Source organism: Microcaecilia unicolor, chromosome 10 (assembly GCF_901765095.1).
Source record: "Microcaecilia unicolor chromosome 10, aMicUni1.1, whole genome shotgun sequence".
Taxonomy (NCBI): domain Eukaryota; kingdom Metazoa; phylum Chordata; class Amphibia; order Gymnophiona; family Siphonopidae; genus Microcaecilia; species Microcaecilia unicolor.
The window spans coordinates 15,971,126-17,022,159 of record NC_044040.1 but is presented as its reverse complement, the minus strand read 5'-3'; the positions used below and the strand labels follow the sequence as shown (position 1 = coordinate 17,022,159).

Below are 1,051,034 nucleotides of genomic sequence, written 5' to 3'. Positions count from 1 at the left end.
TGCTATTCTTTGGGTTCTACATGGAATCTTCTCACTCTTTAGGATTCCAGAATCTTGCTATTCTTTGGGGTTCTACATAGAATGTTGCTACTCTGAGATTCTGCATAGAATCTTATCACTCTTTAGAATTCCAGAATCTTGATATTTGAGGTTCTGCATGGAATCTTGTCACTCTTTAGGATTCCAGAATTTTGCTATTCTTTGGGTTCTACATGGAGTGTTGCCATGATTTGGGTTTCTGTCAGGTACTTGTGACCTGGCTTGGCCACTGTTTGGAAAACAGGATTCTGTGCTAGATGGACCAGTGGTCTGACCCAGTATGGCTACTCTTATGTTCTTATGTTCTAACTCCAGTAGTTGGAACATAAGGACAGAGCCAGGCAGACTTTTATGGTCTATGTCCCAGAAACACCAAAGAAAGACCATGATCAAGTAAATAATATCACATTCATTGTTGATTTAAATCTTGAATTGATAATGAATGTGACTGTTAGGCAGATTGGATGGACCATTCAGGCCTTTATCTGCCATCACTTACTATGTTACTATATTAGCACTGAACTTGAGCACTAACTGCCGGATTCTATATATCGCACTTTAATTTCCATGTGGAAATCAAAGTCTATTCTAAATAATGCGTGTAACTTAATTGTTTAACTAGCTAATCAGCACTGTCAATTGATGTTAACAAGCAATTATCTGCACTAATTGGCATTAATTAAGATTTACACTCACAATTCGCTAAGCGTATTCTGTAACGTGGTGCAAGTAAATTCTAAGTCGCATAGTTGAAAAGGGGACATAGCTATGGGTGGGGGCTTGGGCGTTTCTAAAATCTATGCGCATTATCATAGAATGCATCCGCCCTGCACCTAATTTAAGTGTCGGGATTCACATCAAGTAAAAGATGGTGTAAATTGAAGCAACTAAATTTGGTCGCTTGGAGAGGCCCTTGACACATTCTATATACCACACGGAAATTTAAGCCTAGTCTATAAAATTTAGGCATTCTTTAGAGAATTTGCCTAGGTGTATTTTTGTTCCTTGCGGAATTTTCAGGTGCTATATATAGAATCTAGCCCTAAACTCATAAATCTAGGCAATTGAATGTCAGACCCAACTTTGGGGGTCTTTTACTAAACATTAGAAATAAAAAAGTGCTAATTTTTGTTAAAAGACCCCCTTTATATGCATAACTTTTAAGTTCCTAAATTAAGATGAATTTTCAGCTGAAAACTTAGGCTCCTAACTTTATATGAAAATAGGACACAAATTTAAGAGAGTAACTTAGGAACATAAAGTTAGAAGCTCAGCTTTTTCTGAACAATGAGCTCACCATTCTCTTTCTCTGATGGTGCCTTCAGTGGCAGTGAACAATAAAGAAATCCTTATCGTGTAGGCAACGGGGATCATTTTAAAAGTGGTTTATACATGGAAATTACTTGTTATAACGTTTTCCAAACCATATGCAGGTAAAGATGTGTAAAATGACATCACACACATATTTTTCTAATGTATATTCTATAACACACCATTTCTGTGTTCTTTCACGTGTATGAATGACTTTTAAAATTACCTCCATGGGGGCATTGTTGAAACTGTCCACACAGTGCCCACCTAGGGGCTGCATTCTAAAGCCTCTTATGTGCTTCCCAGAATATTCAATCAATCGGATCATTCAATTAAACACCTGCTACCTTATGCACAATTAGTGTTGGAGGGCAGAGAGGTATTAGCTGCACAGCTGAACATAAGCTGCATCAGTGAGTGTTTGAGACTTAGTACAAATAGTGATGGTCAAATGGATCACATGAAACAAGTGAGGCTTCCATTGGACCATGTAGGACAGTACTGTACCTTCTCTCCTTTCACAACAGTGTGGTTATCCAAAGAGCTGATCTGAAAAAGAAAACAGCACACACGTGAGGAAACCAGCAGTGACGGGCAAAACACAGAGAGAGGTGCCTGAAAAAGTCAAGGGTTATGTTTCCGCTTCGATTCCTGTAGGGATGCAGAAGAACAGGGGAAATACCTTGGGTTGACCTCTTCAGTTATTCAAGGCCCTATGGAGAGACACATTCATGTATTACATAGTAGGGAGGGTGGTTGGTACACCAATGAATCGTGGAGTCTGAAGCAGAGGTTCTCAAGACGAGGAAAAACCACACAAAAAGGTGGAGGTGCACTGGTTCCCTACATGAGGACAGTCAGAGCAGACAAGAAGTAGGGAGAGTTGGCTCTTCTCAAACAACGAAGGAGATGTATAGATGGATAAGAGTCTTTATCCATCTATACGTCTCCTTCGTTGTTTGAGAAGAGCCAACTCTCCCTACTTCTTGTCTGCTCTGACTGTCCTCATGTAGGGAACCAGTGCACCTCCACCTTTTTGTGTGGTTTTTCCTCGTCTTACCCAGACAAAATCCCTTTGAAAAGTGTCCCCCCCGAAAATTTACCCCAGTATTCTGAACAGATGTGCCAAGAGACCAACGAGGCAGACCATATTTGCTAAATGTGAATTCTGGGCACTGAGTTAACCAAATGTGTATTAATTGTGCATGTTTAATAAACTCCCCCCCCCCCCCCCCCATGATTGTAATTAGAACATTATTATTTAATACTGTTCCCAGCTAGTTTTTGTACTGTCATCAAAATCTAATGGCATTGCATTTTACAGGACCTCCATCAACGACAGAAACTGAATAGCTATTGTGACTTCTTGATGAAGGAACCACGAGAATTATTAATACTCACAAAGGTTCCCGATGCACTGGGGGGCCCAGGATTCCCCTGTGAAGAAGGGACACCAGAGCCAGTTAGGAATAGAAATTGCTTGGTAAACAGAAAGTAGTATTGACCTGTATTTTACTTCTTTCACGTGTGAACACTGTAAACTGGCATCAGCAGTTCCCATCAGTGCAGATAAGATTACATGGCCAACCAAAATTAAACTATGGACCAGCCAGTAGCAAAATACTGAGTGTAATAAAGTTACGTAGAAGGGAACAATAGCTTCCATAGCCACTGAGTTGGGGCAAACTCTTTTCTGTTACTATCCTTCCTCAGAAGTCAATGTTTTCCTACTATGGATCCTACTGGCAGTCCAATTAAGTACTGCTAAAGATTAGTATGCACACTAGGGACATTTAGCATATGTGCATGTATTAATATTCTAGTGTGCACGCCAAACCAGTTCCTGAAGAGGTTAGCATGTACAGACTAAAAATTACTTTAGGGCACTAACATATTGTTAGTGAATAAGTCCCATTCAATAAAACGAGACCTGGAGTAGGTAATGCTATCCCGTTCTTACTTAAACCTTCATTACCCAAGCTGCAACGGTCTCAAGCATAAATCCACATATGCTTCATCCTTCTCCTTCATCAGCTCACAGCTCTGGAATGCCTTACCAAAAGCATTAAAATCCATCCCAAACCATCCAAATTTCAGGAAATCTCTCAAGACCTTCTTATTTGGAAGAGCCTACCACAAGGACTCAACCTGTGTCTCTACTTTTAGACATGCATCAATTTAATGACAATTCTGGGCTCACTCACCCTCCCTCCTTTTCCCCTGGTTTCTCTGTTCCTTTTGTTCCTTCCCTGGCCTTTCCGCTATTTCTTATGTAGGTTATATCTTGTATTAGTTTAATTCACTAGATTGGCCTTTGCCATGACGGTGCAACGTAAGCCACATTGAGCCTGACACAGTTGGGAAAATGTGGGATATAAATGTGATAATAAATAATGCATAGTAACATCCTTTAGTAAATCTAGGTCCAAGTGCTATGCTCACTCTCCTTCACATGCTATTTAGCATGTACTACCTATGGTCTGTTTAAAAATATGCTTCTGACCAGGTGTTAAGATTTTAGTTCATGCACTGTTTCAAAGGCTCAGCACACATGATGCATTGTGGGATACACCAGGAGATGTGGGAGGCATAAAGTACAGACCGGGGAAGAGACAGCATGAGAAACAGAGGAGGTGAGAGATGAGAGATATCAATCTATTTGAACACTTCCAAAAATGTCTACATTACTAATACAAGAAAATATAATTTCATACCAAAGATGTATCAATCACAACCATTTTTCAAGCACTGTTGTGTACTGCACAGTGTATAATAAAACGTAGAATTATAATCCACTGCAAATAGAGGCCCACCCCACAACTTTTAGTCAAACCTCATGATTGTGCAACAAACTGAAGTTTATGGGGAATTTTAATAAGGGACATCAGCATGTAGAACTACCTCTAGGGGGAGAGGCACCATTTTGGAGAACAGCGCCACCTGGGTGGCAGTGGAAGGGAATCACTGCGGCCCGGGAACCACTCTACCACCAATAATTTCTAAAGGTATGACCTGGGAGGGGTGGTGGTGGTGGTGGGGAGTTGGATTGTGTATGGGGAGGAGTTCTGCTTGGAGGTACGGAGTTTGAAGGTAGGTGAGGAGCTGCAATGGTGGGATTTGCTCTACATGCTTTTCACACTTATAGGTACAATGTATGTGCCTTATTAGTTTAGGCACCTTGTTAAAAAATTACTCTCCACCTCTTCTACATGGTCTCAGATGCAATGAATAGCCTGCAGAATAGCCGTTGGGCCATAATCGCTCACATCAGGCATCCAGCAGGAATTAAGAGGGATTGACACAAGGCAGCCTCTTCCCACCTAAGGCAGGACTATGTTCTTCAGCCTTTCCACCTCTAGTCCATGACTCTCTTAGATGGCTACTCCTATATGGCATGGCTGCAGTGGAAAGAATTTATTTATTTATTTGTTACATTTGTATCCCACATTTTCCCACCTATTTGCAGGCTCAATGTGGCTTACAAAGTACCGTACAGGCGATCGCCAATATCGGTATGAACAAATACGGAGTGATGTTGTAGTAGAAGACGGTTCATGTGTTACAGACACATTAGGGGATCGTAAGGGGGAAGAGTTAAGTTATGTCCAGTATGAGCTTTGGTTTTGTTCTGTTGCAGGGTTAAGACATTTAAGTTGGATCGTTAGGGTATGCCTGTCTGAACAGGTAAGTTTTCAGTAATTTCCGGAATTTTAGGTAGTTGTTTGTTGTTTTCACGGTTCTTGGTAGTGCATTCCATAGTTGTGTGCTTATATAGGAAAAGCTGGATGAGTAGGTTGATATGTATTTGACTCCTTTACAGCTTGGGTAGTGGAGATTTAGGTATGTTCGTGTTGATCTTGACGCGTTTCTGGTTGGTAGGTCGATGAGATCTGTCATGTATCCCGGGGCATCTCCGTAGATGATTTTATGAACCATTGTGCAGACTTTGAATGTCATGCGTTCTTTGATTGGCAGCCAGTGCAGTTTTTTCTCATAGGGGTGTGGCGCTTTCGAATCTCGTTTTTCCATATATAAGCCTGGCTGCTGTGTTTTGAACAGTTTGGAGTTTCTTTAGGATTTGTTCTTTGCATCCCGCGTAGATTCTATTGCAGTAGTCTAGGTAACTTAGTACCATGGTTTGTACCAGGTTGCGAAATATTTCCCTCGGGAAGAAAGCTTTTACTGGTTTGAGCTTTCACATTGAATGGAACATTTTCTTTGTTGTGGCTTTCACTTGGCTCTCCAGTGTGAGATTGCGGTCAATTGTAAACGTCTCTTACTGACTTACAAGTATATTCATTCTCTAGCTCCTCAGTATGTTTCCTCTCTTATCTTTCCCTATACCCCTCCCCTGGAACTTCATTCATTGGGTCAGTCACTCTTATCTGTGCCCTCCTCATCCACTGCCAACTCCAGACTCTGTTCCTTGTATCTTGCTGCCCCATGTGCCTGAAACAGACTTTCTGAGTCAGTATGTTATGCTCCATCTCTGGCCCTATTCAAATTCAGGCTAGAAGTCCATCTTTCGAGGCTACTTTTAACTCTTAACCTCTTATTCACCTGTTTAATATCCATGTTATAATCGTTCTCAAATTAAATATAACTCTTTAATCTCTTATTTTTCCCATTTGTCTGTCTTGAATAGATTGTGTTGAGCTGAGACTATCTTTTATGTGTTTGTACATGGCACTGCATTTGTCTATAGCAAAAAATATGTAATCTCTCTATATAAAAGGCAACACCAACGTTCTATGAAGCCTCCAGCCGGAAGTGTGAAGGGGAGAGATATCCGGTTTCCCCATGAGTGTCTGCCCCGCCCTCTCTGTAACACAAACAGTCAGTGAAGGAAAACAGCAGAGCACGAAATCAAATCGCTGGCTCTGTAACAGTGAAGGACTCAGAGGGGGGAGGGGAGAGAGGCCAGAGGGCAGGGACACACACACTCCCACATGCACACAGAAGAAAACATTGCTAGCCCCCCGTTTCATTTGCATCAGAAACGGGGCTTTTTTACTAGTAGTAATATAATTTGCATTGTGGGAGTATGGTAATGACTGTTGTATTCATTTCTGTGGTTAGTCTCTCCAAAGACCAATGCAAATGTTCTGAGGCTTCCATCTGAGTAGCTTTTGGGGCATCTTTGATGTCAACATTTCTTTTTGTTTGAATATGGAATGTTGCTTTATAGTTTTGAAGCCCTTGGTATCATACTGTTTATTTATTTGGATTTTGCTCACACCTTTTTCAGTAGTAGCTCAGGTAAGTTACATTCAGGGACACCGGGTATTTCTCTGTCCCAGGAGGGCTCACAATCTAAGTTTGTACCTGAGGCAATAGAGGGTTAAGTGACTTGCCCAAGATCACAAGGAGCAGCAGTGGGATTTGAACTGGCCACTTCTGGATTGCAAGACCGGTGCTCTAACCACTAGGACACTCCTCCACTCTTATTCTTTGGGGTTCTACATGGAATGTTGCTACTGTTTGAGATTCTGCATGGAATCTTGTCACTCTTTAGGATTCCAGAATCTTGCTATTCTTTGGGGTTCTACATGGAATATTTATTTATTTGGATTTTGCTCACACCTATTTAGTAGTTGCTCAAGATGAGTTACATTCAGGTACTCTGGATATTTCTCTGTCCCAGGAGGGCTCACAATCTAAGTTTGTACCTGAGGCAATGGAGGGTTAAGTGACTTGCCCAAGATCACAAGGAGCAGCAGTGGGATTTGAGCCCACCACCTCTAGCTTTCAAGCTTGGTGCTCAAACCACTAGGCCACTCCTCCACTCCTGTTGGTGCTTTAACACTACAGGTTGCTCACAAGTGGAGAATTTTTAAATACCAGTAGGACTTCCCCACAAGCACAGCTCCAACACAACCTCTCCTCACACCCCACACCCACACACTGCCATTTCTACACATGTATATTGGAAAGCATTCCCAAAGGCATGCGGCAGCTTTCCCTACTTAAAGATTCTATACTGCTCTAAAATGGAAAAATAGGACCAGATCAACATATCAAAGGGTGTCTGGGTCTAGCTGTTCCTTAAGTGTAAAACTTTTTGTAAGGCCAGGTGCATCTTCTTTACCAAAAAGAAAAAAAACTTACCGGTTCTCCTTTTTCTCCTTTTTGAGCTGCAAAACCCTGAAACCAGAGCAAGGAGATTTATTTGGAAAACAGGGTTTTACTCTGGTTCACAATTCAACACAAGCAAAATTAGTTCTGATAAGAAGGCACAAGAAGCTGCAGGAAAATATTAGAACTGAGCTAAATGTTTCAGATTACATTTTAAGTATGACGAAAGACCACCTAATTAGGCATTCAAGGGAATTAATCCAGATCCAGATGTGCCCTTGAATCGAACTGGCTCCTAGAGAACACAAAGTGAGGGACCCTCCCTTGTGGTTTTGTGGGAATGAAAACCTAAGGCCAAATGAAAAGTATATGTACCCTCCATGCTGGTTTCTTTGGTTCCTGACAAGTGTGGCACTGGGGTGGGGGGTGGGGGGGAGGGGGAGGGGAGGGGGGAAGGGGGAAATACCTCCTGCAGATTCACTGTGAATTACAGTACTTTCCACAGGCCTGTGTTATGAAGATTTGTTTGATTTCAGCGTTTCTTCCTATCAATTATTGGTGTTCTTTTCACATTTTTAATTGATTTTAGTATTGTAAACTGCCCAGGTATTTGTTTGAGCGGTATATTAAATTTTAATAAACTTGGAACTTGGAAAACTAAAATCTTAATGTGGATCCCAGAATCTTAATGTGGATCCTCTTCTACTTCTATCCCTCTGCCTGTCGGCGTACCTCAGGGTTCTGTTCTTGGTCCCCTCCTCTTTTCTATCTACACTTCTTCCCTTGGTTCATTAAACTCATCCCATGGCTTTTCCTACCATCTCTATGCTGATGACTCCCAAATCTACCTTTGTACCCCTGATATCTCACCTTGCATCCAAACCAAAGTTTCAGCGTGCTTGTCTGACATTTCTGTCTGGATGTCTCAACGCCACCTGAAATTAAATATGACCAAAACCGAGCTTCTCATTTTCCCCCCCAAACCCACCTCCCCGTTCCCCCCGTTTTCTATTTCTGTTGATGGCCCTCTCATTCTCCCTGTCTCCTCAGCTCGAAACCTTGGGGTCATCTTTGACTCTTCTCTCTCCTTCTCTGCTCATATCCAGCAGATTGCCAAGACCTGTCGTTTCTTTCTTTACAACATCCGTAAAATCCGCCCCTTTCTTTCCGAGCACTCTACCAAAACCCTCATCCACACCCTTGTCACCTCTCGTTTAGACTACTGCAATCTGCTTCTTGCTGGCCTCTCACTTAGTCACCTCTCTCTTCTCCAGTCAGTTCAAAACTCTGCTGCCCATCCCATCTTCCGCCAGGGTCGCTTTACTCATACTACCCCTCTCCTCAAGACCCTTCACTGGCTCCCTATCCATTTTCGCATCCTGTTCAAACTTCTTCTACTAACCTATAAATGTACTCACTCTGCTGTTCCCCAGTATCTCTCCACACTAGTCCTTCACTACACCCCTTCCCGTGCACTCCGCTCCATGGATAAATCCTTCTTATCTGTTCCCTTCTCCACTACTGCCAACTCCAGACTTCGCGCCTTCTGTCTCGCTGCACCCTACGCCTGGAATAAACTTCCTGAGCCCCTACGTCTTGCCCCATCCTTGGCCACCTTTAAATCTAGACTGAAAGCCCACCTCTTTAACATTGCTTTTGACTCGTAACCACTCACCTCCACCTACCCTCCTCTCCTCCTTCCTGTACACATTAATTGATTTGATTTGCTTACTTTATTTTTTGTCTATTAGATTGTAAGCTCTTTGAGCAGGGACTGTATTTCGTCTTGCCCCATCCTTGGCCACCTTTAAATCTAGACTGAAAGCCCACCTCTTTAACATTGCTTTTGACTCGTAACCACTTGTAACCACTCGCCTCCACCTACCCTCCTCTCTTCCTTCCCGTTCACATTAATTGATTTGATTTGCTTACTTTATTTATTTTTTGTCTATTAGATTGTAAGCTCTTTGAGCAGGGACTGTCTTTCTTCTATGTTTGTGCAGCGCTGCGTGCGCCTTGTAGCACTATAGAAATGCTAAATAGTAGTAGTAGTAGTCTCTTGTAACCAGAGCTAATGTTGTGATGTCATAATGCCTCAGGCCACCAATAAGAGCCAACCTCATCAGTGATGTCACAATGGCTTGATTGTCCTATACTTGGCTCACTTTTATTACATAGCTCTTTGAGCAGAGACTGTCTTTCTTCTATGTTTGTGCAGTGCTGCGTACTCCTTGTAGCGCTATAGAAATGCTAAATAGTAGTAGTAGTAGTAGTAGAACATCCACACGGAGAATGCCATCCTAAGTTTTCAGGCTAGTTATGTGGATACTGGCCCTGACCTATAGTTTCAGGGTACTTATCCAGATAACGGTGTTGAATATTGCCATTATTTAGATAATGAGGCAATCAGTGGCACACCCAAACATTCAGCACCTATATCCAGGTATACGCTTAAATGCTGTGGCCAGCATTTAAAAGAAGCGCCGAACACCGAGTTCAAACGTCGACCCAGTCAGTTTTTGGCCTCCATGAAATTTCTGCATCCCGGCCATCTACGTGTGTAAATATACTAGGACTAGGGGGCATGCGATGAAGCTACAATGTAGTAAACTTAAAACGAATTGGAGAAACATTTTCTTCACTCAACGTGTAACTAAACTCTGGAATTCGTTGCCAGAGAATGTGGGAAAGGCGGTTAGCTTAGCGGAGTTTAATAAAGGTTTGGACGGCTTCCTAAAGGAAAAGTTCATAGACCGTTATTAAATTGGACTGGGGACTGGGATAAGCAGTATAAAATGTTTTGTACATTTTGGGGATCTTGCCAGGTATTTGTGACCTGGATTGGCCACTGTTGGAAACAGGATACTGGGCTCGATGGACCTTTGGTCTTTCCCAGTATGGCAATACTTATGTACTTAGGTACTAATAATGGCTTTCTGAAATCGCCATTTACACGTGTGAATGCTGCTATTTCCTATGTAGATATTTTGAAAATGAAGTCCTATATCATGAAAGCTTATTTTAACCTGGTCAGTTTTTAGGCTGAGCACTTTCAGCTGCCCCTCTAATAAGCCAGCACACAAACTTCAATGTTAATCTTTCTAGTCTAAAATGCAGGAAACCAGATCTTAAAGATCACTCAAGTTCACCTTATCCTGTCATCTTTCTCTCTTCCCTCTCCTTCCTCTTGTCTCCCAGCATAAAGTTCCTCTCTCAGCTCAGATACTCACGTCTTTCCCTGGTGGGCCTGGGTCTCCTTTTATCCCTGGGTCTCCGGGACGACCTGGAAGTCCTAAGGGACCCTAGAATACAATTCAGAGAAGCTGCTTTCTTGGGTGACAAAAAGACAAGTCTTCCTTCCTCTCTTTTTTGCTTCAGAAACTGGACTACAATATTCTCCCCCTGGCCCTAGAGATGGCTAACCAAGGGGCTCATTTTCAAAGCACTTAGCCTTCCAAAGTTCCATAGGTTTCTATGGAACTTTGGAAGGCTAAGTGCTTTGAAAATGTGCCTCCAAGTCACTCTCCTACTGCAAAACCAAAATCCTAGATGTGATGCTTGGGGGCCTTCTTAAAGACAGCTCCCCTGCATCAGCATCCACCACAGCAGAAAGGACTTGAATAATGCCACACTGGAGGCAGAGGAAGGAGGCTGCTTCATGGTAAAAGCAGACAGCTGGATAATAGAAGAAGTCGGCAGACATGAAAACATATTTCTGCATGGTGTGTTCTGTGACCTGCATGCAAGATGAGTATAGGAAGATACACTTAAGGCATATCAGAAAACACAAAGAGTCATGGATTTGATACACTACTTTCTGTGGGGCATCCAAAGCGTTTTACATCTATTATTTTCAGGTAATTTCTCTGTCCCCTAGTGGGCTTGCAATCTTTAAGTTTTTGTACCTGGGGCAATGAAGGGTTAAGGGGTCCTTTTACTAAGGTGCACTGAAAAATGGCCTGTGGTAGCGTAGGCGCGTGTTATAGACCCATGCAGAATCATTTTTCAGCGCACCTGAAAAAATGCCTTTTTAAAAATTTTGACCGAAAATGGACGTGCGGCAAGATGAAAACTGACACGTGTCCATTTTGGGTCTGAGACCTTACTGCCAGCCATTGACTTAGTGGTAAGGTCTCATGCGTTAACCGTGCAGTAAGGGTCTACGTGCGTCAAACACCTTTTACCGACCGGTAGTGCCACATGCCAGAAAATAAAAATTATTTTCTAACGCACGTAGGGGACACTCGCCAAAAATGAAATTACTGCTCGGCACACGCAGGGACCAGTGCACTACGAATGCTGGCTCCTCCCACGACCAAAGGGCTTGCATTTGGTCATTTCTGAGATGGACGTCCTCGGTTTCCATTATCGCCGAAAACCGGAGACGACCATCTCTAAGGACGACCATCTCTAAGGTCGACCTACATGTTGAGATTTGGGCATCCCCGACCGTATTATCGAAACGAAAGATGGACGCCCATCTTGTTTCGATAATACGGGTTTCCCTGCCCCTTCGCCGGGACGTCCTGCGAGGACGTCCTCAGGAAAACTTGGGTGCCCCGTTCGATTATGCCCCTCCAGTTAAGTTAAACCAGATAAAGATAGGACTGTGTTTTATGTGGCCCTATTTATCCTGTTAACTTATCTGGGTAAGTGCTGAATATTGGCACCTAACCGAATAAGTGCTGATTCCACCCCTGGGTTACCTAAAAATAGCCAGTTTTGGCACTGAGTATATTTAAAGGCACTATCCTGGACAAGCAATTTAAATGACTAGGAGGCATATTTTCAAAGCACTTTGGGAGGCTAAGTTCCATAGGTTTCTATGGAACTTTGGGAGGCTAAGTGCTTTGAAAATGAGCCTCTAGGTATCTCTCTTGGCTCTTTAAATCTCTTTAAATATCAACCCCCTCTTTTATCAATAGACTATGGAGGTTTCCTTGAGGATGGAGGGAGGAACAATGTACACAGGTTTATTATTCGGGACTAAAAAAAAAAAAAATTACCCTCAGCACAAACAGGTGAAATTACTACTAATAATTTTCCATTAGGCAATAATCTATGTGCTTTGATCCTATGGGAATTCCCAGAAATCTGTTATAGGTTCTAAAGAAGATAATGCCTCTTTGTTGTAAGAAATCCTGCAGGAGTTCTGGGAAATCTGCTATGGGTGCTAGAGAGGACATTACCGCCTCGTGCTGTGTGATCCTGTAAACATTTCTGGAAATTTGCTTTGGAAGAGATTGTCTCATGCTATGGAGATCTTGCAGGAAGTCCCAGAAATCTGTTCTGAGTTTAAGAGAGAACATTGTCTCCTTATTTTATGAGATTCTGTAAGAATTCTCATAAATCTGCTATCCAGCTTATTTTCGAAAGAGAAAAACGCCTATAGTGCGACCTAAATCGGGAGATAGACGTCTGTCTCGCAAAGGCGCCCAAATCGGTATAATCAAAAGCCAATTTTGGGCGTTTCCAACTGCACTCCGTCACGGAAATGAATAAAGTTGATGGGGCGTGTCGGAGGCGTGGTGGAGGCGGAACTGGGGCATGGTTATCAGCCGAGGAGAGATGGGCGTCTTTAGCTGATAATCGAAAAAAAAAAAGCGTTTTTACCGCGATTTTGGGTCACTTATTTTGGACCCTTTTTTTTCACAAACAAGTCCCAAAAAAGTGCTCCAACTGCCCAGATGACCTCCCCGGACTCCCCCAGTGGTCACTAACCCCCTCCCACCAAAAAAAACCCCACTTTACAAACTTTTTTTCCAGCCTGTATGCCAGCCTCAAATGCCGTACCCACCTCCATGACAGCAGAATGTGTTCGATCCTGTCACAGCCTTTCCCTGGGTCAGATGTGGCTCTCGGGTGCAGTATAGGGTCACATCAGCATTGCATTGTGGTGGGTGTAGGGTATTGGGCTCCGTGATTTCATTAGCTAGTGTTACAGTCTCACGATGTTGGTAGTTGGTAGGCTCTTCTCCCATGGTGCTTTTCCCCCTGCCTACTGGGTCAGAGGGCATTGTACAGCATTCTGCCAGCTCTGACCTACTGCTAATCTCAGTACCAGGGAGACTCGTTGCCAGTGGGGCACAACCTCTGATCTGCAGTTAACTGTGAGTAAAGGCGGTTATTCCAATAAAGGACGTTTTCGGAGAGATTAGTCTTCAGGTGTCAACTGGTGTGCCAATGTTATATAGCAGCAACCAGTCCTAGAGGCCTGCATGTATGCAGGTCCCTGGAGCACTTTTAGTGGGTACCGCAGTGCACTTCAGCCAGGTGGCCCCAGGCCCATCCCCCCCCCACCTGTAACACTTATGCTGGTAAATGGGAGGCCGCCAAAACCCACTGTACCCACATGTAGGTGCCCCCTTCACCCCTAAGAGCTATGGTAGTGTTGTACATTTGTGGGTAGTGTGTTTTGGGGGAGGGGGGTTGGGAGCTCAGCACCTGTGGTAAGGGAGCTATGCATGTGGGAGCTTTTTCTGAAGTCCACCGCACTGACCTAGGGTGCCCAGTTGGTGTCCTGGCATATTAGGGGGGCCAGTATACTACGAAACCTGGCCCCTCCCACGACCAAATGGCTCGGATTAGGACGTTTTTGAGCTGGGCGTTTTTAGTTTCCATTATCGCTAAAAAAAAACAAATGCCCAGCTCAAAAACGTCCATTTTTTCAAAAATTCGGTTCGGCCCGCCCCTTCACGGACCCGTTCTCGGAGATAAACGCCCATGGAGATAGGCGTTTCCGTTCAATTATGCCCCTCCACGTGTCCTAGGGAGATCATTGTCTCCTTATTCTCTAAGATCCTGCAGAAATTCCCAGAAGGATAAATTAAGTCTTACCTGATCATTTTTGCTCCATTAGACCTTCCCACTATTCCAGAACCTGTGGGATAGTTGTGTCCCTCAACCAGCAGGTGGAGATAGAGAACTGAAAACTGAACTGAGACATATCTCTCTTGGCATCCAGTCCAGCTCCTCAGTATTTACATAGACACATAGACAAGCGGTAAGGAGAAACTCGGAATAAACATAACAACTTTAAACTACTTGCTAACATACTACTACTTATTATTTCTATAGTGCTATTAGACATACACAGCGCTGTACACTGAACATGTAAGAGACAGTCCCTGCTTGAGAAAGCTTATAATCTAATCAAGACAAACAGGACAAATAAATGATAAGGGAATTACTTAAGGTGGGAATGATCAAACAGACATGGGTACTGAACAACCTAATACTAACCAGATGAGCAAATATGTGTGGACCTCTCTTATGTCTGGACAATCTGTAGATAACAATTGATATGCACAAAGTATCATGACAACCTCCACTGCATGCTCCGACTGGCAACCAGCATCCAAGGAAGATGAAAGTTGTACTTCTGTGACACCAGAGACCAGTGGCTGAGAAGAGATTCCTGTAATGGCCGCACATGAGCACTTGCACATGGCACCGCTTCCATTGCCACCATGTTCAACCTCAGAACCTGGACATAGTCCCAGAGCTTGGGCCTGACTTGGCTGAGGAGAAGATGAATCTGTTGAACCAGCTTTGACCTCCTGCGCTCCATGAGGAAGATCCTTTCCCATGCCGAGTCGAAAAGTAAGCCCATATACTCCAGCATCTGCGATGGAGTATATGGGCATGAGTTACTCTACTCTTCCGACGGAGATAGAAAATACTGAGGAGCTGGACTGAATGCCAAGAGAGATATGTCTCAGTTCAGTTTTCAGTTCTCTGTCTCTACTAGAGGACATGAATTGAGGTTGTGGGGTGTTAGACTTAGAAGTAATGTCAGGAAATTCTTTTTAACGGGGAGGGTGGTTGATGCCTGTAATGCTCTCCCAAGAGAGGTGGTAGAGAAAAAATGGTGATGGAATTCAAAAAGGCATGGGATGAACACAGAGGATCTCTAATTAGAAATGACTGATATAAAAAAATAAATTTAATGGTTGCACATGTGTTTGCATGTCGAGTGGTGCTTAGATGGTGACTCTGGTTGTGAAGAACTAAGGCCAGTGCTGGGCAAGCTTGTACAGTCTGGGTCAAGTATATGGCAATCCAATTTAGGATGGGCTGGAGAGGGCTTTGACGGAAACTGCAGTAATTGGAATGTGAGGACAGTGCAGGGCAGGCTTTTATGATCTGTGTCCCTCAAATAACAAGACGGATTTGGATAGGCTGGAGTGGGCTTTGATGGCACCTTCAGTAGTTGGAACCTAAGGACAGAGCCGGATGGACTTCTACAGTCTATGTCCTAGAAATGCCAAAGAAAGACAATGATCAAATATTTTATATCACATTCCTTGTTGGTTTAATCATAAGTTGAGTGTGACTGTTGGGAAGACTGGATGGATGTTCAGGTCTTTATCTGCCGTCATTTACTATGTTACCTGCTGGTTGATGGATACAACTATCCCACAAGTTCTGGAATAGTGGGAAGCTACGTAATGGAAATCTATTTTGGGTCCTAGGAAGAACATTATCTCCTTGTACCTATATATAATATATGTAAACCACTTTGCTTATACCCACAGAAAGGCGGTATATCAAATCCAAATCCATGATCCTTTTTGAAGTGAGATCCTGCAAGAATTCAAAGAATCTTCTGTAGCTCCTAATGAAGACCATGTATCCTTATACTGTGTGGGAATTCTCAGAAATCTGCTTTGTTTCCTTATACTGTGAGATCCTGCAGGAATTCTCAGAAATCTGCACTGGGTTCTGGGAAGGGCAATGTCTCCCTATACTGTAAGATCCTGTGGAAATTCCCAGAAATCTGGCATGGGTCCTAGAAGGAACAATGATTGTAAAAGACACAAAAGTAGGACAGGAAAAGATGTAAAGTAAGATGAAGGGTAAACTGGAGAGAAAAAGAACAGAAAGAAAAACGTTTTGAAATTACAAACACAGCAAAAGCAAATGGACAATAATACCAATGGTTAGGAAAAGAGTTTATTTGTCCAGTAATACTCTTATCCTTAATTGCTCTTTTCTCACCATGTCATTTTTTAACTTGATGCATTCACATCTTGCCATGTCATTTAATGCAGCTATCCTCACATTCCCTATGTAATTCTGCTAGTGCCATTTGGAAAGTCCCGGACTACACACACAAATCCATTCTATCTCCATGGCATGTAGGTATCTCTTTCCCCAAAAAATGAAAACTTCACTGAATTCTGAAAAAAAAATAACCCATGTCTGACCATCTGCCTTTCCAGTTTAAAGTATGCGATTCTCTTCATCAGTCTTACTGAACCGGTAACTTCTACTTACATCTTTACCTCTTAATCCAGTCTCTCCTGGGGTCCCAGGTAAGCCAACCTCACCTTTTCCCCCCTTCTCTCCAATTTCGCCCTAAATGAATAAGAAAGATAGGAATAAGACCCCTGGCCCTATTGTCAACTGACACAACAAAACTGGCTGCAAGGAAGATAACCATTTATGGAGAAATTAGATCTTACCTGATCATTTTCTTTCCTTTAGTCCTACCAGACCTAAAGTACTTAATACTTTAGTCCAGAGCTTGTGGGTTATATCCATTGACCAGTGGATGGAGACAGAGAAAAAAAGTATTTCTTCAAGACTTTCCCCTAAAGTGTACCGCGCAGTCATAGAATATACAGTATTTTGACTGGCAAAGCAATGGAGCTTAAATACAAAGATTAGGTCAATCACCATAGTCATACAGTAAGCATATCAATGAGGCTCCACTGATCTCAACAGCGGTGCAGAATTGCAACTGAAGTCAGAGCTATTGCAGTCCGCTGTTAGAAGGACAAGCAGATGAAGCAAGAGCTATTGCAGTATATGCCATAGGTCTCTGCAAATGAAGCAAATGCCATAGTTCTCTATTGACACACAGTTGACCTATTGAAGCAGATGGAATGGAACTCTATTAAAACAAAGCTCTGCATCAGAAGCAGGAGCTAATATATAGAAGTGTCACAGATTTCCTCAAATGAAGGCAGAGGTGCTTGAAGAACTGCAGAATAAATACCCAGGGTAAAGGCAGACTAGACTGTGGAAATAGAACAAAAAGGATAACAATGCATTGTTATGTCCTGGATAGTGAGCCCTTGAGCCATCGCATGGGCCCTTCTCCAAAGAGCAGGGGAGCTCCAGGTGATGACTGACAAGTCACTGGGAGGCTGAGTGGTGTGGAACCGTGTGCTGGACACAGAAGCAGGACCTGGCATGAGCGGAGAGGAAGGGCAGAAGCTAGGCTGGAGCTTGACTGCAGCTTGGTTGGAACCAAACTGGAGCTTGGCAAAAGCAAGGCTGTAGCTTGGCTGAAGCTTGGCTAGAGCTTGGCAGGAGGGAGGATGGAGCTTGGCAGGAGCAAGGATGGAGCTTGGCTGAAGCGTAGTGGAAGCCGAGCTTACAGGGGCTTTGCAAAGATAAGAATGTTGCCACCGGCGGGCTAAAGTAGCGCCACAGAGTGATATCATCCAGGGCGCCCAGTAGAGCCCTACCAACCAGGTATGCGGGAGTGCATGCACGCATCAATGCACAAGAGTCCGTTGGAGTTAGCTCCCATCCTAGCAGTGGTTCCAGTGATCAGCAATGGTTGGATTGGGCCCCCCCTTCCACAAGAGGCGGTGGGTCTGAAGTGCAATGACATGCATAAAGGAAGTGAGCTATGCAAGAATCCAAGAGGGATTTTGTTTCTGAACTGTTCTGGTAGGACTAAAGGTAAGGCTTAATTTCTCCTTCCTTAGCATCCTGCCAGATCAGTCCAGAACTTGTAAGATGCAACAAAGCAGTTCACAAATAGGGTTGGAGTTCAAACCTGAAGCCTAACCATCTTATCAAGCATAGAAAACTTCTAGGCATAAGAGAACTATTTTAAAAACAAAGAGAGTGCATTGGAGAAGATGCTGAGAAGCTAAGCTCAAAAGAGGTATAGCGCAGCTGATTCTATGAGGATAAGCATAGCTGATTCAGTGAGGATAAGCATAGCCAATTCTGTAAAGATAAGTGCAGCTGATTCCATAAGTGTATGCAGAGCTACTTCCATGAGGTTAAGTGGAGCCGATTCTGTGAGGTTAAGTGCAATGGACTTTGTGAATTTAAGTCTAGCAGATCCTTTGAGGGAACCAACAGCTAAAGCATGTGAGGTGAAGCTAAGCTGATTCTGTGAGTTTAATGTCAGCTGACTCTGAGAAAGATAAGCACAGTTGAATTAACGGCACCCCAGCAGGGAATCGGGCCAGCTGTTCATTGTCAGCTGAAGAATGTACAATCAATGTGTGCAAGCTTGGTGAGAAATAGAGGCTGGAACTAGGAGCTCAACCAAACCAGCTCCACTAACACAGCAGCATTATTATAGCTGGCTGAAATCCATAAATCTTATACTAATATTCATCTAAGCTCATCACAATAGCCAATTTAAAAAAGAAAATAAACTAGATAATCTCACTGCCTGCAAGATGTTTTCTATAAAGAAGTCTTGGTGAGATACACTCCAGCTCCAATTCACAAGTGTTTCTTTGAGAAGCTTAAGCCTAGCAAAGGCACCCCCAACTCAACTGAAGCTCAGTGGTTCAACTGGCTCAGGAAAACAAGGCTAGTTGGCTGACATAACCCGCAAGTTCTGGACTGGCCTGGTAGGATGCCAAGGAAATAGTGTTATCAAACAATCTGAAGCTAAGATCCAAGTGCAGTCTGTGCTATGAGTTAAGGACCATCCTGTCTGCTGAAACTAAGAATTTGTACCACACAGAGGGAGTTTATTCCCTGCCACCCCACCCCATTAAGGATGTGATGCTATTATGAGTGCTGTCAAATCAAAAGGAATAAATGTTCTGCTTCAAATAATTGTCAATCTACAATTCAGAGAATAGATACCTGAAGTTCCATGTTTAAGTGCATCAAAAATGAAACTAGCTTAAAGAAAATCACAGCAAATGAATGGGGATGATACTCTTGTCATATGAGAAACAACAGCTTAATGGATGAATTAGCCTTCGACAACTATTGTCTGTAGGTTTCATAAGTACATAAGCACCGCCATACTGGGAAAAGACCAAGGGTCCATCAAGCCCAGCATCCTGTCTCTGACAGCGGCCATTTGTTACATTTGTACCCCACATTTTCCCACCTATTTGCAGGCTCAATGTGGCTTACATAGTACCGTAATGGCATTCGCCAATTCGGTTGATAACAAATACAGGTTATATTGTGGTCTAATGAGGTAGGTGTGTATCAGGCAACATGAGGGTCGAAGGGAATGTAGATTAGAAGAACCTGCTTAACATGAACTCTCAACCAGAACTGCAGGAGAAACATTACAAATTTTATGCTTTTTAAATTTGGATTTAGCTCATGCTTTTTAATAGTAACTCAGGGTGGGTTACATTCGGGTATGGCCCTGTCCTCAGAGGGCTTGCAGGCTAATTTTGAAAGTGAGGCAATGGAGGGTTAAGTGATTCGCCCAAGATTGTAAGGAGCAGTAGTGGGCTTTGAACCATGGCTCCTTGGCTCCTAGCCTACTGCTCTATACACTAGGCAACTCCTCCATTCCAAGCCACTTTCTAACTTTAACCTTCATTTCTACCTTTCTTAAGAAACTCAAAAATACATCCCTTTATGTGCACTGAGGTCAAACTGGGACTGAACAAGTCTGTCATCTAGTAACGCCAACTGACTTCTTGGCTCTACCTTTGCCTTTTCATTAAAAATTAAATTGGACTAGAGGGGTGAGGGTAAAGGTACAGAAAAGAAAGAATTCACTGGAAGAAAGGGAAGCTGTGACCAGGAAACCATTTGTTGGGATTGTTGTTGTACAGAGACACCTAGTGGGGGAAAGGAGTATTGTAGAGATAGATCCATCAGGGGAGAAAGGCGCTATACAGAGAAAACCATTGGGGGAGAGGTGCTGTACAGAGAAAACCCATCAAGAGAGAGAGAGACACACACACACACACAACAGAAACCCGTTGGAAGAGAAAGGTGCTGTACATGAGGAATACAAGGAAAGGGGGTGCTCTATAAAAAGACCGTATCTTGAGTATTGTGTCCAATTCTGGTTGCCGCATCTCAAAAAAGATATAAAGGAATTAGAGAAGATGCAGAGAAGGGTGACAAAAATGATAAAGGGAATGGAACGACTTCCCTATGAGGAAAGGCTGAGAAGGTTAGGGCTCTTCAGCTTGGAGAAAAGGCGGCTGAGGGGTGATATGATAGAAGTCTACAAGATAATGGGTGGAGTAGAGCGGACAGATTTGAAGCGTTTGTTTACACTTTCAAACAACAACAAAACCAGAGGACACAAGATGAAGCTAGAATATGGTAGATTTAAAACAAATGGGAGAAAGTTTTTCTTTACTCAGCGTGTAGTTAGACTCTGGAACTCGTTGCCAGAGAATGTAGTGACAGCAGCTGTCCTTATGGAATTTAAAGGGGGTTTGGACAGATTCCTGAGGGAAAAGTCCATTGAACATTATTAAAAAAAAAATTTTTTTTTTTTTTTTTGGGGGGGGGGAGGGGTTTGCCGGGTTCTTGAAGACTGGCTTGGCCGCTGTCGGAGACAGGATGCTAGGCTTGAAGGACCCTTGGTCTTTTCCCAGTATGGCGATGCTTATGTACTTATGTATGACTCATTAGGGAGAGGGGATGCTATAAAAAGAAGTCCATCAAGGGAGAAGTTTGCTATAAAGAGAAGTCTTACCAACCCTCCCCACTGTGCCACCATATGACTTCTTACCTTTCGTCCAGGTTTACCAGATAAGCCAACATTCCCCTGTAAAAGAGAGTTCAGACTTAGCTTGTAACATAAACAAGACCCTTACAGCAGAAGGTACTAACAGCAAAACTACAGACAGTTCAGCCAGCATTGTAAGAAAAATGTGAAAAAATCAACTTTTGCTTTAGTTTTGATTCCTGGGGAAAATGTTTCACTTCAAAGTATTTTGTTGGAACAATACATGGAACTATATTTTATTATAAGCCGTAACCAGTGGTGTGCTGGAGCCGGCTCGCTCCAGCTCGCAAGAGCCGCTTGTTAAATTTTGACAGCTCTTGTGAGCCAGTTGTTGTTCGGGGCGAGCCGGCTCCATTGCAGGAGGTAAGCATGGCAGGAGGGCGCCATGCTTACCTCCCCTCCCGCTCCCAAACATACCCAGCGATTGTCCTTCGCCCCCAATGTCCCCTACCGCCCCCATCCATCTTTTAAAAATACCTCCTCGCCGTTGAAGCGCCGCGTTAAAGTCCTGCTGCTCTCTAGCTTTCCCTCCCTGTTTGCTGCAGTTCACGTGAACTTCGTGCCCTTAGTTCCACCTTCTGACAATCGCTGGGCATGTTTGGGAGCGGGAGGGGAGGTAAGCATGGCGCCCTCTTGCCATGCTTACCTCCTGCAATGGAGCCGGCTCGCCCCGAACAACAACCGGCTCGCAAGAGCTGTCAAAATGTAACAAGTGGCTCTTGCGAGCCGGAGCGAGCCGGCTCCAGCACACCACTGAACGTATCCATTGTTATACTATCATAACTCTATATTCATAGTGCCAAACTGTATACACTGGATTACAGTTCTGCATGCCCAGTATTATAGCTCTTTTAGCATTATATAATAGTGTTTTATGTACTGCATAATGGCTCTGTGAGTATTGTAATAAACTTCTGCATGCATGATATTCAATTTCTGCCTTTATTACACTGTATTTATCCATGCATTTTATATACAGTATCTCTGCATGCAATACTTCTGTAATCTACTGCATTAAAATGTTGCATGCATGCAATTTTTCTTACTCTTTCACCAGGTTCTCCCTTTAAGCCAGGCTGCCCGGGAATGCCGAAGCCCGGACTTCCCTAGAAGAGGTACAATAGAACAAGTTAGGAACAAAAATAAACACGAGGTTTGCTTTTTCTTTTAAGATTTGCATTTTGTTTCTAAGGCGCAGAAATACACATGGGCCATCTGACAATCACTTCCTGCCACTCATCTTCATTTCTCTTTTTTATTTGTTTCTGTGCAAATATAATCAGTCGAGTTCCTGTCCTACCTCTAATTCTCTATGAAAGTGGATCCCTGCTGATACCAGGCAGGGAGCAAGACCCAAGATAAATGTGATCCTTCTGTGACAAGCTCACAAGGTAAAAACCACAGAAAGATATGCCAAGGTGCTACGGTTGACAACAGTAGTCATGAGGCTCATCCAGTCTCTGTCTACTCTCCCTTTCTGGCTGGAGATCCGTATTGTCACAGCGTGTGAGGAGCCCTCTCAGTATTTATTTATTTACTAGGATTTATTTACCCCCTTTTTGAAGGAATTCACTCAAGGCAGTGTATAGTAAAAATAGATCAATCATAAGCAATAGACAATTACAGCAGTAAAAATATTCAAATAACAATTCAAAGTATGACGTGGAGGGGCATAATCGAAAGGGGCGCCCAGGTTTTCCTGAGGACGTCCTCGAGGACGACCAAATCACGATATTTAGATCGACCTTAGAGATGGTCGTTCCCGATTTTTGGCGATAATGGAAACCGATGATGCCCTTCTCAGAAACGACCAAATGCAAGCCATTTGGTCATGGGAGGAGCCAGCATTCGTAGTGCCCTGGTGCCCCTGACATGCCAAGACATCAACCGGGCATCCTAGGGGGCACTGCAGTGGACTTCACAAATTGCTCCCAGGTGCATAGCTCCCTTACCTTGGGTGCTGAGCCCCCCAACCCCACTTCCCACAACTGTACACCACTACCATAGCCCTAAGGGGTGAGGGGAGCACCTACATGTGGGTACAGTGGTGACCACTGGGGGAGTAAGGGGAGGTCATCCCCGATTCCCTCCGGTGGTCATCTGGTCAGTTCGGGCACCTTTTTGAGGCTTGATCGTAACAAAAAATGGACCAAGTAAAGTCGGCCAAGTGCTTGTCAGGGACGCCCTTCTTTTTTCCATTATGGGTCGAGGACGCCCATGTGTTAGGCACGTCCCAGTCCTGCCTTCACTTCGCTTCCGACACGCCCCAGCGAACTTTGGTCGTCCCCGCGGCGGAAAGCAGTTGAGGACGCCCAAAATCGGCTTTCGATTATGCCGATTTGGTCGACCCTGGGCGAAGGACGCCCATCTCTTTCGAAAATAAGCCTGATAGTATACTACTTACAATGTCAACACAATATGTAATAGAACATTTTAATTGATAGTGAAGGGTAAAGCAAAGATGGAACATATAGATAGGCAAGAAAGTAAGAAGAGTTAGAAAGTAAGGTGACTAATTTAAAGAAAGTTGCACATGAGGTCAGAGAGATGGTTAAATATTATCTCAACTAGGGTAGGCGTGGATAAACAGTAATGTTACCTTTTCTCCTGTGTCTCCTTGGTCTCCTTTGTTCCCTTGAGGCCCGGGCGGACCAACTGGCCCCAGATCACCCTGAAAATGACCAAATCATAGTCTCATGAGAGAAAAAGCCATGAGGGCTAATAGGATTAAAAATAGTAATGGAAGCAGCTCCAGAGAACTCTCTGTCATGATGCATTTTACAGTTCTGTCTGATATCCTTTTGGCATTCTCCCAGACTGAAACTCAGTTCCTGCACATCTCAGCATAGCAGGAAAAGAACGTCTGCTCACCTTCAGACGGCAGGAATTGAGCTCCCATGTGTCTCTTTGAGGCTGTTACTACGCACTTTTAAAGTGTATACAGGCTCCTTGCATTCCATATTCATACATTTTTCTGTAGGGGTAAAATTCAGCCTTACTCAAATGACTGGGTTTGGGGAAGGTGTGTATGGGGGGGGGGGGGGGGGGTAACACAGTGTAACACCGGTGGAGGTGGTAGGGACAAAAACAGTGATGGAATTCAAAAAGGTATGGGATAAACACAGGACCCTATCAGCAAGAGAATGGAATCAAAATATGGAGTATTTAGCTGTTTACCTGTCTTATCTAGATTGTAAGCTCTTTGAGCAGGGACTGTCTTTTGTGTATGGTGTACAGCGCTGCGTATGTCTTGTAGCGCTATAGAAATGATAAGTAGTAGTAGTAGTAATCAGGGCTGTATATGGGCAGTGGCGTTCCTGGGGGGCCTGGCACCCAGGGCGGATTGCCGATGCGCCCCGCCCCCTGGGTGCAGCACCCCCCCCCCCCGATGCAGCGCGGACCCCCCCCGGGCGAAAGGACACCCCCACGAAGGAACCCCCCCCCTCCACCGGATGCATGTCGCTGGGGGGGATGCCGCGCGCGCCTGTCCTCTGTTGTTCCATGCTTCTTCTCTGACCCGGAACAGGAAGTAACCTGTTCCGGGGCAGAGAAGAAACATGAAACAACGGAGGACAGGCGCGCGCGGCACCCCCCCCCCCCCCCCAGCGGCGTGCACCTGGGGTGGACCGCACCCACCGCCCCCCCACCCCCTAGGAACGCCACTGTATATGGGGGTGGGGAATGAGCATGGGTGTGAAATTTGGCATATGCAGTGTCTTGAAATATCTTGTTCACTTACAGCTGTACTAAAGTAGCTTTGACTTACTCTAGTTCCCTTCTTTCCAGGAGGCCCAAAAACCTGTGAAAAAAATCGTACAGTTTTCTATTAGCGATTAACTACAAAACCCACTTGTCACGTGTTGCCAGTTTCTGTCACAACAGAGAGGTGTGGAGCGCCGTTTCATTTCATTTTCAAGCCAGCCAAAGCCCAAACCCAGTCTCCCCCCACCAAAACAAACAGCACTGCCCAAATTTAAAAATTCAAGGCCCACTGGGCCTGCCCCTCCCTCCCCATCACCACAGACATCTTATCCCATCTGGACAAAGTGCAGAAGAGGCAGGAGTGATTCCCAGTCGCACCCGAGCCAACAGGTCAGCAATTCAAAATGGGGTTATGTGTCTGCTTGCCATGTATTTGTCTTGTTGTTTATTTCAATAAACAAAGCAAACCACAAAGCGAAAGAACATAAAAGCAAAAGAATAAGAAATTTTTAAGTTCATACTCCCAACTATTTTCTTCCATCAGAACCTTAGGATTGCATTGAACTGTAATTCTATGGTACCTGAAACCCATGCAGGGTCTTGTAATCACCCCGTCTGGGGTGTGGTGGAACCCCTGCTAATGAAGCACTGGGATTTAGTGGTCAAATTCAAACCAATGCTGGTAAGATATGGACAAAACCCTCCACTCTTTCAAATGTATTACTAAAGAGTTCATAGTTACCCCCATAGCTGGAGCACCTGGAATTCCTTGATTTCCCTGTAATGCAACAGTATAAGTAACATTATATATATATAAGCATACATCTCCCGCCTCATGTTCCCCTGCTTATCCGCTGTTCTATCCCCTTTCGCCTCTTCGACCCCTCCCCCAATGCTCACCTACCCTTACTCACACCTCTCCTACTTCCTTCACTCTTGCCCATTCCCCTCCGCCTCATCTACCCTCCAATTGCTCACTTACCCTTACTCACACCTCTCCTACTCCCTTCACTCTTGCCCTTTCCCCTCCGCTTCATCTACCCTCCAATTGCTCACTTACCCTTACTCACACCTCTCCTACTCCCTTCACTCTTGCCCTTTCCCCTCCGCTTCATCTACCCTCCAATTGCTCACTTACCCTTACTCACACCTCTCCTACTTCCTTCACTCTTGCCCATTCCCCTCCGCTTCATCTACTCTCCAATTGCTCACTTACCCTTGCTCATACTTCTCCTACTCCCTTCACTCTTGCCCATTCCCCTCCGCCTCATCTACCCTCCAACTGCTCACTTACCCTTACTCACACCTCTCCTACTCCCTTCACTCTTGCCCATTCCCCTCCGCCTCATCTACCCTCCAACTGCTCACTTACCCTTACTCACACCTCTCCTACTCCCTTCACTCTTGCCCTTTCCCCTCCACTTCATCTACCCTCCAATCGCTAACTTACCCTTGCTCACACTTCTCCCACTCCCTTCACTGTTGCCCATTCCCCTCCGCCTCATCTACCCTCCAATTGCTCATACTTCTCCTACTCCCCCTCATCCCTGCATTTCTACATTCCTATTTCTTTTATTACTCCGATAATACTCAACTTATTTCTCTCCACCAATACTTTGTAATCCCAATTACTATGTAAGCCGCATTGAACCTGCTTTGAGTGGGAAAACGCGGGGTACAAATGTAATAAATAAATACATACATACACACACAGGATATCAAGTTACTCTGTGTGTGTGGAATGAAATGATTGAACAACACGAGTGCATCTTGCTCTCCTCTTGGGTTCACACTCTCGGATGCATTCAAGGCTCACATCTGCCTGCTCTGCTCCTCCCATTAAACTAGATTGCATGTTTGAGTCAGACCACAAGGGAACCCTATACTTCTAGAGGTAAGTAGATTTTGTGATCACACCACTCCCTTTCCCTCTTACACTCTAATAAGAAGTCAAATAGCAAAGCAGAACAGGAGGAGTAGCTAAATGAATTCACAAACAGAATACATTGGGATGGTCCAATTGCAGCTTGGTCTGCTGTCATACAGAAGGTCCTGGGTTCAGGGGCAGACAGAGTGGTCTGGGGACCCGGGCACTGAGGGTGGTCTGGACCCCCGCCCAGCCGCTGCTTGACACCCCCTCTACGGCAACACTGCTGCCTCCCACCACTGATTTCAGACAACAACAACAACATATAACTTACTTGCTCTCCTTTGGATCCCACAGGACCTGGAAGTCCCTGTGAAACCATAGGACAGTTAATCACACAAAGCATGAAAATGAAACATTTTTTTTGTAAAGAAAACATTGCCATGTTGTACGATTAAACTAGTAGAGCAGGTTTCAAATGTACTCATAGATGAATGCATTAGTACAGCACCATGTCAACGTCCTTTCCAGGGTCTGAAACGCAGTATTTCAACCCACAAGGGGACTCTTTCTTAATTTTTCTGTGCCTCTCCCTGACCTTTTCCCTCTGCTGCTTTTTCAAGCACAAGAGAGGCTCAGCTGCTAGAAACATCTAGAATCAGGGGACAGATATAAGCCACCAGGCAACAATCATGTGCATGATTTTTCCTCAATCACACCCCAGTGAAATTTGCAAGCAAATGATTGCAAACCATCACAGTAATGCTATGCATACCGTGGTGCCAGGCCATTAATTAACATATGTACCAAGATTTGCAACAGAGTGGACACCCCGGAGGGAGTGGAAAACATGAAAAAAGATCTGAAGAAGCTAGAAGAATGGTCTAACGTTTGGCAATTAAAATTCAATGCGAAGAAATGCAAAGTGATGCACTTAGGGAGTAGAAATCCAAGGGAGACGTATGTGTTAGGCGGGGAGAGTCTGATTGGCACGGACGGGGAGAGGGATCTTGGGGTGATAGTATCCGAGGACCTGAAGGCGACGAAACAGTGTGACAAGGCGGTGGCCGTAGCTAGAAGATTGCTAGGCTGTATAGGGAGAGGTGTGACCAGCACAAGAAGGGAGGTTTTAATGCCCCTGTATAAGACGTTGGTGAGGCCCCACCTGGAGTACTGTGTTCAGTTTTGGAGGCCGTACCTTGCGAAGGATGTCAAAAAAATGGAAGCGGTGCAAAGAAAAGCTACGAGGATGGTATGGGATTTGCGTTCCAAAACGTATGAAGAGAGACTTGCTGACCTGAACATGTATACCCTGGAGGAAAGGAGGAACAGGGGTGATATGATACAGACGTTCAAATATTTGAAAGGTATTAATCCGCAAACGAATCTTTTCCGGAGATGGGAAGGCGGTAGAACGAGAGGACATGAAATGAGATTGAAGGGGGGCAGACTCAGGAAAGATGTCAGGAAGTATTTTTTCACGGAGAGGGTGGTGGATGCTTGGAATGCCCTCCCGCGGGAGGTGGTGGCGATGAAAACGGTAACGGAATTCAAACATGCGTGGGATGTGCATAAAGGAATCCTGTGCAGAAGGAATGGATCCTCAGAAGCTTAGCTACAATTGGGTGGCAGAGCAGGTGGGGGGAAGAGGGGTTGGTGGTTGGGAGGCGAGGATAGGGGAGGGCAGACTTATACGGTCTGTGCCAGAGCCGGTGATGGAAGGCGGGACAGGTGGTTGGGAGGCAGGAAAAACTGCTGGGCAGACTTATACGGTCTGTGCCCTGAGAAGGACAGGTACAAATCAAGGTAAGGTATACACATGAGTTTATCTTGGGCAGACTGGATGGACCGTGCAGGTCTTTTTCTGCCGTCATCTACTATGTTACTATGTTACTATATGTAGTCAATGCAGACATGAGGGAGTAGGTGCAGACAACAATGAGCTTGAACTTACAGCTCCAGGGAGATTGCTGTTGTGTAAATATTCTAAAACTATAGTGAATAATAGAGGTGAACTCCTTTAAATTAACTCAATATCTAAAAAATGGGGAGCATCACAATGTATAGCTCCATCGCATCCAGACAAAAGTGTTCATTTATATAGAGGAAAGGCCTCAAGAAGCCCCCAGCTTTAATAATAATTGCGGGGGTTTTGGCCAATGATGAAGAAGTCCAGCCCCCGCAATTATTATTAAAGCTGGGGGCTTCTTGAGGCCTTTCCTCTATATAAATGAACACTTTCGTCTGGATGCGATAGAGCTATACATTGTGATGCTCCCCATTTTCTAGATATTAAATATTCTAAAACCCTTTAACAGTCAAATACCTGTCTATGGTGGAAAAGGCAGCACGGCAAAGTTGTCAGAGGGATTATCATATCAAGTTTCAAGTTTATTGGTCACTTGACATGCTGCCCATCACACTTGCATCTGCGCAGTTTACAAATAATTTTGAGAAATAAAATAATATACAATCAAAGAAAAAAAGAAGTTACAATTACCAAATAGGACAGATAAAGGAAAACATCATAGTGCTATGCTGGAATGGGTAGACATGAATCGGTTGTTTACTCTTTCCAAAAGTACAAGAACTAGGGGCACGCAATTAAGCTGCCAAATAGTACATTCAGAACAAACTGGAGAAAATATTTTTTCACTCAATGTGTAATTAAGCTCTGGAAATCATTCCTAAAGAATGTGGGTAAAACCCGTTAGCATAACAGGGTTTAAAAAAGGTTTGGCCAAGTTCCTACTATTATTAAGGTACACTTAGGAAAATTCACTGCTTATTCTTGGGATAAGCAGCATGGAATCTATTTTACTCTTTTGGGATCCTGCCAGTCATTTGTGACCCTTACTGGCCACTACTGGAAATAGGATACGGGTTTGATAGACCTTTGGTCTGCCCCAGTACAGTGATACTGTAATGTGATATAAAATCCCAGAACTGGGACCTTCTGAAGCTAAGAAATGTGTATCGTTCCTTCTTTTCCATCTCAGCTCCTCTAACCCCTATGAAATTCTTGTCAGTGGCTGTCATATAGAGCTGTCACCTCACCAAAGTCAACCAGAAGAGGCGAATCAAGTCCTGGTTTTGGCTCATGGCATGCAGGGAGATATAACACTAAATGAAACTCCAAGCATGCGATGGGACATAACCAGACCTGGAATATCCTCTCCAGGTCGACTTTGAATGAGGTGGCGATCCCACGGACATACTACCACTGGCAGCTACCATAGGATCTTTATAAGTGTTAGTATTAAAGAATCCATTCTCTTACAGCAGTTCCTTGAGATCCAGCTTGCCCCCTTTCTCCAAGTTCTCCCTGAAAATGATTGAAGATAATTTAAAAATACTGTAAAAGGATATATTTTTAGATAAACAATATATAATCTGGGCATGATATTTAGACTATATCAGTAAGCGCCTAGCAAGCCTCTCCCAGACGTGGGCTGAACTAACTCAGATATTCAATGCTGAGAAGCATGCATGGAATTGAAAACAAAAATGGCATATCTCGGTATAACCACCAACCTGAAAGTTAACCGGGCACTGACTGATATTCAGACAGATGCCTGGTTAACTCAGCACATAAAGTTGTGACAGCTGTTTGCTGTCCTAAATTTGGAGCCCTTTTACTACAAAGCATTAAGAAATGGGCTTAGCACATTTTATTGTGGGACTTTCCTACACAATAAGGGGTATATTCTATATGTAGCACCTAAATATCGGCACTGAAAACTTTACGTGCTTAGCACAATTCTATAAAAAGTTTATGCCCTTTATAGAATCACACTTAGGCATAAACTGTGCCTAACTGTAGACGCCTGTAATAGGCCTGCTATAATGCTTAAATTCTGACCCCTACAGATAGGCGCAGTTTGGCCACATTCTATATCAACGTGCATAATATTAGGGAACCCCCAAGCAATGCCCCTATCCTTGCCCCCAAATATGTACACACATTACGATTTACATGCACATCGTTATACTGTTTGGAGTCTTGCCAGGTACTTGTGACCTGGATTGGCCACTGTTGGAAACAGGATTCTGGTCTGGATGGGCCATTGGTCTGACCCAGTATGTCTATTCTTATGTTCTTATTATTCTTATGCAGATAGCATATGGCACTAAGTCTAGACGTCCAGTTGGTACTTACCAGGTTGGTGCAGTAGGAGAATGTGCTACTGGCCATACAATTAGGCTGGTAACATGATCCAATTTCAGTTTTGCTCCATGTTACCTCTGGACTTGTAACTTCAATTTATGTAGGAAAGGCCGGAGGCAGAGCCGGTGGTGGGAGGCGGGGCTGGTGGTTGGGAGGCGGGGCTAGTGCTGGGCAGACTTATACGGTCTGTGCCCTGACAATGGCAGATACAAATCAAGGTAAGGTATACACAAAAAGTAGCACATGTGAAATTATCTTGTTGGGCAGACTGGATGGACCGTGCAGGTCTTTTTCTGCCATCATCTACTATGTTACTATGTTACTATGGACTACATGTTCATAGATGAAATGAGGCAAAAGTAGCACTGGATCAGGGTTCACCTGGCTCAGGGGCCCTTTCATTAAGCTGCGTAGGCGCCTACGTATACCCAACGTGCGCCAATTTGGAGTTGCCAACCGGCTACAGCATGGTCCTTGCAGTTATTTCATTTTTGGTGCGGCTCCACTACGCGCATCCGAAAAATAGTTTTTATTTTCTGGCACGCGTCATCTACTTGCGTCAAGTGGCATTTGACGCACGTAGGTCATTATCGCCCAGTTAACGTGTGAGACCTTACTGCTAAGTCAATGGCTGGCGGTAAGGTCTCAGACCCCAAAATGGATGTGCGCCAATTTTGCTGCACATCTATTTTTGGCAAATTTTTGTAAAAAAGGCCTTTTTTACAGGCGCACTGAAAAATAGATCTGCGTGCGCCCAAAACCCACGCCTACACTACCGTAGGCCATTTTTCAGTGCAGCTTAGTAAAAGGACCCCTCAGAGGGGTAGCTTTATGCAACAGAATCCATGTCCTTGTTGCAGTTTATTCCTCCTTCCACTAGAAGGAGTGTTTTCCTTCTCACCTGCAGCAGTGACCTACTAGAGGAGGTTCGGAACCCAGTCCTTGGGACACACCCAGCCAGTCACCCAGCCACGATGAATATGCATGAGATAAATTTGCATGCACTACCTCCATTCTTTGCAAATCTATCTCAAGCCTATTCATTGTGGCTATCCTGAAAATCTGACTGGCTGGCTGTGTCCCGAGGACTAGGTTGAGAACCCCCGCCCTAGCCGTTTGCACTGCAGCAAGAATGACATTGTTTATGAGTTACTGATTCAAATGAAACTTATCATTTATTACTTAATCCATCACAAGCTCACCTTCTCCCCTTTGTCACCCTGCATGCCTTTTTTACCCTAGGAGAATAAAGATACACTATTAACACAATATGGTTTCCATAGATATACAATTATGTATTTCCATTGCAGCATCCATAAATCATTTCAATGAAAACCTGACAGGCTTTTTTTTCCAGTGTATAAAGTGCTGTTCTCTGTACTGTGTGTGTTTCGCTTGATGAACATGCAAGTTATTTAGCATCAGGAAAATCTCATGCAATTTACTTATTAAAAAAAATCTACTTATTATAAAATCTTATTGCAATTTACTTCTTACTGGTCTTCCGCTCAGTCATCTCTCTCCTCTTCAGTCTGTCCAAAATTCTGCAGCACGGCTTATTTTCCGCCAGAATCGTTATACCCACACTAGCCCACTCCTCAAGTCACTTCACTGGCTCCCTGTCCGCTTCCGCATACAGTTCAAACTTCTCTTACTGACCTTTAAATGCATCCATTCTGCGGCCCCCCATTACCTCTCCACTCTCGTCTCTCCCTACATTCCTCTCCGTGACCTCCGCTCACTGGACAAATCTCTCTTGTCCTCCCCCTTCTCCTCCACTGCTAACTCCAGGCTTCGTTCCTTTTCTCTCGTGGCACCTTATGCTTGGAATAAACTTCCTGAGCCTGTGCGTCTAGCTCCATCTCTACCTGTTTTCAAATCTATACTGAAAACCCACCTTTTCACTACTGCTTTTGGCTCCTAGCCACTACTCATCTCCCTCCTCCCTTGTTCCTTCTCACCCAGTACTTCCCTCGCCCTTAATTGTGTTGTCTGTCTGTCTGTATTATTTTAGATTATAAGCTCTATCGAGCAGGGACTGTCTCTCTGTGTCAGGTGTTCAGCGCTGCGTGCGTCTGGTAGCGCTATACAAATGCTAATAATAATAATAATAATGCAGCATCTTATGTACTGGTAATGGAACCTGATACACCTCTGCCTACCAGTCAAACCAAACCACTGGCAACCCAGACCCAGTCCCTGTTCTGTCTGAGGCTATATCAAATGACCTATGTTCACTGTAATTCTCTCCAGATTCCCTCAAGTGGGGCTTTGATGTTGTACTTTGACTGTTTCATGAGAGCACTGTTCTGCTTTTCTTTTAAAGAATATACTCAGAGTACTCTGTAGCAGGGGCGTAGCCAGCCTTCCGTGGGTGAGGGGTCCAGAGCCCGGGGGGAGGGGGCACATTTTAGCCCTCCCCCCGGCACCGCCCCCCCACCGCCGAAATTGCCGCCCCCCCTCCCACCGCGATCCCGCTGCCGCTGCAGCCTACCTTTACTTTTGCTGGCGGGGGATCCCACTCCCCGCCAGCCGACGTCTTCTTAGTCGCTTCCCGCTCTTCAATTTGTTTGCTGACGTCCTGCACGTCCTGTTCGCTGAGTCTGACGTCCTGCACGTACAATTACGTGCAGGACGTCAGCAAACAAATTGAAGAGCACAGGAAGGACTGAGAAGACGTCGGCTGGCGGGGAGTGGGATCCCCCGCCAGCAAAAGTAAAGGTAGGCGGCGGCGGGGGCGGGTTCGCCGGGAGGGGGTCCTGGGGTGAATCTGCGGGGGCCCCGGCCCCCTCAGGCCCCACGTAGCTACGCCACTGCTCTGTAGTCTCTCTGAAATCCACATAATGGTCAGTAAATGCCCAGAGGCATTTACTAATGCTGGTATTACACCGGAGATGCTAAATTCAGATCTCTAAAGGCCTAGGGCCTGCATTGGAAGGAGGTGCAAACACAGAGCAATTGCCCTGGGCCTCCATGCTACAGGGGACTCCCAAGCCTCCCTGAAGCTGAAGAAGATACAGCCTGCGGTGGGCTTTGGGGCCTCTTCCCAAACCTCTGCCCTGGGCCCCAGCATATTTTACACTCGCCCTGGAAAAACCACACACAGGTCTTACTTCCAGGATATCCTTAGGTTTTCCAGCTGCTGCCTTACACGTGTTGCTCTCTGACCTGCTGATGTCTTAGACAGATGCCTGAGGCCTTACTCAGAAGGGCTTTTCAGAGGCCCTCACTAAACCCTCAGTTAACACTGAGAACATGCTCACAGCAGAAGTTGCTCTGATGTAGTTGTAATGTTGGAAGACCTACCTTGAGGCCCTGTGATCCATCGTTCCCTGACAATCCTGCTTCACCCTGAAGAAGAAAAATCAGGGTGTAATATAACTCTCTCAAATAAAATGAGAATGTTTATAACGCCTTTGTATCATCCATGATGCGACCACACCTCGAATACTGTGTGTATTTCTGGCCACCGCATTTCAAAAAAAGATATAGCAGAATTAGAAAAGGTACAGAGAAGGGCAATGAAAATGATAAATGGGATGGGGCGAGTCCCCTATGAGGAAAGGCTAAAGCGGCTAGGGCTCTTCAGATTGGAGAAGAGACGGCTGAGGAGAGATATGATAGAGGTCTATAAAATACTGAGTGGAGTGGAACGGGTAGACATGAATTGCTTGTTTATTCTTTCCAAAACTACTAGGACTGGGGGGGGGGGGGGGGCACACAATGAAGCTACTAAGTAGTAAATTAAAAATAAACCAAAGAAAATATTTCTTCAGTCAACATGTAAATTAATCTCTGGAATTCATTGCCAGAGAATGTGGTAAAAGCAGTTAGTTTAGCAGGATTTTAAAAAAGGTTTGGATAATTTCCTAAAAGAAAAGTCCATAAACCATTATTAAGCTGGTCTTGGGAAAATCCATTGCTTGTTTCTAGGAAAAGCAGCATAAAATCCGTTTTACTTTTCTGGGATCTTGCCAGGTGCATGAGACCTGGATTAGCCATTGTGAGAAACAGGATACAGGACTTAATCAGTGGCGTTCCTAGGGGGGCTGACACTTGGGGCGGATCGCCGATGCGACCCGCCCCCCCAGAACAGCGCGACGCCCCCCCCCTCGGCAAAAGAACCCCCGATCCCCCGGCGAAAGAACCCCCCCCCCCCGGGTGCACGCCGCTGGGGGGGGGTGCTGCGCGCCTGCCGGCTCTTCGTTTTCATGCTCCCTCTGCCCCGGAACAAGAAGTAACCTGTTCCGGGGCAAAGGGAGCATGAAAACGAAAAGCCGACAGGCGCGCGACACCCCCCCAGCGGCGTGCACACGGGGCAGACCGCCCCCACCGCCCCCCCCCCCCTTGGTACGCCACTGGACTTGATTGACCTTCTGTCTGTCCCAGTATGGCAGCACTTATGTATTTATGTTCTAACATTTGCCCACAGCGCATCATATTCCTACCATATACATCTAACTTATGCTGGATACTCACAGACTTGCCAAGTCTCTCGCACTCTCGCTAGAGAGCCACTCAGCAGTCTCCTCTTCCTTTGGCAACAGGAGATGCATTAACAAGGCATTCATCCCCTGCTGTCTTGGGACCAGTCTTCCAATAAGAGCTGGAAAGTCTCACAAGTCTTATCGTGAGATTGTTCCCAAGGTAGCAGGAGATGACGTTTTATTCATGTGTCTCCTTCTGCTGGAGGGGGGAGGCGGCTTGTTGATGCTGGTGCTGCCAAATTTAAGTGTGTCTCGGGGTACAGCCAGGAGGTAGAGTGGGTGGGGCTGGAGGCATGGTTGGGCAGAGTGGGGCTGGGTTGGGGGCATGCCTTAAAATCTCCCTCTGAAAAATCAGGCTCCCTTGGCAGCTCTGTACTCATTCCTAGGTAAGCTAAATGCATTTAAATACCTGCCTTTTGTCCCAGGGGTCCTGAAGGCCCAACAACCCCCTACAAAAAGAGACAGCAGAAAACTGTTAGAGAAAATCCAGTCACACACTCAGCTTCTGCATATGGAGGGTAATTGGATAATAGGACACATAAGTACATATGCTGTATTTACTTTGTAAAGGCAATACCTACACCTATGTGCCTTCACTGCTTCCCTTAAAGCTCCCACCCAAAATTATACCTGCTCTGATGATTGTGCCAGTAGAAATCACACCCATGTGTATATTTTATATAAGTGCCAAGGACCAGGTGAGGTACTGGCTCAGGGCGCCATAGCTCAGAGGCATCAGAAGCCTGCATCCCGGCTCAGCCTTCCCAGTGTTTTGCACTCAGCTCTGTGCTCTCCTCTCAGCACAGCCATCGGATTGCGGCAGGTTTTAACATGAGAACAGCAGTTGTGCGCACGACTGCCATTGTAGAATACTGGCATAGGTCCGCATTTACACACCTAACTTTAGGCTGTGGTAATTGCTCGCGTCTGACTGTAGGCAGTTAGGCACATAGATGATAGTATTCTGCAACTGCCTGACACACCCCTGACCCACACATTCCCCGCCCAGGGTGTTGCACACTCTGGAATTTGAGCACACAACTTATAGAATGTTGACAAAGGGCAGTTACACACATGACTGCTAAGTGGAGCCAATTACGGCCAATTTTTGAATTAAAAGTTATGGGCACAACTGACCTTAATCTATAACTTGCATGTGCAAATCTGCACATTTGTCGGAAATTTGAGCGCACAAGTTTTTAGAATTAGAGGGTTGGCGCGTACATACAAATATTTACATTGGCATTCGTGTGCTACTGAAGCTACTTCTGGAAGCCTGTTTTATAAAAGCACATAAGCATCTTTGTTGCGTTTATAAATAGGCATTTTTTCGGACTCCTTGCATAGGCATCTTGTTATAAAATCAGACCCCCCTCCAAAACAGCACATGCTCAAGTTGCTTATGAAATTATCCCTATACTCTATGTAAGAGTAAAGCAATGAGGGACACATTTCTTGGAAAAATACCCCATTGTAAATTCATCATTAGTGGAGACTCAGCTCTTAATAACTTTATACCCACTCTATTATCCTCTATCCTGCCTGCCCTCCCCCACTTTCCACACCTTTTGTTTCACATCAGACAATAGATTCCTTGGGGTGGAAGATGCACTAGGAAAGCATTGAACAGTACCTTTTCCCCTTCTGCTCCTTTCATGCCAGGTATCCCCGGGATGCCAATACCAGCCTCCCCCTGAAACACACGAGTAATTAAAAGAGTGACTCAGCAAACAGGGTCTCTGATATTTAATTATTAATAAAGATGAATGCTATAAGTCTATAATGAACTAATATTAGAGAGGAAACTCAATGACCTGCAATAGGCAATCATGGAACTGAGTAACGTCAACGAAGTTATCAAGGTGCGATAAAGGCCTGTTTCTTCCCACACCTTGATTTACCCCTGGAGTCAGCAACCTGTCGTAGCTCAGGACGCGTGTAACGAGTGCATAGACATGAACACAGGTAAGCACTGACGTGTTTCGGCAAAACAGTGCCTGCATGTTTGAAACTTATAGTACACCCTTGATGCTGGCGATCTTTTGCCAAAACATATTGCGTAATTGAATTATTTACGACGCCTCTCTGTGTATTGCTGTTTTTCATCTATTGCATTGTTAAACATTTCCATGCTTTCTCGTGTTCTATTAATTCCTTTTTATTTATTTTTTTCTATTTAGTTAGTGACTTTTTCCGATTGCCCGCTGCTCTTGTTTTTTGGGGCATTGCTTCCCTGCAATGGGAATTGTTTCTCTATTGTTTTTCACATGGCTAGTATCATCATTTAAGCATGTAGCCAGACATGAGGGGGGGGGGGGGGTGGGGGGGGGGGGAGCCAAGGAAAACAAGAGTGGTCCTCCTCCGCAGTTCTCTCTAAGCTGAACAGGAGTCCTCCACCTATAGTCCTGCCTCTAGAGGGTGCTGTCTCACTATCACATTTTCAATAACATAGTAACATAGTAGATGATGGCAGAAAAAGACCTGCACGGTCCATCCAGTCTGCCCAACAAGATAAACTCATATGTGCTACTTTTTGTGTGTACCTGACCTTGATTTGTATCCGTCATTTTCAGGGCACAGACTGTAGAAGTCTGCCCAGCACTAGCCCCGCCTCCCAACCACCAGCCCCGCCTCCCACCACCGGCTCTGCCACCCAATCTCGGCTAAGCTTCTGAGGATCCATTCCCTCGGAACAGGATTCTTTTATGTTTATCCCATGCATGTTTGAATTCTGTTACCATTTTCCTCTCCACCACCTCCTGTGGGAGAGCATTCCAAGCATCCGCCACGTTTCTGCCAGGTACTTGTGACCTGGATTGGCTACTGTTAGGAAACAGGATACTGGGCTAGATGGACCCAGAATGGCTACTCTTATTAGGGAATGACACGGGCTCTGTCCCTGTGTCATTCTCTAATTGTTATGTTCTTAAAGCAGAAGTAGAGGAGTGTGGTAGCCGTGTTAGTCCACTCTTAAGGTTATCAATAGAAATCAAACAAAATAAAACATGGAAAAGAAAATAAGATGATACCTTTTTTATTGGACATAACTTAATACATTTCTTGATTAGCTTTGGTACCAGTAGGGTTCCCACACCTGTTGGTCAACATTTTACAGGACCAGGACACTGTACCAGTGATTTCACAGTGAGAATACTGAAAGGTAACTTTAAAACCATACAAGAACGTAAGACCTTTGAAGTCAGAATGATTGAATATTTTAACACCCAACAGAAAGGACTTAACAAGGATCTGGGGTTCCTAGCCCATTATAAACCATAAAGCTGTATGTCTCTGTTGATCACCCCACCCCTCACCTATCCACACCCATCCTGTTAGAATATCAATGATATGCTTTGATGTCCCCATGCATACCTCCGACCCACCCCCATCCTCCCACCCTGTCAGACTATCATAGTAATGCTTGAATGTTTTCACTTATATACACTGTCAGCTAGCACATTTGCTTATTTCCGATCTGATGAAGAAGGGCAACCTTTGAAAGCTAATCAAGAAATGTATTAAGTTATGTCCAATAAAAAAGGTATCATCTTATTTTCTTCTCCATGTTTTATTTTGTTTGATTTCTATCGATAACCTTAAAGCAGAAGGAAAGGCCCAAGCCCAACTGATGAGACAGCTAATCCCAATCCCTCAGCTGTGGCCCGGGTCAGGCTGTGAGTGCAGGACAGGTCGAGGCTTAATAGTGAGGGACAGGCAAGCTCTGCAGGATTCCAGGGAACCTGCCTGTCCCTAGCAATTGAAAACACAATATTGAAGCCTAATCCCCCCCTCCCCCACTGGCAGCAGCAGCAATGCAGCTGGAGGACTCTTGTTCAGCTTAGAGGAACAGTGGTCTCCTCTTTCCCCCAAGATAAGTCTCTTGTTTTCCCTTGTTCCCATAATGTCCCTACGTCCCCATTCTGCCAAAAATTAATCATACTATACCTGACAGGGATCCCGAAGCCCTGCCAGCTGAATAAATTCAGATGTGGAACGCAGCTGCAACACCTCTGTGGCCACGACTGAACACTGAAGTAGTGTCAGCAGCAGCAGCTGACGTCTCTATCGCAGCATCGTGAGCACCTTGAGAATTGGTGCACTAACACTGTGCGATGCTGATTTCACGAGATCAGCTTCAGGAAGAGCTCCCTCTAGTACCGCAGGGGCTCAAGGCGCCACGATAGAAGCTCAGGCTGCTCCTGGAACTACTTCAGCGTTCGCTCATGACCATGATGGTGTTCCAGCTCCAGCTGGAACTTCTAGATTTCTTCAGTTGGCAGGGCTTGGGGATCCCCTCCTTCAACAGCAATGGCGTGGTCTGGATGGGGCGTATGTCTGGGGATGGGGGAAAGGCCTGAGCCAAAAGTGCTACTCCATGGCTACAATCCTTCATTTAAGAGACAAGTACTTTGGGAAAGGGGTCTACCCTCTTCTTTTCCTGTTTCCCTTTCCGTTGGATGTTGTTTTCTACGGCTTGTTCATTATGTATCGTTCTTCAGATCTTGCCCACTTAGGATGCCCTGTGCATAGACGGTTCTTTATAAATAACCAGATCAATATTTAAATAGTACAGTGAACATTTCATTAAAACCACCAGCCCCAGCATTTAAATGGTCCACATACATTCGGTGTCACTATCTGGATAGGCAGCAGTTCTGAATATATATGGACAGCAAATTTTTCTGGCCTAACTTAAACCTCTTAACGATATGGATAGTGTCTGAATACTGCCGCTATCCATATAGATGGGTTATAGGCCTCCCTCGCTCCACCCCGGCATCACATGGATAGTGCCAGAGTGGTTAGAAGGAATTCTGAACGTTCACAGAAAGGAGATTTATCTCTATAGCACTTTTCGATCTCTGCAAAATATAGATAAGAAGAAGAATTTGTAGAAAAGAAAGGCACAACAGTTTTACTAACCTTCGTTCCCTTCTGACCTGGCAGACCAGGAGCACCATCAAGTCCAATGGGCCCAGGTAACCCTGCTCGTCCCTTTCAACAAAAGAAAAAGAAAAAAAACCCCATATGAGCAGCTATAAGACAGAGCACAGAAAAGCGTCATTAACCTGGCTTGAAAGACAATAACATACAGCAATTAATGAAGTAACCTATATGGAGCAAGCATGCTTACACCCCTATTGAAGTATTATGGCTGTACTAGGCTTCCACAATGGCTGGGGTAACCTACACAAAGAGACCATGTTCACATCCTAATAACAGTAGTACAGCTGCACTGGGCTTCCAAAATGGCTGGGGTAACCTACACAAAGAGACCATGCTTACATCCTAATAACAGTAGTACAGCTGCACTGGGCTTCCACAATGGCTGGGGTAACCTACACAAAGAGACCATGCTTACATCCTAATAACAGTAGTACAGCTGCACTGGGGTAACCTACACAGAGAGACCATGTTTACATCCTAATAACAGTAGTACAGCTGCACTGGGCTTCCACAATGGCTGGGGTAACCTACACAAAGAGACCATGTTCACATCCTAATAACAGTAGTACAGCTGCACTGGGCTTCCAAAATGGCTGGGGTAACCTGCACAGAGAGACCATGTTTACATCCTAATAACAGTAGTACAGCTGCACTGGGGTAACCTACACAGAGAGACCATGTTTACATCCTAATAACAGTAGTACAGCTGCACTGGGCTTCCAAAATGGCTGGGGTAACCTACACAAAGAGACCATGCTTACATCCTAATAACAGTAGTACAGCTGCACTGGGGTAACCTACACAGAGAGACCATGTTTACATCCTAATAACAGTAGTACAGCTGCACTGGGCTTCCAAAATGGCTGGGGTAACCTACACAAAGAGACCATGCTTACATCCTAATAACAGTAGTACAGCTGCACTGGGGTAACCTACACAGAGAGACCATGTTTACATCATAATAACAGTAGTACAGCTGCACTGGGCTTCCAAAATGGCTGGGGTAACCTGCACAGAGAGACCATGTTTACATCCTAATAACAGTAGTACAGCTGCACTGGGCTTCCAAAATGGCTGGGGTAACCTACACAAAGAGACCATGCTTACATCCTAATAACAGTAGTACAGCTGCACTGGGGTAACCTACACAGAGAGACCATGTTTACATCCTAATAACAGTAGTACAGCTGCACTGGGCTTCCAAAATGGCTGGGGTAACCTGCACAGAGAGACCATGTTTACATCCTAATAACAGTAGTACAGCTGCACTGGGGTAACCTACACAGAGAGACCATGTTTACATCCTAATAACAGTAGTACAGCTGCACTGGGCTTCCAAAATGGCTGGGGTAACCTACACAAAGAGACCATGTTTACATCCTAATAACAGTAGTACAGCTGCACTGGGCTTCCACAATGGCTAGGGTAACCTGCACAGAGAGATCATGTTTACACCCTAATGACAGCAATATAACTGCTTCGGACATCTACAACAGTAACCTGTACTGATTGACTGGAGTTAGAATTCTAATATATTCAGTTTCGAAATTTTTTTAAAAAAAACACACTTGTTCCAGGATACATTTGAAAATAATTTGTGACAAATGGCAACATTAGGTAGGCAGCACTAAATAAGCAGAACTTTATATGTGTCTCATGTACTTGTTATGAATGGTTGTTTTAGTAAGAATTGGTGTTTTCTATTTTTAAGAATGATTGTTTTAGTTTGCTTTCCTATCTATTCGATGGAGTTCTTTGATTGTTTTATTATGATTTTATATTACCATGTAAACCGTTTTTGTTTTGTAACCGCAACTTGAAACGGTATAGTAAAACGAATAAACGATAAACGATAATATCAGTGAGAACAAGGACAACAGCCCTTTTGTTCCCTGTGTACGTCCAGCTATTATTTATTTTACTTTTTATTATTTGTATTCTTCACCATCTTAAAATTGTTTATTTGAACCAAAAATGTCATGGGGTCTTTTACTAAGCTGTGGTAAGAAGTGGCCTTGTCTCGCCCTCCTCACCTGGGTTTTTCCTGTATGCTAAGGCCAGTTTTACTGCAGCTGTTAAAGGGCCGATTTTTTACTTTTTATAATAATGGCACAGTCATTACCAAAACATTACCACGTGAGCGTTTACTGCCACCCATTTTGTAGGTGGTAAGGGCTCACATTGCATTCCTGCATTAACTAGTTAGCGTGTGCTAATGTAGATGGCCTAATTTTTTTAACGCACAATTAGCGTGCACACATTTGGCAATTAGCGCAGGATTTCCAGAGTGCGTCCCACAGGATGCCATTTTAAGCTGTGTTAGACGTGTGTTAGTGTCTAACACAGCTTAGTAAAAAGGCCCCTTAATTTTTAGCAAGAAAGTACTTACCACATCTCCTGTGTCTCCTTTGTCTCCCTGAGGGCCAGTTTTCCCTCGAGGACCCTGATAACACATTAAAAAAAAGTCACTGATTTGAAAAGACTGTGCATTTCTGTTTTTTTTTAAGTTCACAACTTTATTAGTTTTAATTTAAGCACAAAACAACTGAGAAACTTGAACACAACATTGCCAGATGATGTGGCCCCCATCCCTCCCCTAATAACCACAGTAAACATCTACCCAACTTAGTCCAGTAACCCCATTTGACACCGAAGGGGAGTCCAAATGACAGAGAAGGTGTCAAACTGTCCAGTTCATTCTGCCGCTATTGTCTCATATCTATATATCAAACATATATAGTTCCACCAGAAGGTAACATTCAGTATTGATGCATTCTTCCACTTCGTCAATATTTCTTGAAGAGCAACTGCTACCATAAGGAGGAATCTATAGAAATACTCTTTCACGAAAGGGTGGTGGATGTATGGAATGGCCTCCTGGTGGAGATCGTGGAGACAAGGACTATGTCAGAATTTAACAAAGCATGGGACAGGCGCATGGGATCCCTTAGGACAGGGGTAGGCAACTCCGGTCCTCGAGAGCCACAGGCAGGTCAGGTTTTCAGGATATACCCAATGAATGTGCAGGAGATAGATTTGCAAGCACTGCCTCCTTGGTATGCAAATCTATCTCCTGCATATTCACTGTGGATATCCTGAAAACCTGACCTGCCTGCGGCTCTCGAGGACTGGAATTGCCTATCTCTGCCTTAGGAAAAGGAGGAGTTAGTGGTTACTGAGGAATGGCAGACTGGATGGGCCATTTGGCCCTTATCTGCCTTCATGTTTCTATGTTTCTATTCTATGTTCAGTTGAATAGTTATCCCTGTAACCTCATTCCGTTATCTCGGGGTTATTTTTGATACTAAACTGTCTTTCTAATTTCACATCTCTCAGGTAGTTAAAGAAAGGTTTCTATTGGCTTTGTCGGATACAGTCTATCTGCCGGTATGTAGACTTTTCTGCTCTCCATAACCCGATTCATGCATTTGTCATTACACGTATTGACTACTGTAATACTGACTTTTGTGGGGCTTCATCTTTTGTTCTTCGTCATCTACAATCTTTGCTCAATTCGGCTGGTTGTTTTTTGTGTGATATGAAATGTTTTGATTACATTACTCCTCTTTTTATTCAATTACACTGGCTTCCAGTTCAATTTAGATGTTGGTTTAAGGTTCTCTGTTTGGCTCACCAGGGCTGCCCACTCTATCTTTCGACCGTTGCAATTCCTTATACTCCTCGGCCTCTCCGCTCTTTTGACTGTAATAGATTGGTCTTTCCTTCACCTACCCGTCGTTCAGCTTATTTTTTCTTGGCTTCCTTTCTATGGAACAATTTGCCCCCTTATCAACGAAAAGAGTTGTCCTTTTGTTAAATTGCTTCTCAAAGCTCATTTTTTTGAGCTGGCATTTGGCTCCAAATTACCAGAACCCAGTTGACCTGCTTTTCACTCTACATATGAGATAAAAATAAATTGTTATTGTTTTTTTTAATCCTAATGTTTTATTTATTTTAGTTATAACTTTGGAGTTCTTTGCTGTGTGATTGTCTACTCTGTCCTATTTTGATTATGGAGTTCCTTTCTGATTTTATTATTGTGTTTTTGAATTGTAAACCACCTAGACCCATCTTCTGGAATTTTGTCGGGTTATCAAGTACCCAATAAACATAAACATATTTGTACTCAGTGACTACAGGGCACGAATAAAAAATCGATATATAGGATTGGAATCAGTAAACAGTGGACAAATTTAGGCGCCATAAAAGATTGGTGTGGAGTGCTATTCTATAAAGGGCGCTACGATTTGAGCGCTCTTTACAGAATAACGCTTAGAGCTCATTCCTGCGTCCAATGTTGGGCACCAGTATTTATGCCAGCTGAAACCTGATGTAAATGCTGGTGCCCACCTCTTGGCATTTGGGCACGGAAGTGACAGTATTCTATAACTCCACACACACATTTTTGGAATGCCCCTACCATGCCCCTAGACATATCGCCTTTTGAGTTGTACATTAGGGGATTTGGGCACACAGGGTTATAGAATAGTGCATAGGAAGCAGCATGCGCAAAATCTAATTAAAACCAATTAATTGCAATAATTTATGGTCGACACCAATTTGTTGCTAGTTAATGGTTTGTTAGCTAATTAATTTGCACACATATCAGCATGCAAATTTCAGCACCCAAATAGGACACCATATATAGAATCCAAAGGATACTGACCAAAACTATTCAGAGAAAAGAAACAGGAACAAAATGTATGTCTGCAAGAGGCAAGGACAGGACAGGACATTCATATGAACAGTGAAGTCTAACAAGTGCAAGAGACAAATGTGGGAGGTGGCTAAGAAAATGAAGACAAGAGCTAGAGATGGAACGAGATGGCGAAGAGATAGAGAGATGGCAACAGAGGCTGAAGAAATGGAGAAATAATGTACAGACAATAAGTAACAAATGCTGTAGATAAACATATGGATAACTGGATGAAGAAAGCTCTCAGAGCATTAACTATGTTCTTACTTGATTGCCCACGTCTCCTGGCTCTCCCTGAAAACACAGAGATGTTGAACACCATTAAAACCAAAATGACTCTCATGTGAAAAGTCAGGCTGAAGCCTTTTGCATGAAGGGTGAGATGTAAGAGGCTATTCTGGCCAAAAGAACAGCCTTCAAAATATGTACACTACAAGCAGGAAACCAATGAGGGAGTCAGGCAGACCATTTGGCTACCATGGAGTAAAAGGACACTCAGAAAGGACAAGGCAATAGCAAAGAGACTAAGGGGAAAATTATCAATGCAGGCGATTGTTAAGTCAGGTTATTTTATCACAAGTTGGGTTATTTTAGCACAGGATCCATTTGAATAATCCACACTCACCTTTACTGATATCCCCGGTGGTCCTTGGGGGCCTGGTTGACCTGGAAGGCCAGGAGGGCCTGGTACTCCTGGAATCCCTGGTTGCCCTTTAGAACCCTATGGCAATTAGATGCACAACATTTATCAGGCTGTCTGTCTAAGGAACTGTCCCTGTGCTATATAGGGAACATCCTGCTGGAACAGAGGGCTTCAATGGAACAATACAAAGAGGATAAAACAAAAAGGAGGTAAAAACCCTCATGAAACCGTGAGATATGAAGCAAAAAAGTGAGGAGAATGAATGAGGATACCAAATAATGTGTTTATTCTCATAAAAAATAACGTAATTTACATCATTTTTTATGTAAATTACGTCATTTTTTATGAGAATAAACACATTATTCTCCTCACTTTTTTGCTTCATACAATACAAAGAGGGTCATCTTTCTATTTTAGACTGAAGGCTAACATGAAGGAAACAATTTGGCGAGACAGGTAATTTACCTACAACCACTGACCCCAACAAGCCTACCTGGTTAATCCAACATGTTTTATTTATCTCTGTTTAAGACAACAGAACATGAAAAGACCTGTCAATGAACATTAAATGGAAGCCAGTACAATCAAAAACCTTACCATACGAATATCATAAAATGAGATTAGGGCCTCAGTAGTGTAGTGAATGAGAGACTGCTGAAGATGTAGTGGGATTGGATGCTTTATGATAAACTAAATGGAAACAACATCTGATTTAGACCAGAGGAGGTCAACAGAAGAGAAGTGGAGCAGAGGAGTGGAGGAGTGGCCTAGTGGTTAGGGTGGTGGACTTTGGTCCTGAGGAACTGAGTTCAATTCCGGGCACAGGCTGCTCCTTGTGACTCTGGGCAAGTCACTTAACCCTCCATTGCCCACCGCATTGAGCCTGCCATGAGTGGGAAAGGTCGGGGTACAAATGTAACAACAAAAAAAAAAGAAGTGAGTCACAGGTACTCCAGAACAAACTCTGTACATAAGCAAAGCAGTCACAAATAGGTCAAGAGAGAAGAGAACACAACAGGGGGAAAGAGTAAAGACCTAGAAGATAAGGCCTACTTAAGAATAGCACAACAGGATTAATAATGAACTATGACTACGAGGAAGAGCATGCAGACTTGAGTGGACATGGGGGAAGCCACTGCTTGCCCTGGGATTGGTAGCATGAAATGTTGCTACTAATTGGGTTTCTGGAATCTTGCTACTCTATGGGGTTCCAGAATCTTGCTACACTTTGGGGTTCCGGAATCTTGCTACTGTTTGGGACTCTGGAATGTTGTTACTAACTGGCTTTCTGTCTGGTACTTGTGACCTGGATTGGCCACTGTTGAAAGCAGGATTCTGGGCTAGATGGACCATTGGTCTGACCCAGTATGGCTATTCTTATGTTCTATTATTCAAAACCATTTCCTTCAGTCAAATGGCCTAGAATGAAAAAAAAAAAGATCAATGCGGAGGACCTGGCTTTTGATTAGTTTTAGTATCTAAAGTAATTTCTGCAAGGACCTGGGACACCTCAAAGCACAAGCAAAAGAACAAAGTGGAAGAACAAATAGCTAGAAATGTAAGGAGGGGAGACAAGGATTTTTTGAGGTATTCTAGTGAAAGGAGGAACGCTAAAAATGGAATTATGCAACTGAAAGATGCTGTGGACTGCTATGTGGAGAATGTTAAGGAAAAAGCAAACATGCCAGGGCCGGTCAAACCCGGTAAGTGGGGTAAGCACCGCAGGGGGGCGCCTGCCTTCAAGGGCGCTGCTGCGGCGCTGCGGCGCCATACCACACCGCCCTTGGTGCTTTAAATCTTTAATTTACCTCAGTTCCAGCAGCCGCATCATTTGAAAGCCCTGCCCCGTCTCTAGCCTTCCCTCCCTTTGTGAGTTTGTTCCGCAGTCCCGCCTTCTGACGTCATTTCCTCGAGGGCGGGACTGCAGAACGAACTCACGAAGGGAGGGAAGGCTAGAGACGGGGCAAGTCTTTCAAATGACACGGCTGCTGGAATGGAGGTAAATTAAAGATTTAAAGCACCAAGGGCGGCGGGGGATGGGGGCGAAGGAGAATCGCTGGACAGGGGCAGGTTGGGAGAAGAGAGAAAGGAGATGCTGGGGGGGGGGGGGGGTGCGGGTGCCGGAGGGGGGGGGGCACGCGGGCACCAACTCATAGTCTGCAGGGGGGCGCCAGAGACCCTAGGACTGGCCCTGAAACACGCTAAACAAATACTTCTGTTCTGTGTTCACGGAAGAAAATCCTGGAGAAGGGCCATGATCTGCTAGCAAAGATACATATGAGAATGGAATAGATATTGCATCATTCATGGAAGAAAGTGTTAATGAACAACTTGAAAAACTGAAGGTGGGCAAAGCCATGGAACCAGACAGGATCCATCCCAGGATATTGAGGAAGCTTCGAGAGGTTCAGTCAGGTCCTCTTCAAGATTTGTTTAATAAATCCTTGGAGAAGGAAGAGGTTCCGCAGGATTGGAGAAGAGTGGATGTGGTTCCTCTTCACAATAGTGGTGACAGGGAAGAAGCAGGAAACTACTGGATGCATTGCTGAGGGAAAGGATAGTGAACTTCCTGGAATCCAATGGGTTACAAGATCCAATGCAGCATGGTTTTACCAAAGGTAAATTGTGCCAAACAAATCTGGTTGAATTGTTTGACATGAAGATATGCACTAGATGTGATCTACTTGGATTTCAGCAAAGCCTTCAACACAGTTTCTTATAGGAGGCTTTTGAACAAACTTGACAAGCTGAAATTAGGACTCAAAGTGGTGAACTGGATTAGAAACTGGTTGACAAACAGATGCCAGAGGATGGTGATAAATGGAAATCACTCCAAGGAAGGAAAGATGAGTAGTGGAGTGCCTCAGTGCTGGGGCCGATTCTGTTCAATGTATTTGTGAGCGACATTGCTGAAGGGTTAAAAGGTAAGGTTTGCCTTTTTAATGAGGATACCAAGATTTGTAATAGAGTACACACCCCAGAGAGAGTGGAAAACATGAAATAGGATCTGCAAAAATTAAAAGAATGGCCTAATGTTTGGCAGTTAAAATTTAATGCAAAGAAGTGCAGAGTGATGCATTTGGGAAGTAGAAATCTACGGGAGCCATATGACTTAGGAGGTGTGAGGCTGATATGCACAGACAGGGAGAGGGACCTTGGATGATAGTATCCGAGGGTCTGAAGGCAACAAAACAGTGTGACAAGGCGGTGGCCGTAGCCAGAAGGATGCTAGGCTGCATAGATAGAGGCATAACCAGAAGAAGAAAAGAGGCATTGATGTCCCTGTGTACAAGTCGCTGGTGAGGCCCAGCTGGAGCATTATGTTCAGTTTTAGAGGCCGTATCTGGCTAAGGATGTAAAAAGACTTGAAGGAGTCCAGAGGAAGGCAATAAAAATGGTATGGGGTTAGCGCCAAAAGACATACGAGAAGAGACCGGAAGACCTAAATATGTGTATCCTATAGGAAGGAAGGGACCTGGGAGATATGATACAGACATTTAAATATTTGAACGGTATAAATATAGAAACAAATATTTTCCAGAGAAGGGGAGACGGTAAAACTAGAGGACATGAATTGAGGATACGGGGTGGTAAACTTAGGATTAATGTTAGGAAATTATTTTTCAAGGAGAGGGTGGTGGTATGCCTGGAATGCCCTCCCGAGGGAGGTGGTAGAGACAAAAACAGTGAGAGAATTCAAAAAGGCATGGGATGGACGCAGAGAAGTAGAAAATGGATGGTATACAAAAACCAAAACTTAAATGGCTGCATGTGTGACTAGGTCAAGAGGCACTTAGATGGTGACTCCAACTGTGAAGAACAAAGGCCAGTGCCGGGCAGACTTTTACGGTCTGTGTCCCGCAAATGGCAAGATGGAGTCAGAGAGGCTGGAGTAGGTTCGACGGCAACTCCAGTAGTTGGAACGCAAGGACAGTGCTGGGTAGACTTCTACAGTCTATGTTCCAGAAACACCAAAGTAAGACCATGATCAACTATTTCATATCACATTCATTGTTGGTTTAATCATGAATTAAGTAGAGAGGTGTGGTAGCCGTGTTAGTCCACTCTTAGAGGTTATCAATAGAAATCAAACAAAATAAAACATGGAAAAGAAAATAAGATGATACCTTTTTTATTGAACATAACTTAATACATTTCTTGATTAGCAAGGGCAACCTTCGAAAGCTAATCAAGAAATGTTTTAAGTTATGTCCAATAAAAAAGGTATCATCTTATTTTCTTTTCCATGTTTTATTTTGTTTGATTTCTATTGATAATCATGAATTAATAATGAGTAGGACTGTTGGGCAGACTGGATGGACCATTCAGGTCTTTACCTGCCGTCATTTACTATGTTACTATATGCTAAAATAACAGACTGATTACTCATGCACCATCCTTCTACTCATATCTAATACACATTTACTTACAGGCGGACCAGGTAATCCACTTCTTCCAGGAATAACTTCAACCCCTCCTAGGACATAACCAGGCTCCCCCTAAAGAAGAGTCAATAAATCAGATTAATCTAAACAGGAAGTGATGGATCTTAAGAACTCATTTTGGGTAAGCCTTTCTGATAGCCAAGGCAAAGAGGTACAGTATGGTAAAAATAGGGGATCCTCTCTCATCACTCTTTACTCTGTCCATGCACAAATACCTTGCAATGCTGTCTAGAGCCTGCTGCTCATGAATGGCACGTTGGCCAAGTTTCCAGCAACTTAACAAGAGTGACCACTATAAACATCATTAGACATATTACCCAGTTGAAAAATGATTACACCATCTATTATCTGATACAAGATGACACACTTAATGCCTAACGTAACACACTGTACTATGGTAGCCATAACAGGAATGATTTACAAATCTTACAGTTTATCTCCGGAAGCTATTTCTTATAAGATTTTCATAGGTGTTTTTTTTTTTTTAATTTCTTACTTCAAAGTTAGCGTAACACCTACTCTTTCTCCTTTTGGTCCGGATGATCCTGGATAGCCTTGTGGCCCCTAAAAAATGAGACACTGCATATTTAGTTAAAGGTACAAGAAAGTAGATTGGCCTTATAAATGACATCAGACCTGTTAACCAATCAGAAGGCTCAGACATTCTCTTCACAGCTCTTGGTCATCACACTGTCTCACCTGGATTATCTGCCCCTCAGAACCAACCTAGTTTGAAAGCTACCTTCCTTTTCCCCATGGGCGTAGTTTGACTGTTTCATTTTGGGGGGGGGGGGGTAAAATGGAGAGGAGCATATTAGCATATTCATTTGCATATGTATATATATATTCAAATGAATATGCTAATATGGAGGAAGGAAGGAGGAAGGGAAAAAGAGCTGCCCGTCCTGTTTCTTTCCATCCCCTTCTCTTCCCCTCTCCACTCTATCCAGCGTTTCCCCTCCCCCTTCAAAGCATCTCCCAAACGACAACGTGGATGCAACAGCAGCAGCTCACACAGGTTTGCTTGCTGTGCTTGTGAACGGTGACGGCTGCGTGGGGGAGTGGAAATGGCTTCCTTACTTCTGTTACAGTGGACACCTATCTCCTGGCTCACTCCACTCCCGAAGCTGCAGAGGCGAACGGGCGGGTGCGAAAGCAGCAAGCAAGCAGCCACGCTGAACTCCGTCCTTCGCTTCCTGAATCCTGCCCTCTCTCTGCGTCCCGCCTTCCTCTGATGTCATTTCCTTTGGGGCGGGCGGGACGCTGAGAGGGCAGGATTCAGGAAGCGAAGGACGGAGTTCAGCGTGGCTGCTTTCCCACCTGCCCGTTCGCCGCTGCGGGAAAGAACTCGTCTTCGTCGTCTTGGTCATTTGGGGGGGGGCACTGCCCTCCCCTCGCCTCCCCCAGTCTATGCCCATGCTTTTCCCTTAGAGTCAAGTGGATGTTTAATGACTGCACTGAACATGTGTTACCTTACAGGCTGGTGGTATTAGGGAGTTACCACTAAACTACAGATACCTGTTTCATCAGGTACCACTCTATACAGCAACACATGAGGGAATAAAATGGCCGCTGCCTAACAGGATTATCTCAAGTAGAAATATAAAAGAAAGGCAGTAAAGGGAGAATCTCTTGGACTCTTGAGAGAGGCAATAGGATAGCAAAGAACAAGAGCTATGACTGCTCTTAATATTTCCATGTGAAAGCGGGACACTTAGAGGCAGCGGTTTAGACCTTTGAGATCTAAGATCGGACGAAAGGCGTCTTCCTTCTTTGGGACAAGAAAGTAGATGGAGTATCTGCCTTGTCCCCGTTTGGCCTGGGAAACTGGAATTATGGCCCGGAGTGCCAGCAAGGAATCTACGGTAGCCTGAGCCTCGATCACTTTGGTTCCCTTTTGACAAGGAGACCATAAGAAGAGAGGAGTGACAGGCCAAGAGAAAACTCCAACTTGTACCCTTCTGTAAGAATATTCAAATCCCACTGGTCTGTTATTATTTTGGCCCACTCCTCCCAAAACTCCTGAAAACGTCCTCCCACCAGAGGAACAGAAGAGTGGACCAAGCCTCATTGCGAAGCTCAGGAGGCATTGGGTGTTCTAGCTGACTTAGAGGAGGGCTTCCTGTCTGCATGAAAGGAACATTGACTGAAGACGGATGACCAGAAGCTTTTAGCTTATCCTCCGGCAACCACTGTGGCTTAGTTTCCCCCAGATCTTTCACCAAGTTGCTAGCCACTTGCCCCAAAAGGGCTGCCCAATGCTGCAACCAGAGTTGCTGATCTGCCATGACAGCCAAAGACATACTGTGGGCCGTAACTCATAACATGTCATTAAATGGGGAGGGGGTTGGATGAATGTTGCAAAAACAAAAAAAAATGCTGTTATTTCTCTTGTGAGTGAGGTAGTAAACTATTGTTACCCTTTTTGTTTTGGATTATCTGTTGTGACTTTGCTGCCTTGTACTTGTATATTTAGTTTTTCTCTTCTGAATAAAAATTATGGAACAAAAAAACTCATATCATAAATAACGTCTGCCAAGTAGACCAACCCCGCTTCCAGCTGGGTGTTGTGGTGCCCGTCTTGTGCTGCAGACTGTTGATGCCACTTCAGGCATGCTGTTGCCATAAACGAACTGCACACTGTCGCTTGAAGGCCCAAATTGGCCAAGGGCTTTTCAGCGTGCCTTCTAGTCTCCTATCCTATAGGTCTTTTATGGCAAGGCCCCCTTCCACTGGCAAGGTGGTCTTCTTAGTCACAGCCATAACAAGGGAGTCCACCTTGGGAATGTCAGGCCCTGAAGCTGTAAAATGGCAACAGTGCTCTGCGTGTGACAGGGGTGTAGCCAGACACCCAACTTTGGGTGGGCCTGTGCCCAAGATGGGTGGGCAGAAGAACCCCGCCCTGTCCCACAGATGATTTGGACTCTCCTTCTCTCACCTGCATGCCATATGGTCTCTCAAACATCCCCCCTCTCCTGCATACCTTTTAAATAGCAGAGTTTCACCGGTAGCGAGCAACCACTAATACACACTGCTCATGCTGGCCCCACAGCCTTTCCACTGATAAACTTCCTGTTTCCATATAGGTGGGAATACTTCAGAGGGAAGGCTGTGGGGCCGGTGCAAGCAGTATGTATCAGTCACTGCTCACTCCAGGTGAAGATCTGCTATTTACAAGGTATGCAGGAGGGTCAATTGTTGGGAGTTTTCAGCTTGTGGAGCTTCGGGATCCCTGTCAGTCACATCATAGGTGTGCTGCTACTGGGTGGGCCTGGGCCCACCCGGGCCCACCCTTGGCTACGCCACTGGTGTGTGATCAGAGGCTGTTCCACACTGCCAGTTGGTCTCGACAAAATGGCACCCATTCCTGCACTCTCCTGCATCAAATTGTGCACTGGCCCTGACGGAGAGCCCAAAGTCCCCAGCATATTCAGATGCTGTGCCATTACGCCAGAACCTGTAAGGGAGCTAAATCCTTGGTGGTAGTTCCAGATATTGTACAGTGTTTGTATTTATTTGTAGCATTTGTATCCCACATTTTCCCACCTTTTTGCAGGCTCAATGTGGCTTACGTTATGCCGTGATGGCAATCGCCAATTCCGGGTACAGGATTACAAATGGTATTACATTAAGGTGCATACATACATGGTTAAGAAGAGTGCATGGTGGTATTGCATAGTGGTTTCTGAGTGATAGCGAGTTGTAACATAGGTTAGTTCATCGACTATAGAGTTATCGTTTTCAACTTAGGAAATGAAGTGGTAGTGCGTATTGTGTAGCTTTCATTAATAGCGGTGAGGTTAAACAGTCAGGCGATAAGAGTTCGGTTTTGTCTAGTTCGTGTAGAGTCTAATTATTTTGTATATGGAACATTGTGCTAAGCCTTCTTGAACAGGTCCGTTTTCAGTAGTCTACGGAAGATTGTTAGGTCTTGTGTTGATTTTATGGCCTTCGGTAATGCGTTCCATAGTTGCATGCATATGTAGGAGAAGCTGGATGCGTATGTGGATTTATATTTTAGTCCTTTACAGCAGGGGTAGTGGAGATTGAGGAAAGTTTGTGATGATCTTTTTGCGTTCCTAGTAGGCAAGTCTTACTTTATAATACACTGGCTTTGGCACCACACCACCTAAGAGAGAAGGGTCTTTGTCTAGCACAGTCCTTGTGTTTAGGAGAAAAGGATTAGGGAACCAGCAACAGAACCAAGAAAGGTGCTGTACTGATTCAGTTGAAGTCTGGAATGAGGAACCAGAGTCAGTGTCTTGGGTCAGGTAGGGCTGAGTCCAGGGGTGGGGAAAGGAGCCACAGTCACTAGGGAATGCAATACTGGATTGGCCACTGTTGGATACTGGATGCTGGGCTTGATGGACCTTCGGTCTGTCCCAGTATAGCAATGCTTATGTACTTAGTTGCTGGAATAAGGTCTATGATTTTAGGTTCCAGAGAATTCCTTGGCCCTTGGCCTCCAGCAGAAGGCAGTCCCTTCAATGGCCAGACTAAAGTAAGTGGCAGAGCCAGCCATTTGTGTCCTTGAATCATACTAACTTCTGGTGGCTACACAGTAAAGGACTCCTCTCATGTTTTTTTTCCCCATGATGTAGGAGTTAGTTTACTATTGCCTTTTCCTGTGCAGTGTGAGGCACCATTATGTCACTGCTGCCTATGGGGTGTGGGGTGTGGGGGAGGGGGATGTCCTGGACTGGCATTGCTGCCAGAACCTGCCTAGCATCAGACCCAAGGCAATGGAGGATTAAGTGTCTTGCTCATGGCTACAATGAATTGCCATTGGATTTGGACTTGGGCCTTCTAGTTCCCAATACACTGCTCTAACGACTAAGCTACTCCTCCACACTAATTTGCAAGGGGAGGGATGCAAATCAGGGAGAAACCTCTCTGAGTGATTCTTAAAGAAGGCTTAGAGCAGCACAGCCCAACAGAAACCAAAGAAGCATAAAAGGGCTTGGATAAACAGTGGTACCCTAACATCTGAATCAGATCGCCATCATCTACAGACAATTAATGTTATTTCTCTAGAACTTCAATACTTACAGTATCACCTTGAATTCCAGGAAAACCCTGCCAAATAAAGAGAAAAAAAAATTACAAAACGATTCATTTCTTTATAGCGAGAGTTTTCTATAACTTGAAACAAAACCAGAACCTTTGGTTTGATTCCGCACGATTCGATGGGCTGAAACCCCAAGCACAAATCTCAACACACCAATTCATCTCCTCTGCTTTTTTTCTTAAAATACCATAAAAGAAAAAAAACAACATAAAAGCCCCCTAATACAAACAGGGACAATATTCAAAACGGTTGCAGTTGTCCAGATATTTCCCTGTAGTGTGACTATCTGGGAAATATTCAACCAAATAGCACCACTCAATCCCCCCCCCCCCCCCCCCCCCAGTATTCAAAACCATTGAATTTGTCCAGTTAAATGGCACTTAACTGACTATCGAATGATATTCAGCAGGGGATAACCGGCTATTCCCCGCTGTGTATTCCGGGTTAGTAGCTATGACGTAACCGGCTATATCGCACAATATAGCTGGCTATCTCCGACTATTTAGCACATAGCTGGCTATTGAAAGCGGTCACATCGGGGATCGGGCCGTAAAATATCTGGAATATCTTTAGCTAGTTTAAACTTAAACCAGCTATCTTCGAATATTAACTCGGCCGGATAAGTTTAAACTGGTCAAAATAAACTGGATATTCAATGCCAGTCACCAGAAATGGCCTGGCATTGAATACCTGGGCTGACCGCTGACCGCAGGAGTTAGCTGGGCTCCCTCCCGTGGTCTGAATATCAGCCCCAATATCCTTACAGACTATCTTGGTACTACCCAGATTCTGCCAGGCTGCTGTGCGCACAGCTGGGAAGGAGTTTAGAGTTATCTGGTTAGCGGCAATATTCAGTTTGTTAACAGTATAACTATCCTGTTAAAGTTGGGATAGGAAAAAGACAACATTCCAGCAATGAGGCTATCCTAACCTTGTCTGGGTAGCTCTCTGGTAAGCACCAATGGTCAACAAGTCAGCTATCCAGATTTAATTTAGCCACGGCAGCCAGCATTTAAAAAAAAACACCGACTGCCCAGCTATTATTGATCCAATCCATTTTAGTTACCCAAGTTTATGTAGTGGCAAACCCAAGTTCACCACATAAATATGTACAGGAGCATAATTCCACACATCTGGACTGGTCTGGAGAGACGATAAGCAATACCATATAAGTGATATATTTATTGTCATATAGTTGATGAGGCCCCATCTTGGATTTGGCGTTCTCTCATCTCTTCCATGGAGTTTAGCTATTTGGTTATATATCTGGGACCATTCAACTGATGAGATACAGATGTCATGAATCCTTACTCTATGCATAGGAGCCAAATTTTCAAAATTATTGGGGGTGCTAAGTAGGGGTGTGCTGGTAAATTTTTAACAACAGGCTCTTTCTCCGGACGTAGCCAGCTCTGCAGTTGGAAGGGCCAGGGGTGGCCGGGGGGGGGGGGGGCAACACTTGCCTCTCTCTCCTCCCTCCCTTCGTGCGGGCACCCTAGGCATACCTTTGCTGGCAGCCAATAAATGGACTGCCACCACTCCCAACGTCTTGCTCTGAGCAACATGCTGGAACTTCTCTCACATGCTCGAGAAGTCCCAGCCTGCTGCCCAGAGCTGGAAACAAGGAGCTGGGAGCAGCAGTAGTCTATTTACTTGGCTGGCAGGGCTCAGCATCCCCACCAGCAAAGTAAAAGATAATTCAGCAGGGGGCCCAAGCCCACATTTTGGGAGCCAGTTGTTAAAGTAGCCATGGAGGGCCCTACTTTAACAACCGGCTCCCAAAATTCTTAAAAACTTAACAACCGGCTCTTACGAGCCTGTGAGAGCCTGCTCCAGCACACCACTGGACTGCTAAGCCCAATGGAAATGACCCCTTCCTGGACACATACAAGGAATTTTCTCTATATTGGGGGTCCTCAAGCACCCACAGCACCCACAGCAGAGTCGGCTCCAATGACTCTATGACATTTACAATCCAAACAGGTGCCTGAGGTACAGGACTGTCCAAACTTTTTTTTTTTATTTTATAGAAGTCTTTATTGGATATTGTTAACACATAATAAAGCATATGCAGTTCCATACAGTACTATTTTGTACAAAGCATGGCGTATCTAACAGGAACTTATAAACAAACAGGTCAACATGAACATTATTTGTGTCCGCTCTAGGTCTACTATCATTTTGACTCCAAATATTTTTTTTATTTTTACAGATTAGTTCCTACCCTCTCCAACCAGGACTGTCCAAACTTTTAATAAATATCAGTGGCAGATATAGATCTGATCTCGTAGTTCCAAGTTCATTACTCCATTTATTATGCCATGACACTCAGTAAAGTAAGTGCTGGTTAAATACGCTCACTACATCTCCAATATCCTATATAATAATTTGCACCTCCAACATTCTACGTCTGGATGCCTGGGTTCGTAACATCCATTCCCACTCATTGCCCCGCCCTTGCGTCAAAGCATAATGACATCAGAGGGCGGAACAATGAGAGGGAAGGGAACGCTGGAGGCGAGCTGACATCAGGAGGGGTGTTACGAACGGAACGGAAGCCAGCGCCAGCCAGCCAGCCAGAGAACGTTCAGGTACAAATCGAGGGGAGGAGAGAATCGCGGGACATCGAGGGGAGGGAGGGAAGGAGGAAGGAAGGAAGGAAGGAAGGGAAGGGGAGGGGAAGGCCGGGCAGAGGAGAATTGATGGACATGGATGGGATGGGAGGACAGTAAAGGAGAGAATCGCGGGACATGGATGGGAAGGCAGGGAAGAGGAGAATTGCTGGACATGGAGGGGAGAGGAGGGAAGAATCCGCTGGACATGGAGGGGAGGGCAGGGGAGAGAGAAAAAAAAAGCTTACAGGACAGCCTACCTAGGGCCCGTTTCATTGTTGAGGAAACGGGCATGGTTCCACTAGTTTTCAAATAAAACTATTTATAATATAATAAAAAGTATAATAAAAAAAGTCATTGGTACAGCACAAATCACTCTATTGTGGATCTTAAGTTTCTGGTCTTCAAAATTTACAATCCACATTGGCGCAGGAATAATATCAATAATGTGCTTGTGAGAGAGGAAAAACGGCTTATTTATGAGTTCAGATACCGTGGTGCCTACAGGCCTCAACCAAGAGATTGATCACCACCCCTCCCTTTAATCTCATTTTTTCACTACATTTTTCTTACCATAACATTCTTTTATTATTCTGTTTTAGCTTCCTAGGTTTTAAGATTCATAACAGACAAAATGCTTTTATGTAATAATTATAACATATTGCACACCATAATTGGTTTAACTAGTGAATATATGTTTGCACAATATTTCATAATATTATTTCATGCACTATTTAGTTTTCATACATTCACATTCACCATCGATTATAATTTCTGTACAAGCATTAGAAGGGTATTATATTTGTGGGTATATTTTTTATCATTATTTATTATTATTCAGAATTCACACCACTCTCACATGTTACTTGTTAAGACATCAGTAACATATGTATTCATTGTTTTCGTGTACACTCTTCCTCATTTCACAATTCACATCACATTTTGGACACTTCATTCCCAGTGATTTACTAGTTTTCACGTTTACATTCAAAGCCAGCACCAGTTACTTGAGCGAGTTTTACAGAAGCCCCAGCGTCCCATTCCCCTTCCATCAATTTAATTTGAACTGAGCACCCCCCCTTTTGGGGGGGGGGAGGGGCTCCTGTTCTCTTTATGCAGCAGACCAGTATGCATTATTGTGCACCTCGTTGCCCCATTATATCGCTTTTAACATATTACACACCATAATTGGTTCAACTAGTGAATATATGTTTGCACAATATTTCATAATATTATTTCATGCACTATTTAGTTTTCATACATTCACATTCACCATCGATTATAATTTCTGTACAAGCATTAGAACGGTATTATATTTGTGGGTATATTTTTATCATTATTTATTATTATTTCAGAATTCACACCACTCTCACATGTTTCTTGTTAAGACATCAGTAACGTATGTATTCATTGTTTTCGTGTACACTCTTCCTCATTTCACAATTCACATCACATTTTGGACACTTCATTCCCAGTGATTCACTAGTTTTCACGTTTACATTGAAAACCAGCACCAGTTACTTGAGAGTTTTACGGAAGTCTTTTCTCGGAGTGGAGGTGTAGCCTAGTGGTTAGTGCAGCAGACTTCGGTCCTGGGGAACGGGGATCGATTCCCGCTGCAGCTCCTTGTGACTCTGGGTAAAGTCACTTAACCCTCCGTTGCCCCGCTTTGGAGAAAAGCGTCCCATTCCCCTTCCCTTTTTATCAATTTAATTTGAACTAAGCACCCCCCTTGGGGGCGGGGGGCTCCTGTTCTCTTTATGCAGCAGACCAGTATACATTATTGTGCACCTCGTTGCCCCATTATACCGCTTTTAACATGTTACACACCATAATTGGTTTAACTAGTGAGTATATGTTTGCACAATATTTCATAATATTATTTCATGCACTATTTAGTTTTCATACATTCACATTCACCATCGATTATAATTTCTGTACAAGCATTAGAAGGGTATTATATTTGTGGGTATATTTTTTATCATTATTTATTATTATTCAGAATTCACACCACTCTCACATGTTACTTGTTAAGACATCAGTAACATATGTATTCATTGTTTTCGTGTACACTCTTCCTCATTTCACAATTCACATCACATTTTGGACACTTCATTCCCAGTGATTTACTAGTTTTCACGTTTACATTCAAAGCCAGCACCAGTTACTTGAGCGAGTTTTACAGAAGCCCCAGCGTCCCATTCCCCTTCCATCAATTTAATTTGAACTGAGCACCCCCCCTTTTGGGGGGGGGGGAGGGGCTCCTGTTCTCTTTATGCAGCAGACCAGTATGCATTATTGTGCACCTCGTTGCCCCATTATATCGCTTTTAACATATTACACACCATAATTGGTTCAACTAGTGAATATATGTTTGCACAATATTTCATAATATTATTTCATGCACTATTTAGTTTTCATACATTCACATTCACCATCGATTATAATTTCTGTACAAGCATTAGAACGGTATTATATTTGTGGGTATATTTTTTATCATTATTTATTATTATTCAGAATTCACACCACTCTCACGTTTCTTGTTAAGACATCAGTAACGTATGTATTCATTGTTTTCGTGTACACTCTTCCTCATTTCACAATTCACATCACATTTTGGACACTTCATTCCCAGTGATTCACTAGTTTTCACGTTTACATTGAAAGCCAGCACCAGTTACTTGAGAGTTTTACGGAAATCTTTTCTCGGAGTGGAGGTGTAGCCTAGTGGTTAGTGCAGCAGACTTCGGTCCTGGGGAACGGGGATCGATTCCCGCTGCAGCTCCTTGTGACTCTGGGTAAAGTCACTTAACCCTCCGTTGCCCCGCTTTGGAGAAAAGCGTCCCATTCCCCTTCCCTTTTTATCAATTTAATTTGAACTAAGCACCCCCCCTTTGGGGGGGGGGGGGGGGGCTCCTGTTCTCTTTATGCAGCAGACCAGTATACATTATTGTGCACCTCGTTGCCCCATTATACCGCTTTTAACATGTTACACACCATAATTGGTTTAACTAGTGAATATATGTTTGCACAATATTTCATAATATTATTTCATGCACTATTTAGTTTTCATACATTCACATTCACCATCGATTATAATTTCTGTACAAGCATTAGAACGGTATTATATTTGTGGGTATATTTTTATCATTATTTATTATTATTTCAGAATTCACACCACTTTCACATGTTTCTTGTTAAAAGACATCAGTAACATTTGTATTCATTGTTTTCGTGTACACTCTTCCTCATTTCACATCACCTTATGGACACTTCATTCCCAGTGATTCACTAGTTTACACGTTCACATTCAAAGCCAGCACCAGTTACTTGAGTGAGTTTTAGAGATACCTTTCCTCGGACCGGAGGATTAGCCTAGCGGTTAGTGCAGCGAACTTCGGTTATGGGGAAGTGAGATCGATTCCCGCTGCAGCTCCTCCTGACTCAGGGTAAATTCACTTAACCCTCCGTTGCCCCAGATAAACCGCTTTGGATGTGGTTGCAAAAACTGTAGAAAAGCGGTATATCGAGTCCCATTCCCCCTTCCCTTTTTTCCAATTTAATTTGAATTGTGCTCTCCTACCGCCCCCCCTTTTTTTTGGGGGGGGGGGGGAGGGGGAGGAGGGGCTCCTGGTCTCTATATGCAGCTGACCAGTATGCATCATTGTGCACGTCGTAGCCCCATTATATCACTTTTTTGCTAAGTGGGAACCTATTTTCCGAAATGTGCAGTTACATACAGTGTTTATATTACAGGTTAGCGCTACTTTTACGTATGTTTCTTTGCCACCTCTTTTTACTTTTGGATCGTTATAGCATGCACAAGTTAATTTTTTTGAATGCCTTTTTCACAATGTCTCATTGATCTTTTTAGGAGACAGCCCATGACGTTCCTTTTTAGGATCACTCGGTTAGCATTTATGAACCGAGAGCGCGAGTATGTTAATAGCCGGCTTCAATTAACGTTTTCTATCCAAATTATAACATTTATATCTTGCCATGTGTTTGAGTATATTGCAAGACATTGTTTCTCTTTGCTTTCTTATCACCTTTGATTTTGGTATTAAAACATCAATATACTTTCATGGATATTTCTTTCTTCTAAATCGGATAGTCAGTGAGTTTTGTTTTATTTTTTTTTGTGCACCTTGCTTAATTTTTTTTTTTTTAATACATTATGTTCTCTACCAATAGGGCTTTTGAAAGTTTGGGAAGTGCATGATTTATTTATGCAAGGTCATTTTTTAAAGACCTCCAGCCCAGACATAATTCTTTGCTGCGTCCATTTCTACCCGGCAAGACTCTTTTACGCCAGTCAGTTCTCCATGTTGGCAAATATATTTACCGTTCCATTATTTTTCCTTATGTCTTTCATTTAACATACATTGTTTACATTATTCTTGGTTTGATTTTCACACCCACAGAATGTCCCTTTCGAACCACACTTCCATCTTTGCTTTTATCCATTGTTTTTATACACTGGTTATTTTATTACCTACTTTTTTTAATTTTATTTTTTTATTATCGGGCCCTTTTACAGAGTGGTGGTAAGCCTAACACAGCAGTAAGCCCAACACGGGCTTACCACTCATTATTCTGGGACGACTGTCAGCCCAACGCGGCTGCCGGCGGTAATTCCAGGCCCCCCCCCCCCCCAGAAATGGTTAGCGTGGTGGTAACCTGGCAGTAATCGGGTGTCACCGCACGCTGACTGGTTACCACCGGGTTACTGTGGGAGCCCTTACCTCCACCTCAGTGGGTGGCGGTAAAGGATCCCTGCCACATGGCCACGCGGTAAGAGTTTTCTTACCATACGGCCATTTTGTTTTTAGGGCTTTTTGCCCACTGCGGTAGAAAGAGCCCTGCATTGGAGCCGACTCTGTGGGTGCTGTGGGTGCTTGAGCACCCCCAGTATTGAGAAAATTCCTTGTATGTGTCCAGGGAGGGGTTATTTTCATTGGGCTTAGCACCCCCCCAATAATTTTGAAAAGTTGGCTCCTTTGCCTGGCATGCGGGAAAAATGGCCCCCGCCACTATCACAAGGCTCTTTTCCCACAGCTTGGTAAAAGGACCCCTGATTTTTTTTATTATATGATTGATTATTTTGTATATTGTTTTATTTGAAAATGTGGGGTTCGTTCCTGCCCCCAAAGACACCACCAGACCTTCCTAAGGTAGGCTTAAGGAGGGCCTATGGGTGGAATGAGGGGGGGGAGTGATAGTGGGGAAGGAGGCAAAGAGAGGGGGGCCTCTGCCGGGGGGGGGGGGCAGCCTGGGAGGGGTACCCTTAGGGTCAGGTGGGGGGAGGGAGTTGGAGGGGAGTTTTTGTTTACAGTTTCAGTTTCTTCTGAATCCAAGCGGCCAGTTTTGGTCACAGATTCAAGATCCTGGGTTTGGTCTGTCTCTAAAGCAGACTACATCGAGCCACATCATTGATCCATTTGCCATCCAGTCTCAGAAATCAATCAGGTTTGTTTGGCATGATTTATTTGTGGTTATTTTCAAATCACCTTACATACTTCTCAGTGTGCAACAGCAGCTAAGCAAGCAAATAAAATGTTAGGAATTATTTATTTATTTGCTGCATTTGTTTCCCACATTTTCCCACCTATTTGCAGGCTCAATGTGGCTTACATTATGCCGCAATGGCGATCACCATTAATGGAATGATAAGTACAGGGTGGTGTTACAATTAAGGTATATAAAAATATCAAGTGAATTAGAAGTAAATAAATAATTCAAACAGGTATGTAAGATCAAGGACAAGGTATAACGTTCAATAATAACAATGTGATTAAAGTAACTAGATTAAAGGGTTCAATGTTGGTTTGTTCATTAGGAAAAGAATGGAAAACAAAATGCCTTTGTATTGATCCGTGATGCAACCTCACTTCGAATACTGTGTGCAATTCTGGTCACCACATTAAAAAAAAAAAAAAAAGATATAGAGAAATTAGAAAAGGTACAGAGAAGGGCAACAAAAATGATAAAGGGGATGGGGATAACTTCCCTATAAGCTTGGAGAAGAGACGGCTAAGAGGAGGTATGATGGAGGTCTATAAAATACAGAGTGGAATGGGTAGACATGAATTGCTTTTAACTCTTCCCAAAAATATAAGAACTAGGAGACATACAGTGAAGCTACTAAGTAGTTAATTTAAAACAAACTGGAGAAAAAAATGTCTTCACTCAATGTATAATTAAGCTCTTCAATTCATTGCTATAGAATGTGGTAAAAGCAGTTAGCTTAGCAAGGTTTAAATACGGTTTAGCACAATTTCCAAAAAGAAAAGTCCATAAGCCATTGTTAAGATGGACTTGAGAAAATCCACTGCTTATTTCTAGTTGGTGAATAAAGCACATGTTTACCATAATTCCTGGTGATCCCGGGGGTCCTGTGCGTCCAGGTCTCCCTGGCAACCCTGGAATTCCATCTTTTCCAGGCAAACCCTATAGACAGGGAGCAGAATGTGCATTATTATCAATAGCTTTGCCTTATGTTATTGCAAAAAAAATTGTTAATTGCTGTTTGTAATGAGTGGATAATAAAAATAACTTCTCTGCAGTCTGAAACAGGTCAATGGACACCCCCTTCGCCAAACAAATGAGTCACAGATCCATCACATCATATATATAAACACATACATACAGACACACATTTCTGTCTCTACTGCTTATCTTTTAGGTTTTAGCAGGATGCATTTCCAAAGGTTTAGTCAGGCTCTACACAAATAAGAACATGGCTTATACAGGTGGAATGGCTGAATCTGCTGGAGTGGATTTTCAGCTGCTTCAATTTGCTCCAACTTATATTCTACTAGTAAAAAAGGCCCGTTTCTGAGACAAATGAAACGAGCGCTAGCAAGGTTTTCCTCGGAGTGTGTGTGTTTGAGAGAGTGTGTGTGAGAGTGACTGTATGAGAGAGAGACAGAGTGAATGTGCGAGTGTGTGTGACAGAGTGAGACTGTCTGTGTGAGAGTGTGTGTGTGAGAATGAGAGTGTGTGTGTGTGTGTGTGAGAAAGAATGAGTGTGCGCCGCAGGGCCCCACCCTCTGTCTCCCGCTCTCCTTCCCCCTCCCCCTGTCTTCCCTCCCCCCTTCCTTCCCCTCCCCCCTCCCAGCTTCAGGGTCGTGGCCCTCCCTCCGCCTTTCAGGGTCATGGCCCCCCTCCCACCCACGTTCAGGGTCCCTCCCTCCCACTCCCACGTTCAGGCTGGCTGGCTCCCTCCCTCCCTCCCTCCCTCCCACATTCAGGCTGCTTTTCTCCCTTGCTTCCTCCCAGTTTCAGTTTCCTTCCGGCCTCATTAGAACGTTGGAGGTGCATTTTATATAGAGAGATAAGTTATACACATAAGATGGACACACACCCATAGCCCCCTCCCTACACACACATATATCCCCTTGCAGTTACACACTATAGCACTTAGGCGTGACTTTATAGAATAGCGCAAGGGTGGGCAACTTCTTTCCTCGAGGGCTGCAATATGCATAAGGGAAAAGAAATGGGACTTGATATACCTCCTTTCTGTGTTTTTTTTTGCAACCACATTCAAAGTGGTTTACATATTATATACAGGTACTTGTTTGTACCTGGGGCAATAGAGGGTTAAGTGACTTGCCCACAAGGAGTTGCAGTGGGAATCAAAGTCAGTTCCTCAGGACCAAAGTCCACTGCACTAATCACTAGGCCACTCCTCCAATCTACCAGCATACAATGGAGGCAGTGCATGCAAAGAGATCTCATGCATATTCAATGGGGAAATCCTGAAAACCCAACTGGATTGTGGCCCTCAAGGACTAAGGTTCCCCGCCCCTGGAATAGCATCTAGTGTGCTTACGTAAATACTGGCCAGTTTTGGCACCTCTGTCCAGTGTAAGTGTTGTATAAATATAGCCATCCCATTATAGGACTGCCCTTCATGTGAATAGCCAGCTTATTTTTGAAGGAGAAGGGCGCTCATCTTCCAACACAAATCGGGAGATGGGCATCCTTCTCCTAAGGGCGGCCAAATCACCATAATCGAAAGCCGATTTTGGCCTCCCTCAACTGCAGTCCATCGCAGAAGTGGCCACAGTTTAAGGGGGCGTGTCGGAGGCATAGAGAAGGCGTAGCGAAGGTGGAACTGGGGCGTGGTTAACACATGGGCGCTCTCGGCCGATAATGGAAAAAAGAAGGGCGGCCCTGATGAGCATTTGGCCAGTTTTACTTGGTCCATTTATTTTCAGGACCAAGCCTCAAAAAGGTGTCCAAACTGACCAGATGACCACCGGAGGGAATCGAGGATGACCTCCCCGTACTCCCCCAGTGGTCACCAACCCCCTCCCACCCCAAAAAAAATTAAAAACATTTTTTTGCCAGCCTCTATGCCAGCCTCAAATGTCATACCCAGCTCCATCACAGCAGTATGCAGGTCCCTGGAGCAGTTTTAGTGGGTGCAGTGCACTTCAGGTAGGCAGACCCAGGCCCACCCCCCCCCCCTACCTGTTACACTTGTGGTGGTAAATGTGAGCCCTCCAAAACCCACCCGAAACCCACTGTGCCCACATGTAGGTGCCCCCCTTCACCCATAAGGTGGGTACAGTTGTGGAGAGTGGGTTTTGGGGGAGATTTGGGGGGCTCAGCACCCAAGGGAAGGGAGCTATGTACCTTGGAGCAATTAATGAAGTCCACTGCAGTGCCCCCTAGGGTGCCCGGTTGGTGTCCTGGCATGTGAAGGGGGCCAGTGCACTACGAATGCTGGCCCCTCCCACGACCAAATGCCTTGGATTTGGGCGTTTTTGAGATGGCAACTCTTGGTTTCCATTATCGGCGAAAACCGAGTTTGCCCATCGCTAATGTCGACCTAAATGTTAGGATTTGGGCAGCCCGGACCGTATTATCAAAACGAAAGATAGGCGCCCATCTTTTTTGATAATACAGTTGGTTCCGCCCCTTCCCTAGTTCACCCTTAGAGATGGGCACCCTTAGAGATGGCCGCCCATGTTCGATTATGCCCCTCCACGACTCCAAAATATAGTGTCACAACTTTGTACCATAACATTTTATCTATCTGTATTAGTCCTATCAATGTAGAGACTAAAATAATGTTGATACGTAGAGAAATCCATTTTAAGTGGACAATTGTTTGTCTTTTGGAGAGAATATTTGTGAAAAAGGTCCATTGCCTCTAGTCTGCATGCACTTTATCTCTTTCCTGTCTGATATTGTAGCTCCTTTCTCAATCCTGCTTTCTGAATTAGTGCATTGTGAACCACCCCGACAGCCTACTGATTAGACAGTATATCAAACCGGAAATAAGCTTGGGAACTTTTATACAGACAAACCAAAGTGTTAACAGCTACCATAAGAATCCTAAGCTTAACAAGAGATAAAAGCCATGACATCAGAGTTCTCACGGCCTGCTTTGATGACATCACAGAGTTTTGGAATGTACAGACCCTTTTATGAATGATTCTGGAATAATGAAACACCCAGGTGCCAGCTCTGTGGATGCAGTGGATGCCTGAACACCTCCAAGATCATGCAAACCCCTTAATTGCATGTCTAGGGAGTAGTAAGTTGCGTTGAGAATAGCAGTCCTAATTGTCCTCAAAAGTTGATGAAGCATTTTCATCTCCTGTTCCCATACTCACCCTTTCTCCTTTCTCTCCTTTTGAAGTGAAACTGAAGGGGTCAAAGCCTACACCTGTCTGCAAACCTGTGAAGCCCTGCAAGAAACAGGATGAGATTGCATTAATGTCACTGTACAGGAGCACAGTTCAGTTGTGCTATGGCCAGCCCACTGTGAGGAACAATCTGACCTAAGAGTCATACTTAGCAGGTGAAGCAAGATGGAAGTGTGTGGAGCCAGGCCCAGGGCAGCTCAAAGGAAAATGTGAAATTGGAGCTGTGACAAAGCAGGTTAACAGGCCAGCTGGCTAGCACATGGAAAAGACAGCAAGGGGCAAAACTCTGAAGATCTCCTATGGCGAAAGCGGCCAGCCTCTACCAGCTCTGACTACTTCACATACTCCCCCTTCCTTGGGTCTGTGCCACAAGTCAGTGAGGAATGGTACAACGGAAGTTACAGACTTATAGGGATCTGACAGGAGCTATGATGTGAATGTTTCTGCTCATCTCACATATGCCCTGCTGACCTGAGCTAGATTTGAACTGGTCCCCTAGAGTTGGAGGACTCCGCAAGGCAGTGACAATTTCCTTGTACCATTCGGTCTTTGCTTGTAAAGTGCACTGTACCAGAAAATTCCCTGCTCTCCAAGCAGGCCACACAGCAAGATCATATATGTCAAGAGGTCAGGCTGATTGCAGTCCCTTTTCTCATAAGGAACTCAGAACTAAATCTCCCTGAATGCAAAAACAGCAAAACCTGGGCTGGATTCTCCTTTCACTCTGGAGATGGAGCTCTCTGGTCATTCTAAATATACAATGTGCAGAATTATCCCTCAGCATCCTTTCCCCATTTGTGATGATTGAATATAAAAACAATGGTGTGGTGCAGATCTTTATTCACTGGAATCAATGGCTCAACACGAGCCTTGTTTAGGCCGCAAGGCTTGCCTCAGGAGTCAATACCAAAAGAATTACACAATGCTCTAATCCTGTGCACTGCCCAGTGGCGTTCCTAGGGGGGGGGGGGCGGTGGGTGCGGTCCGCCCCGGGTGCACGCCGTTGGGGGGGGGTGCCGTGCGCGCCTGTCCTCCGTTCGTTCCATGCTCCCTCTGCCCCGGAACAGGTTACTTCCTGTTCCGGGGCAGAGAGGGAGCATGGAACGAACGAAGGAGAGGCGCGCGCGCGCGGCACCCCCCCCCCCCAGCGGCGTGCACCCGGGGGGGTTCTTTCTCGGGGTGTGTCCTTTCGCCGGGGGGGGGGGGTTGCGCTGCATCCAGGGGGTGGGGCGCATTGGCGATCCGCCCCGGATGTCAGCCCCCCTAGGAACGCCACTGGCACTGCCTTTGCACGGAGAGAGTTAAAAGTATCTCCAGATATTCACCCGGCTAGGGAATTTTGCAACATTGAGTGATCCCTAGATTTCTGGGGCAATTTCCACATGCCCATGCCAATTTCAGAATTTCTCAGGATCAAGGTGACACATGCAGCACCACTTCATCAAGCTGACGGTGACGGCTCAAATATGACTTTAGAAAGGTCTTATATTAACTCACCGCGTCACCTGGTGGACCCCTGTCACCCTGCAAGAGGAAGAGAGAACAAGAAGCTCATAGCACGCAATTCTGGAATACACTACCACGCAACCTGAAAACGATCTACGAACTAATCGACTTCCGCAAACTATTGAAGACTCATCTCTTTGAGAAAATTTATTGCTAGAATCAAAACACATGAAGTCCATACACACTAATAGAAATGCATCAAAACACTCCCTTCTGAGTTTTCTTCCCCCGGATTTTCACCACACTTATAACTCTACCCACAGATAAAATTGTTATACCCTAATGTTCTATTGCTATTGTTTTATCGCCCTATCAACTCTCCATTGTTACATTCCATGGTTCTATTCCTCATATGATATTTTGACTTTGACTTTGTTTTCCCACAACTCTTCACAGTGTAACCCATAATCGTAATGCAACAAATTGTATTTCCATCATTCACAATATATTGTAAGCCACACTGAGCCCGCAAATAGGTGGGAAATGTGGGATACAAATGCAATAAATAAATAAATAGGTATGAATCAGTTCTGCAGAGGTTGGGTCAGGAGAGAAATGGGCACTATTTCAGCATTTCTGTCCAGCACTTTACAGTGAGTCAGGCAGGAAACAACAGATCACCACTGGGAAAAATCCTTTTATAATTTATGTAAGGAAATCATTTTTTTTCTTTAAATCCTACTTTTGCCACTTGCAGGGCAATGTACTATACTATAACATAACATAAAATGGCAAGTTTTCAACGTGTAATTAAACTCTAGAATTTGTTGCCAGAGAATATGGTAAAGGCATTTAGATTAACAGAGTTTAAAAAAAGGTTTCGATAATTTCCTAAAAGAAAAGTCAGTAAGCTATTATTAAGACAGACTTGGGAAAAACCCACTGCTTGTTTCTAGGATAAGCAGCATAAAATCTGTTCGGGGATCTTGCTAGGTATTTGTGACCTGGATTGGCCACTGTTGGAAACAGGATACTGGGCTTGATGGACCTTTTCAGTCTGTCCCAGTAAGGCAACGCTTATATTAAGTTCTTAAGTTATGTTATACCATGTCTAACCAAGTAGCTCTGAACATTTTACAATGCAATAAAAACAACCGTACTGAAATAAACATTTACAAAAATGATAAGAGACCTAACTAAGAGAAAATAACTAGCTATGATATTTGTTATACAGTCAAACTTTTTGCTTTATAAGGAGCAAAGTTTTGTGCACATGGTGTAAAACAGCATGCCCCATTTTTTTACCTACACTTCCATTCCCATGGGTGTCTCTAGCATTAGCGCATGCTAAAAACGTTAGCGCTTATAGCGCGGCTTAGTAAACAGGGCCCTTGGTTTGACCTTCTCATCTGGTCTACTTGTTTTTTCGCCAACAATAAGGTGCACAAGACATCATTCGTGTGTCACTCCTTAACTAATGCAAACACAATTTTTTCTACCTAAAGACCAAAAGAAAAATAAACGACGTGTCTCCATGCTCAGTTATATTTACCTTTTCTCCTTTCTGACCCTATAAAATAAAAGAGATGAATATGGCTTAAAGACAGGAGAAATGCACGCACTTCCAAAACCTCCGTGCCTAAATTTACACATGTATATTCCAATTAAAACTAATTAGTGCCAATAACTGCTTGCTAAAAAGCCAATTATTGGTGTTAATTATCTCCTTATTTAATTAAAATGCTTAGGCAAATTGGGTGCAATTTTGGACAACTTTTATAGAAGTAGGGGGTAAATGTAAAATCGTGTGCCCATATTTATTGGATTAGAGGACCTATGTCCAGTATGAAGCCTCCCTTGAGTTTTACGTTATCGCCCTTGTGAAGAGCATGTGAAAAATAAAGAGGTTACCCTGGCTCCAGAAGAGGGGAATGAACTGGAGAGCTCTAGCTACAATCTAATGAAAGGAGAGGGGAGCACCAATCAGCAGCTTAACTACAGGAGAAGAGATTGTGGGGGAAGAGGTTCTCATGTGGAGAGAGTCTGTGAGGAGGGATGAGGCCTATTAATACTCAGTAGAAGGGAATATGATTACCAAGCACTTAAGATGCCACTAACTCAGAAGAATTAACAAATAGTGAAGGGGATCACAGACACAGATGAAAAGGTTTTACCTAATGCTGTACAACCTCAGGACAGAAAGACTCCCTCACAGTACAAGTTTTGCACAAATTTTCAGTCTTTGAGTGTTTCTGGCAGTGGCGAAGCAATGGGGGCCACGGGGGCCTGGGCCCCCTCAAACTGGCTTTGGGGCCCCTGGTTTGGCTGATGGGGGTCCCCAACCCCCACCAGCTAAGGCGTCTGTCCCACGCTGGTCTTACATTGCTGGCGCCCTGTCCTGTTTTTCAGCGCCGTGCACGCTTGCTCAGTTTCATTAAAACGAGCGTGCACGGCGCTGAAAGCAGGACAGGGCACCAGCAATGTAAGACCAGCGTGGGACAAACGCTTTAGCTGACGGGGGTCAGGAATCCCCACCAGCCAAGGTACCTTCTAGTGGTGGCAGGGAGAGCGGTGGCTGGGAGGCAGAGGCGGTACCTTCCAGCGGCGGTGGGGAGGGGGGGAGCAGCGGTGACAGCGGAGGGGGGGGGTGGGGGGAGGCAGAGGTGGTGGTGTAAGGGCTGCAGCAGGAAGGTGGGCCAAAATATGCCCCCTCCCACCTTGGGCTCTGGCCCCCCTCCAGTCACGGTCTGGCTACGCCCCTGGTTTCTAGTGAAGAGGAACTATATGCCTGGGCCTTGATAGGAAACCCCTTTCCCCCAGAGAGAACCTGCTCCCTTGGAGAACTACTACTACTTATCATTTCTAAAGCGCTACTAGACGTACGCAGCGCTGTACACTTGAACATGAAGAGACAGTCCCTGCTCGACAGAGCTTACAATCTAATTAGGACAGACAAACAGGACAAATAAGGGATAAGGACAAAGAGTTGCAAGATTCTGTGCAGAATCCTAAAGAGTAGCAAGATTCCGGAATCCTATAGTAGCAAGATTCTGTGCAGAATCCCAAGGAGTAGCAAGATTCCGGAATCCCAAGACTACTACTACTGCTTATCATTTCTATAGCGCTACTAGACGTACGCAGCGCTGTACACTTGAACATGAAGAGACAGTCCCTGCTCAACAGAGCTTACAATCTAATTAGGACAGACAAACAGGACAAATAAGAGATAAGGGAATATTAAAGTGAGGAGGATAAAATAAGGGTTCTGAACAAGTGAACAAGGGTTAGGAGAAGAGTATATATGAGCTGGGAGAAGAGAGGGAGCGGACCAACATAAAAACTACTGTTTGGAGGGCCTTGGAGGTAAGAGTTACCAGATGGACAGCCCCAAGATAAGGTACACCCCCTTACAAAATCAATACAATTGATAAATAAAGAATAAATAACCCTGGTTTTTTTTTTCCAACCTTACCTGCTGACATTTGGAAACACAGGGACCTTCTGGCTCAGGGAACGATGGATCCCGAAGAGAAGACTCTACGTCTTGTCTGGAAAACTTCAACAAAGTCACTGATTTATTAATGATCATCCAGTTTATATATCATCTTTCCCTCAAAGAGGATCTCAGTGCGCACTGAAATTCAATGCTTCAGAAATGTGCAAACAAGCAGAGAGTCTCACACCACATCTTTAGGGTCCTAGATTGCATGGAAGCATCTAGAGATAAGCTGAGGCAGTAGGGGATAAAGTCACCTGCTCACTACCATATGGTCAGTGATAAAGGTAATCTGAACATAATCAAACTCAGTGGCGTTCCGTGGTTGGCTGACACCCAGGGCGGATCACCGCTGCGCGCACCCTCCCCCCCCCCGGGTGCAGTGCAACACGGCGCCCTCCTCCCCGGCGCAGCACCTCTCACTCCCCCCCCAACAGTCCCCACCTGCCTATCAGCTGAGCTCCGTGCACCCGGCACCTCGAATCTGCAGCGCTGCTGACTGTAAAAGAAGAAAATTGTCTCGTCGTTGGCCCTTCCCTCACACTGTGTCCCGCCCTCTGATGTAACTTCCTAATTCCTCGAGGGCGGGACACAGTGAGGGAAGGGCCAACGACGAGACAATTTTCTTCTTTTACAGTCAGCAGCGCTGCAGATTCAAGGTGCCAGGTGCACGGAGCTCAGCTGATAGGCAGGTGGGGACTGTCGGATGGGGGGGGGGGTGAGAGGCGCTGTGCCGGGGGGGGTCCACGCCAGGGGGGGTGCCGTGCCACGCCGGGGGGGGTGGACGGAGCACCCCCCCACACCCGTTGACACCCGGGGCGGACCACCCCCCACCGCCCCGCCCTTGCTACGCCACTGATCAAACTGGTGGGATTTCATCTTGGTTTATGATCAGTAAAAACATATATTTTTAAAACAGTAACCCCCGACTTATTTATATGGTGCTGATAAATGTGCATCAAAATTTGCGTGCGGATTGAAGATGTGCACACAAATTAATTAGCTAACAAGCCATTAATGTGCAAGCAAATTGATGTTATCAATTATTGCAGTTAATTGGCAGAAATTGGAATTTGCACACACCTTCCTGCGCACTGAAATTCACTAGCATACAACCTACCTGCATGAAATGCCACTTGGCATGCGTCCGATATGCGCGCCCGAAAATTAAAATTTCACAGATTGTAAAGCAGATCTCACCAAGACAAAGGGGGAAAGGAGTGACATAAACAGTCAATAAACCTGTTCAAAAATGATGCGGAAGAGAAATGCTAGTGCGAACTTTACTCACGTCAACTTCCTTCACTTTCACTCCTACCACTTCAGCCACCGAGCAAATGTTTTCTATAAACTCCCGCAGGATCAGGGGGAAATCCTCGAAAGTCCTGGCAAAGAAGATGTTTTGCAGATTTCGGTGCAGCACTAGGCTCTTCAGCTCTTCCATATCTGCTCCAGACACTCCCACCGCAATGAGGCGGATTCCTGCAGAGGGGATCAGCAGATTAAACCCAAGCCCCAGTTCCATGGTCCAAGATATGCTTTTTAACTGTTGTCAACCCTCTCTATACTTAAGGTTTTTTGATGGTTCCAAGACATAAAGCAGGACATGCTGAACCAGAAATGAAATTTTCCTTTTCATGTACAGGTTTGTAGTCCTGTGGTTTGTAGAGAAATCAGAACTCAATTGTTATTTATTATTATTATTACTAGTAAAAAAAGCCCCGTTTCTGATGCAAATGAAATGGGGGCTAGCAAGGTTTTCTTCTGTGTGCATGTGGGAGTGTGTGTGTCCCTGCCCTCTGCCCTCTCTCCCTTCCCCTGTGCTCTCTGTCCCCTCCGCCCTGGGAGTCGAGTCCTTCAGTGTTAAGTTTCCTGCTGTGCTGCTGTGTTTGTGTTACAGAGATAGTGAGGGCTTCTGCCCTCTCTCCCCTCCCCCCTCAGGGGCTATCAAGGTTTTCTTCTGTGTGCATGTGGGAGTGTGTGTGTCCCTGCCCTCTGCCCTCTCTCCCTTCCCCTGTGCTCTCTGTCCCCTCCGCCCTGGGAGTCGAGTCCTTCAGTGTTAAGTTTCCTGCTGTGCTGCTGTGTTTGTGTTACAGAGATAGTGAGGGCTTCTGCCCTCTCTCCTCTCCCCCCTCTGAGTCCTTCACTGTTACAGAGAGAGCGATTTGAGTTCCTGCTTTGCTGTGTTTTCCTTCACTGTGTGTGTTTGTGTTACAGGGATAGTGAGGGCTTCTGCCCTCTCTCCCCTCCCCTCTCTGAGTCCTTCACTGTTACAGAGAGAGCGATTTGATTTCGTGCTTTGCTGTGTTTTCCTTCACTGTTTGTGTTACAGAGAGAGCGAGGGCGGGGCAGACACTCATGGGGAAACCGGATATCTCTCCCCCTTCACACTTCCGGCTGGAGGCTTCATTTAGAACGTTGGTGGTGCCTTTTATATATAGAGATTATTATGTATCAGGATTTATTTACTGCCTTTTTGAAGGAATTCACTCAAGGCGGTGTACAGTAAGAATAGGTCAAGCATGAGCAATAGGCAATTACAGCAGTAAAAATATTCAAATAAGAATACAAAGTATGGTATAGTTTACTACTTACAATGTCAACACAATACGTAATAGAACATTTTAATTGATATTGACGGGTAAAGCAAGGATGTAACACATAGATAGGTATGAAAGTAAGAAGAGTTAGAAAGTAAGGTGACTAATTTAAAGAAAGTTGCACACGAGGTCAGAGAGATGGTTAAGTATTATATACAGAGCTGCCACTTTAACCAAGAAGACCACTTCCACCAACACCACCAACACATCTACGAAAAGTCTTCAAATGATCTAGACCATCACGAATAAGCTTCTCTGAAGAGCACAAAATTTCAGTTATGTAACCCCTTTTCTGACCGACCATCCCTGGCTTCCTGTCGCATTCAGAATCAAAATAAAATTCCTAATTCTACATATTCTAGTACCCTAGATCCCTACCACTGACCTGCTGCCTGAGATCATCTAATTGGATCTGCTACATCTAGAATACGATTAGAAAGAGCCTCTCACTCCCAATTCAGCCTCCTTGTATTGCACTAGTGGAACTCACTACCTCACTACGGTAACCGGGCAATGATTACCACCAGGTACACACCGGCGCTACAAGAATACAAATATTTTTGTAGCACCAGATGTGACGCGTGCAGGGGGTGGGAACTTCAGCCGTGCTTCTGTGGTAGCCCGGCGTTACTTCCCTTTTAGCAAGCGGTAAGCCTGCGTTGGGCTTACTGCCGCTTTATAAAAGAACCCCAAAGGGACTAATTTAAAGATAGTTGCATATTTAGTCAGAAAGGCATTGGCACACAACCTGCAATTAAAACACAGGAAAAAGCTCTAAAAAAATACCATGATCGATCTGGGCTTAGGGGGCAGGAAATTCCCACATTGACCTGCAATAAGCCCAGATTTTACTGCAGCTTAATAAAACAACCCCTATGTACCTGTGGCCCAAATATAATAATAAGAGCCAAGGAATGCGATGTAAAAAGACATTTTTGTTTAAACTGCAAGAGGCTTGATCCCTGGTCTGGTGCTCAGGAACTATTTCTCAACCTCAGCGTCTTAGACTCTTAACCCAGCCCAACTTTCAGGATAAAAAGCCCAGGTATATGCAGATCTCTCTAACAAGCATGAATAACCTGAAAACAGGGCCTCTGAGGGGGGGGGGGCAAAATTCCCCGGGCAAAGCCTCCAAGGGGGGCCCGGTGCCGGGGTCTCTCTCTCTCTCCTGCTCCTGACGGGCCCTGATCAGGACAGAGAGAACTCCAGCACCAGGTCCTCCTTCAGCGCTGCTCTTCGCTCGCTTCTACCGCCGTGCCGAATGGCTGCTTTTCCCCCTGAGGCGCATGCTCGGTTTTGAAACCAAGCATGCGCGACGAGAGAAAAAAGCAGCCGCAGGGGCAGGGCAGGCAGGGGTCCTCGGGATCCCCACCAGTCCCAAGGTACCTCAGTTGCGGTAGTAGCGATCGTGGGGGGAGGGGCGGGAGCGGCGATGATCTGGGGGGCGGTGGTGATCGGGGGTTGCAATTAAGGCCTGGCTGAGTCTCTCGGCGGCTCTGCCTGAAAACCAGCTCTGGCTGAGGATTATGAGGACCGATTTATAGGAACCAGCATAATGAATTAATTCGTGAGCAATCCACAGCACTTTCTAAGAAAAACAACCAGCAGTATGCAGGTAACAACTCGTCGAAAGCAAGCTTAGTAATGCTGCCGACACTTACCTAATAGATGGGTCACTCTGGCCGGCTGCACCACGTCATCCTGCGATCGGCCATCGGTCAGCAGCACCAGAATGTGCGGTGAGGCTGCTCTCATGCCTTTGGATGCTTGAAAGATCTCTTTCAGCACATGAGCTATGGCCCGACCTACTCAAACGAAAACACCCCCAGGCAGCTGGTTATACCAGTGAGCATTACATTACATACATAGTAACATAGTAGATGACGGCAGAAAAAGACCTGTACGGTCCATCCAGTCTGCCCAACAAGATAAACTCATATGTGCTACTTTTTATGTATACCTTACCTTGATTTGTATCTGTCATTTTCAGGGCACAGACCGTATAAGTCCGCCCAGCACTATCCCCGCCTCCCAACCACCAGCCCCACCTCCCACCACCGGTTCTGGGACAGACCGTATAAGTCTGCCCAGCATTAAACATCAAACATATAAACGGCGAGTGACCGACTCACTCGCAAATGCGCAGTAGAGACTTCCCTCTCTGTCCCGCCCCCGCGTCAATACGTGATGACGAGGGCGGGACAGAGAGGGAAACTGCGCCGCCGAGGTTGATACCGCTCCCCCCCACCCGCCCACCCGAGGTCTCCGCTACCGTTACCCCCCCCCCCCCCCCACACACACACACCCACACCGGGCCCTCTCTCCGCTACTAAACTTACACATCCATTCGCCGGAACGCAGCACGCACATCAGCTGAGCTGCCGTCGGCCTTCCTTCCCTGCCTGTGTCCCGCCCTCGCTGACGTTACATCACAGGAGGGCGGGACACAGGCAGAGAAGGAAGGGCCGACGGCAGCTCAGCTGATGTGCGTGCTGCGTTCCGGCGAATGGATGTGTAAGTTTAGTAGCGGAGAGAGAGAGAGGGCCCGGGCCGGGTGGAGGGATGGCGGCGGCGACTCCGGGGGGGGGGGGGAACGGTAGCGATGGCGACCTCAGGGGGGGGGAGGGGGGATGAAGGAAGGAAGGAAGGAAAACCCCAATACCAGCCCGTTTTTACGGGCTCAACGGCTAGTATCTTATATTCCGCTGTTAGCCTTCCGGTTCTACACAGGGGTGAAGCCAGACAACAGATTTTGGGTGGGCCTAGGCAAGAGGTGGGTGGGCACTAAGTGTTCTAAACTTTCCCCCCCCCCAAAAAAAAAAATATCTCAGTTGGCGAGAAAACACTTCTTTCCATCTTGGGAGTCTGCAGCAGGCATGCGCTGAAAACTGAGCATGTGCAGATGCCGGTATCATGGAGAGTAGCATTTTAGTTACCATCAGGGGGAAGTCCTCAGCTGGCAGAGCTTGGGATCCCCACCAGCTACCACTAAACGTGTGCTACTGTTGAGTGGGCCTGAGCCCTAAGTGGGTGGGCCCTGGCCCACCCAGGCCCACCTGTGGCTACACCACTGGTTCTACGTGGATTACAGCAGGAAGTTACAAAGGAAAAAAATTATAGTCAGAAATCAAACATTATCCAGGAAATTGTAATAAAAAGAGTTATAATCAGAGAGTCTAGGCTATCTAAACCCTTTAGATAATAATATAAAACTGCAAAATAATAACACTAAACAGATGCATACAGATGTTTACAATTAGATTTACTTGTGGTGCTTCTTCCTCAGTAGCATAAAAGTTGGAAATTGGCAGGCCAGCCCAAAGCTATATATTTGCAAATTCCGTCAGAGCTAAGAAAGCTGTTTGTCCTTCTGCAATAGAACATGACAGCTTTATACAACACTGTGGATGTTTATACCCACATACCGTACCTGTTTTCGTGTTGCCTCCAGCATACCGAAGTCCCTTGATGGCTTTCAGCACGCTGTTCCTGTCCTGGTACTGGTTCAAGAGAAATTCTGTCCTAGGCTCCTCACTGTACTGCGCTACAGCAATCTGATAGAAGAAAGTAAAGATCTGTCAGGAAGACACAGGGACATTGGACAGAAAACATGCTCCAGTGATAAAGAATGAACACTATCAAGCTGACATTTAAAAACCTTTAACCAGCCAGAAGCAGATCCTGGCCGGTTAAATGGCATTTCGTCAGCTATCTGGCGATATTCAGTGGGAGATAGCTGGCTATCTCCCGCTGAATATTGCCGGTTAGCGATTAGCGGTTAGACAGTTATATCACACAATATAACCGGCTATCTGCCGATATTCAGCGCATTGCCGGCTACGTTTGTTGGCCAAATTAGGCTGCAGAAATAGCAGGCATATCTTTGGCTGGTTTCAACTTAACCGGCCAACGCTGAATATTGTCTTGGCCAGTTGAAGTTGAAACCGGCCAACGATAAACCGGATACTCAATGACAATCATCGGAAACGGCCTGGCATTGAATATCAGCTTCGACCGCGGGAGGCAGCCCAGCTACGGCCCTTGGTCTGAATATCAACCCCAATGTATCAAAAACATGCAACAGTGATACATAGAAAACAGAGAAAAAAATGTAGGCAGATAAAGACCATATGGCCTATCCAGTCTGCCCATCCATGCCATCTACTCTCCCTATCACTTCCTTAGATACTCTATGTACTTGTCCCAAGCTCTCTTGAATTCAGATACTGTTTTCATCTCCACCATTTCCACAGGGAGGCCATTCCATGAATTCACCTTTCTGTGAAGAAATATTTCCTCATTTTACTTTCACCTTCCTCCTAAGCCTCTTCTTTCCAAAGCTTCCTTTCAATTGAAGGAGACTCGCCTCCTGTGCATTTATGCCGCTTAGGTATTTAAATGTCTGTATCAAGAGTATACATATTGAGATCTTTAAGTCTGTCCCCATACACTTTATGACAAAGACCACCGACCATTTTAGTAGCCATCTTCTGGACCGACTCCATCCTGTTTATATCTTTTGGAAGATGTTGTCTCCAGAAGCAAAAACACCCGTTTTGGAACAAATGAAACGGGCCCTAGGAAGGCTATCGTCAAAGCGTGTTCTCGTCTCTCTCCCCTGCCCTCCCCTCCATGTCCAGCAATTCTCCCCTCCCCTCCATGTCCAGCGATTCTCCCCTCCCCTCCCCTCCTCTGACCTCCCATCTCATCTCATCCATGTCCAGCGATTCTCCCCTCCCCTCCATACCTGAGGTTGCAGCGGCAGCAGGCTCTTCTTGCGTTGCTTCCAGCCTTCCCTTGCCTTCCCTCTGAGTGTCCCGCCCTCCTCTGATGTCATTTCGTCTTACCGCGAGGGCAGCACACCGAGAGGGAAGGGAATGCTGGAGGCGAGCTGACAAGCTCATTTGCATACAGTTACGAACCTAGACAGCCAGCCATCCAGGGACGCAGATGGACAAATTATTATATACAGAGATCAGATCTCACCAGAGTCTTATACAGGGGCAACTTCCTCCTTTTTCCTACTGGCCACTCCTCTCCCTATGCACCCTTCTAACTTTTGCCATTGCCTTTTCTACCTGTTTGGTCACCTTAATCTAATCTACTCTAAACTATACTTCTGTACTGCAATAACCATATCAGTTTTATACAGTTTACATAAAAAGTAAAACGGGCATTTCTGGAGATGATACAATAAAATAAATCCTTAACAATTAAAAATTCTACATAACAATGCAAAACATAAAGCAGAATATGTAAAACATTACAAGGTATACCTTAATTATATAGAAAACTATCCTATTTACGTAAGATAACATTCAATATTATCAAAAATAGAGATCCATATTAACAATGCAAAAATTTCTCGAATAAGCAGGTCTTTAATACCTTTCTAAAATGTAAAAGACCATCAGGTAGTCTAAGAATAACAGATAGATCCAGTGTCGTACTGAAGGCGGGGCAGTGGGGGCAGCCCGCCCCGGGTGCACGCTGCAGGAGGGGTGCATGGAGCAGCCGCACAACTGTCGGCTCTGCTGGTTCCCTGCTCCCTCTGCTGTTACTTCCTGTTCCGGGGCAGAGAGAGCAGGAAAACAGCAGAGCTGACAGCCATGCAGCTGCTCCCAGCACCCCAGCAGGTAAGAAGAATGCACCGGGGGAGGGGGGAACGGTGATGCACCAGGACAGGGGACACTGCACCCGGGGGGGGGGGGGTCGTGCTGCACCACAGGGGCGTGTCATGCTGCACTTGGAGGGGGGACGGATGATGCTGCACCCGACGTGGGGGGGGGGGAGGTGCGCAGCGGTGATCTGCCCCGGGTGGCAGCCGACCAAGGAACGCCACTGGAAAGATCATTCCAGAATTTAGTCCCAACAAAAGAGAGAGAGGACTGAAAAATTCTTTTATACCTCACCAATCTGGGAGATGGAAGATGAAGAAGCAAAATATTCTGCAGTTGCATATTAGTAACCCGATGGGGAGTAGTGAGCAGGGATAGCATATCCTCAGAAGCAAATCCATATAGTATTTTAAATATGACAGAGCAGACTTTGACATAAACCCTCGCTTAGATAGGCAACCAATGTGCTTTACTTAACAGAGGGGTAACCCTGTTGAATTTCTTAGCAGAGTAAACCAGAGGAATAAGAACATAAGAACAGCCATACTGGGTCAGACCAATGGTTCATTCAGCCCAATATCCTGCTTCCAGCAGTGGCCAATCCAGGTCACAAGTACCTGGCAGAAACCCAGTTCGTAGCACTATTCCATGCTACCAATCCCAGTGCAAACAGTGGCTTCCCCCATGTCCATCTCAATAGCAGGCTATGGACTTTTCCTCCAGGAACTTGTCCAAACCTTTTTAAATCTAGATACACTAACCGCTGTAACCACATCCTCCAGAGCTTAACTATTCTTTGAGTGAAAAAAATATTTCCTCCTATTTGTTTTAAAAGTATTTCTATGCAATTTTCATTGACTGTCTTCAACTCTTTGTACTTTCTGAATGACAGAAAAAACAATTCACCTCCACCCGTTCCACTGCACTCAGGATTTTGTAGACCTCAATCATATCCCCCCTCAGCCGTCTCTTTTCCAACCTAAAGAGCCCTAACCCCTTTAGCCTTTCCTCATACGGGAGCACTTCCGTCCCCTCTTTTTTGAATCTTTTCTAATTCCGCTATTAATTTTTTTTTAAACACGGCATTTGCACCTTCTTCAAAATTGTTTGTGATCATCCTGCTGACAGAATGTTACAGTAGTCTAGTTGACTCAAGATTAAGGCCTGGACCATCAATTTGAACTCAAAAACTCAACAGTACACAATGAACATAAAGTCCGTGCTCTGTTGAGTTTTTGAGTATTGATATTATTTTATTGTGTACTGTTTTATATATATTGAATTTTGAGCACTGATTTTATGTTATTTTTGTAGTGTTTTACACACATCATAGCAATAAACGTTCAACTTCATTGTTCCTGAGGTTCGCCTAGCCTTCCTCCGTGCCCATTCCCTTGTGTATTACGTCTATTTTTCCACAGGAAATTTGGGGTGTAAAGAATACAGTAGAACGTGACAAATGACCAGTGGAGACTTACCTGTGTCCCTTCAGGTCCAATTTTGGGGAAGTAGGACACAATTCTATAGAAGAAGTCTTTGATTTTGTTAAAGTTGCTTTGCCCGATGCTTGAGGACTCATCCACCAGAAACACAATGTCAGCGTTCAACCTCCCGCACACTAGAATAAGAAAAATGACAGATTGCTCCAAATAAAAGTTGATCAGGACATTAGATTATTCTGCTATAATCAGCACAAAAATTCAAGCTGCTAAATGCGTCAGGTTCACAAAATTACGGTACAATATTCCCTTAGCCGATCAGAATGCAGCAGTCTTCGGAATAGCTTTACACCGATTTGTTTCAGCCAGATAGCAGTTGTTCCATACAGGTCTACGTCTCCACTAAAAGATTATTATTATTATTATTTATTACATTTGTACCCCGCGCTTTCCCACACAATGCAGGCTCAAAGCGGCTTACATAGTAATTCGAAATACAAAGTCTTATAACAGAAATTTCAAAACGGTAGTGAAACATTATGAAGTTGAGCTTGAAGATGTCTGCCATCCAGCATGGGAGGTGTAAGGAGAGAAAAATATCTAAAAATGCCAGTGAGAAAGTAGCCCCGCAGTATCAATACTGACCTGGCCCCGCACTGGTTGCTCTAGAGACGAGAGAGAAAGAGGCAGTGGTTGAGGTGGTGATGGTAGGGGAGGTGGTTATCAGCCTGGTTGTAACTGGTACACTGAGGGTCTTCCATACAGTAGAAGACGGTGCGTGAGGAGTGGTTGTGGATTTGGAAGTGGAGGTGGTAATTCTGGGAGCAGTAACCTTCCTGCTGGATCTCACTAGAGAAATAAAATGAAACAACCCAGTCAAGTGATGATAGAGTCTTCCAAATAATTTATATGGGTATTACAATAAAGTGGAGGCACCAGTCACTATCTCTCGTGCCTCAGATTCTCCTTCTTCAGTTCATTCTGTGACTAAACCACGATATTGAGAACAGTGGTGGCCTCTAAGTACTCAGTACAGACAGGACATTCATGATACGGACTTTCCCCCACAATATCTCCCTTACATATGTATGCCGTGAGACTTGTGGCCTGTCCCTCCATCTCTCCAAAGAGTGGCTTGATTGAAAACGCATACATCCTCCCGTGAGCTAAGTTAGTGATTCTGTAGGACCTGTAAGTTGCGGATAGCTGCTCCGTTGAGAAATCTGAACCTGAACATAAGAGAGAGAATAGCCATTGTTACCATGTTTGTGGCTGTCACTTGATTATCTAATGCAGGTCCCTGAGAAAGATTGGGAGCTTGTAAGCATAAGTTAAGTAGCCTAAATAAAATAGCCACCGGGGATAATGTAGGTACACTGGTTAGGGGATGGACTAGAATTGCTGAGGTTTCATTCATCCTTGTTTTCCTATGATTATATGATATCCCTTTTAACCCATATGGGAAACAGACCTTGTGATATCCATTATCCCCAGATTCTATATATGCTTCCAAAACGTGCACGCAACTTAACTGGCTAATGAGCCCTTAACCTTCAATAACTGGATGCCAGCAACCAATTATTGATGTTAATTGGGCACCAATTAGGATTTGCGCGTGCATCTGGCTGCAATTCTATAAAGCCGGGTGCCTAAATCCCATAGTATTCAGGGCGGGCTGTCATTTGCTGATATTTGATTTATTCTTACTGTACACCGCCTTGAGTGAATTCCTTTGCAAAGATGGTAAATAAATCCTAATCAATAAATAAATTTGAGACAAAATGTTGTTTGCTGATGATAGTGAGCAGTGCTCACTACGTGCAAGAGAGTGCACTGTTATTAAAAAAAAAAAAAAGCACACTACTGGGGTAATTCAATAAACGGGCAAGGGATTCGGCAAGCACCAAACTCAGAATTACCGCCGGGTGCACATGCTACCCCTGCAGAAGTGTCGATTGGGCGTGTGCTACCTGTGCGTTAGCCCTCTCGCGCCTTTCTAAAAGGGCCCCTGTGTATGGTGGCCAAATTAGGCCACTGAAATAGCAGCAATATCCTTGGCTGGTTTAAACTTAACTGGCCAGTACTGAGTATCGGCTTGGCCAGTTAAATGTAAACCAGCCAAAAAGCATCCGCGTATTCAAAGCCAGTCACCGGAAACAGCCTGGGAGTGAAAACTGAGCCGACCGCGAGAGGTAGCCGGGCTCCCTCCCGCAATTTGAATATCAGGCCCAATATTTTTACATTGGGCCTTTTTATAGTCCGAATCAGAAAAAAATGGGGAACCACTGAGAACAACTGGGTAATTAAATCAATACAGCAATGGGACACATTCATGCATCACTGTTGAGACTATAAAATAAAACAGGTAACAATAGCATTATAAAGTCACAGTATAAACATGTGCTTAGGGAACTGGGACCTAATGGTTCAGTTTCAGTACATTTCTGAAGCTGAAACAGCCTCCAGCCTAGGGTGACCCATAGAGTGTGTGTCATGACCAGGCTCTACCAATATGTGCAGACTTATTAAGACCATCCAGCTCATTTTCGAAAGAGAAGGGCGGCCATCATCTCGTTTTGAAAATACAGTTGGCCCCGCCCCTTCGCAGCGCCATCCTCGGAGATGGCCGCCCTTAGAGATGGCCGGCCCCGTTCAATTATGCCCCTCTACATGTTCCTTCGAAGAATCTGCGTTCATCGGATGTTTTATGTTTAGTGGTACCAGGTGTGATGGTTACAAGGAAGGGGGTGTTTTGTGTTGTGGCCCCAGTCTTGTGGTCTTGCAAACTGAAAAATCAATGTCTCATTTTAAGCGTCTTTTGAAAGCGCATTATTTTATCATTGCTTTTGAAGTTCCCCCTTAGGGCACTGATTAGAGTGTGTATGTTTAATTTATTTTTAGTGTGTGTGGATGGTCTTGTGTTTGAGCTTCACATATTGTAGTTCTTTTTTGTTGCTTGTTTTATTTTTAACTGATTGTACACCGCTGTGATCTTGTTTTATAACCGGGCGGTATAACAAATTATAAATAAACTATAACTACTATTACTACTACTTGACATTTCTAAACTGTATATCCTTTTATATATATATATATATATATATATATATATATATATATATATATATGACTTCTATATCTGTATATACTTTCAGAAGCATGGCCTCCATTGTTTTATTTATTAATTTTTATTTATTTATTTATTTATGTATTTATTTATTACATTTGTAGCCCACATTTTCCCACCTATTTGCAGGCTCAATGTGGCTTACATATTACCGTAGCGACGTTCGCCGGTTCCGGTCTGAACAAATACACAGTGTGCACAAGTGCAAGGTGTGATTATGGTAGAATAAGGTTCATGTACGTTAGCTATATTGGGAAACATTCGGTAGGAGGGGGGAGATTGGGGTAAGTCCGTTAAGTTCTTGATGTTGTTGTGTAGCAGGTTCTCGGGTTCTTATGTTGGGTTGGTAGCAGTGGCGTAGGAAGGGGGGGCGGTGGGGCGGTCCGCCCCGGGTGCACGCCGCTGGGGGGGTGTCGGCTCCGCTGGTTCCCTGCTCCCTCTGCCCCGGAACAGGTTACTTCCTGTTCCGGGGCAGAGAGAGCAAGGAAACAGCGGAGCCGACGCAGCTCCCAGCGATGTGCAATCGGGGGCGGAACGGCCTTTTTGCCCGCCCCTCGCTTCCTAATTGAAGTAAGAATGCGCTCTGGGGGGGAGGGGAGGATGCGCTCCGGAGGGGGGAGGGGGTGCGCCGGGGGGGGGGGGGGGGGGGTTGGCGCCGTGCTGCACCCAGTTGGTAGGGTATGCCTTTTGGAACAGGGTCATTTTTAGTTTTTTCCGGAACTTTAGGTAGTCGTATGTTTCAACATCCAAAATATCCCATTTGCAATTTCTGCAAATGAATTCTCCCAAAAACTATAGGCCCAATTTGATTCAGCACAAGTTAACCAGGCAGAAACCACCACCAACCAGTTAACTTGCATCTCGGCTGATAACTGGTCATTTTCAGCAACATTTAACCGGTTATTGTCGCAGAAAAAACCCGGTTAGCACCAAAGAAAATGCCGATGTTGGCAGTGTTCTGAGGGCGCGATCAGTTAAATCCCAATATTCGGAATTTAACTGGCCAGGGTTAAATATGGCCGCATAAAAAGCAGGTCTATCTTTGCCTGCTAAGCCATGGCCAGTTAAGTCTAACTATCTACTTAATCGATCATGCGCTAGTCGGTGTTGAAATACCCAGATATTCAATGCTGTTCACAATTCGGCATTGAATATCTGGGATGAACGCCAACAGCAGGCAGTCAAAGCACTAGTAATAATTATTATTTCTATAGTGCTTCTAGATGTGCACAGCACTGTACATGTTATATACGGTACTTTCTCTGTCCCTAGAGGGTTCACAATCTAAGTATTTTGTACCTGGGGCAATAGAGGGTTAAGTGACCTGCCCAAGGTCACAAGAAGCTGCAGTGGGAAGTGAACCCAGGTTGCCAGGATCAAAGCCTGCTGCTGCACTAACCACTAGGCTACTCCTCCACTCTGGCTAAATATTGGGGGGAATGAACTTTAAATTTGCCCCAGAGCAGACAATTGACCCAAGTTGCATTCAAAAGACTTGTAAGAAGAATCTGTTATGCGACCTTTTCTTCACACTCCCTGATCTTTCTATGTGCGTACTTGTAAGCGTTACATGGAATGCAGTTTTCCTTCTGAAAATCATGACTTGCTCAAGGGAAGACATCGAAGCCCTGGCAAAGTCTAAACTAGAACCCACAAACTCTCACTGCTTCTGACTGGCCTGCTCTTCCCTCCAATCCTATGTTCTAATTCCTCAACCATGTTTCTCGCCTGCGGAGTCTTACCCGATGCCTGACGCCACATGAGTACATAGGCAGATGCCCCAGGAACACTGGTCCAGTTCAGGGTGGCGCTGTCTTCTGTTGTCTCCTGAACTTCAAATGTATCCACTTTAGGCAAATCCACTGGAGAAAAAGGAAAAATGTTACAGAGGTGGCATGCCTCATGAGGATTAAATGCTATTAAAACAGTCTTGGAATGAGAGCTTTGATATCTGTGGTATGTGTTAGAAGTTACTACTACTACTACTACTACTACTACTTGACATTTCTAGAGCGCTACTAGGGTTATGCAGTGCTGTACAGTTTAACAAAAAAGGACAGTCCCTGCTCAAAGGAGCTTACAATCTAAAGGACGAAATGACAAGTTGGGGCAGTCTAGATTTCTTGAATAGAGGTATAGTGGTTAGGTGCCAAAGGCAACATTGAAGAGGTGGACTTTGAGCAAGGATTTGAAGATGGGCAGGGCATATGGGCTCTGTCAAGAGTGGACCTCAAATCTCCCTGTCAAATGACAGAATGGATACATTGAATTATGAAGTTGTGTCCATCTGAAATTTTACATAGCCATCCTCGTTGTATGAAGAGAGGTGTTGCTGCTTACTTACAGCACAGCTTGAGGAGTCATTATGGCTACATGGAAATAAACTGTACAGGGTGAATATTTTTGCTGGACATAGGGCAAAAACCTGGACAAGCAAAGTGGTCTTCTTAGTCATCGCCCTTTCAAGAGAGTCCACCCTGAAATTTCTCTTTCTCCTCCGGAACCAATGGGTAGAGGAAAGCCATGGCTCTTCCCACTCTCAGTCCTGTGTCCGGTGAGACCCATTCTGCTGTAATTAGGTCTTGAATGCCAGGATGCATCGGGAAGGTCTTATAAGGACCTCTAAACCCCACGTGATTGACGAAGATGGAACGCTTCACACCAAAGCAGAAGGCTCCTCAATGGAAAGCACCGTCAGTGCCTCAGAAATAGGAGTACTGAGCTCCTCTTTATGAAACAACTTCAGTACTTTCAGGTCAACCCCCTACTTAGAAGGGAGCTCTCCCTCCTCTAATGGCTTCTTAAATAATGGCTCCTCTGGATAGACTGTGGCCACAACCGATAAGGAGGGAGAAGAAGAGTTTACCTCATCTGCCCTCTCCTGGAGGTCTAAATGAGATCTCTTAGGAGTCGGAGAGGCAGTAGGGCGAGAAACTGAAGCACCTTGCATGAACTCCGACTGACCCTGGGAGTCAATAGGCCACAATATAAACTACAGAGAAACAAAGAACCTAATACATTGAGTGCTCTGTAGGACCCTGAGGTTGTAAAATGACCGCTGTGCTCCAAGCATGATCAGAAAGAGACTGTTCCTCGCTGGCAGTCGACCCCAACAAAATAGCGTTGTTCCCACGCTTTCTTGAATCACACTGCACACCGGCCCTGCTGTAGAGCCCAAAGTCCCCAGCATTTTCAAATGCTGGGCTAAAGACATGCTACTGCTGATCGCTTCCTCCACGTCCCACAGGATTCCCAGCTTCTATGCACTGCAACACCCCAACAATGGCCTATATGTCCCACAGTGGGAACACCGCTTAACTGCCTCTGCAGAAGTTGCAATTCATCCCTACTGCCACAAGCAGTGGCATTCCTACCCTCGATGACACCCGGGGCAGATCGCCAATGCGCTCCCCCCCCCCCCTGTGAAATGACACCTCCCCCCCCCCCCCGGCAAAATGACCCCCCCAGGTGCACGCCGCTGAGGGGGGGTGCCGCGGCGCGTGCCTGTCAGCTCCAAGTTCACTACGCTAACCGCTGGTTCGCTGCATCTCCCTCTGCCCCGGAACAGGAAGTAAGCTGCTCCGGGGCAGAGGGAGGGAGCTGCAGCGAACCAGCGAAGTTAGCGTAGCGAACTCGGAGCCCACAGGCGCACGCCGTGGCACCCCGCAGCGGCGTGCACCCGGGGCGGACCGCCCCCACCGCCCCCCCCCCTTGGTACGCCACTGGCCACAAGAGCAGCACCATGTGGTCCCAAGCAGTCAGTCAGGATCCTCCCCTGCACTAAGTAGAACTTGCAACCCTCCAAGTGGTTCTGAGACAAACTTTATTCAGACTTACCACTGCCGGCTGCTTCACCCATGCTCATAGTCTCCACAAGTTTTACCCCAGATGAGAAAGGATCAGGACTGATATTCTGTCCCACGCTTTCCAGTAAACCTCTTTTCTACTCCTTTTTTTTTTTTAAGGTTGTTGTGCTGAAAAAGGAGAGCTCCAGCAGGAAACAGGGGAGAGGTGAAGGGAGGCAAGTAAATTTACGGGGCCCCAGAGACAGGGATCTGAAGACCTCCAGATATGACTCCACACACTCAGGCCACCTGCAAAGCTCAGCTGGGGACCAGCTGACCAACACAACCAGGAGCAAATCACTCAGAACCAGAGGCTGAAAAGTGTGTCCATCCACCTGCTGGAGAGAGAAAATACTGAGGAGCTGGACTGGATGCCAAGAGAGATATGACTCAGCTCAGTTTTCAGTTCTCTATCCCTACCTGCTGGTTGATGGACACAACTATACCACAAGTTCTGGAATAGTGGGAAGCAACGTAATGGGAAAAAAAAACGTTAGGAGCATAGCACTGATTTCTAGGCATCTAACTTAAGATTTTAACTTTGCAAATAGCAGACTTAAATTTAGCAACATAAATTTATATAAATGTTCAGGTCAAGTTTGGTTGACATTATGGGTTAATATTCAAATTGAGTTATGCATTTGCTGACAGTAGTGAATCAATAGCTTATTCACCTGTATATTTTTGCATAAAATATGACTTTTTAATTCATATTATTGCCAGATTTTAACCATGTAGTAAGTGGCCTGCATTGGAAAAGGGTGAAGGAAGAATCAGAACTTATATGTTTAGCAGCAATATTTAGCCACTAAATGGGTACATTAGGAATCAAGAATAGGGCTTGATGTATAGCAGGCCTAAATCTACATGGATATTCGCTGTTGTGGTCACTTATTAAATATATATTCAGTGGCACTAGGTCAATGGATAGCACTGTCTAATCTGGACACTTATACCTAAGCTTGCATTTGGCTTCTCCTAACCCCAGGAATTCCTCTGGGTTAGCTCACATTGGCAGCAGCTAAGCTGAGCTACATAATTTTGCTAAATTTAGCCTCTCAGCCCCAAACAATTATAACTGGGGCTGATCATCAGGGCCGTGCTTAGGGTCTCTGGCGCCCCACTGCAGACCATCAGTTGGCGCCCCCCTGCAGACTATTAGTTGGCTGGCTGGTGCGCGCCCCCCCCCTCCCCGGACCTTCCTCGGTGCTTTAAATTTACCTCTCTCTGCCTCCGACGTCTGCGCAGCGTCAGTGAAAGCGCTGCCTGTCTGACGTCTCTCCACCAGCCTTCCCTTTGACCGTTCGTTCCCTCTGTTTCCCGCCTTCTTCTGACGTCATTTCCTTGAGGGCGGGACACAGAGGGAACGAACGAGCGAAGGGAAGGCTGGTGGAGAGACGTCAGACAGGCAGCGCTTTCACTGATGCTGCGCAGACGTCGGAGGCGGAGCGAGGTAAATTTAAAGCGCCGGGGAATCGGGGATGGAGCGGAGAAGTAAGGTTTTTTTTTTTTTAAATACAACTACAGCACGGCGCCCTTGAAGGCTGGCGCCCCCTGCGGCGCTTGTGGCGCTTACCACGCTTACTGTGTTGGCACGGCCCTGCTGATCATCATCTAACCACCTAATGCCAAAGGTTAGACAGTTAGACCGTGTGAAATTTTACCCCATGACAATTTCCAGGTAATTTACCATATTTCCTATCACCTTAATCTCAACATGGTGTTACGTGGAAGCTATCATGCACAGCCAATCATCTTATTCAGTTGCATCTGTCCACATCACAAAGTCCTGCCTTCCTTCTCTGATGTCCAGTACTCACACGTTTTGGCGGTGAGGAGCACCGGACTTCCCTCACGTTCACCAACCATCGATGACACACGAATGGTATAAGTAACACCTTCCTGCAGTTTGGGAACGGTGAAAAATGTTGTCTCTGCTGGAACAGTCTGAGTACGTTCCGGACCTCCTGTAAACAAAAGAAAGAGAAAGCGTTATAGTAATTGCCTTCATTTCTCCTGCCCAGTCTTTACCTTTCTATGTGGTAACAATGGTTAGCATATCTGGTTTAAAAAAAAGGTTTGGATGAGTTCCTGGAGGAAAAATCCATAGTCTGTTATTGAGATAGACATGGGGGAAGCCACTGCTTGCCCTGGGATTTGTAACATGGAATCTTGCTACTCCTTGGGATTCCAGAATCTCGCTACTCTTTGGGATTCCAGAATCTTGCTTCTCTTTGGGATTCCAGAATCTTGCTACTATTTGGGATTCCGGAATCTTGCTACTCTTTGGGATTCCAGAATCTTGCTACTATTTGGGATTCTGGAATCTTGCTACTATTTGGGATTCTGGAATCTTGGTTCTCTTTGGGATTCTGGAATCTTGCCACTATTTGGGATTCTAGAATCTTGCTACTCTTTGGGATTCTGCCAGGTACTTGTGACCTAAATTGGCCACTGTTGGAAGCAGGATACTGGGCTAGATAGACCATTGGTTATTCTTATGTTCTTATAGTGCCCTTTCTTCCTCCACGCCTCGAAGGTCATACTGGGCAAACCATGTCCTGTGGTGCCTGAAAAGAAAATGTTTTCAAGGCTCAGCTGTACCCCATTGTTTGTCAACATAGGGATCCCCCTGCACTTCCCACCCCCATTTTTACATACATTACACAAAAGGAGACTGATATTCACAAAAAGCTGAGCCCTACATTTTAGCTCCTGAGTTAGGTGCCTAAATTTGTCCCCTATTTATTTATTTATTACATTTGTACCCCGCGCTTTCCCACATACGGCAGGATTAATGCAGCTTACATAGTAAAGAAAAGCATTACAAAGTACATGTAAGAAGAATATTATAAACTGTGGTAAATATAATGGCAACAGTGCCCAAGAATAATGAATTGCAGTAGGGGAGGTAGACAAGGAAAGGATAGGTAAAGGGAAGGAGATTTGGGGGGGGGGGGGAATGGTATAAAAGGTAGAGAACAGAAGGGTGGAGATTGAGTATAAGGGGATTGGAAATTAGGTCAGAGGTGTGATTGGTGCCAGATTTAGTGTCATCTTCAGATCAGGGGTAGTGTAGGTGGGCTGGTAGAATTAAGTTGGTTGGTTAGGGTAAACTTGCTTGAAGAAATGGAACTTTAACATTTTCCTGAATGGTAAATAGTTGTTAATTGCTCAGATGGGTCTAGGTAGTGCATTCCAAAGTTGACTACCCAGAAAGGAGAAGCTGGACGCATAGTAGGTTTTGTATTTGATACCTTTGCAGTTGGGAAGGTGTAAATTGAGATATGTTCGTGATGATATAGATCTGTTTCTAATTGGAAGGTCTATCAAGTTGCTCATATAGGTCGGGGATTCTCCTGATATGAGTTCATGGCATGTTAAGTCCTTTTTACCAAGTTGCAGTAAAAAGGGCTCTGCGCTAGCTCACCATAGCAGGTAAAAAGCCCCTTAAAAAGACATGGCTATGCGGTAAGATTATTCTTACCGCGTGGCAATGTGTGTGTTCCTACCAAACTTAGGAGTCTAAATTTTCAGCTGAAAATTCACCTAAATGTTACTAGGGATTTTCTAAAATTAATACTTTCAGGTAATGAATGTGGGTCTCATAAGAACAAGCCACTATAAATATTAGCAAAGAATATTTTTAGATTATAATAATGGTAGTGGTTGGGAGGGGGAAGAACACTTGGTGCCCACCCACTTCTTACCTAGGCCCACCTAAAATTTGTTGTCTGGCTACGCCCCTGTACATAGCATGCTACAGTCCTAGAGCACAAAGGTGGAGCAGGAAGGAGCCCATCATTCAGATATGATAGGATTTCCTTGACTTGTACAACCAGCTGGTCATATGCACCCCGCTGAAAAAGATTGGGAGTTTGTAAGCATAAATTAAATAGCCACTGAGGATGATGTAGGTGCAGTGGTTCTTCCTTCCAGGTAGGCGAATGGACTAGGATTGTTGAGGTCTCATCTGTCCTTGGTTTTCTATGATTATATGATTTATTTATTTATAGCATTTGTATCCCACATTTCCCCACCGATTTGCAGGCGCAATGTGGCTTACATTATGCCATAATGGCGATCGCCATTTCCGGGTACAGAATTACAATTGGTATTGCATTAGGTGTATACATGCATGGTAAAGAAGAATACATTATGGTATTGCATAGAAGTTATTGAGTAATAGAGTGAAATGTAGCATAGGTTAGGTAATCGATTATAGAAAGGTCATTTACATCATAAGAAGTAAAGTGGTAGTGTGCATTGTGCATCTTTCATTAATAGCAATGGGGTTAAACAGTCAAGTGATAGTAGTTCAGTATTGTCTGGTTCATGTAGGTCTGAATGTTTAGTATTTAGGATGGTTCGTTCTGGTATGCCTTCTTGAACAGGTTAGTTTTCAGTAGTCTTCGGAAAATTGTTAGGTCTTGCATTGCATATGATATCCCTCTGAGCCCATGTGAGAAACAGACCTTGTGATACAAATCATCCACTGGATTCTGTATAATGGCACTCAGATTTGGGAGTGTTCCCGGGATGCATGTGCAACTTGATAGGCTAACGAGCCTTTAACTGTCAATTATTGACCTTAATTGGCACCAATTATTGCAAGGGCCATGCGGTAGCTGGGCGGTAACTCAAAATTGCCGCACGTTGGGCGCGCATAGGCACCTACGCAGCTTAGTTAAAGGGCGCCTAATTTTTTTTCCCTCCGTGTATCCATAATGGAGACAAATGCATCAAATTTCAATTAAATGTAGGACTAGCACAGGGTATCTCTGGGGAAAAGAACTGAAATGCCAAGGATTGATTAAGAAATGCATTAAATGGGAAAAGATGGGCAGACTTGATGGACCTTTATCTGCTGACATGTTTTAACCGAGGTTTTCTCCCATTTATATCAACGGATGTCGTGTTACAAGACAGGATTGGTGTATTTTGTCACCTTTTTGTGTAGTCTGCCGATTACAAATTGAGCCCCAAATTTGTAATTTCTGAAACACGAATGGCACGAAAAAAAGTACATTTATGGACTTGGGTGGGGAGACTACAAAAGCCTTGAAAACGATGTACGACCACATACATTTCCGGAAAATACTAAAAACCACCCTGTTCAAAAAGGCATACCCTCCCGATCCAACCTAAATGCCTGACCTCGGCTACACAAGAAAACTAAAGCACGTAATGAACATAACTCTACTCCTCCGCTCTACGATTCTTATGGTGGCTCTTCCATATACACTTCATCTTACCACAACATCACATTGTATTTGTTCACACCGGAATCTACAAACGCCTTTCCGGTACTATGTAAGCCACATTGAGCCTGCAAATAGGTGGGAAAATGTGGGATACAAATGCAACAAATAAATAAACCTACTATAAAACTACCTATGGTCCCAATTTAAACGTGTGCCAATTTGAGCACATATCTAATTTAAACTGTCGGTGGGAACTAAGCAGAGCTGCAATTGCTTAAAAGTGTAATATGAACAGTTCCTGATGTGCCCTGAAGGTCACCAGTAAAGGGCTCCCAGGAGATTCGATAACTCCTTATGCCAGGGGTCCTCCTCCAGGATAGTTTCAGAGAGTTCACGCCCGTGTCAATAATCTTCAGCTCTCGTACCGGCGGGATTTGAATAGGGTTTCCATCTGAAGTAAAAGAAACCGAAGAACTGAGAGGAAGTAACTTTTTTGCTTCTTTTTAAGAAGACAATATAAAATTAAAAGCCATCCATACCTATAGATAGTGACCATCCTGTAGTCAAGAAGAAGTAACAACGATTATCTCTTCATGGCTACAGGCTTGCATGCTAAAGGTTAGTGATGCAGGGTTACAAATTAGTTAATGAGGTGTCAACAATCAATAATTAACAGTTAACATAGTAAATGATGGCAGATAAAGACCCGAATGGTCCATCCAGTCTGCTCAACAGTCACTCACATTATCAATTCATGATTAAATCAGCAATGAATGTGATATGAAAGTCTCATTTTCAGACTATCACGCTTCACCAAAGCAACCCCCTTCTGTACGATTTTCATTGGCTGCCAATAAATGATAGATCATCATTCAAACTACGTACCTTCGTTCACAAAAACTTGTATGGTTCAGCCCCAATATACATGAACAACCTGACAATTACATTCACGTAATGCCTCTAAATCATCTAGAGAATATCTTATGGTACATTTCCCGACTTGTACGAAAGTAACCTACAAAACAATCCATACTGCTAACTTTTCATTTCAAGGCTCTAAAATCTGGAACTCCTTATCTAAAGGCACCGATTATCTGTTATTCCAAACAAAAAACTCAATTGTCACCGATTTGGATTTGTGAGTGCATATTTTCCCTAGGCGCTATCCTATAACATCCACCCCTAAATTTTATAGTACAAGAACGCCTAAAGGGTGTGGCTATGGAAAGAACATGGGCAGATTAGGAGGCATTCCCAGACAGGGCTGCCGAGAGGGGGGGGCGGGAGGGGGCAAAATTCCCCGGGCCCGGGCCTCCAAGGGGGGCCTGGCGCCGGGGTCAGGCCGCCGGCACTGCAGTCCCCGGTCTCACCTGCCTGCCTGCACGGCTCTGGGCCCCCTTCATTCAAAGCGGCAGTCGCAGATCGCGTCTCTTCTGGCCTTCCCTCCCTGGGTCCCGCCCTCGCGGAAACCGGAAGTTACATCAGACGAGAGCGGGACCCAGGGAGGGAAGGCCAGAAGAGACGCGATCTGCGACTGCCGCTTTGAATGAAGGGGGCCCAGAGCCATGGAGGCAGGCAGGTGAGACCGCGGACTGCAGCGGAGGGAGGAGCGGCGGGGGAGGGGGGGTGGAGGCGGAGTGGCCTTGCCCCGGGCCCGGCCTAGTCTCTCGGCGGCCCTGTTCCCAGAAGTTTGGTACGATATTATAGAATAATATAGATGCCCTTTTACTAAGGCGTGCTCACTTTTTTAGCGCACCCTGAAATTGGTCGCACGTTAAACATTAGAGATGCCAATGCATTCCTATGGGCGTCTCTAACGTTTAGCGCAAGCCCAATTTTAGCACGTGCTAAAAACGTCAGCGCGCCTTAGTAAAAGATGACCCCCATAATGCGCCCAACTGCCTCAATCAGGGACTACTATTTACGCCAGCTTTCAGCAGGTATAATTTTTGCAGACCAAAGTTAGACATGAAATCCACGCTAAGCTAGTTTTCAAAGGGCACTCTGCGCCAAGCACCTTTTGCTGAACACTATCTTAGCGCAGATCCTTCTGGCGCCTAACTTTGGACGCCATTTACCGAATCCAGACCATTGCACCTAAATATTTATCACTACCATACCAGAGCTGCATATATCCAGGAGCGCTATAAAAATAATGAGAATTGTTATTTTTTAAAAAATCTTTAAAATTCTTGAAAAACCTTTTAGACTATAATCTAAAAAGTCACCGCAGCTTTGGCACAACCCTAAATTGCTCCCTAGGAGAACTTTGAGCAGGAAGCTCTTTACAATTTATTGAGGTAGGTCATGCCTTATGCCGATAAACTGCTCAGTTATTCCAATTTCTGGAATCCTTGCACCCCCGTCTGTGTTCAGTGGAACCCAGAACCACACACACTTAATACCTGTGCGTTCTACTATAAGCACAGATCCAATAAAGGAAGCAGAGCCCTGTCATTAGTTTAATAAAAAGGCCAATCAAATTACCTTACGCCAGAACCCAGACACTCAAGCGAAGTGACCTACCAGTGTTTTGCAGGAGCGTGGCTGGAGGTCCTTCAGAGTTGCCGTACATGGCATGGACACTGATGGCATATTGTGTGTTCGGCAGCAGACTGTCCACACGGTAAGCAAGGACACTGGAGTCCACATATTGACTCTGTAGGGCCCCACGTTCTGGGAAAAAAAGGATACCCAGTCACTTCACTCTGCCTCTGATTTTAAACCCAAAAAACTCTAGCTTAGTGGTTAGTGCAGTGGACTTTGATCCTGGGGAACTGGGTTCAATTCCCACTGCAGCTCCTTGTGATTCTGGGCAAGCCACTTAACCCTCCATTGCCCCTGGTACAAAATAAGTACCTGAATATATGTAAACCGCATTGAATGTAGTTGCAAAAACCTCAGAAAGGCAGTATATCAAGTCCCATTTCCATTCTGTATGTGAAGCGTTGTTTCCAAGTTGGTTTACCAGATCAGCCAATATACCGGCAAACTTTAGTGGTCTTTTACTTACAGTTAGCACATATCTGTAGCAGGGCTCATAAGAATAAAATGGGACCTGTAGCAGGTAACATACGCTAATATTTAATAAAAGATTCCCTTTGTTTTCCAATAACAGTGGAGTAGAGGCATTGCAACCAGTACTCTTTACTTCTCTCCGGTACTATTTCTAGATATCCTTAGTTTCTATACATGCTGACCACCACTGGGTAACTTAGAGGGGCATAACTGAACGGGGGCGCCCATCTATAAGGGCGGCCATCTCTAATGACGGCCCCGTAAAGCGGCGTACCCGAGCATATTATCGAAACAAGATGGGCCTTAGGAGAAGGCCGGCCATCTCCCGATTTGTGTCGGAAGATGGCCGCCCTTCTACTTCGAAAATAAGCAGGTTAGGGGACCCTTTTACTAAGGCACGCTGAAAAATGGCCTGCGCTGGTGTTGGCGCATGTATTGGACATGCGCAGGACCATTTTTCAGAACGCCTGCAAAAAAAGGCCCCTTTTTTGTCCAAAAACGGACGTGCGGCAAAATAAAAACCAGCGTGCGTGCATTTTGGGCGTGAGACCCTACCGCCACCCATTGACTTATCGGTAAGGTCTCACGTGTTAACTGGGCGGTAATCGTCAGCGTGCATACACTGCCCATCACTGCCCAGTTAGTGCCACGCGGTAGAAAATAGAAATTATTTTCTGCCGTGGATTTTGGACGCACATCAAAATTAGAATTACTGCCCGGGGCGCATGGTAGCCGGGCAGTAGTTCTAATTTGGCGCACATTGTATGCGCATAGGCGCCTTAGTAAAAGGGCCCCTTAGACCTGAATATTCAATGCTGAGCCTATCTAATTTGGTTATGGTCCCTCCCCCACTGCTACTGGTTCAAGGAGCTTTGATTATTTCAGCTTTAATCCAAAAGAAAAAAAACCCCACAAGGATTGTGAGTCTCCTTTATACTCTTTTATAGTTCATACGAGGTCCCCTTAGAAAGCCCTCTTCTTGAGCTCCCCCCCCTCCCTTGCAGGTTTCTCAATCCATGAACAACAATTGTTCTATGGGCACATTCTCAGCTTATTCTCCCCCCATCCCCATGGTACAATCTCAGCTTTCTCTGCCCTACTCCCCGGTCTCCATCACACACTCACCTTGCTCTTCTTCCCCCTTCTCATCCCTATGGCACACCAAGCCATTAGCATCAGCTCTCCCTAGTCTCTCCCCCTCCTCCACAGAGATAACATTTATTCATTTAATACATTTGTATCTTGCAGTATCCCAACTCTTGGTAGGTTCAATGTGGCTTACATGGAACAGAGTGGACGGTTACAAGATATTAAACAGATTAGCAATTTGTATAGAACAATCTGGATATGTAGAGATCGGTGTGGGTTGGTCGTGAAGCTTGGCCCTTGTCCGTTCGAGCTGTCGACTATGTGGGTAGTGTAGGATTGGTCCGCTGGATGGTTAGGTTGGCTCAACGGGGATATGTTTTCTGAAGAGGTGGGCAAGAAAGGAAGGAAGTGGACCCCTTCACATCAGGCCGCTTCCTCCTCTTGTGCTGGCCTAAACCCAACTGTTCATGTGAATAATACGGACCTCTGCACACAGTGGCATAGCCAGACCTCGATGTGAGGGGGATCCAGATCCCCAAAGTGTGGAAGCATATTTTGGCCTGCCTCCCCGCCGCTGCTGCCGCCTCCTCACATACCTTGGCTGACTGGGATCCCCAACCCCCGTCAGCTGAAGCATTTGTCCAGCGCTAGTCTCCGCCGCATTGCCTGCCCTTCCCCTCACGTCGCATGCGTACGCGTTTTAGTGAAACTGAGCACGCGCATTCGCACAAGCTCAGTTTCACTAAAACGAGTATGCACACCACGTGAGGGGAAGAGCAGGTCAGGCAATGCGGCGAAGAGCTGGAGACCAGCGCTGGACAAACGCTTCAACTGGCGGGGGTTGGGGACCCCCACTATCCAAACCAGGGGCTCTGGAGCCAAATTGGGGGGCCCAGGCCCCCCATGGCCCCTTGTAGCTACGCCACTGTCTGTACAGCTCCACAGTTCACGTGAACAATCGGGTCTAAGCCAGCACAGAAGGAGGAAGTTGCTCAGTGTGCGGTAGCTCGCTTCTCCCTTCTCTTGCTCCACGATCTCTGCAAGGGAGGAGGAAAGAGACTGAGGAGAGCGGTTGATATCGGTGCTTCTCCAGAATTCTCACATTCTGCTTAGGGGGGAATCCTGTGCAAATTTTGCATTGCTCAGTTGTGCAGAATTCCCCCAGGAGTATAAAATGCCATAGACAAATAAATATTACAAATATACTCAAACCAGGCACAGTTCACCTTTCTGTGCTGCTGGGATCCAAGTGATTTTGTATTCAGTAGCTCCAGCTGTTGAACTCCATGCAAGGGAGACAGATGTGCTTGTGTATGACGTCACCTTGAAATTGGACACATAGCCAAGCGGGGCTGCAAAATTAAACCAGGGTTCAATTTAGTGTTTGAACAGTAAAATCTAATATGCAGCAGCTACGTTAGTCCTTTGTAATAATCACAAAAAATGGGGTATCAAACAAAAAATAATCTTCAAATTATATAAATCAATACATTACAAAAGAAGGTTCAGTTAATACATCTATTAATACGAAAAAACAGTCATGAAAACACACACCACAGTTAACCCAGGGGTCCTTTTTACAAAGGCGCTCTGAGAAATGGCTTGCGGTAGTGTAGGCGCAGGTTTTGGGAGTGTGCCGATCCATTTTTCAGCACGCCTGTAAAAAAGGCCTTTTTAAATTTTTTGACGAAAATGTACGTGCGGCAATATGAAAATTGCCGCGCGTCCATTTTGGGTCTGAGACCTTACTGCCAGCCATTGACCTGGCAGTCAAGACTCACGCAGTAACCAGGTGGTAATGACCTACGTGCGTCAAATGCCACTTAGTGCGTGGCCGATACGTACGGCTGAAAATAAAAAATATTTTTCAGACGCACGTATAGGACGGGCCAAAAATGAAATTACCGCAAGAGCCACGCGGTAGCCGGGCAGTAACTCTATTTTGGCGCATGTTAAGTATGCGTAGACGCTTACGTGGATTATTAAAAGGACCCCCAGAGACTTAATGAAAAGGTGCAGCTTTAGAAAAGAATATTGAAAATACTACAGATGGCTACAATGTTATATACACATTAGCTTTTTCTAACTACACATTAGCTAAAACTGAATTTGTGCTGAACCTTTTAAAACAAAAAGATTATAAGGAGACACTTATAGTATTTGTTTGCAGTGTTTGCTTAGGTGTTGTGTCCCCTGTGCTGCTTCCAGGGCAGTTCCATCCCTACAAGGGCCTGACAAGAGAATCTTTGCCTGTATCTGTAAGGGCTTTAGTGACACCTGAGTCACATATGGGCTCATTTTCGAAAGAGAAGGGCGCCTATTTTTCGACACAAATAGGGAGATGGGCGTCCTTCTCCCAGGGTCGCCCAAATCGGCATAATCGAAAGCCGACTCTGGGCGCCCTCCACTGCTTTCCGTCGTGGGGACGACCAAAGTTCCTGGGAAAGTGTCGGAAGCATAGCGAAGGCGGGACTGGGGCGTGCTTAACACATGGGCGTCCTTGGCCGATAATGGAAAAAAGAAGGGCGTCCCTGACGAGAACTGGCCGACTTTACTTGGTCCATTTTTTTCTTGCAGCCAAGCCTCAAAAAAGTGCCCGAACTGACCAGATGACCACCGGAGGGAATTGGGGATGACCTCCCCTTACTCCCCCAGTGGTCACTAACCCCCTCCCACCCTCAAAAAATATTTTTTGCCAGCCTCAAATGTCATACCCAGCTCCCTGACAACAGTATGCAGGTCCCTGGAGCAGTTTTAGTGGGTGCAGTGCACTTCAGGCAGGCGGACCCAGGCCCACCCCCTTACCTGTTACACTTGTGGTGGTAAATGTGAGCCCTTCAAAACCCACCAGAAACCCACTGTACCCACATGTAAGTGCCCCACTTCACCCCTTAGGGCTATGGTAGTGTTGTACAGTTGTGGGGAGTGGGTTTTGGGGGGCTCAGCACCCAAGGTAAGGGAGCTATGCACCTGTGAGCAATTTCTGAAGTCCACTGCAGTGCCCCCTAGGGTGCCCGGTTGGTGTCCTGGCCTGTCAGGGGGACCAGTGCACTAGGAATGCCGGCTCCTCCCACGACCAAAGAGTTTGGATTTGGTCGTTTCTGAGATGGGCGTCCTCGGCTTCCATTTTCGCCGAAAACCGGGGACGATCATCTCTAAGGACGACCTAAGGAGGACCATCTCTAAGGTCAACCTAAATGTTGGGATTTGGGCGTCCCCGACTGTATTATCGAAATGAAAGATGGACGCCCATCTTGTTTCGATAATACGGGTTCCCCCTCCCCCCTTCGCCGGGACGTCCTTAGAGATGGTTATCCCCGTTCGATTATGCTGCTCAATGTATCACAAAAATCACAGCAAATAGAATAAGTATTATAATACTCTGCTAGAAGGAGTCTACCATTGTGTGTGTGTGTGTGTGTGGGGGGGGGGGGGGTTACTCACAGGTCCTGGCAGTGGTTGTGATGCCGGGTCCCACGATGGAGCCAAACAGCACATAGAGAGAAATTACATATTCCGTGTCATCAGCCAGACCCTGCAACTGGTGGGACGTGGTGGAACTATTGAGAGCCAGCTGCCGTGGGCGGTCTTTCCCAAAGAACTCTGGGTGAAAGAGTGAGAAACAAAAAAAGAGAACGAATACTGATAGCGTTCATCGTAGTATTCATGCAACACCGCTGGACACTGCACTTCAGGGAAATTAATTCACATGGTTAAGAAATCCATGGGCAGCAAAACCACCAAAGGTGGAAAAGAACAACGGTGTCCCACGACAAATCACAGGACCAGGTGCAGGGGTGGGAACAGAACTGGGCTCTTCAAAAAGTAGACCGAAGGCATGGACGCCTTCGGTCTGCTATTTGGAGAGACCGGTTCTGTTCCCACTCCTGCACCTGCTCCTGTGATTTGTCATGGGACACCGTTGTTCTTTTCCACCTGCGGAGTGGATGCACTGGATAACCACCAGGCCTCTCTAACACCCCCCTCCTAACCCTCCCCTAGGCTGGGATGCCCTAGGTCTCTCCCCTCTATCAATCCAATGGACAGCCACCCCAATGTAACATTTTCCATGGGATAACCAGCAGTCTGTTGTGATAGATACATTTGTCTGTTCACCGAGAACTGCAAACAGCTTCATCTCTACTTTAAAGTGACCCAATTCATCATTGACCTGTTGGCTGTTCAGTAACCAGTTCAAGAAACACAGGCAACTCTGCTGTTCTCATAGGCTGTGTTCCCTGAACAGCCAAATTTGCGATGAGTTATAAACTGTTTGTCTGATGAGGTTTGCAATAGCAAAATCCTGTTCCAGGTTTTGCTGTTTCATTTGGTTTTCTGAGGAAGCGTCATTTACATCTCACTTCTGCTTTTACTTTTTACTTTTAACTGCTTATGGGGGGAAATCCACTGCTTATTTCTAGGATAAGCAGGGTACAATGTATTGTACTTTTTTGGGATCTTGCCAGGTACTTGCCAGGTCTATCCCAGTGATAGTATGACAATACTTACGTACCTGAGTAAAAGTAGTAAAAATTGGTGACATTATTACTTCAGTAACAGTAAAAGTAACAAATGTTATCCTGTACTTCTTTACAAGTAGAAGTAACAAAACTTTTACTCAAGTACAGTAACTAGTAAATTTACTTAATTACTATGCAACACTGGCGGTGGATGAATAGGTACCAGCTCCAGGGGGTGAAGGTAAGCAGGCCCGTGCCAAGGGTCTATGCCGCCCCCCCGCAGAAGAACAGTTGGCGTGCGCGCGCCCCTCCCCCCCCCCCCCCCCCCCCCCGTGAAGATGATCGCTGCGCGCCCTGGGGGCCTTTAAATCTTTTACTTGCAATCGCAGCAGCGTCGGTGAAAGCAGAGCACTGCCGACGTCTTCTGACGTCAGAAGAAGGCGGGACACTGAGGGAACCAACGAGTGCAAGGGAAGGGAGATGTCGGCAGCGCTCCGTTTTCACAGACGCTGCTGCGACTGCAAGTAAAAGATTTAAAGGCCTCGGCGGCGCGGGGCGAGGGTAAGCACTGCGGCGGCGCCCTCCAGAGGTGGGCGCCCTCCTGCGGTGCTTACCTCGCTTACCGCATCGGCACGGCCCTGAAGGTAAGGATATTATAGTTGGGTATTCAAGAGGTTAGGATAGATTTAAGTGGTAATGCACAATATTGGGCAAATTTGAACTCAGTTCAGGTATCTGGTGGGCTTGTTTTAAACGTTTGTCTTTTGTAGATTTTCTATTAAGTGAATAAAGGTATTTTTGTAAATAATTTAAAGTGATGTACAATGATTTAAGAGAAAATAGTGTAGAAATTAATCATTGTTAATAGGTAGTGATCCTATATTTAGAAGTGAATGCATATCCATTCTGGATATTCTGAAAACCTGACTGGTTGGCTCTGTCCTGAGGACTGGGTTGAGAGCCACTGCCTTATAACCTTACCTGGAGTAGGACCCCATGCCAGCCTGTATCCCGTGGCCCCAGGCACTGAGTTCCATGATATCACAGCAGTGTTGATGGTGACTGCACTCGCTTTCAGGCTCTGGACAGCACTGGATGCCACTTACCAAAAAAAAACAGAGAGATGAACTCATTGAGATTTCTTTGCAGCGAGCGCCTGTTTTCGTGGCAAAAAAGTTCCATCATTTCCCTCTCAGCAGTCAGTGATTCAGCCAGTCATGTTTACAGGATATCCAGAATAAATATGCATGAGAGAGATTTGCATACACTGCCTCCATCGTATGCAAATGTTTCTCATACATATTCACTGCTGATATCCTGAAACCCCAATGAGCTGGGTGTGTCTCCATGACTGGGTTGAGAACCACTGGGAGCATTCTGTGCCAGAGGACCAGACCCCACACCTGCCGCATGAGAAAACGGACTGTACACAGGAGCTTAAACGTGTCTGTCTGTGGAGAGTGGAGGAGTAGCCTAGTGGTTAGTGCAGTGGACTTTGATCCTGGGGAACTGGGTTTGATTCCCACTGCAGCTCCTTGTGACTCTTGGTAAGTCACAACCCTCCATTGCTCCTGGTACAAAATAAGTACCTGAATATATGTAAACCAACCACTTTGAGTGTAGTTGCAAAAACCTCAGAAAGGCAGTATATCAGTTCCCTTTCCCTATTTGAGATTCTACATGGAATGTTGCTACTATTTGAGGTTCTGTTGCTACTATTTGAGATTCTACATGGAATGTTGATGCTACTATTTGAGATTCTACATGGAATGTTGCTATTCCACTAGCAACATTGCATGTAGAAGCGTGCCCTTGCAGATCAGCAACACAGCTGCGCAGGCTTCTGTTTCTGTGAGTCCGACGTCCTGCACGTATGTGCAGGACGTGAGACTCACAGAAACAGAAGCCTGTGCGGCTGCATTGCTGATCTGCAAGGGCACACTTCTACATGGAATGTTGCTAGTGGAGGAGTAGCCTAGTGGTTAGTGCAGTGGACTTTGATCCTGGGGAACTGAGTTCAATTCCCACTGCAGCTCCTTGTGACTCTGGGCAAGTCACTTAACCCTCCATTGCCCCTGGTACAAAATAAGTACCTGAATATATGAAAACTGCTTTGAATGTAGTTGCAAAAACCTCAGAAAGGCAGTAAATCAAGTCCCCTTTCCCTTATGACATCACAAGATCAGAAGTGAGCCAAGTACCGGGCAATCAAGCCATTGTGACATCACTGATGAGGTTGGCTCTTATTGGTGGAATGAGTGGAGGAGTAGCCTAGTGGTTAGTGCAGTGGACTTTGATCCTGGGGAACTGAGTTTGATTCCCACTGCAGCTCCTTGTGACTCTGGGCAAGTCACTTAACCCTCCATTGCCCCTGGTACAAAATAAGTACCTGAATATATGTAAACCGCTTTGAATGTAGTTGCAAAAATCTCAGAAAGGCTGTTTGTCAAGTTCCAGTTCCCTTTCCCACTTTAAGGCCTTTGCATTGTGAGCTACATTCTTTCTGTTTTTAGAGTAAGACCAATGGAATCTTCACAGTTCCATGTCATTAGGGACAAGCACAGGAAATCCTGGGTTTACTCAGGGCCAGCCTAACATTACTCAAGACTAAGCAGGCACCTAGGGAAGCAACTTCTGGAAGCAGCAAAGAGCAGCTGCAGTCCAAACAAAACAATAGATTCCAACAGCCACACAAACCATCAACGCCTACATTTACCTTACTGTTTCACACTGAATGTAATTGAAAATGCTTCCCCTAGTACACAAGGCTTTGTATTCTGATTCTCCCTCCTGCTTAACTTCATTAGTCACCTCATTAACTACTTCTCACTTTCACTTGTGATTTTTCACTATTCATTCCCCATGCTTGCTCTGCACATTTGGAATCTATAAGGAATGGGATTCTTTCTTTATTGGGCCTCAGGTCACAATCCAGCAATACATGTCTCTTTGGAAAACTTGGAATTTCTCCTTCCCCTCTGCTGTGAACAGTAACTAATATTATCTAATCTGTTCAATTCGTATTCTGCCAAATCCCCCAAACAGAGGTTCAAAAGCACAGATTACAAATACAGAAGAGATCAGAACATTTGCTGGCAATTATAAAATTAAACAATAAAACCATATACAATAAAAAAAATCATACAAGCATAACATACATTAAAATTCAGAACAATGAGGATAAAAAAAAAGAAAATTATTCATTCAAAAATGTATTGAATAAAGAGACCAAAAAGTGAAATATCGCCCGCCCCGATGGGGTAGAAACTGAACCTAGGAACTGAATTTGGGTCTCCTGCAGACCAATCTGCAGCCTCTTGCACTCTACTTACATGTGGTGACTTTCCTATTCACTACTGGCCCCTCTATATCCACAAAAATGGGGTTGACAGAGACGGTATACTCGGTGTTGAGTTGCAGGCCTTGGATCAGGTACTGGGTATAAGTGTCTCCCAGGTTAATATTCTGAATGTTGCCCTCTGCAAAATGAAAAACATGTGAAGAAGCTCAGAACATACAGTAGCTCAGAGGTGTAGCCAGACAACAGATTTTGGGTAGGCCTAGGCAAGAAGTGGGTGGGCATCAAGTGTTCTCCCCTTCACCCACCACCAAAACAATTCTCAGCTGGTGGGAAAACGCTTCTTTCCACCTTAGTAGACTGCAGCAGGCATGCGCTGAAAACTGAGCATGCGCAGGTGCTCGTATCATGGAGAATGGTGTTTTCATTACCATCAGGGGGAAGTCTTCTGCTGGCGGAGCTTGGGATCCCCACCAGCTACCGCTAAACGTGTGCTACTGTTGGGTGGGCCTGAGCCTTAATTGGGTGGGCCCCGGCCCACCTGTGGCTGCGCCACTAAGGAATGTGGTCAATGACTACCAGAAGCGGACATCTTTGCTTCAGAAAGGTGAAGAAACACATTCTCGTATACAAATCCCATACCAAGGAATTAGAACGCAGATACAAAGAAAGATGGTGCCTTTTATGATCAGGCTAGTGCAAACACTCTTCAAAAATAAAAGGAAAAAAGCCATTTAAACAATGTAGAAGGTAATTCAAGAAAGGGGTGTCTACATGTAGGTGCCTATCTGGAGCCTATTCTATGAAAAAAAAAGTAGCTATCTGCTTTTCCTTATAAAATACTAGTGTACGATGCCAAAAACATGCCTGTATTCTAGGTGTGAACATTCATACCATCCATAGAGTGGTGTAAACCCTTGCACCTAGATTATTATAATCTCTACGAGTTCTTTAGCATTCTATAATCTATGCAAGCAAATATACACCCCATCCATGCTCTGCCCAATCTCAATCCCATACGCACACCCACTTGCAAAATATGCACCATTGCATCTAGGCGTGACTTTACAGAACAGCACTTAGCTGGAATATGGCTATTCATGCACATCTTAATATTTATCTTCCATCCTCATCCTGAACACTCCCCCCCCCCCCCCTTGTTCCCTGCATTCTTCCCAGGCCTTCTTACTTGCTCTAACCCCTCCATCCCAAATCTGGTTGGATGTTATACGCTCTTCCGCCTTTAGTTACTTGCTACAAGTTGCTGGTTCCAAAGGGGTTCTCACCCACTGCTGGATAAACAGCCCCACCCATGCCCTCAACCTCACGCTACTTCCTTTTGTGTACAGGCACTTAATGCATCCACATGTACAAGACCAAACTGAGAGAAATCACCAACGAAATCAAGCTCGGCCTGAACATCATGGATTCATGGGCAAATGCGTTTCAACTAAAACTGAATAAAGAAAAAATTGTCTCAACCTCTCATCCGAACTCAGCGCAGACATCCCCACAGGTATCAACACCCCAGATCACACCCTTCCTATCTCAGACAGCTTGAAAATCCTCGGCGTTACAATGGACCGTAACTTAACACTAGAGAGCCAAAGAAAATGTTCCACTCAATGTGGAAACTCAAAAGCATGAAGCAATTTTTCCCGAGGGAAACATTTCGCAACCTGATACAATCAATGGTACTAAGCCACTTAGATTACTGCAATGAAATTTATGCGGGATGTAAAGAACAAACCTTAAAGAAACTTCAGACTGCTCAAAACACGGCAGCTAGGCTTATATTTGGTAAAACATGATTTGAAAGCGCAAAACCCCTCCGCGAAAAACTACACTGGCTCCCAATCAAAGATCACATTGCCTTCAAAATCTGCACCCTGGTTCACAAAATCATCTACGGAGAAGCCCCGAGTTACATGACAGACTTGATAGACTTAGCAATTAGAAATACATCCGAATCAACACGATCTTATCTAAATCTGCACTACCCAAGCTGCAAAGGACTTAGATACAAAACAACTTATGCATCTAGTTTTTCCTACATAAGCACACAACTGTGGAACGCATTACCAAAAATCTTGAAATCGATGTACGACCACCTAAAATTCCGGAAATCACTAAAAACCAACCTGTTTAAAAAGGCATACCCTACCGATCCAACTTAAATGCCTAATCTCTGCAACACAACCAAACTAAAGCACGTAATGGAAATAACACAACTCCGTTCTCTGATTCCCTAATATGGCTGTACCACATGAACTTGATCTTACCACAACATCGCCCTGTATTTGTTCACACCGGAGCCTGCAAAGGCCTGTCCGGTACTATGTAAGCCACATTGAGCCTACAAATAGGTGGGGAAAATGTGGGATACAAATAAATAAATAGAGATCCCACATATCCACTTGCAGACACATTTACACACCCTGTTTCCCTCCAAATTACATTTCGCCTATACATCCCACCCACACTCACTTCCATACGACATAAGGTAAGCAAACATCTTCCCATGCTGGTCACTGGCTCTGTATAGCCTGCATCCTTCCACCTATGCCACCTACTGTCACCACCATGAGTTGCAAAGATTGTCTCTCTCCACCAGTTTGCAATTTGTGCAATGCTAGCAACATGCACTTTGTGAATTTTTCTTTGGATACCCAGAGTAGACCCTAAAGCAGGGATGGGCAACCTCAGTCCTCGAGGGCTGCAACCTAGTCTGGTTATCAGGATTTCCGCAATGAATGTACATGAGATCTATTGCATGCACTGCCTCCATTGTATGCAAATATTTGCAAATATATGCAATTGTATGCAAATACTAACTGTATCTGATATTCTGGAATGACAATGTCATAACAAAACTATGTAAGCCACATTGAGCCTGCAAATAGGTGGGATAATGTGGGATACAAATGCAATAAATAATAATAATAATAATCTCAAAAAGGCATGGAATGAACACAGAGGGTCCCTACTTATAAAATGGATGTTATAAAAAACCAAAACTTAAAAGACTGCATGTGTGCTGATATGTTGAGTGGTCTTTGGATGGCGACTCTGGCTGTGAAGAACTAAGGCCAGTGCCAGGCAGACGTCTACAGTCTGTGTCCCATATATGGAAAAGAAAAAGATTAGGAAGGGCTGGAGAGGGCTTTGATGGTGACGCCAGTAGTTGGAACACGAGGATGGTGACGGGCAGACTTCTACGCTCTATGTCTCAAAAATCACAACGAAAGACCAGGATCAGGTATTTTGATACCACATTCATTGTTGGTTTAATCATGAATTGGCAATGCGTGTGACTGCTGGGTAGACTGAATGGACCGTTCAGGTCTTTATCTGCCATAATCTACTATGCTACTGTTGCCCACCACTTCCAAGGTTACACATCATCATGCTTCAGTGGGTGCTGAAGAAGAAGCATCAGTCTTACCTGAGGACGCCCAAGTGAGCCTATAACCCGATGCTCCATTGACGGTCGTCCATATGGCTCGGATGGTATCTGTGGTGGCATTTTGTAATGTAAGGTCTTTCACTGGCAGAAGCTTTACTGGAAAAGCAAAGGTTGAGAAAGAAGCATTGAAAATGACGCATGCATTCCATTTGTACAGGATCTCAAGGATGCCCAATAAAGATCATTGTAGGGGCATTACGTAACCCCTCGTGCCACCAGATGTAGGCATATGTTTCAAAGCAAATCCTATTCACCGTCTCTTGTGTTTGCTACAATAACACATATTCTGTATTCAGGGAATGCTAGGTTCTATGCATGCAAAGAAATGTTATGTTATATACAATTCAATATATACAATTCCCTCCAATGTATCGCCCCTTTTAGTTTCCCGTTCTTTCCTTCCAATGTCTCAATGATCTTTTCCATTATTATATTCCTTGTTACAAAACTTGTCTTTCATAACGCTTCATAATGTAATCCATTACTGAGCTGTAACAAAATGTACTTCCAGTTTTCATAAGCCACACTGAACCCGCAAAAAGGTGGGAAAATGTGGGATACAAATGCAATAAATAAATAAATAAATACAATAACTTACATTCAACAAAATACCTGTCAGGTTCCTAGGATGTCACCATCAATATGCAAAATCACAATCAAAATAAAACAGACATTAAAAATAAAAATTAAACATCATCAAACAACATCAGATTTTCAAAGATTTTCCAAAGAGATACATCTTTAGTGTTCAATGAAAATACATATTATTTGATTGGAGTTTTATATCTATTAGTAAGCCATTCCACATCACAGTAGCCTTGAGGGAGCTCTGGGGCATTTACTTTAGGGAAACAAATGGAAAATGTTAAACTGAGGAAATTTTCCAGAACATAGAAACAGATCACAGGCGAACAAGATAAATGGGGCCTGATTTAGGAACATTTTACTTGTAGACACAATATAGGGGACATCCTTACATAAATAACCAATGAAGTGTCCATGTACTGTCCAAGAAACAAGCAGAGCAATTCCCATTCAGATATCAGAGGCAGCCTGGCTTTCATGTTCCCTGTCTATGGAGGGTCTCAAAAGAATGATGACTACCAGCCCCTCTTCCAACCTCCCCCCCCCCCCCCACCGCAATCAAGATCCTGAACACCAACATAGATCTTGCTTTTTTGCAAAGCAAGCTGCAATGAGCACTTCTTATACTGCCTTTACTTCTTGTGACCTATCAGGTGTGTCACAGGAGGCAGCTAAGGGGAAAACTGGGTATTCCCCTTAGGAGTCCTTCCGCCTGGATCGATATACTCACATCACCCCTCTCCTCAAATCATTTCACTGGCTTCTGATCAGGTACCGCATACAGTTCAAGCTTCTCCTATTAACCTACAAATGCACTCGATCTGCAGCCCCTCCTTACCTCTCTACCCTCATCTCCCCTTACATTCCTACCCATAACCTCCACTCTCAAGACAAATCCCTCCTTTCAGTACCCTTCTCTACCACCGCCAACTCCAGGCTCCGCCCTTTCTGCCTCGCCTCACCCCATGCTTGGAATAAACTCCCTGAGCCCATACGCCAGGCCCCCTCCCTGCCCATCTTCAAATCCCTACTCAAAGCCCACCTCTTCAATGTTGCCTTTGGCACCTAACCACTTTATCTCTATTCAAGAAATCTAGACTGCCCCAACTTGTCATTTCGTCCGTTAGATTGTAAGCTCCTTCGAGCAGGGACTGTCCTTTTTTGTTAAACTGTACAGCGCTGCGTAACCCTAGTAGTGCTCTAGAAATGTCAAGTAGTAGTAGTAGAGTCCCCAGGAACCCAAGAATTTAAGGTCACACCTGGGGGAGGAAAGTCAGAAACCATATCCTTAAGAACCCATATCCTAAAAACCAGCTGTTAGAGCCCTGTTATGAAGATAAGAATAGCCATATTGAGTCAGACCAATGGTCCATCTAGCCCACTATCCTGTTTCCAACAGTGACCAATCCAAGTCACAAGTACCTGGCAGAAACCCAAATAGTAGCAACATTCCATGCTACCAATCCCAGGGCAAGCAGTGGCTTCCCCCATGTCTATCTCAATAGCAGACTATGAACATTTCCTCCAGGGACTTGTCCAACCCTTTTTTAAACCCAGATACGCTAACCACTGTTACCACATCCTCCGGCAATGAGTTCCAGAGCTTAACTATTTGTTTAGTAAAAAAAGATTTCCTCCTATTTCTTTTGAAAGTATTTCCATGTAACTCATTGAATGTCCCCTAGTCTTTGTACTTTTTGAAAGAGTAAAAAATCGATTCACGTTTACCCATTCTACCCCACTCAGGATTTTGTCGACCTCAATCATATATCCCCTCAGCTATCTCTTTTCCAAGCTGAAGAGCCCTAACCTCTTTAGCCTTTCCTCACATGAGAGGAGTTCCATCCCCTTAATCATTTTGGTTGGTCTTCTTTGAACCTTTTCTAATTCCATCATATCTTTTTTGAGATTTAGCAACCAGAACTGAATGCAATACTCAAGATGAGGGTGCAGCAAGGAGCAATATAGATGCATTATAGTATTCTTGGTTTTATTTACCATCCCTTTCCTAATAATTTCTAGCATTCGGTATATTGTCTACAATTACACAAATCCTAATTTCTATAAACATTTCTTCATTTGTCTATTCATTCTGTCCTAGTGGAATTGCTATCCATAAGGATTCCACACTGCTATCTGTTTCATGCATGAATCCTCAGCAACCAATTTTATTTTAAAAAGCTGTCCCTGAAAAATGCCAGCTTAAACACTAGGGAAAACATTCTGTCTGGAACAGTATAAAAATCCTCACCTGAAACAACCTGATAGAGTTCCCTCGGAGATAGCGTACATATGAGCCAGGATTTTAGGAGCTGCAAGGGAAGGGGTAGACCTAGGCATATTCAATGAGGAAGGCAAGCTCAACCCAGGGGAGATTGATGCTGATTTAGGCACATTCACGTCATATAGACAAGCCCAGACCAGATGTGAGTGCTGAAGGCAGGCTGGGAAATGTAGTTTCTGGCCGCAGCCACCAGTAGGCATTCAGAAGCTATCAGAGCTCCCAGGTAGTCAGAAATAAGATTCATCAGAGGAGCAGTGAAGCGAGCAGCCACTCACAACGGAAATAAAACTTTGTTCTGAACTTGAGACAATGGCAACTTCTGAATGGGTCCCAGAATCAGTAGTGTAGCCAGAAGTAAATTTCTGGGTGAACCCAGGGGTGGACCGGGTAGGCCCACATATTTGCTCTCTGCTCATGCCTTACCGCCCCCCCCCCCACCCCCACCCCCACCCCCACACCCTACCATAGCACAGAAAGTTTGATGGAGGCTTATAATGAGCTACTTCCTTGGTGGCTGTTTGGCCACCTGAGAACTTCAAACTTCAGGTATGGTTTGCAGCAACAAGAACCCTTATGGGAAAATCAGATCAAGCCAGTAGGATGACTTCCTCACCCAGGTGAACCGAAACAGGGCGAGCTACCCCTGGTTTTGCTCCTTTGCGTTCAGGGAAATATAGTTCCTGCTTTTCTTAGTGAGGCAAAATCAGATCTGGACCAGCCTACTTGGATTGACTTAGGGCCTGGGCCTATAATGCAGACAGATATGGCAGAGAGATGGGTGGACATAGGTAAACTCTCTGCATAAGGTAATATTGCAACACTGGGGTGCAATTTACATGCGAAAACAAAAAAATTAGGCAGCAAACTTACAAGTGCGGCCTGTAACTGATACAGGCTGGCTTGGGCCTTGGGGATACACTGCATAGATGCTGACTGTGTATTCCTTATCCTCCTGCAGATTGTCGATTACATGGGAAGAGATGTCTCCACTCAGAATCTGTTCATAGGTCAGCCCAGGTCTGTTGGCTGAAAAAGAGACCGTACAGAAGGTTAAACAGGGGAAGTGGGACTCTGACCCCGGACCTGGCTCTTCCCTTCCCATTTTGTTGAGTCTAAAGCGTGATTCTCACATCATGGAATGGGGTTTCCTTTGCCTATGAAAGACATAGGAAAAGAGACCCATTTCCCAAAGAGTACTCTACATGCATTGTTGCAATTCTGCCGTATACTTATACCCTCAAGACGTTTTTGAAGAGAATGTACCCGCTTGGCTTCCCTTTGAAATTTAACTACAAGATGCGTGGGTAGAAAGAATCTGAGGACTTTACAACTACCTGGGGTCCAAGAAAGCAAAAAGGCAGACGATCTGCAAACTCCAAGACGGAAAATAAGCAAAGCAGATCGTTAAGAGAAAAAATATAATTTATTAATGAGAACCAAAAAATATATATAAATCAGCCCGACACAGGCCGTGTTTTGCCCAGCAGGGCTGCTTCAGGGGCTACACAATGATCCTTTACTGTCAAAATATAGTCGAACACTCTCTTGACTCTGATAGCGCTATCAGAGTCAAGGGAGTGTTCAATTGATTTCATGTCAGTACTCTTTTTTGGTTTATTTGATTGAGCTGTTTTTTCAACATATAATCCAGAGGATCAATGATTACGGTCTTCTGTACATTTTTTTCAGTTGCTTTCATCAAAATATATCCACTATATTTTGACAGTAAAGGATCATTGTGTAGCCCCTGAGGCAGCCCTACTTGGCGAAACACGGCCTGTGTCGGGCTGATTTATATATATATTTTTGGTTCTCTTAACGATCTGCTTTGTTTATTTTCCGCTTTACAACTACCTGGACAGTCTGCAAATTGCCCCCTTTATGCAAACAGAGATCTGGTATTGATGCACCATATATGGTCTTTGGTTTGCTCTGTCCAATTATGTATTTTGTGGTATTTTTTATTGGTACTGTCCATATATACAGTACATGAATTTTTCAGCCACAGAGGCCTCAAATCTTTGGAAGACAACATTCACACTCCTCAAAATCCTTGGATTACTTGTATGTTATTCCAGCAAAATGCACTACATAATCTACAGAGAATTTAGAATAAAATTACAGCGTCCATGGTTTACTTACAGCGGGGAATGTAGATTTTATAGCCATCTAGTTTCCCCAGAGGAGAGGTCCATGCCACCTTCAGACTGAAGAGACCCTCCTCAATCACTCGGAAGTTGGTCACCGGTGGAATAGGGGCTTAAAAGAAATAAGACATTTCCATTTCCTGGTCAGTCTTGCCTTAATGCCGTATAACAAACTTCAAAACAGAACACTTTGTGCGCTATGACATTTTTTTTAAATACGCAAAAAATTAAATTCTTTTGTAATATGCAATAACTTTTTTGTTGTTGTTGTTTTACATGCTCTGATGAACTTGCAAATTGATCTCAATGGAAAGTCTGTTTAAGGAACCTGCTAACAGTTTCTAAATAGATTAACAAACACACCATGAATGTTATTTTCAGAGAAGATGAGACTAATTTGTCAAGCATGTGGTTAGTGCTCTAGAGGGAAGAAACAGACTGTCCAAAGGACACCAATCAAGAAGGGCAAAAAAGCACAGAGAGACCTCCAGGAGCAGGTCAATGGGAGAAGACCCAGTTCTTTATTAGAGGGACTCGACATGGGCCGTGTTTCGGTGACTCTTTGCCTGCATCAGGGGTCGCATACGTTTGCAAAGTTGTGTTAAAGTCATAGCAAAACTGCCACTAGCAGGGCTAAGTCATTAAAAAAGACGCCCTGCAAATATAGTCCTGGGAGCAAGACAGGTCTGCAGCTACACCGGGCAGGAAAGAAGGGGCTTTTTCCTGCCCCGAAGAGGCCACTAGACCACCAGGGCACGACAATAAGGTAAAGGAGGGGAGGGGAGGATAAGACACCTTGAGGCCCGCCTGCCCATCCGCCCGCAAACCCGGACAAACGAGCAGGCTGGCAAAACCCGCAGTGTCCTCAAAAAGAGGACATGTCCGGGTAAAACCAGACATATGGTAACCCAACGTGCAGATGAACAGAACAAGAAACAAAAGGGGGAGGTAGAACCTAGGGTATGGAGCACAGGACAATTAAGATTTTGGTCATGAGTTAAAGACATCTCTTTTGTCACAGATGCTTTGTTGCCCTCTCCCTGTGCCTCTGGGGCCCAGCTGAAAACAGCTTAATCTGGCTTTCCAGTCAAAAATATTTTTTGTTTCATTTTTGAAGGGTTAGCCGAAAAGATGGGATTACACACAGGCTAGAAACTCACTTGTTTTCCCTTTGATGGTGACTGAATCTCCCAAGACGTCTGCGTAGACAGGCAGAACTGTTAGTAAATACTCTGTGCTGGGCCTAAGATCTGTGATCAAAACAGTCGTTCTGTCGGCATCCAGAATAATCTGATGGGTAAAAAAGATGGGCTTTAGCTCCCAGTTTACAGGTTGCAGGCAGCAACTGGGGCTGTGTTGCAGTCATCATTGCTCAAGGGCATTAAACTCTTAGGGGCTGATACTTAGCCGGCGGCGGGCAGCACAGTTAAAGCCCGCTGCTAGCGCTGAGCCTGGAAATTCAATGCTGCACCGTATCTGGCGATCGGCATTGAATTTCTAGTTTCATTTATAGCCACTGGAATTTAACTGGTTAAGCCAATGTTCAATGCTAACCAGTTAAATTCCTAGCGGTTCAAGATAGGACTGATATTTGGGTAGTCCTATTTAACCACTAAACCCAACGCTGGATATCGGCACTAACCTGCTATATCTCGCGACGTAGCTAGTCAGCTGCTATGCTCTAACCGCAAATATTTAGCAGAGATAACCGGTTATCTCCCACTGAATATTTGCGGTTAGCCGGTTAAATGCTATTTAGGCGGTCAGCAGACAAGAACTAGCTCTCAATGGTCTCTATGGCTCTTTTCACTTGCACTCATAGGACAGACATCACCTGTTTCTGCTCCTCATTAGTCAGCTGCCCTGTAGACGATAGGGAATCCAGTGCTACATGATACCCTGTCACATCCCCTGTCGCAGGACTCCAGGTCAGGCGGACTGAACTGTAGCTTTGCTCACTCACAAACAAGTCTCTGGGGCCGACAATCTTCTCCTCTGGTAAAAATCCAAACAAAGCCAAATCATTTTTCACCACGAGTCAGGGATGAGTATGCATTACACATCACCACTGCAAACTCGTAGGCTATAATAATTGGCATGGCTGTATTTCATTCAGCCCTGGGTATCCAACGCTTGCCTTAGTTTTGTTCCAGTGAAAATGTTGCACTAGGTCTATCAATAAGGACACGTTGAAACCTTCTGCTCAGTGTGCTGCTGCGGCTAAGAAAGCAAATAGAATGTTAGGTATTATTAGGAAAGAAATGGAACACAAAAATGAGGATGTTATAATGCCTTTGTATCGCTCCATGGTGCGACCGCACCTCAAATATTGTGTTCAATTCTGGTACCCGCATCTCAAAAAAGATATAGTGGAATTAGAAAAGGTGCAGAGAAGGGCGACGAAAATGATAAAGAGGATGGGACGACTTCCCTATGAGGAAAGGCTAAAGCGGCTAGGGCTCTTCAGCTTGGAGAAAAGGTGGCTGAGGGGAGATATGATAGAGGTCTATAAAATAATGAGTGGAGTGGAACGGGTAAATGTGAAGCGTCTGTTTACGCTTTCCAAAAATACTAGGACTAGGGGGCATGCGATGAAGCTACAATGTAGTAAATTTAAAACGAATCGGAGAAAATTTTGTTCACTCAACTTGTAATTAAACTCTGGAATTCATTGCCAGAGAATGTGGTAAAGGCGGTTAGCTTAGCGGAGTTTAAAAAAGGTTTGGGCAGCTTCCTAAAGGAAAAGTCCATAGACCGTTATTAAATGGACTTGGGGAAAATCCACTAATTCTGGGATAAGCAGTATAAAATGTTTTGTACATTTTTGGGATCTTGCCGGGTATTTGTCACCTGGATTGGCCACTGTTGGAAACAGGATGCTGGGCTCGATGGACCTTTGGTCTTTCCCAGTATTGCAATACTTATGTACTTATGACACCATAAGTAGCTTCAAAAAAATGTTATTTTCAAAATACACGGGACAAAATTCGAGTACGTATTGTTCTAGAGCAGGGATTCTCAAGGTTTTCTGGATACATACAATGACTATGCCTGAGATAGATTTGTATACAGCAGAGACAATGCAAGCAAATTTATCTCATGTATGTTCACTATGGACATCTTGAAAACCTGACTGGCTTGGTATAATCCTGAGGACTGGGTTGAGAACCCTTGAGGTAAAGAAAACCTTCCATACATCATCTGCCCCCGTTACCAGTCACTAGGACTACTGGCATACCTAGTTTGGTTGCCACCAAGGGCAGGGTGCCATTGCTCCCCCTCCCCCGATGTGTGTCATCCCCCCCCCAAGCTATTGATCTCAAAATGCCCCTCAGACTCACTTTCCATGATCTCCTTAACTGGTTTTGGAGGTTCGGATGTAGTAAAACAGATCCTTCGTGAGATTTTGGGTAGCAAGGTGCTGAGAAACTTGAAATCTTCCACATACAGCATGTGCTCTTCATAGGGGTCAGAGGCAATGGTCTTCAGTTCTTTCTTATCAGCATTTTTAATTCCTAGAGGCAAGGAAGAAAAAACTCTTTCACTGTTGGACACTAAAGTAATTGGCATTTTCTGCTCTGTGTGGACCGGAAATGGAAGAGCAGATGGTGCTGAAGTAAGTTTGAATTAAGGTGTATTGAAGAGCTCAGCATGTGAGTCTCAGGAATGAAAAGGGATGAAGTGCTGCAGGTCTGGACTCGGGTGCATTGGCAGAGCTCACCACAAGCTGCCTCTGGCTGTCCCGAATATTTCCCTCTTTGCCACAATCTACCCGAGTGGAAACAGGAAATTGCATCAGGAGGGGGCGGATCGTGGCAGAGAGGGAAATCTTTGGGGCAGCCGCAGGCAGCTTGTGAGAATGGCTGCTGCACCAGGGCCCCTCTGAGAAGGGAAATAAAGTTTTAAAGAAGATCGGGAAGAGAGGAGGAGATGGACTGCGGTGGGGAGATGGGGAAGATATGCCTGTACCATGGGGACCCCTGGAGCTGCAGGGTCCAGAGCAGCTGCCCTGATTGCCCCCCCCCCCCCCCCAAACGCTGGCCATGGAGTTAACACATGCTCCTTACAAGAAAAGGGAGTTCAAAACTCTCTGACATGACCATGATGAAATGAGACAATAGCACACTGGTATCTGAAATGCATTTTCCGAGAGTGTGGTACATTTCTTCTTACATACCCACAGCAAATACCGTGACTCCCCGATCCTGAAGCAGGATGGCTTTCTCCTCTACTGCATCCACAGATTTCCCGTCAGTTATTAAAATGACTATCTGCCAAGAAAAGATAAACCCAATGTTGTCACTAAGGAAACATACAGGCTTATTTTCGAAAGAGAAAGACGCCCATATTTTGACCCAAATCGGGAGATAGGCGCCTTTCTCTCATGGGCGCCCAAATCGGTATAATCGAAAGCCGATTTTGGGCGCCTCCAACTGCAGTCTGTCGCGGTAACGGACAAAGTTGATGGGGGCGTGTCGGAGGCATGGTGAAGGCGGGACTGGGGCGTGTTTATCGGCCGAGGAGAGATGGGCGCGCTCGGCCGATAATGGAAAAATGAAGGGCGCCAAAAGCAAGAATTTGGGTCACTTTTTCTGGACCCTTTTTTTTCACGAACAAGTCCCCAAAAAGTGCCCCAACTGCCAGGATGACCACCGGAAGGAATCAGGGATGTCCTCCCCTGACTCCCCCAGTGGTCACTAACCCCCTCCCACCCCAAAAAAACAACTTAAAAAACTTTTTTTGCCAGCCTGTATGCTAGCCTCATATGTCATACCCAGCTCCATCACAGCAGTTGTATGCAGGTCCCTGGAGCAGTTGTTAGTGGGTGCAGTGGACTTCAGGCAGGTGGACCCAGGCCCATCCCCCCTACCTGTTATACTTGTGCTGGTAAATGGGAGCCCTCCAAACCGCCCCCAAAACCCACTGTACCCACATCTAGGTGCCCCCTTCAGCCAAAAGTGCTATGGTAATGGTGTAGAGTTCTGGGGAGTGGGTTTTGGGGGGGATTTGGGGGGCTCAGCACCCAAAGTAAGGGAGCTATGGACTTGGGAGGTATTTTAAAATTTTTTTTAATTGTTACAAGTGCCCCCTAGGGTGCCCGGTTGGTGTCCTGGCATGTGAGGGGGACCAGTGCACTACGAATCCTGGCCCCTCCCACGACCAAATGCCTTGGATTTATTCATTTTTGAGCTGGGCGCCTTCGGTTTCCATTATTGCTGAAAACTGATACCGTCCAGCTCAAATCCGATGCATTTGCCCGGCACCAACCGTATTATCGAAACAAAAGATGGACGCCCATCTTTTTCGAAAATACGGTCTGGCCCGCCCCTTCACAGACCCGTCCTCGGAGATAGTCGCCCATGGAGATGGGCGTCCGCATTCGATTATGCCCCTCATGGTTTTCCATCTCAATGCTCTCTATCAACTAGTTTAGTTTTCTTGTGGGTTTACCCTTGGGTTCTAGGAGTGGGTGAGAGAGACAGCGGTCGCTTCATGCCATATCAAACAGTCTGATCCAGTTCTGGTCTGGATTTGTATTTTTGATTTTCTCGGAGAAATCAGTAGGGGGAGGTATAAAGATGCCTTTATAATAATGTGCTCTATGGACAATCATCACCTAGCTGGGGAAGTCGTGGAAGGGAAGGATTTAATGGATGAATCTTGGTGGAAGTGTCTTTCCCAGCCCTTGATGAGGATCTTGCTGATCCCTGGCAACGCCTGGGAGTAAGATGCTGTTGCCAGAAGGCACATCACATATACCTATGGGGGAGATTTTCACAAAAATTGATGTGATTAATTTAGACCAATTTCTTGGAGAATTTTCAGTGGAATTCTTATTATCAAGAATTCCAAACATTTATAATCTAAAAAAGTAAAGAAAGAGTCCCCATAAAGCCACACCTCGTCCACTTCACTTCCCACGCCTACAAAATGCTATTCAGTCTATTTGCCCTGGCTGTCACTCCTCCCATGGCTTCAACAGCTTGGAGATAGTAGCTTCAGAATTTGAGTGATGGCATAGCCAAGACTGATTTTTTGGTGTGGCTTGATGTTATATGGGCGATGTTAATAGTTCTCCTTTCATTGGCCTGGGCCACGGCCACTGACTTGGTGGATTTAGTTAACTTATTCTGGTGTGCACTGTGCACTCCCTCACAGAGCCAAATTAAATCCTGCAGTACTGCGCGGAGAGGGTACGGCTTAGTCTAGGCAAGTTCCTCCCTGCTTTCAGAGGAACTTGATAAGGTTTCGCTCCCGTTTGTAGATAAGTTCCCTTGAGAATGCCACCATGGTGAAACGTGGCCCCACATCGGGAACAACAGTGGGACTCTGAGCACAGACACAAGGGTGCATACAGCAACAGCACAACCGGACCCTGCCATGGACATAAAAACGCCTAAGAGATAAGTGCTACCCCCTTTTATTACAACATCTCAAAGCAGGTGCTATTTATCTATATTTAACGATAGGAAGGTAGGCAGGTTGGAACAGTGCTATGATGGTTGAGGGTTGTTGTGCTGTATGTTGTTATCATATACAACGGTGATTTGGCACAGTAGAAAACACTGAGCACTGCATTTATAAAAAATAAAAAAAATTAACTAGTACATGTTTGAAGAGCAGTAGATGAATTATATACTGATGTAAAGGGTATATTCATATTATAATTGCAACATCAGTTACCATTTCATTGATTGGAGAGAGACCTTGGGGTGTTGGTGTCAGAGGATCTGAAGGTGAAGAAACAACGCGACAAGGCGAAGGCCATGGCCAGAAGGATGCTAGGCTGCTTAGAGAGAGGCATAACCAGCAGAAGAAATGAGGTGTTGATGCCCCTCTACAAGTCGTTGGTGAGGCCCCACTTGGAGTATTGTGTTCAGTTTTGGAGGCCGTATCTTGCTAAAGATGTAAAAAGACTGGAAACTGTGCAAAGAAAAGCTACAAAAATGGTTTGGGATTTGTGTTGCAAACCGTACGAGAGACTTGCTGACCTGAACATGTATACCTTGGAGGAAAGGAGAAACAGGGGTGATACGATACAGATGTTCAAATATTTGAAAGGTATTAATCCACAAATGAACCTTTTCCGGAGACGGGAAGGTGGTAGAACTAGAGGACATGAATTGAGGTTGAAGGGGGACAGACTCAGGACTAATGTCAGGAAGTATTTTTTCACGGAGAGGGTGGTGGATATGTGGAATGCCCTCCCACGGGAGGTGGTGGAGATGAAAACAGTAATGGAATTCAAACGTGTAGGATAAACACAAAGGAATCCTGTTTAGAAGGAATGGTTCTGTGGAATCTTAGCAGAAATTGGGTGGCGATGCCGGTAATTGGGAAACAAAACGGGAGCTGGGCAGACTTCAACGGTCTATGCCCTGATCATGACTGAATAGATAGAGATGGGCTGGAGTGTAAATTTTAAGGGGCTTCGGTGTTAGCTTCAGAACTTAGTACAAGAACAGTACTAGGCAAACTTCTACGGTCTGTGCCCTGAGAAAGGCAAGGACAAATCAAACTCGGGTATACATATAAAGTATCACATACCATGTAAAATGAGTTTATCTTGTTGGGCAGACTGGATAGACTGTACAGGTCTTTATCTGCCATCATTTACTATGTTACTATGGCATACGAGATCTACCTTCCAAGGCACTATTGATATCACTGAGAATAGAGGCCAGAACAATTTTTGTGCTGAAGCCCTGCCAAAAATTGGACTGTCTTTCCTCCCACAACCTCAACCACCCATTCCAATCAGCAAACTTTTTGTATGCGCTAGCCAAATATTCTAACATTCCATGGGCCCTGCTCAAATGGGAAGGAACATCACATTCGAATATCATTATACTTTACAGATTGTCTGCCTACCTTTGCTGCATCTTCTCTGGACCTAGAAGGACCAAATGTTGTATCCGCTAGCAACGCAAGGGCCTCTCCAGTTTTTGTGTTTCCCCCTTTGTATGAAATGTCTCTGACAGCCTGCTGCAGCTCTTTAGTGGTGACGTAATCTGACAGCTCAATGCTTATCCTGAAAACAAACAAGAGATAGCCAAATGGATAGATAGGGAGACCCCCATTATGCAAATTCATCTCATGTATATTCATTATAGGAATCCTGAAAACCTGACTAGCTAATTATGCCTCCAGGACAGGGTAGGGAAACATTTCTAGGGAATGCTCGCAAAATTATTTTAAAATAGTCCCGTGCTACGACTCTATCTATATAAATAACTCTCACCTGGAACATTCTGAAGCTCACTCTGAGGGAGGGAAACAATGAAGCCCTGCAGTGTTGGTAGGCTAGGCTGTCAGCAACACTCACTCTCACTCATGCACCACTCACTGTCAGTCATAGACCCGCCCTCAGCCACGCCCCATCCGCACATAATTCGCAACCCCAACGTTCTAAATGAAGCCACCACCGGAAGTTGAGGCGTCGAGATATCCGCTTTGGCCATGACTGTTTGCCCCGCCCTCGCGTCACTACGTGATGACGATGAGGGCGGAGCACTGACACTCTTCTCGGCGAAAACCCAGACGCACGCAGAGGAACTTCAACACAAAATCATTGAAGAAGCAACGCCGCAAACGCCACCACACGACTTCGGCTGACGGGGGTTGGGGTCCCCCATCAGCACAGGTACTGGACGGCGGCGTGGGTCAGTTTTCGCCGACAACGGGGGTCGACTGGGTCGCGGAAGGGGGGGGGGTTAAAACGGAGGGACGGCTGAATCTGCAACAGCGACGGAGGGTGGGGGATGGCCTTGCTAGCGCCCGTTTCCTTCCCTTTTGAAACGGGCATTTTTACTAGTAAATTAATAAGTTACATTATACGACTAATATCTCAACTGTAGCATGCTATTACTACTACTCATTTCTATAGTGCTACTAGATGTACACAGTACTGTACACTTTATATGCAGGTACCTTTTCTGTCCCTAGAAGGCTCACACTCTATGGGGGGAGGGGTACCTGGAGCAATGGAGAGTTAAGTGATTTGCCCAGAGTCTCAAGGAGCTGCCTGTGCCTGAAGTGGGAATCGAACTCAGTTCCTCAGGATCAAAGTCCACCACCCTAACCACTAGGCCACTCCTCAACTGTTGCTACTATTTGAGATTCTACATGGAATGTTGCTATTCCACTAGCAACATTCCATGTAGAAGTCGGCCCTTGCAGATCACCAATGTGGCCGCGCAGGCTTCTGCTTCTGTGAGTCTGACGTCCTACACGTACATGCAGGACGTCAGACTCACAGAAACAGAAGCCTGCGCAGCCTTCTACATGGAATGTTGCTAGTGGAATAGCAACATTCCATGTAGAATCTCCAGTAGTAGCAACATTCCATGTAGAATCTCCAATAGTATCTATTTTATTTTTGTTACATTTGTACCCTGCGCTTTCCCACTCATGGCAGGCTCAATGCGGCTTACATGGGGCAATGGAGGGTTAAGTGACTTGGCCAGAGTCACAAGGAGCTGCCTGTGCTTGAAGTGGGAATCAAACTCAGTTCCTCAGGACCAAAATCCACCACCCTAACCACTAGGCCACTCCCCTCCACTGTTGCTACTATTTGAGATTCTACATGGAATGTTGCTATTCCACTAGCAACATTCCATGTAGACGTCGGCCCTTGCAGATCACCAATGTGGCCGCGCAGGCTTCTGCTTCTGTGAGTCTGACGTCCTGCACGTACGTGCAGGACGTCAGACTCACAGAAACAGAAGCCTGCGCAGCCTTCTACATGGAATGTTGCTAGTGGAATAGCAACATTCCATGTAGAATCTCCAGTAGTAGCAACATTCCATGTAGAATCTCCAATAGTAGAAACATTCCATGTGGAATCTCCAATAGTATCTATTTTATTTTTGTTACATTTGTACCCTGCGCTTTCCCACTCATGGCAGGCTCAATGCGGCTTACATGGGGCAATGGAGGGTTAAGTGATTTGCCTAGAGTCTCAAGGAGCTGTAGTGGGAATCAAATCCAGTTCCCTGGGTTCTCAGACCTCTGCAGTAACCACTAGGCTACTCCTCCACTCCGTTGAATGTACATTTTCAGCTTTTAGAATGTCCCTTCTGTGCATAAACGTTGAGCCCTGCAGCTGCAGGAGCTTCCTTATAACTTCTGAATCATATATTCCATTCAATGATGAACACCAAGCTTTGAAAATGTTTACTTCAGCCTGAAAAAGGGAATTCAATCCACTGGCTGTGTGAGTCTCAGCTGCAACCAGGGTCTAAAGATCTGCAGATAGTGCCAAGGCATCCAGGAAATTTAATAAGGTCTGTATCTGATCGCTGACAGAGCATATGTAAAACTGGCTTTTAATTAGTTATGCCTTCATGAAAATCTCTAAAAGGAAAACTCTGATACTACCAAGGGGTTAGAAATTAAGGGGCCCTTTTACTAAGCAGTGGTAAAAGGGGACCTACATTAGCGTAAGCTAGGGTTACCATATGTCCGGATTTACCCGGACATGTCCTCTTTTTGAGGACATGTCCGGGCAACCGGGCGGGTTTTGCCAATCTGCCCGTTTGTCCAGAAATCCGGACAAACAGGCAGATTGCTAGCCTCCCTACTACTACTACTATTTGGCATTTCTATAGCGCTACAAAGCGTACGCAGCGCTGCACAAACATAGAAGAAAGACAGTCCCTGCTCAAAGAGCTTACAATCTAGTAGACAAAAAATAAAGCAAACAAATCAACTAATGTGTAGAGGAAAGAGGAGAGGAGGGTCCCCTCCCCTTACTTACTAGTGCCTTGGTGGTCTAGTGACCACTTCCGCCTTCGGGGCAGGAAAGAGCCCCCTCTTTCTTGCCCGGAGCGCTGCCCCGCATGCATCCTTCCTGTTGGTGATCTCGACGCCAATTCAAAATGGCTGCCAAGAGTTGCAGTGACCTCGCGAGACTTCAACTCTCGGCGGCCATTTTGAATCGGCGCCAAGATCACGAACAGGGATGCATGCAGGGCAGCGCTCCGGGCAGAAAAGAGGGGGCTCTTTCCTGCCCCGAAGAGGTCACTAGACCACCAGGGCAGTAGTAAGGTAAGGGGAGGGGGGGTGACGGGGTGTGTGACAGGGGGGAGGGGAAAATGTGGCAGGGGTCGAAATGAGGGTGTGAAAGGGGGCGGAGCGGGGTGTGTGGTGGGGCGAGGCATGTGTCCTCTTTTTTGGGGGACAAAATATGGTAACCCTAGCGTAAGCGTGTGTTTTTTGATGCACACTTTTATCACAGCTGGTAAAGGGCCATGGTTTTTGTTTGAAAAGAAATGGCTATTTTTATTCATTTATTTATTTATTAGGATTTATTTACCGCCTTTTTGAAGGAATTCACTCAAGCGGTGTACAGTAAGAATAGATCAAACATGAGCAATAGGCAATTAGAGCAGTAAAAATAGTCGAACAACAATACAAAGTATGGCATGGTAGACTACTTGCAATGACAACACAATATGTACTAGAACATTATAATTGGTAGTGAAGGGTAAGGCAAAGTTGTAACATATAGATGAGTAAGAAAGTAGGAAGAATTAGAAAGTAAGGTGATTGATTTGAAGAAAGTTGCACGTGAGGTCAGAGACATGGTTAAATATTTTCCCAGCTAGGGTAGGAGTGGATAAACATGTCCTACTGCAGTGTGTGCAGCCCGAGTCACTTCTTGTGTGTGTGAGTGAGACTAACAAGTTAGTTACTTCTTCCGTTAAAGGCTTGGTTGAAGTGAGCCACTTACTGCATGGCCATTTCGGTGGTGAGCCCTTACCACCACCTGTTGAGATGGCGGTAAGGGCTCCCACGCTAACCCGGAGGTAACCGGGTAGCATGTGACACTGCTCGATTACCACTGGTTAAGTTCCAGCGCTACAAAAATAGGTCATATTTTTGTAGCGCTGGAAATAGTGCGTACTGCTGGTGGGAACTACCGCCGGACTCCTGCATAGCCCGGGGGTAGTTCCAGAATGGTGCACAGCAAGCCCGCAGTGGGCTGACCGCTGCTTCGTAAAAGGGCACCTAACTGAAATGTGTTGGTCATGAATGATTGATAAGGTGAATACATTCCTGTGTTTCATCCTCAGTGAAAAACCTGTTATCCCTTCCTTTCATGGTTTACAAGCTCTCTCAGCACTTCTTTTTACCATCACCCAGTCCGATAATAAAGAAAACAGCTGACTGACCAAGTTACCTTCCAACATTTCAAAAGTACACATGATGATCGATAAAATCTCACTGGAATGTTACTATTTTTAACATTAGTTTTGCCTCCTCTGTAATTCATTCTAGGAACAGCCGTGTCAGTAAGAGACTAACAAAACAGGGAACACATTCAGGATCTAACTGACCCATTCTGGTTATGATGTCACAAATGACATCACACATGGCACAAGCCAATCAAATAAGAGTGTTGCCATACTGGGGCAGATCAAAGGTCCATCAAGCCCAGTGTCCTGTTTCCAGCAGTGGTCAGTCCAGGTCACAAGTACCTACCTGGCAGATCCCAAAATAATAAAAAAGATTTTATGCTGCTTATTCTAGAAATAAGCAGTGGATTTTCCCAAGTCCATCTTCATAATGGCTTATGGACTTTTCTTTTAGGAAATTATCCAAATCTTTTTTTAAACCCTGCTAAGCTAACTGCGCTTACCACATTTGCTGGCAACAAATGCCAGAGTTTAATTACATGGTGAGTGAAGAAATATTTTTTCCAGTTTGTTTTAAATTTAACACTTAGTAGTTTCATTGCATTCCCCCTAGTCTTTGTATTCTTGGAAAGAGTAAACAAGCGATTCACATCTACCCATTCCACCCTACTCAGTATTTTATAGACCTCTATCTCCCTTCGGCCCTCTCTTCTCCAAACTGAAGAGCCCTAGCTGCTTTAGCTTTTCCTCACGGGGAAGTTATCCCATCCACTTTATCATTTTCATTGATCTTCCCCATGCCTTGTATAATTCCGCGATATCTTTTTGAGATGCATTGACCAGAATTGTACAGTCCTCGAGGTGTAGTCGCACCATGCAGCAATACAAAGGCATTATAAAATTCTCAGTTTTGTGTGGACTCTGCAGGTTTTGATGACATTTACTAAACCAGCTTACCTCGTCACATCTCCATAAAGTGCAACTCCAAACCGCATGCCCTCCTTGCCGATCACTGCGTCCTCCCCAAATGACTTGATGATGTCTTTGATGAAGTCTTTAACGATTTGCAAGTTAGTCTCACCAACGCTCCACGACTCATCCACCAGAAAAAAGATGTCAGCCATTTCTGCTGTTCTGCACACTGCAAGGGGAAAGGAATGGAATGGAATGTGCAGTCTTATTCGGCATGGCATTATCAAACCTGCTCTAGAGGACTAATGCTATTCAAGCTACCAGAAGTACCTTCTTATAGTAAATCCTCAAAATGCAAGGTTGTCGAGGTCAGAAAATGCTGCGTCGGGAAAATAATTAGGCAATATACACAAAATTCAGAGCTGTTACTATTACCTATTATCAATGCACAAAGGGATACAAACCTTGCTATACGCAAGCTCTGCTTCCAGGCAAAATCTACCAAAAATAAGTACGATTGTGCCACCTCTGAGGTGGAAAACAAAACCATGAGATGACGGCAATAACTACTATTGCATAAAACCTCATGGAGCCTGATATTCAAAATGATTTAACTGGGCAGGGAAAGCTCCTGTCTGTGTCAGTGTGTCTTTGTAGAAAATACTAACACAAATCCTGCAGAAATCAAGGGGAAAGGGAACCTGCATAGATTTACCCCAGCTCAAGAGCAAGTGTAACTTTTTACGTGCACAATGGAGGGAATTCAGTAAAGGTCACCCGAAGCTAGCCGCCGGGATAATGTACATTAAGCACAAATTCTATAGTGGCAGTCTCTGCTTGTAACGGTCTTTAAAGAATGCAAGTTTAAGTCCGCGTTCCAACGCCAAAGGCTAAAGTAAATGCGGGCAGTTGGGCATGGTAAAGATAGTGTTCTATAACCCTGCGCCTAATTTTCAGGCATGCCCCTGATCTGCTTATGCCCCTCCCATGGTCACGCCCCCTTTGGCATTGAGCTCAATGGAGAGTAGTTGCAGGGGTTATAGAATAGGTCACAAGGCATTTCCACATGTAACAACTAATTGGCTCCAACTTATGCTTGTTAAGGTCAACTTATTGATCCTTAGCACCAATTAAGAGCCAATTCAGGCTCCAGGCTGGGTCCATTCCGACTCAACCTAGTGGCCAATTTTGGGCATGAAAAACAATAAAAAGGGTGGGTCAAGGATAGATCCCCAAGGAACACCACGTCAGGGAAGCTAGAGCTGAAAAATCAGAACCATAAGCCACATGGAAGGTACACTGAAGATGGTTGGCTTGTTGGCTAAAGGAACTTAACCAGAAAGTTCCAAGAAATATCTGCTCTGACTGCTACAGCACTCTTTGGTTAGTGCCAGAGTGCTCTAAGGTGCAGGGCTGGGTGGACCTGAAAGTTATTTAGACACCGCTGCTATTCAGCAGTGGTTCATGGGTAGCCACCCAATTAAGAGGACAACTTGTGGAGGAGTGGCCTAGTGGTTAGAGCACTGGTCTTGCAATCCAGAGGTGGCCAGTTGAAATCCCACTGCTGTTCCTTGTGATCTTGGGCAAGTCACTTAACCCTCCATTGCCTCAGGTACAGACTTAGATTGTGAGACCTCCTGGGACAGAGAAATATCCAGAGTACCTGAATGTAACTCACCTTGAGCTACTACTGAAAAAGGTGTGAGCAAAATCTAAATAAATAAACCTTTTCTAGGTAGCTATCCGGGAGCCACAGTTGAATATTAGTGGTAGCTAGATAACTTCTTACGACCACCCAAAATCTATATAACCAAATCTGTCCCAGTTCAGGTCTAATTCAAATGGCAGCAGCTATCATTTAAAACAAAAAAAACAAACAAACCTGACCACCACGGTTGAATATCGACCAGCTAGTTTTTATTATTTACTACAGTTTTTCGACCATTATCTGTCTATGGGGAAAATGTTTAGCAAACAGGGACCTAAGTGAGAAATGATCGAGAGAGGTTGAAATGGAGAGAGGCGAGTGCCAGATGCTTTGGAGAGTGAAGGGAAAGGGAGAAAGCATAAATGAGAGAAGCAATGGAGGAGCTGGGAAAGGAAATGAGTGGAGGAGTGGCCTAGTGGTTAGGGTGGTGGACTTTGGTCCTGGGGAACTGCGGAACTGAGTTCAATTCCCACTTCAGGCACAGGCAGCTCCTTGTGACTCTGGGCAAGTCACTTAACCCTCCATTGCCCCATGTAAGCCGCATTGAGCCTGCCATGAGTGGGAAAGTGCGGGGTACAAATGTAACAAAAATAAAAGAGATACTATTGGAGATTCTACATGGAATGTTGCTACTATTGGAGATTCTACTATTCCACTAGCAACATTCCATGTAGAAGGCTGCGCAGGCTTCTGTTTCTGTGAGTCTGACGTCCTGCACGTATGTGGTCAGACTCACAGAAGCAGAAGCTTGCGCGGCCACATTGGTGATCTGCAAGGGCCGATTTCTACATGGAATGTTGCTAGTGGAATAGCAACATTCCATGTAGAATCTCAAATAGTAGCAACAGTGGAGGAGTGGCCTAGTGGTTAGGGTGGTGGACTCTGGTCCTGAGGAACTGAGTTTGATTCCCACTTCAGGCACAGGCAGCTCCTTGTGACTCTGGGCAAGTCATTTAACCCTCCATTGCCCCATGTAAGCCGCTTTGAGCCTGCCTTGAGTGGGAAAGCGCGGGGCACAAATGTAACAAAAAAATAAAATAAAAATAAATGAGAGAAAAAAAAGAACATGCAAAATGTTAAAAAGAACAATAACTATCACAGCTGGGGAAACTGACATGCATTTTTATTTGGGCAGAGCAGGAGGCAAAAGCTGCCAGAGAAGGCCATCATTTAATGTTAAATAAATTTGTATTAGTGCCTTCTGGAGAAAATGCTAGCCCAGACAGCAAAATTAATCACAGGGGATGAGATTCTATTCTGCATCGTCCATGCGCTTCCAAAATTATATCTTTCCATCAATCACAAAATTGCAGGTGACATCTGTAAAGTCTGATTGATGACACTGTTCTATGTCCAGAAATAAATAGTATTACAGTCAAACATATTGGCTTAATTGACAGATCGGAATTTAATCTAGTGAACTGGTGGATGTTTCAATTAATATTGGATTGGATTATGAGGACAGCAAAGCAAAAGCCAGAACAATGGTTGGCCGAGGCCACAAGCGTGAGTTCATATTCCAACTCCCATTTTAGACCTGGTGTTAGGAATGTTTTTACAATAGCACACAGGGGTCCTTTTACTAAGGTGCGCCGAAAAGTGGCCTGCGCTGGTGTAGACGCGTGTATTGGGCACGCACAGGTCCATTTTTCAGCGCGCTTACAAAAAAAGGCCTTGTTTTTTTGGGTCGAATATGGACGTGCGTCAAAATGAAAATTCTCACGCGTTCATTTGGGGCCTGAGACTTTACCACCACCCATTCACTTAGCGATAAGGTCTCATGCATTAACCGGCTGCTAATCGTCAGCGCATGTACAATGCCGATTACCGCCTGGTTAGCACTGCGCACTGGAAATTTTCCAATGCGTAAAAAATGAAATTACCGCTGTGGCCACGCAGTTGCCGGGCGGTAGTTCTGAATTATGTGCCCATCGGGCGCGTGTAGGCACCTACGCGGCTTAGTAAAAGGACCCCATAGACTGAGTGGAGAGAAAGCCAAGCATGGCTTCTCTGTCGCCACCCAGTGGCTTATCAAAGCACAGCAGTGAAGGCCAGCCAATTATTTCAGATCTTGCAGAAAGGAAAAGATATACAGAGGGTAAGGAAACCAATTTTGTAAAGACACGCTGCCCGATATTTAAAACAAAAAGGCTGCTAAAACGGAGCTTAAGCGGCTATCCAGTGATATTCAGAAATGTTTGGAACAGCGCAGGGCTTCTGATCATCGGCACCTCAGTTAGATTTTAAATCTTCTTGATATTACATTGTGCTGTACCAGACAGGGGCGTAGCTACATGGGGCCACAGGGGCATGGGCTCCCGCAGATTACGCCCTGGCCCCCTCTACATTTGACCCCCCACGCCCTGCCCCACCCCTCTCCTGCATCAGGTACCTTGTTTGCTGGTGGGGGTCCCCAAACCCCGCCAGCCAAAGAGTCTTCTTCAGCACCGGTCGACTCCGGCGCCTTCGTGATGTGATCATCTGTTTCTGACGCCTTACTTCCTGCATGGGGCTACATGCACAGTGCAGGACGTAAGGCGTCAGGAACAGATGATCACACCACGAAGGTGCTGGAGTCGACCGGCGCTGAAGTAGACTCTTCGGCTGGTGAGGATTGGGTACCCCCGCCAGCAAACAAGGTACCTGATGCGGTGGGTGGGCGGGGCAGGCGGGGGGCGGCAGGGGGGTTTGCAGTTGCAGCGGCGGCGGAGGGAGGTTTGCGGTTGCGACGGCGGGGGGTCCAAAGTGGCGAGGGGAGGCAGCAGCAGCGGGGGGAGGCAGCTAAACAGTGCCCCCCCACCTTGGGCTCTGGACCCCCCTCCCGCCGAGGTCTGGCTACGCCCCTGGTACCAGATTATTTGACTCAGTTTAACCTTGTCTTTCATGTTTTTTATTTATTTGTTACGTTTGTATCCCACATTTCCCACCCATTTGTAGGCTCAATATGGCTTACATAATTCCGGAGAGGTAACAACGGACTCCGGAGTGAACAGATACAAAGATAGATACAGAGATGTTGCATGAGATAGTCATTACTCAATTGCCAAATACTTTATTTTCCCTCATTAAAGAGCATCTGATATAAGAAGGAATTGGAATCATCTTTTGGTTTTCAAGCTGTACAGTTTTGGAATAATTAACCTATTTCTCTGAAATGCAATTTGTCTTACTTCTCTTTTCAGAAATATTTGCTTATTTCCGATCTGACGAAGAAGAGCAACCTTCGAAAGCTAATCAAGAAATGTATTAAGTTATGTCCAATATAAAAAAGGTATCATCTTATTTTCTTTTCCATGTTTTATTTCTATTGATTACCTTTAAGAGTGGACTAACACGGCTACCACACCTCTCTACTCCGAAATGTTTAAAAACCTATTTATTTCAAAAATATATCTGGGCCACTTTTACTTATTAATTGTATTGCGACGCATACACCTCCCCCCCCCCACACACACACACCCGATATTTAAAACCATTTAACTGGACAGGAACGGCTCCTGGACGGTTAAATGGCACTTAACTGGCTATCCAGCAATATTCGTTGAGAGATCACTGATTATCTCCTGCTGAATATTGTCGGTTAGCACTTAGCGTATAACCGGTTATATTGCGCGATATTACCAGCTATCCGCTAATAGTTAAGCTCTGGAACTTGTTGCCAGAGGATGTGGTATCAGCAGTTAATGTATCTCGGTTTAAAAAAAAGGTTTGGACAAATTCCTGGAGGAAAAGTCCATAGGCTGCTATTGAGATAAACTTGAGGAAAGTCACTGCTTGCCCCTTGGATCAGTAACATGAATCTTGCTACTATCTGGAATTCTGTCAGGTATTTCTGACCTGAACTGGCCACTGCTGGAAGCAGGATACTGGTCTAGAGGGACCACTGATCAGGCCTAGTATGGCTATTCTTATGTTCTTATGTAAGTTTGGTGGCAAATTAGGTTGGCAAAATAGCAGGAATATTTATTTATTACATTTGTATCCCACATTTTCCCGCATAGCAGTAGGCTCAATGTGGCTTACAGGTTCCGGAGAGGAGAGTACCAACTCTGGGAATATATACAGAGTGGAAAATCAAGTAACAGTAGGTGCAAGGAAGCTGATACGGTTCCGGAAAAGAGAACACAACTCTGGGACGAATATAAAGTAGCATATAGAGAGAAATAGTCCCAATGAGGCTGATAAGTCTCCGGGGATGGGACTACAGCTTCTAGTGAGCAATACAGAGCAGGATAAGGGTAGACGTACACTTAATTATAACCGGAGTGGTAAAATTCGTACAGTTTGAAGTAATAGGATTATGTGCAAAGGGTATTGTTCATTTCTTAGATCGAAAGATGTGATGCATTGTTCATGAATATCTTTGGCTGGTATTAAATTTAACTGGTCAGTGCTGAATATCTGCATGGCCGGTTACATTTAACACCCAGATATTCAATGCCGATCACTGGAAACGGCCCGGCATTGAATATCCGGACTGATCACTGACTGCGGGAGCTAGCCGAGCTTCCTCCCGCGGTCTGAATATCAGACCTGCACCCTCTAATGTGATGAGATTCTTTTGTATTTGTATATGAACCACTTTGGGCCTTTGTAAGGAGTTGATAGATATTGAGATTAGATTAGGTTAGATTAGCTGCCACAGGTTAGAATTTAGGGTATAGACTTCCTTCCTTGTAATACAGTTCTGAACATATACCTTCAAGCTCAGCCAACGTCTTCCACTGCACCAAGATGGCCGCTAGGGTACAGATCCTCAAGTATAAGAGCCTCATCGTCTCCTGGCTCCTGGAGTGGCACAAAATGTCTCTTAGATGAGTCTGTCATCACTTACAGCACCTGCAGAAACAGAGGTGACCAACATCATTCCTTCCTTCCTAAGAGCATAGCAATAGTTGACAGCACAAAGGTGATTGAAACTGTTTTCCAGCAGATAACCACTCAGGGATAGACCAGTGGCGTAGCCACAGGTGGGCCTGGGTGGGCCGGGGCCCACCCATTTAGTGCTCAGACCCTCCCAACAGTAGCACACATTTAGTGGTAGCTGATGGGGATCTCAAGCTCGGCCAGCTGAAGACTTCCCCCTGATGGTAACAAAAATGCTACTCTCCACGATACTGGCACCTGCACACGCTCAGTTTTCAGCGCATGCCTGCTGCATACTGCCAAGATGGAAAGAAGCATTTTCCCGCCAGCTGAAATATTTTTTTTGGTGGTGGTTGGGAGGGGGGAGAACACTTGGTGCCCACACACTTCTTGCCTAGGCCCACCCAAAATTTGTTGTCTGGCTATGCCCCTGGGATAGACTCGGGATTTTGCTAGCTCAGAGTGGAGAAGCACTAGATCTAGTCATCACAGTATCACCCACTAACAGATCTGTGGCTTCTGGAAGTAGATAGTGAAATTATTCTCAGTGGGACGGACCATCACCAGTACCAGAAAGCACATGGTCTGTGCCAGGTGCTGAAAGGATGGGTCTTTCCTGTATTGTGCTTCTATTTTTTCCTTAAACATTTCCTTCCTGAGAATTGATCTGCTGTTCATCAGACCTTCATTTGTAAGTGGACTGTGATACACGACTCAGCATGTGTTTGGAGATGAGCGACCTGTAGCTTTAGAGACTTTTTGCTCACTGTAATCACTACCGCTTAGGGCTCTGTAACATCACCAGATCCATGTAAATGGTTTCTCTTCACTAAACCTGTGTTGCCCAACTCTGACCTTGAGCTATAAAAGGCGAATTTGTACACCTAGCTAGTCTGGGTTCTGTATAACTTCTATGAACGCCAACAGACAAGCTACAGATCTTAGACCCAAAGGAGTCAGGGGGTCCTTTTACCAAGTTGCGGGAAAAATGGCCCTGCGCTAATGGCGGGGACCATTTTCCCAGTACACCAGGGCCCTTTTTACAGCAGCAGATAAAAAGACCCCAGGCACACATGGCCATGCGGTAAGAGAACTCTTACCGCATGGCCATGTGACGGGGAGCCCTTACCACCACTCACTGAAGTGGCGATAAGGGCGCCTGAGCTAACACAGCGGTAACCGGGCAGCACATGGTGATGCCGGATTACTGCCAGGTTACTGCCACCCAAGCCATTTCCAGGGGTTTCCTTTTTCCTCCGGAAATGACGAGCACTCATGGCGGGACTACCACTGACAGCTGCGTTGGTATTAGTCCTGGAAGAGCGAGCGGTAAGCCCGTATTGGGCTTACTGCTGCTCTGTAAAAGGGCCTCTCAATTCTATAAATGGTGCCCAAATTTGGAGGCCGATAAAAATTAGTACTAAGCGCTATTCTATAAATGGTGCTCAGAGTTGGGTGCTGTTTACAGAAATGCAGTTGGCGCTGGGATTCACACCCAACTTTGGGTGCGAGGATATATACCAAGTAAAACCTAGTGCAAATTCTCATGTCTAAATTACATGCAGATCTCCCTTATTCTATAAAGCTAAGCGTAAATTCCAGGAATGCCCCGATCTGCCTATGCCCCTCCAATGGCCATGCCCACTTTTCAGATCCATGTGTAAAATTTACGCACGGATCCTGGCGCCAAAGATATGCATGGAAATTTCAATCAATGGCAAATAATGCCGATAATCAGTTATTAGCACCTAATTATCGGTGCTAATTGGCTCATTAATCAATCAAATTGCGCACACAATTTGAGTATGTGCCCATATTTGCACATACAATTTTGAGCGCCATATGTAGAATTAGGGTGAAAACATCTATAGAACTGTCTTTATTCTTAACAACAAAAGCAAACGCCCTTTTCTTTGCGTAGATTTTCCTCCAGATGCTATATAGTAGGTCTTCAGTTGCATGCACAATGCAGGTCATAATTTGTATTGCACAAACAACTTCATTATCTTAACAAGCCAATCAGCACTGATAATTGCCAATTAACAAGCAATTATCAACACTGGCTTTAATTAGAATTTACACACACAACTGCTAAGTGTATTCAATAAAGCGATGCGCATAAATTGCAAAGCATGCTGCGGAAAAGGGGGCATGGTCATGGGCATGGAATGGTCAGATTGTGGGCATTTCTAAACATTATGTGCGCTGTTATAGAATACACCCGTTCCACACCTAACTTAGTTGCCGGCATTTACACTAAGTTATACTTGATTTAGTGGCCAGGCCCTAGGTATATTCTATAAACCAGGGGCGTAGCTATGTGGGGCCACGGGGGCCTGGGCCCCCGTAGATTTGGCCCTGGCCCCCCTGCCGACGACCCTCTCAACCCCTCCCCCCATCGCCAACCCTCCCCCGCTACCGCCGTCGGGTACCTTTGCTGACCTGCAAGGCTTCGTTCTGTTTCTGTGAGTCTGACGTCCTGCATGTTGACTCACAGAAATAGAACGAAGCCTTGCAGATCAGCCAGCCAACACGGCCGCGCCAGAGAAGAGGACTTCGACTGGCGGGGGTTGGGGTCCCCCGCCAGCAAAGGTACCCAAAGGTGACGGTGATGGCGGCGGTAGGGGAGGGTTGGTGGCAGCAGGAAGGGGGGTCGAAAGGATTGGCATGGGGGGGTCAAAGTTGGTAGTGGTGGCAGTGGCGGCGGCAGGGGGTCAAAAATGGCAGGGGGGTAAGCGGCACCGGGGGGGGGCTAAAATGTGCCCCCTCACCTTGGGCTCTGGACCCCCCTCCCGCGGAAGTCTGGCTACGCCCCTGCTGTAAACTGCGACTAACTTTAGGTGTAACTTATAGAATACGCCTAGACGTATTTTTTTCAGCACCAATTTGTGTCGAAAGATGGGTGCCCTTCTCTTTCGAAAATAAGCCTGAAAGCCGTCTGCAAATTTCCTCATTTCAGTAGTTGGATAAGGAAGCCCTTGATTGTGTCAAGGTAATATATAAAGGTCTGTGACAAGGATACCAGACGACTTCAGATTATCAGGAACCGGATGGGTCAGTCCTGGTTGTTCCCTATTGTGACTATGGACCTGTAATCCTCTTCTTCTGTAATAACATTCAACCTACGAGTCCATGGATGCTCGATGGAGGGGAGAGGGGAGAGGGATCAGAACTGGCCCAGCCTGTCCTGGAAGGCCCGGAGCTATCTAGTATCATGACTCTGTCTCCAAAAGATTTCTCCCACTCTGTACCTATAGCGCGGCTCTTTTGAAAAACGAACCTTCCATTAAAAAAAAAAAAAAAACAAAGCAGGGATTGCCAAGAAAGAAGATTTGTAGGTGTTTGTCAGTTCTAATAAAATTATCAAAGGGGAACTTGCAGGCGTTTTCTTCTTGACAAGGACAGGACTGTAAATCAACTTTCCACAGAAGGCTGTGAGTTTGAAAACAGTCAATGTCTGTTTTAAAAAGGAAGGGTGTTCCCTTCATTTTTTTAACACAGCACTTCTGCTTCCAGTAGCAATTAAGAGTGGACACTGGGATACTGGTCTCACTGCGGAGTAGCAGCTCCATATATAGAACTGAAATAACGTGGCCGCAGGATTATAGGACTGTAGGATTTTGGCTCCATATACGGGACTGTTATAATGCCGTTGTATCGCTCCATGGTGCGACCGCACCTTGACTATTGTGTTCAATTCTGGTCGCCGCATCTCAAGAAAGATATAGTAGAATTGGAAAAGGTGCAGCAAAGGGCGACTAAAATGATAGCGGAGATGGGACGACTTCCCTATGAAGAAAGACTAAGGAGGCTAGGGCTTTTCAACTTGGAGAAGAGACAGCTGAGGGGAGACATGATAGAGGTATATAAAATGATGAGTGGAGTGGAACAGGTGGATGTGAAGCGTCTGTTCACGCTTTCCAAAAATACTAGGACTAGGGGGCATGCGATGAAACTACAGTGCAGTAAATTTAAAACAAATCGGAGGAAATGTTTCTTCACCCAACGCATAATTAAACTCTGGAATTCGTTGCCCGAGAACGTGGTGAAGGCGGTTAGCTTGGCAGAGTTTAAAAAGGGGTTAGACGGTTTCCTAGTCCATAAACCACTATTAAATGGGAAAAATCCACAATTCCAGGAATATCATGTATAGAATGTTTGTACGTTTGGGAAGCTCGCCAGGTGCCCTTGGCCTGGATTGGCCGCTGTCGTGGACAGGATGCTGGGCTCAATGGACCCTTGGTCTTTTCCCAGTGTGGCATTACTTATGTACTTATGTACTTATAGCAGGGGTTCTCAACCCCAGTCCTCGGGACACACTAAGCCAGTCAGGTTTTCTGGATACTCACGATGAATATGCATGAGGTAGATTTACATATCATGAAGGCAATGCATTCAATTGATCTCATGCATATTCATTGACTTGGTGTGTCACGAGGACTGGATTGAGAAGCCCTAGACTATAGTGACAACAACCTGTTCACTCTGTTTCCAATAGTAGCCAATTCAAGTGTCTTGGAAATACCAACGGATTTAAAGTGGGGAGATATTCTTTTATCTTCCTTATGTGTCCTTCTGTCTGTCATTCCCTTATCCTTTTTGGTCCTGTCTGTTTGTCCTGATTTAGATTGTAAGCTCTTTTGAGCAGGGACTGTCTTTCTTCTTCATGTTCAATTGTAAAGCGCTGCGTACGACTGGTAGCGCTATAGAAGTGATTTATAATAGTAGTAGTTAACAGTCTATGAAATCCCCTATTAGTTTGGGACTGCTAAGAGAGTAAGTCCCTCTAGAGAGTCACTGGGAGGAATGATTGGAGGTCCCTGGGTGGGAGAAAGCCCAGCCCAAGGGGTGTAGTTTGAAATAAAATGCAGAGAGGCAGTGCTAGGAAAGGAAGAGTGAGAAGGTGGGAGACTAGGAGGAGATAAAGTTAAGTGTTTGCCCTGTAGGTAGGGTTACTATATGGCTCCAGAAAAAGGAGGTCACATTGATCCAGTCCGGGTTTTGCTTCCATTGAAAGCAATGGAAGTAAAACCCAGACTGGTTCAATCTGTCCTCCTTTTTCTGGGGGTGGGTTTCTAGACTGGATTTGAATAGATTAGGGAGGGAGCATGATACACCAGCTAAGGAAGTTTATTTTCCAAGTATACCAAGTCTACCTGGCTAATGATTGTTAATGAACCGGCTTACGGAAATGTGTTCAAATTCGTTCAATACTCAGCCATATTATTAGACTACACTGGCAAAAATCCTACAATTAATTGCGCACTGCCTGAAAGTCTGCTCCCAAATAGAGTGAAGAAAGACACTTCTTCTTTTAGGAAGAATCGCATTTGGCAATGGTGCATGGTCTAGGTGGTTTGTTGGTGGGCGGTTCATAAAAATGCACATATATTCCCCATTTATGAAGGGAATGCACGTGTATTTTGGGTGACATCAGCAGCATTGAGATGTACACCTGTTCCTGGGGACTCAGAAATCTATCCAGAGGCAAAAGGCACCAATCAGGTATTTTTTTTTTCCAGATTTTGCTTACGCACAGAAAAGGATCACAGAGGTTCCAGTAAAGGCTCAGAAGAGAAAGAGACCTAAAGGAATCCAAAGGATGCCTCGGTTTTTTTTGCTACTTTATTTAAGGTGTGGGAGAAGCAATATATTGGGAATTTTATTTGGTTGTCAGTCTTGAACTGTGTATTTTTGGCACCTTTAGACTCTCGAACTACCACAGTGGAGTAGAACAGGTGGGTGTGAAGCGTCTGTTCACACTTTCCAAAAATACTAGGACTAGGGGGCATGCGATGAAACTACAGTGTAGTAAATTTAAAACAAAGAGGAGAAAATCTTTCTTCACCCAACGCATAATTAAACTCTAGAATTCATTGCCGGAGAACGTAGTGAAGGCGGTTGGCTTGGCAGAGTTTTAAAAGGGGTTGGAAGGTTTCCTAAAGGACAAGTCCATAAACCGCTACTAAATGGACTTGGGAAACATCCACAATTCCGGGAATAACATGTATAGAATGCTTGTAAGTTTGGGAAGCTTGCCAGGAGCCCTTGACCTGGATTGGCCGCTGTCGGGGACAGGATGCTGGACTCGATGGACCTTTGGTCTTTTCCCAGTATGGCATTACTTATGTACAGCTATCTCTACTGTTTTCTACTGCTGAAACTTCATTTATTTATTGCATTTGTATCCCACATTTTCCCACCTCTTTGTAGGCTCAATGTGGCTTACAATACATCATGAATGGTGGACATATATTAGAAAATAGACATTTAGTATTACAGAAGGATCTTGGGCATCATGATGAAGAAAAAACATTAACTTCCGTAAATCTCTGAAGACACATCTATTCAACAAGGCCTACAAAGAGAACCCATAGCCTTACGAAATTACCGCACCAACTCACCCAATTATTACAGTCCACCTTATATCTTGCCTAACGCCTTCCTCTCTCTTCCCTCACCTAAATTTTGTACATTACTAATTGTATCTGATATCATGGAATGATTATGTCACAACCAAACTCTGTAAGCCACATTGAGCCTGCAAATAGGTGGGAAAATGTGGGATACAAATGCAATAAATAATCAATAATAATAATAATAATAGTATGACAAGCAATATATGTGGAGTAGTTGTGTATATTCCCATTGGTTGGTCTTTGTGGTATGCAAATTTTGATTTATTTGGAATATCACTCACTGGTTAACTATCCCTTGGGCCTTGGTGCCGTTGCTGTCACTGAGATCAGAATCCAGTTCCAGACCCTGTTCCAGACCATGTTCAAGTGTACAGCGCTACGTACATCTAGTAACGCTTTAGAAATGATAAGTAGTAGTAGATCCACTATTAATTTTTCTCTACTCTGCAGTCTCTGAAGGGGCTCCCTTGCCTTTCTGAGTGTGCCCAGCAAAACAGTGGTTACTAAAATAAGCCCATTAGTGGTAAATAGAGCCATCAGAAGAGATGCATTAGATTTGTCCCGGGAACAAGTAAATTGTGTAGCATGAGCTATCCCTACTGCCGTATCTAGTACAAAATATTACTATTCTAACAGGATGCATAACCAACTTTTCTAACTTTCCCGTGTCCTTTGCCTTTGCTTGTCTTCACTTCAGTCCTTAGGAGGAGGCGTGGTTTAATAGTCAGAGCCAGGAAGGACAACATGAACCAGGAGAAGACCTCAGACTTGTTCATTCCAGTCCATTGACTTCTTTGACCTTTGTCAAGTCATTCTAGCTCTCTGGAGCTCAGGTTACTCAGCACCAATGGCTGGAACATTAATCTTCCTCTCATCCTTTTCAAAACTGTCATGCAGATGGAGCATCATGACCAGTAGCCAGAATTTCCACCCCAGAGGTGTCGTCTGAAGAATTATTTGCAAAGCATATTGGGCTCCTGTTTCAATAGTTGTTATAGCTTCAAATGCAACTCATTAGACTATGACACTGCCACATTATAAATTACTTAGAAGGGCAGGGTGGGTCTTACTGGTTAGAGAATGAAACACAGGAACATCGGACCCTGATAATGAAGCTTTGCAAATAGGGAATTCCAGCCATGTTCATTTCCTTCCCACCACCTCAATTTATTCATTTTTAAAGGGTAATGGTAAAAATGTAGTGATACGGTTATATAATTCTAATGTAATGATGTCCTGTTTGAATATAATAATCTATGTAGATCCAGGATTGCTATTATTTGTATTCCAGGCAGACGCATTCATAACTGTGCCTCTAAGATAATAGTTTTGTGAAGGACTGCATCATTCTGGAGATGATAATATAGGAGGGGGAGGATTGCCAGGGAACCTCTCATTATCATGTGTTTAATCTGGTCTCTCCTATTCCTCTCTTGTTGAATCCATCCAGCTTATTTTCGAAGGAGAAGAGCGCCCATCTTCCGACACAAATCGGGAGATGGGCGCCCTTCTCCTGAGGGCGCCCAAATCGGCATAATCGAAAGCCGATTTTGGCCGTCCTCAACTGCTTTCCGTTGCAGGGACGGCCAAAGTTCAAGGGGGCGTGTCCGCAGTGTACCGAAGGCGGGACGGGGGCATGGTTAACAGATGGGCGCCCTCGGCCAATAATGGAAAAAAATAAGGGGCGTCCCTGATGAGCATTTGGCCGACTTTACTTGGTCCCTTTTTGTTCACGACCAAGCCTTGAAAAGGTGCCCAAACTGACCAGATGACCACCGGAGAGAATTGGGGATCACCTCCCCTTACTCAACCAGTGGTCACCAACCCCCTCCCACCCAAAAAAACAAATTAAAAAACAATATTTTGCCAGTCTCTATGCCAGCCTCAAATATCATACCCAGCTCCATCACAGCAGTATGCAGGTCCCTGGAGCAGTTTTTAGTGGGCACTGCAGTGCACCAGGCAGGCGGACCCAGGCCCATCCCCCCCTACCTGTTACACTTGTGGTGGTAAATGGGAGCCCTCCAAAACCCACCCGAAACCCACTGTACCCACATCTAGGTGCCCCCCGTTACCCTTTAAGGGCTATGGTAGTGGTGTACAGTTGTGGGTAGTGGGTTTTGGGGGGCTCAGCACACACGGTAAGGGAGCTATGCACCTGGGAGCAATTTGTGAAGTCCACTGCAGTGCCCCCTAGGGTGCCCGGTTGGTGTCCTGGCATGTGAGGGGGACCAGTGCACTACAAATGCTGGATTCTCCCATGACCAAATGGCTTGGATTTGGCCGGTTTTGAGATGGGCGCCCTTAGTTTCCCTTAATATGCAAAAACCGAGGTCGACCATCTCCAAGGGCAGCCATCTCTAAGGTCGACCCAAATGTTGAGATTTGGCCGTCCCCGACCGTATTATCGAAACGAAAGATGGCCGCCCATCTTGTTTCAATAATATGGTCGGGGATGCCTCTTTACGGGGCTGTCCTTAGAGATGGGTGCCCCCGTTCGATTATGCCCCTCCATATGTAGTAGACCCAAAAGGTACCTGTCGCACTGTGGAGGCAGTAGAACCATGGGAAACAAAAGATATCGTGCTGTACAGCCATAGTGTCTTCCTGTATAGGCTACATATATCAGTGCCACCAGAAGCAGATTCTATCTTTATAGGCCTGTTTCATAGGAGCCAACTTTTCAAAATTATAGGGGGTGATAAGCCCAGTGGAAATAACCCCTCCTTGGACACATACAAGGAATTTTCTCAATATTGGGGGTGCTCAAGCACCCACAGCACCCCCAGAGTCGGCTGCTATGGCCTGTTTCATCATAGGATCAAACGCACCCTTGTTACAGTCACCGTAACTGTAATTCTGCATGCACGCCTACTGACAAATGGACACAGTGAAGGTAGGCCAAGGAGGCTGCAGCAGGTTGTGTCGGACCAGAAGCAGGGCAGATAGCTTCTGAGGAGCTGTACTACCCCTAGCCCCTCACTGCTGCCTTGTGCTTCCCCCTCTTACTATCACTCTTCAGAGATTTTATAGCTAACACTGGTAGATCTATCACTACTGTTATCATGCCACACCTATGTAGTAGGACCATCTTATCAAAAATATCAATCCCAAAATAATCTCTGGTAAAAATCGAAATACTGACTATCAAAGAACCAAAGTATAATCAGGAGGGGTCAAAGTAGATAAAAGATTAATCAGACAAAAAAATTTTTGATAGATGATGGAGAGTTCTCAGAGTATAAACTCACCCAAGCAAGACTACACCGAAGTGATTTATATCTGTAAAGGTGGACAAGCTTCTCAATCATGGAACTTCTCCACAATTTTATTTATGTGCGAACAAAATACACACCCGTGCTCTCTTCACAATATAATTAATAAACTAATTTGATATTTTAAAATGTCTGAATCAATCTTATCCTTTGCTTCGTCCAACCTCATACACGTGAGAAAATTTTTTTATATATATATCGAGAAGGTATAACTCCCTTCTTACTTTCTTAATCTCAATAGGGTATCTATATGCTGTAATAATGTCTTTAAGATACTGTATGTTGTATTTTATAAAACAATATAATATAATCAATTGGGCACTTAGCGTAACATGGTTAGGTGATCCACTCCCGGATGAAGTTTAATCCATATACGAGATATTAGGTCCGGTTGAGTGGGATATCACCAATGCTTTTTCCTTTCAGGAGCGGACCTAATATTTTTAGTCCCAATGTGAAAGCGCTCCTACGCCTTTAGAAAAACATATGTAGTGTCGGAGAAAATTTTTCTTCACCCAACGCATAATTAAACTCTGGAATTCGTTGCCGGAGAACGTGGTGAAGGCGGTTAGCTTGGCAGAGTTTAAAAAGGGGTTAGACGGTTTCCTAAAGGACAAGTCCATAAACCACTACTAAATGACTTGGGAAAAATCCACAATTCCGGGAATAACATGTATAGAATGTTTGTACGTTTGGGAAGCTCGCCAGGTGCCCTTGGCCTGGATTGGCCGCTGTCGTGGACAGGATGCTGGGCTCGATGGACCCTTGGTCTTTTCCCAGTGTGGCATTACTTATGTACTTATGTCAGGCTGAAATGTACTTACGTATGCAGTGCGGCAGTGTTCACTTTCCCAAATTGCTTCTCTAGCTAATGTGTCAAAATTGTTACAGTGCTACCGATGGTCCTAGTGCTCTTGCTTTCCACCATGCTAAATTCATACAGTGTTTTTCTTACATGATTTGATTTATCTGACATAGCATCATTTATGCTTATGGCTTCTTTACATACCATAAGCATAAATGATGCTATGTCAGATAAATCAAATGGAACTCTATCTGTCCAAAACAGCTTGCAAAATTCTGGGATATGAAGGGTGGTATAGCAGTCTATTAGGCGGTAGAACGAGAGGACATGAAATGAGATTGAAGGGGGGGCAGACTCAGGAAAAATGTCAGGAAGTATTTTTTCACGGAGAGAGTAATGGATGCTTGGAATGCCCTCCCGCGGGAGGTGGTGGAAATGAAAACGGTAACGGAATTCAAACACGCGTGGGATAAACATAAAGGAATCCTGTGCAGAAGGAATGGATCCTCAGAAGCTTAGCTGAAATTGGGTGGCGGAGCAGGTGGGGGGAAGAGGGGTTGGTGGTTGGGAGGCTAGGATAGGGGAGGGCAGACTTATACGGTCTGTGCCCTGAAAAAGACAGGTACAAATTCAAGGTAAGGTATACACATACGAGTTTATCTTGGGCAGACTAGATGGACCATGCAGGTCTTTTTCTGCCGTCATCTACTATGTTACTATGTATTATCCCAGTTGTGCAAGCCATGATAACATCAAGACTGGATTACTGCAATGCACCATACAACGGGTCTGACTACAAAGGGCCTGCACCAGCTCCAGTTGATTCAGAATACTGCAGAAAGAACACGCCATTTTTGCAAAAAGTTCATTGGCTACCAATACAATACAGAGCTAAATTTAAAATATGTCGGAATGGCCCCTAGTACCTGAAGAATAGGATGATCCTCTACACACCTCCAAGGACACTAAGGGGAATAGGCGGGTCATGGGCGTTCTGAAAATGTATGCGGCAGGTTATAGAATATACCTGCTCTGTGCCTGATTTAAGCGCTAGAATTTACACCAGGTTTTACTTGGCGTAATTGCTCACGACTAAATATAGTCGCACAGACGGGTGATAAGCGTATTCTATAAACTGTGCAGAAATGTTTTAGAATATGCTTAAGCAGAAATGCTTTCTGCGTGGACTTTTCCAGGCGCTATATATATAGAATCTAGCCTTCAATCATTTTGCTGCCAAGATGACAAAAATGGCAAATAAAAATGATCGAAAAGAACATTTCTGGAAATGGCACAAAGCAAAAGTGTTCTGCTGTCCATCCCTGATGCAGACATACAAACATATGAACATAGATAAGATATGCACACAAGCCATCATGGGGATAAGCTTTCATACTTTGCTTTGTGTCTGTAGTGGGATCTTGTGTACAGACAGGAGAGTAATCACAAAAGAGAGGGTAATACAGCACACAAGCATACGATAGAGACAAAAAAAAGCAACACTGGGCCTTCGAGAAAGAGACAATGGCAGTCCTTTATTGTGAAAAAGACCCGACACGGGCCGTGTTTTGGCGCACAAGCACCTGCCTCAGGGGTCACAGTGTGTCTTCACAATATATGAGCAGGAATGTTCAGACAGTCTGAGAAAATTGCCAGCCACCACTGAGCGTTTGTTCAATCCTAACAGACGCTGGCAATTTACCCCAGAGGCAGGCACTTGTGCGCCGAAACACAGCCTGTGTCGGGTCTTTTTCACAATAAAGGACTGCCATTGTCTCTTTCTTGAAGGCCCAGTGTTGCTTTTTCTTGTCTGTACAGACAGGAGAGGACATACTATGCCCACATCTTAGAGGAAATCTCCCACCAGCCAGGTCATTAGATCTCTACGTTCACCCCAGTATATCACTTTGCATTATGTGATTTAAATGGAAAATATTGTAAACGTAATCGTAATAGAGTTTCAATTTCTGCTGTCAAAGCTGACAATATTTCTGTCTTCAAAGACTGCATCAATTTCAGTTCAATCTATCCTACAAGCCGCTATTTCAGGAAAAAAAAACAATTTCTACATTAATCTGTACCAGAAATATAAGAAAATCAGATTACCTACAAACTGCTCCACCTCCAAAAACGACCCCCAAGCTGGAACTGCACCCTGGCCAACATGTCCCCTTACCCTGATCTGCCCACAGTGCTTGTGGCTCCTGCAGCAGAGACAATGGATGGGGGTTGATTTTTGCATCCCTATCTCACTTATGCCCTGTGCTGTTTGCCCCATCTACTACTACTACTACTACTACTATTTAGCATTTCTATAGCGCTACAAGGCGTACGCAACGCTGCACAAACATAGAAGAAAGACAGTCCATGCTCAAAGAGCTTACAATCTAATAGACAAGAAATAAAGTAAGCAAATCAAATCAATTAATGTGTACAGGAAGGAGGAGAGGAGGGTAGGTGGAGGCGAGTGGTTACAAGTGGTTACGAGTCAAAAACAATGTTAAAGAGGTGGGCTTTCAGTCTAGATTTAAAGGTGGCCAAGGATGGGGCAAGACGTAGGGGCTCAGGAAGTTTATTCCAGGCGTAGGGTGCAGCGAGACAGAAGGCGCGAAGTCTGGAGTTGGCAGTAGTGGAGAAGGGAACAGATAAGAAGGATTTATCCATGGAGCGGAGTGCACGGGAAGGGGTGTAGGGAAGGACGAGTGTGGAGAGATACTGGGGAGCAGCAGAGTGAGTACATTTATAGGTTAGTAGAAGAAGTTTGAACAGGATGCGAAAATGGATAGGGAGCCAGTGAAGCGTCTTGAGGAGAGGGGTAGTATGAGTAAAGCGACCCTGGCGGAAGACGAGACGGGCAGCAGAGTTTTGAACCGACTGGAGAGGGGAGAGGTGACTAAGTGGGAGGCCAGCAAGAAGCAGATTGCAGTAGTCTAATCGAGAGGTGACAAGGGTGTGGATGAGGGTTTTGGTAGAGTGCTCGGAAAGAAAGGGGCGGATTTTACGGATGTTGTAAAGAAAGAAACGACAGGTCTTGGCAATCTGCTGGATATGAGCAGAGAAGGAGAGAGAAGAGTCAAAGATGACCCCAAGGTTTCGAGCTGAGGAGACAGGGAGAATGAGAGAGCCATCAACAGAAATAGAAAATGGGGGGAGTGGGGAGGTGGGTTTGGGGGGAAAAATGAGACGCTTGGTTTTGGTCATGTTTAATTTCAGGTGGCGTTGAGACATCCAGACAGCAATGTCAGACAAGCATCTGCACAACCCTTGAGAGAGCCTTGCCTACAATGGACTCACCAACCCACAAACTGCCACCACCTCTAACAAATATGCTCTGCAACTGCTCCACCACACCTTGCAACAAAAAACGGTCTCGTCCACAAAAACTACCCCCAGAACTGCTGGCTCACCCTACAAACTGCCCCACCCCCAGAAATACCCCCTGCAACTGTCCCACTGCCCCACAAACCAACTATTTAGAACATAGTACATAAGTACATAAGTAATGCCATACTGGGAAAAGACCAAGGGTCCATCGAGCCCAGCATCCTGTCCACGACAGCGGCCAATCCAGGCCAAGGGCACCTGGCAAGCCTCCCAAACGTACAAACATTCCATACATGTCATTCCTGGAATTTTGGATTTTTCCAAGTCCGTCTAGTAGCGGTTTATGGACTTGTCCTTTAGGAAACCGTCCAACCCCTTTTTAAACTCTGCTAAGCTAACCGCCTTCACCACTTTCTCCGGCAACGAATTCCAGAGTTTAATTACACGTTGGGTGAAGAAAAAGTTTCTCCGATTTGTTTTAAATTTACTACACTGTAGTTTCATCGCATGCCCCCTAGTCCTAGTATTTTTGGAAAGCGTGAACAGATGCTTCACATCCACATATACTGTAACACTACCACACAATAGGCCACAGTAACACAAACACATAACCACAACCGATACATGTATCAATACACACATATCCACACACCTAATAATCTGCAGACATACATTCTACCTGCAGCATATTATAGTGGGCTTGGAATGAATTACATGAGCCATGCTCCACCTGCTTTCCCCACTTGTTTAAGTATACATCTGGACAACGTTATGATGTATAAAGAGGCTCATTTTCAAAGTACATAGACTTATGGAACTTTGTAAGTCTACAGGCTTTGGAAATGAGCACCATTATCTGTGTGTAGAAAGAAGTCACATCCTTTGTGCATCACGTTTTGGTTATCCCAGGACACTATTAAATTTAGTTGTTCCCAAACCACTCCTGGGGAACTACTACTACTACTACTATTTAGCATTTCTATAGCGCTACAAGGCATACGCAGCGCTGCACAAACATAGAAGAAAGACAGTCCCTGCTCAAAGAGCTTACAATCTAATAGACCAAAAGTTAAATAAAGTAAGCAAATCAAATCAATTAATGTGAACGGGAAGGAAGAGAGGAGGGTAGGTGGAGGCGAGTGGTTACAAGCGGTTACGAGTCAAAAGCAATGTTAAAGAGGTGGGCTTTCAGTCTAGATTTAAAGGTGGCCAAGGATGGGGCAAGATGTAGGGGCTCAGGAAGTTTATTCCAGGCGTAGGGTGCAGCGAGACAGAAGGCGTGAAGTCTGGAGTTGGCAGTAGTGGAGAAGGGAACAGATAAGAAGGATTTATCAATGGAGCGGAGTGCACGGGAAGGGGTGTAGGGAAGGACGAGTGTGGAGAGATACTGGGGAGCAGCAGAGTGAGTACATTTATAGGTTAGTAGAAGACGTTTGAACAGGATGTGAAAACGGATAGGGAGCCAGTGAACTAGTAAGGTTTTCTGGGTATCCACACTGAGAGAAATTTGCATTCAGTTGAAGCAGTGCATGCAAATCAACCTCATGAATATTCACTGTAGATATCCAGAAAACCTGGCAGGCTTGGGGTTCCCCCAGGACAGGCTTGGGAACCATTGCTGACATTTATCATATTTCTGTTGTATGATTGTTCCACTGTGCTGTTTTAATGTGTATATTTCTAATATTGTATCATATTATTCCTTTTCTTAGGATTCAATTTGCCTGTCTCCAGGTTTATTTCATCGATTGTATTTCTGCTCATTTTACTACTGTTATGCTGTTAACAAAATTGTAAATTTATATCAAGAGTGGAGGAGTAGCCTCATGGTTAGTGCAGTGGGCTTTGATCCTGACAAAATGGGCTCGATTTCCACTGCGGCTACTTGTGACCTTGGGCAAGTCACTTAATTCTCTGTTGTCTCAGGTACAAAAACATAGATTGTGAACCCTCTAGGGACAGAGAAAGTATCTGCATATAATGTGTACAGTGCTGTGTACATCTAGTAGCACTATAGAAATGATTAGTACTAGTAAGATATATCTAGTGGGTGAATCTTTATAAACATGGATAACAACTCAAAGAAACCCAAACTTGTTATGAACTTAATTAACTTTATATAACCTCCCTCTCTATGTTTCCCTAATATGTCTGTACATATCTATTTCATTTAAAATAATATCACTCTATATTTGTTTCTTCACCGGAGGAGGCTTTCACCCCCACAGCGCTATGTAAGCTACATTGAGCCTGCAAATAGGTGGGAAAATGTGGGATACAAATGTAACAAATACATAAATAAATAAACAAATCCAAATAAATAAATATTGGCTGGGAGACATATCCCATGAGATTATTTACAACAAAAAGTGCCTAATATTTTCACCTAGTCCAGAGTCATCAGGAACTGCTTACAGTATGTGGGGTGGGGGGGGGGGGGGGGGGGGGGGGAAAGGGAGTGGGGTTCTATCACAGTGATAGTTCCCATGGCAGCAGTCAATACAGGGTGATTCTAGAAAACATAGGCCCAGGGCAAACACAACGAAATTGGCTGTCACGGCAGACCCTGCTCTGAAATGGGTTTTCATCCAAAAAAGAAAAAGAAATATATACACCTTATTTTTAAAAATCTTGAAATCCACGGAGTGATCCAGCAAAAAAAATCTTGTATTGTCATATAATGGCCACTATAATTTATTTATTTGTTACATTTGAATCCCACATTTTCCCACCTATTTGCAGGCTCAATGTGGCTTGCATAGAACCGTAAAGGCGATCGCCAAGTCCGGTATGGAAACAAATACAATTTGATATTAGGGTTGGGTAAGGTTAGTATATTCAGGTACATAGGGATTGAAGATAGGAAGGAATATTTGGAGACGTACTTTCAAAGCACTTAGACTTACAAAGTTCCATAGTAACCTATGGAACTTTGTATAATTGGTATATAGATTGGTTTAATTGAGTTTCAATGTACCAATTGCTCTCCTTAATTTGGATTTGCCATCCGCCTAGAACTACAAGGTTAAGCAGACTATAAATGCCAACATTAAATTATAACTGGCCTCTGATTGGCTGCAGAAAAGAAACACCCCATTTGATAACAGCCATCAAGCAACAGAAGCAGAAAATCCACAATGCCTTACCTGACCCAGAGAAGTCCATGTTGGACTGACTCCACACCAACCAGTAACGTTCTTCGGCATCTTTCTTGCGGACTTGGATATCTGAAAACAAGAAGATCTGGAAATGTCTGCAGTTCCTTCAAATCCCCGACCTATCGTCTCCTAGTATTACATGTGCCAAGGAGTTAGATCCAATAAGAGGTTTTGATACGGTGCAGGGTGATGAAACAAGCTGCAGTGAAATTCACATTAAAACTTCTAAAGCTAGGAATAGTTATGAGGAGAGCAAGGGGAGGAGCTGCAGGCTGCCCACCCTGCTCTGCTTGATCATTCTAGGGTAGGTGACAAGGGGTTGGGGGGGGGGGGGTTGTGCCTCTGGGATGTCTGATAGTGATATATGTTTTTCCACACTCCTCGCCCTTTCAGCTGGAATGTTAAAAAAAGGCAGTAGCTTATGGGCAAAAATAACTGCAGAACAATGTGAGATCCAGCTAGAGCAACAGAAATTCTGGTTGTTGTATGTCCTGGGGATATGGGAGAAAGAAAAGAAAAAGTGAAGGAGGCTGCGTGAGGGAAGAAGATACCTGAACAAAGCTACTCAGAAAGTAAGACAGTGAGGGAAGACAGGCGGCAATGCAAAATTCTAACATTACAGTTCATTTATTTATTTAGATTTTGCTCACACCTTTTTCAGTAGTAGCTCAAGGTGAGTTACATTCAGGTACACTGGATATTTCTCTGTCCCAGGAGGGCTCACAATCTGTTTGTATCTGAGGCAACAGAGGGTTAAGTGACTTGCTCAAGATCACAAGGAGCAGCAGTGGGATTGGAACCGGCCATCTCTGGATTGCAAGACCAGTGCTGTAACCACTAGGCCACTCCTTGGGGTTCTACATGGAATGTTGCTACTCTGAGATTCTGCATGGAATCTTGTTACTCTTTAGGATTCTAGAATCTTGCCTTTTTCAGTAGTAGCTCAAGGTGTGTTACATTCAGGTACACTGGATATTTCTCTGTCCCAGGAGGGCTCACAATCTAAGTTTGTACCTGAGGCAATGGAGGGTTGTACTTGTTCCGGTTGCGTGCTATACCAAAATTTTTACCAAGATATTAAAACGCTCCATTATCAATCGATACACAACTGAGCACTCATCGATTGACCCCTGAGGAAGGCTGTTATAGCCGAAACACGGGCTGTGTTGGGTCGAAATAAAATTTTCATTGGAGCATCTTATCCTGGTGTGGTGACTGATCACTTGAAATGGGTTCCTTTGCACCCTGTTACTGCTGGGTTAAGTGACTTGACCAAGATCAGAAGGAGCAGCAGTGGGATTTGAACTGGCCACCTCTAGGATTGCAAGACCAGTGTTCTAACCACTAGGCCACTCCTCCACTAGCTCATGGTGGTCACTCTTGTCATAAGAGTATGTGTGACTTTTGCATACAGGGACCCTTTTACTAAGACACGCCAAAAAATGGCCTGCGCTGGTGTATGCGCATGTATTGGAAGCACGCGGGTCCATTTTTCAACACGCCTGCAAAAAAGGCTCTTTTTTTGTGGCTGAAAATGGACGTGCGGCAAAATTAAAAGGAGCGCACATCCATTTTGGGCTTGAGACCTTACCGTCACCCATTGACTTAGTGGTAAGGTCTTACGCGTTAACCAGGTGGCATTCATTAGCGCGTGTACACTGCCGATGACCACCTGGTTAGTGCCACGCTGTAGAAAATAGAAAATATTTTCATGCCGTGCGTTTTGGATGCACGTCAAAATAGAATTACCAGGGCACGCAGTAGCCGGGTGGAGTTCTAATTTGACGCGTATTGGATGTGCATGGGCACCTACTTGCCTTAGTGAAAGGGCCTCATAATGAGCCCAATATTCAGCTGGCGGTGTTCAGCGATTTGCTGACCACCACCAGCATTATCCCAGGAAATTCAATGCCAGGCCACGTCCAGCATCCAGCATTGAATTTCTGGGTATATAGAGTTGGTGAAAACACAGCCAGTTAAGGGGTCCTTTTACTACGGCATGCTAAAAAGTGGCCTATGCCATTTGTAGCGCTTGGGTTTCCCTTTAGCGCGACAGTAAAATGGCCACTTTTCTCTTTCTTTTTTAATGGCCATGGTCTAATTTCCCCATTATTGTGTGGCCATGACCACAGGAGCCCTTACTGCCACCTATTTAGGAAGCGGTAAAAATTCACATGCTACTCCAGTGGTAATTGGTTAGTGCACGGTAATGTGCCCATGCTACCTCAATAGTGCAAGCACGCCTACTCCCCCCCACCCCACACTGGAAAATAAAAAAAATCTTTTCAAGCGCAGGATTAGCACGCAGTAGGTCCACGTTAGGCCTACCACGCCTTAGTAAAAGGGCCCCAAAGTGCAATATTCAGTGCCTAAGAGTATCCTAGTGGTTAGTGCAGTGGACTTTGATCCTGGGAAACTGCATTCTATTTCCACTGCAGCTCCTTGTGACTATGGGTAAGTAACTTAACCCTCCATTGCCCCTGGTACAAAATAAGTACCTGTATATACTATGTAAAGTGCATTGAATATATTTGCATAAACCACACAAAGGCAGTATATCAAGAGATTCTACATGAAATGTTGCTACTATTGGAGATTCTAGATGGAATGTTGCTACTATTGAGATTCTGTTGCTACTATTTGAGATTCTGTTACTACTATTTGAGATTCTACATGGAATGGTGCTACTATTTGAGATTCTGTTGCTACTATTTGAGATTCTACATGGAATGTTGCTATTCCACTAGCAACATTCCATGTAGAAGTCTGCCCTTGCAGATCAGCAACACGGCCACGCAGGCTTCTGTTTCTGTGAGTCTGACGTTCTGTACATACGTGCAGGACGTCAGACTCACAGAAACAGAAGCCTGCGCGGCCGCGTTGCTGATCTGCAAGGGCAGGCTTCTACATGGAATGTGGATAGTGGAGAAGTAGCCTAGTGGTTAGTGCAGTGGACTTTGAGCCTGGGGAACTGAGTTCGATTCCCACTACAGCTCCTTGTGACTCTGGGCAAGTCACTTAACCCTCCATTGCCCCTGGTACAAAATAAGTACCTGAATATATGTAAACCACTTTGAATGTAGTTGCAAAAACCTCAGAAAGGCAGTATATCAAGTCCCATTTCCCTTTCCCCCTAACCAGCTATGAAGAACCACAAACTGACTACTCGTACTTAACCAGCCTAGTGCTGACTCCACTCCCAATGGTGGGTGTTTTCAGCCCTAGGATCCTGTTTACTAAGCTGCGTTACAGGTGTGTCAGTGTTTTTAACACACGTTAATCATGTACACACCTACTGTATCCCTATAGGTGCCTACACAGTTAGCTTGCACACTAATTGTAGGAACGTTAAAAATGCTAATGTGCCAAATAATTAGTAAACAGGGCCCCTAGTTTTTACGGTGGTATTTAGAAATCCATTGACCCTGACGCAGCTCGGCGAAATGTGGCCATTGTCGGTCATGGGTATACTTTGACATTTTTACTCAGCAATGCAACTTGAAAGCTAAGTAAAACTAAGTAAAAAAAAAATTGTAAGTTGTTGGAAGTTATTGAACCTAGAGATCTATTTATTTATTTATTGGGATTTATTAACCGCCTTTATGAAGTGATTCACCCAAGGCGGTGTACAGCAGGTACAGTGTAGCATTAAACTTACAATTTTGTTAACAGCATAACAATAGGAAATATAACCAAGAATAAACATAAATACAATAAGGGCTCCTTTTACTAAGCCGCGTAGGCGCGTTTGGGCATCCATTGTGTGTCAATGTTGAACTACCGCCCGGCTACTGTATGGCCTGGGCGGTAATTTCATTTTTTTATGCGCATCCGCTACGTGCGCCGAAAATAACTGGGCAATAATCAGCATTGTATGTGCGCTGATGATTACCGCCCAGTTAACGCGTGAGACCTTACCGCAAAGTCAATGGATGTCGGTAAGGTGTCAGGCCCAAAATTGACACTCGTCAATTTTCATTTTGCTGCACATCCATTTTCGGCCCCCCCAAAAAGGCCTTTTTTGCAGGTGCGCTGAAAAATGGACCTGCGCGTGTCCAATACACGTGTCTACACCAGCGCAGGTTATTTTTTGGCGCACCTTAGTAAAAGGACCCCCTGATCAGGTAAACTTGAAAACAGTAAATTGAAACCTAATAATAGAACTACTGTGAAACCGTATCAAAAATATACACATTTATTTAACAACACTGGAATTCAAATACCAGAGATATAATACAAGGTTAGCATAATACTAATGATGCACCTAATAGGCATTAGAACATTCAACTAACAGGTTGCTGCTTAATTCACAATAAATGTCTTTTTGAGATTTGTGCAATGAAAAGTTTTTTTTAATGCCAATAATGAAGTGCCTGGAATAAACTTCCTGAGCCCCTACGTCTTGCCCCATCCTTGGCCACCTTTAAATCTAGACTGAAAGCCCACCTCTTTAACATTGCTTTTGACTCGTAACCACTTGCCTCCACCTACCCTCCTCTCTTCCTTCCCGTTCACATTAATTGATTTGATTTGCTTACTTTATTTTTTGTCTATTAGATTGTAAGCTCTTTGAGCAGGAACTGTCTTTCTTCTATGTTTGTGCAGCGCTGCGTACGCCTTGTAGCGCTATAGAAATGCTAAATAGTAGTAGTAGTAGGTGATACTGCCTTGAGCTCTTTGAGTCTTTTTTCCGTTCTTTGCCTATCAGATGATCGTTGCATGATTTTCATTATTATCTGAGAACAAGTTACTGGTTTGAATCTGAAAGCATTCTTTGAGTTCTCACCCCCTCTATTTGCTAGAGAAACAGGATCTTTGGATATTTACAGCACAGGGGCCCCAAGACAAGTAAACCTTTTAGTAGTCATCTTGCTAATTATAGTAACGTACAAAATCATCATGTTGAGAACTAGCCCTAGAGCCATCCATTTCCTTTTAAAATGTATTCTTGCATAGTGCAGATTTTCTCCCCCTTATGTAATCAAATTTCAAACATCTCTAAGAAAAGTAAAACCAACATGCCAGTTCTATTTCAGCTTTTCCAACAGCGGAACACAAGCTTCTGGCCTCGTTTTTTTATTCACCAAGCTCCAAGCAGTCAATCAATAGTCAAAATGGCCAGGCTTTCTCTTGTCTTGATGTGCCCTGAGGCAGGAAAACTCTCAGCTCAGTAATCCGATGTTATACAGACCAGGGAATAACTCTGTTCCAGTTAGTCATGATGCATCTTTAAACAACAAAATCCAAACCCTTGCTGAACATTCTGCATTACCTGGCATGGGAGCCAACTTTTCAAAATTATTGGAACTGCTAAGCCCAGTAGAAATAACCCATCCCTGGACATATACAAGGACTTTTCTCAATATTGGGGGTGCTCAAGCACCCACAGAGCCGGCTCCTATGTTACCTGGTGTCAGCCGCTCCTCTCGGCCGCGTAATTGTCTCTCTCCCTTATCCGTGCTGTCTGCTTCCGACTACACACTCGTCCGTGCAGTTTGCTCTCACTGCCACACAGTTCCGCTAGCAAGGCGGGGCAACACAGTTCCGCTTGCCAGTCTTTTTAAACAAAGTTCCGCTAGTCAGGCTATTAAACACAGTTCTGCTAGCCGGGCTTCAAACACAGTTCGACTAGCCAGGCTTTCCAACAAGGTTCAGCTAGTCAGGTTTTAAACACAGTTCTGCTAGCCGAGCTTCAAACACAGTTTGACTAGCCAGGCTTTCCAACAAAGTTCAGCTAGTCAGGCTTTAAACACAGTTCTGCTAGCCAGGCTTCCAACACAGTTCGGCTCGCCAGGCCTTCCCCCACCGCCTTCTTCAGCAAGGCCTCCAAAACAGTTCAACTTAGCTAGGCTTTAAACACAGCCCAGCTTAGCCAGGCTCTCTCTCCAAAGTTCAGCTAGCCCCGCTTTCAAACACTGCCCTCTTCAGCAAGGCCTCAAACAGTTCAGCTTAGCTAGGCTTTTTACACAGCCCGGCTTAGCCAGGCTTTAAAGATCCACCACCCTCATTTGTCAACACTTTACCTCTTGACATCCACCCGCAGGATCTCTCCTGACTATTATTCTTTTCTTGATACTTTTGGGCTCCTCTAGAAGTCACTCTTCTTCTCCAGCCACTTCCTCTCCCACCTCCATTTCCTCTTCCACACCTTCTCCTCCAACTCCTCCCATTCCATCCCCCCATTCTCCACCCCCTCCCTCAGGTGTTCCACCCTCTCCTCAGCTGATTCCATCTCCCAATCAGCCCCCACTCCTTTCCTCTCCTGTGGCTCAGGTACTCGTTTGTCCTCCTCTCTCTTATTCTTCCAGGCAGTCTGAAATCTGTGTTCTCTACGCTCCTGCCCCCTCCCCCTCCCGCAATGCATTCTGGGATCTGTAGTTTTTCCACTCTGGCTTTTCTCTCTTCCCCCCTGCATTCTGGGCTCTGTGGCTTCTCTGATTCTCACACTGGATATAAGCGGTGGTGTGCTGGTAAATTTTTAACAACGGACTCTCTCTCTCCAGGCTTAGCTAGCCCTACAATTTGGGGGCGCTCAGGGGTGGACGGGAGGCAACACATTCCTCTCTCCCCCCCTCCCCCCACCCATCCCTCCAGTGCAGGCATGCTGGGTATATACCTTTGCTGGCAGGGATGCCAAGCCCCGCCAGCGAAATAAATGGACTGCCACACAAAGCGTGCATGAGAAGTCCCGGCATGATGCTCAGAGCCGGAAACAAGCAGCGGGAAGTGGTGGCGGTCTATTTATTTGGCTGGCAGGGCTCAACATCTCCGCCAACAAAATAACAGGGAGTTCAGGAGGGGGCCTGAGCCCAAATTCTAGGAGCCGGTTGTTAAAGTAGCCACGGGGGAGGGGGGGGGGGGGGACGGGGGACACGACGACACTACTTTAACAGCCGGCTTCCGAAATTCTTAAAATCTTAACAAAAGGGCTCTCGTTTATGATTTTAAGAATGTCGGCCGATTTTGTGTTACGTTTTCAGTGTCTGTGTTTAATTATATTATCTTGCTGGCTTTTATCCTGGCCAAGGGAGGCTACCTATTAGAGAATGTATTACTTTTCAAATTTGTACCCTGGTCCATAAAATTATATACGGTGATACCCCAGGATATCTGTCTGACCTCATAGACCTACCAACCAGAAACTCAATCAGATCATCACGCTCTTATTTAAGTCTCCGCCACCCTAGTTGCAAAGGACTCAAATACAAATCAGTTCATGGATCCAGCTTCTCATATATAAGTACACAACTCTGGAATGCACTCCCGAAGGCCGTGAAAACTACGTACGACCACCTCAACTTCCGGAAATCACAAAAGACTTACCTGTTCGAAAAGGCATATCCTAAGGACCCAACTTAATTACCTGAATCCAGCAATTCAAAGAAACCCAAATTTGTTAAGAACTTAATGAACTTTATATAACTTCCCTCTCTATGTTTCTCTAATGTGTCTGTACATATCTATTTCATTTAAAATAACATCACTCTATATTTGTTTCTTCACCGGAGGAGGCTTTCGCCCCACGGCGCTATGTAAGCCACACTGAGCCTGCAAGTAGGTGGGAAAATGTGGGGTACAAATGTAACAAATAAATAAATAAATAAAATTTGTTGGATTCGGATGGAGGAAGACCCCACCCCAACAGTTGGTAGCAAGAATATATGAAAGCAATACATTGCAGGAGAAGCATAAGGACTTCTAATTCTGCTTGTTTTTCTTTGTTCAGTAGTTCCATTCTCTTGAATATGTCGACAGCTGTTGGAACCTGCACTGCAATTCTTCAAAACCTCATGGTCGTGACGAATGATGCTTGGTTTGCTGCAACATGCCATAAGGGGTTCTCACTCTTTGTTCGTGATCTTGCCACTCACAGTCTGACATGAAATGAATCTTCTTATTTTTAATAAAAATATTACATTACTTTTCTTCATAAATTATAACATCAAACTAACAGCTCCAGGATCTGAACATACGCATGTGGGAATCATCGAAGTTAACTTTTCTGAAATAATTGGGGGGTGCTCAACTCGGCACACATTCTAGAAGGAAGCAGGAACGCACATAAATCACTTCTTATACAGCAACGAGCAGAACAAGAACGCACCAGGTTTTGATAGCGTGTATTTTCCCAGTAGACAGATGCATGGGTGGAGCGTGCAAAAATGTACATAAGAATAGCCATATTAGGTCGGACCAGTGGTCCATCCAGCCCAGTATCCTGCTCCCAGCAGTGGCCAGTCCAGGTCACAAGTACCTGGCAGAAACCCAGAAATCTCAAATTATAGCATTCTGAATATCCATGGTTAGCGACTGGCCGCTAACTGGCTATATCATGTGACGTAACAGATTAGACATAGATATTCAGCACTAAACCGGCTGTGTTTAGCGGTTAAAATAGGCTGCATAAGTAGCCTGAATATTGACTTAACCGATTAAGGGTCCCTTTACCAAGCTGAGGCAAAAGGGGGCTTTGCTGGCGTCAGTGCGTGCTTTACATGCACTCTGAGACCCCCTTTTACCGCATCTGGTAAAAGGGACGTCTCGCATTGGGCTTACTGCCACTTAGTAAAAGGAACCTTAGTTGCCACAGTCAAAAATAAAACCATATATTCAATGTCAGTCACCGGAAATGGCCCGAATATCTGGGTTGAAAACCTGCAGCGAGTAGTCAAAGCACTGCCTGCCATCAGCTGAATATCAGGAGGCTAGATCACACGCTCCTGAACCTTTGGAGTGTGTGATCAGTGACAGGTTTGGTTTTCCTCTTGATCAGCTACTAACTACAGTCTTGCGAGATTGCCTCTGGAGGTCGTGGCAGCCATTTTGGGATTGGAGCCGGCATGGGTAGGAGCATCCGCGTCAGCCTACCAGTCAGATACAACTAGCCAAAAAGCAGCAGCAGCAGCTCTCTCTTTCTCCTGCAGCCCATTGGTCAGACATAGTCAGCCAATAGGTTGCAGGAAGAGGCGGGAACAGTGGCTGGGATATAAAAGCTCTTCCTTCCTGCCCAGTGTTGCCAGGTGGGCGGTTTTACCGCCCAATTGGGTGGTTTTCCGCGACCCGCCGAGGGAAATTTTTGCCCGCGGCAGGTTGCGGTTTTTTGGGCTTCTTTGGGCGGTTTTAAAGCGGTTTTATCGGCTGCGGGGGCGGGGTTAGTGACGTTTTGGGCGGGGTTAGTGATGTTTTGGGCGGGGCCGATGACGGGGGAGGCGGGGCCGGTGACGGGGGAGACGGGGCCGGTGACGGGGGAGGCGGGGCCGATGACGGGGGGAGCGGGGTTGATGATGGCGGGGCGGGGGGTGATGACGCGGGGGTGGGGGTGTCAGGGGCGGGGTTTGACTTTGGGCTGGATTTGGGCTCGATTGGGTGGGAAAAAATTTTTCCACCTGACAACCCTGTTCCTGCCTTCCCCACTACTCTGCAGCATGGAACCTTTTCCTCCAAATTAAATAAATAAAGTACATTAAAAAAAAAATATTGGAGGGTGTCCAAGCATCCGTAGTGCTCACGCTTATGACTTCACATGCTTTTCTAACTGCAAGATTTGTCTGTTGCATTTTAAGATAAACCTCTGCCACTATTTTGAAAAGTAAGAATTTTATATTAATTACTTTCTTTAAAGACTGTGATATAGGCAAAGATGTTGTTCAAGAGTATTCAATGGCATTTAAGTCCCTTCTTCAAATTAAAGAACCACTGTAGCCTCAGAAGCACATGTACAACACCTGGAGCAGTTCTTACAGTTGTTCTAATAGAAGCAGTGCATTCTTTCTAGCAAAAAAAGGAGCCGGTACTCAAATGCCTGGCCACCCTTCAGGGGTAGGGTGATCACTGAGGTACCCACCCCACAACAGCCAGGTCCCCTGCAACCAATCACAGAATCTCTGACAAGGCAGAATTGGTGTGTAGAGCCTGAGCTCTTTCATTAAAACTTGGGGTCCACGGGTCAATTTTAGCAGACAATGGAAAAGGTGTCGGTACTGAGTACCCCCCAAGTACCCCCTCAAAAAAAGCCCTGAATAGAAGTAACCTCCAAAGAGTCCAGATTTCTCCAGGACTAATATGACTACTGAACCATATTACACACCTTTTGGCTATCTGATTTTTGTATACTACTTCATTCACTAGTTTTAGAACACCTGGATTACTGCAATTTTCAAGACTTTCAAATGACAGATATCAGGGGATTACAGCATGTTCAAAATGTTGTGTTTAAGATGACCTGTAGGGCGAAACACTGGGACCACACTTTCGGCAAGAATTCCATATAAAATCCTAATAGTACTACATACCATATAGAACACAGGCTTCCACCCCCCCCCCCCCCCCCCCCCCCCCCATCCTATCCTTTTCCCTAAGGGCTGCCTGGAATGGCTGGAGTAGAACACCTTGAAAAGAATGAGATCCAGGCTGATTCCCCGGGAATAAAGTCCTGCTTTTTTTTTTTTTTTTACAAAGACCATTGTAAAAGGGGTCTGCTTCCTCCACTCTGGGTTGGGGCCGGCAGCCCTGTTAAGCTCACAGGTTTCCAGCAAAGAACCAGACTGCCATATGGACTTAAGACCAGAGTGCTTTATTCTCAATTCAGTTCCACTCTCAAAATTGAAATGCAGTTCACAAACAGGGTTCAGGCCGGATTCCAAACTCCAGCCAACATTCAGTTCCTTAACAGTTCAGGCCCACTTCCTTTGCACTACCTTCCCCTCTCCCTCAGAAGGGCTCAGTCAAAGTTCAGCCTGCTGTTCTATGCATCCCAATAATTCAACCCTTCAAAGGAAACCACTACTTAATGCCCCTGTCCTCTTCACAGCACCCAGGAGGACCCTGTACCAAACAGGGCTGGCAGCTTTCCTCCTACCTCACAGCACCACACCCCTGTGGCCTCTCACTCTGCCTTCATGTGCTGGACAGGGCTACATTTACAGTCTCACACCCCATGGCAGCTTACTCTTCCCCCCCAGGGAAGCTCCAGTGGCAGGCCCTTCCTGTCCTCCACCTACTCCATGGCAACTTCTCTCTCACTCAGGTTCCTCTCCCTCCTGGTGGTTGGGAGCCACCCAGAAATCTCTCTCCTCTCACAGCTGGAGGGAATTATACCAGTGATGCAGCTAAGGGACTGAGCTTCACCTCCCCTTCTCCCTCTAGTGGGGAAGGGAGTAACTGGCTCCCATAGCACTGAGCCAGTGCTCCCCCTGCAGGGGTTGGAAATCCATTCCACCCTTTTGGAGCTACCCTCCTCTCTCCTGCTTGCAAGGGCTTCTGGGAACCGTAGTTCAGGGATTAGCTGCTTCTCTGTGAGGCCTCGAATGCTAGCTTTGTCACACCATACAATGTGGGAAAATAAAATTCTATGCATGTCTGAATGGCAAAAAGGAAACAGACCCCTGAATTCATGGTAAATGTATTTATTCTGTTTATTTAGCTGTTGAGATTTGTTGTTGGACAATTCACCAGAGTCTATTGAGCCCAGTATTCAGCAATGAGATATCCACTAAGTTAACCAGACAAGTTATTTGGTTACCTTCAACCTGGTATTCAACAAACTTATCCAGATAAGTCTCACTGCTGGATATAGCTGGTTAAATTACCTTCATAGGTTGGTTAACTTTAGAACAGCTATTTATGCGGCCAACAAAACTAACTAACTTTAATTTGACTGCGCTAAACATCTGTGTTTTCTGGTTAAAATAAAGCCATGCCTCTAGCACATTTCTCTCCCTTCCCATATTTACTTGGTTAAACGTTTTGACAACATTTCACCAGTCTGCAGATAGGAAATTTCCAAAGCAAAGATGTGTTTGGGTAACTCACAGTTACCCAGACAAATCTTCTGAATGACATAGGAGTAAATTCTACAAAGGGTGTTCAAATTTAGGCACCGAATCCGGCTTGTTCTATAAAGGGCACTCAGGGCTGAACGTCCTGGGTAGAAGAGTTTAGAGCACATCCCCATGACCAACGTTTTCTGCCTGCTGAAACCTGGGCTACAAATGTACTCAAGTTGGGCACGGAACCCCAGGGTCAGTTTTAGACATGGTGGGGCCCAGCACAGAAATTAAGGAAGGGGCTCCCGATCCCTGATCCCCTCTCCTCCCCTGATCTCCCCACCTGAGACCGGCTCAGTCTCTCAGCGGCCCTGCATTGCCGAAGCTGTCCAGACAGTGCATTCCACCAATTGATACTTGCTGGAACGAGGCCAGAGATCTGCATTACATGTGTCAGTTTTCCCAAAGGACCAATATTTAAACAGAGGGTACTTGGTTTGAACATGTGATCTTTTGTTTTTAGTGAAGCTGCATTGGCTTCCTTGTAAAGCATGAACTGAATTTAAATTATGGACACCGGTCTTTAAGACTTTGTAGGGTGTCCATATAATGCAATTGTCTAATCACATCAGTTGAAAGAAGCATAGCAGAATTCACCCCGTAAAGACTTAAAGACCAGTGTCAATAATTTAAATTCAATTCATGCTTTACAAGGAAGCCAGTGCAGCTTCACTCAAAAAAAGGGGGGGGGGGGAGTCACGTTCAAACTTATATTAGTTTGGATGACCCATTTTGAATAATTTGTAATCTTTTCACTTGTCTATCAAAAAGACCTAGATAGACAATAACCCTCCATTGCCCCATGTAAGCCGCATTGAGCCTGCCATGAGTGGGAAAGCATGGGGTACAAATGTAACAAAAATAAAATAGATACTATTGGAGATTCTACATGGAATGTTGCTATTCCACTAGCAACATTCCATGTAGAAGGCTGCGCAGGCTTCTGTTTCTGTGAGTCGGACGTCAGACTCACAGAAGCAGAAGCCTGCACGGCCACATTGGTGATCTGCAAGGGCCGACTTCTACATGGAATGTTGCTAGTGGAATAACAATATTCCATGTAGAATCTCAAATAGTAGCAACAGTGGAGGAGGAGTGGCCTAGTGGTTAGGGTGGTGGACTTTGGTCCTGGGGAACTGAGGAAGAGTTCAATTCCCACTTCAGGCACCGGCAGCTCCTTTTGACTCTGGGCAAGTCACTTAACCCTCCATTGCCCCATGTAAGCCGCATTGAGCCTGCCATGAGTGGGAAAGCATGGGGTACAAATGTAACAAAAATAAAATAGATACTATTGGAGATTCTACATGGAATGTTGCTACTATTGGAGATTCTACATGGAATATTGTTATTCCACTAGCAACATTCCATGTAGAAGGCTGCGCAGGCTTCTGTTTCTGTGAGTCTGACGTCCTGCACGTACGTGCAGGACGTCAGACTCACAGAAGCAGAAGCCTGCGCGGCCACATTGGTGATCTGCAAGGGCCGACTTCTACATGGAATGTTGCTAGTGGAATAACAATATTCCATGTAGAATCTCAAATAGTAGCAACAGTGGAGGAGGAGTGGCCTAGTGGTTAGGGTGGTGGACTTTGGTCCTGGGGAACTGAGGAACTCAGTTTGATTCTCACTTCAGGCACAGGCAGCTCCTTGTGACTCTGGGCAAGTCACTTAACTCTCCATTGCCCCATGTAAGCCGCATTGAGCCTGCCATGAGTGGGAAAGTGCGGGGTACAAATGTAACAAAAAAAATTTGATAAGACCAATAAAACATATTATAACCCACAAAGATTCCTCATATGGAAAAACTGGCAGATTTTCCACATCTTGCCATGTTTTCAGGGCTCACGTCACCATATTGGAAATGTCAGACATGCAGATCACTGATGCAGCTTCATGCTCGCTGGCCTCTTCCCCTTCGCAACCACAAAGAACACAGCGAAGATGACACAAGAATGTGGTCTACAGACGATGTAAAACGTCCCAATTTATTGTGTAGCTCAAAAGGCACGAAAAGTCAAAATCAATTATGTAGTTCAAGAAAGACTCGACACGGCCGTGTTTCGGCCAACCGTCCTGCCTCAGGAGTCTTTGCAGTCTAAATTAAAACACATAAATAACTTAAAATATCAGCAAGTTTCTACATACAAAATCAAATAAAACTGTATAAAGGACACAATCAAATAAATATAATTCACATTCAATGTTAAAATCAGAACAATGAATAAATCATAAAACCTTCCCCTTCGCTCCATGGAGTGCTGCCACTGAAACTTGAAGATGCCTCTTCTTTTGTCATGTGCTTTCGTGCGAGGTGCCGACAGGTGGGTTCGAGAGCAACTGTGCTGCAGCCTTCACCACCTACATGGCACAAAGAGACAACGGAGTTTTGTATTTCTGCAAGAGCTATATTAGCACCTCATAGCTTGACCAAACTGGTATGATGCATGTGCAGTGACTACAAGAGAGGGAAATATACCAGGAGAGCTTAGTTCCATTCCCCAATTAATCCCTCAAATGGACATGATTTATATAGGGTGTGTTACTAGAAGGGTAAGGGTAATCCATTTGATATACTACCTTTCTGTAGTACAATCAACACAGTTTGCATATTATAAAAAGGTACTTTCTCTATCCCTAGTGGGCTCACGATCTAAAATTTTATATCTGGGGCAGTGATTCCCAAACCAGGTCCTGGAGGCACCCCAGCCACAATATCCACAATGAATATCCATGAGAGAGATTTGCATGCAGTGTGGATATATGTGGCTGGGGTGCCTCCAAGACCACGAGGCACCCCAGCCAGTCAGGCTTTCAGGATATCCACAATGAATATTCATGAGAGAGATTTGCATGCAGTGAAGGCAGGGCATGCAAATTTCTCTCATAAATATTCATTGTGGATATTGTGGCTGGGGTGCCTCCAAGACCACGAGGCACCCCAGCCAGTCAGGTTTTCAGGATATCCACAATGAATATTCATGAGAGAGTTTTGCATGAAGTGAAGGCAGGGCATGCAAAATTCTCTCATAAATATTCATTGTGGATATTGTGGCTGGGGTGCCTCCAGGACCAGGTTTGGGAACAACTGGCCTAAATGCTGTAATAGTGTGTAACTGTAAGGGGATATTCAAGTGGGTGGAGCATGGGCAGGCCATTGGCGTGTCGCCAAACATGCACAACTTATACAATACTATGGTTGCATGCATTGATTGGTCCATTTAGGTGGGCCCACTTACACCAGCCATTGGCCTGGCAGAAGCGATCGTGCCTAATCTTTGATGCATCAAAGCAGGGTTTGCACTAACATAGTAACATAGTAGATGATGGCAGAAAAAGACCTGCACGGTCCATCCAATCTGCCCAACAAGATAAACTCATATGTGCTACTTTTTGTGTATACCTTACCTTGATTTGTATCTGCCATTTTCAGGGCACAGACCATAGAAGTCTTGCCCAGCACTAGCCCCGCCTCCCAATCACCAGCCCCGCCTCCCCCCACCGGCTAGTATTCTATTATGACTTAGACACACCTAGGTACCATTATAGCATTGGCGCTAAGCATGCCCAATGTGACGCCAACTCCTTGCCACCAAATTATAGAATTGCCCCCTCATTGTTAACGTGTGCTGCATACATTGATCTCCAAATTTAAATAAACAAAGCCTCAAAGCTCAGAGGACAGTCAGTCTGACCAAATGTGTCAGTTTTCCCAAAGGAATTCCCAGATATTATCATTGACCTCAATAAATCATCAAACTCCAGAAAAAAGAGAGCAACAAAAAAAAAAAACTCCCAAAAATGTAAAAAAAAAAAAAAATGTTCACCAAAAAAAACAGAAAAATGGCTAAAACCCACACAGTCTGTTTTAGTCATTTAAAAGCAAAACTTCCTACATCAAATTCCCAATAGGGGAGGTTTTAGACAGATGAAATATATTTATACATCATAGCACTGGAAGAGACCTATCTTAAGTACCATACTAGACAATCTGGTATGGGGACAGGATGCCTCTTCAGTCAAGCTTAAGTATTTATGGGACTGTACTTTGATATTATTCGTGAATTGCCAGCGGTATTTATTGGGACTAATGGGGATCTGATGTGGGAATTTTTGCTTTTTGATGACTAAAACAGACGTGTGGGTTTTGGCTATTTTTCTCCGGTTTTTGGGTGAGCAACTTTTTTTTTCCCCATTTTTGGGAGTTTTTTCATTTTTTATTTTATTTTATTTTTGTTTTCTTTTTGCTGGAGGTTGATGATTTATTGAAGCCAATTATGATATCTGGAAATTCCTTTCTGAAAACTGACACATTTGGTCAGACCCATGCTCTCTGAGCTTTGAGACCTTGTTTATTTAAATTTGGGGATTTTTGTAGCCCTCTCCCCCCCCCCAAAAAAAAAAAAAGTCTGTGTTAGCCATTTTGTTAGCAAACTGTTTGTTTCGTGCTTTTTGAAAATACTTTGAAAGTTTGCTCCCCCTTGTGTATTTTTTCTGCATACATTTCTACATTGTCTATTAGATTGTAAGCTCTTTGAGCAGGGACTGTCTTTCTTCTATGTTTGTGCAGCGCTGCGTACGCTTTGTAGTGCTATAGAAATGCTAAATAGTAGTAGTAGTAATTTCTCATTCCGGAAATGGCGATCGCCATTACGGAACAATGTAAGCCACATTGAGCCTGCAAATAGGTGGGAAAACGTGGGATACAAATGCAACAAATAAATAAATGCATTGAGGCATCCATGTTTTTTTTTTTTTTTTTTTTTTTATCTTTCAATTTGTTTATTAAGTTTTAAACATTTTAACAAGAATATACTTGTTATTGAAATACAGCCATAATACCATTTATACAGAAATAAAAACATTCCTTAAAGAAATCATCTTACAGAAGTAGAACCTACTTCATAAAATAATCTGAATTCTTAATTAAGAAGATAATTACTGCTTCCTTAGACCTCATTATTGGAGGAGACGAAAAGAGTTAAGGGGAACATATAACAATAATTCACAAAAATAATAAGGTGGCGTAATATTTCCTTGTAATATTACAATTGTTTAGAATCCAGAAAAGATTTAAGGGCTTCAGGTGAAAAAAATGTATATTTAACCTGACCCAGTCTCACAAGGCACTTGCACGGATAGGCCAGGAAAAACATCCCTCCTATCTCAACAGTTCTTGATTTCAATGCCAAGAAGGCTTTCCTTCTCTGCTGAGTCGATTTTGTAACATCAGGAAAAATCTGTACTTTAATACCCCCAAAACAGGTTTTTAAATTCTTAAAGTACTGTTTCATTATGTTGTTTAAGTCCTGTTCAAATATTAAAGACACTATCAATGTAGACCTTTCTGTTGTCTCGTCCAGTGTTTGTTCAAGTATAGCTGAAATATTTCCAGGATCTATATTCATAAGTTGAGCTTCTTGATTTTTCCCAATCTCTCCTTTAGGAATAGGGATATAATATAACTTATTAACAGGCGGCATAGCTTCCAGAGGCATTTTCAACACCTCATTCAAATAACTCTTGAATAAATCTAGAGGAGTAATCCCTAGGAGTTTGGGAAAGTTCAATAAACGTAGATTTAACCTTCTATTAAAGTTTTCAACTTGTTCCATTCGTCTCTGAAGTTCAACATTATCTTTCACCACGTTTATTTTAAATTCTTGTAAAGAATCTACATTCTTTTGAATAACAGTCATTTTTTCAGCTATTTCTTCTTTTATCAGGTCTACCTTTGCATTTAACTCACCAAATCTCTTATTAAAGTTACTGACTTCACCCGATGTTTGTTGTAAAGTCATATCCATCCTGTTCAGCTTTACCCAAATCATTTCGAGATTTACCTCCTGCGTTCTCTTTGAGGTTCCTACCTCTGCTCCCGGCGTCTTCTGTGGGACTTCCCAACCCTCACCGTGGATCTCACCCGATACACTTCCGGTAGGGCGTTGATCCACATCGGTACTCGCCAACGATGCTGGGCAAGGAGGTTTACTAGTTGATGGTGGAGAGAGAGATACATCCTCTCCCAGCGGGTCCTCCACTTCCCCAAGGAGCCCCGCTATGGGATCCACATCTCTGCTTATTTGGGAAATCGGCACGAAAAAACGCTCTAGTCCCGTCCGAGTCGATGAAGGAGTCGAGGTAGGTGGGGGAACTATCCTCGTCAACCCCTTCCTTTTAGTATGGGGCATTTTGTCAACAACAGTTTTTCTCTCAGGCAGGTTCTCGGAGCGATTTTCCGCGCTGCCTGTTATGCCGCCATCTTGAATCGTCTCCGATCACTGGCATCCATGTTTTTTAAGGTCACTTACTATTTCTCAGGACTAGGGGAACCTCATCCAACACTGTTTCTTTTAAGCTTTGCTGCATAGCTTGAGCCATGAAGCAGTAGAAAAAAAATAATCAAAAGAAAATTAGAAAGGGAGGGTACGGTGTAAATCATGGCAGAAATGACACCTGACTCAGTGAAGCCTTGGTGTGCCTTGTTGAATCTATCCACAGTTTTCAAGTTCTTTTGGAATTTTCCATTTTCTTTCCACTGTTTAAGATTAATTAGCATTCCTGTAATCCTGGCCAGCTGCACCCTACAGCAAATGGGAGGAGAGAGGCAGAGGATGGGAGAAATGGAGAGAGGAGACAGAGGCCCTCATGATCAAAAGCAAACTCCGGCGCTAGAGGCTTTTAACGCCATACTAGCGCCGGAGTTTGCAGCCCACCCATGATCAGAGCTCTCGAGCGCCTGAAACAACGCACTCGAGGGCTCTTAGCGCAAGTAGCATGCAAATGCATGCTAAACAGGGCTTCTAGCGCAATTAGCTTGCAAATGCATGCTCCCTTACATGGTACGGAGGTGGCCACTCAACGGTTTCTGGGGGTTTGGGGGGCTGGAGACCCACCGGACCTCCAGCCTCCCCCGTCGCTGGGTGGGAGGATGGGAGAGCCTTTGGCCGGAGTCGGCCACTTCTCGATTTCTGGGGGTTTGGGGGGGCTGGAGACCCACCGGATCTCCAGCCTTCCCTGAACATGGAGGGGGTGGGATCGTCGGAGGGACCGGAGGTCCACCGGACCTCCAGCCCCCCCCCCCCCATCGCTGGGTGGGAGGGTGGGAGAGGGTTTGGCCACAACATTTTCTGGGGGTTTGGGGGGGGGGGGGGCTGGAGACACACCAGAGCTCCAGCCCTCGTTGTTCAGGCCTCGGCAGGCTGTTTGACAGGTTTGGGCTTTTGACAGCCCAGACCTGTCAAACAAGTGCGGGAGGATTGTGCGGAGCGCATCCTCAGGCGCAATTCTCCCGCACTCAAACATGATAATCAAAGATAATAGTGCTGCTTAGATTTGCACGCATTATCTTTGATCATCGATGCAGAAAAGCCCTGCGCTGTCCCGGCGCTATTTTTAGGGCGCTGTTTGGAACAGCGCGGGGCTTTTGATCATGAGGGCCAAAGTGAGAAGTAGTGAGTCAGGGATACAATGAGAGAAAATAATAAAGAACGGCAACGGACACTGCAGTAAGGCAGTAAAATAAGCAAGATATATGGCAGAGACAGTGGCGTAGGAAGGGGGGGGCGGGAGGGGCGGTCCGCCCCGGGTGCACGCACTCGGGGGGTGCCGGCCCCGCTGGTTCCCTGCTCTCTCTCTGCCCCGGAACAGGAAGTAACCTGTTCCGGGGCAGAGAGAGCAGGGAACCAGTGGGGCCGACGCAGCTCCGAGTGATGTGCACTCGGGGCGGATCGGCCCTCCTGCAGGTAACAATGCGTTCCGGGGGGGGGGGGGGGTCGCGCAGCGGCGACCCGCCCCGGGTGCCGTTAGCCCTCGCTACGGCACTGGGCAGAGAAAAGGGATATTTAAATAGGGGGCAAGAGAGAGAAATAAAAAACAAAGAAAAGACAAGGAGAAAGGGGGCTTGATTAAAAAAACGTTTTAAAAAGAAGAGATATGGTAAGCAGCTCAGGAAAAGAGAAAAAGAATAAGCGAAAGAAAACTTGTTGAGAGAAAAAAAAAGAGGATCAAGTGAACAAATGAAAAGGAAAATAAGAAAGAGATCCTTTTACAAAGAAACGCTGAAAAATGGGCTTGCGGTAGTGTAGGCACGGGTTTTGGGCGCGCGCCGATCCATTTCTTAGCGCTTCTGTAAAAAAGGCCTCTTGGGGGTTTTTTGCCGAAAATGGACATGCAGCAAAATCAACATTGCCAAGCGTCTATTTCTATTTATTTATTGCATTTGTATCCCACCTTTTCCCACCTATTTGCAGGCTCAAAGTGGCTTACAGAGTGTGGTTATGACATCATCATTTCGTGTTAACAGGTACATTTCTTATACTTTGAATGTTGTTAAGAGAAGATAAGCATAGTCGTTTCCTGATGACGAGTACAATTATTGCTGTTTAAAGATTGGGTAATGGAGGACAGACAGGGAAGTGTTAGGTAGGTTAGAGGTGTGGTGTGGTCATTGTGTGAGCTGTTGAAGTGGTTTGTAGGCTATGTATTTTCCTTGTATGCCTTTTGGAAGAGACGAGTTTTCAGAGATTTGCGGAAGTTAGTTACATCGTCAATAGCTTTCAGGTCTGTAGGAAGATCATTCCACAGCTGCGTGCTCAAGTAGGAAAAGGCGGTGGCGTGTGTCAGTTTGAGACCTTACCGCCAGCCATTGACCTAGCGGTAACGAATCTGGGTGGTAATGACCTACGCACGTCAAAATGCCACTTGGCGCGCGTCCATTATGCGTGCCCGAAAATAAAAAATATTTTGTGGAAATGCGCCAAAATTGAAATTACCACAAGGGCCATGCGGTAACCGGGTGGTAACTCCAATTTGGCGCACGTTCAGCGCACGTAGGCGCCTACACGGCTTAGTAAAAGGGCCCCAGAAAGAGGTGAAAACAAGTGCAAATAGAGACCCAAAATAAATGAGACAAGGAAAGGAAGGAGCTCGTAGAAGAGAAAGAGATTATTCTGATGCATCTCCAGATATAGGAGGTGACCTCTCAAGAGGCCTGCAGGGTGTCACCATGCAGGAGAAAATATTAGGACGTCCTGTAGTTTCTGACAGTGCAGGCAGCCAATGTCCTCCACCATAGGCACCAACTCCGTGGGTGCTGTGGGTGCTCCTGCACCCCCAATATTTCACCCACCGGAAGTTCCTTTCGCCAGCCCAGAATTTTAAAAGTCCCATCCTCCCTCCCTCCTTCCCTAGAACTCGGAGGGAGGGAGGAAGGGCCTGGAACTCAGAGGGAGGGAGGGAGAGGGGCGGGCTTGGAACTCGGAGGGACGGGGGAGTCTGGAACTCGAAGGGAGGGAGAGAGAGGGAGGGGAGGCCTGGAACAGGGAGGGTGGGAGGGAGGGCCTGGAACTCAGACGGAAAGAGGGAGGGGAGCCTGGAACTCGGATGGAGGGAGGGAGGGAGGGGAGGGGGCCTGGAACTGGGAGGGAGAGAGGGAGGTAGGGAGGGACTGGAATTTGGAGGGAGGGGGCCTGGAACTTGGAGGAAGGAAGAAGGGGAGAGGAGGAGAGGGAGGGGGAATGCATCACCTGTAAAAAAAAAAAAAAAATTTCAGCACCCCCAATCATTTTGAAAAGTTGGCTCCTATGTCCTCCACTATATCTAATATAAATTCCTGGGACTTCTTACCGGATCTCAGCACAGGACACAATGTTCCCTCCTTTATCTAATGTAAATTTCTGGGAATTATTGCAGGGTCTCACAATTGCAGAAGACAATGTCCTCCACTATAACATAAATTTCTGGGTGTTCCTGCACTTATATGTTTAATGCAAAAAATAGGCTAATGCACGACCACGTTATGGGGTAATTTGCCAAGTCAGCACTTAACTGACCAACTGCTGACTCAGTCCCCAGAACGTCCCCAAAAGAGCTGGTTTTCCTTTTAGCACTAACCGGTTAAGTGCCGCTGAATATTAGCAGTTAGCCCAGAACTGGTGATTTAACCAGCCAGCAGCTGTTTCTGGCTAGTTAAATCAATTTGAATATCGACCCCTAGATCCACAAATCCCTGCATGCAATAGATTAAAAACCTGGATCGGATCCTCCCTGCCAGTAAATCTGGAGCCAGTTGGTAACCCTATTTTCTGGTGATCATGTCAAGGCTTCACATGTCAGGTCCCAAATACTACTACTACTTATCATTTCTATAGCGCTACAAGGCATACGCAGCACTGTACACCATACACAAAAAAGACAGTCCCTGCTCAAAGAGCTTACAATCTAGATAAGACAGGTAAACAGACAGAACAATTAAGGGTAAGGGAACAAAGAGGTGAGGATAAAGGACAGGGCAAGTGAGTAATGGTTAGGAGTCAAAAGCAGTGGTAAAGAGGTGGGCTTTAAGTTTGGACTTGAAAACGGCCAAAGACAGGGCTAGACGTACAGGCTCGGGAAGTCAATTCCAGGCGTGAGGTGCAGCGAGATAAAAGGAACGGAGCCTGGAATTAGCAGTAAAGGAGAAGGGGACAGATAAGAGAGATTTATCAACAGAACGGAGTACCCGAGAGAGGGCGTAGGGAGAGACAAGAGTGGAGAGGTACTAGGGAGCGGCAGAGTGAATGCACTTATAGGTCAATAAGAGAAGTTTGAATTGAATGCGGAAACGGATAGGGAGCCAGTGAAGTGACTTAAGGAGGGGGCTAATGTGAGCATAGCGACTTTGGCGGAAAATGAGTCGCACAGCAGAGTTTTGGACTGATTGAAGAGGAGAGAGATGGCTAAGAGGGAGGCCGGTGAGAAGCAGGTTACAATAATTAAGACGAGAGGTGATAAGAGTGTGGATAAGGGTTCTGGTAGAGTGCTTAGAGATGAAGGGACGGATTTTGCTGATGTTATAGAGAATACCATAACTACCCCCAGCAACTGAGCTGTCTATCATTCCCTGACCCTCATTCCCAAAGCTGAACATGACACTTTCTCATCTTCCTTCCTTAATTCACGGTGATTGGCACATTTATCGCAATTCCTAGATTCACAGCATCCAGCTATATCTTTCACCGCTGCTCAAATTCTAGAGAGTAAGGAGGCATCCACCAGGTACAAATGCCACGAACTGTGCGCATACTTCACATCGCATTCTGTGAAGACTTTCAGCCCCTGCAGCTAAAATGGGGATGTTTCCATCTGACAAAGAGAACCCCAGAGCTACCTAATGTCACAAGGGCTGAAAACAATAAATCAAGAGCAACCCGGAGCCTCAGACACTGCCCAGACCTGACAAGGCAACATGTTTCATGTAGTCGAGTGAAACTGCAGCTAATTTAAACAAACCCAGGATTTCAACACTGCTGAATGAAACGTTACAAAGGAGCGTCCATAATCTTCCTTAGTCTCTCTACATGGATTTAAAAAGGCTTGCAGTACATGTTCCAAACTTTTTGAACAAAACTGAAACTATTTAGTGCACCTTCGGGAGCAGATAAGTGAGTGATGGGTAATATATAATTACTGCAGTGCTTGGAATTTTCTCCATGATTGTGAGCTGTCTAATGACCATTTTCAATCTTTGGGACCGTCGCCATTTAAATGTATGCATTTCATACACATTGCATATGTACCAGGGCCAGATTAAGGCCAACTGATGCTCTAAGCACAGTCCAGCAAATGGTGCTTAATTGACAAAAAGCTTTCCTCGGGGGTCGACAGTTCCTTTGCAGAAAGTATAATCGACTGTGCGTGCTAGGAAAGCACAAATATAATGTCACTATCCTCTACTCCTTTTTGATTGTATGTCTGAGGACGTCATCTTGAGCCACTAAAGGAACAGCCTGAGCTTTCAGTTTCACTGTCTGCCGCCCGTCTCTCTCGCCGACAGTAACCGGCAGTACTAGAAGGAAAAGCTAGAAAAACACCGAGGGCCCTGTTTACAAAGGCTTGCTAGCGTTTTTAGCGCATGCCAAAAACACTAGCACGTAACCGTGTAGACACCCATATGAATATTATAGGCGTCTACACGGTTAGTTCACGTTTAAAACGATAGCGTGGCTTTGTAAACAGGGCCCTGAAATGGATGGTGTGGCAAATGGCAGTGAAAGAGTTAAGGGCATGATAACTAGAGGGGGAAACTGTAGTGCCCCCCCACGTCGCTTGATGCCCTAAGCATGTGCTTATTTGGCTTAATGGTTAATCCAGGGCTGATATGTACAGTGATCTCATTAGCATAGGTTGTTTTTTGCTTGTTTCTTTTTATTATTATAATTTTACTAGAAATTAGAGTTTGTTTGTTTTTTTTACAAAAAGCACATCAAAGTACAATTCAGACCTGAATATATGTGATAACAGGCTTTGCAAATGTGTAATTTTTGAATCTGTTTTTCTGCCGCTGCCCCTACCCGGAGGGGTGCGCATGTGGAATACCTAGCAGCCAGAAACCAATGGGAAATGTATGTTTTATGATCTACACAAAATCCATAACTCACGCCACGTATCACAATGTGCACCTGGGTTATACACCAGCAATGGCAGATTATTAGATTGTAAGCTCTTTGAGCAGGGACTGTCTTTCTTCTATGTTTGTGCAGCGCTGCGTATGCCTTGTAGCGCTATAGAAATGCTAAATAGTAGTAGTAGTAGTAGTAATTTCTGTGTGGTGCGAATGAGGAGCTAGTTCAGCTTTTCAGCTTAAGGCTGGCGATGCTCCACGGGGAAAGCTCTCCGCAGAGTGGATGAACACAAAATCCCACGGGGTACAGATACAGAAAAACAAAGTGGGAAGTGGACCGATGACTTCAGGACGCCGAGACTGTGGTGTTAGAAAGAAGAATAAACTTTATTGTAGACTCGATACAGCACTGTGTTTCGGCCACAGGCCTGCCTCAGGAGTCTTGAGCGATGTAAGAAAAATTTTTTTGAATCACTGGTTCGTCTTGGACGGTACCAAAAAATTGTATCAAATGCTGGATGGTCTCATCAAAGATTTCAAAGGTCGTCGAACAGAGGTGTAGCAGAAAACGCTTTTAACATCAAAAGGACATGGAGAGACAGGTGCAGAACAGCCAACGTGGGTGACGCTCCCGTTCTCAAGGTCAGACTGCAGGCTCTTGGAGGCAAGGAGGCTTCAGAACCATGTGAATTTTCTTCTACAGTTCTGTTTATACCACAGGTGATATGTAAGCAGCACGTATCTCACAAGCAGACTTTCAGCCCTGTATAACACATGACTGTTATTGTTCAGAAGCTATGAAACTAGATTATTACTAGTTTTGCTCCGAAAGTGAAGGGAGAGAATCAAAGGCTGTGGGAAAATTCCTTAGCAAAGCTAATTTGGCTGAAGAGAGGCTGAGGTTGTCTGCGAGTGGCCTACCCGCCACCTTTTACCCTGACAGGCAGGTTTAAATATTCCGACCTCTGCAGCAGGATCTGTTTCAGCACATCAGCACAGGCTTAAGGTTCACTGACATGCACCGATGACCTTTAGAAAGGGTTAGGCAGATGTGTAATTCCTGCTCATATGACTCAGACACAGCGCTAATGAGTGTGGCAGATTTCCAGGGTTTCAATCTTAGTATCTGACTTCAGTGCTGAAGTCTGGTGCAGGTGTGCTCAACTCAAATCCTTTTACTGGGAGACAGGAGACACAACAGAGACATTTAAATATCTCAAGGGCATTTATGTACAGGAAGTGAGCTTTTTTCAGTTGAAAGAGAGCTCTGGAACCAGGGGGCATACGATGAAGTTAAGAAGGAATAGGCTTAGGAGTAATCTAAGAAAGTATTATTTCACGGAAAGGGTGGCGGAGGCGTGGAATGGCCTCCCGGTGGAGGCTGTGGAGTCGTGGACTATGTCAGAATTTTAAAAGGCATGGGTTATCAATAGAAATCAAAGAAAATAAAACATGGAAAAGAAAATAAGATGATACCTTTTTTATTGGACATAACTTAATACATTTCTTGATTAGCTTTCGAAGGTTGCCCTTCTTCGTCAGATCGGAAATAAGCAATATCAATGAAATGCTTTGATGTCCCCATGCATACCCCCACCCTCCCACTCTGTCAGACTGTCAAAGTAATGCTTTGATGTTTCTCTTATATATACTATCTGCTACCACATTTGCTTATTTCCGATCTGAGGAAGAAGGGCAACCTTCGAAAGCTAATCAAGAAATGTATTAAGTTATGTCCAATAAAGAAGGTATCATCTTATTTTCTTTTCCATGTTTTATTTTGTTTGATTTCTATTGATAACCTTTAAGAGTGGACTAACACGGCTACCACACCTCTCTACATGTAGAACCCCAAAGAATAGCAAGATTCCGGAATGCTAAAGAGTGACAAGATTCCACAGCAGAATCTCAAAGAGTAGCAATGTTCCATGTAGAACCCCAAAGAGCAGCAAGATTCCGGAATGCTAAAGAGTGACAAGATTCCATGCAGAATCTCAAAGAGTAGCAACATTCCATGTAGAACCCGATCTGAGGAAGAAGGGCAACCTTCGAAAGCTAATCAAGAAATGTATTAAGTTATGTCCAACAAAAAAGGTATCATCTTATTTTCTTTTCCGTGTTTTATTTTCTTTGATTTCTATTGATAACCTTTGAGAGTGGACTAACATGGCTACCACACCTCTCTACTTAAAAAGGCATGGGATAAGCAAGTGGGATCCCTTAGGAAAAGGAGGAGTTAAGGGTTATAGAGGATGGGCAGACTAGATGGGCCATTTGGCCTTTATCTGCCATCATGTTTCTATGTTTTGATCTTCATTGTGTTATAGTTTTATTCATTTATTAGTCAGATATGATTTGTGTCATTTAGTTGCTATTTTTGTGATATTGTTTAATTTTATTCTTTGTATTTAGACTCCTGAGGCAGGCTCTTTGGCCGAAACAGGGCCGTGTCAAGTCTGTTGATTGACCAATAAACTCTATATTTAAGAGCTTTGTCCAATTCTCCTCTTTCGAGTCACCTTCGCTGTTTCCTGTGTGATTGCAAGTCTGCGAGGTTTGTTCTTGTGTGCATATATCAACTCAAACCCTAAACATCCACTTGCTAGTCTGGCTTTTATGTTTTATTTATTCAGGGAATCTGCTTTGCATATTCATCAGAGAGACGCGCCACTGGTCTAAGACCTCTCGTATTTGGGATATTCTAAAACAAACCCATTAAATAGATTCTGAAGACATACAGGAGACCAGGAGTCCCCAATCTGGTCTTCAGGTGCCACAATCTAGTCAGGATTTCAATAATGAATACGTACGAGGTGTATTTTGCATAGAATGGAGACCTGCAGCACTGAGAAACCCTAGGATATTTTGTTGATGAATCTGGAACAGTCTCTGCACTGACGTAAAGGCACAGTAGTTTTGCTACACCTACCCATAAATGTCTGTATATTATTGAAACTGACGATATTGAACAAAATAAAATCAATGTGGTGATTGTTAAAGGAGATGGCAAATATAGAAAACCTGAACTGAACCGACAACATTCATTCAAAGCAACAAATCCATGCATGCAATGGGGTAGACCATGAGCAGTTTAATTTAATATAGGACAGGACTTTTTTTGAGGGAGTACTTGGGGGTACTACTGAGTACCGGCACCTTTTCCATTGTCTGCTAAAATTGACCCATGATCCCCAAGTTTTAATGAAAGAGCTCAGGCTCTACATGTCAATTCAGCCTTGTCATACATTCTGTGACTGGTTGCAGGGGGCCTGGCTAATGTGGGGTGGGTCCATCACTGATCATCTCACCCCTGAAGGGTGGCCTAGCATTTGAGTACCAGCACCTTTTATTCTAGAAAAAACACACTGATATAGGATCACTTTTCATGGGCTTAAATTAAACCATTTATCTATATGGATAGTAGGCAAAAGTAGAGACTAATAGACGATTCACCACTGGAGACGTGAGTCCAACAGTCTTTATTATATCAGAGATAACGACCCGAACTATCAGTTTGTATCCAGCATATTCTGTTTGGGATTTTGCTCTGATAGTTTGTATCCAGCATATTCTGTTTGGTGCTACGTGATCAGTGAGTTGACAACACATATACAAGTAGGACTCTTCGTTTTGCATTCATTACTTGGTGTATTTATTGACCCCTGATGCAGACGCTTTTTGGCGTCGAAACACGGCCTGTGTCGGGTCGTTATCTCTGATATAATAAAGACTGTTGGATTCACGTCTCCAGTGGTGAATCGTCTATTAGTCTCTACTTTTGCCTTCTGTGATTCGTCATCGTAGAGAACTTTTCCTGTTCTATATTTTGGATTTCTATATGGATAGTAACTGAATATTGCCACTAACTGTATCCATGGTCGTTTCAATACTCCTCTGCCCTAATTCCACCCTGCCACTCTCTGTATGGTTAGTGCCACTGAAAACCCACATATATATTTAGGGGAAGATATTCAGCCTGTGGCAATCAGTATTCCCCCTCCTCTCAACTTCCCTCCCTCCCTTTGCCTAGACCCTCTCCCAATGGTCCCCCAATTCTGATCTCCCCAGAACACTCCACAGTTCAACATTTTGGCTGCGTTTGATACCATTGATCATGAATTGTTGCTTTTCCAACTGAGTGGGATGGGTAAGGGGACAGGAGAAGAGGTTTAATTTAAGCCTAGGTATTGAAATGGTTTTCATTAGTTTTGAGTATAAGGCAATATAGTGTTTTGGAGAACAGTGAAACCTCCAACGCCAGGCTGTGGTGTGCCCCAGGGTTCGCCTCTGTCGCCTCAGCTTTTTAATATATATATGAGTCATCTTGGAGGGTACCTACAATCTCTAAACATTTTCTCTTTATCTTATGTGAATGACATCTTTATTTTATGTCTAGCTCAGAAAGCTGTATGTCTAGCTCAGATGTTGCTCTGTCCTTATGTTCCAACTACTGGAGTTGCTGTCAAAGCCCACTCCAGCCTATCCAAATTCGTCTTACCATTTGCGGGACACAGACCGTAAAAGTCTGCCCAGCAATGTCCTTGGTTCCAGCTACTGAAGTTGCCACTGAAGCCCTTTCCAGTTCATCCTATACTGGATTGCCATCCACAGAACACAGGCCTACACCGGACTTAGTTCTTGAAAGCTGAAGTCACCATCCAAGTGTTACTCACATCCACACACATGCAGCCATTTAAGTTGGGTGTTTAGTTATACCATCCATTTTCTAAATAGAGATCTGCTGCACTCATCCCACACCTTTTTGAAGAACGACGGGTCCCGAAAATGACAAGACAGATTTGTATAGGCTGGCATGGGCTTTGATGGCAACTCCAGTAGTTGGAACATAAGGACTGAGCCAGGCAGACTTCTATGGTCTATGTCCCAGAAACACTAATATCACATTCATTATTGATTTATTCATGACTTAATAATGAGTGTTGTGAAGAATAAGGGGCTGTCCTATCCTGGGTAAGCCACTAGATGGCACTGTTCCCATAGAAATGGGGGAAATGTCCAGGATGAGTCACTAGAGGGAGCCAGTAGGGGAATGTCCAGGTGGAGGTTGCTAGGACCAAGGAGAGTCCTGGGCTGGAAACAGGTGTAAATGGTTGTGGGCTGGGTCCTGCCTGGAATTAGGGGGAAGAGCCTAAAGGGGTGGAGAAGCTAATTAACCACCTTATACCTGCCTGTGTGAGGAAAGAGAAGACAGGAGCTGGAGACCTGGCAGCTAGAGGAGGAAGATCCCCTTGAAGGTACTGGCGGAACTCTGTGGATTTTTGAAGAGCTCTGCTGAAAAGGGGGGCAGCTGCACTACCCTCTGAGAAAGAAAAGTAAATGCTTTTGTTTGGCTGTTTGAACTGTGAAAGTTTGAGGAACTGCTTTAAGTCTGAAAAGGGTTTAATTAGAAGACTCTGAGTAAATGCCTTTTTGGTTATGGTTGAGTTAAAGAAGAAATGTTTGAATTGAAGAAGAAATGTTTAAGTTAAAGAAGAAATAAGCCGTGAAGATTATGTTAAGTGGCAACTAATAAAACCTTTATTAGTTATAAGAAGCCTGGTGTTGGTGAACATTTGTAAAAGGTGAAGAGGAAGCTAAGCAGGGTCAGCCCTGGCCAGGTCTTGGAAGGGTGACCTGCTCACAGTGTGACTGTTGGGCAGACAAGATGGACCGTTGAGAGTCTTTATCTGCCGTCACTTACTATGTTGCTGCTTTATATTTTCAACTTATTCAGAATTTGTGTCATTGGCCTTCATTCATAAATAACTGGGGGGGGGGAGGAGGTCACCAATTTTTATACTCCCTATCAACAGGACTCACAAACCAGGGCTCCGTCTGTAACTCTTCAGGTGTCACCTGCATGTGACCTAACCTAGGAAATGGAAGATCTAACTCAGGTCCCTTTGTATGAGAGAGTTCAGCTGTGTCACTGAGCCCAACCCCCCCTCCTGGCCAGCCCCAGATTAATCCTTCTAAATGTGCTTCTTACTTCCTCTGGCTTCACCAGGTCTGTAAAGGGCAGCTTTCCTGGTCTCCTTTTGCCACAGTCCCACCTCTTCCAGAATTTGGTGAACAGATGTTGCTCCATAGCTTTGGGCACCTTCTGTGGATCAATGCTCTGAAAATCCTCAGAGGGAGTGGCGTTGATATATCTGCAAGAGAATGAAAACATTTACAACAGAGGTAGAGACATCTGGGAAAACCCAAAAAGAAAAAGGATTACTTTCCAGAGCTAAGACGTGTAGAAAAAAGATTTTTAAGTTTCAAACAGCTCTGAGGTGCTGTAGAGGGCCACAGTTCGTGTCTCCCATTGTCAATAGTCTACACGCTCTTACTGTTTAAAAATAATGGGCAAGTATAGCCAAGAGAGACAGAAGATGAGTCTCACAGAGGTTATATTATCTTAGGTATACACACACACCACAGTATACATATATATGGAAATGTAATAAATAAATAAATATAGATATATGCAGCTTTCTATTGTGGATCTGGAAAACTTAGGGTTAACATTTATGTCTTCAAGTTGTAAGAAATTACCTTCAATGAATTACTGACAATTGTAAGTTTTAGCAGTTTTCACCAGACATTGTGAAAAAAAACTTGCACTTCATTAGTGAGTAAACAGAATTGTTTCTAAATCTATCTACACTAATGAGGGGGTCTAGGATGCAGGAAGGAGAATAAATCTAAAGACAAGGGGCCCGATGTTCAGACCACAGGAGGCAACCTGCATAAATGCCACGATTGGCGCTGACCCCGGATATTCAATGCCAGGCCGTTTCCAGTGACCAGCATTGAATATCTGGGGTTATTTTGGGCCAGCTCAAACTTAACCGGCTAGGTGAATATTCAGTGCTGGCCAACTGTATTTATTTTATTTATTAGGATTTATTTACCGCCTTTTTGAAAGAATTCACTCAAGGCGGTGTACAGTAAGAATAAATCAAACATCAGCAATAGACAATTACAGCAGTAAAAATATTCAAATAACAATACAAAGTACGGCATAGTATACTTCTTACAACGTCAACACAATACGTAATAGAACATTTTGATTGACAGTGTAGGGTATAAGCAAAGATTTACTAAAGCTTAGCTCGAGTTATCTGCAGCAGGGCCCATAGGAATAAAATGGGCCCTGCTGCAGATAACTCAAGCAGGGCAGGGAGTCACACATATACATCTCAATTACACCTTATATGGGCAGGTATATACACACAGCCCACGATATTCAGCCGGTGGTGGTCAGCATTTTTTTAAACAGTAATTGTTGTCGGCTATATTATCCCACGATATTCAGTGCCGGGCCATGTCCGGGCACCGGCTCTGAATATTGGGGGATAATTTGGAGCAGGCTGGGTGTGTTAGCAGAGAAGCATGGTGTGTGCATGTCTTGGATATTTTGCAAGGCATTATGGTTAATGTAGTCTCATGTCTGCACACGACCCCTGAGTTGGTCTCATGTCTTATGACATCACGAGACTTAGTCTGGATTTTGCTGGCAAATGTCTTTTGATGTCCTGTTCAGTCTCTGGGGCAGATACACATTACAAGTCCTTCCTTTCTGCACATGTCTGGAAGCTGATGGGAGGGGCAGGTATACCTTTGACAAGCAAATGTCCTGTTTATGCTTCTCCTGAGTATTCAGGTGCCCACCTTAGTCCATCTTTTGTTAGGTGGGAGGGCAGAGGAAGCTCTTTTGTGTTTGTTAAGTGTGTGTAGTTAAAAAGGAATGGAGAGAGAGAGGCTTGAAATGAAACTATTCTCCAAAAGCTGCACAAACATATATCTTCAAAAGATACACAAATATATTGGTGTATATATAATCCAGCAAACATGCTACATATTTCAGTAATAAACTGATACCGTTACAGGTGCTGAAACCTATGTAGGCCCAGCCAATATTCAGCCAGGGCCTGCATAACTTGATTTTTTTTTTTTTAAAGCCCCCAAGTCTTCTCCTGCCCCAAACAATATTCCCTCTTTCCCTCCCCCTCCCCCCCCCAGTCCACAGCATGAAAACTCCATCCCCTCCCAGCCATCCATGTAGGCCATCCCCCCGAGCCTAACTGTATCCCTTGTCGTCCAGTGGGGTTGGTTTTTTGTGGCAAGAGCACAGCCCCCTCACTCCTGCCCCTTGCAGCGTCTCTCCAGAATGGCTGCCACAAACTCTTGCAGCTGCTCGTGGTACGCACAGTGAGCTGCCACGGCAGCGATTTTGGAGAGACGCCACAAAGGTCAGGAGCGAGGGGGCTGTGCTCCTTCCCCCACCGACTGTGCTGAACTACAAGGGAAATAGATAGGCCCCAAGACAGGTGGGGAGGGTGGCGAGAGACTTATGGGGGGGGGGGGGTTGCCACAGGCTGGGAGGGAGGGAGGGGAGGGGAGAGGGAAAAAGGGGACAGGAGGAGGATTGGGGGCTTGTTTTTTAGCAAAAAAAAAATGTTATGTGAGTGCTGGACCGGTATTCAGTGCCGACATCCTCATAGCTTTGCGACCTTATTTAGGACAGCTTTTGAGGTATCCTAAATTAAGCCACATAGCTATGCGGGTGCCGGCACTGAATACTGCCAGCATCTGCATTACCGCAAGCTCTTTCCCAGTGCTACCTCCAGCGTCGCCCCTGACCTGCCCACGTTTTGTTTGGGCTGTCTGTGGGGTTAATCAGTGACACTCTCCTGTTATGTGCCACTGCCCCGTTTAAATCGCTTTGAATATCGGCACCATAGCCCTTCAACTTACATCATATCCCACACTGTACAGACGTTACATATCAAGTTACCTTATACAGCCTTCCATTTCTATCCGCAGGCTGTCTTCAAACTCTTTCACCTCTTCCTGCAGACTCCTGAAATAGAGACAGAACATGCTTTAGTGTCTCTGAATCCCAGGGAGAACCCCCTGTACACCATTGACAGACTGGCCATAAACCCCAGGGCCACGCTATTCCTTTGTACAGCTGGGATTACATGCCCGGTCAGTCTGTCATACTTTCTCATCTTATCCATCCTGGCAAGCTGTGTGATTGCATTTGCAAATTTATTCCCTAACTCAGCATTTTGTCCTTCCCACCCCAGCCTATGCTCATTTGTTCTACAGAAGTGCAGATGCTCTGGGCTGGCTGCTGAGCCAGCATAAGTACACCAATGTGGTATTCGGGATAATCAAAGAAATCGCATCTTCACGTCCATTAAAAAGGGTATGGTTTTTGCCTTCCTGGGAGAAAGATCATGCAGCTGAGTACTTTTTGAAATCTTGTTGCTGTTAAGTTTTGCTGTTTGGGAGGTTTTTTTCTGCCGATCATGAAGAAGTCATAAGACATAAAACATAAGCATTGCCACACTAGGACAGACCAAAGGTCCATATAGCTCAGCACCCTGTCTCTGACAGTGGCCAATCCAGGTCACAATCACCCGACAAGATCCACAGAGCAAAGCATTTTGTACTGCTTGTCCTAGGATAGTGGATTTTTCCCTATGTCCATTTAATAACATTCTATGGCCTTTTCCTTCAGGAAGCCGTCCAAACCTTTCTTAAACTCTGCTAAGCTAACCGCCTTAACCACATTCTCCGGCAACGAATTGCAGAGTCAAATTACGCGCTGAGTAAAGAAACATTTTCTCTTATTTGTTTTAAACTTACTGCACTCCAGCTTCATCGCATGCCCCCTTGTCCTAGTATTTTTGGAAAGCGTAAACAGACGCTCCATATCTATCTTTTCCACTCCACTCATTATTTTACATACCTCTATCATATCACCCCTCAGCTGCCTTTTCTCCAAGCTGAAGAGCCCCAGACACATTAGCCTTTCCTCATAGGAAAGTCGTCCCATCCCCTTAATCATCTTTGTCGCCCTTCTCTGCTTAAGCAGCAGATAGCTGGGAGCTTCTTGGGGCTTTTTCCGCCCATTATTTTCATATTATTCTCATTGCTTACAAGTTGTGCATGTACAGAGAACTTATACAGTTGTTTATGTTCTAACTGTATATGAGCCCAGCACTTTGGACTAGATTCTATATATCATGCCTAAAAAAAAGTGGCAACGAAAAAAAAAATATATAGGCGTATTCTACAAAGCACGCTTAAACTTACACACGGTTTATAGAATATACCTAGCACCCATCCGCGTGACTTAATTTAGTCGTGAGAAGTTACACCAAGTAAAAACTTGGCATAAACGCCGACGCCTAAATTAGGCCCCATACTGGATATATTCTCTAACAATGCACATAGTTTTTAGAAATGCCCGTGGGTCGTCAAGTCGCAGGAGGAGTGTGAAAGATTACAGGAGGACCTCACAAGACTGGGGGATTGGGCATCCAAGTGGCAGATGAAGTTCAATGTTGACAAGTGCAAAGTGATGCATGTGGGTAAGAGGAACCCGAATTACAGCTATGTCATGCAAGGTTCCGCGTTAGGAGTCACAGACCTAGAAAGGGATCTGGGAGTCATCGTTGACGAGATGTTGGAAACTTCTGCTCAGTGTGCGGCGGCGGCTAAGAAAGCGCACCTAATATTGAGTATTGTTAGGAAAGGGATGGAAAACAAACACGAAGACGTTATAATGCTGTTCTATGGTGCGACAGCACCTCGAATATTGTCTCCAATTCTGGTCGCCGCATCTCAAAAAAGATATAAAGGAATTGGAGAAGGTGCAGAGAAGGGCGACGAAAATGATAAAAGGGATGGAACGACTTCCCTATGAGGAAAGGCTGAGACGGTTAGGGCTGTTCAGCTTGGAGAAAAGGCGGCTGAGGGGTGATATGACAGAAGTCTACAAGATAATGAGCGGAATAGAGCGGACAGATGTGAAGCGTTTGTTTACACTTTCAAACAACAACAAAACCAGGGGACACAAGATGAAGCTAGAATATGGTAGATTTAAAACAAATAGGAGAAAAGTTTTCTTTACTCAGTGTGTAGTTAGACTCTGGAACTCGTTGCCAGAGAATGTAGTGACAGCAGCTGGCCTTACGGAATTTAAAGGGGGTTTGGACAGATTCCTGAAGGAAAAGTCCATTCAACATTATTAAAAATTATTTTTTGGGGAGGGGGGTTGCAGGTTCTTGAAGCCTGGATTGGCCGCTGTCAGAGACAGGATGCTGGGTTTGATGGACCCTTGGTCTTTTCCCAGTGTGGCGGTGCTTATACTTATGTGCTTATGACCCGTCCTTCCTGCACCCATGGCCAAGCCCCCTCTTCCTACTATGTGCTTTAGAATTTATGCGCTTCACTTTACAGAATACAATTAGACAGTTGTGCACGTAAATTCTATTTAATGCCAATTAGTGTCAATAATTGCTTGTTAAGTAGCAATTATCAGCATTGATTGGCTTAATAGCTAATTAACTTGCGCACACAAATCCAGAATATGACTAGATTTGCGCAAGGAACATAAGTCGCACTATATAGACTCCAGGGGTTTAGGCGTAAAAATAACTTATAAAATTACCCATTACCCTCTATGTCTCTGTGACTTTCACCCACAGGTATAGCTAGGTGGGTCACCAGGGAAGTGGCCCGCTCCCCCAAACGGACTTCCAACGGCACTGGCGCCTATCTTTCACATGATCTGTCGCGTTTAAAATACACGCCAGAGCTGTCGGCAGCAGGGCCACTGAGAGGGGGGGCAGGGGGCAAAATTCCCCGGGCCCAGGCCTCCAAGGGGGCCCCGGCGCCGGGGTCTGGCCACCAGTGCTGCAGTTCCCAGTCTCACCTGCCTGCCTCCTTGACTCCGGGCCCCATGCATTCGAAGCAGCAGTCACAGATTGCCTCTCTTGAGTCGCAGATCGCCTCTCTTCCCTCCCTGTGTCCCGCTCTCGCAGAAACTGGAAGTTACATCAGATGAGGGCGGGACACAGGGAGGGAAGAGAGGTGATCTGCGACTCAAGAGAGGCAATCTACGACTGCCGCTTTGAATGCAGGGGGTCCGGAGCCGTAGAGGCAGGCAGGTGAGACCGGGGACTGCAGCGGCGGGGGTGCGATGGGGGGCAGCAGCAGCGGGGGGAGCGGCAGGGGGAGCGATGGGGGGTGGCAGCGGTGGGGGTCAGAGGCGGGGTGGCCTTGTCCCGGGCCCGGCCTAGTCTCTCGGCGGCCCTGGTCGGCAGTCCGCTCTCCACTCCCCCCACGCCTTCAACCTGGCTACGCTTCTGCTTTCACCCAGAGGCAGCTCAAGGCAATCTGCTACCTGAGGTCAGGGTGGAGTCTGTCTCTCTTTTGTTCCTGTATGTCGGGACACAGGTGATTGTGTTAATGTGCTAAACCAGGTCATGGACACAGGGGAGCAGGAGAATGACAGACTAATAGAGGAGCAGACGTAGGAAGGTAAAGGGGTGGGGGCAGCCCAAGTGGGGGGGGGGGAGGGATGTGGGCAGCGGCAACAGCCCAAGTGGTGGGAGCAGTGGTGGCAGCAGCACCGGCTGCCCTGGGCCCAACTGAGTAGCTTAGTGGTTAGGGTGGTGGACTTTGGTCCTGGGGAACTGAGGAACTGAGTTTGATTCCCACTTCAGGCACAGGCAGCTCCTTGTGACTCTGGGCAAGTCACTTAACCCTCCATTGCCCATGTAAGCCGCATTGAGCCTGCCATGAGTGGGAAAGCGCAGGGTACAAATGTAACAAAAATAAAATAGATACTATTGGAGATTCTACATGGAATGTTGTTACTATTGGAGATTCTGTTGTTACTATTGGAGATTCTACATGGAATGTTGCTACTGTTGGAGATTCTACATGGAATGTTGCTACTATTGGAGATTCTAGATGGAATGTTTCTACTATTGGAGATTCTGTTGACTATTGGAGATTCTACATGGAATGTTGCTACTGTTGGAGATTCTACATGGAATGTTGCTACTGTTGGAGATTCTACATGGAATGTTGCTACTATTGGAGATTCTAGATGGAATGTTTCTACTATTGGAGATTCTGTTGACTATTGGAGATTCTACATGGAATGTTGCTACTATTGGAGATTCTACATGGAATGTTGTTACTATTGGAGATTCTGTTGTTACTATTGGAGATTCTACATGGAATGTTGCTACTGTTGGAGATTCTACATGGAATGTTGCTATTCCACTAGCAACATTCCATTTAGAAGGCTGCGCAGGCTTCTGTTTCTGTGAGTCTGACGTCCTGCACGTACGTGCAGGACGTCAGACTCACAGAAGCAGAAGCCTGCGCGGCCACATTGGTGATCTGCAAGGGCCGACTTCTACATGGAATAGCAACATTCCATGTAGAATCTCAAATAGTAGCAACAGTGGAGGAGTGGCCTAGTGGTTAGGGTGGTGGACTTTGGTCCTGGGGAACTGAGGAACTGAGTTCGATTCCCACTTCAGGCACAGGCAGCTCCTTGTGACTCTGGGCAAGTCACTTAACCCTCCATTGCCCCATGTAAGCCGCATTGAGCCTGCCGTGAGTGGGAAAGCGCAGGGTACAAATGTAACAAAAAAAAAATATGTAACTGGCAGCATGTCCAGTAGCGACAGCCTTTTTGGAAAAAAAAAAACAGGGTCAAAAATAGAGGATCATCGGTGTTTTGAATATGTAAATGCCAGTATTTACACATTTAAGTGGAAATTTTGCAACCTACATGGTGTAAGTGTCACCTCTGAGATGCCACATTTTACAACACTGGATGTGTAAGGACAGCGAAATTAAGAAGCAAAACCATGAAACTGGCATTTTTGAGGTGGTTTGTAATACACAGTGGCACTGAAGCAAGATGTCAGGGTAGCAAATGGAAACCTGTGTACTACCTGCTCTATAGGATCCCATTTACTCTCGCTGCTGTCAAGTGCAAATCTTAAACTAAAAATCTTTTAGAAAAGAGAAGACATAGAGGGGCATAATTGAACGAAAACGTCTATCTCCATGGGCGTTTATCTCCGAGAACGGGTCCATAAAGGGACGGACCGAACCGTATTTTCGAAAAAAATAGACGTCCATGTTTTATTCGACAATTTGTGAGCTGGGCGTTTTTGTTTTTCAGCGATAATGGAAAATGAAAGCGCCCAGCTCAAAAACGAATAAATCCAAGGCATTTGTTCGTGGGAGGGGCCAGGATTCGTAGTGCACTGGTCCCCCTCACACCAACCGGGCACCCTAGGGGACACTTTTACAAAAACAAAAAAAAAGGTAAAAGAGCTCCCAAGTGCATAGCACCCTTCCCTTGTGTGTTGAGCCCCCCAAATCCCCCTCAAAACCCACCACCCACAAGTCTACACCATTACTATAGCCCTAAGGGGTGAAGGGGGGCACCTACATGTGGGTACAGTGGGTTTGGGGGGCGGTTTGGAGGGCTCCCATTTACCAGCACAAGTGTAACAGGTGGGGGGGGGATGGGCCTGGGTCCACCTGCCTGAAGTCCACTGCACCCCCTAATAACTGCTCCAGTGACCTGCATACTGCTGCCAGGGAGGTGGGTATGACATTTGAGGGTGAACATAAAAAGTTGTGAAACGGCATATTTTTGTGGTGGGAGGGGGTTTGTGACCACTAGGGGAGTCAGGGGAGGTCATCCCCGATTCCCTCCAGTGGTCATCTGGTCATTTAGGGCTCTTTTTGGGGCCTTATTCGTGGAAAAAACAGGGTCCAGGAAAAGTGCCCTAAATTCTGGCTAAAAACGCATATTTTGTTTCCATTATCGGCGAAAGGCGCCCATCTCTGACCGGCCGATAACCACGCCCCAGTTCCGCCTTCACCACGCCCCCGTCAACTTTGTCCGCATCCGCGACGGAGTGCAGTTGAAAACGTCCAAATTCGGCTTTCGATTATACCGCTTTATTCGTTTTTGTGAGATAAACGTCTATCTCCCGATTTGGGTCACAATATAGGCGTTTTTCTATTTCGATTATAAGCAGGATAGTAACACATTTTCACAACATTTTGCCATTTTTTGCTTCCCACCAACCTTGCAATATGTCCTGCAGCCAGGGATAAGACCTTTCTGTTCAATTATTCCTTCCCGTTACATTTTTCTAATAGTCCTTGCGCTTTCTCCTCTTCTATTCCGCATAGGACTTTCCTTACAGTATCCTGCCATTACCCCCCGCTTCTGTTCTAATTCCTTACAGTATTCTGCTGTGAAGGAAATGTACGATGCTCTCCACATTTTCCTGTTGCTTCTGCAGTTTCATTAGAAAGCTCTTCCTAACCAAGTCTTTCAATGCCTCCTTGTTCTCTCCAACATCCAGTAGGCTGGTGGGAAGGAAGTCTCCGGAGAAACAGTGATCCAGCACTGCCGCACTGGGGTCCCTCAGAAGTGAGTTGTCCAGGATCTCCACCATGGTGGACTGTTTCACTACAGTGATATAACGGTTGTCCCGAGCCAAGGGGTTTCCCTTCCGAAAGTCAGGTGGAAAGAAAGAAAAAAAGTTCAATACAGGAATCAGTGTCACATATCCCTGCAAAAAATCTACACAGCAGCACCCCAAAAATATAAGAACAGCCAAACTGGGTCGGACCAATGGTCCATCTAGCCCAGAATCCTGCTTCCAACAGTGGCCAATCCAGGTCATAAATACCTGGCAGAAATCCAAATACTAGTAACATTCCATGTTACTGAAGCAGTGGCTTCCCCCATGTCTATCTCAATAGACGACTATGGACTTTTCCTCCAGGAACTTGTCCAAACCTTTTTTAAACTCAGATACACTAACCGCTGTTACCACATCCTCTGGCAACGAGTCCCAGAGCTTAATTATTCTTTGAGTGAAAAAATATTTCCTCCTATTTGTTTTAAACGTATTTCCATGTAACTTCATTGAGTGCCCTCTAGTCTTTGTACTCCCATATGAGAAAAGGCTAAAAAGGTTAAGGAATTCAGCTTAGAAAAGAGACAGCTGAGGGAGGATAGGATTGAGGTCTACAAAATACGTTTAAATCAAATAGGAGGAAATATTTTTTCACTAAAAGAATAATTAAGCTCTGTATATCATTGCCTGAGGATGTGGTAGCAGCGGTTAGGGTATCTGGGTTTAAAAAAGGTTTGGACAAGTTCCTGGAGGAAAAGTCCATAGTCTGCTGTTGAGACAGACACGGGAGAAGCCACTGCTTGCCTTGGAATCAGTAGCATGGAATGTTGCTACTATTTGGGTTTCTATCAGGTACTTGAGACCTGGATTGGCCACTTTTGGAAGCAGGATACTAGGCTAGATGGACCATTGGTCTGACCCAGTATGGTTATTCTTATGTTCTTAAGGTGAGGAGGTTAGCAGTAAGCACAGGGAGGATCTCGTGCTAGGAGAGACTCTGCTTGGAGCATTAGTAAGAGTGGGTTGCAGAATTGGATGCAAGAGATTACGTAATGAGTCCTCACTTTGAGCTTCAGCTGCTTCAGGGGGCGGATCCCTCGGAGGATCTGTAGTGTCTGTAGCAGGGAAGTGATCTCATTGTTGGAAGCATCAAGGACGTTGAGTGCCAGCGAGGAGGACAGGGGTAGCAGGCTGGAAATCATATTGTTCTGAACATAGAGCTCCCGAAGCCGAGGGAGGCCCTGAATACCTTCCAGAGACTTTAGCTGCAGGAAAATAAACAAACAAATGACTATATTTTTTCAGCAATATCTATGCACCCAGTGCTATATCCAGCTGCCCTGGTGTTTGCGCAGTTACAGGTAAAGAAGGATTTTAATCCTGGATGTCCTGTTTCCAAAATTCCACCCCCCCCCCCCCCTGAAATTCAGCCAGTGGCAGGCAGCGCAATTAGCTGCTGCCACTGGCACTGAGCCCGGATATTAAGTGTCAGGCCATATCCAGCGACCAGCATTGAATATCCAGTTCTGTCTGTGGCAACTTAACCGGTTAAGCCCGATATTCAGGGCTAACCAGCAGAAGCCAGGTTGATGGCGCGGTGGGGAGTGAGAGCGGACTTCCGCCGGCAAACATTTTCAGTGCAACATGACGAAAAAGAATAGGTGCCGGCAGAACTCCATTTGGGGGAGCAGGCCGCTCCCCTGGTGCCCCACCTAGCTACGCCAATGCTAACCGGTTAAGTGCTTAGTGGTTAAAAACAGGCCGCATAAATAGCAGACCCATCTTAACCGCTAAACTTAGTCAGTTAGCGCTGAACATTCGTGCTTAACTGACTAACTCATGCAACATAGCCGGTTAGCAGCTAGCCACTAAGCGCTAATATTCAGCGGAGATAACCGGCTATCTCATCCAGAATATTAGCTGGCCTGCCAGGAGCTATTCCTGGTAGTTAAATAGTGCTGACTTTCTGGCCCCATGACTTTAATCACCACACTGCTCTGCCAGTACATGGAAAATATGATTGCCAATCTAGCTTGTGCCATAAGGTGATGTAAATGACGTGCCCCACAATCTGAGACACTTCCATGTAACGTATCGATACACTGGTGATCAAGAAACCAGTAACAAACAGAAGTTTAAGCTCAAACCAGGAGAGTCTGGCTCAAATCTTCTTGTGATCTTGGGCAAGTTACTTATTTATTTCTGAAATCTATATCCCACCTATCCAATCCATCTAAGTGGGTTACAATGTAACATCCATAAAGTAAAAACATCACTTACAATAAAACATATAAAAAAAACTATAATAAAACGTAAAATGCATAAAAACAAAAAAATAAATCCTAAAATCACGCTGTACCTAACATAAAATCCATAATCAGCAGAAAGCCTCATGAAACAAATATGTTTTCAATTGCTTTTTAAACATTGGCAAAGAAACAATTTGGCACATTTCCAAAGGAACAGCATTCCACAAACTGGGCCCAGCTACAGAAAACATAAACAAATGGAGTGGAGAGGTAGCCTAGTGGTTAGTGCAGTGGACCTTGCGCCTGGGGAACTGGGTTCAATTCCCACTGCAGCTCCTTGTGAATCTGGATAAGTCACAACCCTCCATTGCCCCAGGTACAAATAAGTAGCTGTATATACTATATAAACCACTTTGAATGTAGTTGCAAAAACCAGAGAAAGGCAGTATACCAAGTCTTTAAGATGGACCAGACAAAGCATCCAAACCCCCCCCCCCCCCCCAAGGGATTACAGGCCATCAGACCCTGCATAATGGCCACTGGGGCAGGGCCTTGAAGACCAACCACAAAATTTTAAACTTAATGCACCAGACCACTGGAAGCCAATGCAAAATAATCAACGGAAGAGTAATATGCTCCATCCTACTCTTCCCAACAATTATCTGAGCTGCGGAGTTCTGAGTCACCTGCAGTGATCTCAACAACATTTGAGGAAGACCAACAAAGAGAGCATTGCAGTAATCCAAATGAGGAAGCACATAGCTCTGCATCACGGATCAAAAGTTCTCTACAGAAAGTACATTTCCACTAAATGAATCTTAAAAAACACAACTTTAACAACAGCTGCAACTTGCTGCTTAAATGAGAGTGAAGAATCCAGAATAACTCCCAGACTCTTTACTGAACCCAAAAGGGAAACATTTCTAAACAGAATGGACAGTGTACTCCTGAACGAAACAACCAAAGAATTTGAGTTTTCTCAACATTCAAAGACAGCACTCATCCATGCTTGTATTGCCCCAAGACAATACTCAACTAATCTAACACCCTCTTCAACGACAGGAGGCAATAAAAAATAAAACTGAAGTTCATTTGCATACAAACGATAGCTAACACCTAAATTTGTCAATAACTTACAAACTGGAAGCACGAACAAATTAAACAAATGAGCAGATGAACTAGAACCTTGGGGAACACCAGACTTCACAGTCAGTCACTCAGACTTAGAAACATTTTGCAGCACTTGAAAAGTACACCCTGTCAAAAAAAGATTAAAACCGAGAAAGAACCCTCCCAGAGATTCCAAACGACTGCAAACGCTCAACCAAGAACCCAGGAATATCCGCAGCAACATCCAATGAAAAACAACAACAAACTTTCACCTCCATCACATCCTGAATGGATCTCGTTTACCATAGAAAGCAAAAATGTCTCTGTATTATGTTTAGAGCAAAAAACAAACTGGAAAACGTCCAAAAAATGGTGCTCCACAAAATCAGACAATTGTGACAACGCCAACTTTTCCATATCTTTAGCAAAAACCGCCAAGTTAACCCTCCATTAGCTCAGGTACAAACTTAGGGGTCCTTTTACAAAGTAGCGCTACCAATTAGCATGCGCTGAATGCGAAGAAGCCCATGGGAATTGTGAAGAAGCCTCAATATTGGGAAATGCCAGCTCTTTGAAAGCTCCATTTGGTCCCTGAAGCATGGAAGTTATTAAAAGAGGGGCATAATCGAACGGGGCCAGCCATCTATAAGAGTGGCCATCTCTAATGACGGCCCCGTTAAGTGGCGTACCCGACTGTATTATCAAAACAAGATGGCCACCCATCTTTCGTTTCGATAATACGGTTGGGGCCGGCCAAATCTCAACATTTGGGCCTGCCTTAGGAGATCGCTGGCGTTAGAGATGGCCGCCATTGGTTTTCGCCGATAATGGAAACTAATGGCGGCCATCTCAAACCCGGCCAAATCCAAGCCATTTGGTCATGAGAGAAGCCAGCATTTGTAGTGCACTGGTCCCCCTCACATGCCAGGACACCAACCGGGCACCCTAGGGGTCACTGCAGTGGACTTCACAAATTGATCCCAGGTGCATAGCTCCCTTACCTTGGATACTGAGCCCCCCAAACCCCACTCCCCACAACTGTACACCACTACCATAGCCCTTAGGGATGAAGGGGGGCACGTACATGTGGGTACAGTGGGTTTCGGGTGGGTTTTGGAGGGCTCCCATTTACCACCACAAGTGTAACAGGTGGGGGGAATGGGCCTGGGTCCGCCTGCCTGAAGTGCACTGCACCCACTAAAAACTGTTCCAGGGATCTGCATACTGCTGTCATGGAGCTGGGTATGACATTTCAGGCTGGCATAGAGGTTGGCAAAAAAATGTTATTTAATTTTTTTGGGGGGGGGGGGGGGTGGGAGGGGTTGGTGACCACTGGGGGAGTAAAGGGAGATGATCCCCGATTCCCTCCGGTGGTTATCTGGTCAGTTTGGGCACCTTTTCAAGGCTTGGTTGTGAACAAAAAGAGACCAAGTAAAGCCGGCCAAATGCTTGTCAGGGCCGGCCTTCTTTTTTCCATTATCAGCCGAGGCCGGCCATCTCTTAACCACGCCCCAGTCCCACCTTCGCTACCCTGCCGACATGCCCCCTTGAACTTTGGCCGGCCCTGCGATGGAAAGCAGTTGAAGCCGGCCAAAATCGGCTTTCGATTATACCGATTTGGCCGGCTTTAGGAGAAGGCCCGCCATCTCCCGATTTGTGTCAGAAGATGGCCGCCCTTCTCCTTCGAAATAAGCAGGAAAGTGACTTGCTGAAGGTTACAGTTTGAGTTTATGACATAGGAGGGTCCTGAGCTCATTGCTCAGGGCTCCTCCAATCACTACACCACACAGGATATCTAGTGTTACCAAGCCAAGAAAATTGCTTCAGACCAGCACTATGGACAGAGGTTCTGTCATAATTGTGAGAAAAGTCGCTACCTTGTTGGAGTCTAAATGGAGCTGGGTCAGGCTGCTCAGTAAGGGCAGGTCTCTGATGGTCCTCACTTGATTGTGGGAGATATTAAGCAGCACCAGTCGGCCACATGGTTCCAGCCCTCTCATGCCCGTTATAGCATTGTAACTGAGGTTTAAAACTGCAAGGTTGCGAACAGCGCCAACCCCTTCCATGCTGGAGCGCAGAAAAAAAAAACCATTTTCAGCTTTCATAGTCCACAAAAACAGAAAATATTTATCGCAATGCTGTGTGAACAGCCAAGTTGTAGGCAATGCTTTTTAACTGGGCTATTTGAATAAATTTGTGACCTGCTTTCAAGAGTTATACTCCCTTCATCAGCCAGTGTAACATGCTGAAGGCAGGGGCAGTTCAAGGCGAGATGCTGCTTGAGGAGATGGATAACATGGTGGTCCCCACCCCGACAAGGTGCTCAAAAAGGGTGTGTCAGAGGGGGTGGGACTGGCAGAGTCTTAGTAGTGCAATCAGCTTCACAGCCCAGTGTTTGTTGGTTTTTTTAATTGAAGCCACTCTCACAGGTCCAGTGAGATGCAATGTCAGGATGTGGGGGGGGGGGGGGGGGGGGAGGGGGGAGAAGAAGGAAAATGCTGGATGGGGAGGGGGCATGAGGAAGCAATACATAAGAACATAAGCACTTCCATACTGGGACAGACCAAAGGCCCATCAAGCCCAATATCCTGTTTCCAACAGGAACCAATCCAGGTCACAAGTACATGGCAAGATCCAAGAACAGTAAAACATACTTTATGCTGCTTATCCTAAAAATAAGTAGTGGGTTTTCCAAAGTCCACCTTAATAATAGGTTATGGACTTTTAGGAAATTATCCAAACCTTTTTAAAACCCTGCCAAGCTGTCTTTACCACATTCTCTGGCAACAAATTCCAGAGTTTAATTAAACATTGAGTGAAAAAATATTTTCTCCGATTTGTTTTAAATTTACTACTTTGTAGCTTCACTGAGTGCCCCCCCTGAGGTCGTTGTCGCCGCTGCCCCCTGTCCATCCACCACCGGGCCGGGCCCCTGAATTCAAATCACAATGCCTCAGCTCGCTCCGTGTGAAAGCGCAGCAGCGGCAGTCTGCAGAGCGCCTCCCTTCAGGTCTTCCCTCCCTGTGTCCCTGCCCTCACGGAAGTTACATCAGACAAGGGCAGGACACAGGGAGGGAAGGCCCGAAGGGAGGCGCTCTGCAGACTGCCGCTGCTGAGCTTTCACAAGGAGCGAGGTGGTGAGGCGCTGTGATTTGAATGGAGGGGGCCCGGCCCGGTGGCGGATGATCGACGGAGCCGAGGGAGGGCGGGTGGGACTGCGGCGCCGGGTGCCCCTTGGAGGCCCGGGCCCTGGGAATTTTTGGCATGTCCATTTTTAGCAAAAAAAAAACCCCCATTTTCAGAGGCGCAATGAAAAATGGATTGGTGCGTGCCCAAAACCTGTGCCTGCACTACTGCAAGCCATTTTTCAGCGCGCCTTTTATAAAAGGACCCCTTAATCCTTTTGGCTATATTAACATGCTGTTTATGCTGATCGTTGCTGAGCTCGTTGTTTTCCATAGTAAGGGCTTCTGAGCATTGTGCGCTGGTTACTGCGGAAGTTAATCTGGCGCAAATGGCCTTTAGCGTCCAAATTTGCTTCTGAGCATCAGGGCACCAGTGCATTCTAGCAGCTGTAGATGTGCTCCTTCCCATGCCCCCCCCCCCCTGTTCTGACCTGGAATAACATGTATAGAATGTTTGTACATTTGGGAAGCTTGCCAGGTGCCCTTGGCCTGGATTGGCCGCTGTCGTGGACAGGATGCTGGGCTCGATGGACCCTTGGTCTTTTCCCAGTGTGGCATTACTTATGTACTTATGTCCTCTACTTGGCTCACTTTTATTACATAGAGCAGTGATTTAACCTATTGTGATGTCATAGTGGCTCATTCCACCAATAAGAGCCAACCTCATTAGTGATGTCACAATGGCTTGATTGTATAGAATGTTTGTACGTTTGGGAAGCTTGCCAGGTGCCCTTGGCCTGGATTGGCCGCTGTTGTGGACAGGATGCAGGGCTCGATGGACCCTTGGTCTTTTCCCAGTGTGGCATTACTTATGTACTTATGTATATGCCTTACTGACTCAGCACTAACACAGACTACTCAGTAATTACTGTGGATTCTTTTGGATTCATATTAGGTAAATGAGACTTTTTATTAGAGGTTCTAAGATACACAATGATTAAGCTATATAACTGAAAAGAAACAATACCTATAAACAATCATTACATCACTGGTCCCTACATCCAAGCAATGCTAGGATTTTCTAGACCAAGAAAAGAAGCAATAATATACTATACTATAAACAATACTTATACATACATCACTGGTCCTTACATCATCCAGGCTTTTTACATCAGCTGAGAGAAGCCCCTTTTTCAGCAAAGCCGGAGTCTCATGACCAGGAGTCTGGTTCTATGCAATGCGTCCATCCATAGATGAGCTTCTGGCTTCACTGTAGGATGCCCCCCCTTTTTTTTATTAGGCTTAGAACTCATGTTCAGAGCTAAGGAAAATTACAGAATGCTTGAGAAGTTCTCTGTTTTGGTAAACAAGCCATTCTTTGGGAAGGTGGTCAAATGTTTCTCAGTACAAGTGGCCAGTCTGAACTCGAAACAGGCTCCACCTCTCCCTTCACATACCAAATTAATTACAGCTGTGTCTTATTTTCTTCCACATTTCACACAATCAAAGTTAAACAATCATTTCAATGAGCAAATGCACTGCCGGTCACTTAAACAGAGTTGAAAAGCAATCTCTAAAATCCTTCCCTTACACCCCCCCATCCATCTCCCATACAATCAGTCAAGCCACGCTGTACTCACTTGCTCAAAGCATTGAGAGATGCATCTAGTTCACTGAGATTCTCAAAAGGCAGCAGGCTCTCTGCTCGTAATTCTTCCAACTCATTCAGAGAAATGTCCAACTTAACTATTCTATGGAACAAAAAATGATGGAGTTAACCTGTTTAAGTCAATCATATCCGGCTAGGTAGACTTTTAGCCATCACAAAGTATATGCAAACTTTTAACCACATAAAAAGAAGTGTTTCAGAGGTGTGATCATGCCATAGATATGTAGCTGAGCTACACACTGTGTATCATTGCTTAACATCCTGCCCACATGCTTTTTCCACCTACCAAATTGATATTCAAAGACAAAGTACCCGGTTACTTTGTGTAAGAAAATCATCTGGGTTTGCACAGGCTGAAAAATGCATGACCATATCATACCTTTCAATGATTACATCTGGGAAACAGTAAGAAAGAACAAAGGAAAATGGTCTTACACTACATAAACAAAACAATAAGCACGTAAAAACGCCCTGCACATCAACTGGAAGGAAGAAAATGCAGGGAATTGCTAATACCAACAGAAGTATGCAAATTACAAGTTTATTCTTGATAAACTTCTATCTCTGGATAGTCAAATATCAGAAGTAACATCAAAATGCTTCAAAACACTTTGGAAACTGAGAAGGATAGGAGACTATTTTCCCAGACAATCATTCAAACTAACGGTACAATCGACAATACAATCACAACTAGACTACTGTAATGCAGCATACGTAAGGTGCAAGGAAAACACACTGAAATTGTTGCAAACCATCCAAAACACAGCAGCAAGACTAATATTCAACAAGTCGAAATATGAAAGAGCAACTCCAATGCTCAAGACACTACACTGGCTACCAATCAAGGCAAGACTACTCTTTAAGGCGAACACCCTCATCTTCAAAATATTACTTGGAATGGCACCCGAGTACATGCTAGACATGTTTGAACTATCCCCGAGAAACACAAGCCTTGAAACCAGAAGCTACCTACTTCTTCATCTACCCAATTGAGGCTAAAAGCAGCTGCAGGGCAGGCAATGTGGCGGAGAACAGCGCTGGAGGAAGAACGGGCCTTGGGGACCCCCGCAAGCCAAACCAGAGGCCCCGAAGCCCTATGTCTGCTCCTCCCCAGCCTCTAAGGGAAGCCCGGTGCCAGATTTTTCTCTCTCCTGCTCCTGTCAGGTCGTGATCAGGAGCTGGAGCGAGACAGACCCTGGCACTAGGCCCCCCCCCCCCTTGGAGGCCAGGCCCAGGGGAATTAATTCTCCCCCTGCCCCCCCCCCCCTCTTGGCAGCCCTGTATATGGTGCCAAAAAAATCAGTACCAAAATAATGCTATTTTATAAGCCACACTTAGCTTATAGAATAGTGCTTATGCCTGGGAGTCGTGCCTAACTTTAGGTGCGGCCAATTTGTGCCAACTGAAATGTGGTGCAAATGTACACGTCTGCATTAGGCGTGTATCCCTGTTATTCTATAACGATGTGCATTAATTTTAAGAGCACCCCCGTTACGTCCATGACCTTCCCATTTCTGCACCCCATTTTTCAGATCACGTGTACATTTTAGGTGCAGATCCTGTGCTTAAATTTACACGTGTAAATGTCACTAAATCTAATCAGTGACAATAATTGTTTGCTAAAAAGCCAGTTCTTGGCACTAATTGGCTCGTTAATCAATTAAATTGTGCATGCAATTTTTGAAGACTTTTATAGAATAAGGGGGTTAGGGGGTCTTTGATTAGCTTAAGTTATCTGCAGTAGGGCCAATAGGAATAAAACGGGACCTGCTGCGGATAACTTGAGCTGAGCTTTAGTAAAAGACCCCTTTAGTGCTTTGGTGGTCAGCAGGGATTGTTGGTGGGACTATCCAGTGAAGTGCTGCTTAATCAGGCAAGAGCCTCTCTTGTCCAGTTGAGCCCTTTTTGAATACCGACCCCGATTATAATAATTAACACCATCGTGCCTTTTTTCTCTATCTCTTTTCGGAAAATTTCATGCATACTCAAGACCGGGCATATTCTACCAGTTTTTATCTACCTCAGAGCTGTGCAACAATTTGGAATCCTGTTTGGATGAAAGGTGATAAGCTGTTGATAATATGAATGTTGACATTTGCACAACGTTTAAGAAAAAGTTCAGGACTCATCCTTTCGCTCTAACTTTCAATATGACGAGTTAGGTCTGGTGGACATTCAGTAACAGTGTCGTTTTTTGTTTGGGTTTTTGTTTTTGTTTTTTGCATAATTTTGGTTGTAACTGTTTTCTTTGTGTGCTTGTGTTCTGTCCTGTTCTTAATGGCTTTCCTTTCGTTTCCTTTGTAAATTGCTTAGCTTTGGGTTTTTCCCCACGACTTAGCGATCTATTAAGTCACGAGTAAACAATAAACAATACAAAGCAATGTGAATTTTGATATTACCTTTCAGGAAACTCAGTCACGGGGAAGTCTTGCCTGTATGGAAACAAACAAACCAGCCTTGATTATCAAACACACAACCTGTCTGATTGTTACAGCAGCTGCCCAACTTTCCAATGATGCTCTGCCTGGATGTGAACACGTACTTAGGGCCTGACACAATGAGGGCAATTGTAGAACTGGGGCCTCCGTTTAAGTACCCCGAGGCTGTGTGATAGAGGAAAGTGGAGTTTTCGATTTCGGCTAAAACAAAATCTGCAGCCAAAATTTCTCACACAGTTTCAGCCAAAACCAAAACTGGAGCAAAGGTGGGCTGCGTGGCATCCTGTCCCTGGCCCCCCACAAAAATCCACTTTCACCATCCCCCCCCAACTGAAGGCTGCTGCTCACACACCACCTGTAGGCCCTCCCTGGGCCTAATTTAGACGCTACACAGTGAAAATGACTGCTACGACTTATTTATTTATTATTTAGTTTAGAACATTTATACCCCGCCTTTTACCACGTAAAGCAGCCCCAAAGCGGCTTACAATGAACTAAAGAAAAACAATTACAATGACAGAAGAGGGCATAAGGGAAGGGAAGAGAAATGCAATACTTAAGCAGATAGACTGCAGTTAGGGGAAAGGAAGCAGAAAGAAGAGAAGGGAAGGAGGAAAAAGTCCAGAGCTGAATCAGATCTTGACTCGCCGAATCACAAGAAATCGGAACTTGCGACCAAGAGGAGTCAGGGCCCCGTCAGCAAGCAGCACTCTCCAGGCACGAAGCAGCCACAAAGGAGGAGACCAGCAGCCAGCATCGCCGACAACGACCACCCCAGGCCAGCAGCTGGGCCGAGAAGGCCACACGATATAGATAATCCCGTCGTGGCAGGGAGCCGTTGTCCAACTTCTCCTATCAAGCGAAGAAAGAGCAGTGCAGGAGGCCGTGTTACGAACGGCCGAGAAGCATGTCAGCTGATGGCGCGCTGCAGAAGAGCCGTTACTGGTCGGGCAGAAGAAAGAGGCGGACGGCCCGGGGGGGACTTCCTGTGGTAGCCTTGTGAGACTGCTGTGGGAGGTCACAGCTGCCATTTTGAGATTGGAGCCGGCATAGTCAGGAGCAACTGAGGCAGGGTTGCCAGGTGGAAAATTTTTTGCCAGCCCAATCCAGCCCAAAAAACAGCCCAAAACCCGCCCAAACACAAACCCCGCCCCTAACACCCCCACCCCCGCGTCATCACCCCCGCCCCCGCCGTCATCAACCCCGCCCCCGCCGTCACCGGCCCCGCCTCCCACGTCACCGGCCACGCCCCCGCCGTCACCGGCCCCGCCTCCACGTCATCGGCCCCGCCTCCCACGTCACCGGCCCCGCCTCCCCGTCATCGGCCCCGCCTCCACGTCATCGGCCCCGCCTCCCACGTCACTAACCCCGCCCAAACGTCACTAACCCCGCCCAAAAAACGTCACTAACCCCGCCCCCCCGCGGCCGAAAAAACCGCCCTGAAGCCCAAAAACAGCCCAAAAAACCGCAAGTCGCGGAAAACCGCCCAATTGGCAACACTGAACTGAGGCTTTTGGTCGGAGGGATGCAGAAAAAAGTTGTACTTTTTGTCAGGGGAAGAGTTTCGGTTTCATCCGGAAATACACCAGCATTTTTAGTCAAAGCCTATAAACGTGGCTGAATCCAGATTTCCGTCTGGTTGCGGTGCCAAAACTGAAATTCAGTCGGCCTAGAATATGAACACTAAGCATAATGGCAAGTAAATGCATTATTGTCATTATAGAATATTAGCTAATTCCACATTGATAAACTTAACTTTAGAAATGACCATTTATGGCAGATCAAAGGCTGGTGTCAAAGCTTGTGCCTAAATGATGCCAGTCGTATGCATTACTAACATAAGAACATAGGAATAGACATAATGAGTCAGACCAAGGATCCATCTAGAACAATATCCTGTTTCCAACAGTGGCCAATCCAGGTCACAAGTACCTGGCAGAAGCCCAATTAGTTGCAACATTCCATGCTACCGATCCCAAGGACAAGCAGTGGCTTCCCCATGTCTGTCTCAATAGCAGACTATGGACTTTTCCCCCAGGAAAGAGGAAAGGGAAATGGGACTTGATATACCGCCTTTCTGTGGTTTTTGCAACTACATTCAAAGCGGTTTACATTTATTCAGGTACTTATTTTGTACCAGGGGCAATGGAGGGTTAAGTGACTTGCCCAGAGTCACAAGGAGCTGCAGTGGGAATCAAACTCAGTTCCCAAGGATCAAAGTCCACTGCACTAACCACTAGGCTACTCCTCCACTCATTCCACCAATAAGAGCCAACCTCATCAGTGATGTCACAATGGCTTGATTGCCCGAGCTCACTTCTGTTATTGTGATGTCATAAGGGAAAGGGGAAAAGGGAAATGGGACTTGATATACCACCTTTCTGAGGTTTTTGCAACTACATTCAAAGCGGTTTACATATATTCAGGTACTTATTTTGTACCTGGGGCAATGGAGGGTTAAGTGACTTGCCCAGAGTCACAAGGAGCTGCAGTGGGAATCGAACCCAGTTCCCCAGAATCAGAGTCCACTGCACTAACAACTAGGCTACTCCTCCACTCATTCCACCAATAAGAGCCAACCTCATCAGTGATGTCACAATGGCTTGATTGCCCAATACTTGGCTCACTTCTGATACTGTGATGTCATAAGGGAAAGGGGAAAGGGAAATTGGACTTGATATACCGCCTTTCTGAGGTTTTTGCAACTACATTCAAAGCGGTTTACTTATATTCAGGTATTATTTTATACCAGGAGCAATGGAGGGTTAAGTGACTTGCCCAGAGTCCCAAGGAGCTGCAGTGGGAATTGAACTCAGTTCCCCAGGATCCAAGTCCACTGCACTAACCACTAGGCTACTCCTCCATTCATTCCACCAATAAGAGCCAACCTCATCAGTGATGTCACAATGGCTTGATTGCCCGATACTTGGCTCACTTCTGATATTGTGATGTCATAAGGGAAAGGGGGAAAGGGAAATGGGACTTGATACACTGCCTTTCTGAGGTTTTTGCAACTACTTTCAAAGCGGTTTACGTATATACAGGTACTTATTTTGTACCAGGGGCAATGGAGGGTTAAGTGACTTGCCCAGAGTCACAAGGAGCTGCTGTGGGAATCAAACCCAGTTCCCAAGGATCAAAGTCTGCTGCACTAACCACTAGGCTACTCCTCCACTCCTTGTCTAAACCTTTTTTAAACACAGATATGCTAACCACTGTTACCATATCCGCCGGCAAAGAGTTCCAGAGCTTAACTATTCATTGAGTATAAAAAACATCCCCTCCTATTTGTTTTAAAAGTATTTCCATGTAACTTCCTTGAGTGTCTTTGTACTTTTTGGAACGAGTAAAAAAATCTATTCACTTCTACACCACTCAGGATTTTGTAGACCTCAATCATATCTCCCCTCGGCTGTCTCTTTTTCAAGCTGCAGAGCCCTAACTTCTTTAGCCTTTCCTTATATGAAAGGAGTAGTTGATAATCTTAGGGGTCGACATTCAAAGCTATTTAAACGGCCAAGAGAGGCTCCTGGCCATTGAAATCGTTTGTCAGGGACAAAACAGATTCATGCAGCGGCAATTAGCCGGATAGTGCCTCTGAATATATTAAAGTACCGCCTAAGCCAAAACCGGCTAGTTTGTGGGTGGTCCAGGGGCAGAATCAGCGCTTATCTGGTTACGTGCTGATACTTAGTGCTTAACCAAATAGGTTAAACCAGATAAATAGGACTGAATAAAACACTATCTTTATGCAACACTTAACCAGATAAGTTAAACTGCATATCGCACTTAACCAGATAAGTGTTATCCTGCTATGTATAACCACATATTTAATGCCGGTGCCCCGGAAGTGACCCGAAAGTGAATTATCCATGGATACTGCCATTGGTGGCCAAAAAATCGCGGACCGCCGCTAGCTGAATATTGACCTCTTAGCATGGAAGTACTGGGTACCCCCCCTGACAGGCTCATGCCCCACCCATATCTACACCCCATAGCAGTTACATGCTAGCGGATTTACACGCTAAGGTTACAGAATTACTAAGGTTACAGAATAACTGTAAATTAGTGCTAATTAACTCTAATTATAGTCAATTATTGATAGTTAGTGCCAATTGGTGCTTAATTTATCAATTAAGTTGCACATGTAATTGGCACTATTTTAAAACCTGCTTGTGCAAGTTTGCACAATTATAGAATTGGGGGGGGGGGGGGGGGGGTTAATGACATTTACAAAATTACCCCAGGTGTAAAAGCACATGTGATGGGAATAGAAAAATACCTAATGTAAAACTTTTTGACTGCATTTGCAGCCTATTCGTGCAGATCTGGGGCGAGCTCAGTATTTCCCGCAGCAGGGGCCGTTGAACATTATGCGCCGGCAAACACAGGCGCTAGTCTGGCACTAATGGCCTCTATTGCCCGCGTTTGATTCTGAGCCTCAGGGCATAACAGCTACTCATGCACGGACACACATTCATACAAACATATGTATGCACAGACACAAAAACACATCCTATATAATAATTCTCACCTCCAACAGGATGTGCTTGGGACCGTGCCTGCCGGAAGTGGTCTGCTAGGCAGGCATGCACTGACCTCAGTGACATCAGTGACAGACAATTTGGCAAAGCAAAACAATCTGAGTGCTGTGCTGGCCATTAGGACACAGGGTTGATAGGAGAGTTTTAAAAGACTGAAGGAACAGAAAGTGTTAAATGGGGGGAGGGGGGAGTGCTGAACAACTGAAAGACATGAACATTTGGGAAAGGAAAACAATCTCAATGCTGGCCATTAGCACACAGGGTACATAGGAGAGTTTTAAAAGACTGAAGGAACCAAAAGTGTTCGGGGGGGGGGGGGGGGGGGGGGGAAGTTCTGAATGAATGAAAGAAATTAAAATTTACGAGAGGAACACAATCTGAATGCCGGGCATTTGTGCACAGGGTAGATAGGACACTTTTTTTAAAAAATTAAGGACGTGAAAGTATTACATCTTGGGGGAGGGGTGAGGAGGAAAGCGGTGGGGTATCCGGATACTGGGCGTTAGGGCCACGGGGGTACATAGACTTTTGAAAGCCTTAAGGAACCCAAAGTGTGGGAAGGAGGAGGAAAAGGAGGGGAGGGAACGGGGTGAGGGGCATTAGGAACAGGGGAGGGGGCCCTGTCACACACTCTCATTCTCACACACACACTGTCACACAGGCAGTCTCACTCTGTCACACACCCGCACATTCACTCTGGCTCTCTCTCTCTCAAACATACACACTCCCAGGAAAACCTTGCTAGCGCCCGTTTCATTCATTCCAGAAACGGGCCTTTTTTACTAGTGTGCTTATATATGAACAGGCACAAACATACCAACCCTCAAAGATACACGTACACAGAAACATGGACATACACATATGCAAAAGAGATAAGCATAAGAGACAAACATGATTGGAAAGAATTCCATGAGCCACGCTCTGCATGCATTCCCCACTTATATTACGATGACTGATTTACTTTTAAAAAATTACCTGGGATCTGTGGCTCCAAATTCAAACCCAAATACAAGGCTCTTCAGCTGGGACATTTTCATGTTCAGACAGTAATGAGGTCCTGGTCTCTTAACACCCCAGATGAGAGGGAGCACTTCTATTACGAAAGCTCGATCCTCAATGAACTGGCGTTCAATCCCTCTCTCCATTGCTTGGAAAGGCTCTCAGATAGGAAAAAAAGAGCAAAGTTATTGTAAGCATTTTAGTGTTTTACCCATTCTCCAGCATTTATTTTTTATTTATTTATTGGGGTTTCATAACCGGCTTTATGAACAGATTCACCCAAGTGATACACACCAGGCACAGCTTGACATAAAACTTACAATTCTGTTAACAGTATAAACAATAGTAAAATGAACAAAATTAAGCATGAACAAAATCGATGAGGTAAACTTTGAGATAGCAAACTGAATCTTAGTAATAGAACCCTGGTACAATCAATGGTAATAAGTCATCTGGACTACTGCAACGCGCTATACGCTGGCTGTAAAGAACAGAATATCAAAAAACTCCAAACGACTCAGAATACTGCTGCCAGACTCATATTTGGAAAAACTAAATACGAAAGCGCAAAACCCTTAAGAGAGAAACTTCACTGGCTCCCAATTAAGGAACGAATTGCGTTCAAAATCTGCACGATTGTACACAAAATCATTCACGCAGACGCCCTAATCTACATGCTAGATCTCGTAGACCTACCTCCCAGAAACGCTACAAGGTCATCCCGCAGCTTCCTCAACCTGCACTTCCCCAGCTGTAAAGGCCTAAAATACAAACTGATGCATGCCGCTACCTTCTCCTACATGAGCACGCAGCTATGGAATGCGCTACCTACAGACCTGAAGACAATCAACGAAATAACTATCTTTCGCAAACCTCTGAAGACACACTTCTTTAACAAAGCCTACAATGAGAACCGATGACAGATAACCTTACCAATATCCCTCACCAACCCAATCAGTTATGAAAATCCACCCTCTATAACTACCCTAATCTCTCCCTTCCTTCCCCTACCTAAACTATGCACAATACTACTGTATCTAAGATCCTGGAATGACAATGTTATATAACCATGTAAGCCACATTGAGCCTGCAAATAGGTGGGAAAATGTGGGATACAAATGCAATAAATAAATAATAAAATAAGTAGCTTATTCTAAACGACAGGTCCTGCAACGGAACAAATCCTCCTCCTTGTGCACTCGAGTCAAAATAGCTGGAAATCAGGCACCTCTAACATACTTGAATCAGTGGCGTAGCCACAGGTGGGCTTGGGTGGGCCATTTATGGCTCAGGCCCACCCAACAGTAGCACATGTTTAGTGGTAACTGGTGGGAATCCCAAGCTCCGCCAACTGAAGATTTCCCCCTGATGGTAACGAAAACGCTACTGTCCACAACACCGGCACCTGCGCATGCTCAGTTTTCAGTGCATGCCTACTGCCAAGGTGGAAAGGAGCGTTTTCCCACCAGCTGAGAAAAATTTTTTTGGGGGGGGAGGGGGGAGAACACTTGGTGCCCACCCAATTCTTGCTTAGGCCCACCCAAAATCTGTTGTCTGCCTACGCTCCTGACTTGAATCCTCAGAATGAAGTGATTGCTTTGGTCTATACCAATGACAACAATTTGTCAAATATGGGGATGATTCATGATATTTACTCTGATGAACTAGAATCAGAAACTTATACCTAATCTGCTCCAGCACTGATAGCCAATGCTAAGTCCTTCTGGCCATTTGGATGTTATTCGTGTATCTGAGTTTTACACTATATTTTTTAAACCTAGTGTCTGACCCCTGAAGCAGACAGTCGTTCGGTCGAAACGCAGCCCTGAGTCAGGTCATAGGTTTATCCATTCCTACCGTAGCTGAGATAATATTTAAACATCTCTCTGACCTCATGTGCACCTCTCTTTAAATTAGTCACCTTACGTTCTAACTCCTCTTACTCACTTACCTATCTATATGTTCCGTCTTTGCTTATACCCTACACTGTGTATAAAAATGTTTTATTATGTATTGCGTTGACATTGTAAGTAGTATAAACAAAATGCTCTTACTAGTATGTTATGGACAAAGTTAAAGTATTTTATATAAGAAAAAGTGAAAATTATAGTCTAATAATAATGAATTCTCAACAGATAAAGATACTAATAAAATAACATTAATAAACAAAATCAGTAACAGGCAAACTGTCATAAATTCTTTTTTTTTCACTTTAAATTTTTATTATATTTTTAACTTCCAACATACACAAAGTAAACAACTTTCCCACTGCTGCCCACGTAGGGGCAAATGGTTTCTGAGTTATCATACCATGTAGTACATATCATCTGTACATGCTCCTCAGCATTAATCTTATCATTGTTCCTTTTAGCATTTTCATATACCACCCAAATAAACTTTGTGCTATCATTATGTATTATCCCCTCTCCCATCCCCCCCTCCACACCATGCTCCATTATATCTTGGGAATGCCCCTTGGTTCTTTAGGACAATCTCCCTCTCCCCCTCCCCCCTACCCGCCCTCCCCTCCCATTCCTTCAGAGCTCATGTCTCTCCTCTGTATCCCCACCTTATTAGATGCGCGCTAAACACTGTTGAAATCGATCCCACCCCCTTTTCTGTCGTAAATGTCCTTCCATGCGGTATGCCGTAAGGCGTTCCATTTGTATCAACTGTCCCAACTTGCATGTCCAATCTCCCAGTGTCAGGGGGGGGTCCACATTCTTTCAATGCTGTGCTACAAGGCACTTAGCCGCTGCTAGCCCCCAACGCATCAGTTTACCCTTATCCCAAGAGTCCCTCTTGTTGTGCAAACCCAAAATGCATACTGAGGGACTACACACTAAAGATTTTCCAACATAATTACTAATGCTTTCATAACATCTTGCCAGAATGGAACTATCCGGGGCAGGGGCGTAGCTGCTATGGGGCCACGGGGGCCTGGGCCCCCATAGATTTGGCCCTGGACCCCCCTGCCGGCGACCCTCTCAACCCCCCTCCTGCCACCAACCCGCCGCTTGCTACCTTTGCTGGCGGGGGACTCCAACCCCCGCCAGCCGAAGTCTTCTTCCTTCGTTTGGTTTCTGACTCTGACGTCCTGCACGTACAATGTGCAGGATGTCAGACTCACAGAAACAGAACAAAGCCCTGCAGATCGCAAGGATTCGTTCTGTTTCTGTGAGCCTGACGTCCTGCACATTGTACATGCAGGATGTCAGTCAGAAACCAAACGAAGGAAGAAGACTTCGGCTGGCGGGGGTTGGGATCCCCCGCCAGCAAAGGTAGGCCACGGCAGGCGGGGGGTCGAGAGGGTCATCGGTGGGGGGGGGGGGTCAAAGTTGTTGGAGGTGTCGGCAATGGCGGGCTGGCTGGTGGGTGGGCAGTGGGGGGTCGGCAGCGCCGGGGGGGGGGGGGCTAAAATGTGCCCCCTCACCTCTGCTCTGGACCCCCCTACCATTAAAGTCTGTCTACGCCCCTGATCCGGGGGCAGGTCCACCAAATATGTAGGAATGTACCCATTTGAGATCTACACCTCCAACATGCGTCAGATGCACCAGGATACATCCGCTTCAGTCGCTCAGGTGTGTAATACCATCACGTAAGGACCTTCCTGAAGTTACTATTGAGGAAACTACACTTCTCCTTTCTTCCTCAAAATGTACCACCTGTTCCTCTGATCCCATTCCCACCCACCTTCTTAATGCCATCTCTCCTGCTCTTATTCCTTTTATCTGTCATATTCTCAACCTCTCACTTTCCACTGCGACTGTCCCTGCTGCCTTTAAACATGCTGTGGTCACACCTCTCCTTAAGAAGCCTTCACTCGACCCTACTTGTCCCTCTAATTACCGACCCATCTCCCTCCTTCCTTTTCTCTCCAAATTACTTGAGCGTGCTGTTCACCGCCGCTGCCTTGATTTTCTCTCCTCACATGCTATTCTTGACCCACTACAATCTGGTTTTCGCCCTCTCCACTCAACCGAAACTGCGCTTACTAAAGTCTCCAATGACCTATTACTGGCTAAATCTAGAGGTCAATATTCCATCCTCATTCTTCTTGATCTTTCCGCTGCTTTTGACACTGTCGATCACAGCATACTTCTCGATACCCTGTCCTCACTTGGATTCCAGGGCTCTGTCCTTTCCTGGTTCTCTTCCTACCTCTCCCTCCGCACCTTCAGTGTTCACTCAGGTGGATCCTCTTCTACTTCTATCCCTCTGCCTGTCGGCGTACCTCAGGGTTCTGTTCTTGGTCCCCTCCTCTTTTCTATCTACACTTCTTCCCTTGGTTCATTAATCTCATCCCATGGCTTTTCCTACCATCTCTATGCTGATGACTCCCAAATCTACCTTTCTACCCCTGATATCTCACCTTGCATCCAAACCAAAGTTTCAGCGTGCTTGTCTGACATTGCTGTCTGGATGTCTCAACGCCACCTGAAATTAAATATGACCAAAACCGAGCTTCTCATTTTCCCCCCCAAGCCCACCTCCCCGCTCCCCCCGTTTTCTATTTCTGTTGATGGCTCTCTCATTCTCCCTGTCTCCTCAGCTCGAAACCTTGGGGTCATCTTTGACTCTTCTCTCTCCTTCTCTGCTCATATCCAGCAGATTGCCAAGACCTGTCGTTTCTTTCTTTACAACATCCGTAAAATCCGCCCCTTTCTTTCCGAGCACTCTACCAAAATCCTCATCCACACCCTTGTCACCTCTCGTTTAGACTACTGCAATCTGCTTCTTGCTGGCCTCCCACTTAGTCACCTCTCCCCTCTCCAGTCGATTCAAAACTCTGCTGCCCGTCTCGTCTTCCGCCAGGGTCGCTTTACTCATACTACCCCTCTCCTCAAGTCGCTTCACTGGCTCCCTATCCGTTTTCGCATCCTGTTCAAACTTCTTCTACTAACCTATAAATGTACTCACTCTGCTGCTCCCCAGTATCTCTCCACACTCGTCCTTCACTACACCCCTTCCCGTGCACTTCGCTCCATGGATAAATCCTTCTTATCTGTTCCCTTCTCCACTACTGCCAACTCAAGACTTCGCGCCTTCTGTCTCGCTGCACCCTACGCCTGGAATAAACTTCCTGAGCCCCTACGTCTTGAACCATCCTTGGCCACCTTTAAATCTAGACTGAAAGCCCACCTCTTTAACATTGCTTTTGACTCGTAACCACTTGTAACCACTCACCTCCACCTACCCTCCTCTCTTCCTTCCCGTTCACATTAATTGATTTGATTTGCTTACTTTATTTATTTTTTTGTCTATTAGATTGTAAGCTCTTTGAGCAGGGACTGTCTTTCTTCTATGTTTGTGCAGCACTGCGTATGCCTTGTAGCGCTATAGAAATGCTAAATAGTAGTAGTAGTAGTAGTTATAGGCATTTTCTTGCACCAATACGCACACAGAAGCTTGTTGAACCTCTCCACAAATTGTTTCCCAGTCTTGGTCAGTAAACGTATGGTTTAAATCTGTTTCCCACGCCCCCTGGAAGCTAAATGGCTTAGGATCCCATCCCATAATATATTTATATATCACAGAAATGGGTCTAGGGACCCTCCTCAACAAAATCCATAAGTTTTCCAGGCTTTCCATCTATTGAGGGTCCTCCCGCTTCCAACCCAGTGTTCCTACAAAGTGCTGAATTTGTAAGTATGAAAAAGTGTCTCCCTCAGGGAGACCATACATGGAGCTCAACATTTCAAAGCTCTTCACCCTTCCCCCCTGCATAACATCCCGAAAACTCAATATACCTATTTGTCCCCACCGCGCATTCTCCCTCCCAGCCCCAAATTTTGGCTCCCACCGCAATGATGCTAGTGAGGACATCCGGTCGATCTGCCCCCATCTCCACAACCCCATCAGACGCCTTACAAATGGGTTCTGTATCCCAGCCAGTACTAATCCCACTCCTTCAGTAGTCCATAAGTAAGAACTCAGTGGACGGTGAGGGTAATATGATTACTCCGCCTTCTAGCAGGCTTCCCCCCCCCCCCCACAATCCATAATCATCCGAATTTGAGCAGCAAAATAGTACCATTTAATATTAGGCACCACTCTCCCACCCCCGTTCAGGAGCCCCCCACAGAACCCATCCTGCCAAGCGGGGGTGTCTGCCTCCCCAAATAAACTGCAATTGTTTAAATATCCATCTCAGAACCGCCACCGGCAGTGATTGAAATAAAAATAACAATCTAGGCAACACATTCATCTTCACTACTGCTATTCGCCCCCACCAGGAAAGCCACAATCCCTTCCATCGAGATAACTCCACCCGAATTTGATCTACTATCCTACCATAGTTTAGACTATAAACTCTACCCACATCCCTGGGAATCTGGATTCCCAAGTAATGAATGCTATTCGAAGCCCATTTGAAAGCAAACGCTACTCTCAATCTACTTTCCCCCATGTGGGTTAAAGAAACCCCCAACAGTTCACTTTTATTTGACCCGTAAGCCGGCATATCTCTCAAATTCCTGAAGAGTCTTCAACACCGTAGGTAATGTCTGTTTGGGGTCTGCAATGTAGAGCAACACATCGTCCGCAAAAAGAGCGATGCGATGTTCCCTCCCCCAACCCTAATACCCCGAATATCTGGATGGTGACGTATCAGTTCTGCTAAAGGCTCTATATACAATGCGAACAAAAGGGGTGACAAGGGGTATCCCTGCCTAGTCCCTCTACCAATTGGGAAGGTGTGTATCCTATAAATATGTGGAAAAGGTAGAATATAATATCAACAACAATCCCACAATCCTACCTCGTGTACAATGTGTTTGAGGGCAACAATGGCAGGCAAAGATGAAAAAAGTGGAGAAAAAAAGACCTCAGATCATTCGGAAACTCCTCGTTCTTAAAGGACACGCCTTTTGTATAATGAGGGAACCGTTTATCGCTCATGTGTCTTCAAAAAAAACTCCACTATAGCAAATATCACACTAACTCTGCCATGTACCCCAACAAACACTTGTAGAGGAGACCCAATTTTCACATTTCCAAAAGCTTGGAAAGAGTACTTATCTCCATTGACGAATTCTTCAAAAATCATTATATCAACCCAGCCTTGTATACAATGTACTCTTAACTTCCATGAAATCCCGACAGGGAAGCCCTGTTTCGCTAAATTATAGCTGCTTCAGGGGAATCTTTCTTTAATTACAGCATGTCCAAGCCTTTGACTTCTCTCCGTCTCCAAATCACTCTGGTACAAAAATGGCGGTCCGCATAAACATTAAAAACGCAGTGTTTGCTAATTAACAATTTCTCATTCTGCCTTGCCTCACCCTATGCCTGGAACAATCTTCCTCAACCCCTACGCCAAGCCCCCTCCCTACCCATCTTCAAATCTCTGCTTAAAACTCACCTCTTTAATGCTGCTTTCGGCACTTAACCTTTCGAGAAATATAGTATGCCCTATCAGATTGACTCTACACTTGTCTTTAGATTGTTTAGATTGTCTTTGGATTGTACACCTGTCTTTTAGATTGTAAGCTCCTTGAGCAGGGACTGTCCTTCCAAGTTAAATTGTACAGCGCTGCGTAACCCTAGCAGCGCTTTAGAAATGTTAAGCAGTAGTAGTAGTAATTTCAGTGAACATCTTTGATAAAAGTCGACTCGTGCAGTGCGAATTCTCTTGTATTATTAACATGCATAGAGCATCTAAAAAGATATCCAAATATAATCGCAGCAAAGGCAGATCTTAAACTCTACCTGCGATACACAGACAACATCTGTTATATCACTGAAAGAGCAACGATCTGTCCTCACAGCTGCTGAGCAAGTTCCCCAGATCCCAACTGTCATGAACATGCCTAGTAAGACACAGAAGGAGCAAAGTGGGAATGAGATGTGGGTTGGTTCAGGGAGTGATTGAGGAAGAGGGGACAGGTTTGCTTGATGGGTATGAGGGGCTGAGTGAGGCCAGGGTGGGAGTTGTGGTGGGAAAGATGGGTGGTGACTGAGGCCAAATGAGGCAGATTTACTGGAAGGGGAAGAATTTATTGAGGTCATAGAGAAGGAGTTGCAAGGGGGGAGGGGAGGCACGTGGATTAATACCTGTGGAACACTGCTAGAATATTCTCACTCTTTGGCCTCAGTCTCACTCATTGGGGTGGTAGACCTCACTCTATGGGACAGGCCACCCTTGGCATCTCTGACTGCATTGTCGTCAGCCAGCAAACCAATACCGTGTCATTTTTATCGTCTTTCCTTCTGGTTACTCATTCATTCACATATTTACAGTACTAAAACTTTATTACATATTTAACGTGAGAATCTTGTATACACCAATCCCAGTTTTATGTACAATGCTTAAAATAAAACATACAGACATATGCCATAAAACGTTACAATAACATCAAAGATGTGCTACCAGCTCAACTCAACGAGTGCAATTCATTTGGCTTGTTTGTACACGTTTGTAAAAGATTCGGGCACAGTAGGGCAGAGCCTCTCCTATAGAGGGCCTATGTAACACAGGACAGCAAAGGCAGGGGTGTTTCCCACAAAGTTACAGTTCTTTTAACAGTAAAAATATTCAAATAACAATACACAGTATGGCATAGCATACTACTTACAATGTCAACACAATACGTAATAGAACATTTTTAATTAACAGTGTAGGGTATAAGCAAAGATGGAACCTACAGATAAGTAAGAGAGTAAGAGGAGTTAGAAAATAAGGTAACTAATTTAAAGAAAGTTGCACATGAGGTCAGAGAAAGGGTTAAATATTGGTCACATTGCCTGCAACCTTCTATTAGTCTTGCTGCAGCATTCTGAATCAATCAGAGCTGGTGCAGGCCCTTTGTAGTCAGACCATTGTATAGTGCAGGGGTAGGCAACTCCGGTCCTCGAGAGCCGCAGGCAGGTCAGGTTTTCAGGATATCCACAATGAATATGCATGAGATAGATTTGCATACCATGGAAGCAGTGCTTGCAAATCTATCTCCTGCATATTCATTGTGGATATCCTGAAACCCTGACCTGCCTGCGGCTCTCGAGGACCAGAGTTGCCTACCCCTGGTATAGTGCATTGCAATAATCCAGTCTTGATGTTATCATGGCACGCACAACTGGGATAAGATTTACCTTCTCGATGTAAGGAGAGAGGCAGCGTAGTTGTCGCAAATAGTAGAAGCAGCTCTTGAAGGTTGCTTGGATTTGGGGAATCAGAGTAAGTGTTGAATCTAACTGTATTCCAAGGTTCCTGAGTTGTGATGTGAGGGGGAGTTTGTACTTCCCAAAAGGGATTTTGATGTCAGGTATGTATCCACTTGTGTTAAGGACCCAGAGAAGCTCGGTTTTACTTGGGTTTAGGCAAAGTTTGTTGTGTTTAGCCCATCCAAGTCTGTTACAAAAATGTGCTTTTGCCAGCAGATAAATGCAGGAAGTCAACTCTTAGCAATGTTTTCCTATGTCTGGCCTTGTAGTCAGCTCCAGACACTAGCCCCTGAATTCTATAAAGGTCGCCAAAAGCTGCATTCCCAAAATTGGGTGTAATCCTGAGTTGTGAGCGCAACTCAATTGGCTAACAATTATTGCTGCTAATTAGCATCAATTGAGATCTGCACATACTATGAACTATTCTATAACACGGGGCCAGGGCCGCTGCCACCCCCTACTCGCAGTGGCATTCCTAGGCTGGCTGACACCCAGGGCGGATCGCCGATGCGCCCCCCCCCGGGTGCAACGCACCCCCTCCCGATGAAATTACATCCCCCCCGGGTGCATTTTTACCTGGTGGGGGAGGGGGGGTGCCGCACGCCTGTTGGCTCCGAGTCCGCTCGTTCCCTGCTGCTCCCTCTGCCCCGGAACAGGAAGAAACCTGTTCTGTACAGAGGGTGCAGCAGGGAGGGAACAAGCGGACTCGGAGCCAACAGGCGCGCGGCACCCCCCCAGCGGCGTGCACCCGGGGCGGACTGCCCCCACCGCTCCCCCTTGGTACGCCACTGCCTACTTGGGCTGCTGCCCCCCCTACTCGGGCCACCACCACCCCTGCTCTCCTACCTTCCTGTGTCTGCTCCTCCCTCGGTCTACCACTCTCCTGCCAGGGCCGCCAAGGGGGGGGGCAGGGGGGACAAAATTCCCTGGGCCCGGGCCTCCAAGGGGGGCCCCGGCCCGGCCCAGTCTCTCGGCCGCCCTGTCTCCTGCTCCTGTGTATCGGGACTGGGTTATCGTGTTAGTGCAATCATCTGGGTCCCAACACACTGGAGCAGGTGAGAGACAGACCACAGCAGTGCCCCCCCACCTTGGATACTGGGCCCAGGGAATCTTCCCCCATGGCCCCCCTCTCAGCAGCCCTGCACAGGGCATGCAAATCCCATATTGCCCAACTCAAGAGGGGGAGTGGCTGTGGGAAGGGCATGGGCAGTCCAAGGAATTATGTCAGACTTGTGAGTTCTTGTACCAAATAGAGCACTGCTGAACCCGGTACTCGGACCAGGTTCTGCTCGGCGGCCGGACAACCCCAGGTTTCACCTGCGCTGACCGCTGTTCCCCAGAAGTTGAGCCCCTAGGTATGGCGGCCTGCAGGACTTACGAGACGGAGCTGGAAGCGGGGTGGTGAACGTATCAGCCAGGCAGGCAGCAGGCAAGAGAGTAATCCAGGCACAGGTAAAGTCAATAGGCAGGCAGCCGGTCACGAGAGTAATCCAGGTACAGGCAAAGTCAGTAGGCAGGCAGCAGGCTAGAGAGTAAGTCAATAGGCAGGCAGCAGGCAAGAGAGCAATCCAGGCACAGGTAAAGCCACTGAGGAAAGAAAGATGTTAAGAGGCAACCAGTTGTGTAGGTACAGGTGGGCCTGGGTGGGCACAGGCCCACCCATTCTTGGCTCACGCCCACCCAGCTGCAGTGCCACACTGCTCTCTTCCCCCCTCTCCTCTATGGTATCCCGGCATCTGTGCTCCTATCTCTGAACCCTGTCTCTCCCTGTTGTCGGTACAGGTGTCCTCAGCGCTTGCAACAATTTATTTTTGCTGCTTACGCAGGCCCCGCAGGCTTCCATCTGCCGTGTTCCGCCAGACAGGAAACAGGCAATGACATCAGCGAGGGCGGGGCATGGCAGATGGAAGCCTGTTGGGCCGACGCAAGCAGTGAGACTGAATCACAGCAGGTACCGAGGATGCCTGTTACCGACAGCAGAGAGGGACGGGGTTCAGAGATAGGAGCACAGATGTCGGGACACCATGGAGGAGAGGGAGAAGATGCGGGGTAGGTGAAAGAAAATCTGTGTTCTTAAGAAATATCTCCGGGAATACTTTGTGGTTTGGGGTGGGGGCGGGGGGTGGCACGTGCCCATGGAAGGGCCCATCCAATTTACCTCTGGGCCCATCCAAAATGCCAAGTCTGGCTACGCCTCTGGGAGTAACAATTGTGAAGCCACTGAGGAAAGAAAGATGTTAAGGGGCAACACTTCTATTTAAGCATTTGCAAAGATTTATACAAGGGTTTGGGCAGGGCACAGAGACTCAATGGAACCTGAGGTCCAAGGCTGGATTCACACTACACTGGGCCCTCGGCAAACATACCTTTGTGGGCCTCTGCCGTTGACCCCTATTACTTCTTTTCTCAACCCCTCCCCCCAGAGTCACATTCGCTCTTTCTATGGAGATTTAAGAAGCCTCAGAATGCTGAAGGTCTTTTCCTCCAAAATGAAGTATTTTTTTCTTAGGGTAACCATCAGGTATTTTGTGTTGCTAACTAGAATTTAATTTGTGCCATCTTACCTTTGCACCGACCAGCTGGAAGTCTGGCTTTCTAGGCTGGAAATGATATGCAGTTTAGCTAAGGATAAGCTTGGAGTATTTAAGCCATGGAGGCTTCAAGGAAGCTTTGAGCTGCTGTGTTGTTAGGAACCAAGGTGCAGCAGAAGATGGGTGAGTCAAACGTTTACCAATGATGTGCCTTGTTGAAAGCGTCATCTTCTGGCTCGCTCTGAGAAACTGCTGTGCCATGCCAGCTCTCTCTCTGATAAATTGCTGTGCCTTGCCAGCTCCTGTTCAGAGATTCAAAAAAGGCGTAAACAAATAGCAACGCTCTCTAATAACATTACCAGCCCTATATGGTACCGTTTGTCCAAAATGCTTTATGGGCATGATAGAGTAACCAAGAGGCTTTCTTCATAGCTAATGAAGCATGTCACATTTTCACTAATCTGAGACCTTCAAGAGAGAGAATAATTCCCCCCTCCCCCCTCCATATTTAAGCTCTCTGACTGTGGCTGACCTAACTTGTTTTAATTAACTATGCAGGTCCCAGCACTGAATACTGCAGGAACCCACATAACCACATGCAGTGCCGCCCCCCTGTACCACCCCTGACCTGCCCACTTTCAACATGGGCATTCATAGATGATATTCAGTGGCACTGCCTGATTAGTACCACTGAATATTGCAATTTGGGCAGCTGAAAGCAATTTAAGCAGGTAGGAGTCTCTTCTGCCCACTTAAACCGTTTTGAATATTGAATCCTCCATTTTTAGTGAGGAGAGAGGGATGGGTGTCAATGAGCTTGAGTCATGCAGGGAAAGGTGGGGTCAGGTCATGTTGCTTTTTTCCTGTCAGTTTGGGGGTTTTTTGGTCCAAATGTCACCCTACCTGTCAGTGTGTGAGCCAATCGCCACTTATATGCACTGACAGGTAGGATGACATTTTTTAATGAGCTATGGATTACTGCTGCAGCAGTGATTTGCATGCTCACTGAATACTGCATTCCACGGGCAATTTTTTGTGGAAAGCAGGGCCGCCGAGAGGGGGGGGCAAAATTCCCTGGGCCTCCAAGGGGGGCCCGGCGCCGGGGTCTCTCTCTCTCTCCTGCTCCTGATGGGGAAGGCCATGTGGCAGAAGGAAGAAGAACAGCGCTGAAGGGACAAACTCTTCTGTTGGAGGGGCCTTGGGACCCCCACCAGCCAAGGTACCTAGGGTGGGCAGCAACAGCGATCGGTGAGGGTGGGGTGGCGGATCATGGGGGGCGGCAGCGGCAACGATCGTCGGGGGCCCGTCGGCACCGATGACAATCTGGGGGGGGCCTGGCGGCGGTGGCTTTGCCCCAGACCTGGCTCAGTCTCTCGGCGGCCCTGGCAGAAAGTCCATAGCCGAAGTCGTGCAGTCAGCGGCTCAACACAGCTTTTTATATGGGCCCTGCAGTACGCTAATCATATGCAAATTCAAAGAACACAGAACTTGTGCACCACTCAGGGTAAGCCTGCCAGACGACATGCATACAAGGTTCTGTGCTGAGAGCAGCTGGTACAGTGCACATGTTCAAGCAAAATGAATGTATCAGCACACATCTGTGCATGTGCTAGAATGCTATTCTATGGATAAATATCAATCTGCTATTTCCATCCATGGAAAATCCCAACATGAAATGGTCCGGCGACTAGACTTCACATCATAGGTGTCAATGATCTGCTCATTAAACATAAAGCTGTCAGTCTTTCTTGACCCATTGTGGATCACAGCCAGTTTCATACACATCTCATATGAAGGCAAAATACTGAACTGGAAAGTTACCTCAAGAAGTCAGGCTCAGCATGCAGCAATACTAGAGAAATTAAAACTTAAATGCAAAATATCACAGATGCACATTTCTAAAAGCTGGCATATTCTGAATAAAATACTTTTTTCTACCTTTGTTGTCTAAGCATTTAGTTTTTCTATTCGCTTTGGTCCCAGTGTCTTGTTTGTCTCTCTTGGGATCAGCCAGCTTGCAGCTCAGTAAATTTCCATGCCTGCAAATTTAAGCTGAGTAATGCTTCAGAACCATTTTTTGCTCTTATATATCAGCTGATGCCTCCTTCCTTCCAGCCGAGCACTTGAAGGAAATGATTGCTGCTATGTAGAGAGCATTCCACTCTGGTTAACAGTGTGAATCCTGTTCTTGTTTTTCTGTTCTTCTATTCCTTGTGCTTTGCTGCTGGCACAGAAAGTATTTAGCTGCTTGAAGACAGGACTTTAGTAGAAATTCTTCATGAGGGGCAGGGAACAGGCACCGCAATGCAGGTCACACAGTGTTTCAGATGTGGGCAGTAGGCCACTCATTTTGGAGGGTTAACTGTGTAATGTTTGAATACAAACTGGCATAGAAATGCCAAAGTAATGCCCAATCAGTGTTGGAATGGGTAGGATTTCGATTTAGCTCGTGCCTTCCTCAGCAGTAGCTCAAGGAGAATTATATTCAGGTATAGGAGGTGTTGATGCCCCTGTATAAGTCATTGGTGAGGCCCCACCTAGAGTATTGTGTTCAGTTTTGGAGGCCGTACCTTGCGAAGGATGTAAAAAGAATTGAAGCGGTGCAAAGAAAAGCTACGAGAATGGTATGGGATTTGCGTTACAAGACGTATGAGGAGAGACTTGATGACCTGTATACTCTGGAAGAAAAAGGAGAAGCAGGGGTGATATGATACAGATGTTCAAATATTTGAAAAGTATTAATCCGCAAACGAACCTTTTCCGGAGATGTGAAGGAGGTAGAACGAGAGGACATGAAACGAGATTGAAGGGGGGCAGACTGAAGAAAAATGTCAGAAAGTATTTTTTCACGGAGAGAGTAGTGGATGCTTGGAATGCCCTCCCGCGGGAGGTGGTGGAAATGAAAACGGTAACAGAATTCAAGCACGTGTGGGATAAACATAAAGGAATCCTGTTCAGAAGGAATGGATCCTAAGGAGCTTAGCCGAGAGTGGGTGGCAGAGCCGGTGGCGGGAGGCGGGGATAGTGCTGGGCAGACTTATATGGTCTGTGCCAGAACCGGTGGTGGGAAGCGGGGCTGGTGGTTGGGAGGTGGGGATAGTGCTGGGCAGACTTATACGGCAGTGGCGTAGCCACAGGTGGGCTTGGGTGGGAGTAGAACACTTGGTGCCCACCCAATTCTTGCCTAGGCCCACCCAAAATCTGTTGTGTGGCTACGCCCCTGTTACACGGTCTGTGCCCTGACCGTGTACAAATCAAGGTACAAATCAAGGTATACACATAAAGGAGCACATATGAGTTTATCTTGTTGGGCAGACTGAATGGACCGTGCAGGTCTTGTTCTGCTGTCATCTACTATGTTACTATGTATTTTACTTTTACTTATTTTTTTTTTCTGCGTGTTGTCAGACAATTATGGATGTAAGCCCCACCCCTGACCCCGCCCCCTTAGCCTCCCCAAACAGCTGGGCCACCGACCGCCTATAAGACCCCCTAATAGCCTCATCATCATTACCATTCATTTTAATATGCCTGTGCGCCAATGTCTACTACACAAAGTAACTTCTTTGCAATACCCCTTTCTGTATTGTGCAGCCAGAAACTTGCAACCACACGCCAATCTGCCCACTGTAGTTTCTGCATCCGGAGCTGATCCTCTCTTCCACATTCGTTTTGCTAATTCCCTCTCTGTCGCATGCAACGCCTCAGGCTTTCATTAAGGTAAAATTTGATAAGACTACGAAGTCATTTGAGGCCGCAAATGGTGCCTTCAGATTCTATCCGTTAGATTGCTACGTTTGTTATTCATAATAACTTCCTTATTGTTTCTGTCAATAGTGACTTTCGAACTGCCTTAACCCAAACATTGGCTGCTTCAACCAAAGCTATAAAAAAAAAAAGAAAGAAAAACTACGTCTCCCATAGGGCTTAGCGGCTTGGCACGCAAACGTTGCACGAGCTGATAGGCTACCTTGAGCCACCACGCCATGCGAGGGAGAAAAGAGCGAGGTTCTCTCAAGGGCGGATTCTGGGAGCTGTAGTTCCGAGGGGACCGGAAGAGCGCGGTAGGGCGCGGACAAGGCGTAGGCGGCGGGACTCCACTTCCCGTGGTTCCGTGAGAGGTGGCGAGCGAGCCGGTTGCCTGGGGGAAAGTTGTATGGGCTTTCATTCAACCGGGGGCCGCCATGCATCCGGCGGTGGCCATGGGGCTAGTGTTCGGCGGTTGCTGCAGTAACGTGGTGTTTTTAGAGATGTTGGCCAGGTGAGTGGCGCAGGCTGGAAGGGATAACTCGGCCTTAGCAGGGCCTCCTCTTGTTGCCATGGCAACCCCGATGGGCTGCTGAACCGTTGACGATGCACATGGGATGGGGACAAGTTGTGATGGGCAACTGGACCGCTTGGTACTAGAGCTCTCAAAATATTAACTTGTTGCTGGGGGGGAGGGGGTTTGCTGTCCCCCTTGGTCTTCTTTCTAAGCTTCCTGTTTTGTAAGTGTTAATATTTTCCTGCCTTTTCTGATGACCACACGGACTAGCTGTCAAAGATGTGTATTTTCAAAGCACTTAGACTTACAAAGTTCCATAGGTTACTATGGAACTTTGTAAGTCTAAGTGCTTTGAAAATGAGCCCCAAAGTCTCCCTCCCTAGAACCGACCAATGGCTCCAGTAAAAGGATGTTGGGAGGGGGGGGGGGGGGTTGCTCTCCCCCTTGGTCTTCTTTCTAAGCTTCCTGTTTTGTAAGTGTTAATATTTTCCTGCCTTTTCTGATGACCACACGGACTAGCTGTCAAAGATGTGTATTTTCAAAGCACTTAGACTTACAAAGTTCCATAGGTTACTATGAAACTTTGTAAGTCTAAGTGCTTTGAAAATGAGCCCCAAAGTCTCCCTCCCTAGAACCGACCAATGGCTCCAGTAAAAGGATCTTGGGGGGGGGGGGGGGGTTGCTCTCCCCCTTGGTCTTCTTTCTAAGCTTCCTGTTTTGTAAGTGTTAATATTTTCCTGCCTTTTCTGATGACCACACGGACTAGCTGTCAAAGATGTGTATTTTCAAAGCACTTAGACTTACAAAGTTCCATAGGTTACTATGGAACTTTGTAAGTCTAAGTGCTTTGAAAATGAGCCCCAAAGTCTCCCTCCCTAGAACCGACCAATGGCTCCAGTAAAAGGATGTTGGGAGGGGGGGGGGGGTTGCTCTCCCCCTTGGTCTTCTTTCTAAGCTTCCTGTTTTGTAAGTGTTAATATTTTCCTGCCTTTTCTGATGACCACACGGACTAGCTGTCAAAGATGTGTATTTTCAAAGCACTTAGACTTACAAAGTTCCATAGGTTACTATGGAACTTTGTAAGTCTAAGTGCTTTGAAAATGAGCCCCAAAGTCTCCCTCCCTAGAACCGACCAATGGCTCCAGTAAAAGGATGTTGGGGGGGGGGGGGGTTGCTCTCCCCCTTGGTCTTCTTTCTAAGCTTCCTGTTTTGTAAGTGTTAATATTTTCCTGCCTTTTCTGATGACCACACGGACTAGCTGTCAAAGATGTGTATTTTCAAAGCACTTAGACTTACAAAGTTCCATAGGTTACTATGGAACTTTGTAAGTCTAAGTGCTTTGAAAATGAGCCCCAAAGTCTCCCTCCCTAGAACCGACCAATGGCTCCAGTAAAAGGATGTTGGGAGGGGGGGGGGGTTGCTCTCCCCCTTGGTCTTCTTTCTAAGCTTCCTGTTTTGTAAGTGTTAATATTTTCCTGCCTTTTCTGATGACCACACGGACTAGCTGTCAAAGATGTGTATTTTCAAAGCACTTAGACTTACAAAGTTCCATAGGTTACTATGGAACTTTGTAAGTCTAAGTGCTTTGAAAATGAGCCCCAAAGTCTCCCTCCCTAGAACCGACCAATGGCTCCAGTAAAAGGATGTTGGGAGGGGGGGGGGGGTTGCTCTCCCCCTTGGTCTTCTTTCTAAGCTTCCTGTTTTGTAAGTGTTAATATTTTCCTGCCTTTTCTGATGACCACACGGACTAGCTGTCAAAGATGTGTATTTTCAAAGCACTTAGACTTACAAAGTTCCATAGGTTACTATGGAACTTTGTAAGTCTAAGTGCTTTGAAAATGAGCCCCAAAGTCTCCCTCCCTAGAACCGACCAATGGCTCCAGTAAAAGGATGTTGGGGGGGGGGGGGGTTGCTCTCCCCCTTGGTCTTCTTTCTAAGCTTCCTGTTTTGTAAGTGTTAATATTTTCCTGCCTTTTCTGATGACCACACGGACTAGCTGTCAAAGATGTGTATTTTCAAAGCACTTAGACTTACAAAGTTCCATAGGTTACTATGGAACTTTGTAAGTCTAAGTGCTTTGAAAATGAGCCCCAAAGTCTCCCTCCCTAGAACCGACCAATGGCTCCAGTAAAAGGATGTTGGGAGGGGGGGGGGGTTGCTCTCCCCCTTGGTCTTCTTTCTAAGCTTCCTGTTTTGTAAGTGTTAATATTTTCCTGCCTTTTCTGATGACCACACGGACTAGCTGTCAAAGATGTGTATTTTCAAAGCACTTAGACTTACAAAGTTCCATAGGTTACTATGGAACTTTGTAAGTCTAAGTGCTTTGAAAATGAGCCCCAAAGTCTCCCTCCCTAGAACCGACCAATGGCTCCAGTAAAAGGATGTTGGGAGGGGGGGGGGGTTGCTCTCCCCCTTGGTCTTCTTTCTAAGCTTCCTGTTTTGTAAGTGTTAATATTTTCCTGCCTTTTCTGATGACCACACGGACTAGCTGTCAAAGATGTGTATTTTCAAAGCACTTAGACTTACAAAGTTCCATAGGTTACTATGGAACTTTGTAAGTCTAAGTGCTTTGAAAATGAGCCCCAAAGTCTCCCTCCCTAGAACCGACCAATGGCTCCAGTAAAAGGATGTTGGGAGGGGGGGGGGGGGTTGCTCTCCCCCTTGGTCTTCTTTCTAAGCTTCCTGTTTTGTAAGTGTTAATATTTTCCTGCCTTTTCTGATGACCACACGGACTAGCTGTCAAAGATGTGTATTTTCAAAGCACTTAGACTTACAAAGTTCCATAGGTTACTATGGAACTTTGTAAGTCTAAGTGCTTTGAAAATGAGCCCCAAAGTCTCCCTCCCTAGAACCGACCAATGGCTCCAGTAAAAGGATGTTGGGAGGGGGGGGGGGGTTGCTCTCCCCCTTGGTCTTCTTTCTAAGCTTCCTGTTTTGTAAGTGTTAATATTTTCCTGCCTTTTCTGATGACCACACGGACTAGCTGTCAAAGATGTGTATTTTCAAAGCACTTAGACTTACAAAGTTCCATAGGTTACTATGGAACTTTGTAAGTCTAAGTGCTTTGAAAATGAGCCCCAAAGTCTCCCTCCCTAGAACCGACCAATGGCTCCAGTAAAAGGATGTTGGGGGGGGGGGGGGTTGCTCTCCCCCTTGGTCTTCTTTCTAAGCTTCCTGTTTTGTAAGTGTTAATATTTTCCTGCCTTTTCTGATGACCACACGGACTAGCTGTCAAAGATGTGTATTTTCAAAGCACTTAGACTTACAAAGTTCCATAGGTTACTATGGAACTTTGTAAGTCTAAGTGCTTTGAAAATGAGCCCCAAAGTCTCCCTCCCTAGAACCGACCAATGGCTCCAGTAAAAGGATGTTGGGAGGGGGGGGGGGTTGCTCTCCCCCTTGGTCTTCTTTCTAAGCTTCCTGTTTTGTAAGTGTTAATATTTTCCTGCCTTTTCTGATGACCACACGGACTAGCTGTCAAAGATGTGTATTTTCAAAGCACTTAGACTTACAAAGTTCCATAGGTTACTATGGAACTTTGTAAGTCTAAGTGCTTTGAAAATGAGCCCCAAAGTCTCCCTCCCTAGAACCGACCAATGGCTCCAGTAAAAGGATGTTGGGAGGGGGGGGGGGGTGCTCTCCCCCCTGGTCTTCTTTCTAAGCTTCCTGTTTTGTAAGTGTTAATATTTTCCTGCCTTTTCTGATGACCACACGGACTAGCTGTCAAAGATGTGTATTTTCAAAGCACTTAGACTTACAAAGTTCCATAGGTTACTATGGAACTTTGTAAGTCTAAGTGCTTTGAAAATGAGCCCCAAAGTCTCCCTCCCTAGAACCGACCAATGGCTCCAGTAAAAGGATGTTGGGGGGGGGGGGGGGGGTTGCTCTCCCCCTTGGTCTTCTTTCTAAGCTTCCTGTTTTGTAAGTGTTAATATTTTCCTGCCTTTTCTGATGACCACACGGACTAGCTGTCAAAGATGTGTATTTTCAAAGCACTTAGACTTACAAAGTTCCATAGTAACCTATGGAACTTTGTAAGTCTAAGTGCTTTGAAAATGAGCCCCAAAGTCTCCCTCCCTAGAACCGACCAATGGCTCCAGTAAAAGGATGTTGGGAGGGGGGGGGGGGGGTTGCTCTCCCCCTTGGTCTTCTTTCTAAGCTTCCTGTTTTGTAAGTGTTAATATTTTCCTGCCTTTTCTGATGACCACACGGACTAGCTGTCAAAGATGTGTATTTTCAAAGCACTTAGACTTACAAAGTTCCATAGGTTACTATGGAACTTTGTAAGTCTAAGTGCTTTGAAAATGAGCCCCAAAGTCTCCCTCCCTAGAACCGACCAATGGCTCCAGTAAAAGGATGTTGGGAGGGGGGGGGGGGTTGCTCTCCCCCTTGGTCTTCTTTCTAAGCTTCCTGTTTTGTAAGTGTTAATATTTTCCTGCCTTTTCTGATGACCACACGGACTAGCTGTCAAAGATGTGTATTTTCAAAGCACTTAGACTTACAAAGTTCCATAGGTTACTATGGAACTTTGTAAGTCTAAGTGCTTTGAAAATGAGCCCCAAAGTCTCCCTCCCTAGAACCGACCAATGGCTCCAGTAAAAGGATGTTGGGAGGGGGGGGGGGTTGCTCTCCCCCTTGGTCTTCTTTCTAAGCTTCCTGTTTTGTAAGTGTTAATATTTTCCTGCCTTTTCTGATGACCACACGGACTAGCTGTCAAAGATGTGTATTTTCAAAGCACTTAGACTTACAAAGTTCCATAGGTTACTATGGAACTTTGTAAGTCTAAGTGCTTTGAAAATGAGCCCCAAAGTCTCCCTCCCTAGAACCGACCAATGGCTCCAGTAAAAGGATGTTGGGGGGGGGGGGGGTTGCTCTCCCCCTTGGTCTTCTTTCTAAGCTTCCTGTTTTGTAAGTGTTAATATTTTCCTGCCTTTTCTGATGACCACACGGACTAGCTGTCAAAGATGTGTATTTTCAAAGCACTTAGACTTACAAAGTTCCATAGGTTACTATGGAACTTTGTAAGTCTAAGTGCTTTGAAAATGAGCCCCAAAGTCTCCCTCCCTAGAACCGACCAATGGCTCCAGTAAAAGGATGTTGGGAGGGGGGGGGGGTTGCTCTCCCCCTTGGTCTTCTTTCTAAGCTTCCTGTTTTGTAAGTGTTAATATTTTCCTGCCTTTTCTGATGACCACACGGACTAGCTGTCAAAGATGTGTATTTTCAAAGCACTTAGACTTACAAAGTTCCATAGGTTACTATGGAACTTTGTAAGTCTAAGTGCTTTGAAAATGAGCCCCAAAGTCTCCCTCCCTAGAACCGACCAATGGCTCCAGTAAAAGGATGTTGGGAGGGGGGGGGGGTTGCTCTCCCCCTTGGTCTTCTTTCTAAGCTTCCTGTTTTGTAAGTGTTAATATTTTCCTGCCTTTTCTGATGACCACACGGACTAGCTGTCAAAGATTTGTATTTTCAAAGCACTTAGACTTACAAAGTTCCATAGGTTACTATGGAACTTTGTAAGTCTAAGTGCTTTGAAAATGAGCCCCAAAGTCTCCCTCCCTAGAACCGACCAATGGCTCCAGTAAAGGATGTTGGGAGGGGGGGGGGTTGCTCTCCCCCTTGGTCTTCTTTCTAAGCTTCCTGTTTTGTAAGTGTTAATATTTTCCTGCCTTTTCTGATGACCACACGGACTAGCTGTCAAAGATGTGTATTTTCAAAGCACTTAGACTTACAAAGTTCCATAGGTTACTATGGAACTTTGTAAGTCTAAGTGCTTTGAAAATGAGCCCCAAAGTCTCCCTCCCTAGAACCGACCAATGGCTCCAGTAAAAGGATGTTGGGAGGGGGGGGGGGGGGGTTGCTCTCCCCCTTGGTCTTCTTTCTAAGCTTCCTGTTTTGTAAGTGTTAATATTTTCCTGCCTTTTCTGATGACCACACGGACTAGCTGTCAAAGATGTGTATTTTCAAAGCACTTAGACTTACAAAGTTCCATAGGTTACTATGGAACTTTGTAAGTCTAAGTGCTTTGAAAATGAGCCCCAAAGTCTCCCTCCCTAGAACCGACCAATGGCTCCAGTAAAAGGATGTTGGGAGGGGGGGGGGGGGGGGTTGCTCTCCCCCTTGGTCTTCTTTCTAAGCTTCCTGTTTTGTAAGTGTTAATATTTTCCTGCCTTTTCTGATGACCACACGGACTAGCTGTCAAAGATGTGTATTTTCAAAGCACTTAGACTTACAAAGTTCCATAGGTTACTATGGAACTTTGTAAGTCTAAGTGCTTTGAAAATGAGCCCCAAAGTCTCCCTCCCTAGAACCGACCAATGGCTCCAGTAAAAGGATGTTGGGGGGGGGGGGGGTTGCTCTCCCCCTTGGTCTTCTTTCTAAGCTTCCTGTTTTGTAAGTGTTAATATTTTCCTGCCTTTTCTGATGACCACACGGACTAGCTGTCAAAGATGTGTATTTTCAAAGCACTTAGACTTACAAAGTTCCATAGGTTACTATGGAACTTTGTAAGTCTAAGTGCTTTGAAAATGAGCCCCAAAGTCTCCCTCCCTAGAACCGACCAATGGCTCCAGTAAAAGGATGTTGGGAGGGGGGGGGGGTTGCTCTCCCCCTTGGTCTTCTTTCTAAGCTTCCTGTTTTGTAAGTGTTAATATTTTTCTGCCTTTTCTGATGACCACACGGACTAGCTGTCAAAGTCACCTTCCCTGATGGGCCAATGATCAGAACCGACCAATGGCTCCAGTAAAAGGATGTTTTGGGGGGGGGGGGGGGTTGCTCTCCCCATTAGTCTTCTTTCTAAGCTTCCTGTTAATATTTTCCTGCCTTTTCTGATGACCACACAGACTAGCTGTCAAAGTCACCTTCCCTGATGGGCCAATGATCAGAACCGACCAATGGCTCCAGTAAAAGGATGTTTGGGGGGGGGGGGGTTGCTCTCCCCATTAGTCTTCTTTCTAAGCTTCCTGTTAATATTTTCCTGCCTTTTCTGATGACCACACAGACTAGCTGTCAAAGTCACCTTCCCTGATGGGCCAATGATCAGAACCGACCAATGGCTCCAGTAAAAGGATGTTTTTTTTTTGGGGGGGGGGGGGTTGCTCTCCCCATTAGTCTTCTTTCTAAGCTTCCTGTTAATATTTTCCTGCCTTTTCTGATGACCACACAGACTAGCTGTCAAAGTCACCTTCCCTGATGGGCCAATGATCAGAACCGACCAATGGCTCCAGTAAAAGGATGTTGGGGGGGGGGGGGGGTTGCTCTCCCCCTTGGTCTTCTTTCTAAGCTTCCTGTTTTGTAAGTGTTAATATTTTTCTGCCTTTTCTGATGACCACACGGACTAGCTGTCAAAGTCACCTTCCCTGATGGGCCAATGATCAGAACCGACCAATGGCTCCAGTAAAAGGATGTTGGGGGGGGGGGGGGGGGTTGCTCTCCCCATTGGTCTTCTTTCTAAGCTTCCTGTTAATATTTTCCTGCCTTTTCTGATGACCACACAGACTAGCTGTCAAAGATGTGTATTTTCAAAGCACTTAGACTTACAAAGTTCCATAGGTTACTATGGAACTTTGTAAGTCTAAGTGCTTTGAAAATGAGCCCCAAAGTCTCCCTCCCTAGAACCGACCAATGGCTCCAGTAAAAGGATGTTGGGGGGGGGGGGGGTTGCTCTCCCCCTTGGTCTTCTTTCTAAGCTTCCTGTTTTGTAAGTGTTAATATTTTCCTGCCTTTTCTGATGACCACACGGACTAGCTGTCAAAGATGTGTATTTTCAAAGCACTTAGACTTACAAAGTTCCATAGGTTACTATGGAACTTTGTAAGTCTAAGTGCTTTGAAAATGAGCCCCAAAGTCTCCCTCCCTAGAACCGACCAATGGCTCCAGTAAAAGGATGTTGGGGGGGGGGGGTTGCTCTCCCCCTTGGTCTTCTTTCTAAGCTTCCTGTTTTGTAAGTGTTAATATTTTCCTGCCTTTTCTGATGACCACACGGACTAGCTGTCAAAGATGTGTATTTTCAAAGCACTTAGACTTACAAAGTTCCATAGGTTACTATGGAACTTTGTAAGTCTAAGTGCTTTGAAAATGAGCCCCAAAGTCTCCCTCCCTAGAACCGACCAATGGCTCCAGTAAAAGGATGTTGGGAGGGGGGGGGGTTGCTCTCCCCCTTGGTCTTCTTTCTAAGCTTCCTGTTTTGTAAGTGTTAATATTTTCCTGCCTTTTCTGATGACCACACGGACTAGCTGTCAAAGTCACCTTCCCTGATGGGCCAATGATCAGAACCGACCAATGGCTCCAGTAAAAGGATGTTTTTTTTGGGGGGGGGGGGGGGGTTGCTCTCCCCCTTGGTCTTCTTTCTAAGCTTCCTGTTAATATTTTCCTGCCTTTTCTGATGACCACACGGACTAGCTGTCAAAGTCACCTTCCCTGATGGGCCAATGATCAGAACCGACCAATGGCTCCAGTAAAAGGATGTTGGGAGGGGGGGGGTTGCTCTCCCCCTTGGTCTTCTTTCTAAGCTTCCTGTTTTGTAAGTGTTAATATTTTCCTGCCTTTTCTGATGACCACACGGACTAGCTGTCAAAGATGTGTATTTTCAAAGCACTTAGACTTACAAAGTTCCATAGGTTACTATGGAACTTTGTAAGTCTAAGTGCTTTGAAAATGAGCCCCAAAGTCTCCCTCCCTAGAACCGACCAATGGCTCCAGTAAAAGGATGTTGGGAGGGGGGGGGGGGGGTGCTCTCCCCCTTGGTCTTCTTTCTAAGCTTCCTGTTTTGTAAGTGTTAATATTTTCCTGCCTTTTCTGATGACCACACGGACTAGCTGTCAAAGATGTGTATTTTCAAAGCACTTAGACTTACAAAGTTCCATAGGTTACTATGGAACTTTGTAAGTCTAAGTGCTTTGAAAATGAGCCCCAAAGTCTCCCTCCCTAGAACCGACCAATGGCTCCAGTAAAAGGATGTTGGGAGGGGGGGGGGGTTGCTCTCCCCCTTGGTCTTCTTTCTAAGCTTCCTGTTTTGTAAGTGTTAATATTTTCCTGCCTTTTCTGATGACCACACGGACTAGCTGTCAAAGATGTGTATTTTCAAAGCACTTAGACTTACAAAGTTCCATAGGTTACTATGGAACTTTGTAAGTCTAAGTGCTTTGAAAATGAGCCCCAAAGTCTCCCTCCCTAGAACCGACCAATGGCTCCAGTAAAAGGATGTTGGGAGGGGGGGGGGGGTGCTCTCCCCCTTGGTCTTCTTTCTAAGCTTCCTGTTTTGTAAGTGTTAATATTTTCCTGCCTTTTCTGATGACCACACGGACTAGCTGTCAAAGATGTGTATTTTCAAAGCACTTAGACTTACAAAGTTCCATAGGTTACTATGGAACTTTGTAAGTCTAAGTGCTTTGAAAATGAGCCCCAAAGTCTCCCTCCCTAGAACCGACCAATGGCTCCAGTAAAAGGATGTTGGGAGGGGGGGGGGGTTGCTCTCCCCCTTGGTCTTCTTTCTAAGCTTCCTGTTTTGTAAGTGTTAATATTTTTCTGCCTTTTCTGATGACCACACGGACTAGCTGTCAAAGTCACCTTCCCTGATGGGCCAATGATCAGAACCGACCAATGGCTCCAGTAAAAGGATGTTTTGGGGGGGGGGGGGGTTGCTCTCCCCATTAGTCTTCTTTCTAAGCTTCCTGTTAATATTTTCCTGCCTTTTCTGATGACCACACAGACTAGCTGTCAAAGTCACCTTCCCTGATGGGCCAATGATCAGAACCGACCAATGGCTCCAGTAAAAGGATGTTTGGGGGGGGGGGGGTTGCTCTCCCCATTAGTCTTCTTTCTAAGCTTCCTGTTAATATTTTCCTGCCTTTTCTGATGACCACACGGACTAGCTGTCAAAGATGTGTATTTTCAAAGCACTTAGACTTACAAAGTTCCATAGGTTACTATGGAACTTTGTAAGTCTAAGTGCTTTGAAAATGAGCCCCAAAGTCTCCCTCCCTAGAACCGACCAATGGCTCCAGTAAAAGGATGTTGGGGGGGGGGGGGGGTTGCTCTCCCCCTTGGTCTTCTTTCTAAGCTTCCTGTTTTGTAAGTGTTAATATTTTCCTGCCTTTTCTGATGACCACACGGACTAGCTGTCAAAGATGTGTATTTTCAAAGCACTTAGACTTACAAAGTTCCATAGGTTACTATGGAACTTTGTAAGTCTAAGTGCTTTGAAAATGAGCCCCAAAGTCTCCCTCCCTAGAACCGACCAATGGCTCCAGTAAAAGGATGTTGGGAGGGGGGGGGGGTTGCTCTCCCCCTTGGTCTTCTTTCTAAGCTTCCTGTTTTGTAAGTGTTAATATTTTTCTGCCTTTTCTGATGACCACACGGACTAGCTGTCAAAGTCACCTTCCCTGATGGGCCAATGATCAGAACCGACCAATGGCTCCAGTAAAAGGATGTTTTGGGGGGGGGGGGGGGTTGCTCTCCCCATTAGTCTTCTTTCTAAGCTTCCTGTTAATATTTTCCTGCCTTTTCTGATGACCACACAGACTAGCTGTCAAAGTCACCTTCCCTGATGGGCCAATGATCAGAACCGACCAATGGCTCCAGTAAAAGGATGTTTGGGGGGGGGGGGGGTTGCTCTCCCCATTAGTCTTCTTTCTAAGCTTCCTGTTAATATTTTCCTGCCTTTTCTGATGACCACACAGACTAGCTGTCAAAGTCACCTTCCCTGATGGGCCAATGATCAGAACCGACCAATGGCTCCAGTAAAAGGATGTTTTTTTTTTGGGGGGGGGGGGGGGGGGTTGCTCTCCCCATTAGTCTTCTTTCTAAGCTTCCTGTTAATATTTTCCTGCCTTTTCTGATGACCACACAGACTAGCTGTCAAAGTCACCTTCCCTGATGGGCCAATGATCAGAACCGACCAATGGCTCCAGTAAAAGGATGTTTTTTTTTTGGGGGGGGGGGGGGTTGCTCTCCCCATTAGTCTTCTTTCTAAGCTTCCTGTTAATATTTTCCTGCCTTTTCTGATGACCACACAGACTAGCTGTCAAAGTCACCTTCCCTGATGGGCCAATGATCAGAACCGACCAATGGCTCCAGTAAAAGGATGTTGGGAGGGGGGGGGTTGCTCTCCCCCTTGGTCTTCTTTCTAAGCTTCCTGTTTTGTAAGTGTTAATATTTTCCTGCCTTTTCTGATGACCACACGGACTAGCTGTCAAAGATGTGTATTTTCAAAGCACTTAGACTTACAAAGTTCCATAGGTTACTATGGAACTTTGTAAGTCTAAGTGCTTTGAAAATGAGCCCCAAAGTCTCCCTCCCTAGAACCGACCAATGGCTCCAGTAAAAGGATGTTGGGAGGGGGGGGGGTTGCTCTCCCCCTTGGTCTTCTTTCTAGGCTTCCTGTTTTGTAAGTGTTAATATTTTCCTGCCTTTTCTGATGACCACACGGACTAGCTGTCAAAGATGTGTATTTTCAAAGCACTTAGACTTACAAAGTTCCATAGGTTACTATGGAACTTTGTAAGTCTAAGTGCTTTGAAAATGAGCCCCAAAGTCTCCCTCCCTAGAACCGACCAATGGCTCCAGTAAAAGGATGTTGGGAGGGGGGGGGGGGTTGCTCTCCCCCTTGGTCTTCTTTCTAAGCTTCCTGTTTTGTAAGTGTTAATATTTTTCTGCCTTTTCTGATGACCACACGGACTAGCTGTCAAAGTCACCTTCCCTGATGGGCCAATGATCAGAACCGACCAATGGCTCCAGTAAAAGGATGTTTTGGGGGGGGGGGGGGGTTGCTCTCCCCATTAGTCTTCTTTCTAAGCTTCCTGTTAATATTTTCCTGCCTTTTCTGATGACCACACAGACTAGCTGTCAAAGTCACCTTCCCTGATGGGCCAATGATCAGAACCGACCAATGGCTCCAGTAAAAGGATGTTTGGGGGGGGGGGGGTTGCTCTCCCCATTAGTCTTCTTTCTAAGCTTCCTGTTAATATTTTCCTGCCTTTTCTGATGACCACACAGACTAGCTGTCAAAGTCACCTTCCCTGATGGGCCAATGATCAGAACCGACCAATGGCTCCAGTAAAAGGATGTTTTTTTTGGGGGGGGGGGGGGGTTGCTCTCCCCATTAGTCTTCTTTCTAAGCTTCCTGTTAATATTTTCCTGCCTTTTCTGATGACCACACAGACTAGCTGTCAAAGTCACCTTCCCTGATGGGCCAATGATCAGAACCGACCAATGGCTCCAGTAAAAGGATGTTGGGGGGGGGGGGGTTGCTCTCCCCCTTGGTCTTCTTTCTAAGCTTCCTGTTTTGTAAGTGTTAATATTTTTCTGCCTTTTCTGATGACCACACGGACTAGCTGTCAAAGTCACCTTCCCTGATGGGCCAATGATCAGAACCGACCAATGGCTCCAGTAAAAGGATGTTGGGGGGGGGGGGGGGGTTGCTCTCCCCATTGGTCTTCTTTCTAAGCTTCCTGTTAATATTTTCCTGCCTTTTCTGATGACCACACAGACTAGCTGTCAAAGATGTGTATTTTCAAAGCACTTAGACTTACAAAGTTCCATAGGTTACTATGGAACTTTGTAAGTCTAAGTGCTTTGAAAATGAGCCCCAAAGTCTCCCTCCCTAGAACCGACCAATGGCTCCAGTAAAAGGATGTTGGGGGGGGGGGGGGGGGTTGCTCTCCCCCTTGGTCTTCTTTCTAAGCTTCCTGTTTTGTAAGTGTTAATATTTTCCTGCCTTTTCTGATGACCACACGGACTAGCTGTCAAAGATGTGTATTTTCAAAGCACTTAGACTTACAAAGTTCCATAGGTTACTATGGAACTTTGTAAGTCTAAGTGCTTTGAAAATGAGCCCCAAAGTCTCCCTCCCTAGAACCGACCAATGGCTCCAGTAAAAGGATGTTGGGGGGGGGGGGGTTGCTCTCCCCCTTGGTCTTCTTTCTAAGCTTCCTGTTTTGTAAGTGTTAATATTTTCCTGCCTTTTCTGATGACCACACGGACTAGCTGTCAAAGATGTGTATTTTCAAAGCACTTAGACTTACAAAGTTCCATAGGTTACTATGGAACTTTGTAAGTCTAAGTGCTTTGAAAATGAGCCCCAAAGTCTCCCTCCCTAGAACCGACCAATGGCTCCAGTAAAAGGATGTTGGGAGGGGGGGGGGGTTGCTCTCCCCCTTGGTCTTCTTTCTAAGCTTCCTGTTTTGTAAGTGTTAATATTTTCCTGCCTTTTCTGATGACCACACGGACTAGCTGTCAAAGTCACCTTCCCTGATGGGCCAATGATCAGAACCGACCAATGGCTCCAGTAAAAGGATGTTTTTTGGGGGGGGGGGGGTTGCTCTCCCCCTTGGTCTTCTTTCTAAGCTTCCTGTTAATATTTTCCTGCCTTTTCTGATGACCACACGGACTAGCTGTCAAAGATGTGTATTTTCAAAGCACTTAGACTTACAAAGTTCCATAGGTTACTATGGAACTTTGTAAGTCTAAGTGCTTTGAAAATGAGCCCCAAAGTCTCCCTCCCTAGAACCGACCAATGGCTCCAGTAAAAGGATGTTGGGAGGGGGGGGGGGTTGCTCTCCCCCTTGGTCTTCTTTCTAGGCTTCCTGTTTTGTAAGTGTTAATATTTTCCTGCCTTTTCTGATGACCACACGGACTAGCTGTCAAAGTCACCTTCCCTGATGGGCCAATGATCAGAACCGACCAATGGCTCCAGTAAAAGGATGTTGGGGGGGGGGGGGTTGCTCTCCCCATTGGTCTTCTTTCTAAGCTTCCTGTTTTGTAAGGTTTCTCATCCCTGGTTTTTTTTTTTTTTTTTTTGTTACATTTGTACCCTGCGCTTTCCCACACATGGGAGGCTCAATGCGGCAGGCAATGAAGGGTTAAGTGACTTGCCCAGAGTCACAAGGAGCTGCCTGTGCCGGGAATCGAACTCAGTTCCTCAGGACCAAAGTCCACCACCCTAACCACTAGGCCACTCCTCATCCCTGTTCTAGAACAATAATTCCCAGACTTATCCTGGTGGGTTTTCATGACATCTACAGTGGATATACATGAAAGAAAGCTGCATGTGATGGAGGTAGTGCATGCGGATTTATCTCTTGCATGTTCTGTAAGGATATCCTGAAAACCTAACTGACAGGAGGTTCTCCAGGATAGAATTTGAAAGCACTGTTCTAGAGCATTCTTTTCTCTTTAACATGAAGGGACTTAGGAATGAAGCATTTCCCCTAGACACTAACCTCATCTTTATACATCAGGTCACCTAAAGTTAGGCGCCATTGCACTTCTGAGTCATAAAATACTAGCAATTACGCAGGTGATTGTTACACTTCTTCTTTTACATAGTTTACCTTTGCTGATGTGCTTGATTCACAGTTTGAATTAATAGGCTTCATGTAGAAGATATGGATGTTTCTGGCCATACTTCACTAAATATATCGATAACTGGATTGCATATTAACGGGTCTATTTCAGACACCTGATGCAGGCACCATAACTGAAACACGGCCCGTGTCAAGTCGGCACCAGCTGAATAAAGGATCATCAAGTACTGTTTACTGTAATGTGTTCTCTCCAGTGTTCTGCTTGGCTTGTTCATTGTGTGAAGTCGGGTTCTTCTGCGTTGTTTTGGCTAGCATTGGTCTCTGTCATTGGAACAGCGACATTGGCTGTCTTTCCTGAAGGCCCCTTATTTCGTCCCTCCATTGATTTGAATACCTGACATTAGAAATACCATGCTGGGTCCATAAAGTCTAGCATCAGTGGCTGAACCAAGTTGCTTGGAAGAAGTACCCAGAAGATCCTATTGGGGAAAATCTCTTTCATGTACAATAAGAGGTTACCAAGGAAGGGGAGTTGAAAGGGGTTCCCAGTGGCATAGGAGCCCATCAGTGGCCTGAGGAGCCAGAGGAATGATCCCTGCAGTTCTGCAGCCTGGGTTCAGTATTCCATTTTTAGGAAGAAGGTGGGATAAACATAAAAGAATCCTGTGCAGAAGGAAGGGATCCTCAGGAGCTTAGCCTAGAATGGGTGGCAGAGCTGGTGGTTGGGAGGCGGGGCTAGTGCTGGGCAGACTTATACGGTCTGTGCTGGGGCTGGTGGTTGGGCGGCGGGGATAGTGTTGGGCAGACTTATACAGTCTGTGCCAGAGCCGGTGGTGGGAGGCAGGGATAGTGCTGGGCAGACTTATACAGTCTGTGCCAGAGCTGGTGGTGGGAGGCGGGACTGGTAGTTGGGAGGCGGGGATAGTGCTGGGCAGACTTATAGGGTCTGTGCCAGAGCTGGTGGTTGGGAGGCGGGGATAGGGCTGGCCAGACTTATACGGTCTGTGCACTGAAGAGGACAGTACAAATAAAAAAGTAGCACATATGAATTTATCTTCTTGGGCAGACTGGATGGACCATGCAGGTCTTTTTCTGCCGTCATCTACTATGTTTACTATGTTTAGTGTGTGATGAAGAGCGGTAGTTAGAATATTCCCATTCTTCTGAACTTCCTGCAGATAGGATGTCCCTGTTTCTGTATTGAAATTATAGATTTGATTGAGCCCTGCAGAGGCAACTGTCAGGAAGCTCAGGAAAAAGACTGTAGACAATGTAATCTCCTATGATTAACTGATCAATAGGTATGGTCCAGTAACGCTTTTAAACTCCTCTGATTGCTGTATACTCTGGTGCACGTGGTATCTCTGTTTTCCAGCTTTTTAATAATACAATGTCTTATTTTGTTTCCTTGCAAACTGCAGGCAGTTTCCAGGATGCGGGAATATAGTTACTTTTGCACAGTTTTTATTTATAGCAGCGGAAGGATTTATCTTTGAAGCTGATTTTGGGAGGAAACGGCCAGCCATACCAATCAGGTATTATTAGAATTCTTATTATTAACTGTTGTAGCTTAGCCTGCTTAGCCTGCTTTCAATTGCATATAGAATTGCTCCCGTAACTGACTTGAGCAATGGCTCACTTTGTGGTGAGAACACTTATATTGTGAATTGCAACCACACTGCAGCGAAAGAGCGAGGATTGAGGGGTCCTTTTGCTAAAGAGCACTAAGCCCTTAACATGTGGTTAGCGTGCAAATACAGGTTAGCGCAAAAGGTGTCAGTGTTTTGCGGTATTTTGCCTGTTAGCACACGGTAACTTGCATGTTATTTTTGGAGGAGGTGTGTCATGGGCATTCCTGCGTTGTTTAATTAGCGCTTTTGGATTAGCACACGCTAACTGAATAATGCGATGTTAACACAGGAGCATCTAGCAACTCTTAAGTAGGAGGCAGTATGTGCTCCCGTGTTAACTGTATGTAGGTGCCGTGTGCTAATGAGAGGCTGACCGAAACTGTCTGAAAGCTTTCGGCCGTAGTCGAAACTCATCACCTGGTTTTGGCCAAAAACTTAAGTTTGGTTGTGCGAGTGTGAACCAGTGAGGGCCACTGAGGATTGTCTGAGCTTGCAGTCTGCATCACTCTGCTAAACCCATCCAAACTAGAATGTAATAATTTAAATAATGAAAGACCTCCAAGCAAAATAGCCTCCGCAAGCATGGACCACAGGTAATGAAAACTGAAACTAAAAGCCACAGTACTTTTACAATCGCTGATTTTGCACCACATTTGGAGAAACAGTGATGTTATAACTCCACAAAGAGAATAATCTTTTAGGAGCTTATCCCAAATTTATAGATTTAAATCAAAAGCGTTTATTTGGAGCACTCTTTGCCATATAAACTATTGTGCAAGGTCATAAGTGCATTTCTTGAAATCACAGAACAAAAAGAATACAAAGAGTAGCCCCCCCCCCCCCCCCCCCCAGGACTACCCTACAATCCCTGTGGTCTAGTGTTGTAGTCAGGACAAGAGCGATATCCCAGCCACAGCAGCCATTATGAGAGCAGAACTTGAATGCCTGCCCCAACTATACCCCTACACCACTAGGGATGATAAGATAGGCCCAGGGAGGCCTATGGGGGGGGGGGGGGGGGGTGAGAGGGAGGAATACAAATGGGACAAAGCACAGATTTTTGGTTTTCACTGAAAACACATGGTCATTTTCTGCCGAAATCAAAAACATGGCTAAAAATTAAAATAACTGTTTAGCTGAAACCGAAACCAAGCAGAAAAAGGATTTGGGGCTGGTTTTGGCACCATAACTAAAACTAAAATTCAGTTAACCTGTAAATGACCTTAGCACATGATCTGCATTAAAATAGTTTAAAAGGTTTGCCCATAGGTTCCGCATTAAATCTGGGCTCAGTGCGCGGGAAAGTTCCACGGGCCCTGGGCGGCTCAGTTTGAATCCACCAGACACAGCGCCTTTTGTTTCACTGCCCCTACTCTCTGGAACTCTTTACCCTTGACTATATGTAGTGAAATTGACTTTAAAGCATTTTAAAGCTGCAATTAAAACGTGGCTTTTCCAGCAGGCCTGCAGAACTTGAGTCAGATTAGAACATGCTTGACACCACCCTGTACTGTTTGTTTGCTGGGATGAATGTTTGACTTTCCTATTTTTATACTGTAGTTTCTTTCATTTACTAGCCGTTGAGCCCGTTAAAATGGGCTAGTATTGGAATGGGGGTTTTCCAAGGCCCCCCCCCTGAGGTCGCCGCTACCGGTACGTCGGCAAGGGCGGGACACAGGCAGGGAAGGAAGGCCGATGGGAGCTCAGCTGATCTGCGTGCTGCGGCGATGTAAGTTGAATAGCGAAGAGAGGGCCAGGGCCGGGTGGAGGGGTGGCGGTGGCAGCAGCGACTCCGGGGGGTTACCGGTGGTGGCGACCTCGGGGGGGGGGGGGGGGGGGGGGGAGCGGTAGCGACCTGGGCGGTTCCCTCCCTCCCTCCCCTTCGCGCAGTTTCCCTCTCTGTCCCGCCCCCGTCATCACGTATTGACGCGGGGGCGGGACAGAGAGGGAAAGTCTCTACTGTGCATTTGTGGGTGAGTACGGTCACTCGCAATTTATATGTTTGATATTTCAGCCTGTACACTGCTTTGTCCTACTTGTTAGTTAAATCAAGTCTTGAATAAATAAATAAATTAAAATAAAAAACATATTACGCCCAGATTTCATCGGACTTTAATAAACGGGCCCTTTAATCAGCAGAATCCCCTTTCTGATAGAACTTGATTCAGAGGTTTGCTGAGTTTTTTTTTTTTGTTTAGAGTTGTGTGCATTAAACTGTCAGTACATTGGAGCTGCTGCTTTAAACGAGACGTTCTCTGCTTATTTTGCAGGTATTACACTATCATGGTAACAATGTTCTTTACAGTCAGCGTAGTGAATAATTATGCCTTGAATCTCAACATTGCCATGCCTCTCCACATGATTTTCAGATCGGTGAGCACCCTGTGTTTGTCCTTGTCCACAACATTTTTCTGTTTACACAGATGTTTGTAAGTAAGTTTAACATGTAATTTACCATAGAAGGTCTCCTCTTTTCCTTTCCCGTCCCCTATATTGTGAATCTGTATACCTCATAATATTATAGAAATATCCCATTATTTTGATGTGAATTCTGAATATTAAGGACATAATCGCTGCTGCTAGTATCATACTTTACATATATTGTTACTTTCTTACTTGGGACTTTTTTTTTTTTTGTTACATTTGTACCCCGTGCTTTCCCACTCGTGGCAGGCTCAATGCAGCTTACATGGGGCAATGGAGGGTTAAGTGACTTGCCCAGAGTCACAAGGAGCTGCCTGTGCCTGAAGTGGGAATCGAACTCACTTCCTCAGTTTCCCAGGACCAAAGTCCACCACCCTAACCACTCCTCTACTGTTGGTACTATTTGAGATTCTACATGGAATGTTGCTATTCCACTAGCAACATTCCATGTAGAAGTCGGCCCTTGCAGATCATTCACCAATGTGGCCGCGCAGGCTTCTGTTTCTGTGAGTCTGACGTCCTGCACGTATGACTCACAGAAACAGAAGCCTGCGCAGCCTTCTACATGGAATGTTGCAAGTGGAATAGCAACATTCCATGTAGAATCTCCAATAGTAGCAACATTCCATGTAGAATCTCCAATAATATCTATTTTATTTTTGTTACATTTATACCCCGCGCTTTCCCACTCATGGCAGGCTCATTGCGGCTTACATGGGGCAATGGAGGGTTAAGTGACTTGCCCAGAGTCACAAGGAGCTGCCTGTGCCTGAAGTGGGAATTGAACTCAGTTCCTCAGGACCAAAGTCCACCACCCTAACCACGAGGCCACTCCTCCACTGTTGCTACTATTTGAGATTCTACATGGAATGTTGCTATTCCACTAGCAACATTCCATGTAGAAGTCGGCCCTTGCAGATCATTCACCAATGTGGCCGCGCAGGCTTCTGCTTCTGTGAGTCTGACGTCCTGCACGCACGTGCAGGACGTCAGACTCGCAGAAACAGAAGCCTGCGCAGCCTTCTACATGGAATGTTGCAAGTGGAATAGCAACATTCCATGTAGAATCTCCAATAGTAGCAACATTCCATGTAGAATCTCCAATAGTATCTATTTTATTTTTGTTACATTTGTACCCCGCGCTTTCCCACTCATGGCAGGCTCAATGCGGCTGACATGGGGCAATGTAGGGTTAAGTGACTTGCCCAGAGTCACAAGGAGCTGCCTGTGCCTGAAGTGGGAATCGAACTCAGTTCCTCAGGACCAAAGTCCACCACCCTAACCACTAGGCCACTCCTCCACTCCCTTTTTTATGTTTAAATCTTTTTATTAAAGGAATACAATACAAACCAAAAGGTGATAGTATAGTCTGAAAAATATCAACCAATAGGTGACAGTATTTGCAAAACGTACCACTAATAACCTTGCACTCCCCGTCCGTATATTCCAGGGATCTGTTCCTGCGAGGGTAGGCCTTCCCTACCTCAAACTCAGGAAAAAGAAAACTCAAAATCTCCCTTTCCTATCCCGTCTTCCCTTAATCCCCTAATTCCCAATCTTTAACTACTAACGTCTAAGATCAGAAGGCCTGGACTGGTACTTTCTTTTTTATTACCTGGTCCTCCTGTTGTCCTTGATACTCAAAATCCACTCTACAACATATAAGTTGTTAATATAGTTGGATTAATTCCTTTATTTGCACTGTGCATAACATGTCGTGAAGCTGGCAACACAAGAGCGCGTCCTCAAGGGAAGAGGATGACTCTCCTTGATTAGTGCAAAAGCACAACCAGCGTGTTCATCCCAGCAGCTTAACCTATTAGAGCCCAGTGTTCCCATGATTTGTTCCCATATGGCATATTATGGGAGTATTGGACATTAATGGGTTAATGTCAAGCTTCACACTGATGGCCACAAAGGAGCAGCATCAGGCCTTGAGAAGCAGGGGCTGGCTTGCAGTCTCTCTGTGGCCCATGCAGAAAGCATTACTGAGGGTTTAACCTGGTTTTATTGCAGGTTTTAGTGGCTGAGCAATGCAGAAATGGTTTCAGTGTGGTTGTTAGATTGTGTCAAAAGCACTACTGCAAACCGCATTAAAATGCATGGTAATGTAGTCATTAACAATTCCACAGCTATGCAATAAAAAAAAAAAAATGTTTCCGATGTGTGTTATGTGTGAGAAACTAACTTTTCACCAGGTCCGGGGCAGCGTAGAACGGTGGGTTGAGAGTGGATCCCTAGTGGCACACCCTTCTCTCACTCCAATCTGACCACCATACCCCAGATTCCTTTTTGCAGGTCCCCCCTCCTTTCCTCCAATATTTAAAAAAATAGGGGGGGAATCAAGGTGGCAACTTGAATGGATGTGGGGCTGGAAGCTCTCACAGTTTGCTGTGTGAATTGTGGGGACAACATGTTGAAACGCGCGGGGAAGCGCCAAACGTACCCAGCCGAGCCTACTTCTTTCCCAGGGTTGACCCAGCAAACTTTAAAGGGCTTTGTGCTCCTAGCGTCTGGAGGGGCAATAGATCCAAGCACAGTTGAGGCCACACTGAGCCCTAAGCTCTGTTAAGCATATAGAAAATATGGACTGCTAGTGAGGTTAGTGTGTGTGTGTGAGGGAGAGGGGGAATAACTTTGGAGGGAGGGATTGGGGGCTGACCAGAACCTTAATCCGCTTGAGGAAATATTATATCTGCTGTCCGTATTTCCTTCCAAGGAGTCAATTTTACTTCAGTATTGGTGGCCTGTTGTTTCATGAAACAGTTCTAAAGAGAATACAGAAAGCTTAGAATTTTCGATGTCATGTTGACTATTGTCCAGTTAAGCAAATTCTATACTATTTTACAGGGCAGTAGTTTGTTTTGTACTGATTGTACCAGACCCAATAGGATGTTCTGTTACAACTTAAGGTGTTACAGGTCTTGAGCTGAAGTCCCTCAACAGCTTCAGTTGAACTTGGGAATCAGTATTTGCTTTATAGATCTTTGTTTGTTCTCGGTGGGATGGAGTTGAGAGCAGCTCAGGATTTTTACTCCGGTGTACCCTGTTGCTGCTAGTAGTTTTTGAAGAATTGAGAGAATAAATATTACGGTTGCCTGGATTTGATCTCACTATTCTTCTTCCAGGGGTCTCTGATAGCAAGTATGGTTCTAGGAGTGATTATTTTGAAGAGGAGGTAAGTTGGCCCAGTTGCTGTGAAGATAATTATCAAACTGCCTTCAGTTAGGGTTACCATATTTTGTCCCCCAAAAAGGAGGACACATGCCCGCCTCTGCCGCCCCACCCCGTCACGCCCTCACTCCGCCCCCTGTCACATTTTCCCCTCCCCCCTGTCACACACCCCGTCACCCCCCCTCCCCTTACCTTACTACTGCCCCCTCTTTCCTGCTTGGAGCGCTGCCCTGCATGCATCCTTCCTATTACTGATCTCGGTGCCGATTCAAAATGGCCGCCAAGAGTTGAAGTCTCACAAGGTCACGTCAACTCTCGGCAGCCATTTTGAATCAGCGCCGAGATCAGCAACTGGAGGGATGCATGCAGGGCAGTGCTCCGGGCAGGAAAGAGGGGGCTCTTTCCTGCCCTGAAGGCGGAAGAGGTCACTAGACCACCAGGGCAGTAGTAAGTAAGGGGAGAAGAGGCTAGCAATCTGCCCGTTTGTCCAGAAATCTGGACAAACGGGCAGATTGGCAAAAACCCCCCAGTTGCCCGGACATGTCCTCAAAAAGAGGACATGTCCAGGTAAATCCGGACATATGGTAACCCTGCCTTCAGTGCTTGCAGGTCCCACTGGCTTGCAAGCTGATTTTCAAAAGGAGACTTTTCCCTTTGAAACTAGAGGTCCACAGGAGATCACGGTTATTACTTGTGTACTCAAGTACTTTTGCACTTGATTTGAAGCAGGAGCACAGTGTCCATGTTAAAGCGTGTGTGGAATTTGAAACCCATTTATGTACACTTCCTCTCCTTCCCTAACCTTGCCCAATCTTTACTGCAGATAAAAGTTACAGGCACAGGGAAGGGGTGGGCAACCACGGTCCTTGAGGGCCACGGCCCAGTTAGGTTTCAAGATTTCCACAATGTATTTGCATAAGATTGATTTGCTTGTATTACTTCCATTGTATGCAAATCGATCTCATGCATATTCATTGTGGAAATCCTGACAACCCGACTGGGATGTGGCCCAGCGCTCGAGGTTGTCCTAGGGGATGGGAGCAATATTTAAACCACACTTTTCTGTGGGTAAACACGAAGTAACCCGGGAAAATGTTTGCATATAAAAGTGATAAAGAGGGGCATAATCGAATGAAAACGTCTATCTCCATGGGCGTTTATCTCCGAGAACGGGTCCGTGAAGGGGCGGACTGAACCATATTTTCGAAAAAAAATAGACGTCCATGTTTTATTCGACAATTTGTGAGCTGGGCGTTTTTGTTTTTCAGCGATAATGGAAAATGAAAGCGCCCAGCTCAAAAACGAATAAATCCAAGGCATTTGTTCGTGGGAGGGGCCAGGATTCGTAGTGCACTGGTCCCTCTCACATGCCAGGACACCAACCGGGCAAGGGGGCACTTTTACAAAAAAAAAAAAAAGTTAAAGAGCTCCCAGGTGCATAGCACCCTTCCCTTGTGTGTTGAGCCCCCCAAATCCCCCTCAAAACCCACTGCCCACAAGTCTACACCATTACTATAACCCTAAGGGGTGAAGGGGGGCACCTACATGTGGGTACAGTGGGTTTGGGGGGGGGGGGTTGGACGACTAAGCATTAATCAGCACAATTGTAACAGGTAGGGTGGGGGATGGGCCTGGGTCCACCTGCCTGAAGTCCACTGCACCCCCTAACAACTGCTCCAGGGACCTGCATACTGCTGCCAGGGAGGTGGGTATGACATTTGAGGGTGAAAATAAAAAGTTGTGAAACATCATTTTTTGTGGTGGGAGGGGGTTAGTGACCACTGGGGGAGTCAGGGGAGGTCATCCCCGATTACCTCCGGTGGTAATCTGGTCATTTAGGCCACTTTTTGGGGCCTTATTCGTGAAAAAACAGGGTCCAGGAAAAGTGCCCTAAATTCTAGCTACAAACGCATACTTTTTTTCCATTATCGGCAAAAGGCGCCCATCTCTGTTCGGGTGATAACCATGCCCCAGTCGCGCCTTCACCACGCCTCCGACACGCCCCCGTCAACTTTGTACGCTTCTGCGATGGAGTGCAGTTGAAAACGTCCAAGTTCGGCTTTCGATTATACCGCATTATTCGTTTTTGTGAGATAAACGTCCATCTCCCGATTTAGGTCGGAACTTGGGCGTTTTTCTCGTTCGATTATAAGCAGGACAGTAACTGTTGCAAGCAGTAGGACAGAGCCTAACTGCTGTAGTAAGGAAGGTCAGTGGCAGCATAACAGAAAGACTTTTTGTCTTATATAATCTGAAAAAGGCTTTTTCCTTTCATTCTGTGTCATCAGTTCAGGAAATACGAATGAGATCGAGTGCTGAAATAGAAATCTGGCTTTTCAACTTTTTCAGCAGTTCTCCAGTTCAAATATTTTATTGAAAACTTTAAATATATACAGAACTTAAGTAACAAACCGAAATACAAAGAAATATTCAGTTAAACAGGGAAGAGCATCCAGAAATAATTATACAAAGAATGTTTTGTTTCTCAGTGGAAGTAATTATGTATTGGATAAAGTTCCATTGGAGACTAGATTTGGAATAACATGTATAGAATGTTTGTACGTTTGGGAAGCTCGCCAGGTTCCATTGGCCTGGATTGGCCGCTGTCATGGACAGGGTGCTGGGCTCGATAGACCCTTGGTCTTTTCCCAGTGTGGCATTACTGACGTACTTATGTTTAATTTTGTGCTGGAGGTTGTTTTTTTATTTTTTTCAGAGATCTTGAATTCAGTATTTTGACACACTGTGTGCCACCAGAAAATGTCATTTAAGTTCTTGGCATATTTCCAGGATCCTAGGATAGACCGAATAATGCTCAATAGAATATGTATAAAGGTTTATGCGATTCATCAAGTATTAAAGATGGTAGGGTCGATTTTAAGATAATTAAAGGCAATGAAATTGATGCTTTGATATTCAAGATATTTATACATTCGACCAAACATAATTTTAAAATAATTTAATCTGCAGGCATTCAAATAAAATATGATCTTTATCGCAGTACCAACAGATGTTTTCTCACTGGAGCCATGAAATATAAAGATTGAGTAAGGCTAGCAGAGCAGGTTGGTCTACATAAGTACATAAGTATTGCCACACTGGGACAGACCAAAAGTCCATCAAGCCCAGCGTCCTGTTTCCAACAGTGACCAATCCAGGTCACAGATACCTGGCAAGATCCCAGAAAAGTTCAATACATTTTATGCTGCTTATCCCAGAAATAAGCAGTGGATTTTCCCCAAGTCCATTTTAATATTGGTCTATGGACTTTTCCTTTAGGAACTCGTCCAAACATTTTTTAAACCCCGCTAAGCTACCCATCTTTACCACATTCTCTGGCAATAAATTCCAGAGTTTAATTACACGTTGAGTGAAAAAAAATTTTCTCCGATTCGTTTTAAATTTACTACTTTGTAGCTTCACTGTGTGCCCCCTAGTCCTAGTATTTTTGGAAAGAGTAAATAAACGATTCACGCCTACCCGTTCCACTCCACTCATTATTTTATAGACCTCTATCATATCTCCCCTCAGCTGTCTTTTCTCCAAGCTGAAGAGCTGTAGCCGCTTTCGCCTTTCCTCATAGGGAAGTCGTCCCATCCCCTAGTCTCCAGACACTGCACCAAAAATATTTTCAGTCATTGCTCTGATCTTGCAATTTCAATTCTCTGTCTCATGGAGTAATAGATTTTCTTGATTGTGAATAGGGAGTTATGAATATATTTATACATAGTAGAGATATTTTGCCCTTCTATAAGAAATTTGATACAAATCAAATGGAGATAAGATTGCTGTGGAAGATTAACATTAGAAACTGAGCTCACGGAGGAGTCCTTTTACCAAGCTGCGGGGAAAATGGCCTTGCGCTTGCAGCGGGAGCCATTTTTCCCGCAGTGGGTAAAAAGCCCCCCAGACAAACATGGCCATGCGGCAGGGAACCCTTACCACCACCCATTGAAGTGGCGACAAAGGCTCCAGCGGTAACCGGGCAGACTCCACCCTATACCTGCTGAAGCGCTATGGCAGTGCTGCAGTTGTATTGCCTTGAAATCCGCTGGTGTGTTCTGGTGCATGGTGGGATATGGCCACGTGCCACGTGTAGTACTGCTTACCTGTTCAGATCCTGAACAGTTTGTCGTCCTTACTGTGAAGTGATCTGGGAAGTTGAGATTTCTCTATCTGCTTATGTTTTTATTTTCACAGATACAGTACATCGAAGTATTTGTCTATAGCCCTGGTGTCTGTGGGAATTTTCATCTGCACTTTCATGTCTGCTAAACAAGTGGTAAGAAGTAATCGTTGTGTGGCGCGCAGGCAGAGCATATCAGTCTTTTCCATTATCTCATACCACTTCTTCTGCTAATAGTAACATAGTAACATAGTAGATGACAGCAGAAAAAGAACTGCACAGTCCATCCAGTCTGCCCAACAAGATAACTCATATGTGCTACTTTTTGTGTATACCCTACCTTGATTTGTACCTGTCCTCTTCAGGGCACAGACCGTATAAGTCTGCCCAGCACTATCCCCGCCTCCCACCCACCAGCCCCGCCTCCCACCACTGGCTCTGGCACAGACCGTATAAGTCTTCCCAGCACTATCCCCGCCTCCCAACCACCAGCCCCGCCTCCCGATCTCGACTAAGCTCCTGAGGATCCATTCCTTCGGCACAGGATTCCTTTATGTTTATCCCACGCATGTTTGAATTTTGTTACTGTTTTCATTTCCACCACCTCCCGCGGGAGAGCATTCCAAGCATCCACTACTCTCTCCGTGAAGAAATACTTCCCCCCTTCAATTTCATTTCATGTCCTCTAGTTCTACCGCCTTCCCCTCTCCGGAAAAGGTCGTTTGCAGATTAATACCTTTCAAATATTTGAATACCATAAGCAGAGTGCGGACTGCGAAGCCCTTCTGCTAGCATTAAATACTGGGACCCCCTCCCCCCCCCAGCCCACCATTGAATCTTGGACTTTGTAGTTGCCTTCATTAACATCCTCATTGCAAGCTTTACTTACTGTAGACCTGCCTCCTTTAAAAGTCTGTTTCTCTAGGCTGCCTTAATAGACCTCCATGTGGACTGAAGGAGTAGCCCTAATGGCTAAAGCCAGGGGGCTGAGGCCCAGATGCACTAACCCTAATGAGCCAGCAACGTAGTTTTTATACCAGCTCTAGCCGGTTTAGCGAGCAAGGAGTAAAACGAGACATGCACGAAAGGGTTCTCCGAGCTCTTTTCCTATCACGGTAGCAGCTAATAAAAATGGAATGCAGAGCTATTATAATGAGCTAATTACTATGCAAATGTGCTTGCAAAGCGATGCACAGCAGCAACTCCTACCTTTACCAACGAGCAGCTCATTTGCATACAGTTCTCTTTGGGATTGGATTTGGAAATACAGACGGATTCTTAACGGAGGACCTTTGTGCATCTGGGCCTGAGACACAAGGGACCCTGATTCAAATCCTACCTCAGCTGTTTTTTTAAATTGTGAGCCCCAGGTACAGTAGGTATTTTTCTGTCCCTGGAGGGCTCACAATTTAAAAGAAAAAAAGAAAAAAGTAAGATTTGAGCCTGGTTTCCCTGGTTCTCAGTTTGCTGATCTAACCATTAGGCGACTCCCCTACTCCGCATGGAGGTCTATGTGGCCATTTTATAATATGCTGAAGCAAGACCGTGACCCGAAGTGTTATTCCAGTCACCAGCCATGGTATAACACTTTGGGTCGTGGACTTGCTTGAGAGTGATGTGACCTGACAGAAAAATAACTTCTGTCAGGTCACATACTTGAAACATTTTAGAACATGGACATTCCCCTGCTGCCACAATGATGTCCATATCTCTTGCTTTGCCCCGTTCATAATGTCAGTGTCAATATGGCTCTTGTTAACCGCTAGTATCCCCTAAAAAGGATTCAGTGTGGTGTACAAACAAGCAAAATGTCACAAAGCTACAACAAAAACACCTCCCTTTCCACAGTGAAACACATACCATAACTCCCATGTAATCATAAATGGTCAAACAAAAAACAGTGTTCCCATGGGTAGAAGAATATGGATGGGGCGTACAGATGTCCATGACTTTAAAACCCATTTTGGTAGGATTCAGAGCTGAATTTTGTTCGCAATCATAACACCTGTGACTAACTTTCCTCTCTTTTTCTCTCTCCCCCCCCCCCCCCCCCCCCCCTCCGCAGGTGTCTCAAGCAAATTCCAGTGAGGAGGAGGGATTCAGCACGTTGATGTGGTGGCTCTTAGGTGGGTAGGGTGAAGCGTCCACCAAGGCAGTTTGCTACGGAGACTGTCCTGTGCTGCCAGATTGAAACCTTTGGTTCTTTTTTTTTTTTTTTAAGTCACCTAAATTGATAAATATGAAATTTACAGGATACACAATCGCGCACAGGTATTGTTGTTGTGTAAGGCGGGAGCTATAGGTAAGCGGGTCATTATGAGCGTTTGGGTGGGGGAGTTGGCTCCATCCTTTTGCGCTTGGGGAAATCGACTACATGATATGATGCTTCTGGAAAAGAGGCGGGCTAGGTGTTCCCCTAGGCACTGGAAGGCCTTCTTAGCAGTATGGGATGTGTATATTCGGTCCCTTCCGCACAGGGCTAAGAGCTTGATATTGAATTCCCCCTGAGAGGAAATCCCTTTTATTAGTTGATTTGGTGAACTGCTGGATTACCCCAATGTTATTATGTTTTGACAGATTTTGGCCTGGATGCAGATCTCGAGCCGTACGCGCCTGGGGGGGGGGGGGGGTTATAGGGCGGGGATATGAGGTATAATACTGATAATAGATGACGGATTCTTTTCAATAATGTTGTGAAGTTACCACATCTCCTGAGTTATTGGGTTCAAGCATGTAATGTTCGTTGAGAGAACTTGTATTGCGTTATCAATAAAATCGTTGAACCATAAAAGTCACCTAAAAAATAACCAGTGTAAATGTCGGGAATGGGCAGGTCTTATTCCAGAGAAGAGAAATGCGTGTGTGGAGGAGTGGCATGTTTCATGAAGCCTTCTGACTCCTGGGAGCTTATGGTGTGGGATAATTCTGAGGCGGCTGTGGGCTACATCTTTATTGTTACTCATGCTTGGCTCATTGAGCTTCAATTTGGAGTGGCCTAGTGGTTAGGGTGGTGGACTTTTGATCCTCGGGAACTGAGGAACTGAGTTCGATTCCCACTTCAGGCACAAGCAGCTCCTTGTGACTCTGGGCAAGTCACTTAACCCTCCATTGCCCCATGTAAGCCGCATTGAGCCTGCCATGAGTGGGAAAGCGCGGGGTACAAATGTAACAAAAATAAAATAGGTACTATTGGAGATTCTACATGGAATGTTGCTACTATTGGAGATTCTACACGGAATGTTGCTACTATTGGACATTCTACATGGAATGTTGCTATTCCACTAGCAATATTCCATGTAGAAGGCTGCGCAGGCTTCTGTTTCTGTGAGTCTGACGTCCTGCACATACGTGCAGGACGTCAGACTCACAGAAGCAGAAGCCTGTGCGGCCACATTGGTGATCTGCAAGGGCCAACTTCTACATGGAATGTTGCTAGTGGAATAGCAACATTCCATGTAGAATCTCAAATAGTAGCAACAGTGGAGGAGTGGCCTAGTGGTTAGGGTGGTGGACTTTGGTCCTGGGGAACTGAGGAACTGAGTTCCATTCCCACTTCAGGCACAGGCAGCTCCTTGTGACTCTGGGCAAGTCACTTAACCCTCCATTGCCCCATGTAAGCCGCATTGAGCCTGTCATGAGTGGGAAAGCGCGGGGTACAAATGTAACAAAAAAACAAAAAAAAATTTAATGTAGAATATCCAGGGAAATTTTCAGAAGAGTGAACAGCCTGAGTAATTCCAGGCAGCTAACTCTGGTTGATTAAAAAAGGATCCAAGCGCTTCTTGATTTGCTGCCTGTTCCTATTACACCTTATGACCTCCAGAAGGAGGCGCTCTTTGGCACAATGCAAGTATTGAGATGATTGAGACTGCCATAATCTCCGATATGCCCTGGATTAGGAGGGAAGTTCACTCTTCTCGTGATATTTGCAAACCTAACCTATTTGGAGCCGTTATCTTAGGAGAACATGGTGCATCTTCTTTTTAAAGTTCTCTAAGATTGAAAGATAGGAGGGAACACAGTACTAGTTAGAGTTCTGTTTCAGAGAATAACGGCATATAGAGTTCAACCCAAGTTAAAGACTTGTGATCAATCTGTGATGGTCTCATTCTGTTCTAGTGCACTTGGGGATTTGTATTTTTAATATGTCAAGACCGCAAGTTTTATACATAGCATGACTCAGAAGCAGAAAACCCAAATTGGTTCACCCTGTCTCTGGTGGGTTGGGTCTTCTTCAGAGTATGTTCTGTCCTTTCACTGAGGACCTATAACTCTTCTTTAAGTGGGTGCATTGCATTGGCTTTGAGCTGTGCCCTTGGTCTTTTCTGATAGCACAGTAACCCCTTTCTTTTGCAGGTATTACATTCCTGACCTTCGCCCTCCTAATGTCAGCCAGAATGGGAATTTTCCAAGAAACGGTTTACAAAGAGTTTGGCAAGCACCCCAGAGAAGCGTTATTTTACAACGTAAGAATCTGAACAAGTGTTCTTATTTGGGTGGAGATCACCTACTAGAAGATCATCTTCTGTCGTGATCTGCTCATTGCTGCTTCTTAGAGAGGGTTGAGAGCTCAACCTTTGCTCCTCCTCTTCCTGGGATGTGAAATGATTGACAGGGTAAAATGATCAGGATGTCCTACAAGCTCAGCCAGGAGAACCAACTCCTTTATCTCAGTGCTGTGGATCAAGGAGAAAGGCTCCCAGTTGATCACAGGCCAAAAACCAGCTCTTTTCAGGAGTTAATAGTCTCCTGCAGCTCATCTCTTTCTCCCTCTCCTCTCTGCTACATTCACACACCCATCTCCCTCTAATGAGCTTCCAGATGTTTATTGTCTGCATCTGTGACACAGGGAGCAGGCAAGCGTCCTGCTGTTCCCAGAATGCTTGTGTGCGTCTAGTACATCTGTCAGTGAACAGCTGAATCTTTCTTAATGTTCTACCGCTGGGGATAAATTGTGTGTGTAAGACTTTTCATAATCAGTCTGTATCTCTCACTAATATCTCCCAAGGTTGTCATTGGAGGAGGGAGAGGGTTGAATCTGAAATCCAAGTGAAAATCAGTATACGTTTTTGTTGATATATTTTTGTTGTTGTTGCTAAAGACGACACTTAGTGCTGATCCAGATAAGGTATTTTTTTATATTTGATTCACTGATGAGATAGAAATGAAGGATGAAACTTTTCAGGGGCCTGTTCTGGCACTGTGGTATGGAACAGTGTGAACTAGACCCTCGGTTCACATTGGTTAGGCTTGTTCTGGAGTGGGGGAAGTTTGCAGTGCTGGTTTTATGTGGGTATGTGGAGGGCTTTCTGTAAATTCACTTTGGCTGATAAATTGAATCTGGGCGGGCGCCGGCTCAGTGATTGCAGAGGTAGTGTTCAGGTCCCCTTGAAGGGAGTCCCACCTGGCGGTCAGTGTTAAACACCACATTACTGGGCTCTAGAGAATGTGGCAGTCCATGGCCTGAACGGAGGACTGATGCTATCATGGCTAAGTTGTATGTGGGTGGGGGGGGGGGGGGTGGAGGGGGCTGATATGAAGAATAATTCTGGGTAGCTGTAAATGAAAGCTCGTGTGTAGATTAAAACACCCACAGGGTGGAAGAGAACCATGGCCAAGAGACCAGCCTAAACACAGAAGTAAGAGCTCCAAACAAAGTTTATTGGGACCCTACACGGTCTGTGTTTCGGCGGAAAGCCTTCTTCAGGGGTCCATAAACGAGTCAGTCCATAAGCACAAATGTCAGGACGCGGAGTCCATAGAACCTGCAGATAGCCACAGTCAAACAGTACTCTGTGTGCTGACATTTGTGCTTCGCTAGCACTCCAAGTTTAGCAGAGGACTCGTTTATTGACCCCTGAAGAAGGCTTTCCGCCAAAACACAGACCGTTTAGGGTCCCAATAAACTTTGTTTGGAACTCTTACTTCTGTGTTTACGCTGGTCACTTGGCCATGGTTCTCTTCCACCCTGTGTTTGTTTTACTCTTATGTTTAAACAATTTTTATTGAAAGATACGGAAACAATTGACAACAGCATGTCTGTGTTGTTATGATACAGAAGATAAGCTCCCTCACCTAAACCAAACATTTTTTTCCAAGTCTGTTTTACTTCAACATTACATAAATTGGTATCATTTGTGTAAAATACAAACAACTTAAGATTCCAAACCTTGTGAGAATAGCAACCTATTTAACAAACAAATCATCTAAACAGCTTGCAATATGGTGTCTCTTCCCTACACCTCTCCACCTACATTAAAGTGAGGTACTCAACATAAATCCTGTATGTTAAAGTCAACTTCCTATCCTAGGATAACCCCTCCTCCCAACCCCTAAAGTCAATCATGATGTTTAATCTTAAGAAAACCCCAGTGCAAGGCTGTGCGGAGGATCTTCCTGGTTTTTATTTGACGCATGGTACAGAATCTTTCTTTTCTCATTCTCTGTACAGCACTGCTTGCCTCTGCCGGGCTTCCTCTTCTTTGCCCCTGATATCTACAATCATTCAGTCCTCTTCAGCCAGTCCGGTAAGTTGATAATGTTCTATGCGTAACATTTCTCTATGACTGTAGGTTACAAGCTAAAGCACACTCGCTGTAGCTTCCTCCCCTCCCCCTAGCTCTCCTCCTTGCTACAGGTGACATCTAGCAATTATTTCACACAGACACTAACACATCGGATCTTACACCCCTTAATAATTGCCTGATTGATGCTAAAGTAGAATATGTTGAAGCTGAACCCAGGGAAGTGACTTGCAGTGTGCTTTCTCCCATTTTACCCTGTTCCACTCTTGAATTATATAACCATTCTTGGACCCTTTCAGACCCTTGAGTTGCCTTTAGACAGTTTACCTTTTTTTTTTTTCCTTGAAGTAGAAAGAAGCAGCATTTACCTGAAGAAATCTATTGGGCCTTATTTAGATAAGGAAGCCTTGCAAGTGTTGGTCCACACCACACCTTAATTACAAGCCTTATTGATTACCATTGTACAAGATAATGTCTTGTACAATGGTGCATGCCTTGAGTCTCTTCAGAGGCTACAAATAGTCCAAAACTTTGCTATTAAATTTGTTTGCTTTGCAAATTGGTGTGACTTTCTCCCCATTGTTCAGGAAGTGTCGTTCATCACCCATAGTTTATAGAATTACATTTAAAATTCTCATTCTTGTCTTTAAGGCTCTTCACTCTGGCCAGAATGTTTATGTCTGATGCTTTTGTAACATCCGCACACCAACTTCATTCACAAAATGACAAATTGCTAGCTATTCTACCATCGTAAATCTACCTACTATTCTACCCCTTTACAAGTTGGTTACCCATCACAATACAGGGGGAAAAATATTTAACAAATCATGGGATAATGAAATTACTACTGTATACTGACCACTTTGGGATTGATGGAAATATACTCAATTGGATCAAGGGTTTTCTAACTACCAGAACATACCAAGTTAAATCAAATTCAAACATATCATCACCGTGGAAAGCAGTCTGCAGAGTACCTCAAGGATCACCACTATCTTCAACATATTGATGATCCCACTGACAAAGTCCTTATCCAATCAAGGCCTCAACCCATTTATCTATGTAGATGATGTTACAATCTACATTCCCTTCAGACATGATTTGCCAGAAATAACCAGTGAAATCAAGGCAGGCCTGAACACCATGGACTCATGGGCAAACTCATTCCAGTTGAAACTGAACACTGAAAAAACACACTGCCTCATCCTCTCATCTCAACACAACAAGAACAAACCCACAACCATAAACACCCCAGAACACACCCTCCCTATTTCAGACAGCCTAAAAATACTGGGCGTCACAATCGACTGCAACCTTACTCTTGAGAGCCAAGTAAACTCCTTAACAAAGAAAATGTTCTACGCAATGTGGAAACTTAAACACGTAAAACCTTTCTTCCCAAGAGAAATATTTCAAAACCTAATACAGTCGATGGTTCTAAGCCATGCAGATTATTGCAACGGAATCCATGCGGGATGTAAAGAACAACCCAAAACACAGCAGCCAGGCTGATATTTGGTAAAACACGATTCGAAAGTGCCGAACCCCTCCGAGAAAAGCTACACTGGCTTCCAATCAAAGAACGGATCATCTTCAAAATCTGCACCCTGGTCCACAAAATAATCTGCGGTGTAGTCCCAGGATACATGACAGACCTTATAGACCTACCAACCAGAAACAGAACCAGATCATCTCGTACATACCTAAACCTCCATTACCCAACTTACAAAGGACTCAAATACAAAACAGCCTATGCATCTAGTTTCTCCTATATAAGCGCACAAATATGGAACGCACTCCCAAAAGCTGTGAAAACAATCCATGACCACCTAACCTTCAGAAAATCACTAAAAACCAACCTCTTCAAAAGGCCTACCCTACAGATCCAACGTAAATCCCCACACCCGGCCACACAACAAAACCAATGATCGTACTGGAAAATATACAACCTCCCTCCTTTCGACCCTAATGGTGCCTGGAATACACCTACCTTATTCGAACACAACATAACCTTGTATTTGTTCTCTACCGGACTTGGCAAACGCCTTTACGGTACTGTGTAAGCCACACCGAGCCTGCAAATAGGTGGGAAAATGTGGGGTACAAATGTAACAAATAAATAAAATAATCCCATCCATTGCAAGTTATATAACATCCACTGTTAATTATATGGTAAGCAGTAATAAAACTTCAATTTTTATAGACCTAGCACAGACCGACTTGGTATAATATAGTCCTCTGGCTGCAGGGCCGCCGAGAGACTGGGCCGGGCCCGGGACAAGGCCGCCCCTGGGCCCCCCCCCCCCGAGGTCACGGCTGCTCCACCCGCCACCGGGCCGGGCCCCTGCACTATATGTAAATCCTTCAAGAGGTAGTGTGTCATGATTTAGGCTCTACACTTTTTCTGATGTTTTGGTGCTACCTCAGTAAGGTCAAAACACAATCTCTCCACTGCAAAACACTATACACAAACTTGTGCAAAAACCCACTCATAACCTTACCAAACCATAACAGCACTAATTCCAAGGACAGGACGAGCTACAACCTTATGCATGGAAAGGCAGCACTATAATTACACCGGGCTCTAAAACACCAGTACACAACCTAATGAAAAACAAAACAAAAAGGGCTGCAAATACTACACACTAGCAGAATACTGTACCTTATCACACATAAAAAAAAACACATGGCAACAGATATGACACAAAGAACTAGAAATAAAAAAAAATATGAAGGCAAAATACTGAACTAGAAAGTTACCTGAAGAAGTCAGACTCAGCATGCAGCAATACTAGAAAAATTGAAACTTACATGAAAAACATCACAGATACACATTTCCAAAAGCTGACATAAAAAATTCTGAATAAAATACTTTTTCTACCTTTGTTGTCTGATCATTTGTTTTTTCTATTCGCTTTGGTCCCAGTGTCTTCTGTTTTATGCAGTGTCTTCTTTCCATTTGATATTTTTTTCTCTCACCATGTCCACCATCCTCTTGTGTCCTTATGCGTCCTGTCTACCATCTGTAGCCCTGTCCCTATCATTCCTCCAGTTTCAGCATCTGCCCTGAAAGTGTTCCTATCCAGCCCTTAAATTCAGCAATTTCCCCTCCATCCATGAGCATTTCTCCTCACTCCCCTCCATCCATGTGCATGTACTTCCTGTCTTCCCTCCCCTCCATCTATGTCCAGCATTTCTCCTCTCTCCCTTTCCCTCCATCTGTGTGCATCTCCTTCCTTTGTCTTTCCTTCCCTTCATCCTTGTCCAACATTTCTTCTCTCTTCCCTGCCCTTCACTCCATCCATGTCCAGCATTTCTCCTCTCTTCCCTCACCTCCATCCATGTGCATCTCCTTCCTGACTTCCCTCTCCTCCATCCACCCATATCCAGTAAATTTCCTCTCTCCCCTGACCCTCCAATCATCCATCCATGTTCAGCAATTCTTCTCTCTCCCCTGCCCTCCCCTCCTGTCCAGCAATTCTCCTCTCCCCCTGCCCTCCTATTCAGCGATCTCTTCTCTCTCCCCCATGCCTCTACCCTCTTATCCAGTGATCTCTTCTCTCCCCCCTGCCCTCCCCTCTTGTCCAGCAATCTCTTCTCTCCCCTCCTGTCCAGCGATATGTTCTTTCTCCCCCCTGCCCTCCCCTCCCTCCGAAATCCAAGGCCCCCCTCCCTCTCTCTGAGATCCAAGCCCTCCCTCTCTCTGAGATCCAAGCCCTCCCTCCCTCCAAGATCCAAGGCCCCCCTCCCTCCCTCCGCGATCCAAGGCCCCCCTCCCTCCCTCTGAGATCGAAGCCCTCCCTCCGAGATCCAAGGCCCCCCTCCCTCCCTCTGAGATCCAAGCCCTCCCTCCGAGATCCAAGGCCCCCCTCCCTCCCTCAGAGATCCAAGGCCCCCCTCCCTCCCTCTGAGATCCAAGCCCTCCCTCCCTCGGAGATCCAAGCCCTCCCTTAGAGATCCAAGGCCCCCCTCCCGCCCTCCCTTCCTCCGAGATCTAAGGCCCCCCTCCTTCCCTCCTTCCGAGAACAAAGCCCCCCCCCCCCCCCCTCCCTCCGTCCGAATGTCAAAAGCGATCTTCTTACCTCGTGGTTACAGCGCGAGCAGCACACAGTGAAAATCGTGCAGGCTCACGCTTCAGCCTTCCTTTGTCTGTCTATCAGCTGAGGTCCCGCCCTCATTTCCTGTTTCTGCAAGGGCGGGACCTCAGCTGATAGACAGACAAAGGAAGGTTGAAGCGCAGCCTGCACGCTTTTCACTGCGTGCTGCTCGCGCCGTAACCACGAGGTCAGATAAGAACAAGAAGATCGCTTTTGACATGATTCGGATGGAGGGAGGGACAGAAGGTGCTGGAACTCGGGTGAAAGGGATGGACGACGGGTGGGCCCTGGAACTCGGAGGGGAGGGGCGGAGCTATGGGCATGCGGCGTCGGGCCCCCCTGGAGGCCCGGGCCCTGTCCCCCCCTCTCGGCGGCCCTGTCTGGCTGCTAATCATCGCACATTTTATCTTTTATGTGTGCGAAATCATGCAATCTCAGATACAAACTTTATAAAACACCTCTTAGCTTTTAATGGTCCTGGGTCCCTTACAAGTTGGTGTCATTACTCTGGCATTTCGTTCCTAAATATCTGCAGCTTGAGGCAGGTTTAATGCAGGGCTAAAGGCCTTTGGTACTCAAGCATTTGGGGACTAAAAGTCGCTTCACTGGCTCCCGATCCGCTACCGTATACAGTTCAAGCTTCTCCTATTGACCTTCAAGTGCACTCAATCTGCAGCCCCCCATTACCTCTCTACCCTCCTCTCCCCGTATGTTCCCACCCGTAACCTCCGCTCTCAGGACAAATCACTCCTATCTGTACCCTTCTCCACCACCGCTAACTCCAGACTCCGCCCCTTCTGCCTCGCATCACCTTATGCCTGGAACAGACTTCCCGAGCCCATGCGCCCTCCCTGCCCATCTTCAAGTCCTTACTCAAAGCCCATCTCTTCTCCCTTGCTTTTGGTGCCTAACCACCTTCCCATTCCTGATACCTACACTGACTACATAGTTTGTTACCTTTAGATTGTAAGCTCTCTTGAGCAGGGACTGTCCTTCCCCATGTTTAAACTTGTACAGCGCTGCGTAACCCTGGCAGCGCTATAGAAATGCTAAGTAGTAGTAGTGTCTGGGGAAGGGGGGAATGTGAGGGATCAACACTTTTCTCTCTCTGGATTTTCTGCTTCTCTTTCTTCATTGTTCAATTTGACTAAAGAGTCTTTTGTTATATAAACCATTCTGATGGTTTCTGTAAAGGGTGATGCAACACGTATTGCAATAAAAATAAAATAAACATTGCTCTTTTTTTGCTTTGCAGAGCCCTTGCATGTCCCAGTCCTCGGGCTGAAGATGCCAATTATGTGGTTTTACCTGCTGATGAATGTCATCACTCAGTATCCTTTAAACTTGACTCTAGTGTTGAATTCAGCTGACCCCTGTGACTGGCATCTTTTTCCAAGTAGTGGAGCCGTCTTTGAGTCACTAAGTGCCTGGTCCATCTGCTTTCTTTACTGCTAAAGAAAAGGCTTTGCAGGTTAACCTTCAGAAGCCTTTCATGTGTCTGTCTGGAGAGTCATTAGCCTGGAGGCAGGAATGTAGAAGCCTGTCTGAAGTTTACCGCTGTCAGCTTGGACTTAGTGAGAAGTTCAGGCCCTCATGATCAAAAGCAAACTCCGGCGCTAGAGGCTGTTAACGCCATACTAGCGCCGGAGTTTGCTGCCGACCCATGATCAGAGCCCTCGAGCGCCTGAAACAACGCATGCTAAACAGGGCTTCGAGCGCAATTAGCTTGCAAATGCATGCTAATCAGCGCTTAACGCATTCATCCCCAATGATCAGCGGCCAGCGCGCCAAAGATTGGGTCGCTGGCCGCGGCAAAATCAACGCCAGCTCTGAGCTGGCGTTAGACTTTGCGGATCATTGGGGAGGAATGGTGAGCCCTGTCCAGCATGCAGTTGCATGCTGGCAGGCCCCCGTTCCCCCCCAAAGCAAACGCAAACAGGGGACTGGAGGTCCGGTGGACCTCCGGTCCCCCCGACGATCCGACCCCCTCCATGCTCAGGGAGGGCTGGAGATCCGGTGGGTCTCCAGCCCCCCCCCCCCCCCCCGAACCCCCATAAATCCTGGTGGCCGCCTCCGGCCAAACGCTATCCCACCCTCCCTCCCACTCAGCGACGGGGGGGGGGGGGGCTAGAGGTTCGGTGGATCTCCAGCCCCCAAACCCCAAGAAATTGTTGTGGCCGCCACCCTGTTATCCATCCACGGAGGGGGGTGGGGGCTGGAGGTCCAGTGGACCTCCAGCCCACCCCAACTCCTCCCCTCCCCCAGCGTTCTGAATCCCTGGTGGTCCGTGGTCACCCACCCACCCTCCCTTCCTGCCCCCCCGGCTGGCCCCCTACCTTTTGTTGGAGGAGGGACGCAGCCTGCCTGCCTCCCTCCTCTTCCTGTTGACGCCACTGCAAAATGGCGGCGCCCTGCGCATTGCATCCTGGGATGCGCTGGGCGGGGCTACAGACCATGTAAGGGAATCGCTCCCTTACATGGTCTGTAGCCCCGCCCACTGCATCCCAGGATGCAATGGGCAGGGCTGGGCGCCGCCATTTTGCAGTGGCGTCAACAGGAAGAGGAGGGAGGCAGGCAGGCTGCGTCCCTCCTCCAACAAAAGGTAGGGGGGCCAGCCGGGGGGGGGGGCCGGAAGGGAGGGTGGGTGGGTGACCACGGACCACCAGGGATTCAGAACGCTCCAGCCCCCCCCCCCCCCCCCCGTCGCTGAGTGGGAGGGAGGGTGGGATAGCGTTTGGCCGTAGGCGGCCACCAGGATTTATGGGGGTTCGGGCCTCGGCAGGCTGTTTGACAGGTTTGGGCTTTTGACAGCCCAGACCTGTCAAACAAGTGCGGGAGGATTGGCACAATTCTCCCGCACATTAAACATGATAATCAAAGATAATAGCGCTGCTTAGATTTGCATGCATTATCTTTGATCATCGATACAGAAAAGCCCTGCGCTGTGCCGGCGCTATTTTTAGGGCGCTGTTTGGAACAGCGCAGGGCTTTTGATCATCTGGGCCTCAGAGCAGAAGAACAACATCACTGAAGCGCTAAACATTTGATCTGGTTCTGTTGGGTCCCATTGCATTGGCAGTCTTAATATAGTTTGGTTCTGCTTCTAAGCCATTCAGTCCTTAGAGAACGTCAGCTTTCCTCCCTGCAGTTAGTCCCTGCAATGGTGATCTTCCCTCCCTCCATGTGTCTTCCTAATCCAACCCTGTTTTTGTTGATTACTTAGGGGGAAATTCTATAAACGGCACTGAAATAAATCAGCGCTGAATGGTATTTTAGAACAGGCATTCCAGGATCAGCGTCCTTCATAGAATAGCGTATAGCGCCATGATCCGTACTCAACTTTGGGTGCAAGGAGTTACACCAGCTGACAGCAGGTGTAAATCCCAGTTCACAAGTTGGACGCAGATTGCGCCTGCTCAGGCCCCTCCTGTAGCCACACCCCCTTTGCAGATCTGCACGAAACTACGTGTTTGCACGGATGTGCCAGTTCTGCCCAGTTTCAGCACCATGCATCCTTTAGAAGTAGGGCCTAACGTTCAGCCCCATATAGAGAGAATGTCTCCCTATGTGTCCAATATACATGCCGATCTTTTCTTATTGAAACGTGTTTTTGATCATATGACCAATTTTTTTTTTTTCAGCACATGAAGGGCAATTGTATAACTGGGCACCCACTCGAGCCCCTGCATTTACAGAACGCTGTCACTTTCGTGGCACCTAAACAACTATTCTGTAATGACGTGTGTAAGTGACACAGCGCATAACTGCAAGAGGGCTGCGCACATGGGAGGAGGATGAGCAGGGCTGCCACCTACAGAATACTTGTGCCACATTTACATGATTGCAGTTACGCCAGGTCTATGGCTGGGTAACTGTGATTGTGTATATAGGCACGTCGATGCTGGGTTACGATAGTATCTGTAACAGAATCCAGATGTTGTTAATAGGCTCACAGTGTGCGGCATAGGGGAGCCTAAATGAAGGCACCCACATAAGAATTGCCCCCCACCCTGTACTTTTTTTTTTTGACAAACATTGAACACTAGATTTAAGGTCGGCCTATTTATGTAAACACTAGTCATTATTTGTTTTAAAGGCCAACTGGGAACACCCACACAGCGTTCTGGCACTGTGCTGATCATGCTGAGGTAGTCTGAAAATTCATGGATAACGCCAGCTAGAGCAAAGACCTGTATAACAGCTGCTGGTAGCTGGAGATTTGCTTTTCAGGATGAAAACATTATGCAAACAACATTTCTGATTCAAAGGTGAGGCAGGAACCTTAAGCTTGGTCCTGGGAATCCTTGCTGTAAGCTCTACCTTGGCAGAGAGATTGGGGAGGAGGAGCAGGGAAGCAGGAAGGCTTGGTCCTGGCCTTTTTGGAATAGTGTGTTTTAAAAGTCCATCGTCACCCAACATTTTTTCAAATCCTTCAACCAGCTTGTAATGCTGGAGATGGAAGAGGGTATTGGGGGGGGGGGGGGGGGGGGAATGGAGAATGTGGCTAGCAATTTATTACATACCATGTGGTGTGTTCCTTAACTTTCTTTGTAGATATATTTGCATTCGGGGCGTGTTTATCCTCACAACGGAGTGCACCTCCCTCACTGTGACCCTTGTGGTAACCTTGCGAAAGTTTGTCAGCCTCATCTTCTCCATCCTCTACTTTCAGAATCCTTTCACGGCCTGGCACTGGATCGGCTCCACATTTGTCCTAGCGGGGACCCTCATGTATACAGAGATGTGGAACATGGGTGTGGGGCTTTCTACAGCAAAGAAGGAAGCCAAGAGAGACTAGCTGTGTTTTGGAACCAATGTGACTTTTGTAGGAATTATTTTTTGTCTTGTTCAAAACACAGAAGACGGTCTGTAATCCTTCCAGGGAATCCCTGGAAGCTGTTTCCGTTGAAGAGGCGGTCATGGCTATGCCATGCTGATACACACACTGTACTCTACCCTTGTAAAATAAAAGGGTTTTAGATTTAGTCAGTTCAATAACCTAGTTGCATGTTCTGTGCTTTCTATACATCTGTTGAAACAGCTGGTTGCGTGGAAAGCCAAGATGCCCGCTCGGTATCCTTTTAGCTCTATATTTTGGAATCAAATCAAATTTTTTGGCCGTCTTATCTTTGTTTAATGGGAATGTCCCTGACGTCTTGGCATTGGGCAAGTGTTGTCTTGGTTTCTTGATGACTTTTCTCAGGTTTCCGTATGCATTTAAAGGTGGTGGTGTAAGTATTGCTCTCTTCTACCTTCCTTCCTCTGATCTGCTTATACTGTACTTGATATTTATTTAACTAAGCAGCTGCTCTGAGAAACCACTTGTCCAACCTGGCAGTTTCCTCCTGCTCCTTCCTGAGCTTCCATCTTGGTCATAATTTAATTTAATAACAGCATTTATATCCCGCTTAGCCACCGAGTTCAAAGTGGGTTAGATCAGAGACATGATTATACAGTACAAGGGCACATTTAATACCTTAGGTATAATAATATAATCACAGAGAAGATATAATCAGTTCCATAATGCTGGAATAACAAACATAATGAGGGTTTGAATCTGGTACCAGGAGCCTTCCGTTGTAACCACCCAGGGACTTTTCTTCTATCTTACCTCTCTCCCAACTTATTTTACCAAAGTCACTGTACCTATAGGCCTTAGCCATAAGCCATGCACCATGGCTCCTTTCAAAAGCCTGCAGTCAAGGGTCCACCAGCTATCACCATTGTATCCATGGCCTTCATTCCCAGTCCTTGAGAGTTGTCAGGATCTCTGTAATGAAGATATATATATTGTAACCAGGTACCTGTCTTGTGCAGCCAAGGATAGAACAATCTCCTCCAGCCACAGGCTCCCGGCACAATGAAAAAATAGATGTCCACCAGTAACTTCAATCTTAAGGACTTTTATTCCATGGAGGTTTCTAGTACACAGTTCCAACAGCAGCATAGCACATACCAGGATTCAATACAGGCTTACAGGCTCCAGCCTGGGCTCTTTATCCAGTGCACAATAAACAGTAATTCAGTTCTCAAGACAAACAGTTCTTTCAGTTCATCATCACAGTTCAGTCACCAAGCAGCAGTTTCTACCTTCTGTCCTCTTTACATTCAGGAGAGTTCAATATTTTAGGGACTCCTTCTACCCAAGAGTTTTCCCCTGCAGCAGCTTCCCAGTGAATTCAATACTTTTGGGACTTCCTCTCACCCAAGGAATCTCAGCTGGCTTCAGTACTTTAGGGACCTCCCTGCCCAAGGGTTTTCAGCCTGCAACTCCTTCTCTCCTTCTGCTTCTCTCTCCTGAACTGAACTGAACTCAACTCCTTCCCACCTGCCTAATCAATCCCTGGCTTCTGCCTTCACAACCAATCATTCTCCACTCAGCTTCTCTACACACCCATACCAGCTGAGTTGAGCATTAGCCTAATGAGGAGCTCCAGCACACAGGGTTTCCTAGCTTTCTTTCCCCCTAGTGGCAGCCAATCTACACCTCCTGTTAGTTTACACCTATGTCCTCCCTTCTTGCAGCTAGGAGTCCAGTCCGGGTTTTCCATCTCACCCCCTGGCTCCTTGCCTGCAATGCCTTCTGGGACTTGTAGTTCAGACTGAAGCTGCCTTAACCCAACTATCCTGGAGGTGACTTTATCACAATATGTAAAGGAGCTTTGTTGCCTCTTGCATATATATTGCATGAAAACAAGTCTCATGCATGTGCATTAGGAATATCCTGAGAAGCTGATCCATTGTAGCCCTCAAGGACTGGGAGTGAATGCCAACACTTGTATAACTGTGACTCCTTCAATTCTCCCTTCTCTGGCTAGCTCAAGAACTTAGATTGGTCTCCTGCATGATGGTGCTAATGCCAGTCCCATGAGAAACACCTTTAACCATTTTCAGACTTTTCCCCTAAACCTACAGTGGGAAGAGAACAAAGAGGTAATCAGACTTGTAGAGGTCAGCCTGAAGGGAAGGGGTTCTCCATAAACAGCAGGGACGTGCAGTCTGAGGCTCCATTAGCTGATGTCACCTTAGTGTGCCTACATTTCCCTGTCTGCTATGGTGAAGACAGGATCAGAAGGTGAGGGACAGGCAACAAAGTGAGGAATGTATGCTTTAGTCACTAGTGGAAAAAGGCCCGTTTCTGACAGAAATGAAACGGGCGCTAGCAAGGTTTTCCTCAGAGTGTGTATGTTTGAGAGAGTGTGTGTGAGATTGATTGTGTGAGAGTGAATGTGCGAGTGTGTGTGTGTGACAGAGAGAGAGAGTGAGACTGGGTACGAGTGTGTCCGTGAGAGAGAGTGTGTGTGTGAGAATCAGAGTATGTGCTAGGGACCCCTCCCTGCTCCGTCCCAGTTCCAGGGCCCCCCCTCCATCCCTCCCTCCGAGTTCCAGGGTCATCCCCCCCTCCGAGTTCCAGGGTCCCTTCCAGTTTCAGGGTCCCCACCCTCCCAGTTCCAGGGTCACCTTCCCTCCCTCCCAGTTCCAGGGTCTCCCTACCAGTTCAAGGGTCACTCCCCCTCCCTCCCAGTTCCACTGTCCTGTCCCCTACCTTCCTCCCTCCGAGGTGCTTGGTGGGGGGGGGGGGGGTTGCTATTTGCTGTTAACCTAAGGAGACACTGCTTCTGGCATCCAGCAGCTAAGTCCTGTCGTGACCCACAGGCAGCTGGAGGTCCCTTATACTGTTTCAGTGACACACATTGACAGGCAACGGCTGACGCAGCCACAGGCACCCTGGATAAACTTTGTATTGTTGACAAATGATGTGAAAATACAGAGTTTAAATTTGCTGTTTCTACCAGGTAGAATAATTTTTAAAGCTGTTTTAGTGATATTTAATTTAGATTTCATGATATTCATATGTATAGATGGGTAGCTTTCAAATAAATTAAAAAGGTGTGCAGTAAGAAACCAAAAACAAAAACCTTTTGTCCTTTACCTGTTAAGGCGCAGTTTATCCAGTAGAAACAGCATTAGACGTGTTCAGATGTAAGAAGGAAAAAAAAACGACAGTGTGGATCAGCAACTCCTAGGTGTGCTTGGTTTTAAGTATGGGAATGACGGCTGTGTTGGGGAGTGGAAACAGAGATTAATCAATGGGCTTCCTTGCTTACAGTGTAGTTGATTGGGTCACTTCCACTCGTGTAGTAATCATCCTGCTGCATGGCCAGAGTCGGAGAGGAGAGGGGGTGCGGCCGAACGCTGAGCGAGCGGCTGCAGGAAGGTGGGTGACGGGGACTGTGGGTGAGGGGACGGGGTGCAGCGGCGATTTTGTTTGGTTTTGAGTGTATGGGAATGATGGCTGCGTTGGGGAGTGGAAACAGAGATTAACCAATGGGCTTCCTTGATTCGTTGAGTGTGTGTGCTCCGCCCTAACGTCATCATGTTTGACATGAAGGCGGGGCAGACACTCATGGGATCTACACAACTACAAATTTAGAACGTTGAAATGTTGGAGGCTTCATTAGAACGTTGGGGTTGTGAATTATGTCTGGATGGGGCGTGGCTGAGGGCGGGTCTATGAGTGAGAGTGAGTGGTGCTGACAGCCTAGCCTACCAACAGTACAGAGCTTCAGTGTTTCCCTGCCACAGAGTGAGCTTCAGAATGTTGGAGGTGAGAATTATTTATATAGATATCCTTTCCTTAATAAAATGTCTCTCTGAGGTTATGGCTCAGGTCATCACTTGTCCACATTTCAGATATTGACCAGCCAGATCCTAAAGAATGACTTCAGAACAGGAATCATGGAAATAACTGGAGCAATGTTCTTTGACATGTCTAGTTGAGTATTAGGCCAAGTGCTTTGCTGACCACTGCAGCTATAATAAATGACTGAATAGATAAAGCATTTATAGCACTATTCGTGCCAGACTCCCTTCAACATTTTTTTATAGCTACAAATCATGCAACTAGGGACCAACTGAGGCAAGAGGGGGGAGCAAACCAAATGTGAGAACTCTCGCACATGCTGAATGAGTGTAAGATTTACTGTGGTAGGATCAGACACTTCACCATCAAGTGTAGCTGCATTCCCCTGCTGTCTATAGAGAACCCCTGTTACAGGTAAGCAACGTTGCTCTACCAGCATTTGAGCGTGAGCATTCCAGCCAGCGAGCTAGTGTAATTTGCTGATACCTAAAGTTAGGTTTGTATCTGCAGACTGATGCTAGTACTTTATAATGACGATTGTGTGCATAATACCACATATTATCCTGGAACCTAACTTTAGACAATCTATAGAGAATCACTCTCTATAAATATACATGCGAATACATTTGCATCCCTTAGAGACTCATTGCGGCGAGAGGAGTGTTAGTTTAGCAGTCTTTGGTGGGACCTCGTTTCCTTTAGGACGTGTGTGGTGCTCTTAAACTGTATGCTGTCCCATATAGAACGCTGCAGTGTACTTAAGGTTCTGCTCATTCAGGCCATTCTGTGACACCAAGGCTTTCAGATTCAAAGCCCTGGCTAATTGAATGGGTCTTTTATCTTTTGATAAAATGAGCAACAATTATATAAAGTGCTTCCAATGAAGAGCCTAAGTATTGCAACACAGCAATGATCCGTCCACTCTACGCTATCAAGCCCTAAAGCAGCAATTCAGTGTAATAAGTGTTGATGATTTTAAAGGAAATGAATGCTATAAAAGTCCCATTATAAAGAAAGCATTTTTCCCTTGAAATTTTAAAATCCTTTTTTAGATTAAAAAAAAATCCAATAAATTCTTAAAAAATATTGTCATTGATTTTTAACAAATATAAACGATGCCCTTCAGTTTTCTTTTGATTAGATCATAGGTTTCTTTTTTCAGAACAGCGTTTCTGCTGAGCTCATATTAATAATCACTTCCACTGCTTCTGGCAGTAGTTGTGGAGTGAGCTACAGAGGGATATTAAAATTTCAAATACAAATATTTTACTAAATGCAGCTTACTGGAAAATTGCATATAAACTCATGGATTAGTAAACCATAAGGAATATTGTCTAGTTGCTCAGGCTGCTGTTTCTAAGCATTCTAGGCATCCATATTTTGGTTTGACAAAATTAGTAATACAAGTCAGAATGTAAAGTGAAGGGTGTTAAATGGCATAGGATTGGTTGAACATGCCCCCTAGTGGCTAGAGTCAGTTGCCTGCTCTGGGCATATTTTCCTGATCATCATCCTGACTTGCTGCTTTTTTTTTTTTTGTTACATTTGTACCCTGCGCTTTCCCACTCATGGCAGGCTCAATGCAGCTTACATGGGGCAATGGAGGGTTAAGTGACTTGCCCAGAGTCACAAGGAGCCGCCTGTGCCTGAAGTGGGAATCAAACTCAGTTCCTCAGGACCAAAGTCCACCACCCTAACCACTAGGCCACTCCGATTTAAAATAACTTTAAGTGGAGGAGTGGCCTAGTGGTTAGGGTGGTGGACTTTGGTCCTGAGGAACTGAGTTCGATTCCCACTTCAGGCACAGGCAGCTCCCTGTGACTCTGGGCAAGTCACTTAACCCTCCATTGCCCCATGTAAGCCGCATTGAGCCTGCCATGAGTGGGAAATTGCAGGGTACAAATGTAACAAGAAAAAAAACAACAACTAATTTCTTAGTCAGTGGACAACCAAACTTTGCAATCTGAGGATGTGGTCAAGCATTACAGCAGATGGGAACAAATGTCCAGAAGATGGGGCCATTAAATAATTATTAGGAAGCCCTAGAGATTGTCACAACTTACTTATAGGTATAAGCAGCAAGGCCCCACTCATCAGCATGTATTATGCAGTCAGTGGCAGGGTTTGACCATTGCTTATTTTTATGTTAATTCAGCATATGTCCTTTCCACCCTCTCATCCTAGCAACACTTCAGTGTGTTAAAGAAAGGAAAACCTACAAGTTGGTATTTCTCTGTTGCATTAAAGAAGTCCTTATTAGCAAATTTAACTCACAGGTTTGTAATCTAATTTCAACAGTTGCAAAAAAAAAAGTTATTCTGAAGTTACTCATGCTAGCTAAAATTAGCAATGTCCACACAGTATACTTCTGCTTATGCAACTCTTGAGTAACTAACCTCAATGTGTGAGTAGGATCACAAGGTTTTAGGTCAAACCATTGCCCTTGCTAAAAGACATGGGGGAACATACAACACACTACACAAACTACATCAGACGTGGATGCTGTTCAAAAATACCATCCTGGAAGCCCAGGCCAAATATAGTCCATGTATTAAAAAAAGGAGGCAGGAAGACCAAACGACAGCCAGCATGGTTAAAAAGTGAAGTGAAGGAAGCTATTAGAGCTAAAAGAAACTCCTTCAGAAAACGGAAGAAGGATCCAACTGAAAATAGGAAACTGCATAAAGAATGGCAAGTCAAATGCGAAGCACTGATAAGGAAGGCAAAGAGAGACTTTGAAAAGAAGATTGCGTTGGAGGCAAAAATGCATAGTAAAAACTTTTTTTTGAGGTATATTAAAAGCAAGAAGCCGGCAAAAGAATCAGTTGGACCACTAGATGACTGAGGGATAAAAGGGGCACTCAGGGAAGACAAGGCCATAGCGGAGAGATTAAATTAATTCTTTGCTTCGGTCTTCACCGTGGAAGATGTAGGAGAGATATAAGTCACAGGAACAGAAAAAAACAATGGGCCTTCAGGATAGAGATAACGGTCGTCCTTTAATCTGAAAATGACCCAACACAGGCCGTGTTTCGGCGTACAAACATCTGCCTCAAGGGTAAGAATGGTTCTTTTGGCGTTTTTTTTTTCACAGATGGCGTTCTGTTTGATTAAACGGACAATCACAACGTAGTGGGCAATATGCTTCGTAGTTCATTTCCATTATTCCATATTATACACATAAGAACCATTCTGACCCCTGAGGCAGGCGTTTGCACACCGAAACATGGCCCGTCTCGGGCCATTTTCAGATTAAAGGACGACTGTTATCTCTATCCTGAAGGCCCAGTGTTGCTTTTTTTCTGTTTCGGAGAGCTATCGGTGCCAGAAATGGTATTCAATGCTGACGAGTCAGCGAAACTGAATGTAATCCTGGAAGATGTAATGGGGCAATTTAACAAATTGAAGAGTAGCAAATCGCTAGGACAAGATGGTATACATCCCAGAGTATTGATAAAATTGAAAAATGAACTTGCAGAACTATTGTTAGTAATATTTAATTTATCTTTAAAATCAAGGATGGTACCAGAACTTTGATGGGTGGCCAATGTAACACCGATTTTTAAAAAGGGTTCCAGAGGTAATTCGGGAAATTACAGACCGGTGAGCCCAACGTTAGTGCCAGGCAAAATGCTAGAGACTATTATAAAGAACAAAATTACAAAGCATATTCAAAAGCATGCATGGATTAATGAGACCAAGCCAACATGGATTTAGTGAAGGGAAATCTTGCCTCACCAATCTACTACATTTCTTTGAAGGGGTGAACAAACATGTGGATAAAGGTGATCCAGCCAATATTGTGTATCTGGATTTTCAAAAGGCAATTGACAAAGTACCTCATGAAAGACTCCAGTGGAAACTGGAAAGTCGTGGGAGAGGAGGTAGTGTCCTATTGTGGATTAAAAACTGGTTAAAGGATAGAAAACAGAGTGTAGGGTTAAATGGTCAGTATTCTCAATGGAGAAGGGTAGGTAGTGGGGTTCCATAGGGGTCTGTCTGTGTTGTGACCAATACTTTGTAACATATAATGATCTAGATATGGGAATAACTAGTGAGGTAATTAAATTTGCTGACGACACAAAGTTATTCAAAGTTGTTAAATCACAAGGATTATGAAAAATTGCAAGATGACCTTGGGAGACTGGGCATCCAAATGGCAGATAATGTTTAATGTGAGCAAGTGCAAAGTGATGCATGTGGGAAAGAGGAACCTAAACTATAGCTACGTGATGCAAGGTTCCGCATTAGGAGTCGCCGACCAGGAAAAGGATCTAGGAGTCATTGACGATGCTTTGAAACCTTTTGCTCAGTGTGCTGCAGCAGCAAAAAAAAGCAAATAGAATGTTAGGTATTATTATGAAAGGAATTGAAAATAAAAATGAGGATGTTATACTGCCTTTGTATTGCTCCATGCTGCGACCGCAAATTGAATACTGTGTGCAATTCTGGTCACCACATCTCAGAAAAGATACAGTGGAATTAGAAAGGGTACAGAGAAGGGCGACAAAAATGATAAAGGGGATGGGGCGACTTCCCTATGAGGAAAGGTTGAAACAGCTAGGGCTCTTCAACTTGGAGAAAAGATGGTTGAGGAGAGATATGATAGAGATATATAAAGTAACTAATAAAAGCCCCGTTTCTGATGCAAATGAAACGGGGGCTAGCAAGGTTTTCTTCTGTGTGCATGTGGGAGTGTGTGTGTCCCTGCCCTCTCTCCCTTCCCCTGTGCTGTCTGTGCTGTCTGCCCTCTCTCCCCTCCCCCCTCTGAGTCCTTCACTGTTACAGAGAGAGCAATTTGATTTCATGCTTTGCTGTGTTTTCCTTCACTGTTTGTGTTACAGAGAGAGCGAGTGCGGGGCAGACTCTCATGGGGAAACCAGATATCTCTCCCCCTTCACACTTCCGGCTGGAGGCTTCATTTAGAACGTTGGTGGTGCCTTTTATATATAGAGATGAGTGGAGTGGAACTGCTAGATGTGAATCGCTTGTTTACTCTTTCCAAAAAATACTAGGACTAGGGGGCATACGATGAAGCTACAAAGTAGTAAATTTAAAATGAATCGGAGAAAATATTTTTTCACTCAACTTGTAATTAAACTCTGGAATTCATTGCCAGAGAATGTGGTAAAAAGTTTAAAAAAGGGTTGGATAGCTTCCTAAAAGAAAAGTCAATAAGCCATTATTAAAATGGACTTGGGCAAATCCACTGCTTATTTCTAGCATAAGCAGCATAAAATGTATTGTACTGTTTTGGGATCTTGACAGGTACTTGTGACCTGGATTGGCTTGTTGACAGAAATGCCTGAGTGTACAATGTGGGTTAATGTGTCAAATCAGATACTGCATGGAATGAGGATTTGGAATACATGATTTTATTTAGGGCTTTTACAAACTCACAAAGCACAAAGTAGTTGAGTGGGCTTGGGTAGGCCTTGGTCCACTTAGGGCTCAGGCCCACCCAACAGTAGCACACATTTAGTGGTAGCTGTGGGATCCCAAGCTCGGCCAGCTGAAGACTTCCTCCAGATGGTAACGAAAACGTTACTCTCCATGATACCGGCACCTGCGTATCTTCAGTTTTCAGCGCATGCCTGCTGCAGACTGCCAAGGTGGAAAGAAGCGTTTTCCCACCAGCTGAGATATTGTTTGGGTGGTGGTTGGGGGGGGAGAACAATTGGTGCCCACCCACTTCTTGCCTAGGCCCACCCAAAATCTGTTGCCTGGCTACGCCCCTGCAGCACACCCTCAGCCGGTTGTAGTGTCAGAATATCAGCTGTGAAATCTGCATGCACTAACTCCAGCACATGCAAATCTCTACATAAATATGCATTGTAGCTAGACATCCTGGAAACCTGATGAGTGAATATGGCCCAAAGATCAGGTTGAGAATCCCTATTTCTCAACCCAGTCCTTGGGACACACCTAGCAACTCAGGCAGTCTACCCACAATGAATATGCATGAGATAACTGCAAGAACTACCTCCACTGTATGCAGATCTCTCTCATGCATATTCATTGTGGGTATCCTGAAAACTTGACTGACTAGTTGTGTCCTGAGGACGGGTTGAGAATCCCTGCTATAGAGTGAAATAATTTATTTCAGGGCTTTTCAAATCTTTTTTGGGAACCCCACAGCCAGTCCGGTTTTCAGGATAGCCACTATAAATATACATGAGACAAATCTGCATATGTTGAAGACTCATGCAAATTTATTGCCTGCATGTCCTCAGCTACCGGAAGAAGCTGGAATATTATAGACTGGAATATTATAATCACCAATGATATTACGGACCTGGCATCAGAGGCAGGAGACCTATTCTGCAAAATTTGGTCCCCCTACTGGGACACCCTGACACCAGTTGCTAAGAGCAAAATTTTAAATGCTTGAACTGGGGGAGGGGGGAGGTAGGGGAAGGGTGGGAGGGGAAGGAGGAAAATTTGGGAAAGTTGAATGTGAAGTGTTAACATACATGGTTATAGCATGAGATGTTGTTTGTAAACACTGTGTTTAGAAAACAATAAATATGATTATTAAATAATCACTAATGATCCCCTACGAACTTTCAAATCATCTAATTTAACACAACCTACAATCATACTGTCTAGTGTTTTTAAAGAATGTATTCACCCAATGTCTTACTTATAAATCCTACTCCTGCAAACTGCACTGAACCCTATACAGGGGATATTAACAGTATATAAGACCTAAATTGAATTGAATCGTGGATAGCCTGAAAGCTCAACTGATGGTTACATCCCCAGGACAGGTTCGGGAAGTCATGATATACTTGCTTCCCCTTTACAATTTAAGGAGGAAATGAAAGAAAGGCTTTTAGTGCTTCTAAAGGTGGATTCTTTCTTTAGGAGAAGCTACTGGGTTTTCGTGACATGCAGGTGACGATCTACTGTGAAACACACTTGATTCTTTTGTGTACAAAAATTATTTCCAGACCATGTTTAATTAACACCTACTGATATTTAGAGCAATATTTATTTCATCATTAAAATTGAACAACTTGCAAACAATAATAGAAGGGGTGATATTTCGCGAGTTCTGCGGCAGAAAGAACAGAAATGGATTTATCACCTAAGAACTGTACACCCGAATGGTCTTAATGGACCAATTGAATGGGAAGCATTTTATTGAAAAATGTTAGGTTTTCTTGTGGTCAAATATAACCTTTTCATTGGCTGTACAGCATTTTTCAACTAGTAATTGGCGAGTGAAAACACAAGGTGTGTGATAGATTTGAAAGCACATATTTAAAAGTATGAATTTCATTTAAAATCAAGACAACTTCTTTCTCATGTAATATATAGTTTCAGTTAAAGTCTAGTCTCTTTTATTCAAAATATAATATCTTTTTCTGATATATAGTTGACATCAAGGCTTTAAAATGACTGAAATTAGTGATATGCAAATTTGAAGATCTAAACTTAGACTGCTGATTGGATCAAACAAACAGTGACGCCTCTCGAAGAGGGTGGAGTTTAAACACCGGCGTCTTATATTAACAGGCGCCATGTTTTGAATCATTGTTCGCAATGGATAGAAAGGAATGTAATTTCTATTAATTTTGAAACTTCTCCTGATGAAGACTGCGAAACAGTGGGGTCCCTGGCTGTCGAGAAACCCTGTTAGACATAGCGAGATTTAATACTTCTCTAAGTATTACCCACGCTTATACAACTTAACTTCAATACCAAAACAACCAGAGACTGACGACTATACAAACAGGATACTATGGATTGATGATCGAGAGCATTACAAAAAGATGAACCAGATGGGTTGAACTTTCAAAAAGGCCTATTTATTTTGCCTCAAAGATAAGTAATTTGTTTAACATATTTATACAAGCAAGTTCATCTCAAAGTGAAAAACATTTGTAGCTCCGAGATACATTGGTTTCAGTTTGATATAGTGTTCTTTGTTCTCTTAATATCAAGGTTTATGAAGTAAATATAATTCCTTTACTTCCATTAACACTCGCTGTGGTGTTGTGCACTCTTATTGATATTTTGATAAAATACCCCTCTTTTCCGTTTTTTATCCACTTGATCTTTTTCTCCCCTGAGAGAGGGAGTTTTTTAGTATCGGTGGTTTTTTCTGAAAAGAGGAGGAGCCCATGATGTCGGCCAATTCAGTGGAGTCCTAAACTAAACATGGTTCCCTGGGCCATTGAGGCTACTTTATAAAATTTAGTAAATATCATAATTTTGCATTCACTTCAGAGAGTATAATTGGAGTGGTATACATATTTTATTGATTTTCTTTATATTATTACACTCCTGACACTTTGTGATTTTTCTATATCATTAATATTATGGCTTATGAACAATCTATTACATGGCATTATTCATTACAGTGATGCTACAGGAGGATAACAGTAGGTGCTTACCCTGTTTAGCAATCAGGGAGGCCCTACGTTGACGTGCAAGCATAGCAAAACACATTGTGAAAGATGGGGAACACTTGTTCCCTGAACTGGAATATGCAAGCATGGAGTACAGCCTGTTCTATGTATGTAGTCTAATATGGAAGTGGCTCTTTAAAATGTCCAATCTCGACAGTCTAAAGGAGACAATAAATGCTATGGGAAAAGCATAAACTATACAGATTTACAACATAGCAGGGAGCAGACACAATACTAGGGAGGATAGACAGAATTTCTTTTGTTGGTACAAACTGAGGATCTGGGCTCGATGTTGGCCATTTTCCAATCAGTCTCAGCCTTTATGTCTTGGCTATCTTCCGGCCAGATGGAATTGGTGGAAGAACAGGTTTCTTGTTGGAGCCAGGGCGGCTGGTTGCAGTTCCTCGAGGAGAGGAAGATTTTCTAGTCCTAGATGGGCGGCCGATTATGGATTCAGTAAGAGGTAGTGGAACGGGAGCCTCAGAAGCAATATCACCAACTTGATCCCCTGTAAGAATTAAAGCAAAGATAGGATAGCAGAGGGCACCGTTTTGGAATGACAAATGTAAAAACCATACAAAAAAAGCCAGCAAAGACCTTGGGTAGAGCAGATACAGTGAAATGAATATTTCAAGATGCAGCTTTTAGGGTTATTAAGGCCTTGTCATCACCTGAGGAAAGGAATTTGAACTAGCCCTGAAAGTTTGTGTCCTGAAACATGTTAACTACCGTGTTTCCCTGAAAATAAGACACTGTGTTATATTAATTTTTGCCCCCAAAAATGCGCTAGGTCTTATTTTCAGGGGCTGTCTTATTTTTCGGGGAAACATCGGGGTTGGATCGGGGTTGGCCCGCCCGCCCTCCGTCGCTCCCGGAACTAACCTTAAATGCCTCCTTTCACCTTCGCAGCAAGCAGCAGCAGGGCAGGCCACTCCTTCCTTCCGTGTCCCGCCCTCGCCTGACGTAACGTCTGCGAGGGCGGGGCACGGAAGGAAGGAGAGGTCTGCCCTGCTGCTGCTTGCTGCAAAGGTGAAAGGAGGCGTTTAAGATTAGTTCCAGGAGCGACGGAGGGTGGGTGGAGGGGAGGCCCGGCGACCACGGGTGGGGGGGGGGGGGGCGGCCTTGTCCGGCTCTCGGCAGCTTTGCTTTCAAACAAAAATTTGCTAGGTCTTACTTTCGAGGGAGGCCTTATATCTACCAATTCAGGAAAACCTCTACTAGGTCTTATTTTCAGGGGATGTCTTACTTTCGGGGAAACAGGGTACATAAGAGATGAATGTCGAATTGCAATCCTGGAGGGTCATAAACCAGTCAGGTTTTCATATCCCTGATGGATATTCATGCGAATATATCTGAATGAACTGCATCCACTGTATCCAAATATATTTGATACATTTTCATTATACCTTCTTCAATTAGACTACTACAAGTCTTATACATAAGTCAAAATTTTTTCTTTTTATTAATAATAATACCACACATCACCACTAAGTCCCACACTTCTCACATCAAGTCCCATAAGATAGTCCATTCTACAGGAAGTAAAGTCCAAAAACATTTTTCAACTTTTGATAAATGTAACCTTCCTTCACCATTGATCTTCAACGTGTCCAAAATCCACGCTCTCTGTATTTCTCAAGTATAATCCAATCCACTTGATGCTTAATCCGTTGCTCTACACAAGAGCACTGATACTCAAACAGATCTCCACTTCCACTGTATAACTGAAGGCTTGACCAGACAAGAAGTAGTTGAATGAAAGTTTGAAGAATGTATGTGAAGACGTCTTGTCTGGTCAAGCCTTCAGTTGTGTAGAGCAACGGATTAAGCATCAAGTGGATTGGATTATACTTGAGAAATACAGAGAGCGTGGATTTTGGACACGTTGAAGATCAATGGTGAAGGAAGGTTACATTTATCAAAAGTTGAAAAAAACTTTTGGACTTTACTTCCTGTAGAACGGACTATCTTATGGGACTTGATGTGAGAAGTGTGGGACTTAGTGGTGATGTGTGGTATTATTATTAATAAAAAGAAAAAATTTAAAATTTTGACTTATGTATAAGACTTGTAGTAGTCTAATTGAAGAAAGTATAATATAAGTAAGACTTACTAACATTTATTGTAACCCTTGTATTGGGAAATACATTTTCATTAGAGATATCCTGAAAACCTGTTTGTAGCCCTCTAGCACTGCAGTTTAACTCAGGGCTTAATCTGTAGAAAAAAAGTAGGTGGAACTGGGGGGGGGGGGGGGGGGGTGGGGAGGGAGTGTAAACTGGGGCGGTAGCGACAGGAAAAGAGGGGCTGGATTAGGGAGTAGAAGTGAATGTTCTCTGCTCTTCTCCAGCTTTACCGCAATCCCCCCCTCTTCACTGCAGGCTGTCTAGAAAGGGGGACTGGAGAAAAACACCCCTGCTGTTCTGAAATCTGAAAGAAGTGATGGAACTGCGTTCCAGAATTAAGCCCTGGTTTAGCTCACCTGATAAAAGGGTATCTCACTCCTTTGCTTGTTTATTTTAACTAATACGAATAACAAACAGCAGGATAAAAAGGCATTTATTTCTAGAGACAGAGAAAAATGTAGGCAAAGACCATACGGCCTATCCAGTCTGCCCATCCATGCATCTACTCTCCCTATCACTCCCTCATAGATCCTATGTATTTGCCCCAAGCTCTCTTGAATTCAGATACTGTTTTCGTCTCCTCCTGTTCCATGAATTCACTACCCTTTCCATGAAGAAGTATTTCCAAAGGTTACTTCTGAGTCTATCCCCTTTCACCTTCTTTCTATGTCCCCTCGGGAGCTTCCTTTCAATTCAAAGAGACTGGCCTCCTGTGTATTTATGGCACATAGGTATTTAAATGTCTCTATCATATCTCTCCTCTCCCGCCTTTCTTCCAAAGAATACATATCGAGATCTTTAAATCTGTCCCCATACGCTTTATGATGAAGACCACGGACCATTTTAGTAGCCATCTTCTGGACCAACTCCATCCTCTTTATATCTTTTTGAAGGTGCTTCTCCAGAATTGTACACAATCAGTTCACTAACCCATGTGCATAAACTAGCATTAATAACACGTTTCCACACTTTCAGAAACCAGCCTCTTCGAGCCTGAACACAATTCCTCCATTATCTACCTCGGCAACACTAGTTGAAACTTAAGCCTCTCATGTTGTTGCAACCGAGCTCCTGGGTCAGTTTGGTCCTTATTCATTTAAGTTATTGTTACTTTATGCTGATTATTCTTTGCATTTCACACAGCAGCGTCTTTAGATTTCTGGTCATATCAATAATAAAAAAACATCCTTCATAGACACCACCAATCACCTTGTCATTTGAACACCATCTCAATCAGGATCACATTGCCACTAGAGAAAATAATTACCCACAAAGAATGATTAAAACTGTGAATGCTCCTGACTATCGGAATACAAATATTAAAAGTGATGGATGCCTCCATGGAGGTTGGTAATACCACAAATATTTCATTTAATTGTGCTCTATGACCTCATCAGGACCCCCAACCATGCCACAGGACTGGAAACAAACAGTGCTAACTCTTAAAAATGTGAGTGTTGGAAGGCTGTAATGTGGATGAGTTGCCTAAAAAGCTGACGTGTACAGAAGGAAAACATGACTACAAATGCAAGCGCTTGCCAGATTACGGAAGGACCTCGCCCCATCTCTTTCACTGCCCCAACAGTACCTTCTGGTTCAGGCTCAGCTCTCAGGATCATAGGCTCGACCTGCTCTTCCTCTGGCCCATGAATGTTGATGATCGGGGTACGGAAAGAAGCAGAGCCCTCGGCAGAAAACACACCTGCTGAGGACAGCATCGATAAACCAGAAGTACTGCCAGATTCCTGGGAGCTGTAGCAAAGAAGAGTCAAAAGGTTGTTTTTAAGAGTTTGTGTTTGCTTACAAATAACAAGAGTGAGTTTTAAAATAATCATTTACATTATGTTGTGTTTGCTGCCACATGGCACATACATTATTATTAGCGGAGGACAGAAGGACTTGGTGTCCGACAGGGGAGGACTGGCAGTGATCTGGACCCTCGGGCAATAAGGATCATGGACCCCTAACCCACTATCAAAAGTGATTAAACTAGATGAAGGCTAGGTGAGAGTGGGCCCTCTACTGCTGTGTGCCCTCGGGCACTGCCCTATTGTCCCAATGGTCAGTCTGCTCCTGGTCTTCAATATATCTGTTTGGTCTCCTCAACAGTCCATAAAAGCCTGGATGAAAACAATTTGAACTGTCAGAATCTCCTTTGTATGTAAAATATTTTTCTACTTACATTTTACATTTGCAATGGTTCTGCATTATGAATCTTTATGCCTGAGAAAAAGACATTCCACAAAATTGGGCTTTGCTGCCTCTTCAAACCATCAAATAAGCAGTTAAGTAAACAATGGAAATAATTTTCAAGAGGCAGCAAAACCCCAATAATTTACTCTATGTCACATCTGTATACTGGAGTGGGGACAAAAATGCAAAAGTAACTGGGAGAATTCTATGGTTCAGTTGTTGAAAATCCAACTGCTGGGAGTCTAATTTTTTTCTCTTGCTGACGTGCATGACTTGGATAAGTCCCCTGAATCTTCCTGTGCCTCTGTTCTAAACCCAGCTCTGCTGTTGAGACTGTACGTGTGATCCTGTTTGAACCCCTGAATTTCCCTGCAACTCAGTTTACTTAATTCTAACCAGATAAGGACAACAACAAAGACTAGGGGGACACTCAATGAAGTTACATGGAAATACTTTTTAAAACAAATAGGAGGAAATACTTTTTGCACTCAACGAATAATTAAGCTCTGTAACTCTGCCAGAGGATGTGGTAACAGCAGTTAGCTATCTGGCTTTTTAAAAAAAGGTTTGCACAAGGTCCTGGAGAAAAAGTCCATAGTCTGCTATTGAGACAGACATGGGGAAGCCACTGCTTCCCCTGGGATTGGTAGCATGGAATATTGCTACTCTTTGAGATTCTGAATGGAATCTTGTTACTCTTTAGGATTCCAGAATCTTGCTATTCTTTTGGGTTCTACATGGAATGTTGCTACTCTTTGAGATTCTGCATGGAATCTTGTTACTCTTTAGGATTCCAGAATCTTGCTATTCTTTGGGGTTCTACATGGAATGTTGCTACTCTTTCAGATTCTGAATGGAATCTTGTTAATCTTTGGGGTTCTATATGGAATGTTGCCACTATTTGTGTTTCTGCCAGGTACTTGTGACGTGAATTGGCCACTGTTGGAAACAGAATACTGGGCTAGATGGGCCATTGGTCTGACCCAGTATGGCTATTCTTATGTTCTTAATATTGTTCAGTTTTTCTCTCCAACTTTAGGAGTTTCCATGTATTCTAGGATGCCGGATATGTGCGACCAGTCTACTATACCAGATGTAGCTGCACATTTGTCTGGATGAAAAGCTCTGTATAAATTCTAATTTTACTCTTCCATGCTCCCCAGTCCTTACAGGTGATGCCCGATGCCTAAATTCATCACAGGCTTAACTTTGACTGCTGTACTGTGGGGTTTACTTTCACTGCAACCTGTTCTGTTTCTCTCCATTCTCATCCTCTTTTATTTTATTTATTTACTTATTTGGATTTAGCATCCACTCATCCAAGATGGCTCTGGGCATAGTACGTTGCCTACCATCTATCACAATACAAATAAGCAAGTCATCCAATCAGCAAACTAATCAACCCAACATCGCAAAAATAGTAAAAAAATAATAATAAGACAAAAGATAGCAAAAGACTCTCCCTGGCACGTTCCATCTAAAAACAGATACAGTGCCATGTGAAGAAATCAAGGGCTACTTTATACTGCATTAATTAAGAGGCCACAGGAAAGAGTAGCATAGAGTTCTGGGCAGTAGCATTCCTAAGGGAGGGGGCGGTGGGGGCGGTCCGCCCCGGGTGCACGCCGCTGGGGGGGGGGGGGGGTGCCGCGCACGCCTGTCCATTGTTCGTTCCATGCTCCCTCTGCCCCGGAACAGGTTACTTCCTGTTCCGGGGCAGCAGAGGGAGCATGGAACGAATGACAGACAGGCGCGCGGCGTGCACCCGGGGGGGGGGGGGGTTTCCTTCGCAGGGGGTGTCCTTTCGCCGGGGGGGGGGGGTCTGCGCTGCAATCCCGGGGGGGGGGCGCTGCACCCGGGGGGCGGGGCACATCGGCGATCCGCCCCGGGTGTCAGCCCCCCTAGGAACGCCACTGGTTCTGGGGAAGGAAGACAAGTGCATTCTGTTTGCTCCATTAGTAATTCCTTATTTTCCTCAATTGCTCTTCCCTGTTTTCTCTCCCGCTCTTGCAGTCTCAGAAAGCCACTGAGATGAAAGCTCACCAACAGCAAAAGCATTCAGCTCTAGTCTGACTGTCAGATGCAAATGCAATATATGTGAAAGGTTAAGCTGATCACCGCGGGTGACAGAAGCGTAGCCAGGTTGAGGGTGCAGGGGGCGCGGAAAGCAGACTGCCAACAGCACCGGCAAGTGCATTCTGTTTGCTCCATTAGTAATTCCTTATTTTCCTCAATTGCTCTTCCCTGTTTTCTCTCCCGCTCTTGCAGTCTCAGAAAGCCACTGAGATGAAAGCTCACCAACAGCAAAAGCATTCAGCTCTGGTCTGACTGTCAGATGCAAATGCAATATATGTGAAAGGTTAAGCTGATCACCGCGGGTGACAGAAGCGTAGCCAGGTTGAGGGTGCAGGGGGCGCGGAAAGCAGACTGCCAACAGCACCGGCATGTGTTTTAAACGGGACAGATCGCGTGAAAAATAGGCACCAGTGCCGTCGGAAGTCCGTCTGGGGGAGCCGTCGCTCCCCTGGTGACCCACCTAGCTACGCCTCTGGTAGGTGATAAAGAGAGGTGGCCTCAGAACTGGGAATGGGGGGAATGTAAATATTTTCAAAGAAATAAAAACAGAAAGTTTTAACTCTTATGAAACGGAAGGTGCCAAGGACAGATCAGAGAAGGTGGATTCACCTGGTTTCAGGGCTGGCACCGAGCAAACTGCGCTCCTGGGAGACGTTACTCCCACTTGGCAGCATTGAGGTATACGAGGCTCGGTCCAGAAGGCGATGATCAGGGCCCAGTGTTGCTGGGGCAGTTACTGTACTCCTAAGAAAAGAGAAATAACAGTACATACAAAATCTAAAACGAGAAAAATGCTTGAAATCTGACAGCATGACAGATCAATATACCATAAGCACAGAGGACCCAATATCAGAAAATGCTGAGCTCCTAAATTTGTGCTCTATTTTCGGCCAAATTTAGGAACACAATTTTTCAACTGAAAATTCCTCCTAATTTGAAAATTCCTCCTAATTTAGGAGCTAAAAAGTTATGCTCATAAATTTAGGCCTTCGATTCATTTGCCTAGATTTATGAGCCTAGTGCTCCTAAATTTAAGAGCTCAGTGAATGCTCTCAGTCCTAATAAATTTTCAAAGAGGCCAATCCGTGAACACAACTCTGAAAGTTAGGAGCATTAACTCCTTTGAACATCGGGCCCAGAGTAAATAGGTAGAGGATGGGCCTTACAATCCCTTTTGGTCTGAATCTAAAATGACAAAAATAGTGAAGGGAATTGTAAAACCATTATGCTCCTCTATTTCTTAATTCAAGCGTCACCCCAAATCAAACCCTTTAAACAATTGGATTAATGTGCTCTAGGGGAGGTCCTTAGAATGGGCAGATAGGAGGTGGGCTGCCTTTCCAACAGCCCAGTATGCAGATTTGGAAGACTTTGAGAAGCACCTAGATATGTAAATTGCATTCCTGTGCAAACAGTGATGCTGAATAGCTGCTATTTGCATATGTAGTTCCCCTGGACCCAGAGATTTCAAGTGGGCATGGTAGGGGCATGTTTTATATGTACTACTACTACTACTTAACATTTCTAGAGCGCTACTAGGGTTACGCAGCGCTGTACAATTTAACAAAGAGAGACAGTCCCTGCTCAAAGAGCTTACAATCTAATAGATAAGAGTGAGACAAATATAGGACAATCAAGCCATTGTGACATCACTGATGAGGTTGGCTCTTAGGCATTGGTGGAATGAGGCATTATGACATCACAATCTCAGCTCTGGATACCAGAGACCGAAACTCTTCACACTAAGGGGGGAAGTGGGCCAAGTATAGGACAGTCGAGCCATTGTGACATCACTGATGAGGTTGGCTCTTAGGCATTGGTGGAATGAGGCATTATGACATCACAATCTCAGCTCTGGTTAAATCACTGCTATATGTAATACTACTACTACTACTTAACATTTCTAGAGCGCTACTAGGGTTACGCAGCGCTGTACAGTTTAACAAAGAAGGACGGTCCCTGCTCGAAGGAGCTTACAATCGAAAGGACGAAATGTCAAGTTGGGGCAGTCAAGATTTCCTGAATAGAGGTGTAGTGGTTAGGTGCCGAAGGCGACATTGAAGAGGTGGGCTTTGAGCAAGGATTTGAAGATGGTGTTTTTATGTACCCCTCTCTAGATCTCCGTTGGACCCGTGCCCACGGAGGTGTAGAGAGGGTTTCAGAAGGCTCATTCTAAGTCTGTAAAATGAGATCTCGGCTTTCTGACTCCTAGCACCTCAGTGCATCTCTGTGTATCTACGCTTCCACATTATGGGTAATTGGGTAGGAGTTTCCTCACTTATGTGGATATCATAGAGGGAGGGGGCCTGGCGTATGGGCTCAAGGAGTTTATTCCAAGCGTGGGGTGAGGCGAGGCAGAAAGGGCGGAGCCTGGAGTTGGCGGTGGTGGAGAAGGGTACTGAGAGGAGGGATTTGTCTTGAGAGCGGAGGTTACGGGTAGGAACGTAAGGGGAGATGAGGGTAGAGAGGTAAGGAGGGGCTGCAGATCGAGTGCATTTGTAGGTTAGTAGGAGAAGCTTGAACTGTATGCGGTACCTGATCGGAAGCCAGGTACAGGTACAGGCATGTAGTCCCCATTTTTCAACAGAATACATGTGGTGGGCAAAAACTGTGGACATCAAAATTTACAACTCCTGTTGCTGGGGTGGGGGGGGGGGGGCTGTGTGATGGGAAAGGGATCTTGCTGATGTCAAGGGTGGGGGGGAGTGTGATGGGAGAAGGATCTTGCTGTTGTCAGGGTGAAAGGTTTGTGATGGGAGGGGGGGATTTTGTGGCTGTCAGAGGGGCGGGATCTTGTGGCTGTCAGAGGGGTTGTGTGATGGAAGGGGAATCTCGCTGCTGTTGGGGGGGGGGGTGTGAAGGGAGGGTTGTCCAGGGGTGGGAAGAGTGACATCCCTAGTGCGGAAGGGATCACGTGATCGAGGATGCCTAGATGCCAGAAGCAGCGATTTTAAAAAGCTGATCTCACACACAACCGTGGGCAGCAGGATGCTGTTTCCTCACGTGTAGCTTCTGAAAATTGCTACTTTCACTGTATAAGCCCACAGATACTATGACATGCAGGAATGCATGTGCACTTTACAAAAGCCTTTTGTAAAATACTGGGGACAATGTGCGTGTCCCAACCTACATGTCTCAATTCCAATTCCCATCTCAATGTGCAAACCTAAAATTACCTTTCAAACAGGTGGGCATATGCGCTTGGGGGTTTACCCACCAAAGCACGACGTGCAGCCTGCTGCCTTCTCTGCATTGAGGCTTCTTCCTGAAGAAAACAATACAACGTATTACAGTCAGTCGCTCCAAATGGAAAGGAGGCTAGTGCAGAGGTTCAGTGGCAAATGGTGCCTATGTTGTCACGTGGTGTACCAAAGTAGGTCACCCTTCTGAAGAATGAATGGGGATGTTTACAGCCCCTGGAGGGATGGAAGTCCCAGTTGCTTTGCAATGATGACACCGGCTTAGGACCCATGACTGCAGACTCTCGGAAGAGCCCCGATATATAATCTCCAGCCAAGGGGGGCTAATTAGACTGAAAGCAGATATAGTAACATAGTAACATAGTAGATGACGGCAGAAAAAGACCTGCACAGTCCATCCAGTCTGCCCAACAAGATAAACTCATATGTGCTACTTTTTGTGTATACCCTACTTTGATTTGTACCTGTTCTCTTCAGGGCACAGACCGTATAAGTCTGCCTAGCACTATCCCCACCTCCCAACCACCAGTCCTGCCTCCCACCACCGGCTCTGGCACAGACCGTATAAGTCTGCCCAGCACTATCCCCGCCTCCCAACCACCAGCCCCGCCTCCCACCACCGGCTCTGGCACAGACCGTATAAGTCTGCTCAGCACTAGAGAGCTGCACGGCTTCCATCCCCGCGGGAATCCCGCGGAACCCGTGGGATTCCCGCGGGGACGGAGGCAGTTCCTGCGGGGTTCCTGCGGGGATGGAAGCAGTTCTGCGGGGTTCCCGCGGGGACGGAGGCAGTTCCTGCGGGGTTCCCGCGGGGATGGAACCAGTTCTGTGGGCTTCCCGTGGAAGTGTAAGCTGCACCTGCACCAGCCTCTCATCTACCGAATACCAATTTCTTTGAGTGCTGTCTCCTCCTCCTCCTCCTCTTCCTCCTTGCTTTAACAGCATAAATGTGGAAAGTCTTCCATTAAGGAGGTGGTAGAGTCACAAATGATGACGGAATTCAAAAAGGCGTGGGATGAACACAGAGGATCTCTAATTAGAAAATGGAAGTTATAAAAAACCTAACCTTAAATGGCTGCATGTGTGTGGATATGTCAAGTGACACTTAGATGGCGACTCTGGCAGTGATGAACTAGGGCTGATACCTGGCAGACTTGTATGGTCTGTTTCTCATACATGGCAATCTGGTGTAGGATGGGCTGGAAAGGGCTTAAACAGCAACTTCAGTGGCTGGAACATGAGGACAGTGCTGGACAGACTTTTACGGTCTGTGTCTCACAAATGAGAACATGAATAGGCTGGAGTGGGCTTCGATGGCAACTCCAGCAGTTGGAACATAAGGATGGGGCCAGATAGACTTCTGTGGTCTTTGTTCCAGAAACACGAAAGAAATACCATAATTAAGTATATAATATCACACTCGTTGATTTAATGATGAATTGATCATGAGTGTGACTATTGGGCAGAGTGGATGGACCGTTCAGGTCTATTTGCTGTCACTTACTATGTTACTATTAATCCTCTTTGCTCCCAGGCTGGTGCATAGACCTCAGCTCTGACACAGGCACGAGAATCAGATGTCACCTGACCTACTGGCGCGTGCATGTGGCGACCTCTCAGCACACACTGCCAGTGAATCAGAGACAAATCTTACATGTGCGCACCAGAGTGTTCCAAGTTCCAACTTCCATTCCTTCCTTGCCTACAGTGCTGTGGCTCAAATCTAGAAAGAGACTGAGGGAGCTGACTGGAACTTTCTTTTATGTACTATTAAATTCTTACGGGGATGGGTTAAATTCTTGCGGGGACGGGTGGGGACGGGTTGGGATGGTTTAAATTTTTGCGGGGATGGGTGGGGATGGGTAAGATTCCAGTGGGGATGGGTGGGGACGGGTAAGATTCCAGCAGGGACGGGCGGGGATGGGTAAGATTTCTGTCCCAGTGCAACTCTCTACTCAGCACTATCCCCACCTCCCAACCACCAGCCCCACGTAGAGACTGGTAGTTGCGAATAAAGGGTAATAACACCACAGCCCAAAGAATGTCGGTTCAGACTGAGGGTCCGATGCTCAAAGCAAACCGGGCTTGCAACATTTCATTTAGACTGTTTTTAGCCAGTCTAAATGAAACCTTTTTTGCTGCTAATGCACAGAGGCTTTCGGCCACTGCTTTACCGTGCAATGCTCCGAACAAGGGGGCACGGAAACCTCCTGCCCTAATGATTGAAGCTGTCGGTAGGTTTTAGTTTTTAAGGCAGGGTGACTTTTACAGCCACGCTTGCCTCCTAACTTCTCAGGTGTCAGCAGCAGCCTTTTCTGTCCCCCACCCACGTATTCTGTCATTTCCCACCTCCAGCCTTTCACTGGACACGCGCACAAGACCTGCTCTACTGCGCGGCTCTTTTGCGCCAGAAGTTCCAATCTCTTTACCCAGCAATACTCAACACTAACAGCACGCGTGTAATTTGCATGCCGTTAGTGTTCAGCACTGGTTGCTTTAAACAAAAAAAACGGTACTCCACTCAGTTTTCAATGTTTTTCTGTCCGCCGCCAGCGCTAACAACTGGAAATTCACTGTCAGGCCCTGTGCGGGCTTCTGCATTGAATTTCCAGGATTTTTGCTAGCGCATTCCCGGTTAAGTCAATATTCAGACTGACCATGGGATCAGCGCATAACGATGCAGTCCTGTTTATGCGCTAAACATGGCAGGTTCGTTCTGAATATTGGCAGCTAACTGGACTCTGTCCCCAGAACGCTCCCGACATAGCTGGCTTACACTTTGGCGCTAACCAGTCATTTTCAGCAGTAGTAACTGGTCAAGTACCCCTGAAAATGAGCGGACAGCCAGATACAAGCATGTTACCAGTTGGCAGCCGTTTCTGGCCGATTAACTCGCTTTGAATAATGGCCAATAAGAAATTACATCCTGGATGTCCTACAGAAGGGCCTCACTCACTCTGCAATGTATTGTAAAATATCTCCCCATTTCCCAGACCGATATAGTAAGTGAGTCACAAGGTGGGACAAAAGGATATAAAATTTCTCAAAAAGGAATGCCGAAGTCCATGTCATCAGAACCAAGTTAATGAAATAAATTGCCTGCCATAGTTCTGCACAAGGGATTGTTAGTCAAGTACACAGGAAGGCAGCTGAACGTTCAAATCTATTACCTACCCATGGACATCTTCTCTTTGGTGACATTCACCCCTGGATTCTGTATAGGGTTGCCCTAAGTGTGAAAAACCAGGGGCATAGCCAGACTTCGACTGGAGGGGGGGGTCCAGAGCCCGAGGTGAGGGGCACATTTTAGCCCCCCCCCCTGCCATTGCCTCCCCCCCTCCGCCACCACCACCAACTTTGACGACCCCTGCCGACGACCCTCTCGACCCCCCTCCCGCCACCGCTGTCACCGTGGGCTATCTTTGCTGGCGGGGGACCTCAATCCCCACCAACCGAGGTCCTCTTCTTCCCGCGAAGGCTTCGTTCTGTTTCTGACGTCCTGCACGTTGTACGTGCAGGACGTCAGACTCACAGAAACAGAACGAAGCCTTGCAGATCAGCTGCACGAGGGTCGTCAGCAGGGGGGCCCAGGCCCCCGTGGCCCCACATAGCTACGCCCCTGGTGCAAACTAAATAGTTAATTAGGTGATAACAGTCAATTACTGGTGTTAACAAGCACTGAGTTGGCAGTGATTAAGGGTTACCTCTGGATCTGCCCTACACCCTATTCTAACACACGGCCACCTAAATTTCACAGTGCGCAACTCCAAAGGAAGCATGGCCATGGGAGGGTCAGGGGTGTTACCCAGAAATTAGGCACAATGTTACAGAATATCCGCTTTTGTGCCATTAGTTAAACACAAGCATTTAGACCAGCCCTTGACAGGCATAAATCCTCGAGCCCAAAGTTAGATGCAAAATGTAAGGCTACGCTAGTATCGAGAATACTAGCTTAGCGCAGATCATCCTAATTTTGGGTGCCACTTATTGAGTTTCCTCCTTAGTTTCCAAAAGGTTTCTTCCTTACCATTGGGCTCTTGTGTATCGCTAGTTTTGCCGACACTCTAGCAGAATATTTTCTGGCGGCAGAATCAAGGAATTCATTGGTGTCAGTTATCGGGCCAAACCTTCCAGTTGTACTAGCAGATGAATCCATTGTTGTCGATGAATCCTGCAGGCCTAAATGAATAGAACATAGTAACATAGTAGATGACAGCAGAAAAAGACCTGCACGGTCCATCCAGTCTGGCCAACAAGACAACTCATGTGTGCTACTTTTTGTGTATACCCTACTTTGATTTGTACCTGTCCTCTTCAGGGCACAGACCGTATAAGTCTGCCCCGCACTATCCCCGCCTCCCAACCACCAGCCCCGCCTCCCAACCACCGGCTCTGGCAGACCGTATAAGTCTGTCCAGCACTATCCCTGCCTCCCAACCACCAGTCCCGCTTCCCACGACCGGCTCTGGCACAGACCGTATAAGTCTGTCCAGCACTATCCTCACCTCCCAACCACCAGCTCTGGCACAGGCACAGACCGTATAAGTCTGCCCAGCACTATCCTCACCACCCCAGCCCTGCCTCCCAACCCCGGCTCTGGCACAGACCGTACAAGTCTGTCCAGCACTATCCCCGCCTCCCAACCTCCAGCCCCGCCTCCCGATCTTGACTAAGCTCCTGAGGATCCATTCCTTCGGCACAGGATTCCTTTATGCTTATCCCACGCATGTTTGAATTCCGTTACCGTTTTCATTTCCACCACCTCCCGCGGGAGGGCATTCCAAGCATCCACTACTCTCTCTCTGTGAAAAAATACTTCCTGACATTTTTCTTGAGTCTCCCCCCTTCAATCTCATTTCATGTCCTCTGGTTCTACCACCTTCCCATCTCCGGAAAAGATTCGTTTGCGGATTAATACCTTTCAAATATTTGAACGTCTGTATCATATCACCCCTGTTAGAAGGAGAAAAGAGAGGACCCAAAGTACACCAATCAGACAAAGCAGAGTCAAAGGCACAAATAGACCTTCAGGAACAGGACAATGGGAAATTCTTTAATTGAAAGGACCCAACACAGGCCTGGTTTCGGCGTCTATGCAGGGCCGTGCCGACGCGGTAAGCGAGGTAAGCATGGCAGGAGGGCGCCATCCTCTGGGGGGCGCCCCGCCGCACCATGCTTACCTCGCCCTCTTCTCCCCAGATCCTTTTTTTTTTGTTTAAATTTACCTCTCCGGCGCGCGGCAGCGTAGGCAGCGTTAGTGAGAAGGAGGCGGCGCTCCCCCGGCCGCCCCGACGTGTCTTCCCTTTGCTCGGTTCCGCCTTCTTCTGACGTCATTTCTGACGTCAGAAGAAGGCGGGACACAGCGAAGGAAAGACACGTCGGGGCGGCCGGGGGAGCGCCGCCTCCTTCTCACTAACGCTGCCTACGCTGGAGAGGTAAATTTAAACAAACAAAAAAAAAGGATCTGGGGAGAAGAGCGCGGGTAGTGTAGCGCTCGTTTTCGGGGGGGGCGCCAGAGAGGCCAACTGCAGGGGGGCGCCGGAGACCCTAGGCACGGCCCTGCGTCTATGCACCTGCATCAGGGGTCACAACAATTTTCAGAAATATCTGTGAAGGAATTTGCAAAACCGCCACTAACAGGGCATAACACTGCAATCCCTCAACAAATATTTGCAGTTAGCCACAAAAACGTTATTTAACCGGTCAGCGGCTGTTTCTCACCGGATTAAATAGCACTGAATACCGGGGAGAAAGGTTGTGATACAGATCCATAGTTCTAGCTTGTCAGTGTACAAAAACCAGCATAGGAATACAAACCATGACACTGACACTAGATCAACCCTGAAACTGAGCCAGCGGCACTAAAGATAAAGAAGGTCTGGGAATACAGACGGCTCTCGGAGTGCGCAGGGCTGAAGGCTGTGTCTATGGCTCTATTTTTCTCATATTTATTTATTGGGCTTTATTAAACTGTCTTTATGAAGAGATTCACCCAAGGCAGTGTACAGCAGGTACAGTTTAACATAGAACTTACAATTTTGTTAACAGCATAACAATAGCAAAATAACCAAGAATAAACATAAATACAATAAATGAGGTAAACTTGAAAACCGTAAATTGAAACCTAATAATAGAACTACCGTGAAACATATATCAAAAATATACACATTTAATAGCACTGAGATATAATACAATGTTAGCATAATATTAATGATCCATGCTCCACCTAATAAGCATGCAGTGGCGTTCCTAGGGGGGGGGGGGCGGTCCGCCCCGGGTGCACACCGCTGGGGGGGTGCCGCGCGCGCCTGTCCTCCGTTGGTCCATGCTTCTTCTCTGCCCCGGAAAAGGTTACTTCCTGTTCCGGGGCGCGGCACCCCCCCCAGCGGCGTGCACCCGGCGGGGGGGGGGTGGGGTGGGGGGGGTTCCTTCGCGGGGGTGTCCTTTCGCCGGGGGGGGGGGGCGCGCTGCATCGGGGGGGGGACGCTGCACCCGGGGGGCGGCGCGCATCGGTGATCCGCCCCAGGTGCCAGCCCCCCCAGGAACGCCACTGTAAGCATGCATTAGAACATTCAACTAACAGTGCAACCCTGTACCTGGGTAGGCTCTGTCTCCCGAACCAGCTCTGCTAGTCGCAGAATCTATTTGATCTGTCAGTCCAAGGAATTCCTTGATCAAGCGGCTCAGTTGCACATATGCATCATCCAAGTCATCTACAAGTAAGTACAGTGTAGGTGTTTTGAGAAAACAAAAGATATTAAAGTGAATTCGTGTTCAAAATTCATTTGCCGATCCCTCTGTACATCCAGCAATTCCAGAAGCTGAGAAAGAAAGATAGTGCTGGGCAGACTTCTCCGGTCTCTGTTCCAATTATGGCTAGACAGATCTGGATGGGCTGAAGTGGCTGGGAATTAAAGCCACTGCCAGGCAGACTTCTGTGGTCTGTACCCCCAAAATTACAAGGACAGATCTAGATCAAGTATGCATATCTTATATCACATCATATTATATGCTATGAGTTTATCCTTTTAGGCAGACTGGATGGACTGTGCAGGTCTTTAATGCCATAGTCTACTATGTTAGTACGGTGGCTATCTTAGAAGTTCTGTTCTTATTTTGGACATCTGAAAACTGGCATTTAGACATCCATATTGCATAGACATCCAAATCCCAATTTTACAAAGGCAGGATATGGACGTCTATCACTGCAGTACGTCTATATGGCAAGAGGGCTTGGTCTGGGTGTGTTTTGGGCAAGACTACGGAGGGTTAAAAATATGGCTGTCCAACTCCTCTTATCACAGAAGGAGAAGGGATGTCCAAGTCTAAAAAAATGGATGTTATTTAGACCTGGTACTTGCTACATCCAAGTTACAGAAAGATGCTATGTTTGAGCAGCTCTCCACTGAAGGGATTAAGGCACCAGACCTCCTTAAACCCTCGGTGGTTGCTGTCCCCCTCCTTCTCCCATGAATATGAAACCAGTAAAGGATAGGTATGGTGAACTAATGCATTACATGATAATTTTCTTTAGCCCTATCAGACTAGTCCAGGACATGTGGGTTGTGCCCATTGACTAGCGGATGGACATAGACAAAGGCAAAGTAGTTCTGCATGAGTTACCCTATAAGAGCAGTGTTGGGTTGCGCCCATCAACTAGCGGATGGACATAGACAAAGGCAAAGTAGTTCTGCATGAGTTACCCTATAAGAGCAGTGTTGGGTTGTGCCCATCAACTAGCGGATGGACATAGACAAAGGCAAAGTAGTTCTGCATGAGTTACCCTATAATGGCAGTGCTGGGTTGCGCCCATCAACTAGCGGATGGACATAGACAAAGGCAAAGTAGTTCTGCATGAGTTACCCTATAAGAGCAGTGTTGGGTTGTGCCCATCAACTAGCGGATGGACATAGACAAAGGCAAAGTAGTTCTGCATGAGTTACCCTATAAGAGCAGTGTTGGGTTGTGCCCATCAACTAGCGGATGGACATGGACAAAGGCAAAGTAGTTCTGCATGAGTTACCCTATAAGAGCAGTGTTGGGTTGTGCCCATCAACTAGCGGATGGACATAGACAAAGGCAAAGTAGTTCTGCATGAGTTACCCTATAAGAGCAGTGTTGGGTTGTGCCCATCAACTAGCGGATGGACATAGACAAAGGCAAAGTAGTTCTGCATGAGTTACCCTATAATGGCAGTGCTGGGTTGCGCCCATCAACTAGCGGATGGACATAGACAAAGGCAAAGTAGTTCTGCATGAGTTACCCTATAAGAGCAGTGTTGGGTTGTGCCCATCAACTAGCGGATGGACATAGACAAAGGCAAAGTAGTTCTGCATGAGTTACCCTATAAGAGCAGTGTTGGGTTGTGCCCATCAACTAGCGGATGGACATGGACAAAGGCAAAGTAGTTCTGCATGAGTTACCCTATAAGAGCAGTGCTGGGTTGTGCCCATCAACTAGCGGATGGAGATAGACAAAGGCAAAGTAGTTCTGCATGAGTTACCCTATAAGAGCAGTGCTGGGTTGTGCCCATCAACTAGCGGATGGAGATAGACAAAGGCAAAGTAGTTCTGCATGAGTTACCCTATAAGAGCAGTGTTGGGTTGTGCCCATCAACTAGCGGATGGACATAGACAAAGGCAAAGTAGTTCTGCATGAGTTACCCTATAAGAGCAGTGCTGGGTTGTGCCCATCAACTAGCAGATGGAGATAGACAAAGGCAAAGTAGTTCTGCATGAGTTACCCTATAAGAGCAGTGTTGGGTTGTGCCCATCAACTAGCGGATGGACATAGACAAAGGCAAAGTAGTTCTGCATGAGTTACCCTATAAGAGCAGTGTTGGGTTGTGCCCATCAACTAGCGGATGGACATAGACAAAGGCAAAGTAGTTCTGCATGAGTTACCCTATAATGGCAGTGCTGGGTTGCGCCCATCAACTAGCGGATGGACATAGACAAAGGCAAAGTAGTTCTGCATGAGTTACCCTATAAGAGCAGTGTTGGGTTGTGCCCATCAACTAGCGGATGGACATAGACAAAGGCAAAGTAGTTCTGCATGAGTTACCCTATAAGAGCAGTGTTGGGTTGTGCCCATCAACTAGCGGATGGACATAGACAAAGGCAAAGTAGTTCTGCATGAGTTACCCTATAAGAGCAGTGTTGGGTTGTGCCCATCAACTAGCGGATGGAGATAGACAAAGGCAAAGTAGTTCTGCATGAGTTACCCTATAAGAGCAGTGTTGGGTTGTGCCCATCAACTAGCGGATGGACATAGACAAAGGCAAAGTAGTTCTGCATGAGTTACCCTATAAGAGCAGTGCTGGGTTGCGCCCATCAACTAGCGGATGGACATAGACAAAGGCAAAGTAGTTCTGCATGAGTTACCCTATAATGGCAGTGTTGAGTTGTGCCCATCAACTAGCGGATGGAGATAGACAAAGGCAAAGTAGTTCTGCATGAGTTACCCTATAAGAGCAGTGTTGGGTTGTGCCCATCAACTAGCGGATGGACATAGACAAAGGCAAAGTAGTTCTGCATGAGTTACCCTATAAGAGCAGTGTTGGGTTGTGCCCATCAACTAGTGGATGGACATAGACAAAGGCAAAGTAGTTCTGCATGAGTTACCCTATAAGAGCAGTGTTGGGTTGTGCCCATCAACTAGCGGATGGACATAGACAAAGGCAAAGTAGTTCTGCATGAGTTACCCTATAAGAGCAGTGCTGGGTTGCGCCCATCAACTAGTGGATGGACATAGACAAAGGCAAAGTAGTTCTGCATGAGTTACCCTATAAGAGCAGTGTTGGGTTGTGCCCATCAACTAGCGGATGGACATAGACAAAGGCAAAGTAGTTCTGCATGAGTTACCCTATAAGAGCAGTGCTGGGTTGCGCCCATCAACTAGTGGATGGACATAGACAAAGGCAAAGTAGTTCTGCATGAGTTACCCTATAAGAGCAGTGCTGGGTTGTGCCCATCAACTAGCGGATGGACATAGACTAAGGCAAAGTAGTTCTGCATGAGTTACCCTATAAGAGCAGTGCTGGGTTGCGCCCATCAACTAGCGGATGGACATGGACAAAGGCAAAGTAGTTCTGCATGAGTTACCCTATAAGAGCAGTGCTGGGTTGTGCCCATCGACTAGCGGATGGAGATAGACAAAGGCAAAGTAGTTCTGCATGAGTTACCCTATAAGAGCAGTGCTGGGTTGTGCCCATCGACTAGCGGATGGAGATAGACAAAGGCAAAGTAGTTCTGCATGAGTTACCCTATAAGAGCAGTGCTGGGTTGCGCCCATCAACTAGCGGATGGACATAGACAAAGGCAAAGTAGTTCTGCATGAGTTACCCTATAAGAGCAGTGCTGGGTTGTGCCCATCAACTAGCAGATGGAGATAGACAAAGGCAAAGTAGTTCTGCATGAGTTACCCTATAAGAGCAGTGCTGGGTTGCGCCCATCAACTAGCGGATGGAGATAGACAAAGGCAAAGTAGTTCTGCATGAGTTACCCTATAAGAGCAGTGCTGGGTTGCGCCCATCGACTAGCGGATGGACATAGACAAAGGCAAAGTAGTTCTGCATGAGTTACCCTATAAGAGCAGTGTTGGGTTGTGCCCATCGACTAGCGGATGGAGATAGACAAAGGCAAAGTAGTTCTGCATGAGTTACCCTACAAGAGCAGTGTTGGGTTGCGCCCATCAACTAGTGGATGGACATAGACAAAGGCAAAGTAGTTCTGCATGAGTTACCCTATAAGAGCAGTGCTGGGTTGCGCCCATCAACTAGTGGATGGACATAGACAAAGGCAAAGTAGTTCTGCATGAGTTACCCTATAAGAGCAGTGTTGGGTTGTGCCCATCAACTAGCGGATGGACATAGACAAAGGCAAAGTAGTTCTGCATGAGTTACCCTATAAGAGCAGTGCTGGGTTGCGCCCATCAACTAGTGGATGGACATAGACAAAGGCAAAGTAGTTCTGCATGAGTTACCCTATAAGAGCAGTGCTGGGTTGTGCCCATCGACTAGCGGATGGAGATAGACAAAGGCAAAGTAGTTCTGCATGAGTTACCCTATAAGAGCAGTGCTGGGTTGTGCCCATCGACTAGCGGATGGACATAGACAAAGGCAAAGTAGTTCTGCATGAGTTACCCTATAAGAGCAGTGCTGGGTTGTGGCCATCAACTAGTGGATGGACATAGACAAAGGCAAAGTAGTTCTGCATGAGTTACCCTATAAGAGCAGTGTTGGGTTGTGCCCATCAACTAGTGGATGGACATAGACAAAGGCAAAGTAGTTCTGCATGAGTTACCCTATAAGAGCAGTGTTGGGTTGTGCCCATCAACTAGCGGATGGACATAGACAAAGGCAAAGTAGTTCTGCATGAGTTACCCTATAAGAGCAGTGTTGGGTTGTGCCCATCAACTAGTGGATGGACATAGACAAAGGCAAAGTAGTTCTGCATGAGTTACCCTATAAGAGCAGTGCTGGGTTGTGCCCATCGACTAGCGGATGGAGATAGACAAAGGCAAAGTAGTTCTGCATGAGTTACCCTATAAGAGCAGTGTTGGGTTGCGCCCATCGACTAGCGGATGGAGATAGACAAAGGCAAAGTAGTTCTGCATGAGTTACCCTATAAGAGCAGTGCTGGGTTGTGCCCATCGACTAGCGGATGGAGATAGACAAAGGCAAAGTAGTTCTGCATGAGTTACCCTATAAGGGCAGTGTGCAGCCATGGAACACTCAGTATTTTGAATGTCTAAGCAATGATGAACAGGAGAGTACAGAGCTTAAAGTAACTGAACTTCCAACACTATTTTTTTAAAAATATACACAAATACTTCTACTGTCCAACTGGAAAAATCAGAACTCTAAACTTTGCAAAAAAATTAAAAAATAACAGAAATACACTGGGAGATGTGTAACTCCTAGGTGGACTCTGGACTGATCTGATAGAACTAAAGGAAAACAAATTATCAGGTAAGACATAATTTCTCCTTTCTTAATGTCCTACCATACCAGTTCAGGACATGTGGGATTTAGCAAAGCAATCTTTATGAAGGGTGGGGACTGAAGAATCATAAGACTTGAGCTTCAAAAACTGCTTTCTCACTGGAGGTGAGGTCAAAACAATGGTGCTTTACAAAGGTATGCAATGTAGACCACACTGCCACCTTGCACATTTCCTGTGGCACTACTGTTGTAGCCTCTGCCCACAAGGCTGAAAGCCCCTAGTGGAATGGGCTTTGACCCCCTGAGGGGGCTGCTTACCATTAAAAATGTAGGCTGAAGCTATGGGTCTCCGTAAGGTAATGCGCAACAGTCACTTTGGATGCTGCTTCTCCTTTCCAAGGACCACCAAAAAGAATACAAAGTCTATCTGATCTCCTAAATTCATTAGTTATTTCAAGATAAAAAATGAGAAAATGACAAATACCAATAAACGGAGAGTCTTAAATCATGACCACTCTCCTCCCTAGAGAATCAGTAGAAATAAAACAAAATAAAACATGGAAAAGAAAATAAGATGATACCTTTTTTATTGGACATAGTTAATACATTTCTTGATTAGCTTTCGAAGGTTGCCCTACTTCATCAGATCGGAAATAAGCAAATGAGTGAAACATAAAGCATTCCAGTTTTATCCCCAAATGGGGATAATAAACCTCTTGAACCATCAATTATCACAGCATGAAGTCTCTGTACTCTCCAAAGGACTTTCATTTTGCCCATCCATCAGACCTGGAAGAATTCTTTAGAAAACTGCGCCTGAAGGCACATTTTCACAACAAAGGAAATCCCAACAGACCGGAATACAGTTTTAAACAAAAGAACACTTATTTCACCCCACAGGATGGACAAAACAATAAGCTGGACAACTACACAGAAAGCTTCAGACATAGGGTAAAATCACAACTTTCCAGCAAGCAAAAGAAAATTCTGTACAATCTTACTCCACCAGAAAGAGCGGCCGTAAGAACTCTACAAACTAACCCACGCATTATCATCAAACCCGCAGACAAAGGAGGCTCAGTGGTGATTATAGACACAAAAAAATACATTGAAGAAGGGCACAGACAGGAAACTAACAGAGGATCCCACACAAGATTATACAAAGCAGCTGAAAGACCCGATCAGAACATTTCCTAAACAAGTAACCACATCTGAGGAAACTCATACCAAACCAGCCTTCTGTGGGCACATTCTACATTTATTTATTACATTTGTACCCCGCGCTTTCCCACACATGGCAGGCTCAATGCGGCTTACATAGTAACAATATAAAGAATTACAAAGTCGTAAGAAGAATATACAGTTTGTGGTAAACGCAAAATTAATGGGGTTAACGGCTAAGTAAGTTAAACATAAGAGGAATTGGGTTCAGAAAGAAATGAGCGTTGGGAGGTAGGCGTAGAAAGATGGAGAGGAATGGATATGGGGTAGCAAAATGGATAATGAGAAACATGGTCAATGTATAACTATTGTGAATAAGAATCATGCTACCCAAAATCCACAAACCTGGAAACCCTGGCAGACCAATCATATTGGGTATTGGCACACTCACGGAGGAAATATCTGGACTCATAGAGGGAATTCTGAAACCTCTCGTGCACAAAACAAACAGCTTCATACAAGACACCACAGACTTTCTGAATAAATTGAAAAATATCAAGCAGTTACCACCAAGTACACTTCTGGTCACGATGGATGTAGAATCACTATACAGCAACATTCTCCATGCGGATGGCATAGCTGCATGTGAGAAACTCCTAAAAACATCCACACTGGACCATCAATACTCACCAGAAACCATTACAAAACTAATCAAATTTATTTTAACTCGCAACTATTTCTGCTTTAGCAATGATATCTATCTACAAATAATGGGCACTATTGATTACTTGTAAAAGTGAACTAACACGACTACCACACCTCCCTAGAGAAGAAAGGGAGCTGAAGTTCTTGATTTATATGAAAGGAAGAAACAACTTTGGAAGAAATGAAGGCACCATCCAGAGACCCCTGCCTCTGTAAAATGGCATCTCTGCATGATAAGGTCTGTAATGATGAAATTCTGTGAGCAGAGAAAACTGCAAACAAGAAAATAGACTTGAGGGTGAGATCTTTAAGAGCTTTTAATGGTTTCAAAAGGAGAACTTAACTAATGCATTTAGCATCAAATTCAGGTTCCACTGATGAAAAGCAGCCTGAAGAGGAGAACAAATTCAAGAGGCCCCTCTAAGGAAACAAATCATCAATATATATAAATGGCGAGTGTCGTACTCACTCGCAAATGCGCAGTAGAGACCCTCTCTGCCCCGCCCCCGCGTCAATACGTGATGACGAGGGCGGAACAGAGAGGGTCTCGGCCTTCCTTCTTCTTCTCTGCCTGTGTCCCGCCCTCGACGACGTTACGTCACACGAGGGCGGGACACAGGCAGAGAAGAAAGAAGGCCACGGCAGCTCAGCAGTATAGCTGTGTGCTGTGTGCCCTCGCTGTTTCAATAGCGGAGCGAGGGCCCGACCAGGTGGAAGGTGGGTGGCGATGGCTCCGGGGGGGGGACGAACTCGGAGGAGGAGCGGCAGCGGCGAACTCGGCGGCGGGGTGGGGGGGCCTTTCAACCCCCCCCCTATACTAGCCCGTTTTTACAGGCTGAACAGCTAGTATCAGGATAAGCTGCACAGGCTGCACATCACCATCCGTTGGAGACAGAGAAATACTAAGTGTTCCACAGATGCACACTATCTTTGTAGAGCAAATCAAGCAAAATTGCTTTGCCTTTCTCCATCTCCATCCTCTGGGTGACAAGCACAAGCCACATGTCCTGGACTGATAGGGTGCTAAGGATAAGCTTATGAAGTGCACTAGTTACACTTAGTTTTCCTTTTTATTATTTTACAACCATCCAAAACAAAGACTGTAAGCCCTGTTTCAGAGAGATAAAACTCACCTACGTTGACAGCAGCATCAAAGAATCCTGGCAAATCCTGGTTTATCTGCATGTACATGTCGACCCTGGAAACTGCCAATTCAATTTCAGGCCTGCTGAAAAGTCCCTTTCTTCGAAGAGAGCCCTCATATTTTTCTTTGTTCATTGGCACCACAAGGATGTACCGAGGCTCAAAGTAAGTGTTCTTCAAGCTCCTTACACCCTACAGATAGTAATTATAGAAGTCATAGCATTCAAGAACAAGAATGGATATGTACTCTTTCTTCCTGACATGTGCACTGAATTTATTGGTAGTCACAAACTGAAAATAAAAAATTTGCCCTATGAAGACATAGAGGGGCATAATCGAAAGAGGCGCCCACGTTTTCCTGAGGACGTCCTCACAGGACGTCCCGGTGAAAAGGGTGAGAAACCCGTATTATCGAAACAAGATGGGCGTCCATCTTTTGTTTCGATAATATGGTCGGGGACGCCCAAATCGTGATATTTAGGTAGACATTAGAGATGGTCATCCCCGATTTTCGGTGATAATAGAAACCGAGGACACCCATCTCAGAAACGACCAAATCCAAGCCATTTGGTCATGGGGGGAGCCAGCATTCGTAGTGCACTGGTCCCCCTGACATGCCAAGACATCAACCGGGCACCCTAGGGGGCACTGCAGTGGACTTCACAAATTGCTCCCAGGTGCATAGCTCCCTTACCTTTGGTGCTGAGTCCCTCAACCCCCCCAAAACCCACTACCCACAACTGTACACCACTACCATAATCCTTAGGGGTGAATGGGGGGCACCTACATGTGGGTACAGTGGGTTTCTGGTGGGTTTTGAAGGGCTCACATTTACCACCACAAGTGTAACAGGTAAGGGGGGGATGGGCCTGGGTCCGCCTGCCTGAAGTGCACTGCAACCACTAAAACTGCTCCAGGGACCTGCATACTGCTGCAATGTACCTAAGTAAGACATTTGAGGCTGGCATAGAGGCTGGAAAAATTATTTTAAAAAAATGTTTTTGAGGGTGGGAGGGGGTTAGTGACCACTGGGAGAGTAAGGGGAGGTCATCCCCGATTCTCTCCGGTGGTCATCTGGTCATTTAGGGCAGATTTTCGTGGCTTGGTCGTAAGAAAAAAAGGACCAGGTGAAGTCGTCCAAGTGTTCGTCAGGGATGCCCTTCTTTTTTCCATTATCGGTCGAGGACGCCCATGTGTTAGGCACGCCCCAGTCCCGCCTTCACTACGCCTCTGACACGCCGCCGTGAACTTTGGTCGTCCCCGCAACGGAAAGCAGTTGAGGACGCCCAAAATCGGCTTTCGATTATGCCGATTTGGGCGACCCTGTGAGAAGGACGCCCATCTTGCGATTTGTGTCAAATGATGGGCGTCCTTCTCTTTCGAAAATAAGCCTGAAAGGATCCAAAATCACTTGAGATGTAGTGTAATGCTGTACCTGAATACTTCAGAGTTGGTGAAGTTCAAACTTAAGGTAACACTTTAATATAACTTGCTCAGTGTTCAATGTAATATCACTTAGCAATGTTAATACACCATTTAAAATACAAATATAATTATCAAAACATTTTTAAAAAGAGAGAACTCTCAACATATTTAATCAGGTTTCCTGGAAGTCAACCTAATATACTCCATGGCAGAGAAAATACTATGGTGAATAAAAAATCAACAGCTCAAGTAAGCGCATCAGATTTTCTCTGCTAGTGTCTGTCGTGAACTACTAAGGCCAGGAGTGCTATGCCTTCTGGAGACCAGGCTAACTCAAAAGTATGGAGAATCTCCTTTCAAACTCTTACTTCCTCATTTTCTTCTGCAGAATGCGAGACTGGTTAAAATCACTCTTTTAAACTATTGTAACCTGCATTGAACTATTTTGTTATTTGTGGGATATAAGTTCTATATAATAATAATAATAATAAGGATGTACCTATGAAGAGCCCACCCAGGTCATGACCACAGTCTGGGAAGCTTTAACCTAAGGTATTTTTGTTTGTACCCTATGCTGTCTATTAAAATTGTTTTATTGCATACATGGAAATGGGACTTGATATACCACCTTTTCTGAGGTTTTTGCAACTACATTCAAAGCGGTTTACATATATTCAGGTACTTATTTTGTACCAGGGGCAATGGAGGGTTAAGTGACTTGCCCACAGTCACAAGGAGCTGCAGTGAGAATCCAACTCAGTTCCCCAGGATCAAAGTCCACTGCACTAACCACTAGGCTACTCCTCCACTAGCAACATTCCATGTAGAAGCCTGCCCTTGCAGATAAGCAACGCGGCTGCGCAGGCTTCTGTTTCTGTGAGTCTGACGTCCTGCACATATGTACAACGTACAGGACGTCAGAAACAGAAGGAAGCTTTTTCGAGAAGGACCTCGGCTGGCGGGTTGAGAGGGTCGTCGGCAGGGGGTCCAGGGCCAAATCTATGGGGGCCCAGGCCCCCCTGGCCCCACGTAGCTATGCCACTGGTGTAAACCTTTCTGGGTTGGTGTTATCCATAGCAAAAGAGAATGCGTACCTCTATTTCCATGTGCGTACAGCAGGCCAGACCTTCTCTTGCAATAGATTCGATGGTATCTTTGCTAAGTGCATAATGATGGTAGCTGTACTTCATCGTCACAATAAATTTACCCTGAAATTAAAACAGTGAGGTATGAAAATGATAGAAAAAGTCATCAGGAAAATGAAACTCCAAAATTGCTCTGGCTTTTCTTTAGTCCTGACACCCTCTCAGATTTCAAAGACATTGAATCAGTGATGGTAATGAAGCCTAATGAGATAGCGGACATGCAAGAAACACAATATGATGTTCGAGAGCAGATGTTTATGGCAATGGCCATGGATGAACATTTTCACACTTTATAATATCCGTCTTATAAGCTCTCTGTTGGGTTGTGCAGGGGCAAAGGAAAATAGTGTTTAGCACCGTTTGCACTTGTATTAAATTCTCTAGAAAAATGAAAGGCAGATTAACAGCACTAGAAAATCTTTCATTAATAAGTCCTCAAGAGCTTAAAGAAAGCATTATTACTATTTCTATTGTCAATTAAAGTATTGGACAGTGATAAATGACAGACAAACGGAAGTGAAAGGGAGATCATTTCTGAACTTAATTACATTCCGGCTGATATTCAGCCATGGCAGCATTGTTTAAAAACGCTGACCACCACAGAATTAGCCTCAAAATTAGCCCAAGATACTCAATGCCAGGCTATGTCTGGGCACTGAACATCCGGGGCTAATTCAGGATAATGGAGCCGCCAGGGCTTATTCAACACTTATCGGTGCCCTCTGCTCCTCCAAATCCCCCTTTCCCTCCACCATGACCCTGAGATCCCCCCTCCCTCTTACCCACAGCATGCAGAAGCTAGTACCGCAAGACTGCCGCTGGAGATCATGGCAACCAGTTTGCATTAACTGCCACAATGGGCAGGAGCAGGTGACATCCTCCTGTCCATAAGACCCCACTGGACAACTAGGCATTTAAAAGATAGACCTGGGAGGGCCTACAGAAGTGGAGGTGAGCAGGAGGGGGGGCTCGGTCAGCCCTTCTGCATGTCGAAGGTGAGAGGGAGGGAGGATCAGGGTCATGGAGGAGGGAGGGGTAGAAAGACGTTAACTGGGCACCGGCCAATATTCAGACCAGTGCCTGGTTAGCTTTGTGGCTAAAGTTAGGCTAGCCCTCTTGCTGTCCTAACTTTAGTCGCTTACCTAACTGGTTAGCGGTTTGAATATGTCCACTAACCAGTTAGGCCCTGGCTCCTTCCATGCTCTGCTCAAGCTCCATCCACAGATTGCCCCAGCACTAACAGAATAGCACAGAAGTTGGTCTGTGGTGATATTCAGCAGCATTGTCTGGTTACCTGCCACCGAATTATCACCACTTAGGCAGTCAAAAGTAATTTAATTGCTTTGAATATCAAGCGGATTATTTCCATTGGTGAATTTCAGTATATGTTAAAGAGCCCAACTTGGGATAGCATGACAATGCCTTAAGATTTTTTTCCCCTTATATCTCCATTTTGACTCCGAAGATTTATTAAACGTTTCGTATGATCCGATCTATTAGTTTCTATTTGGAGAAACCAGCTCTTAAAACTCTTATACATGCATTGGTCATGAATCAGTTGGACTACTGTAATTCTTTTCTGGCCTCCCTCAAGTACACTAATTGGTGGCTTCAGCTTCTTCAGAATACAGCAATTAAATTGCTCTATAAGGCCAATTGTTTTGACCACGTGACCCCTTTATTAATTGAACAGGACTGGTTTCCAGTGACCAGCAGAATTCAATATAAAATTCTTTTTCTGGTTCATAAGTCCTTTTTACCGGACGTCCATTCTATTCATTTAACCTCCTCGTACCATATCAACCTACAAGAACTCTATGATCCTCAGATGCCAATCTTCTCGTTGTACCGTCTTTTTGGAAATTGGTGTTTGAGCCTTCGCTTTCATCTGCATTCGGTTGTGTGGGCCCAAGTTGATAGAATCAACTGCCTGTTAACTTGCGTAACTCTCTTTCTTATATTAGATTTAAATCCTTATTAAAGACATGGCTCTTCATAACTATTTACTACTGTTTAACATTTCTAAAGCGCTACTAGGGTTGCGCAGCGCTGTACAATTAACAAAGAAGGACAGTCCCTGCTCAAAGGAGCTTACAATCTAAAGGACAAAAAGTGCAGTCAATCAAGATTGAGGCAGTCTAGATTTCCTGGATAGAGGTACAATGGTTAAAAGCCTTCTCTCTTTAATTTCCCTGTTCATTATTCTTCACTATTTCTTTGCCTCAGATTTTAAATTTTAATAAGATACTGCTTTTAGGAAAACCTTGTTAACTTCTGATATCTTTGCCTATTACCTTCTGTGTTCAGCTTAATGTCTATTTTACGTTTTGTCACTGGTTATAATTGTAGTCGCTATAGATTTATTCCTTTACTGATGTGCTTCATCTTTCTTGTCGTGACTTGTTTTAATTTGTGTTCTGTTTTCAATGGTTTTGTGACCTACATTGATACTCTTGTGATACTGCAGTATACCAAATTTTACAAATAAAAAAATAAGGATTAACCCAGAGCTTCTTAACCTGTCCGGGTAATTCCACAGCCAGTTGGGCTTTTCAGGATATTCCTAAGGAACACGCATGAGATAAATTTGCATTTATTGTTTTGTATTTCCTCTCTTACAAAATTGCAATCTTTATCAATTATAATAACTTTTATTGGAGCAATACAAAATTATTCAAAATTGATGCTACACATACGTTTTCTAAGCACATAAACTCCTGCTTCACTACTGCTGTAATCGTCACAGGGTGGACAGGATTTCAATTTAAACATTTCATCCAAAAAGTAATGTCAAGTTTTTCATGAACGTTTGCTAAGATGTTCATTTGCATAAAATATGGTCTGCTAATCAGAAGGTTAATATATCAGGTTCTATGCATGTTTTGCTTTGCTTTCTTCTTCTCTTGAAAAAAAAAATAGCAATATGGTGAGTGTGGATGAAAGAAGACTATAAATCCAGGTTACATGATCTTCAGCTGTTTATCTGGAAACCCTCTAGAAATGATTCCAGAGAAATCAAGAAACAAACATCATTTGTCATGGTCAGATTTACAGGTATGCCACACTGTATCTTTGCTCTTTGTAAATTAAACTTTACTCCGATTGTATGGGCACAAGGCAGGGGTGTGCTGGTAAATTTTTAACAACAGGCTCTTTCTCCGGATGTAGTCAGCTCTGCAGTTGGAAGGGCCAGGGGTGGCAACACTTGCCTCTCTCTCCTCCCTCCCTTCGTGCAGGCACGCTAGGCATACCTTTGCTGGCAACCAATAAATGGACTGCCACCACTCCCAACGTCTTGCTCTGAGCAGCATGCTGAAACTTCTCTCACATGCTGGAGAAGTCCCAGCCTGCTGCTCAGAGCTGGAACATGGAGCTGGGAGCAGCAGCAGTCTATTTACTTGGCTGGCAGGGCTCAGCATCCCCACCAGCAAAGTAAAAGAGAATTCATCAGGGGGCCCAAGCCCACATTTTGGGAGCCAGTTGTTAAAGTAGCCATGGAGGGCCCTACTTTAACAACCGGCTCCCAAAATTCTTAAAAACTTAACAACCGGCTCTTGCGAGCCTGTGAGAGCCTGCTCCAGCACACCACTGGCACAAGGCAAAAACCATGGATCCACAGAGCTTGCTTAGCTATACTTCCTCTGGCTTTATTTAGTGATTTCAGTGCTGGCTGCCTGAAGGTATGAAATTATTATACCTTCAGTTATCCAAAGAAAAACAAGGACAAAACAAAGACAGAGCAACTTTTCTAGCAATGTCCATTAAAATTCCTCACGTTCAATCACTTTTGAGGCTAAAGTAATCAATCCTAAGCCTGTTCATTCCCTAGCCTCTACGCTGAAACCTCAAACACCTGATTACGATAGCGGTACAGCCTGGGTTAGATTCAAACCATTGCACTGAAGAATGTTGATATGTTCGATATCCCAAAGCCAATAATCTAAATAGTCATCTCATCCCCCAACCTGGCTGAAGTAATGAACCAGTTAACACTGTACAGCTGGCTATTGCACATCCTGGAATTCCCTCTCAGGAAACTAACTTTCTAAAACATTTCAACCTAAACTACAAGATATGTTCAGGCATTTAAACTCAATCACCACAAGGCAATCAAATAGCAGAATTGTGCAATTGCCAATAAGTAATAAACTCCAAACATCTGTGACATTTCGCTTTGTTCTTCACAGAGTCATGACTTGTTTCAGAAAAGTCATAAGTAGTAGAAACAAGCTACTTGCTAAATGCAATTATAATTCAGGTCCCTGTGGGCCATGTTTCAGTTCACTGATGGGCTGCTTTGCTTTACTGCTCTCTGATGGCATTACAAACCTCAAAGTACAGTCAAATTCTGCAAAATACCATCAACAAAACTCTCAAGATAACTCTTTGTCACAATGCTGAAAGAAATCAAGGCACAGGGATACATTTTTTGCAATGAACGTGGCCCAAAAATGAAAGAACTTTAGTTTACATCTTCACTATTTACCACCATTATTTGTAAATTTCTGTTTATGCTTATTTTTTCAATGCCCAAAGCAGACAACGGAAATAGAATAAAAAAAGCAACAATCACAAATCCAGTATATATAAGACCTTAAAATATAAAACAAAAACGCACCAAAAATACAATATTAACTGTAAATAAATAATCCAGAGACTATATTAACAATTTAAAATCTCCAAAAAGATAGATATTGAACAACTCAACGCACGTCTCTTCTGCTCACAGCGTCTGAACCTAATATAAACACTCTGCGTGTGTGGCACCACCCTGCAAAGTCTCAGAATGAACAGGTTTCATCATAGCCTTCCGGAAGTTACTGAAGACTAACCTGTTCAAAGAGACTTATAAAAAGAATCCTTCATAAAAGACTTGACATCAAACCTGTACCAGAACAAGCCAACATTGAACTCTTTTAATTTGGTTACTTTAATCACATTGTTATGATTGAACGTTATACCTTATCCTTGACATCAAATACCTGATATGAATCATTTATTTACTTCTAATGTACTCGATATTTTATGTACCTTAATTGTAATAATACTCTGTACTTCTCATTCCGTTAATGGCGATTGCCATTGCGGCATAACGTAAGCCACATTGAGCCTGCAAAGAGGTGGGAAAATGTGGGATACAAATGCAGCAAATAAATAAATTAAATAAATAGTAGAAGCTCAATTTTTTTATTATCCTGTATCTTCTATCTGCCATCATGTTTCTAAATTTATAATAAATTACAATACTCAAACTGAAACTCTTCTGCCCAAAGCAGAGATCCTACTATATAAATGAAGAGTGACCAACGTGCCGCGCACGCGTGACACATCACAAATCTCTTCCGACGTTGATAGAGGAGGCAGGAACAGAGCTACGGGTGACCGGCGAGCACCGGACGGGGATCGTCCGACAGCAGCTCCGAGGCGCACTCCGACAGGTCTGATGAGCTGCTGCCGCCGCCGCCGCTGCTGCTGTGACCCGGGCACTTTCCTCTGCCACCATCCCCCGGGGCAGCTTTCCTGGGCGGGGGCTCGGCTGGACACGGCGGGGCTCCGACCGCTTTCTTGCCCGTTTTAATGGGCTCAACGGCTTGTAATAAAATAAGAGTGCTAAAATAGGCTGTATCAGGGTGGAAGGGAGCAAAATGAAGAAAGTGAGGAAGACAAAGGTTTAGGAGACAGGTCAAGTTGAATTTATATTTTGAAATGAATCCCATGTACGAGCTATTAGACTACAAACACTGTCAACTAAGCCCTGTTCCTGAGAAATCCAAGTCACAAAAAAGAGGGAAAACAGCATACAAAAGCAACCAAACAAACAAACAGACAAAGTAAACACTGGGCCTTCAGGAATGAGAAATATGAAGTCCTTTATTTATGATGAAAACCCGACACGGGCCGTGTTTCGGCGTACAAACGCCTGCATCAGGGGTCAAAGAGCTCTTCTAGGTCATGGTGTTTGCTGATCGGTTGGCTGTTCCTTTGTTCTCTCTGTGGATTAACTTGCATACATAAAGGAATTCAAGCCTATCAGCTTCTTCTCAGAGGGAATATAACCTGATTGTTTATCATCTTTATCAACTAGCTAATTAGCTGACCTAGAAGAGCTCTTTGACCCCTGATGCAGGCGTTTGTGCGCCGAAACACGGCCCGTGTCGGGTTTTCATCATAAATAAAGGACTGCATTTTTCTCATTCCTGAAGGCCCAGTGTTTACTTTGTCTGTTCCTGAGAAATCCAAAACAGGACAAGCAAACGTCTACTCTGCAATAAAGACTTCTAGGGTAAAAATATATCAAGGAGGATTAAACAATTCTGTTCATGCTGGTAAAAGTCCTTCCAAAATATGGAGAACACGTAATAAACTTCTGAAGCAAACAGGTAACCAAATTGTTTCAAAGGTCAATATTTATTACAAGATTAGTGGCCAAATCATTAGCCATTGGTAAATTTCCAACTGGTAGCCAATCTTTTGGGCAGGGGCGTAGCCAGACAACAGATTTTGGGTGGGCCTAAGGAAGAACTGGGTGGGCACCAACTATTCTCCCCCCGCCCCTAACCACCACCCAAAAAATATCTCAGCTGGTGGGAAAACGCTTCTTTCCACCTTGGCAGTCTGCAGCAGGCATGGTCTGAAAACTGAACATACGCAGGAGCAGGTATCATGGACAGTAGCATTTTCGTTACCATCAGGAGGAAGTCTTCAGCTGGCCAAGCTTGGGATCCCACCAGCTACCACTAAACGTGCGCTACTATTGGGTGGGCCTGAACCCTAAGTGGGCGGGCCCTGGCCCACCCAGGCCCACTTGTGGCTACGCCACTGCTTTTGGGTCTGGTCTCTGTTGATTAATGCTGTTGAATAACTAACCTCAGCGGATTAACGCAGAGATATATAACCTTCCATCTTTTGAACTCCATAACAAAAAAATTAAAGAGACTGGCATGCATACAAAGTCTTTTGTTTCAAAAATGTTAGACCAAATATAGCCCAAAACAGTGACGGCTGAAAACAAGAAAGCAATTCATATGATGGTAGGTCTATACCACATAATTTCACTCAACATACTGTACATTCCAGCAATTGACAGAACACTGGTGCCTGAATGTAGGGAATTATATTACCCATCTCATATTCAACTCCATGCTGAGACTGGGAGGCTGTGTTCTCTGCAATAAATTGCTTTCCTGCACATTATTTTAGTTAAGTGCCTCTCTGTTTTCTTACACTGGGGGAAACACCAGTATTTTCTGTTTCATTTATGTCAATGCTCTTAGCAACAGCAAAATTTCCTTAATCTCCATGCAAAATATGCTCATGCATCACACAGAACCATAAACTTTCTCAGATCATTATATTCAGGGTCATTGCACCATGACATAAAAGTTAAGGCACTGAAGACAATTATGATATTCTTACCGAGCAGGTCATTTCATCAAATGCTTCTTGAGTGATGAAGTGATAGTCAAACCTTTTGTCTTCCCCAAAGTATGGATCTCTCGTGGTGTGACAGGCACTAAAAACACAGGAGAGAGTCAACAAATAGCTTATGTTTTCATGGATTTAAAACATTTATTCTGAAAAAATAAATCAAACTAAGGCACCGTATCTCAGGTATCAAATCCCTCTGAGCTTTTCATGTTGTTCTTGCACAGTGATTTAGGAAAACAAGGCTCCATCAGCTACTAGAGAATGAACCAAGCAGAGTAAGAATAAAACTAACAAAGTTGTTTACAGCTAACAGATGCTCTCAGAGAACAGCAGGTGATGTCATCAATGAAACACTGGACCATATCTTCTTAGAAAGCTTTCTAGAACATTCTACATCTTCTGTGGCAATAAGTGCTTATCCCTGACTCATCGGCATCAGGCCCTCTTTAGTTTAATATATTAGCTTAGTAAAGCCAAACTTCTAGGGTAGGTGGAAGGGTTTGTGTGGACTGAATACCTTGCTGTCTGAAGAATTGGTTTTCAAGCCTGACTTGGAACGATATAAAAGGTATTCAAGCAGTTTGCGTGGCACCAAAATAAGGGCCTAGTGTCTCATCTTGCACTTAAAATAAGATCAACTAGTGGAGACACTCCTAGAAGCCAGGAAGATATGAGTTAGAGAATCAGACAGGTTCAAGGAAGCTATTGTCATCCCTTCAACATCCAGGCTATGATGGTTAGGGCAGTGGCGTTCCTAGGGGCGCTGACACCCGGGGCTGATCGCCGATGCACCCCGCCCCCCCGGGTGCAGCACCCCTCCCCTGTGCAGCGCGACCCCCACCCCGGCGAAAGGACACCCCCCACCCCGGCGAAAGAGCCCCATCCCCCCCGGGTGCACGCCGCTGGGGGAGGGGTGCCGCGCGCCGGTCAGCGTCATTCGTTTCCATGCTCCCTCTGCCCCGGAACAGGTTACTTCCTGTTCCGGGGCAGAGGGAGCACGGAAACGAACGACGCTGACCGGCGCGCAGCACCCCCCCCAGCGGCGTGCACCCGGGGCGGACTGCCCCCACCTTGGTACGCCACTGGGTTATGGACCTAATGCTTGAATGCAATAGAATTCCTGCAACTGCGTGATCAACACTGGGGAATTCCCCTGCATGACTGACAACTTAATGGCCACCTCCTAAAAGAAAGGAAACCAAAACTTGTCTTAGTCAGTAAGGAGCTATGAAAATCTTTATTGAGTTTTAGGAGCATTTTCACCAAGGATGGTACTGGACAATAGGTGTACAGAAAACCCTTCTCTCTATTTAGGAGAAAGGCATCAACTGAGAAACCTTTCTGTCTTGAGGGCATGCAGTTAGATCAATAGTGAATTTCCTCTGCTCACAAAAGAAGCCTTTTGCTATTTCTGAGACCAGTGACCACTCATGAGGTTATAAAATTTGACAATCTCTTAACACACGTGGTATCAGATTGTTCCTCCCACCTTGCTGATATAATATAATCAGTACCCAGTTGTCCATTTGGATTAGAATGTTTTTGTTGACCAATCAATCTCTGAAAACTTTCAGACTGTTCCGGACTGCCTATTACTCAAGGAAATTTACGTTATAAAGTTTCTCTTAAGACCAAAGGTCCTGGGTGTGAAGACTGTCTACTTTAGCTCCCCACTCCAGTTCAAATGCCTCTGTGATTAGGACAATTTATATTGGAGAAATTTGGTAGGGACATCCTTTTAACAAATCTGATTGGTAGAACTACCAGGTCAGGAAGTACTTGAGAAAGCTGGTGATGAGGCCTGTATCTCAAACTCTGAGTGGCCTGTACACTGAGAGCGTAACGTCCATAGGGCCTGACTCACTTTGAGATGTGCCAAGAGAGTGACATGTCCCATGCTGTTGTCTGCTGACTCATTATTATCTCCTGCACCCCAGGTACCAGCATGGGATCCTTTCTGCTTGAAGAAAAGCTTTTAAGCATATCAAGCAGAGCACCTACAAATTACAATTGACCAACGCAGGACAAACATCAAATGTGATACTGGTAATTGTTTTTTCCTTTCACATATCTCAGGTACCTCCTGTGACGGATTTCTCTTTATGTGGGTATAAGCTTTTCTTTAAATCCAGAGACCCTTACCAATCTCCTATTTGAGAAAAAAGGAGAATTAAGGTGCATAGGGAAACCATCTTGAACTTTTCTCAAATGAGGTGCTTGTTCAAGGCTCTCAGATCTAGGATGGGATACCGTGTTCTGCTTGACCCAATAAAAATCCCATCCCTGGGGTTGGGAGCAGGGGGTGAAAGGTTTTTTTGGGCCTGGCGGGGGTAGGGGAAGGCTGCTATTACTGTGGGAACTGAGGGAAGCAGAGTTCATTGAAAATTTTTGTTCATCCCTGTTTAGGGAGCTGGGTTTCAAAAGGCAGAATGGAGTGGAGGGGGGGGGGGGGAGAGCAGGCAGGGGCGTAGCCAGACACCCAATTTCAGGTGGGCCTGGCCCAAGATGGGTGGGCAGAAGAACCCCGCCTCATCCCACAAATGATGTGGTCTCTCCTTCTCTCACCTGCATGCCATATGGTCTCTCAAATATCCTCCCTCTCCCACATACCTTTTAAATAGTAGATTTTCACTAGCAACGGGCAGCAACTAATACACACTGCTGATGTCAGCTCCATACCCTTCCCTCTGATGCAACTTCCTGTTTCTGCCTAGGCAAGAATGCATCAGAGCGAATGCTGTGGGGGCGGTGCAAGCAGTATGCACCAGTCACTGCTCACTGCAGGCATACAAAGTATGCAGGAGGGACAGTTGTTGGGAGTTTTCGGCTGGTGGGGCTTGGGGATCCCTGCCAGCCACATTATAGCTATGCTGGTACTGGGTGGGCCTGAGCCCAAAGTGGGTGGGCCTGGACCCACCCTTGGCTACGCCACTGAGAGCAGGGTTTGAAGTTTTCAGAAAATCGCAAAGATGATAAGGGCGAATGAAAGAATGGGCTGTGTGCAAGGATTTCTGGAGGGGGGTGGGGGGGACAGCCAAATCTGATCTTTGTAGGTAGCAGTCTACCGCAGGAGGTCCCAGCAGCCATTTTGAGATTGGAACCAGCATAAGCAGGAGTGACTGGAGATTGGAACCAACATAAGTAGGAGCAATCACAAAATGGCCACTGGGACCTCCTGCTGCAGTTTTGTGAGGCTGCCGCAGGAAGTCCCGGCAGCCATTTTGGCTGAGGAACAGGCAGGGGCAAGCGCAACTGGGGATTGCTCTTGCCTGGAAGAGGCCACTAGACCACCAGGGCATTTAAAAAGTAGGCCCAGGTGGCCTGAAGGGGAGGATCACCATTAGACAACCTGGGCATTTAAAGGCAAGCCCAGGGAGGGCCTGGGTGGTCAGATAGCCGAGGTGGGGGGCAGAAAGCGATCGTGGTTTGGGAGGGGCAGAGTTTCGGTTTTAGTTGAAAATTCCAACCCAGGTTTCGGGTCAGTTTTGGTGCCAAATCCAAAACCGAAACTGAAATTTGGTTGGCCTCTAGTTGAAACGTTCATAGAATGATTGCAATCCAGATCCTTATTGTACTTTCTTTTCATCGGACTTTTATGATCTAACTTTCATGATACTAGCAATAAAAATACATTAACGAAGCATGTAATTTGTAGAGAGAAACCTTAATAAATTAAGCCTGAGAAAAGATGTAGAAATATATAAACCCAAAGTGTTTCCTGCAGCCCAGTGGTAGTGCAGTGCTCGCCTACGCATAAGCCTCACACACTCAGGTGTCATGTCCATAGAAGCTGGGAGGGACAAACAGATGCATGCCTACAGAAAACTCTGGGAAATATAGGGCTTGGCCTTGGAGAAGGCTGTCTTTACATAAAAGGAAATTTTAGTTCACCCACATGGGGCCATCAAAAAGGAACCGAGATCGAAAAGTAGAAAAGAAAAAGTCAAATAGTATACTGCAGCAGTCTGTTTCTAGCAGCCTTTGCTGAATAGACTTACCCATATCTAAAGAAATCTTTGAACTGTCGGCAAAGTCTATGAGTCAGCTCCCGCTTCCCACAGGATTGGGGACCAGTCAGTATCAGCATGGGATAAGGAGCATCAAGACTGGGTAAAGTGCTGCAAGGCAAAAATAGGACAGTATCAAAGTCTCATCATTTTATCACTGTCATTTATTCTCAAGAATCTCAAAGAAGATCTAACATACTCCTGAAAATTGCTATAATTAAGATAATTTCATTAACAGGTACACCATCTTAAACTTAGAAACATGCTGGTCAGTGGTTTACGCAAAAGGTCCCCACACCAATCCCCAAGTTGCATCTTCCTCAGGTTGGCTGTCTAACTGATTATACTGGACCGATTATCTGCTTTGTTTATTATGTTGTATTCACACCTTGAGCATGGGTCATATTCGGAAGAACTTACCCAGATAGTTTGGATAAGTACCATTAGGCAGAACTATCCAGCGATTTTTGACATCGTTATCCATAGTGTCCTGAATTCTTACCAGACAGCCACTGTTCGGATAGTGCCAGAGCAATCCACACGCAGGGCAAGGGTATAACTAGACTATTAGCATCAATATTTAGCTCGTTATTTGGATAGCTTTCCAGATAAAGTTAAGACTGCAAAGGTTTTTTGGATAGTAGGCTGAATATTGCTGCTTTCCAAGTAGTGGCAGTGCCCACCACTCTATCCAAATGTTCAGCACCATCCACAATCCGGATTGAATGTGGAGAAGATTAGGGTTGTTGGCCAGTTGGCCATCTTCCTTGTCCTTCTTTGGTACCTCAGTTTTTAAAGGGTCGGGTCCAGTTGTGTGACTCCTTTTGGTATCTGGGAGTTATTCTGGACTCAGAACTGCATTTTGATCAACAGATAGCCAAAGTGCTTTGTTCTGGATTTTATGTATTGAGGTTGTTACTGTCGATTCACCCATATTTTGATGAAATTGTATTACACGTGTTATTATATTCTTTACTGATTTCTAGAATGGATTATGGTAACATTGTTTATGTGGGCTGGGAAGGGGTGCTGTTACTACTCAGAGGACCACGAATTGGAAGAACCAATTGGCAGACCGCCCCTCCCGCCCCCCCCCCCCCCCTTCCTACGCCACTGACTCTACTGTACTTGTGCACCACTTATGGCTTAGGTTTAGCAAAGTAGCTACAGTTACCTGTCAAAAACCCTCTGAGGCTGAGTCATACTGTACATGATGTTGCTCATATGATCCTGGGCAGCTACCACCTCAGGGGGGGGGCCATGCTTATTCAGTGCTGTTACCTGATACCAATAGAAGAGGGAAAAACCATGAAAGGCAAAAGCACTACCACTGCACTTATCTAACACAGAGATCACATTTGAGAAACATTTCACCTCCAATATTCAGTTGGTGGCAGTCAAAATTTTTTTAAACGCTGATCATCGCCAGCTAAATTATCCCCCGATATTCAGTGCCAAGCCACGTCCAGGCACCAGCACCGAATATCGGGGGCCCAGCCAATATTCAATCGAGCCTGCTTAAGAGTTATGCGGCCCCGGCTGCATACTTTTATTTATTTTTTTAAATTTAAATCCTCCCCAGCTCCTAATGCATTGCATCCCTTCCTCTCCCCCTCCCAACCTGCATCCACAATCAACTCCCCCTCCCTGCAAATGGCGCCACTCCCCCCAACTCCACCCCCCTGGAGTCTATGCAGGGCCCCCCCGGCCTACCTTAAACCCTGGTTGTCCAGTGGTGGTTGTTGGGGGCAGGAGCAGAGCCCCCTGGGTCCTGCCCCTTGCGGCAGCCATTTTGTTTTTGAGCTATCCTAAATTCATCCACTTAAGCTTATGCAGGTCCCGGCTGAATATCGACGGCAACTACATAAGCCCCGGTTCCTTTCCAACATGCCCCCTGGCCCGCCCCTGACTGGCCCACTTTTTTTCTGGATGATATTCGGCAGCACTGCCCGGTTTAGTGCCACTAAATATCGGCAGTTGGGCGGAGACAGGTGATTTAAGCGGGCCAGAGCCTCTCCGGCCCGCTTAAATCGTTCTGAATATCAGCCTCCTGGCCCGTTTTTTTCAAGTACACTTGCTACAGAGATATCTCCTCTCCAATCTGTTCAGAATTCTGCAGCTTGACTTATTTTCCGCCAGAATCGTTATGCCCACACTAGCCCACTTCTCAAGTCTCTTCACTGGCTCCCTGTCCGCTTCCGTATACAATTCAAACTTCTCTTACTGACCTTTAAATGCATCCACTCTATGACCCCTCATTACCTCGACTCTCTCATTTCTCCCTACATTCCTCCCCGTGAACTCCGCTCTCTGAGCAAGTCTCTCTTGTCGTCCCCCTTCTCCTCCACCGCTAACTCCAGACTTCGTTCCTTTTATCTTGTGGCACCTTATGCCTGGAACCATCTTCCCGAACCCATACGTCTAGCTCCATTTCTACCTGTTTTTAAATCTATGCTGAAGGCTCACCTTTTCACTGCTGCCTTTGGCTCCTAACCGCTACTCATTTGCCCTCCTCCTCCCCTGTTCCTCTTTACCCTGTAATTCCCTTGCCCGTAATGTCTTGTCTGTCAGTTTTACCTAGATTGTAAGCTCCTTGAGCAGGGACTGTCTCTCTATGTCAAATGTTCAGCGCTGCGTGCGTCTGGTAGCGCTATATAAATGCTATTAGTAGTAGTAGTAGAATATCACGATGTCACAGACACTGAATCAGAAGAACCCAACATTTAATTCATTAACAGTATGGTCTTTGTCCTGTAAGGTAGGAATGTTATTCAGTGGTCAGTATCTGAACTGGGGGAGCTACCTTTTCCTCCACTTTAATCTTCATTCCATCCAATTCCGATAGCCTCTGAAGCATGAACAGCACTGTGAGCCAGTAATCAGGGTGATCCTGGTTGGGGTATGATGAGAAAGAATTACAGCTACAGTAAACTTAATCTCTACAAAACAAATGATACAAAGCAAACAATGATCTTTCTATTCTCTGTTTCCTCATGGAAGTCAAAACTCACTGAGCAGGTAACACCATCGGCTAATTTTAGTTGGTTATCCACAGGCCAATTTTTAGCTGAACCAATCTGGCTAGGTTTTTTCAGTAACTAAGTTTTCCGCATCTGGCCAGCTTAATTTTAGCTGTCATATTTCAACTCTGAACAACTTAACCAGAAACCTTATTACAAAATCAAAAAAACACAACAAATTTTTTTTAATTAAATTAAATTAAATGTGCTCATTTTTTTTTGGTGTGCTATAGTGTCTCAGAGTTTTGAGAAGCATTTACACTCCATTCTCACATCACCGCACGTCCTACCACCAGCCAAGTATTAATGTTAAAAAATATAACAAAAAATCTTTTTCATTAAAGATAAAAACAGCTGTTAGATATTTGAAATTACTTAGCTTGGGTGCTGGTGCGAACAAAATTATCAATGTTCATAGAATATCTTCTCAAAACCGCGCCCCAGTCATCTTAGACTTCCTGGACGCTGATCTATAACAGAGGCTCCAATAGCATATTTTCTTCTCAATTCATGTGATGTAAATTTCTAAATTCCCTGTTAGCACACCAAAAAAAAATGAGCACATTTAATTTAATTTAAATTTTTTTTTGTTTTTTTGATTTTGTAATAAGTTTTCTGGTTAAGTTGTTGAGTATCAGTATTGAAACTGATTCTTTAAGAAAACCCAGAGTTTGGACAGTATATTTCAACTCTGCTCAATCCACACTGATTGAACTGATTGGTTAGCATGAAAATAAACAAAATAAAACTCACACAATTTCCTCTCCAAGCACTTAAAAAAGAGGTGTGGGGGGGGGGGCAGTGCTACAAACCCCTCTGCTTCCCAATCTGGGCTCAGAACAGAACTGGAACTAGAACTGGTATTTATTAGTAGTTCTCAGAGTACTGATACGCTGTATTCAGGGACCGATGCTCAACACTACTGCTGGCGCTGACAAGGGGTTAACGCCGGGTTTGCACACATATTATTATGCACAGAATGCTCCAATGGCTTCCACCTCTCACCTCCACAGAAGCTGATGCTACTTGTCAGTTCTTTCTTACCTGTATGGGGTTATTTAAAAGATTCAGCTCCCGAAGAAGAGGCAAATCATCAATATAGCGTAACTCTTTTAAGTCAGAAATCTGTTTAAGAACGGAAGCATAAACTTAGAACATCAGCTCCATAAGTGGTTACTCATTTTAAGGCAATTTTAAAAAGTTTTTTCACAGGAGGAGTGGCCTAGTGGTTAGGGTGGTGGACTTTGGTCCTGAGGAACTGAGTTCGATTCCCACTTCAGGCACAGGCAGCTCCTTGTGACTCTGGACAAGTCACTTAACCCTCCATTGCCCCATGTAAGCCGCATTGAGCCTGCCATGAGTGGGAAAGCGCAGGGTACAAATGTAACAAAAAAAAAAAAGTTAAATGGTGTTTATATGCAGATATTTGCTTTTATTAAATAAAACTGCCCCCCCCCCCCCCAATATGTAGGTGAACTTATGCCCATAGATCTACAACTGCCCGGGATCATATAGACCAGTGGTTCCCAAACTGTGCGTTACAGCAAATCCTGAACTCCCTCCCGCCGCCACCCGAACCGCTACTGCTCCCTCGTTATGTCTCTTTTTCTCTTCCCTTCCCCCTGCCCCACGAGTCCTGTGTCTCGCCTTCTCCATTCCACCAGCTCTCCTCTGTAGCCCCAGGTCCCTGTACCTCTCTGGTAGTGGCGATCGAGACAGTTTTCCGCGAGCGTCTGAGCCTGCCCTCTTCTCTGAAGCATCCCGCCTACTTTGATGCAACTTCCTGTTATCTGCGTAGACGGGACGCACCTGAGAAGAGGCCCCATTGCTGACAGAAAACTTTCTTAATCATTGCCGCTGCTGGAGAGGTACAGGGGCCTGGGGCTACTGAGGAGAGTTGCTGAGAGGAAGAGATGCAGGGCTCACTGGGAAGGGGAAACAGAGGAGGAAGATCGAAAGAGAGAGAAGTCAGACTGTTCGGGGGGGGGGGGGGGTCAGGCCCGGAAGAGGTGTGGCACTCAAGTAGGGTAGGGTGGGTAGAACAGGATAGTAGGGAAAGGGAAAAAAAGAAGGGAGATGCTGAATATGGGGAGAGACAAGGACAAAGAAAAGGTACTGGGCAGGGAGGAACATTGGGACAGGAAAAGGAGTGGAATTTTGGAACTCTCTCCCGCAAGAAAAAAAAATAAGACAGATCTCAGAATATAAGCCCTTTTGAAGCTCAATAAAAACCTGGCTCTTCGGAGCTGAACTTTCCACCCCATAACCTACTGCTAGTTATTACTTACAAATCTTATTCTCAAACGCTACTTTACATACTTCCCAGATCCCCTAAATTATCCAACCTCACTATGGGGGTCTTTTGCTAAAGATTATCTTGAGTTATCTGCAGCAGGGCCCATAGGAACAGTGCATTTTTTCTAGCAAAAAAGGTGCCAGTACTCAAACGCCAGGTCACCCTTCAGGGGTGGGATGATCACTGAGGGACCCACCCCCACAATAGCCAGGCCCCCTGCAACCAGTCACAGAATCCATGACAAGGCAGAATTGGTGTGTAGAGCCTGAGCCCTTTCATTAAAACTTGGGGTCCATGGGTCAGTTTTAGCAGACAATGGAAAAGGTGCCGGTGCTCAGTACCCCCAAGTACCCCCTCCAAAAAAGCCCTGCTTTTTCACATGTAGCAATGATTTTGATTTCTACAGGCATTTCTTTTTCATTTAGGGGGCTTATCAACATGAGCTATTGTTAAGACATGTTATTTTACTGTTAACCCCTGTAATTATCTTGATTGTTCTATACTTGGCTCACTTTTGATAATGTGATGTCATAATGCCTCATTCCACCAATGCCTAAGCCAACCTCATCAGTGATGTCACAAAGGCCTGATCACCCACATGTGGGTCACTTTATCCAGTGCGTTTGTTCTAGCAAAAGAGGTGCCGGTACTCAAATGCTAGGCCACCCTTCAGGGGTGGGGTGATCACTTAGGGACCCACCTCACAATAGCCAGGCCCCCTGCAGCAACCAGTCACAGAATCGATGACAAGGCAGAATTGGTGTGTAGAGCCTGAGCCCTTTCATTAAAACTTGGGGTCCATGGGTCAATTTTAGCAGACAATGGAAAAGGTGCCGGTACTCAGTACCCCGAAGTACCCCCTCAAAAATAGCCCTGCATAGGAATAAAATGGGGCCTGCTGTAGATAACACGAGATAACCTTATATATAAGACTCCTTATAACTGGACATCTAAATGTCTCTTTTGATATTTCTTACACCACTTTGTCGCTTCAGAATCTCACTATGAGCGCTATTTATTTGAATTAACTGTAACTATCCAATCATATATGCATTTATTGTATATGACTTCAATCATGTAACCAGTTAATTTTATGTGTCTTTCAGTCCTCTGTAAAATAACCATTTATTGTTGATTCTTATTTGATTGCACTCCGCCTAGAACGTCACGGTTAAGCGGACTATACATGCCCAAATTAAAATGAAATGAAATTTAAATTAAATTAATATGGCTACCACACTAGGTTATACCAGACGTTAAAATTCCTTTAGGAACCACAAACTCCCTTTTAAATCATAGGTCAGGACTTTGTGAAACAGCGTACAAGTCTGCCCAGCAGTATTTCCCGCCTCCGGCTCTGGCACAGACCGTATAAGTCTGCCCTCCACTATCTTCGCCTCCCAACTACCAACCTCTCTTCCCCCACCAAACATGCGTGGGATATGCATAAAGGAATCCTATGCAGTAGGAATGGATCCTCAGAAGCTTAGCCGAAATTGGGTGGCGGAGCAGGTGGGGGAAGAGAGGTTGGTAGTTGGGAGGCGAGGATAGTGGAGGGCAGACTTATACGGTCTGTGCCAGGACCGGTGATGGGAGGCGGGACTGGTGGTTGGGAGGCGGGAAATACTGCTGGACAGACTTATACGGTCTGTGCCCTGAAAAAGGCAGGTACAAATCAAGGTAAGGTATACACATATGAGTTTATCTTGTTGGGCAGACTGGATGGACCATGCAGGTCTTTTTCTGCCGTCATCTACTATGTTACTATGCTTGCATACTCAAGCTGAGATCAGCTGCATGTACCTTTTCCGCTGCACTATCCATTAGGCCACTCCTCCACTCACAGTATCTTAAGCTTGGCGGAAATTCATATACAATATCCAGTATGTCCTTGTTTTAACCCTTTGGTCAATGAAGTGAAGAAATTGGTCAGATCTGCCTGACACAATCTCTATTTGATCAAACTATCCAGTGTTGGATTCCGAACCCTGCCAAAAACTGACTTTTGTTTTTAAACAATGCTTGACTACATCAAGTTATCATAAATATATCTTGTTTGCAGAATATCTGGAAGAACATAACTTATGCACGTGACAATATTACCTGATTATCTTTTAGATTGATTGTCTGCAGCAGATCAAGTCCCTCCAGTCCTTCCAAGCTATTGATCTTATTATTGGCCAAGTCTAAGTTCTCCAGGGCTTGCAGACTCTCCAACCCTCTTATTTTCACTATTTCATTGTTGCTCTGGAAATCAATCAGAAATGGAGAGACACTCATTGACGTTTTCAGGGGTCATTGATGGGGTGGGGAAGATGGCATTTTGTTACTTGAAGGTAATTCTGTAGACAATCTGCTTGAAAGAGGGATACAAAAACCAGTCTCCCCCTTTCATTTCTACATGCAATATTTGACAATCGATTGTTAAAAAAGGATTAATCTATTCACCGAAGTGCAGTAAATAAATGAATACAAGTGTGGGTAGCTATTAGGGCTATCCACATTTAGTATTTGGCAATGCCTGGAAGATGTACAACCATATCTTCCTCCCTGTTTGATGTCAGAAAGACAGGGTGAGCTTTTGGATTGCAAGTTGAGATTAAGGGAGGAACAGGTAGTATCCCACCACCATACACACTTGCAATTGGACAGGGGAGATGGCAGGGGGAATATCACAGGCTTCACAGCTTACTAAAGTATTACTTAATTTCACATTGGAGGGATGGGGATATGCCAGATACCAGGGAGCTGGCACCCCCTGGAAAAACTATTAATTTGTGCCATGTCCTAATTTAGATTTCAAATTCCATGACAGGAACTTGGTGGCCACTTTCAGTTAAGGCTGAGTGCCTAAGATTAAGTGCCCACAAAAAATTAAAGTGTAAATTTTCAGCATAAAATTTACGATTCTAAGTTTGACTGAAAACAGGCTTCTGAATTACCGTATTTTTCGGACTATAAGACGCACGTTTTTCCCCCCAAATTTGGGAGGAAAATGGGGGGTGCGTCTTATAGTCCGAAGGTAGCGAGGTCCAATTTCGGGATCGCCCTCCCCCCGAGTTCAGGATCGCCCTCCCCTACTCACATCACGCGATGTTCCCTGGTGGTGTAGTGACGTCGGGGCAGGAAAGAGCCCCCTCTTTCCTGCCCAGCGCGCTGCTCTCCGTCCTCCTGTATGCTGCCTGACGGTCTCGGCGAGATTCAAAATGGCCACCGAGAATTGAAGTCTCGGCGGCCATTTTGAATCTCGCCGAGACCGTCAGGCAGCATACAGGAGGACGGAGAGCAGCGCGCTGGGCAGGAAAGAGGGGGCTCTTTCCTGCCCCGACGTCACTAGACCACCAGAGAACATCGCGTGACGTGAGTAGGGGAGGGCAATCCCGAACTCGGACAAGACGCACCGGAGCACCTAGGTTTTAGAGGAGGGAAAAAGGAAAAAAAATTTTTTTTCCTATTTCCCTCCTCTAAAACCTAGGTGCGTCTTATGGTCCGGTGCGTCTTATAGTCCGAAAAATACGGTAGGTGCCTAACTTAGGATCCTAAAATCATAAGCTCATTCCTCTTCAAACATCAATCCCAAAAATAAGCAAATGCTGGCTGTGTAATCTTGTTGTTACATATGCTTTAGTTTCTTGCTCTGGGTTGTTTATAAAGGTCTGAAAGCTTATGTAAATCTGAAAGGGTTGGTCCAAAACAAGTGTTAAGATGGCCTACCTGCGGAGCAGAAGCCAGATTCTAGCATGGAAATCATGCCTCTTGTATAGCACTACATGCTGGGATGGCACTGCCTATACATTTCAGTGAAGATATACTGTTTTTGCTCCTCCTATAATTTGTAATATTTGGCACCCTATCAGGCTCATTTTCGAAAGAGGACGTCCATCTTTCGACATAAATCGGAAGATGGATGTCCATCTCCCAGAGACGTCCAAATCGGTATAATTGAAACCCGATTTTGGATGTCACCAACTGCAGGCCGTCGCAAGGACATCTAAATTTCAAGGGGGTGTGTTGGAGGCGTAGCGAAGGCGGGACTTGGGTGTGCCTAACACTTGGACGTCTTTGACCCATAATTGAAAAATAGCAAGGACGTCCCTGACGAACACTTGGACTTTTTCACCCGGAAGTGTTTTTTTTACGAATAAGGCACAAAAAGGTGCCTGAAATGATCAGATGATCACCGGAGGGAATGGGAGGTGACCTTCCGTTACTCCCCCAGTGGTCACTAACCCCTCCCGTCAAAAATTATCTTTAAAAATATTTCGTGTCAGTCTCAGATGTCATACTCAGGTCCATGACAGCGCATGAAGGTCCCAGGAGCAGTTTTAGTGGGTAATGCAGTGCACTTCAGACAGGCGGACCCAGACCCATACCCCCCTACCTGTTACATTTGTGGAAGAAACAGCGAGCTCTCCAAAACCCACCACAAATCCACTGTACCCATATATAGGTGCCCCCCTTCACCCATACAGGCTATGGTAGTGGTGTACAGTTGTGGGTAGTGGGTTTTGGGGGGCTCAGCACACAAGGCAAGGGAGCTATGTACCTGGGAGCAATTTATGAAGTCCACTGCAGTGCCCCCTAGGGTGACCGGTTGGTGTCCTAGCATGTCAGGGGGACCAGTGCACTACAAATGCTGGCTCCTCCTATGTCCAAATGGCTTGCATTTAGACGTTTTTCACATGGATGTCTTTGGTTTCGAAAATCACCGAAAGTCAGAAATGTCCAAAGCAAGGACGTCCAAATTTAAGGATTTGGACGTCTCTGATGGTATTTTCAAAACGAAAGATGGACGACCATCTTTTTTCGAAAATACAGTTTTCCACGCCCCTGGATTTTGCCATTTTGCAAAGACATCCAAATCGCAACTTGGACATTTCTTTCGAAAATGCCCCTCCACGTGTCTAAGAGCACAGCATGCAGTGCCTTCTATTTATACAGTCTATCCCCATCCTCTTCTTTTTAGTTCCCTCATTTTATAAACTTTCCTACCCTGACATTATGCTCTGATAACATCAGAAACGTTCACAATCAGCACTGAAGGCTGGTGAGACATCTCTGCTGAATCATTCGGAGTGCCATGTTATTGCTTGCAGTGGCTATCACAGCAGTCAGATGGCTTTCTTCTACCACAGAAAAGAATGTATTGCCTTTGAAACATGCCCAATTTCTGCTGGCTTAAACTTTTCAACCTCCTGCAGTGTAGTTCACAGTATTATGGTCTGAGCCGCAGGCTTTGTCCATGTCATCTCAGCTAATATAACTTTTTACATTGTGGAGTCTGACTCACCAGACAGAGGGTTTTGATGAATAAATTTGTCAGCCCACTAATCTCAGCGATTCTGTTATATGCCATACTCAAGTAGGTTAGACTACTGCAATTCTGTAAGCCTTTGATTTCTGATATATTATTACCTGTGCACCAGAAGGTTAAGGAAAATTATGCAGATAATATTTCATTAGCAAAGACAAAAATTATAGTCATTTACAACATTGTTCTGTCTTAATTAAATGGAAGAATAACCTGACATGTTTTGCATTTCAAAGGTTCATATAAGTAGAACTATTCTAATAAAAATAATATTGAGAAATGGTAGGTTGTGAAATTTATCATTTATACTGCACATACCGGATGTACGCTGTGCTTTACAGAAACATATAATAGAATGTCCTTACCTGTGTGTTCACAATCTAGTCTAGATAGTGTGAAGAATAAGGGGCTGTACTGTCCTGGGTAGGCCATTAGAGGGCGCTGGTCCCATAGAAATGGGGGAAAAGGTCCAGGTCATGTCATTATTGAGGAGTCCACCAGGGGAGCTGGTAGGGGAATGTCCAGATGGAGGTTGCTAGGACCAAGGAGAGTCCTGGGCTAGAAACAGGTGTAAGTTGTTATGAGCTGGGTCCTGCCTGGAATTAGGGGGAAGAGCCTAAAGGGGTGGATAAGCTAATCAACCTCCTTATACCTACTTGAGTTTGTGAAAGGAAAGAGAAGAGAGAGGTGATGGAGACCTGGCAGCTGGAAGAAGAGGATCCCCTTGAAGGTACTGGCTGGACTCTGTGGACTTTTGGTGGATTGTGTGTAGATAGAGCTATGTATTAAGAACAAGGAACTAGCAGCCGGGGGGCTGGAGGACAGAGCTGTCCCCTCAGAGTCTCTTTAAGTCTGTACCCATACGCATTATGATGAAGATTATTGATCATTTTAGTAGCCACCCTCTGGACCAACTCCATCCTGTTTTTATCTTTTTGAAGGTGCGGTCTCCAGAATTGTACAGAATATTCTAAATGAGGTCTCACCAGACTTTTACACAGAGGCATCATCCTCATCTCTTTTTTCTTACTGACTATTCCTCTCACTATGCACACAAGCATCTTTCTTTCGACGTTGCCTTTTCTACCTATTTGGCCACCTTAATGTGATCATCACATAGGATCACACACAAGTCTCGCTCCTCTTTCATGCACAAAAGTTCTTCATCCCTAAACTGTACTGTTGCAGCCCAAATTCATGACCCTGCATTTTTTAGCATTAAATCTTAGTTGCCAAATTTCTTCAAGCTTTGCTAGGTCCTACTTCATATTATTCACACCATCAGGGGCGTCTACCCTATTGCAGATTTTGGTATCATCCACAGACTCAACCTTACAGCTCTTCAGCATTTGTACTCCAAATTAAGCAGAAGTATATGAGATCTGCCTTCTGTCTCACTCCTGACCCAGACCACAGGACACTGATCCTTTACTTGGAGATGCATGTTCCAAAGCCTAATCAAAGTGCTCCCAAAATATTAAAAGGAATTTTAAAGCAGATATCAGCTGGGGGTCACAGGACAGGAATAAATATTCTATCTTGACTACTATTTTTATACAATGAACTATGACCTTCTCTGTCCTTGAATAGAGATTGCCAGGGTTGACACTCTTATGACCATATCATTTAGGTACACAGCAACGTGTACCCCGAGAGTGCAATATAACTATTATACAATGTACAGTAAACTATAATGCATACAATTATTCTGAAAATTTACAAGCGTAATAATCTCTAGCTCAAGAATTTTCTATCTAATTAAGTCCCACCAGGTTAAATTACCTCTGGCTTTTCACATCTCCTTCTACGTTACAATTAAACCGCTGTCAAAACAAGTCAGAGAACAGACTTATTCAAGGATGTAGGCAAGAACGCAAATAAAGAAACAAGCCACTTGATATTCAGGTGACATGATTTTAAAAATGAGCTCATTCAGACCCTCACATATTTATTCAAGGTAACCTGTATGTGCATACTCTTTCCTATATCTGGTTGGCTTTTTTTTTTTTCTTTTATTTGGGTTTTTGATTGGGCAGTAGTATATCAAATATCAATAAACATGAAACATAAGGGAGACATCAGAAGAGGAAAAGGTGAAATGAATGGCGAGAAAAGGAGAAGATTCAGGCGGGAGGGAGGGCACAGTTGGTGTATGTTTATGAAAGAGAGGTTCTGAATATTAGGGCAGGGGAGTGGATGGAGGATTTAGGATTTGATATTTAAATACTCACATTTCCAAGCCTGTACTCAAGATTAAATGCATTTCTTGCCCCAAATGGCTTACAATCTAAGGGCTAGATAAATGGGCCTTCCTAATGCAGCTTTCTGCACGCAATGCACAGTGCTGCAAGTGTGGTGACAGGAGCATGTCAATTTATGTATATTACCCCCATCTTATTTTCTCTACACTGGTTGCAGATTTTGTCCAGAAATACATTTAAAGAGCACTTCTTTGGTGCATAAAATCTTGAATGACAGTGCACCAAGTTGTATTTCAGCATCTTTGAAGCATTAATGTCCCCTGAGGATGCTAATATTAGAAGACCAGTGTTTACTCGTCTCACTCACATGCTTTTCTGTAACAGGATCAACGCTTTGGAATTCTTTACCAGCTGATCTGTTTATGGTTTATTGCAATTTAGTATACTGTGTTTCATGCAAAGAACGTTAAAGCAGTTTACGCATATTCAAAGCTTTTAGACAGAAAGGGAAAGGAATGCCATCAGTCGACAAGACGGTAGGAATAGGTAATGGGAAGGTGAGAAAGGGCATGCAGGTCACAAGTCTGCTGCATCAGGAAAGCTTGGGCATAAAGGTGGGCTTTCAGTGCAGACCTAACTTTAATGAAAGATGGCTCCAATTGAATAGGAAGTGGAAATGGGTTAGGGGCTAGAAAGAACACACTATTTTTTTTTTTGTTACATTTGCACCCCACGCTTTCCCACTCAATGCAGCTTACATGGGGCAATGGAGGGTTAAGTGACTTGCCCAGAGTTACAAGGAGCTGAAGTGGGAATCAAACTCAGTTCCTCAGTTCCCCAGGACCAAAGTCCACCACCCTAACCACTAGGCCACTCCTCCACTGTTGCTACTATTTGAGATTCTACATGGAATGTTGCTATTCCACTAGCAAACAAAGCAAACACTGGGCCTTCAGGATTGAGAAAAATGTAGTTCTTTATTTATAATGGAGACCCGACACGGTCCGTGTTTCGGCGTACAAACGCCTGCATCAGGGGTGTGGTCCTACGTGTAACCATGGGATCATGCGCACTTCAGCACTGGGCCATTGCAGTCTCTAGTACCTGGCTCTGGAATGCGAGGCGTAAATGGAATGCAAATAGGACCACACCCCTGATGCAGGCGTTTGTACGCCGAAACACGGACCGTGTCGGGTCTCCATTATAAATAAAGAAATACATTTTTCTCAATCCTGAAGGCCCAGTGTTTGCTTTGTTTGGTTGTTCTTGTATACTGTATTCCCTCTCTTTTGTGACGCTATTCCACTAGCAACATTCCATGTAGAAGTCGGCCCTTGCAGATCACCAATGTGGCCGCGCAGGCTTCTGCTTCTGTGAGTCTGACGTCCTGCACGTACGTGCAGGACATCAGACTCACAGAAACAGAAGCCTGCGCAGCCTTCTACATGGAATGTTGCTAGTGGAATAGCAACATTCCATGTAGAATCTCCAATAGTAGCAACATTCCATGTGGAATCTCCAATAGTAGCAACATTCCATGTAGAATCTCCAATAGTATCTATTTTATTTTTGTTACATTTGTACCCTGCGCTTTCCCACTCATGGCAGGCTCAATGCGGCTTACATGGGGCAATGGAGGGTTAAGTGACTTGCCCAGAGTCACAAGGAGCTGCCCGTGCCTGAAGTGGGAATTGAACTCAGTTCCCCAGGACCAGAGTCCACCACCCTAACCACTAGGATTCAAGACGGGAACTTTATTTATTTATTTGTTTATCAATATTTATAGCCCACATATCCTATAAGGAATAAGGAGGAGAGGGAACAGACAACCAGAAACCTAGTGCAGAACAAAGAAGGCCTGAGGGGATGTAAACAATAGCGATGGGAGAGAAATATTGAGGATGACCTGTGTGATCTACTTTATGGGTAAAAGTTAGGAGTCTGTTCTAAACTTATCAGGAAACCAAAGACGATCACATTTTTTGGCACAGCATAGGGTACTGCTACCACTATCCTAGTATTTTATATGAACTTTTACCCCGACACAGTCTGAAGGCAAAACGTGGCCACTCTGGGAATTTTAAGAACGAAAGAACTTGCACCTTCTTTTTTTCAACCATGGTAATACAGCAGGGCCTCCAACAGACAAACCTAGGCCTGGGGCAAACAGGAGTGGAGGAGTGGCCTAGTGGTTAGTGCAGTGGAACATGGAATGTTGCTATTATTGGAGATTCTACACGGAATGTTGCTGAGTGGAAGAGTGGCCTAGTGGTTAGAGCAGTGGTCTTGCAATCCAGAGGTGGCCGGTTCAAATCCCACTGCTGCTCCTTGTGATCTTGGGCAAGTCACTTAACCCTCCCTGTGAGCCCTCCTGGGACAGAGAAATATCCAGAGTACCTGAATGTAACTCACCTTGAGCTACTACTGAAAAAGGTGTGAGCAAAATCTAAATAAATAAATAAAATGCACCCCTGCCTGCTCACTACTGCCACTCCCCCCCCCCCCCCCACACCTGCTGACTACCACTGCCTGCCACCAGCACTGCCCCCTCACCCAGGGACCTAGCTATAGGTGGGCCTGGATGGGCCCAGGCCCACCCAGTTTCGTCTCTAGGCCCATCCTCACCTTCTCCCACCCCCACTGTAGCGCTGCCTGCACTTCACGGTCTCTGTCTCCCACCCTCACGGCACCGCTTTCAATTTGCTGTCAGCGCTGCCTGCCTGACAGCTGACAGACGCGGCACGACGTCCTCCTGCTCCAGGGCCTTCCCTCTGCTGCGTTGATTCAACTTCCTGTTTACGCAGGGTGGATTGCACGCGGCAGAGGGAAGGTCCCGGAGCAGGACGTCGTCGCGCCGCATCTGTCAGCTGTCAGGCAGGCAGCGCCGATAGAGCGCTGCCGCGGGGGGTGGGAGACGGAGACCATGAAGTGCAGGAGAGGAGGCAGCGCTACGGTGGGAGGTGAGTGGAGGCAGCGCCGATAACTTTAAATGTGCTGCGCGCTTGTGTGTGTGTGTGGGGGGGAGGGGGGTTGTAGTGCCCACCCATCCAACCCGCTGGCCCACCCAAAAATTGTCTTCTGGCTACGCCACTGCCCTCACCTGGTTCAATATATACATATTGTCACTGAGAACTTGTACAATATGATGCCCTGTGGACATGTGATATAACAATTAATGTAAAAGCTCCTGCTCTGAATTTTTTTTTAATTGCATTTTATTTTTTTAAAACTCTGTCGCCATCCCTTTAAAAGTACTATACTGCCCGTCTATTTCAAGCCACAAAGTTTATCAAGCTACAGTTTCCAGTTCATAGCTCAATACACAATTTTCAGTCATCTAGCACATAACAACCGATTTGAGACTATTAATGGCTACTGCCACTGCTTTGCGAGGCGTTACTGCCTTAGGGCCAGATGTACTATGTATTTTCCCCATAGTCACAAAACTGTAGTACATTCAGCCCTTAGTAAGCTGCTTTCTTTCCCAGTTTGCACTCAAGAGACTCCTTTATAATCTGGTCAAGGAGGCCTCTGTGTACAACTGTCATAAAACTTGCAATGACCTTTCCATTTGCAGAATGTTATCATAGTGTGCTGAAATGCAGACAAGCACAGGCAGGCTGTATTTACCATCACCAGGAAGACATATCCTATGTTTTCTCAGTGTAAAAATACTAACAACGGGGCCTTGTTCAGTGCAAACAAGAGAAGGCATCCTCATTCACATAATATTCTGACTCTTTACGAGCAGACAAGAATATACAAAGAATTGATAAATACCTATGTCAGTGCAATACACTTGCTTTTTTTTATGTAACGAAACCGTTCAGCACGAGATATTTCAGATGTACGTAAAGCAGAAAGGTCGGTTCCTGAAAAAAAGGAAAGGAAGAAGGTGTGTGTTTGTAGGCAATAAGCGTGTTGTACTGAATATAGCACAGAACCCACTGGTAAAGCGTAAAAAATTAAAAGTTCAAATTGCACCAATCTGTTCATAGAGGATTGCTCAAAATAGTGAGTATGCCAATTACTACTAATCATTTCTATAGCGCTACCAGTCATACACAGCGCCGACAATCTGGTTCCATCCCATCAAATTGGCACAGGTTCTGTATGTACAAAAAGCTGGAAACATCTGGGTTTCATTGTTTTTCTATTGGTGATTTTGAGTGTTTGTCAGTTGCCAGTTTCCCCTGAAGATGCCATAATAATGGTGCTGAATATACATACATGTAAGCCGCATTGAGCCTGCCATGAGTGGGAAAGTGGGGGTACAAATGTAACAAAAAATAAAAATAATGGTGAAACAGTGATTTCCTCTCGGGATTTTCTCCTGCTTTTTCAGTTTTCAGATGAATGACTTTGGACACTTCTGCCTTTAGTTATACTATGGACATTTTGGCTGATGTGTTTTTTTTCTGTGACCAATGATCGAAGGGGAGCTTTTAACATTTTCATCAGTTGTAGATGTAAGTCTTAAAGCCCTAATATTTCTGAGTCTTTTTTCTCCACATTTTTAAATTGCAAGGCAGATGGCAACACTCTGAATAGAAGAGAGATGAATGCTTTTTGATTTCAATTACCCCAATATTGACTGGATAAATGCTACATCAGGGAGCACCAGGTAGATAAAATTTCTACATGTAATAAATGACTGCTTCTTGGAGCAACTGGTCCAAGAACCGACAAGAGGGGGAGTCATTTTGGATCTGGTCCTTGGTGGCATGCAGGGAATGGTGCAAGAGGTGGCGGTGTTGGGTCTCCTGGGAAACAATGATCATAACATGATCAAGTCTGAGCTACCATCTGGTATGAACCTGCAAAGGAAATCTACTGTAGCTGCATTTTCGAAAGAGTGACTTTAATAAAATGAGGAAAATGGTTAAAAAGAAACGAAAAGGATTGGCTGTAAAGGTCAGGACACTAAAACAAAGATCCGTGTGCAAATCTCATAGCATGCAACTCAAAAGGGGGTGTGGCCACGGAAGAGACATGGGCGGATCAGGGGCATACACTAAAGATGCACGCAATATTACTGAATTCCATGGAATCCATATCTACGTTACACGCCAAGATTTATACCAGGTTCCAGCTGGTGTAAACCCTCATGACCAAAGTTTGGCATGGAAATCAGCTCTAACCACTATTCTATAAACAGCACCCAACTCGCAGCGTCATTTTATAGAACAGTGCTCTGTGTGAGGTTTTTTGGCACTGTTTTTTGAGCACCATTTACTGAACCCAGTACAAAATGTGGCCACCGCTAGCTGTGATCTACTATAAATAACATAGTTATTACTAATCTGCCCAGTAAGGTGGCTAGGGCTGTACCTGCCATTCCATGCAGGTTACATCTCCTCCATGCCTTTGTTTAGGATTATAACTGTTCCGTGCAGGTTACAATCATTGCCTTTGTTTTCAGGGTTACAATTCCTGCCCCATTCAGCCTAAATGCCTTTATAGTTTTTGAAGTGTAAAAGGCATTGAAGTTTTGTTTTTAGTGGAAATTCTCTATACTTTGATTCTATGGTCTTCCTTGAGATCCTGGGGCCGATATTCAAAACGATTTAGACAGCCATTAACCAGTTAAATTGGTAGGTCGGGACTAGTCGCCAATACTCAGCAGCACTTAACTGGTTATCAGGCTTATTTTCGAAAGAGGACGCCCATCTTTCGACACAAATCAGAAGATGGGTGTCCTTCTCACAGGGTCGTCCAAATCAGTATAATCAAAAGCCGATTTTGGACGTCCCCAACTGCTTTCCGTTGCAGGGATGGCCAAAGTTCACAGACTGAAAGCCCACCTCTTTAACATTGCTTTTGACTCGTAACCACTCGCCTCCACCTACCCTCCTCTCCTCCTTCCTGTACACAGTAATTGATTTGATTTGCTTATTTTTTGTCTATTAGATTGTAAGCTCTTTGAGAAGGGACTGTCTTTCTTCTATGTTTGTGCAGCGCTGCGTACACCTTGTAGCGCTATAGAAATGCTAAATAGTAGTAGTAGTAGTAGTAGTAGTAGGGGCGTGTCGGAGGCATAGCAAAGGCGGGACTCGGGCGTGCCTAACACATGGACGTCCTCAACCCATAATGGAAAAAAAGGGTGCCCCTGATGACCACTTGGACGACTTTACCTGGTCGTGTTTTTCTTACGACCAAGGCACAAAAAGGTGCCTGTACTGACCAGGTGACCACCGAAGAGAATTGGGGATGACCTCCCCTTACTCTCCCAGTGGTCACTAACCCCCTCCCACCCTCAAAAATAATCTTTCAAAATATTTTGTGCCAGCCTCAAATGTCATACTCAGCTCCATCACAGCAGTATGCAGGTCCCTGGAGCAGTGCACTTCAGGCAGGCGGACCGAGGCCCATCCCCCCCCCTCCTGTTACACTTGTGGTGGTGTGAGCCCTCTAAAACCCACCACAAACCCACTGTACTTACATCTAGGTGCCCTCCTTCACCTGAAAGGGCTATTGTAGTGGTGCACAGTTGTGGGGAGGCTCAGCACACAAGGTAAGGGAGCTATGTACCTGGGAGCAATTTATGAAGTCCACTGCAGTGTCCCCTAGGGTGCCCAGTTGGTGTCCTGGCATGTCAAAGGGACCAGTGCACTACGAATGCTAACTCCTCCCATGACCAAAGGCCTTGCATTTGGTCATTTCTGAGATGGGTGTCCTTGGTTTCCATTATCGCCGAAAATCAGAAATGACCAAGTCTAGGGACGACCATCTCTAAGGACGACCTAAATTTCAAGATTTGGGCGTCCCTGACCATATTATCAAAACGAAAGATGGACATCCATCTTGTTTCGATAATACGGGTTTCCCCGCCCCTCCACCAGGACGTTTTGAGGGGCATAATCGAACGCGAACGCCCATTTGTAAAAACGTCCATCTCCGAGAACGGGTCCGTGAAGGGGCGGGCCGAACTGTATTTTCGAAAAAAATGGACGTCCATCTTTTTTTTCGAAAATACATTGGATTAGGGCGTTTTTTGAGCTGGGCGTTTTTGTTTTTTAGCGATAATCGAAACCGAAGCGTCCCAGCTCAAAAACGACCAAATCCAAGGCATTTGGTCGTGGGAGGGGCCAGCATTCGTAGTGCACTGGTCCCCCTGAGATGCCTCTATGCCAGCCTCAAATATCATACCTAGCTCCATGACAGTAGTATGCAGGTCCCCAGAGCAATTTTACTTTAGTTGGTGCTGCGCGGGACCCATGCAGAGAGGAAAAATCGGAAGAAAAAAAAAAACAAGCAAGCAAGTGCAGTCAGGGACGTCCAAATTAAAAGATAGTAAAAGGGGGAATTGGACCAGCAACCTTTTGATTACAAGCTCAGTGCTCTAGCCAGTGCACCACTGATTAGACGTCCTTCCCTTTCCATTAAGTCTCTCCAAGTTTCTGTCAGCCAATCACAGCTCATTTAGCTGACATCTGTGTCAGCTAAACAGCGGTGATTGGCTGACAGAAACTTGGAGGGACTTAATGGAAAGGAAAGAACATCTAAGCACCTGAATAAGGTGGCTCACTGGCTAGAGCACTGAGCTTGTAATCAGAAGGTTGCTGGTTCGATTCCCCCTTTTACTATCCTGGTAATTTAGACGTCCCTGACTGCACTTGCTTGTTTTTTTTTTTTTCTTCCGATTTTTCCTCTCTGCATGGGTCCCGCGCAGCACCAACTAAACTAAAATTACTTCGGGGACCTGCATACTGCTGTCATGGAGCTGGGGATGACATTTGAGGCTGGCTTACAAGTTGGGAAAAAAGTGTTTAACATTCGTTTTTTTTTGGTGGGAGGGGGTTAGTGACCACTGGGGGAGTCAGGGGAGGTCATCCCCTGTTCCCTCCGGTGGTCATCTGGTCATTTAGGGCACTTTTTTGGGACCTGTTCGTGAAAAAAACGGGTCCAACAAAAGTGACCTAAATTCTCTCTGAAAACGCCTTTCTTTTTTCCATTATCGGCCGAGCACGCACATCTCTGCTCAGCCGATAACCATGCCTCAGTCCCGCCTTCACCACGCCTCCGACACGCCCCCGTCAACTTTATGCGATTATACCGATTTGGGCACCCACAAGAGAAAGACGTCCATCTCCCGATTTAGGTCGGAATTTCGGCGTTTTTCTCTTTCGAAAATAAGCCTCTTTGCGTCCCCCACCACTACCTACAGCTGGTCACTCTGCCCTCACTTCACCTCAGAACAGTATTGAGGCAGTTAGAGGGATTCACCAGCACTACCCTTTAATAGAAAGTAACGTGGCTGCAGCTCTTGAAGACTTGGGGAGAGAGAGGAAGGTTGATCCAAAAGCAATACTACATGGCAGTGTTGCCAGACTTTTTGTAAAAGCTGCACTCTGTCCTCAGAGTAGTGATGGAAGTACCTGGCACACACAGGTTCGGCTCTGTTCTCTGTATCAGTGTTACTCGGCCGTTCCACGAAGCATTTTATACCCATGTAATAGAGGCAGTGCACGCAAATGATCTAACGTATATTTATTATAGCTATTCTGAAAACCAGACTGACTGGGAGGAGGGAGGGGGGTACTCCAAGTTTGAAAAAATTGCTCTATATTGTAATAAAGAACCTGTTCAGCACAGAGGATGGAAACACAAAGAGTGCCTTACTTTATAATTCATAAAAAATAGATACGCTACCAATTATTTGTAATTTATCAAGCACAACTTGCTTAGGCTGCTCACATGCTGTGCTTCCCACTGGTTATACCTGGTATCATGTCGTATTCTAAATTCCATGTTCATGTTCTGAATTTCAATTGAAGCTGAAGCCGGTGATTTGTGGTGCATGTCAGGCTACCTCTAAGTACTAGACCGGCAAACAAAAACAAAGATGGAACAGCAGATCCTTGTCACCAACACAAATAGCCTTAGTGGTTTCCCTTTTCATGTTTATAACCCTCAGTGTCTTTATTATACTTTTCCAGCACAGGACTCTGCTCCTAGAAGAACTGGGATTACTTGTACATGTGTGACAAGTTACATAGTTTGCATGCTTCACAAGCAAGCAAGCAAGCAAGCAAGCAAGCAGGGGGAACTTCCAACGCAGCAGATGATGGATCAAGTCTCTGCTTTGTGTGTTTTTTTTTTCCAGAGCTTCATTCTAATTTATATAGGGTTAGAAAAATATTAAATGACAGCACATAAAGACCTGAACAATCCATAGTCACACTCATTATCAATGCATGATTAAATCAACAAAGAATGTGACATAAAATACTTGATCATGGTCTGTTTTTGTTTGGCATTTCTGGGACAAAGACTATAGAAGTCCGCCCACCATGGTCCTTATGCTCCAACTACTGAAGCTGCCCTTCAAAGCCCACTCCAGCCTACCTGAATCCATTTTGTCATTTATATTATATTTTTTCCATTTATTTTTCTTTAATTTATGTTATTTTAATGTTCTTATGCATAGACTCCTGAGGCAGGCCAGTGGGCTGAAACACGGCCATATCGAGTTGTTATTGCTGATCAATAAACCTTCCATACAGCATCATCATTATATTGAGTCACCTTCACTGGCTCCTGAGTGTTATTATTTCCGCAAGGTCTTTTGTCGCCATCTAAGCGCCACTCGACATATCAACACACTTGTAGCCATTTAAGTTTTGTTTTTTTATACCACCCATTTTCTAATTAGAGATCCTCTGTGTTCATCCCATGCCTTTTTGAATTCCATCACTGCTTTTGTCTCTACCACCTCCCTCAGGAGGACATTCCAGACATCAACCATCCTCTCCATGAAAAAGAATTTTCTGACATTACTCCTAAAGTCTAGCGTTCTGCAACCTCAATTTGTGTCCTCTAGGTTTCCATGTTCCCTTCCATATCAAAGTAGGGTACACACAAAAAGTAGCACATATGAGTTTGTCTTGTTGGGCAGACTGGATGGACCATGCAGGTCTTTTTCTGCCGTCATTTACTATGTTATGTATTAATACCTTTCAAGCATATAATCATCTGTATCTTATCTCCCATCCCTTCTTTCCTCTATGGGATACATATTCAGGTCTTCCAGTCTCTTCTCATATGCCTTTTGGTGTCAGTCCCATACCATTTTTACCACCTTCCTCTAGACCGCTTCGAGTCTTTTTATATCCTTAGCAAGATACGGCCTCCAAAACTGAACAGAATAGTCCAAGTGGGGCCTCACCGATGACTTACACACTTTCTTTCTTCTGCTGATTATGCTTGTATGTCACACTATAGATACCTTATGTAATTCATCTGCATGACATTTTCTTAGTTTTGTCTGTGATGTTAAAAATAAGTTTTATATATTAAAAACACACACACACACACACATATCAGTAACTAATGGGTGCTTTCCACTTCTAATCATAGTCCCCTGCCCCCATATTAACATATATAAGATGACAGCTGCATGGATTTCCGATAAACAGGGTCAACTTGTGTTACGAGATAGCACAAAGGATGACATTTGAACGTACAACTACATTTATTTGTCCTGTTCACCACCAATGTAAAAAAAAACTTCTTTTAGGTTTAGCTTCTTTAAAAATGCAGTGACTGAATCCTCACTCCTGATTATTCACTGTGTTAGCGCCTTTCGCTCTGAGTGGGTGGAGACGGCTTCAGCGTTGTGGCATCATGCCATTTCCTGTTAATCAAATCGGGAGCCACATCGTGTGATAAGCAAATTTGCATTATAATGGGGTTGAGCTGTACTATGTTTCTCCTCACAGAATCTGGAGGAAGAAGAAGATACACACCATTGTGTGCATTTTTAACTTGCTAATATTTAAAAAGGATACTGTCCAATATGAGGGTAGTCAGTGCGTGGTATGCAGAAAGATCCTTCATTTCAGTTATTTGGTTGAAGGAAAAATCCACCTCCTGGGGGGAAAAAAAAGCATCAAGAGAGTGATCCAGACTATCTTTTCTAAAGTAATGTTTTCCTTTATAAATGTAGACAATTGTCTTCAACAAGAACTTCTATTAGGACAAACAGCTTTATTGAAGCACTAGTAAAAGAGGCCCATTTCTGAGCAAATGAAACGGGCGCTAGCAAGGTTTTCGTCGGCAACACCCCCCCCCCCCCTGCAAACCCCTTCATTGTTGTGGCATTGCTCCGCCCTCAATGTCATGACGTTTGACGCAAGGGCGGGGCCCGTAGCGATTTCCCACCCCCCCCGCCTCCCTGCCTCCCTCCCTGCCAACCCCTTCATTGTTCTGCCATTGCTACGCCCTCGAGGGTGGGGCCCGGAGCGATTTTGGTGGCTTCACCACCACGAACCTTCAAACCTTTTTGAAGGAAGTCAGGGCTTGGCTTCACTGGCGTCACTGTCTTCAGAACGTTGAGGGTGAGTTTTATATATATAGATTGTAGGGTTACCATATGTCCGGATTTACCCGGACATGTCCTCTTTTAGAGGACATGTCCGGGCAATCGGGCGAATTTTGCCAATCTGCCCCTTTGTCCGGATTTCTGGACAAACAGGCAGGGTGGTGGGCAGACAAACGGGCAAATTGCTAGCCTCCCCTTCCCTTACTTCTGCCCTGGTGGTCTAGTGACCTCTTCCGCCTTCAGGGCAGGAAAGAGCCCCCTCTTTCCTGCCCGGAGCGCTGCCCTGCATGCATCCTTCCTGTTCGAATTCCGTTACCGTTTTCATTTCCACCACCTCCCGCGGGAGGGCATTCCAAGCATCCACAATTGACCATAACCTATCACTAGAGACCCAAGCGAAATCCACCATAAAGAAAATGTTTTTCTCAATGTGGAAACTCAAAATGTGTGAAACCATTCTTCCCAAGGGAAATACTTCATAACATGGTACAGTCAATGGTACTAAGTCACGCAGATTACAGTAATGGAATCTATGCTGGATGCAAGGATCAAATCATAAAGAAACTTCAGACCGCCCAAAACACAGCAGCCAGGCTAATATTTGGAAAAACACGTTTTGACAGCACCAAACCACTCAGAGATAAATTGCATTGGCTACCAATCAAAGTACGTATCACTTTCAAAATCTGCACGACTGTTCATAAAATTATTTACGGCGAGGCACCAGGATACATGACAGACCTCATCGACCTGCCAACCAGAAACACCACAAAATCTGCACGATCATACCTAAACCTCCACTACCCAAGCAGCAAAGGACTCAAATACAAATCCACCTATGCATCCAGCTTTTCCTACCTAAGCGCACAACTATGGAACGCATTGCCAAAAGCAGTAAAAACTACGCTTGACCACCTAAATTTTCAGAAAGCACTAAAGTCAGACCTGTTCAGAAGAGCATACCCCACCGACCCAACATAAAAATACCTGGACACTTGCGACACAATGTAACCAAAGACCGTAACGGACATTACCTGACTCTTCTTCCCCCTTTCCCTCCCTAAGTTCCCCCCAATTGTACCTACATGTTCCTCATTCTACTACAATATCACTTGTATTCATTCATACCATGTATTTGTTCAGACCGGAATCGGCTAACACCGTTAACGGTTATATGTAAGCCACATTGAGCCTGCAAAAAGGTGGGAAAATGTGGGATACAAATGTAACAAATAATAATAATAAAATAATAAATTGCATGTAAAAATTAGGCATGTGCACAAATTTGCATCCATAATTTTGAGCACCAAATACAGAATTTCAGGGGGAGGGGTTATATGCACACTTACCTGCAAAAGTGCTAATATGAGCACAAGAAGCATGTAAATGTAGGTGCCCAGTTACAGAATTACCCTTTTTGGGTCTGCAAGGAAAGAAAACCACTCCGTTCGTTTTGCCTGTTGCTGCTGCTGTCTGAATTTATACTCTACCTTAAGATTCCTGGGTGGCTTGAAATCAAAGAATGTTTGCAGCTCATTGTTTGAGACATTAAGCTCTAGCAAATATGGCATGTGACTGACACAAGACAAATCTAGAAAAGAAGAGAGTCTTTCATTCAAAGTACAGCCTAACACAAAAGAAAAACTGCAAACAAGCTGAAATCAAACACACTAAAACCCTCACTAAATCTATTATGTACAAAAAGAACCTTTATTCTTTCCCACTGTATTATTCAAGAAAAAGTGGTGTGCAGATTAAAAAAAAAAACACACACACACAGTACTTCTGGATACCTGCTGGGTCCAAAATTGAGACCGCGAGAGGCTGCCTGCATAAGTGCCGCAATCGGTGCTGACCCCAGTTATGCAATGCTGAGCCGTTTATCCAGAGCTTTTTTTGGGCCGGCTCAAACTTAACTGGCTAAGTGAATATTCGGCACTGGCAGATTAAGTTTATAGCGACCAAAGATAGGACTGTTATTTAGGCAGTCTCATTTAGTTACTAAACTTAGCCAGCCAGCGCTTGAATATTCGCAGCTAGCTGGCTATATTGCACGATATAGTCAGTTAGCTGCTATACACTAAGGAGTCCTTTTACAAAGGTGTGCTAGCATTTTTAGGGTGCGCTAAATGCTAGAGTTGCCCATTTATTCCTATGGGAGTCTCTTAGCAGTTAGCGTGCGCTAATAATTAATGTACGCTAAAAACGCTAGCGAGCCTTTGTATAAGACCCCCTAACTGTGAATATTCAGGGAAGGTAACCAGCTATCTCCCACTGAATATTAGCGGTTAGCTGGCCAAATGCAATTTAACCGGCCAGGAGTCATTCCTGGTCAGTTAAATAGCGCTGACTGTTGGTCAGGATAAGTCAAGACATTTATGTCTTTTCAAATACATGCCTAAGGACTCTATCACAGAGTTATAGAACCAGGCCTCAAGTATCACAGCACACAGACTCTATGCCAAAGATCTCCCGTATCAGGGTCCCTTTTCTAAGCGGCATACCTGTTAGCCATTAGTCTTAGTAGACTGACTGCACTGCCTAAAACCGGAAATGTGTTATTTATATATAGAAGATATGGTAAACGTTTTCTCTTACTGTTTTACTAGAGGGCCTTAACACTTCTTTAAAGGGGGAACTAGATGGCTCACTGCATTAGCAGAGAGGCAGTTTTATGCATACAGGATCAAAGCCAGCTCAGGCTTATATTGGTTGAAAGAGGACTCTGTGAAATGACTTGGTAGTCTAAATCTCTTTCCCAGTAGATGAGAATCCATATCACCTAAAAAAAAAAAAAAAATCCCCTCACAGTTATCACCTTTGCTGGCCTCTCTCAATGCAGGGGTCAAACTTATGGTTCAATAAGCCCGGCATCCTGTTTACAACAGTGGCCAATCCAAGTGACTTAGAAATATCTGGCAATCTTAATGGGGAGGGCTGTTCCCTGTTGCTCACTCCCAGTAGGTGATCATTTCCATGTCTATTTGGCTTGTAATTGTTAATGGATTTGTTCTCCAGAGCCTGTGTCCTGAAGAAAACCTTTCACACAGATGAGCGATGTCTTTCCAAGATCGACTTAGCTAATAATTGTTTACGGACTTTTCCTCTAGGAATTTGTCCAAAGCACTTTTAAACCTATCAGCTTTGACCACATCCTCTGGCAATACATTTCATAGCTTAACTGTAGATTGATGGGATTAAATCTTTTTTTTAAATCCATCACCAGTTAGTCTCATGTAATGTTAATTATACTAGTTACAATCTGAAAGGGTAAGTAACTGTTCCCTATTATCTTGTTACACATCGCACTTGATTTTATCCGCCCTGAAGAGGAGATCTTCAGAAATCAGGGTTGAGACATACTGGCAAGATATTATGCTATCCTCCAGCCCCAATACCTTCTATCCCTTTCTTGAATTTTCTTTACTCTGCCTTCCTGTCTTTATTTATAGTTCTGTTCATTTTCTGCTGTGGTTTTTATTGGTTCTGTACTGATGGATGTCCCCTAGACTACATATCAAGTATCAATAAACTTTACCCCTACTGAACTTGCTCTTTGGCTAACTGAAAACTTTTATTTCAGTGTCAATAATCCAGTAACTGCACTGCAAATGGTTTTTAAACCTTTCATGAAGGATCCCTTTTAGCGGGCGAGAATCATCTACAAACCAATTCAATCTTTCATCTTTCTGTCCACACTAAACAAAGGTACCAATTAGTACAACCTACAGCTATATCCAGGGGTGTGCTGGTAAATGTTTAACAACGGGCTCTCTCTCCGGGCATAGCCGGCCCTGAAAGTTTTTTGGGGGAGGGGGAACACATGCCTCTCTCTCCCCTCCCTTGTGCGAGCACACTAGGCATACCTTTGCCGAGCCCCACCAGCCAATAAATGGACTGCCACCATCCTCTGCTGCTTGTTTCTGGCTCTGAGCAGCATGAGGGAACCTTCTTGCGCTTGCATGAAAAGTCCCAGCCTGATGCTCAGAGTCAGAAACAAGGAGCGGGGAGCAGCAGCAGTCTATTTACCTGGCTGGTGGGGCCAGCATCACTGCCAGCAAAGTAAAAGAGAATTCAGGAGGGGGCCCAAGCCCACATTTTGGGAGTCAGTTGTTAAAGTAGCCACGGGGAGGCCTACTTTAACAACCGGCTCCCGAAATTCTTAAAAACTTAACAAACGGCTCTCGCAAGCCTGTGAGAGCCCGCTCCAGCACACCACTGGCTATATCTTTAGTGGTATGGAAATGTGTCTGCTGAAAACAGAACGGATTTCACAATTCATTTCACATAAGTAATTTATTGTCTTTAAGGTGGCAGCAGCCTGTTGTGAATTGAGGGGTCCCGAGCCCCCCAAGAAGGCTGGAGTGACCTTAAATCTGACTCCATCTCTAAATAGCACTAGTACTGGGGTAATCAAAGAGTTGTGAAGTTCTAAAAGGATTTGAGCTGAGACTTTGTACCTTTATGTCAGAGGGCCAAGATATTTGAATCCTACTACTCAAAACACCTCTCTTCCTAAGGGCATAGTTATCAACATGGATTACCATTAAAAGATATGTTATTTTACCATTACATTGTTCTTATTTAGCACAGGCCCCACTTTATGCAATGAGACCTAGTTACTAATAACTGGAGTTAACAGTAAAATAACACACCTTAAAAGTAGCCCATGTTCATAACTTCTCCCCCCCACCTTTAATATGGTTCCACATTGCCCTGAAAAGAAAAGGAATTCTGGTTCTAAGAATGATTTCATTAAAGAAGCAAATCTCCCCTCCCCACATAAAGTTTTCATGCAACATTAAAAGGTATCCACATGATTTCATTTGTCAAGGATTTGTAGCCATACACATAACATGCAGTGGCGTTCCTAGGGGGGCTGACACTCGGGGTGGATCGCCGATGCGCCCCGCCCCCCGGGTGCAGCGCCCCCACGGATGCAGCGCGGCCCCCCCCACAAAGGAACCCCCCGCCCGGGTGCATGCCGCTGGGGGGGGGGGGGGGGTGGTGCCGCGCGCCTGCCCGTCGTTCGTTCCATGCTCCCTCTGCCCCGGAACAGGAAGTAACCTGTTCCGGGGCACAGTGAGCATGGAACGAACGACGGACTGGCGTGCGCACGGCACCCCCCCATTCTACATGGAATGTTGCTACTATTGGAGATTCTACATGGAATGTTGCTATTCCACTAGCAACATTCCATGTAGAAGGCTGCGCAGGCTTCTGTTTCTGTGAGTCTGACGTCCTGCACGTACATGCAGGACGTCAGACTCACAGAAGCAGAAGCCTGCGCGGCCACATTGGTGATCTGCAAGGGCCGACTTCTACATGGAATGTTGCTAGTGGAATAGCAACATTCCATGTAGAATCTCAAATAGTAGCAACAGTGGAGGAGTGGCCTAGTGGTTAGGGTGGTGGACTTTGGTCCTGGGGAACTGAGGAACTGAGTTCATTTCCCACTTCAGGCAGCTCCTTGTGACTCTGGGCAAGTCACTTAACCCTCCATTGCCCCATGTAAGTCGCATTGAGCCTGCCATGAGTGGGAAAGCGTGGGGTACAAATGTAACAAAAAAATAATAAACTAAATGCACTTTTGTAATTCGTCCACTTTTTAATTTTTAGAGATTCTTACATACCTCTAATACTATTATATGAGAGGTCCAGATGTTGTAAATACACATACTCCGAGAGAAGTTCAACATTGTTTAGGTTACCACCCTATGAAAAAGAAATAATTTAAAAGCATTACTCAAGATTAATAAACCTTTGACTTAGAAGGAAGCCCTTTTCAGTGTAAACTCTCTGTTTAGCTTTTCCATTTTGCGACGCTCACCTGCAAGACCAGATTTAAATACGCCTGCTGAGAACCAGATCCAGTACGACCTAATACAGACAACCCTTCAGCAACTACTTCTGCTTTCAGCACCCCATCAAATTCATCCTGTAAAAGATTAAATCAGAGGTGAAAGCATGAATATATAACTAAATTTAATATATGTATTAATATCTTCACCAATCAACAGCAGACTGCCTGAGACAGTGTACCAACAGCATAATAAAACACACAGGGCCAGTGTTTCCATTAGGCGACCTAAGGGATCCACTAGAATGATGAGATTTGGGGTGGGAGGGGGCTGTGGCAAATGGTAGCCCAAATATTTTCCCCAGGGCGAAGGGGACACAACAGCCAGAAATAGCAGGCAGACTGGCACCTAGAGAAGGAAGCATGGGACCACAGCACATGGGTGCTGAAGGACTGCCATGTCCCTCTGCCTACTTGGACGCAGACTTCCTGTTACGAAGTGGGCAGGGATGTGATAGCCTTCGGTGCATGCTTGAGGCCCTGCATTTGTTCGATGAGTAGGGGTCAGCCTGCCTACTGAACTGTGGTTATTCCACACAGCTGCTGTCTTAAGCATGCAATTAAGACTAGAATGCTTAAGACAAGATTGAATCTACACAAACACAACATCAGAAACTATAGTGCTAACCAGGATGACACCTCTGTAAGACAGAATTTTGTCAGACCAGAGCACACTGCACTAATAATGCATGTGGGAAAGAGAAACTGAAGTACATATATGTGATACAAGGTTCCACATTAGGAGTCACTGACCAGGAAAGGGATCTAGGTGTTAGGTATTATTAGGAAAGGAATGGAAAACAACAACGAGGACTTTATAATGTCTCTGCGCATATCCAGCAGACTGCCAAAACCTGTCGCTTCTTCCTTTTCAACATCAACAAAATTCGCCCTTTCCTCTCTGAACACACCACCCGAACTCTTGTCCACGCTCTCATTACCTCTCGTCTCGACTACTGCAACTTGCTCCTCACTGGCCTCCCACTCAGCCATCTATCCCCCCTTCAATCCATTCAGAACTCTGCCGCACGTCTCATATTCCGCCAGAACCGATATACTCATATCACCCCTCTCCTCAAATCACTTCATTGGCTTCCGATCAGATATCGCATACAATTCAAGCTCCTCCTCCTTACCTACAAATGCACTCACTCTGCTGCTCCTCACTACCTCTCTACCCTCATCTCCCCCTACATTCCTGCCCATAACCTCCGCTCACATGACAAATCCCTCCTCTCAGTACCCTTCTCCACCAATGCCAACTCCAGGCTCCGCTCATTTTGCCTTGCCTCACCCTATGCCTGGAACAGTCTTCCTGAATCCCTACGCCAAGCCCCCTCCCTACCCATCTTCAAATCCTTGCTTAAAGCTCACCTCTTCAATGCTGCATTCGGAACCTAACCTTTCGAACATATAGGTTGCCCCAATCTGTCTGACCTATCAGATTAACTGTACATTTGTCTTTTAGATTGTAAGCTCTTCGAGCAGGGACTGTCCTTCCATGTTAAATTGTACAGCGCTGCATAACCCTAGTAGCGCTTTAGAAATGTTAAGTAGTAGTAGTAGTAATGTCTTTGTATCGCTCCATGGTGCGTCTGCACCTCAAATGTTGTGTGAAAATCTAGTCACCGCATCTCAAAAAAGATATAGTGGAATTAGAAAAGGTGCAGAGAAGGGCGACGAAAATGATAAAGGGGATGGGACGACTTCCCTATGAGGAAAGGCTAAAGCGGCTAGGGCTCTTCAGCTTGGAGAAAAGGCGGCTGAGGGGAGATATGATAGAGCTCTATAAAATAATGAGTGGATTTGAATGGGTAGATGTGAAGCGTCTGTTTACTCTTTCCAAAAAGACTAGGACTAGGGGGCATGCGATGAAGCTACAAAGTACTAAAGTTAAAACAAATCAGAGAAAATATTTCTTCACTCAACGTGTAATTAAACTCTGGAATTCATTGCCAGAGAATGTGGTAAAAGCAGTTAGCTTAGCAAGGTAAAAGGTTTGGATAATTTCCTAAAAGAAAAGTCCATAGGCCATTATTAAGAAGGACTTAGGGAAAATCCACTGCTTATTTCTAGCATAAGCAGCACAAAATGTATTGTACTGTTTTGGGATCTTGCCAGGTACTTGCAACCTAGATTGGCCACTGGGCTTAGATGGATCTTGGGTCTGTCCCAGTATGGCAACATTTATGTTCTTACAAAAAGGAAATTTCAGAACCATCCAGTTAACGTAAAGCCTTTGAAGTTGAAATGATGAAATATTTTGGCACCCACCAAAAATGTCGGGAAGTATTTTTTCATGGAGAGGGTGGTAGATACTTGGAATGCCCTCCTGCAGGAGGTGGTGGAGATTTAAGCTGTAACGGAATTCAAAAATGCATGGGAAAAAAACCACAAAGTAATCCTGTTTAGAAGGAATGGATCCTCAGAAGTTTAGCAGAAATTGGGTGGCAACATCAGTAATTGAGATGCAAAGCCAGTGCTGGGCAGACTTCTACGGTCTGTGCCCTGAAAATGGCAAGGAGAAATCAAGGTCAGGTATACATATAAAGTATCACATACAATGAGTTTATCTTGTTGGGCAGACTGGATGGACCGTACAGGTCTTTATCTGCCGTCATCTACTATTTTACTATGTGTGGCGAGAGCCTGGTGTGCTTCCTGCCCCCTCTGGGCTTTTTGGGAATGCCGTGGCATGCGTGGCTCCCCCCCATTCCAATGCCTATGTGCTGCGAGCCAATATTTGATTCCAAATTTATCAGGTTGCTTCCCATGTACCTTGCTTTAGAAGGAAAAAGCTACTCATTGATCGTCATGTTTTCTCCTGGTCCGTAGCGAGTAACGCCATTCTTGATGAAAGGATTCCAGACTTCAGAAACTAATGCAAATCTGTATTCAAGCAAACTGATCTTGGTGACTTTATATTAAACCGTGCACACTGTAAAATTTCCTGGAATGATTTTGTAGCATAGTGTCAGTGAAAAATCTAGGTTGCCATACAGTTTGCCAAAGACTTTTCACTAGAAGACTATTTGCGTTATAAGCACCACAAGCATATAAAGTCAAAATCAAGGCATCAAATTCCTCAAAAGAAATTGTCCAATTACCATCCTGGAGCTGTCTCCTGGCCTCAGTTTCAGTTTTTAAATGGCAGAAAATAGTTGCATCGATAAGCAATCCCTTTTTTTATTTCAAACTAGTAAAAAAGCCCCCCGTCATTTTTCTGATGCAAATGAAACGGGGGCTAGCAAGGTTTTCTTCTGTGTGCATGTGGGAGTGTGTGTGTCCCTGCCCTCTGCCCTCTCTCCCTTCCCCTGTGCTCTCTGTCCCCTCCGCCCTCGGAGTCGAGTCCTTCAGTGTTACGTTTCCTGCTGTTCTGCTGTGTTTGTGTTACAGAGATAGTGAGGGCTTCTGCTCTCTCTCCCCTCCCCCCTCTGAGTCCTTCACTGTTACAGAGAGAGCGATTTGATTTCGTGCTTTGCTGTGTTTTCCTTCACTGTTTGTGTTACAGAGAGAGCGAGGGCGGGGCAGACACTCATGGGGAAACCGGATATCTCTCCCCCTTCACACTTCCGGCTGGAGGCTTAATTTAGAACGTTGGTGGTGCCTTTTATATAGAGAGATTTGGCATAGGGCATCAGTCCAAGATTTTCTTGAAGTACATGTTGTTGGGCCCATCTTCCTGAAGCAGGATGTGCCGTCAATAACTTCCCAGAACCAGTTGTCGTTTTTGCCAAATAGAGAGGGAACATATACAGTGGGGGAAATAAGTATTTGATCCCTTGCTGATTTTGTAAGTTTGCCCACTGACAAAGACATGAGCAGCCCATAATTGAAGGGTAGGTTATTGGTAACAGTGAGAGATAGCACATCACAAATTAAATCCGGAAAATCACATTGTGGAAAGTATATGAATTTATTTGCATTCTGCAGAGGGAAATAAGTATTTAATCCCTCTGGCAAACAAGACCTAATACTTGGTGGCAAAACCCTTGTTGGCAAGCACAGCGGTCAGACGTCTTCTGTAGTTGATGATGAGGTTTGCACACATGTCAGGAGGAATTTTGGTCCACTCCTCTTTGCAGATCATCTCTAAATCATTAAGAGTTCTGGGCTGTCGCTTGGCAACTCGCAGCTTCAGCTCCCTCCATAAGTTTTCAATGGGATTAAGGTCTGGTGACTGGCTAGGCCACTCCATGACCCTAATGTGCTTCTTCCTGAGCCACTCTTTTGTTGCCTTGGCTGTATGTTTTGGGTCATTGTCGTGCTGGAAGACCCAGCCACGACCCATTTTTAAGGCCCTGGCGGAGGGAAGGAGGTTGTCACTCAGAATTGTACGGTACATGGCCCCATCCATTCTCCCATTGATGCGGTGAAGTAGTCCTGTGCCCTTAGCAGAGAAACACCCCCAAAACATAACATTTCCACCTCCATGCTTGACAGTGGGGACGGTGTTCTTTGGGTCATAGGCAGCATTTCTCTTCCTCCAAACACGGCGAGTTGAGTTCATGCCAAAGAGCTCAATTTTTGTCTCATCTGACCACAGCACCTTCTCCCAATCACTCTCGGCATCATCCAGGTGTTCACTGGCAAACTTCAGACGGGCCGTCACATGTGCCTTCCGGAGCAGGGGACCTTGCGGGCACTGCAGGATTGCAATCCGTTATGTCGTAATGTGTTACCAATGGTTTTCGTGGTGACAGTGGTCCCAGCTGCCTTGAGATCATTGACAAGTTCCCCCCTTGTAGTTGTAGGCTGATTTCTAACCTTCCTCATGATCAAGGATACCCCACGAGGTGAGATTTTGCGTGGAGCCCCAGATCTTTGTCGATTGACAGTCATTTTGTACTTCTTCCATTTTCTTACTATGGCACCAACAGTTGTCTCCTTCTCGCCCAGCGTCTTACTGATGGTTTTGTAGCCCATTCCAGCCTTGTGCAGGTGTATGATCTTGTCCCTGACATCCTTAGACAGCTCCTTGCTCTTGGCCATTTTGTAGAGGTTAGAGTCTGACTGATTCACTGAGTCTGTGGACAGGTGTCTTTCATACAGGTGACCATTGCCGACAGCTGTCTGTCATGCAGGTAACGAGTTGATTTGGAGCATCTACCTGGTCTGTAGGGGCCAGATCTCTTACTGGTTGGTGGGGGATCAAATACTTATTTCCCTCTGCAGAATGCAAATAAATTCATATACTTTCCACAATGTGATTTTCCGGATTTAATTTGTGATGTGCTATCTCTCACTGTTACCAATAACCTACCCTTCAATTATGGGCTGCTCATGTCTTTGTCAGTGGGCAAACTTACAAAATCAGCAAGGGATCAAATACTTATTTCCCCCACTGTATGTTATGTCGTCTTTCAGCCTGTCCAAGAACTTGCAAAGATCTTCGTCAATTGGTTCTTTCAGATGCATGGGATGGCTCATCAATAAGAGCCTTGCACACACCTCTTTAACAAAGCTTACAAAAGTCACCCTCAATGATACAAATCATCCCCCAGTCCACCCAAACACACCTAAAACACTTCTCACACAACCTACCCAACATCCACCCATCTAAATCCTCTTCTACCTCAGCTTATAATCAACTGTATTTAAATCATGGACTGACTCTATCATAACCCTACTCTGTAAGCCACATTGAGCCTGCAAGAAGGTGGGATAATGTGGGGTACAAATGCGATAAATAAAATAAATAAATAAATAAAACCATTCAGATTGTTCGCTGTCGTCGCTATCCATAATGCGTGGGGTTAGCCATATATTTCTCATCGCTCTCAGAATCTGATACACCTCTGTTAGTGCTTTCTTTGTCTGAACGTCTTTGACCATAAAACATCTACAAGGCATGTTTACCAAAAAATAATGCAAACACGATATTGATCAAACACTACAGAATATGAAGTTTATTTAAAAAATTGTTTTCAATTTATAGGATAAATAGGACAAAAGAATGTATGACAGAAATTTTCTAGAAAAAGCTAGAAATTACTGGTCTCCACTTTTAGTATAAGCAGAAAGCATTAAAGCAACAGATTTCATCATAAACAAAGCCTGGAAACCACATACAAAAATAAGATAAAAAAAATCAACGCACAGGGCCAACAACCTCATACACAGTTCAAAGCTTAAATTATACGGTAACCAACCCTCCTGTTTACTAAGCTGCGCTAGCGCCAACACAGCCCATTCACTTTGAACGGGCTGTGTCAGCATTGAAGCACAGCTTAGTCAACAGGGTGGGGCAAGTTTCATCACCTTTTCTTCAAACTGAATAGACAAAGACCAACACCCCTCCTTTTCCTCTGACGGTGCTAAAGTTTTTAGACAGAGACCAATAATTTTTCCCACATCTAACAATCCAGATTGAGAAGTATTTAAAAAAAATGTCCTCCCCCCCCCACCCCCGATTCCACTACTTCACATCAAAAGTTGACAATTTAACTCCTTTGGTTTTTCTAGGTGTGACTGCTTATATCTTGGAAAGTACAATAACTAGTTCCTTGAAACCTAGATTTATTTGTTACATTTGCATCCCGCCTTTTCCCACTTATTAGTAGGCTCAAAGTGGCTTACATAGTTCCAGAGAGGTGGTTACAGACTCCAGTGTGAACAAATACAGTATAGGGGTACTATTACAGTGACAGGTACAGTGAAGAAGCATCGGTAAATAGGTAGGCGTAATTCAGACAAAATGTTAGGGTGTGATCAAGTGTCGGGGTTGAAAAATGTCCGTTTACTGATTAAAATGCCATATTTCATTATTCAGTGTTTATGTCAGATACTGTGGGGTATGCCTTCTTGAACAGGTGAGTTTTTAGGGTTTTTTTTAATTCTAGATGATTATTTGTAGATTTTGGCGTTTTGGTAGAGAATTCCACAGCTGTGTGCATACGTAAGAGAAACTTGACGCGTATATTGATTTATACTTCAGGGTTTTACAACTTGGGAAGTGAAGAGTTAAGTACGTTCTGGCTCATTCAATTGTGTTTCTAATTGGTAAGTCGATTAGTTCAGACATATAGCTCAGAGCTAGACCATGTATTATTCTGTGAACAAAGGTACAAATCTTGAAAGCGATACGTTCCTTGATTGGTAGCCAGCATAGTTTTTCCCGGAGGGGTTTTGCACTTTCAAATTTAGATTTTCCATAGATAAGCCTGGCTGCCGTATTCTGCGCAGTCTGTAGTTTCCTTAGGATTTGTTCCCTGCAACCCACATATACTCCATTGCAGTAATCGACATGTGTTAATACCGTTATTTGAATCATGTTGCGAAAAGTTTCCCTCGTGTAAAACACCAATGAGCATGAAAAAATCATAAGTTGCATGACATAATTTGCTCATAAATTAAAGGTAAACAATCTAATTTTGTTAAGGGTCAAAATGACCCTGTATTGAAAACTAGTTAGCAGCAAAATTCAAACAGTGTATACTGATAACAGATGGACTGCATAAATACAATTCATAAATACAGAACAGAAAGAAATGTTTTTTCCCCCAAGTTTATCACATTAGTACATATTTACAACCAAAGTAAAATTATTCTGCTCATTTTTGCATTTCATAGTATGGTCTTCCTCAAACAAAACCAATGATCCTTAATTGCTTCTAACAGCAAGCCGAAGGCTTGTAAGAGAAAGGAACGAACAGAACAGTACTAAATTCAAACCTTGACAGTGTCACATATGTATTTTATTTATATAAAAGAATAATAAATCACTCCTCCAAATATTTTTGTTCACAGCAGTGCACATAAGGCATGCATAATAAAAATAATTTTTTCAAACGTGCTCTAATGCAGAGGTCTGTGGAAGCAAAACAAGTATCTCCTATGGTGGAGTGTAGATGAAGAAGTGTTTATTTCGTTGGGGGGGGGGGGGGGGCAGAAGGAGGGAGAGTTATTGTATTGCTGGAGATGCTTTAGATTGATGGACCACAAAATGCAAGGAATATGAGAAACTCCAGCAAAGACAGAAACTTATTTATTCATAAAAATGTATAAACCGCCCTATCTGAACCAGTTAGCATTCAAAACGGTTCATAACAGTAAAATATAAGGTAGGACACCTGGGGCCCTGTTTATTAAGGTACGCTAGCATTTTTGTGCACAAAATTAGCACACGCTGTGTAGGCGCCCATTGGAATATTGTGGGCACCTAAATGGTTAGCACGCGCTAAAAGCACTAACGCACCTCTATCGCAGCTTAGTAAACAGGGCCCCTGGACAGCAGAACCCAAGGTCTTAACAAGGATACAGTACCCCTTTAGTGAAGAAGGCTGAGAACCTGTAGAAATGGGTTCAATTTCCACTGCAGCTCCTTGTGAGTCTGGGCAAGTCACTTAACCCTTCAATTCCCTAGGTAGATTGTGAGCCCACTAGGGAAAGAGGACGTACCTGTAAGTAATTAAGCCCTTGCCCATCCCCTCTCCCCCCACTCCCCTATCTGAACCAGTTAGCATTCAAAACGGTTCATAATAACAGTAAAAGATAAGGTGGGACATGTGGACAGCAGAGCCCAAGGTCTTAACAAGGATGCAGTGAAGAAGGCTGAGAACCTGTAGAAATGGGGTTCAAATCCCAACTTGTGAGTCTGGGCAAGTCACTTAACCCTTCAATTCCCCAGGTAGATTGCGAGCCCACTAGAGCAGGGATAGGCAACTCCGGTCCTCCAGAGCCGCAGGCAGGTCAGGTTTTCAGGCTATCCACCATGAATATGCATGAACTTGATTTGCATACACTGCCTCCATTATATGCCAATCTCTTTCATGCATATTCATGTTGGATATCCTGAAAACCTGACCGGAGTTAATGAAGCCCTTACCCAGGCCATCTCCATCCCCACCTCCCACCTTATAGCCCCAACCAGACCAGTCCAGACACCAACCTCCATCTCTTCCTTCCCTTTGCCAGTGGAGGCCCTGAGCCGGGGTTGCCATTCCCCCCTCGAACGCACGGCCTGGGTGCTGGACGCCTTCTTTGCCCTCGTCATTTTCTGTCGGAGCCAGAGAGCAGCAGCCTAGGACGGCGGAGGGGAAGCTCCTGTGATGCTACTGCTGCCTCCCGCTAGGGATTCCGCTGGCGCCATGTTGTTGTTTAGCAGCCTGTTGCCTGGATACGGACCCGGAAGGAACGCGGCTGAGCGCCAAGGCTGCTGGGAGTTGTAGTTCGTTTGGCCGGGGAGCGGCTACGGTCGCTGGTTCATTTTTTTTCTTTTAGTAATCAGATTTTTGCAATAGAATAAGAAACCAAGATTAATCAATATTGATAGTGCTTCCCGAATAGAGCTAGTTAATCTTAGAAAATAGATCGTTACCATGACTTTCACCTATCACATCACACTACAAAAAAAAAGCATATTTGGGGGAGGAGGTGAGTAACCTGCTTGGGAGCAGCAGCAGCAGCAACAAATCTAAACTAAAATGGGGGGGGGGGGGGCGGGGCGGGGCATGGAGCTACTTACAACTCCTTACTAAGCAGACTAGATGGGCCTTCATGTGCCATCATTTACTTTGTTACTATAATAGCCAGAAGCAGGACATCTGGCTGAGGGTGGTTAGGATTCTCCAGCAAAAACACCCTGTGTAACTAAAGAGGGGAAACCTGTAATGGAATAGAAGAACAGCCCAGGGAAGGGAGGCATTTGTATTCACCCAGTCCTGCCAGTACCTTTACACTGGCACTGCAATATGCAAACTAATGTACTGGCAGCACTGAGTTTTGAGGGTACATCACCAGAGAGCTGCCAAGTTACCCCTTTCCTTAGAGGGAGACTTTTGTCCTGGTTTTGAACTTACATCCCAAAGCAGTGTGGTAGTTGTAGTCCATGATTCTACCCATTGAAACAATTCTGCAGGTTCTATAATGCACTAAAGATGAGGTTGGCAGAAATCCAGCACCTGCCAAAAAGGTTTCCCTCCTGGAATGGGTAACTTGGCAGCTCTGCATCACAGACAAAACCAAAGTGTTTTGTAGCAAAGCCCATGAGTATGTTGCAGCACCTGTCAGTCCTGTAGGTTGTGTGCAATAAACTTTAGTTAGTAAAAGGATCTCAAAGTTTGTTGAACCCTTTCTGCAGGGACCTTTTATTACTACACACAACAGAAGCTGCTCCATCTTTATTTTATTTATTTATTTTTTTTGATACATTGAATACATAGAAAACATCCTCCCTGTCTCATCTGCCCGCAACCTCGGAGTCATCTTCGACTCCTCCCTCTCCTTCTCTGCCCATATCCAGCAGGCAGCCAAGACCTGTCGCTTCTTTCTCTATAACATCAGCAAAATTCGCCCCTTCCTCTCTGAGCACACCACCCGAACCCTCATCCACTCTCTCATTACCTCCCTCCTTGATTACTGCAACCTACTCCTGGCCTCCCACTTAACCATCTATCCCCCCTTCAATCTGTTCAGAACTCTGCTGCGCATCTTATCTTCCGCCTAGACCGATATGCTCATATCACCCCTCTCCTTAAGTCACTTCACTGGCTTCTGATCAGGTACCGCATACAGTTCAAGCTTCTCCTACTAACCTACAAATGCACTCAATCTGCAGCCCCTCATTACCTCTCTACCCTCATCTCCCCTACATTCCTACCCGTAACCTCCGCTCTCAAGACAAATCACTCCTTTCAGTACCCTTCTCCACCACCGCCAACTCCAGACTCCACCCTTTCTGCCTCGCCTCACCCCGTGCTTGGAATAACCTCCATGAGCCCATACGCCAGGCCCCCTCCCTGCCCATCTTCAAATCATTGCTCAAAGCCCACCTCTTCAATGTCGCTTTCGGCACCTAATCACAACACCTCTACTCAGGAAATCTAGACTGCCTCAATCTTGATTGACTGCACTTTTTGTCCTTTAAATTGTAAGCTCCTTTGAGCAGATTCTGTCCTTCTTTGTTAATTGTACAGCGCTGCGCAACCCTGGTAGTGCTTTAGAAATGTTAAACGGTACTAGTAGTACATCTGTCTGGCCTTCCAATATAATATTTTTAAATTACCTCAACACCTAATGCAAACTCTTAATGTTTGCAGCTGTTCCTTCCTTATTTTAGTTTAGTTTCCCTTCTAAAATTTCAATGCTAGTACAATAGATACCCTTAGTGTTGTCTGTGCAGTTATTGTCAAGTTTGATCATTATTGCCAAGTGGCTAAGCTTTCTGTCCACAAGGGAAACCCACTTAAAAAAAACTTGATGAAAACAATGGCTCCCTTTCCAGGATGATAATAACAGCATCTATCCTGAACCTTCTTTTAAATAAAAACTCATCATTAGCAGAACATTTTGGATATCCCACATGTGTAAGATAAATTAGATTGAACTGCTGAGGCCAATGCATTTTTAAAAGGCAACCTTTTGAGGGATACTGAGTTCCCTGCCTGAGGTAATATTGTTTCAGCACTTCATTTATTAACAAGAGTAACGATTCTCATTATAGCTGAAACTTCAAGAGAAGCAAAAAGTATCATAAACAGTAGTAAATAGCCAGGTCTGGCTGATACTCAGCAAAGAACATTATTTGTTACATTATTTCTCGCTATATCACCATAGCACTTTAGGTGACTTACATAAAAATGTTATACAATTGTAACTACACATAGATACATATCAAAAAAACATCAAACAGAAAATTAACATAGAACAGGGGCATCCAAACTGTGACCCACCAGGCTTGACATGTACACCTCTTGAGATTTTTAGCACACGCAATTTAAAATATATTCCTAGGACTTCCGGTTGCTGCTCATAAACGTCGGATGCGTCCGAGGAGGCTCCGCTGTACTTTCCCCTCAATTAAGCTTCTTTACGGTATTCCAGGGTGTTTTTGGACGTCTGATTGAGGAATGTTTGTGGTTGGGTTAGGGGAGACGGGGGAATGGGTGCGGGGTGGGTTTCAGTTGGATGGAGGGGTTTTGGGGGTTGAGAGGATGTTAAGAGGGGACTTGGGAGAATGTTTGGTGGGCTTCTGTGGGAGGTTTTGTTTTTTTTCTGTGTGGCGATATGGTTCTGGTGGGCTTGGGGTTCGGGTGAGGGCTAGAGGCTGGGCTGGCCCTTCCCGTGTCCTTGAGGGTGAGGTTATATATACTGGTTTTCTAATTGTAAGATACTGGTTGCCCTGAAATATAGGTGTTCCAGTGTGTTTCATGGAATTTAGGATAGATTTCCTCTTCTATTAAGCGCGAGAAAATACTCCAAGCTCTGAATTGGGTGCAGGTCTGTTTTTCTTCAGGAGACTCACCTGAGTGCATCAGAACATACTAAACTCAAACGCTGGTGGGTGGCCCAATATCTTGAATCGCCTGCCGTAACCAAGAAAACAGATATTCTTATCATATTTAGGAAGGGACTCCAGGTAGAAGTTCAACAGAAGGTCATTGACACTGCAGGATGTTATATCATAGCTATGTTCACCATATAGGGTAATCTATTTGTACTTTGTAACCTATATGCACCGAATGTTTATAGTAAATCCTTTTTTGTTACTATTTTGAGGGAACTTTATAAATGGGGAGATATGCCACTGATTATGGGAGTTGATTTTAATAAGGTTGCGGACCCTACCCTTGATAAGACCATTAGCCATCATTCTGAGTCAGTTGCTGCTACTAAAGGAGTTCCCTTTTTTTTTTTGTTACATTTGTACCCTGCGCTTTCCCACTCATGGCAGGCTCAGTGCGGCTTACATGGGGCAATGGAGGGTTAAGTGACTTGCCCAGAGTCACAAGGAGCTGCCTGTGCCGGGAATCGAACTCAGTTCCTCAGGACCAAAGTCCACCACCCTAAACACTAGGCCACTCCTCCACTCTTGCTTTGATTCTCTTGATCTGCTGGACACTTGAAGGATTCTGCATCCCCTCCTCTTGTGATTTTACTCACCAGTCACAGGCTCATGGAACCCATTCTCGCCTTATCTCTTAATGTCCTGTGGCTTTCACTGGGGTGGCAAAAGAGGTGCAATGAAGATTGGGGGGGGGGATTTGCCCCATCGCACCCTCATAGTGATGCTTATGGCTGGGCATGGGGGCAGGGAGAAGGCAGATGTGGGACACTGAAGGGGAGAGAGAGAAGAGCTGCTGGGCACATGGGGGAAAAGAGAGAAGAGACACACTGGACATAGAGGAGGAGACAGGGGGATATGCTGGACATGCGAAGGAAAGAAATAGAGGGGAAGAGTTAATGAAAGAGATGGAAAGCTGCAGATAGATGCAGTAAAAGGAGGGAGCTTGAAGCCTGGAGGGTGAGAATGTGAAGGGGGAAGGGGATGGGATTTGATATGCCACCTTTCTGTGTTTACAATCAAAGTGGTTTACATATTATTTACAGGTACTTATTTTGTACCAGGGGCAATGGAGGGTTAAGTGACTTGCCCAGAGTCACAAGGAGCTGCAGTGGGAATCAAACTCAGTTCCCCAGGATCAAAGTCCACTGCACTAACCACTAGGCAACTCCTCCACTGGAGCTGAAACTGTGATGTCATAATGCCTCATTCCACCAATGCCTGAGCCAACCTCATCAGTGATGTCACAATGGCTTGATTGCCCGATACACTTCTGATATTGTGATGTCATAAGAGAAAGGGGGAAATGGGACTTGATAAACCGCCTTTCTGAGGTTTTTGCAACTACATTCAAAGCGGTTTACATATATTCAGGTATTATTTTGTACCAGGGGCAATGGAGGGTTAAGTAAGAGTCACAAGGATCTGCAGTGGGAATTGAACTCAGTTCCCCAGGATCAAAGTCCACTGCACTAACCACTAGGCTACTCCTCCACTCATTCCACCAATAAGAGCCAACCTCATCAGTAATGTCACAATGGCTTGATTGCCCGATACTTGGCTCACTTCTGATATCGTGATGTCATAAGGGAAATGGGACTTGATATACCACCTTTCTGAGGTTTTTGCAACTACATTCAAAGCGGTTTATATATATTCAGGTACTTATTTTGTACCAGGGGCAATGGAGGGTTAAGTGACTTGCCCAGAGTCACAAGGAGCTGCAGTGGGAATCAAACTCAGTTCCCCAGGTTCTCAGGCAGCTGCACTAGCCATTTGGTGAAAAAGGGAGAAAAATAAACAGAAGAAAGCAAAAGTGAAAGATCAATTTCAGAGATGGATGTAGAGGAGGAGGTGTATTGCATTGTTTATCTATTTATATTCCGTCTTTCCCAAGGTGAAGCATATAAAATCATTCATAATAAAATTTTTCAACATAACCAATACATTAAATTAAATAAAATCAATAAAACAAATACAATACTCACTCTATATACATTAAATCAAGAGAAGCATGTTGCACTGTACAAGAGGGAATTCAGCGCTGTTCCTATTTCTCTGCTGTTGCATTGCATGCAGAGTCTTTCAGTTTAATTTTTAATTTGTGGTTATTTATTCTGTACTTGATGAGAGTCTGTGTTCTGCATATGAGACTGAGAACAGGTATTTGTTAGTATGGAGTTTCTATGCAGGGCTGGTGTTAGGGGGTGCAATCAGGGCGGCTGCCATGCTACAGGGGACCCTAACCCTGCCCAAGATGGGCCATGGCCTCTGTGATGTACAGCAGGCTGTTCTCTTTAATCTTGGGCAGGGTTTTATTTTAGTATAGCCATTTTGCATTTCTTGAGCTGGGAACAGACCTGAAATTACAAGACAGCTATAAATGTTTTTTTTTTTCCCCCTGATAACTACCCTTCTAAGGCTGTAGAAATTTGTGGTTTGACATTTGGCCTATACTAACTTGTGATAAGTAACCAAGAGCCAGAGACTCCTATGACTGAGGATACCTGCAGTATCCAGATAAACAATCAACATCAGAAGTAGGTTTGGGTGAAATCGTAGCTTCAGCAAGAGGGTGTGGACATTAGCATAGTGACTATGCATAACTGGGACATAAGTCAACCATTATCTAATAAAAACTTAAGCTTATGTGTATGACAGGCCTTAAAACTGTCCATGCAATGAGGGAATAATTGATAGACGTTGGAAGATGGTAGAAAATGCTGGAACAGGATTCACCATATAAGGAAATAGAATGTTCTGGAAAGATGCATATTCATTAGGTAGGAAGGGGTAATTAATAAAGGAAGAAAAGGTATATAAGAGGAAACAGAACTGAGGATGGGGAGCCTGTGTGTCTACACTAGCAGGTGGACATATTGACAGCTCCCATATTATACTCTATTGGGGTTTTTTTTATTTTCTTTAATATCTGAATAATTGCTTATTGGCTTCTTTGAATTTATTAAGCCTAATACTTATTTAGTAGCCAGAGTTTTTCTTATCTGGGGTTCTGCCTGGGGTGGAACATTTCTTGAGGGTCCACCCTCCAGGAGAGCTCTGGAAGGCTACTGAGGCAAGCACAGGAGTGTGCACTGTCAATTGGGATTTAGTGGTTACTCTCAATTTCTGCATCTCTAAATCATTGGGACTACTGCAGTCTGCAATATTTGTAGTGCTTCATTTTCACAGATAAGGTCCTTGTGTGAGTTCTGGGAGTTAGTGCTGTTATGCTATGGTAGGTTTGCTCAATAGGTCCTGAGTGGCTTTTGTACAATATACCCAATACTAGCAAGGGTTCATGTTGCTGTTATTGAGGTGACACCCAGAATCCAATTTTTATTTTTGTATGGTGAGTTCTATGGGGAGATGTCCTAGTTCTCTTTTGCACCCATTGTTGGGTAAGGAGATGTGTAGGGATATATCAGAAGGATAAACTCCTAATATATAATCAGAGGTACTTGGCTAGCAAAACACTACTAAATAGCAATTATTCTGGACACATTTCTAGGGGATGCGTGTACTTCGTATTTGTACTCAAACTCTTCTCCTAGCTAGCTGTCTATCCACCAACATGTCTTCTGGTCTTCTCCCTTCTCTTCTTCCTCTTCAGTCCAATCTTGGCATCTTTCTGGGTCAGATGATACCTATGGACCAATCACAAATGGCGTAATGCTGTCCAACAGAATTCATGGTCATGAAAAGAGGCCTCGTTATTAGCAAAGAAACTCTTATCAGATGGTGGCAAACCATACTCTTAATTCTCATTAAAAACTTAATTAATAGAAATAAAACATGGAAAAGAAAATAAGTTATGTCCAATAAAAAAAGGTATCATCTTAATACATTTCTTCTTTCAAAGGTTGCCTTTCTTTGTCAAATCGGAAAGAAGGGCACTTCGAAAGCTAATCAATAAATGTATTAAGTTATGTCCAATAAAAAAGGTATCATCTTATTTTCTTTTCCATGTTTTGTTTTATTTCTATTGATTACCTTTAAAAATGGACTAACATGGCTACCACACCTCTCTTACATTAAAAACTTGGATGCATGGTCTCTGTGAGGTACGCTCCTCCGCTCTTCCCAGGAGATAACTGGAGGCTAGTTTGTAGCAGGGGCATAGCCAGACACCCAATTTTGGGTGGGCCTGGGCCCAGGATGGGTGGGCAGAACTCTGCCTTGTCCCACAAGTGATTTGGTCTCTTCCTCTCTCTCGCCTGCATGCCATAAGATCTCTCAAACATCCCCCCTCCTCTGCATACCTTTTAAATAGCAGATTTTCACCGGTGGCAAGCAGCAGCTAATACACACTGCTCATGTTGCACATCCTTCCCTCTGATGCAACTTCCTGTTTCTGCATAGGCAGAAATACATCAGAGGGAAGGCTGTGGGGCCGCTGCAGGTGAAGATCTGCTATTTACAAGGTGCTGCGTATGCCTTGTAGCGCTATAGAAATAAGTAGTAGTAGTAGTGACAATTGTTGGGAGTTTGACTGGTGGGGCTTGGGGATCCCTGCCAGCCACATCATAGGTGTGCTGCTACTGGGTGGGCTCAGGCCCACCCTTGGCTACGCCACTGGTTTGTAGTAAACAACGTGTCCTTGGATGAAGTCATCATGGTATGCCCAGCAGTAATTTTCCTTTGTAGAAAAGCTGGTTTCTGATGGTTATAGATGTATTCACGCCACAGGCTGTAGAATCCATATTGGTTATAAAAGAAATGGTTCAGGCTTGTATAGGCCCCAGACCAGCAAAGGTGAGATCGCAGGCAAATACTCCTACAATGTGCAGAATTGGGGGTCAGTACTTTTTATATTAAGAGTCTTAGCAAGTATTGTAAAAGTTAAATTATGTAGCCTGAGCAGTGGCGATCCTAGCCGGCATGACACCTGGGGTGGATCGCCGATGCGCCCCCCCCTCCGGGTGCAGCGCTGCCCCCCCCCGGCGAAATGACACCCCCCCGGGTGCATGCCGCTGGGGGGGGGGGGTGCCGCGGCGCGCGCCTGTCAGCTGAGTTCGCTGACTTCGCTGCAGCTCCCTCTGCCCCGGCCGGAACAGGAAGTAACCTGTTCTGGGGCAGAGGGAGCTGCAGCGAAGTTAGCGAACTCAGCTGACAGGCGCATGCCGCGGCACCCCCCCCCCCAGCGGCGTGCACCTGGGGCGGACCGTCCCCCCCCTTGGTACGCCACTGAGCCTGAGTATAACCAGTTACTGAAGATGTCCTTTTTTTGTTACATAGCTTGCATTTTTTTTTTCTTGGGAAAACTGCCTGACCAATGTTGAGCACTGGGGGGGGGGGGGGGGGGGGGGGGCCTTCCTAACGCAATCACTGCCTGGGGCACCATCTCATACCTCACCGCAGGCAGCAGATTGCCTCAAGCTGTCCTTGGACTGGCCTCACCTTATTTCTTTGTTCCTCAGACCTTCTGATTAGAAACAAGAGGCACCAGGATCCTGCCTTTTAATTTTTGGCAGGGAAAATGAACAGAGATGGAAGCAGGACCTAGAACATATGGTAATATTTATACCCTCTGCCCTGCCTTCTTTCCCCATTTATGTGTAGCAATTTTCTGCTTAAAATTCAGATCTTCCCTGCCTTTTCCTCCCACTTCTCAAGTGCCTGATTGAAAGACCACGTTCATAGCTCGATGATAACATTTGAGAAATTATCCTTGCTGTCTGACTGCCTTACCATACACCGGAGGAAATGATCTGCATAATCACAGCTGTATTGTTTGTAGAGTTGAGGCATCCAGCTCTGCAATGTCTGGATATCTTGGATGCTACTTTGCAGAAGGAGCAACAGTAATTATGCATATCTAAATAATCTTCAAGCGCGTCCCATTGACTGCTTTTTATTAGAGTCACAGTGGGTTTTATTTGCAATCTAATCAACACAAGACCTGGGAATCACAATCATGTGGATGCAGTCCTTTTTTTTTTGGAGGAAGCAAAGCACTGACCTTGATGTTTCCTTGAGAAAGCGTGTTGAGTGTGTACATATGAATCCTTCCTTGGATCATTTCTCCAAACTTGGTTAAGGGGAAAGGGAAACAGATTTAAACATTTATTTCAAGTGTTTTGCTTTAACATTTAATAATACCCAGATATAAAGATTACAGTTAGCTGGGACACTACTAGCCCATCAACAAGGAAAAGAATGCATAACAGAGGGTCACTACTATTATTAAAAATCATCCTATTACAAATTTGTAATTCACATAAAGCTAATTCCATTTTTTTTTTTTTGGAACTCTGATGATGGAATGTTCTGTTTACCTCTGAACTCCTTCCTATTGGTGGAATAAGGAACCAATGAATTAAATCTTGGGCTTCAGCTACTCTCTTCTACTAGAAGGTTTTAATTCCTTGCAATTCTATTTTTACAACTCTTTGAAACAAAAGTTGGCACTTCTTATTATGAGCTCATTAATTTAATTTTTCAATCTCAGTCCAGTCTTCATTTTCATTCTTTATTTGGATCAGGATTGCAATACAGATCAGTGGTGTCTTCATTTTTTTACTTGGGACATACACAGAACTAAAAACGAGTGGAGTACTGATTTTTTTTATTTTTTTTAAGCGACCACCACTCAACACTAACAGCATGCAAATTATATGCACACTTCTAGTGTTGAGTATTGGTCAGTAAAGGGCTCAGAACTTCCTGGCACGTAGACACAGCTCTTGTGCTCATGTCCAGTAAAGGGGGTGGGGGGTGGGAAGGGGAGAAGCAAGAAAACTTCGGTGGTGGCTGGAAGTAGAAACTAATGGGGTATGTGTGGGGGAAGAGTAAAAAGTGTGGCTGTAAAACTCATCCTGCCTTAACAACTAAAACCTATGGATGGCTCTGAAACTGTTGGTAGGTTTTAGTCATCATTAGGGCCTGGAGTTTTCATGCGCTGCTGTTCTGAGCATTGCACGGAATTGCTAATGAGCTCATTTTAACACAAGCGAGCTCATTAGTATAAGACTTTCGTCACTGCTTCTGTGCATAGTAAAGCAGTGGTCAAAAGCCTCTGTGCATTAGCAGCACAAACACGTTTCAATTAGACTGGCTAAGCCAATCAGCTGGTCTTCCTTGGGAAGTGCAACAGACCTTAGTTATACAGAGCAATTGCACACTGTGAAAACAAATTACAGTAATGTCTTCAAGGGGAGGGCAGAGAGATCCATCTACTGTCATGGACACCAAAATGAAATAACTGCAATCACCCACTCTTCCTCCATCCTAACCTTTATGTTTAGCCTTCAATACTTTCTAGTCCAACCCAGACACATTATCTCAGTGACCACCTGTGGCTGTGCAAGTCAGAGGCCTGTTCTCCTTAGAAGGTTCCCCATGCTGCTCACGTCTTCCCTAAGGGTTGTGAGTGCTAGGTTAGCAGATTTCCTAACACCATCCACCACGAGGACCCGAAGTTGAAGCCAATAACCAAACCCATCAACTCTGCACCTGCCAACCTTTTCTGGAAGCAAGGCTTAGACAGAGAGCAGCATGGTACTTACCAGACCCTCAAATGGAAAACAAAGGCATAGTCAATCTATCACTCACACAACTTTCTCTGAGGGTTAGTGGTGAGTGCTACCCCTCTATCAGATTTACAGGAACTTGAGGACTAATAAAATCATTGCACATCATGCAGCAATTCCCAGGTAATAATTACTAGGTAATTACGCTTCTATTTATGCATTTTCATGTTTATCTGCCCTTGCGCAACCTCTCTCTTCTGTCTGTCTTTTCCTCTTTAGAGATCTTTCAGATGCTGCTTCCAGAATGTTCTACTTTTCTCTTCAACTGGTTTCTTCCACAGCTAGATACATAAGATGACAGTTGCAATCTTCATCAGAGGAGGAAAGATGCATCAAGGTGCTAGCTACTTCTATTTCTTGCTATGAACCAGCCACTGGCAGTCATGATAAAGATTCAGCAATCTGACAGTTTAATGGTTAAAAGATAAGAGGGCAGGTGATGCTTTCTCCTTTTCACAAGATCACCACCTAACAGTAGTTCTCATTAGCTATATCCAGTCTCTTGGGTTGCTGAACATAGTTACCCAGGTTACCTTCCACGAGATGCCCCCCGAGATTTGCATATGGTTGTGCTTTTAAGAACTTGCTACTAATGGTACACAAATGCAGGAGTAGTGAATATTAAGAACAGCAATATAAATCCACTGTTTACACACACAGCATTTTCCAGTTAATGTAACGTTTAAGGTACAATGGCCAGCAAGAGAGAGAGAGAGAGAGTGTGAGTTATTTTGGTACCCTAAAATAAGAGAGGTAAAGTACAATTGGGGAGTGTTTCTTCCAAGGGAGCAAACACAGCAAGAATCTGCTACTTTTAATCTTTTTTTAACACTGAAACATACCGGTGTATTTGCCATCCTCCTCTGCCTTGCATATGAGGCTCTTCTTACAGATGTCAGAGCATGTTATTATGACACAGAGAAAAGCAGGCAGCTGCTGCTGTCTCCACTCAACTTCTATTCTACCGTTATAAAATAAGCAAGTCACTTAACATGCATTTTAAGTATACACATATATACGCATACAGTTCAAGCTTCTCCTACTAACCTACAAATGCACTCAATCTGCAGCCCCCCCCCTTACCTCTCTACTCTCATCTCCCCTTACGTTCCTACCTGTAACCTCCGCTCTCAAGACAAATCCCTCCTTTCATTACCCTTCTCTACCACCGCCAACTCCAGGCTCCGCCCTTTCTGCCTCGCCTCACCCCATGCGTGGAACAAACTCCCTGCGCCCAATACGCCAGGCCCCCTCCCTGCCCATCTTCAAATCATTGCTCAAAGCCCACCTCTTCAATGTCACCTTTGGCACCTAACCACTACACCTCTATTCAGGAAATCTAGACTGCCCCAACTTGACATTTCGTCCTTTAGATTGTAAGCTCCTTTGAGCAGGGACTGTCCTCTGTTAAACTGTACAGCGCTGCGTAACCCTAGTAGCGCTCTAGAAATGTTAAGTAGTAGTAGTAGTAGTTATTCTGGTCCGAGTAGGCTTGGAGATGCATTTTGAACAAGTAAATCACAGGGGCAGTGGAATGCCTTTTTGTTTGGGGGAGGGGCTCAAGCTCTGCCTCCACCTCCACCTCTAGCCCCACCCCTTTGCTCCTCCATCTTCATCGCTCTCTGTATATGCCTTTACTTCTGTCCTTGTCCCACCACAGCTCCTCCCATCTCCAGCTCACGTCATGCATACTCCCCTTATCAGCCCCCGAGCTCCTTCTCCCAGGCCCACCATTACATCCCTTCTCCAATCCCTATCTGCAGTCCCTGTTTCTTTAAATGTCTGAGCTCTCTTCTGCCACTCCCAACCAACACTCTTCTGCCACTCCCAACCCTCAGCCCCTACAGCAGACACATCTCCGAGCCCCAGCTCCATTCTTCCACCTTTCCCCAGCACCATTCAATTCCCTGTAAAGTGAGGGGGCGTTTGCGTTTCCACTGCCCCTGCTCTGCTATTCTTGGCAAGTTGCGGCTGCTGACACCGTGCGCTTGTTAAAAATCGGAAAAGCTCTGGTTTTAACAAGCATGTGGTGATGGCAGCCAGGGCCAAAGAAAGATAAACAGAACAGCTGCAGCAGAAAGATGAGCTCCTGTTCATTTGCAGGCAAGAGAAAGTGGCAGCTGGCAGGAAATGTTTTTTTTTTTTTTTTGGGGGGGGGGGGGGGTTAGGGCCCATGTGGCCTATCCTCATTCTGACGCCTATGACGGAGTGCAACCAACTAAAGAATTGATGTGATGGTTGTGTGTGTGTGGAGGGGGGATTTGTTTTTTTTAACAGCTGTAATGATAGCGGGGATGGGACGACTTCCCTATGAAGAAAGACTAAGGAGGCTAGGGCTTTTCAGCTTGGAGAAGAGACGGCTGAGGGGAGACATGATAGAGGTATATAAAATAATGAGTGGAGTGGACCAGGTGGATGTGAAGCGTCTGTTCACGCTTTCCAAAAATACTAGGACTAGGGGGCATGCGATGAAACTACAGTGTAGTAAATTTAAAACAAATCGGAGAAAATGTTTCTTCACCCAACATGTAATTAAACTCTGGAATTCGTTGCCGGAAAATGTGGTGAAGGCGGTTAGCTTAGCAGAGTTTAAAAAGGGGTTGGACGGTTTCCTAAAGGACAAGTCCATAAACCACTACTAAACGGACTTGGAAAAATCCAAAATTCCAGGAATAACATGTATAGAATGTTTGTACGTTTGGGAAGCTCGCCAGGTGCCCTTGGCCTGGCTTGGCCGCTGTCGTGGACAGGATGCTGGGCTCGATGGACCCTTGGTCTTTCCCAGTGTGGCATTACTTATGTACTTATGTATTATTAATCAGATGCTGCTGACTAACTGTATAGACGATTTTGCGCAGAAGCAGGGGCGTAGCCAGACACCCAATTTTGGGTGGGCCTGGGCCCAAGATGAGTGGGCAGAAGAACCTCGCTCCGTCCCACAGGTGATTTGGTCTCTCCTTCTCTCGCCTGCATGCCATATGGTCTCTCAAACATCCCCCCTCTCCCGTATACCTTTTAAATAGCATATTTTCAACAGCAGCGAGCAGCAACTAATACACACTGCTCATGTTGGGCCCACACCCTTCCCTCTGATGCAACTTCCTGTTTCCGCCTAGGCAGAAATACATCAGAGGGAAGGCTGTGGGGCCGGTGAGAGCAGTATGTATGTCACTGCTCACTGCAGACGAAGATCTGCTACTTACAAGGTATGCAGGAGGACAGCTGTTGGGAGTTTTCGGCTGGTGGGGCATCATAGGCATGCTGCTACTGGGTGGACCTGAACCCAAAGCCCACCCAAGCCCACCCTTGGCTACGCCACTGCGTAGAAGACTAGAAACAAAATATAATCAGTGTTACGGGGAAAAAAAATAGGACATGCAAAATATGCCTATCTGAAAGTGAAATGCTTACATCAAGGGCGCTCAAGTTTAGGTGCGGTGAAAATTTTGCGTTAAGCATGCTATTTTACAGCACCCTTTATAGAACAGCGCTTAGAGTGGATTCCCGCGCCCAACTCTGGACACGAAGACTTAACACCAGATGTAAATCCTGGCGCACAAGTTGAGCATGCAAACCCAGTATTTTATTGAGTCTAATGTTTTGGCATCAGGGGCGTAGCCAGACACCCAATTTTGGGTGGGCAGAAGAACCCCGCCCCATCTCACAGGTGATTTGGATTCTCTCCTCTCACCTGCAGGCCATATGGTCTCTCTAACATCCCCTCTCTCCCGCATACCTTTTAAATAGCAGATTTTCACCAGCAGCAACTAATACACACTGCTCATGTTGGCCCCACAGCCTTCCCTCTGATGCAACTTCCTGTTTCTGCATAGGTGGGAATAGGTCAGAGGGAAGGCTGTGGGGCTGGTGCAAGTAATATGTATTAGTCGCTGCTTGCACAGGCGAAGATCTGCTATTTACAAGGTATGCAGGAGGGACAGTTGTTGGGAGTTTTCAGCTGGTGGGGCTTGGGAATCCCTACCAGCCACATCATAGGTATGCTGCTACTGGGTGGGCCTGAGCCCAGATGCCCTTGGACCAACCCACGCTCTCTCATGGCCATGCCCCCTTTTAGATTACACGCGACACTTTGGGTGTGCAGCGTTATAGAACAGCACACTGGCAGATGTGCGCATAAATCCAAACTAGTGCCAATTAACTGCAAGTAATGGCAATGGTTGTTCAGCGCCCAATTGCCTAATTAGTTTATTCATGCATCTGGGCTGTGCGCCCAAATTTGGATGACCTAAATAGAATCCGGGGGAGAATGTGCTTCAAACAAAGAGGTTAATGAAGCTATTCAGGCCATTCCAGACACAGGTATCAGGTAAAGAGCTTAGCTGCTGCAGGCGTTTTAGGTGAATTCCCAAGTGTTATATTACGTGCGGTGGAGGACTCAAAAGTAAACTTTTCTTTAAGGCTTTCCAGATTCTTTGTCCAGTTGCTTGGCAGTTTTTGGAACCCTGCTGGGTCCAATCAGCGCTCTGCAAATTTCTCTATAAAGGCCCAGCAGGAGTGGCAGTCAGGGAGATCAGAAGCCTGCGAGAGAAATGGAAGCAATAACTTTAACAAAATAAAAAATAAAGCTTTTTCTTTAGAATGATGTACGGAGCTCTACAGAGTAGCAAAAGACCTGTGAAGGGACCAGATATTTTATTATTAACATAAAGGCAATTATATCCTCTGAAGCCACTGCTGGGATCAGCATTTGTGTGCTTAATAATAAAACATTTTCACGATGCGTCGTCATCCTGTTTTAGATATGATCTTGTGTAACAGTGATCAGTGCCCCCAGCTGAGCAGTTCAATACAGGCAGTAAACTTGGATCCTGCTTTAATGAGTGCTTGTTGCCCAAAATGTGCCCTGCTTTTCCCTTAAAAAACAAGAGTAGGGATGACCTGGGAGTCTTTTAATTAGACTCATTTTGTTTTTGGAAGTAAATTCTATTTTTATTAACACTGTAGCGTTCCCTTTACATCTACAGGCAGACCTGGTTTGTACAGCAAGTGGCACCTCCGAGCCAGAACTGGCCCCGGGGCACGATGGGGCAATTTTGCCCTGGGAATCATTTCTTTTCTAGGAGACTAATGGGGCTGGTTTTGGTGCAGGGCATTCAAGCTTTCAAACCCCCCCTCAAACCAGCAGAGCCTTCTGCGAATATGGGGCGGAGGGGAGGGGTGTGAGAAATGAACACAGCTCACAAATGAATCAATCAGTTACGACTAAAATGGCAGGCGGCCAGTCATGGCATCTTCTGCATCCGGCCTGGCAGTTCGTCAAGGCTCCTCTGCTTGTATAAGATGTTGCAGCCAGCTGTCTGCTATTTTGCTAGAGCCCAGGTAATTCATTAGCCGGAGTTCTGATCTTAAGTTCATTTAAAAACAAAAAAAACCATGAACGGGGAGACAGCATTAATTTCTCACTCCTCTCAGGTTCTGTGGCATAATTAAAACCTGCCTTCTACAGGAGGCTCTGACATGCTTTTCTTGCTTTGAATCAGTTCCAATCTGAGGAATAGTTGTACACCAGGGCGACTTGTGAGCGTGACGACTTTGTTGTTCGGTTTACTGGTCCACGGCTCGATCACACAGTAGTTATCTTCTTGTCCTTGGTGGCTTGTTTAATAGCTGCCTGCTCGCAGATGATCTCCTTCAGCCGCTGCAACCTCTTGTTCTGAGTGGTCTGGTCCCCGACACCGGTCTGGCTTCGATGCAGCAGGCTCAAGGCATTGATGTACTCCAGCTCCGTGTATTTCACTCCTTGATCCACCACAAGGTTCAGGAGTTCGTCTGCAGTGTTATATAGCATCTCATAGTACTGCCTGCAAAGAAAGACAGAAATAAACGGACTGTAGTAACAGACATAACAACACTGTCTGATGGTCTTATCTGATTCCCTCACAGGCTTCTTGCTGCGAATGTACCTGAAAAAGGGTTTTTAGTATGAGTTTTTGCCTTTACAGCAAGTTTCTTTTCAAATTCTCTTTGACATTTAAATCCCACATTATCCCAAGAATTCTCAGGTTCAATGTGGTTAAAAACAAAAAAATAGGATATACATAGAGGGGCATAATCTAACGCGAACGCCTATGTGTAAGAACTTCCATCTCTGAGAACGGGTCTGTGAAGGGGCGGGCCGAACTGTATTTTCGAAAAAAATGGACGTCCATCTTTTTTTTCGAAAATACATTGGATTAGGGCGTTTTTTGAGCTGGGCGTTTTTGTTTTTTAGCGATAATCGAAACCGAAGCGTCCCAGCTCAAAAACGACCAAATCCAAGGCATTTGGTCGTGGGAGGGGCCAGCATTCGTAGTGCACTGGTCCCCCTGAGATGCCTCTATGCCAGCCTCAAATATCATACCTAGCTCCATGACAGTAGTATGCAGGTCCCCAGAGCAATTTTACTTTAGTTGGTGCTGCGCGGGACCCATACAGAGAGGAAAAATCGGAAGAAAAAAAAAACAAGCAAGCAAGTGCAGTCAGGGACGTCCAAATTAAAAGATAGTAAAAGGGGGAATTGAACCAGCAACCTTTTGATTACAAGCTCAGTGCTCTAGCCACTGCACCACTTTATTCAGTTGCTTAGACGTCCTTCCCTTTCCATTAAGTCCCTCCAAGTTTCTGTCAGCCAATCACAGCTCGTTTAGCTGACATCGATTGGCTGACAGAAACTTGGAGGGACTTAATGGAAAGGGAAGGACATCTAAGCAACTGAGTAACCTGGTGCACTGGCTAGAACACTGAGCTTGTAATCAGAAGGTTGCTGGTTCAAATCCCCCTTTTACTATCGTGGTAATAATTTAGACGTCCCTGAATGCACTTGCTTGTTTTTTTTTTTTCTTCCAATTTTTCCTCTCTGCATGGGTCCCGCGCAGCACCAACTAAACTAAAATTTCTTCGGGGACCTGCATACTGTTGTCATGGAGCTGGGGATGACATTTGAGGCTGGCTTACAAGTTGGAAAAAAAAGTGTTTAACGTTCGTTTTTTTTTGGTGGGAAGGGGTTAGTGACCACTGGGGGAGTCAGGGGAGGTCATCCCCGGTTCCCTCCGGTGGTCATCTGGTCATTTAGGGCACTTTGTTGGGACCTGTTCGTGAAAAAAACGGGTCCAACAAAAGTAACCTAAATTCTCTCTAAAAACGCCTTTCTTTTTTCCATTATCGGCCGAGCACGCACATCTCTGCTCAGCCGATAACCACACCTCAGTCCCGCCTTCACCACGCCTCCGACACGCCCCCATCAACTTTATTCGTTCCCGCAACGGAGTGCAGTTGGAAACGCCCAAAATCGGCTTTCGATTATACCGATTTGGGCACCCGCGTGAGAAAGACGTCCATGTCCCGATTTAGGTCGGAATATAGGCGTTTTTCTCTTTCGATTATAAGCAGGATAGTGTAAGATATAGCATAAGGTGGAATAATCATAATACAGTTACAATAGATGCCGATAGTCTTACATTCAAAGGGTCTTATCAATATTTTGCATCTAGTTTACCAGTGTTTATGCTGTTTTCTATTTTTTCTTTAAATATTTGGATCCCTTTCCATTTTCTGAAAAATGTTCTTTTGGCTATAATAGCTCTTTAACCTCACCCTTTTAACAATGCCAGCAGACATTTGGTCTTCCTTCCATGTTATTTTTTTTTTGATATGTAGAATACATTTTGTCTGGGCTTCCAAGATAGTATTTTTAAATAATACAATCTCTCAATCGTTGCAGCTGTTCCTTTCTCATTATAGTTGAGTTTCCCTTCTAGAAGTTAAATGCTAGTGCAATAGAGATCCTTAGTGTTACCCATGCAGTTATTAGGTCAAATTTATCATTATTGCCAAGTGGTTAAGCTCTCATGCCAAGTCCTGTGTCTCATTAAGGACAAGGTTTAAAACAGCTCCCCCCTTTTGTAGGTTCCTGAACCAATTACTTCGTGAAGCAGTCATTTATTTAATCCAGAAACTTTACCTCCGTAGCATGCCCTGATAGGACATTTACCCAATCAGTAATGGGGTAACTGAAATCATCCATTATTGTGTTGTTAAATTTGTTATTTTCATAATTTCTGTTATCCTTTTATGATCTGTCTGTTCATTCTTGCCAGGTAGATGGTATTATACCCCCACTACTATTCTCTTACCCTTCTGACATAGAATTCTATGGCATATTTTGTATCCTGCAGAACTGTGACTAGGTTTGACTCAGTGCTTTTTAACATACAGCACCACCTCTCCACCAGTTTGATCTATCCTATCATTAAAGCCCCTATCTATTTAGCTGTGGTATAATAGTATATGTTGCTATAATATTCTACTATGGGATTCAATACCCTGCCAGCCTGACCCCTAGAAGCAGGGGTGGCTCAAGGCAATCTGTTGCCTGAGGTGAGAGATCAGCTGTTGCCACCCCCACCTGCTGTGTCCTCTTCTCTGCTCTGTAGCAGCAATAAGCCAAATGATAAACACAGGGTCTCTAAGACCCTTGCACACCTCCAAAGCTCTGCATGTCATGCCCCCTGTGACGCGAAAGTATGCATCTGAGGGGGCATGACTAGCAGGGCCTTGGAGGCATGCATCGGTCTCAGAGGCCCTGTGTTTATCATTCAGCTTTTTAACACAGTAGGAGCTGGTAAGAGTGGAGAGAGGTGGTGGTGGTTGAGTGGTGGCCATTAGGGATTTTCTGCAAGCAAGGAAGTCACCGCTGGAGTGGTTGAGGGCATTTCATGCCACTCCAAAAATTCTGCTGCCTGAAGTGACCTCCTCAATTCGTGTAATGATAGGGCCACCCCTGCCTAGAAGTAATATAACAAGGGTATCACAAGGGTTTTGGTGAGGCATTTGGCACGCAAGAGCGAATGGGGACAGCTCCTGTCCCAATTAAGAACTGGTATGTGCCGGAGGATGGGGAGCACGAGGGAGTCATGGGTACAGCAGCTTTTTTTTTTTAAATGACTGGGGTGGATGAGGTGCACCAACATTTAAGGATCTGGGACAATGTGTGTGTGTGTGTGTGTGGGGGGGGGGGGGGTATCAGCAAGATAAAAAAAAGATGGGGATTGGGAGCTGGGTGTATGTAGTGTGGAGGAGAAGCCTAATGGTTAGTGCAGTGGTCTGAGAACCTGAGGAACTGGGTTCCACTCCCCACTACACGCTGTTTGTATGAAAGCCGTATTATTTTTTTTTCAAAACTTCTGCTCAGTGATGTGTGTAACTTTTTTGTTCTTGATTGCTGCCACAGCTCTCCCCCCCCCCCCCCCCAGTACACTCGAAAAGTTGGCCCCCAGCACTTCAGATAGAGCCGCAATTGTAAGGGAGAAGGATGAAGCAGGAAGGAGCGTCAGAAAACCCTGAGCGGCTGTGGAGTACTTGCAACACTGAAGAACTGTTGGGACCGACAGCTCCAGACCTCCTGTTAAAATTTCCATGGTAAAGATAGGGGCGGCTTCTGTGCATTGCTCAGAACATGGCTATGCATTGTTTGGAATGCATGTTTGAATGCTTAATACCTAATTTAAATAGATTAGCATAGGATTCTCATTCTCTGCTGTCCCACATAGTAAAAAGCCCACAGAGCCTTTTTGTGACATCTCCCGCTAAATAACATGCACATGTCCATTTTTGGCCCAAGACCCTACCGCCACCCATTGACTTGGCGGTAAGCGTCAATGTGCGTACATTGACGATTACTGTCCGGTTAGCGCTACGCGGTAGAAAATAGAAAATATTTTCTGCCACGCGCATAAATTGGAATTACCGCCCGGGACACATGGTAGCCGGGCGGTAGTTCCAATTTGACATATGTTGGACGCGCGTAGGCACCTACCCGCCTTAGTAAAAGGACCTCAATGTGCGTTATGTTTTGCTACTAATGTGCTGTAACTGCAAAACTTTTACTGCACTTTATTAGTTATTTATTTATTAGGATTTATTTACCGCCTTTTTGAAGGAATTCACTCAAGGCGGTAAAAATAAATCAAACCGGCAGTACAAACATTCAAACAATACAAAGTACTGTATCTGGGTTTTAAAAAGGTTTGGATAAGTTCCTGGAGGAAAAGTCCACAGTCTAGTAAAAGGCCCCCCCCCCCCCTTTAGTTAGCTGCATCATACAAGATTTTAGGACTGATTTCATTTTAAATGATGACATTTATAGCTAAAATACTTAGGGGTCCTTTTTACTAAAATTCGGCAAGCACTAATGCGTGCTTACTGCAGCACAAAATGGCATACTGCAAGGCACGCTGAGGCGTCCTGTGGTAATTTTGTCATGTGTGCGCTAAAAAATAAATGTTATTTTTTTGGCACAGATGGTGCATCTGGGGGGGGAGGGGGGAGATGGAGATTGGGTGCATCTATGCCAATTGGTTAGTACGTTGGCATTGTCGTGTCAGCATTGTCATGGTAGGTGCCCACGCGCTAATGGGAAAACTGAAAATCAGCCATTTTCCTGCTGCGGTAAAAACGGCCCTAGGACTTGGGAAAGACCAGCACAAGGGCAGCTTAGCAAAAAGGCCACTTAGTTTAAAAATGCATATGCTTATTTTGTCGAAGTACTTTTTTTTTTTGGATGTTTTGTTACGAAAACTAACGAGAGAAAACAAACTTATTAAAGTTGATTATGGTTCTCCTAGCACATCATTGCAAAAATAACCTCTATTCATGATTAATTGAACTGCCAATCCAAAAATGTATTAAGATACTCCATTAAAAAGGTAGCACCTTATTTTCCTTTTTTTTAAAACATATTTTGATCATCCTGTTCTGAGTTGTTCATTGTTCTGACCAGGTGTTTTTGAGAACATGATTCAGCTAGCCACTCTTTTGAAAATAAACTAGATTAATTTAGCTTTTAATTAGATTATTTTTCCCACACAACAGGATATGACTTGAGTGGTAATTTGCAGCAATTTGAACAGCTCATTTGTGGACCAAAATAATTTACCAAGTGAACAAGTCAAGCCCATTGTTTATTCCACACGACTTTCTTTCCTCTAACCAGGGAAGTACGTAATAAATATTGATCAGACACACTTTGGCTTCCAAATACCACAGTAATTTTACGATGGTATCAAACAGTGAGAGCGGAAAGAGTGAGCAGAATTAAGTCTCTTGTTCTGTGATTTTTCATTTAAGTCCTTTGGTTTTCTTTAATCATCATGTTGGTCCTTTAGCTCCCACAAATGCTTCTAATGATTAGCTAAAGGTGAGGTCAGGCTACAGGAAGCGAGAGATTTAATGGTGAAATACATTGCAAGAAAATGATTTGCCTGAAAGCAATTCTGACGCTGTCCGATTCTCTCTTGAATGAATAATAATGAAAAACGCTCAGGCCAACATCAGTTGGCAATTGTTTTGTTCCAGGACTGATTGACCATCTCAATTCTGAAGAAAATCACAAGGAGACTTGAACTTTTCCTGAAGCCCAGTTTCCTTATTTGCTACCCCCACCCCTGTGGGCCAACACTTTACAAGACCAGAACACTGCACCAGTGATTTCACAGTAAGAATACTGAAAGGTAATTTTAAAACAAAACAGGAACGTAAGACCTTTGAAATAAGGATGATTGAATATTTTGACACCCAACAAACAGGACTTAATAAGGATCTGGGTTTTCTAACCCATTATAAACCATAAAGCTGTATTTCTCTGTTTATTACCCTCCTCTCACCTACCAACACCCATCCTGTTAGAATATCAATGTTATTCCAGGAATAACATGTATAGAATGTTTGTACGTTTGGGAAGCTCGCCAGGTGCCCTTGGCCTGGATTGGCCGCTGTCGTGGACAGGATGCTGGGCTCGATGGACCCTTGGTCTTTTCCCAGTGTGGCATTACTTATGTACTTATGTCCTCTACTTGGCTCACTTTTATTACATAGAGCAGTGATTTAACCTATTGTGATGTCATAGTGGCTCATTCCACCAATAAGAGCCAACCTCATTAGTGATGTCACAATGGCTTGATTGTATAGAATGTTTGTACGTTTGGGAAGCTCACCAGGTGCCCTTGGCCTGGATTGGCCGCTGTCGTGGACAGGATGCTGGGCTCGATGGACCCTTGGTCTTTTCCCAGTATGGCATTACTTATGTACTTATGCTTTGATGTCCCCATGCATACCCCCACCCTCCCACTCTGTCAGACTGTCAAAGTAATGCTTTGATGTTTCTCTTATATATAGTATCTGCTACCACATTTGCTTATTTCCGATCTGAGGAAGAAGGGCAACCTTCGAAAGCTAATCAAGAAATGTATTAAGTTATGTCCAATAAAAAAGGTATCATCTTATTTTCTTTTCCATGTTTTATTTGGTTTGATTTCTATAGATTCTACATGGAACGTTGCTATTCCACTAGCAACATTCCATGTAGAAGTCGGCCCTTGTAGATCACCAATGTGGCCGCGCAGGCTTCTGCTTCTGTGAGTCTGACGTCCTGCAGGACGTCAGACTCACAGAAACAGAAGCCTGCGCAGCCTTCTACATGGAATGTTGCTAGTGGAATAGCAACATTCCATGTAGAATCTCCAATAGTAGCAACATTCCATGTAGAATCTCCAATGGTATCTATTTTACTGTCATAGTAATGCTTGAATGTTTTCACTTATATACACTGTCAGCTAGCACATTTGCTTATTTCCCATCTGAGGAAGAAGGGCAACCTTCGAAAGCTAATCAAGAAATGTATTAAGTTATGTCCAATAAAAAAAGGTATCATCTTATTTTCTTTTCCATGTTTTATTTTGTTTGATTTCTATTGATAACCTTATTTGCTACCGAAACTTGCATATGCTAGGGGTCAGGGTTTTGAAAATTCCCTCGATTTGCTCTCCTGGTGTGAGCACAATTTTTAGTAGGGAAATGGCAGAAGCCTCTTTGGCCTGACATGGGGGAAGGAGCCTGCAGAAGTTTCTTCAGTTCCAGTCAGGGCCCTGGGGAGGAGGGATTTGGCAAAAGAAGTACTGTCAGTCCCTGAGGAAGGGATGGGGAAAGCATAGCAGGATCAGTGCAATGGTATTAGATGCCTTAGGCTAACCTTCAGCTTTGATCCACCTCCCCCAGATTATTTTTCACTAGTAAAAAAAGGCCTGTTTCTGCCTGTGATGAAACGGGCCCTAGCGGGCATGGGACTCCCTTCCCCTCCCCTTACGCTAGTATCCCTGGTGGTGTAGAGGTACCTGTTCGCTCGGGGCAGGAAAGAAAGAGCTCCCTCTTTCCTGGCCGTAGCGCTGCTGCTAGCTGCATCCTGTGTCAGTCCGGCTCTCGGCGTTTCAAAATGGCCGCCGAGAGTTGAAGTCTCGCGAGGCTGCTTCAACTCTCGGCGGCCATTTTGAAACGCCGAGAGCCCGACTCACAGAGGATGCATCAGGGCAGCTAGCAGCAGCGCTCCCGGCAGGAAAGCGGGGGCTCTTTCTTTCCTGCCCTGAGCGAACAGGTACCTCTAAGACCACCAGGGATAGTAGCGTAAGGGGAGGGGAGGTGACAGGGGGGAGGGAAGGTGATGGGGGGAAGAGGGGGCGACCGGGGGCGGGGTGCTAGCGTTAAAGGGGCGGGGCGATGGCGCGAAAGGGGCGGGGTGATGGGCACGTCCTCGGCGGCTGCGATTCGTTGGAAGGGGAGGAGTAGGGAAACACGCGTAGCGTATTTCCCTACTCCTCCCCGTTCCTTTGCGTGGTTGTGTACATGTTCCGCCCTCGACGTCATCACGTGTGACGCGAGGGCGGGGCATGGAGACATGGTGTGTTCTGGCTTCACCACCATGAACCTACGAACCGGTGTCTGAGTGCCTGCAGTGACGTCAGTGTCCTCAGAACGTTGAGGGTGCGTTTTATTATAGTAGATGCCTTTAGCTCCCTCCCCCAGTCATAACATTTTCATTATCAGTCATTATTATTGCAGAACAACCCTGTCAAAATATACTAACAAATTGTGATGCTGAGGTTAAAAGGATTGCAGATACAGCCACAGGAGCCCCCTTCGGGGAAGCAACAGACAAAATACAGTTTATTTAAATAAAGTAATATTCATTCTAAGATAAAGAAAGGACAACCTAAAAAAAGGCTTTAAAAAATTAATAAGTCCATTAAGTGCTGGGTAATCAGGTTTTCAAAAACCAATGCAATGTTAGGTTCAAAGACTTGCAAAATGAACTAAGGGACGCATTTCTCATTTCACAAAGTGAACTTTATAGGGTATTAAATAAGCACCCTCAGCACTTATCTATATCTTTAATTAGTTCTATAATATACTGATGATATCAAGGCTAATTAAATTTCTATAGATAAAGAGTAGTGAAATTATAACCAAGTGAGCTGGAAAGCTTATATGAGATACTAAATTTAATGGTTCCAGCTGATAAGTGCAATTTCTCTATCGAAAAATTAAATTCAATTTACATGTTGCATTTAAATGGCCTTTGAGTGTGTAAATTATTACAAAAGAAAATATCTTTTAAATATATCCGAAATAAATGACTTAACTGGATTATAAATCAGTTTTTAATGCCTGTACTTTCCCAACAGCCCCAGACATTTGCAGAATGACTACGTCATTCATATATGGATATCTGAATACACATATATAGACACATTTGGTATGCTAATTTATCATGATTGTTAAGTGATGGGCTTTCCCCCTCTCTTCATGTATAAATCAGGTGGATGTGAAATTATCTGCAGAGCCAAAGACTCAGCAATTGAAAATATAAGCAAAAATAAAATAGATACACGTGATTTACACCACTGGGATGATCACACTCTCAGCCTCATTTTGCACTTGATTTAAGACGCACTGGAGAGTCAACACATCCAGTGTTAATTTTCTGCTGATCCAAAAGGACACAGTGAAGCATACTGGTGCACAAGGAGGGTATGCAGAAGGATTAAGATGTAGCATGGGGTGTCTGTCCTAAGTACACAAGTGTTGCCATACTGGGACAGACAGAAGGCCCATCAAGCCCAGCATCCTGTTTTCAACAGTGGCCAATCCAGGTTACAAGTACCTGGCAAGATCCCAAAACAGTACCATACGTATTTTGCTGCTTATCCTAGAAATAAGCAGTTGATTTTCCCCAAGTCCATCTTAATAATGGCCTATGGACTTTTCTTTTAGGAAATTAGCCAAACATTTTTTAAACCCCGCTAAGCTAACTGCTTTTACCATATTCTCTGGCAACGAATTCCAGAGTTTAATTACACGTTGAGTAAAGAAACGTTTTCTCCAATTTGTTTTAAATTTACTACTTTGTAGCTTCAATGTGTGCCCCCTAGTCCTAGTATTTTCGGAAACAGTAAACAAGCGATTCACGTTTACCCGTTCCACTCATTATTTTATAGACCTCTATCATATCTCCCCTCAGCTGTCTTTTCTCCAAGCTGAAGAGCCCTAGCCGCTTTAGCCTTTCCTCATAGGGAAGTCGTCCCATCCCCTTTATCATTTTTGTCGCCCTTCTCTGTACCTTTTCTAATTCCACTGAGATGTGGTGACCAGAACTGCACACAGTATTCGAGGTGCGGTCACACCATGGAGCAATACAAAGGCATCATAACGTCCTCATTTTTGTTTTCCATTCTTTTCCTAATAATACCTAACATTCTATTTGCTTTCTTAGCTACTGCTGCACACTGAGCAGAAGGCTTCAACGTACCATCAATGACTACTATTACTTATCGTTTCTATAGTGCTACAAGGCATACGCAGCGCTGCACACCATACACAAAAAGAAAGTCCCTGCTCAAAGAGCTTACAATCTAGATAAGACAGGCAGACAGACAGAGGAATTAAGGGTAAGGGAATAAAGAGGTGAGGATAAAAGGATAGGGCAAGTGAGTAGTGATTAGGAGTCAAAAGCAGTGGTAAAGAGATGGGCTTTAAGTTTGGACTTGAAGGCAGCCAAAGACGGGGCTTGACGTACAGGCTCAGGAAGTCTATTCCTGGCATGAGGTGCAGCAAGATAAAAGGAACGGAGTCTGGAGTTAGCAGTAGAGGAGAAGGGGACAGATAAGAGAGATTTATCAACAGAATGGAATACCTGGGGGGGGGGGGGTGTAGGGAGAGACAAGAGTGGAGAGGTACTAGGGAGCGGCAGAGTGAATGCACTTATAGGTCAATAAGAGAAGTTTGAATTGAATGCGGAAACGGATAGGGAGTCAGTGAAGTGACTTAAGGAGGGGGCTAATGTGAGCATAGCGACTTTGGCGGAAAATGAGTCGCGCAGCAGAGTTTTGGACTGATTGAAGAGGAGAGAGATGGCTAAGAGGGAGGCCGTTGAGAAACAGGTTACAATAATCAAGACGAGAGGTGATAAGAGTGTGGATAAGGGTTCTGGTAGAGTGCTCAGAGATGAAGGGGCGGATTTTGCTGATGTTATAGAGAAAGAAACGACAGGTTTTGGCAATCTGCTGAATGTGAGCAGAGAAGGAGAGAGAGGAGTCAAAGATGACCCCAAGATTACGAGCAGATGAGACAGGGAGAATGAGAAAGACACCTAGATCCCTTTCTTGGTCGGTGACTTCTAACGTGGATCCTTGCATCACGTATCTATAGTTCGGGTTCCTCTTTCCCACATGCATCACTTTGCATTTGCTCACATTAAACGTCATCTGTCATTTGGATACCCAGTCTCGTAAGGTCCTCTTGTAATTTTTCACAATCCTCTTGCGATTTAACAACTTTGAATAACGTTCTGTCATCAGCAAATTTAATTACCTCACTAGTTACTCCCATCTCTAGATCATTTATAAATATGTTTTAAAGCAGCGGTCCCAGCACAGACCCCTGGGGTACCCTACTATCTACCTTTCTCCATTGAGAATACTGACCATTTAACCCTACTCTCTGTTTTCTATCTTTTAACCAGTTTTTAATCCACAATAGAACACTACCTCCTTCCCATGACTCTCCAGTTTCCTCTGGAGTCTTTCACTAGGTACTTTGTCAAACGTCTTTTGATGGCTGGGATGGCTCCGAGGAAAGCTTTTCTATCGTGCACGCCTGTAGCAACATGTAAAATGGGTCTCTATTACTACAGCATTTATTGCAACAATCTGCTTTCATTTGACCAGCTCTCAAATCATGCTTGTAAGTGCTTCAGACAGAGGCTCAGACAGCCGGCTACCTTTGGTGAAGTTTTTGCCCACACAAGGCCTGATTTTATAACTGGATGCCTATGTGAAAAGTGAAAAAGGCGACTACATAACCCTATTTCTTAAAGGCAACATAGAATCGTAGGTGTCTTTATAAAAAAGGCATCCAGAATCAGCCCTGAGAGCGCTCTAAGCTCCGAGGCACAAGCTCTTGTGCACTCGTTGTTTTATAAAACACTACGTACTGGGGATGTCTGTAGGGGGTGAGTACAACGCACCATTTTATCAGCATATGTAACTTATACATACATATACTGCCACAAGATCTTTCTGCATGTAAAAACGATCTAAATTACCCTCTTAGGGGGGAGTTCTCAAAAAGCTGCCTAAAGTTAGGTGCCGGGAAGATAAGTGCTAACGTAGCACTACATGGGGTGGGGGGGGGGGGGAATAGAGAGAAAATGCAATAGCCCCCCCCCCCAGTCAACCCCTGCCTCCCCCCCCCCCAAGATTGAATCCTGGCTACACCCTGCTGTATTGGGCAAGCCATGAGAAAGTACAGATCTTGCTGGATGGCTCTGCTGCATAGACCACACCTGAAATATTGTGTTCAATTCTGGTCGCCATATCTCAAAAAAGATTTAGTGGAATTAGACAAGGTGCAGAGAAGGGTGACGAAAATGATAAAGGGGATGGGACGACTTCCCTATGAGGAAAGGCTAAAGCGGCTAGGGCTCTTCAGCTTGGAGAAAAGGCGGCTGAGGGGGAGATATGATAGAGGTCTATAAAATAATGAGTGGAGTTGAACGGGTAGATGTGAAACGTCTGTTCACGCTTTCCAAAAATACTAGGACTAGGGGGCATGCGATGAAGCTACAATGTAGTAAATTTAAAACGAATCGGAGAAATTTTTTCTTCACTCAACGTGTAATTAAACTCTGGAATTCGTTGCCAGAGAATGTGGTAAAGGCGGTTAGCTTAGCAGAGTTTAAAAAAGGTTTGGACGGCTTCCTAAAGGAAAAGTCCATAGACCGTTATTAAATGGACTTGGGGAAAATCCACTGTTTCTGGGATAAGCAGTATAGAATGTTTTTGTACTTTTTGGGGATCTTGCCAGGTATTTGTGACCTGGATTGGCCACTGTTGGAAACAGGATGCTGGGCTTGATGGACCTTTGGTCTTTCCCAGTATGGCAATACTTATGTACTTAGTGCATGCTAATCATTAGCGTGCACTAAAAATGCTAGCGTGCCTTTGTAAAAGGTCCCCCCCTAATTCTGTAGAAGTCACCAAAAACTGCACACACACAATTTATTGTAGCTCTCTGAGAATGCCCAGATTTTTCCCCTTAATCTAAGCTGCATGGAGCTCTCTTGGGACTTTGCAGGATATAAGAGCCCTATTGCACTGTCCTGTATTGTATCTGGGATCAGTGGTGTGCTGGAGCAGGCTCTCACAGGCTCGCAAGAGCCGGTTGTTAAGTTTTTAAGAATTTTGGGAGCCGGTTGTTAAAGTAGGGCCCCCCATGGCTACTTTAACAACTGGCTCCCAAAATGTGGGCTTGGGCCCCCTGATGAATTCTCTTTTACTTTGCTGGTGGGGATGCTGAGCCCTGCCAGCCAAGTAAATAGACTGCTGCTGCTCCCCGCTCCTTGTTTCCAGCTCTGAGCAGCAGGCTGGGACTTCTCCAGCATGTGTGAGAAGTTACAGTATGCTGCTCAGAGCAAGACGTTGGGAGTGGTGGCAGTCCATTTATTGGAGAGAGAGGCAAGTGTTGCTCCTCCCCCCCCCCCCCCCCCCCCCCCCCCGGCCCTTCCAACTGCAGAGCTGGCTATGTCCAGAGAAAGAGCCTGTTGTTAAAAATTTACCAGCACACCCCTGCCTGGGATGGAACAAAATACCTCTCCCAAAGTGAAATCTAAGGTAAGATGATTAAAACTGTCCCTGCTGCATGCCGTAGATCCCTCTACATCACTCCTCTACGGTGAGGGATTTTCTGTTTTCATCACGTCCTCTCAAACCATGCTAAAATTATGATCTGTGCCTCTTCTTCCAGAAGGATGCTTCTCGTATCCACTACCATCTACGTAAAGCAGTTTGGAAAATATCATGAGTCAGAGAAATAGTAGCTGGAGCTTAGGACTCGGCCAGGGATAGTCTCCATTCCAAATCTGACACACTCTATAACAGAGAAATAATTTTATTTCCTTTTATGTATTTGCATCTTCTTAATATATCGCCAATCGTACATAGTACAACAAGGTGGTTTACAATAAAATCTGGGGGAAAGCGAGGAGAAGTAAAGTCAGCTGACAAGCCTCTTAACAGAGAGGAAAGTGGGCTGGAAGAAGAATGGAGGGAAGGATGGGCAGAGATAGCTGGGGAGAGTGGTAAGAGTTAAGAGAGGGAAAGGAGGAAGATAGGAAGGTTGCTCTGAAGTGTCTTAACAGCCTTGGTTCGGTTGAAAAAAGATCAAAGGTTCAGTGGGTCAAACTTTCATTTCATTCCCTAAAAGCTCTGTTAGTTGAAATTCCTGGATCTCTGCAAGATTTGAGCACATCACCTTAACTTGCTGTGCTCTAGACCTAATCCCGGCTCTGTCACCTTGGGAAGGTCACCATCTCTCTCTGCCTTGGTTTGAATTCCAGCCCTGTCATAGACTCTCTGTTCATCACCTTAAAAGGACAGGAAAGGGAATGGGACTTGATATACCGTCTTTCTTTGGTTACAATCAAAGCGGTTTACCTATATAGGTACTTATTTTGTACCTGGGGCGATGGAGGGTTAAGTGACTTGCCCAGAGTCACAAGGAGCTGCAGTGGGAATCAAATCCAGTTCCCCAAGATCAAAGCCTTCTGCACTAACTACTACTACTATTTAGCATTTCTATAGCGCTACAAGGCATACGCAGCGCTGCACAAACATAGAAGAAAGACAGTCCCTGCTCAAAGAGCTTACAATCTAATAGGCTAATCCTCCACTCCAATTTAGGGAAGTCACATCATCCTCTTGTGCCTGAGTTTATACAATTGTAATAGGTAACCCCTACTGTCACCCAGGGCTGCCGAGAAGGGGGGGGGGGGCAGGAGGGACAAAATTCCTCGGGCCCGGGCCTCCAAGGGGGGCCAGCGCCGGGGTCAGGCCGCCGGTGCTGCAGTCCCTGGTCTGACCTGCCTGCTCTTGGCTCTGTCTGCCACTGGATCCCCTGCATTAAAATCGGCAGCGCCTCAGCTCCGTTTGGAAAGGCAATAGTCTCCCTTCGGGCCCTCCCTTTGTCCCGCCCTCGCGGAAACCAGAAGTTACATCAGACGAGGGCGGGACACAGTGAGGGAAGGCCTGAAGGGAGGCGATCTGCCTTTCCAAACGGAGCTGAGGCGCTGCTGATTTTAATGCAGGGGGCCCGGTGGCGGACGGAGCCAAGGGCAGGCAGGTGAGACCGGGGACTGCAGCGGCGGTGTGAGGGCGTCGGCAGGGGGGGCGGCCTTGCCCCGGGCCCGCCTTGGTCTCTCGGCGGCCCTGCTGACACCACTCACTGTCCACAGCAGAAACCATGCTGCAATCACCGCACACAAAAGTGGTGTTATTCACAGAATACGTGACAAAATGCACGATAGAAAATTACCAATTTACAGGTTAAAATAAGGCAAAAATAGTACCACAGAACCCCTCCTGACAATCATGAGATGCCAGGGTGACAGTAATGTTCCAACAACTACCAAGAAAAGCACCTGCCTTTCAAACAAACCTTACCCACTGCAGCAGGAGGGGGAAGCCAGGTTCAAAAGGACTGACTGGGAGAAGGTAATTACTTCAGATACTTTTCACAAACAGTTGAATCTGTTATTACTCCAGCAAAGTGCAAATCAGCAAAACGCTGCTAGCTAAGGGTTAAGCTACCAACTTGCTAGTAATTAATTTCTAGCAAAATCTGTCATGACGCGGATAAATAGTCAATAAATGTGTTCTGGCAGCTAAGTATTGAAATTTCAAAACAAAACAAAACCCAGATCATCAAAGCGACCAAATACCATTTAGTCAGCGATTTTAAGGAGCGTGCTGCTGGTTGGAGAAAGGACAGCGTGCTGCTTGGTTTCTCCACGCTGTGAAAAGTTCTACGTATCGATTGCTAGTTTTAATGTACAACCTGGCAAATGCAAAAAGTCAATGAAGCCCCTTCCGCTTTTTGCTCCAACTCTTGCCTGGGGATAATGACACTGGAATTGTTTGCACAGGGAGGCACATAATGCTCAGCAAAATCATTTCACTGCCAATATAGCTCCCAAGAATGTTAACAGTTTATCGCAGACATCGCAAAGACCTGCAGGAAAAAAAATCTCTCCTCTAAATGGCAGATGGAAACGAAGCTTCGAGGTTAATTCAACATGGAAATTTGCACTTTGTATATTTCTGTACTAAGGTGCCCTCCAGAAGTCCCACGAATTGAGGGAGTTTCTCTTTGCACAGCCCCCTTTCCTCGACTGGCTTAAAATCGCCAAGGCTAACTCCAATTCAATTCTGTGCATTTCTGCATGAGAAGCAACACCTGGATGTCAGCACAAATCACATATTGGACACGCTGATATTATTTTAGACGCTGCTTGTGTGTATCTAGGAGTGGCGGAGTAGCAGGGAACCTGGTTCAATCCCCACTGCGTCTTCCTGTGACCTTGGGCAAGTCGCTTTTGATCCTCCGTTCCACAGATGCAAAACTTAAGATTGTGAGGCCAATAGGGACAGAGAAAGTACCTGTATCTAATACATGTAAATCGCTTTGACTGTACCACAGAAAATCAAAAATCAAATGAACATAAACAAGCAAACATGTATGATCAACTTGGCTACATGGGTGCTGTTGGATCTGGTGCTCATGTAGAACTGCCCAAAACTTTAAAACCACTCCCTGGGTAACAGAGCAAAAGAAAAGTGTAAAGCTGGGGTGGGTGACCTGCGGCCTAGCACTGAATTTTATGCAGCCTGTGAGACCATGGGAAGTATACACAGAAAACTTCACTAACCAGAGTTTTGGCAATTTTACAAATATTTTCAGAATAGCCACTCTAGAAATTTGTTTTTATCATTTTCAGTTACCTTTTTACTTATTTATTTATCTATCACAGAAGGTTTATAGAGCTCCGTGCATTTCTGATTCTGGCATTATGTAATGTTGCGGTCTCATAGGGGTAGTGCTGACATTCATGCAGTCCTGTGTGTATAAAGGTTGCCCACCCCTGGCCTACTGGTTACAGCAGCAGGCTGAAAAACCAGAGAAGCATAGGTGTAGTTTGGGAAGGGGTGAGGAGGGGCATTGCCCCCTCATTTTGATGCATGCAGTGCAGCACCCCTCGAGTGGTGCAATAGCTCTCTCTTTCACTTCCCCTTGAGGTCTGGATCTCTCCCTCCTCTATGCCTCAGGCCTCCAAACTTGCAAACCGCTGGCAGTGTCACCAGTGGCATACCAAGGGGGGGGCGGTGGGGGCGGTCCGCCCCGGGTGCAAGCCGCTGGGGGGGTGCTGCGCACCTGTCGGCTCTTCGTTTTCATGCTCCCTTTGACCCGGAACAGGTTACTTCCTGTTCCGGGGCAGAGGGAGCATGAAAACGAAGAGCCGGCAGGTGCGCGGCACCCCCCCCCCCCCAGTGGTGTGCACCCAGGGGGTTCTTTCGCCGGGGGGGGGGGGGGGGCGTCGCACTGCACCCGGGGGGGGCGGGGCGCATCGGCGATCCGCCCCGGGTGTCAGCCCCCCTAGGAACGCCACTGAGTGTCACTTATGTAAGCGTTGCCTTCGGCCTGCCCCACAAGCCTTCTCTGTACAGAGAAGGCTTCCAGGGCAGGCCGAAGGCAGCGCTTACATCACTGACACAGCTGGCAGCCTGCAAGTTTGGGGGCCTGCAATGCGGGAGTGCAGTGGTATGGAGAGCGATACTGGTGGTCCTTTGGGGAGGGTGGAGAGTGGAGCAGTAGAGATGTCCAGTGGATGGGAAGGAGAAAAGGGAAGGAAGAAATGCCAGACCACAGGTGAAGGGGAGCTGGATCCACAGAGGAGAAAGATGGGACACATAGGGGCGAGGAGATTGGGAAAATGCTGGATTTGGGGAGGGGGAGAGCCAGATGCAGTACCATGGGGATGGAGCAGGGGCGAGAAGAGTTGGAGATGATGACACTGGAGTGTGAGTGCAGGTAAAAGGGGGAAAACATGGGGACGGGGAAGAGATGGTGACACAGAGAACAGATGCTGAACATGGGGGGGGGGGGGAATGGGACAGGGACACAGAGGGGAGGTGATGAACAGCATAGATAAAGAGACAGAGGGAATGATGGCGGACATGGAGAGAGAAAAAAAGGTCAAACAGACAGGCGATACTGGAAAGAAGAAGATGGCCAGGACTAGGGTGGGAGGGAGAATGAAGGAGCAGAAAACTGATAGGACTACGGGGTATGGATGGAGGGGAATAGAGCAGAAGACGGATGGGGGTGTGGGTGGCATGGAGGGAAATGGAGCAAATATTTGATGGGGCTAGGGGGTGTGGGGGGTTGGATGGGAGGAGCAAGGAGCAGAAGATGGATGGAGATGTGGGTGGTGTGGAGGGAAATGGAGCAGAAGGTTGATGGAGCTAGGGGGTGTGTGTGTGGGGGGGGGGGCTGGATGGGAGGATGAAGGAGCAGAAGATGGATGGGAGTGTGGGTGGTGTGGAGGGAAATGGAGCAGAAGGTTGATGGAGCTAGGGGGTGTGTGTGTGTGGGGGGGGCTGGATGGGAGGATGAAGGAGCAGAAGATGGATGGGGTGTGGGTGGCATGGAGGGAAATGGAGCAAAAAGTTGATGGGGCTAGGGGGTGTGGGGGGCTGGATGGGAGGAGCAAGGAGCAGAAGATGGATGGGGTGTGGGTGGCAAGGAGGAAAATGAAGCAGAAGGTTGATGGAGCTAGGGGGTGTGGGGGTTGGATGGGAGGATGAAGGAGCAGAAGATGGATGGGAGTGTGGGTGGTGTGGAGGGAAATGGAGCAGAAGGTTGATGGAGCTAGGGGGTGTGTGTGTGTGGGGGGGGGGGGTGGATGGGAGAAGGAAGGAGCAGAAGATGGATGGGGCTAGGGGCTCCCTTGTCTGCTGAGCCTTCCAACACCCACACAAAACCCAATACCCCCAACTGTACGCCACTACAATATCCCTTATGGGTGAAGGGGGTACCCATATGAGGGTAAAGTAGGTTTCTGGTGAGTTTTGGAGGGCTCACAAGTGTAACAGGTAGGGGGAGATATGGGCCTGGGTGCTGCATGCTGCTCTAATGGACCTGGCAAGAACATCTAAGGCTGTCATAGAGGCTGGTGAGTACCATTTGCATTCACATTTTTGGGGAGGTGGGAGGGGGGTCAGTGACCACTGGGGGAGAAGGGTAGAAAAAAAGTGCTGCCTGCCTGGGGGGGGGGGAGGGTATTTTTTACTATCCGTGTGGCATGGTATGGTAAATTGCTGGTAATGAGGAAGAGAGGGAGGGGGAAACAGCTGGGATTTGGACAAGAAGAAAAAAAAGTGTGTGTGTGGGGTGCTTGTATCAGGCCTAGTGAGGGGGAGAGGGAAATTGCACTCTCCCCTGCTAATGCATGTGAATGTGAAAGGGGGCATAATGAGAGAAATTCCCCATGGCACTGGCTCATTTCAGTTTAAAAAGATACATCTTCACTGTTTTGATATGCTGGCTTCATATTCAGAGTTTTACTCTGGTGTGTGTGTTTTGAATAACCACAATGAATATGTATGAGATGTATATATGCAAATGAATATGCTAATGTACCAAGCCCCACCATTTCCTCCCCCCCCCCACAAAAAAAATTAGTCAAATTACACCCATGCAGAGAAGCCAGAGTTCAATTCCCCCCCTCCCCCACACGATACTCCATGTGATCACAGGCAAGTCCCTCAACCTTCCACTGCCTCAGGTACAACCTCAGATTGTAAGGAGCCCTCCGGAGACAGGGGAAAACCTCTCCTATTTGAAAGGAACTTGCCTTGAGTTACTACTGAAAACGGCATAAGCTAAATCTAAATCCTCCAGTGGATAATAAAATTAATGGAGCACAGACAAATTTCTGTCACCACTGGCAGCTCTTTCTCCCTTGCTCTTTACAATTTCCATCTGAAGTTCCTTGAGGCCAATGAAAAAGTAAAACAGGTCTGGGCTAACAGCTTCTGTCCTACCGAATTCTGCAATGTAAGAGTCGTGTGGTCTCAAAAGGTGACACACATTAACATTTTGGAATATCCTTCTGTTGTCGGAGAATCGGAGAAAGTTTTTCTTCACTCAACATGTAATTAGACTCTGGAATTCGTTGCCAGAGAATGTGGTAGAGGCGGTTGGCTTAGCGGAGTTTAAAAAAGGTTTGGACGGCTTCCTAAAGGAAAAGTCCATATACCATTATTAAATGGCTTTGGGGAAAATCCACTATTTCTGGGATAAGCAGTATAGAATGTTTTGTACTTTTTTGGGGATCTTGCCAGGTATTTGTGACCTGGATTGGCCACTGTTGGAAACAGGATGCTGGCCCTTTGGTCAGTCCCAGTATGGCAATACTTATATGTACTTAAGATTTAAAGGTATCACAACCTGCAAGGAATCACGTTATAATATTTGCACAGACTGCTGATTAATGAAACACAAAGCGTCTAATACTATCTTCCTGCACAGTCTTAATGTAGTTCATTTTTGGATAACATCGGTTAAAGAAAGAAAGGACACATTTTGAGCTTTGCACTTTGTTTTCACTCTGCAGTAACTAAGCATGTAAAAAGTTATTTTTAATTCAAGATTTGAACAGATGGTACCGGGAAATTTGCACAGTGGCCTCACATGGAGATCTCACGTGTGCAATGAGGGAGAGAGGGAGGCATTTTCAAACCACAAAGTAACAAACAGCTTATGCTTTAATGCACTGCCTGAAATAAAGAGATTTCTGAAAGATTCTATACCATAACAAGTTATAGTTAGTTTAGTAAAGCACTGCTTAATTATACTTCTCAAGTTCACTGAGGATTGAACAACTTGAAATGGGTAAGAAATTTGTTTCCAGTCGTGTGGATTTTCAACGGCAGTTTATACATACGCATCACTGCTTAATACCCATAATAACTTCATATAGATTTCTTCTCTGGATAATGCTCTGTCGAGCAGTGTACGTTCTAGTAGCGCCATAGAAATGATAAGTAGTAGTAGTCTTTGGGGTTCCGGAATCTTGCTACTCTTTGGGATTCCGGAATCTTGCTACTCTTTGTCCTTATCCCTTATTTGTCCTGTTTGTCTGTCCTAATTAGATTGTAAGCTCTATAGAGCAGGGACTGTCTCTTCAAGTTTGAGTGTACAGCGCTGCGTACGTCTAGTAGCGCTATAGAATTGATAAGTAGTAGTAGTAGCATTTCTGACACTTATTGGCCTGATATTTAAAATGATTTAAATGGCCAGGAAAGGCTCCTGGTCATTTAAATCACCTGTCCGGTGATACTTGGGCATATTTATTTATTTGTTACATTTGTATCCCACATTTTCCCACCTATTTGTAGGCTCAATGTGGCTTACATAGTACCGGAGAGGCCTTTGCAGGCTCCGGTGTGAACAAATGCAGGGTGATGTTGTGGTAAGTTCATCTGGCAAAGCCACATTAGGGAATCATACAGTGGAAGAGTTGTGTTATGTCCACTACGTACGCAGAGATCAGGCATTTAAGTCGGATCGGTAGGGTATGCCTTTTTAAACAGGTTGGTTTTTAGTGATTTCCGGAAGTTTAGGTGGTCGTACGTCGTTTTCAAGGCTTTTGGTAATGCGTTCCACAGTTGTGTGCTTAAGTAGGAAAAACTAGATGCGTAAGTTGTTTTGTATTTAAGTCCTTTGCAGCTTGGGTAGTGCAGATTTAGATAAGAGCGTGTTGATTCGGATGTATTTCTAATTGGTAAGTACTACTACTACTACTACTACTACTACTACTACTATTTAGCATTTCTATAGCGCTACAAGACGTACGCAGCGCTGCACAAACATAGAAGAAAGACAGTCCCTGCTCAAAGAGCTTACAATCTAATAGACAAAAAATAAATAAAGTAAGCAAATCAAATCAATTAATGTGTACAGGAAGGAGGAGAGGAGGGTAGGTGGAGGCGAGTGGTTAGGAGTCAAAAGCAATGTCAAAGAGGTGGGCTTTCAGTCTAGATTTAAAGGTGGCCAAGGATGGGGCAAGACGAAAGACAGTCCCTGCTCAAAGAGCTTACAATCTAATAGACAAAAAATAAACTAAGCAAATCAAATCAATTAATGTGTACAGGAAGGAGGAGAGGAGGGAGGTGGAGGCGAGTGGTTACGAGTCAAAAGCAATGTTAAAGAGGTGGGCTTTCAGTCTAGATTTAAAGGTGGCCAAGGATGGGGCAAGACGTAGGGGCTCAGGAAGTTTATTCCAGGCGTAGGGTGCAGCGAGACAGAAGGCGCGAAGTCTGGAGTTGGCAGTAGTGGAGAAGGGAACAGATAAGAAGGATTTATCCATGGAGCGGAGTGCACGGGAAGGGGTGTAGGGAAGGACGAGTGTGGAGAGATACTGGGGAGCAGCAGAGTGAGTACATTTATAGGTTAGTAGAAGAAGTTTGAACAGGATGCGAAAACAGATAGGGAGCCAGTGAAGGGTCTTGAGGAGAGGGGTAGTATGAGTAAAGCGACCCTGGTGGAAGATGAGGCGGGCAGCAGAGTTTTGAATCGACTGGAGAGGGGAGAGGTGACTAAGTGGGAGGCCAGCAAGAAGCAGATTGCAGTAGTCTAAACGAGAGGTGACAAGGGTGTGGATGAGGGTTTTGGTAGAGTGCTCGGAAAGAAAGGGGCGGATTTTACGGATGTTGTAAAGAAAGAAACGACAGGTCTTGGCAATCTGCTGGATATGAGCAGAGAAGGAGAGAGAAGAGTCAAAGATGACCCCAAGGTTTCGAGCTGAGGAGACAGGGAGAATGAGAGAGCCATCAACAGAAATAGAAAACGGGGGGAGCGGGGGGAGCTTCTAGTTAAGTAGAGGAACTTAACTGGTTAGCACCGCTGAAAAAGTCCAGTTAGCGCCCAACCTGAAAACGGCTATTTTGGGGGCATTTTGGAAACAAAGACAGAACTTGGTTGGTTTAAGTATCGAAATTAACGGCTAAGATAACTGCATAAAAGTCAGTCCTGTCTTTATGTGGTTCACTATAGAAACATGACGGCAGATAAAGGCCATATGACCCATCCAGTCTGCCCATCCTCTGTGACCCCTAATTCTTCCTGTTCCTAAGCGATCCCACATGCTCATCCCATGCCTTTTAAAATTCTGGAACAGTCCTCGACTCCACCACCTCCACCGGGAGGCCATTCCACGCCTCCACCACCCTTTCTGTGAAATAATACTTCCTTAGGTTACTCCTAAGCCTATTCCCATTATGACATCACAATATCAGCTCTGGTTACCAGAGACTGAAACACACTAAGGGGGGAAAGTAAGCCAAGAATAGGACAATTGAGCCATTGTGACATCACTGATGAGGTTGGCTCTTAGGCATTGGTGGAATAGAAACATAGAAACATGACGGCAGATAAAGGCCATATCACCCATCCAGTCTGCCCATCCTCTGTGACCCCTAATTCTTCCTGTTCCTAAGCGATCCCACATGCTCATCCCATGCCTTTTAAAATTCTGGAACAGTCCTCGACTCCACCACCTCCACCGGGAGGCCATTCCACGCCTCCACCACCCTTTCTGTGAAATAATACTTCCTTAGGTTACTCCTAAGCCTATTCCCTCTTAACTTTGCCGTATGCCCCCTCATTCCAGAGCTCTCCTTCATTTGAAAAAGGCTCTCTTCCTGTACATATATGCCCTTGAGATATTTAAACGTTTCTATCATGTCTCCTCTCTCCCTCCTCTCTTCCAGCGTATACATGTTGAGGTTCATAAGCCTGTCCCTATAATTTTTGCAGTCAAGACCGTTTCCTAATTTCGTAGCCGCCCTCTGGACCGACTCCATCCTGTTTATATCTTTCCGTAGGTGCGGTCTCCAGAACTGCATGCAGTACTCCAAATGGGGCCTCACCAGAGACTTATACAAGGGCACTATCACCTCCTTTTTCCTGCTGGTCATGCCTCTCTTTATGCACCCAAGCATCCTTCTGGCTTTGACCGTTGCTTTTTCTACCTGTTTGAAAGCTTTTAGGTCATCAGACACAATCACCCCCAAGTCCCGCTCTTCCTTCGTACACTGAAGCACTTCACCCCCTATACTGTACCGTTCTCTCAGAGTTTTGCGACCCAAGTGCATGACCCTGCATTTTTGGGGATTAAACCTTAGTTGCCAAATATCGGTCCATTCCGCCAGCTTCGCTAGGTCCTTCCTCATGTCATTCACACCCTCCAGGGTGTCCACCCTGTTGCAGAGTTTAGTATCATCCGCAAAGAGACAAACCTTACCAGACAGCCCCTCCGCAATATCGCTCACAAAGACATTCAAAAGAGCCAGCCTTAGGACCGATCCCTGCGGTACTCCACTGACGACATCCTTTTCTTCAGAGCAAGCTCCATTTACCACCACCCTCTGTCTCCTACCAGTCAACCAATTTTTAACCCAATCAGTTACTCTAGGTCCCATACCGAGGGCATTCAATTTATTTATCAGACGCCTGCGCAGAACTGTGTCAAAGGCTTTGCTGAAATCCAAGTATACCACATCAAGCGCCCCTCCCACATCCAACTGTTTGGTCACCCAGTTGAAGAAGACAGTTAGATTCGTCTCACATGACCTGTCACTAGTGAAGCCATGCTGCCTCGGGTCCCGCATTCCATGTAGTTCAAGAAATGTCGCAATCCTTCTCTTTAGAAGCGTTTCCGTTAGCTTACTCACCACGGAGGTCAGACTGACAGGTCTGTAATTCCCAACCTCCTCCTTACACTATAGCTGATTAAGTACTGAATACGGCACTTAACTGGCTATTTCACCAGCCCCGTATACCTGGAAATTCAATGCTGGCACCCGGACAGGCATTGATTTCCGGGGATAATGGCAGCGGTCAGCAAAACACCGATCACCGCTGGCAGAATATCAGGCTTATACGAATAGCAACCAAATACTACTATTATCTGTATACGTTTTCAGTCACCCCTACCTCCAAAGACCACCCAAAAAAACCCTCCCCAATTCAAACGCTTAACTTTTGGCAACACAGAGAATTATATGGGTGAATGTTAAACTTTGGCTGGCATTATATAATTAGCTCAAAGGACTTATGAAGTCATCATCTGCTGCTGATTCCATTTATTCTTTTGAAAACTGGCTGGCTTGATATCAACTCAGGGAAAACAGCTGGTCATTTCCGAGGCAGGGAAAACACAGACCATGCTTTTCAATTCACTGCGTGGAAACTGACAAGGTATTAGCAGGTAATCTGAGCAGATATGGTTTGCTCCACAAACATCAGCCACCGAGCATGCTTTTAAGATATTCAGAGATTCTTAAAATATTTTATCATTTTCTCTAAGTCTGGTTTGATTCTTCTTGCTAATGCTATCAGTTTTAGTTTAGGCATGAAGAAATGGGGAAAACTTGTTTCCACAGTTCAGGGAATTATTATAATGCAACAGCCGTCATGTCGACCACCACCACCACCAGCCTGTACCCTTCCAACCTCAACAATAGCCTACTACCCCAAGGAATCCTAATCCACCCTGTTAAAATGTCTAGGGGTACAAAATACAACCCGTTCTGTATACCCTAGTGGGAGAGAAATATGCCCTATGATCTGAAGAAGATCTGAAGAAGCTAGAAGAATGGTCTAACGTTTGGCAATTAAAATTCAATGCGAAGAAATGCAAAGTGATGCACTTAGGGAGTAGAAATCCAAGGGAGACGTATGTGTTAGGCGGGGAGAGTCTGATAGGCACGGATGGGGAGAGGGATCTTGGGGTGATAGTATCTGAGGACCTGAAGGCGACAAAACAGTGCGACAAGGCGGTAGCCGTAGCTAGAAGATTGCTAGGCTGTATAGAGAGAGGAGTGACCAGCAGAAGAAAGGAGGTTTTAATGCCCCTGTATAAGACGTTGGTGAGGCCCCACCTGGAGTATTGTGTTCAGTTTTGGAGGCCGTATCTTGCGAAGGATGTTAAAAAAAATGGAAGCGGTGCAAAGAAAAGCTATGAGGATGGAATGGGATTTACGTTTCAAGACGTATGAAGAGAGGCTTGCTGACCTGAACATGTACACCCTGGAGGAAAGGAGGACCAGGGGTGATATGATACAGACGTTCAAATAACTGAAAGGTATTAATCCGCAAACGAATCTTTTCCGGAGATGGGAAGGCAGTAGAACGAGAGGACATGAAATGAGATTGAAGGGGGGCAGACTCAGGAAAGATGTCAGGAAGTATTTTTTCACGGAGAGGGTGGTGGACGCTTGGAATGCCCTCCCGCGGGAGGTGGTGGAGATGAAAACGGTAACGGAGTTCAAACATGCGTGGGATATGCATAGAGGAATCCTGTGCAGAAGGAATGGATCCTCAGAAGCTTAGCTGAAATTGGGTGGCGGAGCAGGTGGGGGGAAGAGGGGGTGGTGGTTGGGAGGCGAGGATAGGGGAGGGCAGACTTATACGGTCTGTAACAGAGCCGGTGATGGGAGGCGGGACTGGTGGTTGGGAGGCGGGAAATACTGCTTCGCAGACTTATACGGTCTGTGCCCTGAAAAGGACAGGTACAAATTCAAGGTAAGGTATACACATATGAGTTTGTCTTGGGCAGACTGGATGGACTATGCAGGTCTTTTTCTGCCGTCATCTACTATGTTACTATGTTAGGTCTGATACCTGAAGAAGACATGATGGCTGATGCAGTTTAAGGCATGCATTTTCTCAAGGTCGTGGGGCTTTGCATATGAGAGGACTTCACTAGTTAATGACACAGGGACGGCTACAGGGACAGAGCCTGAGGGGATGGAAAGAAACTTGGTCCCCTGTCATTTTCTACTTTGAAGCCTGTTAATGAACTGGATTGTTACTTATATCTGAGTGATGCAAATGATGATATTTTGATTTTTGGAAAAAAACAAGCAAACATGCTGGCCATAACTAGCAAACTTTGCATGGGAGATCCTGTACATTCTGCTACCAGCACATCTTCTAAGAAGACAGGAAGGACTGTGGAAGACAGGAGAGCTAGACTGAATCCTGAGATTGTTGATGACTTATTCATGCAGAGATTAAAAAATCATAACTGGGCTTCATAGGGCATATTTCTCCCCCACTAGGGTTGTATTTTGTACCCCTAGACATTTTAACAGGGTGGATTAGGATTCCTTGGGGTAGTAGGCTATTGTTGAGGTTGGAAGGGTACAGGCTGGTGGTGGTGGAGGAATTATTATAGTTTGTTTTCTATTTGTGACTAATCAACAGTTGCACAGCATACTGTTCCTTTTTATACTTTAATAAAAAGATTGAAATATAAAATCATAAGTGTTTGAGGCTTCTGCTGATGAGGACAGAGCCCATGGGGATGGAGCGGGGACAGAGCCTGCAGGGACGGAGACAGGGCCCACGGGGATTGGGGGGTACGGAGACAGAACCCACAGGGACGGAGTGGGGATGGGGCCAAACTTTGTCCCCATGTCATTCTCTAGACTTCACTATTAAGTCTTTGAGAAGTTATTCTTCTCTGAAGTGAGAATCCAGCAGAGGGCAGTATAGCACCATTAATTGTTCGCACTGATGCTTACTTCAGAAAAGTAGAACTTCTCAAAAGACTAAAATAACTTTCCCTGAATACCTGATTACAAATTAATAGTGAAGTCCTCTCGTATGCAAAGCCCCATGACCTTGGAAAAATGCATGCCTTAAATTGCACAATCCATAATGATTATATAGTACTGCAAGGCTGTGGCTTCATCCTCTGTTCCCTGTGCGCCGGAAAACCTCTCTGGGATTAAGCAGGGATTAGTTTCCAGTTGACGTAACACTTCATATTAGAGCTGATCTCAAATCTCCAGCCGTGTACATTTAATCCAGCTTTTGTTGGCTCTCAAGGGCCTTCATCTAGAACTGTCTCTCTGGGTGGGATCACGGAGGACCTCTTTCGCCGATCTCTTTTTAGGGTAAACACGAGCAGCACAATCTTGTAGGGCAGACGCATATTCACTACTTTATCAGAAAGAAGTGTGAAAGCAGCATAAATGAAGTGACTCTGATTCACACAAATCCAATGTGAACAAACACCGGAGAAGAAAGTGCTTGTGGATTCCTTGTGCATTGGGACTGTGCACACAAGCAGAACAGCTGGGCATATAGTTAAACACAGAGGGGGATCGAGGGGGTTGGCACTAAATGCCAGAAGACCTTCCCACTGACCTAAGGAGATGCAGCAAATGTGAAAAATGATCACTAGAGAAGGAATGGCAAAAACACTGGAGGGGTGAAACATTGCCCTAATTTTTTTCCAAATGAGTATTTAAAGAGGAGAAATGGGACACATTTCTGGTTTCTACCAACAGAAATGAGTGAAGAAGTAAATGAGAAGGGCAACCACCAATAGATTCCTTACATGTGTGCAAGGCAGCATCTTAGGCTGCACAAAACGCCTTCATTCAACTTCAAGACAAGTAGTTCTGATCTGACTTAATGATGCCTACCTTCTGTGACTGCATTACTCCAGGCAAATAACCTCTCTCTCTCTCTCAGGATTCCCTTGGAATCCCCGATACCTCCTGAAAATTTGATGTTGATAAGACACAAAACACAGAAGCTATCCAGGTGGGTGGGAGACACACAAATATGGTGATCTCAAACTTTTATTCCATTTGGATGAGAAAAAAAGCAAAATTTAATTAGGTGGGAGTTTGCAAGTGTGAGTGAGACGTGTCTTAACCCTTTGACCACTGGGTCTCTGAATGGAAGCCAGCATCCCAAGTGAGTCCTTGGTACCATATTCCATTTCCAGCCACCTAAAACACTCTTGATGGATAGAGAAGTAACGAACAGCAGTAATTAGTAATGGATACCTGTGGTGCACAAGAGTTCAAAGAGTGAATTCTAGCAAGTCAAGGATTACCTTTTTGTGTAAGTGCTGTTCTCAGGCTCTGGTCTGTGCTGGAGCATTAGAGCATTACCTCTCGCCTTGACTACTGCAACCTACTCCTCACTGGCCTCCCACTTAACCATCTATCCCCCCTTCAATCCGTTCAGAACTCTGCCGCACGCCTTATCTTCCGCCTAGACCAATATGCTCGTATCACCCCTCTCCTCAAGTCACATCACTGGCTTCCGATCAGGTACCGCATACAGTTCAAGGTTCTCCTACTAACCTACAAATGCACTCAATCTGCAGCCCCTCATTACCTCTCTACCCTCATCTCCCCTTACGCCCCTACCCGAAACCTCCGCTCACAGGACAAATCCCTCCTCTCAGTACCCTTTTCCACCACCGCCAACTCCAGGCTCTGCCCTTTCTGCCTCGCTTGGAATAAACTTCCTGAACCCATACGCCAAGCCCCCCTCCCTGCCCATCTTCAAATCCTTACTCAAAGCCCACTTCTTCAATGTCGCTTTCGGCATCTAACCATTATACCCCTATTTAAGAAAGGTAGACTGCCCCAAATTGATTGACTGCACATTTTGTCCTTTAGATTGTAAGCTCCTTTGAGCAGGGACTGTCCTTCTTTGTGAAATTGTACAGCGCTGCGTAACCCTAATAGCGCTTTAGAAATGTTCAGTAGTAGTAGTAGAGGGATTCCCCTATGTATTTCTGCACTTACTGCGGGTTCCCTGTGTGCTCCTGTGCTCGCCTCCTAGGCTCCCACCTGTGCTACAGCATTACAGGAGTTCTCTTGTATTTCCTGCACTCTGACCCTGGCTCATACACCTATGCTGGACTACTGCAGGACTTCCCTTCTACCACTCCTCCCCTTTCCCTATGCTCTGCTTCCAGGCTCACACGTGCTGGAGAATTAGAGGGGATCAGGGTACCCTTTCTTTCCTCTGTGCTCTGTTCCTCGGCTCACATCTGTGCTGTGCAGCATTAAATGAATTCCCCTGTATCTCCCCTGCACCCTGCTCCTCCCAGGTTCCCACACTTAGGCTGGAATGTTAGAGGACTTTCTTGGACCCCTTTCCCCCTCCCCTGTGCACTACAATTCAAGGCTCGCATTTATGCTGGGGTATCAGACAAGTACATAAGTATTGCCACACTGGGACAGACCAAGGTCCATCAAACCCAGCATCCTGTTTCCAACAGTGGCCAATCCAGGTCACAAATACCTGGCATGATCTCGAAAACGTTCAATACAGTTTATGCTACCTATCCCAGAAATAACCAGTGGATTTTCCCCAAGTCAATTTAACAATGGTCTATGGACCTTTAGGAAGCCGTCCAGACCTTTTTTTTTAACCCCGCTAAGCTAACCGCCTTTACTACATTCCCTGGCAATGAATTCCAGAGTTTAATCACGCATTGAGTGAAGAAACATTTTCTCCGATTCGTATTAAATGTACTACTTTGTACATTTGCGATGGCATGTCCCCTAATCCTAGTATTTTTGGAAAGAGTAAACAAGTGATTCACGTCCACCTGTTCCACTCCAATCATTATTTTATAGACCTCTATCTTATCTCCCCTCAGCCGTCTTTTCTCCAAGCTGAAGAGCCCTAGACCCTTCAGCCTTTCCTCATAGGGAAGTCATTCCATCCCCTGTTCGGCCCCGTTTCTACTCATACGTCTGTACTGATGCAGCAGTAGCGGAGATCTTCTATATCTTTCTATGCTTTTTCTCTGTCTCAAACTCGAGCTGCAGCATTAGAGGACTTTCTTCACACAGTCATTGCCGCTTTGAGTGGTAAATGCTAAAACACAGCCGCACTTTTCAGCGAGGAAAACAGAGGACTTCTGTCTACTTTTTGCTATATAATTAACCTCAGCAGTAGCATTGTGGACAAAGAATGGCCTGTCCATACCACTCTCCGCGGTGCTCCGTCAGATGCCAGCTGTTTCTGACATAGAATGCAGCCCAGGATGCCTGCCAACGCTCTACGAACGTAGTTAACATTAAAAAAAATAAATAAATAATTGAAAAGGTATAATTGAATTCAGGAGTTACAGCCTTCTGAGAATTTGTAATGTATGCTGCATGTCTGTCAAAGCTCAGTGTTCTGAGCCAACTCTACTGGCATCCTTATGAACACCAGACTGCAAGACAGATCAGGTTGACACAGCATAAAATCGTGCTGAGTTTACTTAATAAAAGCTGCTTTATGACACAGAAAATGATGGCAGAAAAGATCACATTTGCCAATCTGGTCTGTCCGTTAGCAATTCTCTCACTTTGGGGACAAGGAGTGTATACATTTCCATACTCAACACGACAGCTTTCCCCCCACCCCACCCCCCCCATTTCTCTTACCTGAAATATAACATCTTTCTTAGCAGTACCCTCTATATCAGCCCCAAACTTAGCCAGAACCAATTAAATACTGGCCTTCACCACCTCTGCTTTTAGGCCACTTCAGGCCTTGTCATTATGCTCTATGACGCCGACCAGAACAACACAACATTAAATACGACACTCGGGCCCCCCTTCCGATATCTTATCACCTGTTTTCCAGTGATCCACTCTGGCTACCAAAACCAGAAATCTACTATCCAAAATGGCACGCTCACTGGAAAATTCACTTTTCATCTTGCAGAATGCGTACTGAGGGAAGCTGCATTTCTTATTTTCAGGGAATCGTAGTCCACGTATTCTATGAAGGACTTTCTCTGTCCCTAGTGGGCACACAATCTGTTTTTGGACCTGGGAAAATGGAGGGTCAAGTCACATGCCAGAGTCACGAGGCGAATTGAAGCCAGTTCCCCTGGTTTTCAAGCTCAGGGGTCCTTTTACTAAGGTGCGCCGAAAAGTGGCCTGCGCTGGTGTAGACACGTGTATTGGACATGCGCAGGTCCATTTTTCAGAGCAGCTGCAAAAAAGGCCTTTTTAGTTTTATTTTTTGGCTGAAATGAGACGTGTGGCAAAATAAAAATTGGCCTGCGTCCATTTTGGGCCTGAGACCTTACCGCCACCCACTGACCTAGTGATAAAGTCTCACGCGTTAACTGGGAGGTAGTGGTCTACACGCATACAATGCCCGGCTACCGCCGCGAACTGGAAAATTTCCGGCGTGCTTAGTGGACGCATGTAAAAAATGAAATTATCGCCCGGGCCACATGATTGTTCAAAATTGACGCATGTAGGACCATGCGTAGGTACCTACGCAGCTAAGTAAAAGGACCCCAATTGCATTAACCATTAAGCTGCACCTCCGTATGCCTCCTTTTTCTCTAGTGCCCCCTACTACAGCGGGATTCACTGGGGCTAGAAAAGCTTCAGAAAAGTAAGGGCAATTTCAAAAGACATTTATCTGGGTAAATAGACTTGTTTGGAAACCTCCCCCCTCCCCATTTGAGTAGTGCTCAGTTAGGTCAGGCAAAGAATATACTACTTAACATTTCTAAAGCGCTACTAGGGTTACGCAGCGTTGTACAATTTAACATAGAGGGACGGTCCCTGCTCAAGGAGCTTACAATCTAAGAGACAGGTGAGCGGACAGTCCGATAGGGGCGGTCAAAATGGGGCAGTCTGGATTTACTGAACGGTAAGAGTTAGGTGCCGAATGCAGCATTGAAGAGGTGGGTTTTAAGCAAGGACTTGAAGATGGGCAGGGAGGGGGCTTGGCGTAAGGGTTCAGGAAGATAATGCAGATATGCTGGATTTCAAAGCTACGTGCGCTGTTTTCCACTGAAACTGAACTCATGGAAAATTTTCAAAGGGAAAATAGGCAAGTGCTCTCTCTGGGAAAGTTAGGTACACGTGTGGTGGAGTCTGAGGAATGCTTGGGATGCCTGTGAAAGTGAAGATCAATTAGGCAGCACATCCTTACCTGAGCAGGAAAATGATGAGAACAGAAAATGAAACTCCAAAAAAAAAAAAAAAGAGAGGGCACTTTGGAAAGACAGGGGAGAACAATTTTCAGAGCTACTTAAGCACATAATTTGGCTCTCTGAGAATTGCTTTCCTGCCATACGATGGAAGTGTATTTAGACCAGGCGAAGAAAGCTTGTTCAAACTGCATTTTCAATGTTATATACATTTTTTTCCATGGGAAATGTATCCACAGAAAACGCTGAAAGTTTTAAAGCAAAGGAACATGAGTACTTTCTTTTTGAAAATTGGTTCAAAACCAGTGGGTATAAAGCTCACACGATGTGAAGTCAGTAGGCTGTTTTATACTTCACCTAATTTTTAAAGAAAAATGACTTTGAAAATGAGTCAGTATATAGTACCTGCATAGAAAGGGCCAGCATGTTTTGCTGTGGCCAAATGGGGTTAAATTAGCATAAATATATTTACACATATGGAACATATATACACTATTTTCTTTTCTTGACTTAAATCTCCCTCTGGGAACACTAGGCAAGCTGGCAAGCACTTTTAGCCAGGTAGAAGTTAGTGGCTTTGAATTGAAAATTGCCCTCATTATTACCACATGAAGAAAAAAGCCCTAAAAAAATCAGGGGATCTTTTACTAAGCCGCGGTAGCATTTTTAGTTCGCGGTAGAAGCTGAGACACACAATGAGGGGTATAATCGAACGGGATGCCCAAGTTTTCCTGAGGACGTCCTCCCAGGACGTCCCCGCGAAGGGGCGAGGAAACCCGTATTAGCGAAACAAGATGGGCGGCCATCTTTTGTTTCGATAATACAGTCGGAGGGGGTTGGTGACCACTGAGGGAGTAAGGGGAGGTCATCCCCGATTCCCTCCGGTAGTCATCTGGTCAGTTCGGGCACCTTTTTGAGGCTTGGTCGCCAGAAAAAATGGACCAAGTAAATTCGGCCAAGTGCTCGTCAGGGACGCCCTTCTTTTTTCCACTATCGGCCGAGGATGCCCATGTGTTAGGCACGCCCCAGTCCTGCCTTTGCTACACTGCCGACACGCCCCCGTGAACTTTGGTCGTCCCCGCGACGGAAAGCAGTTGAGGGCGCCCAAAATCGGCTTTCGATTATGCCGATTTTGGTGACCCTGAGAGAAGGACGCCCATCTTCCGACACAAATCGGAAGATGGGCGCCCTTCTCTTTCGAAAATAAGCCTGAATGTGTCTCAGCATTTACTGCCAGCTGATTTCTACCGTGAGCTAAAAATGCCACCGCAGCTTAGTAAAAGATCCCCTCAATGAATAAAATGAAGGGTGAGTCCCTTCGTACTTTGCCCTCTAAGCTAAAAAGGCTTGTCTCACTTGTTACACTTCTGCTTTCCTGTTCAGTGAGCTCATTACCTTGCAAAGTCCAGGTCCGCTTCCCGGGACATGGTGATGTTTGTGAGGTTCTGCTGGAGCACAAAGATGTTACGGCACATTTTCTTGATTCCCGACTCGCTGATGCGCTTGAAGTATTGGGCACCGTTGATCAAGATACAGGAAATCAAGTGGCCCAGGCCTGAAGGGAGACAGCGGATGAAAGGAGGAATGTTACCATGATAAAAAATCAGGGGCGTTATGAAAAGTTGGTGCGTAGTTATAGAATACTGCCTCAGCGTGCCTAACTTGGTTTCAGCAGGCATATGAACATACAGGCAACCATGAAGCAGAATTCCTGTCCCCTACTCCCCCTTCCCTCATTCCTCTATCAAACAAAAGATTTTTTGCAATACAATGTCAACAATAACAATAACCCTGTCCCCACCAACTCCCAGCCCCCTAGCCTCCCACCCAGCAGCAGACTACTGATTGGGAGGCTGTACTCTTCAACTTCCCAATGGCAGAACTATACCCCGATACTCACAACAGGTATTCAACACCAATCTTTGTGCCTTGTGATGCAGTGTTTGAATATAATCATTCCAAACAGAGAAACAGTTTTCGCCTTTTGAGGGAAAGCTAGCATCTCTTGACTCCAAATGATGCAATTGGAGTCACCATTGCTGAATAGGATGGAGGGTCTTGACCAATCCATCGTTGCAAAATACATTTTTTCTCCCAGAATACATGCCTTATGTATAAATAAGCATTGACCTTTTCCTTGAAGGCAGAATGCTGCTACCTGATCTAAAATGACACCCAGAGGGGAACATGTGACAGGCTGGCCAACCGCTCTCGTGAGATAACTGAAAAGTTGTTTCCAGAAAAGCAATATAGAAGGGCGTTTCCAAAAAGGATGAAAAATGGTAACCTGGTCGCCCTGATATTTAAGACAGGTAGAGGAGGACAACATCCCCATATGGAATGCTTGTCGGTGAGTGATATAACCTCGAAGAAGCACCTGAAATAGACATTCTTGCAAATCAGCTGTAAAGGTAGTGGATGGAATGGGAGCGATCGCCCGGCCCAGGTCTACATTCACCTCAGTTCCCCAATCCTCGCTCCATTTACGAAGAGCAGCCCCATAATCCACCCGCCCCTCCCGTTGAAGAAGTCTACGATGTAGTTCCGAGTCCGACAATGTGTCCCCCAAAGGGGATTCCAACCAAGTGCGTAGGAGGGTGCACACTTCTTACAGAATCATGCTTATCGCCAATTTTTTCCAGCGCTGAATTTGGAGCACCATTTATAGAAGTTTCTCCCACTGTACGTTTGCTTAAGGTAAAATGTTGTTTTTCTTTTTGCCAATGATTCCTGGTCAACATCTGTAGTAGTTTCACAATATATCGATGCTCTGGAGATTATGATACTAACTAGCCGTTGAGCCCGTGAAAACGGGCTACTTTTGGAATGGGGGGTTTTCCGAGCCCCCCCCCCCCCCCGAGGTCGGCGCCGCCCCGCCTCCCCCGGAGTCACCGCCGCCGCCCCTCCACCTGGCCCGAGCAGCACTGTGAACTTACATCACCAGGCAGCAGCAGGCACATCAGCAAAGCTGCCGTCAGGGCGGGCTTCCTTCTCTGCCTGTGTCCCGCCCTCGTGTGACGTAACGTCGGCGAGGGCGGGACAAAGGCAGAGAAGGAAGCCCGACGGCAGCTTTGCTGATGTGCCTGCTGCTGCGTGGTGATGTAAGTTCACAGTGCTCGGGCCAGATGGAGGGGCGGCGGCGATTCCGGGGGAGGGGGGGAGGGGGAGCAGTTCCGACGTCTGTAGCATGCCAGTAGAGACTTCCCTCTCTGTCCCGCCCCCGTCACACGTATTGATGCGGGGGCGGGGCAGAGAGGGAAGTCTCTACTGCGCATTTGCGAGTGAGTACGGTCACTCGCCGTTTATATGTTTGATGTGTATTCTAAAGTCACAGAATAACAAGACTCCAGGAGACCTGAAGAGGTCATCTAGTTCTCTTCCCATCTCTCCCCAGTTCTGGCTCTCTTGGACATGCCTGACCTTCAAGTATATGAAATCTTTTTTTATTGTCAAATTGCAAGAACAACCACAGAAAAGTAAAATAACATAACATGATACATAAAGAGAATGACTCGTGAAAAGCCCCAACCCTTCAACTACAAGAACATGAGTGAGCTAGACAGAACTTGTACTCTTTAAGTTCTTTCCAATAAAAGGAACATGCCTGACCTTCAAAGATATACTGGAACTTGTGCTGCTGGAGACTGGCACCCATGACTTCCTCAATGGCACTAATATCCTTGTTGAGACGCACCACCAGAGGGTCATAATCCATGCTTTCCACGTTGGCGACTATCGCGTAATTCCCTTGTTTAGCCAGCGGAATGAGATAGTGGAAACAATGAACTCTGCAAGACAACACCGAATAGAGTTAAGTGATCTGAACTGCTGAGGCAGAAGCAGAATAACGACCCCCAGAAACACACCAACAAAAGCAATAACAGAATACTGAAATGGATAAAATTCAGTTATTACACGCATTCATGAGCTGCTTTCTGCAGAAAACACAGGGGCAACGGCTGTAGTGATAAACACATGACTCAAAGTAACAGAACTATGCACAAAATCTACTTTTAATTCATTAGCGAGGAATGTATAATATTACTTTACACAAACCAGGACCAGCAGTACCGAATAGTAACATATAAAGTGACAGAGGTAATTGGGCTAAAGGATGAATGCAGAATTTACTGAGTCCTGTTATCTTTTTGATTGTTAAATGCCCCTTTCTCTGCATGGCAATGCAGCTGTCAGTTCAGCAGTAATGTGCAATATGCATGTTAACCTGCACCTTCCCTAGACCATAACTGCACTGTCTTATCTAGTCATGCCTTCTTCCTGGAATAATTTACGGGCGTTTTAGCAGCAGAAGGTTCTATAATTTAACTCTCCTTCGCATCATCATTCCCTGCTTCACTTTCTCTCTGCTGAGGCACCTAATTTAGCAGTCCCACACTCCAGGGGCAGACTGACAGTGATCTGGGCCCCCCAGGCAGTAAAGGTCATTGGGCCCCCCTGGCTCTTGCCCCCTCCCACACACTACAGCCCTCCCCCCCACTGCCATTCCCCTCCCGCACACCACAGGCCCCTGAGCCTCAGTGGGCCCTTCCCAGGCCTACCTTGAAGAGCCCTGTTGGTCTAGTGGCCTCTGAAGGGGCAGGAAAGAACAACACTCTTTCCTGCCCACTGCTGCTATTCTGCCCGGTGCCACTGTGTTTTCAAAATGGGTGCTGAGACTTCCCGCGGTGGTCTCAGTAGTCTCAACAGTCTCGCGACAGATGCTTGCTTTAAAGTAAGTTACTATGGGGCTCATTTTCAAAGCACTTAGACTTACAAAAGGTCCACAGTTTACTACGTAACTTTGTGAGTCTAAATGCTTTGAAAATATGCCTCCAGGTGACATGCTCAGTACCTCTCATGATATATGGGTCGATATTCAGCCTGAAGTAGTCACTATTTTTGGAAACGCTGACCACCATGGGCACATTTAGAACTCAATATTCAGCGCCAGGCTAAATCCGGCTCCCAGCATTGAATAACCGGGTCTCTGGCAGGCCCTGGATGTCATCCGTGTGTCACTGATATTCAGTGCTGGTACCTATCTATCCAGCGAGCTTTTTATGCAGGCCTATTTGCTCGGATAATTATCTAGGCACCCTCCACTGAATAATATCACTGCACGTATAACTTCCAGGACCACCCAGACTCTGCTCTGGCACTAACCAGATGGTGCTGCACTGCAGGTACAGTAGAAGTCCAAAGATCGGGATGCTGGAAATCTGGATCATCCGAGGATCCGGACCTCAAAAAACTGCAGTTTCCAGACCGCCTGAGAATCCAGACTACACATTCTCTCTCCCTCCCATCCCCCCCCCCCCACACATACGGTCCAGCATCTCTCCCTCCTTAAAGTTCAGTATTATGTGGTAAAAAAAAAGTTATGCTTAACGCCCAGGGGGAGATGGTAATATGTGCAACTGCAGGGGCTTCTGCTGGCTTTAATACTCTTATACTGTGCACGTCCTGGCCATAGGCGCCCGGTATAAGAGGCTTGGAGAGGCTAAGCCTCCCCCCTGTTGCAGCAGAATGGATCAGCTGTGGAGTCCAGCTGCTCCGAGGGGATCAAATTGTTGGTTTACCTCCATCCTCACAGCAGGAGCTGCAGTGAAAGCCCTCTAGCAGTTGTAGAAATTGGTTTATGGTTTGTTTACCTTACTGCTGGGAAAGCAGGGGGGGTTGGCTGGAGATATCCTGGGTTGCCAGGGAGATATTTAACGAGGATGACTTCCTGAGGACAGATAGTAGCAGAACGGATACTGGGCCAGCATGATCAGAAAAAGTCACCAGACAACAAAGGTAGAAAAGATTATTTTATTTTCATTATAGTGTTTGGAATATGTCCACTTTGAGAATCAGGTGCTCAACATTAAAAATTTATATTTATTTACTTATTTATGGCATTTTAGCCCACATTAAACATGAATTAGGATGTTTTGTGGCTCTACATGAGAATTGTGATATTATGATCCCTTGTTTCATATTGTTGACGGTCTACATTTTCCGTATGGGTGGTATATTGGTGTATTAGGTTCTGTCCAGTGTAATATTTATGGTACAGTAAGGTTCTGAGTGTGTTTTTGCACAAAGTTGCACATAGTGTTTTGCAGTTGAGCGATTGTGGTTAGAATACGCTTTGAGCAACCACTTTATTCTTTGACATATGATACATATCTAATATCTAAATTTAATAAAAGGTATTAATTGTGACTTTTATTTTTATTTATTTTTTCTGCGTGTTATCAGACAATTATGGATTTAAGCTCCACCCCTGGCCCCACCCTAACCCCGCCCCCTTTAGCCTCCCCAAACAGTTGGGCCACCAACTGCCTATGGTCCTGGCAGTACGGTGGAAAACAAATCGCATCTTCCCAGCAAGTTCACCTTTGCATTAAGGACAAATTGTGTAGTTACACATCGGCCTCAATGCATAAATTCCACACTAGTTAAGTTACAGCAATGTTTTTAGGGTCAGAGTACTCATGCCCTACTGAAATACCAAAGTCTTTCGCAGCCTGACACTACAATTTCATTGTAATGAAAAAAAAAAAAAAGGACAGGATTGCTATAAAAATGTAAATACAAAGGAGACATGATTATACGTACACGTTTTATCAGTATAATTTTGCTGACACTCACATGCTCTTGGCATTAAGGTGCTTTGAAAACAACCACCGAGCGTCCAGCAAGCAGCTGGGCTCATTTGCAGAAGTGCATGCTCCGAATGCCGCACGGAGCTGTACTTTGCTATTAAATATTCGCTGCTTCTGATGCTTTCAAGAAATCCAGGGAGAAAGGTGACATTCTCAGCCAGCTCACACAGCGCTGGTCTGGCATCCTATAATACGTATCCTGTTTTATTCTTTTTTAATGTTATTTTAAATGAAATTTACAATTATATCCAAGGTCAGTCGCTTGTTCAGAAATACAGAAGCAAACTTAACCATATTCAAGGGAATCAAATACTTATAATTGGCAAACAAGTCATTTTCCTAATACGTCCACAACATTGTGGAAAGGGGAATAAGTGGAAATTAAAGGACAAAAAGCAAAAAAAAAAAAAAAAAAAACTATTCTCTCTAATACTTCTCGAGTAAGCTAAACTAAGATAGTATCATAGGACACTACAAATTATAATTTACTGCGGATCAATAGCTGCTACTCTATCTGGGCAATTAGAGAGAGCTTTCTTTCTGCCGACAAAAACAGACAATTGAGATGGCTCAAAAGATATATTTGACTGATTTCTATTTAACCACATATTTACATAGGAATTTTAGAAAAAAAAAAGTGCTGGTCTAATTAATAAGGAATCCTGTTTCTTTAGTCAGGAAAAATCCTGACCTGACATCCTATGTGGTGCTGCGAGGAGCAGTCAGTGCACCCATTCGACTTCACCCACTTGGGGTTTTACAAAGGAGCATTAGGAGGGATTTAGAGCTCAGGAGGGGACGAAAGCCTGGAACGGAATCCCAAAGATCGATAGGGGGTTTAATGTTCCCTAGGAAACATGGAAGCCACCTAAAGGGAGAAGCTTCTAGTTTCCCTAGACTCCTGGCTGCCAATCAAGGGAAGGAGGAGCCTCAAAGGGAGGGGTCTGATAATTCTTGAGTAGAAAGGAGGGAGCTAAGGTGAACAGAGAGAGAGACCTTGCCCAGGAAACGGACCTCCCTCACAGAAGATGGCCAGCAGGAGTAAAGAGGACCCCCAAAGTGAAAGCTGGACCATGAAGATGTGGGCACTGATAGCAAGTGGGCTACCCAACCCGGGGCAAAGAGGATCCCAAAGGGAAGGCTGGACTAAGGCGTTGTGGATGACGGTAGCCAGCAGGAGTAAGTGGGTTTCCTAACCTGGGGCAAGAAGGACTCCAAACAGGATGCTGGACCAGGAAGCTGAGGAAGGCCTAAGACCTTGGAAGGACGCGATGCCCGGCTGCTCAGCCCACAAGGCTAAGCACGGAAAGCCAGGGCTATAATTTCTTTATGTCTGAACTGTGTTTAAAAGATGACGAACGGGGGACTGCACAGACTGTTATGTTTGAGGACGCTGGTTGAGCAAATGCAGAGAGAATATATCTATCAAAGCCAAAGCTGTGCTTGTTGTTTGGAAACTGCAGAGAGAATACATTTGCCAAAGCGAAGGCTGTGTTTTGTTTACAGATCTATAACAAAGCACCCAGGCATATTTCTAAGAACTGTTTCTTGTTGCTTGTCTAGGTGGGAGAGAAACAGAGAAAGAGAGCTAAGCTGCGCCAGGTCCCCCCCCCCTTCTCAGGACATAAATGATGGCCCATATGGGGGGTTGAATAGGCACATAAGGAGAATCATAGTCTGGAGGCTGAACAGCAGCATGAGGTGCTCATCACACCCAGAAGAAGCACATCTCTTCTTTAAAAACAAAACAACAGTCATGGTCGGAGGGCAATGCTGAAGTAATAAGCAAAGTTGCTTTAGCCAAAGTTTCCGTCTCACAAGTCTCTAGAATATCAGAAACATCAAAGACATCTGTTTCCAAATTTGGGTTCGCCAAAGTTTTTAAAGATTCCTTTTTTGCTACTGGCAGGTAGTAAATATGAGAAATTGGTGGAAGTGAAGGATCTCCTTCAAATAGCAAGTAAACATCTCGCTAGGAGAAACATGTGGAGCCTTAGGAAAATTTATCAACTCGAGGTTAGAACACACTGCGTTTTCCAAATTATCAACTTTCCGCCTTAACAGGGTATTTTCCTTCATAATATCAGAGTTCACCATTATTTCAAAATTCTTTTTATTATATTGAAAAAAACCCAAAATAAACCATATACAATAACATCAAAGGAACAAACACCAAATGAATATCAGCAAGAGCTAAACGTGAGGCTTAGGTACATCCTCCTCTGCAGAATTCACCGTTTGAACGTTTTTAATCCTCTCATTGTGATCTTCTAAAGTTTGAATCATTTGCACAAACTGTTTTTTTTGTTACATTTGTACCCTGTGTTTCCCACTCATGTCAGGCTCAATGCGGCTTACACGGGGCACTGGAGGGTTAAGTGACTTGCCCAGAGTCACAAGGAGCTGCCTGTGCCTGAAGTGGGAATCCAACTCAGTTCCTCAGTTCCCCAGGACCAAAGTCCACCACCCTAACCACTAGGCCACTCCTCCACTGTTGCTACTATTTGAGATTCTACATGGAATGTTGCGAATAGCAACATTCCATGTAGAAGTTGGCCCTTGCGGATCACCAATGTGGCCGCGCAGGCTTCTGCTTCTGTGAGTCTGACGTCCTGCACGTATGTGCAGGACGTCAGACTCACAGAAACAGAAGCCTGCGCAGCCTTCTACATGGAATGCTGCTAGTGGAATAGCAACATTCCATGTAGAATCTCCAAAAGTAGCAACATTCCATGTAGAATCTCCAATAGTAGCAACATTCCATGTAGAATCTCCAATAGTATCTTTCCCACTCATGTCAGGCTCAATGCGGCTTACACGGGGCACTGGAGGGTTAAGTGACTTGCCCAGAGTCACAAGGAGCTGCCTGTGCCTGAAGTGGGAATCCAACTCAGTTCCTCAGGACCAAAGTCCACCACCCTAACCACTAGGCCACTCCTCCACTGTTGCTACTATTGGAGATTCTACATGGAATGTTGCTATTCCACTAGCAACATTCCATGTAGAAGTCGGCCCTTGCAGATCACCAATGTGGCCGCGCAGGCTTCTGCTTCTGTGAGTCTGACGTCCTGCACGTATGTGCAGGACGTCAGACTCACAGAAACAGAAGCCTGCGCAGCCTTCTACATGGAATGCTGCTAGTGGAATAGCAACATTCCATGTAGAATCTCCAAAAGTAGCAACATTCCATGTAGAATCTCCAATAGTAGCAACATTCCATGTAGAATCTCCAATAGTATCTTTCCCACTCATGTCAGGCTCAATGCGGCTTACACGGGGCACTGGAGGGTTAAGTGACTTGCCCAGAGTCACAAGGAGCTGCCTGTGCCTGAAGTGGGAATCCAACTCAGTTCCTCAGTTCCCCAGGACCAAAGTCCACCACCCTAACCACTAGGCCACTCCTTCACTGTTGCTACTATTTGAGATTCTACATGGAATGTTGCTATTCCACTAGCAACATTCCATGTAGAAGTTGGCCCTTGCAGATCACCAATGTGGCCGCACAGGCTTCTGCTTCTGTGAGTCTGACGTCCTGCACGTATGTGCAGGACGTCAGACTCACAGAAACAGAAGCCTGCGCAGCCTTCTACATGGAATGCTGCTAGTGGAATAGCAACATTCCATGTAGAATCTCCAATAGTAGTAACATTCCATGTAGAATCTCCAATAGTATCTATTTTATTTTTGTTACATTTGTACCCTGCGCTTTCCCACTCATGGCAGGCTCAATGTGGCTTACATGGGGCAATGGAGGGTTAAGTGACTTGCCCGGAGTCACAAGGAGCTGCCTGTGCCTGAAGTGGGAATCGAACTCAGTTCCTCAGGACCAAAGTCCACCACCCTAAACACTAGGCCACTCCTCCACACCTCCAGCACTTATGTTCTTAGTTAAAACATTTGCATTCATCATTATTGAACTGCACTGAAAGTATCTTAACCCAGATCAGATACAGCAATCCATATGGATTCTAGTGCGAATGTTGATGGTTTCTGAAGCAAACGCAGCCAGAGAGGTCTCCCCTTCCCGGAATCCATAGAGAAACAACACCCAATGCCATCACCACAGCAGGTAAACCCGGAGGTGATCGAATCACTTCCTCTCTTGTCTTGGGAGCTCTCCCCCAAGCAGTGGCGTAGCCACGGGTGGGCTTCGGTGGGCCTGGGCCCGCCCACTTTGGGGTCAGGCCCACTCAAAGTCAGTGTTCCATAAGCGTGGCTGGCAGGGATCTGCAAGTCCCGTCAGCCGAAGATCTCCTCCCGGCAGGAAGAACACTTACACCCTGTGCATCCAGCAGAACTGCTGAGCCGCTGCTGCCCCGCCCCTCGCGCATGCTCAGTTTGTGCTCTTGCGCAGAGGCTGACCATGTCAGTGGCTCTGGGCCACTACTACTGGTTGCGCAGGCTGTAAGTGTTCTTTCTGTCGGGAGGAGGTCTTCAGCTGGCGGGATTTGTGGATTCCCGCTAGCTCAGGTATTTCTTTTGGTTTGATTGAGGGGGGGGGAGAGCACCGGAGGGGGCCTAAAAGAGCAGGGAGAGCACCGGAGGGGGCCGAAAAGAGCAGGGAGAGCACCGTTTTTGCGCCCACCCTAAATTTGCTGTCTGGCTACGCTCCAGCCCCCAAGTAGCAGAAACATCCAACAATGATTGCTTCTCATCTGCTGCTGAATCCTCAGCATTTGCTAAAAGCGGTTGGGGGTGGGGGGGGGGGAGGGGAGGAGAGGTACATATCTCTTACTGTAAGTCACATTGAACCTGAATCTGTTTGGGATAATGTGAGATATAAATGTAATAAATAAATAAATATCGGGTGTAGAGATAACTCAGAGCTGAAGCTTGACGCCATTCCTCCTGGTAGCTGGCGATTCTCCGAACACCGGAGGTACAGGTTCTCCATGCACCAAGTGTCCATTGGTTGGGGTTCATTTCCAGAAGTGCATGCTCCAAATACGGCATGGAGCTGTACTTGTTATTAAACATACACTGCCTCTGATGCTTTCAAGACATCTAGGGAGAAAGGTGACATTCTCAGCCAGCTCGCACAGTGCAGGTCTGGCATCCTATAATACATATCCTGTTTTAAAGTTCAGGCTGAAAATGCACTTGGTGATTGCTGCTTTTTAATATACTCACCTCTTGTATCATTTTACCGCATTAGCGGCAGAGGAAAGAGAGGCCTGTGTGATTAAGCGTGACCCACGGGGTTACGCAGAAAATGTCAAATGCCTTTCAGGCAGGCTCTTGAACACACTGGCTGCTGGTTCTGCAAACACTTTCGCATATGAACTTTTCAAAAGGCAGCGGAGGCACGAGGGCCTTGTAACAGAAATGTTACAACTAGCTAATGAAGATCAGCATATACAAAATATTAACATGCCAGGACTGTGCCTTTCTGAAAGACGTGCAAACGTGGAGGCCTGAATTTTCCTGTCTTGCTTTCTCAGTTTCCTGGCGTTAAAACAGAAGGTGAAGGCCTCTCCTGGCACTAACTTTCGCAGGCCCCTTGGGGGGGCTTTTCCCACCCCCTTTCTTATACTGATTATTAGTGGGAGAGAGAGGCCTGATTTATGAAGTGTTAACCAGTTAGGTACATGATTTAAAAATCCACCCTTTCAGACTGCCCTTACGAGTCTGACTCCAACATCGTACCTGATGATAATCAATTAATATCCTCAATCTCATTCTTGTAGGTCATGAACTCTCTTATTTGTTTTTACTTGTGTGCTTTCGTCTGTCTTGATTCTACTGAAAGCTCCACAAAGAAGGGACTTGTCCATTATAGAAGTGATAGTCAAAAGCTCTTGTCAGTCAGTAACAAATACTTTTACATTCAAAATCTAACCTATATTTAGGTTCCAAGAATGCACATAAATAACCAGTCTACCGGCACATATGTGTGTATTTCCACGCTGAAAAGCATGAATGCCGCTATTTTGGATAAATGCTATTCTATAAACTGGTGACTGTATGCAATGGTGTGTGCTTTGAAAGTGTGTGAACACATGGGTGGAGTCTGGGAAAAGTGTGGGCGAGGGCTGTATGTAGAGGTCACGGCAGCCATTTTGTAAAGGCAGCCACTAGGGGCAGGAGCAAATCAGGAGTCACTCCTGTTCCCATCACCCCACTGGACAACCAGGACCTCCAGGTACGCACAGGGCAGGGGGGGGGGGGGGTGCTATCTTGAGTTGGGGGTGGAGGGGGCTCACTGGGCAAATTTCTCTTATCTGCAACCTTCTCCTCCACCGCTAACTCCAGACTCCGTTTCTTCTATCTTGCTGCACCGTATGCCTGGAATAAACTTCCTGAGCCGGTACGCCAAGCCTCATCTCTGGCCATCTTCAAATCTAGGCTAAAAATCCACCTCTTCGATGCTGCTTTTAACTCCTAAACCTTCAACTGTCCCCTATCCCTTACTTGTCCTGTCTGTCTGTCATAATTAGATTGTAAGCTCTGTTGAGCAGGGTCTGTCTCTCCATGTTCAAGTGTGAAGCGCTGCGTACGTCGGGTAGCACTATAGAAATGATAAGTAGTAGTAGTTTGGACCTGCGAGGATGGTGGGGGGATCTGGTCTCATCTGGGGTGGGTTGGGAAGGGGTCTATAGACCTTGTGGGAGGGAATTGGAGGAAAACAATTTTTTTTAATGCAGGTCCGGCCAATATTCAGCCAGGGCCTGCATAACTATCTTTTGCAGGCCCTGGCTGAATATCATCGGCAACCCGTATAAACTCTGGCAGCCATTGCCATGTCAACTAAGCCCAGATATTCAGTGTGGGTGCCTGAATATGGCCTGATACTGAATATCATTCTGCCTGCAGTTGTCAGCGTATTAAAAAAATGGGCTGAATATTACCCCCTAGGTATTTTTAGAAAATAGGTACATAGGTATTGCCATACTAGAACAGACTGAAGGTCCATCAAGCCAACAGTGGCCAATCTAGGTCACAAGTACCTGACAAGATCCTAAAAAGATTTTATGCTGCTTATCCTAGGAATAAGCAGTGGATTTTCCCAAGTCCACCTTAATAATGGTTTATAGTCTTTTTTTAAACTCTGCTAAGCTGACTTTTACTGCATTTTCTGACAATGAATTCTAGAGTTTAATTATACGTTGAGTGAATAAATATTTTCTCCAATTTGATTTAAATTTACTACTTCGTGGCTTCATTGTGTGCTCCCCTAGTAAACAAGCGAGTCATGCCTTCTCCACCTCCAAACCTAGGTGCCCTGTTATAAACCTGCCCCCCTACATGGCCAACAATTATCAGTCCAAAATAAGGATAGATTTGGGTTGAGCTGAAGCTTATCCATATCACTTACTGTAAATGTCCAACTCCGAATGGTAGGAGTGGCTTTATACGGGTAAATTTAAATTTAATATACGTGGTATGCTGCCAATCTAATTTCCTCTGTGGGTGTAACAGAAGATATCCAAGAGCACAACAAATAAATGCAATATCAATTAAAACTAACCGCAGCTTAAATTAATCACACTCATAAACTAGCCAGCGATTTGGTATATAAATGACAACGTATTATGACGTTGGTCTTATCTTACAGAAGAGAAAGCTTTTTCAAAAAGAGCTGCCTTCAACTGTCTCCCAAAGTCAAACACATCAGACATCATCCAAAGTTCAGCTGTCAAGGTGTTCCAAATTTGAGGGCCAGCAAACGACAATATAGGCCTGTAGGTCTTCACCTTCTTCCTTCAACTCAAATCGGGCACTTGCAAGCAACCCTGAGCTGTAATCGGAGCGCTGTAGCAGGCTGAAATACCTTCAATGCAAACCTTGGTTCCAAAATGTAGAGCAAGGTATAATGCCTTAATTTATTTATTTATTTGTGGCATTTATACCCCGCTCTTTCCCGCTCAATAGCAGGTTCAGTGCGGCTAACAAAGCATGGTACAAAGTATCACAGAGATAATACAGGGATGGAAACAATGTATCAAAGAGATGACATAATTACTTAGATTAGGTTCAGTTTGGTACGATGTATCACAGAGATGATACAAAGTATGGAACAAAGTGTCGCAGGGACGACATAATTTCATAGAGTGGGACAGTAGTAAGAGATGTGTTGAAGGGATTGGTGTGTGGGTGATATAGTGGTGTGGAGTTATGTTTGAGAATTAGGACGGGTCCGTAGGCTTGTTTGAAGAGGTATGTCTTCAGCAGTTTTCGGAAGGGTAGATGCTCAGTGGTTTTTCGGATGTGTCGAGGTATGGCATTCCAGAGTTGGCTGCCTATTACAGAGAAGTTCGATGCGTAGTATTTTGTATTTAAGGCCTTTGCAGTTAGGGAGATGAAGACTGAGATATGTTCTAGAAGTACTGGTCCAGTTTCTGGCTGGAAGATCGATCAGGTTGGACATGTAGCTTGGGGATTTGCCATTGAGGATCTTGTGGATCATTGTGTGGGCTTTGAAGTGTATTCTTTCCTTGATTGGGAGCCAGTGAAGTTTTTCATGAAGTGGTGTTGCGCTTTCGAATCGTGATTAGCCAAAAATGAGTCTAGCTGCTGTGTTTTGGGCGGTTTGGAGTTTTTTCATGATTTGGGCTTGGCATCCGATGAAGATGCTGTTGCAGTAGTCGGCATGGGTGAGCACTGTGGATTGTACTAGATTGCGAAAAGTTTTCTGCGGAATCAGCCAAATGACTTTGAAAAGAACTCGTGACTCAACTGGTAACCAGTGAGGTGATGCCAACAGAGGGGAGATATTCTCGTGTCTTCCTGTCCTACTTGGGACTCAAGCGGCCACTTCTGAATTCATTTTAAGGATTTTAAGGAAGAAGCAAGCAAGCCTGTGAACAGACTAATGTAAAAGGCCAGTGATGACAAAAAGACCCGACTGCAAAACAGTTCAAAAGTCATTCTCCTCTATTCAGTCATTCTTTATGCATTATGTTGCGGGAATGTTTTGTAGCAGTGGGGATAGAGAGCCTTGTAAACATCTAGGGAAAGACAGATGGTGCAAAGTACAGGAAGATTACTTAAGAAAACTGTTCCAGTCTGCCACAGACCTCAGTCTGGAGAGACAATTCACTTTTCCAAAGGACAATGGCCCTAAGCACAAAGCAAAAGCAACAATGGAGTTGACTCATCAAGAAGAAAATGAATGTCCTCTTGTGGACCTATTGGAGCCCAAACTTAAATCCAATAGAAAATCTGAGCTAAGACTTTTGAAGTTCCTAATTACTTGCTTAATGTGTGGCTTAGACATTAAAAAACAGTCCAGTAAAATTCCTACATATCAGACTTCATTCTGCACTTCAGTTCTCTGTCTATCAACCAAGATCGATACTACTACTACTACTTAACATTTCTAGAGCGCTACTAGGGTTACGCAGCGCTGTACAATTTAACAAAGAGAGACAGTCCCTGCTCAAAGACCTTACAATCTAATAGATAAGAGTGAGACAAATATAGGACAATCAAGCCATTGTGACATCACTGATGAGGCTGGCTCTTAGGCATTGGTGGAATGAGGCATTATGACATCACAATCTCAGCTCTGGTTAAATCACTGCTATATGTAATACTACTACTTAACATTTCTAGAGCGCTACTAGGGTTACGCAGCGCTGTACAATTTAACAAAGAGAGACAGTTCCTGCTCAAAGAGCTTACAATCTAATAGATAAGAGTGAGACAAATATAGGACAATCAAGCCATTGTGACATCACTGATGAGGTTGGCTCTTAGGCATTGGTGGAATGAGGCATTATGACATCACAATCTCAGCTCTGGTTAAATCACTGCTATATGTAATACTACTACTACTACTACTTAACATTTCTAGAGCGCTACTAGGGTTACGCAGCGCTGTACAATTTAACAAAGAGAGACAGTTCCTGCTCAAAGAGCTTACAATCTAATAGACAAGTGAACGGTCGGTCCGATAGGGGCAGTCAAATTGGGGCAGTTTAGAATACTGGTTTAGAATATACATTCTACTCAGCCCTTCACCAATTTTACTCTAGAACAGATGTTTTCCTAGTGGCACATCTAACAGCTGTTTTACAAAGATTCTCCCTAATCCTATAACTATGAGCGCAATTATGGGCACAACTGCACGCAAAATCATAGTAAAGTAACCGTTTAAGCATGTAACTTACTACTTAATTGGCCCTTACCTGAAACTATAATTGGCGCTTAACTATTGACACTAATTTGCAGTTACACATGTGAGTTATGACCCTATTCTAAAAATTGGATGCGCAAATTGTCTGGTATTTAACTGCTCACATGGGGTGGGGTCATGGGTGTTCTGATTTTTCTAGCACACACTTTAGAGAATTCTATCAGTTCACATGTGCAAGGTGAATGCATTTACTCCTGCAGTAGACATGGCGTATGTGATTGCGCCTCAATGTTGCTGCCTAACTGCCAACTTGCGCTAGAATTCTATAACGAGCATAATTGAAGAGCACTTTTCCAAAACTCACTCAGTCCGTTTTTTGTCAGTTCTGAGTTATGCGATTAATTTCTTTCATCGAGGCACGATTCATTTACTGTAGCTTATTCCGCTGCCAAAACTCACTAAGTCCATGGTATTTTAATGACTTTGCGTTGAATACTCTATGCAGAACTCGCTCAGTCCAAAAGCCGCTACCAATTTTTCTCAAAACTGCTTCTGATGCCCTGAGTGAGTTTTGGAAAAGTGCTCTTCAATTGCCATTGTTGAATTTGTGCGCTTAATTTTACATGGCCTTTCTTGAATTGAGAAGCAATTATTTGCATGAAGTTATGCTGGCAAATTCAGCATTTGAGGCTGAATGCGTAGTCTGGCTGAAAATCTGCATAAAGTTATGCAAATAAATTATCCATATAACTTTGTGTTCTTGGCATCTGGCTTAACATTATCTCTGTCTCTTTCTGTATAGTGCTGTACACTATTTGGTGATAGGACTGTATGGAAACTTCCAATCTTAAGACGTTCATTCCCTGACGGAATTCCGGCAGCAACACCCGTGATGGGATTAATCTCCCTGGAAATGAAAGTGATTGAGTGGGTGAGCAGTGGAATCTGGCAGGCTCCCTGCAAGCTCAAGACGTTAATATATAGTTATCGAGATGCTACTCAGACTTTCAGTTAGATTAAATCAATATAAATTACTACTCCCTCAGATTAGAGGCAGACACTGTGCTTATATTCACTTTTTATTTGATATTATGAAGTGATTCAAATTTGTTATTTCTGTTTTTCTTCCATAAAAGTCCAGTAATGTGAAAACTTAGTAAATCCCTATTTTAGTGAAATACTTTAACCCACTTTAATTACGAGATTTGCAACTCAAAGCCCTTAGAAAACGATTCCGAATCGTTTTTATTTAGCTCACGCCTTTGTGGCAGAAAAGGACCACGAGGTGCATCCACAGTCCGCCCAATTCCCTTTCTGTTACAGTCCCAGAGACCCCAGCTGATCTCTGCCTTACCCCTCACTTCTCTGTAACTAAGGATCTTGAATTCTGTTACTGGTTTAGCCTCCACCACCCTCTTTGTGCAGAATTATTTTATATATTTATATATAAAGAAGCAAAAGATAACTTTATACGAATTTTCAGCCAGCATAAATTTGCAGAGATTATTTAGTTATTTGGGTGAGGAGATGAGGAGAAATATTGGCCTGGAGGAGGAGAGAGGGAGAAATATTAGACCCGGGGAGGGAGGAGAGAGGGAGTGATGTTTGACCTGGGGGTGGGGGTTGGGGAGGAGACAGGGAGAGATGTTGGATCATGGGGAAAGAGAGGGAGAGAGATATGTTGGACTAGGAGGTGGAAAGATGGGCACAGTACAGAAATATGATGCTGGCAGGCATCTTTAATTAATTAATTACATTTGTATCCCGTGCTTTCGCACTCAAAGCAGGTTCAATGCGGCTTACACAGTAAAAGGAATACAGAATATTGTGAATCTTGCGACTACTGTAAGTTACAGCCATCCCTCCCTGCTGCATTTATATGAAATGCAGTTATGCCAGGTTTATGGCTGATGTAACCCTAGGTGAATAAAGATTAGGCTCGCTGTTGCTGGGTTATGCTAGGATTCTGTTCAGAACCTGGGCACCCAGACGGCATTACGGAATAGGCTGTCACCATGGGGCACATAAACGGAAGCTCCCACTTACAGAGTTACCTCCACTGGCTGTATATATGTATATGCGTATGGCAAATTTCAGAAATTCTATTTTAAGTGTGGAAAGGTCTCTGAAAGTTGCTCTTATTAGAGAAATCTGAATGAAGCGCTGCTTTGGGAGTGATCCTCCTCCTCAGTAAATCTTTTGGTAACATTTTGACCAATTTAGCTTTTGGGACAATACGACAGACAAACAACGCCCAGTGGTCAAGGAAGACAGACACGTGCAACAACATTAAAAAAAAAAAGACTCCATGAAGGGACTGACAAAGAAAAAATTAATACCTCAGCGGTGTGGATCTAATCGTAGGCAGTGGTTTTGCTGTAGATCAAGATAATATAGACTTCTTTAAGTCTGCAACTTTACTAAGTCATTTGCTTTTTTACTACATAATCAGAATAGTTTATGAAACCGGACAATCAGCAGTTCTCAGCAGTGATCATCTCTCAGTCACTGAAGAAGGGATAGATTCAAGTCATGTAACTAGTGGCCCAGAATCAAGGACTCATGAGTCCTGGATCATCCTGATTGAGCACCCACCTACCTCACTTCCAAGTGTAAAATCAACAGGCAGCGGTCAGCCATCTCCTGGAAGGATTTTGCCAGTTCACTGAGGGTCTGTATGATCTGTTCTGACACTGGCGGTAAGTCCATATTCACATGACCATCCTGTGCAGGGGAGAGACCTGAATCACAGAACAAAACGCACATTTACTCAGCATGCCTTGTAGACGTAGTTATCATGAATTATATTAAAAAGCTACATTTTTACTCACAATTCTAGGAGCAACTAGTGTCAATATTTCTGTCCTTTCCTAGCATCAGGGCTTTTTTTGAGGGGGTACTTGGGGGTACTGAGTATCGGCACCTTTTCCATTGTCTGCTAAAATTGACCCATGGTCCCCAAGTTTTAATGAAAGAGCTCAGGCTCTACACAGCAATTCTACCTTGTCACAGATTCTGCGGCTGGTTGCAGGGGTCCTGGCTATTGTGGGTGGGATCCTCGGTGATTACCCCACCCTTGAAGGGTGGCCAGGATTTCGAGTACCGGCATCTTTTTTGCTAGAAAAGACGCACTGCCTAGCATCATACAGAACTTATTCTATTTCCTAGGAATGAATGCAAATCTGTCCACTTTCATGAAGTATTCCTCATTTTTCTAAGTGGTTGTACTTATTGGGGAAAAAGAAACACTCTGTGTGAGCCTTGGAGATTGTCTTTGTGTTCTTGAGGGATATTTGGGCTTTGCTGAGAAATTTCAGATACTTCTCACCACTCATCTGGCAGATTTTTACTTTCCACATTGACAAATTCTTTGTATTACTACTACTATCATTTCTATAGCGCTACAAGGCATACGCAGCGCTGTACACCATACACAAAAAGAGACAGAACTGCATCATATAAGTCTTCAAAGGGCACAACACTTGCAAGACTCACAGAAACAGAACGAAGCCTTGCGCCAGAAGAAGAGACCTGTGAACTGACTAACTTCCGTAAACTACTAAAGACCCATCTCTTCGACAAGATACACCACAAAGATCTAAACATGTGAAACTCTCTGCTGCCCGTCTCATTTTCCGCCAGGGTCGCTTTACTCATACTACCCCTCTCCTCAAGACCCTTCACTGGCTCCCTATCCGTTTTCGCATCCTGTTCAAACTTATTCTACTAACCTATAAATGTACTCACTCTGCTGCTCCCCAGTATCTCTCCACACTCGTCCTTCCCTACACCCCTTCCCGTGCACTCCGCTCCATGGATAAATGCTTCTTATCTGTTCCCTTCTCCACTACTGCCAACTCCAGACTTTGCGCCTTCTGTCTCGCTGCACCCTACGCCTGGAATAAATTTCCTGAGCCCCTACGTCTTGCCCCATCCTTGGCCACCTTTAAATCTAGACTGAAAGCCCACCTCTTTAACATTGCTTTTGACTCGTAACCACTTGTAACCACTCGCCTCCACCTACCCTCCTCTCTTCCTTCCCGTTCACATTAATTGATTTGATTTGCTTACTTTATTTATTTTTTGTCTATTAGATTGTAAGCTCTTTGAGCAGGGACTGTCTTTCTTCTATGTTTGTGCAGCGCTGCGGATGCCTTGTAGCGCTATAGAAATGCTAAATAGTAGTAGTAGTAGTTATCCAGAAATGTTAATAATACCTTCTGTTATATTACTATCATGTATTCCATTACCATGCAACCCCAAATCCTTCTGTAACAGTCTTTTCTCTTCTCTTTTCCATTATCCATGATGTATTGTAAGCCACATTGAGCCTGCAAAGAGGTGGGAAAATGTGGGATACAAATGCAATAAATAAATAAAATAAATGAAGAGGACCTCGGCGGGCGGGGGTTGGGATCCCCCGCCAGCAAAGGTAGCCGATGGTGGGGGAGGGTTGGCAGCAGGGGGGGGGGGGGGTCGAGAAGGTCATCGGCAGGGGGGTCCAGGGACAAATCTACGGGGGCCCAGGCCCCCGTGGCCCCACGTAGCTACGCCACTGCTATAGAGAAAAACATGTCATATCTTGAAAGGTATTAATCCGCAAGCGAACCTTTTCCGGAGATGCGAAGGCAGTAGAACGAGAGGACATGAAATGAGATTGAAGGGGGGGCAGACTCAAGAAAAATGTCAGGAAGTATTTTGTCACGGAGAGCGTAGTGGATGCTTGGAATGCCCTCCCGCGGGAGGCGGTGGAAACGAAAACGGTAACGGAATTCAAACATGCGTGGGATAAACATAAAGGAATCCTGCTCAGAAGGAATGGATCCTTAAGAGCTTAGACGAGATTGGGTGGCAAAGCTGGTGGCGGGAGAAGGAGATGGTGCTGGGCAGACTTATACGGTCTGTGCCAGAGCCGATGGTGGGAGGCGGGACTGGTGGTTTGGAGGCGGGGATAGTGCTGGGCAGACTTATACGGTCTGTGCCCGGAAAAGGACAGGTACAAATCAAGGTAAGGTATACACAAAAAGTAGCACATGTGAGTTTATCTTGTTGGGCAGACTGGATGGACCGTGCAGGTCTTTTTCTGCCGTCATCTACTATGTTACTATCTATTAAACAAATTACAAGAATTAACACTCCTTTGGGTCTCCATTGCAGCAAACTGGTGTGATAGACACAATGGCCTGGATTCAGTTGGTGCCCCAGTTTAGGTGCTGGAAAAAGTCATCGCAGACCGTTATTCTATTAAGAGTGCGGAGGTGAGCTCTCTATCCAATAGTGCTTGGAGCCCATTCACCATGCCTAATTTGGGTGCCGGTATTTACGCCATCTATTTTCCATAACGTAGCAAATGGTGCGCCCTGGGGCTGGAACTACTAAGGGCGCCCGAGTTGGGCTGGTGGTAGTTCCAGATTAGTGTGCGGTAAGGCCACGCTGGGCTTACTGCCGCTCTGTAAAAAGGCCCCTAGGGGATTTAGATACACGGGGTTACAAAATATCGCACAGGGAAAGGTGCACGCAAAATTGAGTTAATGCCAATTAACTGCAAAAATTCATTATTAACATCAATTTATTGCCGGTTAATGGCTTGGTAGCAAATTAATTTGTTCGTGCATCTTTGATCCATGTGCAAATTTGGGCGTCATAGAATATCCTTAAACTGGATTCTGAAAGAAATCACCAACCAAAGCTGCTTGAACAGCAGGGGTGTAACAGTCATACTTATTACCATGGAGCTCAGACACTTTGCTGTGAAAGCTGTCAGGGTACTTGCTGGACAAAGGTGTGAGTTTTATTTCCCCTGTCCCTTGGGAGGGGGAAACACTTCAGCCTCGTGGGCTGAAAAAATAAGAGAGACAATTTAGACTCAGATATAGGCGCAACCAGTAAAATCTTTATTGGTATGTCGCTAAGCCAAAATACAAAGGGATTGTTCTCTCTGGAGCAGGTTGTCAGACAGCAAAGCAAGATGCAAACACTGAATAACAAAGATTGCTCAGCTATCACAGTCCCACCCATCACATAAATACTGTTATTTATTTATAATGAAGCCAAAAGAGCTCATCACCCATCCTTCTGTTATGTTTCCCATAGATTTCCCATCAAGACAACACTAAAGGGTCCTTTTACTAAGCCGCGTAAGCATTTACGTGTGCCCAACAAGCGCCAAAATGGAGTTACCGCCCGACTACCGTGTAACTCTTGCGGTAATTTCATTTTTGGCATGTGTCCGCTACGTGCATCGGAAAAATATATATTTTTTATTTTCTGGCATGCGTAACGGACGCGCGCCAAGTGGCATTTGGCGCGCGTAGGTCATTACCGCCCGGTTACCGCACGAGTCTTTACCGCTAGGTCAATGGCTGCCGGTAAAGTCTCAGACCCAAAATGGACGCGCGGCAATTTTCATTTTGCCGCACGTCCATTGTTGACAAAAATTTCAAAAAAGGCCTTTTTTTACAGGCGAGCTAAAAAATGGATCGGCGCGCGCCCAAAACCTGCGCCTACACTACCGCAAGGCCCTAAGGGCCCTATTTACTAAACTGTGGTAAGTGCCAAAATTACGCTTGGTAACTGCAAAACTTGTTCGTTGTTAGAGGTATTTCTGGCATTTTACCATACAGCTAACGCAGAGTAACATTCTTTACGTCATGTTAAAAGTACATTGCAGATAACAGATGCCTGGTAGTGGTACTAATTGCACTGCATTATCTGCCCTGTTAACAGAAAACATGTAGTAATTACCTCCACATTAACTGTAAGGCACTGCTCCTGTCCATTTTCCACCCCACTCCATATTAACTGTTACAGCGTGACAAGTGCCGTGTTAATAGGGCCCCTAAATGACTTGGCTTCTAAAGGTTTAATATAATCTGAATAATTTTAGATCATTTCTGTTTCCATTTATTCATTTGGTATACCGTTTATCACAAATGTGTAAAGCTGTGTACAATAAAAATTATAATGCAATAACATTATACTGAGAACAATAATAATAATAACATTAAAGCATAATTAATGATCATTACAATGCTAGGCACATAGCCAAGCTCTCCAGTACTAATGAATGGTGCATGATTGAGAAAGGGAGTGTAAAGTTCAGCCAATTCACTGGCATCTTCCTCTTGCAAATCCAGTACTCAGCCTCACCTAATCTGAAAGTAATGTGTCAGAGGTTTTTACCAATTCGACGGGACCGGTTAACAGATGAAAACAGAGAAATCTGACAGTTAAGGTGGAGAAGTGGAGATTATTGCGTTCTGTTGTGACCAAAGTCAAAAAACCCTCCTCAACTGCACTTGAGAATGATAAATACTGCACTGATATCAAGGTTGCCCCAGCATGAGACCGGCATTATTCAGTTTCTAGCAAACCCTTTTATGCTTTCCATAATTAACCCTTGCATTGTCTACTGTAAATACAAAACGTTTGCCAGGTCAAGAATGAAAAATTCAATTAAGTTTTGGATCAGGGGCTTAGCCAGACTTCGGCGGGAGGGGGGGTCCAGAGCCTGAGGTGAGGGGGCACATTTTAGCCCCCCCCCCGCCATTGCCGACGCCACCACCAACTTTGTCCTCCCCTGCCGACGACCCTCTCGACTCCCCCTCCCGCCGCCAACTCGCCGTCGCCTACCTTTGCTGGCAGGGGACCCCAACCCCCGCCAGCCGAGGTCCTCTTCTTCTCGCAAAAGGCTTCCTTCTGTTTCTGACGTCCTGCACGCTGTACGTGCAGGACGTCAGACTCACAGAACAAAGCCTTGCAGATCAGCTGATCTGCAAGGCTTCGTTCTGTGTGTGTCAGAAACAGAAGGAAGCCTTTTGCGAGAAGAAGAGCACCTCGGCTGGTGGGGGTTGGGGTCCCCCGCCAGCAAAGGCAGGCGACGGTGGGACCGGGGGGGTCGAGAGGGTCGTCAGCAGGGGGGTCCAGGGACAAATCTACAGGGGCCCAGCCCCCCCTGGCCCCACATAGCTACGCCACTGGTTTGGATAATGGCTGATTCGCAATAGCTTCTGAGGTTTCCTAATAATCACTGTACTCATACTGGACCCCTTCTCAAAACTAAAACATATCACATTTTATTTTTCACCCCAATGGAGTCATAGATTTCTTCAGCAGTTTTTATGGACCAAAAAATGGACCATGGATTTAATGTACCGTTTTCGCATTACAACCAAAGCGGGTTACATTTATTATATGCAGATTCTCTGTCCCTAGTGGGTTCATACTTTAGTTTCTGTACCTGGGGCAATGGAGAGTAAGGGGCCCTTTTACTAAGGCATGACGAAAAATGGTTGCACTGGTGTAGGTGCATGTATTGGATGCTCGCAGGTCCATTTTTCAGCGTGCCTGCAAAAAAGGCCTTTTTTGTGGCCAAAAATGGATGTGCGGCAAAATTGAAACGAGCGTGCGTCCATTTTGGGCCCGAGACCTTCCCGCCACCCACTGATTTAGTGGTAAGGTCTCACGCGTTAACCGGGCGGTAATCGTCAGCACGCGTACTCTGCCAATTACCGCCTGGTTAGCACCACGCGGTAGAAAATAGAAATTATTTTCTGCTGCGTGTTTTGGACGTGTCAAAATTAGAATTACCGCCTGGGGCAGGCGGTAGTTCTAATTTGATGCACGTTGGCACTACGTGTTTTAGTAAAAGGGCCCTTTAACTTGCCCAGGATCACAAGGAGCCACATTGGGAATTGAACCCAATTCCCCAGGTTCCCAGCCCCCTGCACTAACTATTATGCTACTGCTCCATGCTTCCATATAATTTTAATGCTTCACCGCATGGTAGACTTTGCAAAGTAGAGTGGAAGAGTGGCCTAGTGGTTAGGGTGGTGGACTTTGGTCCTGGGGAAGTGAGGAACTGAGTTCAATTCCCACTTCAGGCACAGACAGCTCCTTGTGACTCTGGGCAAGTCACTTAACCCTCCATTGCCCCGTGTAAGCCGCATTGAGCCTGCCATGAGTGGAAAAGCGCGGGGTACAAATGTGACAAAAATAAAATAGATACTATTGGAGATTCTACATGGAATGTTGCTATTCCACTAGCAACATTCCATGTAGAAGGCTGCGCAGGCTTCTGTTTCTGTGAGTCTGACGTCCTGCATGTACGTGCAGGACGTCAGACTCACAGAAGCAGAAGCCTGCACGGCCACACTGGTGATCTGCAAGGGCCGACTTCTACATGGAATGTTGCTAGTGGAATAGCAACATTCCATGTAGAATCTCAAATAGTAGCAACAGTGGAGGAGTGGCCTAGTGGTTAGGGTGGTGGACTTTGGTCCTGAGGAACTGAGTTCGATTCCCACTTCAGGCACAGACAGCTCCTTGTGACTCTGGGCAAGTCACTTAACCCTTCATTGCCCCGTGTAAGCCGCATTGAGCCTGCCATGAGTGGGAAAGTGCGGGGTACAAATGTAACAAAAAAAAAAAAGTTTGGCAGTGGTAACTTTATTGTCCTGAGGAGACAGAGCAATATTTCTCAACCTTTTCTGTTACCAAGGCTGGCTGGCCGCCTTCAAAAACTGATTGGATCAGCTGACTGCCGAATTTCTTTTCCACTGGTTTGAGCATTTCTCTTCTGTGCAATGTGAGAAAAACTCTGTAGACCAACAATAGAGAAACACTAACACAGAAGATTTGGGAAAATAAAAGGTCAAATATGACACATCTGCACTTTGAGCATACATATGCTTTTCTGACAACATGTGCCATTGGCAATTATTTATTAATTTGCATGAGATTGCTCATTCCAAGCGAGGCAGTGGCGTAGACATGGGGGGGGGGAGGGGTGCTAGCCCCCTCTTAACCTGCAGCACCCTATTAAATGGCTGGCAGGGATGCTGAAGCCTGGTCAGCAAAAGAAATTAGGGGTTTGAGCTGCTCACTTCCTTCTTGTGCTGCTGCTTTAATTGCAAGCTGGTGGCGCACCTCAAGCTGCTAATTCCAGGAGTTCTTGGGCACGCTCAGTTCACGCAAGAAATAATCACTGCTCTATGTAATAAAAATGAGCTAAGTATAGGACAATCAAGCCATTGTGACATCACTGACAAGGTTGGCTCTTAGGCATTGGTAGAATGAGGCATTATGACATCACAGTCTCAGCTCTGGATACCAGAGACTGAAACTCTTCACACTAAGGGGGGAAGTGGGCCAAGTATAGGACAGTCGAGCCATTGTGACATCACTGATGAGGTTGGCTCTTAGGCATTGGTAGAATGAGGCATTATGACATCACAATGGCAGCTCTGGTTACCAGAGACTGAAACTCATCACACTAAAGGTGGAAGTTATCAATGTGGCTACTGTTGTCTTATTTTACCACTAACTGGTGCTATTTTAGCACAGTCCCATTTTATGCAATGAGACCTGGTTACTAATAACTGGGGTTAACTGGGTTTCAGCTGTCTGACCAGAGATGAATGGCATAGATCAGGAATGTTAGAAACCACGATTTGGGTTTCTGCCAGGTACTTGTGACCTGACTTGGCCACTGTTTGGAAAACAGGAAACTGGGCTAGATGGACCATCGGTCTGACCCAGTATGGCTACTCTTATGTTTTTATGTTATGGAGGAGTGGCCTAGTGGTTAGGGTGGTGGACTTTGGTCCTGGGGAACTGAGTTTGATTCCCGGCACAGGCAGCTCCTTGTGACTATGGGCAAGTCACTTAACCCTCCATTGCCTGCCGCATTGAGCCTGCCATGAGTGGGAAAGCGCGGGGTACAAATGTAACAAAAAATAAAATAACCCATGATAACTATGCCCCTAAGGGGCCTGATTACTAAACTGCAGTACTTGCTCATTTCTGTCCACTTGGTTCATTGGAATCAATTTTAGAACAGGGCACCTACATTTGAAGGTGCAGAAGACGTCTATTTGGCACCATTTTAGGTACCTATCAGGCTTATTTTCGAAAGAGAAGGGCGCCCATCTTTCGACACAAATCGGGAGATGAGCGCCCTTCTCCCAGGGTTGCCCAAATTGGCATAATCGAAAGTCGATTTTGGGCGTACTCAACTGCTTTCCGTCGCGGGGATGACCAAAGTTCACGGGGGGGGGGGGGGGTGTCAGAAGTATAGCAAAGGCAGGACTGGGGCACGCTTAACACATGGGCGTCCTCGGCCGATAATAGAAAAAAGAAGGGCGTCCCTGATGAGCACTTGGCTGACTTTACTTGGTCCATTTTTTCTGACGACCAAGCCTCAAAAAGGTGCCTGAACTGACCAGATGACCACCGGTTACAGAGTTTTTTTGCCCAATGATAGAAACGCTGCAAGAGTTATGAACTGATTCAAACATAACCTTGCACTAAACCGCAGACCTTTTTGGCCAGCGGTTTCTGAGGGCTTTTTCTCTGCCAATACTAACACAACATTTATGATCTAGGCTGTAGTGTTCATTTTGTATTATTCTATACGTTTTCACCATCCCCCCCCTCCCCACCCACCTGTTACCCTTGTGGTGGTAAATGTGAGCCCTTCAAAACCCACCACAAACCCACTGTACCCACATGTAGGTGCCCCCCTTCACCCCTTAGGTCTATGGTAGTGTTGTACAGTTGTGGGGAGTGGGTTTTGGGGGGGGGCTCAGCACCCAAGGTAAGGGAGCTATGCACCTGGGAGCAATTTCTGAAGTCCACTGCAGTGCCCCCTAGGGTGCCCGGTTGGTGTACTGGCACGTGAGGGGGACCAGTGCACTATGAATGCTGGCTCCTCCCATGACCAAATGCCTTGGATTTGGTCATTTCTGAAATGGGCATCCTCGGTTTCCATTATCGCTGAAAATCGAAGATGACCATCTCTAAGGTCGACCTAAATGTTAAGATTTGGGCGTCCCCGACCCTATTTTAGAAATGAAAGATGGACGCCCATCGTGTTTCGATAATATGGGTTTCCCCGCCTCTTCCCGAGGACGCCCTCAGGAAAACTTGGGTGCCCTGTTCGATTACGCCCCTCCACGTAACTTTATAAAATACTAGTGCAAAACCCAGCAAGTGCGAATGTTAGCACGTATTTTGCGTGCGTACAACCATACGTTGCAATTCTGCCAATGCTCTGCCCCTGTGCACACCTACCATGAAAGTATGCGCCGGCTTGCATCGCATGTACCTTTAAGTCAGACCTAATTTTATAACAGCATTTTATGTGCGGAAATGACTTTAAAAAAAAAACCCTCACCGAGTCTCTGTCCAACGCTTCTCAAATTACCTTTCCCTAGAATTCCTTCTGGGATAGCCTCTCCCAAACTTCCTCATGTTTTGGGTTGTGGCAGTCTGATGCAGATGCTGGAATTCATCACAGATCCTGATCTCTGATTGAGCCTTTCTTCCTTTTTGGTTTTTTTCTATAAATTTCACTGGGATGTTAAGGCCAAATAGTTATTAAGCACAGCAAAAGCAGTAGCTGTGAGAAAAAGGGGGAGGAAATGATCAAACTTCTGTTTCAATAGGAGAAACAGTACTGCCAACCTGCTAAAACACTTCTCTTGGTTAAAAGATTTCACAATTAAGTTGTAGTGCTTCTTAGCGACGCTGTGCATGCATTTGCTCATGAGCACTGTGCTCAATTGCATTCATGACAATATTTAACTCCCAGAGAGACAATTTGTATTGATTAGTTAAAGCCCAGCTTTGATAAATCTGTGGGTGACATGTTTTCTTGTGAATGTGGGTGATTTAGCTGTATTCCATATCGACATCAACTCCGCATCTCTCTTCTTTCACACCAGCACCAGAATAACAAGTAGCTGGTAGGTTACAGCACGCAATGGGCTAATCAACCACTGGAACCAACCGCAGTACGATGAGGGGCTCTCTGAACATAGGGCAGGAAAACACAGAGCAGACACAAAGAAGATTTTAAAAAGAGCAGACAATGTATGCCCTGGGTAACAGTGGAAAAGGTACAGCACCGCTTCCTGCTCTGGACAGAGGGACTCCCTCCAATATAAGAACTGGAAAGGAAATGGTATGGGGCAGGACCCATGGCTTGGATACTGTTGCACATTACAGCTATAACTTTGGATGCATCATGGAGTGACTCCTGCTGGCCTACAACAGCACTGTAGGTATTAGCCTTGGAGGACTCTGGTCAATTCTTACAGCAGTAAACAGTTTCTGAAAGGTTTATTTTAATGGTTTAATATAATGGAATGGAGGAGTGGCCAGTGGGTTGTGGACCTGGGGAAGCAGGTTCAGTTCCCTCTGCAGCATCACTTAGCCCTCCACTGCCCCACGTACAATATATATTACTTAGATCGTGAGCTCATTAGAGACAGTACCAGTACCTGTATAAAAAACTGTACTTGTTAACCGCTACGAGCTAGATTCTGTATATGGCACCTGAAAATTCTGCGTATTTTCTAAAGCATGCCTCTATTTTATAGAATAGGCTTAAATTTCCACGCAATATATAGAATATGCTGAGCGCCTCTCTATGTGACCAAATTTAGCCAGGGCCATTTATGCCATGTTTTACTTGGCGTAAATCCCCTGTGCCTAAATTAGGAACGGAGTGGATGTATTCCAGGGGCGTAGCCACGGGTGGGCCTGGGCGGGCCCAGGCCCAGCCACTTTTGCTCCAGGCCTGCCCAGCCTCTTCTGCCCACTCTCCCCGTCCACGTGGTCTGTTCACTTTTACTGCCCTGAAGCGCCGTTCTCCCTCCAGCACCGGTGATTCCCATAGCCAGCCTTCTGCCAGCGCGCGTCATCGGGGCCTCTTCTCAGGCGCGTCCCGCCTACTCTGCAACTTCCTGAGTCCCACCTTTGCGGAAAACAGGAAGTTGCAGAGTAGGCGGGATGCGCCTGAGAAGAGGCTCCGACGACGCACGCTGGCAGAAGGCTGGCTATGGGAACCGCCGATGCTGGAGGAAGAACGGCGCTTCAGGTCAGTAAAAATGACCAGAACTGACCATGTGCAGGGGGCTGTCGTGGGGGGGGGGGGGGGGTAGCGGATGGAGAGTAAATGCGAGGCCTGTGCCCACCCAGTCCACTTCCAGGTCCATCTAAAAATTAAACTCTGGCTACACTACTGGTGTATTCTATAAGAAAGCGCCTACATTTTAGAAACACCCGCGCCCCGCCTATGGCCATGCCCCTTTTCAACTGTGCGACTTGGAATTTAAGCACACCATGTTACAGAATACACGTAGCAAGTTGTGCATGTAAATCTTAACTAATGCCAGTCAGTGCTGCTGATAATTGCTTGTTAACATCCGACTGATAGCGCTGATTAGCTAACCAATTAAGTTATGCGCACTGTTATAGAATACGCTTCAATTTCCGCACAGAAATTAAGGCACGATATATAGAAGCCCGGGGTGTATGCCTATGGACTAAAATATAAATCAACTTATGCATCCAGCTTCTCCTACATAAATACGCAAATATGGAATGCACTACCAAACGTCTTGAAAACAATGCACGATCTAACACACTTCCGGAAATCACTAAAAACCAACTTGTTCAAAAAGGCATACCATAACGATCCAACTTAAACACCTGAACACTGCAACACAACGAAGCCTGTACCAGAACTGGACAAAAATTAACTCTTCCTCCTTGACTTCCTAATTTACTCTGTCACTCTTGACCTTTAATGCAATACCACTGTGTATTTCTCATACCGGAATTGGCGATCGCCATCACGGTATTATGCAAGCCACATTGAGCCTGCAAATAGGTGGGAAAATGTGGGATACAAATGCAATACATAAATAAATGTGAAGGCCTCAGTGGTATTATCATCTTCGTTACCCTAGAAAAGTCTCAGAATTCCTGTATGCCAACAGATTCCCTGGAGTCTTAACCCCACCCATGCAAGGTGTCCAATAAGCCAAAAGCAGGCCCAGAGAAATTACAGATATAATTCTCAAGTTTTATCTTGAGAACTATGTTTTGCAAAGCAGGGACTGACATAACAGTTGCTTAGCAGCTGAACAAGCCAGTTTCCGTCTGGCTTTGTTGAATCGTCTCTTCATTTTGAAATACTAATCTCATGCCGGGACAGTTCCATTTTCTGTCCGCCTTGAGGCTTGAGAACAGAACTGCGACAGTTGGGTGCTATAGAGGCCCCAGCTGCCATCCAGGAGGTGAGGGAGCAGAACAACACTGCATTCTCAGACGTCCCATTTTATTTTTGGAAAAAAAGAAAAGGAAAAACATTTCCAGATTTTGAAAAAAAAAAACAAAAAAAACGTTTTATAAGAGCAGCCCTTTTCTGACTGCCACTCTTGCACCAGGCTCCAATATGCCAGATCGGTCCTCCATTGTTGTGTCAAAATGTTCTATTTCTGAAGCGGGGCAGCTAACATGGCACATATTTTACAAAGCGGGTGAAAATGAGATTCAGTCACTTGGTTTTCCAGGCTGGGCTCAGTAAATATCACAGGTTGCTAAAATGAGAGGAGCAGGTTCCCTTTCCGTTCTTAGGCTGTTCTCCAAATATTCACATATGGTGTGTTCTCAAACACTTTCCACTTGGTGTGGCAGAACACCACCCTGCTGCTCTTATAGCTGTTGCCTGCATGCCTTGTTAATGCATGCATTAAAATCTCTCAAACTAGGCCATAAAGTTACAAAAGAAAAATAGACATAAGCACATAAGCATAAGCACCACCATGCTGGGAAAAGACCAAAGGCCCATCAAGCCCAGCACTCTGTCTCCAACAGCGGCCAATCCAGGCCCCAAGAACCTGGCAAAAAACCCAAAATGTAATAACGATCAATGGACTTTTCCTTCAGGAATCTGTCCAGACCCCCTTTGAACTCAGCAAGGCCAGCTGCCGTCACTACCTTCTCCGGCAATGAGTTCCAGAGTCTAACTATGCACTGAGTAAAGAAAAACTTTCTCCGATTTGGTTTAAACCTACCACATTCTAATTTCATCTTGTGTCCCCTGGTTCTCTTATTAATAAAAGTGCAGGACCTAAGATGGGAAATGGGTTAATGCACTTATTTCACTTCCAAAAATCTAGTTAGGTCTCAACAATACCTTTTTCAAGTGAACTGGGTTTGACGGACCTTCTTCACAGCATAAAACCAATGCATATTTTGGCTTAATCAGTGGCTTAAATGGTATTTGCTCAGACAAGGTTTGGGACTAGAACAGCAGGAGTTCTGAAGAACAGGGTTGAGATACCCAGGCCGAGTTATGTAGAAAATAGAAACTGTATATTATTATTATTAATTGCACTTGTATCCCACATTTTCCCACCTATTTGCAGGCTCAATGTGGCTTACAGAGACCTGTTATGGCATCACCATACCAGGGCAAAGAGTACAGTTGGTGTTATACAGAAGTCAAGGAAAAGAAGAAGATTTGGTCAAGCAGTTATAGAAAGATATATTCTGAGTAAAAGTAGATAGGTATTGTTTCGTAGATGGTTATGGGTTCTCCTGGTAGGCCTTGTTAAATAGGTAGGTTTTCATGGATTTGCGGAAGTTGGTCAATTCGTTATGGGTATCTTAGGATCAGGGCTGTAGTATACGCTCTTGGCCAGGACTGAGGTAGACTGGGATAAAGTTGTAGGGGGTCAGGGCATACCATAGACAGAGTTACTGCTAGATTCGGGTCAATCCTGACAGTTAATCCTGTTTTGGTTTTGCCCTGCATGTTAGTTCTGCCTTTCTCAGAGAAACAAGACCGTAGCTTCACCAGGGCAAAATCTGGAAATGCGTGCTGTAGCTCTGGCTTGAGGTACATTGAGGGGCATTATCAAAAGAAACGTCTAAATCAGAATTTGGGGAAGAAGGTCATTTTCAAAAAAGATGGACGTCTATCTTTTGTGTTCGAAAACACTATGGACGTCCTGTGATTTGGACATCTTTGTGATTTGGACGCCTTTGTTTCTGGCCATTTTCGGGGGGAAAAAAAGCGTCCAAGTGTAAAACGTCCTAATTCAAGCCATCGGGACGTAGGAGCCAGCAATTTTAGTAGACTGGTTCCCCTGACATGCCAGGACAGTAATAGGACACCCTAGGGGGCACTGCAGTGGATTTATAAAATGCTCCCAGGTACACATCTCACCACTGATCCCTTACCTTGTGTGCTGAGCCCCCCACAAAACCAACTACCCCCAACTGTACACCACTACGATAGCCCTTACGGGTGAAGGGGGCACCTATATGTGGGTACAGTGGGTTTCTGGTGAGTTTTGGAGGGCTGACAGTTTCCTCCACAAGTGAACAAGTAGTGGGGTTATGGGTCTGGGTCCACCTGTCTGAAGTGCACTACACCTACTACTAAACTACTCCAGGGACTGAATGCTGCTGTAATGGACCTGAGTATGACATCTGAGGCTGGCAGGGGGTTAGTGACCACTGGGGGAGTAAGGGGAGGTCATCCCTGATTCCTTCTAGTGGTCACCTGGTCATTTGGGGCACCTTTTTGTGCCTTATTCATTATAAAAACAGATCTAGCTCAAACCGTCTAAGTTTTAGTCCTGGATGTTTTTGCTTTGTTCCACTATGGCTGAAAGGAACGCCCAAGACCCACCTTAAACACACCCCTGACATGTCACCTTGAGATTTGGATGTCCTTCTGACGGACTTCGGAGAAAGACGTCCAAAATGAGGTTTCGATTATATCGATTTGGACGTTTCTGTGAGATGGACATCTAAATGTTGACTTATGACACTTTTTGGACACCTATCTCTTTCAAAAATGAGCCTGATTATGAGTGTTAAGACCATATGAAGTGGCATACTGACTCAGAACAATGGTTCATTGAGCTCAGCATCCCATTTCCAACACTCCACCAGTCATTGGAGCCGACTCTGTGGGTGCTGTGGGTGCTTGAGCACCCCCAATATTGAGAAAAATCCTTGTATGTATCCAGAGAGGGGTTATTTCCAATGGGCTTAGCACCCCCACTAATTTTGAAAAGTTGGCTCCTATGCCACTAGTGCCTAGGCTAGGTCACTTGACAGGTACCAGGCAGGTCCTAATAGGAAAGTCTATTCTGGGTTACTCATACCCTGAGGAAACAGGAGGTGATGTCTCAGTCTACCTGTTCTCCCGTATAAACTTGACCAAATCTTTTTAAACTCAGTTATATTAGTTGCCTTGACCGCCTTCTACAAAAATGAATTCCACAGCTTGATTGGGCATTGAGTGAAAAAAATATGTTCCGAGTTTGATTTCATGGCAATGAGGCCTACAGCACCTTTCTCCATCAAATAATACACAGATGACTTAAAAAGAAGCTATTTCTGCAGTGCTGTTGAATCAACAAAAAGCACAACTTTATAACACTAGAATCTTTGGCGTTAATCACCAATAGCCCTGAGCATGAAACTGTGGCTGGTCTGAAAGCGTGCTTCCCATCTCAGCCATAGGAAATCATCCAGAGTTTTAAATTCTGTAACAGTATCACAGTTTACATTGCTGAACTCTTCCAGCCTGGCAGAACTTTGCAGCTTTTGTGAAACATAAGTTAAGCTGAGAAATTGTGTGTGTGGAACTCATGATGAAACCCTTAAATGCTGCCTCTTTATCAAGAGTGAACTAAAATTTGCAATTGCTTCAGAAAAGACTATTGCACCTGAAGACATATCCCAAAATATGAATGAAATCTGTTTGACTGTGTCAACACAAATACACTGGATATAACAAAAGAGAGGGAACGAAGTACAAACTAAAGTCCAAACAAAAAACAGCACCACGGGCCTTTAAAAATGGAACACAGTTCTTTAATGAATGAGCTTTGACAAAAAGACCCGACACGGGGGCCGTGTTTCGGTGACTAGCACCTGCGTCAGGGGTCACAGTGATGACGTGGAAAACTTGGGGAATAACTCGAATATATTCCTCTACAATATATTATTCCTTACCCCACGTCTCATATAGTAAAAGCTACATGTATCCAAACGGATACAGAAAGTGAAAGTGCCTTGTTGCTTTGTAGCTTTTACTATACGAGACATTTTTTTGTTTTAACACAAATACACTGAGCATGGGCTGACTGCCAATAAATTGCCCTCAGAACCCTGAAAATGCAGGACAAGTCAAACTTCACATTATGTGTCTGCTCTGAGAAGTTCCGAGAGAAGAGGCCATTTCTCCGGTAAGTGAACGCTATTTTGCTTTGTGCTTTGGGAACTTAAAGATTGGGGTTTAAAGGAGGAATTGTAGGTTAGTGTTAGGCAAAATAAAAATATAAAAAGCAAATTTTATCAACTAATCTCCATAGTCTTTTCCACTTAGTTTTAAAAACTTTGTACCACAGCATTAACAGATAGAATCTAGCAGGCACTGCAGGATCTAGTTTAGTCTTCCCGCCCACCCCTAGGACAACTCTTCATTTATAGTCAGTTATTGTAATTAGGGTAACAAGCAAAGAGTGCTCTTACAGAGTTTTAAATACATTTCATTACCATCTAAGAAGGAAACACTAAATCATACAATATACTATATAAACTAAAAGACACTTTTATATTAGGCTAATATCCTTAATACTGTAGCAAAAGTTTTAAATTATTGAAAAACTCAAAAACACTAAGATAGAGTCAGCAGTCCAGTAGCAAGAGGGGTGCTATCCAGTCTTTTGCATTGAGTGTCACATGTATGATTATCTCCCAGTCGGTGAGATATCATATGTATGTGCCCAATGCAAAGAGCTCCTAGCTCTCAGAGAACATGTCCGTTCTCTTGAGGCTAGAGTAGCAGACTTGGTGGAGCTGAGGGAGACAGAGAGGTACATAGAGGAGACCTACAGGGATGTTGTAGAGAAGTCCCACCTCCAGTCTGGTAGCCCTTGTGCTACCTTGGAGGAGGGAGGTCTCCTGGAAGGAGAGCATCACCCTGGTGAAGTAGGAAGTACTCCTGTAGTCAGGACCTGCCCACCAGGGGATGTACTATCCTCTCGCACCGAGGATATGTCCCAAGTGTTGACTGGGAGGGAAAGGTTAGGACAGCTGTTGTAGTTGGTGATTCGATCATTAGGCATATAGATAGTTGGGTGGCTGGAGGACGTGCCTGCCTGGTGCGAAGGTGGCGGACCTCACATGTCACCTAGATAGGATTTTAGATAGTGCTGGGGAGGAGTCGGCTGTCTTGGTACATGTGGGTACTAATGACATAGGAAAATGTGGGAGAGAGGTTCTGGAAGCCAAATTTAGGCTCTTAGGTAGAAAGCTCAAATCCAGATCCTCTAGGGTAGCATTTTCTGAAATGCTACCTATTCCACACGCAGTGCCCAAGAGACAGGCAGCGCTCTGGAGTCTCAATGCGTGGATGAGACAATGGTGCAGGGAGGAGGGTTTTAGGTTTTTTAGGAACTGGGCAACATTCTGGGGAAGGGGGAGCCTATTCCAAAAGGATAGGCTCCACCTTAACCAGGGTGGGACCAGGCTGCTGGCATCGGCATTTAAAAAGGAGATAGAGCAGCTTTTAAACTAGAAACGGGGGGGGGGGGGGGGGGGGGGGGGGGGAGAAGGAAGGCCGACAGTCGCTCAAAAGTGCATGGTTTGGGATAAGGTATCTTTCAAAGATATCACCAAAACAGGGAAGATAGGGTATCCTGATAGTGAGGTTGCAAACGACACCATAGTAGATCAGGAGTCCTTAAATAAAAATAAAAAGCAGACAAAAAATTGCAAATTAATACTGTCAAGTAATAAGCATCATGTAAATAGGAACAACAAACATACTTTGAAATGTCTATATGCGAATGACAGGAGCCTAAGAAATAAGATGGGAGAGTTAGAATATATTGCACTAAATGAAAAATTAGATATAATAGGCATCTCTGAGACCTGGTGGAAGGAGGATAACCAGTGGGACACTGTCATACCGGGGTACAAATTATATTGTAGTGACAGGGTGGATCGAATTGGTAGAGGGGTAGCATTGTACATTAATGAAAGCCTTGAATCAAATAGATTGAAAATTCTGCAGGAAACAAAGCACTTCATGGAATCACTATGGATTGAAATTTCAAAGGGGAACAGGATAGTGCTAGGAGTGTACTACCGTCCGCCTGGCCAGGATGAACAGACGGATGCAGAAATGTTAAAGGAAATTAGGGACGCAAACAAACTGGGCAACACAATAATAAAGGGTGATTTCAATTACCCCGATAATGACTGGGTAAATGTAACATCGAGGCACACTAGGGAGGTAAAATTCCTTGATGAAATCAAGGGCAGCTTTATGGAGCAGCTGGTACAGGAGCCGACTGTCAGCATTCGTTGTCTAGGTATGGTCCCGGGTCCAGTTCGTAGAGGCAGTGGGTTCCCAAAGAATACACAATCCACACAGGTTTTGATATATATATAGAAAGTATATTGTATTTACATATATAGGCTCACAGCACTTATTATTGTTATTAGCATTTGTATAGCGCTACCAGACGTACACAGTGCTGAACAACTGACACAGAGAGACAGTCCCTGCTCAAAAGAGCTTACAATCTAAAAATACAGACAGACAAGAAAATTAAGGGCGAGGGAAGTATTGGGTGAGAAGGAACAAGGGGAGGGCAATTGAGAAGTGGCTAGGAGCCAAAAGCAGTGGTGAAAGGGTGGGTTTTCAGCATAGATTTGAAAACAGGTAGAAATGGAGCACTTAGTAAACATTACAATGCTGTATCTGTGTGTGTGGGTTTAGATGGGAATCAATAGTAACATATAGTAGATGACGGCAGAAAAAGACCTGCACGGTCCATCCAGTCTGCCCAACAAGACAACTCATATGTGCTACTTTTTGTGTATACCCTACTTTGATTTGTACCTGTGCTCTTCAGGGCACAGCACTATTCCCGCCTGCCAACCACCAGCCCCGCCTCCCAACCACCGGCTCTGGCACAGACCGTATAAGTCTGCTCAGCACTATCCCCACCTCCCAACCACCAGCCCTGCCTCCCACCACCGGCTCTGGCACAAACCATATAAGTCTGCCCAGCACTATCCCTGCCTCCCAACCACCGGCTCTGGCACAGACCGTATAAGTCTGCCCAGCACTATCCCCACCTCCCACCACCGGCTCTGGCACAAACCATATAAGTCTGCCCAGCACTATCCCTGCCTCCCACCACCGGCTCTAGCACAGATGGGATGGGAATCAATGAGAGAAAAGTGTAAGAATGGGGGGAGGGGGGGTGCAGAGAAAGACAGAAGCCTTGAGGTAGGGCTGAAGGTCTGTGTGTGCAAAGAAAGAAAGAAAAAGCTTAAGAAAGTAGAGCCATATTGCTCTGAGCAGGTCCCTTTTTCTCTCTTTCTCTCTCTCTTTACACACACATCTTCAGCCACCAGAGCCCCCCAGCTCTGGCCCCCCTTTCTCCTCATCAATCTACTACATTTCTTTGAAGGGGTGAACAAACATGTGGCTAAAGTTGAGCCGATTGATATTGTGTACCTGGATTTTCAGAAGGCGTTTGACAAAGTACCTCATGAAAGACTCCAGAGGAAATTGGAGAGTCATGGGATAGGAGGTAGTGTTCTATTGTGGATTAAAAACTGGTTAGAACATAGAAAACAGAGAGTAGGGTTAAATGGTCAGTACTCTCAATGGAGAAGGGTAGTTAGTGGGGTTCCCCATGGGTCTGTGCAGGGACCGCTGCTTTTTAACATATTTATAAATGACCTAGAGATGGGAGTAACTAGTGAGGTAATTAAATTTGCTGATGACACAAAGTTATTCAAAGTCGTTAAATCGTGGGAGGATTGTGAAAAATTACAAGAGGACCTTACAAGACTGGGAGACTGGGCGTCTAAATGGCAGATGACGTTTAATGTGAGCAAGTGCAAAGTGATGCATGTGGGAAAGAGGAACCCGAATTATAGCTACGTCATGCAAGGTTCCACGTTAGGAATCACGGACCAAGAAAGGGATCTAGGTGTCGTTGTTGATGATACGTTGAAACCTTCTGCTCAGTGTGCTGCTGCGGCTAAGAAAGCAAATAGAATGTTAGGTATTATTAGGAAAGGAATGGAAAACAAAAATGAGGATGTTATAATGCCTTTCTATCGCTCCATGGTGCGACCGCACCTCGAATATTGTGTTCAATTCTGGTCGCCGCATCTCAAAAAAGATATAGTGGAATTAGAAAAGGTGCAGAGAAGGGCGACAAAAATGATAAAGGGGATGGGACGACTTCCCTATGAGGAAAGGCTAAAGCGGCTAGGGCTCTTCAGCTTGGAGAAAAGGCGGCTGAGGGGAGATATGATAGAGGTCTATAAAATAATGAGTGGAGTTGAACGGGTAGATGTGAAGCGTATGTTTATGCTTTCCAAAAATACTACGACTAGGGGGCATGCGATGAAGCTACAATGTAGTAAATTTAAAAGGAATCGGAGAAAAGTTTTCTTCACTCAACGTGTAATTAAACTCTGGAATTCATTGCCAGAGAATGTGGTAAAGGTGGTTAGCTTAGTGGAGTTTAAAAAAAAGGTTTGGACAGCTTCCTAAAGGAAAAGTCCATAGACTGTTATTGAATGGACTTGGGGAAAATCTACTATTTCCGGGATAAGCAGTATAAAATGTTTTGTAGTTTTTGGGATCTTGCTAGGTATATTGTGACCTGGAATGGCCACTGTTGGAAACAAGATGCTGGGCTTGATGGACCTTTGGTCTTTCCCAGTATGGCAATACTTATGTACTTATGTAGAAATCACAAACCAGATTAGTGCCAAATCATGGGCGTAGAATATTGTTTCTGTAATTGGAAAAACCATATTGGGCATAGACGTTGTGAAAAGTCCAAGACAAAAAGAAAGAGGAGCTGTAGACTCTTCTATGCAAGTAATCAATTTAGATGATGGACCAAAATATCCACAGTACCGAACTATAGCAATTCTCATTGAAGCAGTTTGTAAGATGGAAGCCCCAGTATAAGCAAATGTATCTGATATAAACTTGTGTACTCATTGTACATCTCCTAAAAACCTGATTAGCTATGGGGTCTGCAAGAAGCTTTGACTTAATGTCTGTACCAAGACAATTAATGGCTATTGTCAAGAACGGTCAATATTAGACATTGGTCACACTGTACCAACCCTACAGCTACCAAACGACAGGAAAAGGGACTATAACATGATAGAGATTGTGATAGGATTCTTAAAAGCATTTTGCAAGATGCTTTAGGATCACAATGCCAGGAGTTCTAGAATCCATAGTGGAGTGGAAGTAAATTATGTAGTATGTACAGACAACATGGGACAATCAGATCAAGTGTGTGTTATGTCATGAGTGATATTTACTAGCACTGTGTTCCCAGGAGCTCAGAGAAGTGGCAATGGAGCAGCTTAGAGAAATTAATAACAACAGCATTTTCATTTGATACAGTGTACTACTGCTTCCTACGCCTGCTTTTGAATTAATGAGCAGTCTACAGAGGGTACAATTCATTTTGCCTAATCCCTACTCTTAAATCCTAACAGAAGGTAGCCAGTGGATTTGGATCAATGTATGTATAATATTTCCTCAGATCAGAGGCAGCCTTCCAATTATTCTTTATTACTTCCTTCTCTTTTTTTTCATGCATGTATAAAATCCATGGCATTAACCATGGGCAATGAATCTTTACAACGTGATTACGACGTATATTAATCAAGAGTACTCAGATGTACTTTCAAACACTCCAAGTTGAGATATGGCTGTTGTACGTTGCTTTGAATTGCCCTGTTCTCTGGTTTATTACTCATTGGATCGACTGAAATGTTACTGGGGCTGACACAATGTTTTCTCTATGGCGTGAACCATATCTGTCACATCAGCACAATTCATCAGTGCTCCCCAGGGAAAAGGCCTTTCTGTTCATTGTTTATGAAAACAGAAGAGCTGAAGCTCCCCAGAGAACACAGAGTTGTCAGTCTGAGAACTCACCCTGCTACAATCTTTGAAATCGTTGCCCGGTTCCAGAAAACAGCAATAAAAACAGGAAAACCGAATAGTCCTACAATATTTTTGTGGCTGCTTTTCCCTGAAAAAAAAAATCTGTTTTAATTCCCTTTGGCTATACAGTTGGTGAATGCTAGACAGAAGTTCTGGAGAACATCCCCTTTTTAGTGGGTTGTACAAAACGTGGCTACCATGTGGCATCTCAGAATTGGACTACTATGACCACTATCATTTGAGAAATTCAAATCAACTCTTAAAACCTATTTTTTCAATTTTGTTATAGGAGAGGGGCAGTGTTCTATAGACCCCCTCACAGCGGTATATCAAGAAATAAAGAGACTTGACTGCACAAGAGATGGACGGACAAATTCCAGGGAAAATAAGACAACGCTCAGGATCTCTTTTAGGGGCTCTTTCACTAGGCCGCGTAAGCATCTACGTGCGTCTAACGCGCACCAAAATGGAGTTACTGTATGGCTACCGCGTGGTCCTTGTGGTAATTTCATTTTTGCCGCGCATCCGCTACGCGCCCCCCAAAAATATTTTTTATTGGCATTTGGCACACATAGCGGGTCCCAAAAAAGAAGGCGGCAATCGATCCGCAAGCTCCAAGATAGAAGAGATAAAAGCAGATCAGTAAGGTATATATGGACTTTTACTCATGCAAATAGCAATCTCCTCATATCGCCTGACACGGGCCGTGTTTCACCCAAAACGGGCTGCCTCAGGGGCTATCTTGTGGATTTAACTGGCAAACAAGTATGTAGAACATCAGCCAACAGCTGATACTGTCCACGTTGAAAAAAACACAGCACAGATGTTATTGCAGAATTGAGATCCTTGTAGTTGATAGGGTGGCGTGTGCAAACTCTTCTCACTATTGCTGGAAAAGTTTTAAAAAGGCCTTTTTTACAGGCGCGCTGAAAAATGGATTGGCGTGCGCCCAAAACCTGCAAGCCACTTTTCAGCGCACCTTAGTAAAAGGACCCCTTAGATAGTCTAACTCTAAGGGTATCTGCAGTCTCCTCACAGACTCTACAGTACATGTATGAGCGTAGATGGTGATAGAGATGGGGGATCTCCGAGCAAACTTCTTATCATAATCTCGTTCCAACTAATACTTCTTTAATAGGGATGCCATTTTAAAAGATTTGCGTGGCAATTCTGTATGGCATCCATGTGTAAATGTTTATTTCAAAATCCCTATTTACAAACAGAATTTCCACAGGATGCCCAAATTCAAAAGACGCATGTCCTGGGTGTCATTATGATAATTGTGTTAATATTGTTAAGCCTTTACTCTCCTGTACCAGGTCCTGGGCAGATATGGGTGGTTGGGTCTAATAAAGCACAGGCAGATAAATAATGCTTTGATCACAGAGTATTTGTTGCATAAAGAAAAAAAACAACAAAAAAAACATATTAGATTCTATAAAGGAGCCTAGACTCAGAATTTGTTGTTTCGGCCTTAGTTCCTATTAATGAAGGACAGACAAACAGATCTCTGTCTCCCTCCTAGATAGCCAGAGTGAGTAAAACTTGATTGGGTTAATTTTTACCATACTCTCAATTAAAGGGATAAATACACGTTAAAGAGGACAGGAGACATTAAGGACCCTTGTGCACTCAATCAGAGTATTGCTGAAAAGAAAAGGGTTTATACAGTGTGAGTTTTTTTCAGGTAGGTGAACGCAGACCATATATAAGCACAACTCCATTGATTCGGGCAGCCTCTAAGTTGACGGCGTAACAGGTCGTGATTCAGCGTATTGAAGGCTATAGCTAGATATAACTACTACTACTACTACTTGACATTTCTAAAGCGCTACTAGGGTTACGCAGCGCTGTACAATTTAACATAGAAGGACAGTCCCTGCTCAAAGGAGCTTACAATCTAAAGGACAAATGTACAGTCAGTCAAATAGGGGCAGTCTAGATTTCCTGAAAGGTATAAAGGTTAGGTGCCGAAAGCAACATTGAAGAGGTGGGCTTTGAGCAAGGATTTGAAGATGGGTAGGGAGGGGGCTTGGCGTAAGGGCTCAGGAAGTTGATTCCAAGCATAGGGTGAGGCGAGGCAGAATGAGCGGAGCCTGGAGTTGGCAGTGGTGGAGAAGGGTACTGAGAGGAGGGATTTGTCCTGTGAGCGGAGGTTACGGGCGGGAACGTAAGGGGAAATGAGGGTAGAGAGGTAATGAGGGGCTGCAGACTGAGTGCATTTGTAGGTAAGAAGGAGAAGCTTGAACTGTATACGGTATCTGATCGGAAGCCAGTGGAGTGACCTGAGGAGAGGGGTGATATGAGTATATCGGTTCAGGCGGAATATAAGACGTGCAGCAGAGTTCTGAACAGATTGAAGGGGGGATAGATGGCTAAGTGGGAGGCCAGTAAGGAGTATATAACAGCACAAGGAGGGTATCTCTCATCGGACATTTGCCCATTACAGCCAACATTCACACAAGCATGTATATTAACATTTACTTTAATCATGAGAGCAATAAGAGGTCATTTTCAGTAGCACATCTAGGTGCAAAATCTGTTGGTAGATTTGCACCTTGGGACCTGGTGGTCAATTTTCGAAGAAAATAAATAATTATGCTCCCTGTGAAGGGCCGTACCTGTTATGAAAAGTACCCATAAATTTTGCATCTATAGGTTTGGGAAAGGGGTACAAACTAGAGGTGCAGATTTGAAAATGCCATTCTGTACAAGTATTTTAATTCTCCGACCTAAACACGCCTTCAGAGATGTCTTTTTTTTTAATGTGGCTAAAAGAGAGCACACTGTGAACCCTGCACATATATATTTTAGCAGCTGTCAGAGTCATTTTAGACAGGCTGATTTATCCAGTTAAGGGGGAGGACACTAACTCATTACATTTTATTTATTTATGCATTCTTGTATCCCACTACTATCCAAAAACAAATTTCGGTTCAAAGTGGCTTACAATTTACATTTTGGTGCAGTTACAATGTGGAGAGGGCATCTATAGTTTGTGTGGTTATTCATAGAGTTGTGCCCCTTAATGCATGTTAAAAGGCTCTATCATTGGTTTTAGTGCCCTAAAGCAACATTAGGTTACCTGAGATACATAGTAATGAGATACAAAATATGCAAATGCACATAAAATAGCTCATTACCATGTAAATACTATAACATGGCTTGTGCTTAACACAGAGTGCACATCACTGAAAAATAACCCCAATCAAAAGCTTCTCTGCCCTTATTTGGAAACATGACCCCTCGAAGAAGTACTTCAAGGCTACTGCTAGGGGCTCCGCAGCGACATTTTGGATCCCAGAGCTGGCAAGGGCAGGAGCGACTGGGGATCGCTCTTGCTTGGACCCAACCAGACACCAGGGAACTGTTACAGTAGGCCTGTGGGGGGGGGGGCCTAGCAGAGGGGCTGTCTGTACTATTTATTTTGTTGCATTTGTATCCCACATTATCCCACCTATTTGCAGGTTCAATGTGGCTTACATTGTACCGTAATGGCGATCGCCAATTCTGGATCAAGAAATACATAGTGGTATTAAAGTTCGAACAAGATAAAGTAAATTAAGAAGTCAAGTGTACAAGTTTTTTTACGTGGAAAAAATCAAGTGGTATTGTGTTAAAGTTCATTAGTTGACAGTGCAGGTGAAGTAGGGTTAAATGGTCAGTATTCTCAATGGAGAAGAGCAGATAGTGGGGTTCTCCAGGAGTCTGCACTGGGACTGTTGTTTTTTTTAACATATTTATAAATGATCTAGAGATGGGAGTAACTAGTGAGGTAATTAAATTTGGTAACAACACAAAGTTATTCAAAGTTGTTAAATCACAAGAGGATGGGGGGGGGGGGGGGTGGAATCTTCCAGTGTTGGAAAGGACTTCTGAGGGGGCACTTGACTTGCGAGGAAGCAGGATGGGGGAGTTCAGATTTTGAGGGGACCCTTCTGTGGGGGAAGGGCCTCGGAAGGGTGTTTGTGCTTTGAGTGAGCTGGGTGCCAATGGCTTTGCGGCCCAACGCTCCTGGCACCATGACAAAATGCTGCTTGTGAGGTTGCTCGCAATCAGTGCTATGCATATACCATGGGAATCCAACTTTTACCAGGCCTCAATAACTCCCCTCCCTAAATGACTTTGAAAATTGCTCTCTGAAGGATCAACAAAAAACATCAGAATTTCTCAGTATTGTAACTGCTGTGGTTTTATACTTCTTACTCTGCCAGTGGTGTGAACTATCATAAAAATAAAACAAACATATGGGGGGGGGAGAGGGGGGGGGGAGACCCAAAGCAGTAAAACAGTATGAGAGCAGGGCCAAGGGAGTGATGGGAATTATTTGAGATGAGCAGAGATAAACCAGGGGCTGCCCCCCCCCCCCCATCTCAATCTGTGAGCACTAATGATAAAGAGAATACAGACTGTCACCAGTGATAAAGTGCCGGCTAAACACTCTATTAGTTTTTCATTTTACGAATTAATGTTCTTTATGGCATGTGTACACTCCCTGGTTAATGAATTGTCTCGTTAAATCTGCCTGTGGTGCTCTGCAGCTGCCTCTGCTGGCAGGCATAAATTTCTCAAAGAAATTAGCGCTCTTAAAGAGGCCCATAACTCCTTTAAAAGTGGTTTGTTTTCCATTAGTTTCTGCAAACACGCTGCCTCAAGGACAGGATTATCAGCAAGAAACACGCCTTGTAGTTTAAAATAAAAATGTGGTCAAACTTCAGTAATTCAGAGCAGGTCTATCTCCTGACACCCAATAGCTGTGCATTTTAGATGCATATTGCAGCTTTAGAGACAAAAAAAGATATATAAGTAAACCCCAGCTATAATTTACTTAGGGCCTCTTAGCAATCTGTGCAGCAATGCCGACAGAGCCCTTTCAAAGTGAATGGGCTTTGTCGGCATTGTCGCACTGGGAACCGCGAGTGCGGCTTGATAAGAGGCCCTAAAAAAGTAATTCATCCCATAAAATATTACTAAATATTGAAACTAAAGAAGATAATTACGAATGCTGTGTCACTGCAGTTGCAGACAAAACATTCTGGTTCTTCAAGCAGATGCCAATCAAAACATAACAGTAGGTGGTTGTGACAAAGCTAGCACTCGGTGCCCCACAGAGAAGCAGCTAATCCCCGAACTACGGTTCCCAGAAGCCCTTGCAAGCAGGAGAGAGGAGGGTAGCCCCAAAAGGGTGGAATGGATTTCCAACCCCAGCAGGGGGAGCAGTGACTCAGTGCTAGGGGAGCCAGTTACTCCTTTCCCCACTAGAGGGAGAAGGGGAGGTGAAGCTCAGTCCCTTAGCTGCATCGCCAGTATATAATTCCCTCCAGCTGTGAGAGGAGGGAGAGATTTCTGGGTGGCTCCCAGCCACCAGGAGGGAGAGGAAACTGATTGAGAGAGAAGCTGCCATGGAGTAGGTGGAGGACAGGAAGGGCCTACCACTGGAGCTTCCCTGGGGGGGAACAGTAAGCTGCCATGGAGTGTGAGACTGTAAATGTAGTCCTGTCCAGCACATGAAGGCAGTATGAGAGGCCACAGGGGTGTGGTGCTGTGAGGTAGGAGGAAAGCTGCCAGCCCTGTTTGGTACAGGGTCCTCCTGGGTGCTTGTGAAGAGGACAGGGGCATTAAGTAGTGATTTCCTTTGAAGAGACTGTTTGTGAAAGGGTTGAATTATTGAGATGTATAGAACAGCAGGCTGAACTTTGACTGAGCCCTTCTGAGGGAGAGGGGAAGGTAGTGCAAAGGAAGTGGGCCTGAACTGCTAAGGAACTGAATGTTGGCTGGAGTTTGGAACCTGGCCTGAGCCCTGTTTGTGGACTGCACTTCAATTTTGAGAGTGGAACTGAATTGAGAATAAAGCACTCTGGTCTTAAGTCCATATGGCAGTCTGGTTCTTTGCTGGAAACCTGTGAGCCTAACAGGGCTGCCGGCCCCAACCCAGAGCGGAGGAAGCGGACCCCTTTACAGTGGTATATTCAGAGATTTTGACTGAATAGGATTCAATTAGGAGCTTTTGGAGGGAAGTAGAAAATCCCAGTATAAGGAAAGTGCTATGTCTTCCTCTCCACGAAAGGGTCCAGACAGGAGGTAACATAGTAACATAGTAGATGACGGCAGAAAAAGACCTGCACGATCCATCCAGTCTGCCCAACAAGATAACTCATATGTGCTACTTTTTGTGTATACCCTACTTTGATTTGTACCTGTGCTCTTCAGGGCACAGACCGTATAAGTCTGCCCAGCACTATCCCCGCCTCCCACCACCAGCTCTGGCACAGACCGTATAAGTCTGCCCAGCACTATCCCCGCATCCCAACCATCAGTCCCGCCTCCCACCACCGCCTCTGGCACAGACCGTATAAGTCTGCCCAGCACTATCCCCGCCTCCCAACCATCAGCCCCGCCTCCCACCACCGGCTCTGGCACAGACCGTATAAGTCTGCCCAGCTCTATCCTCACCTCCCAACCACCAGCCCTGCCTCCCAACCACCGGCTCTGGCACAGACCGTACAAGTCTGCCCAGCACTATCCCCGCCTCCCAACCGCCAGTCCCGCTTCCCACCACCGGCTCTGGCACAGACCGTATAAGTCTGCCCAGCACTATCCCCGCCTCCCTACCACCAGCCCCGCCTCCCGTTCTTGACTAAGCTCCTGAGGATCCATTCCTTCTGCACAGGATTCCTTTAAGTTTATCCCACGCATGTTTGAATTCCGTTACCGTTTTCATTTCCACCACCTCCCGCGGGAGGGCATTCCAAGCATCCACTACTCTCTCCGTGAGGGATTCCAGCTAAGAAGAATACAGAGGAGCAGTAAGTGGGAAATCCCACCCAGGGGCCCACCAGAGTCCCTTTTACCAAGGAGCTCACACCAGCTCAGTTCAACTCTGTTAGGCATACTACTTAAATACGGACATATCACTCAAACGTTCAACAATGAAGTGTGTCTAAATACTAATTAATTAAAAAACAAATCAACTTTATCTAAATAACATCTTCTACCAGTGCAGTATTATGAAATTGAAAAAAAATCAAAATCTGATCTTTAATAGTGGCAATATCAACCAGAACAAAAACCAAATACTCCATACTGGCTGCACATACTATAAGCAGGACATGTTTATCCACTCCTACCCTAGGTAAGGTAATGCTCAAGCACCTTTCTGACCTCATTTGCAACTTTCTTTAAATTAATCTCCTTATTTTTCTTACTCCTGTTACTCTATCTTATCTATCTATACGCTTCATCTTTGCTTATACCCTAGGCTGTGGAAATGTTTTATTATGTATTGTGTAGACACTGAAACATAGCATATTATTTATTTTTGTTACATTTGTACCCTGCGCTTTCCCACTCATGGCAGGCTCAATGCGGCTTACATGGGGCAATGGAGGGTTAAGTGACTTGCACAGAGTCACAAGGAGCTGCCTTTGCTTGAAGTGGGAATCGAACTCAGTTCCTCAGGACTACTATTTGAGATTCTACATGGAATGTTGCTAGTGGAAGATCACCAATGGTGGCCGCGCAGGCTTCTGCTTCTGTGAGTTTGACGTCCTGCACGTACTCACAGAAACATAAGCCTGCGCAGCCTTCTACATGGAATGTTGCTAGTGGAATAGCAACATTCCATGTAGAATCTCCAATAGTAGCAACATTCCATGTAGAATCTCCAATAGTATCTATTTTATTTTTGTTACATTTGTACCCCGCGCTTTCCCACTCATGGCAGGCTCAATGCGGCTTCCATGGGGCAATGGGACTTGCCCAGAGTCACAAGGAGCTGCCTGTGCCTGAAATGGGAATCGAACTCAGTTCCTCAGGACCAAAGTCCACCACCCTAACCACTAGGCCACTCCTCCACTGTTGCTACTATTTGAGATTCTACATCGAATGTTGCTATTCCACTAGCAACATTCCATGTAGAAGTCGGCCCTTGCAGATCACCAATGTGGCCGCGCAGGCTTCTGCTTCTGAGTCTGACGTCCTGCACAGCCTTCTACATGGAATGTTGCTAGTGGAATAGCAACATTCCATGTAGAATCTCCAACAGTATCTATTTTATTTTTGTTGCATTTGTACCCCGCGTTTTCCCACTCATGGCAGGCTCAATGCGGCTTACATGGGGCAATGGAGGGTTAAGTGACTTGCCCAGAGTCACAAGGAGCTGCCTGTGCCTGGAGTGGGAATCGAACTCAGTTCCTCAGTTCCCCAGGACCAAAGTCCACCACCCTAACCACTAGGCCACTCCTCCACTTCCTTTAACGCAATACCACTTTATTGCTCATTCCAGAAATGAATTCTCTATACCTGACTGCTTAAAGTACTCTCTCACTTATGGACTTTAATGCAATACCACTCTGTATTTCTCATTTTGATAATGGCGATCGCCACTACGGCATAATGTAAGCCACATTGAGCCTGCAAATAGGTGGGAAAATGTGGGATACAAATGCAACAAATAAATAATCTCGAGCACATTTATATTAGACAACCAACCGTAGGGCTTGCGCTACAGACAGCTCACAAGATAACTGTAAAATATTGCAAAGAAGTTGCACAGAATCTGTTTAGAGAATGGTAATGGCTGGTGGCAGACACAGCAACTTCCTAACAAATAATGGCCAGCTGAGCAGATAGTGCATAAAAAAATGTGACAAATTAAGGGACATATTTTATGTACACACACAGTTTACAGAAAGAAGAGAAAAATATTCAGTATTCTCAGCATGAAGCGGATTATAATTAATATGATATGAACAGTAAACAAAATGTTATTAGACCACATAAATGAGACTTACGGGATCCACGTTTAGAAGCTGAAGAAGGAATAGAAAGGTCAGAGAGATGGAAAAAGTTGTAAACCTTTGCATGGAAGTGGGGGGGGGGGGGGGGGGGGAGGTGCAGGCTCAATGCAGGGTCTGTATTTATTGGGTATATAATGCAGCAGGAGAAATGGAGTACATGTGTATTAATCTTGTTCCTAACTCTAAAAGGAAAAGCCTGTTCTCGTGGATTGATAATTAGTGACCCAATATTCAAAGACACTTAAACATTTAGCAGCCGCTGGTCATGGCACCTATGTTAAGTCTATTCTATACAGAAAAGTATATAAATCGACAAGGTGGAACAAGGTGCAGAGCACTAGCCGCGCAGGCCGAACTGATTTGCCACTGGGCCGAGCTGCATCTTCAGTGTCTGTCGGCAGCTCATATTGCAGGTCAGAGCAATGTGCAGGCCGATTATCTGAGCAGGCATCAGATCGATCCAGCAGAATGGAATCTGGCAGACGAAGTATTCCTGCAGATCTGTGCCAAATGGGGCAAGCCCGTGATGGATCTAATGGCGACAAGTGCCAATACCAAAGTCCCGTGCTTCTTCAGCAGACGGAGAGATCCTCGCTCGGCGGGGTTGGATGCCTTGGCTCAACCCTGGCCTCCGGGTCTTCTTTATGTGTTTCCCCCATGGCCCTTGATAGGGCGCCTGCTCTTGCGGATTCGGCTGCACCCAGGAGAAGTGGTCCTCATCGCCCCGGATTGGCCAAGGAGACCTTGGTATGCAGACCTCCGACAGATGCTCCTGGAGACTCCTCTGCCGTTACCTCTGGTACCGAACCTGTTGACTCAGGGACCGGCAGCCATGGAGGCCGCCGGCCGCTTTGGTCTTACGGCATGGCTATTGAGAGGGTGCAATTGAGGGATAAAGTTATTTCCACTCTCCTGCAAGCCCGCAAGCGGTCCACTTCCGTGGCATATGCCAGGATTTGGTGCCTGTTTGAGTCTTGGTGTGCTTCCAGAGCCATTGCTCCAATGTGGGCTCCTGTCTCGCCGATTCTGGACTTTTTGCAGGAAGGTGTACAAAAAGGCTTGGCCTATAATTCCCTGCGGGTGCAGGTGGCAGCGTTGGCCTCCCTTGGTGGTAAGGTGGACTTAGGACAAATAGACAAAAAGGCACAATTGAATACACTAGCCCCTTACTCGCTGTAAATATTTGCACCTAAATGTTAGCAAGTACAATTTATGCACTAGCAATGTACAGACCATCAAATCACGGCGTGTACTTTTCTGCTAGATGGTGTTCTATAAGAGGCTGTGCATCTCAACGAGTAGAATTCCACCATTTACACATATTCCTGCTACCTAGAACTAGGTGACACTTTATTTTATTTTTTTATTTGTTGCATTTGTATCTCACATTTTCCCCACCTATTTGCAGGCTCAATGTGGCTTACAATGTAGCGTTATGGCATTCGCCATTCCAGATTATAGAATTAGCCCCAAACTCCTGGATTCTATACAGGTCACACAAGTTGGCTGCAAATCCCAGATAGGCACCCAATAATTAGTTAATGAGCTCCAATGACTTATTAGAGCTAACAAGCACTTAATTGGGACTAATTATGTTTTGGGTGCCGATTGGGCTACATGCTATTCTGAAACAATATTTGCCTAAATTGGATCACGTGCCACTCAAAAGGGGGCGTAGCCATGGAAGGGGCATGGGTGGGTCAGCGGGTGTTCACAAAAGATGCACACAGTGTTACAGCATTTATTTAGATTTTGCTCACAGCTTTTTCAGTAGTAGCTCAAGGTGAGTTACATTCAGGTACTCAGATTGTGAGCCCTCCTGGGACAGAGAAATATCCAAAGTTTGTACCTGAGGCAATGGAGGGTTAAGTGACTTGCCCAAGATCACAAGGAGCAGCAGGGGGACTTGAACCAGCCACCTCTGGATTGCAAGACCAGTGCTGTAACCACTAGGCCACTCCTCCACTCCCGCCCTTTATAGAATAGCACTGAGAGCCAAATTTTATTGCTGCCATTAATAGAACCTGGCCCTAAATGTGTAGGCACCCCATCTGTGAATTTTCAGCTGCTGTCATATGATGTCATAGCAGAGTGTGGGTTTTCTGCCAAATTATATATTTAACTAGTAAAAAAGGCCTGTTTCTGTATGAAAGGAAAAGGGCGCTAGCAAGGTTTTCCTCCCCCCCTTGCTCTCTCCCTGTGTCCCCTCCAAGTCCCATGGCCCCCTTTCCTCCCCTCCGATTTCCATGGCTTCCACCCTCCCTCTGTCACTGTCCTTCACTCTGTCGTCCCTCCCCTCCAAAATCGCCAACCCCCCTCTTCCCCTCTCTTACCGGGGTCCCGGCGGCAGCATTGGAGAGCAAGCAGGGTGAGCGAGTCTGCTGCCTTCCCTTCTGTTCGCTCAGAGCGAAGAGAAGGGAAGGCAGCAGACTCGCTCACCCTGCTTGCTCTTCAATGCTTCCAGGCTAGTGACGTCAGTGTTATCTACTGCAAGACGCAGACCACCTCTGGCGGAAGCCACGGTCCCAGGCAGCTTCAGAACGTTGGAGGTGAGAATTATTATATAGACAACAAAATTCGGCTGCTATTCAAATACTTAGGGGCCCTTTTACTAAGCCGCGTAGGTGCCTATGCGCACCCAATGCGTGCCACTTTGGAACTACCGCCCAGCTACCGTGTGGCCTGGGCGGTAATTTCATTTTTTACACGTGTCCACTACGCGTTCTGGAAATTTTCTGGAGTGCGGCACTAACTGGGTGGTAATCGGCAGTGGACACGTGCTTACAATTACCACCCGGTTAATGCGTCAAGACTTTACCGCTAAGCCAATGGGTGGCATTAAGGTCTCAGGCCCAAAATGGACATGCACTAATTTCTATTTTGCCGCCTGTCCATTTTAGGCCAAAAAAAAGGCCCTTTTTGCAGGTGCGCTGAAAAATGGACCTGTGCGCGTCCAATACACGAATCTACACCAGCGCAGGCCATTTTTCAACACACCTTAGTAAAAAGGCCCCTTAAGCAGTTAATGTAGGCCAAAAAATGGGCTGCCCTAAATTAAATTATTTGGCTATATGAACACCAGCTGACCATGGGGGTTGAAATATTGACCCAGACAGGGTTTTTTTTTGTTTGCATGGGGACAGGAATGGACTGGTTATGAGATCAAAGAACCTGATGCCAAAGAGGTGATCCATTTCTGGGGAAAAAGAAAACCCCCGGAAATGGCTTGCACGGAGGTAACCCGGAAGTAATCAGGCATGGCTGCTCACTGCCTGGTTAGCACAGGAGCCCTTATTGCCATCTCAATGGGTGGCGGAAAGGGTTCCCCATCGCATGGACATGCGGTAAGAGTTCTCTTACCGCATGGCCATGTGTGCCTGGGGTCTTTTTACTCGTTGCAGCAAAAAGGGCCCTGGCACGCGAGAAAAATGGCCCCTGTCACCAGCGCGGGGCCCTTTTTCCTGCAGCTTGGTAAAAGGGTCCCATAATAACATAGTAAGTGATGGCAGTTAAAGACCTGAACAGTCTATCCAGTCTGCCCAACAGACTGGATAGACTGTTCATTATCAATTCATGATTAAATGAACAATGAATGTTGATATTATATACTTGATAACGAGTCTTTCTTTGGAGTTTCTGGGACTTAGACCATAGAAGTCCGCCCGGCCCTGTCATTATGTTCCACCTACTGGAGTTGCCGTCAAAGCCCACTCCAGCCTATCCAAATCCGTCTTGTCATTTGTGGGACCCAGACCATAAAAGTCTGCCCAGCACTGTTCAATGAAGCCCTTTCCAGCTTATCCTAAACTGGATTGAGCCTATCCTAAACTGAAGTAAGCCAGTTGTGGTCACAGATGAAGCAGAAGCTGATGCCGTTGCAATGGAGAGAACCATTGGGAAGTAGAGCATTTGATCAGCATTAATGCTGAGTGGCCTGGGGTTTGCAAAAAGGCTCATCCCCACCAGTACTGGCCTTCCGACAGCCACCCAACTTAAAACACAAGCTAATCAGAAGTAAACTTCCACCACAGACTGAAAAGGAACAGAAGGGCACACTTCCCTGTAATTTATCCAGTTGCAAACTATGCCAAAATATTTCACAGGACCCCAAAGTCATCCACAAAGGAAAGATATTCAACATAAAGGGATCTTTCACTTGCTCATCTACAAATGTGGTATATATCATTCAGTGTAAAAAATGCAACGAAGGATGCTATATTGGAGAAAAAGGCCAGATGCTTAAGACAAGGTTCAATTTACATAGACATCACATGAACAATACTGGTGCCAGTAGGGTTCCCACGCCTGTTGGTCAACATTTTACAGGACCAGGACACTGTACCAGTGACTTCACAGTGAGAATCCTGAAAGGTAACTTTAAAACCATACAAGAACGTAAGACCTTTGAAGTCAGAATGATTGAATATTTTAACACCCAACAGAAAGGACTTAACAAGGATCTGGGGTTCCTAGCCCATTATAAACCATAAAGCTGTATGTCTCTGTTGATCACCCCACCCCTCACCTATCCACACCCATCCTGTTAGAATATCAATGATATGCTTTGATGTCCCCATGCATACCTCCGACCCACCCCCATCCTCCCACCCTGTCAGACTGTCATAGTAATGCTTGAATGTTTTCACTTATATACACTGTCAGCTAGCACATTTGCTTATTTCCGATCTGAGGAAGAAGGGCAACCTTCGAAAGCTAATCAAGAAATGTATTAAGTTATGTCCAATAAAAAAGGTATCATCTTATTTTCTTTTCCATGTTTTATTTTGTTTGATTTCTATTGATAACAAAAAGGCTCAGAATTCAGCAAAAAGGCAAGTTTAGAACGCAGTCTCAGAATTCAGCTGGGAAACCAAGGTTGCGAGAGACATGCCATGCAGTGGGATTCTTTCATTCTGACAGTACACTGCACGGATCGTGGAAGAAACTCCCTCATTCATGCAATTCTGAATCGCATTTTTTAGACAGCAGATTGTAAAAAAAATGTGCAAGGTTGTAAAGATGTTTTACCAGGAACATACACATACCTGTATCTATTTAAAATGTTTGAAACGGAAAATCTGATGATGATATAACAGCGCAGAGGCCTTTTAAGTTCTTTTATTTTTATCTGTGCTGAACCTGATCAAAGAGAATTCATCTGAAATTGCAGACACTCAAAATTTAGTACTTTAAGCTAATGGTATATGTTTCACATTAAGCTCAGATTTATGTTTGGAATACAAATTCAACATTTATTGCATTAATGAAGTGTCTGTACCCAGCACGCTTACTTGTGCTGCTAGAGGTCACCCAGACATTTATGGTCTTTAATTATTCAGACTTTTAAATAAAGTTATCTATTAATAAATAGTCTGTAAAACCAGATGTCGGTGTGAAATCGGCCCTGCAAGATAGGCTGCAAGTCAAAGAGAAGTAAAGCAGAGCTTGGCTGGAAGGAAGATTTACTCACCCTCTTTTCGACTTATTCTAAAGCTTAAGTTTGATAGATATGGCACTTTGGAGTCAAATAAATTCACCCTGACGGTGTGCGTACATTCGGGTGCAGAAAAATGCATCAGTTTAAATAACACACGAATTTGCTGTTAACAGGAAGGCTTACTCATTACAATAAAAATCCTATCTCTGGTTGTAGATCTTGCAACTATCTTTGAAGTTTTTTTTTTTTTTTGCCTAATAAGGGATCAGAAAAATATAAAGAGGGATGAAAAGGGGTAAAGGGACAGTACTGCAGCCACTAATTTAGGAACAGATGAAGATTAACAAGTGGGGAAAGCATGCAGAGCATGGCACAAGGAATTCTTTCCAATGTACCTGTGCGTGTGTGCGCGCTGTCTCTTTGACCTGGAAAGGGAGGAAAGGGGCACTGTGTGTGTGCGTGCATGTGCATGCACCTGGAAAGGGAAGAAAGGGGCACCTTGAAATCTCTTGACAGTGACAAGCATAGGTGCCAACCTTTCATAATCATTTGGGGGTACTGAACACAATCCAAATTACCATTTCCAGGAACCAGTGAAGGAGCTTGCTCAGTACTGGTGGGTGCTCAGCACCCGCTGGATCCTATGGTGACAACTAATGATTTAACACAGTGTCATACTTGGTTTCATTTTATTATTCTTTCCAAGTCAACCCAAATGTTTTGGTAGTGCTCTTTTCAAAGCCTAGATTTTACACACAGACTTCCGGATTCTATATATCGCACCTTTATTTCCATGGGGAAATCGAAGCATATTTTATAACAATGCACATAACTTAACTGATTAACTAGCTAATCAACACTGTCAATTGGATGTTAACAAGCAATTATCAGCACTAATTGGGATGAAGATTTACATGCACAACTCGCTAAGCGTATTCTGTATCGTGGTGTGCGCAAATTCTAAGTTGCATAGTTGAAAAGGGGGCGTGGGCATTTCAAAAATCTAGACGCATTGTTATAAAACACACCCACTCTGTGCTTAATTTACAAATTGGGATTTATGGCAAGCAAAACGTGGCATAAATGGCTGCAACTGAATTTGGCCGAATGGAGAGGCGCTCGGCATATTCTTGGGTCTTCAACCGGGCCTTTAATGGAAGAAGTGACTAACTTGTAATCTCACTCACACACACAAGGACTGCCACGGGCTGCAAATACTGCAGCAGGACATGTTTATCCACTCCTACCCTAGTTGAGATCATATTTAATCATCTCACTGACTTCATGTGCACCTTTCTTTAAATTAGTCACCTTATTTTCTAACTCATCTTACTTTTTTTCCTATCTATAAGTTCCATCTTTCCTTATACCCTACATTGTTTATTAAAACTTCTATTACGTATTGTGTTGACTTTGTAAGTAGTATATTGTAAGCAGTGTATTGTTATTTGAATATTTTTACTGTTGTAATTGCCTATTGCTCATGTTTGATCTATTCTTACTGTACACTGCCTTGAGTGAATTCTTTCAAAAAGGCGGTAAATAAATCCTAATAATAAATATACCACTTGGAAATGTAAACCTATTCTGTAAAATGTAGGCGCAGTTTACAGAATACACCTAGGCCTATTTTTTTTCCGCGTGGAATTTCAGGTACCATATATAGAATCTAGCCCGGGATGCCACTGTTCCAAGGTATACAAAGCAACCATTAAGACAACTCTACGGTTCGGTTACTGGGTTTAACAGTATAACAAATAAAATGAATGTACACATCTGAATTACTAAGAAGGCAACCCATCAGAGATAGGGTTGTGGCAAAACTGGGGATAGGGGATGCGTGTTAAAGAGCACCGGCAGAGAACGCCTCATGAAGTTAACTGCGTGTGTGTATCTGTCTGTTTGCTCTATGCAGGTCTGTGACCAGTGTTTTATTTTGAATTTATTAAGTGGAATATGTTAGCTTTGGGAAATATGCATTATGAATGTCTTTGTACTTCATTCAGCACAAGAGGATTGAATTTCTGGTTTTATTTCTCCCATGTTGTGCTGCATGCCAAGTTTGACTTCTTGAGGTTCCCAATTCAACTTTCATCTTCTAATCTGTGATCCCTCAAGTGTTTGTCTATTTATTATAACCACATACACTGCTTTACATGTGGAAAAAGCTTTAATATATTCCCACCCACCAAGATATGACATCTTACTGCCCCATGCCCTTAGGGAGCTTGCATTTGAGTAGTTGAAACCCTGTGATGAAGAGAACCTGTACATCTTTCTGGTAATCTGCTTGTTTAGAATAAATCTAGCATGGGATGTGAAAGACTGAGTTAACTATAGTCAGGTTCAGGATCCGACATTGCATCTGCTTCTGAGAAAGGAAAACCACCGGCAAAGCTGAGGCATACTGCTGTTCTATACAAGATTTGTGTGTCATGCTAAAGAAGCCAGGGATGACTGCTTCTGCCTACTTTTAAACACCACGATTCTTTGATTACCTCTGATTCCTCGGGCACAATAGCATTATCAAAAGCGGATAACTACCTTCAATCACCTGCAGAAGTACCATCTCCAAGGAAATAAGACATGGCACTGGATATGATCAAAATACAACGGGGAAACGTCAAGTCACCTTGCTCAAGAAATTCATTTCAGATGTTACCAAAGTCATTTAAATAGAAGAATGTACATACAGTATTTTGGGAAAGCTTCTCTTTAAAACAGATTAGCAGAACCTCGGGTTGATGCATCTGGGCCTGAGTCTGTACTGCCAATGTGACTCTGGGTGTCAAACGTTAAACAATCTAAAACGTTAAAGTCCTTAACGAATTTGAAAAAACGAAGAATGCACCAAAAAAACAAGGCGCACATGTTCGTTACGGTATTTAAAAGTACAATGTATCAAAGATTTGTAATCCCTGTCGGTAATCGACCCTTAAAGCATGTGCAGAGCAGCCAAGCGTTATGCTGGCTGCTCTGCGCATGCCACAAACGTCAAAACAAAAAACAAACCACAACACAAACATGTGGCTCCCCGCTTCCCCCTGCACTAATCAAAATAAAAAAACAAAAAAGGCAACAACCTCAGGGGGCGGGGCGGAGGATGGCGGGAGGCGGAGCTGTGGGAGAGTACTGAGAAAGGAACAGGAAGGGAGGGGGGACTGGGGCTGCTAAAATTTGGATTTTTCGTGCAGGGGGAAGCGGGGAGCAGCGGGGGGGGGGGGGGGGGCAAGGCCATCCATACAAGACGCTCCTGACGAGCGCCTTTGCCCCCTCCCTTCGATTTTTGTTTTGCTTTTCTTAATGCAGGGGGAAGCCCAGGAAGTACTGCATCCACCTTGGCGTTCTTTATTGGTAGCATTTTTATTTAATCTCACTTTTAAACATGCCAGCTTGGATTTTTATGGTGCAGGGGGAAGCGGGGAGATGACAGCTGAGCCCTTGACGACAGGTCTGACCTCAAATTAAATTTATCACGGTAAATGATTCGTTGCAGTCGTCGGTATGGTTAGTGCATCCCGAATTGTCCACATTTCAATGGTAGTTACTCGTTTGCATTCCGTTTTCGTTAGCTGCTAGCGTCGTCGGAAAATGGCCTTTAATGCATGCTACGGTTGAAAATTTTTTCATTACAGGGTCGTTAAAGGGTTGTTAAGGTTTAGTGCATCTGGGCCTCAGTTGGGATGGGGAGGAGGGGAGGAGAAGGGGAAGGAGATGTGACAGGAATGTGACCTTTGTCCCGGTATCCTTTACACCCAATTACTATATGCCAAGGACACCATTAATATTTATAAATGCTAAAGATACAAACTATAATAAATTAAATTACAAATAATAAAGAAAAAGAAATATCTCAATAACATATATCAAGCCCACAATAGGAGGAAGACCAGGACACAAAACTGAGAAAAGATAAGCAAGATAACTGTACAAAAATCCAAATTTCAAATTCGGTTCTATGTGGCGTATATAAAAAAGATCAAGATACATGATTGAAGCAAAGATAATAAGTTAGATAGAAAAATTCTTAGAGAGAACAAGAAGTTGAGAAAAGAAGCAGCAAAATGTGGGGCACTGTCAAGACACATCTAACAGAAGAAATTTCTTACATTTCAATTTTTTGTGAAACTTCTCAGACAGGGATTCACAATGAATATTCTTATGTAAAGCATTCTATCACTTAGTCGTGTTACACTAAAAACCTGTAGCAAAAGCTGATTTATAAACTGTAGGGTATGTTCTATACTAGAGGTATTTAGCTGACAGAACACTAAATAGCAATATCCTGGACTCGTGTCTAGGGGAGCGTACCTCTTTAGCCCAATGACAAGCTAGCTGTGCTGGAAAAAGGAACCATGCCATAGAAGGAATATATATATTATTTATTATGTAAAGAAAAATATATGTATAAAAATAGTTCTGCAGCAAAATGCCAAGCAAAATACAATAACTTGCTATACAAAGAGATTATAACCAAAATATAGGTAATGACATATGAATATCCTAATGGACTGAGTGATTACACAACCAATTACAGTACTGAAATCCTAATGATTAGCATCAGAAGTTATACCACGTCTTATGCAAAATACCGTAGCAGCTAAATTCACAGACCATAAGTCATGACATAACCCATCTGTCACAGAATAAAGGCAAGGACTAATTATCCCCCTGGCCATAGGAATAAATCCTGATCTCACCCTGCAGTCTGTGACAGACTTCCAGTGGTTCCGAAGCGGATTTCTCCTCTAGACTCGAGCTGAATTCTCAGCGAGTCTCTCAGTCCAGGAATAAGGTCCGAGATTTGAATTCTGGATGCAAATGGTACAGTCTTAGATAAGGCCTGATATTGTAGCTGAGCGGGCCTTGTCAGTTGGTTACAAGGCACGCAGTTCACTGGTGTTAGGAAAACCAGTCTCCGGTTATTTCGAGCGTTCTGTTCACCTGCAAATCCTCCGGTCGTCTCCCTGATTCTCCTCTTCAGTCCAAACTTTTTGGTATCCAAGGGTCAGATGATACCTGTGGACCAATCACATATGGTGACATAGAGGCATATTTTCAAAGCACTTTGGGAGGCTAAGTTCCATAGGTTTCTATGGAACTTTGGGAGGCTAAGTGCTTTGAAAATGAGCTTGATAATGTTCAGCCAGCTTCATGGCCATGAAGCGAGCCTTTGTTGTATGTAGCCATGAAACTGTTCTGTTATCGATGGCAAGCAACCCTCCCTGTCTGTTCAGATACTCCTGGAGCCATGCGTGACTCTCTCCTCCAATCTTCCCAGGAGATAGCAGGCAAGTCTGCAACACAGAATATGTCCTTGGATGAAATCATCTTGCAACTCTCAGCAGTAATGTTCCTTTGTAACTAAGCTGGTTTCTGATGGCTACAGGCTCAGGCTAAAATCCATATTATTATAGGCCAAGACCAGCAAAGGTGAGATCTCAGGTAAATACCCCTAACAAAACCACCCTTTTGCAACTGGGAAAGTGAAGAACGAGATAGTCCCTCACCCCCTCAATAGCAATGAGTAGAGGCAATTCTACTAGGGGTAACACGCAGATTTTAAAGATTACCCCAGCTCTGACTGGTAACCAATGTGAAAACAGCAACAAAAAGAGCATTTAGATTTACATTACATACAAACAAGATCTGGCAAGAAGTAACACAGTAAATGACAGCAGATAAAGACCTGAACGGTCCATCCAGTCTACCCAACAGTCACACTCATTATCGAGTCATGATTAAACCAGCAATGAATGTGATATTTATTTATTTGCAACATTTTTATCCTGCATTATCCCGAATTAAGCTCAGGCTCAATGTAGCTTACATAACAAACATCAGTTAAAAGACAGAACAGGTATTGTCATCCATGAAATACATCAGATAAATAGGTTATGGTAACAAAATATACAAGAATACAAAGAAGGAGGTCTATAATTCTTGCCAAAATCTGGTGGAAATTCAAGATCTCAAAGCCATCTAAACATGTTTATAATACTGCCACGATAAGGGTTTCTCTTTGGCATTTTTGGGGCATAGACCACTGAAGTCCGCCCGGCCTTGTCCTTAGTTTCCAACTACTGGAGTTGCCGTCGAAGCCTACTCCAGCCTATCCAAATCTGTCTTGTCAACTGCGGGACACAGACCGTAAAGTCTGCCTGGCACTGTCCTTACCTTCCAAACTACTGGAGTTTGTCAAAGCCCTCTCCAGCTTTGGTCTGTGAATTAATAGCACATGACATCATTCAAGCCTACTCTGAAAGCATCCCAGGGAAGATCTCTCATTTGATGTAACATTATGCTGTACTGAATCATAGTAAGTATCCAAGACTTGGTAAACCAAACCAATATTACTCTTGAGGATATAATCTCCATGCAAATAAAATGAGGGCCTGCAGTAAAGGTTCCACCCTACATTGACATATACGAGACTCAGACCGTAGAAGCCTGCCCAGCATCAGCCTTAGTTCTTCACAGCCAGAGTTACCATCTAAAACACCACTCAATACAACCAGCTTTGTTCTTTTTGAATTTCATCATGGTTTTTTTTCTCCACCTCATCCCTCAGGAGGGCATTCCAGGCATCAACCACCCTCTCCATGAAAAAGAATTTCCTGACATTACTCCTAAATCTACCACCCCACAAAGTGTTGAAGTGGGCCTTGAACCTGTGTCCCTTGGTTCCCAGTCCACTCCACTAACCACTGATCTAATGGTAGACTAATGGTTAGAGCAGTGGGCTGAGAACAAGGAGAACTGGGTTCAATTCCCACTGTGGCTCCTTGCGACCCTAGGCAAGTCACTTAACCCTCCACTGCTCTATGTACAAAACTTAGACTGTGAACCCCTCTACTTTGGTTGTAGCACAGAAAGACGGTATATCAAATACATGGCCCTTACCCTGCTCCTGGCTATGCCAGCCAAATACAGCTGGATATAATTCTCTGATGTTAAGAATGATCCCGGCACAAATGGCAGAAAAAAGGCTGAAGGGATGGGGCAAAGGAAATACAGCTAATGCAGGGAGCATTAAAAGGCAAAATAGAAAGCACAAATTGAAAGAAAACGCCATCATCGTTGGAAAATAAAAACACTGCATGGTTACACTTCTTAATTCAGATACATCCAAGGAACTTTAATCCTTAAATGCCACTGTCACAAAAAAAAAAAAATTAGGTTTGTCTTCCCTTAAAAGACAAGAAAAAAGAAAATGACTTGTCATACCTGACTGCTTGGATAATATAAAATCCAATTCTGAGGCAGGGGAGATAAGGAGAGAGTCCTAGAAGTGCCATCAGCTTAGCAAACACTAAATAATGAACAAAGCAAAGACTGACTGGCATGATAAAACACTCTATTAGCTGCACTGGTTTCAAATGAGTGATAATTGTGGCCCATCCCGGTAAAAGGTGATTGAATTTTTATCTATGGTAAGAAGCTTTTTGACAGTTTAACCAAAAAGTCAACCATGTGCACAAAAGTTGCTTCTCCTGGCTTCTGCTCTTCTCCCTTCCCCATGACCTTTTATGGCATTTACATAAGTACCGCCATACTGGGAAAAGACCAAGGGTCCATCGAGCCCAGCATCCTGTCTCTGACAGTGGCCAATACAGGCTTCAAGAACCCGGCAACCCCCCCCCCCCAAAAGAAAAAAAAACAATTAATAATGTTCAATGGACTTTTCCTTCAGGAATCTGTCCAAACCCCCTTTAAATTCCGTAAGGCCAGCTGCTGTCACTAAATTCTCCGGCAACGAGTTCCAGAGTCCAACTACACGCTGAGTAAAGAAAAACTTCCTCCTATTTGTTTTAAATCTACCATATTCTAGCTTCATCTTGTGTCCCCTGGTTTTGTTGTTGTTTGAAAGTGTAAACAAACGCTTCACATCTGTCCGTTCTACTCCGCTCATTATCTTGTAGACTTCTATCATATCACCCCTCAGCCGCCTTTTCTCCAAGCTGAAGAGCCCTAACCTTTCTGATATACTTTGGCCTCTCAAATAACTATAGTTACTTTAGATTCTCAAAGATTAAGAAACATGCAAACGCAGTTCCCAGCTCAGTTCAATTTTGTAATGTGGTCAGTTGGTGCCTGTGCTGGGCACAAGCGGAGCTGGCAGTTCCTAACGTGATATGACAACTGGTTCCGCCTCAGTCCTGCAGCCTCCTGGTTTTGAGACTCCAAACCTTTTAACTTTTAAATGATCTTTATTGATTTTGGACTTTGTAATATAAAATACAAGAGATGGAAAAAAACATTACAACCTTGCATCTCTTTATAGGTCAACCTGAGGTTGCATAGTTCCATTTTTAGATGTGCTTTGTGTCGGGTGGTGCTGCCCATTGTTGGAGGTCTAGTCTGTTTGTCCATCTAGCCATGTCTGTTTGTTGTGTGTGAGTGCTGGATGGTGGTCCTGTAGTAGGACCTGGTCTTCCCATGGCTCCCAAAAATGAGAATGTTATAATGTCTTTGTATCACGACATGGTGCAACCACACCCCAAATACTGTGTCCAATTCTGGTCACTGCATCTCAAAAAAGATATAGCGAAATTAGAAAAGGTACAGAGAAAGGTGACAAAAATGATAAAGGAGATGGGATGAGGAAAGGCTAAAGCAGCTAGGGCTCTTCAGCTTGGAGCAGAGATGGCTGCGATATGACAGAAGTCTATAAAATACTGAGTGGAGTGGAATAAGAAGATGTGAATCGCTTTTTTACTCTTTCCAAAAATACTAAAACTAAGGGGCATGCAATGGGCATGTCACCTAACCCTCCATTGCCTCAGGTATAAACTTAGATTGTGAGGTTTGGATAATGTCTTAAAAGAAAAGTTCATAAGCCACTAGAAAGATGGGCTTGGGAAAATCCACTACATATTTCTAGGATAAGCAGCATAAAAATCTGTTTTACTCTTTTGGGATTTTGCCAGGTACTTGTGACCTGGATTAGCCACTGTTGGAAACAGGATGCTGGGCTTGATGGACCTTCGGTCTGTCCCAGTGTGTCAATACTTATGTACTTAGGATTCTGAATGGAATCTTGCTAGTCTTTGGGATTCTATATAGAATGTTGCTACACTTTGAAATTCTGCATGGATCTTGTTATTCTTTAGAATTCTAGAATCTTGCTACTCTTTGGGGTTCTACATGGAATGTTACTATTGTTTGGGTTTCTGCCAGGTACTTGTGACCTGGATTAGCCACTGTTGGAAACAGGATACTGGGCTTGATGGATGTTCAGTCTATCCCAGTATGTTCTTATCTTGTTTTTTGACTTCAACAGTCCCACATTTCTTTGCAAAATGTTTCCAACAGTTGAAATAGACTAAGTTTTTAAAATAAATGTTCAGAGAGCTGTTCAGAGGAGCCCCTGGTTGTTGAAAGTAGACAGAACAAACCATCACAAGCTAATAGGATATGTTCAACTGCGGAATTCTCTTCACCTAACCGAAGGCCTAACAAGGCACAAAACCTTTTGGGTCTCAATAAGAACCCAAAAGAAGCTGCAGCAAATCAATTGGCAGGGTGTCCAAACTTTTGCACCTACAATATTAATTTTTTAAACTATTTTAATCAGCAATTAAATAGTGTGATGCATTAAAATGTAAAGAAAAATGTTAGTTAACCTTGTAATACCATGTAGATGATGTGTCAGCGTTTCTTCACTTAGGGATTCAAGGAAACAGTTAATTTGACCAAGGATGCCTAATCTTTTGCAAACAAACATAGAACATGAAGAATTGGATATCTATGTTGAGGAGAAATGTATTCTTGATGAATGGTAGCATGAGTTTTGTATTAAACTTACGTCTTGAAATGTTAATAATGAAGTCATTGGATACTGTCAATGGTGGGTCAGACAGCTGTAGCTGTGCTTATTTGCTTGTAATTGTTCACTTCACAGCTCTGTTTGACCCAGTTGCAAAACCTAAAGGATACAGGGCTAGGTAGTACTGTTTTGCGATGGCATGTCTCCTATTTGATGTCAAGACAGCAGATGTGATGCCTCAGAGTAATATTTTATTTATTTATTAATTACATTTGTATCCCGCGCTTTCCCGCTCATCAGCAGGTTCAATGTGGCTTACATAGTATATACAGGTACTTATTTGTACCTGGGACGATGGAGGGTTAAGTGACTTGCCCACAGTCACAAGGAGCTGCAGTTCCCCAGGATCAAAGTCCACTGCACTAACCACTAGGCTACTCCTCCACTAACAACATTCCATGTAGAATCTCGAATAGTAGCAACATCAACATTCCATGTAGAATCTCAAATAGGGAAAGGGAAATTGGACTTGATATACCGCCTTTCTGTGGTATTTCGCAACTACATTCAAAGCAGTTTACATATATTCAGGTACTTATTTTGTACCAGGGGCAATGGAGGGTTAAGTGACTTGCCCAGAGTCACAAGGAGCTGCAGTGGGAATTGAACTCAGTTCCCCAGGATCAAAGTCCGCTGCACTAACCACTAGGCTACTCCTCCACTAGCAACATTCCATGTAGAAGCCTGCCCTTGCAGATCAGCAATGCGGCCGCGCAGGCTTCTGTTTCTGTGAGTCTGACATCCTGCACGTGCAGGACGTCAGACTCACAGAAACAGAAGCCTGCGCAGCCTTCTACATGGAATGTTGCTACTAGAATAGCAACATTCCATGTAGAATCTCAAATAGGGAAAGGGAACTGGGACTTGATATACCGCCTTTCTGAGGTTTTTGCAACTACATTCAAAGTAGTTTACATAGTATATACTGGTACTTATTTGTACCTGGGACAATGGAGGGTTAAGTGACTTGCCCACAGTCACAAGGAGATGCAGTGGGAATCGAACTCAGTTCCCCAGGATCAAAATCCACTGCACTAACCACTAGGCTACTCCTCCACTAGCAACATTCCATGTAGAAGCCTGCCCTTGCAGATCAGCAATGCGGCCGCGCAGGCTTCTGTTTCTGTGAGTCTGACGTCATGATTCTGAGTAGAGCTGGGTTTAGGCATTTGCATGACTGAAACCTTCTGTGGAAGGGATACAGTGTTTTGTTTTTGTTTTATTTTTGGGTGGGGGGCAATGCTGAAAGAATTGAATGACTAGAATGAGCAGGCAAGGAAAATAGTAACATGCTAGTTGAGAACAGACAAACCAGAATGTGGATTTCATCCTTTGGTTTTAAAATTTTAAAAAAGTCAGTTTTGGGTCAGTTATGTTGGTCTGGTGGCTGCCTAGGTCAGCATAATTTTCAAATGCAGGCGACGGACGAGCTACTTACTTTGTGTAGTTGGAAGATTGGAGAAGGCCACCTTCAGTCGCCCGGCTAACCACTCTACGCTTTCATGCAGGTTCGCCAGAGCCTTTAGGTCACTTACATCACGCAGAATTTCATTCTGGGGGATCAGTTTGTCTCCAAGGTTTCCAATCAGCACTTCTGACTCTTTGGCGAAGGCCGCTCTACAAGGGAAATGAACATGCACAGAAAGTGATGTGCAAACCCAATCAATTCTTATTCAAAGATATTAGTGCTGGTATGGCATGAGACAGAAACCGAGCAGGAAAAAAAGAAGAAAATTCAGTAAAGAAAATATTGGAAAGCAACTTGATATACCGCCTTTCTGTGGTTTTTGCAACTACAATCAAAGAGGTTTACATGGAGGGGCATAATCGAAAGGGACATCCAAGTTTTGATGAGGACGTCTCACAAAATGTCCCCTCCAGGGGAGGGGAAACCTGCATTTTCGAAACAAGATGGACGTCCATCTTTCGTTTCGATAATATGGTCAGGGACGCCCAAATCCTGAAATTTGGTCATCCTTACAGATGGTCGTCCCTAGATTTGGTCGTTTCTGATTTCAGCAATAATGGAAACCAAAGGACATCCACCTCAGAAATGACCAAATGCAAGTCATTTGGTCGTGGGAGGAGCCAGCATTTGTAGTGCACATGCCAGGACACCAACCGGGCACCCTAGGGGGCACTGCAGTGGACTTCAGAAATTGCTCCCAAGTACATAGCTCCCTTACCTTGTGTGCTGAGCCCCCCCCCCCAAAAAAAAAAACCCAAACCCACAACTGTACACCATTACCATAGCCCTTATGGGTGAAGGGGACATCTAGATGTGGGTACATTGGGTTTGTGGTGGATTTTGGAGAGCTCACTGTTTCCTCCACAAACATAACAGGTGTGTGTGGGGGGGGGGGGTATGGGCCTGGGTCCGCCTGCCTGAAGTGCACTGCACCCACTAAAACTGCGCCAGGTACCTGCATACTGCTGTGATGGACCTGAGTATAACATCTGAGGCTGGCAATCAATATTTTTAAAGATGTTTTTTGAGGGTGGGAGGGGGTTAGTGACCACTGGGGGAGTAAGGGGAGGTCATCCCCAATTCTCTCCGGTGGTCATCTGGCCAGTTCGGGCACCTTTTTGTGCCTTGGTCGTAAGAAAAACACGACCAGGTAAAGTCGTCCAAGTGTTCGTCAGCGATGTCCTTGTTTCTTTCGATTATGAGTCGAGGACGTCCTAGTGTTAGGCATGCCCAAGTCCCGCCTTCGCTACACCTCCAATACGCCCCCTTGAACTTTGGCTTTTGATTATACCGATTTGGACGACCCTCTGAGAAGGACGCCCATCTTCCAATTTATGTCAAAAGATGGGCGCCCTTCTCTTTCGAAAATGAGCCCAATAGTATATACAGATACTTATTTTGTACCTGGGGCAATGGAGGGATACATGACTAGGCTACTCCTCCACTCTCGCTTGTCTCACTTTGAAAATATCACCATGTCTTATTCTGAGAATGTGAACAGCTTGGACTGACGGGATATGGAAGTTCTCATGGGAGAACAAGGGGTCCTTTTACAAAGGCACGCTGAAAAATAGCCTGCAGTAGTGTTGACGCATGTTTTGGGTTCGTGCAGAACTATTTTTCAGCACATCTACAAAACATGCCTTTTTTTTTTTTTGGCCGAAAATGGACGTGCAGCAAAATCAAAATTGCCGTGCATCCATTGTAGATCTGAGACCTCACCACCAGCCAAAAACCTAGCAGTAAAGAATTGGGGCAGTAATGACCTACGAGCGTCAGATGCCACTTGTCACGTGTCTACTACGTGCGCCAGAAAATAAAAATGATTTTGCAGACGCACGCCAAAATTGAAATTACCACAAGGGTCACGCGGTAACCGGTCGGTAACTCCAATTTGGCGCACGTTAGGCACGTGTAGGCATCTACGCAGCTTAGTAAAAGGGGCCCCAAGTTAGGTAGAATTTTTTTCTTTTCGATTCATAGGAGCTAACTTTTCAAAATCATTGGGGGTACTAAACCCATGGAATTATCTGTCTCTGGCCACAGTGAAAGAGTTTTCTCAATATTGGGGGCACTCAAGCGCCCACAGAGCTGGCTCCTATGGCTCAACTTAACAGTATTCCACGTTGAAAACTTCCCCCTTATTGTCTAAAATTATACTGTACAAGGTCTAACAGAGACCTCCACTGAATGCTGGCTCCTCCACGGATTTCTGTTTACACCAGATGCAAACCTAGATTGTAATGCTTCCAGGGAGAGAAAAATACCTGCTGTACCTGAATTTCACCTCTTTGATAGCCTTCGTGATTGAAGACAATATATAAGAAATTAAAATAAATAAACAACAGGGAGGTGCTGATAACATACATGGGAAATTGATCGTGATCAGCTTTGCCTTGCCAACAACATTCGGACAGGAGCAGAAGCAAACTGGCAAGCGGCCAAATGTCCAGTTTAATACAGAGAAGGAACCACAGGAAGTTCCCTGGATGAGCTTTACAATGTGGTTTTAAAATCACTTACTGTCAACTCTCCCTTTTCACTGCCAATGAAATTAGGTTCAATTATCACTTAAGCAAACCATGAATCTGAATCAGCTTGTGAAGACAGAGTGTCAGGGGAGCTATGTAAATAGAAAGGAGCGAGTTTAGCCTTTTCTTTCATTTTCCTAGGGAGCTCCCCCCCCCCCCCCCCCCCCCACCGCAGGTGAAGCAGAAGGAGGAACTCAACTATTTAGAGGGTGGCCTCTTTCTGTCCAGGTCCTAGAGTGTTGAGGATTCTGTTCTCATGGTCAGTATTTCTCACACTGGGTAGTAGTAGTACAGATGAGATGAAACAATGCTATATTATCCTCTCTTTTCTCCTTAAGGGAAGAAATCCTAGCTAGCAGGTTACCATTCATTGCATTCTGGGAGGACGCATTGGTGGTGTATGATGTTTGAAGAAAACGGAGAAAAATGAAGCTCGCTCCATGGTCACGACCTAAAAAGCAGTATACACTATTTTATACAAAACAATCTGGAAAGGAAGCCCAGATTCCATACACCCCCTTACCTTACAAAGTCCTCTTCTTCCTCTCTCTTGGGTCTCAGCTGTTTGGGCTGAGTCATATTTATCCAGTTTGGAAGGGACTTTAGGAGTCTGCTGATGTCATCGTCCTTTGACCAAGAGGCACTGATCACCAGTTTTTCCTCCGACAGAACAATACCCCTGCGCGGACAACAACCATTTTTAGGTTAATACAATTCTGGTTATGGGGTGAAATGCAGATGCACTTCTAACCCGTAATACTACATTATCCTGGAAGTGTGCCCAGACAGTCGTTGCTTCTTGGACCTTGATGGTGAATATGTATTCTGCCCTTACCCATTTACCATGTAGGTCTAATAGAACAGGAAACCATATATAGACACCCCCCCCCCCCCCCCTGGTAATTTCTTATTTCTGGAGAATTAAACTATATTTAATGAGTTGCAAGGAAAGTGGCTTGGAGGGCCAATCTTGGCCCTCCAAGACAGACGATGATATATCAATGAATGCTCATATCTCAATGTTAACATGTGTGCTTTGTTAAATTATGACTTACTTAGCAACTCAAACCTTATGGTCAAATATCTTGATTAGCAGCAAAAACAATACAAGAGTAATCAGCTGCACAGTGATCAGCAACAATGAGAAAATGATCAACACTTGCAGTAACAAAAGATTTGTTTTTATAATAAGAACCTGTCCCCCACCTCACATGGTCACCCAACTGCCTTCACCACAGTCCAGAAAAGTCCCAATGAATCCCTGTAAATTCTTTAAGAGTTAGCTAAGAGTTAGACAAGTCTAGTATTTAAACATCCAAATCATTCAATAATGTCAAGTGAACTCTCATTGCTAAGGTATCTAGAAAAGGAGACCAATTTTCACAAAGTGCCTTTTCTCTTTCTGACCTCTATGTTCTACTGAAAGTCTCTCTATTCTCAAGAGGTCATACATCTGATTATACCACTACAAAAGGGTCAAAGGTAAGGACTGGATCTATTGCAAAAGAATATAACACTTCGATAGTAGACAAGGTTTATGTAAAAATAACGCTGAAATTCAGACTCCCTCTGTGATACCGTCCATTACGTCTAGTAAACTACGCTCTGGGGTTGAGTAGTATCACAATGACGGTTGTGCATTTAGCTCAAGTGAGCCCATAAAGCTTACCAAAATTGTAAGATCACAGGACTTGTCCCCAAAACAATGTTTATATTTGGCTTCCAATGTCCTACACTTAAGACAACTCCCATCTGTTGGGAATCTCATTTTCTTGGCCTGGGCCAGGTGAATATACATACATAAAAGGAATTTATAATGAATCCTGAAAGTTGGACTACTCAACCATATGAGGTCCTCTTTTTAAACTCTTTTTTAACGTGTCTATGGAATAGGTACCAAAATCCTGTATCCATTTATTCACCACCACCTGGACAGGTTCTGCGCCTACAACCTTTTTAACCCTCCTGGACTGTTGGAAGAGGCCAATACTCCTCAAAGAGGGAGTCTTGAAAGCCCATACTCTAATCTGTTGCCAAAGAAGATAAATAATGTCGGATTTGCATACTGGGATACCAATCACAAGGCAAGAGACCGTAAGTAGGTTGCATTGTAGAGTACTTCAACAGTGCAGATTCACCATCCTCCACTAAGTGGAGCAACAGCTTCAATCCCGTGTCCCCCTAACTCTTATAACAGGGGTCAATAAGACCCAAGGGAAAAATCAGCATTACCCATGATTGATAAACAGCAGGAGTAGTGAGAATGCAAATCCAAAATGCTTCAATAAAGCGTGACTTGTAAACCCGCTGGACAAACGTCCATGAATTAAATAAGATAAAGACAAGTCACTGCCCAGGGAGCATTCCAAAGACATATCACAAAAATCAGATGAATCAAAAATATATATATCTCAAGACAGGCAATGGGTCATTTCTTTCACATCATGATGCTTCTGTAAAGTAGTGGAAGAAAGATCTTGATAAAGTTCTATTTTCCCTTCCTTGTACCTTAAATTTGGAATGCGGCGTGCAGTGTGCAAAACTGCCTACTTAATGGACAGGCTTTTATATTGCGTGATCTGTTGGCATGTGGTGGACCCAACACACGATAAGCCATGTCTATTTTGATCTCTGGTGCCTGAATCGCCTCAGGTGTATCCGATGCAAAAACCTGTGCACATAACTCCTGGAGCAGTTCTCCCTACCATGGGCACGAATGTTATTACACCTGGTATGATCTTTACCATTAAAGCTGTCACGGTTCGTGGTGGGTGAGCCCTTGGGCTGCAGTTAAGTTTACGCTGCCTACCCTACCTGAAGGTGCTGGCGGCAGGTGAGTCATGCACTGACAAAAACCAGATCAGAGATTGGCTCAAGAGAGCCCTCTGGGACTGGACTAATGGATTAGAGGCCAGAGTGTAGCTGGAACAAGGATGAAAGAAAAGGCTGGAACAAGGCAGGAATAGGACTGGGACACAGGCTGGAACAAGGCTGCAACACACATTAGATCAGGCTAGATGACCCATTGCAAAGGCACTAGTAGAGAGTCAGAAACTTTCTTATATATCTCGAGACAGGCAATGATGACACCAGTCAATGCCATTTTGCAGGGCTATAAGAGGAAGTGCAAAAGTTCCAGGAAGTTAAACAGATTCTTCTGGCACGGAATGCTGCTGAAGACCATGGAAAACAGGTCAGGAGCATGACATCTGCCGTGTCCTGCCGCACTATTGCCTCTCTCAATATCTCTGTAGCTTCTTCCACCATACGCTCCGCATCCAATCTGCCCGACAAGATAAACTCGTATGTACTACTTTATATATATACCTGACCTTGATTTGTCCTTGCCATTTTCAGGGCAAAGACCGTAGAAGTCTTCTCAGCACTTGCTTTGCTTCCTAATTACTGGTGTTGTCACCCAACAGGTCTTTATCTGCCGTCACCTACTATGTATCTATATTAAGGACGTTCTTAAAAATAGGACCATGTTTTTTAGCTAGGGGATTGAGTTCAATGCTAGCAGCAACCTTCTGGAAGGGTCTATCTTTGTGGAGTGCAGGACCGAACTGGCATCCAGTTCCAGAGGCGGATGCCATTTTTCCATAACCAGCTTCAACTAGGGCACAAGCATGGAAAGGAAGTTCAGATATTACATTATTGACAATACTGTGCTCAGGGTATGCATATTCTTTAAAAAGTCATTGACTGCGGACCATATACAGTACAAGAACTGTCATTATGATATGGGGTGTGGGTAGCTGCAACAGGAGGCTCATGGATAAGGACTGAAGTTAGCTTCTCTAATCCAATAATGCAGGTAGGGCTTACAGGGGTAACTGCTTAAATACATGAAGGAAAGGTAGATGGCTGCTGCTCTTACAGCGACCTCTGCTGGCCATAGAACTATACTGACATTTAATTGCCTAAGTATGCTGTCAGAGGTGATGGACATACAAGACAGACCACGAAGAAGAAAAATAGGAACAAGACTCCTCAGAAGAGAGCATTCTTCCTGACATCTAACACGTCCTGCGTTCTACTGGTTAACACTGTGCCATAGAAAAAAGAAAGGCCATAAGACAGACAAAATTCTCCCTCCCAGTACATTTTTAATTTAGAAAAGATTCTAAAGCACATATGTACATAAGACATTGTTGGTGCTTCAATGTCCATATCAGCCATCATTTACAGCATCTGCTAATTTATGATATATTCTGAAACTGCCTTTTGCCTTTTCTCTGGAAGACCGAAAAAAAATACATCTTGGTCAACAAATTATTTTTTCCCCCTGAAGTGAATCGACTATTAGCCTAGTGTGAATCAGAGCATTTCCTGTTCTGTTTCTTGCTGTGATCAGGATGAGACCTAATTAGGCCTCGGCAGGAGCCAAGACCTGAAGGGAAGGACTGACTGACGCTGCGCATCGAGACCCAAGTTGCATATATGATTGCATCCATCCCTTCCCCCACACAAGTGCAGCTCAGATCCCTATACTGTCCACTACAAACTCTAGCAAACTCAGGCGGGGGGGGGGGGGGGGGGGGGGGGTCACGTGATTCTCTTATCCCTGACACATGTTCTGAAAATACAAGCAAATTGATTTTCCTAATTCTGCTGAGAAACACTACCTGTAAAAGGCCTGAAGAAAGCACGAGGTTAAGGAGCAAGACTTTTAAGGAGTCAGCAGCCTTTGAAAATTATATCCTGGGGTTAGCCGGCTTGTGTGAAAGCTCCAAGTCCAGGGTCCAGAGGCAGCATCCATAGTCCTTGGGTATATCAGAGCAATTGGATAACATGCAGAATCCGTCGGGAGCGTTGAAGTGGATAAAACAGACTGGCACCTGGGTATTCCCATGGCAGTTAACACTAGGGGGCCACGTCCAGATATTCCAGACTTTTCTGCGCTTTAGAAAGCAGGTCTGGACTGGCGCTGTCAAGCAACCGGGAGAAAAGTATTTCTACTATTAAAGCGAACTGGATACTGAAAGTATGTACTTGGATAACTTAACATAGGGGCCCCTTTTACTAAACTGCGTTAAGTATTTAACGGTCAGTTTACACCATGTTAACTGCTAACGCAGAGCAATGTTAAGGGCCTTTGTGGTGTATTTGCAGTTAGCGCATGGTAAACTGGATATTAAGACTTTTTGGTGTCAGGAGGTATATCATGAATGGAGAGTTGGCATGGAAGGTGTTTGGCAATTAACACGTTGCACTGACCACACACTAACTGCCTGACACAATCACAGAGTTAATGCAGGACAACTTCTAAACAGGAAGTGCTAAATGCGTCCATGTTAACCGGGAGCAAAGTACTGCATGTTAATGTGAATGTTAATACACGACCTACAAACAGGTTTGTTTTGCTTGTCATATCTAAAATTCCTGTATTTGAGTCCCGCCAGTGCACCACAAACTCCGAAGGATCAGGACAGGTCTCCAAGCTATCATAACTAGACCAAAAAGCAGTACAACCTGCCCTCTAGTATAACAAGTCAGCCTGAGGTGTGCTGTTCACTTCTGAATTTGCTTCCAGTTAAGATTAAAAGAATACAAAATAAATGGATCTGATTAAAGAGACTTTATCCAAACCCCATCTGAAAAATAAATGTCAGAAGTCAAACTCGGACCGCTAATGAAAGCAGCAACATCCAAAAGATGCCCCTAAATCATGAATAGCCTGTGGATCACAGATCTGAAAAGACATGGCATCCAAAAAAGAATTGAACTCCTTGACTACAGGCACACTTAAAACATCTAAATGAAGAGTCAAATCTCCTAATAATAAGAAGTAAGGAGAAGCAATAGAATTACGGGACACAAAATCGTAAAAATCAAATTCACCACCAAGCCTCCTCCTTCTCCTCTTCACCCTTTAACCCACTCCCTCAACCAACCAACTCAGGCCTCCTTCTCCTCTTTTCCAGATATCACCGAGGAGGAAACCGCCCACCTTCTTTCCTCCTCGAAATGCACCACCTGGTTCTTCTGATCCCATCCCCACCAACTTACTTAACACTATCTCTCCTACTGTCACCCCCCCCCCCCCCTATCTGTCATATCCTCAACCTCTCTCCACTGCAACTGTCCCTGACACCTTCAAGCATGCTGTAATCTTTGGCTTTAGCTCAGCTACCTGGGGGAAATATAAATTAACAAACAAAATAGTAAAATCACCTAAAGTGGAATCCCTTATCTGTACTGCCATAATTTCTAAATCAGGTGGTAATAACCTTTCCAAAACTTCAATCTAAAAAAAAAAAGTTTCAGAATAACTACGATCCCACCGCATGCTTCTTTTCCCTATATAAGACCTCCATCTTATACCCAAGAGGACAAATCTCCTTAATGCGAAGGTCTCCCTCAGATATCTGCCAGGTCTACGAAAGGAAAAAAACGCCAGGTTTATTCATCTCCGACCAGATCTAAGGATCTTATTACCTACTGACCTGATATTAATATACGCACAAGGAACTGGAGCATACATAGCTGATAAATATCCATTTAACTGACAAGAGGTCAATTAAGATGACCCCTTGGAGCTGTTCCCCCCGCCGGACACCATTTTTGTAGCTTGGGGGGGGGGATGACACACCCACTGAACGTCAATAGTATATGGCAGCAGTTTAGCACGACCCACGAAAAGTCATAGGCAGTCTAGCAACAGCAGCAGCTCTTGTCAGGTCTCCAGTAGACATAAACGACGTACGCTGGAGATCCACTACGAAGGTCGTCAATCGGTGAGGATGGCTTACCCATACATGTCTGATTTAATAGACCTACCACCCAGAAACGCTAAAAGATCATCCCGAACTCTCCTCAATCTCCACTTTCCTAAGTGCAAAGGCATAAAATACAAAGTACTGCACGCATCAACCTTCTCTTATAAGAGCACGCAACTCTGGAATACACTACCACGCAACCTGAAAACGATCTACGAACTAACCGACTTCCGCAAACTATTGAAGACTCATCTTTTTGAGAAAACTTACTGCAAGGATCAAAAAACATGAAGACCACACACACTAAGAGAAATGTATCAGTACACTCTCTTCTGAGTTCTCTTCCCCCATATTTTCACCACACCTAAATCTCTACCCTCTTGTTATTGTTTTATCGCCCTATCAATTCCCCGTTGTTACATTACATTGTTCTACTCCCCATACTATACTTCGACGTTGACTTTGTCTTCCCATAACTCTTCACTATGTAACCTATAATCGCAATGTAACAAACTGTACTTCCACCATTCACAATATATTGTAAGCCACACTGAGCCCGCAAAAAGATGGGAAAATGGGGGCACAAATGCAATAAATAAATAAATAAAACCCTAGGCCTATGCCAATCAAATTCAATGAACACTAGTGTAAAAAAACAGGAATAGAATTAAAAGAAAATATCGATTCACCCTACCCCCCTTAAAAAAAATAAAAACAAAAGCATACAAAAAAATAACCAATGCATTCTTATATCCCTTCTGGACTGCAGTAAACAGTCCACCTACAACCAAAACAAAAAAAATACAAACAAGCCAATATACAAAAATACAAGCAAAGTTGCATTCGAAAGGGCATGCAAAGAGGAGTGCACTGATGGATCAATGATCAAAAACCCACGCTGTTCCAAACAGCGTGGGGAAATAATGCCCCTATGATCAACACTAATAGCATGCAAATTTATGCACGCTATTAACGTTGGTCATTGGCATACTTCTGTGGGAGGAAAGTGCCTACGCTGTCAAAAAAAAAAAAAAAGCTTGGACCGGTCAAACCCAACCCAACGGAAGGGTATGGAGGTCCAGTGGACCTCCAGACCGCCTCCCCCCACCCGACACAAGGAACTGAAGGTCTGGTGGTCCAGCCCCCCCCCCCCCCCCCGGAATAGATTACCTGATGGTCCAGTGGGACCCTACTAGCTGCTGCCTAACCTTGATGGCCAAGTGCCCCACCGAACCCTAACCCCCCCCCCCCCCATATATGGTAGTAAAGCCCCGCCTAGCACATCCTAGGATACTCTGGGCAGGGTACCGCCATTTTGAGGTGGCGCTTGCTGGAGGGAGGGAGGAAGGAAACTGGGTGTGAAGATGAGAGAGGAATAACATAACAATGACAAGAACACTGTCCAGATGAATTAGCAGGTGCGAAGGGAAAACCAGAAGATTCTGCTGGGACAAATGAAGTGTGTGTGTTAGTGTATAGGGGACAAAGGAACTGTCTTACCCATGGAAATACTTTTGGAAATTACCCTTTCTGTGACATACCAAAACAAACTAGAATGCAGGTTAAAAATAGAAAGAGCTTAATAGTTCATAGATGAGTAAAATGATGGACAAGGAGCTTGGCAAGTGAGAATTATCCTGCACTAAACAAGACAGATTGAATTGGAAAAATCAGTCGGCTAGTGACACATCTGCACAAATCAAATTATATCTAAAAGGACTACAGGAAAAGCTGACAAAATGTCAGGAGGGGGTACCGTACCTGCACGCAGTGTTGCAGGTGTCTCTGTATTCCTGAAGTTTCACACACACCATGTTGAGGAACTGGTCAGAATAAGCACTCAAGTCATGCATCAAGTTCATCAAGTCTTGCACGGTTTTCTCTACTATCACCGAGCTCTGGAAGAGGAAAGACATGAAAACAAGATGGCACCCGGTTTCCACAAAACTGAAGAAAGCAAGAAATAACTTATCCAGAACTACTAATATTCCCTACCAAGGATGGAATTACTTGCCCTGACACTCACCCACCCCATGCTAGCAATCACTGTGATGTATGCTCCCTCCTCTAACTACCCTTGTTTTCCTAGGCCTCGGTACTGAGTTATTTCCCTAAAAGAGGACCTAAGATGGTTGACATCGTATAACACACTGCCTTAATAAACTGAGTTATCCAAAATTTTGCAAACTTCTAGCATTTTCCACATAATTAATAGAATATAATTTCAACATATTCAGATACATGTACAAGTACTTTAATCTACTATAATAAAACTCACCCTCAACGTTCTGAGGACAGTGACGTCAGTGAAGCCAAGCCCTGACTTCCTTCAAAAAGGTTCGAAGGTTCGTGGTGGTGAAGCCACCAAAATCGCTCCGGGCCCCGCCCTCGAGGGCGGAGCAATGGCAGAACAACGAAGGGGTTGACAGGGAGGGAGGCAGGGAGGCGGGAAATCGCTCCGGGCCCCGCCCTCGCGTCACACGTCATGACGTTGAGGGTGGAGCTATGGCAGAAGGGGTTGGCCAGGGAGGGAGGGAGGGAGGGGGGGTGTTGGCGACGAAAACCTTGCTAGCGCCCGTTTCATTTGCTCAGAAACGGGACTCTTTTACTAGTATATTATAACAATTCTGTCAGCAAACACCTCAGACCACTTACACCGTGCTCACCTTTCACATGTGCACACAAAAGCACACACATGTGGCTGCTGTTAAAATTTTGCATCTAACATGGTGCCTTGACATTATCATGAAGCAAAGAATAAAATCTTGTGCAGCGAGTGAATATTTTATAGCACATTAAACAATTTTGTATAACCTGTGGTTTTTTTTATCTCTCTGTAGCTATACCAGATGCAAAGGTTGGCTCTTATCTGTGTATGGCTCTTTCCCCCCTCATCCTCCTTCAATGCTATCTTCCCCACCCCAACTCATTCCTCCTTTCCACATTTTCCTTGCTCCCCCACCCCTCACATCTTATCCTCCCTTCCCACACCCTTCCCCCTCAGCCTCTCTTGCAAATTTCCTCCGTCAACTCTGTCTGCCTGCCAGTTTTCCTGTCTCTCCTTCTCCTCACCTCCCGGCATATATGTATTTATTTACTGCCTTTTCACTGAAGGAGGTGGATGGTATAGTTTTCCTCCTATACCATATGGCTCTTTGGGAACATCAAGTAGTACAAAATTCCAGCACTGAATTGAAATTCTTGCGAGAAACGCACAGGACTTTGAGGATCGCATGGCTCACGTTCCTTGTGGTGCAGGAAGACTTCACCTGCTCCCCTTCAACCATGAACAGCTGTCCTGTCATAATTTAAATAATCCGTAACTCTCTTGGCACTCTATTAATCCTGCCGACTATTCCTCCATCTCTTTGGCTGGAGGGGCAATGGGTAGTCACCAGCTTCTCCTTCGCATCTTTGGCCTGGCAGGGCATAATGAACTGTTTGTGTGAACTTAAGGATGCCTCTGCTGCCTAGGACTTTATTATTGCAACCCCCTATCCCTCAGAAGAACAAACATTGGCCACTTGATTACAGTAGCCCGTCCCTTCCCACACAGCCCAGCCATCAAAGAAACAGGCTTTGCTCAGGGGCACATAGACCCTGATTTCATTTAGAATCTGGTAGATGTGCATCCTAAGTATGGCCATTAGGTGTCAACACTGTGCAATGGCTGAGACTCCATCCTCATGGGGCCTGTTAACCTCTTAACGCTGATTTAATTACTGTAAAGAACTTATGCTTTTGATGAACTCCTGGCAATTTTCAATGGATCCTGAAACTTTTGATGTCCAGTAATTGAAAAGATTGTGCTCACTTCTTAAGAAGTGCAGTTCTGTTTAAATAAATAGTTTGAAATGAACTTTCACTTGAAAACATTAACTTGAAAACATTATACCTTATTTAAGAATACATTTGCTACTTCAATTTCAATCAACACTGACATTTCTAGTCTTTGAACACATGAAAATAAAATTCCTTGGAGGAAATTTTTTTTTGTTAACTTCAATTGGACCCTAGTCTACGTTCTCTTGTGCATAAACAAACTTTGATATCAACCGCCTTGAGTGAATTCCTTAAAAAAAAAGCGGTAAATAAATCCTAATAAATAAAAAAATAAAACCTTCACAGCCTTTCTTGCTGATGTCACTACCTGGTATTTGAAGTGACTGTTGATGTCACAGTCAAACATTCTGAGCCACTCTTAGGTGCCACTCTTTTGAAACATGAGCTACTGTTGAATAGTGACATTCTTTCCAGGGAGCCGGAGGTGTATTACTTGTCCTCCTGACACACCACCACTCTGATCTGAGTCACCTGCATAAGCATTTCAACCTCCGTCTTAGCAGAGACAGTGTTTGAAGTCCTTTCTTGCCAGTCTAATTATAACTGACCTCTGGACACCGTTCAGTTATTTTTCAGAAACCCAGCAAGAGGCCAAATCATTAGAAGACCTTGCATCAGGTTTCATTCGTACAATGAATAGTTCTTTAGGAAACGGATAATCTCTTGCTTGTGCTAGGCATTTCCAGTCCTGTCTGCTGAAAAATGACCAACAAAATCTTTCGCTTAGGAAAAAATGACTTTCTAGCTGAATTTGGAGGTTTTAACAGAGATTAAGATTGTGCCCACAGTAGACAATATTTCAAAGACAATACTATGCCAAAACATTTCACAGGACCCCACAGTCATCCACAAAGGAAAGATATTCAACATAAAGGAATCTTTCACTTGCTCATCTTCCAATGTGTGGTATATATCATTCAGTGTAAAAAATGTAACGAAGGATGCTATATTGGAGAAACAGGCCAGATGCTTAAGACAAGATTCAATTTACATAGACATCACATGAACAATACTGGTGCCAGTAGGGCTCCCACGCCTGTTGCTCAGCATTTTACAGGACCAGGACACTGTACCAGTGACTTCACAGTGAGAATCCTGAAAAGTAACTTTTAAAACCATACAAGAACGTAAGACCTTTGAAGTCAGAATGATTGAATATTTAACACCCAACAGAAAGGACTTAACAAGGATCTGGGGTTCCTAGCCCATTATAAACCATAAAGCTGTATGTCTCTGTTGATCACCCCACTCCTCACCTATCCACACCCATCCTGTTAGAATATCAATGATATGCTTTGATGTCCCCATGCATACCTCCAACCCACCCCCATCCTCCTACTCTGTCAGACTGTCATAGTAATGCTTGAATGTTTTCACTTATATACACTGTCAGCTAGCACATTTGCTTATTTCCGATCTGACGAAAAAGGGCAACCTTCTAAAGCTAATCAAGAAATGTATTAAGTTATGTCCAATAAAAAAGGTATCATCTCATTTTCTTTTCCATGTTTTATTTTGTTTGATTTCTATTGATAACCTTAAGAGTGGACTAACATGGCTACCACACTCCTCTACTAAAGACAATACAGAAAGGAAGATGGTTCTACATTTCAAAATTCAAGCACATATCGTGAAACTCTGAGGTCATACTGGCTGAAGACAGAAGTATGAAGATGTTACAGAAAAGAAAAAACAACGAGGGGGACATAGTGGATCAGAACGCAGGCATAGAATATACAGTTCAAAAAGTTGCATCTCGTACACACACAAATATATGGATATAGATATGCATATGATATATATCCTCTATATATCTAAAACACATGTAGCAAAGCTGTCTTGCTTTGTGCACTGTGTAATAGTCCAAAAGCAACTCCAGATAAGCACATCTCCTTGTTTTCTATTAAATAAGTACCACTGCTCAGTTGCCATGTTTAAAATTCTTCCAGCCAAGGGATTCTTCCCAGGTCCTTGGAGTGAGCAACTTAGCAAACATCAAACACTGCCCTCTGCTGGACTCCTACGGGCTAAACTGCTCCATTCCTTCTCTGCCACTGCTGCTCCCAGGATTCTAAGGAGCAGCTTCAGTGATTAGCAGTAAAGGGCCAGACACTTAAAAGGATTTAAATGGCCAGGAGAGACTCCTGGCCGTTTAAATTGCTTATCCGGAGTTAATCGGACATATTCGGCAGAACTTGACTGGACAGTACTGCTGAAAATGTCCAATTAGTGCCCAAAACGAAACCAACAATTTTGGGGCGGAGTCAGCACTTAGGGGCCCTTTTACTAAGGTGCGCTGAAAAGTGGCCTGCGCTGGTGTAGGCGCAAGTTTTGAACACGCATAGGCCCATTTTTCAGCGAACCTGGAAAAAAGGCGTTTTTTGTGTGTGTGTGTGTGTGGTCAAAAATGGGCTTGCAGCAAAATTAAAACGAACGCGCATCCATTTTCAGCCTGAGACCTTTCCGCCACCCACTGACTTAGCTGTAAGGTCTTATGCGCTAACTGGGCGGTAAGCGTCAGCACGCGTAAACTGCAGATTACAGCGGGTAAGCACCACGCGGTAGAAAATAGAAAAAAAAATTTCTACAACATGTTATGGACGCGCGTCAAAAATGGAATTACCACTTGGGGCACATGATAGCCGGGTGGTAGTTCCAATTTGATGTGCGTTGGACGCATATAGTTGCCTACGCGCCTTAGTAAAAGGGCTAACATAGTAGATGACGGCAGAGAAAGAGCTGTACGGTCCATCCAGTCTGCCCAACAAGATAAACTCATATGTGCTAGTTTATATGTATACCTGACCTTGATTTGTATCTGCCATTTTCAGAGCACAGACCGTAGAAGTCTGCCCAGCACTAGCCCCGCCTCCCCCACCGGCTCTGCCACCCAATCTCCACTAAGCTTCTGAGGATCCTTTCCTTCTGAACAGGATTCCTTTATGTTTATCCCACACATTTTTGAATTCCATTACCGTTTTCATCTCCACCACCTCCCGTGGGAGGGCATTCCAAGTATCCACCACTCTCCCTGTGAAAAAATACTTCCTGACATTATTCCTGAGTCTGCCCCCCTTCAACCTCATTTCATGTCCTCTAGTTCTACCGCCTTCCCGTCTCCGGAAAAGGTTCGTTTGCAGATTAATACCTTTCAAATATTTGAACGTCTGTATCATATCACCCCTGTTTCTCCTTTCCTCCAAGGTATACATGTTCAGGTCAGCAAGTCTCTCCTCATACGTCTAGTAAAGCAAGTTAACCACACAAGTAGGACTACATAAAATGCAGTCCTGTCTTTATGCAGCTCATTATAGTCAGTTAAGTGCTGAATATTGCGCTTCCCGGCTATGTTTTTGCCAGCCCCGTATACTTGGAAATTGAAGGTTGGAGCCTGGACGTGACTCGGCACTGAATTTCTGGAGATATCGCCACCCAGCTGAATACCAGGCCCAACATCTTTAACTGTAAAGGTTCATACTGCAATGTGTAATTCTAAAACCTAGTTCGAGATATCTGGTAAATTTTCAGTCTGTCGTACGTTAAGCAGGTAAAAACAGGGTTAACCTATAGAAGTCAATTTTCTGCCCTCAAGGTAGGTTTTTCTTTGAAAAGAGAATTCTTTTGTGCTAAAAAGAGGCAGAGTTTGCAGCTGGTATTATACTTTTATACCACTGTCCTCGAAGCTCAATCAACCTAAGAAATAATTAAACTACATCACTGGGTGAGACAGTCTGCCGGGCTGAATCCTGGTGCAAAAACGTCTTTGATTTTTCCATTTCCGAGGGCCACCGACTCTTGCTTTTGAAATTACTCCTAACTTATGCCGTGGGGCAAGACAGCGATGACTGCAGGAAAAGGACCCCTTCAGCCTTGCTTTACACGTCTTCGTTTTTAGTTTACCACACATCTCCTGGTAGTTAAATCACAGAGTTGCAATGCTTGCTTTAAGGGGGTTTAGAAATAGGTTATGTTCAGTTTTTGAAAAATGTTATTCAAAGTCGAGTAGCGCAGTGTGATAAGTACTGTGTTTTCAAAATTTACAGGGGCCCTTTTACTAAGCCATGTAAGCGTCTACGGGCGCCCAATGCGCACCAGTTCTGAGTTAACGCCCGGGTACCGCGTGGCCCGTGCAGTAATTTCATTGTAGGCATGCATCAGATACACGTATCTGAAAATATTTTTATTTTCTGGTTCGCAGGCGGTAATCGGCATTTGGGCGCATGTAAACCATTACCGCCCGGTTACTGCGTGAGTCTTTACCGCTAAGTCAATGGCTGGCGGTAAGGTCTCAGAACCAAAATGGACGCACGCCAATTTTCATTTTGCCAGATGTCCACTTTCAGCAAAAATTTTAAAAAGGCATTTTTTACAGGTGTGCTGAAAAATGATTCTGCGAACGCCCAAAACACACGCCTACGCTACCGCAGCCCATTTTTTAGTGCACCGTAGTAAAAGGACCCTACAGTGACGTGAAGAAAGTCCTGCAGTGCCGAAAATAAGCAGGTGTCAGTGCCTCTGTCCAAGGTCTCCCCTTTCGAAAGGTCCAAAAGCACTGAGCAACCTGGTCAGGAATCCCTTCATAAATAAATCAGCCTTAAGCAGCTAAAAAATGATACTAAAACAATACTGAACCTGATTTTTCAGTATATATTTTTTTAATTACAGCTCTCTGGTCACACCAGACAGAGACCAAAAGTCACTGAGCTCCCAGGATGAAGCTTTAAAACATTATTCATCCTCCTGCGTGACACTGACAAGGTCTTTTCAGCAGGGGGCTCCAGTGACCCATGATGGGGGCACGATTCATAAGGCAAGAGCTGCAAATAATATAAATCAGATGTCAGAGGCGGAAGCTCCATGCTGCAGGCGCTTCACTCAGTCGGAAGGTGCATATGCACGCAGCTTTGTTCCGCTTTACGCATTTTCACCTGTCCTCAGTCCTGACCGCCGTGTAATAATCAATTATTCTGACAAGCTACTTAGAAATTCCTGCAGATTTCGACTCTTAGCATCTTCTGCCTTTTCCTGCCTTCCCCGGATGAAAATGCAGACAAGAGAATGGGGAAACCAACAGAGAGAGGAGGAGGAGGAAAAGGCCTTGTTCTACCTCTTTTTACTTTGTTATTTTACATTAACGTCTTAGAATAATTTCCAAAAGAGGAATAAACACAAGGAAATATTTGCAGTAATCATACAATCAATGTACATAAAGACAACTGAGAGGAATACAGAACAACGTGACTGTGAAAAGAAGCATGCGATGAAACGTAGCACAAATAGGAATAGCGGCTCTTTGGATTATCAGGGGAACCATTCCGAAAACCATACAAAGGAAGAGACGGGGCTTACCATGTACTGGACTGCCCTCCTAAAAAAAACACCCCTTATCAACAAAAATTATATACAGACGTGTACGCGATCAGTGGAGAAAAAGACCTCAAACACAAGAAGAATATTAATGGTGACCAAAAAGCAACAGGAAACTGAATTACCGATCACAGGTCTTTAAAAACTCCACTCTCAAAACTTTTTGACATGCCATATATATGACCTTTAAGAACATTTCAATCACTGCTACTACTACTAGTAATCATTTCTATAGTGCTACCAGACGTATGCAGCGCTGTACACGTCATACGCAGGTACTTTCTCTGTTCCCAGAGGGCTCACAATCTAAGTTTTTGTACCTGGGGCAATGGAGGGTTAAGCGACTTGCCTAAGTTCACAAGAAGCTGCAGTGGGAATTGTTCCCAGGTCACCAGGCTCAAAGCCCCACTGTCCTAACCATTAGGCTACTCCTTCACCCCAGACAAGTCAGCGGCACAGAATCAACTAGAGGCTCCATCTTTTCACATCCTCGGACTAGATACCATGCAAGCTAAAATATTCTGAGTTACTGATCCAACATTGTGGGAACGCTGTCCCATTGCCACTCCGCCAAGAATCATTGGGAAATTTTAAAAAACTGTTGGAAAAATATTTCTTTTCCAAGATGGCTTTTGACATCTAACACACTTTTTACTGTTAAAGAATAACATAATTTAGGACACTGACTATCCAGCTTATTTTCGAAGGAGAAGGGCGGCCATCTTCTGACACAAATCGGGAGATGGCCGGCGATCTCCTGAACCCGGCCAAATCGGTATAATCGAAAGCCGATTTTGGCCGGTGCCAACTGCTTTCCGTTGAGGGGCCAGCGAAAGTTCAAGGGGGTGTTTTGGTAGGGTGGCAAAGGCGGGACGGGGGCGTGGTTTGAGATGGCCGGCTTCGCCCGATAATGGAAAAAAGAAAGCCGGCCTTGACGAGCATTTGGCCGACTTTACTTGGTCCCTTTTTTTTTTCACGACCAAGCTTCAAAAAGGTGCCCTAACTGACCAAATGACCAAATGGGGGAATTGGGGATGACCTCCCCTTACTCCCCCAGTGGTCACCAACCCCCTCTCACACACACAAAAAAAAATATATATATATTTTTTGCCAGCCTCCAATGTCATACCCAGCTCCCTGACAGCAGTATGCAGGTCCCTGGAGCAGTATTTAGTGGGTGCAGTGCACTTCAGGCAGGTGGACCCAGGCCCATCCCCCCTTACCTGTTACACTTGTGGTGGTAAATGTTAAGCCCCCCAAAACCCACATGTAGGTGCCCCCCTTCACCCATAAGGTCTATGGTAATGGTGTACAATTGTGGGGAGTGGGTTTTGGGGGGGATTTGGGGGGCTCAGCACACAAGTCATGACGTTGAGGGCGGAGCAATAGCAGAACAACGAAGGGGTTGGCAGGCAGGGAGGGAGGCAGGCAGAGAGGGAGGGAGGCAGGGAGGGATGGTGTTGGCGACGAAAACCTTGACTGCAGAACAACGAAGGGGTTGACAGGGAGGGAGGCAGGGGGGCGGGGGGTGGGAAATCGCTCCGGGCCCCGCCCTCGCGTCAAACGTCATGATGTTGAGGGCGGAGCAATGGCAGAACAACGAAGGGGTTGGGCGGGGGGAGGGGTGTTGGCAACGAAAACCTCGCTAGCGTCCGTTTCATTTGTTCAGAAACAGGCCTCTTTTACTAGTAAATATATATTACTGCACCACAGGACCCCTGATGAAGGCCTGCATACCCAAGCATGGCCCCTGTCGGGTTTTGCCTGTACGCAGTATTGATGGACATGCCTCTAACTGTCACGTTTTGGATATTTCCACTGGTTGCCTTGAGAACTTGTGGCTTTTTTGGCGACTTCCACTTTTATTTCTTGCTTGCTGCTGCTTTTTGTGGAAGGTTTTTTTCTTCTCTGTTTCTTTAGAGACTGAGTATTCATCAGTATGACTGTATGCATTATTTATGCTTATCTAATTTTAATTGGTATGAAAATATGTGAGCAACTCTATACTGTTTTAAAAAAATGTCTCTATCCTATCAAACCTTGGTGTTCTTTTCTGTATTTTTTAACATTTTTAGATATTGTAAACCGCAGAGAAGGCCCTTCGAATGGGTGGTGAATCAAACTTTAATTAAATGTGAAAACTTGGACCGTCTCTGGGAAAACATGACTAAAGTTGCAGATCCAAAATATTAAGAATGGCTGATTTTTATATCATGTGTCCAAATCAAAACTGAATTATTAAGTTCTTCTCTGAGGGGCTGATGCTTAAAACTAACACCAGCGCTAAAGGCGGGTTAGCACTGGGTTTTCACGCATGTTATTGTGCGCTGAATGCTCTAATGGTTTCTGCATGTGTGCTGAAACCATTAGCGCAGACAGTGTTTAAATGTATTTGAATGCAGTCATGAAATTACCCCGTGGCTATGTTCCCTTCCAAAAAATAGCTTCTCAGGAGCGTTTAGCACCAGAAACTATTCACCAGGTCTAAGGCAACATTAGAAGGGTTGCTTGAAAGAAAAGGTATCTAGCGGCATCCCTTCTCTCCCTCGAACCTGACCACCCTGCCCCAGATGGGCTTTCCTTAATAATAAAGCCAGAAGTTCTAATGGACCCTCCCCCCTCCAGCACTGGTCCTGACCCCTCTCCCAACCTTAAAAAATACCCTGGTGGTCCTGGCCAGGCCCATCCCTCTCCCCCTCCCCAAGCCATTTGCCCTAGTAGTCTAGAGGAGGCCCGCTCCCATCCCCCATATCTTTTGTAAGAAGCAGAGGCACGGCCCACTCGTTCCTGCTTCTCTGGGCCACCATCTTCAAAATGGAGTTTCTCCCTTATATGGTAGTTAAGCCTCGCTCGACGCATCTCAAGAACGTTTAGAGGCTGTTTCTGGTGGCTTTAGTCACGTTTTCACAGAGATGGTCACGTATGTGCAAAAGACTCCCACATAAGTCGCTATAAAATCTGACTTAACACCACCAAAACAACCAAATTAAATGGTACTAATAAAAATCCACAGAAGTGCTGGCACACAGCGGCGGCTGTTTTTTTACACCTAAATACGAGCCTTGCAAAAATTTCTTGCACGTACAATTTTTGCGAGGCTCATATTTAGTGTCGATGTTTGCAGGCGCCGATGCCTGTCTTGTTATGTCTCAGCGGCTTCAGAGACTTGCAGGCACTTCCCTTCTGGTTGCAAAAAAATGACAAAACTGGCAGTTCAATCTCAAACACTGGCATCAAATCCTCTCAATAAACCCTTCTATGCTGCCCCTGACCTGGTGAAAAATTCACACTGTGTGTGTGTCAAAAGCTCTCTGCATTGTGCAGAATATTCCTTGCTTTGCACAAAATACTTAAATGAGCTCATAACAATATATTTATTTATTTATAGCACATTTCTACCCCACATTTTCCCACACACGCGGGCACAATGTGGCTTACATAGGAGAATTAAAAATGACAATGCAATAAGAGAAAACGGTAAGAGACAAGAATAGGCAAGGGAGGGGAAGGGGGCAAACAGATGCAGGGGTAAGAAAGTGGGACTAATGATCGGTAAGAGAGTGGGGGGAGTAGACCAGTCCAAATAGGTGGGTTTTCAGCAGCCTCTTGAACAGCTGGTGATCATTTTGCAGCTTGAAGCATTTCGGCAAACCATTCCAATTCTTGGCACAGGAGTATTGGAAGGATGAAGTGAAGATCTTCTTGTATCTAACGCCTCTGCAATTTGGAAAGTGCAGGTTGAGATACGACCTCCAGGTGGCAACTGCATTTCTGGGAGGCAGGTCGATAAGGCGAAGCATATATTCCGGAGCCAACCCATATATGATTCTGTGAGTTAGGGAGCAGATTTTGAAAGAGATAAGTTCCCTCACAGGCAACCAGTGGAGAAGGAAACGCAGAGGTTGAGCATGCTCGAAACGCGATTTACCCAGGATTAGTCTTGCCGCAGTGTTTTGTGCAACCAAAATATATAATATATATTATAATAGAGCGTGCAACCATGTCTTCTGTGCGACTGAACTCGCACGCTCAACCCCTCTCTGAATTCTGGGCCTAATAACGTGCACGCGTAACCCACAGTAACCAGTAGGCGCTTGGTATCTTTCTGCACTGGCCCATGTGTGTCAGTCTGCAAAACCTCCTACATGAGTGAAAGTGGTTTAGTTCACAAGACCTTTATGCCTGATGTAGCCACGCATTTCCTTTCCCTAACCTGGAAAAAGGATGATCATCTTTTCAGTGAACTACTGGGGGCGCTCAACAACCGCTTTATTTTTAGTAAATATGTGTCAACTATAAGCAATCAGATAAATAAGCCAAGGATACAACCAGACCATTAGTCCCTTGCTGATCTTTACCAACACCCTACCTATTCAATCAATAAGAAACGGGAGGGGGGGGAGGGGAGCATGTAAAGTATATGTGCCGGGGAGGAGGAGGAGGCAAAGATCATTGGATTAAAATGAATAAATCAAAGGCAATTGTGGGACAAGCAAAAAGGGTAATGAATACTTATCTTCTGTCCCCATGAAAATTTGATAGAGCAGCAGAAGAATTAACTATTAGGAATAAATCCATTAATGTATGCCTCATTCTTGCCTACTGCTGAATGGTTTGTTTTTTTCCAAGACAACCAGAACATTAGGAAGATGACAAAACCATCTTAGCCGCAAATGTCTTTTAATTGCAGTTCATAAGCTTATAAATGGGGAAAAAAATCATTTGAGATTTGATATACTGCCTTTCTATGGTTGCAATCAAAGTGATTTACATATTATATACAGATACTTATTTTGCACATGGGGCAATGGAGGGTTAAGTGACTTGCTCAAGATCATAAGGAGCTTTTTTCGTCCAACATAGCTTTCGTGTTGCTCTGTAACTATCACAGTTCAAGGGGAAGTGAGCCCTTGAACTGTAGCCGGGCACAGACTACGGTAAGCGAGTCACTCAGGCTAGGCAGAGCACTAGGAAAAGTACTAGTTAGGACTTAACCGAAGACAAGGCAGGCAGGACAAGGCTAGACAGGACAAGGTAAGACTGACAAGGCTAGAACTGAATCCCGACAAGGCAAAGCAAGGCAAGCAGGGCTAGAACTGGACCCAGACAAGGTAAAACAAGGCAAGAACCGGGTCCAGACAAGGCAAACAGAGCAGTAACTGGATCCAGACAGGACAAGGCAAACAAGGCAAGGAAGAACTGGAATGTGAAAACAAGGCGCAGCTGGGCTGGAACGTGAAGACAATAGAAGTTTTGTTTTGCAATCTTTCACATACAACAATTCAGCAAACAAACAATCAATGTCGTAAGAGAAAAGGGAAATAGCAAGGAGGGAAAAGGGGAAAGAGTAGCGGTGATCAGTATGTCGCTACAACAGTTGTAAGTCAGAAGGAAGAGATGCCAGGTGGGTTTGGAGCGTATGCTCTACCAAAAAGGAAGGTCTTGAGGTGTTTCTTGAAGGTCGGGTGATCAGGAGTAAGTTTGACCAATTGAGGCAGCCCATTCCACAATTGAGTGCTAAGATAGGAGAAGGTGGATGCATAGGTGGTCTTATACTTGAGGCCACAAAAAACTGGGTAATGGAGATTTAAGTACGAACGAGCTGATTTGTGAGAGTTCCTAGGTGGCAGGTTAATTAGGATGTCCATATAAGCAGGGGCTTCACCGTAGATGATTTCATATACTGGTCTTCCATTATACCTATCAAAATTACTGATTCCTAATGTTTCATCAAAGACTGTAAGATCATCTCAGAAGAAACTTCTCACTGTACCTTCCTTTCGCGTCTTCGCCCTTGACACAATTAGGACACTAATATTTAGGGAGTCTTTTACAAAGGCAAACTAGCATTTTTAGTGTGTGCTAAATGCTAGACACCCCCATATATTCTTATAGGTGTCTCTAGTGCATGCTTATTTTTAGCGTGTGCTAAAAACGCTAGCGCGCCTTTGTAAAAGGACCCTTTAGTGTGACTGCTCCTTCACTTTGTAACATAGTAGATGATGGCAAAGACCTGTACAGTCCATCCAGTCTGTCCAACAAGATAAACTCATAGCATAAAGTATGATGTGATATTACATATACATAAGCCATATTGAGTCTGCAAATAGGTGGGAAAATGTGGGATACAAATGCAACAAATAAATAAAATAAATACATCTTGATTTGTCCTTGCCATTTTCAAGGCACAGCCTGTAGAAGTCTGCCCAGCACTAGCCTTATTCTCCAACTACTGAAGTTGTCATCGAAGCTCCACTCCAGCCCATCTAAATCTGTCCAGCACGATCAGGCTACAGACTGTAGAAGTTTCATTTAGTTTCCCAGGTTGTTAAGGAAAATTTTTTATTTTGTACTAGATTTTTGTAATTTAAAAGTTTTGTTTTTTTGGTTCTGGGAGAAATATCATCAGTAGTGCAAGCTCTTCTGAAAGAGTATGCCCCGTTCGCAAAGAGTATACATTATTGGGAAGAGGTGCTGTGTGTAATGGTGTGCTGTACAAAGATGGGACCAGCCTTCTACACCTCCCCTTAAGCCCCGCACTCTAGGGAATATGTAATAACGAAAGGCATGCAGACATCCCTTGCTCAGAAATGAGCTCCAACATGTTTAAGGTCCCTCATTGCTGGTTCTTGTTGATGTGAGGTGCAAAGAGCAGAGTCATTGTTGGTCTGAAGCTGAACGTCAGAGAGCGATGACTTCTGCCTGGTGCACATTTGACCTGCTGTTTGGAAACACCGATGTAAAAGTAAGGACGCTGATACTCACAAACCTTTCCAGGTGTGGGGTAATGAGTTCAACAGAAAATAAAAATCAGATGATTACTAAGTCTTTCCCCTAAGAGCTTTTAGTACAAGGTTGAGTTGTTTAATCAAGAACAACCAGTATGGGACAGGTTGATCCTGGTCTGTGCTTTTACTATAATGGCCACCTTTTCTTTCACACACTAAGTACATCAGTATATGTGGTTGTGAAATTTGCATAATATTTAGTGAATTTTCCCTGGAGAAGGTGGAAGCAATACTCACTTAATTATGTACACAACTCATTCAAAGAGCTCTAGTGAGGATTTTCAGACACAGCCTTTCTCCCTCAACACATGTACACTATCCTTACTATGTTCTATCAGCTACACGGAGGTTTCTCTAAAAATTGACACACTGAGGTGTAATAGGGGCAATAAATGAGGAACCTAGAAACAGCAAGAGAGGGAGGCTGGGGTGGAAGAGGACAAAGTAATTCTATATCCAGCAAGCCTGAGGGTAGCTCCGTATCAAACGTTCATCCATTAACAAAATCTGCAGCCTTTCCAAACCCAGCAGGGAATGGTAGAGCATGCTGAGAAACAGAAATTAGCTCAGAGGAAATCATTCATCTTTGGATGGTTTTCCTATTTGCAAGAACTTGCTGCTAACACTGATAAGGAAGAAAGAAAACCTCTCTCATGAAGCAGCCAAATGAAACGGTGTATCTAGGGAACCCCACCGCGCTGAACACAGATGTGGTAGGACGTTGCCTCAGGAAGGACACGGATAAGTAGCAAAAGCTGAGACCTGAACTTGACACCTGTTCAGGGAATAAACTGGTAAACACTGTGAGAAAACATTTAACTCTACACCTCTGTAGTGGGCTAATGAAAAGTCGTAGCACATCTCCAACAGTGGGGCCGACACTATGCTGGGTGAAGGGTTTACTGACCCCTGGTATCCGCAAAATGGCGATTCCAGGACAAGATATCAATATCAGCTCAGAGCTGTGAAAACACTTTGGGGAAATTGAAGGCGATGGTGTGCTGTAGAGAAGAAGTGAGAAGACATTTAGCTGGAAAAAGAACATTTCAAAATGATTATAAAAGATTTATTACATACTGCTGGTGTTATATACTTACTATAAACATAACTAAGGGAATGAAAGCCTGCCATGAGTGGGAAAGCGCGGGGTACAAATGTAACAAAAAATAAAATAAAATTTAAAAAAGGAGTAATGTCCAGGGAATGCAAGCTCCTTTACAGGTACTTCCATTATCTCTTGCAGCACACACGCAGGGCCCTGGTTATCACCTACTTAACACAATCTAAGTGAACTATCATATGCTGCAATGGAACTTTGATATACAGGAACTAGCTGTCCCCACTGGCGTTGCTCAGCGATAAGTTACTATTTTGTAAATGAGAAAATCAAGGTTATTTGTGTGTAATAACACTGTTTTAAGTATTTTAAACTCATTTACGATGGTTGTTACATTTTGTTTGATGTCTTTAATGTGAGAAATGAAACATAAAGAATAGATAAAGATATATGTATATATATTTTTATTTGTACAAACAGAAATAGAGCACATAGGAGTAGATAAATATTAAATACTAGTAAAACATGCCCGTTTCTTGCGGCAATGAAACGGGCGCTAGCACGGTTTCCTTCCGGACCTCCCCCCCCTTCCGTACTCACTCCATCGGTGTTCGTCCGCCATTGTTGCTGACCTTGCACGCCACTTTCAATCTGCTGTCATTGCTCCGCCGTCGACGTCATCTAGCGCATTTTGATAGGCAACATTTTTTGTTTTTCGATTTGGAGCATATATGTATAAAGACTTATTTGAGCCAAGTTGGTGAACAGGTGACACAATCGGCCATGTGAAAAACATGGGTTTTCTTAAGTTGACACCTGTGACTTTTAACATTTGACCTTGAGACTTATTTATCGATATTGCAAAGGCCAGTTGAACTGGAAACTGCAGTCTTTTGAACTGTATCTGATAGATGGAATAAGAGGAATTTTAAGGTATAAAAATATGCTGTCCTTTGGTACAACTTGCATTCATTCCAAATAATGAGGTTACATTGTTGTAATAATTTGGCTAGGCCTGTTCCTTTGTTTATTTGACAAACTGAATTCTCAGTATGAGCTAAGTTAAGAGGCAATGCTGAGGGGGGGGGGGGGGAGGGTGAAAATGGCTGAATGGGGATGTACTGCTGACAGTGAGTGTGAACAGGCATGTTAGATTAGTAACATAGTAGATGGCGGCAGAAAAAGACCTGCACGGTCCATCCAGTCTGCCCAATAAGATAAACTCATATGTGCTACTTTTTGTGTATACCTTACCTTGATTTGAATCTGCCATTTTCAGGGCACAGACCATAGAAATCTGCCCAGCACTAGCCCCGCCTTCCAACTACCAGCCCCGCCTCCCACCACCGGCTCTGCCACCTATCCTCGGCTAAGCTTCTGAGGATCTATTCCTTCTGAACAGGATTCCTTTGTTTATCCCACGCATGTTTGAATTCCGTTACCATTTTCATCTCCACCACCTCCCGTGGGAGGGCATTCCAAGTATCCACCACTCTCTCCGTGAAAAAATACTTCCTGACATTTTTCTTGAGTCTGCCCCCCTTCAATCTCATTTCATGTCCTCCAGTTCTACCGCCTTCCCATCTATGGAAAAGGTTTGTTTGCGGATTAATACCTTTCAAATATTTGAACGTCTGTATCATATCACCCCTGTTTCTCCTTTCCTCCACGGTATACATGTTCAGGTCAGCAAGTCTCTCCTCATACGTCTTGTAACGCAAATCCCATACCATTCTCGTAGCTTTTCTTTGCATCGCTTCAATTCTTTTTACATCCTTAGCAAGATACTGTGAGTGAGGGTGAGAGTGTGCTATTGAGGGGAGGTGTGAGAATGATTGAGTGTGAATGGGGGTGTAGTACTGAGGGGTGTGAAAATAAGTGTGAATGGGGGTGTGCTACTAAGGGGATGCGAGACTGGGTGAGTGGGGGTGTACTGCTGAAGGGTTTTGTGTGAGAATGGATGAGTGTGAATGTGGGTATACTGGTAAAGAGGGTTTGAGTGGGGTTTTCTACTGAGAGGTGTGTGAGAATGGGTGAGTGTGAGTGGGGGTGTGCTATTATGTGGTGTGTGAGTGGGGGTGTACTATTCTGGGGTGTGTGATTGGGGTTGTTTTGCTAAGGGGTGTGTGAGAACATATCTTCATGTCTCTCCATGAACACTGTATTTTTATGGACTCTATATTTTGTATTTTTATGGACTCTATATTTTACTGGTGTTTCCTTATTTTTATTTATTTGTTGGGATTTATTAACTGCCTTTATGAAGAGACTCACCCAAGAGAGGCACCCATGTTTTGCTACGAGAGAATTTAATTTACAAATGTACATTTTGCATAAGAAATAGTCCTTCGCATTTTCAGCTCTGCTACACTGCCCTTTGCCCGAGTGTCCCTGGCATACTGCTTTTTATTTTTTTCCAGTTATGACTGACTAATTTAACTGCTATAATCTGCATTTTGTGAGTGCTCCTGGCACATTAATCATCTGGAGATGTATTTAGAGGAAAATATTATGGTTGCCATGCCATGCTAATCCACTCCAATAAAAATAAAGGTCAACAAACAAGCTGGAGCCGAGACCCTTCTAACAGATTAACTCAACTTTTCAGAACTCTACTACTACTACTTATCATTTCTATAGCGCTACTAGACGTACGCAGCGCTGTACACTTGAACATGAAGAGACAGTCCCTGCTCGACAGAGCTTACAATCTAATTAGGACAGACAAACAGGACAAACAAGAGATAAGGGAATATTAAAGTGAGGATGATAAAATAAGGGTTCTGAACAAGTGAATAAGGGTTAGGAGTTAAAAGCAGCATCAAAAAGGTGGGCTTTTAGCTTAGATTTGAAGACGGCCAGAGATGGAGCTTGACGTACTGGCTCAGGAAGTCTATTACAGGCATATGGTGCAGCAAGATAAAAGGAACGGAGTCTGGAGTTAGCGGTGGAGGAGAAGGGTGCAGATAAGAGAGATTTACCCAGTGAACGGAGTTCCCGGGGAGGAGTGTAGGGAGAGAAGAGAGTGGAGAGGTACTGAGGAGCTGCAGAGTGAATGCACTTATAGGTCAATAAGAGGAGTTTGAACTGTACGCGGAAACGGATAGGAAGCCAGTGAAGTCACTTCAGGAGAGGGCTAATATGAGCATAATGACACTGGCAGAATATTACTCGTGCAGCAGAATTTTGAACAGATTGAAGAGAAGAGAGATGGCTAATGGGAGACCTGTGCGAAGCAAGTTGCAATAGTCTAAGCGAGAGGTGATAAGAGTGTGGATGAGGGTTCTGGTAGAGTGCTCAGAAAGGAAAGGGCGAATTTTGCTGATATTATAGAGAAAGAAACGACAGGTTTTAGCATTCTGCTGAATATGTGCAGAGAAGGAAAGGGAGGAGTCGAAGATGAACCTTCAGCATTCCACCTCCACTCCATTAACCTTCAGGCCCCTGGCCTGCAGCTCCCTCTACCCCCACCCCAAGGCTTTGATAATTAAACTCAATGACCACAATCATTACACAAGCATCCTATCAAAAATCAGGCTAAAGTAGGTGCTGATGTTTCTTTGAGTTAATGTAGCTGTTAGGATCTATTGATTTGCTTTGACTGCAGCTGCTCTTTTGATGCCCTGAGAAGCTGCTGCCCTAGGCAATGCCTAGTCTTGTCTAATGGATGGGCTAATCCCGTCTAATGCCCACCTATTACAAAAAAATCCAGAGCAGTCAGTTAAAGGAAGCAAGTCTTTTAAAACTGGCCTCTCTCTCTCTCTCTCTGGGACGTTATAAGGTTATTGGTGTCGCATAAATGTTTCAGTCTTACAAAGTGCATAACAGCATCTCAGCCAAAGTAGCTGGAATACTTGATTGGCAGGTGGCCTGATTCTGATTAACTTCAGGAGGATTAAAAATAAATCTTGTAGCTGAGACATCCTCTTTTTACTCCAGATCAGCATTTGAAGTAATGCACTCCATGGCCATTATTTCATTAAAGTAATTTAAGCACCTGCTCCTGGTAACTTGAAAACATTTCAAGTCGCAGTCTCTGAAACAGGTGCAACTGTTCCTTATTTCATTAGCCAGCTTTGGATCACTGCCAGTTCATACGGTAAGCCAGTGTAAAAGGCAACACATATCCCCACACAGAAATTTGAGGCAGCTGTAGAAATAAGATGTCAAACACGACATATTACAACGCCGAGTCCCCAAAATAGCAGAGTTTAACAGGTGGCAATCAACTTGGCAATGATGGGCAAAATTAAGTGAAAAACTCCCTACTTAGAAAAAAATATTACCCTTATTCCGCTGGCACAGGGTTCTTACATCCCATTGCTCTAGATGTGTTCTGCACATGTCTTTGGAGACATCACAGAGAGGACGGACGGTTCATAATCGCAGATTGGGTACCTCATACTGATTATTGGGATAGAGGTGCTCACATGTGAAGGCTTCCCTTTCGGCCCTTAGTTATGGAAACACAGGTCGACAAACAAAAAAGCAGAAAAATAAGTAGATACCTTTTTATTGATCCAACATTATTTATTTACTTAATCAATTTCGCTTACACCAGTGGTTCCCAAACCTGGTCCTGGAGGCACCCCAGCCAGACAGGTTTTGAATATTCATGAGAGAGATTGGCATGCATTGCCTCCACTGTATGCTAATCTCTCTCATGAATATTCATTGTGGATATCCTGTATACCTGTCTGGCTGGGGTGCCTCCAGGACCATGGGAACCACTGGCTTATACCTTTTTCAGCAGTAGGTCAACACGAGTTACAATCTAAGCCTAAACTGAGTAAAGTGCTGATGCACACTTAACGCAGAGAAAAAAAGACTTAGCAGAAAACAGATTAAAGTGTTTTGCAGTAGTTTGCCTATTTTTTAAAAATATTTTTTGCTGGGAGAATGTCATGGGTGGAGAATGCAAAAAGCAAAAAGAGCCTTCAAGAATAGGGGTGTCGCAACCTTGTTTTACTGGTCAGGCCCGACACGGTCTGTGTTTCAGCATAAAATGCCTGCATCAGTGGTCTATTAATGGTATCGAAATCCGGAAAAATCAACCATGCAGTGTTTAAAAAACACACTTGTCTTTAAAAAGGCAAAATCTGCTTGAGACTTGAATAGATGCCGCCAAACGGACCAGCGCAAAAACAAAACTAGTTCTATACAGAATTTCCTGCCTTCAACGGAACCAAAGTGCATTGGCAGTCAAACGCTTAGGAAAAGGGGTGGAGAATGGTCACAGTGTGAGAAGGCGGTGGCCATAGCTAGAAGGTTGTTAGGCTGTATAGAGAGAGGTGTGACCAGCAGAAGAAAGGGGGTTGATGCCCCTGTATAAGTCATTGGTGAGGCCCCACCTGGAGTATTGTGTTCAGTTTTGGAGGCCGTATCTTGTTAAGGATGAAAAAGAATTGAAGCGGTGCAAAGAAAAGCTACGAGAATGGTATGGGATTTGCGTTACAAGACGTATGAGGAGAGACTTGCTGAACTAAACATGTATATTCTGGAGGAAAGGAGAAACAGGGGTGATATGATACAGACGTTCAAAAATTTGAAAGGTATTAATCCGCAAACGAACCTTTTCCGGAGATGGGAAGATGGTAGAACGAGAGGACATGAAATGAGATTGAAGGGGGGCAGACTCAAGAAAAATGTCAGGAAGTATTTTTTCACAGAGAGAGTAGTGGATGCTTGGAATGCCCTCCCGCGGGAGGTGGTGGAAATGAAAACGGTAACGGAATTCAAACATGCGTGGGATAAGCATAAAGGAATCCTGTGCCGAAGGAATGGATCCTCAGGAGCTTAGTCAAGATCGGGAGGTGGGGCTGGTGGTTGGGAGGCGGGGATAGTGCTGGGCAGACTTATACGGTCTGTGCCAGAGCTGGTGGTTGGGAGGCGGGCTGGTGGTTGGGAGGCGGGGATGGTGCTGGGCAGACTTATACGGTCTGTGCCCTGAAGAGCACAGGTACAAATCAAAGTAGGGTATACACAAAAAGTAGCAAATATGAGTTATCTTGTTGGGCAGACTGGATGGACCGTGCAGGTCTTTTTCTGCCGTCATCTACTATGTTACTATGCTACTATGAATGGTCATGGAAGAGTTAACCAGCAAGTGTGTTCTATCTGGTTAATGCAGAGTTCACGTGGAAGCACTTAGGAGGCGCTAAGAGCTCCTGCATTATCTTTGATCAGGTAATGCATGCTAACATTAGCACGTGACCTGAACAAAACATAATTGAAAAACACCTAAAACACTGCCGCATTAGAAATGGACAGGCACAGGAAAGTCCCACGTTAAAACACGCAACACAGCTTAGTAAAAAAAAAAGGGCCCCTAAGTTTGTACCTGAGACCATTGGGGGTGGTGGGGGTTAAATGATTTGTCAAGATCAGAAGGAGCAACAGTGGGATTTGAATCAGGCTTTCCTGGTTGTCAGCATGGTGCTCCAACACCGCTTCAGTTCTTGACTAGTTTGGGAGCTTGTGATGGGCGTGCACAGGGTTTTTTTTGAGGGGGTACTTGGGGGTACTGCGTATCGGCACCTTTTCCATTGTTTGCTAAAATTGACCCATGGAACACAAGTTCTAATGAAAGAGCTCAGGCTCTACACACCAATTCTGCCTTGTCATAGGTTCTGTGACTGGTTGCAGGGGGCCCTGGCTATTGTGTGGTAGGTCCCTCAGCGATCACCCCACCCCTGCAGGGTGGCCTGGCATTTGAGTACCGGCACCTTTTTCACTAGAAAAAACGCACTAGGTGTGCATATCCCATCATGGATATCAGGAAAACCCAGAGGACAAGAAATGTTAACTACAGAACTTAATCCCCAGAAGAGAGACAAAAGAAAGGCTAGGAGGGAGGTGGGAACTGCAGAATTAAAACCTAAGCAGGGGGAGCTGTATGAAGCAGGTTTCAAGCCAAGCACAGAAGCAGGAGGGTTAGAGACTCAGCAGGGAGAGCTGGGAGGGAACACAGCCCTGGCCAATCAGAGGGAGTGGAAGCAGGAGGAGGAGTCAACAGTGCTATAAAAATGAGGAGACAGGAGCAGAGCAGCAGAGTGCAGAAGCTCTTGGCCAGAAGACCTACAAGCCTGAGAAGGTACAGACCTGTCTTGCTGTTTTCCTGTTTTTGAACTGTGGCATTAAGACTGACTGTTGGGAACTATTTGGTCTAAATCACAACTGTTTTTGTTTTGTTACTACGAGCTGCTGGGAGGCTGTATCCCTGGAAGGAAGAATAGATTCCAGGAGATAACAGGGTTGTGGCAGGCAGGCTGGCCTTTCTTTTTCATTTACAATTTACTAGAAACATTTTTTGAATCAAGCGAACCGTGAGGATTGTAGCTATAGGTTTTTTTTTGTTTTGGACCTTGATGTGAACTGCGTAACACCCTAGTGACCTAAGGAGGACAGGGACATTTTGCGCCCCCCCCCCCCCCACAGGGTCTCTCCCTGGAGAAAGACATAAAGGAACCTAAGTCCAAACGTATTGGAGGGAGATGGGGTAACTGTTGATAATCTACTTTGTGTGTAGGCACACAATTCCTGATATTTCAACTGTTGGTCAGCTGGAGGATATTCGCAGCCAGAGCAGAGGACGCATCACAGAGCTAAATAGTCTCTTCATCACAGTGGCGTAGCCAAGGGTGGGCTTGGGTGGGCCCAGGCCCACCCACTTTGGGTTCAGGCCCACCCAGTAACAGCATACCTATGAAGTGGCTGGCAGGGATCCCCAAGCCCCACCAGCCGAAAACTCCCAACAAGTGTCCCTCCTGCATACCTTGTAAGTAGCAGATCTTCGCCTGCAGTGAGCAGTGACATACATACTGCTCGCACCGGCCCCACAGCCTTCCCTCTGATGTAATTCTGCCTAGGTGGAAACAGGAAGTTGCATCAGAGGGAAGGGTGTGGGGCCAACATGAGCAGTGTGTTTTAGTTGCTACTCGCTGCTGTTGAAAACCTGCTATTTAAAAGGTATACAGGAGAGGGGGGATGTTTGAGAGACCATATGGCATGCAAGCGAGAGGAGGAGAGACCAAATCACCTGTGGGACGGGGAGAGGTTCTTCTGTCCACCCATCTTGGGCCCAGGCCCACCCAAAATTGGGTGTCTGGCTACGCCCCTGCTTCATCATCTCATTTTGTTTCAACCTGATGAAGGGAGTGTAAATCCCAAGAACCAGTAAAGAAATATATTATTAGTCCAATAAAAAGATGTTTCTGTTTCTTGACTTATTTCCATTCACTGAAGTGAACTAATTGTTACGTCTGTGGCCGTGACCACCCTCAGACTTACCCTGTTTCTGGGAGTCAGTGGCTGTGCTGGCTTCTGCTTGTCTCTGTGTCTGTCTCTGTCTTAGTTTCTCTCTGGCTCTGTGTGCTGATTGCCCTACTGAACCTCACCTGTGTGGGCTATGCCTTTTCCAAGATGGCTGCCGCTGACTCCTCTATGCCAGTATCCAAGATGGCTCCCGCTGGGCTGACTTCTCTGTGTGTCAAGCCTCTGTTTGGATGCAAGGTGATTGCTGCAGCTGTGCCTCTGGTGTGGAAGGGCTTTATTAATCACTTAGAGACTACAGCCCTGCCCTTTGCATTTCATCTAGGGCCCTGGTGTATAGAGTGCTCTGTACACTGTTTCAGTGTTTGCTCTGTGTGAGTTTCTATGTTTGACTCAATAGCTTAGGCACCGTGTGGCTTGTTAGCCTGTGTATAGCTTTGCTAGTGCTCTGTGTTTGTTTAGACTAGCCAGCTTAGGCACCGTGTGGCTTGTTAGCCTGTGTATAGCTTTGCTAGTGCTCTGTGTTTGTTTAGACTAGCCAGCTTAGGCACCATGTGGCTTGTTAGCCTGTGTATAGCTTTGCTAGTGCTCTGTGTTTGTTTAGACTAGCCAGCTTAGGCACCGTGTGGCTTGTTAGCCTGTGTATAGCTTTGCTAGTGCTCTGTGTTTCTTTCCAGTGCATGACTTGTTAGCTTGGGCACAGCTTTGTTGTTAGCTGGCGTATAGCTTTCAAGTCTCCTGAGTGTGCTCTGTGTATGTTTTTTGTGTATGACTGGTTTGCCTGGGTATAGCGTTTCTATTAGCCTAGGTACAGTTTACTAGTCATTGTGTTTAAACCTGCCGACTGCCAGAACCCGGACAGTCCCTGCCTGTCGGCCTTGCCTGCGCCTAGGTGCCAGGGGGCACTCCTGGATCTTCTTTCCTGCTGTTCCTGCTTGCAAGTTCCAGTTCCGGGTTTTCCTGTAAGTCCTACCGGCTGCCAGAACCTGAGGGCTCAACCCTCGGGGAAAGGTGGTCAAGCGTAGGTGAAGCCTAGGTCCAGTGTGTTCCAGTCCAGCGGGTTTCACTCCTGTATGTTCCAGTCCTGTGGGGCCCTCCAGTGTGTTCCAGTCCAGCGGGCTCCACTCCAGTGTGCACCCGTCCGGTGCGTTCCAGTTCCGTGTATTCCGGTGTAGAACTCCAGTCCAGTTTTGTCTCATCTCTACCTTGGAGGTGATCTTGCCTGCCACTGCCACTCCACGGTAGTGGCCCATGGGCTCACGAACCCAGTGCTCCCGGGGAAGAAGCCTGACAGTATGCCATGGTCCTCGAGCACGCGACACTAATACAGAAGACACAGTTTGTAATCATTAACTAATAAGGAACCGGGCCTTGGATAGCCTGAAAACAACAAAGGGCTCGATGTAATCAAGTGCATTAATCTCAGTGCAGACCTTTCCTTTTAGTTTCACCTGATTTTGAGTCTTCTACGATGACTTCTGATATAGCATGCGTCGTAGCACATTTCAGTACTGAATGGGAAAAACTTCTGCACTAGCTTCAGCAGAATCAGCATGGGAAACGCAAGTTAATGAGTGTCATACAGAATTATTTCTGATCAGGAAAACTGTGCTAACAATTTCTACAAGGCTTTTTTTTTTTTTTTTTTAAATACTTTTCGGTTATCACTGAAATTGTATGCCACCTCCAAGGTGCACAGGTTCTGCTTCTTCACGATTAGATACTGATATACTTAATCTCTATCTCTTCCTGCCAATTTTGGGGCACACGCTGTAGAAGTCTGCCCAGCACTACTTCCCCAAAAAAGGACAGAGAGGGCCCTATGGATGGGATGAAAATCAACAGCCAAGCTCATTTTTGAGGGTCCCTTTTACCAAGCTGCGGCCTGCGCTGGCGTCGGTGCGTGTTTTTGACGTGCGCCGAGGCCCCCTTTTACCGCAAATGGTAAAAGGGTAGTCTTTCTGTTCTGCACTGCACCCACTAAAACTGCTCCAGGGACCTGCACACTGCTGTCATGGAGCTGGGTATGATATTTGAGGCTGGCATAAAGGCTGGAAAAAATATTTAAAACATTTTTTTTTGAGGGTGGGAGGGGGTTAGTGACCACTGGGGGGGGGGGGGTAAGGGAAGGTCATCCACGATTCCCTCCGGTGGTCATCTGGTCATTTAGGGCACATTTGTGTGGCTTGGTCGTAAGAATAAAAGGACCAGATAAAGTCGTCCAAGTGTTCGTCAGGGACGCCCTTCTTTTTTCCATTATTGGTTGATGACGCCCATGTGTTAGGCACGCCTAAGTCTCGCCTTTGCTATGCCTCCAACACACCCGTGTGAACTTTGGTCATCCCTGCGACAGAAAGCAGTTGAGGACGGCCAAAATTGGCATTCGATTATGCCGAGGACGCCCATTTTCCGATTTGTGTCGAAAGATGGGCGCCCTTCTCTTTCAAAAATAAGCCTGATAGTAACCTATAAAACTTTATAAGTCTAAGTGCTATGAAAATGAGCCCCTTAGTTTACAGTTGATGAACTGTGTAACAACCTCCCTACTGCCAAAATAATCTGAAGATGGCAAGATCAGCCCTGGGATCACAGTGTCGATATCTACTTGGTTTCTTTAAATTCTGCATGTGATTAACAGTTTAACGCTTCAGTCATATTTCCGGCATAAAACGTTCTTTGTCAAAGGGGAGTGTTTCTTTAACAATACTGCCACTTTTCTGGGTGTCCTCCTTTCCTTTCAACAAAAGATAAATTTCCCTTTTGTTCGCTATGAAAATTACTGTAGCTGTCAGATTTCTATTATGCCTTAACACAGGTATAATTACATATTTAAGAGTGGATTAGAAAAAAACCCTAAAAGATGGACAGTAACAGTAGTAATAATTTGTACTTAAACACTGTCTTTCATTCAAGTAGAATGCCACTGTACTTCATGAGTAAATATTTCAGGAACAGGCATGAACCAATTTCAAGAGCAATGAAAAAGCGGCACGCTTGTAGCATCTGCCCTGCATAAAAGATTCCCAGAAGAAAAGGGGGAAAGGTGCAATATTATGACTTCATAAATATAAATAGCTGAACTAAGGCACAAGGATAGGACTCTGAGTGGTAGAGGAGAAAGCAACTTTCATCCCAGACTTTTTTTTTTTTGCAGAACTAGGCCACACTTCTTCTGACACGACATTGGTGGGACCTCAAGTGGGAAAGTACAGACCAGTGGTGTAGCCAAGGGTGGGCCAAGCCCACCCACTTTGGGCTCAGGCCCACCCAGTAGCAGCACACCTATGCTGTTTCCCTAGCCCCACCAGCTGAAAACCCGACAACTGTCCCTTCTGCATACCTTGTAAATAGCAGATGGCATGCAGGTGAGACAAGGAGAGACCAAATCACCTGTGGGACTGGGAGGGGTTCTTCTGCCCACCCATCTTGAGTCCAGGCCCACCCAAAGTTGGGTGTCTGGCTACGCCCCTGGTACAGACCGGTAAACCTCACATTGCTGGTAGGAAAAATAATGGAATCGCTGCTAAAGGAAAGGATAGTTGACTTTCTAGAAGACAACAGGTTACAAGATTCAAGGCAACACGGCTTTACCAAAGGAAAATCCTGCCAAACGAATCTTGATTGTTTTCTTTGATTGTGTGACCAAAATACTGGATGAAGGATGTGTGATAGATGTAATCTACTTGGATTTCAGCAAAGCCTTTGATGCGGTCCTTCACAGAAGACTCGTGAAGAAGCTGAGAGGGTAGAACTTAGGACCCAAATGGTGAAATGGATTGGAAACTGGTTGACCGGCAGGTAGCAAAGGGTGGTGGTAAATGGAATCAGCTCTGAGGAAAGGTAGGTGAGTAGTGGAGTGCCTCAGGGATCTGTGCTGGGGTCGATTCTGTTTAATATATTTGTGTGAGACATTGCTGAAGGGTTAAAAGGAAACGTTTGCTGTTTTGCAGATGACGTGAAGATAGCCAAGAGAGTGGATACCCAGGAGGGAGTAGAAACCATGAGAAGGGATCTCCAGACATTAGAAGAATGTTCAAGGGTGTGGCAGTTAAAATTTAATATAAATATACCAGAAACCACATTAAATCAAAATAAAATCAAAACAGAAAAAGCCACAAAAATATAAACTATTTAAATAGTGTGTGCTCAGTTTTTTTTGGTGTATATACAAAGACTCAGGGATTGAGATGTAGCAACACCTTCACAGACATCATAGCACGCCCTGCCTCCTCCAAAAAAACTGAGCACACACTATTTAAATAGTTTATATTTTTGTGAATTTTTCTGTTTTGATTTTATTTTGATTTAACGTGGTTTCTGGTATATTTATACTTAATACAATAGGAAACCGAGTTTAATGAATACCCAGTGACTGAATTAGTTAAAATTTAATGCCAAGAAACGCAGAGTAATGCACTTGGGGTGCAGAAATCCAAAAGAGATGTACCAGATAGGAAGGGAGAGATTGGTAAGCTCGGCTCAGGAGTGGAACCTTGGGATGATGGTGCCTGAAGATCTCAAGGTGACGAAACAGTGAGACAAAGCAGTGGCCATGGCCAGAAGGATGCTAGACTGCATAGAGAGGGGTATAACCAACAGAAGAAAGGAAGTGTTGATGCCCCTGTACAAGTCGTTGGTGAGGCCCCACTTGGGAGTATTGTCAGTTTTGGAGGACTTATCTTGCTAAGGATGTAAAAAGACTTGAAGCAGTTCAGAGAAAAGCAACGAAAATGGTAGGGGGTTTACGTAACAAGACTTGCTGATCTAAACATGTATACCTTAGAGAAAAGGAGAAACAGCGGTGATATGATACAGACGTTCAAATATTTTAAAGGTATTAATTCGCAAACAAACCTTTTCCAGAGATGGGAAGGTGGAAGAACTAGAGGGCATGAAGTTGAAAAGGAGCAGACTCAGGAATAATGTCGGGAAGTATTTTTTCACTGAGAGGGTGGTAGATGCTTGAAATGCCCTTCCACGGGAGGTGGTGGAGATGAAAATGGTAACAGAATTCAAAAATGCGTGGGACAAACACAAAGGAATCCTGTTTAGAAGGATCGGATCAAAAGACGATTAGGGGAGATTAGGTGGAAAAGCCAGTGCTGGGCTGACTTCTACAGTCTACATCTTGATGGAGGCTGAATTAGATTTGGATGAGCCGGAGTGGAGCTTTTCAGGGGCTTTAAACAACTTCAGAAATTTTAGAACAAGGGCAGTGCCGGGCAGACTTCTACGGTCTATGCCCTAAATGTGGCAAGGATAAATCAAGAACAGATAATGAGTTTATCTTGCTGGGCAGACTGGCTAGACCGTACAGGTTTTTATCTGCTAACATCTACTATGTTACTAAGGTTTTCCAGTTCTGGAGGCCATATCTTCAGAAGGATGAACTGCTTTGGTTGTACCAAGAAAGGCAGTGTACAGAGAATCTAATACATATAAACATATAAAGAAGCTAGAGACAGTGCAGGGAAGTCTACTCTAAAGGTGTGGGGTCAATGTCGAAAGTGATACGAGATGAAACTGACGGAGCTTACAAAGGGGCCCTTTTACTAAACTGTATTGTTACCATGGCTTAATGAGAGAATATATCATGCGATAGCTACAAATTTTACCTTGCACCGGTGGAGGGGGGGAGTGGGGGACAGAACTAGCATTTCTAATGCTGCCCCTGCATTAAAGTGGCAATCAGCACACGGTAACTGGCCACAGTTAACGCAAAGGCACTTACTGCCTGCTATTTAGAAGATGCTAAGTGCTCCCCCATTAACTACGCGCAAACTGGCCAACACTTGCATGCCCACTCTCTGTCCAAGCCACGCCCCCGATACAAATTCGGTAACGTGTGGAAATGGGCAAACTACCGTAAAATCCCTTAAACTAGTTCCGCAGTAGCCTGTTTCTACGCATTAACCACACATTAAGTGCTTAATACACATTACTAAAAGGGCCCTAGGTATATCCAGGGCTTCTGATTTTAGATTTTAACCAACACATATTATTAGCATTTGTATAGCGCTACCAGACGGACGCAGCGCTGAACACCTGACATACAGAGACAGTCCCTGCTCAATACAGCTTACAATCTAAAAATAATACAGACAGACAAGACAACTAAGGGCGAGGGAAGTACTGGGTGAGAAGGAACAAGGGGAGGGCAATTGAGTAGTGGCTAGGAGCCAAAAGCAGTGGTGAAAAGGTGGGTTTTCAGCATAGATTTGAAAATAGGTAGAGATGGAGCTAGACGTACAGGCTCAGGAAGTTTATTCCAGGCATAAGGTGCCGCGAGGGAAAAGGAACGAAGCCTGGAGTTAGCAGTGGAGGAGAAGGGAGACGACGAGAGAGATTTGTCCAGTGAGAGGCGTTCACGGGGAGGAATGTAGGGCGAGACGAGAGTGGAGAGATAACGGGGAGCTGCAGAACGAATGCATATTGATGAACAAAAACAAAAGGAGAGGGAATAAAATTGCACAACAATAAATTTCAAAAAACCAGGTAGGCCAGAAAACCAAAGATGGGGTCGAGAATATTAAGTTAAAGATTTACATAATTCTAAGAGTTAAAAAAACTCTGAACGTTTAACGATTGCTTGAATAGTCACGTTTTCAGTCCTTTCTTGAATTTCTGGTACGAGGGTTCCTGTCTTACCAGATTAAGTGTTTGAAAAGTATTTTTTCATATAAAGTATTAGCATAATGGTTGTTTAAGAAAAGAAGAAAAAGGATCTATGAAGAATCCTGAGCTCACCTTCTGATGAGCCGACTCATATAGAGATAATAGTTTAGGGGGAAGTTGCGGTTTTTGGTCTTGTATAGGAGGAGGAGGAATCTGGAGGCTTGAGCTGAAGTTCTGAAGTATAACACACAAGGATTATGTGGTCCAAGAAGGAATTTAGGAAACGTCTTTAGGAGAATGTGCCTTAATTGCAATCAACAAGTCCATACAAAAAGGTCTTTTGGGACACCAGAGATAGTCATCTAGCATACAGATAAACCTACCCAAGGAACAGCTTTGAATTATTCTGGGAAAGCGGACAGGAGAATGTATTTTTTTTTTGTAGTCTTAAGATACTTGGAAAATAAACATTTCCTAGAAAATGCAGGCACACAGCCACCTGATGTACTAACAGATCCCCATCTGTATTTTCAAATCTGGCGGTTATCAGAAGATCTTCTGGCTTTTAATAAGGCAACAAATGAGAGACATAAGGCTTAGTCTTTAAACAAATATGAACGGGACCCAGCCAAATGGTTTGTGCGACAGACATAAAGGGGAGAATGGCTAATCCTGACAGAGACCATGCGGACTCAGTGGAGGCAGCAAAATGAAGATTTATGGATGCAATATTTATCCCTGTGAAAGTAGGCTGTCCATGCCATTGGTGTAATTAAAATAATCAATCAAGATTGTGTCCAAGGCTGGGTGAAGGGAAAGTCACAGATACCAAATGTCAGCACTTACTAAACCTAGTCTACAGAAAGACTTATGAGGAAGTTTTAGTGCCTTTACGGTCTAGCAATTGCTGGATGAATTACTGCCGAAAATCACATTGTCCCTGCATTTTAGAAAGCTGCTTAAAAGAACTAGGAACAAATCTTCAGAAGGCAAGAGTTGATGAAGAGACCGGCTCTATAATTGCTTCACCACTGAGGGCAACAAGTGCAGAATTTTAACTTTTCACGTCAAAAGGCCAGTTTTATTCAATGATGAATGCATATGACTGAAGACTTCAGATTAGGACTCCTGCTTACAAACTTGTTCTAATTCAATCCCTTTAAAAAAAGGACGCGGTAATGGGAACGACAAAGCAAAAACACAAATGTAATCCATTTATCAGAAGAAATGAATCTACAGAATCTCCGTGAAGACAATGACTTTTTAAATATACCAATACAAAACGTACAGTGAGCCAATTGCTATGCCGGCTCTGCGGCCATGTCCACGCTGAATTTCTTCGCTCTGGCACTTTGCACATAGGTGCGTTCTCGAGAATACCCTTGGAGTTTGCACGGCTGTGTAATTACTCACAGCAGATGGCACTGCAATATTACAAGATAGCCTGACAATTTTCCAAAGATTTCTAAAAGCAAAGAATTACCAACAATGCTTTTAAACAATAGTTCAGTGGCTGGAACAAATATAATTATTAAGGCTCCATTACATTAGCAGATTTATATTTGCAGACATGTTTAAATACAAGTATAATACAGCATCAACAACAACAGTGAGTGCAAACAGCATCGACGACAGTTACAGAAATCTTAAGGCTATTGCCCTGGGTGCTGAAGCATTGCACATGCTGACAGTGGTTTTGTCTTTCTTCTCAAATTTTCTTGATCTTCTCTGCTCCCTTACAATTTTTTTTTCTTTCACAAATCAGCGACACAAATTTAACATCATGCAAGTTATATGTAATTTTAAAAATTAATAATAAAGTAAATGGGGGGAGGGGAAACTGAAGTTCAAGGTTTATGGATTATTCTGGCTTTGATAAAGGGAGTCATTTTAAAAAGAGAAAAACGTCTCAAAAAACATTTGGATGTTTTTCTCTGAAAAAATGTCCAGATTGTGATTTTCAAAACTCGGATTTGAGAAGTTTTTTTAATGCAGAGTGAGCAAATCAGAAGGGGAGGGGGGTTGTTGGGGACGGGATATAAGCATTCCCAGAACTTGGAGGATTTTCTGCCATAATGGAACCAGGTGGGCCTGGGTGGGCCGGGGCCCCTCCACTTAGGGCTCAGGCCCACCCATTTAGTGCTAGCTAGTGGGGATCCCAAGCTTCGCCAGCTGAAGACCTCCCCCTGATGGTGCTGAGAACACTGCTTTCCACTTCAGCAGTCTACGCTTCATAAGCTGCTGATACTGGCCTCATTGCATTGGAGAAGAACACTTGGTGCCCACCCACTTCTTGACAAGGCCCACCCAAAATCTGCTGTCTGGCTACGCCCATGAATGGAACAAAGCAAAAACATCCAGGCTAAAAGATAGACTGTTTGGTCTAGACCTGTTTCCATCACGACTAAGTCACAAAAAGTTGCCCTAAATGACCAGATGACCACTGGATGGATTAAGGCCTGACCCCCTCCTTCCCCTCCCAAAGATGTGAAAGAAAGAGTCCATACTAGCCTCTATGAGAGCTTCAGATGTTAAGGCCAGTTCTATCAGAGCAGCAAGCAAGTCCCTGGAGTAGCCTAGTGCAGTGGCGTAGCTACAGGTGGGCCTGGGTGGGCCACTTTGTACTCAGGCCCACCCAAAATTGTGGCTCTCTTGCTGTGGCTGGTGGGAGCCTTCAAACCCCACCAGAATTTCCTCCTTGTCAGGCAGTCAATGCTCTTCCAAACGGCAGCTGGCACCACACACCGTGCCCCTCTGCACATACTCAGTTTTCACCAGGCGGAAGCACTGAGCATGTATGGGCTACTGGCAGCGACGTCAGCTCCAGGCAAGTGCTGCTAGCTGCTGTTTGGAAGAGCAATGGCTGCCCGAGGAGGAAATCTTCAGCTGGTGCAGTTTGGGGATCCCTACCAGCTCAGGAATTTAATATTTTGTGTTTGAGGGTAGGGGGAGAGCACAGTTGAGGGGGTCCAGGAGGGGCTGAATTCCATGCCCATCCATTTTGGACTGAGGCCCACCCATAATTGGCTGTCTGGCTACGCCCCTGGCCTAGTAGTCAGTGCAGAGCAAGGGGACCCAGGCCAATATCCCACTTGTAGTGGAAACTGTGAGCCCTCCAAGACTCACCAAAAACCTACTATACCTACATATAGGTGACAGCTGCAGACATAAGTTCTACTGTAGTGGTGTACAGTAGGTTTTTGTTGAGTTTTGGAGGGCTCATCACACAATATAAGGGGGTAATGGCGAGATGTGTACCTGGGACCTTTTATGTGAAATCCACTGGGGTGCTGTGCCCCCCCCCCCCTAATACATCCCAATGGCTTGTTTTTGTGTACTTTTCCCTTAGAATTTTTTCCCCAAAAATGGTCCTAAAAGATAGATGCACTCAGCACAAAAAAATCTAGCAAATGGCATTTTTGAAACAAAAAGTTTGACATTTTTCTAGTCTGAAAATGGCCGTGTTTAATATTGGATTTTTGGACATTTTCTGCAAATCGTCCAAAATTGGATTTAGACATCACATGAAAAATGCCTCTCAAAATATACATTTAAAAATTAAGAAAAAGGAACTCCAGTGTTACATAGCAAAACTAACTAAACATTCACACCAAAGTAATGAGGATAAATAAAATAATCCATTCATTCAATAGAACACAGACATGCAAATTAGCCAATATATTTGTTTTCCCAATAAAAAATAAAATTGTGCGTCCAAGTATCTTTGGACGGTGGTCCTTCTTTCCTGATGTTTAAAGTGTTGTCAGGCCGAAAGCCTGAGAATAGAAACAAGACTTCAGGGGTGCCCTACATTCTTTTATGTTCCGGCTCAGGTCAAAGGGGCTCAGGGAGGTTATTTCATAATGATGGACCTACAAAGAAAAAAAGCACTAGATTGGATGCTTGCATATGGGAGAATAAGATGGTGTTCGTACAGCGAATGAAAGAGTCTGGTTGATTTCTATAGCGTAATTAATGGTCTCCTAGATAGGGTGCCTTATGAGCAAGCACTAGTACACCTTAAAATGGATTCTGAATTGGAGAGGTAGAGGAGTGTGGTAGCCGTGTTAGTCCACTCTTTAGGTTACCATTAGAAATTAAACAAAATAAAACATGGAAAAGAAAATAAGATGATACCTTTTTTATTGGACATAACTTAATACATTTCTTGATTAGCTTTCGAAGGTTGCCCTTCTTCCTCAGATCGGAAATAAGCAAATGTGCTAGCTGACAGTGTATATAAGTGAAAACATTCAAGCATTACTATGACAGTAAAATAGATACCATTGGAGATTCTACATGGAATGTTGCTACTATTGGAGATTCTACATGGAATGTTGCTATTCCACTAGCAACATTCCATGTAGAAGGCTGCGCAGGCTTCTGTTTCTGTGAGTCTGACGTCCTGCACGTACGTGCAGGACGTCAGACTCACAGAAGCAGAAGCCTGCGCGGCCACATTGGTGATCTACAAGGGGCGACTTCTACATGGAATGTTGCTAGTGGAATAGCAACATTCCATGTAGAATCTATAGAAATCAAACAAAATAAAACATGGAAAAGAAAATAAGATGACACCTTTTTTATTGGACATAACTTAATACATTTCTTGATTAGCTTTCGAAGGTTGCCCTTCTTCTACATGGAATCTTGCTACTCTTTGGGATTCTACATGGAATGTTGCTACTCTTTGGGGTTCTACATGTTAAATAGAGAGGTGTGGTAGCCGTGTTAGTCCACTCTTAAGGTTATCAATAGAAATCAAACAAAATAAAACATGGAAAAGAAAATAAGATGATACCTTTTTTATTGGACATAACTTAATACATTTCTTGATTAGCTTTCGAAGGTTGCCCGATCTTATTTCCGATCTGAGGAAGAAGGGCAACCTTCAAAAGCTAATCAAGAAATGTATTATGTCCAATAAAAAAGGTATCATCTTATTTTCTTTTCCATGTTTTATTTTGTTTGATTTCTATTGAATTGGATAGGAAAACAGTGGTAACGCTTAAGTAAACATTTTACAGAATCAACTCGATTGGCATGGCAGAGAAGTCTAATGGCTGTATTCTGCAATGTTTGAAGGAGTTTTAGATTGTCATTCTTGCATAAGTAGTATTGCATTAATCGAGTCTGCAAATAAGTAATGTCTGAGTCAACATGTGAAAAAAGACCTCGTCAAAACAATATCTAATAGAACACAGTTGTCACAGCATTAAAAAAAAATCCTTTTTTTTTTAACAACTGAAGAAATATGAGCTGTAAAGGACAAATGATAATCCATAACCATTCCTAAATATTTGAATGAGGGACTGATGTACCGAATAAGAGTGGAATTAAGGATGGACCCTCGGAAAGACAGGAGATCCAACATGCTGTAGTTTTGTCCGGATTAAGGACAAGCTGGTGAGAATACATCCAGTCCGCAATTCTATCCCAACAGTGCTGAAGTGGGTTAGAATCAGGACTTTAAAAAAAAAATCAGAGTAGTATACTTGTAAAGTTGTTATAGTCTTTGATAGCTTTCTTAGAGAAATCTCACTTTGCACTGAAAACACATCAACAAAAGATGGATTGAGCTGTAACGACGGATAAGCTAAACCTAATGATGGTTTATCTGCCATCACACCCTGATTTACTAAGGGAAGCAATTTTAATCCTGAAAACTAAACTCTTTAAAAATTCAGTTACTGAGTGGCACTATTAATTCTAATATTACATTTGCTAACATTTATGCTGCAAATTAAAGCATAAAAACCTTTCCTTTAACCTCTTTTCGGATGGCTGATTTATCTTGATCCCGATCCTTGGTGCGATGTAAACTGTGAACAAGCTTTGCATGAGGATGTCAGGGAGGAAGGAGAGAGAGAGAATTTGCTCATCAATTAATGGATTTTAGATCTTGTTTTGCCAAGAATATCTATGTGTCTTGAAATTTACTGGGGTGATGAAAGCAAAGAACTGAAGGTGTAGACAAAGTAGAAATGCATGTGGAGAGATGTAGAGCTAACCATCTTTAAAGGCCGTATTTCAGCAGTTATTCCAGTTTTATTAACAGCAGTAGTGAGAGGGAGAGAGCTGCTTTATGGTTTTAGCCTCTTATCTCTTCTTTTTCACTTCACATAGTTGTGTGCATGTGGTACTACAGATAGCAAAGCTAAACATGCCTTTAATAGCCAACGCAGCTCTGTTCTAACCTACTTCTCACGTCCCACCTGGATAACGGTACTGACCAAGTGTTAAATGCATTTCACTCATTCTCAGCAACTCTTTCACAAGTCATTACCTCTCTTCTGCTCAGACACACACAATGGTGCTACTGTGCCATTGGAAACACACAGGAGCCAATCAGCAGCCAGGGAAACACAAGGTCTGATTCCTGTTGCCGACAAGGAAAACGAAGCTTTCCATCTCGTCCAAGTACTGTTCAAACTCAATAGAGCCAATCACCTAGCAGCACTGAATTAAGGCAAAGCTAGTAACGGAGGACTGCAGACACTTTCTTATCCTATTTGTTGGTCACTGAAGCATAGTCTAAGACTTCCATTGTATCATCGTTCCTATTTTAGCTTCATACCTAAGGAATTGTTGCTAATCTGTAGGATGTTTTCAATTTCCCAAGGAATGTTGTACCCAAGCTAGAAGAATGTGATTGTATAACGTTATGATAATATTAATTATATGATTTTATGTCAAAATGATTTTGGGCCATGACTCAGTTTTTGCTGCTGTAATTTTATTGGGTGCTTATTGTCTGGAAATAAAAATGTTAGATGTTAATCTTCAATCTGAGCTCTCAGCTGAAGACTGTCTTAACTGGAGATCTTCTCATGTAAGCCAATCACAAAGTCCTCACTCTTCCCCTCTTCTACCCCTATCCCCACCTCCACTCCATTCCTCCTGTAATAATGACACCTTATCAGCCGTGTTGTCTTCCAGTCACAATTAGCAAAAACTGTTTCCTCACTTATTTTTTTTATTTTTTGTTACATTTGTACCCCGCGCTTTCCCACTCATGGCAGGCTCAATGTGGCTTACATGTGGCAATGGAGGGTTAAGTGACTTGCCCAGAGTCACAAGGAGCTGCCTGTGCCTGAAGTGGGAATCAAACTCAGTTCCTCAGTTCCCCAGTACCAAAGTCCACCACCCTAACCACTAGGTCACTCCTCCACACCACTTAAACCATCCTCCCCACATATTGATTCTAAACCTGCATCCTTCCTATTGTAATTCCTTTAGCCCCTCCTACCATTCCTTCACTCAATGGTGGTAACTAGTTTATCCACTGGAATCTTCTTTACTCATGGGAGCAAGCTGTGGTACACCCTCACATCAAGAACCCTAAAGCAGATGCCTCCTCACTAAGTAATTATAGACCCATTTCCAATTTACCATTCATCTCTAAGGTGATGGAGACATTTGTGGCCACTCAGCTCATTGTGTTCCTCAGACAGACAAATGCTTTACATCCACATCAAATAGGAATCTTCTCCCATCACTCAACTGAACAGAGTCTCCTAGGCCTAGTGAATTATTTGAAATTGATTCCTGATGGAGGGAAAGACATTCTTTTTTCCCCTTGATTTGTCTGCCACTTTTGATCTTGTTGACCACATCATTCTCTTCCAGAGACTTTCTGATCTCAATATCAAAGGTTTAGCATGCCATTCTTTTTCTCACGCTATTTTGTTCATGGTTAACAAGCATTAAAAACGCTAACGCACCTACAACACTGCTTAGTAAACAGGGCCCTTAGTTTGTTAGACAATGATTCTGATGCCTCTAGTGCTTTTTAACTAATGACAGGCGCTCTCTTCAATGCGCAGTCATGTTCTGCTGCAGCTGGATTGGTGCTGTACCCCTGTCCAGTGACTGGGCAGAGAACAAGACAAATGCCTTCCTAACTTGCACCATATGCCTACAGCAAGAGCTACACATGGGCATGTGTGCAGGGGACTGTGACCACTGATCACCGATCAGAGGCAACTTGCAGCTGCTGCTCCTTTTCTTGCCATAATTCAACATGATGGAGACAATATGCAACTGCTGCTGGTAATTTTTCCTGGGGAAAGCTGTAAGTGATCCTTGGCAGCAAGTTCGCTCAGTATGTGAAGTCATCAGTGCAGGCAATAGCATAATTATCTCATACAAGCCATCAACACTGCTCACAGCTGTGCACTCAAGCTTCTACATGGAAAGAGGTGGAGGTGGGGGGGGGGGACCTTCCGAGCATGTTTAAGGATTCCTCACTTTCAGGAAAACTTGACCAAAGCATTGCATACAACCTGGTTTACCAGCATGCTTGCCTAGGCACCAACGTTTCTAAAGGCTTTAATCCAATTCTTCTTATTCTCTAAACTTACTAAGCTGTATGAATCTTTGGTCTGATGTCATGTTCGAGTCGCTGCACATTTTGACTTTTTGCAGTCTTACAAATACAATTTAAAATGCATTAAAGTAGGTGTTTGTTTTACCGATCTACACAATGTACTTTAGATTGTCAATGTGAACAATTATAGAAATATTCAAAAGTAATTAAGAATAAATAATCAAGGACAAAAGTGATGTCACCAGGCCAAATGGCATCTTAAGCCCTAAACCCCTGCATATTCACTGTGGATATCCTGAAAACCTGATGGGACTAGACTGGGGTTGAGAAGTGAAGCACTGAACTAGAGGACACCTGGGGCATTTTGAAGGAGTTCATAAATCATTTTTCCAAGTTGGTTAGTGAGTTTAGAGCAATGCGAGATGATAACAGGTAACATAGTAGATGACGGCAGAAAAAGACCTGCACGGTCCATCAAGTCTGCCCAACAAGATAAACTCATATGTGCTACTTTTTGTGTATACCCTACTTTGATTTGTACCTGTGCTCTTCAGGGCACAGATCGTATAAGTCTCCCCAGCACTATCCCCACCTCCCAACCACCAGCCCCGCCTCCCACCACTGGCTCTGGCACAGACCATATAAGTCTGCCCAGCACTATCCCCGCCTCCCAACCACCAGTCCCGCCTCCCACCACCAGTAAAACCAAAGACAAACACGGAGAGCTCCGGGAGCTGGAAGCATGTGTTGAGGAGGCCAAGAGTAGAATAGAGGAACAGGTGAAGTTGCTCACCTGCAAGAAAAGATAGATCAACAGGAACAGTATTATCATAATGATACAGAGCCAGATGTAACAACTTATACTTTAAGAGGGGGGGGGGGGGGTCCAGGACACTGTTCTCTCTAAGCTGAGCAGGAGTCCTCCACTGGTCCTGCCAGTGGGGGGTGCTGTTTCACTATTACATTTTCAAAAGTCAGGGATAGGCAAGCTCTGCAGGACTCCAGGGAACCTGCCTGTCCCTCGCAACTGAAACACAATATTGAAGCACCGCCCCCCCCCCCCCGGCAGCAAAGCAGTTGGAAGACTCCCGCTCAATAGCGGTCCCGGAGTCGAGAAGCCCTGAGGATGAATGAATATGAAAAATTGAGCAGCAACTGCTTTTAATCCCTGATGCAGCAGTAGGACAACTGTGAAACCCTGACAGCGTCGGAGATGAAGTGAAAGCAACTAAAAAAAAGAGGACTGCTTATGAGGCTGCTGATTAAGCTAAGTGTGTATATATAAAGATATATACATTTTTTGCAACTGATAAAAGGATTTGTTTACAATAAGGAAAATATTTATAATGAGCTGCATGAATTGAAGGTTTTTGAATAAAGGAGGAGGTTTTTTTAAGGTGATGACTGTAAGAGGGGAGCATAAAACGTTATGTTAAAAAGCTACTCAATATCTCTGAAGCTTTTTCCTCCTAATTTTTTTAACGATATATTATTACAGTGGTGTATTTTTTTGGATATACTATTGGTAGATACCACTGTTCTCAAGATTTGTGGTCAGTTTGACAAGACTTTCCATTAAAACCATTAGGTCTCCTACAGTTTTGAGATGAATGAATTCTTTGTCAATGTTTTAAATGTATGTTTTTATAACGTTATGTTTATGGGATTTTTTTTTTTATTTTCTGCACTTTTATGTTTATTGCACCTTGCCTCACACTGGAATGATAGGTAAGTTTTTCATGAAAAAATGAAATAAAAATAAATACAGGAACAAGGAATGGGAACTGGATCAGGCTCGTCAAAAAACAGACTCAGGACACCGGAATGAAATTATAGATGTTTAATAAATTTTGAAGAGCCTGATCCAGTTCACACTCCTTGTTCCTGGATTCTATCTACCTCGTGCGATCTCTGTGTTCTTTCCACCTTCCGTGGTTCTCTTGCACATAAAATAAATACATGCGGATAGTAATTGTCCCCAGTATGATCTTAAACTGAACTTTCTTCTCTCAGAATTTAGAGATAGCATTTCATCTCTTCTCTTCACAAACAGTAGTAGCCAAGTAGTAACGAAGGATGCTATATTGGAGAAACAGGCCAGATGCTTAAGACAAGATTCAATTTACATAGACATCATATGAACAATACTGGTGCCAGCAGGGTTCCCACACCTGTTGGTCAACATTTTACAGGACCAGGACACTGTACCAGTGACTTCACAGTGAGAATCCTCAAATGATTGAATATTTTAACACCCAACAGAAAGGACTTAACAAGGACCATTATAAACCATAAAGCTGTATGTCTCTGTTGATCACCCCACCCCTCACCTATCCACACCCATCCTGTTAGAATATCAATGATATGCTTTGATGTCCCCATGCATACCTCCAACCCACCCCCATCCTCCCACCCTGTCAGACTGTCATAGTAATGCTTGAATGTTTTCACTTATATACACTGTCAGCTAGCACATTTGCTTATTTCCGATCTGACGAAGAAGGGCAACCTTTGAAAGCTAATCAAGAAATGTATTAAGTTATGTCCAATAAAAAAGGTATCATCTTATTTTCTTTTCCATGTTTTATTTTGTTTGATTTCTATTGATAACCTTCACAAACAGGAATCTATGCACTCATATATTCTGGTTCCACAGTGGAAGTATCTCCCATTAACAATATTTACCTCCAGGAAGCTGCAATAGTTTTAGCTGCTTCCATTTTGTGTCTCTAGTAAAACCAGAAAGTGCAGTTTGTTGTTCTTGAGTACCCAAAAACTCAGACTTCTCAAAAGAGTGTTATTCCCCTACTAGAATAATCTCCAAACATTTCCTGGATAAACCATTCCTTACCTTCTACACAAGGGAGTCTGGAATCGTCCAGATAAACTGCAATAAAAGGACTACACTACCATAATAAACCGATGGCTGAAAAAGTCCTCTTGAACTACCCAGTTGTCCCTACCTGTTTTGCTGTTGGCCTCATGCCATCTTTGGCCATCTGCTCTGGCTTTTGCCACTTTCTTTGCCTCATCTGCCTGAATTCTATCATTGTCCTTTTGCTACAACCAAGGCCAAGCAAGATGGATGCCCGCCAAGGACATCAGGCTTGGGAAGGGGTAAAGAGAAGGCACCTAGCACTGATATGCCGGCAGCGGATATAAGCTCCCATGTGCTGAGCAGAAGCTCACTTCCATGGCCTTCTCCAATAATGATAGCTCATATTTAAGTCCAGCGCTAACAAAGTACTCAACAAAGTGTATATAAAAATAGCAACAAGCTCTCAAATGTTAAAGACCTCAGCGGCGACTTCTTTTTAAATAACTCAATTTTTGCTACATTTTTCACTTTGTTGAATCTTTCAATGTTCATAAAATATTCCAAACAGTACTTATCTTAAAGGTGGTAGTGGGACTGTTCACCGACATGCGGCATGTTTCGAAATGTGTTATGTTAGGGTCCGGTCCAACATCCCATAAAATTCTTTTCAAACATAATTTTGCTTTTACATCTTGAACGTATTGTTAGCGCTGGGCATAAATATTGGATATTGCTGTTGAGAGGCCTGTTTTTTCCTAAATTTTTGACCTATTTGCTTTTCCAATAATGAGGCACTTCCTGAGCATTTAATCAGCAGGCTGCATCACTGCAAGGCATTCAATCTTCAGTAGGCAGTTCTACACATATAGGAGACTCTTGAATATACTTGACAGGCTGAAAATAGGACCCAAAGTGGTGAAATGGATTGGAAACTGGTTGATCGACAGATGGCAGAGGGTGGTGGTTAATAGAATTCACTCAGTGGAGGGAAAGGTGAGTAGTGGAGTGCCTCAAGGATCGGTGCTGGGGCCGATTCTGTATAATATATTTGTGAGTGACATTGCCGAAGGGTTAGAAAGTAAAGTTTGCCTTTTTACAGATGATACCAAGATTTGTAACATAGTGGACACCCTGGAGGAAGTGGAAAACATGAAAAAGGACCTGCAGAAGCTAGAAGAATGGTCTAATGTTTGGCAATTGAAATTCAATGCAAAGAAGTGCAAAGTGATGAACTTAGAGTAGAAATCCACGGGAGACGTATGTGTTAGGCAGTGAGAGTCTGATATGCACAGGTAGGGAGAGGGATATCGGAGTGATAGTATCTGAGGATTTAAAGATGAGAAAACAGTGTGACAAGGCACTGGCCGTAGCCAGAAGGATGCTGGGCTCTATAGAGAGAGGTGTGACCAGCAGAAGAAAGGTAGTGTTGATGCTCCTGTATAAGTCGTTGGTGAGGCCCCACCTGGAGTGTGTTCACTTTTGGAGGCCGTATCTTGCTAAGGATGTAGAAAGACTTGAAGCGGTGCAAAGAAAAGCTACAAAAATGGTACAGGACGTGCGTTACAAGACGTATGAGGAGAGACTTACTCACCTGAACGTGTATACCCTAGAGGAAAGGGGAAACAGGGGTGATATGATACAGATGTTCAAATATTTGAAAGGTATTAATCCGCAAGCAAACCTTTCCGGAAACAGGAAGGCAGTAGAGCTAGAGGACATGAATTGAGGTTGAAGAGGAGCAGACTCAGGAAAAATGTCAGGAAGTATTTTTTCACAGAGAGGGTGGTGGAGATGAAAACGGTAATGGAATTCAAAAATGCGTGAGATAAACACAAAGGAATCCTGTTCAGAAGGAGTGGATCCACAGAATCTTAGTGGAGATTGGATGGCAACACCGGTAATTGGGAAGCAAAGCTAGTGCTGGGCAGACTTCTACAGTCTGTGCCCTGAAAATGGCAAGGACAAATCAAGGTCAGGTATACATATAAAGTAGCACATACAATGAGTTTATCTTGTTGGGCAGACTGGATGGGCCATACAGGTCTTTACCTGCCGTCATCTACTATGTTACTGTATGTTACTAAGTTACACATAAATTACTCTTGCTGTATTGAGTTTTTTCCACAGTTCATCCATGCCTTCTTCCTTCCAACATTATTTCATTACCTTTTGTTCAGAAGTTTCTATTTTTTTTTTTAATGGGAAGTGGTGTTCTTTGTTATAAAAAGATCCAAAGCGTTCCGTTTGTTAAATGCAGCGCAGCCTAACACAGCACAATATATCTGCAGCACAGAGTTTCAGTACAGTTGAGGCATTGTCCATTATATTTAAAACAGTCATTAAAAACGCTTAAGCATTACACATGATTGTTTTCCAGAGATTTGTACAACCCTTTGTGGCCTAATCAGTCCTGACATATTACACATTGTGGAATACAAAGTACAAGATCAGAGACACAACGAATCACACTGCCTGCCCGCCTTCCAGCCACCAAATGATCTCTGAATAATTGTATTGATGAAAAAGAAATGACTGGGCACAGACAGAGGACACAGTGCTAGAAACTCAAAGCAAATCTACATAGCTAAGAGCCTTAACTAAACCGTCCAGATTCCATGCATTGACGCAACCAAACAGAATTAGCAATTCCAATAAGGCTGTACATCTAGCTAGGCCATCTTGGGTTCTTATCAATATTTCTCTTGATTTTAAACAGCAATCAGCGGAAAGTAGCAGTACCACCTAGATACCTATTAAAATAACCGGTGTCTTTTCATTACAGCTTCCACTTAGCCTTACTCATAGCTACCTTTCATTTTTTGTTAAGGTGTTGCTCAGAATTAAAGGTACCAAATTTTTTTTTTTTTTTTGTTACATTTGTACCCCGCGCTTTCCCACTCATGGCAGGCTCAATGCGGCTTACATAAGGGCAATGGAGGGTTAAGTGACTTGCCCAGAGTCACAAGGAGCTGCCTTTGCTTGAAGTGGGAATCGAACTCAGTTCCTCAGGACCAAAGTCCACCACCCTAACCACTAAGCCACTCCTCCACTGTTGCTACTATTTGAGATTCTACATGGAATGTTGCTATTCCACTGGCAACATTCCATGTAGAAGTTGGCCCTTGCAGATCACCAGTGTGGCCGCGCAGGCTTCTGTGAGTCTGACGTCCTGCACATCAGACTCACAGAAACAGAAGCCTGCGCAGCCTTCTACATGGAATGTTGCTAGTGGAATAGCAACATTCCATGTAGAATCTCCAATAGTAGCAACATTCCATGTAGAATCTCCAATAGTATTTATTTTATTTTTGTTACATTTGTACCCTGCGCTTTCCCACTCATGGCAGGCTCAATGTGGCTTACATGGGGCAATGGAGGGTTAAGTGACTTGCCCAGAGTCACAAGGAGCTGCCTGTGCCTGAAGTGGGAATCCAACTCAGTTCCTCAGGAACAAAGTCCACCACCCTAACCACTAGACCACTCCTCCACTGTTGCTACTATTTGAGATTCTACATAGAATGTTGCTATTCCACTAGCAACATTCCGTGTAGAAGTCGACCCTTGCACATCACCAATGTGACCGCGCAGGCTTCTGCTTCTGTGCAGGACGTCAGACTCACAGAAACAGAAGCCTGCGCAGCCTTCTTCATGGAATGTTGCTAGTGGAATAGCAACATTCCATGTAGAATCTCCAATAGTAGCAACATTCCATGTAGAATCTCCAATAGTAGCAACATTCCATGTTGTTGTTACATTTGTACCCCGCGCTTTCCCATTCATAGCAGGTTCAATGCAACTTACACATTATGTACAAATACTTATTTTGTACCAGGAGCAATGGAGGGTTAAGTGACTTGCCCAGAGTCACAAGGAGCTGTAGTGGGAATTGAACTCAGTTCCCCAGAATCAGAGTCCGCTGCACTAACCACTAGGCTACTTCTCCACTAGCAACATTCCATGTAGAAGCCTGCCGTTGCAGATCAGCAATGTGGCCGTGCAGGCTTCTGTTTCTGTGAGTCTGACGTCCTGCACGTCAGACTCACAGAAACAGAAGCCTGCGCGGCCGCGTTGCTGATCTGCACGGGCAGGCTTCTACATGGAATGTTGCTAGTGGAATAGCAACCTTAACATTCCATCTAGAATCTCCAATAGTAGCAACATTCCATGTAGAATCTCCAATAGTAGCAACATTCCATGTAGAATCTCCAATAGTATCTATTTTATTTTGTTACATTTGTACCCCGCGCTTTCCCACTCATGGCAGGCTCAATGCGGCTTACATCGGGCAATGGAGAGTTAAATGACTTGCCCAGAGTCACAAGGAGCTGCCTGTGCCTGAAGTGGGAATTGAACTCAGTTCCTCAGTTCCCCAGGACCAAAGTCCACCACCCTAACCACTAGGCCACTCCTCCACTCCAGGACAACTTAACTTCAATGGTGCAGGGACACATTACAGCTTGCACAATATATAAACAGACCCGGGCACTACATATTTCTCCTTGGTGTATTTTTGTTAACGAATACCTAAATGACAATAGTTTGTTAGGGGGATCATCAGAATGTCCTGCAACAACCACTGCTGAAAAAAACGTTCATGAAGCAGTGAAGTGAAAATCCTCTTACAAAGATGCTGCGGACATTTTTTTCTTCGCATGAGAGAACGTTGTGCTGAACTGCAATGTAAGTTCGTTATTATAATGGGGGTTTTTGTATTGCAATTTGACTTCCAAAATGCTAATTTTTAAAGCAACGCTGTTTATTTTTAGCGAACCTCTTCCCTGCCGAAGAATTCAAAACCTGGCCACGTCGGCGGAGGTTCTCTCTTCATTGAAGGCTACTGCCCGTTAAGTAATATGAAACAATGTTGCATTTTTATATTGCAAAATTATACAAAAATTATCTACATTGATTGAGATTTAACAAAAAAAAAAATCTGTGGATCGATGAGGATTTGCACTGCTTCGTGAAAGGTTTTCAGCAGTGGTTGTTGCAGGACATTCTGATGAACCCCCTAACAAACTATAATCATTTAGGTATTCATTGACCAAAATGTAGTAGAATTAAAGGTAGGCATCTTTTCTTACAGCCCAGCTCCCTGTTTACTGGTTTACCCCCACATTCCCTCTTCAGTTTTTCGTGGTTTTTATGAGGTGGACAGGCACAGCAGCATCCCGAGCTACTTTCTTCCAGATCGATGGACATGGCTAAGCTACTGGAGCTTTCCAAACCCTTTATAAGCACTATCAGTCCTCATGACTGTAGCAAAAACCACAACACAAAGCAGTCTATTAATGACGCCATCATCTTAGTACTGACTCATGTTTGAAACATTTGCAAATACTATTGCTCTACAGGAAACCTGCTTTCCGTTTGGACTTTATCAATATTATTTGTCATTTTCAAAATCATGTACTAGATGCATTCGACCTCGACACGAAAACAGCACTTTAAATTCAGTCTAGAATCCAGAAACGGGAGCATGTTTTACTCTGCCTTGCTAGGCTGCAACTGACATCCACAACGTGGGGCCTGACAACCAGGGTGAAAGGTAAGAGTCTCCTTCAAAGAAAGAGCTGGCAGAGGATAATGGTTCAACAATGTGCTGCCCAACGCACAGCATCTAATTAAAGCACAATGATAATGACATGGAAACCAGTGACCTTGAACTGGGACCATTCTGCTTTATACCATTACTCTCTCTTTGTTGGACTGTGGAGGGAAGGGGGCAATGAGATAACCAGTCTTTCAATCTGAATTGCCATCTCGTACTATAGTAAATCCCCTTAGAGGTGATTATTCTATATGGAGAGTGGATGGCTTCCAGTTCTCTTATTCAATGCTATCTGTCTTCAGGCGATTAAATATTGGAACTGTTTTACGCTCCCCTTCCTTCTGATGGTGTCTGACTCAGCAGAACGAGCGCTAGGCTTATCTTTCCTTAGAAAACTGCAAGCACACTGTCTGGCATAATTTCAGAGATGAAGAATAAACCTGCCACTATGAAAAACTCAAGAAGATGTGAAGGCAAAGCTAGAGAGCAGGTAGAGTCTGGGGCACTGTAGGTGGAGAAAATAGGCAGAAGGAACAAGACTTGTAGACATTGAGGCATATTTTCAAAGCACTTAGCCTTCCAAAGTTTGAAAATATGCCTCAATATGTACCATAACAGTCTCTGGGAAGGAATTTTAGCTGGCGCAGTCAATGGATACAATTAAGCGTCCTTAATGTATTCTGTATATTCACCAGTGCTGAATACACACGCTGAGAGGTCCTTTCACTAAGATGCGCGAAAAAATGGCCTGCGCTGGTGTAGACGCGTGTATTGGACGCTCGCAGGTCCATTTTTCAGTGCATCCGCAAGAAAGACCTTTTTTTCTTGGCCAAAAATGGACGTGCGCCAAAATGAAAATTGGCACCCGTCCATTTTGGGCCTGAGACCTTACCGCCACCCACTTGATGTAGCGGTAAGGTCTCACGCATTAACCAGGTGGTAATCATCAGCACACGTACATGCCGATTATTGCCCAGTTAGCGCCGTGTGCCAGAAAATAAAAAAATATTTCCAAGCGCACACGTAGCGGACACGCGTAAATAATGAAATTACTGCACGGGACACGCGATAGCCAGGCAGTAGTTCAAAATTGACACACGTAGGAAGCGTGTAGGCACCTACGCAGCTTAGTAAAACGACCCCTGAGTGTTGACAGCATCAGCACTATCTGCTAAGCGGCAGGGACGCCGAGAGACTGGGCCAGGCCCGGGACAAGGCTGCCCCCGGGGGCCCCCCACCTGAGGTCGCCGGGCCCTCTCTCCACCCCCGGGCCCTCTGCACTGACCTTAAGCGTCTCACCTTCGAAAGCGCAGCAACAAGCAGCGGCAGACCACTCCTTCCTTCCGTGTCCCACCCTTGCAGAAGTTACGTCAGGCGAGGGCGGGACACGGAAAGAAGGAGTGGTCTGCTGCTGCTTGCTGCGCTTTCGAAGGTGAGGCACTTAAGTTCAATGCCAAGGAGCGATGGAGGGCGGGCGGGCCGGACTGTGGCGGCGGCGCTGGGCCTCCGGGGAATTTTGTCCCCCCTGTCCCCCCCCCTCTCGGCGGCCCTGCTAAGCGGGCCTTAATCTATCCAGATAAGTCCTTGTGCCATCTCTGCTCTTCCCTAATTCTGCCTGTTTTTAATCTGGAAAATATTAGGTTGTTCAGTGATTTAAGCAGCCAGACACTATCGTGATGATTTTTGAAAATATTCAGCTGGACCAATATTCAATTAACTTGTCTATCTTTTTCTATCTTATTGTGGATGGCTCTTCATTCTGTCAATAACGTTATACTCAAGAGTGGCTTCTTTATTACATAAGCATGCCTACAGAACGCCTCTTCTGATCCACCTAAAAGTAGAGGTGATGTGGAGGCAGGCACTTCCTTTTTAGCCAGGCAGAGGGGCCGAATTTCGACTAGGCCGATTTACCAGAGTAAAAGGCTCTGAAAATTGCCCTCTGAAAGGTCTCATCAATACATATAATTTCCTTGGTGATTCTGTCCAAATGATGTCTGCTCCCAGGAAATGGTGGTGGTGGGGGGAGGGAGGGGGGTTTAGCTTTAAGAAATGAGGAAATATGCATCAAGAAAATTAACTGATACAAAGTGAATACTGTGGCTTGAACTATGTACTTCTGAAATTCTGGACGGTGTACAGTGGGTCTCTATCGTTCTTTTCCAATGCCTTCCCATGCCAGTTTACCTGCAGTAATGGACGCTGCACTGCCAGGATCTTCATGGTGTCAGCGTTGGCCAGTATTTTCAAGGGATCAGACACTTTCGTGGCCCCTTCGATCTCCTTATTGATCTCTGTCAAGACCTGATTCAGAAAGATGTTCTTGATATAGATGGTGAGGAATTCTCTGAGTGGACATTGCTTGGCTGGGCCAAGACCCGTGGCATGCTCTATCTCTTGAATAAACCTGGGGAAAAGGAGAGATAATACAGAAGCCAGGTTAAAAGACTGGTGTGACAGTATCATAAAAAATGATAACATGCTTCAGTTCACATGTGTATCCAAGGGCACCTGTAATGTATAAATACATTTAGGGGGCAATTTTATACACTTTTCACACACAACACCCTGTGTAAAAGGCTTTTATAAAATTACTAGTAAAAAAGGCCCGTTTCTGTAGGCAAGGAAACGGGCCTTAGGCAGCCAATTTCCACCCCCCCCCCCCCCGGCCTACGGCCCCCCTCGAACCCCCCCTTCCGCGAACCTGTCGTTCCCCCCTCCCCGTGCCAGCGAAAACTGCCGCCACTGCCGCTGTGTTGTTCTTCCCTTCCCGTAGGTTCTTCAATCATCCTGTCTGGAAGTTCCTCTGCGTGCGTCTGACGTCAGACGCACGGAGTTAAACTTTCTGAGAAGATGATTGAGGAACCCACCCGAAGGTAGTGCACAACAGCGGCGGGAGGGGGGGTGCGGTTTTCGGCGTTCCGGGGGGGGGGGATCGACAGGTTCGCGGGAGGGGGTGGGTTTCGAGGGGGGCCGTAGCGCGGGGGGGGGGGGGGGTGACAGCTGATTCCGAGGCAGTAGGAGGAGTAGGGCCTCCCCTTGCCTTGGAATCAGCTGTGTTGACGTCAGTGACGTCCCTGCGTGTCTGCCTCGCAGACCACTTGCAGCCAGGGAGCCACGGTCCCAAGCATAGAATGTTGGAGGTGAGAATCATTATATAGGATCTCAAGCCTTAAATGTCTGTAGCTTTAATCTAGCCACAATTTCTGCTGATTCACCCCCTATATTTGTCTTTATAAAATACGACACCTATGTGTCATCATAAAACAGGCTGAAAACATTCCCACCTTAATGTTTCAAATATATTTTTCTAGGATAATGCAGAAAACATGCACGTGTTTACAATGTGACAAGGGGAAAAAACACATTTTTACATCATAAAAGAAAATACATCCTTCCTATATCTTAGCCATCTCTCTCCTCTTCAATCTGTTCAAAATTCTGCTGCACAACTAATATTCCGCCAGTGTCGTTATGCTCATATTAGCCCTCTCCTCAAGTCACTTCACTGGCTTCCTATCCGTTTCCGCATACAGTTCAAACTCCTCTTATTGACCTATAAGTGCATTCACTCTGCAGCTCCTCAGTACCTCTCTACTCTCATCTCTCCCTACATTCCTCCCCGGGAACTCCGTTCACTGGGTAAATCTCTCTTATCTGCACCCTTCTCCTCCACCGCTAACTCCAGACTCCATTCCTTTTATCTTGCTGCACCATATGCCTGGAATAGACTTCCTGAGCTGGTACGTCAAGCTCCATCTCTGGCCGTCTTCAAATCTAAGCTAAAAGCCCACCATTTTGATGCTGCTTTTAACTCTCAACCCTTGTTCACTTGTTCAGAACCCTTATTTTATCATCCTCGCTTTAATATTCCCTTATCCCTTATTTGTCCTGTTTGTCTGTCCTAATTAGATTGTAAGCTCTGTCGAGCAGGGACTGTCTCTTCATGTTCAAGTGTACAGCCCTGTGTACGTCTAGTAGCGCTTTAGAAATGATAAGTAGTAGTAGTAAAATGCATCCTTTTGGTTATTTAGGATGACACATACCTCTTTTCTTTCTCAGTAATATGGTGTGGTAGCCATGTTAGTCCACTTTTAAAGGAAATAAATACAAATAAATCAAAACATAGAAAAGAAAATAAGATGATACCTTTTTTTTATCAGACTAACTTAACACATTTTTTATTAGCTTTTAAAGAAGGGTTACCTTTGAAAGCTAATTAAAAATGTCTTGTTAGACCAATAAAAAAGGTATCATCTTATTTTCTTTTCTATGTTTTGATTTATTTCTATTTACTTTCTCAGTAATAAAAATCGTACATTATTTTAATGTCATTAGGACAAGGTCACATGCCACAATAGTACTTACTATATGTAGAAGGTATGTTTATTTTGTACATAACAAAAGGCGATTTATAATTTGGGAAAGTATTATTATTATACTGCATAAAATAATAACTTAGTAGATGAACTGGTCCATCCAATCTGGCCATATCAAATCACTGAATTAGGAGCCTTATTAAATGAATGATCCGTGGTCTTGGTTCTACCCAGGGGCGTATCTGCGTGGGGCCTCAGGGGCCTGGGCCCCCGCAGATTTTGCCCTGGACCCCCCTACCGCCATCAACCCTCCCCCGCTGCCGTTCTTACTTTTGCTGGCGGGGGACCCCAAACCCCCGCCAGCCGCCCCGCGGTGTTTGAAATTCATCTTCGGCCTCCGTGGCCGGGCTGCTGTGATAGGCGCTGTTGAAATCCACTTCGGAGTCTGACGTCGTTGTACGTTGTACGCGCTGCGACGTCAGACTCCGAAGTGGATTTCAACAGCGCCTATCACAGCAGCACGGCCACGGAGGCCGAAGATGAATTTTAAACACCGCGGGGCGGCTGGCGGGGGTTTGGGGTCCCCCGCCGGCTGAAGAAGAAGTTTTTACGGCAGCGGCAGGTGGAAGCAGACCTCGGCTGGCGGGGGGTTGGGGTCCCCCGCCAGCAAAAGTAAGAACGGCAGCGGGGGAGGGTTGGCTGCGGGAGGGGGGTAGAGAGAGTCATTGGTGGCGGTGGGGGCTCGGCGGTGGGGGCTCGGCGGCGGCGGGGGGGGGGGGGCTAAAATGTGCCCCCTCCCTCTGGCTCTGGCCCCCCCTACCGCCAGAGTCCAGATACGCCCCTGGTTCTACCACTTCCACAACTCAATCACAAGCCAAGTGGAGAAGAACATGAAATAAGCTCCTTAGACATTTTTTTTCACATATGTTCGCAAGAAGACATTAGGAGCTTTATATTTAATGGCCTTGATAAATATATTTGTCCCTTGGCTACTTGAAGAAGGTGAAATGAGAGGGAGCAGTATTCTTTTTAAGACATGTGAATAGATCAGGAACCAAGAGAAGTTGAGAACAACCAGATGTAGATCAGAAACAGAGGCTAGTCAAACAGTATATCACAGGGTGAACTCCAAATGGAACTGTTGGGCCAGTAAAGATGTGTCTTCCTTGTCTTCCTTATATTTGGTCCTTAATCAGGACACACATAAAGCTGGCTCAATGGGACCTTCTGGGGGACTCTACCTTTCTGATGGCCAAGGAATAACTATGTCTTGCTGTCCAGCTCCTAGTGTTCTGCTGCAGGTATCCAGCCTTGTATCTCAAGGGTCTTGTCAACCCTTACATAAGGCAATGATATCCATATAACTTTAAAAGACATTGACAAATATTCAACTGTCATCTTTATTGTTTGTCAATACAATGGTGTATGTTCATGAGGAGGAGAGCACGGGAAACCCCAGAAAAAAATAATTCATGCAAAAAAACCCCACAGAAACATTCCTGCCTAAGCTGTCCAGATTCAACCATACTCAGACACAACACAACCCATTGAATGTTACAGAGAATTCCAGAAACAATTCTATACAAAACAAAACCTTCCATGTAAGTGGCTTCATTTGAATAAAAAGGCATCTCCTTATAATTATGCTTTTTCTGCTTTAAGAGTATAATATCCTAAGTTTTACTTTTAATAGTCAAGTGGGACGTTTCTCTCCTTGGGATTCAAGCTTATAAAACGGTGACCCTAAAAGGAACATCTCTACTATTACCCCAACCACAGGTGAGAAAAATTATGCACAGGAAGAAAAAGAAATTTTCATAAGGTCGCTTAAGAGACTTAATGAGAGAAACAAAAGAAGGAAAGAAAACGCATCAAGGTCCATCAATGAAGAGTATTCAATGTTCCATAGTTACGATGAAGTAATTCTGCTATTTGTGAGAGTAAAGCTCTTACGCAGCTCTAAGAGGCTGACTCTCTCCCATTTGGGTTGTCAGCACTGCAAAAACCAATAGCTGAGGGGTATATTCAAGGCAGGTTTGCTCTGGCTAATTGCAGGGGTTAAGGCAGTTGTAATCAGTCTGCAAGCGGTGACTCCCTGGAGACGCTTGCAACATTATCTGATTGCTTTAAGTATCAAGTTGCCTTTTTGTGTGCATTCTATTGCTTCCTTGACTTAGGCTGGCTTTCCTTTTTGACCCAGTATATTGTGTTCTATATATTTTATACCTTCATTCGTTGTTTAAGCTATATTCATGAGAATTTATACAGCACCTCCGTAATCAACTTGAGGGGGGGGGGGGGTGTATTTACTAACCTGAGTTAAGGGCATATCTGCCTCTTAATATACGTTAAATGACAAAATCATGCATTATTCTACTACAGTGGAAGCTAAAAGTCAATGCAGGTTGCATAACAAGATGCAAACATAGCAGGTAATTATTATGCAAATCGCAAGCTACATTAATTTTGGAAAAGTAACATCAGCTTGTCACGTTTTCAAAGCTTGAACAAGGTTTGTGAGCCCTTGGGCCACTGCCGAGGAGCGGCAGTGGCAGGCAAAACCACCCCACACCAGCGACTAGGCAGAACAGGACTGGAACTCCGGACTGGAGTTGCAGCAGAGGCAAACAGGCAGGACTAAAGCAGAGCAGGTACCCTTAAACTTCACCTGCACTTGGCCACTTTTCACCAGAAGTTGAGCTTCTGACTGCAGGTGGCCGGCAGGACTTACTGGACAAGGCAGGACTGGAACCCACTAGGCTGAACCAGGACTGAGGGTCAGAGGGGAAAGGAATAAACAGGGGCCGCAGGGCAAGGAAGGGAAGCTAGGCAGAAAACTAGACAAGGACTCTCAGACTGACAGGGGGCAGATCTGAAAGCTGCAAGCAGCCACTGAAACAGGGGAAAAAACACAGACAACCTAGCACTAGACACAGACATACAAACAAGAGCAAGACTGGGAAACAAGCAATACAGAAAACAAGCAGAACAGGACACAAAGCTACACAAAGACTATGCTAGAATCAGGCAAGAATACAAACTATAAACTGGACTGGGCAGAAGTGCAGCCAGCACCAACATACCAGGGCCTTAGACGCAATGCAAAGGCCAAGCAGCAAGGTTTCAGCATGGCTAATAAGCCCAGCAGCACCTGGAGCTCCGCTGCAACCATCACCAGGAAACTACGGGTGCTGTGTAGGTTCAATCTAAGCAAGCAAGTCTGGCAGCCCGGAAGATCCGGACAGGACTGGGCTGAAATCTGGAACGAGTGACGGTCCACAGCAGCTACCGGTTCTGGCCACCAGAGGGCGAGGTGAGCACAGACGTAACACAGCTCAGAGCTGGAATTATTGTTTCTCCCCTGGATCATCAGCCCATTAACATGCGGCCTGATGCTCCCCCCCCACCCCCCCAGGACCTTTCTAAAAAGGGACCATTGTGACAGCTCTGTGCGCCTCCCCTCCCTTTCCTGAATCAATTTCCTCAGACTCCCCCCTACATGCCTCCCGAAGGCATCCCTCCTCATATTCCCCCACCCTCCCTGAAGAACCCCACCCCCTCTTAGAAATCCACAGTGGTCTAGGGATACAGGGAATGAGCCATAGCCAGTCGCTCCTGCCCCCTTTGGCAACAGGTTCAAAATTGTACCAGTTGGATACTAGTGCTACTCTCACTAGCCCCCCCTTAGACTTGTAACGGATAGGAGCAGCTCAATACCGTTAAGCTTTTAAACAGTTAAGTGTAGATATTATCTCAAGAGTTCAACAGTTGCAATGATAAACAGGGAACGTGACAATTTTTTTACTTTGTTTTGAAAGCCTTTTCCATAGTATTCTTGCTTTGAGGAAACATTCTGTAGCACTTCATTGAAAAATCCTAAAGCTACCCCTCAAGAGAGGCCATTTGAGTGAAATGGATTGAAAACAGTATGTAAAAAAGGACAAATGTTTTCTCTGCGTTACTATATCATGTCACATTAATGGCGAATTGCAGCCATGTGAGCATCAAAGTAAAAAAAAACAAAACAAATGCTTATGGATGGTAGCTGTGGATTACAGAATGTCGTAATGGATTTCTACAGCTTCCTGAGGCTTATGCTTTATATTCTCTACCTGCTGGGAAAATGTCTGCAAGAAAGGTAAAGATGTAGAGCTAGTTTACTGAACTCATCTGAATAAAAGAATCCGATGACTACTCAGATACTCCTGATGGGGTACTTTTATAAGGCTTTTTTTCACATGTAAAGATTAAACCTTTACTCTGGAAATTCTCTTGGAACATTCATCCTTTCACTTATTATAAGCAACAGTGATTATTGTAATTCATTGTTATTCAGGATTCGACAGTCAGATATTTGTCATCTGTAAATTATTCAAAATATTGCAGTTAAGCTTCTTAAAAGGAGCGAAGAAATGGGATGACGTAATACCATTGCTGAAAGCTGAACACTGGCCTCCTATTAAGCACAGGATTACTTTCAAGATCTTAATTCTGGTTTTTAAAATTCGAGTTACAAGTTTACCACTTTTTTTTTTAAATTACGATTATTGGTGCCTTATTCATCATCTAGGACCCTTTGTTCTGCACACCAAAATCTTCTGGCAAATTCCATCTTCTCGACATGTTTTCCAAGATAAAAACAGAAGCTGTCCGTTTCACGTTTCTGGTTCAACAGCCACCAGACTGCCCACAAAATAGACAGGTTTCACTTTAGCGCTTAGTACTAACTGGTTAATATCAGTGGACAGTCTGCACAAGTGATTTAACTGGCCAAGAGCCTCTCCTGGCTGGTTAAATCTCTTTGAATATTGGCCCATTATTTATTTATTTATAAAACTTATACCCCGCTTAAACTTAAGTGGCTAACAACATAACATGTATAATAAAAAGAAAACAGACAAATGACAATTACTTCATTGCTCCACACTACCCCCCCTCCCCCCCAATCTCTCTCTATAAAAGGCAACCCCAACGTTCTGAAGCCTCCACGGAAGTTGAGGCGCCCGAGATATCCGATGTGCCCTGGAGTGTCTGCACCGCCCTCGCGTCAAAACGTCATGACGTCGAGGGCGGAGCTATGACACTCGAGGGCCGAAACGGAAACGCACAGCGAACAAGGCAAGTAGCTTGGAGGGACGGAGGGAGGGGGCCCCTTGCTAGCGCCCGTTTCATTCCGCTCAGAAACGGGCATTTTTTCCTAGTTTCATATTAAAAAGCCATTGGCAAATTAACAAATATCTTGTATGCTCAGCAGCTGTTTAAGTTTTTTTGACCTTTAGCTCACACCATATAACTCTCCTCTCCTGAACTTTTGGAGTGGAGTAGCCTAGTGGTTAGAGCACTGGTCTTGACATCCAGAGGTGGCCAATTCACATCCCACTGCTGCTCCTTGTGATCTTAACCCTCCACTGCCTCAGGTGCAAAATTAGATTGTGAGCCCTCCAGGGACAGGGTAGCACCTAGTCTACCTCAATGTAACTCACCTTCAGCTACTACTGAAAAAGTTGTGAGCAAAATCTAAATAAATAAAATAAAATAAAATGTTATGTAAGTCTAATGCTTCAAAAAGGCAAAAATGCAGTTGGCACCATCATAGCTGCAAAAGAGCAAAATTGCAGCCATATACTACGCAGCGCTGTACAGTTTAACAAAAAGAACAGTCCCTGCTCAAAAGAGCTTACAATCTAATGGGCGAAATGTCAAGTTGGAGCAGTCTAGATTTCCTGAATAGAGGTATTGTGGTTAGGTGCCGAAGGCGACATTGAAGAGATGGGCTTTGAGCAAGGCTTTGAAGATGGGTAGGGAGGGGGCCTGGCGTATGGGCTCAGGGAGTTTATTCCAGACATGGGGTGAGGCGAGGCAGAACGGGCAGAGCCTGGAGTTGACGGTGGTGGAGAAGGGTACTGAAAGGAGGGATTTGTCTTGAGAGTGGAGGTTACGGGTAGGAACATAGGGGAGATGAGGGTAGAGCGGTAAGGAGGGGCTGCAGATCGAGTGCATTTGTAGGTTAATAGGAGAAGCTTGAACTGTATGCGGTACCTGATTGGAAGCCAGTGAAGTGACTTGAGGAGAGGGGTGATATGAGTATATCGGTCCAGGTGGAAGATAAGACGTGCAGCAGAGTTCTGAACGGACTGAAGGGGGGATAGATGGCACAGTGGGAGGCCAGTGAGGAGTAGGTTGCAGTAGTCAAGGCGAGAGGTAATGAGAGAGTGGATGAGAGTTCGGGTGGTGTGCTCAGAGAGGAAAGGGCGAATTTTGCTAACGTTATAGAGGAAGAAGCGACAGGTCTTGGCTATCTGCTGGATATGCGCAGAGAAGGAGAGGGAGGAGTCGAAGATGACTCCGAGGTTGCGGGCAGATAAGACGGGGACGATGAGGGTGTTATCAACTGAGATAGAGAGTGGAGGGAGAGGAGAAGTGGGTTTGGGAGGAAAGACAATAAGCTCGGTCTTGGCCATGTTCAGTTTCAAGTGGCGGTTGGACATCCAGGCAGCAATGTCGGATATGCAGGCCGACACTTCGGCCTGTGTTCCCGCAGAGAAGCAGTGAGACTGCGGTAGGAGGAGAGGCATGAGCATCAAAGCTAAAAATAAATAAATAAATTTTGAACCTCACATAGATGTCATTTGCAATAATTCAGGTATGATCACTCTGTCATGTAAAAAAAAAATGAAACCCCATGATCTGATATCCGCCAGCGAGCCTTCTCAGTAGCCCCCACATTCCAGAAATCACTCTCAGAAGGGCTATGTCGCACTCAAGACTACCTCTATTCCAGGAAGCAGCCGGTTCTTCTCCTTTAAAACACATGGTGACTGATCATTCACTCGCTCCGCATATGAATTAGCTTGCTGCACACCCTGTAACTTAAGACTAGTTCCTCATATTTATTCAAATGACCATATAGAGACAGGACAAGATGGGTAGTTCAAAGTCATTGGGATAAATAGATGGGTTGCTAAACTGAAGGCAAATTATCTCAACTGTATTTGCCCCCTCGGATATCTATTAAGAGGTTTAATTGTATTGTACTAGTGCAGGAGTAAACTAGTGGCTAGAGCACCAGGCTTGACCATCGTGAGTGCCCAGTTCAAATCCCACTGCTGTTCCATGTGACCTTGGACAAGACACAAACCCTCCATTGGCTCAGATACAAAACCTAGATTGTGAAACTTCCAGGGACAGGAATGTACCTGAATGTAACTCACCTTGAGTTACTACTGAAAAAGGTGTGCGCAAAATGCAAATATCTATTATTTGAATATTCTAATGTGTACATATTAAGGTGTCCTATTTGTACCGTGCTGACATTGTGAGTATCATATTTAGGTTATATGAATGTTCTTCCTTGCTGCCTAATACAGAATCATTTATCATATTTCTGTTATATAGCGGAATTCGAAAAGGTTCAAAGAAGAGCAACCAAAATGATAAAGGGGCTGGAACTCCTCTCGTATGAGGAAAGGCTAAAGAGGTTAGGGCTCTTCAGCTTGGAAAAGAGATGGATGAGGGGAGGTATGATTGAGGTCTACAAAATCCTGAGTGGTGTAGGACGAGTAGAAGTAAATCAATTTTTTACTCATTCACTCGAGAAAGTTACATAGAAATACTTTTAAAACAAATAGGAGGAAATATTTTTTAACTCAATGAATATTTAAGCTCTGGAACTCTTTGCCGGAGGATGTGGCAACAGCGCTTAGTGTATCTGGGTTTAAAAAAAGGTTTGGACAAATTCCTGGAGGAAAAGTCCATAGTCTGCTATTGAGACAGACATGTGTTGCCAGGATTTGGGTTTCTGCCAGGTACTTGAGACCTGGCTTGGCCACTGTTTGGAAACCAGGATACTGGGCTAGATGGACCATTGGTCTGACCCAGTATGGCCACTCTTATGTTCTAATTGTTGTTATGACTAATTGTTTTACACTGTTGTCACATGTTTCTATTTCTGATACTGTATCACGTTAATCCTATTGCTAGGATTCAATTTGCTATCTCCAAGTTTACCTCATTGATTATTTGGTCATTTTACTATTTCTCACTCGCGAATGTATGGATTTCTAGTCCTGAACAATGGATTCTCCTCTATAGTTTAGAAGGCTGGATCTCATTAGATCCAGTTATATTCTATTTTAATTACCTTTAAATTTTCTAGTTAAAATTCTGCATATGTCCTCCTGGATGTGGGCGACATAGCTATTTTTTTTATTGTTAATTGTTTTGCTTTGTTTTTCTTCTTTGTTGATTGGTCAAGTTAATTTTTGTATTATGATTGTAAAAAATCTAGAAATTCCCAATAAAAAAAATTGCCCCACTGGAATATGAATTAATGAGAAATTACAGAAAAATAACTTTCAACATTTAGTGCATTTGCCACAAGTCTGGGCGTGGTCATATGGGGAAAACACATAAGTACACACAATGCAGGGGGAAGGAAGAGTCCAGATGATCATGCATACTTGACAATACAAAATACATGCAATATAAGGCGTATAACTTAATGAGTAAGGGGCCCTTTTACTATGCCGCGTAGGCGCCTACATGCGCCCAACGTGTGCCAATTTGCAACTACTGCGTGGCCTGGTTAGTCATTTTGTATGCGTGTCCAGTAGGCATGTCGAACGTTTTCTGGTGCGCAGCGCTAAAAAGGCGGTAACTGGCATTGTACGTTCGCTGACGATTAAGTCAATGGGTGGCGGTAAGGTCTCAGGCCTAAAATGGACGTGCGCCAATATTCATTTTGCTGCACGTCCATTTTCGGCTCCCCCAAAAAAGGCCTTTTTTGCAGGTGAGCTGAAAAATGAACCTCAGCGTCCAACACACCTATCTATACCCGCTCAGGCCACTTTTCGGCGCACCTTAGTAAAAGGACCCCTCACTGTTCTGGTGCTCAAAGTCACAAGGAACATTAACAACATATTTAGACTGAGGCACATGAGACTTATTGGTGTAGTATTAGGTGAAGAAACAAAGGAAATATTGTGAACAGCTCACTGGGTGTCCCAGGAAAAGTGAAGTTGGGGCAGGTAAATGGGGAAGGCTGGCAAAGTCACATCAACCTAGCAGATGTCATTTGTTCCCAGCACTAGACTGTGTATAAATCTTTAATCTCTCAGCTAAAAGAGCAGCTTCCGAAATAGGCTTCCTCTTGTCAGCTGTGTTTGGTTGGACTGTATTCCAACGAGAGGAAACAGGGTAATGAAACACAGCTTCCTCAAATTTAAGGTTTAATAATCCATGAGGGATCAGGATGCTAATCTCAAGAAATATCAAAGGCCTCTGAGGTTCAGTTCAGTACTACTGTCACCACAGCTACCAAAGCTTCCAAATCATGCACTCCTGGGCTGACACATTTCAGCTAAAACTCCACGCAGGAAAAACACAATGTCTTATACTTACCTCACAACATAGCACAAGTAAATTCTCCACCATAACCACTCTAAACCTCTCCCTTCCCGTCTCTAACACTCTGAAAATTCTCGGAGTTACCATTGATCGATATCTCACACTTGAAGACCACGTGAAGAATACAACCAAGAAAATGTTCCATTCCATGTGGAAACTCAAAAGAGTAAAGCCATTCTTCCCAAGGGCCATTTTTCAAAACCTAGTACAGTCACTGGTACTAAGTCACTTGGACTACTGCAATGCACTTTACGCTGGCTGTAAAGCACAGATTATCAAAAAACTTCAAACCTCCAAAAATACAGCAGCCAGACTTATATTTGGTATTTGGAAGGACAAAATACGAAAGCGCAAAACCCCTGAGAGAGAAACTACACTGGATCACGTTCAAAATCTGCACGATTGTTCACAGAATCATTCACGGAGACGCCCCGTCCTACATGCATGACCGTGTGGACCTCCCACCCAGAAATGCCAAAACATCTGCCCGCACTTTCCTTAATCTACACTTCCCCAGCTGCAAAGGTTTAAAATACAAACTATTACGTGCGTCCAGCTTTTCCTACACGAGCACGCAGATGTGGAACGCTCTTCCAAACCACGTGAAAACAATTAACGATATAACAAACTTTCGCAAATCGTTGAAAACTTCTCTCTTCACCAAAGCCTACCACAAGAATCCGTAACCAACTACAACACATCACTACTCCTCCTTCACTATGACCATCTCTCTCTGTAATCACTTGACTAAATCGACTGTTAAGTCTTGTTATCACTGTTATGTTTGTAACACCAATTGTATCTTTGTACCCTGAAATGGTGATGCCACGACAGGTTTTTGTAAGCCACATTGAGCCTGCAAACAGGTGGGAAAATGTGGGATACAAGTGCAATAAATAAAATAATAATAATAAATAGATCTCCCCATTTATTCACTGTAATGATCTGTGCTATCTGTGTAAGGAGTGCTGGTCCTAAAGGCTTCAGACATTACCATTATAAGAAAATCTGTTTCCATCCCCCCCCCCAACCTTACATCTACCAGCTTCAAACCCATGAGATTCTCAGACAAGCCACATGTCAATAGAGAAAAGAAAATTAAGAAAGAGTGCAAGAAAGCACAGAGTACGGTGGAAGGGCTAAAGAAATCATCACTAAAGTTTGATTTCCTTCAAAAAGAGCACTAGACGATTCCAGTGACCCTTTAGCAGGCTGGCGAGCTCTGACAGCCTCCTGTCTGTCAGGGCACATGAATTCTATGCTGTAGACTGTGCACGCTTGAAACCAGCAACTTCATTATCATCAGATTAGTTATGCCACAGTTGCATGCATCTCTGCCGGCTTTTTTCAATTAGATAATAACAGGATAATAACCGGCTTTGTGTCTGTCAATCCAATTACTTCCTCTTTGCTATGTGCCGACATTCTATTAAAATCAGTAGACAGATGGCAAGGCCTTTCATTACCATCCAATTGTATAATTAGCTTCAACTGTGCAGAACAGTCCTGGAACCAATCAACGGAATCAGGTGCTCCCCAATTGGCCACCTAGGTCAGGCGAGATGATGCAACATAAAAAAAGATCCTGCGAAGCTTTGTTAATAGATGTCTCGTAAAGGTGAAGCATAAGATGTTAGGTTTAGCAGGGTTACGCTCCTTAGAAGAACCTTTAGGCACAGGGGCCTTTGTTGGTGCGTTTACAGTTTTATTCATTTAACAGACAAAATCTTCAAGGGGTTTCATACCTAAGCAAAATATGGTTATTTATTTTCCGTTTATTTTGGTTCTTCCTCATCTCTTCTCCTTATTAGTCTTCCTTGGAAGAATATAGATCATGCCTAGATTTTGGTGAGGAAAACGTGGCTCATCTCATACATGGACTCCATCAGGAAGGAGATGTATCATGCATGGATTCCATAGGGTGAAGGTGGATCATGCATGGATTCCATAGGGTGAAGGTGGATCATGCATGGATTCCATAGGGTGAAGGTGGATCATACATGGATCCTGGCAGTTGTTTTTTGGCTTTCAATCACTAGTACAATAGTACAGTTACCAACAACTAACCAAAATAGCCTCATTTTTTAAAATAAATATTCAAGAGAATATCTAGGTGTACATATAATAAAATAAACATATTAAAATGACAGCCAATAAATTGGCCCATCCAATCTACTCAATTGTCTTCCTCTCCAGATTCTTCAATCGACACTAACTCCCTCTCCTCATGTGTTTTGCCCAACCTTACCATCCTGTTCCTACAACTACCATTTTTATTTGTCCAAAGTATACTTCTTCAAGTGACTGATCAAAAGGAGTTATACAATATCAATGGATGGTAAATGTATAACTCCTCAAAGCTGCGATTTTTTTTTTTTTGTTACATTTGTACCCCGCACTATCCCACTCATAGCAGGCTCAATGTGGCTTACATGGGGCAATGGAGGGTTAAGTGACTTGCCCAGAGTCACAAGGAGCTGCCTGTGCCTGAAGTGGGAATCAAACTCAGTTCCTCAGTTCCCCAGGACCAAAGTCCACCACCCTAACCACTAGGCCACTCCTCCACTGTTGCTACTATTTGAGATTCTACATGGAATGTTGCTATTCCACTAGAAGTCGGCCCTTGCAGATCACCAATGTGGCCGCGCAGGCTTCTGCTTCTGTGTGCAGGACGTCAGACTCACAGAAACAGAAGCCTTTGCAGCCTTCTATATATGGAATGTTGCAAGTGGAATAGCAACATTCCATGTAGAATCTCCAATAGTAGCAACATTTCATGTAGAATCTCCAATAGTATCTATTTTATTTTTGTTACATTTGTACCCTGCGCTTTCCCACTCATGGCAGGCTCAATGCGGCTTACATGGGGCAATGGAGGGTTAAGTGACTTGCCCAGAGTCACAAGGAGCTGCCTGTGCCGGGAATCGAACTCAGTTCCTCAGGACCAAAGTCCACCACCCTAACCACTAGGCCACTCCTCCACTCCACTCAAAGGCACGATACAGGTAGTGCTAGGCAAAAATTACTCTAGCTGCTCTAGTATTATCTGTACAAAGGACAATTCTGTAATTGGCACCTGTTTTTAGGTACAATATACAAAATCTTTACAAATGGATCCACACTAAATGAGAACAATTCACTTCAACACTAAAAAAGTGGAGAGAAAAAAACCTCAGCGAAAAAGCTCAAGTCTACAATGTGGAAAGGTTTAAACAAACCATACCATCATTGGTCAGAAAAAAATTCCGCTTATCATATCATTCAATGAAGTATTCTTAATTCTCAAACAGGGTGAAAAACCACATGTCCATCCACAGGAAACAATTTTAATATTGTCTCTATGTATTCCAAAATCATCAAAATTAATAATTTACATATCTCATGCTGCCTTCTTACCTTGAGAGGAGGCGAACCAACAGACTTATTAATCCCGACAGGGAATCCCCGTTTCCCCGAAGCTGCATTTGGGTAATCGTCCTATGATATGACCACTATATCTCAAAGTCCAATAGCCCTGCTCTAAAAAACAAACGACTATATGAGCCACACAAAATCAATGGCCCTAGTTTGTCATTTTTTTTCTTTTTCTTATATAAGAAATCTCATCATGGGTTCCACCAGGTCTCTCAGTTTAAAAAAAAAAAAAGGAAAGCTCTTGGGTGGGGGGGAAGAGAGTGGAAAATGGACACCCTGAAAGGGAATTGTAAAAAGCAAGCACCAGCCACTGAAATATTGAAAGGAGTGGAAAACAAACGCCCTGTACCTGGAGGGGAGCGATATCAACTGAAGTGTGTGCTTGTAGCCCAGGCCAATGCCCAGAACAGCTAACGCCATCATCTATGGCCAAAATAAAAGCAAGGGCCAGTAAAGGCATCAACTGATGGGGCATGCCTGAAGGGGCAGGTCTAAATCTCGAGGGGGTGTATTTTTGAGCAGGACTAGGGCGGGCTTATGATTTAGATGTTTTTCTGCAATAATGGAACATTGTAAAAAATGTCCAGGGCAAAACAAATAGGATGTTTTTGACCTGACCAGTTTCAATAATGACTAAGTGCTAAAAACTGCCCAGATGACCATTGGAGGGATAAAGGCATAACTCCCTCCCACCCCCCACCCCAAGAGGTGAAAATTAAACAAAGCCGAACTCCCTACACTGGACTACCTCACTTATTCGGACATGTGGAACGCGCTATGCACCACCACCTTTTGTCCATATCATAAATGAACTTTCTATATTTGACTGTCTAACTACCCTTTACTTTACTCTATCATCTATGAACTTTAATGCAATACCACCTTGTAATTTATTCTATCATCTGTGAATAACTTTGTAGTTCTCAGATCCGGAAATGATGACCGCCATTACTGCATAATGTAAATCACTCTTTCATCCATGAACATTAATGCAATATCACTTTGTAAACTACTCTACAATGTACATGCTATATCACTCTGTATTTCTCAGATCCGGAAGTGGCGACAGTCACTCCGGCATTATGTAAGCCACATTGAGCCTGCAAATAGGTGGGAAAATGTGGGATACAAATGCAACAAATAAGATAAGGGGCACACCCCTTGGAGCTGTGAAGTTTAATTTGATGGTATGAGCATGGGCTGCTATTAATTACTGTATTATCTGATTAATACCCTTTGTCATGGGGAAAAGGAAGGCAAAGATTCATCACATACAACGTTTTTTCCCCCAAGGTAATGGGGACTATGGACAAACATGCCATTAGGGGGACTACTGGGAACGGCACACTTTTGGTTCCTCTCCTGAACTGGGAACAATATTCCACCTCACCCGTTTGGCTTCATTAGCTGGATCCAATATGGTTCTGTTAGCTAGAGAAGTCAAGATTGCTTTGTTAAATGACTCTCTGGACCAAGGCTCCTCGTTAGTAGGCTCTGCCTATTTGCCAGTTCCCTATCCTGTTATCCTTTTGGTTAATTCAGAGGTTTTGTAGTGTACATTAGGACCCAAGTCTGATGTTTCCTTTTTAGATATACAGAATGTGGTTTAAAGGACTGAGGGACTCTTTGAAAGGAACTGTGTCTCAGTTGCGTTCCTTTTCCCAAGAAACAGCTGACAAACTATGAGAACTAGCTATTAGAATTTTTAAAACTGAGAAAACCATTTGAGTTACTGAAACTCAGATTAAAACTGACGGCAACTGGATCATCTTCAATTAAAGATAGCCTAGTTTTGCATAGAAAGCTGGAATCTATGGAAAATATTTAAAAAATGTGAGAATTCTTAATTTTCCAGTAACACAACTGTTGACCCCTGAAAGTTGTCCAATGGGGATAGGATTGGCAGGGCCGTGCCAACACAGTAAGCGTGGTAAGCGCCACAGGGGGGCGCCTGCCTTCAAGGGTGCTGCGCCGTCAAGTTGTATTTAAAAAAAAAAAACCTTACTCCTCCACTCCATCCCCGATTCCCCGGTGCTTTAAATTTCTTGATTTCTTGATGAAATCAAGGACAGCTTCATGGAACAGCTAGTTCAGGAGCCGACAAGAGAAGGAAAAATACTAGACTTAGTCCTTAGTGGTGCTCATGATCTAGTGCAGGGGGTAACGATACGAGGGCCGCTTGATAACAGTGATCATAATATGATCGGTTTTGATATTGGCATTGAAGGAAGTGAAACTAGGAAATCAAGTACGCTAGCGTTTAACTATAGAAAGGGTGATTACGACAAAATGAGAAAAATGGTGAAAAAAAGACTGAAAGGAGCAGCTCGCAGAGTAAAAAACTTGCATCAGGCGTGGATGCTGTTTAAAAACACCATCCTGGAGGTTCAGGACAAATATATTCCACGTATTAGAAAAAAGGGAAAAAAGACTAAACGTCAGCCGGCGTGGCTAAACAGTAAGATAAAGGAAATCATTAGAGCCAAAAAACAATCCTTCAGAAAGTGGAGAAGAGAACCAACTGAAAGTAACAGGATAGATCATAAGGAATGCCAAGCCAAATGCAAAGCGGAGATAAGGAGGGCAAAAAAGGACTTTGAGAAGAAATTAGCGTTGGAAGCAAAAATACATAGTAAAAACTTTTTTAGATACATTAAAAGCAGGAAACCGGCCAAAGAGTCGGTTGGGCCGCTGGACGAAAATGGTGTTAAAGGGGCGATCAAGGAGGACAAAGCCGTAGCGGAGAAATTAAATGAATTCTTTGCTTCGGTCTTCACCGAGGAGGATTTGGGGGGGACACCGGTGCCGGAAAGAATATTTGAAGCGGGGGAGTCGGAGAAACTAAACAAATTCTCTGTAACCTTGGAGGATGTAATGGGTCAGTTCAGCAAGCTGAAGAGTAGTAAATCACCGGGACCTGATGGTATTCATCCCAGAGTATTAATAGAACTAAAAAATGAACTTGCGGAGCTACTGTTAGAAATATGCAATCTGTCCCTAAAATCGAGTGTAATACCGGAAGACTGGAGGGTAGCCAATGTTACTCCGATTTTTAAGAAAGGTTCCAGAGGAGATCCGGGAAATTATAGACCGGTGAGTCTGACGTCGGTGCCGGGCAAGATGGTGGAGGCTATTATTAAGAATAAAATTGCAGAGCATATACAAAAACATGGACTGATGAGACAAAGTCAGCACGGATTTAGTGAAGGGAAGTCTTGCCTCACCAATCTAATGCATTTTTTTGAGGGGGTAAGCAAACATGTGGACAATGGGGAGCCGGTTGATATTGTATATCTGGATTTTCAGAAGGCGTTTGACAAAGTGCCGCACGAAAGACTCCTGAAGAAATTGCAGAGTCATGGAATCGGAGGTAGGGTATTATTATGGATTAAGAACTGGTTGAAAGATAGGAAGCAGAGAGTAGGATTGCGTGGCCAGTATTCTCAGTGGAGGAGGGTAGTTAGTGGGGTCCCGCAGGGGTCTGTGCTGGGTCCGTTGCTTTTTAATGTATTTATAAATGACCTAGAGATGGGAATAACTAGTGAGGTAATTAAATTCGCCGATGACACAAAATTATTCAGGGTCGTCAAGTCGCAGGAGGAATGTGAACGATTACAGGAGGACCTTGCGAGACTGGGAGAATGGGCGTGCAAGTGGCAGATGAAGTTCAATGTTGACAAGTGCAAAGTGATGCATGTGGGTAAGAGGAACCCGAATTATAGCTACGTCTTGCAAGGTTCCGCGTTAGGAGTTACGGATCAAGAAAGGGATCTGGGTGTCGTCGTCGATGATACGCTGAAACCTTCTGCTCAGTGTGCTGCTGCGGCTAGGAAAGCGAATAGAATGTTGGGTGTTATTAAGAAGGGTATGGAGTCCAGGTGTGCGGATGTTATAATGCCGTTGTATCGCTCCATGGTGCGACCGCACCTGGAGTATTGTGTTCAGTACTGGTCTCCGTATCTCAAAAAAGATATAGTAGAATTGGAAAAGGTACAGCGAAGGGCGACGAAAATGATAGTGGGGATGGGACGACTTTCCTATGAAGAGAGGCTGAGAAGGCTAGGGCTTTTCAGCTTGGAGAAGAGACGGCTGAGGGGAGATATGATAGAAGTGTATAAAATAATGAGTGGAATGGATCGGGTGAATGTGAAGCGACTGTTCACGCTATCCAAAAATACTAGGACTAGAGGGCATGAGTTGAAGCTACAGTGTGGTAAATTTAAAACGAATCGGAGAAAATTTTTCTTCACCCAACGTGTAATTAGACTCTGGAATTCATTGCCGGAGAACGTGGTACGGGCGGTTAGCTTGACGGAGTTTAAAAAGGGGTTAGATAGATTCCTAAAGGACAAGTCCATAGACCGCTATTAAATGGACTGGAAAAATTCCTCATTTTTAGGTATAACTTGTCTGGAATGTTTTTACGTTTGGGGAGCGTGCCAGGTGCCCTTGACCTGGATTGGCCACTGTCGGTGACAGGATGCTGGGCTAGATGGACCTTTGGTCTTTCCCAGTATGGCACTACTTATGTACTTATGTACTTATGTACCTCGCTCCGCCTCCGACGTCTGCGCAGCGTCAGTGAAAGCGCTGCCTGTCTGACGTCTCTCCACCAGCCTTCCCTTTGCACGTTCGTTCCCTCTGTGTTCCGCTTTCTTCTGACGTCATTTCCTTGAGGGCGGGACACAGAGGGAACGAACGAGCGAAGGGAAGGCTGGTGGAGAGAAGTCAGACAGGCAGCGCTTTTACTGACGCTGCACAGACGTCAGAGCCGGAGGCGGAGAGAGGTAAATTTAAAGTGCGGGGGGGGGGGGGGGGGGGGGTGGTGTGTGATGGTCTGCAGGGGGGCGCCACAGACCCAAGGCACGGCCCTGAGGATTGTAATCTCAAAGTTATATTATTTGTTACCAATATTAGTAGGGCAGAGGGAAGCTTGGATGTAGCTGAGAGGGCTCAGAGTTTTGACCTCACTGCCTTCTTAGAAACATCACAAGATTTATTTCCTAGTAGGACCAGTGGTGTACCAAGGGGGGGGGGGGGGCGGTCCGCCCCGGGTGCACGCCGCTGGGGGGTGCCGCGGCGTGCACCTGCTCCGAGTTCACTAAACTTCGTCACTAGTTTGCTGCAGCTCCCTCTGCCCCGGAACAGGTTACTTCCTGTTCCGGGGCAGAGGGAGCTACAGCGAAGTGAAGTTTAGTGAACTCGGTGCGGGCGCGCGCCGCGGCACCCCACCCAGCGGCGTGCACCCGGGGGGGAGGGTCATTTCACCAGGAGGGGGGGAGGTGTAATTTAGCTGCGGGGGGGGGGGGGGGCACGCTGTACCCGGGGGGAGGGGCGCATCGACGCTCCGCCCCGGGTGCCATCCAGGCCAGGAACGCCACTGAGTAGGACAATTCTGCTGGTCTCACTGGTTTTTGAAAGTAGTAAGTGTTATAGGGACCCTTTTACAAAGGAGCGCTGAAAAATGGTCCGCGGTAATGTAGATGTGCGTTTTGGGCATGCGCAGAATCATTTTTCAGCGCACCTGTAAAAAATGCCTTTTTTAAAAAATATTTGCCATAAATGGGCGTGCGGCAAAATGAAAATTGCCATGCGTCCATTTTGGGTCTGAGACCTTACTGCCATACTGCCAGCCGTTGACCTAGTGGTAAAGTCTCATGCGATAACCGGGCGACAATAACCTAGGCGCGTCAAATGCCACTTGGCGCGCGTCCAAAAATAAAAATGATTTTTTCGGACGCGCACCAAAAATGAAATTACCGCAAAAGCCACGCCGTAGCCAGGCGGTAACTCCATTTGGAACGCATTGGGCGCTCGTAGACGTTTACGTGGCTTAGTGAAAGGGCCCCATAATGAATATGTACTTTCAGATTAAAAATGCATTAAAAATGTGGTAGCGAATCCAGTTCTTCCTAGATGTTGCTTCACAGAAAGCCTTTTTAGCTTTGAAGCCTCAGGTGATTTCAATGGACATGATTTTCTATCTTAGATTTCCCTATAAATGTTTAATTTCACATTCTGGGAATTGTTTTGTTTTCTTTGCACCATAGAAATTGTATTTTTTTTTTTACTGCCAATAAGGGGAAAGTAGAGATTTATTGATTTCTTAGAACTAGTTTATCTTGGGGGGGGGGGGGGGGGGGGGGGGGTTGGTAGGTAAGGCAATGGTAGCAATCAAGTTAGGCATAATGCTGTGAGGATATGTTGTCTCGTATCCTCTCCTATGTCTTTTCTTTGTATAGTAGTTTCATTTTCTCCCCAATTATGTGGGCTGAATACTTTATTGATCTGGTTTCTGCTTGAGAATAACTTTGCCTTACGCGCATTATCTGTTTCTTTTATTTTATTGTAAAAGAAATATTTTCAGTAAGAAAAGAATGGGAAAGTTCAATGTTTGGGGTCTCTCGACTGCTTCGGAGATGAATGCGAACCATTTTTAGCACTTTCTGCAATGGTGCAACTCCTTAAACGTGAGACGAAATATGGGTGGTATCAGGCTTGAAGGAGAAAATAAAGGGGGGCGGGGAGGAGAAAGTCTGAGAGAGAAAATGGTGACCATCAGCTTGGAGGAGAAATGGGACCAGAACTTCATAAGCACTGTTTGCTAATGTGCTAAGTACTTGCATATACTTTTAACAACGATCAAATGCCTCAAAACTAAAAGCAAAACAGCTTATACAATTTTGACTTTCCTGCTCTTAATTCCTTGGAGTGTCTCTGTTTTTGTGCAGGAAGGAGAGGGAGAAAGAAGAGAGACAAAACAAGACCGCACTGACTTATACACCAGTTTTTGCTTTCCTGCCTTCGCTGAGGATGACAGCTCCCCTGTCAGCCTAAGAGAGATCTAGAGCTCACTGCCACATCATTACAAATAATGATCCCCTAGGGGAGACAGAAATCATCAAGTACTGGCTGCAAAAAAAAAAATCAAGGGTCAACAGAAAAAAAAAATCACACACACACACACATACTAAGGGTACAGGACGTCAGCAGAGCTACTGAGCAGCAACTTTACAGCTCTTTAATGAGGAGGAGGAGGGTTTTATGGAGCTGGTTTGAAAAGAAACATGATCGTTAACTGCAATGCCAGCTCTTCTGATTCCCTCCCTTTCCCAGCCTGAAATTTATTCTCTCTGTGAAAGAGAAAGCAAACATGTTGAATAAAAACGAAGACCCATAAGTTTCAATGCTGTTCAGTGTGACAAAACGGAATGACAAGGTACAACCTATAAAGAATAAGTTAACTTAAAAAGTGACTGAAAACCATATTAGACTAGCCATTTTCTTGCAGAATGGGTGTACTATTATCCCTCTTTATGTTATGGTGTCAGCGTGAACTCTGTCACCCACTCTCTGATCAGAATCTGTGGGAGAAATGAGAATAGCTTGAAATGGAGACATCTGAGAGAGGAAAAACTTCCCCCAACCTGTTTTTTTCTGCTCCATTTTCCCTTTCCTAAAGGAAGCATCATTGTGCTTTCTTAATCTGAGTAAATCAGACCTCAAAGCAAGGAGAACAGGAAACCACCTCTACGGGAACACAAAGGCAGTAAAACAAAGTACAGACAACAGTAACAGTCCTGGGCGTATATGTAAAAAAAAAAATCCCACACAGGTAAATATCCATGAAAAACCTTCATTTGTACCAGTATGGACCCAACACGGGACTGTTTTTCGTCAGGGCAAACCCGCCTGCCTCAAGGGTCGTAGAGACTCTGATGAATGCTGGAAATCAGTATAGTCAAATAACCTAGAATGAGTACCATATATAAATGTAGAAGGACGCTGCTCTCAGGGAATGGTATGACAAAATGGTGCTGAAAACCCCCCACAATATGTCATGGAGTCTCAACAGGACGCCACATTAAAAGAACCAGCCAATCCCGCGAACCCCACCCCCCTGCCACCCCAGGCTAGGAGCCTACCCTCTGCTAAGACTAGACTTTTTGGGATTCTTCACTGGAAACCCAAATCCTGGGTCATAGGTAAGGAGGCCCAGGTCATGGTTAATTGACGGCCCTTCAAGATAGGCTTTCAGGCTTGTCTCGTCTCATCGTAATTCTTTATGACTGCAAGATACACGAGCCCTGTTTAAGAAGACAACTTGGTAGGAAATATTCCCTTAATCTTGATGACTCTTATCAATGCTATAGTATTATGTTAACCTCATTGGTAGGATAGTTGAGAAACATCCCTCTAACATAAAATTATACCAATGGGATCTCCTGCTTGATCAACTCTACATCTTGCAAATATTCAACAAATAATCTATAAATTAGTACCAAGCATTCTGTACTAATGAAGCAGTCATCCCTCTTAAGCAGGCACAAATATGTGCAAAATATGGCTTGGCTGAGGCAAGCAGTCTGAGCCTGGGGCTAATTTATCAGTGCCGTCAAAGTTGAGTTCAGCCATCCATCAGTCAATGACATGCTGGCTCCCTGGTGAAAGAATGGGAAACTCTAAGGGTCATTTATGTCCTCATGTTAATTACAAAAAATTATTTCAACATCTTTCCTATTCCCTCAGCTCTTTCTCCACATTTTCTTTGAATGACCTCAAAAAGTGCTTCGATTTAACAATAAACAAAGGTAATGAGAAAACTTGTGATTAAAGGCTGCATGCTCAGGGTAGAGTTTTCAAGCTTTTCATTATTCTACCCCTCTAAGAAAAGGAAATAATTATGTACTTTATTATAAGAAACTGAGTGTGGGATTTGTGCCTCCTGATCACATCATCAAACCAGCAGTATTGCCTTTATTAGTTATTATTTCTCTAGAACTGTACTTAGAATAATAGTATCTTAGAGTTACTTTTTATAGTTATTTTTTAAAAAACTAAGTTAATGTCCTTGCAAGGGCTTAGTCAGAAAAGAGACTTGTATGACATTTATGTATAACTCATAGTAACCCATGGTAAATGACGGCAGACAAAGACCTGCGTGGTCCATCCAGTATGCCCAACAAGGCAGCCAGAGCCGCACCTGCCACTCTGTGCAAGTTATACTTCTTCGTGATTGATCTGTAGAAGCCTGTGTCCCAAAGATAACAAAGACAGATCAGGATGGACTGGAGTGGGCTTCAATAGCAACTTCTCCTACTGCTTTGGTAGATTTCTTTTTGAGAAGATAGATAAATTGCATTGCTCTTTCTAGCCTTCCTCTTCTTCATTGTCCACCAGTCAACATTGAGCTAGCCTTCGAACCTTCTTCACAGTGGAATACGTTCCACCCTCAGATGCTGATTTCTTCACAGTGGAATATGTTCCACCCTCTGATTTCTCTGGGTAAAGTCCTAACTTCCATGAGAACAACTTTTTGGTCTCGGGATCCATTTCCTTTATCTTGGATTAAATTATCTAATTTACATTTATCTCCCCATCTGTTGACTATTGTAAATTCCAATCTAACATCTGGATTGGTCCCTTCAGATTGGAAAATGACATCTGTTCAACCAATCTTGAAGAAGGTAACTCTGGACCTGTCCCTTCCTATTAATTACAGACCTTTATCAAATCTGTGTTTTATTTTAAAGGTAGTGGAGAAAGTTGTCTTCTTACAGCTAAGCCAATTTGTAGAGCAGAAGATGATGTTACACCCCCAGCAATTAGGATTTGGGGTGACTTGTAGTATGGAAACTATTCTGGCATCTGTTCCTAGTGAAGTGAGGTCTCATTTAGATGCTCGTTACTTCACCTGTCGGCAACCCTTGACTTGGTGGATCCTTCTATATTACTTTCACAGCTTCAGTCACTAGGGATCTCAGGTATAGTTTTTCAATGGTTCCAATAATTTCTTGCAAATTGTTCTTTTCACGTCACTTCTAATTGCTCTACTTCTGATAAAGCCTTAAAATGTGGAGTACCTCAGGGTTCTATACTTTCACCTCCTTTGATCAATATTTTCTTAAGTCCATTTGCTACCTTCATTCAAGTATTCTGTATCTCTTTTCACATATTTAACGATGATATTTTACTATTGTTTAAGGTCAGTCCCTCAAACTTAGATCTTCTGCCCTTCCAACGCTGTTTACCAGCTATTATTCGATGGCTTACAGACCAATGTCTTGTTTTGAATTGCAACAAGATGGTGGCCTGTTGGCTGACTGGCCATTTACCTGCTCCTACCACTTCTCTTTCATTATTTATACATTTATCACCCTGGTATCAAGCTCTCGGTATTTAGGTGTACAGTACTTTTGGATTCTAGTCTTTCATTTAAGCCACAGGTTTCCGCTTTTTGCAAATCACAGTTCTTTCTCTTGCATCAACTGAGATCAGTTCGGTTGCTCTTTTACCATGATACTTTTCACTCTCTCTTTTTGTGACTCATCTGGACTATTGTAATATCATCTATTTAGGTATTTCTAAATCTTTGCTTACAAGACTTCAGACATTGCAGAATACAGCTATTCGCCTCCTCTGTCATTTAAAAAAATTCGATCAGGTTACAATTGCTTTACGGGAGCATGATTGGCTGCCGATTCTCTACCATATTCAATATAAAGTACTATTATTGGGGTTCAAGGCTTTTTGTCAAGCTACACCAATCTATCTTAACTAAAAACTCCAGATTTATCTGTGTGGGTCCTGTGGGCCATAAATGATCACTGTATGGTCATACCAGGACCTCGCTTTGCATAACTGGAGACAACTCATCATAGTGCTTTTTCCTTTGTCATTCCCTATCTTTGGAATTCTCTACCTTTGTCTTTACATGGCAAACAAATTTTAAATCACTGTTGAAAGAGTGGTTATTCAAGCAGGCCTATACTGGTGACTGAGAAGGCTGATTTTTTAAAGTGGTATGACTTTGTTAATTTGCTTTGGATTCTCTTGTGAATGTACTTATTACCTTTCCTATCAAAATACTGCTGTTCCTTTCTTTTGCTCTCTGATATTTTATGTTTGTAACCACTTTGTTCTCTCCAACAGTTAAGGCGGTATATCAAGTTACAAATAAATAAAAAATAAAAACTCCAGAAGTAAGGCCAGTGTCAGGCAGTCTTCTATGGCCTGTTTCCTGAAAATGTCAAAGACAGATCAGGATAGGTTGGAGTGGGCTTCAATGGCAACTTCAGTAGTTGGATAGTTGGGAAGTAAGTCCAGTGCTGGACAGACTTCTACAATCTGTCCTGAAAGTGGCAAAGACAAGTGGAGATCAAGTATATGCATTTATATCATATGCAGTGAGTGCGGGTGCTATGTACCTCTATGGGGGAGGGGAAGACATTTTAAATTGAAATTGGAGAGCAAAATGTTGGCAAGCAAATACTGCATGTGTCTAAAACTGCTTTTTGGCTCTTGAGATCTGTGCATCAGTGCCGTAGCGAGGGCTAATGGCACCCGGGGCGGGTCGCCGCTGCGCACCTCCCCCCCCCCCCCGGTGCAGCATGGCGCAACCCCCCCCTGCGGCACACACCCCCCGGACCGCAAACCACCCCCCCCCAGACCACAATCTTACCTGCGGGAGGGCCGATCCGCCCCGAGTGCACGTCACTCAGAGCTGCGTCGGCCCCGCTGGTTCACTGCTCTCTCTGCCCCAGAACAGGAAGTAACCTGTTCCGGGGCAGAGAGAGCAGGGAACTAGCGGGGTCGGCACCCCCCGAGCGCGTGCACCCGGGGCGGACCGCCCCTCCCGCCCCCCCCTTCCTACGCCACTGCTGTGCATCAAAATTTTTTCACTCTAGTGATCTTGCAAGCTATAATAATTTCTCATTTGGACTATTATAAAGGCATAGATATACAGATCCTCATCAAAAGTAATTTTTATGAATGAGAAAAATCACTTTGACGAATTAGATCAGCAAACAAGAAAACACTAATGGAAGATACAAAATATTACTCCAGGAACAATATGTGGATCAACCCAGAAACACGAATGGTTATAATAAAGAGGTGATCTGAAACCCAAAAGATGACAGATTGATCGTTGCACCTCAGGATATTGAATTATGGACAAGATGGTTCACAGCACAGAGAGAAAAACTGGGAAAACTGACAAGTAAATCACATAAGGAAGAGCTGGAAATGGTTACACATCTTGCAGCTGGCTTCAAGGGTCTGATGAGAATGTTTCTATACAGAAAGGCACAATAAGGAAACTTTGTAAACACTACAACATTATTGTACCGGAAAAGCACTTGGATCGACACCCAAGAGAATTATGGGGCAGAAAACAGACCAGATGAGAAATTTCCATCATCAATTTTATTAACCACAACATAAAATGATAAAAACTAAGAGCCTGATATTCAGTCAGACGTGATCATCGTTTTGCTGGCATTAAAATCTGGAAATTCAATGCCTTTTCCAGGTTTCCGGAGCCAACTAACGCATAAGCCAGTTAAGTGCGACATTCAGCACTTAACCGGCTATGAGATACCACATAAAAATAGGTCTGACTGGGTCCTATTTATGTGGTTAACCTGGCCGGTAAAGTGCTGAATACTGGCACTTAACCAATCAAGTGCTGACTCCCCAGAACATCCCCCAAATAGTTGATTTCTACGATGTTACCAACCAGTTATTTTCAGCAGCACTAAACGGTTAAGCACTGCTGAAAATGAGTGGTTAGCCCCACAGGCAATTTAACTGGCTAGGAGCCATTCCTGGCTAGTTAAATTGCTTTGAATATCGCCCCTAAATGCCCAACATGGTCATGTTTCTCTCACATATGGGGCATTAAAAAAACCAATAGGTGTGCTCCAGCAGCATCACCTAATTGGTAAAAGCAGCTCTCTCCACGGTAATAGCTTGCTGTCGGTAGTAAATCTGATTCATTTTATGTTGTGGTGAATAAAATTGGTGACGGATGTTTCTCATTTGGTCTGCTACTTTTCTGCGCCATTTTGGATCATGTAGATCATCTGCTTTCTAATGTCCTTGGATCTAAGAGAATAATGGAAAGGGGTTATGTTTACCCTGAAAGTTTGATTCAAGAAGGCTGGACATTGTGGTACAGAGCAAAGCTTGGCTCGTCTCACAAACGTTTACTGAAAGAAGCAACTAACCAGCAGCTCACCCACCCACACATACTGTAGGACTTGCTTATTCACTCCTACTCTAGCAGAGATCAGTTTCTTGCACCATTTCTGACTTAAGAACATAAGACTACTCATACTGGGTCAGACTGATGGTCCATCTAGCCCAGTATCCTGTTTACCAAACAGTGGCCAAGCCAGGTCACAAGTACCTGGCAGAAACCCAAATCTTGACAACATTCCATGTAGAACCCCAAAGAATAGCAAGATTCCGGAATCCTAAAGAGTAACAAGATTCCATGCAGAATCTCAAAGAGTAGCAACATTCCATGTAGAACTCCAAAGAATAGCAAGATTCTGGAATCCTAAAGAGTGACAAGATTCCATGCAGAATCTCAGAGTAGCAACATTCCATACTACAAATCCCAGGGGAAGCAGTTGCTTCCCATGTCTGTCTCAATAGCATATTATGGACTTTTCCTTCAGGAATTTGTCCAAACCTTTTTTAAATCCAGATACGCTAATCGCTGTTACCACATCCTCCAGCAAAGAGTTCCAGAGTTTAACTATTCTTTGAGTGAAAAAATATTTCCTCCTATTTGTTTTAAAAGTATTTCACATGCAATCTTTCCTTAAATTAGTCACCCTTATTTTCTATCTAACTCCTGCTACTTTATCTTATCTATCTACGGTGCTTATTTTAGAAGTGCCATTTGCTTTTTGGATGTCCATAAACCCACACTTAGACATCTATCATATATAGACATCTAAGTTTTGATTTTGCAAAGTTGGGATATGGATGTCTAAAACTGAAGAGCATCCAAATGGCAAAGGGGCTGGTCCAGGCAGAACCCAAATAACTGCCATTAATTCCCCATTTCAGGAAGGGAACGAATGTCTATGTGGAAAAAAAAGATGGAAGTCAGGAGTTAGACCTGCTACCTGGGAAGTCCAGGTTTCAGAAAAGTGCTCTTATTGAGCAATGTGCCGTGTGCCACTGGAGGGATTAAGGGGAATCAATTCCTTCACCCCCCAGTAGATTGTGTTCCATTCCCCCAGCACCAGCCCCCCACCCCAAAAGTGAAACTGGTAAGGAAGAATGCTATCTACAATGGCCGACATAACCGTTTATGTTCCAGCAATACAATTTTCAAAGTGAAAATACAGATATACTTTTTGAAAATCAAATGAAGTGTGTGTGTGTGTTGTGTCTTTTTCACCCATATGGGCAATTCTATTAATCTTCAATTTAAATATGTTTTAAAGTAATATTTTAAAAATCCCACTAGCAGATCAAATGTGGTGTGATGATATACTGGGCAGACTGGATGAGGGAGCTAGTCCACTGTGCTCTCCCACATTAACGCACTTTTATTGCGCACAGATTATTGGGATTTGAATTGCTCTCTGCACTAGGGAGCAATTTTAATTTCTTTTACTCATGCACTAGAGAACCTTACAATGAACTTCAGAGCAGAACCCTAACACACAGATATCTGCACTGGTCTCTCAGTGAGCCGGAATCTTCCATCTTCCTTTCTTCAGTCTCTCCCCACCTTCACCTGCCTCTCTTTCCCCTTCACAGTTTTTGGTCTTCATCTAATTCCTTTAGGGGTCCTTTTACAAAGGCGCGCTAATTATTAGCGACGCCCACAGAAATATTTGGACGACTCTAATGTTTAGTGCGTGCTTATGTTTAGCGCACATTAAAAACGCTAGCGAGACTTTGTAAAAGGACCCCTTAGTTTCTCTCTTCCAGCTTCAATCTCCAGAGGAGTTGCTCACCTCACCACAATCTTTTCCCCTTAGCTGCTCCTCAACTTCAAAATCCCACAAGTTGAACTTTTCCTACTAATGTCCTTAATTTGTTTATGCAAATTCATGTGAAAGTTGACAGGTTTTACTTTAGTTTCCATTTTGGAAAATGGGTTCCATTTAGTTTTAGTTAGTTAATTGCTTTTCAATTAGTTCTAGTTTCAACTTTAATGAACTAAAATTACACTAGGACATTAAATTAAGTGATTGGGGCATTTTTAACTGCTGAATTATTTTGCTCTGTTGGGTGGTTAAAGCAAGCAGCTAGGTTTCTTGGATCCTCAGAAATTCCTGTGTAACTTTTTTTCCCCCTTATGCTGTACACAGTACATTTGCTGGATAATAGGGTGTCCAAGAGCTGTGTTTGGTGCCTCTTCCACTTTTATTTTTCATAACAACTTGTTATTTAGACCAAGCAGATGGAGATGAGTATAATAATTACAGCATTTCCAACACAGCAACATGGGAAATCCACCCCCTTTTAAAAAAACAAGAAAGACTTAGCAGCTAATTACATCAAATAATGTCAAACAGACTTGCATGGTAGGAAGAGTCTGAAATGATGTCCATAATTCACCCTCTCATTTGCTTGAAAAGTCACGGGGGGGGGGGGGGGGGTCCTCTTACCAATTTGCAGGAAAGAGGTTTTTCCCGTGCGCCAGGGCCATTTTTACTGCAGCGGGTAAAAAGCCCCCAGACAAACGTGGCCAGGCAGTAAGAGAACGCTTACCATGTGGTCATGTGGCGGGAAGCACTTACCGCCACTCATTGAGGTGGTGATAAGGGGTCCCGCAGTAACTGAGCAATGCGCGGCGATGCCAGATTACCACCGGGTTACCGTCACGCAAGCCATTTCCGAGTGTTTTCTCTTTCCCCCAGAAACGGCGCATGTTGGGGTGAAGCTGCTGCTGGCAGCTGTGTTAGGCTGGCGGTAGTCCCGATTTAGCATTCAGTAAGCCTGTGTTGGGTTTCCCAACGCTTTAAGACCCCTCAGACTGACTTAGAAGAGTGATGTGGCAACCCATCTCTTTTGGGTCTGTATGCCAAAAGGGAGCTAAACTGAATTGCCCAAGGTCATAAGATGAATCAGTAGTAATAGTGAGATCTGACCCCTCACTTCCATGGCTCTTAGCCCACTGCTCTAACCAGCAGGCCATCTCATCTTTTTACATGATTCCCCCCTAAGCCAGTGGTTCCCAATCCTAGAGCCACCCCAACCAGTCAGGTTTTCAGGATATCCACAATGAATATTCATGAGACAGATTTGCATGCATTCTACAAACTTGACTGGTTGGCGTGTCTCCAGGACCAGGTCTGGGAACACTGTCCAAAGCAATGGAATAAAAATGTTGAGAACAAAGAGCAGAATGGATGATGTTAATAATATCATTCCCTAGCACTACTGTTTTCTGCGTTCATTTCCATAATAAAATGTAAACATTTCAAGGTACCTCAGAAGCAAAAAACTTCTACTGCTTATAAAAACAAAATTATCTTCTATAATACAACTTTAGAATGTAAATTCCCACTCCTGCAGGTAATTTTCTTTGGGCGCTGCGCACTGAGGCATGAGTTACTCACAGGGCTGGGTAAATGGGATTTGTTTGATTGCCTCATCATTTCTCCATTATACCAAATCTTGTAAAGCAGAAGACATCACGGCAGTGGTTTATAGATTCCTTGTCTGGAGGCGTGAGGCGGGGGTAAGTGAACAGGAAAAAAAAGTAATAAAATGAAATCAGATCAGGGTTTGTATGAAATCGTAATTAACACTATAACAATCTGTTCCTGACTGTCTCTGGAGAAGCGCGCACTGGGATGTCAGCAGGTAAACACAGTTAGCATTTATTCAAATTAAATAATAAAGGGGAGGGGTGGGGGACCTGACAGAAGGAAAACCAGATTATAACACAATTATGGACTCTATCAAGCAATTACTGTGCAAATAGAATAACAGAAGGGGTAAGCTCAACACAGGATGATTGAGTGATCTAAGGAAGCTTATCAATACATCCTGGGTGCACTTCACCTTATGAGCAAACTGTATTTGAAACACGCTAGTCCCTTGAAAAGAAAACGGAAATGAGATGGCCCTGAGAGTCTTGAAGATAACCGATCGTTTTTTAAAAAAAACATTTATGTTAAAAAATATATATTTTTGCCTGCTGTGGTTCCAGGTAACAGGTTGTTTTACAAGGAAAATGAGACGACACTCAAGGTAGCAAATTTTCCAGCGCGCTCCAGGTCGATTTCCTGCCAGTCATAGTGCAATGTCACTATGCAGGGTGCTGGCAAGTCCTCTGTTGGGTGCGTCATATTCTAGGAAACATTAGGAAGTCAGTAACTTCAAGACATCAGTTTAGCTGCCAGTCTGGCACCTTCCAGCAGATAAATTTGTTCAAAGCCATGAATGTTTGTTCAGAGCTCAGCTGATAGTAACAGAAAGAATCTGTTTCCTCCATTTCACTTTCATCCCAATTCCTGAAAAGTTATTAGTGTTTAAATGTTTTTGGAAGTGTCAGGGATCCAGAAATTCCAGATGTTTCAAATCGGAATGAATCTGCACACAGTGTACCAATGTTATAACTATGATAAAGTAAAAAAAAATTCACTCCTTATTAAAGCACGCTGCTCACTCAAAGCGCATGAATGCGCTGTCTTGCAGTGCTAGTATTATCACGACAGGGTTGGGCCTACATTTTGGATAACTTATATCTGGTGTGAGATTATGGACAATAAAATTTGTTTTTCCTTGACGCACTACTAGAGGTGTCTCTTCTTGCGTCCTCTACCTAGCCATCTCTGCTCTTTTCTTGATTGCTGTGTTACTGCAAAGGGTTGTTCTTCTTTTTTTCTGTTTCATCTGGTCGCTACATCTCAAGAAAGATATAGTAGAATTGGAAAAGGTGCAGCGAAGGGCGACTAAAATGATAGCGGGGATGGGACGACTTCCCTACGAAGAAAGACTAAGGAGGCTAGGGCTTTTCAGCTTGGAGAAGAGACGGCTGAGAGGAGACATGATAGAGGTATATAAAATAATGAGTGGAGTGGAACAGGTGGATGTGAAGCGTCTGTTCACGCTTTCCAAAAATACTAGGACTAGGGGGGCATGCGATGAAACTACAGTGTAGTAAATTTAAAACAAATCGGAGAAAATTTTTCTTCACCCAACGCATAATTAAACTCTGGAATTCGTTGCCGGAGAAAGTGGTGAAGGCGGTTAGCTTAGCAGAGTTTTAAAAGGGGTTGAACGGTTTCCTAAAGGACAAGTCCATAAACCACTACTAAATGGACTTAGGAAAAATCCACAATTCCAGGAATAACATGTATAGAATGTGTGTATGTTTGGGAAGCTTGCCGGGTGCCCTTGGCCTGGATTGGCCGCTGTCGTGGACAGGATGCTGGGCTCGATGGACTCTTGGTCTTTTCCCAGTATGGCATTACTTATGTACTTATGTTATTACAGTCATTAGGACAGTATAAGGCCGCTGGTTGTCTTCATTCTCTGTGCTTTCAAATAAAAAATAGCCACAGTAAAATTAAATTAAAACCCTAAGAGAAAAACTACACTGGCTCCCACTAAAAGAATGAATTGCGTTCAAAGTTTGCACCTTGGTCCACAAAATCGTTTACGGTGAAGCCCCGGTCTATATGTCAGACCTCATAGACTTGCCAACTAGGAACACAAAAAGATCAGCACGCACATTCCTGAATCTTCACTACCCTAGCTGCAAAGGACTTAAATATAAATCCACAGATGCATCCAGCTTCTCCTACATAAGCGCGCAACTGTGGAACGCACTACCAAAGGACATAAAAACAATGCACGACCTAGCAATCTTCCGAAAACTACTGAAAACCAACCTGTTCAAAAAGGCATACCATAACGATCTATCCTAAATACTAGACAACTAGACTCTACATGAACTAGACAAAACCGAAATCTTCACACTAGACTGATAACCTACGTGCTACTAATAAAGTTACGCAATACGCACTACCACTTTATTTCTCATGCCGGAAATGAACTTTCTATAGATGATTGCCTAACTTATTCTGTAATTCACTTTATCATTTAGGAACTTCAATGCAATACCACTGTGTATTCAACTTTACCATTTAAGCGCCTTAATGCAATACCACTTGTATTTCTCTATTCCGGAAATGGCGATCGCCATTACGGCATAATGTAAGCCACATTGAGCCTGCAAATTGGTGGGGAAATGTGGGATACAAATGCAACAAATAAATAAATAGTTCCATGTTGTAAAATGACGCATCCTATGCCATTAGATGCAGCGATGCTGGCGTAGGTTGAGGCCATACCAAAAAAAAAAGGGGGGGACAAGAAAACTTAGAACTCCCTGACAAAACCTAACGGGGTGGGGGGGGGGGAAGAGTTGTAAGAGGTGGCAACCCATCAAAAGACGACAAAATAATTTGAAAAATTTTTAACTCGCCTTGGAATGGAAAGTTGGCTGACCTCTGGGCTACACAGATAAAGCAAAGCCAGGGTGGGTTCATGTGAAGCTGCTGAAAAGCAAGAATTGCCTGTAAATTCTCAACAGAGTATACTGAAAAGCTCTTAAGCACTGTTTACACCATTCCAACTCAGGTTCCCTCAGATCATGCCACCCATCTATGAGGAACTGCTATTCCTGTTTTAAGAAGAAAGGAATGAGCTTATGGTTAGACCAAGTGGTTGAGAACCAGGGAAGCCAGGGTCCAAATCCCAATTCCAGACAAACATTCCTTTTAACATCATGCAAACCATTTTAACTCATTTTGTTTTGGGTAGCCACTTACATAAATGAATTCCAAAAATGTTGTAATATTATTGTAATTGAACCTCCTGTTAGGAAAACTAAACAAGGTAGACTACACAGAAACTACAGGTAAGAAGAATTTCTCATAGAGGTCACACACAACTGTTTTCGGCATACAGGCCATGGCTGGTAGAGACTAGTAGATAGCCTTGAATGGGTGGCAGAGACGGTTGGGAGGCGGGGCTAGTGCTGGGCAGACTTATACGGTCTGTGCCAGGGCTGGTGGTTGGGAGGCGGGGATAGTGCTGGGCAGACTTATACGGTCTGTGCCAAAGCCGGTGGTGGGAGGAGGGGCTGGTGGTTGGGAGGCGGGGATAGTGCTGGGCAGACTTATACGGTCTGTGCCAGAGCCGGTGGTGGGAGGCGGGGCTGGTGGTTGGGAGGCGGGGATGGTGCTGGGCAGACTTACACGGTCTGTGCCCTGAAAAAGACAGGTACAAATCAAGGTAAGGTATACACAAAAAACTAGCACATATGAGTTTATCTTGTTGGGCAGACTGGATGGACCGTGCAGGTCTTTTTCTGCCGTCATCTACTATGTTACTATGTTACAACCACACCTATCTCTACTTTCCTATCATTGAATGGCGTTTTTTATCCTACCTTTCTAAATTTTAAATATTGTGAATCACCTTGTCATGTTATCAGGAAAGGTGGTAAATTATCATTTATCAGTTTACTATACGGTTTACAATTTTAACAAACCCAATACGTCATAAACCACAAATATACAGATAAAAACTGAACTCTTCTTCATCCTTAACTTCCTCCTCCCCACCCCACCCCACCCCCAATTATTTCCTGCACACTGAATGGGAGCAGAGGGATTAGGGCTGGGCACGATGTAAAGAGCTGTTTTCTGCTGTCTTATACTGGCACGGACTAGTGGAGTCATCCAGGCAGAGCCAACACTGGGAGGAAAAAATGAAGTCATTGGGCAGAAAACGGTAGAAGAGCTGCATCAGACCACCAAGAAGGGTGGGGTAACTTGCTCAAAGTAACCATGGCTAAAATCCTATCATCGGCGAGGTGATAGGATGTCTCAGGCATCTTCACTAGTTTTAGAAAACTTGCTTGCAAGGCATAGGAGGTGGTCTGGGTGTTGAATTGAGCATGGGACTTAGGGACCGAAGAGGAAGATGAAAAGGTCTGGAACTCTACTAGCAGATGTGATGAAGGCCAGCATAGCAAAAGATTTCAAGTATGTGCAGGAATTTATCTGCTTATCTACTTGAAGTGATAGAGAACCAGAGGAATGCAGCTGTGCAGGCTAATGCATCAAATGATCTATCTTCACGGTCATATGCTACGTTATTATGTTACATTTCTTTCTTCCAGACAGGAGGCTGAGCTATGAGACCGAGGCACTACTGACATGTGAGACACATTTCATAATGCTGGATCCTCCTGAGAAATTAATTACTGCCTTTTTCTGACAGTAAAGGATAGAGCAAAAAAAGAGGGGAGGGGTAAAGGTGGGGATAAAATAGTTTTAAAAACCCGGAAAACATCCTTAATAATGCTGTCAAAAAGCAGCGCTTGAGTAAAGTTTTTCACAAAATAATAGAGGTAGAAAAACATTATTTGCCAATCAGGCTGATTAAAGGTGAAAGGCGTTCAGCAAAATAGAGGTCCCTATGGCCCAATCACCCAAACTATTTTGCAACAAACAAAAAGCCCAAAAAACTCAAAAGATCCTCCCTGACATTTAAACTTCACAATTAACATTGCTTTAAAACACCAACTATGGTGTGTTTATACCTGGATATTCCATGATGGGTCGTACCCAGATACTAGCGCTGAATATCTGGGTATAGTGGCCTAGTGGTTAGGGTGGTGGACTTTGGTCCTGGGGAACTGAGGAACTGAGTTCTATTCCCACTTCAGGCACAAGCAGCTCCTTGTGACTCTGGGCAAGTCACTTAACCCTCCATTGCCCCATGTCAGCCGCATTGAGCTTGTCATGAGTGGGAAAGCGCAGGGTACAAATGTAACAAAAATAAAATAGATATTATTGGAGATTCTACATGGAATGTTGCTACTATTGGAGATTCTACATGGAATGTTGCTATTCCACTAGCAACATTCCATGTAGAAGGCTGCGCAGGCTTCTGTTTCTGTGAGTCTGACGTCCTGCATGTACGTGCAGGACGTCAGACTCACAGAAGCAGAAGCCTGCGCGGCCACATTGGTGATCTGCAAGGGCCGACTTCTACATGGAATGTTGCCAGTGAAATAGCAACATTCCATGTAGAATCTCAAATAGTAGCAACAGTGAAGGAGTGGCCTAGTGGTTAGGGTGGTGGACTTTGGTCCTGGGGAACTGAGTTCGATTCCCACTTCAGGCCCAGGCAGCTCCTTGTGACTCTGGGCAAGTCACTTAACCCTCCATTGCCCCATGTAAGCCGCATTGAGCCTGCCATGAGTGGGAAAGCGTGAGGTACAAATGTAACTAAAATAAAAAAATAAATAAACTGATTGCTGAAATAATCTGGTTATTTGCCAGCATTCAGTTTTGGTACCCAGATAAACTCCAGCTCTTTCCACAGGCACTATCAGGCTCAGGCCTGATGATTCTAGGTGCTCGGTGTTCCAAGCAAAGAAGTATTACATGCTGCTAATTTTGAAAACAGCAAGCACGATTAATATTTGAACAAACAAAAGAAAGTGTCCAGCAAATAAAATCCCAAAACAAGTAGGAAAGAAACTTCTAGAATGACAAGTCCTGACATGAGGATCTAAGGCAGAGGTTCCCAAACCTGGTCATGGAGGCAACCCAGTCAAGTTTTCGGGATATACACAATGAATATTCATGAAGAACATTTGCATGCACTGCCTCCACTGCATGCAAATGTCTCATGAACTCATGCTGCTATCGGATTTGCTGCTGTATGAGCTTATTGTCTTCCCACCCAAACCCACTTCTCCTCTCCCTCCACTCTCTATCTCAGTTGACAACACCCTCATCGTCCCCGTCTCATCTGCCCGCAACCTCGGAGTCATCTTCTACTCCTCCCTCTCCTTCTCTGCGCATATCCAGCAGATAGCCAAGACCTGTCGCTTCTTCCTCTACAACATTAGCAAAATTCGCCCTTTCCTCTCTGAGCACACCACCCGAACTCTCATCCACTCTCTCATTACCTCTCGCCTTGACTACTGCAACCTACTCCTCACTGGCCTCCCACTTTGCCACCTATCCCCCCTTCAGTCCGTTCAGAACTCTGCTGCATGTCTTATCTTCCGCCTCGACCGATATACTCACATCACCCCTCTCCTCAAGTCACTTCACTGGCTTCCGATCAGGTACCGCATACAGTTCAAGCTTCTCCTTCTAACCTACAAATGCACTCGATCTGCAGCCCCTCCTTACCTCTCTACCCTTATCTCCCCTTACGTTCCTACCCGTAACCTCCGCTCTCAAGACAAATCCCTCCTTTCAATACCCTTCTCCACCACCGCCAACTCCAGGCTCCACCCTTTCTGCCTCGCCTCACCCCATGCTTGGAATAAACTCCCTGAGCCCATACGCCAGGCCCCCTCCCTGCCCATCTTCAAATCCTTGCTCAAAGCCCACCTCTTCAATGTCGCCTTTGACACCTAACCACTTTACCTCTATTCAAGAAATCTAGACTGTCCCAACTTGTCATTTTGTCCTTTAGAGTGTCCTTTGAGCAGAGACTGTCCTTTTTTGTTAAACTGTACAGCGCTGCGTAACCCTAGTAGCGCTCTAGAAATGTCAAGTAGTAGTAGTAAGACATATATGGACATGTTTGTGGTGAAGGCAAGGGAAGCAACGTCGAATAAAGGACAGAAACATGACGTGACCAGAGTGAAGGCCGCAGAGAGTAAAATGGTGGATCACTTACCAACCTTCTCCTCTGGTGCAGTGCCTACCTTCAAAGATAAGCTGCAGTATTACACACGTTGGACCCATGCTTAGTACTAACTAACACTGGTACAACATGGGTACTTTCTGATGTTTCATGGCGGATTGGCAAATTGGATCTCTGATCTGGAGGATGCTCATGTTACAATGGAGTTCTCATCATCCTCATTATATTTTTAAAGTCCCTCTAAGGGCAATGTGGAAGAAAGTTGGTCAACTTATAGGAGGTGATGTTCGGACTACCCCACTGCTACCTATTTGTGGGAATGCAGACTTTGCTCAGGTATGTCAGATGTGGCATTTGCACGGTGGACCAAGAAGGGTGTGGTATATTTGTTGCAGGTGGTGACAGACTCAGGCTGTATTAATCCCTTTGAAGATTTAGAAATAGAGTTTGGGTTAGATGGCACTGCTGAGACATTATGCCACGTCCCTGCCAGCTGTGGCTCTTTCATCATCCACTCATGAATTATACACTGAAGCTCAACAAACAGTTCCCCTCATATGTTATCATAAATATCTGCAAGACCAAGTATCTGAATTGAATTATTTTAGTTATGTCTGGCAGTGGAATGAAGATCTGGGGATTGCTCTTACTGAAGACAGATTTAAGCGTAGCCTTAAAGCCAGAGATACTCTCACTCATATGGTATTACATGGGGAACGTCAATACAAATTTTTGCTAAGCCTATGTGTGTCCCCCGCAGGGCTTTTTTGGCTACGTTACAGGTTAATGATGCTTGTTTGAAATATAATCATTCTCCAGCTACCCTTAGTCACATGTTTTGGTCTTGCCCATGAATTTCTACTTTTATTTGGGGGGGGGGGGGTGTTATCACCCATGTTTCACACCTGTGGCACTGGAGGTGGCAACAATCTATTATTTTTGTTTGATCATATTATTTGCGCTAATCTAGCACCCAAAGGCTTTGTGGGCTTTGTCAAATGCTCTATTTTACTGGCCAAAAAATGTATGCTACAGCCGTGGTTGTTGGCTGAGGCTCCTATCCTGGCCCAGCGCAGTGCAAAGATGTTGCAGCAAGGGAACGCTGGGACATTCTGGACCTGGACTCAGTATCTGGCCAGAGATTTCAACGTGTGTGGGAATCTTTTTAGAACTCACCGGCACCTGTTGATTTGTTGAGAGTTGGACTGTTTATGGTCCTATAAGCAACGGGAGGGAGGCGGGTTGAGGGGTGGTTACTGTGATCTTTACTGAAATCTAGTTATCGCATTCGCACTCGTCTTTGTATGTGACAGTTTAAAAAAGATTTTCCAAAAGTAAAAAAGAAAGAACGATGATGGAATTAACATTTTGGGATGACGCTTTTTGACCCTTAACTTAGAACTAAAGTGTTTCAACAAGTAGCAAAGCATCAAACATCTTTGAATGTAAATATGATGAGAGCACTAACATCTCAAGAAGCGAAGTCTTGTCCTCCAGAGCTCATGACTCAATAAATCAGCAGATCTATAAGGTGCTACCAGGTTGTCATTCTAACTTCCTGTGATAAATTTTACACTCTCAAACCAATGGTTACAGCAATCCGAGTCACCTTTTAGCATTAATTTCAGATTAATCTGGGAGCAAGGAGGGGAAGAAGTTGAAAGGGGATGATGAGGAGGAGGAGGAGGAGAACAATCTTGTCCTTCCTGTTACAAGAAATTTATGAGCAATGACAGCCTCGGATTGCAGCAGACAGCATCTAATTAACTGTCATTGTAAAACACATGTCAAATCCCTGGGCCTGAGTTGATTTCCTTGTCTTATTTTCTCCCTTGAAAGGAGCAAGTGAATGAATGTGTATTGTCTCACTAATCACCATTCTTTTTCTTTGATGCTCACATACTAAATGACTCAAATTTAAAACAAATTCTTTTGTCGCTCTCTCTCTCTGTTTTTTTTGTTCCAGCTCTATGACTTTCAAGAACTAGAAAATAAGTGACTGACAGACAGCAAAAGAGAAAATTGTTGGAATAATAAGAATATACCTTGGTAACAAACGAGACTTTTTGAGGTGTAGGACACCAAGTAATGAGATAACACCAAATGTGGTGTTATAAGTTGCTCCAACACAACATCTTTACCTAAAATGTCAAAATGTTCCTGAGAGTCAAAAGTGCCTTTTAAAATATCCCCAATCCCTGACCTCCAACATCATTCTGCTAGTAAATGCTAGTAAGTGTGTCACTTAATGTCACATCACATCACCACATGCAGTGTTTCTGGTTTACTAAATGCTCAACGTACAGACAGTGTCACTGGTTAGTGAGTGCCAACATCACTGCATTACAGTCATTATTGGAGGAGGAGTGGCCTAGTGGTTAGGGTGGTGGACTTTGGTCCTGGGGAACTGAGTTCGATTCCCACTTCAGGCACAGGCAGCTCCTTGTGACTCTGGGCAAGTCACTTAATCCTCCATTGCCCCAGGTACAAATAAGTACCTGTATATAATATGTAAGCCGCATTGAGCCTGCTATGAGTGGGAAAGCCCGGGGTACAAATGTAACAAAAATAAATAAATAAATAATTATTATTACTGTGTATTTTCACTGGCAGCTGAGGAGTAGCCTAATGGCTACAGCATTAGGCTGGAAACTGGATGGCCCAGGTTCAAATTTCACAGCAGCACTTTATGGCCTTGGGCAAATCTACTACTACTACTGCTAATCATTTCTATAGCGCTATTAGACGTAAACAACCAAACTAAAGCGCATAATGGACATAACACAACTCTACCATTCTCCGATTCCCTAAGGTGTCTGTGCCACATGGACTTGATCTTACCACAACATCACCCTGTATTTGTTCACACCAGAGCCTGCAAAGGCCTCTCCGGTACTATGTAAGCCACATTGAGCCTACAAATAGGTGGGAAAATGTGGGAAACAAATGTAACAAATAAATAAAATACAGCGCTGTACAAGTTATATGCAGGTTCTCTGTCCCTAAAGGGCTCACAAACTAAGTTTTTTGTACCTGAGATAATGGAGGGTTAAAGGGCCCTTTTACAAAGGCAAGTTAGGCACTATGAGCAAGCAGCACACGCCTAAACAAGACCACCACCAGGCTACCGCACCCCCTGGCGGTGATTTTAGATCTGGCACATGTCCACAATGCCTGCATAATTTATTTCTTCCCACGCGAGTTGTTTCTGTCGGTAATCAGCAGTTGGTGCGCATCGACCGGTCACTAAGCGCATAACACATGAGCCTTTACCGCTAGATCAATGGGTGGCGTTAAGGGCTCAGCCCGGTTTTGGACGCATGCTGATTTCAGTTTTACTGCATGCCCTTTTCCCGTCCCATTTTTTAAAAAAGCCCTTTTTTTGCAGATGCGGTGTAAACTGGCCCAGCATGTGCCCAATACACGCGCCTGCACTACTGCAGGCCACTTATTATCGCGGCTTAGTAAAAGGACCCCTAAGTGACCTTGCCCAAGGTCACAAGGAGCTGCCGTGGGAATTGAAACCAGGTTGCCAGGATCAAAGCCTGCTGCACTAACCATTAGGCAACTCCTCACTTAACCCTCCACGTCTCGGAAGAAGACAATGGCAAATCACTCTTGTTTCATGCTAAGAAAACCACGAGTGGAGGCGGTCCCTCAATGTATGGTTGCGAGCAGTCATCTCTGACTCACAGGCGCATCTGGATCTTCACTGACTAGGAGGGTATTGGATTATTTTTTTTTATTTTATGCCATTGGTCCAGCCTATGCAGGTAAATAAAAATCAGTGCTTCCAAGTTACTGAAAACAAAAGGGCCTCAGAGTATCTGAGAGTTACCAGGTGCTCACATCATCTTTTACAATTTTATGTATTTTCAGTATTATATACCGCCTAGACCTAAGCAGTTTACAGTTCTATATAGGTACTGGCACTGTCCCTAACGGGCTCACAATCCAAGTAGTATATTGTACCTGGAGCAATGGAGGGATAAGTGACTTGCCCAGAGTCACATGGAGCTGCAGAGAGAATTGATCCTGGTTCCCCAGGGTCTCAATCCACTGCCGATCGTCAGGCAGCAGCAGGAATCAAACCCGGTTCTCTAGGTCCACAACCCACTGCACTAACCATTAGGCTACTCCTCCACTCCTGTCTCCTGGCTGTTAAAGGCTGGCATTATCAGGAAAAGCATCTCTGGGTAAGCAACCAGAAACATCAACAGGCTGACCGAGGCCTACTACCATCATGCTGTCAAAGGGTTATATGAGTTATGAGGTCACTGGGAGACAAAGTACTATTGTGTTATTAAGTACAGATCCTGCCTGAAGTGTTTACCAGGTTTATAGCATTACAGTGAATGGAATTTATAACTATTGAAAGTTATGTCTACCAGGTCCAGCTATCCATAAAATAACTTAAAAGACCAACTGTCAGCAGGGAATCTTTAAGCTCATCGTTCTTCCTAAACAGCTATAAAAATATTACTAAACAGAAGTCATAAAATATCTACTAAAATCATTAACAAGTAGAATTTTTTTTAGCAATTCAGCCTCCTTTATTTTTGTCATATTTTATCCAAGAAGAGAAAAAAATAAAAAGGATATTAGACCAGATTGGTGGCTTAGTGGCAATGCTCTCACTGCCGTGCAGACGACCAAGGTTCAATTCCCAGTTTATGGCTGTATACCAAGACCAGATGAGGATGAGGAAACTGCCATTCAGTTCCTGAGGGAATGGGAGCCCCAATTCCTACACATGACCAACACCATGACGACAGACTAAGGGCCCGGCCCCACTACTGCAGGGTTCTAGAAGCAGCCCTAGCATGTGGGCCCATGGAGGACTATCACAGTGCAGTCTGGGCTACACCAAGTTGGGAGGGAGTTGTTCTGTTCCCCACCAACATTTTGTTAGCTTTTCCTTGTTTACCTGTATCTGTGGGCTTGGAGAAGAGATTGCTGAGGGGAGACATGATAGAGGTATATAAAATGAGTGGAGTGGATGTGAAGTGTCTGTTCACACTTTCCAAAAATACTAGGACTAGGGGGCATGTGATGAAACTACAGTATAGTAAATTTAAAACAAATAGGAGAAACTTTTTCGTCACCCAGCGTGTAATTAGACTCTGGAATTCGTTGCCGGAGAGCGTAGTGAAGGCGGTTAGCTTGGCAGAGTTTAAAAAGGGGTTGGACAGTTTCTTAAAGGACAAGTGCGTAACCCTAAGTAGTAGTAGTAGTAGTCCATAGACCGCTACATAAGTACATAAGTAATGCCACACTGGGAAAAGACCAAGGGTCCATCGAGCCCAGCATCCTGTCCACGACAGCAGCCAATCCAGGCCAAGGGCACCTGGTAAGCTTCCCAAACGTACAAACATTCTATACAAGTTATTCCTGGAATTGTGGATTTTTCCCAAGTCAGTTTAGTAGTGGTTCATGGACTTGTCCTTTAGGAAACCGTCTAACCCCTTTTTAAACTCTGACAAGCTAACCGCCTTCACCACGTTCTCCGGCAACGAATTCCAGAGTTTAATTATGCGTTGGGTGAAGAAAAATTTTTTCCGATTTGTTTTAAATTTACTACATTGTAGTTTCATTGCATGCCCCCTAGTCCTAGTATTTTTGGAAAGCGTGAAAAGACGATTCACATCCACCTGTTCCACTCCACTCATTATTTTATATACCTCTATCATGTCTCCCCTCAGCCGTCTCTTCTCAAAGCTGAAAAGCCCTAGCCTCCTTAGTCTTTCTTCATAGGGAAGTCGTCCCATCCCCGCTATCATTTTAGTCGCCCTTCGCTGCACCTTTTCAAATTCTGCTATATTTTTCTTGAGATGCGGCGACCAGAATTGAACACAATACTCAAGTTGCGGTCGCACCATGAAGCGATACAACAACATTATGACATCCTCACACCTGTTTTCCATACCTTTCCTAATAATACCCAACATTCTATTCGCTTTCCTAGCCGCAGCAGCACACTGAGCAGAAGGTTTCAGTGTATTATCGACGACGACACCCAGATCCCTTTCTTGGTCCGTAACTTCTAACGTGGAACCTTGCATGACGTAGCTATAATTTGGGTTCTTTTTTCCCACATTTATGAAGCGTCTGTTTATGCTTTCCAAAAATACTAGGTCTAGGGGGCATGCGATGAAGCTACAATGTAGTAAATTTAAAACGAATCTGAGAAAACGTTTCTTCACTCAACGTGTAATTAAACTCTGGAATTCGTTGCCAGAGAATGTGGTAAAGGCAGTTAGCTTGGCAGAGTTTTAAAAATGTTTGGACGCCTTCCTAAAGAAAAAGTCCATAGACCATTATTAAATGGACTTGGGGAAAATCCAGTATTTCTGGGATCAGCAGTACAGAATGTTTTGTACTTTTTTGGGATCGTGCCAGGTATTTGTGGCCTGGATTGGCCACCGTTGGAAACAGGATGCTGGACCTTTGGTCTTTCCCAGTATGGCAATACTTATGTACTTATGTATCCAATGTGCTTCTTAGTATTTAGCATGCAGTAATCGTTAGCACAGCTTAGTAAAAGAAGCCTTCAATGCTTTATTTTTTTCAACTGTTTTAAAGAATTTGATGTCCTATTTTATGTATATGGAAAGAAAAAAAAACATTTTCATAATCAAGTCTTTCCATTGGTTTATGGATTTTGATTAATTGCACTATGGCCACATTACACCATTTGGAATATTCAGGGAAGTGGTATAAATATATATAAATAAAATAAACTGCATACATTTGCCTTGTCCAGCATATACAAGAGGTAACTCCCATCCACTAAGAAGCTTTCCACCTTTTTGTTCAAACAATTTACACTGTTCATGGTGCTAAGCAAATTATGATTAACACATGTACATATAGTTCTAATTAGCTGGGAATTTAATTGAACAAATGTGTCAAAATAATCAGATGCATGACCTTGTAATGCACCTACTGATGTGGTCTTCATTATTTCCAAGCTTTGTGCAATGATGAGAACACAAAATCATAAGACAAATTCACATATGGAGAGTCAGTGTATAAGAAGATGCCTAAGAGAAATATCTTTTAGAAAGACAACATAAGCGCCTATGTTGTGTTTATAAAATAAGCCTTCAGACCTGTTCCTGACATTACACAAAATCTCTTGAACACATATGCAAATAAATGTAAAAATGTACTTGCAGGTGTATTCTAGGTGAAAGCATGCTTTTAAAAAATAAAAATATGCATGTGTATCACAACTCCACCCCAACTACACCTCTGGGAACAACTTAGGGGCAGTTCAGTAAATGGCACCGGGAAAATCCATGCTAGTTTTCTGCAAAAGGCGCTTTGTGCAAGATTATTAGTTTAGCACGGATCATCAATATTCTGGTGGCATTTTACGAGTTTAGTCTGATATATATTCAAAAATGACTCCTCCAGTTCTACCATGAAGAGGTTAGGATATTGTGGTGCCATTCTGGTGCCCATAGCGGTGGCTATGATTTGCAGATAGATGTCATTGTTAGAATGAATTTGATTAATTTTGTAATAGTTTCTGGTGAGTACTGGTGGTCCAAGGTCGATGTTTTCAGGAATGTATCATATGCAGCTATGATACTATATGCAATTTAAAAATGACTGCTAGTTAATTTCATCTCCTGTAGAAATCTTGCAATGCCAACCTCAGGAGCCAAGCACATCTGCAAGCCTTCAGCAAACTGTGGTGTAACTCCCTGGCCTTTGAAACAGATGTAAAATTACTGGCAATTTGGAACGCTCTAGGAAAGTTACATCAGGGGCTTCAAGCCAAAGGAGAAATTAGTTTGTACCTGATAATTTATTTCCATTAGTCCGTCGCATAATTCCAGAACGTGTGGGATAGTAGTGTCCATCAACCAGCAGGTGGAGATAGAGAACTGAAAACTGAGCTGAGATATATCTCTCTTGGCATCCAGTCCAGCTCCTCAGTATTTAAATAGACAAGCAATAAGGAGAAATTCAAAATAAACATAATCTTAAACAACTCATGGCACCATGTCCATCAGCGCCTCATTGATCCCAGACCCTGGGCCTGCCTTGACTGAGGAGAAGTTGAATCTGTTGAACCAGCTGTGACATCCTGTGTTCTGTGAGGAAGATCTTCTCCCTTGCTGTGTCAAACAGAATGCCCAGATACTCCAGCATCTGAGATAGAGTTAGTCTGCTCTTCTCAAAAATGATCACTCAACTCAACAACTGCAGAAGACAGACAACTTTGTGCGTCGCTGCCACGCTCTCCAAAGAGGATGACGAATGAATGAGCCAGTCATCAAGATACAGGTGAGCTCTGATTCCTTGGTGCCAAAGGAAGACCGCCACTACCACCATAACCTTGATGCCATTGCGAGACTGAAGCGCAAAGCTCTCAAATGGAAGTGATGGCCATAACCGTAAAATGTAGAAACCTCTGATATGGAGGCCATATGGGTATATGCTAGTGCACCTCTGAGATCAAGGGTGGTGAGAAATTCTCCTGTTGGAACCGATCCTATGACTGCTCTGAGTGTTTCCATGCGAAAGCAGGACACTCAGAGGCAGCGGTTTACACCTTTGAGATCTAAGACCGGACAAAAGCTGCCTTCCTTTTTTGGGACAATGAAGTAGACAGAGTATCTGTCTTGTCCCTGCTTGGTCTGGGAAACTGGAACAATGGCCCGGAGCACCAGCAAAGAATCCTACGTTGCCTGAATCTCAACTGCCTTGGTTCCCTTTCGATAAGGAGACTACAAGAAAAGTGGAGTGACCAGGTGGGATAACTCCAACTTGTAACCTTCTGTAAGAATATCCAAAACCCACTGGTCTGTGATTTTGTCCCACTCATTCCAAAACTCCTGAAGACATCCTCTCACTGAAGGAAGAGAAGAGTGGACCAGCCTCACATTATTGTGATACTCAGTAGACATTGGGTGCTCTATCTGACTGAGAGGAGGACTTTCTGTCTGCACAAAGGGAAGATTAGTGTGCCTGAAATTGGGACTTCTGACCATACTGCTGATGACTAGGCCGGTACCATCTGCTGTCTCAAAACTGAGAGCCCCTTGAAGAAGGACGACCAGAGGCTTTCAGCTTATCCTCTGGCAACTGTGTGGCTTGGTTTCCCCCACTTCTTTCACCGAGTTACTGAGATCTTCTCCAAACAGTCACTTGCTCTGAAAGTGCAGTTCAACTAGACCTGACTTTGACGCTGCATCCACTGCCTAATGCCGCAATCAGATTTGCTTATGTGCCATGACAGCCAAAGACATACTGCGGGCCGTAACGTCATAAATAGCATCAGCCAAGTAGGTCAACCCTGCTTTCTGCTGGGCGTTATGATGCTAGTCTTGTGTTACAGTTGTAATGAAGTCCTGAATATCTGCATGCATCAGGAAGGCCTTAGGAGGACCTCTAAGTCCCCTCATAATCTATGAAGGATGAACTCTTGATGCTGAAGCATAGGGTTCCTCAATGGAAATCACCACCAGTGCCTCAGAAATAAGAGTACTGAGCTCCTTTTAATGAAACAACCTCAGCACTTTCAGATCATCCTCTTCAGAAGGGAGCTCTCTCTCCTCTAATGGCTCCTTCAATGATGGCTCTGCTGGACAGGCTGAGGCCACATCAGGTAAGGAGGAGAAGCGGAGATAGCCTCATCTGCCCACTCCTGGAGGTCTAAATGAGATCTCTTTGGAGTCGGAGGGGAAGCGAGGAGAGAAACTGAAGCACCTTGCTTCAGTAAATAGGCCTGGTGTAAGAGTAATATAAACTCTGGAGAAAACAAAGATCCTGATGCAGCTGAATGCTGTGTTGGGCCTTGAGGTTGTAAAATGGCAGCTGTGCTCTGTGCTTGATCAGACAGAGGCTGTTCCTCACTGACAGTTGGTCCAGACAAAATGGTGACTGTTGTCGTGCCTCCTGCATCAAACTGCACACCAGACCTGCCAGAGAGCCCAAAGTCCCCAGCATATTCCTATGCTGCGCCGAATCCAAAGATGTGCTGCCACCATTTCCTCTGCGTCCCGCCACAGCAGGAACACCACTTAACTGCTATTGAGACAGACATGGGAAACAACTGCTTGCCCTGGGATTTGTAGTATGGAGTGTCGCCACAATTTGGATTTCTGCCAGGTACTTGTGACCTGGTTTGGCCCCTGTTTGGAAAACAGGATACTGGGCTAGCTAGATGGACCAATGATCTGCTCCAGGATGGCTACTCTTATGTTCTTATGTACTGTAGGAGTTGCCATTCACCCCAACTGTCACAAGCACAGCACAATGCGGACCCAGGCGGTGACTCAGGATCCCTCCCATACACCGAGTAGAACTTGCAGCCTTCCAAGCGGTTCAGAGTTCAACTTTAGTCGCACTTACCACTGCTACCAAGCTCAAAGTCTCCACAGGTCTTACCTCTGATGAGAAAGGATCATGACTGATACTCTGTCCCACGCTCACCAATTGTGCTGGAACAGGCGAGCTCCACCAGAAACAGAGGAGAGGTGAAGGGAGGGAAGGAAGAAGTAAATTTGCGCGGCACTAGGGACAGAGGATCTGATGACCTCCAGATATGACTCTGCAGATTCAAGCCCTTAAGCAAAGCTCAACTGGCGACCAGTTGACCAACTGGAGCAGGAGCAAGTCATTCAAAGCCAGAGGTTGAAAAGTGTGTCCATCCACCTGCTGGAGATTGAAAATACTGAGGAGCTGGACTGGATGCTAAGAGAGATATATCTCAGCCCAGTTTTCAGGTCTCTATCTCCACCTGCTGGTTGGTGGACACAATTATCCCACAGCTTCTGGAAAAGCAGGAAGTTATATAATGGAAATTACAATTTCAAGCCTTGTTTCCAAGTGAAATTGCAATATGGGAGGCAAGTGATGCCAGGAATCTATGAGGCTGATAAGTAACATCCATCACATGCACACACAGGGCCACACACAAATGAGCATGAAGAAATGCTGTCAGAACCCAAGAAAATGTGGCAGAAAGGTAATAGGTTGACTATAGCGAGCACTGTCAGAACAATTGAGAGACAGATACATACCCTGACCTAAGAGTGAGGTTCATTACTGGCACAGAAGGCATAAGTAAAACTATCCCATTTGGAGACCATTGCCCCTCAGAGAAACAAAACCTTTGACAAATAGAAGGAATGAAGAGTTTCTATATCTCAAGAAGGCTATTTTCAAGGCTGTATAAATATTATAAAATGAACAACTAAACATGTTATCCATAGTCACACAGTAGATGATAGTAGATAAAGAACTATAAGGTCCATCCAGCCTGCCCAACAAGATAAACTCATTATATAAGGTACAATGTGACATTTCATAAGTATACTATAATCTTAGAGGAAGAAAGAGACAAAATTCACACTACTTCTCAATAATCTTTCTGAAACAGTATTTTTTTTTGTTACATTTGTACCCCGCGCTTTCCCACTCATCGCAGGCTCAATGCGGCTTACATATTATATACAGGTACTTATTTGTACCTGAGGCAATGGAGGGTTAAGTGACTTGGCCAGAGTCACAAGGAGCTGCCTGTGCCTGAAGTGAGAATCAAACTCAGTTCCTCAGTCCAAAGTCCACCACCCTAACCACTAGGCCACTCCTCCTCCACTGTTGCTACTATTTGAGATTCTACATGGAATGTTGCTATTCCACTAGCAACATTCCATGTAGAAGTCGGCCCTTGCAGATCACCAATGTGGCCGCGCAGGCTTCTGCGAGTCTGACGTTCCATGTAGAATCTCCAATAGTAGCAACATTCCATGTAGAATCTCCAATAGTATCTATTTTTGTTCCATTTGTACCCTGCGCTTTCCCACTCATGGCAGGCTCAATGCGGCTTACATGGGGCAATGGAGGGTTAAGTGACTTGCCCAGAGTTCCTCAGTTCCCCAGGACCAAAGTCCACCACCCTAACCACTAGGCCACTCCTCCACAAGGTATAGTGTGGATTTTGCCTTATACTTCATATGTATACCTGATCTTGATCGGTCCTTACCATTTTCAGAGCATAGACCGTAGAAATCTGCCCGGCACTCTCCTTGTTCTAAAACTTCTGAAGTTGTCATTGAAGCCCCTGAAAAGTTTTGCTTCCCAATTACTGGTGCTGCCACCTAATCTCCACTAAGCTTCTTTGGATCCATTCCTTCTAAACAGGATTCCTTTGTGTTTATCCCATTTTCATCTTCACCACCTCCTGTGGGAGGGCATTCCAAGTATTTACCACTCCCTTGGTGAAAAAATACTTCCTGACATTATTCCCGAGTCAGCCCCCCTTCAACCTCAATTCATGTCCACTAGTTCTACCACCTTACAGTCCACATTCATTTCCATTCTGATCTTCCATCTTTATTCTAAAAAGAGGATTCACTTAGCTGTTTGTAAGAAGGGAGAACCCTGGAAAAGAAACGCCATTGCTTAGATACTTTATTATAATCATCATTTTGTGCACTGAAGGATGGATGTTACACGGTGAGAAGGTTGGTCAATTTGATTCCACAATCCACATCAAATGGGCCAAATGAGAAGGAAAATGTCAGGACAACCAGCCCTTACACCCTCTACATAGCACTCCCCCCCAAAAAAATTTCACTTTATTTTTTTACAACTATTTTTATTTTCAGAGGACATGTTTGATCTATTCTTACTGTACACCGCCTTGAGTGAATTCCTTCAAAAATGCGGTAAATAAATCCTAATAAATAAATAAATATGAAGGTTTGCCATACCACAGATTTTTTTCAAATTTGTATCTCAGAATCTCAACCTTCTAGCTCCCAGCCAGAGATATCTCACTCCTGAGCCAAAGAAGCATTTCTCCTAATTGACCCTGAAGGAGAATCCTAACTACTGCTAAGCAAGCTCCTTCGAGCAGGGACTGTCCTTCTTTGTTAAACTGTACAGCGCTGCGTAACCCTAGTAGCGCTCTAGAAATGTTAAGTAGTAGTAGTAGTAAGCAAGTTGTTTATATCTATCCCCTTATGACTCCTGCCTATTACAGGCATGCATTTACTAATGTAGCAATCTTAGAAGGAAAGAAAAACATATAGCCTTAAGGTGTAATACAACTGGAGTCCAAATATTCAAAACTCAGAGGACATGACCTTCAAAGTAAGTAACTTTTAAAACGGTATATTATTAAGGCCTGCATGTACTCCAGCTCTTCTGGGTGACCTCCTCTTCATCTTATAATTTTCACCATTTCCTCAGCATTCACTCTTTTGGGTAAAGATGCAAGCCATTCTTTTGACACTGTACCATTACATTGTGGCCAAATAATGAGGATGTAAGTTAGCAAGATATAATGCACACTCAACCAACCAATGATCATGAGCTTCATCTCAGTTTGTCAAATGGAGCTATACTCAATTTAAGATGTTAATACCACTGAAATGAAAGGTTTTCCTTAAGGTATATCAATAATCATTGCAGTAAGAAAGATGATGTTCAGTTGTCTGCCTCTTTAAAGTCTACATGGATTTCAACCTTTCCCCTTTCGACTTTCCAGCTTACTCTCTAAAAGCCTTTCAGGGTAATGTTAGAGATCTGTAGAAGCTTTGCTGCTGACCTATTGATTCTACTGGGAAGTTAGATAATGCAGATGGACTCATAGCTGCCAAAACCATTGCGGATTGTATTACACTGCAAGACAGATGTGTCAAAAAATGCTGAAGACCAACAAACTACGGGAGCTAATGCCCAAATCAGATTCTTAAATACACTGCAAACATAACTCCAAACAACAGATCTTGGTGGGCCACCACTTATCTACATATATTTTGTCAGTTCGAAATCTGTATTTCCAGCATGTGCTGTAATGTAATTTGCTGCAGATGTTTAGTGCTATAAGAAGAAATGGAAGGAATTTAAATATATCATCTGGGACATTAAGAACTAGACTGTAACTTCAAATACAAATCAGAGAAATGGTAATACACATCACTGAGGTGGGAACGAAATCGATCAGACACATATGTGTGTGTGCAATTAAAGAGTTGGAAGACTGGCCCTTTCATGACTTTAACTGCAGATTAAGAATAAAACCAAAGAGGCCCACAAAATCATTTCTTTTTTGTGTTGTTCATATTTTTATTGAGTTCACTAAGGCTGTTTTTTTACATATAATTTGTACATAAAGAGGTGTATTTTCAAAGCACTTAGACTTACAAAGTTACGAGCCCCATAGTTACCTTATCAAAAGGGCTTTCTATGATTAAACTTATCTAATCAACATAATTTTAGCGTCGGGAACTAATCTACACCAAGGCTTTTGCAAGTTCTGTACTTAAATCCTCCCAGTGCTAAGAACTTTAAGATTACTCTCAAACACATATTTGGCCTGAGCTGAATTCAAAAGAGCTGTCAGAGGAAATCTACTACTCAAGCTTTTCTCCTTATACCTTGCGTTTCACATAAAAGACCTTACTTGTCCCAGAAGGGCTAAAATCAGTGACCTAATGCTATATTTTGAAGGCAGTCCATAAGAAAACTAATCACCTCATTTCTCTTTCACTCATTCACTTCCTAGTCTCAGTATTACACTTCCAGAAATATTTCAAAATGTGTCATTCCTTCTACTGTAAACAACCATCCAATCAAACTATTATACCACATACATAGGAACCATGTTCCATGATAATCCTCGCAATTTGGCATCCCCACGAACTGCTCACTTGGTTCCGATTACATATGCGGGACATTGACACAAAAAGGACTTTTATGCTGCTGTAGTTTGAAACAGGAAATAAGCCCTTTTGAATTATATATGTGGGCAAGCGGGATAGCCTTCATGTGAGCTGTATATGTATTATATATTGATGTAATAACAAGCTTGTGCTGGTAGAATGGCAACAGGTGCGATAAAGCAATGATTAAATGTGTGGTAGAGATAGGCTAGAAATAAGGAGTGTTGATTAGTGGTATATATTTATGAAAGGCACTGTAAAACATTTAAAATAAATGATTTATGCGGAATATCATAATACTGGTGTAAAGCGAGTACTTGATAATTGTGGGTATTAATAATTGTACTCTAGCTAAAGGAATATTCCCGTTGTGTGACAATTAAATTTTAACTGCCAGACCCTCGACCATTCCTCTAACGTTTGGAGATCCCTTCTCATCGTTTCTACTCCCTCCAGGGTATCCACTCTATTGGCTATTTTCGTGTCATCTGCAAAAAGGTACACCTTTCCTTCCAACCCTTCAGCAATATGTCCCACAAATATATTAAACGGAATAGGCCCCAGAACCAACCCCTGAAGAACTCCACTGCTCACCTTCCTTTCCTCTGAGCGGATTCCATTTACCACCACCCTCTGCCACCTGTCGGTCAACCAGTTTCCTATCCAGTTCACCACTTTCGGTCCTAATTTCAACCCTTTCAGCTTATTCACGAGTCTTCTGTGGGGAACCGTATCAAAGGCTTTGCTGAAGTCCAAGTAGATTACATCTAGCGCACGTCCCTCATCCAGTTCTTTGGTCACCCAGTCAAAAAAGTCAATAAGATTCGTTTCGCAGGATTTTCCTTTGGTAAAGCCATGTTGACTCGATTCCTGTAACCCGTCGGTTTCTAGAAAGTTATCCTTTCTTTCAGCAGCGACTCCATTATTTTTCCTACCACCGACGTGAGACTTACCGGTCCGTAGTTTCCCACTTCTTCCCTGTCTCCACTTTTTTGAAGAGAGACCACATCCGCTCGCCTCCAATCTCGCAGAACCTCTCCCGTCTCTAAAACTCTATTAAATAAATCTTTAAGAGGTCCCGCCAGGACCTCTCTGAGCTCCTTCAGTATCCTGGGATGTATCCCATCCGGCCCCATAGCTTTGTTCACCTTCAGTAAACGGTGCAGTATCCACTCTATTCCCAGACGTTCCCTCGGCAGCTAACAGCAGTCCTTCTCCAGGATTTTCCTTCGTCAACACCAAACAGAAATAATTGTTTAGCACGTTCGCTTTATCACTCTCCACATAGCCATTCTCATTATCTTTCAGTCTCGCAATTCCATTCCTATCTCTTCTCCTTTCTCCAATATATCTGAAAAAAGTCTTGTCACCTCTCTGAACCAGATCAACAGCCTTGTATGCAAATACAGCAAAGAAAACCTCAGACTAACATTTCATATCTACACTTTTGCATACTTAATAGGGCCAAATGTATTACAGAGTTTTTATGGGTCCCAAAAAACAACAAGGCAAGCGATCTGCAACATCCAATGTGGAAAACAAACTAGCAGATCGATATAATATCAAAAAAACTTTATTGAAGATACCGTATGTAAGGCAAATGCCCGACACAGGCCGTGTTTCGCCCAACAATAGGGCTGCGTCAGGGGCTAGTCTATATCTTCATCGAATAGGAGCGGTAATAAATAATGTATCAGGACAAGGATAAAAGGAATTTCCTTTATAAAAAACCAGCATAGACACCACAAACCAGCGTATTCTATATGACGCCCAGCAATTGATGAATGGTCTACTGTCAAAAGGCTTTTTTCCAGCCTTTTGACAGTAGACCATTTTTTATAAAGGAAATTCATTTTATCCTTGTCCTGATACATTATTTATTACCGCTCCTATTCGATGAAGATATAGACTAGCCCCTGACGCAGCCCTATTGTTGGGCGAAACACGGCCTGTGTCGGGCATTTGTCTTATATACGGTATCTTCAATAAAGTTTTTGGGATATTATATTGATCTGCTAGTTTGTTTTCCACCTTACAGAGTTTTTATTACATTCCTGTCTGCTGGAAAAACGCTGTACATATTTGCTCCAGTAGGAGATGCACATGAATTGTGATACGGGCACTAAAGGAAAACAAAAGGAAAACATATCTTTGTGTTGAAAATCTCTCTCTTCACAACTCCAGGGGTTCTTAACCCGGTCTTTGGAACACACCCAGCTAGTCAGGTTTTCAGGATACCCACAATAAATATTCATGAGATAGATTTGCAAATTTCTCTCATGTATATACATTGTGGATAATGAAAACCAATCTGGCTAGGTATGTCCCTGGCCTACTTTAAAGGCACTAACAGGTGCCCGTGGGTAAATGCCAGCCCCAACCCTTAAAAGGTTACACTAAATATTCTTAGTGGATTGTGATGGTAGAGACTGAAATAATTCAGAAGGATTCTCTTTTTATCTCCTCTGTAAAACATGCCAAAGGAATAGAAATGCAGTCCTTTATCTAGTATTATCCATCATTTTAGACTGGCAGAAGAAAAGCCCACACATCCTTTTCAATATGTGACTAAAGAATTGTTTTGTCAATGTGGATTATGAACTGAAACCATTAAACAACGAAACAAATAGTAATATATATCAAAGATCTTAACTTGAAACCATCTCGTACCAGATAGGTTTATGTGTGCCATAAGAAACTAAAAAGGTATTCAGCTTCACATTGGTTGCACTGGAACCTAGAAGATATATTTTGGATGAGGGGATTATAGTGAGTTATAGACTTCACAATTAATCAGAAATAGTTATGCTTTAAGCTAGACACAGAAGGCAGTGTTAAAGCTGGAGAAGAGAAGAGATGGGATGGGATAATATAATGGATGTAGGTTTAAAAAAAATGAGAAGACTTGGGTGGAGGATAAGATATGGAAATCTCTGTCTGGAATAGTTGAAGGACAAACAGGGGAGATACAACTGTACATACCACTGTTCTGTGCAGGTTTATTTTTATTTATTTGGATTTCGCTCACACCTTTTTCTGTAGTAGCTCAAGGTGAGTTACATTCAGGTACACTGGGTATTTCCCTGTCCCTGGAGGGCTCACAATCTAAGTTTGTATCCGAGGGAATTGAAGGGTTAAGTGACTTGCCCAAGATCACAAGGAGCAGCAGTGGGATTTGAACCGGCCACCTCTGGATGTCAGTCAGTATCCTACGAAGAGGAGACAAGGTCTATCGATTTACAGTGAAGATCTTCAAATCTATTTTAAAAGCCCAACCTTTTTGATGTCGCTTTTAATTCCTAACCCTTACACACTTGGTCCCAACTTTGTAATTCCCTTAGCCCCTATTTGTTCTGTCTGTCTGTCCTAGTTAGATTGTAACCTCTTTCGAGCAGGGACTATCTCTGTCAAAAGATCCCTTCTACAGAGTCATTTACTCTTCCTAAAAATGCTCATTGCTCGGCGGCTAAGAAGGCGAACAGAATGTTGAGTATTATTAGAAAAGGGATGGAAAACAAGCATGAGGATGTTATAATGCCATTATATCGCTCCATGGTGCGACCACACCTGGAGTATTGTGTTCAGTTCTGGTCGCCTCATCTCAAAAAAAAGATATAAAAGAATTGGAGAAGGTGCAGAGAAGGGCGACAAAAATGATTAAAGGGATGGGACGACTACCCTATGAGGAGAGGTTAAGACGGCTAGGACTCTTTAGCCTAGAGAAAAGGCAGCTGAGGGGTGATATGATAGAGGTCTACAAAATAATGAGTGGGGTAGAGCGGACTGATGTGAAGCTTTTGTTTACACTTTCTAACAATAATAGAACCAGGGGACACAAGATGAAATTAGAATGTGGTAGGTTTAAAACAAATCGGAGAAAGTTTTTCTTTACTCAGCGCGTAGTTAGACTCTGGAACTCATTGTCGGAGAAGGTAGTGACGGCAGCTGGCCTTGCTGAGTTCAAAGGGGGTCTGGATAGATTCCTGAAGGAAAAGTCCATTGATCGTTATTAAATTTGGGGTTTTTTGCCAGGTTCTTGGGGCCTAGATTGGCCGATGTCAGAGACAGAGTGCTGGGCTTGATGGACCTTTGGTCTTTTCCCAGCGTGGCGGTGCTTATGTTCTTATAATGGCGCTGGATGACAACAGATACCCCGAAGAAAAACTAGATAGATAGGAAGTGGAACTACAGCAGCAAACTAATTTGGAACGACAAAGTGGAAAAATGTTGAGTAGCTGAACAGTTCGATGAGAATGAAGGGGGAAGTTGAGTGATTTGGAATCCTATGATATATCTGAGGAACTGAAAGACTTAGGAGAGTGGAAGAACAATGTTGGCGGTGTGCTTCAGCTGCCAACACGACACTCCCGCACATGCTCAGTTCAACACTATGAACGTTGTGAGTGGGCTGAGACTCCTGACGCAGGCCTGTACGGCCGAAACACAGCTGTGTCGAGTCCTTTTCTCCCTGCTATTCATTGATTAATAAAGTTTGTTTTTTAATTCTTACAACCAAAGAGTTGCGTTTTTTATTTTCATTTTTTTTATTATTTCTATATACAAATTTGAAGATTATCATTTTTTCACTATTTTTTCATGGCTTTATTTTTTTTTTTTAATTTGACGTTGTTCTAGTCATCTTTGCTGTTTTGTTTGTTGTTGTTTCTTGCGAAGACTGGTTTCTTCTGTTTTTTGCGCGCTATAAACTAGGTCACAGCATACAAAGTCTGCAAGGTAACTTTCCCTTTCTGCTGCAATATGACAGACCATTTTGGTACCCTACAGGTAAATATCCCATGCAACAATGCTTTTAGGGATAGCGCATAAAACTATTAGGGTTTCAAAGCTCCATCTATCACAGGCCTATATGTATAGTACAAACAGAAATGGTGTTACATTCAACCGAGTATAAACAGCAAAGACAGCTTTAAAAAAATGGAACACCTAAATGTCACTACGTCAACTGTCTAGACTCCTTCTTCAGTCACATAGCGTCACCTTTTGGCATTAAAGTAGACATTTCCTTTTCTTTCTGGCTTTGTGCAATCGACAGGCCCCTCTGTCAGACATGATCGACTCCTTCACTCAGGGGCATCATTTCCCTTTCAAAACAGAAACAAGTGAGGCTAAAGTAATTACTGAAAACTCATAAGCAGCAGATTTAGCCTAATTAGCCTGACTTTCTTTTTTAATTTCTGTTATTGATCTGTCCAAGCTAACAGGCATGTATTGACTAAAGTTGTTGGGGGCCTAGAGATGTTTTGCTGGGAACAGCCAGGAAAATGCTTACCGCAGCAATTCAGTAGAGTGGACCTCCAGCAGCCTGCAACAAACTTCTCAGGGGACAGTGTTCATTGGCAGCAACTTTCTATGCTTTGGAGCAGGAGAGAGCTTTCCGATCTTGAGGTAAATTCTGTCCTGCTCACTCTAATTCTGCCATAGAGCTGAACTCGTAGGGCACATGAGGCCATGGGCTCATCTGTATAAATATGCCATATTTGCATAAAATTTGCTTGTGTGTGAAACCTCATTTGCAAAAACATAAATAAGTGGCCCAAATTGTACAGTGTTGAAGACAGGATTCGGGGTTCAATGGACCTTTCGTCTGCACTTATAATCTTATATCATGGAATGCTGCTAGGATGCATCCTCTTAATATCTAACCATGGAAGGGGGACCCTTACACTACTAAATCATAGACCTCCATCTTCCCTTTCACTCCCTCCCCACCTACGTCTCTCTTTATCTCTCTTTCTCTTCCATTACTCCATTTTATGCATGTTTCCCTCCCCACTCCAGTGCTTCCTCAAATCTCAGTCATTCTTTTCTCAGCCTCACTCATCCTTTCCAGTGGTCACCCTCTCTCCAGTGCCTCCTACATTCTAGTCCCAGTCCTCCCTTCCCAGTGCTCTCCCAGACCAGCTGCATTTATCATTCCTCAGTATTCATCACCAAGACTCATTCATTCTCCCAATATCCCCACCACAGCTTCAATCAACCTACACCCCCCCAGCATTTCTCCTAGACTATAACTTATCCTCTCCCAGTGCTCCCCAAGTTTCGCTTATCCTACCCAACTGTGCACTCTAGTGCTGCACCTTCAGTAACAGCATTGCACGGCACTGTACGAACCTTGGACATCATCTTCCAATCAGGGCCAGTATCATACTCTAGGAAAATGCAATAAAACAGTGACAAGAAACATCTTGCACCCATGTCCAGCTGCTCTCGGCTCCTGGCTCCCTCGTGCTGGACTGCACTCCAAGAAAGGAGACTGCAAAATAGTAACAACCTGCATGAAATGTGTGACTTCCCCTAAAGGAAGGCACTCTTACTCTTGTTGAAGTCAACACACAGAATTTTCCTGGGTTCTAGAGGGCACAATGCCAGAGACTTGGGTCATCAAGATTATGACCATAAGGCAACGGAAAGAGAAAACAGAACTCCAGAAAACTGAAGAACCTTCACCACCACCAAAATTCCTGGCAGTGTCATCATTAATATAGTGTCCCACTCCAGGCTACATTTTTATATTCTTGCCCAAACAAGTCTAACACCCGTGTGAATGCATCTGAACCACTTTTGGCAACCCATTACATAGACTCACTCATCCCTGTAAATAAACAGTTGGGTTGATATTTAAACTCTGCGGTCAGTGTTTGTTTTAAACGCAGGCCATGGTGTGTAAATTAATCATCGATACTCAGTGCTACTACGTGGAGAGCAAGCAGTATTGAATCTCAACGCAGAGCGGACTGTGCACTATCCAGATAACCGAATGAATACCACCACTCTGGATAATTTGTCACTCTGCCCACATTCCATCCCACCACTATCCGTACATTGCTGAGGAAAATCCAGCTAGCACAGATATTCACATAATAGCACCCATTAACCAGATACTTGCTTTTGAGTATCAGAGCTGCTAGTATTACCTAATGCAATTCTTTCTACTATAAAGCTTCCTCCTGGAAGAAAGAGAAGATTTACTTATTCCGGAACTCGTATCTTCCATTAAAACGTATTATATTTGTAGCAGATCAGCCAAGGTATTAAAACCTGTGATGGAGAGTGGATGGGTTTCGTTGGCATCTCGAATTCAAACTTAACAAGATTGTCCTTGGGGCTCAAAAAATGTAGCAGCTTCAGTAGGGAGCCTAAATCGACACACGTGACCTCCTCATTGCACATCCCAGGGTTACAGCAAAAGCAGTACAGAAGTGGATGTAATTTCTTACTGCTGCGGACAGAGGCGTAGCTAGACCTCTATGGGGAGAGGGCCAGTCCAAAGTAGGGGGGCACATTTTGGCCTGCCTCACCACTGCTGGCCCCCCTGGGCAGCCACCACCGCATGATGGAACCTTGACTGGCGGGGGTCCCCAACTCCCGCCAGCTAAAGCATTTGTCCCACGCTGGTTTTGCATTGCCTACCCTGCTCTCAGCTGCACCGTGCACGCTTGTTTTTGTGAAACTGAGCATGCGCGACACATGGTGCGCCTGAGAAGAGCAGGGTAGGCAATGCAAGACCAGCGTGGGGCAAATGCTTCAGCTGGCGGGAGTTGGGGACCCCCACCAGCCAAACCAGGGGCCCCATAGCCAATTTGGGGGGCCCAGGCCCCCTGTAACTACGCCATTGGCTGAGGAGCTGATCTCATTGGCCCTATGGCAGCAGGAAATGATATCTGCTGAAAAGTGCTCCTGCTGTGGTCCTGGGGGAAAGGTGAGATCTGTGAGGACAGCATAGCTGCTCTGTAGCCTTAAAGGGAGTGGAGAACGGGTTGTGAGAGTCCAGCAGTTAGGAGAAAATCAGCAATTGTATCGGCTGGTTTTCTGTCCTCCCAGCCTCCCTTTTGGAACATCTGCCAGACTGGCAAACCTGGGTGGGATGGGGCCAGGGCCGGCCCAACTATTAAGCAAGACTAGGTGGTTGCCTAGGGAAGCAAACAGCAGCTGCAGTTAAAGCAAAAACAATGGATCCCGACAGCCACAGAAACTCAAAGAAGGATTAATGCAATTTTCAAATAACCAATGTGCCTGGGTAAATTACTTTTGTAAATTGCCCTCATTATTTGTGTGTGTGAGATACAAAGTTGAATATTTAAAAGCATGATGGGGGGGGAGCATGAAGCTAAAGGTTCATCTAGGGCACCCAGAACCTTACTACTACTAATCATTTCTATTGTGCTACTAGATGCACGCAGAACTGTACACATGATATGCAGGCAGTGGCGTACCAAAGGGGGGGGCGGTGGGTGCGGTCCGCCCCGGGTGCACGCCGCTGGGGGGGAGGTGCCGCGCGCCTGTCCGCTACTTTCGTTCTGTGCTCCCTCTGCCCCGGAACAAGTTACTTCCTGTTCCGGGGCAGAGGGAGCATGGAAACGAACGAAGCAGACAGGTGCGCGGCACCTCCCCCCCCAGCGGCGTGCATCCGGGGGGGTCTTTTGCCGGGGGGGGGAGCGCATCGGCGATCCGCCCCGGGTGTCAGCCCCCCTAGGAACGCCACTGTATGCAGGTACTTTCTCTGTCCCTAGAGGGCTCACAATCTAAGTTTTGAACCTGGGGCAATGAAGGGTTAAGTGACTTGCCCAAGGTCACAAGGAGCTGCAGTGGGAATCGAACCCAGGTTGCCAGGATCAAAGCCGGCTGCACTAACCATTAGGCCACTCCTCCCTGCACCTTTGCACTGGCCCTGAGTGGACCCTGGTCAGAGACAGGCCATGTGCAAAATACACACGCATTCATGCAAAGGGGCCAGCCTTGCTGCCAGGTTTCATGAAATATCAGTTAAAAAAACCCTAATACCTAGGATACACCTAACATCAGAAAGAGAATCTGGTACATTTTAATAGAGAGGTTTTAAGCATATTTGACTGATCTGTTTTCCCTCCCAAATGCCCATCATGCACAGCTACAGATCTACATGACAAATTTCACCTTCAATGTATATTACAGCTTATAGGCCCCCTAGCTAAATCTCACCTAGGGTCCCACAGGTGGGAGGTGAGCATGGCAAAGGCTGAACTTATCTCCATCAGTATTCCTGGGATGCCTCCCAATCTCCTCCTCCAATTATCTGACCCAGGTCTGTGGCAGAAGTGAGTATTTGATTTATTTTGTAGCCAATCCCCAATGTGGTGGGGTTACATAAGTACATAAGTATTGCCATACTGGGAAAGACCAAAGGTCCATCAAGTCCAGCATCCTGTTTCCAACAGTGGCCAATCCAGGTCACAGATACCCGGCAAGATCCCAAAAATGTACAAAACATTTTATACTGCTTATCCCAGAAATAGTGGATTTTCCCCAAGTCCATTTAATAACGGTCTATGGGCTTTTCCTTTAGGAAGCCGTCCAAACCTTTTTTAAACTCCGCTAAGCTAACCGCCTTTACCACATTCTCTGGCAACGAATTCCAGAGTTTAATTACACGTTGAGTGAAGAATAATTTTCTCTGATTCGTTTTAAATGTACTACATTGTAGCTTCATCGCATGCCCCCTAGTCCTAGTATTTTTGGAAAGCGTGAACAGACGCTTCACATCTACCCGTTCAACTCCACTCATTGCGAGTGATCCCAGGAGTTGATACACAAGTCATCTTTAGATGCTTGTGGCTAAAGCTCACAATCTCCTCCAAAATCTTCTCCCAAAGCATGAAGAACAAGTATTTAGGGTCCCTCAAAGCAGGCACTCTAGATCCACTCTGAAAAATGACTAGGGAAGGCTGGTATAAAATAGAATAAAACTTCCAAACATAACAGAGCTATGAAAACAATCAAACATACAGTCCACACAAACAACACAAAAAAAAGGTCAAACCTAGGACTATCTTTCTTGCTCATTAATTTCTCCTTATGGCCAACCTCTCTGGACTGGGCAGGTAGGATGCACCCAGGACTTTCAGCAATTACTCACACTTTTCTGGGTTCCAATCATTTCCCTAATTCAGATGTGGAACTGTTTGCAGCTTTTGTCAGGTTATTTTTTTCTGGAGGATAGATCAAAATCTTCCTGACAAATTCTCCTTTCTCCTTAAGGCATATCTTGTTCCTGTGGTTCAGCTGGTTTCAGGCTTACCATCTCTCTACATTACTTATGGGAAGGGGTCCTACTCATAGCCATTCCCTTCTCCTCTTTTGCCTTTTAGATAAAACACCAAGGTCCTAATGAGACCCAGGGCAGGAAATCCACCACTCTGTGGATTCAATTTTCCTCCTCCTCTTTATTGAATCCTTACTGGAAGAGGAAAAGACCCAGGCCCATTCCTCAGGCTCTGGGATTCATACTTCCCTTCAATTCTTGAGGATCTACTGCTACTGGACTATTTCCCCAAATCAGACAACTTCTTCAGTAGTTTGCAGGGCCGCCGAGAGGGGGGGACAGGGGGGACAAAATTCCCCGGGCCTCCATGGGGGGGGGGGGGGGGCAGCGCCGCCACCACAGTCCGGTCCGCCCGCCGTCGTTCCCTGGCATTGAATTTAAGCACCTCACCTTCGAAAGCGCAGCAAGCAGCGGAAGACCACTCTTTCCTTCCGTGTCCTGCAACTTCCACAAGGGCGGGACACAGAAGGAAGGAGTGGTCTGCTGCTGCTTGCTGCACTTTCGAAGGTGAGGCGCTTAAGGTCAGTGCAGAGGGCCCGGGGGTGGAGAGAAGGCCTGGTGGCAGGTGGAGGAGGGGCCCGGGGGCGGCCTTGTCCCGGGCCTGGCCCAGTCTCTCGGCAGCCCTTGTAGTTTGACTGGCACTACTCTGGACCAGGGACCCATAAAAGAAGAAAAGGTCAAGCGGCCTAACTAATAGGAAGAAATCTAAGCACATTTTCCTGTGTAGTTTGCCGTCTCTTGCAAGTACATGTGCTCTGAAACTTATGCACATGCTTTTGGCCACTGAATGTAGGGCATTTTTATGGACTGCAAAATTACGCAGGTAACTGCTTAGTTACCTGAGCAAATTCCTTTGAAAATGATCCCATATTGTCTTCTATCTATATCCTTCCTGAGGCACTGAAGGAAAGCAAACATTATGCTGCTTTTTCTCATTGGCTAAGCAAAAAGACACATAAATCTGTCTAGGTTTATACTTTGAATACGCTCTCTGACAGGGCCAATGTTAAGGGAGGGGGGGGTGCAAACAGGATAACTGCCCTGGGCCCCAAGTCCCAAGGGGCTCCAATACTGAAGAAGGTACAGCCTGTTGGCAGACTTTGGAGCTTCTTTCCGATTTTCTGGGCTGGATCCAGGCATGTCCAACACTAGCCCTGCCCTCTGAAAAAAAAAGCACACGATTTGAACCTCGGGTTTACCCTTTGTGGTGATAAATCTTCCTGTTTGGCCTCTCTGAGTTAAGAATTTTAGCACGTTCTCTATTTGGCAAAGCCTTGCCTCGAACGCTTCTGGCAGCAGGAAGGTACAATGATATTGAGGACAGCTAAGGGAAGGGGCCTGCTTTTGGATTCCTCTGAAAGTTTCACTGTTTATAAAGAACTCTCTAGGAGGAGAACTGTGAAATGTTACACTGAAAAACATATTGCTTTTCCTACTGTGCTAACGATGAAGGTAATGATGCTGTACATTTAATTTTTCCCGAATCAGTGTATGCCACTATTATAAATGAGTCATTACCATCCCCAAATGCATCCAAGCAGTAATTGTTTGCACAATGTTCCAGAATCTCATTTCTTTGCTGGCAATGTACAGCCGAGTGGTGACAGCATGTTAAAAGAGCAGATCTGGCTAGATCCTTCAAAATATCTTTCCTTTGCTTCTTCTTCTTCATTTTTTTCCCAGTATTCCTAACTCTCCTTTCTTTTTGGCAAGCTACCAAAGCAACAACACCCAACAAAAGAACCCCTCAAAGCCAAGTGTTCAAATGTGTGTACAAGGTAACAGAAGTTAAATCACTCAACTACGGTAATATGCATATCACATCCTAGGAAAAAATATGGCCAACCAGTTCTTCGATACACGAGATTCTTCTTCAGGGTTACAGAGTACCAAAAGTGCACAACCTTATCTACCAGAACCACCACCTTAACCTACCAAAATTCGGACACAATAATAAGCAAAAGGAGAAACAATTATTCAGTCTCCAAAATCACAGTGGAATGATTATAGAGTCTTGTAAACGTATTAAAGTAGGAATTTATTTCACTGGTCTACTCAACATGCTTGTATACTTTCAAAATGAAAGTACAATTGGGAAAATAATCAAAAAATAATTAGGAATAAAAAAGCAACTGTTTTGACTCGATTCACTGTATATGAATCTCTCTCACATGTATTCATTTTTTAAATCTAGAAAACCAGTCTGGCTGGGCAGGTCTTGAGGAGAAAGTTGAGAACTAGTGATTTCTGAGGGTCAGTTTCGTAATATATGTTCCTTGTTCTCCGAGAAACGTTTTGCTGTAGTGGTTTAATCTCTGATTATGTCATACTTAGATTACTGTAATGGATTATATTCTTCTCTTTCTTCCCAACTACATTCTAAACTTCAGATACTTTAAAATACTGCAGCCAAAATGATCTTTCATCTCAAGAAATTTGATTGGGTTGACGACATCATTGATTAAATTACATTGGCTTCCCATTCAGGCCCATACTGAATTCAAACAGATTATGGTTCAAACCCAGGATATTTACTGAGTCTATTCTCATTTCCCTTACATCCCAACTCCTCTCGTGCAGTGATATCTTGCTTGATTTGTCCGCTTCCCTCTTTGGTGTGCAATACAAGAAAATATTTGAGAAATCTATATCTTACTAGGGCATTAAGATTTGGCATGATTTTTACCAAGTGAGTTAAAAACTATCTTCCTACTTGGTTTTTCAGAAAAAATTGAAAACATATTTATCTGGAAAATACCTATTAGATTAATTTTCTGTAACTGACTCTTACGATCATTATCTGTTATATATTGATTTCTTGTAATCAGCTTTTTTTGGGAGTTGGCAGAATATAAATACTATATCATATCATATACAGTTCAGGTCCAGCAACTTGCTCCTTGACATTTGAGGTTCCAGCTCCGTCAAAAGCGTGGCTGGAGACTGCCTATGATCCTTCTTTCAAACCTACACATTCCCATCCCAACTCATCTAGCTCAGTCATTGCCCACATACCAGCATTCCTTCCAAAACCGTGCAATCATGGACCCTAGACCTGGCCATTAGGTGTCACTGTTACACAGGGACTGGGATTCCCTTTCCAAGTTCCAGCTGTCCCAGGAAGTGGAAGTCCTAATCTAGGAATTCATCCCAAGTCACTGCATGGCACTGCATTGTCAGAAGATGACTGAGTTGACTGTTCAAACAGTGGATCTCGGTGCCAATCTAATAAGTTACCACTGCTATTTCGACAGCAACTCAGGGAATGTAGATTTTAGATGATGTCAATGGCAAGATAGATCTCAGAAAGCTATGATGGATGTCAGACCAAAAATTGGAGATGTCAGTGTATGTAGTAATAGCAGTAGCATCAGGGGCAAACAGACTAATCAGGCAACTGGGCAGTGCCCTTGGGCCCAGAGGGTCTCCCCCCCACCGTACACTACAGCCTTCTGAGCCTTGGTGAGCCCTCCCCGGTCCCACCTTGAAGGGCCCTAGTGATCTAGTGGCCTCTGCGGGGATAGGAAAGAACAACACTCTTGCCTGCCCCGCTGTCGTCATTCTGCCTGGCGCCGTCGTGTTTTTAAAATGGCTGCCGAGACTCCCTGCAGCAGTCTTGTGAGACTGTCAACACCCGCGAAACTACCATGGGGAGTCTCAGCACCCATTTAGACAATAATGACTCAGAATGTACCTCCTACCAATCTTCTTACCCTCCTTGCTCTTCCCCTACCTCTTCTTCATCGCTCCACTTCCTTACCTATCCCTATCCTTTCTCTCATACCTCTTTTATCCCATTTACCCCTTGTTCATTTGTCCTACCACATACCTCTATACCTCCTTTGTTGATTCTGATATTATAGATTGTATTCTCTCTTGTTACTATGTAAGCCACATTGAGCCTGCGATGAGCGGGAAAGTGCGGGGTACAAATGAAATAAATAAATAATAAATAGAACAGTAGTAGTGGGCAGGAAAGAATGGGATTCTTTCTTGCCCCGGAAGAAGCCACTAGAAGACCAGGGCCCTTCAAGGTAGGGCCAAGAAGGGCACACTGATGCTCGGGGGACTGTAGTGTGCGGGAGGGGACGGCAGCTGCGGACAGTAGGGGGGCTGTTGTGTGTGGAAGGAGAAAGGTGCGGAGACAGCATGGCAGTGGAGGGTGGCGGGCAGCGCGGGGCGGTGAAACACAAGACCGTGTGAGTCCATTGTATATCATTTTTTGTAATAAATAATTTTGTCTACCTCTGGAATCCTGTTTGGATTGGCTGCCCTACATCCCTTCCCTATTTCTTTGGACAGCATGACATGTTTGCTAAATTATGAAATAATACAAAACTTGAAAAAAATTCTAATGTGCCTGGTAGTGGAGACATTTATGTTATTGCTCAGATGACATGAGAATCGGCATATTTTTTTTATGGTGACTTCCATGGACAAATGTCCTGATCTGCATCTGTTGTTGGGGGAAGGTTGGATTTTTGTGGATACAGAGCACAGCATAAGAACTGCTATACTGTGCCAGACCAAAAGAGCATCGGGGTCACGTATATAGTGAGTCTTGCATGTTGAGTATCACTGCTCTAGAGCCTCAGCAGCATTTAGAAAGCACAACGAGATGCAGATCTTTCCAAATGTACCACTAGAAAAATGCATTCATTGGCCTCAATCTCGCTCTTTGGTTTGGGCCACCCTCAGTGTCTCTGCAAATACAATAAAAGGTGAGGTTGATACTAAGGCAGGGCAGAGAGAGAGAGAGAGAGAGAGAGAGAGAGAGAGAGAGAGAGAGAGAGAGAGAGAGAGAGACATTATTTCTACTTCACAAATATAGAAATTCTTATTAATGATCCCTGTTTTGCTCTAAGTTCAGACACTCCTCCCTCCCCCCCCCCCCCCCCCCCCATTTCTAACCTGAAAAGCTAAAATATATTCCCCTTGAAAGCTAACATGATAATCACCTCCTAAACTGAGAAGTCTTCATTCCAAGTCATTCTGCGGGATGCACACAGCCATTTGGGGCTTTTGTCATGGTAACATGCTCATGCAGGCACCCCCTCCAACTAAATCACCTGTTCAGATCTGATCTAAGGAAAGCCATTTTCCAGCACTTGGTAAATAGTCTGGATAAAAATCCATATATTGAATTCGGCAGAAATGACATAACGCATGAGCTGAGGCAGAACGTCAATTGACTTTTGTTTTGCTTGTTTGATAAAATAGCCCCCTTTCATTCTCTGTTTTGAGTTGTTAACTTTAGGGCTTCTAGATTAAGAGGCTTGCATTTCAGTATCTAACCCAGTTGTCTCAGGGTCACATTTTGCAAAAAGGCAGAAAATTGACTCAGTTGAATAGCTAAAATTATTGCTTTTCTGAATCTGTAGTCATCCCCTCAGGTTCCAAATATATGAAGATGACAAATTCTATTTTTTTTTCTCTTCTTATATCTTGTAACGAATATTAGATACTGAAACATAATATTATGTCCTCTAACTTTATCTTTGCCATCAGTGTTCAAAACAAGGTCAGACTAGCTTAACTCTTCTCTGCAGTTTAAAAAAATTAGCTCCCTTCTTCTCTTACAAAGGCATTTCGAGACCCTTTCTTAAAGGGTTTGTCTCTGTAAGCAGCCATCCATTAAAAACAAGCAGTTCTGGATTTCTCTACTAAGTCCCAGAAACAGTGCAATCACCTGTCAGACCATCATAATATTTTCAGAGTCTTTTCTTTTCACTGGGTATACGATGCATGATGAACCCTGATTTCAGGGTCATAAGTACATAAGTATTGCCACACTAGGACAGACCAAAGGTCCGTCAAGCCCAGTATCCTGTTTCCAACAGTGGCCAATCCAGGTCACAAATACCTAGCAAGAACCCAAAAAAGTACAATACATTTTATGCTGCTTATCCCAGAAATAAGCAGTGGATTTTCCCAAGTCAATTTAAAAATGGTCTATGGGCTTTGCCTTTAGGAAGTTGTCCAGACCTTTTTTTAAACCCCGCTAAGCTAACTGCCTTTACCACATTCTCTGGCAACGAATTCCAGAGTTTAATTACACATTGAGTGAAGAACCATTTTCTCCGATTCATTTTAAATTTACTACTTTGTAGCTTCATCGCATGCCTATGGGTATCTGATGCCTAAGGCCAGGGGTGGGCAACCTTTATACAAGGAGGGCCGCACAAACGTCAGCACTAATCCCTCCCTAGAGGACAGCACACATAAAATCCCCCCCCCCAGATAAAATTCTGTCTCCACATAAAATCCCTCCACCAGTGGCCACACACATAAAATTACCTCCTTCCACATAAAATCCTCTCCCCCTTCCCACACTTATAAAATCCTTTTGCCCACCTATGGTCTCTCCTTCATTCTCTTTTTCCTTATTTCCCTTCCCAACTCCCCACGGTCTCCAGATTTTCTCTCCTTCAACACAAAAATATCAGTAAGAATTAAAGCATCTTTAGGGTCATCCCTGCATTAAATACAAATATGACAAAACATTCCAAAGAATAACAGTACCAGAAACTTGTAGCCATGAGCCTTCATTGCACATGTTAACTTTGATGGTACTTGCGGTGCTAAAAATGTTTACAATCACCCAAAATCCAGGGATTAAGAAAACCAGGACTTTACCAGGACTTGAAGCAACAGTGAACAGTGTATCTCCCTCTCCCTTCTGGTCACGCAGGACCGAAGAAAAGCACCCGGCCCAGCTCACTACTTGCAATTAACGTCATAATGTCAGTGTGGAGAAGTCTTTGGCACCACATGCATGAAAGCCATGATGGTTCCACCCCCACCGATGCATATGCAATGTACATGGAACACATCAGAGGAGGCAGGACCAGCAGGGCCTTCGTGCACAAGGAGGTTTGATTGAGAGGAGACGATATGACGTCAAAAAGTTGAAGTCACTTAGGTTAGTTTGTGTTTCTCCTTCCTCATGCAGCCATCATTCTGCATACATTCAAAACAAAGCAAACAAACCTATAAGCTGCTGCATCCACGTTCTCGTTCTTTATTGTCGGTGGCGTTTTTATTTAATCTCGCTTATATTTTCAAACATGCTGGATTGTGCAGCATACAGATGTACACAGAGAAAGTATAATAACAGTATAACTTTTCGTACGTAGAGTAGGAATTTGTTATAAATCGTAATCAATGTGTCATTTGGAGGGGCTGGTTATAGGGACACCCTAGCACAGTTATATTCATGCAAAGATTTTTCTTCTCCTGGTAAAGGGCCACTAAAACAGACATCATGCTATGAGAATCAGGTGCTCAACATTCAGAGTTTCTATATTTATTTATTGAAGGACCCTTTCACAAAGCCACGGGAGGGCTAACGCACAGGTACTGAGCACCAAATCGGCACTACCACCAGGACAGCATGTGGGCCTTGTGGTAATTCCAAGATTGGCATGCGGTAGATTCTATTTTCCTATGCAGGGGCGTTCCCGGCGGTAATCGGCAGCGTGGCCACATTGGCACACACTGCATGGTTACCGCATAGTTAGCACGTGAGCCCTTACTGCTAAGTGAATGCCTGGCAGTAAGGACTCAGGCCACAAATAGGAGCACGTAAGTTTTAATTTTTGCGCATGCCCATTTCCAGGACAAGTTTTACCATGGCTTTACCTCTTACTTATTTATGACATTTATATCCCACGTTAAACATGAATTAGATTGAAACCTGGGAGCATTTAAAATCTTTTTTTTCCCTGTGCCTAGATCAAAAGAGAAAGATGGTTTGTAGGAACTTGCTCCTTTTGTTTTGTGGAATGCAGTGATATATTATAAAAATGCACTTAATATTGTTTATTACTAATATTTACTAATATTTATTTACTAATATTTAAAATAGAGATATTCAATAATGAGGGCAGAGCTACCTTCATGCAGAAGTCCAGAGTAAATCTAAGGGCCCTGCTTACTAAGCCACGCTGTAGGCGAGCAAACCTTTTAGCGCATGCTAAAAATTAGCACACACTAATGCTAGACACCCATAGGAATATAATGAGTGTCTCTATCATTAGCGCGCACAGGTAAACTAGGATAATTTACTGGAAAATGTGATATATATTTATTTCTTCTTCAATACATTTTTCAAAAGAATTTTCCTCAGTTATTACCCAAATGCGAACACAATTAAAACGTTAATTAAGTTTTGGATGTTACTGAATTCTATTATTCTATCTCACTGTATTTCCAGTTTTTGCATAGTATAAGTCATCATAAGGACAAAATATAAGAAAACCAATTGACTGCATTAGGGGCTTATAGCCAATTTAGTTATGTTTAAACAAATGAGAGATCTACATGAAAGAAAATATATTTTTTTATTATTTTGACTTATGAAAACCACTTGTCCCTGAAACATGCTCAAAACAGAATAATCCATTTGTACAAAAGAGATGAGGTGAAGATGTGATTCCATGTGCCCCGGGCGGTTTTTCCGATCTGACGAAGGAGGGCAACCTTCGAAAGCTAATCAAGAAATGTATTAAGTTATGTCCAATAAAAAAGATATCATCTTATTTTCTTTTCCATGTCTTATTTTGTTTTATTTCTATTGATGTGCCCCAATGAAAGAAGAGTTCAATTTTATTTCCAATCTTTATAACACCAAGCTTCCCAAGACAGATTACAGCAACAGTTAAGATGAACCCATCAGTAAACAGGATATCCTAACTGAAATCTGGCCATGAATTACTGTATTGTACAGAACAGAGTAGAAAAATGAGCACAAAATACAGCTTTTATTAGTGCTGTTTCCACTAGCTACAATATTTTTTTAAGCCGTTTTAGTGATTTAGTGACTCAGTTTTTATTTCATGATATTTATATCTACATATGGGAGCCTTTCAAATAAATTAAAAAGCTGTCAAATAAGTCCTTCTCCTTTTAAGGCACTGCCTATCCAACTGGAACAGCTTTTGACTCTTTACAGCTGGACCAAGCATAGGAAGTCCATTATTTCTAAATACCTTTTTACTATTGCTTTCAATAGCATTTGCTATCGTCTTGGGTGTACTTGTGACTCCGCCTACTGGCTTCAACCCATACAATGGGATAGTCTTGTACCGTCTCCTGTTCTCAATTTAACCTCCTTGTCTGTACATGTGGCGCCCAGGCTCCTCAGCGCTGAAGTTAAATCACCAGTACTGAGCTGAGCCAAGTACTTTTCTTTGGTCATGTGGGAAGGGAGAGGAAAGATCTGCTTGCGGGACACACAAAATTCATTGTCAGGTGGCGTGTTTTGGGTGCGCACAGATCCATTTTTCAGCGCGCTTGTAAAAAAAGACTTTTTTAAAATGTTTGATGAAAATGGCCGCACTTACGATGACAATTACCGCCAGGTTTCCGCCACGCAACGGAATAGAAAAATTATTTTCCGGAGCAAAAGCGGACGCGCGTAAAAAATAAAATTACTGCCCGGGCCACACGGTAACTCCGAATTGACACGGGGTTGGGCGCGCATAGCCGCCTACATGGCTTGGTAAAAGGGCCCCTTAAATCCAGAAAAACAATGTCTAACGCGCATCTCTCCAGTACTTTCAGTAGGAAATGGAAATGAGTTTCTGAAAAGTGAAAAACTGCGACTGGAGTGGGTTTTCCTTTCAGTTCATCATGCTGGGGAGATTTGCAGAGGTCACTTTTCCATTTCACTTGGAGGAGGAAACATTTTTTCACTCAACGAATAGCTAAGCTCTAGAACTCTTTGCCGGAGAATGTGGTAACAGTGGTTAGCGTATCTGGGTTTAAAAAAGGTTTGGACAAATTCCTGGAGGAAAAATCCATAGTCTGCTGTTGAGACAGACACGGGACGCAACTGTTTGCCCTGTGACTTGTAGTATGGAGTGTTGCCACAATTTGGGTTTCTTTGGCCACTGTTTGGAAAACAGGATACTGGGCTAGATGGATCATTGGTCTGACCCAGTATGGCTACTCTTATATTCTTTTGTATTTTTTCCCATTTTTACAATGAAGCACTTAAAATAGCAAAAAGAACGTTACGTGTTAAGAGGTTTTTAATGGACTGTTCCAAAAAGTTTCCTTTGGTTGGGAATAATTAACAGGTTTAATGGACTGTTGGACAATGGTAATTAGGATAATTAACCATTTCCCACATTGTGTTAAGGAGCAGCTTGGCCAAGGGCGAGTAAGAGGGGAGATGTGATAATGTAACCCAAAGGCTATTAAACGATAGCTTATTACTTTCTTGATGCCAGTCATGCTCTGGCAAAGTGCATCCTGAACATGCTTCTAGGGAGACTCTCCAAAGATTATCAAAGCTACAGACCTTCCAGTGCTAAAACAACTTGTTTAATAAGTGCTAGTTAATGTTTGCCCTATTACATAAAAAGCCAATCCACCTACTGTCACAACTGTTTCATGGTTGGCAGGGTGTTAGAGCAATGCTTATCCTATCCTGATAATTTAATAGCAAATGTTATGTTCCTCACCTCGGTGAGGGACGCTTCCCGCTCTGACGCCGGCGATTCGGGGCGCTCGTTCCTGCGGCCATCTTGGCATTCCCATGGCACGCCTGCTCCTCTGCCTACCTATGATACGGAGCGCCGGCCATCTTGGCGGGCCCAGCGCTCTGGGGCCCTCTCTGCCTGATCCAATCCTCGTGGGACACCGAGATCGTAGCGCCGCCCCCGGCTTGTCGGATTGGAGCCTCGGGTCTAGGCCCCGCCCCATCTTTCAGCTGGTCACCCAATTGTAGACTCTCCTGGCCAGCTGATTCCGATTTCCCCTGATGGTGGGGGCTATTTCTGGAGCAGCTTCCCCTCCTCATAGTTGCTTCGGCTTCTACTTTGGTAGATACTTGTTGGATTCCCTGCTGCTAGTTTTTGACTGTTTCCTGGGTCCTGACCACTGCCTGGCTTCAGATTCTTCTTTGCCTGCCTTGACCACTGCCTGACTTCGGATTCTTCTTTGCTTGCTGCCCGCCTCGACCACTGACAGTCTCCTGTCCAGTCTGTTGCTCGCTGTCGGGCTCCAATTCCGGCCTCGTCTGGAAGTCCTGCTGGCTGCCTGCACCTGGGGGCTCAACTCTCGGGGAACAGCGGCTGTCACAGGTGAAGCTCTGGGAATTGTTCAGCCACCAGCAGAACACAGGCATCCCGCCGGTGCTTTGCACGGCTCAAGAACTCACCGACCGTAACAGCAAACAAGGCATAAGAACATCCGACTACTCAGCTCTTCTTATAATGATGGCCACTGATATTCCAAGACAGATGAGGAATACTCAGTACTTCTACAAAGTCACTTATTACATGACAAGCATGCTATACACTCAACCCATTCAAAAATTCCTTGCCATGTTAACAGAAGGTAACAGAAATTAAGCATTCCTTCCCAATAAAATAGAAAGTAGTACCATCTAAATTGCATCTTTATAACTCCATGAACAAGATTCCGAATAAAAAGCGTCAATATTAATAAAGGGGCATCTGCATTGTGAAAACTGATAAACACTGTTTTTTCTGTTCTTTCAAATAACCCCTAATTAGCTGGAAATAAACACCTGCATTTGAGATGTATGAGCACCTAGGAATAGAAGTCTTAATTGTGACATGATTCTGGTTCAGGGTTTCCATACACAGAGCCGCTACCTTGCTGCAATCTAGTGAAAGTCCTCGGATTTCTCTGGTTAAGTGAACAATTAAAGTTCTTGGGGCAAAACCAATCTCAAGCCATTCTCAGAATTTAAATGGGTGTGATGCATGGAACCTGGCCTGGGTGCAAAAGTCTACTGGGATACTTTTGGAAAGGTGAACTGTCACTGCAGCGTGATATCTCACTCTAACAAAATAGTATAGAGCTTTTAAAAGATGCTTTGATGCAAAGATTTGCAATAGAAAACCTCGTCCTTGAAAGTAAAGGAATTTGACTTTTCTCACAAGGATAAATTGAGGTTTAGTAGGGATGTACTACTATATACTGATTGCTTACCGTTGATCAGTGTGCCTTAACATGTTAGAAATGATATGATTCGGAAAAAAATGTGTGAAGTAAAAAAAAAAAAAAAATCCCCAAAGTAAACCACGCGCCTGAAAAATATTTATTTTCTGACGCACGTCAGCTACCTGCGCCAAGTGGCATTTGGCGCACGTAGGTCATTACCGCCTGGTCACCACGTGAGACTCTACCGCTAGGTCAATGGCTGGCAGTAAGGTCTCAGACCCAAAATGCATGCACAGCAATTTTCATTTTTTCGCACGTCCATTTTCGGCAAAAATTTTAAAAAGGCATTTTTTGCAGGTGCACTGAAAAATGATTCTATGCGCCCAAAGCATGCGTCTACACTACCGCAGGCCATTTTTCAGCGCACCTTAGTAAAAGGACTCCTAACTGCATTAACTTTGGCTGTGTGTGAATTATTTGGGGTTAAACAGTAGATATTTTATAGTTTTACCTAAAAATTATATAATCTTTTTTTTTCTCTCTGCCTTTGTTATTGTTCTGAAGTTGGTCCTTTTCTCTTGAAGATCGTCTTTTTTTTTTTTTTTTTTTAAATAAACCTTTGGCTCAGAACCCACAATTCTGGCCTGCACGGAGTTATTGAATGCTGGTAAAGAATAGAGTATGAATTAAAAACAGCTACTCCGGTTATCTCGGTCCCCAATGTAGACCCAAAATACAGCATCCAGTGAGAAAAATGCTGGAAGTCGGAGTTTCCTCCCTGAAGATGTGCCCCCGGTATGCCAAAAGGAGTATATAAATATCCTCCAAGAACCACTCCAGACTAGGGTTGCATATTTTTATTCCTTCTCATCTCTTTCCCAAACTGAAAAGCCCTAGCCACTTTTCATGTTCCATCCTTTTCTAGCCACATAATATACTTGTTGAGATGGTTGATCCCATCACCACTTTCCAGCTCTCTTCCTTCTCCCTATAACTGCCTCTTTCTGGCTCCCTCACCACTTCCTTCCCTTGGCCATTGCCAGCCGAATCCCTTGGAAGGGCCAGCAAGAATCTATTTCAGAGAAAAACTAATTGGTCCATAAACTCCACTGGGAAGACAGGAGGACATATACATTTATAGATAAGAGTGGGGAAATCCTAGGCACCCTTGTCCATAGCCGAGTGAAGCTGCCAGTGTGGCTAATGGAGCCAAGGGGAGCAGTTTCAGCTGACTCCTGCTACCAAGCTAAACAGTAGATGAGAGGTTGAGAAAAAGGAAGAGCAGTGAAAGGCTGAAAGGAGAGGAAATGGAGAAAAGGAGCTCAAGAGAGGCAATGAGGCCAGAGATGGAGGAGGGAAAGAGGGCAAGAACAAAACAAAAAACACGGCATACTTCCTCTAAGCCATGGCTCATTGCATAAAATGTATTGAGTTTTCTGGGATCTTGCCAGGTATTTGTGATCTGGATTGGCCACTGTTGGAAACAGGATGCTGGGCTTGATGGACCTTTGGTCTGTCCCAGTGTGGCAACACTTATGTACTTAGGATTCTGAATGGAATCTTGCTACTCTTTAGGGTTCTAAATGGAATGTTGCTATACACTTTGAAATTCTGCATGGAATCTTGTTATTCTTTAGAATTCTAGAATCTTGCTACTCTTTGGGGTTCTACATGGAATGTTGCTATTGTTTGGGTTTCTGCCAGGTATTTGTGACCTGGATTGGCCACTGTTGGAAACAGGATGTTGGGCTTGATGGACCTTTGGTCTGTCCCAGTATGGCAACACTTATGTATTTAGGATTCTGAATGGAATCTTGCTTCTAAATGGAATGTTGCTATACACTTTGAAATTCTGCATGGAATCTTGTTATTCTTTAGAATTCTAGAATCTTGCTACTCTTTGGGGTTCTACATGGAATGTTACCATTGTTTGGGTTTCTGCCAGGTACTTGTGACCTGGATTGGCCACTGTTGGAAACAGGATGCTGGGCTTGATGGACCTTTGGTCTGTACCAGTGTGGCAACACTTATGTACTTAGGATTCTGAATGGAATCCTGCTACTCTTTAGGGTTCTAAATGGAATGTTGCTACACACTTTGAAATTCTGCATGGAATCTTGTTATTCTTTAGAATTCTAGAATCTTGCTACTCTTTGGGGTTCTACATGGAATGTTGCTATTGTTTGGGTTTCCGCCAGGTACTTGTGACCTGGATTGGCCACTGTTGGAAACAGGATGCTGGGCTTGATGGACCTTTGGTCTGTACCAGTGTGGCAACACTTATGTACTTAGGATTCTGAATGGAATCCTGCTACTCTTTAGGGTTCTAAATGGAATGTTGCTACACACTTTGAAATTCTGCATGGAATCTTGTTATTCTTTAGAATTCTAGAATCTTGCTACTCTTTGGGGTTCTACATGGAATGTTGCTATTGTTTGGGCTTCCGCCAGGTACTTGTGACCTGGATTGGCCACTGTTGGAAACAGGATGCTGGGCTTGATGGACATTTGGTCTGTCCCAGTATGGTAATACTTATGTACTAGGTGCACCAAGGGCCTAACCCAGTTTGTCAATGTTCTGGGTAGAGCAGAAACTTTTCTCCATGATAAAGAAATAAAAAAAATTTGATTACTTTCCACAAACACTATAACTTTACTCTTTTTTTTTTGCCTAGGCTGTTCAGGTAGCTGGAGGTTTTTTTTTCCCTTATTTTCTTTTTGTCTCTATAAGTTTGATTGCAGGCTGCTCAGGTTTATTAAACAGAACTCTGACAAGGCTGCTTTTGGCCTACAGTAACAATTCTTCCAGGATTCCCAACACTCGGAGATTATAAAAAAAAAACCACATACATATGACAGTATTAGCATGTGGCCCTAGGGGCAGGGGGGGGGGGCATCAAAAGTACAATCTCAAACATATTAGAAGTTTTGAAATATGTTTGCCAGTAACACTTCAAAAGAGGAAATTCACTTTCTGTTCAGGAGGAATAATCACACAGTTATACCAAAAGTAGCACCACTGAAAAATATTCTATATATTTACTACAGGAGGCATAAAACCACACGAACATAAGAAGTGGAGGAGTGGCCTAGTGGTTAGGGTGGTGGACTTTGGTCCTGGGGAACTGAGTTCGATTCCCACTTCAAGCACAGGCAGCTCCTTGTGACTCTGGGCAAGTCACTTAACCCTCCATTGCCCCATGTAAGCCGCATTGAGCCTGCCATGAGTGGGAAAGCGCAGGGTACAAATGTAACAAAAATAAAATAGATACTATTGGAGATTCTACATGGAATGTTGCTACTATTGGAGATTCTACATGGAATGTTGCTACTATTGGAGATTCTACATGGAATGTTGCTATTATTGGAGATTCTACATGGAATGTGCACTAACATTCCATGTAGAAGCCTGCGCGGCCACATTGGTGATCTGCAAGGGCCGACTTCTACATGGAATGTTGCTAGGGGAATAGCAACATTCCATGTAGAATCTCAAATAGTAGCAACAGTGGAGGAGTGGCCTAGTGGTTAGGGTGGTGGACTTTGGTCCTGAGGAACTGAGTTGGATTCCCACTTCAGGCACAGGCAGCTCCTTGTGACTCTGGGCAAGTCACTTAACCCTCCATTGCCCCATGTAAGCCGCATTGAGCCTGCCATGAGTGGGAAAGCACAGGGTACAAATGTAACAAAAATAAAATAGATACTATTGGAAATTCTACATGGAATGTTGCTACTATTGGAGATTCTACATGGAATGTGCACTAACATTCCATGTAGAAGCCTGCGCGGCCACATTGGTGATCTGCAAGGGCCGACTTCTACATGGAATGTTGCTAGGGGAATAGCAACATTCCATGTAGAATCTCAAATAGTAGCAACAGTGGAGGAGTGGCCTAGTGGTTAGGGTGGTGGACTTTGGTCCTGAGGAACTGAGTTCGATTCAAACTTCAGGCACAGGCAGCTCCTTGTGACTCTGGGCAAGTCATTTAACCCTCCATTGCCCCATGTAAGCCGCATTGAGCCTGCCATGAGTGGGAAAGCGCAGGGTACAAATGTAACAAAAATAAAATAGATACTATTGGAGATTCTACATGGAATGTTGCTATTCCACTAGCAACATTCCATGTAGAAGCCTGCGCGGCCACATTGGTGATCTGCAAGGGCCGACTTCTACATGGAATAGCAACATTCCATGTAGAATCTCAAATAGTAGCAACAGTGGAGGAGTGGCCTAGTGGTTAGGGTGGTGGACTTTGGTCCTGAGGAACTGAGTTTGATTCCCACTTCAGGCACAGGCAGCTCCTTGTGACTCTGGGCAAGTCACTTAACCCTCCATTGCCCCATGTAAGTCGCATTGAGCCTGCCATGAGTGGGAAAGTGCGGGGTACAAATGCAACAAAAATAAAATAGATACTATTGGAGATTCTACATGGAATGTTGCTATTCCACTAGCAACATTCCATGTAGAAGGCAGGACGTCAGATTCACAGAAGCCTGTGCGGCCACATTGGTGATCTGCAAGGGCCGGCTTCTACATGGAATGTTGCTAGTGGAATAGCAACATTCCATGTAGAATCTCAAATAGTAGCAACAGTGGAGGAGTGGCCTAGTGGTTAGGGTGGTGGACTTTGGTCCTGAGGAACTGAGTTTGATTCCCAGTTCAGGCACAGGCAGCTCCTTGTGACTCTGGGCAAGTCACTTAACCCGCCATTGCCCCATGTAAGCCGCATTGAGCCTGCCATGAGTGGGAAAGCGCAGGGTACAAATGTAACAAAAATAAAATAGATACTATTGGAGATTCTACATGGAATGTTGCTATTCCACTAGCAACATTCCATGTAGAAGCCTGCGCGGCCACATTGGTGATCTGCAAGGGCCGACTTCTACATGGAATAGCAACATTCCATGTAGAATCTCAAATAGTAGCAACAGTGGAGGAGTGGCCTAGTGGTTAGGGTGGTGGACTTTGGTCCTGAGGAACTGAGTTTGATTCCCACTTTAGGCACAGGCAGCTCCTTGTGACTCTGGGCAAGTCACTTAACCCTCCATTGCCCCATGTAAGCCGCATTGAGCCTGCCATGAGTGGGAAAGCGCGGGGTACAAATGTAACAAAAAAAAATTGTTATACTGGATCAGATCGAAAATCCATTTAGCCAGGATCCTACTTCTAACTCTGGCCAATCCAGGCCACGAGTACATGGAAGAATCTCAAAATGTAGCAAGATTCCATGCTACCAACCTTAAGGATAAGTAGTGGCTTTCCCTTTGTCTACCTTAATAGCAGTTTAAGGACTTTTCCTACAGGAACTTGTACAAAACTTTTTTAAGCCCATATATGCTAACTGATTTCACCATATCCTCTGGTAATAAATTCCAGAGTTTAACTGTTGAGTGAAAAAGCATTTTCTCCTATTTGTTTTAAAAGTACTACCACGTATGTCTTTGCATTTTTAAAATAGTAAACAATTGATTCACATTTGCCCGTTCTACTGCACTTGTGAGATTGCAGACCTCTATGATATCCCCCCCCCCCAGCTGTCTCTTCTCCAAGCTAGAACATACATAGAAACATGACAGCAGATAAAAGCCAAATCTAACTCTTCATTATTCAAGGCTCGAGATATAAATTTACACCAAATCTGGAACGCTCTACCGAAAGACTTAAAATGAATGACAAGCTAAACTACCTAACATTCCGAAAACAATACGAAAGCTCATCTCTTCGGGAATTTCCATTCCAACGAAATCACATAGCCAAGGAGATCCTGGCTACCACACCCTAGCACATGATCAAAGACACAACTGAACCAAGCTTACGCTGACCCTCACAACCTCGATACCTTTATACTTAAGTTAATTGTAAGCCACAATGCACTTACCACTAGGTTGGAAAATGTGGGGTACAAATGCATAAATAAATAAATAAATAATGGCCCATTCAGTCTGCCCATCCACAGCAACCACCATCTCCTCCTTTCCCTAAGATCCCACGTGCCTGTCCCATGCTTTCTTAAATTCAGATACAGCCCTTGTGTTTCCACCACCTCCACCGGGAGGCAATTCCACGCATCCACCACGCTTTCCATGAAAATGTACTTCCTTAGATTAGTCCTGAGCCTATAACCTCTTAACTTCATCCTATGCCAGAGTTTTCCTTCATTTCAAAGAGGCTCACCTCCTGTACATTAATGCCATAGAGGTATTTAAAGATCTGTATCATATCCCTTCTCTTCCGCCTTTATATTGAGAGCCTTAAATCTGCCCCCATACGCTTAATGAAAGAGACCACTGACCAATTCTGTAGCCGCCCTCTGGACTGACTCCATCCTGGTTACATCTTTTCGTAGGTGCGGTATCCAGAATTGCACACAGTATTCTAAATGAGGCCTCACCAGAGACTTATAAGGGCACTATCACCTCTTTTTTTCCTGCTGGATATTCCTCTTCCTATGCACCCAAAGGAGGCCCATGACCTCTTTCCCACCCTCCTGCTGATTCAGCTAAGCCCCATCTTTCCCCCTTCCCCTACTACCTCCATTGACTCAATCAAGCATTCACCAATCAACAACAGCCTTAAGCCCTTCCCCCTCCCTCTAGTGATGTTATTGAAGCACACTTCTTGCCTATCTCCATTAATGCTGAGTCTGTTCCTTCCTTCTCAACGAATACTGTCAGATTTCTTCCCTCCATCTCTTGACACAATAGAGACCCACCCTTTCTTCATGCCTAATGATACTAGTGCCACAAAGCCCTCTTGCCCTGTCATTCCTTCCTGCACTCAGAGCTTCACCTTTCATACAACCACTTATGCTAAGTAGACCCAACCCATTTTCTTCCACCCACTGCTCCTAACAAACCCCACCTGTGCATGCCCATTCCCTAATGTTACCCAACCCCCTCTCTTCCTTGCATCCCTGCCAAGCCCTACCCCATCCTCCTAATGCTGCCATGCCTTTTCCCCTTCAAGTACCACAAAGGAAGGAAGGGGTCGACTATGAGAAGCCTACAGGGTCTTCAGGAGAAGAAAAAATGTGTGCATCTGTTACTGGCACAATTGCACTGGCTCATATGGTTATGCAATTGCAACATTTTGGTTTTAACATTTAAGGTTTTACATTTTTATTTTTTTATTTATGTTTTTATTTTTATTTTTTATTTATTCATAGTTGTATCCCAAAATTATCCAAAAATGAGTTTCGGTGCAATGTGGCATACATTTAACAGTTGTTAGAGATTACATTGATTCAACTGTCTGGCCTACCTTAGAGAGATGATCAATTAGTACAGTCCATTGTGAGTTCCGCATGGCAAAGTGGTTAGAATGACTTGCTGGAGAACCAAGAAGTTTTTGATGACCTCCTACATTATGTTATTGCCTTCTGTTTGACTTATGTAGTGAGCTGAAATTAACAACATTTCAAAAGAAGCTGAAAACTCAACCCTTCCAAGCTGATAAAGGCAATAGTGGGATGGTCGAGGGCAAGTTAATGGTGGTATCTTGGATGGAGGAAGTAAAGTGATGGGAATGTTCTCTTCCTAATGGCGTGAATATTTGTATTTATTTTTCTCATTTTGTGTATTTTATTATACATTGTATTTAAGGGGTCTTATGTATTGCTATGTAAATCGACTTTAATGCTGGTACTATTTGGGTTTCTGCCAGGTACTTGTGACTCGGACTGGCCACAGTTGGACACAAGATACTGGGCTAGATGGACCACTGGTCTGACCCAGTATGGCTATTCTTATGTTCTTATGTCTTTTTGATTAAAGGGGGGGGGGCAGAATATAAGATTTTACAAATAGAGTGTGGCTCAATGAAATTAACCTTAGTGACCTTCACAAAGCCCTTGATTCTGGTAAATTTGTGCTTCTAGTTTCTCTTGATCTCATTGCAGCCTTTGACCTTGTAGATCACAGTACCCTCCTGTCTAGACTTTCGCATCTGGCGTCTCTGGCACCGTTTTCTTTTCTTGGATCTCCTCATATCTCACTAACTGTTCTTTGCACATGTCACAGTCTACTCTATCCTCCAACCCCTACCCCTTACTTTATGGTGTACCATAGGGTTCTAATTCTGGCCCCCCTTCTTTTCAATGTTTTTCTTAGTCCGCTTGCACTGCTGAGTCAAACTCTGGGTATTCGCGCTGCTACGCAAATGACATTCTTCTCTTTTTTGAAACCTCTACCTCTAGTCCAGACCTAACTGTTCTTAACTCAGCTCTTGCCTCAATTGAGACCTGGTTGTTTGATAACCATCTGGTACTGAATCAATCAAAAAACTTTGCTTGTTAGATCACTGACTCTGCTCCTTCACCATCTCTCTCTCCACTGTTCTCTAAAGCTCCAATTTCATTGGTGTCTCATTGCAGGTACCTAGGCATTATCCTGGATCAGGAAGTTTCATTCACTCACCAAACTTTCTTCTCTTGCCTGAGCATGCTTCTTAAACTTTTGCCAATTCAAAGCTGTCAGACCTTATTTACATCTCTCATCACATATTCTCTTCTCTTTGAACTACTAGGCGGGCCTCCCACAACATGCTGTCAACTCCAACAATTCAGAACACTGCAGCTAGGATTCTCCTACGTGCGTCAAGATTTGACTGGGTCATGCCTCTTCTTACTCAACTCCACTGGTTATCTATCTCTTCCCATATCCATTACAAAATTCTGGTTTTGTCTCAAAATGTTTTCTATTCAGGTCTTCCATCTTACCTCTCCTTCACTTTGATTTCATACTCATTGCCCAGACTTCTTTGATCGCTTCACGACAATCGCCTTTGAATTCCATTTCTAAAAGAGGCTTACCTGGATTCCACTTGCTCTTGTGCCTTCTGGCTAGTTCCTTCCGTTTGGAATCCTCTACCAGCCTCAATTCACCTAGAACACTCCTACTCCAAATTTAAGACTCTTTTGAAGACTCACTTATTTGTGTTGCCTTTTTCTACTTGACTTGTTCCGGACAGTTCCCACTGAATCCATTAGCCTCCTGTCTCTGGCTTCCCCTCCCCTCTATCTCTGTCCTTTAATTTGCTGATGTGCCTTTCAAAGTTTATTTTTATTTTAGCTATTATGTACATCGTCTTGTTATTCCTGTTATTAAAGGTGATTAATATTAATAAATCTAATCAATGACAGGGGAATCTGGGTGGTGTCTGCAGGAACAGTACTACTACTATTACTACTACTATTTAGCATTTCTATAGCGCTACAAGGCATACGCAGCGCTGCACAAACATAGAAGAAAGACAGTCCCTGCTCAAAGAGCTTACAATCTAATAGACAAAAAATAAATAAAGTAAGCGAATCAAATCAATTAATGTGAACGGGAAGGAAGAGAGGAGGGTAGGTGGAGGCGAGTGGTTACAAGTGGTTACGAGTCAAAAGCAATGTTAAAGAGGTGGGCTTTCAGTCTAGATTTAAAGGTGGCTAAGGATGGGGCAAGACGTAGGGGCTCAGGAAGTTTATTCCAGGCGTAGGGTGCAGCGAGACAGAAGGCGAGAGAAATCAGGAGAGAAATCAGCAGAATTAGTAAAGTGGGGTGTGGGTTTGGAGCTGGTAGAGGGCTTACAAGTATTTATGAACGAGGGGACATAGGTGTTCATCAAACTGGAATATTTTCCAGATCCATTCCAATTGCTCTCAAATCTCTCTTAGACAAGTTCACACACCTTTTCACATGAAAGATTTTAAAAATTAGCTTTCACAGATAAAATACAGATACGTGGGGGTTTTATACACTCACTGCAAGCTACTACTGTTGCACCGATATTGAAGGGCAATAGGAAAGAAGAACTATCACCCAAGAGGTAATTACCAACTCTCAAATATCAACTGGCCTCTAGGGTACTGTAACAGGAAGTAAACTGGGCAAGTTTGCATGGTCCTTATGACCCCTGTCTGCCATTGCATTCTGTTTCTAGATGTCTAACCTCTACCCCAACCCATGTTCTATAGACCCCATCCGGTAAATTGCTAAAGACCTCTAAGAATTTAGTCAGGCTACTTAATAATTCATTAGTATTAATTCAAATGGCAAAGCAACAGTTCACTTATAAATAATATTCAGAAGAGAGGGCTTTTTTTTACTGCCCTCCTTCCCCCCCAGGAAAAGAATAAAAGCAGGCTATAAGTGCATATGTTTGTTGACCTCTAGAAAGGTTAAGGGTAGTTTTAATAATATATGTTGAAAAGGATTGGGGCTGGCATGGAAGTGTGCTCTTCCACCCACCTGACACAGCAAAGCTCAGAAGAGATAGAGACCGCAGTGTAAAACAAAATCTTTTAGAGCACTGGTTTTCATCCTGTTTCTGTTTTTAAAGTACCCCTCTGTTTCAAGGTTTCAGCACAGGTACTCATTTAATGGGGACAGACACCACAAGAAGCACCATTAAGAGCACCTCTGAAAAAGCAGTGCTTGCTCAGGAACTCCCTTTAACATTCTACAGGTGAGAGGGTTTGGGTGGGGGGGTGGGGGGGATTCTATGGTAGTACCTCCTGAAACAGTGGTATCCTGTGAAACCACAGTAGCTTAAGGTGTTTTTAGCTTTGTTGGTAAAGGGATTTTATATTATACAGTTTAGCACTCATTCCTCTTGACTGTCTTTTGAACCTTTTTCCTACTTTTTTTTCCATTTAACCTTTTTCCATTTTTCTTTCTGTTCCTACCTCTTTCCAATATTCTCTCTAATCTCACTTCTCATTTTGCTGTTTTCTCCCATTATGCCCATCTTTAGTCTTCAGTTCCCTTTCTTCCATCTTCCCTTTCAACCTTCATCTCTCAATCCCCTACTCCAAATCTAATCACTCATTTTCTCTCTTACTTCCTCTGTTATCTTTCCTCTCTTTCCCCATCTCTGGCAATCAATAGCATCTAAGCTCTCTACCTTGTATCTGCCTCTGTTAATGAACCATGGTCCTATGTCTCCTTTATGTCCCTCACTACTTTCTGTTACCTATTTTCCTTCTGTGTCTCCCTTCTTAATCTCCTTCCCCCCCAAAACTCTTCCACAAGGTCATTTTTCTTCCTCCAGTATGCACCCTCCCAGTCTCACTCATCTTCATTCAGTTTTTCCCCTGTGGCATCACTCATCTTCTGCAAGTGGCCCCTTCCTAGCTTCACTCAACCCTCCTCAGTGCACTCTACAGGAAGCACTTCGGGACCAATCACCTTTTTCTCCAAAGTGCTGCCAACACCGTGGACCTTCCTTTTTCCAGCAGAAGCCAATCTCCGCCCCACTGTGGCAGTGGCAGCAGTGTTCGATCATGAGGAAAAACACGTGGGAATTGAGCAGGTGAGCAGGCACTGGCCTTATTAGCCCCTGCAATCTGGACAGTCACATGCATACACTCATACATAGTAACATAGTAGATGACAGCAGAAAAAGACCTGCATGGTCCATCCAGTCTGCCCAAGACAAACTCATATGTGTATACCTTACCTTGAATTTGTACCTGTCCTTTTCAGGGCACAGACCATATAAGTCTGCCCAGCAGTATTTCCCGCCTCCCAACCACCAGTCCCGCCTCCCATCACCGGCTCTGGTACAGACCGTATAAGTCTGCCCTCCCCTATCCTCACCTCCCAACCACCACCCCCTCTTCCCCCCAACTGCTCCGCCACCCAATTTCAGCTAAGCTTCTGAGGATCCATTCCTGCTGCACAGGATTCCTCTATGCATATCCCACGCATGTTTGAACTCTGTTACCGTTTTCATCTCCACCACCTCCTGCGGGAGGGCACTCCATCGCAATATATCATGATTTGCAATGCAGTACCAAACAACTTGCTCTATACTTATAAGCAGCAGCACAGAGGAACATTCTACATGGCCACAGTATTATTCAGCTTTAAGAGCCATTTCCTTTCTCAGCCTGCAGCTCCAGTCATCCATTTCCAGTAGAGAATAGCAGCAAAAAAAACCCCAAAAACACTAAAATTACTTTTAGCAATAGATTGCCAGTAATAAGTGTCGTTTTAATAGATTTTTCTCTTTTTCTCCAGGGTCAGGAAGCTGTGTGCATAGCACCCCACAGTTATCGCCCACGGTCATTTCAGCAGAAATAAAACCACAATCTTCAAATGCTGATTGTGAAAAGCACTGTTGGCAAGGGAAGCCCTTCACTTCCAAGGCAAGGTTTACCCATGCTCCTTCTGTTTCTACTGTATGCACAAAACCTGAAATACAGTGTAAGAGGGGCACAACATTGTGACCCAAGAACACACATCAAAAGATTTCCAGAAACCAGCATTTAGTCGGAGCTTTGGATTTTTATCTCCAGAAATTTAATCCCAAGTAATCAAGTTTCAAGTTTATTTAGATTTGATATACCGCACTTATAACGGCCTTTCAGGGTACCTTACAATAATCATAAAATCAGGAAGAGATGTAGAAAAGTAATACAAATTGGATACAACAGGATACAGATCAAAGAAGGTTGAGAGAGGGAGGGGGTTTGAGGCAGATTCATTTGCTGCTTCTCACAGATCTGTTCAAGTCAAATATTAAGGTTTGGTGGGCAAGTTAAAGAAGGCACCTTTAGTCCCGATTTTTAATTTGTCAAAGGAGAGATCAAGACAGAGGTACAATGAAAGAGAATTCCATAAGGTAGGTAAACTGATGCAAAACGTTTTTGAACAGATGGTATCATCTCTATATATAAAAGGCACCTCCAACGTTCTAAATGAAGCCTCCAACCGGAAACTTGAGGTGGCATAGATATCCGGTTTAGCAAGTACACAAAGGAAAAGAGAGTTGCAAGTAAAGCAATTAACTCCTGCCACAGTTGTTTTCTCAGGCACCTGGAGTGGTTGTCCTAGGTGATTAACAAGGTCAGCTAGAGTGCACAGGGAGGGAGGAGGGAGTGATGGGCCGGCCCCTGGCACACACTGATTCTCATACATACACTATCACTGTCAGACACACTCGCACCCAGTCACACTCTCTCTGTCACACACACACACTCTCGCACATTCCCTCTCTCACACACAGTCAATCTCACACACACTCTCTCTCTCAAACATACACACTCCAAGGAAAACCTTGCTAGCGCCCGTTTCATTTCTCAGAAACGGGCCTTTTTTACTAGTAGCATATATGTCAAAAGGAGGAAACAATGAGACAGTTATGCTGAGCTGAGTGGAGGAATCTAGACAGTGTATAATGTATTAAGAGTTACAATAGGTATGTGGGGAGGCTAGAAAGATGTTATCTTGTAGGTCAGAAGAAGAATCTTATAAGTAATACGGCAAGACACTTGGAGCCAATGCTCAGTATGAAGAAGAAGGCATGAGAAGTCTCCTTCAGTATAATATGTACAGAACTAAGAAATTAAAAACAAGAAGTTCTTAAGCTAAGTACTTTAATTTTGGCAAAATAAGTTTCTTTAAAAAAAATATAAAAAGTAATAACATTTTGGATCAAAGGCGAATACAAGCAATGCTCGGCTTGATAAATTGAGCCACAGTAGTGGTGTCATGCGCATCCGATAGATTCAATAGTGCTACTAGATATAAGTGTATTTTGTGAGACAAATCTTTAATTGGTTTGGAGCTGGGGATTTTGGCTTGGAGATATAGGAGCCCCCTCCGTTGAAAGAAGTTATCGATACTGTCAATATTCAGTATGAAGAGGCATAACATGGTCAGATCTCCAAGATCTGGTAAGTAATTGCATTGCCAAATTTTGTACAAGTTGGAGACAATGGAGATTCTGAATTCTGGAGTCTTACAGAAGGAAATTGCAGTAATCTAGATGTGAAGTCATTAGAGAATGGACAAGGATTCTGAAGTTGGATGTGGAGAAGAGTAGCTTTACAGGATAGATCAGTCTGAGTTTACAGAAGCAGGACTTGGCCACATTAGAAATGTGTTGCTGGAAAGACATGTTGCCATTGAATCTCAATCCTAGACTTCTACTGATTGTGAAAGAGGGATATGTGTACCTGCCATAGTGATAGTGGACAATATAGAAGGGCATTTTGTACATCCTATAAATAGCACTTTAGATTTCTCTGGGTTAAGTTTTAGTTTATGGACTAGAAGCGAGTCTGAAATCTAATTAAGCTTAGAATTGAGGAATTGTCTCCACAGACCGTAGCCAGTATTTGGATATCATCTGCATATACAAAAGAAGTAAGCTCAAGGGACTGTATGAGGGTAAGCAGAGAAGATAGGAAAATATTAAAAAGTGTAGGGGCAAGTATAGCGCCTTGGGGGTCTGAATCCATGTTGTACCAATGTACAGTGTAGGATCTATCAGCAAGGTAAGAGGCAAACCAAGCATGGGCTGTGTCTGAGATACCTACAGAGTGCAGCTTAGTAAGGCTGCAGAAATATCGAAGGAGATGAGTATGACTAGTTTATCTTGGTCTATTTTATGGAGATCGGTGGTTAAGATCCTGAGGAGAGTCATGAAGTTTCCAAAATCCTGTTTGATGTGGATGAAGAATATTTGATTCTTCTAAAATGACCTCCTTATTGTTGGAACCCTTTTATGTATGTTTTTCCATAGGCGCAATCATTTCCACAGTGGTTGATCACTGGGCTGAGCATCAGGAAACCACACTCAGACCATACAGTGGAACTGAAGACCAGCTTAATATGTGATATTGTACCACACCTGAAAGCCAGCAGGTGAAAGACAATGTGGACCACAGTGTAAAGACCTATACTGTCCATCCAGTCTGCCCAACAAGATAAACTCACTGCATATGGTATGATGTGATACATCATACGTATATCTGATCTTGATTTGTCCTTGCCATTTTCAGGGCATAGACTGTAGAAGTCTGCCTTTCACTGTCCTTGTTCTAAATTTCTGAAGTTGTCGAAGGCTCTGCTGCAATCCACCCAAATCTATTCAGCCACAATCAGGGCACAGACCATAGAAGTCTTGCCCAGCACTGGTTTTGCTTCCCAATTAGCAATGTTGCTACCTAATCTCCGCTAAGCTTCTTTGGATCCATTCCTTCCAAACAGGATTCCTTTGTGTTTATCCCATGCATTTTAAAATTCCATTACTGTTTGAATCTCCACCACCTCCCACGGAAGGGCATTCCAGGTACCTACCATCCTCTCAGTGAAAAAATATTTCCTGACATTGTTCCTGAGTAGGCCCCCTTTCAACCTCAATTCATGTCCTCTAGTTCTACCACCTTCCCGCCTCTGGAAAATGTTTTATCTGCGGATTTATGCCTCCTGGTTTCTTCTTTCCTCCAGGGTATATATGTTCAGGTCAGCAAATCTCTCCTCGTACGTCTTGCTATGCAAACCCCATACCATTTTTGCCACTTTTCTCTGAACAGATTCAAGTCTTTTTACATCCATAGCAAAATACAGCCTCCAAAACTGAACACAATACTCCAAGTGTGGCCTCATCAACGTCATCAATGACTTGTACAGGGGCATTAACACATTCTTTCTTCTGCTGGTTATATCCCTCTATGTGTAGCCTAGCACCCGTCTGTCATACCACTGTATCTCTGTAGAGTCTTCGGTGGAGCAATATTAAGTCTACATTGATAGACGAGAACCGAAAAACGGAGTAACATTCTTAATAGTATAAACTCCTTTTTTTGGTTGTTGTTTCACTTTTTATTATCTAGCAGTTTTCCTTGCTCCATTGTGCTTCATTTCAGTTCACTAGTCAGCACTTATCTCCCATTTATATACTTACAGTCTTCTATCACCCAACTGTCACTGCACTAGTCCTCAAGAGGAGACACAGATAGCAACTCTGCTCAGTAAGCAGTATGCATGTACCCTGAATCCTACTCATATATAACTGTCATCCATTGGGATGCCTGGAATTGCCTTCTTCAGAGCAGTGATCACTGTCTCTGCAGTATCCCCAGCCAGCCCAGTGAGCAGAAGATATTATTGAAGTCACTACTGATTTACAGTCTCTGCAGTATTGTCTTCATTCAGTAGCGCAACGGTTAAAAGACTACCGCCTCGTCTTAAATCCAGAGAAAAGTCTGGCATGCTGGATCACTGGCTCCATCTCTTCACCTTCACTTATTCCAGTTTTGTTTGCTAGGCAAATCACACCAGTGCCATCATTCAGATATCTTGGAATCATTCTCGATTCAGCTCTGTCCATTTCTCCGCAGATGTCTCAGGTAGTCAAGGCTGTTTTTTTTCTTTCTGCGCAGATTACGATCTGTTCAGTCACTACTAGGTTTTGACTCTCTCTGTACTCTATTCTACGCCTATGAACACTTGAGATACGACTAATGTAACATTATTTAATCGCATCTTTCAAAAACTAATCTCAAATGACTATAAACTTTGCACAATACAGAAGAACATATTATCTGCAAAGCAAGTCGTTATGATCATGTCTCTCCACTTCTCCGTCATTTACACTTGTTACCAATTGAATATAGGGTGAAATTTAAAGTTCTCACTTTGACACACAAAGTTCTATATAGCAATATTCCCGTGTATCTGTCATCTTTAATAATTCTGTATACTCAGTCACACAGTTTACGGTTCCTTGAGAATAACAGACTGGTAATTCCCAACACCACAAAGGCAAGGTGGGAATCTACGAGGGCCAGTACCTTCTTTTTTCTTGCACCTGCTTTGTGCAGTTCACTCCCACAATACCTTTTGACTGGAGACCTCCTACTCCTCATTTCACAGGGAATTGAAGATGTTCTTTTCTACTCTTGCTTTTGAGATATGATTATGGCTGCCCATAGTTTTTGTTACTTAACTATATCTGTGACATACAATTAATGTACATAAGTCTTTGCAACACATGCAAATCCCACTGGAATATTCCGTCCCAGAGCAGCTGTCATGACAAAGAGGTAGACTGGCCTTGCAAAATCATCCCAAAAGAAAAACACCTCAACTTCTACCAAAGTTTCTAAAATTCAAAGTTCTCTCCATCATGCTACGCAGAATGTGAGGGGGAAGGGAGTAAAGGAGAAGAAGGGGGAAAGAAAAGTGCATAGCATATGGGTTGAGAGCTGGAATTCAAGTGACTGATATCAATAGCCAGGTTCTGAAGCCTGAATACACCTTTTAAAATACACCTTATAAAACAATGATTACAGAACTGCAGCTCTTCACTCAAATGTATTATATTTTGCTGTTCTCTGCTTCCTGAAATTAAAATAATTAATGCTGTCAGAGAGCTGCACTGTTTTATCATGTAAAATTATTATTTTGCTCATTCACAAATCCTGACAATCATCATTCAGTGATGAACAGTGGGACTCTAGGTTCACAAATCAGATTTTGCATGCTTCAGGAGTAATATCTAAATTAACATTTCAAGAAAATATGCTGAGAAGTAATTTCAAACTAATCTGAGTACCACAAAGTGAAGTACTTTAGTCTATTTTCTAATTTTGATTTGCAGATTCAATCCAAGATGGTGATCTATGAGAAGTCTGCGCTGTTTGCTCTCCTCCAAACCCCTGATATTAGTATACATTTGGCTTTTCCCTCTTTGATACTGCTTTAATGCTATAGTAGTGCATAAGGAGAAGTTTCAGGGTCCCTTACCCCTCCCCCTACAACGTTGTGACAGATTTCAATCATGGAATGTTTGGTGCACCAACCTAGTTGTCCACTGTCAGCTCTATGCAAGAGATATATGGATGCAGAGGCTCCTTTGCTTGCCATCCAGTGGGTGAATGCCAACACTGCTCAGCAGCTTCTCCTGACCTGGGAGGCTCAGCGTTCATCAAGGAAGCAGCTGCTGTTAAATTGTGAAGCTAGTGCAAAGATGGCAAGAGAGTAGATGCCTACCTTGAATGGTTGAATAGTGTGGGTAATAAATATTTAAATAAAGATGCAAACTTGTCTGTGGATAGCCTGTGCTTAACTAGGCTAATTTAAAAGTTCTCTATAGAGGGGATGAATGGAACCCCACTTCTAGTAGCTCTGCATTCCTATAAGGCCAGAACAGTATACAACACATCATCTCTACTTGTCCTCAAGTCACTTCATTGGCTCCTATCCGTTTCCGCATACAGTTCAAACTCCTCTTATTGACTTACAAGTGCATTCACTCTGCAGCTCCTCAGTACCTCTCCACTCTCATCTCTCCCTACATTCGTCCCCGGGAACTCCGTTCACTGGGCAAATCTCTCTTATCTGCACCCTTCTCCTCCACTGCTAACTCCAGACTCCGTTCCTTTTATCTTGCTGCACCATAGACTTCCCGAGCCGGTACGTCAAGCTCCATCTCTGGCCATCTTCAAATCTAGGCTAAAAGCCCACCTTTTTGATGCTGCTTTTAACTCCTAACCCTTACTCACCTGTTCAGTACCCATATTTTATCATTCCCACCTTAGTAATTCCCTTATCTCTTATTTGTCCTGTTTGTCTGTCCTAATTAGATTGTAAGCTCTGTCGAATAGGGGCTGTCTCTTCATGTTCAAGTGTACAGCGCTGCGTACATCTAGTAGCGCTATAGAAATGATAAGTTATTCCTTCGAGTAGAATAGTGGGTCTTTACAGATATGAAAAGCAATACAGGACCAGAGGAGTGGCTAAGGGAAGCAGAGAAAATCATGGCAGATAAAGGCCACATGGCCTATCCAGTCTGCCAATTCATACCATCCACTATCTCTTACTCTTCTTAAGAGATCCTACATTGCTCTCAGTGTTAACTAAATATACATCATTTCTTTTTAAACGCTCACAACTAAAATTTTCTAGATGTAAAATGTCAACTGTACAGGGGAATGAGGTATCTGAAATATGCCCAGCTGTAAACATGGTTGGTATGGTAATGTTGTAGAGTCTGTAAATGTGTTTCAAGAGGAAATATTCCCTTCTTTGTTCATTGCTTCCATGCTCCTGACCTGCTCACACCTCTTCCCCCCAGAGGCTGCGCACCATAGCTTCTGTTTGCACAGTTTGCAGAATCCCCGACTAAAAGCAGTTACACAAGTAGCTGCTAATTAGTGTCAATTAACACCAATTCTAGCTGCCAATTAGCAGGTAATTATTATATTAAGTTACGACACATAATTAAAAGTGTTCTATAACGTGCTACTTTGTGCGAGCAAGTTTATAGAATTAGGGAGTGTGTGTATTTTTTTAAAAACATTCTGACAGCATAATTCTAGAGATCGCTAGCCACAGATTGTAAAAGGCCTGCGGACTGCAAATGTTTCTCTTCCCCCTGTGTATTTCTCCCTTAAGTCAACAGGACATTCCTGTTTTCTATTTGTATCGGACAAATGTATTTCTTGTAAATTTTAGATTTTTTTTTTTTTTTTACAGTTGGTCTATGAAATAATTAAACTAAACTGAATTAACTTCAGGGTTCAAATTTCTCGATAAAGTTCAAGTAGCCACTGTTGAGTCTGGAGAAAACTGAATCTTCACAGACTATAATCTCTTTATCATCCCAAATCTATAGGACACTCCTCTCTGTCTCGCCAAAATCCATTCCTTGCATTCTCATTTGAGTCCAGGCATTGTAAAAACTAGTCTTCAAGTAGCAAAGTGAAATGTTTAGTGGCCCATTGCAGACGCCTTGAATCTGAAAAGAACAGGGCAATAAGAATGAACCAAAGCATTGATGTAATACACTAAAGCCCTTGGCAAATGACAGCAACGATGTGGGGAGAACGATTGAGCATTTGTTAAACTTCTATCATTGTGAAAGCAACCTATCATTTTCCTGGTTGCACTCGAAATTCCTCAATCATCAGCAAAACAAGTCAGTGAGAAATAATGTAGTTCATTTTCAATTGCTTCTGTGCAATTTCGGCAGACGGTGGGATCTGATCTTCTCTCCTCCCATTCCACCTCATCTTACCAAACACATTTAAAATTTTATCTTTCCCATCTCCTTTGTGTCAAGTTAATATTGTGCCATTTAAAATAAATAAAAGACTATCTAGATGACAAAATACAACCATGAACCTTTAAATAGCCCATCTTTCAAGATAATGAGCATGTCTTGTTACATGGTGTGTGGAAAATAAATATGTCACTTTATGTACATCAAGAATTTTGAAGTACTTTTTTAGAAATTTGGCCACTGCAGTTTCCAGCCAGAAAATCAGCACAACCAAAAATATCAGATAACCACAAGGCATCAATCTTACTCAACTAAATACCACATTGACCATAGTTGCCATAAGGTGAGCTTGTGTTCATGGCCTCCAGTGGGATGTGCTCGACAATACTGTATAGGAATCATTCCTTTATTATTATCAGCTCGCTGGACTGCACAAGACTGCTGAACTGACTGCATAATTTAGTGCTAATTACATTACCAGTCCCACTTTGTTTCTCCATGACACCTTCTCTTGTTATTGTTTCCTCTATAGGCCTACTGCTGTCTGCTTTAGCGTTTTCCAAATCCACTTGCACTACCCTTAATGTCTGCTATGGTCACACTCTCCATTCTAAATATACTTTTTCTCCAAGACTACTCTTGGGCTGTTCAGTCTGTATTTGAACTTTGCAGGTAAGGGTGTGATACCTGCAAGGGATGCAGGAAAATCTCACAGTGGCAACTCTTGCTTTCCTCAGGGTAAGAACAGTAGAAGTGGCCATGACGGACAAACCTTTGAAAACTAAAGGCATCCCTACTGGAATGAACACATAAATCACAGCATAAAACAGATATCGTAATGGTTGTGTGCAAGACCGGCTCAAGGGACTGTGGCACCCTAAGCCATCTTTTGCATTGCCCCCCACCCCCCAACCGGTGTTTGCGATCTGGGATCTCTCCTTCTACTCTCTTCTTCCCCCACCCCCACTCCATTGGTGGCGACTACCTCCACCTCTCAAGTCCTACTAGCCCCTTACTGGTGATAAAGGCTGCCATCTCTCCTTCCTTCTTTCTTCCCTTCCCTCTATCCTGGGGATACCGAACTGCAGGCAGAGGGACAGAGGGAAGGGAAAAGGGATGAAGAGATGCTAGACCAGGATTCTGGTGCTCTTTATCACTGATGCCCTGAGCCAGTGCCTCCCTGGTCCATAAGTTAGGCAGCCCTGATTGTTTGTCTTTTAACAACCAAACAAATTATATAAAAACTAGTGAAAAAGCCCCGTTTCTGATGCAAATGAAACGGGGGGGGGGGGGGGGGGGGCTAGCAATGTTTTCTTCTGTGTGCATGTGGGAGTGTGTGTGTCCCTGCCCTCTCTCCCCTCCGAGTCCTTCAGTAAAAAAGCCCTGTTTCTGATGCAAATGAAACGGGGGGGGGGGGGGGGGGGCTAGCAAGGTTTTCTTCTGTGTGCATGTGGGAGTGTGTGTGTCCCTGCCCTCTCTCCCCTCCGAGTCCTTCAGTAAAAAAGCCCTATTTCTGATGCAAATGAAACAGGGGGGGGGGGGGCTAGCAATGTTTTCTTCTGTGTGCATGTGGGAGTGTGTGTGTCCCTGCCCTCTCTCCCCTCCGAGTCCTTCAGTAAAAAAGCCCTGTTTCTGATGCAAATGAAACGGGGGGGGGGGGGGGGCTAGCAAGGTTTTCTTCTGTGTGCATGTGGAGTGTGTGTGTCCCTGCCCTCTCTCCCCTCCGAGTCCTTCAGTAAAAAAGCCCTGTTTCTGATGCAAATGAAACGGGGGGGGGGCTAGCAAGGTTTTCTTCTGTGTGCATGTGGGAGTGTGTGTGTCCCTGCCCTCTCTCCCCTCCGAGTCCTTCAGTAAAAAAGCCCTGTTTCTGATGCAAATGAAACAGGGGGGGGGGGGGCTAGCAATGTTTTCTTCTGTGTGCATGTGGGAGTGTGTGTGTCCCTGCCCTCTCTCCCCTCCGAGTCCTTCAGTAAAAAAGCCCTGTTTCTGATGCAAATGAAACGGGGGGGGGGGGGGGGGGGGCTAGCAATGTTTTCTTCTGTGTGCATGTGGGAGTGTGTGTGTCCCTGCCCTCTCTCCCCTCCGAGTCCTTCAGTAAAAAAGCCCTATTTCTGATGCAAATGAAACAGGGGGGGGGGGGGCTAGCAATGTTTTCTTCTGTGTGCATGTGGGAGTGTGTGTGTCCCTGCCCTCTCTCCCCTCCGAGTCCTTCAGTAAAAAAAGCCCTGTTTCTGATGCAAATGAAACGGGGGGGGGGGGGGGGGGCTAGCAAGGTTTTCTTCTGTGTGCATGTGGGAGTGTGTGTGTCCCTGCCCTCTCTCCCCTCCGAGTCCTTCAGTAAAAAAGCCCTATTTCTGATGCAATGAAACAGGGGGGGGGGGGGGCTAGCAATGTTTTCTTCTGTGTGCATGTGGGAGTGTGTGTGTCCCTGCCCTCTCTCCCCTCCGAGTCCTTCAGTAAAAAGCCCTGTTTCTGATGCAAATGAAACAGGGGGGGGGGGGGGCTAGCAATTTTTTCTTCTGTGTGCATGTGGGAGTGTGTGTGTCCCTGCCCTCTCTCCCCTCCGCGTCCTTCAGTAAAAAAGCCTGTTTCTGATGCAAATGAAACGGGGGCTAGCACTGTTTTCTTCTGTGTGCATGTGGGAGTGTGTGTGTCCCTGCCCTCTGGCCTCTCTCCCCTCCCCCCTCTGAGTCCTTCACTGTTACAGAGCCAGCGATTTGATTTCGTGCTGTGCTGTTTTCCTTCGCTGACTGTTTGTGTTACAGAGAGAGCGAGGGCGGGGCAGACACTCATGGGGAAACCGGATATCTCTCCCCCTTCACACTTCCCTCTGGAGGCTTCATAGAACGTTGGTGTTGCCTTTTATATAGAGAGATGTGTGCATGTGGGAGTGTGTGTGTCCCTGCCCTCTGGCCTCTCTCCCCTCCCCCCTCTGAGTCCTTCACTGTTACAGAGCCAGCGATTTGATTTCGTGCTGTGCTGTTTTCCTTCGCTGACTGTTTGTGTTACAGAGAGAGCGAGGGCGGGGCAGACACTCATGGGGAAACCGGATATCTCTCCCCCTTCACACTTCCCTCTGGAGGCTTCATAGAACGTTGGTGTTGCCTTTTATATAGAGAGATGTGTGCATGTGGGAGTGTGTGTGTCCCTGCCCTCTGGCCTCTCTCCCCTCCCCCCTCTGAGTCCTTCACTGTTACAGAGCCAGCGATTTGATTTCGTGCTGTGCTGTTTTCCTTCGCTGACTGTTTGTGTTACAGAGAGAGCGGGGCAGACACTCATAGGGAAACCGGATATCTCTCCCCCTTCAACACTTCCCTCTGGAGGCTTCATAGAACGTTGGTGTTGCCTTTTATATAGAGAGATGTGTGCATGTGGGAGTGTGTGTGTCCCTGCCCTCTGGCCTCTCTCCCCTCCCCCCCTCTGAGCCTTCACTGTTACAGAGCCAGCGATTTGATTCGTGCTCTGCTGTTTTCCTTCGCTGACTGTTTGTGTACAGAGAGAGCGAGGGCGGGGCAGACACTCATGGGGAAACCGGATATCTCTCCCCCTTCACACTTCCCTCTGGAGGCTTCATAGAACGTTGGTGTTGCCTTTTATATAGAGAGATATTTTGCTAGTATATTCGCTTTACAAAACTAACCACTCTGAAGGGATGGTGCACAGATTTATCAAAGGACAACACAAAAAAGGCACCAAGTTAACAAATCTTTAGCTGCTGTTAAATCCCACAGTTAGCACCGACTGGCAGCTTAGCAGGTTGAGAGACACTCTGTCAGTCCGGCAAGGAAATATACCCAAAATGTATTATTGTGCATGAGCTTTGAAGATCATCGAGACCCCGTCTTCAGATGTCAACAGCTCTATTTTATATCATTAAAAGCCCTTCATGTGTCTTGTCTTCTATGTTACTAGTACAAAATGCACACGGCTTAAAATTCATTTAACATGCCATTTGAAAGGATTTGAAGATAAAGACCAGCTCTTCAAAGATGAAACGTGGAACGGAAGAGAGTGATTAGCTAACAATGCCAAAAGCCATCATCACACAGATCCCAAGAAGAAACCGGAGGCTGATAACAGCATGCAATTCATTATCTCTGCTTTACCCCGGATTCTTCAGAGTCGGGGAACTCTTCAGTTTTCTGTCATTAAGGGGCTCTGTTTTAAGCGAGATTAAAATAATGATCCCATTCTTCTTCCTTTTTTGTTCTCCTAAAACCACTTGTATTTCAGAAATGGATGCTATGATTTTTCCCGTCTGTGGCTGCACACAGGAGATAGTTTAGCTAATGAGGGATGCTTTCCAGCTCAAATGACTGTCTTAAAATACTGTACCATAAAAGCAGTACCTTCTGTATACAAGCCAGTCAGGATATAAGCAAAATGACAAAAAAAACCTTGTTTCAAATAACTTTCCTCACTAAAACCCCCTTCCCCTTCCTTTTTTCCCACCGGGACAATATTAAGGGCCATCAAAGTCATTTTTATTGTATTTTTTCTCCCATACTTCTAGTACTGCAGAAACTTCCTAGGCTAGATTTACTAAAGTGTGCTAATGCCATTAAGGTGAATGACAAGTAATTAGGTCCCACAGTATCAAAGTCTCTTATAATCCATAGTGGGTCCTGCACAGGTTTGTTTGTTTTTTCTCTTCCAACGTTTAGCCTGGTTTCAACTCATGTCTTTTTTTCATGAATAAATATATCACCTTTGTGTATTTGCGTCTGGGAAACAAACATCTTATGTGTGGGAACAGACCAATGGAACCACTTACCAGAAAAGTCTGGGAGTGTAAAGATTTTATGGGCTTTTGGAATAAGTGCAAGACCTGCTAATTTAAAATATCCTTTGAGGAAGCATAGAGGTTTAAGGGGCCCTTTTACTAAGCTGCCCAACACGCACCAAAATTGAGTTACTGCGCGGCTACTGTGTGGCTCTTGTGTTAATTTCATTTTTGGCGCTTTTTCGGCCGTGCGGCAAGTGGCATTTGGCGCGCGTAGGTCATTACCACCCAGTTATCGCATGAGACTTTACCGCTAGGTCAATGGCTGGCGGTAAGGTCACAGACCCAAAATGGACGCGTAGCAATTTTGATTTTGCCGCACGTCCATTTTTGGCAAAAATTTTAAAAAGGGCTTTTTTACATGCGCGCCCAAAACCGCGCCTATACTACCGCAAGTCATTTTTCAGTGTGCCTTAGTAAAAGGACCTCTGAAGGTGTATTGGGCTCCCCTTTTTTTTTGTATTGTCTGTTGAGTGATTGACTCAAGGGCGTACAAAATGCCCAAACAGAAAATAAGCCAATACCTTTTATTAGGCTACCAGCACATATGGCAGGCAAATTTACAACTGGGTGTTTAGAGAGGGAAGGCACATAGGAGCATATGTTGCACCTATATTACAGAGGGTCCCAGGAAACAACGGTCTGCTAGTCCCAAAAGAATGGAGTATGCAGAAGCAGACATGGTGATGGATGATAAAAGAATAATAAAATCACTGAGTCAAGTGATCGCTATGGATAATGTTAGCTTACAGCACAACATGGAAGATTTGGAGAAATTACAGAGATATGATCATTTAAGATTTGCCAGTTTCCAAAAACCACAGAACAAGGAGGTTAATCTTAATAATTTGTACTTAGTTTCTAATTCCAGGACCCTGTGTTAAATAATTGTTTTTTTTCTTGCCAGGAAAAGCAATGGAAATGGATTCTAAGGTGTTACTAAAATTGAAGAAGCTGTTTTTATTTATTTTCATGCATTTATGATTAGTATAATACACTATTTTATTGTCTTATATATTCACTGATTTACCATCTGCCTTCGACATCTTTGGTTCAAAAGACCACATACAAATTCAAACGATCCAGTCACAAATTAGATAATGTGCTTAGCTCATTTATATCAAGATGTTCTATGAAGGTTGTAAAGGGTTACTTTTTCCAGATATATTGATGATCACACAAGCCCAATAGATTTTTAGTTATAGAACAAGAGAATTTTGAATTGCTAGTTCCCTGTAAATATCAAATTAGAATAATGGTAAAATAATATATTCCTTTTATCAAGACCGGCTAAGAGAACATTTGAGTAATAAAATAGTTTCTTCTATTCCAGATGGCATGAATTCTTTATTTGAATCCAATTTAGAACAATTGGATTTATGAAGGTACCTACAAGGCATAATCTTCTAATATTCTAATTATTTGCTGGTGCTATTATCAAACTCTAGTGTATTCTGAGAGATTAACTGGATTCTGTACCTAAGATGTTTGAGGGAGTATAGAGATATGCAGTGGTGTGCTGGAGCAGGCTCTCACAGGCTCGCAAGAGCCGGTTGTTAAGTTTTTAAGAATTTTTGGAGCCGGTTGTTAAAGTAGGGCCCTCCATGGCTACTTAACAACTGGCTCCCAAAATGTGGGCTTGGGCCCCCTGCTGAATTCTCTTTTACTTTGCTGGTGGGGATGCTGAGCCCTGCCAGCCAAGTAAATAGACTACTGCTGCTCCCCGCTCCTGATTCCAGCTCTGGGCAGCAGGCTGAGACTTCTCAAGCATGTGAGAGAAGTTCCAGCATGCTGCTCAGAGCAAGGCGTTGGGAAGTGGTGGCTGCCCGCAAAGGTATGCCTAGCGTACCCACACAAAGGGAGGGAGGAGAGAGAGGCAAGTGTTGCTCCCCCTCCCCCCCGGCCACCCCTGGCCCTTCCAACTGCAGAGCTGGTTACGTCTGGAGAAAGAGCCTGTTGTTAAAAATTTACCAGCACACCCCTGGAGATATGTCCTTTGTTCAATATAATACCACTGAATGAATTAACTAGTTATATTTCCATTTCCTCTATCTCCTGCAAACTGGTCAGAAAATATTTCACAAAACTTTATTGCTAATGATATTTGGCAGCATTAGGAACATTCATCTACATGAGAACTCACACAGTTATAAATACTGAACAGAGGGGGACTAAAGGGTCCTGTGGTAGTGGTGGGGACCGTTTTTCTTGCGCATCAGGGCTATTTTTACTGCAGCAGGTACAAAGCCCCCCCCCCCCAATGGCCACATAACTCTTACTGCGTGGCCATATGGCGTGGAGCACTCACCGCCACCCACTGAGAGGGTGGTAAGGGCTCCCATGGTAACCCAGCGGTAACTGGGCAGTGCATGGAAATGCCCAATTACTGCCAGGTTACCAACAGGGTGGGAAAAAAATTCCAGAGCACCGGAAATGGCGCACACTCCACCCGAAACTACTGCCGGCGGCTGCACTGGGCCGGCTGTAGTTCAGATTACCGCTGCTCTAAGACCCCCTTACAGACATGGTTAGCGTGTGCTAACCATAACAAGAATACTATGGGCATCTGCATGGTTAGCGCGTGCTCAGATCACTAGCGTGCCCTAGGTTATAATGCTGGATTAGCTTTTTCACTCAGGAATTAGTGCATGCTGTTAGCATGCAGTATTTCCCATGTTAAACAACTCATACAGAAGAGGGACAAGAAACAGATGGGAACAGCCCCGTACAGTTACACAGTAGCTACCACACACTTACTGTCAATGTGACAATGGGGCTCATTTTTGAAAGAGAAGGTCATCCATCTTTCGACATAAATCGGGGAGATGGACGTCCTTCTCCCAGGGACGTCCAAATCATTATAATCGAAGCTCAATTTAGGACGTCCCCAACTGCACTCCGTCGCAAGGACGGCCAAAGTTCAAGGGGCTGTGTCAGAAGCATAGCGAAGGCAGGACTTGGGCATGCCTAACACTTGGATGTCCTTGACCCATAATCGAAAAAACAAGGACCTCCCTGATGAACACTTGGACGTTTTCACCCGGCCCTGTTTTTCTTACGACTAAGGCACAAAAGGTGCCTGAAATGACCAGATGACCACCGGAGGGAATTGGGGGTGACCTCCCATTACTCCCCCAGTGGTCACTAACCCCCTCTCACCCTCAAAAAAACATCTTTCAAAATATGTCGTGTCATACTCAGGTCCATGACAGCGCTTGCAGGTCCCTGGAGCAGTTTTAGTGGGTCCTGCAGTGCACTTCAGACAGGCGGACCCAGGCCCATACCCCCCTACCTGTTACATTTGTGGAGGAAACAGCAAGCTCTCCAAACCCACTACAAACCCCACTACCCACATCTAGGTGCCCCCCTTCTCCCATAAGGGCTATGGTAGTGGTGTACAGTTGTGGGTAGTGGGTTTTGGGAGGCTCAGCACACTATGTACCTGGGAACAATTTATGAAGTCCACTGCAGTGCACCCCCTAGGGTGCCCAGTTGATGTCCTGGCATGTCAGGGGGACCAGTGCAGTACAAATGCTGGCTCCTCCCACAACCAAATAGCTTGCATTTGGCCGTTTTTGACATGGACGTCTTTGGTTTCGAAAATCGCTGAAAGTCAGAAACGTCTCCATGTCTAGGGACGTCCAAATCTAGGGACGGCGAAGTTTAAGGATTTGGATGTCCCTGACGGTATTTTCAAAATGAAAGATGGATGTCCATCTTGTTTCGAAAATATGGGTTTCCCCGCCCCTGGATTTCGTGTTTTTCAAGGACGTCCAAACCGCAACTTGGACATCCCTTTCGAAAATACCCATCCATGTGGCACAGTTAACAGCACCTCAAAGAGGTGACGCTAACTGCACAGTGTTATACAACTTGCATGTAAATGCATAGTAACAAAACGTTCTTTGTGTTAACTGCACACAAAAGGCTGGGGACGGCCCCAAACATTTAACACGGAAGTTCTGCGGTTCTTGCGTGTTAACTTTGGCAATTATACGCTAACTTCAAATCCTTAACACAGCTTAGTAAATGAAGCCCTAATTGAATTTCAATAATTTTATATAGATGGTTTGGCATTTCCTATATTTCATGCTTTTATTGTTTGGTTATTTTGCGTTTGTTTTTTATTTGAAATTTATGACATTTGCCAAATATCTTACAACATAAAGAAAACATGCCTTGAAAGTCAAAAATTCAACAGGAAAAGTAGGAAGGTATACGAGCAAATAAACCCAGAAAATTCAGTAGAAATATAATCCCTAAACCACTGCTGATTTAAAAAAACGAGAGAATGCGCATGTTCAGGCTTAAAGCCCACCTCTTCAATGCTGCGTTCGGCACCTAACCCTTACCGTTCAGTGAATCCAGACTGCCCCAATTTGACTGCCCCTATCGGACCGACCGTTCACTTGTCTGTTAGATTGTAAGCTCTTTGAGCAGGGACTGTCTCTCTCTGTTAAATTGTACAGCGCTGCGTAACCCTGGTAGCGCTCTAGAAATGTTAAGTAGTAGTAGTATTACATATAGCAGTGATTTAACCAGAGCTGAGATTGTGATGTCATAATGCCTCATTCCACCAATGCCTAAGAGCCAACCTCATCAGTGATGTCACAATGGCTTGATTGTCCTATATTTGTCTCACTCTTATCTATTAGATTGTAAGCTCTTTGAGCAGGGACTGTCTCTCTTTGTTAAATTGTACAGCGCTGCGTAACCCTAGTAGCGCTCTAGAAATGTTAAGTAGTAGTAGTAGTAAGTAGTAAAATTTAGCAGAGCATTCTACTCGTAAAAAGTAAGCTTTACAAACCCAACTGGGTCATAGAAGATCCTAATTCTGATGACCAGATTCTTGTTGCTGGATCAATAACCCCAATGAGGGGGTACAGTAGGCATATATTCTTTCCATGAAATCAAATCAAACATCTCCTTAGCTATTTAAGGAGGATATTCTTAAAGCCACAGCCCACAGGCAGTGGCGTAGGAAGGGGGGAGGGGGCGGTCCGCCCCGGGTGCACGCCGCTAGGGGGGTGTCGGCTCCGCTGGTTCCCTGCTCCTTCTGCCCCGGAACAGGTTATTTCCTGTTCCGGGGCAGAGAGAGCAAGGAACCAGCGGAGCCGACGCAGCTCCCAGCGACATGCACTCGGGGCGGTTCGGCCCCTCCCGCCCATCCCTCATAAGTACGCACTCCGGGGGGGTGTACGCCGTGCTGCACCCGGGGTGGTGGGGGGTGCGCAGCGGCGACCCGCCCCTTCCTCTTCAGTTCCTAGGTCAAAGGTGAGATATCAGGAAATACATACATTTTATGAGAATGAAAATTAAATAAATGCTCCCCAAAAACCAATTTCACTGATAAATCCCTGTCAGACAAATGACAAAAAGTGACATGGAGGGGCATTTTTGATACGACATCTAAGTCCGACTTTGGATGTTTTGCTCAAAATGTCCAGAAACCGAATAGGGAAGGAAAATCCACCTGGGTGGATGGACAGCAAAATCCCACGTAATCAATAGAGTATCATAGTAACATAGTAGATGACGGCAGAAAAAGACCTGCACGGTCCATCCAGTCTGCCCAAGAAGATAAATTCATATGTGCTACTTTTTTATTTGTACTGTCCTCTTCAGTGCACAGGACCGTATAAGTCTGGCCAGCCCTATCCCCGCCTCCCAACCACCAGCTCTGGCACAGACCCTATAAGTCTGCCCAGCACTATCCTCGCCTCCCAACTACCAGTCCCGCCTCCCACCACCAGCTCTGGCACAGACCCTATAAGTCTGCCCAGCACTATCCTCGCCTCCCAACTACCAGTCCCGCCTCCCACCACCAGCTCTGGCACAGACCCGTATAAGTCTGCCAGCACTAGTCCTGCCTCCCAACCACCAGCCCCGGCACAGACCGTAAAAGTCTGCCCAGCACTATCCCTGCCTCCCACCACCGGCTCTGGCACAGACCGTATAAGTCTGCCCAGCACTAGCCCCGCCTCCCAACCACCAGCTCTGCCACCCATATCAGGGAAAGTGGGAACCAATGACTTAAGAGACTGGGACAGCTGGATATTTTATTACAAACTCGACACAGATCTGTGTTTCGGTCACAGGTCTGCCTCAGGAGTCTAAAAAATATTTTTTTAAAAACATATACATGGAACCAAATAATAAAATAATACTAATATATGATGTAATTTAAAAAGCTAATAAATATAAGAACCAAATAGCAAATACAGCCATTTTCGAAACAGCAAAGCGTTTATGGCCTGTTCTGCTACAGCAGAAACTACAGAAGGGAGATCTGAAAATTTAAGTTCTCTATTGTCCATACCATCAGCTTGTTTCTGAATAACTTTTGTGGGATTTAAACTGTAATTAGTCATGCTTGTTTCTGACTTTTAATACCTTGAAGTTAAAATGTGATTTGCATGCATAGGAAAAGCTTAATAGCTGGCTGAATGTAAATTGAAGGAGAGTTACTCAGTACTGCTTTGGTGGGAAGTGGATGTACAGAGTTGATGGCACTACATCAATGTCCCACCGCTACAGATTATTATATCAAAAACATCACATGCTGCTAATGGGATTTGTGCACTGAACATACATAATGTACCTCCTATTTATGCCCTTAGTGGTGACTCGTTTCACATGAACATACTCTCAACAAGCGCATGACCTCACCTCACTCTTCATCGGGCTACTGTGTTTTTACTATTTATAACTTTTCAAATAAAATGTCATTATTTTTTTTTTTGCTTATATTTACTTACATCTTTTACAAGTCCAAAGAAAAAAGCAACACTGGGCCTTCAGAACTAGGACAACAGGAGTACTTTATTGATCAATGACCCGACACGGGCCGTGTTTCGGCGCTGACAAATGCGCCTGCTTCAGGGGTCGATATGTTGCCGCAATAGTGTGCGGATGACAAGGCGCGTTTGCCTTAAACCACCGGGAGATGGTCGTTTATGATGACAAAAAAGAACGCAGATAGCGCTTGCAGTATCTCCTGTGTTCTGATCCGGAAAGCGCTAAAAAGCGCTACACCCGATTGAAATGAGTTCTCTCGAAAACAAGGGTCATTGATCAATAAAGTACTCCTGTTGTCCTAGTTCTGAAGGCCCAGTGTTGCTTTTTTCTGTGACCTGTTTGCCTGTATACTGTAGTGCCCTCTTTGTCTGTATTGTACTTACATCTTTTACAAAATATATAGGAAATCTAACTAATCTTTTGTTCTTATCAATTGTCAAGGGACTGGCAACCTTACGTGGTTCATGTTTCGTGGTCACTGCCTCAGGGAGTTGGTCCCCTTGCTGTAACCCTTAACTCAATGCTTGTAAAATCCACCCAAGTACATAACTACAAGGTGCCTTATGTAAGTACTAGTATTCTAGACATTATTGTAATTTGTTGCATTTGTACCCGCATTTTCCCACCTAAACGCGCATGAGGTACTTAAATGCAGGCCAGGGCCCACCCACTTTGGACAGGCCCACCCAAAATTGTGACACTCTTGCAGTGGCATTCTAGCCTGGATGACAACCGGGGCGGATCGCCGATGAGCGCCCCCCCCCCCCGGGTGCAGCGCCCCCCCCCTGTGAAATGACAGGTGCACGCCACTGGGGGGGGGGGTGCGCGGCGCGCGTCTGTCGGCTCCGAGTTCGCTAACTTCGCTCGTTCGCTGCAGCTCCCTCTGCCCCGGAACAGGAAGTAACCTGTTCCGGGGCAGAGGGTAGCTGCAGCGAACGAGCGAAGTTAGCGAACTTGGAACCGACAGGCGCGCACCGCGACACCCCCCCAGCGGCGTGCACCCGGGGCGGACCGCCCCCACCCCTTGGTACGCCACTGCACTCTTGCTATGGCTGGTGGGTATTCCCAAATCTTGCCAGCTGAAGATTTTCTGTCCTGGGCAGCCAGCGCTCTTCCAAATGTCAGCCAGCAGCACTTGCCTTGAGCTGACACTAAGACCGGCCTTTCTGCACATGCTCAGTTTCACACGTGCAAAAGCACTGAGCATGCATGCCTGCCTGCAGCAGCATCAGTTTGAGGCAAGTGCTGCCGGCTGCCATTTGGAAGAGTGCTGGCCTGTTCGAGTAGTTGGAGGAAATCTTCAGCTGGCAGAGTTTAGGGACCCCACCAGCTCAAGTATTTAATATTTGGGGTTTGTGGGCAGGAGGGGTGGACAGATGAGCAAACTGGAGGGGTACCGGGGGGGGGGGGGGGGGAATTTCATGCCCCTCCACCTTGGGCTCAGGCCCACCCAAAATTGGCTATCTGGCTACGCCCCTGATGCAGGCCCGGCTGTTAATTCATTTTCTCCCTCTTTCTCCCCTTTTTTCTGTCCCCCTCCTCCTTATTTTTAACTTTGTTAACCACACTGAAGCCTAGCCCAGGCCATATAGCAGTATATCAAACGGTATAAACAAACAAACAACTAAATGTACAGTGCACAGATCCCATAAGCAGCATGTGAGGTTTTTGACATGAGATTCCTAGAAGAAAGGAGAAACAGGGGTGATATGATACAGGCATTCAAGTATTAAGTCTAGCTCCATCCCTGGCTGCCTTCAAATCCGGGCTAAGGCCTGCCTGTTTGATGCTGCTTTCGACTCCTGACTTGTAACTTTTATCTTATCCTATGTGTCCTTCTGTCTGTCCTTCCCTTATCCTTTTGGGTCCTGTTTGTCCTGATTTAGATTGTAAGCTCTTTTGAGCAGGGACTGTCTTTCTTCATGTTCAATTGTAAAGCACTGCGTACGACTGGTAGCGCTATAGAAATGATTTATAGTAGTAGTAGTAGTAGAAGCCTGCCTTTGCCGATCAGCAAACACGGCCGCGCAGGCTTCTGTTTCTGTGAGTCTGACGTCCTGCACGTACGTGCAGGACGTCAGACTCACAAAAACAGAAGCCTGTGCGGCCGTGTTGCTGATCTGCAAGGGCAGGCTTCTACATGGAATGCTGCTAGCGGAATAGCAACATTAACATTCCATCTAGAATCTCCAATAGTAGCAACATTCCATTTAGAATCATTCCTATGTGTCCTTCTACCCTTATCCTTATTGGTCCTGTCAGTCAGTCCTGATTTAGATTGTAAGCTCTTTTGAGCAGGGACTGTCTTCTTCATGTTCAATTGTAAAGCGCTGCATATGACTGGTAACGCTATAGAAGTGATTTATAGTAGTAGTAGTATTTGAAAGGTATTAATTTGCACAAAAAAACTTTTCTAGAGATGGCAAGGCAGTAGAACTAGAGGACATGAAATGAGGTTGAAGGGGAGCAGACTGAAGAAAAATGTCTGGAAGTATTTTTTCACGGACAGAGTGGTGGATACTTGAAATGCCCTTCCGCGGGAGGTGGTGGAGATGAAACGGTAATGGAATTCAAAAATGCGTGGATAAACACAAAGGAATCCTGTTTAGAAGGAATGGATCTACGGAATCTTAGCGGAGATTGGGTGGCAACACCGGTAATTGGGAAGCAAAAGTAGTGCTGGGCAGACTTCTACGGTCTGTGCCCTGAAAATGGCAAGGACAAATCAAGGTCAGGTATACATATAACGTAGCACATACAAGTTTATCTTGTTAGGCAGACTGGATGGACCGTACAGGTCTTATCCTGCCGCCATCTACTATGTTAGGACACTGATTGTACTGACTACTTGTTTCCCCCGCTATTTAAATATTTGGACCATCATAAATGATTATCAGAGTTAATGTCAGGCATGCACGGTTGTGCGATTCTGTTCAACTGATACTGTGGATGACCAAAAGGATCAATTGTGTGTTATATCTGGCCCAGCTACTGAGCAGATTCTATCGACTTCTCCTCTCTGAAAGCTGTAAGGATAACCGCTGGTTGATTGCCTTTGTTTGACAGAGAGAAAGGAAGGTAAAATCATGGTGTCTTCACCTGTGGGTACAGAATGGCAAGATTTCCTTTAAAGCAGGGGTTCTCATCTCAGTTCCTTGGGCACACATCTAGCTAAGTCAGTGTTATGAGCCCTTTTGCCCCGACTGAGCACGGCTAGGATGGAGTGACCCCGCACTTGGTCAGGCAGCCAGACAAGCTCTAGCTTCACCTGTGGAGTGGACCGCCGTTCCCTGGGAGTTGAGCCCCCAGGTTCGGGCAGCCACCAGGACTTCTGGAACCGGCGGGATTGCACGACCACTGACCAGACAGGCAGGCAAACAGATACAGTCAAAGCCAGGTAAATCCGTAGGGCAAAGAGTAGTCAAAAACAGTCCAAGGTCAAGGCAGGCAGCAAACACACGAGGTCAGGAAAACAAGCGAGGTCTGGAACACTGGAACTGAAGGCAAGGAGTACCGGTTGTGGACCTCAAACACAATTGAGGCCGAAGCAACGAAGGAGTAGGACTGGAGGCAGGGCTTTAAATAGTGTAGGAATCAGTCTCAAACATTGTGCAGCTGATCCAAGATGGCTGCCCCCATCAGCAGAGTAGCACAACGCCCAAATATGGGCTTCCTTCCTGTTCTGTATACAAGATGGCTGCCCCCCTCCTGAGCTAGCCAAGATGGCTGCTGTCCTTGATCCAACCAAGATGACGGTTGCCAGAAATAGGAAACAGAAACAGAACCCATCCTGGAGAAACCACATCCAAAATAGCCGGCTATCTCTGCCAGACCGCGCCTCGCCGGCGAATCTGCCGCGCAGGCCTGGAACCAGGTGAGGAATGTAACAGTCAGGTTTTCAGGATACCCACAATGAATATGCATGAGATACAATGGAGGCGGTGAATACAGACTTATTCATGCATTGTGGGAACCTGAAAAACTGTCTGGTTAGGTGTGTCCCAAGGACTGGGTTGAGAACCCCCGTTTTACAGAACAGTTGTTCCATAAACTATAGGGAAATCACTAACATCTGTCTGTGTGTGATTTGACCCCTTGATTTGGGGTAGAATACACACAGACTGGAGAACACAGATTGTAACCTAACGTATCCTTGCTGCAGGAAGTGAAAGTATGACTGTATTTTCAGGTCAAAATATATTAAAAATTAATAACTAGATCATCTACTGGAGGAGGATTGATGTTCAGAGTCAGGCTCTAATGGTTAGTGTAGCGGGCTTTGATCCTGGCAACTTGGGTTCGATTCCCACTGCAGCTCCTTGTGACCTTGGGCAAGTCACTTAACCCTTGTGAGCCCTCTAGGGACAGAGAAAGTACTACCTGCATATAATGTGTCCAGCACTGCGTATGTCTAGTAGCGCTATAGAAATGATTAGTAGTAGTAGTTGGAATGGGGGGTTGGGAAGCTGAAAGGTAAGAAGGCCATCTGTGAATAACTGAATTAAGACATAAGCATCGCCACAATGGGTCAGACCAAAGGTCCATCTAGCCCAGCACCCTGTCTCCGACAGTGGCCAATACAGGTCACAATCACCCGACAAGACCCACGGAGCAAAGCATTTTGTTCTGCTTGTCCCAGGAATGGTGGATTTTTCCTTACGTCCATTTAATAACCATTCTATGGCCTTTTCCTTCAGGAAGCCGTCCTAAACCTTCTTAAAACTCTGCTAAGCTAACCCCCTTAACCACATTCTCCGGCAACGAATTCCAGAGTTGAATTACCACGCTGAGTAAAGAAAAATTTTCTCTATTTGTTTTAAACTTACTGCACTCCAGCTTCATCACATGCCCCCTTGTCCTAGTATTTTGGAAAGCGTAAACATGGTTATCCATGCAGGATAGGATTAAGTTTAAGCTCTTGATGATTAGTTCATCGCTGTACACACCATGATTCATCTCACTATTTATTAGCCTGTGGTCATTTGTACTGTCTGAAGATGGTACTTCGTTCAGACAATACATGTTGGTTGGAGATCCCTGATTTGGGCTGTTTTGTTTGGAGGACATTAGGAGATGAATCTTTTCCGTAGGAGGTCCAGCAGAGTGGAACAAACTCCCTGGAGTCCTTAGGACCCAGAAGCATTTGGGATGTTTAAAAAGGACCCAGAAGAATTTGGGATTGCTTAAAGACAGCTGAAACAGCATTTGTTGCTGCAGGTTAAAAATTGACTTCGGCAGTTGATGGACACACTGCAGCCGATGAGTCTCTTTGTATTTGATGAGTTTTGTTTTGTAATGTTTTTATTATTGTGTATGTTTAATTTGGACACCGCTCTGGACAAGATCAGTATATAAATGGTAATAAATGAAATGTGAAACTTAACTGATGCCCAGCAAAAACAAAAAAAAAAAAACTTGTCTATTTGTTACAACAGTAAAATTCTCCTCGAATTTCTTTCCTTTCAAAATCATCTGAAGACAGCCTGCAATAAACATGAGATAGGCCTAATTCTGTCCCATTTCAATTCCCATGATCATCTGCTGCTTACTGTTTGCATCCTTCCCTGTACTTAATTATTTCAATTTCCGTCAATCCCCCAACTGTCCTACAGTTAAGAATGGGCTGCTTCTAGCTTCCCTTGAATAAATGCATTAGTGGGCCACAGCGAACGGTTTATATCTCATTAGGAGCAACCATTTCATATTGTTGAAAGATGGACTTAATAGACCTTCCGCTCTCCCCCCCCAACCAACTAATGAAACAACCATTAGGCAGGTAACATAATGGCTGTCATCCCCCCCCCCCCCCACCTCCCACTGTTTCCATAAAGATCCGATGGCTCAACAAGAACCCAGAGTCAGCAGCAATTCCTACACCAGTTCACCCAATCCTTTTCCTTTATCACAAGAATATAAAAGCAAAACCAGCAGATTTCTGCAGTGAGTTAAAATAGTAAATCTTTTCCTTCTCTATAAAATCTATATATATAAAAGGCACTTTGAAGCCTCAAGCCGGAAACTTGAGGCGCCCGAGATATCCGGTTTGGCCTGCAGGCTCCAGTCACTGTAGCTCTGCCCTCGCGTCAAAACGCGATGACGTTGAGGGCGGGGCGGCCCTCGAGTCAAAACGCGATGACGTTGAGGGCGGGGCGGCCCTCGCAACCACGTCACTGAGGGACGAAGGGACGAAGAGGAGAGGTGTGCAACTCGGAACGGAGGCACGGAGGGGGTGTCTGCAACTCGGGAGGGAGGGAGGGAGGGTGGGGGGGGGATTACCCTGCTAGCGCCCGTTTCATTTTTGCCAGAAACGGGCATTTCTTACTAGTTAAATATAATTGTTTGTGCATATTCGAAGTGTTTACGGTACAAATGGTTACCCTCAGTCTTTGAATTCGGTGTCAGGTTAGTGATACGAAATATCTGCATACATTGGGCCCGATATTCAGACCGTGGGATGTTGCTGGGCTTCCTCCCGCAGTCGGCGCTCAGCCCGGATATCCAATGCCAACCAGGACTATACTCAGCGCTGGCCGGTTAAGTTTAAACCAGTCAAAGATAGACCTGCTATTTTGGCGGCCAGGTCGCCAAACTTAACCAGTGATGCACTGAATACAAGTGCCATTTAACCAGCCAGGAGACATTCCTAACGGTTTTAAATATCGGCTGGATTAAATTTAAAAACCTGTTTAATTTGAACACTTTGGTTAGTGAAAACCACAGTGGGGGATAAGGATTAATCATTTCTGCTTCACACTGACCAGATTACTTTTATGAATTCTATCACTTGCGTCTTCTCTAGAATGCTCCTATGCTATCTGGTACCACACATAATGTCGTACCTCCCCCTCACCATTTACCAAACAGCCTTTTCATTTACAGCTTGTTAATTTTTGCGGCATCCGCGCAGTAAGTGCAAAATTCACTGCGCTTTCATAAAAGGGCTCCTTTGTGTTTATAAAAGAGGTAACCTCCTGAACTATTACCCCGTTATACACCATGTTCTATACGCCTACTATACATTCGTCCCAGAGTTGTATTCTTTATCAGCTTCCTTGCACCTACTGTTACTCGATTTTCCACTCTGTATATATTCCCGGAGTTGGTACACTCCTCTCCAGAACCTGTAAGCCACATGGAGCCTACTACTATACTACTACTACTACTTAACATTTCTATAGCGCTGCTAGGGTTACGCAGCGCTGTACAATTTAACATAAAAGGACAGGCCCTGCTCAAAGAGCTTACAATCTAAAGGACAAGTGAGTAGACGATACGATGGGGGCAGTCAATTGGGGCAATTGATCCCTGGGGACCAGTAGGAATGGAAATGCTCTTCCATTATCCACTTCCTTGGAGTTGTTTTTTATGATAATGGAGCTGTAGGCTGCGGAGGCAGAAGTGGAGAAGTAAGCATTATCTTTTAACTAATAAACTTTTAGTAAGAACGGCTTTTGAATTGCAGTAGGTGAAATTGTAATGTGATTTTCTTCCCCCTTTCTCCTTTTCACTTCCTACAATTTACCAGCAATAATTTGCCAGCGCTTTTTCTAACTTACTATGCGGGAAACGTGGGATACAAATGTAATAAATAAATAAAATGTCATAAAATCTTTCAAATTTCTATCAAGAGCACAAAGGGAAAATAAACTCTACCATTAGGCCAACGGAGGCGGTGGGGGGGGAGCTCAGGCAGCACTCTCCAGAAACAACCTTCTTCCCCACGTTTACCTTATTTTTTTCATTTCCAAAAGGCGGCAGTGGCAGCAATTCCTATAGGATGCCCTGCCGTCAGCACCGGCCCCTTCTCTTGACATAACTTCCTGTTTCGACAGAGGTGGGATGTAGCGCGGCAGCCTATGAGAATCGTTGCTGTTGCTGCCTTTTGGGAAAGAAAAAAATAAGGTAAATGCAGGGAAGAGGGTTGAGGAGGGAAGGTGGGGGGGGGGGGGGGAGATGCCAGACCGGGCACGGGTGGCATCTCATCCCTGCCTCGGGTGGCAGATTGTCTTGGGCCACCCCTGGAAGAAAGTCATCATCACCACACCAGCGCTGATGGTGTTCCTCTACATAGTAACATAGTAGATGACGGCAGAAAAAGACCTGCACGGTCCATCTAGTCTGCCCACGATAAACTCATATGTGTATACCGTACCTTGATTTGTACCTGTCTTTTTCAGGGCACAGACCGTATAAGTCTGTCCAGCAGTATTTCCCACCTCCCAACCACCAGTCCCGCCTCCCATCACCGGCTCCGGCACAGACCCCGTATAAGTCTGCCCTCCCCTATCCTAGCCTCTCAACCACGAACCCCTCTTCACCCCGCCACCCAATTTCAGCTAAGCTTCTGTAGATCCATTCCTTCTGCACAGGATTCCTTTATGCCTATCCCACGCATGTTTGAATTCCGTTACCGTTTTCATGTCCACCACCTCCCGCGGGAGGGCATTCCAAGCGTTCACCACCCTCTCTGTGAAGAAATACTTCCTGACATCTTTCCTGAGTCTGCCCCCCTTCAATCTCATTTCATGTCCTCTCGTTCTACCGCCTTCCCATCTCCGGAAAAGATTCGTTTTTGCGGATTAATACCTTTCAAATACAATTGTTTCTAATACAATTGTTTCATAACTCCAGCAGAAGGCATCTCCCATTGTTAGTGAACTGTATGGCGCAGAGCAGAGATAATTTTCGCTAATGAGAATAAGAATCAGAACGAAAGTTTTGCTTACTAGTTCATGAGAAGTAAAAATAATGTTTTTTTTCAAAACAAAACTGAATAGGAATGGAAAAAAGGTACCGTCCCGAATAGAAGAACTAATTCGAAAATGGCTTAAGAGGAACAAAATTTTACACATATATAATTAAGAACTGAAGAACTGAATAAGAATTAAAACTTTCAGAAGAGGACTGGATAAACACTAGAATTGTTGTGTCTGTTTTGCACGAACTGAAATTATTTGTCACGACCGAAATAAGAACAAAAGGTTTGGAAGAGGACTGAATAAAAACTAGAATTAAGATGGTCAGAACTAGAATAAAATAAGAAATAAAAATTATTCGTTTTGTAAAGCTAAAATGTCAGATCAATGGTGCATAGCCCCCCCCCAGGTATGCAACCTGTTTAAACCTTTCATCTGCTCAAAGCTCCCAGAAACACATTAAATCACATTAGCACTGCATGCATAGGGGACAGTCTTTCAAAATGATTGAGGTGCTAAAGTCAAGTCAAATCACCCCTCCCTGGACTTAAGAGGTCTGCACAATACAGGGTGTGCTCAAGGACCCACTGTACCCGTCCCGCTGGCATCCACGACTGCATGCACGAACGCAGACATTACAGCAGTTCATTGATTTCAGATTATGATGACGGTAGTACTCTCAGTGAAAAGATGAAAAGGATCCAAATGAAAAAAAAAAAAAAGGAAAGTGTAAGTTAGAAAAAGCGCTGGCAAATTATTGCTGGTAAATTGTAGGAAGTGAAAAGGAGAAAGGGGGAAGAAAATCACATTAACAATTTCACCTACTGCAATTCAAAAGCCGTTCTTACTAAAAGTTTATTAGTTAAAAGATAATGCTTACTTCTCCACTTCTGCCTCCGCAGCCTACAGCTCCATTATCATAAAAAACAACTCCAAGGAAGTGGATAATGGAAGAGCATTTCCATTCCTACTGGTCCCCAGGGATCAGCAATCATATCTGCATTGTCACTGCTCATACAAAATACTGTGCTACCACGGGTTCATTGGCAATTCAAAGAAAAGAACAGCACGCTGTCGGATCATTGCTAAATTTTTTCCTTCTCCCAAAGGTGCTTGCACTGCAGCTCTCTCTCATCCAGACCTGCTTGTTCAGTCCTTTACTATACCCATTAACGTATAGCCACGCTGTGCTATCAAGCCGCAAGTTTCTGACCTTCACGTCACCTAGGGATATCCTGTGTTTATTCTAGCCCTGAATCGAGGGAGTTCTTAATGCTTCGGTATCCTAACCCGAAGAAGGTTATATGTAAGAAATTTTTTTCATAAACTCCTTTGCATATCAGGCTGCACATCGCTGGAATAGACTTTCACGTGCAATTAGAAGTCTGGTAGATTATGGTAAATTTTGGAAATTATTGAAGGCCTTTAATTCATCTCTCCCTACACTCCTCCCCGTGAACTCCGTTCGCTGGGTAAATGTCTCCTGTCGTCCCCCTTCTCCCCCACTGCTAACTCCCGGCTCCGGGCGGTAAATAAAGCCTAATAAATAAAGCAAATAAATTGTTGCCTCTTTTTCTGCAGTAAGGATGTGCACAGAAATTGTTTCCCTGATTTTCTAACATTTTTCAGTTTAATTATACAGCTTTGCTAATAATATAATGTTAATGTGCATTAAAGTTTTTCTATTTGCATTAACACAATATAGGTTAAACCGATTTAGAATGTTCTAGAATTTTTAAGGCATGCTAATAAACCAAATGCACACTAGTGAATACACATCCCATATGTACATCAGCATCGCCATACTGGGACAGACCAAAGGTCCATCAAGCCCAGTATCCTGTTACCAACAGTGGCCAATCCAGGTCACAGGTAACTGGCAAGATCCCAAAAGACAAAAACAGATTTTATGCTGTGTGGATTTTCCCAATAACAATGGCTTATGGACTTTTCTTTTAGGTAATTATCTAAACTCTGTTAATTGCTTTCACCACATTATCTAACAATGAATTCAACAATTTAATTACACATTGAGTGAAGAAATATTTTCCCCGATTTGTTTTGCATTTGCTACTTAATAGCTTCATTGCATTCCCCCGACTCCTACTATTTTTGGAAAGAGTAAACAAGTGATTCATGTCTACCCGTTCCACTCCACTCAGTGTTTTATAGGCTTCTATTATATCTCCCTTAAGCCGTCTCTTCTCCAAGCTGAAGAGCCCTTGCCTCTTTAGCCTTTCCTAATCTGCCATCAAAGCTACACAAGGCCCTATCTCTGGGACTTTTAACATGTATTTATGTTACAACAGGGGGGAAGGGGCAAAACAGTTATTTGCCTAGGGCCCACCAAAGGATTAATCCTGCCTTGATCAGATGCTGGGCTCAGGGGACCTTGGTCTGACTCAAGGTGGCTATTCTCATGTTCTTATTACTGCAGCCTTTTTCTTGTTCAATGACAGACGTGTTAAAACTCAAACGAAATATAGAACAGGAAAAGTTCTCTACGATGACGAATCACAGAAGGCAAAAGTAGAGACTAATAGACGATTCACCACTGGAGACGTGAGTCCAACAGTCTTTATTATATCAGAGATAACGACCCGACACAGGCCGTGTTTCGACGCTAAAAAGCGTCTGCATCAGGGGTCAATAAATACACCAAGTAATGAATGCAAAACGAAGAGTCCTACTTGTATATGTGTTGTCAACTCACTGATCACGTAGCACCAAACAGAGCTCTGATAGTTTATATTCAGCATATTCTGTTTGGTGCTACGTGATCAGTGAGTTGACAACACATATACAAGTAGGACTCTTCGTTTTGCATTCATTACTTGGTGTATTTATTGACCCCTGATGCAGACGCTTTTTAGCGTCGAAACACGGCCTGTGTCGGGTCGTTATCTCTGATATAATAAAGACTGTTGGACTCACGTCTCCAGTGGTGAATCGTCTATTAGTCTCTACTTTTGCCTTCTGTGAAAACTCAAACGAAGCCACTGAGCCGAACCAGGTCTACCAATGAAGAAATTCATGTGAAGAGGAGAGTCGATTCGGATCAGAGCTGTTAAGGTTGAACGCAAGTTCTGTATGTGCTAATATTAAACAAATATTTCCCAGTCTCCAGACATTTTTTCATGTTCATGTTACCTATTCGTTCGCTGTATTCGCATTCCCCCAGGTACAAAATAAGTACTTGTATATAATATATAAACCACTTTGAACATTAACATAGAAATGTGGTATGTCAAATCCCATCCCCTTTCCAATTCCTTTTTACCAGCCCAACGGTATACCTTTCTGTAGAGTTATGACTGGACTTGAAAAAAAAAACACAGTTGACTTTGGATTACTATACCAGGAAGTCCAAGAATTCAATACAAATCAAATTACATTTTATAAAATTGGGGGGGGGGGGGAGAGAAGGGGAGAACCTATGTACTGCTAGCTTGAATTATTTTTCCTATGTGCATCCCTATGCACTTGTCCGAATTAAATTTCATCTGTTTCCCCAGTCTCACGAGGTTCTCCTGTAATTTCCCACTGCCAGCTTGTGCTTTGGCTACTTTGAATAACTGAATAACTTTGTCATCTGCAGATTATCAATGATCACTTTTACAGGACCCTGAGATCCAGTTAAAATTTTGTCTGTAGAGCAGCAAAGAGGCCAAGAAATGTAAACTCTGTCTACAGTACACTGTTTGTGACATATCCAGAAGAAAAGTCTTGAAGAGAACTGCGAAAAAAAAAGTGTGTGTGGATAGTTAAATTAACAACATTTTAGCAGCTGGATGGGCTGCAAACTTCATATTGATCAGTCTGCACATCACTTGAGCAATCAAACTATGCTATTATTGGATTCAAACCTGTTGACCTGGAAGAAATAGAACCTGCACCCACTCTGATTTTATTCATCTAATGTCTGCTAACATTAACCAAAAGTGTCAGACAGAATGAGCAGAATAATACAATTCAACCTCCAGCAGGACAGGAGAGGATAGGTAGGCAGAGGAAGAAGGGACTGCATGGATCAAAGAAAAGACAACCTAGGAGGAAGGCAAGAAAGAGAAAGAAAGATGGAAAAAGCCAGAAGCACCAGTTCTCTCACAGGATTAGCAATCAATTTCTGGATTCCACGGTATGAATTCAAATAGTAATGCATGATGATGTGGTGATTATCAACTTCCCTAGAGTAGAAATTGAGGGCAGTAATTGAGATTTGATTTTACAATGATTTTTTTTAATAAGAGTTTGCATTACTGTCTTGTGCTACTTATGTTAAGAGTCTGTAAAAAAATATACTTTATTATTACTGTGAAATTGGTTTTACTGAAAGTCTGTATCTTTCCAGTAATAACAGGATTGAGACCATCAGGCTCATGTCATGTACATTGGTGCATCATCACAACCTTTCAAATACTTGGTTGCCAATATGTTGTGACTTAGAGATGAGTGATTCAACATGCCTGTGCTAGTCCGCTGATCCATCCAATGCCTTGCTCATACAGTAACAATACATATAAAATTTAAGCCATCTGGAGTTTTTCCTTGATCAGTGCAAAATTTAAAATGCAATTTGCGTGCATTATTTTCTTCTCCCGACCTTAATGTGCTCCTGGAAAGGCATCTTCTAAATGTGGCGTATAATTACCATACAGTCAATCTACATCTAAAAAATATATAAATATTTACTCACGGTAATAGTTTTGAAAATTCACTTTCAGGATACTGGTGTCATTAAATGGATCTGGTAACTATACCCTATATTTCTCATTTCAAATTTGTATCCCGCCTTTTTATTTAAGGACTCAGTTATGTACCCTAAGTAAAAGAGAAATATCAAATATTGCTTACTAGTGAAAAAGGCCCGTTTCCGAAACAAATGAAACGGGCGCTAGCATGTAGTTTTTTTTTTTCTCCTGTAGTTTTTCCTTTGAAGAGAAAAGCACTGTATGAAGCGGCGCTGTCTTTTCCCGGGGTGATTGAGGTCGGGGAATCCTTGAGGTGGGTTAGGGGTTGCCTTATGCCGGGGATGTTTTTTGTTGGTTGGCGGGAGAGCAGCACTGTCTGGGGCCATCGGTTTTAACGGTATTTTTGGTCCTTGTGGCAAGCAGCGGTGTCTTGTTTTGGGTGGTGTGGTTTGCGGAAGGGAGAGTACGCCACTCTTTCGGTTCGTTATAGGGCAGCAGCGTAGGAACGATGCAGGAGGAATGCAGGATGAATGCGCAGCGGGAAGCAGCGCGGTGTGTGCATCCTCGAGGTGGGTGACGGGTTTTTTGAGGCGGGGGATGGTTTTGCACGTCCTGGGTTGCTTGGTTCGTGAGAAGGTGAAGGGGGGGAGGTGTTCCAGTTATGTGCACGTGCGTGATAATGTTTTTTTTTTCTTTGTTGCTTCCGGTTTTGTATATTGAAGGAATTAGCGTTTTTGTATATTCAAGCAGTTTGCCAGCCAGTCTCTACCGAATCCTAGGCTGGGGAGGAGTAGGAAAACACGCTCCGCGTGTTTCCCTACTCCTCCCCCCGCCTGGGTCAGTCTGTGATGCAGGCTAGGTCGGGTTTAATTTTTGCAGGTGGCGGCGCACGTTGCAGATGGCGAGGGGCACGCTGTACTCCTGTTTCCCCAGGTCCAACAACAATATTTGTGTACATACCCAGTGCTGGGATATTCTCTGTTTCCAGCGGCGTTCGTCTGCTCTCTGTGCTGCTCAGACAATGAGGCATTCTACAGCTGAATGCTCCTCCCTTCTTCTGTTTTTTTCTTCTGATAGGTGAGTTCTATGTCGCATTCCGTTGCCTGGTAACAGTTCTGCTTTGTTAGTGGGCAAGCCCCTTCTGATAGGTCCCTTCTGATAGGTCCGTGTTATGTCGGATGGCTTCACCACCATGAAACCATGAACCCTTTATCGTGTGCTGTGACTTCAGAATCTTTGTCCTCAGAATGTTCACGGTGCGTTTTATTATATTACATTGTGCCTTGATATACCACCTTATCAAGGCCAGAGTGTTTTACAAATATATATAACTAGTAAAAAAGGCCCGTTTCTGAAACAAATGAAACGGGCGCTAGCAAGGTTTTCCTGGGAGTGTGTATGTTTGAGAGAGAGAGAGCCAGAGTGAATGTGCGGGTGTGTGACAGAGTGAGACTGTCTGTGTGACAGTGTGTGTGTGAGAATGAGAGTGTGTGACAGGGCCCCCTCCCCTGTTCCTAATGCCCCTCACCCCGTTCCCTCCCCTCTTTTTCCTCCTCCTTCCCATACTTTGGGTTCATTAAGGCTTTCAAAGGTCTATGTACCCCCGTGGCCCTAACGCCCAGTATCCGGATACCCCACCGCTTTCCTCCTCACCCCTCCCCCAAGATGTAATACTTTCACGTCCTTCATTTTTAAAAAAAAGTGTCCTATCTACCCTGTGTACAAATGCCCGGCATTCAGATTGTGTTCCTCTCGTAAATTTTAATTTCTTTCATTCATTCAGAACTTGCCCCTCCCTCCTGAACACTTTTGGTTCCTTCAGTCTTTTAAAACTCTCCTATGTACCCCTGTGCTAATGGCCAGCATTGAGATTGTTTTCCTGTCCCAAATTTGCATGTCTTTCAGTCATTCACAACTCCCCCCCCCCCCCCTTCTCCAGTTTAACACTTTCGTTTCCTTCAGTCTTTTAAAACTCTCCTATCTACCCTGTGTCCTAATGGCCAGCATTCAGATTGTTTTCCTTTCCCAAATGTTCATGTCTTTCAGTCATTCAGAACTCCCCCCCCCTCCCCCCATTTAACACTTTCGGTCCCTTCAGTCTTTTAAAACTCTCCTATCAACCCTGTGTCCTAACGGCCAGCACTCAGGTTGTTTTGCTTTGTCAAATTGTCTGTCACTGAGGTCAGTGCATGCCTGCCTAGCAGACCACTTCCGGCAGGCATGGTCCCAAGCACATCCTGTTGGAGGTGAGAATTATTATATAGGATAAGAGAGATATGAAAGTAATGCCAATAATAAACATAATAGTTTGTTAAATCAACACACATCAGAGCATAACACAACAGGTCTGTCAAGAACAGAAATCCTTGCCAACAGTTATCCCTTAAACTAGTGTCCCGGGTCTTCAAAAGCCATGGTGAAAAGGTGGGTGTTAAGCATTGATTACATTTTATTAAAGACTGTTCTATTTGAGCACTGTGAAGGGAAAAAAAACGGAGTCTAGTAGACGAGAGGGGACAATATGGAGTGATAATTCTGCAGGACACAAAACACATCTTGGAATCCCTATGGATTGAAATTCCATGTGTAAAGGAGAAAAGGATAGTGATAGGCGTGTACTACTGTCCACCTAGCCAGGATGAGCAGACTGATGTAGAAATGTTATCAGAAATTAGGGAGGCTAACAAACTGGGGAACACAATAGTAATGGGTGATTTCAATTACCCTGATATTGACTGGGTAAATGCAACATCAGTGCATGCCAGACAGGTAAACTTCCTTGATGAAATCAACAACTACTTTATGGAGCTGCTGGTTCAGGAACCAACAAGAGGGGAAAGGGAAATGGGACTTGATATACCGCCTTTCTGAGGTTTTTCCAGACCTAGACCTTGTGGAGCACATGATCTAGTGCAGGAGGTAATGGTGCTGGGGCCGCTGGAGTAAGTGCACACAGGAAATTCAATACATGAGTTATTTAACTTTCAGAAAGGCGACTATGATAAAAAGACTATGGTAAAAAGAAACATAGAAGAGCAGCTGCAATATCCAAAACTTTATATCAGGTGTGGATGCTGTTCAAAAATACCACCCTGGAAGCTCATATTCCATGTATTTAAAAAGGAGAAAGGAAAGCCAAACGATAGTCAGCACGGTTAAAAACTGAGGTGAAAGAAGCTATTAGAGCTAAAAGAAATTTCTTCAGAAAATGGATGAAGGATCCAACTGAAAATAGTAAGAATCAGCATCAGGAACGGAAAGTAAAATGCAAAGTGCTGATAAGGAAGGCAAAGAGAGACTTTGAAAAGACTGCACTGGAGGCAAAAACAGTAAAAACTTTTTTTAGGTAGATTAAAATCAAGAAGCCGGCAAAAGAATCAGTTGGACCACTAGATATGAGGGGGGGGGGGGGGGGGGGTAAAAGGGCAATCAGGGAAAACTAGGCCACAGCGGAGAGTTTAAATAAATGTTTTGCTTTGGTCTTCACAGAGGGAGATGTGGGAGAGATACCAATGCCAGGAATTCATCACTGATGAGTCAGAGAAACTGAATCAAATCTCTGTAAACCTGGAAGATGTAATGGGACAATTTGACAAACTGAAGAGTAGCAAATCACCTGCACTGGATGGTATACATCCCAGAGTACTGATATAATTGAAAAATGAATCGCAGAACTATTGTTACTACTATGTAATTTATCTTTAAAATCAAGTATGGTAGACTTCTTCAATGTACTGTATCCAGAACCCCAAAATTATGCTTACTAGACCTGGATGATGATCTGGAATTATCAAGTGAGGAGCAAGTATTATTTGTGAGGACATCTTGCTTAATGGCAAAACGCTGTATTTTGTTGCAATGAATTCATCCTGAACCTCCAACATTGTCTCTTTGGAGAAATCAAATGTATTATCTGCTCCGTATGGAACATTTGTCGGTTTTGAGCACCACTCATAAAAAGATAGATTTCTTTATCAAAGTGTGGACATCATTTTTGGACTCTTTAACAGTCAGCCTGCATAGTGAACTTTTACATGCACTTCAACGTTAATGTTTAGAGCTGGGCACCACTTTCCTGCCATGCTTTCTTTGATGCTATTGAGTTTGTTTGTTCATTGAGTCTCACTGTTTCTTGCAATTGGAGGAGGGGAGGGAGGGGTGTTTTCCTTCTAATTTGGTTTCTTATGTTTTGATGTCTTTTGTATTTGTGTTTTCATTAAAACTTTAATGGTACTGGAAGATTGGAGGGTGGCCAATGTAACGCCAATTTTTAAAAAGGGTTCCAGAGGTGATCCGGGAAATTACAGACCAGTGAGACTGATGTCAGTGCTAGGCAAAATGGTAGAGACTATTATAAAGAACAAAATTACAGAGCATATACATAAGACAAAGCCAAAATGGATTTAGTGAAGGGAAATCTTGCCTCACCAATCTACTACATTTCTTTGAAGAGGTGAACAAACGTGGATAAAGGTGAGCCGGTCGATATTGTGTATCTGGATTTTCAAAAGGCATTTGACAAAGTACCTCATGAAAGACTCTTGAAGAAATCAGAGTGTCGTGCGATAGGAGGTAATGTCCTACTGTGGATTAAAAATTGGTTAAAAGATAGAAAACAGAGAGTAAGGTTAAATGGTCAATATTCTCAATGTAGTGAAGTTCTGCAGGGGTATGTGCTGGGACTGCTGCTTTTTAACATATTATATATGATCTAGTGAGGTAATTAAATTTGCTAATGACAAAGTTATTCAACCTTGTTAAATTGCAAGAGGACCTTACAAGACTGGGCATCCAAATGGCAGATGGCATTTAATGCGAACAACTGCAATGCGATGCATGTGGGAAAGAGAAACCCAAATTATAGCTACATGATACAAGGTTGCACATTAGGAATCACCGACCAGGAAAAGGATCTTGGTGTCATCGTTGATGATACTTTGAAAACCTCTGCTCAGTGACGCCACTGGTCTGTGTAGTTAGAGACTACACTTAGGTTACTTTGGGTATTCTTCGGTATGGGAGTCAAAATAATACTGCCATTTTGTGGGGGGAAAAGGCCCTGAGATAGCATTAAAAGTTGTTTCAGTGCAAATAGCTTATCAGTAATTAGGGGCTGATTTGAGAAGGTAACTAGGGCAGTTATTAAGTAGGCATTGAGGCATATTTTCAAAGCACTTTGGGAGGCTAAGTTCCATAGGTTTCTATGGAACTTTGGGAGGCTAAGTGCTTTGAAAATATGCCTCATTGTGATCTAGCATATTTCTGAAGAGTGCACTTGTAAGTGGGTGAAAGGCCGACCAGATTCTGTCTGCTTGGGAGCACAGTGGTGAAGGATCATATAGATTAAGAAAATAATCTATTGATGTTAGGGAGTTATTTAGTTCTTGTCTGATTTTAGTTATTTTCTGATTGATCAGCTGTTGGAGTGAGTTCGTTTGTAGTAGTTACAGGTTGAGTATTCAATAACTTATTCCATGAACATTTTACACACTAGTAAATAACTGTTTTTATGCATATAAGTTTTGAATAGTAGGTGTTTTTTCATTGATTAACATGTTCTTGTATGATTTTAGGAGTTTTTTCCAATTAGTTCATTGGATCCAAATTCTTTCTTGTCTTCTACATTTACGCTTCATTAGTAGGACGTCTTCGTTAAACCATGGACATAACTTCTTTTTTGGTTGGGATTTTGTCTGTAATTGGTGCAAGTTCATCTAGGACAGTTTTGCAAATGCCGTTTCATTGTTGGATGAAATTAGTAGATGGATTAGAGGAAAGTAAGATACCAAGTTGTTCGTTTGACCAAAATTTTGAGGGGTCAATTTTACCTCTGGTTTTGAAGGTATGTGATGTGTTAGTAGGCTTAGAGGAAGGTAAAATTATGTCTTACCTGATCATTTTCTTTCCTTTAACGCAGCAGATGAATCCAGGAATTAGTGGGTTAAGTCCGCCTACCAGCAGGTGGAGATAGAGATAAACAAACTAAAGGCAGTGATGCCAGACGGCCAGCTCCTTCCTCAGTTAGTATGTCATTCGTAAGCATTTGCCAAGGCCAAAATTATGAAACCAATAATAACCAGAAACCATCTTCACTATGAAAAACAGAGAACCAAATAAGAACTTCGAAATAACTGCAACTTGATCCAGAAATTGGAATCCTTTCCGTGTTCCCATATCTGTCTGAACTCTGCAAAAGAGAACCCAGAAGGAAAAAATTGCCACACTGCGCGGAAAATGAAAAACACGTTGGCTGAACTACAGAGGGATCCTGGATTCATCTGCTGCGTTAAAGGAAAGAAAATTATTAGGTAAGACATAATTTTACCTTCCTTGTCACTTACAGCAGATGAACCCAGGAACTAGTGGGATGTACCAAAGCATTCCTTAAGTAGGGTGGGAAGCCGACGCTCCCCGCGCCAACACTCCCACCCCAAAACTCACATCCTCCCGAGCAGACACGTCTAGCCTGTATTGCTAAGTATGACGGGACGCCCAAGTAGCCGCCCAATAAATTTCTTCCAGAGATAAGGCCGATGCCTCCGCCCAAGAAACCGCCTGTGCCCGAGTAGAATGCGCCTTCAGGACCAATGGAGATGCCCGCCCTTGTAGCAGATACGCTGCTCCAATGGCTTCCCTAATCCAGCGAGCAATGGAAGCCTTAGAAGCCGCCTCACCTCTTTTCGATCCCGACAAGAGCACAAAGAGATGATCCGAACGTCGAAACTCGTTAGAGATCTGCAAGTACCGAAACAAGGCTCTCCACACGTCCAGGAAACGTAGCGAGGCAAACTCCCCTGGATAATCACTGGGGAGGAAGTAATATGATCATACTTATGAGCACAATGTAATAAATGTATTGCTAAAGATACTTAAGAAAAGCAGCATAGACAGAGTTACAATAGTCAAGACAAGAGATTAGTAATGCATGAAGTAGTGTACAAAGGACTGTTTATCTAGGTAACTACAAAGAAAATGTAACTGTTTAAAAACCATAAACCCCTCTAATATGACTGATGAAACTTGGGGCATGAAAAGAAAGCTGAAAATCGATCAAGACACCTAGGTGTTTACAGTAACGCAAAACAGGTCAAATAACAAAGGAAGTTATGATGGACAGGAAGGGCAACCTGAGAACCAGCAGGCTATCATTTTAGCAGTATTGAGAATAAGATGATAAACTGTGTTTCACATAGATTTCAGATTTTTAAGAGGTTATATCAATTGTGGGTGTTCTATTTTCTCTTCACTTTGTGAACACTGACTCACAGTTCAGTGTATTGAATTGTTTTGATAGTCTTTTATCCATAATAGAGGTTTAATGTTGCACATTTTTTAAAAATCTATTTCTATCTCCCCAATTCCCTTCCCTACACAGCCATTTCTGTCAAAATATGTTTGGCCGGTTGCCTTTCTTTCTCTTTTTTTTACAGCCACTGTAAATGTTTTATATTTATATCATATGGTGACTTGCATCTCAGCACGGCCCCATTGTAAAATGCCCTAGATTAGAGCACCAAATATAACATGCATATTGCATGGCTATTTCCTAACAAGAGGGGAAGAACATAAAATACAGCGCATTATTTCCAAATTGAAGTTGAGCACAGCAGGGTACAAGAAGAGTTACTTGTCCAAGACCCCACAAAATAATGAGAGAGTGTCCTGTCTCCTGTGATATATGCCATTTTAAAAAATTAGGTCCAACACTAAAGTACTGCTATCAGTATTGAAACATAACAAAACTAAAACACAATTCTTCCACAAACTGAACGCTGTGAACCTTAAGAGCAAACATCAGATTTTCATATTGCCATAATCAAAAATGACAGTTCACACCTAGCAGTACATGCAAGAAGCACCATGCAAGTTGACAGTTATTTGACCCATTACTTTGCACTAACAAAACATCTCCCCTTACGTTCCCGCCCGAAACCTCCGCTCACAGGACAAATCCCTCCTCTCAGTACCTCTACTGCCCCTACTTGACTGACTGTACATTTGTCCTTTAGATTGTAAGCTCTTTGAGCAGGGACTGTCCTTCTATGTTAAATTGTACAGCGCTGCGTAACCCTAGTAGCGCTTTAGAAATGTTTAATAGTAGTAGTAGTAGTAACAAAATATTTCAGAAAACTCGTGCAGGCCTCTGAAATAGTGGGAAAGACTAATGGAAAGAAAATTATTAGGTAAGATCTAAGTTCTTCTTCCATTAGGTAGCTTCCCACTATTCTGGAACATGTGGATGTTCAAAAGCAATCCCAAGAGTGGGATCCTGGCTTTTCTATATAACTGAGGGGTCAAGTGCAGATATATAGATGGGTAAAAATAGGTAGTAGAGAGTCAATTGGGATAAACAGATGGGTGGCTAAACCCAAGGCAAACTCTTTATATAGTTAAACAAGATATGAGAAACTGGTCTAAATTACAGGCTGTGCAGCACGCTAGTCCAGGTATGGAGTGAGTTTTAGTTAAGAAGACCCTTGGGAGACAGCTACAATGGTTGATTTCTGCATCCATAACGGTCAGAGACCCCTAATGTCTGTGAGAACATTTTAGTTGATTTTAATAGACTTAAGTTCTCTCTCTTCTTGTACCACTGTAATTTAGTCATAGCTTCAGAGTATAAGCTTATGGTGGCATAGAAGCTTGAATTAAACTCATAACTATTAACTAGAAAAGAGAATTTCCTCTTAGTTAAAGATTTTAGTTCTGAATGTAGGTTGCTATCCAACCCCTCTTGTCCAAAGAAGAGAAGGGAGGAAAACACCCAAGTTTCCCACACTGAGATGTTGTACGGGGGGGGGGGGGGGGGGGGGGGGGGAGGAATTAAGCACATGTAGAATGCAATAGGGGGGTGGGGGTCGGGTGGGGTTTACATGCAGCAACCAGTCCCTGCACACCTACCCAGCATGACTTTTCTGCACCTACCTGATAGGAAGAATAAACAAAAAAAAAAGGTAAGTCAGGCCGGTGATATCAGAGGCTGTGTATTTTGACTCCCTTTATATTACTGGCATCCTGAGCCAGTGTTCACCTGGCCCATGGGTTAAGGAGGTCCTGGAAAGATGAAAGGCTTAACATGGTTTCAAGGGTGGCATTATGTAATCAAGATAGGACTGAGACAGGTACAATGGTATCTCGTCAATACTAAAAATATATATATACTACTACTACTACTATTTAACCTTTCTAGAGCGCTACAAAGTGTACGCAGCGCTGTACAAACACAGAAGAAAGACAGTCCCTGCTCAAAGAGCTTACAATCTAATAGACGAAAAGTAAAGCATTTAAATCTCTCTATATAAAACGCACCTCCAACGTTCGAATGAAGCCTCTGTTAGCCAAAAGTGAAGGGGGTGAGATCGCATTGTGTCTGCCCCGCCCACGCGTCAAACGTGATGACGTCGAGGGCGGAGCAATGACACTCATCCAATCACAACGCTCGGCAGCGAAGCGTCAGGGAAGGAGGCGGCGCTCTCAACGTCTAGCCTTCCCTTCGCTGTGTTCCGCCTTCTTCTGACGTCAAGGATGACGTCAAAAGAAGGCGGAACACAGCGAAGGGTAACCTAGACGTCGGGAGCACCGCCTCCTTCCCTGACGCTTCGCTGCCGGAACCGCCACGGAGGTACATTTAAAAACAAGAAAAAAAAATAAAAACCATGTTGGGGAGAGAGAAGAGGGTGGCCACAAAAGAAAAACAATGGGAGCGGGAGGGCAGGGGAGAAACGACACCATGGATGCGAAGGGGGGGGGGGGGAAGAAGAGGGCGGCCCAGGCTGGGACATGGGAGAGAGAGGAGCATGGATGCAAGGGGGGGTCATGGAAGGGAGACAGGGGACTTGCTGGAAAAGGATGAATGGAGGTGGCAGGGGACAGAGGAGCATGGATGGGCATGGATTGGGAGGGCAGGGCTCAGGGAGAGAGGGCAATTGCTGGAAAGGGATGAATGGAGGGGGCAGGGGACAGAGGAGCATGGATGGGCATGGATTGGGAGGGCAGGACTCAGGGAGAGAGGGAAATTGCTGGATAGGGATGAATAGAGGGGACAGATGGGCATGGATGGATATGGATTGCAGGGCAGGCCTCAGGGAGACAGGGCAATTGCTGGATAGGGAAAAATGGAGGGGCCAGGTGACAGATGAGCATGGATGGGCATGGATTGGAAGGGCAGGACTCAGGGAGAGGGGAATTGCTGGATAGGGATGAATGGAGGGCACAGATGGGCATGGATGCATATGGATTGCAGGGCAGGCCTCAGGCAGAGAGGGTAATTGCTGGATAGGGATGAATGGAGGGGCCAGGTGAAAGAGGAGCATGGATGGGCATGGATTGGAAGGGCAGGACTCATGGAGAGGGGAATTGCTGGATAGGGATGAATGGAGGGGACAGATGGCCATGGATGCATATGGATTGCAGGGCAGGCCTCAGGGAGACAGCGGAATTGCTGGATAGGGATGAATGGAGGGGCCAGGTGACAGAGGAGCATGGATTGGACTCACACTTTCACTCTGACTCTCAAACACTCACTCTCACATACACTCTCCCAAACACACACACTCCGAGGAAAACCTTGCTAGCGCCCGTTTCATTTGTGTCAGAAACAGGCCTTTTTTACTAGTTTAAAATATTTAAGCAGTCAAGCACAAGAGAACAGTCACAGAAGGACTGAAGATGTTGAAGGGTGGTCAGTGTGATTAGGTGTAACTCTGGTTGGAGTAGTGGGAGAAGGTGATAGAAGAATAGAAATGGGTGATGTAAAAGTAATGAGTGGGTTGATAGGGAGGTTATATAAGACATGTCACTCTAGACATGTCACTCTATATATCTATCTATCTATATATCTCTCTCTTTATAAAAGGCAAAACCAACGTTCTATGAAGCCTCCAGCCGGAAGTGTGAAGGGGGCGAGATATCCGGTTTCCCTATGAGTGTCTGCCCCGCCCTCTCTGTAACACAGTCAGTGAAGGAAAACAGCAGAGCACGAAATCAAATCGCTGGTTCTGTAACAGTGAAGGACTCAGAGGGGGGAGGGGAGAGAGGCCAGAGGGCAGGGACACACACACTTCCACATGCACACAGAAGAAAACATTGCTAGCCCCCGTTTCATTTGCATCAGAAACGGGGCTTTTTTACTAGTATATCTATAAAAGGCCTCAGATTTGAAAAAAAAAAAAAAAACAATATAAAGAAAGACTAACACCTACAGATCTTCATCAAGTTTAAAATAAAATGAGCAATCCTTCAGATGACAGGAGAAACAAGAGATAATGACATAAATGCTTACTGGACCAAGGTTATCACCAGTCGGATAAATTCAAAGAAACAACAACAATTTCAGAAAGGGCTCCCAGAATAAGCAGGGGATCTACTTCAGACCATCAGAGAACTGCTCCAAGTGGACTTGCTCCTTCCTTGGTCTTTCCTGCACTACAGAAACTGGTTGGGCAGAATGACACTGACTGGCAACCTTCAAGCAAATCTCTAAAAGCTAAGTTTACACAGTCTAAAATCATTTCCATAAATCCTTAAAAGTTGAGGCACGTCTTCAGGACTCTTCATGCATGCAATTAACTGCTTGTGCTATTAGTTTGAGCTGTAGATTGACAGGTTTCATTAAAAAAAAAATGCTTTGTCCTTGACATGGAGACAACAACAAATGACAAAAGACTTGAAAGGAGAGAGACAGATTTAGAAGTTGGGGGAAAAAAAAAGACATGAAATTGCTAGAAGTTTGAGACACTAATTATATGAAGTATAAAGTCTGCGAAAATGCTGTTAGGGTATAGCAAAGGCATCAGGAGATTCCTGGATGAATCTATCCCAAGACAAATTAATAAAGTAGAACACAGAAATTTCCTCTTATAGGCAAAGCAATGGAATCATTTAAAACGGAAACACGGGAAATGCTACTGTAATGCACCATTTGACTCACCCAATCTGCTCAGATGCCCATAAAAACATACAAATAGACCATCTAACCCTGTATCCTGTTTCCAACAGTGGCCAATCCAGGTCACAAGTACCTGGCAGAATCCCAAAGAATAGCAACATTCCATGTAGAACCCCAAAGAGTAGCAAGATTCTAGAATTCTAAAGAATAACAAGATTCCATGCAGAATTTCAAAGTGTAGCAAGATTCCATTTAGAACCCTAAAGAGTAGCAAGATTCCATTCAGAATCCTAAGTACATAAGTGTTGCCATACTGGGACAGACCAAAGGCCCATCAAGCCCAGCATCCTGTTTCCAACAGTGGCCAATCCAGGTCACAAGTACCTGGCAGAATCCCAAAGAATAGCAAGATTGATTGCTACCAATCCCAGGGCAAGCAGTGGTTTTCCCTATGTCTGTCTCAATAGCAGACTATGGACTTTTCCTCCAGCAACTTGTCCAAACCTTTTTTAAACACAGATATGCTAACCGCTGTTACCACATCCTCTGGCAACAACTTCCAGAGCTTAACTATTCGTTGAGTGAAAAAATATTTCCTCCTATTTGTTTTAAAAGTGTTTCTATGCCCTTGCCTTTATTAATCTAAACACGTCTCCCAGCTATCACCCATACAAGCTTGATCACTTAAAGGAGTCCTTTTCCTTTTGTCCTTAGCAAGGAAGCATAGCCAAATCCCCCTAAAGCCCATGGCTAAGAAAATTGCCACCCTCTCCCTACGTATTTCTGAAACTCCAACAGGGCTTGACCTTGGCTTTTCTTCTTGGAACCTTGACACTTTTGTACCACCATTCCATACATTGAGCTTTGTTCTCTTCCCTAGCCCTCTATTGTTCCATGTAACAAAGAATATAGGTTTCCATAGCTAGTCTAACATCCAGGCCCTTAGCATTACTTACTTATATATTTACGACACACTAAATAGTGTGTCACTGGTTATGCAGCAATGGAATGCTAAAGAGAGCCATGGAGTACATGGGAGAACTCTGAAAGACTGCTGAGAGAAATAATTCCTCAGAGTCTTAAAATAGATGAAAGTATTTCAATAGTGCTCAATTAAAGCAAAAGCTGGGGAACTCACAGACTGACTACAAACGGAAAGCAGATAGAACGGCCTAGAATCTTAGCCACCCTAAAGGGAACAGCCTGTACGGAGGGGCTGGAGCTTGACCAAGAGGTAAATTAAAAGTAAGAGCTTGTAAGGGAAGGGCTGGAACTTGATTGGGATTTGCAATATGAATGGAATCAGAAGGAAAACGGAAATGGCGGTATCCTGTATAAAACAAGCATGTACATAAAGCATGAACCTCTCATTTCTCCCTACACTCCTCCCCGGGAACGCCGTTCACTGGGTAAATCTCTCTTAACTGCACCCTTCTCCTCCACCGCTAACTCCAGACTCCGTTCCTTTTATCTTGCTGCACCATATGCCTGGAGTAGACTTCCTGAGCCGGTATGTCAAGCTCCATCTCTGGCCGTCTTCAAATCTAGGCTAAAAGACCACCTTTTTGATGCTGCTTTTAACTCCTAACCCTTATTCACTTGTTCAGAACCCTTATTTTATCATCCCCACCTTAGTAATTCCATTTTCCTTTTATTTGTCCTGTTTGTCTGTCCTAATTAGATTGTAAGCTCTGTCGAGCAGGGACTGTCTCTTCATGTTCAAGTGTACAGCGCTGCGTACGTCTAGTAGCGCTATAGAAATGATAAGTAGTAGTAATACTATTTGAGATCCTATATGGAATCTTGTTACTCTTTGGGATTCTGGAATCTTGCTAGTCTTTGTCCTTATCCCTTATCTGTCCTAATTAGATTGTAAGCTCTGTCGAGCAGGGACTGTCTCTTCATGTTCAAGTGTACAGCGCTGCGTATGTCTAGTAGCGCTATAGAAATGATAAGTAGTAGTAGTTGTAACCTAAACTCTACTACTACTTAGCATTTCTATAGCACTACTAGATGTACGCAGCACTGTACACTGGCCATGAAGAGAGAGACCCCTAATCGACAGAGCTTACAATCTAGGATTTAAGGCCTTTTTGAAATAATTCACTCAAGACAGTGTACAGTAAGAATAAATTAATGTAGAGTTTACTAAAGGAAAGGATAGTGAAAAATCTTGAATTCAGCAGACTGAATGATCTGAGAAATTACGTTTTGAGATTGTGTCAGAAAAGTCTAACCCATTTCTTTGACTGGGTAACCAGAGAACTATGTCACAGCATGCGCTGGATGTGGTATTCTTCAATTTTGGGAACACTTTTGCTAATGTCCCACATAGGAAACATAAACTCAGCAGCTTGAGGGTGGGCTCCAATATGGTAGACTAAATTAAAAACTGGCTGAATGATGGACAGCAGAAGGTGGTAATAAGCAGAATTCACTCAGAGGAAAGGCAAATGATTAGTGGATGCCCCAGGGATCTATCCTGCAGCTGGTCCTGTTCAATATTTTTTGTGAGCAATTTTGTGCAAGGATGAGAAGGAAAATTAGCATTTTTGCAGATGATACTAATAGATAAGTAGACACTTCTGCAGGAACAGACAAAATGAGGAATGATCTAGGAAAGTTTGAGGAACGGTTATGTGCTTGGCAGTTACGCGTCAATGCAGAAAACAGAAGGCTATGGTGAAAACCGATATACCGCTAGTAAAAAAAAATGCACTAAGACAGTGGCGAGAGTTATGTGAATGTGAGAATGCAGGGAAATAAAACACCTTCCCCAGCATCACTCTAAATGGATATACCCACCCAACAGGGTCCTAGGGATAACACTAGACAGAAACCTGACCTTCGAACAATAGACAACCAATGTCATAATGAAAATGTTACGAACAATGTGGAAACTAAGACGCATAAGCGGCTACTTTCCAAGAACAGTCTTCCGCATGGTTGTGCAAACCATAACCACAGCACACCTAGACTACTGTAACGGAATCTATGCTGGGAGCAAAGATCAGATCTTAAGAAAAATACAGACAGTACAAAACAGCACTGCACGGCTAATTCAAAGAAAATCTCACTACAACAGAGCTACACCACTACTCCAGGGCTTACACTGGCTTCCCATCAAGGTAAGAATAACCTTCAAGCTATGTATACTGGTCTACAAAATCATATTTGGTCTAGCTCCAAAATACATGGCAGACCTAATAACCTTACCAATGCGAAATATAAACACGGAATCAAGAAACTACCTTACACTCCACTTCCCCAACTGCAAGGGACTACGATACAAATCAGCTTACTCATTGAGCCTCATATATCTATGTACAAAGAACTCCTTAAAATTTATAAACAACTACTTGAACTTCCGAAAACATCTCAAAATGTTCTTCTACAAAGACTCAAGGGAACTCCAAAACAATCCTGTTACTCAGATAAATCCTTGTTAACTTGATTCTCATCTCTAATCTCTACTCCACCTCTCTTTGCTATCACCGACACAGATCATCCTGTTAAATGTAACTACTCTATTTGGTTTGTAAGCAACATTGAAACAATGTCAATTGGAAAATGTGGGATTTAAATGCCGAAATAAATAAAATTGTAAAATGTGGGATTTAAATGTCAAAATAAATAAAATGAAATTGCAGAGACCTAATTTACAGTAGAACATTGTGCTCGAATCCAAGGCTATACCTATGAAAGGATACAGAAAGTATAGAGGCAGTCTAGAGAAAGGCTACCAAATTAATTCAAGATCTACACCAAGATGAAGATTTCAGACCACAGGAAAGAAAAGTCAAGGTAGAAAAGACAGACCAGTGGTAAGCAACCACAGTCCTCAAGGGCCACAACCCATTAGGGTTTTCAAGATTTCCACAATGAATATGCATGAGATCTATTTGTATACAATGAAAGTAATTCATGCAAATCAATCTCATGCCTATTCATTGTGGCAATCTTGAAAACCCAAATGGGTTGTGGCCCTCGAGGACCATGGTTGCCCACCCCTGTGATACGACGTTTAGGAGAAAATTGTATAAAGCTTTTTGTCAGGGTCAGACCTACCGTACACATACATTCATGGAACATGTGGGCCTCTTTTTGCACCGTCGGGTCATATGAATTCTTGGGGTGTAGTTGGATGGAGGTGGGGATGCAATGTACCTAAATATTTTATAAAATACAAGCCCACATTTACATGTTTGTACATCTGTGTTTGTGCACCATTGGGGCTGGAATTCAGAGCCTTATATAAAGGCACCTTTTTGGTGCACCAGGCAAGGTATTAAAGGGGTCTCTGAAATCACTACCTCCTCTCCACCCACCACAGGTCCTACATCTCTCCCTCATAGCCTTGATTTTCTGTTTGGGTTTTCCATAACCACAAGCTGTGTCCCTGCCAGCATCGCCTTCTCTCTACAGGGCCTTGGCTACTGTGAAAAGTACCTTTTCACACAGACATCCTGTTATAAAATCACTTTCTTACATTTCTCAAAAATATAAGGATAATGCACAAGCAGCAAACATTTTTCAGAGGAAAGAATGCTCTAGAACAAGAAATCACAAAACGAAGTGCCAAGATGAGACTCAAAAGCAACATCAAGTTACATTTCTTCAGAAAAAGATGGATAGTGTACCAATGGACTCACCAAGGAGATGATGGAGGCAAAAAAAAGTAGCCTAATTTCAAAAAGCCTGGGATAAGGACAGGGGGATCCCTAAATACAAAAATATGAGGAGTAAACTAGAGATGAATTGGAATCTATTAACAAGGAAAGCGACAAGGCAGACTACATGGGCCTTATTTCATGCAGTCTTATCTGTTCGTTAACATGCAGCATTATCACCCTATCGACAGGTTGTAAGAGAGACCATCTTGCCCAAAATCTGTTCCTAACGTTGCTTTTTTGACTGGTCATCAAGGGTCACTCCAAAAGCACTGTTTAATTCTTCTAATGAACTGTGCAAGCAATATTCCCAGGAGGTCCAAGAAGTCGACGCCTTAATCTGATCAAAGCTTTTCCAAACAGCATATTAAGATGTATGAACAGCATTAGCATCATATCTCTGTTATTTGATGTCTTCATTTGTGCCGACATCCATTTTATATGAATGAATGTTCATCCATGCTGTCTGTTATGAAATCACTTGTATTGTACTGACATTTAACATATTTCTGTTACATGATGTTCTTTTCAAGTCTAGGATTGTTTATTCAGATTTTAAAGCAGGGGCGTAGCCAGGCAGCAGATTTTGGGTGGGCCTAGGCAAGAAGTGGGTGGGCACCAAGTGTTCTCCCCCTAACACCCAAAAAAATATCTCAGCTGGTGGAAAAATGTTTCTCTGCACCTTGGCAGCCTGCAGCAAGCATGCGCTGAAAATTATCGTGGAGAGCAGTGTTTTTGTTACCATCAGGGTAACAAAATGTCTGGCCAAGCTAAATGTGTGCTACTGTTGGGTGGGCCTGAGCCCTACCCAGGCCCACCTGTGGCTACACCACTGTTTTAAAGTTACAATAACAACAGTGGATATAAATCCAGAAACAAACAATCCTGAATAACCATATAAACAATATAACAGCAGCAACAAATATGGGTCTAAAAGTTCAAATATTACCACAAATATTTTAATGAGATACAAACAAGAATAAGAATGTAAATAAGTCAGTCAGCAGTGGAAATAAAAGATTTCAGAGTAGCCCATTTCAAAGAGATCTTACAGGGAGAAGATCTTGTTTAGCTAGATACATTTTCAAATCTGTAAGAGAGACAGATTAAGTTCTACTGTGATGAAACAGAGGATTTCTAAGCCTGTGAACTGAATTATTTATTTTATGAAGTGTATCTATCCTAATTGGCCAGCAGATGGTGATTGTTTTGTGTTTTAAAGCTGTTGCAGAAAAATACTTTCTCTTTTCCAGTTTAAGCTTGTGGAAAGGAAATTTGCGTACCATTGGCCAGATACTTTTAAAGTTGGTGCTCTGGGCTTTGATTGGCCCTGGAGTTCAAATCTAGCCAGGAGGTACTGCATTTTCCCCAGTCTCAGCCAGCGAGCAGAGAGAGAAATATCTCTTTAATGAGGCCCTGTGTACAGTTATATTTTATAAACTGTGAGCAGCTACATTTCCTGAACTCTCCAGGCACTACCTAGGTAGTAAACAAATGTTTAGATAGTTTTATAATTGATCCATATTCAGTTACCCGTTATTGTTTGTTGATTTCACCTTTTTCTGATCACTGTTTAAGTTCTGTGGTAATAAACCTATAGTTTATTAGCTCTGCTGGCCTGGATTAAGAATCCTGGTGGTTTGAGTTTTGGGTCTGTGCAGGGGCGCAGCTACGGGTGGGCCCAGGATCACCCAATTTCAGCTCTGGCCCGCCCACCCACTTTTCCTTCAGGCCCGCGCCAGCCCCAGCTCCCATTGCTGGCCACTGCTGCTTTTCCTGATGAGCAGCAGGGCCGGCGCTACAAAAAGAAGAAGCGCTCAGCTGACTGAGCTGAGCGTCAACGCTAACCAGACGAGAAAAAAATGTTTAAAAAAAAACGCGGCACCGCAGGCAGCCTCGAAGCATTGGCTGCTGGCTCTGCAGGCTCCTCCCATCTCTTACGTCACTGCCCCTGCTTTGCTCCAGGGGCAGTGACGTAAGAGACGGGAGGAGCCTGCAGAGCCAGCAGCCAATGCTTCGAGGCTGCCTGCGGTGCCGCGTTTTATTTTATTTTTTTACATTTTTTCTCGTCGGGTTAGTGTTGGCGCTCAGCTCAGTCAGCTGAGCGCTTCTTCTTTTTGTAGCGCCGGCCCTGCTGCTCATCAGGAAAAGCAGCAGTGGCCAGCAATGGGAGCTGGGGCTGGTGGGCCTGAATCGGGAGAGGGAAAATGGATGGCAGGATGGGGAGAAAGAGGGAAAACGGAAGGATGGGGAGAGAAAGAGGGAAAACAGATGGGAGGATGGCAGAGAAAGAGGGAAAACGGAAGGATGGGGAGAGAAAGAGGGAAAACAGATGGGAGGATGGCAGAGAAAGAGGGAAAACAGATGGGAGGATGGGGAGAGAAAGAGGGAAAACAGATGGGAGGATGGCAGAGAAAGAGGGAAAACGGAAGGATAGGGAGAGAAAGAGGGAAAACAGATGGGAGGATGGCAGAGAAAGAGGGAAAACGGAAGGATGGGGAGAGAAAGAGGGAAACAGATGAAAGGATGGCAGAGAAAGAGGGAAAACAGATGGATGGGGAGAGAGACACTGGATGGAAGGGATGGGGAGAGAAAGAGGGGAGATGGATGAAAGGATGCAGAGAAAAAGGGGAGAGACTGGAAGGATGTGGAGAGAGAAGGGACACTGAATAGAAAAGGGTAGAGAGATAGACACTGGTTAGAAGGAGGGAGAGAGACATTAGATGGAAGGATCAGGAGAGAGGGTAGATGGGTAGAAGGATGGGGAGAGAAAGAGGGAAGACGTTGGATGGAAGGGTAGGGAGAAAGAGGTGACACGATGGAAGGATGCAGAAAGAAAGAGGGGAGACTATTGGAAGGATGGGGAGAGAGAGGGGAGACTATTGGAAGGATGGGGAGAGAGAGGGGAGACACTGGAAGGATGGGGAGAGAAAGAGGAGAGCTGCTGCATGGAAAGGGGGAGTAGTGAAAGATTGGAGAATAAGAGGAAGGGGCATGGGGAGAACAAGGGTGAGAAAAAGATGAAAAGCCATAAGTAGATGAAGGAAATTAAAGAATGGATAGTAAGAATGAATTAAATCTGGACACAGAGAGAGGCAGAAAAAAGAGAGAAAAATGACAAATGGCCAGGAAACCCTGACAGAAGAGTTAAGCGAAAACGAAGGAAAGCAGAATCTAGAGACTGGGAGCAACACAATGAGAAAAAGTAAATGGCCATACAACAAAAGAAAATAATTTTATTTTTAATTTAGGATAAAGTAATATGGTGTTAATAAAGTTTCAGAGACCAATACTTCCTTCCTTAGGTCAGGAGAGGATACCGTAACAGCATTATACTGACCTGAGGCAGGAGGTTTTGGCCTCTGAAAGCTCACTGAAAAGGATTAGGCTATTAAATATATTGTCTGACATCGGATGCACTGAAAAGCAGCTCTTTACCCTGTGTGACAAATGCATCTGAGTGTGACTAAATTTTGCTGGGGGGGGGGGGGGGGGGGGGTAGAGAGAAAATTTTGTGCCCACCCACTTTGGGTTCAGGCCCACCCAAAATTGGCAGTCTGGCTATGCCACTGGGTCTGTGAGTGCCTTCTGGGAATTATGGGACCCCCTGGGAGTGCGGCCCCAGTGCCCTAGAAATCACCGGGGAATAATGTGGGTGGGAGACTCGATCAGAGGCATGGGGTGGAAGTTTGGCTAGTACAGAGCACGTGCCCAGGTGCAGGTGTGCCTGAGCAGTGCTGGGGACTGACCCTCTAGATGGCCATGGGGTTAACCCCAGGTGGGAGCTAGGTGTTTTGTGACATCCACCATTTAATGTTATCTACAAGGCTCAGATCTTTCCAAGCCATCAAAATGATTTTGATAGCCAAAGAAATTAAGGTATCTAATAAGTTACAATTAGTCTCCTTAAGGAAAGATCAGAAACAAAGAGATTTTAAGAGCTCTATGAGCTTAAAAAAAACATTACAACACAGGAGGGATCTAGATGTGTGAAGTATAGATTCCAGAAGAATATCCAATCTTCATCAGATAAAGTGGAATTAATCTTGTCTTCCCAACATTTACGTAAACCATAATACAATGGTCCATAGCAGAGCCGTAGCGAGGGGAGCTGACACCCGGGGCGGGTCACCGCTGCGCACCCCCCCCCCCCCCCGGGTGCAGCACGGCGCACCCTCCTCCCGCTGGAGCCGCCCCGACTGCACGTTGCTGGGGTGTGTCAGCTCCGCGCTGATTCACTGCTTTCTCTGTCCCGGAACAGGAAGTAACCTGTTCCGGGGCAGAGAGGGCAGTGCACCAGCGCGGAGCCGACACCCCCCAGCGGTGTGCACCCGGGGCGGACCGCCCCCCCCTTCCTACGCCACTGGTCCATAGTACTGTTAAATGTATACATTTCTAATACAGTGTGAGGCCGACCAAAACCAGTGGCTTTGATTCTGGCCAAAAACAAATCCACAGATGAAATGCATCACTCAGTTCCAGCCAGTACCAGAACTGAAACCATGGCCCTTCCCCCCACTGCCGCTACTGCAAGCCCATCCCCCCGAGCCAGCCTCCCCCCCCCCCCCCAACAGAAAACCCATTCCCTTCCCGGGCCAACCACCAACTCCGCCCTCCATGGGATTACCTTTTAAAAGCCCTGGTGGTCTAGTGGTCTCTTTGGGGCAGGAGCATCCCAAGTTCCTCCTGCCACTGTGTTGTGACAATGGCAGCCGTGACTTCCCGTAGCTGCCTCACGAGACTGCCATGAACGGTTGCTGCCGAACTGGGAATGGCATGATTAGGAGCGACATCCTGCTCATGCCATTCCCAGTTCCAAAATGGTGGCTACCAGCTCCAACAGCAGTCTCGCAAGGCAGCTGTGGGAGGTTGTAGCAGCCATTTTAGAATTGAGAATGGCCTGAGCAAGAGTGACTTCCTACGATGCCATTCACAATTCCAAAATGGCAGCCACAACCTCCCACAGGGGGCTCAAGAGACTGCCACAGGAAGCACAGGAAGTTGCAGCTGCCATTTAACTCTTCATAATGATGGTTAATAAATCCCAGTTTATGGGTTGAAGATAAAGTACAATATTTTAAATTCTGGAGCGAATGGCTACAGATGAAGAATTCCATTCAACTATAGAACATGTACTCGTTAAGAGAATGGCATTTCAGGGATCAAGGCGCTCCTCCATCTCTGTCAGCTCCAGAACCCAGCTGGGAAATGCTCTAAGTCCCAGGAAGCCTTGAGAACACATCCTGCCCCTGTTCATGTCTAGCTTTGCTGTACTGCCAATTCCTTTGCCTCAAAGTGATTCCTTTCAAGCCTGCAGTGGAAGAGGATAGAAGGAGAGGGGGGCAAAAGGACTATCCCTACCAAACAAGCTTTGTGCATTGGAAGCCAAAGTGGCATTATCAGCCACAGTCTTGATGCACCAATTCAAGTGCAAGCCTCCAGCCCTACAAGGCTCTTTCATACGCTGCCCTTTGAAAGAGAGAGCAGAGAGGCAGACGGCTCAAGCCTAGGTAACTTCAGAGCTCTCCCCCTTGTGATAAATCATTATACAACTCACAAAGGGAACAGACAATCCCATTAGCATTCTGTAATGGTGAACACTAATGACCTGTGACAGTTCTGGCCTCTATGAGATGGCTCTTCATGGTGGGTGTGAAGTTTGAATTGTACATATTTTTTTTTTTTTTAACTAAAAGAATTCTGTGAAAAAATCCCCACGAAAATCTGTTAAAAAGGAAGAGAGACAAATCCTCCAGAGTTCAAAACAATTTCTCTTTAGAAGCTTCCCCCTCCCGCCTCACCTCCTACCTTGGTTTTTAATAGATAAATCTTTCCTTTAAATGGCTGCAGAAGTGTTACATTTTTTTTTTCCCTCGGGTCAAGCTGAGTTACTATAAAACAAAATACTTTTTCAGGGAAGATGAGAGAACATGAACTCTCTCTGGCAAACGTATGTAAAGGTTGGAGTTTCCCACCTTACAAAACGCTCAGCGTTACTGTACACTATGGCCGCAGTTTAGTAAAAAGCACTAAAACCGAGACGCCAAAAATTTGGGTGCTAAACACTAATTCTATAATGGCAATATTGCACCTATCCTATCCTTGTCTACCTTCCCTATTCTAACTCATATATTCCTGGGCACTGTTCTCACTGTGGTTTTTTTTTTTTCTTAGTTCATAATATTGTTTTCACATGTCCTTTGTAAAGCTTTTCACAATGTAAGTAGTTATGATCATCACAGTTTATAATACTCTTCGTACATTTCCTTGTTTTGCTTTATTCTCTACCATGTAAGATGCTTTCTTTTGCTATGTAAACCGCACTGAACCTGCTGTATGTGGGAAAGAGCGGGGTACAAATGTAATAAATAAAATAAATAAATAAATAGGTGTCAAAGTGCTGGCTTATGTTTGTTATTCTATAACGGCAACTAACTCTATTCAAGAGCACTTACACCATGTCAAAGGCTGGTGTAAATGTTCGGGCATAACTGATAGTATTCTATAACTCAGTGCCTAATTGCTTGGCACACCACAGACCTAACCGTGTCCTTTCCACACCTACGCCCCCTTGGAGTTGCACGCCATAAAACTTAGGTGGTAAGTTTATAGAATAGGAGCATGAGTCATAACAATATGGTACATAAGTACATAAGTAATGCCATACTGGGAAAAGACCAAGGGTCCATCGAGCCCAGCATCCTGTCCACGACAGCGGCCAATCCAGGCCAAGGGCACCTGGCAAGCTTCCCAAACGTACAAACATTCTATACAATCAAGCCATTGTGACATCACTAATGAGGTTGGCTCTTATTGGTGGAATGAGCCACTATGACATCACAATAGGTTAAATCACTGCTCTATGTAATAAAAGTGAGCCAAGTAGAGGACATAAGTACATAAGTAATGCCACACTGGGAAAAGACCAAGGGTCCATCGAGCCCAGCATCCTGTCCACGACAGCGGCCAATCCAGGCCAAGGGCACCTGGCAAGCTTCCCAAACGTACAAACATTCTATACAATCAAGCCATTGTGACATCACTAATGAGGTTGGCTCTTATTGGTGGAATGAGCCACTATGACATCACAATAGGTTAAATCACTGCTCTATGTAATAAAAGTGAGCCAAGTAGAGGACATAAGTAATGCCACACTGGGAAAAGACCAAGGGTCCATCGAGCCCAGCATCCTGTCCACGACAGCAGCCAATCCAGGCCAAGGGCACCTGGCAAGCTTCCCAAACGTACAAACATTCTATACAATCAAGCCATTGTGACATCACTAATGAGGTTGGCTCTTATTGGTGGAATGAGCCACTATGACATCACAATAGGTTAAATCACTGCTCTATGTAATAAAAGTGAGCCAAGTAGAGGACATAAGTACATAAGTAATGCCACACTGGGAAAAGACCAAGGGTCCATCGAGCCCAGCATCCTGTCCACGACAGCGGCCAATCCAGGCCAAGGGCACCTGGCGAGCTTCCCAAACGTACAGACATTCTTTACATGTTATTCCTGGGATTTTGGATTTTTCCAAGTCCATTTAGTAGCGGTTTATGGACTTGTCCTTTAGGAAACTGTCCAACCCCTTTTTAAACTCTGCTAAGCTAACCGCCTTCACCACTTTCTCCGGCAACGCTTTCAAGGGTTTGCAATTTATTTATTTATTTGCTGCATTTATATCCCACATTTCCTCACCTATTTGCAGGCTCAAGGTGGCTTACAATGTTCCTTCATGGCATTTGCCACTCCAGAGTAAAAAGGTACAGTTGATAATAGAGAACATGGATGACGTAATAGATTATGTGAATAACATGATGGATTGCCATTACAGAGTAAAAGAGACAATTGGCATTATCTAAAGAATATTGATGACCTGGTAGATTAAACAGATAGATTTATTTATTAGAATTTATTTACCGCCTTTTTGAAGGAATTCAGTCAAGGCGGTGTACAATAAGAATAAATCAAACATGAGCAATAGACAATTACAGTAGTAAAAATATTCAAATAACACAAAGTATGGCATAGTAGACTACTTACAATGTCAACACAATACGTAATAGAATACTTTGATTGACAGTGTGGGGTATAAGCAACATATGGAACATATAGATAGGTAAGAGAGTAAAAGGAGTTAGAAAGTAAGGTGAAAGAAAGCTACACATCAGATCAGAATATCACTTTTCAAGAAGTGGCCTAGTGGTTAGGGTGGTGGACTTTGGTCCTGGGGAACTGAGGAACTGAGTTTGATTCCCGGCACAGGCAGCTCCTTGTGACTCTGGGCAAGTCACTTAACCCTCCATTGCCCCATGTAAGCCGCATTGAGCCTGCCATGAGTGGGAAAGCGCAGGGTACAAATGTAACAAAAATAAAATAGATACTATTGGAGATTCTACATGGAATGTTGCTACTATTGGAGATTCTACATGGAATGTTGCTATTCCACTAGCAACATTCCATGTTGAAGGCTGCACAGGCTTCTGTTTCTGTGAGTCTGATGTCCTGCACGTACGTGCAGGACGTCAGACTCACAGAAGCAGAAGCCTGCGCAGCCACATTGGTGATCTGCAAGGGCCGACTTCTACATGGAATGTTGCTAGTGGAATAGCAACATTCCATGTAGAATCTCAAATAGTAGCAACAGTGGAGGAGTGGCCTAGTGGTTAGGGTGGTGGACTTTGGTCCTGAGGAACTGAGTTCCATTCCCACTTCAGGCACAGGCAGCTCCTTGTGACTCTGGGCAAGTCACTTAACCCTCCATTGTCCCATGTAAGCCGCATTGAGCCTGCCATGAGTGGGAAAGCGCTGGGTACAAATGTAACAAAAAAAAAAAACCCAAATAAAGGCAGTAACAATAATCAGGCTGTGTTATAATATAAGTAATTGGTTTTGATGGAAATAGTATCGGACCCTTCAAAGCTATCTCAACCTCCAAAACACATTTTTAATCAAAATATTAATTTGATATTCCATCGTAACAGATGGATCGTGATGAATCCCTAACACTTTCAAAGAGGTCTCAAAAACTAAATGAAGATAACCAATTTTTATTCCTTTGATTAACCAAGCAGGTCAAGTAGTTCCTATCCAGAAAAGTTAGTTTTTTTGCCTATTTAGCTTCAAATAAGGAGAATTTAGATCTTACCTGGTAATTTTCTTTCCATTCCCACCATTCCAGAACCTGTGGGATAGTAACAACCTTAAGCAACTCGCTAACATAACACTAACCAGACGAGGAAACATGTATGGACCTCTCTCATCTCTGGACAACTTGTAGAGAAAAAGAGATACGCAAGAAGCACTATGCAAGGTGACAGTCGTTATTTGACCCATTACTTCACACAGACTAAACATCTCAGAATAGTTGGAACTACTAATGGAAAGAAAATTATCAAGTACCTCCTTCCATTACGTAGCTTCCCATTATTCCAGAACCTGTAGGATGTTTAAAAGCAAAGAGCCCAAAGGACTAAATTAAGGTTCCATTCTGGACATGGCGTATGAAAGGGAGGTTGCATATGGCCCGCTCTCTATATGAATTGAACGACATCTGGGTAAGCCGCAAGAGACATCTTCTGTAGTCATCCCCTGAAACAGGCCAAAGCTGCAACGTAAACGTTTAGAGAGCCCAAAACCAATCCTTTCTGAAAACCTGCCTGGAGAAAGGCTATGATGTACGAGAAGTTCCTAGCATATTTGGATGTTGCGCCAAATTCAAAGATGTGATGCTGCCGGTGACCATTTCCCCCTTGTCTTGCAGGATTCCTGGCTTGCACGCACTGCAATGCCCCAACACCAGCCAGAGGGTCCCACTTAACTGCCTCTGTGGGAGTCACCATTCAGTCCGACTGGCACAAGAGCAGCTCAACGCAGCCCCAGGCACAGAGTCAGGATCCCTCCCCTTACCACTGCCGGCTGCTCACAGTCTCCATAAGTCTTACCCCAGATGAGAAAGGATCAGGACTGATACTCTGTCCCGTGCTCTCCAGTAAAACTCTTTCCTTTTCCCTTTTTTTCTCTCTTTTTTTTTTTTAAATTAAAGGTTGCCTTAGGAACGTCATTTAATTTAAATTACCCCAGCAAATGTAATGTTAAATATTTGGATGTAAAATATGTGTTTTTTCTTCCAGAACAATTGAGATACTTTATTGATTCAAAAAGAATATAAGATATGTGAGATCTGTAAGGTCATAATTTAAGGAAAGAGAAGAGTAATAATTTGGTTTGGGTGAATGGTAGTGTTAAGCCTTTATTGCATTTAAATTTTCTTCTAAGTCTCATCTCCTGAGTATATAATGGTCTCCTCCCCCTTTATGTTGTGGTCTAATACAAGATGTAATATTATTTGTTCTAATTCTAGACTTCTAAAACATATATGTATCTGCTTTTCATGATCAAGATGTTAAATGCTTTTAAAGATTATAAATATGTATAAATAAAAATTTTTTTTTAAAAAGGTTATTGTGTTGGTAAAGGAGAGCTCCACATTTAACAAGGGAGAGGTAAAGGGCGGGAACAAGTACATTTGCAGGGCACCAGAGACAGGGATCTGAAGACTTCCAGATATGAGTCTGTAGACTCAAGCCACCCACAAAGCTCAACAGGGGACCTATTGACCAACTGGAGCAAATCACTTAGAAACAGAGGTAGATCCAGCTACCTGCTGGAGATAAGAAAATACTGAGGAGCTGGACTGGATGTCAAGAGAGATATGTCTCAGCTCAGTTTCCAGTTTTCTATCGCCACCTGCTCATTGATGAACACAACCATTCCACAGGTTTTGGAATAGTGGAAAGCTATGGAATGGAATGGGAAGAAACACAATCGTCTACAATAGTGAAAAACTGAATAATAAATCTAGAACAATCATGTGGAGAAGATGGTACAGGAATATGAAGAAAGATGTCATCCACAGAGCTATAATAATATTGACCTAATGATATTTTGAGTATAAATTGTGCTAAAATAAAAATGTCATCCAAAGGGGTTCGGAAATGTTTTTTGCAGAAATTTTACATATATGTTCTTAAATGCAAGGTCACCAGGACCATCAGGTAAAAAAGAGGTATCATTCTGTTACCTAAATCTCCTTTCTGTTTCTTTAATTTTGGTCTCCCTGGAGGTGCTTCCCCTTGGAAGTTTGTACTCCCCAGCTCTAAACAACTCCTCAGAGATTCACCAAACATCTCACAGTAAGTAAAGGAGGACCTTAGGAGGCTCAAGAACGGAGGAGTCCTAAATGTCTAACCAACACGTTGAGAGACCTCAAACAAGATCCCCAAACAATTAAGGGAAACTAGCTGCTATATGATACCTTTTGATTGGTCTAATGCAATTTGTGATTAGCTTTCAAAAGTTACACTTCCTTCGTGAAGTCAATGAGTTAATATGCAAGCAAAACATGGGACAGAATATCACACTGATGTTTTTAAAACCAGTAATTTGACGTCTTTTGTACTGATCTGAGAAAGGCAACAGAGCTCTTGAAAGCTAGTCACAAATGTATGAAGTCAGTCCAATTAAAAGCTGAGTTATTGACCTTTATTTCTAGGTTGTCAAAGCTGTCAGAGATGTAAAGTAAAACAATGAGGGGATGATGTATTAGGAGAGAGGAGAGAAAATTCCCAAATGGACTCAAGCAGTAAATGACTCTGACTTGACAGGACTTCTGCCAATCCAACATTTCTCCTTTAAGCTGCTGGAACGTCTCAGAAAATATGCATGAGGCACTCAGCAGAGGCCAAGGACATTCCTACTTTCACAAATGCGTTCATCTGCTCCCAACGCCAATTAAGTTCTATGCAAATCTGCCAATTTTGGGTGGCAATATGATAAATATATCTCAAAATGTTGGTAATAAAAAGTGTCACCTTAAACAGATCATTTTAAGTCAACTACATATCTACTATAATGAAACTCACCCTCAACGTTCTGAGGACACTGACGTCAGTGAAGCCAAGCCCTGACTTCCTTCAAAAAGGTTTGAAGGTTCGTGGTGGTGAAGCCACCAAAATCGCTCCGGGCCCCGCCCTCGAGGGCGGAGCAATAGCAGAACAACGAAGGGGTTGGCAGGGAGGGAGGCAGGGGGGCGGGGGTGGGTGGGAAATTGCTCCAGGCCCCGCCCTCGAGGGCGGAGCAATGGCAGAACGAAGGGGTTGGCAGGGAGGGAGGCAGGGGGGCGGGGGTGGGTGGGAAATTGCTCCAGGCCCCGCCCTCGAGGGCGGAGCAATGGCAGAACAACGAAGGGGTTGGCAGGGAGGGAGGCAGGGGTGGGTGGGAAATTGCTCCGGGCCCCGCCCTCGAGGGTGGAGCAATAGCAGAACAACGAAGGGGTTGGCAGGGAGGGAGGCAGGGAGGCGGGGAGGGAATCGCTCCGGGCCCCACCCCCGCGTCAAACGTCATGACGTTGGGGGTGGAGCAATGGCAGAACATCGGAGGGGTTGGCCAGAGAGGGAGGGGGGCTGTTGGCGACGAAAACTTTGCTAGCGCCCATTTCATTTGCTCTGAAACAGGCCTCTTTTACTAGTATTAAAATAAAAGAGAAAGACTTACTATTCTATGAATCTATACAATTTATAACAGGATGTATAAAACAAACATACATTTCTTCAATCATATTACCAAATACAGATGTATAACAAATGGCACAGAGAATTTCAAATAAAAATTAAAAAATACATCTGTTTGTCTAATGGCTCTGCGTGCACTGCCAATCCAGGTCAATTGACGAGCTTGGCTGGAGAAACTAGGGTGACAAAAATCAAGGCCAAGGGAGCAATAGGTAAGACTGCATTTGTGCAGAGATTCAGAAGGAACCATGGCCCAAACCTCTCAGCCAGGAGGACAGATGGAAGAAGAGTAAAAAGGAAGAGAAGGCTCATAACGCCATAGTCCAAACATGGGGCCAGTTCTGACTGAGCTAATAAACGGGAGCAAAAAATACAAAAGTTCAGACCCAATTTTCCAGTAGCCATGGAAAACAGACCATACGTGGTTTTGTCAAGCAAAAGAAGAAATCTTAATTCACACTACTCACTGCTGTTTACACACAGAATTGGTAAAAGAGAATACGCCAAGCCACAGCTACATTGCATAAATATCACTAAATATTTGGATACTGGCCTGTAACTTTCAAGGTTGTGCTGGTCAAGGTTGTTTTTCTTCAGCAGAGGGCGAACCACTGCCCTTTTTAATGCTGTTGGTAGCTGCCCATTAGAAAGAGAGGTGTTCACAATTTTTGTGGCGCTTTCTATAAGGCCCATACTTGCCTGCTACACTATCTTTGATGGGCAGGGATCGAGGGAGCAGGTAGTTGGTCGAAGGTCTCTTAGGAGTTTGTCAAGGATCTCCTCTGTCATTAGGTTAAAAGTGTTCCATCTGTCTCTGTTAGGAGGGGGCCAGTTTGTGCACCCCTGGTTGACTGGTTGGGCACTGGGTGGGATTGCCTGTAAATCCTGGTGAAGACTTTTAATTTTGATGCCCGAACCTGGCCTGGAACTGACTATCCTGGTCTAATTTACTCGGCAGCAGACGATGCTTAAAAAACATTGACTACAACTAGGTGAATAGTAACCCACTTGTTTCTCACTTTCCCTTTTGCTATTTGTATTCTATTTTCATGAAAAGGTGTTCTGCCTGTTTCATATATGTACAGCTGTTAGCAGTGTGTTTTTTCTAGCGAGAAAGGTGCCGGTACTCAAATGCCAGGCCACCCTTCAGAGGTGGGGGTGGTCACTGAGAGACCCACCCCTCAATAGCCAGGACCCCTGAAATCAGTCACAGAATCTATGACAAGGCAGAATTTGTGTGTGGAGCCTGAAATCTTTCATTAAAACTTGGGGGTCCATGGGTCAATTTTAGCAATGGAAAAGGTGCCGGTACTCAGTACCCCCAAGTACCCCCTCAAAAAAAGCCCTGGCTGTTGGTAATAAAAACAGCCGTAGAACATATAACAGTTTACTCGGTTCTCCTCCACCTATTTGCTGTGTGACCAGAGGCATATCGGAGTTCTTACTCTCAAACTTAAAACTGCAGCTCTTTGGAGCAGCGAGACATTGAAGGTGAATTGCCTTGCTCAGCACAGTACAAACTCATATATAATTTCATTTCATATACGGCACATTATCATGCTAAGCACAAAAACCTCTTTTCTTTTTATTGCCCTGGTTACACTCCAATGCCATAATTCCTCTGGTGAGGGCATTAAAGCTATAATGTTTAGTTGAGGGTAGTTTACAAGGTAAGAGGCGTAAATGCCGAACCAATACTGAGATGGCCAAAACCCCGGTACAGTAAAAGATGCGCTCCTCTGATCAGAGGTACTAACCTATCATTTCAGATCCTCGAGACAACCAGTCCATTAAGCTTAAGTGCTATTATTGGAAGGGACTGCTGTGCTTTAAGTCAACATAAAAAAACAGCACAAAATAAACCTCTTAACTTTTTATGTCCGGTAACATTTCACAGTTTGTGCAGGAAGGAAAACAATCCGTTTAAGGCACAGGCAGATCTAACTTCAAGGATCCAATTCATTTTAAAAATGTGAAATAAAACCAGTGAATTACCAAGCTCCAGAGGCATAACCGTGATTTATATTAACAGTCCATTTATCAATAAAATTCTTATGGTGTTTTGTCACAGGCGTTTCTTTGCAGAAGCACAAGACGACTCCTTGGGAGAAAGGGGTCAAAGGAGCCAGGAAGTTTAGATAAAGACTGCCACAATATACAGACTGCATGCAGGTCAATATTATTAATGCTTATTTCATCATTAAGAGTGTCTTGGACTATTAATATAGTTGCGTATATTAATATCAGAAAAAACTGAGTTGTATCTTCTGAGGATCCAAACACTGACCACTGCAAAAATCTCTGAGGGCTAATCCAAACATTACGTAGAAAAAGAGTATGGCCAAACCAAACTTCTCATTTCTCCATCTTTCACTTAGCAAATCTCCCCTCTAAAGGGTTTTAAATGTAGAAATGCCTAAGGCTGCTTGAGAGAGATGGTTGCTACCTGCCTCAGACCAGGCCAGATCACCCTGGCTGGCATAGGTTTGCCCCCATAACTTGGTGAATCCAATTTCTTGAAGAAAGCAATAGAAATCAAACAAAATAAAACATGGAAAAGAAAATAAGATGATACCTTTTTTATTGGACATAACTTAATACATTTCTTGATTAGCTTTCGAAGGTTGCCCTTCTTCGTCAGATCGGAAATAAGCAAATGTGCTAGCTGGCAGTGTATATAAGTGAAAACATTCAAGCATTACTAAGACAGTAAAATAGATACTATTGGAGATTCTACATGGAATGTTGGTACTATTGGAGATTCTACATGGAATGTTGCTAGTGTCCAACATTCCATGTAGAAGCCTGCGCGGCCACATTGGTGATCTACAAGGGCCGACTTCTACATGGAATGTTGCTAGTGGAATAGCAACATTCCATGTAGAATCTATAGAAATCAAACAAAATAAAACATGGAAAAGAAAATAAGACGATACCTTTTTTATTGGACATAACTTAATACATTTCTTGATTAGCTTTCGAAGGTTGCCCTTCTTCGTCAGATCGGAAATAAGCAAATGTGCTAGCTGACAGTGTATATAAGTGAAAACATTCAAGCATTACTATGACAGTCTGACAGGGTGGGAGGATGGGGGTGGGTAGGAGGTATGCATGGGGACATCAAAGCATATCATTGATATGATACTTATATACACTGTCAGCTAGCAAATTTGCTTATTTCCGATCTGACGAAGAAGGGCAACCTTCAAAAGCTAATCAAGAAATGTATTAAGTTATGTCCAATAAAAAAGGTATCATCTTATCTTCTTTTCCATGTTTTATTTTGTTTGATTTCTATTGATAACCTTAAGAGTGGACTAACACGGCTACCACACTTCTCTACTTGAAGAAAGCAAAAAGAAAATTTCATGGATGAAATGAGAAAATCGAGACTGAAGAAGCCTATCTGGGTTGGGTGTCAATTCCACTCGTATAATACTGGTTGATTTGAAACCTACTGTGAGGACACACAGGAACTGAGAAGTTGTCTCAAGATTTTCAGGCATACTTTGCTATGGTAAAGTATATTGTACCTTGATCATATCATTTTATACTATGGAAATGATGGATTACTGATCAACACAAACCACAGGAAAAGGAATTTCTGTAAGTAAAACAGCATTCTACAAGCACAAATGGCCTTTTCTAGAACTGCTCAGAGTAAATGAGGTTTTTTTAAACTTATGAGCACACAAAATAAAATGGAAGATCTGTGTGTGCCCAAGAGTAGTTTATACAAGGAGTAATTCCAAAAGGAAAGCATGTACATATTTTCCATTAGACAACTGAAGTAACCTATCGGTAAACCTTTTACACGTTAGGTGGTCTGTTACAAAGTTAGCCTATGTAGGCACACATAAATCGCTCTGCACAGCCTGAGATAGCAGGAAGTAAAATCGAGAGGTGGCAAACTCACAGCTGTATCAGGAGGAACATCTCTGGTGGCTAACATCCAAGACCAGAAAAATAATAAGAAATAAAAAGTGAATGAAGAATCATATACAAATTACTACTACTACTACTATTTAGCATTTCTATAGTGCTACAAGGCATACGCAGCGCTGCACAAACATAGAAGAAAGACAGTCCCTGCTCAAAGAGCTTACAATCTAATAGACAAAAAATAAAGTAAGCAAATCAAATCAATTAATGTGTACAGGAAGGAGGAGAGGAGGGTAGGTGGAGGCTCAGTCCACCAATAAGAGCCAACCTCATCAGTGATGTCACAATGGCTTGATTGCCTGATACTTGGCTCACTTCTGATATTGTGATGTCATAAGGGAAAGGGGGAAAGGGAAATGGGACTTGATATACCGTCTTTCTGAGGTTTTTGCAACTACATTCAAAGCGGTTTACATATATTCAGGTATTATTTTGTACCGGGGCAATGGAGGGTTTAGTGACTTACCCAGAGTCACAAGGAGCTGCACTGCACTAACCAATAGGCTACTCCTCTACTACTACTACTAGTACTATTTAACATTTCTATAGCGCTATAAGGCATACGCAGCGCTGCACAAACATAGAAGAAAGACAGTCCCTGCTCAAAGAGCTTACAATCTAATAGACAAAAAATAAAGTAAGCAAATCAAATCAATTAATGTGAACGGGAAGGAAGAGAGGAGGGTAGGTGGAGGCGAGTGCTTACAAGTGGGCTTTCAGTCTAGATTTAAAGGTGGCCAAGGATGGGGCAAGACGTAGGGGGCTCAGGAAGTTTATTCCAGGCGTAGGGTGCAGCGAGACAGAAGACGCGAAGTCTGGAGTTGGCAGTAGTGGAGAAGGGAACAGATAAGAAGGATTTATCCATGGAGCGGAGTGCACGGGAAGGGGTGTAGGGAAGGACGAGTGTGGAGAGATACTGGGGAGCAGCAGAGTGAGTACATTTATAGGTTAGTAGATTTATTCTAAATGATTTATTCTAAAAGCACGTACAAACACACAAAGATGTACACAGGGTTACAAAAGAAACAAAAATAACACATGGCTACACTTTAAAAAATACTCAAAATGACCACGTTTCATCATCATCCTTGCAATCAGGAAGGTCTCTATAAAGAATCTCTTATATAGAATCTTTTTATCCCCACTGCGATTATTCTTAATACTGAGATTATTCTTTCTAATAGTATATCATAATTCAAATTCGGTTTAGGATGGGCTGGAAAAGGTTTTGACAAACTCCAGTAATTTGGAATGTGCGAACAGTGCTGGGCATACTTTTACAGTCATAAGTACATAAGTATTGCCATACTGGGCCAGACCAAAGGTCCATTAAGCTCATGATCCTGTTTCCAACAGTGGCCAATCCAGATCACAAATACCTGGCAAGATCCCAAAAAACGTACAAAACATTTTATGCTGCTTATCCCAGAAATAAGCAGTGGATTTTCCCCACATTTTAATAACAGTCTATGGACTTTTGCTTCAGGAAGCCGTCCAAATCTTTTCTAAACCCCGCTAAGCTAACCACCTTTACCACATTCTCTGACAACGAATTCCAGAGATTAATTACATGTTGAGTGAAGAAATATTTTCTCCAATTTGTTTTAAATTTACTACTATGTAGCTTCATTGCATGCCTCCTAGTCCTAGCATTTTTGGAAAGCGTAACAGTTGTCTACCCATTCAACTCCAATCATTATTTTATAGACCTCTATCATATCTCCCCTCAGTCGCCTTTTCTCCAAGCTGAAGAGCTCTAGCCGTTTTAGCCTTTCCTCATAGGTTAATCGTCTCATCCCCTTTATTATTTGTCACCCTTCTCTGCACCTTTTCTAATTCCACTATATCTTTTTTGAGATGCGGCGACCAGAATTTAACACAACACTCCATTTGCGACCTTAGCCGACTTTAGGAGAGAACTGACACGTTGTGTAGAGAGTTTAAAAGTTCTTTAGCACTTGAAGATCAGATTATCCTCATATTGAACTTCAAGCCAAGATATTTGTAGTGCTGTCAAGTCTTCACGTAGTGAAAGGTTATACTGCTGTCCGCCCAAAGATAAGTGTGATTTTCAATTTTGATATACTGCATTTGTTTGGTGGGCATTATAGATGAGAATTGAAATTTTTGACATTATTAAAGTTATTAATCAGTATTTGGAGGTTTTATAGACCGATGATTACTTCTTGATTGATTACAATGTCAAGTGGCTACATTCAAATTTAAGTGTCAGTATTGTTTGTAATGGTTTTTATGAGGGCTTTTTCTTTTCAACATTGTCATGCTACATGAATATCCTGTATTTTCCTAAAAGTCATCAGTGAGATGTTTTGTTTTGTTTTTTATCTTCTCTGATTTTTATATGGTGTAATTGATCTAATCTTTTTCTGGTTACTTTTATGCAACTTCACAAAAGTAATGAGCCAACTCATTTCTACTTGGCTATTTGACTGCAATATTCCGGAGCTGCCTTGCAACACTATTCATAAGTTACAGGTCTCACAGCATGTTATGGCTAGCCCTTGCACATCCCGGGAAATACCTTTTGGTCTAGACTTGTTTCAATCATGCCTAAGTCACAAAAATGACCAGATGACTACTGGAGTAATCAAGGCATGACCCCCCCCCCCCCCCCCCCCACAACTTTACTCCTCCAGTGGTCACTGACCCCAACCCACCAGTGTAAAAGTATACACAGCATCATTATTCAGTATGTTGCTGCAATCTCCCAGACTCTTTTGCTTGAGAGCAGATTCCCAGTTTGCAAGGCAAAAACTCTTGCCTCCATATCTGAACTTTTAAGTTATTTTTTCCTTGTTTGATTCTGCATCAAAGAAGATTTTGTTTCAAGAGTTCCGAGTCCTCTCATAGTGATGTTCTATACTCTGGGTTAAACTGCATGCCATTCACACCCAGTGAGAGGGCAAAACACAAAGTATTTTCTGGGTAACCATGTCGCCTCTGTAGCAGAGAAATAGTTGCACTGGAAATGGATGTCTGGGATCTAATGTTAAAAAAACTTTTACCAGCAATTCAATTTTAACTTCTGTTTGGATTCATTTTCCCATAAGAGACTTTGCTTGTCTGCATGTTCAAAACAAATGAAACCACTAAAAATAAAGCCAATGTTCTGTATTATTAATAAGCCCTATCAATAATAAGCCCTATCTGCTTCTTGCTGGCCTCCCACTTAGTCACCTCTCCCCTCTCCAATCGGTTCAAAACTCTGCTGCCCGTCTCGTCTTCCGCCAGGGTCGCTTTACTCATACTACCCCTCTCCTCAAGTCGCTTCGCTGGCTCCCTATCCGTTTTCGTATCCTGTTCAAACTTCTTCTACTAACCTATAAATGTATTCACTCTGCTGCTCCCCAGTATCTCTCCACACTCGTCCTTCCCTACACCCCTTCCCGTGCACTCCGCTCCATGGATAAATCCTTCTTATCTGTTCCCTTCTCCACTACTGCCAACTCCAGACTTCGCGCCTTCTGTCTCGCTGCACCCTACGCCTGGAATAAACTTCCTGAGCCCCTACGTCTTGCCCCATCCTTGGCCACCTTTAAATCTAGACTGAAAGCCCACCTCTTTAACATTGCTGTTGACTCGTAACCACTTGTAACCTCTCGCCTCCACCTACCCTCCTCTCCTCCTTCCTGTACACATTAATTGATTTGATTACTTTATTTTTTGTCTATTAGATTGTAAGCTCTTTGAGCAGGGACTGTCTTTCTTCTATGTTTGTGCAGCGCTGCATACACCTTGTAGCGCTATAGAAATGCTAAATAGTAGTAGTAGTAATCAATGTATACAGCATTTTGAAAGCTCCATCACACCATGAGATGCTGATCTAAAGAGCTGACAACATGAGTCTCTTATACAGGGAGGTGAAATCAGTTACTCAAAGCCACACAAATTAAGAGTGAAGGAAGGATTAGTTTCTGGATTTTAGTGAAAATGACAGAGGTAGGTGGTCCATTTCTTAAGGCATAAGCTTTCAAGGCCCAGATTCACAATGATTATCAGTTCTATGACAACCCTACATAATAGGACTAAAGATTTATTATTTGCCTTTTTAGAGGCTTATTTTGAGACAATTCACTCTTTGGCAGGCTGAGAAAAATATTTGCATCATGATATGTGGGGGTTTTTTTTGTTTGTTTTTGCTTTTTTTTAGGTGGATTCCATTTTATGCCATAAATCACAGATTTCTTTTCCCAATTTCTGCACTCTTAGCGCAACTTCAAAATGTTTATACCAACCCAGATTTAAAATATGGACCTTCACATTCATGAAGCCTTTTTCTAAATAAAATATTAGCTTTCAGATTCACACAGCCTTGTAAACATTAAGCTGGTTGTGGTAAAGCATTGCATACAGTTTCATTGATTCTCCGGACATGGATATATGCTTCTTTCTTCCACTCAATATTTTTCAATTTGAAAAAAAAAAAACCTTGTTCAACATGTAAGTAATTTATAATTATCACAATGGCTTTGGGTAGGAGCTGGAAAAGACAAATTGCAGTGCACAGCTGCTTGGTTACTAGAAATCTAGAGTACTTCCTGGGTACTTCTGGTGGTCTGGGAAGAGGGAGGGCCTGCTTGGAAAAGAAAACAGGCAGAAATATAAGATGCATGGACAAAGTAACATAGTAGATGACGGCGGAGAAAGACCTGTGTGGTCCATCCAGTTTGCTCAACAAGATAAACTCATATGTGCTACTTTATATGTATACCTGACCTTGATTTGTATCTGTGAAAATCAAAACCCAGGTTCACATTACCTGTGTGTATGTGTCGTGGAAATCACATAGAAATAGTGTCTTAGATTATAAATAATGTGTAAGTGGAGAAAAAAGCCTCAGAGTCGCCGCCCAGCCTACCACCTCTCAGTGAAATTATAAGACACTCCAGATAAGTGCTGGGGGGCTGCCCCACCGGAATACTACTATTGAGACGCAGTGCACAGTTAGGATTTCTGATATTTCTGTGTACGGGTCTGTTATTTGCAGTGCACAGTAAGGTTGTCTGCATTCTGTGTCCTTTCCTGTGCACGGTTTGTCACTTGGACTTTTCAGCGTACGCTCAAGCACAAATAAACTGTGGAGTTTTTTTCAGGCAAGATGACGGTGTACCGGACCCACGCCTTACAGCTGAATATATTGGCTGGCTGGGTGGTACTACTGAGGCCTTTTTTCTCCACGAGTAGACAGCTGGGTGACGCTTGAAAGTCTGAGTTACATCTGGTGCATAAGTAGAAGTATACATTTGTACCCCGCGCTTTCCCACTCATAGCAGGTTCAATGCGGCCTACATATTGTATACAGGTACTTATCTGTACAATTCACATCAAAGTCTGGGTGCTCTGAGGAGTCCCATTCTATAGGACACCACTGTGTTCTCCTTGCGTATAGGGATACTACTACTACTACTTAACATTTCTAGAGCGCTACTAGCGTTACGCAGCGCTGTACAGAGTAACAAAAAAGGACAGTCCCTGCTCCAAGGAGCTTACAATCTAATGGGCGAAATGTCAAGTAGGGGCAGTCCAGATTTCCTGAATAGAAGTATAATGGTTAGGTGCCGAAAGCGACATTGAAGAGGTGGGCTTTGAGCAAGGCTTTGAAGATGGGCAGGGAGGGGGCCTGGCGTATGGGCTCAGGGAGTTTATTCCAGGCATGGGGTGAGGCGACTAGTAAGATCAGCAAAGGGCCACAGAGTTTTTGAATTTGGGTACTCTTCCATTGGCCCAAATGGACATTGATTTAGCAACCACATAACCTCTTTCGAAGGGGCCAACATCATCACATTGTTGGGACACGGTAATTGTTTTTTTTACTTTCCCTCCAAATCTCCTGAGACTGAATGTGAAGATGAAGGCAGGCTCAAAGTGAAAACTAGGATTCATTTTTTGTAGTTAGAATTCTGCTAATATTTCTTCCAGAATGGGTGGGGGGTGGAAGGAAAGATTATACTGGTTGTGACAAGCTGTCTGATTTAAGATACCAAAGGACAAAGAGGATTTGCCAACTCAAAACTTGACTGATCAGATGTAGCCTTTCTTCTGACAGCTTGTCTTAGAATAATATATCATATATTAGTTATTGTTTTGAGGATGGATGGGGGTGGAATTTTATTTGCTGTCATCGGGAACGAACAGCCCAACTTTTAAGGTTTTTATAACCCGTCATCCTTAATCAAAGACTTGTCATCAAAATCTGTCACTAAAGTGGTAAAAAAGAGATTTTCTCCCTTTTTATTTTCTAGTGACCTGAATCAGAAGTAACCCTTCTCTCTCAGCAATGTCATCATACAACCTATTATGAAATCTGCCATTTTGATTCCATTTTACCTGAATGTTCATTTTATGAAAGCACATCAACCTCTTTGTCATAACACACACTTAAATCACTGAAAGAGAGATAAAAATAGTGTTTAATAGTAGGAGACTTAATTATACAACTTCTTCAAACTAATGAAACACTAAAAAAAAAGTCACTAGCCAGGTGATGAAAAGAGAACAGCTGTAAAGGACTGTTGTCGTGGGGTCACGGATTCCAAATAAAGATAAAGGATTATCTGTTCCCCAAAGTAAACCTTGCTTGCACAATATCGCTGCCATGTAGAAACCTATTCAAAAAATATTATAGACAAGAGGAGAAGGAATATTTTGTCATCTGCAACAGCTACGGTGACCACACTAAATTGTTGTAAAGCAAAACTGCTCTTCCAAAAGGGAGGATGGTAGGTTTAAAAATGTCGATTTAAAATAAAAGTGATACCTTGGGCTCTTTGGTCAACGAAATGATTTTGGACATTATATTTACGTTATTCTTCACAATTATTTGCACTTTAAGAATATGGCACGTTTGAACTTATTTTAAGTGGGTGAAGTTGATTATTTTACTGGTCACATTCGCCACTGGAACAGAGCACTTTTGGATGCCATTGGATTGACCACAAATCTTTGCTAAAACTCACCTCATCCCCATGTTAATGAGACTACAGCAACATACACCTGCACTCAAGCCTTATACCATGTTCAGTTTGGAGATCTTTTTTCTTTATAACTGTTACTTCTAAATGTGGAATGCTCTACCACTTAACCTGAAAATAATTCACAACATAATTAACTTCCGCAAAGCACTGAAGACACATCTCTTTAACATGATACATCGTAAAGACTCATGACTGAACCATAATTCACCATCATCTACTTAACCATCGGAGCATTTTCTCCCTATACTGTATTGGTTAATGTTATTATGTCATTCATGTTCAATATGTGATACCTATTGTATGTTTTCCCCTTTGTTACTTGACTGGTCACTTTATCGTCCATGTTATATATCTATTACCAATTGTGTCTTTACTCTGAAATGGCGTAAGTCATGACAGAAAATTGTAAGCCACATTGAGCCTGCAAATAGGTGGGGAAATGTGGGATATAAATGCAATAAATAAATAAATAAATACTGTGAAACTTGAGAGAGCAAAAATAGTTGACTTTCAAAATCCTTGTAATTTTTAAATTAATGCTGCATCTTCCAAAAGCAGCAGCTATTTATTTAAAACAATTTATATCACACAGCATATGAAAATCTAGATGTATTAGAAACAAAAATACACAGAATAAAACACAGAAAAAAAGCCAAAAATACAGAAGATAAAATACAAATACGCTGAAACCTTCTGCTCAGTGTGCTGCTGCGGCTAGGAAAGCGAATAGAATGTTGGGTGTTATTAGGAAGGGTATGGAGTCCAGGTGTGCGGATGTTATAATGCCGTTGTATCGCTCCATGGTGCGACCGCACCTGGAGTATTGTGTTCAGTACTGGTCTCCGTATCTCAAAAAAGATATAGTAGAATTGGAAAAGGTACAGCGAAGGGCGACGAAAATGATAGTGGGGATGGGACGACTTTCCTATGAAGAGAGGCTGAGAAGGCTAGGGCTTTTCAGCTTGGAGAAGAGACGGCTGAGGGGAGATATGATAGAAGTGTATAAAATAATGAGTGGAATGGATCGGGTGGATGTGAAGCGACTGTTCACGCTATCCAAAAATACTAGGACTAGAGGGCATGAGTTGAAGCTACAGTGTGGTAAATTTAAAACGAATCGGAGAAAATTTTTCTTCACCCAACGTGTAATTAGACTCTGGAATTCATTGCCGGAGAACGTGGTACGGGCGGTTAGCTTGACGGAGTTTAAAAAGGGGTTAGATAGATTCCTAAAGGACAAGTCCATAGACCGCTATTAAATGGACTGGAAAAATTCCTCATTTTTAGGTATAACTTGTCTGGAATGTTTTTACGTTTGGGGAGCGTGCCAGGTGCCCTTGACCTGGATTGGCCACTGTCGGTGACAGGATGCTGGGCTAGATGGACCTTTGGTCTTTCCCAGTATGGCACTACTTATGTACTTATGTACTTATGTACTAAGACAATACACATCAACCTAAAACCTACAAATGAACTGCCTGCTAGTAACAGACAAACCATTTGGAACCACCATGAATTTAGCATCCAGGATACAGCCATTATCGCAATTCAAATTTCAAAAAGCTTACTGAAATAAAAATGGTATCCTAGTTGGCGCATCGTCCCTCAAAGCTTTAGGGGCCCTTTTACTACCTGGTAGTAGGACTCCCCCAGCAAATGGACGTGTGTCAATGTGTTTCGTTAGCGCATGGCCATTTACTGGTCTTTTAAAAAATTACCCATGGAGGGGCAGAGAGCGTCGCGACCAATGGCAATGAAAGAAAGGTCAGAGTCCTCCTTGGGCGTGAGTGGAGGGGGCAGAGCCATGGAGAGCGTGCTGCTGTGCTGTGCCGAGCCGGCGCACAGGTACGCTCATGCGTTCCTGCGCTGGGCGCGGGGGGGGGACCTCAGGAGTCAGAGCGGCACAAAAGAGGAGGAAAGCAGGCGATGGCTGCGGCTGCCCCTCCGGGCCCCATGGGAGGGTGTGTGGCCAGCCGCCACGACTCCTCGGGAGGGAGGGACTCTGAAACTCGGAGGGAGGCAGAGAGGGACCCTGAAACTTGGAGGGAGGGAGGAACCTGAAAGTCGGAGGGAGGGAGGGAACGACCCTGGAACTGGGAGGGAGGGAGGAGGGGAAGGAAGGGGGGAAAGGAAGGGAGGGGGGCACCTGGCACACACTCTCATTCTCACACAGACACGCTCGCACTCAATCTCACTCTCTCTCTGTCACACACACACACTCGCACATTCATTCTCTCTCTCTCACACAGTCACACTCACACACACTCTCCGAGGAAAACCTTGCTAGCGCCCGTTTCATTTGTGTCAGAAACGGGCCTTTTTTACTAGTATTTAATAAGACGATATGAGTGGGTTCATCACTCAGAACTTAAATGTGGTGTTTCAGAGAGCGCAAAAGGATCGCTGGCATTTTCATGAAGCCATCTCTCTTTTCCCAGCCCTTCAATTCACACCAACTAACAAGAGTGTAACCATCTGGCAATAAACATACTGAATAAAACACACACACAGTGATTACTGCCCTTGAAGAGAAAAGAGCCTTTCAAAGCATGCTGCAGGGAGAAAAAAGGGAATTAAATGAACATTAGCTGGCATAGGACGTCATCACTCAACAAACGGACCATATCTTGTGTTAGCTAATCTTTTATCATAAGAATCCTTAAGAAAAACTAAAACACTAAGGGCCCTGTTTACTAAGCTGCACTGTCAGCTCACTAACATTTTAGCGCACGCGCTAACGACAGAGGCACCCATTATATGGTCGAGGGTCCGGCAGTTAAAATTTAATGCCAAGAAGTATAGAGTGATTCACTTGGGGTGCAGAAACCCGAAAGAGAGATACCAAATAGGAGGGGCAATATCAGTAAGCTTGACTCAGGAGAGAGACCTTGGGGTGTTGGTGTCGGAGGATATGAAGGTGAAGAAACAATGTGACAAGGCGACGGCCGTGGCCAGAAGGATACTAGGCTGCATAGAGAGGGGCATAACCAGCAGAAGAAAGGAGGTGTTGATGCCTCTCTACAAGTCGTTGGTGAGGCCCCACTTGGAGTATTGTGTTCAGTTTTGGAGGCCGTGTCTTGCTAAAGATGTAAAAAGACTGGAAGCGGTGCAAAGAAAAGCTACAAAAATGGTATGGGATTTGCTGACCTGAAAATGTATACCTTAGAGGAAAGGAGAAACAGGGATGACATGATACAGATGTTCAAATATTTGAAAGGTATTATTCCACAAATGAACCTTTTCCGAAGGCGGTAGAACTAGAGGACATGAATTGAGGTTGAAGGGGGGCAGACTCAGGACTAATGTCAGGAAGTATTTTTTCACGGAGAGGTTGGTGGATATGTGGAATGCCCTCCTGCAGGAGGTGGTGGAGATGAAAACAGTAATGGAATTCAAACATGCGTGGAATAAACACAAAGGAATCCTGTTTAGAAGGAATGGTTCCGCAGAATCTTAGGGTAAATTGGGTGGTGACGCCGGTAATTGGGAAACAAAATGGGAGCTGGGCAGACTTCTACGGTCTATGCCCTGATTGTGAATGAATAGATAGGGGTGGGCTGGAGTGTAAATTTAAGGGGCTTCGACGTTAGCTCCAGAACTTAGTACTGGGCAGACTTCTACGTTCTCTGCCCTGGGAAAGGCAAGGACAAATCAAGCTCGGGTATGCATTTAAAGTAACACATACCATGTAAATGAGTTTATCTTGTTGGGCAGACTGGATGGACCGCACAGGTCTTTATCTGCCGGCATTTACTATGTTACTATATTCTTAGGGGTGTCTCTGCCATTGGGTAGCTCCTCAAAGTGTACTTGTTTATTTGGGGATATAGTCTCTGATAAACTAAATGCCGAAAAACTATTAAAAACTAAAGCAAGTGAAATACAGTGAACAAAAATGAAAAAATAATTGAAAAAATGGGGGGAAATACCCACACAGGAAAGAGAGAAACATAAGCACTATGAGGAAAGCACAAATTCCTCCCTTCTCTGCGGAAAAACAGATCCATGCTCGTGCAATAGGTGGGAAGGCACCAGCACACGTGCGGTGGGACGCTGCTGGAAAGTTCTAAGTGTTATCGATAGTCAGCATCCACACTAGGCTCCGTTGGAAGACGTCATCCACCTGTAAGAAAACAACTTGCTTGTCCTTAGAGAAATAGGAATTTTGGCCTTTTTACCCCAGCTGTGTAAATGGCCTTAGCGTGCAGGAATGACCCATGTAAGTGAATGCAATGGCCGCTTTTTACTGTTGTTTGGTCCCTAAGTGTTTAACTTGACTTTCTGATCACTAAGCCTTTTGTAAAATATGTATAATGCGGGAAAAACATGTATTTTGTGGAACGCACAGTGAGAACTGCCATTTTACAAAAAAAAAAAATGTGTTTAAAAAGTTGGGAAAGCATGCAAAACATGGCTAATGAATTCCTTTCAATTAGAGATGTAGGTGTGAGAGACTGGAGGTAGGTGACATTTGGAGGGGTGGGGTCAGTTGTAAGGAGTGGGGCTGAGGGGTTTAGTTGTGGGGGGTAGATTTGAGGGAGAGAGCAGTTGTGGGCTGGTAGTTTTTTTTTAGGGTAGGGGCATTTTGGGAGTGAGATAGATTTGGGGATTGGAGCAATTTGGCCGCAGTTCAGTAGAGAGGTGGGGGAAGGCACAGAGGTAGTTTTGGAGAACAGGGACAGTTGTAGTTTTGGGAGATGGGTAGCAGCTGTAGGTGCTTTGTTCTAAGAGCTGGGGAATTTGAGGTTAGTGTTGGGGAGTAAGGGAGTTTTTGGGCAGTGGGTCAGTTGTGGGGGGAGTCATTTTGAGGTGGCAGGGCAGATGTAGGCAGGCAGTTTTTAAGAGTTGGGGCACTTTGGGTGTAGTGAAGCAGTTGCAGGGTAGTTTTCAGGGGTGGTAAGGTAGATGGAAAGAGTAGTTTTGGGGCAGGCAATTACAGAGGCATAGTTTCCAGAGTGGGGACAGTTCGGGGTAGTGAGGCAGTTGCAAAGGGTAGTTTTGAGGGGAGGAGCTGTGTGAGTTGTCTGGATGTAAGCTTTGGGGCTGAGGCGGCAGTTTAGTGGGTGCTGGGACAGTTGAGGGAAGTTCGGGGGTTGTGAGCCAGTTGTGGGGACACAGTTTAGTTTTGTGGGATGGGGGTGGGAAAAGTAGAAAACGGGAAGAAGCAGTTTACAAAACAGCAATTCCCGAACCTCTGTGCTTCAATTTAACGTAGCTTCTATGCCGCAGAACGTGAAACTGGTTCTCCTATAGAAATGCTTTGGCCCATTTTTCAGGAATACTTATTTATCATCTGGCCCATTCTTCACACTCTATGTCTTTTTCCATCATTCCCCCCCCCCCCCCCCCCATGTCATGTTTCATTCCATTCTGTGAAAATTTCTGTTATTTTTCCCACATACAGAGAGAGATATTCTCAGTCCCTTCTCTACGATTCCTTCCAACTTTCGTTGGGTTGAAAAGAACCAAAAAGAGCAGCATCACTTCATGTCCAATGGGAGACAACTAAAGAGCCAAGCTGTAAAAGTTAAATTTTTGGATAATTGAGGTGGTTTTAAATGTAAAAAAGATTAATTACCCCCTCAATTGCTCCCTCCAACCAAGCAATTAGCTAACAGGTGCAGGTGTAAATGCCGACAGAGAAATCTTTTGAGGTATCAATGTATTTCTGTTGCAAAACAGGAAACGCACGTATATTTCTCAGACCGTGACCCCCTCAAAATTGGGTGCACCATGGGTACATTCATGAGTAGCAGCTTTCTAAAATGATTACTCGCCCATGTAGGACCACTTACGCCTGTAAATCAGATTTACACGTTAATGGTGCTCACTCCTTCCAGCATTTCTTGTATTGCCAGCAAATGAAGAAAATCGAGACATGATGTCATCAGTTTGTTTTATCAGGACAGCACCATCCCCCCAACAGAAGAGAAGAGATGGACGAGTGGAAAATATACTTGCACATTCCTTGAAAGGTTTATTTCAATGGCGGCAGTAGTTAAATCCCAAGTAAGGACTAGCAGAACTACAGAATGCATCTGGAAAGCCATGTAAACCCCTCCCCCCAACTTTAGGCAAATATATACCAATGTTTACATAACTAATCTTTTTTTCAATGTTTTAATGTTAATTTTATAAGCCCCCCGTGCTCTCAGAAACTGGAATCAATCATTTCTCGAAGAATATTCTCCTATATACCATATGGTGGTTGTATTGTATCATTAATATATTTCCCAACACAGACTGCACAGAAGCAGGGAAATTGTTCTTAATTGCTTTGGTATGAATCTTGATGTGACCGTTTCATACTAATGGGCATGTCTAAAGTGCAGTAATTGCAAACCCATTGTGCAGCATTTTCGTATTGGATGATGCATCCTTCATTTTAAAGCTATTCTAATCGACAGTCAGTATTCTTCATGTTGAGAGCTAGCTGTTCTGCAGTTTCGCAGCCTCTGCTACTGTGAAACAAACTGCTCAACTCGACGGCTTGTTTTACAGCATATTAAATCATCAGTATTAGCTCAATCTCTCAGAACGTCAGCTTGCTTGTTTCTTGAATCCACTGCTTATTTCTGGGACAAGCAGCATAAAATGTATTGAGCTTTTTTGGGATCTTGCCAGGTACTTGTGACCTGGATTGGCCACTGTTGGAAACAGGATGCTGGGCTTGATGGACCTTTGGTCTGTCCCAGTATGGCAACACTTATGTACTTAGGATTCTGAATGGAATCTTGCTACTCTTTAGGGTTCTAAATGGAATGTTGCTATACACTTTGAAATTCTGCATGGAATCTTGTTATTCTTTAGAATTCTAGAATCTTGCTACTCTTTGGGGTTCTACATGGAATGTTGCTATTGTTTGGGTTTCTGCCAGGTACTTGTGACCTGGATTGGCCACTGTTGGAAACAGGATGCTGGGCTTGATGGACCTTTAGTCTGTCCCAGTGTGGCAATACTTATGTACTTATGTAATTGTTATCTACGGTTTCCTTGCTCGGCTCTTATTACATGGTTACCTCTCTTTTCTGTCCAGCGGTCAGTGCATTTGGATGGGACATTTTATCACTGCATAGAGAGGGGGGGAGGATAGTACACATAAGAGCTCCTAAGGAAACGTCTTTATTATGATGATGTTTCCTGTTTTTAAAACCTTCCTTTTCTGAAAATACTGTTTAAATCAAGGGAGGAGTAGCCTAGTGGCTACAGCACCAGCTTGACATCCAGGTTCAAATCCCACTGTTGCAAGGACCGGACGCGACAGAGGGAAGTCCCCACAATGCCTGTGTGAATCGCAGACGGCCTGAAAACGTAAGCTGCAAGCACTGCAGCGGCGATGGGGGAAGAAGCAGGAAGCAGCAGATGTCGGACCTGCGGGAGGGTACTGTAGGAAGCGATGTGCCACGGCACCCCTGAGAGTTCGCTGCAGCGCACCAGGGTCCCGCGGCATACAGTTTGGGAACTGCTGCAGTATTCTATAAGGATGCACAAGGAGGCGTTCAGATGGGAGGGGCATGGGCAGTGCTGCCATTTACCCATGCAACTTACAGAATGTACAGCCTTGCCATATTTAGGTGCCCGTGGTTATGCCAGTGTTCTATAATGGAATCTGGGCACCCATAAGCTGTTACAATATAGGGTCTCACTGTGTAGCATCGGGGTGCCTTAGAGGTGGCACTCACTTACAGACTTACCTCTGTCATTGCCAGAGCTCAAAGACAAAAGTTATCTGTATATATAAGCATCTTTCTTATTAATTTAATAATTGAAAATCTAAAACACAGCCCTTCCAATCGAGTTTAACTTTTGTCACAGCACTTCGACTGTTAGGTTTTCAAAAGTCTTATCATTACCTTCCCCTTTTAGTTCTTTCAAGTTTCACAGTTAATGCAACATGCAAGCTCCCCCCCCTTCCCATGTCCTACTATCATGTATTGTAGAAATCCAAACACCCACAAAACCAGCGATGCTTTAAATCCAAACCATGCAGTCGCCCTGTTTTCACTGATGTAAGGGTTGTAACCAGGCTATCTGGACATACCTCCATTCTCTGCCCACTGGTTTGTAGTTTCCTTGTTTTAACTCTCTAAAGCAGTGGTTCTCAACCTTTCTTCCTTGGCGACACACCTGACAGACAACATTCATTTATATGACACACCGAACACTAAAGTTCACAGCTGAACAAGGTGGGTGATAGCAACCTCCCTCTTGATTCTCATATACTCCTGGAGCCATCGTCTCTCTGAAGTAAGCTCCTCCGCTCTTCCCAGCAGATAACTGGAGGCTAGTTTGTCCTACCCTTATCCCTTATTTGTCCTGTCTGTCTGTCCTGATTTAGATTGTAAGCTCTTTTGAGCAGGGACTGTCTTGTCTTTTCTTCATGTTCAATTGTGAAGCGCTGCGCAAGACTGGTAGCGCTATAGAAATGATTTGTAGTAGTAGTAGTGAACAAAGTGCGTCTAAATATTTCATTAACTGCAAGTTTAGTATGAATTTGCCTATCCCATATCAAAATGCAACACACCAGTCCCAGATTTCTCACTTGTCATACAACAAAACAAATATATATTCAAATTCTAATGTCACCTCAGTAACACCAACACAAAATCCCTCCACTGCCAGATACTGAGAAGCAACACAAAAACCTGCAAATATGCTACTCAAACTATATAACAAACAGAATCTACGTACCACAGACCTGCGGCATTTTCAGTTGGGGCTGGAAGCAGCAGTTATTATTGGGGGGTACTGGGGGAGCAGAAATAGGGACCAGTTACAGGGATTTCAAGAACCCTACTCTCAAAGATTGCTGGTCTTCCCAGCTTTCAGGCACTGACAGCTGTAAAGGAAAAACCCTCATCTCCCCTTACGTTCCCGCCCGTAACCTCCGTTCACAGGATAAATCCCTCCTCTCAGTACCCTTCTCCACCACTGCCAACTCCAGGCTCCGCTCATTTTGCCTCGCCTCACCCTATGCTTGGAACAACCTTCCTGAACCCTTACGCCAAGCCCCCTCCCTGCCCATCTTCAAGTCTTTGCTTAAAGCCCACCTATTCAATGCTGCGTTCGGCACCTAACCCTTACCGTTCAGTGAATCCAGACTGCCCCAATCGGACCGACCGTTCACTTGTCTATTAGATTGTAAGCTCTTTGAGCAGGGACTGTCTCTCTTTGTTAAATTGTACAGCGCTGCGTAACACTAGTAGCGCTCTATAAATGTTAAGTAGTAGTAGAAAAACACAGGCTTGCCGTCTACACCAAATGTTTTGTGACATAGCTCCTACCTCTTGGGGACACACTTGTTGAGAACCATGCTCTAAAGCAATAGTTGCCAACCAGTGCGCCATGAGATCTGATCAGATGTACCATGGGAAAGTCACCGGTTCCTCACGCTCAGGTCCAGACTAGCACTTGGGTTTTCTCTCAGCATCTTGCAGTAAAGACTTCAATCGGGGCTCTCACAAATGCAGAAGCTCCTTTCTTTTTCTTTTAAAAAACATACATAGTAAATGACGGCAGATAAAGACCTGTACAGTCCATCTGTCTGCCCAACAAGATATACTCATTTAGGGCCTATGAGGAGGAAGGGACGACAGTGAGGTAAGGAGGTGATGACAGACCCTCAGGGGAGGGGAAGAAGCTGCACTTGCACGAAGGGAGAGGAGAGAGGACAAGCTGCCCATGGATAGAAGGGGAGAGGAGGGGACATGCTGCATATGGATGGGAGAGGGGAACGTGCTGCACATGAATAAAAGGGAAGGGAGACAGGGACATGCTGCATATGGATAGAAGGAAAGAGGGAAGGGGGACACATTGCATTTGGAATGGGAAGGAAAGAGGGTAAAGGATTCTGCTAAAATGTAGTGTCTGTGCAGGACTGTGTAACAGTCCAGCATTTTCCAGTTTCCCAGTAGCAGGGTTACTGGTGTTCTGTCTTTTCACAGGTGGGTCAGGGCTGTTATGGTTTGGTAAGTTTTTCCTGTATAGGTTTTGAGTGTCTTTTTGCGGGGTTTCTGAATAAAAATGCTCAGGACTAGTGGTCTCCGCATCCTATAGAGTCACCACACAAACTAAAACTGGTCTGCTTTAAACAAGGAGGAGTGGAAGGAGCTTGTGCTGTTCATGAGATGATAATCACTATTTGTGGAGTGGAGTGGAAGAGTGGCCTAGTGGTTGGGGTGGTGGACTTTGGTCCTGGGGAACTGAGGAACTGAGTTCGATTCCCACTTCAGACACAGGTAGCTCCTTGTGACTCTGGGCAAGTCACTTAACCCTCCATTGCCCCATGTAAGCCTCATTGAGCCTGCCATGAGTGGGAAAGCGCAGGATACAAATGTAACAAAAAAGAGTAGTTACTTACCTGTAACAGGTGTTCTCCGAAGACAGCAGGCTGCATATTCTCACAAGTGGGTGACGCCACGTCGGCCCCGGAGGATTTTAAAGCAAAATCTCAAAATCTCTTTACGGCGTTCCGTCGCGCGAGCGATCGTACTGCGCATGTGCACACACCTCTTCCCGCTCGCCGTGCGGACACGCCCCTCAGTTAAATCCAAAAGATGGAGGAGACAACTCCAAAAGGGGAAGGTGGGAGGGTTTGTGAGAATATGCAGCCTGCTGTCTTCGGAGAACACCTGTTACAGGTAAGTAACTACTCTTTCTCCAAAGACAAGCAGGCTGATATTCTCACAAGTGGGGTATCCCTAGCTTCCAGGCTTACACAACACAACAAACAGTGGTCAATTGAGTCTCGCAACGGCGAGGCCAGAATAAAATTGACCTGAAAAGAAGAAATATCTAAATGAGTGTAGTCTGGAACAGAACAAAAATGGGCTTAGGAGGGTTGGAGTTGGATTCTAAACACCAAAGTTCTGCAGCCCCGACTGCCCAAACCGACTGACGAGTCGGCTATTGCTGAAGGCAGTAGTAAGATGAAAATGTGTGGACTGATGACCACACCGCAGCTTTGCAGATCTCTTCAATAGTGACTGATCTTAGATGAGCCACCGACTCAGCCATGGCTCTAATTTTGTGAGCCGTGACATGGCCTTCTAGAGTCAGTCCAGCTTGGACAAAAATGAAGGAGATGCACTCTGCTATCCAAGAAGAAATTATGCAGTTTCCGACAGCAACTGGCATTAAAAGAAATAAACAACTGGGCGGACCGTCCGAGGGAGCTCGTCTGCTCCACGCAAAAAGTGCGGAGCTTGCTTTCGCCAGGGCTTGTAAGATGAGGGAGAAAGAATGTTGGCAAGACAACTGACTGGATCAGCTGGTACTCTGATTCCAGCGCCAGTAAGAACTTTGTCTGCATGCAGAGAACTACTCTGTTAAGATGAGAAGTAAGGTAAGGCGCTTGAGCTACTAGAGACCGAAGCTCACCGACCTTACGAGTTGAAGGAACAGCCACTAAGGAAAACGACCTTCCAGGTCCAATACTTTAGATGGCAGGAATCCAGTGGCCCGAATTGAGCTTGCAGCAGCTGGATGAAAACGACATTGGGACCCCAAGATACTGGATAAGGAGTGATAGGAACTCTGGCCGAAGCATAAGAGCCAACTGTCAAAATTATTGTGGGTGCTAAGCCCAACAGAAATAATCTCCCCTAGACACATACAAGGAATTCTCTCAATATTGGGGGAGAGATAAACCTCTCGTGAAGTGGACAGCTAAAGGCTGACCTTTCACACGTTGATGATAAGCTCTATTGCACAAAGATGAATACTGACAGAGTTGGTCTTGAGACCAGACTCAGACAGGTGTAGAAAGAACTCAAGCAAGGTCTGTATAAGACAAGATGCAGGATCTAGGGCCTTGCTGTCACACTAGACGGCAAACCTCTTCCATGAAAAAGAATAACACCTCTTTGTGAAATCTTTTCTGAAAGCAAGCAAGAGTCGGGAGACACTCTGGAAAACTCAACGAAACCCCACTCTCAACATCCAGACCGTGTGAGCCAGAGATTGGAGGTTGGGATGTAGAAGTGCCCCCTCGTTCTGCGTAATGAGAGCTGGAAAACATTCCAACTCCAGAAGAAGAGGGAATCCTATCTGACGCAGCTAGAAAAGAGCAATCAGAATCATGGCTCCACAATCTTGCTTGAGAAACAGCAAAGTCTTTTCCACCAGATGTATGGGAGGATACGCATACGGAAAACCTGTCTCCCAAAGAAGGAGAAAGGCATCCGATGGTAGCCTGCCGTGAACCTGCAGCCTGGAACAGAACTGAGGGACTTTGCGATTGGACTAAGTAGCAAAAGATCCACTGAGGGGTCTTTCGAACTATAGGCATGCTCAACTGTAGCATTATCCTGCTCAGCCTGTCGGCCAGACTGCTGTTTACGCCAATTAGATAAGTGGCTTGGAGAAAACATGCCGCATTGCGGGCCCACCGCTACATCTGCATGGCATCCTAACTCAGAGGGCAAGATCCAGTACTCCTTTGTTATCGAGTACATCACAACCCGATTGTTTGTTGAATTAAAATAATTTGGTTGGATAGCCAGGAGGGATGCAACCTTCGTCAGCAGCTTTTGACTGAGTAAGATGCCTCAGAATCAAAATAGAGAGAATTAACCACCTCTGAGGGGAATACCGAAGACTGGCGAACAGTCGGGTTACATCCTCTAGATACCCTAAACTTGATACCACTGGGAAGCTAGGATGCACTGAGCGGATGTCATGTGCAAAAGTGCCATGGGAGTTACATGAACTGCGGAAGCCATGTGTCTAGAAGTCTCAATATGTACTGTGCTGTAATCTGTTGAGACGGGCAATCATCATGTTAAGGGAACACATGCACTCCCAGTCCATGAAGATACGCTGCAACAACAGCCAGGCACTAGGAAAAAAAAAACATACTCTGGATGCAAAGAGAGTATAAGTATCCTGTAAATCCAGAGAGCATAACCAATCGTTTTCCTGAAGTATGGGAAGAAGGATGCCCAGGGAAAGCATCCTGAACCAAATCTGTTTAGGCCCCTTATGTCTATGATGGGACGCAACCCACAAAGAAAGACCTGGAATAGAATCTCAACCCTTCTTGCCCTGGTGGAACGGGCTCGACTGCATTGGCGCTGAGAAAAGCAGAGAGTTCCTCTGCAAGTACTCACTTTTGATGGAAGCTAAAGGATTAAGCTTCCAATGAACAATGTGGAGGGTTTGATTCCAGATTGAGAATGTATCCTAACCGGACTAGTTGAAAAACCCCACCGGTTGGAGGATAAAAGAAGTCACCTTTGGTGGAGAAAATGTAAACTTCCCCCCCAACAGGCAGAATGGCCGGTACGGACATTTTTTTTTTTTTTTTTTTAGTGGCTATACTGAATTGGAGCCAGTCAAAAACCCCTCTGTTTCCTGGGGAATAGCTGCAGGGGCCTGATTAGGTGCACGCCGCTGACTAGAACGAGCGTGCTGAGGCATAGCCCGAACCGGCTGTCGAGAAGTAGGAGTATAGGTACGACCCCTTAAGGCTCAAGGAAAACTACTCCTCTCTCTAAAGAACTTCCAAGATGAGGAAGTATATGTACAGCATATCTACAGTTTTCTGCTGAGTCTCCTCCTCCAGGAGAGAGGCACACAGTCATGAGAGTCTGCGCATCACTGTACCTAGAGCAGAAATCTAGGTGTACATTACAAGTGTCGAAAATGCCCTTGGACAGGAACCTGCGACACACCGTGTGCTACCTGACCACTTGGTGAAAAGGTCTAGCCTACTCCGGTGGGAATGCTCGTAAAGATCTGACAAGACTTGATTTGGGATGCGATCATGCCAGCCTGGTACGCCATTCTCCAAAAGAGGCTAAGGATGTATGCTCTGGCCCCGGGGGCGCCGAAGTAAGTTCTTAGAACTCCTATCTGTTCTGAGTGCAGAAGACTCAGGTGAAGATAGTAGTCCAGGACCTCTAGCATCTGGGCATTGGGATTCACAATCTCCACTGTAATGTCAGATGACCATCATTGAACTGAACTAACTACTCAAACAGAGCAGCTCAGATCCAAACACGTCCGATATGGAGGCTACTATGGGTCGAGAAGTTGCCCCAGTAGGGTGCGAACACCCATACCAGAGGCAGCATCGGTGAAGGAGACCAGGTGAAAAGCCAGATGCCGCAGGAGGCGGTAGCACCCATGGCATCCAATGGTACCCATGGTCCCGAAGCCAAGGACAAAGTCTGGAAATGCAAGGGAATCGAAACCAGACTGCTAGACCATGGCACCGACGGTACCGATGATACACATGGTACCGATGATACACATGGTACCGATGGTACTTGGTACCGATGATAGTCATGGTATCTGGTATCGATGGTACCCATGATACCTGGTACCGATGGTAGCCATGACATGTGGTACCAATGGTACCCATGATATCCGGCACCAACAGCACCGATGGTACACATGGCACCGACGGTGCTCATGACACCTGGTACCAATGGCACCCATGGCACCGATGGTACCTGGTCATGATATCTGGTATCGATGGTACTCATGTGCCGACGGCATCCATGATACCTGATACCCATGTATCCACGGTACCGACGATACCTGATACTATGGTACCGATGGCAGTCATGATACTCGGTACCGATGGGCGATGATACCTGGTACCGATAGTCGATGGTGCCCATGATACCTGGTGCCGATGGTGCCCATGATTCCCGGTACCGACAGCACCCATGGCACCGATGACACTCGGCATCAACGGCACCCATGGTACCGATGATACCCGGTGCCGACGGGACCCATGGTACCGATGATACCCGGTACCGACGGGACCCATGACACCGACCATGGTACCAATGTAGTTGGTATCGATACTCCTCGGTACCGACGCACCGATGATATTCGGTACCGACAGTACCCATGGCACCGATGATACTCGGTACCGACGGCACTCATGGCACCGATGATACCCGGTACCGACAGCACCCATGGCACCGATGACACTCGGCATCGACGGCACCCATGGTACCGATGATAGCCGGTGCCGACGGGACCCATGGTACCGATGATACCTGGTACCGACGTACCGGTGCATCGACGTCCAATGCCAGGATACCTCCATAACAGAGGGAGCAACGCTCTCGGCACCGACTGATGTCTGAAGCCCGGATACCTCCATAACCGAGGGAGCAAAGCTCTGGGCATCTCCTTTGGGCATCCCTGGCAGAGTAGAATACGTCTCGTTTCTTTGAGACACTACTTGCGCTTCACAGGGAGATGATCCGGCCCAAGACACATCCGCCGATGCGCCCGAATGACCTGCCAAGCAGGAGGCACCGAGGCAGGTGGAGACCTATTCGATGCATAACTATACCCAGCGTGCATCGGTCTCTGTCGGACTCCAGAATGATCTCCTTTGGGCATCCCTGGCAGAGTAGAATACGTCTCGTTTCTTTGAGACACTACTTGCGCTTCACAGGGAGATGATCCGGCCCAAGACACATCCTCCGATGCGCCCGAATGACCTGCAGAGCAGGAGGCGCCGAGGCGGGTGGAGACTCACTTCAAAGGTTACACCACTGATATTGTGTCACCAGGTTGCCCATTCAGTGGCTGACCAGGGATGCACCTGCTTAGGTTCCTGGTTTTTCCTGTGACATACACCTTTACCACTTGTTGGGGCTTAAAGACAGTGGTGTGCTGGAGCAGGCTGTCACAGCTCTGGAGAGCCATTTGTAAAGTTTTAATAAATGGATCCTAAAAATGTGGGCTTGTTTAGTTTGCTGGCTAGAGAGAGCCCACAGATAACAATATACCAGCACTTTCAAGAAAAAAGAAAAGAGAAGCTTATATGCTTTGTTCAGGCACAGCCCCTTGTGACTCTGGCAATTACTTAAATTTTTTCTTGCCTCAGGTACAAAAAATACCTGTATATATAAGCCACAATGAGCCTGCCATGAAAAGTACAAATGAAAAAATAAAAAAGAGATTTAACTCCGAAGACCTGAAGAAAACACGAAGCCCTAACGAACTCCGTGTCTCCTCAGACGCGGAAAAAGAAAAACTGAGGGGCGTGTCCGCACGGCGAGCGGGAAGAGGTGTGTGCACATGCGCAGTACGATCGCTCGCGCGACGGAACGCCGTAAAGAGATTTTGAGATTTTGCTTTAAAATCCTCCGGGGCCGACGTGGCGTCACCCACTTGTGAGAATATCAGCCTGCTTGTCTTTGGAGAATAAAATAGATACTCTATTGGAGATTCTACATGGAATGTTGCTACTATTGGAGATTCTACATGGAATGTTGCTATTCCACTAGCAACATTCCATGTACTGCGCAAGCTTCTGTTTCTGTGAGTCTGACGTCCTGCACGTATGTGCAGGACGTCAGATTCACAGAAGCAGAAGCATGCGCGGTCACATTGGTGATCTGCAAGGGCTGACTTCTAGTGGAATACTGCTACTTACTACTACTTAACATTTCTAAAGCGCTACTAGGGTTACGCAGCGCTGTACAGTTTAACATAGAAGGGCAGTCCCTGCTCAAGGAGCTTACAATCTAAAGGAATAGCAACATTCCATGTAGAATCTCAAATAGTAGCAACAGTGGAGGAGTAGCCTAGTGGTTAGGGTGGTGGACTTTGGTCCTGAGGAACTGAGTTCGATTCCCACTTCAGGCACAGGCAGCTCCTTGTGACTCTGGGCAAGTCACTTAACCCTCCATTGCCCCATGGAAGCCGCATTGAGCCTGCCATGAGTGGGAAAGCGCGGGGTACAAATGTAACAAAAAATTAAAAAAAATAAATAAAAAAATTTGAATATTTTCTGTATGACGTGTTCTAAGAAGGATAACTCCATTGTTGGGGAACATGAAGTTAATGATTATAGAACAGTACCTTCAGGGTTTTTATAAAGATTCTGACTAATCCTGTAGAGAATACAGAACATTCCCATACAGAAGGATTTGTTGAATGACGTTATCAATTATCATGCTAACTTAAAAGAGTGGTGGAGGGGGGAGAAAGGTATGATGTGCGAAATTGACACCCATACCTAGCTTACCCCTGGTGCTATCCCAAATATTTCTGTCTAAAGGCGCCACTGCAATAAAGGACAGGCAGATGATGGAAGAGTTTAGTTGTTACCCCTTTTCTTATCAATTTCACTATATTACAATTACATTATTACAATGCAACTAAAGAAATAAGGAAAAAGATATTAAATATTTTTTGCACACAGCCTATTTACATACTATTTGCTTACTGCACTGGCCCCTTAGATTGCAAGCCCTCTGGGGAACACTTTGTACCTGAATGTAACTTGCTTTGAACTACTACTAAAAAGGCGTCAGATAAATCCAAAATAAATTACGGAAGAAATTTTCTTGTCCGTGTGAGATCAGCAATAAAATTGCACAAATTTGCACCATAAACCCTTCTTGTCCATCCTTAAATTCACAACACACACGACATCTGCAGTTAACCTCCCTACCGATTTCAGGGCCAGATGCACTATTTATTTATTTATTTATTGCATTTGTATCCCACATTTATCCCACCTCTTTGCAGGCTCAATGTGGCTTACAATTCTTCAAGGGTGATAGAGGTAGAAGAGAACATACAATTGGTCTAACAGAGGGTTTTGGGTTACATGGTGGTGAAATACATGATGATTTTAGGGCAAAAGACATTAAAGAGCATTTCTGGATATATTAGAGATACGTGAAATACATGATAGTTTAAAGCAGAAGACATTAGAGAACATTTCTGGATATATTAGAGATAGTGCAGTTATACGTGCTGATCTTTATGATATATGTTGTCAAAGAGGTAAGTTTTCAGTAGTTTGCGGAAGTTGGTCAATTCATAGACCTTCTTCAGGTTGCGTGGCAGCGCATTCCAGAGCTGTGTGCTTGTATACGAAAAGGTTGATGCATGCATTGATTTGTATTTCAAGCCTTTGCACTTGGGAGGATGAAGGTTGAGGAATGTGCGAGAAGATTTTTTTGCGTTTCTGGGTGGTAGTTCTATTAGATCTGCCATATATGCTGGAGCGTCACCATGGATGATTTTCTGGACTAGGGTACAGAGTTTGAATGTGATGCGTTCTTTGAGTGGGAGCCAGTGCAGTTTTTCACGTAGGGGTTTAGCGCTTTCATATTTTGGTTTGCCGAATATTAGTCTGGCTGCCGTGTTCTGGGCTGTCTGGAGTTTTTTAAGTATTTGCTCTTTGCAGCCTGCGTAAAGTGAGTTGCAATAGTCCAGATGACTAAGTACCAATGATTGTACCAGGTTGCGGAAGACACTCCGTGGAAAAAATGGTCTGATTCTTTTTAATTTCCACATTGAATGAAACATCTTTTTAGTTATGTTTTTTGCTTGATTCTCTAGTGTTAGGTGTCGGTCGATGGTGACTCCAAGAATTTTGAGGGTACCCGAGATTGGTAGACTTAGTTTAGGTGTGTTTATGGTGGTGAATTCATAAGTACATAAGTACATAAGTAATGCCACACTGGGAAAAGACCAAGGGTCCATCGAGCCCAGCATCCTGTCCACGACAGCGGCCAATCCAGGCCAAGGGCACCTGGCAAGCTTCCAAAACGTACAAACATTCCACACATGTTATTCCTGGAATCTTGGATCTTTCCAAGTCCGTTTAGTAGCGGTTTATGGACTTGTCCTTTAGGAAACCGTCCAACCCCTTTTTAAACTCTGCTAAGCTAACCGCCTTCACCACTTTCTCCGGCAACGAATTCCAGAGTTTAATTACACGTTGGGTGAAGAAAAATTTTCTCCGATTTGTTTTAAATTTACTACACTGTAGTTTCATCGCATGCCCCCTAGTCCTAGTATTTTTGGAAAGCGTGAACAGAAGCTTCACATCCACCTGTTCCACTCCACTCATTATTTTATATACCTCTATCATGTCTCCCCTCAGCCGTCTCTTCTCCAAGCTGTATAGCCCTAGCCTCCTTAGTCTTTCTTCATAGGGAAGTCGTCCCATCCCCGCTATCATTTTAGTCGCCCTTCGCTGCACCTTTTCCAATTCTACTATATCTTTCTTGAGATGCGGCGACCAGAATTGAACACAATACTCAAGGTGCGGTCGCACCATGGAGCGATACAACGGCATTATAACATCCTCACACTTGTTTTCCATAGCTTTCCTAATAATACCCAACATTCTATTCGCTTTCTTAGCCGCAGCAGCACACTGAGCAGAAGGTTTCAGTGTGTTATCAACGACGACACCCAGATCCCTTTCTTGGTCCGTAACTCCTAACGTGGAACCTTGCATGACGTAGCTATAATTCGGGTTCTTTTTTCCCACATGCATCACCTTGCACTTGCTCACATTAAACATCATCTGCCATTTAGCCGCCCAGTCTCCCAGTCTCGTAAGGTCCTCTTGTAATTTTTCACAATCCTGTCGTGATTTAACGACTTTGAATAACTTTGTGTCATCAGCAAATTTAATTACCTCGCTAGTTACTCCCATCTCTAAATCATTTATAAATATATTAAAAAGCAGCGGTCCTAGCACGGACCCCTGAGGAACCCCACTAACTACCCTTCTCCATTGTGAATACTGCCCATTTAACCCCACTCTCTGTTTCCTATCCTTCAACTAGTTTTTAATCCACAATAGGACATTTCCTCCTATCCCATGACCCTCCAATTTCCTCTGTAGCCTTTCATGAGGTACCTTGTCAAACGCCTTTTGAAAATCCAGATACACAATATCAACCGACTCCCCTTTGTCCACATGTTTGTTCACTCCTTCAAAGAATTGAAGTAAATTGGTCAGGCAAGATTTCCCCACACAAAAGCCATGCTGACTTGGTCTCAGTAATCCATGTCCTTGGATGTGCTCTGTAATTTTGTTTTTAATAATAGCCTCTACCATTTTCCCAGGCACCGTTGTATTGCGAGGTGAGTACTAGGCATTGGGTTTTTTCTGCGTTGAGTTTCAGTTTAAATGCGTCTGCCCAGGAGTTCATAATATGTAGGCTTTGGTTGATTTCATGGGAGATTTCTCTTAGATCTTGTTTGAATGGGATGTAAATCGTTACATCATCGGCGTATATGTAAGGGTTTAGATTCTGGTTCGATAGTAGTTTAGTCAGGGGTGTCATCATTAGGTTGAATATGGTTGGTGAGAGAGGGGATCCCTGTGGAACTCCGCATTCAGGTGTCCATGTAGCTGATGTAATCGAGTTTGATGTCACTTGATACGAGCGTGTGGTTAGGAAGCCCTTAAACCAATTTAGAACGTTGCCTCCGAGTCCGAAGTATTCGAGGATGTGTAATAAGATTGCATGGTCGACCATGTCAAATGCGCTTGACATGTCGAATTGTAATAGTAGTATGTTGTTGCCATTTGCTATCAATTGTTTGAATTTGGTCAGGAGCGTAACTAGTACGGTTTCAGTGCTGTGATTAGAGCGAAATCCTGACTGAGAATCATGTAGTATTGAGAACTTGTATAGATATTCTGTGAGTCACTTAACGAGTCATTAAAGTGGGTTTTAAACTGGTTCTAGCCAGTTTAACGTGCAAGTAGTAAACCAGGACATGCACTAAAGGGCATTTTCCTATCACGGTAGCAGCTAATGAAAACGGAATGCAGATGAGCAAATTAGTGTATAAATCAAATTGTAATGAGATGCACTACCATTTTCCGATTGCCTAACCGTGGAAAATCTAACAGGAGGTCTGTACCTCTCGTCGGGGCTATGTGGGATTTATTCGCCTCTAAAAACTTCTATAAATTTAACCAAAAAAAAAAAATTGGGAAAAAAAACATCCAAGTGCTCGTCAGGGCCGTCCTTCTAAAGAGCCTAACATGGACATCCTTCACAAAAAAAAAAAAAAAGGACGTCCCTGATGAGCACTTGGACGTTTTTCACCCAGATTTTGTTGTGATGGGTGTCCTTCTAGTGCCGAGGATGTCCAAATCAAAAAACTCCAGGTCTCTCTCAGCCAATCACAGCGCGTTTAGCTGACACCAGCTGGCCGACTGGCTTGGAAGGAAATCCCATGCAAATGAGCTAGCAGCGACCAGCTCATTTGCATGCGATTTCCTTGATGCATTCCCGTTGCTTACCGATTCGCTAAGGAATCGGTAAGGGAAGGGCTCTAGCGATGGTTTTAGTGCATCTATCCCTCAGTACACTCTTTCAGAAGAGTGAGGGCACCTGGGTACTGATCAAGCTATTCTAAGGCAGTGATGTACACAGACCTTGTAATAATGCACTCATCTGCTTCCAGGTATACAAGTTACTGCACTGAAAAGCGAAGGCAGGAGAAACAGACATTACCCAGGTTTCTGTCTGTCTAGTGGAGTCAGAAAAAGAGACAAAGGTGGAGCTCAGGGGGTCAAAATGTAATGCAATTTCTGTTGATCGAAAGAAATCTGTAAATAACCTTGAGATTTCATACTATCACAGCCCAGTGCTGGCAGGCTAGTAATTCAAAAGTTTCTTAAATCTTTTGAGACTGCCCCAGGTATCTGTAATTTAAAACATGACAGTTTAAGTCTGGGGAGGGAGACTCCAAGAGTGCTAATTCATTCCTGGTGAGATTCACTTTATTGTACAGTGGGGGAACAGAGAAGGAATTTCTTTTGATTTTCACTTATCAAAACAGACAGTGACTGATAACAAACAGGGGCTGTAAATAAATTACCCACTGAACTGGAGCTGCTTCTGTCGGTGTAGGCCAGGACCCTGGGAGCCAGTCAGTCATACCTGATTGATATCCCTAGATATGGTACCAAAGCTCAAAGGGTAAACATAGTATCTAGACCTGACTAACCAAAATCATTTATATTACAAAGTACTTTCAGAAGCGTGTGCGCTTCAGCCTTCATTCCTCCTGAGCACTATACAAACCGTGCTCCTCTCAGTCTCCACAGCTCTCTCTCATCTCCGGGCCTTTACATTCACCTTTGATGTATCTTCTCTCAGGAACGTGCCCTCCATCTCGCCACCTTAAAATCCTTAGTGACAGGAAGTTAAGGGAAACACCAGAGGCCTCAAAAAAATGTTTCTTAGAATCTAGGAGCCAGATTTATGAATGATTGCCATTTCTATTTATTTATGTATTGCCCATTCACAATATCCTCACGATAATGTACAGCAAACTAGTTACCATATATACTCGACCACAAGTTAATGTCATGTATAAGACTAAGGGCAATTTTAGAACTAAAAATAGACAAAAATGCTGTGACCCAAGTATAAATCGAGGCTCCCCTCCAGCCAGTCAGCCCTCCCTCCCTCACCTAGGCCAGCACCTCTCTCTCCTTCCCTTCCACCCCGGAGTCTAGAATTGCTCCCTTTCTCTCCCTCTTCCAGCCCGTGTGTTCAGCGTCTCAATCCTCACCCCCTCGCTATGTACCTTCAAAAGTATCTTATGCAGAGCCGCAGTAGTGCAATGGTACTCCTAGGCTGCTTGCGTCCTGCTCCACAGGGCACACGCTCTGATCCTTCCCGCCCCTGCAGAAACAAGAAGTTGAGTCACTGTGAGCGGGATGGATCAGAGTGTGTCATGTGGAGCAGGCCGCAGGTAGCCTCGGAGGATCACTGCACTGCTGCAGCTCTATAGAAGATACTTTGGAAAGTCCACAGCGAGGTGGGTGGGGATTGAGACACTGAACCCGCACGCTAGCGGGGAAGAAATGCAGATTGTGATGCCGACAGCGTTGAGGAGGTGCTCAATTTTTTCATCCTCATAGATAAGATGATCCTGTATTTTTTTAAGGTATTTTTAAGTCAAAATTTCTTGGGGACATGTCTGGGGGATGGAAAGTGGGTATTTCTGCGCAATAATGGATTAGTGCATGAGGTTTTACCACCTACAAAATGGGAGGCAGTAAGGGGCCCATGAGTTAATGGCCACATTAGCACGTAGCCATTAATAACAAAAACAACAAAAACATTGGCCATTTTCTGGCCGCGGTATAAAGTGGCCTCAGCACGTGGGAAAGACCCACATAAGGGAGTATTAACGCTCTGTAAAAGGGCCCCAAAATATTTTAAACAAACCAGCCCTCACTGCCAGTAATTATTTTTATTTCACATTTATAGTACGTCTTTCCAGTGTAAAGTACAAGTAGACTACAGATAAAATACAATCACAATTTTAAAAAATATTTTTAAAAACGTCAAAAATTTAAAAAAATGAACCCCCCCCCCCCCCCCTAAAACTCATAGAAGAATATATTGATGGTTGAGTAAACATCCTCTGCAACAAAAATGTATTAAAGAAATAAAACCAGTCAGATTCAAATAACAGACCACAAATTAAATAATCTTCAATAACATTTCCAAACTTATTAAGGGGCCTTTTTACTAAAGCTTAGCACACACTAAGTCCATTAGCATGTACTAAGGTTCTGAAAAAGAACCCCTAAAAATGTTAAGACAAGAAATCATTGATTTCTTAAACGGAAGGTTACTAGCAAGAAGATTGCCTCTCGAAAAAGAAAGATACGCAGCCAGGAGATTTAAATATGTGGGGGAGGGGAGGAGGGAGGAATGTTTTTCCACTATTTGTAAAAGTTAACGTTATTTGCTATTTTGATTGCTGCTTGGTGAGTTAATAAAAATGATTTGAAAATATAAGCAGCCAGGAGAAGTATAAGAAACACCCAATTGTGGATTCCTTCTAATTATATGAGGAATGCAATACATTGACTTCAGTCTCAGGCTTCACCAGCTGTCCAAGTCCCAATACAACACCAAGATGACCATCCTTTATAGGGGTAGAGAGAAAGCACCATACACACAACAGATCTTTTCCGGATTAATTCAATAGCTTTCTAGTCATACTGCAGACAGAAGCTGCCTGAAGCAGTGGCGTAGGAAGGGGGGGGGCGGTCCGCCCCGGGTGCACGGCGCTGGGGGGTGTCAGCTCCGTGCTGGTGCACTGCCCTCTCTGCCCCGGAACAGGTTACTACCTGTTCCGGGACAGAGAGAGCAGTGAACCAGCGCAGAGCCGACACACCCCAGCAACGTGCAGTCGGGGCGGATCGGCCCTCCCGTCCGTCCATTGCCGCAGGTATGCGCTCCGGGGGGTGGGGGAGGTATGCGCTCCGGGGGGGTGTGCTCCAGCGGGAGGAGGGTGCGCCGTGCTGCACCCGGGGGGGGGGGGGGGTGCGCAGCGGCGACCCGCCCCGGGTGTCAGCTCCCCTCGCTACGGCTCTGGCCTGAAGACTTCCTCTCTGAAGCAGATAGCTCTTCAGCATTTGATTGACCTTTCAGGATAAGGCTTGAACTCACAACTTGAAGGCAAACTGCCTTAGAAGTAATGCCCAAATCAAGCGCGCATGTACTTTTAACGTGACAAACAAGACTTAAGTAAAAAGAGGGCTTTCTCTGCATAGCAAAACTTCACACAGCAGGAAAAGCGCCCAGAAAGAACAATGTTCATGCTTCCCACTAGCAAAGTTTTTACCTCAGTAACGGGTGGAATATGATCGTGATGTTTCTGGCTCCTGGTTTGCAGACAAACTTTGTTCCCCCTCCTTCTATTAAATTATCATCGGGACCTCCTGTAGATGGAGAAAGGAAAAAAACAAGGAGTTACAAGGAATTCAAACATGGTAACGGAATTCAAACATGCGTGGGATATGCATAAAGGAATCCTGTGCAGAAGGAATGGATCCTCAGAAGCTTAGCCGAAATTGGGTGGCGGAGCAGGTGGGGGGGAAGAGGGGTTGGTGGTTGGGAGGCGAGGATAGTGGAGGGCAGACTTACAGGGTCTGTGCCAGAGCCGGTGATGGGAGGCGGGACTGGTGGTTGGGAGGCGGGAAATACTGCTGGGTAGACTTGTACGGTCTGTGCCCTGAATAAGGCACGTACAAATCAAGGTAAGGTATACACATATGTTTGTCTTGTTGGGCAGACAGGATGGACCGTGCAGGTCTTTTTCTGCCGTCATCTACTATGCTAATTAGCCTCAAAACTATTCATTTTAGTGGTTAGAGTCCCACCCAAAGGACCATAACTCTTCAATGAAAAAGTGTGAATCAGTTTAATAAAAATGTGTCCTCTACAATGGAAGTTTATAGAGGAACCTGAATGTTTAGAACTGCATTTTGTATGTTCCAGTAGCTCTTCTGCAATTTCCTGGTGGTATTTGCACATATGAAGTAGGCACGTGGACCCACCACCCACTTTTAAGTAATATATATGCAGGCATTCATGGGGCAGAAATGGAACTTGTGCACATATTCACCAGTACTCACGAGCAAAGATACACGTAATTACAGCTGCCCTGGAGCAATATAAATGTGTGCTCCTACTTTTCTTTAGTTCAAAACTTTTTTTTTAAGTAAGAAAAACACACATACAAAATGATGTTTCATCAGAGAAATATATTACATGCTCAAATGAATAGAACTATAAAAATAATTATGGGAAAAAAACAATACTAAAATACTCAAATAATTTTTTTTAAAAAAGGGAAATGCTATATAGAGATATAATAAACTGGTAGTTTTCTGTAAATATCAAAGGGTATGAGTAGATATAAGACACTGAGGGCCCCTTGTACCAAGCTGCAGCAAAAGGGGGCCTGCGCTAGCGTCGGCGTGTTTTTCACAGCAGGTAAAAGGGAAGTCTCTCTTTCCTGCAGGAAATGGCTGTGAGGCAAGCAAAGCACTTGCTGCATGGCCATTTCATGGGGGGGGGGGGGGGAGTCCTTACCGCCACCGATTGAGGAGGTGGTAAGGGCTCCCGCAATATCCCGCCAGGTAGACTCCGGCGCTACAAAAATAAATACATTTTTGTAGCATCGGATATGACAGCGCGCTAGGGGTGGGAAGTACCACCAGGCTGCTGCAGTAGCCCGGCGGTACTTCCTGTTTAGTGAGCGGTAAGCCCGCGCTGGGCTTACTGCCGCTTAGTAAAAGGGCCCTGGTTGCCTTAACCCTTTATATATCCATACATAGAATGTCAAGGTGATTTTAAATCCAGGAATAATTTTCTAAAGCACCTGTTACAATATCATTAATCTGATTTATTTCAGTCGTATATGGATTATACAGACATATTTGTATACATTATATAGCTAGACAGAGATATAGATATATATTTTATATTACATATTTTCCTGCTTCAGCAGAAGCGTTGATGTTCATTTTGTTCCAAATATAGCTACTGATATTTTATTTTAAAATCTTGCTTTTCTTGCGCAGGGGTATGGACATCTAAGCTGGCAAGCATCCTCTGCCCATCCTCTGTAACCCCTAATTCTTCCTGTTCCTAAGCAATCCCACATGCTTAACCCATGCCCTTTTAAATTCTGGAACAGTCCTCGACTCCACCACCTCCACCGGGAGGCCATTCCACGCCTCCATCACCCTTTCTGTGAAATAATACTTCGTTAGGTTACTCCTAAGCCTATTCCCTCTTAACTTTGTCATAGGCCCCCTCATTCCAGAGCTCTCCTTCATTTGAAAAAGGCTCTCTTCCTGTACATAAATGCCCTTGAGATATTTAACCGTTTCTATCATGTCTCCTCTCTTCCAGCGTATACACGTTGAGGTTCATAAGCCTGTCCCTATAATTTTTGCATTTAAGACTGTTTACCAATTTTGTAGCCGCCCTCTGGATCGACTCCATCCTGTTTATATCTTTCCGTAGGTGCGGTCTCCAGAACTGTACACAGTACTCCAAATGGGGCCTCACCAGAGACTTGTACAAGGGCACTATCACCTCCTTTTTCCTGCTGGTCATGCCTCTCTTTATGCACCCAAGCATCCTTCTGGCTTTGACCGTTGCTTTTTCTACCTATATATATTCCTACATATATTCCTATGGTGTCTCTAGCATTAGCGCGCACTAAAAACGCTAGCATGCTTATAGTGCGGCTTAGTAGACGGCCCTAAATGTTTGGAATTTTGCCAATTAATCCAAAGAGACCTCTGTTGTTCAGAGATTACTTATCCAACGTTGAGATACGTGATTGACCATACTACTATTTATCATTTCTATAGCGCTACAAGGCATACGTAGCGCTGTACACCATACACAAAGACAATCCCTGCTCAAAGAGCTTACAATCTAATATGATTTCACACACATAGTAGATGACAGCAGAAAAAGACCTGCATGGTCCATCCAGTCTGCCCAACAAGATAAACTCATACATGCTACTTTTTGTGTATACCTTACCTTGATTTGTATCTGTCATTTTCAGGGCACAGACCGTATAAGTCTGCCCAGCACTATCCCTGCCTCCCAACCACCGGCTCTGGGACAGACCGTATAAGTCTGCCCAGCAATATCCTCGCCTCCCAACCACCAGCCCCACCTCCCACCACCGGCTCTGCCACCTGATCTCAGCTAAGCTTCTGAGGATCCATTCACTCGAAACAGGATTCCTTTATGTTTATCCCATGCATGTTTGAATTCCGTTTTCCTCTCCACCACCTCCCGCAGGAGAGCATTCCAAGCATCCACCACTCTTTCCGTGAAAAAATACTTCCTGACATTTTTCTTGAGTCTGCCCCCCCTTCAATCACACTGCCAACCACGTTGTCTGTAGCAAACTCGTTAACACTCTGAAACCGGTCAAGATATTGTATAGCTGCAAGATGTAATTCATATTCATGGTTCCTCCCCCCACCACCACCACTCCCCCGAGACAGGAAGGAGAAAGTATAACCAATGTGAGTAAGTGCCTTCACTAATTAAGATGTGCACAATATCATTACTGTCTCTGATTCCTATAATGGCTTATGTGATTGTTTGTATTGCTTTTGATGATTAGAATTGCAGCAGGAATGAAATGTGAGCGTCACAACCCGTAAACAACAAGTTTTGGGAGAGACCATTCGTGAATGCAGATGGATGGGTGTAAAACTGCACTTAAATATCTGAATACTTAGAACACAAGAACCACCATGGCTAAATGAAATCATTAGGAAATGTCAGCGTAAAGTCTTTAAGACTAGACCTAAATTTTGCTATTGACATTCTCCTCAAAATGACTGTAGGCAAAGAAATGGTGATAATTTTAGAAATCTGTCACAAACAGAAGGGAAAAACCTCAATGGCTGAAATACACCAGGTACAAAAAAAGTAGAGGAAAAAAGGAGCCTCTCGCAGATGGTGTCCAAGAAAATATTTATTATTACAAAAGTCTTCAAAAACATAAAAGGAGACCAGACACGGCTCACGTTTCGGCCCTACTGGCCTGCATCAGGGGTCTAGGAATTTGTCATATCATATGAGCTATTACTGAAAAAGGTGTGAGCAAAATACAAATAGAAATATGTATTCCCACAAAGATCATCAAAAAAAAGTCTCCACTTGGTGATCACTTAAAACGAAAACTCTCGGACATAAAGTTTTGGTGACACACTTGTAACCATGTAGGCGCCTATAGGGATATTGTAGGCACTTACATGGTTAACGTGCATACATGGTTACAAGTGTATCACCAAAAATTTAATAAATTAAGGGGTCCACTTACTAAGGTGCACTGAAAAATGGACTGCGCTAGTGTAGGCACGTGTTTTGAACACGCACAGATCCATTTTCAGCGCACCTGTAAAAACGCCTTTTCAAACTTTTTGGCCGAAAATGGACGTGCGGCAAAATGAAAATAGTTGCGCCTCCATTTTGGGTCTGAGACCTTACCGCCACCCATTGTCTTAGCAGTAAGGTCTCATGCGTTAACTGGGCGGTAATGGTCAACGCTCGTACAATGTCATTTACCGTCCAGTCTTTCTGCAATTTTTCACAATCCGCATGCATTTTTACAACATTGAATAGTTTTGTGTCATCTGTGAACTTAATCACTTCACTCGTGGTTTCGTTTTCCAGATCACTTAAAAATATGTTAAATAACACCGGTCCCAGGTCAGATCCCTACGGCACTCCACTATTCACCCGCCTCCACTGAGAAAAATGGCCATTTAACCCTATCCTCTATTTTCTGTCCAATAACCAATTCCTAATCTATAGAAGGACATTGCCTTCTATCCTATGGCTTTTTAATTTTCTCAGGAGTCTCTCATGAGGAACTTTGTCAAAAGCTTTCTGAAAATGTACATACATCAACCAGCTCACCTTTTTTCCACGTTTATTTACGCCTTCAAAGAAATGAAGCAAATTGGTGAGGCAAGACTACTCTTGGTTGAACCCATGTTGACTCAGTCCCATTTAAGCCCTTATGCAACAATTATTAGAAGGAAAAGTATGGTTCCTTTCTAAAATCTCCGCTTATAGATACATACCAGCTGCATCCATTTATGGAGCTAGTTCTAAAATACATCTGCACATTTTTTTTTAAATACGGCTATCAATATAAAGACTTTTGAACATCTGATTACTGCATCATTGTTTAAACATATATTCAGAGACTCCTACATAAGAGCATAAGCGTTGCCTTCCTGGGACAGACCAAAGGTCCATCAAGTTCAGTATCCTGTTTCCAACAGTGACCAATCCATATCACAACTACATTTAAGATCCCAGAACAGTAAAACTTCGATGTTAAATTGCACAGCGCTGCGTAACCCTAGTAGCGCTTTAGAAATGTTAAATAGTAGTAGTAGTAAAACAGATTTTATGCTGCCGATCCTAGAAGGACTGTCAAATATGAGTGGCTCTTTTCTACTTATAATATCAACAATAGCAAATTGGTCAGAAGTAGAGCATCTATTTAGAGTAATGCACGCCTCTGTAGTGATTATTCGTATATTCAACTGTGTAGACCTATGAGACTCCCCCCCTCCATTATTTGTGAATATATGAATAATCACTACAGAGGCGTGCATTACTCTAAATAGATGCTCTACTTCTGACCAATTTGCTATCCTAAAAGGAAGCAGTAGAGTTTCCCAAGTCCATCTTAATAATGGCTTATGGACTTTTCTTTTAGGAAATTATCCAAACCTGTTTTAAACCCTGCTAAGCTAACTGATTTTACCACATTCTCTGGTAACAAATTCCAGAGTTTAATTACACGTTGAGTGAAGAAATATTTTCTCCAGTTTGTTTTAAGTTTACTACTTAGTAGCTTCATTGTGTGCCCCATCTAGACCTAGTATTAGTGGAAAGGGTAAACAAGTGATTTACACCCACCTTTTCCATTCCATTCAGTGTGTGTGGGGGGGGGAATCCACGATGCTTTACAGTGGAGATGTTGGACTCAAATCTTCTCTGATGTCCAACACTTCTGGTTGCCATTTCCACTTCACACATGGGGGATTTCCCCAGTGGTGTACCGGGGGGGGGGGGGGGCAGTGGGGGCGGTCCGCCCCAGGTGCACGCCGCTGGGGGGGGGGGGGGGTACTGCGCGCCTGTCGGCTCTTCGTTTTCATGCTCCCTTTGCCCCGGAACAGGTTACTTCCTGTTCCGGGGCAGAGGGAGCATGAAAACGAAGAGCCGGTAGGCGCGTGGCACCCCCCACCCCCCAGCGGCGTGCACCCAGGGGGGGTTCTTTCGCCAGGGGGGGCGTTGCACTGTTCCGGGGGGGGCGCTGCACCCAGGGGGGCGGGGCGCATCGGTGATCCGCCCCAGGTGTCAGCCCCCCTAGGAACGCCACTGGATTTCCCCACACATTTTCAAGTTTCAGGTTTATTATGACTTGATAGACTGTCCTAGGAGAAGCCTTTCAGAGCGGTTAACAATAATACAACATATGATGTGAAAGGAAATAGAAATTACAAATCTTGTTCAAGAACACAGACTGGCAAATGGCAAATGAAATCACATTCTGAAAGTCTGTTGTACACCGTAATTGGGACTTAACTTCTGAGCTAAGCTGCCAACTCTAGGTACGAACAGTCAAAAGTTCAAGGCTGGTTTGCCTCTTGTGATATTCAACAGCACACAGAGTCCCTACAGCTTCTACACAACTCTGTCCTCAGTTTAGACCCCTGCCTGGCATTTCAGACCCCATTACTGCACTGTTCTAATGGATTCTGTCTCACCTACCACTCAAACACACAAGCAGAAGTGGGCACACTTCACCAATGGCATCATTAACTTTCAGCAACCCTGCCCGGAAGCAATGCAAGCGGGTTTTGCTATTAGCGTATACTATGATGCTGCTCTTTAAAGGAATAAGATCAGAGTGCTTGAAAACCAATTTTAAAAGTACTTAATACCAATGAAGTGAAAGTCTGAATTAGTCACCATCATTTACTATGATTCTTTCATTCAAACAATGATTCTGCCCTTGTTCAAGCCTAGCACATTATATCTCCTCTGATCCGGTGCTTAGTAATCCTTTCCGGTTAATATTCAGCCCACAGTGGTCAGTGCTTATTTAAATGCTGACCGCCACAGGCAGAATTAGCCTGGGCCATATCCGGCCACCAGCATTGAATGTCCAAGGCTATTTCCTCAGGTGCTAGCCGCCAGAGCTTATGTGGGCCCTGGCTGATATTCAGCCAGGACCCACATAAGTCAATGTGCCCCCCTTTCAATGCTCACTTCCCCTCTCACACCCCCGCTGAATCCCCTCGCCTCCCCCCACTCCCACCTCCCAATGGCAGTGGGCTTACCTGCCCGTTTGCCTGGTGGTCCAGTGAGGAAATGGGCAGGAGTGATGCCCACTCGTTCCTACCCACTGTCGTAGACTCCCCTAAAATGGCTGCCATGACCTGTAGCAGCAGTCATTTAAAGGAGTCTGCGGGCATCAGTGCTGGGCTGACAGTGGCGTAGCTACTATGGGGCCACGGGGGCCTGGGCCCCCGTAGATTTGGCCGTGGACCCCCCTGTCGACGACCCTCTCAACCCCCCCTCCCGCCTCCAACCCGCCATCGCCGTCTGCTACCTTTGCTGGCGGGGGACCCCAACCCCCGCCAGCCGAAGTCTTCTTCCTTCGTTTTGTTTCTGAAACATGGAGAGAGTAGTGGATGCTTGGAAAGCCCTCCAAACAGAACGAAGGAAGAAGACTTTGGCTGGCGGTGGTCGAGAGAGGCGGCGGTGGGGGGGGGGGGGGGGTCAAAGTTGTTGGTGGTGGTACTGGCGGTGGGGGGGGGGGTCGACAATGGCAGCGGAGGAGGGGGGGCTAAAATGTGCCCCCTCACCTCGGGCTCTGGACCCCCCTCCTGCCGAAGTCTGGCTACACCCCTGGGCTGACCTTTACCAGATAGTCTCACAACAGCTGTCTGAAGTATATATGTTTACACTTGCCCCAGAGCACCTGTGAATGTACACAGCACAAGCGCGTGCACAGGTGCACATTTTATAACCAGATACAACTCTGAACGTACCGTACAGGTCTTTATCTACTGATATTTGCTATGTTACTAAGCTATGCATATACTTCATGGCTCTCCTATGCTCCACTCAAACTGTGCCCTGAACATGGCTACACAATGGTCACATAAAAGTGCATGTCTTCTTGTCACTGTGCATATACCATGAGGTTATTGGTTTGGGTTTTTTATTAAGAAAAGAGATGGTTTAGGCACCAAACTCCTTTATAAAATTACCTTTTTAAAAAAAATTATTTATCTAGAAATTTTAACTGTTACAAGAAATTCTACCCACTTCTCCAGCAATTAATATGTTGGAAGAAATGAGTTATTTTGGGGAAAATAGCTCGAGAGCAACTCGCTACTGTTTATAATTTAAGAGCAAGCGCTGTATTTATAAGTTTTAGGATATTAATTTCTCCACCAATCACCAAAGGTGATAATTGCAATAAATTAAATATATTAAGTATATATATATTCAGAACACAAAGAGACCATATTTTTAGCTTCAAAAAGATTGATTTAATATACAATTGCACACGAGAGGTAGGTATTAAGAGGAATCTTTACAGGTAATCTGTGCATAAAAATAGAACAAAGTAGCAGCTAGATCAACTTACAAGTTCTTGTTACAAGCATGCTGTGGTCCGGCTGATTGATGAGCACATGTTGAGGACAGGAGGCATCAGCAGACCCCAAAGAGAGCAGCAGTTTCCAAGAGAGGCAGGTTTCCAGAGGAGGCAGGTCCAAAGAGAGGCAGGTTCCAAGAGGAGCAGGTTCCAAGAGAGGCAGGTTCCAAGAGGAGCAGGTCCCAAGAGAGCGAGCTGGGCTGTTTCCAGGCCTTTTATAATGTTAGCAGAGAAGCATGGTGTGTGCATGTCTTGGATATTTTGCAAGGCATTATGGTTAATGTAGTCTCATGTCTGCACACGACCCCTGAGTTGGTCTCATGTGTTATGACATCACGAGACTTACAGTCTGGACTTTGCTGGCAAATGTCTTTTGATGTCCTGTTCAGTCTCTGGGGCAGATACACATTACAAGTCCTTCCTTTCTGCACATGTCTGGAAGCTGATGGGAGGGGCAGGTATACCTTTGACAAGCAAATGTCCTGTTTATGGTTCCCCTGAGTTTCTTTGTTTTATTCAGATGTCCACCTTAGTCCATCTTTTGTTAGGTGGGAGGGCAGAGGAATAGAGTCAATTTAAAACTTTAAAGCAGTCTTAAGTCTTTTGTTTGAGGAATGAGAAAAAACAAGGTGAGGTCCCTGCCACTGCAGCAGTACTTTTGTCTTGTAAATATTCCCCAACGGGAGAGGGGAGAGGGCTTTTGGAATGAAAGCCAGTTCTGCTGCATTGTATTTTTAAGAGCTGCACAAATATATATTGGTGTATATATATAATCCACCAAATATGCTACATATTTCAGTAATAAACTGATACCATTACATAACCATATGATCATAAAAGGAATATGATTTTGTTTATTGAACTCTTGCTATATCGCATATTCCAAACGTATGGATCTAAGCAGCTTACAACTGTGCTACAATACAGAAAGAAAGGAACGCCATAATAAAAAAAGACAGAGAGCGAACCATCCAGACAAAACCACTTATAACAAATATCCAGATTCAAACAGTCCAGACTGACATAGTAACATACCAGGCATATTTTCAAAGCACTTAGCCTTCCAAAGTTCCATAGGTTTCTATGGAACTTTGGAAGGCTAAGTGCTTTGAAAATGAGCCAGATAGTAACATAGTAGATGACGGCAGAAAAAGACCTGTACGGTCCATCCAGTCTGCCCAACAAGATAAACTCATATGTGCTATTTTTTATACCCTACTTTGATTTGTACCTGTCCTCTTCAGGGCACAGACCGTATAAGTCTGCCCAGCACTATCCCCGCCTCCCAACCACCAGTCCCGCCTCCCACCACTGGCTCTGGCACAGACCGTATAGGTCTTCCCAGCACTATCTCTGCCTCCCAACCACCAGCCCCGCCTCCCACCACCGGCTCTGCCACCCAATCTCGGCTAAGCTTCTGAGGATCCATTCCTTCTGAACAGGATTCCTTTATGTTTATCCCACGCGTGTTTGAATTCCATTACCGTTTTCATTTCCACCACCTCCCGCGGGAGGGCATTCCAAGCATCCACTACTCTCTCCATGAAAAAATACTTCCTGACATTTTTCTTGAGCCTGCCCCCCTTCAATCTCATTTCATGTCCCCTCGTTCTACCGCCTTCGCATCTCCGGAAAAAGGTTCGTTTGCAGATTAATACCTTTCCAATATTTGAACATCTGTATCATATAACCCCTGTTTCTCCTTTCCTCCAGCGTATACATGTTTAGGTCCGCAAGTCTCTCCTCATACGTCTTGTAACGCAAATCCTATACCATTCTCGTAGCTTTTCTTTGCACCGCTTCAATTCTTTTTACATCCTTAGCAAGATACGGCCTCCAAAACTGAACACAATACTCCAGGTAGGGCCTCACCAATGACTTATACAGGTGCATCAACACCCCCTTTCTTCTGCTGGTCACACCTCTCTCTATACAGCCTAACAACATTCTAGCTACAGCCACCGCCTTGTCACACTGTTTCGTCGCCTTCAAATCCTCTGATACTATCACCCCAAGATCCCTCTCCCTGTCCGTACCTATCAGACTCTCCCGCCTAACACATACATCTCCCGTGGATTTCTATTCCCTAAGTGCATCACCTCCACTGGGAAGCTGATCCATGTATCAGCATCCTTTCCAGTAGCTGCAACATCCCACCACTATTTGTATATCATAATATGGAATAAGTACTACCACCCGCCCCCTCACATCTCAATATCGTAGTGGTTCAAAGGTCAATCCCACAAATGTGCCACGTAAAACTAATACATTCTCTCTCTCCAAGCTGGTGTTGCTGTCTCCATCTTTCATATGGTAACCACACACTCTCAGACTCCTCCAAGTTTTCATTTTCATGGCTGAGAAGCCGATATAGATTCAGCAAGAAGGATCCTCCATGTAGCAATGGGTCATGTCCCTCCCTCCATTACATACTTCACCACAGAGTAAAATATAAAACTTTCCTGTTCTAGACATAACCATAGGAGTGAAGACCAAAGGAGCCTTACACATACTTTAAAAAGAGAGGCTCACACGGATGGCATGGCAGAAGCTTGTTGGGTTGGAAAGGGAGAAGTGGCAGAAGGTGATGGGGATGGAAAGCTAACGGTGTGAAAGGTAAGGTAGCACATTCGATGGAGGGTGACAAGGGAGAGATGATGGAAGCAAGTGGTATGGGAAAGGCTGGGTAGTGGGGAAGAGAAAGGAAGAACACTTGGTAGGTACAAGCTGGGTGACCAGAGACTGAGTGGTGGAGAGTCTACAGTACTATACTATTCCTGGGGGAATTCTGTGAAAAAAAAATTAAGCTCCACAGAGAGGATGCTGATACACGGATCAGCTTCCCAGTGGAGGTGATGAAGACAGGGACAGTACCAGATGGGTCTTCTGGTCTTTATCTGCTTGTCGCTTTTCTCCAATTCTAGCCTATAGTAACAAAAGCTTCAAATTTGAAACCCTCTATTTGTAGCCATTTCTCTAAACTATTTCCCTTTTATGAAGAGTATATTATTTGACCAACAAGAACTTTTGCTTTCAATGCAAAACACCAATTTGTCTTTTTTTTTTTAGTTTAGTTTAATGTGCGAGCATCGGGATCTAAAAAGAGATTGGGGCAAAGAGAAAAAAAAAACTCTTGGGGACAGTGGCATTCCCAGTAGTACCCTCTGGGTTTTACATTATTCAGTCACTTTAATAAGACAGATTGTGTTATTCACTGGAGTGAAGTCAGCCCCAGTCAATAATATTGATTAGTGCAGGGTGACTTAAGGTAACAAGAACTCTTCTCTTCTGTTAATTTGAGCTACTACTTCCAAGTTCATGCTTCAGTAGTTTGTGCTTAGACGAGCTCCTCGGTAAGTCAGTTTAGTCTCAGACCCCACTGGAAACTGCACAGCTTGACATTAATAGGAAGAATAAATAATTTTGTTTTTAAAAGAAACAGCCTCCTACTCAATTTCCCAGTTAAGCGGAGCATCAGCTTTTAAATCTTGCTTTTTGGCTTTCATTCCTTTTATAAAGGCAACCAAATGGATCTCCAAATACATAACAGCAATATCAGCCCTAGACCTTACCTGCCTCCGGATGTCATTTCTTTGCGTGCATATGAATATAGCTCATTTTTCAAGGAGAGACAATGAAGGATCAGATCAATGGTTAACTGAGATGAAACTAGAGGAAAACTAGTTCCCTTTCTTATTTTGACCCAGCAAATAATCGAGCCACTCATCACTCATTCAATCCTCGTCATTCCTCAAATTTCCCATAAGGCTTTCAGAAGACGATACTGCTGCAGTCATCTACTCCACTCATCTCTTGGGAACATGGATGCAGCCTGGAAGACATCATGCACTGCACGGAGCTCCCAGGTTCTTTCGATAGGGGGAAGCCTTGCTTCGGAGGCTTTAAGGCTTGCGATCTCTTAATTAGGTACCTCTGGCACAAACCACAAAGGTTTGGGATTGCTCCAAGAACAAAAGTTTGCTTAAGTGCTAGTGAAATGGTGATTATATGACACTATGTACACTTCAGATAATATTCACACAGAGAAAGAAATCCAAATTAATCAAAAAATTACAGTTCAATCAATCAGAAACAGTAGCTGGGGTTTCCTCTGTGTTTCTAACGGCACACTTCTTGTGCAGAATGTATACTTCTGTGGAACAGAGACTACTGGGATTCAAGATTCACTTCTCCCAACAGACTGTAATTATTATACCACTGGAGTTTCCGCGCCAAAGACTATTCCCTCGGCTCCCTGCTCAGAGCTCCTCATGGCAACTCCAAGTAACTTCTCTCCTCCTAGAGATCCAGGCATTGCTCTGGATCCTGGATGAACCAGAAGGAAAAGGATGGAGGAGAAAATAAAACCTTCTGGGCTCCTCTACTATACATTGAATCCACTCTGCCACACTTAACATAAGAATAGCCATACTGGGTCAGTCCAATGGACCACCTAGCCTAGTATCCTGTTTCAAACAAGTGGCTAATCTGGATCACAAGTACCTGGCTGAATCCCAAACAGTTGAAGATTCCACTTTGACATCATGCATCACTGGAAGGGTTACATTTAGGACTCCTTCACATCTGTAATAGGCAGGACACAAGCCTTCGCCTCTTCCTCCAAACCTTCTTACTGTATTTCTTTAGGCTGGTCTTTTTTTTTTTTTAATATTTCCCCATTAGGTAATGTTCAACATACACATCCAAACCATCTCCAGCTTCTCCTTTTGAGTTCCTTGGCAGTAGATTTTACTGTCCAATTCCATCTCCTGGTTTGAGAATCTTCTTTGTCGGCGTATTATCTACGACACCTAGATCTTTTTCTTTAGTGTTGACTCCTAAGGCTTGCTTTGTGCATTATTAAATACTAGTAAAAGAGGCCCGTTTCAGAGCAAATGAAACGGGCGCTAGCAAGGTTTTCGTCGCCAACACCCCCCCCTCCCTCCCTGGCCAACCCTTTCGTTGTTCTGCCATTGCTCCGCCCCAAACGTCATGACGTTTGATGCGAGGGCGGGGCCCGGAGCGATTCCCCCCCCCCCCCCGCCTCCCTCCCTGCCAACCCCTTCGTTGTTCTGCCATTGCTCCGCCCTCGAGGGTGGGGCCCGGAGCGATTTTGGTGGCTTCACAACCACGAACCTTCGAACCTTATTGAAGGAAGTCAGGGCTTGGCTTCACTGACGTCAGTGTCCTCAGAACGTTGAGGGTGAGTTTTTATTATAGTAGATTTCATTTCTCCCCTGTCTCACCTATCTCCTCTAGAGCGTACAGGTATAGATTTCTTTTACGGGTTCTGCTGAAGACCGCGTATCACTCTGGTAGCCCTTCTCCACTCTGTTTGTAAGCTTCTGGAAATCAACCTCCCAGAATCAGACACAATAATTTGGATGCTAAATAATGACCTTCTGAGATCAGATAGTCTTCCCTAGATTTAATAACTTGTTTTAAATAACTGCTTGCTGAGAAAACAGCAAAAGTATTTTTTATGGCAAAAATAAACTATTTCTACAGCATTTATTTACTTCTGCAGCATGGCAATGTTGACTTTCCATCTATCAGCATGTCCTAAGCACAGAACATTGCAGAGATATTTACAGAACCCAGCAGAAGTAGCTGAAACTGTTCCAACCCAAATATTGATATTTTGACTGCTGCTTGGCCCACAGCCACCGAAATGAAGTAATTACGACAGCTAGTGCTCATACAATTGTTCAACATCTCCAAACTCAGCACTGGTTCCAAATGCATAATTTAAATGTAAATGAGCTACAAAACACTCAACCAAAATATGCGCTTTGCTCCCAAAGGTGGATGTAATTTCAAATCTAGCGCTGGGTCTGTCTCAAGAAGCGTTCCTATTTGAGAAAGCCCCAGCTTTAAGGCATCCAACAGGTACTGCGTGTCATGTGATAGAAAAATAAATGCATCCTGGCACTGTATAAATCTGTTTCTATCATCATTTCCATTTCGTGTTGGATCAGTTTACTAGACAAAATATGCTGTTATTAATCCCCGTGATGAGAGCCAACAGAGCAGCTGAAAACAAACAGCTATTTTAGTTTCCCTTCCATCGTTCATCAACAGTATACATTGCGTAAAGTGACCCTGACTTTCTATTGTTTGAATGAATTAATTCAGGAACATTGCTAAAGACCAATTTGCATTTACACATTTTAAGAATGGGACAGGCGTGAGAATCTGGAAAAAGAGTATGGTAATAAATAGAAATAAATCAAAACACAGAACGAGAATAAGATGACACCTTTTTTATTGGACTAACTTAATACGTCTTTTGATTAGCTTTCGAAGGTAACCCTTCTTCTTCAGATCAGAAATAAGCAAATGCTGACAAATATCGGACTATTAAGTGAAACACAGAGGCATTCCAATCACAGTCTCACAGGAAAAGAGAGGGGTAGGTTAGGTGAGAAACAGGAAGAACTGGGTGGATGAGAGACAGAGATGTACGGCAGATAAGAGAGTGTCAAAACAGTAGAATTTTATGCTTTAAAGTGGGATAGAAAGCCCAGACCTTTCTTGTCCTGTCTGGTGGGTGTCCAAATATTTCATCATTTTGATTTCAAAGGTCTTACCTTCCTGGATTGTCTTAAAATTTCCTTTTAGTGTTCTTACCATAAGATCATTGATGCAATGTTCTGGTTTTGTAAAGTGCTGTCCCACAGAGGTGGCATCCTGGTTGGCATTAGAGTGTTTAATATTGTGTCTGTGTAAATTGAGCTGTGTCTTTAGTATATAGCGTCATTCTTCACGCTTTTTACATTGAATGATGTATACTACTACATTGGAGAATGAGCATGTGAATGTTTTTCCCATATGAGTGATTGTAAGATCCTGTGAAATGTGCTGGCACAGTTTGCAGCTGGGAATATTGCAGGGGCGTGCGGAGGAGTAGCCTAGTCTACAAGATAATGAGCGGAGTAGAAGCGTTTGTTTACACTTTCAAACAACAATAGAACCAGGGGACACAAGATAAAGCTAGAATATGGTTTTTCTTTACTCAGCGTGTAGTTGGACTCTGGAACTCGTTGCCGGAAAATGTAGTGACAGCAGCTGGCCTTACGGAGTTTAAAGGGGGTTTGGACAGATTCCTGAGGGAAACGTCTATTGAACATTATTAAAAATTTGTTGTTTTTTTTTTTTGGGGGGGGGGGGGGGGGGGTGCCGGGTTCTTGAAGCCTGGATTGGCTGCTGTTCGGAGACAGGATGCTGGGCTTGATGGACCATTGGTCTTTTCCCAGTATGGCGGTGCTTAATGTTCTTATGTTCTAGTGGTTAGTGCAGTGGACTTTGATCCTGGGGAACTGAGTTCGATTCCCACTGCAGCTCCTTGTGACTCTGGGCAAGTCACTTAATCCTCCATTGCCCCTGGTACAAAATAAGTACCTGAATATATGTAAACCGCTTTGAATGTAGTTGCAAAAACCTCAGAAAGGCGGTATATCAAGTCCCATTCCCTTTCCCTTTCCCTTATGACATCACAATATCAGAAGTGAGCCAAGTATCGGGCAATCAAGCCATTGTGACATCACTGATGAGATTGGCTCTTATTGGTGGAATGAGTGGAGGAGTAGCCTAGTGGTTAGTGCAGCGGACATTGATCCTGGGGAACTGAGTTCGATTCCCACTACAGCTCCTTGTGACTCTGAGCAAGTCACGTAACCCTCCATTGCCCCTGGTACAAAATAAGTACCTGAACATATGTAAACTGCTTTGAATGTAGTTGCAAAATACCACAGAAAGGCAGTATATCAAGTCCCATTTCCCTTATGACATCACAATATCAGAAGTGAGCCAAGTATCGGGCAATCAAGCCATTGTGACATCACTGATGAGGTTGGCTCTTATTGGTGGAATGAGTGGAGGAATAGCCTAGTGGTTAGTGCAGTGGACATTAATCCTGGGGAACTAGGCTCAATTCCCACTGCAGCTCCTTGTGACTCTGGGGAAGTCACTTAACCCTCCATTGCCCCTGGTACAAAATAAGTACCTGAATATATGTAAACCGCTTTGAATGTAGTTGCAAAAACCTCAGAGAGGCAGTATATCAAGTCCCATTTCCCTTTCCGGGCTTCTATTGGGAGTTTGCTTTTCACTAATTTCTGTTTGAAATTAGGTAGCTGTCGGAAGGCCAGCACTGGTGGGGCTGGGAATATCTCTTTCAGTTCTGTGGCTGTAGATCTTTTATGATTCTTCTCAATTTTTCTAGCTCTGGATTGTATGTCACTACAACGGGGATTTTCTCTGTGGCTCTCTTCTCTTTGTACTGCAGTAGGTTTTCTCCAGGTATTTTAAGGAAAGAAGCAATATTATTAGAAATTATTTTGGGGTTGTAGCCTGTTTGTTTGAAGGAATCAGTCAGGAGTTTGAGGTGTTTATCTCTGTTTCTTGGATCACAGCAGATATGGTGGTATTGTGTGGCTTGGCTATGCATAATGGCTTTTTTTGTATGTGAAGGGTGGAAGCTGGAGTTGTGGAGATAGCTAAGTCAAACACAGAGAGGTTGACAAATTATGGAACAGCAGACAAGGCCTTCCTCAGGAGTCTTCAATTGGATGTATCAAATTCTTAGATGTCCTAAGAATTTGATTCATCCAATTGAAGACTCCTGAGGAAGGCCTTTATTGGCCAAAGAAGACTCGTGTTGAGTCTCGAATGATGTAATAAAGCTCTAATACAGTCTGCTGTTCCCATAATTTGTCACCCTCGCTGTGTTTGACTTGCCTGTGTGACTGCAAGGGTTATTTTATTTATTTTTATTTTTGTTACATTTGTACCCCACGCTTTCCCACTCATGGCAGGCTCAATGCGGCTTACATGGGGCAATGGAGGGTTAAGTGACTTGCCCAGAGTCACAAGGAGCTGCCTGTGCCTGAAGTGGGAATCAAACTCAGTTCCCCAGGACCAAAGTCCACCACCCTAACCACTAGGCTACTCCTCCACTGTTGTTACTATTTGAGATTCTACATGCTATTCCACTAGCAACATTCCATATAGAAGTCGGCCCTTGCAGATCACCAATGTGGCCGCGCAGGCTTCTGCTTCTGTGAGTCTGATGTCCTGCACTTTAGTGGAATAGCAACATTCCATGTAGAATCTCCAATAGTATCTATTTTATTTTTGTTACATTTGTACCCTGCGCTTTCCCACTCATGGCAGGCTCAATGTGGCAGTCAATGGAGGGTTAAGTGACTTGCCCAGAGTCACAAGGAGTTGCCTGTGCCGGGAATCGAACTCAGTTCCTCAGGACCAAAGTCCACCACCCTAACCACTAGGCCACTCCTCCACTGTTCTTCTGTCTTTTGCCATTTTGGAGATAGCTGCATCTGTCTGTAGGCTTCTTGTATATCAATGTTTGCACATAGCCATTGCTGACGGAAACTGTGGTGTCTAGACAGTTGACTTTTTCTGGGGAGCAGTCAATTTTATTGTAGGATGATGTATACTGAAGGAACTGTAAAATTATTTAAGAGTCTCTTCTCTCTCAGTCCAAATCATGAAAATGTTATCAATATACCGGTAGTATTTAGTTTGATATGTATTTAAAAATGTCTCTTCCAGTTCTGCCATGAAGAGGTTAGCATATCAGGGTGCTATTCTGGTGCCCATAGCAGTGACAATGATTTGCAGATAGATACCATTGTTAAAGATGAAACAGTTGTGAGTTAGAATGAACTTGATTAATTTTGCTAAACTCCGGTAAAGGCGGTTAGCTTAGCGGAGTTTAAAAAAAGGTTTGGATGACTTCCTAAAGGAAAAGTCCATAGACCGTTATTAAATGGACTTGGGGAAAATGTTTTGTACTTTTTTGGGATCTTGCCAGGTATTTGTGATCTGGATTGGCCACTGTTGGAAACACGATGCTGGGCTTGATGGACCTTTGGTCTTTCCCAGTATGGCAATACTTATGAACTTGTAATGGTTTCCGGTGAGTACTGGTGGTCCAGGGTGGATGTTTTAAGGAATATATCACATGCAGCTATGCCATCTGCTTGTGGAATGTTGCTGTATAATGTTTCTACATCCGTTGTGACCAGAAGAGTATCTGGTGGTAGCTGCTTGATGTTTTTTAGTTCGTTTAGAAAGTCTGTGGTGTCTTGTATGAAGCTATTTGTTTTGTGCACTAAGGTTTAAGAATCCCCTCTATAAGTCCAGATATTTCCTCTGTAAGTGTGCTAGTGCCAGATATGATTGTTCTGCCGGGGTTTCCACGTTTATGGATTTTAGGTAGCATGTAGAATGCACCCACAGAAGGATGGTTTGGAATGAGTTCTTTTAGATGTGGCTGTAGTTCTATTAGATTGTAAGCTCTTTGAGCAGGGACTGTCTTTCTTCTATGTTTGTGCAGCACTGCGTATGCCTTGTAGCGCTATAGAAATGCTAAATAGTAGTAGTAGTAGTAGTGGCTGTACATGCTTTGGAAGTGTTTTCAGCTGTTTTGTATAATCCTGTGTGGTTTCCTTCTGAGAGCTGTCTGTGTCCTTCTTCAATGTATCTTTGTGTGTCTATAATCACTACAGAGTCACCTTTATCTGCAGGTTTAATGGCAATGTTTTGGTTATTTTGTAGTTTTTTTATGGCAGCTCTTTCTAGTGGAGAAAGGTTGTAAAGAACTTTCTTTCGTTTTTTAGAAAGTTGTGATTTCACCCTATGTCTGAAACTTTCTATGTAGTTGTCTAGTTTATTATTTTGTCGATCGTGTGAGGTGAAATATATGTTCTTTTATTTAAAACTGTATTCCAGTCTGTTGGGCGTCTCTTTTTTATGTGGAAGCGTACCTTCGAGCGTTCACGCACAGTATGAAAAAGAGTAACGAAAGGAATGTGTGGGGAAGAGGGGGAAAGAGTATTCCTCTTGGATTAGAACACACAGAAATGACTGCTTTGTTAATTTAATCCTTAACATACACTTAACATATACTTCCTTGAATTTATACGGAGTTTTTGGAATTTGAGTGGTACAGGGGTGGGATGGAGGAGATGGGAGGGGGAGGGGAGAGATGGGGGGGGTATGGGTAGTTTATAAGCTGTATGGTTCATGCATAGTATTTTGCTGTTTGTAAGTTGGCATTATTGTGTATGCTTACTTTGAGTTATCAATAAAATTTACTTTAAAAAAAAAAAAAAAAAAAACATACACTTAATCTGATTTGTATTCTTTTGTGGCTTTGTTCCTTTACAGCACAGACCCGAATTAATTCCCGACAATTTCAGTTGAGAAGCAGTGCCTTCTACTTGCTCAAATAAAAATGTTTTTAAAAAATGGCGCTGTATTAATGCCAAAACTATCACCCGCTGAGGCAAAACGAAGAATATTGTGCTCAGACGTAAAAGCAAGGCAAGCTGTCCAAACATCAGTAAGATGGCAAGGCCTAGTACAATAACATAACCCAGAGATTATGCTCCTGAATCCAAGACAACACCAGTTGGTGGGTACTGGCAGTGTTAAAGAGCTCCAAGATGCTCCTCTTTCATTTTCCAGGGTCAAACCCACCAACTGGGCTCTTTGGAGCAGAATTCAATTGGAGAAATGCCACTCAACACATATGCCTGCTTCTTAGATCCAAGAAAAAGCACCATTAAATTGTCTTTCCTAGCCTTACCATGCCTAGTTTTTACTAAACTTCATAAATAAAAGGTTGCTTGTTTTTTATACCGATCCCTTCAATACGGCAATAAGTAGGAGCATCTATCACATTAATAACCAAGTTTTCCACCTTAAGTCACATCATTAATAAGTACTGAGGAACATGAACAGATACTACCAGGGCTGCGGAGTCAGAGCTGGAAGCAATTCTAGATGGAGCTGGGCTCGGTAAAAATGTACCGACTCTAGCTTTAAAAAAAAACCTTATATTTTATTTATTTTTGTTACATTTGTACCCCGCGCTTTTTCCCACTCATGGCAGGCTCAATGCGGCAGGTAATGGAGGGTTAAGTGACTTGCCCAGAGTCACAAGGAGCTCCCTGTGCCGGGAATCGAACTCAGTTCCTCAGTTCCCTAGGACCAAAGTCCACCACCCTAACCACTAGGCCACTCCTCCACTGTTGCTACTATTTGAGATTCTACATGGAATGTTGCTATTCCACTAGCAACATTCCATGTAGAAGTCGGCCCTTGCAGATCACCAATGTGGCCGCGCAGGCTTCTGTGAGTCTGACGTCTTGCACGTACGTGCAGGACATCAGACTCACAGAAACAGAAGCCTGCGCAGCCTTCTACATGGAATGTTGCTAGTGGAATAGCAACATTCCATGTAGAATCTCCAATAGTATCTATTTTATTTTTGTTACATTTGTACCCTGCGCTTTCCCACTCATGGCAGGCTCAATGCGGCTTACATGGGGCAATGGAGGGTTAAGAGACTTGCCCAGAGTCACAAGGAGCTGCCTGTGCCTGAAGTGGGAATCGAACTCAGTTCCCCAGTTCCCCAGGACCAAAGTCCACCACCCTAACCACTAGGCCACTCCTCCACTGTTGCTACTATTTGAGATTCTACATGGAATGTTGCTATTCCACTAGCAACATTCCATGTAGAAGTCGGCCCTTGCAGATCACCAATGTGGCCGCGCAGGCTTCTGCTTCTGTGACTCTGACATCCTGCACGTACATGCAGGACGTCAGACTCACAGAAACAGAAGCCTGTGCAGCCTTCTACGTGGAATGTTGCTAGTGGAATAGCAACATTCCACGTAGAATCTCCAATAGTAGCAACATTCCATGTAGAATCTCCAATAGTAGCAACATTCCATGTAGAATCTCCAATAGTATCTATTTTATTTTTGTTACATTTGTACCCCGCGCTTTCCCACTCATGGCAGGCTCAATGCGGCTTACATGGGGCAATGGAGGGTTAAGTGACTTCCCCAGAGTCACAAGGAGCTGCCTGTGCCAGGAATCGAACTCAGTTCCTCAGTTCCCTAGGACCAAAGTCCACCACCCTAACCACTAGGCTACTCCTCCACTATATTTACCAGTACTTTATATCCAGCACAATAAATACATGTGAGTATAAAATGATATATTTGCCATATATTTTAATGTTGCATTTACCAATATTTTATATCCACAACAAAAAATGTAAAGCCTAATATCCGTAGAAATCGGAAAATAGAAAAATTGCAGAGTCAGAGTTGGTTTGGTGTACCAACTTCATAGCCACCACAGATTTTATCCATCAGTTGGCAGTATAAGTGAGCCCAAGTAAGTATCCATGGTTTTGATGTACATATTTTACAACATTCTATACACCACGCACTATAATGGCAATTCTATAACTAGGCACAAGTGGTTAGGCGCCCCTTTGCACACGTATATGAACCAAAAATGTATCACTTATGTGCATTAGCAACCTAGGCGCTATTCTATAAGAGCTATGCAGTGCGCCAATGCAAGGTGGGCACACACACAGGAGGAGCTCCAGATACATGCCGAACTTTCACACTCCCTTGCCACATTTAGGCACCTGCTAGCTCTATAGCAGATTAACTATGGGCACCTAAATGCACAGTGTACCAACACATAGTTATGCTCGTGTTCTATAACGGGTGTAACATACATAGTAACATAGTAGATGACGGCAGGGTGTAGGAGCACAGATATACATCTATAATTTAGGCATGACCATTTACACCAGCCATACAGCCGATGTAAATGCTTGTGCCAAGATTGTTTTTAAAAAAAGCATTAAATATTATTCTATAATTTATGCAGGTAACTGTGCACTACACCCATGCTCCACCCAGACTCCATCCAAGTGTAAGCACACCTTCAAACTATGCAACATCGCATTAAAGAAGCATGATCCTTTCTTTAAAGTTCTTCATGAGTTGCCCCCCCAGGTAACTCAGGAAGACATGGCAACCTCTTCTGTGATGCCCATGTCTTTGCCAATGGCATCTTTCAAGGAGGGAGCATGCAAAGCTGTTGAACCTTCTTTGATGTCACAGAGGATGAGAAGTTTCTCATGTCGAGGGTGCTTGGAGGATACCAGTTACTGGTGACCTCAGTGCTGTGCTTCAGCAAGGGGTGATATTGAAACATCTCAACTTCCACTTGACAATTAGCATCATGTTCCCTCAGAATAAAGGAAGACGAGGACAATTCCTTCTTCTCCTTTGGGTGGACACTGGATAATGACCAGTCCCAATGGCATCTATCAATACTTGTTGTCAAGAGTGATTGAGAGAGCTTGGACCCATAGAAGCCAATGTTTCTGATGCCGACATTAATAGACCAGTCATAACTGTACCAAAAATCTTTTTGCGCTGCTTTCCATGGTCACAAAATCCTCTGTTTGACATCTGCAAACAGAGAATACGAGAGAAATCACAGTTGGCCCCAGTTACTGTAGGTACCAACAATGGGTATCTACATTGTACATGGTCCTGTTGCATAGGGAACACCTCTTGAAGCTGCCTGGTATCTTCTTTTGGGACATATTGTATGGAAAAAAAGATGCAGCAAAATTAAATGACTCAGTTGAAAAAAATATCCATATGGGTGCTCAAGGCCCAAAGGAGCCTAGACCAAGATGATGAGAAAACACGAAGGAAACTTGAAAATGGGTGTGTGGGGCGTGTCAAGATGGCGGTGTGAAGGCGTTTGGCGAGCGAACGCCGGGCTTTTCTTGTTGGACTTCAAATCTAATTCCTGAATCAAGATGCCTCATACAAAAAGAAAAGGAACACTGAGGTTTGTCCCCCCCGCCTACCTCGACCTCCTCTCCAGTCCAACAAAGCCTGGATCGCTTCCTTGCTGGAGTCTCTTCAAGGGGACTAGGGGCGGCAGGGCCCGCTGCGGAGGTTGCCGGAGGAGCGGAACCCCTGCTGGGTCAGGAAACATCTCTATCCCCGCCCTCAGAATCCAACATCCCTCCGCGTCCAGCGTTAACAGCGGCGCTCCGAGACAGTTTTCACACTACCAAAGGTGTAGAGGGTGAGCTGTCTGACGAGGGCCTTGCGCCACAACAGAAGCATCTGGAAATTGAGGCCCGTGACTTATCCGGAGCCTCAGGAACAACCACGGAGATAAGTCTCGAAAAAATTTGGTTTAAATTGAATGAAATGGACAAAACTCTTCAAAAGTCTTCAGGTGAGATATCTGCTTTATCTCTCAAATTTCAAGATATGGCGAAAACAGTGGAAGTAATGAAGGAAGATTTATCATCTCGGGTCAATCTGATTCAAAATGATATCAAGCAATTACAAGAACTTAACTCAACAGTGGTTAAAGATAAACTGGCTCTTCATAGGAAAATCGAGCAGATAGAAAATTACAATAGGCGTTTGAACCTTCGTATCTTGAATTTCCCAAAAGTACCGGGATGATTACCTATAGACCTATTCAAAAGATACTTGTTTGAAAATTTAAGAATTCCTCTGAATGCTATTCCTCCGATTAATAAGATTTACTATCTTCCTAAAAGACCTGGGAAAAATGATGGGGAACACAGGCCCGAAGTTGAAAATATTGAACTGAACAATATTTCTGCAATTCTGGAACAATCGATAGATAATGCATTAGAGAGAGCAACATTACTAGTCTCCTTTGTATTTGAACAGGATCTCAATAACATCTTAAGACTTTACTTTAATCATTCTAAAGAACTGTTTGGAGGTGGGAAAATTTGGATCTATCCAGATGTTACTAAAGTGATTCAAGAAAGGAGAAAGATTTTCTTGGCCATGAAGCAGCAAGTGCTTGATCTTGGGGCTACATTTTTCCTTGCTTATCCATGTAAATGCTCGATACGATTGGGAGATACTAAGTACATATTCTATACACCTGAACAATTAAAAGTTTTTCTAGATTTGAAAAGATTAAAGTAATGTTGGATAAGTAAAAAAAATAGTCTCTTAGCCTTAAATATGTTAGAATTTCCTAAGAACTCCTATATTTTTCTTTCACGTCCCTCAAAATGTGGTCTAAGAAAGCTGAAATACTTATATTTCTTATTTTTTTAATTTTCCTTATTAATAGTTTCTTATGCTGTGTTGCTGTTAACAAGTGAATGACTTGTAAAGAATTGTAAAAAAAATTATAATAAATATATAAATAAATAAAAAGGAAACTTGAAAATGGCCAAGAAACCCAACTAATACTACTGGGAAGAATACTGACCACAGCTAAGAGCTCGATCTGTTCCACAAAAACGATAGATTAACACAATCCTGGCATGACAACAGCCAAGTAAGAAAAGGCATGCATGCATGGTACAGCGTTCTCAAAAGCTCTGTATTAGTGCTGAAGAGAAGTTCTCATGTGGGCTCTGTGGATGACGTCACCCATCTGAAAGGATTTAAATATCTTGCTTGGGGGTAATATTGAATTTTTAAGTCACTTATGGCCATGGGCAGAACTGAGTCCAGATATTCAATGTCAGGCCATGTCTGTACTCTGGCACTGAGCATCCAGGTATGTGCGGTCATCTGTAACTGAACCAGGCAACAGTTGATATTCAGTCCGGTGCATGGTTAGCTCATTGGGTAAAGTTAGGGCAGCCTTTATCCAGTTGGTGGACTGAATCTCATTGCTAACTGGTTAAGTACTGGCTCCACCCAAGCTCAGCCTATGAACTGCACCTGCACGAACTGAACAGTGCAGGGGTGGATACTGTTGATATTCAGCAGCACTGGCTGGTTATATGCCACTGAATAGCAGCGAATAGGCAGGCACAAGAGATTTAACTGGGCAAATCGCTTTGAATATTGACCCCACAGTATCAATCATTTACATGTGTAATTGTGCACCCTACCAATACTTCACCTAGACTCCGCCCACATTCAAACTACATGCCATTGTTTTTAAGCACCATTTTGTACACTAGCGCATAGTCAGAATATAGGCATTAGGAGTGTATGTGAGGTAGTCCAAAAAAAACAGCCAGAGGAGGACAACTAAAACATGTGCTTAACAAAAAATTATTTAAAATAAAAGTTCACTAAAAAAAAATATAACCACATGAACCTTGTGCAGATATCCTACTAGGCTTTAAACTGGAATGGTACATTCTTTTTCTCAAGGTTATATAACCCTTGTTTTCATGTTAAAACATTCTGTAAGACCCCCTCATCATATTTGTGGAATTCTATCATGAGTCTTTTTCCTTGGATGAACCAACCAATCATTATTGGCCCCATCCCAAGCTTTTCAGGCTGATGTTTTCTCCAATAGACTCTTGGTATGAATAAGACCCCCAGGTATCCCTCCCCAACATTTTGATTATAACCAGAGAGCAGTTATTCCTCCAAATATTTGGCACTACCAAAACCATTACAGTATCTTTGTCCCCAGTTATGCATATATCATGTAACGTTATAGACATGATAATATTGTCTAAATTTTTATTAGTCTGCTTTCCTCTGCCCTGTTGCTGAAGTCATGAAATTCAGATGCCATTAATTTGTCATTAGGCCAATTTTTCCTAAAAATAAAATAGAGAACATGGAAACCTAGAAAATAGCATCAGATCAAGACCATATGAACTATCCAGTCTGCTCATTCATACCATCTACCGTGTTTCCTCGAAAATAAGACACTATCTTATATTAATTTTTGCCCCCCAAAATGCGCTAGGTCTTATTTTCAGAGGCTGTCTTATTTTTCGGGGAAACATCAGGGTTGGCCCGCCCGCCCTCCCGGAACTAACCTTAAATGCCTCCTTTCACCTTTGCAGCAAGCAGCAGCAGGGCAGGCCACTCCTTCCTTCCATGTCCCACCCTCACTTGACGTAACGTCCGTGAGGGCCGGGCACGAAAGGAAGGAGAGGTATGCCCTGCTGCTGCTTGCTGCGAAGGTGAAAGAAGGCGTTTAAGGTTAGTTCCGGGAGCGACGGAGGGTGGGTGGAGGGGGGGGGCCTGGCGACCTCGGGTGGGGGGGCGGCCCGGGGGCGGCCTTGTCCGGCTCTCGGCGGCCCTGCTTTCAAACAAAAATTTGCTAGGTCTTACTTTCGGGGGAGGCCTTATATCTACCAATTCAGGAAAACCTCTACTAGGTCTTATATTCAGGGGATGTCTTACTTTCGGGGAAACAGGGTACTAATTGCTACTATCCTGTCCTCTCCCTTAGAGATCCTCTATGCTTGTTCTATGCTTTCTTGAATTCAGATTCTCTTTGTCTTCACCACTTCTACTGGAAGGCTTTTCAATGCATCCATCACACTTTCCTTATAGAAGTATTTCCTTGAATTACTTCTAAGTTTATGCTTTTCACTTTTATCCCATACCTTATCAAAGGTTCATTAAGAGCAAGGATTTGAATCTGAGTCTCAATGGTTTTCCTTAAGTACTTCAATGTTGTATATATTGATTGATTGATTGGCTGGGACTTAACTGCATTTATGAACAGATTCAAAATTGTAACTGGTTGAAGAAATCTTCTCTACGTACTGGCATTTCTCTTTAGGATGAATGTTGTATCACAAGGTGCACAATTTCACAACTGAAATTTTCATATAGGTCCCCAGTGCCTTCCTCAGATATCAAGGAGGAAACCATGGTGCTGAACGTTCACACAGAACGAAATCTTTGGATAATTTTTACACTGGCCCGCTAATCCTTTACCTTCAAAGACCAAGTCACCTCTAAAACAACTAAGGTATTCAAAACCCTTTGGAAACTAAAAAGAATCAGACCATTCTTCACCACAGACAATTTTCACTCTAGTCCTCTCACAAACAGACTATTATAATGCCATCTATTTGGGTAATAAAGAGTGGCTACTAAAGAAATTACGAACAACGCTAAATACAGCAGCAAGATTGATCTACAACATCTCTAAATTTGAGAGGTTATCGCCACGTCTCATTAGACTACACTGGCTTCCCATTAAGGCTACAATAGTCTTCAAATCCTATACCTTCATTTACCAAATACTATATGGGCTGGCACCCAACTATATGCAAAGATATAATAAACCTCCCAACTCGCAATGCTATACCAGGTATCAGGGACTTATCTCATCCTCCACTTTCCAACCTACAAAAATATAAAATACAAGTCAATACTGTACAAAGGCTTTTCTCATCTTGGTTCTAAATGGTGGAACTCCCTGCCAAAGGAAATGAGATGCATCAACCATTACCTGACCTTCTGCAAATTCCTGAGAACTTTCCTTTTTAAAAACTTTATATTACAAGACATCTAATCCTATTTACATATAATGACTGCTCCCATAACTTTTTGGTTTGCCTGTCATGCCTAATTACTCTTGTAACCCACATGTTCATTAACATTCTTTTCATTGTAATACTTTAATTATTTGTTAGCCACATTGAACTGAATCTTATTTCGGATAATGTAAGATATAAGTACCAATCTTATATAATAAAACTCACCCTCAACATTCTGAAGACACTGAAGTCACTTTCGTCACTTCCTTCAAGACGGGTTCGAAGGGTTCGTGGTGGTGAAGCCACCGAAATCGGCAAGTCTCGGGGCCCCGCCCTCGCGTCAAACATGATGACGTCGAAGCCGGAGCAATGGTGTCACACACCGAGGGCGGAGCAATGGCGTACGGTGCGTTCAGGAGGTGCGGAGCAATGGCGTCAGGACGAAGGGGTCGGTAGGTAGGTAGGGAGGGAGGGAGAAGGGGGGGTGTTGGGGAGAAAAACCTTGCTAGCGCCCGTTTCATTTGCTCCAGAAACGGGCCTCTTTTACTAGTAAATAAATAAAACCCATACACAGCTGAATGAGTGAGAAAGCTATAAACAGTATACTATGCCATACTTTGTATTATTTGAATATTTTTGCTGTTGTAATTGTCTATTGCGTATGTGCAGGACGTCAGACTCACAGAAACAGAAGCCTGCGGGGCTGCATTGCTGATCTGCAAGGGCAGGCTTCTACATGGAATGCTGCTAGTGGAGGAGTAGCCTAGTGGTTAGTGCAGCGGACTCTGATTCTGGGGAACTGGATTCAATTCCCACTGCAGCTCCTTGTGACTCTGGGCAAGTCACTTAACCCTCTAATACCCCAGGTACAAAATAAGTACCTGAATATATGTAAACCGCTTTGAATGTAGTTGCAAAAACCTCGGAAAGGTGGTATATCAAGTCCCATTTCCCTTTTATAAAGGCGCGCTAGTGGTTTTAGCACACGCTAAAAATAAGTGTGCGCTAAATACTAGAGACACCCATATATAGAGTTTAGCATGTGCTAATCATTAGCGCAAGCTAAAGCACACCATTGTAAAAGACCTCCTAATTGGTTAGCCCATAATTGCCACCTGCCTCTGTCATTTTAGAAAGAACATAATAACATAAGTTGCCACACTGGAACAGACTGAAGGTCCATCAAGCCCAGTATCCTGTTTCCAACAGCAAAACAGATTTTATAATGCTTATCCTAGAATATGCAGTGGATTTTTCCAAGTCCATCTTAATAAATGCTTATGGAATTTTAGAAAATTATCCACTTTTTTTAAACCCTGCTAACTGCTTTTACCACATTCATTGGAAACAAATTCCAGAGTTTAATTACACGCTGAGTGAAGACATATTTTCTCCGGTTTGTTTTAAATTTACTACTTAGTAGTTTCATTGTGTGCCCCCTAGTCCTTGTATTTTTGGAAAGAGTAAAAAAGCCATTCATGTCTACTCATTCCACTCAACTCAGCATTTTATAGACCTCTATCGTATCTCCAAGCCGAAGGGACCTAGCCGCTTTAGACTTTTCTCATAGGGAAGTCGTCCCATCCCTTTATCATTTTCATTGCCCTTCTTTGTACCTTTTCTAATTCCACAATATCTTTTTCGAGATGCGGTGACCAGAATTGCACATAGTATTCAAGATGCAGTCACACCATGCAGCAATACAAAAGACATGGACCTCCAGTGCCAAGACCAGTGCAGCTTTTAATGTGGGAAAAAGGGGTTAAGAGGGAAAGCACTTTTGTTGTTAGGTTTTCCTACTGGATTTTCATTGCATGCTCTTAATTAAAATGCTTCATTCTTTAGATTGGATCTCAAGTTCAATAAACCTTTTCTCAATCAGTGCACACACCCACTCCATGTGCGTCACAGGTCATTAGCCAATTTAAATTTTCTGGCCTCTGTCAAACTGCATCCTACTTCACTTGTGTGGTGGATGACCTGAATTTCTCTTCCATCCAGTAACACAGCTAGACAGAATTATTTATGCTGCACTTATACTGTGGATAAAGCCAAGGCTTGCCAACATCACGACGGACCCCACAATGGTGACCGGGATTAAAAAAAAAAGAGCTTCCAGACACTTTAAATTCTTGCTTTGCCTCAGGAATAGATTAGTAAACCAGAACAAAAAGGGGTACATTTTGTTCTAAAGGTCAATTAATTCATTACGGAAAAGCAAATATAAAATACTAAACTTTCAAAAAGCATTACTAGCTTTTTCCAGTTTTAATGCCTCTTTTATTCTGTCCTCTCTGTGTGTCTACCGTGTTCCCTGGGCTCTCCTTTTTTTCCAGCCCAATTCAATACTCCATTTGTTTACCTGCTGTCTGGACATTATTGCTTGTTATAGATTCAAATGTCGTTGCTCTACAGATGACTGCTTCAGATTTATTGTGTAGCTGATGTCTTCTGGCCTCCTGCTAGTTCTGCTCCCCATTGGTGTCTTGCTTGCGATCCAGTACCATACGCATTCAAATATGCTGAGTCTTTGGCATCTCAAAAAATGGATTTATTTGTTCCTTACACTCCATCTGCCCTGAAAAGCTGCAAATGTTCCTTTACATTCTCAGCTTGGACAGACGCCTGGAGTTCAGTCTCATTTAATCCTTTGATTAGACTGTTAGGCATAATGTTTCCAGTCCTCTTCAATTGTACAAACTATTGTAAAATTATTCTGTCGAAAACAGCTTAGCATAGGCACATGTCCTTTAAATTAAGTAAAACAAAAAAAAACTTACCAAAAATGTATCAAAAGCTCCCCTCTGTTTCTTTCTCCTTAACTCAAACTCAACAATCACGACAAGAGATCAACATCAACAACAGGTGTGAATCAGAGATGCAATTTCAGCATACACTGTACCACAGGTTTTAAAACATGAATAAAACCTTAGAAAATGCCCAGAAGAGTTAAAAGGTCGATCGCATCACCACAAAAACAGGAAACCTTACTGAAGGGCTACACCTGAGGAATTGTCAGTAACAGACCATATGGCTGAGGCATGTCACTCAATACATAGTTAAGCTTTTGAATTCACTACTTGAGGATGTGGTAAAAGCAGTTAGTGTCGCAGAGTTTAAAAAAAGGTTGGAACAAGTTCTTGGAGGGAAAATACATAAACTATTATTACGGTAGACATGGAGAAAGAGGTCTGGGGATTAGACATAAATAACAGAATGTCGTCTGCGTAAACTGACAGCTTAAACTCTAGATGTTTAATGGTAATATAAGTAATACGAGGTTCTTGTCTTATTTTTGCCAGCTATGGTTCAAAAGCTAAATTAAATAATAAGGATGATATGGGGCATCCTTGCTAGATGCCTCTTTTTAGAATAATGAGTCAGAAAGATCTCCATTAGCCATTATCCTTGATGAGGATTTACAGTAAAGCAAATTAACCGTATTAATAAAAGAAGCTTGCAAACCAAAATGTTGTAATACACAAAAAAGATATGCCCACTTTACCTGGCCAAATGTCTTTGTCCGGTCAAGACGACCCCTTACTTGCTGTTTCTACTTGTCCAAAAGAGTGGACAAGGTGACAAAAGTGTCTACAATTATCCGAACCATAACATCCTTTTAGGAAACCAACTTGATCAGAGTGTAAAAGTGGCGAGATTATGTTTTCTAGTTTGGTAACCGCAACCTTGGTGAGTATTTTGTAATCCAAATTTAAAAGAGAAATTGGACGCTAATTTTGAACCAGTTGTGGATCACGGTTGGGTTTGGGTAAAGCAATTATGTTTGCCTCCAAAAAATGACCGATAGAGTCCAGGGGTTGAAGTAAGTCCTGAAAACAGAGATGCAGATTTGGGGTAAGAAGTGAGGAGAAACTTTGACGAATTCTGCTGAAAGCCCATCAGATCCAGGAGTCTTACATGAAGTTAGAGCTTTTATTGCCAATTAGATTTCATTAATTGATAGCTCTTGAGCCAGAGAGTCAAAAGCAGCTGAGTCGGGGAAGTTGAACAGAAGAGAGGAAGTCATATATTTCTTGTTCTGTTGCCTGTGATTCAAAATGTATTAAATTTTTGGTGCAACACCCCTTTAGGTATGGTGTCAATAATTTGCTTACTTTGTTTGCTGAAGCATAAAAGACAGAGCTTTGTTTGAAATGGATAGAATGAGCAATCTAAGGAAATAGTTGTACTTGAATTTCAATATTTGTAGTTTAGTTAGTACAGCTTGATCCCAGCAACTATAAAGTACTGTTTTGAGTGAGTGTGTTTCAGATTCCAGAGTTGCAAGTTCTAGTTTGCGTTTCTTGTTTTGGTACACATTATAGCTGGCAACCTGCCCCCAAAGTCATGCTTTAAGTAGAGTTCCTGATAAAACGTCTTCAGAAAGCGATTGTACGTGTTTTATGAAATCAGAGTCAGCAAGAATAGCTGGGTTGAGCCTCCAACAGGCTTATTTTCGAAAGAGAAGGACACCCATCTTTCGACACAAATCGGAAGCTGGGCGTCCTTCTCTCAGGGTCGCCCAAATCGGCATAATCGAAAGTCGATTTTGGGCATCCCCAATTGCTTTCCGTCGCGGGGACAACCAAAGTTCACAGAGGCGTGTCGGAGGAGTAGCGAAGGCGGGACTTGGGCGTGCCTCGACCCATAATGGAAAAAAAGGGCATCCCTGACAAGCACCTGGATGACTTTACCTGGTCCTGTTTTTCTTACAACCGAGCCACAAAAAGGTTTCCGAACTGACCAGATGACCACCGGAGAGAATCGGGGATCACCTCCCCTTACTCCCCCAGTGGTCACCAACCCCCTCCCACCCTCAAAAAAACATCTTTAAAAATATTTTGTGCCAGCCTCAATTGTCATACTCAGGTCCATCACAGCAGTATGCAGGTCCCTGGAGCAGTTTTAGTGGGTGTAGTGCACGTCAGACAGGCGGACCCAGGCCCATCCCCCCCCTACCTCTTACACTTGTGGTGGTAAAATGTGAGCCCTCCAAAACCCACCACAAACCCACTGTACCCACATCAACCTTCAGGGCTATGGTAGTGGTGTACAGTTGTGGGGGGGGGGGGGGGGGGGGCTCAGCACACAAGGTAAAGGATCTATGTACCTGGGAGCTTTTTCTGAAGTCCACTGCAGTGTCCCCTAGGGTGCCCGGTTGGTGTCCTGGTATATCAGGGGGACCAGTGCACTATGAATGCTGGCTCCTCCCATGACCAAAGGGCTTGCATTTGGTCGTTTCTGAGATGGGTGTCCTTAGTATCCATTATCACCAAAAATCAGATATGACCAAGTCTAGGGATGGCCATCTCTAAGGACGACCTAAATTTCAAGATTTTGGCATCCCGACCGTATTATCAAAACGAAAGATGGACGTCCTGATATTAATTATACATGCATGTCATGCCCAGTGTGTATAAGTTAGGCTGTCGTAGCAAGTTTGTTCTATCATTTGTACTAACACACTCAAAGAAGGAGCATGTAAGTAGACATTTTTTTATTGATAGCTTTTAAGTCTTATGTGTGTTTCATACTAACATGGAGGGGCATAATCAAACGCAAACGCCCATCTCCATGGGCATCTATCTCCGAGAACGGATACATGAAGGGGCAGGACAAGCCGTATTTTCGAAAAAAAATGGGCATCCATCTTTTTTCTGATAATACGGTTTGTGCCAGCCAAATGCATCGGATTTGTGCGGATTTGAGCTGGGCGGTTTCGTTTTTCAGCGATAATGGAAACCGAAGGCGCCCAGCTCAAAAACGAACAAATCCAAGGCATTGGGTCATGGGAAGTGCCAGGATTCGTAGTGCACTGGTTCTCCTCATGTGTCAGGACACCAACCGGGCACCCTAGGGGGCACTTGTAACAATTTTAAAAAAAGTTTACTACCTCTGAAGTCCATAGCTCCCTTCCCTTGGGTGCTGAGCCCCCAAATCCCCCCCAAACCCACTCCCCACAACTCTACACCATTACCATAGCACTTATGGCTGAAGGGGGGCACCTAGATGTGGGTACAGTGGGTTTTGGGGGCGGTTTGGAGCGCTCCCATTTACCAGCAGAAGTGTGACAGGTACGGGGGGATGGGCCTGGGTCCACCTGCCTGAAGTGCACTGCACCCACTAACAACTGCACCAGGGACCTGCATACTGCTGTGATGGAGCTGGGTATGACATTTGAGGCTGGCATACAGGCTGGGAAAAAAAAGTTTTTAAAGTTGTTTTTTTGGGTGGAAGGGGGTTAGTGACCACTGGGGGAGTCAGGGGTGGTCATCCCCGATTCCCTCCGGTGCTCATCTGGTCATTTAGGGCACTTTTTTGGGACTTGTTCGTGGAAAAAAAAGGGTCCAAAAAAAGTGACCCAAATTTGTGCTAAAACGCCTTTCTTTTTTCGATTATCGGCCGAGGACGCCCATCTCTCCTTGGCCGATAAACATGCCCAGTCCCGCCTTCACTATGCCTCCGACACCCCCCCATCAACTTTGGCTGTTTCCGCGACAGATTGCAGTTGAAGACGTCCAAAATCGGCTTTCAATTATACCGATTTGGGCGCCCACGGGAGAAAGACACCCATCTCCCGATTTGGGTCGAAATATGGGCGTCTTTCTCTTTCGAAAATAAGGCAGATAGTAACATAGTAAGTGACTGCAGGTAAAGACCTGAATGGTCCATCCAGTCTGCCCAACAGTCTCCTTCATTCTCAATTCTAGATTGAATCAACAATGAATGTATTATATACTCGATCATGGTCTTTCTTTGTTGTTTCAGGGACATAGACCATAAAAGTCTGCCCGGCTCTACCCTTATGATTCAGCTACAGGAGTTGCCGTTCTTAGCTGTTTATTGACAGCACAGTGGACATTTTTATCTGTTGGACCAGCTGTGGTGAAGTCTGATTTTACACCAGCTGGGTAAGCCATTCTCTTTTTAAATGTGGTACCTTTTAGTTATTTGTATTTTTTAGTTACCTCTATTTATGTATTTATGTGCTAACTTATTGATATGGATGTAGAGAATTTTGGTTAAATAAGTCTTATATTTGAATGTGACTCTATTGATGAATCTTTGTTTTAAATGTATTTGAACATAAGAACATAAGAACAGCCATACAGGGTCAGACCAATGGTCCATCTAGCCCAGCATCCTGTTTTCCAAAAAGTGGCCAAGCCAGGTCACAAGTACCTGGTAGAAATCTAAATTGTGGCAACACTCCATACATGCATATGTTTGTGTTTGATCTTCCAGTAACTCTGCCCTTGATGCAGTCGGTTTTAAGGCGAAACATGGCCTTGTCGGGCACAGATGTTTGAATACCTGGGAGCGTTTGAATACCAATAAAGACTGTTTGACTCTTACAAGTTCTCTCTCTTTATTTTGTCTGCCTCCATTGTATGTAAACAGATGTCATGCATATTCATTGGAGAAATCCTGAAAACCTGACCTGGCGAGGGCCAAGGTTGGCCTAGACTTTGTTGTCTTCCCTCCTACCTGTCTGTATCAAATCCACACATAATACATACATACAATTAGACGTACTGCATATGAATTTGACACAGAAACATATTCTTCCCTCTTCTTAGGTGGTTTCGCCTCCTCTGTACGCTACGTGAATTTGATATTACTCCCTCGTTTTATATAACCACTAACTGCTTAGATTTAAACAAGATTTGCTGTACATCACATAAATATAATTAACTATTAAATGGACGGTGTGTTTGTCGGAAACATACTATATAAAGACTACCCTCTCACGGAGAAGAATGGCAGCAGATCCCCCTCATCAGAAAGGCACTCCAACTTCAAATGAAAGAAAACGATTGCTGTTCGTTCCCAGACATGTCCAGATAAACCGCACAATAAATTCAGTCAAAGAGACGTATAATAAACTAAGGACTCTACCAATAAGCAGAACAAGGCTGCCAAGAGGGATGAAACAACTTAACTCTTCCTTGGGACTCAGGGAAATAAGCATTCTTTTACAGTTTTGAAGACTGAATTCTTTGATTGCCCTGAGACCTTAGTAAAGTTTTCTGTGTCCTTCCCCCCCTTTCACATAACAAAATAGGAAACGTGCGGAGGAGAAGCCTAATGGTCAGAGCAGCGGGCTGAGAAGAAAGGAAGCCAGGGCTCAAATCCTACTGACACTCCTTGTGAGCTTGGGCAAGTCACTTAACCCTCCATTGCCTCAGGTTCAGACTGTAAGAGACATGGAAATATTTACTGTACTTGAATGTAACTCACCTTGAGCGATTATTAAAAACGTATGAGTTAAATCCAAATCCTCCCTCCCCCATCACCACCAATGACCTGTGAAACCTAAAATCTCTTTAAAGTAGATGATTCTTCTTCTCTCCCAGACTCCCCTTGATCAGTTGGTCATTCAAAGCGAGTAGGCATATGAACGTTTCTGCAACACTGGGCTACAGGTAACGCAAAATTCAAACTAAATTAAAAGGTATCCTATCCTACTTATAAGAAACTCTAACTGTATTATGATTTTTAATTTTCTGCACGTTAGTGTATAGTAACATAGTAAATGTCGGCAGATAAAGACCTCCACGGACGATCCAGTCTGCCCATCAAGGTGGCACTCTGCACAGTTTCCACTTCTTCACGATTAAACACTGGTCTACTTAATCTCTGTCTCTCCTTGCCAATTTTGAGACACAGACCAGCCCCTCTTCCCCAACTATTGCAGTGTAAAATTGCATATCCAAACTTCATACGCAGACACACACTTCCCAACCCTGAAACAGTGAGCACTAAGATTTGTGGCAGTATAGACAGAATACCAACAGCAATCTAGGTAACTCTCAACACAGATGTAAGCAGGTGTGGGAAGAGAGCCAGGAACTTTAATCACAATTCTTTTCGAGCACGGCCGGGGATTTGGAAATGCTGTTATTCCAGGAGATGACCTTAAAACAGTGCTTAATCAAAGCCTCTACGGCACAAGAGCAACCTGCAGGCTTTAATAAAAACCAATTTCAGAAAAGTCAGGGTGTCAGAATCACGCTAAACCTAATTTAAACTTGAGGGGAAACGGAGAGCAGGAGAGCTTACACCACAAGCATTTTAACTGAAAGACTGTTAGAAAAACACAGAAGCAGAAAATTCTTCAGTTAAGAATCAGATTAATTGGTATTTATGTAATAGTCTCCCTCGGTACAGACTTATTTCTTTTAGCTCGTTTTTATATTTATAATTTCCAGTCAGAAGCGTAGTGAAAAAGCCATTATATTAATATGACAGGATGACACACAGTCCATTTCTTGGTTCTGATTCCAGATTTATCACTTATAGGTGAGGCACTGTCCGAGAACAGTGGGCTCTTTTCAGCATGGCATTCTGGACTTTCTCCTAAACGTTATGTGTAAGATACAGGCCTTCTGGTAGTTGAGGTAGGTAAGTTAAACAAATTGTAAGTAAAGTTAAGTCAGTGTCCTGTTCTCCTAGTGTTAGGCCTTACCGGAACCGTGACTGTCAACTGTGCTAAGATTTGAAGAAAAAATTGAAAACTGGGTATCAGTTCCGTTCACGTCTCCTTACACCAACGATTCTTATCCTACCCCAGCAGGTCTTACCTTGAACACGTACAAAACGAATATGCTTGAGATATAGTTACATATACTATCCCTGCTCCTTTATATAGTTCATGCATCTATCTATCACAAACATTTACTGAGGATATATTCTGAAAACCAGACGAGATGACGGAGTTGAGGGGCGCAAAGGACAGAAGTATAAAATACCATCTTAGGAAACGATAAGCTCTGGTAATAAATCCAGAGCAGTAAAGATGTTCCTTTTGTTAAGTTACCAGTTGATCAATAAAAGTGTACTTACATTGGAAAATAAATTGAACACATTACAGCTACAAGATCCTCAAGTACCAGGAAGAGCAGTCAGAGACCAAGAAAAAGTAGAAGAAAATGAGGATACTACAATGCAAGTAACCTCAGCAAGTGCTAGCGATAACTTTGAGAGACCGAGATCACACTTCACATACCCTGACTTAGGACTGAGGTTCATTACAACTCTGGTATGTGCAAAACTGACACATTTTTTTTTTTTTACATTTGTACCCCGCGCTTTCCCACTCATGGCAGGCTCAATGCGGCTTACATGGGGCAATGGAGGGTTAAGTGACTTGCCCAGAGTCACAAGGAGCTACCTGTGCCTGCAGTGGGAATTGAACCCAGTTCCCCAGGACCAAAGTCCACCACTCTAACCACTAGGCCACTCCGACAATAACCTGAGATGGTGTTTTATGCTAATCAGGGGCATAGCCAGAATTCGATTGGTGGGGGGGGGGGGGGGCATGGCCATTTCTTAAAAAAAAAAAAAAAAAGAAAGACCTAGCTTTCACCTGTTGTGGTAAAAGGGGGCCTCGACGCATATCAAAAACACGTGCCAACGCAGCCCCCTTTTGCCGTAGCTTGGTAAATGGGGCCCTAAGATAGGGGCCACATTTGACCTTGAACTGAACAAAAACATGGGCCTGCATTTATATTTTCAACATATGAATGAAATGTTTATGGCCGCAGTTATACTGAATTGTCTAAAGCTACCCAGAAGAGATGCCAAGACTTCTTGGCTTTAGGAGTTAGCTACATATTGATATTTCCTTGTAATTGTGCGTTGATGTTTGAGGCTAAATTGTATCTGTTCTTTCATCCCAAGAAATTCTTAGGAGTTGCACTTGTGTAGAAAGACGTAAAAATCCAAGGTGTGGTGTCTCAGAGTTAAGACATGCAGTGGCGTTCCTAGGGGGGGCTGACACCCGGGGCGGATCGCCGATGCACATCGCCCCCCGGGTGCAGCGCAACACCCCCCCCCCCCCGTGAAAGAACACACCCCCCCCCGGATGCACGCGGCTGGGGGGGGGTGCCACGCGCGCCTGTCGTTCGTTCGTTCGTTCCATGTTCCCTTTGCCCTGGAACAGGAAGTAACCTGCGAGCGGCGCACCCCCCCCCCCCAGTCGCGTGCCCCCGGGGCGGACCGCACCCACTGCCCCCCCCCATAGGAACGCCACTGAAGACATGTAACTAGCTACTCTGCTAAGCTTCTCCATCATTTATTTTCCATATCTGATATTTTGCTTTTCTTGACTCCCCTTTTTCATTATATTGGTGATGGAATTTTTTTTCCTAACTCTATGTTTTATTGATATTTTTCGGTTGTAGGCATTACATTATCTCCTTATTGTCACATATGTTGATGTGATTGTACCTAACTGTGATAAAAAGTCAATTTATAAATTTATGAAAAAAACATTATTTGCATTATGCACTCAAAACTGCTGGGATTATTTTTCTGTTTCAGAAGCTACAGGAAACTAAAGCCTTGTACAAAGGATACACAAATGTAACACAGTGCAGGAAAACCAGTGCTGGCAAAATACAACAAGCAAGTGGGGGAAGAAGTGGAGGAGATGCTAAGCTTACTGTGGCTTTGCCAGGCCAGGACTTTAGCCCCGCCCCCTCTGACAGAAAATGGCTGGAGGGGGTAGGACATGGCAGCAGTACAGCATGGGCCTCTGTTGAAGGCCCAATAAAGGTTTCTGGCCCAGGTGAAGATAAGCTGGTGGTGGTAGCTTCAAGTGTTTGCTTAAAGCCCACCTCTTCAATGCTGCGTTCGGCACCTAACCCTTACCGTTCAGTGAATCCAGACTGCCCCAATTTGACTGCCCCTATCGGACCGACCGTTCACTTGTCTATTAGATTGTAAGCTCTTTGAGCAGGGACTGTCTCTCTTTGTTAAATTGTACAGCGCTGCGTAACCCTAGTAGCGCTCTAGAAGTGTTAAGTAGTAGTAGTAGCTGCAGGCCCAGCATGGAGGAAAGGGGGTGGGTAGGGAAGGAATTGAAGTAATGAGATGCTTGACACAGGCATTGATTGGACCAATTTAAATATTACAGGGGAGCACTAGGAACATTAGCTCTGTTTCCGAGGAAAATGGATGAGTGAAGGCTATCTGTACTTAAGTTTATGGATCACTATCCTTCACCAGACCTCCACATGCAGGCATCACACTAATACCTATGAAATACGAATTCACTGTTAAGTTCTGAAAAAAGCATTACGGTGAGCCAGTAGGATCATGGCCAGATCAATATTTTGCACAATACAGGATCAGCAACTAGAGAGCTTGGAGTAGAATCAAAAATTGATTTGTTTGGCCCCCTCCAATCGTATGTGTTCCTGTAGCCACTGACTTTAGAAATGGGGGTCATGGTGAAAATCAGGGGTGCACACCTTTTAATCTGACAGTCTACAAGTCTAAGAACAGAACCTTAGTGAGACATCAACAATAAAATCATAAGAACATAAGCACTGCCATACTAGGACAGACCGAAGGTCCATCAAGCCAAGCATCCTGTTTCCAACAGTGGCCAATCCAGGTCACAAGTACCTGGCAAGATCCCAAAACAGTACAATACATTTTATACTGCTTATCCTAGAAATAAACAGTGAATTTTCCCCAAGTCCATCTTAATAATGGCTTATGGACTTTTCTTTTAGGAAGCTATCCAAACTTTTTTTAAACCCTGCTACGCTAACTGCTTTTACCACATTCTCTGGGAATGAATTCCAGAGTTTAATTATACGTTGAGTAAAGAAATAATATCTTCGGTTTGTTTAAATTTACTACTTAGTAGCTTCACTGTGTGCCTCCTAGTCCTAGTATTTTTGGAAAGAGTAAACAAGTGATTCACGTCTACCTGTTCCACGCCACTCATTATTTTATAGACCTCTATCATATCTCCCCTCAGCCGTCTTGTAATAAGATCAAAACCAGGAGATCAGAGACCTTGGTAAGCTGGTACGCTGCAGAATTCAGGTAGTGTTTCTGCTTTACACAGTCTATTTACAGCAGAAGCCAGTTATTTGTTACCAGTTCACAGACAAAGATGCAATTTTATAGAAAGAAATGACAGAGACGCTTGCACAGCAGTGGAAGCAGATTTGTCAAATTCTCAAGGGAATAAGGAAACCCAAGCAGCATATTTTTGTGACAAAATTGCACTACACAATCTTCCCTCCAGAGAAAATCTGCTAAAACTAATCCAACTGCTGTTTAGTTAAGTTCGGTGTGAATGTGGCAGTGCCTACGCAGCCTTCAGCTCTCGACAGGAAGCAATTCATTTTCACTCCTCTTAAGGCAAACAGTGCTCTCTTCGGGAGTCCGTTATATAGAGCAGAAATGGGAATTTAGTCTAATGTGGCAATGCAGCTTCTCCGACTCCCGCACATTTTTCTTTCTTCCCTGCTCAAGCGCATGCCTGCAAATACTCAGCCTGTGGCACTGCAGCATGCTGCAACAAAGAAGTTCACTTTGAGACCCACACCTGCTCCCACTCATCCATCTGATTGTGGCCTACGAACTTTGGTGCTATGGCATTTACAGCTCCAGAGGATGGGAGATGTAAGGTGCTGCACTCTGCAGTGAAGCCTGCTGGTTGCTAAAGATTTCTAAGCCAAGGGGCCCTTTTACTAAGGAACGTAAGTGACTACGAGCATTGGAGCCGACTCTGTGGGTGCTTGAGCACCCCCAATATTGACAAAATTCCTTGTATGTGTCCAGGGAGAGGTTATTTCCATTGGGCTTAGCACCCCCAATAATTTTGAAAAGTTGGCTCCTATGACTACGAGTGTCAATCTGAAAACCTCTCTCTTCAAGCAAGCTTACCCAAATGACCCGACCTAACCATATAAGCCCACCCACATGACTCCTGTTCTGATCATGATTATATCTTAGACCATATCTCTCAATTCTCCTTCGTGCTTATCCCCTAGTCCAGTGATGGGCAACCTTTTGAGCTTGGTGTGTCAAAATTCACCAAAAAAATCAAGCATAACTCGGGTGGTGTGTCACTTAAAGAAAAATCACTGCTACTAGGACCGCCCCCGGGCCCCCCCTACCCGAGATCGCTGTCCACCTGAGGTCGCCGGGCCCCCTCTCCACCCGCTACCGGGCCCAGAACTAACCTTAAAGCCTCCTTTCACGTCGCAGCAAGCAGCAGCAGGACAGACCTCTCCTCCTTCCTTCTGTGCTCCGCCCTCGCGGACGTTACGTCAGGTGAGGTCAGGACAAGGAAGGAAGGATTGGCCTGTCCTGCTGCTGCTTGCTGCGACGTGAAAGGAGGTTTTAAGGTTAGTTTCCGGGAGCGAGGAGGGAGGGCGGACCACACTGCGGCGGCGCCGCGTGTCATCAAAAATGGCTATGCGTGTCAGTGCTGACACGCGTGTCATAGGTTCGCCATCAGGGCCCTAGTCCTTCTTCACCATCTTCCCTATTCCATACCCCCCACTCCCTTTTCTTTTACTTACACTTTCTTTGTTTGCACCTTTCCGTATTCAATTCATATATTCTTAAGGCCTTTGCTATGTTTACTATAGTCTGTAATATTTCTCCTTACAAGAACTTTGTAATTCTATTTACTATGTAAGCCGCGTTGAACCTGCTATGTGTGGGAAAGCGCGGGGTACAAATGTAATAAATAATAATAATAATTTGGAGCTACCGCATGCCCCAGGTGGTAATTCCATTTTTTAACGTTCGTCTGATACACGCGGCGTGAAATTTTTAAAATTTTCTTCTACATGGCGCTAACCGGGCGGTAATCGGCAGTGTACGTGTGCTGACGATTACCGGCCGGTTAACACGCAAGACCTTAATGCTAAGTCAATGGGTGGCGGTAAGGTCTCAGGCCCAAAATAGGCGTGTGCCAATTTTTATTTTGCCGCATGTCCGTTTTTGGCCCCCCCCCCCCAAAAAAGGCCTTTTTTGCAGGCGCGCTGAAAAATGGATCTGCACGCATCCAAAACATGCACCTACACTAGCGCAGGCTATGTTTCAGTGCGCCTTAGTAAAAGGACCCCCAAGGGTTTCAAAGAGGGTGCCCTGAGATCATGATGCAGGAGGATTGCTGCAAGTAGGGTCCCCTTGAACTGTGCAGAGAAAAAAACCGAACAGGGAGCTGTTTAAGGGGAAAAAATAATCATAAGATACTCCAAATGGGAAACGCATCCAAAATCAAAATTATTTTTAATAGAAGGGTCTGTAGTCCTCACCTATGGCTTGAAGTCAAATTTTGAATAGATTTTCACTGGGCCATTGAGGGTGGCTGGGTAGGAGGTGACCAGCAATCAAAGGGTAGGGTTAGGGTGGAAGGGTACAGGGGGAAGGGTATGTATCATAAATGGGTAGGTTGGGACCTGAAGGGTAAAGGTCCGGTCTACATCGCAGAATCTTAAAACTATGTTGATATTCGCAGTTTGGATGGGACAGGAATACACTCTTTTACTCAGTTGGACACAATGTTTAAGGGCGGGATAGGATTCTGGAGTGGGATGGGGGGGTGGGGGATAGAGTGGAACGAGGAAAAAACTTGATGACGAGAAATTGCACGTGGAATTTTCCCTGTAAAAGCTTGATAACGTCCTTATAGTATCTGCTGGTGCTTGTTTGCTAGAAATTGTGTATGAGCACATTGTTTGAATTTGTGATGTCATCAATAAATATTGTTTCACGTTAAAAGGGTCTATAGTCAATGTAAAAGGAGAACCGAAGGGATTTATCTTCCCAGCAGTAGCAGACTGCTTACAATAGCAACTTACAATATTTGTGGGTCAGCTGTGTCTTCTGACATAAGAGCACAAGAAAAGTCATGCTGGGTCAGACCGAGGTCCATCGAGACTGGCATCCTCTCTCCTACAGTAGCCTACCATCGGGCAGAATCATAACTCATTTCCAGGGAGAAGCAATAGCCCCACCCCAAGTCTACGTAGGTAATCATTTTTAACGGACTGTTCACGCTATCCAAAAATACTAGGACTAGAGGGCATGAGTTGAAGCTACAGTGTGGTAAATTTAAAACGAATCGGAGAAAATTTTTCTTCACCCAACGTGTAATTAGACTCTGGAATTCGTTGCCGGAGAACGTGGTACGGGCGGTTAGCTTGACGGAGTTTAAAAAGGGGTTAGATAGATTCCTAAAGGACAAGTCCATAGACCGCTATTAAATGGACTTGGAAAAATTCCGCATTTTTAGGTATAACTTGTCTGGAATGTTTTTACGTTTGGGGAGCGTGCCAGGTGCCCTTGACCTGGATTGGCCACTGTCGGTGACAGGATGCTGGGCTAGATGGACCTTTGGTCTTTCCCAGTATGGCACTACTTATGTACTTATGTACTTATGTACTTTCTTATTGGAACATACCCAAATTTCTTTTGAATCCTACTATGTTGGTTACCTTGACCACATCCTCTAGCAAAAGATTTTAAAGCTTAATGATGTTCAGCTTGAAAAAAAAAATCTGTTTACAATATGGTTTCAGTCCTCTGGTCATCAATTTTGAGGCATGTCCTCTTGTTTTCGTATTGTTCGAAAAATTAAACAACCGTTCCGCCCCACTCATGATTTTATAAGCTTCTATCATAGCCACTTATCAGTTTTCTCTTTTGTAGGCTGAAGTCACTACCTTGTTTTGCTTCATAAGACAAGGTCCCATCCCTTTTATCATTTTTTCACACTTCTTTGTACCTTTTTTAAAAATTGTATCTGTGCTACATACTTTTGGAGACTGGCCAACCCAGAACTACATACAACATTCAAGGTATGTCCTTATTTCCAGGTCTTATTTTTTTTTTTTGTCAATATATTTTATCATGGCTATCAAAATATTTTTTTCTGGAAAGAAAGGAGGTTATTTTAAAGTTATCAGCTTTTTGCGATTTGGGCAACGCGACTACAAATTGTCATGCCACTAAAACTTCCTGAACCCGAATAAGGAATGTGTTAGGAAACTCCTGAGGATAGGAATTAATTATGCACGGTACATAATTCTACAACCGCAGAAGTAATAACTTTCTGATTTAAGGTAATTTTCCCACCAAAGAATTTAAATTGCTATAAATGAGAGCCATTCAGCTGCAGTTCGTCAGTACAGCCAGCGTTTTAGACAGCTCCTATAAAATATGGCTGGCAAGCTTTGTTTCTGCCTGCTATCTCTGTGGGAGAGCTGAGAGGTAGGAGTACTTTAATTAACACAGAATAAATCCTTTAGGGCTCCCAGATAGATGTGAGTAGCAGCGCGAGGTCAGTCCCCCGGAGCAATCTCCTCTGCTCTTCGTTACCTTTACATGAAAGTATTTTCTGAGTACTTAGAAACTTAAAGTCAAAATAAACGTATCATTAATTTTTTAATGGCACTCTATGAATATTCACTCTTGTCCATCTCATAGGAGCAGAGAATACGATCATTAAATGATTCCATCATACAGATTTGCCTTGGCCATGACACACGGCCTTCATTTACATTACAAAAATAATGAGGTTTTTTTTCTTCAGCTTTTTTTTTATTATTATTTAATAATTTTTAATTATTTAATATTTATGTGATTTTCCCCTCAGCCTCCTCAATATACCAAAGCTCTTGAATACAGATGATGCAGTCTAAACAAGAATCTGAGCAAAACATTCACAGCAGTCCTAAAACAGTAGCAATCCCCAAAAGAAGGGTACCAGGAGTGGAGGTGGAAGAAAAGTTAAGTAAAACGGTTCTCTGTCTGCAGCTAGTTTCACAAATGCTTAATGTGCAGGACAAAGGAGTGGCCTAGCGGTTAGGGTGGTGGACTTTGGTCCTGGGGAACTGAGGAACTGAGTTTGATTCCCACTTCAGGCAAAGGCAGCTCCTTGTGACTCTGGGCAAGTCACTTAACCCTCCATTGCCCCATGTAAGCCGCATTGAGCCTGCCATGAGTGGGAAAGCGCAGGGTACAAATGTAACAAAAATAAAATAGATACTATTGGAGATTCTACATGGAATGTTGCTACTATTGGAGATTCTACATGGAATGTTGCTATTCCCAACATTCCATGTAGAAGTCTGCGCGGCCACATTGGTGATCTGCAGGGGCCGACTTCTACATGGAATGTTGCTAGTGGAATAGCTGGAATAGCAACATTCCATGTAGAATCTCAAATAGTAGCAACAGTGGAGGAGTGGCCTAGTGGTTAAGGGTGGTGGACTTTGGTCCTGAGGAACTGAGTTTGATTCCCACTTCAGGCACAGGCAGCTCCTTGTGACTCTGGGCAAGTCACTTAACCCTCCATTGCCCCATGTAAGCCGCATTGAGCCTGCCATGAGTGGGAAAGCGCAGGGTACAAATGTAACAAAATAAAATAGATACTATTGGAGATTCTACATGGAATGTTGCTACTATTGGAGATTCTACATGGAATGTTGCTATTCCCAACATTCCATGTAGAAGTCTGCGCGGCCACATTGGTGATCTGCAGGGGCCGACTTCTACATGGAATGTTGCTAGTGGAATAGCTGGAATAGCAACATTCCATGTAGAATCTCAAATAGTAGCAACAGTGGAGGAGTGGCCTAGTGGTTAAGGGTGGTGGACTTTGGTCCTGAGGAACTGAGTTTGATTCCCACTTCAGGCACAGGCAGCTCCTTGTGACTCTGGGCAAGTCACTTAACCCTCCATTGCCCCATGTAAGCCGCATTGAGCCTGCCATGAGTGGGAAAGCGCAGGGTACAAATGTAACAAAAATAAAATAGATACTATTGGAGATTCTACATGGAATGTTGCTACTATTGGAGATTCTACATGGAATGTTGTTATTCCACTAGCAACATTCCATGTAGAAGGCTGCGCAGGCTTCTGTTTCTGTGAGTCTGACGTCCTGCACGTACGTGCAGGACGTCAGACTCACAGAAGCAGAAGCCTGCGCGGCCACATTGGTGATCTGCAAGGGTCGTCTTCTACATGGAATGTTGCTAGTGGAATAGCAACATTCCATGTAGAATCTCAAATAGTAGCAACAGTGGAGGAGTGGCCTAGTGGTTAGGGTGGTGGACTTTGGTCCTGGGGAACTGAGGAACTGAGTTCGATTCCCACTTCAGGCACAGGCAGCTCCTTGTGACTCTGGGCAAGTCACTTAACCCTCCATTGCCCCATGTAAGCTGCATTGAGCCTGCCATGAGTGGGAAAGCGCAGGGTACAAATGTAACAAAAATAAAATAGATACTATTGGAGATTCTACATGGAATGTTGCTATTCCACTAGTACGTGCAGGATGTCAGACTCACAGAAGCAGAAGCCTGCGCGGCCACATTGGTGATCTGCAAGGGCCAACTTCTACATGGAATGTTGCTAGTGGAATAGCAACATTCCATGTAGAATCTCAAATAGTAGCAACAGTGGAGGAGTGGCCTAGTGGTTAGGGTGGTGGACTTTGAGTTCAATTCCCACTTCAGGCATAGGCAGCTCCTTGTGACTCTGGGCAAGTCACTTAACCCTCCATTGCCCCATGTAAGCTGCATTGAGCCTGCCATGAGTGGGAAAGCGCAGGGTACAAATGTAACAAAAATAAAATAGATACTATTGGAGATTCTACATGGAATGTTGCTACTGTTGGAGATTCACATGGAATGTTACTATTCCACTAGCAACATTCCATGTAGAAGGCTGCGCAGGCTTCTGTTTCTGTGAGTCTGACGTCCTGCACATACGTGCAGGACGTCAGACTCACAGAAGCAGAAGCCTGCGCGGCCACATTGGTGATCTGCAAGGGCCGACTTCTACATGGAACATTGCTAGTGGAATAGCAACATTCCATGTAGAATCTCAAATAGTAGCAACAGTGAAGGAGTGGCCTAGTGGTTAGGGTGGTGGACTTTGGTCCTGAGGAACTCTGGGCAAGTCACTTAACCCTCCATTGCCCCTAAGCCGCATTGAGCCTGCCATGAGTGGGAAAGCGAGGGGTACAAATGTAACAAAAAAAAAAAAAAATTACGATGGTGGCTATAGGACTTTGGCTATTCTTCCGCTAGGATGTACATTCTTTGAAGGGCTGGTGGTTTTTTTTTTTTTTAAATTACTTATGACTTACAGGATCATAAGAAGACAGATGTGTTGGGAGCAAACTTTATACACAGTGCAGTATTTAATGAGAAAGCAGTTTATAGGCTTCTGCTCTGCAATTCATTGGTCTTGTCACAGTGTCACTTACTGCATCCGACTGGTCTATATTGGTTATGACATGATAAAGGCTTTGTGCTGTTATGTGTTGTCAATCAGGTGCCACCCTGTGGATTACGATTTGTAATACCATTTACAACACAGCTGTTTCCAGAGCTTCAGATGTATTACAGGGAATGTCTCTTAAAACATAAGCTATAATTGATATACGTTGTAGGCACTTTTCCATGCAGACTTTTCAGAAATATATTTGTTTTCTTGGCATCTACCAAAAACTAACACCCAATATTTTTTATTGGTCTAACTTATCTCTTGACCAGCATTTGGGAGCCAACACTTCCCTTACCTAGGAGTGGACAAGTAGCCTAACGGCTAGTGCAGGGGCCTGAGAATCAGGGGGATTGGGTTCAATTCCCACTGCGGCTCCCTGTGACTCTGGGCAAATCAATAGCTGCATTTAATATGTAAACTGCTTTGATTGTAACCACAGAAAGGGGGTATATCAAATGCCATCCCTCTTTTAAAACAAAATGATCAGACCAGTCAGGGGAATATAACTCCCCAGAGAAAGTTAAGAAATGTATTAATTTGGTCCAGTGCTTCCCAAATCTTTTCAGTTCACGGCACCCTTCGTGTCCAAGCAAGTTTTTGCGGCACCCTCCCCCGGCAACACAGGTCTCCACTGGCGTAGGAAGGGGGGGCGGTGGGGCAGTCCGCCCCGGGTGCACGCCGCTGGGAGGGGGGGGTCGTCTCCGTTAGTTCCTTGCTCCCTCTGCCCCGGAACAGGTTACTTCCTGTTCCGGGGCAGAGAGAGCAAGGAACCAATGGAGCCGACGCAGCTCCCAGCGACGTGGACTCGGGGGCGGATCAGCCCTCCTGCCCGCCCCTCGCTTCTAAACGAAGTAAGAATGCGCTCCGGGGAGGGTGCGGGCCGAGGGTGGGGGGGCGCCGTGCTGCACCCGGGGGGGGTGCGCAGCGGTGACCCGCCCCGGGTGTCAGCCGCCCTCGCTACGGCACTGCAGGTCTCCAACCTTTTCTCTGCACAAATGTAACAGTGCCAGGGTGTATATAGACTTTATCTGCAGTAACATAACAACCAACCAAAATGAATCATAGAAACCAGCTGTTGTAGGATGAGATACTCGCAATGATTCAGACCTCATTAATGCTAGCCTTGGAAGCACAGCCTTTATAAATGCTAATTTATTTATTTGTTACATTTGTATCCCACATTTTCCCACCTATACGTAGGCTCAATGTGGCTTACATAGTACCGGAGAGGCGTTTTCCGACACCGGAGTGAACAAAAGGGTATGCCTTTTTAAACAGGTTAGGTTTTAGTGTTTTCCAGAAGTTGAGGTGGTCGTATGTCGTTTTCAAGGCTTTCGGTAATGCGTTCCACAGTTGTGTGCTTACGTAGGAAAAACTGGATGCGTAAGTTGATTTATATTTAAGTCCTTTGCAGCTTGGGTAGTGCAGATTTAAATATGTTCGTGTTGATTCGGATGTGTTTCTAGCTGGTAGATCGATCAAGTTCGTCATATATCCCGGGGCTTCACAGTAGATAATTTTGTGAACCAGGGTGCAGATTTTGAAAGCATTACATTCTTTAATAAAATGCGTTCTAATAAAAAACATAGTAACATAGTAAATGACGGCAGATAAACACCTGTACGGTCCATCCAGTCTGCCCAACAAGATAAACTCATTTTATATGGTATGTGATACTTTATATGTATACCCGAGTTTGATATGTCCTTGCCATTCTCAGGCCACAGACCGTAGAAGTCTGCCCAGTACTGTTCTTGTACTAAGTTCTGAAGCTAACATCGAAGCCCCTTAAAATTTACACTCCAGCCCATCCCTATCTATTCAGTCACGATCAGGGCATAGACCGTAGAAGTCTGCCCAGCTCCCGTTTTGTTTCCAATTACTGGCGTCGCCACCCAATCTCCGCTAAGATTCCACGGAACCATTCCTTCTAAACAGGATTCCTTTGTGTTTATCCCATGCATGTTTGAATTCCATTACTGTTTTCATCTCCACAACCTCCCGCGGGAGGGCATTCCACATATCCACCACCCTATCCGTGAAAAAATACTTCCTGACATATTTTTGATTCTGTCCCCCTTCAACCGCAATTCATGTCCTCTAGTTCTACCGACTTCCCGTCTCCGAAAAAGGTTCATTTGCAGATTAATACCTTTCAAATATTTGAACGTCTGTATTATGTCACCCCTGTTTCTCCTTTCCTCCAAGGTATACATGTTAAGGTCAGCAAGTCTCTCCTCGTACAGTTTGCAACACAAATCCCATACCATTTTCAAAGTTTTTCTTTGCACCACTTCCAGTCTTTTTACATCTTTAGCAAGATACGGCTTCCAAAACTGAACATAATACTCCAAGTGGGGCCTCACCAATGACTTGTAGAGGGGCATCAACATCTCCTTTCTTCTGCTGGTTATGCCCCTCTCTACGCAGCCTAGCTAAACAGAATTTTAAAAATGACAATATGAAGAGAACTTCTTCTGAGGACAGACCTCACAAAAATTTCAATTTCTCCAGGCAGTATAGTAAGTCCTATAGCTCACATTTCTCCAGATCTATCTTTGGGGAAAGTCTACCCCCAATGCAAGAAATGCTAGGCTGGGCTCTGAAAGGATGTCTTGGAAATAGCAGCTCCATTTCATCACATCCCCCTCTCCACCCTCTCACCCCTTAGGACATGCAGTCAACAATCCTCTTGCCAAATCTGCTTCTTCAAGAAATTCAAGTGTCGGTGACAGATGTCATTGCAGAGTTCATACATTTGCAGGAATGCACTAAGCCTCCTTGGAAGTCACCTCTGCAAGTCCCGGACACCTCCTGCTCCCTGTCCCCAGTGGCACACAACAACCCCCCCCCCCAAAAAAAAAAACTGCGCAGGGCCACAGCAGCCTTCAGACATGCGCTGTTGGCTATGCTGGTCCTCTGCCCCCGCTGACGTCAACTTCCAGTTCCAGGGGTAGAGGACCGGTAGAACTGACAGCACATGCTTGAAGGCTGCTGCAGCCCTGCGCTTACTTTTTTTTTCTATTTGATTTTCTGTCATCTGCTGTCCTCAGTAGCGGTTCGGGTGGGAGGTCAGGATTTGCCGCGGCACCCCAGTGAGTGCTCTGTGGTGCACAGTTTGGGAAACGCTGAGTTAGTCTAATCAAAAGTCATCAGTTTAGATTTTTTCTTTAACGACCTTTAGGTCATTAAAAAGGAAAAAAATATTTTACCTATTTGAACATTTGAAACTTTGCCCAGTGGATGATTTTCAGTTATTTGGTGGCTTACGTTCTAAACGTTTTTCCTATGGGAAAATGCTCAGTTCGCAAGATCCTTAAGATGCTAGATATTTTATTTATTTACCAGAACATAATTTTCTGTAATTTGATACCAAAGTGATGACTTCCATCCTTAAACCTAGACAGGAATGAGTGAGACTCCCAATAGAACATCTGAGGAAAACAGCAACACAGTTTAGACGCAGTGCTGTTGCATTGAGAGTATTAGGTGAACTAGGAGAAACTTTGGTCTTGCACCTCCTCTCAACCGACTTATACCTACTAGCATCCCATCCCCCGCAGTTTCGATGATTAAGCTCAAGAATCACGATCATTCCCACACCACCACTCCCAGAACAATCCTATGAAAACATATATTTAGACATCATCCCCCTGATTCTGTAAAGGTCGCCAAAAATTATGCGTGCAAATTTAGGCGCATTCTCAATTTGTGTGCGCAATTTAATTGAATAACAAGCCAATCAGTGCCAATAACTGGCTTTTGAACAAGCAATTATTGGCACTAATTAGAGTTAATTGGGACCAACAACCCTAAATTTATGCGCAGTCCAAAAAAGGAGGTGGTCGGGGGTATTTCAGGGCGGAAAGGGGGTGTGGCTTCAAGTTACAAGCGTAACTACAGAATAATTATGCTCCGTGTATAAATTTTAGGTGCGGAAATTTGCACCATGTTTTCACTGGTGCAAATGGCCGCACCTAAACTTACGCAAGACTCTCCGCTTAAGTGTGTATTCTATAAACCACCAGGGGCGTATCTGAACTGCGGCGGTAGGGGGGGCCAGGGCCATGGCCAGAGTGAGGGGGCACATTATAGCCCCCCCCTGCCGCCGCCGCCATTGCCGATCCCCCTCCCCCCAGCCGCTGCCATTGCCAAACCTCCCCCTCCGTTGCTCGCCTACCTTCGCTGGCGGAGGACCCCAACCCCCGCCAGCCGAGGTCCGGGTCCTCCTGCCTCTGCCGGCTGCCTTTAAGAATTCCGTCAGCTGGCGGGGGACCCCCAACCCCCGCCAGCCAAGCCGAGGTCCTTTCATTTTTCCACTGAAGCTGGCGCCGACGAAAGCTTCTTTTGAGTCTGACGTCGCTGCACGTTGTACAGGACGTCAGACTCAGAAACAGAATGAAGCTTTAATTTCCAAAAGCAATTTGGACTAATGGGCTGTTTGTTTGAAAATTGAAATTAATAAGTGGTGGTAGGATAAGCTATAATATATAGTTATCAACACAGAATGCTTCCCACTGCTCATGTATGGAAGAAAAACAACTTCGGGTGGCTAAAATTGTTTTTAAAAATCACCCTCCCGCTGATAATAACAAATGGGGAAAAAGCCTCAAGGTGCTGCAGGATCCAACTCTGATCTCACTAGCAACACGTACTCCCGTTGACCAATTACTGGTCTTAAGGGGATTCGTACCTCAGCATAGGCAAAAAACCCCCCAATGTTTTTAAACATTAATTCAACACAAAATGTTTAAAAACATTGGTTTTTTTTGCCTATGCTGAGGTACGAATCCCCTTAAGACCAGTAACTGGTCAACGGGAGTACGTGTTGCTAGTGAGATCAGAGTTGGATCCTGCAGCACCTTGAGGCTTTTTCCCCATTTGTTATTATCAGCGGGATGGTGATTTTAAAAAATTTTTTAGCCACCCAAAGTTGTTTTTCTTCTATACATGAGCTGTTTGAAAATTGCCCAGTCTTCCTGCAGGTAAAAGTACGGACTGGTGATTCTTTGAGTTAGGTTTTGACAGCCTCACTGTTCTTTTGCTTTGACTGTAGCTGCCCCAAGTGACTGCCTAATTTATCTAAAGGGTTAGGCCGGCCTACTTTGGAAGAATAAAAAGAGAAAAAAGCTCTTGAAAAAATAAAATTAGCTGTTATGTTTTGGCTGTAATTTGGCTTGTTTTCAATAAAAATTAAAAAAAGACAAAAAAATAATATTAACAAACTAGGGGAAAATTGGCTAAAGCACAAAGACAGCAGGAAATTTAGAGAACTTACTTCAGCAATTACACGTAATCAAAACCTGACATATAAATGATTAATGACAGACGAACTTAAACCTAAAGATGAGGGACTGATAATTACAGACAAGATGGTTCACAGTCAGCATTTTTTTAAAAATTCAGTAAGACAGACAAAAGCAGATTCTGGAAATGGCTGCACATCTTATGACTGGGTACGATGTCGAAAAAAATGTATTCAGAATCAAAGAATAAAGAAAGTACGTCACCCACTGGAAGTCATGTAACAGGCTGGGATCACTACCTGGACAAAACTGGGGAAGGCAGAGATGTTGCGGATCACCTTGAACATTCCCATTCCCAGCCTCACCCCACCAAGAAAGCCGGATGGGGGGAACAGGAGAAAAGGAAAAGAATAGGGCTAGGGCTTTTCAGCTTGGAGAAGAGACGGCTGAGGGGGAGACATGATAGAGGTATATAAAATAATGAGTGGAGTGGAACAGGTGGATGTGAAGCGTCTGTTCACGCTTTCCAAAAATACTAGGACTAGGGGGCATGCGATGAAACTACAGTGTAGTAAATTTAAAACAAACCGGAGAAAATATTTCTTCACCCAACGTGTAATTAAACTCTGGAATTCGTTGCTGGAGAACATGGTGAAGGCGGTTAGCTTAGCAGAGTTTAAAAAGGGGTTAGACGGTTTCCTAAAGGACAAGTCCATAAACCGCTACTAAATGGACTTGGGAAAAATCCACAATTTTGTGAATAACATGTATAAAATGTTTGTATGTTTGGGAAGCTAGCCAGGTGCCCTTGGCCTGGATTGGCCGCTGTCGTGGACAGGATGCTGGGCTCGATGGACCCTTGGTCTTTTCCCAGTGTGGCATTACTTATGTAATAACGCTACTAATAGAAGTGCCAAGTGGCTATTCCGCACTATGTATGAAAAAAAGACCCTCAAGTACCAACCAATACAATCAGAGACCAAGAAAATATGGCAGCTGCAGAAATGATCCCACCACAAACCGATTTAAAAATTCTTAGGCGCATCCTGAGAGGTTCAAAATTCATTTTACATTGTATAAAATTCTGAAGGAGGTGGCGCCCATGGAACAATCCAGGTGTTGAGAAGAGCAATACCAGTAAATGTGAGAACTTGAGATCATCGTCAACATACCTTGGCAGTAGGATGAGGTTTATTCTTGTAAGCGTATGTACGAAATTAACCCATTTAAAGATACTATCAAAATATAAAACACAATAAAATATATATACCACCTACAGTCTAATATTTACACAGTGCCTTTTATCTCCCGCCACCCAACTCTTGTCCACTATTACTCTTTCTCGGTGAAAAAAAGCCTTAATTAATTTGTGGTATTTTAGATACAACCCACCCAGTACTTAAAACCATTTAACCAGCCAGGCTCCTCGCCGGTTAAATGGCACTTTACTGGCTATCTGGCAATATTCAGCAGGAGATCGCTGGTTATCTCCCGCTGAATATTGCCAGAATATCGCACGATATAATCGGCTATCCGCTAATATTCAGCACATCGCCAGCTAAGTCTGGCAGCCAAATTAGCAGGCATATCTTTGGCCGGTTTAAACTTAACCGGCCAGCGCTAAATATCGGCTTGGCTGGTTATGTTTAAACTGGCCAAAAATAAACCGGATATTCAATGCCAGTCACCAGAAACAGCTCAGCACCGACTGTGGAAGGCAGCCCGGTTAACTGAATATCAGGTCCAGTATTTCCATCCACATCACTAACAGCAAACTATTTCACAGGTAATGTCCTAAAAGGTAACAAAAAGCCACCTTCTCATTTATCTCAAAATATCTCTCATGTGGCGTCAGAATTATAAAGATATCTGTTCAGCAGACTGCAAGCTCCTATGCAACTCATACTTCATCAGCAATGCTGTTAAATAAACAGAGTGGCTCAAACCCCCTCCCCCAAAAAATATACAAAGGCAATTAGGTACAATTCAATCTGTGTTATTTTCCACAATTGGAGGGGGTTTCAGGATATCCACAATTTGCATACACTGCCTATTTAGTCCTCCACCAACAGTCCTGCCAGTGGGGGGTGCTGTTTCACTGTCACATTTTCAATAGTGAGGGACAGGCAAGCTCTGCAGGACTCCAGGGAATCTGCCTGCTCCTAGCGATTGAAAGCACAATATTGAAGCACCGCCCCCTGCTGGCAGCAATGCACTTGGAGGACTCCCGTCCAGCTCAGAGGTAACAGTGCTTACAAATGGAATTTGGGCACCCAGATGCCTTTATATCATTTGCGCTCAGCACCCTGCATTTTATCGCCTAAATTTGGGCAACTTTTATAGAATTACCCCTTTATATGTGTTCGCTTCCAGTGTCACAGAAATGAGGTTTGTTGATCCCAAAAGCCAGAGTTATCTGCTCCTGAGCTACGACAGTAAATCTCTGTAAATACCACAGGGTTATAACAAGTCATACAAACACTCCTAACCAAAAAATGTAATTAAAGAAACAAAAAGTCACTTGCTTTTGTACGAGATGCAGTGTATGACTATAATACAAATTGCAGTTTAGTGCATGTATATCAAACAGTAGCTGCAAACAAGCATAACCATAAATGAAAGCCGCCCTCCTAAGAAACCGTGGAAGTGCTGAAATTAGCATTATAAATATTTAGCATTTTGCTGATGCAGAGCAAATTTGCATCTCATTAAGCCAGCACCCTGGCATTTCAGCTAGCAACTGATTAACAACTTATTCTGACAGTGAGGCCAACAAGAAGTAAGTGCTGACCTTGTACTCGCAGAGAAACGCAGCTGGATGGGGCTTCTTTGCTACTAGAAATGCCATTTTTCTTCACATTTCCACCCATTTTTGAACAGTGAATTTTAATTCTAAAGCTTCTTTAATTAACCAGTTCCTTTGCAAGCTCCTTGAGCCCTGGAGCATAGCTATGGGCCCCTTTTACCAAGCTGCGGCGAAAGGGGGCCGGTGCTGGTGTATGTTTTAAATGTGCGCCGAGGCCCCCTTTTACCGCAGCTGGTGAAAGGGAAGTCTCCGTCTTCCTGCAGGAAATGGCCATTCGGAAAGTAAAGCTCTTGCTGAGCGACCATTTCGGGGGGGGGGGGGGGGGGGGAGCCCTTACCGCCACCCATTGAGGTGGCGGTAAGGGAGCGTGTAGCACTGCCCGATTACTGCCGAGTACACTCCAGCACTTCAAAAATAAATACATTTTTGTAGCACTAGAGGTGGGAAGTACCTGCATTGGGCTTACCGCCACTTAGTAAAAGGAGACCTACGTTAGCAAACGTGATAAAAATGCCGTACTATATAGTCAGTGCTACGAGGACTGGTGTATGTGTGTAAGAAATCATGTGTCACATTAACGCTGATATGCGCCTATCAAAGGGATAATGTACGATGACATTGTGCTGTCCGAGGAGAAAAGGAGGATGCAAGTTGCACATCTGTGCACTATTTTACCACAGGAAAATTTACTGCGGCTTAGTGAATCCCAGAGTAAATATACTTGTTTGTGTTATTCTAGATCATTCTCCATCAAAATTTGCTAATACCACTACACTGACGACAGAACTAAGCAGTTTACAGGCTAAATCAAAGCATAGAAAGGAAATACAAATGATAATGATAGAAAGGTGGTCATTCGCTCCAGGATATATATAGAGAAGGGAGAAACTGAACAAAATTCAGGAGAATGGGAAGCAGACATGGTCCCAGATCACAGGAGCGCAACGAAGGTCCGTACAAACAGCCAAGTTTTTAGGGACGCTTTTAGGGGTAAGCAGAGTTCAGTCGGACTCTCCAAGGGAAGGCTATTCCAAAGGGCCGGGGCTGAATAAAAGAAAGCACTTTGCCCGGTTTGCCCATGTTGGGTTAATCCTGGACTTCGTAGGACCAATCGATGATCATCAAGGGAGTGGAATATGTGGGAAGGGGCATAGTGTATTCTTAAGGGAAGAAAGATAAGGAGGAGATCCAAAAGGTAGAGCCTTAAAAATTTATAGGAGAATTTTGTATTTAACGCAGTAAGAAACAGGCAGCCAATGATGGGTATTTAATAACGGAAACTTGATTGAACTTTTAGCATGACAGAGTAAACGTATGGCGGTATTTTGAAGAGACAGAAGTTTCTTCAGAGCAGACTGAGACACACCAGAGTAACTAATGTTGCAATGACCGAGTTTTGAAGTAAGAAGGGTTGTGACGTAAGGTCTAATCGAGCAAAGTTGCCCAAAAGTGAAGAACCCAGATTTTAAAAGGGACAAAATTTGAGCAGTGAAAGAGTTGCGAGTCTAAAGTCACACAGAGATGATAAAATGAATCAACTGGAGTAACTGAGAAGCCCAAGAGGCTGAGAGGATAAAGCGGTTCAGAGGAGTAGTCTGTGATTCAACAAGCAACAGTTTTATCTGCGTTAAGAACTAAACGATAAGAGGAGAGCCAGAGCTAGGAACACTGCACATTTCCAGATGCAACACCACAAAGAGGCCAGTGTATGTGCAAATCCCTGTGAAAATATTGTTTTAGGGCTCCCCCTCTAGAACCCTCCCTCCAGTCAATCCCTTAAAAATACATGCGCTCCTCATAGATCCACCCCAGATTAATTATTCTTTTTTTAATAAGGGAATGTTTCATTATTTGGCAGCCTGACCCCCTAGAAGCAGAACCACGAGACTACCACTAATGGTCTTCAAGTGTCATATTTAAAGAGACAGCTGCTAGGGTAAGAGCAAGTGGTGATCTCTGATGCCCCCCTCCCCACCCCACGACCTACAGGAATATCCCAGCACATGCTAGAGGGATTCTGCATTTCAAAGAGAGACTGAAGATCAGGGTGGATCCTGGAAAGTAAAGGGAACAGGGTTGGGGAACTAATGGGAAATGTTCACCGACTCCATTGAGAGAATACCTGGGAACACTGGCCCAAAAGTTCACAGACCAATGCTCCCATGGAAAAGTTAGCATCGTTTCTTTGAGATATTGCTAATTTTCAGTGAATAACGCAGTTTGCCATTCGTGTTATTTATTTTGGAAAATAATGAGCTGCTCTGCTTGGTTCACATTTTTTGGCATATATTGTGGTAAAAAAAAAAAAAAAACAAGACTTAGGTTAGTCTTAGGAGTGGAGGAGTGGCAACATTCCATGTAGAATCTCAAATAGTAGCAGTGGAGGAGTGGCCTAGTGGTTAGGGTGGTGGACTCTGGTCCTGAGGAACTGAGTTCGATTCCCACTTCAGGCACAGGCAGCTCCTTGTGACTCTGGGCAAGTCACTTAACCCTCCATTGCCCCACGTACAAATAAGTACATGTAAGCCGCATTGAGCCTGCCATGAGTGGGAAAGCCCGAGGTACAAAAAAAAATACATAATTGGCCAAAAAAAAGCATGCTATTGCCATAACAAATTGGAGCCTAAGTTTGTACCTGATGCAACAAAGCGTCAAGTGACTTTCCCAAGGTCACAAGGAGCATCAGTGGTGGAAGCAGGATTTGAATCGTAGGGTCCTGATTACTAAGGTGTTTTTAGCATGCGCTAAACGCTAGAGACACCCATCTATTCCTATGGGTGTGTCTAGCATTTAGCGCCACTAATCATTAGAGTGTGCTAAAAATGCTAGCATGCCTCTAGCGCAGCTTAATAAACAGGGCCCTTAGTTTCCTGGTTTCACAGCTCACTGCTCTAACCAGTAGCCTACTTCTCCACTCCATGTAATGAACTAAAAGGAAGCCCTTTCTCTTGGAAGAAATAAAGGGTCCCTCAATCTCAAGTATTGTTCTAAGAACCTTGAATTTATTTATTTATGACATTTATACCCCACATCATCCCAGCAATCTGAGTTCAATGTGGCTAACAAGACAGTTAATCAAGGTTAAAGTACACAAAACAAAGCAAATACAACTCCATCATACAATATTACAAAGAATAAAAACAACACTACAATGCCTGGATCAGACAGGGAGACGGAAAGGTAAGATCAGATCAGTGTAATCAGGAAAATCAGGGACCGCTTCCTGAAATCTGCTTAAGAGGAAGGTCTTTAGCATGTTTCGAAATGTCATGTAGTCACATTGACCATGGACAGATTTGGGTAAGGAGTTCCAACATTTAGCGGCCTAATAAGCAAATCTCGCTTCAAGAACTGAATTACATGCAATTTTTTTTACTGCTCAGATAGTGTAACTGTAAATAATTCCCAGCCCCTAGAACAGTATTACATGGTGGAAGGTCAAGAGGTTGTATATAGTCGGGGGACATTGCAAACAATGTTTGGTAGATAAGAACACAAGGTTTGAAAGTGACTCTAGCTTTAATTGGGAGCCAGTGCAGCTTTGCCAGAGGAGAAGAAATATCCCCAGCCCAACTCGTGCCCAAAGGGAGCCCAAAAATAGCCCAAGCTGCCCAGACCCCCCCCCCCCCCCCCCAGCCTGCTCACCAATGTACTCGTCTCCTCTTGCTACTCCTTTCAGAGCGCTCGCTGCTCTAGTCCAGTCTCCAGCATTAAGTGATCATCACCCACCTCACCTTCTACTGGTCAAATTTGGAGCCAGAATGAGGCCTCAGAGATAAACCGAGCCTCTGTCCGTCTCCAAATTTGACCAACAGGGTGGGCGCTGGACCATCTCAAAGCCGCCCAGAAAATTGCAACCCACAACTTGGGAAAAGTGCCCACGACCAACTACAAAAAGCCGCCCAACCCTGCGGGGAAAAATGCGGAGTTGGCATTATTTAATAACAACGGTGATGCCCTAACTTAACTCTATCGCATCAAAGTCAACAGCTCAATCTGGTTTTTTCATAGAAATCTTAGTGCACTAAGATCCTTTTACTCCTACTTTAATACTATTTACTAAAAGGCAGCGATTAAATGCCTTAGTGGTAATACATATGTTTGTGGTACCATGAGCAAGCTATAGCCACTAAATGCAAATTGATGCAAAGCAGCTCATCTCTCTATATAAAAGGCAACACCAACGTTCTATGAAGCCTCCAGACGGAATTGTGAAGGGGGAGAGATATCCGGTTTCCCCATGAGTGTCTGACCCGCCCTCTCTGTAACACAAACAGTCAGTGAAGGAAAACAGCAGAGCACGAAATCAAATCGCTGGCTCTGTAACAGTGAAGGACTCAGAGGGGGGAGGGGAGAGAGGGCAGGGACACACACACTCCCACATGCACACAGAAGAAAACACTGCTAGCCCCCGTTTCATTTGCATCAGAAACGGGGCTTTTTTTACTAGTTAATATTAAAATGGTTAATAATAAAGATATTTTCAAAAAAAAAAAAAAAAAAAAAAAAATGGTTAGAGCCAGTCACTTTAAGCCAGGTGATATGCATTAACACAACACCTAATTCAAAAACTGAAGAGGGACTGTTAATGGCACTGGATCTCCTCCTCCCCCCCCTCCCCCCACATCAAGGGTGGCCCCCTGCAGCCCAGACCTCTCATCTCACATCTCAGAAGGGGTTCCATGCCACAGTATCTCTCACCCCATCCAATGCGGTAAAAAACTAAACTCATCTGTGCTGCTGTATCACTTTAAAACGTTGCTAATGGGGTACATTTTTTTAAAATATTATTTAACAATTACATCCAAGCAAAAGAACGCTTGTAAAGCAAAGTATATAATAAAGCTGTACCAAATATTCTTATTCGATTCGGCCCCAAATACATTATTCCTATTCGGCCAAATAGTGATTTCAGTTCGAATACAAGTAACTCGGGGCTCTACTGTGCTAAATCCTACTGAAATAAACCACTTGATCTCTGATTTCACGTTGCTTCTTTTATTATTTGTTATGTTAAAGCTCAATGCCTATTATTCCTATTTGGCATTCAAGAAGAAAACAAAATAACATTCTATCACCACAGCCCACGATATCAGGGGAATCATTTTCAGAACTATCAGCACGGTTGCAAAGCCCACAAGGACTTTTACCCATGAGCTGCGTACCAGTTTTGAAAGCTAAAGAACAAACATACTTCTCCCTTGAAAATCCTCACAGATAAAGGGGCCTCTCTGCACCTTTTTCTGCGGGTACTTTTTCCACTAGAAAAAAACATCCTCAAATTTGAAAACGGAATCTCAGTGGGTTATTGCCCACCCCACCACACCCTTCCTTAAACACAGGAACGCCCACTACAAATGCTAGTGCAAGTGCAAGAATGGATAATCCCCCGTGTACTTTTACCCAGGCAATGGAGGGTAATCGGGCTTTAAAAAAAAAAAAAAAGCTTATTTGCCAGGTTTTCAAAAATTGCCCTCGAACTGCTTTATGCCACACATTTTTTTTTTAACGTGCTTTAGTAAACAGGCTCCACACTAAAGGCAACAAAGCAGGACTGGAATTTAACCTCTACCGGCATTACAGGGGCTGGGGGGGGGGGTTGGGGGGTGAGGGGGGGAAGATGGGGAGGGGGGTGATGGGGTGGGACATGAATTTGTGGTCCGAAATATAGAATACTAGTAAAAAAGGCCCGTTTCTGTAGGCAAGGAAACGGGCCTTAGGCAGGCAATTCCCCCCCCCCCCCCCGTGCTACAGCCCCCTCGAATCCCCCCTCCGCGAACCTGTCGTTCCCCCCCCCCCCCGTGCGAGCGAAAACTGCCGCCACTGCCGCCGTATTGTTCTTCCCTTCCCGTAGGTTCTTCAATCATCTTGTCTGGAAGTTCCTCTGCGTGCGTCTGACATCAGACGCATGGAGTTAAACTTTCTGAGAAGATGATTGAGGAACCCACCCGAAGGTAGTGCACAACAGCGGCGGGAGGGGGAGTGCGGTTTTCAGCATTCCGGGGGGGGATCGACAGGTTCGCGGGAGGGGGTGGGTTTCGAGGGGGGTGTAGCGCGGGGGGGGGGGGGTGACAGCTGATTCCGAGGCAGGAGGAGGAGTAGGGAAACACGCTGTGTTGACGTCAGTGACGTCCGTGCGTGTCTGCCTCGCAGACCACTTGCAGCCAGGGAGCCACGGTCCCAAGCATAGAACGTTGGAAGTGAGAATTATTATATAGGATTGAGGGGTTACTGAACATGGTTTATATTGTACTGTTATGTATTTTGTGGCAACTTATGTAATTTGGTTTGAGCTGCCTTCAATAAACAAGTTGCCAGAAAAGAAAGTAAAATTATAGTTGGATTGTTGTTACAGACCAAAGGTTTAAGGTTAAAGGTGTTCATAAGGGAGAGGGGATAGGAAGCAACTGGAAAATGTGGAAACAGTTAAGCAACCGATCTGTAACAAAGGCAGAGAGGTAAATGCACGTCTGGGGAGATATGTACTATGTGTGCATTGTCATTTCTATGGTTTTCAATAAAAAACGTTGAAACATTAACCTCTACCAGCAGTGGACGTAGGATGGCAGATATGTAGTTATCACTACGTTCTTTCTACCAAAGATTCGGAAGCAGGAATTGCTTTACATTATTAATCTTCCGGCACCTTTATAAAAGCTTTTAATCTCGATTCCCTGACTCATCACGCTTTGATGTGCTCATCCCTGGTGGCCAAATCAAAATACCCCCCTAATTAATTTTAATAAGAAGAAAGGGCCCTCTGGAACCTGGGCTGGATGAAAACATGTTCCTCAAACTCCAAGCAACTTTGTCCTTATAAAATTAGTTGATCTCATTAACACTTGGGAAACCTCATTCATCGTTTCTAGTTCCACCTCCAGCTGCTGTCTTTCTATATTCTACATTTCCACTTTCTTTTTATTACTGTGTTGTCTATACCCTTTGCACCTGGTTGCCTCATAACGACAGTTAAACCTTACCTTCACAACTAAACTGTTGTCATAGGCACATATAGTAACACAGTAAATGAGGGACAGATCAAGACCTGTACAGTCCATCCAGTCTGCCCAAAAAGAGAAAATCATTATTTAAGGTATGAGGTGAGACAACGTATGCATACCTGATCTTGATTTATCCTTGCCATTTTCAGGTCGCAGACTCTAGAAGTCTGTCCGGCATGGTCTTTCTTCTAACAGTTCTGAAGTTATCATAGAAGCCCATGAAAGGCTTCATTCCAGCCCATCCAGATCTATCCAGCCACGATCAGGGCACAGACCGTAGAAGTCTGCCCATTACTGGCTCTGCCTCCCAGTTACCTGTGTTGCCACCTCTCCGCTAAGCTGCTTTAGATCTATTCCTTCTAAACAGGATTCCTTTGTGTTTATCCCACACATTTCTGAATTCCGTTAACGTTTTCACCTCCACCGCCTGCCACGGGAGGGCATTCCACGTATCCACCACCCCTCGGCGAAAAAATACTTCCTGACATTATTCCTGAGTTGGCTTCTCTTCAACCTCAATTCATGTCCTCTAGTTCTACCACCTTGCTGTTTATGGAAAAGGTTTGTTTGCGGATTAATACCTTTCAAATATTTGAATGTCTGTTTCATATCACCCCTGGTTCTCCTTTCCTCCAGGGTATACATGTCCCAAAGTTTCCTTGTGCAAATGGCTGTCATGATTCAATAGGCCTCATAGTAAAAAGACCTTTGCATTTAAAATACAGGCGAGTGTGCCCCTATAATCAGACACAACCAATACGACTCAGAGGTAGGATCAAGCCACACTGTGCCATTGGATCTCTGTGCGACTTTGGACAAGTTAATGGCTCCTGGGAAACAATATGTAACAGAGGACACCTTATTCTATATTCTCTTCCAGAGCAAATAATCCTAGGACTTAAATACTTGCAGGTGTGTTTTTCCTTCAGACAATGTCAAAATCTGGAATACTCTTCCTCATAAAGCTCCCATGCTGATCCCTTCTGGCAACTCATTTACAAGAACACACTAAGGAATCATCAGAAGAAAGTTTCATAAACCAGATAACACTATTAGAATTAAAAATTATCCACAGCAAGATGAGGTAGTTTTCTGGGATTTTTTTTTCTTTTATATAAATTGTAAACAATAGTACAAGCAGCAGATCTGGCAGCTTCTTCTGTAAACTGATTGTTAACAAGTAAAAGACAGAAATACATAATTTATCTTTAAAATCAAGCATGGTATCAGAAGAGTGGATGATGGTCAATGTAATGCCAATTTTTAAAAAGGGTTCCAGAGGTGATCCGGGAAATTATAGACTGGTGAGCCTGATGTCAGTGCCGGGCAAAATGATAGAGCCCACCTCTTCAATGTCGCTTTCGGCACCTAATCACAACACCTCTACTCAGGAAATCTAGACTACCCCAACTTGACATTTCATCCTTTAGATTGTAAGCTCTTCCGAGCAGGGACCGTCCTTAGTTATTAATTTGTACAGCGCTGCGTAACCCTAGTAGCGCTCTAGAAATGTTAAGTAGTAGTAGTAGACTATTATAAAGAACAAAATTACAGAGCATACATAAGCACAGATGAGACAAAGCCAACATTAATTTAGTCACGGAAAATCTTGCCTCACCAATCTACTACATTTCTTTGACGGAATGAATAAACATGTGAATAAAGGTGAGCCGGTCGTTATTGTGTATCTGGATTTTCAAAAGGCATTTGACAACGTACTGCATGAAAGACTCCTGAGGAAATCAGAAGTCACGGAACAGATTAAATGTCCGTGTGATTTCATACATATAGGATGCTTATCTCAACCAATGAATCATAGGTTGAACGAGCACAAGTCAAGGATTCTTAATCAGGTGTTGTCAGTACCATTGGTGTCTCATTGGATACAGTATGGACACACCATTCAGAATACTGAATGGTGGATTATTAATAAGATCAAAATGGGAGCTGAAGGTGGTAATTTAGAATCACTGTTAAGGAACAATGTTGGATCTATGTTTTGAATACGTTACAACTATGAGGGCCAAATGTGGAACCTGACTGGTTCTCATTAATTTGAAACTCCCTCCGGAACTGGACCTTTAAATCATGTGGATGGATATAAGTGAACTTCCTGCTTGGGCTGTAATATTGTTACAAATGCAAGAAATGATTTTGTTAACAGGTTTGTTTATATCGGAGGCAGCATTGTGTTTTAATATATCAGTGCATCTTCAATAATACATATTTTTTGTTTTAACAGTGATAAAAGGACCTCTTCCTGATGCAGCTATGTGAAACATGGCCCATGTCAGCTATGTGGTTCTTATCCATAAATGTCCAAAATAATATAAAGTAAAATGAGTTTTACTACTACAGAATACAAAAGTGGTTACTATCACTATAATTCCTGTAGTGTACAAATCTAATATCTCAAAATAGCTAGTAGGACCCTCAGAGGTGAGCTTCCTTGGGAGACAATGCTCTTATATAGGAAGTGGATGGTACACCCAATTCTTCATCGGTCCATTGATATTTTAGTCCATTTTCTCAAATATCATATTTTATATTTTTGATTTGTATAAATATTTTTTTTTTCTCTTTAATACACTTTTAATCTTTTCAACTTAGTAACTTATATCCATCAATCGTGACTGAGATGATTACTTATCTTTATCAATGTCCCTCTCCGTGTTGCTCTAAAGACTGGGACCCAGAGAGCCGACACATGTTTTGCCTGGCTGTATCAAGGCACCAGCACTGAATTAAGCTAAAAGATGTGTTCTTAGTTTTCAGCTTGTATCGTTCTATTCTGTAACGTTCATAGATGTTTGCAATATGTTGATCAATAGGCCTAGGCAGTAGGCCTACAGTCGACTAGTAAACTAATATCTTTGGTTAACTTTATTGTGATGTGATACTGACGTCACACACAATGGATACATTATTGTTCATGTTTCGGTCTACTATGCGAGTGCTAAATAATTTTGTTTAAAAATATCGAACTATGATGTCCACATTACTTACTTTGCTTCCTCTTTGCACAGATAGTTTAAAAGAGAAAAAGACAGATGATACTGAAAGAGAATACAGATGGTAAATCGGAATAAATTCCATATTGTGGAAACTATCCCCTTCCCCTACCTCGGCTCATTTCCTCATCTCTCCACTCCTTTACTCTCTCCTTTTCCTGTATCCCTCCTCCTCCTTGTACTCTTCTCTCATTTCTCATCCCTTCTCTTCCATTCATTTTCCTCTCCCCACCCCTTGCACTTTATTCTCTTTTAACAATTCCTTGCCCCCCCCCCCCTTCTAATCCTTTAACCTCTGGAGCTCTTTGGCTATGCATTTTCTTCTGCCAATAAGGATTAGGCTTCCCAGGGCAGCAGTCATTTCTTTCTTCTGCTGGCAGGGGTTGGGATCCAGATCCAGATGTTAATGCAGGTCTTCTTTTTCCTTCTGTCACAGGAGTGAGAGTTTCTGCAGCAATAACTTCTCCAGACTGCTCGTGCCTGTTTTTATCCAAACACATAGATTTGACTTGCGCACTTAGATGGACTGGCAGAGACCAATGGATAGAGTCTCTCCGAGAGGTGCTGTCACTTGAACAACATGCCCACACTGTGAATTTTCATTATCATAAAATTCCAGTGAACCCAGTAACTCCTGGCTGGCTGAAAATTGGTTCCTTAAATTTTAAAGATTTTCTGTTTTTAATTATGCTTTTCAGGACTTCTGGGACAGAATGGCAACAATTTATTATCTCAAGGTACACAATGCTTAGGAAAGTCTAAAAAAAAGGAGACAGTAAGGTGTTATTTCAGAATAAATTGCCACTCTATTGGTTTGTGACTTCAAAGAAAATTCTTTATTTTGAACCACAAACCATGGGGGGAAAAAAACCAGGAGTTTAAAAAAAAGCTCCTTTCGGACTATTACGTCCAGATGTATATGGAAATTCTATTTAGAATAAGAATCAGCAACAGGAAACAGCCAGGAGGGACTATTTGTACTGAAATACACCCCATTAACTTGAGCCAAGCTAGGAGCAAAGGACTGCCTTGGAAACTGCTAGCTGCAGATAATTAGTTTAGAACCTATTTTAACATGAATATTTTATCATGCTGCACAAAACTCGTTATGGAGAAGAATTAGAGAGCCACAACGTCTGGGAGCACTGCAGAGGTGATCTGTCAGGTCTCAATAAAGAGCCTTCCAGGAGAAATCAAGTTTGGTGACTAAGCAAGACTGGATTTCATTAAAACTACATCTGCCCATTAAGAGCATATCTACTGGCAAGTTAAAGAGTACAGGTAGCTCACAAGATTTTAATGATTTAACTCCAGGCAACAGCCAGCATGAACAATGGAACATGACAAAATGATACTGACGGAGGTGACTGACAAACCACTGCAGCGTTTGTTTTATTCCCAAACAATTTGGGCGCATTCAATAAATTATCTCTGTAAAAGCTGCTTACCCCGTTTCAGCGGCATTTTCACTTGGTGAAACCTAGCTCAAGATGCCTCTCTGCCGTTTGTGGAGGGGTAGCCTAATGGTTAGTGCAGCAGGGTTTGAGCCTGGCAACCTGGGTTCAATTCCCTTGGGCAAGTCACTTAACCCTCCATTGCCCCAGGTACAAAAACACAGATTGTGAGCCCTCAAGGAACAGAGAAAGTACCTGCATATAAAGTATACAGTGCTGCGTACATCTAGTAGCGCTATAGAAACGATTAGTAGCAGCAGCATAGGATGACACCACCTCCACCAGGATCAAGTTAGTTACTCTGCTGCCCAACTCGTCTTCCGCCAGGGTCGCTTTACTCATACTACCCCTCTCCTCAAGACCCTTCACTGGCTCCCTATCCGTTTTCGCATCCTGTTCAAACTTCTTCTACTAACCTATAAATGTACTCACTCTGCTGCTCCCCAGTATCTCTCCACACTCGTCCTTCCCTACACCCCTTCCCGTGCACTCCGCTCCATGGATAAATCCTTCTTATCTGTTCCCTTCTCCACTACTGCCAACTCCAGACTTCGCGCCTTCTGTCTCGCTGCACCCTACGCCTGGAATAAACTTCCTGAGCCCCTACGTCTTGCCCCTTCCTTGGCCACCTTTAAATCTAGACTGAAAGCCCACCTCTTTAACGTTGCTTTTGACTCGTAACCACTCGCCTCCACCTACCCTCCTCTCCTCCTTCCTGTACACATTAATTGATTTGATTACTTTATTTCTTGTCTATTAGATTGTAAGCTCTTTGAGCAGGGACTGTCTTTCTTCTATGTTTGTGCAGCGCTGCGTACGCCTTGTAGCGCTATAGAAACGCTAAATAGTAGTAGTAGTACTGTGTCATTATGACAGAATTCAAAAAGGCATGGGATAAACACAGAAGATCCCTATTTAGCAAGAAGGAGGGATCAAAGCAAAACAAATACATAAGTACATAAGTAATGCCATACTGGGAAAAGACCAAGGGTCCATCGAGCCCAGCATCCTGTCCACGACAGCAGCCAATCCAGGCCAAGGGCACCTGGCAAGCTTCCCAAACGTACAAACATTCTATACAATCAAGCCATTGTGACATCACTAATGAGATTGGCTCTTATTGGTGGAATGAGCCACTATGACATCACAATAGGTTAAATCACTGCTCTATGTAATAAAAGTGAGCCAAGTAGAGGACATAAGTACATAAGTAATGCCACACTGGGAAAAGACCAAGGGTCCATCGAGCCCAGCATCCTGTCCCCGACAGCGGCCAATCCAGGTCAAGGGCACCTGGCAAGCTACCCAAACGCACAAACATTTTATACAAGTTGTGGATTTTTCCCAAGTCCATTTAGTAGCGGTCTATGGACTTGTCCTTTAAGAAACCGTCCAACCCCTTTTTAAATTACATAGAGGAGTGTTAACCTGCATGAACAAGCAAGTACAATCCTAAACAAAGGCACAGAACAGGTAAACTGCATGTATGATAAATAGTAGTAGTAGTACTACTACACCGCTTAGACGGATCATGAGGGCCTTTACCTGTTACTATGCTACTCTGACAGAATTCAATACAGGTAGGATCTCATAAAGGGGCCCTTATACTAAGCCGCGCAGGAGTCTACGATAGCCAAACTGGAGTTACCGTCCGGTTACCGCGTGACCCTTGCGGTAATTTCAATGTTGGCGTGCGTCCGAAAAATAATTTTTATTTTCTGACGTGTGTAGACCATTACCGCCTGGTTACCGCATGAGACCTTACCACTAAGTCGTCAATGGCTTGCGGTAAGGTCTCAGACCCAAAATGGACACCCGGCAATTTTCATTTTGCCGCACGTCCACTTTCAGCAAAAATGTTAAAAAAGGGATTTTTGTAGGTGAGCTAAAAAAATAATTCTGCGTGCGCCCAAAACACGTGTCTACACTACTGCAGGCCATTTTTCAGCACAACTTAGTAAAAGGACCCCAAAGATTTGTATACCTTTCCAACCAGGGGCATAGCCAGACTTCAGCAGGAGGGGGGTCCAGAGCCCAACGTGAGGGGGCACATTTTAGCCCCCCCCCCCCCGGCACTGCCAACCCCCCCCCCCCGCCACCTTTGACCTCCCCCCCCAATCCCTTTCACCCCCCCCCCCTCCCACCACTGCCAATCCTCCCCTGCCACCACCAGGTACCTTCCCCTTCAATGCCGGTCTCTGAGTTCAGCATGTTCGCTGATCTGGATTCTGTTTCTGTGAGTCCTGACATCCTGCACATTCCTATGTGCAGGACGTCAGGACTCGTAGAAACAGAATCCAGATCAGCAACCCGCCGGAGACCGGCACTGAAGACGACTTCGGCTGGTGGGGGTTGGGGACCCCCGCCAGCAAAGGTACCTGACGACGGCGGTGGGGGAGGGTTGGCAGCGGCGGAAGGGGGGGGTCGAATGTGGCAGGGGAGGGTCGGCGGGGGGTGGGGGGGTGGGTGAAAGCAGGAGGGCCAGGGCTAAATCTGCGGGGGCCCATGCCCCCACCTAGCTACGCCCATTTCCAACATATTTCAATACAGCAAGTCTTGTCCAGCATTTTCCTGTTAACCTGATAAGTCCCTGGACCATGCGAACTATGGGGGGGGGGGGGGGGGCCCTGCCCTGGGTCCGGTTCAGTCTCTCGGCGGTCCTGCTAGTTTTTCACCAGCTCCAAAATCAAAGCATTCTGAGATTTGTAGATCTGCATTACATATTGGCAAAGCGGAATTACAAACCCCACAACACAACATGTCCCTGACAGATTACAGTTACTTGAGAAATGTGCCTTTATGGAAGCCTTACTGCCAGTCGCGGCCTGCAATTGTAAATGCAAAAAGAACATAATTCATTTCTGCATCATAAATTAGTAATCACAGTCAATACATAACTTTAATCAATGCCACAACTCTGGGTGAGTGGCTATTAATATTAAAGGAAAGCATTCCTTTTGGTTTTTCTTAAACTGCCTTATTCCCTGCTCCTTCTCTGACAGCCATCTGACAAAATCTGCAGGTTCCTTATCTACTCCCATCACCCCTCTCAAATCTAAATACTACGTTAACTATGTCAGCGAGGTCTTTGGCAGGTCACTACTGCACGAGTGCTTGTCCCTCCTCCCAAAGGTGCAGCCAAGGAGGTAGTGCCTAAACCGGAAAACAAAGAATTCAGGTCTCCTGTTCAGTCCCATGTACACCATGGGTACAAATGAAAAGCTATATTTTTCTTCTTACATTTGTACCCCGCACTTTCCCACTCATAACAGGTTCAATGCGGCTTACCTATTATATACAGGTACTTATTTGTACCTGGGGCAATGGAGGGTTAAGTGACTTGCCCAGAGTCACAAGGAGCTGCAGTGGGAATTGAACTCAGTTCCCCAGGACCAAAGTCCACCACCCTAACCACTAGGCCACTCCTCCACTGTTGTTACTATTTGAGATTCTACATGGAATGTTGCTATTCCACTAGCAACATTCCATGTAGAAGTCGGCCCTTGCAGATCACCAATGTGGCCGCGCAGGCTTCTGCTTCTGTGAGTCTGACGTCCTGCACGTACGTGCAGGACGTCAGACGCACAGAAACAGAAGCCTGCGCAGCCTTCTACATGGAATGTTGCTAGTGGAATAGCAACATTCCATGTAGAATCTCCAATAGTAGCAACGTTCCATTTAGAATCTTGCTAGTGGAATAGCAACATTCCATGTAGAATCTCCAATAGTAGCAACGTTCCATTTAGAATCTTGCTAGTGGAATAGCAACATTCTACTACTACTACTACTATTTAACATTTCTAGAGCGCTACAAAGTGTACGCAGCGCTGTACAAACACAGAAGAAAGACAGTCCCTGCTCAAAGAGCTTACAATCTAATAGACAAAAAGTAAAGCATTTAAATTTAAAATATTTAAGCAGTCAAGCACAAGAGAACAGTCACAGAAGGACAGAAGATGTTGAAGGGTGGTCAGTGTGATTAGGTGTAACTCTGGTTGGAGTAGTGGGAGAAGGTGATAGAAGAATAGAAATGGGTGAGGTAAAGTAATGAGTGGGTTGATAGGGAGGTTATATAAGACATGTCACTCTAGGGGTGGGTGGGTAGAGGGGTAGGGTGGGTAGGATTAAGTCTAAAGCAGGAGAAGGTATTCTCTGCAGCCTATCTGTGAGATGGAAAATGCTCTCTGAAGCTGCTGCTATAAGTTGTTAGTTTTCTCTCCCTGAAAGAGATCCAAGCCACACCCACGAAGTTCAAACTGTCAGTGGGGAGGGTGAGGGGAGGAAATGGCAGTGCTTGATGAAAAAGAGAGCTCAGTTTGATAGGAGATATACTATAGGATGTCATTCTGAGGCCAGGCTAAGTCTAAAGCAGGAGAAGGTATTCTCTGCAGCCTATCTGTGAGATGGAAAATGCTCTCTGAAGCTGCTGCTATAAGTTGTTATAGCAACATTCCATGTAGAATCTCCATTAGTAGCAACGTTCCATGTAGAATCTCCAATAGTAGCAACATTCCATGTAGAATCTCCAATAGTAGCAACATTCCATGTAGAATCTCCTATAGTATCTATTTTATTTTGGTTACATTTGTACCCCACGCTTTCCCACTCACGGCAGGCTCAATGCGGCTTACATGGGGCAATGGAGGGTTAAGTGACTTGCCCAGAGTCACAAGGAGCTGCCTGTGCCTGAAGTGGGAATCGAACCCAGTTCCCCAGGACCAGAGTCCACCACTCTAACCACTAGGCCACTCTTAGTGAGAACGTAACTATTTCTGCTTCTTGAATACAGTACATACTGTAAATCTTTCACACAAATCATTCTGATTAAAAATAAGCCTTTTCTGCATGTATGGGGGAAGGGGAGGGGAGTAAGCAAAGTCCTAAGTGGACAGCTGTACCCGTTGAGGGTAATTTTCTAACAGGTCATACATATACTTTGGGAGGCCAAGTAGGCCCCCTGTGTCTCTTTATACAATAGCCTCACAAAACCTGCGGAAGTTGCTGCTAACATGAAGCCGTGTACACAGGAGCTTATTATGTAAAAACAGAAAAAAATGAAGGCAAAGGTTTACAAAATTGTACAGACTTTAAATGTAATTTAAAAACTCTTCTGCTTCAACAGGCATGTGGATGTTAGAGTAAGGCAACTCATGAATGGTATAGATTTTTGGTGAAGTTTCTTACTTAAGTTGAATGAAATTATTTTCATAAGGCACAGTGATGTGAGGTGGGGTATTTTATATATGAACTAGGAATAAATGCCCGTTTCTGAAGGCAATGAAACGGGCGCTAGCAAGGGGCCCCCTCCCTCCGAGCTACTTGCCTTGTTCGGTGTTCGCGTCGCTGTGTGTGGGTAGGGTTTTTTTGTTTGTTTGTTTGTTTTGCTGCGCCTCCGTGGCCGTGCCTGTGGCGTTTCGGTTTCGGGCCTCGAGTGTTATAGCTCCGCCCTCGACGTCATGACGTTTTGACGCGAGGGCGGTGCAGACACTCCAGGGCACACCGGATATCTCGGGCGCCTCAACTTCCGTGGAGGCTTCAGAACGTTGGGGTTGCCTTTTATATAGAGAGATGTATTTTAATGTTATGTTTTTGTATGTTTTGTATTTTTATTAGGGATCTTAATTTGTTCGCCGCCAAGTACTATGGGATTGTGCAGCTAATAAATATGTTTAAAAAATAAATAAGGCCTATTCAGTCTGCCCATCCACTGCATCTACTCTCTCTCTCTTTCTTAAATTCAGATATAGTTTTCATCTCCACCACCTTCACTAGGAGGCCGTTCCACGAATTTAGCACCCTATCCATGAAGAAGTATTTCCTCAGGCTACTTCTGAGTCTATCCCCTGGGTAGGCAATTCTGCTCCTTGGAATATCCACAATGAATGTACAGCAGATAGATCTGCATACCAAGGAATGCAGTGCATGCAGAACTATCTCCTACAAACTCATTGTAGATTTCCTGAAAACCTGACTCGCCCTGGAGCTCCCAAGGAGCAGAACTGCCTACCCTTGATAGAATCTGAGTGTGTATTTCTTGGTTCTGCCCAAATCAGACCTCCTAACACGCCCTACACACAGTTTATGTACAAGTGCATGACTTTATATCACCAAACTTGCATGTGCATAATTCATGGGGTAGCTTTAGACGAGGCCACTTACAAGAAAAGATCTTTATAAAATTACTCCCCAAGTGCGCCTCAATTTTCTCTTGAAAAATTAAACTGTGGAAAGTAGATGCGCACATTTACACCTGCTGTTAAGTACGTACAAATGTACTTACATACAAATGTATTTTATAAAGTATGTGCAGGTCCAAATTCCCCCAACCACACCCCCAGGTACACTCTCACGGTCGTCATCGTCCATGCCTGGCTCGTCAGTGCCCTGCTCCATCTAGACCCATTAAATTTACCTACAGTTCTAGTCAGTGACCTGTGGGGTCACTGTAGAGTGGTGGAGGCCAAGTCGGTGACGTCATCAGTTCTGAGCCCTTCTTAAACTGGCCTCTGCGTGCTCTCGGTGTGCTGGCAATAATTCTTGATTGAGCTCAGGCCTGCCTGAGGCTCTGCTAGTCCAACTGTTGTCTCCCTGTGGGGCCGTGGCCTGAAGCTTTGCTGCAGCTTTCACCTTCTTGCTCTGTTCCAGTATAGCCTGCTTCCAAGCCTTGAAGTCCAGACAGCTTCTTGTACTTCAGCTGAGATTCCAGACGTCCGCACTGAGTCGGCTCTGTGCTGAGGTTTGGACTGTGTGTGCTGGAGGTTCTGGGGCCGTGGCCGCATCTCGAAGTATCTCTGGACGAGGTGGCTGTGCTCGGAGCACGGAGCTGTTCCTGGTTCGTTTGCTGCGCTGTGCCTGTGTGTGTCCTTTGCCCTGGGAGCATTGGTTCGAACATTGCTTGCTTAAACTTTGTTTGCCCTGGGAGCATTCGGTTGGGCGCTTCAGAGATTGTTATTGACCTTTTGCCCTGGGAGCCTTGGAATGGGCTTTGCTTGCTTAAACCTTGCTTGACCTGGGAGCATTCAGCTTGGGCGCCTCAGTGTCTGTTTGGTTTTGTGCCATTCTTTGCCTCCAGCGAGCGGAGGGTTCGCTCAAGTTCCCCACCCATGGTGCGGGTCTACTAGAAACTATTTTTTCTTTTGCTTGGCTGCTGTTCCTCTCCTGCTTCCAAGAGAAATTGCCGCGGGGGTCTCGCGGCTTACATGAGAGTCCTGACAGAATGAACCTTCATCTGACTGCCAGTGGCCTTACCGCTTCCAGCTAAGTGCCCTTTGCTTTCCGTTGTCCCGCCATGGCGGGCTTTTACTTAGCTTCTTGTGTTCTTGTGTTCGCTTTTCCAGTTTGACTGGACTGTCCTCCTATTTGCCATTATTGTATGCGGTATGTTTTTGCTTTCATTTAGCTAGTGTTAGGATGTGCAGCTAGGGTGCTTTTGTTCTTTTCCCTCTCTTGTTTTTCTGAGCCATTTGTTTGCCCTTTTGGCTTGTGTTCCTTTTGAGGCCAATAAAGCTACCTTAGTTCTCCTCCACCAGCAATCCAGTCCAGTTCTTTGCGATACTCTTAACTCTATGGGACTCCGTCTACCCAGAGATGGTAGACTGATTCTCATGCAGCCAACTCTGGGCCAAGGGCTCACAAACGTTACACACTTTCACTAACACTAAACAAAATCTTGTGTGTATACTTATATATCTATGTGCACATACTCTTGGTAATTTCATAAAATGCATTTTCCTCACATAAATATTGTTTTGCCAAAGAAACATCCTTTAAAATAACCCCTAAAATCCACTCCTCCTGATCTTTAAAGAGTGTAGGTGCATGTTCGAAAAGGCGCATGAAAAACACGGAACATGTTTGTAGATCAAACAGACTCTCTAGTTAAGCATCAGTTAGGAAAAAAAACATCAGGCAAGATAATCCTGGAGGATCAGAAATTTTATTCTCAAGTTTTATTTTTACAAAAACAAACCATGATTTTGAATTATGAAAAAATGCAAAATAACCCATGTTTCTGGTGGTGGAGAAACAGCTGCTGCAGTAGTACTGAACTCTGAAATACAGCATCGAGGCAAAGTCACATTCCTAGGATGTTTGAGAATCTACAATGCCTTGTGAAGGGGAATGGTTCCACTACCATTTCTGGCCAAAAAGTTTCAAATCTTCATGGAAAATTTTGTTTTTTTGCTGAGACAAATACCAAGATATACAATCCACAGAATAGAACTCTTTACACCAATATTATGGCAGCATAAACTGTACTGGTGTGACGCATCTAATCACTAAGGACAACACAGAAATAGCAGGCAAAATCCACAGACTCGATCTCCACTGGACATAGATTCCCCAGGTCCAGGGGAGATGAGGCATGGTCTTCCACCTGTAGGAGCAGACTTCCCTTTAGGCTGAGCCCTCCAGGACTTTGCTGTACATAGTCCAGAGCCCACTGGCTACCATGGGAAACCCAAAACGATGATGGAAACAAGAACATATAGACACTTGTCAGTGCAGGAGTAAGGCTAGATCCCCAGAATGGGACCGATACTGGATCAAAGAAGCTTCCAAGGTAGAATCAGGACCAAAAACACAAGAAGGAGGCAGCAAGGAATCCAAGTCATGGTGACAATGTAGAGATGAAGACCAAGATCTGGGAAATAGGCCAAAGACTTGGTTTAAATATAAATCCAGCAGGAACAAGATGGCCCCTGGGAGGAAGTAGCAACTATGGAATGCATGTCAGTAACTAGACTGCCAAGAGGTACATACTGACCCCTGTTGATAGGAGGTCAGAGGTTCACCCCAGAAATGTTCCCTTAGAAGCTGAACCACCTGAGGTTGGTGGAAGAATCTTATAACTAGCATGGAATGCAAATATCTGCTAAGATGAAACTTCATAGTTTTCTGTTATTTCATCCAGTCTAAGTCTCAGTGAGGGGCATAATCGAACATCGCCGGCGATCTATGTTGGCGGTGGTGCTACAGCTGGCCGGAACCGTATTATTGAAAAAGATGGCCGGCCATCTTTTTTTTTCGATAATATGGTTTAGCCCGGCCAAATGCCGTGGAGTTCACCGGGTTTGAGATGACCGGGTTTGTTTTTCAACGATAATGGAAAGTTATGTCGGCCATCTCAAACCCCGGCCAAATTCAAGGCATTTGGCTGTGGGAGGCGCCAGCATTTTTAGTGTACTGGCCCCCCTGATATGCCAAGGACACCAACCAGCCACCCTAGGGGTCACTGCGGTGGACTTCAGAAAAACTCCCACGTGCACAGCTCCCTTACTTTGGGAGCTGAGCCCCCCAACCCCCCCCCCCAACCCACTACCCACAAATGTACTGCACCCACTAAAATTGCTCCAGGGACCTGCATACAGCCTCTAGGACTTATTGCTGTATAACTTTGGCACACCAGTTCACACCTGAAGACTAATCTCTCTGAAAAAGTCCTTTCTTGAAATAACCACGTTTACTCACAGTTAACTGCAGATCAAAGGTTGTGCCCCACTGGCAAAGAGTCCCCCTGGTACTAAGATTAGCAGTAGGTCAGAGCTGGCACAATGGTGTACAATGCCCTCTTTCAGTACCATTCAAGGTAAGAACTACGTTCTCTAACGTGGGTAACACAGGAAAGGGAACTAAAACTGGCTTACAAAAATGGCCACTACCGCATGGACTACAACAGGAAACAAAACAGGGCACACTGTGACCCAGTTAGCAGGGGGGAAAAGCACCATGGGAGTAGAGCCCAGTACCCAACACCCACCACAATGCATTGCTAATGTGAGTCTGCAGAGCACCTAACAGAAAAGATGTCACACTCACCTGAGAGCCACATCGCAACCAGGGAAAGGCTGTCGGAGGATACAACACATTCTGCTGTCATGGAGGTGGGTACGGCATTTGAGGCTGGCATACACGCTGGCAAAAAAGGTTTTTAGTTTTATTTTTTTAGTTTGGAAGGGGATTGGTGACCACTGGGGAAGTATGGGGAGGTCATACCCCATTCCCTCCAGTGGTCATCTGGTCAGTTGGGGCACCTTTTTGAGGCTTGATCGTGAAAATAAAAGGACCAAGTAAAGCCCGCAAAATACTGCTTAACGCCGCTTTTTTTTCCCATTATCAGTGAAAGCCGGCCATCTGGTAGCCACGCCCATGCCCACCCATGTCCCACCTTCACTAATCTACCGACACGCCCCCTTGAACTTTCGCCGGCGAAGCGACGGGAAAGCAGTGATGCTATCAAAAATGCCGCTTTTGATTATACCGATTTCGCCGCTTTTAAGAAATCGCCGGCCATCTCCCGATTTGTGTCGGAAGATGGCCGTCGATCACTTTCGATTATAAGCTGGAGTGTCTCTCTCTCTCTTTCTCTCACCTCAGTCAGAAATCCACGATGACCATTAACATAAAAACCTAACATTCAACTTTTCCTTGTTTTCTCAGTTATGCATCTCATGAAGAACTACCATTATACCATGGAGAACATAACTTAAGTATATGTACAGATCTTTAAAACACAACTCTTCATGTAAAAAATGCTGAATCGAGTTAGTTTGTCCACATATTATATAAGCTGCAGTTCAGTGAATAAAAATACATGCTGCTGATCAACTCCTTTCTTTTTCTGTTAAACTGTGATTTAAGTGCATGCCCTATGTAATAAAAGTGCTCTTTCAGGAAAGAAATAAGATGAAATTACATACTCACTAGAAACTAGTTTTAAATAAAAATTCTAGGTCCATTAACCATTCCATCCAACAGGGAGGATTAAATATTTTCACTTAAATGGGTAAGAGAAAACCAGTGGGATTCACTATCATATTATAATGGCAACATTATTTAAAGCCATATTAATGGCATTTTTTTTGTTTTCCTCCACTAAGCTGCTTTCTTTTCTTGTACCTTTTCTTAAACCAATAGCTCCTTTAAACAATGCTTCAAAGAATGGGGTTTGCAGGATTCTGCCTCCAGTGAAGAGAGTTTCCCCACAATCCCAAGGTTCCCTATGGGAAGCATTTTGCCAGTCTTGTGTAGGAAGGATATAATAATCTCACTCTAATCCAGTCATGTTCACACAATATTTTGTGTTATTTTATAAACATATATATATATATATATATATATATATATATATACAGTGGTGGAAATAAGTATTTGATCCCTTGCTGATTTTGTAAGTTTGCCCACTGACAAAGACATGAGCAGCCCATAATTGAAGGGTAGGTTATTGGTAACAGTGAGAGATAGCACATCACAAATTAAATCCGGAAAATCACATTGTGGAAAGTATATGAATTTATTTGCATTCTGCAGAGGGAAATAAGTATTTGATCCCCCACCAACCAGTAAGAGATCTGGCCCCTACAGACCAGGTAGATGCTCCAAATCAACTCGTTACCTGCATGACAGACAGCTGTCGGCAATGGTCACCTGTATGAAAGACACCTGTCCACAGACTCAGTGAATCAGTCAGACTCTAACCTCTACAAAATGGCCAAGAGCAAGGAGCTGTCTAAGGATGTCAGGGACAAGATCATACACCTGCACAAGGCTGGAATGGGCTACAAAACCATCAGTAAGACGCTGGGCGAGAAGGAGACAACTGTTGGTGCCATAGTAAGAAAATGGAAGAAGTACAAAATGACTGTCAATCGACAAAGATCTGGGGCTCCACGCAAAATCTCACCTCGTGGGGTATCCTTGATCATGAGGAAGGTTAGAAATCAGCCTACAACTACAAGGGGGGAACTTGTCAATGATCTCAAGGCAGCTGGGACCACTGTCACCACGAAAACCATTGGTAACACATTACGACATAACGGATTGCAATCCTGCAGTGCCCGCAAGGTCCCCCTGCTCCGGAAGGCACATGTGACGGCCCGTCTGAAGTTTGCCAGTGAACACCTGGATGATGCCGAGAGTGATTGGGAGAAGGTGCTGTGGTCAGATGAGACAAAAATTGAGCTCTTTGGCATGAACTCAACTCGCCGTGTTTGGAGGAAGAGAAATGCTGCCTATGACCCAAAGAACACCGTCCCCACTGTCAAGCATGGAGGTGGAAATGTTATGTTTTGGGGGTGTTTCTCTGCTAAGGGCACAGGACTACTTCACCGCATCAATGGGAGAATGGATGGGGCCATGTACCGTACAATTCTGAGTGACAACCTCCTTCCCTCCGCCAGGGCCTTAAAAATGGGTCGTGGCTGGGTCTTCCAGCATGACAATGACCCAAAACATACAGCCAAGGCAACAAAGGAGTGGCTCAGGAAGAAGCACATTAGGGTCATGGAGTGGCCTAGCCAGTCACCAGACCTTAATCCCATTGAAAACTTATGGAGGGAGCTGAAGCTGCGAGTTGCCAAGCGACAGCCCAGAACTCTTAATGATTTAGAGATGATCTGCAAAGAGGAGTGGACCAAAATTCCTCCTGACATGTGTGCAAACCTCATCATCAACTACAGAAGACGTCTGACCGCTGTGCTTGCCAACAAGGGTTTTGCCACCAAGTATTAGGTCTTGTTTGCCAGAGGGATTAAATACTTATTTCCCTCTGCAGAATGCAAATAAATTCATATACTTTCCACAATGTGATTTTCCGGATTTAATTTGTGATGTGCTATCTCTCACTGTTACCAATAACCTACCCTTCAATTATGGGCTGCTCATGTCTTTGTCAGTGGGCAAACTTACAAAATCAGCAAGGGATCAAATACTTATTTCCACCACTGTATATATATATATATATATATATATATATATATATATACACAAAACCAGTAGCATAGCCAGACAGATTTTGGGTGGGTCTAGAGAAAAAAAATGGGTGGACACCAAGTGTTTTTCTCTCCGCCCACCCCCCACCCCCACTGTCTGCCCCTCCCCCTGCCTCAACTTAAAAATACCTGAGGAGACGGAGATCGCCAAGCCCTGCCAGCTTGAGGCCTCCCCTGTTGGTGTCAACAACACTATTGCCCACCTTGGCAGTCGGCGGCATCTCCCTGAACCACTGACACCAACACATGCGCCAAAAGCTGAGCATCAGCATGAGCCCGAGGAGGGCAACCACACTCATTGTGCCATTGGGGGACGGGGGTCTTCAGCTGGCAGGATTTGAGGATCCTCATCCACTACTGCTAAGTCTGTGCCACTAGTGGGTGGGTCCTGGCCTATCCATGACTAGGCCTCTGACATGAACGGCATCTCCAATTTACTGCAAAATTAATATCTGATATCAGCTAAAGGAGTAATGCTATAATGGCTTTTGTTATGCATACATTCCAGAATACATGTTTAATATTACGCCTCTTATAAATTATCCCATGCATTAAAATACATACAATGACAGCAATGCACAATTTTACATAACTCAACTGTAGGCATGTTCAGGATAGATTTTGGGACGAGCGCAGACGGAACGACGATTTGCATATGCTTATAAAATGAAAGGTGCTAATGTGAACAGGTTCAATTTACTTATTTATTTATTTGGATTTATTTACTGCCTTTTTGAAGGAATTCACTCAAGGCGGTGTACAGTAAGAATAAATCAACATATGCAATAGACAATCACAGCAGTAAAAAATATTCAAATAACAATACAAAGTATGGCATAGTATACTATTTACAATGTCGACAATACGTAATAGAATATTTTAATTGACAGTGTAGGGTATAAGCAATGATGGAACATATAGACAGGTAAGAAAGTAAGAGGCGTTAGAAAATAAGATAACTAATTTAAAGAAAGTTTCACATGAGGTCTGAGAGACGGTTAAATATTATCTCAGGTAAGGTAGGAGTGGAAGAACATTTAGCTATCATATCTGCAAACCTATGCTTGTATTTGATAAAGACACATAGGTACATTTCTAAGTATGGAGTACAATCTGAGCTGCTGATTGCTGTATTCTCCATTCTCCTTATTCCAAGTAATTATTATGCTTCTCAGCCTTCACGTGCATTGCTTCACGAGCTACCAATGTAAGGTAAGGGTTAGACCTGCTCAATTCCCTTTTCTGCAATTCACAATGCAACCTTTAGCAAATCACTTGGAATCCATTTACTAAAGTGTGTTGTGTGTTTAATTCAGCTTTATCATACATGATTAACCCACAAAGAACTCAAAATGCAGCATGCCGTCTTAACTGCAGTGTTAGAAGAGAAACAGGAGGCGAACAAAAATGTTCCACAGAAAGCAGAGAAGCAAACAGCAAAGATGCCCAAGTAGATAAGGATGTCACTGAAGTCATACTTAGGTTATTAATGTATTGATGGCCAGACACAGCCGTGTTTCAGTAAGCGCCTGCATCAGGGGTCCTAACATAAAAATAATCTGGTCGATATTCAAAACAATTTAACAAGCCAGAAATGGCTGCTGACCGGTTAAATCACTTGTTCAGGGATGTCCACTGGTTTTCAGTGTCACTAAACCAATTAACGCTGCTGGAAATGAGCTGTTAGCGCCTAAGTGAAACCCGGCTATTTTGGGGGCATTTTGGGGGTTGGAGTCAGCAGTTGGCTGGTTAAGTGCTGATATTCAGCCCTTAACCAGCCAGGGTAGCCATATAAATGGGATTCCATAAAACACAGTCGCTTAAGTTCTGAATATCAACTTAATTGGCTCCACGTTAGCCGACTCCACATGAGCCAGATATTCAATGCCGAAGGCCGGACATGGCCCGGCATTGAAAATCCAGGAATAACGGAGTTGGTGGTCAGAAAATCACCTATCGCTGCCAGTTGAACATTGAGCCCAATATACATTAGAGGTCATGGCAGCCATTTTGAAGGCACATCCACAAGAGGCAGAAGTGAGTAGGCATTGCTCATGCCCATTCCTCCAGTAGACCACCAGGAGCAGTGCAAGTAGACCTGGGACCTTTGGGGGGGGGGGGGGCGGAGTTGGTGATGTTCTGGGGGAGGAAGGGAGGGATTGGTGATGGTCCAGGACGTGGGAGGGAGAGAAAAAGACCTGTTGATGATCTGGGGGATGGGAAGGAGGAAGAAGGTATCAAAGCTTCAAGCAGGTACCCAGGAGTTATGTGGGTGTTGGCTGATATTGCGTGCGAGCAATACACAGCTAGGCAGTTAGGCAGCCACAATCGATTTAAGTGGGCAGAAGGATCTGATGTCTTCTATTTCTTATTTATGAGCTTCACAGTGGTCCCCCCCCAACAAATACTTAAGTTGCCCTTCCCCCTGTTGCCACCTCACATATTTCTGTCTAGAGACGTCACTGCTCCCCAGCCCCCAAGAGTTGTAATAAGCTACATTCCATGATCATGGTTGTGCCATTAATACATGGTGGCAACCACTCTACCTGACATGAAAAGAGAATATCTAATAATCTAATTCTCCTTGTGTTCTTTAGTGAAGGAAATGAGAATAAAACTGATATCCTAGTCCATACAATGGTGTTTTTCAACACTAGATTTATTTTCTTGGATTCAAATACTATTATTAGATCCCTGACGCAGGCATTTTTCGCCAAAACGTGAACCGTGTCGGGTCTGATCAATAAAGAAAGGCCGAGACACTCCCCACTCTTGAAGGCTCCTTGTGCTTTTTGTGCTATTTGCTTTTGCTGTTCTGCTTTTGATTTCCCTCTCATTTGTGAGGGTATTTTTACAGCAAGGTGCCTAGGTTAGCAGGGCAGGTAGGTGCCTATTTTATAAAGGCAATTAGACACCTAAGATATTATAGAAGTAGATGAGAAACGAGCCCTGAGTGGAGGAGTGGCCTAGTGGTTAGAGTGGTGGACTTGGGTCCTGAGGAACTGAGTTTGATTCCCACTTCAGGCACAGGCAGCTCCTTGTGACTCTGGGCAAGTCACTTAACCCTCCATTGCCCCATGTAAGCCGCATTGAGCCTGCCATGAGTGGGAAAGCGCAGGGTACAAATGTAACAAAAATAAAATAGATACTATTGGAGATTCTACATGGAATGTTGCTACTATTGAGATTCTGTTGCTACTATTGGAGATTCTATATGGAATGTTGCTACTATTGGAGATTCTACATGGAACGTTGCTATTCCACTAGCAACATTCCATGTAGAAGGCTGCGCAGGCTTCTGTTTCTGTGAGTCTGTCTTCCTGCACGTACACTCACAGAAGCAGAACCCTGCGCGGCCACATTGGTGATCTGCAAGGGCCGACTTCTACATGGAATGTTGCTACTATTGGAGATTCCACATGGAATGTTGCTATTCCACTAGCCTGTGTACACAAACCAGGACTCTTAGCCACCAACTTCAAGAAAGTGCTAGAAACAGTTCACACCAGTATAATATAGCAGATATATAATTTATGTGTATAGAGTACCCTCAGATATGAACCACTATAACTGCAGTCAATGAATGCTGCTAAAAAGTGGCATAGCACTTCTTTCATTAGGTAACTCTAACAATTTTTTGGGAGAGCAAATTATGCTCGTTTTTTTTATGCGTCCCAATCACCACAGTGCTATAAAATCACTTGTTACTTTTAAAATAGTATATACTAGGTGAAAACTGTGCACTTATCTTTTAAGTTCTTGCCTCCCAGGCAGAACTGTCTTGCCTTGCTGAAACATTTATCAGTTGCCTTCCCCTGGGACTGCCCGACTCCGCGGGGTTTCAATTGCTTTCCTCAGGGACAAGGGTTAAGGCTGCATAGATCTTATCTTCCTCCTTCTTTGTTGCTTCTTTTCTTTGTTTAAGCAATCCACAAAACAAGGCTAGGCTAGGCCTTGTTTTGTGGATTGCTTAAACAAAGAAAAGAAGCAACAAAGAAGGAGGAAGATAAGATCTATGCAGCCTTAACCCTTGTCCCTGAGGAAAGCAATTGAAACCCCGCGGTGTCGGGCAGTTCCAGGGAAAGGCAACTGATAAATGTTTCAGCAAGGCAAGACAGTTCTGCCTGGGAGGCAAGAACTTAAAAGATAAGTGCACAGTTTTCACCTAGTATATACTATTTTAAAAGTAACAAGTGATTTTATAGCACTGTGGTGATTGGGACGCATAAAAAAAACGAGCATAATTTGCTCTCCCAAAAAATTGTTAGAGTTACCTAATGAAAGAAGTGCTATGCCACTTTTTAGCAGCATTCATTGACTGCAGTTATAGTGGTTCATATCTGAGGGTACTCTATACACATAAATTATATATCTGCTATATTATACTGGTGTGAACTGTTTCTAGCACTTTCTTGAAGTTGGTGGCTAAGAGTCCTGGTTTGTGTACACAGGTTGTTGAATGTTACCAGAGACATTGATATTGTAAATTCGCTTTCTGTTGGTGGGCTATTCCACTAGCAACATTCCATGTAGAAGGCTGCGCAGGCTTCTGTTTCTGTGAGTCTGTCTTCCTGCACGTACACTCACAGAAGCAGAACCCTGCGCGGCCACATTGGTGATCTGCAAGGGCCGACTTCTACATGGAATGTTGCTAGTGGAATAGCAACATTCCATGTAGAATCTCAAATAGTAGCAACAGTGGAGGAGTGGCCTAGTGGTTAGGGTGGTGGACTTTGGTCCTGGGGAACTGAGGAACTGAGTTTGATTCCCACTTCAGGCACAGGCAGCTCCTTGTGACTCTGGGCAAGTCACTTAACCCTCCATTGCCCCATGTAAGCCGCATTGAGCCTGCCATGAGTGGGAAAGCGCAGGGTACAAATGTAACAAAAATAAAATAGATACTATTGGAGATTCTACATGCAATGTTGCTACTATTGGAGATTCTACATGGAATGTTGCTATTCCACTAGCAACATTCCATATAGAAGGCTGCGCAGGCTTCTGTTTCTGTGAGTCTGACACAGAAGCAGAAGCCTGCGTGGCCACAGTGGTGATCTGCAAGGGCCGACTTCTACATGGAATGTTGCTAGTGGAATAGCAACATTCCATGTAGAATCTCAAATAGTAGCAACAGTGGAGGAGTGGCCTAGTGGTTAGGGTGGTGGACTTTGGTCCTGAGGAACTGAGTTCGATTCCCACTTCGGGCACAGGCAGCTCCTTGTGACTCTGGGCAAGTCACTTAACCCTCCATTGCCCCAGGTAAAAATAAGTACCTGTATATAACATTTAAGCTGCATTGAACCTGCTATGAGTGGGAAAGCGCGGGGTACAAATGTAAGAAAAATAAAAAAATAAAATAAAAAAATTCACTGACAAACTACAAACCCTGTTTGACAATGTGACCCCAAGACCTGATTGACCAGAAAAATTAGACATGTGAATTCACCTCACCATGCACTCTCTAGAATCTTCTTTCATAACTCCAGTTTAGGAAAAAAGCTGGAAAATGGTTATTCAAAAAAGTGTTTGGGATTTAGTGAAGAGATGTTATTGGAAGCGTTGAGGGGAGCACTGACCAGGGGCGTAGCCAGACAACAGATTTTGGGTGGGCCTAGGCAAGAAGTGGGTGGGCACCAAGTGTTCTCCCCTTCACCCACCACCAAAACAAAATCTCAGCTGGCAGGAAAATGCTTCTTTCCACCTTAGCAGTCTGCAGCAGGAACGCGCTGAAAACTGAGCATGTGCAGGTACTGGTATCCTGGAGAATAGCGTTTTCATTACCATCAAGGGGAAGTCTTCTGCTGGTGGAGCTTGGCATCCCCACCTGCTACTGCTAATACGTGTGCTGCTGTTGGGTGGGCCTGAGCCCTAATTGGGTGGGGCCCGGCCCACCCAGACCCACCTGTGGCTACGCCACTGGCACTGACAAGAGGGCATTTCAGGATCCCTTAAAGCAAGAACTAATATCTCCTGTAGCGGGGGGGGGGGGGGGGGGGGGGGGTCAAGGGTAAGGGACAGTAATATATTATACTGTTTTAAGAGTTTTAATAATTATTTTGTAATTTGCTGAGAAATTATATGATAAGTGAAACATAAGTGATTTTAAAAATAATTCCAAAGATAGTGGCAATGAAGAAATGACTTGTTAGTAAACCACAGGGGAAGATTAATCATTGAAAACCTCGCTCAAAGGGCATCCAAAGTAACCAAGCAACAGGACGGCACTGCTAGCTTTAAGAAATTGAAACAAAATGGTTAGAAGTCAGCTTTAGGAACAGAAAAAAATCCTCCCACCTGCGCCTGGAAAAACTGCCAATCACTCTGGCTCCTCAGCACCCCAAGTCAATCCAGAGACTAGACGCTGTATATATTTAAACCAAAAGGAAGAGCTGAGAACGCAATTCTCTTTCCTTGATTAAAGATATATATTAAATCCTCCGGTGCCATCACAAACCCAGTTGATAAGTGGATTATTTGACTACACACAGAGCTGTGATTTCCATCCACTCTGCTAATCAGAGACCAGAAATTAGCCGTTAACGTGGCACTGACAAACTGGAATGAGAGCTCGGGGTTGATTAAAATAGCCCAGGTTCTTCAGTATTGGCTAAACGGAGGGCTGGAAAATGCAGCTACTGCTAAATAAGTAACTGGTACAACAGAAGGCAGACAAGAATAATTTAGAAAGCTAAAACAAGCCACTGTGCATGCACAAATGGAAGCGATGTCCAAAGAATTTTTGCATAAAAAGGCCTTGATTTCTGTCATTTAAATAGTCAAAAAGAAGCCCCCCCCCCCCCGAAACTACCTTCCAGCTGTGATGAATTAGTGTCAGCCATAAGTTAACACATCTTGCTCCTTTATATAAACAATATTCTCTTTAGCCTAGAGCATCATTTTATCAATGATCCATTATTAAAGTGAATTTGCATATGTATTATCATATCATTGTGAATAACTAATTCTCTATTGAACAACATAATTATATCTGTGTGCTTGTTCATGGAGGCCTGTCATAGTGTCTCTGGCACAGTGACATTTTTGGAACTACAGACTGTGTATAGAGAGCAGGGCTTTTTTTGAGGGGGTACTTGGGGGTACTGAGTACCGGCACCTTTTCTGTTGACTGCTAAAATTGACCCATGGACCCCAAGTTTTAATGAAAGAACTGAGGCTCTACACACCAATCCTGCCTTGTCATACATTCTGTGACCGGTTGCAGGGGGCTTGGCTATTGTGGAATGGGTCCCTCAGTGATTACCCCACCCCTGAAGAGTGGCCTAGCATTTGAGTACCTGCATCTTTTTTACTAGGAAATACGCACTGATAGAGAGATCAAACGAGGTCCATGGGGTGGAGGATTTGGTGGGGGTACGAGGAAGGTGGGATAGATAGCTGGAGGGTGGCGGGAAGGAGCGCCTTGATGCCTTCTAAAGTTTCCGTTCCCATGAGTTTTAAATATTCATTCACAGGACAAGTTCAACAGTGGTAAGGGCAGTACAGGCCGTTCCTACTCCACCTTAACCCACTTTATAAAAGAAAACCGCCTATCAAAAATGTTTATCCCTAACCTCAGATACGATTGGGCTTATTTACTTCGTCTGGAGAGAGGAAGAGAGTTCATAATAGGGAGATGCAGCAACAGTAATAAATGCTGTACACTAATGAAACTGGAGCAACTAGTCTATTAATATGCTATGCATTTAATTATTTTTATGGCAGATGTCAATTACCCAAACACTTATAAATCGTTAAACGTCCTTTATTGCTGGCAAAGATCTTTTTCTACATGAAGAGAATTGGAAATTACACATTACCGCCATATATTGACAGAAACTTAGATGTTGTTTAAAACTGAGCAGGGAGAATTTCGATAGACATCAATGCGCTAGGGAATTAAAGGAATTCTCAAAACAATAATGATAAGAGTCCACAATGCATAGTACTTTCAGGAGCCCTTTTACAAAGGCGTGCTGAAAAATGGCCTGTGGTAGTGTAGGCGTGTGTTTTGGGCGCGCGTAGAATCATTTTTCAGTGCACCTGTAAAAAATGCCTTTTTAAAACTTGTTGCCAAAAAAGGACGTGCGGCAAAATGAAAATTGCCACGCGTCCGTTTTGGGTCTGAGACCTTACCGCCAGCCATTGACCTAGCGATAAAAGTCTCACACGGTAACCAGGTGGTAATGACCTACACACGTCAAATGCCACATGGTGCTCGTCCAATACGTGGGTCTGAGCGCCAAAAATGAAATTAACGCAAGAGCCACGCGGTAGCCGGGTGGTAACTCCATTCTGGCACGCGTTGGGTTCGTGTAGATGGTTATGCGGCTTAGTAAAAGGGCCCCTTGGTCTTTTGTCTCCTACATATGGTATGCTTTCCAATTATTCACCTGATCTGGCGTCACATGTCCAGTATCAAGGTTTGTGGACATGTAGGAATTCTCTTATCGCTAAGAATAAGCTAAAGCGTTGGAGTGAAGGGTCTGCAACTAGTGGCTTCTCTACTGATTTTGTTGTAGAGGAGCGGCATGCATACCTTGCTGGGAGCTGTTCCAGCCACTCAGATCCATCTCAGCGTCTGGATTTCCACTGTCCATTTTAGACTCTTTTCCCCTCCCTTCCCTTTCACTTCTTCCCCTGTTCCATCTACCCTCTCTAATGTCAATGTAATTGATTCATCAGTACATTGTAGGCCACTTTGAGTCTGCTTTATGTGGAAAAAAGTGGGGTATAAATGTTCAAAAATAAATAAATATATACACACACACACATACATATATATATATATATTTTTTTGAACATTTATACCACACTTTTTTCCACATAAAGCAGACTCAAAGTGGCTTACAATGTACTGATGAATCATATATACTGCTTATATATATATATATATATATATATATATATATATATATACACATATACATACACATACATATATATCATGAATATATATACTACTCATGATGTATTGTAAGCCACTTTGAGCCTGCAAAGAGGTGGGATAAGGTGGGATGCAAATGCAACAAATATATATATATATATACTAGTAAAAAAAAGGCCCGTTTCCGAAACCAATGAAACGGGCGCTAGCATGTGGCTTTTTTTTTGTGTGTGTGTATGTGTCACAGAGTTATTTTGTGTGTGTGTGAGTGAGTGAGTGTTCCCCCCCACCCCCGGTCTATTTTTGCACACACCCACAGCAGGAATATTCTTCTCTCGTTCCAGCGGTGGTTCTGTGCTCTCCGTGCTGCACAGATAATGAGCCATTCTGCTGGGGAATGCTCCTCCCTTATTGTCACGTAGTTTCCTCTGATTGGTCCGTCTTACGTTGCCTAGTGTTGCCTGGGAACGGTGTTGTGATGGTCCTTTGTGTTTCAGAATGTTGAGGGTGTTTTTTCCGATTGGTCCGTCATGCGAGGGCGGGACAGAGAGACATGGTCAGTGTTGTGGCTTCACCACCATGAATCCATGAACCCTTCAGGGAGTGACTGAGTGACTTCAGAACGTTGTCTTCAGAACGTTGAGGCTGAGTTTTATTATAGTAGATATATATATATATATTGCTATTCTGAGGGGTTACTTGGGGGTACTCAGTACTGGCACCTTTTCCACTGTCTGCTAAAATTGACCCATGAACCCCAAGTTTTAATGAAAGAGCTCAGGCTTTACATACCAACACGGCCATGTCAGGTCAATAACTTGCTGGAATAAAGACTGTTGGTTTCACAAAGTGTTTTCATCTCCTCGATTTATTTGCTTCCCGTGTCCTCTTCCTGGGGTTGTTGATTTTCCTTCTTCTTTGACTATGTGATCAGTTTGAGCAGTGCGGGAGGTTGAGTCTTTTCTTTCTTCTATTAATATGCAGATTAACAAGAAACTTCCAGCTCCAAATCTCAGTTTTTGTCCTTTTGTCTCTTCTCCCAGCACTGAAAGAAATCTTCAGCTCCTCCCTCAGCCAGAGAAAGAGCCCCAAATTAATTTCAAATCCTGCAAACTTCAGAAGCGGAAAGGAAGAGGCCTGCAGGAGCTTCCGATTAGGTAGCAAATTGTCCCTCTAACTTCCTATTATCCTGCTGCAAACACTACTAGTTTTCTAATCTGGGACAATGCAGTCAGCACCCCAAGCATAAATAGAAGGTACCAGGGGAGGGGAAGGGGGCGGCAATGAAAAAAAGCAGAAAGGGCATGCGCGGGGCCACCAGAGTGGGCATGCTGGGTGTGGGGAGGGGGGAGCAGCAGAGAGGACATGCTGGATCTGTGTGCTGGGGTCTGAGTGAAGCAGGGCTAGGGAGGTGTGTGAGTGAGGCTGGGAGGTGTGTGAGAGTGTGAGTGTGAGTGTGTGTATGTGTGTGTTAGGAAAAAAGGCCTGTTGGCTGGGAGGGGGGGGGGGGGGGTCAAATTTCTGTGTGTGTGGCCTTGACTTATACACAGGTCACACCAATTGTGGCCATTTTTATTTCCAAAATTGCCCTCTACTTATACATGAGATCGACTTATAGTCAAGTATATGTGATATTTGTCTGCTCTTTCTAGTGTTTTGGTAGCAAAGGTCTTCTATTAATGCATCCATAAATGTAGTGGACAATGCCAAGGCCAGTTTCCTGTCAATATGCCTCTTCTAGGACCATCACTCAATTGAGTGAATAATTCATTTCCATTCTGATTTAACTCCTATTTTTCCTGCAACTACAAAAGGGTGACAATTAGTGGCCACAGTGAGAATGACTTCAACAATTTTATTTATCACTTTAATTCATAGTCCACTTCCTATGCTATAATATTCACTTGAGCGCTTAAAGTATATAACAGTCTTAAGGCTATAACATAAAATTACCTGATAAATCATCAACAAATATTGAACAATAATCACATAAATAAGAGCATTGTCTGAAACATAATACCAACAAAACTAACACTAAGATAACCACAATCAACATTCACCAGAATTAAAACTATCAGGAACACAGCATCACTATAAGGCAAATGATTCCAACATTACTGGCCAGCATAGGAAAACCTGTGTTGTTCTTTTTTTTCCCCTGATCATTTCTTGTCAAGACACAACGTCCTTTCTCTAGGGAGGTACATGGATGTGAATTCAATAGTTTGCGTAAAAGGATCTGCGGTAACCACTAACGCATGCTTACCGTAGCAAAAAATGGTATGCCGCGGGGCGTGCTGTGGCATCCTGCGATACTTTTGCCATGTGCCTGGGCTACCCACGTTTTATTTTTTGGTGCAGGGGGCATGTCCAGGGGTAGAGAGGGGGCATCTTCTCGGCTTATCTGTTATCACAGCTACACTGCTGTGTGCTAACTAATTTGCACATGAGCCCTTACTGACTACATAACGTACAGTAACATAGTAAATGACAGCAGATAAAGACCTGTACGGTCCATCCAGTCTGCCCAACAAGATAAGCTCATTTTATAACCGAGTTTGATTTGTCCTTGCCATTCTCAGGGCACAGACCAAAGAAGTCCGCCCAGCACTGTTCTTGTACTAAAAGTTCTGAAGTTAACGTCAAAACCCCTTAAAATTTACACTCCAGCCCATCCCTATCTTTTCAGTTACGATCATGGAGTAGACCTATACCGTAGAAGTTTGCCCAGCATTGTTCTTGTACTAAACGTTCTGAAGATTCTGGAATCCCAATTTGTAGCAACATTCCATGTAGAACCCCAAAGAGTAACATAGTAAATGACGGCAGATAAAGACCTGTACGGTCCATCCACTCTGCCCAACAAGATAAACTCATTTTAAATGGTATGTGATACTTTATATGTATATCTGAGTTTGATTTGTCCCTGCCTTTCTCAGGGCACAGACCGTAGAAGTCTACTCAGCACTGTTCTTGTACTAAAAGTTCTGAAGTTAACGTCAAAACCCCTTAAAATTTACACTCCAGCCCATCCCTATCTATTCAGTTATGATCATGGAGTAGACCTAGACCGTAGAAGTCTGCCCAGCATTGTTCTTGTACTAAAAGTTCTGAAGATTCTGGAATCCTAAAGAGTTACAAGATTCCGGAATTCCAACATTAGTAGCAACATTCCATGTAGAACCCCAAAGAGTAACATGGTAACATAGTAAATGATGGCAGATAAAGATCTGTACGGTCCATCCAGTCTGCCCAACAAGATAAACTCATTTTACATGGTATGTGATACTTTATACCTGAGTTTGATTTGTCCTTGCCTTTCTCAGGACACAGACCATAGAAGTCTGCCCAGCACTGTTCCTGTACTACGTTCTGAAGCTAACATCAAAACCCCTTAAAATTTACACTCCAGCCCATCCATATCTATTCAGTCACGATCAGGGCATAGACCACAGAAGTCTGCCCAGCACCGGTTTTGCTTCCCAATTACCAACGTTGCCACCTAATCTCCACTAAGATTCCGTAGATCAATTCCTTCTAAACAGCATTCCTTCGTCTTTATCCCATGCTTGTTTGAATTCCATTACCGTTTTCAGTAACAGGTGGCAATAAGGGCTCACGCACTAATTTGTTCTTTTGGCCACACGCTAATGGCAAAATTAGCGCAGAGCAACTAATACCAAAAATAGGAAGTTCGGCCATCTTCCCCTATTGGTTAAAAATGGCCTTAGCATGCGGGAATGACCCACACAAGGGTGCACACTTTTTACCACTGTTTGGTAAAAGGGTCCCTAAGGGCCCCTTTTATTAACAGGAAGCAAGCCCAACACGGGCTAACCGCTTGCAAAGCAGGAACTACCGCTGGGCTACCAAAGCAGCCCAGCGGTAAGTTCCCATCCCTAGCGCACCGTCATTTCCGGTGCTACAAAAATGTACCTGGCATTAATTGGGCAGTGCCGCAAACTGCCCGGTGGTGGTAAGGGCTCCCCCCCCCCCCCCCCCCGAAATGGCTGCATGGCAAGTGCTTTACTTGCCACATGACCATTTCCTGCAGGAAAGACAGACTTCCCTTTTACCCGCTGTGGTAAAAGGGGGCCTCGACACGCGTGAAAAACACGTTCCGACGTCAGCGTAGGCCTCATTTTGCCGCAGCTCGGTAAAGAGGGCCTTAAGTTTGTTAGTTTACCTTAAATTTAGTACCAACCTCGATTTCACCTGCATTAACCTACAAGTTAATGCACATACAATCAATTTGCTAATCCACATTAAACATTTTATTGAAGAGAGTGAAACAAACTGGAAAAATAAAAATCCAAAAATAGAGAAAATTTCCAAATGTTTTGGCCATGCACATCCCTATCCCTTCCACATTAATTTTGTTTTTGTAACAGAAACAGCAACATCAACGATAAAATAATAAAAACATCTTCCACCTAAATCTTTCCCATCGCATAACACCAAAGGCTCTCTCTTAGCAACTGTCAGCCTTTTAAACCTGCTCATTAACCAACAATAGAGAGCTGCAGCTCCCCACATGCGGCAGGATTTTCAAAGTTAGCAAAGTAGAGACACAGACATCTGAAGCACTTGCTGAGAAAAAAGGTAGCTGACAGTGCAGCTGCCAACCTCCCTCTTCCCCCCCATAAAAATCACTGAATACATTTAAGACAAAATAAAGACACATATCAAAGGCTCAGAAACCAACAGATCAGGGTCAGTATGGATTTCTTAAGGATGATCTAAGGCAGTTTGAAGAAACCACTTTGCCTTCCTTTTTCTGGTCAATGTGATGCTTTTAAAATGGGCTCTTTGTAAATATTATAACTTACGAAGAATATTTACTCTTCATGCCTTTCAAGACAATTCATAATTTGAGCTAAGCTCTTACTAAGGGCCCTGTTTACGAAGGTGTGTTAGTGTTTTTAGCACGCCTACACTTAGCGCGTGTGCTAACCATGGAGGCACCTATAGGGATATTGTAGGCACGTACATGGTTAACGCGCCTATAACGCTGCTTAGTGAACAGGGCCCTAAATGTAATTAGAGCAAGACTGAGGCAGATCCTAGTTTACATATATGTTTCTTGGTGGCACAACTGGCACATAACCAGAGGATGTCTCTAAATACTAGGACTAGGGGGCATGCGATTAAACTACAGTGTAGTAAATTTAAAACAAATCGGAGAAAATTTTTCTTCACCCAACGTGTAATTAAACTCTGGAATTCATTGCCGGAAAATGTGGTGAAGGCGGTTAGCTTAGCAGAGTTTAAAAAGGGGTTAGACGGATTCCTAAAGGACAAGTCCATAAACCGCTACTAAACGGACTTGGAAAAATCCAAAATCCCAGGAATAACATGTATAGAATGTTTGTACGTTTGGGAAGCTTGCCAGGTGCCCTTGGCCTGGATTGGCCGCTGTCGTGGACAAGATGCTGGGCTCGATGGACCCTTGGTCTTTTCCCAGTGTGGCATTACTTATGTACTTATGTCCTCTACTTGGCTCACTTTTATTACATAGAGCAGTGATTTAACCTATTGTGATGTCATAGTGGCTCATTCCACCAATAAGAGCCAACCTCATTAGTGATGTCACAATGGCTTGATTGTATAGAATGTTTGTACGTTTGGGAAGCTTGCCAGGTGCCCTTGGCCTGGATTGGCCGCTGTCGTGGACAAGATGCTGGGCTCGATGGACCCTTGGTCTTTTCCCAGTGTGGCATTACTTATGTACTTAAATGCCAAGGACACATGGTTGGAAACACAATTTGTAAGCTGCTAAAGGGCATAGTAGAGACAGAGGTATTCATAGTAGAAGCCAATGGGTCTGGGTCTGGATATAGGGTTGTACTACTAGGCCTGGTAGGGGTAGGGTTACCATAGTTTGTCCCCCAAAAAGGACACACGCCCCACCCCCACCACACCCCTCCCCCTTTCACACCCCATCCCAGGCACATTTTCCCCTCCCCCCCCGTCACACACCCCATCACCCCCTCCCCTTACCTTACTACTGCCCTGGTGGTCTAGTGACCTCTTCCGCCTTCAGGGCAGGAAAGAGCCCCCTCTTTTCTGGTCTTAGCGCTGCCCTGCTTGCATCCTTCCTGTTGCTGATCTCAGCGCCGATTCAAAATCTCACGAGGTCACTTCAACTCTCGGTGGCCATTTTGAATCGGCGCCGAGATCAGCAACAGGAAGTATGCATGCAGGGCAGCGCTCCGGGCAGAAAAGAGGGGCCTCTTTTCTGCCCTGAAGGCGGAAGAGGTCACTAGACCACCAGGGCAGTAGTAAGTAAGGGGAGGGGAGGCTAGCAATCTGCCCGTTTGTCCGCCCACCAGCCTGCCCATTTGTCCAGAAATCCGGACAAACGGGCAGATTGGCAAAACCTGCCCGGTTGCCCAGACATGTCCTCAAAAAGAGGAAATGTCCGGGTAAATGCAGACATATGGTAACCCTAGGTGGGGGGGAGGGGGACACAATGCCAGTAGAAAGCGTGAGAGAAATATCTGTGTCCGACAACATGGGTTGGGTAGAAGAAGAGACAGTGGTAATGGAGATCTGCAGGGAAGCACAAAGGAGGTTAACTTTTTGAATAAATCCAGAAGCAAGGACGTCAACTGAGAAATCTGTTGGTGCTAGATAAGGTGGTGGTCTGTTACCTGAGGAGCTTAAAGAGGCTGGAAGAAGTTGGATCTTTCTGAAGTCGAGCAGTAAGAGTAGGACAGTTCCTTGAAGGCCTGCAAGTGTTCAGTAGAGTACTGAGCACTACACACAAGACTACCACATTACATAGCCCAACCTAGAACTGTACAGCCATGCATGGAGTAATGCAAATGCTCCCTGCAAACACTGCACCTCATGCATTCTTCGTAGCATCCTGTCACGCAGTCCTAGCTATAAAGATAATTATACAGTATTCTACATATATGCTCCGGAACACAATTCTTTACCATATGAAAATATTTATTTCAATCACTAATCAAATATAATACATATAAATAACGTCACTCTTACTTCACTCATACAAATCACCCATTACATTCATTCAAGCACCTTATTGAACATTCTTATCTAATCAATAGAATCAGATCCAAGTCCAGAGACAGCATGTCGCAAGCCGACAAAACTGCTTGTGAATTGAGGCAAAGCCCCGTGTCTATACAGATGTTCACCCACAGGATGTATCTAATCAGTTGAAGATTTCGATCAGTTGAAACTTCCAAACCCAATTACTTCATGTAGATCATAGGATGTTCCACTGTAAACCCTTTTTAAAATACTGGACTGGAAAACATCTCTACGATGATACCGATTCAGATCAAATTAAGTTTTCATAGCCACCGTAGCTGTTTGGTCTCACAGTGCGTGGAGTTCCTCGGCTAGCCAAGCCAGCAAATTCAATGCTCAACTGTTCCCCTATGCGGAGTGGAGGAGTGGCCTAGTGGTTAGGGTGGTGGACTTTGGTCCTGGGGAACTGAGGAACTGAGTTCGATTCCCACTTCAGGCACAGGCAGCTCCTTGTGACTCTGGGCAAGTCACTTAACCCTCCATTGCCCCATGTAAGCTGCATTGAACCTGCCATGAGTGGGAAAGCGCAGGGTACAAATGTAACAAAAATAAAATAGATACTATTGGAGATTCTACATGGAATGTTGCTACTATTGGAGATTCTACATGGAATGTTGCTACTATTGGAGATTCTACATGGAATGTTGCTATTCCACTAGCAGCATTCCATGTAGATCTGTTTCTGTGAGTCTGATGTCCTGTACGTATGTGCAGGACGTCAGACTCACAGAAGCAGAAGCCTGCACGGCCACATTGGTGATCTGCAAGGGCCGACTTCTACATGGAATGTTGCTAGTGGAATAGCAACATTCCATGTAGAATCTCAAATAGTAGCAACAGTGGAGGAGTGGCTTAGTGGTTAGGGTGGTGGACTTTGGTCCTGGGGAACTGAGTTTGATTCCCACTTCAGGCACAGGCAGCTCCTTGTGACTCTGGGCAAATCACTTAACCCTCCATTGCCCCATGTAAGCCGCATTGAGCCTGCCATGAGTGGGAAAGCGCGGGGTACAAATGTAACAAAAATAAAAATATCTTCTTCAGGAGGAATGATAAAACCCCAGAGGGAGAGTATCCAAACCTCGCCCACAACAAACGCCGACCCACGGCGTTTACCCAGCACTGTAACTATTTTAGGATGTAGCCATGTCCACCAAAGACACAGAGGTGACTCAGCAGCCAAGAGACAGTGGAATGGAGGGTGCTGAACAGAAAGGAGGGAGACAGACAGCAGGAGCAGTTTTAGCTAGGGGTATGTGCATTTATTTCAAATGTCATTTCACAGGTTGTCACAACACGGAGAGGGCTCAAAGTACAGAACAAAGTCCAAAATACAGCAAAAAGCACCAGGAGCCTTCAAAAACGGGACACAGTTCCTTTTATTAAGAGGTAAATTGCCAAGGTAGACTCGACACGAGCCGTGTTTCGGCGCACAGCGCCTGCGTCAAGAATCAAATATGAGCTGGTATGAAATGAATACTGTGTGCATCCTCTACGGTACAATGTAAGCCACATTGAGCCTGCAAATAGGTGGGAAAATGTGGGATACAAATGTAACTAATAAATAAAAAGAAATAAACTTCTATAAAAAAAATGAAGCTTACAAATTCCATCCACTTTAAAAAGTGGTTAATATGCACTTTAACAGCTTTTGAAAATTTGTCTTACAGTTTTTAGGCTAATTCATGGCTTAGCTCCGAGTTACTTGCCTTTCTTTCTCTATGAGATGTTCCTAGCTATAAAAGGTATTTTTTTTTCATATTTTTCATGAACAAATGAGGTAGCCTAGTGGTTAAACAGTTGTCTTGTCATTCGTGGGCGGTAGGTTCAAATCCCTAGGAAATCGGATGTGATATCCACACGGAATATGCCCTCTGAAAAGGAGTGCAGGAGTAGCCTAATGGTTAGTGCAGTGAGCTGAGAACCTGGGTTCGATTCCCACTGCAGCTTCTTGCAAGTCACTTAACCCTCCAGTGCCCCAGGTACAAAACAAATCTTACGATTATGACAGAAGTACCTGCATATAGTATATGTAAACCGCTTTGGTTATACTCACAGAAAGACAGTATATCAAATCCATGACCCTTTACCCTTTATATCAGGACTGTTAAATACTGGAACTCTGCTGTATAAAATAAGATTAAAACGTTTTTTATTGAAGAAATGCCTGACTTTTGAGTCTTCTTTGTAATTTTTTTTTTTTGTATTGTATTTGGGAGGGGGGAATCTTTTTCTCTTTGCTCTCTTTTGTAATTCACTCTTAACCTCTGGGTAAGAAGCAGATAATAAGTACCCATATTGGACTGGATTGGATTGCACATTCAGTCCTACCTACCCCGCTCTATTGAAATCCTCTGGTGCTTCGCTCTCTCTCTCTCTCCAAATAGTACAGAAGTTGAAAAATGAAGGAAAACGCTATTTTACATTGCAGCCAATTTAACAGGATACGAAGAGTTTGTTTAATATGGCCCTTGATATCATCCAATAGATTTTGGAAAGCTATTGTCAAGGCACTTTACAAATAACACCCTAGCATTTTCCATACAATTCTCTCTCCTAACACCTAGGCCGCATTTTGTGCAATTTATAGTACTTGCTGTAACATGTAATTTACAGCTTGCAGCGAACCCTCTCTTTCTCCCCTCTGGGTCAGCCTAGTTTAGAACAATCAAATCTGCTTTCTGTTTATTTTCATTTATGGGCATCAGTTATAATGATCTTGCTATCTCTTAGCTGGCAGAGGAAACACACATGAATAGGGGGCATTGGGAAGATGAACAGAGTAGGTGGCATGTGGAAATGAAGCCACAGGCAATCTGGAAAAGGTTTAGCCGGGTCACAAAATTACTTTGCTGATTGATTCTGGTTGTGGAAATCTGAGGAACAATTCTGTGCCTTTATCATGTAGCAACTCAGTAAATGACGGCAGATAAGGGACAATTGGCTCCATCCATTCTACCAGGGTAAGATTGTTGCTCTCTAGTTCTCAACCACTTTGGGGAGATGAGAATATAACTTTCCATCCTTGGTCTTACACCCAACCAATTAGCCCTGTTCCAATCATTATCCTCTGTATCTGCACCACATGTATTTGAATTCAGTTTTGTTGCAAAGTCACTAATAAAGATATTAAGAACCACAAGTCTTTGTGGGATAAACATAAAGGAATCCTGTTCAGAAGGAAGGGATCCTCAGGAGCTTAGCCGAGATTGGGTGGCAGAGCCGGTAGTGGGAGGTGGGGATAGAGCTAGGCAGACTTATACAGTCTGTGCCAGAGCCGGTGGTGGGAGGCGGGGCTGGTGGTTGGGAGGCGGGGATACTGCTGGGCAGACTTATACGGTATGTGCCAGAACCGGTGGTGGGAGGCGGGGCTGGTGGTTGGGAGGCGGGGATACTGCTGGGCAGACTTATACGGTATGTGCCAGAACCGGTGGTGGGAGGCGGGGCTGGTGGTTGGGAGGCGGGGATACTGCTGGGCAGACTTATACGGTATGTGCCAGAACCGGTGGTGGGAGGCGGGGCTGGTGGTTGGGAGGTGGGGATAGTGCTGGGCAGACTTATACGGTCTGTGCCCTGAAGAGAACAGGTACAAATCAAGATAAGGTATACACAAAAAGTGGCACATATGAGTTTATCTTGTTGAGCAGACTGGATGGACCGTGCAGGTCTTTTTCTGCCATCATCTACTATGTTTTTGTACTGAAAAACCCTACTGGTCACTTGATTCTCACCCATCCTACTGAATGACCAATTACTAGGAGGTACTTTTATTGTGATGTGGACATCCGAGAACAGGGAAAGACTAGGGAAGAAGGTGCATAAAGGAAAACTTCCCCTCCGCCTTAAAACACAAACAGGCCCCATATAGCCAGTTCCACATTTAGGCCTAGGATGCTGTAAAGAATTAGGATTTCCTGAAGGAACTATGGCTCCCAGCAGGCATTGCAGCATAGAGCTGTACTCCAGGCTACAGAAGACATTTACGTTAACCAGGTTGAGTTTAAAAAGAGGGAGAAACAGAGCAAAAACAGCTCCCCAGTGGAAGGAAGGGTTTTCCCTTAAGAGGGAGCTGAGGTGCAGAATGCCAGTTTCCCAAAGGACTGAAATGACAGTCCATACTGCTGGCTGATTTCCCCGAGAGAGAAGAGACGGAAGCTCGGGGAATGAAACGGGGAGAGGTCAAAGTCCCTGCTATTCAGATACAGAGAACATAAGAATTACCTACTGGGTCAGACTGAAGGTCCATCTAGCCCAGCATCCTCCTTCCAAATTTTTTGCAAAGAACTGTACATGTTTGGACAGAATTTCTCCTGGAGTAAATCATTAATAATTATTATACATGACAAATGCATGTATCTGCAGTCAGTCAACAGGAAGGGGTCATTTCATTTTCTTGGACTGGGGTTACAAATGTTCTTGCACCAGCCCAGTTGACCACAGAAGTATGGCCACTTAGTTCTAGAAATTCACTTACAGACCAAAAGCAAACACTGGGATCAATGACCGACACAGACTATTCTGTTCTACTCTGCGATTTCTATTTCGCTTTTAACTTGCGATTCAAAGCGCATCACAGAACAAAGAGATAACCCAACTGGATGGAATTACATAAACAAAAATTTTTTTTTTGTTACATTTGTACCCCGCTCTTTCCCACTCATGGCAGGCTCAATGCGGCAGGCAATGGAGGGTTAAGTGACTTGCCCAGAGTCACAAGGAGCTGCCTGTGCCGGGAATCAAACTCAGTTCCTCAGTTCCCCAGGACCAAAGTCCACCACCCTAACCACTAGGCCACTCCTCCAATAATCTAATCTTAATATACAAAAAATATCCATCTAAGTCATTTTTTTTATAAAACATAACATTAAGAAACAAACATAAAAGTTTTTAAGACCTTTCAAAAAGAACTGTAAGGCGTAGTTAAGCGAACTGTTGTAGGTAGACTGTTCCATATTTTTGTGCCTCGGAAGGCAAAAAAATGTTCTCAAACAGACTTCAATTGAATGTTTTTTACAGAAGGGACACCGAGAGATTTTTAGAATTCCTTAGATGCCCTCTACGACTTGAGAATGGACGCAAATCTCCTGTCCTAAGTGAATTAGCACCATAAACTCATTTATAGATCAGACAGGCTAGTTTAAATTGAATTCGAGGTTCTAATCTTAGCCATTATAAGTTATTCAACAGGGGGCGAACTTCACAAAGCCTGCCTGATGCAAAGATTAATCTAGCTGCTGTATTCTGAAGAAGTTGGAGTCACCGCATCTGTTGATTATTTATGCCGCAATATAACGAATTACAATAATCCAATAACGGAAGCAAAATTGCCTGTGCTAATGTTTGAAATCCACTAGGGCTTAAGGATGCCCCTAATAGCTCTCAATTTCCTTAGATGAAAAAAGAATTTCCTTACCAAAGCATTAATCTGGTGTTCATAAAACAGCTTAGAATCTAAAATGATAGAAAGTACTACAGTTTATTAAGAAAATTAATTCTGTGAACTGTAACCAGCAATCAATAAACCTGTGCCTGGGGAAATTCGGGTCAGTCTATCCACAGGATATCCACCTAGCAGTGACAGACACAGGTCTGGAGGGCTGTGCTCCTCAGAAAGGAAATTTCTGATCAAAATTCAGGGCTTGGTCTCTCTGGAACTGGTGCCTGCAGAACTAGTCCTAACCCAGGCCAGGACACTGAGACTTGCTAATAATGCTGTATAAACATGAATCACTCATAAAACACTGCAAAATTAGTACTCCAGGAAAAGCAGAAAATGTTTCCCTTTAAACACATTTTTTTAAAAATTTTAAAATGGCAATTTAATTTAGCGCGATGCCTCTTCTTGCTAAACTTCACTGGCTTCCCATCAAGGAGCGCATTGAATTCAAGGTTTGCACCATGGTTCACAAAATCATCCACGGGGATGTTCAAGTTATGTGTTGAATATGATTGACTTGCCAGCCAGAAATGCTGACCCGTCCTCAAGATGATATCTCACCTTGCACTATCCCAGAGGCCGCTTCAACTCTCGGTGGCCATTTTGGATCGACGCCAAGACCAGAGTCAGCAAGGAGTAGTATGCAGGCGCTTCGGGGAGGGGAGGATAGGTCTGTGATGGGGGGGGGGGGTGAAAGGGGTGGGGCGGTGACAGGGGTGCAAATATGGTAACCCTAACCAGGTTGAAAGACAAACGTGTCCTACCTCAGTCTTCTGCTCTGTCACTTACAGGGTAGCACTCCATGCAAAGGCCACTCTTCTTCCCCAGGCTCTTCCCGGATACTGCAAACCTGCTTGCCAAATCCCTGGAGTTCTCTGCACTCAGGGCCTCCTTCATCTATTCAGCCTTAGGGCATTGAACTGCAGACTGGTTTGAGACCTGACACAGCCTCTGCAAGTTAGCACCACCTGCCGTAAGGTCGCTGAACTTCACCATTAGTGAGTGAATGCTCTTCACTATACCATCCACTTTGCCACTCCCTTCCCCCAGAAGCTGCCACCCTAGGTGAACACCTAGTTTCCTTATTGGGGCCATCTTTGTGAATGATATTACAGAAGGACTGTCTGGTAAAGTTTGTCTCTTTGCGGTTGACACCAAACTCTGATTGACACCCTGGAGGGTGTGGATAGCATGCAGAGAGATCTGGCAAAACTGGAAGAATGGTCCATTGATTGGCAGATTTAATGCTAAAAAATGCAGGGTCATGCACTTAGGTTGCAAAAATCCAAGGGAACGGTATAGGGGGGTTAAGTACTTTTGTGTACGAAAGAAGAGCGAGACTTGGGGGTGATTGTGTCGGATGATCTCAAGACGACCAACAGGTAGAAAAGGCAACGATCAAAGCCAGAAAGATGCTCAAGTGCACGGGGAGAGGAATGGCCAGCACAAGAAAAGAGGTGATAGTACCCTTGTATACGTTTCTGGTGAGACCTCATTTGGAGTACTGTGTGCAATTCTGGAGACCACATCTACAAAAAGATATAAACAGGAGGGGTCCAGAGGATGGCTACTAAACTGGTCAGTGGTCTCTGATGTAAAGCGTACGGGGAAAGACTTAAGGCTCTCAATATGTATACATTGGAAGAAAGGCAGGGGAGAGGGGATATGATAGAGACATTTAAATATCTCAGTGGCATTAATGTACAGGAGGTGAGCCTCTTTCAAAGGAAGGAAAACTCTGGAATGAGTAGGATGAATTTAAGATGTTATACGCTCAGGGGTAATCTAAGGAAATACTTTTTCACATAAAGGGTGGTGGACGCGTGGAATCGCCTCCCAGTGGAGGTGGTGGAGGCGAGGACTGTATCCAAATTTACGAAAGCATGGGGCAGGCACGTGGGATCTCTTAGGGAGAGAAGGAAATAGTGGTTGCCGTGGAGGGGCCCATTTGGCTCTTATCTGCCGTCATGTTTCTATGGTTACATGGGCCCTGAAGATGAGTTACAACTGTCATTTTAAAAAAACATTAAGATTCTCATTTCTAAATTTTATTGAGAGAAATCGCTTCCCAAATGACCCCCTTACCTACAAGTATATATTTGGAGCAAAAAGAAAATCAGAGGCATGTTTAGTGTTCTGAAAAGTGCTGACAAATGGCTTCATTTTGGGGGGGGGGGGGGGGGGGGGGGGATTGTAGAGGAAGTAAAACCAAGACTGCATTAAATTTATCTTGAAAAACTGGTAACCCTAACTCTGACACCCAGACAAGAACTTCACCAGGCAGTGTCATCACGTTCTGTATTGCTAAGCACACAGAAAGATGTACTACTGCATTAAACTCATGTTTGGACACAGTTTAATAATTCATCCCGCAGGTATTGCAATCTTATATTAAGGGCCAGCATTACCAAGCTTAAATCAGGCAGCACAGCCATCCTCCCTGCACACAATCTTCGGCCCAAATGCATCATTAACACCAAACACACACATTTACGCCCTATAATTCTGTGTAGATGCCGCATGTAAATGCTTATTTCTTTATTTGTGCATTCTTGTATCCCATTATTACCCCCAAATAAATTTTGGTTCAAACTGACTTACAATTTACATTTCGGAGAAGTTACAATAGTGTTGTGGAAAGCGGAGAGGACATCTGTAGTTTGAGCTTTTGAAGAGATACATTTGAAGAGGAAAAGGTAGTGGTAGCTTTTGTGTTCGGTTGTAGAGTATTGGTGACGTTTATTCATATAGTTTTTGATGAGGTAGATTTGAAAGGAAGGCGACGATATCTTTGTGATTAGCTGTAGAATTTTTTTTTTAACAGGTAGGTTTTCATTTCTTTTCTGAATTACCTGCTTGAAATGTTCCACTGTAAACAATTTACTTTCAAGAAGCATTTGGAAATACGAGACACAGGTTGAGTTACTGCTTCAGGGGCCTTTTTATTACGCTAATGCACGCCTAACTCAGGAAAAATGGATTATACAGAATACGCTAAAGCGTTCTGTGTTAGTTTTGCTTTTTTTTTTTTTGTTACATTTGTACCCCGCGCTTTCCCACTCATGGCAGGCTCAATGCGGCAGGCAATGGAGGGTTAAGTGACTTGCCCAGAGTCACAAGGAGCTGCCTGTGCCGGGAATCGAACTCAGTTCCTCAGTTCCCCAGGACAAAAGTCCACCACCCTAACCACTAGGCCACTCCTCCACTGTTTCTACTATTTGAGATTCTACATGGAATGTTGCTATTCCACTAGCAACATTCCATGTATAAGTCGGCACTTGCAGATCACCAATGTGGCCGCACAGGCTTCTGCTTCTGTAAGTCTGACGTCCTGCACGTACGTGCAGGACGTCAGACTCACAGAAACAGAAGCCTGCGCAGCCTTCTACATGGAATGTTGCTAGTGGAATAGCAACATTCCATGTAGAATCTCAAATAGTAGCAACATTCCATGTAGAATCTCCAATAGTATCTATTTTATTTTTGTTACATTTGTACCCTGCGCTTTCCCACTCATGGCAGGCTCAGTGCGGCTTACATGGGGCAATGGAGGGTTAAGTGACTTGCCCAGAGTCACAAGGAGCTGCCTGTGCCGGGAATCGAACTCAGTTCCTCAGTTCCCCAGGACCAAAGTCCACCACCCTAACCACTAGGCCACTCCTCCAATGTGGCCTAGTGGTTAGGGTACACTCCTGCCATCTGTGTACGCCAACTATGCTGTAGGAATTTGTTTGTGGGAGTTCTTTTTGGAGGGGGTGTGTCAGGGGTGGAGAACATGCCTGGATGTGCTAATCAGCTAGCGTGCTGACATTTCCACTGCGTTCTGTTTGGCGCATCCATAATGCAGGAGCCCCTTTACGCCTCCCAAAGACGAGGCGGTAAGTGATCCCACATTAACTTTTTTTAAAAGTCCACACGCTAGTGCTAAAATTAACGCACAGCCAGAAAAAGATACAATAGAAAAAAGCCGAATTGAAAGTCACACTAGGAATGGGCTTAGCACGCGGGAAAGACCCATGTATGGATGCCCTAAGCCTATTTCTTAGCTCAGCTCAGTATGCCTCTTGGTTTGTTTGTTTTTTAATTATTATTTTCAGTCCATCGCACAGTATTAATCCTCCATGAAGCCTAATCACCCAGACTAATTAACGCAAGCTATGATCAGGGTTAACTGAGGACACGTCTAAGGCAGAAGGGAGACTACATTATCAAACAACAAAACCCTGCTAGGATCTGACAGATTCACGAAGGTGAACAGAACAAAAAACTCAGACTACATCAAATCTAAGAGTCTGCAAAGAAAATGTTTTGTTCTTCTAGAAGGGCTGTTTTACAAATGGAGCACCTTCCACCTTAGTCATGGACAAAAAAGAGAAAATGGTGCTATCCAGTCTGCTCATCCATATGAGCTACTATGATCCTTTCCTCTCTCTCAGGGATACTCCATGCTCATCCCATGCTTTCTTGAATTCAGATATAGTCCTCGTCTGCCCACCTCTACTGAGAGGCTATTCCATGCATCCGCCGCCTCTTCCATAAAGAAGTATTTCCTTGGCTTTCTCCTGAATCCATCTCCTTTCACCTTCATCCTATGCCCCCTCATTCCAGAACTTTCTTTCATCTGAAAGAGGTCAGCCTCCTGTGCATTTGTGACACAGATATATTTAAATATCTCTATTCTTTCACATCTCCACCTTCCCGGCTTTCTTCTAAAGGATACATATGTTATATTCAGATCTTTAAGTCTCCTCATATGTTTTGTGATGAAGACCACTGACCATTTTAGTAGCCGCCCTCTGAACCGACTCCATCCTGTCATCATGTTTATATCTTTTTTAAGGTGTGGTCTCTAGAACTGTACACAGTACTCATCAGACACTCATACAGAGGGCCCTATCAGCAACTTTTCCCTGCAGGCCAGTCCTCTCCCTATGAACCCAATCGTCCTTCACCTTTTCTACTTATTTGGCCACTTTAAGATCCTCAGATATGATTACTCCTAGGTCCTACTCTTCCTTCACGTACAGAAATATTTCATCCTATACCGCTTCCTTAGTTTCTTGAAGCCAAGTGTACGACTCCTCATTTTTTTACCATTAAGTTTTAGCTGCCAAATTCTAGACCATTCCTCTAGTTTCACTAGATCTCCCTCCTGTTATCCATAGAAACATAGAAAATGATGGCAGAGAAAGACCATACGGCCGATCTATACGTAATCCCCTATTAGGTTGGGGATTACTAGCAGAGTAAGTCCCTGTGGAGAGTCACTGGGGGGAGTAACTCTGAGGACCCCAGGTGGGAGAAAAGCCCAGCCCAAGAGGAGTAGCTTTGGAATAAAATGTAGAGAGATAGTGCTAGGAGGGAGAAGAGTGACAAGGGGGGAGGAGATAAAAGGTGAGGGGGAGTCTTGTCTTCTCTTGTTTTTGGTTTGGGGTTTTGCTGGTTTTGATTTGTTGCCTGCAAGCCTCTGTCAAGTGACCCAAAGAAGGAGAAGGGGGATCCCATTTAAAAAAAGTGAATCCATTGGCTAAGGACCAGGAGAGCTGTTGCTAGGAAAAACTAACTGTGAAGGACAGCTCTGGGTGGGCAGTGGAGAGAACCAGCCCAGGAGTGTGGGATCATAGCTAAGGAGTGCACATCCCACAGCCGGGATAAGCCAACACAAAGGTCACTCTGGGTAGAGGCCCGATCATGAGAGTCTGGACCTAAGATAAATGAGTCTAGCCTTTAAAACACTATCGTTGGGGATAGGCACAGATTGAAGCTATATGAAGTGTAAATAATCCTGTTTCAGAGTGCCTTGTAAAATACACCCTAAGGGGGGAGGATACAGAAGTTCTCCCTGGGGGATATCGGAAGAATAACTTTAGTTAAAGATTGCACAAAGTGATGTAGAGTTTATGCAGTTGGAAAGGTCCTGTGGTTTCAAATTGAATAAACTGTTTTGAGTTTTAAGATGCTGACGATGGAGTGGTCATTTGATTTTAAAAAAAAAAAAAGGTGTACAGCTGTCTCCTCACAGAGACTTGGACCTTAACTTTTGGGTTCCTGGGGGAGGAGGGTAATCCTACCTACTAATATTTCTTTCCCCAGGTGTAGGCACCATGCACCAAGTTAGTGACTGAGGGTCCGACGGAGTCTGCCCTTCAATGGAGATCCAGCCTACTTGGACCCGGAAGCGCCCAGGCTAAGGGGTGTTACATACACTACTACTACTACTACTACTTAACATTTCTAGAGCGCTACTAGGGTTACGCAGCACTGTACAATTTGTAGGTAAGAAGGAGAAGCTTGAATTGAATGCGGTATCTGATCGGAAGCCAGTGAAGTGACCTGAGGAGAGGGGTGATATGAGTATATCGGTTCTGGCGGAATATGAGACGTGCAGCAGAGTTCTGAACAGACTGAAGGGGGGATAGATGGCTAAGTGGGAGGCCGGTGAGGAGTAAGTTGCAGTAGTCCAGGCGAGAGGTAATGAGAGCTTGGACGAGAGTTCGGGTGGTGTGTTCAGAGAGGAAAGGGCGAATTTTGCTGATGTTAAAGAGGAAGAAGCGACAGGTCTTGGCTATCTGCTGGATATGCGCAGAGAAGGAGAGAGAGGAGTCAAAGATGACTCCGAGGTTGCGGGCAGATGAGACGGGGAGGATGAGGGTGTTATCAACTGAGATAGAAAGTGGAGGAAGAGGAGAAGTGGGTTTTGGTGGAAAGACGATAAGCTCGGTCTTGGACATGTTCAGTTTCAGGTGGCGGTTGGACATCCAGGCAGCTTTCCTTTCCTCTTCTTAAATATGAGCTTTGCAATTTTGTCCAGCTCTGTTGTGCAAGACAAAGCAGGGTGGGTAGACCCAGTAACTCAGCAGCAGTGTGTGTCCTGTCATGTGAAAGATCTTCATTATATTCCCAGTCTCAGGCCATCTGGGGATGCTGCAGAGGCTTCACTCACAGCCTTGCTGAAGGAATTTCTGCCATCACTCAACGGCGACATCTAGGGATCAGGCTTGCAAAGCATATTAATTGGGTACAGCTCCTGTGTGTTTTTCAGGCAATACAAGGGCACTGTCTTGTCATTATCTTGCTCTATCAGAACAATTGGTGACTGACCTCCTTGCAAAGCCACAATTCTAAGAGAAAACTGTAGAGACTCTGTACAAAATGCATACAGATTGACAGGTGATGGACAGACAAGCTGCTGAAAAGCTAGAAGAAAAGATATAAGACAATGGAATTTCAGGGTCACCATCACCATTACCATGAAGCAAGGGTGGGTAGAGACTTGTATCAACTTCCTGCCCCTTACCTAAATAGTGCAAGAAGCAGTTTAGCCAACTGCCACTATGTATTACTTGCATTGCAAAGATAATTAGTACAACATTTTTGGGTGTAATCTCCTCCTAAGAAATTTCGAGACTGCAAACATATCAATTCTATACAAATCTTCTATAATAAAACTCACCCTCAACGTTCTGAGGACACGGACGTCAGTGAAGCCAAGCCCTGACTTCCTTCAAAAAGGTTCGTGGTGGTGAAGCCACCAAAATCGCTCCGGGCCCCACCCTCGAGGGCAGAGCAATGGCAGAACAATGAAGGGGTTGGCAGGGAGGGAGGCAGGGAGGCGTGGGGGGGTGGGAAATTGCTCCGGGCCCCGCCCTCACGTCAAACGTCATGACGTTGGGGCGGAGCAATGGCAGAACAACGAAGGGGTTGGCCAGGGAGGGAGTGGGGGGGGGGGTGTTGGCGATGAAAATCTTGCTAGCGCCCGTTTCATTTGCTCTGAAACAGGCCTCTTTTACTAGTATCTATATAAATAATTCTCACCTCCAATTCTGAAGCTCACTGTGTGGCAGGGAAACACTGAAGCCCTGTACTGTTGTAGGCTGTCAGCACCACTCACTCTCACTCATACACCCGCCCTCAGCCACGCCCCATCCGGACATAATTCGCAACCCCAACATTCTAATGAAGCCCCCAAAGCTCCACTCACTTCTGTGAAGGGTTCGTAAATTCATGGTGGTGAAGCCTCTCCACTGCCCATGTCTCTCTGTCACGCCCTCACGTCGAACGTGATGACGTCGAGGGCGGAACAATTTCGGGGAACGAAACGAACGCGAGAAGAGAAGTTCGCCCCCATCAGCAGAGGTACGCACCGGCTTCAGAGGATGTTTTACGGACGAAAGGCTGGTGTCCACAGGGTCGCGCCACGGGGGGGGGGTTCAACTCGGTGGGAGGGGCGTGAACGAGTCTGCAACTCGCCGTGGACGGAGAAACAGAGGGACAGAGGGGGGTATGGAACTTGGCAGGGAGGGAGGATGGGTGGGGATTTCCCTTACTAGCGCCCGTTTCATTGCGTTTCGAAACGGGCCTTTCTTACTAGTATGCTATAATCAGACTAGTTGCTTATTTAGGCGATATCTAGTCTTCAAGAATTATGGCATTCTTCCTCTTCAAATAGCTGATTTCCCTTACAAATCTGGTAGCACAATGAGCAGGCAGAAAACAGCATCTGTGCTCAGGAGGCTGTAATAGTAAACCATTCGTGCTTGCCAGCCTCCACACCTGGTCACCGCTGTCATCAAGCGGGCATCCTGTGAAGCAGCCACCATTACCTGGACAACCCCAGCACTCTGAAGAGTACCAGGGCCACGACTCTCTTGCTCTGCCTGCTGTTATTGTTGCCTAAGTGATTTTTATAACCCAGCAAAAATTATTGAATCCTTTTTTTTTTTCTTGAAACACAACATCACAGAACCTGTGGCCTCAGGGGCAGGAAAGAGAGACTGACTACAACTATGTGAAGCCATTTTGTTTCTCAGCAGGTACTTGTGTACATCAATTTTCAAAACAGCAACGCAGTCCGCATCAAACATTTAGGGGGTCAATTGCTCACAGCGGGCACCAATGCTGTTAAAGTCTGTTATTTACCTCAAGGTTCACTGTACGCTCTAATGATGTTACTAAACCATTATTCTGACACATGGAATGTGCCCTGCGGCAAATAATGCGCACAGCAGCGTCGGAATGCACTGTTGGTAAACTGTTTGCAGAGAATTTCTTTAATGTTCCTGAAATTGATATATGAACATTCAAACTCCAATGCATAATCTGCAGTCAGCTAATAAGGGGTTGTTGCATGTACCAACTTTTAAGCAAATAAGATTAGATATTTATCGGGGAAACAATGGTTTTTGGCCCAACTCTTTGGAATACATGCAGTTCGTTCAATTGCTAGATTGGTGACATTTCAAACACATTTTAAAACACATCTTTTTCAAGTAGCCTTTCCAGTTGATATGGAGATGGTGAACAACTGTTTTACAGCACACAAACAAGAAAGCGAATACAACATAATAATGTACAGAATATAACACAAATTACAATAACTTCAAGAAGCAAATTAATATACGTGCAATAAGTAACCAAGGATTTAGACTATCTCAAGGACAAACAAATAATTAAGGGTGGATAAATGAGAGCTTAATTAGGCAGGATTAGATGGGAAACAAGATTAAGGAAAGGGTGCGGGTAAAATTCAAATACAGTTCTTTGTATTCAGAAAGGCCAGACCAAAGAAATGTGTTTTTATAAGACTTATAAAAGTTAAGAACTCATCTGCAAACTTGATTGATTTCGGAGGAAAATTCTAAATTTTGGTGCCTTAATAGTTGAAATTAGCAGAGTGAATTGTTTTATTTATCACATTATTACTGATAGGGAAATGTAAGACAAGATATTCTCTAGAAGTTGTGTATAATTGTTTTCTATGTACTTTGTGAGTCGCATATAAGAATTTTTAAAGAAATAAAATTGTACAGCTTTGGAAAGAATCAGATCACCATCATCTCCAAGGGTGACACACCAAGACAGCCATTATGTCATCACTCTGTACATGCAATATTTTGTCAAACGAGGGATCAGCCTAATTATCAGAGAAACCTACAACGGAGGATATGAATTCTTAAGTTGATTCTTTCAAGTCTGTCAGACCTTCCCAGTAAGAAACAGGTACCTTCATCTCAGAAGACAGCCTGTATTTCAGCACTGGCCACATCGGCATGCTGCTTCAGGAGTAACCACATTACCAGGTGCGTTCAGCAGCCATTCGGTAAAAGGGAAGGATCCAAAGTTGAAGATGGTTGACATTTTTAAAAGGTGTCATAGAGAAGCCAATGCTGCAAAAACTGAACTCAATGCCTTCAGAGGTTTTATTTTATTTATTTGTTGCATTTGTATCCCACATTTTCCCACCTATTTGCAGGTTCAATGTGGCTTACATTAATCCATGATGGCGATCGCCATTTCCGGAATGAGGAATACAAAGTGGTTTTGCATTAAAGTTCATAAGTGACAGAGTAGATTAAGCAGTCACGTATACAGAATTCATTTTCGGAATAAGGAATACAGTGGTATTGCATTAAAGTTCATTAGTGACAAAGTGAATGAAGCAGTCGAGAGAGTTTGGTTTTGCCCACTTCTGGTATAGGTTTCGTTGTCTGGTGTTGAGGATGGATCATTGTGGTATGCCTTATTGAACAGGTTGGTTTTTAGTGATTTTCGGAAGTTTGTTAGGTCGTGCATTGTATTTATAGTGTTTGGTAGTGCATTCCATAGTTGCGTGCTCCCACTTAAGGAACGCATTTGCATTCAAGATCTGCACGATTGTACACAAAATCATTCATGCAGACGCCCCAACCTACATGCTAGACCTCGTGGACCTACCTCCCAGAAACGCCAAAAGATCATCTCGCAAATTTCTCAACCTACACTTCCCCAGCTGTAAAGGACTAAAATACAAGCTGATGCACGCCACCACCTTTTCTTACATGAGCACGCAGTTATGAAATGCATTACCCACAAATCTGAAAACAATTGACGAAACTACATTTCGCAAATCTCTGAAGACATAGTTCTTCAACAAGGCCTACAATGAGAACCTACAGCCCCACTGATCCACTCCACCGACCCATTCAGTTATGAAAGCCCACCTTCTATAAATACCCTAATAATTTCCTTCCTTCTTCTTTCTTTTCTTAATTAATCTCTACACAATACTAACTATACTTGATATACTGGAGTATTGTGTTCAGTACTGGTCTTCGTATCTCAAAAAAGATATAGTAGAATTGGAAAAGGTACAGCGAAGGGCGACGAAAATGATAGTGGGGATGGGACGACTTTCCTATGAAGAGAGGCTGAGAAGGCTAGGGCTTTTCAGCTTGGAGAAGAGACGGCTGAGGGGAGATATGATAGAAGTGTATAAAATAATGAGTGGAATGGATCGGGTGGATGTGAAGCGACTGTTCACGCTATCCAAAAATACTAGGACTAGAGGGCATGAGTTGAAGCTACAGTGTGGTAAATTTAAAACGAATCGGAGAAAATTTTTCTTCACCCAACGTGTAATTAGACTCTGGAATTCGTTGCCGGAGAACGTGGTACGGGCGGTTAGCTTGACGGAGTTTAAAAAGGGGTTAGATAGATTCCTAAAGGACAAGTCCATAGACCGCTATTAAATGGACTTGGAAAAATTCCGCATTTTTAGGTATAACTTGTCTGGAATGTTTTTACGTTTGGGGAGCGTGCCAGGTGCCCTTGACCTGGATTGGCCACTGTCGGTGACAGGATGCTGGGCTAGATGGACCTTTGGTCTTTCCCAGTATGGCACTACTTATGTACTTATGTACTGGAATAACTATGTTAACAATACTATGTAAGCCACTTTGAGCCTGCAAATAGGTGGGATAAGGTGGGATACAAATGGAATAAATAAATAATAATAATAATAAATGTATGAGAAGCTGGATGCATATGTTAATTCATATTTTTGTCCTTTGCAGCTGGGGTAGTGGCGATTCAGGAATGCATGTGCTGACCTTTTTGTGTTCCTGGGTGGTAGGTCTATGAGGTCTGACATGTAGACCGGTATAGCAGCGCATATGTAAGCCTGATACCTCCACAGGTTAGAGGAATAGTCACAAGGAAGAAGAAATCTCTATGCGCATTTTTCTAAGACAGCTGTATGATAAAACATAAAACATGAAAAAAGCCTCAGGCTCCCTGAAACTAAAGCCCTTTTATTTCTCTTTGGCCCAGGAACTCTGAGATCAATGAAGTTCAAGAATGGAGGCATTTCATGGTGATGGGTTTTACTTCTCCTGTGTTGCTGGAATAGGTGCCCTGCTCCTTGCCTCTAACAGCAGGAATGGTCAAAAGCCAGATTTTAATAAGGAGCATTTCCTGTACTTCATCTAAAACACGAGGAACAGAGCATCAAGGCAGAAAAGACCCTTACACAGTCCATTCAGTCTGCCCAGAACTGTTATAATGAATTTTCTGACTGAGGGGACAGAGCTCAAAAACACTTTTCATTCTGCAGAATACTAAGGTGGTCATAAAAAAAACATTTAGACACAAAAAAGAGCTTTATGAGCAGATATCACTTGTTATAAAAGTGCCCAGAATATAAGTAGGTAAAACTATGTATATACATTCCATTTCACACATAATTTAACCCAATACAGGCAGAGGCATTCCCATTGGTGGAGACGAGTGAGGTTTCAACTTACATAAATACATTTCATTTCGTTTATTATTTACATTCCATACTATACTACTACTACTTACCACTTCTATAGCGCTACAAGGCATACGCAGCACTGTACACCATACATGAAAAGACAGTCCCTGCTCAAAGAGCTCACAATCTAAAAATGGAATGTTGCTACTGGAATAGCAACATTCCATGTAGAATCTCAAATAGTAGCAATATTCCATGTAGAATCTCAAGTAATAGCAACATTCCAGAATCTCAAATAGTAACAACATTCCATGTTCCACTGCACTAACCACTAGGCTACTCCTCCACTAGTAACATTCCATGTAGAAGCATGCCCTTGCAGATCAGCAACGCGGCCGCACAGGCTTCTGTTTCTGTGAGTCACAGAAACAGAAGCCTGCGCGGCCGCGTTGTTGATCTGCAAGGGCAGGCTTCTACATTACTACTACTTATCACTTCTATAGCGCTACGAGGCATACGCAGCGCTGTACACAATACATGAAAAGACTGTCCCTGCTCAAAGAGCTCACAATCTAAATATGGAATGTTGCTACTGGAATAGCAACATTCCATGTAGAATCTCAAATAGTAGCAACATTCCATGTAGAATCTCAAGTAATAGCAACATTCCAGAATCTCAAATAGTAACAACATTCCATGTTCCACTGCACTAACCACTAGGCTACTCCTCCACTAGTAACATTCCATGTAGAAGCCTGCCCTTGCAGATCAACAACGCGGCCGCGCAGGCTTCTGTTTCTGTGACTCACAGAAACAGAAGCCTGTGCGGCCGCGTTGCTGATCTGCAAGGGCATGCTTCTACATTACTACTACTTATCACTTCTATAGCGCTACGAGGCATACGCAGCGCTGTACACAATACATGAAAAGACTGTCCCTGCTCAAAGAGCTCACAATCTAAATATGGAATGTTGCTACTGGAATAGCAACATTCCATGTAGAATCTCAAATAGTAGCAACATTCCATGTAGAATCTCAAGTAATAGCAACATTCCAGAATCTCAAATAGTAACAACATTCCATGTTCCACTGCACTAACCACTAGGCTACTCCTCCACTAGTAACATTCCATGTAGAAGCCTGCCCTTGCAGATCAGCAACGCGGCCGCACAGGCTTCTGTTTCTGTGAGTCACAGAAACAGAAGCCTGCGCGGCCGCGTTGTTGATCTGCAAGGGCAGGCTTCTACATTACTACTACTTATCACTTCTATAGCGCTACAAGGCTTACGCAGCGCTGTACACAATACATGAAAAGACTGTCCCTGCTCAAAGAGCTCACAATCTAAGTAGGACAGACAGACAAAACAACTAAGAGGTAAGGTAATTAAAGAGGTGGGGATAAAAGAGTACAGGGCAAGTGAGTAGTGGTTAGGAGTCAAAAGCAGCGTTAAAGAGGTGGGCTTTTAGCCTGGATTTGAAAATGGCCAAAGACGGGGCTAGACGTACAAGCTCGGGGAGTCAATTCCAGGCGTGAGGTGCATAAAAGGGGTAATTTTATAACAGGACAAAAGTGAATAGAGGAGCAGCCTAATGGTTAAAGCAACAAGCTGAGAACCATGGATGCCAAATTCCAATCCAAAGAAAGCTCCGCTATTATATTGGTGCTTCTGTTACTTTCCTCTTACACACAATAGTCACTGAGTGGAAGGAAAAAGCCTCAGATTTCCTATCAAGTTTTTATTAACTCAGCAACTTATGGATAACCGGCTAAAAAAAACCTTCCACTAAAATAATTTTATATTCTAAACAATAAGAGCAATTTAAGCACTCTTTTCCCTTAGGGGTCCTTTTACTAAAGTGCGTTGAAAAATGGCTGCAGTAGTGTAGGAGCGGGTTTTGGGCACCCGCCAATCCGTTTTTCAGTGCGCCTGTAAAAAAAGGGCTTTATAAAACAATTTTGCCGAAAATGGACGTGCGGCAACATCAAAATTGTTGCGCGTCCATTTTGGGTCTGAGACCGTACCGCCAGCCACTGACCTAGCGGTAAAGACTCACACGGTAACCGGGTGGTAATGGCCTATGCATGTCAAATGTCACTTAGCGCGCGTCAGAAAATAAAAATAATTTTTTGGCCACGCATATCGGACACGCGCCAAAAATGAAATTACCGCAAGAGCCATGCGGTAGCCCGCTGGTAACTCCATTTTGCCGCGCATAGACGCTTATGCAGCTTAGTAAAAGGGCCCCTTAGTTTCTTCTTTTTTTTCAATATGTAGAGCACAAAGCAGTCATAGAAAACATAGACAAACATAGGCAAGTAAAGGCCATATGGCCTAACCAATCATGGTATTTACTCTCCCTAACACTCCCTTAGAAATCATATGTATTTATACCAAGCTTTCTTTTAGTCAGATACTGTTTTCGTCTCTACCACTTCCACCAGGAGGCTGTTCCACAAATTTGCCACCCTTTCTGTGAAGAAATGTTTCTTCAGGTTACTTCTGAGTCTATCTTCTTTCACCTGCACCCTATGACCCCTCGTTCCAGAGCTGCCTTTCAACTGAAAGAGACTCGCCTCCTGTGCATTTATGCTGAATAGGTATTTAAATGTCTCTATCATATCTCCTCTGTCCGGCCTTTCTTCCAAAGAATACATATTGAGATCTTTAAGTCTGTCCCCATATGCTTTATAATGAAGACCACGGACCATTTTAGTAGCCACCCTCCGGACTAACTCCATCCTGTTTATCTTGTTGAAGGTGGGGGGTCTCCAGAATTGTACACAATATTCTAAATGAGGTTTCACCAGAGACTTATACAGAAGGCATCATCACCTCCTTTTTCCTACTGGCCATACCTCTCCCTATGCACCCAAGCATCCTTCTAGCTTTCATCATCGTCTTTTCTACCTGTTTTGGCCACCAGAAGGTCATCACATATGATCACACCCATGTCCTGCTCCTCTTTCGTGCATAAATGTTCTTCACCCTTAAACTGTACCATTCCCTCGGATTTTTGCAGCCCAAATGCATGACCCTGCATTTTGTAGCATTACATTTAAGCTGCCAAATTACAGACAATTCCTCTAGCTTCGCTATGTCACACTGACTATTGCCAGTGTTTCGCTTATAGCTGCTTCAGGGATTCAGTGCTGAAGTAAATGTCCCATAAGTCATTGGGTAGCTTGCCAGGAGCCCTTGACCTGGATTGGCTGCTGTCAGAGACGGGATGCTGGGCTCGATGGACCTTTGCTCTTTTCCCAGTATGGCATTACTTATGTACTTATTGAGTTAATAAATTTAGCAGGGACTCACCTTGAGTATTGTATGCAATTCTGGTTGCTGTTTTTCTAAAAAGATACAGCAGAATTAGAGAAAGTTCAAAGAAGGGCGACCAAATGATTAAGGACATAAGAATAGTCATATGGGTCAGACCAATGGTCCATCTAGCCCAGTATCCTGCTTCCAATAGTGACCAATCCAGGTCACAAGTACTTGGTAGAAACCCAAATAGTAGCAACATTCCATACTACTGATCCCCAGAGCAAGCAGTGGCTTCCCCTATGTCTACCTAAATAACAGACTATGAACTTTTCCTCCAGGAACTTGTCCAAACCTTTTTTTAAACTTAGTTATAACCTATACCAAAGAGGCTGAACTCCCATCAGCGTCACCAACCAGTCAGCTGCCATCATCTTGTCTCCAATTCCTTCAAGCTATGTCTCCCCCTGATTTGTTAATGGCCCCTGAGCTTCCTTAGTGTCTTGCCCCAGGCACTGCCTCTGGGACAGCTGTTCTGTTTTCTTGCAGCATCAAGTGGCTCTCAGTAAGCTTGAACAGTGTGGGTCCAAACTTTTTGCTGTTCTCATACTCTTGCAAGAATAGTGTGGGAGTCTGTATGCTGTATAACTCAAACTCACGGAGAGCCGCACAGTTCTGAAGGAAAATAAAGCAGTTGTTCTGGACAGTGTGTCAGCAGAAAGCCTCTGAATGAGGAAGAGGAAGTATATATTATTGAAAGACAGGTAGGGAGCCACACTTAGGATCAAGCAGGGGCCGCCACTGGCCCCCAGGCCTTGCAATGAAGAACACTGCCTAGAGCATGCAAATGCCCAGAAAAAGTGTATTTTGTAAAAACAACTTGGCCTCAGTTCCATCCAGCAAGAACACTCATGTGCATGTACTTCTCATCCCCCAGTTTAAAATAAAACCTTCTTCATGAAAAAAAAAGTATATATACATGGAAAAAAGCTTTATAAAGCTTTCAAAATGTTCTAGATTAATTCCAGTGATACGTTCACAAAAATAACAGTGAAAACACAGAAAAAATAAATACAGAGTTAAACCATAAAAATCTAAGTGTCATCACAGTCATATTAATCTGGACCAAAAACATGGATACGCAAAAGTGTTTCCAGATGTTTCCTGAAAGCTAAGTAATTTATTTCAGCCTTTAAGAGATCCAGCAAAAAAGTTTCACAGCTGAGGCCCAGCAACCAAATCAGCTGAATTCCTTGCAATTGACAGCTTTGCTTTCACAAGGAGAAGAATTACTAGCTTTCAAGTCCTGGCAGCAAACTTAGGTTCATATAACTTAAAAAAAATCAAGAACATACTCAGGACTTCTTTCTGTTAGCACTCAAATTAAGGCAACAGTTTTGAACGATCTGCTGTTTTGGCTAAAACCCCACGCTCATGCTGAGCTCATACATTTCAAATTCTTGCTGACCTCCTTGCAGTCTGCTCTTGTCTTTGCAAACAAAATTACTACAGTACAGTCTCGATTATCCGACCTTCGTTAGGCCAACCATCCGGCATATAAGACAGACCCTCCCACTCACCCCCCGGTGACATCATCACACTGCCGTTAAGAAATGCACAGGTTCTCTTCCTGTTTTCTGGCTTGACGCATGTCAAGAAGGCCATGTTTGATCTGAGATCTATACAACTTTTTTGTTGTTGTTGGTTAGTGTTAACAGACAATACTGTATTTTAAATACTGATACCCAATGTCTGTTCTTTATGCATAAAGATTGTTTTCCGTGCCTTTTTTAAGGGGTTACCATTGTTTTCCATGTTATCCAACTTTTTAGTTATCCAACAGTGGCTCGGTCCCGTTTACGTCAGATAATCGAGACTGTACTGTATTGTCCATTTGATAAACTCCTTTGCCTCTAACCCTCGCCATCTCTTTGTCACCCTGTGATTATTTCTGTGCATGTAAAAGATAGATACATAGATAAATCAGGTACAAACGACACACGCAATATAAATCACATATTTAAAAAATGAAAAATATAAGCATGTTACTGGATTCTAAACTCACAATATATTCCAAGCCAAAGAGGGATAGTACTTTACATAAAAAGATGGACACTAATGAATACCTAAGAAACTTTATTCCATGCTCCTTCCTCATTTTAACTTCAAGACAGATTCTCCTCGCCCCTCGACTGCAGCCCTGCAATCTCTGAGGCAAAATCAAGAAACAAATTATTTTCTTACACATCAGCTCCCTCTTCTCCCCCCATCGCTGTCAAGTGCCTGACCCCAGTTTGATAATCTCATTTCCTGGGAATCAGAAAGCTGGAAGCATGAAGCTTCCCCGAGTGCTAACTGTGGGACTGCTCCATTGCTAATCAAAAAATTGGATGTTTTGCATGAAAATGCTTTTCTAATTAATTCTTAGTCATAAAGCGCCCTGGTTTTAATAACCCCTTCTTGATTGGATCGCCTTTGAAGAGACGGTGCAGTTAATTTGTTCAACGAGGAAAAACATGCAGAGGAAATAAGTGAATGTACAAGATCTGAGCTAAACGACTCCATTAATACAGTCAAACCTAATGAAATAAAACAGAGAGTAATATTTCATAGCAACAAAAGTAGCTGTCAAAAATAAAAGTTTGTGACATCTGGCAACCCTCTTCCTCCTCCTGCTAATACAATTTGATTTTTACATTTCTGACTGCTCTGTTCATTGCCCTTTTTCCTACTCCATCAGTAACCAAGAGAATGGCCAAGGCACAATGTCTATTTTAATAAGAAAGGATCAGGCGAATTAGGGCTCTTTTTCCCTTGCCCCCTCTCCCTTCTGTCTCTGACTGACAATATATTATTAGACACAGCTCCGAGAGGTGCTGAACTGAATTTTCATTATCCAAAATGTCAAAATTTGTTTTTGTCATCAGCAGAGGAAGAACGCAGCTCGTCTACAAGCACAACCCATGAATTAATTCAAAAGGAACAAGAACATAACTTCACCTTTCCCTGAACCTGGCCCGTAAGTTACACAAGCGTTTAATTTATATCTTGTCTGGCATCTATCAGGATGTGCTTTCTTCATCCTCTGATGGTTGTTTGAGGGAGTGATAGGCAAAGAATCCTAATTAGTACAAAATGATATTACCAACTATTACTTCAATTAGGTGCTATTTGACAGGCTCACTATCCCGCACGAGCCAAGTTACCCTATTTTAAAACAGTTATGGAATGCGTGCAGAGAGAGGAGAAAAAAAACCAAACCAAAACCCAATGCAAATTGCCTTCCTCTGCCTCAACAAGTTACCCATCTTCCTCTGATTCCATACTAACATCCACACACTTGAGATGCCCTTCTTGCAGCCCCTCACTCTTCTACACTTTCAAACACCAAGAATTACACAGACCCTTTCATTTAAGCCCTCCAGGGACAGAGAAATACCCAGTGTACCTGAATGTAACTAACCTTGAGCTACTACTGAAAAAGCTGTGAGCAAAATCTAAATGGATAAATAAATATTGAAGATTCTACCTGGAATGTTGCTATTATGGGTGATTCTACATGGAATGTGGAGGAGTGGCCTAGTGGTTAGAGCACCTGTCCTGCAATCCAGAGGTGGCCGGTTCAAATCCTACTGCTGCTCCTTGTGATCTTGGGCAAGTCACTTAACCCTCCATTGCCTCAGGTACAAACTTAGATTGTGAGCCCTCTTGGGACAGAGAAATACCCAGTGTACCTGAATGTAACTCACCTTGAGCTACTACTGAAAAAGCTGTGAGCAAATCCAAATAAATAAATTTGGGTTAACAATAGCTGCAGCTTTAACTGCACGTTATCAGGCTGGGCTTTTCAAATGTTTTAACCACTATTTCCTCCCCCCTCCCCCCCCCCCCCCCCCAAGTCATTTCTTAGAGTTTGAAATATAGACTCCCACATATTCCCAGTGCATCAGGACCTGCCTTCAACTCTGATTTAACCTAATCACCAGCACCAAGTCTCCACCATTAATAGATCCTTGCCACAAACCCAGCACGGCTCCACACGTACATTTAGCTTGGAATGTGAGAATACATGTCCTGCTTTCCTTGGAAAACACCTGCTACAAGTAAGTAACCGCTTACTCTGAGGACAAGCAGGACATTGTTTCTCACATGGGAATCCCTATCTACCAGGCTCACCAAAAGCAACGACATTAGGCCAAGAGAAGCTCTCAAGGACGAGTCCCTGGAAAAACATATAACCCAAAACTATATACACACTGGCATGGAAGCTGCAGCAGGGGACAGAAGAAAACGGGCCTAGGAGGGTGGAGTTGGATTCCAGACACCAAACAAATTCTGCAGAACTCTCTGTCCAAACCATCTGTCACATAGGGAACTCTGCTCAAAGCAGAAGTAAAATGTGAATGTGTAGGCGGAAGCCCAAGCCACAACCCTGTAAATCAGATCCATTTGACCTAAACAGGGGTGCCAACACAGCCATGGCATGACCTTAAAGAATCAGCCCAGAATGGGCAGAAGTGAAATAAATACAGTCCACAAACCAACTGGACAATGTGCATTTACTAATGTCTGCCCCTGATCTGTTCCAATTAAGAGCGACAAAAAGCTGGATGGACTACCAAAAGACCTTAGTCCTCTCCAGGTAAAAAAAAGCCAAGGCTCACTAGTAGCCCAAGGCATGGAGTGCATTCTCACCGGAATGGCCATGAGATTTGGGACATATAACTGATTAAGAAAGAAGTCCGACAGCACCCTAGGAAGGAATTTAGCGTGCTTACGAAGAACTTCTCTGTTGTGATGAAATTTCATCTCAGGCAGATCCACCACTAGGACCTAAAGTTTACTGACTCTGTGAGCTGAAGTGACCACCACAAAAACGAGACCTTCCAGGTCAGTTACTCAAGAAGACAGGAATCTAGCAGCTTTAAAGGAGCTTTCATCAGCTAGGTGAGAACAATGCTGAGGTCCCATGACATAGTTGGAGGTTTGAAAGGGGGCTTTGTCTACAGGAAACCTCACAGGAAGTTAACTAAAGGCTGTGCAAGATGGGGATAAGCACTATTCACACTAAGGTGAACCCTTACAGAGTTGGTCTTCAAACCAGACTCAGAGAGGTGCAGGAGGTATTCAAGTAATTTTTGTGCAGGGCAAGTAGGAGGGCCTTGCCCCTACACTAGATGGCAAACCTCCTCCATTTGAAAATATAATATTTCTTGGTAAAATGCTTTCTGGAAGCCAGCAAGACCTTACAGAAACCCTCAAGCAGCTGCAAGGAGGCTAAGTGCACAATTCCACCATCCAGGTCGTAAGGGCCAGGGAGCAGAAGAGAACTCTCGTTCTGAGAGTGAGGTTGGAGAATAGTCCAATCTCCACAGCACTTCGGAGGAAAACTCCAAAAATAGAAGGAACCAGATCTGCCTCGGCTAGTACAGCGTGATGAGAATCATGGGTCTCTGGCTTTGCCCAAGTTTGAGCAAGGTCTTCCCAATGAAACGGATCACAGCAAAAGTATACAGAAGTTTCATTCCCCAATGCAGGAGGAAGTCAGCTAATGCAAGCCTGTTATGTGACCTGAGCCTGGAACAAAACTGAAGTGCTTTGTTGGTGAGATGAGTCAACGTGTGGTCCATGTGGTCTTCCCAACACTTGCCAGAAGGCCCAAAACATGAACAAACAGCACAAGACCCAGACCATCTGAACACTTCACTCCCTCCACAACACATCTATAAATCAAAAGGGGTACAATTAGTAATATTCCCTTGGCTCGCCTGTTTGTCTTCTAATATGCTGGCTAGACACACCCAGCTTCCACTGCACAATCTGTTGTAATTCAGAATTGGGGAGCCCCAACTCCACTACCTCTGTAGATAGTTTGGTACAAAATTAATGGGTCCCACATTTGCTCAGGTCTCAAGCATAGTCACCTTTAGTGTCATCTTCAACAGGCTTGCAAACTGAAATTACGTGACTGGTGCTGCACCATTTTGTATGAAAAATTGTGTGCCCTCATCCAGTCTGATTACCTTGAAGGCCTTGACATTGGATCATTTCAACCCCCTTTTAATCTGTTTTAAATCTTTGGATGTTCAGTACTAATAAGTTAGCAAGAAATGTGAACAATAAAAATAACAGCCTAGATTGGGCTGTGCAATTCCTGGACTCTGCCACCAATTCTCCTACAGCTCCAAAAAAGGTCAACACAAAGTCCGTGCAAAAAAGGCGAGTCCTAAAACCCAACTCGCAAATTCTATGTAAAGCAAACCACAAATGCTACCAAGTGCATATATTACGGGCTTCTTGCCATCATCAAAGACTTGGCCTTCTCTTGCCCAGCCTGTCAGAATTTTCTTACCACCTACGAATCTCCCCCCAGATTTCCTAATCCCTGGATATTTATAAAAAAAGGAAAAACCCAGGATACCGAAAACTGTTGTTGCATGTGGTAGACCCTGCCTTCTGGCATCAGTAATGCTCAGAACTATGCACCTGGGAACGCAGACACACAATGCTTGTATAATGGAAGGGTATTAGCTCACACCTTTTTCAGTAGCAGTCCAAGGTAAATTACGCACAGGTATAGTAGGTATTTTCCTAATCTAAGGGGTAGATTATCCCTGGATATTCAGTGCCAGGCTATGTCCAGGCAGCAGCACGGAATATCTGGCCATATACGACTGTCCATCTCTTATCTGGTTAAGTGTGATATTCAGCATTTAAGTGAAACACGACACTGTGTATTATGTGGTCCAATCTGTCTGGTTAACTTAAAGCCCTTTGACTACGCAAAAAGTAGCCTTAGCACGCCCTAAGTAGGTTTTTCGAATGCACTAAGGCCATTTTTGCCAGAATATTTTTTGCACTAAAAGTCATGCGCTGACGCTGCCATTAGTGGGCCGCCATTAAAATAAATTACCATATGAGCACGTAACACCACCCATTTTGTAAGCGGTAAGGACTCAAACACTAATCCAGTGCTAACCAGTTAGCACATGTGGATGCACTGTTTAGTGCAGGAATGCCCACTCTCTGCCCCCAACATGCCCCCTCCAAAAAAAAATAAATAACTTTTAGCGCATGCATTAGTGCATGCTAATTGGGCAGTTAGCTCAGGATGCCATTTTAAGCTGCCTTTTCATGATTCAACACTTGCTCAAAGAAAATCTGATCGCCTCGTCACACTGCCAAGCTAAAGCTGTACTGATTCACTGGAAGAATAAAGTGTTCCTCACTGTTAGTATGATGTCGTCTCTGGCTGGTTATTACAACTCCTCGCTGTTGTTGGAACATGTCAGAGACACTTGAGAAGAGCCTTCAGCTCTACAGTGCGATGTTTAAAGGAGAAATAGCATCACATCAACTTCAGGGGTGCAATCTACCAATACAGCTACATTAATATTTACACTTTTTTTTTCCTTTTTGGCCTGGCAAATTTTCCCCCAGCTTCTTTGAGATCTCTGCTGGGTTATGGATCCATAAAAGTCTTCATTCCCAACTACCTGGATTTCTTCCCTTATATCCTTCTTTCCCCGACTCATTCCATAGTAACGGCCACAAACTACTCTTCCTTCTTAACGTGGACCTTAAGTTCGGCCACTAGGTGGCACTGTTGTATGATGACTACAACTGTGTCCCAAATCAAACCTAGGTCCTGGGCACTACTGCTAGGCCACCATACCAGCCTAACAGGGCAACTGTATTAAAGCATGGCAGACCCTTCCTCTCAAACTGCTTCAGAGTGTACAACTAGTAATAACAGTTATGCTGGTAAAGACAACATTGTAATTTTAGGGGATAACTGTATACATTTCAACATTGGAGAAGATTATGCATGTGCTTTTCACTTTATTCATTTATTAGGTTTCATTTACTGCCTTTTGATGGAATTCACTCAAGGCGGTGTACAGCAAGAATAAGTCAAACATAAACAATAGACAATTACATAAGTAAAAATATTCAAACAATACAAAGTATGGTATAGTATATTACTTACCGTGTCAACACAATACATAATAGAATATTTTAAGGGAGGGATGGGTAGGGAAGAACGGGTGAGGCTCTTATAGTTTTGAATTGCATTTGGGAGTTTGTGTCTGCCATGTTTTGCACGTACAATACATATAGGGGAAGGGTGGGTATTAAAACTTGTGAAAAGCTTGATGACAGATTATTTCATTTGGTCTTTACTGGGCACAATTATGTATATGAATCTTCGTAATGTGTATATTTTTGAAATGTGTTTATTCTGAATTGTCATCAATAAAATTGTTGAAACAGAAAATATTTTAATAGACAGCACAGGGTATTAATAAACACTTTTAACAAGCAATAGACCTTTCTAACTCAATCCATATTAGTTACGAACTATGTAGGATTTTGGAAGTACAGATGGGATTTGATATACCGCTTTTCTGTGATTACAGTCAAAGTGGTTTACATATTATATACAGGTACCTGGGGCAATGAAGGGTTCAGTGACTTGCCCAGAGTCACAAGGAGCTGCAGTGAGAAAGTTCCCCCGGTTCTCAGGTCACTGCACTAACCATTAGGCTAAGCCTCAACGAACATGTACACCTGCGAATTTGTGTGGATACTTTTTCTGATGAAAAATACACACGTTCTTTTGAACATGTAGAAGTGTGAATGTACCTTCAAACTCAGACCTGACCCCAGCCTCAGAATGCCTCCCCCTATAGGGAGTCATTCTATAAGTGTCACCTAAAGTTAGTTGCTGCAACGCTGGGCACCAAGTGCAAATTCTAGATTGACAATTACATGCGTAATTGCTGTTTTAGAATCCTAGCGCAAGTCTACATTTTAGCGCCTAACTTTAAGGCTGGTGTAAACGTTCTCACGTAACTGACAATATTCTGTAACCTTAGTTCCTACGTGCTGGGCATGCCCTCGATCTGCTGTGCCCCTTCCACACCCCTCTAGCAGCTGAATGCTAAAGGAACTACGCAGTAAGGGGCCCTTTTACTAAGTAGCGGTAAGTCCACCGCGGGATTACCGCACAGCAATCTGCTAGTTCTGCTGGCCCAATGCGGGCGCCAGCGGTAGTTCCACCCCCCCCCCCCAGCGCGTGGCATTTCCGGCGCTAGCGGAAATATTTGAAAAATGTTTCTGCAGGGAGTTACCCGGCAGTAATTGGGCAGCGCCATGTGCTGGCTGATTACCACCAAGTTAGCACGACAGCCACTACCACCACCTCAATGGGTGGTGGTAAATGCTCCCCCCTAAGTGCAATCTTACCACATGGCCATTTCTTTTTACAGCCATTTTACCCACTGCAGTAAAAAGGGCCTCAGTGCGCAGCAAAATGGCCGCCACCGCTAGCACAGGGCCCCTTTTACTGCAGCTTAGTAAAAGGGTCGCTAAGATTATAGAAAACTAAGGGCAGATATCTGTGTAACTGCAAATTAGTGCCAATTAATGGTTGTTAATGCCAATTAGCACATAATTTAACAATTAAGTTACACTCATAACTGCCTCTGGGGTCCTTTTACTAAGGCGTGCTGAAAAATGGCCTGCAGTAGTGTAGGCGTGGGGCGCATGCAGAATCATTTTTCAGCGCACCTGTAAAAAAGGCTTTTTAAAATATTTGCCGAAAATGGACGTGGGGCAAAATGAAAACCGCCACATGTCCATTTTGGGTCTGAGACCTTACCGCCAGCCACTGACCTAGCGGGAAAGTCTCGCCCGAAACTGGGCGGTAATGACCTAAGCATGCCAAATGCCATTTGGCGCGCGTCCAATACGCGCAGCAGAAAATAAAAATTATTTTTCGACCATGCATATTGGACGCGCGGCAAAAATGAAATTAGCACAAGAGCCACGCGGTAGCCGTGCGGTAAACCCATTTTGGCACGCATAGACGCTTACACAGCTTAGTAAAAGGGCCCCTTTATTCTCTAACATGGGTCTACAATTTTGTGTGCTAAGTGTGAAAATGTGTGTGCAAGATTGCAGAATTAGGGGGACACTGGGTAAAAACTTGTGAAATGGTAATATATAGCCCGTTTCTGCAAGTAAAATGCTTTTTTTACCTATAGAAATAGCACTGAAAATTCACTCCTCAAAGGACTACTTTAAAATACTGCATTAGCTGCTCTCCTGGAAGCTGCCCTAATGGCTAAAATGCTACAAATGAAATAACCTTAACGGTTTTATATTTTTACCATAGGCTTTCCCGATTGTTTTCATCTATCTTGGATTTTCATCTACTACATCCTGCTCGAGGGTAAGTATCTCAGTAATCATTGCTCTGTGACCTTGTGATGTAAGGTCATTCAAAAGCAAACTGGGAAAACCAGAAGAGATGAGGGAGAAAGCTAGACTGCTGCTCACTTGTGGAACTTTAGAGGATCCAAGAGATAAGAACACAAGTTACTAGAGAAAGGTGGTACAGCTGCATCTCGTTTCAAAGAAGACTGGGTTGCATGGAGAGGTCATTGATACAACCCCAAAATTAGGGGAGGAGTAGCCTAATGGTTAGTGCAGCAGGCTTTGATCCTGGCAACCTGGGTTCAATTCCCACTGTAGCTCCTTGTGACCTTGGGCAGGTCACTTAACCCTCCATTGCCCCAGGTACAAAAAACTTAGATTGTGAGCCCCCTATGGACAGAGAAAGCATCTATATATAATGTGTACAGCGCTGCGTACGTCTGACAATGTTATAGATATGATTGTTAGTAGTAGTAAAATTAGCAAGAAGGCTGAGATAAAGCACATCAAGGACAATGGCTACAGCTTTATTAAACAGCCTCTCTTTCAACATCAGGCCATACCTTCTTTGAAAAAGTTTCATTTTGCTGAAACTAGAGGTTCTGCCTTTTCCTTAGCTGGGTCAGACAAATGGAATAATTTGCCTAATTTATTTATTAGGACTTATTTAGAAACATGACGGCAGATAAAAGTCAAATGGCCCATCCAGTCTGCCCACCTGCAGCAGGGCCGTGCCTAGGGTCTCTGGTGACCCCCTGCAGACTATCAGTTGGCGCCCTCCCCCTCCGTCTAGCAGAGCAGGAACAGAAGGGAGCAGGCAAGTAAGCCGGACCTCAGGAAAAAAATAGCACTGTATGTATCCCTCATTGATAAGTCTCTGACTCTAAAGTTTAGCAATTTCATTAAAGCAAAATGTATTTTCATAACACTTCAAAGATTTCCAACTCAAAATAGGAATGCTAATACAAAATGTGAGCAAAGTCCTCTTAGTTTCCAAAGATTCTTTTTCTAATCTCCTTTGCACCAAAGGATATAATTCAGATTAAACATTTATCTCTGATCAACTATCTCATATCAAATATTTATTTCAGATCAAATATTAAGGTTTCATTGCTTACAGTCACTTAAATCTACCTAGCCTTTATATAGCTTATAGGATTTAAACACTCTTAAACTGAAATTCACCCTTTTCTATTCTTCATAAACTTCAAGTAATCCTGAAATATTCAGATCCTTTTCTCACTAGAGAAACCTCAAACTTCAATCTCCACCAACCTCTTTTCATTCATATTTTCTCATTTACCACATAATCAGGCACTCTTTTATAATTTCAGTCAACACACACAGGAACTCACAGCTGCATGTCTGTCTTGGCCAAACCAACGGTCAGTTGCTGTCTCATTCTGTTCCCTTCCCGGCAGATTTCTAACAGAAGCTGATCATCCAATCAGAGAGCTCTATTTGAATGCAGATTAACATACAGACACTCATGGGAATTTTTAGTGAAAAACACTACATAAACCCTTCGTTTTTGGATCAAACTTCACACTTTTGATCAGAGCCATGACCTAACATTAAGGCTGTAAATATTTCCATCATTTTTTATCCATAAATATGCAAATGAGAACTTCCCCAAAACGGACTAATTTGCATATGATTTAAACAAATCTGAGCATATGACAACCAAGTACAGACTCCCAGCACCTGAATTCTGCAATTAGATTTAATGCAAATACTTTTAAAACTTATTTTTAGCACTTCAGGTTCTCTTTAATTTGAATGCTGTTCAAGCTCTGAAGCTCACCCTGAGTGAGGAGTTATCCCCAAACTAAAGCATATATAGCAATCTGGTTGCATTCTCTCAAATAACTTGAAGAGCCTGCCTGCAAAAGTGAATACTGCTGCGTTGCTTTCACTTCCGGTTTGCCATGAAAAGGAGGGCAGGGGAGATAGGAGAATCGCCACGTCAGGTAAAAGACTTTGCAAGTGAGCGGACGGCAGGGCAGCGGCACCCCTCGAAGGCAGGCGCCCCCCTGCCTTGCTTACCCCGCTTACCGCATTGGCACGGCCCTGACCTGCAGCATCCACTACCTCTGCCTCTCCCTAAGATCCCACGTTCCTATCCTACACTTTCTTGAATTCAAACATAATCTTTGTCTCTACCACCTCCCCGGGAGGCTATTCCAAGCATCTACCACCCTTCCCATAAAAAAAGTATTTCCTTAGATTAGTCCTGAGCCTATAACCTCATAACTTCATCTTATGCCCTCTCATTCCAGAGTTTTCTTCATTTGAAAAAGGCTCATCTCAAAAATGTTCATTTTGAAAAAAGAAGGATGGTTGTACCCTTCAAGAATCTGCCTTTATTAATGAGCATTTTTGAGCACATTATTGAACTTATTTTCTGATGGCAGCCATTTTGTTTCTGCCATTTTAATCATGTGTTTTATAGTTCACTTGTGGGGGTTTTTTGATATGTGCAAGTCCGGGAGATTGTGCCCTTCAAGAATATGTCCTTCCTTAAGTTTCTTCCCTACAATACTAGCTCTGCAAATGAACTGCTGGGCCCCCTTGGTTTGCAATACAAATACTTCATATTTATCCAACAGAAAACCCAGGGGAGAAAGCTTAATCTTTCCCTGTACCACTGTCTATAAATACTTTACAATTTGCCCCCAAAAGATTTTTATCTTGTGACATTCCCAAAGAGAGTGAAACAGCGTACCCTCCCTCTGCCCACACTTGGAACACAGAGGGTCCAGGGCCCCCCCCCAAATCTAGACACTTGATATTTTGACATGTATGCCCTATATAAAATTCTATATTGACATTCTCGCAAAGTAGTGTTTCCTGATAAAGTGGGTATACGTGCTGACAATTTCTGGAAGTCTAATTTCAAATTAGGTCGCCTTCCTTTTCTTTTAAACAAGCATTTTCGTTTCTTTTTTTTTTTAAATGAGCATTTTTGAGTGTTTTACTTAACTTTTTTTCTGACGTGAGCCATTTTATTTCTGCTGTTTTTAATCATATTTTTTTACACTCAGGGAACGTGTCACCTTTAAAGTATGCACGTTAGTGCACAAAATCATTCACGGTGAAGCCCCTGCATATATGTCTGACTTGGTAGACTTGCCACCCAGAAATGCCAAAAAATCATCCAGAACCTTCCTCAACCTCCACTTCCCAAAATGCAAAGGCATAAAGTATAAAGCACTACATGCATCAACCTTCACCTACAAGAGCACGCAACTTTGGAACGCACTGCCACGTGGCCTGAGAGCGGTCTATGAGTTGACAGACTTCCGCAAACGATTAAAGACCTATCTCTTTGAAAAAACATACCGCAAGGATTAAAACATATAAATCCCATATACATCATAATAATGCCTCAAGACATTACCTCACGTACTCCACTTCCCCGTACTCTCTCCCACTCAACAATCTACCCACAGATAAAAACTCTCTACCCATCACTCTCTTGCTACTATTCGACCACCGTAGTAATTCCCCAACGACATATCCTATAGTTTCTACGCCCCAAAAGTGACCGATATAACTCTGTCTTCCTTAACTATTCACAATGTAACCATAATCGTAATGTAACAAACTGTATTTCCATTATTTACAATGTATTGTAAGCCACACTGAGCCCGCAAATAGGTGGGAAAATGTGGGATACAAATGCAACTAAATAAATAAATAAAATACACGTGCAATCCAGAGGAAGGGGGCCCTTTTAAAAAGAAAAGACATTTTTTAGAAGACAGCTTTTGCAGGTTTTATTTAGCTTTTTTTTTTTTTTTTTTGCAATGGCAGCCATTTTGTTTTTTCCATTTTTAATCGCGATTTTTTTATGGGTTTGTCATGGTTTGTGGATTCTGTACGATAAGGAAGTTGTGCCCTCTAAGAATATGCTTTTCTTCCTTTTTTTTTTTCCAAATGTTTTAGGTGTATTGGCAGTACTACAAATTGGGCTTTACCTTGAGTGAAGCAGCAGTATCACACCTTAAGGGTATGTAGCGATACCTTGGCAGGTTCTAAGATACAGTTTAATGTATTTATTTGTGTTATGTGTACATTATATTTATACTAGCCGTTGAGCCCGTAAAAACGGGCTAGTAAAGGAAGGGGGGTTTGAAAGGCCCCCCCCCCCCCGGATAGGTTGCCGCCGCCCCTCCCCCCTGGAGTCGCCGCTGCCGCCCGCCCCCCCCCCCCCCCCCGGAGTCCCCTCCGCCACCCCTCCACCCGGGCCAGGTACCTGGCTTCACTTTTCAAACCGCCGGAACGCAGCACACAGCTCATCTGAGCTGCCGTCGGCCTTCCTTCTTCTCTGCGTGTGTTCCGCCCTCGTGGGATGTAACGTCGGCGAGGGCGGGACACAGGCAGGTAAGGAAGGCCAACGGCAGCTCAGATGAGCTGTGTGCTGCGTTCCGGCGGTTTGAATAGTGAAGCCAGGTACCAGGGCTGGGTGGAGGGTGGGTGGCGGTGGCGACTCCGGGTGGGTGGGGGGAGCAGTAGCGGCAACCCTGGGGAGGGAGCGGTGGCGACGTCGGTTCCCTCACTCGCAGGTGCGCAGGTTTCCTCTCTGTCATGCCCCCGTCATCACGTATTGACGCGGGGGCGGGGCAGAGAGGGTCTCTACTGCGCATTTGCGAGTGAGTACGCCTCTTGCCATTTATATGTTTGATTGATTGATTGATTGATTTATGTATATGTACTTCTCAATTTTATGTTAATTTAAAATTCATGTTACACTTATAAATATGGTGTTTTTAACAGTCAACTGGTATTATGTTTATGAGTTTTTGGTCTATTTTCATGCTAACCTATAATTTTATATATTTATTAGTATAAGTATCATCCCGGAAGTAGCCCTGCTGGGTGAAACACAGCCATGTCAGGCACCTTTTTTTAACTGGCTTTCTACAATAAAGACTTTTTTTTTTATCTACCTTCATCATGTCCATCTCTTTGACTTACACTTCAAGTACTCCGGGCCATTTCCTTTAAGGGCCTTAAAGATCAAACACAGAGTTTTAAATGATTTGAGGAGGTCGGCTGTGCCAGTTCATTTTAAGAAAATGTTGAAAGTGTACTTATTTGTCCAGGACTGGAAGTACTTGAGCCAGGTACTTTTAAAGCAGGTTTTGATCTTTTCAGGCACAACAACATATTAGTATACATTTCAGTATATGTGGTCAGTAGGAAACTGTTATTTCCTTCATCTTCTCCTACTTTAGGGGCCTTTTTACAACACCGCGGTAGAACTACCAAGGCATTGGCATGTGCCAATCCGGCACTAATACCAGCCCAGGCGGAAGCCGGCAGCAGTGCTGCCCCCACCACATGCCATCACTGGCGCGACTGGAAATTTTTAAATTTTTACCGCCGGGTTACTGTGGAAGCCCTGAGGCGGTAAGGGCTCCCCCAGGAAGTGGCTGTGCGGCAAGTTTGTACTTACTGCACAGCTATTTCCTTAAAAAAAAAAAAATTCATTAAACGGGGTCTCGGCGTGCAGCAAATCCACGCACACAGGGCCCCTTTTACCGCTGCTTGGTAAAGGGCGCCTTAATGTTTATTCTTTTATTGTTTTGATGCTTATAAATAGTTGGAAGATACCTAGGGATAGGTGAAGTACAAACATATAAATAAATAAATGTCCCTGTTTGGATCAGTGGTAAGTCATTGAGGAGTGATGCTGGAATTTTTTTTTTTTTTTTTGTTACATTTGTACCCCGCGCTTTCCCACTCATGGCAGGCTCAATGCGGCTTACATGGGGCAATGGAGGGTTAAGCGACTTGCCCAGAGTCACAAGGAGCTGCCTGTGCCTGAAGTGGGAATCGAACTCAGTTCCTCAGGACCAAAGTCCACCACCCTAACCACTAGGCCACTCCTCCACTGTTGCTACTATTTGAGATTCTACATGGAATGTTGCTATTCCACTAGCAACATTCCATGTAGAAGTCGGCCCTTGCAGATCACCAATGTGGCCGCGCAGGCTTCTACATGGAATGTTGCTAGTGGAATAGCAACATTCCATGTAGAATCTCCAATAGTAGCAACATTCCATGTAGAATCTCCAATAGTATCTATTTTATTTTTGTTACATTTGTACCCTGCGCTTTCCCACTCATGGCAGGCTCAATGCGGCTTACATATACAGGTACTTATTTGTACCTGGGGCAATGGAGGGTTAAGTGACTTGCCCAGAGTCACAAGGAGCTGCCTGTACCTGAAGTGGGAATCGAACTCAGTTCCCCAGGACCAGAGTCCACCACCCTAACCACTCATAAGCACCAAAACGGAAAACTGCCTGGAACAAGCCAACTTAGCAGAGAGGGTAGAGACCAATATTCTAAGAGAATTTCAACAGATATGGAGACTAGTAGTATGACCAGGATTGAGAGGCTGGTATTTATTTAAATACGGAAATGTATATGTTTGCCAATCTAAACTACAGAATTAAACAGAAAGACAATAGAGTCAAATGGTTCCTACCTGCTGTCATCTAGTATCTTATTAATATACTATATTTAGGTCAGTCTAGTTATACTCGAGTCTGATCATTAAGTTATTTTGATACTTTGGCATTAGTGGTTAGCTTAGCGGGGTTTAAAAAAGGTTTGGATAGCTTCCTAAAAGAAAAGTCCATAAGCCATTACTAAAATGGGCTTGGGAAAATCCACTGCTTATTTCTGGGATAAGCAGCATAAAATGTATTGGACTGTTTTGGGATCTTGCCAGGAACTTGTGACCTGGATTGGCCACTGTTGTAAACAGGACACTAGGCTTGATGGACCTTTGGTCTGACCCATTATGGCAACACTTATGTACTTACGATATAATTCTGATTCTTGGATCCTGTATTACAGCCTAACATTAATGTTTCAACCAATCTCAAAGGGTAACAGCACAGCTTTGAAGAAAGTGCCCCATCATTATATCGTAACATTTAGGCCAAGAACTATCCTATCACGCTTAAAACATCGATGCTTTCGATGGCTGTTTAAATGTCAGAGTAGAAAAAAAAAAACGTTTTTTCAGAAAAACCTACAGCACAGCAACCACACATTCCACCCCCAGCATCAACATTTTTGAAAGTAGATGAAACTATACTAATTAAATCATTTTGAAAATCATTTTCCTGAAGATGGCTACGTGGTACTAGGATGTGCTTTGGCCTTACTCCTAGTCCTATCCCCACACAGTGAAACTTATGCCTCAGCTGTCGACACTTGACCGGAGAGTGTTTAACTGGAACGAGAAGAGGAGTATAGAAAGGAGGAAATTTGCTGCCAAGCTTTTCTCTGCTGCTGGGTGTCTGTCCCAGCTGCATACTCGAGAGGGTGTAGCAAAAAGCTTCTGGGGGTGATGATCAGCCATGCATCTTGAGGGGCACAGAAGGAACCTTGAAAGCTACAGCTGTGTTTAAGGGAAGTCACAGAAGCTGCTGGCAAGGTAATAAGCAACTAATTGTAATTCTGTTACCCGGAAATGGCAACCGCCATTACGGCAAATTTAAGCCACATTGAGCCTGCAAATCGGTGGGAAAATCTGGGATACAAATGCTACAAATAATAAATAATAAACTAGCTAGACCTTAACATCTTTATTAAACTTTATTTATCTAAACTACCCCAACTTGACATTTCGTCCTTTAGATTGTAAGCTCTTCTGAGCAGGGACTGTCCTTATTTGTTAATTTGTACAGCGCTGCATAACCCTAGTAGCGCTCTAGAAATGTTAAGTAGTAGTAGTAGTATTACATATAGCAGTGATTTAACCAGAGCTGAGATTGTGATGTCATAATGCCTCATTCCACCAATGCCTAAGAGCCAACCTCATCAGTGATGTCACAATGGCTTGATTGTCCTATATTTGTCTCACTCTTATCTATTAGATTGTAAGCTCTTTGAGCAGGGACTGTCTCTCTTTGTTAAACTGTACAGCGCTGCGTAACCCTAGTAGCGCTCTAGAAATGTTAAGTAGTAGTAGTAGTATTACATATAGCAGTGATTTAACCAGAGCTGAGATTGTGATGTCATAATGCCTCATTCCACCAATGCCTAAGAGCCAACCTCATCAGTGATGTCACAATGGCTTGATTGTCCTATATTTGTCTCACTCTTATCTATTAGATTGTAAGCTCTTTGAGCAGGGACTGTCTCTCTTTGTTAAACTGTACAGCGCTGCGTAACCCTAGTAGCGCTCTAGAAATGTTAAGTAGTAGTAGTAGTATTACATATAGCAGTGATTTAACCAGAGCTGAGATTGTGATGTCATAATGCCTCATTCCACCAATGCCTAAGAGCCAGCCTCATCAGTGATGTCACAATGGCTCGACTGTCCTATACTTGGCCCACTTCCCCCCTTAGTGTGAAGAGTTTCAGTCTCTGGTATCCAGAGCTGAGATTGTGATGTCATAATGCCTCATTCCACCAATGCCTAAGAGCCAACCTCATCAGTGATGTCACAATGGCTTGATTGTCCTATATTTGTCTCACTCTTATCTATTAGATTGTAAGCTCTTTGAGCAGGGACTGTCTCTCTTTGTTAAATTGTACAGCGCTGCGTAACCCTAGTAGCGCTCTAGAAATGTTAAGTAGTAGTAGTAGTTTATTAACCAATATTTCAAAGTACTGGACAGGGACTAGTCAGATTCGGAAAACTATCCTTAGCCTGTGTTAACAACAATGCAATCCTCCGATAAAATTCTATGCTCACTTGACATGGTACCTTCAGGATCTCCACCTGCTCCCTCTCTAAAATAAAATAAATCATCAAATCCTACACATGGAAAGAGGCAAATGAGAATAAAATGCAAGCACTTACAGAATCCAGTGGGAGAAATTTGGGCTATATTTTTACAGAACTGCCCCTGAAATGTTGTTGCTGAGAAAGTTTTGGTAATTTATAGGATATTTACTTTGGTGGGGGGGGGGTTCTTGGTTTGATGGTCTACATGAAGGGGGTTCACAGGCTCAGGGGGGAGGTGGGTGGGGAAGATAGCTAAATTAAGGGGTGAGGACAATTTATTATGCTAAAAATAAAATAAATTGAAATATTGGAGGATTTAGTAGGAGGCTGCTTGTGGTCTTGTGATTGTCATAGAAATGTTTGTGTTATTTTCTTTTCCTCTCTTGCAGATGTTGAACTTCGCAAAGATGTAGTTGGCGTTTGTATTCTCTTGTTGTGTTTTTGTGATTTCCTAAATAGAGACCTCTTTAAATTAAAAAGAAAGACGCAAGCCCTTACAAACTCTGGGTGAAAAAGAAGGAATGGCTTTCTTCATCCATTAACCACACCAAAGCAACCACAGAATACTCCAAAAACCCAGTGAAGCACATAACCGGATCCTTTCTCAGAGCTACAGCCAAGCTGAACAAACCTGAATACAGCGAAGACCCATTATTAATCAAAGCACTGACTGCAACCTGAAAAACAATTACAAAAAGAATTACAACAAAAGGAATTTCATCTCTTTACCGTAAATAGAATATTTTGAACAATCTGTGGCTCCAGATCATATGGGATGGATGACCAAGTACAGAAAGGTCAATGTTCCATTTTTCTTCCAATTTATGATGAAAACATGGTATTGTTCTTTCCACAGAAAATAACATAACAGACAAACGAGAATGCCTTTCTCTATGTGATTCCGGCTAAGAAAAATAACCAGGCACAAATCCTTAGAAGGCCAAATAACATTGAAACAGTACTTTTTAAAGCTCCACATTAAGCAGGTCTTACAATCACACAGAATTCTGGCAGAACACACTACTTTCAAATTCCCATCCTGCATTAATAAATGAAATTTGTCAAAAGTGCAAATGGAGATAAATGTACACTTGAAATTACATTACACTAAAAGACATTTGTATCCCACACGTACCTCCTGAGTTCAGTGTGACTCACAACCTAAGAAGAATGGACATTCCCAAGAATGTTACACAGAGGAAAAGTAACAGAAAATAAAAACCGTTAAAAAAAAATCTATACACACAATAAAATCCTTAATTATTAAAAAAACAATATCTATTTCTAATCCAAATATTTTCTGAATTACTACTACTACTACTATTAAACATTTCTATAGCGCTACTAGACTTACGCAGCGCTGTACAAATGAACATGAAAAGACAGTCCCTGCTCAACAGAGCTTACAATCTAAATTGGACAGACGAACAGACAGCTAGGGGTGGGGAAACTGCAGTGGTAGGGGTGATAAGTGAGGGTGTTGAGTAAGAGAGTCATGGTTAGGAGTCGAAAGCAGTAGCAAAGAGGTGGGCTTTAAGCCTAGACTTGAAGACAGCCAGAGACTGAGCCTGACGTACTGGCTCAGGGAGTCTATTCCAGGCATAGGGAGCAGCGAGATAGAAGGAACGGAGCCGGGAGTTAGCAGTGGGGGAGAAGGGGGACGACAGGAGACATTTACCCAGCGAACGGAGTTCACGGGGAGGAGTGTAGGGAGAGATGAATTAAAGGCCTTCAATAATTTCCAAAATTTACCATAATCTACCAGACTTCTAATTGCACGTGAAAGTCTATTCCAGCGATGTGCAGCCTGATATGCAAAGGAGTTTATGAAAAAAATGTCTTATATATAATCTTCTTCGGGTTAGGATACCAAAGCATTAAGAACTCTCTCGATTCAGGGCTAGAATTTCTTACTGAAAGATGATTAAGTGAAGTCATATAATTAGGGGCAAATCCATGCAAAATTAAAAAAAAACCCAATGAGTACAATTTAAACACAATATGCACATGCGCTGGTATCCAGTGTACTTGCAATAACAATGGTGTGACCCCCCCCCCCCCCCCCCCCTCAAACTTTGGTACTTCAAAGATCAAATGGAATGTTGTGTTTAGCAAAGTCTGAAACTAAATTTACTTTATCGTCATTTCTTTACATTGACACTGGTGCTGGCCCATATTGATTACTGTAACATAGTTTATATGGGCTGTAATCAACCTACAAGCTTCTTAAGTAAAGTTAGATCTAATATGCCTCAATTTTCATAGTACTTTTAAAACTTTAACAACCATCCCCTACAGGGAATTTCAGTACAAATCCTCTCAAAAACATAGCCAACACACCAGTTAAAAATGTGCTACCTGAACAAGCCCAAGTCGCCTCAATGCTGGTGAGGCTGCGAGACGAAAGAGGATTTCTTCCACAAGTGACAAGAATGCTCAGTGATCAAAACATATATAGAGCTCTGTTCTCTGATCATATGGGCAGAAAACCACAGAGCTCATTTAAATGGCCTCGTCGTGGAGCTTGCCCATGGTCTGGCTGGGCACTGGTCCGACTTTGATCCTGGGGGTCCGCTTACATCTGGGACTCCTCTTGCTGCCTGTGTTTTGGCGCTAGCTACTTCGCGGGTGGCCGGTTGTCTTCTCTTCTGCTGCTTCGGAGTCAGCGTACAGAATTCCCGCTTTATCGGGGCGTCTGCGGGGACGGTTCGATGCAGGATGTTGGCTAGGCCGGCGATCTCATTTTTTCGGGCTCCTCTTGATCCGGTCAAGCTGCCGGTTTCGCCGCTGCTCTGCGGGTCAGCCTGCGGCGCTCTGCTAGAGCTCCTGGCGCTGCTGCTCGACTGCTTTCTTCCGAATGTCACGCTGGTGTCTCCTCCCCTCCAGCTCGTCATCTTAACTGTTGGACTGTTTGCTGCCTTCGTGATCTTTTGGCAGCCGGCTGGATTAATTTTCTGGCTCTTCTTCTTCGGCCGAATTGATGGAATTGCAGTGGTGGTGGTCCCTGGCTGGAGTGCCCCGACGGTTGAGGCTGCGGAGGATGACCGTTGGTCCGCCATCTTGTTCCCTGCTCTGATGACTCCGTCGCCGTGGATGTCTGTCTCCAGCTTCATTTGTTACACCTGGGCCCTGCAGCAGTCCGGAAAGGGGATCATTTTGCTGGACTTTCATCGGTAATCTCTATCTCCTTTTCTTTTCCCTTCCTTCCCTGTTTTCCAACTCTAATTTACTAAAATGTAATTGCAATGTATTTGTTTTTATTTATTTTCAATTAGTTCATCGTAAGCCGCTTTGGGGCCGCAACACTGTGGCAAAAAGCGGGGTATAAATGCACTGAAATAAAATAAAAATAAATATATGGTCTTTATCTGCCTTAATTTTTCAGTGTTTCTATATAATATACCCATGAAAAGGCTGGCTTTGGTAAATACATCCAGAAGCCTAGCTGATGTTGATCCAATGTAGTGGGACCCATACACTAGCCAAACAAATGGAAAATGAAGGGAGGCCGGGCCCTTTACTCGGCACAAGATGGCTAAAGGTAGGGTTGCCATATGTTCTCTTTTATTTAAATTTCTGTTTATTGTGAATCGTGCAAGTAATAACAACAAAGTGATCATAGTGCAGCAAAATTAAGATACAGGATTAAGGGTACACATCAGACAATATAACATGACCTGTAGCTTCCTGTAACTTCCATATCCTTGCGGACTCATCAAAATATATGTAACTGTATATACACATACAATTCCTTCCCCCCCCCCCCCAAACTCCCCCCCCCTTCCCCCCCCCCCCCCCAAAAAAAAAAAAAAAAAAGATAGATACACGATTGTCACTAAACACATTAAGTCCGACACGGGATGTCATATGTTCATGAGATGTCCCTTCCCCGCCGGGGTAAGAGTTTGCCAAAATGGAGTCCAAACCCGGAAAAAAGCAGATTCTGAAAATTTCGGATCAGATCTGGTCATTCTCCATTCAAATTTCATGAATTCAATCATTTTGCTGCGCCATTGTTGGACTGTAGGCTTTTTAGGCGAAATCCATTCTTTCAAAATGACTGATTTAGCTGTTATTGTGGCACGATGCACAAATCCCTTGAACCCTGCTGGTATAGGGCCTTTCAAAGATGGATGTCCAAACAATAGGAGGGGGTTACGCCTCCATGTAGAGTGCCACAGATCAGATATGTAAAGTAAAAGAGCATTCCAAAAGGCAATTATCTTCGGACAGGACCAAAACATATGACCCAAGGAGACACCCGGGGCCAAACATTTAGGGCATGCTCCATCCGGGGACACTCCCACATAGAATGCCCGCCGGGGCGGCATGTGCATTCGCATTGCAAATTTGTAGTCCATCTCCTGATACGACACCAGCCTAGAGGAGCTTTTGATGCGCAGAACAAAGTCCTGAAGAATTGACCTTGATACGGGCGCTGACAACTCCTCTCTCCATCTTGTTGCCAATGCAGTAAAGTTAGGTTCTTGTACTGAGTCTCTGATATGCCTATGATGCATCCGCATTGGCACTTTCGTTTGTGCTTGCAAGGAGAAGGCAGAGGACAGTTCCTCCTGGACATCTTCAGTTAAGGTTACCCAAGGAATGCTCCGAACATAGTGTTGCAGCTGGTAATAATGGAAGCGATCAGAGGGCAACAGCTTGAACTGATTTCGTAGGTCCTCAAACGTTCGCATCCGACCCTCTTCCATTAGAACGTGTACTAAATAGATTAGCCCATGTCTCTGCCATCTAAGGAACGCTGGATAAAGGTTTCCTGGGGGGAACTTAGGGTTACCACAGATTGATATAAATGGTGTAGTGCGCGCTGAAAACTGGTGGTGGCAGCAAATCCATCTCCATGTTGCCTTTGCTGTTGGCAGAATGTGTGACTCAGTCAGTATGGGCGGGAGTGGACCGCCCCCCACATGGAGCAAACAACTGAAATGAGTGTTCCGAGTGAGAGTTGTTTCTATTGTGGTAGCTGAAAAGTTTGACGTGGCTCGAAACCAGTCTGATATATAACGCATGCCACTAGCTATGGTAAGGTAGCGAATGCTCAACAAACCCAACCCACCATGTTCCACCGGAACGCACAAGCTGTTTACAGAGATTCGGGCCCTCTTCCTCCTCCATAGAAAACTTTGCAGATGTTTATTCAGTTTTTTCTCGTCTTCTGGTTTGAGGAAAAGTGGCAATGTCTGAAAAGTGTAAATCCATTTCGGCACCAGCAGAATGTTGTACAATGCTATTCTACCCATTAAGGATAGGGGGTAGTCTGTCCATAATTTCAGCTTACGACATGTCATTTCCATCAAGGGGGTTACATTCTCATAATATAGTTTTGACATATCCTGAGTTATCCATGTGCCTAGGTATCGAATTTTATTTTCCGCCCAGGATAAGGAGGTGCCCGATTCCCAGGTGCCCTTTGTGTGAGGAAAAACCCCGAGGCCTATTGATTTATGCACATTTAGAGTAAAACCTGAAAGTCTCCCAAACTCTTGAATCATATCCAACAATTTCCCCAGTGCAGCCTGTGGCTGAGTCGTGACAATCAGGAGATCATCTGCAAAGGATAGGGCCTTAATTGTTTCCCCCCCAACTCTCACCCCTGGAATCTCCTCCGACTGCTTAATTGCTCGTAAGAGGGGTTCCATGGCTAATATAAAGAGAGATGGGGAGAGAGGGCATCCCTGCCTAGTCCCTTTGGCTATTGGGAATATTTGTGACTGCACTCCATTGATTAGTACTGCTGCCTCTGGGTCAGAATACAGGGCTCTTATAGCCCCAAGAGACCACCCACCAAATCCCATATGGGTTAACACGGTAAACATATATTCCCATTCTAGCTTATCAAATGCTTTCTCAGCATCAAGGGAATATAAACAGGTTGGAATCCGCTGTTGTTGACTATGTGCCATGGCCAGTAGTAGCCTTCGAACATTGCTAGCAGCTTGTCTAGATTTTACAAAGCCTACCTGCTCCTCCCCAACCAGCCTAGGCAACAGATTAGATAACCGATTTGCTATGATTTGGGCCAATATTTTTAAATCTACATTGATTAAGGAGATAGGTCTAAAGGAGTTAGCCTGATCCTCCGGTTTATCTGGTTTGTGAATTAACGTGATATACGCCTGATTGAAATATGGTGGAGATTTGCCACTCTCTATGATCTGTTCATAAAAATCATGCAAACTGGGATAGAAGGATGGGGGTAACAACTTATAGAACTCCCCGGAGAATCCATCTGGCCCAGGAGCAGAGCCCATGGGTAAAGATTTAATTACTTCTTGTATTTCCTTGAGATTGACTGGAAGCCCGAAAGAGTTCCTTTCCTGCTCTGTCAATTGCGGTAGTCCTACTTGATCTAAATACTGTGTGATCTCTGTGCTGTCCAGGGTCTGGGATGACTCATAAAGAGAGCTAAAGAAATTTTTAAAAACTTCCGCTATTTTCTCACTTTTGTTATAGAGGTTCCCTTTATTGTTCCTAATAGTGACAATCGGTCTTCGCGGGCCCCAAGATTTAACCAATCTGGTGAGAAAGGTGCCCGACCGGTCCCCATATCATTGAAATCTGTGTTTTTGGTGTGCCATATATCGTTGGGCTCGTTGGTGCAACAAAGAGTTGAGGGCTACCTGGACTGTGTGAAGCTGTTCCCTAGTGGCGGGGGTAGGAAATTTAAGATGTTGTGTTTTTGCTTTTTTTAGATCTTTTTCTAATTTCAGAACTGCTGAGGCTATTTTTTTATTATAAGCTGATACATAGGCTATGATGTCGCCTCGCAACACTGCCTTAGCAGTTGCCCAAAACAGGTCAGGTTGGGTTCTATGCTGATTATTATTCTGAGAAAATTCTTCCCACTTCTGAGCCAAGTAACCTTTAAAGTCTTTATCTTGGTAAAAGTGGGTGGGAAACCTCCACTTCCCGGCCTGCTGGTAAAATCCAGGTGACTCCATATCCATCCACACTAGGGAATGGTCCGAGATCTCCTCCGGACCAATCTCTACATTCAACACCCATGGGAAGATAGAATGGGAGACTAATATATAATCCAATCGAGAGAAAGTACCATGAGCTCGAGATTCATGAGTGTAGTCTCGCTCAATGGGGTGCAAGCCACGCCATGAATCCACCAAATTGAGAGTTTGCATAAAATGGGAAAGTGCGTGTGACCTCGGTCCTCCCCTATGTGCAGAATGTGGATTGGAACAATCATATTGAGGTTGGGACACCAGATTAAAATCCCCCATCACCATGAGCTGTTTCGAGTGAAAGGGCATACACACTTGTGTTAGGCGGGCTAGAAATTTAGGATCATAAGTATTCGGGCCATACACACCCAGAATCATAATTTCTCTGCCTTGTACCCACACCCGAATCAAGATACATCGCCCTCCCTGGTCCGATTCGACTACCTCTGACTTGGCCGCCAATCCCTTCTGGATCAATATTGCCACCCCTCCCTTACGATCACCAGAAGCAGATGAATGGACCTCGCCCACCCACTGCCGTTGTAACTTAGCATGCTCCACCGCTGTAAGTTTAGTTTCCTGTAAACAACCAAAATCTGTTTTGTGTCTGTTCAGAGCTGCTAGAATTTTCGCCCTTTTAATTGGAGTTGAAATACCCCCTACATTCCACGTGGTAAAGCGAAGGGACTTAATTTTTGGGTGAATATCGGATGACTAATGCGGATGGTAAATATTTAATTCCATTCCTCGGGCGCCCAGCCTCGCCCAAGGAATCCTGTAGCCAAGATCGCCGCCCCAAATTGAGCCAATCCCGTGTGAACCCAATCATACCTGCCAAATGTACATAAATCGTGTATCCCGACCCACCCCCCTCCCCAACCCTCTCGCCCACCCCCCCTACTTGCCCCAATTCCTTATTTAACCAGTTCCTATCCATAACCAAACTTTAACTAATGGATATCAATGATGGTGGACCCCCCACTCTCCCGCCACCCGGCACAGCAGATACTTAGAACAACTATCATTTCTGGCCAGTTCCAATATCATACTCACAGTCTCAACATTTTAAGACACTTTGTCAACCCAGAACTCTCTGAGCATGATATGCAAAGTCCTCACGGTGGAGGAGAATGAAGTAAATCTTCTGGGACCTCCTGCGGCGCTCTATAAACCTGCCATTTCTCCTGATGAAACACTTTTAAAATCGCCGGGTATATCAAAGCAAATCTTTGTTTTGTGAGGGCTAGAGATTTGCATATAGGCCCAAATGCTCGGCGTCGCTCCTGCAGTGCGGCTGAAAAGTCCTGAAATATTTTAACAGGTGTCCCTTCAAAAGTTAAAGATTCTCGCTTCTGCCGCATCCCACGTAAGATTTCCACTTTATGAATGTAATTGTGCACTTTTATCATTATTATCCTCGATCGCTGATTTGGGCCCGGTTTACGCCCCACTCGGTGGGCGCGCTCAAGGCACAATGGCTCCACTATCAGACAGGGCAAATTCCGATTTTAGCCATTTCTCCAGCACTTCTGACAGTAGATGGTCCGGCGTAGATTCCGGGAACCCAATGATTCGCAGGTTGTCCCTCCTCGATCTATTTTCCAATTCGTCAACCAGCTGAGTATTTTTCTGCACCAATTTTGTAAGTTCTGTCAACCTCGTCGCCATTCCGGCTTCCTCGTCCTCCACCGCCGACATCCTCTGCTCTAGCTCCCCAGTTCGTTTCGTGGTTTCAGCTAGTAACGATTCAAGGGAGGTTAGTTGACCCGAGAGCTGTTGCAGCTGCTGAAGTTGAGGTTCCATTGCTGATTTAACTACGGAGGACAATTGCTGTAATTGTGTGTTGGTAAACTCCGCAGAGACTTTCTCTGGCGCCGGGCTCGCGGCCATCTTGTTATCTAGCGGTCGAGCCTTCTCGTCTTTTTTTCCGCTTTTTGGAGGCATTTTTGGCTCTGGACGCGTGACAAATTGGTCCATAAAGTCCTTCGCACTCTCCTCTACTTGTGGTGGTGGTTGGGAACTGTGGCTCTATATCTCAGGTGCGGGAGAGCGGGTGAGCCCTCAGAGGAGAGCTATGTAACGTCTGCTCCCCTCAGCTCATCACGTGATCTACCCATATGTTCTCTTTTTGGATGTCTTCAGATATGTTCTCCAGGATTTTTAATTTTTAGAGAAATGTCCTCTTTTTCTTTTGTGGGCCTATGCCCTACCCACTTAACGAGACCATCTCTGGCTTGTTAGTCAGCCTGGATACGAGAGGGTGCTAAAGAGAGAGAAAGGCATTGCTGATCCCCTCTCTGCTCCCCTTCTGGTTGAATCTGTCAAAGGAATTTTGTTCATGCAGCATGACTTTAAGCATATGTCACGCAAAGACTTTCACACGTATCTCAGAAGCCAGCCAAAATTGTTGAGGGATATGCACTCTTCTGATAAGTACGCTTGGGCTCAGACTCCGTCAAACTCAAATCCAGAAGTACTTGAAAAGTAGACTTTCTACTGCTGTACTGTAAGTCACTGATGTGTGTTCATTAACTTCAATTAAATATTTCTTTAGCAAAAGTAGCAACCATTTTCATTTTTTCTGTCCTCTTTTGTCTCCACAAATATTTAACACATTTATATCCCACATTTTCCCACTTAGTTGCAGGCTCAATGTGGCTTACACAATACCGTAGCAGTAGGCTCCGGTTCAATAATATAAATACCTAGTAAATTCATAGACATGTAAGAACATTAGTATAAGGCAACAAAGAGATATTGAGGGAATGGAGATAGAAGTCTAGTACAGTCCATATTTTCCTGTGTCGCAGGAAGTAGAGGATTAGTTTGGGTCTTGGGGGTAGGCCTTCTTAAACAAGTTGGTTTTCAGTAATTTCCTGAAGTTAAGATGGTTGTGGATAGATCTCACGGTTTTGGGCAAAGCGTTCCACAGTCGTGTACTTATGTACGAAAAGCTGGATGCATAAGTTGATTTGTATCTAAGTCCATTGCAATCTGGATAATGCAAATTTAAATAAGTTCGGAATAGGCTGGTACTGTTTCTGGGTGGAAGTTTTATGAGGTCCAACATGAATCCAGGAACTTCACCGTAAATAATCCTGTGTACAAGAGTGCAAACCTTGAAGGCAATATGTTCTTTGGTAGGAAGCCAATGCAGTTTTTCGCGAAGGGGTTTGGCACTTTCAAAATTTGGTAACCCTAGTTAAAGAATGAGAAATCCAAAGGCTGGAAAACATCACAGCATCAATCAGAAACCACTATGAACATAAAGGCTGTATTCAAAGGCACTTACCTGGATAACAGATGCTGAACAGTAGGCAAGAGGGATCTTCAGTGGCATTAACCGGACAGTGGCTGCTGACTTTGTTCTCTGACAGCCTCGGCACTATTCGGACAGTGTCGGGTGGCCCATAGGTGGAACTTCAGGATATCCAGCCAAAAGTACTATTCAGGCTACTAACCGCATAAAGTTAGGGAAGCAAAAAAATCTGTCCTAACTTCATTCAGTTTCCTATCCGGTAGTACTTCTGGATCGGCACCAACCCTAGATATTCAGCACCAGCCAAGTACCAGGGAACCAATGCTGAATATCTGTCTTCATTTGCACCACTGGCCACCGCAGTTAAATATCAGGCCCAAAATTTGCAAACAGAGCCCATTTGTACAAGTAACCGGACTAAAACAAATCCCCAAAAGACATAATTTACCTAAAGTAGAAAGATGCAAACATCCAAAACAGCAAAAGAATTGAGGCTGAAAGTAAATCTCATGAAGGCTCCAGGCTTCCACTCCCTTTCCTTGCCCCGTCATTCCCCTTTACTTACATTCCATCCCCTCTCCTTCCACCCCCAATTAACCTCAGGATCTCTCAACCTAAGATCCTTGTGTTAACAAAACAGGGTAAGAATTTGCATAACTCACTAGCCAAAATATAGAACAGGAAAAGTTCTCTACGATGACGAATCACAGAAGGCAAAAGTAGAGACTAATAGACGATTCACCACTGGAGACATGAGTCCAACAGTCTTTATTATATCAGAGATAACGACCCGACACAGGCCGTGTTTCGACGCTAAAAAGCGTCTGCATCAGGGGTCAATAAATACACCAAGTAATGAATGCAAAACGAAGAGTCCTATTTGTGTATGTGTTGTCAACTCACTGATCACGTAGCACCAAACAGAGCTCTGATAGTTTGTATTCAGCATATTCTGTTTGGTGCTAAGTGATCAGTGAGTTGACAACACATATACAAGTAGGACTCTTCGTTTTGCATTCATTACTTGGTGTATTTATTGACCCCTGATGCAGACGCTTTTTAGCGTCGAAACACGGCCTGTGTCGGGTCGTTATCTCTGATATAATAAAGACTGTTGGACTCACGTCTCCAGTGGTGAATCGTCTATTAGTCTCTACTTTTGCCTTCTATAACTCACTAGCCTCCATGGGGAAGATATTAACTGCTCCTGAATCAGATAAGGGGATCTAACTGGGACATCAATCTCCCTGACTAAATCAAAAATCACTGCAACAATTCTGACATACATGTTTTTGTTTCCGTTGTAATTGAGATGCAATTCATTAAAAACAATTACGAAAAAAAGAGTCTTCTTTAAAGCATTGGTCATGTCCTTTTACTGAATCAGATTATATTGGGCTGAAGAAAGCCCAGTTCACCAGTTTTCCCCAGCCCCCTCGATTTAAACTATTGGGCACAAGGTAATTCCATTAATGCTTGATAATTGCACAGGACCTATTGCACCGTCCACACTGTTAAATAAGCCCCTAGCTTTCCTCAAATCCAGTGTGAAAAAGGTCATGTGACCCCACCATTAGGCCTCTATTAGAAATGCTAAATCAAAAACACAGCAAGAAATCCACATAAGAAGCTGAACAGTTGACTCACAGAGGAAGACTTAAAACCAAGTGCAATGGCTCCAATGGAAGGTGCATGCATTTTATTCCAGAAAGGAATAAAAGAGAGAAACAGAAGACTGCTGATTAAAATACTGTGTCAAAACTGAAACGAGACTATGACACAGACCCAAGAAACAGCCAAGTTGCTTTTGGAATAATACATGTAGTACTGTTGAATTAAAATCAAGCAAGCAAACTGCTACTGACACAGCGCAGCCAGAACGATTACGGCTAAATCACATTGATCTTTGCCATCATGTTGATGCAGAATAAGCAAAAAACAGAAGAACTGTAACCCTTGCAGACATGTAAAGCAAGTCAGACACTGCGAGGGTGACAAAAGGAAGAGCAGCAGACGATATCCAAAAAATTGTGGTTTTATTGCAACATCCGAGACTCAACACGAGTCGTGTTTTGGCCTAAAAAAGGCCTTCCTCGGGAGTCTTCTATTGGTTGAGTTTTGGAATTATTTGCCAGCCTTCCTTCATTAAATGCCCGTGATGTCTAATACTGCACAGAAAAAGCTCTGGTCCAATTCCAAAAGTCAATAACCATCAGACTTGATGGTTACTGACTTCTGGTCAGACTTGATGGTTACTGACTTTTGATCAGACTTGATGGTTACTGACTTTTGGAATTGGACCAGAGCTTTTTCTGTGCAATATTAGACATCACGGGCATTTAATGAAGGAAGGCTGGCAAATAATTCCAAAACTCAGCCAATAGAAGACACCTGAGGAAGGCCTTTTTAGGCCAAAACACAACTCGTGTTGAGTCTCGGATGTTCCAATAAAACCACAATTTCTTGGATATTGTCTGTTGCTCTTTCTTTCGTCACCTTCTCTGTGTCTGACTTGAACAAGCGAATATGACATCAACCTTGCTGCAATAAGGTAAACAAATATCCCATGACCCTCCAAACTCACCTTGGAGTTCTCCACTCTTGCTGTACAGCTCCCGTCTCTGCTCCCGAAGATAGGCGTTCATGCTGATGGCGTGGGAGGACAACTCAAACCTGCAGTGAAAAGCAGTAAGCCGCTATGTGGGAGCTGCTGTATTCTGCAGTGGGTTCAAGTTTTACGACTCTAAACCAGAAATGAGCAAAAACCCAATCGGAGTAGAAAGAAAACTATGTGAGCAACAAGACTTCCTTTCTACAACTAAAGTAGAGAGGTGTGGTAGCCGTGTTAGTCCACTCTTAAAGGTTATCAATAGAAATCAAACAAAATAAAACATGGAAAAGAAAATAAGATGATACCTTTTTTTATTGGACATAACTTAATACATTTCTTGATTAGCTTTCAAAGATTGCCCTTCTTCGTCAGATCGTAAGGGCAACCTTCGAAAGCTAATCAAGAAATTATGTCCAATAAAAAAGGTATCATCTTATTTTCTTTTCCATGTTTTATTTTGTTTGATTTCTATTGATAACCTTTCTACAACTAGAACTCACAGGAACAAATGTACAAACTAATGATGTCCAAATGGAGTATTTGTCAATCTGAGCCTCTAGCGCATCCCATAGCAAAATAAAAATAAAAGAAAAAAGCTGACCTGCTAAATAGACATTCCAAGCATAATATACTCTGGAGGAAAGGAGACGCAGGGGTGATATGATACAGACGTTCAAATATTTGAAAGGTATTAATCTGCAAACGAACCTTTTCCGTAGAGGGGAAGGCGGTAGAACTAGAGGACATGAAATGAGATTGAAGGGGGCAGACTCAAGAAAAATGTTAGGAAGTATTTTTTCACGGAGAGAGTAGTGGATGTTTGGAATGCTCTCCCGCGGGAGGTGGTGGAAATGAAAACGGTAACGGAATTCAAATATGCGTGGCATAAGCATAAAGGAATCCTGTGCAGAAGGAATGGATCCTCAGGAGCTTAGTCGAGATCGGGAGGCGGGGCTGGTGGTTGGGGGGCAGGGATAGTGCTGGGCAGACTTGTACGGTCTGTGCCAGAGCCGGTGGAGGGAGGCGGGACTGGTGGTTGGGAGGCAGGGAATAGTGCTGGGCAGACTTATACGGTCTGTGCCAGAGCCGGTGGTGGGAGGCGGGGCTGGTGGTTGGGAGGCGGGGATAGTGCTGGGCAGACTTATACGGTCTGTGCCAGAGCCGGTGGTTGGGAGGCGGGGCTGGTGGTTGGGAGGCGGGGATAGTGCTGGGCAGACTTATACGGTCTGTGCCCTGAAGAGCACAGGTACAAATCAAAGAAGGGTATACACAAAAATTAGCACATATGAGTTATCTTGTTGGGCAGACTGGATGGACCGTGCAGGTCTTTTTCTGCCGTCATCTACTATGTTACTATATTACTATGTTAAAAATTATTCTACAAACAATCAATTTGTATTTTTGGATCATACTTTTTCATATTTTATTTACATGCAAACAGTGTGACAGATAATCGACCTCACTCAGAAAAGATTAGCTTTAAAATAAGCAGAGAACTGGGAACAATCCATTTTAAATAAGGCCCAGTGACTCTTTACAGTAAATGTTCAAGTAGAGAACTGGCTTTTATTCTCCCTCTTTGTGTTGTTAAAGTTCAATTTGTTGTATTTCTTCTTTATGTAGCTTCCAAGACTTATTGATCACGGGAACGCTTGACCATGGCCAATTAAATGCAAAATAAGGTGACTGTTTCCATTCATTAGAACAGAAAATCATTAATCCTTTCAAATAGAAAATTGCCATCTAAGGTGCCAAAGTGATGTTGCAAATATGCCAGGCAACAGATAACATGTTGGCTTGTTGGAATAGAGAAGGCACTACTAGGGAATTTCACATTTAAAAAAAAAAAGTTATTTAAAAAGGAAAGTAAGCCATGGTACCTTCTTGCGCTGGCACTAAGAGGCATGGAACCTTTATCCAGTATATGGTCCTTGAATGCTGAGCAGGTGCACTGGGCCAATACTGGCTATGAGGGAGAGTGCCCTTACTAAACCAACCACAACGGCAGCAGCAGGATAAAAAAATGGGTAAACTAAATTAATAAAGTAATGGATATACAGTGGGGGAAATAAGTATTTGATCCCTTGCTGATTTTGTAAGTGTGCCCACTGACAAAGACATGAGCAGCCCATAATTGAAGGGTAGGTTATTGGTAACAGTGAGAGATAGCACATCACAAATTAAATCCGGAAAATCACATTGTGGAAAGTATATGAATTTATTTGCATTCTGCAGAGGGAAATAAGTATTTGATCCCCCACCAACCAGTAAGAGATCTGGCCCCTACAGACCAGGTAGATGCTCCAAATCAACTCGTTACCTGCATGACAGACAGCTGTCGGCAATGGTCACCTGTATGAAAGACACCTGTCCACAGACTCAGTGAATCAGTCAGACTCTAACCTCTACAAAATGGCCAAGAGCAAGGAGCTGTCTAAGGATGTCAGGGACAAGATCATACACCTGCACAAGGCTGGAATGGGCTACAAAACCATCAGTAAGACGCTGGGCGAGAAGGAGACAACTGTTGGTGCCATAGTAAGAAAATGGAAGAAGTACAAAATGACTGTCAATCGACAAAGATCTGGGGCTCCACGCAAAATCTCACCTCGTGGGGTATCCTTGATCATGAGGAAGGTTAGAAATCAGCCTACAACTACAAGGGGGGAACTTGTCAATGATCTCAAGGCAGCTGGGACCACTGTCACCACGAAAACCATTGGTAACACATTACGACATAACGGATTGCAATCCTGCAGTGCCCGCAAGGTCCCCCTGCTCCGGAAGGCACATGTGACGGCCCGTCTGAAGTTTGCCAGTGAACACCTGGATGATGCCGAGAGTGATTGGGAGAAGGTGCTGTGGTCAGATGAGACAAAAATTGAGCTCTTTGGCATGAACTCAACTCGCCGTGTTTGGAGGAAGAGAAATGCTGCCTATGACCCAAAGAACACCGTCCCCACTGTCAAGCATGGAGGTGGAAATGTTATGTTTTGGGGGTGTTTCTCTGCTAAGGGCACAGGACTACTTCACCGCATCAATGGGAGAATGGATGGGGCCATGTACCGTACAATTCTGAGTGACAACCTCCTTCCCTCCGCCAGGGCCTTAAAAATGGGTCGTGGCTGGGTCTTCCAGCACGACAATGACCCAAAACATACAGCCAAGGCAACAAAGGAGTGGCTCAGGAAGAAGCACATTAGGGTCATGGAGTGGCCTAGCCAGTCACCAGACCTTAATCCCATTGAAAACTTATGGAGGGAGCTGAAGCTGCGAGTTGCCAAGCGACAGCCCAGAACTCTTAATGATTTAGAGATGATCTGCAAAGAGGAGTGGACCAAAATTCCTCCTGACATGTGTGCAAACCTCATCATCAACTACAGAAGACGTCTGACCGCTGTGCTTGCCAACAAGGGTTTTGCCACCAAGTATTAGGTCTTGTTTGCCAGAGGGATTAAATACTTATTTCCCTCTGCAGAATGCAAATAAATTCATATACTTTCCACAATGTGATTTTCCGGATTTAATTTGTGATGTGCTATCTCTCACTGTTACCAATAACCTACCCTTCAATTATGGGCTGCTCATGTCTTTGTCAGTGGGCAAACTTACAAAATCAGCAAGGGATCAAATACTTATTTCCACCACTGTAAATTTTATTTATCCATTCCTTTATTTGGTTTACCTGATTTTTAACGTGTTGCTGCAGTTGCAATTTGTGCTATGCCACATGTTATGCCTCTTTCTTTGTTGTTCTTATTATACAGAAACCATCACTTTCTTTAGCAGCCGCTGAACACCTATCGAAGAACAAAACAGGCCCAACACTACCTAGGCTTCTGAAACCACGTGTGGTAATAACTTCAGGTTCACAAGAGCTAAAATCCTGCACTAGGCAACAATACTCACTTGAAGAGGGAGTTCTTAGGTCTCTGTGGTTTTTTCTTTGCAAAGAAGGCTGCAAACTCCCGGCCAGTGCTGGCATAACTCAGCTGAGTGGATGGCTCAGATGAGGTTCGAGTGTTCTTCATGTCTAAGTATTCTGTCAGCAAGATCTACAGAGACCAAAAGAAGGACAACACATTTCATATGAGCAAACTGTTGCCGATCAAGGGCCCTGCATTCTAGCGGACATTTACTTAATGTCCCCTCAGTATGGGACGTACCTTTTTGTACATTTCGGAAATCAGTGTTCAATGTGGTAGGGCCCATATTATGAAAGACCCTCCCTCTTTCATTACGTATGGAGGCCTCCCCCTCTTTCTTTGAAAGTTTTGCTAAAGACACATCTATTTCAGTTAGATTTCAATACATGAAACAGGTTTGATAGGTGAGGGGACAGAAAGACAATATATTAGAGAAAAGCAAGGATACATTAGATTTGTTTCTCCACAGGACCAACTTTATAACAGCTATTTTCCACATGTAAAACATTCTTCATAGGTGAAAAATGCTTCATGCTCTATTATCAAAAGTTGAAGAATATACGTTACATAATTATTTTATTCAACATATAGATCACTCTCCCCGACTGCTAACATCTGCACATTTATACATGTATGAGTAAGACAAAATCCAAGGCTACCATGTACAATGTCAAATACCTACAGCAAAACCACCTTCATTTAAATATCAGATTAAACATTGGAGTTGTCCAGGAGTGGAAGAGTGGCCTAGTGGTTAGGGTGGTGGACTCTGGTCCTGGGGAACTGAGTTCGATTCCCACTTCAGGCACAGGCAGCTCCTTGTGACACTGGGCAAGTCACTTAACCCTCCATTGCCCCATGTAAGCCGCATTGCGCCTGCCATGAGTGGGAAAGCGCGGGGTACAAATGTAACAAAAATAAAATAGATACTATTGGAGATTCTACATGGAATGTTGCTACTGTTGGAGATTCTACATGGAATGTTGCTACTATTGGAGATTCTACATGGAATGTTGCTATTCCACTTGCAACATTCCATGTAGAAGGCTGCGCAGGCTTCTGTGAGTGACATCAGACTCACAGAAGCAGAAGCCTGCGCGGCCACATTGGTGATCTGCAAGGGCCGACTTCTACATGGAATGTTGCTAGTGGAATAGCAACATTCCATGTGGAATCTCAAATAGTAGCAACAGTGGAAAAGTGGCCTAGTGGTTAGGGTGGTGGACTTTGGTCCTGGGGAACTGAGGAACTGAGTTTGATTCCCACTTCAGGCACAGGCAGCTCCTTGTGACTCTGGGCAAGTCACTTAACCCTCCATTGCCCCATGTAAGCCGCATTGAGCCTGCCATGAGTGGGAAAGCGCGGGGTACAAACAAAAAAAAAGTTGTACTCTTCTAGAAGGCCTCATGAAGAAAAAAGCTGGGGGGAGGGGAAACACTTAAACAGCTATAATTAGCTCTAACACAGAAGGGTAAATTAGGCCTTACCTAATAATTTGCTTTCCTTTAGTCCCTCCAGACCGGCCCAGAATGTGACTGATGGGTTGTGCACGCTTTCCAGCAGGTGGAGACTGAAAAAAAACTGTGACTCTAGTGAGCCAATAAGAGCCCTTGCCAGCTAGACAAAGATCCAGTATGTAAACTGCTTTGATTGTAACCACAGCATGGCGGTATATCAAGTCCCATCCCCTTCTCCCCCCCATTACTATAACCAGTAGGCTGCTCCTTCACTCTTCACGATACCAGATTTTTTTTTGGTTACATTTGTACCCCGCGCTTTCCCACTCATGGCAGGCTCAATGCAGCTTACATGGGGCAATGGAGGGTTAAGTGACTTGCCCAGAGTCACAAGCAGCTGCCTGTGCCTGAAGTGGGAATTGAACTCAGATCCTCAGTTCCCCAGGACCAAAGTCCACCACCCTAACCACTAGGCCACTCCTCCACTGTTGCTACTATTTGAGATTCTACTTGGAATGTTGCTATTCCACTAGCAACATTCCATGTAGAAGTCGGCCCTTGCAGATCACCAATGTGGCCGCGCAGGCTTCTGCTTCTGTGAGTCTGATGTCACTCACAGAAGCCTGCGCAGCCTTCTACATGGAATGTTGCTAGTGGAATAGCAACATTCCATGTAGAATCTCCAATAGTAGCAACATTCCATGTAGAATCTCCAATAGTATCTATTTGTACCCTGCGCTTTCCCACTCATGGCAGGCTCAATGCGGCTTACATGGGGCAATGGAGGGTTAAGTGACTTGCCCAGAGTCACAAGGAGCTGCCTGTGCCTGAAGTGGGAATCGAACTCAGTTCCTCAGTTCCCCAGGACCAAAGTCCACCACCCTAACCACTAGGCCACCACTCCACTCAGTCCTGGTTCCAACTACACTGAAAGCTCTAAGGAGCAAGAGAAGGGGTTAAAAGAAAGACACTAAAAATAATCAAGGGAAAAAAAAAAAAAAGGAAAAACAAGGGTCAAAAAAAGTACCAAAAAAAAAAAAAAACGGGAGTATTTGGAGAATCAATTCCTACTCCCAGCTGGAGATGTGAACACAATTTTTTTTTTCTTAAGTCCATTAAGTGCAGTCAGCTTTGGGACTCAGGCTGCCCAATTCTTTTCTCATAGGAGAATTAAGAAATATCCTTTTGTACAGATAAAAATAAACAAAGTAAGGACAAACCATTCAGGGCCATTTAGATAATAGAATGACTGTCAACTCAATTAAATTCATTATCAATGCCAATTGTTCAATTAGAAGACCCATTAGTGTAGACTTGTTAATGTTTCTCTACCTCAGTAGAAAAAAACCCTTTCAGTTTAAAAAACTACTTTAACACAAACTCTATAAAAGCATTTTTAATTGGCAATTGCATCAAGAGCCAGATTAAAGTGCTTCAGGGTTTACAAATTCTTTCTTCACTGTTTCTCCTGCTTCAAGTACCAATTCTTAACTGTCCAACTACTACTACTACTATTTAGCATTTCTATAGCGCTACAAAGCGTACGCAGTGCTGCACAAACATAGAAGAAAGACAGTCCCTGCTCAAAGAGCTTACAATCTAATAGACAAAAAATAAAGCAAATCAAATCAATTAATGTGTACAGGAAGGAGGAGAGGAGGGTAGGTGGAGGCTCAGTCCACCAATAAGAGCCAACCTCATCAGTGATGTCACAATGGCTTGATTGCCTGATACTTGGCTCACTTCTGATATTGTGATGTCATAAGGGAAAGGGGGAAAGGGAAATGGGACTTGATATACCGTCTTTCTGAGGTTTTTGCAACTACATTCAAAGCGGTTTACATATATTCAGGTATTATTTTGTACCAGGGGCAATGGAGGGTTTAGTGACTTACCCAGAGTCACAAGGAGCTGCACTGCACTAACCAATAGGCTACTCCTCTACTACTACTATTTAGCATTTCTATAGCGCTACAAGGCATACGCAGCGCTGCACAAACATAGAAGAAAGACAGTCCCTGCTCAAAGAGCTTACAATCTAATAGACAAAAAATAAAGTAAGCAAATCAAATCAATTAATGTGTACAGGAAGGAGGAGAGGAGGGTAGGTGGAGGCGAGTGGTTACAAGTGGTTACGAGTCAAAAGCAATGTTAAGGAGGTGGGCTTTCAATCTAGATTTAAAGATGGTCAAGGATGGGGCAAGACGTAGGGGCTCAGGAAGTTTATTCCAGGCGTAGGGTGCAGCGAGACAGAAGGCGCGAAGTCTGGAGTTGGCAGTAGTGGAGAAGGGAACAGATAAGAAGGATTTATCCATGGAGCGGAGTGCACGGGAAGGGGTGTAGGGAAGGATGAGTGTGGAGAGATACTGGGGAGCAGCAGAGTGAGTACATTTATAGGTAAGTAGAAGTTTGAACAGGATGCGAATACGGATAGGGAGCCAGTGAAGCGACTTGAGGAGAGGGATAGTATGAGTAAAGCGACCCTGGCGGAAGACGAGACGGGCAGCAGAGTCCATAAAAATTCAGGGCTCCTTTTACTAAGCGGCAGTAAGCCCAATGCGGGCTTACCGCTCGCTAAACAGGAAGTACCGCCGGGATACCGCAGCAGCCCGGTGGTACTTCCCACCCCTAGCGAGCCATCATTTCTGGCGTTACAAAAATTTATTTTTGTAGCGCTGGAGTGAACCAGGCGGTAATCGGGCAGTGCCATGCGCTGACCGGTTACCGCCGGGTTAACACGGGAGCTCTTACCGCCACCTCAATAGGTGGCGGTAAAGGGCTCCCTCCCCTCCGAAATGGCTGCACGGCAAGTGCTTTACTTGCCGCTCAGCCATTTCCTGTCGGAAAGCGAGACTTCCCTTTTACCAGCTGCAGTAAAAGGGGGCTTCGGCGCGCATGTACAACATGTGCCGATGCCATAACCGGCCCCCCTTTTGCCGCAGCTTAGTAAAAGGGGCCCTCAGTGTGATCAGATACAATTTTTTTTTTTTAATATTACATAAAAGATGGATATTAGCAGACAGATCCCAGGTACTGAGCGAGATTTCTCAGTAAAGCTACCCTTTTCTACTTGCCAATTTGAAGAAAATAACTGGATCTTAATCACACTTTACAAAGAGGATCCACATTTGTGAGAGGGTGAGATGGGTCCGTGTGTGCTCCTGTCTAAGAACACAATAGAATAGAAAGGGACAGAAGATAAAGACCAAAATGATCCATTCACCTGAAATTTAGGCTTCTTGTTGTTCCAGTCAGATCATACATAAGGTCCTTCTATGAACTTCCTTCCTTCTGTGAATTCTTCGCTAACCGTGACACTTTCTATTCAGGAATACCATATGCCACGGGCGTAGCCAGACCTCGACGGGAGAGGGGGGCACATTTTGGCCTGCCTTCCCGCCGCTGCCCTCCCGTCGCCACTTCCGCCCCCTCACAGCCGCTACCGCCTCCCCACCACCGCCCTCCTGCCGCCGCTACCCCCCTCCACTGCGAAGGTACCTTGGCTGGCGGGGGTCCCCAACCCCCAGCAGCTAAAGCGTTTGTCCCACGCTGGTCTCACATTGCCTGGTGCCCTGTTCCGTTTTCAGTCGCTGTGCACGCTCGTTTTAATGAAACTGAGCATACGAGAAAACAGGACAGGACGCCAGGCAATGGAGACCGGCGTGGGACAAACGCTTTAGCTGACAAGGGTTGGGGACCCCTGCCAGCCAAACCGGGGGCCCCCGTGGCCCCCTGTAGCTACACCACTGCCATATGTATTGGACTGCGAGATGTTCATTGTTATCTGGTGCAGGCAGAGTAATTTGGTTTAGATTTGCGAGACGTTCATTGATGTTCTTTTATTGTGATAAATTAGTATATGTATTTGTATTTTATTATGTACTAGCCGTTGAGCCCGTAAAAACGGGCTGGTATTGGGGTTTTCCTCCCCCCTCCATGCGAGGTCGCCACTGCTACGGTCCCCCACCCCCCCACCCCCCCTGGAGTTGCCGCCATCCCTCCACCTGGCCTGGGCCTTCTCTCCGCTACTAAACTTACACATTCATTCGCCGGAACGCACATCAGCTGAGCTGCCGTCGGCCCTTCCTTCTCTGCCTGTGTCCCGCCCTCCTGTGACGTAACGTCAGCGAGGGCGGGACACAGGCAGGGAAAGAAGGCCGACAGCAGCTCAGCTGATGTGCATGCTGCGTTCCGGCGAATGGATGTGTTAGTAGCGGAGAGAGGGCCCAGGCCGGGTGGGGGGGGAGGAACGGTAGCGGCGATCTCAGGCGGGCGGGCGGGCGGGGGGAGCGGTATCAACCTCGGCGGCGGTTTTCCTCTCTGTCCCGCCCTCGTCATCACGTATTGACGCGGGGGCGGGACAGAGAGGGAAGTCTCTACTGCGCATTTGCGAGTGAGTCGGTCACTCGCCGTTTATATGTTTGATGTTTTCCTTTGTATACCACCTGGAATTGTATGATAGTGCGGTTTATAGATATTTTAATAGGTAAAGAAATAAAATTATTCAATGAAAATGATGCACGTGGACTTCCAGGACTATAACAGGTGCCTTCCTCAGTACTCCTGCACATCATTATTCTCAAAGATTCCTTAAGCCAGTGAAAGGTGTCACTGCCTGGGAAAACTCCAGTGTGCCTCCAGGACCAACCCAGCTACTAGAAAAACTCTGCATTTTCCTTTGGCTGTATCATTTTCAGAATGTGTTTAACCTGCAAACTGCTGTAATAAATGGAAGACATGTCTGCTTCCTTCCATTTACTTGCTAAACATAATTGACCCCTACATTTCTCTGTTTCCACTGGCAGACAGAACTGCCAATTACCTATGATTTTTTACTCGATGAACATTTATCCATCTGCCAATTCAGATTAGAAAGAAAACCAACACATGGAGGGGAAAAAATAACCCTGGCACCTACTCAAGGAATGGAAAAGGCATTCTGCTTATTGAGATACTACCAAAGCAATATTAAAATAACCTTCTACGTACGCTTACCTTTAACTATCCTATTTTCTTAAGACACGGGCAGTTCGGGAGGTGGTGACTAGGGAAAAATCAGCCCTTGAGGCTATCTGCGAGGGTTGATATCACGCCTCTACCACATTGTCAACAGGCAGTCCCCGAATTATACACTCCATAGGAAGAGCTGGCAAAGGGAGCTGGGCATGGAACTGGAGGAGGTGACATGGGAGAGAATGGAACGGCCTGCGGTGGGAGTGTCGTCCCGTGCACCTTTTAAGGAGAATGCGGTGAAGGTGTTGTTCCGATAGTACCTGGCGCCTGAGCTTCTTCAGTGCATTTATCCTAAAATGACGGGGTTGTGCTGGAGGGGTTGTGGTGTTAAGGGCACAATGGGGCATATATGGTGGACATGTAGGAAGGTCAGTGCCTACTGGAAATCGATTCGCAGCAGACTGCAGATGTGGATGGGAGGTCAGATACCATGGAGCCTGACCTTTTTCCTATTTTCTGCAGTATCTGCAGGCTTCTCTCCCACCCAGCAAATTTTTTTGAGACAGGCTGTGCGCGCTGCCAGAGTTGTAATTGCAGCCTATTGGAAGCAGCCCTCAACCCCAACTCGGTGGCTCCAAAAATTGAGGCACTTATGTGAGATGGAAAGACTACTAGCGGAAAGGCGCAACCAATTGTGTAGATGGCACTTGATCTGGGATCCTTTTGTCCTTCATGTATAACTTGAATGATGCTATAAGTTAAGGTGGTGCAAGAACGGGGGGGGGGGGGGGCTTGGGTTCTGAGTGGATCAAGGGGAGGGAGTTGAGGAATAACACAAAATCTATAAAGACTGAAGTTTTGGACTGTTTATTTTGAATAGTTGAATAGGCACACTTGTGAGTTAAGATGTGTTCATTTGGTTCGTAATGAGAGGCTCAACATGTCCTGTATTATCTGTTCGATACATCGCCAGAGACTTGTGCTATGCTTAATTGGACTGTAATATGATACCTATGCTGTGCTATGTTTCAGATTGTTTGTATTACTTGTTAATAAAGACTTCATGCAAATAAAAATAAAAAAAACCTTCTACACCAGCTGCCAACCAACATATAACATTCCTATTCGTAGATTTGCAGTCCCATACAGAGAGTATCAGACCAAAAATGCACCTGAACGGCCCAATATTAAAAGTAGAGTAAAGGGGTGGGCTGCAAAATTATCCAGATAGCAGTGATGTTTAGTTTAAGGGCTGCTGAACAAACAGCACCAAAGGCGACTGCATTGACTCCCGGATTCTATATATAGTGCTAAAATATACAAACCGAATCATAACAGCTTAACGAGCCACTTAACGCTAATAATTGAAAACTATCAATTACTGATGTTCACTGGTCTCAACTGGGAGTTACGCTCACATCTCGCTGGGCGCTATAACACTGGGCACACAAAACTCATGGCACGCAACCCAAAAGGGGGCGTGGCCATTGGAAGGGCATGGGCGGCTCATGGGCATTGTCACAAGATGTGGGCAGAATCTGGGGGAATGTGCGCCTAACTTAAGTATCAGGATTTACACCAGGGTTTAGTTGGTATAAATCCTCGCAATCAAAGTTTGGCATGGGAACCGGCTCCAAGCGCTGATCTATAAAACGGAACGCAACTCTGAGGACCCTTTATAGAACAGCACTCCACGACAAGTTTTTCCCAACGTCATTTACTGAATCTAGTCCTGAAAGTATTGTCGGCATCACCGACTACACATACAACACTGAATATATGGAATGAATTAAATGTCATGGCGACATTTAATTTTTTCCAGTGGCTACCACCATAAATTTTAACCCTTGTCTATGCACAGAAAAGATATGGCTACTCAAATAAAGCTTTCTGTAATTCATTAATGAGTTCTTCCATAAAAGTAAGTCAAATTGTACTAATGTAAATTATGGGGTCTTAGGCGCGCTAGCATTTCTAGCACGCGCTAAAAATAGGCAAATGTTAAACGTTAGAGTTTACCCTTAGAAATACACTGGCGTCTCTAGAATTTAGCGTGCGCTAAAAACGTTAGCTTGCCTTAGCAAAAGACCCCTATATCTGATGCCAAAGCTGAATATCCTATTAAAAAAAAGAAAACATTGGCAACAACAACTGAATATTGGTCTCTCAGTATTTATTGGTGTTTTCACACCACGTGTACTACCATTGCTTGGTAGTTTTTCTAGGGGAATCAAAATAAGGCAGAGGGGGAGTTCCAAGAGAAGTGATGGTGGTCTAGTATGTGTCCCACGAACACCGATCTTGCAGGACTTGATGATTCCTTCTTTTATTGCCATGTGTGAAGAAGTAGGAGTCCCAAGTCATGGGTCATTTATTATTTATTATTATTTTATTGCATTTGTATCCCACATTTTCCCACCTATTTGCGGGCTCAGTGTGGCTTACAATACATTGTAATGATGGAAGTACAATTTGTTACAACACAATCATGGTTACATTGTGAGGAGTTAAGTTAAAACAAGGTCCAGGTATCGTTAAGGGGAATAAAACAATGGAGAAGAACGACTAACAATAGAAGAACAACGGATACTGATAGGGCAACAGAACATTAGCAGTAGAACGTTCTGGCTTAATATATTTTTTACCTGTAAAATTGAGGTTTAAATGTGTTAAAGTTACGGGGGATAATAGTACAGAGGAGAATGTATTGATGCATTGTTAACAGTGTGTGTGGACGTCATGTGTTTTGATCTTTTCGATAGACTTTTTCAAAGAGATGAGTCTTTAATAGTTTGCGGAAGTCGGTTAGTTCATAGTTCGTTTTCAGGTTTCGTGGTAGTTTGTTCCAGAATTGCGTGCTCATATAAGAGAAGGTTGATGCGTGCAGCATTTTGTATTTTATGCCTTTGCAATTAGGGAAGTGGAGGTTGAGGATAGTTTGGGATGATCTTTTAGCGTTTCTGGGTGGTAGGTCTATTAGGTCAGACATGTAGGCTGGGGCTTCACCGTGAATGATTTTGTGGACTAGTGTGCATACTTTAACAGTGATGCGTTCCTTAAGTGGCAGCCAGTGTAACTTCTCTCGTAGGGGTTTCGCACTTTCGTATTTTGGTTTCCCAAAGATGAGTCTGGCTGCTGTGTTCTGGGCTATGTACATATTACAGTTATACCTAAACCGGGGAAGGATGCAGAACTGGTAGGCTCGTATAGACCAATTTCACTGCTTAATCAGGACGTTAAGATCCTGGCGGCTGTGTTAGCCTCTAGGCTCAACTCTTTTTTGCCTCAGTTGGTACATATGGATCAGGTGGGTTTTGTTCTGGGGCGGTTTGCCTCCGCTAACATATTAAAAGTGAGCCGCATTTTGTTGGAGGAGAGCCGTTGCTCGGGGGATGCCATTTTAGCCAGTCTGGATGCAGAGAAGGCTTTCGACAAAGTAGTGTGGGAGTATTTGTTTTGGGTTCTGAAATGATTTGGTATGCAGGGGAATTATTTTAGATTGGATTCGTGCGCTCTATAGCAACCCTTCAGCTCAGATCATTGTCAATGACTCGTTATCCGAAAGGTTTTTTCTGCATGGGGGATCCCGGCAGGGGTGCTCACTGTCCCCTCTCTTATTTGTACTTACATTAGAGCCACTTGCTGCACGAATCCGTCAAGACTCGGTAGTGAGATCTTTGACTAGCATTTTTAGCTGGTGCTAAACACCGAGACATCCATAGGAATATAATGGGCATCTCAGTGCTTAGTACCAGCTGATTTTTAGCGTGAGCTAAAAACTCTAGTGCACCTTAGTGAAAGATCCCCTTAATTTTTTTTGTGTTGGGGTATTTTATCAGTATTTATCTGTTAAAATGTAAAATTGTAGTGAATTACTTTAACTGTATAAATTAAAAATTATCATCCTTGTTTACTAAGTCGCACTCGTGGTTTCCATGCGCTAATGCCGACACACCCCATTCATTTTGAATTTATGCTAATGAGGTGGTGACATGCAGAAGTATGCAAAATTATTCATCTTCTATTAGCAAACTGGAACAATACACATGCTAATATATAGAAAAAGGCACTGCAGATGAATTAACACTAACTGTTCTCATTACCATCAAGCATGCTCGTATTTTACCATCTGTGCTAAAGTATCAGCCACCTGCACAGAAAGACCCAAAAGGTGTCTAATTTATAAAAAGGTATCATAAGCAGCTAGGTATCTTTATAAAATAACCACCCAAAACTTTCCCCAGTACAATAATTCTCATTTATACATGCAGACATGGCTGCAAAAAAAGCCCTATAGGTTTTAAGCACAGAGAAAGCTTTATGAACTTACTCCTTACTGCTCAGTAAACAAAGGGTATTTGGATTACTGTGCTGATGGACATTTTGGATATGAAGATTGGACATTCACCATCCTTTAGAGCTAAGTATTAATTTTTTCTGTGCACAATTTTTTGGGGGTATACTTTCTTTTCTATTGGTTGTGGGATTGCTGCCTTGAGTGATTTTTGTTTTCTGGTTTGTTTCCTTTTTTTTTTTTTTTTGGAACGTAGGGGGGGTTTTTTTCCTCCTTGTTGGAGGTGTTTTCCTATGTTCTTTGTTTTGGATGGTTTTAGACCTATGATAGGAATTATTCCTGTTGTGTGGACACTTGAATTATTTAGGTTTATTTATCCCTTACTAAAGTTGTATGGGACCAGCCACTCCCTAATAGGTGGAATAAATAAACCAAGGCTACGTAGGTATGAGAAATGCAATTGTTTATTACTTACCAAGCATAGATAACAAATAGTAATTTCTCATGAGAGTACAGAACTGCTATACAGAAGTATTGGCTGTATCTGACACTCTGACACTAGTTTCCTGGTACAATCACTTTTATACAGGTTATTTCAGTAGCATATGATAATATCGTGGTTACAGGTAATTGGCTATATGTTAATTGGTTGGTTACATATGATAGGTTATATGGTAATAAATTGGTTACAGATAATTGGTTGTATGATAATGAAGTGGCTAACCTTTCTTGGAAGCCCTGTCATCTTCCCGAGGAACTACATTGTTCCTTCTTTCTCCCAAACATCTGTTAACTGTCACATTACTAAACATTTGTGGTCAGTTATTTTGCACCTCAGCCCTTCCTCATATGGCTTGTGACATTGTGTCTCAACAGATCATGAGTTCTTGACTCACTCTAGAGTTCAGCTGAAAGTCACATAGAATTGGGCCTTGTCAGTTATACTGTCATTTCAGAGCCTAAACCAAAGTGGGTTGTCAGGCCTGCAAAATACCCATAATATACACACTTCTTTGAGCTTTTTACATGGTGCTCTTCAGAGATTCTAGGTCTATTTTTTTTTAACTTTTTATTTATCTGTTTTCACTCAACAGTTTCCCTCTGCTAGTTAAGCAGAAAATTGTGTTTTGTTGTTAGATTTGATATTCTGCTATCCATGTGAAATTGATTTTGTTTGGATATTATCATCTAACAGTTTCATCTGTTCACAAAACAAATGGTTTAGGTTTCAGTCTAAACCGTATAATAAGATGATGTTGATGCACAAAGATCCTTAATGTGATGCCTTTGATGACCAAGAAGAAAAAGGGGGTCCACTCCTTCCACAATAACGCAAGTAAAACAAACACAGGGTGGAAGAGAACCAAGTCCAAGTGGCCAGCTCAAACACAGAAGTAAGAGCTCCAAACAGAGTTTATTGGGACCCTACACAGTCTTTGATGACACCAGAACTTTAGTAGGGAAAAAGCTAGACCTAGTCAATCATACTTCTACTCCCTTCAGTTGTCACAGAGACCATTATAAACTAGAGTAGCATAAACTGAGAGCAGACAACCACTGTAGTAGCGTTTGTATGAAAAAGCACTGACTGATCTCGGAAAGTGATCTCTTTGGACCTTCAATTCAGATAGCACTTGCTAATTAGGTAAACTGTGAAGACCACTGATGCAGGCATAAATGCAGAAACATGGCCCGTGTCGGGTCACTTAATAAAGATCTTCCAGCTATCCCAGTTTTCAAGGTCCATAGTGCTTTTTTCTGTTGATTGATAAAAAGTAAACCACTATCAAATCCTGGCATGTAAAGCAATCTGGTTAGCCCATGATATGAAAATGCTGCTACAGAGAATGTGGCACATACAAGACTGCCCATTTAAAAATAAAATTACTCTTATTCTGAAACAAAATATTAACTGCCAGCCCTGGGATCTTGTGCCTGGGAAGGAACAGTGGAGGGCAAAAGTCTTAGGATGTTCATACCGAATGCTAGAGATGTAGCATTGAAATATATCCTTAGGACATGGACACAAACAACTTTACGTTCCTACTGTGACTGGCGAAGTAGTTTACATGCTTCAACTACGATGGAACTTCAAGATGTAAAGGGCTTTCATAAATGCATGAAGACGTTCCTGATTATTTGGGAATGTTATATTCAGACACCAGGAGGGGCATTTTCGAACGGCGCTGGCCATCTCCTTGGCCGGCCTTCTCTGGGGCCAGCTCCGCAAGTGGGCAGAGCCAACCGTATTTTTGAAAAAGATGGCCGGCCATCTTTTTTTTCGATAATACGGTTGGGGCCGCCCAAATGTCAGAGATGGCCGGGTTTGAGATGGCCGGCCTCTGTTTTTGCCCATAATGGAAACCGAAGCTGGCCATCTTAAACCCAGCCAAATCCAAGGCATTTGGGCGTGGGAGGGGCCAGGATTTGTAGTACACTGGTCCCCCTCACGTGCCCGGACACCAACCGAGCACCCTAGAGGGCACTTCTAAAAAGTAAAAAAAAAAATTAAAATAGCTCCCAGGTGCATAGCTCCCTTACCTTGGGTGCTGAGCCCCCCAAAACCCACTCCCCACAACTATACACCACTACCATAACCCTAAGGGGTGAAGGGGGTACCTACATGTGGGTACAGTGGGTTTCGGGTGGGTTATGAAGGGCTCCCATTTACCACTACAAGTGTAACAGGTAGGGGGGGCATGGGCCTGAGTCCACCTGCCTGAAGTCCACTGCACCCACTAAAACTGCTCCAGGGACCTGTATATTGCTGCGATGGACCCGAGTATGACATCTGAGGCTGGCAAAAAAAGTTTTTAAAGTTGTTTTTTTTTAGGGTGGGAGGGGGTTAGTGACCACTGGAGAAGTAAAGGGAGGTGATTTATTTATTTATTTGCTACATTTGTATCCCACATTTTCCCACCTATTTGCAGGCTTAATGTGGCTTATATAGCACTGTTAAGGCATTTGCCCAGTCGGTTGTTAACAAATACAAGGTTGTAAAGTGATCGAATGACGTATATGTGGAGGGTCGGAAGGGATGAAGATTGAGTGTTGTCCAGTACGGTCATTAGGCATGCTGTGTTTTGGGTGAAGAGGTTTACGTAGGATCGTTGGGGTAGGCCTTTTTGGTTTGTAGTCCCCGATTCTCTCCGGTGGTCATCTGGTCAGTTCGGGCACTTTTTTGGGACTTGGACCTGAAAAAAAAGGGACCAAGTGAAGCCGGTGAAATGCTCAAGGCCGGCTTTCTTTTTTCCATTATCGGGCGAATCCGGCCATCTCAATGCTCGCCCCCATCCCCCCCCCCCCCCCGTCCTGCCTTCGCTACTGTGCCAACACACCCCCTTGAACTTTCGCTGGCTCCGCGATGGAACACAGTTGAAGCCGGCCAAAATTGGCTTTCGATTATATCCATTTGGCTGACTTCAGGAGATCGTCGGCCATCTCCCGATTTGTGTCGGAAGATGGCCGGCGATCTCTTTCGAAAATAAGCTGGCAGGGGTGGCCCAAAGCAATCTTCCACCCTCCACTTGTGCCTGTTCTGGCATCTCCCCCTTTCCCCATGTTTACCCTATTTTTTTTCTTTTCCAGTAGGCGGCATCGATTCCCATAGGCTGCCCTGCCATGGTGCCACCGGCATCAGCCTCTTCGCTCTACTGCGTCCCACCTCTGCAGAAACAAAGTTACATCAAGAGGCGGACCACAGTAGGGAGAAGAAGCTGGTGCTGGCGGGAGCAGCCTATGGGAACCGCTGCCACTGCAGCCTTTTGGAAATGAAAAAATAAGGTCAACATGGGGAAGACGTTTGAGGAGTGGAGAATGCCGCTCCTGAAGAGTGCCACCTGAGGCCCCCACCTCAGTTAGCCTAATGGTAGGGCCACCACAGTCAGACACTACCTCCCAGAGCTCGAAGCCAAATTCTAGATGTCTTGGGGATTCTGGGAGCTTATGAGGGAAATATGGGGTCCTGAGGGGGAAAGGGGCATGTAGGGATGGTGGGGCGGGTTTGGGATTAAGGGGGAGTATAGAGTTTTGGTTTGGACTTCGCTCTTCCTGAATGATTTTGGTAGAGTTGGTAGGGGCTCCCAATATTTTGTGAGGGAGGGTAGGAAAGAAAGGAATAAGTGCTGTTGTAACATTGCAAATAATAGATTTATAGCAAGTTGGAAGTGTGTATTTGCTCTTTTTTATATTGTTTGCATCTGCCAGTAGGTGTATAAGAGCTCAGTCTTTCGTAATAAAAAGATTTAAATATAAAAATAAAAATTACCCGACGGGGAAAATGACAAGTAGTGCTTAGCTGCATTTGTCAGAATTAGCTGAAGAAAAATGAAGCCTTGTGTTCTTTTCTAGGATGACTTGTACTAATGAGGCAGAGTGCCAGAACGGCTCAATTTAACAAGCACTCCCGACATATCAAAAGTAATGTGTGTGCATGTTCTTATACTGGCTGAGTAGCTAAGCCCTTCAAATTGTGATTGTAGTAAACCGATAAAATGTTCACAGGTTTATGCACATATGCTACAAAGATGGAATTTACTAAATACCAAATTCCACTCTTAACGATCTGATTTGCAGAAGAAGTGCTGGGCAGAGAATGTCTGTGGGCAGCTCGACGGGGGAAGAAAGAACATGGGGAAAATAGCACAGGCTATGCTTAATGACTGTAACAAAGGGATCAGCTTCTAGCTTTTGCAGTTTATGGGATAGATTAGAAGGGGGATGGATGAGCTTCAACTATGTTGATGCCCCTGTATAAGTCGTTGGTGAGGCCCCACCTGGAGTATTGTGTTCAGTTCTGGAGGCCGTATCTTGTTAAGGATGTAAAAAGAATTGAAGCGGTGCAAAGAAAAGCTACGAGAATGGTATGGGATTTGCGTTACAAGACGTATGAGGAGAGACTTGCGGACCTGAACATGTACACACTGGGGGAAAGGAGAAACAGGGGTGATATGATACAGACGTTCAAATATTTGAAAGGTATTAATCCGCAAACGAACCTTTTCCGGAGATGGGAAGATGGCAGAACGAGAGGACATGAAATGAGATTGAAGGGGGGCAGACTCAAGAAAAATGTCAGGAAGTATTTTTTCACGGAGAGAGTAGTGGATGCTTGGAATGCCCTCCCACGGGAGGTGGTGGAGAGGAAAACGGTAACGGAATTCAAACATGCATGGGATAAACATAAAGGAATTCTGCTCAGAAGGAATGGATCCTAAGGAGCTTAGACGAGATTGGGTGGCAAAGCCGGTGGCGGGAGACGGAGATGGTGCTGGGCAGACTTATACGGTCTGTGCCAGAGCCGATGGTGGGAGGCGGGACTGGTGGTTTGGAGGCGGGGATAGTGCTGGGCAGACTTATATGGTCTGTGCCCGGAAAAGGACAGGTACAAATCAAGGTAAGGTATACACAAAAAGTAGCACATGTGAGTTTATCTTGTTGGGCAGACTGGATGGACCGTGCAGGTCTTTTTCTGCCGTCATCTACTATGTTACTATGAGGCCCTTTAGTATTCAAGTTCAAGTGGCCAAAGATCATAAGGGCACCCATTTTTGGGAACTGTGAATTAAGTCTCATTTCTATGTCACAAGAAGAACTGCTGATTTCAGACAGTAAAGTCTGTAGAGGACTCTATAGTCATCCTAGCAGCTAACCATGACCTACAAAGGAAAGAGAATAATTTAACAGGCATAAGAAATTGAGCAGCAAGATGTTGGGTGAGAGATCTGAATACAGGGGTTACAGCTCCTGGTTTTGGGCATACATCACTGTGGTTTACTATTTTTTTTTTTTGTTATATTTGTACCCCGCGCTTTCCCACTCATGGTAGGCTCAACGCGGCTTACATGGGGCAATGGAGGGTTAAGTGACTTGCCCAGAGTCACAAGGAGCTGCCTGTGCCTCAAGTGGGAATTGAACTCGGTTCCTCAGGACCAAAGTCCACCACCCTAACCACTAGGCCACTCCTCCACTGTTGCTACTATTTGAGATTCTACATGGAATGTTGCTATTCCACTAGCAACAGTCCATGTAGAAGTCGGCCCTTGCAGATCACCAATGTGGCCGCGCAGGCTTCTGCTTCTGTGAGTCTGACGTCCTGCACGTCAGACTCACAGAAACAGAAGCCTGCGCAGCCTTCTACATGGAATGTTGCAAGTGGAATAGCAACATTCCATGTAGAATCTCCAATAGTAGCAACATTCCATGTAGAATCTCCAATAGTATCTATTTTATTTTGTTACATTTGTACCCCGCGCTTTCCCACTCATGGCAGACTCAATGCGGCTTACATGGGGCAATGGAGGGTTAAGTGACTTGCCCAGAGTCACAAGGAGCTGCCTGTGCCTGAAGTGGGAATCAAACTCAGTTCCTCAGTTCCCCAGGACCAAAGTCCACCACCCTAACCACTAGGCCACTCTTCCACTCTACTCCACTATTTGGCGTTTTATCTGATCACTATAGATAAAGAATTTCAAACCTAAGATGGAAAGGTTTGCTGAAACTGCACTTATGATACCAGCCTGTCTAAAAAACCATGTGTTCAGTAAAAGACATCAACAGAGGGCAAAAGGGGGCAGTGTAATGTACCCCAATCCTAGAGAGCCTTCAGTGGATCAACACCAGAGCCCAGGACTGCACTTATTTGCAAAGTGTCAACAATAAAGCTAAGCCAGTGCCTCCTAGGCAATCATCGGTACCAACTTTTCAAAATGACTGGGGTTGCCCAACACAACACAAATTATCCCTTCCTGGGCAAAATGAATGCGTTTGCTCAACACTAGGGGTGGTCAGCACCTACTGCACTCACAGGAAAATGAATTGCAGATTCTAAATCAAGATACTAAATTACCTGATTTTTCAGTCAAAAATAAATACAGCTGAAAATCTTCCTAAGTTTAAAGGCAGATTATTCTGGGACAACTGACCAGTGGGGATTTGGATTTAACCTTTTTATTCTTTCCAACCAAGTGAAGTTGGAAAGAATTATACAAAAGCGGTTGAGAATGCTTGTCTAAGCAGAAAGTAACCTTCCAAAATTTTAGACAAATGAGATGAAACTTGGTACATCAGAAAATCCAGTTACGACACAATAGAAGTGGACAAAAGTGAACCAAAGAAATAAGCCCCCTTATAAGATAATCCAATGCATTTCTATAAGAGCAAGTATTCCAGCTTCTGTAGTACAGAAAATGAAATGTAATGGGATTAAAATTGGTATACTGCTAAAACTGATAAAAAGACTAGCTCCAACTAATTCAAAAAGCTGAAGAACAAATGATACTGTAAGTGGAGAAAATTCCAAATGACCAGAGCAAACAAGAAGTAAGAGCGACCCAAAAGACTATTTTCCACGGCACGCAGTCTAGTGTTTTCTGTTCGAGCATTTACTTTCTGCGCTGCTGGTTTAACCTGAACCACATTGACCCCTGAAGAAGGCTTCGTGCCGAAACACAGCCCATGTAGGGTCTTTTGGGTCAGCTTTAGTTTGCGAATAAACTCTTTGGACGTTCTTACTCCTTGTTTGCTCTGGTCACTTGGAATTTTCTCTGCCTCCACCCTTGTTGTTTTGTGCTTTGCGTCGTCTGTGGAAGTTGTGGACCCTCTTTCCTTTTTTTCACCTTGAGAGCTATAAGTGACATGACCACATCGCACCCTTCTTACGAAACTTCATCAACTAACAGTACCTTACAGGACCAAATTTAAAACTTCTAGCTTTGATTTTAAAGGTCTTCAGACATAATGGGACACTGTAACTAAACAATGTTAGCCCTACTCACACCTTAGAGGCCTCTGAGGTCCTCAAAGAGCAGCTCTATGTGTACTCTTATCAAAAGAAATCATATGATGTGATACCCAAGTAGTCCTCACACTCCCGAACTCTCTCCAAGGGGAGGCAATGCCTAACTCAAGATTAGCAGGTGGACGTCTGGCTCTTCTCCCAAACGTTTAATACATGTTGCAACTGACTATCCACTCACTCTGTATCTGGACTAGCTTGACACGCATCATGTAACTAAGACCAGGTCCTCCTAAGATAGATAGATAGATAGATAGATAGATAGATAGATAGATAGATAGATAGACATAATTCTTATGTTCTTACATACGTATGTAGTTGGGTTGGAAAAAATTACGAGTCATGCTCTATATGCTTTCCCCACTTTTTAGTAGTAACCCAAAGTGAGTTACATTAGAATACTGTAGATATTTCCTTGTCTCCGAAGGGCTTATCATCTCAGTTTGTACCAGAAATAACAGAGGATTAAATGACTTGCCCAAGGTCACAAGGCATGTCAGTGGGATTTCAACCCTAGCTTCCATGGTTCTCAGCCCACTGTTCTAATCATTAGGCTACTCCTTGAAGCAACAAGAGGCCTGTGAGGTCTTGAAAAGTGATGCAAGATCTTTTTTGTTGGTCCTTTGAAAGGTATCACAATACATTAAAATTAATTTTGTAAATATTGGACCTATCTAGGCCCTTTGAAAAACAGGTCAAGAGGCCCGGAGCTGACAGCCAAACCTAAAAATCATACCCTCTGTGTGACCCAGAGGCTCATGAGCTCCTGCTGACAGGCTTGCAGAAAGAGGAAAATGAAACAATTTTCCATGGAAGGTGTTTACTAAAGAATGTGGTTAGGGGCTTTTTGCAGTTTACATGCCTGGAAACCTAGATAAATGGTTGCTGGCGAAATGGAACCTGATGTAGCAAGTGGAACATGCTAATTGGTATGATGTTGCTTTTAGAACTTTCTAATAATCTTGATCAGTGGATTGAAACTAGTGTTTAGCAACATTGTGGTCGAAACTAATGCTAACGAACTGTTTGAGCTGTATAATGATTGAAGAATATAAAAAGTGATAGCTAGCAAGACCAAATTGGAGAAGTACTCAGAGATAGCACCGGTGTGCAGCTCTTCTGTAATTCTCTCATGAGAAAAGGATTGTAGTCTGTTTTTCTAGCTTGGTAAGTAAATAAAAGCACTATTTTCTCATCTTTTGCGTGGCCTTCCCTTCTTCTCTCCCTACCTGTATGAGTGTGTGGAACATTCAATTGGGTTGGGGGGGGGGGCAGAGGAATTAACATTTAAATGGTGACCCCTAGAAATATTCTTCTTTATGGGAAATTTGTGACTTAAAAACAAGGGAAACGGAACACATTTTTACAAGCGGGAGGGGCCAAATAAACCATCCTTCATTCATGCTCCAAGTTCCTTGACTAATACCAAGTGGAGCAGAGTCTGTTGGGTGACCTACCCTGTAATGCTGCCTATGCTTACAAGAAATTTAGAGGTCTTTTTAAAAGCAACATACAAGCACAAATCATGAGTTAATGTGCTTCTTTTAAAACTGCCCAAATGATCTGCCGAAAACAAGAAACAAGTTTCAGTAAATTGATCGAAGGGTTTTCCTGCAGCAGGGCTGGGGAGGAGTTAGTATTCACACACATACTTTATATGATACATACGTGTATTTGCATAAGAGTATGGACTGCAGATATGATTATGTACGCATACTTTCCATGGGATCATTTTGAAAAAGAACACAGTAAAATCTCAAATATCCGACCTTTACTAATCCGACCCATCTGGCATAGCTGACAGACCCCCAGGTGATGTCATCGTATTTATTTCTATTAAAAATCTTTGTTTTAGAACAATTTTTTGAGAATCGGGAACCCTGTGCCTTTGTTTCTGCATTGAAGGGTTTATGCAGTGTTTTCCTTATTATCCGAATTTTCACTTATCTGATAATGGCTCGGTCCCATTTATGTCAGATAATCGAGATTGTACTGTACATGTACGCATCCCCTTTAAAAAATGGTGTAACTTATTTGCTGTACAAGTTAGGCAGCTTGTCATAAAATGACCCTCTCGTTTCTCACAATCCAATAACACTGGCAGCCAAGCACAATCAAAAGAAGCAGCTCAGTCAGAGAGAATTATAACTTCAGTATATCACACAGATGAAAGACGACTAACTTAACCAGAACAGAAAAATAAAACCATCCTGTTATCAAGTGTCTTCTGATTTGCAACTGCTCTCATACAGGCAAAAGGAAGGCACTTAGGCCACCAGGTTCATCTTTGGAGTGGGGAGATGCATGGTCGGGAACAAGAGGCCACCTGGGCCAACTGAGAAATGTACAAGGTAGGGGTGTCTGGGACCAGGGACCAGAAATGATAGCTTCTAGGATGGGGTGGTTGTGGTTTCACAGGCCACCAGGGTTCCCTGGGTCACTTCAGATGATCTATCTGCTCTTATGTTGTATCTTTATGCCACCCTGAGCTAGCACAATGACTCAGCACAAAAGAAAAGCTGCACTAAATGTCAGCACAGGGATTTTTTTCTTAACAGATCGGGAACAATATTTTATGAAGCTATTTTGAGAAGTGGTTTTACATTGATTTTCCTGTAATAGTCTTTCTTCCTGCATCAGGAGTAAATTAATGCAAGAAAATCAAGAGTAAACCACTACACAGCTTACTATGTTGGCCCCCAAGTCAGTAAACAGAAACCATGACTGAATTTAAACATACTTGCGACATTCACACAGAGCACAATTGTACAAGCAGGAGGATGGTGACAACTAGTGGAAATGAAGGTGATAGGATTTAGATGTTCCTTGATCAGATGAAAACTTTGGAACACCCAGAAAAGGGAAAAAAAAACAAGCCAACGTGCAGACTGACAGTACAATTGTATCAGATGTCAAAGTAGGCAGAGGTAACCCGCACAAGCACTAAGAAGCCAGCAGCCTTGGGTAGCTTTGTTAACTGTTCAGATTAGTATAAAGCTTGGTGGTAAGACAAAATCTGCACCTTAGTCCACAAAATCATATATGGCGTAGTCCCAGAATACATGACAGACCTCATAGACTTACCAATAAGAAACAAAGTCAGATCGTCAAGATCCTACCTAAACCTACACTACCCAAATTGCAAAGGACTGAAATACAAAACAACTTACGCAGCCAGCTTCTCCTACATAAGCGCACAACTATGGAATGGGCTCCCAAAAGCTGTGAAAACAATCCACGACCACTTGAACTTCAGGAAATCACTAAAAACCTACCTCTTCAAAAAGGCCTACCCCAACGACCCCACGTAACCCTCTTCACCTACCAACACAGCATGACTATGATCGAACAGGACATCACGCGCAATCTTCATCCATTCCAAACCTCCACTTATACCTCATATGATCACTATACAACTTTGTATTTGTTATCCACCGACTAGGCAAACGCCTTTGACGGTACTATGTAAGCCACATTGAGCCTGCAAATAGGTGGGAAAATGTGGGGAACAAATGCAATAAATAAATAAGTAGGACCCCGGTAGTTGAAAAAAGTAAGAGCCTCTTTTATCAATGCAGAATGGGCTCCATCGGCATTGCCGAATGGGAACCGCTAGCGTAGCTAGATAAAAGAGGCCCTATGTGACTTGTAAGAAGCAAGGTAGAAGACGACAAAGCCTAAAGTGGCCTAACAACAGAACTGCAACAGCGATTAAGCATGCTTGGAACAGTTTAGAGAGCAGTGCTGGGAACGGGCTTAACAGTTGAGACATCCATGGGCAAATGAGAAGGAGGAGGAAGGAGAACTCCTCCACTCCCACCCCAGATCTAGCAATTTCCAAACATCCCCCACCGTCCTGTTGAGCAGCCCAATCTTCAACAGCAGCAACAACTCCAACAGCAAAATTCAACACAGGACCTCCGAGTTCTCACATGCTGGCAACTCTCCTGTTCCAGAGCTTCATCGTACTATGGAAACCTAAGCAGGGAAGGAGCGACGCTAGACATTACAGGGTCTGCCACTGTACAAAGGCTCATAGTGTCCATGCTGAACACCGTTATGGGAGTTGTTTGCTACTTCTTGGAGACTGGGCTACTCAATACGAGAGAGGCAGCAAAGCCCAGACTAAGGCATGGCAGCAGAGGTAATGCTTTGACACTTCTTGAAATTTGGCATCGGAAGCAATTGCTTACGTCTAATTGTGGTTCGAGAAGTTGGAGAGAAGATATTGAGGGAGGAGCCAGTGTTGGTTTAAGTACAGAAATGCCCTTCTACTGAGAATAATAAAGGTCCAAAGAAGAAGATTACGGGTAGAATCAATGAGCCAATGGGCCAATACTGTGTCTAACCAAAACAATTATGTCTGCTGCAGTCCTGATGCAGAAGCATCAAAAGTTAATACCTCTAATACAAACTATATTTTTCTTATTTGAAATGTAATCTTTATCTTTTTGGGTCCAATGTCAACCTTAAAAGAAAACTACATTTGGCAGTAGTGCTATATTAAATAATAGCTTTTTGAGTCTGTGCTAAACCAAAACTTCAATGGTGCTGAAGAGCTACAGCTAAGGCCCTAAAGAGCTATATGTTGCTCTCTGAGCTATAATATCAAGTGACAGTATTAGGAAAATAAAATGCTCCCATACCACAAATACAACAGACAGTGGTAAACAGTATGAATAAAATGAGTGCAAAACAGATTCCATTCACTCTCTGGGTACTCACTTCCTCCCTCTGGCCGAGGTACACATTTGGCTGCTCTCACTTGTCAAGCCCCCCTTCCTTCACATGCATTCAGGAGTGTATCCCCTGTGGTCCAACATCTCTCCGTCACTCTTCCACTATCTCTCTGCGCCTCCCCCATACTACCTTAATTTTGCTTCTAAAGGTCGCTGGCAGCAATTCACACATGCCCCCTTGCAACCAGTCCCAGAGCCTTCTCAAGACTGTGATCTGCTCCTTCGAATGTAATTTGTTGTTTCCACATTGGCAGAACGTGGCAGAGGGAAGGTTTCAGGGTTGGAATTGCTGCTCCTGCTGCAGCCAACGACCTCTAGAAGTAAAGATAAGTTTAAGAGGGGGATTGATAATGGGCGGTAGAGGGGAAGGGACAGGGAGATGTCAGACTACAAAGGAGGGAAGGGAGTTGATGCTATGCTACAAGGGAGGAGGGAGAGGGATGCTGGGAATAGAGGAACCATGTGAGAGAGAGACCTGGGGTGGGGGGTTTATCAACTAGATGAACGAGAGGAAGACAGTGAGCTCGGAGTATAAATGTGGGAATGGGGAGTAGATGAATGATAGAAAGGAAGAGGAGGATGAGGTGAGAGAAAGAGATGAAAAATTGATAGGTGAATAGTAAAACAAAGGAAAAGGAAGGCTGGAGGGTGAAAAGAGTGAAACTTGAGTTGACATTGGCAGAAAAGAAAGAAAGGGAGGAGAGAGACAGATGTAGTACGGGAATGGAACAAGATAAGTGGAGAGAAATGACAAATGGACAGCAGTCAAACAAGAAAAGAGAAACTGGGAACAACATTACTGAAAAATAAAATGTTCAGACAACAAATGTAGAAAATAAGTGTTTTATTTTAAATTTATTTTTAGCTTTGGGAAATATGAATCACAGATGTATTTATATTGTGTTCAGTACAAGAGGAATGCATTTCTATTTTTATTTCTCCACTGTTGCAGTGCATGCCAAGTTTGACTTCTTGGGGTTCCCAAGTCAACTTTTGCCTTCATATTTCTATTCCTAAATTGTGATACATTGTTCAAGATTTGGCAAGAGTCTGTCTGTGTTTTGTGTGTGATCGAGGTGAAGTGTTCTATTTACAAGTAGTTTCTATGTAGAAATGTACAGCAGTCTCACTTGTTCTGGTTTTTTTTTTTTGTTTGTTTTTTTTATGTATCAAAGGTGCTTTTATTGAACCAAAATAAAGAGCAAAATGCAATAAAAACATACAAAGTCAAAAGGTTCATGAACAGATGCCAGAATACCTGTGATTTTAAGACATTTTTGAAAACATAATCCTAAAACCCTGTACAGAGCCCACTTGTTCTATTTTACCTGTAGTAGATGTATTGGTGTTTTGGGGCCCAATATAATATTTGTAGTGCTGCCTATTCATAGATAGGGTTCTTGCTGTTTGAATCATAGGGTTCTGTACGTCAGGACGTAGGTGAAGATCAGGCTCTTCTACCAAGCCCTTAATACATATGGCACTTCACACCTGGACTGGCTTGCTGCACACTGTAACTTAGATCAGTTTCACATATCTTACTCAAGTATACATATAATATGCCTTCAATGACATCATATTACCCATCTTGTCTCATCTATATATCTCAAATGCACTTGCTCCCTCAGCTATTTATTAAGATGTCTCATTGGTCTGTACGATACCTACGTTGTTTGAATGTTCTAACAAATAGTTATTAACATGTTTCAATTTGTATAATGCTGACATTGTGAGCATTATATCTATGTTATGTGAATGTTCTTCCATGCTGTATGTATGATATTTGTATTCTGCTGAAATTTATCATAATCTATTATAAAATAGTTTTACAGTACTGTTAAATGTTTATATTTCTGATTCAGTACCATATTAGTCCTATTACTAGGATTCAGTTTCCAATCTTCAAGTTTACATCACTGATTTTTATTTATGTTTATGTTTGGTCATTTTACAATTGTTAACAAAATTATAAATTTTATGTCAAGCTGTACACCACTTGGGCGAATCTCTTCATAAAGGAGGTTAATAAAGGCCAATACGTAGAACAGAATTAGAATATAATAGAATTTTATTTATATGCTGCATTTTATAAAAAAAAAAATCCATACAAAATAAAATACAAACAGGAACAACTTCAAAACAGTAAAAAAAAAAACAAAAGCAGCAGCAGTAAATCAACCTAAGGCGAGTCCCAAATAAAGTAAATAAAAATAAATACATTAGTGTTACTATTGTATGACGTAATTGCTACATGTATGTTGAATTAGGATTTTTTTTCAAGTTTTGTATTATTTCATAATGTGCCTGGTAATAGAGACTCAGATGACATGAGAATCAGAATATTTCTTTCTACGCAACTTCCACAGAGAACTGTATTAGTTCTAATCCGAACTTGTTGTTGGGGGTAGGATGGGTTTTTGTAGATACACAGCCCGATTACATAGACCGTTATTAAATGGACTTGGGGAAAATCCACTATTTCTGGGATAAACAGATTAAAATTTTTTGTACTTTTTGGGATCTTGCCGGGTATTTGTGACCTGGATTGGCCACTGTTGGAAACAGGATGCTGGGCTCGATGGACCTTTGGTCTGTCCTAGTATGGCAATACTTATATACTTAGGATTCTGAATGGAGTCTTGCTACTCTTTAGGGTTCTAAATGGAATGTTGCTATACACTTTGAAATTCTGCATGGAATCTTGTTATTCTTTAGAATTCTAGAATCTTGCTACTCTTTGGGGTTCTACATGGAATGTTGCTATTGTTTGGGATGTTGCCGGGTATTTGTGACCTGGATTGGCCACTGTTGGAAACAGGATGCTGGGCTCGATGGACCTTTGGTCTGTCCTAGTATGGCAATACTTATATACTTAGGATTCTGAATGGAGTCTTGCTACTCTTTAGGGTTCTAAATGGAATGTTGCTATACACTTTGAAATTCTGCATGGAATCTTGTTATTCTTTAGAATTCTAGAATCTTGCTACTCTTTGGGGTTCTACATGGAATGTTGCTATTGTTTGGGATGTTGCCGAGTATTTGTGACCTGAATTTGCCACTGTTGGAAACAGGATGCTGGGCTCGATGGACCTTTGGTCTTTCCCAGTATGGCAATACTTATATACTTAGGATTTTGAATGGAGTCTTGCTACTCTTTAGGGTTCTAAATGGAATGTTGCTATACACTTTGAAATTCTGCATGGAATCTTGTTATTCTTTAGAATTCTAGAATCTTGCTACTCTTTGGGGTTCTACATGGAATGTTGCTATTGTTTGGGATGTTGCCGAGTATTTGTGACCTGAATTTGCCACTGTTGGAAACAGGATGCTGGGCTCGATGGACCTTTGGTCTTTCCCAGTATGGCAATACTTATGTATTTATGTCTTTTACAGCCAGAAAAGAATCATCAGCAAGGAGAAATTCTGCCTCTCTAGGGCATCTTGATAGAACAGCTGCATCACGTGACCCCCCCCCCCCCCCCCCCTCTTTATCTACTTTGATTTGATTTTACAACAGGGCACCTATGCGGAATATCAAAATGACACATATTTTATGCCAGTTTTATGGTGAATGTCTTTTAAAAATAGGCAGCCAGAACCAGCCCCAGTAGCTCACAAATTCTCCGCACAAATGCTCTGAGATTTCACGTCACCCAGCTCCAGGCTGGAGATTTTGGGCCAGTCCTGGTTTCGAACTTCCATCCCAAAGCAGTGTGGGATTTATATTGCCTGATCCTGCCCACTGAAATCAGTGCTGAAAGTCCCATAAATGCACAGGATGGGGTGTGCAGAAATCCAAGACTGTCAAAAAATCTCCAGCCTGGAACTGGGTAGCTTGGTCCCTCCTGTTGGGGAGAAAGGAGAAGAAGACTGATCTCTGTATGCAGGTCATGACCGATATTCAGCCAGAGCCCACATAAATCAGGATGGCAAACTCATGGCCTGGCACTGAATATCTGGGGATAATTTAGCCACTAACAGTCAGCATTTTAAAAAACCACCGACTGCCAACAGCTGAATATTGACCAGAGTATACCCAGACTAATCCTATGTACCCATCTAACCAACACATATCCAGGAAACAACGACAATAACCTAGACTACATCTCCCACCAAATCTCCAATTGCTTATCCCGTATCCCATCCCCCCTCCCACCTCCTCTACCCCTCCTCCAATGCTCACCTTGCTCATACCTCTCCTACTCCCTTCACCCTTGCCCATCTCTACCTACCTATCTCTTTTATTAGTCTGCAATACTTACTTATATTTTCTCTATCAATACTTTGTAATCCCTATTACTACGTAAGCCGCATTGAAGCTGCTTTGAGTGGGAAAGCGCGGGGTACAAATGTAATAATAAATAACATAGTATCACAAAATACACTTGAAAGAAATGATGAATTTTTACTGCAGAAACTTAGATTATGTTTCTTGGCAAATGAACGCAAATCCGCAGCTAGCACCTTCTATTTCTCTTACAGCATAAGGTGAGGAAGAAATGACACCAGTGGTAATGAAGGAAAATTTCACAGATCAAGGAGGCAGAATGTGTTTTTGATAGATGTAATAGTGTCATTATTTTATCACTTGCTATAATGTTTGCCGAGATGATGTACAATTTCTGAGCTGGCATGAAGATGTGACAGCCTGATTAAAGTGCAAAGGGAAGGTTGAATAAAGCACTAAAATAATTACAACTCTGAAAGATCCCCCCCCTCTTTTGTATTATTAATAAGTTAGTTAGCCACTTGTAATTTCACTGTCTGATGGAATTTCTGTCTCTATCTGCTCCAAAGACAGACAGAACACATTCCCCATGAATAAGACAAATACAGAAAGCCAGTGATTAATGTCCTCGAGTGCCTGCTGAGAGGCTTATCTGATTACACCCCAGTCTTTTACATGTCAACGCATAACCATGGCTAAGAAAAGGTGAGGCGCACATCTGTAGACTAGATTAACTTATCACATGTTACATAAATTGTCTCCGAGGGGTTCTCCGCATGGACAACTGAAATCTAGCTTGCACAAGGTTGATGCCTTGAAAAATAATGAGCAGTCCAAAACTGGCAGAAGGGCAGTGTTGACAACATGGTGCAGTCCACTGGAAATTCTAATATGGTTACAAAGGAAACCACCAAAGCTGGTATAATAAACATGTGTAGAAAGTTTATATGGTCTGAAAGTGGGTAACAAGAACTAAAACAGGACTGGTGCTTAGGATGACAACAAAATGACTTCAACAGATGTAACGTATTTAATTATATTGCAACTCATGCTTTTTCAATAGTAGCTCAAGGCAGTTACTTCCCTGAGCCCAGAGGGCTTACAAACTACCTGAAGCAACAGAGGATGAAGGGCACAATGAGCATCAGCAGGATTTGAAAACTGGCTTTCCTAGTTCCCAACCTGCTGCTTTCTAACCCCTAGGTTACTCTTCCACTCACCGTATTTTGTCTACTATTTAGTTAATCTGCACATTTTGCTTACCCTAAAATTCATATAGCACTTTCCTTGGTCTACTACTTAAGAGTACAATATTTTCATGATTGTGGTACATCCTTCACAGATGGAATCCCAACTCCATGCATGAATATCTCATACCACTCAACAGGGATGCCGACAGACTAAGCCAGGGCTGGGGCAAAGCCGCCCCCCCCCCCCCCCCAGGATCGTTGTCACCACCCCCAATCGCTACTGCTGTTACAACCCCCCCCCCATCACTGCTGCTGCCGCCCCACCCTCCTGGATCGCTGCTGCTGCCCGTCTGCCGCAACTGTTAAGTACCTTGGCTGGCGGGGATCCCACGGCCCCACCAGCAGAAGAGATTGTCCTCCAGTGCTGCTCTTCTTTGTTCTGCCGCAGGGCCTTCCCCTGCGGCTACTTTTGCCCTCAAGACGTCTGCCCTCTCCCTCCCTTCCATCCACCATCTGCCTTCTCTCCCTCTACCCCTTCCAACCACTATCTGCCATCTCTCTCCCTTCCATCTATCATCTGCTATCTCTGCCCCTTCCATCCACCATCTGCCTCTCCCGTCCATCCAGGATCTGTCCCCCCCCTCTCTGCCCCCAGTTCCTGCTCCATTATCCCGCCAGTCCCCAGTTTCAGCTCCAGACCTTTTCTTCCACCACCAGTCCCGAGATTCAGCCCCAGCCACTTTCTCCCTGTCCCCTTTTCAGCCCCCAGTCCCTGCCCCACTGCCCCTTTTTATCCCCCAGTTTCAATACTAGCCCCCTTATCCCATCTACCCTCCCTTTTCAGCCCCCCATTCCAGTCCCCTTCATTCACCTGTCTTGCATTACGACCCCCCTTTTCAGTCCCAGCCCCATTCTCTCATCTGCCCCCCTTTTCAGCCCCAGACCCATTCTTCCACCTGCCCCTGCCCCAGACATGGCCCCATTCTCTTTCCTGCCCCTTCTCAGATCCCAGCTCCAGCCCCCTTCTCCCATCTGAGCCCCCACCACCCAATCTCCACCTGCCTACCCTCAGCTTCCTCGACAGCCCCCTTCTATCTGCCACCCAGCCCCCTGTATTTAAAAAAAAATCTCTGAATTGGCATTGTATCATCAGCATGCAGTGCCTCGCATCTGGGTGAAAGAAGCAGATCGCCTCGGGCCTTCCCTCACTGTGTCCCACCCTCCTCTGATGTCACTTCCCATTTCCGCGAGGGTGGGAAGGCCCGAGGCGATCTGCTTCTTTCACCGAGACGCGAGGCACTGCATGCTGATGATACAATGCTAATTCAGAGATTTTTTTTTAAATGCAGGGGCGAACCACCCCCACCACCCAGCCATTGGTACACCACTGGGAGCAGGAGAGGGAGAGAGACCCTGACACGAATTTTGTCCCCCCTCCCCCCCCACCAGCAGCCCTGCCACTCAAACTCACAATTTTTGCTGCAAGAAAATTAGGGCAACAGATATGAGAACCAGACAAATTCTTCATTCTTTATGCTTAAACCTTTAGAGTCACAACGCACTGATGCTGACGGTGAGTTCTGTAAGCTCTTGCGCTGAGTGGTGAGTTGCAACTCTAAAGGTTTAAAGCCTAAGGAAGCTGAAACAGGTGAAGAAAGCCGGTTCAGAAAGCTAAGCTGACGTTTATTCATGACTCTATAATTTGCTTAGTGCATATTTTCAAACAAGCATTGCTGCAAAGTTAATCAAAATATGAACACTGATTAGTAAAAATTTTGAAAACATCTTAAGAAAAATAAGAAAAATTTTAAAATTGATATTTAGGGCCCTGTTTACTAAGGCGCGTTAGCATTTTTTTAATGTGTCTACAATTAGCGTGTGTGCTAATCATATAGGCGCCTATAGGGATATTGTAGGCGCGTACACAGTTAACGCGCGTTAAAAATGTTAACGCGCCTATAACGCAGCTTAGTAAACAGGGCTCTTAATGACTTCTACAGAGGTGACCAGGGATCAATTAGCAATTTATAGCATTTTCTGCCGTCATATTCTGCGTAAAGATCCTGCAGTGCTTTCTACCCAAGCTCTTGCCTAAGAGATTTTTCTGTAAAACTTCTTCCTTCCATAAAATCTGAGAAAATTAAATCCTTGGACAAGAGAAGAGCTGTTTCAAAACCATTCAGACTTCAGAAAGGGAAGGAAAATACCCAAAAGAAATGTATTAAATTGGCCCAATATAAAGTCAGCCCCATAATATTTATTTTGTTAACCTTTAGTTGCATACACTCAAGTGGACTAACACAGCAACCGCACTATACTATCCAAACTGATGCTGGTTTTTAGTAATAATTTTCCTCTCCTCCTTTTCCCTCCACATTCATTAGATTGTAAGCTCCTTTGAGCAGGGACTGTCCTTCTTTGTTAAACTGTACAGCGCTGCGTAACCCTAGTAGCGCTTTAGAAATGTTAAGTAGTAGTAGTAGTATTACATATAGCAGTGATTTAACCAGAGCTGAGATTGTGATGTCATAATGCCTCATTCCACCAATGCCTAAGAGCCAACCTCATCAGTGATGTCACAATGGCTTGATTGTCCTATATTTGTCTCACTCTTGTCTATTAGATTGTAAGCTCTTTGAGCAGGGACTGTCCTTCTTTGTGAAATTGTACAGCGCTGCGTAACCCTAGTAGCGCTTTAGAAATGTTAAGTAGTAGTAGAGCTCAAGTGCCAGTAAAGAAGGATCGAGGTTGACCAGATTGAATTTAAAGCATTCAGCAGCACACGGGGGGAAAAAATGCAGCGTTCAGATTCCCTAATAAGCAGGGAGACTTTTCTAATGCAAGAATATTCTCGTCTTCTGCTTTCCATCGTCCTCTACTTCTCTAGTGTCTACTTAGCATACTATAAGGGAATAATACAGTTTCAAAACCCTCTCCCCAGTGCAGTAATACTTCCAAAACCTTCACAAACCATTTACTTAGACACAGACTGCAGCAGTACAGCAAACAGAGCCTATTAATTAGCTGTCTTCCTGCCCTCTTTTTACTAGGGGCTTCCAAGGTTAATGTCGCCTTGTTAGAGCAGTTATTTGCCTAAAAAGTGGCAATTAAAATGACTGACACAGCCTCTGTTAAAATAACATTTTTAATCTGTTCAGTGTTCAATCAGGTAAAAGACCCATTAAATGTGCCCATAAATAAGACATCAAAGAATAATAGAAAAGACACTCTGAACATCTGATGTCCTTTATTTTTTAACAATAAATAAAACAAACAACCGACACTTTTACACATCAGTGTTTCAGGGATTCTGGTTCTGAAGGGTGTGGACAGTTGCAAACAGAGGTGGCATACCGTCAACTGCAAGATTAAACTAATTCAAAGAGCAAGACACCATTGTGACTGAAATTAGGCATTCAATTAAATCAAGCCCTTACAGCCTATAGAGCTAGTCTAGGTTTCATGTAGCAGAACACATTACTTGCTCATTTGTTCTTTTGCTATAAATTCATTTTCAGTGGTATTTTTCACTGAGCTGTCTAATTTTGTTCTCTTGTTTGCGACTGGGCGGTCATTCTTTTTCTTCTGCAGAACGCCATGCTAATTCCTGTTCTTAGTTGCTGAAGTAGTGCATTTGTTAAGGGAGTTGAAAGAAGGTTGTAAGAGCAGCTGGCCTCAAATTCTGCCTTGCCAGAGCCATTGGGAGATACCATTGCACTACAGTATTAACAGACACTGAGGCTCATAGAAGTCATCTACCCAATTCCAAAAGGAAGTAACAGTACTGACACGTATGGCAGCTGCGTAGATAAGAATATAAGCACTGTCATACTGAGATAGACCAAAGGCATTAGAAAACATGTTTTGCAAACTCCAGGGTGTACCGATATTGCACCACTTCCAGGATCCACTGGTTAGAAGTGATGAGGATCCACCTGCACCACCAAAGGACCCAACACCTTCACTCCATTACCAGATGTAATGGAGGATGAGGCTCCAGAATCCCTCAGGACGTTTGATTATGACAGGAGGCTTGAGGGCTACCTACTGAGCCTGAAGAATCCCACATCCTTTGACCACAAGTGCTGATAGGCTGAGCCCGGGCAGTCTTCATGGAGTCAGTTTCTCCAAGTCTTCACCAAAGAGTAACCAGCTCCTAAACAGCAGCTTGCTCAACCATGGTTGTATCGGCTGCCCGGTGTCGCAGCCACAATAATCTATGAGCCCCTACCACCAACGCCAACAATCACAACCAGATACAGATATAGTCAAGAGTACATCCGGAAAGAAGGCCACCTTGACTGCAAGTGCATCACCTCTGAGGACTCTGGCAGCTGCTGCGCCCAGTGCAGAAAGGCAGAGGCCATTTAGCCCCCAAACACCGGAATCTTGGACCCCAACGGTAGTGAAAATCTACTTAAGGAGCTGCTCCACCTTTCATGGGCATCCTTCAGTGCAGATTCCCCTCCCCAACAACAGAATAGTCATCTTCTTCGTCTCTGTTGTGACCAGAGCATTCATTTTAGGAAGACAGAACAAGCTGTCCACGTCCTCACAATGTAATAGATAATGTCTACCCAAGAGCTTAGTACTGTAGAGAATACCTTCAGAGGCTTACCATTCAGCCAGAACCATGTCATAGAGTGACAAGACCTTAGGTGGCCTACAGAAGCCTCAAGGATGAAATCCCCTTCCTAAGGGCTCTGCTTGGGACGACGTTGAAATATGATGGGCCTCAGTCACTGAATCGATGAGCTTTGGAACAGCTGGCCCACCGGAGAACCATCCTCTTCAGGTGGCAAGATGTATTTATGCTTTGGGGAATCCTCCTCCCATGGAAACACTTGCTGCCCTCTTTAGTAAGACTTCAAGGGTTCCCGGTGGGGGGGAGGGGGAACACAAATGGAAAGATGGTCCAGTTCAACTGCAAATCCTCACTCAGCTGCCAAAGCCTCTTGGCACTGAGGGTTGGGGACCCCTGACCAAGGGGAATGTGTGCATGGGGTGAAGATCCCCTAGGTTGGAGAGCACCTCTCTCAAGATAGACTGCTTTATACAGTTTTTGCAGCCATTCAAGTTGCTACCGGAGTCTCCACAGACCCTTCCACCTAAAAAGGAATGATTAGAGGGCCCATCCACCTTCTCCATCCTAATATTTCTGTTCTCCACAAGCACAGTCATGTCAAGAGGGGGGGATCTGGAGTACTGTAATCCCCCTGCCAGTAGCTCTCCGGAGGACATCAGGGTTGAGATAGGATCAGCCCAGTCACAGACAAAGAAATAAGAGGAGGTGGCAGTTCTCAGCCACTGGCTTCTGGGCTCTACAATGCCACCCATCAAGCATGAAGTCCCCATGAGCTGTTGCAAGTTTGTTTCCCATACCCGGGTCTTTGATGCACACCTAGCCAGGACCTCTGGGCCTGCCTGCTGCTTCTCCGAGCAGTTGCAGTAATGCTTCCTGTACATAAGGTTGTTTTTTTGTTTGTTTTTTAACAACTTTATTCCCTAACAAAGCTTAAGGGAATAAAGCATCTTAAATAAATAAATTTCACTCATTTTTTAGCCCATCCTACCAACAACACCCATAAAGGGTTACAAAAGTAACTTTCATAATAATAAAATAAACACACTTAATAAAAACTCAAAACATAAGTTTCTTATTAACAGAAAACAATTCAGTATAAAATATACTCAGCACAAATTCTACCAATTTTCTGAAAACAGATACAATCTTCCTTTACCCATACGCCACGCCCCCTCCCTACCCATCTTCAAATCTCTGCTTAAAACTCACCTCTTCAATGCTGCCTTCGGCGCCTAACCGCTCGAGAAATATAAAATGCCCCAATCTATCCACCCTATCAGATTAACTGTTCACTCGTCCTCTAGATTGTACACTTGTCTTTAGATTGTTCTCTTGTCTTTTAGATTGTAAGCTCTTTCAGCAGGGACTGTCCTTCTATGTTTAAATTGTACAGCGCTGCGTAACCCTAGTAGCGCTTTAGAAATGTTAGTAGTAGTAGTATTTTCACAGCCTTTCGAAAACCCAGTAAATCACCAAGAGATCTTATAGTAAAGGAAAGCCTATTCCATAACTGTATCACAAAATTTGAATTACTACTACTACTACTACTATTTAGCATTTCTATAGCGCTACAAGGCATACGCAGCGCTGTACAAACATAGAAGAAAGACAGTCCCTGCTCAAAGAGCTTACAATCTAATAAACAGACACATTCCAAGAGACGAGCCCTAGCGGATTCTTTTTTGCAGCAGCAGTTGCAGGGGAGCACAGAGGAAAAGAGAAGGGGAGGGGAAATGACCCCCCACTTCCCCTGCTGGCAAGGACACCAGGGGAACTGTAGACAAGCAGCCTTGCTGCGCTAAAGCCTATAGCCTAGGGCTAAGAGATGCAGAGGGAGAGATGCCTCTGGGTTCAACTGTGGTCTGAACTCCAGGAACAATACCAGTCAAAGGTCTCGTAGGACTCAGGCCATTGACTGTGTGTCCCAGGGAGTCAGGCTTGAACAAGGGAATCTGCTGCACCAGACAACTATACCATTTGTTGGAGGTAGAGAAATACTAGAGGTTTCCAGGCTGCACCGGCCCTTATACCAGTGATGCTACTGGAACAGTTCAGTATCTCTTCCTCCATCTGCTGGTAGGGGGACTCAACCCATTGATCTGGACTGGTCCAGCAGGATGATAAGGAAAAGAATTTAGCAAACTGACTAGTACTTTATACTATTTTGTTATGAATAAGTGGATGCTTCTCTCATGGGCCAATGCTCAAAACCTGCCCCCTTCCTTTCCATAAACTTTGAGAAAGCCCTGGTGGCCCAGTGGGCCTCCCAAAGTCTACCCTGGTGACCTAGCAGTGGCATCCCCAACCTCTTCATACTTGGTAGGCAGGAGGAGGAAGGGTTGCCTTTTCTCTCCTGCTCTGAACGTCATCAATATGGGAGCACCTCACCCGATGCACCCTGGGATGCCCAGGGTGAAGCCTATCCCACATAAAGGAAAAACTCCCTTATACAGTACTTAGAACCTGCCCAATTCGTCCCAGAACGTGCCTAGAGCAGGAGGGAGGACACATCCTTCTCTCCTCCATCCTGCCTCACCAGGATGGACTTTGGGAGGGTCCTGGCCTGGCTGAGCTGGGGTCCCACTGCACCACCAGGGCATTTTCAAACTTTTGGAGTGGGGAGCCAGGGGTCCACTGGACCATCGGGGCTTTTTCTGTTTTGGAGGAGGGGCATGGGTCCACCAGACCACCATGGATTTTTTTAAAGTTCGGGGGAGTCTGCCTTATGTTGGGGCAGAGATATTCGTGGTGGGGTGTAATGCTCGGTAGGGCCAGGTCTGTTTTTTTTTTAATTTATTAATAGGAAAGGACTTGAGGTAAGGGTCATTGTAGCATGCCTTTTTTCTTCTCAAAGAAACGTCAACTTTCCTGCCAGTGCCTGAGCCAATCAGAGCTCAGACACTGACAGGAAAATAGCACAGTCCTTTCATTATACTGGTTGAGAGGAACATGACAAAGAGTAGAGGTAAATGGAATTCACTCTGAAGAATTAGCGTTACCCGTGGTGTGCTGCGTGGATCAGTTCTTGATCAGGTTTCCTTACAAAAAATTTTAAGCAATATTTTGGAAGGGCTGTTGGGTAAGGGTTGCCTCTTTGTGGATGATACCAAAATCTGCAATTGTGTAAACACCCCACAATGGAATAACAACATGAGGCAGGATCTAGCAAGTCTAAAGAACAGTCTAGAATTTGTCAGCTAAGATTTAATGCTAAAAATATTGCAAGGATCATGCCAAGGGAGTGGTAGATTATAGTGGGTACTTCTGTGCATGAAAGAGGAGCAGGACTTGGGGCTGACTGTGTCTGATGATCTTAAGGTGGTCAAACAGGTAAAAAAAAAGTTGAGATCAAAAGCCAGAAGGATGCCTGGTTGCACAGGGAAAGGAATGGCCAACAGGAAGGACGTCATAGTGCCTCTGTATAAATCTCTGGTTATACCTCATTTAGCATACTATGTACAATTCTGGAGACTGCACCTTCAGAGATAAACAGGATGGTGTCCATCCAGAGGACAGTTGCTAAAATGGCCAGTGGTCTTCACTATAAAGCATATGGGGAAAGACTTTCAATCTCAATATGTATACTTTGGAAAAAAGGTGGGTGTAGGTTTGTATGATAAAAACATTTAAATACCTACATGGCATAAATACTTAAGAGATGGGCCTCTTTCAACTGAAAGGAATCTCTGCAATGAGGGGGTATACAATGAAAGTGAAAGGGGACTTAAGAAGAGCAATCTAAGGAAATCCATCTTTACGGAAAGACTGGTGGATGGTAGAATGGCCTCCAAGTGGAGGTGTTGGAGATGAAGATTGTATCTGAATTCAAGAAGAACCAGCACAAAGGATCTCTAACGCAGAGGAAGGGATAGTAAAGATTAACATATGGTATGGACAGGCAGAATGAGTAGACCATATGTTTGTTTCTGCCATCACTTTCTCTGTTTCTATGTTATAAATCCTTCTGGAAAAAAACAAACACACAGGTAGCTCTGTCTGGCAGACTGCAATGATAAAATCAACTAGAAGCTAAGTAAGTATGACCAGCTGAATGTATAGCAGTGATTAGAAGACCTAGTGGAAACTCAGGCACACACATAGCCAGTTCTCTCTGACAGACTATGAATGCTTTGCATTGACAGAGTTGTGCGGCAGCTTAGCAATGGCTGGATAGACTCCAAAAAGACCACAGTATTTGGACAACAGACACACTAATTTAGATTATTACAAAGCTCTATGCTTAGACATGGGAAAGGAGGGGTATTGAAGGTTTTGTAATTTCACCTAACCAAGAGAACGCTGAAGAAAGGAGGGACATAATAAAAACTGTCCTGGATAAGAAATGATAATCTACACATAGTCAAGCCCTTTCTGGCAGCTGTTGAATGAATCAGTTGGCCCTTCTACCATTGTACTGCATTAAGTTTAAATGGTATCACCGAATTTTGCAATTAAAAAAAATGCATCAGTTTATAGGAAAATCTCAACCCCTGACTGATAAAGTCAGAAAGAAAACTGGCAGCTGTGTCACGGGTCTATTTTAAAAATTCTCCATCAATAGAGGAGTAGCCTAATGGTTAGCGCAGTGAGCTGAGATCCTGAGAAACTAGGTTTGATTCCTACTGCAGCTCCTTGTGATCCTGGGCAAGTCACTTAATCCTCCATTGTCCCAGGTACAAAAAACACACACACATTAGATTGTGAGCCCACTAGGGACAGAGAAAGTACCTGCATATAATGTGTAAATAAAGGGTAACATTCTTGTGTGGAAAACTCAATCTGCTTCACCCTCTACAGCCTTAAAACTGCACATTACAAACGGCCAATCAACCTTCACTGACACCATCAATAACTGTCCAACAATCATCAAATTACAGAGCAATGCTAATGAACCCATCACCCAACTCCCACCCTGAAGGACACAGTTCCCAAAGAACAAAAGGCCAAGAGAAATAGAAGAAAATGCGAACGGTCTCTGTCTCAGCCAACCATAACGCAATTAACGCTAGGAAAAGAACACACTGATCAGATCATGAAACTTTTATTGTTAGGAGCCCATGGACTGAATCCACTTCCATTAAGAAATAATTATTTCTATCCAAGGTGACTGTGGTCCAATCTTTAAATGCTGCACAATGCCAACAGAGGGCAAAGGTTCAATTCCCAGCCCTGGCTCCTGCTCCCAGTGATAACTGAGGGTTACACTGAAGCACTCGCACAGCGGATGGAACAGAATCATTAAATATTAACACGGCAACGAAAAGGCGTTTCTCCTAAAGATTGGCATATGCCAGGGCATTTTGCAAAAAAGAAACTGAAATTAAGTGATACAGTAAAGACGTATGCAATGTTTTAAAGCAGTTTTAGATTTTTGACTTCTGTGACTCAGCACAATGTTTTTTCCCATATGTCCCAGTATACATTTTTCCCCTCCCATGTACACACGAATCATAGTTCCAGTGACTATGATGTGACAGGGTCCTGCATCATTTCCCTTCTCCCTCCACCCACACACTCTTATGAAGTTATTGTAATTTGTGTTATATTCTGTATATTATTACGTTTTATTCACTTTATTGTTTAACTAGACTTTGAGCCCGTAAAAACGGGCTATTATAGGAAGGGGGGGTTGAAAGGCCCGCCCCCACCGCCGAGTTCGCCGCTGCCCCTCCCCCTCCGAGTTCGCGCCCCCCCACCGAGCCGTCACCACCCACCTTCCACCCGGCCGGGCCCTCGCTCCGCTATTGAAACAGTGAGGGTCCGGGAACGCAGCACTGAGCTCTGCTGAGCTGCCGACGTCGGCCTTCGTTCTTCTTCTCTGCCTGTCCCGCCCTCGTGTGACGTAACGTCGTCGAGGGCGGACAGAGGACATCATTGCACATATGATGTTCCACATCCTAATATTTGTGTATGTACATACAGCTGAGCCCAAGTAGATCTTAATCACCGGTGTATGCGTATATCTATAATACATATGTATAAGTCATGAACTACTCACATTAAATATTGCTAGACTTGAGCTCAAACCTCCGCCCATAAATTATGGTGCATTCCATATTACCATCTGATACATGGATAATAAAACATACAATTCAACATTTGTTTAAACCTAAAGGAGGAATATGTTAATTCATGACACCCTGATTTCTCTTCCCCCACATATCTTACAAAAACCAACCCACAATGCGATATACACTCATATTCACATAATTATTTCACTTCCCTTGGGGTATATTGTGCTCATGCTTGTGCTTCATTAAAATCACATATCATTCATCCATTCCAATCTTGCCATCAAAATAACTGCTCCCTTTAACTCTGGCCGAGTTTCAAAAGTCTTCATCAGAAAGGGAAACTGAATTAGTGCAGCTCTGACCTTAGGAGGTGGAACATCATATGTGCAATGATGGTTCCATTGTGACACCACCACATATTCCTCTTGGGGATATAATGGGTGTAAACGGTATGGTCTGAGCACATTTAAAATAAAACACTTTATAGTATTTTTTTTTTTTAAAGTGCATACATAAAAATAAAAAAAGATAAATTATTTTGAACCCAAGTTTAATATAGTGAGTTTAAGGTTTAACTTGGTTTGTGGATTTGTTCTTCCTGATTTTTTGTGATTTGTTAAAAAAAGCATTGCACCCACCAGCCATCCCAAAGGCTAGAACAGAAACAGCCATGTAGTAATGTGCATATTTGTGGAAGGAAATGGCGGGGGGGGGGGAGGTGTTATGCATCCTGGAGAAGAAGGAAAGAGCAGCCTTGAACAAGAAGTCATGTAGGAAAAAAAAACAAAAAGAGAGCACAAGGTCTGCTATTTCCAAGAACCAGTATTTCTATGATATTAATTGGGTTCACAAGAGGAAACAAGAAAAAAGTAAGAAGCAACAGAAAATGACAGTTCCCAACTCACACATGGTAACCTTACTATGTCATACAACTTCACCCATTTATTCTGCTTCCTTCTACTCTGTTTCAGTCATGTTAAGATGACTCTGTTGTCTTGAGTTTTGCCATCAAAGCGTTTCACTTATTATAGACTTCTGAACCATGACTATTCACAGCAGCTCAGGAACAATTAAATATTGTCTATCTTAGCAAGTAATCAAGGCTACACTGCTTTCTTTCATCTTATCAACTGGGCTGTGGCTGGGAAACTGTGTGCGTCTTTAAATCAGCAATTCTGCATTTTCATTATGAATAAACCTTTCTGAACCAGGAGCATTTACTGCAGCCCTGGAACAATGAACTGTTCTTCAATCTATTGAACAACAGCAGGCAAGGTTAGAAGTCTCATCTTTGTCTTGTCTCACCAAACTGCAAAGTGAAGCAACATCTTGTCTAATTAGCTCTCAATAGCTCAGTTATTCTACCCAGGGCCAGACTTAAAGCCTAGACACTCACAGGCACTGTGAAGGGTGGAAGAGGGGTAATCCCTGATCAGAATATATATTTATTTATTGCATTTGTATCCCACATTTTCCCACCTCTTTGCAGGCTCAATGTGGCTTACAATACATCATGAATAGTGGAGATATATAAGAAGTAAACATTTAGTATTACAGAAGGATCTTGGGTAATATGATAGTGAAAAAGCATGAAATCAGTGTACAAGTGAATATTATAAGACAATTTTGGATGTATGTGGAGGGTTCACATTTGTTGGTCTATGTGGTATGCCTTATTAAAGAGATGGGTCTTCAGTAGTTTGCGGAAGTTAGTTAATTCATAAATCGTTTTTAAGTTGTGCGGTAGCGCGTTCCAGAATTGTGTGCTCAGGTAGGAGAAGGTTGACGCATGTGTAAGTTTGTATTTTAGACCTTTGCAGTTGGGGAAATGAAGATTAAGGAATGTGGGGGATGATGTTTTAGCATTCCTGGGTGGTAGGTCTATTAGGACTGACATGTAGGCTGGGGCATCTCCGTGAATGATTTTGTGAACTAGGGTACATATTTTGAACGTGATGCGTTAACAGGAAGCCAGTGTAGCTTTTCTCGTAGGGGTTTAGCACTTTCATATTTTGTTTTACCGAATATGAGTCTAGCTGCCGTGTTCTGGGCTGTCTGAAGTTTCTTGATTATTTGCTCTTTGCAGCCAGCGTAGAGTGTGTTGCAGTAGTCTAAATGACTGAGTACCACTGATTGTATCAATATAGGGAAGGAGAGGGGACCTCTAGATCACCCCTCTCTCCTCTCACTGCAGAACACTTCCAGACCCTGCCCTCTCCTCCTACATGGACATCCCTGGAAAATCACGCAAGGAATGCTGGCTCACAGACCCCATGCTTTTTTTTTCTTCAAGTTAATATTGCTGTGGCAGGTGCGAGTTCCAGATGATAGCCAGCAGCAGTTAAGGACAGCATCACATCACCTTCACAATCTGGCACCAGAGGTGGTTACTTATGTTGCATAAGCCAAATGCAGACCTGATTCTACCTTAACTCTTCTCTCTGAATTCAAGAAAGCATAGGACGAGCACAGAAGAACAGGAAGGGATTATAGAGCTTACTTGTTGCTGTAGATGGGCAGAAAGGATTGGACCATATGGTCTCCATGTGATGTCTTTTGCAATATAGCACTCTTGCTTCGAACAATAAATTTGGCATTGGTGAAACGTGCCAAAGCGGAGTGGAAAAGGAGCCTAATGGTTCGTGTAATGGTCTGAGAACCTGGGGAACAGGGTTCGATTCCCACTGCAGTTCCTCTACTGCCCCAGGTACAAAAACTTCGACTGTGAGTTCACTAGGGAACGAAGGAAGTACCTGCATATGTGACCCGCTGAGCAAAAAGGTACCAAAAGTGGGATTACAAATAGCAGAGATAAAGGCTATAAAGGTTTGGAGGGACAACTTTCCTTTTTGAAAGTTTTATGTACTATAAAAGGTCGGCAGAATAGGACTTGCATTTTGTTTCACAACTCTGATGTTTTTCATATTCTACAGTCTAAATACTGCAGCTACCTAAAGTGGGGTATGTGATTTCTGAGGTTAATTACTTTTTTTTTTTCATTGATAAGCATTTCTCATTTTTTAATTAGTCCATACCTGAAGCTGAAATTTTGCAGGATTATGCACTTGATATCCCTCTATCTTGTGGTATATGTTTAAGTCAAACACCCTGCTTTTGGTACCTTTTCACTCGGCAGGTCGCATACAATCAATGAAAACCGCTTTGGTTGTAACACAAAAATGCAGTAAATCAAATCCATGACCCTTTACCCTTTTACCCAAAGTCAGGGATGGATCACAGGTTTGTGGGCTCCTAGACCAACTGGTACATAAGCCCCCCACCCCCTTTCCCAGCTGCAACTGCCAAGTACATAGTTCTACTAGCCATTATAGAAGGAACACAATATATAATACATGCAACTGCTTTAAAGTACCTGGTCAAAACAGCCCCGACAAAAAAGCTCCAAACAAAAAAAGCTCTCGACATAATAGTCCCTGACATAACAGCCACTGTCAAAACGGCCTGCCCATAATATAACCCTTGACAAGTTAGCCCCCCAATAAAAGGGCCTGATCAGGCTGCCCAGAATATGGGACTGCATATTTTTTCCTAATAATCTTACCTTGCCAAACAGGATAAGGTTGGTAAGACTATGAAAATTATGACAATATTGTTTTTTCATTTTTTTAAATTAGTATGTTGATAGAAGAATAGTTTCTGTAAATAGCAGAACAGATCATGAATACCAGTTTGTAGCTATAGAATTTTGTTTATTTATATATGCTTTATGCAATTGAATGCCGGTAGGAGTCTTTATCAGTGAAGACTTCAGTTGTAGTTTATTATATTTTTTGTGATGTGTTATTTTTTCTTAGGGGGCTGTTTTGTTAAGGGGGCTATTTTGTTACAAGGCTGTTTTGTCAGGGCTATTATGACTGGGTGCCCTGCTTTAAATGTATACATGTGTGTGTATAACATCAAGTTACTGTTAGTGTTACAGGGTACTGGCACGAGCATTAATAAATGTTAAATATCAGGGTTTCAGCAGAGTTTACAAATAGATTTATCAAGTTCCTAAAAACAAACACAACCACTAGACAGTACAGGTAGGCTGCTATGCTAAGTACACTTTGATAATGAGAAGGCCCCCCCCCCCACCCAACCTAGGGGCAATAGGCCTGTGCGGAGATCAGTCTCCGCCTAAAGTGATAGCTCTATGGCTCCATTTGTTCACACAGCAAGTATAGCATGAATAATGGTCATTTCCCCCACCCATCCCCCATGCTGTCTGGAGAATCTCTCTTACACTCTTACAGGGGAAAGACTGGAATTAAATGTTCACACCGGTTTAGCGAGCGGATGAAAGAGTCAACATACAGATGAATTAGCACCAAAAATATAAGATGCACTATGCTACTTCAGACTGCTGCTCAGAAAGAAGCCCAGCATCTTGCCTCCAATGGTAAGACAATTTGGGTCACTCAGAAGTACCCGGACTATCCCAATGGACAGATCCATTCAGTGTTGCTCACTCGGAGAAGAGGTGGCAAACCTCATGTCGACCTCATTAATAATCAACCTGTCCACCAGAAACCTTTTATAGCTTCAAAACTTCTAACAGAAGAGTAAAACATGACTTCACTTTGCTTAATTGATGACAACTCTTCCTAATTAACCCAATGTTTAACTCTATCTCCAGTAATTCTGTTCTTTACAATAGCTTTTACCTTTTCATCCAGCGCCATCAGGTACACTGGTCCATAGTTAACTGCAGAAACCCCAGGGACCATTTTAAAAACTGGCATTATATTGGCTAATCCCAATTCCACAGGAACATTTGCAAATTTTAGAAATGTATTACAGATTACTAATAGCAGGCCTGCAGGTCCATGTTTCAGTTCCTTCAGAAGCCTTAGTGGTCCAACAGAATGGAGGGAGTTAACTGTTGACGCTAGGATCATTGCTAAGTGGGATACAGACATAGACTATTGTGCCCATACACAGAAGTAGAGGTTCTGTATTCTTGTGTTAATCTGCTAAGTCACTTCTTCTGAAGATACATCACCTACTTCAATGCTTCTCAAACCAAGCTTTAGGACCTTCAATAGACTTTCCGGTTTTCTGAATATTCTGAATTAGCATGTATGAAATACATGTGCATACATGAACCTGGTTGTTAGATCCAATAAAGCGAAGATACTAACCTGTAGCAGGTATTCTCAGAGGACAGCAGGCTGATTGTTCTCACAAATGGGTCGACGTCCGCGTCGGCCCAGGAAGCGGCAAAATTTTTCCAGCAAAAATATAAAACTTTGCCAGTCTTCTGGTGCGGAAGCAGTGCGCAGTGCACATGCAAGGACGACTTCCCGCCCGTCGCAAGCATGCCTCCTCAGTTAAATCAAAAAGCATATAAATAAGAAAACAACTCCAAAGGGGAGGTGGGCGGGATTGTGAGAACAATCAGCCTGCTGTCCTCAGAGAATACCTGCTACAGATTAATATTTTCGCTTTCTCCGAGGACAAGCAGGCTGCTTGTTCTCACAAGTGGGGTATCCCTAGCATCCAGGCTCACTCAACATAATGAACATTGGTCAATTGGGCATCGCAACAGTGAGGACATAACATAGACTGACCTGAAAGCATAAACTAACTGAGAGTGCAGCCTGGAACAGAACAAAAATGGGTCTAGGGGGGTGGAGCTGGATTCTAAACCCCGAACAGATTCTGCAGCATTGACTGCCCAAACCGACTGTCGCGTCGGGTATCCTGCTGAAGGCAGTAGTGACTGATGACCACGTTGCAGCCTGGCAAATCTCCTCAATGGAGGCTGACTTTAAGTGAGCCACTGACGCAGCCATGGCTCTAACATTGTGAGCCGTGACATGGCCCTCCAGAGTCAGCCCAGCTTGGGCGTAAGTGAAGAAAATGCAATCTGCTAGCCAATTACAGATTGTGTATTTTCCAATGGCGACTCCTCTCCTGTTGGGGTCGAAAGAAACAAACAACTGGGCGGACTCTCTGAAGGGCTTTGTCCGCTCCACGTAAAAAGCTAATGCTCTCTTGCAGTCCAAGGTATGAAAACCCCAAGAAACAATGTCCTTGATGACGATGTCGAGAAGTCTACACCCGCCTAGACTGCGGTGAAGCTTCCTCCACCGACGTCGAAGGGGAGTCAACCTGGGTGGTAGCCGACGTCGATGCCGGAAGCGGCACTGAGGCCAGGGACCTCTCCGCAGGAGAAGGGCCAGACACTGCTGCAGCCGGCAGCACGGAAGGCGCAAGCACCCTCGACACCGAATCAGACTGGCGCAGCAATTCCTCCAGAAGCTCTGGAAGCAGGGCCCGGATGTGTTCGTTGAGAGCCACCATCGGAAAAGACTGCAGGGTCGGTAGAGCAGCTGGTGGCAGAATCTGTTGAGGCTCGAGAGGAGGTATCGGATTGCCACGAGATCGATGCATCGGCACCTCCTGTATAGAGGGGGAGCGGTCCTCTCGACACCAACGCTTCTCGGAGCTCCCGGCACCATGTGTCGAAGGAGCCTTTGCTCGACGCCCGTCATCGAGACTCCTCGGTACTGATGAGGAGGACGTGGAATCCTCACGTCTCCTCGGGGCCAGGTCCGACGAAGGTCGATCCCGGGGGGCCTACATAACAGGAGGCCAAGTGGCAGGTGGAGACCCACTCGACGCCGCACTGCTCCCAGCATGTGGTGGTCTCAGGGCAGCCATTACCTCTCCTTCCAACGTCGATGCTCCTCTCAATGTCGACTCCGACGACCTCGGTACCGATGTCATTGTCGACGTCGAGGGACAGAACCGAGCCCCAAAAAGCTTTCCTCGCTGGGCATCTCGAGATGCTTGAGTCCGTTTCTTCATACGAAGACACAGACTACAAGCGGCTGGGGTATGGTCGGGCCCAAGGCACTGGATACACCAGGCATGGGTATCGGTACCTGAGATGGTCCGGTTGCACCGAGTACAACATTTAAAGCCGCTGGGTGTCCTCGATGACATGGAAGGAAAAACGGCTTTGGCAAAATCAAACAACGTGATTGTGCCAAAAAGGAGAAAACCCGACCGCGCGGCCTAAAGGCCGGCCACGTTGAAAAGAAAGTAAACTTAATAATAGGCCAAAAACACTAAAGGAAACTATGGGAATAAAAAAAAAAATTAAAGAAATAGAAAAAATAAAGAAAAAAGTCGTCAGATTCTTGTTCCTGGGTCAAAAAACAAGGAGAGCCGAAAAAAACATTGCCAGCTCATCCAGACAAAAAAGAACTGAGAAGGCCCGCTCGCAACAGGCAGAAAGTCATGCGCAGTGTGCGCTGCTCGCGCGCAAGAACACTCTGGCAAAGTTTTATATTTTTGCTGGAAAAATTTTGACGCTTCCTGGGCAGACGTGGACGTCGACCCACTTGTGAGAATAAGCAGCCCGCTTGTCCTCGAAGAAACACACATATCCACTAGACATATCTTTAAAAAAAAAAAAAAAAAGACTGTCCTGGAGAAGAGAAGATGTTCTTGACGAGAAGTACTGGCTTCACAAAATCCTGTACTCCAAGGATTTATGGGCAGCTGCATGCCTAACGAACACTGACAATCCTTTAAGATCTGGCGGGGTTTCTTATGGGAAAAGCTAGACTAAAGTCTTAAGAATCCAATCAGCACACAATAGCTTTCTAATAGAAGCCATTGGAAAGCAGTAAGGCTAGACCCTGGGGATAATGGCTCTCCGGGCTTCAACAGGCTAAAAGACTGCACACAGTTACTCCCTCATAAGGGTCAGATGAGAGGAGATTTAAAAGAAAAAAAAAAACGAGCAAGAGGCAATAGAGAAGAGGATGAGCAGCAGAAAACAGAAATCTAAGGGGCCCTTTTACAAAGCGCATAAAGTCATTTTTTTTCAGCGCACCGGTAAAAAATGCTTTTTTTTTTTTTAATTTTTGCCGAAAATGGACATGCGGCAAAATGAAAATTGCCGCGCATCCATTTTGGATCTCAGCCCATACCGCCAGCCATTGACCTAGCGGGAAAGTCTGACACGGTAAGTGGGCAGTAATGACCTAGGCGTGTCAAATGCCACTTGACGCGCGTCCAATATGCGAATCCAAAAACAAAAAAGATTTTTTTTTTGGACATGCGCCAAAAATGAAATTATAGCAAGAGCCACGCAGTAGCCGGGCTGTAACTCCATTTTGGTTCACGCAGACGCTTACGCAGCTTAGTAAAAGGGCCCCTAAGTTCAGCGTTATCACACATCCATGCTCTGACGCATTAACTCATCGATGAGCTTCCCAAGTGGCACCAGTACAAAATGCTAAGAGAACTCACTTGCAAAACAGTCTGGATCTTTACCCAGACATCGGCCATATCATACATCTTGATGTCGCCATCCTGCTGTGCAGTGGGAGATGCCACAGTCTGCTGGAGATGGGCTAAGACCACCGAATGCGCACTAGCTACAGCATTGAACTTGTCAAAGAGAAGTTCTAGCAGTTCCAGAAGTAACCTAAAAGCATGAAAAAGGGATACAGCAAAACAAAATAAAATTAAATAGGTCATTTTTTCATTCAGAAATAAAGGTCAATAGACATGTTGTAAGTGATGGCTTTAACATGGGACTTCTTTAACGTATTGGGGACTAGCTCTCCAGAGTTCTGGTCCGTTCATTAGGTTAGTGCTAAAGGAGCTGACAATGTGCCTGAACACAAATGTAAATTGCAAAGTATGCTAAAGAGGTTGTGGTTAAGTACAAAGCCATGGAGAGCTGTATAACAAAGGATGAGATGGAGTTGACATGCTCGGGGAGGATTGAGAAAAGTTAAGGGAGAGAAACAGCAGAATGTATAGATACAAGGCAACTACGACTGGTAACTGGTAACTGGTAGAGAAAACATGTCCCTACTAAGTCCTTTAGGTTTGTTTTAATTTCAAATGTGTAACTCTTAGGTAGCTTTGAAGTTCCTTCTTCATTGATGTAGGAGCCTAGCCTGGTCTGGAATAACATTTCCCTATAGATGTATCACCTTCCTCTGGTCGGTAACGAGTTACCTTGCACCTGAAATAGTTTACTCTGGTCTAATTTGTGAACCTTTTCATCAGCATAGCGTGAGTCAGGATCCTTATCTAAACTGTCCTTAATCACAAGCACCTACGACCTGTGTATACATTTGGAAATTATTTAGCATTGGTCCCTGTATTCTGCACCAAAGAGGTAGCCCCCTAATAATATTTTGCCTAAAGACCAGCTAATTAGTCTTAGGCTATCAGAATCAAGATTCTCGGTAAGTTTTGAATACGTTTTCTCTGGGTCATTAGGATACATCAGTATTTTGCTGGTTCTCAGGTGGGGTGAGGGAGGGGAAGGGGTATCTGTTGGGTGGGGACGGTGTTATCTGGTTTGGAGTGGCTTGGGATTCTAAGAGCCACGGCCCCAGACAAAGGATTGAGTTAGCAGTTGGGGGGGGGGGGGGTGGGGGTGGGGGTGGGGGGGGGGATTGGGATATTGGGTGTGTTCTTGTTGTACTATTTTTTTTGTTATTCTAGTTCAATTTCAATAAAATGATTTGAACATAAATCCACAGTAATGAAGCTATTAGCTATTTATCACAGATACAGCAGTGTGCAAAATATGAAAAAACTGAGCTCAGTGTTGGAGTTCTAACACAAGGTCTGAGAGGACAGGGAATATGCTTATTCTTCTGTGGTAGGTGTTCATGAGACTTTCATGCCTGTTTATTCTCTCCACAGCAAACAGCTAGACCTGCACCTTTTTTCTAGTTTCCATAAAGAACATGGGTAAAGCAAAAAAAGATGGAACCAAGGAGGTGGTGTGCTTGGAACAAAGAGCAAAGTGCTGGACCGTTGGGAAACGCATGCGCACACAGGATCTGAGCACCCCGAGCTGCCTGCACGAAGATCAGCGCATGTGCTGGAATACTATTCTGTAATATATAAACTACCTCCCATACGTTACAAAATCTACCATAGACCTCAGCGGTGCCACTTACTGAACACAACCTTTTAAATCAGCAAGATTTATGCACCCAACTCCTCATCGGCACATAGGCGTAAAAAATTATAAAATTTTTGTATCTTTTTTTTATATATTTTCAATTTCTCAAACTTTTCCCATTTACTTTAATATTTCAGCCATATTAGAATTAATTTAATTGAATTACTCAACTCAAGATGAAGTCAATAACGATCAGTCATTAAGCCCTGACTAATCGTTATTGACCGAGTATTTCAACTGAATCAATTCTAATTCTAATATGGTGTGAGAAATTGAAAATATATAAAATATATTTTAAAGAAAGATACAAAATGTCGTTGGGGGGGGGGAAGGGGGATATTCAAGATAAACAAATGAGGTTTCGTCATGTAAATGCCTAAACGAAGAGTTTGATCTCTATGACTGTTATTGCAACCATATAAGTAGATTAGGAGTTGCCATTCGTTAAGAAGTAAAAACATGACATAGTAGAGGGGGAGGGGGATAAAATGTTAAAAGTTTGATGACAGACAATAGAAATTTGATCTTACTGTGTGTATTTCTAGTTTTGGACATCTGTATGATTATAATGTGGAATATGTTTCTTTTCAATTGTCATCAATAAAAATGTTGAACCAAAAAAAAGATACAAAAATTATAATTTTTACGCCTATAGGCCGATGAGGAAGTGGGTGCATAAATCTTGTTGATTTAAAAGGTTGTGTTCAGTAAGTGGCACTGCTGTATATTTTGAAATGTATGGGAGGTAGTTTATATATTGCATTAATGAGAACCTCCTGAGAGGCTCCTGCAGCCCCTCATTACCTCTCTACCCTCACGTTCCTACTCGAAACCTCCGCTCACAAGACAAATCCCTCCTCTCAGCACCCTTCTCCACCACCGCCAACTCCAGGCTCCGCCCTTTCTGCCTCGCCTCACCCTATGCTTGGAATTAACTCCCTGAGCCCATACACCAAGCCCCCCTCCCTGCCCATCTTCAAATACTTGCTCAAAGCCCACCTCTCCAATGTTGCCTTCGGCACCTAACCTTTTACCTCTACTCAGGAAACCTAGACTGCCCAGCTTGACATTTCGTCCTTTAGATTGAAAGCGCCTTTGAGCAGGGACTGTCCTTCTTTGTTAAACTGTACAGCGATGCGTAACCCTAGTAGCGCTTTAGAAATGTTAAGTAGTAGTAGTAGGCTGATGCGAGTGATGTTTCGAATACTATTCTGTGCATATCTGGCAATGCAAAAACTTTATGCACAGGATTCCAGTACGTATACGGATGTGTGCACGTGTAACCCCAGGTAGTGATCTGTGCGCAAGGCACAGTGGCCACTAGCGCAGACCTGTTTGAGGTGCGCATTCCTATGTTAATACACATTGCACTGGGCCTATCTGCATACTATATGATTACTGCACCAAGGAGCAAAACTTTGGTGTGAACTCTTGCATTAGGAAGTCGTGCGTTAAGCATCAGCTCATGGCTCTAATGTAAGGTTTCTGCATCGGCCCCCAAGTGGGGATGAAGGAGCTGAACCTAAATTTCCAGCTCCACATTCTAACCATAAGCCAATTTTATGCCAATTTTATGCCAACTCTGCTCTCCATTATTTTATTTTTGTTACATTTGTACCCTGCGCTTTCCCACTCATGGCAGGCTCAATGCGGCTTACATGGGGCAATGGAGGGTTAAGTGACTTGCCCAGAGTCACGAGGAGCTGCCTGTGCCTGAAGTGGGAATCCAACTCAGTTCCCCAGGATCAAAGTCCACCACCCTAACCACTAGGCCACTCCTCCACGCAACATTCCATGTAGAAGTCGGCCCTTGCAGATCACCAATGTGGCACCGCAGGCTTCTGCTTCTGTGAGTCTGACGTCCTGCACAGCCTTCTACATGGAATGTTGCTAGTGGAATAGCAACATTCCATGTAGAATCTCCAATAGTAGCAACATTCCATGTAGAATCTCCAATAGTATCTATTTTATTTTTGTTACATTTGTACCCTGCGCTTTCCCACTCATGGCAGGCTCAATGCGGCTTACATGGGGCAATGGAGGGTTAAGTGACTTGCCTGAAGTGGGAATCGAACTCAGTTCCTCAGTTCCCCAGGACCAAAGTCCACCACCCTAACCACTCCTCCACTCCTAAGAGTCTAAACACATAAAATCCTCAACGGGTCAATTCAAGCCTACTAAACTGTCGGGCATCTCTCACACTGAAGACAGATACATGCTGGAAACCTGCCAGAATCTGCTTTTACTGATCAACTGGGCTTTTTCTGGTAGATATATCTCCACAGAAGAGACGCATTTACCAGCCACCATTCATAGAATTTGCAGACTGCAGTTAGGTCTTCAGGACCAACCAGAATATCCCAGAACAGAGACACATCGATGGAGAAAGACAAGCTGTATGTTTTCTTCATTAACAAGACAATTACTTAGGAGAGAGTTCTCACCATTTTTTTAAAATACTTTGTACGTTTTCAGCAACCTCTAGAAAGGGTCTTCTTTTGTCTTTCCTTTATTTATATTTTATAACTTTTGGGTTAATTCCTTCTCAAAATTATGCATTTATTTTATTTTCTGTGCATTACTTTGGTCCAATTGTCTCTTTTGCTTTTTTTATGTTTCCTTAACACTCTGTCCAGGATCTACAGTGCTTTTGGCTTTTCTTCTTTCTCTCTCTCTCTGCTGCTCTGTTTCGATTATTTCCTAAATCACATTTGCAATCCCTTTCAGACAGAGCTCACACTGTCTACCAAAGCACTGATGGTAACTTAATTCCTTTGAGGAAGTCATTCCGGCCACAAATTGTTTTGGGACAAGCAGAAGTGCTCATTCATGTCCCACTAGCAGCAACACGGAAAGAGCTTTAATACTCATCAGCTTTAGAAACTATTTGCTCTCTAAATGAGAAGCTGCAATAAGCCGTTTCATGATTTCACACATGCTTTCTCCAGCCCTATGCAACGAGACCTCAGCGAACCCCATGTATTCTGGGTATCTGAGCATCTTAATTTTATAATGTCTTCGTAGACAGGCCTCAGAAAATTTATCAACATATCCGAGAGCATAACACTGATTTTAAAAGACCCTGATTGTATATAACAGAACATCTTTAATTCAGAATGTTGTTTTTTTGTTTAAACTTTAACGATCTGGCTCCAACACTTCTCCCCTACCAGAAGCCTGTAACGGGACTAGGTTCCACCAATATTCCTACAGGGGAAATCCTTCAGTACACTGACAGGCCAGTCTGTGGTCTCATGGCTCATCAAAGCAATGTGCCAGTAAAAGCTAGGGAGTCATGAAAATGTAAATACCGAGTCTGTCTTGCTTGAGCCCCTCTGCCTTGGGGCCATCTGAAAGGAGGAGGATTTTAATAAACTTACTAAAACAAACTTTGGAACCGAGCTTCATAACTGTAATAAAACTTTGCCTGCAGAGCATATGCCGCTGATGTCAAACGCTCTCAGTGTATTCTTGGAAAAACAACTCAGCTGTGGTCATTCCTGGCTAGTAATTACACAACATGTCAGCATTTTGCACAGTGTATAACAGGTTGTGTCTGCAGCCTTGGGATATCTGAAGCGCCATTAGGATGAATCCATTAGAGCTCTCTCTGGCCCAATAACTTCCTACTAAGAAGTTAAAATAAAAACGAGTGCAGTTTTGGTGTGAATACTTTGCTGTAGCTAGAGGTTGCCTTTCAACAAAAAAGAAGGTCAGTAGCAGTCATAAGGCTTCCAATGGTCAGACAATTCTTATTCATTTCTATTATTGTTTTCCACTTTTTCCTGGAACTAGTGCTGGGAACAGATACCATGAGCCCTTTATAACGATCTGTGGAGTATTTTCCCCTTTCCAACTTACTTTGGTCTGGTCATTGCCGCAAGAATCCTCAGCCAGGACCCATGTACCAGGGTTCTTTCTGGAACCCTACAATTACTGGCTCTTAATCTAGTTAAGTTTATTAACATCTTAATATACCGCGTAATAAGGAAGCTTCCAATAGTGCCTACAATTTAGTAAAAACAACAAGAGTGAAGAAATACATCAATAAATAGGACAGTGAAAAGAAAATAAATAACGTATCTATGAAATAGAACCGAACACTGCAAACCAAACCACCGGAATAGGGGATAAAGTACCAAATGCATCTGTAAAAAAAAAAAAAAAAAAAAAATTTTAAATCTGATTTCAACTTATCTAATGATTTTTCTTCTATTGTGGAAGAGAGGTCTAAAGAGAAGGGCTCAGGATCCTAAAAAAAATACAGGTCCTAATAAAAATTATTACTTAATTTATTTAAGAAGCAATCCCCTCCATGTGAAAAAGTAACTGCCTCTCTTAGTTAACTCAATCAACCGATTGCTTGATGACTACGGCTCCTCCCCTTTGATGGATTATGAAAGCTGCAAACCCGGAAAGAGCAAAAAAAAAAAAAAAAAAACCTGCGCAAAGAATCTAATCTGGGTCTCAAGGTACTGTTATTGAGGAACAGGGTCAGTTTCCTTGTAGGATGTCTTACTTCTTTCATAAAGATAATGGACCCTAAGAGAAATACACTAAATTCAACCCTTCAAAAAGATCTGGCAGACAGACTGAACCTACAGTTGAGTGTGGCGTCTGTGTTTACACTGTAGCGGGAGGTATATGCATAGAACGAACTGCAATTTTGCACGTTTTCTTATTGAAACATTGAAAAATATGGGCAGATAAAGACCATATGGCCTATCCAGTCTACCCAACTCTTCAACGAGACCCATCAAAAAAACCGGTTAGCATCATCAAATCAGGAGGGGGGTAAATACTTCTTCTCAACACATTTACCTGCTATTGACATGGTGCAAGTGGGTGCACCTAAATGTAGGTGTGTAAATGCCGACCTATACTATTATTCTATGATGGAATCTGGGTGCCCAGACGCCATTACAGAATTCATGCTCAGCAGGCTGCATTTTGGCGTCTAGATTTTGCTGTTTTTTATAGAATTGCCCTTATAGTGCTAGAACCATGACACCATCAGTGGCCCAAGACTTTTCTCTATGTGATGATCTTAAGTCGGCCAAACAGGTAGAAAAAGCTACGGCGAGAGCTAGAAGGATGCTTGGGTGCATAGGTAGAGGAATAGCCAATAGGAAAAAGGAGGTGATGATGCTCCTGTATAAGACTCTGGTGAAACCTCATTTAGAATATTGTGTACAATTCTGTAGACCGAACCTTCAAGAATATATAAACAGGACAGAGTCGGTCCAAAAGGCGGCTATTAAAATGGTCAGTGCTCTTCGTCATAAAACGTATGGGGACAGACTTAAAGATCTCAATATGCATTCTTTGGAAGAAAGGCAGGAGAAGGGAGATATGATAGAGATTTAAATAACTATGCAGCATAAATGCACAGGAGGGGAGTCTCTTTCAATTGAAGGAAGCTCTGGAAAGAGAGACCCATAGGATGAAGGTGAAAAGGGGATAGGCTCAGAAGTAACCTGAGGAAACACTTCTTCATGGACAAAGTGGTGAATTCAAAAACAATACCTAACTTCAAGAGGGCTTGATACAAGTAAATAGGATCTCTAAGGGACCAATAGGAAGAGTAGATGGCAGACTACAACACCCACAGTGAAACATCTTAGTAGGCAGACTGGATAGACCAGTGCAGTCTCTCTCTGCCACTGAGCCCATTTACTAAAGCTTAGGACACACTTGTGCTAAATGCCGCATGGCCCATAGGTATAAAATTAGATGAACAGCATTTAGCGCACACTAAGAGTCAGTAAAAGGGCCCCTAGGTATCAACCGATATATTTATAGGATCATGACCTTGATTATTCTGTGACGAGCACAGAACCATTTATGATTACTGCTGTCAGTTTAACCTCAGGCCTTCAGCTCTCCCAGTAAAAGCCCAAAGGACATTACTGCACCAAGAAGCAAAACTTTGGCGTGAACTCTTAAATTAGCAAGTTGTGCATTAAGCATCAGCGCATGGCTCTAACGTAAGGTTTCTGCATCGGCCCCCAAGTGGGGACGAAGGAGCTGAACCTAAATTTCCAGCTCCACATTCCAACCACAAGTCAATTTTATGCCAACTCTGCTCTCCATTAAGAGACTAAACACATAAAATCTTCAACGGGTCAATTCAAGCCTACTAAACTGTCGGGCATCTCTCACACTGAAGACAGCAGATACATGCTGGAAACCTGCCAGAATCGGCTTTACTGATCAACAGGGCTTTTTTCTAGTAGATATATCTCCTAGATATATATATAGAGCACTGCTTCTCAAGCCAGTCCTAGTGGCACACAGAGCCAGTTAGGTTTTGAGAATATGCATGATAGAGATTTTCATAGTGATGAGGCAGTGCCTGCAAATCTCTCTCGTGCACATTCATTCAACGACAAACAAACGACTGACTGGCTGTATTCCAAGGGCTGGATTTAGAAGCACTGAGTTATGAGTATTGCTACTGTCATTCCTACTTCCGATCATTCTTTTACACAGCTCATTGTCACAGCTGTTTCTAAAACTCTAATGTACTAGTGTCTTTTCTGTACGAGTACCTAAGAGGCAGCATGTTCTTTAGTGATTAATACATCAAACTGCATTTTAGGTGACACTGTGAATCCCTCATCCTTCCGTATAACCTCAGGGCTGGTCTACAAGTATCTCATGTGATCCAGGAGTAATTAAGGAGCAATATTAATAACATTTGAGAGTTGTCAGAAATATGCTGCCAGGCATCTACCCTACAGGTAGCTGCATATATGTTTCTAAACCTCTAATGCATGTTGAGGTTCTATTGGATGAATGGCACTGTATTAATCAAATTATGGTGAATGAATTAATCGTTTATTAACCTCCAATTAATAATTAGTAGTGTCAGTCTGATGTTCTGTGTCAGTGCTGTGCAATGCCATGCAACAGACTTGTGTTCAATTCCTGATCTCAGCTTCTGTTGTACAGACTGGTAAGGCCTGGGTATGCTGCAAAAGGGATGTGGGCACCTCAGCTACCACACAACTGCAACACCTAGTGGTCAGAATAAAAGTGAACATGAACCAGGGTTTGATAAGAGTAAAATCTCTAGACACTGGTCAAGGACTGCCACCAAGACTGACTCGATTGAAAGGGGAAAGGTTAGAAAAATGGGAGGAGGGGGGGGGGGAGAATTCAAGGCAGCTGTGTACAAAAGTTCACGGTATAATAGCCCAGTAGAGACTGATGTCAACTAAATTGGAAGCCCAGAGGAGGGGAAAGAAACCGCTGGACCACGAAATGACAAGTAAATGGTCAGGAAAGCTGCATTGTTCAACCCGATTGTGTTTTCCTGTACTTAAGTGTCAGGGTTAAGGAGATTTGATCATGTCAGTTCCATTAGCTAGTGATTAACAGTTGTGCGAAATTCAACTACACAGGAGCAAATTTAAATAGAAAACAAGTTAGCATGTGAGAATTTACCAACACCTATTTTGTAGGTGGTAAGGACTCATGTGCTAACTGATCTGTGTTGCCACGCACACACTCCACTCCCCCCCCCCCCCCCCCAGATGCCTCCTCTGCCATAAAAATGAACACTAATTTCAGAATTCCCATAGGACCCTCTGCTGTAAGACCTTGTAAAAGGTGCCCTAAGTGATGTTGCTTTATTTATTGGGCATGACTCACTACCATACTAAAAAATAAAAATATTTATAAGAATTACCATTATTACGAGGTTTTTTCTTTTGTTTTGTTTTTTTAATAGCACAGGATTTTTGGAATTATATGGCTGGAGAGTTTTCGAGGTTTTTGAGAAGATATAGGAGAAGCACAAGTTAGGCTTTTAAGATCCAGTCTGATTCTGCAGTACCAAGATATGAAAATATGTTTATTCTTTAATTTTCAAGCTGAGCAAACATGAGCTGGAAATTATACAGCAGCAACAGATGTACAGACACTGTCATTTTTCCAGCGACATACATCAGTAGAGATATGGATTTGGTTTACTTTCTATTCAGTAGCTTTCATTTGTGCTGTGCCTACCTGGGCTGGTTTTCCAAGGAAAGACTCTCCCCTCTCTGGTAGCTATTGTCTGCCACTTGAGTGCTGGACCTCTTCACGATCTGCTTGAGTTCCTGTTCCAAGCGTTCCGTGATGGCCTTCACCGTTTCGGGAATTTTTTTCAGCTTGGCCAGTCCTTTGATAAGGATCCCCATGAAGACAGCACTGTTCTCTTCAGGGTCACTCTCGAAATCCTCTTTGATCTCCTGCAGACTTATTTCTCTCACTAAAAGTACAAAAAAAAAAGAAAGAAAGATCAAAACCTTCCTAGAAATGAAAGCCAGCTCCTTCTCTTTTGAAAGCGGTCATGTAGACCAAATTGAAAACAAATGACAGCCAGCTGAACAAAGGCCATAAAGACCCCAACTTCCCCCCAAAATAGTGTAGGGTCAAAGTGCAGCCTCCCTCTCCTTCTCTGCACATATTCAGCAGACTGCTAAAACCTGTCGTTTCTTTCTCTATAATATCAGCAAAATTCGCCCTTTCCTTTCCGAGCACACTACCAGAACCCTCACCCACAATCTTATCACCTCTCGCTTAGACTATTGCAACTTGCTTCTCACAGGTCTCCCACTTAGCCATCTCTCTCCTCTTCAATCTGTTCAAAATTCTGCTGCACGACTAATATTCTGCCAGGGTCGTTATGCTCATATTAGCCCTCTCCTCAAGTCACTTCACTGGCTTCCTATCCGTTTCCGCATACAGTTCAAACTCCTCTTATTGACCTATAAGTGCATTCACTCTGCAGCTTCTCAGTACCTCTCCACTCTCAACTCTCCCTACATTCCTACCCGGGAACTCCGTTCACTGGGTAAATCTCTCTTATATGCACCCTTCTCCTCCACCGCTAACTCCAGACTCCGTTCCTTTTATCTTGCTACACCATATGCCTGGAATAGACTTCCTGAGCCGGTACGTCAAGCTCCATCTCTGACCGTCTTCAAATCTAAGCTAAAAGCCCACCTTTTTGAAGCTGCTTTTAACTCCTAACCCTTGTTCACTTGTTCAGAACCCTTATTTTATCATCCTCACTTTAACATTCCCTTATCTCTTGTTTGTCCTGTTTGTCTGTCCTAACTAGATTGTAAGCTCTGTCGAGCAGGGACTGTCTCTTCATGTTCAAGTGTACAGCGCTGTGTATGTCTAGTAGCGCTACAGAAATGATAAGTAGTAGTAGTAGTAGTAACATTAAGCATCCTCATGCTGCTATTAGAAGATTTTTTTATTTTTTTTATAGAGATTTAAGATGTCAAATCTTTATTTTACCTTGACCCTAACAAAATCTGGGGAAATCCCAAATTAATATAACCAACCAGACTGCTGTTTCTCTCAACATTAGCCTATAAACTATCAAGCCAATTCTCAAAACCTACCAAGGCGGTAAGGCCAATTAGCATAGGAATAGCGAATATATAAATCTGCACAACATGCTGAGGGCATTAGCGTGAGAAACAACGTGTGCGCATAGAAGGCCGAAAAATTGTATTTAAATATAGTCAAACATATGTTAATGATTTCATTTGCTATGCCTTCCCAATGCTCAGAAAAAAAGCGCACAAACAAACCAAAAGCGCTGGAAAAATAACACCAGCTTAGGGTTGCTGGTGGAAGGTCTGAAGAAAGGATTTCTTTTGATTTCTACTTTTAAATCTTCCAGTTTTGATTTCTTTTGTAAGTGGAAGAAAGTTCATGCAAGCCTATAAGTGCCGGTGAGAAACAAATGTGAGCGAGTACAAGTAAACCCAAACGTGAAAGCACATATTGGCAACTGTTTTCTGTGCTTAAATATAAGCCTTCCAAGTTAAAAAAATGTTTTGAAATGTTTATATTTAAAGGCGCAGAAGAGCGGTGTCGATGTGTGCTTCACGGTTGGCTTTGCACACAAAAGCTGCTCTTACCGCAAAACTCTTCTGCTCATGTGCCTAGCACGTTCCTCCCCCTTGCTTTCAGTTTTACAACGCAATATCATTTCCTTTGAGCATTGGAGAGCTATTTTTCTGCACTGTTCCGGCGGTATGAGAGCTGCGCTGTTGGCTTTACCGCAGGAGTTCTGAGAATCAGCCTGTATGTGAGGTAAGGCCCCTGTAATTTTACCTCATACACTATACTATTTTAAAATGACTTGCCTTTCCAAAGACACACTTAAGGTTGGAACCTCCCCCCAGAGAGAAAACTCATAAATCTAAGCTGGTGATTAGGGCAATGAGACAAAGTGATTTGCTCAAGGTCACAAGGGACTTAGGTAGGAAAATTCAAATTTGAACCCTGGCTTCTCTGGCTCACAGCCTGCTGCTCTAACCACTAGGCCAGTGCACAGATAATATAATTATTATGACTGAACACAATTCTTTTAGTACACTCCAACGCCCGACTATACTATTCATTCCTGCTATTTCATCCATGACAGATCCTGGACTTTTTATTCCATGCTGTTTGATGACTATAGCCATTGCTAGGTTCAGTCCTGCATTATACATGGTAAAATTACTTCTAGTTGCCCTTGTTACTGTATATTGTATATGAAATCAATATTTCCCATTAAAATTAAATTAGTTTCAATATGCACACTTTGTTAGGAATTAATTCTCTATTGAGTACTTAGACAAAAGCACTACCAATAAAATATTTTTTTAATAAAAATTAACAACCCAAATCCTATAAAAAGCTCTTCAAAAAGCTACCTATAATTTCTAGCTTTCTAAATGACATTTGTTTCACAAAATGTGTTTTCATGCCAAAAGGAAATGCAACAGAAACACTTCACAAATATAAAAAGGCAGAACGGGGAAATTTCATGTTGTTGGCTCCTTTTCTGTCTCAGTCTTGACCATACGGTACCTGCTGGAGATGAGATGACAGACCAATGTCGGTGCCAGTCTACCAGGAATAAACTCACAATGCACTACTCTATTTCCATTATTTCTATTATACTCCATTAGGAGTTACGGATCAAGAAAGGGATCTGGGTGTCGTCGTCGATGATACGCTGAAACCTTCTGCTCAGTGTGCTGCTGCGGCTAGGAAAGCGAATAGAATGTTGGGTGTTATTAAGAAGGGTATGGAGTCCAGGTGTGCGGATGTTATAATGCCGTTGTATCGCTCCATGGTGCGACCGCACCTGGAGTATTGTGTTCAGTACTGGTCTCCGTATCTCAAAAAAGATATAGTAGAATTGGAAAAGGTACAGCGAAGGGCGACGAAAATGATAGTGGGGATGGGACGACTTTCCTATGAAGAGAGGCTGAGAAGGCTAGGGCTTTTCAGCTTGGAGAAGAGACGGCTGAGGGGAGATATGATAGAAGTGTATAAAATAATGAGTGGAATGGATCGGGTGGATGTGAAGCGACTGTTCACGCTATCCAAAAATACTAGGACTAGAGGGCATGAGTTGAAGCTACAGTGTGGTAAATTTAAAACGAATCGGAGAAAATTTTTCTTCACCCAACGTGTAATTAGACTCTGGAATTCATTGCCGGAGAACGTGGTACGGGCGGTTAGCTTGACGGAGTTTAAAAAGGGGTTAGATAGATTCCTAAAGGACAAGTCCATAGACCGCTATTAAATGGACTGGAAAAATTCCTCATTTTTAGGTATAACTTGTCTGGAATGTTTTTACGTTTGGGGAGCGTGCCAGGTGCCCTTGACCTGGATTGGCCACTGTCGGTGACAGGATGCTGGGCTAGATGGACCTTTGGTCTTTCCCAGTATGGCACTACTTATGTACTTATGTACTTATGTACTCTGATCCTCTAAAGCTAATCTTACAAGAATGGACAGTTGCCCAAAGTGTTGAGACAACAAGGGTTGGATTAGGCCACGTTTTGGCAGGGTCAACGGCTTTTTGGACATATGTTACACGATACTTGTTCAGAGACAGAAGGTGAAGGGAAGTGTTAGTGTTTTGTCCAAAGTCAGAAGGAATTGCAGTGGTATTTAAACTGGGCTTCCCTAGTTCTCAGCCCATTTTCCAACCATTAGGCTACTCCTCCACTCAAGTTACTCAATATTATATTTCCAAAGACCACTAATGTGTCCTTACTTGACAATACGGTGGGAGTTTCTGGGCTGCTCAGAGGCACTCAAGAGTTTCTGAAGAAAAAACTATTTGATAGCACATAACTGTATTCTAATACATCTGGTGAATCGGGGAAGCACCATCAGTTGCCCAATGAAGAAGTCAATTAATACAGCTTGTGATGATTGAAAGGATAGGGGTTAAGGAGGTGCCAACTGGAAAATGAAGAATGTTTCAAGGCATACAGAAACTGTTTTGGAATACATAGACACCTGAAACACAAAATTAAACAAAAATATGAATTCTTTTTTGACTATACTCTAAACGTCTACCAAATGGAATGATTAAAGTCTCGAACGTTGGCTCGTTTGCTTCTTTGATACGTATTGTGTCGATAGAATAACTACAAACTGCCCTGGTTAAGGGGAAGGAAAGGGTGAAAGATAAGGGAAATATGGAGATGAAATTTAAGTCTAGTATAAAAACAATTTGGCACTCTTGTTGAATGGGTGATATGTAGAAGTAGTACATACTGTACTAACATTTCTTGTATCTCTTCTTGATGTTAAAATAAAGACACTTTTTAAACATATGACATTGCGTTTTATGCCTTAACCACCAATCAAAATGAAAGAAAAGCCTAATTTTACAAATGTCCTTTTTTTTTTTTTTTTAATATACTCCTAAAAGATGTGATGACGACAGTGCGTTAAGGATCCACAAATGAACTGTATGCAGCATCCTGGGCATAATTGGTTACTTGAAATCTTTAAGGGCAGAGTGCCAAATAAAACCACTTACTGGGGATACTAAACATTTAGACCAAGAAATTGCTGCTTTAATTGCTTTTTCCTTGAGCTGTATTAGAATTGGGTAATCTGTGTGAAAGAGCACCAGCAATTGCTTCTGCTTCTTTGATAAGGCTATTAACGGTAAGATCATTTAAGCACATTGCCAATATACACAAAATACAGAAGGATACGAAGGCATATTCTGGGATCCACTCTGCAGAGGTAAAGCCAAATAAAAATAAGGGAGGTGGGGTTAGTCAGTCATAAGAAGTTGGAGCGTAATACTACTACTATTTAACATTTCTAGAGCGCTACAAAGTGTACGCAGCGCTGTACAAACACAGAAGAAAGACAGTCCCTGCTCAAAGAGCTTACAATCTAATAGACAAAAAGTAAAGCATTTAAATTTAAAATATTTAAGCAGTCAAGCACAAGAGAACAGTCACAGAAGGACAGAAGATGTTGAAGGGTGGTCAGTGTGATTAGGTGTAACTCTGGTTGGAGTAGTGGGAGAAGGTGATAGAAGAATAGAAATGGGTGAGGTAAAGTAATGAGTGGGTTGATAGGGAGGTTATATAAGACATGTCACTCTAGGGGTGGGTGGGTAGAGGGGTAAGTCTAAAGCAGGAGAAGGTATTCTCTGCAGCCTATCTGTGAGATGGAAAATGCTCTCTGAAGCTGCTGCTATAAGTTGTTAGTTTTCTCTCCCTGAAAGAGATCCAAGCCACACCCACAAAGTTCAAAGGGGAGGAAATGGCAGTGCTTGATGAAAAAGAGAGCTCAGTTTGATAGGAGATATACTATAGGATGTCATTCTGAGGCCAGGCTAAGTCTAAAGCAGGAGAAGGTATTCTCTGCAGCCTATCTGTGAGATGGAAAATGCTCTCTGAAGCTGCTGCTATAAGTTGTTAGTTTTCTCTCCCTGAAAGAGATCCAAGCCACACCCACGAAGTTCAAACTGTCAGTGGGGAGGGTGAGGGGAGGAAATGGCAGTGCTTGATGAAAAAGAGAGCTCAGTTTGATAGGAGATATACTATAGGATGTCATTCTGAGGCCAGGCTAAGTCTAAAGCAGGAGAAGGTATTCTCTGCAGCCTATCTGTGAGATGGAAAATGCTCTCTGAAGCTGCTGCTATAAGTTGTTAGTTTTCTCTCCCTGAAAGAGATCCAAGCCACACCCACGAAGTTCAAACTGTCAGTGGGGAGGGTGAGGGGAGGAAATGGCAGTGCTTGATGAAAAAGAGAGCTCAGTTTGATAGGAGATATACTATAGGATGTCATTCTGAGGCCAGGCTAAGTCTAAAGCAGGAGAAGGTATTCTCTGCAGCCTATCTGTGAGATGGAAAATGCTCTCTGAAGCTGCTGCTATAAGTTGATCCAATTAGTAATATCCAATTAGTCACTTGCCCTGTAACTGGGTAATGAATGTTGGTACACTGGTTATTTTTTCCTTATCTCTGCTAGATTTTGGTAGCTTCCCTGCAGTCTGGGTACTGGTGCAGTAAAAATGCCAATCCTGTAATAGCTTTTGCATTTGTCAAGTATCGCAACATTGTAAAGCAAGCTGCGATCCTGGTTGAATGAATGAAAAGTCATGATATAAATGATCCAATCCTGTGGGCAATCTATAGGTGTTATTTATGTATTTATTTATTTATTTGTAGCATTTGTACCCCACATTTTCCCAGCAATTTGCAGGCTCAATGTGGCTTACATTTGCCGAAATGGCGGTTGCCATTTCCGGGTAACAGAATTACAAATGGTAATGTGTTAAGTTGCATACATACATGGTAACACACATGTAACATAACATTATTTATTTATTTTCTGCATTTATATCCCACATTTTCCCACCTCTTTGCAGGCTCAATGTGGCTTACATTATGCCGTAGTGGCGATCGCCATTTCTGGAATGAGAAGTACAGAATATTATTATAATTAAATTATAGAAAAAATATAAAGTAAATTAGAAGAAAATAGATATACAATTCATTTCAGGTATTTGAGATCAAAGGGTAATGTATAACGTTCAGTAATGACAATGTGATTAAAGAAACCAAATAAAAATAGTTCAATGTTAACTTATTCTGGTACAGTTTTGATGTCAGGTCTTTTATGAAGGATCTTTTTGACGTCTCTTTGAACAGGTTAGTCTTTAGTAATTTCCAGAAGGCTGCCAGATCGTGCGTTGTTTTTATGTCATTCGTTAGTGCGTTCCAAAGTTGCGTGCAGACGTAGGAGAAGCTAGATGCATATATTAATTTATATTTAAGTCCTTTACAATTGGGGTAGTGGAGGTTCAAGAATGTGGAACTTTTTGTGTTCCTTGCTGGTAGATCTATGAGGTCTAGCATATATATATCGAGGCCTCGCCATGAATAATTTTATGAACCAGGGTACAAATTTTGAATGCAATTCGATCTTTTAGTGAGAGCCAGTGTAATTTCTCTCTGAGGGGTTTGGCGCTTTCGTATTTCGCTCTTTTACCCTCTTAGACCAGAATCTAGACATGCAGGGACTAATTTCATAAAGGTTTTTGCACACAACGAGGCTTTTTTACATGCAGAAAAGACCTTGTATAAAACTGCCCTGCAGCATACATGCACAGAAGTACACGCGGTGACAAGGCAGTGCCTGTTTATATGTGCATTGTGTGTAAGCATTCCCAGAGGCGTAGCTGGGTGGAACAGGGGTGGAGTGCGATGTACCTGCACTTTTTATAAAATACACGATTACTCACATAATGGACACACACACACATTTACATCCACTTCAGAACAGGCAATTGTGTGCTGGGACTGGACCAAAGAGGCACAAAGCTGCTATGTTGCCTTTATAAAATACTAAGTAGTGCTTTTTGCACTCCTCACTTGAGGGTGGTGGAACAGATAAACACTGAACCCACAGAGGGAGAGAGGAAGACATGCCAAACCATGAGAGGAGGGCAGGGAAGAGAGTGGGAGAGATGTTGGATTTGAGGTGGGTGTGAGAGAAAGGGGAGGGACATGGCACAGAGAAGAGATGCTGGGTATGGAATAAGCATAGGGACAGGAACAAAAAGAGGGGCAACGCTGGAAAAATGGTTGAATAGGGACACAAGAAGGGTGACGCTGAATATAGACGACATTAAAAGGGCAAATGCTGAACAGGGGAAGAGGATAAGAATGGGACATGGAGAGAAAAAAAATGTCAAATAGACAGGAGACCCTGGAAAGATAGGAATAAATTGAAAAGAAGAAACCAAGTTGGTAGAAAAGACTATTTTATTTTGAATTTATTAATTGGAACCCGTCAGCTTTAGGAAATGTGCATCTCTGATATCTTGCGTTTTAGTTTCTATTTCTTCAGTATTGCTGTATATACAAGTCTGACTTCTTCAGGTTTACAGTTTCAAGCCTTTCTATCTCGTATTGATCTGTGATCCCTTGTTTCATATTTGCGGAGGGTCTCCTGTGTTTTGCGTATGTGACCAAGGTACGGTATTCTGCTAGCATGCAGTTTCTGTGCAGAGATCTGTAGCAGTCCCATTCGTTCTATGTTCTCACTAGAGGGTGTACTGGTGTTTTAGGGCCCGGTATAATCATATTTACAATACTGCTTTTCCATGGATAAAATTGTTGCCCTTTGAGTCCTGGGAGTTAGTGCTGTTATGGCACGGTAAAGTTCTTAGTTTATTTTTGCACAGTACTTTGCAGTGGAAGAATTGTGTGTTGGCATTAGTGAGAGGGCATCAAAACTTTAATATAATTCTAGTCTGTCATAACTTCAGACAGGGTTTGTACCTGTGTCATTTCTTTTCTACTGACAGGGCAATCATACTGCAAACAGTTGGTTGTAGTGGGGCAGAGTGGGGGAAAGGTCCAACAGTAGGTGTGGCAAAGGACTTTGGGCGGGGTATCAGGGTAGAACAAGGGAGGAACATGGAGCGGAAGCGGGACCGGTGCCGGAATTTTCTGCGTCAAAAAGTTGGCACCCCTCCTTAAGGTTCATATTCCCTTCAGTGGAGCACATACAGAACTAGAAAAGCAAGACAAGGTAGAGTCCTTTAAGAAACATGGGGCCTGATACTTAGAATTTAAACAGCCAGGAAAGGCTCCTGGCTGTTTAAACCACCTGTCTGGGGAAGCTGTTGAAGACTAACCTGTTTAAAAAGACTTATGAAATGAATCCTTCTTAAAAGACAATTTCAAAACTACACCAAAACAAACCATTATCGAACTCTTATTATTAGGTTACCTTACTCACGTTATTATTATTGTATGTTATAACTTGTCCTTGATCTCATATGCCTGATATGAATTGTTTATTTATTTACTCCCTATTTTTCTGTTATTTTTTTATGTACCTTAATTATATCAATAATCTGAACTTCTCATTCCGTTAATGGCGATCGCCATTGCGGCATAATGTAAGCCACATTGAGCCTGCAAAGAGGTGGGAAAATGTGGGATACAAATGCAGCAAATAATAATAATATTCAACACCACTTAACTGGTTAGTGCCCAATGCAAAACTGATTATTTCGGGGTATTCTGCGGGCACAATCAGCACTTGGCCAGTTACTACTACTATTAATCATTTCTATAGCACTACTAGACACACGCAGCGCTGTACACTGGACATGAAGAGACAGTCCCTGCTCGACTGAGCTTACAATCTAATTAGGACAAACAGGACAAATAAGGGCTAAGGGAATTACTCAAGGTGGGAATTATAAAACAGACATGGATACTGAACAGGTGAACAGGGGTTAGGAGTTAAAAGCTGCCTCAAAAAGATGAGCTTTTAGCCTAGATTTGAAGACGGCCAGAGATGGAGCTGGACGTACCGGCTCAGGGAGTCTATTCCAGGCATATGGTGCAGCAAGATAAAAGGAACGGAGTCTGGAGTTAGCGGTGGAGGAGAAGGGATCAGATAAGAGAGATTTACCCAATGACCAGAGTTCATGGGGAAGAGTGTAAGGAGAGATAAGAGTGGAGAGGTACAGAGGTACAGTTAAGTGCCAATATTCAGTACTTAACTGCCCATCATAACCGCGTAAATAGAACTGCGTAAAACACAGTCCTATTTTTATGTGGTTCTCCATAGCCAATTAAATAGTGAATATCGCTGTTAACCAGCTATGTTTTCACTGACCCCTTATACCTGGAAATTCATTATCAAGCCTGGACATGAACTGGCACTGAATTTCTGGGGATAAAGCTAACAGCGGTCAGCAAAACGCTCATCATCACCAGCTGAACATTTAGCTCCTAATTCTTTTTCAGAACAGTCCTTAAATATTGTTATTTTAACCTCTCAAGTTTTTTTTTTTTTTTAATGACTCGAGGAATTCAATAAATAGTGACATGTTTTCACGCCAAAATCTGAATTTAAATTAGACAAATTCTCTCTCTTGCTAGGTTATCAATAGAAATCAAACAAAACAAAACATGGAAAAGAAAATAAGATGATACCTTTTTTATTGGACATAACTTAATACATTTCTTGATTAGCTTTCGAAGGTTGCCCTTCTTCGTCAGATCGGAAATAAGCAAATGTGGTAGCAGATAGTATATATGAGAGAAACATCAAAGCATTACTTTGACAGTCTGACAGAGTGGGAGGGTGGGGGTATACATGGGGACATCAAAGCATTTCATTGATATTCTAACAGGATGGGTGTTGGTAGGTGAGAGGAGGGTGATAAACAGAGAAATAAACAGAGAAATACAACTTTATGGTTTATAATGAGTTAGACGAAGATCTGACAAAGAAGGGCAACCTTCGAAAGCTAATCAAGAAACGTATTGTTATGTCCAATAAAAAAGGTATCATCTTATTTTCTTTTCCATGTTTTATTTTGTTTGATTTCTATTGATAACCTTTAAGAGTGGACTAACACGGCTACCACACCTCTCTCTTGCTATAAAGAAGACGACAACCAGCACATATCTCTATGAAATGCAGATCGATAGCAAATAGAAACAACAAACTTTCTCAGACACGTACCACTGGAGTTGCCCGGAGTACTGAACTGGGAAGTGTCCAGGAACTTACGAGGAGTTGACAAGTTTGTGACATCAAGAAGAGGAAGAGTGGAGACTTCTTTCACAAGCAAACTGCAAAGAAAGACACCAAGAATCCAGCATTAAAGTAGAAAACCATCAGAAATACTGCTAATTGCATTTAAGGGCAGAGTTTCCTACTAGCTAATCTCAAATTTGCAAATGAGTATCAAAACGAAACATTATCATGGACAGAAAAAGAAAAATCAAAGTATAAGAAGCAGAAGTACAGGATGATTTTAGACATGTGACATATAAAACCCACAAAAATATCCTACTCCATTTATGATTATGAAATCACTCTCTTTTGTTCTGGGTTCCATCATTTGTTCATATTTTTAAGTAGAGGAGTGTGGTAGCCGTGTTAGTCCACTCTTAAGGTTCTCAATAGAAATCAAACAAAATAAAACATGGAAAAGAAAATAAGATGATACCTTTTTTATTGGACATAACTTAATACATTTCTTGATTAGCTTTCGAAGGTTGCCCTTCTTCGTCAGATCGGAAATAAGCAAATGTGCTAGCTGACAGTGTATATAAGTGAAAACACCCATCCTGTTAGAATATCAATGATATGCTTTGATGTCCCCATGCATACCTCCGACCCACCCCCATCCTCCCACCCTGTCAGACTGTCATAGTAATGCTTGAATGTTTTCACTTATATACACTGTCAGCTAGCACACTTGCTTATTTCCGATCTGAGGAAGAAGGGCAACCTTTGAAAGCTAATCAAGAAATGTATTAAGTTATGTCCAATAAAAAAGGTATCATCTTATTTTCTTTTCCATGTTTTATTTTGTTTGATTTCTATAGATTCTACATGGAATGTTGCTATTCCACTAGCAACATTCCATGTAGAAGTCGGCCCTTGTAGATCACCAATGTGGCCGCGCAGGCTTCTACATGGAATGTTGGACACTAGCAACATTCCATGTAGAATCTCCAATAGTAGCAACATTCCATGTAGAATCTCCAATAGTATCTATTTTACTGTCATAGTAATGCTTGAATGTTTTCACTTATATACACTGTCAGCTAGCACATTTGCTTATTTCCGATCTGAGGAAGAAGGGCAACCTTCGAAAGCTAATCAAGAAATGTATTAAGTTATGTCCAATAACAAAGGTATCATCTTATTTTCTTTTCCATGTTTTATTTTGTTTGATTTCTATAGATTCTACATGGAATGTTGCTATTCCACTAGCAACATTCCATGTAGAAGTCGGCCCTTGTAGATCACCAATGTGGCCGCGCAGGCTTCTACATGGAATGTTGCTAGTGGAATAGCAACATTCCATGTAGAATCTCCAATAGTAGCAACATTCCATGTAGAATCTCCAATAGTATCTATTTTACTGTCATAGTAATGCTTGAATGTTTTCACTTATATACACTGTCAGCTAGCACATTTGCTTATTTCCGATCTGAGGAAGAAGGGCAACCTTCGAAAGCTAATCAAGAAATGTATTAAGTTATGTCCAATAACAAAGGTATCATCTTATTTTCTTTTCCATGTTTTATTTTGTTTGATTTCTATAGATTCTACATGGAATGTTGCTATTCCACTAGCAACATTCCATGTAGAAGTCGGCCCTTGTAGATCACCAATGTGGCCGCGCAGGCTTCTACATGGAATGTTGCTAGTGGAATAGCAACATTCCATGTAGAATCTCCAATAGTAGCAACATTCCATGTAGAATCTCCAATAGTATCTATTTTACTGTCATAGTAATGCTTGAAGGTTTTCACTTATATACACTGTCAGCTAGCACATTTGCTTATTTCCGATCTGAGGAAGAAGGGCAACCTTCGAAAGCTAATCAAGAAATGTATTAAGTTATGTCCAGTAAAAAAAAGTATCATCTTATTTTCTTGTCCATGTTTTATTTTGTTTGATTTCTATTCATATTTTTAGAACGGGGTCCTTGATATACAAGTAGGAGAACCAGTATTCTAGCAATGAAGAAAAAAGGGCAGAAGGAAAAAATGAGGTGGTCAGTATTCAGCCAGATGCATAACATCTAGACATACAGCTGTATTTATTTATTAGGATTTATTTACTGTCTTTTTAAAAGGAATTCACTCAAGGCAGTGTACAGTAAGAATATATCAAACATAAGCAACAATAAACAAACAATACAAAGTATGGCATAGTATACTACTTACAATGTCGACACAATACCTAATAGAACATTTTAATTGACAGTGTAGGGTACAAGCAAAGATGGAACATATAGACAGGTAAGAGAGTAAGATGAGTTAGAAAGTAAGGTGACTTATTTAAAGAAAGGTTCACATGTATGTCTAAGGGGTCAATATTCAATGCGATTTAATCAGCCAGAAACGGCTGTTGGCCAGTTAACTCACTTGTCACTTGTTCAGGACCAACCAGTCATCTTCAGAGGCACTTATCAGGTTAATGCTGCTGAAAATGTTTGCTTAGCGCCCAAAGCCAGCTATTGGGGGGAAGGGGGGCGTTCAAAGATCGGATCAAGCACTTGGCCAGTTCAGTGCCGCTATTCAACACTTAACCGGCCTAGGCAACTACATAAACGGGGCCACATAAATCTCAGTATGTGGCTCAACATAGCCGGTTAAGCGCTGAATATCACGCTTAACCTTCTCTGCTCATATCCAGCAGATTACAAAGACCTGTCGTTTCTTTCTTTACAACATCCGTAAAATCCGCCCCTTTCTTTCCGAGCACTCTACCAAAACCCTCATCCACACCCTTGTCACCTCTCGTTTAGACTACTGCAATCTGCTTCTTGCTGGCCTCCCACTTAGTCACCTCTCCCGTCGGTTCAAAACTCTGCTGCCCGTCTCGTCTTCCGCCAGGGTCGCTTTACTCATACTACCCCTCTCCTCAAGACCCTTCACTGGCTCCCTATCCGTTTTCGCATCCTGTTCAAACTTCTTCTACTAACCTATAAATGTACTCACTCTGCTGCTCCCCAGTATCTCTCCACACTCGTCCATCCCTACACCCCTTCCCGTGCACTCCGCTCCATGGATAAATCCTTCTTATCTGTTCCCTTCTCCACTACTGCCAACTCCAGCCTTCGCGCCTTCTGTCTCGCTGCACCCTACGCCTGGAATAAACTTCCTGAGCCCCTACGTCTTGCCCCATCCTTGGCTACCTTTAAATCTAGACTGAAAGCCCACCTCTTTAACATTGCTTTTGACTCGTAACCACTTGTAACCACTCGCCTCCACCTACCCTCCTCTCTTCCTTCCCGTTCACATTAATTGATTTGATTACTTTATTTTTTTGTCTATTAGATTGTAAGCTCTTTGAGCAGGGACTGTCTTTCTTCTATGTTTGTGCAGCACTGCGTACGCCTTGTAGCGCTATAGAAATGCTAAATAGTACTAGTAGTAGTAGTAGAGGAGTAGCCTATTGGTTAGTGCAGTGCAGCTCCTTGTGACTCTGGGTAAGTCACTAAACCCTCCATTGCCCCTGGTACAAAATAATACCTGAATATATGTAAACCGCTTTGAATGTAGTTGCAAAAACCTCAGAAAGACGGTATATCAAGTCCCATTTCCCTTTCCCCCTTTCCCTTATGACATCACAATATCAGAAGTGAGCCAAGTATCAGGCAATCAAGCCACTGTGACATCACTGATGAGGTTGGCTCTTATTGGTGGACTGAGCCTCCACCTACCCTCCTCTCCTCCTTCCTGTACACATTCATTGATTTGATTTGCTTACTTTATTTCTTGTCTATTAGATTGTAAGCTCTTTGAGCAGGGACTGTCTTTCTTCTATGTTTGTGCAGCGCTGCGTACGCCTTGTAGCGCTATAGAAATGCTAAATAGTAGTAGTAGTAGTATGTTTTTGCCAGCTTCATAAACCTGGAAATTCCATGCAGGAGTCCAGACATGGCCCAGCATTGAATTTCTGGGGATAATGCTGACTCTCCAATACCAGGGATTACAGTATCTTATTTCCTCTTTTTTAACTGTAGCTTTAAAAAAAAGCCTGGGGGGGGGGGAGGCTAAGCAGCACTGCTTTATCAATCTGCATGCTCCTCCTCTAACTGCACTATGTCACACTATGCAGCAAAAATCTGGCTGGTACTAATTTACCAATTTACCATCTTCTTTCTTTTTTTTTTTTTTTTTTAATGACAAGAATTTAAAAACAAAATTTGCAACGTAATGACAATATGCATGTCAATGACAATGTGTAAACTCACCACTAGCCTTGTCAGCAGTGCTAAGGAACCACCGTTACAAAACGGCTTCCTCTCTAGGAAATGTCATAAGCGATGTCATACTGGGAAAGACTGAAGGCCCATCAAGCCGAGTATCCTGTTTTCAACAGTGGCCAATCCAGGTCACAAGTACCTGGCAAGATCCCAAAAAAGTAAACCAGATTTTCTGCTGCTTATCCTAGAAATAAGCAGTGGATTTTACCAAGTCCATCTTAATAATGGATTATGGATTCTTCTTGTAGGAACTTGTCCAAAACATTTTTAAACCCTGCCAAGTTAACTGCTTTTGCCACATTCTCTGGAAATGAATTCCACAGTTGAATTATACATTAAGTGAAGAAATATTTTCTCCAATTTGTTTGAAATTTACTACTTCTCTCTCCATGAACTACAGCTTTTCACACATACATGACACTTCTCAAAAGGTACCTGACCGAAACAAGTCATTTATTTTTTCTGCCACCAGCTTCTAAAAACATCCCCTTCACACTGCCCTTTCCACGGTAGCCTCCCATGAACCTATCTTCCTTATAGCCATTCCCTATCTCACCCTTGCCTTCACACCTTTGCCAATGTGAGAACAGCCTTGAATTCCTACCTTACAACATAGTAACCCACTTTTTTCCCTGCCACTGTTTTTTACATTATATACAAGGAAAAAAAGGGGGGGACAAGCAAACACTATATACCCCCAAAAATCTAATACAAGGATAAAAGGAGCAATGCAAACACAGCAAAAGCAACACTCAGATGCACAACCTAGTGATGAAACAAATGGAGGAAAAGGACGGGAGAGCATCAGACACCCACTTAGAAAAGGCTATTGGACATCTTATAGCCCCCAGCTATGTCAGGACCGCAGCCTGAACCACACAATTACTTTGAAACTTTTGTAACTATATTTCCTATTGTCTGGTTGCATATTAATTAGAGCTTAATGTAATTATGTTTTTGTCTAAAAAAAAATGCCAGTGAGCTTGTTAGGCTATTTTCTGCATTACAATAATATGCCAGAATAAAAAATGGGGTATAACCATAGGTGAGCTTTTAGGGGGACAGAGATATGGAAAAAGGTTGGTAGAAACTCAGGCTTGCTCACATTCAAGTTGTGGACGTTGCCAATGGTGTTAAGCGTCAGCGAGAGGTTCAGTATGGCAGGATCCTCAGACTAAATTTTCTGTTACATCTTATTATGACACCACATGCACCAGTAAGAATGTACTATATATGTTATAACATGTCCTTTTAATCTGGTGTATGAGGGTCGCAGTAGTCGCCCATTGAATATAAGATTGGCTGAACATAAATCTAGAATCACCACTGAAAAGGTTCAAGCACCTTTAGTACAGCATTGGCTGTCGTTTAATCATACTACATCTAGAGATGAATGAAGAGACTATGTCATTAAAAGACAAAAATATATATATACTAGTAAAAAAAAGGCTCTTTTCTGACACAAATGAAACGGGCGCTAGCAAGGTTTTCCTCAGAGTGTGTATGTTTGAGAGAGTGTGTGTGAGAGTGACTCTGTGAGAGAGAGTGAGTGAATGTGCAAGTGTGTGTGACAGAGAGTGAGACTGTGTGCGAGTGTGTGTGTGAGAATGAGAGTGTGTGCCAGGGGCCCCCCTCCCTCCCAGTTCCAGGGTTGTTCCCTCCCTCCTTCCCTCTGACTTTCAGGGTTGTTCCCTTCCTCCCTCCGATTTTCAGGGTCGTCCCCTCCCTCCGACTTTCAGGGTCCCCCCCTTCCTCCCTCCCTCCCAGTTTCAGGGTCCCCCCTCCCCTCCCTCCGAGTTTCAGGGTCCCTCCCTCCCTCCGACTTTCAGGGTCCCTCCCTCCCAAGGAGTCGTGGCGGCTGCCCACACACCCTCCCATGGGGCCTGGAGGGGCAGCCGCGGCCGTTGCCTGCTTTCCTCCTCTGCAGCGCCGCTCCGACTCCTGAGGTCCCCCCTCCCCCGCGCAGAAACGCACGAGCGCACCTGCACGCCGGCTCGGCACAGCAGCACGCGCTCCATGGCTCTGCCCCCTCCGCTCACGCCCAAGGAGGACTCCGACCTTTCTTTCCCTGCCACATTGGTCGCGACGCTCTCGGCTACTCCACCCCTCAACGCTTCTGTTTCTCTTTCAAGCTCTGCCTCCGCCCCTGTGCCCTGCCCCTTTCGCCCCTCCTCCTCCGGCTGGCGTTCTATGTGACGTCAGCCTGTGCTACGGAGCCTAGCAGACCAACTCTGAAGAAGCCACGGACACAGGCAGCAAGACGCACAGAACATTGGAGGTGAGAAATTATTATATAGGATGTGTGCAATATAAAGCATGTCCTAAATATCATACAAAATACTAATGTTTAACAGTTCTGTAAAATATAGGTGCTCAGTTTTCAACGGTGGTCTCAGCTGACATAGTTCATAAGCGCTTGAGAAGCTGGAAACCCCTCATTCATTCATTGCACCAACTATGGGGCCCTGTTACTAAGCAATGTAGGCGCCTATGCGCGCCCAACATACGCCAATTCGGAACTACCACCTGGCTACCACGTAGCCCGGGTGGTAATTTCATTTTTTATGCGTGTCCACTACGCGCACCAGAAAATTTCCGGTGCATGGTGCTAACCAGGCGGTAATCAGCGGAGTACGTGCACTGACGATTACCACCTAAGTTAATACGAGAGACCTTACCACTAAGTCAATGGGTGGTGGTAAGATCTCAGACCCAAAATATGCACGCGCCAATTTTAATTTTGTCGCATGTCCATTTTCGGCCAAAAACAAAAAGGCCTTTTTTGCAGGTGCGCTGAAAAATGGACCTGCGCACTTCCAATAAACGCTTCTACACCAGCACAGGCGATTTTTCAGCACATCTTAGTAAAAGGACACCTACAGTTCTTAAATTTATATATATGTAAGTAAATGCCACTTATCTGATTGAGGAGCTCTTGAATGCTTCAGCTGTTACAAAGGTGTTATGAAGACACAACCAAAATACCATAGGTGATCAAATAATCAAAAACTCTCTATAAAGTGAAAAAAGTGCTTGAAAAACATGTCTAGAAATAAATGTCCGCACTAAATCCATTAAAAATCATGAGCGTGAAACCATAAAGACATATCAAAAATACCGTTGCTTGAAGAATCCTCAGAATGAAAGTTCCTACTCAGACTAAAGAATCTCTTCTAGCAATCTAATATTAGGTATGGGTATCTTCAAGATAAAACTAAATTCAAGCAGCAGGCCACCATACCATGAAAAACTCGCTGTAACCAAAATCACTGCTATATCCAAAAATCGCTACTATATCCAGACACTCACAATCCAAATTCCATCTTCAATAAAGAAAATCTCACTCTTGAAACAGGCCAAACAACGATCCCAGTTCTCAGATAATCTCTGCCGATTACTGCCGATCTCAAATATGTGACATTAAGTGGAGAATAATAGATCATGTGGCAGAAGGGTGGCTCTGCGTAAAAATGCTTAAATTATAGGGAACAAAGGTGGATATTTAAATTGAATATTATGGTTCCATGGGGTTTAAGTTTAGAGGTGGAGTGAGTGACTTTGGTTTAGCCCGGGAGTACATCAGGGAAAGTACTAAATACAGTGACGTTAACACGCTGATAAATAGAATAAGGTTCACCATCTTATCGTGGTAAACCACTGACTGGTGACGCTGGAGCCAACTTTATGTATTTATTTATTTAGATTTTGCTCACGTTTTTCAGTAGTAGCTCAAGGTGAGTTACATTCAGGTACTCTGGATATCTGTGTGTCCCAGGAGGGCTCACAATCTAAGATCGCCAAAACCTGTCGTTTCTTTCTTTACAACATCCGTAAAATCCGCCCCTTTCTTTCCAAGCACGCTACCAAAACCCTCATCCACACCCTTGTCACCTCTCGTTTAGACTACTGCAATCTGCTTCTTGCTGGCCTCCCACTTAGTCACCTTTCCCCTCTCTAGTCGGTTCAAAACTCTGCTGCCCGTCTCGTCTTCCGCCAGGGTCGCTTTACTCATACTACCCCTCTCCTCAAGTCGCTTCACTGGCTCCCTATCCGTTTTCACATCCTGTTCAAACTTCTTCTACTAACCTATAAATGTACTCACTCTGCTGCTCCCCAGTATCTCTCCACACTCGTCTTTCCCTACACCCCTTCCCATGCACTCCACTCCATGGATAAATCCTTATCATCTGTTCCCTTCTCCACTACTGCCAACTCCAGACTTCGCGCCTTCTGTCTCGCTGCACCCTAAGCCTGGAATAAACTTCCTGAGCCCCTAAGTCTTGCCCCATCCTTGGCCACCTTTAAATCTAGACTGAAAGCCCAACTCTTTAACATTGCTTTTGACTCATAACCACTTGTAACCACTCGCCTCCACCTACCCTCCTCTCCTCCTTCCTGTACACATTAATTGATTTGATTTGCTTACTTTATTAGATTGTAAGCTCTTTGAGCAGGGACTGTCTTTCTTTTATGTTTGTGCAGCGCTGCGTACGCCTTGTAGCGCTATAAAAATGCTAAATAGTAGTAGTAAGTTTGTACCTGAGGCAATGGAGGGTTAAGTGACTTGCCCAAGATCACAAGGAGCAGCAGCAGGATTTGAAACAGCCACCTCTGGATTGCAAGACCAGTGCTCTAACAACTAGGCCACTCCTCCACTCCTTTAAATACTTTAAAGCAGGTATTTGATTTCAGTATATTATAGATTGTGAGGATACTTATATATAGGGTTTTTTTTAATTTAGCATTTATGCCTTCCATTTTAACGGGGAACTTCCCCTGAAACATGTCAGAGTGTGTCCCGAGCCCGGCAGTGGACTATAAGATCAGATGAAAATTTAATTAATCCTATAAGTTATTCAAAAAGTGATATATACACTTATCGATGTCTATAATAGTTTGAAAATAACCAGTAAAATAACTTCCTGTGGTACCGATGAGGAGGTTGGTGTTGTAAATCTCGATGTGCTAGAAGTTAACTTTCAGTGAGTTACACAGTAAAGAAGATTATTTCTTTGGGATTTGCATTTGATTATAGTGGTTTCAAATACAGATTATTGCCGTGGATTGATATGAGCCATGTTTCCTTAGTAAGACCAGACTGAGTAGGTATTGATCAAGAGAGTTAAAATAACAAAATCAGAAATAAAATGCATAAAATCATCTGGTCGATACAATGATTGATCAGAATCATAATCCAGTATGCTTCAAAGTTCAAACTATGTCTCTTAGAGAGACAAATAAAAGCAGGGGCTAGTTATGTTCTGTGCTGGTTATATTTGTGTTTCAGCACCGTGTATTCGGCTTGTCACTTTTGACAGCATCCAATGAAAAGAAATATAAACTGATCTGCACTTAATAAAAATGGTTTGAGCTGTAGTACTTTGAAATGAAAAGAAAGCAGAATCTGAACAGGTGTAAATACATCAATCTCACATCTTGAAAATGAAGTCAAGGACCTTGCATTGAAGCTCAGAACAACACTGACAACTTGAATGCTTCAGTCTGAGGGTCAGTCCAATGCAGGGGCATATCTGGACTTCGCCGGTAGGGGAGTCCAGAGCAGAGGTGAGGGGGCACAGTTTAGCACACACACACCCCTCGGCGCCGCCACCACCCCCCGCCGCCGCCAGAACCACCTCTGTGGCACGCCCGCCGACCGTCTGGACCGCCGCCGACCCTCCGCCCGCTGTCGCCTACCTTTGCTGGCAGGGGACCCCAACCCCCACCAGCCGAAGCTGTCTTCCTTCATTGTTTCTTCTTTCTGAGTCTGACGTCCTGCATGTGCAGGACGTCAGAGTCAGACTCAGAAAGAAGAATCAAACAACGAAGGAAGACGGCTTCGGCTGGCGGGGGTTGGGGTCCCCCGCCAGCAAAGGTAGGCGACGGCAGGTTGGCGGCGGGAGGGGGGGGTTGCAAGGGCTGTGGGAAGGGGGGTCTAGGGCCAAATCTATGGGGGCCCTGGCCCCCGTGGCCCCATTACCGATACGCCCCTGGTCCAATGGCTAAGGGCCAAGCCGTACACTGTCAGACAAGGGCCTGGGGGTCAATTCTCAGTTCAGATCTTCTGCTCCCTGGGTTAACTGGGGATCAGGAAACTGGGGGAAAATTTTTAAATTATTTTATTTTCTATTTCCAATGCTAAATGAACTTGGGTCTACACTTCACTGCCTTCATTTGGTTGATTTTATTTCCTGTTGCTGAAGGCAATATTGGGAAAGATTAATTGAAAGACAATTATGCGATAAGATCAAATTTCTCCTTCCATTACATAGCTTCCCACTATTCCAGAAACTGTGGGATGTATAAAACCAATCCCTAGAGTGGATGGGATCCTGGCACCGCTGCCCTGAGGACCTAAGCCCCAAAGCTGGCTTCCAAGCAACCCGCAACATCCACCCTGTAATGCTTAGCAAAGGTATGCAGCATTGACCATGTCTCTGCCTTGCAAATATCCTCCAGAGACAGTAAGGTAGTCACCACTCAGGATGTCGCTGTACACCTTGTAGAATAAGCCCACAAGGCCAAGGAGCTTGCTTATCCGAAAGCAAATACGCTGATGCGATGCTCTCCATCAGCCATCTAGCAACTGTAGATTTAGAAGTCATAATGCCAAGCCTCTGTTTACCAAAAAGCACAGTCAGTCTGTCCAATTTGCGAAACTCATTCATGACTTTCAGATATCTAATGAGGACTTTACACACATCGAGAAACATCAAGAAAGAATATTGAGCTCCTTTGTTCTCTCTGTAAAAGGAAGTAAGCTCCAAAGATTGATTGAGATGAAATGCTGATACCACTTCCTGTCCCTCCCTGATACCCTCCCTGTCCCTCACCTAACCCACTCTCATCCTGTTAGACTGTACCTGAAATGCTTTGATGTTTCATGTATATATACTGTCATCTATCAACATTTACTTATTTCTGATCTGATGAAGAAGGGCTACCTTCGAAAGCTGATCAAAAAATGTATTAAGTTAGTCCAATAAAAAAGGTATCATCTTATTTTATTTTCCATGTTTTATTTTATTCTATTTCTATTGATTACCTACAGAAGAAAGGAAGGAACCATGTGCAAGGAGACTTCCACCTCCAAAAAGCGGAGGAAGGATCCCAACAAGAGAGAGCCTGAAGCTCTGAAACCCTATGTGCTAATGCAACAACCACAAAGAATGCTGTCTTTAGCATAAGATCTTTCAAGGAAGGAGGCTTCTGCACAGCACAAAGGACTAAATTGAGATTCGACTCTGGACATGGCAAACAAAAGGGATGCCGCAAGCGGCCCGCTGCCCCCAAGAATCAAATGATATCTGAGTGAGCCGCAAGAGATGTCTTCTGCAGTCGGCCACTGAAACAGGCCAAAGCTGCAAAGTGAACTTTTGAGAACCCAATGTCAATTCTTTCTGAAAGCTTGCCTGGACAAATGCTAGGATGTGCACAATCTAAGAAGAGAACAGAGAAAGTCCATGCTCAGAACACCAGCATGTGTCCTCCACAGCCTTGCATACACCATTGACGTAGAGTATTTCTGAGCTTGAAGCAAGGTTAGCAATGACCGAAACAGAGTAACCTTTTCATCTCAACTGAGCCCTTTCAAATGGCTAAGCTGTAAGACCAAATGGGCACGGATCCTCCATGAGCATCGGACCTTGTTTCAGTAGGCCTTTTACCTGCGGAAGACAGAGAAGAATCATGTCCGCATACCACGGCCAATCTGGGGCTACAAGTATTATTCGACTCTGGTGCAATGCAACACTTCTCAACACACGGCGTACCATAGGCCAAGGAGGAAATACAGAGTAGATGTGTCTCCAGCCAGGGATGCAGTAAGGCATCGATCCCCATTGAGCCCAGTTCTTCCCAACGGCTGAAGAACTTGGGCATTTTGGCATTCCATTTTGTCACCATCAAGTCTAGAAGCAAAGAACCCCATTGGTCCACTATCAGCTGAAAACCCTGGCTAAATGGTTCCCATTCTCCTGGGTCCAAGGAGTGCCTGTTGAGAAAATCCACCTCCGCATTCAAGGACCCAGTGATGTGAGCCGCAGATACTGCCATTAGATTGCTGCAGGTCCTACCTTGCTTGTTGATATAATCCACCGCTGTCGCATTGTCAGATAAAACTCAGACCGAGGCCCCCGCCAGAAAGGGAGTGAAGTCATGCAAGGCATTCCGCAGTGCCCTGAGCTCCAAGCAATTTACTGACCACTTAAACTCCTGTTCCATCCAAGTGCCCTGTGCCAGCTGGAAGTTGTAATGAACTCTCCAAACCGACTTGCTGGCCTCTGTTGTCACCACCTCCCATCGTGTTATCAGAAAGGCAGCTCCAACCGTCAGATTCCTGGGTGACAACCATCACTGCATACTCCATCTGGCAACCAGCAATCCTTGCTAAAAGGCAAATAGCATCTCCATCATCTTCCAGTCCAACTCCTCCTTGAGGACTGCTGATGCCAAAGTCAAAGTCACTTGGAATGCAGGAAAAGGAGCATCCTTCTTGGTCACCTGAGGTGTATTAGTGGCTAGACCCTTGACTCCAGGAGACTGTTGTATTTTCTCAGATGTCATTAAAGATGAGAAGTCTTCTGTGGGGATGTGTTCCAGACATTGTGCACAACAAAGGCCATATTTCATAACCTGAATTCTACATCAGGGTCCCTCAATACCAATACAGATGAAGAGCAATCCTTGCGTGCATCACACAAGACACTGAGAGCAGTCAGTCTTAGTTATATGTATCACATACTTATGCTCCAGGTGACTTACAGCTGCAAATATACGTAATTCCATAATCGGACCACAGCAATACAAAAATAAACATCAACATTAAAATAAAACTATACAGAACATTTTAAATAAAAGCTTCCTGAATTAAATATATTTTACAAGCCTTCTGGAAATAAAGACTGCTGTGCCCAGATCTCAACTCAATTACCACTTCCACTCCTGCACTCTATATAATGCGTTTCTGAATACTAAACAAGAAACACTGTTGGTGAACACTTGCCCCCCCTCCCCCCCCCCCCCCGATATTCAGCAGGCGTCGGGATGTGTGGTGACTGCCTGATGCCAGCGGTCAGACCTCATAATCAATGCCAGGCCGTATCCGGCGACTGGCATTAAATAGCCGTTTAATTTTCAACTGCAGCAACCAGTTAAGTGTTTAGCTGTTAACGATAAGCCTGCTATTTATGAGGTCTATTTTAACCGCTAACACAGCCGGTTTGGCACTGAATATCCGCGCCTCACTAGCTATGTCGCACAGCTGCTAACCGCGGATATTCAGTGGGAAATAACCAGTTATCTCCTTCTGAATATCTGTGGTTAGGCTCTAAAACGCAACTTAACCGGCCGATCCTGGCTGTTTAAATAGTTTTGAGTATCGGCCAGCTGGTTTCTATCATTTTAATACTGTTGAAGTTATAAAACTAATTTCTCTCTTTCTCCAGACACTACTGGAGCCAACAAGCTTATAAAGCACCCACGCTCTGGACTTCAGATTGTGCCCTGCTTGCCAGGCCTCTGTAAACCACTAGTTCATCCTAAGAGGTGGAAAACCAGTGCATTACAGTTCTGGTTCAGTCTCCATCCCATTCAGAACCAACCTGATTCTGCCCTTGTCTTTGTTCCACTGCCCCACACGGCTGGTAGATTTGATGTAGAGGTGCCGATGCAGCTCATCTATAAGCACTAAGTGCATGTTCATCTTCTTACTGTGAAGCTCCAACCGAAGGTCGCTCAGACCCTCCACCTGCAGAAGTGGCCCCTCCAAGGACTCCACCGCCGACACCTGAAAGAAAGCAACAATAAAGCAGCTGAGAGCTTCAATCAGCACAGTCAAAATAGATAAAGACGTAGAAATGCCATATGCAATACGGAAAGAGAGAATAAATACAGTGGTTGGACCCAGGTTTGCTTTCTCTTAAAATAAAGGACAGAAAGCCACTCAAGCAGGAGCAAGGGGGAATCAGTTATACATGGCTAATTGTATTTTCAACGTCTGCTTTCAGTCCTTAAATAATCAAATTTTGGTAATTAATTAGGATTTTATTTACTGCCTTTTCAAACAAATTCACCCAAGTCCTACAATCTAAGGGGCCTTTTACTAAAGCTTAGTGCGCGATAACAGATATTAGCACATGCTAAATGCTGCACGTCCTATTTTATACCTATGGACTGTAGGGGTATTTCCCTGTGATCTCACCTGAGCTGGTCTTGGTTCATACAAGCCTAATGCAGCCGGTTACAAACAAGATGGCTGCTACAACCTCTGACCTGAACCTTTCAGTGTCAGCGAGATCCAGGTTTTCAGCTTGTGGAAAAATCCTAGCAGGCAGACCACAGCCAAGGACATTCTGTGTTACAACCACCCTGTTATCACCCTGAGAAGCTGAGAAGGGAGTGAGACCTATGGCTCCAGAAATCCTGGTTAGAACCAGAGATGCAGACCAGAAAGTTACCATTTTCAAGGTCATAAAACAAAGGACTCTTCTTGCCCATGTAGTGAGCTGGATAAGATCATGATTGGTCCCTGTTGTCACCTGACCAGGGGGTACTAAGAAAGCGGGAACAGAAGAAAGACAGTTAGTCAGAGTTGGTCGGAGACCATCGGGGAGTTTGGACTGACAAGAAAAGGAAGAAGACCTGAAACGCCTGTGAACTGCATATCTGGTGAGAATACCTTTGGGTTCAGATATACCAGCTCTGAAATACGGCACGGAGTGACTGACACCTGCTATCTGCAGAGAGACCCTGCACTACATCTAAGACTGACTTGCTGGGGAGACAACTCGAGTCTAAGAAGGAACCTGCATGTACTTCACCGTGAGGCTGCCAGACAGCGCGGTGAGATTCAGTAATTTACTTTCTATAGTCTGGGATTAGTGATTGGTGTTTATCCAAGAAAGATCAGTTACGTCATAACTTGTGGTCAGGAGCTAGAGCCGCTAACTTTGTATCTGGCATAAGAACCGTAGTTTAGGTTACAAATCAGGTTTCTCTAATTACCTAGTATTGTAGTCCAGAAAGAATCATTGTGTATAGTATTCAGCAGCAATCTAGTTCTGTTTTATTATTATCAGCAAGTTCGATATTTTTGTATTTTGCTAAGCCTTGCTATAGAGTGATTCTATATTTGTACATTCTTATCTAATAAATCTAATATATATATCAGCTTTGGCTTGGGTTCTACTTCTCTGTAATGGCAAGTTTGGCTGGGTGCCAAAAGCAAGATCCTAAGTTCCTCTAGACAAGAGTCCAGAATATTTGCTTATGCAGAGTTCTGCATCATAGGACCTTGGCGTAAATAATAATCTGTTGGGAGTTATTTTCCTATAGGAATTATTTATTTAGTCTACCTACAGGACCACATGGCACTTGGCGCAGGCTAACGTCCATTAGCGCGTGCTAAGTTTTGTACAAGGGCCCCTACGTTTGTACCTAAGGCAATGGAAGGCTAAGTGACTTGCCCAAGATCACAACTAGGAGCTGTGGGATTTGAACTGAGCTTCCCTGGTTGTCAGCCTATGCGCTAACCATCAGGTTACTCCTCCACTTCATGATCTATCCAAGTATATAACTTCCAAAGACTGCCCTAAAAATGTTATGACAAAAATAAATGAAGATTACCCAGTGGCTGCAAGCTTCAGATGTAGCCAAGTAATTTCCAGGCTTACACATGAGTCACAGACCCTAAACACTCTGCTTCCTGACCTCACAGACACACTACAAAGTCAGATATTTGTTCTTTCATGGTATATAAAGAAGCAATCTTGAAACAGATCAGTGGAAATGAAAGCAGCCCTTGAATGGCTCTGTAACTGGGACGTCTGAATACCACATCCCCAACGCCTCGTTACTTTGAAAAAGCACATAATTATAAAGCTGATGTACATACAGAAATTGTAGTGGTTTATAGGCTATTAATAGCTAAGGTCACAGATACTTTCCACAAATATTGACCGTATACCACCCTAAGCTCAATAAAAATTTTAATAATTACATTTCCTATACATTTAAGATAAAAATTAATGTTTCAAATGTCATTCTCTCATTCTCACTCTCTCTCTCTCTCTCTCTCTCTCTCTCTCTCTACACTCACATATATCTATATATTACTGGTTTCACAAGACAGCAGTTTTCATTTGACACAGTCTAAAGCATTAGTTTATAGTTTATTTACATTTTCTTAACCACCTTTACTGACTGGCAGATCAACGCGTTTTATAATTCAAATTAAAAAAAACCAGACAAGAACACCAGTTTAAAACAGAAAATCACACACACACACATACAAGAATAAAATAGATCAAAACACACATACAATTTATAGATGGAGTGGAGGAGTAGCCTAGTGGTTAATGCAGTGGACATTGATCCTGGGGAACTGGGCTCAATTCCCACTGCAGCTCCTTGTTACTCTGGGGAAGTCACTTAACCCTCCATTGCCCCTGGTACAAAATAAGTACCTGAATATATGTAAACCGCTTTGAATGTAGTTGCAAAAACCTCAGAAAGGCGGTATATCAAGTCCCATTTCCCTTTCCCTTCCCATAAGCGTATCACCCGCCAGTATACCCAAAACGCGTGAACAGCCACGTTTGATTGCCTTTTTAAATATCTTTATAGACAATTCTCCTCCAACGTACAAAGGTAAGTTATTCCGAGTGAAAGAAACAACACAGTAAAATGCTGAATGTCTACTTGCAGATTCCAGATGGACTAGGTAGGACCAGTGGGTGTATGTGGTATTGTCAAGCAGTTCAGGTAGAATGGAATATTTATCCCAAGTGCCTTAAATGTGAGTAAACAAATCTTAAATTCCACAGGAAGCCATTGGAGTTGATTTAGAAGGAGGTTCGCATGAAGACTTCTTTTGACATGACATAAAAGATGTACAGCATTGTTCTGTAAGGTTTGAAGCATTTTTAAATTAATTTTAGTACTCCCACAGTCAATTATGTTGCAACTAGTAAAAAAGCCCTGTTTCTGATGCAAATGAAACGGGGGCTAGCAAGGTTTTCTTCTGTGTGCATGTGGGAGTGTGTGTGTCCCTGCCCTCTGCCCTCTCTCCCTTCCCCTGTGCTGTCTGTCCTCTCTGTCCCCTCCCCCCTCGGAGTCCAGTCCTTCAGTGTTAAGTTTCCTGCTGTGCTGTGTTTGTGTTACAGAGATAGTGAGGGCTTCTGCCCTCTCTCCCCTCCGAGTCCTTCACTGTTACAGAGAGAGCGATTTGATTTCGTGCTTTGCTGTGTTTTCCTTCACTGTTTGTGTTACAGAGAGAGCGAGGGCGGGAAACCGGATATCTCTCCCCCTTCACACTTCCGGCTGGAGGCTTCATTTAGAACGTTGGTGGTGCCTTTTATATATAGAGATTATTAAATCATGATATAAGTAGTGTATGAAGCAGAGAAAGAAAAGCATCATTATCAAAACAATTACGCACAGTACTTCTCAACCAGGATTGCCATAACCTGTTACTGGCTCTGATTACCAAGTAGAGGGGGTTTGTTTTAAAAGGGAAGCTGGTAGGGAAAAAGGGCTGAAATGGGAAAGAAACAGGGGTGACCATGGAGGCTGGAAGTTCCCCTAGGCAATTTGTGCCTCCCGCTAGCAGGGATCAATGTGGACCTCCATGACTAGCAAGAAGTCTTTTAAACTCTATGGCCCATACTTTGAGGTGGTGGCCATTCTGCTTCCTGCGGGGGAGATATACATGTTTATTCCCAGTTCTTACCAGAACCTGGTTATTGGTTGCGTCCTTGATGTCAGACTTGTTGACACTTTTGGTTGACTTTGGTTCCTGCTCTTGCTCGCCTGCGACTCTCTTGCTTGGCCCCTTGCATCCTCATCTGCCCAGATTAATCTGCCATGGAGTCCCACTGGCTGCAGCACTTGCAGCTAAGGCAGCCTGTTCTAGCAAAGAACCCCCCCCCCCCCCCCAAAAAAAAAAATATATTTTCCATACTGATTCTGCTCTCAGTTCTGGCCATTGGACCTGTCAAGATAGCTGTGGCTTTGGATGGCCATGAGAAACTTTTGGGAAAGTTAGACATATGTCTGGACCTTCTGATTGTGCAGGTGAACAAACGTACTGCAGCTCATGCACAACCACAAGAGGTTCCTGCTCCTCTTACAACTTCGGTGTTACCCCATAAGTAACTCCAGGTAGAGACCCCTCTGTGCTCTTTGAGAAATCTGAAGGCCTGTAGGAGATTCCTGAGGCAGTGATTCATTCTTTTCACCCTTGAGGCTTCTCTTTTTCTTGTCAAAAGTTGCTGATATTTGTTACATTTGTACCCCGCGCTTTCCCACTCATGGCAGGCTCAATGCGGCTTACATGGGGCAATGGAGGGTTAAGTGACTTGCCCAGAGTCACAAAGAGCTACCTGTGCCTGAAGTGGGAATTGAACTCAGCTCCCCAGGACCAAAGTCCACCACCCTAACCACTAGGCCACTCCTCCACTGTTGCTACTATTTGAGATTCTACATGGATTCCATGTAGAAGTCGGCCCTTGCAGATCACCAATGTGGCCGCGCAGGCTTCTACAAGGAATGTTGCTAGTGGAATAGCAACATTCCATGTAGAATCTCCAATAGCATCTATTTTATTTTTGTTACATTTGTACCCCGCGCTTTCCCACTCATGGCAGGCTCAATGTGGCTTACATGGGGCAATGGAGGGTTAAGTGACTTGCTTAGAGTCACAAGGAGCTGCCTGTGCCTGAAATGGGAATCGAACTCAGTTCCTCAGTTCCCCAGGACCAAAGTCCACCACCCTAACCACTAGGCCACTCCTCCACTCATTAACTGGGGGAACCTTGTCACGGACCATCGCACTCTGGGAGAGATCTCCCGATATCTGATCTAAAAGCTTATATGTCTATTTTTAAGCATGTTTTTAATGATCCAGGTTGCATATTCTTAGCTGCCATCTTGCTCCTGCGGATTAAGCAGGGTGCCTATTATGGATCTCCAGTATGCCATTGAATTCCAACTTCAGTGGAGATGCATTGGAACAATGAGGCACTATTAAGCAATCTTTTGGAGCAGTCTTTCAGGCCTTTGTCTGTTTACATGGGATACACCTTAAACCAAATGCAACACTTTATCTGTCATAGCCAGAGAGGACGTTGGACAAAAGGGAGATGCAATAGATTACCACACTTTGAAATTAACAGCGAGTACATGGTACTCAAAAATATTCCATTCAGGGTTTGAGTCCCACCCATCAATTGGCAATCAGGGTAGAATGTCTTATGGTCCTCTCTCTGTTTTCATCCTATATTCCATAGTAACATAGTAGATGACGGCAGAAAAAGACATGCACGGTCCATCCAGTCTGCCCAACAAGATAAACTCACATGTGCTACTTTTTGTGTATACTTTACCTTGATTTGTACCTGTCCTTTTCCGGGCACAGACCGTACAAGTCTGCCCAGCACTATCCCCGCCTCCCAACCACCAGCCCCGCCTCCCACCACAGGTTCTGGCACAGACCGTATAAGTCTGCCCAGCACTATCCCCGCCTCCCACCACCGGCTCTGGCACATCCTATAGTCCAGACTCTACTTTTGTAGCATCAGTGAAATAGGTACCTCTAGAGCACCATCATTCTCTCAAACCCACGCTAATGTCTTTAGTAAGAAGCAAACAGAGACCCCTTTCCAGGCACCAGGATTGTGCCACTGAGTTACTTCTAAGAACCATGCTACCATGTGAGCAAATATATGCCCTGTCAGGTCCAGAGCACTAAGTCATGTCCAAGAATACAAAAAAAAAACTGTCTCGAGGGTTTATTCAAGTTGAGAGCTCTTCTTCATAGAGAAAAAAATAATTCCCTTGCAGCTCAGAAGTATTGTATAAAATACTGTGTACATATCAATCACTGAATTCCAGCACATTTAGTCCACCACGATGGACATTTCTTTTCTTTACACATTTAAAATGACTTTTCTAGGGGGCAGAACCACTGACACAGCTCCATGTTTCATGTCATAACCATTTTGTTGCCTGGACGTTTTTAAATCCAAAAAAAGAAAATAGAAACCATAAATAAAAAGCCTGTTGATTTAATCACTGATGGAAACTAATCATTTCATAGAAGCAGTCCATAGAAGATTTATATACCTTTGCCTAGAAATTCTTTACAACTTTGTATAGAAAACCCACTGATTAAAGTAGTTTAAGCTTTGAGAGCTCTTTAAAATTAAAAGCCCTGCTTACTAAGGTGCGCTAGGGTTTTTAGCACGTGCTAACCATGTAGGCACCCATAGGAATATTATAGGCATCTACACGGTTAACGTGTTCTAATGCTTAGCGCACGCTACTACTACTACTACTATTTAGCATTTCTATAGCACTACAAGGCTAAAAACGCTAGCATGCCTGTAGCGCGGCTTAGTAAACAGAACCCTAAGGCTCCTGAAAGTCAATTTTTTTTCAGATTTGGTTTATTTGTACAGATATAACCTAACCAAAACTTGCCCATATGATTCTTATTGACCATAGTTATATTCTGACCATGTTCCCCATTATCCTTTTTGCTAACCCATGTCCATTCCTTTCCATCTTTCTACCCCTACCTCCCAACGCTCATTTCCTTCGAACCCAATTCCTCATATGTTTTAACTCACTTTCCGTTAACCCCATTGTTTTGCGTTTACCACAAAATGTATATTCTCTCTACGACTTTGTAATTGTTTATATTGTTGCTATGTAAGCCGCATTGAGCCTGCCACGTGTGGGAAAGCGTGGAGTACAAATGTAATAAATAAATAAACAAGAGTTGAGCACTAGCTGTAAGATGTTTTTTTTTTTACAATGAAGACATCCTACGCTTTTACTAAGCATGCATACTTAACAGCTCTGTACATCAATAGGATGTGGTTTTACATTGGAGCCCCCCCCTAACATAATGGAGCTTAAGAGAGGTTTGGTCAAGATTCTGAAGGAGAAGCTCAGAAAAAAAAAATTATTAACTTGGGAAAGTCACAGTTTCTCCCAAATGAACTAAATAAGTACATAAGTACATAAGTAGTGCCATACTGGGAAAGACCAAAGGTCCATCTAGCCCAGCATCCTGTCACCGACAGTGGCCAATCCAGGTCAAGGGCACCTGGCACGCTCCCCAAACGTAAAAACATTCCAGACAAGTTATACCTAAAAATGCGGAATTTTTCCAAGTCCATTTAATAGCGGTCTATGGACTTGTCCTTTAGGAATCTATCTAACCCCTTTTTAAACTCTGTCAAGCTAACCACCCGTACCACGTTCTCCGGCAACGAATTCCAGAGTCTAATTACACGTTGGGTGAAGAAAACTTTTCTCCGATTCGTTTTAAATTTACCACACTGTAGCTTCAACTCATGCCCTCTAGTCCTAGTATTTTTGGATAGCGTGAACAGTCGCTTCACATCCACCCGATCCATTCCACTCATTATTTTATACACTTCTATCATATCTCCCCTCAGCCGTCTCTTCTCCAAGCTGAAAAGCCCTAGCCTTCTCAGCCTCTCTTCATAGGAAATAAATAAACAGATCAGTTTTTTTTTTTAGAATGTACCAGGTATGTGTGAGCCAGACTGGCCACTATTTGAGACCAGATGTAGGACTCGATGAACCTTAGTCTGACTCAGCATAAACATAAGCATATAAGAAAAGTCATGCTGTCTGAACTTATGTTCTTAAGTGGGAGCACATAATAGAGTCCATCAAAAAAAATAAGTAAATAAAAATCAAGTAAAAGCTATTGATCAGGCAGCGTCCTCTTGGTATCCACTTTTCACTGGTAAAGAAAACCAAATAACCTAATACAACCATCACTGTAATGCAAAGTCAGCAGAAGCAGCCATTAAAATCCGCTGCAAGCCCCCTCCATCCTACCTTCATTACCACCCTGGTTACTGTTTTTATTGAATAAATCTTCATCAGCTCAAATGAATGGTTGTTATTAGTTGAGCTAACAGTCAAATGATAATGCTCCAGAGAGATGTCACTGCCTGTTGGTGCATTAAGCAAGAGAATGGAAGGGGCCGAGGTCAAGCATGCGTCAATGCAAATGAAACAGTATTAGGCAGTAATAGCTTGATGCAATGAGCTGCCTCGGGGATAATGGCATTTACAGGATAAAAAGGATGAGATGAGCTTATGGATAAACATCGGGAAAAAAAAAAAAGCAAAGTCTAAACGAGGAAGGAAAAACTTACTAGACCTAACAAAATTCTTCCCCAGTAAAGAATTCTTATGGCATGGTACTTAATTATTAAACAGGTAAAAAAGAAGAATGAGCTAATAGTTATACAAGGAATATATCTGCTCAGGCTGTAATTATGTGGGATGGCAAAACAACCATGCAGGAAAACGTATTTTCCTATTTCTCAAGGTTTTAAGTAGCATTTTATTATGCAAACCAGTTGACATGGAGAGAGCAACTCTGTTACAAAATGATAGGGCAGGGATACACACCTTAATTCTCTAGACTGCCTTTCAAAAATGTAATCAATAAAAGCACAAATGGAAATCTTTATATGGGATTGGACCGTTCTGTGGCCAATGCCTTTCACAACCCATGTTTATGTATAAACGCTTCGATACCTTCTTAGTGGCACAAAAATACTCAAATCCAGATAAAAAAACAAAACAACAATGAGCCCTGCTAAAAGACTGCTCTCCTTCAACTACCAAATAAAGCGGCATACAGCAGTAGCTTATTACAGCAGGATGGGACTATTTCAATGTGTTTTTTTTAAGAATGGGAAGCTTCCTTTGATATACCTACATAATAAACCATACCAATAAAAAAAATTCTTCCTCAGCTTTTACTAGGGAACACACATAGTATATAGCAGGACATGTTTATCCACTCCAACCCTAGCTAAGATAATGTTCAAGCACATTTCTGACCTCGTTTGCAACTTTCTAAACATTTTTGCCCCAAACCGTGAGATCTATCCATAACCATCTTAACTTCAGGAAACTACTGAAAACCAATTTGTTTAAGAAGGCCTACCCCCATTGACCCAAATTAACTTCCTGCGACACAGCAAAATATGGACCGTACTAGACTTCTATCACCACCCTCTCTTCATTTCTTTGCTGTTTTATACTGTTACTACTTACTATGTATTTGTTTTATTGAGCTGGAGCCTACCTCTACGGTATTGTGTAAGCCACATTGAGCCTGCAACTAAGTGGGATATAAATGTGTTAAATAAAAAAATAAATAAATAATCCCCTTATTTTCTAACTTCTGTTACTCTATCTTATCTATATGTTCCATCTTTGCTTATACTCTAGACTGTCTATGGAAATGTTTTATTATGTAGTGTGTAGACACCGTAATATAGCAGGAATTGGAGGATGATGAATCTCTGTCCTAGGCTCCTTCTCTGTTTTAAATAAAAATTGTTAAACAGTAAAGTTGGTGGGAGATTTTTTTTCTGGGACAGCTGATCTACAAAAATATCTACTGTGAAACAAAACTTGATTTTGAACAAAAATACCCCAACCAGGAGCCCTAGGATAGCACAAAAAAAAAAACAAAGAAAACAGGAAAACAGCCAAAAATCTTAGCTACGACACTAATAGGGAAAAAAATAGTGCAAGACAGCAACAGGAGCACGAAAATTACAAAACAAAATGTTTTAGTGAAAAACAAAACTCAAATTGGGTGTCCTTACACAATAGTGACAGGCAGGAAATGGTATGAATGGTGGAGAAGTAGCCTAATGGTTAGTAAAGCGGGCTTTGATCCTGGCAATCTGGGTTCGATTCCTACTGTAGCTCCTTGTGACCTTGGACAAGTCACTTCACCCTCCATTGCCCTAGGTACAAAAACTTAGATTGTGAGCCCTCTAGGGACAGAGAAACTACCTGCATATAATGTGTACAGCATTGTGTACATCTAGTAGCACTATAGAAATGATTAGTATTAACTCAAAAACTTCTAGCACTTACTAAACTGAAAAAGCTTTCCCATGAGGGCTCCAATGCTACGAGGACCTGCTATGCTACTTATCCTCGAAGAATATGTATTTTTCTATAATGTTTACTATCATAGTACAACCAAGGACATAGAAAAATAATAGATAAAACTATACATTAATCCTCAAAGTAGATCTTCTTGAATTTTTTTTTTTTTTTTTGCTTTAGGGCTCGAATCAGGCAAGGGCCCAATTTTACTCCAGGTGTGCTAAGATTGGAATTCTCATAAGAACACAAGCATTGCCATACTGAGACAGACTAAAGGTCCATGAAGCCCAAGTACCTGGCAAGATCCCAAAGAGAGTAAAACAGATTTTATGCTGCTTATCCTAGAAATAAGCAGTGGATTTTCCCGTCCATCTTAATAATGGCTTATGGACTTTTCTTTTTGGAAATTATCCAAACATTTTTTTTAAAGCCTGCTAAGCTAACTGCTTTACCATATTCTCTGGCAATGAATTCCAGTGTTTAATCACATGTTGAGTGAAGAAATATTTTCTCAATATGGAGCCCAAAAATACGATCAAGTGACCCCTCTCCTGTAGGCCCAGTGCTGGCTCTCAATTTCCACAGGATCCAATTCAAAATTCTTCTTCTTACTCATAAGACTCATTAAACATCTGTTTTTGACACTAGTACCTTACGTTCTTCAACAGCTAACTTACTAGAAGTCTGTTTGTTATCTATTATTAGATTCTTCTCATGCTTTTGCTTTCCGTTGTTTTGCACAAGTTCTTTTCAACCAACTACAAATTCGTCTAGAGACCTCAATGAAAAAGATTTAAAGTGCTTTTAAAGACCTGTCTATTCTCAAAATGTTTTTATTGATTTTATTATTTACCAATTTTACCCGCGTTTATTTTTTTTTCTCTACCTCTTCCTCGTTATTCAACATTTACTGTCATTTTTTTGCCTACAGAACTGGTGTTGTTCTATTCCCTCCCCTCCCGTGTGTTTTTTCTAGTTTTGTCCCATATATTTGTTTTTGTCTTATGTCTTACATTTCTGCAGTTTATTATTAATGCTATGAAGCTCTGTGAATGGCGGTTTACCAAATGTTACAAATAAATAAAAATAAATATTGTTGCATACACATTTCTAATGGAACACATTATAAACATCTACTATAATAAAACTCACCCTCAACGTTCTGAGGACACTGACGTCAGTGAAGCCAAGTCACTGACAACAGTTCCTTCAGGTTCGAAGGCTCGTGGTGGTGAAGCCACCAGGCCCCGCCCTCGCGTCAAACGTCATGACATCGAGGGCGGAGCAAACGTTGAGGGTGAGTTTTATTATCTCCGCGTAACCTAACCGCCCCTGCCGCCCAACTGAGCAGAAAACCGCCGCCCCAACATTGCCGCCCTCCCGAACCTGCCACCCAGCTGACCCGAATATCGCCGACCTGCTCTCCCACACTAACAACAACAAAAAGAGAACAGACAGCTGACGTCTCTGCAGCCGCTCCTCCTCTCCCCTTACGTCACTGCCCCTGGAGAAGACCCCGGAGGAGCGCAGCGACATCAGAGGGGAGAGGAGCAGCAGCTACAGAGGTGCGCTTTACTTTTAACAACTTTTTCAAAAATGTTTCTTTATGTTCCGGCTGCTGCTGCTGAATAGGAGAAGCAGCAGCAGCCACAGAGTTAGCATTTGCGGGTGCCCAGGGGGTTCATGTGGGCGGGGGGGAGGGGCTTCGTTATGCGCCGGGGGGGGGAGTGGGTCGGGTGATATCGCCAGGGAGGGGGACGGCTTGCAAATCGCGTGCCCACACCGAAAACATGCTACAAAACCTCTTTTAACCCCCTGACTTCACTACTATAGCCTACTCTGAAGCCAGCCTGCCATTGCTGCTAAATACGAAGATTCATTGGTACAGGGAACCCGCATCGACTCTATCGAAGGTAAACTATGCAAGGGGGGGGAGGGCAGGTGAGGGGGGACCCTAAGACCACAGAGGGGGGAAGGGGGTCCTCAAACCACAGAGAGAGGGGAGTCCTCAGAGCACAGAGAGCGGGGGTCCTCACACCACAGACGAGGGGAGGGGGGGGAGAGGGGTCCTCAGATCACAGCGTAGGGGGTCCTCAGACCTGAGAGGGGGAGAGCAAAGGACACTCACTGTCTCACACACACACTCGCACACACTCATTCTCACATAAACACACACTCTCTCACAGACACACTTGCACCCACTCTCACTGTCTCACACACACACTCGCACACACTCATTCTCACATAAACACACACTCTCTCACAGACACACTTGCACCCACTCTCACTGTCTCACACACACACACTTGCACATTCACTCTCTCTCACGCACACAGTCACTGTCACAGACACTCTCTCAAACATACACACTCCGCCAAAAACCTTGCTAGCGCCCGTTTCATTTCAGCAAGAAACGGGCCTTTTTTTACTAGTATACAATAAAGAAAACCATGAAAATATGATTTGAGTTTGAGTTCATTTCCTCTGCAGTTTGCAGGTGCGATCCCTGATTTGATTACAGAAGTCAGGCAAGTACAATAGGCAAACCGATACCGCAAAGCTCCAACAGCCCCTTCAATATTCAATTCACTTTAAGACAATCCAGGAAATATTACATTTTTGTGAACGATGCTAGCTTGACAGCCCTAGAAGGAAACTCTTCAAAGTAATGGAAACAGAGGTTACAATAAGTCTAAAGAATACAAATCTAGCTGAAAGACTATCATTGAGTAGAGCCTTCAGACAAAAGTCATGTCTTTTAGTGCACTTGTTTTGCTAAATGATATGATTTGTCAAAGGTTAACGAGTGAGTGAATGAGTTTTAGCTGCCCAGATTCAAGCCTCCTTTCCTCATCAAAGACATTGGGCTTCCTTACACAGCTCAGGAGATAATTCTGCATCCAGAGTTAGAAAATTCTATGGCATATTTGAATTAGCATATTAATTTATTCTGCTTTGTATGCGCAAAAAAGTCAACTGTTGAAAATATTTAAATATTTTGAAAAATTAAGTCTAAAAAGATTAGTTACGTATACAGGATGACCAGGTGACTTGCTTCATACTAGTCCACAGGATACATAACTGTCTTCTTTTTCTAATTAGCCACACAATTACCTGACAATTTCATACACAAACCACAGGAAAATTTTAGATTTTAATGGGTATGTTGCAAATGATGCTTTGTCAGCCCCTTCTTCCTTCCACTCCTAACTCCCCCAGTTCTCTCTCCCCTCTACACCTACAGATTCCTTTCTAACTCAATCCTGCCATTTCTCTATCTCCTCCACCAAAGGCTCTTCTCCATTTCCATCTCCTCTCCCTCAGGTAGCGGCGTACCAAGGGCGGGGCTGTCCACCCCAGGTGCACGCTGCAGGAGGGGTGCAGGGAGCAGTCACGCAGCTGTCAGCTGCACCAGTTTTAATAGGTATAGTAGTAATTTGTTTATAAATTGTAATCAGTGTGTCATTTGGAGGAGATGTTTAAAGGGACATCCTTACATTTGTAAAGAGATTTTTTTCTCCTGGTACTGGGCCATCAAAACAGATATGTTATGAGAATCAAGTGCTCAACATTCAGATTTTCTATCTATTTATTTACTTATTTATACATTTAAATCCCACATTAAACATGAATTAGGTTGAAACCTGGGAGCATTTAACATCTTTTTTTTTTTGTCCTGGGCCTACATTAAAAGAAAAAGATAGCATGTGGGAATTTGATCCTTTTGTTTTTGTGGATTGCAGTGGTATATTATAAAAATGCACTTGACTTTGTTATTACTACTATTTCACAGAGAGGTATTGAATAATGAGGGAAGGGTTTCTTTCATGCAGAAGTTCTGTCCAACATCAGCCTAAATGTGCCAACATTGTCCAGTTCAGAACAGTATTAGACGCCAAGTTTATACAAAGTTAATTATGTTCAGTGGAAAATAAATCTGTTGCCATGTAAATATTCTATCACTGTTTCATTATTGCTACCAAGTATAACATATTAAGGGTATTTGCTTTAAAATTTGCTTTAATTCGTTTATCCAGTCCTTACATGCACATGGTTTTGCTTTTTAAACCCAAAGGTGATTCCTAAGGGCAGTTGAACGATTAAGTATAAACTGCATTGTTTCTGATTTTACTTGTTTTGGACCAATGTTGATGATAGAAGTTAATGTTATGCCTGCACCAATCCATTATGTTTTCCATGTTGTAAAACCCTGGCATTAACCATTATGTGTATACTGTTGACTCATCAATAAAAATTGTTGAAACATACTTGTTTTGGACCACTTTGGGTCCTGCTAATCTGTACATCTGCTGTCTTAGCAGAGTACAGAAGAAAATCATTTATGTTACTTTTACTAGAATTTTTACTGCTTGTAGGATCTGGCTTTCTTGGGGGGGGGGGTGTCAAAGTGATTGCAGAGGGACAGGTTATATTTCTGGCCCCGTGCAACTTTCTAGTGCTCTCTGAAGAGCAGCAGGTACAACTCTAGCCACCTTACCGTGCAGACTATATGCATCATACTGGTCTTTACTTGCCATCATTTACTAAGCTACCATGTTACAGTAGGGGTAGAACTGAGAAAGTGCAGATATTGTTAGTAAATGGAGGCCAGTCTGCCGCTGAAGGCTCTGTTCGGATTGAAGAAGATAGCAAGTCGCAGGTTTGACTTACAAATTGCGCGTGACACCATTCATTGACAGAGGCAACTCTTACGATACATCCATATTTCCAGCCCTGTAACATATGCCTTATATTTCTGAATGCCAGAAACATATTGGGGTTATGATGTTGGTCTTTCTTAGGACATTATCTGACTTACATAAGTACATAAGTAGTGCCATACTGGGAAAGACCAAAGGTCCATCTAGCCCAGCATCCTGTCACCGACAGTGGCCAATCCAGGTCAAGGGCACCTGGCACGCTCTTCCCAAACGTAAAAACATTCCAGACAAGTTATACCTAAAAATGCGGAATTTTTCCAAGTCCATTTAATAGCGGTCTATGGACTTGTCCTTTAGGAATCTATCTAACCCCTTTTTAAACTCCGTCAAGCTAACCGCCCGTACCACGTTCTCCGGCAACGAATTCCAGAGTCTAATTACACGTTGGGTGAAGAAACATTTTCTCCGATTCGTTTTAAATTTACCACACTGTAGCTTCAACTCATGCCCTCTAGTCCTAGTATTTTTGGATAGCGTGAACAGTCGCTTCACATCCACCCGATCCATTCCACTCATTATTTTATACACTTCTATCATATCTCCCCTCAGCCGTCTCTTCTCCAAGCTGAAAAGCCCTAGCCTTCTCAGCCTCTCTTCATAGGAAAGTCGTCCCATCCCCACTATCATTTTCGTCGCCCTTCGCTGTACAGCCAAAGGTTAAACAAATTTATTTATTTTATTTATTGCATTTGTATCCCACATTTTCCAGGCTCAATGTGGCTTACAATGTATCGTTCTTGGTGGTAATAGATTAGAACGTAATCACTTATTGTTACATAGAGATTTTGAATAACATGGTAGAGGTTTAAACAAGCATATATTATAAACATAATTCTTAGCATTACAGCAAATAAAAATAATTGCATGATTTCCCCCCCCCCCCCCCCCTTTCATTTTTCTGAGATTAGAAAGAAAAATGCTTTAGAATGTAGGGCAAAGATTTACCAAACAGCTTCACATTTAAGTGAAAAACTCTGTAGGCCATTCTCAAAGGGATCTTGGTGCCTGAACAGGACATAAGGTTTCTAGATCCCTAGGTTTGAAAACAGAATCAAGCAGAATAACTAGATATAGCACACTGCTTCATACTAAGATTGCATGTGAAAGCTGTAGGCAGAAACCACTGAAAAGAGAGAGAAACAATACGTAAAGGTATTTTAACTGTTCTAGAAAAAAAAAATCAGACAATAGCAGAAGCCAAGATACTCCTAAAAAGGGCAAAAATAAGGGGCATTTCAAATCTTTTTTTTTTAACCACCCTTAACAACCAGCTTATAGTAATGTGTCAATCAAAGGTTGCATAACTGAAGAAAACATTCTCAATATCTCCATCTTTATTAGAAATATGTGTTGCATGTTAAACACCCCAGTGTGAAAGGGCATTTATTCACTCCATCTCCAAAGCCAATAAAAAAAAGAAGCTGGGGATGGGGGAGGGGGGTGGGAGAGATAAGATAGAGGTCCAGAGACTTGAAAAAAAAATCCTATACCTACTTCATAGAGCTGTCACAAATATACCTACAGATTTACCTCACCCTACTGGGAAATCACTGCCATTCTTCTATTAATAATTCTTTCCAGAATTAATAAGTCGTCACACATTAGAAGCAGCAGCTGGAGTGTTTTGAGCGATAATGAAACCTGTAACAAGCCATTTTCAGCCGTCTTTCCCAGACAATAAGGGAATTAAAATTTCAATTTAAATGCAGAGGTTTGAAACACGCTTCAGTGGCAAAATTACTTCAATTAATGTGAGTGGAATACAAAGAGCTGACTACAGGAAGGTAATGCCACAAACCAGGAATTATGTCATTAATGTGCCGGCATCAAGTCAACACAATGGCTGAGAAGGTCTCATTTAGACTATACACATCACGAAGCTACAGACAACACTATTAATCAGCTCACCCGACTCAAACCGGAGGGACATGAGCTCCTTGTAGGGCCATTCTCAGCTGTTTACTTTGAAGAACAGAGAAAAAAAACACATCATTAATGAACAGGAGCACATCTTATTTTCCTCTTCCAATGATCTGGCTGTCGTACAGACAGATTCTTCTTTGTTTTATTTCCCCTGTTGCTAGAATCTCTTCATTCCATGCCTAAAGGTTGTAAGAAAATGTTTGATGCCTCTCTTCTACCTAATAAAATTCAAAAACTCAACACTTGCCAATCAGTGCCCTTCGTCACCTGCTCCCAACTCATCTAAGGTCCCATATCAGAACTAGAGAGAGACAGATTGAAGCATTAAAACAAAAGTTTCCCTAATTCAAAGATTCTTCCTCATCTGCTGTCAACAAAAACGTACAGCTCTTTCCCCAGGGTCTTAGAGGGACTCTGTACAAACATGTTACAGGAAGAATATGGAGGGGCCCCAGACAAGACGGGAGCAGCAAGATCGCAAGCAGGGCTGTGGACTGGGTACACGAAACCTTTGACTCCGACTCCAACTCTTATCATGTATAGTAAATCTAAGAGAAATTCGATTAATTACAGAAACAGGCTATTTCTTTATGTAGAAAATAAGGACTAATACAGGGTGGCCTAGTGGTTAGGGTGGTGGACTTTGGTCCTGAGGAACTGAGTTCGATTCCCACTGCAGGCACAGGCAGCTCCTTGTGACTCTGGGCAAGTCACTTAACCCTCCATTGCCCCATGTAAGCCGCATTGAGCCTGCCATGAGTGGGAAAGCGCGGGGTACAAATGTAATTTTAAAAAATATATATATTTATTTAAAGTTTGAACAAAGAACCTGAACAAAAAAATGCTGTCAAATTAAAATATGCAATGCACTTAATATATTTTCTTTATAAGTAATTCAAAATAATAAGCAAAAATGAACAACTTAAACAGAAAAGCTGGTAGTTTATAAGTTACAAAGCAACCTACATCTTCATGACAACTATCAAAACTTTTACATTATTGTAATACCTTCAGCTCAAATCCACAAATTGGGGAATCCAATATCAGAGAGATGACTTTTTTTTTTTTTAATACATATTTGAAGAATTTGTCCTCAGCAAAAGAATCACCTCAGTCAGATCCTCCTTCATGGATGCCCTCAAATCTGATTTAATTATTCTCAGAGCAGAGAACAACCTCTCAACACTGGTAGGGCTCTCGTAGAAGCATTTTTATCACTGCCTGAATATGTGCTGATCTTGGCATCACAACACTTGCCTTCATCTGGGTCCTGTGTCATACACTGACACACAAAACATTTTCCATCTTGAGTTTTATGGTGAAATGCTCAAATACAGTTGACTTGATGTCAAATGAAATTCCATACCGCAGGGCTGCAGGGGAAGGCAGGAAAACGTGTCTGTAACCTAGCTACTGCTCCTGCTTCCCCCTGTAGTCTATTGGCAAGCTGTGTCTGACCAATGTGTAGGCGATATCTGAAGTTTTCAGGTCCTTAGCCTGGCAGGTTCCTTGCTTTCGCTGTCTCTCTCACAGCTTTGAATACTAGTGCTGTCCAATTTGGCTAAAACGTTTTCGATTCGATTTGATTCTCTCATTTAAATCATTTTTTCGATTTGATTCCAATTCTATTTAGTTCTTTAAGACTACTATCAATAAATAGAAAATAAAATTCTTTTTCCTACCTTTGTTGTCTGGTCTTTTAATTTTTGTAATTGTGTCTCTGATTTCCACCTTCCTCTGTCTTGTCCTAACTCTTTTGTCAGGGTCTCCTGGTCTATTTGGCATTTCTTCTCTGTCCATGTTCAACATTCATGTCCCCTCTGTGTCCCTGCCCCTATCTTTCTCCTAGGTTAAACATCTCCCCTCTCTGTATCTTTATTCTTGCCCTGTCCAGCAACACACCCCTCTGTGTCCCTATCTCCCTTTCCCATGTCCAGTATTGCATCTCTTATGTCCCTATCTGTCCTCATGTTCAGCTTCTCCCCTTATTCCTTTTTCCCTCCTGTCCCCACTCCCCTCGCCTTTCATCCACCAGGACCAGCACCTCCCTTCCCTCTTCTCCCCTCCCCCTTCCATCCAGCGTCCGTCCTCCTTCTCTGCCCCATTTCCATCCAACCTCTGCCCTCCTCTCACCCTTCTCTTTCCTCCTTCTATTCATCTGCTCTCCTTTTCTCCCCCTTCCATCCAGGGTGTGTCTTCTTTCTATTCCCCCCTTCCATCCAGCTTCTGCCCTCCTCTCCTCCCCATTCCATCCAGCTTCTGCCCACCTTCTCTCTCCTCCTTACATCCATGGTCTGCTCTCCTTCTCTCCGCTTCAATCCAACCTCTGCCCTCTTTCCATTCAGCCTCTGTCCTCTCTCTCTTCCTACCTCTTCCATCCAGCCACTGTCCCATCTCTGTTCCCCCCGATCCAGCATCCGCCTCCTCTCTTTTTCCCCCTCCCACCCCAACACCCCTGCCACTGCTGCTTCTCTAAAGCAGCAGTGGTGGGAAAAGATGCTAAACTCACCATGGGGCCAGACTCTTCATTGGTGCGGCTGTTGGTCCCGCCCTCTTGATGTCACTTCCTGTTCCAGGGCAGAGTCGGCAGCCTGTGCCAATTCGGGAGTCCAGCCCTGTGGTGAGTTTACCTTCTTTTGTTGCCACTGCTGCTGCTCTAGCAGCGGTGGCAGCTTGGGTGATGGCAGGATGGAGGCGAGAAAGTCCCGATTTTGCTCAAAACAAATCAACTTGAATCATGAATTGGACAGCACTATTGAATACTTCTGGACAAAAGCGCTGTAAATGTCTTTTGAGATTGGAAGCTCTTATGGGAGCATTTTTATTGCGCCCGAATACGTGCTGATCATGGCGTCACAGCATCTGGGCCCTTTGTTATACATTGACACACAAATACAGATGACTTCTTAGGAAGCTATCAAGTAGACAGTGCATAGAAATTTCTCCCAGGCATATTCATTGTGGATATCCTGAAAACCCAACTGGTTGGGTGTGCCCCCAAGGACTGATCTGAGAAGCACTTTACTAGAGGATATATGAGAGCAGCACAGTAATTGTTCAATGCCACAGCGTTTGGCCAAATTTTGACCCATGCTCATTTACCACATTGGGTAAAAATTCAGTGCAATTCAGATTTAGTCAAATGCATCTTTCTTAAGGGGTTAGGACTTACCAGCATGTCAGTGGCACTGAGATAGTGCTTGCTGGCCATGCAGTGCTCCAGCTTCTGGGGCACTTGCTTGATGTTCTCAATCTCATCCAGCAGATTCAACACATGCTTGTGCTCGATGCCTTCAATCCAGAGCTTCCGCAACTCATCCCGCTTGCAGTGCAGCAGCATCTTGCAAGAAAGCAAGTTCTCCTTCACCTTAAAATGGTATTAAGAGAGTCTAAGGTCACTTTCCCAAACAGAGCCCAACCGTCTTTCTTCAACATCTTACTTACCAGACAGAACAAAATATTTAAAGGCGAGTTGACAAGGACAATTTTCCTCACCTTGGGTTATAAATCAAGAAGTTCCAAAAGGATCCCTATTATCACCAATTCTTTTTAATCTGTTCTTTAGCTCATTAGGTCAGGTGTTCAAATCTTTTGGTATTTTGTATTACATTCAGTGCATTATTTCCAGCCAAAAAGGTGCCGGTACTCAAATACCAGGCTACCCTTCAGAGATGGGGGTGATCACTGAGGGACCCACCCCACAATAGCCAGGCCCCCTGCAACCAGTCACAGAATCTATGACAAGGTAGAATTGGTGTGTTGAGCCTGAGCTCTTTCATTAAAACTTGGGGACCATGGGTCAATTTTAGCAAACAATGGAAAAGGTGCCGATACTCAGTACCCCCAAGTACCCCCTCAAAAAAAGCCCTGATTACATTTATGCTGATGACATTTTTACCCCATGGACAAATTCACTTACGAAAACCCATGAATTATGTCTTTTGATAAGAAACTAGTCTGGGTGCAAAAGAACGGTTTAATACATTAGTGACTGGGGGTGACAGAGCAGACTGTTAACTAATCAAACTTTAATAGGGACTACTGTAACCTGATCCAGAGCGATCAAGATATTAGGAGTGGTTCTTTACTCTGAAGCAGAGGGTCCAAACCCAGTCCTCGAGACACACCCAGTCAGTCCAGTTTTCAGGATATCAACAATGAATATGCATGAGAGAGAATCGGCGAATGCAAATCTACCTCATGCATATTCATTGTGAACATCCTGAAAACCTGACTGGTTTGATGTGTCCCAAGGACTGGGTTGAGAACCCCTGCTCTAAAGCAACACTGCAGACTCGTGTAGGACTCATACTAAGGAAGATCTTTCGGGTACTAAGAGTTATTTGTCAATTTAGACCATTTTTGAAGACTACGCACTTAAGACAGGCGGTTCAGTCCACAATATTGCCTCAGTTAGATTACTGTAATATTGTACTGATGGGTTTTCTGGTTAAGAACAGGCTTGCAGGTTTTGCAAAATACAGCGGCTAAGTTGATTTATGGAGGAACAAAATTGGATTGGACCACTCTATTTCTAAGTTGTTTACACTGGCTACCAATAAAAAAATTGATTTTTAAAAAAATTTGATTGTTGTGAAGATATGCCAATTGCTGTTATGGAACTTGCTTATGTAATGTGAAATGTTACAGCTGATTATGTTCACTTAATAAAAATGATTGAAACATAAAATCCTACAGTGGAACAGCAAACCACTGTGGACTTTCCCAGTTAAGATTCCACCGGGGAGAACAATTTTATTCTACTTTGCCATATATGTTATTCATGGTTTTTTTGCTGGAATTTATTGCTGTGAATTATGGCTGTTGTTTCTGTTGTGAAATAAATAAACAAACAAACAAACATTTTTTAAACTTATTCCCATTCCATCCAAGCTATATCCACACCACATTTCCTTGAAATGTCTGCATGGTATGAATTTCCAAGTGTAAATAGTACCTTTCTGAAATCAATATTTACACACTAGTAAAAAAAGCCCCGTTTCTGATGCAAATGAAACGGGGGGCTAGCAATGTTTTCTTTTGTGTGCATGTGGGAGTGTGTGTGTCCCTGCCCTCTGGCCTCTCTCCCCTCCCCCCTCTGATTCCTTCACTGTTACAGAGCCAGCGATTTGATTTCGTGCTCTGCTGTTTTCCTTCACTGACTGTGTTACAGAGAGGGCGGGGCAGACACTCATAGGGAAACCGGATATCTCGCCCCCTTCACACTTCCGGCTGGAGGCTTCATAGAACGTTGGTGTTGCCTTTTATATAGAGAGATGTGTGCATGTGGGAGTGTGTGTGTCCCTGCCCTCTGGCCTCTCTCCCCTCCCACCTCTGAGTCCTTCACTGTTACAGAGCCAGCGATTTGATTTCGTGCTCTGCTGTTTTCCTTCACTGACTGTGTTACAGAGAGGGCGGGGCAGACACTCATAGGGAAACCGGATATCTCGCCCCCTTCACACTTCCGGCTGGAGGCTTCATAGAACGTTGGTGTTGCTTTTTATATAGAGAGATGTATATGATGCTACTTACATTTGGATATGTTAATAAAAATAATGGCCATAGGCAAAAAAAAGAAAAATTTGATTGTAATGGATTTTAAAATTTTGAATGTACTGTCTCCAATATATATGGCCTGTTTCATTTCTTTATATGTCCCTAGAGACATCTGCAACTTCAGATGGATCTCTCTCTTAGGTTACCTTCCCCAAAGATTTATTGCTTATGTGAAACAAAGAATAAAGAAAAAAAAATACAACTGGGGAGGCAAGACCCCATTTTATGGGACTATTTTCCATTGGAGATAGGACAACAGACCTCATATAACGTTTTCAGGAAATTATTGAAAACTTGGCTGTTTAGCCAAACATTGTAACTTAATTTGGGAAGAAAGATAAAGGGCCTCAGAGTAAGATTTGGAATGAGATGGAAACAGGGTATTGTTTAGGATTAAAGTTATGCTTTCTGTGGTTTTATTGTATCTTTTAATGTGATAACTGTTTTATTATGAAGCTTATTTTCAAATCATATAGATTATCCTGCTTATAATCGAATGAGAAAAACGCCCAAGTTCCGACCTAAATCGGGAGATGGACGTTTATCTCACAAAAACGAATAAAGCGGTATAATCGAAAGCCGATTTTTGGACGTTTTCAACTGCAATCCGTCGCGGATGCGGACAAAGTTGATGGGGGCGTGTCAGAGGTGTGGCGAAGGCGGAACTGGGGCGTGGTTATCTGCCGAACAGAGATGGGCGCATTTCACCAATAATGGGAAAAAAGTATGCGTTTTTAGCTAGAATTTAGGACACTTTTCCTGGACCCTGTTTTTTCACGAATAAGGCCCCAAAAAGTGCCCTAAATGACCAGATGACCACTGGAGGGAATCGGGGATGACCTCCCCTGACTCCCCCAGTGGTCACTAACCCCCTCCCACCACAAAAAATGATGTTTCACAACTTTTTATTTTCGCCCTCAAATGTCATACCCAGCTCCCTGACAGCAGTATGCAGGTCACTGGAGCAGTTGTTAGTGGACTTCAGGCAGGTGGACCCAGGCCCATCCCCCCTACCTGTTACAATTGTGCTGCTTAATGCTTATTAGTCGTCCAACCCCCCCAAACCCACTGTACCCACATGTAGGTGCCCCCCTTCACCCCTTAGGGCTATAGTAATGGTGTAGACTTGTGGGCAGTGGGTTTTGAGGGGGATTTGGGGGGCTCAACACACAAGGGAAGGGTGCTATGCACCTGGGAGCTCTTTTACCTTTTTGTTTGGTTTTGTAAAAGTGCCCCCTAGGGTGCCCGGTTGATGTCCTGGCATGTGAGGGGGACCAGTGCACTACGAATCCTGGCCCCTCCCACGAACAAATCCCTTGGATTTATTCGTTTTTGAGCTGGGCGCTTTCATTTTCCATTATCGCTGAAAAACAAAAACGCCCAGCTCACACATTGTTGAATAAAACATGGGCGTCTATTTTTTCCCAAATACGGTTCGGTCCGCCCCTTCACGGACCCGTTCTTGGAGATAAACGCCCATGGAGATAGGCGTTTTCGTTCAATTATGCCCCTCTATGTAACTTTGTAAGTCTATGGGGCTCATTTTCAAAGCACTTAGACCTACAAAGTTACATTGTAACCTATGGAATTGTTTTAATTCTAAGTGCTTTGAAAATACGCCTCAATGTGCTTTGAAAATGACCACCACCATCTTGTAATGCTTACATGACAGCTTAACAACTGTAATTCACTTTGAGTTTAAGGTTAAAGCAGAATATAAAAAGATACAATTAAATTAAATCATACAATGTTCTTTATTAATAATGCTATAGTATAAGTGAATAAAAAGTACAAATCCGGGGGTCACGTGATGCCAGCGGGCTGAAAGGACGCTCATAGTCCAGCTCCGTTCCTATTGCACTATTATCAGCAAAATCTTCGACTTCCCCACACCCCTGAGTGCTAAAATTTACGGGTTTGTGTACCGTAAGCAGTGAGGCTCTGACGGAGGCAATAGAAGCAGCTTTAACATAGTGTTGCGGGGTATGCCAGCCAAGACTCCGCGGCCGACTCGAGAACGCATTCAACCCGGGAGCCCCAAAATGGCGGCAGCGGCGGCGCCCAGCAATGCGGTGATCACCCTGCAAGCGGAGGCTGTGCAGGAGCTGACAAAACAGCTTACGGCAGTGTTAGACGACCGCATGGCGAAATTGCAGGCGTCGGTGGACTCAATTAATGAGAAACTAGAGAGGCAGGCAGCTCGCATACAGGGAGCAGAAGAGAGAATCAGCAGGCAAGAGGACAAGGCTGAATCGCTGGAGAATCGGGTTGGATTGCTAGAAACACACACAAAGCAGTTGGCACTACTTACGGATGATCTGGAGAACAGGAGTCGGCGTAACAACATCAGAATGATCGGATTACCAGAGTCGGTGCCGGAGAAGGAGCTGAGAGACATCGTTTTAAAATGGCTCCTCGCACAGCTGAAGCTGGAGCAAATACAAGACACCATTCGGGTGGAACGCATCCATAGAGTGGGAGCCCACCGAGAAACAGCTCAGCGATCTAGACCAGTGCTAATAAGAATCTTAGACTATGGACATAAAGAGCAAATAATGCAGGCTTACAGAGCTAACAGAAACTTGGAGTACCATGGCACGCAGATTCTCCTTTTTCAAGATTACTCGGCTAGAGTATCTGAACAGAGGCGCCGCATGGGACAGTTCTGCAAGATCCTGTTTGATAAGGGGATTAGATTTACAATGATGTACCCGGCGAAAGTACGGGTAGTGCACGACAATAAGACCTTGTACTTCACTGATTCCCAGGATCTTAAAACATTTGCGAGCAAGATCTAACAATGAGCATGTCTAATAAGCAATCAGGAATCTGGGTCTGTTAAATGGTGAAGTTTGTTTTTCTCAAGGAGGGCCGGTTGGCCAGGTTAAAATGGCCCGGCTTCTTTGCCCAGGCTGCTAGCTGTTTGTGATGAAAACTGGAGAGCGGGGCCTCAGTCTCAGATCCCCAATGGAACCAGGGCTTTTGTTAAACAAAGATAAGAAGGCTCAGAATACACATAGACCAAAATAGCTGAGAGACGATCTGGCAGTCTGGGCGGAGACGAAAGGATTGTGAGTTTGAAAAGTCCAGGAGGCTTCGAGATCAGTGGTGCTGGCCTACGACAGGGGGCGAGAGATGAGGAAACAGTACAGCACTACTTTAGTGAGTGCCATCTGACAGCCTGAGTGGTGACTAGCTCCTGTTTACGGTTAACATGTTATAATGTTCTGCTTTTTAGTTTTCTTTGTCTCTGTTTTCTTACCCCTTCTCCTTTTTGTATCTGATGCAGGAAAATTTGCATTGTAAGGGGCAGTGGATGTAAGTGACCAAAAAAAAGAGGTTGAGAACCTTTAGAATGTGTGGACTGAATGCAGTTTGCATGCGGTATGAGGAGATTGGGGGAGTAAAACAGACTACAAGGGGAGGGGGAATACGAAGTGAATAGGGAAGGGAGGGGGACTGGACAGAGGAAGTAAGGAGGAGAATGGTGGTGTGGCTGCGGGAGCTACCTGAATCGGGGGTTTCTCTCATTATTGGGGGCGAGGGAGGGGGGAAGAGGGGGGAAAAGGAGGGGGGGAGGGAGCAGGGGAGACATAGAAGAGGGGTGGGTAGGGAGGTCCAGTGTGTCCGGGATTTGGTTATAGATGAAAAGACCGTTACAGCAAGAACAGCATATAAAGTATGGGGGGGGCTGAGCTGGGAGGTCACCTCCAGAAGGGTTTACCAGGAAATTGTTTGGAAAGTATATCTCAACTGTAGGATAGAGGATGAGTAATATTCGGATAGCTACTCTAAATGTAGATGGGATACACTCGCCTGTTAAGCGCACAAAAATATTGAGTTATAGCAGACGCTTGAAAGTGGATATATTGCTCCTGCAGGAGACGCACCTTTCTCAACCAGAACATATGAAATTAAAGAAAGGTTGGGTTGGGGAATTGGCCACTGCCTCTTATAATAGTAGACAACGGGGAGTGGCTATTCTGGTTAGCAGATCTTTGGCATGTACTAAGCATAAGGTTATTCAAGACTCGGAGGGGAGATATGTGATTTGGGCGGGGACGATTCAGGGTGTTAAAATGGCCTTGTGTTCAATTTATGCCCCAAACGTGTACTCCCACAAATTCTTTTCTGAAGTATTGGCTGCACTTGTACCACTGAACGAATATAAATTGGTAGTGGGGGGTGATTTTAACATTACCGCTGATCCGCTTATAGACTGCAGTCCCCCAAAACCTAGGCATAAAGAAGCGAGTGGCAGGGGAATTAACTTTTTGATGAAGGAGCTGGGTGTTTTAGATGCTTGGAGGGTTCTACACCCCGATGAACATGAGTATACTTTTTATTCTAAGGTACACAAAGTGCAGGCACGTCTGGACTATGTGCTGCTACCGGCCACATCGCTATCACAATGTTGGGCGGCAGGAATAGAGGCCGGGGTAGTATCAGACCATAGCATGGTATGGGTTGATTGGGGTGGTTGCCAAAGGCAGAGTCAGGCAGCTAGTTGGAGAATGAATCCTGCATTATACCAGGACCCGAAATTTCGGGAATATCTCATAAGGGAATGGCAGGAGTTCTTGCAGACCAATAAGGCATCTGAGGTAGACCCTGTGATCTTTTGGGAGGCCGGTAAAGCAGTAATGCGAGGTAGGATAATAGCGTACTCTAGCCGCACCAGGAAAGAAAGGGACGGAGAGCTCATCAATTTGCTAGGGAAGATTCAGGTGGCGAGAGCGGAATTGGCCAGGGCTGGTACGCCCAGCAGCAGAGAAAACTTTTGGCAGCTCAAAAAGCAAATCAATGAGGTGCTTAATCAGAGGGCCAGCCTGGATGTGCAGCTTTACAAATATAATTTACATAGATGGGGCAACAAAACGGGGAAATTATTAGCCGCAATGGTAAAGAGCAGATCTGCAAAAAAGATAATTACTAGTATTAAAGACAAGTCAGGTAATACACTTAATAAAGGGGAAGATATTCAAAAGGCATTTGTGGATTTTTATAAGTCCCTGTATGATGCGGGACAAAGTGACATGGGAGAGCGTGAAAGATTTTTTCAAGATTTAAATTTGCCAAAATTGTCGTCTCAGCAGTTAGAATCTTTAAATGCTCCATTCGAGGGCTCTGAAACACAGCAAGCTATTAAGAAGCTAAAACTAGCAAAAGCTCCGGGGCCGGATGGATTGGGAGCTGAATTCTATAAAATACTGGGAGTTCAGATGGTGGGTCCCTTTGTTGAACTTTGTCAGGCCCTTTGTGGGCTGGGGCAGCATACGGGCCAGCTGACACATGCTACCATAGTAGTTTTACCGAAACCTGGGAGAAATGAAGAACAGCTGGGTTCATACCGACCTATATCACTGCTCAATCAAGATGTGAAAATTTTTGCTAGTATTATGGCAACGAGGCTGGGAAAGTTGCTACCACTTTTGGTGCAGGGGGACCAGACAGGTTTTGTCCCAGGGAGGTATGCCTCCACAAATATCTTACGGGTACTGAAGGCTATGCAGGAGACAAAGGGGAAAGAGGGGGATGCCATAATCACTTGTCTAGATGCTGAAAAAGCGTTTGACAAAGTATTGTGGGACTATCTGTTTTGGGTCCTGCCCCAATTTGGCATTTATGGGGAGTTTTTGAGGGGTACTAGGGCTTTGTACAAATCACCAACAGCACAAATTTTAATTAATGGAAGCCTTACTGAAAAATTCAAGTTGGAGCGGGGTACGAGGCAGGGGTGCCCACTATCCCCTATGCTTTTCGTCTTGGCACTGGAGCCATTAGCATGTAAAATCAGGCAATCAAAGGAATTGCAGGGCATTACAGTGGGAGCACAAGAATATAAAATAAACCTATTCGCTGATGATATGATGATCTTTCTGGAACAAGCGACTAAGGGGACCCCTGTGTTAGTGCAGTTGATACAAAATTTTGGTAGTTTCTCGGGGCTCCGAATTAATTTTGACAAATCTGAAGCCATGGCATTGTCAGCTAATTGTAGGTGCAGGCAGCAGCCTGATTTTCCTTTTGCATGGGCACGGGGAGCCCTGAAATACTTGGGGATTCACTTACACTTAGATGCCCATATGATGTATACTAAAAATGTACTTGAGAAGCTGGATAATATTAAGGTTTTGTGCGCTAGGTGGCGGGACTTACCCATATCGTTCTTAGGACGAGTGGCATTGACAAAAATGGTACTTTTGCCAAAAATTTTATACTCGCTACAAATGCTGCCGTTGTGGGTTTTGCAGAAGGATGAAGCGACATATAGAAGTGTTATAACTTCCTTTATATGGGGAGCCCGTAGAGCAAGAATAGGTTACAATAAGCTGACGCGAGATCGTAACAAAGGGGGAGTGGGTCTGCCAGACTTGCGCCTGTACAATGTAGCAGCACTTATGAGATGGGTACATGAGATTCACACTGGACAAGCCAAATTTGCACCTGTAGGGACCTGGGATAGCGGACGGGAGGGGATCTCGATCTTTAACACTTTTCATTGCAGGGGTAGAAAAGCTACAATTTCTGCATTAGTCCGGCCATTAAAAAAGGCTTGGGATTGGTGGAGGAATAGAATAGGAGGGGCACAGGGCACATCCCCTTTTGTGGAAATTTTGCGTAATCCTGAGTTTACAGCGAGTCAGCCAGGGTCTCCTTTTGAGGGTTGGTTCAGGGGGGGCTGCAGATATATTGGGCAAGTGGTTGAATTGGGGAACGGTGGATGCCCCACCTTCTCTGAATGTCAAAAAGCATGGAATCTCCCCCCAAAATATTTTTATTCATACTTACAACTGCGACACTATTTGGACACCCAGAGGAGAAAAAGTGGCGCTTATGCCTCTTTTACAGCTTTAGATCAATGGTTTATGCAAACACTTAGTGCACAGAACTCGCTGTCCCTTTGGTACAAAGAGGGGAGAAAGCGCAGGCCTTCCCGATATTTTGATACGCAGCAGGAGGAATGGAGTACACGTTTGGGGAGGGCAGTATCTGAACAAGAATTGTCTAGATGCTATGAACAGGCCTTCCGGGTCACACCAAACGTGGGTTTACATGAGATTCAGTATAGAATATTGCATAATGCGTATATCACTAGATGCAAAGGGAAGGCAATGGGTCTGTGGGATACGGATGTGTGTAACAAATGTAATATAAGCAGGGGGTCCTTAGTGCATCATTTCCTGGAGTGTGTCAAACTTGAAGGGTACTGGCCTAGAGTGGTGGCATTGTTGGAAAAGGTGCTGCAAAGCTCTTATGAGTGGACATATGGAATTATGCTGATGGGATCGGATGTGGAACTGCAGGAGCAAGGGTTGAACAGTAGCAAGTGTCATTTTATATTACTGGCGCTATTGTTGGCTAGGAAGGTCATTTTGCAGCAATGGATAAGCCATTTATCGCCGCCCATTGAACAATGGTATAGACATCTACAGCAGATGGCTGACTGGGAGATCCAAAGAACAGCTAACCTGGGAAATAGGGCAACTAAGGAATATAATGGTATATGGAAGCGCTGCTTGGAATGTGTTCCAACTCGTCCTATAATTAGTGCCTTTGTTGGAATTTCTGCGATGGGTGCTAAAAGGTCTTTTTGAATGAGCAACTCTGGACGGGAGGGGGGAGGGAGGTATAAAGGAAACGGGTATAGTGGGATGGCTGGGAATGGGGGGGGGGGGGGGGAATAAAACTGAAAAATTACAAGCACGAGCCCAGAACATAACAATGTACCTTGATGGGATAATTGGGGATGGCTCGACATAATACTTATGGAGTGAATAATATGTGTACTGTATCCTATAGTTACTTTCATGTTAGTATTACTGTTTACAATTGTTATATGTTTGTATTGGAAAGCTCTGCTTGTTCTCAATAAAAAAAAGATTTAAAAAAAAAAAAAAAGTACAAATCCATTTCTAAGCAATTGGGTTCAAATTCATATTATTTATGAACCCTTCAGCGCCTTCTGGATCAGAATACAGGAGATATTGCGAGTGCTATTAGCACTTTTTTCGCCATCACAAACCCAGTGGTTCAAGGTATGAGTTTTTCATTTACTATCAATGGCTTTTTCTTCTTTTCCTCTACTTATTTTGCATATCCAATATGGATCCGAATGCCTCTTAGTTACACTGTCTCATATTTCTGTAAGGCTAATTCGCCACTTTATTTATTTATTTATTTATATATCACCGTTTCAATATATAAAGCCCCTAAGGTGAGCCAATTTATAAATAAATATATTTATTGTTCCACTCAAACATTCTACTATGTCTCATTTTTTATTTTTATTTTTATTATATAGGCAATCGTGCCTTGTTATCTGCACGCTATTGCGGCAACATATCGGTAAGACTGTTTATCTATCTCTTAAACCATATATATGGCTTTTTATTTAAAGACACACACACTGTATCCGATATAGTGAATATACCTACACTAAAAGTTCCTGCAACATCCTTGGATACATACATTTCTAGCAATGATCTGAGATATATATTTATAGAATTAAAATTATTTTTATTATTTTTTTATTTTTATTTTTTATTTATATATGTGGATGTATATGTATATACATGTAAAGAATTTTTAAAACAAAATTGTTTAGTTATATGCATTAAAAGCCCATCTGGATAATTTTCATTAGAAATTAATTGTATACCTTGAATTATAAAATGAAATTCATTTTTATCTATATGATGTCTAATTTTCTATGATTTACATTATGCATATTTTTCCTCTGGTTGTTGTTTTACTTTCCATATGATATATCTTTGATAGTTTATTGTTATCATTTTCACTTTTGACACACTTTCTATGTTTTAAATTTAAATGCGATGCATCCATCATGTTATATTATATCAACTATTAATGTCTTTTATATATGTATTAATAATTTTTTATATATGTATTTATATGTTTATTTAAACCCCTGAGGCAGGCGCCTTTGTTAGCGCCGAAACACGGCCCCGTGTCGGGTCATTGATCAATAAAATACTCCTGTTGTCCTAGTTCTGAAGGCCCAGTGTCGCTTTTTTCTTTGGACTTGTTTACTTGTATACTGTAGTGCCCTCTCTGTCTGTATTTTATTTATTTATGACATTTTTACCCCACATTAGCCCGAGAGTGACTCAGGTTCAATGTGGCTTCCATAACAAATGATTAAAAGAATGATACATATTAAAAAATTACATAAATAGATTATAAAGTACAAAAGCATCTGATGGTTAAATTGTGACCGCTGTACAATTAGGTTAATTGTCTCATCCATTCATGACAGAGAGATGTCCACAGCACGAACGAAACATCATCTGCATCGGTTTCACTGGGAGCCTTTCAGATGTTTCATGGAATTTGAAGAATACTTTCTACAGCAAGGGGGCACAAACTGTGGGTTACAACTGCAAATGGGCTCACGAATTGTGCAGCCCCCCTCCCCTCCCAAAACACACTTCATAACAATCCAGCGCCATAATTAAACCTGGGTGGGCTCTACTGTAGATGGTGGATGAGAGCAGCGTTGGCTGCAATGCTTTAGGAGGATCAGGAGCAATAGCATGGATATAAAAGTAGGTTAACCCAAACAGAAGAGTTGCTATGGATCCATACGAGATAACAAACCAAAGAACAGAAACAGATCCTAGATGAAGGTCACACAGCAAATAATTGATTAAAAAGGGTACTCCAATGTGGCCACATTCTGCCCAAACTTTTGACTGTGCTGTGTAGTGGAAATGCTGCCATTCTGAAGAAGTTCAGCAGCTCTGTTTACAATTATCTGGCCATTGGGGGAAGTTTGGTATAAGTCCCCATTAGCGTTACTTCTGACACAGCCTTTGGGCAAAACATGGCCACGTCGGGTTACCTTTTTGAATAAATTACTTGCTGTGTGACCTTCATCTGGGATCTGTTTCTGTTTTTTATTTATTTTATTTGTTGCATTTGTATCCCACATTTTCCCACCTATTTGCAGGCTCAATGTGGCTTACATAGTACCGTGATGGCGACCGCCAATTCCGGTATGAGAAATACAGAGTGGTATTGCATTAAAGTTCATAAGTGACAGAGTAAATTAGGTGGTCAAAGAGGAAGAGTAGGGTTTGTCCAGTTCTGGTATAAGTTTCTTTGGGGTATAAAGGTAGGTTTCCAGGGATTGTGTGCTTTCTGCAGCTGTGTTGCCAGGGTCTTGGCCATAGAAAGTTGGATAAGCAGGAAAACTGACCCACTATACATGCCCCAAAGATAATACAACTAGGAATGATTTGCAATTCGTTAATTTCTTGAAACAAACAAAACTGAAAAGCTTAGCTTTTCTCTGGGATTTTCAAAGGGAAGAAGATTAATACACTCAGATTTCTTCTATTTATCCAGGTTGCTTCAAATTGTTCAGTCCAAACCTAACCTCATCTGATTCTGGGGTTTTTTTTAAACTTTAACTTTTATTTGGCGCATTGTCAAGGCACAACAATGCATGCAAATTTCTATATACATTTCTGTATATAACATTACATCCTTCCTGAGTAATCAAATCCAATCCATACCAATATCGGCTCTCTATCGCAACATTTAAACCAAAGGGAGAGAAGATTCCCTCTGTGTCCCTCCACATCCTGCTGTGAACCAAAGTCCACCTCCTAAAACCCATTCCCAAGTTTCAAATCCTATTCATACATCCTCTTCCACTACTCAAATACTCACAAATGACAATATTGGGTGGGGGGGGTTGTTTTTTTTTTTAATTAGCATGTTGATGGAAGAATAGTTTCTTTAAATAGCAGAACAGATCATGAATACCAGTTTGTAGCTATAGAATTTTGTTTATTTAGATATGCTTTACGCAATTGAATGCTGGTAGATTCAGTGAAGATTTCAGTTATAGTTTATTATATTTTTTGTGATGTGTTATTTTTTTCTTAGGGGGCTGTTTTGTGTAGAGGCTATTTTGTCAAGGGTTGTTTTGTGGGAGGGGCCCTTTTGTCAAGGGCTATTTTGTTACTAGGGTGTGAAATGTCAAGGGTTATTTTGTTACAAGGCTGTTTTGTCGGGGTTCTTTTGTCAGGGCTCTTATGACTGGGTGCCTGCGTCCAATTACCTGCTTGATCTTGTTGCGCGAGTTGGTAATCCGTTCTGTGATGCTCTGGTAAGTACGAATGGCTGTGGTGAGCTCTGTGTAGTGTTGAACAATCAGCTCATCCAAATCACGGTCACACTTATCATAGGCTTCCTCCAAGCGGCCTTTCTCCGTTTCCCGATCCTCCACATCATCACTGGTAGACAGTGTCCTACAAACCGCAGCCAGAAACGAGAGACACACAAGCCATTGGGATGAACTAGGTGGCAACAATGATGAAAAAAAACTGAATACAGAACTTGAATACAGAACTTATGTTTCACTTCTACTAAAGAAGATCTAATTCAAAGCAGATTGTGAACAATAAAAGAGTATAATTAATACAACACAGCAGAAATAAAACTCAACCATAAAAATCATATCAATTAAAATTATTTTAACCTTGTTCTAAACATCATTCAGCTTAATAAACCATGTTAATTTAAATTCATATCATGTCATCTCTTAGGTAGAATTTCAGTAGCAATGAGATTTTTAATGCTTTGGTTTTATTGTACATTTTGATGTTTATTGTGGGTGTTATTTGTAAACAATCAAAAATTCAAAAAACAGTATGGGCTGTAAACCCTACAAAAGGTAATCTAATACTATAAGAACTGGAAAATAGCCAACCAAATTCTCAAAGGATTTGTACAAACAAATATCAGTAATGGTCAAACAAGTGGGTAATACCCTCAGAAACCAAGGTAACTACCAAGTCTGACCAACAAGCTATGCTGTAGCTTTGAAAAATTTATTGCACTCAGTAATGTTTTGAGTATTTATTTCCAATTTTGAAAATTAGTGGTGAAATATACCTTATGTTATTTTTAAACCCCTTAGAATATTGAGGTAATGTGGGTTATAAATCTTGTAAATACATAAAACCATGATGCGAGATCACAAAAATGCTAGAAGAGCAAAGAATTTATTAAAAACAAAAATGATAACTCAATCTAATGCTTATGGAAGTCAATACAGGAGCCAGCACTGCAGCTCAAGATGCCCAAAATTCAGGTCTCCCACTCAGACGGGGGTACTGATACAAAGCCGTGTCAGTGATAATGTCCTCAGACCCTAGAGCAGGCATGTCAAAACTACAATCCTGGAAAGCCAAAATCAGACAGATTTTCACCCTGTCCCTAATGAACGAACACAAGATGTATTTGCTTGAAATGTAAGCAGTGCATGCAAATATATCTTGTGACTATTCATTACCACTTAACAATACTAAATACCTAAATGTTAGTCTTTATTAACCAATACTTTAAAATGCCTACAGTAAATCATCTTTACACCATCCCATCCCAGCTGTTAACCCTAAGGAACATTCGCCAACAATAAGCACAATGAATGAAATCTTCCCTCTGCCAACAGCTCCCTCAGTTCATCAACCACATCATGCAAAGACGATGAACCTCAAGACCTTAAAGATAACAGTCCATTCTTATGTTCCCAATCAGTCAATTTGCAAGGCACACGTAATAGTATGGGTCCTCAACAGAATACGTAATACACTCATCTGAGCGCATTGCAACAAACTTGTTCCGAAGAGAAACCCACTTCTGGGACAGAGCCGTGTCAACGCTCGAATAAAACCATTTGCTTAACTATTCATATCAGCAGCTTGAGTACAGGTTCTCCAAGACCGACATGACATCATGTTTCACCTAAACAGGCATCATCAGGAGACAGAACTATGAATAAATATTACAAACAAAAACGAGCAATTGACTTTTTATAAACCCAAACTAAAATACCCAAACCTCAAAATCTTACAAATCTTACCTTACTGAATTTTTCAAACCATTTGGACCACACTACCGTGGAGTAACATCAGTGAGCAGCTAACCCCCCATTGGTAAGCACTGGATCCACCCTCTGGAAATGATCCTCTTATAGCCTTCCATCAATTAAAGTAAAAACCAATCAACTTCCTTGTTTAACCCCACAGGTTCCACAGTGTCTCACATATAACTCATTCTTTGTTCCTTTTGTAGAAGAACCTGCAAGATATCCTCCTCCCCGCCAAGACACAACCTGCAAGAGCATTACAAATTTCAAGTCATCTGGATCATGTTGTGCATTAATCCAATGGGAGAATAAAGGCGCCTTCACTCGCTGGAAGTGCCAATCGCTTAAATGTTAAGCAATTCTATGCTTGATCAGACAGATCTTGAGGTTCGTTGTTTTTACATGGTGTGGGTGATAGGTTTAAGAACTGAGGGAGTTGTTAGCAGAGGGAAGAATTCATTCATTGTGCTTATTGTTGGTGAATGTTCCCGAGGGTTAACAGCTGGGATGGGACGGTGGAAAGATGATTTATTGTATGCATTTTAAAGTATCGGTTAATAAAGATTTAACATTTATGTATTTAGTATTGTTAAGTGGTAATAATTTGAGTTGTATTGAGGTATACTACCATTTTATAGATTGTGAACCCAGTTTTTTGATTTCATGGACTATTCATTAAGGAAATCCAGAAAACCAGATTGGACAGTGACAACACCTCTGCCCTAGAAGGAGAGAGAACAACCACTGGCCTTCAAACAAAGCTTCTTATAGAGCACTTGGCCACTACAGAGGGTCCAGAAAACCAGAGTGGACAGTGATTTAACTCCTCTGCCCTAGAAGGAGAGAGGACAACTACTGGCCTTCAAAGAAAGCTTCTTAGAGAGCCCTTGGCCACTACAGAGGGTCCACGATTGTTCAAGTAATCATCTGAATAAAGGCAGAAAGGATAAACAATTTAAATGTGGAATACATATATGGGTCTCAGACTCAGCTTGCTGCTTTTAATGGCATAATAATATCAAGCAGCAGTACACCCTGTGCTTTCTTACAAATGTATTAACTGAGAATCACAAGGAAAACAACAGATAGAGTGTCTGACTAATATAAAATTGAGCAGCTGGGGGAGGGAAGGTTTTACAAAAGCAAAATCACAGGCTCTGCCTTTCCATATCATGATGTTACATCAGTTGTGGTCTGCTCTGCTCCAGTGGGGGTCCTTTCCTGTTTATGTTTAACTCTTTTTTATTAACATGAACACAAGAATATGTCAATAGTAAAGCAATCAACTTACATTGTCCTGGTTCACTGAGTGACCTCAACGTTAATTACAAAATTATGTTTACTATTATTGTCTTTCTACCACCTAACTTACACCCAAACCTTCCCTCCCCCCCCCCCTCTTTCTTTCCCCATCTCTGCCCTTCCTCTCTTCCCTCCCCCCTTTTCCTTATTTCTTATTGCCTCAGGGATACTTCCATCTCATCAACTTCCCAACAAGTACCATGGCCTAGCAAAAAAAAAAAAAAAGCCCACAACAGCACACAAGTGTCTCTAAGGTTCAGAGGTTCAACAAATGGCTCCGTGCCCCTGGCGTAAGTGTCATCCAGAACGGGGGACAACACTGTTGAAATGGTCCTTTCCTGATTAAAGATCTCCCACTGAACTTCACCTTCTAATTAAATAGAAGAAAAGCCCCAATGGGGCAGCCTACAGAACAGCTGACGGCATACAGGACTGTACAAGCCACATTACAAAAGACAAGAAAAACTGCTGAGGAAAGAAACAGGCTGGTTAAAAACAGACACAAGAAACACCAGTGAATTTAACAAAAGACATCAAAAGACAGACAGACGCCGAAAGGGGAAAAAAGTGAGAAGCACTTCTAGAAACATTTTATTTTTGGTCATCTACCAGACCACATTGAGCGCTAAGCTTTCCTAATGGTAACAGACTAGAAAGAATCTTTTAAAGCAGAACTCTCAGAGATCCCTCTCCAACCACTACAGCAAACAACTGCCCTGTCCTCAGATGTGCTCACATCCCAGTGGCCCTGAAGGTCGACAGATGAAACCAAAGAACTGGGCATGCAACTGCATGGGCTACTACTAGGCCATTGGCGACCTTCTATCACCAGCACGTGGGGGGGGCTCTGTTTGTAAGAAGACTTTGCAATGGAGTTACTGTATATACCATCCTTCCACCAGAAGGTGTTTCTCTTGATTGTTTTTCATCACACCTACATTTCTCATGTCCTTTCAGAGGTCATCTTGCTTGATATCATTTTCTATTCTGTATATGTATATAGATCAATAGATATAGATATTACAGATACACACACATATAGTAACATAGTAAGTGATGGCAGATAAAAATCTGTACGGTCCATCCAGTCTGCCCAACAAGATAAACTCATTTTACTTGATATGCTATATTTTATATATATATACCCAAGTTTGATTTGTCCTTGCCAATCTCAGGGCACAGACTGTATAAGTCTGCCCAGCACTCTTCTTGCACTAAAAGTTCTAAAGCTAACGTTAAAGCCCCTTAAATTTACCCTCCAGCCCATCCCTATCAATTCAGTCACAATCAGGGCGTAGACCGTAGAAGTCTGCCCAGCACCAGTTTCGCTTCCCAATTACCAGCGTCACCACCCAATCTCCACTAAGATTCCATGGATCCATTCCTTCTAAACAGGATTTCTTTGTGTTTATACCACGCACGTTTGAATTCCATTACCGTTTTCATCTCCACCACCTCCGGCGGGAGGGCATTCCACGTATCCACCACCCTCATATGCTTCCTTGCCAGAGCTTGCTCCTCCACCACTCTAGTGTGCATCTACCTCCCGCTGTGATCCTGTTATTTCTCAGACCCCGATTCCCTGCTATTCTCTGGACCCAAGTCCCTGCATTGCTTTTGAGGTGGTCTGCCCAGCCTCCAATGACCCAACTGTTGTGAGGGTGTTCAGTTACGAGAACGAGAGGACATGAAATGAGATTGAAGGGGGGCAGACTCAAGAAAAATGTCAGGAAGTATTTCTTCACGGAGAGAGTGGTGGATGCTTGGAATGCCCTCCCGCGGGAGGTGGTGGAGAGGAAAACGGTAACGGAATTCAAACATGCGTGGGATAAACATAAAGGAATCCTGTTCAGAAGGAAAGGATCCTCAGGAGCTTAACCGAGATTGGATAGCAGAGCCGGTAGTGGGAGGCGGGGCAGACTTATACGGTCTGTGCCAGAGCCAGTGGTGGGAGGCGGGACTGGAGGTTGGGAGGCAGGGATAGCGCTGGGCAGACTTATACGGTCTGTGCCAGAGCCGGTGGTGGGAGGCGGGGATAGTGCTGGGCAGACTTATACGGTCTATGCCAGAGCCGGTGGTTGGGAGGCGGGGCTAGTGCTGGGCAGACTTATACGGTCTGTGCCCTGAAGAGCACAGGTACAAATCAAAGTAGGGTATACACAAAAGTAGCACACATGAGTTGTCTTGTTGGGCAGACTGGATGGACCGTGCAGGTCTTTTTCTGCCGTCATCTACTATGTTACTATGTCAATGTTGCTGCTATGTCCATTACTGCAAACACAGGCACCGGCCTCATATATTGAGGGCTTGAAGGCTGCTTCTGGCCAAAGTCTGTTCTCCTCAATCTGTTGCCAGGGTACCTCGACCTTCTTGCCTTGTCCACGGACCAGCCGGCTCCTCATTCCAGGGCCCTTCCACTGATCTACATCATCACAGCTTTGGTACATAGAACTGGCAAGAAGGGGTTATATGCTTACAAAGCTTGTTGCTGGATAAACAGTGCTGAGTAATTGCTGAGGCGCATATGCCAAAGTAAAATCTGTGCACAGTGATCATTTACCCAGCAAAGATCAGAAGGAAATGTGCGGCCACGGGGTTCAATAAACAGATGCCTTTACTGCACAGCACGTTCACTATTCTCAACTTAAGCGTTATCTTTATTTATGCACCTGCTCTGTTTACAGAAATCATTCAACCATATAATTAGCAACTGCAGCAACACAGTAATACTAATTAAAGGAAGGAGGAGCCATTCTTACAGGTGCACAACTTGAAATGCAGCAAGTTAAAACAAAAAAAGACCGCACAGCATAAAAGAAAGGCCGACGTGCATCTAGACCCTGGCAAGCCACCTATGGGAGGACCAGATGACCCACCAGGAACCAAAACAGACATGCTTGCAACCAATATATTTGTAATAGCTAAAGATGGTTCCAATTATTTGCATTAACACAACATTAACCCCAGGCCTGAAATCTTGTGAGCATAAATTAACAGCTAAAGGTTGTCATGTGAGGCCATTACACCAGTGCTTCTAAACCTCTTATTTTGGGGCACGTTTTCAAGCTTGCTTGATCCTGGAGGCACATCAAATCAAACTTCACAAAGTTGTCATATCTGCTAGTCACTGGCCACATGACAATGAAATGTCAGATAATATACTTAAAGAAAAAGTACAGTATTAAGCCTGAAACGTAATTAGATTGAGATTTAAGAGAAGCGTATGTAGTTCAATCGTTTAAAAACACCACCCTATTTGTCAGACAAGTCAGAGTGGTTTCCATATTCATAAAATAATACAAATCAGAATCGAATGCCAATTAAAATAGGAAAGTGATAGACAACACATTCACCCTAACAAGTTAGCTAAAGGAAAATAGTGCAAAATATATTATCAACATTCTTCCTTGCAAGTCATCTGATCCCCTGTCTCTACTACTACTACTAATGCGATGAAGCTACAATGTAGTAAATTTAAAACAAATCGGAGAAAATGTTTCTTCACCCAACGCATAATTAAACTCTGGAATTTGTTGCCGGAGAACATGGTGGAGGCAGTTAGCTTAGCAGAATTTAAAAAGGGGTTAGACGGTTTCCTAAAGAACAAGTCCATAAACCACTACTAAATGGACTTGGGAAAAATCCACAATTCCAGGAATAACATGTATAGAATGTTTGTACGTTTGGGAAGCTTGCCAGGTGCCCTTGGCCTGGATTGGCCGCTGTCGTGGACAGGATGCTGGGCTCGATGGACCCTTGGTCTTTTCCCAGTGTGGCATTACTTATGTACTACTTATCACTTCTATAGCGCTACAAGGCATACGCAGCGCTGTACATCACACATAAAAAGACAGTCCCTGCTCAAACAGCTCACAATCTAAGTAGGACAGACAGAACAACTAAGAGGTAAGGGAATTAAAGGAGGGGATAAAAGGGTACAGGGCAAGTGAGTAGAGGTTAGGAGTCAAAAGCAGCGTTAAAGAGGTGGGCTTTTAGCCTGGATTTGAAAACGGCCAAGGACGGAGCTAGACGTACAAGGTCGGGAAGTCTATTCCAGGCATGAGGTGATGCGACCCTGTTATTTCTCAGACCCAGATTCCCTGCAGGGGACGTGACAGGATCCAACGCAAAATGCTACTCAAACCCTTCTGATGTCCACAACTGGTCAATGAACAGACGATCACCAGTTCACACAAACAGGCAGCACTCTTTCTCCCAACCACCCCAAAACAGCCAGCACTTTTTCCTAACCTTCCTCCCCAAGAAGCAGCACTACTTCCCCCCCCCCCCCCCAAACAGAAATAACTTTGTCCTCTTTGGATCCTTGTACTGGCAGCACTAGCCTCCAGTAAGTAGGTGAAAAAGTCTGCCTGAACACTGTAGTTGCCTGATATGTGGCCTGACAACAAAGCCAGAAGGTTCGCCTCTGCCCAATGGCAAAGGGCTACAAGGGAAAATCCTGGTGATATAGGCCACTGCTGTCATCATTCACATCACTCTGACTGCCCTTCCCCGGATGAGAGAGAGAAACTCCACCAGAGCCAAAGAAACTCCCTGGGTCTCCAGGTGTTTGATGGAACAGAGGGAGACCAACACCCCTGCACCACTCTGCCCAAGCAATGAACACACCAAGAGAGAACATTTGCATTAGAAGTCACAACCATCCAATCAGGCAGGTCCAGCAGAATCCCCTGAAGGAGGTGCCCAGGACAGACCTACCAGGTCAGCATACGTTAAACCTTGAGAGGGAGCAGCAGGCGGCGGTCAAAGTCCTGAAAAAGGCTGCATATGGGCATGGGCACAAACTCAAGGGACCACTTCCAGGGTTACCACCATAGACCCCCCCCCCCCCCCAAAAAAAAAAAAAAAAAAAACTGTGGGTGTTTATGGGCTGCAGCTTGCCTGTGCACTCCTCTGTGAGAAAAACTGTGCCTTGGGCCATAATGAAATGGACTACCCAGCCCAAAACACTCCAGGAGCTGGTTAACCTGAGAGGTGACCACTGTGGAATCTGTTCATAATCATCCCAGAAAAGACAATCATCCAGGTAGGGATAGACTCAAAAAAGATATAAAGGAATGTCATGGCCGTGCCCTGGTTTCAGGCTCTCAGTCATCTCGCCCCCTGGTGGCCAGGCCTGGTGGCTGCATTGGATTGTCAGTGTGCTGTTTCCCGTTCCAGATTTCAGCCTAGTCCGGTCTGGATCTTCCAGACTGCCAGACTTGCTCTTTTTGTTTGAACCTGCACAGCTCCCGTAGTTGACTGGTGATTGCTGCAACTGAGCCTCAGCTGCTGCTGGGCTTATTAGCCATTCCAAAATCTTTCTGCTTTGCCTTTGCATCGCCTTAGGCCCTGGTTTGTTGGTGCTTGTTGCACTTCAGCTTTGTGTGGGTTCTTGCCTGAAACTCTTGTCTGTTTTCAGTTAGTCTGTGTGTAGTTAGATTAGGTTGTGGTTTGGTTTCTAGTCTTGTTTCTGGGTTATAGTTTTGTGTTTAGTCCTTGTCTGCTTGTGTCTTAGTGGCTGCTCTGCAGCTTTCAGTTCTGTGTCTTGTTCCCTGTTTTAGTGGCTGCTTGCAGCTTTCAGTCCTGTCCTTTAGCTTTTCCTTTCCCTGCCTTGCTGCCCCTGTATTTTCCTTTGACCCTCAGTCCCTGTTCTACCTAGTTGGGATCCTGTTCCTGCCCTGTCCTATAAGTCCTGCCGGCCGCCTGCAGTCAGGGGCCCAACTCCTGGTGAAAGGTGGACAAGTGCAGGTGAAGCCTAACTGTTTGTCAGAGCTCTACCCTGTCTCTGGTGTAGGGTGGTTTTGCCTGCCGCTGCCGCTTCTCGGCAGTGGTCCAAGGGCTCACAAACCTAGTTCCAGCTTTGAAAACGTGACAAGGAATTTGAAAAGGTGCAGAGAAGGGCAACGAAAATGATAAAGGGAATGAAACGACTTCCCTATGAGGAAAGGCTGAGAAGGTTAGGGCTCTTCAGCTTGGAGAAAAGGCGGCTGAGGGGTGATATGATAGAAGTCTACAAGACAATGAGCGGAGTAGAGCGGACAGATTTGAAGCGTTTGTTTACACTTTCAAACAACAACAAAACCAGGGGACACAAGATGAAGCTAGAATACGGTAGATTTAAAACAAATAGGAGAAAGTTTTTCTTTACTCAGCGTGTAGTTAGACTCTGGAACTCGTTGCCAGAGAATGCAGTGATAGCAGCTGGCCTTACGGAATTTAAAGGGGGTTTGGACAGATTCCTGAGGGAAAAGTCAATTGAACATTAATTTTTTTTTTTTTTTTTTGGGGGGGGGGGGGGGGGGGGGTTGCCAGGTTTTTGAAGCCTAGATTGGCCACTGTCGGAGACAGGATGCTGGGCTTGATGGACCCTTGGTCTTTCCCAGTATGGCGGTGCTTATGTACTTATGACTTAGCATCACCAGTGAGCTGTGAAAACCACTTTTTCAGGCTAGTTTTTGACCTTGCAGATTATTAGGTCACATAAAGCAGGTTATGTGTGTATGAATCCTCTGATCCTATTAAATTGATGAAGTTTTTTTTTTTTTGGTACACCACTGTGATCTTTGATTAAGTCTAGCGGTTTAGCAAATTGCAATAAAACAAAAATTACTTTCGAAAATATGTGAGGGGCAGTCACCCATCCAAAAGGAAGAGCCCAAAACTGAAAGAGACAATCCATGACACAAATGTGCAGGTAGCACTTGTGATTTGCCCTTATCAGAATATGCAGATAAGCCTCCGACAGATCCAGGGAGGTCAGAAACTCACCCAAGTGCACAGAGGTAATCTCCAAGCGTAGAGTTTCCATCTGAAAACGTAGAACCTTGAGGCAGGCATTTACTCCTCTGAGATCAAAGATGTGCTTAAAGAAACCCTCTTTCTTTGGGACCACAAAATAAGGAAATTTGTCACCTATCCTACATACCCAGATCTAGCAGATGTTTTAGTATGAGCATGACAGCCTGTTGATTTACAGCCAAGCCACAGGGTGAGACCACGATGGTATCAGGCACCAGATGAGCAAACTCTAGGGTGTAGCCCTGATGAGGACCCATTGGTCCAAGCTAATGCAGGCACCCTCATGGCTGAAGAGGACCAATCTGTCCCCTATCCAAGCCAGTGAGGGGCCCAGTGTACCCTCATTGCAATCTTCTGCCTGAACTGGAAGTCCAAGGGTCCCCTGTCCTTTTGGAGCTGCGAAAGAGCTCCTGCTTGAAAGGAACTGCGATCTTTTTAGTGACCACTGTGACCAGAGTGTTCACCTTGTGGAAACTCCAATACCTTTCCACCTCTGTCTAGCACCTTAAACCCCCCAGGAGGACCCCCATCTTGGGCCTCCCAACCTACCACCATCAAGCAGGAGAGCATCTCATAAAGGAGGAAGTGCTTGGGGGGCTCCAAAAGGCAGAGAAAATGCAGCAGGAGCTAACATGGCAAGCTCGGCTGATAAAAAAAGAAGCTTCCCCTCCCCCCAAAACCTCTCTACTACTACTACTACTACTATTTAGCATTTCTATAGCGCTACAAGGTGTACGCAGCGCTGCACAAACATAGAAGAAAGACAGTCCCTGCTCAAAGAGCTTACAATCTAATAGACAAGAAATTAAATAAGCAAATCAAATCAATTAATTTGTACAGGAAGGAGGAGAGGAGGGTAGCTGGAGGCGAGTGGTTACGAGTCAAAAGCAATGTTAAAGAGTTGGGCTTTCAGTCTAGATTTAAAGGTGGCCAAGGATGGGGCGAGACATAGGGGCTCAGGAAGTTTATTCCAGGCGTAGGGTGCAGCGAGACAGAAGGCGCGAAGTCTAGAGTTGGCAGTAGTGGAGAAGGGAACAGATAAGAAGGATTTATCCATGGAGCGGAGTGCACGGGAAGGGGTGTAGGGAAGGACGAGTGTGGAGAGATACTGGGGAGCAGCAGAGTGAGTACATTTATAGGTTAGTAGAAGAAGTTTGAACAGGATGCGAAAATGGATAGGGAGCCAGTGAAGGGTCTTGAGGAGAGGGGTAGTATGAGTAAAGCGACCCTGGCGGAAGATGAGACGGGCAGCAGAGTTTTGAACCGATTGGAGAGGTGACTAACTGGGAGTCGTAAATGGACTATTTCTGAAGTCGTAAATGATCTGTTACAAAGGGGACAGAGGGAGACGGAAGTAATGCTCTGCTGCTAACTCCCGCAGGCAGTGTAGCACTGGCCTGCTGGCGTGCCCAGTCACATGACTGATGCACACAGGCCTGTCGACCGTGGCCCAGGGCTCACAGAGCTTGCGTCCCCTCTCCCAACACACTCAGCATAAAAAAAAAAGAGACAACAATATTAAGACAAAGAACAGGAAATCCAGAAGTAAGACCCAAAAAGGCAGCAGCAAAGCCAAACTACAGCCAAGTGGAGAGAGTTCCCACCATTCAGCAGCAATTGAATGCAAATGTATTTAAGCTATTAAATATGTTTTGGAAAATCACTTTGTAAAATTGGTGCTGTGGTATAATATGAAGCACCAGTGAGGAACAAACAAGATTAAAGTAATAAAATGTAGAAGAAAACTGCAAAAGTAGTTAACAGTTAAATGAGAAATTTAAGAACCCACTGCTCACACTATTGATTTCCCCCCAGGTTAATGGCCACTTCCCATTTAATTCCAATTTTTGTGAAGCGCTCACAGGAGATTAAAAGGAAACCAGAAATGGTAACATGCCAAATTATAAAGAACAGCTCATAAGACAGAACAATTCTATTCTGAATGAGTAGGAAAGAAAACACTGTATACGCTCAGAACTGATAAACTTGAAACAAACTACCAACATTTATATTTCAGAAGCACATGCACCAACAGAAAGTAATAACCCCATATCAATTAAAAATGTAACCGTTAACACAATTCATTTTCAAATAATTTTAAGCAGTGTCTTCAGGGCTCTTACGAATAGGGTTACCATATTTTGTCCCCCAAAAAGGAGGACACATGCCCCACCCCACCACACACACCGCCCCCTTTTACGCCCTCGCTCCGCCCCCTGTCACACACCCCGTCACCCCCTCTCCCTGTCACCTTACTACTGCCCTGGTAGTCTAGTGACCTGACGGAGTGTGTGACAGGGGGAGGGGAAAATGTGACAGGGGGCAGAGCGAGGGCGTAAAAGGGGGTGGCATAGGCGCCCGGTATAAGAGGCTTGGGGAGGCTAAGCCTCCCCAGCCGCAATCCCCCGATGCTCCGTTTATCCCCTTGCACTCCCTCACAATGTGATTTTGATCGCCCATCGCTGCCGGTAGCGGCACACCAACCTTACAACAACTTGCTTCGGGGTTTCTCGGACTGACGGCATGATGTGCCCCGCCTCCTCTGACCAGCCTTCCTTATGATACGTCCAGCCCTCGCTGAAGCAGGAAGGCTAGCCAGAGGAGGTGGGGCACGTCATGCCGTCAGTCCGAGAAGCCCTGAAGCAAGTTGTAATAAGGTTGGTGTGCCGCAGTCTCTATAATTTGATCAGCTCGCGACGCCACCGCTACTGACAGGCTCTCCACTCTCTCTCTCATTCCCCCCCCTCGATGCACCGTTTATCCCTCGCAGTCCCTCCCGCGCATGGGCTACCAGTGCACGTTTGGTGTGCTGCAGGCTGAGCAGTATGGAGTAGCTCAGACGAGGAGAAGAGCCATTATTCTGGCAGCAGCTCCAGGAGAGAAGCTCCCATGTTCCCATCTATATATGGTCATTAATAAAAGGAGTTCATTATGAACACTATCCACCCTAAAAGGGTGTTTTGTGGCTCTACATGAGAATTGTGATGATATGATCCCTTGTTTCATATTGTTGACGGTCTGCATTTTCCGTATGGTGGTATATTGGTGTATTAGGTCTGCCCAGTGTAATATTTATGGTACAGTAAGGTTATGGGTGTGTTTTTGCACAAAGTTGTGCATAGTGTTTTGCAGTTGAGCGATTGTGCTTAGAATATGCTTTGAGCAACCACTTTATTCTTTGACATATGATACATATCTAATATCTAAATTTAATAAAAGGTATTAATTGTGATTATTTTATTTTTACTTATTTTTTTTTACTGTGTGTTGTGAGACAATTATGGATGTAAACCCCGCCCCTGGCCCCACCCCTAACCCCGCCCCCTTTAGCCTCCCCAAACAGTTGGGCCACCGACCGCCTATGGTGGGCGGTGTGTATGGTTGGGCGGGGCATGTGTCCTCCTTTTTGGGGGACAAAATATGGTAACCCTATTCAGAAGAGCCAGACAAACGGGCAGATTGGCAAAACCCGCCCGGTTGCCCGGACATGTCCTCAAAAAGAGGACATGTCCGGGTAAATCTGGACATATGGTAACCCTACTTCTGAAGCACATTGCAAATAGTTCAACCGATATTACCAACCTAGCACTGGAGATAATTTCATAAATCTTTACATGCAAAACATATTTTAAAGGTGGAAAATAGCTCTTATACAACGGAACAAATGTATGCATAAATTAATAAACACTAAGAATGTAAACTACATGATTGCTCCTATTTTTATGTAAGCTGTAGAGGCCAACCGAATTTCATTTTTGGATTCAGCACTGAAACAGGCCCGAAATCCAGTGTATTTTTGGCTGAGATCGAAATTCTGCCCCTCCCCTGCCCGTGATCACTCTTTGCCCCCCCCCCTTTCAGGTTGCTCAACCACATGTAGGCCCTTCCTGTGCCTACCTTAAGAAACCCTGGTGGTCTAATGGCCTCTTCGGGGACAGGAAGTTGTCCAAACCTTTTTTAAGCCCAGATATACTAACTTCTGTTACTACATCCTCTGGCAGAGAGTTCCACTGCTTAACTATTCTTTGAGTGAAAACAATATTTCCTCCTATTTGTTTTAAAAGTATTTCATTGGATGTTTCCCAACAAAAATTAAGCATTAGAAAGGTAATTCTAATCTCAATCCTACTTTTTGGTGGCATTCAATTTTACAGATTCATAAATTTGAAACCTCTGTTGCAGACAAAACAGGCGAGACATGTTTTACTGCTAAAACTTGGTCTCATGTGGATAATTATCTGAAATCTTATAATTTTAGGTAACTTGTTAAAAAAATTCTCTTTCTCTCTCTGTTTGAATTCTGTTACAGTTGATGTTATTACTTGATGTTATTGATTATTTATTATTTATTGCATTTGTATCCCACATTTTCCCACCTTTTTGCGGGCTCAAAGTGGCTTACAATACATTATGAATGATGGAAATTACATTTTGTTACAATTCGGTTATGGATTACATTGTGAAGAGTTATACGAGACAAATCAAAGTATCGTTAAGGAATGTATCAATGGAAAAGAACATTGAAACATTGGTAGGAAAACAACGAGAAACTAGAGGGTCTGAGGACAATATATAGCATATAAAAACGAATAACCTATGGTATACATTTTCTGTGATTAAAGGTATGAGTGTGGTGCGATTTCAGGATTGAGAATTCATAAGTGGATGTGTTGATGTATAACGGAGCAGTGAGTGTGGATTTTATATGTTTTGGTTCTTTCCGTAGATTTTATCAAAAAGATGTGTTTTCAGTAATTTGCGGAAGTTGGTTTGTTCGTAAATCGTTTTCAGGTTGCGCGGAAGTGTGTTCCAGTACTGCGTGCTCATGTAGGAAAAGGTTGACACGTGTAGCGTCTTGTATTTCAGGCCCTTGCAGTTAGGGAAGTGGAGGTTGAGGAAGGTTCGGGATGATCTTTTGGTGTTTGATAAACTGGTTGTCTTTTTCTAAAACCAATAAAATTCTTGGACTTAAAAAAAACAAAATTTCAATACAAGAGAGAGATCTACAGAATATACAGGTTTTTCAGACTAATATAGTGAAAGACTTGTCCAACTTGAGGAGGAAAACTGAATTTTTCTAGGAGTAATAACCTCCGATTTCTTAAGTTTCCTAAACAATTTGCAGTTACCCCTCAAGATATACTTTTAAAATATATTAAGGTAATATTGGGGGTTGCTAAAGAAAGTATTCCACTTTTTTCACAAGTGTATTATCTGCCTACTAAACCAGTAACTAATCAGTAAGCTCAAGATACGCAACCACTGGATGTTTCTGCTTTGTTCGAGTCTTCAGATACTGATTTAGTTACTGCGTCAACCATGGTGGCTACTGTGGTGTTGGCGCCTGATAAAACTTGGTTAACGAGAATGTTGTTGGTTTTTTTAAATAAGGAGAAGACTTTTTTTGGGATTGAAAATTCAAAGTTTTCCAGATGTTTCCAGAGACACCCAGAATATCGGTGCCATAAATAGAATCCGGGGGATAGTGCCAAAGCAGAATGTATATTTGACAAGAAGCACATCAGAGCAGCCATTTTACAAAAGAAAACATTCAAAAAGAGCAGAATAACTTGGGGCTACTTACAAGCAAAGAATTTTGCTACTTGTACGTATTAGTGGTGGATTTTATAAAATGTTACCATTCTATGAAGGCGAATAGCCATCTACTTTCCTTTATACAATAGGTGCCTTCTGGAGAGTTACATATAGAGGGGCATTTTCGATACTGCGTCTAAGTTAGACTTTGGATGTTTTGCGTTAATCGTACTAAATCTAAATAGGAAACATACCCATTCTCAAAAAAAAAAAGCCTCTTTCCTTTGCAAATACCGTTTTGAACAAGGTTTTGTGCTTTGTGCATTTATCTTTTCAGGCCATTTTTTAAACAAAAAAATCACAAGTTAAAAACGGCAAAATCAAGCCACTGGGATGTAAGAGGAGCCAGCATTTTTAGTACACTGGTCCCCCAGACATCCCAGGAGAGCAATGGGGCACCCTAGGGGACAATGCTGTGGACTTCATATAAATGCTCCCAGGTACACATCTCACCGTTGCTCCCTTACCTTGTCCAAAATCCACTACCCCCAGCTGTACACCAATACAACAGCCCTTATAGATGAAGGGTGCTCCTAAATGTGGTACATTGTGTTTCTAGTGAGTTTTGCAGGGCTCACAGTTTCCACCACAAGTGTAACAGGTAGGGGGGAGGTATGGGCCTGGGTCCACCTGCCTACAGTGCACTGCAGCCACCACTAGACCAGGGGCATAGCCAGACAGCCAAATTTGGGTGGGCCTGAGCCCAAAATGGATGGGCACAGAATTCAGTCCCTCCTGGCCCCCCTCCACTCTGCTCTCTGCCTCTCCCCCTACCCTCAAACACAAACTGTTAAATACCTGAGCTGATGGGGATCCCCAAACTGCACTAGCTGAAGATTTCCTCCTCCTCAGGCAGCCAGTGCTCTTCCAAACAGCAGCTGGCAGCATTTGACTTGAGCTGACACTGCTGCACAGTAGTCCGTACATGCTCAGTGCTTCTGCATGGGTGAAAACTGAGCATGTGTAGAGGGGCTGATATGTGGTGCCAGCTGCTGTTTGGAAGAGCATTGGCTGCTTGAGGAAGAGGAAATCTTTAGGCTTTGGGGATTCCCACCAGCCACAGCAAGAATACCACAATTTACGCCACTGCACTAGACTACTCCAAGCACCTGCTTGCTGTTCAAATAGACCTGAGTATTACATCTGAGGCCGTCATAGAGGCTGGTGAGCACTATTTTTATTCATATTTTCTGGGGGTGGGAGGGGGTCATCCCTGAATCCCTCCATTGGTCATTTAGGGCACCGTTTTGTGTGTTATTCATTAGAAAAACAGGCCTAGACCAAAACGTTGAAGTTTTCACCCTAGACATTTCGGTTTTGTTCCATTACGGCTGTAAAATGTCCCAAGCGTTAGACCCGCCCTAATCCTGCCTTTGAAACGCCCCCTTGTGATATGGACACACTGCAGATAGACATCTGCAAATCAGGTTTTGAAAATATCTATTGGATGTTTTGAGAAGAAATCCATCCAAATTACACTTTTGGGGAGGACAGTTTTCTCTTTTGAAAATGAGCCCCATAGGCACACCGTTAGAGAATTATAAGTAATGCCACACTGGGAAAAGACCAAGGGTCCATCGAGCCCAGCATCCTGTCCACGACAGTGGCCAATCCAGGCCAAGGGCACCTGGCAAGCTTCCCAATTAACTCCAGAATACACTCATAGAGTAGGTAGTGGAGACTAAAATGATTTCTTGACCTGTTGCTATGATAAGCATAGTGAATCTTTAGTTGCACTAAATGGAGAAGGGACCCCCGTAGAATCAACAACTCTACCAAGCTGAAAGGACAATATCAACTAGAAATCCTGTAACACGTAAATAGCTTACCAGCCAGATTCAGCTATCTGCCTCATCTTAACTAATGACAGAAAAAATCCTCCGATACAGCATTGTACACAACACCTTCTAAACAAAATTCTCCCAAAAAACTTTGTAATAGAAATTCTGTTGTGCTCATATCATAGAGTGGCACCAGCCCAAACATTCAGGTGATGATAGCCAACTGTTTCAATTTAATCATTGCACAAAATCATTAAAAAAAAAAACAGCTGAAACCAAATACTTCAAAAACCCTGAATAATGCCAGTTCACCATTAGTACTGTTAAAGTACTTATCTGTGTGGTGACAGTAAATAAAGAACAGTTGCAAAAGAATTTTCAGAGTCTTTTTATCCTTTTTATTGGTCCGCAACATGGACCATGTTTCATTTTGGCTGCTTCAGGGAGACCACAAGAAAAATGTTGGAACTCGCTTACACCGCTACTAACATCAAGGCACCTCCTTTGTGTTATTATTTCCCCTTTATTGATGTCCTCATCTTGACTAGGTCAATGCTGTGTATCAGTGACAGCTGGGAACTGTTATGAGGGTCCACAGAGATGCCAAATTATCCATTCCAGGAGAAAAACATCTTTGACCTGTCCTGGATTTCTGTCAATCTCATTCTGGGTTATTATGAGACCTGCAGTGCTCATTTCAATTGGTAGAATCATGGACTACAAATACTATACACTGCAACCAGGACAGGCCAAAAAATCTTCCTCCTGGAATGATTAGCTTGACAGCTCTGGATCCAAGAGGCTGGATATTCAGGTGTCAGCCATCTCAACAAAGGTAGTTATTATGTTATCCCATGTTTTGAGGCAGGCTCCTGGGAGTATACTAAACAGAAACTCTTGTAAGCTCATGGACCCAAGAAAAAAGGGAGAAAAAAATGACAAATGTTATCTTACGTAAGAAGTTTTATCGCTTAGAATTCATCCTCCAGAGGCAGCAGCTGGCATATATTCTTGGAAGAGCAGAATGGAACTACAAGACTGACTAAATGGACCAGATGTGCTATTTCTACCTTCACCTATTATAGCAGCATGTAAAAGCAACATACAGTAGCTACAGATCAGCCAGACTGACTCCCTTTCCATAAAGATAATTCAGGCAATTAATAAGAAAGAGATTTAAGCGTCTTGAAGTGAAGCATTAGCAATGATCACTATGATGTTGTAAAAAAGCAGCAGGCACCTGCCAAATCAACTGTATTTGCTGCATTTGTATCCCACATTTTCCCACCTCTTTGCGGGTTCAATGTGGCTTACATTATGCCGCAATGACAATCGTCATTAACGGTGTAAGAAGAGCAAAGTATTAATACAATTAAGGTACATTAGATATGAAGAAAATTGGAAACAAAGAATTAAATAATACATCTCAGATATGCAAAATATAAGGTAGAGTATGGTGTTAAATAATAACAGTATGATTAAAGTAATCAAATTAGGAGTGCAATGTTGATTAGTTTTAATAGAGATGTGATAGTGGGTCTTTATGAAGGATTCTTATTGTAGGTCTCGTTGAATAATTTAGTTTTCAGAGATTTATTTATATTTATTTATTGCATTTGTACCCCGTGCTTTCCCACACAATGCGGCTTACATATTTATTATTTATTTATTGCATTTGTATCCCACATTTTCACACCTATTTGCTGGCTCCAAGTGGCTTACAGACATAATCATAATCATTTCGTGATAACAGGTACAATTCTTATAGTTTGAATGTTGGTAAGAGAAGATAGGCATAGTCATTTCATGATAACAAATACAGTTATTACCGTTTAAAGATTAGGTAAGGGAGGATTGACGGAAAGTGTTAGGTAAGTTAGAGGTGAGCTTCGGTAAGTGTATGGATTGTTGAAGTAGTTTTGTAGGCTATGTATTTTCCTTGTAGGCCTTTTAGTAATTTGAAATACGTGGATGTGTATTTTCAAAGCACTTAGACTTCTAAAGTTGCGTGGAGGGGCATAATCGAACGGAAACGCCTATCTCCATGGGCGTTTATCTCCGAGAACGGGTCCGTGAAGGGGCGGGCTGAACCGAATTTTCGAAAAACATGGACGTTTATCTTTTTTTTGAGCTGGGCGTTTTTGTTTTTCAGCGATAATGGAAACCGAAAGCGCCCAGCTCAAAAACGAATAACTCCAAGACATTTATTCGTGGGAGGGGCCAGGATTCATAGTGCACTGGTCCCCCTCACATGCCAGGACACCAACCGGGCACCCTAGGGGGCACGTTTACAAAAACAAAAAAAAGGTAAAACAGCTCCCAGGTGCATAGCACCCTTCCCTTGTGTGTTGAGCCCCCCAAATCCCCGTCAAAACCCACTGCCCACAAGTCTACACCATTACTATAGCCCTAAGGGATGAAGGGGGCACCTACATGTGGGTACAGTGAGTTTGGGGGGTGGTTTGGAGAGCTCCCATTTACCAGCACAAGTGTAACAGGTGGGGGGGGGGGATGGGCCTGGGTCCACCTGCCTGAAGTCCACTGCACCCCCTAATAACTGCTCCAGTGACCTGCATACTGCTGCCAGGGAGGTGGGTATGACATTTGAGGGTGAAAATAAAAAGTTGTGAAACGGCATATTTTGTGGTGGGAGGGGATTTGTGACCACTGGGGGAGTCAGGGAAGGTCATCCCCGATTCCCTCCAGTGGTCATCTGGTCATTTAGGGCACTTTTTGGGTCCTAATTCGTGGAAAAACAGGGTCCAGGAAAAGTGCCCTAAATTCTTGCTAAAAACGCATATTTTTTTTACATTATCGGCCGATAACCACGCCCCAGTTCCGCCTCCACCATGCCTCCGACACGCTCCCGTCAACTTTATTCGTTTCCTGCGATGGAGTGCAGTTGGAAACGCCCCAAATCGGCTTTTGGTGATACCGATTTGGGCGCCTTTGCGAGACGAACGTCTATCTCCCGATTTAGGTCGCACTATAGGCGTTTCTCTCTTTCGAAAATAAGCTGGATAGTAACCTATGGAACTTTGCAAGTCTAAGTGCTTTGAAAATGAGCCCCAAAGTCATATAATAGAAATTTCAAAGCATTATAAGATGAGCTTGATAGTTGATCTCCGGAAGACTATTGTTCCTATAAAGTGAACAACTCTCTAACATAAGAAACAAGCTGTTGCATGATTTATTGAACTTTCGTAACCGTATTTATATTATTTATACACTTAGGCCACAGGAATAAGCCTGCAGGGTAGGGCAATCTCTGCTTCTACAAAAAGAGAAGTGTGGTAGCCGTGTTAGTCCACTCTTAAGGTTATCAATAGAAATCAAACAAAATAAAACATGAAAGGTAAACTGAAAGGTAACTTTAAAACCATACAAGAACGTAAGACCTTTGAAGTCAGAATGATTAATATTTTAACACCCAACAGAAAGGACTTAACAAGGACCTGGGGTTCCTAGCCCATTATAAACCATAAAGCTGTATGTCTCTGTTGATCACCCCACCCCTCACCTATCCACACCCATCCTGTTAGAATATCAATGATATGCTTTGATGTCCCCATGCATACCTCCGACCCACCCCCCATCCTCCCACCCTGTCAGACTGTCATAGTAATGCTTGAATGTTTTACCTTATATACACTGTCAGCTAGCACATTTGCTTATTTCCGATCTGAGGAAGAAGGGCAACCTTTGAAAGCTAATCAAGAAATGTATTAAGTTATGTCCAATAAAAAAGGTATCATCTTATTTTCTTTTCCATGTTTTATTTTGTTTGATTTCTATAGATTCTACATGGAATGTTGCTATTCCACTAGCAACATTCCATGTAGAAGTCGGCCCTTGTAGATCACCAATGTGGCCGCGCAGGCTTCTGCTTCTGTGAGTCTGACGTCCTGCACGTACGTGCAGGACGTCAGACTCACAGAAACAGAAGCCTGCGCAGCCTTCTACATGGAATGTTGGACACTAGCAACATTCCATGTAGAATCTCCAATAGTACCAACATTCCATGTAGAATCTCCAATAGTATCTATTTTACTGTCATAGTAATGCTTGAATGTTTTCACTTATATACACTGTCAGCTAGCACATTTGCTTATTTCCGATCTGAGGAAGAAGGGCAACCTTCGAAAGCTAATCAAGAAATGTATTAAGTTATGTCCAATAAAAAAGGTATCATCTTATTTTCTTTTCCATGTTTTATTTTGTTTGATTTCTATAGATTCTACATGGAATGTTGCTAGTGGAATAGCAACATTCCATGTAGAAGTTGGCCCTTGCAGATCACCAATGTGGCCGCGCAGGCTTCTGCTTCTGTGAGTCTGACGTCCTGCACGTACGTGCAGGACGTCAGACTCACAGAAACAGAAGCCTGCGCAGCCTTCTACATGGAATGTTGCTAGTGGAATAGCAACATTCCATGTAGAATGTCCAATAGTAGCAACATTCCATGTAGAATCTCCAATAGTAGCAACATTCCACATAGAATCTCCAATAGTAGCAACATTCCATGTAGAATCTCCAATGGTAGCAACATTCCATGTAGAATCTCCAATAGTATCTATTTTACTGTCATAGTAATGCTTGAATGTTTTCACTTATATACACTGTCAGCTAGCACATTTGCTTATTTCCGATCTGAGGAAGAAGGGCAACCTTCGAAAGCTAATCAAGAAATGTATTAAGTTATGTCCAATAAAAAAGGTATCATCTTATTTTCTTTTCCATGTTTGATTTTGTTTGATTTCTATTGATATACAAAAAGAGAGAAATGCCGCAAAGATGGCAAACTTAAAACGCTATTTTGACAGATAACAAATAGAAACAACTATCCGGATTCCAGCGGTGGCTGCTGGAAAGCAGAGAGACCTGAATTTCACACCCAGCACCGGTTTCTCGCCATTTTAGAGCCCCCCCAAAAAAGCCACTGGGCCCCATCTCACCTGATCACCGAGATCAGCAGCCCGGAAGGGTCTTTGCTTTTGCCCGCCGGGGTCCGGTATCTTCCTGCTTCTCCGGCCATCACGACAAAAGTCTGAACCCAAAACACTCAGCAACAAACTAGCCCGCTAACCCGCTTCCGTACGATGCACCCCGGAGAGAGCCAATCCCCGAGACTCCGGAAGAGGGGTACGCCAATCAGAGCGGGATAGAGGCGGGCTTATACGTCAATGTTTTGTTTCAATGAGCTGAGGACGATGCGCTCAAGGGTTCTCTGGGACGTGGAGTTTTATATTTAGACGGAATTATCCGAGGTGAAAGATAGAAGACATCGAGCAGGACTACGATACCCACAATGCTGGGGAGACGAGCGCCTGAATAACTTCATTGTAATAGCGGTTCGTTGACAGGTGGCAAAAGCTGCTGTCGTTCAGCGTGCTGAATTGGGGTAGGGGGTTCCCTTTAGGTGTCATCGCCCTCCGTTATTATTGGCAGAGATGCCAAGTCTCGCTCAGTTGAAAAGTTTCTCACTCTCACACATTCTTTGTGCTCGGTTTTTCACACAACAGAGCTTCAGTACCAGTGCACTGATCTTGATCACTGCTTTCATGAGAGGGAAGCCTTAGAGCAGTGTTTCCCCAAATCCAGTCCCCAGTCGGCACCTAACCGTTGTACCTCTATCCAGGAAATCTAGACTGCCTCAATCTTGATTGACTGCACTTTTTGTCCTTTAGATTGTAAGCTCCTTTGAGCAGGGACTGCCCTTCTTTGTTAATTGTACAGCGCTGCGCAACCCTGGTAGCCCTTTAGAAATGTTAAATAGTAGTAGGATATCCACAATGAATATGCATGAACTTGATTTGAACGCACTGCCTCCATTATATGCAAAGCTCTTTCATGCATATTCATTGTGGATATCCTGAAAACCTGAGTGAGGGTACTCCAGGACCGGACTTGAGAACACTGCGAGAAGTAAAACAAGTGGTGCAACCAGTAAGAAGAAATCGGGGCATTCCTGCCTACTGCTTCTCCTTGCCCTGTCCTTTTTCCCTTTACTGCAAGTACATGTGCTTGGAAACCCATGTATTTAATAACTGGTTGGAAGTTGGAGTTCTAGACATTTCCCCATTTGATTTGTAGAAAATAATTATATTTTAATACTACCTCATTGAGTGCATCTCCTCTTTATAGACTTTATTATGAGAACCCTCTTTCCTACTAGTTTTAGTTACCTGTTTCTTAACAGGCACAAGCATAATCTTTATAATTGGTTCATTATAGAAATTATAAATTTCACCCCGCTACCACCACCACTGCCACAATAAAACATAAATCACCCTCAGAAAATAAAGTATCAGTTTTCAGATGTGATTTTGCGAGATGTGGTTAAGGACCCTTGCTCCAGTGGTAAGAAACAACAAACCCAAATTGGCAACATTTATTGCAAGGAGAATCTTTTTATCCAACTTAAAGGGAAAAAAAAAGAACACAAATACTAAGTACAAGAAATGTATTTATTTATTTATTTATTTATTCATTCTTATATCTCACAACTATCCAAAAGCTAGTTTTGGTTCAATGTGGCTTATATTTAAGAATAATAAAAGTTATTATGCAGTTAATTGAACAATAACAACAGCAGGTATTGAATTGTTGGTTGTAACATTTCTTTAAAAGAAAGGTTTTTAGTTCTTTCCGAAAATGAAGATAACTTGTAACACCTCTTATTTCCAAAGGGGATTGAATTCCACCATTTGGAACCCAAATAACTGAATCCAGCAGTATAAACAAACGTATGTATTATGTTTTTACAGTGAGTTAAATATCTTTCATAGGAGCACAACAGTTTCATTGTCAGTTCATAAATAACTTTTAAAAGTTTTTGTCCTTGCCTGCATTGTTTGGTTTCTTCTCTGCTTTCATCTTGCTGTCATTTAATTCCTTTGTTTGGTTCTCCTATCTTTGTCGTTCCTGCAAGCTATTTCTCCATACATATCTTGATCTCCACCTTTTCTTCACTTTCCTGTAGCTAAGAATTCTCTACTTATCCCAGGCTTTCCTGTGTTCAGTGGGTTTGTTTTTGTTTTGTTTTGTGTGTTTTTTTTTTTTTTGCTTTGTTTTTGTTTCCACTACATCCAGTGGGAGATGTTCTATATATCCACCTCCTTTTCTTTGAAAAAAAAACAACAACATATCTCTCTATATAAAAAGCAACACCAACGTTCTATGAAGCCTCCAGCCGGAAGTGTGAAGGGGGCGAGATATCCGGTTTCCCTATGAGTGTCTGCCCCGCCCTCTCTGTAACACAGTCAGTGAAGGAAAACAGCAGAGCACGAAATCAAATCGCTGGCTCTGTAACAGTGAAGGACTCAGAGGGGGGAGGGGAGAGAGGCCAGAGGGCAGGGACACACACACTCCCACATGCACACAGAAGAAAACATTGCTAGCCCCCGTTTCATTTGCATCAGAAACGGGGCTTTTTTACTAGTTTTCTAATATTACTCTGAGTCTTCACACTCATACCATAACCTCTTAAAGAATGTTTGTTTCTTCTGTATTGTTTAATCTTTGAGCATTTTTATCTCATCCTCTGTCTACCTGCTCTCCTCCATAATATATGTTTAGGTCCTTAAGGTGCTCATTTTCAAAATGCATGGACTTACAAAGTTACATAGTAGATGAAGGCAGAAAAAGACCTGCACGGTCCATCCAGTCTGCCCAACAAGATAAACTCATATGTGCTACTTTTTGTGTATACCCTACCTTGATTTGTACCTGTCCTCTTCAGGACACAGACTGTATAACTCTGCCCAGCACTATCCCCGCCTCCCAACCACCAGCCCCGCCTCCCACCACCGGCTCTGGCACAGATCATATAAGTCTGCCCAGCACTCTCCCCGCCCCCCAACCACCAGTCCCGCCTCCAACCACCGGCTCTGGCACAGACCGTATAAGTCTGCCCAGCACTATCTCTGCCTCCCACCACCGGCTCTGGCACAGATCATATATGTCTGCCCAGCACTATCCCTGCCTCCCAACCACCAGCCCCGCCTCCCACCACTGGCTTTGGCACAGACCGTATAAGTCTGCCCAGCAATATCCCCGCCTCCCAACCACCAGTCCCACCTCCAACCACCATGTCTGGCACAGACCGTATATGTCTGCCCAGCACTATCCCCGCCTCCAAACCACATAGAGGGGCATTTTCACATCTAAATCAGAATTTGGACGTTTTACGCTGAACGTCCCAAATCCAATTAGAAAATTTGAGGTTCTTTCCTGCCGCCGAAGAAGCCACTAGACCACCTGGGCCCTTCAAGGTAGGAGCGGGAAGGGCCCACTTTAGCTCAAGGGGCTGTAGTGCAGCATTTGGGCGGTGGTGCAGCGGTGGGATGGCAGTGCATGTTTATTACAGTTTGTAATATTCTCCTTATAATACTTTGTAATTCTATTTACTATGTAAGACGCATTGAACCTGCCATGTGTGGAAAAGCGTGGGGTACAAATGTAATAAATAACTAAATATTCAGCACGTTGCCGGCTAAGTTTAAAAGCCAAATTAGGCCGCCAAAACACTAGGCCTATTTTTGGCCAGTTTCAACTTAACTGGCCAGTGATGAATATTGGCTTAGCTGGTTAACTTGAAACCGGACAAAAAATACCCAGATATTCAATGCTTGTCACCGTAAACAGACTGGCATTGAATAACCAGACTCAGCGTCAACCGTGGACACAACCTAGGTTATAGGTGGTATATCAATTTTTTTAAATAAATAACTCCCAGAGTCTAAATATCGGGCCCATAGACTTCCATGTGGAGTGGAGGAGTAGCTTAAAATGTAGAGCAGGAGCCTGAGAAATAGGGGACCCTGGTTCAAATCCCACCTCAGCTCTTTCTGAATTTTGTTTTTAAACTGAGAACAAGTGCAAAGTGATGAATATTGTGTACATTACTGGATCTCAGATTAGGAAAAGGTGGTTAACTTAGCGGAGTTTAAAAAAGGTTTGGATGGCTTCCTAAAGGAAAAGTCCATAGACCATTATTAAATGGACTTGGGGAAAATCCACTATTCCTGGGATAAGCAGTATAGAATGTTTTGTACTTTTTTTTTTAATCTTGCCAGGTATTTGTGACCTGGATTGGCCACTGTTGGAAACAGGATGCTGGGTTTAATGGACCTTTGGTCTTTCCCAGTATGGCAACACTTATGTATTTATGGAGTCAGCCGTTGGGGCTGGAAATTTTAGGATCTAATCTGCAGGTTGCAGCAACAAACTGCACCATCACTTCGTACCTCTGAACCACAGCAAAAGAAGGGAATGCACTTTAGTAAATACCCCCCTTAAAGAATGTATTACTTCAAAAAGCTAAAATAAGACTTTGGTGCACACTAAATTAGATCTCAGGGAGGCAAAATTGAAGCTCACACAGTTTAAAATTCTAGGGGGCCTTTTACTAAAGCTTAGCTCGAGTTATGTGCAGCAGGGCCCATTTTATTCCTGTGGGCCCTGCTGCAGATAACTCGAGCTAAGGTTTAGTAAAAGACCCCCCCCCCTAATGAGATGGAACTGAACACTTATCAAATTAGCTGAAGTGAGATCGTGTAACAAGTGTGCTTGGTTGGAGGTTCTCAGCAGGAGGTAGGCACATTTGGCATATACTTTGGGAATGCCCGAGGCTTGCTAGTTGTTGGCAAAAGATTTGCTCAGTCATTGATAAGCCTATGCCTACTTCGTGTTGGCAGTTTGCATGGGTTTATGAACCTGTCATTCCTGGGTAAACATCACGGAAGATGACTGGCAACTGCGTTTGTCTGTGCTAAATGGGCTTATATTATGGCTCTGGAGGCTAGCCACACTGCTGAATGTGTCATATGGCTATTGAAATGGGAACGTGTGAAAAATTATATCTGCCTCGCAAGGTTTGATAGCAGATTATTTGCAGTGTTGTGCTGCTTTTCAGTGATTGTTCAGTGGAATAGTTAGATCATCTCCTGCTGTTGCCTTTCTATTTATTTAATTATTTTATTCATTGGGATTTATTAACCGCCTTTGTGAAGAGATTTACCCAAGGCAGTGTACAGCAGCTCAACGTAAAATGTACAAGTGTGTTAAAAACATAACCATAGTAAAATGACCAAATATAAGCATAGATACTATCAATGAGGTAAATCTGGAAACGAAACCTAGTAATAGGACTAACATGAAAGTGTAAACATATACCCATTTAACAGCTGTGCGGAAAAATCATATAACAGTAATATGATGTCAGTACAATACAAATGACACCATAATAGATAGATGGAAGAACATTCAAATAACATGATAGACATAATAAAATGTCAGCACGATACCAATGAAACACCTAATAAGCACACATTAGAACATAAAATAACATAGGCATAATCAGTGGTGTGCTGGAGCAGGCTCTCACAGGCTCGCAAGAGCCGGTTGTTAAGTTTTTAAGAATTTTGGGAGCCGGTTGTTAAAGTAGGGCCCTCCATGGCTACTTTAACAACTGGCTCCCAAAATGTGGGCTTGGGCCCCCTGCTGAATTCTCTTTTACTTTGCTGGTGGGGATGCTGAGCCCTGCCAGCCAAGTAAATAGACTACTGCTGCTCCCCGCTCCTTGTTTCCAGCTCTGGGCAGCAGGCTGGGACTTCTCGAGCATGTGAGAGAAGTTTCAGCATGCTGCTCAGAGCAAGACGTTGGGAGTGGTGGCAGTCCATTTATTGGCTGCCAGCAAAGGTATGCCTAGCGTGCCTGCACGAAGGAAGGGAGGGAGGAGAGAGAGGCAAGTGTTGCTCCCCCCCCCCCCCGGCCACCCCTGGCCCTTCCAACTGCAGAGCTGGCTACGTCCGGAGAAAGAGCCTGTTGTTAAAAATTTACCAGCACACCCCTGGGTATAATACAATGTCAGCATAATACCAATGAAGCACATAATAAGCCCAAATTAGAACATTAGAATAACATAGATATGATGCTAATACTGTTGGTCCAATACAATGAAACAGGTTACTATGTAGCCAGGGGCCAAGTGCAGATAAATAGATGGGGACAATATGAGTAGTACAAAGTCAACTGGGATAAATAGATGGATGACTAAACTGAAGGCAAATTATGGGCTTATTTTACAAAGCCTCACTAGCAATTCCTGCATGGCAAAGCCCATAGGAACTGAATGGGCTTCCTCTCAATTGCCGCACTGAGAATCGGCAGTGCGGCTTTGTAAAAGAGGTCCTATATGTACAATTAAATATGACATGATGGGCTGATCTAAATTTCAGGGTGTGCGGCAAACTAGTCCAGGTATGGAGTGAGTAGATAATCAGTCATCATCATGTGCATTAAAGGCTTGGGAGAAGAGCCGGGCTTTCACCTGCTTCCTGAAGTAGAGGTAATCTTGAGTCTTCTTATGAGCATACATATGATTATATTATGTTACACTTGTTAAGTCAAAATTAAATTGTTTGAGTTCATATATTTCTTTGTAAGAATCTGTTAAAATTTGTAAGAAAAATTCATGTTTAAAAAATATGGTGTGTTTAAGGGACTAGGCACAGCAGTAGATTTTTTCCTGGTAAACATATGTAAGTAGTTTGTGAATACACAGAAATAATTAGAGGTTCTTTTACTAAACTGTGGTAAAATTTGTAGGAACTATGGCAGGAGCTGTCAAATTTTACATGGCAACCAGTGGGAGGCGGAACATAGTGACACAGTAAGCGACGGCAGATAAAGACCAGCATTTATAATGTCTATCCCACGTTAAAGTGCCAGTTAAGGTGTGGTACCTGGCCACAGTTAACAGGGGAGCACTTACTGCCTCTTATTTAGGAGGTGCTGACTGCTCCCACATTGACTGTGCATTGGCCAGTTAGCGCTCAGTAATTGTAACATGCTAGGGCCTCTTTTATCAAACCACACTAGCGATCCCTGATGAATGGGCTTCGTCAGCATTGCCATGCGGGAACCGCTAGCGCGGCTTAATAAAAGAGGCCCCTAGTTCACCCGTGCCACACACCCTGACAGGAAAAAAAAAAAATCTGAAAAATCAAGTAACCTCAAAAAAGATATAGTGGAATTGGAAAAGATGATTCAGGGGATGGGACGACTTCCCTATAAGGAAAGGCTGAAGAGGCTGGGGCTCTTCTGCTTGGAGAAAAGGTGGCTGAGGGGAGATATAATGCACTTGATGACCTGAACATGTATACTCTGGAAGAAAGGAGAAACAGGGGTGATATGATACAGACATTCAAATATTTGAAAGGTATTAATCCGCAAACGAACCTTTTCCGAAGGTGCGAAGGCGGTAGAACGAGAGGACATGAAATGAGATTGAAGGGGGGCAGACTCAAGAAAAATGTCAGGAAGTATTTTTTTACGGAGAGAGTAGTGGATGCTTGGAATGCCCTCCCACGGGAGGTGGTGGAAATGAAAACGGTAACGGAATTCAAGCACGCGTGGGATAAACATAAAGGAATCCTGTTCAGAAGGAATGGATCCTAAGGAGCTTAGCCGAGATTGGGTGGCAGAGCCAGTGGCGGGAGGCAGGGATAGTGCTGGGCAGACTTACATGGTCTGTGCCCTGAAAAGGACAGGTACAAATCAAAGTAGGGTATACACAAAAAGTAGCACATATGAGTTTATCTTGTAGGGCAGACTGGATGGACCATGCCGTCATTTACTATGTTACTATGTTACTATATGATAGAGGTCTATAAGATAATGAGTGGAATGGAACGGGTCGATGAGGAGCGTCTGTTTATGCTTTCCAAAAATACTAGGACAAGGGGGCATGCGATGAAGCTGCAGTGTAGTAAATTTAAAACGAATCGGAGGAAGTTTTTCTTCACTCAACGCGTGGTTAGACTCTGGAATTCGTTGCCGGATAAGGTGGTTGGGGCAGTTGGCTTAGCGGAGCTTAAAAAAAGGTTAGACGGCTTCCTGGAGGAAAAGGACATAGAATATTATTGAATGAATGAAGGAATAATCCACTATTCTGGGATGGGCGGGACGAAATGGTTGTTCTTTTGGCCACTGTCAGAGACAGGGTGCTGGGCTCGATGGACCCTTGGTCTGTCCCAGCATGGCAATGCTTATGTCTTATGTCTTAACATGTGGCTTACCACACGATAACAGACAAACTACCCCATACCTCTTAACATAGTCATGTGATAGCCTTTTTCTTCACATTAACCACGCTTAGGTGTGTGGGAACTAACCACAATAACTGTGCCTCATTAGAGGTCCGATAAAGAAAGGGAAGTACAAATGTGACAAATAATGGTAATTCAGCACTCTGGGATTAGATCACAAACTTCCCACTCATGCAATCCAAATTCAGAACAGTCCAAATTATAAACACTGAGAGGAAAGGACACAAGACTTAGGTACTGGAAAATAGAAAAAGCTGTTTTATTAGATGACTAGTAAAACATGCCCGTTTCTTGCGCAAATGAAACGGGCGCTAGCACGGTTTCCTTCCAAACCTTCCCCTCTCTCTACTCACCCCTTCGGCGTTCTGAAGGCACTGAGCGCCATTGTTGCGGACCTCGGCAAGCCACTGACTCCATTGCTCCGCTCTCGACGTCATCACGTTTGACGCGAGGGCGGGGCCCCAACACAGTGTTTTCAGTGGCTTCACCACCACGAAGGCTTCGAACCGAAAGGAAGTGCCCGGAGGACCTGACAATGACGTCAGTGTCCTCAGAACGTTGAGGGTGAGTTTTATTATATAGGATAATGGCAGCAAATAGCAAATGTAATCAGAGACAACATTTATGCAGAAATACCCAAAATGATGGTAAAGTACTAAGTTTAAGTACTGGTCCAGGTGGAATATAGAGAACACTCACTATCCCTAGTCCAAAAGTTATAGGACAGCTGACTCCAAAAGCACTAACCATTAAAAGAAGAAGCAGTTCGACCTGACAGATGTTACCTCTCACGAACACTGGATCCAGGAGTAGTCAGGGAGCTGCTGACATAGGTAGGAAGGTGTGTTTCTCCTCTCAGGAAGGCAGCTGCAGGAACCCCACACAGATCAGCAGATGGTACAGATGGTAGCTCTACCCAGGCAGGTGAGCATGCAGGCGGGGGGCGCACATATCTTTTAACGAGTTTTCATCATGTGGCCGACTCAGAGACAGCTGATAGTAGCTCTCATGCGAACTGCCCAAGATAACAGCTTATTGAAATGGAAGGTTTTAAAGATTGTTTTCAATTCTGCCTTGACCGACAAGTGCACTCAGGGGTCTGTATTTTTGATTAGAAGTAATTCTGTTTGTGTGAAAGATAAGACACAGTTCTAATTAATTTGGTATGTGAAGGGAGAGGTGGAGCCTGTTTCGAGCTCGGACTGGCCACCTGGACTGAGAAACATGCAACCACATTCCCACATTATGGCCTGTTTACCTAAACAGAGAAATTCTCAAGCATTCTGTAATTTTCCTTAGCTCTGAATACGAGTTCTAAGCCTAATAAAAAGGGGAGTTTCTATCAGTGAATTAGGGAACTCGTCTGTAAGTAATGTACGAACTGTGCAGAGAACCATATTTCCTGGTCAAAGAAACTCCTGGCTTTCACTGTGAACAGGGCACCCCCAGCTGATGATAAGAGCCTAGATGATGTAAGGACCAGTGATGGATGTATAGATATGATATATGTATAGTGTATGTATATTGCTTTTCCTGGTCTAGAAACTCCTAGCAGTGCTTGGATGTAGGGAACAGTGATGTAATGATTGTTTATAGGTATTGTTTCTTTTCAGTTATATGGCTTAATCATAGTATATATCTTAATCATTGTGTATCTTAGAACCTCTAATAAAAGTCTCATTTACCTAATACGAATCCAAAAGAATCCACAGTAATTACTGAGTAGTCTGTGTCAGTGAGGCAGGCTGTAAAACCAGGTCAGAACACTTATGGAAGGAGGTTTTATATCCTTTCCTCTGGTTTAGGTGTCATGCTGCCTAGAATAACAAAGTCAGAGGATATCCAGTATTGCATGAAGAAAAGTAGTTGTGAACAGTTGTTTTCCTTCTGTTTGCCTTGACGTGTCAGCAATGTTCTTGAGGCCTATTACAGGAACAAGCCTCTGCTTAGAAACTGACATGGCCAAAGTCTGTAGAAAGTCAGGTTCATATTGTACAATAGTGCTTTAGTGTAGTACCTGTGTGGTGCTCCTACAGGTGCTTAACGCACTTTAATAAAAGGGCTCCTTGGCAGTCTAGTCCTGATAATCCAGCCCCTTTACCTGAACATTGGGGAAAAAAGATCAACCTCGTAATTCAGTTTGGTAACCCAATACCATATGTTTATTTTTATCAATGTGATTCTTTTTATATATTGTATCGTAAATCACATTGAATAAGGTTTCAGGTTTTATAGTATATTTTAAATAAAATAAATATCAGCTCAACTACTGTAATTATATTATTATTGGGTGTGGTAATAATTTCTTTTAAAAAATCATAAAAGGGAATTTCTAGTAAAGAGAGGAAGGAGAAATGACCCTTTGGAGGTTGTCCTTTCCTGCGAATCAAAGATAATGACTTAGAGGTCTTAAGAATTATATCTTTTGGGCAACATCGAAAGGCAAAAATTCCCACCTAAAACACAAACAATATTTTTCAATAAACTGTAAAGACCCCCTCGGTGAAAGAAACATTCAGACATGTTTCATGTCATTTGAAAGCCAACCCATGCCAATGCAATATGAAACACCATTCAATTTAAGAGTCAGAGAAAGGAGGATTTTAAAGCACTCCTAGATAATCTCTTCCCTTTATCAGCTGTAAAAAGTATTGACAGAAAGGCCATTGAGCATTGTTGGCTCCAAGAGGTAAGTGAAGATAACAACTTTACAATTTTCACAGGCTGGGAAATGAAATAACTAAAGCAATTACTCAGGCTGCACAGAGTGTGCCCTCATTCCCCTAAATTCTATATATAGTGCCTTAAGTTATGCCTGCTAATTTGGCTGCATGGCCAAATTGCGCACGCAACTTAATTAACAAGCCAATCAGCGCTGATAATTGGTATTTAACAACCAATTAGAGGCACTAATTGGCTTCAATTAGAATTTATGTGCACAACTTTCTAAGCGTACTCAGTAATGCAGTGCGCATAAATTCTCATGCATGCAGTCAAAAAGGGAGCATGGTTATAGGTGTGGAATGGGTGGGTTATGGGTATTTCAAAAAACTAAGCGCACTATTATGGAATCCCACATTTTCCAACCTATTTGCAGGCTCAATGTGGCTTACAATATAATACAACTATAATCACATTGATGGAATAGAAAATCAGAGTATACATTTAACAGATAAGGTGTACAGGAATATTATGGCAGTCATATTAACGGAGAAGAATTTCAGAATTGTTGCTATTAAGGTGCATACGAAAATTATGTTGAGTACATAGGCGCCGACTCCGTGGGTGCTGTGGGTGCTTGAGCACCCCTAATATTTCGCCAACCGGAAGTTCCCTTCCAGCCCAGAATTTTAAAAGTCCCTCCCTCTGAGTTCCAGGGCCGTCCATCCGTCTGTCCTTCCCTCCCTCCCTCTGAGTTCCAGGGCCCCCCCCCCCGCCCCTCCATCCCTCCGTCCGTCCAAATTTTAAAAGCCATCTTCTTACCTCGTCAGGGTGTTACGACGGCAGCTGCACACAGTGAAAAGCGTGCAGGCTCGTGCTTCAGCCTTCCCTCGTCTGTCTCTCAGCTCTGGTCCCGCCCTCATTTCCTGTTTCCGCATACTTTTTTAGTTTAGCAACCTCTATACCACAGCAATCTTTACTCAGAAAAGAACATTCTGTCTGTGGATTAGGAAACAGGGCTTTCAATTGACTCCAGGTCATCAGGAACGTCAGCCCAAATAGGTTGATCCAGGCCTGATTTTCCTTCTTTGCAAGCAAGCAGTGGCGTAGGAAGGGGGGGGGTGATGGGGCGGTGCATGCCGCTGGGGGGGGGTGTCCGCTCGCTGGTTCCCTGCTCTTTCTGCCCCGGAACAGGACGAGAAAGCAGGGAAGCAGCAGAGCCGACGCAGCTCCCAGTGACGTGCACTGGGGGCGGATCGGCCCTCCCGCCTGCCCTCCGCTGCAAGGTAAGGGTACGTTTCGGGGGGGGAGGGTGTGTTTCGGGGGGGGTGCGCTCCAGAGGGGGGGTGCGCTCCAGAGGGGGGGGGGTGCGCCATGCCCTGCACCCGGGGGGGGGGGTGCGCAGCGGCGACCCGCCCCGGGTGTCAGGCACCCTCGCTAAGGCACTGCATGCAAGTAGATGGAGTCCTACTTTTCACCTCTTTCCTTCATGCAAAGGATTCAAATTGGAACTGGTTCACCTTGGATATGAAGCTTCACAGTCACCCTAAAGCCAGGGCTGATTTATTGAGAATGAAGAAAACTGTAAGTAGCAAGGCTGTCTCAAGGGCTAAGCTAGAAGGGTGACCACCAAGGACATTGATGGAGGTGGTGGTGGGGGGGAGGTGCGACTACACCCTCCTTTTCAGTCAGTGCAGTGGCCTATATGCATATGAATCTGAAAGAAAAGGGGGTTTCCAAAGCAAAACAAGCATAGGGCATGGTTTTCTCCAGTGACTGCCCTGATAATATCCTGAGAAATCAGAATGAATTCAGTTTAATCAATTATTCCATACACTTCAACTGATAGATAGATTTATTTATTTATGTATTTATTGCATTTGTACCCCACATTTTCCTACCTATTTGCAGGCTCAATGTGGCTTACCTAGTACCGTCAAAGGCGTTTGCCCAGTCTGTGGATAACAAATACAAAGTTGTATAGTGATCATATGAGGTATAAGTGGAGGGTCGGAATGGTTGAAGATTGCATGTTGTCCTGTTCGATCATAGTCATGCTGATAGATAGATAATTAAAGATGTGCAGGGGTATTTTCGATATGACATCTAAGTACAAACCGAGACGTTTTCCTGAAAACGTCTCAAAAACCCCCATTTAGCTCACAGCCATAATTGAATGTGAAAAAGTCTAAATTTATAAGTATACTAGTCAAAAAGGCCCATTTCTGACACAAATTTATTTTTTGTTACATTTGTACCCTGCACTTTCCCACTCATGGCAGGCTCAATGCGGCTTACATGGGGCAATGGAGGGTTAGGTGACTTGCCCAGAGTCACAAGGAGTTGCCTGTGCCTGAAGTGGGAATCAAACTCAGTTCCTCAGTTCCCCAGGACCAAAGTCCACCACCCTAACCACTAGGCCACTCGGAGTGTGTATGTTTGAGAGAGTGTGTGTGAGAGTGACTGTGTGAAAGAGAGAGAGAGAGAGTGAATGTGCGAGTGTGTGTGTGTGACAGAGAGAGTGAGACTGGGTGCGAGATTGTCTGTGAGAGAGAGAGTGTGTGTGAGAATGAGAGTGTGTGCCAGGGGCCCCCCTCCCTTCCCTCCTTTCCCTCCCCTCCCTCCCTCCCTCCCTCAGACTTTCAGGGTCCCCCCTCCGACTTTCAAGGTCCCACTCACCGAGTTTCAAGCTCCCTCCCTCCCGAGGAGTCTTTGTGGCTGCCCACACACCCTCCCATGGGGCCCGGAGGGGCAGCCGCAGCCACCTCCTGCTTTCCTCCTCTTTCGCGCCGCTCCGACTCCTGAGGTCCCCCCTCCCCCACGCAGGAACGCGCGAGCGGGCTCGGCACAGCAGCATGCTCTATGTGGCTCTGCCCCCTCTGCTGACGTCCAAGGAGGACTCCGACCTTTCTTTCCCTGCCATTGGTCGCGATGCTGTCGGCTACTCTGCCCCTCAACACTTCTGTTTCTTTCAAGCTCTGCCTCCGCCCCTGTGCCCTGCCCCTTTCGCCCCTCCTCCTCTGGCTCTGGCATTCTACGTGACGTCAGCCTGATCTACAGAGCCTAGCAGACCAACTGCGAAGAAAGCCACAGACACAGGCAGCAAAATAGAACGTTGGAGGTGAGAATTATTATATAGGATAAGTATTACCATAATGGGACGGACCGAAGATCCATGAAGCCCAGCATCCTGTTTTGAACAGTGGCCAATCCATGTCACAAGTATCTGGCAAGATCCCACAAAAGTACAATATATTTTATGCTGCTTATCCTAGAAATAAGCAGTGGAGTTTCCCCAAGCCCATTTTAATAATGGTCTATGGACTTTTCCTTTAGGAAGCCATCCAAACCTTTTTAAAACCCCATTAGTACATCAAAAGATATAGGTATCCATATATGTGTATGTGCATGTGTGTGAATTTTTATTTACTAGACTCTTGGCCGTGGGATTGTGATTAAATGTCAGTGTGCTCAGTGAAAGGCAGGATTAATACTGAAGCCCATCTGACAGATTCTGATTGACTGTGTTGACGCTGAGTAGCAGCAAGAGACAAATAGAACAGACTAACTCTGAGTGTTATGAAGATTTCATTGTGGTTGTGGCAAGGACCAGTGTGTGTTCTTGAACTTGGGAACATGAAAATGTTTGCTCTTTCAATTACCGTGCAGACAGGCATGTTATTACTTATTTTTCTGCAATCCTACTTCCTCTTAGGCATACTTGAGAACTATTCTGGAAGCTTAGAATTTAAGACTGGAATTCTTTGCTGTGGATGCGTACCTTCCTATAAAACCCATAGCAAGACTTCAGTTTTAGCATATTTCTGCAGCTGGGACCTGGAAACTGAAATGTAATCTAACTGTTTTCCAGAAAGGAAGGTGCTGAAATTGAGATATGCAAGGCCATCCTTGGGAGGTTAATACAATTGGGGTGATAGACCAGGGCCCTGTGATATGGAGGCTCCTGTACCTCTGTGAATCGGAGACTGAGCACCCCCTAATTTTTAGCAAGTCCCTTCATTGTGTCCAAAGCAGGGTCGTTTCTTTTGTGTTTGGCACCTCCCAATCATTTTGAAATGTTGGCACTTATGCCTCTGCAGTTACTTCACCTCTCTGCAACCACCCACAGAGTTCAGTCACAGGGTAGTCCTACCCATTTCTGCCCTCCCATCTGTCAACAGGACTCCTAAGGGAACAGGGTTCTTACCTGCTGCTCTCATTGCTAGTAGAGAAGAGGGAGAAAAGCGCCAGTGTTGAGAGAAAAGGAAGTTGAAAGAAAGAGGCACCACTCAACTCACTCTTCCCCAACCAACACATACACTTTGATGGTTTTGTCTATTCCCTCTCCACCCCCATGCATTTTATATCTCTCAATATTTATCCCCTCCCCTCCCACACACATTTTGGTACCTCCGTCTCTCTTTCCTTTATGCTACCTCCCCAAGCACTTAGCTTTTGCCATGTCATACTGCCCAGATATTCACTGTTTCTCACTTCACCTTCATTTTAGTCTTCACGGGACTCTTGTCCATCCTGACATCCTGCTGGCCGCTGAGTCCCTAAAGCATAAAGAGCTCGGTACCTGCTGCTATGTCTGCTTTAGCCCCTCCTCTCCTATCCCCAGGAAAAAGGTAATGTGTGGAAGAATGAGAGAATGACAGGACAGGAGTGGAGGAATAATAAAGCAGAGGACTGCTCTCTGCAAAGGAGACTGGAAGCACTTATATGCAGATTAGACGCTCGTCCTGAATGCTCAGTATTAATGCAGTCGCAGACGGTGGCATGACATGTTGGCACCTTTAGAATTTAGACGAACTGGATTTCCAATGGCAAAAGGGGCAGCAGTATCCAGAGCAAGTAACTTTTCATACAACAGCTGACTGTTTCCAAGGGTGTTGCTTTGAAGACCTCTGAGCATTCGATACACAATAAGAATCCGGGCCATAAAAATGTGTGCACAAACCCAGCGTTAACCATGTTTACCCTCATGGTAACTCAGTTGGCTCCTTTGTTTTCACTTTTGTTCCATTCCCCTTTGCTTCCTTTACATTAAGGGCCCTGTTTACAAAGGCACACTAGTGTTTTTAGCACATGCTAAAAATTAGCACGCGCTAACCGCGTAGATGGCCACAGGAATATAACAGGCATCTACGCGGATAGCGCGTGCTAAAAACGCTAGTGCATCTTTGTAAACAGAGCCCTAAACCAGTTAGCTTTAGTCAACATATTTTTTCCCAATTTTTATACATTTACTCAGCTAAAGAACAATTTGCTATTGCCTTGTGCTTCAAAATACCTCTTTCCAGACCTCACCACGAGCCACAATGTACACGTTTTGATTATGCCTGAAAGCTACAGCAGCTTCACCAATCTGTTGCAAGGTATCCTTAACTTTTAGCGAGAAGAAGTAAATATAGCCTGAAAAGCTAATTTAATTTAAAATTGATTTATACCTCCAGTGTTCAGAACTTGTAGCACTCAGCAAAACCTAAAAAGTAAACCAAAATTGATTGGCTAAAATGACCCTTTGTTAACACATACAGCAGAGTTTAGAAAAGATGTGTATGTGGCCAAACAGGTGGACCAGGGTCACGATTTAGTAAAGGGCGAAGTGGACATGTTTATGAAATATAAAATTGGCTCCTGTCAGCCCCAGAAATAAACATTCAAAAATAAAGTTGCCAGCTGGATCCAGACTCACAGGACCGGGTTGATCCAGTCCTGGGTCTACTTCGTTGCATGCAGGGACTTGTAGTTCTAATTGCCTCACAGCAAGACTACAAGTCCCAGCGTGCACTAGGGTAAACCCCGGACTGGATCAACCCTGTCCTGTGACTCTGCATCCAGTTAGCAGCCTTATTCAAAAAGAAACCCAACAGCATAGGTGATAGACATTTAACAATTTCAAAATATTGAGGCACACACCTCCCTCCACAAGTGCCACTGCCACCTGGTGTAACAGAAGATGTACAAACTGTGGCAACATATGTATAACTGTCGATATCTACCATAGTCACTACCAAACGCCGTGAAAACAACATATGACCACCTAAACTTCCAGAAACTACTAAGAACTTACCTGTTCAAAAAGGCATACCCGAACGACCCGACTTAAATGCCTCAACTCAGCAACACAACAAAATCAAAGCTCGTTTGGACATAAACTACCTCTTCCTCCTTATGATTCCTAAATCTGTCTGTTACACACGAACTTTACTCTACCACAACCTCACTCTGTATTTGTTCATACCGATATTGGCGATCGCCTCTACGGTACTATGCAAGCCACATTGAGCCTGCAAATAGGTGGGAAAATGTGGGATACAAGTGTTACAAATAAATAAAATAAATAAAAATAGTGGGCTCACAGATGTCTATGTTGACAGAGAGGGTGCAATATGGTGCCAGCGGATCAGAACTAATAAACGTTGAAAAAATAAAACCTTCTGTGCCACAGGATGGTTGTTCAACTCCATGGCTGCCAGTGGATGTACCAGTTTAGTGCATGTGAAATGTTGCACTTATTATTATTATTAACATTTGTATAGCACTACCAGATGCACGCAGCGCTGAACACCTGACATAGAGAGACAGTCCCTGCTCAATAGAGCTTACAATCTAAAAATAATACAGACAGACAAGACAATTAAGGGCGAGGGAAGTACTGGGTGAGAAGGAACAAGGGGAGGGCAATTGAGTAGTGGCTAGGAGCCAAAAGCAGTGGTGAAAAAGTGGATTTTCAGCATAGATTTGAAAACGGGTAGAGATAGAGCTAGACATACAGGCTCAGGAAGTCTATTCCAGGCATAAGGTGCCGCGAGGGAAAAGGAACAAAGCCTGGAGTTAGCGGTGGAGGAGAAGGGGGACGACAAGAGAGATTTGTCCAATGAGCGGAGTTAACGGGGAGGAATATAGGGAGAGATGAGAGTGGAGAGGTAATGGGGGGCTTCTTTCAGTCTGCATACCACAACATCCCCTATTGGAAAAAGATCATAATGGGCAAGATGGCTGCAAAGAAGGAATGAAACTTCTCTTGTGAGGAATGTGACCTACTAGCAGCGCACTTCTTTGCCAAAGAGCACCGCCTGTTCAGGTGGAGCAGAAGACTGTTACCCCATGCTGCAGCCAGAAGGGTGTGAGAGGACATCCAGATGATCCTGCAAGGTAACAAGCAACAAGTATTCCCATTAGCCCACACCTTACATAACCAAGTTTGTACTGGGAGAGCACACAGGATCCCTGTACTTTAAATGGCCATCAGACTAGGCTCCAGTACTGACACAAAAATCATAACCGTGTAAAGTCTGTAATCCCAATGGCCACATCAATGTAGTAGGGGAAAACGTGGCAATGGAGCCCTCAAGATACACAAAGCATATACATGCCGACAAAGGCCCAGGTCTTTCAGTCCAGACCCACAATACTGTCTATGCTGCATCCTAAAGGGGCCATGTAGACCACACCCATACAGTGTAGTATACAGCCACAAGGGAAAGGAGGACCATGTGTGGAAGGCTACAGTGACCCTCCAACAAGTATCACACAGTGTGTGTGCCAGGGTAGAGATATGATTACAGCCTATCCAAATGACACTACAGTCAGCCAAACAACACCTGCGCCTGTTCTGTACTTTGTCATAGTATAATCAGGAAATAGAAAAGGGGCAGCTGAGCTGAAGGGGGCAAGGAGGTGCAAATGGGATGAGGCCAAGCACTAAACGTGGGCACTATCAAATTTCTCTTCCAGACACTTTTGAGTGTGGCAAGACATTGAAGCACTCAAAACTCGCTACTATGTCATTGGGAGACAGCAGCCCTATCTCGTGTGCTGAATATAGCAACAAACAAGATAGTGAGGCGAATACAAGGAGGATATTCAAGTTCAAGGACCTTTATTGTGACTACACATCTAAGACCTGACACAGCTGTGTTTCGGCATATGTGCCTGCCTTGGGGGGGGGGGGGGGCATCAAACTTGTAGACAGTGGCGTACCAAAGGTGGGGCGGTGGGGGCGGTCCTCCCCGGGTGCACGCTGCTGGAGGGGTGCAGAGAGCAGCCGCGCGCCTGTCGGCTCCGCTGGTTCCCTGCTCCCTCTGCCCCGGAACAGGTTACTTCCTGTTCCGGGGCAGAGGGAGCCAGCGGAGCCGACCCAACACCCCTCCAGCAGCGCGTGTTGATGCAGGGTATGTTGATGCACCGGGGGAGGGGGTGTGTGTTGATGCTGCGGGGGGGGGGGGGGGGGGGGGGGGTCGTGCTGCACCCGGGAGGGGGGTGCGCAGTGGCGATCTGCCCCGGGTGGCAGCCGACCTAGGAATGCCACTGCCTGTAGATGTATGTTGTTGAAATACATCACCGGGTTTTCGGTACTGCTCACACAGAACAGAGCAGAGCTGCAGAGATGCCAAGTTACACAGTTCCAGGTTGGAGATTTTGGCCCAGTGCTGGTTTTGAAGTTATATTCCAAAGCAGTGTGGGCTTTGTGATGCCTGTTCCTGCCCATTGAAATCCGTACTGTAAGTTCCATATTGCACCAGGATGGGGTGGTTAGAAATCCAGGACCAGTGAAACATTTCCAGCCTGGAACTGGGGTAACTTAGCATCTCTGTAGCTTATACACAGACACTATGATTGACATAGTACAGGACCGTTCTCTGTTTTAATATACATCACCTGTACTTGAAGCATCATGTTGCTTTGTGAAAGTAAGATAAGCACATTGCTTTGTATTTTATGTACGATACCAGCCTGCAGTATTGCTCAACAAGTCACTTTGACAGGGCCCCTGATGAAGGCATAAGCATTGGAGCTGACTCTGTGGGTGCTGTGGGTGCTTGAGCACCCCCAATATTGAGAAAATTCCTTGTATGTGTCCAGGGAGGGGTTATTTCCATTGGGCTTAGCACCTCCAATAATTTTGAAAAGTTGGCTCCTATGGGCATAAGTGTTGAAACACGGCCTATGTTGGGATTTTTAGTCAAGTGCATCCTATACATTGCATGTGAAGATTGTATCTGGAATAAAAAGGACTTTTTTAAATCTTGGACTTTGTCTTGGTGTTTTCCACTCAGCACTACGGCAGCCATCATGTCATCTTATTCTTTATTTCTCATTAGGGAATAGTACCAGTTGCCATTACCAGAATAACTATTACTGTCAAAATGTAACGGGGTCAATGTTCAAAAGGGTTGAAATGGGCACAAGAGGCTCCGGGCCCAGTTAAACCCAGCTCAGCGAGCCAACCACCGATATTCAGTGGCATTTAACCAGTTGGTGCCACTGAATATATCTGCTAACTGGTCATCCTCTAACTGGCTAGGGGTGGGCCGGGGGTGGAGTTACAGTAGAGTAGCAACTAAGTCAGTTAGCAGCAATATTCAGTTTGCTAACTGGCTAAGCGCATAAATTTAGGAAAGCAAAACAGCACCGGTCTGAATATCAGCTGGTGCCTGGTTAACTTCTAGGTCATCAACCATATCTGGATAGTCAATGCTGAGAACTTTGCATGCCCCAGCATTGAATATCCGGGGTTATGTCAGCCCACAGCTGGAATCGGCTTGCATGCGGCTTACCGCCATGGGCTGAATATTCTCCCCCGTGTTCCCAGCATTGGAAATTCTTCAAGCATTGCTCTGGTATAAGATCCATTGTCCAGCTAGGCAAGCTCTATCACTGGGCTGAACCAACCTTTCCTTCAGTTTTGCCACAACAGTCTTTTAGCAAGTGTATTTTAGGATCCTAATTGGCTGTCTCTCCACGAATAAGAGCTGATGACTCATACTTGGCACGTTCCTTCTAAAGCTTGGTGACAGGCTCACTTACTGTACTTAAAAGATGGAGCAACTTCATCAATAAGAGTTTTATTGTCATTTGACAAGTGCCATGCAGTCCAAGAACCGAAGCAATGGGCTCCATCAATCATGCACTCTGAGGAATATAAAATATGACAGCAGAGTCTGTACCATTAAATAACCCCTGGTGTTGAAAATTAATCAAAAACTTGCTGCTGTAGAAAACAAATGTGTTTTAATTAATTTGGTTTGAGCATTACTGGCAAGATGTGGACAGGATGTTTTGCAATTACTGCCCCAGACTTGCCCTGCCATGCAGCCCTGGAGGTCTCTGGTACTCAGGCTGCACACAGTGCATATTCAGGAAAACACATTATTGTAACTTTGTGAGTCTATGTGCTTTGAAAATGAGCACCTTGGTGTGGTAACATGCGTGAGGGCAGGCAGGGCCGCCAAGAGACTAGGCCGGGCCCGGGGCAAGGCCGCCCCGCCTCCGCCCCTCCTATCGCTCCCCCCGCCACTCCCCCCACTGCTGCCACCCCCCTTCGCTGTAGTCTGCGGTCTCACCTGCCTGCCTTCACGGCTCCGGGCCCCCTTCATTCAAAGTGGCAGTCGCAGTTCGCGTCTCTTCTCGCCTTTCCTCCCTGTCCCGCCCTCGTCTGATGTAACTTCCGGTTTCCGCGAGGGCGGGACACAGGGAGGGAAGGCCAGAAGAGAGGTGATCTGCGACTGCTGCATTGAATGCAGGGGGCCCGGAGCCGAGGAGGCAGGCAGGTGAGACTGCGGACTGCAGCGCCAGTGGCCTGACCCCGGCGCCGGGCCCGGGGAATTTTGCCCCCTCTGCCCCCCCCTCTCGGTGGCCCTGAGAGCAGGCCCAGAGCCCAGACAAAGTGGAGACACACTGGGTTCAGGGAAACAAAAACAATACTTTATTAAAAGTTACAGAAACAATACTTTATTAAAAGTGTCAGGTATGAGGGGTCCTGTTATTGTCACAGGCAAGGGAGAAAATAATGTAAACATGTCCTATGCAGCAAAGTCCTCCCGTGGTCCTGCTCTTGCAGGCCACGGCGTGCACTATGGTCTCTAATCAACAATAATCACCATCCTGCCTCTGGCTGGGTCAAGAATACAGTTCTTTAAGGTCCCAAGTTAAACTTGGCCTACCTGGCTGTTGCAGTTCACAGACACGAAGTAGAGGCTTACGCACTGGGCCTTCACAGCTTCACTCTGGGTCTCCTCAACCTAGCTGTGTCCTGGGCTTTTATACCTCCTGGATCATGCCCTTCTGGCTCCACTCTTCTTGTCTCACTTCCCCCATGGGCGGTACTATGAGTTTTTAAGCGATTCTAACTTTGTGAGGCTGTGTCTTAATGGGAAGTGATCGCAACCTATAGACACCCTCATATGGTGTGACAGATATTGAGTTTAAGAAGTCTGTTCCACTTGATGGAGCTCTCTAGAAACTCATTCCTTAGAGAATTCTATATGAACGTAAGATAAGTCATGCTGAGTCACATTAAAGTCCATTGAGCATAGCATCTTGAATGGTCCAGATCACAAGTATCTGGCAGACCTTAAGAAATATTTCTTATAGCTCATCTCCAGGGATGAACAATGGCTCTCCTAAGTCTATCTGACTGATAATTAATTATGGACTTTTCCTCCGTGAATTTGTCCAAACCTCATTTGAATCCTGCTGTGTTAGTCACCTTCACCACATCCTCTGGCAGCAGATTCCACAGCTTAATTATGTGCTGCCTGAAAAGATTTCTGTGATTTGTTTTTAATTAATAAACATAAACATGCATGTCCTTTTCACAGAGTGCCATAGAAGCTACACTCATAGATTTCCGTAGGGAACAATAATCTATACTTTGTCATCTTGCTAATGCAGGTCTTAGTCAATATCAAAATAACATTTTCATACAAGCAGAGTGGACGAGGTCTTGTCCAAACCTTTTGTAAAACGAGATGCACTAACTGCTGTTACCACATCCTCTGGCAATGAGTTCCAAAGTTTAACTATTTGTTTTAAAAGTATTTCCATGTAATTTCATTGAATGTCCCCTAGTCTTTGTACTTTTTGAAAGAGTAAAACATTGATTCACTTCTACTCATTCTACACCATTCAGGAGTTTGTGGTCCTCAATCATATCTCCCCTCAGCCATGTCTTTTCCAAGCTGAAGAGCACTAATCTCTTTAGCCTTTCCTCATATCAGAGGAGTTCCATCCCCTTTATCATTTTGGCCTTTTTTCTTTGAACCTTTTCTAATTCCACATTATCTTTTTTTGAGATATGGCAACCAGAATTGCATGCAATATTCAAGGTGAGGTCATTGAGCAATACAGAGGCATTATAGTATTCTTGGTCTTATTTACCATCCCTTTCCTAATAATTCCTAGCATCCTGTTTGCTTTTTTGACCACCGCCGCACACTGGGCAGGTTTCAGCGTTTTGTCTATAAAGACACCTAGGTCTTTTTCTTGCGTGCTGATTCCCAAGGTGGACCCTAGCATCAGGTAACTTTGAATCGGATTGTTCTTCCCAACGTGCATCATTTTGCATTTGTCCACATTAAATTTCATCTGCCATATGGATGCCCAGTCTTCCAATTTCCTAAGGTCTTCCTGCAAATTTACACAGTCCGCATATGTTTTAACAACTTTGATTAGTTTTGTGTCATCTACAAATTTAATCACCTCACTTGTTCTGATTTCCAGATCATTTATAAATATGTTAATTAGCACCGGTCCCAGTACAGATCTCTGTGGCACTCCACTATTCACCCTCCTCCATTGAGAAAACTGGTCATTTAACCCTACCCTGTCTTTTCTTCATGTTCAATTGTGAAGCACTGCGTACGACTGGTAGCACTGTAGAAATGATTTGTAGTACCCTCTCCTGCTTATAATCGAACGAGAAAAACGCCCAAGTTCTGACCTAAATCGGGAGATGGACGTTTATCTCACAAAAACGAATAACACGGTATAATCGAAAGCCGAACTTGGACATTTTCAACTGCACTCCATCGCAGAAGCGTACAAAGTTGACGGGGGCGTGTCGGAGGCGTGGTGAAGGCGGGACTGGGGCATGGTTATCACCCGAACAGAGATGGGCGCCTTTCGCCGATAATGGAAAAAAGTATGCGTTTGTAGCTAGAATTTAGGGCACTTTTCCTGGACCCTGTTTTTCCACGAATAAGGCCCCAAAAAGTGCCCTAAATGACCAGATTACCACCAGAGGGAATCAGGGATGACCTCCCCTGACTCCCCCAGTGGTCACTAACCCCCTCCCACCACAAAAAAATGATGTTTCACAACTTTTTATTTTCACCCTCAAATGTCATACCCACCTCCCTGGCAGCAGTATGCAGGTCCCTGGAGCAGTTGTTAGGGGGTGCAGTGGACTTCAGGCAGGTGGACCCAGGCCCATCCCCCCTACCTGTTACAATTGTGCTGCTTAATGCTTAGTCGTCCAACCTCCCCAAACCCACTGTACCCACATGTAGGTGCCCCCCTTCACTCCTTAGGGCTATAGTAATGGTGTAGACTTGTGGGCAGTGGGTTTTGAGGGGGATTTGGGGGGCTCAACACACAAGGGAAGGGTGCTATGCACCTGGGAGCTCTTTTACCTTTGTTTTTGTTTTTGTAAAAGTGCCCCCTAGGGTGCCCGGTTGGTGTCCTGGCATGTAAGGGGGACCAGTGCACTACGAATCCTGGCCCCTCTCAAGAACAAATGCCTTGTATTTATTTGTTTTTGAGCCGGGCGCTTTCATTTTCCATTATCGCTGAAAAGCAAAAACGCCCAGCTCACAAATTGTCGAATAAAACATGGACGTCTGTTTTTTTCAAAAATACGGTTCGGTCCGCCTCTTCACGGACCCGTTCTCGGAGATAAACGCCCATGGAGATAGACATTTTCGTTCGATTATGCCCCTCTCTGTTTTCTGTCTAATATCCAATTCCTAATCCACAACAGAACATTGCCTCCTATCCCAAGAATCTAATTTCGTCAGGAGTCTCTCATGAGGAATGTTATCAAAAACTTTCTGAAAATCTAGATACACTACGTCAACTACCTCACCTTTAACCACATGTTTATTCACACCTTCAAAGAAATGAAGCAAATTGGTGAGGCAAAACTTCCCGATTTTTTAGGTGTCATATATAGAATCTCCTCCCAAATGTATAACTGCTTTTATATATTGGGTCCTTTGTAAATGGACTTTTTCTCTTTTTTTATTGGGGCAACAATTTCCTCCTGTTCTTTTGGGCCTTGTTGGCTATGATACCATGAGCTTTCATTCAGAGCTGGGGCTTTCTTCCCTGTGTTGACATCCACTCCCAATATCTTAAATCTAGCCACTGCAGCAAGAGGGGTCATAGACTGCTGATCCCTCAATGCGAATGCTGAGTCTATTTGTTGTTAGTGTTAGCTGGGACTATACCTTCTGCAACATCTTCAACCTCAATGGGTGTTGGGAGCTAATTGTTGGTGCTGGGCATTGAATCCAGGTTCTCTGCATGGCAGTGCACAGCGCTTGCCACCAGATTGGCCCTAATTGACTGGCCATTTTTATTTTCACATTGATTCATAAAAAGTAAACTTATACTGCATTGTAGTAAGGGTAAATTTCTGGTTATGAAATTATAATGAGATTACCACTCAGCAACTGATATTTCTTGGTGTCATTGAGTACTACTGTTGGTGATTTCAATAAAAATTTAAGCTAAAAGGGCCTTTTAGTTCTGAATCTTGTCCATCCTCGGTATAACCATCAGAATAAGTGCCTTTCTTTAGTGCACTCATGAGGAAATAGACTGTACCCTCGAGCATGGGTTAGCCAAGACATTTGGGCACAAAGATGTGAGAATATATGCATTTAATATCTATGGAATAGTTCAATTTCATTATTATCATTTCAGCAATACTGCTGCTACAGCCTTAATTCTTCATTAAACCCTCTAGGCTCCTATGAAGTGACTGTTTTATGAGCTGCCAGACCCTTTTCCAATAAGCATGGGAAAAACAGAAACATTCAACACACCCATTTACAATAATCTTGTATTTTTACTGAGATAGGTCAATGACTCAATGCAATTATTTTGCTGGGACTTTGTAGCAATAACAGTGTAAAGTGTTCAGACTTTTCTCATCTCTGATTATGTCCAGTTGCAATAAGAATAAAGCAAGTTGCCAAAGGCAGTCTTTTTCTTGTTGTTGCTGTTGACTTGCTGTTTCATTTCCTAAATATAATGCATTTTTTAAATCAGATAAAGAGGCCCTTTTACTAAGCTGCGTTAAAAGGTGGCAAGGGATGGGAATTTGCTGCATGCTAAGGCCACCTTTAGCGCAACTGTATAATGTGCGAATTTTCCTCAATTAATAACATGCAGCCATTAGTGAGTGGGTTCTTACCAACACCTATTTAGTAGGTGGAAAGGGTTCACGCACTAACCATGTGCTAATTGGTTGGCACGCAGCAATGTAGCTATCAGGCTTATTTTCAAAAGGGATCGCCAGCGATCTTCCGACACAAATCGGGAGATCGCCGGCGATCTCTCAATCCCGGCCAAATCGGTATTATTCAAAGCCGATTTTGGCCGGCCCCAATTGCTTTTTCGTTGTGGCACCAGCCAACCTGCAAGGGAGCGTGTTGGTAGGGTAGCGAAGGCGGGAAGGGGGAGCAGAGCGGGGCGGGGTTACGAGATGGCCGGCTTCACCTTATTATGAAAAAAAAACCCCGCCAGCTCAAACGAGTATTTTGCCGGGCGGACTTGGTCCATGTCTTTTTAGGACCAAGTCCCAAAAAAGAGCCCCAACTGACCACCGGAGGGAAGTGGGGATCACCTCCCCTTACTCCCCAAGTGGTCACCAACCCCCTCCCACACACACACAAAAAAAAAAATTAAAACATTTTTTGCCAGCCTGTATGCCAGCCTGAAATGTCATCCCCAGCTCCCTGACAGCAGTATGCAGGTCCCTGGAGCAGTTTGTAGTAGGTGCACTGCACTTCAGACAGGTGGACCCAGGCCCATCCCCCCCCCCACCTGTTAGGCTTGTGGTGGTTAATGTTGCGCCCTCCCAAACCCCCCAATCCCACTGTACCCACATGTAGATGCCCCCTTCACCCCTTATGGCTATGGTAATGGTGTAGACTTGTGGGCAGTGGGTTTTGGGGGGGATTTGGGGGGCTCAGTACACAAGGGAAGGATGCTATGCACCTGGAAGCTAATTTTTTTTTTTAAAGATTTTTTAAGTGCCCCCTAGGGTGCCCGGTTGGTGTCCTGGCATGTCAGGGGGGCCAGTGCACTACAAATGCTGGCTCCTCCCACAGCCAAATGCCTTGCATTTCACTGGGTTTGAGATGGCTGGGTCCGGTTTCCATTATGGATGAAAATCAGACCCAGCCATCTCATCTAAACCCGGCGATCCGCCGGCGATCCCGGCGACAAGCGTATTTTGAAAATACGCTTGGCTCCGCCCGCTTACGGCGCTGGGCCCGAAGATGGCTGGCCATCAATTTCGCCGGCGCCGTTCGATTATTCCCCTCCATGCTAACCAATTAATGCTGGGCACACCTATTCTTCGCCCCCCTTCCAAACACACCCCCAGCCTGGGAAGCATGCGCAGATGCCAAAACTACTGTTGGACACTTGAGTGCACCCCATGATAGTGCATTTTCCTGCACGGTAAGCATGCGTTAGTGCAAAGTCTGCAGTGGAAAGTCTAAGAATTTCCCAAACACGTGCATGCACCATGCTTCAGCCAGCAGTAGAAAAGCCCAACAGAGCTAAGGAAAGTATAATTGTACTAGTTTGTGGTTGTTTAGGTTAGAGAGATGTCACCCTGCTCCCACGTCTGGGGGGAGGGGACTTGCTAAGTTCTTCAGGACAGGTACCTGGACCAGGATTCTCAAAAAATATCAACTCGGGTTGGTTAGGGTACAAGCCAGGGCCGGAAAAAGCCTGGTAGGCTGGTGGCTGCTCTCTGTAGATCAGTCAAATCAGGTAGTCAAATCCGATAAACTTCAAAACTTTTAATAGGCCAGTGAACATTTAAAAACAATCAAACAGTTACTTCATCAAAAATGGGATATATAATGTGCCCACAGAAAAAGAAAGAAAGGAAATATTGAACAGTCATATCCAGTTAAATTCCATTCAATGTCCCAGACCTGTGGTCCCACTCATTGCTGTACATAATATGTAAATCGCTTTGAATGTAGTTGCAAAAAGCACAGAAAGGCAGTATATCAAGTCCCAGTACCTTCACATTAAACTTATTTGTCACGCACGAAGGTTTGATCATGTTTCTCCCGTTTCAAAAATTTAATTGGCTCCCAATAAATCACGTTTAAACTTCTTACTCTAGTTTTCAAGGCTCATTGAGTTGGTCTTTCGGATTACCCTTCCTCCCTATTCCCTAATGTGTCTATCACACATGAACCTTCTACTATATCACTTTGTATCTGTTATACCGGAACTGACGATCGCCACCACGGTACTATGTAAGCCACATTAAGCCTGCAAATAGGTGGGAAAATGTGGGATACAAATGCAATAAATAAATAATAAATAAATAAGTCACAATTCCATATTCACCGCCACGACTTTTCCGCTCGATAAATGATCATCAGCTTGTACTCCCCCATTCAAAACTGACGCAGCTTGAAAGCACTCGCCATCGTGCATTTTTCTTTATAGCTCCTGCTCAGTGAAATTCACTTCCATTGTCCCTAATGTCTCAACTATCTTTTAAAAACGTTAAAAAAGCCCTGCAAGCCTGGCTGTTCAAACAGGCATTTCAATAGTCAGTAGAGGAGAGTCTTGGGTATCATACGGCAATGACAAGTTTCCCTTTCCGCTCCCTTCTTTCCTAACCTACATCACAGGGCCCCATTTCTCCCAGCAGCAGTCAATGCATGGTAAAAAGCAAAAGCTATGGTGAACAGATGAGCTTTGAATTGGGCCTTAAAAGCTGATAAAAGAGGTTCGGTACAGAGATATTCAGCAGATTGCCCAAACCTGTCGTTTCTTTCTCTATAATATCAACAAAATTCGCCATTTCCTTTCCGAGGACGCTACCAAAACCCTTATCCACACCCTTATCACCTCTCGCCTAGACTACTGCAACTTGCTTCTCGCTGGTCTCCCGCTCAGCCATCTCTCTCCCCTTCAATCTGTCCAAAGCTCTGCTGCGCGTCTTATATTCTGCCAGAGTCGCTATACTCACGTTAGCCCTCTCCTCAAGTCGCTTCACTGGCTCCCTATCTGCTTCCGCATACAGTTCAAACTTCTCCTATTGAACTACAAGTGCATCCACTCCGCAGCTCCTCAGTACCTCTCTGCTCTCATCTCTCCCTTTACTCCTCCCCGTGAACTCCGTTCGCTGGGTAAATATCTCCTGTCGTCCCCCTTCTCCCCCACTGCTAAATCCAGGCTCCGTTTCTTCTATCTCGCTGCTCCCTATGCCTGAAATAGACTCCCAGAGCCGGTACATCAGGCTCAGTCTCTGGCTGTCTTCAAATCTAGGCTTAAAGCCTACCTCTTTCCTACTGCTTTCGACTCCTAACCATGACTCTCTTACTCAGTACCCTCACTTATCACCCCCACCTCTGGTATTTCCCCACCCCTAGCTGTCTGTTCATCTGTCCAATTTAGATTGTAAGCTCTGTTGAGCAGGGACTGTCTCTTCGTGCTCATTTGTACAGTGCTGCGTAAATCTAGTAGCGCTATAGAAATGTTTAGTAGTAGTAGTAGAGGTAAGGGGAGGGCATTCTAGAATGTCAGAAGTTCCTATAAGTGCCTTCTCATAGAGGGGCCCTTTAACTAAAGGGTTGCCACACGTCAATCTGGAACTACAGCCAGGCTAATGCAGGAGCCCAGCGGTAGTTCCCACCCCTAGCATGCGCCATTTCGGAAGCTACAAAAACAGTCTCTATTTTTGAAGAGTCCTTGGGTTAGTGTGGGAGACCTTAGTGGCACCTCAATGGGTGGTGGTAAGTACCCCCCCCCCCCCGAAATGGCCACGCGGCAAGTGGTTCACTTGCCGCATAGCCATTTCTTGTCCTCAGAAAAAGATAGCCTTTTACCCACTGTGGAAAAAAGGGGCCTCAGCATCCATCAAAAACACGCACTGATGCTAGCACAGCTTAGTAAAAGGACGTGCTAAATCTGTTAGTTCATCTTAATAAATAGACCCCTATGTTACTTTGTTATGATAATTTGGGGCCCATTTACTAAGCTGCAGGAAGCGTTAGCACGTGCTTACAGAAGCTTACAAAGGCTTACCACGAGATGCACTCAAGCATCCTGCAGTAAGTTCCAAATCAGCGCGCACTAACCATGAGCTAAATATATTCTAAAAATGTTTGTTGGAGGGGGCATGTCTGGGGGCAGGGAGTGGGCATTCCTGCACTATTTAGCACAGCTACATTACTGTGCGCTAACTGGTTAGCGCAGGATTAGCGCATAAGTCCTTACCACCTACAAATAGGTATCGGTAAGTGCACACGTGCTAATTATTTTAAATGGCTGTACACGAATGGCAACATTAGCACAAAAGTTGAAAAATCAGCCATTTTATTACTGCAGTTTAAATGGTCTTTGTGTACAGGAAAAACCTGCACAAGGGAACACTAAGTCCACTTTTTACCGCAGCTTAGTAAAAGGATCCCTTTGTTAGTTGATCTTTATGATTGTCACATCACCATACATTGACAACTTGTATCTTCCTGGTCAACGCGTCAGCCGCAAGCAATGCCGGGGTGGAAGTCCAACATCAGACATGCTGTTCCCTCATCTATGGACCCAGCGCTCTCCTCTGGGCTTTGGCAACAGGTCCGTCTTGCTTGTTCTGCTTACTCCTTACGATCTGCCTGCTGTCTGTCCTGACTTCTGACTAGAATCTGATACCGTTCTGCCCGCTGCCTGTCCTGAACACGAATTGGAATCTACCCTGTTCTGTTTGCTGCCTGTCTGGACTGCTACCTGGGAGCTGATCCCAACTGCGTGTAGCCTGACCTTGACCCGCCTGCACCCCTACTCCATACCGGTTCTCATAGGGAATCTCTCATCTCCACCTCCCAACTCCTTCTACTCAGCTGCCCCTCAGAAGGACCCTCCGAGACCTGCTGGCCGCCCTAACCTGAGGGCTCATCTCTAAGGAAACGGTGGTTGGACTAGTTGAAGATTCTATTGGCTTGTCGACCGCCCATCACTAGCTATTTGGTGATGGCAAAAGGGCTCATTACAATCCTGCACAGACAGGGGCGTGACAATGATATGTTAATTTATAAAATAAATACAACATCTAGAAGTCCTTTTACTAAGCTGCGGTAAGTGTTAGTGTGCACTTACCACAGCTTAAAAGTGCTTACTGGGGGATGTGCCACATAGTAAAAAATATTTCTGAATTGTTCTCAGAGTTGGCATGACAGTGCGAATCAGTTAGCGCAGCCACATTACTGTGCACTAACTGACTTGTGTGAGCCCTCAGCTCCTACGAAAAGGGTGACGGTATGGGCTCATGCACTAATTTTTGTTAATGGCTGGGTGCTAATGGTAACATTAGCATATGACCATTAACTTGGAAAATGGAAAATCAGCCAACTACAATAAAAATGGCCTTAGCATGTGGGAAAGACCTGCATAAAGGTGGGCTTAGGCCACTTTTTACCACAGTTTAGTAAAAGGGACCCTTAAATTATTGTATTGCAGAATAGTTTGATTAGAATACAGCAGGGTGAGTAAGCTCATTCTTTGAGGGCCGCAACCCATGTTTCCAGGATTTCCCCAATGAATATGCATGAAATCAATTTGCATTCACTGCCTCCATTGTAATCAACTAGATCTCATGCATATTCATTGAGGACATCCTGAAAACCCGACTGGGCTGCAGCCCTTAAGGACTGAGGTTGCCCACCCCTGGAATAGAGCAGCCATTTTTGTAGATAACTTTTTCTCAGACTCTTTCTTGTATTAATTATTTGGGAATGGTAGACTGAGACAAGAAAAACATATTGCAATTATATTGTTTGAATTAAAAATAAAAGCACAAATAACATAAATCTTTCCTAATCCCAATAAACTTATCAAAGTAAATCCTTGAATCAGCCTCAACTCTCAATACCCAGTAAAATCACTCACCTTTACGAACTGATCCACGTTATTTTAAAATACTTGTAGTGACCTGAATAAAATTAATTGTCACCAGTATAGTGCCAAGCTCAGCAGGGAGATAAATACTGTTGTTATTTTTTAAATTATCTGTGGAGTACCAACATGTTTTGTTCAGCAGCTGAACACAATATGAAATGATATAACTCCCACCTCCCATATACTGGGGATATTAATCTTTGGTCATTATACAATTTCTGTCATAGTAAGGATGACTCATGAGGAAATTGTTCTCATATTATTAAAAAAACAAAACAAAGAAAATGAACTACCTTCATAAAGCTGTTACCTTTATTTGTAAAACTTCTGAATCAGAAAATGTGAAAGTCTTAGATTAGAAATGTGGCTGTTACTGGGAAAATATGGCACCTAAAAATTGTTCACTTCTCCTCAAGACTTCTTTTTGAATTAAGGAGCTCAGGGCTAGCTCAGTTATATTCAAAAACAGAGTGATATTTATAACATTGACAGAGAAATGTGAGTATTGAGATGCAGAATGAGTGCCCCTTTCATCTTCCAACATTTCGACCCACAAATCCTAAGCTGAGAAAAGCTACAATTATTTGCAGACTTCTAAACAGCATATCTCTAATCAATCTGCTGTAGTTACTAGGCCTATAATCCTATTGATCTGAACCCTGCAGGGAGATCAATTAACGGAATCCATGTTATTACATTTAAATACATTATTGATACAGAAGCAGGAAGATCTGTGTAGATACTGAAGTTGAAATTCTACCATGATTTTTGAGCCCTAACACAACGTGCAGTGTATCACCGCAAGTTGTGTTAGGATATTTGCATAGTAATGAGATACAAAACATCCATTTGCATGTTTTGCATATCATTAACACAACCCTTAGTTACTTAAATATCACCATAGTATTTTTGGTCAAGTAGTGTTAGGGCCGTTTAAGTCACGCTAAGGGTCAAATAATGTGACTCATAGCTCTAACGCTGTTTGATTAATTCCCCCCTCACTGTCTATCACACTTCCATTCATATTTGTGTTTGTCTTCTGCAGTCTTGAACCACTGTTCTGAATTTAGCTAGTGAAAAAAAAATCCTGTAATTATCTGACTAATCTTACATTTATGAAAAAATCATTTGTACAAGTATAAGGTCTCATGGTCAGTGACAAATCTAAAAGTACTCCTAGATATATAATTTCTAGTACGATAGAAATTTTAAACACCATCAATCAAAACTAAGATGGAATGTCAGCAGAATGAAAACCAGATAGCACCAAAACCTGAGTTTTAGTCATGTTTAGATGTAATTGATTAGCTTGCATCCATGCATTGATTGATCTCAGACACATTATCAAAAATTCAATAGCATCTACAACCAACTTATCAATCTAAAAGAAAAACTGAATACCATCTTCATATATTCTAAATTGAAGAGCCAATCAGTTTACAAAAAGGGCACAGAAAAATATTAAAAAGCATAGCCAAAAGAGCTGATCCTTATGGGACACCAAAGGGGGCCTCAAACCAAAAAGTCTGCTAACTATTAACTACTGAAAATCTATGTGCATGAAGAAAAGGAGTAAACCAAGCTAGCACTTTGCCAGTCAATCCAAAGCTTCTAGTCTCTTTATTAAGAGTTTGTGACTAACAGAATCAAATGCGGCTGAAATATCTAAAGCGACCATGAAGTATCTTGAACCCTTATCGAAGCTTTTTTAAATTACGTCCAAAATGGAAATCAACAATGTCTCTGTATTATGATGGGGTCAAAATCCAAACTGATGATTGTCCAGAAGTTCATAATGTTAAAAAATTGATCATAAGCTAACTTCACAAAAGCTTTCGCTAAGAAAGGTAGAGAAAAGAGATAGATCTACAGTTTCAAGTAAACAAGGATCTAATGAATGACCTTTAAACGGAAGTCTTGGAGTAGCTTCTTTTATATCTTCTGAAAATGAATTATGGTTCAATTCTAGAAACTGGCACCCCAATCCCATGCGTTTAGAGCAAATTCTATAATGGAATCTTGGCACCACGATTCCGTTATAGAATACTAACGTATGTCAGCATTGGCAAGTCCATATTAGGCATACCTTCTTTGCCATGTCAATAGCAGGTGTAAACTGGTGCACCTAAATGTGCCAAGTCATACTAGTAAATTATAGTATTCTATAACTAACTGCTGGATTCTATATAGTGCGCCTAGATATCCGTGCCAAAATCCAGGCGTATTCTATAATAATGCACGTAACTTAATTGGTTTAACAAGCTAATCAACGTTGATAAAAGAACTTAATAAGCAATAATGAGTACTTATTGGCAATAAATAGAATTTACACGCACAACTCGCTAAGTTTATTCTGTAATGAACTGCGCCTAAATTCTAATGTGTGCAGTTCCAACGGGGCATGGCTATGGGTGGAGAAATGGGCATTTTGTGGGCATTCCAAAATGTATGTGCTTAGTTATAGATTATGGCTCAGTGCACGTAAGTCTATGGGCGAGGATTTATACCACATTTTCATTGGTGTAAATGGGATATCAACTAAGTGTATTCTGTATACTGCACCTAAATCTAGGCACCGCTTATAGAATATGCTTAGGTGGAAATGTTTACAGTGTGGATTTTTTAGAAGCCTTATATAGAATCTGGCCCTAAGCGGGTAAAAGGGAGACATGCCCATGGTCCATCCATGTTCCATCAACATATACATCCCCCTGCAGTTAGGCACTATGGCACTTAGGTGCTACCTTGTAAAATAGTGCCTAGTGCACCATAGTTGCCTGTCAATCATTGGTGCCTTTGGCACATACCTCTAGGTGCCAGTTTATTTAATTGCCCTGTATCAGACCAACTATTTCATCATGCAATGATTTCAAAAAAGAAGAGTGACAAGGATTCAAAGTGCAAAACACAAGTCTTTTATTCTTGTGAAAACTTCCTGAACTTGTTGAGGAAAAACAGGACCAAACTTCCTCCATTGCTTCTCCTCATCAAGAGGACATAAGACCTCATTAGAAAGGGAAATTGCTGAAGACTCAGCTATCTTATTAACCTTTCTATGAAAGGTAAGTGCAAAATCTTAACAATAAATGTTAGCAGATAATTGTTTTTCCTGACCCTGAACATTAGTAAGCTTTTTAACTATGGTAAGCAATTCCATAGATCTAGCAGAAGATGATTCAATATTCTATTATATATTGTTCTTTCTTCTTATTATTTTTTTTTTGCTAATAAACCGGAGATTTGATTATACTGTTACGCCAAATGGCATTTATTAAATAATCTTTACAATGCTATGTTATTTATCTGAAGTATGAGAAACCACAATAACTGCAACTGTACTTATGAATTAATTGCAATATTACCTTTTGTTTCACATTAATTAAAAGTTGCAGCACATTTAATTATTAGCGGAATGTTAAGACTAAGATAACAAAGGTATGAATACTAGCTCACTTCTTTCTATGAATTACCTGAATACAATCATAATTGAATTACTCAGAGGCCAATGCAGAAAGGTAGAGCCACGTGCGGCTGTCTGTTTCTACCATGAGAGTAATACTGTGGCATGCAGCAAGCTAAACTTGCATGCAAATTAGGGGAGAGCCTGCCAGACTCATGCGCACAAAGGTGTTATGCTAAGTATGGCTTCCTTGTGCACATGTCGGAACAAAAATTAAAGTGTAAGCACACAGCAACAGTTTATTGCACAAATCATTTTTGCAAGGCTGATACTTATGCGCAGAACAGGTGCCGATGTGTGCTGATGCCTTTGTTCTAACATGCGCACAAACTCTGTTACCTTCCATCAGCCTTTTAAACTTGCAGGCACTTTTGGTTGCAGAAGATGACAAAACTAGCAGTTGAATCTTTAAAAACTGGCATTAAATCTTCTCCGCTAAAATTTCTCTGCTGCCTCAAACCTGATAAAAAAAATTCTTGCGTTGTCTGTACAGAAAAGCTACTGTTTTTAAATGTGCATTGCCTAGAATGCTTAATGACCTCATTACCATACATTTTAGTGTTCATGTTCAGAGTTGAGTGTACGGCCATATCTTCCTTGTCAGTTAACACCCGTGCTCAATCACTCTCTGTATTGACCATCCATAAATGTTGGCGCACAGCCCATGGTAACTGTGCAGCTAGGCTTTCTATATTGGCCCCTCAATAAGAATAGGGTATACCCAGATTTTCAGAGGCATTATCCAGATAGGGCCAGATTCTATATATGGTGCTGAAAAAAAACTGCACTTAGTGGTATTCTACGAACCTCACCTAAAGTTAGGTGTGGTTTATAGAATACGCATAGCTGGCCATCCCCATGAGGTTATTGACACCACTTTGAAGCAGCAGTCCTGTCATAAGAACATAAGCGTTGCCATGCTGGGACAGACTGAAGGTCCATCAAGCCTAGTATCCTGTTTCTAACAGTGGCCAATCCAGGTTACAAGTACCTGGGAAGATCCCAAAACAGTACAATACATTTTACGCTGCTTATCCTAGAAATAAGCGGTGGATTTTCCCAAAAGTTCATCCTTAAACTCACATCTGACCTCATAATTCCTTCTCTGGAAATTATGACCTGCAAACTCAACGACCACACACTCCAGGGAAACCTGGAAAGTGGACAGATGCACAGGATGATTTAATGGAATTTCTCTCAATCACCTGCACTCACAACAACAATGTGGTTCTACTGGGTGACACAAACCTACCTTTGGAATGTCACAGCAACAGTGACACCTGGAACCTAATGGACTTCCTGGCAATGTGGAACTTCCAACATCCAACTACTGACATTACTCACAACAAAAGACACCAGCTACACATGCTAGCCTACAGACTAGAAAACCACCATGAGATGAAAATAAGAGATACCCTATGGTCACCAATACCATAATAAGCTAACATTCATCCTGGAGTGGCCAGAATGAGATAAAAAGAGATTCTACAGTGCCAGGTCAATTCTGGCACAACATACACGAAAGCTGTGTGTTAGACCAGCATGACACAATTACCTTCTTGAATCTATGGGACAAGGAAAGCTGCACAATACTGGGCAAAATAACATTGGAGAAGCTGAAAAATCACCATAGTAGAACAATACAACCCTAGTACAACCAGGAACTATCACAGACGAAAACAGCCTACAGAAGACCGAAGAAAACAAAACACAATGGTGCAAAATGATCCAAAAATACAAATCAGATATAAAGAAAGCCCAAGCCAAGTATTACGAAGACAAGGTAGGGGGTCATCAACTAAACTTAAAAAAAATCTTTGGCCTGGTAAATGGTCTTCTGAACACACAGGATCTAACAGCAGACAACAGACCACATCCCTCAGCCCAAGAGCTGGCCAACTACTTTGAACAGAAAATCTCCACCATCAACAAAGACCTACCCACCTCCACCACCGACATAGAATACCTTGATCTGAAAAGATGCACAGGGGACTCCCTGCAGGCAGACAGAACATGGACAACCTTCACACCCCCCTCTACTTATATGGTTAAAAATGTTATAAACAAATATGCAAAATCACAATGCCTACTAGACACCTGTCCAAATTCACTGCTAAAGAATGCCCCGGATGCATTCATATATTGCCTGACGAAACACATCACATCCTTGTTTCACCAGGGCCAATACCCAAAGGAGAAAGAAAGCCTACTCACCAAGGTAATGGAAGGCATAGCCACAAATCAACTCATGGAATATATAACACACTTTTCCATTCTGCACAACTCTCAATCGGGCTTCTGCCCAAACCACACCACAAAAACCATTCTAACATCTCTGGTGACAGAGCTGAGAAGAGAGATCAGCAAGGGAAGGAGAGTCATGATCCTCCAATTCGATATGTCATCAGCATTTGACCTGGTAGACCATGGGTTGCTATTAAACATGCTAGACAACGTAGGAATAGGAGGCAAGTTCTATCCTGGTTTGAGGGATTCCTGAGCAGCACATCCTACAAAGTGAAGATGCCAGGCTCCATATCAGCAAAATGGACTCCAGACTATGGAATACCTCAAGGTTCCCCCATCTATCCATCATTATTTAACATTCTTATGGCCTCCCTGGGCCACAAACTAGAAACGAATGGCTATAAAACCTACATCTACATGGATGATGTAACCATTTGCATCCTCTTTGCTGATGACATCATGGCAGCAATCAGTGAAATCAAACGAGGACTTGAACTGATGGAAACTGGGCTGCAACCTTCAAGCTGAAACCCGATAGAGATAAAATGAAGTTCATGGAGATAACCAGCCCTTCCAAACAATACTAAACAACAAAATTCATATAGACCAAATGGAATATAACCTAGAGTCCACCGTCAAAGTGCTTAGAATACTGATCGACCAACTTTTATTTTTTTATTGTTATGTTATTTCTGCATTTGTACCCCACATTTTCCAATCAGGTAGTCAGTTCAATGTGGCTTACAAGTCTCTTCAGTTAAACATGTTACAAAGCCATTGCAAGTTGGTGCTTGTCTTCTTCAGTTTCAGTTAGTGATCAGGTATCGTGGTGTGCTGGGTGTAGGTCTGTTTAAGTGGGTTCGTCAGAGAAAAATTTTCTAAAGAAGTGGGCCTTAATGTGTTTTCGGAATGTTAAGTAGTCATTCATGCATTTTAGGACCTTTGGTATGGTATTCCATATCTTGGGACAAATGTATGTCCAAGACCAAAGGGGTTTAGCGTCTAATATTTGAGTTTACAGAATTTGTTTGTCAGGCCCCTGATGACACAGTTAAGCGAAACATGGGATCATGTTGGACCTTACTTTCATCTTTAAATCTAATGCTATCAGGACAGCGTTCTTGGTTTGAGACATGGACAAAGAGCTGGACCCTTCTATAATGCCAAGTGAATCGGTTTGCAGTAATGACAGCATGTTGTCTGCACACTGAATCTGATTAGAGTCAAGATCACGGAAAGATGGTTCACGGTAAGTGCTGAGGGTATGTGCTAAGGTCATAATTCAGTGGTGCAAAGTGCAGGATTTGGAAACAGTGATTAAGATTTCAGACTCATCGGTTTTAGTGGACTAAAGTATTTTGCTGGGAGGTTTTGGTTTTGTAATTTTATGTGGATATATGCATGAAATCATGGTGGAATGTTAAGGATTTTATATTTTGTTACAAGATGATTTAATAAAGAAAGCTTTTATAATGAATAGATTATAGTAACTGTTGATGTTGGTGACTAAAATTTAGGTGCAGCCATTTACGCCAACCAAACTCTGGTGTAAATGCCCACGTCTTATTTATTTTATTTTTTACATTTGTATCCCACATTTTCCCACCTATTTGCAGGCTCAATGTGGCTTACAATTATCGGGATACCAGAACCGAATATCACCAGTCTCCAAGTAACTCTCAGCATTGCCCCCAGACCTCCCTGATGCTATCCAGATAGTGCCAGGGTGGTCTATAGAGATTTAGGTGCAGATGGGGCATAAGTGTGCAGAATTTTCAGGAACACCCACAATCCACCTGTGTCCTTCCCATGGCTGCGCCCCCTTTTGTGATCTACACATTAGAATTTACATGGACCACTTTACAGAATAAGCTTAGAAAGTTATGCATGTAAATCCTAATTAGTGCCGATAATTGTTATTAGTGGCCTAGTGGTTAGTGTGATGGACTTTGGTCCTGGGGAACTGGGTTTGATTCCCACTGCAGGCACAGGCAGCTCCTTGTGACTCTCTGGGCAAGTCACTTAACCCTCCATTGCCCCAGGCACAAATAAGTACCTGTATATAATAAGTAAGCCGCATTGAACCTGCTATGAGTGGGAAAGTGCGGGGTACAAATGTAACAAAAATATAATAAATTGGCCAGTTATCGGCGCTGATTAGATTAGCTTATTAAACAATTAAGGTGCACACACAAATTGGCTACATGTGCAGATTTGCACATGCATCTTTAGTCACCGTTTATAGAATCTGTGGGATAATGCTGTGGAAAATCTCTACAGACCACCCTGGCACTATCTGGATAGCATCAACGAGGACTGGGGGGCAGAGCTGAGAGTTACTTGGAGACTGGTGATATTCGGTTCTGGTATCCTGATAATTATCTGGATAACTTAAGATGGCAAAAAGCTGCTGCTGAAAGGAGTATCCATTGGAAGATAGCAGTAGAGTAAGGAGGTCAAAAAGCTACCCCCCCCCCCCCCACACACTTTCAGGGCAGATATGGGGCTTGATAGTATCACACTGCCTGTTTTGATGGCATAAAATAGGTGCTTCCAGCAGCAGTTAAGAACTACTCCAGATAAATTAGCTTGCAGTCTGCTTGGATCTAAGATATACTGTTCATACAGGATGTTGAGGTCTTTAGTTGTTTCTAAATTTCTCTATTTTTATGTCACGAAAGATATATAGGAGAAAGAGCTGTAAATGCTTGAATTGATGTGACAATCTTCCAAAATGTTCTCTAGTAAAAAACGAAACAGCTATAAATAAGATCAAAAGCAGTACTAAGCATAATACAACTGAGGCAAAAAGTGTTGTTCAAATACTGTGCCTCTCTATAAAATAGTAGATAGGTAACTGCATTACAAGGTTACCATTCCATCAAAGGACTGATGATATCATAAACCAGCAGACTAATTATATTTTATGTAGTCTATTTTTTGCAAGCAGTGCATACCCCTTCTCATTCCCCCTACCACAAAAACCTACAAAATATAATACATAGAGAGGGCATCCGACTGTTGGATTATGAACTACCATTGGCAGAACTGTGATCAATTCTTAAGACTTTAATTCAATGTCTGTACATCAATTAACAGATATTGAATTAAAATCTCAAGAACTGATCACAATTCCTGTGGAAGTCAGCAATTTTTAAGCTGCTGACAGCCACGGGCTGAATTAAATTTGGATAGTCGATGCTGGGCCATGTCCAAGCTCCAGCACTGAATATCCGAGTTAAGTGTGGCCACACGGAAGTTAAATGGGCACCAGCCAACATTCAGACTAGAGCCTGATTAGCTCAGTAGGGGGCCCTTTTACTAAGGCATGAGAAGCATAATGCGTGCATACTGCATGGTAAAAGGGCACTACTGAGGAACATGCTGTGTCCAGTGGTAGTTTAAACATCAGCACACACTATTCCCATAGTGAAAAATATATATATTTTTTTCCGTGAGAGGCATGTCTGGGGGTGGATAGTAGGTGTGCCTGTGCTAATCAGGTAGCACGGGCACATAACTGCATGCTACCCAATTAGTGCAAGAGCCCTTACCGCCTGGCAGTAATGGCCACGCGCTAATGGGGAAATTAGTGTGTAGCCATTCACAAAAACCCGAACATGGCCATTTTACTGCCATGATAAAAGTGGCTGCAGTATGTGGGAAACCCATGTGCTGACAGCAAGCACGGCTTAGTAAAAGGACCCCTAGATAAAGTTGGAACAGACTTTGTGCTGTCCTAACTTTATGTTTATTTAACCGGTTGCTGGACTGAATACCACTGCTAACTGGTTAAGTGCTGACTCTGCCCCAGCTGTAACTGGACAGTACCACAACAGTGAGAGGCAATATTCAGTGGCACTATCTAATTAATTGCTGCTGAAGTTTGGTGAAAGGTCATCTCAGCGGGGTTTAACTGAGCAGGAAGGTTAAATCCTATTGATGCCTTATCTAAAGAAGCACTACAAAGAAAACATTTTAGACAGACACTGGTTCTCAAACCTCTTGTGAGGGACCACCACGTTGAATTTGCAGGATACCCCTAATGAATATGCATTGGAGAGATCTGCATATAATGGAGGTGTCAGACATGCAAATTTGCCTCATGTATATTCATTAATATAATACTAATCGAGTAAACTTTCCGAACTGAGCATACAATTTTATCAATTACATCTAATGCCAGTCAAAAAAACTCCACAATTCGTTAACTATACTTCAGTATTCTTTTTTTACTGACATTTTTATACAAACCACTATCATGTGAAGTAATTAATTAATGTATATTAATTAGGGATATCCTGAAAACCCAAATGACTGGTGGCCCCCTAAGACAGGTTTGAGAGAACCACTTAGATACTAGTCCATTATATTTAAGAGAACCTTTGCATGTCCTTTCATTTGGAACTAATTTCCCTCCAAAGATCATGTCTGTAAGGATTATCTCATATTTTGTGCAGTGGTAAAATTATGGTGGAGTAGCCTAATAGCGCAGTGGGCTGTAAACCTGGGGATCTGGGTTCAATTCCTACTGCAATTCCTTGTGACTCTGGGCAAATCAATTAATCCTCCACTGCCCCAGATACAAAAAAACAACAACCCAGATTATGAGCCCACTAGGGACAGATAAAAAGTGTCTGAATGCAGAATACAAATAAACTTAAATAAATGGTTGTTTACCACTGTTTAGAAGGAGTAAGGTAACCATTATGGGTTTATGTGTTATTTAGTGCGTGTGTTGCGCAGATGGACTTTTTTCCCCCTAAAACATCCAAATCACTTTTTTTAAAACCCATTTTTAAGACAGTTTCTATGCAGTTCATTCAAATCGCAAGGTGGCGTGTTGGGGGTAGGATTTCTGCCATAGTGGCGCAAAGCACAAACATCCAGGCTACAAGTTAGAGATTTTGGTCTAGACCTGTTTCAATCTCCATTAAATCACAAAAATGTGTTCTAAATGACCAGATGACCATTGGAAGGATCAAGGCATGACCTCCCTTACTCCACTAGTGGTCACTGACCCCCCCCCCCCCCCCACTCAAGTTCTCTGTGCGGTACGCACGTTACTCACAGATGAGCTCACTGACAGAAACTACCTTTTTTTTATTAGGCTTAGAACTCTTGTTCAGAGCTAAGGAAAATTACAGAATGCTTGAGAATTTCTCTGTTTTGGTAAACAAGCCAATGCTGTGGGAATGTGGTCACATGTTTCTCAGTCCAGGTGGCCAGTCTGAACTCGAAACAGGCTCCACCAGGTTAGCACAGAAGCCCTTACCGCCTCCAAAATAGGTGGCGGTAAGGGCTCCCCCTGGAAATGGCCATGTGCACTTACCACACATGGGCATTTCCTTTGCCTTGCCTTTTACCTGCTGCGATAAAAGGGGCCTCAGTGCGTGGCAAATCCACATGGCGATGCTACAGCAGGGCACCTTTTACCAAGCTGCAGTAAAAGGGGCCCTAAATGGGCTATAATGCAGTCCATTGGTTTTCCTATATTTTGTTATTGTGATGACTTACACTGTGCCCAAACTGAAAGCTCTTATCTATTCTTTCTGGAAAATAATAACATCATGGGAGCAAGTTGATGGATATGTCTGAAACATTTAACAATGCTAAGATTAGCATATATACCCAACCAGGCATTTAAAAGTCTGTCCTTTAATGATCCGCATGTTCAGAAATCATAGCCATAAATATAGACAGTTATTTAAACATTATCACATTCACACACCAGAACAGGCATCCATACACATATTGCAAAAGTAAACAACAACTTCAACAGAGTACATCCAAAATGTATTTTTTATTTTCTCTTTCCATCTTCCAAAACTCCAGACAGCAGATGTACAGATTAGTAGGACCCAAAGCAGTCCAAAACAAATAAAGTCAGATTATACTTAATTGTTCAACCACCTTTGGGTTTAAAAAGCAATGCCATGTGCATGTAAGGTCTGGATAAACCAATTAAAACTATAAAAGTTTTAAGCAAATGCCCCAAACATGTAATACTTAGTAGCGATAATGAAACAGTGATGGAATATTCACATAACAGGCAGCCAACAGATTTATTTGAGATAACGTGGGAGTTACACCTAGGTCCTGTTGTTCAAAATCCACTGCACTGACCACTAGGCTACTCCTTACACTTGCTTGCTGCTCTATTGGGAATGGTTTTGAGATTTTCTGGGTTGATGGTTGGGTTTTGTGATTTTTTGGGGTTCTATTGTCTGTATGATTTTGTGCTGTTTTTGTATTACTTATGAGTGTTTTATTGTACCTCACCTAGATGGTTGGATAGGTGAGTTATAAATGTATTACGTAAATAAATACATTTTCCATTGAAAATAATTAACTTTGTATGAGCTTGGCAGCTCATAGTGTGCTGCTTGCATTTACATGTAAACAGACTTTAAGTAGAAATAAATATATACAACAGAACTGGCACATCTAGTCTGACTCTGGTAGTCTGCATGAAGGTAGCTCTTCCTTCATTATTCAATACCTCTCTTTTAAATAATAGTAATAAAAAATATCAAGTGCATTTTTATAATATACCACTGCACTCCCACATACCATCTTTCTCTTTTGATCTAGGCACAGGAAAAAAAAGATGTTAAATGCTCCCAGGTTTCAACCTAATTATGGTTTAAAACAACCTTTGTAGTAAAAAATAAGAACTAAATGTTGAACATCTGATTCTCAGAACATGACTTCTGTTTTGGTGACCCTTTCCTAGATGAAAAAATGTCAGCATCAATACAACGCATGCTAGAGTGTCCCTATAACCAGCCCCTCGAAATGACACAATGATTACAATTTAGATCTAATTACTACTCTGACCAATGAAAGGTTATTCCACTGTGATATTTCCTCTGTTTACTGCCAGATGATACACAAGCCAGCATGTTTCTAACTATAACTGAGATAAACTACAACGTGGATAAAGCAGCTAATTGTTTTGTTCTGACCAATATGGCGGCTGCATGGGAGGAGCGGGTGTTTGGCTTCACACTTTTGACGTCATGCCGGCTCCTGTCTTATTAAACATTCTTGCTCCTGACACTAAAAAAAAAATAAAAAATCTTTAAGATCAGAGTTCCTATCCCTCTCCCAACAGCTCAAACATGCAAGATCAGAGCCCCAGTCCCTCTCCTGACATCCCAGACACACAAGATCAAATAAATCCCCAATTTCTACCCCCCCTCCACAGTCACAATAGCTTGTTTCCCTTCTTAAACCTGCCCCCCCATCAAGAATCAGCTGCACCCCTTGACAGCCTGACCCACCCTCCACCCCTTGATCCATCGCTGGGACCTACGGGGGCTTTCATGGTGGTCTAGTGGTACTCAGGTGGCAATGTAGATCCCCTGCTGCCGGCTGGTACTGCACTAGGCTCTAAAATTGCCACTGCGACCCCCTAGCATCATTTCATAGTACTACATCTTGTGCCAATTTTGGATCCAGGCACATTTTCTAAACCAGCTGAAGTAAGAAGGTAGAAAGTGGAATTTATGAAGTAACTCTGCATTTCCTGCTATGAGTCCAATAAAAATGGATCACTTACAGCTTTGTTCTTGTCTTTTACTCTTATATATTAAAATAGGCTAATGTTGATTCTACACTACTCCTTTCAAACACTGGGGACCTTCCCAACATAGGGAAAAGTCCAGGCTTAGGAGCCAACTTGTCAAAACGATTGAGAGTGCTAAAAGCAACACAAGTGCATGCTCTTCGGTCACAGTAAAGGTGTTTGTTCAATGTCAGGGGTGCTCCAAAACCCAGAGCTGGAACCCATGAATCCAGGTGAGGAACTTCAAAATGTATTTGAAAAAAGTCATTTCAGTGCTACTGCTTGAGTAAAGTGGTGCAGTAGCCGTGTTAGTCCACTTTTAAAGCTAATAAATAGAAATTGAAAAAAACCCCAGAGAAAATAAAATAAGATGATATCTTTTTTTATTGGGCTTAGGGGCCCTTTTACTAAGCCGCAGTAGGGCTAACGCATGGATAGCGCATACCAAATTGACACTACCGCTGGGGTAGTGTGGGTGCCTGGCGGAAATTTTGAAGTTAGTGTGAGCTGTTTCCCATAGTAGAAAACAATTTTCTATTTTCTACCACAGGGGGTGTTCCCAGTGGAAATCGGCAGAGCAGCCACACTGGCGTGCGTTACCTGATTACCACACGAGTAGCGCGTGAACCCTTTCTGTCAAACAGGTGACATTAAGGGCTCAGGCAGTGCATAGCCAAGTGCTACTTTTCATATTAGCGCATAGCCATTTACTGCCCCATTAAAAAAAGGCCTTTTCCCAGCTGCGGTAAAAAACGGCCCAGCGTGTGCTAATTTCTCATGTCCATACTAGTGCAGACCACTTTTTACCGCAGCTTATTAAAAGGACCCCTTAATGCATTTTTTATGTTTTTTTTAGGGGGGGCCTTTTACAAGGGTGTGCTAATGGTTTTAGTGTGTGCTAACCATGTAGTTATTATTATTTGTAGCATTTGTATCCCACATTTTCCCACCAATTTGCAGGCTCAATGTGGCTTACATTTGCCGTAATGGCGGTTGCCATTACTGGATAGCAGAATTAAAAAAGGTGTTGCATTAAGTTGCATACAGTGGCGTAGCAAGGGGGCGGGCGGTCCGCCCCGGGTGTCAGCTCAGGGGGGGGGGGTGCTCCCTGCCAGCTTCCCCCCCTCGGCGCATCGACACCCCCCACCAGCTCCCGCACCCTACCTTTAAAAAGAATATCGGAATCCGAGGCGAGGCGCAGCGCCTCGCGCCTGCACGTAAAAGAAATGTGGACCGTCGGGCCTTCCCTCGCTCTATCTGTCCTGCCCTCCGCTGACGCAACTTCCTATTTCCGCAAGGGCGGGACAGAGCGAGAGAAGGCCCGACGGTCCACATTTCTTTTACTTGCAGGGCAGGCGCGAGGGGCTGCGCCTCGCCTCGGATTCCGACATTCTTTTTAAAAGTAGGGTGCGGGAGCTGGGAGGGGGTGTCGATGCGCCGGGGAGGGGGGGGGTGCAACAGCGAACTGCCCCCGCCCCG

General features: G+C 44.0%; 5 protein-coding genes across 7 annotated transcripts in view; 1 reads left to right on the top strand and 4 right to left on the bottom strand.

Moving 5' to 3' along the window:
* LOC115478999 (collagen alpha-1(VII) chain-like) overlaps window positions 1-134,090 on the bottom strand; it is a 309,662-nt gene extending 175,572 nt beyond the window's left edge. Inside the window, exons 1-53 of the mRNA XM_030216704.1 lie at window positions 134,015-134,090; window positions 127,653-127,836; window positions 122,428-122,587; window positions 118,733-118,826; window positions 117,897-118,070; window positions 116,390-116,550; window positions 116,198-116,200; window positions 115,716-115,845; window positions 114,551-114,667; window positions 113,279-113,434; window positions 109,519-109,635; window positions 106,108-106,254; window positions 103,757-103,876; window positions 101,760-101,918; window positions 99,542-99,667; window positions 96,735-96,884; window positions 94,528-94,659; window positions 90,825-90,971; window positions 86,902-87,021; window positions 83,115-83,261; window positions 82,678-82,881; window positions 82,072-82,211; window positions 78,406-78,529; window positions 76,637-76,780; window positions 73,667-73,857; window positions 72,352-72,435; window positions 70,432-70,449; window positions 68,931-68,957; window positions 67,401-67,475; window positions 64,138-64,218; window positions 55,138-55,164; window positions 50,608-50,652; window positions 50,074-50,142; window positions 45,626-45,721; window positions 45,268-45,294; window positions 42,694-42,747; window positions 40,281-40,352; window positions 36,991-37,050; window positions 35,771-35,806; window positions 34,177-34,221; window positions 32,073-32,108; window positions 29,983-30,027; window positions 27,037-27,072; window positions 25,578-25,613; window positions 24,900-24,932; window positions 23,733-23,804; window positions 22,180-22,239; window positions 21,137-21,172; window positions 16,705-16,785; window positions 10,656-10,727; window positions 7,459-7,494; window positions 2,752-2,787; window positions 1,858-1,899 (exon numbers count right to left, since the gene is read on the bottom strand). Of these exons, the coding sequence (XP_030072564.1) occupies window positions 1,858-1,899; window positions 2,752-2,787; window positions 7,459-7,494; window positions 10,656-10,727; window positions 16,705-16,785; window positions 21,137-21,172; window positions 22,180-22,239; window positions 23,733-23,804; window positions 24,900-24,932; window positions 25,578-25,613; window positions 27,037-27,072; window positions 29,983-30,027; window positions 32,073-32,108; window positions 34,177-34,221; window positions 35,771-35,806; window positions 36,991-37,050; window positions 40,281-40,352; window positions 42,694-42,747; window positions 45,268-45,294; window positions 45,626-45,721; window positions 50,074-50,142; window positions 50,608-50,652; window positions 55,138-55,164; window positions 64,138-64,218; window positions 67,401-67,475; window positions 68,931-68,957; window positions 70,432-70,449; window positions 72,352-72,435; window positions 73,667-73,857; window positions 76,637-76,780; window positions 78,406-78,529; window positions 82,072-82,211; window positions 82,678-82,881; window positions 83,115-83,261; window positions 86,902-87,021; window positions 90,825-90,971; window positions 94,528-94,659; window positions 96,735-96,884; window positions 99,542-99,667; window positions 101,760-101,918; window positions 103,757-103,876; window positions 106,108-106,254; window positions 109,519-109,635; window positions 113,279-113,434; window positions 114,551-114,667; window positions 115,716-115,845; window positions 116,198-116,200; window positions 116,390-116,550; window positions 117,897-118,070; window positions 118,733-118,826; window positions 122,428-122,587; window positions 127,653-127,836; window positions 134,015-134,090 (4,860 nt within the window). The remainder of the gene's footprint in view (window positions 1-1,857; window positions 1,900-2,751; window positions 2,788-7,458; window positions 7,495-10,655; window positions 10,728-16,704; window positions 16,786-21,136; window positions 21,173-22,179; window positions 22,240-23,732; window positions 23,805-24,899; window positions 24,933-25,577; window positions 25,614-27,036; window positions 27,073-29,982; window positions 30,028-32,072; window positions 32,109-34,176; window positions 34,222-35,770; window positions 35,807-36,990; window positions 37,051-40,280; window positions 40,353-42,693; window positions 42,748-45,267; window positions 45,295-45,625; window positions 45,722-50,073; window positions 50,143-50,607; window positions 50,653-55,137; window positions 55,165-64,137; window positions 64,219-67,400; window positions 67,476-68,930; window positions 68,958-70,431; window positions 70,450-72,351; window positions 72,436-73,666; window positions 73,858-76,636; window positions 76,781-78,405; window positions 78,530-82,071; window positions 82,212-82,677; window positions 82,882-83,114; window positions 83,262-86,901; window positions 87,022-90,824; window positions 90,972-94,527; window positions 94,660-96,734; window positions 96,885-99,541; window positions 99,668-101,759; window positions 101,919-103,756; window positions 103,877-106,107; window positions 106,255-109,518; window positions 109,636-113,278; window positions 113,435-114,550; window positions 114,668-115,715; window positions 115,846-116,197; window positions 116,201-116,389; window positions 116,551-117,896; window positions 118,071-118,732; window positions 118,827-122,427; window positions 122,588-127,652; window positions 127,837-134,014) is intronic.
* Window positions 134,091-165,019: 30,929 nt separating this feature from the next.
* LOC115478860 (leucine-rich repeat and guanylate kinase domain-containing protein-like) lies at window positions 165,020-218,657 on the bottom strand. The gene is made up of 10 exons (XM_030216489.1): window positions 218,487-218,657; window positions 206,737-206,918; window positions 201,179-201,211; window positions 198,751-198,861; window positions 195,863-196,052; window positions 191,691-191,891; window positions 190,445-190,713; window positions 184,152-184,217; window positions 181,356-181,518; window positions 165,020-165,345 (listed from the first exon to the last, which is right to left on the bottom strand). The coding sequence occupies exons 2-10, from the start codon at window positions 206,904-206,906 to the stop codon at window positions 165,280-165,282; spliced, it is 1,269 nt and encodes a 422-aa protein (XP_030072349.1). The 5' UTR covers window positions 206,907-206,918; window positions 218,487-218,657; the 3' UTR covers window positions 165,020-165,279.
* A 3,847-nt stretch (window positions 218,658-222,504) lies between these two features.
* On the top strand, window positions 222,505-263,982 carry SLC35B4 (solute carrier family 35 member B4). Its single transcript, XM_030216320.1, has 10 exons — window positions 222,505-222,714; window positions 238,439-238,552; window positions 240,919-241,021; window positions 244,201-244,250; window positions 248,447-248,528; window positions 250,438-250,498; window positions 252,729-252,838; window positions 254,824-254,899; window positions 260,249-260,324; window positions 263,548-263,982. Exons 1-10 carry the CDS (start codon window positions 222,638-222,640, stop codon window positions 263,789-263,791), a joined length of 993 nt encoding a protein of 330 aa, XP_030072180.1. The 5' UTR covers window positions 222,505-222,637; the 3' UTR covers window positions 263,792-263,982.
* Window positions 263,983-275,958: 11,976 nt separating this feature from the next.
* Window positions 275,959-353,718, bottom strand: LRGUK (leucine rich repeats and guanylate kinase domain containing). Of its 3 annotated transcripts, XM_030217064.1 has the most exons (20): window positions 353,509-353,718; window positions 344,589-344,696; window positions 344,392-344,473; window positions 340,249-340,349; window positions 338,226-338,307; window positions 325,214-325,338; window positions 322,027-322,170; window positions 318,672-318,752; window positions 317,411-317,497; window positions 315,782-315,888; window positions 314,599-314,718; window positions 310,589-310,685; window positions 303,122-303,235; window positions 300,593-300,794; window positions 292,246-292,362; window positions 289,677-289,828; window positions 285,626-285,714; window positions 283,059-283,193; window positions 279,769-279,932; window positions 275,959-276,562 (listed from the first exon to the last, which is right to left on the bottom strand). In XM_030217064.1, the coding sequence occupies exons 1-20, from the start codon at window positions 353,611-353,613 to the stop codon at window positions 276,375-276,377; spliced, it is 2,400 nt and encodes a 799-aa protein (XP_030072924.1). In that variant the 5' UTR covers window positions 353,614-353,718; the 3' UTR covers window positions 275,959-276,374. The 3 variants fall into 3 exon arrangements, with proteins under 3 accessions (XP_030072924.1, XP_030072926.1, XP_030072925.1); XM_030217066.1 differs by lacking the exons at window positions 340,249-340,349; window positions 344,589-344,696; window positions 353,509-353,718 and adding an exon at window positions 340,108-340,181 and having other exon boundaries at window positions 344,392-344,429; XM_030217065.1 differs by lacking the exons at window positions 340,249-340,349; window positions 344,589-344,696; window positions 353,509-353,718 and having other exon boundaries at window positions 344,392-344,456.
* A 15,351-nt stretch (window positions 353,719-369,069) lies between these two features.
* On the bottom strand, window positions 369,070-1,004,653 carry EXOC4 (exocyst complex component 4). The gene is made up of 18 exons (XM_030216046.1): window positions 1,004,509-1,004,653; window positions 982,263-982,452; window positions 968,787-968,981; window positions 948,608-948,792; window positions 934,733-934,842; window positions 923,919-924,162; window positions 914,222-914,399; window positions 866,679-866,824; window positions 862,743-862,831; window positions 713,927-714,023; window positions 529,598-529,817; window positions 480,533-480,669; window positions 472,573-472,728; window positions 469,489-469,667; window positions 421,757-421,898; window positions 406,039-406,217; window positions 403,825-403,984; window positions 369,070-370,255 (listed from the first exon to the last, which is right to left on the bottom strand). The coding sequence occupies exons 1-18, from the start codon at window positions 1,004,586-1,004,588 to the stop codon at window positions 370,018-370,020; spliced, it is 2,925 nt and encodes a 974-aa protein (XP_030071906.1). The 5' UTR covers window positions 1,004,589-1,004,653; the 3' UTR covers window positions 369,070-370,017.
* Between the last annotated feature and the right edge of the window lie 46,381 nt (window positions 1,004,654-1,051,034).

What these genes read in the sequence shown, in the direction of transcription:
- LOC115478860 (XM_030216489.1), bottom strand. Translation starts at nt 206,906, where the DNA reads ATGGAGAGAGGGATTGAACGCCAGTTCATTGAGGATCGAGCTTTCGTA. An exon ending in TCTCTCAATGCTTTGAGCAA is followed by an intron (nt 196,053 to 198,750) that starts GTGAGTACAGCG and finishes TCTGCGCTCCAG; the next exon opens with CATGGAAGGGGTTGGCGCTG. An exon ending in TCCATTTAGACTCCAACAAG is followed by an intron (nt 191,892 to 195,862) that starts GTAGCGACTTTT and finishes ATTTTCCTGCAG; the next exon opens with CTAAAGTCTCTGGAAGGTAT.
- SLC35B4 (XM_030216320.1), top strand. Translation starts at nt 222,638, where the DNA reads ATGCATCCGGCGGTGGCCATGGGGCTAGTGTTCGGCGGTTGCTGCAGT. An exon ending in TTTTTAGAGATGTTGGCCAG is followed by an intron (nt 222,715 to 238,438) that starts GTGAGTGGCGCA and finishes TGCAAACTGCAG; the next exon opens with GCAGTTTCCAGGATGCGGGA. An exon ending in GAGAAGCGTTATTTTACAAC is followed by an intron (nt 252,839 to 254,823) that starts GTAAGAATCTGA and finishes TTCTCTGTACAG; the next exon opens with CACTGCTTGCCTCTGCCGGG.
- LRGUK (XM_030217064.1), bottom strand. Translation starts at nt 353,613, where the DNA reads ATGACGAGGGCAAAGAAGGCGTCCAGCACCCAGGCCGTGCGTTCGAGG. An exon ending in CTCATATAATAGTATTAGAG is followed by an intron (nt 340,350 to 344,391) that starts GTATGTAAGAAT and finishes CTTCTTTTCTAG; the next exon opens with ATTTGTCTTGTGTCAGTCAC. An exon ending in GACTACCCTCATATTGGACA is followed by an intron (nt 325,339 to 338,225) that starts GTATCCTTTTTA and finishes TCTGGTGCACAG; the next exon opens with GTAATAATATATCAGAAATC.
- EXOC4 (XM_030216046.1), bottom strand. Translation starts at nt 1,004,588, where the DNA reads ATGGCCGGAGAAGCAGGAAGATACCGGACCCCGGCGGGCAAAAGCAAA. An exon ending in AAAGACAAGGGCAGAATCAG is followed by an intron (nt 934,843 to 948,607) that starts GTTGGTTCTGAA and finishes CTTTCTTTGCAG; the next exon opens with TTTGCTTGTGAAAGAAGTCT. An exon ending in GAAGAAGAGGACTTTGTAAG is followed by an intron (nt 469,668 to 472,572) that starts GTAAGGGGGTGT and finishes TTTCCCTTGTAG; the next exon opens with AGCGGCCTTCGCCAAAGAGT.